This window comes from Cervus elaphus, chromosome 4 (genome assembly GCF_910594005.1).
Source record: "Cervus elaphus chromosome 4, mCerEla1.1, whole genome shotgun sequence".
In the NCBI taxonomy this organism is placed as follows: Eukaryota; Metazoa; Chordata; class Mammalia; order Artiodactyla; family Cervidae; genus Cervus; species Cervus elaphus.
The window spans coordinates 32,986,317-34,125,000 of NC_057818.1; the positions used below are offsets into that span (position 1 = coordinate 32,986,317).

Here is a 1,138,684-nt window from a genome sequence, read left to right on the forward strand (position 1 = left end):
GTTAGGTAATGGACATAGGGAGGCCTATTGATTGAAGGTTGAAGAGTATTTGGTTATGTATTTTTCTTAGAGTTTGGACAGATAACTGATACCTAAAGAAATCCAGATATATGCACTGTATTCATGGGTTGTAGTCTCATTGGTACTAATCAGATTGGAAGCAGGGCATTATATTTAAAGTCATTATAATTACCTGATTTATGAAATAAACCTAGATTGATGAAACTATGCCTGTTAAAGATAATGTTCATGGAATAAATTGAGCTAAAAATGGATGGCACTCCACAAGTTATCATCTTTGAAAGCAAGTAAAAACAGAATAGTATGCAAAACTATCATGAGATGGTTTGGCTGTTGGATTTTTCCCGAAACACTCACATTCTGATTTCCAGATTTCTCACATGTCAAATGGCACTAATACAAATATATGCACTGTGTATATGGATATACAAGCACAAGCACACACACAGTCTGTCTTTGGAAAATACTAAATCTGTTATAGTGTAATTAGATACTAAGTTGAAAGTTGTGTCTATTTGTATTCTTAAAACGGTAATACTTGAGCAGACTATCAGATTAAGACTCCCCACCTTCTGTTTTTCAAGATGACAAAAAGCATATACATAAGATACAAAGTTCTTAAAATTTGTATACAAAAATAATAAAGGAAAAAATAAAATGAAACTCACTGCTATTGGTATTATCATAAAATCTGTTTAGTTCAACACAGTATAGAGTAGTATGTCCATTTACAGATGACCTGAGTGCTGGTACAAAAGTTTACTGCCCTTGAGTCTCATATCTGCCTATACTCTGCTTATAGCATTACTGATTCTTGGTTTAACACAGACACACACACACACTCACACTCTCTCTTAATTCAGTTATCATAGAGAATCATAGATTTGTACTTTTAAGGCAACAGTTGATATTTATAAATAAATCAATGAGCTTATTCACTGGGATTTCAAATGTAAATGAAACTTCGAATACTTCTAGAAGTAACTCCCGTGTTTCCAAGGATCATGGTTCTGATGCAGTAGTGTCATTATCATGTTTTCATTTTATTTCTCTCTGTATTATACAGTTCCCTATATAAATTATTTTATAGTTTCAGTAATTAAGATTCTTCAGTATTCTTATTTTCTACTTTTCTATATCTGTCTCTTAAAGTAGTAGAAAATTAACCCTTTAGAAAAAGGGAGGTGGGAGGTGAGCACTCATTGAGAACCTATGCTATGCCAGACATGAAACAAGACGTGACAGTGAGGCTTTCACTTCATCTTCACAACCATCCTATGAGATGGGTATAATTTTCCTCACTTGATGAGTGAGTAAGCTGAGGCCCAGAGAGCACTATGTAGTGGCTGAACGGAGCTTTGAATATGAGTTTTAGTGGCTATAAACCCGTGTTTCCACACTTGTTCTACTGAATGTCAGTGATCATAATTCACTTTCTATTTATCTTGTCAGTCATACAAAATGTCTAGCTCAGTTTTTTCAGATAGAGCCTCAATAAATGGCAGTTAATGGTGACAAAACAGGACTGGATCAATGAAATCACCATTAAAGTCTGCTTTAGTTTTATTGGTTAAGTTAATGAGAAACCACAGTGGGGGGAAAAAAAATCAATGTATCGGTTCTTCTCTGAATGAGAAACTCATGTGAGAACTTGACAGTTATACAAAGGAGGTTTTTTGTTTTTTTTTAAACTGGTTTGAGGTAGTAGTGTCCTCCCTGTTGGATCTTCTCTTTTATTTCTTGCATTAAAACACTGCACTATCCCAATATCATCATCAATATAAGTTGATGCTGATTTTTTCTTCATTGTTAGGATTACTAGGTTGCCAGATATGCCTTCTGGTCCAGAGAATCCAGTGAACCTAAGTAACCATGGAGTGCTCTTGAAAATCATCTGCCATATGTTAATGGTCCACATGTTCCTGTCACTGGAAAATTTACTTTTCTGTTATAGTGCCTGAGTTAGTGTTTGTTGTTAAAATAATCAACCCATTGGACGTCCCTGCTTGTGATTTATTTTTAAAGATAAGACATTATTTTAGAAAGCACCACAAATGCCACCCAAGCTGATACTTTAATGACACTCACACACACACACACACACACACACACACACACACACACACACACACACAGACATAATGCAGGTTTCTTTATTGACACCACTTGAAACATCCTATGTTAACCATGTTAAAAAACTTTTAAGCAGTAAATTTTTTCAGCCTCATTAAAATTGCAATATGAATGCTTGGGAAATGTATCTTTGCACATAGAATTTTCTTCTATTCCTGGAATAAGCCTCAATTCTCACAAAGTCAGTATAATTATACAGAAGACATATATGAATGTATACAACTATGATTATCCACAAACTTTGAAGATTTCTAAACAACACATGCACAGATCTTTTTTTTTTTTTTTTTTCATGCACAGATCTTTATGTCGCCACACAGAGGGGAGAATTATCTCCTACAATGAAATGGAAAAATGGGGACAAGTTAATCATCCAAAGGAACAAAGAGTAATGCAACAGCTCCGTTGCCCTTGAAGGGCACATTCTCTGAAAAATTCAGTACTGACTAAATCTAACTGGGCCCACTGTGTCAGTTAAGCACTGTGAGCCTCCCCATGACCCCAGCATTTAAGCCCTGAAGTTACCTTAATATCTTGTCTCTTTTTGCAGTTTGTAGTAGTCTTGAGGTTTTATTTTACAGAAGAAAATATACTGTAGTGGCAAGAAGCTCTGCTGAGCTAAGATTCTGTTGTCAGACCAAACTTCCTCAAGCTACTTGCCAATAATTTAAAATGCTAATTTTTAGCAGTGTCTCCTCAGCAGTAATAATAATAGTAATAATTGGCCAAAATATTTCCCTTACCAAATAATTATAGGTGAAATTCCAAACTCAAGTTACCCCGGGATCTTAGGTTTCATTTTGTCTTATGGTAGAGGTGAATGATGATATTTACCTCACAATTACTGAGAAATTAAATAAGAACATCTATGTTAAGCTTTCAGTATAGAACCTGGTGCTGGGTAAGTTCTCTTTAGTGATACGTTATACCAATGGTAAAAGTTGTAAAGAGTACTGGTAGTAATATTAATATTAATTGTGCATAATCTTGTTCTTTCCATTTGTGAATAACCCAGGTTCTAATGGTAGTTTCCAACAGAAGGAAAAAATTGGATATAGATAGTCCTGGGGCCCTTTATAAACCAGCACAGTGTTTCACTACAAGTGAGTATTGGATCCAAAAGGTTTTGTGTTTGAGAGAAGGCCTAAGTGCCTACATCTTATTCAATACTAACATAATAGACACTTTTCCTAGATTGGATCCACATTTACTGTAATAATCTATAGATAGTTTTCTATGATTCTCAATTGACATTTTGAAAATGTTCCCAGAAACCAGTTTGAATTGTTCTTTTCAGAAACCAAGTGGATGGCACAGTCTTATTTCTTCAAATCAGTCTATGTAAGAATGAGGCTAAAAGAGGAAAGGAGATACTTATTGAGTGTAAAAAAAAGAGAGAGACTGAGGTTAAAGCTTTAGAGGACACTGATCAACATGTTAGATGGTACCCATAGTAGGGCAACTGGGAAGGAAAGGATTAAAGCACTCCTACCCACTGGCAGAATAGTTGAAGACCTGTGGAGGGTTAATTCAATGATGAAAAGCCAGGCTGGAAAAAAATAGCTGGCTATAACTATATGCAAATTCAGTAAAGTCAGTTATAGTTGATATAAGTCTGAGAGTCAGATTGTGGAGCAATAGAAATCCATTGGTCCTAATACAAGGAAGAATGCTTTAACAGACTTATCCAAAGCTTTAACATGTTGCCTTAGAAGGCAGAAAGCTTCCATCAACACTTACTACAATGAATTTAAATATTCATTGTTAATGGATAATCTAGAGAAAAACTTACATGTGACAGAGAAAAGGGACAAGTAACTTTCAATCCAGAATGACCTTCAATGCAGGCCTGATGGGTTTGGATCTTATGAGTACTGGTCAACTTGGCCTGGCAACCATATAAATCCTTGTGTTATAATTTTCCAGTGAGATCAACTGGATCTGTGTTTTCAAGTGCCAGTTTAAAATTTTAGACTCATAGACTTTTGAAGCTGGAAGTAACCTTAGAATTGGCCTAGGCTAGATTCCACAGACAGGAAGTTGAAAAGCATCCTGAGACTATGTCCTGGCTCTGCAGAGAATGTCTGTTCCTGCCAGAGAGAGTGTCTCCTCCATCAATAATGTCTGCTAGAGACTGAGGGTGAGATGAGCAGGATGAGTGAAATGTTTGTGTGTCTGTAGTGTCCTTGCTCAATCTGTGCTGCTTCCTCACTTCATAACTGAGGCTCAGAAAATACCAGAGTGTCCCTTAATGACAACAGCTAGATCTTGGATGAGGACATAAGATTTTACAAGAGATGTATGATGAATAAATTGACCCAGTGCAACATTTCTGCCTACCTCTGGTTAGTTCTTTCTTCAGTTTGTATACCCGATAAAAACAGAACTTGCTGCTCTTCCATTGACAGGTCATGTCCTACACTTTGTGGTCCCATGGACTTCAGCACACCATCTTCCCTATCCCTCACCATCTCCCAGAGTTTGCCCAAGTTCATGTCCATTGAATCGGTGATACCATCCAACCATCTCATCCTCTGTCTCCCTCTTCTCCTTCTGCTGTCAATCTTTCCTAGCATCGGGGTCTTTCCCAGTGAGTTGACTGTTCGCATCAGGTAGCCAAAGTATTGGAGCTTCAGCTTCAGCATCAGTCCTTCCAAAGAGTATTAAGCTTTGATTTAAGATTGACTGGTTTGATCTCCTTGCTTTCCAAGGGATTCTCAAGAGTCTTCTCAAGCACCGCAGTTCCAAAGCATCAATTCTTCAGTGCTCTGCCTTCTTTATTGTCCAGAACTTGATACAAGAACACTATTATATGTTTGGATGATACTGTATCAATATCACTTGCCTGGCACTGTTCTAATTATTTTCCCTTATTTAACTCATTTGATCTTCATGTCAACATCATGAGGTACATTTTATTTTAATGACTCCTATTTCACAGATAAGGAAACCAGAACCAGCCAGGTTAAATATCTTGCTTAAAGCTCCATGATAAGCAGTGGAGCTCAGATTTGAACCTAGGAAGGCTAGGCAGCCCAGACCCAGAGTCTAGTCTCATGACTACTCTGTTGCTTTGCCTTTATGGGAAGTTTGTTTAGTTCACAAATGATTCTCTCCCCAGCCCCAATGGTATTACCTTTACTTTCTCTCTAATGGTTGGGTGGGGTGAGCAGAAGAAAAGCTGCCACTTCTTGAGCATTTGCTTACCCATGTAAGGCCCTGCAGAGCCTTCTTTATCCTACATGGAGACAAGCTGTCTGTCGGACTGCACCCAGAATGATTATGTAGAACAGAATCTTCTAACGAGCTGTGATATTAATATATATGAAACATAAGCAGGGAATAAACTTTGGTTATTTTGAGTAAAAAATACCTTCAGGATATACTTGGATATATTATAGAAATTCTTCTAAAAAAAAAAAAAAGAAATTCTTCTGGATGGTCCAGTGTTGTGTACCACCCTTACAACACATTAACTATCAGAAAAAAATTCTACAATCCACTTCAAAGAGGTTGTTGATCATTGTCAAAATAGTTTTAAAGGATAAAAAGATACCCAATTCCCAGCTTCTTCAAGCCAGATAAAGACTATTTTCATGAAGTGGTGGTGGTGGTTTATTCTCTAAGTCATGTCAAACTCTTGCAACCCCATGGACAGTAGCACACCAGACTCCTCTGTCCATGAGTTTTCCCTAGGCAAGAATGTGGTGTGGGTAGCCATTTCCTTCTTCAGGGAATCTTCCCAACCCAGGGATCCAACCCAGGTCTCCTGCATTGCAAGCAGATTCTTTACCAACTGGGCCACCAGGGAAGCCCACTTTCTTGAGTGAATGAGACAAATGAAGACAAAAACCAATCCCCAAATTCTTTCAGACTCAATGAAAAAAGGCATTGGAAGAATAGTGAGTACCCTTTCCTTGCAGCATCCACTGATTTCAAGAAGAAGAAGTCTCCTTTTTGACCTAATATGCTAGAAAACTTTCTTTAGTTCTTAAAAGACATTAGCAAAATAAGCAGTTTGCAATAAAAAAAATTCTATATAAAATATGCATGCCTTAACCACAGCATTCCTCCAAATTGTGCACAACATGCTAATTACAAAGAAACCCAGGTTTTGTTAAGTATAGGCTCTTAATGAAAGAAACATAGTCATGTGACTAACTGCAAATATTGAGGAAAAAGAAAAAGGTTGAAATAGAATGAGCTAGAAGAGAATGAAAGAAATCCATGTGGATTAATATTTGTGGCCCTGTACCAGAAAACTAGAATAGTGCTCACAACCCAGCATTTCCCCCTGGTTTGAGAACAGTGTATGCATGCTCTCAGGAGGACATGTAATCCCCCCAACTTTACCACCTCAGTGGGCAAGTCTAACGAAGGCAAGTCTGGAATAAAGGAACCTTTCCCATTCAGAGATCTATGGTGTCAAAGGTAGGAGAAGCTAAAGACACTGTCTTATAACAAAACTTATGAAGGCTTTTTAAAAACTATGTCCTGATAAACAAACAAAAATAAACAACAACCAAAAAACCATGTCCTAAGAGGAGTGCCTTAAAGGATCTGGGAAACATAGTAGCAACAGAAATACCGTCAGGTGGAAGGGAGATGAGACAATGTATATAGGGGATAAATGAAGTAGAACAGTACATCAAGATGGGTTTACCAACAATGATCATATGGCCATATGGGTTTAAACATATAACCAGAAATAATCCTCTCTTTATGTCCCATGGTTGCAAATATTTTAGAATAATCTCCTTAACAAGAAATTAATAACCACTACATTTGAAATTAAAAGACACTTGCTCCTTGGAAGAAAAGCTATGATGAACCTATACAGCATATTAAAAAGCAGAGATGTTACTTTGCTAACAAAGGTCCATCTGGTCAAAGCTATGGTTTTTCCAGTAATCATGCATGGATGTGAGAGTTGGACTATAAATAAAGCTGAGCACCAAAGAATTGATGCTTTTGAATTGTGGTGTTGGAGAAGACTCTTGAGAGTCCCTTGCAATGCAAGGAGATCCAACCAGTCCATCCTAAAGCAAATCAGTCCTCAATATTCATTGGAAAGACTGATACTGAAGCTGAAACTCCAGTACTTTGGTCACCTGATTCAAAGAACCAACTCGTTGGAAAAGACCCTGATTCTGTTAAAGGTTGAAGGCATGAGGAGAAGAGGACAACAGAGGATGAGATGGTTGAATGGCATCACCAATGTAATGGACATGAGTTTGAGTTGTCTCCAGGAGTTGGTGATGGTCAGGGAAGCCTGGTGGGCAGCAATCAATGGGGTCACAAAAAGTCAGACATGACTGAGTGACTGAACTGAATTAACAAACTCTGATCTTCTCTCTCCACTTTTTCTTACCTCATCTAATTTCATTTCTTTAGAATAATTCATGTTTAATTATTTGATAGTTTTATTTCTTCCTCACTAGAAACTAAGATTAGGGAGAGCTGAAACCTGTTCTAATCTATTTTATTAAGTATACATTCCCAGAACAGAGAATAATGCCTAGCATGTAGTTGGTTTGGGATGAAATTTTTAATGGATGAATGTTCCTCACAAAAATGGTCTCTGATGGGCATTTTATTAGGTATAGGAAGAGCAGGATTATGAGGCCCGAGCTTAGTAGCTTTGAAAGAACTGAAATCAATGAGTAGAATAGTATCTCCTGAACAAGGCAGGACACAAAAATAAAGGACAAAAATGGTATGGACCTAACATAAGCAAAAGATATTAAGAAGAGGTGGCAAGAATACACAGAAGAACTGTACAAAAAACATCTTCACGATCCAGATAATCACGATGGTGTGATCACTCACCTAGAGCCAGATATCCTGTAATGTAAAGTCAAGTAGGCCTTAGGAAGCATCACTATGAACAAAGCTAGTGGAGGTGATGGAATTCCAGTTGAGCTATTTCAAATCCTGGAAGATGATACTGTGAAAGTGCTGCACTCAATATGCCAGCAAAGTTTAAAAAAAAGAAAAAACTCAGCAGTGATCACAGAATTGGAAAAGGTCAGTTTTCATTCCAATCCCTAAGAAAGGCAATGGCAAAGAATGCTCAAACTACCACACAATTGCACTTATCTCACACGCTAGTAAAGTAATGCTCAAAATTCTCCAACTCAGGCTTCAGCAATATGCGAACCGTGAATTTTCAGATGTTCAAGCTGGTTATAGCAGAGGTAGAGGAACCAGAGATCAAATTGCCAACATCTTCTGGATCATTGAAAAAGGAAGAGAGTTCCAGAAAAACATCTATTTATGCTTTATCGACTATGCCAAAGCCTTTGACTGTGTGGATCACAATAGACAGTGGAAAACTCTTCAAGAGAACACTTGACCTGTCTCTTGAGATACCTGTATACAGGTAAGGAAGCAACAGTTAGAACTGGACATGTAACAACAGAATGGTTCCAAATAGGCAACGGAGTACGTCAAGGCTGTATATTGTCACCCTGATTGTTTAACTTACATGCAGAGTACATCATGAGAAACTCCGACTGGAAGAAACACAAGCTGGAATCTAGATTGCTGGGAGAAATATCAATAACCTCAGATATGCAGATGACACCACCTTTATGGCCGAAAGTGAAGAAGAACTAAAGAGCCCCTTGATGAAAGTGAAAGAGGAAAGTGAAAAAGTTGGCTTAAAACTCAACATTCAGAAAACTAAGATCATGGAATCTGGTCCCATCACATCATGGCAAATAGATGGGGAAGCAGTAGAAACAGTGGCTGACTTTATTTTTTGAGGGGGGCTCCAAAATCACTGCAGATGGTGATTGCAGCTATGAAATTAAAAGATGCTTACTCCTTGGAAGGAAAGTTACGACCAACCTAGACAGCATATTAAAAGGCAGAGACATTACTTTGTCAACAAAGGCCCATCTAGTCAAGGCTATGGTTTTTCCAGTAGTCATGTATGAATATGAGAGTTGGACTATAAAGAAAGCTGAGCACCGAAGAATTGATGCTTTTGGACTGTGGTGCTGGAGAAGACTCTTGAGAGTCCCTTGGACTGCAAGGAGATTCAGCCAGTCCATCTTAAAGGAGATCAGTCCTGGGTGTTCATTGGAAGGACTGATGTTGAAGCTGAAACGCCAATACTTTGGCGAAGAGCTGACTGATTGGAAAAGACCCTGATTATGGGAAAGATTGAGGGCAAGAGGAGAACAACAGAGGATGAGATGGTTGGATGGCATCATTGACTCAATGGACATGAGTTTGGGTAAGCTCCGGGAGTTGGTGAGGGACAGGGAGGCCTGGTGCGCTGCTATTCATGGGGTCGCAGAGAGTTGGACACAACTGGGTGACTGAACTGACTGACTGACTGAACAAGGCAGAATCCCAGGTACCAGTCATGGGGAAGAAGATACAGGTGGGACTCAGGCTCATTTGCTGCTTCACCCTCTTCTTCCAATCAGGTACTCATTTAACATTTTTTGAGCAGCTCTTACACACTACATATTAGACACTTTTTCAAAGATAAACAATGTCTGATCACTACTCATGGAATTTGTGTTGTAGAAAGAAAGGCAAGTGAATGACAGATAACTGGAGCACAGAGGGAGATTTTGGAGGATGCTGGTTAAGGGCAGATACTGGGGTGCACCCTCTTGGGTTGGAAGGAGCCTGTTTTTTCTCCTAATGCAGAAAGTCTCTCAGCACTTAAGTTTTGATTGTCACACCTATAAGTAAAATGAACAATTCTTTGCCATATCCATGGGATTCTCCAAGCAAGAATACTGGAATGGGTTGCCATTTCCTTCTCCAGGGTAACTTCCCGACCCAGGAATTGAACCCAGGTCTCCCGCACTGCAGTCAGATGCTTTACCAACTGAGCTATGCACGAAGCCCCTGTAGCAACCTAGGCCCAGTGAAATTCAGTAACTTGTCTAACACATAGCTGATTTTTGAAACATTTTAATAAAGTAGACAATCTATTCATTGTCCTTTTGTCAATGACCTAAGATGAGATAAACTGCACCCAGGTCTCATTATTAGGAAAGTTGTTCCTTTGACAAATTCAGAATCCAATCAGTTTCCTTGAGCACAACTCAATCATCATAACCTCTGTCATCAAAACCCTGAACTTAAATGTTGCTTTCAATAGTTCTGGATATGGGAAGCCTTCTGATGTTTATTCTTTTGTTTGCTGTAGCCTGTGTCTCTGATTCCTCCCCCAAGGCATAGGTAAGAACTCCTCCTAGTTAACCTCTTGGTTCACTGTGTCATGACTGGAAGACCGTCTTCACAAGGTTGAATTGATTACTGATAGTTCCTTAGAAGGAGGGGAAAAAAATCTCTACACTGCTCAGCCAGTTTTTTTTTCCCCTAAATTTCATCCTAACCTGGATTTTCAGAGACATTTTTGAGAAATGAGAATACATAGCAGGAATAAGATATCTTACTTTTATCATGTGCTGTGATGTCTAGAAATGTTTGATACAAAGGCAATTTAAATGGTAATAAATAGTATGTATGCATGTGTGTATATATATATACAGTGGTATTTATATTATATATATAATTTAAGTGTCTTAAATTATATTTATATGATGATAAAATATATGTATAATATTATCATATACCTTTTACATTTATCATTATTTGTGTGTGTGTGTATATATATATAATTCAGTTGTTTTATTCACTGGCTAATATTATTTTATTTGTTTATGCATTCACTCATTCATAAATAGTAAGGGTATTGGTAAAATTAATAGTAACAGCTGGTAAAGGATAAACCCAGACCCTTGCCCTTATATGGGTTACTTAAAGACCTTATTATGCATCAGTCTTCTCCCAAAGAGCTTATGTTGAAGAAATATCTGGCTTGGTTTTGTTCAAGTGTGAGTTTCTGAAGATGAAATTCATCTCCATGCATTGTTTTGAAGAGTTTAAGGGAAAGGGCTTCCAAAGTTTTCTTGAAACACCTGTGGCTGTTTAAATAATTTAGGAGATTATCAACAAAGGAACCACAAAACACTCATAATATGGACTACAACATAGGACAAGGTTCCTCTCATTGAACTTCATTTTAAGTTATTGGGAAAGAGGGAAAGACCTCTGTGTAGTTATTTACTTCATAACCATAAGCATCCCAACCCCTATGAAGTGTATGCTGGTTGATTTTTCAGCATTTTGAATAATAAGCTTCAGTTCAGTTCAGTTCAGTTCAGTCGTGTCCAACTCTTTGAGACCCCATGAATCGCAGCACGCCAGGCCTCCCTGTCCATCACCAACTCCCGGAGTTTACCCAAATTCAGGCCCATCGAGTCGGTGATGCCATCCAGCCATCTCATCCTCTGTCGTCCCCTTCTCCTGCCCCCAATCCCTCCCAGCATCAGGGTCTTTTCCAATGTGTCAACTCTTCGCATGAGGTGGCCAAAGTATTGGAGTTTCAGCTTCAGCATCAGTCCTTCCAATGAACACCCAGGACTGATCTCCTTTAGGATGGATTGGTTGGATTTCCTTGCACTCCAAGGGACTCTCAAGAGTCTTCTCCAACACCACAGTTCAAATCATCAATTCTTTGGCCCTCAGCTTTCTATCACAGTCCAACTGTCACATCCATACATGACCACTGGAAAAACCATACCCTTGACGAGACGGACCTTTATTGGCAAAGTAATGTCTATGCTTTTTAGTATGCTATCTAGGTTGGTCATAACTTTCCTTCCAAGGAGTAAGTGTGTTTTAATTTCATGGCTGCCGTCACCATCCACAGTGATTTTGGAGCCCAAAAAAATAAAGTCTGACACTGTTTCTATTGTCTCCCCATCTATTTCCCATGAGGTGATGGGACCAGATGCCATGATCTTAGTTTTCTGAATGTACCTATACATTATTCTATGTTGTTCACTTATGAGAATATATCTCTGAAACCTGGAAGTGGGGATTGCTGGAGTCTTTTAATCGAGCACTTTGGAGATGTTTTGGAAAATCTAAATGGTCACTTCCATAACCAATTTAGCAGTATAATGTCATCAGTTTAGTCAATTAAATGCTGCTGTGTGTATGTGGGTTGAACCGTTAAATTATGTCTCCATAAAGCTGAATTTATTGCAGTGACATAATGTGATGAAGCCAGAGATAAGGTTCTTACTCTACCATTTGCTAGGCATATCGCCATGGAATCTCTGAGTCTCACTTTTTATATAAGTAATAATATATATTGTATATATTGTAAGTTATTGTATATATTGTATATAATTGTATACAATTATATTGTATACAATTGTATATATTGTATATAATGTAAGTTAAAATATATAAAAAGAGATGTACTGTAAAAATAATAATTGCCTCTCACAAGTACCATGTTATCAGATTTAGCCAAAAACAAAAACAAACAAAAAAGATCATAGCTAAATTTGAATTTCACATAAATATTTGAAACAGTTTTAGTGTGTGTCTCATGTTATATTTGGGATATATTTTACTTACACTTTAGAAATATAGCCTTTATCTGACATTCCAATGTAACTGTGTCCTGTATTTTAACTGGTAACTCTAATCATGAGAATAATTTGAAAGAACCTTTGAAGTTACTCATGTCAGTTTTCTTTCATTCCCCCTGGGTGTTGATAATATTTGCTAAAGAGTGTCATGTTTATGGGGACAGTCTCTGTAGGGAAACGTTCTGGGTTCATGCCTTCTTTACTCTCTCTTTTCAGCCAAGTGAATTTAGACATTTTATTGTGCTTAGTTGCTTCAGTTGTATGTGACTGTTTTGTGACCCCATGGACTGTGTAGCCTGCCAGGCTCCTCTGTCCATGGGATTTTCCAGGCAAGAATACTGGAGTAGGTTGCCGTGTCCTCCTCCAGATCTTCCTGAGCCAAGTATCAAAACCACGTCTCTTATATGTCCTGAACTGAGTTATTTACTACTAGCGCCATCTGAGATGCCCTTAGACAATTGATTCAAACTCTGTTTCGTTTTTAAGTGGGACTAATAGTAGTACTGACTTCATATCATTGTTATATAAATTAAATTAAATATACACTCAATGCTTAGAATCTTATTTTTTACATCAACTATTATTAGTATATCTAATATACTCTCCAAAGTTTGGAACAGAGTATTCACATAGTAAATATGTTGAATAGAGACAAAAAGAGAGAGATAGGGACAGAGGAAGAGAGGGAGACAGGGATAGAAGAAAACAACAGAAAGGAAAAGAGAGACAAGATTCACCTAGAGCTAAATAAAAGTGCTAAAGCAAAACAGATACAAGCAGGTTAGTTTGGTTCTGAAAATGATTTGTGCATTTTTTTGTTTTGCTTTTCAAAGGAAACTAGCATCAAAGTTGATTTTAAAAAAAAGAAAGAAAGAAAAAGCTTCCAGGATCTCACTAAATAAATACATTTGGAAAAGAATCCATCTCTCAGCTTATGTGAAAATAATGAAAAGATGTACAGTGATGACACATTTCAGGAATAAATTTGAAGGGAATTGTTTCATACAGTTTCACAAAGGGACCTTAGAGAAGGAGAGCCTATTCAGTAATTAAATCACTTGTCACCCTCACACATTGGCAGATCTACGAAGATGTCACCTCAGGGAATTTGATGACTGCTCTCCCCTGGGAGCGCTTCGCTTTGGGAAATCTGAAACTTTATTTAAAGAGGTCATTTGCTACATAGATTCAAGGAGCTATTACACAGAGAGAGATTTTCTTGTTGTTATAAGACATGTGGCATATCTTTCATTTATTCTCATAATCAAGCCAAGTTGGATTTGTTTGGTGGATGTAGGTATATTTTAAATGTTTCAGAATAAGGATTTCAGATATTTTTTTTTAATGTAAAGGAGGGAATGCAGTCCATGGGGTCACAAAGAGTCGGACATGACTCAGTGACTAAATTGACTGTCTGACTGTGGAAACTAGTGCTATATTTATGTTCTCTGAATTCAGCCATCAGCTCTGCATATTATTCACATTGTTCTGAGGACAGGAAGAGGGACTTCCCTGGTCAGTTTAGTGTACCTCTTTGAGAAGTGCTGCATGATCTCTTGCTGGAGTGTGTGAGACTGGTGATCAGAGTATCAGATTTACCTGTGCAGTAAAAACTCAACATGAGGCTGGGACATTGATGTGAATAACAAGAAGATAAGAAGGATTGGTGAACCAGAAAACGGAAGAAAGGGACAGTAGCCAGAGCTGATGACTGGGAGATGGTCAGCTTTTCCTTTGCTGAGAATGAGAATGTGGTAGGGAAACATCTTCATCTGGGTCATCACAGGCAACCAAGATGAACCTGAGCAGGCAGCCTAGCTAGGTGTGTTGTCAGAGAGACATATTTTGTTGACATTTCTCTTTTTTATTTTTTCATTAATTTTACTGAAAAGGAAAATACTGGATAAGAGAGATACTACAGGAAGATCAGAATATAAGGCCTTAGAATCCCACAGACCCCAGATGCATGCATACTCTCAAATTTAGCACTTTGGAAACTGTACTCAGCCCCTCTCTACAGTCATTTCTTCTTTTGTTGAAGGAAAAAAAAAAAAAAAAGATGACTCTTACCTTTAAAGGTTACTGTGACAGTAAAAACACTTTCTAAGTGCTTACCACAGAGTCTGGCACAAAATAAACCTTTAAATTATGTTAGTTGCTCTCACTACCACCACCATTTAAATTTCTGCCATGTTGTATAGCATGCCTCTCTCCTGTTCCCATATAAGTAGAAGTATTAGTCACTCAGTCGTGTCTGACTCTTTGCAACCCTATGGACTCTAACACGTCAAGCAAGCTCCCTGTCCATGGGATTCTCCGGGTAAGAATACTGGAATGGGTTGCATTCTGTTCTCCAAGGGATCTTACCAACCCAGGGATTGAACTTGGGTCTCCTGCACTGCAGGCATAGTCTTTACCATCTGACCTATACAGGTGATGTTATATACAGAAATAAATAGACAAACATACAAAACAGATAAATAGACAAAAATAAACAGACAGAAGCTACATAATTAAGAAGTTGTGACTTATGTGAAACATTGCAAAATGCTTACTAAAACAATGAAATGCAGATTATGAGATTTTCATTAGTAGTATAGATTTAAATTTGAAATGGTAATATATATATGGAAAGCCAAATAAATGTTTACAGGGACCAGTTAGAGGAATATGTGAGGAAAATAAACAAAAACTCAACTTTGGTAACTAGAGAATTGTTTACATAGGAATATTTAACCTGCCATCATCAGAAGGCCTTGTTTCTTTCCATTTCTCTAAATGAATATTTTGGGATATATACACTTGAGCTCACCCATTCAAATGGTACAACTCATTTAGATTAAAGAACCCTGGATCCACAGAGCAGTGCAAAGGATGTGAGTGTGAGAAGATAAAAAAATTGAGAGAGAACCTTGCTGTCTAGCTGTAACTAGTCAGCTTTATGATAATACGAGTTGCTAAATCCAGGGCCATCATTACCTGCATTTCTAGTACACCTCTGGGCACATCCATGCCCCTCATGTGACTTCTCAGTCACTCTTCTATCAAATCGTGAGCCATGTTGCTTTGTTGCATACTGGTTACATGTGGATTTCTCCCTTGTACCTTTAGCTCCTAAAACACTAAATGAATAAAAGAAGTTTATTTACAATACTTCATAAACCCTGGAAAAACATGCATGAATTGAAGATAATCTCTCACCACCATTATGAACTGCTTTGACTGGAGAAGCAACAAAATCATAAAATCTTAATGAATATTTCTTAGACAAAGGAATAGTGATAGGTTCCTTTAAATATGTCAGAAGATGCTATCATTGTAGGTCTCCATCTTTTGACCAAGAAGCTAAATAAGAATGACATAATCTGAAAAAGATTTCTGCCAGTGGAGGGAAGGGGGATACACACACACACACACACACACACACACACATATATATACACACACACACACACACATATATAAAACACAAAGTTTCTTTGAATTAGTTATTATTTGTTGTTGTTCAGTCGCTAAATCATGCCCGACTCTTTGTGACCCCATGGACTGGAGTACACCAGGCTTCCTTGTCTTTCACTGTCTCCCAGAGTTTGCTCAAATTCATGTCTATTGAGTAGATGATGCTATCTAACCATCTCATCCTTTGCCTCCCTCTTCTACTTTTGCCTTCAATCTTTCCCAGCATCAGAGTCTTTACCAATGAGTTAGCTCTTCACATCAGGTGGCCAAAGCATCGAAGCTTCAACTTCAGCATCAGTCCTTCCAGTGAACATTCAGGGTTGATTTCCTTTAGGATTGACTCATTTAATCTCCTTTCAGTCCAGGGGAATCTCAAGAGTCTTCTCCAGCGCCACAATTCAAAAGCATCAATTCTGTGGTGCTCAGCCTTCTTTACAGTCCAACTGTCATATCCATGCATAACTACAGGAGAAACCATAGCTTTGACTATATGGACCCTTGTCAGCAAAGTGATGTCTCTGGTTTTTCATGTGCTGCCTAGGTTTGTCATAGCTTTCATTCCAAGGAGCAAGTATCTTTTAATTTCATGGCTGCAATCACCATCCACATCAGTTTTGGAACCCAAGAAACTAAAATGTGTCACTCACTCTTTATACTTTTTCTGTTTTCCGTGAAGTGATGGGACTGGATGCCATGATCTTAGTTTTTTGAATGTTGAGTTTTAAGCCAGTTTTTCCACTCTCCTCTGTCACCCTCATCAAGAGGCTCTTTAGTTTCTCTTCACTTTCTGCCATTAGAGTGGTATCATCTGTATATCTGAGGTTATTGATATTTCCCCCAGCAATCTTGATTCCAGCTTGTGATTCATCCAGCCCAGCATTTCTCATAATGTACTCTACATATTTGTTATTATGTTGATGCAAAAGTAATTGTAGTTTTGGACTGTGAATTTTAAATCATTATAACTAGGCTCAAACACATCTTTATTCATCAAAATAGGAACCATTAATATCAACACATTTTGATAGTAACAGATAATAAGTTTCCTTATTCCTGTAACAAAAAAGCTATGCTTTAGGATTCACTGAACTCCTGGAAAGCATTTTCTGCCCCTTGAAGGTTGTGGAAGCATTTTCCCTGCAAAAAGTCATCTAGAAGCTTGAAGAAGTAGTATTTGTTTAGTGAGTGGTCAAGAGAACCTGGCAGATGAGGCAAAACTTTGTAGCACAGTTTGTTCAACTTCTGAAGCATTGGTTGTGTGACCGACATGCAGTTAGACATTTCCCTGGAGAAGAACTGGACCCTTTCTGTTGACCAATGCTGGCTGCAGGCATTGCAGTTTTTGGTGCATCTCATCAATTTGCTGAGCATACTTCTCAGATGTAATGGTTCTGCTGAGATGCAGAAAGGTATAGTGGATCAGACATGCAACAGACCACCAAACTGACCATGACCTGTTTTGGTGCAAACCTGGCTTTGGGAAGTGCTTTGGAATCTCTTGGTCCAAACACTGAGAAGGTTGTCACCAGTTGTCATATAAAACCCACTTTTCACCGCATGTCACCATCCAATCAAGAAATGGTTCATTGTCATTGTGTAGAATAAAGGAAGATGATATTTCAAAATAATGTTTGTTTTTTATCAGTTTACGAGGCATCCCTTATCAAGCTTTTTCACTTTTCCAATTTGCTTCAAATGTCTAACCACGGTCTACGTTGAGTTCTTCAGCAACTTCTCATGTAGTTCTAAGAGGATCAGCTTCAGTGATCCTCTCAGTTGATCACTGTCAACTTCTGATGGCCGGCCACTGTACTCCTTATCTTCAAGGCTCTTGTCTCCTTTGCAAAACTTCTTGAACCGCCACAGCAGTGTGCATTGTTTAGCAGTTTCTGGACCAAAGGTGTTCTTGATTTGTGAGTTCTTTCTAGTGCTTTACAACCAATTTTGACCTTGAATAAGAAAATCACAAGCTGAAATCAAGATTTCCCAGAGGAATATAAATAACCTCAGATATGCAGATGATACCACCCTTATGGCAGAAAGTGAAGAGGAACTAAAAAGCCTCTTGATGAAAGTGAAAGAGGAGAGTGGAAAAAGTTGGCTTAAAGCTCAACATTCAGAAAACTAAGATCATGGCATCTGGTCCCATCACTTCATGGCAAATAGATGGGGAAACAGTGTCTGACTTTATTTTTGGGGGCTCCAAAATCACTGCAGATGGTGATTTCAGCCATGAAATTAAAAGACGCTTACTCCTTGGAAGGAAAGTTATGACCAACCTAGATAGCATATTAAAAAGCAGAGACATTACTTTGCAAACAAAGGTCCATCTAGTCAAGGCTATGGTTTTTCCAGTGGTCAGGTATGGATGTGAGAGTTGGACTGTGAAGAAAGCTGAGTGCCAAAGAGTTGATGCTTTTGAACTGTGATGTTGGGGAAGACTCTTGAGAGTCCCTTGAACTGCAAGGAGATCCAACCAATCCATCCTAAAGGAGATCAGTCCTGGGTGTTCATTGGAAGGACTGATGCTGAAGCTGAAACTCCAATACTTTGGCCACCTCATGCGAAAAGTTGACTCATTGGAAAAGACCCTGATGCTCTAAGAATTGGGGGCAGGAGGAGAAGGGGATGACAGAGGACGAGATGGCTGGATGGCATCACCGACTCGATGGGCTTGAATTTGGGTAAACTCCGGGAGTTGGTGATGGATAGGGAGGCCTGGCATGCTGTGATTCGTAGGGTCACAGAGAGTTGGACATGATTGAGTGACTGAACTTAACTGAACTGAATTGAAGAAAATCACGTGAATTTGCTTTTTGTCTAACATAATTTCCCTAGTCTAAAATAAATATTAGCTAAACAGCAAATAATGTCATTAGCAAAAAAACAGAAAGCAAGAAATGTGCATTAAAATGATGTGTAACATGACCACAATTACTAAGAATGTATTCCAATGTCAAATTGCAAATTTCAACAATGTAAAAACCACAGTTATGTTTTCACCAACATAAAAAAAGTAAACAGGTGACAATATACAGCCTCAACACACTCCTTTCCCAATTTTGAACCCAGTCCATTGTTTCATGTCCGGTTCTAGCTGTTGCTTCTTGATTTGCATACAGGATTCTCGGGACTCAGGCAAGGTGGTCTGGTATTCCTGTCTCTAAGAATTTTTCATAGTTTGTTGTGATCCACAAAGTCAAAGACTTTAACATAGTCAATAGAGCAGAAGTAGATATTTTCCTGGAATCCTCTTGCTTTTTCTGATCCAACAGATGTTGGCAATTTGATCTCTAGTTCTGCCTTTTCTAAATCCAAGTTGTACATCTGGAAATTCTTGGTTCATGCACTGTTGAAGCTTAGCTTGAAAGATTTTGAGCATAATCTTGCTAAAGCATGTGAAATGAGTGAAATCGTGTGGTAGTTTGAACATTCTTTGCATTTCCCTTCTTTGGGATTGGAATGAAAACTGACTTCCAGTCCTGTGGCCACTGTTGAGTTTTCCAAATTTGCTGACATATTGAGTCCAGCCCTTTAACAGCATCATCCTTAAGGATTTGAAATAGCTCAGATGGAATTTCATCATCTCCACTAGCTTTGTTTGTAGTATTGCTTCCTAAGGCCCACTTGATTTCACACTCCGGAATGTCTGACTCTAGGTGAATGAGCACATCATTGTAGTTACCCAGGTAATTGAGAGTTTTTTTGTGTGTACAGTTCTATGTATTCTTGCCACCTCTTCTTAATCTCTTCTGCTTCTGTTAGGTCCTTACCATTTTAGAATTTTAGCTGTATGTAACATAGTATCCAATTTGTCAAAATCCTTTCACATAATGTTGAGTCAGTTAGTGCTTAGGACTGATGTTGAGTACAAATTATATACATTTGAGTGTTTTGATTTTCCTAAAATTATAAACTGAAAACGTGTAATAGATTTTCATCCTAGATTTGTATAGATTATTAATTGATGATTGAATTTAAAAATGTAAGTTTGCTTAGCAAACCTGTGTACAACTTTTATAATACTTTTTATAATAAAGGCACAGGAGGGATCTTCATTTCTATTAGCTTATTCAGAATGAAAAATAATAACTACATTCTAACATATTCTTTAGGCAATGGAAACAATAAATTTACTTTGCTCTTCTTTCTGTCAAGGACAAAATTTGCAAAGGCAGTACCTTTATATTAGGGAGCTGATGATATTTATAACTACAGATTGCCTTCATTATAATTTTATTCTCAATTATTCTATATTAGATTATGTTTAAAAATTTAAGCTAAAGTTTCATTTTTTTTGGAAACAGGAGATGAAGCATATCAATAATGGAAAATATGATACTTTGAGATATTCTATTCAGAATGAACTATGTGTTTTCCCTATCATAAATATAAGCAATACACATTTAGTAATATGCATTTAGTATGAAAATATTAATAGCAATTTTCTTAAATTATAGTGTGTTTTAGCTGTTTTTCTTTTCTTTTCTTTTTTTTTTACTTTCTAATTTCCTGATATAAAAACTGGGAATAGGTGATCTCAAGTTTTTATCATTAAAAAAAATATTCAAAAATCCATTTGGAAATATACTTAAGTTCTCAAATTGATTTTATTCTTTTTTTCTGTAAATTAATTTATTTGTTTTAATTGGAGGCTAATTACTTTACAATATAGTAGTGTTTTTGCCATACATTGACATAAATCAGCCATGGGTGTACATGTGTCCCCCATCCTGAACCCCCCTTCCCACCTCCCTCCCCATCTCATCCCTCAGGATCATCCCAATGCACCAACCCTGAGTGGCCTGTCTCATGCATTGAACCTGGACTGGTGATCTATTTCACATATGGTAATATACATGTTTCAGTGTTATCTCTCAAATCATCCCACCCTCACCTTCTTCCACAGAGTCCAAAAGTCTGATCTTTACATCTGTGTCTCTTTTGCTGTCTTGCATATAGGGTCATCGTTACCATCTTTCTAAATTCCATATATATGTGTTAATATACTGATTTGCTGTTTTTCTTTCTGACTTACTTCACTCTGTATAATAGGCTCCAGTTTCATCCACCTCATTAGAACTGAAATGCATTCTTTTTAATAGATGAGTAATATTCCGTTTTGTATATGTAACACAGCTTTCTTATCCATTCATCTGCCAATGGACATCTAGGTTGCTTTCATGTCTTAGCTATTGTAAACAGTGCTGTGGTGAACATTGGGGTACATGTGTCTCTTTCAATTCTGGTTTCCTCAGTGTGTGTGCCCAGCAGTGGGATTGCTGAGGCATATGACAGTTCTATTTCCAGTTTTTTCAGGAATCTCCACACCGTTCTCCATAGTGGCTGTACTAGTTTGCATTCCCACCAACAGTGTAAGAGGGTTCCCTTTTCTCCAAACCTTCTCTAGCATTATTGTTTGTAGACTTTTTGACATCAGCCATTCTGACTGGCGTGAGATGGTACCTCATTGTGGTTTTGATTTGCATTTCTCTGATAATGAGTGATGTTGAGCATCTTTTCATGTGTTTGCTAGCCATCTGTATGTCTTCCTTGGAGAAATGTCTGTTTAGTTCTTTGGCCCATTTTTTGATTGGGCCATTTATTTTTCTGGAATTGAGCCACAGGAGTTGCTTGTATATTTTGAGATTAATTCTTTGTTAGTTGCTTCATTTGCTATTATTTTCTTCCATTCTGAAGGCTGTCTTTTCACTTTGCTTATAGTTTCCTTCATTGTACAAAAGCTTTTCAGTTAAATTAGGTCCCATTTGTTTATTTTTGCTTTTATTTCCTTTACTCTGGGAGGTGGGTCATAGAGGATCCTGCTGTGATTTATGTCAGAGAGTGTTTTGCCTATGTTTTCCTCTAGGAGTTTTATAGTTTCTGAGCTTACATTTAGATCTTTAATCCATTTTGAGTTAATTTTTGTGTACAGTGTTAGAAAGTGTTCTAGTTTCATTCTTTTACAAGTTTTTGACCAGTTTTCTCAGCACCACTTGTTAAAGAGATTGTCTTTTTTCCATTGTATATTCTTGCCTCCTTTGTCAAAAATAAGGTGTCCTTAGGTGTGTGAATTTATCTCTGGGCTTTCTATTTTGTTTCATTGATCTATATTTCTATCTCTGCCAGTACCATACTGTCTTGATGACTGTAGGTTTGATGTATAGTCTGAAGTCAGGCAGGTTGATTCCAGAAGTTCCATTCTTCTTTCTTCTTTCTTTGTTCTTCTTTCAAAGATTGCTTTGACTATTTGAGGCTTTTTGTACTTCCATACAAATTGTGAAATTGTTTGTTCTAGTTCTGTGAAAAATACCATTGGTAGCTTGATAGGGATTGCATTGAATCTATAGATTGCTTTGGATAGTATACTCATTTTACTGTATTGATTCTTCTGATCCATGAACATGGTATATTTCTCCATCTATTTGTGTCATCGTTTATTTCTTTCATCAGTGTTTTATAGTTTTCTATATTATAGGTGTTTTGTTTCTCTAGGTAGATTTTTTCCTAAGTATTTTATTCTTTTCGTTGCAATGGTGAATGGAATTGTTTCCTTAATTTCTCTTTCTGTTTTCTCATTATTAGTGTATAGGAATGCAAGGGATTTCTGTGTATTAATTTTATATCCTGCAACTTTACTGTATTCATTGATTAGCTCTAGTAATTTGGTGTCTTTAGGTTTTTCTATGTAGAAGATCATGTCATCTGCAAACAGTGAGAGTTTTACTACTTCTTTTCCAATCTGGATTCCTTTTATTCCTTTTCCTTCTCTGATTGCTGTGGCTAAAACTTCAAAAACCATGTTGAATAGTAGTGGTGAGAGTTGGCATCCTTGTCTTGTTCCTGACTTTAGGGGAAATGCTTTCAAATTTTCACCATTGAGGATTATGTTTGTTGTGGGTTTATCATAATTGGCTTTTATTATGTTGAGGTATGTTCCTTCTATGCCTGCTTTCTAGAGTGTTTTTATCATAAATGGACTTTGAATTTTGTCAAAGGGTTTCTCTGCACCTATTGAGATAAGCAAATGATTTTTATCTTTCAATTTGTTAATGTGGTGTATCACATAGATTGATTTGTGAATATTGTGAAGAATCCTTGCATCCCTGGGATAAAGCCCACTTGGTCATGATGTGTGATCTTTTTAATATGTTGTTGGATTCTGTTCGCTAGAATTTTGTTGAGGATTTTTGCATCTATGTTCATCAGTGGTATTGGCCTGTAGTTCTCTTTCTTTCTTTCTTTCTGTTTTTTTTTTTTGTGTGTGTGTGTGGCATCTTTGTCTGGTTTTGGTATTAGGGTGATGGTGGCCTCATAGAATGAGTTTGGCAGTTTAACTTCCTCTGCAATTTTCTGGAAGAGTTTGAGTACGATAGGTGTTAGCTCTTCTCTGAATTTTTGGTAGAATTCACCGATGAAGCCATCTGGTCCTGGGCTTTTGTTTGTTGGAAGATTTTTTTTATTACAGTTTTGATTTCTGTGCTTGTGATGGGTCTGTTAAGATTTTTCTATTTCTTTCTAGTTCAGTTTTGGAAGGTTATACTTTTCTAAGAATTCGTCCACTTCTTGCAAGTTTTCCATTTTATTGGCATATAGTTGCTGATCGTAGTCTCTTATGATCTTTTTTTTTTTTTTAATTTTTTTATTAGTTGGAGGCTAATTACTTCACAACATTTCAGTGGGTTTTGTCATACATTGATATGAATCAGCCATAGATTTACACTTATTCCCCATCCCGATCCCCCCTCCCACCTCCCTCTTCACCCGACTCCTCTGGGTCTTCCCAGTGCACCAGGCCCAAGCACTTGTCTCATGCATCCCACCTGGGCTGGTGATCTGTTTCACCATAGATAGTATACATGCTGTTCTTTTGAAACATCCCACCCTCACATTCTCCCACAGAGTTCAAAAGTCTGTTCTGTATTTCTGTGTCTCTTTTTCTGTTTTGCATATAGGGTTATCATTACCATCTTTCTAAATTCCATATATATGTGTTAGTATGCTGTAATGTTCTTTATCTTTCTGGCTTACTTCACTCTGTATAATGGGCTCCAGTTTCATCCATCTCATTAGGACTGATTCAAATGAATTCTTTTTGACAGCTGAGTAATATTCCATGGTGTATATGTACCACAGCTTCCTTATCCATTCATCTGCTGATGGGCATCTAGGTTGCTTCCATGTCCTGGCTATTATAAACAGTGCTGCAATGAACATTGGGGTGCACGTGTCTCTTTCAGATCTGGTTTCCTCAGTGTGTATGCCCAAAAGTGGGATTGCTGGGTCATATGGCAGTTCTATTTCCAGTTTTTTAAGGAATCTCCACACTGTTTTCCATAGTGGCTGTACTAGTTTGCATTCCCACCAACAGTGTAAGAGGGTTCCCTTTTCTCCACACCCTCTCCAGCATTTATTGCTTGTAGTCTTTTGGATAGCAGCCATCCTGACTGGCGTGTAATGGTACCTCATTGTGGTTTTGATTTGCATTTCTCTAATAATGAGTGATGTTGAGCACCTTTTCATGTGTTTGTTAGCCATCTGTATGTCTTCTTTGGAGAAATGTCTGTTTAGTTCTTTGGCCCATTTTTTGATTGGGTCATTTATTTTTCTGGAATTGAGCTTCAGGAGTTGCTTGTATATTTTTGAGAGAATCCAGATAGGAAAAGAAGAAGTGAAACTCTCACTGTTTGCAGATGACATGATCCTCTACATAGAAAACCCTAAAGACTCTACCAGAAAATTACTAGACCTAATCAATGAATATAGTAAAGTTGCAGGATATAAAATTAACACACAGAAATCCCTTGCATTCCTATATACTAACAATGAAAAAACAGAAAGAGAAATTAAGGAAACAATACCATTCACCATTGCAACAAAAAGAATAAAATACTTAGGAGTATATCTACCTAAAGAAACAAAAGACCTATACATAGAAAACTATAAAACACTGATGAAAGAAATCAAAGAGGACACAAACAGATGGAGAAACATACCGTGTTCATGGATTGGAAGAATCAATATTGTCAAAATGGCTATTCTACCCAAAGCAATCTATAGATTCAATGCAATCCCTATCAAGCTACCAACGGTATTTTTCACAGAACTAGACCAAAGAATTTCACAATTTGTATGGAAATACAAAAAACCTCGAATAGCCAAAGTAATCTTGAGAAAGAAGAATGGAACTGGAGGAATCAACCTGCCTGACTTCAGACTCTACTACAAAGCCACAGTCATCAAGACAGTATGGTACTGGCACAAAGACAGAAATATAGATCAATGGAACAGAATAGAAAGCCCAGAGATAAATCCACGAACCTATGGACACCTTATCTTTGACAAAGGAGGCAAGGATATACAATGGAAAAAAGACAACCTCTTTAACAAGTGGTGCTGGGAAAACTGGTCAACCACTTGTAAAAGAATGAAACTAGAACACTTTCTAACACCATACACAAAAATAAACTCAAAATGGATTAAAGATCTAAATGTAAGACCAGAAACTATAAAACTCCTAGAGGAGAACATAGGCAAAACACTCTCTGACATAAATCACAGCAAGATCCTCTATGACCCACCTCCCAGAATATTGGAAATAAAAGCAAAACTAAACAAATGGGATCTAATGAAACTTAAAAGCTTTTGCACTACAAAGGAAACTATAAGTAAGGTGAAAAGACAGCCCTCAGATTGGGAGAAAATAATAGCAAATGAAGAAACAGACAAAGGATTAATCTTATGATCTTTTGTATTTATGTATTGTCTGTTGTGATTTCTCCACTTTCATTTCTAATTTTGTTGATTTCATTCGTCTCCTTTTTTTTTTCTTGATGAGTCTGGCTAATGGTTTGTCTGTTTTATTCATCTTCTCAAAGAACCAGCTTTTAGTTTTGTTGATTTTTGCTATAGCCTCCTTTGTTCTGTTTTCATTTATTTCTGCCCTAATTTTTATGATTTCTTTCCTCCCACTAATCCTGGGGTTCTTCATTTCTTCTTTTTCTAGTTGCTTTAAGTGTAAACTTATATATTTATTTGATTTTTCTCTTGTTTCTTGAGGTAAGCTTGTATCACTATGAACCTTCCCCTTAGCACTGCTTTTACTGAATCCCATAGGTTTGGGGTTGTCATTTTTCATTTTCATTCATTTCTGTGCATATTTTTATTTCTTTTTTGATTTCTTCTGTGATTTGTTGGTTATTCAGAAACGTGTTGTTTAGCCTCCATATGTTTGTATTTTTAATAGTTTTTTTTTTTTCCTGTAGTTGACATCTAATGTTACTGTACTGTGATCAGAAAAGATGTTTGAAATGATTTCAACTTTTTCAGATTTATCAAGGCTGGACTTATGGCCCAGGATGTGATCTATCCTGGAGAGTGTTCTGTGTGCAATTGAGAAAAAGTTGATATTAAATGTTTTGAGTTGAAATGTTCTATAGATATCAATTAAGTCTAACTGGTCTATTGTATCATTTAAAGTTTGTGTTTCCTTGTTAATTTTCTGCTTAGTTGATCTATCCATAGGTGTGAGTGGGGTATTAAAGTCTCCCACTATTATTGTGTTACTGTTAATTTCCCCTTTCATACTTGTTAGCATTTCCTTACATATTGTGGTGTTCCTATGTTGAATGCATATATATTTATAATTGTTATAGCTTCTTCTTGGAGTGATCCTTCGATCATTATGTAGTGTTCTTCTTTGTCTCTTTTCATGGCCTTTATTTCAACATTTATTTTATATTATATTAATATTGCTACTCCTGCTTTCTTTTTGGTCTCCATTTGCATGAAATATATTTTTCCAGCCCTTCACTTCCAGTTGTATGTGTCCCTTATTTTGAGGTGGGTCTCATATAGACAGCATATATAGGGGTCTTGTTTTTCTATCCATTCAGCCAGTCTTTGTCTTTTGGTTGGGTCACTCAACCCATTTACATTTAAGGTAATTATTGATAAGTATGATCCCGTTGTCATTTACTTTATTGTTTTGGGTTCAAGTTTATATAACTTTTCTGTATCTCATGTCTAGAGATGATCCTTTAGCATTTGTTGAAGAGCTGTTTTGGTGCTGCTGAATTCTCTCAGCTTTTGTGCATCCATAAAGCTTTTGTTTTTTGTTTTCGTTTATATGTATATATATTTTTTAATATAAATTTATTTATTTTAATCAGAGGCTAATTACTTTACAATATTGTAGTGGTTTTGCCATACATTGACATGGATCTGCCACTGGTGTACATGTGTTCCCCATCCTGAAGTCCTCTCCCACCTCCCTCCCCATCCCATCCCTCTGGGTCATCCCAGTGCACCAACTCTGAGCACCTTGTCTCATACATCGAACCTGGACTGGCGATCTGTTTCACATGATAATATACATGTTTCAATGCCATTTCTCCTTCATATTTGAATAAGATCCTTGCTGAGTATAGTAATCTGGGTTATAGGTTTTTCTTTTTCACCACTTTAGGTATGTCCTGCCATTCCCTTCTGGCCTGAAGAGTTTCTATTGAAAGATCAGCTGTTATCGTTATGGGAATCCCCTTGGGTATTATTTGTTGCTTTTCCCTTGCTGCTTTTAATATTTGTTTTTTGTGTTTGATCTTCATTAATTTGATTAATATGTGTCTTGGGGTGTTTCGCCTTGGGTTTATCCTATTTGGGACTCTCTGGGTTTCTTGGGCTTGGGTGGCTATTTCCTTCCCCATTTTAGGGAAGTTTTCAGCTATTATCTCCTCAAGTATTTTCTCATGGCTTTTCTTTTTGTCTTCTTCTGGGACTCCTATGATTTGTATGTTGGGGTGTTTAACATTGTCCCAGAGGTCTCTGAGGTTGTCCTCATTTCCTTTAATTCTTTTTTTCTTTTTTTCCTCTCTGCTTCATTTATTTCCACCATTCTATCTTCCACCTCACTTAGCCTATCTTCTGCCTCAGTTATTCTACTGTTGGCTTCCTCCAGAGTGCTTTTGATCTCAGTTATTGCATTATTCATTATTGATTTCTCTTTTTTTTAATTTCTTCTAGGTCCTTGTTAAACATTTTTTTGCATCTTCTTAATCCTTATCTCTAGTCTATTTATCTGTAACTCCATTTTATTTTCAAGATTTTGGATCATCTCAGTTCAGTTCAGTTCAGTCTATACTATCATTATTCTGAATTCTTTTTCAGGTAGACTCCCTATCGCCTCCTCTTTTGTTTGGTTTGGTGGGCATTTATCATGTCCATTTACCTGCTTACTATTTCTCTGCCTTTTCATTTTGTTTAGGTTGCTGTGTTTGGGGTGGTCTTTCTGTATGCTAGAAGTTTGTGGTTCCTTTTTATTGTGGAGGTTACTCGCTGTGGGTAGGGTTGGACTAGTGGCTTGTCAAAGTCTCCTGGTTAGGGAAGCTTGCGTACATGTTCTGGTGGGTGGAGCTGGATCTCTTCTCTCTGGAGTGCAATGAAGTGTCCAGTTGTGAGATTTGAGGTGTCTATGGGTTTGATGTGACTTTGGGCAACCTGTATTTTAATGCTCAGGACTATGTTCCCACATTGCTGGAGAATTAGCATGGTATGTCTTGCTCTGGAAATTGTTGGCTCTTGGGTGGAGCTTGGTTTTAGTGTAGGAATGGAGGCTTTTGGATGAGCTTCTGTTGATTAATGTTCCCTGGAGTTGGGGGTTTTCTGGTGTTCTCAAGTTTTTGATTTAAGCCTCCTGCCTCTGACTTTCAGTCTTATTCTTACAACGGCCTCAACCTTCTCCATCCATACAGCACAGGTGATAAAACATCTCAGTTAGTGGTGAAAAGATTCTCCACAGTGAGGGACACTTAGAGAAGTTCACAGAGTTACATAGAGAAGAGAAGAGGGAGGAGGGAGATAGAGGTGACCAGGAGGAGAAGAGGGGGAGTCAAAAGGGGAGAGACCAGTCAAGCCAGTAATCAGTTCCCTAAGTGTTCTCCACAGCCCAGACCACCTAGGGAGATTCACAGAGTTAGGGAGAAAAGAGAAGCGGGAGGGAGGAGATAGAGGTGACCTGGGGGAGAAAAGGGAGAGTCAAAAGGGGGAAAGAGCAATCAAGCCAGTAATCACACCCCTAAGCAAAAATGGGTATTGAAGATTAGATTCCTAAAGGTGTAAAATTGATAACAAATAACAAAAAGCAAAGATTAAAAATCTAGAGTAGAGGTTAGATTCTGAAAAATACAATATTAGAAATACAAAAGAAAATCAATCATAAAAATTATAAAAAGTGTATATATGAAATTTGCTTTAAAAATGGGGTCTTTTTTTGCAAGGTAATAGTAGGTTATAAAAATGAAAATTAAAGGAGTAATGAAGAACTTAAAAATAAAAAAAATTTAATTTAAAATAATAGTAAAAATACATCTAGGAATTTCTCTGGAGTTTTTGAGGGCAGTGTGGGGTCAGTTCAGTTTCAGATAGTTCCTTGTTGCAGCTTATACTTTTTCTCGAGGTCTATAGGCCCCTTCCAGTGCTTAGTCAATGCTAACTTCAGGGTTTTAATCTGTTGCACCTGTCACTTCTTTGTTTATTTTGACTTTTCTGTTTGCAAGTCTCTTCAATGTCTAATTTCCGTCCTGACACAAGAGGGTGAAGGTGGTCACTTATTTAGGCTCACTTGTTCAGTTGTGCTGCGGGGAGGGAGGAACCCTGCAGACAAACATCACTGGTGTGTGTGGGGAGTGCTCACAGTGTCTGGGCCACACTGGGTTTGCCCCCGCTCACGGCGTGTGGGCTTTCCTGGTCTACGCCACTCAGGCTCCAGGTTGCTCTGCAGGTGACCTGTCCAGAGCGGGCCCTGGGCCGCGTGCCCTTCCCAGGTCCCAGCCGCTCTGCAGGTTCTCGGGTCCTCCACAGGGCGCAGACTCGGCTGGGCATGTTTTGTGCCTGTCCCAGGTCGGAGCAGCTCAGGCTACCAGGGGCTTGCCGAGTGCACTGTACCAGGTGGGCCGTGTGTCTTATCACCTCCCTGGTCCAGGCCGCTCGCTTTCCCTGGATGCACCGCAACAGCGCCGTCTCAGGTGTGCTGTGTGTCTCCTCTGGGGAGCTGATCTCTGGCTGCAACCCTCCTGGCAGATGTCAACCCTCCAGGATCCCAGGAAGACTTGGTTAGCAACTTGGAGCCTGCTCACAGTTTGATGGAGGATGTGCCTCGCCTTCTGGCTCTGGCTGTCGCCTACCTGCCTCTCTGCCTCTGGCGGGGGGATGGGCAGGTCCGCAGTCCGTTAGCTCTCCTTTGGTTTTCGCGCAATCCATTCTGTGAACAGGTCAGGCTGCGCCTTAGCTTAGAGCTTTTTGTGAGAAAGTTATCTCTCTCTCTCTCTTTTTTTTTTTCCTCTCTCTCTGTCTATCCCACAGTTTGGGTTGCTGTCTCATGTTAGCTCCATCAGATTGTCCTCAGGGCATTCAGGCCTCGTCCTTACCCTAAGAATGCAACCCGTGCCTCCCTGTTCAGCTCTTGCTTGCTGGTGGCTCACGTGAGTGTCTGGGCTACTTCTCCACTGGGAGTTGCGGTTAAGCACGTATTCTGTGTTTTGTTTTGTTTTGTTTTGTTTTGTTTTTATTCCTCCTGGTTATGTTGCCCTCTGAGATTCCACAACTCCCCACAGACCCACCAATGAGAGGGTTTCCTGGTGTTTGGAAACTTCTTCTCCTTCACAACTCCCTCCCTGGGATGGGTCTCATCCCTAACTCTTATGTCTCTCTTTTTGTCTTTTATATTTTGTCCTACCTCCTTTCCAAGAGAATGGGCTGCCTTTCTGGGTGCCTGGTGTCCTCTGCCAGCATTCAGAAGTTGTTTTGTGGAAGTTGCTCAGCATTCAAATGATATTTTGATGCATATGTGGGGGAGAAAGTAGTCTCCCTGTCCTATTCCTCTGCCATCTTAGGACTGCCCCCTGATTTTATTCTTATATTCATTTAGATATTTATAATTTTGTCTTCCTTATAATATATTAATCACTCAAAATCTTATTGGAACTTATTAACTCTCTAAGAAATTAGTTTCTATCAATTTACCTTATTATTAAAAGTTTTCTAATTTTTTAAAGATAAATTTATTTATTTGGCTGCACTGTGTTTTATTTAGGTCTTCCCTGGTGGCTCAGACAATAAAGAATCTGCCTGCATTGCGAGAGACTTGGATTCAATTCCTGGGTTGGGAGGCTTCCCTGGAGAAAGGACTTGAAATGCACTCCAGTATTCTTGCCTGGAAAATCCCATGGACAGAGGAGCCTGGCAGGTTACAGTCCATGGAGTCACAAATAGCCAGACTCATTTGCAGCACTTGGGATCTTTAGTTGTGTCATGCATACTGTTAGTTGTAGCATATGGGATCTAGTCCCTGAACAGGGATCCAACCCATGTTCCCTGAATTGGGGGTTTGGAGTCTTAGCAACTGGACCACCAGGGAAGTACCCCCAAGTTGCTAATTTTAAAATCTGCTTGTGTCCTCTTATTAAGTACATTTGTTGTTGTTGTTCAGTTGCTCAGGTATGTCCGACTCTGCATTCCCATGGAGAACAGCACACCAGGCTTCCCTGTTCTTCACCATCTATCAGAGCTTGCTCAAACTCATCCATTGAGTCAGTGATGCCAGAGTCATCTTGTCCTCCATTGTTCCCTTCTCCTCCTGCCTTCTATCTTTCCCAGCATCAGGGTCTTTTCTAATGGGTAGGATCTTGCCATCAGGTGGCCAATGTATTAGAGCTTCAGCATCAGTTGTTCCAATGAATATTCAGGGTTTGTTTGCTTTAGGATTGATTGGTTTAATCTCCTCGTAGTCCAAGGGGCTCTCAAGAGTCTTCTCCAATACCACACTTTGAAAGCATCAGTTCTTTGGCACTCGGCCTTATTTATGGTCCAACTCTCACAACCATACGTGACTACTGGGGAAAACATAGCTTTGACTAGACAGACCTTTGTTAGCAAAGTAATGTCTCTGCTTTTAAATATGGTGTCTAGGTTTGTCATAGCTTTTCCTCCAAGGAGCAAGTGTCTTTTGATTTCATGGCCACAGTCACCATCTGTAGTGATTTTGGAGCCCAAGAAAATAAAGTCTGTCACTGTTTTCATTGTTTCCCCATCTATTTGCCATGAAGTGATGGGACTGTGTACTATAATCTTTGTTTTTTGAATGTTGAGTTTTAAACCAGCTTTTTCACTCTTCTCCTTCACCTTCATCAAGAGGTTCTTTACTTCCTCTTCACTTTCTGCCTCAAGGGTGGTGTCATCTGCATATCTGAGGTTACTGATATTTCTCTCGGCAATTTTGATTCCAGCTTGTGCTTCATCCAACCTGGCATTTTGCATGATGTACTCTCCAAATAAATTAAATAAGCAGGGTGACAATACACAGCCTTGATGTATTCCTTTCCCAATTTGGAACCAGTCCATTATTTCACATCTGGTTCTCACTGTTGCTCTTTGACTTGCATACAGATTTCTCAGGAAGCAGGTAAGTTGATCTGGTATTCCCATCTCTTTAAGAACTTTCCACAGTTTGTTGTGATCCACACAGTCAAAGGCTTTAGCATAGAAAATGAAGCAGATGTTTTTCTGGACTTCTCTTGCTTCTTCTATGATCCAAAGGATGTTGGCAATTTAAGTTTTGGTTCCTCTGCCTTTTCTAAATCCAACTGGACCATCTGGAAGTTCTCAGTTCATGTATTGTTGAAGCATCGCTTGGAGAATTTTGAGCATTACTTTGCTATCATGTGAAATGAAAGCAATTTTGCGGTAATTTGAACATTCTTTGGCACTGCCCTTCTTTGGGATTGGAATGAAAACCGACCGTTTCCAGTCCTGTGGCCACTGTTGAGTTTTCCAACTTTTCTGGCGTGTTGAATACAGCACTTTAACAGCATCATTGTTTAGGATTTAAAGTAGCTCACCTGGAATTCCATCACTTACACTAGCATTATTCGTAGTAATGCTTCCTAAGACCCACTTGACTGTGCACTCTAAGATGTCTGGCACTAGGTAAGTGATCATACCATCATAGTTATCTGGGTCATTAAGATCTTTCTGTATAGTTCTTCTGTGTATTCTTGACACCTCTTCTTAATATCTTCTACCTCTCAGTTCCATACCATTTCTGTCCATTATTGTGCCCATCTTTGCTCAAAATGTTTCCTTGAAATCTCTAATTTTCTTGAAGAGATCTCCAGTCTTTCCCATTCTATTGTTTCCCTCTGTTTCTTTGCATTGTTCTGTTAGGAAGCCTTTCTTATCTCTCCTTGCTATTCCTTGGAACTCTGCATTTAGATGGATGTGTCTTTCTTTTTCTCCTTTGCCTTTCACCTCTCTTCTTTTCTCAGCTGTTTGTAATGCCTCCTCAGATAGCCATTTTGTCTTTTTGCATTTCTTTTCTGGGAGATGGTTCTAATCACTACCTGCTGTATGATGTTACCAACCTCTGTCCATAGTTCTTCAGGCACTCTGTCTATCAGATCTAATCCCTTGAATCTATTTGTCACTTCCAGTGTATAATTGTAAGGGATTTGATTTATGTCATACTTGAATGGCCTAGTGGTTTTTCTTACTTTTTTAAATTTAAGTCTGAATTTTGCAATAAGGAGTTCATAATATGAGCCACGGTCAACTCCCAGTCTTGTCTTTGCTGACTGTATAGAGCTTCTCCATCTTCAGCTGAAAAGAATATAATCAGTCTGATTTTGGTGTTGATTATCTAGTGATGACCATGTGTAGTCATCTCTTGTGTTGTTGGAAGAGAGTGTTTGCTATGACAAGTGTGTTCTCTTGGCAAAACTCTATGAGATATTTCCCTGCTTCATTTTGTACTCCAAGGCCAGACTTGCCTATTTCTATAGGTATCTCTTGACTTCTTACTTTTGCATTCCAGTCCCCTTATGATGAAAAGGACATCTTTATTTTTGGTGTTAGTTCTAGAAGGTACTAGTTAAGTGCATAATGTTTTATAAATGTTGTAGTGTCATTGGGTTTCCATACAAAATAATGTTCTTTGTTTAACCACTTATCCTTTGACAATTAAAAAAATAATTTTGCAGGTGTTCTTCTCTTATTAAAATTGCCTAAATTTTTTGTTGTTTAACTTTATAGTGGACTGTACATTTTACTTGTATCTCTTACAAGCAACTTTGAGTTAAATAAATTTACCAAATCTTAAAAGTCTTGCAATGTAGGAGATTTTAAGTAGTTAATCTTTATTTTAAAAGATATCATAATTGATATACCACTAAAATTTTATTTTTCATTGTTTTATGTTATTTTTTATAATTCTATTTGTTTATTTATTTATTTTTGCCCATGCTGGGTATTTGTTGCTTGCAGCCTTTCTCTAATGCGACAAGCAGGGGCTACTCTTCCACTGCGAGTCTTGGGCTTCTCGTTGCGGTGGCTTCTCTTGTTGCAGAGCACAGGCTCTAGGCTCATCGTCTTCAGTAGCTGCAGCATGTGCAGCATGTTCAGTAGTTTTGGTTCCTTGGCTTGGAGCAGAGGCTCAGTAGTTGTGGTGTAAGGGATTAAATGCTTTGGGGCATGTGGGATCTTCCCAGATCAGAGCTCATATCATCACCTCCTGCACTGGCAGGTGGGTACTTTACCACTGAGCCACCAGGGAAGCCTCTACATTATGTTTTGACTATCTTACTTTTTTCTCATTAATTTTGAATGTTCTGTTACGTGTTCTCTTTGGTTGCCATTTTCCTCTTTATAACTTTGAAGATAGTTTACAAATTTTTATTTTATTATCAATGGTAATTATCTTTATATTTTTGTAAAATAATAGTCACAATTAATTCATTTACTTTTCAAAACCCATTTTATCATATATTTGTCTTTTTTCTATGCAAATTGAGTAACTTGATTAGATAAAGGGACAGTACACCTTAGTCTTAACCAAGCAGATTTTTGCCTGTGGTATGGCTCAATACATTCAAAAGTTTGAAATCTTATAAGATTTGTAAAAATTTAAATTATAAATCAATACATTCAAATATTTTCAAAATCTTTAGGTATTTGCAAATACACATTTCTAAATGACTCATTAAACAGGAAAGTGCAATGAAAATTTAAAATATCATGGACTATTACATAAATACAAAAAATAAGTGTACTGGAATCTGTGAGTTATACCTACTTAGAGGTAAAATTACCAGTAGGTAGAGGAAAAATTACAGCATTAAACAGTATTAGAAAAGAAGAAGTGTTTTAAAACACTGACTCATCTTTTCACCTAAAGAAGCCAAAATAAAATAAAATGCAAGAAGTAATAAAAAGCCAAAACCAATAAAATAGAAGGCACAACTAATAATGAAAATTAAGAATGTCAAAGGCTAGATATTTGAAAATATCAATCAAAGTAAACACCATGTAGCAGAAAAAGAAAGAGAATGAGAGCAAATTACCCAAATAAGGAATACAAGTGAAGATATTAATACTGATTCAATAAACATGAAATGATAATGAAGAAATACTATGAACCACCTTATGCTAACAAATTCTACAAGGTAGATAGAGGAAGAAACTTCATAAAACAAGTTACCAAAACTAATTGCAGGAAGAACAGAGGATAAGAATGTCATAAATGTATTAAATAAATCAAAGTTCTGTGAAAAAAATCACCCACAAAGAAGCCTGCATGATTATTAACATGATCAAACGAAGGAGGAAGTACGAATTTTACTCAAACTTTTCCAGAAAGTAGAGGAGGAATTGACATTGCCCAACTCATTTTGTGAGATCAGCATACCCTTACACAGAAAATCTGACAGTGACAAATCAAAAAAAGAAAATTACAGAGTATTATCTCTTAAGAGTCTAGACACAAAAATCCTGTACAAAACATCAGCAACTCAAATATATGTAATTTGGTTCAACATCTAAAAATCAGTCTATAATCCAGCCTCAGAATAAAAGAGGAATATATGGTCATCTTAATAGAAATAAGAAAAAAAAAGTCTCAATAATATTTTATAAAATTCAGTGTATATACATTCTCAAAATAATCAGCAAATTAGAAATAAAAAGAAATTTGCTGAATCTGAAAAAGGTTCATTAAAAATGAATCTACACCTAATGCCATCATTAATGACAAAAAATTTCATTTACCCCTATGACAAGGTAAAGATAGCCTGTCTTACCACTTCTACTCACTACTTCTCTGGAAGCAGGAACTGTACAATAAGGCAGCCATCAACATCATCAACAACATCATCACCATCATCATTTAAGAAAGCAAAGATTATTATCATTGTTACTAGTAAAGTTTTAATGATTGGAAAGAGAGAAGTAAAACTCCCTCTTTACATTTTATATGACACACACTGTCCACATGGAAAACTCTAAGAAATTTATTGTAAAATCCTGGAAGGGTTTATCTTTAGATGCATTTGACAGGATGTAAAGTTGATATAGAAAAATAAAGTTTATATTTATACACTAGCAGTGAGCAATGAGAAAATAAAATTTTAAAAACACCACTCAAAATCATCAGAACATGAAATAAAGATACATTTAACAAAATATGTACAAGACTAGTACAATGAAAAACTATAAACACTACTTAAAGAAATAAAGTATAAGTAAATGTAAAGTTATGCCATGTTCATGGTAAAGGACTTAATATAAAGATGTAAATCTGCTCTGCATTGATCTATAGAGTCAACTCAATCTCAGCTGACATCACAGAGGATTTTTTTTGTAGCAATTGACAAGTCAATTAAAATTCATATGGAAATACATTATAAAGTAGGCTTCCCTGATCACTCAGTGGTAAAGAATCTGCCTGCTATGTAGGAGATGCAGGGGATGCAGGTTCAATCCCTGGGTCGGGAAGATCCCCTGGAGGAGGAAATGGCTACCCACACCAGTGTTCTTTCCTGGAGAATCCCATGGGCAGAGGAACTTGGCAGGCAATAATCCATAGGGTCACAAAGAACTGGACATAACTGGAGTGAGTTAACATGCATGCACATAATACAAAGTACTTCAAATAGTCAAAATAACTTTGAAACAAAGACACAAAGACTGACACTATCTGTCTTGAAGACTTATTCTAAAGCTTTAATGGTCAACATAGACTGATATTGATAAATAGCAGAGGAAACGAGCCTGGTGTGTGGCAGTCCATGGGGTCGCAAAGAGTAGGACCTGACTTAGTGAATGAACAGCAACAAAATGCATTGTCAGTGATTTTCAATTAGTAGCCAAAATAATTCAGTGGGAAATACTATTATTTTCAACAAATCATGATGGAAAAACTGAATATCCATATATTAAAAAATATTTTTTAACCCACCAACTCACATCATCCATAAACATTAACTCACAGAAAGAAAACTTAGAACTAAAACAACAAAATCTCTAGAGGAAAACAGGAGAAAAAAATTTTCCAATTCTTGATTAGACAAGGATATCTAATATGAAAAAAAAAAAAGATGAAACATAGAAAAATGTTTAAGTTCAGCTTGATCAAAAGTAAAAAGCTTGCACTTAAAGAGAAAAATCTCCTGTCCTTTGTCTCAGGAGAGATTCAGGAATAATCATTTTCTATGTGGAGGCCAAACTGTGAGTTTGTTCTTTGTTGTCTAGCCATGTTGTCTCCTCATATATTAATAGATGTTCCCAGATGCTGCTAACACAGGGTGGTGTTGACTTTCTCCTTTCAAACCCATTTAACAAGAGACTGTGTTGCCTCACCTTAGCCTAAAGCCTCAGCCCTACTCTCCAAAAACTACCTTTTAAAATAAACTATCTAGAGATTAAAAACTAAGGACTCAATGACAATTTCTTAACACATTTACCTGAGAAAGGACTTAAACTCAAAATGTAGAAAAAAAATCATGTAACTCAATAATAGAAAAAAAAGCATTCTAAAAATGAGCAAAAGTCTAAGACACTTCACTTAAGAAATACACAAGTGGCAAATAATAAGCATTGAAAGATGCTTAATAGCATTAGTCATTCAAGAAATGCAAAATTAAAATCACAACACACAATTTCACACCTACTAAAATGGCCAAAATGAAAGGAGCACTAAATACCAAAATTCTAGACAATAGTATGTTACAACTGGAACCTCGTATACTGTGGCGAGAGTATAAAATGGTATAACCAATTTTGAAAACATTTTTGGTAGGTTCCTATAAAGAAATATACATTTAGCATTTTCTCTTCAAGGTATTTACCCAAGAGAAATGAAAGCATATGTTAATAATAAGGAACAAGCTACTCATTGGGTTAGTCTCACAAATACTATGCTGAACAAAAGAGATTACACACAAAAGAATCCATAGTGTATGGTTCCATTTATATGAGATTTCAGAATAGGCAAAATTAATGTTGAACAAAGTCCGATTAGTAGTTTCCTGGGTTGAAGGGTGGGAGTGAGAAGGAATAAGTGCATTTTCTAGAGTGATAGAACTGTTCATTATCTTGATTGAAGTGGTGATTACTTTAGCATAAACATTTGTCAAAAGCCACCAACCTGTATAATTCATGTGTGTTAATTGTATTTGTATATAATACCTCGATAGAACACACACAGATACACAAACAGAGAGAGAGAGAGAGAGAGTATAGGCTAAAATTTGGCATGGGGAAATTTTCCCTAGGATCATCGAATAGTTAAGATCAATTCAACACCCCCACCTTTTGTGTAATCCTAACTGATCTCCATCTTGTCCGTATTAACCTATGTTCCTTGAAAGGTGATGTTTAACAAAGACAAGCAGAGTAAGTAAAAAGTATTTTAAAAATATCTACTAAAGATTCCAAGCATTTAAAAAATAACATTATTTTTTCATTCTTACTCCTGTAGCTTAAACAGAAAATTCAGAAATTATCTCAGCCACTGAGTTTTCATGACAATGAACATTTACTTTAATGAGTTAATGAAGTGGTTATGCTTTTGTTTGTTTATTTTTAATTTGCTTTATTTTCTAATTTTACTTGTTGAAATGGGGAGGGCCCTGTCTAGAGAGTGGCATTTGTCCAAGGACAGGGAATAAGGGTCTCTGGTGGAGTTAGTTTCCTGTATGAAGACAGCAGGTTGGTTTGTAGCCTCTGAGGAAATTCTGTCTTCTACAGAATACTGTAATATCTCTATCTCCTGCCTGAAATGGAAAATTCTACCTTCCTATATATTTTCTGAACAGAAAGAGGTACGAGAAAGCCAGAATTTCTATCAAGCTTCTTTGTGTTGTACTTTTAGTGAAATACGTGCAGAGGGGCTCTTGCTTCCAAGAAGCAAGGGGCTATTATCAACCTTTTCTTCTCAGTAAACAGTCATTTTCTTGGGATTATTTTGTCTAACTTGATAGCAAATAATAGGTTCTAATTATTAAAAGAACAGTATGCAGTTTTTAGACAGCAAAGACCTGTTATCTATATGGATCATAGTGTCTGCTTTTAAGTCAGGAGTGGACATTGGAAACAGTCTCATTCTTTCTTCTGTTAAGGATACTGGATTTGTTAGGTTTGGGCAGCAATACATTTATGGATCAAATGTTGTATTTTTCATTCTACTGTGCCACATATAGTTTTAATTGTATAGTAACATAACCTTCTATGAATTACCTCTGTGATAAACCTCTGTAACACATCTACTAATAGCACTAACATATATTTGACATTTATTGTATATTCACCATGGTCTAAGTACTGTGAATCCAAATTAAATTGATCCTCTATAAAATCACAGGGATGATTTTCTCTTTCCTCCCTCTCCCTCATTTTGGGAAAGTTTTACGTAAGAAAAATTAGCCTTAGCTCTAACTTGCTTATTGAGATACACTTTGTACTGTATAAGACTTTAGAGGAGCTCTGAAAAAAAAAAAAAAAAAGACTTTAGAGGAGCTCTGAAAATTTGGAGAAGTTACTTACATTCTGAGTATCCGTGTTTATATTTTTAAAGTTTATATATTACATATTAAATATGTATGTATATCCTGTTGTTTAGTCACCAAGTCATGTCTGACTCTTTTGTGTCCCTATGGACTGCAGTCCCCCAGGCTTCTCTGCCCATGGAATTTCCCAGGCAAGTATACTGCAGTATACCTTTTCCAGGGCTTATTCCTGACCCAGGGATCAAACCTGAGTCTCCTGCATTACAAGCTGTCTCCTGCATTATAGGTAGATTCTTTATCACTAAACCTCTAGGGAAGACCATTGTATACCCTACCGCATTGTAAAGAATATTTTAGATAAAGTCTGGCATTTAGTACAGTCCTTAGCAATATAGGTACAACCTTAAAGATGATATCGTCTATTACTCCATTATTAACAGTTAATATTTTTATTTGGTTCATATTCATCTCTGTGACATAAAACTAAGGGGATAACTCCTTAAACTCAGAAATGTTATTAAGATAACTATTTTACTCCCAGTTTCCTATAGAAACACACTTTATTCAAATAAATTCTCCCTATTTTTGAATTAATTTATTTTTTATTGAAGGATAATTGCTTTATAGAATTTTGCTGTTTTCTGTCAAACCTCAACATGAACTTCTCCCTGTTCTTATATCTTGGAAAATGAAGAACTTGATGGCCAACGCTCATTTTATTCTCCAAACAGGGACAGACCTCATGTGTAGCTTACTGTTGGATGAAACTGAACTGTTCACATGACTATTTACCAACTAACACTTCCCCCATATTTGAACTCCTAGATGACTGACCGTCTTTTGGTCTCCCTGGGATGGATGGAACAACCCCAATAGCGTAAAGCATTGAGATATATATGTGTGTGTGTGTGTGTGTGTGTGTGTGTGTGTGTGTGTGTGTGTGTGTGTGTGTGTGTGTGTGTGTGAAGGAGAATTTTTAAGTAAAGTGAGAATAGAATATACAATAGGATCTCTCATTCCTCCATGGTAACTGGAGTGTTCCTCTAATTTTCTTCCCACAAGACTACCTTGGATCCTAGGTGTAATTGACATCAATATAATCATTATAACAGAGAAAACCAGAATTCCAGTTTAACCAAATCCATGTTATTGAGATGCAACTTGTGATACTTTTATTATAATAATTCCAAATAAAAAATCAAGATGATTAAAACAGGTTCTGGTGTCTTTTACTAGAGCACATGTCAATCTGGAGAACATTCCAATGTGTTTTCTATTAAATTATAAGCATGTTTAAATGATGAAAGCATAAGCACTATATATTTCTTGTGTGTAGTTTTCTTCACTTATTTTAACTGTTGTGAAACCCTACACTTTTTTTCCGTTCATCTTTTCCCCCCTGTAATTAATTTCTTCTATATAGTTGTTGATAATATTATTTAGCTTATTTCAAGTATTCATTCATTTATAATTTGACTTTCCCTTGACTGAGTTGGGATATCCTAAGACCTCAATAGAGTATATAGAATATGCTAAGTGTCTCAAAACAGAGATTGAAATTGCTGTGTCTTCTTCAGATGTTCCAAGTGATGGGACCAATTGCCATTGTCTGGCACCATTGTTTCAGATCTATATTAATGTGATTTAAGTGAACTAAGAGCTTTTTTTTTTTTTTTTTAATTTTAAGTGTCCAGACCTTGTCTACTCCAGAACCAGGTAGGAAAAAACAAGATAATAATAAAATGTTTCCTAGATAAGCAGATCTCAAAATCTGTATATTAATTGCTGGATTTATCTGTGCTTTCCTGTTGACCAAACTTCTTAGAAAATCAAAGGTATGTAATATTGTAGGATAGAAAAATAGTGTGAATATCTGAGGAGAGATAAATTTTAAAAATTATTTCTTATATCAGTATTTCCTAAGAAAAAGATTTTTGGAATGGAAGTTTAGACTTGTGTATAACACGGCAAATCAAAGGGTAAAATGTTGCCAGTGGACCAAATGCATGTTTTGCTCTCAAAAAGTATTGCTAGAATTATAGCAGCTTCTAATTACCTGATAATTTCTAAACACCATTCTAAGCACTTTTTCTACATTCTCCCTGTACTTGTATGCAGTCTACATTATATGCATGTTGTATGTGCATGTTGCATATAGATAAATATTAATACAAGTAAATAGATATAAATATATGTATTTCCTCAATATATTTCTCAACATTATCCGGTTACTCCCAATCAGAGAAAGGATCTGAACTCAAAACCAAATCTATGTGTTCCAAGGACCTGTCACCTACAGGTACTTGATTTCTTACCTCTAACAGGGACATCTGGGCTCTACCCTTTGAGCCAGAAGATACTTCATATTTAGTTCAGTTTCCAAGTGTAAGTGTGGGATCTTCATTTGACCAATCCATTAGATTTTCACAGATCCCTTTTTATACCATAGTTGTCCATGGTGTGCAAGATCTGCAGATGGAGGCCGAGTGGAGACTTGTAACCCAAGCTTGGTGTAGAAAGTGTGGTGAATCTATTTACAAGAAGATTAAAGAATTCTAATAATCTTTGGTTCTTCTTGAGTCATCCAACAGTGCTCCTCAAAGATGGCCTCCAAGGGTCCACACACCACCAGCATGTCCAGCCCTCTTCTGACCCGCTCTTGGTCCACTTGGGGTCATTAGTATTCCACCACATATTATAATGTTGCCGTACATGCCTCCAGCCCTGGTCACTTTAAAAATAAAATTAAAACAATGGATTTAGTTTTGGGGCATGTTAGATAACTAAGGTGTTTCTGTTAGCAAGAAGCTCTTCATGTTTTCATTAATTTGAGTGAATTTTAGTGGAAGATCCAAAAAAGAAAAACATGTATCCTAAAGTTCCTATATAGCTTTTAGGTACCTGAGGAGATAGTCCTGATCAGTCAAAATTGGTAAAGTGTGGTTCCAACTTATTAGGTTCCAAATATAGAAATGAAAAACAATTCTGTGACAAGTTACTCTTGTTATCTCTAGGTGAGTTACTCATATAATCTCCATCTATTCATGTAGATGTATCTTATATTCAATGCAGTGGGTACTTTAGGTGCACTTGATCTGCATGTCCATCATCTTAGGAGGAAGGAGCAAGCAAGCATGCAAAAGATAAAGAAAGAAAGAAAAGTAACAAAATGTTCTTTCATTGCCCCCCAAATCAGGAAGCAGTTTTTGTGGTTCCATCCATCTCTATATTTCTTACCCATGAGAAAATTCACATATTCAGACAGAATAATTGAGGTAAGTGTAATCAACAACTATTGAAGGAGGTGCCTGAAAGTGCAGAAAATTGGAGATGGTGAAGCACCCTGGGACAAGAAGTATTCAGGCAATTTTAACACTTTCAGCTTACACACAGAACCATATTTTCAAAAAAACTCATACCCATCAGAGATCATTTCTAGATGATTCCATGGCTACAGGTAAACATAAACTGACCATTTGGACAAACTGGAAAAAAGATCTGGAAGGTCAGGGACTCCTTCTCAGATCTTTCCTACCTCTGTCAGAAGATTTCAACTTTGAAAAGTCTCTCACATTTTGCGCCATCTTCTCTGATTCATAGGTCATAATCCTTGTTGCTCTGTCGCTCCGTTGTGTCCCACTCTTTGTGACCCCATGGACTGCAGCACACCAGGCTTCCATGTCCTTTACCATCTACTGGAGTTTGGTCAAACTCATGTCCACTGAGTCGGTAATGCCATCCAACCATCTCATCCTCATTCTCCTCTTACCTTCAATCTTTCCCACTATCAGGGTCTTTTCTGCTAAGTCGGTTCTTCACATCAGGTGGCCAAAGTGTCGGAGCTTCAGCTTCATCATCAGTCCTTCCAGTGAATATTCAGGATTGATTTCCTTTAGGATTCACTGGCTTGATCTCCTTGCAGTCCAAGGGACTTTAAGAGTCTTCTCCAACACCACAGTTCAAAAGCATAAATTCTTCTGCTCTCAGTCTTCTTTATGATCCAACTCTCACATCTATATGTGACTACTGGAAAAATCATAGCTGTGACTAGACAGACCTTTGTTGTACTCTTCACAAATTAGTTCCTATACACTTCTTGTAATTTTGTCTCAAGGATAGCCTCATATGAATAGCAATAAAATAATAACTGCAGTGCCATTTATTAATTTTGAATTATGTGTCAAGCACTGTGCTAAATGCTACAAAAATATTATCACCCGTTACTTTAAAAAAAATGTGAAGTAGGTAGTGTTGCACATATTTTATATGTAGACTCATTTCACTTTATTGTGCTTCACTGTGTTGTGCTTTGCAGATATGGCACTTTTTATTTAAATTGAAGGTTTGTGGCAGCTTTGTGTTGTCAGATGATGGTTAGTATTTTGTTTTTCAGCAATAATGTATTTTTAAATTTTTTAAAAATTAATTTATGTATTTCTTTTTGACTATGCTGGGTCTTCTTTGCTGTAGAGAGGCTTTCTCTAGTTGCAGAGACCAGGGGCTACTCTCTAGTTGCAGTGCTTGGGCTCCTTATTGCAATGGCCTATCTCATTGTGGAGCATAGGCTCTAGAGCTCGGTTTAGTAGTTGTGCTACATGGATTTTGTTGCCCTGCAGCATGTGAAATCTTCCTGGACCAGGGATCAAAATGGTGTCCTTTGTATTGGCAGACAGATTCTCAATCACTGAACCACCGTGGAAGTCTAACAATGTTTTGTTTTGTTTTAAATTAAGGAATGTACATTGTTTTTTAGACATAATGCTATCACACACTTAATAGATAATGGTATAGGGTAAACATAACTTTTTTCTGCACTGGGAAACCAAAAAAAATCTATGTAGCTTGCTTTATTGCCATATCCAACTTATTATAATAATCTGGAACCAAACCCAACAGTATCGCCCAGGTACGTATAAATGAGGAAGGTAAGGCATATGTCAAAAAGCCAACAAGTTATGAACCTAGTCCTTGTATTTTGATCATTATGACACTGAAACCCATGTTCTTCATCCCTATGATATTTTAAATCCTACTCTTTCCATTCAATCCTATAGTTCTGTCTTCAGAATCCTTGCTTCTGAGCCAGTCCCTTCATTAGGGTATTTCATATATCCGATAAAGGAGATATGTTGCTCATGCAATCATGTTCTCATGACTTATGTTCTTCAGTGTTCTACAATCTCTCTCTCTTTCCTATAGAATATTCTACATTCTTATGGTGTGTGTGTGCTAAATCGATTCAACTATGGTCTGATTTTTTGCAATCCCGTGGACTGCAGCCTGTCAGGCTCCTCTGTCCATGGAACTTTCCAGGCAAGAATCCTGGAGCAAGAATACCATGCCCTTCTCCAGGGGATCTCCCTGACCCAGGGATCGAACCCGCATTCCCTTATGTCTCTGCATTGTCAGGCAGGTTCTTTACCACTAGTGTCACCTGGGAAGCCCATTCTTAGGGTACTTCCTTTTTTAAAAGCAGTAGTTTCTACATTTAAACACTTTCTATTCTATCCACCCTGACACTGATTCAGCAAAATTTATACATTATTTGTCTGTTAATATTCAATAAAGGTGTATATGTATTTGTGCATATGTCACTTCCCCCACTGGGATAAAAAGTTGCTACTTACTGACTCACTGTATCTTCTTAGTTTCCAGCTTTGGAGTCAAAGATAGACTTAGCTTTCCAACTTTACCTTCCATGTTGCCTAGCAGGGTGTCTTGCTTTTGGTCTTAGTGAACGTTTGTTAATTTCTGAACTATTATCAAAATACTTCATCTTGGAAGCTATCCTATGGTTTCCAATGAATTTCAGACTCAGAGTCAATCCTGCTAAATAGGTTCTTACATTACAACTCCCCTCCCCTTCACTTAGATTTGTGTAGCAAAGCTTGGATTAGACTTCAGTTTTTTGGCGTATAGCTTGATGTTCAGATGAGAAAATAAAATGTCCTTTTAGCTCCTTCACATTCTCTCAAGGTCTCCTGTAGTAGTTAATGTATTTCTTTCAGTTGAAAATATAAACACAAAAATAAATGACCTTATTAACTTGTAATTGTCATCTCCTGGGGTTGCTTTCAGTGCCTAATAGGGAATTTTTTTTCCTCTAAGAGAGATCTAAATTGGTCCTATTCCCCAAAATTAACCACAAGCTCTAGTAAATATCTCTGCCAATGATTAATACAAGAGGTTGTTGCTAACTGTAAGGTGAGCGGCACATTCATAAGCAAGTATCCCATCTGCCTTACCTGCAGTGGCTTCCTCTTTGGGAGAATTTTTCAAATTAAGCCTTTAAAGGAAAATAAGATCACTAAAGATAGGTAAACACCAAAAAAAAAAAAAAACACTGAAAAAAATTACAAGGGAAAATTGTATTCCGTTTGGTATAAAATATTTTTGAAGTGGGTACATTTTATTTATTCCTCTAATCTTCTTCTCTATTCTGTCTGGCAGGCATAAATTCAAAGGTGTCCTTGTCTCTTACCATTTTGAATGTATCCAGTTATGTGTACATTGGACATTCACTGAATGTGACGTTTACCCGATTTCCATATAATGTATATAAATAAATTTAAGTCAAATTTAATAGTTCTTTCAGAGTGCCAAGTTATGTGTTGATATGTAAGACAAGGTGACATGTAAAATACTTTGTCAACACAATTATATGTGAGTTTAGAGGAAACACTGCTTGTTTTGTGGAATGAATAGTGATTTTTATTTTTTAGCTCAAGAAGACTTAGGTTTAAATCTAGCCTGTGTAATTGATTAGCCGATACTTTGGACAATATAATTTCTTTTCTTTGCCTCAGTTTCCTGAACTATACAATGGGAGTCAGCATTTGATATAATGAATTATTCTGTAGACTAAATAAGATGGCATTTTTGGAGAACCTAACAGAACCCTTAGCCTGTAATAGAGGAGCAATAAGTGTTAGCTGAGATTCCTTTATTTCACTTGACATCCTCAGAAGACTTCCTGTAAGGGAGATGAACATTTGGATTGGATTTTGAAGCATGAATAGGATATCAAAGTATAGCCAATGGTGTTGGCAACATTTGCAAATCATGTATGTTTAATGTTAAGATTTTTCATTACCACTCTTGTTTATTAAACATGATATGTTGCTATATAGAAAATCAGATAAAAATACAGGTGCACAAGAATACTGTATTATAATACTTTAAAGTTTGACTTTTCCTTTTATCTCTTTCTCTCTCCCTCTCTCTCTCTCTCTCCCCCTCTCTTTTCTCCCACTCTCTCTTTCTCTAACTGAAAATAAAGGAAGGAAATAAGAGAGACATATCTGCGACCCCATAGACTATATACATACAGTCCATGGAATTCTCCAGGCCAGAATGCTGGAGTAGGTAACCTTTCCCTTCTCCAGGGCATCTTCCCAACCCAGGGACTGAACCCAGGTCTCCTGCATTGCAGGCAGATTCTTTACCAACTGAACTATCAAGGAAGCACCGTCTGATCAGAGTTGTTTGTAAACCTTTGTATACATACTAGGAGGTGAGTTATCACTCTCATTATCTTGATGAGAAAGTGTTTGTGAGAGCTCAATAACCATTTATATCACTTTATTAAAGACATAATTTTCCTCTCTGTTCTTATGCCTATGACACAGTAACTAGCTTGGTACCTAATCTCTTAACCATCACTCTACAAAGGTTTTCTGACTGGGTGAATTTGATATTGGTTTAAATCTAGGATTTAATTCTTAAAACTTGGATTTAATTCTTCTCTTTAAGTTCATTAAGCACAAGCCAGTTATATTATTTTCATGAACACTCTGAATGCTGTTAATATTTTATATTCATGATAAATAGGGTGTTTGTATTCAGCCAGTGTTTGGTCTAACTTGTTATCTCTTCAAATGAGGCTTGTATAGTCAAAGTCCCTTCTGAACTGAGTAGCATTGATTTATTTTTTCCTCTTAAAAAGGCAACAACAAATGTGTAAACTCTCCTTCATGGTGAAATGTTTATATGCAAGAGATACTGCCTGTGTCTGTTTCTAAACACATATTACCCACCCCATTAGATGTATATTTAAATATTTTACAGTTTCTATTTTTCTACTAATTGACCTTCTGACTAAAGTAATTTGCGATCAGTAAAATAGTCATCAAAATTAACATGCCAATTTAATATGCTGAAAGAATCTAATCAAAACAGCTATTTTCAGTGGAAAGCTATCAAATTCATTTTAGTCAGCTAGCAAAATGCTGGTGCTAAAATTTGACAAAGATGGGTGCTGTAGTGTTGTGTGTTTAGTCACACAGTCATGTCTGACTCTACAAATCTTTCGACTACAGCCCTCCGAGCTCCCCTGTCTATGAGATTTTTCAGGCAAGGCTACTGGAGTGGGTTGCCATTTCCTACTCCAGGGGATCTTCCCAACCCAAGGATCAAACCTATGTCTCCTGTGTCTTCCACATTGAAGGCAGATTCTTTACCTTTCTGAGCCTTCAGGGAAGCCCACAAAGGTAGGAAACACATACAAAGAAACTGTAGTATAATCCATTCATGAAAAATATATATCATTATAAAAAATACTTGAAAAAATGTTTCATTTGTAGATATGGTTATATATACATAATAATTTACCCTCATCAAGTGGAATTTGCCCCCCCCACTTCCAGAAATACTTTATTTCTAAATATGTTCCTAAATATCCATCTAGTTATAAATGTAATAAGGAAAAAAGTTCCATGGACATCTCAGTTGAAGAATGTATTTCTCATATAGGTTCCCTTATTTAAGTGAAAGGATAAATGTCTTAACACCTAATTAATAGTGAAGTAATAGTGACATTCAGACCAAGAAGAATAAAGAAAATTATTTTGTGTCAATATTATCTTAAAACTCTTTTAGAAATTCTGAATAATCTAGTATGAAAAGAAATAAGTTAAACCAAAGAGTGATTTTAAAAGACAAAAAGACATAGTGTAAGAATTGGTGAAAATTTATATATATATATATAATACTTTGACCACCTGATGCAACGAACTAGCTCATTGGAAAAGATTGAAGGCAGGAAGAGAAGGGGATGACAAGAAGGGGATGACAGAGGATGAGATGGTTGGATGGCATCACCACCTCAATGGACATGAATTTAAGCAAGCTCTGGGAGTTGGTGAGGGATAGGGAAATATGGTGTGCTGTGGTCCATAGGGTCACAAAGAGTTGGACACTACTGAGTGACTGAACTGAACTGATATTATATATATATATATATTCCTACATTTAATATTGGTATTCTCATCACCACAAGAGAGAGTGAGGGCAACATGAGGCCAGTTCACCATGTACTAGAATCTGAGGGAGTCAGTTGTTCACATTAGTCTCGGTTCCAGATGCCAAGTCAATGGAAAAAGAGACACAAATTTCAGACACATAACAACATATAACTACTGTTTACACCTAAGACATGGAAGTTTCTCCTTGAATGAAACTTCCCTTGCCAACCACAGCCAAAGAACCAGGACAGGTCCTGGCTTCCATCGTCAGCTACACTCACAATTCTCACAGACTGGCGACTTGAAAGAGGAGAGAACTCATCTTTGACCACTTGGCAGGCAGGTCCTAAGAGCCAAAAGACCAAAACCACTCATAAGTTTTACCGCATATTTTTTTCATCATCAATAGAAAGGAGAGTGAAAGGTTAGGGAGAGCTGGGCATCCTTGGATGTGATAGTCATCCTAGTCCAGGCATAAGACATGTAGTGAGGACACAATAGTAGATACATCAGACCCAGTAGAGATGAAACAAAGAACTCAGGTGATGACCAGAAGAAAGTCTCTAAACATATGGCCCCCAGTGGGGGCCCCCCCAAACATCTCTGTTTTTCAATCTATCTCAGTCAACACCATGGTCATTATGGAAAAGGAATAAGTTATTTTTTACTGTGCCCTACTTTAACTTACCGTTCCCTGCTTAAATTTATAACAAAAAAACTGTGAGCATAATAAAATCGTAACATGACCCAGGTCAATAATGTAAAGTATCTGATTATTTTTTCATCTGTAAATTGAGAACAAAATACTGGTATCTTTCTCATATCACTGTTTTATACACTAAATGAGAGGATGCATGTGGAGCTCTAAACATAATGCCTGACACAGAGTATGTAATAAACTTATTATATTTTGATAAACTGTGCCTTTCAAAAACTGAAAAGCTGTGAGAAGAAAGAACACCATAACATCATTAGAATTCTTATATAAAATGTATGCTGAAACCAAAAATTGTCTCAATGGAATTTCAAGGCAATTTCAGATTGAAGTATTCTGAAAAATATGTTTCATGGTACCATGACAATGCTTCAATGATATACTTAGCAGTTAGAGACACCATTATATTCCAGAATGATTCTATGTCTCCCCAAAATGGATAACATTGCCATTTCATGGGAGAACCACATCCCTCGCTTATTCTGATAAAAAGAATGAAATAAAGAGGGAAGGAAAGAAGGAAGAAAGGAGAGACAGGAGGGAGGGAGGAAAAGAGGGAGTCTGCAGGTGAGAGGGAGAGAGTCATAATCAATTTGAAAATTCATTTGGTATTGCTTTTAGAGCTTTAATAATGAAGGCAATTTGACTCAGTATTTCTCAGCTAAGAATTTATCCAAAAGAAATGCAAGAAGTTCTCTTCCCTAAAAGGATATTTATTATAGTTACTATATTAACTAAGATCATGGCATCTGGCCCCATCACTTCATGGCAAATAGGTGGGAAAACAGTGGAAACAGTGGCTGACTTTATTTTTTGGGCTCCAAAATCACTGCAGATGGTGACTGCAGCCATGAAATTAAAAGATGCTTACTCCTTGGAAGGAAAGTTATGGCCAACCTAGACAGCATATTAAAAAGCAGAGCCATTACTTTACCAACAAAGGTCCATCTAGTCAAGGCTATGGTTTTGCCAGTAGTCATGTAAGGATGTGAGAGTTGGACTATAAAGAAAGCTGAGCGCCGAAGAATTGATGCTTTTGAACTGTGGTATTGGAGAAGACTCTTGAGAGTCCCTTGGACTGCAAGGAGATGCAACTAGTCCATCCTAAAGGAGATCAGTCCTGAGTGTTCATTGGAAGGACTGATGTTGAAGCCAAAACTCCAATACTTCGGCCACCTGATGCAAAGAGCTGACTCATTTGAAAAGACCCTGATGCTAGGAAAGATTGAGGGCAGGAGGAGAAGGGGACGACAGAGGATGAGATGGTTGGATGGCATCATCAACTCGATGGACATGAGTTTGGGTAAACTCTGGGAGTTGGTGATGGACAGGGAGGCCTGTCATGCTGTGATCCATGGGGTCGCAAAGAGTCAGACACGACTGAGCAACTTAACTGAAGTGAACTGATATTAACATCAGAAATCACTTGAAATACCCTATATAAATGATTTATGGTTAACCTAGTCTAAATAATGTTGTGATTTCATCACCCATCATATCTATTGAGTGTTGAAATTCAGTGTGCCAAATAGCAACCATACGTATGTGAAGTTTATACATAACAGCGATTGGAAAGGAATCCCCAAAATAGCACCAGAGGTTTTCAAGGATTTGTAAAATTGTTAGTAATTAGTTTCACCTTTTCCTTTCTATAGATCTCAAATTTCAAGCAAGAACTGTATTCATTTTTTAAATAGAAACACAAACAGAAACCAAACTCTCTCTGTTTTCAGTTTAGTAATGATAAACTGTAGAATCATAAAATAGCTTATCATATAGACAAAACGAAGCAAAATCCATGGTGAAATTTCCATTTTTTATTCTATGAATCTCATCTCATATTTAAGAACATTTCTGACAGCTTCAATGAAGATGTTAAAAAAGAAAAGATATAAATAGGAAAAAATAACAGAGAACTTTTCTCTATTCTGCAAAGTGTATCTTCAGAAAAACTGTCAGAGAATTTTAGTTTGGCTCTGATTAATCTTCATTTTCACCTCCAGGTAAATAACTACATATAACAAATAAATATTGCTGTCAATCATTTCATGGGATAAAAAAATAAGATCTCACTGAGCATATGCTTAACTACCCAATTATTCATCTAAAAGATATAACAACATTTATAAGAAGTTGTTTATCTAATTAACTGTCATCGCAGCCCATATATTTAGACAAAACCAGTGCTCGACAGTTATATCTTTTGCTTGAATCATATGCCTACAACATTCTAGGGATTTTCCTATATTAATGTGTTTCCATGTTCCTTTCACACCAAGAATCCTTACTTATCTGAATATATCTTTCAGGGATGATACACAAATATTTGTAGAGAACTTGTTTGCTGGTCCTGGAATTTGATAGTCTCTGCAGGAGCTAAATTCCATTACACATATTTGCTGCCAGATTTTAGCAACATAATTCTGTGCTTAATTGTTTGTTTTTAATTAAGTTTACAAATCCTGGATAATATGAATGCGAAAGAGGGAGGTAATCCTTAATGGACATGTCTTTTCTTTGTATAGGTTACACTGAAGATATCAAACTTGGCTTCATAGCTCAGACGGTAAAGAATCTGCCTATTATGCAGGAGATCTGGGTTCAGTTCCCGAGTCAGGAAGATCCCCTGGAGAAGGGAATAGCAGCCCACTCCAGTGTTCTTGCCTGGAGAATCCCATGGACAGAGGAGCCTGGCAGAGTACAGTCCATGGGGTCACAAAGAGCTGGATGTGACTGAGTAACACTTTCCACTTTCCTTTTTATTGCTTTCTAAGGTCTTATGTTGCCTTGTTCTTTACAGGGCTGAACTCACTTTTCTTCTGACACTATTTAGAGAAGTCTGAACAGCTAGATTAGTGTCCCATGCCTGTGGGAAATTATACTTATTTTTGTACAACTGTGGATTTCATAACATGAAAAGAGTCTGATTTGGAAAGTGCCTCATAGAAATCTAATCAGAGATTGTCAAGGAACTCTCACAGATGAACAGTATTAAGATGTTAATATGAGTTCACACCCAAAATGTAGCTGAAAACTTCACTGTGGTAAGTCACTTGGGGAAAAAACAAACAAACAAACAAAAAACTTTATTTAAGCACTTGTTACAAATAGGAAAGACTCATGCTACCATCTCTTTTTATGAATAAAGACATTTTTCACAATATTTTCAAGCAACAGTAAGAAAAGGCCTTGTCATCATGTGCCTCTCCTTTCAAAGAGCATAAGGGATGCAACTGTTACCAGAGTCTTCCTACTTTCATGTGCGCATCATCTGCAGAGACTTTCTTTTCCAATGTCTCTAGGATCTAGGAGGGCACAGTATCTCCAGGTCACAAAAGGTTCCAGAACTACAGATTACTGTTGTTCAGCCCAGTGGGCCTGAAGTCAGAAAATCTGGTTTCAGTCCTTCTTCCTAAGTTACTATGTTCTTACTTTTGTCAACAAGCTGCTTAAGTCTTCTCAGGTCGCACTAGTGGTAAGGAACCCACCAGCTAATGCAGGAGACATAAGATACATGGATTCAATCCCTGGGTCAGGAAGATCCCTCGGAGGAGGGCATGGGAACCCACTCTAGTATTCTCGCCTAGAGAATCCTATGGATTCAGAGGAGCCTGGTGGGCTACAGTCCATAGGGTCTCAAAGAGTTGGACACAGCTGAAGCAACTTAGCCTGCATGCACGTGCATACAACAAGCTACTGACTCTTCTGAGCCTCAATTTCATCATCTGTAAAATGGGAATAACATCTCTAAGCACTCAGGATGGTTGTGGATGTACAATGAAATCAGAGCTTAAATCCAGTTTTTGCAGTGGGATCTACTAAATTATTTTCAGGTGATCTGATTGGGTTTGCTATCAGTTTATTTGCTCCCTGATACACTTTAGTTACAGGGAATTAGAACAGCTTAAAAACAATGAAGAGCTTCTCAAATGCCCATTAAACAGGAATGGCTTGGTTTAGATATCTATGTTTAATAGGGCAAAATTCAGTGTTTGCAAAACAGAGTGAAAATTCTTTGCTACACTGCCTTTCCTTTTCAATCCCATGGCCAAACCATCATCACTGGCTTATGAACCGTAATTAGTGTTGGTGGAGAGCAGAGTGGTTCCATACCGCCATTGATTAGAATGAGATTCAATTATCAGATGAAGGTTTATTAAAGTGTATGTTTCTAGCTAGCTGGCTTCTTACCATCCAGCAATTTCCCCTCGGGGAGAAACACTACCCCTAGGCAGCACGAAAGACCATCTTCACTTCTTATGTACATTGGGACTGAGCACAATTTCTATCTGGCATGGGAAAAGTCCAGAAGGATAATACTAAAAGGAAATGAGTTTTCAGGTGGAAGAATGAAATTTCAGGATGACAGGGGTACAATTTCTTGCCCTGAATGAAGGAAAAAGCACCAATTCTTTCCGAGTTTCAGGTGACCCCTACCTCTGATGGAGGATAGGAAAGTAATCACCCTCCTCTGCCATGGAATGGACCCTTCATTTTGAAACCAGGCTGGTGTGCTGATTAGTTCTGCTAAATAACTCTGAAGAGACCCATTTGTTTAGCACTATGTGTAATTTTAAAGGAAAGGATGTGTCGGCAGCAGGGAAGGGAGTCAAATGAGGTCACTGGTGAAATAGCGGGAGAAATTTGCTGGTGCCTCTGCCTTGTTTTTTCCTATTCCATCTTCACTGACCTTTGCACTAGAAAACTGATGCCCCAACTAAATGGAACCTTCATTTTCTCATTTCCTGAATGACCAGGCCAGCTCCCCAGTGCCTTCAGAAATGGATCTTCATTTCTCTATTGGTGGGGACACCACATTTAACCCTTAATGTTAAGACAGTTTTCACCTACAGAGCTTCCATCAGTGTAAGCTGGTTTTATCATAGAAGCCTTGGGTATTCAACAGTCTCATCTCTGATATACTTTTTGTTTGTGTGGACAGTGAAATAACTGCTGCCCTTGCAGAAATAGGGGGATATAGGCAGATTTTTTTAAAAAAATTCTAAGTGTGACAATCCAAAAAAGTGATTGAGCACTGATTTTTTATCTATAGGTGACCTCAAACCTAAATTAGTTTATGTCCTGAAAAGGTACTGGATATTTCAGACAATGTCAGTTGAATCTCATTTCACTTAAAAAGCAGCAATTTGTTAAATGTTGGATTCTTAACTTTAATACTAACATTTTTGTGTGAAGAAATAATGTCCTATAAGAAGCTGCAAATAATGAACTTTATCACTTCCTTCTCTGCAATTCCAGAATATTAAAACATACCCCATCATGATCATAAGCACAATCTCTGTATTTTAGAAGTCTCTTGATTAAAGCTTTCTTCCCTTCAATTTAGTGAGAATTTGTGGCTAAAGATCTTGCCTATTCATATCAGTTTCCACAGGATTTCCAACAGAAGTTTGGTATATGGCAAGCACTTCAAAAATTTGAATCAAGTAGGTGCATACTAAATAAATAGTGTATGAGTTTTCAAGATATGAGCATATGAATTAAACAGGAAACTAAAGTTGCCAATCACGTATTTTTCATCAGTTTGGTCATTCACCCGTGTCTGATTTTTTTGTGACTGCGTGGACTATAGCATGCCAGGCTTCCCTGACCATCACCAAATCACAGAGCTTGCTCAAACTCATGTCCATTGAGTTGGTGATGCCATCCAACAACCTCATCCTCTGTCATTCCCTTCTCTTTCTGCCTTCAATCTTTCCCAGCATCAGGGTCTTTTCCAATGAGCCAGTTCTTCACATCACGTGGCTAAAATATTGGAGTTTCAGCTTCAGCATCAGTCCTTCGAATGAATATTCAGGATTGTTTTCCTTTCGGATTGACTGGTTTGATCTTGTTGCAGTCCAAGGGATTCACAAGAGTCTTCTTCAACACCACAGTTCAAAAGCATCAATTCTTCGGTGCTCAACTTTCTTTATGGTCCGACTCTCACGTCCATACATGATTACTGAAAAAAACCATAGCTTTGACTAGACAAATATTTGTTGGTATAGTAATATCTCTGCTTTTTAATATGCTGTCTAGATTGGCCATAGCTTTTCTTCCAAGGAGCAAGCATCTTTTAATTTCATGGCTGCAGTTAACATCTGCAGTGATTTTGGAGCCCACTGTTTCCTTTGGTTCTCCATCTATTTGCCATGAAGTGATGGGCCCGGATGCCATGATCTTCATTTTCTGAACGTTGAGTTTCAGCCATCTTTTTCACTCTCCTCTTTCCCTTTCATCAAGAGGCTCTTTAGTTCCTCTTCACTTTCTACCATAAGGGTGGTATCATCTGCATATCTGAGGTTATTGATATTTCTCCTGCCAATCTTGATTCCAGGTTGTGCTTCATCCAGACTGGGATTTCACATAATGTATTGTGCATAAAGTTAAATAAGCAGGGTGACAGTATACAGCCTTGACTTACTCCTTTCTCAATTTGGAACCAGTCTGTTGTCCCATGTCTGGTTCTAACTGTTGCTTGTTGACCTGCATATGGATTTCTCAGAAGGCAGGTAAGATGGTCTGATATTCCCATCTCTCGAAGAATTTTTCAGAGTTTGTTGTGATCTACACAGTCAAAGGCTTTGGAGTAATCAATAAAACAGAACTAGATGTTTTTCTGGACTTACTTTGTTTTTTCTGTGATCCAACAGATGTTGGCAATTTGATCTCTGGTTCCTCTGCCTTTTCTAAACCCAGCTTGAACATCTGGAAGTTCATGGTTCACAGACTGTTGAAGCTTGACTTGGAGAATTTTGACCATTATTTTGCTAGTGTGTGAGATGAGTGCAATCGTGTGATAGTTTGAACATTCTTTGGCATTGCCTTTCTTTGGGATTGGAAAGAAAACTGACCTTTTCCAGCCCTATGGCCACTGCCACTGGAGAAGGGAATGGCAAACCACTTCATTATTCTTGCCTTGAGAACCCCATGAACAGTATGCAAAGGCAAAGATATAACACTGAAAGATGAACTCCCCAGGTCTGTAGGTGCCCAATACACTACTGGAGAAGAGTGGAGAAATAATTCCAGAAAGAATGAAGAGATGGAGCCAAAGTGAAAACAACACCCAGTTGTGGATGTGACTGGTGATAGAAGTAAAGTCTGATGCTGTAAAGAACAATATTGCATAGGAACCTGGAATGTTAGGTCCATGAATCAAGGTAAATTAGAAGTGGTTAAACAGGAGATGGCAAGACTGAACATCAACATTTTAGGAATCAGTGAACTAAAATGGACAGGAATGGGCAAATTTAATTCAGATGACCATTCTATCTACTACTGTGGGCAAGAATCTCTTAGAAGAAATGGTGCAGCCCTCATAGTCAACAAAAGAGTCTGAAATGCAGTACTTAGGTGCAGTCTCAAAAGTAACAGAATGATCTCTGTTTGTTTCCAAAGGAAACCATTCAATATCACAGTAATCCAATTCCATGCCCCAACCAATAATGCTGAAGAAGCTGAAGTTGAGCAGTTCTATGAAGACCTACAAGACCTTCTAGAACTAACACCCAAAAAATGTCCTTTTCATCATAGGGGAGTGGAATGCAAAAGTATGAAGTCGAGAGATACCTGGAATAACAGGTAAAGTTGGCCTTGGAATACAAAATGAAGCAGGGCAAAGGCTAACAGTTTTGCCAAGAGAGCACACTGGTCATAGCAAACACCCTCTCCCAACAACACAAGAGAAGACTCTACACATGGACATCACGAGATGGTCAATACTGAAATCAGATTGATTATATTCTTTGCAGCCAAAGATGGAGAATCTCTATACAGTCAGCAAAAACAAGACCGAAAGCTGACTGTGACTCAGATCATGAACTCTTCATTTTTTGTAAATAACAGCTTTATACTTTTTTCATACAAAATCCTTATCTTGTTATTCACTGCCTATTATTTATTGCTTCTGGTTATCAGTTTATGGGGCACTTTGGTGTGGAGGTTTTATAGGTCTCACTGACCCCAGCATTTCTGAGCCACTTTAAAGAGCTGAAGAAGTTGGATGCATGAGACAAGTGCTCAGGCCTGGTGCACTGGGAAGACTCAGAGGGATCGGGTAAAGAGGGAGGTGGGAGGCGGGGGATCGGGATGGGGAATACATGTAAATCCATGGCTGATTCATGTCAATGTATGACAAAAACCACTACAATATTGTAAAGTAATTAGCCTCCAACTAATAAAAATAAATGGGAAAAAAAGTAAGGGAGGTCTTTCTTTGTTATTTTATTTTTCTCACAGAATATTAATAACAAGAAGCATATACAGGAATTCACAGTTTCCTAATTTATTTGTTTGCTTCTTTGTGGCATCTGGTCTGTTTCAAGACCAGGCCTTGTGACTTTCAAAAATAAATTGTCAAATGTTTCAGCATGGAAATACCCCCAAGATGAGGACTGCCTCTGTGAATTCTGTGTGTAGTCTGTATGGAGTCCACTTTTTCTATTTGGAAGGCAAAAAACAGAATCATAACAAAAGAGTTTGTTGTATAAAATATCATTGGCATGAGTCAAAACCAGCATCTGTGACCTAGCAAGATTGTCATAATCTTTTGGGGCCCCTTTTCTTCCTCTATATATTGGAGATAATACCTTCTTCAGGAAGATTACGTGAAAAGTCAGTGTTACAATGTCAAGGAATTCATTCATGCCTTTATTTAACAATCTGGCATGTAGAATGCTTTCACTTGTGTGTGTGTGTGTGTGTGTGTGTGTGTGTGTGTATGTGAGAGAGAGAGAGAGAGCAAAAACAAAGCCTGTTTCTGTGTTGCTTATGCTCTAGTATTTTCTATAAAAAAAAATAATAATTCAAATACTGCATAGTTATAACCTAATACATTTTCTGCAGAAAAAAATTGGATTCTATGAGGATATTGACTATTCCTATAAAACAGTGGCCAAGAACTGTGGACCTTCTTTGCCTTAACTCAAGATGAGATATAAACAATGAAGAGAAACTTTTCACATGAAGGAGGAGTGAGAAAAATATTTCAAGCCCAGAGACCAGCAGGGCCTCAAGCCCCAGAGTGCAGCATGTGGGGAAATGTAGGAAAAGAATGAACAATAAACCAGGAAGGTTCCGAAGGAGGGGTGGGCTAGTGAGAGGTAAAATTGAAAAGGTAAGCAGAAGCCAGTCTTTTAAACCCTGTAGACCACGCTAAAGTTTTAGACTTTCTATCAAGACCTGTCACAAAAGCTAACTCCCTTTCAAATATACTGGTACTATGTTTGCTAGTTTTAAATAGAAACAGAAGTGTGTTTCTTGAATCATGACTAATGTGATTGCTTAGCCAAGCCAGATGACCTACAGCCCAGGCTTTCCATTCTGAAGCCCCTTGGTCTCTTGCCTACTGCTGGTGCAGCCACCCAAGTTGGCATGTTCTAGTTCTTTTCGAATCCTGGGATGGAGATGTCTACCACCCTCTTCCAGGTATCCTTGTGCCATATTGGAATGTGCTGAACACAAGAGGACTATCCTGTCCTATAGATTTTCTGAGCTCAAAGCTGGTTTCTTGCTGTTTAATTCCTTCTCCATATTCCTCCATCTTGGGTAGAGATGTCCCCTGGGTCACAAGCAGGACACATGGAAGGGATGAAAGAATAAAGTGGGATTAAAGGAGGTAAATTTTTTTTTTTCCAAAGTAGGACATCAGAATAAGTATTCTTCCAATTCTGCCACATCTAAAGGATTCTATCATAATTTATATATATACATATATATATTTTTTTAAATGCTCTCCTTTCCATCCCCACTGTATTACCTTAGATCAGACTTTCATTCTTTTCACATTTACTTCTATGATAGAACATTCACCCCTGTGTTAATCAGGCCAACTCATATACCTTATGTTTTCAGACCAACCTTCCTTCAGTAGGAAACTGAAACTGGTCCCTCCTCTGTCTAACATCTGTCAATAGTTCCCTTATAATATGTATGGCATTTAGTATATGATCTTATGCTGGCACATCTACACAATGAGATGCTCAGATGTAGTGTGAACATTCTGTAGTGTGAACAAGCCACATATTCCCAGTACATTGGACCTTTTCTCTTTCTTTGTGCCAGACACGAATGGGTTTTGGTATGGTGGTGGAGAATTGATGCTCCAGCTCGTGGGATTAGCTGAATAAGTCATATTTCATCTTAATGAGGGTGACTGATAGCAGAACTGTACAAGGAATTATGATAACCACTTTACGTGCCATACTTTATTCATCTCTCATGACCAAGCTTTGAACATGGTGTCATCATCTTTATTTTATACATACAGAAAATCAGGAGTATTTCAGGGTACTATTTAAATTTCCCAGTGAGTAAGTGGCACAGTTTGAAGTGAGACACAGACAGACAATTACCAGAGTACACGTTTTCAACCACTGTTAGATACTTCCACTTCCTAATTGTTTCTTCTTTTCTTATAGACAAATGTTAATGAGCTAAAATCGAACTAGGATTTTAAGCTGTATAATTATTTCCGTTTGTCCAAATTCACAGAGACAATTCCCAGGTGTTTTTTTTTTTTTTTTTTCCATAAGTGCAAGATTATTTGGCTTGAATTCAGATAACTATCACTAGATCCTTTACAACTTTGTGTTATGCTGAAAATCCACTTAAGAATCCTACAATAACATAATCTAAAATTTATCCATGACCTAGCCAAGGATCAGTTTCTCAAAGCCTGTTGATTGCTTTACATCATTCTGAAAGAATCTGGAGCTAATGTTCCTGCCCTATCCTTCCCCTTATCCCCCTCAGAACAATTTCACTAGCCTTTGGGATTTTGCTAAAAGCCCAGCACTCTTGTCTTCAAGGAGCTTTATCATATGGTCTTAGTAACAAGAACCCAATGAAAATGCACACATTACACAGCCTTGGTTCCTCCACCAGTGATTGGAAATAGATCGGAAGAGCTAAGGCACTAACTCAACCAGCCATTCCATCATCAGCTTGTCTCAGGGTAGTAATAAACTTCTTGGTCTGCTAAATTTATGGAGTAGAAGTGTGAGCACAGCCTCCCCGCGGTACCCATGGCTTTGATCAGGTCAATAACAGTGGTCTGGAGGTCTGCATGCTGACCATTATAAGCACCAATGTGAACTCTCACCAGTGTGCTGTAATTAGCAATTGCTTCCACATTAGTTCCTTGGGTGCAAAGATAAATCCGACTGCCTAATGTAAAGATTTTACATGAGATTGCATGAGAGACTTTCCTGTGTGGGAGAGTAGGATTAAGGGTTTAACTCCTAAATACTCTCCACATGTATATACTCCACTAGTTTAACCAGAAACTCAGAGCATGAAAGAACTAGTGTATTATAGCCATGAGTCTCCTTCTCATCTGACTGAAGGTATGACCTCTACCTTTGCAAAAGCAATAATACCTTATGCTGCAGTGGGGGGAAAAAATATTACTATATATGATTTATGCGTTTAATAAGCTTAGATGTCCTAGTTGTAGTCTGTGTTTAGAGTGGATATAATTGATTTTGTAGCAAATTTGAAAGGCAAGTTGTATTGGTCCTTGAAGGACCATGCTTGCTCTGCCATTGGCAGGCGCCATTTGATCCACCTTTACCACTGCTGCTCTCTTCATGACATAGTTAACTTATTTATTTATTTGGCTGTACCATGTCTTAGTTGTGGCACACAGGATCTTCAATCTTCATCATGACATGCAGGATATTTTAGCTGTAGCATGCAAGCTCTTAGTCGCAGCATGTGGATCCCTGAGCAGGGATCGAACACTGCATTAGGAGCACACAGTCTTAGCTGCTGGACCATCGGGATGAAATATGGATACAGTTAATTCTTACTCTTTCTTCAGATGGCTGTTCAGAATCACTTCCTCAGGGAAGCTTTCTCAGACCTTGCTGACTAAATGTCCATCTCCTATTTTCACCCCATATGAGTGCTTACTTCGGTGTAATAAATATATTTGGTGACTCTTGGACCCATGCCCGTGTCTCTCTCTTAGTTGGCATCTCCATGAGGGTCAGAACCCTGTGGTTTGGCTTATGATTATACCCTCAGTACTGAGTAGTCTTCAGCTCACAGTATAAAAGAAAGAGCTATTCTAGCCAAGAATGTAATGTAATGATAAAAAATATTTTAAAAATTAAGAAGGATATATAATATCTTTAAAAGAAACCTGGAGAAAATTATTCATCTTAAATTCTAATAGCATTCACTTATGTGTTCGTTTTTTTCAATCTTCCCAGGTTTTGCCTAAAGTTTATCTTAGGAAATAAATAAAACCTTATTTCCTAAGGTTTATTTCCCAGGTTTTTCCTAATACCTGGATCTACAATGGTAAATAATTAGTAAATATAATATTTTTTTAAAAAATCTACTTTTTCATTTTCTCTTTGACCAAAATAATACTATATACTTATTCAATAAAAATAGAATGGTATAAATCTTTGCCCTCTACTTATATATCAGTGCTTGGTGGCAACCTCTATGTTTGTTCCCTCTGAGAGTACAGGAAATTAATGCTTGGAAAAGAATGTTTTACAATTGCTCAAAACTTCAGAAGCAGTTTCCTCTGGAAGAAACTTCTTGCTTTGTAATTGATGATCAGGATATATGACACCTATATTTATTTTTACAAAAGCATTTTTTAAAAAGTCCACCTTTTTTGTAGACTGAGAATGATATGTTTTAAATCACTTTCTTTTTTTTTTAACTGTTAAGTAAAAATTTCCTCTTTCATGGGATCAAATCTTCTGGAAATCTCTGCCAGACAGTGGTTGATAATAGAAGGAAAATAAGCATGTGTTGGTGAAAAATGAGGTATTTAGGTATTCAATGTATATATGTTTTTCTTGTATGTGATGTGTCATAGAGGACTGTCTGGAGTAACAGTTGGGTGTCAGAGGAAAAACTTGAATTTTTCTCAGTGGTGTGTTGAGTAAAGACCAAACATAATAAAGTACATCTGGCTTGGTTTCCAGAGAGATCTAAAAAAATTATTTTTTCTACAAACTAGACCCAGTTTGTATTGAACTTGTCTCTATAAGCAAGTTAAGATCGACCATAGGTAGTTTTTACTCACATGATTTTTATTGGCCACTTGCTTGTTTTTTTTTTTTTTTTGGCCACTTGCTTGTTGAGGGGAAATAGAGAAACAGGAGAGTGCAACTCTAATAAGAGTTCATTGAGTTTGCCATACTTTTAAACAAGAGCAAGATCCATGTTTGGCAGTGTAATAAGGTGATCCTATATTCCAGTCTAGAACGTTCACTCATGAACAAAAATAGTTCTACGTAAGATCCTAAATATGAAACAGTTACATGCAGTTCACCCGTAAACCACATCTGCTTAGAAGTTTAGTAAGACATGTAAATAGCATTCATTTCACATTTGTTCAACAGGTGGAACTTTCATGCCAAAGCTTGAATGTCCTAGATCAGAGGATCTCAAAGTGTGGCCCCAGAACCAGCAACATTAGCATTACACGAGAAATTGTTAGAAATGCAAATTCCAAACCCCATCCCAAACTTACTGAATCGAAACTCTAGGGACAAAGTCCAAAGATCTGTGTCTTAACTGTCCCTCCTAACAAGTATTTCTAACTACCTTCTAAAGAGTGCTAGAGTTTGAAAATGGGTACTGCCCTGGATTCAGGTAAACCAAGTTCAGTCCTGACTCAGAGCGTCACTTTAATTCTCTGCTTCCCCACTTTTTCATTTCTAAATCAGGATGTATTAAGCCACCTCTAGGGCTCCCCTGGTGGCTCAGTGGCAAAGAATCTGCCTGCGATGTGGGAGATTCAAGAGACGCAGGTTTGATCCCTGGGTTGGGAATATCCCCTGGAGAAAGGAATGGCCATCCACTCCAGTAATCTTGCCTGGAGAATTCCATGAACAGAGTAGCCTGGCAGATTTATTACTGTTGTATATAACAGAAAAGTCTTAGGGTTGCATATAACAGAAAAGTCGTTAAGTCGTGACTGACTCTTTGTGACCCCATGGACTGTATATTCCATGGAATTTTCCAAGTCAGAATACTGGAGTGGGTAGCCTTTCCCTTGTCCAGGGGATCTTCCCAACTCAGGATTAAACCAAGATCTCCTGCATTACAGGCAGATTTTTTTACTGTCTGAGCCACCAGGGAAGCCCAAGAATACTGGAAAGGGTAGCTTATCCTTTTTCCAACACATCTTCCTGACCCAGGAATAGGACTGGGCTCTCCTGCATTGCTGGCAGGTTCTTTACAGACTGAGCTACGAAATCCTAAAAGATGATGCTGTTAAAGTGTTGCACTCAATATGCCAGCAAATTTGGAAAACTCAGCAGTGGCCACAGGACTGGAAAAGGTCAGTTTTCATTCCAATCCCAAAAAAGGCAATGCAAAAGAATCTTCAAACTATCACACAATTGCTCTCATCTCACACACTTTGCAAAGTAATGCTCAAAATTCTCCAAGCCAGGCTTCAACAGGATATGAACCGAGAACTTCCAGAGGTTCAAACTGGATTTAGAAACAGTAGAGGAACCAGAGATCAAATTGCCAACATCCTTTGGATTGTCGAAAAGGCAAGAGAGTTTGAGAAAAACATCTACTTCTGCTTTATTGACTATGCCAAAGACTTTGACTGTGTGGATCACAGTAGACTGTGGAGAATCATGAAAAAGATGGGAATACCAGACCACCTGACTTGCCTCTTGAGAAATCTGTTTGCCGGTCATGAAACAACAGTTAGAACTGGACATGGAAAAACAGACTGGTTCCAAATAGGAAAAGGAGTACATCAAGGCTGTATATTGTCACTGTACTTATTTAACTTGTCTGCAGAGTACATCATGAGAAACACTGGTGTGGATGACGCACAAGCTGGAATCAAGATTGCTGGGAGAAATATCAATAACCTCAGATATGCAGATGACACCACCCTTATGGCAGAAAGTGAAGAAGAACTAAAGAGCCTCTTGATGAAAGTGAAAGAGGAGAGTGAAAAAGTTGGCTTAAAACTCAACATTCAGAAAACTAAGATCATGGCATCTGGTCCCATCACTTAATGGCAAATAGATGGGAAAACAGTGGGAACAGTGGCTGACTTTATTTTTTAGGCTCCAAAATCACTGCAGATGGTGATTGCAGCCATGAAATTAAAAGACACTTACTCCTTGGAAGGAAAGTTATGACTAACCTAGATAGCATGTTAAAAAGCAGAGCCATTACTTTGCCAACAAAGGTCCATCTGGTCAAGGCTATGGTTTTTCCAGTAGTCACATAAGGATATGAGAGTCAGACTATAAAGAAAGCTGAGTGTCAAAGAATTGATGCTTTTGAACTGTGGTGTTGGAGAAGACTCTTGAGAGTCCCTTGGACTGCAAGGAGATCCAACCAGTCCATCATAGAAAAGATCAGTCCTGAGTGTTCATTGAGAGGGCTGATGTTGAAGCTGAAACTCCAATACTTTGGCCACCTGATGTGAAGAGCTGACTCATTTGAAAAGACCCTGATGGTGGGAAAGATTGAGGGCAGGAGGAGAAGGGGACGACAGAGGATAAGATGGTTGGATGGCACCACCGACTCAATGGACATGAGTTTGGGTAAACTCTGGGTGTTGGTGATTGACAGGGAAGCCTGGCGTGCTGTGGTCCATGTGGTCGCAAAGAGTCAGACACAACTGAGCAGCTGAACTGAATTGAACTGAATGAATTTAAAAGATGATTAAGCAACAATTTAGAAATGTCACCTCTGTCTGCTATTTTTAGTTTTTGAAACATTTATTCTACTATACTTTATAAATCCAGATGTTCTTGAAGAGACAGAATGGATCTAACCCTTACTAAGTGAGAGGATTGTGGAGGACGCATCCTAAGTTGGCTGTCAATGCTCCTTGTATCTGGATATTATGTCTCTGTGTGGTTATGTCCTGTCTTTGAGTATGGGTGAGAATTCTGACTTGCTTCTAACCAATAGAATATGGCTCTGTCAATGTCATATCACTTCTATGAATATATTACATAAGATATACCTTTATCTTTCTCTCAGACTCTCCCTGTATACACTTTCCTTTTAAGGCTTTTGATGGAACAAGCTGCCAGTACTGTCAACTTCCCTATACTGAAAAGAACTGAGAGTGGCTTTCAGCTGACAGCCAAAAAGGAAATGGGTACCTCAGTCCATCAGCCCACAGGGGACTGAATCTTGACAACAATCATTGGGAAGCAGATTCTTCCTCAGCTGAACTTTCAAATGAGACCTTAAGCCCCACTGCCACCTTGATTGGAGTTTGGTGAGACATCCTGGAGCAGAAGATCCAGGTAAGCCACAGCCAGGTTCCTTATCTGCCGAAGCAGTGATGGAATATATGCACATTATTTATCTTAAACCTCTATTGCTGTGTAGCAGTCCATAAGGCAAAGACTCAATGGTATCCACTGTAGACTATTAAGTCCCTATGTTGTATGCTCATGTTTGCTAGGTCACTTCAGTCATGTCTGACTCTGTGCAGCCCTATGGACTGCAGACTGCCAGACTTCTCTATTCATGGGATTCTCCAGGCAAGAGTACTGGAGTAGGTTGCCATGCCCTCCTCCAGGGGATCTTCCCATCCCAAGGACTGAATCCATGTTTCTTAAGTCTAACCTTTATTGACGGGCTGATTTCTACCACCTAGGGCCATGTGGGAAGCCTAAGTCCCTATGCCATGTGCTCCTTTCTCAAAGTGCTTAAAATCAAAATAAATTTAGATTAAAAGTTAAATAACATTCTGTAACACTAAATTAAGACAGTGATTTCTAGATATGACAGAGAAACTTAGAGAAGAATAAAAGGCTGCTGAAAGGGTAACCACAAAGCCAAGCAGGTAGCCTCTCAACAGAATTTAATGACCCTTCTCCTGGAATGCAATTTTTCACCTGTCCTCCAAAGTCTGGGCTAGGTGTCCTCTCCTCTGGAAGGCTGTTCCAGGGAACTCCATTCAAAAGCAACATGCTCCTGTGCTCGCATATAACCTGACTCCACTTCTTTGTCTGGTTGTATTCTCATCTCCCTCATTCATCCACTGGACACTGAGTAGTTCGTCTTTGCTTCCTTTCTCAAGGTGCTCTTTCAGCTCTCCTCTTGCCCCTCTCCACCTTCATACTTCACATGCGATTCCATATATAATATATTCCTGATTTGTGATTCCCATATGCAAACTAATTTAAGGAAAAATCATAAATGTATTGGCTCTTTCAATGAAGTGGTCCAATATATGGTGCTGGTGTCAGCAACAGCTAGTTTCAGACAAATTATGATGTGAGGCCTCATTGTGCTTTTGTCTGCCTCCTCTTTCTCCCATTTGTTCTCCTCCCCTTTTATCAACTTGTTTTCTCCTCCTTGCTCTGACTCTCTCTCACTCTTTACCCCTACCCAGTTTCACCTTTGCTTCTTCTGTCTTCATCCTCAAGAAAAGTTTTCCCATGCAGCTCAATGATGTTTCCACTAACTTTGTGCTTCCTGCATCCTTCCAGCCAAGTTTCTCTTCCTAGCATTCTAGACCATCCTATAAGGGATTCACTCCATCCCTGGTTATACTGTTGGACTACCCCACAGTGAATCATTTTGGCCAGTCTTGGTAAAGCCTCTTCATTTGTCAGTTTCAGTCACATGACTGATGAGCTCACCAGACAACAGAAAGGAATTTTCAAAATGGAAAAATTTCAGGACAGACCAAAAAGTAACAGATGACCACTAAGAACCACTATTTACTGACTCATAAGCAAAAACCCAACCAGTTCCCGGCTCACCCTTACTCCCCTTGATATCCCCTGTGTACTTATGTCCCTACATCTCTGGCTTTCAGCGTTTGTGAAATAAACCAACTCATGAGTTGTCTAGAACCTCTTTCCATGGTACACTTACCTGTTCCCCCAACTCTTTCAAAAATACTTTTCCAATTATCTTAACTTTATGTTAAAAGATCAGTTCCTCGAGCTGGACCCTAAAGATTCCATCTGATTTTCTCCAGCAGCTGCTGCATACTCTTCCCATGCTAGTTTACTGTACAGAATTACTTGTGATTTCCCAAAAGCCACTCCATGGTCATGTCTCTACACATGCTGCCTTCTCCTTCCTGACTGCTGTTTCTTGTCAGTCCTTCAAAGGCCAGCCTAGTAAACCATCCTGACACACTCTGTTCTAAATTTTGAGACACTCTTTGGTGCTTCCATGTGACCTGATTTCTCGCTTCAAACTGGTTGTGTTTCTGTCTCCTTCACAAAAATAACAAGCTTCAAGAGAACAGGCATTGTCTCTTTTTTTCTCCTCAGGCTTTAAAAGGATCAGAGTTCATTATACATAGTAGGCATGCAAATGTTAGGTTAATGAATACATAGTCACATTTAATCTGCCCCATGACCCTGTGTGATTGATGTTCTTCTCCGGTGGTGCTAGTGGTAAAGAACCCACCTACCAGTGCAAGAGATGTAAAAGATGTGGATTCGATCCCTGGGTTGGGAAGATCCCCTGGAGGAGGACATGGGAAACTACTCCAGTATTCTTACCTGGAGAATCCCATGGATAGAGGAGTCTGGCAGGCTGGCTACAGTCAGTAGGGTCACAAAGATTTGGACACGAATGAAGCGACTGACCATGTACACATGCATTCACTACAGAAAATACAAAATTATATAAAATATAAGGTAAAATGAGCTTATACTCATACTGTGCAGATATAAGCACTGTTGACATTTTGGTGCATTTCTTTCTAACCATTCTGTTTGCATAAAATAAAAAAAGATTGCAGTTATATACTATTCATTTCCTGGGATGGTTTTCCATCACTCTCTGTTATGCAGTGCAGGGTCCAATCTCAATCTTTTGTTTCCATCCTTTTGAAAATGCTTATCCTCCTTTATAAGGCACTCACTCTTTCTCCTGCAGCACATTCTTCTGGACTCTCTCAGCCAATAACTCAGTTTTTCTTCCTTTGTGACCCTTTCTGTGAGACCCTCAGATTCAGTTATCTATTACTTCTCTGTGCTGATCGACTACCTGGGACATGTTATCTCTTGTAAGATTTAGACCTTTTATTTTAATTATGTGCTCACTGGATGTTTTGCCCATTTGACACAGCACCCTACTTTTGCCTCTTGTCCTCCTCTGTTCCTTCTGCTCCTTTCTTGCCCCTTCCCACCCTCACTCTTCATTTGTAATCTGGCATATACCATACACTCAGCATGTGATTACAAATGAATGAGCCATGCCATGAGCTTTCAGTCCTGTATCTGATCCTGACGAACAAGGAGAGGCATATGTAAGTTATGTCAGTTGCCCAAGGACACACTGATGTGCTGCTTTCATTTTCTTGAAGGTGAAAAAAAATCAATAGTCTGCAGTGTCTTTCAAACAAATTAAACACACATGAACCAGTTTTACATCTCGAGTGGATATTTGCAATATTGATGTTTCAAAATTAAATTGAGCATTACCCCATCACCAGAATGTCTTAATACCAGTGAGTTAATGCTTCCATCAGCCATGAGCTGTAGCTAAACTTCCCTGAAAACTGGCTTCATTTCAGTGGCAGCTCTTCCAACCACCAACTCATCTGGTAACAATGTAGAGGCCATGCAGAGTGGTTTGCATCACTGGCCAGGTGTGCTAGTTTTGTTAAGACTGACAAAAGGACCAAGGAGAAGAGAGTCCTTGTAGGATAGAAGTTTTGTTTGCATTGCTCCTCTCTCCCTCCTCCTCCTCCTCCTGACTTCTCATTGCTGAACTGTGATTGTACCATCTTCTTCTTGAGAAAGTCAGTCAGGAAAATAAAAGCACCCACTTTTGTGGATAAAAAGCTTGCTCTCCCAAAGTCATTCCAGCAGTGCACAATGGAGCTTGCTGTAAACACAAGAGCAACATCATCTGTCAGCAAAGAACATCGTCCAGATGCTACTGTCTGTGCTTTTGGGTTGTTTTCTTGTTGGTTTATTTGGGGGAAAAAAAAGACACTGCAATAAAGAAAAACAAATGTACATGGGTTTTGCTCATCCAGTAATAACTAATAAATAATTGTAAGTGAATTTCCCTGAAAGCAACTGGAGAGAGATTTTACAGTTGTGTGAGAAGAGAGAAGGCACACACTGACAGAACTCATTTTTAGAATCTGAGCGTTCAATGCTGCATTTCCTATTCTGACAGGGTATCATTTTAACCCATGAGCAGAAAATAAACTCCTTGGGATGATTTGATTTGTCAATCCAGGTCATCTGTTAACTCTGTCAATGATGTTTATTGAGTGTCTACTGTATACACAGATGGGAAGTCCAGGAGCATTCCATCAGGATGGTCACTTAGTACTACTGTATATGTTCCCAAATATGGGTTCAGGAGAGTTTTCTCAGATTGTTCTTCAACACAAGGACCCAGATAGAACCAGCAACATCCCCCTCACACCTCTTACATGCAACATAAAATAAACTGAGTGACCAAAAGGGTAATTCAAAGAATCTGCCTGCGGTGTGGGAGGCCTGGGTTTGATCCCTGAGTAGGGAAGATGCCCTGGGGAAGGGAATGGCAGCCCTTGCCTGGAGAATCCGCATGGACAGAGAGCCTGGCAGGCTACCGTCCATGGGGTCACAAAGAGTGACACAACTGAGCAACTGAGCACAATACAACATAATATGCCATGCTCAGTTTCTGTAACTAGCACCTAGGCGTGAGGAATGACTCTACCAATGTTTTTCAGATTTTGGATTGCCGAGTCCATACGCCATATTTCTGAATCTAATACTTACCCAATGATGCAGATGTAGCAGGTCCAGGACCACATCTTGAGTCACACAGTTCTATGTCATCTCCCACAAAATGTTTTCTACAGCCTGTGAAGAGTCACAGGAAGTGTCACCTTGCTCATACACTTAACTTCCTGTCATTTCTTTTTTCTTCACTAATCAAAACATTGTGCAGCACAATAAATATTAAGTATAATATCTTCCTAGTTAGCTCACCCATTCCTAGACATAATTTCTCAGGACCCAGTAAAATCATATGGTTTAATTATAGTTAGCAAGGCAGACTGAGTGTCACTGCATTCATTTGCTCACATGACCACTTGTTTAATCAACATATATTCTTGTACTTGTCATAGTCAAATCCTGTGCTAGGAACTGGGGATACAAAGATGAGAAAGGCATAAACAGTTTTGTTAGGGGGTCAAAATCTAGAGGGGGAAATCAAGCAAATATAAAGCTGTCAGCTACAGTGGATCAATGATGGCAGCAAGCACAAAGGAGGAGCTCTACTTCCAACCAGACTGGAGAGAGGGTCAGGAGATGTTTCAGAGTAAGTGATGTCTGTGCTGCCTTGGAGAGGATGAAAGCCTGTGAATTTAATGGGCGCAGTGCTTAGTTCCCAGAATGATGGTAATGCTAGAGATGAAAGAGCGTATTTTTTTAACAATGACCCTGCTGTGATAAAAATGAATAGGATAGGAGTACTTGCCTTATGGATCAGCCTTCTGAGTTCAAATGTTATCTTGGTCACTTGATACCTGTGTGACACTGGTAAATTACTCAATTTCCTTGAGTCCCATTTTTTTCATTTGTAATATGTAAATAATAATAATAGTTGGATTGTGTTGAGGATCAAATTCAAGATAATGTGTTTAAAATCCCTAGTACACTGACTAACCTATATGTAGACAGCATAGACAGTACGTTTTATTTCTTTCCACACCATGTGCCATGTGGGATCCTAGTTCCCTGACCAGGGGTCGAACCCACACTTCCTGCATTTTAAGCCCAGAGTCTTAACCAGTGGACTGCCAGGGAGGTCAGACAGTACTCTTTAAATAAGAATGGAAATGGTAATGAATATCTAATGAACTCAGCACAGCAAGTTACGACCCTACACTTATGGGAAGAATTTGAAAGGTAAGATATGATAACCAGGAATAGAAAATGAATTTTCACAGCAGCCTTGCTCATCACACTCCTAGAATATCTATACATTTCTTTTGTAAACTAAATTCTGTGTGTGTGTGTGTTTTAGTTGCTCAGTCATGTCCAACTCTTTGTGACACCATGAATCTTAGCCTATCAGGCTCCCTGTCCATGAAATTCTCCAGGGAAGAATTCTGGAGTCGGTGGCCATTTCCTTCTGTGTGCTGTGCTTAGTCACTCACTCATGTCCAACTCTTTGTGACCCCATGGACTGTAGCCCGCCAGGCTCCCCTGTCCTCGGGGATTCTCCAGACAGGAATACTGGAGTGGGTTGCAATGCCGTCATCAAGGGGATCTTCCCAACCCAGAGGTTGAACCCAGATCGCCCACATTGCAGATGGAATCTTTACTGTCTGAGCCACAAGGGAAGTCCAGTTTCCTTCTTTACAGCCCTCTAAATATTTGTTAAAATTTTGGTCTGAAAAGAGAACACAGGAAAATTTTATCCAGCCCTTTCAGTGTCAGTAGAAGTAACCCAAGGCTCAGGAAATTTAGGTGGATTGGTCAGCCATTTATAATAGGACATAGGCTTCTTGAAGACCTGAGTCACGTTTGCTTACACTGTAATCCTAGCTCTTAACATGAGCCTCAGACACGAAAATTGGCACAGCACTTATTCATGAGCACTGAGTGAATGAAAAATTCAAGGCTTTGTTTCATTTTTTGTTTTTTAAATTCTTATGGCTCATATTTTCAAAAAATCAATCCATCTTAACCATGTATCTGAGACAAAGATAAAACATGATATGTAAAGAGAGATCACACGTATTAAAATGTTTTTTCCTTATGCACACTTTTAATTCTTTAATGTAGTTGCAAAGATTCCTGCATAAGAAGGCTTCTATCTACAATTTTATTTAAATTGCTGGACCACAGTTAAACCTCATCGAAGTGAGTTATTCCTAATGTTTTCTGCATATTTTTCCTCTAAAATCCATATGAAATAGTTTGCAGAATCTTTCTTTATTGATTGAATAAACATGGTTGACTCTGCTCTTTTCAATTGCCCTTATCTTACCATTCCTGATATAGAACCCAGGGCTTCATAAGTTATTGGCTTTAGAACTGGGCTCACCATTGAAAGGAAATGCATGCCTATCCTGATCAAAATATATCCAGAGCCTCAAGCTCTCTCCTGTGTTCTTTTTCTATTCTTTGCTTCCCTCATATTTTCAGACTTGATGACCCTTTCATATGATTTTGTCAATAAAAAATAGTTTATAACCTGAGCACTTCCAATTTACCTTGATTCATGGTAATTTAATTTACCATGAAATTTACCATTTAATTTACCATGAAATTAAAAGACGCTTGCTCCTTGGAAGAAAAGCTATGGAAGAAAAGCTTAGGAGAAAGGCTACGACCAACCTACACAGCATATTAAAAAGCATAGACATTACTTTGCCAACAAAGGTCCATCTAGTCAAAGCTATGGTTTTTCTAGTAGTCATGTATGGATATGAAAGTTGGACCATAAAGACAGCTGAGCACTGAAGAATTGATGCTTTTGAACTGTGGTGCTGGAGAAGACTTTTGAGAGTCCCTTGGACTGCAAGGAGATCCAACCAGTCAATCATAAAGGAAATTTGTCCTGAGTATTCATTGGGAGGACTGATACTGAATCTGAAACTCCAATACTTTGGCCACCTGATGTGAAGAACTGACTCATTTGAAAAGACCCTGATGCTGGGCAAGATTGAAGGCAGGAGGAGAAGGGGATGACAGAGGATGAGATGGTTGGATGGCCTCACCAACTCTGACAGGAGTTTGAACATCACTGGGAGTTGTTGATGGATATGGAAACCACTGTGCTATAGTCCATGAGGTGGCAAAGAGTTGGACACCTGGACTGAACTATAACCTGGCATGACCCTAAATTAAACAATAATGGTCTCTCATTTTAAGGTAAATTGGCGAATTTGTCTAAATATTTTTTTTCAACCGTAAGTTGGTACCATTGATGTAAGATGTTCCTCTGATAGTAGAAAACTTATTTTGCTTTACAATGAATGTTATAAGGTTTTTGATTCTACAGGGCCCTTTGTTGTATGTGATAATTTTTGTAAGACTTTGGTCTGTTTGTAATTCAGTTAATAAGAAAAGTAAAAGATCTGGATAAGCACTTACCAGGGTTTCAAATGATTTTCCCCGTGTACAGCCTCCCAGTTGGTGTGCTCTTGAGTGAGACATGTAATCATTTTCAGCTCCACCATTAACTGAAGCCAGTTTTGATTCAGTGATAAAGAAGCACTCCCCAATATTTCACCTGATGAAAATGGAATCTTCAGCTCCTGATTGCCCAGAATCGAGATTCTGGAGTTCTGGAGTTTTATGAAAATCTTTCATGTGTTTTGGCATTTATCATTATGTTTTTTTTTTTTTTTTTTAGTTGGAGGCTAATTACTTCACAATGCAGTGGGTTTTGTCATACATTGACATGAATCAGCCATGGAGTTACATGTATTCCCCATCCTGATCCCCCCTCCCACCTTCCTCTCCACCCGATTCCTCTGGGTCTTCCCAGTGCACCAGGCCCGAGCACTTGTCTCATGCATCCCAATGTTTTATGAGGTGAAATTTTTATTAGTAGGTAGATAGAGCAAAAGGATGAAATAGGTCAAAAAAAGCAAAGCTCTGTGAGTGACAGTAAATGGATTTTAAATTAGAATTTGATAATTTCATTAATTTTGTAAATGGGAAAGTAAGTGTGATGTCTTAATACATTCAGTCAAAATTATCTAATGCTACCCCTTGCTGCTGCAGTTAGTGATGGAGTCTCCCTTTTGTGGGTAAGCATAACAGCCATTAATGTTAATGAGAGTAATGTTTTTATTTTAATGTGGGGATTTGTTGGAGTGAGCATGCCAAAAACTTGCAGTGGCCTGAACTAAATGATAGAAGCATCGTCTTCCAGGTCAATAATGCACTCATCAGGAGGTCTCTGTGTACAAAGTTGCTATAAGCAGTGATTACCAAGGAGTTATTAAGTCAATAAGTAAATCCCTACTTTACAAATGAGTGACACTGACACTAAGCAAGAGGTCAACTCTCAGAGTCTCCAATATTTCAAAGCCTGTCCTTATTCCCATAAGGACAGACAGACCTGATTCTGTACAGCAATCGAATTCAAGAATTATTTCATAATGAGTAACACAGCGTAAAAATATCCCTTCCCCTAATGGGAAGATAGCATACTATTTGGTCTGTCATTTTGGGCTTCTCCTCACACCATGGTGTCCAGTACACTCTCCAGCAACTTTGACTCCAAACATCTAAGGTGGGGCCAGGAACAAGCATTTTAACACATACTTCAGTGGGATTGAATGCAAGTTTCTATGCTATGAGTGATACTTCCAGTTGTGCCGGAATTATCCTTAGAATGCAAACATGATAGGCAACTCTCCTGCCACCCTACCCACCCCCAACTCTTCACCACACTCACAATCTTTCAGGATAAAAATTGACAAAAAAGTCCTAATCTTAGAGATTACAAGTTGGGCAGATCAAGATATGGTTAATTTGTTCTGCACATTAATTTTTTTCTAGTATATTGCCAACATTTTAAAATTAGAGGTATCACAGAAGGCAACAGATTAAAGGCTGTTCTTCAAATAGTATTCCAACATGACTTGTCCAGGTTAAGGACATTTCTCTTCAAGTGGAACCCACTCTGTCTATTCATTTTTCCAAATCATTCTGCTCAATGATACCAATCTGTCTTGCTAGCTATGATGTGATAGGACACCTAAGATACTTGAAATTTTGGGATTCCTCCATAAAATAACTTCCCCCTCCTCCCATAAAACACCTCCTTAAATGCTGACACAGAAATTTGGCCTCTAGCCAAAATAATTTTTTGTTGTTGTTGCCTCAACATGTTTTGTTGTTCAAGTTTTAACTCTATGCCTTTCACCAGGTTTTGCATTGAACACTCAACCTCTATAATCCTATCCAGGGTAAACATACTTTTCCCTAAAACTCAAATCAGAAATGATGCAATTTAGAGTAGTGTATTGTTCTTCATTAACTTGCTATTACCATTGTTCACTACTTTTGAAGTCCATTCCTTAAGTTCATTTACTTACATGAAAGTGCTAAACTTTGAATTTTGCAGAACTAGGATCTAATTTAATTGCCTGTGTATTCCTCATACCTAACCTCAAGCCAGGGACATGGGAGTTACATATATATGTTGAAGACAGATGGATGAATGTCAGCAATATAAACATACTTGTTGGTAGCAGTAGCTTCTATGAGCTATCTTTTTATTATTATCATTTAATATGGTCTTTCGGCTTCCCTGGTGACTTGGATGGTAAAGAATCTGCCTGCAATGTGGGAGACCTGGGTTCAATCCCTGGGTTGGGAAGATCCCCTGGAGGGGGGCATGGCAATCCACTCCAGTATTCTCTCCTGGAGAATCCCCATGGACAGAGAAGCCTGGGGGGCTACAGTCTTGCAAAGAGTTGAACATGACTGAGCAACTAAACACAGCATAGCACAATATGGTCTTGAAGAGTTATAGAAAGAAATTTTAGTCAGTGATGAGAAAAATTAAGGTAAGAAGGTAACTTTGTCTAGTATGCTAGTTATTCACATCATCTAGACATTCATGCAAACAAATCTGAAACCAGATATATGAAGAAACTGCAACCTATTTATATTATCCACCATGTGAGACAAAGAATAGAGATGCAGAATCTATGAGAATGAACAGAAATTAGGTTCTCAATAAATATTTGTTGAATGATTGAATGAGTGGATACATAAATGAATGAATTTGAAGATGATTGTGATTCTAGACTTAAAGGGACTTACATGCTTAGTGGGGGCTCAGTGTTGAATAACCTGCCTGTCTATGTAGGAGATGTAAGTTCTATCCCTGGGTCAGGAAGATTCCCTGGAGAAGGAAATGACAACCTACTTCAGTATTCTTGCCTGGAAAATCCCACAGACAGAGAAGCCTGGTATTCTACAATCCATGGGATCACAAGAGTCAGACATGACTTAGTGATTAAACAACAACAACAATAACATACTTAATGAAGACATGATTAGGGCCACCATGGCCAACTGTGCCAGCTATCAATAAGTGTCCTCCTTTGGTTCCAATAAATCATATAACACAACCTCTTCAGACAGATAAATTATAAACTTGCTTCTTGTTGAACTAATTAGATCCAGCCCCCTGCCAAGCAGCATTGACTAGTTACTAGGGCTGCCTTCAGGTATCTACTCATATTAGAATCTCATACAGGGCACGGCCTCTATAGCTGTATATAGTAGCCCTGTGCATTCATAAAAACAACTGACACTAATATTCTGTGATGAGCACAGGTACTTGAGTGTGTCTCAGAAGGCAAGGAGAGTTTAGAAGAGGAGGCTCTCTATGGAGGCCAAGTTGTCAGTGAAGCTGCAGAGGTAGAGCTGAGGTTTGGGATTGGGAGGATTGGGAGAGACCAGGCAGTCTCAGGACACTGGGCAGGGCATTCCATACCCAGAATCTCAGCAGGTACTCACACACACAGGGCTGTTTAGAGGGCTCTTGCTGAATGAGTGTATGAGGATGCACAAGTCCAGTGAATTATAAATGCATGTTATAGGAGATAAAAGGAAGCACACAACCAACAATCAGGTAAAATAAAACAACAATAGTAATATATTATTAACTGCTAATGAGCAATTATAGATGCCAGGAAATATTCTAATCGCTTTATATGCATCATGTAAATCATTCCTTTCAGCAACCCTATGAAAGGTAGGATGATAACTCCCTATAATCTAGTACTTTCTATGCATCATAAATGTTGGAAGACTGTGAGTTAAGTTCTATTGTTTCCTTTATTTCACAAAGGAACAAATAGAGCATTTTGATTTATCCCCACTTCCAATTTGAGGCTCAAAGTGATAATGTTAGTGATTTGACCAAGTTTATACAACTAATGGGGCTTCCTCAGTGGCTCAGATGTAAAGAATCTGCTTGCAAGGCAGGAGATATAAGAGACACAGGTTTGATCCCTGAGTGGGAAGATTCCCTGAAGGAGGAAGTGGCAACCACTCCAGTATTATTGCCTGGAAAACCCCATGATCAGAGGAGCCTCGTGGGCTACAATCCATGGAATCGCAGAGAGTCGAACATGACTGAGAGTCTGAGCACTCACTGACTCACCCTCTCGCTCATACAGCTATTAAGTGGTAGAAATAGATAGTTAATAACTAGATCTCTGCCACTAGCAAATAAGACTAGCCCTTGTATTCAGAAGATAAATCACTGAGACACCTACAGTTTGACTTCATTAAACGAAGAACTTCCCCTGTCTAGTCTCCTGTAGCCAAGGTAAAGAACTCTCTGGTGCAAAACACCATTGCTGGGGAATAGGGTCTGCTGAGGAACACAAGCACCATCATCAGAGTTAGTGAGGCAGATATTTCATACAGACTTGCAGTGGGTGCATAGTAAAGACAATAAATCTGCTCTTCTTATTGTTTTGTTCTTGTTAAGTTCCATGGATAATTCTGAGAACCAGCTGTATTTGAAACCGTAATTTTATAATATTGTAATGCAGCCCTACTAAAACACCCTCAATTTGTATTTAAATGACTAAGTCAAATAAATATACTTCAAGTTGAAGAAATAGCTCTTGTTCACCAGAAGGCTCATAAGTTTGGGGAAATAAAAACATGTATCCAGGAGAAGTAATAAATAAAAGTGCAGTAGCTTGTATTTAGGACACTAATATCCAGATATAAAGTGGAGTTTAAAGGAAACTAGAACATCAGTTGATTGATAGAGATATCAGAGGTCTTCTACAAGTTCTAGCAGAAGTTATATTTCTTTGAGTATTTTCAGAGAATAAAAAAATGAATAATAATATATTTGGATCTTTACAACAACCCTTCAAGATGCAAAAAGAAGGCATTGTTATTTCCATCTTGTGTATGCGCTCTCAATTTATATGACAGTCCCTAAGACTAGCAAAAGTAAGGGTGGCTCTCAGCATGTCAGATGTCAAATCTCTGCAATCTCTCCTCCTTCATGGTTACTCCTCTACAGAAGAAGAAAGAGGAGGAGGATAAAAAGACTCCCTTAAAATTTTTTCTCTATTTGGAGCAAAGCTACAATTGCAGAAGAAACATTAACGAGTGTGTCAAACTTCAAAAGATAAGCAAACTTTAGCACAGCTGAAAGCATGAGTGAATGCTATACAATGAGATGTCCTGAATACCTTAGCCAAACTACTGGATTTCAGGTCACTGAACTGATAAGCTTATTTTGAACTTAGTGAAATCATTAGAATACTTATTCACTCAATGAAAACATAGTAAGACAAGACTTGGTTCCAACTACAATACAAGATAGGGCTTCCCAGGTGACACTAGTGGTAGAGAGTCTGCCAGCCAATGCAGGAGACACAAGAGATGGCAGTTTGATCCATGGGTCAGGAAGATCCCCTGGAGAAGTAAATGGCAATCCACTCCAGTATTCTTGCAATGCCATGGATAGAGGAGACTGATTGGCTATAGACCACAGGGGTCACAAAGAGTCAGATATGACTGAGAACACACACAATACCAGATATTAAAGATAATGGTCTATAATTCTAGATTTTGAAAAGAAAAGAGGTAATTGAAGACACCACACGCATATTATTAAGTGGGCTTTCACAACCCAGTGAGAAAAGAATCCTAACAGAGAGATATGTGGGCCAAGGCTCACTTCATAAAATAGAAGAAGGCAGATCCTGAGCTGAATTTCAAACATGAGATCAGTTCAAGTCAACTCAAAAGGAGGGAAAGCTCACCTTTGTAGACAGAGAAGGAGATACAAGGAAGAGAGAGAAGGTGTATTTGAGGAACCAGAAGAGGTGTAATCGATTGTTGCCTTCTTAAAGATTCAGAAATTTACATACACTCTCATATTCATTTCATGAGTATGTGATATCTACCACACACTTGCAGTGGGCACACTAGTGCACAGGTTTCAGAGAAGCACAGGACAAGTTTCAAACATACCAGAAACAGCACCTGTGATGAATGAGTGGCTGAGCCCTGTTTCCACACAGCATCTGACAAAGGGATTGCAATGCAGGACCTAAACTCAATGCAGCTCTTGGGGTGGATACCACTTGCCTTAATAGCACCTTTTCACCTCTCAGCAGCTAGAGGGGTAATGACCTATCACAAGAAGGGATACCTGGAGATCCTTGGGAAATGTTCGCTCCTTAAAGAAGCCGAGTCAGGAAGTTTGCAGCAAAACGAGAAACCCATTGCATGGAAGGGGCTTCATGGACTCTGATTTTCACTCTTAACATGCGCCTTGTCCTGATGCAGTATTGGAATGTGTTCCTAGGAAGAAGAGTCCTTCTACTGCATTGTCACTGCAGTGTTGCTAGGCAGGATAGTCACTGAGGAAAGTCCTAGCAGAGGGTGCAGAATCTGTATGGGTAGGGAAAACAAAGACATATGCTTTTATTCATTCTAGCATTTCCAGAAACATATGGGAGAATTCCCACGTCTTGAGTTCTGGCTTTAAGTGCTAAAGGGACCAGAGAGTTTCATTCAAGAGCTCTGTACACATCTAATGAAAGTGAAGGAGGAGAGTGAAAAAGTTGGCTTAAAGCTCACCATTCAGAAAACTAAGATCATGGCATCTGGTCCCATCACTTCAGAGCAAATAGATGGGGAAACACTGGGAACAGTGGCTGACTTTGTTTTTTTGGGCTCCAAAATCACTGCAGATGGTGATTGCAGCCATGAAATTAAAAGACGCTTACTCCTTGGAAGGAAAGTTATGACCAACCTAGACAGCATATTAAAAAGTAGAGACATTACTTTGTCAACAAAGGTCCGTCTAGTCAAGGCTATGGCTTTTCCAGTAGTCATGTATGGATATGAGAGTTGGACTATAAAGAAAGCTGAGCACCAAAGAATTGATGCATTTGAACTGTGGTGTTGGAGAAGACTCTTGAGAGTCCCTTGGACTGCAAGGAGATCCAACCAGTACATCCTAAAGGAGATCAGTCCTGGGTGTTTATTGGAAGGATGGATTCTGAAACTGAAACTCCAATACTTTGGCTACCTGATGTGAAGAGCTGACTGATTTGAAAAGACCCTGATGCTGGGAAATATTGAGGGAAAGAGGAGAAGGGGACGACAGAGGATGAGATGGTTGGATGACATCACCGATTCAATGGACATGAGTTTGGGTAGACTCTGGAAGTTGGTGATGGGAGGCCTGGTGTGCTGTGGTTCATGGGGTCGCAGAGTCGGACACGACTGAGCGATTGAACCAAACTGAATGACCTGAGCATTGGTTTGATGCATAGTGAGGGAGGCTATATGATGTCACACACAAAAAAATGTGTACTTGGGATACAGGTGGACAGGTTCCAGCTCAGTCTTTTGGGGTGCCCCTTACTGTGCCTTAGTTTCCCTTTTTATAAAATGTGAATAATTATACCTCTCACATACTGCTGATATGAGGATGTAATGATAGATCCTGATGAAATACTTAGTATAGTGCATGGCATGTATAAAGTGCCTCTTGGATGTTAAAATCTCCTACTACTATTCCATTTTCTCCTTCTCTTCCTACTTTTCCTTCTCTTTTTCTTTCACTCCACCTCTATATATAAAACTCATTGGAAATAGTACATCAATAAAACCACTATTATGGAGATAGAGAAGGATATAATGGACATGGAATTTAGTGAGGTCCCACGTAGCAGGAGCCCAGAAAGTGGGGGAAGGGAGAGAGGGAGAGAAGAATGAAGAAATGAGTGGAGAGGAGAACTGAGGAGAGGGAGAGAGGAATGGAGAGGAGAGAAAAGTGGAAAGATTGATCCAATTCTTACTTTCTATAATTATTCCCTATAGCAAAAATTATTTTTTTCTTCCTTCTCCAAATATTGAGACATTTTCACGATCAAAACTGTAATAAAGTCCTAATTTGCAATGATGAATTTGTTACAGTTTGCCCTTGTGGACTAATTGAGAAGACAGCTAAGAAAATAAGACTGTTCAGTACTTAGGGAGGAATGCATGTGTTAGAATGCAACATGTGATGAGAACACATAAAGAAGGAACATGAGCAATTCCTGGGCCACCAGAGAAGGAAGTAGCAGCTTAGGCAGCATCAGGTGTGTTATTTGCTCAGTCATGTCCAACTCTTTGCAACCCCATGGACTGTAACCCAGCAGGCTCCTCTGTCCATGGGATTCTCCAGGCAAGAATCCTGGAGTGGATTGCCATTTCCTTCTCCAAGGCAACATCAGAGAACTGGTGTATTTTGGCCAAATAAATGGTCAGGTGTCAGGGACTGGATTGGATTTTGGGTGATTGGCTATGTGAAGTTGGACAGACAAGAGGACATGAATTGCTCTCATAGGATGGAAGAAGTTTTGTATAACAAAACAGTGGAGTAGAACACAAAGAGTTGTGAATGATAGGAGAGCCAAACTATGAGCTTTTCAGGAAGGCTTAATAAGACAGTTTAAGAAGCTTGGGATTTGCACTGACTTGGAAGTGCAAGTGTAGATTTGGAAGATTTTAATCAGAGAAATAACACAGTCAGATTGCTTCTCAGATGACATAGATCACTGGTGCACTGTGAAGAAGGGAGAACTACACAGGACATGTTTTGGAAATTTTTCAGATAAAAGTTTTTGGTGGTCCATACTTGGGAGGTAATAAGACTGTTCATAGATCATTTCATAGACTAATCAGTACATGGAGAGGAATACATGTGTTAGAATGTAACATCTGTGATGAGAACAAGTTAGAAAGAAGGAAGAATGGCAGATAAATAAAGTGCATGTGCATGTTTCCAAGACAAATTTAGAGAGAAAAGAATCAAGGTATCAACTTTTACTGGGGAGCATTGAATAAGAACAGTTGTTAAAATTAGAGTATTAAGAGAGTGAATCAAGTTTCAATAGATGTGCTCTAATGATGGAAAAGATCTTTATAAAATAATAATTGTCCCAGGAATATCTTAGAGTATAATGAATAGAAGTTTGGAAACTCAGACACAGAGCTTAGGATCCTTCCCCTTTCTCATTCCCTATTCTGTGTTTTATCCAAAAAGCTAGAATGTTCAAATTTGTATTTGTTTTAACCTAATTGATGGTGATCTCAGTGTTTCTAATAGTCTTTGAAAATGTCTAGAAAATTCTCCAAATTAGGGCTTTAGATAATCCATCTTGCACAGTCTTTAATTTAATTCAATGGAGCTCTGAATGAATACCAATTCCCAAAATAATTTGCAATGCTAGGAGCTATGACCTTACTTCAAAACCACAAATATAGTTTTCTTTCTTATTTATTTGCAAACACTATAAAAAATTCTCTGAAAAGTGGAATTTTTGGTACTCAAAAATGCTTTGTTCAGGTCTTTTACAACATTTATTTAAGTGTGGCTGGATAATACTTCTTTTTATTTCAGGCCCAAATAACTGATCTTGCACTCTCCATGGCCCATAAAACTTCTGAACACAGAATAAAGGAAACAGTCATTCATCAAGCTACCTAAGGAAAAGGGAAGAGGTTGCCAAATTATTTCTCCAGTCTACATTAACGCTGACTGTCCAAATCATGAACTTTTAACTATGTTTCTATTCTTGCATTCAGAGGTCATTTTTATATAACAACTTCTAACAATTTGAAAAATAAATCTTAACCATGGCCTTTGTGGAAGATAGAGGCAAGAAAAATTAAAGTAAATATCACCTGCTAAAATAAGTACATGTTTTTATCTGATAACAGATGTGTTCTCTGTTTCTCTGAATAAGGTCCCTGAATCCTATCGTAGATTTTCTCAAAATATATTCAACAAAGAACTCCTTGTGGCCCTACTATGTGTAACACAGCAGAGGAATTCAAGGTTAATAATTGGATCTAAGTTCTTTTAGTTTTTTTAATTAATGCTAAGGGTAATGTGATGATTTGCTGTAACAGTGCTTTTTGAAATTTAATAATTAAAATACTATATGTGAAGGAGAGATATGGATAAAAAATTTGGTTTGTGAAAATGTCCACCAAAAGACTTGTCACCTAATATTAATATTATAATATTAATATTAGCAATGAGGATTATTATAGCAGCTTGTGTCAGGAACTTAGTTGTGATGATTTATTTAATATATCAACTTGACTGGGCTCCTAGATGCCCAGATATTTGGTCAAACACTATTCTGAGTGTATTGATGAGGGTGCTTTTGTATGAGATTAACATTTAAATCAATAGACTGAGTAAAGTGTATTTCCCTCCTTAATATGGGCAAGCCTAACCCAATCAGCTGAAGACCAGAATATAATAAAAAACCTGAATAAGAAGGAACTCCTGCCTGACTTCATTTGAGCTGGAATAGTGTTTTGTTTTGTTTTTTGCTATTTTTTGGACATGCATTTTATTTAATAACCAGAATTTGATTAGGCCTTTTCCATGTTACAAGCATGTTTCTGGCATGAAAACAGAGCGAGTGGTGTGCAAGTAACTTTAAAAACAAGTTCCCCATGGAAAAAAAAATTATTTATAGTTTTGCTGAGTCTTATATAAATATTTCTAACATCATGATTTTAAACTACTGGTATAGTGTCAACTGGTTCATAAAATTCCTGAAAGTTTACTAATCCACTATGATATACTTGAACAAGCCAGGTCTAGCACACCATTGACCCAAGTGTGAACAAAGCAGACAAGAGCCTTTCCCTTTTGAATGAACATTCTAAGAAAGAGATAAATAAAACAAGCCCACATCTAAATTAAACACACAAGAAAATATGAGGTAGTGATCATTTCTATGAAGGCGATTGGGATGGAAAGAACAAAATGGTGAAAGTAAGAAGAAACTCTCAGAAGTGAAGACATAAATAGCTAATCTGGAAGAAGAGAAAAGCTCTTGTTCTGAAAATAGCATATTTTATTGTATTTCCAGAAAGGAGCACAGCCACATTAGAAGTCCTAGTGTACACCAAAAAGAGGAAACCTGCTGGGTAGTCCCCTTCTTGCTCTGTAGTTACTTATGTATATGTGTTTCTTCACTGCTTCATAATGCATCTTTAGTTCCTTAAAAGCATGACTCAACTGTGATTCAAGTGAGTTTACTTCTTTTGTCTGGCAGAACACTTCAATACTTTCTGGATAAGGAAATGTAGAATTCCAAGATTTAGTATGCATATCATCTGCATCTTAGATCATTTTTGGTGGTACCTAAACAAGAATTTGTTTAAAGTAAATCACTGTTTAAAATATAGTAATTTTTTTCTTTTGATTTTCCCTCAGTTATCCAAGGAAAAAGTATGTTGGAAACAACTCTTCAACCACTTCAGTATTTACTCATTATACATTATAAAAAGACTAAAATTTTCATTCAGTTCCCTAAGCAGATTGATCACCTTAACAAAAATGTTTTGCTTTTGTTGAATTAATGGTTCTATCATTACACTTCTGGTGTAAAGCAAGTTTTACCTTGTATTCTACTTTCAGTGTTGATTTAATTTAGTTTGATTTTAAATAAATCTAAGTATAATTATGTAATGGTATAAAGAAAAAATAAGTAAAAATAGTACAAGTAGATGTAGAAAAATCATGAAGTTAATACATGAATGTTTGAGGTTTAGCAAACTGTCTGAATGACTAGATCATTCTTTCATATTACCCTATGGGGGCAAAGTGTATGATCTTAAAATGTCCCTGAAATTCATTTCTGAAAATACCCATGCATTGACTAGCAAATTCAAGATCTTTAATTTACATGAGGTGCTTTCCAAGTGACTCGGTGGTAAAGAATCTGCCTGCCAAGCAGGAGACGTGGGTTTGATCCCTGGGTCAGGAAGGTCCCCTAAGAAGAAAATGACAAACCACTCTAATATTCTTGCCTGATAAAATCCCATGGACTGAGGAGCCTGGCAGCCTACAATCCACTGGGTTGCAAAAGAGTGTAACACGACTGAGTGACTGAGTAAGAACATGAGAAGTTTACATGAGATAATATAAGCTAAATGATTGAAGCAATCTGACCAAGTGTCTAAGTTAGCTTGGGCTGCTGCAACAAATTACAGTTAAGACTGGGTGTCTTAACAAGCACACATTTCTTTCTCACATTTCTGGAGTCTGGAAGATCCAAGATCAAGACACTAGCGGATTAACTGTTCGGTGAGGACAGTCTTCCTGGTTTACAAAAGGCAATCTTCTTGTATCCCAGCATGGTAGGCAGTAGAAGGTGACACCAAGTTCTCCTGCTTCTTCTTACAAAAGCACTAATCCCATTCTTGAGCACTCCACCCTCATGACCTAATGATCTCCCCATCTCCTATTACCATCATACCTCAACATATGGGTTTTGAGGGGACATACACTTTCAGCTCATAAGTGCCATAATTCGACATAGAAAGTCCTATTTTGATCTGATGCTCATCCTACCTAAGACATTAAGTTTCCTTTCCAAAAACACTTTCACTTTTCCCTTTATGTCTCTGTTTCAAAGTCAGACTGTTGTATCCATAGGCACACTAAATTATCTGAATCAGCAGATCAGCTTTTGAATTGAACTGGAGTAACTCAGTTTGGTGGAATGCCCATAGATTTTTGTTTGTTTTTTCTACCTTTGAGAGGAAATTAACCATGGCTGAGAATTAATTTCCTACCAGCATTCACCCTGGAATTTGTTATCTAGAGCCGCCCATGTGTAAGAATCAGCCCAGTGGTAAATCAGCACAGTGATCCCTTGTATCCACAAGGTATTGGTTCTAGGACACCCGTCAGATACCAAAATCCACTCTGTGGATGCTCAAGCCCATTATATAGAATGGCAAATACTGTAGCATAGTATAGTAGAGTATAGTATACACATCCTCTTGTATACTTCAAATAATCTCTAGACTACTTATAATTCCTATTACAACTTAAATACTGTATAAATAGTTGTAAATATGATGTAGATACTAAGTAAATTGTCTGATTGCAGCAAATACAAGTTTTGCTTTTTCGAGCTTTCTGGAAACTTTTTTTCTGAATATTTTGTATCCATGATTGATTGAATCCATGGATGTGGAACCCACAGACAACCAACTGTACATGCTTTCTGAAGCCGCTCTTCTCATGGGTCAAACTGGATTATACATTTTAAACTACTCTGCATCTTCTTTGATCATGTTTTCAGTCTTGTAGATCTCACTCCATTCTTGAACTTCATCTGTTCTTGCAGATGACAGCTTAACACTCCAGGTAGCACACAGGCCCCTCAAAGTGAAGTGCTTACTCTTTGTAACCTGTATTTTACACAGCGCCATCTCATTGACATTCTCCAAATGCAGTGAAATCACTCATGTGATTTGGTGAAAGAAACTTAAGTTTGTTGATAAGTTTTTTATTTCCCCTTTATAGTAAACTAAGTGGACAAAATATCAGGTTCAAGCTCTAATTCCAGTCCTCCCAGTCCCCCAAATTTGAGATCCTGCTTATTTTCTTTCCTATTTTTGTGCTTCTATCCTTTCTCATCTGCACTAGGTAAATACTTGCCGTAAGTAATATACTGAAGATTTGGAGCAGTACAAATTAGATGTAATATATAAATATAAATTAAAGCTGAAAGTACAGTTGACCCTTGAACAATGTGGGGTTAGGAGCACCACTGGTCCCAGCAGTCAAAAATCTGAGTAAGACTTTATAGTCAGCCCGTGTATCCACAGTTTTATAGTTGCATGTTCAACTAACCTTGGATTGTGTAGTACTGCAGTTTGTATTTATTTTTTTAAAAATCCATGTATAAATGGACCGGTACAGTTCAAACCCATGTTGTTCAAATGTCGGCTATATTATGATCTTCAGTTAAATATTACTATGAGAAACCAAGGTTTCAACCAGAAGTAGATGTGGTAAAATGATTCTGTAATCAGACTGCACTCTCTTCTAACCCCTTAGCACTGTATAGAGTTAGTAGCAGCAGCAGTAGTAAAATTAGTATTAGTACCACAGAGCTAGTGACCACAGCACCTAATATTTATTGTTTGTCATGACCACTATTATAATGTTACTACATAATAATACTGATTCTACCAGTTACTATCAGTCAGCTTGCACAATTCATATAATCTCTCAAAGTTTTAGCCCTTCATCTATAAAACACAGATGATAATAGTACCCCCTGCATGCAGCTGACTTGATTTAATTAGTTAATACACCTAAGACTATTCTGACACATAAGAGGTATGCAGTAAATGTCAATTAATAGCTAATTAAGAGACTGAAACAGCATCTCTGTTAATAAATTTGTCTACAGTCTGTTTTCATCACAATGACTTTTTTGATGCATATATTATATGTTGTTAAATGAATTTGTTAAAAATCAGAGTGACTAACTGGAGGAACCGGGATTCAAACCCATATCTGTCTGAACACAGAGCCTGAGGGTTAAGCTCTTGAACTCTTCTAGTTGCATAGGTCATGAGTTATTCTCCTTAGCTCTAAGTCCACAAGACATAAAAAGTTAAGGAAAGCAAGAGAGATGGAGTCCCACTGACCTCTGTATGTCATCATGAGTCATTTGGGAACACCTAACTTGGAAGCAGTGGGTCACTAAAAATGAAAAAACAAGCAAACATTTTTATGTTGAGTATCTTGTAACCAAATATTTCTAAATCTGACCTATTGTTAATTTAAAGATCTGCTTGGTGAAAGGAGCTCTGAAAAGAGTCACATCATTTAGAGTAAGCATCATGCCAGAAGGCATATTTCTGCATGAATTCCCTCAATGGCTGGCGTCTGTAGCCCTCACCCTGCATTTCATGTTCTAACAGAACGAGAGCTTATTTAATAGTTACAGTGTGCTTTCTCCCATGGATGGCAAAAAAAATAAAAAACAAAACATGATTTCAATTGTTGGCTTCGTAAGCTATAATCATGTAATTGGAAACAGCTGTGCACACAAGAAATATAATTCAAAGCAGTTTATCAATGTATGACAAAAAAAAATAAATTAAAAAAAAATACATCTTCATTGACAAATTCCACTCATAATACTGATATTATTGTGTGATTCTATAACGAAAAAGGGAATTTCTAAGCCCTGGCCTTTTCCAAATTGTGTGTTCAACTTTTACTTTCTTAAAGAAACATGAAAAAGCTATTTTGAAAATGGCTTTATCAGGTCTCTCAACTCTCTTCCTGACTTCTTGCTGCAACCCCCTTCTCTTTTCAGAGATGCAGGGCAATAAAATCGAACTTCAGAGATTGGTTTCATTGTGTAGTGAATGCTGTTGTAAGCACCATGTCTCCCTCTCAAGTCTGAGGCATTCATTCTCCCAGCTGCTTTGTTGGTGCTTCCCCTGAAAACTGCTTTCTGAGAGCTGCCTGTCAATAGGATTTTGTATCCAATGGCTGGCTAGTGGGAGGAAGGTGTAAAGATCCTTCCTGCTTGCCTCAAGATGGGCCAACTCTGAAAGACTATACCAGCTATGGTTATGGTTGAGACCTTCGTTGCAACTGTCTCACAGCCCAGTTACTCCCTTTTCTCAATCCCATGCTCTTCACTCCTCCATAGATGTATATTCAAAGAATATTCCCTAATAAACTTCCTGCTGGAAAACTTCATCTCAGCATTTGTTTCTTGGAGAATTCAACTTCAGATAGATTTTGGACTTATTCTTAATGTATTATCTCCCTTGCTGTAAACTTTTGATACACTTCCATTTCTTTAAATCCACAGTGCTGGCTAATATTCATACAGTGTTTGTTTCTTTGCTTTACTTTAAGATATGTCTTTGACTCTCCTGAACTCTTGTTGACTCAAAATAGTAACTGCTATTGTTTGGGGTGGCTCCATTCTATTAGTCTGTGTCAAACCTGGACAAACTTTTGCTTTAATGAAGCAACTTCTATCTACATTTCTAAACACACACATATACACACACACTGTCTTATGGAGCAGGGATTCAAACATGATTCATTAAAAAATAAACCTTATTGCCTGAAACTTTGAACATAATTAATTTTAGAAGATAAAGTTTTAGTTATTAGAAAATAAACCAAAGACAAAACCTTTATTAAGCACTTACTATATTTGAGGTTTCGTTCATAGTAACTTCCTCACATGTATTTACTCTTCATCCTTACCCAAAGAAGTAAGTACTATTACTTTCTCCACATTATACATAAATCATGTCTAGAAAGATGTACTTAACTGTTGTAGTTTGCCAGAAGAAAAAGACTCTTCAGGATATTTTAGTTTTTTTTTTTTTTTTTTTAATAGGGATACCTTAGACATGGTAGCAACAGGTTTCTTTAGTGAGACATTTGTTTCAAAATTCTGTTAAACTAGTTTAAATTCTATAGAGAAACCTAATTAGCATATACTCTCAAAAAGTTCACAATATTGAAAACATATGCTTCTGAATGAACATTTGTCAAGTAAGCCTTTATGTTTTTGATCTTTAACAATGCAAATATTTTTAATGAGTGACAGTATATCTGCATCATAAATTTTGTCATTAGCTAATACTACAGTTCACATTTAATTATAATTTCCAATCAACTATCTGAAGGTAGAATGTTTATTGGAACAATTGAGATATTACTATCCTGAAACCTGTGGCAACTCCAGCTGTCAATTATAATAGTCTCACATAAAGGAAACTTTACTTTACTTTTAAAAAACTGATGTGAAATTTATATATGTATATAAAAATACATAATAAATGAAACCATTTATATTAATCTTTATGTCCCTATCCCTTTAGAGTGCTATGAACAGGCTGGCTTTATATTGGTTTCATAAGAATATTGAGAACACTTAACAAAAATCTGTCAGTGTTTAAGGGTCAAGGGAAAAGAGGCATCACGCTGTGTGCAAGTCAAAATTCCTCATGTCAATATTTTAATCATGATAGATTTTCAGTTCAAGATATATTTATACTGATAGCACTTTATTTAATAGTGCCTTGAGTGTTTCTGATCTGGATGTGATTGACATCTCATATAGTTACCTCCACAAGAGTGGCAGAAAGTCACATCTCAAGTCCCTTCTGATAAGGGTAAAATTTGCTAATATCATTGCATTTTGTTTTGAGTCACTACTTTAAAGATGTTTACAATCCATAATTTGATGCTTTGATGGTGCATAGCCAAAGGCAATCATACACTGTGGATTTTTGCTGCAGGTCTAATTTCAAATATTTTCCCTTTGTTCTCATATTAGTGAGACTACATGTTTCAGTTTTTGATTGAATAAACTCTAGCAATTATGCACAGTTCATACCTTCATACCTAAAGTAGAATTAAAAATGATGTTGAGAAAAAGGAAAGGCCTCTATTACAGATAAAAATGGAGAAATTACCTAGGAATAGTCTATAGGTATGTTCATGCTGCAACCTATCTGAAGCAAATTATGGTCATGGACTTATGCATGAAATGATACTGAAACTCACTCTTGGTAGAGTTGGGGAAATAATTTACAAGACTAAAGGCACATTCCATAATTACAAAGATTTGTACATGAAACAGTATGTGGCAAAGCCTGATTTGCACAGACTAATGTGTGTATTCTTTACCTAAATGCACTAAGAAGGTAAGAAGGAGCTGTAAGATGAAGTTGCTCAACTACAGACATGCATAAGGGAATTAAAAAGAATGTTGGAAACAAGTGATAATTCTAATTGGAAAAGTTATGAGGTTATACTATTATGCATAGTGTCTGAAACAAGTGTATGTCCACAATTTGAGATAAACATGGATGAAGTTATCATTTATCTCTGGATATCATTTGTATTTCTGTAATATGCTTTAGCTTTTAGAGCATAAAACTTAATGGATGAGACTAGATAGGTCAAAGTTAGATGCTTGAACCACCATCCACATTTTTTCCCTATCCTACATACTGGGATGTACAACTCAACCCATAGCATCTACATACTGTGGGATGCTATGGGTTGAATTATGAAAGTGAAAGAGAAAGTCACTCAGTCATGTCTGACTCTTTGAGACTCCATGGACTATACAGTCCATGGAATTCTCTAGGCCAGAATACTGGAGTGGGTAGCCTTTCCCTTCTCCAGGGGATCTTCACAACCCAGGTCTCCCACATTGCAGGTGGATTCTTTGCCAACTGAGCCACCAGGGAAGCCCAAAAATGCTGGAGTGGGTAGCCTATCCCTTCTCCAGCGGATCTTCCTGACCCAGAAATTGAAATGGGGTCTCCTGCATTGCAGGTGGATTCTTTACCAACTGAGCTATCAGGAAGGGTTGAATTATGCTCCCTGCAAATTCACATGTTAAAGCCCTAGGTCCCAGTACCTCACAACGTGACCTTTTGGGGGAGATAGGCTCCTTACAGAGATAATAAAGTTTAAATGAGGTTATTAGGATGCCTGGATCCTGTATGACTAGTGTCCTTGTAAAAATGAGAAACTGGGACTCAAAGTTACATATATAGAAAGAATATCATGTGAATATAAAGTGTGCCATATATATACAAGCCAACCAGAGGGCCCTGGAACAAAGATGTCCCTTAAAGTCCTTCAAAGAAACCAATCCTGCCAACACCTTAATTTCAGACTTCTAGCCTCAAGAACTCTGAGATAATCAATTTCAGTTGTTTAAACCACCCCATTTATGGTACTTTGTTACAGCAGCCCTAGCTAACTAATCCAGATTTTGGTACAGGAGGTAGAGTGCTGCTGTGAGAAATAATTGATAGAGGCTGGAACTTTTTTGAGATGCTTGATGGAAAAAGCCTGGACTGAGTTGAAGAGACTGTGGTAGAACAATGGACATTAAAGTAATTCTGGCCAAAGAACTAAACAGACATTTCTCCAAAGAAGACATACAGATGGCTAACAAACACATGAAAAGATGCTCAACATCACTCATTATCAGAGAAATGCAAATCAAAACCACAATGAGGTACCATTACATGCCAGTCAGGATGGCTGCTATCCAAAAGTCTACAAGCAATAGATGCCGGAGAGGGTGTGGAGAAAAGGGAACCCTCTTACACTGTTGGTGGGAATGCAAACTAGTACAGCCACTATGGAGAACAGTGTGGAGATTTCTTAAAAAACTGGAAATAGAACTGCCATATGACCCAGCAATCCCACTTCTGGGCATACACACTGAGGAAACCAGATCTGAAAGAGACACGTGCACCCCAATGTTCATCGCAGCACTGTTTATAATAGCCAGGACATGGAAGCAACCTAGATGCCCATCAGCAGATGAATGGATAAGGAAGCTGTGGTCCATATACACCATGGAATATTACTCAGCCATTAAAAAGAATTCATTTGAATCAGTCCTAATGAGATGGATGAAACTGGAGCCCATTATACAAAGTGAAGTAAGCCAGAAAGATAAAGAACATTACAGCATACTAACACATATATATGGAATTTAGAAAGATGGTAACATAACCCTATATGCAAAACGGAAAAAGAGACACAGAAATACAGAACAGACTTTTGAACTCTGTGGGAGAAGGTGAGGGTGGGATGTTTCAAAAGAACAGCATGTATACTATCTATGGTGAAACAGACCACCAGCCCAGGTGGGATGCATGAGACAAGTGCTTGGGCCTGGTGCACTGGGAAGACCCAGAGGAATCTGGTGGAGAGGGAGGTGGGAAGGGGGATTGGGATGGGGAATACGTGTAAATCTATGGCTGATTCATATCAAAGTATGACAAAACCCACTGAAATGTTGTGAAGTGATTGGCCTCCAACTAATAAAAAAAATAAAAAAATAAATAAAAAGAAAAGAAAAATAAAGTAATTCTGGAGAGAGCTCAGAAAGAGGATAGAATGACCAGAATATTGTTAGAAATATAAACATTAATGTGCTTCTGGAAAAATCTCATGAGCAAATGAGGAATATTTTGCTGAAAACTGGAGGAAAGGCCATCCTTGTTTTAAGTGGTAGATAATTTGGCTGAATTGCAATACAGTGTTCTGTTGCAGGTAGAATGTGTAAGCAATAATCTTGGATATTTATCTAAGGATATTGGTAAGCAAAGTGCTAAAAATGTGGCCTGCTTTGTCTTTGCTGTGTATAGGAAAATATGGGAGAAGAGATTAATTTAAGAGGGAATTGGTAAGCAAAAGGGAACTAGAACTTGAAGGTTTGGAAAATTGTCAGCCTATGCAGAGAGTGCGGCAACAGGGACGAATGTTTGGCTGATCAAGAATATGCTCAAGAGAAGGCAAGTGACTCATGAGTCCAAGCAACCACCTCCGCAGAAGCCAGGAATAAAGATAAGATTATCAAGGAATGCTTGTGGAAAGAAAGGAAGGAAAGAAAATGAAGTCGCTCAGTCGTGTCCGACTCTTTGCGACACCATGGACTCTAGCCCACCAGGCTCCTCCATCCATGGAGTTTTCTAGACAAGAGTACTGTAGTGGGTTGCCATTACCTTTTCCGGGGGATCTTCCTGACCCAGGGATCGAACCTGGGTTTTCTTTCAAGAAAAGGGACTAATAACTTGAAAGCAGTTCAGAGGCCAACGAGGCTGCCAGTGGTGTCATGAACCCAAAAGGCAGTGGCCAAGAGAGTAGGGCTGCCATCCTGGTGGGCCCAGAGGACAGAGCATAGAGTCAAAGAGGATTAGCCTTAAGCCTTAAAATCTACTGGAATCTTCTCTGCTAAGGTCTTAGACTTACTTGGAACCCATGACCGCTTTCTTCCTTTCAATCTCTCCCTTTTGGAATGGGGATGTTTGACGCATTTTTCCAACCATTATATTTTTGAAGCAGATAACTTGTTGTCTAGTTTCACAGGTTTACAGAAGAAGAGGTATTTTGACCCAGAGTGAATTATACCCAGAATCACCAATACTTGATTTAAATGATATTCAGATGAGATTTTGGACAGAGTTGATGCTAATGAACTAAGATAGGTGGGCAGAAAGGGGGATGTGGGGACTGGGTAAATGTCTTTTGCATGTAAGAAGGACATGGATTTTGGATGTCCAGAGGGAAGAGTGTTATGGGTTAAATTGTGTCCTCACATTAAAATGTATATGATGAAGTTTTAGCCTTTTGTAGCTCAGAGTATAACTTATGTAAAGACAGAGTCTTTACAGAGGTAATCAAACTAACACAAAGTCATTGGGGTGGACTTTAATTCAACATGACTGGTGTCCTTATAAAAAGGGTAGTTTTGGACACTGAGACACACATACAGGGAGAAAAACATGTGGACATAAAGATAGTCATCTGCAAACAAATGAGAGAGATCTGAAACAGATCCTTCTCTCAGATCTCTGAAGAAACCAACCTTGCTAACAGCTTGATTTCAGACTTCTAGCCTACAGAACTGTAAAAAATAAATTTCTGTATTATATTTATCCTTGTTTAAGCCACTCAGTCTGTAGTACTTTGTTATGGTAGTACTAGCAAACTGATACATGAAGGGTTAATTCATATGCACATATTATTATGTTCTTATTATATTCACTCTTGTGTTTATACATGTATTTATGCTCTATACATTTCAAAAGCAATTGAAATTTAGAAACATATCTAGAAACTTAATTATATCATGGCTAAGTATATAATGTTATCAGTTTTACATATTCTTGAGGGTATTTTATATATCAGATATTATTCTAGCTGCTGGACATACAAAGTAGACTGGTCCAACAAAGCCTCTATCAGTTCAGTTCAGTTCAGTCACTCAGTTGTGTCTGACTCTTTGCCACCCCGTGGACTGCAGCATGCCAGGCCTCCCTGTCCATCACCAACTCCCAGAGCTTGTTCAAACTCATGTCCATTGAGTTGGTGATGCCATCCAACCATCTTATCCTCTCTCATCACCTTCTCCTCCTGCCTTCAATCTTTCCCAGCATCAGAGTCATTTCCAATGAGTCGTTTCTTCCCATTGGGTCACCAAAGTATTGAAGTTTCAGCTTCAGCATCAGTCCTTCCAATGAATATTCACAACTGACTTCCTTTAGGATTCACTGGTTTGATCTCCTTGCAGTCCAAGGGACTCTCAAAAGTCTTCTCCAACACCACAGTTCCAAAGCATCAATTCTTTGGTGCTCTGGTTTCTTTATAGTCCAACTCTCACATTTATACATGACTACTGGAAAAACCATCCAACTTCGACTAGGTGGACCTTTGTTGGCAAAGTAATATCTCTGCTTTTAAATATGCTAAGTTGGTCATGGCTTTTCTTCCAAGGAGCAAGCATCTTTTAATTTCATGGCTGTGGTAATTTTGGAGCTCAAAAAAATAGTTGTCACTGTTTCCATTGTTTTCCCATCTATTTGCCATGAAGTGATGGGACCAGATGCCATGATCTTAGTTTTTTGAATGTTGAGATTTAAGCCAACATTTTCACTCCCCTCTTTCAATTTCATCAAGAGGCTCTTCAGTTCTTCTTCACTTTCTGCCATAAGGGTAGTGTCATCTGCATATCTGAGGTTATTGATATTTCTCTTGCCAATCTTGATTCCATCTTGTGCTTCATCCAGCCTGGCATTTCACATGCTGTATTCTGCATTTAAGTTAAATAAGCAGGGTGACAATATACAACCTTGACATACACTTTTCCCAATTTGGAGCCAGTCTGCTGTTCCGTGTCCAGTTCTAACTCTTGCTTCTTGACCTGCATACAGGTTTCTCAGGACGCAGGTAAGGTGGTCAGGTATTCCCATCTCTTGAAGAATTTTCCACAGTTTGTTGTAATCCACACAGTCAAAGGCTTTGGCGTAGTCAATAAAGCAGAAGTATATGTTTTTCTGGAACTCTCTGCTTTTTCTATGATCCAAAGAATGTTGGCAATTTGATCTCTGATTCCTCTGCCTTTCCTAAAACCAGCTTGAACAACTGTAAGTTCTCAGTTCACATACTGTTGAAGCCTCACTTGGAAAATTTTGAGCATTACTTTGCTAGCGTTGAAGACGAGTGCAATTGCACAGTAGTTTGAACATTCTTTGGCATTGCCTTTCTTTGATATTCGAATGAGAACTGATGTTTTCCAGTCCTATAGCCATTGTTGAGTTTTCCAAATTTGCTGGCATATTATGTGCAGCACTTTCACAGCATCATCTTTTAGGATTTGAAATAGCTCAACTGGAATTCCATCACCTCCACTAGCTTTGTTCATAGTGATGCTTCCTAAGGCCTACTTGACTTCACATTTCAGGAATTCTGGCTCTAGGTGAGTAATCACACCATTGTGGTTATCTGGGTCATAAAGATCTTTTTTGTTTAGTTCTGTGTATTTTTTTTTCCATTTATTTTTATTAGTTGGAGGCTAATTACTTTACCATATTGTAGGGGTTTTGGCCATACATTGACATGAATCAGCCATGAATTTACATGTGTTCCCCATCCTGAACCCCCCTCCCACCTCCCTCCCCATCCCATCCCTCTGGGTCTTCCCAGTGCACCAGCCCCGAGCACTTGTCTCATGCATCCAACCTGGACTGGTGATCTGTTTCACACCTGATAATATACATGTTTCGGTGCTATTCTCTCAGATCATCTCACCTTCACCTTCTCCCATAGAGTCCAAAAGTCTGTTCTATACATCTGTGTCTCTTTTTCTATCTTGCATATAGGGTTATCGTTACCATCTTTCTAAATTCCATATATATACGTCAGTATACTGTATTGCTGTTGATCTTTCTGGCTTACTTCACTCTTTATAATGGGCTCCAGTTTCATCCATCTCATTAGAACTGATCCAAAAGTCTACAAGCAATAAATGCTGGAGAGGGTGCAGAGAAAAGGGAACACTCTTACACTGTTGGTGGGAATGCAAACTAGCACAGCCACTATGGAGAACAATGTGGAGATTCCTTAAAAAACTGGAAATAGTTCTGTGTATTTTTGCCTCCCCTTCTCAATATAAAAATCCTCTATATGCTAAAACCTCTATATGCTAAAGTAAAGGAAGATCGTGATTAATACAGAATTTTGATCATCTCAGTTCAATAAATGATATCAAGAATACACACACACACATACATACATATATATATATATATATATATATATATATATAAATTTTTTGAAAACTGGATGAGGTGCCTCATCTTCACAAATGGTAGTTGCAAAAGGTCTGTCTGAGAGTTTTACATTTCATTGGAGGCATGAGGAGTCGGACATGACTGAGAGACTTCACTTTCACTTCTCACTTTCATGCAGTGGAGAGGAAAATGGCAATCCACGCCAGTGTTCTTGCCTGGAGAATCCCAGGGACGGGGGAGCCTGGTGGGCTGCCGTCTATGGGGTTTCACAGAGTCGGACACGACTGAAGCGACTTAGCAGCAGCAGCAGCAGCAGCAGCAGCAGGAGGCATGAGGGTAATCTGAAAGGAAATGTTCCCATCAAGATAGACAGGGCAAAGGCCCTGAATAGGGACCATCTTGGCGTGTTTATGAGAAACAGGAATGTCCAGTTTGGCGGAAATATGGTGAACGAGAGGAAAATCTGAGAGAAATAAGATTAGAGAAGTAGACAAAGTATCATTAAAAGTCTTGTGAACCATGCCATGATAACACATGTGCCCTAATAAACAACCTCCTAATCAGTAATTGACTTAATCCAAAATGAATATGTCTCCCTCTTGTTCCAAAATGCAATGTGAGTTGAGTACCTCTTGTAGGCATCTCTTTTAGTCAGTGCCTCAGTGGCCTGTGCTCACCTCTAGGTTCTCCTCGGAGTCCTTATTTGGATCTCCCCTTCCAGATATCCAGTGAGATCAGTGTGAAAATGTGGTTGACCCTGCAAGATGAGTTAGAAGTCTGGCCTGAAAACTAGTTATTGGAATTCAGTTATATGGCACCAATCCAATAAAAAGAAAGTGTGGAAAAGATAATCTTCATTTGTATTCTGAAAAAGAATAATTGGATTTTCCAAGATGCGAAATTCCTGCTGACTCCCTCCATCCAAATTGATCCTGAAAGCAGAGATCAGCAAAGCGTGCTCTACAAGCCAAACTCAACTTAGAGCCCATTGTTGTTCACCCGTGAGCCAGAATGTGGGGTTTTTGTTTGTTTGTTTTGTTTTGTTTTTAATCAGGTGGCACTAGTGGTAAAGAACCCTCTTGCCTATGAAGGAGACATAAAACATGCAGGTTCGATCCCTGAGTCAGGAAGATCCCTTGGAGGAGGGCATGTCAACCAAACCCAGTATTCTTGCCTAGAGAATCCCATGGACAGAGGAGCCTGGAAGGCTACAGTCCATAGGTTCTCAAAGAGTCAGACAAACCTGAAGCTACTTAGCACATAGCACATCAAGTGTTTTTACAACAAACAACAAATACAGCCGAAGAAAATAAAGAGAGAGAGAGACAAAGAAGAGGAGGAGAAGGAGTATATTTGGCCCACAAATCCTAAAACATTTATTATCTGGTCCTTTACAGAAAAATATTGCAGATCCATGCTCTAGAGGAAGGATAAAGTGGAATTTCATAGAAAGAGTGGTATGAAATCCCCAGGGTGACCAGAGGACTGTTTGAGCTGGTATGTGTGATGTGTTTGTGAATCATAGGCCTTTGGTCTAGAGTAAAAATTACATTCTTATTTCTCCATAATCATTAACATGAGACTACATGCATCTACCTTATACTAACTGTATTAATACCAAATAAACTTTCATACAAATACATGATGTGTAAGTTATAACAATCTGAGCATCATAATCAATAAGCTTAATTTTATGGACATATGTAATCTTCCAAATTTCTCAAGTTCCCTCAAAACATTAACAACAACAACAACAAAAATTCCCAATTATCTATTTCTATATATTAAGTAATTCCAATCAATGTTAAGACAACACTTGTTTTATCATTATCTTGCATGGTTCTGGAGGTTGGCTGGGTTCAACTAGGTAGCTTTAACTCAACTTACCTCAAATTGTGGCCATCCAGATGGTAACTGGGGCCAGGCACATAGAAAGACTTACTTACCTTTTTGGCACTTGAGCTAGAAAGCCTAAAGAGCTGAAAACTGGAGCAACAGAGGGTCTTAAGGCATCTCTGTCTCTATGTAATATCACCAAGTTTTGTTTGCAGCACAGAGCCTCAGAGCAGCTGAATTCTTTGCTTGATAGTTTAAGTCTAAAAGTTTGTGTCCAAAGACACAAAGGCAGACAAAAGCTGTGTTGACTTTTACGTACTAAACTTGGGAGTTTCACAGCATGTATTGCCCATATGTAAGCATGGTTTAAATTTACCACAATATTCTAGGCTATAAAGGTCAATAAATTTCAGTTAACGAGTATGTACAAACTGATTTCTGAACATCAATGATAATTTATTGTTAGAAGAAAACATACATTAATACACTGTGTTAACAAATTTAAAGAATGACTATAGTTTCTTCTTGAATTATACAAACCAAGAAGTATGTGATAAAATTCACTTCATTTCTGGTGAAAAAGAAAAATCCCCAGAAAAGTAAGATAGAACTTTCTGAATATGATGAGGATGATGTAAACCCAAAAAGGAAAAAATAGAAATCTAGAGTTAAGTATAATCCTAAACAGGAAAAGATTAGGAGTATTGCATCTAAAATTATAAATGAGACAAGGGTGCCCAAGATGACTTTTGAATTCAGTATTTTATCAGCATTTAAATTAATGAGAAACAATTTAGATGCATGAGATTGGAAAGGACATAAAACTATCATTAGAAAATATGATTGTTTGCATAGAAATTCTAAAGAATATTCAGAGAAAATTATAAAAAGTAATAGGAAATTTGGATAAGGTGGCTTGACATAATATTAATATAACAAAAGTGGTTGAATTTCTATCAAGGAGCAAAAATAACCACAAATGCAATTATAAGCAGCATATATCGGAAAATATCAAGTGCTTAAGAACAAGTGTAACAGAAATTGTGAGACATCTGCAGGCAAAACTATAAAACTTTAGTAGGAGATGTTTCAAAAGACCTATACCAATATACAAATAAAATAATATTAAGTATATAGACATGAAGATGATATCATAAAGATGTCTTTAACAGAATTAACCCACAAATTCAATAGAATTCAAGCCAAAATATTGATGCAGTTTTATGATACAACTTGATAAGATGATTCCAAAATGCATATGGATAAGTTACAATAATAGCAGAATTCTTCAAAGAGGGCATGAGTAGGACTGGTAAGCATCTAGTGTAATTTGCTGTACCTTGGTAAGAGTTTGGATTATTTTGTAATTATTTCACAATGAGAAGACATTGGTAGATTTTAAGGAGCCATCTAATCATTCTGGCTATTTTGTGGAGGAGGCAACAACAGAGACCAATGAAGTAACTGAAGTTCCTAGCTATAGATGATGGTGAATTACAGAGGCAGTGATGAGAACTGACAGATCTGACATGTGATTTGCAAGTAGGTCATCAGGATTCACTGACATACTGTATATGAGATATGAGGGAAATAGAAGAAACAAGAATAAATTGTCAGTTTTGGTCCTGAGAAATTGGGTGAGTAATGATACCATCTTTTGAAATAGAGAAGGCTTGGAGTGGTGTTGAATTTGGGAAAGACGAATAGTTCTGTTTTGGCCACATTGAGATTCCTAGCAGAGAAGACAGTAGGCAGTTTGATATATGAGTCTGGAACACAGGGGACAAGTAGAGCATAAAGATTTAAATCTGAGAGTGTACAGAAAATAGATGATATTTAAAGAAATAGAACTAGATGAAAGATCCCAGAAGAAGTAGAGAGAAGAGTAAGGCTGTAGTCAGAGCCTTGAGGAGACCCCATAACTTAAAAGTCTGAGTCATCATCAGCCTTTTCCAGGAAGAACTGGACTATTCATTTTTTTATTTGTTTATCATCCAGGTAGTAGGAGTTTTCAATGATATTAATCAAAATCTAGGACACATCTGGGCCCTGTGTATAAACTGGCCATTTCAGTACTGTATTGGTAGGAATGAGGTCCTGGCCCCTTTCTTGCACTGCCCGCCATCCCATAAAGCATGTGTTCCTGGCAGAGTTTGTCTCCACAGAAACTGAGAGAGGGGAAAAGATGTAAATAACCTGATTATTAAAAATCTAATGCTTTATGGCATAACAGCCAACATTGTCTAATTCCCAATAGTTCGGTATGAGAAGAATTTTACTGTTAGGAAAGTCCCATCTATGAATCTTAGATAGGAATATGATTATTCTTTCAGTTGCTTCAAAAGATTCTCTTAAAAATTGAGTCTTCATTCAACTTAACTTTCTCCTTTAGAGAATTATGATCAGAAAAGCCCAGATCCATTCTCAATTTAATTTACAATTTTGTTACACTTAACATAGTTTTAAATGGGATGATTTGTGCTCTCAATTAGCTGTATAAAGATATTCTCCCATCACCAAAATGATTCTTAGAATATTTTATTTTAGTTTAATATACTTTTTAATAGGATCCAAATCACACAATGTTAAATGTGTAAACTTTGTAAGAAATGAATGAACATCATTAAAATAGAATATATATATATACTTATATATTTATGCATATATATGTATACACATACTTTAATTGCATTATCTAATTTCTTTTAGACATATTTTGGGAGAGAATTGTGCTCAAATTTTTCTGTGACCTCTGATTTTTCTCTCACTTTCTATGTGCCAGGCATCCTCGTAGAAAATAGGATCTGGCCAAAATTATCTTAAGACTATAGCACAGCTACTTTTTTAGCTTTTATACAAGTGTTCTTTAAATTACTCAGCAATCTTGATGCAGATTTTTATCTGTTTTTGTCATCTTTTGTTCAGTTGTTTATATAAATATCAGCAGTTCTGTGCCCTAGGACTAGTCTATTTTTCAGTGTCAAGTTTCTATGTAGATTCGGAAATGACAGTATACTTGTTCAGTTCTGCCTTTGTTATACAGGAGGGCTTCAGAATGGTGGGAAGAGATCCTCCCCTCAGCACACGCGTGCACACACACACACACACACACACACACTATAAAAATGGATTGTTATGGGATTTCTTCATAAATAATTCAAAACATCAGGGAAGTGTGGGAGTTCCTAGAGTAAAAGCAAATCCAGCTTACCTCATATTGGTTTTTCATTTTCTCAACAAGAGACCCTAGATAGAATGTCTTTTATAACTGATGTTTAATTTCTTACTGTATGGGAGTTCTTTTTCACTCAGAGCTTTGTGCAGGGAGTGTGTAATTTCCTCAATTCTGTCTTCTCACAACAAAAATTTGAAGCAATGGACCAGCATTACCTCGGGTGGACCAGTATTACAGCTCTTGGATGGACCAGTGTCACTACTCCGTGTTACAGCTCAGTTTTATTTAAAAAATAAAGGAAAATACATCCTCCAGGAGTGAGGGCATGCCAACCAGAAAGACGTGAAGAAAAGAGAGAGAGGGGGAGAGAGAGAGAGAGACCTGGTCCTTTGGCTCCTCTTTTATATGTTTTTCCTTCTCCCCCTGGGCCTGCCCTATGTAAACTGGGGTAGCCAGGAGTGCTGTTTGTTTTACCTGAGGTCCTCACTCTGGTCCTGGGACTTTCCTTTGTTCTATTTTTGAAGGCTTTTCCCTTCCTTGTCTTTTAGCCACCGCCATTCTGGACTCCTTTTTACTATTCTAACTACCTAACACCTTTATCATCACCCAGGAAGCAATTATACAAGAATCTGTTCCTATTGTAGAATATGTTTAGAATTTCTCTTAGTTATCAAACCACATTCAGCATTAGTTAAAGTATATCTTATGGGAGGAAGAATAAGCCAGATGTAAATCTAGTTTCAAATATATAGTGATCCAGAAAGCCCATTTTCTAGAAGTGTATATTTAACACTTACTTAGTGCTCAAATGGTATAATCTTGTAGTTCAGGGACTTGGGTTCAATACTTTGGGTAAATGAATGCCACGGAGGATAAATAGTCTAAGAAGGGGTACATACAATTGATATGAAGTGAGACTTGAGACAGTTTCCTAATAATTAAAATTAATGCTGGAAATTACTGTTAGATTCTATAATAATCTGCTACTAGTATTAAATATAGTTATTCCTATCATCTGCAACCTCAAACCTCCAGTTTTGGTAAAGCAGCTGAATCTTGAGGCTTGTTCTTCATGATATGTGCTCTCTACTTAGAGAAAAATACAGTAAAAAGTTTCATCATTGTGTTTGTAGCATTAAGTGAGTGCTATCCTAGGTTTCATGTTTACTGTCAACAGGAAAATGGCTAAATACTGTGAAGTTCCTCAGTCGTGTCCGACGTTTTGTGACCACATGGATCATAGCCTACAAGGCTCCTCCACCAATGGGATTTTCCAGGCAAGAATACTGGAGTGGGTTGCATTTCCTTCTCCAGGAGATCTTCCCAATCCAGGGATTGAACCCAGGTCTCCCACATTGTAAGCAGACGCTTTACCGTCTGAGCCACCAGGGAAGCCACAATGGCTAAATAAATGATTGATTTTAATACAAATATAAATGAGTTTACAAACACATCTAATCAGCATAGTTAATTAGACCAAAGATTTTTCTACCATTTATCACAGTCACGACTCCAAAAAATGAAGTAGTTTAACTGATGAGTGTAACTTGTTTTTTTCTTTTAAAAATAAACTTATGAAGACTTTACAAAATATGAAGTGAAAAGAGAAAATAATTTTATTAGGGTTGGGAAGTGTTCAGGAATTCCATGATATTCTGAAGAGAGCCACTGGTGTCTGAGTAGTACTTCTATGATAAAATTTGAAAGTGGGAAAACAAGATGGTGGAGGAGTAGGTGGACGTGGAGGACATCTCTGTCCACCGATATATCAGGAATACACCTTCAGACACAGAAGTGAATGCAGAACACCAGCTGAGAGCAAACAGGAGTACCTGACCAGTGAAAAAGAATATTTAGAACCACACAAAACTCGGTAGGATGAAGGAACTAGGGGGAAAAACAGGAGTGTTAGGAGGACTGGACCTGCCCTCAGTGGGGAGGGGAACTGAAGCAGGGGTCCGATCCCCACAGCGGGTCAATTGTCTGAGTCAGAGGAGAAACATTTAAGACTAACAGTGAAACAGCTGATCTGTGGCAGCCTAAATGGAATGAGAATCAGACAGTACTTGCCACAGCCATACATACCCCAGGCAGGAACGCTGGTCTTCTGGAAGGGACAGTGGCTGGGAGCTGGAGTTAAGGGATTGTGGAGCAATCCCAGGGCGAGGGCGGCTGTTGACTGCAGAGGGATGGATTGAGGGAATGTGTGGGAGGAGATAGTGATGGGAAATGCCAGTGGAGGCAAGCCATGGAAGCAAAGTGATACTGCTGAGTCATGTATGGCGGGTGGAGCCATCACCATAGCCTCTCTCTCCCCACACACCAGCACCTATAGCTGAACAACATTGAGGCAGCCCATCAAACGTCTGACGCACTGAACTACAGAGTAGGACCCCACCCAGAGTGCTCCTTCCAGTGACTGATGTGCTGACCTACAGAGTAGGACACCTCCCAGGGTGCCCCTTTAAGTGCCTGATGCACCAATCTACAGAGTAGGACCCCAGTTGGGGCGGCTGTGTGTGTGTGTGGTTGGGGGTGTGGGGTGGGAGGTGGCGTCTGTGTGCCTGACATGCCGAACAACAGAGAAGGACCCCAGGCAAGGGAGCCTTCTAAGTGCCTGAACAGGCGGAGCTATGGAGAAAGACTGGCCAGAGAGGCCTTCTGATTGCCAGCTACAAGAGGCTCAAAAAAAGCCTCTGATAGGGCCATAACTCTTGCGGCAGAGGCAGTTCGTGTCCCTGCACACTTGTGCCGCCAAGGTCCCTGGAAACCAAGCAGCTGCACCACTTTCACACTCAGCTCTCACTGGGGCAGAGCTGCCACAGGCAAGAAAAAAAAAAAATCTTGCACGCAGTTTATTCGCAGTCATGTCCGACTCTTGGTGACCCTGTAGACTGTGGCCTGCCAGGCTTCTCTGTCAGAGAGGGGGTTCCCCAGGCAAAATTACTGAAGCATATTGGACAAGACTGGTTGCCATACCCTTCTAGAGCACTGTATTTCCTACTTCCCTACCCACAAACCCTCCTGAACACTTGGTGCTGCTCTAACCTCTGTGACCCAGCAGCTGCACCACCTCCACACCTAGCTCTCACAGGGGCAAACCCAAGCCCTCCAGGGCAGCCTCAGGAGGTAAACCCCAGTGGACGGCCCACATGCAGAGGTGGAAATAAAATCACAGTTGAAACCCAGGGGCAGTGTGGCTAAGGAAGAAGATCCAAAACCTTCCCAGCAGCTGTACAAGCTGCAGATTAAATCCACGTGATCAACTAAGCAGATTCTGTGTCTATGGAATACATAAAAGGCCATTGAGAGCCCTCACAAAAGAAAACGCACCAGCTCTGATAGCTGTGGACATTGGAGGCAAGAACACACAGAAGTAGGACCAGATTAGAATCTGAGCAGCCCCCACAGCAGGTCCAGAGATCAGCACAGTGTTAGAGGACATACTAGGGAGGTGAGGTGGACTGTGATTCCCAGCATGGGAAAGGACTCTGAGAGCAGATACTCAAGAAAAGCATTTATTGTTCTTATTTTTTGACTTGTTCTGTAGATTCTTTTGGATTTTTTCTTTTCTTTTTTGGTTCCCCCCGCCCTCATTGTAGTTGTCAATTTTATTGGCACTAAGATACCAAATTAAGCTTTTGAGCCTTTTTTTTCTTTTTTTCCTCAGTCACATTTTTTTTATTGTTGTCATAAACTTCTGCCTCTACATTGGATTTTGCAGATCTGTGGAGTTTTCCTCTTTTTTTTTTTTTTTTTGTTTCTTTTTTTTTAATTTTAATAATTTAATTTTTAAACCTATTACTATTTTTTGGCATTTATTCCTTTGCTTTTCCTACTGTTCTTTTCCTCTTGCAGTTAATCTTTAACATATATAAATCTTTATCTACCTCTATTTAACTTTACATATCTATTCTTTCTTTCTTTTTTTCCTCTCCTTTCCTCTTAACATATTTGTTAAATTTATTTTCATTGCTTTATTCCCCAATTGGCACCTTGCTTTAGTTTTGTTTTCCAGTTTGTGATTTAATTAGTTTTGTTCTGGTTTATATTATTTTTTGTTTCCTTTGTTCAACAGCTCAATCTATTGTACTTTATTTTTGTTGAACTGTTTTGATTTTGCTTATGGGTGTATATGTATATGTGTATATTAAATCATACTTTCTATTGTTGTTATAAACTTCTGCCTCTATTATGGGCTTTTGTAGTTCTGTGGAGTTTTACATTTTTCCCTCTTTTTTCTTTCTTTTTCCGTTTTTTTCTCTTTTCTCTTTTTTTTTTACTTTTAATTTTTAATTTTTTAAAACCTATTATATTTTTTCTAAATGTATTCCTTTGTTTGCCTTTCCTAGTGTTCTTTTCCCCTTGCAGTTAATCTTTAATGTATATAAATCTTCTTCATCTAACTCTATTTAACTTTGCATATCTATTCTTTCTTTCATGCCTTTCTTCTCAACATATTTGTTAGTTTTGTTTTCATAGCTTTATTTCCCATTTGGCACCTTGCTTTAGTTTTGTTTTCCAGTTTTTGCTTAAGTTATTTTTGTTCTTAACTGGTAAATATACGTTTTTATTTCCTTTGTAAGCCATATCAATCTACTACACTTTATTTTTGTTGGACTATTTTCACTCTGCTCATGGATATATATGTATATGTGTATATTCCATTATTTTAATTATTATTTGCCTGATTCGGTAACTGCCATTTACTGGGGTTCATCTTTGCTTTCTCCTCTCTGAATATTTGTTTTAATCTCACAGAATGCTTTAACAAACCATTTGTGGAATCTTCATTCCTGACCAGAGATCAAGCCCTGAGCCTTTGGAGTGGGAGCACTGACTCCAAGACCCTAGACTACTAGAGAACTAACCCTCAGTTCAGTTCAGTTCAATTCAGTCGCTCAGTCGTGTTCGACTCTTTGTGACCCCAGGAATTGCAGCACGCCAGGCCTCCCTGTCCATTACCAACTCCCGGAGTTTACTCAAAATCATGTCCAATGAGTCGGTGATGCCACCCAGCCATCTCATTCTCTGTTGTCCCCTTCTCCTCCTGCCCCCAACCCCTCCCAGCATCAAGGTCTTTTCCAGTGAGTCAACTCATCGCATGAGGTGGCCAAAGTATTAGAGTTTCACCTTCAGCATCCATCCTTCCAATGAACACCCAGGACTGATACTCCTTTAGGATGGACTGGTTGGATCTCCTTGCAGTCCAAAGGACTCTCAAGAGTCTTCTCCAACACCACAGTTCAAAAGCATCAATTCTTCTGTGCTCAGCTATCTTTACAGTCCAACTCTCACATCCATACATGACTACTGGAAAAGCCATAGCCTTGACTAGATGGACCTTTGTTGGCAAAGTAATGTCTCTGCTTTTGAATATGCTATCTAGGTTGGTCATAACTTTCCTTCCAAGGAGTAAGCATCTTTTAATTTCATGGCTGCAATCACCATCTGCAGTGATTTTGGAGCCCCCAAAAATAAAGTCAGACACTGTTTCCATTGTTGCTCCATCTATTTGCCATGAAGTGATGGGACCGGATGCCATGATCTTAGTTTTCTGAATGTTGAGCTTTAAGCCAACTTTTTCACACTCCTCTTTCACTTTCATCAAGAGGCTTTTTAGTTCCTCTGCACTTTCTGCCATAAGGGTCGTGTCATCTGCATATCTGAGGTTATTGATATTTCTCCCAGCAATCTTGATTCCAGCTTGTGCTTCCTCCAGCCCAGCATTTCTCATGATGTACTCTGCATATAAGTTAATTAAACAGGGTGACAATATACAGCCTTGCCGTACTCCTTTTCCTATTTGGAACCAGTCTGTTGTTCCATGTCCAGTTCTAACTGTTGCTTCCTGACCTGCATACACATTTCTCAAGAGGCAGGTCAGGTGGTCTGGTATTCCTCTCTTTCAGAATTTTCCACAGTTTATTGTGATCCACACAGTCAACAGCTTTAGCATAGTCATAAAGCAGAAATAGATGTTTTTCTGGAACTCTCTTGCTTTTTTGATGATCCAGCAGATGTTGGCAATTTGATCTCTGGTTCCTCTGCCTTTTCTAAAACCAGCTTGAACATCTGGAAGTTGATGGTTCACGTATTGTTGAAGCCTGTCTTGGAGAATTTTGAGCATTACTTTACTAGCGTGTTTTTACTGGCTAGTGCAATTACTAGCATTGAAATTGAAGCTGTGTTCAAAAACTCCCAAAAAACAAAAGCCCAGGACCAGATGGCTTCACAAGAGAATTCTATCAAACAATTAGGAAAGAGATAATGCCTATCCTTCTAAAACTCTTTCAGAACATTGCAGAAGAAGGAACACTTCCAAACTCATTCATTGAGGCCACTATCACCCTGATATGAAAACCAGACAAAGACAACACAGAAATACAAAACTGCAGGCCAATATCACTGACAAACATAGATGCAAAAATCCTCAAGAAAATTATAGCAAATGGAATTCAGAAGATATCAAAAAGCTCATACGCCATGATCAAGTTGCATTTATTCCAGAGATGCAAGGATTCTTCAATATAAGGAAATCAATTGATGTAATACAAAATATTAACAAATTGAAAGATAAAAACTATATGATCATCTCAATAGATGCAGAAAAAGTCTTTGACAAAATTCAGCACCCATTTATGTTAAAATTCTTCAAAAAATGGGCATAGAAGGAACCTACCTCAACATTGTAAAGGCCATATATGATAAGCCTACAGCAAACATTATTCTCCGTGGTGAAAAACTGAAAGCATTCCCCCTAAGATCAAGAACAAGACAAGGGTGTCCACTTTCACTACTATTATTCAACGTAGTTCTGGAAGTCCTAGCTACAGCAATCAGAGAAGAAAGAGAAATAAAAAGAATCCAGATCAGAAAAGAGGATGTAAAGCTCTCACTGTTTGCAGATGACATGATACTGTATATCAAAAACCCTGAAGATAGTATCAGAAAATTACTAAAGCTAATCAGTGACTTTAGCAAAGTTGCAGGATACAAAATCAATACACAGAAATCACTTGCATTTCTATATATTAACAATGAAAAATCAGAACGAGCAATTAAGGGATCAATCCTATTCACCATTGCAACAAAAAGAATTAAATATCTAGGAATTAACTTACCTATGGAGACAAAAGAACTGTACACTGAAAATTATAAGATACTAATGAAAGAAATCAAAGATGACATAAATTTATGGAGAGATAGTCCATGATCCTGGGTAGGAAGAATCAATATAGTGAAAATGACTATACTACCAAATGCAATCTACAGTTTTAATGTGCTCCCTACCAAATTACCAGTGCCATTTTTCACAGAACTAAAACAAAAAATTTTACAATGCATATGGAAACACAAAAGACCCCGAGTAGCCAAAGCAGTCTTGAGAAAGAAGAATGGAGCTGGAGGAATCAAGCTTCCTGACTTTAGGTTATAATACAAAGCTACAGTCAAGACAGTATGGTACTGGCACAAAAACAAATATAGACCAATGGAACAAGATAGAAAGCCCAGAAATCAACCCATGCACCTATGGGTACCTTCTTTTTGACAAAGGGGGCAAGAATATACAATGGGGCAAAGACAGCCTCTTCAATAAATGGTGCTGGGAAAACCGGACAGCTACATGTAAAATAATGAAATTTGAACACTTCCTAATACCATACACAAAGATAAACTCAAAATGGCAGAACAGAGGCAGAACACTAGATTACATAAATCCAAGCAAGATCCTCTATGACCCACCTCCTAGAGTAACAGAAATAAAAATAAAAGTAAACGAATAGGACTTAATTAAACTTAAAAGCTTTTGTACAGCAAAGGAAACTATAAGCAAAGTGAAAAGACAACCCTCAGAATGGGAGAATGTAACAGCAAATGAACAAATGACAAAGGACAAAGGATTAATTTCCAAAATATACAAGCAGCTCATACAACTCAATACCAGAAAAACAAACAACCCAATCAAAAAGTGAAAAAGGCCTAAACAGACATTTCTCCAAGGAAGATATACAGATGGCTAATAAACACATGAAAAGTTGCTCAACATTGCTCATTATTAGAGAAATGCAGATCAAAACTACAATGAGATATCACCTCACACTGGTCAGAATGGCTTTCATCAAAAAGTCTACAAACAATAAATACTGGAGAGGGTGTGGATAAAAGGGAACACTCTTACACTGTTGGTAGGAATGTAGACTGGTACAGCCACTTTGGAAGATGGTATGATGCTGCTGCTGCTAAGTTGCTTCAGTTATGTCCGACTCTGTGTGACCCCATAGATGGCAGCCCACCAGGCTCCCCCGTCCCTGGGATTCTCCAGGCAAGAGCACTGAAGTGGGTTGCCATTTCCTTCTCCAACACAGGAAAGTAAAAAATGAAAGTGAAGTCATTCAGTCGTGTCTGACTCTTAGCGACCCCATGGATTGCAGCCCACCAGGCTCCTCTGTCCATGGGATTTTCCAGGCAAGAGTACTGGAGTGGGTTGCCATTGCCTTCTCCAGGAAGATGGTATGGAGATTCCTTAATAAAACTAGGAATAAAACCACCATATGACCCAACAATCCCACTGCTAGGCATATACCCTGAGGAAAATAAAATTGAAGGGGACACATGTATCCCATTGTTCATTTCATCACAATTTACAATACCTAGAACATGGAAGCAACCTAGATGTCCATCAAAAGATGAATGGATAAAGAAGTTGTGGTGCATCTACACAATGGAATATCACTCAGTCATTAAAATGAACACATTTGAGTCAGTTCTAATGAGGTGGATCAACCTAGAACCTACTACACAGAGTGAAGTGAGTCAGAAAGAGAAAGATAAATACCATATTCTAGCGCATATATATGGAATCTAGAAAAAATGGTACTGAAGAATTTATTTACAGGACAGCAATGGAGAAACAGACATAGAGAATAGATTTATGGACATGGGGAGAGGGGAGGAGAGGGTGAGATGTATGGAAAGAGTAACAAGGAACCTTACGCTACCATATGTAAAATAGATATCCAATGGGACTTTGCTGTTTGGCTCAGGAAACTGAAACAGGGGATCTGTGTTATCATGGAGAAGTGGGATGGGGAATAAGACAGGAGAGAGGTTCAAAAGGAAGGGGGATATATGTATACCTATGGCTAATTCATTTTGAGTTTTGACAGGAAACAGCAAAATTCTGTAAAGCAATTATCCTTCAATAAAAAATTAAATAAACTAAAAAAAAAAAAAAAAGCTTGAAAATGTTCTAAAATTATTGTTTTCCTCATCATTGGGTGGGAAATATTGAAGTCTTTCATGATATATCCTAAGGAGTGAGATTAGTGTGAATAGAACTAGTTTTTGTGTTTTTACTGATTTTTTAAATAAAACTCCAATGTTTTTTTCTTAAAGTATATTTAGTATGAGGTTATTCAATAGAAAAAGAAAAAAAAAAAGCAGCAGAAATAAAAGTAGTAGAATTGAATCCCCCGGGGAAGTCTCTGTATATAAATTAGTGCATTGTCCTGAAGTTTTTATTCACCTCTCTGTTCTCTCTTTTTGTCACTGTGTCTGTGTGACACTCTCCTGTATTCCTCTCTGATGTGTATATGTCTGTCTCTGCATATGTCTTATCTACAGCAATGCTTCTCTCTCTCATTCCTGCTCTCACTCTTCTGTTTTAAAATGTGTATATTTGTGTATATGTGCAGTATTTAAATACAGTTATATCATCTATATTTTAGAAACTTTCAATTTAACAGTATTTCATGGACATATTTAAAATAACATTTATAAATTAAAATTGAATGCATGTAAGCTACAAAAGCTATAATTAACCGCAATACTTAATGCACATAATGAAAGTTGTAGAGAATATATGGGCACCTGCATGTCACAGAACTTTATCAAATGTAAATCTTTTCCATAGGTATGTTTTGATATGGTAAGTAATCCTCTAAAAGTGTAACTGATAGTTTTAATTATTTCAACCTGATATGCAGCATTGCATCTCATTGTAGTTTTAGTAAGCATTTCCATGATCATTAGGAGAAGTGAGCATCTTTTAACATATGCTATTTTTCATTTTCCAACTTCCACAGATCATCTGTTTATATGGTAGAAGTTAAATAATTTCCAGCCGCAAATAAATTAAGTACATTCTTAATCAAATATAATTTAGGATCTTAGGCCAAAGACTTCAAAAGCTTTCGGAGGAGAAGTGTTGTGCTGCTGACACAACTGCTTGAGAATATCAAATAGAGGACTAGCATTTAACAATGTGTTATAAAGTTGAGAAAGAAGACTGAAAAACATTTGCTAGTTAAAGAGACAGCCACTGAAAAGAATATAGTCATTAGGCAGGCTGTGTTAGACTGTCTTTACACACATTCTGAATCTTATTAAACATTGCCTTGGCTGCTGATTTCCTCTTTTTCTCTTTCTCTCTCTTTTTTTTTTTTTTTTGGTGACAAATTTTGTTGTGACCTACTGACTTCCAAAAATAAAACAAACAAAACAAAAAAAGACAGTAGTTCATTGTTCATTTTTATTTGCCTCTTCTGTAAAATCCAATTAAAAAATTGTTCTTGACTTAATAAATAAATTTCCAGAGTTTTACCACATACATATATATTTCCTCAATATATGAGGAAGTTTGCTAATATGATTGATGCTGAATTTTATATAAATTTATCAAATGTCTTTTTTAAAATCTGTTGAAATAATCTATTGTATCTACAAAATTTGCTCTTTTTTTTTCTTCTGGTTTTAGTTAATGTGATGCAGTACATCAGAATTTTTAGGTGTTTAGCCAGTCTTCCTGAGATAAACTTTACATATGCATAACTCAATATATAGTTTATCTTGATAAATTTTACCAGCTTTTTTATTATTTAAAACATACTAATATGTCAATTTGTATTTTTACCTAGTTTTAATAACACATATCTAATACTGACATAAAAGTAACTGTCTTATTTTATTTACTTATTTTTGTTTTGTTTTTGAAATATTTTATATGACATAGGGATTACCTATTCATTCCTTGAGTGTTTTGTAGCAATTTCCTATATGTTGTTTGGGCTGTGTGTGTGTGTGTGTGTGTGTGTGTGTGTGTAAAACCACACGGGAATATATTTTCAAAAATTTGTATGTTCTACTCCTTCAGAGTCAATTTTGGTTATGTTAACAGTAGAAATACACAACCTAAAAGTTGAGAATTAGGTTTTATTCATCATACATGCTAATCATATAGGCCTAGGAGACAGCCTCTAAGATAGCTCTGAGGCATTGCTTCAAAGAGGTTAAGGGAGGAGCCAGGATATATAGGAGTTATTGCTAAAACAAAACAGTTAGTTGAACATCAAAAGATTTCTGCTATTAAAAAAATAAACATCTTAAGTTAATGAATTTAGCTCTTTTCTATGTATGGGAAAATGCAAGAGTCTGGAATTATGAAACCATTCTGTTAGGGGAAGCACACTTATTGAAACAGCCCACCATGGCCAGGCACCATGGTAACCATTTGCATGAGTTGTTTTACGACAGGAGGTCCTGGTAAGGAACACGGAAGTAATAAGCCTCCACCAGGAGGTTCAGGAAAGGTCAAAAGGAGACACCACATGTCCGATCACCTCCCAGAATCCTCTCTGGCATCCATCTTGGCTGAACAAGGCCTGCACCACCAGGAAGGACTCTGAGTCAGAATGATTGGCTAAAGACAACCCAGAAACTAATCTCATCACTATAAAACCCGAAACTGCAAGCCATGTGACAGAGCTCTTCTCCTGGGTTCCCTCACCCTCCTGCTCTCCACCCGGGTGCCCTTTCCCAATAAAATCTCTTACTTTGTCAGCACATGTGTCTCCTTGGACAATTCATTTCTAAGTGTTAGACAAAAGCCCAGTTTCGGGCCCTGGAAGGGGTCCTCTTTCCTGCAACAATTCCTTTGATATGCACCTTAACTATCTAGTGCCAGCATTCTGTTACTTTTCATCCTGAATCCACTTAGAATGCACAGTTGAGAGTGGCTGCATTGTCTGATGGCATATTGGCCACAACATCCTTTGTAGAAGGATATGGCAGGTAACATTTTTCATCCACTATTATATATACGTGTGTGTATGTGTGTGTGTGTGTATTTACATATATATATTCCTTTTAATAGTCATTTCATCTAAATTTTCAAATTAATGCCTCACAATGTTTTCATGAAGTTATTTTAAATTTATAACATTTCTATTACACATGTGTCATCTATCCATCTATATTTCTAAATATTTGTAACTATTTTGTTTCTCATTTATTTGTACATTTTCTTCCTTTTTCATTTTGTTCAGTCTTGCTAAAGATTTATATTTTGTCTGGTTGTTCAATGAACTAACTTTGTATCATTGATCTTCTATTGTTTCTGTGTATATTGTTCATTAAACATTGTCATAAACTATTATTTTATTTCTTAAACTTTCTTCAGTTATACCATTGATCTTGAGTAATTTGTTGAGTTGAACACATTTATTTTCAGTCATTTTCATTTTGATAACTGAATGTAGAACTATTTATATAGTTGTATTTACACATTTTGATATGTGATATTAGCTTGTTTCCCTTTTAATACTACATGATTTTAATTGTGCTTATTAGGAGACATAAATAACTCTCCTATTGTTACTTTCTAATAAATTTGCATTGTGGTCAGAGAAATTGATCATTTTATCAGACGGTATCTTTTACAAAATGAATTTAGTTAATTTTCATTTAGTGTCTCACAGAACATTTTGGACTTCATTTTTTTAATCTTATTTTTATTTTGCTTTCCTTCTAAAATGTAATTTGGCCTTCTGGTAGGTCAATAAACTATGCAAAATAATAGTTCTCTTTGTTGTTTTAATTTCCATTCTACTCATTCTCCCCTTTTTAATCCCCTTCCTCTGATTTTGTTTCCTTATCAGAAATTCCTTAATTTCATCTTTACTGTTCTAGTATCTTTATATTTTAAATTAACTTAACCTTTGTATCTGCCATTGTATCACTATGTTTACATACACACTAAATTATATACACCTTCTCTCTACTCAGAATGTAATTTTAATTTAATCATGCATATTTTTCTTCATTTCTGAAAAGAAGTCAGCTCTTGAAATATCTCATCTTTTAATTTCCTCTATTCTGTTCTAGAACAGTGGAATTATTTAGGAAACTCTGTCTCTTTTCTATGTGTCCTTAAATTCCATCTTGTCTAGCAGACTATTTCTACTTTCTTTTCAGAAATTCTGTCCTCATCTATGTGCAGTGTTGGTATTGTTTTTGCCTTTTATTTCAGTTGCTCCCTCTGGCATTCATAGGCTTTTATTTGGGTTTCCATATCCTCCTGTTATTCTTTTGCAATTTCCAGTTCTACTTTTTGTCAGTGTAACCTTTTCCTTCATTTCTCTGAAGACCTTGAAATTCACTGATTTTTAATTTTATATTGTTCTATGTTGTTGAAAGCAATTGAAATTACTTTCAGTTTTTTGAGGGATTTTATTTTTCTGCTAACTTAATTTTTTAAGATTCTTTACATTGTATGCTGGGTCTCTTCAGTTGTGTCTTTGCAACCCTATGGACTATAGCCCACCAGGTTCCTCTGTCCATGTGATTCTCTGGGCAAGAATACTGGAGTGGGTTGCCATGCCCTCCTCCAGGGAATCTTTTTGACCCTGAGATCCAACCTGAGTCTCTTTATAGCTACTGTATTGGCAGGTGGAGTCTTTACCACTAGCATCACCTAGGAAGCCCATTTCTTTACATTAATATGCTTTCATTCGAGGTGGGAAGGATTATCTTTACTGAGAATCAACTTTTTTCTCTCTCTCTCACTCCTCATTGTCTCCTAGGGGTTTGTCCTTACCTCCCTGCCTTGCTTCCCTAGTCTTTTAAGGCAGCCCTCAGTTCAGTTCAGTTCAGTCGCTCAGTCATGTCCGACTCTTCGCTACCCCATGAATTGCAGCACGCCAGCCCTCCCTATCCATCACCAACTCCCGGAGTTTACCCAAACTCATGTCTATCGAGTCGGTGATGCCATCCAGCCATCTCATCCTCTGTTGTCCCCTTCTCCTCCTGCCCCCAATCCCTCCCAGCATCAGGGTCTTTTCCAATGTGTCAACTTTTTGCATGAAGTAGCCAAAGTACTGGAGTTTCAGCTTCAGCATCAATCCTTCCAATGAACACCCAGGACTGATCTTAAAAAAATATATTTTATAATTATAGTTGATTGAAAATGTGTTATTTTCAGGTGTACACAGAGTGATTCAGTTTGTACATATTTTAGATGATAGTCACAATGGGATGTGATAGCCTGTGACTCTGCAAATTATGTTTTCACTAAATTCCACTTATACATCCTCCATTCTCTAGTTCTTTTCTACATAACATAAACTAAAGCTGCAGCAGATTTTAAACATCAGCATCTGTTCATCATCAGAGATGTGCCATTTTGTCCTCTGGTCTCAAACCATAAATCTGCCTTCACTCCAGCCCCATGTGGGTCTCCTTGCTTGACAGGAGGCAACAGTCTCTACCATGAACACGTCTGAAACAGAAACCCCCTAGAACAACTTCAGCAAAGCTTGCTTACCCCCTTGTCTTTCTATTCTAGTCTTCTGTTCTTTGGTGCCTCAGTGTCTTTTCATACTTCTCCCATATACTTTACATATAATCACTGTGATGTTTTTAGTACAGGATAGAGTGTGAGAAGTACAAAATTTGAATTTATGATCTTTTCCTGACTAAATGTATCAATGATCTTTGAACACACTAGCCATATCATTAATTCTATTTTTTTTTCTGAAAAGTTTATCTCATTGTTGTTTTGTTTTATTTAAATATTTGAAGGAATGCTTTCTACATTACAAACAGTAAAACTATGTCATAAGTGTTTTATTTTTCTGTATTTCATTTTATGTAAAGACATATGGCTTAGGTTTTTTCAGTGATTTCATTGTCAGATTTAACAGTTCAGACCTTTATGGTTTCTTGGTTTCATGATATGAATAGAAAAACTATTAGCAGCAGAAGAAAAAAGTCATCTGAAACTTTTCCCAATTTGTTTTTTTGTTTAAATAGCTGATGTCTCTGAGATTTATTTTGATGAATGGAATGACATAAGGCTCTAACTCTCCCCACAAAAACTCATAGGTATATCAACATTATTTATGAATAATCCATATTTTACCTCTCTTATTTAGAGTGCCATTTTCTCACATACTGAGATCACAAATATACTAGCTGGATTTCAGGCTTCATTATTTTCTATTGATCTGTTTGTGTCATTGCCATGCATTTTAATTGATACATTTAAATATTTAGATGATCTGGCACCCTCTTCTTATTCTCTTCATCCCTTTTATTTCTGACTAGTTCTAAGGCTTTTTCTTTTAGATTAAATCCTTAGATCTAGATTCATGTTTTTAATATTTTCCCTCCAAACATTTTTTTAGGAAATTTATGGAAATATCATTTCATTTATATGTCAATGTGTGAATTTAAGATGAGTTGTCTTTAAAAGATTATGCATAAAATTGTCGTTAATGTCTCTCATTCCATAAAGATCCCAGGAAATTCTGGATAAGTTAGAAATTAATTAGTGATCTTTACCATTTTCTTTCTTAGTTTATATTTTTTAGCCAGTTATTTGTGTATAAGGAAACCATTGAATTTTTCACTCATTTTTTTAGTCAATAACATCACTTCATTCTATTATTTAGACTTTATTTTTTAAATATTTAATTATTTTATAATTAAATATAAATTTCTGAATGATTATAAGTGTGCCTGCTGTTTTCCAAAACATATCCCTCTTTTTCATTCTCTTTGCTAATTTTTGTCTTGTACTTTCAAAATAGTACTAAATTATGATGATTATTATGAACAATCATATCTTTATATAAATATGACTGTAAAAGAGATGTTTCAATATTTCACAGTTAAGCATGAGGCAGACTGCTGACATTTGAAATGTATTACATGCTTTCTTATGCCTATTGAGATGGCTATATTGTGAATTATACTAATATCACATCATTCTTAGTTTTTAATTGAACTTCAATTGGTTGCTGTGCATTACTTTATTAGGATATTACTAATTCAATATGCTAGCAGGTTACTTTTTGCTTGGTATTCATGAATGAGATCAGCCTGTGGTTTTCTACTTTTGTGTTATTTTTCTCAGGGGTTGTTGTTTCAGAGAATATGCCTTTAAAATGTTTCTGTTGCTTTATTTAGGCATTTCTTTATTTTTGAGAATGGCTTTATTTAGAATGCAAAGATATGCAACTGAGACCTACTGATTTGATTTTATAGTGTTTCGTGCAATAATCCCCATTAAATGTAGAATATGAGGAAAGAAGAATTTGCTGAACACCCAAAGTTTTATTCAATTATTCATTCAACAAATGAAGCATTTTTCATATCTCAGGCACTGTTTTAGGATCTGGGAATAAAATAAAGTGGTCTTTTAGGATACCAACATTCCTACTTTCATGAAATCAGGGACAAAAGTAGTAAACAGGTAGACTAATATCACCAGGATGAAGTGACTGTTTTTATGCATTTAGAGTCATTAAGATAGGAAATTCACCATATAAAATGAGTAAAGGACTAGAGGACACATTCATGGAGAGGCCCTCAGACTTGATATTTAAGTCAATGTACACAAGACACAAAGTTAAATTACTGAGATGGTATTTTTACTAATATAAAAAGGACAAAGAGGACACTTAAAATTATCTCTGTACAGTTTTCTGGCATATTCAATAAAATTTAAGTTCCTTTGGTGATAAATATAGGAAAAAAGGAGAGTGGGAAGGAACCTATTTTCACATATGAGACACAAAGAAATGAATGTTTCTGATATTTATGCCAGACCTGTACAATCCAAAGAGCAGAATCCCTCAGAGTGATCCCCTTGGTGAAGTTTACACATACTTCAAGAATGCATCTATGACTCAATATATTTAGAGACTTTTCTCTGAATATTACTCCCACAGATAGCTTATGAGACACAAGAAATTCTGTCTCACTTCATATTCATGCTGGGTTTGGAGTACACATTACCTGGACAGGAAACCCAATTCACCAAACTTGGCTCCAAATGACACAACTTTAGAGGTTTGCAAAAGTCAGGGGTGTTGTGTCTGAGCAGTAGTAGTTGACATAATTGTTCAGGCACCACTGTGTAAAACAGCATACTATTTACAAATATATGGGGTTCCAACACAGCAGGAACCCAAAGAATGACTCACATAAGCTTCTGGGAATGTGCCAGTGAAGTTCCTTCTCAAAAAAAAATATAATAATAATAATAATAAACAATGATTCTACATTTTAGGTTCTTAACAAGAAGAGTTTATATTTTCTTATTCATGTTTTAACAGTTAGTGCCTGAAAGATACCAAGAGTATCATTTGCTTCTCAGTTAATGTGTGTTCGATGAATGAAATGTTTTTAATTCAGTGTTTAACAGCAACCAAAAATTTGTTGAGAAGAAGCTTTTGCACCCTTAAGAGAGAACTATGTTTGGTTTACTACACAGTTACCTAATGAATAAATATTTATTCAAATTACAAATAAAGTGAGATAGAACTACACATAGGAAGTTGTGGTTGTTAACTATCTGTAGATTGTAGCTAGAATAATGGTGATGCATTCATTTGCTAGCAGGCGCATTGAAAGTGAGTCAACCAATATTTAAAGAACAATTGTCAGACTGTGTTCTAGGATTTCCGGATACAGCAATGAATAGAAAGGAGTCCTTGCCCTCAAGTAGCTTCCTTGTATTGTGGTGGTGGTATATTTTCTCTCCTGTTTGTTCTCTACCACTGCTTATTTTCCCTCTCCTCACCATCTCATTCTGTTTCTCTGCCTGATATTACTACTTCTCCTTTCAAAAATATATGGGAGACTTCCAGGGATCTGACTTGAAGCAAACTAAATATATAAACAGTTGCAGTGATCTCATATTCTTTGCCAGCTACTACCTAACAGAAGCAGAAGATATTAAGAAGAGGTGGCAAGAATACAGAGAAGAACTGTACAAAAAAGATCTTCACAACCCAGGTAATCACAATGGTGTGATCACTCACCTAGAGCCAGACAGCCTGGAATGTGAAGTCAAGTGGGCCTTAGAAAGCATCACTGCAAACAAAGCTAGTGGAGGTGATGGAATTCCAGCTGAGCTATTTCAAATCCTAAAAGATGATGCTGTGAAAGCGAGGCACTCATATGAAGGCAAATTTAGAAAACTCAGCAGCAGCCACAGGACTGGAAAAGGTCAGTTTTCATTCCAATCCCGAAGAAAGGCAATGCCAAAGAATGCTCAAACTCCTGCACAATTGCACTCATCTCACACGCTAGTAAAGTAATGCTTAAAATTCTCCAAGCGAGGCTTCAGCAATATGTGAACTGTGGACTTCCAGATGTTCAAGCTGGTTTTAGAAAAGGCAGAGGAACCAGAGATCAAATTGCCAACATCTGCTGGATCATTGAAAAAGCAAGAAAGTTCCAGAAAAACATCTATTTCTGCTTTATTGACTGTGCCAAAGCCTTTGACTGTGTGGATCACAATAAACTGTGGAAAATTCTGAAAGAGATGGGAATAACAAGCCACCTCACCTGCCTCTTGAGAAACCTATATGCAGGTCAGGAAGCAACAGTTAGAACTACACATGGAACAACAGACTGGTTCCAAATAGGAAAAGGAGTATGTCAAGGCTGTATATTGTCACCCTGCTTATTTAACTTATATGCAGAGTACATCATGAGAAATGCTGGGCTGGAGGAAGCACAAGCTGGAATCAAGATTTCCAGGAGAAATATCAATAACCTCAGATATGCAGATGACACGACTTTTATGGCAGAAAGTGAAGAGGAACTAAAGAGCCTCTTGATGAAAGTGAAAGAGGAGAGTGAAAAAGATGGCTTAAAGCTCAACATTCAGAAAACTAAGATCATGGCATCTGGTCCTGTCACTTCATTGCAAATAGATGGGGAAACAGTGGCTGACTTTATTTTTCTGGGCTCCAAAATCACTGCAGAGGGTGATTGCAGCCATGAAATTAAAAGACGCTTACTCCTTGGAAGGAGAGTTATGACCAACCTAGACAGCATATTAAAAAGCAGAGACATTACTTTTTCACAAAGGTCCATCTAGTCAAGGCTATGGTTTTTCCAGTGGTCATGTATAGATGTGAGAGTTGGACTATAAAGAAAGCTGAACGCTGAAGAATTGATGCTTTTGAACTGTGGTGTTGGAGAAGACTCTTGAGAGTCTCTTGGACTGCAAGGAGATCCAACCAGTCCATCCTAAAGGAGATCAGTCCTGGGTGTTCACTGGAAGGACTGATGTTGAAGCTGAAACGCCAATACTTTGGCCACCTGATGCGAAGAGCTGACTCATTTGAAAAGACCTTAATGCTGGGAAAGATTGAGGTCAGGAGGAGAAGGGGATGGCAGAGGATGAGATGGTTGGATGACATCACCGATTCAATGGACATGAGTTTGCGTGGACTCCGGGAGTTGGTGATGGACAGGGAGACCTGGTGTGCTGCAGTTCATGGGGTTGCAAAGAGTCAGACACGACTGAACGACTGAACTGAACTGAACTGACTCAAAATTCAGTCTTTAGCATGAGAAACATTTTCAACCAAATGACATTTATAATGGTTTTCCTATTGCTCCAACCACTGTTGTTCGTCTGTGCTACTGCACATTCTGCAGGCACAGGAACTGCTATTAAATAGACAATGTATGCAAATCCCCAGACTGAAATGAACGTTGCATATGCCATCTGTCAAAAAGTTCTGATAGGAGAGATTCTGATGACCTACCTTCTTGAATAGGGTGTGAGGGCAAAGGGACAATAGAGCTGAGATATTCTGAGAAAGGCTGTGGGGAAGCCATGACTTTATTACTCCATGACTTTCTGTCATATGGGTTTCCTAAGACCTGCTCTCATATTGCTATTCAGTTATAGGAATTACCATCAAGAGGTACCCTCTTGTGACAGCTGGTTCACTGTGATACGTCTAATTTCTTCTTGTCTACTACACATGTGTTTCAGAAATACTAAATCCTCAATCTGATAATAAATTTTGTGGGTAAAGAGAATTTTAGTAGAATAGTTCACCTGTCCTAAAACTAGTACTATTCTTACTTAACAAATACTTGAGTACCTACCATACACTAAGCATTGTGTTAATAGTTGAAATATCTTTATGGAACTTTTTATCAATAATTTATTTTTATGGATTATTGATGGGAACAACACAAATTTCTTTGTATACTTTGTGTACCTCTTAGACAAAGGATATCTACTTTACCACACTTATTCACATATTGTACTCTTCAACACTCCATTTTTAATTGTTGTGAACTTGGAATGTTTTAAAATTTATTTGCACATTTCTACTAGGCATTTGCATATGAAGGCAATCACTTTCAAATTATCACTCACCGTTATAGAAAACTACAATTCAAAAAGTATCCACACAGAGAGTATTTGGAAAGTACATCTGTTTTCAGTCTCTTCCAACTGTGTTTGACATTGCAAGTTGGCTTCCTTAGATATATGTGTTAAAGGTAATTTGATATAGTGAACAGAACATTGGGCTGAGAGAAAGGTGTGTGATAATTTGATTTTCAGCCATCTAGGACTCTTCCATTAGTTTGCAGACATCCATAGGGAAGAGAAACTTCCTTATTAAAAGATATATATCCTCAGAATATGTATGGTGCTCATAAACATTTGTTGAACTAAATTATATTGAAGAAGAATGCTATAAATTTCACTGGGCACATCTCACTCACTGCTATAAAATCAGAAAGCTGTCCTCAATGACCAGAGACACATTTATTCCATTGCTTTCCTGTCCAAATGCACTACTAGTCTTTTAAACACAGACCTAAAGTTAAAGTGATTCTGAACATAATTATAAATGGTCATTCATTTGCTTCCTAAGCTAATGCATAACATGTAATTATGTGTAGGAGATTTAATAACACAATTGCATCCTATTCATCTTGAGTTTTCAGTATTTAATTTGTTCCCATTTTATTTGAGTTGCCTTGCCTATGCTCTTTCACCAGTGTTTTGGAGACATCATGAAAGCTAAAACAACAGAAACTTAATCTGAGGGGTTTAGAAGTAAAATTAGAATGAAATCCAATGCAGATGTAAGTCATTTCAGGCTTGGAGAACACAGACTTTGTTTTGTTGATTTTTTATCCCTTTGATACCCTTATAACCCTTTGGTGATATTATACAAGTTCTTTATAGTAAGTCATACTCAGGGAAAAGTCATCTATTTATGCAAATAATCTTTTCAAGACAAATTGATTTCCTCCCATTTTCTGACACGCTCACAAAGGTGGCCTGATATCGGAAGCCAGCCATTAAATTTCTTGGGCTCAGATCCAAATTACAATTTGAAAAAAATATGAAGCAATATAACTAAAGTTTTTTTTCATAGTAACAGAAGACATTTTAAAAAAATTTTTAAAAAGGAAAATCTCAAACTCAACATATTAACAAACTCTTAACTATTCAGGTTGAATTCAACTTCAGGTTAATTGCACTTTTGAATGCATGTCTGATTATGAGGGATGCAAATTAGACTTTCGTATTGTTCTGACTTTTGTACCTGGGGAGTATTCTGTTTGGATGAAAGAATCTTCAGTTTGATTTTAACTTTTTAGAACTGTTCTGAAGCACCAAAATTGCTATATTTGTGTGTACACTGCTTAATATGCAGGCAGGAAACAGCAGGAAATGATTGCTTAATACTCTGTCTTTAAATTACAGTCTTTATAAAGCTGCTTCATTGAACTGGTATATTTTTTCATCATTTTATTAGACAAATTGGCTTACATTGAAAATGCATGGTATATTAAGTGCACAGAGCTAAAATACTCAACTAGAGTTTGTACAATGATTATGAATATCACAGTATCTAATTTAAACTGCTGCCATTATAAGTAAATCATTGAAATACCCAAACAACTCTTGTTTATTATTCAAATTGTTATTATTTTTCTGTGCACTTCCCACATTATTTATTCATTTAATAACCAGACCTTCTAAGCCTATGCATATTTTTATGAACAATCATAAAATGTTGCTTTTGTGATACACAGAGCCAAAAATGTATTTCAAGGTTACTGCCTCTCAACAGCTAGTAGATCTTAATTACTAGTTGTGTGAAACAATGTCTTCTATAGGCTAGTTTCTACCCCCCCCAAAATTACCCTATATGTATTCAGTGATTCAGTCTTCTAACCAAATATTCTTATAGAAAGATGTAAAATAGTTTTTATGAGTGTTACAGAGGCAGAAACTGATCAATCCTTGCAGAAGTTCTCTGTGATGAATAAAGCTTCTGTGTAGGGAGAGTGAGCTACAGTAATTTGTGTTTATTACACAAAAGTTATTCCATGGATTATATATTCGGTTTTACTTATCAAATGTGAATTAATTATCTACTAATAGCCAAGCACTCTTGTGATCACATATATAATCTCATTCAAGTCTCAAAAGTACTCGGTGAGAAAGATATCCTTATTTCCAACTAGGACCACATGGTTTATGATTAAAAGGAGCATCTGCTTTGAGGTCATATACACATAATTTTAGCCTAGTTTTATCACTTATTTTCCATATAACTTTGGAGGTTGTAGCCAACCTCCACTGACTTGCAGATTCTTATTTGTAAAATGATGAGAATGTTACTGGTCAGGGTGTTGGAAGGATAATTCTAAATAAAATGGTCAAGGAAATGTAGAGCATTTGGGAGTATTTGTCACATTTAGGGGGAGCTTCACAGGTGGCACTAGTGGTAAAGAGCCTGACTGCCAGTGCAGGAGACATAAGAGGCGTGGGTTCAATCCCTGGGTTGGGAAGATCCCCTGAAGGAGGTCATGGCAACCCACTCCAGTCTTCTTGCCCAGAGAATCCCAAGGACAGAGGAGCCTGGCAGGCTACAGTCCATAGGGTCACAAAGAGTTGGACACGACATGTGATTTAGGATGCACAGATAGTTTATGCAAGACTTTATCCAGAAATACCAGTTTCTTCTCCTGCTTCTCCCTTCCCAGGCCAGGGATTCTAAATTAGATGGTGACTTGTCCCAAACCATACAACTCATGAGTGATAAACTTGAAACTACAACTTTCTTATCCCAAGCTCAGTGCTCTGTTCAATGAAATCAAGTGCTTGCATAAATTAAGATTATGTGATCTTTTATTTCAACATTTTAAATTTAAATACCCTGTATCCATTTATCCTTTAATGAAATGGCAATGCCAATGAATTGATAACTTTCAGTAGAAATGCACTTCTTAGAAAATAAAGGCAATTTCTATCTACCCACCTATCTCTCTATTCTATCGGTAGGAAACAGTGTTGGAATAAAATAATCCCACTCATTGATAGTACATGTTTTGCATTGTTGATACAGTAATGTCTTCAAATTTATGAGATTCTTATTACCATAGAGTTTGAAAGTTATGACCAACCTAGACAGCATGTTAAAAAGCAGAGCCATTACTTTCTCAACAAAGGTCCTTCTAGTCAAGACTAAGGTTTTCCCAGTGGTCATGTATGGATGTGAGAGTTGGACTATAAAGAAAGCTGAGCGCTGAAGAATTGATGCTTTTGAACTGTGGTGTTGGAGAAGACTCTTGAGAGTCCCTTGGCCTGCCAAGAGATCCAACCAGTCCATCCTAAAGGAGATCAGTCCTGGGTGTTCATTGGAAGGGCTGATGTTGAAGCTGAAACTCCAATACTTTGGCCACCTGATGCGAAGAGCTGACTCATTTGAAAAGACCTTAATGCTGGGAAAGATTGAGGGCAGGAGGAGAAGGGGACAACAGAGGATAAGATGGTTGCATGGCATCACCGACTCAATGGACATGGGTTTGGGTGGACTCCAGGAATTGGTGATGGACAGGGAGGCCTGGCGTGCTGCAGTTCATGGGGTCACAGAGAGCCGGACACGACTGAGCGACTGAACTGAACTGAACTGAACTTACACTCTCATTGGGGTGTTAGTGTTTAATCAAATAACAACACGGACACAAATGATAATCCAAAGTTGCACAGGGTAAATTTCACAAGTAGAAATATTTCACAAGTGATGAATACATTAGTGTATATATATACACATATAAATATACACACAAAGGACTGATCTGAACTGGGAATCAGGAAAGACGTTTCTTCTTCTGGAAGGAAATTTTAAAGTGGCTTTGAAAGATAAGTAAGAATTACATATATTAGAAAAGAAACTAATAAAAACAGAACTGAATTAAGGCTGGCATGGTTGGAGTTGAAAGAGCAAGAATAGATAGATGTGTGATGAAGACAGGGCAAGAGGGATGAGCAGGATCAGAACTCATGGAACCTTGTGAAGCCTGACAAGAGTTCAGTATTTATCCTAAAATGATTTAATAAGCAGAAGAGAATGAGTTTAAACCAAGGTGGTGACTTAACTAGATGTTTAAATTTTGTTTTCTTTCTTTATTTCTCTCTTTTTCATATTCTGGCTATTCTGTAGAGAAGAGTTCAGGACATGGATATAAGAAAGCCAGTTTGGAGCTTGGTGAAGTAGGTGAGACACTAAAAGTCGGCAGCTGATATAGATGATGAAAGTTTTTGCTTATGGAAAGGAGTGAACAGATCTGAGAGCTTTCTAAGATGTTCTAAGGAAAATCAGAGCAGTAATGTATTTTGGTTACCTTCTTTATCTAATTAACTTTCAATTATATCTCCTGTTGGAAATCACAGTAAATTGCTCACTTGACTTTTGTACCTTAATAAATTCAGTCTTAGGATGACTGAAGTGTTTACCATGGTTATGTATATTAGCAAAAATGTGCAGAAGACTTAAATATGAAAAAATGCAGGTGTATGCACATAATTATATAGCATGGGGACACTGAAATATTTTTCAAAATGATATAATGACGTGGAAAATGTGCAGGTTATATTCTTAAGTGCATAAACAATTTGTGGAGAAAAAAACAGTTTAAATACAATCTCTCTCCCATTTTCTAGCTCTCCTCCCAACACACACACCCATATGCTTAGGAAAAAAGAAACCCAGAAGTGTATACCAATATCGTGTTGGTAGATTACTGGGGAGTGGTGGGATATAGATTCTGGCATTGCAATTTTCTCCTTATTTTTCACGTTAGACATTGAATATATACTACCTTTCAAAAGTAAGTAAATGATGTAATGAGTTATTTTTTAATTGTTTAGAAGACTGTTCAGCTAAGACAAGAATAAAGAACACTTGTATTCTTACTACAAATGCCACTTTGGCCCTACAGATATCTTTAAATAATACAGGCTAATAGCCTATCCCTCTTTAGACACCTAAGAGTTGATTACATTATTTTTCCTAAGCTTCAAATATTTGATGATGAAACTCAATTGATTATTGAAGGGTGCTCATGAACAGAAACAGTTTTCACAGAGCCCAAAAAGTAAATCAGAAATGAAAAATGAACATCAAAGTTTTTCTTGCTCAGTTAATTATTGATACACCACCAGGTACCTGCAACTTATTTGGAAAACATTTTAGAACATTAAGTGTAACTGAATGTGAATATACAGTCGTTTCCTATATACTTAGATATGTAATTATTTGACCATTTTCAGGCAGCATTAGCTTATGCTTTGGATCACCTACATTTTTACAGTTGAAAATACAAGTCTATCAATGCCTAAAGTCAAGCCATTCATCTTCATTATTGTCAGCATTGTTCCATTATTTTGATGCATGAAGGTGCCATGCCCCTGGCTAGTGTGAGAAACCTCCATGCATGAATATCAGATCCCAGAGCTTCAATTCTCATTGCATAATAGCATTCTTACCCTTGAACCAATTTAATATCCATTTTACCAGGCTGAAAAGGAAAGTATGAGAAGCCATATTTTCCTGTTATTTCAAATAACCCTAAATATATGAGCTCTAAGTAAATAAACAATAATTTTTATGCATGTACTATACAACTTTTTATACTTTTCAAAGTATTTCTCCACTCACTAATTAAACCAAATTTTAAAAGCATATGTGCTGTAGAAATCACCATGTTTAATGCTGGGGATGCAATGAGGAATCATGCTTTGAAAAACCTTTAGGAATTAATGTCCATGAGAGAGAGAGAAAAAAATCATTATCTACTCTGATTTTACAGATGAAAAAATTAGAGATCCAGAGGACTTTCCTGACCAGCCCAAAGACACACATAAAAATAAGTTATCCTTCATGTTCTATGTCCCCTCTTCCATCTCACGTCTTAACCACATATTGACTTAATGTGTTATCATCCATTAGCACTGTATAACCTTGCTCATCAGAGGACAGTAAAAACTCGAACTGGGACATTAAAATTCAGGAGGAAAGAAGTACCATTCTGTTATAAAACTCCTGCTAATTTACCTGATGGCCACATGAAAACAATGTCTGTTTTTTTTAGGACAGTGAAGAAGAATAATAATGGTGATAAGGTAAAATGCAAAGATTTCAAAGTATAAATTCAGTGGATGATGTAATTGCAGTGCCTCAAAGAGTTTAGGATATGTGATATTGTGGGACATTAACAGAATCTCAAGGTAAAAAGGTGAAAGCCACTGTGTTATTGAATTTATTACATGGCTTCAGAGAAATTGATTCTTATTTCTGTGTCCACTCAGTCCATTATAGATAGCATAATTATTACCACTACTCCCCCATGTCTAACACAGCTCTGACTTGTGGCAGGGATGTATAAGTGTCTGATGAATTCAAGAAAGAGGAAGAACAAGTGAGGGAGAAAATGGATGAGGGGAAGCAAAAATTTTGATTCAAATAATGTTTTGTCAGCTTGGGAAATAAATGAAGACTAGGAAGTCCTCAAATAACCTTCAGTCCATTTTCTTGGTGATCTGAGTGCACTCCTTCAGCATCTCACATTTATCATGTTGTCTGTCCCAGCTGCTGGAAACAGAAGGGGGCACTTGTGCTCCCCCAAAGAAAGGAGCACAACTACAAGAACACTGCAGTCTGGGAGATCTGGCACTAACATTAAATAGTGATGCGTGTGCGCTAAGTCGCTTCAGTTGTGTCCGACTCTCTGTGACCCTGTGGACTGTAGCCCGCCGGGCTCCCCTGTACACAGAATTCTCCAGGCAAGAATATTGGAGTGAGTTGCCATGCCCTCTTCCAGGGGATCTTCAGGATCCAGGGATTAAACCCCTGTCTCTTATGTCTCCTGCATTGGCAGGCAGTTTCTTTACCACTATCACCACCTGGTAAACCCTTAAATAGTGGTTAAGAGTGGGTAATCCACTTCTGAGGGTTGGTAATGGGAACGTGAAAGGATAAGGAAAAAGAAACGAGATTGTTTTATTGATTTTGAAAATCTACCATTGAACTGAAAATATATCTCAAACAGAAAAAAGAAATCCATATATAGGATTCGTACTAGAGACGTTAAAGAATCTTCTTTTGGAAAACAACCAGTTCAGAATTGGGCCCAGCCCAGCTCTTGGTGCTGTGGAAATTTGTGATTCAGCTATTTTTTTCTTGAGAGTCCTAGATTTCCCCATTTACCATTCATTCATTGTGCTTGTATATAAAAGCACACACTCTGTGAAGATTACTAAATCAGTTATTTGTTTTAACACCTCTATCTATTTCTCTCTCTCATAAATTATTGAAATAATCCATGTAAAATGTTAGATCAGGGCTTGTCAACAGGAAGTTCTTGATACTTTTAGTAGTTCATTCAACATATATTCAATAAATTAATATTACATTGTTTGAGGACATTGAAAATAAAAATGTAATTACAACATGTTCTCTGGCATTGAGGAAGACACTCTGGCTATATTTGAATTTCAAAGATCTTTCCATATACAAATTTTTGTGGTTCTAATAATTTTAAGAGAATGAGAAATGTTAAGGATATCTTTTAGAACTTGGCATGGATTTGTTTCCAGGTAGGAAAATAGGTATCAAATCAATTTGACAATATGATTAATCACTGAAAACTGATATTTGACTGATGAAAGTCGCTAATTACATTGCAGAATAAAATAAGAAACCTCAAGTTACTTCAAAAGTAACTTACTATTTACAATTTGCCACTAATATCCCACCATGGGCCCAAGTCCAACACTTCTCTCCTAGATGTCTTATCATGTGTCCTACTGAGCTTAGCACTCTTTCTTGAATATTCCATATCCACTATTTATTTAAAAATATATTTATTCTTCTTTCCCATTTAGAAAAAAAATGTAAATAACCAGTAATAAACCAAAATATTTCCAATCCTAGGATACTATCTCATATTTCCCCAAAAAAGTGACACAGTCTGATCTCCCACAATAATGTCTACCCATTACATTTCAAATGTGTATTTATACATCCTATTCATCCTTTAAGCTAGTGAAATTTTTAATGGTAATAATGATTCTTACAAACTTCCATGATATACTACTTAAAACATGCTGAATGCAATTCTAAATTTTCTCTCTTTCTTTCTCCTGTATAGATGCACACAAACACATACATATGCATGTACATACACATCATCCACCCACATGTATATGGAATATGTAATATATGTGTACATATATATTTTACAAATAATTATATAGTCACACACACACATATAGCTAATTAGGCACAGTCATGAATAGTCATACAATATAGATAATCATATATATGGATAACCGTACCGGCTACTGCTAAGTCACTTCAGTCGTGTCCAACTCTGTGCGACCCCATAGATGGCAGCTCACCAGGCTCCCCGGTCCCTGGGATTCTCCAGGCAAGAACACTGGAGTGGGTTGCCATTTCCTTCTCCATAACCATACCTAGACATATACAAATATAGATATATAATTAAATAGAGTGTCAGTTAAATAATATAAGTAAAACCACATCTATTTTATAATGAAAAACTAAGGCTAAATTATTTAAAATATTTAAATGAGGAACTAAACACTAAATTATTTAATAGAGATAGTAATTAATTTCTTCTTAGTCACAATTGTAGAGCAAATGGCCAAGCCAGGTGATACATTCAGGCTTCTGCCTCTTATAGTGTTCATTGTTGTTTCATCAGCGTCTACCACTGTCTGACCTAGACTAAAATAATCAATACCTGCATGCTGAATGAATATTATTATGTGCATTTTTATATTCCATAGGTTCAATTTCATGTGACGGGATTGTAATAAAATGGTTTGCTTGTGAATTGCTTTAGTATAGATTTTCACTGAAAATAATTTAGAGGTAACTTATATTTAATTGGTTTCAGTGCTGTTTCCAGATTAAGTCAAGGCATTTATGCTCCAGTAGTCTCCTATACACACTAATATTTCAGTATTGAAGTACTTTTTTCATGCTCTGTTTCAATAACTTATTTCCACCATTTATTCCTGAGCATATAGTAAACTTCCTCAAAAATGTGCCTTTTGTGAATCCAAGGACTCCTTCGATTTCTATGTCAGAAATCTCACCATATCCCTCACCCCCCAACCCTTCCATATCTTGTTACTCATCTCTAATTAAGTGGATGACAATCCTGTAAGCAAACTGGGTGGAGTGACCCAACTTTCTCTCAGGTCGTACTAGGTCTCTGGTAAAATTTTTGTAAACACAAAATATAGTCCATTTTCTGAGTATCTAGTCATGCTTAAATACAGCTTTTTGTTCTCTTACCTTCGTGTGATCCATTGATTGTGTACCAAGGATAGTGTGATTCCATCTGGAATATTTTTCTTGTTCAGACTGTGCTCAAAAAACTATGACTCCCAGAGTGCAGTCACCATTCTCAGTGAATTCATGTCTCAGACACATCCTACCTTCCGCTTCACATTTCAGAAATCAACAGGGACGTGTGTGAAAAATGAGGTGCTTGTCTTGGAGAGCAAACCCTGTGCATTGGGCAATGGTTTCCTTTCTCAAATTAGAAATTTTTAAGTTTCTTTTTTTTTTTTTATTTTTTCAGTGGGTTTTGTCATACATTGACATGAATCAGCAATAGATTTACACGTATTCCCCATCCCGATCCCCCCTCCCACCTCCCTCTCCACCCGATTCCTCTGGGTCTTCCCAGTGCAGCAGGCCCGAGCACTTGTCTCATGCATCCCACCTGGGCTGGGATCTGTTTCACCATAGATAATATACATGCTGTTCTTTCGAAACATCCCACCCTCACCTTCTCCCACAGAGTTCAAAAGTCTGTTCTGTACTTCTGTGTCTCTTTTTCTGTTTTGCATATAGGTTTTAAGTACACAGTGGAGTACATACAAATCTTTAACCATTTTGCTTCTTGAGTCCATTATGATCTCTCAAGGCCCTATTTAGTTATTGGTTGATTAGAAAATTGTTCTAGGGATTGGTAATCTAAACTTCTGGTATGGGTTCATGCACATTTGTTCATGTGTATCACACGGATATTTCAGCAGAAGGTGAGCAGACATCACTCAGGCATCATTATTTTTTATTTGTTTCAATCTGGATGATCTAGACTTTTCTTCTTCACCATTCTTTCTTTATGATGTTGTATAATAGTTTCATGAAATTATCTTCTTGCATCCTACCAAAAGTGAAGAACATATTCCTCAAACATTATTTGGTACCCAGTATATCAGTTGTAAAGTTATACTTGTCTTCAGAGTGTCAATTTCCTTTTCTCTTATTTTCATTCAGATTTTATTTGTTAGGTTTCATCCTTTGATTTACTCCTGTTGAATGAAAAGAGATACACCTAGATGAATACTTTTTATCAATAGACATAGGATGCAGATTCCTGATTTTGCTTGCTCTTGGGAACTGGGGAGAAAACTTCAGCCCCACACTCTGGCTGATACACTGAACTTGTAATGTCTACTTCACATCATAGTTTATTTGTAAGTACTGCATAATCCTTAGGCATTAAGTAACTGCTAATCTCATCAAAGTCCTTTTATTTTTTCCTAATGTTGGGTTGAGTATTAAAGGATCTGACAAAATGTAGAGAGAGGAACTTTACTGTTCATAATTTTATTTTTGTTTAATCTATATTGTCTTTACAATATATAGAAAACCATCTCACATTTAGGTGTAGGCTGCTGTCGGCTGTTTATATAATATTTTGTTCTAAAGCTTATTGGCTTTTTTCCCCAGAATTTTCTCAAGTATTTTTTGAGAAGGTTGAAGAGGTCTTTTCAGAATCTTCTACAAGATTCAACTTTACATTGGTGGTCTCCAGAAATAGTTTTAAGTTCATAAACTATCCTATTGCCTAATACGGGGGAAATGTAAATTTCCTAATGTCTCTTTTGAACTATCTGATATTTTGATAATGTAGTTCATGAGAATATTTGGTCTCTCAGTCACTCTCATTATCTTTGTTTTAACCAGCATTTCATGCTATCTAATCATCTCACCCAGAAATTAAGAGCTAACTGATGACAGAAGAGAAATTGAGAAGTTATTGAATTGTGTTGGTTTGACTAACAAGGCTTATATATAACTGCCAATATATCTCATTCAAATGCGTTAGCTGGCTGATTTCGGAAATCAGTAAAGTAATTTTATTAAATCAGGTCTTTAAAGTTAGGCATAAAATGTGCTTCTGCAAGTTATAAAAACTTACAAATTGTGTTAATACTTGGCATTATTTTAAACAAAAATGTTTTAAAGATTACCAAACTTTTGTAATTTAGAAAGTAACTAATGGATTCAGGTTTGCAATTCCAAGAGCCAAGACATGAGGAAATGTGTCTGGAGTACAAACAAACCAAAAACCAACAGACAGGCATACAACCATGACCTCGTTCAAGCATAAACTGTTAAATATCTCTATCTTCCAAATTACTTAAAAATACTCCCTCTGTTAATATGTGGAAGGATATGAAAGATCTTTATTCATTCATGTAGTTGGAAAATAATAAATCCCAGAAAAAATAAAAACTATATACTTATACAGGACTGCTGAAGTGTGATAGAGAGAGAGAGGAAAAAAAAAAAAAAAACAACTTTGAAGGGATAAATTCTAGAGAGACTAAACCCATCAGAGGTAAGAAGAGAGCTATGCCACTTTCCATACCTGAGAATGAGCTCCTAGTCTAGGTGAGGCAGAAGAAATGCCTGCCATAGACAGAAAGACTTTGCAAGGACAAAAGTAATCAGATGAGAGTTGTCAGGTACTGTGGGTTAGTAGGATAACTTGGTATTTGGGTATTCCAAACATAAATACAAAATATCTGACCTTCTGATTCTAGTAAGATAGAAGAATGCATCTTTTTCTCTATTTCTTCCACTGAATGTAAACAAAGACTTCTGCATTATATGCAAAACAAGTATTAAAAGATTCTGTAATGTGGAAAGGATACAAATAGGCAAGGGAGTTTAAGTCTTAAGGGATGATATGGTGGCGGGTTTTATTTTTGCCTCATAATCCCTGGCATGAGGCTGAAGATCTGAGTATCCTGGAAATGACAGTGCACACCCCTGACCTCACCCCATTCCCCTGAAAATAAAAAGAAAGAAAAAAGATCCAATAAAAACTCATTCCTTCTAGCCAATGAACCAGGAAAGGGACAAACTAGCAGCAGAGAAAAGTTAACTGGTTTACTACTGCAATCTAACATCACACACAGACACACAAACAAACACCGCTGTGGGTCCACCTCCACCCTCCCCCAACAAAGTGGAAAGCCTAGACTTCCACTGTTGCTAAACTGAAAGACAAGACGTTACCCCAGCTCTTCTGCTGGTAGTGACAGGGAAGGCTGAGAACATTGCCTGCATTTCCATCTCTGCTAGCAATAATGATACACCTCTATAGGGTCATTGGAGAGCATGTGGGGGCCTAGACTTCCACAGTAATAGTAATGAGGAGCCCCTGTCTCCCAGCTGGGGTGGTATCAGAGGAGGTCTAGTGGAGAGTCAGGGCATTCCTCACTGTCCAGTGGTAATGAGGCCATGTCTCTCCTCTGCTCTAGATCATCTGAGTACAAAGAGGACATTACTAAAATATACATGGTGACATATTTGTAACCCTGTAATTTCATATGTTTCCATTAACACTACCTTTATCATATATAAATTTTATTTAGTATTTATTTCTGTATTATTTCATTATAGTTCATCATGCTAAAGAAACATGATGTATTTATCCATTTGCCCACTGTTGAAAGCTAGTTTATATAAACGTTTTAAGCTTCACTTTTAAAAATAATCTTTCAGTGAACATATCTGTGTCTAAGTATCTATAAGTGGGTGTGTGTGTGTGTGTGTGTGTGTGTGTGTGTAGTAGGAATTGAAACCAGATTACCTGGTTCTAAGATTGGAAATGATGAACCAAAAAAAAAAAAAAGCAATACAGTTCCCCTTGACATGATCGTGAATGGTAGGTAAATCCTGACTGGAACACGATGAAATGATTTCCCTAATTTTAATTACAGGATTTTATTCAGAGGGTTCTACTTAAGACACTTTAGCTTTCAATCAGTCATTACAGACTAGAAAATCTTCATTTGCATGAAATATTAGTTTCCAGCAAATCTTCCAATTTTTTGTTGTTGTTGTTAAACTCCAGCCTTTCTCAGATAGACATTTCACAACCCCCCCCCTTTTTTAAGGAGGCTTATATATTGGCTCACATGCATAGAAATATGTTCAGAATATCAAGGAGACCTCAACTACAATATTTTTGCAAGTCCTTGGACAAAAAGAGAATCAAATTCCCAAGTCTAAGATACAAGTAATACCAGTTATTCCAACCATATCTGTCACTTTATTTCTCAAAATTCTGAGGGAAATATTATATTATTTAGAGTACAACTATTTATCCAAGTTTACTATGGTTCTCTAAATATATGTATAGCCACCCAAACTGACAATCTTTAATTACTTGACATTAAAAAATAAGTATTCAGATGTTCTATATTCCTAAGATTTTCATTGAAAATGTGTAAGCGTAAGGACTGACTTTACCTGAGAACATTTAATATAAAGTAGAAAAAAAAAAGAGTTCCCTATGATCCCTTTGAAATTATTTAAAAGTAAAAACACTGAAAGGTTTAAAATAGATATGCACACACAATTTACAAGCATGCATTTTGGGGAACGTGAAAGCTAGATTGAAATTATGGAAATGAAAGAACAAAATACCAGTTTCCAGGGGATATGAAGCAAGACAAATTGCAAAGGAAAATATGAATAACCAAGTCAGGCAGAAACTAAGGGAAAGGCAAGAGCTACGAGTTAATAATTACTTTGGGTACAATATCCCAAGATGATTATTTCATTTCTGCACAAGGTCAGAGTAGCATATAATGGGCCCCGTTTGTATTTGACCATCCACAAAATTAAGTAACAAGTTTCATAACAACATTTTCAAGTGCTTTGGAATTTCAAGGGTTTAAATTATTTATTTTTGTACTTCTTTATTGCTACATATACTACTTTGGTGCACAAAAGCCATCATGAATTAAATTCTCATTAAAACTCATCATCAATGCAAATTCTAAATAATTGTCAGAGAGGGAAAGTTATGTAATAATTTGGAAAGAAAGGGAAAATATTTATAACAGATATTTAGATTGAGGATAGATGTTTCATTTGAATACAGACTAAGGCTTTGACCTTTTTTATAAAAAGCAATATAGGAAATATAATCAAAATAAATGCTATGAAAATATTAGTAATCATAATCTGCTTTTAAGAACTTGAAAACCTAGAGAAATGTGAATAATAGTGAGATGTAAAACATTGATACTCTAATTAAATTATGCATGCATGCAAATTGACTATACAATGGGAGGTTTATTGTTGAAACTTGCTTTTGGATTTCCAGTTGGGGTTAGATGTTAAAATCTGCAGATATAGTACTGAAAAGATGAGGTAGCAAGCAGAATTTCTTAAGAAGATTTTCAAAGAATAAAAAAAAAAAAAATGGAAGGACATCATTGAGATGAAGACAGTGGTTTTGCTTTGTTGTGTTGTATTTATCTGAAAAGCAAATAACATTGTTGAAAAATGCTTTAGCAGGGAAGATATTCACACAGTTACTTTTGGAAATACTAGGTCAGAAAATTTCATGCCTGTGGATATATTAAACCTCCCTGGCCTATATATTATAATGCTCAAACACTTTCCGTTTTCTTACTGGCATGTTTGAGGACCTTAAATAAGAAGGAAAGATTAGTAGGTGAGATACACTGAGGATAGTTTTTTGTTTTTGTTTTTTAATGAAGTTAGAGAAAAATTTGCAATTTCATTGTCAATAACCTCATAAGTCTTCACAGATCATTAGTTATTCTAGGATGTGAGTTGTTAAGACAGTGGAAAGGTCTGAACTTAGAGTTATTAAGGTGGAAAGGTATGACCCACAGAAACACTGACAGTCTATAAAACAGATTTGGCCCCTAACATCCGGGATAAGCATAGTCTCTAAATTGGTATGCGGGAAGAACATGGTGAGCATGAACAGTAAAGCCATAGAAATAGAGAGGCATAAAATTAACATCTAGAGAAAAAAATGAGAAAAAAACTGAATGTCCAGGTCTGGCCATACAGGAGTAACTTGAATTGGACTAACCCTACTCTTGGAATTAACTACACATGCTGGATACAGTTCAATTTTAAAACAAACCTTCTTGACATGTTAGAGAACAACCACTGCAAGTAGGATTTGTGGGGCTGAAATCTTGGAGTAAAAACAATACTAGAACATAAGATCCACATTTACCCCATCTTTTCCCTGAGGTTTTTTGCCAGTTTGCCACAAGGTAAAATGGAACCCAAGGAGAAAGCTCAGTCTTGCTGACTGAACCAACAGTAGGGTCCTGAATTGGCAGATGAACAAGGGTTAAAATAACAAAATCCTTGACAGGAGAGAAATAGAAAGAGGTGACCTCAAAATTATATGTATAATATTTTCCCAAGGAACTGCCCAGTTGCAGAGGTGCTCAAGGGCTTCGTTCCTGGTTCAGATGGTAAAGAATCTGCCTGCAATGCAGGAGATCTGGGTTTGATCACTGAGTTAGGAAGATCCCTGGAAAAGGGAATGGCAACCCACTCCAGTATTCTTGCCTGGAGAAACCCATGGAGAGAGGAGCCTGGTGAGCTATAGTACATGGGGTTGCAAACAGTCAGATATGACTGAGCGACAGACAAACAAACAAACAAACAAAAAAGAGGTGCTCAATTGGGCTTCCCTCATAACTCAGGTGTTAAAGAATCTGCCTGCAATGCAGGAGACCCTAGTTTGGTTACTGGGTCTGGAAGATCCGCTGGAGAAGGGATAGGCTACCTACTCCAGTATTCCTGGGCTTCCCTTGTGGCTCAGCTGGTAAAGAATCTGCCTGCAATGTGGGAGAGCTGGGTTCAATCCCTGGGTTGAGAATATCTTTTGGAGAAGATAGAGGCTACCCACTCCAGTATTCTGGCCTAGAAAATTCCACGGACTGTATTGTTCATGGGGTCACAAAGAGTCAGAAACGACTGAGCGACTTTCACTTTTACTTTTAAATGCAAGGAAAGGAAAATAAATAAATAAATAAAACAACATGTGGGAGCTTGAGGAGCTGGGCAGAGATTTCATCAGTCATGTTGCTGAGAAGATGAAGGCTGGGCATTCAAGCCTTCAAATGTGATACAACCAACCTGAGGAGTAAGAAGAAAATTGAAATAGACCAGCCTGAGTGGAGCTGGAACCCACCCATGGCAGCATTGAAATATACCACCATTACTCTATCCACTGGCCAGAAAGGAAATGTAGTGTTCTTTGGAGTAGATAAAAACCTATGCTGTTCATTATTTTATGTATATATATTATATATATATATATAATTTATTATATATAATATATATTTATATGTATGTATACATAAATATATACATATATATATATTCTACTCTTTGGTGTAGATAAAAACTATACAGTTCATTATTTTATATATACATAAAAATTTTTACATATATATATAATGTTCAAAGGGTAATTTGGTTTGCTATGTTGAAAAAAAAGGCAGAGGTAGGGTGGGACAAGAGTGAGCAGAGAGTACTGTGTGGTGGCAACTATAGAATTCATGCATCTAAACGACATGCTTGGTACCATAATGGTGATAGTGAGGTCAAGGGAAATTGTTTCTGAAGCCAGAGCCAAAAAAGACTTCCTGCTGGGTTGTCTGTGGGATATAAGAGAAAAAAGGGCGTCAAGAAGGAATCCAGTTCTTTTGGCATTAGCAGCTGAAAGGCACTGCCTACAACCAAGTTAAGAACCACTGCAGGTAAAGCAAGTTAGATGAGAAAAATCAGAAGTTGTCTTTTGGGCATGTTATAATAAAAAATATTAAATGAAACGATGGTAAACTCAACCCATTTATCATTTATTTAAATGGATACCATTTAAAGGAAATGGATGGTAAACTCAACCATTTATCATTTATTTCAACATAAAAAGATGGAATGCATTGATTGCTCTCATTTTGCCTTCCCTAGCCATTCCCCCGAGCTATGTGAGAAATGAATTTAATAGAATCAGTGATATTTACTGCTTTTTGAGCATAAATCTTCACTTGTTCAATTTCAAGTGAGTAGTGTGGTCCCTTACAATTACTTTTTTCCTCCAACCTGTTCAAATATTTGGCAGGAAAATGGCCTTATCAGGTCATCATAGAACCTTCGCTACTGCTGAGCTAATAATGCATTTTTGGAAAACTCCATTTAAACGTTGCAGATGAAAATCTATGCTACTCTCGATGTCACTTCCAAACACACTGGAAGATGAGCCACAGGGGAAGCCCATATGTTAGAAAGGCACGCTTCATTTAGCTATTGCAACATGATGGCTGAAGGGTGCTATAGATGGAGTTGCTCAGAAAAGATTACATCTCTTGGCTTCTGGCAAAGAGAAAAAAAAGCATAAAAACGGCTGTTCTAAGGGTGAAGAGCTTTATTGAAATTCAACAGAAACCCTACAGAAACTGTGAGCTCCTGACTCGTTATCAGGTACCTGCATTTGGCCATCCTGACACTCTGTAATTGAAATTCATTGCTCGACCTTTAGTCTATAAAAACGGTATGCTGTCATTAGCACTGACTGCTTGCTATATTCTCCTGTCACTCCTTAGGCCAGCTTAAACCATCTCAGATGAAATAGCCTATTTCATGTCAGACCTTAGAGTTTGCCACTATTAAAGTGGAAAGCTAAAGCAATGTTTAGCAAAGTGGTAAAGACTAATGCAGTAGGACTGCTAGAGAAGTAGGAGTCTGTCATTTTTTTCTTAAATTCCCTTAAAAATTAATGCTCTCATATGGTACCATCTCTATTACACTGCTCCTGTCAGAATGAAAATTATTACTTTTTTAATTGCATCTTAATTTAACCTGCTAATGCCACACTGTCTACCTTACACTTTAAGAAGTATTTGAATGTTAGTTCAGCAATGAGACAAGTTAATGTAAGAATTACAAGGTAATATTTCACACTCATGATGTGAAGAATTGAGGCAATTATGTGGATAATTCAGCCAAAAAAAAAAAGTGCCAGGCTGGTATACTTTTTCTTTTTTATTTATTTTTTTTTAATACTTAGGTATAAGAGGAAATCTTGGGTTTGGGAGACTCTTTGTGTTTATTCTGGTAATGACTGTATGTATCACTTGGTGTCAAGGTTCTAGTCAGATACTCAGAAAGAAGTTTGTTGTCCCCAGTAATTGTGTTATAAAGGGAATCACCTCATTAATTAAAGAAATAGGGGGAAATCACAATATCCTCTTTGACCCACCTTCTAGAGTAATGGGAATGAAAACAAAAATAAACAAATGGGACTAATTAAACTTAAAAGTTTTTGCACAGCATTGTGTGTGTTAGTTGCTCAGTCATGTTCAGCTCTTTGCGACCCCATGGTCTGTATTGCAGACAGATTCTTTACCATCTGAGTCACCAGAGAAACCAAGGGAAACATTAAACAAGATTGAAAGACAATCCTCAGAATGGGAAAAATATTTGCGAATGAAACAACTGACAGAAGATTAATCTCCAAAATATATAAGCAGCTCATGCAACTCAATATCAGAAAAACAAACAGTCCAATCAAAAAATGAGCAGAAGACCTAAATAGACATTTCCCCAAAGAAGACACAAATGGCCAAGAAACACATGAAAAGATGCTAAATATCACTAATTATTAGAGGAATGCAAATCAAAATTACAATGAGGCATCACCTCACAGCTGTCAGAGTGACCATCATCAGAAATTCTATAAAAAATAAATGTTGGAGAGGGTATGGAGAAAAGGGAACCCTCTTGCACCGTTTATGGGGATTAAATTGATACAACCACTAGAACAGTATGGAGATTCTTTTTTTAAAAACTAGGAATAAAACTACCACATGGCCCAGAAATCCCACTACTGGGTACATACCCTGCTGCTAAGTCACGTCAGTCATGTCCGACTCTGTGAGACCCCATACACGGCAGCCCACCAGGCTCCTGTCCCTGGGATTCTCCAGGCAAGAATACTGGAGTGGGTTGCCATTTGAGAAAACCATAAATGAAAAAGACACATGTATCCTCAATGTTCATAGCAGCACTATTTACAATAGCTAGGACATGGAAACAACCTAGATTTCCATCAACAGGTGAGTGGATAAAGAAGAAATAGTACACATATACAATGGTGTATCACTCAGCCATAGAAAAGAATGAATTTGTCAGTTCTAGTGGAATGGATGAACCTAGATCCTGTTATAGAATGAAGTACGTCAGAAAGAGAAACACAAATATCATATATTTACACGTATATGGAATCTAGATGAACCTATTTGCAGGGAAGGAACAGAGACATAGATATAGAGAACGGACTTGTGGACACAGTGGGGAAAGGAGAGAGTGGGAGGAATGGAGAAAGTAGAATGGACATATATACACTGCGTGTGTGCATTGTAAGTCCCTTCAGTCATGTCCGACTCTGTGCGACCCTATAGACTGTAGTCTGCCAGGCTTCTCTATCCATGGGATTCTCCAGTCAAGAATACTGGAGTGGGTTGCCATGCCCTCCTCCAGGGTATCTTCCCAACCCAGGGATCAAACCTTAGTGTCTTATGTCTTTGCGTTGGAAGGCAGGTTCTTTACTACTAGCGCCACCTGGGGATCCCCATATATACACTATCATGTGTAAAATAGATAGCTGGTAAGAAGTTGCTATATAACACAGGGAGCCCAGCCTGGGGCTCATGTAATAGCCACCTCAACCTTTGTGAAGCTAGTGTTAGAATTTCCAGTGGAAATGAAGTCTTGAAACATGCCCAGTCTCATCCAACTAGCAATTAATGGAGCTAGGATGGAAACCTAGATCTGTCCAACTCAGAGATTATGTTGTCCAGTTTCTCACACTGTCTAGGGAGGGGGTGCTCCCCTCATATAACTGACTTCCTTTTGTGGACTTTTTTAAAACCAAAATGCTACTTCGATCCCCAATTTCATGTGTCAAGGTACAAACAGTTTGTCATTCTCGCCGTCACACTTTTATCTCCTGTCGGTGCTGTTACAGAGTCATAGCATGAGTATGGTTCTCCACTCCCTAAGCAACTTGTGGGTTTCATACTCCTGTGAAACAACTTGTCACATCTTCAGTTTTCTCATGTTTCAATTCAAAAGCAATCCAAGTTCTACTTTATTTAGTTTTTCTCCTCATTGAAAATATCCGTATCATCAAAGATTTAATATCCAAACTCCAGTCATTACACTGTCCCTCTGTTTGGGCATAAAACATCTCTCAACAGAATCAATTACTCTTCTTCAGAACTTCCATGACAAATTTCCTTTTGAATTTCATGTCAGAGGGGTAATATAACTGATGCTGGAGTCACTATGCCTTTGGTATTATAATTGAAGACTTTCTACCTTTTTTCTTCCCATTGTATTCTAATATCAAAAGAATAAGCAAGAATAGTAAAATGGAAAAGCCTACTAAGCCAAGAAAAGTGATGAGTTTGATATCTGACCTTCTCTCCACCTCAACCCTCCCATGACCTTTCACTGTTCAATTTTAGATGAATTACTCAGTCCATCTGAATCGCAGATTCTTCTGCCATGGAGATGATAATGTATGTTCTGCCTGCCTCATGCGATAGATTTTTTTAAAAAATCACTAAAACTATTGTGAACTATATTTTTGAGCTAAAATTTCATATAAATCAATTACTAAAATCAATTATCTGCTTTGTTGTTGTTATTGTTGTTTAATTGCTCAGTCTTATCTGACTCTTTGTGACCCCATGGACTGCAGCATGCCAGGCTTCCCTGTCCTTCACTATCTCCCAGAGTTTGCTCAGACTCATGTCCCTTGAGTTGGTGATGCCATCCAACCATCTCATCCTCTGTTGCACTCTTCTCCTCCTGACCTCAATCTTTATCAGCACCAGGGTCTTTTCCAATGAGTCAACTCTTCACATCAGGTGACCAGAGTATTGGAGCTTCAGCTTCATCATCAGTCCTTCCAGTGAATACTCAGAGTTGATTTCCTTTAGGATTGACTGGTTTGATCTCTTTGCTGTCCAAAAGACTCTCAAGAGTCTTCTTCAGCACCACAGTTCAAAATCATCAATTCTTTGGCTTTATAATTTTTTTAAATTCTCTGCTTTATAAATGATTAAATTTTATATGAAAGCATGTGTTTACTTTTCACTATAATAGCTAATTTCTTTAAGCAACCTATTTTCTGATCGTCAGAATTCTTTAAACTGAAATCCACTTGGACCAACATTCTAAACTAATTTTTAAGTGACAAACACATTAGTGGGACATTTATATTTATTCTCCTAAATAGAAACTGGGACTTCCAAACCCTTCTTGAGATTATAAAAAAATTTTCCTGGGGATACTTTGCAACCTTGCTAGCTCCTTCTAACTTAGAATAGAGCTACATGGGATAATACACAAACAGGAAAACATATGATCTTAAAAAAATAACACATTATTCACGAGTTTTACATGCATACATTTATGTGTTCATGCATGTATGAAACCTTTTTAAATGTAAGAACTAAAATTTGCTTTGATTGTCTTTCATTTTTACTATTTTCTGAGCCGTTGGTGATTTCAAAGGGGTGATGCTTTCCTAGATCTTTTTAATCTTCTAGGAGTGGGATTCTGATGTTGGCAATGTATTCAATCCTTGCCATCATAAACATCAGACTCTGCAATTTTCTGTAGCTTTTATCTTTATCCAATTTTTCAAGAAGATGCCAGTTGCATAAGCAGTATCTACAGCCATGCCTCAGCAAATTCTCCCTCAATTTTACATCCTGGAGTACTTTCCATGTGTCTTACTTATGGTCAATTTTGCAAGAACCATAATGTTAAATTTAGTCCAGAAAAAATGTTCATCCCTTCTTCCCCTTGCATGTCTGTGCTTGCAGAAAATTTGTAGCAGTGATATATTGCCCATATGTTGGAGTTTCTTCTGGCAGGAAACACAAAGCTTCATTGAGCTCCCTCCCTAAGAGAAAATAGTATCATCCTTTCCTGAGACAACTGGATGCACCCCACTTATAATCCTTCTTCACGTATATTAGAAACAGCAAGCTTAACCAAGAAAAATATTGTCAGTAAATATTAGATCTCTTTATTTTGGGTTGAGACTAATAATCCTAGACCCTTGCAGGGTCTCGTGAATTTTACCACATATAATGCATCATAGAGATGTCTACAAAATAGGGACTAAAGAACTGTGAGTGCTGTATCAACTTCCATCAGTCCCTAAACTACTGATTCTCTCCTATGATAGGCAAAAATATTTTATTGAACCTACTCTTTGAATCAGCAGCTGAATCCAATCTTAAGTCATGTTCCATCATAGTCTTAATATCCCAGCATCACCTTTCATTGTTATTCTGTTTCTGTCCTTCCCTGGTATATTGGCTGTTTCTTATCCTTACCTCTAGTATGATAACCTTCTGACTGTATTGATTCTCTTTTTTACTGTTTAGTTATTGAGAAAGCTTTCCTAAAACTCTGTTTGTGTGAGTGTGCATGCCTATGTGTATATGTGTGTGTGTCCCTGGAGTGGCAAATAGGTGAATTATAAAAATATATATAAAATTTCTTTCCAGAGATCTTTTTTGCTTTACAGCAAAACTTTTTTGATAACCCTATCTCCGTGGAACAGCCTTGATTGAAGATATGGACTTCTACAAGAAGGGTTATTTGCACTATCACATTATACAGAAAGAGAAAACTTTTTTCCCAACTCTTAGGGAGGAAAAGATAGAGTGGTTTGATGACATCTAGTTAGAGTGTCAGAGAAGGCAATGGCACCCCACTCCAGTACTCTTGCCTGGAAAATCCCATGGATGGAGGAGCCTGGTAGGCTGCAGTCCGTGGGGTAGCTAAGAGTTGGACACGACTGAGCGACTTCACTTTCATTTTTCACTTTCATGCATTGGAGAAGGAAATGGCAACCCACTCCAGTGTTCTTGCCTGGAGAATCCCAGGAATGGGGGAGCCTGGTGGGCTGCCATCTATGGGGTTGCACAGAGTCAGACACGACTGAAGTGACTTAGCAGTAGCAGCAGTTAGAGTGTTGTTTAATGATCTTTCCCGTTCAGCTATGAACTATTCATAAACACAATTTTTATATATCAGTAAATGTTCCATGGGAGGCAAGAGTATGCTGATAAGGTATTATTTGATCAATTCCTATTATCTGAATAATCCTACTTTGGTTTGAAAACATGATGGGCTATACTGACCAGTATATAGTTGCCCAATAAAACTCAGAACACCTAGTCAACTTTGAATTTCAGGTGACAAAAGTTAATATTTTCAGTATAAGTATTACTATCCATACTTACATGGGATATACCAAAATGTCACTTGTTGTTTATCTAAAATTCAAACTTAACAAGGGATTTTACATTTTTACTTGCTAAATCTGGCAACTCCTAATTCCTTCACTTGTTCTAATGTTTCCATCTCCAGAATACAAACTGGGGGAACTTAGGCAATCAAAACAATATAAAAAACAATTCCAAACTCCTATTATTTTGTATCTAAATAATTCAAAATGGCCTCTTTTCTGAATATGTATGTATGTGTGTGTAACAGTGTCAGTAGGTCATTATATGCAGAGAAGGCAATGGCACCCCACTCCAGTACTCTTGCCTGGAAAATCCCATGGACGGAGGAGCCTGGTAGGCTGCGGTCCATGGGGTTGTTAAGAGTCGGACACGACTGAGTGACTTCACTTTCATGCACTGGAGAAGGAAATGGCAACCCACTCCAGTGTTCTTGCCTGGAGAATCCCAGGGATGGGGAAGCCTGGTGGGCTGCTGTCTATGGGGTCGCACGGGGTCGCACAGGGTCGGACACGACTGAAGTGACTTAGTAGTAGCAGATCATTATATGTGTTTTTTTTTTTTTTCAGGGAGGTGTTGGGGGAGGTTATTAGTAACAAGCAAGCCAAAAAGGAATTTCTTGTGAGAATAATGAGAAATGTAACATAAAGAAGATAAAGCTACTTACAAAGTCAAAAGTATGGCTATAAAAGCAATCTTTAGTAAGAAAAATTACTAGTACAGCACTAAGAAACTCAAAGTTCCATAAACTTCTTTAGCTGCTATGCTCTAACTGTTTTCAAACTCTTGTGAGTATTTTCTATTTCCAAGATCCTTGAGAGTACATAATTGGCCCACTTGGGGTTGTATATCTGTCCTTGCGGACTGTGAAGCAAATCTGTCTGACAGAAGAAAAAGTCAGGGAAGTATGATGAGCAAATAAGTACATGAAAAGATGCTCAACATCACTCATTATCAGAGAAATGCAAATCAAAACCACAATGAGGTACCATTACATGCCAGTCAGGATTGCTGCTATCCAAAAGTCTACAAGCAATAAATGCCGGAGAGGGTGTAGAGAAAAGGGAACCCTCTTACACTGTTGGTGGGAATGCAAACTAGTACAGCCACTATGGAGAACAGTGTGGAGATTCCTTAATAAACTCAAAATAGAACTGCCATATGACCCAGCAATCCCACTCCTGGGCATACACACTGAGGAAACCAGATCTGAAAGAGACACGTGCACCCCAATGTTCATTGCAGCACTGTTTATAATAGCCAGGACATGGAAGCAACCTAGATGCCCATCAGCAGATGAATGGATAAGGAAGCTGTGGTACATATACACCATGGAATATTACTCAGCCGTTAAAAAGAATTCATTTGAATCAGTTCTAATGAGATGGATGAAACTGGAGCCCATTATACATAGTGAAGTAAGCCAGAAAGATAAAGACCAATATGGTATACTAACGCATATATATGGAATTTAGAAAGATGGTAACGATAACCCTACATGTAAAACAGAAAAAGAGACACAGATGTACCGAACAGACTTTTGGACTCTATGGGAGAAGGCGAGGGTGGGATGTTTAGAGAGAACAGCATTGAAACATGTATATTATCAAGTGTGAAACAGATCACCAGCCCAGGTTGGATGCATGAGACAAGTGCTCAGGCCTGGTGCACTGGGAAGACCCAGAGGGATGGGGTGGAGAGGGAGGTGGGAGGGGGGATCGGGATGGGGAATACATGTAAATCCATGGCTGATTCATGTCAATGTATGGCAAAAACCATTACAATATTGTAAAGTAATTAGCCTCCAACTAATAAAAATAAATGGAAAAAAAATAAAAACTGAAAAAAAAAAAAACTGAACAAATATTCCAGAAATATGCCTGTTATAGATTTTGATCATTAAGTAAATCTTCTTTAAGAAGACTCTCATATACTCAAATGCCAATAGGAGCAAGGTTGGGAATACAAATGAATGACTCACTGAGAGAGCGACATGCTAGGTACTGACTGGGCTTCTAGTGCGCTAGAAAATGCTGTTTCCACCGAATCCTTGCTATTTTATTTCAACCAGTTATCACCTTAAGTAGAGATTAATAAACACTTTCAATAAAGAGCCAGATAGTAAATATTACAGTCTTTGTGGGCCATGTGGTATCTACTACAACTGCTGAACTCTACTATTATACCATAAAAGTAGCCATGTGTTAGTCACTCAGTCATATCTGACTCTTTGTGAACCTGTGTAGTGACTGTAGCTTGCCATGGAATTCTCCAGGCAAGAATACTGGAGTGGGTAAGTCATTCCCTTCTCCAGGGGTCTTCCCAAACCAATTCTCCTGCCTTGCTGGTGGAGTCTTAACATCTGAATCATCAGAGAAGCCCAGAGAATCCCAAAAGTAGCCACAGATAATACATAAGTGAATGTTTGTGGCTATGTTCCAATAAAACTTTATTGACAGAACATGATGGTGGATCTTATCTGGCCTATGGGATGTTCTTTACTGAACCTTGTCTTACATAAATTTGGGTTCAATTTGCATGATATTTCAAGAAAAACTTGTGCACCAGATCTGGACTCATCCTAGAACAGATATGTATACACTTCTGAAACATAAATAATTGTTTTCAAGTCCAGAGAAAGTAGAATGGAATATCAGTCTATGCAAAGGAACAAGGTTATGAAATATTAGGATATATGAAAAAGTTACAAGTATTTTGATCTTGTAGAATAGAAATTTTGTGGGGTAAATTTAAGAAAGTCAGATGGGATTTGATGCAACCAATGATGACACCTTTTTTTCCCTGCCTGAATTAGACAACAACTAAGATATTACATAACATTTAGTCAGGCAACAACAACAACATCAACTAAGATGGGCAAAAAAATACATTTAGATAGATCCCTACATCTTAGTTTATGTCCAATAAATGCTGGATTGGAAGACCTCAGCTATAAATTCAACACTGGGCATTTTAATATTTCTTGCAATTTTATCACCACCCACACACCCCAACCCACACCACATATGCATACAAACACATTAATCCAGACATATGCAGTGTTTGGAATATATAGGAAAAAGCCCAGGATCTCTGTCTCCCACTTGTCATGAAGAGAAGAACATAGCTATAAACTAAATTCTCTCCCATGCTGATTTGTGAGTGATTATCTCCACCCACCAGAGAAAGATAAACCAGTGAATGCACCTACCAACAGGGCAATCCTTTGTCTCCTTAGGGAAGAATAACAGAGTAAAAGGATAGGAATGTTTAGGGAAAAATCTTTCTTTTGCATTGCAGGAGAGAAAATAAGCATTGCTGACCTCCCAACAGTGTATAGATTCTACATATAAAATCCCTCAAGTGTATTGAAGAATTTAATTCTTGCTTATATTCAACATATAAATAACCCTAAGTTTAAGATCAGTTATGTTAAAATAGTTTAAATTGTTAGCTCTTCATAGCAAAGATCTTATGACTTTCTTTTACATCTAGTAATGCAATCTATGTTATTAAGTATATGCCCAAGCTGTGTGATAATTGAAAATCCCATGCACAAATTCCACCCCATCTGAAACCATTTAAAAGCAAGCAAAATTATCAAAAAAGATCTAAGAGTTACTATTCTCTTAGACATCTATTTAAAATCCCCCAAGGAAAATTTTAATTCAATGTTTCACATTAAAAACTAGCCTTGAATTGTGCATTTACCTCTGAGCCACTGCAAATAAATTTAAAAAGTGTGTCATACATCTTAGTCATATAGTCTCCATTACTAAATGCACCCAATACCTCAGCCTTGTCACTTGTCCCCAGCTTTCCAGAAGCATTTGTTACATCTACTTCCACCAGTCTGTGCTTGAAATTCTGGAAACTGAAGTTAAGTATGCATTAGAAATTATTTTTTTTTACTAGGTTAAAATATCCTTCTGACCTTTAACAATTTCTGGTTACTTCAAACTGCTAAGCTTTCCAAATCCATACCTTCATGTTACCCAAAACAAAAATAAGTCAGAAAATCTAATGGCTCTCCCTTGCAAAAATGCAACAGAGAAATCGTGTCTCTGGCATTTGCAATAGGCAACAAAGATGTTATTATAAAGTGGTATTCTGTTGTACAGGAAGTGTGAGAATAAGTATAATAGTGGTTTTATATTTACTTATTATTTATTCATTTTATCAAACAATTTTTAGCACTTAAAAAGTATTTTTAAAATATACATGCTAACACAAGCAAAAGTGTATTTATTGACTTATGAAAAGAGTCCGAAATTCAGTACTTTGGTGCAGTCTCAAAAATGACAGAATGAACTCTGCTTGTTTCCAAGGCAAAACATTCAATATCACAATAATCCAAGTCTATACCCCAATCACTAGTGCCTAAGAAACTGAGTTGAATGGTTCTATGAGGACCTATAAGACCTTCTAGAACTAACACCCAAAAAAGATGTTCTTTACATTATAGGGGACTGAAATGCAAAAGTAGGAACTCAAGAGATACCTGGAGTAACAGGCAACTTTGGCCTTGGAGTATAAAATGAAGCAGGGCAAAGACTGACAGAGTTATGCCAAGAGAACACACTGGTCACAGCAAACACCCACTTCTGACCACACAGGAGATGACTACACATGGACATCACCAGATGGTAAACACCGAAATCAGATTGATTATATTCTTTGCAGCTAAAGATGGAGCAGCTCTATACAGTCAGCAAAAACAAGACCGGGAGCTGACTGTGGCTCAGATCATGAACTCCTTATTGCCAAATTCAGACCTAAATAGAATAAAGTAGGGAAAACCACTAGGCCATTCAGGTATGACCTAAGTCAAATCTGTTATACAGTGAAGTGACAAATAGATTCAAGGGATTAGATCTGATAGATTGCCTAAAGAACTATGGACAGAGGTTGGTAACATTGTATAGGAGGCAGGGATCAAGACCATCCCCAAGAAGAAGAAATGCAAAGGGGCAAAATAGTTGTCTGAGAAGGCCTTGCAAATAGCTGAGAAAAGAAGTGAAAGGCAAAGGAGAAAAGGAAAGATATATCCATCTGAATGCAGAGTTCCAAAGAATACCAAGGAGACATAAGGAAGACTTCCTACGTGATCAATACAAAGAAATAGAGGAAAACAATAAAATGGGAAAGATTAGAAATCTCTTTAGTATAATGGGAAAGACTAGAAATCTCTTCAAGAAAATTAGAGATGCCAAGGGCAAGTTTCATATAAAGATGGTCACAATAAAGGACAGAAATCGTATGGTCCTAACAGAAGCAGAAGATATTAAGAAGAGGTGGCAAGAATACACAGACAAACTATACAAAAATAGATCTTAATGACCCAGATAACCATGATGGTGTGATCACTCACCTAGAGCCAGACATCCTTGAGTACGAAGTCAAGTGGGCTTTAGGAAGCATCACTATGAACAAAGCTAGTGGAGGTGATGGAATTCCAGTTGAGCTATTTCAAATCCTAAAAGATGATGCTGTTAAAGTGCTGCACTCAATATACCAACAAATTTGAAAAACTCAGTAGTGGCCACAGGACTGGAAAAGAAGAGTTTTCATTACAATCCCAAAGAAAGGCAATGCCAAAGAATGTTCAAACAACCACACAATTGAACTCATCTCACATGCTAGCAAAGTAATGCTCAAAACTCTCCAAGTGAGGCTTCAGTAGTATGTGAACTGAGAAATTCCAGATGTTCAAGCTGGATTTAGAAAGGCAGAGGAACCAGAGATCAAATTGCCAACATCCGTTGGATCATCAGAAAAGCAAGAGAGTTCTAGAAAAATATCTACTTCTGCTTCACTAACTATGCTTAAGCCTTTGACTGTGTTGATCACAATAGACTGTAGAAAATTCTTAAAGAGAGGAATACCAGACCACCTTACCTGCCTCCTGAGAAATCTGTATGAAGGTGAAGAAGCCATAGTTAAAACTGGGCACAGAACAACAGACTGGTTCCAAATTGGGAAAGGAGTACATCAAGACAGTATCTTTTCACCTTGCTGATCTACCTTATATGCAGAGTACATTTTTCAAATGGCAGACTGGATGAAGCACAAGCTAGAATCAAGATTTCAGGGAAAAATATCAATAACCTCAGATATGCTGATGACACCATCCTTATGGCAGAAAGAGAAGAGGAACTAAAGAATCACTTGATGAAAGTGAAAGAGGAGAGTGAAAAAGCTGGCTTAAAACTCAACATTAAAATAACTAAGATCATGGCATCCAGTTCCATCACTTCAGGGCAAATAGATGGGGAAACAATGGAAATAGTAACAGACTTTATTTTCTTGGGCTCCAAAATCACTGCAGATGGTGACTGCAGCCATGAAATTAAAAGACACTGGCTCCTTGGAAGAAAAGTTATGACCAACCTAGACAGCATATTAAAAAGCAGAGACATTACTTTGCCAACAAAGGTCCATCTAGTCAATGTTATGCTTTTTCCAATAGTTATGTATGGTTGTGAGAGTCAGACCATAAAGAAAGTTGAGCACCAAAGAATTGATGCTTTTGAACTGTGGTGTTGGAGAAGACTCTAGAAAGTCCCTTGGACTGCAAGGAGATCCAACCAGTCTATCGCAAAGGAAATCAGTCCTGAATGTTCATTGGAAGAACTGATGCTGAAGCTGAAGTTCCAATATTTTGGCCACCTGTTGCAAAGAACTGACTCATTTGAAAAGACCCTGCTGCTGGGAATGATTGAAGGCAGGAGGAGAAGAGGATAACACAGGATGAGATGCTTGGACGGCATCACCAACTTGATGGGCATGAGTTTGAGCAAGCTCCGGGTGTTGGTGATGGACAGGGAAGCCTGGCATACTGCAGTCCACGGGGTCTCAAAGAGTTGGATACTACTGAGCCACTGAACTGAACTTATATATTATAATATACAGTATAACACAGAATCCAAAATGCAATCAGATAAATGATAAGATTAAATAGTCTTTAAAATATTATTTAATTATACTATAAAAATTTCAATCTTAATAAAATATTAATATAATATGATACATATGTCTATATAGGTAGCTATATAATACCATTTTCATAGTAACATTTTTGGTGAGAATATATGTGTTTGTGTATGTTTAATTAATTTTAATATATATTTTATTATCAAGCACAATCAATCAATAGTTTACTTAAAACAATGAGTTTGGAAATACTTATTAAAATAAAATTATATTTCCTAGGTTCATTCCTTTTCTCCTATCCTTTTTTTTTTTTTTGTAATGTATACATATTTGAAATTTTAGCACGTAACACATACTATTTACAAGAACAAGATCTGGTAACTGTGAGAGCACTTTTAACCATTTGGTTTTAATTCCCTTTCCCAAGCCAAAGGCACTAGTTTTTGTTCTTACTGTTGAAAATACCACCTTTATTTGAAGAAACCCTGAAATCCTCCAGGAGGCCCCCGGGATGCCCTGTCATAGCTTCCACAACTCCTTAACATTTTATTGGGCTATAACACCCATACCCCAGGGAAAGGGGAGATGGATCATGTAATCTGTAAGAGGGGGAGTAGCAGAGTATTTGAGGAAAACTGTAAAAATGGAAAAGGAGATCTGGGACAAATTCCAGTGCAAGGAGAAAAGATTATCTGTGATTGGGAAAGCAGTCTGTAGATGCTTGAGCTTCATGAGTGGGGCTTTTCACTGGGCTCTAAATATACAGGATCAGTTTAGAACAATCATGGAGACTTGAGATTCTCAAGCATAAGAACATTTCCTCTTGGGGCTTTCAGGTATTTGGTGTCCTGCATGCTGAAATGAAGCAGGTCCCCAAGTTGTACCCCCACCCAAAAGTGGATTCCTGCAGCCAGAAAGAGTTAAGTCATAATTCACCGGGACATCTTCAGTATCCACAGGCTTGCTGAATTGTCCCCCCTCTCTGCTCTCAAGGAATCCACTACCTCTGCCATCATTGCTTTACATTGCAATTAGGTATTATTTTCCAGATAAATGAAGACATTTTTGAAAGCTAAATCTCTGAGTACCTGTCACGAACTATCAATACAATCCCTTAAGCAAGAAGAAATTTTGAAAATATTTGTAAAATAGATGAGTAAATATATTTTCATTGATAGCATGTATTTTGAGCAGTTGACTATAAAATATTCTTCTTAGAGACGGTCAACTTTGAGAGCCTTTGATTGGTTATAACTCTATTATTCACAAGTGATCAAAACCAAAAACAGCTCATGCAGCCCCACTGGCTCACAGAAGCCCAGCTCAAGAGGTAACTAGGACATCACTTTTGTAATATCATTAAATCCAGTTTCTATCTCCCATTTATGATTTTCAAGTTGGCTCCATTCTACTTTCATTGGGGAAAAGTGGCCAGAGAATTTTCAGTTTTACATTCTGAAAACTGGAAATCCAGAGAAAGACTTTTTTCTGGGAGTGCCAGTAAACCTGATTTGATGATTTTATGTCATGGGTTCACCCTGAACCAATCACTGTGTGGGGGGTGGGGGGTGGGGGCGGGGAGCGAGGGCTATAGTTACACCAATAGGAGAATGAATGCTGATGAGGGAAGCAGGATAATATCCCCATAGGCATAGAAAAAAATAACACCATTTCCAAACAGCACATACCATCAAAGCCCTCAAGTTTCTTTGTAATTTTCAAAATTCTTTCAACTTTCTGCAGTTGTGGGTGGTTTTCACTAATGATATTTTACTGCCAAATTTGCCATATGTTGATCTCTCTAACAACCACTTTTAAGGAAAGGAGAGCTAAGGGGGCAGCAGAAGCCATTTAAGCCCACTTACATTGAAACTGGATTCTTTACTGCCATGCAGCTGACACCGACATATGTTGTAAAATTCCTTTCTGAAATGAATGAATTGTTTTGACAAGTCTTAAATTTAGAGTAGCTTTTACAACTTCAATGGATATTATTCCCAGAATCCATTATTACGTGCACCTATCTTTATCTCTCTAGACAAAAATAAAGATAAAAAATACAAAATCTCACTTTGTGTCTGACTGTCTCTATCTCAGACTTTATATACTTACATTTTGACACCTTTTTATTAACCCCAATAAGAAAATATGTTCCAAGATTTAATAATTCTTCAATATAATCAATTTTAACATAGATATTATAACCCCTTACTCCTATTAAATACTTTCATTTTATTTCTCCCTTTTCAGTTACACACAATCCATGCAGTGGCTTCTCAAAGTATTGAAAATAGCTCTACTATTTGCTTTCAGCTCACAAGATTTTAATCTTTTTTTATTGACTTTTACATCTTCATGTATTCACTGTGTTCATCTATAAGTTCTTATATCTGCTATACTTGCAAATGACTCTTATAATCATGATAGGAAAATCATTTTATCTGGTTTCAGATAGACTTGGGTTTTACTTCCCTCTCAGTGATACACTGAACCTTCTCTGAACCCTCCATTCCAAAACATAAGATGAGAATAATGATATACATTGAAACAGAAAAGGATTGGTTTTGCTGCAGTAACAAACAATTCCAAAATTTTCAATGGCTTAGCATAATAAATGTTAATCACTTGTTACTATTACGTATCCATAATAGTTTGATTGAAAATCTCTTCCAAGTTATCTTCATTCAGTCAGGCTGGTGGAATAGCCTTGATCTAGGTTTATTAGAGGGGAACAGAACGAGACATATAATATGCATTCTCTTGAAGCTTCAACCCATAAATGGCAGGTGGGTTCTGTTTCCTTGGTCAAAGCAAAGTATAGAACTAAATTTAACATTAAGAGGAAAGTGTCCCAGGTGTACTTCATGTGTATTTATATATATATATATATATATATATATATATATATATATATAACTAAGAGGACTGCCAAATGGTGGACACTCAGAGTTATGAAACTTTAGAACATTTTTCTGAGGACCAATTTCCTTTTCTTTGAAATTAGATTAATAATTCTTAGCTTGCTAGTATCTGAAGCCACTTTTGTACGTTATGCTCCCAAAATAAATATCAATTTTTCTTCCTGCCTGTCTTCATATTCACAATTATCTACTGGAGGAATTTCTACAGTGGTTTTCTAACTGGGCACCCATGTCTGCTCTTGACAACTCTCTTTCACCTATCCTTCATACAGTGGTCAGAGAAGTGGTCAGAAGAACCATTTCAAGAGTGTGAACCCAATGGCATCATTTACTGACTTACACGCCATTAATGTCTTTTTATTGCTTTGAGAATAAAGTTTAAAATCATTAATTTGGGTTAAATGGCTATGAAAGCCTGGCGCCTACCTTTCCCACCAACATCTCTTGTAGTTACCTGACTCCCACATTATATGCCACCTGTGCTGGTCTTCCTTTTGTTTCTCAAAGTGGATGAAATTATTTATACATCTGGAGCATTAATGTTCCATTCTTTCTGCCTGGAGGAGATAGTTTTAATCATACTCTGCATCTGAATTACTTCTTACCATCCTTCAAGTTTCAGCTGAATGGGGGTGAATGTACAGAGACCTTCCTTAGTCTTACGTTGCACCCTTAACTTTCCTTCTGTAGTTCTCATGCAACCATGATGACATTTATTTATGTAGTCTTACATGTTTGCTCCCTGCCATTGCCCTTGCTTCTGTCTTTATGGACACATTTAACTGGTACATTTTGAATCCCCCAGTCACTAACAGAACCCTCCAGCATTTATTGTGTTCAGTAATATTTTTTTTGTCTAAATGAATAAATAAGTGAATAAAAATTAAAGAGCAAATGTAATAGCATATTTGTAAGGATTTTTAATGTAAAAGAAAATGTGGAAATATGAGAGAACTATAAATATGTGAGAAATAATTATACAATAAAACAGGTTGTGTTCCACATAAGACGTTTTTATTTTTTTGTATAAGACTTTTTTAACTCATTTTTTCTTCTAAAAGTTCTTGTATCTTTTTAAAGATGGGGAAAATAACTAGAGAGCACAGTTTCCAATGCTTTTCATGAATTAAGATATCAAAATCTTTTTTGTAGAAGAAGAAATAGAAACCTTATTTTCATGCCAGTGTCCTAAATGTAAGAAAGGGATCATGGAATTATATTTCTCTTCTCCTAAACAACAGATAAATAGTCGACTTCTTAAAATTGTTTACTGAGTATCTGCTGTGTCCTAGGTAATAAATGAGGGTCTTCCACAAGATAGCGAGCAGCATATGGCGAAGAGCAGATGTGACAGGGAGGGCTATGCAGGATGTGGTCCCAGGAGTTTCCCTGTAGCAGGAGGATAGAATACAAGGCTCTCTAACAGCAGGTCTGTGAACCACAAGCCTCTTAAGAACATGAAGGAGAATAAAGGGGGGCGGACGTGTTTCAGAGCTTTGTGAACTGTTACCCTGTGTGATTAAAAATTGGCCTAAATGGGCCATCTAATTGTGCTTTGCACAGAGAGTCATCAATACAAGGCCAAAATGCTCACCCTGGATCTAGTAGGGCATTGACTCATTCATTATTTCTGATTGTGACTGACATCCTGGTGAGCTGGCAACTAGTCTATGTGCATTCATGCTTTCACTCATTCAACAACTTATTTGTTGAGCATCAATCGGATTCCTCATTTTGCCATAGACTGTAGAGATAACCCATGAATGAAAATGTGTTGATTTCTTCCCTTGTGCAATTTGTAGTGGAGAATGCAAGTGGACATAAGGGGAGGAGACTTTCAAGAAGGACATTCCATTGACTGGGACCTTGGAGGGAAATAGAGGACTCCGGAAGACAAAATTCTCTTGGCTGCTTCCTGACAGTCTTCCAGTGTTTGCATGGAACTCAGAGGACACTTTGTACTCCAGAAAATGGAGGACCTAGTGTGCTGCCTAAGAATTCTGCAGCTTTATGAGTTAGCTCCTTAGAGAGGCAGTGTTCTCTTAGAAAAAGAGAGCAGCAGAAATGTCAAGGATGAGTCTGATTCTTTTGGTAGGCAGCCGAGGTCATCTAGAAAGGGGGAAGAAAATGCCTGTGCTCTGAAGAGAATTTGTGGCACTCTGGATATTTCCCAGAATGCCAGGGGAGGTCTCTGAGAGGTAGGACAAACTACTGAAGTGGGAATGATTCAGAAGTTTTACATTGTATATATTGACATTGCTAGAAATTTGAAGAGACAATGAGAGAGAAAAAGGATGCTCACTTATAATCCCTAGATCTTTCATGTTTGCATTTATACCTATTTCCTCTAATGTTTTTCAACATAAAGACATGGTTAACACCATGATAATTTTGCTTTCTGTCTTTTGGGTTTATCGTTATAAAAAAAGGAATCATTCATGGTTCTCCTGATTTCAATGAATAGCTATATTATCTTATCTTTTGAAGACAAATAGTAATTTATTTAAGGAGTCTTCTTCTCTGAGGCATTTTAGACATTTCTATTTTTCATTATTATAATTAGTCATGCAAAGTAAATATTTAATGTGCATATTGTAGTTTGCAATTATTTTTAGTATCCTTTACCAGAACTTACTTCATTAGGTCAAGATATTTTTGATTTTGTAAGTCAAACTGCTTGCCAATAAAGTAGGTTATTTTTAATACAGCATCTTCACTAGTTAGAGGTTAACTATTTAAAGTTTGACAATTGAATAGATGTTAAATGGAATCTGATTATCACTAAAACTTTTATTATATGGATTAGCTAGTGGTTTATGAAATATAATTCATCATCTTCTTAAAATTTTGGAATCTGATGTATGTACCTCAGAGAAATCCTAATTTCTCTTACTTTTCCTAAAATTGATCTGATCTGAAAAAAAAGTAACTTTTTTTTTCCCCACATTGTAGACTGTCTAGCATTTCAACTCTCATTATTTTATCTCTGAGTCTATTTCAATTGTCATAATTTTATCTCAGAGATCAACCCCCTCCCACTCCCAAATAAATGAGAAGATATCCAGTGAGGATAAATTACTGGTATACTTATCTCTGAATTGTTTTTCTCACTTCTTGATTTGGCACATTCATTTACATTTGCACAGCAAACAGTCATGGCAGAAAAGACCCAACTGAGAAGTAAAATAAGCTGTTTCTGTTGTAGGTTTTCCTATATTGCCGTGTCATGTTTGGTAACATCTTTGAATATACCTGGATCTCCGTTCACTGAAGAAATTAGATGGTAGGTCTATGTTGTTTTAATGTGTATTTTTTTTTTCTGCTTTGAAAATCTACACTTGCTGATTGTTTTGATTCTGATACTTTTTTTTCCTGTTTAATACCTTTGAAATGATAGTTTGCTTTCCACAGATGTCAAAAGCTAATGCTTTTGGCTTTTGGGGAGTTAGTATTGACAGCACAGAAACAAGCTTAATGTTGTATGTGAATATTGCATTATGTAATCATCAACATGACAGAGGTGAAATGAGGCATTTGTGCAGTGGTGCTCCATGGGGATGGATTTTAATTGGAACTTAATTTTTAAATTGTCACTTAAAATGTATTTTATCAGATTATGTCATGATGCAAGATTGAAGTGACAATCATTGTGGGAATATAGATCATTTCTCGTCACATGTTAGGCATGTGATGGGAGAAAATAGAAATTGTCAAAACCCTCAGAATAGGTCATAGACTTTAAAGCTAAAAGAAGTTGGCTTGAGAAACCTTTGTACCATCAAGATCTAACAGTCATGCTGCTTTAAAAGCATCCAGCTGATCTTAGAGAAAAATTCTTTAATTTTAAATGGTATATAATTCAACCAAAGATGAGGATAAAATCACAGATTTAGTCACAAGTGAGAAACAGACAAAAACCCTGGATTCTTCCATATTTCTTAAAATAACACTATCAGTGTAAGAGGTTTTGAAGATATGGGAAACAAAAAAGGAATTTTCATAAAAACTGTATCAACATACACATTAGGCTATAATATAGCCAAAGGTAGAAGAGAAAAAAGTTGCAAATAAATGACTGAACTTAAGGAGTTTTAAATATGATACTTAAAAGTCATGGGCAGTTTATGAATTCATTCATTTGTGGTCAGAAACAATAATGAAAGTTTGTGATCAAAACAGTCTTCTTTCTGTTTGTTTGCTGGTCTTCAGAAAACTCTTACTTAAAAGAAATCCATGATTCTGTCTCCTCAGGAATTATAACCACATATAAAACCTTCAAACTGAAATCCTTTTAACTTTTCAAGAATCTGACCTTATTTTTTATTATTGTTAAACATAACACACTTCTTTAGTATTTAAATTATTGCATACCATTTCCTGTAAAAAGAATATTCATATATTCCCTGAACATATTAAGAGACTAGGAAATTTGGAATTAATCAGGAAACACAAACCATTCATAATTTAATCTGGAAGTGATGATCAATAAAGCCAGGAGAATAGGCAATACAGTGAAAGTTTGAAAGTAAAGATGAGTCACTCCCAAGTGAACATGTCTTTAAAATACCAATGGTAAATGGATTTAATAAAAGAGTATCACTGAACTGTTTAATGACTTGGAAAGAGAAATCGGGAAATAGTTGCTAAATCTGATAGTCATTATGCTTTCTATCGCACCTCATTTTTCTCTGAAACCAAAAATGTTAAAATGAATCTAAAAGCATCATTCAATTGTTATTATAACAATTTTCTCAGATTCTCTGATCTTTTGACACTAAGCCCAGTGCTCTCACCATGGCTGCCTCAGAACTTTCTCAATCTTCTGCCTACAATAGCTTACAAATCTCTTCTCCACTAATTTCTGGGTAATAAGCTCACTGCTCTCTTCATTTGGCGCTTAGTGTGGGAACCCCTCTCCAAGTTTCTCTGAGGAGATTCTCTGTGCTATGGTAATTAGAGGAGTAAGCCTGCTAAATATATTTTTGGCAGCAAAGAACCCTGCCAGATAAATAAAGCAGCCCAGGTGTAACAGAAAAAAGGGAAGTAGATACTATAAGAAGCACTGCTGGCTTTGTCGCCCCAGTAGGATTTCAAATCTGTTCCAAACATTTTCCCATACCCGGACAGTGATATTCACAGTGCTTTGGAAAATTTAATTGAAACAAACCCATTAAATTGAGAATGGTTCAGAAGAGCCACAAAAAGTAGTAAATTTAGATTGGAGGAGTGAAAGCATGCCGATGCAACTCAATTACTTGAAAAGTATGTTAAAGACTAATTTAATTTTACATTTCCCCACAAGTATGGCTGTTAAGAAATTTGCATTAAGTGTAACTACCCGAAAATGCTAACATTGGGATTAATATTCAAGATGTAAAATCACAAATTAATGCAAAAAAGCCATGAAAAAGTTAAGATTAGATCGAATATCTTATTGAATATGAAAATGCTTTTAAATGTGTCCAAAGAGAAGCACCACATCTGTTCATCCTGTCCTGACCTCCTAGAATCAGGATTTGGTTTTCCTTGTCTTTATAACACTCTGGAGTGGGCATCTATGCTACTCTGGGCCCAGAACCCTTCATTTCCTAGGAGCAGCCGCTTTCCCTACCATCCTGGTCCAAGTAGCCCTAACCCCTGGCTCGAAGGTCAGTAAATAACCCAATGTGATACCTCCCTGGGTATTTGAAATGGATCCAAATGCCATCTCAGTCTGCAACACTACTTTGAATTGGGGAGTTGTAACCTTGGGAACTCTGGTTGCCATGTCCTAACAGGTAAATTGAGTAAGGGGGAAATGAAAAGTTAACTTATAAATAGATGAGTGGAAAGTCACACAGAGGGTGTATGTTTAAAATAGTAAAATCGTGAGGAGAAGGAACCTGACAGTATTTATGTCCGAGGATCCCGGTTTTCCTGAAATTGAACTGTGAGCTCATTATTAGGTTCTCTGAGACACTCAAGTACCTTTATGAAAAACATTTACATTATGTATTTTATAAATATTCTGTTTGTTTTTTTTTTTAAACTTGAATCTGCCATGGTGGTGAGCAACTCCAAAGCACTGAAATATATAGTTTACTCTCTTTCTCATTGCAGTTTAACTATGTCATCTAACCAAACACTTTAAGGTGTCAGGTTGAGTTTCTCTTACCTGAACCCTGGTTCAGATAATTAGTATATACTGACAGAAAGTAATACTCATTTAGTATTTGAAAAAGATTGAATGGATAAACAAAACAAGTCAAGTATTAACATGCTGAAATATATATTCTAGGTTTTAGAAGACATAGTGAGTGCAATTTTAAGAAATAGGAACAGATACATGTATGTGTATGGCTGAATCCCTTCATTGCTCCCCTGAAACTGTTACAAGATTGTTAATTGGCTATACCCCAATACAAAATAAAAAGTTAAAAAAAAAAAGAAATTGAAACAGTAAAAAGAGTATTTCAGGTAAAGGAAGCCCCATCAATCAAGATAAAGAAGAAAGGCTGTTCTGGAAATAGGCAGTTTAAGTGAAGGATAAGATTAAAATGAAAATGTGATAGGATACAAGAATAGATATCTTTGGGGTCTATGTTTATGAGGAAAGGGAAAACAAGTATGGCTTAGGAGTTTGGGAGTGATGGAATCAAAGCTGTATCTTAGGATTATTTTGGAATATATATCCAACAAGATAATATGAACAGAGAGTAAAAGTGCCCAAATACTTAAGATCCTCTTTCAGTAGTTCAGGGCTTCCCTGAGAATTCAGTTGGTAAAGAATCTGCCTGCAATGTGGGAGATCCGGGTTTGAGACCTGGGTTGGGAAGATCCCCTGGGAAAGGGAAAGGCTATACCCACTCCAATATTCTGGCCTGGAGAATTCCATGGATGGTATAGTCCGTGGGGTTGCAAAGAGTCGGACATGACTGAGCTCCTTTTTTTTTTTTTTTTCTTTTTTTTTTTTTTTTGTACTTTATTTTTTTTTTTTATTTATTTATTTTTTTTTTAATTTTTTTATTAGTTGGAGGCTAATTACTTCACAACATTTCAGTGGGTTTTGTCATACATTGATATGAATCAGCCATAGATTTACACTTATTCCCCATCCCGATCCCCCCTCCCACCTCCCTCTCCACCCGATTCCTCTGGGTCTTCCCAGTGCACCAGGCCGGAGCACTTGTCTCATGCATCCCACCTGGGCTGGTGATCTGTTTCACCATAGATACTATACATGCTGTTCTTTTGAAACATCCCACCCTCACCTTCTCCCACAGAGTTCAAAAGTCTGTTCTGTATTTCTGTGTCTCTTTTTCTGTTTTGCATATAGGGTTATCGTTACCATCTTTCTAAATTCCATATATATGTGTTAGTATGCTGTAATGTTCTTTATCTTTCTGGCTTACTTCACTCTGTATAAGGGGCTCCAGTTTCATCCATCTCATTAGAACTGGTTCAAATGAATTCTTTTTAACGGCTGAGTAAAATTCCATGGTATATATGTACCACAGCTTCCTTATCCATTCATCTGCTGATGGGCATCTAGGTTGCTTCCATGTCCTGGCTATTATAAACAGTGCTGCGATGAACATTGGGGTGCATGTGTCTCTTTCAGATCTGGTTTCCTCAGTGTGTATGCCCAGAAGTGGTATTGCTGGGTCATATGGCAGTTCTATTTCCAGTTTTTTAAGGAATCTCCACACTGTTTTCCATAGTGGCTGTACTAGTTTGCATTCCCACCAACAGTGTAAGAGGGTTCCCTTTTCTCCACAGCCTCTCCAGCATTTATTGCTTGTAGACTTTTGGATAGCAGCCATCCTGACTGGTGTGTAATGGTACCTCATTGTGGTTTTGATTTGCATTTCTCTAATAATGAGTGATGTTGAGCACCTTTTCATGTGTTTGTTAGCCATCTGTATGTCTTCTTTGGAGAAATGTCTGTTTAGTTCTTTGGCCCACTTTTTGATTGGGTCATTTATTTTTCTGGAATTGAGCTGCAGGAGTTGCTTGTATATTTTTGAGATTAATCCTTTGTCTGTTTCTTCATTTGCTATTATTTTCTCCCAATCTGACGGCTGTCTTTTCACCTTACTTATAGTTTCTTTTGTAGTGCAAATGGACACCTTATCTTTAACAAAGGAGGCAAGGATATACAATGGAAAAAAGACAACCTTTTTAACAAGTGGTGCTGGGAAAACTGGTCAACCACTTGCAAAAGAATGAAACTAGAACACTTTCTAACACCATACACAAAAATAAACTCAAAATGGATTAAAGATCTAAATGTAAGACCAGAAACTATAAAACTCCTAGAGGAGAACATAGGCAAAACACTCTCCGACATAAATCACAGCAAGATCCTCTATGACCCACCTCCCAGAATATTGGAAATAAAAGCAAAACTAAACAAATGGGATCTAATGAAACTTAAAAGCTTTTGCACTACAAAAGACTGAGCTCCTTTTGCTTCACTTCACTTCACTTCAATAGTTCGATTATAACCAGCTCAGATGCTGAGCTGACAATGAGAAGTTAGATAAATGAACAACTTTGGAAGAAGTAATCAGAGACCTTTGGTGACTGAGATGGGGAGAAATGGAGAGTGTAGATTTGTAGAGAATTTCAAGGTCTTATGAACAAGTTATCAGCCTATAGAGAAAAATCTCAAAAGTCAAAGCAAATGCCATTGTTGAAGAAATGCTTGTAATTTGTAAGATCCATTTTAGACATGTTGAGTTTCAGATGTCAGACCAACGGTGACTGATAGGTAGCAGGAACCCATAAATGATGTTTGATAAGAAACTGTTGAAACATATAGTGATAACTAAAATTCTAATATTCACTAAATTAGAGAGCCACTAATCATTCCATTCTTTTCCAAGACAATATAAATCTTGTACTTTTCTACAGGATATACAGAAATTTAGAATTATATATGTATACAGGTTTCATTTACATTTATTTTTCCTGAAATATGATGTGTCAAATCCAAAATTTCCCTCACTGTAACAATGTCATTCATTTCTGAAATGAATAAGGGCCCTAATTCCTATTCTGTTGGAGGTACACGTGTGCCTCTGGAAGGAGTTATTTCTATTAGGGCTCTCTACAAACATTTGAATGAACAAAAGACCAGAACTATAGAAGACGAGAGGCAGGTACCATATCATGTAACTCAAAGTCTAACATACAGTTGACATTTAGGAAACGCTTACTGTTAAATTTATTCTTCCACCAAACTCAGTCTTAAGCTCATCTAGTGCCAGAACAAGATGAGTAAGTGTGCTGACAGATTAATAATCTCACAGCTGGGTTAGAAAACACATAAACACATATAGATACTTATTTTCTATGTATAGAATTTCACCTCTCTCATAACTCAGGGTGCTTACTCGGTCATGTCCCACTCTTTGCAGCCCCATAGACTATAGCCTGCTGGGCGCCCCTGTGGATGGGATCTCCTAGGCAAGATTACTGGAGTCAGTTGCCATTTCCTCCACCAGGGGATCTTCCTGACTCAGGGATCTAACTCTGTCTCCTGCATCTCCTACATTGCCAGGCAGATTCCTTAGCACTGAGCCACCTAGAAAGTCCCAAATTCGGCTACGCTCTTAGTATGCTTGTAATTCATTCACCTTCTTCTTCAACCACCTCTCCCCAGATGTCCTTTGCTCAAGAATACTAAGGAGAAATACATCATACAAAATAGGATTACAAAAAAAAAGAAGAAGAAGATGAAGGAGTTCATATTCCACAATATCTAGCGTTTCACTAAGAAAGAAAGAAAGAAAACACTTTTAGCCTCATCTGTCTTCTCTGTATGTCCCTGCTTACAAGCCACTATGTCCATCCCCCACATAAATTGTCTTCCAGAACTTAGCTTTCATTGCTCCTGGTCCCTCACTGGGAAATTCCCCACCTACTTCCATCCTCACATGCAAAAGGACTTAACTCTGTCCCCATTTCTTTTGCCAAGCTTCCCCGCCTCCACCCACAATTTTAAAAGTCTTCAAGTATGACATAAACCGTTACCCAGAAGACAATAATTTTGAGAACTGAAAGCAAAGACTCTTTAGCTTCCAAGATGTATATTTCTTAAAAGAGAATGGGTATTAAAAATGACATACTTTTCTTTTTCTTCACTAATCTTAAAAATATTTTAGAGGTCTTATTTTATGCACTGAAAGAGATAGAGTCAATTTATTTTTCATCAGTTATATTGGAGTTGTATAGAAACCTGAATCAATTGACACTACATTTCAGATGTATTCCAGCAGTGTTTTATTTCTCCTACTAGTCTATATCCCTCAATCACACTCCAGGTTCAGTTAATAGGCAGTACTGAATTACAGAATGTGTGACTGAGAAAACTGTGGTGTCAAATGAAGCAAATGTTGTTCCAATCCCTGAGTTTTTAATAGCATGTGTTTATTTTAATGTACTTGTCTTCTCAACAAAGACCAAACCAACAGCTTTATAAAACAGAATAAAATTTATCAAATAGGTAGAGATATACTTCTACCAAATGAGAACTCTCTCACCAAATTAGGAAAAGTACTTATTACAAGGTATCAAAGTACAATCTACTTTTAAAAATTGTGTCACAGAAAAGTAATAGATGGATTCTTAGAGAACATGGACATCTAGCAATTGCCATCCTCCTTTTTCTCTTCCCTTCTTTCTTCTTTCTTTCACGTAAAGGTATTTGCAGAAAATACAAAAAAAAAAAAAAGCAAAGATGTGCTTCCATATACTAATTAGGTTGAAGAGGAGGATGTGAGAATATTATAGTGAGAATATCTGAGTTTTCAGATTTAAAACTATAACTTTGGCTATATAATCATCCTAAGTACTTTTATCTGCAAATGTTGGGGGAAGCATGATTCCTTTTTTATGTGGCATTTTATTCATTCTTTCCTTCAACTCTCATAGATTAAGGATATACTATATGCCAAGTATTGAAGACTAAGCTATTTTACAGTGTAGTAAAATAATTTAGAAAAAAACATAAATAATGAGACAGCCTAACGAGCACTGTAATGAGGAAGTTCCAGAGTAGGCAGCAGGTTCACCCCTAAAGTGTGTGGGGCCTGAAACAAGAGTACACTTTTTGTTTAAATATTTAAGATATAAATTGAAATATTTGAATATTTAATATATCTGGTTAGCAATCATGTGATAAAATATTGAAACTTGACAAATATGCAATCATAACAAAAATAGAATAAATACCTGCTGACTCATTTTTTGCTCTCTCAATCTTCTAATCACTTGGGAAATTCACAGGACAAAATTCTACTTTTCCTTTTCTTCCTGTGGAGGGGTAAAGAAGGCTCATTTAACCCTGTCCAAAGTTACCTAATAATCATGTAACAATGCCATCTCCACTATTCTTGCTGGGTTTCTTCTCCTTGACCCAGTCTAAGCCAGGACATATCTGACCATAAGGGGCTTACTCCGGCATGCCTTTTAGGAACCTGATGAATAAAAGCCAGATTCAGATTTTAAATTCTCATTAGTGGCACAGGAGAGCAGATCCTTGGCTCACCCCCTTCACTTTCCATCTATAGCCCCACCCCACTTCTCTGCTAATCTCCTTCACATCTATATACAACCAAGACCATAGTCAGTAGTGCTAGTCATAACCCCCTACTCATTCTCCAAGAATTTCGCTTCAGAAGACAGACATGAGAAAGAGGCAGCACAGGTCCTAGAACGACACTTGGGCCCATCTGGGCCTGGGATACGGGAGTCCTGGGAGAGTGATCTGGAAGGTGAAGTGTGTGGGCTCCAGCTGGAAGTGCCCTCGGAACCTTCAGACTCTTGCTCTTACATGGAGAAGCACTGATGTAATGAGATTCTCTGATGCCAGAGCCCTGTGCAGTATCTAAGATTGTGCAGTCAAATATAAGCGCCACCAGCAACATGTGGCTATTTAAATTTAAATTGATTAAAACTAAATCAAATTAAAAATTCAGATCTTCAGAAGCACTAGCTGTATTTGAAGTGCTCAATAGCTACAAACGACCAATGGCTACCATACTGCAGAAAGTTCTATTGAACAGTACTAAAATGGGCAAATCTCTAGCAATTTGATTGGACAGAGATGCGACTGAAACATTTTCTCTCAAATACATTAGAATCTAATATCCACAGACTATCAGTATAGAACAAGTTCTTACACCAAAAGAGTATTGAGAAAAAAAAAGAAAAAAGTGTAGCAAAAGCATGTTAGGAAAAAGGAGGAATTTTACAGAATATCAAGATGTTGGATCTTGGCAGATCTTTTACAGAAAAAAATTAGATTATCTCCTATTATTCTCTGGAATGATCATTTAGCAAATGGACACGAAACAGCCAATGAAACAGATGAGCTTAAATAATTCACAAGTAAGGTATCAGGTGGTTAGAATCATGTTGGCTCCTCAGAGCTAATATCAATTAGAAATTTGGTAATGTGACAGAAGGAAAGATCAACGCAGTCTGGCAACAAACCTAGCTAAGTGGGGTAGAGCCCAGGGGCAGGGGTTAGGAGGGGGGTCAGGGATCCATTCAGAGTTAGAAGGAACCTTACACTTCTGGAAATACAGATGTGAAAAATACTGAATTTATTTATGCCAGTACCACTGAAATCTAGCTGCATTTAAGTGCAGTGTCATCGTATATGAGAATACTCAGATGTTGCCCTTTAAGGGAGAAATTACAGAGGGTATGGCTGATGCAAGGAATAACAATGGAGCCAGAGAGCCTTTGCTGTACACTCTAAAATATAACTCTCCTCCTTGAAATTGTCAGACACTTTCCTTTGTGTAGAGTGAATATTAAAGCTCAAATAGCTAAGATTGAGAGTATAGGCCTGTCTTAGGAGACTTTCTACATTCTGAGTCTCTCTGTAGACATAGCTGGATTAACTCTCCTCCAGTGACCCTGGACCTCTTTCAGGACCACAGAGTGTGATGCTCTTTTGATGTCTGTGATAGTTAATTTTATGTATTCACTTGGGTAGAGTACAGCACCAAGCTGTTTTGTCTAATACTAGTCTAGATGTTGCAGTGAAATTATTTTTTAGATGCCTTAATATTTACAATCAGCTGATCTTATTTATTAAAAGAGAAGTGGGCAGCAGAAGATGAGATGGTTGGATAGCATCACCGACTCAATGGACAAGAGTTTGAGCAAACTCCGGAAGATAGTAAAGGACAGGGAATCCTGGTGTGTTGCAGCCCATGGGGTCACAAAGAGTCGCACACAATGTGGTGACTGAACAACAACAATGCATATTACCCTCCCTAATGTAGGTTTTCCAATCAGTTGAAAGCCATGAACACAGAAAATACTATGAGATGGGAAAATACTGATGTGACAGGTAGAGATTCTTATGATTATGATGTCCTAATGCCTGTGCCCTTGATATGTACATTCTCTGTTCTAAGCACTTACATAGCTCTTAGGTAACAGAAGCAGGTTCTAAACAGTTTTGAGGGCTCTGGTGCTTTTGCTAATTATGACCTTCAATATTGCCTCTGATTCCCTGAAATAAACAGATTCTCAAAGAAAGCCTGATCCCCACATTCTCAAGTTGTCTCGTAGCACCTGAATGCTGACTTCATGTGTTAACTAAAGGTTTAAACTGCTAGTAACTTTTATTTTCCAATCAAACGTCCCCCAGTAAAGCTTTTCCTTAATTCCATATACATTATCATACTCATTATCACCTGTTATGGTCATGAACATATGAGCTTACCTAAACAAATTAAAGCCCTCAGATTATAAACTGTTCTTAGGTAAATTGAAGGGGAAAATGTCTGTTTAACATGAAAGCTTTACCAATGTAAAATGAACTGAAAGTGGATGTTATTTAGGATGAAATTATGTAGAATGACCCTGAAAGATATTTAGAGTAATCAAGAACATGCCATCTGTACCCACAAATTCATAATAGCTGTAAGTTTACCTTTCCATATAGTAAAATGTATTTTAAATTTATAATATACTTCTATGGTGCATACAGTTCTAAGATCTGTGGCCACCAAGTAATCCAAAATGGGTATAATCAAAAGGTCAATACTTAACTGACCTCAAGAGAGTAAAGTTTCATTATAGTATGAAAGTAATGAAAATAATCACAAAATGAATAAGTATAAACAATAAAATATAAAAAACTACGAAGCACTGACTTGTAGTAATAATAGCAACTAGGACAACAGATTAAAACCTTCAATATATAAATAATTGCTTCCATCAGTGGGATAAAATGTTAATACCTTCATAAGTATGTGGGCATGTGAGATGTTGAAAATAAATATGCAGTGAAGTATAAAAGATGAAAATGCATGTCATTAAAAAAGCAAAATCATATTAGTAGTCAAATAAATTAAATTAAAAGCAATAGATACCATATTTACTTATCAAATTAGATAAGAAAAAGAATATTTGAGTTCTCAAGCTCATGTGACTGCAATGAGATGGATAAGTCATACATTGCTGACAGCACAAATTAGAAGGTTTTAATGAATATTAATAAAACAATATGAATCGGAATCCTTAAAAATCATCACACTCTTTGACTTAAAGTTCTACTTTAAATTTGTTCTAGGGAGGATATTAGCAGTGCTGAATAAATATACATGAATGTCCATTATAATTTTTTTGTATTAGCAAGAAACTAGAACCCAGATAAAAATCCAATATTTACAAAAGTAAGTATTTATAACATGGCCCTCTTTAATGGTCTATTCTTGATTATCTAAGCTTGACCTGAAGTAGGATTGGGGAAAGGAACAGTGAAAACAGGTGCCCACCTATTTAGGGGGAACTTTCCACAAGATATTAATTTGTTATTTGCAAAATAAGTCTCCAAATCTGATGTAGCAAACATACCTAAAGCAGTAGCACCACTTCAGAGGAAGTTTTTTTCAAAGGGATCAAAGTATGAGGTTCTAGTTAAAGTGAGATTTTTATCAAGTAGATTGGTCTTATACAAGTCATGTGTTGAAAAGTGACACAGCTCAAAGTATTATTGCTTGAAAAGCAAACCAAGCAACTAAAATAAGGGCTTCTCAGGTGGTGCCAGTGGTAAAGAACTTGCCAGCCAGTACAAGAGACATTAGAGTTCAATCCTTGGCTCAGAAAGATCTCCTGGAGGAGGGCATGGCAACCCACTCCAGCACTCCAGAATCCCGTGGACAGAGGAGTCTGGCGAGCTACAGTTCATGGGGTCACAAAGAGTCAGACGTGGCTTATGTGACTTAGCACAGCTAAAAGAGAGAGTGTCAGAGAGAACAGAGTATGTGGAGTGTGTGTGGGTGGGGGTGGGGGGATGTGAGGAAACGCGAACACCGGAAGTTAAATTATATCATAAATGCATTATTATTTTCGCATGTGTTACCTATCTGATGAAAAATGCTCAGTTGTGAGAGTTACCTGTACTGGGAGTGGAGTTGATTGAATGGGATAAAAGAGGACTGCTTCCATTTCTCCCTTTCCTGAGTCTAGAGAGAAGATGCTCTTTTAGCTTGAACCATGGGCATGGGAGAGGAATGATTTCCAATACACTGGTCCTTAAAATTTTGCAAGAAAACTCTGCAAGTAGTCTGCAAGTAAATATAATGCAATTAATAAAGAATGTTTATTAATAATATGCAATGAAATGGGAAAGTCTCAATAGTGTCCTTTTTTAAATTCTTAATGTCGATTATTTATAGAAATGTTATGCCTACATTCATGGTCCTTCTCCAGTTTTTGTTTTGTTTCGTTTTTGTTTTTTCTCATTTTAAAGTTCATGAAACTGATTCCTATCTTTAGCAATATTCCTTATTTTTTCTTTTAAAATTGTATTTGTATTCTTCTTTTATATTTACTACACCCTATTTTCCTATTTGAAATGTAGTATGTGTGCATGCTCAGTCATGTTGTGCATGCTCAGTCATGTCCACATCTTTGAGAACCCATGGACTATAGCCAATAAGACTCCTTTGTCCATGAGATTTTCCAGGCAAGAATACTGGAGTGGGTTGCCATTCCCTTCTCCAGGGGATCTTCCCTACCCAGGGACTGAACCTAAGTCTTCTGTGTCTCCTGCATTGGCAGGCAGATACTTTACCACTGAGCAAGCTGGGAAATTTAGTCTAGTGTTATGTAATTACTAACAATGAATTCAATGCTTATCATTAATTTTTAGTTTTATTTTCTTTCCTGGTTCACATATAAGGTTATATATTAGCCTCTAAATACCACAGTAGCTGTACTATACAACTTTAATATGTAGTATTTTATTGTGATTCAAAAAAAGTCTTAATCTGCACTTCTATATTTTTTTGTATTTCTCAAAATACACTTCTTAAAAGAAATTTTCATATTAAATTTTAATTCACTGCTCACTAAGATGACTTCTGCATCTTAGTATGCAGTCCATTTAAAATTTTTGTACATAAAGAAAATAAATATATTTATATTTTATTTGTTTCAGCATTCTATTATATTGAGATTCTTTTTTGTCATTTCAGTGCATGACTATTTAATAATGAATTTGTCTGCAGTGAAATTGATATGTCAATTTATCTTTGTAATTCTGGAATTTTCTTCTTTATTTTGATCCAATGATATAAGAACATATAAGTTGACTATGTGATATTTTTTGCAAATTATCCCCTTTATGACAAATTGCATCTTTATTGCTGTCAATACTCTATAAATAGCAAATACTATAATTAAAATAGCTATCAATATTTGGTATTTGCTTCACTAAGTTTTCTTTTGATAAATCACTGATTTATTTGAACTTAATTCTGCCATTCTCTTGTCTTTTCTATTAAAACCTTTATTTTACTATTTTGTTCTTTTTACTGCAATTCTTTAGATTATTTCAATGATCTTTAATTCTCATCAGTTCATTTATTGCTTTTTCATGTATTTATAGATATTCTTGATATCAACCTGTATGCTTGACATAAAGCATGTAATTAGTCAATAACTCAACTCTCCTTTCAAAAACTCAAGATCCTTTAAACATTTTAACCCGTAATATTTCCTTATGATTTCTAATTAATTGTTGCAATATTTTAGTTACTTCTTGTTTGAAAAGAATAAGAAATAACAATATATTAACTATAATTAAGAACTATAGTAATAATAACTGAATATTATTATTTTTATTACTATAATTACCATTTTGTCTTTCAGTTTGTTCTATTAATATTCTTCCATGAAAAAAATTGCATGGTGGTATAAGTTCTAAATAACAGTTACAGTTAAATTTGGGTTTTAATTTTTATGCACACTCATATCTATGCTTGTGTGTAGATTAATTGTTAGTCTTAACTTTTTTATTACTGTTCTCTTAATGAACATTATATTCCACATGGAAGTTAATTTGGAGAACTCTAATTTATATGATGGACCTCCATTTACATGACCTTGGTTATATTCATTTGTTTAGAAAGTGAGTTCATAGGTTTAGAACAGCTTTTTTGTCTCTTTCAGTGTAAATGGTTTTCTAGAATTTTGGTACTTTATATGCCTGAGTGTAAATTATGTTCAAAATTAAATGAGAATAGTATAGTTATTTTACAGGTTCAGAAATAGAACTTGAGTTTTAATTCAGTTCTACTTTCTGTGCAGAGCTCTCTCTGGGAAACTTGTAGAGCTTTCTCTGGGAAGTACTTCTTTGAGTGCTTTTCCCCTCTTATTCACAAAAGGCATTAATGGACTTAAATATTATACATCCATTACTTTTAGATTTATGCATTATTAAATTTACTTTATATTTATGGGGCTGATTTCACATAGAAAGTTCAATAAAAGACATTTTCATTGTTTGCGTTTCTTTCTTGGCCAGTGTCATGATATTTCATAGCTATCATTGAGAATATTTACAGTATAGAAGACAGATCTGTTGTTGAAAGAAAGAAAAAACAATTGACGCACTGTGTCAAATGTGCCGGATACAACCCTTATGCTTGCATTCATGTTGGTTGTGTATGCTGGCTCTCTTTCAAGGAATATTGTTTCTTCTTTGGGTCTGTAATTAGGGACTCTAAGCTTCCTTAAAGATAGTGTGGTATTTTCTGTAGAAGCCACTGGTGCCCTGTGTTAGAGATGAGTCTCCTAAGAATACAAGTCACATTTGTGTTTGGTTAGCTCTGGCACTATTCCGTTCATAAATATGCTCTCAAGGAGTGTTAATACCTCATGAGTTTGGAAAACTTAGGCCTCACACCAGTATATGGTGCAAACTTAGGACTTTCAAATACTCATGGGGAAATTTTTTTCTAACATTTATTGTCAAAGAGATGTGGGCAGAAACAGTTTTCTTATCACTTATCTGGACCAATGGGTGGCATTTTATAGTCCTCTGTTCACAGAGGCTGCACCTTTCACAAGGGTCTTCTGTAGGGGTCTTCCCTCCATGGTTCTAACTCCTGAGTGCCCAAATATATTCTGTCCCTGCAGAAAATGCTGAATTTCCAGACTCTAGTTTCCATGGCTTTAATCTGGACCTTTCTTCTCTCTCAACCTCATTGTTCCCTTCTCTACCTGTCTGCTTGTAGATTTATCACACTAGTTGGCGTTGATCTAGTTTTGCTGTGTTTGGAATAAGCAAGTTCACATCACATCCTCCTATTATAATATGATGTGGTACTCCCAGAAGAAAATTTGTACAATAAAACATTTTCAGGGGTTAAGAAAAGCAATTTACAAAATGATATATACAGCCTATGTGTGTGTTTGTGGTGGGGGGCGGGGTGTCTGTGTGTGTCTTTTGGCAAGGCAGGAGCAGATATAAACACAGTCATACAAAAATTCCTGGGAGATATAATTATGTGGCATGCATCCTTCTACTCCCTATAATATCTATGATACATATGTTGCTTTTATGAGGAGAAAAAATAAACATGGAAGATACAGGAATGTATTTTTTGCTATTTCAAGTTAAAATTACAACCGTGCTCTTAAAAGAAGAAATTTAATTTGTTCAGGTTTTTCTTATTGGTACAGATTAGAAAGCAGAGGATTATGGTGTGAGAACTGAGAAAACATTAAATTCTATAACTTGGTGGGAGTACTATAATTTTAAAAATTAGATGTGGGAAAGGTAAAACCACTCTACTTCTGTCTGTTGTGTAGGAAGCAGTTAAAATCCAGGTGAGAGGGATGATGGAACAGGTCAGAAGGCCCCAGCACATTCTGAGGTGTTCCATGTGGATGGAGTTTGAGTATGGCTAGAGCTGTGTCTACTGAGGAAATGATTTCTTTATTTGGTTGAATTCATTGAATCCCCATTCTGTGTCAAGCAACCTTCTAAGTATTATGGGTTTAGGTGTGAAAAACAAATAAGCAGGCAAAGGAAGCCCTGAGTAATGGAATTTATCTTCCACTGGGATTAGGGGAATGTCCATGGAAGCAAGTGGGGAGGGGGCTCCACATATAGGATGATGGGATCCTGGGATACTGCAAAGCAAGAGGTAGATGATGCTCTAGGACATGTACCTTTCCGGTGAAGCTGGCCCCACATTTGGCTCTGGAATGCAGAAGGGTCTAGCTCCTCATAAATACTAGGAATATTGAATAAAACTAAAGTGTAAAAGGCTCTGGTGCAGCAATAATTTACCTTTGTCTGATTCCTTATGACCCATCACAGATAGAATTGTCAGAAGCTGAATGATGGCACTAGGCCCTCTGCTGACCAGGGGAAGACACACCTAGCTCTGCTGTGTGGGCTTCTGCTGCATGTGGCAAAATAAACTGAAATTTAGCCCAATATTAAAGTCAATATTGCCAACAAAGTTTTCTATAGTTAAGGCTATGGTTTTATCCATTAGTCATGTATGGATGTGAGAGTTGGACCACAAAGAAGACTGAGCACCAAAAAACTGATGCTTTGAAACTGTGGTTCTAGAGAAGACTCTTGAGAGTCCCTTGGTCTGCAAGGAGAACAAGCCAGTCAATCCTAAAGGAAATCACCCCTGAATGTTCATTGGAAGGACTGATGCTGAAGCTGCAGCTCCAATACCTTGGCCACCTGATGCAAAGAGCCAACTCATTGGAAAGGACCCTGATGCTAGGAAAGATTGAAGGCAGGAGGTGAAGCGACAACAAAGGGTGAACTGGTTGGATGGCATCACTGACTCAATGGACATGACTTTGAACAAGCTTCTGGAGATGGTGAAGGACAGGGAAGCCTGGTGTGCTGCAGTCCACTGGATCACAAAGAGTCATTCACAACTGAGCAACAAAAGTGAATATGTGAATATGTGAACATTACAAGAAAACATTAAACAGGTACTACACTGCTGGGTGCAGAAACTAACCCATATCATCACAAAATGCCACATATATTAGAACATCCATTTTTATCTAGACAGGAAGCTTTGTTATATGTAGTATTTTTTCTTTACTCACCCATGCAGTGAAAAATTGCATCCATAATGAAGATTTAAATGCTTAGTAGATTCTTATGAATCTGCAAAGAAAGTTTAAATAATGCTTCATTTTTAAAATTTGCAAAAGGGTATAATAATGTTCCCTTCATAGAAACATGATAAGGATTGGAATGAGAAAATGTAGGTTTAGTAATATTATAATAATTTTCAATATTCCTAAGGATATTATAATTTGTTAAAAAATATGTATGTCATTAAAATACAACTAGTATGTTAACTCTTCACTATATCACAATATACTATATATAATTTGTCAAAATGACTTTCACAAGGAAATATCCAGAAGACTTAAACTCAATTTGCATCATACCACAAATGTGTCTCTTGTGTACTTAGATTACAAATCATTTGTGGCACATCCTTGCATTCAAAACCAAGGCAAAGAATACAAATCTACCTTCTTCAGCCCATTACTTCAATGATTTGTAATGTGATGTAGTGATTTTTGTTATCAGACCCAACCAGATTCTAGTAAGACATATTATTCACATTCCAGCCAGATTTTCAACTTTTCAATAAATACAAAAATTTATATGGTCTATTTCAACATTCTAAATGGATTAAAAAATCATTCCTATAAATAGTGTTACTGAAGTATATTTGAAAGTCCCTTTTATCAATAATGTAGTCTAACTTACCATGAATTAAAGCTAGGCTCCTTTAATAAAAATGCAAGTACCATGGACAATTACTCTAGCAATGATCCCAGCAAGAAAGATATTTAATTATGTTAACAGAGTATGTTCATTTTCCCTTGTTCCTCTTTTTTATAATGGCATCACCATTTTGTTCATGAAAGTCATTCGTTTCCTCTCACTCTGCCTTGGAAATCATTACTAACTCCTATAGATCAGCTTGGTGGGATCCACTCAACTATTCTTATGCTCTGATTTCTCTTTCATAGCCTAGTGAACTGACCTTTATTGAATCTTAATTTTAGCTAAAACTTTTAATACTTTCCATGTCTCAAAAAAAAAAAGAAAAAAGAATTCAATAAGTGAGCAAGTCAGAGCAGCAGTTTTTATTGCAGTTTTCTACTTTTCAAAGCAACCAAAGAAAATAAACCGCCATCTGGGAGCTATATGATGCTCATTCTGAGTCTGTATATTCTAACTTGAAAATGTCAATCCCTTTGTCCACTCAGTGTCTTCTGTCAGGGTGCTGAGTGATCAGCATGTGTCAGTGAGGAAGTGTGATGCTAAATAGTGCGGCACTTTTTTCTTTCTTTTATCAAGATATTATCCTATATATACAAAGCCATGTGCTCATTTATTTACTTACATGTTGTAATCATGGTTGTTTTCAAACATCATATAAATGTGTGAAAGCCAGAGGTTCCATCCATGGTGAACACACCACTTTCTTTTTTTTTTTTCCTGGGTTTCTACCCCACCATAGCTCCAGAAGGAATAAAAATTTCCAGGGTAAGTAATACAGCAGAGGAGTTTCTGGGGCACATTTGCATTCTTACCCTCAATTTAGTTTTACTTAAATACCAAACCATTCTTATATAAATGAAATCTGCCAGCAAGTGAATGAGGCAGGTGCAAGAGAGAACACTCACACCTCCTCCCAAGCACATGCGCAGACTAGATGGGTCTCAAGACAGAGAGTCCTGAAAGGCTTGGTTGAACATTTCATTTATAGTGAGGTTTAAATTCCTACTGTGGGCCTGCAAACCAAGAAAACAGATAGCTGATATGTAATAAAGCTAAGCTTACCTCTAAGAAAACTATTTCTTGGTCTGATATTTGACCTGCTGACACTGACAAAGTCCAGGAGGAGAAACGATTATGGGTGCATCTTCTTTTTTTGTTGTTGTTCAGTTGCTCAGTCACGTCCAATTCTTTAGGACGCCGTGGACTGCAGACAGGACACCACGCTTCCCTGGCCTTCACCATCTTCTGACCACAATGCCGAATACTAACCACTGTATGACCACAGTGAGCTATGGGGACCTCTCTTCTTTCTAACCAAAGCATTAGTGTTTAAATCCTCAGGAAGAAATGACTGTTTGGCGGGTTTTTTGTTTGTTTGTTTTTTGTTTTGTTTTGTTTTTTCAGTATTTCCACACGCTTGTTTTGTCACAGGGATTATTTTGACAAAAATAATGTACCATGATCAAATCTTGAAGAAATGTTCTTTAACATAACTTTTTTCTTGGAGATTAACTGCATGAATTATCACATTAAATATTGAAAGAAGCCCAGTGTCACACCTATCTCCTTAACTGTGTTTAAGAGGCATTTCCTAAACTTCATTATCCATTGAATACTATTTTCCAGGAAAGTCTACTAACATTCTATGAAATGTATTCTAGTGTTTGTGTTTCAATAACAAAATTAAGGAGATGGTCTAGTGGCATGTAAGGAAGCACCCAGCTCTAAATTTCAGGACCTCCACTCTCTGCGAAGTTATATTCGTCTACCCCTTTCCACTGCTAACTAGTTTCAGTATTTATCATTCCAAGGCAGAAACTCTTCTACTTAAGACCCCTAATCCCTTCTGCTTTAATGCATAGCCATTCCTCTTTTTTAGTTCCTTCTTACCTCCTTTCCTAGCCACTCCTGAGGCAGGACCCTCACCAGAAATAACCCTTCACTTAGTTAGAAAATCACTTATGTCGCCTGTCAGAGTTCTCTAAGAATTAGTTCTTTGATTGCCCCATCTTGGTATCCTAATTTCTTATTATAAATACAGAGCCTATGGATTTGAATATAGTAATTAAAAGGACTGACAGTTGAAATAATAAGGTTATGATTAAACAAGTCAAGAAAATGGTCTGAGTCCTAAATAATCTTCCCAAATCATAATTGTTTCAGACTATACATTTTTATTCATTTTTATTTTTCCCTCAACCTCTGACCCCACCCACATGGTGGTCCCGCTTTACTGAATTTCCATTCATGCCTCCCAGCATTACAAGTCACTAAGAAAAAATTCATCCCTCAGCAACACCGTTGTTCATAAAGCTCAGGTTGTAGCCCATAAAGAGGGCAGTGTGAAGTGGATTCTGAAATACAGTAAGGAAACTTGGACCTATGCTGCTGCTCACGAAATAGTCCCAAGGTTTCTAAGCTTCTTGAAGTTCAGTAGTTGAGTATGACTAATTCTGGCCCTTCCTTGTGATTGAAACTGATGCGGGCCATTTGGGAGCCAGGACAGCAACACACTATACACAAATTTCCCATATCTCACCTGCAATGGGGGACTGACTTTTAGGTAGCAGGAAAAAGTAGTTTCCAGTGACCATTTCTTTTTTTTTTTTTTTTTAATTTTTTTATTAGTTGGAGGCTAATTACTTCACAACATTTCAGTGGGTTTTGTCATACATTGATATGAATCAGCCATAGTCCAGTGACCATTTCTAAGTAAGTGCACCATCAGCTGTTCTCAACAGACCCACTGTAGATCCATAAAGCTCTATGTTAAGGAATTCTCAAGATCGTAATGAAGATTCCTCACCTTGAGGGCCCCTCCTGGCCACTAAAGTCAGCACTTCACTACCTAGATTGGCTCCAATGAGGGAAGCAACACCCTATGTCTCTTAAAGAATTTAGTCATAGCAAGTCTTATTTCAGGCATTTTTTCCCCATGCAACAGAAGATACAAGTAAGTAGAAACAGAATCTTAAAATACATGTTCTGATTTCTCAATAGGAAAAGTTTGTTCAAGTAACTGCTAATTCCCTTATGATTTGCCTTACTATAGACTTCTTCTACTATATTTTCCCCCCAAAAGATAGAAAAGGCCAGAAATACATGTTTTTATCTATGTTTTAGTTGATAATTATATAAAAATAAATTATTATAGTATCCCCACTTCCACTATTAAATATTTTAAGTAAATTTGTTCTATATAGAAACTATAAAAATTTAAAAATAATACAGAACGTATTATCTAAAGGCTTTCCATGCCACTACCATGACTCAGCTCTTAAGGGGAAAAAAATACCTTGCCCCCTATTTTGACAAGAGCAAGTAGAGTGTAGATGAACACAAGGAGGGGAGGGGAAAGACATAAATAACAATCTTTCAAACTTCTATTCACGAATATTGTTTTTTGTCATCGCAATTGCACAATGAAATATGAAAGTTCAATTTCCTCTTCATTTCCTTTTAATAAAACTTCTGTTCATTTCATTTCTGAGAGAAGATTGAATCTAAATTACTTTGACTTCTCTTGGCCTAACTTTGGCAAATGCTACCAGACATGAAAACGGAGGCCTTTTTGAGCACCACCCATAGAAATAAAGAGGCACAGCCTCCATCTCTGTGTAGCACTCTGGATCTTCCTCTCCTGCATTAGCAGTGAGTGCCAAATGCACATTATGTTGAAATCCTCGCTCCGTCTCTTAACCAGGCCATTTCCAGAAAGAGAAAATCTATAGAGGGAACCCTCTTGGGTTTTTCGCATCCATCCCACAGCAAACTTATTTCCTAATGGTAGGAGAAAATAGGGTCCTTTTTGGTGAGGTAGCATTTGAATTCCTATGTAATATCAAAAATGCTTTTCACAAATATTCATGTTATAGGTTGAGTTTTGTCCCACAAAATTCATATGTTGAAATCCCTACCCTAGTACCTCAGAACAGGACTTTATTTAGAAATAGCATTGTTGCAAATATAATTAGTTAAGGTGATTTCATACAGGGGTAGGATGAGCCCCTAGTCCAATATGATTTGGTGTCCTTTATAAAAGCAGAAATTTGAAGACAGCAACATATACACTAGGAAAGTATTATGTGAAAATTGGATTTATGCTATCGTAAGTTAAGGAACTACCAGACACTAGGGAATAATCTTTGAACACATCCTTCCTTGTATGCACAGAGGGAACAAGGTTCCACCAACGCCTTGATGTCAGATCTCTAGTCTCTAGAACAGTGAGACAAAAAAGGTGTCTTTTGTCTAAATCACTCAGTTTGTGGCACTTAGTTACAACAGTTCTAGCAATCTAAGACAACTCAGAATACCACAAGCACCTCATCAACTTCCCATGGTCCCTTATTGCCTAAGAAAAACAAGCAACCAAAAAACAAGTTCTTTGGCATGAAAAAACTCTTGTTACCTAACATTTATGTACTTTTTCAGCCTAACTCTTCTTCCACATGGTTTGACCTTTAAAATAGCAACCCTATTCTCCTAAAAGTGTCTCCTTCTTCTACCTTAAGGCTTTGAATATGGAATTACCACTAAAATGGTGGATAATATATGATCTAAGTTTCATAATATTTTACTATGTTCCAAGAATGGTGTATAAAAGGGGTGAACTAATGATATGCTATGTTCTCATAATTAATTAAGGACAATAATAAAAACATGAAGATATATTCAGTAAAAAATATTATAGTGAATGGTCTAGAAGTCTCAATAAGATCAAAGAACTTTTGGATGCAGGGTAATAGAATAGGGAGATAGAAAGATGATTAGAGGAGAGTGCTGTACTTCAAATCAAGATTTTCAAATGATGCAGTTATTAGTGATGTCTCAGATACGACCATTAGAATGTGTTACTGAGGTGGGGAATAGAAGGCTAATATATGAATGAGTTCAGGGACTAATGAGATCAGGGTGTTGAATATATAGTTTATTTGGATGTTGAATTTTCTAAGAATAATATGTAACAATGGTGAATAGTATATTATAATTTATGGCTAAAATCTTTAATCAATGAGAAGTGACCAGAAATCTAATGAAGAGGCAGTGAGTAGAATGATCTGATCTTATGTGTTTCAAAGGAACTCAGTTTATAGGATAGGAAGGAAAGCAAATGATCTAGATTAGCAAAAAAAAAAAAAAAATGCATGGAGTCCCATAAAGGCCACATGGGGATCATGGGGTGGAAGAAAAATGCAATAGGTTCAGACTCTCCAAATATCACATATTAGTAGAAACAGAATGAGATTACAAAACCAACATTGACAGATGAGATTTACAACAAAGTTCAGTTCAGTTCAGTCACTCAGTCATCTCCAACTCTTTGTGACCCCATGAACTGCAACACATTAGGCCTCCCTGTCCACCAACTCCCGGAGTCTACCCAAACTCATGTCCATTGAGTCAGTGATGCCATCCAACCATCTCATCCTCTGTTGTCCTCTTCTCCTCCTGCCCTCAATCTTTCCCAGCATCAGGGTCTTTTCAAATGAGTCAGCTTTTTGCATCAGGTGGCCAAAGTAAACTCCAAAACTCTAATACTTTACAACAAAAGTAGGTGACAAAGTATGACCCAAACACTACAATTCAGGAGTGAGGAAGACCACTAACAGCATGCCATTTGGTTGGGGAGGAGGAAAGGGGAACCCAGAGGCAACAATGACCAAAAATAGCCAATAAATGTTCACTGGAGAACAGCACATGAAAATGGGAGGCACTTTGATTTTTCTAATAGTAGGAGATTCACTTAGGAAAGTTTAAAGGGGCCACAGGGGTGAGAGAAATCTATCCACTCTGAGCTTCCAAACCTGACCTTCTAGACTCCTTGCTTAGAACCATACATTCATTTTTTTTGAAATTCAATCTGCTCTATTCTATCCACACTGCAACCTCTCATACATTGTCAGCTCTTTGACCTTGCAAAAGACCACTCCAAACCTTGGAACTCAATCTTCTTGTTCTATGTTTTTGTTTTGTTTTGAAGTCCCTTCCAAGATCTATTTTAACTTCAACATTTTCTGTGAGAAGATTGATTTGGAAGAGAAAGTTTGGGACACTGGGGAATGGAATTTAAGCAATGCCTCCACGTTTAATTACATTTCACTAACTAAAAGGAAAGCAGACCAAAGCCTATGAACACTAAGGAAAGAACAAATTGCTATCAAGGGTGCATATCAGATGGGAATCAATTCAGAGCTTACTGCTGGTGTCAACATTATCAATAAGATTTATCCTTAGGGACAGGAGGAAAGCTGATCCACAGTAAGAATAACCAGGGTGAAAATAGCCCCAAAATGTCATGCATTCTGATTTCTAGAAAAGCTTTTAGCAAATAAGATCTTCCCATGGATGGCAGGGATCTTTTAAAGCCAAGCTTAATGGCTGTCCTTGTAGTTATAAACATACATATGTCTGTCTATCTATCTATTTAACTATCTATTAGCTGCCCAGTATGGTGGGAAGGGCACAGACTATGATATAATACAGACTGGGATTTAGAAACTGATTCTAACGCTTCCTGGCTCTGAGCAAGTTATTATCACAAGTCACAATTTCCTTATAATAGCACCAATAACACATATGGATTGCCATGAAAATAAAATTAGAGAATACAGATAGAATGCTTTCCCATGTTTCAGCAATTCATAAATACTAGTATTAGATAAGCTGTTGTAGTATGTGTATTTGTTACAATGACAGTGTTTTACAAATCATATTTTATCCTCATGTTCTGACTTGCATGAGAGTCTTCATAGAGAAGATGGGATAAAAGAAAAATTAAGATAAAAAAATATTTCAGGAAACTCAAGAGGGAGGCCCTGTAGCTTCAGTCCTTGACCCACCATCAGTGGTTTCAAGACTTGGTGCCTGCCTCAGACATTTGCTGTAATTAGTACTGAAAGTATCCCTGCGGGCTTGAAAGGAGGCTTCTTCCCCTGAATCCACATTTCCTGTGTGGCTGGCTTCCACGAGTTTAGGCTGCTGGCCAAAGGAGGCAGATCTGTAGGGGCACTGGCTTTTCTCAGGACGAAGTGAACAGATGAAAAGAAGAGAGGAAGGGAGTGTCAAAGGATTTCCTAATGAGGTCTCTGCTTGTTCTGAGCCCTCTGGGCTGAGGAATTAGTGTGCAGATCATTTGCTAATGAGCATGACCACAGCCATAGAAGAACCTTTAAGTGTCCTAAGAATGTGTCGATATTCTGCTGACTGCCTTCCTAAACTGGATGTGCTGAGAAACAAGATGATCCATTTCAAAATGCAAGCCCAGAGAAAAGCAGTGGTAATAAGCACAAATTCTAGTAGACATGTATTATTAATAAACACTGTGGGATTACACCCTTCCTATATGCCAGTGGGCTTTAGGGAGATAGCTCTTACTCAAAATCCGTGATGGGCAGCAATCCAACTCAAGTCTAATTGCCTCTTTCTTTGCCCAACCCCCAGCAGTCTAAAACTGGAGAGGAGCTTTTTCCTCAATTCCTGGGAGCTCAGTGAACACTTTCTGGTGCTGAGGACTCATATCGCTCCTTTCATCCATCTTCCTCTCATTTGTTTTTCATGTCTTCCTTCTTTGGAATTGCACATAACCCTGGTGGCTCAGAAGATAAAGAATCCACTTGCAATGTAGGAGACCCAAGTTTAATCCCTGGGTTATGAAGATCCCCTGGAGAAGGGAATGGCAATCCTCTCCAATATTCTTGCCTGGAAAATTCCAGACAGAGGAGCCTGGAGGGCTACAGTCCATAGAGTCACAGAGTTGGACATGACTGAACGACTAACACACATAGGCAATAAACACATAGTGTAGGTATGACATTCTTACTTTTAGAAAGCATATGACTAGGAGCAGTAAAAACTACTGAGTATATCTTTAAAAGCTTGTGTTAGTATTGACTAATTTCTTACTATAGTTAGATATCTCGGCATCTTATTTCTAATTACTTTTTTATTAAACACATGCACACCCACTCTCACACTTTGACATTTTCTGCTCAACCTCTTTGAGAAAATGGAAGGCATTTTTCATGGTTCCCCAAGTGCTTACAAGTTTATCAGCAGACCATGCACATTCAATCATGCTCCCCTAATGGACTGCTGCTGTCAATTTAGTTCTCATAAAAACACGAGTGAGACAACATAGAGAGTGGTGCTTCCTGAGTCCAGGTCTGTGATATCCCAGGGTGTCTCCAATTATTTCCAGGAGGGGGTGGAGGGTGTCATGAAATTCTCTGACAAGACTAATTTTAATCCACTTCAATTTGCAAAATTGCAGGCCATGCTGCACTTTGATTAAGAAGGACATTTCAGAAAATCAAGTGAGTCACAGTGGGGTATTGCAAATAGGAAAACAAACAAACAAAAATCTTCCATATAGCAATTCATAACAAATTGTATTTTTTCTTCTTTTGTCCATATAGCTAGTGGCAACTCCTATTGTGATCCCAATATTTGGATAGATGCTAAGGTTCTAAGGAGAAGAAAATAGGGAGTCTAATATGTATTGAGAATTTACAACGTGCAGATCATTGTAGAAGAAGTTTTTGCATATTACATTTCATATCATGCCTACAACATCCTTTGGAGGTAGAACCAATAACAACTATTTTATAAGGAAACTGAAGGCTTAGAGACACTGAATAATTAGCTCAAGGTCCAAAACTGATAAAGCACGGAACTGCAAGCTGAATTCTAAGTACAAAGCTCACATTCTTCTTATTAATATATTTTCATAATTAGGGCTTGAGAGTACACAAAGAGGGTAGGTCTGGCTGAAAAACAACCTGAGAACTCAAGGATAATTAATTATATGTAGATGATATAGGAGTGCCAAGTTTTATGGTAAAGAAAATTAGGTGAGACATCAGTGTAGGCTAGGGAAAGTAAAGTGTTTTATGAATCATCATAATTAAGACCCTAAAGAATGAGTGAAATTGAAAGCTACTGAGAAGAACAGAAATAGGGATTTTAAGTAAAGGAAAAAGTAGTAGAGTTTAGCTGGATGCAAGAAGGATCACCACGGTCACAAGAAGACATGATGGCCCAAAGTGGACAATTTGGGTAGAGCAGTAGTGGGAAAACCATTTGCTTAAGTAGTGTATGGCCAGATTCTATAAGAAGTGTTCCACTCTGGGAGACAGTTGTTCCTCGCCTTATCTAGTTTTTTGTTTTTTGTTTTTTTTTTAAAGAATATACTATCCTACTCTGGGTTAAGCACAGGAGGAGGCCAGGCAAGAGCTCTGCAGTAGTTGAAAGTTAATTCTCTAGGGACTAGTTCTAGCACCAACACATACTAACAAGTTACTGAGCCCCACTTAATCCAGAATGTCCTCGAAACTTGAAAAGAAACCATAACAATACCTGTATGATTGTTAAAATTGACAGATCTCCAGATATTTGACTTCAACTATTTGACAACTCCACTTCAGATGTCTAATTAAACAATTCAAATCTTTTATGTCTGAACAGAGCTCTTGATTTTACCAGTTCACAAAACAATGTGAGACATAAAATAAAACTTGATTTGTCATTGTTGTTATATGCTTTGCACTGCTATCTTGGCCATGTATCTTTGATTTCTTCTTCCAATCTTGACTACTATTACTTAGACCAATCAGTTCTCCAAACCATAGCCAAAGTGCTCTTTTAAAAAAGCTTTGTTAACCATCTAAGTCTTCAGTGTTTTTCCATCAGTCTTAGAATGGAATCTAAATCTTGTTTTCTTGGCCTCAAGACCTTAAATGGTTTTCTCTCAATCTTCAATGCCATTTCTTCAAAATAATTTGTCAGCCAACTTCTTTTTTCTCTCCAAGTTTCAGCCATGGTGGCCTTCTTTCTGATTCTCAGCCTTGCCAAAATCATTCCTGTCATTTCATAGTCTCTGTACCAGTTGTTCTCCCTACCTAAAATGTTCATCTATATGTTTGCTACAGTTTTTGCCTAGAATGTTCTTCTCACTGATCTTTGCATGTTTGTAACTCTCTTACCATCCAAGTATTAACTCAAGCATCACTTCTTCAGAAAAAGCCTTACTAGCACTCATTCTACAGGTAATGCCCAGTTGTAGCCTATCAAATCATCACCTTCTACGTACCGCAGGTTACTTACCATTAAGATTTTTCTTAGATATTTCTCAGATCATTTTTTATGTTTCTTTTCTCTCTGACCCTGCTAGCAAGAAGCTGCAAGAGAGCCCAGAGACTTTCTCTCCTTGTTCACTGTTTTACACCTGCACATGGCAGTGTATTTGGCACTTAGAATGGCTACATAGATATTTGCTGTATTAAAAAAGTGGTCAACCAATGTTTGGCAGGGTGTGATGTGAAGAAAGTCATTTTTGTGCGAAAGTGGAAATGATATGCAGGCTTATTTGGTAAGGAATGACTTGAATTTGAGTGGCTATACCAGGAAGAGGGAATGAGGGAATCAGTACAGCTTGGACAATAGAAATGAAACATAAAGAGAGAAACTAAACAGGAATATCATAGAGAAATTTGAAAACATTTGATGACTGGATGCTATGAAAGGTTTAAAGTATATAAAGCTTTCTGCTTCCTAACCTAAAAGATCATGTAAATATGGAAACTGTGAGGTGAGGAGAGTCCTTTGACAGGATTATGAAAAGTGTTGCTCTTAGAAAGGATGTGGTACATTCAAAGAAAGATATCCAGTAGGCATTTTATTGACCTAACATGTTAGCGAGACTATGAAACTTCAGATACTGATTTTGGAAAATGAGGTAGATAGAACTATCATTGATAAATATTCACTGCCTTTTCATAATTCTGTGTATGGAATGGACTTTTCTGCCCCTTAATTTTGAACCTACTCATGTGACTTTTAAAGACAATATTACGTAGTAGACAAGGGGTTTTAGAATGTGCTTGAAGGGTAGGACTTTGCCTCCTTTTTCTGCTGTGAGAATCTTAATAGCTGCTGTTATGAAGGAGGATGACAGATGCATGAGAAAAAATTGGATTCAGTCTGTATCCTGAAGCCAAGCCCAGATAAGTGTAGCCTAGGCCAACTGAACTCCAGCCAGTGTGAAGTCCTGAGAACAAAAATGAGTAATAATTATTATTTTAAGAAACTGAGTTTTGCAGTGGTTTGTGACAATTTCTGACTGATAAAGAATTTTCATTAAAGTCAAGGAGTTGAAACTATTTAAAAAACTGAACTTGCTGAATGAATGAATATAGAAAATTGTGAGTAGATAAGTAATAACTTGTTATCCAATGTAACTCTTTCTCTCTCTAATAACATTATTCCACTTCATATACTGATTTGCATATTAATTCATTCAGATATTAGGAAATACATATTGAGTAATATGGTCATTTATATGCCAGAATTATAGCAGAAAACAAGACAAAATGTATATTACAACTTTAATATCCAAAGTTTCTAAGGAACTTCTATGAAAATTATTCCAAAATGTATAACTATCTCCTCAGACTGCCTTCCATACTCCAAATATATATTTCAAGATGTCAGCATGACCTCTTGAATGTCCCCAAGGTACCTTAAACTCAGCATATCCAAATACTAGTTTATTAACTTTCTCACCTTTCAACCAACAATCTTCTCCTCTTCATGTCTTTCCCATCTGTAAATCTGTCATCAGTATATTCAAGCCAGGAAATCTGGTATACTTTCTTCCTTCTTCTCCCCTTACATTCCCAATCGATGTTCTCCCACCATCACATCTTTCTCCTAACTGCCTTGCCTGGAAACATTTTCTACTCTATCACACATTGTCACTACTCTGAGGAAAGTCTTTTATTCCATTACAGTTGTCTTTCTTTTGTTGAGAAATAATTAATAGGAAAAAACATGTAAGGAGCTTATACAGTTTCCACTACAAACATATCATTAGTTTGGCTAAAAATGTCACATTCATTTGCTGAAGGCCAGCAGAAATGTCATCTCTATGTTGAGAATGAATCTAGCAAGACATTTGAGACGGTGAGTACCTGGGCCTAAGGAAGAGCTTCCCTGGTAGCTCAGTAGGTAAAGAATCCACCTGCAATGCAGGAAACCCCAGTTTGATTTCTGGGTTGAGAAGACCCCCTGGAGAAGAGATAGGCTACCCACTCTAGTATTCTTGCCTGGAGAACCCCTTGGACAGAGGAGCCTGGAGGGCTGCAGCCCATGGTGTCGCCAAGAGTCAAACAAGATTGAGTACTAAGCGCAACACAGCGCAGGCCTACAGAAAAGTAGAAATGCTTCTCCCAGTAGTTTATCCTGTGAGCCAGAAAAAGAGGATGGGACGGAGAGGCAGAGAGGCAACAAAATACTTGCAGACTTTAATTTCTCATTTCAAACTTTAATGAATAACTCAGAATTTAAAACATTAAATTTATTTGTTCTTAATTCCAACCAAATATTTTAAAAAGAGTCACCTGACAAACTCATTTATTTGAAAAGGGAAACACCAGGCCTTCAGAACCTCAATTTCTCTTCTTAAAATAAATGAGTTTTGGCTTTGTTTGTGCTTCATCTTGGCTGGAAATTTACATTACCCAATCAGGAGTTAACAAGCCCCGCAGGGGAATCAAGTGCCGCATTAAAAATTCCACAGGAAATCCACCAATAAATCAGGGCAGGCGAGGTTGTATATATGGAGATTTCTAGCCTTTCTCGAGTCTATTAAAAACCTTTAAATCCTGTTTTAGACAAAACATAAAGGAGAGTTGGGAGTTCCAGCATTCCTGAGAGGCCCTTCAATTTCTACATACTAATATTTAATCACTGAAAATGTCTATATATCCAAAATTAAGTCATTTAGTCTTGGTATATATAACACATTAATTTTACATAAACTCTTATTCTGACATGAGTGGTTTACATAAGAGGGAAATAAAATCCTCTGGAGCTGAGTACAGAACATTCCTCCTTACTCATCCTTAACCAAAAGAGACTTGTGATGATGGTTTAAAATGGCATTTGGAAAGAAACTCTTGATGGCATCTTTCCCATCTCTCTGCCAACATACCTACAAAGAAACCAACAGAGGTGAGAAATCACATCTCTGAAAACTGGGCATGGCTGTCAATTTTACTGCCTTAATTTGAGAGAAATTTCTGTTCTTGAGGTGAATTCATCTCAACTCTGAAGGCAAGAAAAACCGTGGAAAACCATGAGGGCTAGAGTATGCTTGTTTTGCCAGAAAGTAAGTAAGACAACCCCTATTTACTCCTCCTACTCTTTGGTCCTCATTTTGCAAGTTCATATACTGTAATGTATTGATATTGGACCAGTTGTAACCCACCTCAACCCCACCACTGAATGCCAGTTGATCATCATCTGATTCTGGGTGTATGATTTCCCAAATGCTGCTACTTTTAATCTCCTTCCCCAACAGAAATTTTCGTTTTTAACATCCTAATGTGAAACTCCAAGAAGACAAGTGGGCAGGAAGTAAAAATGGCAGTCAATTGCAGTCCTGGAGATAGAAACAAGTCTTAATAAGTGATAGCTGTGTCAGGGTCTTGGTGAAAAGAGCTCTTACTGCAGGTTATCCAGCTGCATTTTCCATGCCCACCCACCAGTCAGAACTTTGGAGAACCAGGCACTGGGGATCGGAAACAATCACCTCTGTACAGCAAAGTTGAATACTGGGCAACAGGCAGAGTTTCATGGACTTGGAAAGAGAGGCTGACCAACACCAAAGTGAACAGTGAGGTCAAAGTAAATACACATGCTGTTTATTGTTAAGGATCAAAAACAAAAGCAAAAGGAACAAACATAAAATGTTCTGGGGCATCTTCGCAGATATGCAAGAATGAAGAAAACAGAACAGTATCCTGAAAAGCCAATGTGAGGATGAACAGGGCTTCCCTTTATAAAATAACTTTATTGGAGCAAATAGAATATATCATGATTTGCAATAGATATAGCAAATATCATGTGTACATTTATAGTGAGAAGAGCAATGGGTAGTGATAGACAGCCTCACTCAGATGATTTTAAAATATGATAATTCTTAAGCCGTTGACCATTTTTGCAAATGACTTAGAGCATATTAAGGCATCCTATGTTTTTTCACAAGGAATAGAAAATGAGACTATCTTAATTCTACTTAGTAAGGAAAGGTATTTGCACTGAGACTTAGAAGATCAGGCTTCCCCAGTGGCTCAGATGGTAAAGAATCTGCCTGTAATGCAGGAGACTTGGGTTCGAACCCTGGGTTGGGAAAATCTCCTGGAGAAGGAAATGACAGTCCACTTCAGTATCCTGTTTATTGTCTATGGGAGAATCCCCATAGACAGAGGAGCCTGGTGGGCTACTGTCCACGGGTTCGCAAAGAGTCAGACAAAACTGAGCGACTTTCACTTCACTTAGAAGGTCAGAACAAATGTGACCTCACTTCCTTTCCTAAAATTCTGAAGTTACTGCACAATTGTGTGATTCCCAGTCTTCTACTTTCTTTCCATTAACAATGGTACTTTAATTTTCGTCTTCAAAGTTGTCAAATTGGAAATTAAACCACATAGATTTGACTTGGCTTTACATAAGTAAATCCCTCGTTTTGGGCTGAGGGATTAACTTCTCTCAGTCTCCATATCCACCATCACTTTTAAAAGAAAGTTATGAGAATTAATTTGTAGTTTTAAACTGTAAACTATGGAATTGAGGGGCTTCTAGAGCTGGATTTGAGAGACAGATAATTGGGCAAGTCTCCAATCTCCATTCATGCTTGAAGTATGGCAGTTTGATATTTATCTGTTTTACGTTGTTGGTCTTCTGCATGAGAATGAGTCTTGAACTAGTCTGAGTTCTCTAGAGAAAGAGAAACAAGAGGAGATATACATGAAGAGATTTATTATGAGAAATCAAATCACATAATTATGGAGGCCTATAAGTCCCACAATCTGCTGTTTACAAACTGGAGACTCAGGAAAGCCAGTGTTGTGATTCAGTCCAGCTCTGAAGGCCTGAACCAGGAGCACCATGGGAAGGAAGGATGGATGTCCCAACTCAAGCAATTCAGCAGGAAAAAAATAAACACTTGGTTCCTCCAACTTTTTTTTTTCTTTCCATTCAGTCCCTCAAGAGATTAGATGATGCCACCCACATTCGGATAGTTATTAAATCCATAATTTCAAATTCTAATCTCATTCAGAACAAAATGACCACACCATTAACTATTTTCAATATTAAAATATATCACTTCTAAGTCAACTCTTAGAGTTTGATTCCTTTCAGTATATTCTCCATATTTACAATAAAAGATGGGCATAGTTTTTTTCTTACATACTTAGCCTACAGTTTCAAAGATGCAGTCCAGATCAAATTCCTAATAATAGTGCCTTGATGATGATAATTTAATTCTTGATCATTTTTCCTAATTTCAGAATTTCAAGTGTACTAAATGAGTGAGCTGAAAATGAAGGATACTGATTACACTTTTTCTGTATTCATTTGTTTCGCATGCTAGTTATGCAGGAAGTGTTCCTTGCCTTAGACTTGACAGAATAAAATGTGGGAAATCCACTTCAAGTCCTCTGACTTACAAAAATATTTTAATAAGACGATTAATGGGAAAAATCAACTGTTGAACAATTTTCTCTTTTAGTGTTTTATTCAAACCAATGGAATTCAAGGACTTTAGGCTTTTCTATTCTTATCATAAATTTTACTTTAATGTCTGGATATAGCTGATTAGGAAATGTAGAGTGCAGTTCAAAAGAAATACAGCAGCAGCGAGGGTCTATCAAAAGATCTCCTTGAGATGTATTACCTAAAGCTCTATCTAGACCACTCATAAATTTCTGGAGGGAAATTGATTTTGTTTTCTCTTCCCTGCAGCAGTAAATAACTTTATAGCTTGGAAACAATTCCCATACAAACTCTTCAGTATATGTTTGAAAGGAATATATTTTGCCTCTCACTGAGATATGATATCATTCACACAATTGTAATACTATATCTTCAATTAAAATAAAAGCCCCTCTAAACCGTTTGGAATGGCAAATACATTATAATGGAACGTTATATTGAGAGGCACAATATAACTAAAATAGAAAGCAAATAAGAGAATAGACAATACCATGTGATCAAATTGCATCCACTCATCCATCCGATATTTATTATTATCACATCTAACCTGTGTCCAGCCTTGTGCTGACTGATGAAAGCACAAAGATTAATTCTACGTGATTCCTCAAGAAAATGATGAGATTGTGAGTGGTGAGAAATATCAACATCCACCCACAAAATAACATATGATACATAAGTGATGCATAGAAATATACATATGTTGAAGTATGATGACTAGGGAAGTCTGAGCTGGCAAGCAGACTGCATAAATTTCCTAAAACAAGAAGCAAAACAGTATAGAATACAAGAAATTTAAGAATATAAGGAAGTAAGCTTTGACTTAAGACAGATCCACATTATAAAATCCCATTTTGGTCACTTGTCAGTTGTGTGACATTGGCAGATTCTTAACATTTCACAATATTAGACATGATGTGTACAATGTTAAAATGGAGAAAAATTTCCACTCAAAAATTTTGTGAGGATAAATAGATACAGGAATAATTGTGAATATTGTCAGGATATAGGGAATGTATGAGAGACATTATTTATTCTTCCTTTATCTTCTTAATACATTTACCAGTTGAAGAGGAAGCATGAATGAGTGTAAATGCATCAACATGTGAATTAAAGGAGGTAACAGGATCAAGGATCACTAGGATGTTCCCTGTACTAATGAAAATGCTTTCTAGGTGCCAATAGCCAACTTGGGCAGTAGGATACAGATCAGAAAAGGAATCTAGGGCTGAATTTATGGGACCTTGTGTGCTATGTTGAGCTTGTATATTAAGTTCATTAATTACTTTAAATATAGTAATAAGATGGCATATATATCATGACAAAGATTCAACATTACTTCTATGTACCAAAGATTTTCTAATATCAGCAATAAAATAAATATTCTTTGTATCAGAATATATATCAAATTACTTTCAACTAAGTTAAATTAAATTAAATTATTGGGCTTTCTTGATTAAATTATTAAATGGAAAATTCAAGATATTTTAAATGTAAGAAGAAAATATAGCTAATTATCTAGTAATTGTGGAGAGGTAGGTAGGATCTTTTACCTACTAAGCAATAAGAAAACAGAAGAAAGAATTGAGAAATTTGACTCCAGAAAATTGAAAAGTTTTCAAATATTAAAAAAATAAAAATTAACTCAAAGACAAACTGAGTTGAAAAATTATAGATCCTGTATTAATACATCACTAAGGAACTGTTTTCTTAACCTTTCTAGATTGTGCATGTCCTTAGCCAGCATTGGGTCCATCTTCAAATTTGCTTTCAATGTAAAAAGGAAGATTACTAATGTCTTTCCTATTAACTCAAAGTTATGAGGAGCCATTGGAGAAAATGCTAGTTTTTTAGACTGAATGTTGGCAATCTTTCCATGAAAAAAGCACAAAATAAATAAGCAATGAATGTTACATATTTATCAGAATATATTGCTACAATTTCAGAACTAGTTAAAAGCAAATTTTCTATTTACTTTTTTCTTGATTAATTTTGAAGTGTATCAATAATGCTTCAGAGAAGGCAATGGCACCCCACTCCAGTGCTCTTGCCTGGAAAATCCCATGGACAGAGGAGCCTGGTGAGCTGCAGTCCATGGGGTCCCTAAGAGTTGGACACGACTGAGCGACTTCACTTTCACTTTTCACTTTCATGCATTGGAGAAGGAAATGGCAACCCACTCCAGTATTCTTGCCTGGAGAATCCCAGGAACAGGGGAGCCTGGTGGGCTGCTGTCTGTGGGGTCGCACAGAGTCGGACACGACTGAAGCGACTTAGCAGCAGCAGCAGCAACAGCAATAATGCTTATCCTAAGTTTTTTAACAATATATTGGAATTAATGATCTAGTATCAACTACCATTTCTTGAACAACAACTTTGTATGTAAAACCATGCAATTTTTGATTTATGTTTGCTGTTTAAATCTTACAGAAGTCTACCACACAAGTGTTTTTATTGGAATGAAAATAAAGAAACTGAAGGTTAGAGAAATGCCGTTCAATGAATTGCCCTAAATAATGAGCTAAGAGGAATTAGTTTCTGGGGTCTTATCCAAATTCTACATTCTAACATGCATTAATGTCCCACATGATTGCTTTAGGGAGATTTAATTTATGAGTAAGATTATGATACAATAAAGGAGATTGGATAAAGTCAAAGAACACTCTTTTCAAGAGAGCTGTGTCTCTCGGGTGGAGAGGGAGGTGGGAGGGGGGATCGGGATTGGGAATACATGTAAATCCATGGCTGATTCATATCAATGTATGACAAAACCCACTGGAAAAAATAAATTAAAAAAAAAAAAAAAAGAAATATTAAAAAAAAAAAAAAAAAGAGAGCTGTGACCCTGAATGAGCTGACTCATTATTAGGCAGTGCCTTCCTCTTTACCTTTTGTCTCCGAACAGGTAACTCCATCTCTATAGGAATCTGTATCTCACCTATATGATTAACCAGAGTAGTGATACCAGGGGTTGAGAGTCTCAATCTTTGTTGTAAATGAGGATAATCTGGAGCTTTACCAAAGTGTGTGCTTTGCGAAGTTGCTCCAGCGTGTCTGACTCTTTGCAACACTGTGGACTGTAGCCCGCCAGGCTCCTCTGTCCGTGGGATTCTCCAGGCAAGAATACTGGTGTGGGTTGCCATGCCCTCCTCCAGGGGATCTTCCCGACCCAGAGATGGAACCTATGTCTTCTGAGGCTTCGGCATTGTAGGCTGTTTCTTTACCACTGAGCCACTCAGGAAGCCCCATTACAAAAGTACTGGGTGCCTATCTCAGAGATTCAGGCCTAAACATGTGGATGAGGCTTCAACATTGGCATTTTCTTTTTTAAGCTCTGTAGGTGATTAATGTGCAAAGCTGAGAACCACTACTCTAGATCCTTGGCTACTTCAACAGCAGTATTTGCAGTTTGTGAGCTGTTTTCTGTGTTTAAAAAAAAAAAAAAAGTCTTCCTGCCAATTAGACTCCGAAGTTTAAATACAAATAAAAAGTTTCTGTTTTTAAATTTTATTTGCTTGAAATGTTATGAAGTCATCGTGGTTAGCTCATGCTATAAGGCACTCTGAAAGATATGTCTGTGATTAATAAACCTAAGAAAACAAATGAGCTATGAAGAAACACAGCTTGTTTGGTAAGCAAACTCAGACCATGGGGTTGATAGAAAAATAATTAAAGCAATAATTTGATAATGAAAAACTTGGAAATCACTTCACATGAAGTTATAATTTACATATCAATTATTAGATCAAAGCAGGCCAGGGATTTTTATTTATTGATTTATTTTTTGGTTACAAAATTTGCAGAAACTATTATACAAAAATAAAACACATTCATGAAGATATCCTGCTAATTTATAACTGTAGAGTTGATAAACTGAAGGACTCTGAGAATATTTGGAGCAGAGTTCCCAATTCCTTTCTTTTTCTCCTTCTTTTTTTTCTGTTTTCAATTCCTCTCTGCATTCCCCTGGATATCGGTCGATATTATTTTTTTAAATTATGCCTTGAAATAAATCTAAAGATTCTGAGCTAAAGAAAGACAAATGTTTCTTGGCTCTAGGACATGTCAGAGAGTTTAAGATGTTAATGTTAATATTAAAATCTCTAAGAAAAATACAATTTTCCCCAATATATTACACCATGGGTTTTCGTTTTTTTCTACTACATCATAGGACAAACTGTAGATCCCCAATTCTGTTGAACAACAGCAACATCAACAAATCCCACAAAATATACCAAATGCCTACTATATGCCAAGGCTGGATTTGAAATATCTCATGACCTAAATCCAGCTTTAATGAAATTTTAACTTATATATTTCACATCAGAATGGACTATTAAAAGAGCAGGCGGTGGGGGGAGTGGTAGAGTTGACAGGGTTCATTATAGCAGATGATACTAACACTATTTAGCCTCTAGAAACAGCTTAATTACAGTACATTCAGGCCCTCAGTCTTAAGGGGTAGAATAGGATGAGTATATCCTTGAAGATTTAACAGAGGTGTGATAAAGGCAAAGGGATGGAGAGAGGAAGAAAGAAGGAAAGGGCAGGAGGGAGAGAGAGAAAATGGCAGAGAGAGAGAGAGGGGGGAGAAGATAGAGAGGAGGGAGAGAGGAAGACATAAGGAAGCATGAAAAAGAAAGGGAGAAGAGAGAAATAAAAAAAAAAACAAACAAAAAAAAGGCAAATGTCCAAGTTCCTGATGGAAATGCAGAAGGCAAAAGCATGATGGGTACAACTGCATGCATGCCAGTCATTCACAGATCTTAGAAGTTTTCTTTCCACCATTTTTAAAACATGCCCTGAGACCATCGTCTCTCAGGTGACTATTATCCCCTCTTCCTCTTCCTGCTCTTGTGAGAAGCAGTGGCAGGAATGAATGTAAAGAGAACAGCTAAATTCAAAACTAAGATATAAAAGAGAGGGCTGACAGGAGATCTTATGACCCTCCTCCAAATCCACATAGTAAAATCATGTGATAGTGCTGCCACCAGAGATACCGAAGTTGGAATCCGCCTTAATGATTATTCGTAAAAATTAAACTAACTAGTATGTGCATACATATCTCTAGTGGACCAAGTTTAGCCTGTATCATTCCTTGATCATTACTTGGTAAGCAAACTTAGATTATAGGATTCACAGAAAAGTAATAAAAACAGTACTCTCATAGTGAAAAAACTTGGAAACCACCTCCCACAACTTCATAATTCATGTCCCAGTTGAACGTATGCACAGAATCCTTTCTATGTGAAAGGAACACTTTTCTTTCCATTCTATAGATCATATGAAATCACTTGCTCAGCATACTCAACAGGGCTGGAAATGACAGAAAGGTGTTCTGACTCCAAATCCGGGGCATTTTCCTCCATGTCCTAGTATGCTTGGTGGGCTTTCCCCTCCCTTTCTTCACATTTCTGCAGTCTCAGAGGGTATGATGTATTAATACGTACCATTTATCTGGAGCTTCCCAAGTGGTTCTAGTGGTAAAGAAACCACCTGCTAGTGCAGAAGACATAAAAGATGTGGCTTCAATCCCTGGGTTAGGAAGGTCCCCTGGAGGAGGGCATGGCAACCCACTCTAGTACTCTTGCCTAGAGAATCTCATGGACAGAGAATCTTGGTCAGCTACAGTCCATAGGGTTGCAAAGAGTCGGACATGACTGAGGCAACTTAATACACACACACACACACACACATATTTATCTGGCCCTCTAATGCTTTGCCTCAGCATTTCCCAAAATGTATTCCATAAAGCATTTCTTCTTTAAAGTGTTCCATGAAAAAAGAGATCTGTAATCAAATCCATACAGGAGTGCTTCACAATGCATTTAGTATTTTGAAAACAGCAATGCATATTATTACATTAAAAGCTGTGGGAAATCCTGCAAGTCTAAGAAGTAAAGAAAGTTGCTTGAGTAAGTTTCAACTTCTGTGACCGCAGGAAGCTTTTTGTACTTATATCCCCATAGCCGTTCTTCAAACTGCATACAACCAAGTTTCTATTTTGGTATTCTATGGATTCCTCTAATCATCTTTCACCTACCTTCTGAATAAGACATAGGCTTTGGAAATACAGTCGTATATGACTACAGTTTGGAGTTTGTCAAATACTTCCATTAATCAGGGTGTGGTAACTCATGTCTAAAGAAGACTGCACATAGTACAGAAGGCTGTGGGTGCTTACAGCTCCTCCCATCGGGTGATGAGGTCTGTTTACCCTGGCTTTATGTAGCTTATAAACTATGGCAGAAATAGTATTGTTTTTGATCTGAGACCAGACCTTATGGGGTCTCAGTGTCTGACTCTCTGCAACTCCATGGGCTGTAGCCCACCAGACCCCTCTGTCCATGGAATTCTCCAGGCAAGAACACTGGAGTGGGTAGCCATTCCCTTCTCGAAGGTGTCTTCCCAACCCAGGGATTGAACCTGGATCTTCCACATTACAGGCAGATTCTTTAGCATCTGAGCCACCAGAGAAGCCCTTTAGGAGGTCTGGACAGTGTTAATTTTTGCTTTCTCATAAAACAGCTTGGATCTAGGCTATTGAATGAGGAATCAAAAGGAAAGCAAAGTCCTCCACCGATAGTCAGAACAAGGACCCAGTCCAGAATGCTCCAGCCCTACAAGCTCCCTGCTGAATGAACCATATGAGTCACCTGAGCCAACCTCACATGGAGAACCACCCAGCCAAATGGCAGCATCATAAAAAATAATGAATAGTTGTTTTTAAGTCACTACATTTTGGGATTGTTCATTATGTAGCAGTAGGTAAACAAACCACACAGTGTCTCACAAACAGCGAAGAATCCAGGGCAGGCCATGCATTTGTAACTTTCTACAGCTTTTCAACTTAGATTGCACAGAGACACTGGAAAACTAGATGGACTTAGGGTTAAAAATTGCACAATCATGAGAGGAGATTCTTCTCTCTTCTAAGCTCACACACAACATTTGGTGTATGCCTACTTTTCTGCCATGGTTACACAACCTTTGGTCTTAACCATACTTCTGCTAAATGCACAGTCTCCAGAATAGATGGCTCCAGCTTCTGTAGGCCTTGTTCTTATTCCATTGTCCACTTGTCTCTTCCCAACCAATCCCCATCCCTCTTATTATACATTCCTCTTACTTTCCAGTGAGCTATTAGGTGCTAAATAACCCAAAGTGAGAACTATTCAGCCTATTGCAGACTTAGACATATAGAAAGCAATATATGTCATTATTACTCTTGATTTTGCTGTCTGAATCGCCCTACTAATGTAGGCACAATAGACATGCAGTCTGACAGTGGTTTAAAAAAAGTTTTAATAGCTGTCTTAGATGAGGGATGCCCAAATTGTGAATGTACAAAAATAGTCTCCAGAAAAATCTATTTATGAACTTAAAAAAAAAATCAAAAACAGCCTCTTCACTTTATTCCTAGGCCCCACAAGAATGGGCACACAACCAGCATTTGGAAAAAGTCTCATTGCTTTGTAGTAGACTTGTACCTGTCTTCCCAGCCTAACCCAGCTGACAAAATCAACAAATTTTCAGTGTGAGCTAGAGGTTTCTGGCCTCTTTACCTTCTCCTCTTTTCCCCCTTAATATATATCCAGAGTGTTGTAAGATAAATTTTGTTGGGATATGGAGTTATAGACAATAAGAGCTGGAAGGAACCGTAAAGCTACCTATGTCACCACAAAACTGTGGCAGAAATGACATATCGTGAACCCCGCTCCACTCTGGAAAATGTTAAATCAAATGTAAAATCAACTAAACCTGAGTCTCCCGGTCCCCACTCTCCTTCCCTAACCAGGTCCCAGATGCCTATGTAAATAATCCCAATTAGAAATGCATTCATCACATAAAAACTCACCAAATGAATGCCTGCAGGAAATAACACTCCAATAAATCTTGCAAAATGTCTGCTATTCACCATCTTCGAAGTTATGAGCATATGGAAATGAACATAATGTTTGCAATTAAAAGACTTACTTGACTTCAGGTACAGTAAAAACATGCCTGAACCTTTAAAACGTATTCCAAGACTATGAATAAGGTTCTATAAAAGTTGGAATATGCTTTATGATATAGAGATTTATCATTTACTTCTCCAAAACTCTTTTCTTTCAGTGACTTGCTTCCTCCTTCAATATGCTTTGTATGCATACATTACAGAGATGATATCTCAAATTTTTCCATGTATCTCAAAAAGAACTAGGTAATAATATTTTGTTGATGATCATGAAAATGACTTTGCAATAGCTATTATGAACTGTTAAACCTGGAATATTAATGCCTCCCACTCATGATTATTTTAATGAGGTAATCCATAAATTCTCCATCAAGCAGTAATTCCCTTTGTAGTACTTATTTATAAGGGTATGTTTCTACAAAATATTTTTGGGAATTAAATCATTTTCTTCTCCATTGCCTCCAAATAGAGATTTCTCTCTTTTAAAGAAAGTCAGCAAGACAAAGTCAGAAAATTTAACCTCTCAAGGTCTCTATTCATGCACTTGAGTTTATTCTGGGGGGGTGGGGGAATAAGCAAACCTTTTCTTTAAGGACCAGATAATAAATGGTTTAGATTGTCTGGGCCATTCAGTCACTACCGTGAGTTTGTGCTAAGTCACCTGAGTTGTGTCCGACTCTTTGAGACCCTATGGACTGTAGCCTGTCAGCCTCCTCTGTCCATGGGTTTCTCCAGGCAAGAATAGTGGAGTGAGTTGCCATGCCCTCCTCTAGGGGATCTTCCTGACCCGGGGATTGAACCCCTGTTTCTTACCTCTCCTGCATTAGCAAGCTGGTTCTTTACCACTAGCGCCACCTAGGAAGCCCACAGTTTCTATTACAGCCATTTAATTCTGCTTTGCAGAGGTAAAACGGGCATAGAAAATCTGTAACTAAATGGATGAGGTGACTCCCAGTAAAAATGGCAGCACATTGAACTTGGCCCAGGGCCATAAGTTCACTGACTTCCTTTTTTAAGATCCCCTGGAGGAGGGCACAGCAACCCACTCCAGTATTATTGCCTGGAGAATCCCATGGACAGAGGAGCCTGGCGGGCTGTAGTCCATAGGGTCGCGCAGAGTGGGACACAACTGAAGCGACTTAGCACGCGCACACACAGACACCTTTCCAAGACCTCTTTGGGCCCTCCATTGACCCACTATGTCCTATAAAGCAAATTTTGTAATTTGAGGATGAATCTGATCTTTACAAAGTAACTTTAATTTAGTAAATTAAATACATATTCAAATTTTTGGAATTACTAAAAAGTAAAAAGCTTCTACTTTTATGAGATGCTTCTTCAAATACTTCAATCCTATTCATATGTTCTCTTATTCTTTTCCTTCTCTGGGCACTAATTCCTGAATTTTTCCATAAATAGTATATTTTTAGGCCCTATCCTCTTTCTGCCAGTTCCCTCTGAACACAGTTCTTTGGCCAAAGTTCATTTAGTATCCAGAATGAAAACCAATATTCCAAGTATGGTATGGCCACTGTCACAAAGTAGAAACATCATCTCCCTACTTCAGACACTATTTTTCTCTTAGCCTCATTCACAAATCCATTGTCTAACCTATCAGGAGCTGGCCATTCATTGGGCTTTTAAGGAATTATTAAAAATGAGATATTTAGCAGGTGAGAAGAGAAATGCCATGTGAATAGCACATTAGAAAGATATGTGATTTTTGCAGTGTAAGCTTGAGAAAGAGGATTAAATTAAACCCTAATAGAATTAGGGAAAGGGAGCATCTCCTATAGTCTCCTGGAAGAGGGAGCTGAGACTCAGAGGACCTGATACGCTCTTGTCTGAACACTAGCTTGATGTTTTCATGGGCAAACTAAGGCCATATCTTGTCCATTAGGGTTATAGGCTTTATGTTGCCCATGAGATGGATGGAGACATAGCTTGGGTACCAATAAGATTTCTCCTCTAGCTTGGTTGACTGAAAGGAATATTCTTCTGTCTTTAAGGCTAATATAGGACTATGAAGTTGGAGTTAACAAATCCTTGGAATCTTTTTTCCCCCTGCAATTACATTATTTCCCACCCTGACTTAATGTTCTCCAACTCCTGCTCTCTCTGAGAGCTTCACTCTCATGTAGGTGCCCTACCTGGGGCTGCTGCCTGGCTTCCTTGGCACCAGGCAAGTGGAATAGAAACATGATGACCTGTCCCACAGGAGTCCTGAGAATGAGGGGGCAGTGTCAACTGAGGTTCTGGCACAGCAAGGAGATGAGGGCAATGAACAGAGCAGAGGCTAAATGTAGAGTCTCCCACTTCCTTCAAATAAACTCTGCAAGGTCAGAGGCTATGTGAAAGCATTGCATGATGTAACCTGATAGTGGTCTTTCTCTTTCTGGCATCTTCTGTTTAGACAACTGTGTTGGTTTAGTACACATCAGTGGTACTTAACTTCACTGTAGCCTTCCCCAGATCCCTGCCTTTTGTTTTCAAGACCTGTCCTCATGTATCTTATTAAAAAGCATATGAGAGGTTAGCTATTAAAATTTTAGATATATCATGAGCAAGCAATGAAAGACATCATTATATTTCATTTTTAGTTTCAAAACAATCCTAAGAGTACATGAAATAGTGTCAAATTTACTACTTCTTGTTTATTCTTTATTCATTATTATTATTGCTTTGTCAATCACTCTTCTGGTAGAACTTGTGTCTATGACGTTGGAAAAAATGAGGAGCCTTGCTGAAATAGACACATACATGTCAATATTCACATTTAAGTGGTTCCAGGTCTTTGCTTGAATGTGTAAAGTGATGATGATGCTACCTGGCGCCCAGGTCTACAGCACCATATTTGCATGTTGTTTGAAAAGATGATATTTGAGCACATCAGACAATCTCAAACTTCAATATCATTCCCTTCATTTACAACAACTGGCTCTTCCTTTATTCTTTTTTTTTTGCAAAATATTTTTGAGCTCCCACTACATGCCAGGCACTGTTCCAGGTGTTAAAATTTGAGACACAGTGGTGTAAAACTTACACTTCCATCATATCAATATTGGGAAGGAGTCCAGCACTTATTTTTTTCCCACACTGTTACCTCCAGAGTAAAAATTTTCATGGAAAGGAGACTTCAAATGTGGCAAATGCATAGTCATTCACACATGAGGGACATTCCTTCTTTTTCCGTAACAGCTCTTTATTTAAAAAGACATGGTAGTGAAGTAATTATGAACCACATAGTGTTTCCTAATAAAAGGAAATGTAACTTCACTCTAATGTAGCTTCCTAATAAAAGGATATAACTTCACTCTAGCCATTATTGTGCTTATCCTGGTTTGACTAATGCGTATTTAGTATAGCTAAGTATTTGAATGTATCTGCTACATGCAATTATTTCTAAGTCAACTGAACTATTGTTTCAGTTCTAAAGAGACATTTTTATTTTGTACATTTGAAAAAAATACAAGTAATTATCTAGGTACCAAAAAAGTCACCACACTTCTTCACAGAAAAGAAAGGCAGTGCTCTCTATCAATTTATTAACAAAAGAAAATAGAATCAATGATAATTGAGAACACATCCTCCCTTGAAGTTGACTATGTTTGCTGCAGTAAGCAAAGCATTCTTTGATTATGATGAATGGGTTTTGCAGCCTTTTCATGATTGTGCAACATACAATCTGTAATGAAGCTGTGAGGTATGCTTTTCTTAGGGAACTGTTCTGGAATTTACCCAAGTTTAGCAGGGGCGTCATTGGTGTAGATCAATCCACATGTGGCTGTGTACTTTTATGCTTCTCACAGAAGTCTTTGATAAGCTTGAACACATCATTGTCTTTTCTTTGTAAATGCAGTGGTTCATAACACAAGTGTGTTTGTCTGTGATCAGTTTCTCTTTTATGGATTCCACAGACACGGATGGCTGAAGACAGTTACATCTGCCATTCACTCCCTGAGTTGAATGCCCACCTTCAAGGGACAAATCTTAGCATTTCTAAAACCTGTTACAAGAGATGTTGGCTCCCTTTATTAATTCTAAAACATTTCACTTGACAATGGAACAAAGTGAAGGATTTTTTGTTTGTTATTGATGTATAGTTACAATACTATTTTTGCCATTTACTAGTTTAATTTTTCAACTATAATAAATTCATATATATGATGAAAAAATCTATGAAAAAGAAACTTCAAATGTGGCAATTTTTACATACAGAAAACTTGGTACTAATGTAGATTATTATATTTTCATGAAAGTAACCTGACTCAAACCAAAAGTTTTTTTTTTAAAAATGGCATTATCAGCTCATATAATTAAGTGATCCAAATATAAGTATAATTTCAGACCTTGCTGGATCCAGGGGGTCACTCAGTGTGTTTTGAATAAGGTTTTTCTTCTTTATTGCGCACTTTCTTTTTGCTTCTCTGTTATTTTCTTCATAAGAAAGATTATCTTTATTCCTTGTCTACCTCTCTGTACCCCATCAGCTGAAGACTGATCTTTAAGTTAAATAGGAAAATCTTTTCTTCTCTTAAAATTTAAAAAAGAAAAAGAAGAAGAAGTTGTCAGGCATTTGTTGGTTCTGATTGGTTTAGTCCTGGCCATCTCACTATCCCTAAATCAAGCTTTGAAGTTGAGAGAAGTGAGACTCTGGTTGGCCAACCTGGTTATATACTCAACTCCTGGCACTAAAAAAGGAGTCAGCTTCACTGTACCCAGAAAGACTAAAGATGATGTCTTCAGAACCTGAGAGATCTTAATAAAAGAAGGAGGGCTGAGTGCAGAGCAGCTAGAAAATATCAATATTCCAGGTAATATTAAACATATGCTTCCCTCTAAGGACATACCTACTGCTCAAGACCCAAGTGTCCTGCTGCCATCACGTAGATGTCACTGTGTCAATGTCATAGCCAGATTTACTCCCACATCCCATTTCAGTTCAGGCAGCATCTATACTTTGAGATTGACATTTAAAAATAATGTGTTGCATAGTATCCATCGCAGTCATGGAGTTCTCTCCATTTTATGTCATCTAAGTATATCCACTATAAGCAAACATAGCCTTCACACTTGTATTTCTTCAACATGACATGGACAAGAACCCACAGATAGTAGCAGAAATGGCATGGGGTTTTGTTGTAGGAGTATCCTCTTTCCAGCACATACAGTCTAACTGAATTCAGAGAAAGAATTTGCATTGGCAAGTCATCACATCAGTGCTCATCAAAAAATCACAGAAAATGTGGAAGATAAGATGTGACTCTGTAATTTAACTCAAGCAACTTCCTTGTACTTAGCTCATTACAGACCCCTCACTAGAGTCATCAAGGTACTAGAAATGCCAGCACAAATTTGTCTTGGTATATTGCTTCCTCATCTTAATTTATGTCTTTAATGATGTGACTTTTAAACAAACCATATGTGTCTCCCATTTCCAGAAAAAAGCAGCTTCCACTCTTGCTCCATAGGGTGATATGCAAATATATCCGTACCTCTTGGTTGTGTGAACAAAACGCGATGGACTGGGAAGTTAGGTATACAGCAGTCTCCATCAGAAATAGCCAACACCTACCATTTCACTGTAGCAATGTAATCAGAAAAACCAAAATGCCACTTTCTACTTCTCATGTCTTTCATCCTGCTCTCCCCCATTTCATCTCTATCCAAATCAGTTATTCCTTACTTCCCTGCACATCATTTTCTTCTGGATACTCGCAAGTCCAAGACATGCATCCCACTTTAATCTTTCATGGAATCAAAGAGTCTTTACATTGAATGGGACCTTTCAGTTCACCTGGCTTTGTACTTAAATTACCACACTAACATCCCCAACAAATAATTCATCTTTAAGTCTCTGCTTTGTAGAAGGAGAGGTATTTGGAGTGGTTCAAATCATGGGTGCTGGGGCTGAGACCTAGGGCTCTAATCCTAGCTTTCTACCAGGTGTCAGTAACCTTGGAAATTACTTCCACCTCTAATTTTATCATATGGAAATACTGATGGAAATAATTTTACCTACTCCTTGGGGTTCCAGTAGGAAATTTATGAGGTAATGCCTATATAATGAGTTTAACACAAGGTCAAGTATAAGCTCAATAAGTGATAATATCTGCAATAAATGATAATATCTACATACCAATATCTATCTATATGTCTATATTGATAACTCTATATTCGACATAGTTCAATTTCAATACATAATTAACAATGCTCAAAATAGAAAATGTGGATAATATGGAATTATCCATATTATCTTTAATATGGAATTAAAGAACAGAAAAAAATAATGTTGTGCAGAATTTATCTGATGAGAGCCAATGGTTGTTCAATTTGTTAATTTTCTCTCTAAGTTTTCTTTCTCTAAATATTTTTCTCTTACATAGTTGATATCATATTATGGATATACTTTGGAACATATTTTTAATAGTGTAATATAAGTCATTCTACATGTTATTAAAATTGCTACACAAACATCATTTTTAATGGTTAATTAACTTTTCATCATGCAGAGTTTTCCTAATTTACTTAACCATGCCCCTGTTTTTGAATACCAAGGACAAATATTTTTAAGCTGTATTTGCATAAAAACATGAGAATTATACATTATACATTTTGACAGAGAGTTTGTTGGAAAGGAAATAGGGCAATATATGTCCAACATGACCAGAAGAAAAAGGATGTGGGAAAAGATGCCAAAAATAGTTTTTCTTCTAATTCTTTATTATTCTGACACTAATATTAATATTGGGGCTTCCCAGGAAGTGCGGTGTTAAAGAATCCACCTGCCAATGCAGGAGACACAGGGTCAGTCCCTGGGTGGAGAAGATCCCCTGGAGAAGGAAATGGCAACCCATTTCAATATTTTTTCCTGGAGAATTCCATGGACAGAGGAGCCTGGTGGGCTATAGTCCATGGAGTTACAAAGAATCAGACATGACTGAGCCACTAACAATATTAATACTATTTCCAATAATAACACTTACTGATTGTCCACTATGTACCAGAAATGCTGCATTATTTAATTCAGTCATCTCTAAAGACTCATGAGGTAGCTGGTAATAGCTGGTTTTATACAGAGGAAATGAAACATAAGAGATGTAAGCATCTTTCAAAAATCAAGTCAGTAGTGGTCGAGTCAGGATTTTTATCTAAATCTGACTGCCTATGATGTCCCTGTTCTTTCACAAGGCCAGGTGGCCATCCCAATCTTGATCTACCTGATATCCTCACCTTGGTGTCAAATAGGATCCCTCAACAGCTATAGAAAAGCTAAGATTCTTTGTTAGATTCCAAGAGAACACAATGCAGACTTTATAAGAAAAAGGAAATTTTTTCTCAAGAAGGAAATGTTACTCTAAAAATTGAACACAAAGTAAGCCTAGATATTAATGCAGTTGATTCCTTAACAGCCTAATTTTGATGTCATGTGTTCAATCCAATTATGGCAATTCTAATCCCCTTTGCCAGCTATTAATTTAGGAATAGGCAGGGAAAGTTTTGACAGGAAGGAGTAGAGGGAAACGTAGAATTTATGGAAATGTTTCTTCAGGCTGAAGAAAGAGAACCTATAAGTAATGATCCTTCTTCTTGCCCTTAATTGTTTTGTCTGGATATGACACCTGGAACTGTAGCAGTCTCCTTGTTGGTAGACTGAGGATGAAGTACTGTGAAGGATATTAATGTGGAGACATGACACAGACTTAAGTCATCAATGATCTGCCATATTTACCTTTTCCTGGACTCCCCATTATGGAAGATAATGAGTGTCCTCATTATTTAATTCTGTTTTAGGTCAAGCCATCTGCATTCTATCTGACTTCAAGACGTCTATAGGACCTAAGATCCTCAACTCAAATTAAGTGCATAATGTTTTTGACCACATCTATCATATAAAAAAAACTCATAACTCACCTCTGATAGTTTTAAGGCAATATTATTCCATTTAAATAATAGGAAATCAGAAACAAAAGATTAAGTAACTTGACAAGGAGTAGTTTAAATAAGTGTCAATATCACAATTTGAACAAAGATACAATAGCACCAGGACCCATAGTCTTCATGATATATAATGACTCATTTTTGGATACTTCTTTACAGAAGGCTCAACACTTCCTTGGGTTTTATTCCACTTGATCTTTGTTGCAGTCTGCCCACCTGAAAAAAATATTTTTATGTGTTCAGTTCAGTTCAGTTCAGTTGCTCAGTCATGTCTATCTCTTTGTGACCCCATGAGCTGCAGCACACCAGGCCTGCCTGTCCATCACCAACTCCTGGAGTCCACCCAAATCCATGTCCATTGTGTTGGTGATGCCATCAAACCATCTCATCCTCTGTCATCCCCTTCTCCTGCCCTCAATCTTTCCCAGCATCAGGGTCTTTTCAAATGAGTCAGCTCTTCACATGAGGTGGCCAAAGTATTGGAACTTCAGCTTCAGCATCAGTCCTTCCAATGAACACCCAGGACTGATCTCCTTTAGGATGGACTGATTGGATCTCCTCACAGCCCAAGGGACTCTCAAGAGTCTTCTCCAACACCACAGTTCAAAAGCACAACTTCTTTGGCACTCAGCTTTCTTTATAATCCAACTCTCACATCCATACATGACCACTGGAAAAGCCATAGCCTTGCCTAGACGGACCTTTGTTGGCAAAGTAATGTCTCTGCTTTTTAAAATGCTGTCTAGGTTGGTCATAACTTTCCTTTCAAGGAGTAAGCATCTTTTAATTTCATTACTGCAATCACTATCTGCAGTGATTTTGGAGCCCAGAAAAATAAAGTCAGCCACTGTTTCCACTGTTTCCCCATCTGTTTGCCATGAAGTGATGGGACTGGATGCCATGATCTTAGTTTTCTGAATGTTGAGCTTTAAGCCAACTTTTTCACTCTCTTCTTTCACTTTCATCAAGAGGCTCTTTAGTTCTTCTTCACTTTCTGCCATAAGGGTGGTGTCATCTGCATATCTGAGGTTGTTGATATTTCTCCCGGAAATCTTGATTCCAGCTTGTGCTTCCTCCAGCTTAGCGTTTCTCATGATGTACTCTGTATATAAGTTAAATAAGCAGGGTGACAATATACAGACTTGACATACTCCTTTTCCTATTTGGAACCAGTTTGTTGTTCCATGTCCAGTTCTAACTGTTGTTTCCTGACCTGCATACAGGTTTCTCAAGAGGCAGGTCAGGTGGTCTGGTATTCCCATCTCTTTCAGAATTTTCCACAGTTTATTGTGATCCACACAGTCAAAGGCTTCGGCATAGTCAATAAAGCAGGAATAGATGTTTTTCTGAAACTCTTGTTTTTTCAATGTGTTCACTTCTTGAGTATATTTTTGTCCATGAGGGTGCAAGCTCTTTTCAGGATCATGCATTAAGGTAAGAGACGCAGGCAAGATTCACCCTTGAGGATGAAAGAGATCTGCTATATAGCAAAATGATTTTGTTCACAATGCAGTCTTCTTACTTCAGTCTCCCTCATGTAAACTTAGGGCATGTGACTAGTTCTGAGCAATAGGCTGTGAGCAGCATTGGCAAGAGCTATCCTTAGCCCAAGGTAGATAAGAAAGGGTGTGAGTCTTTTACTCTTCCGTATCTCTTTCCCTCATTTGTATGGCTGGAAGTGAAGAACATCAAGCTTTTGTGGTCACTAGATGGTAGCAGCCAAGATCCAGCCTGGCTCCCATAGTTGACATGGATGAGAGTTAAACAAACCTCAAATCCCCATAGGATGTAACATGAGCATGAAATTACATCTAATGGATTAAAGCCACTGAAATTTTGGAAGTGTGCATTACTGCAGCATGCACATCTTATTCTATTTCAGCGCTATAAAGTTGTCAACAGCTACTTGGCTTACCCAGTACCTAAGAAGAGGTTTGGTTTAGCTTCTAAGTGCCTAGTAGACCATTTCTGCATATAACACCTTTCTAGGTTTTCAGCCTCCGTTTTACAGTCTTCAGATGCAAAACACTGGTGCTTTATGAAGCTCCTTCTTTCCTTTGTTTTGCATGGGTGAATAGTTGCTTTATTTATTATATAGCTGGTGGTTGTTATGGAGAATTTTTCTTTACTATGCTTCAGATTTATAGAGCTGGGCTGCCCTTTTATTAGGCAATATATTCAGTTTGGCATTCTTAGGTGCCTAGAGAATTTGGCATAGATATACTTTTGTCATAAAAAATCCTCATAATGATTATTATTAGCATACCCTGTTGTTTATCAAGCCTCAGAGCTTGATAAAAAAGAAAATCACTTGGAGTTTTGAGAAGCTAAGTCTTTTGGTCTTTGAGTAGGGCGAAAAATGGCATAAATATTTCTGGGTCTCGGTGGCCAATAAACACACAAGCTACTAACATTACAAACAGGGCATTGTTGCCGGCATCCCTGAAACTAAGGCTTTCCCACTCTACAGTGGATTTAACACACCTGAAGTTCCCCCATTGTACCTCCAGGGCACAGTTACAATTTATCTTAATTTTGAAACCATCAAATCCCTACCAAGTGTTCCTGGAAAGAGAAAGGCTCAGTTTCTCACCCCTAACATTGGTAAGCCTGAAGAAACATTGACAATACCTAATTGACACTGCTCGAACGACAGGCAAGAAAAAGAGAGGCAGAGAAATGGGAAGCGGTTTTGAAAGGAACAAAGCTGTTCGGGTCCAGCCAAAGAATGTTTATTGTACATCTTTCTTCCAGACAGTAGCTTATGGAATGCCTGGGCCACATCATGTGTCCTCCAATGTGAATTCTGTTGCCAGTCACTCTGCTCTACATCTAGGATTTAACAAAACTTAACTATAGACAGTTAGGATGGCTGTTATCTCAAGGCATTAACTACTACTATTGTGTGTTGAACACCTACTAAGTGCCAGAAACTAAGCTACAATCCTTTAATTCTCACAATAATCCCATGAGATAGGAATCATCATCTTAAGGATGTTCAGAAAAGTTGAGGGACTAGTAAGTGACGAGTTATCTCCTTCCTATCAATTGTTCCTATGCAACAGTGTCTTAGGAACAAAGGAAAGAATCCTTATCTCCATTTTACACAAAGATAGATGTGACAAAGAAATGCTGAGCAAATTATTTAAAATATTGCCTTAAGTCAGCGATGGAGCTGGAACTAATTATAATCAAAGTCCCAAGAATCAGAGATTGTTCTTCTCCTACCTAAACCTTAGTTTCTATATTGAAGTTAATGTCAGATGAAGTTAAGAATGGAATGAATATAGACTGAAAAACATTTTTTTTTTCTTTTCAAACCTTTGTTTTCCATAGACAGTGAAGTGTCTACATAGCATGTACATTTCACGCCTTAAAATGTATCTGAGAGTATAGTTTCATTTTTTGGAAGGGAAGAGGTAATTCGGCAGATGACAGCACTCAGCTGATGCTGTGTTGTCGTCATGGAAAGAAGACTATAGTCCAAGAGCCAGGCAAGATCCAGACCCAAGGTCAGATTAAGGAAGATGCTCTGCATCCTCATGCCTCAAGATAAACCTCATGAGCATCTACGAGCATCTCCAGTTCACCCAAAAACACTCCACCTGAAATTTTATTTCAGAGCTTCATTACTTCAGGAATGAGGATGGCTGCCAAAGTCATGGAATTTAGATAATCAAGGGTCTTGGAGCCTGCAACCTCATTTTTAAGATGAGAAAGCTGTGGTCCAGAGAGAGGTTGTGGCTTGTCAAAGGTCGTGCAGCTAGATTTGTCACAAAATCTAAACCAGAAGGAAGGTTATTATGAATCTCACATCATAGTCAGTCAAATATCTGGAAACCTGGATATATAATCTGTAGACAAAATTATAATGACCTGGAAGCAAAGAAAGCTGAGAAACAGAAAAAAGTGTCTGTGATGGTAACAATAAGCCAAAGGCAGAGAAGAGAGAGAAAACTGGGATAAGAAATTGCTCTATGTACAGTTAGTTAGCATTTATCATTCCTTCCTCCATGTAAAAGCATAACCCTGGAAGGAATAATAGTGAGGGGGGGGGATAATTACTTTGACCCTGTCTTAAAGGGACTCATATTCTATTATGGGAGAGTAGACCTGAGTCACAGAGATTGGAAGAGAGATATTTTGAAAGAGCAGTGCAGATAAATTGGTACTTAGAGTCAGAAAAGGAACAGATTTCAGAGGTGATCAATCATCTTCAACCTACTTAACTTGAAGGAAATTTGCTCATAATTCGGAGGATATCACATTGTTAGAGCTCATATAATGCCTCCAGCTTAGGAATCCTTATGAAAAAGTACAGAGTGGCTAGTTAAAATAAAAAAGAAATAAAAGGGTTATGTCTTTTCTCCTCCACCTCCCTCCAGGCGCATTATCTACTCAGGCTGTCCTGGCATGTTCTCTTTCCTTTTAAGCCTATCTTATGTATTGTTGTTGTTGTGTAGTCATTAAATTGTGTCTGACTCTTTACAACCACATAGACTGTAGTCCACCAGGCTCCTCTGTCCTTGGAATTTTACAGACAAGAATACTGGAGACTGTTGCCGTTTACTTCTCCAGGGGACCTTCCCAACGCAGGGATCGGACCTATATCTCCTGCATTGGCAGGTGGATTCTTTACTTCTGAGCCACCAGGGAAGCCCATACCTTATGTGTTAATCCTGACTTAACTTCTCATTTACTGATGTTTTCTGTCTACTGACCACTGAGGATGCCACTTGATACACATTCCATCAACTAGCAACCTACATGATAGAAACATCATGTAATTAACTTTGTTTTTAGATGGGAAATACAGAGCAAAGACATTAAGATGCTTTGTCAAAAAAGACATATAGCTAGAAAGTACTGGACCTGGATTCTAATTCTGAAACCAAAGCTCTAACTATAATGGAAAAATAAACTGAACTATAATAAAATTTAAAATGTATATTCAGAAAAGATATTGTTAAATCTATGTATCAATATATCCAAATATATATATATATATATATAATAAACATCTATCTATCATCTCTATATCTGTATACCTAAATGAGATAGAGAGAGAAAAAAATTTTGTGTCTTAGACTATATTTTTTCCTCCCCATAGTGGATACTTGTGATATAAGTACACTATTCTCACTAAGTTCTGCCATATTAGGCAAGTCAATTTTCCTTCCTTGGGCTTCAGGAAAGCAAAAGCTGATTAAACTGAAGAGGCATGTAATGAATGAAATGAAATATGCAGATGTCAGCTTCAGAACTTTCTGGTTGCAAATTCCAGGTTCAATATATCACTAGCTTGTAGACTAGCTATAGCATCTCTCTGTAACTTAGTTTTATCATCTGTAAATACTCACCTGGTTATGCAAACATTAACGGAGATCATGCATTTTAAATGCTCAATACAGTGCCTAGCACCACACAGTCAAAATAGACAATTGTGCAGTTTTTTATGTTTGGCAAAAGTGAAAATTTCCAGTTGTAGAGAGTAGGAATATTCTTAGCGTCTACTTGGCTGTGAATTTAAGAAAGAAGAAACCATGTAAGGGTTTCATAGAAGTAAAAGCCCTGGCCACTACTGGTTAGAGAAGGAATCAGGGAGTTTAAAATGTTTCAGGAGTAATGTCCAGTTGCATATATGCTGGGTATGCAAATAAACACACATAGGAGAATGAGAAAAAGAAGTGTAAAAAGCAACTGGCTTAAATATATTGCCTTTGATTCTAACTCACTCAGAAACCTGATACTAACTCCTACTTTGCTGAAAGTGTCTCCCTTTCAATATTGCTTCTTCACAGAAGCTTTCCAGAACTCCCTAAAGAGAGTGAAGACCTCACATATATTGTGGGTACAGTCCCAGACCACTTCAATTAAAGCAAATATCAAAATAAAGTGAGTTATAAGAATTTGTTTTTGTTTCTCATTGAATATAAAAGTTATTTTTACAATCTACTGTAAATATAGTGTATATTGTAAGTATGTGATAGCCTTATATCTAAAAAAAATCAGTATACATATCTTATTTTTAAAATACTTCATTGCTAAAAAATATACTAACTGTCGTCTTGAACTTTTGCTGGTGGAGGTTTGGAATATAAGGAAGAATTACCAAAATGTGATGCAGAGACACAAAATCTGCAAATGCTGTTGGAAAAAAATGGTTCTGGTAGACTTGCGTGATATGGAGTTGCCACAAACTTTCAATTTGTTAAAAAAAAAAAATGCAGTTTCTGAGAAGTACAATAAAGCGAGGCATGCCTGCAGTCCTTTTTTTATATGGATTTCTAAAACCCAGTACTTCTTCGTATCACTGGTTTTCTAAGACTCCACATGCTTCTTTCTCAGATCATCTGCTGTCTTGATTATCATGTATGTGATCGTTTCTAAGGGCCTCATTTCTTCCTGTCTCCAACACTAAAAGGTAAATCCTATGGAAGCAGGAATATGTCACTCTTGTTTCCCACCAGCTCTCACTTTGCCTGTGACAGAACATGGCACAAGTAACAGACAAAATAATAGGAGAATAAACATGAATGCATGGGCAGTTGAAGTGAAAGAGAGGAGAGGGAGTAGAAATGTGGGAGAAAGAAGTGATGCTTGGATTTGAGTCACATCTTCTATAAGCAAGCTCAGAGTTTTTCCCTTTATTGCATCAGATTCCACCCTCCCCTCCTTTTTCCTTCCAAAATGTTTACTTCCTTCAAAATAAAATTTTTAAATATCATTCAGATCATTATGTGGTTGGATGCTGGACTTGCTTTTCAGAAGGTCAAGGGGAAGGTATTCTTATCTATGGAATTGACACCTTCACCGACACTATTAAGCTCAAACAGTGGACAAAAACACCTTGGGCACTGTGATCACCAGCTCACTATTTTTGTTGTTCTTCCCTCGCTAAGTTGTGTCCAACTCTTTGCAACCCCATGGACTGCAGCACGTCAGGCTTCCCTGTCTTTCACTATCTCCCAGAGTTTGCTTAAACTTGTCCATTGAGTCAGTGATGCCATCCAGCCATCTCATCCTCTGTCACCCCCTTCTCCTGCCCTCAATATTTCCCAGCATCAGGGTCTTTTCCAATGAGTCGGCTCTTCACATGAGGTGGCCAAAGTATTGGAGCTTCAGCTTCAGCATCAGTCCTGCCAATGAATATTCATAGGTGATTTCCTTTAGGATTGACTGGTTTGATCTCCTTGCTGTCCAAGGGACTCTGAACAGTCTTCTCTAGTACCACAGTTTGAAAGCATCAATTCTTCAGTGCTCAGACTCCTTTATGGTCCAACTCTCACATCTGCATATAACTAACTACTTTTAGCAGAGCCCAAATAAGGCACAGCTGGGGAATGATGGTGATTAGTTTGCCAACAGCTGGGCGCTGATGCAGTTACCACATCTACAACACTGCATCATGAGTGGGTACAGGTGCCTTTAACCAACAGGACGCTTTGCCTCTAAATCTGCTTCAGTCATGAGTCATCTTGACCCTCCCCTAGGCTCAGGTGCCAATCTTCTAATTTTTGGTTTCTGGACCAAGCGCATCTTTACAGGCTATTGAAAATAAAACTGCCTTCAGCAATGATTTTTCTCAAGGAACATCCTTTTACACCCAGCATTTTCTCTGGATCTTGCTATTGACATGGACTAGTCTCCAAGCAGTCCATCCTAAAGGAAATCACTCCTGAATATTCATTGGGAGGACTGATGTTGAACCTGAAACTCCAGTACTTTGGCCACCGGATGCGAAGAACTGACTCATTGGAAAAGACCCTGATGCTGGGAAAGATTGAAGGTGGGAGGAGAAGGGGGCGACAGAGGATGAGATGGTTGGATGGCATCACAGACTCAATGGACATGATTTTGAGTAAACTCCGGGAGTTGGTGATGGACAGGGAGGCCTGGCATGCTGCAGTCCATGGAGTGGCAAAGAGGCAGACATGACTGAGCAACTGAACTGAACTGAGTCTGGATGGTAGACAGTGTTCTGGTTCAGCCATGACCCTTGTTATCAGGGGCCCAGCTTCTTCTGCATAATTATATTATTACCTGGGACATACTTAGTAGGAAACACAGACAAAACCATCCTCCTTCCTCCCTACTATTTAATAAATGATTGAACTAAGGCCCATAGAGAGGAGATGATTTGACTAAGGTGTCACATTATGATACATTGTGACACAGTTAGATCTAGATCCAAGTATCCCTGACTTGAGTGCTAAGTACCACTGTGGGAAGAAAACCAATTTTTTTTTTCTTTTTCCCTTCCATCCTTCCTTTCATTCTCTCTCTCTCTGTTTCTTCCTTTCTCTCTCTCCCTCTCTTGCTTTTTTTTTTTTTTTTTTCCCAATGCATTGTAGGTACTGGGTCAAACCTAGGAATCCAGGCTATTTCTATGGACAGATATTCAGGCCCTTATTATGCATTCCAACTGTGACTTCCACTTCTCTCTTCTATTAAGTCAACAAGAAAAGTGAGAGGGTGCTCCTCCCCTCTTCCCATTTTTACTATCAGATTTAATGTCAGAGTCAGCAAAATACCCACCTCACCCCTACCCCTACCTCACAAACATGTATGTCTTGATTTAGACTAAGACTTGATATCTACTGAATAGCCACTAAATACATCCATACACAGGATGGAGCCTGTTTAAACCTTATTACAGCTCATTTTAATGTAAATTTAGTGACCACTAAGGGCTGCCCCAAAGGCCATGACTCTGCTCCCCTAGTGCAACTACCCTCCCCAAACATCTTGGAAAAATAAACAGAAAGAAACATGATCCACATTTTTTCATGTCTGCTAACTTTGCAACATGTGGTAACCAAGTAGGTTACTGTGATAGAAAATGGTTGTAATTAAGCCCTTTTCTTGCCATGCCGTGTAGGAGCTGAGTCTGCTGGGAGTGATAAGAAAGTTCTGTTCTACTGAATGTTTTGACGTTGTCTTTTGAAATTTATAGCTATAGAGTATAAAACCTTTTTTATTTGGGTTGTGGGAGACTGAAAACCGTATAAACAATTATATGTGAATTGGAAATACAATATTAAATGTTGAACAAAGGGTATATTTTCTCCTAATTCCAGTAAGGCTGTATTTTTCTAATGGACTCGCATGATTTAAACATATTTAAATTGGAAAAAAAAAAAAAACCCTTCAATCTTCCAGTCAGTTATAAAACCCTGGTGTACAGAGAAACTTTACAACAGCATGGGAGTTTATAATCCTCCAGCAGGAGGATTAGAAATTTGCAATGGGAGAAGTCCCTAATCTTGCATTTACATAACTGCACATTTCTTAGATTTAAATTGTACAAATCAAAAAAATGAAGATCATTTTGTTCTTTTCTAAAGGGTACTCATAGATAAATGATGACTAGTTAGAGCCTATTGAACATTTGAAACATTTGTAGGATGTAATTTATTCATACCAAAGACATCAGAAAAGTAACTCTAGTATTAAATTACAGCATGAAGAAATTAAAAGGCAAAAGTGAGCAGTCGGGTTTAAACGGATGCTCTGAGGTTTGTAGAAAATGTCAAAAGAGTTCAAATGTTCATAATGTGAAAGTAAATATTTGGGCATACTGTAGAAAGGCCTTGTCCTAATGTAAGGCAATACAGTTCTTCATGAAATATAAAGAGGAGACTGTTTAGTCTAGCTTATTTAATTTGCATATGTTTTATTAATAATTATACCAAAAAGGTATGTTCTTGCTCCCCCTCTTCCTTATTCAGCTCTGTCTAGTTTTCCCATAAAGTTTAAACCAATTGTAATTTTCCTTTTCTTACTGACTTTTTGTCATTTATCAGAAAATGTGCTGGATCAATAAAACATATATCTATGAAGACTTGAAGTTAGGAGACTAATAATGGGACTTGGTCCATAGGATGTAGCAGTAGCTAAAGTCACCTGGCCATTATGCCTCCCTAACGTGTGAGGGGAGATACAGACACAAAGAAGTCAAGGCAGGCAAAATACTGCATTACACATGGCTGGCTTCGACCTTAATCTTGGTAAACTGAGCCAAATTATATGCAGAATACATTTGATATGGTGTGATATTTTAAATGATAATTTTCTTTAGTAAATCTAAAATAACAATATTAAGCTGCAATAAGAACCAAAAAATATAAACAAAATAAAACAAAAACATAGAGCCAAAGAACAGAATAAAACTAAATTGTTTATTCTGAAGGGAATAACGAATATGCCTATAATTCTATCCACGTATTTACCTAATTCCACATTTCTGCCTGAAAAATGTCCAGGCATCTCAACAGCAGGTTCAATGTACTTCTTCCTTTAAACTGATGTAGAATAAAGATAAGCAGGATATACTTAGGGCTTCGAGGGCAATGTTTTCTTAAACAGAACACCAAAAATTCTAACCATATAGGCCAATAATGAAAGAAAACATCTTTATTCACCTAGATAAGTAGGCGGGCCTGGTGGGAGACTAGCATATGTAGTAAAACATTAATATTTGAGGAATCTGTGTAACATGTAACCATTAAGACTTCTTCTTGAGTAGGTTTCTGCATATATCTAATCTAACAAATGACTCTTACTTACAATATATAAAGAATGCATACAAATCAATAAGAAAAAAATATTTTTTAAAATGTCAAAACATATGAATAGGTACTCAAATTCACTAGTAATCAGAGAAGCAGAGTTAAAGCAACAATGTAGTGATGAGCCTGTTTGCAGGGCAGGAATAGAGATGCAGACAGAGATGAAACTTGTGGACACAGCAGGTAGAGGAGAGGGTAGGACGAATTGAGAGAGTAGTATTGACATATATTGGGCTTCCCTCGTAGCTCAGTCAGTAAAAAAGTCTGCCTGCAATGCCAGAGACCCAGGTTCAATTCCTGGGCTGGGAAGATCCCCTGGGAAAGGAAATGGCAACCCACTCCATTATTGTCGCCTGGAGAATCCCATGGACAGAGGAGCATGGCAGGCTACAGTCCATGGGGTCGCAAGAGTCAGACACGACCGAGCGACTGAACTACCACTACCCCTACTATTGACATATCTACGTTACCGTGTGTAAAACAGACAGCTAGTGGGAAATCGCTGTGTAACACAGGAGCTCAGCCCAATGCTCCGTGATGGCCTAGAGGGGCAGGATGGGGGTGGATGGGGAGGGAGGCTGAAGAGGGAAGGGATATGTGTATACTTATGACTGATGCACATCATTGTACAGCAGAAATCAACACAACGTTGTAAAGCAATTATCCTTGAATTAAAAATAAATTGAAAAAAAAAAAAACAAAACTACAACCAGAAAGGAAAAAGCAATGTAGTAACACAACTTTCCCAAAATTATGGGAAATAAAAGGAAGGAGAGATAGGGAGAGAGCTGAAGACAGAGAGAAAAAGAAGGAAGAAAAGGAGGAAAGAGGAAGAAAAATGAATAGATAATACCAAGTATTGACAAGGATCTGGAATAACTAGATTAATGCGTACAAACTGTTAGCTGAACTTCTCATACCTTATTACCCTGTAATTCTACTATAAACAGTCTGACCTTTAAGGGTCAGATGTGTAATACTTAAGTATTACAAGAATATCCACACATTTGCCAAAATACAAGTACAAAATATATATTTTCAAAAATGTTCACAACAACACTACTTTTGATAGCAAAAGCTGAAAATAATCTAAATGACCATCTTCAATACAGTACATAAATAAATTATGCTGTATCTACATACTGGATTACAATATAACTTCAGCTGTGCAACACAAGATGAATGACTATTACAAAGATTTAGCAAATTTTTTTCAAACACTGAAGAGTAGATTCATTATGGTGCCATTTATATAAAGTTCAAACATAAGCAGAACTAATGAATGATATTTGAAGTCCCAATAGGGGTTAATATTGATCTTGGACTGGAAGGATACTGATTGAAAGAGGGTTTTTTTTTTTTTAAGGCATTTGAGAAGAGATAATGCTGATAATTCTATTTCTTGGTCTTTATAATGACCTGGTTGTGCTTATTTTATAAAAATTCACTAACCTTTGTGTTTAGTGCAATTATCTGCATATATATTTATGTTTCATTGAAATAAACCTCAAAAATAGATCATTACAGATGCCCTTTTCTCCCAGAGAATATTTCTCGAGTTTAGTTGTTAGATGGATAATTTTACAAAAGGAAAAATATTTCTATCCAGAATAGAGATCCAAGGAGTCATTTTGTCCAGAAACCCAGTATGAATAATACTTAATTCAGGAATATAATATTCCAAGTGTATTAAACCCATTTTTCAGGGAATACCCTGGTGGTCCAGTGGTTTGGACTCAGCGCTTTAACTACCATGGGCCTAGATTCAATCCCAGTGAGTAACCAAGATCCCGGAAGCCATACAGTATAGCCAAAAAACAAACAAAAAGAACACTTGTTTTCAATTACTGTAACCACAGCAAATAAGAAATTTTGTCATCCTAAACTGTATTGTTTAGATTACTAATTTGTTTTCTTAAATCGTGTGAGCCTTTTCGTCCCCAGTTTGAGAAGTACTAAGTGTGGCCGTCAGGACAGACTAGGGTCTCTCCTAGTTTTCCTATGGAAACACCAAAAAAAAGTCTCATGATGTGAAAATAGTAAGTTTTATTTCTCATTCAGAACTCCTGCTCATTATGGATCACCTGACTCTGCTCTGTATCCTATTCGAGGACCTGGGTCACGGGAGAAGCCACCAGTGCCGCTCATCACTTTGGCAAAAGGAGAGTGTGTGAGAAGTCACAGCGTTTTTTAATGTTTTTCCTGAAAAAGTGATACCCATCAGTTACTCATGTTTCACTCCCCAAAACCAATCAGCTGGCCATACCTATCACCAGCAAGGGAGGGACCTACAATCCTACCCTTTGCCTGGAAGAAAACTGCACTTGTTGGAGGAACTGCACTATTTCTTTAGTTCTCACATCCGTAAGCTTAATCTGAGGCCTTTAACAGTAATGTGATCAAATGACTCCAGGAACGCCTCCTAGACACACGTGGTGACTTACTACGTGCAATGACTTATTACTACGGTCCCAGTGCTTGCAGAGTACCTGACTTATGGCCTTTGCTCCCTGAATACGTGTTGAATGAATGAAGACAGCTGAGGGTATAATCAATTCTGTGCAAAGGTTATAAGTACCAGAAAAAGATACCAAAAAAGAGGTAATCTTTGAAAAAAGCATTCTTCAGAAAGGGGAAAAAAGGGGAGGGTGGGGAGAGAGAGCACAGCAGAAAGGAAAGTCAAAAACAAGGAATTAGAAAAGTACCTGAAGGGCAAATTCAAATGTTTATGACAACCAAGTGTATAGTGCAAATCAGCACAGAGACCTAGAAATAAGAGGAGTAGGGTAAACAAGAAAACCCTTCCTCATCCACACAGTTCAGCCGTTACTTAGTTCTAGCTAACTAATGCTAAGCAGAAATATGAACTCACTGTTTCCAGACCTTCCCATTTTTAAAGAATGTTTCCAAAGTTTTAGATTTTTAGTAAAATATCCCAATTTTCAAACAAAATAGGTAAAACAAAGCATTTCTATTCCTTATATTTAGACTACGGACTCTTGATGTGTAACTATCTCACTCTTGTTACAAACGAAATTTAGGGAATACTGATTGTGGAAAAGACTGATTACACTGAAGCTGAAGGTTGAAATCTGGTTGTGGAGGACTTCTTATGAAAAGCATTAACTACTTTCCTCTGCAGTTTACAGAGAGGTTAATAAAAGATTTGTGTGGCTTGAAAACTTACATTAAAAAAATCATTTTAGTCATTCCAGAATTTACCCTGGTTTCAAAAGTTTCAAAGCAGTCACTGTTTCTTCTCTACTGGACAGAGAAGAAAATTGTTTTCTCAGTATTGCTGATTTTGTGGGATAACATTATAGTTCAAGAGTAATGACAGTAAAAACTGCACAATTGTTCTTGGTGGTAGTTGCTCTTCTTAAACTATTCAAAACTATTTGCCTTTAATCATGATCTAACATTTATTTAGCAAATATAGAGCAAAAAGTTTCAGCCTAAGTTAAGCAGATACACTAAGGTCAAAATGTTCCAGTAACCTAAACATTTCAGAACCAATACCCCATCCTCCCCCAAAAAGAATGACTCTCATTAAGTATTTAATTTAATTATTTTTGAGTGCTTGGGGCTAATAGTGCCTGAGCACGTAGTTCTCCTTAATTTCATTAGCAGGCATTTATGAGTCCCTGCTGTGGGTGGATATGAAAGAAATATAAACTTTAGGGTATTTTTCTTTCTTATTAAGATAAAAAGCAAAACAATTCATTGTAATTTTCAGGGTCAAAATAGAGCAGTCTTTCGTGACTGCTTCTGGGGAGCACTCATCACCTTCCGCATTCCACAGAAGAAGGCATTAGTCCAACTTTCTAGAACTAAAATTCTTTCAGGGGACATATTTTAATTTGAACACACAATCAAACATTTCTGGGATATTAACTCTACATTCTAATGAGAGCTCAAAGTAACCACTTGAGCCTTAATTTAGAATTCATTTCTGTTTTGTCCATATTTTCCATCATTTCCACTAAGAGTGGAAGGTGTTGAAAATGCCAGAATGAAGCCAGCAAGGAGAGAAACCTCATTTTCTGTGCAGGACTCATATAGTCTGAACAGAATAGTGCATTCCTGTCCAAATGCACACAACTAGAGTTTCATTTGATTGGAAAAGCACATCCTGACTATGAATGGTCTGACCCTAATGTCTCCTTCTCAACTCTGAAAACTGTCAACAGCCTGCAATGCACTTAGCCAGGCAAAGGCAGATCCTATTTCCAGCATGAAATCTGTGGAAATTACACCTTGAGTTTATACAAAAAAGCCTTACTCTGAGAAACAAGGAGGGAGGAGGGATACTAATCATGAATAACATGATGGTACCCTGAAGTGATAAGCATTTACTAAATTCAACAGTCTACTCACATCCAGATGTTCCACACACATGCTAAGCGTAGTTTAATGAGCATGGATAGATGTGCCCCACAGATTAGAACATGAGACAGAGTAAACCACGGAAGGGCAGCATTTTCCTTAGAAAATCCTGCCTATCCTTTCCTTGCAGAGAGTAGAGAAATCAGAAGAATGCTCCTGGTAAATGCCTCATTGTGTTCCCAGTTCATCTGGACTCAGGTCGGACCGAACAGGATGGAAACACAGCTTTGTCATGTATTAGTAAAAGCAACACTGTGTGAATCACTTACCTGTACCTTAATTTCTCCATAAGTAAAAAGGGATTATGATAGTACCTGCTCTGCGTGATACTGTCCATTAAGTGCATCGCACAACACTTGATACAAAGCAAGAACTCAGTAACTACTGTCATTATCATTGCTTTAATAGTTGGTGCCGGTATCATTAGTATTATTTTTTTCTATTTCCAGAATATTGTCAGTTCACCGTAACTGAGAATTGAATTAAACTTGAGTATTTCCTTAAATATTTATACTTTCCTCCTTTTTGTTTAAGAAATATAAGCTTGCTTATTCCAACTTTCTGATATTTACACAACTAAAGGAGGCCATTCCAGGTCCTTCTGGTTTCTATAAGTTTTAGGACATTGTTTCCATAAGGTACACACACACACTCGCTCTCTCGCTCTCGCGCTCTCTCTCTCTCTCTCTCACACACACACACACACACACACACACACACACACACACACACAGAGCTGTATACCCATGGCTCTTTTGTTCCTGGTCACTCATGCATTAATTCCACAAAAGTGTATTTGCATACAATAGCTCTGTTCTGTGTTTCAAGATTGCCTTAACTGCAATCTGTGGCATCTATAAGGATTAAAAATTTGTCTATATCTTTGATGGTTGTGTGTGAGGGTCAAGGGATTATAAGGGGACATGATTTTTATAGAATTGTTTATTTTTCAGCTGCGAAACTGCTGCAGAGCAAAATTAAGTGAGTGGTGTAAAGGCTTCTGAAAGTTTGCCTTCAGGGCAGAACCTTAGGCTTCCAGCAGGAGCAGTCTGCAAAGAGCCACCTTCCCCCAACATCACTCCCTCTAATCATGCCAAAACACAGGCTGCCAGTTCACTACTCTTGCTTTGTGCCAGTGGCGTGGTTCAGGTTTAGCCAGGCATCACTGTGTAGCTTGCTGACAGGCACGAGCCTCTCCTCAGACTTCACTCTTACCACACTGACTGGCATCTGGTCTCACTTCTGAGATTCTGACTGACAACCCATTCCTGAGTTTAGCTTCAAATGTTTCTCTAAACAGCAAGAAAAGCTCACCCCAGCCCCACTTATCTTCACGGGCTGTTTTTTCCTCAAACAAGTAATTCCAAATCAGGGACCACTTTGCAGTCATGGGCCTTCACATCTGTGTGTCTGAATATCCTCCACTGGACAGATAGAAACTCTGATTCCTCCTTCTTCTTTGCTCCTCCTTCCCTCTGCAAACTACCCTAGAACAATTTGAATCTCTAATCAAAGGAATTTTATTATTCCATACTTACTAGCCTGCTGGATGCACTAGCGTCCTTTGGAGCTTATGCCCAGAAGGCTCTTATCTGAATTTAGTTAGTGTCTCAATAATTAATTGATCAAATGTCTCCAATTGTTGTTTTCAATAAGCCACTTTTCTTCAGGGGTGATGCATTTTTTTTAATGTGAGGTGATTATTTAACAACTGTTGTTCAAACCATTTACAAAGAAACATTTCCAGTTTTCTTTACTAAACCATGACTCTCCAGTATGATCTCCTCCCATCAACTCTCTGAACCTTAAAGTTTACTACTCACCCCCCGAAACACACACACTCAACAAGCAGAAAGAGCAGTACAAAAATATGTGGCATACGGGCAAACAGACATGGGTTCAAATTCCAGTTCAACTCCTTGTATGTAATAGAAACTGAGACAAGTCTCGTAGCTTCTGAGAATCTCACAACACTCATCTACAAATTCAGGAGAGTGCCAATATTGCAGTTTCACTAAATATTAAATTATACACACACACACACGCACATATGTATATATGTTATTAGATTATAGTATCAGGGCTTCCCAGATGGCACTAGAGGTAAAGAACTTGCCTGCCAGTGAAGGAGACATAGGGGATGTGGGTTCAATCCCTGTGTTGGGAAGATCCCCTGGAGGAAGGCATGGCAACCCACTCCAGTATTCTTGCCTGGAGAATCCCATGGGCAGAGGAACCTGGTGGGGCTACTGTCCATAGGGTCACAACGAGTCAGACATGACTGAGGTGGCTTAGCACAGCACGGCATGGCAGATTATGCTATGTATATGTGGAATCTGATCCCCAATAAATACCTGATGAAAAGAAAAGCTACTTTCATTTTTCTTCACTGCAGAAAATGAAAAGGTGAAATTTCCTTGGACTAGAAGAAATGTGACATTAGGTTTAAGACAGCTCCTCCAGCTGAAACTAAAAAAAAAAAAAAATTACAAAATAAGTATTAATAGATAATGGTAGACATGTAATAGATAAAATTAATGTTTAAAACCTTTGAGACTATATGTACAAGCTAAACCCATAAAATACCCACCAACTCCAACAAGATTGCCTCGGTCTACCATCTGGGATCTTTTGTGCTGACAAAATTGACTTAAATTCCACATTCTGCCCAGAGCCTGTGCATCCAAATCAGAAAGGAATTTGTCCTAGAAGGTTTTCTCCCTCTTCTCCTTTCCTTCTATTTATATAGAGTCTGCAGCACTTGAAAGTATAGCCCCTGAAGATTTTGGTAGGATCCTGTTTGTCGCTGTAATGTTGCTGCCAATCTCCTGCCCCTGGCCAGCTCTGTGGGGGTATCCCATCCAGGCTCCCACTTAGTTTTACCTCCAGCCCCACCAAGGCACTAATGTACTCTATCACTCACCCTTAGCCAGGGGACTAAAAATAGCCTCTGGCTTCAATTGCCTGTTTGAAAAGGGAAAGCAAAAATTGAGAGAGAACAGAAATGATGACAGCTCTCCATTCCACCCTGCTGTACTGAAGACCTTCTCCAAGGGAAATACAGTCCTTTCAATTAGCTCACCGGATTACATCACCTAGGCTCCGCTGAGAGTTTGCACATGCTCGCGGGTAGCCTGGCTTCTGCCAAGCTTCTACTCTCTCTTGTTTGATGTCCTTCTATGCCCCAGAATCTTTTCCTGTCAGATGTGAGAGTCTAATTCACTGTCTTTCAGGGAAGTGGCGAGAGGCTTTCTGACAAGAGCTTATTAGAAGGAGCTCTGGTGAGACCACTCAGTTCAGAGAAACACAGTGACTGACGGGTTGTGTTCTGATTTAGATAATTTCTACACATGTTCTGGGACATCTGTATACTTCAGATTGTGTAACATTCATGGGGACTATCATGTAAAGATCTCCGTGTATGTTGACATTCAAGGACCTAAGTTACTGTGCCCAAATCTACATTGTAACTTTTCACCCCACCCCTACTTCCAGCACCCAGTTCCTTGTACAATTCCATGTTCTGGTTGTACCAAATTCGCTTGCCTACCTCCGCCTAAGTGTGTTTTTAACAATTCTTGAAGTGCCTAGATGTCTTTCCTGTCTTCATTTTTCCATTTGTATAAGACATGAAATCACTCTAAAATATCATCTACTTCAAAAGTTTTCCACTGAATTTTGTACCCTATACAACACTAAAGTTAAAAACACAGACTCAAAGCCCTGAATCTGTTCATTTCTTATAACACAACACCCCATAACATATATTAATAATGTGATGATGATGATAAAAAATGGTGATATTGATGATAATGATATTTCAGGTGCATATTTTGTTTCAGTATTAAAAGGTGAAATTCTTAGAGAATGAACTGAGTGTAACTTAATGTTAATGCCTCTTCAGCATGCTGAATGACACATAATGAGTGCTCAACAATTTTAGTTGAATTGGATTTAGTAATGCATACAGAAAACTCAAACAAAGCAATCTATGTTCTTGATTTGGTGTTTTAAACTTCTGAGTTGTTTTCATTGAAGTGACTTTTTTTTAGACCTTTTCTCCATCTTACAAAAATAGATTATATCTTTGGAAAGTACCAGGGTAAGGGTAATTGCAGGCTGGAAAATGCAAAAGATATAGGCCTTACATTTTGAACAATTTCTTTACATCAATTTTCTTGTAGTATTTTATGGCCAGGATTTCTTATCTAAGCCAGAGCTAAGAGCATATTACACTGAGATTATTCATATGTATTTTGAATTCCATTTGGCATTCAGAATTCTGATTATTTCTATTCTGTCTGGCACACTATTTCTTTCTTTTAAAAAAGTAAAATAAATGTACCTAGATGCACTCTTATAAGAAAAAAAAGATAGTGGGTGTTTAATGATAGTAATTGTGGCCATTAAGATAACCATTGTGCTATGTCATTTGGAACTTCCTTGAATTTTGATCCCTAGAAGATTAAAGTACAAGGGAGCAAGTAATGTGGGTTATTATTCCGTTTCCGGTCTTGGGTGGGATAAATAAGTCAGTTATGATGTCACAGGAGTAAAAAAGGAAGAATGTCTTTGGAATCAGTCATGATATGATACTTAAGTTATATATGGTAGGAGAGATATGCATATGTAAGCCCGCAAAACAAAGCAGCAATTTGTTTTGTTGGTTTTTTTTGTAATCTATAGAATTTTACTAAATGTACAATACTAAGAAATGTTTTCTGGGGTCTTAGTTCTGATAAATTTTAAAGTGACTGTGTCAAAGTATAGGCATTTAGGGACTTCCCTGGTGGTCCAGTAGTTAAGACTCTTAGCTCCCAAAGCAGGGGCACAGTTTGATTCTTGGTTAGGGAGATAATAGACCACATGCTATGCAGTGCGCCCCCCCCCCAAAAAAAAAGAGGCATTTTTGTATTATTGGAAGAGACATTTCAGACATTTAGGTGGAGGAGGTCGTGACAGTCTGCTTGTTTTGAAGCCTTTGTAAAGAAATTGTTACCCTCACCCTTATCTCTCTTCCTCCAGTGTACTCCTAAGGGCACCCACTACTGCTGGGGACCAAATGGATAAGAACCCATGGATCAGGTGCCATGTTTTGTCATTGCAGAGGAGATAAACTAATACCTAAACAGCTCAACCAGCCCATATGTGGCACACTCAGTCTGGCTTTTTGAACCAAAATTGTGATACAGTCATAACAACAAAATACTAAATAATATTTGATCTAATCTACTATTTAGTAAGGTGACCTGAGATCCATCATGATGCTTCCTGGGTTTCTCAGCCATTTGTAGCTCTGTCTAAAAGATTTAGACAAATTATTCTCAACCAAGATTGATTTCCCCATCAAGTGACTTTTTGTCAATGCTTGGGAACATTTTTGTCACATCTTGGGGGATGCAATTAGCATCTAGTGTGTAATGCCAGGAATGCTGGTTAACATCTTACAATGCATAGGACAGTCCTTTACAACAAAGAATTATTTGATTCAAAATGTCAACAGTGCCCAGGTGGAGAAATCTGATCTAGAGCCCTTGTACTCAAATTCTAGTCCGTGGACCAGTATCAGTGTCATACTGCAGTGTCAGCATCATACTGCCTACTTCTGTATAGTATGTCACCTTACCCCAAAGACTGAATCAAAAACGCTATATGGACAAGACTCCAAAGGATTCACATGCTCATAGTTTAAAAGGCATTGGGCTAGAGTGTAGTTCTTCACACTTAAGGGTCAGAGTCAACAGGGAAGCTCTTAAAAACAAACAAAAAAAATTACCCACACTTGGCCACACCCTTGGAAATCATGATTCACTGGTCTCAGGTGGTGCTCCTAGCAGCAATAATTCTTAGAAGCATCTCAGATAACTTTAATGTGCCACCAGGGTTGAGATTCCCTGATCTGGCACAGCTCAGAGTGGGGAGAATGTGCTTAGAATGTACATACATTTTGGAATGCTTGGGACAATCCAATCTGTGTCATTTGTCCTAAAATATTAAATATTCCTTTTCACTCTCAGATATGTCCCGAACTTGGAGTAAACAACAATATTTTTATTGTTGTTTATAACAACAACAATATATATTGTTTAAGACAAATAAAAAAGTACTAATAATGAAGGATCAATCCAACAAGATAAACTGGATCTTATTAAAATCAAGAACTGGGACTTCCCTGGTGATCCAGTAGTAAGAATCCACCTGCCAATGCAGAGGACATGGGTTTCATCCCTGGTCCGGAAAGATCCCACATACTGCGGGGCTACTAAGCCTGTGCCCTGAGCCCGCGTGCCCTGGATCCCATGCGCCACAACAAGAAAAGCTGCTGAAATGAGAAGCCTGCTCACCACAACTAGAGAAACCTGTATTCCACAGCCAGAGAAAACCCATGCACTGCAGTGAAGACCCAGCACAGCCAAAAACAATAAGTACTTTTAAAAAATCAAGAACTTTGATTTATCAAAAGATACCATGAGTTTGAGCAAGCTCTGGGAGATGCTGAAGGGCAGGGAAGCCTGGCATCTGCAGCCATGGGGTCTCAAAGAGTCAGACACAACTGAGCGACTGAACAACAAACCATCAAGATTGTGAAAAGACCATTTACAGAGTGGGAAAAAGATATTGTCAATGTATATATCAACAAATAATTTGTGTATACTGAATATATAAAGAACTCCAAACAAATCAATAGAAAAAAAGATAAGACAATCCACTGCGGCAAAAGACATGAATGGGTGCTTCATAAAGGAAGCTGTGAAAATGGATAATTGACATACAAAGACATGCTCAACTTCATCCACCTTCATGGAAATGCAAATTTAGACCACAATAAGCTGTCAATAGAAATATGTTACAATGGCTAAAATGATAAAGACTGACGATTTCAACTATTATTAGGATGTGAAGCAAGAAGAACCTTTAGCCTTGCTAATGGAGAAATAAGTTGATTTAAAAAAAAAAAACACTTTAAAAAGTGTTTTGCCAGTTATCCACCAAAAGTTCAGCATCTGCTTATGTATACCCATGATGAATACTCCTACTCCTGGATATATACACAAAAGAAATAGATCCATATGCTCACCAAAATATATGTATTAAATCTCTCATAGTAACACTATTAGTAATAGTCCAAGATTGGACACTACCCAAATGCCCAGCAGTGGAATGAATACATAAGTGGTAATATATTCACAACAATGAAATATAAAGAGAAAGCATGGATGGTGTTCAGCTAAATACAATTATATGGGTGACTCTCTCAAACCTAATACTGAATTAAAGCAACCAGACAAGAGCACATACTCTATGAGTTCATTTATAAAAACAAGCACAACTAATCCATCCACCTAGAAATCCAAGCAGCAATTTCCCTCGAAGGACACAGAGCCTGATGGGGGATGGGGGGTGGGGAGTGAGGGAGATTCTGGTTTATTGTAATGTTTTCCTTTTGCCTTTGGGTTGTTGGTGTTATGAATATACACTTTTTGTGACATTCATTGATTGGTATACTTTGTGCATTCTTGAATGTATATACAACACTTTGAATTGTTTTTTAAAGTGCCCTCTATTGGTTGATAATGTTCACAGCCACCTTAGCCTGATGGAATGGCCTCAGGTCAGCAGAGTTGGGCCTCAACAGCAGTCGTCCAAAGTTTACCATGGTGGAAGCACTCCTTCTATTCGCTTTCGTAGATGAAATGAGAAGCCTGCTCACCACACCTAGAGAAAGCCTGTATTCCACAGCCAGAGAAAACCCATGGGCTGAAATGAGGACCCGGCACAGCCAAAAACAATAAATACTTTTAAAAAATCAAGAACGTCGATTTATCAAAAGTTACCATGAGTTTGAGCAAGTTCTAGGAGGTGGTGAAGGGCAGGGAAGCCTGGCATGCTGCAGTCCATGGGGCATTTCATAAGAGAACTGAGGTGATCTCATGCTGATCCTCTTTAGAATAGTCATTTTCCACTCAAGCTGCACTTGAGCATCATCTGCTGAGCTTCTGTAACTCCTGGCAATCTGTCCAATAACTTTTTTAGCTCCCCAGCTAATGCCAATGTGCCCAGGGCTGGGAACCACTCTCTTAGACCCAGCTCTCTGCTGCCCTCCATCTGGCTGCTTCGGGACATCTTTTCTGATGGTGCTGATCGGGATTAGTTGCAGGCCCTCAGTGAGACATTCATTCAATCTTTCACTGTTTCAGTAAGCCCTATTTACTAGGTCCTGCGTCACATGCTATGTGTTAGGCCAGGGTCATAAAAATAGTTTGTAAGCCTGGGAGCAGAAACCAAATCTTTTTAGTTCCATGTTGCAATCTCAGTGTCCAGAACTGGTATACACATGGAGCCTCAAAAGAACTTTGGAGAACTTTTAGGGAAATAAGGGTAGAAAAAGTATTTTACATAGAAAAAAAAAAAAGCAACATTATGAAGGCCAGGAGCCATTTCTTGTCATAGAGTGAATTGACCATTTTCTAATCTCAGGGCATCCAGAGCCTCAACAATTCTAAAAATGGAAACTATAACTCTAATAATAATGACAATATCTGTCCTAAATAAGTAGATTTTCCCTTTATTTCTGTCTCTCTGTCTCTCGTCATTTTATCCTCAGTGCTCAGCACAGTGCCTGACATCCTAGAATTGGTAAGTAAATATTTGTTGAATAAATTAATAGCTGAACAAATGAAATAAAATATTAACTAGGAAAGGAAAGGTGAATTAACATTTACTGAACACCGAACACACTCTGGCACATGCCAGACACCTCATGCTCTTGATGCCCTTTAAGAGTCACGGCACATTGTAAACAGGAGGCGTGATTATCCTCTCTCAAAGCTTAAATAGCATATGAAACCCAGAGAGTATAAAGAATGCCCCAGGATCACAGGGCTGGTTGGCAGCGCCCAGATCCAAACTCTGATCTGTTGCAGTTTGGCTCCCCTGCTCTGGGCCTCGCACTCCACAGAACAGCAGGACAGCAGTGAGGCTGGGACCAGATCCACCCAGGCCCATATGACCCCTACTGTCCTCTGAGGCCGCGTCCCTTACCACATGTATCCACCACCACCAAGCCTGTGCTCCACTCATCACTCGTATTTATCATTCAACATCAAATTGTCTTATTAACAACATGCTGATTAAGATATGAGAGAGATGCCACTATGGAATCAGAGGTGTTTCCAAGGAAACTCAGTGGCAACCCCCTCTTCCCAATCCTGCAGTTTTATTTGAGTCTTCTGAGGAGGGAAAGTAAAAGTACAGAATTTTGAGAATAGACAGTTTTTGTTGAAATATAACCTCCAAAGTTGCAGGGAGAAAAGTGAGTAGAAAACCCTTTGATGTTAGCTGGATCTCCCCCCCTTATTTTTTCTCCCCTTTTTTCTCCTTCCCTTCTTCCTTCACACTGTCCAGGCTCTCCTGTCTCTCAGAGGTGTTTCCCCTCTGACCATAAATCCAGAGCATAGCATTGAAACCACAGCCCTCCAGGGTCACTTCCATCTTGCCTAAAAAGTAAGGGCCTCCAAAGTCTTTATGGAAATGTTCGACTTCTGACTCATTACAGATCTAAATAGTCTTTACTTAGAACTGCAGGTTCATCAAAGAACTGTATGGATCCCTTTATACTATGTTTTCTCCTTTTCTTAACTTTGGTATTAGTCTAGGTTCTCCAAAAGAACAAAACCAGTAAGACAGATAATATATATTTCTGTGCAATCAGTATCTGTGTGATCAGTATCTCAGTCTGTCTGACTCTTTGTAACCCCAAAAACTGTAGCCTTCCAGGCTCCTCTGTCCTTAGGATTTCCCAGGCAAGAATACTGGAGTGGGTTGCCATTTTCTTCTCCAGGGAATCTTCCTGACCCAGGGATAAAACCTGTGTCTTCTGCTTTGCAGGGGGATTCTTTACCACTGTGCCACCTAGGAAGCTCAAAATATATCTATACATACATATAAAAAACAGGATATACTATTCTGTATTTCTGTATTTACCTATATGCATCTCTATCTATCTATCTAGAGAGCAAGAGAAGGATATTTACTAGAAAGAATTGGCTCATGTGATAAAGGAGGCTGAGAAGTTCTACAGTGTGTAGTCAGCAAGCCAGAGACCCAGGAGAGCCAATGGTATAGTTCCAGTCCAAACCTGAGTTTGAAAAGAGAGAGCCACCCCAGCTTGAAGACTATCACACAAAGAAAAAGAAGTCTTGCTTCCTCAGCCTTTCATTCTAGTCAGGATTTCAAGGGATTGGATGAAGTCCATCCATATTGTGGAAGGTAATCTGCTTTATTCAGGCTACTGATTCAGATGTTATATCTCATCCATAAACACTCTCAAAGACACATCTAGAAATAACATTTAACCAAATATCTGGACACCCCGTGGTCCAATCAAGTTGACACATAAAGTTAAAGGTCCCAACTTCTATTTTAGCAATTTAATCGTTGTTCCCTTCAGTAATCTTATTGCCTGCCTTCTGAGGTGTGTTCAATGGGCTCCCATCCATTTTTCCATGATTACCTCTTCTAATCTCAGAGTCCAGAGTCTTCACAGCCCCTCCAATTCTAGACTGTCACTGAGACAGACCTGTAGGCCACTTTCATCGTCTTTCACTGTGACTCATTGCAGACTCCGAACTAGGGAGAGTCCTCCTCCCTTGGTGTCTGTTGAAACAGTAATTTCCAGAGTTTGTTTAGAACATGCTAGTTTCCGTGGCTAGTTGCTGGAACATGATAGGTAAATAGTTGCTGAAGAGATGGATAAATGTGAGTTAATCTGCAAAACAGTGCCATATGCAAACTGTTGAGAAGCTCTAAGTATCATATCCTTCTCCTGGATGTTTATGGTTTAATTTTTGTTTTTATAATGCATATGACAGGATAAGGGCTCTAAAAGGCATTTATTCATTCCCTCAGGGAGTATCTATTGAGTGCCAACCAAGTATAAGGCACTTGCTCTAAGCTCAGGAAAGGTAGTTATATAGGAAATAGTTCCTGCTCTCAGGAAGATTGTATTTTGACTGGAGGGAAACAGATGGTAAATAAATAAGCACTATAAAGACAAATAAAATGGGCAAAGAGCTAAATCATTGGGGATTTAGCCATAAAGGGCTGTAAGAGAAACAACTCTGAAATACTATTTGAACAAATCCCTAAATGAAGAGAGGGAGCAGTGTCCAGGCATATTACAAAGGAGCCACACAGCAACCCTGCATCAGGAGTATGGCTCATAGGTTTAAGAAGGAGCAAAAGCTGTGTGCCTAGAGCTGGGAGGGAAGGGAGGTAGGAGGGAAGGCCGGTAGCAAGGGACCAGGTTGTCTCCTGTTTTAGAGGCAGCTTAAAGATTGTAGGAACTTATGATATGACTCTGGAAGTGGTGGTTGGAGGGATCTGAGAAGACGAGTGAAGTAACCTGGCTGGCATTTCAGAGGGATCACTGGATGCGGCTTACACATTGCAGGGAGGCAGAAACTGAGTTCAGAATTTGCCATATTCATCCAGATGTGACCCAGCTGGACTTTGGGCTGAATGTGCATTAGTGGAGGTGGGGAGAAGTATGTAGATTCTAAAAGTACTTCAGTCTACAGTGAGGGATTTGATTAATTCCATACAATCAAGGATCTCTCAAATTTACTTGGCCATTGGCCTTTTCCCCAATTGACTCTCTCTTCAATTATTTTTAGAGTAAACAGTTCGAGTATAAATTACAGTTAGTGTATTAGCCTCTGATTAGTGAATGTTATATAGTTTATCTTCATGTCTAGTACATTTCTACTTCAGATTATTCTTTTGTGTTTCCTGTGGGCATGCAAATACCCCTCGGAGTGGTAACATAAATCTACCACTAATAGATTTAAGTGGATTCATTTTTCCTTTTCCTTATGTGAAAATCTGTGAATATGGTTCCCCCTAGTATGGACTAGAGGTTTCCTTTCTAGTGGCTACGTTGTTATGTCTGTCCAGCCTAAGGGTCTCGCTGTGTTCCACCTTGGGATTCCTGTTCATCCTTCATAGTCTCTACCTCTGTGAAGCCCTTCCTGAACATACATGAAGATGCAGGTGTTCCCCGATGGGTAATTTCAGAGTGTCCTGAGTCCACGTCCATTTTAGCATTACTTCCCAACTTGAGTATGCTCTGAATATGGGGACTAACCTCCCCACTGCACTATGGGGTTTTGAGCTAAGGATTGTGTGTAGCCCTCCCTGTATCTGCAGACCCTCCCACCATGCATGGCACAAAGCAGTTAGAAACAAATGCCCGGTGAGTGACTGAAAAGGATTTACTCTTTATTTGTTTAAGAAATAAGAATATACTGGCTTAAGAAATATTTATTTAGGGCTTTCTAGACTCAAGGGGAACAGGGTGCTTCCCTGGTGGCTCAGTGGTAAAGAACCTACTTGCTAATGCAGGAGATGTGGGTTAGATCCCTGGGTTGGGAAGATCCCCTGAAGAAGGGCATGGCAACCCACTCCAGTGTTCTTGCCTGGGGAGTTCCATGGATAGAGGGGCCTGGTGGGCTGCAGTCCATGGGGTCACAAAAGAGTCAGACTCGACTGAGTGACTGAGCTTGAGCATGAGACTCAAGGGATTTGATACTGCATGCCCGCAAACATATACATTCACTCTTCTATATTTGTATACACACATACTTGTGTACACATACATATATATTCTCCTATGGAAAGAAATGATCAAGTCAATAGAGTTTTTCAAAGCATGCCGCATACTATAAACATTACAAGGTGTTGATTGAGCAGAAAAAGCCTTTAGGCAATGGTAATTTGTTCAATGGAAATTCTCCCAAAAGTAAGCAGAAGGAAAGTCTAGAAGGCAGGGAGTTCTTGTTTTCAGAAAATAATTAATTCAGAATGATTGGGAGAGCTACAGGGAGGATGGTAATAAATGAAAGCAAACGGGTAGATTAGAATTTGGACTGTATACCATGGACACAATTTGAGGGCAGATTGATGTGGCTTGAGAAAAAAAAAAGTTAATTTGTGAAATGGTTGAATTCCATTTATTTGGGCATTCTCCCCAGTTTTTCCTACAGTTGCTATTGAAGTCAACATTTTCTTCAACCAGTATGTAGAGAAGTATCAGAAGATAAATATATCGAACAGAAGGTGCAGGGCATTTATCAGAGAACGTAGAAACCTGTGATTAGGGAACATGAGATCTGTCTCATAAAGATAATACAAACAAAGGGACTGATGAATTGGTGTGCTGAGGTTGTTCAGTGGTAGATGGGATTGGACTGAATTAATGTTGGGAAATGTTATTTATGTTCCCAGATTTCCCTCAGTTGCTTTACCTGAAGTTCTTGTGTTATTGTGAGGGAAAAAAATGAATGCTGGATACAAGTGGCAAAAAGGGCAGCTGCAATTTGTATGAGGATAAATCAAAATTATCTTTATCATAATTATCATCAGTATTTTTTTGCTCAGCCAATTAAACATATTTCACACTTTTTTTCTCTTTAGACCCAAAATTCAATACAATAGCAGTGAGCCTGTGCATTTAGGGAATATATTAAATATAATAAAAATGATTTATATTCAAGTTAATATCTAATAGCAGTAGCTAAACTTCTTCTGTCTCTAGGAAATGCCTTTTGTGAATGATATTTTCAAGTTATATTTCTCTCTTTTTTAAGCAGTCCTATAAAAAAGGCCTGCTTCATATGGCTCATAATTTTTGAGGACAGACTATGTTCTATTGTTAATGAATACTTGAAATATACATTAAATAATTAAACATCAGAAAAAAAGTTCATCTCCGTATGAGCTAATATGTTTTCTCTTTCGATAGGCTATGCATTAATCAAAGCACTGACTGCTCTTTTGGCCTTGATATCTAGGAAGCCCAGAACTAGATTTACTGCTAAAGTCACAATATTAATTTTTTAAGGATATTTTTCTTTCCATTTCAATGCTATTTTTCTTTATGCCTGCTATTTTATCATATGCCATTTCAAATCAGCCTTGGAAATGGATGGAATATAAATGAATATATTAGCAAGCACCAGCATAAATAAATGGGAGACAAGAGACAGTAATATGGAAATGTAAGAACTGAAAGGGTAATTCTTCCTGTGTAAATTACAATCAGCAAATATAACCAGTTCTCCAGAAGTAATCCATTGTTCTGAAACAATGATTTGAAAATAGAAACAAAGATATTTGACAATTATGAAGAAGTGAGGGAAATGGGGAATGCATTGATGACGTGAAGAAACACTAGAAATTATTAAGATGCCATAATTTATTAATATCACTAGCTACATACAGAAAAGTTGGTAATGTCACATTTCGACCAAGTAGGGAAACAGACACTGCTCTGCATGGTTAGATGAAATGAAACTGGTGCAACCATTCTGCAAGGCAATTTGGAAATATCTGTCAGCATTTCAAAAACATGTATTTTTTGATCCAGTCACTTTTAGAAATATATATTCACTACATTCCCTTATTCAAGTGTACAAAGGTATATGTAAAAGAATGTTTATTGAAGTTTTTGTTGCAATAGTAAAGTTCTAGGAAATCTCTTTTAAAGTATTTATAAACAGTGAACCAAATAAATGATGGCAATATATATGTAATGGAATTGTACTTAGCCAGTAAAAAGAATGAATCAAATCTTTGTGTATAAATATGAGACATTAAAGTATGTAATTTAATTTTTTTTAGAATACATGTTTCCTTTTAATATGTTTACTTATAATAAGCCATTGTAATAAACCAGATGGTGGTAGATAGACAGTAGGCTTATATATGCAAGCTACTGTTAATAGCGGTGTTTCTGGATGCTGGAACTGTGTAAGGCATCAATATAGTATATTATTTAATTGTTTTTCATTCCAAAGTATTTGTGTTTTTCCAAGAATATCCATAATATTTATAGTAATGATAATAAGACAAGTTTTAGAAAAGAACTTATACAAAGCAAATGTACTCTAGAACACCAAAGGAACCATATCAATCACTTCTTCAACAAAGTCCAGGGTAGTGAGGATTAACTCATGATGAGAGTCACCAAAATATAGATTTATATATGCTAATAATTTTGTTTCAAGATACAGGATAAAGTATTTTTTTTAGAAAAACTCTTTCTTGAAAGACTGACCATATTTTCTGTTCTTCAGAGTGAATGCACCCTTATCAATGAAAACAGATGCTTGCACTGGTGCTAAAACATGCCTGAGACTAAACATTCTGTGAAAATGAAAGCACACAACATGAAGCTGGGACAAATCTCACTGTCTCCCCTGTTAAACCTCTTTCTCTTTCTTTAGTATTCTCATCCCTTCTCTGTATCTCCCTCCCATCTCTTCCTCCTCCTTTGCTCCATGCCCCCCAACCCTGTGCCCAATTTATATTTCAAAACTCTGGCAGTTTTACAACTCCTTGGGCCTTGAAATATTTAACACCCTCTGTTTTATAGATGAGAAAAATAAGATCTATAGAAAAAGAAAACATCTCAACCACTACAAACAAGTAATTGATAGATTATAGTCGTCTACCAAGTGCCTACTGACCACTTATATATGTATTAATACAGGAATATGTGCATTTGTATATATATATATATATGCAGGTATGTGTACATTATATATATATATGTATGTATGATGTATGCATGTATGTGTGTGTATATATATATTTTTTTCACTGATTGAAACATGGCATTTTGCCAAAGTCTGGGAATTAGGAGATGGGGCGTTACCATCCCCATTCTTTTCTCAATCTCAGTAAAGTTGAAGGGTTAGAATTCTCATAAAGCAGTTAGTCAAAGGAAGATGCCTGCATCAAATTAACCAGCATTTTTCCACAGGCCAGGGCTTTGAAAACAGAGAAACATGACATCCAAATTCAATTCCTTCACTGATTTATGCTTAGAAACTCATTTTTCCCAGTACTAAAATGAGGATAGTAACATCCAACATGGAGAAAATAACATTCATCGGGAGAAATAACTCCAGAAAGAAGGAAGAGATATAGCCAAAGCAACAGCAAAACCCAGTTGTGGGTGTGACTGGTGATAAAAGTAAAGTTCAATGCTGTAAAGAACAGTATTGCATGGGAGCCTGGAATGTTAGGTCCATGAATCAAGGCAAATTGGAAGTGGTCAAACAGGAAATAGCAAGAGTGAACATCAACATTTTAGGAATTGGTGAACTAAAATGGACTGGAATGTGTAAATTTAACTCAGATGACCATTATATCTGTTATAGCCATGCTTTCCGGAAAACAGACTCACTCAGAAGGACAATGCAGATAGTGGAGTGCAGTTTATTACGCTGGCGGGCCCAAGGCAGAGTCTCCTCTTAGCCAAGGACCCCATCCAGCATTTGTGAAAATCTTTTATACCCCATGTGTACGTGTCTAAACCCACCACCTGCACCATGTGTACGTGTCTAAACCCACCACCTACCCCATGTGTACGTGTCTTAAACAGTCAATAGTCAATAAGCCCGCAGTTATATTCCAACCAGTTAATAATCGATAAGCCTGTGATTACATCTTGACAGATACGAAAAAAGTTTATGACCTGTCCGGAGACAGGTGTGATTACGGTATGCTTCCTCTTAGGCAATGAGTAGCCTGGATGTGATCTTCAGGATTCCTCTGTCTGGAGGGGGTCTTATCCTTCCATTGTCGTCCTCACAGGCACTAAGCAGAGAGTTCAGAGTCCACTGGAGAGGCAGTCGAGCACAGCCAGCACGGACAGGCCTGAGATGGAGTTCAGGCCCTATGAATTCCTTCTTCATATCTACTATTGTAGGCAAGAATCCCTTAGAAGAAATGGAGTAGCCATCATAACCAATAAAACAGCCCAAAATTCAGTACTTGGATGCAATCTCAAAACGACAGAATGATCTCTGTTTCCAAGACAAACCGTTCAGTGTCACAGTAATCCAAGTCTATGCCCTGACCAGTAATGCTGAAGAAGCTGAAGTTGAAGAGTTCTATGAAGACCTACAAGACCTTCTAGAACTAACTCCCAAAAAAGATGTCTTTTACATTATAGGGGACTGGAATGCAAAAGTAGGAAGTCAAGAGATACCTGGAGTAACAGAAAAATTTGGCCTTGGAATACAGAATTAAGCAGGGCAAAGGCTAATAGAGTTTTGCCAAGAGAATGCACTGGTCATGGCAAACACCCTCTTCCAACCACACAAGAGACAACTCTACACATGGACATCACCAGATGGTCAACACCGAAATCAGATTGATTATATTCTTTGGAGCCAAAGATGGAGAAGCTCTATAAAGTCAGCAAAAACAAGACCGGGAGCTGACTGTGGCTCAGATCATTAATTCCTTATTGCCAAATTCAGACTTAAACTGAAAAAACTAGGGGAAACCACTAGACCATTCAGATATGACCTAAATCAAATCCCTTACAATTATACAGTGGAAGTGACAAATAGATTCAAGGGATTAGATCTGATAGACAGAGTGCCTGAAACACTATGGACAGAGGTTCGTGACACTGTACAGGAGACAGGGAGCAAGACCATCCCCAAGAAAAAGGAATGCAAAATGACAAAATGGTTGTCTTAGGAGGCCTTATAAATAGCTGTGAAAAGAAGAGAAGGGAAAGGGAAAGGAGAAAAGGAAAGATATACCCAGCTGAATGCAGAGTTCCAAAGAATAGCAAGGAGACATAAGACAGCCTTCCTAAGTATCAATGCAAAGAAATAGATGAAAACAGTAGAATGGGAAAGACTAGAGATCTCTTCAAGAAAATTAGAGATACAAAAGGAAAATTTCATGCAAAAATTGGCACAATAAAGGACAGAAATGGTATGGACCTAACAGAAGCAGAAGATACTAAGAAGAGGTGGCAAGAATACACAGAAGAACTATAAAAAAAGATCTTCATGACCTAGATAACCACAATGTTGTGATCACTCACCTAGAGCCAGACATCCTGGAATGCAAAGTCAAGTGGGCCTTAGGAAGCATCACTACAAACAAAGCTAGTGGAGGTGATGGAATCCCAGTTGAGCTATTTCAAAACCTAAAAGATGATGCTGTGAAAGTGCTGCACTCAATTATGCCAGCAAATTTGGAAAATTCAGCAATGACCACAGAACTGCAAAAGCTCAGTTTTCATTCCAATCCCAAAGAAAGGCAATGCCAAAGAATTCTCAAACTACTGCACAAGTGCACTCATCTCACATGCTAGCAAAGTAATGCTCAAAATTCTCCAAGGCAGGCTTCAAGTGTACATATACCATGAACTTCCAGATGTTCAAGCTGGATTTAGAAAAGGCAGAGGAACCAGAGATCAAATTGCCAACATCCGTTGGATCAACAAAAAAGGAAGAGAGTTCCAGAAAAAATCTACTTCTGCTTTATTGACTATGCCAAAGCCTTTGATTGTGTGGATCACAACAAACTGTGGGAAATTCTTCAAGAGATGGGAATAACAGACCACCTGACCTGCCTCCTATGAAATCTGTATGCAGGTCAGAAACAACAGTTAGAACTGGACATAGAACAACAAACTGGTTTCTAATTAGGAAAGGAGTACCTCAAGGCTGTATATTGTCACCCTGCTTATTTAACTTATATGCAGAGTACATCATGAGAAATGCCAGACTGGACGAAGCACAGGCTGGAATCAAGATTTCCGGGAGAAATATCAATAACCTCAGATATGCAGATGACACCACCCTTATGGCAGAAAGCTAAGAAGAACTAAAGAGTCTCTTGATGAAAGTAAAAGAGGAGAGTGAAAAAGTTGGCTTAAAATTCAACATTCAGAAAACTAAGATCATGGCATCTGGTCCCATCACTTCATGGCAAATAGATGGAGAAACAATGGAGACAGCAAAAGACTTTATTTTTGGGAGCTCCAAAATCACTGCAGATGGTGACTTGCTCCTTGGAAGAAAAGTTATGACCAACCTAGACAGCATATTAAAAAGCAGAGAAATTACTTTGCCAACAAAGATCCATCTAGTCAAAGCTATGGTCTTTCCAGTGGTCATGTATGGATGTGAGAGTTAGACTATAAAAAAGCTGAGCACCAAAGAATTGATGCTTTTGACTGTGGTGTTCGAGAAGACTCCTGAGAGTCCCTTGGACTGCAAGGGGATCCAACTTTCCATCCTAAAGGAAATCAGTCCTGAATATCATTGGAAGGACTGATGTTGAAGCTCAAGCTCCAATACTTGGGCCACCTAATGGGAAGAACTGACTCATTGGAAAAGACCCTGATGCTGGGAAAGATTGAAGGTGGGAGGGGAAGGGGACATCAGAGGATGAGATGGTTGGATAGCATCCCTGACTTAGTGGACATGAGTTTGAGTAAACTCTGGGAGTTGGTGATGGATAGGGAGGCCTGGCATGCTGCAGTCCATGGGGTTGCAAAGAGTCAGACATGACTGAGCGACTGAACTGAACTGAATTGATCATCCAACATGTGGGGTTATTGAGTTGATTAACAAAAGAGACTATATATTAAAGGCCAGTTTACGCACTTATCCTGAAATTCTTAACCTAGAAAACGAAAACTCCCTGGGAAGGGTTTTCGCGGGATCCTTAGATAAACTTAAGGCATGCATAGCCCTTTGATAATCTGTATTTTTCTACACATAAGCATTCTTTCCTACAGGGAAAAAAAAAATCCCTCACTCTTATTCTCAACGTTGTGTTCCTGATTATTTTAAGAAAACTGATATAAATTGAAGCTGTAACTGCTGGTGTTAATAATAATTATTATAACCCAAAAAACATTACTAATATTTTACTACAAATAAACAGTATTATTATGATTATTAAAACTCAATTCCTTGCATATGAGCTAATACTGGTGGGTGAATAGAATTTAAAGCATTGGGAGCTTTGCTTTTACCAGGTAGAATGTTCTGATTTCTTCTTATTACATGAGCCCTTGAGGTCTTATTTCACTCTGATCCACAAAGAGGAACTCATTTCCCCCAGAAAGGCAGGCTAATGAGGTCTGCTTAATTTATAGCTGAGTCCATTTATGCAGTCTCTTCTGTTAACGGGGATGCCTGCTTAATTCAATAGAATCCTCACATGGTACACACAGAAGACACCAGGACCCCGTCCACTCCACATCCATTTATTACTGTGATGCCTCTGATGTGCACAAACACACCATGTTTTACAAACTTCTTAGAGATTTGATTAAGTCACATTGTGCATTCTGTTGTAACAAGAAGGGTGATTTAAAATCATTAGGCCTAAAATTTAGGCCTCGGTGTGCTTTGAAGTCAAGAGGAACAATTTGTCAGCTGGTTGATCTTTTGCTTCTAAAGCTAGTTAACTGATCAATCTAATGTCAAAGGAGCAGAGACAAATGGGAGACATTTTACTATGTGGAAAACTGTACATGAAGATAAACCCAGCAATCTGCTTCATTTCATCTGCAGTTATCTTTGCAGTAATTGCTTTGGAACACTCAAGGTGCTCTTTGCATAAAGGATGTGTTGGAAGCTTTAAGTTCTTTAAATTCTTGCAACAAATCTTGCTTTGCTCCATTTTGGGGCAGGGAAGGCCACAATCCCTCACTTTAAATGCATACTTGGCAATCAACGAAAGTTAGGATTTTTGACTAGTTGTTTACTCTGTAATTAGTTCACACATTTCTGAAATTTCCTGACATGTTTGCAAAGTAAATCTATTCCTTGGAGGATTTATTTGATTTTTGCTATGATCATAATGATGAAAATGGATCTAGAGTAAAAACTTCCCCATGAATAGATTTAGTTACACCAGCTGTTCTAGTAACCTACTGCTGCACAAAAATCTACCCCCAAACTCATCGGCTTAAAACAACAGTCATGTGATTATACTTCATAACTTCGTGGATTAGGAATTGAAACTGGGTAGGAAGAGCCAAGGTCACTTCTTGGCATTCAGTTAGCAGATGAACCTTAGGGTCTAATACACCTCCACTCGAGGGCCCAGTATCCTGGGTGAGGAGTAGAAGGGGTTGGGACAGAAAGCTGTTCCCTGCTGGGACTATCTCCTACATGTAGGAGAGCACCTATATGTGGTCTCTCCAGCAGGCAGTATTATGCAGCCAAACTTATCTGACTTCTCAGGGCTCTTAGTGGGAAGCAGAAAGATGCCCACATCCATCTTTAATCTACCACACCAGCACATATTGATTCTTTACAAGCTTTATTAACAAATCATTTTACTGCCATCACCTCAAGCTTCTATGATATGTGCTAGAAGTTTCAGCAAGATGGGTGGTGGGGAAAGGGGAATGGTGATTGATTAGGTAGCTATTATTCCTAGAGCCCATAGTGGCAAGTTAACTCTTAGCAATAATGCTGCTTTCGGAAAATCAATAAGTAAATTTCTTGCCTAAAAAAGAGATTAGAAACTTTTATAGGGGAAATTTATTGTAGTTCTCCGCGTTTTGACATACCCTCCTCTATATTCATATTGAAAGATTGCTGTGGAAAGTATCTTTTTCCCCCCATGATTCTGTGAACAGAAAATTGCTTTGGTTATTTTTACTGATTTGGAAGACAATCTTTTTTTTTTCAAAGTGTTAGTTTCATTTTTTTTTTAATTTATTTCTTTTTCTTACATATTGTAGTATAGTTGATTTACAATGTGTTTGATTCAGGTATAAAGCAAAGTGACTCAGTTATACATATATATGCATCCATTCTTTTTCAGATTATTTTCCCATATAGGTTATTACAGAATATTGAGTGGAATTCCCTGTGCTTTACAGTAGGTCCTTGCCGATTATCTACTTTATATGTAGTAGCGTGTATATGTTAATCTCAAACTCCTAATTTATCCCTTCCCTCACCTTTCCCCTTGGTAACCATAAATTTGCTTTTCAAGTCTGTGAGTTTGTCTCTATTTCGCAAGTAATTCCATTTGTATTCTTATTTTTTTTTTCACAATTCTATATTTATGTGAGATCATTTGATACTTTTCTTCCTCTTGTCTCACGTTGATTTAAGATTTCAGCATTTGTTGTCCTCCATCCTTGGAGACTGAGATATATTTTACAGAGCACTGAGCATAGAACTGTTCATGGGCTTCTCATGTTTGTCAGTACTCTGGACAAAGAACTTCAATGGGCACAATAAAAGACGGAAATGGTAGGGACCTAACAGAAGCAGAAGATATTAAGAAGAGGTGGCAAGAATACACAGAAGAACTATACAAAAAAGATCTTCATGACCCAGATAACCACAATGTTGTGATCACTCACCTATAGCCAGACATCCTGGAATGCGAAGTCAAGTGGGCCTTAGGAAGCATCACTACAAACAAAGCTAGTGGAGGTGGTGGAATTCCAGTTGAGCTATTTCAAACCCTAAAAGATGATGCTGTGAAAGTGCTGCACTCAATTATGCCAGCAAATTTGCAAAACTCAAAGCAATGGCCACAGGACAGGAGGAGGTCAGTTTTCATTCCAATCCCAAAGAAAGGCAATACCAAAGAATGTTCAAACTACTACACAATTGCACTCATCTCACACATTAGCAAAGTAATGCTCAAAATTCTCCAGCCTAGGCTTAAGCAGTACGTGAACCATGAACTTACAATGTTCTAGCTGGATTTAGAAAAGTCAGAGGAACCAGAGATCAAATTGCCAACATCCATCAGATCATCGAAAAAGCAAGAGAGTCCCAGAAAAAAACATGTACTTTATTGACTATGACAAAGCCTTTGACTGTATGGATCACAACAAACTGTGGAAAATTCTTCAAGAGATGGGAATAACAGACCATCTGACCTGACTCCTAAGAAATCTGTATGCAGGTCAAAAACAACAGTTAGAACTGGACATGGAACAACAAACTGGTACCAAATCAGGAAAGGAGTACATCAAGGCTGTATATTGTCACCCTGCTTATTTAACTTATATGCAGAGTACATCATGAGAAATGCCAGACTGGATGAAGCACAGGCTGGAATCAAGATTGCCAGGAGAAATATCAATAACCTCAGATATGCAGATGACACCACCCTTAAGGCAGAAGGCAAAGAAGAATTAAAGAGCCTCTTGATGAAAGTGAAAGAGGAGAGTGAAAAAGTTGGCTTAAAATTCAGTGTTCAGAAAACTAAGATCATGGCATCTGGTCCCATCACTTCATGGCAAATAGATGGGGAAACAATGGACACAGTGAAATACTTTATTTTGGGGGACTCCAAAATCACTGCAGATGGTGACTGCAGCCATGAAATTAAAAGACACTTGTTCCTTGGAAGAAAAATAATGACCAACCTAGTGATTTGGTGGTTTACACACTAAGTTGTGTCCGACTCTTGAGACCCCATGGACTGTTACCCACCAGGATTCTCTGTCCATGGGATTTCCCAGGCAAGAATACTGGAGTACATTGCCATTTCCTTCTCCAAGGGATGTTCCTCACCCAGGAATCCTGTATTACAGACTGATTCCTTACCAACTGAACTAGGAGGGAAACCGGACCAACTTAGACAGCGTACTAAAAAGCAAAGATATTCCTTTGCCAACAAAGATCTGTCTAGTCAAAGCTATGGTTTTTTCCAGTGGTCATGTACGGATATGAGAGATGGAGAATAAAGAAATCTTAATGCCAAAGAATTGATGCTTTTGAACTGTGGTGTTGGAGAAGACTCTTGAGAGTCCCTTGGACAGCAAGGAGATCCAACTAGTCAATCCTAAGAGAAATCAGTCCTGAATATTCATTGGAAGGACTGATGTTGAAGCTGAAAAATCCAATACTTTGGCCACCTGATGCAAATAAGTGACTCATTGTAAAAGACCCTGATGCTGGTGAAGATTGAAGGCAGGAGGAAAAGGGGACGACAGAGGGTGAGATGGTTGGATGTCATCACCAACCCAATGGACATGAGTTTGAGCAAGCTCCAGGAGTTGGTGATGGACGGGGAAGCCTGACATGCTGCAGTCCATTGGTTCTCAAAGAGTCAGACACGACTGAGTGACTGAACTGAACCCAGGTCTCCCACATTGCAGGTGGATTCTCTACCAGCTGAGCCACAAGGGAAGCCCAGACACACAACAGGCACTCCATAAATAAACTCTTAATCATCAACACTTTAGTATGCATCTGTTAGACATGCTAAGCAAATGAAAAAAGCAAATGAGAACAAAGAAATGAAACACCATCTTGAGAATCTTGTTTTAGTTTATTGATGAATATACAACATAGAGTATACATATGTATGTATTGCAAAGCAAAGAAAATTAATTTAGTTTTGTTTTTAGAGGAATTTGACTCTTTTAATTTGTAATTCCATTTTCCCAGTTGGCTAGCAAGACACCTTTGGACAGTTCTTACACTTTCTATTTTCTTGTCTCTGAAGCGAGAGTAAAAACTGGTAGAACTGTAGTCTTAAATGATAGGAATGCGAAGCTTTGATTCTCAACCAAAGTTTCATGGGCTTAAAAATCAGCTAAAATCTGATACAAAAGCAGTGTGGTCCAAAGGAAGAGGGTCTGTGATTTTTGCATTTCTAACAAGCTCCCAAGTGAGGCAAATGCCACAGACCCACAGACCATGGTTTGAATAACACAGCAGCAGTGCATCTATTAATAAATATGAGTACGCACTCTGAAATGTTGGTTTCTGGTCTCCACTTTCTTTGTCTCCCTTCAGAAATTTCTACGAGATAGGAATGGATTTTTGTATTTGTCCTGCATCTCCAATTTGATGAGTTCTCAGTTGAGTTCCTTATTTAAAATATTATGGCTCCTGCACTTTGTTTAACTCTGCTTGACATTCAGTGATTTGTGACTTTCTCTTTCCTGAGTGTGTTTTTAAGAGGATGACCTTGGGATTGAAGACTCTCACTGTCTAGACACAGGGACACAGTAGAAGAACTGTGAATGGCTATTTTATACTGTTTTTCTTTCCTTCTTTCTCTTTTTTCTTTTTTTCTTTTCTGTGTTGTCTTCATATGCTAATAGAGTCAATATCCTTGTTTGCCATTTTAATGTTTCTTAGGAAGATCTAGCTCAGAATTTCCTATGGTTTTTATGCTCATTAGTCTTCTACATGAATCAGAAATTTCCTGCTATAACATCGTGAGGTTTCTCAGTAGACCCTCTTGGCTCTTGGTTGAGTCTTTTGAACGATTTTATTACAACAAAGTTGACTTGAAGCCAGAAGAGGCAGAACTCCAGTGTGGGGCTTTCTTTCCAGTTTTATGGGTTTTTTCTCAGAAGCCTAATGCCAGTTTAATGAAGTTTTATAGCTATTAATACTCCACCACTCTTGCTGCAGTAAGAAATATGTAACTAAACAATAACTTGAAATAGGTAAATCCATGATTAAGTTACACTAAAAAATAATGTCTGTGGGTCATAGTTCATAATTTCCAAATACACATCCTTTGGAATGATTGGTAACTGCAGCCTTGTAACTCTTTCAAGGAGAAAAGCTATGAGTTTAAATCACTACATTAAGCTGACAGTGAGACTCATATTTTCTGAGCTAAAGATATATTTTTATGGCCACACAGTGGACTCTGTTTATCACTCATCATAAACCATAGGAAACCATTTTTGTTTTAAATTAGGTGCTCAGGCTTTTGTCCTGTAATCTGTTTCTTTATTTCCCCTTTCCACTTTTGTTGGTCCATTTTCAACAGCTCCCAATTGTCTTCCATTTCCCGAAAATGGCTCATATTTTAAACCTAAGCTTCTTTAAAGGTATTTCACCCTAGTTGAGGTCACCTTAATTTACACCTTAAATTATGATTCCAAAGCCAATTTTAATGCTGCTGATATTGAGTAATCCTGCTAAAGAGTCCAATTTTAAAATAAGTAACAGTCTTATCCTAAAATGCCAGACATAAGAAACCCATGAATTTTGCATATCTCTTTAGTACTTTTACTTGTTGAATTAAATTTCTTCTCTTCTTTTGAGCCACTTACCCAATTAGGCTTCATTTTACTGCCTACTCTGGTTCTAGAGGATGTCCCTTCTTAAAGACAGTAAGTAAGTGGCTTTTTCCCAGACTAGCCAACAGCTTCAAATTGTTTGAAAGTTAAATGACCGTGGAATCTGGGGCTTAATGTTTTAAAGCCATCTTGATTATACATATTAAAATAGAAGATCTTGTCAAAATAAATTTCTTCCTTCCTTTCTCTCTCTTTCTCTCCCACCCACTTCTTCCCATCAATTGATCTTCCTGCTCCCCAATGTACATATTTTTGTTGCCTGATTTTATACAATCAGATCAGGGATACACACTGGGGAGTGAGTGGCCACAGCCCCATAGACAGAATGTGAGAGGGAAAATGATGGTCACAGAAGTCTCCCTGATGAAAAATACTGTACCTTTAATTCATATTCAATTATTAGAAAGTACTTTTCATTCTATAAGTGGCAAAAAAAAGACCTACTAAGCATTGGGTGTTGTATCATACTTAAAATATTTTTTTATTCCTTGTAATTTACTGGGCAATTAAAAGAAAGCAGCTCTGGTTCAGTCCTTTTGTATAAATAATTAAGGAAAGTTGTCCTATCCTCAAGTATCACACAAACTAAAAATATGCCTATTTTTCTTCTGAGTGCCCTTGAAAGGTGGGTTTCATTCTTACTTCCTTCGTTTTCCCACTCAGCTCTGTCCACCTTTCCATTGCTATTGTCTGTCTGTAGGCATATCTTATCTTTCTAGACCTGAACAGATGAATATCAAAGCTACTACAAGCTACACGTTACAGTGGGGCATTAGAGCTACAACTAGCACAGGTTGAGATGTGGATACTGGATTTCAAAGACTTAATACAAAACATAGGATGTAGAATGCATTAATGACACATTAATTACATGTTGAAATGATACTATTCTGGATATATTGGGTTAACTATGAAATATTAGAATTCACATCTCTTTCTTTTTACCCTCCTAGAAATTTTTAAAAATTACATATGTTGGGACTTCCCTGGTGGTCCAGTGGTCAAGACTCTGTGCTTCCAATGCAGGGGGTACAGTTTCAATCCCTGTTCAGAGAAAGTAAGATCCCACATGTTATGTGACAAGGGCAAAAAAAAGAAAAATCATGTAAGTGCTTCTAAAGTAGGAATTGGGTCTTTTCCTTTATCAAATAACAGTGAGTAGATCAGAAGGCACTTAGGGTTATTAAATGACTCACTGGTTATATTGATTAATTTATATTTATTCCAATGTATACTTCACTCCTAAATATAGTTGTATTCTTCATTATATGCATGTGTGAAAATCATTTTCTATATCTTAACTCGGAATTTCCCAATTTCTGCTTTCTGACATTCCTGAATGGGTTGAAGTTAGGCCAAAAGATTGATTCTGTTAGCCCTAGGGGCTATCGTAAGGTACATGGGGCTATCTGGGCCCTCAACTCTATTGCTTTCCATTGCAAGCAACCTCATCACTTTAATCCAGAATATTGTACAAATATGATTATATTCTGTGTTTATCATAGTAAAAAATGACTGGGAAATACAGTCTGTATTTTATATGATGGAATTGAACTTCTTTATATTTAGAAGAAAGAACTCAACAGTTAATTTAATCATGAACTCTACTATAATCTTTGTTTGCTTGTTTGTTGCTTTTGTCTTTCTTTCTTAAAATTATTAGAACTTGTGGATATCAGTGTGAGGAATAATCTCACTTTAGGATGTTATAGATTGAGGAGTATTTCAGGTTGATATAACGTTTCCTTTCAAATCTCTCTGAATGTGGTAGGTATAAAATAGCATCATTCCTCTGGAGTATATTATCTTTCTGGTTTTATTAAGCCCAACCTAGGCAACATAGGTCCAATTTATTGGATACTTTGAGGCAGTGCAATGTTAGAAATTTGGTCATAATCCTTATGCCAACCAGAAGCAGGGACTATGTTTAGACTTACTTTGTAGTAAAGGAAATCAATTCACACAGCTATTCTGTTACATTTTTGTACATTGAATCTGATCCTGTATGTGTCCAATGCCTTTACTATATATCATAATTGTGTTTCTTAGGGGAAAACAAGCAAGCTATAAGAATATCAATTGCTGTTATAATTTATTGAGACACAAATTTGAGTATGTCTTCCCTGTAGTTTCTCTTCCCTTTTAATTTTCTTGTCTTGGAGATTTTGTAAGACAGGAAATAATTGCTTGAATCCAAAGTTTATTTGAACATGAGTTTGAGCAAGCTCTGGGAGTTGGTGATGGACAGGAAAGCCTGGTGTGCTGCAGTTCATGGGGTGACAGAAAATTGGACACGACTGTGTGACTGAACTGAACTGAAAGTTTAGTCCTAAATACTGAAAAGCAAATGCTATGTGTCTTATTTTCTCGGGCTCCAAAATTACTGCAGATGATGACTGCAGCCATGAAATTAAAAGATGCTTGCTCCTTGAAAGAAAAGTTATAACAAACCTAGACAGCATATTAAAATGCAGAGACATTACTTTGCCGACAAAGGTCTGTCTAGTCAAAGCTATAGTTTTTCCAGTAGTCATGTATGGATGTGAGAGTTGGACTATAAAGAAAGTTGAGTGCAGAAGAATTGATGCTTTTGAACTGTGGTGTTCGAGAAGACTCTTGAGAGTCCCTTGGACTGCAAGGAGATCAAACCAGTTCATCCTAAAGGAAATCAGTCCTAAATACTCATTGGAATGACTGATGCTGAAGTTGAATGCTTCAACTTTCCAATGCTTTGGCCACCTGATACGAATAACTGACTCATTAGAAAAGAACCTGATGCTGGGAAAGATTGAAGGCAGGAGGAGAAGGTGACGATAGAGAATAAGATGGTTAGATGGCATCACCGACTCAATGGGCATTAGTCTGAGCAAAGAGCACTTAGTCAATGAGGGCTTAGTCTGAGCACTAAGAGTTAGTGATGGACAGAGAAGGCTGATGTGCTGCAGGCCATGGGGTTGCAAAGAGTCAGACATGACTGAGCGACTGAACTAAACTGAATGTTTAATCCTAAATACTGAAAAATAAATACTATGTGTTTTACATGGAAAGCAGAGAAAAAAGAGAGCAGAGATTACCAAAATCTGAAGGACATACAACTGGTCCCCAACAGACAGATCCCAGACTTTCATGGGAGGCTCTTGCCTTACAGTCAATGAGGAGGCAGCAGAATTCTGGACCTGAAAGAAAGCACACTGTTCTTTCAGACAGGGGAAAGAGCATGAGCTGGATACCATGCCCCATGGGGTGTCACCAGTGCTGGGTGTGATTTATAACAGGAAACATATATTTGGTCTTTTTTCCTTTTTCTGGCATAGAGTCCCCAGAACCATTGGAAATTCCTAAGTGATGAGAGCAACAAAGGTGTCTTTTGTTATATTAGAGAGGTGGCTTTTGGACCCCACTTAAGAATGGGGACTGGTTGCCAGGAGAATCAACCAAGTGACTAGAAATTGGAACTTTCAATCCCACTCCCCTGACCTCTGGGGAAGGGAGAGAAAAGTTGAATCACTCCCTAATGACTGATGATTTAATCATTCTGCAGTGTAATGAAGCCTCCATAAAACCGAAAAGGATTAAGTTCAGAGAGTTTCCAGGTTGATGAACTCTTGGATGGTGGCATACTTGGAGGAGCATGAAGGCTCCTGCCCCATGCCTTGCTCTGTCCATCTCTTCCATCTGGCTGTTCCTGAGTTATATCCTTTTATAATAAATCAATCATCTAGTAAGTAAAATGTTTCTTTGAGTTCCATGAGCCATTTCAGCCATCAATTCCAGTAAGGGGGTCATTAGAACTTCTAATCTATAGCCGGTCCATCAGACGAACAGATAACAATCTAGACTTGGGATTGGTATCTCAAGTGGGCTTTGAAGGATGGTCTTATGTGACTGAAGTCTTAACCTGTGAGATCTGGTGCTGTGTCCAAGTAGATAGTGTCAGAATTGTGTTGAATTGTAAGACACCCAGTTGATGTTGGAGAATTGCTTGTTTGTGGGGGAAAATCCTCACAAACTGGAATTATGGCAGGTCAGCGGTAGGATTTAGAATTGAGACAGCACTAGCAAAAATACCTCCTTTAACCCAGAAAAGTCTTTGTGCATCCCTGTCTCCTTTTTCACTAACTTCAGACCCATCGAGGACCAGTCAGATGGAATGCAATAGGGGTCACAGTGGAGGCCTGATGATACAAGTGACTGCTCTTCCACCCAGCAGTTTCCACAGCTTGGTTAACTGTCCCCACCATAGACAAACTAGCAGTACTCTGTAAGATGCTTGCTCTCTCCCTGAAAGAAAAGAATTTCTTCTTTGGAAGCAAAGGTATAAAGGGAGGATGGGCTTTTCTATTCTCAGGAAATGCAGTCCTTTTCAAGTCAGCTACATCTCTCTTTATGCCCTCTGGTCTACCTCCAGTGCTTAGCACTGTTTATCACCCTTAATCAACATGAGTGACAGAAACCCTGATGTCAGACCAGGGCTGGTACTGCTGGTGGGGATGACCTCTTTTGAAATGTCAGGCCTGAATAAGCTATATTTCCATTTCTTTGGGCTCTAGTTTTTCAAAGATTGTCATCTTCCACATAGAGGGGATGAAAACAAAATTTATTTTAGTATCCATCCAAAGTTACATCTTAGGATAGCACTGCAGACCCTCCCTGTGCCTCCTCCAAGCTGAGGACTGCTGAGTCAGGTCAGGAGTCACCAGACACGGCAACTGCCGTAAGAATCACACACTTTCAGTTCTGGCAATACTAAATTCATTAAAAAACAAGGACACAAGATATGATTTAATTAGCTCAAAGATGCCACCTTTACTATGCTGTAACATAAACTACAGGGAGGACTCTAGGTCAGTAGGACTGGGCTGGACCCCTGTTCTGTTACTTTGGTCACTTCTACCTTAGGGAAGCCCCCTAATGTCTCTGAGGATAGTTCATGGTAGACATAGAAGAGAAAACAATATTTTGTTTCAGTGAAAATTGAGTGATATGATAAAAAGACAGATGTCAGCCCCAGTACAACTATAGGGGTTCAGAACAAGCCTCCCTAAAATGTACCAATTTTGCATGAGAATTATTTTGATCTAAAAGCAATTGAAACTCTATGTTTTCAAGAGAAACTTCCACCCTCCCCTTAACTTTCTAGAAAAATTTAATTTTTTTTTCCCCCCAGAAGAGAATTACTACTAGAGATAAATTTCATCTAAGTGGTCTCATCTATATGGCAGGGAAAACATCTCATTTCCAAACATCTGGCCTTCTTCTTTTTGTCCTGGGAATGACCCATCTGTTCCTTGGCAGCCCCGTGTCCCACTCCTTACCTCAGGACGGCACACAGACCTCATTTTGCCTTTCTCTGACCCTCTCATGTATGTGAGAGCCCCAGGTGTATGAAATTAAATTTGATTTTTTTCTCCTGTTAACTCATTGCACATCAATTTGTCTTATTTTTGCTGAAGTATGGTTGATTTACTCACATCCGTTTAATTCTTAGACTAGCCAGAACCACCTTGAAGATAAGAGGAAAGTTTTCCTCCTCCCCAACACAATATTTCACATGTATTAAGTACTTTAGAAACCTTAACTTTGTCCCATTTATTTATTTTCCCCTAGCCTTAATTAAGACCCTCTGACCAGAATAAAGAAAAATTATCCTGGGAAAAAAACTAGTCCCCTTCAGCATGTTCGGGCCAAAGTGTGATTAGGTAATGTGCCCTGGCTGGCTCCTCTGATTTAACACTTAGCCTCTCAACGTGCAGTGCGTGGTCCAGCAGCATCAGAGCTTCTTAGAAATACAGACTCGCACACACACAAAAAAAAGAAATACAGACTCGCAGGCCTCACTCTAGGTTCTCCAGAATGAGCATTTAAGTGAGATCCCCATGTGATTCCTATACATATTAATGTTTAAGAAGTGCTGCTTATGGAAACAGCACTAACTTAGGAGTTAGGAGATGGGCCTTTCAGTTCATTTTTCTTACAAATAAATAAGTACTCGATTCTGTGCTTTTGTTTCCTCTCCTTCAAAGGGAACGTCTTTTTGTCTGCCATTGCTGGAAAGGTCAGTTGTGATGTGGAAGAACAGAAGCAAACCCAGCCTTAGATGTGTGTTAGAAATAATGTGTGTATTTTTGGATGTAAATGCATTTAGATGAAACTGCAAAAATGAAGCCAAACTCACACACACACACATGCACACACACACAAACACACTTACTTGTCAGCAGCTGTGTCACCCAAGTGAGATGAGAAAGCAGTAAACCTCACTCCCTCGGACACTTCCTATAACATTCATCACTTTGCAGATGGATTTCTCCTATTTTCCTGCCCAAGAGAAACGTATTTGCAGCTCTGTGAAGCTGCCCTTTATCTAGTCTTGCAAGGGCAGGGACGCAGGAGAGAGGACGTCAAGTTTAGCTGCTGCACATGACAGTGGGTTGAATCTGTAATCAAGTCATGTAATTGGGACCTGTTTGCAAACAGCACTGCTGCTCGGGGACGGGTGTTATTGTAGAGGACACTTTTGAAAATGGGTCCCCAGAGGACAGGCTTTTATCATCTTAGGATCTGAGATGCTATTTTACTTCTCATCTTTCCTTATTCAAATTGCATTTGCTCTTTATTCTTTCAGGGGTTTACATTATATATTTCCCTCTGTGGTCAAAATAGCTGCACTCCTCCCTATTTAAAGATGTTTCATCATTAAAAATTATATTAAACAGTCAACCATCCTCAGGGAAGACTTAATTTCCACTTTCTGCTGCAGTCAGCATGGTTGAGGTTCAATCTTTCCATAAACTTGGAATCTATTTAAAGCTATTTCCATAAACCTGGAGCCATTTGATACCTTTTCATACTCTTGCTAACCAACTAACTACCTATTTTTAAGAGCCAATAAAATTGACCTGATTTTGACTACAAGAGAGAAACACATATTAAAATCTGCAGAACTGAGAAAGTATAGAAACTGAGTTTATTGGGTGAAAGCAATAAAATTGCAAATGCAAATATTTAGGAGTGTTCAACTCGGGGGATGGGTGAGTGTAGATCCTCTCACTAAAGCCATCTTCACAATTGCTTTCAAATCAAACTATCTTGTGACCTGCATCGGCATTTTTTGAGAAGGAAACCTTTATCATTAATGTTATTTTGTTGTTTATTAAACTAATGTACTCAATAAACTAAGAAAACACCTGAAATCTATGAAAAAGGAAAAAAAAATCCCTCTTTAATTAGAAGCAAGATTCGTGCCTCTGACTCATTTCTTTTAGATAGCTAAAAGATATCTCAGCAATATCTCCCTCCTTGGATTACCTGAGGGACTCAGACCATCTCAGTGGGTGGCCTGACTTATTTCTACCCTCAGGAAGGAAGAGTCCTGGTGTTTCTTCTCTCTGTTGACTCTAGTGCTGAGGTTGGTCCTCATTAAAGAATGGTACAGGGCATGTGACAAAGAGGATTCTGTGACAGAGAGAAATGAGGATGGACTTTAGACGAGGTGGTTGGTGAAATTTATCTTACATGTAGTAAATGTTAATTGAGACCTGAAAGATAATGTAGCTCCCCAAATGCAGACTCTTCACCACCATGCCAGGAACATGCCTCTTCAACACTTGCATGCTTCAGCTAAGCAAAGGCAGACCTGCACATGCCCCCATCTCTCCTCGAGAAGTACACACAGATAGCAGTAGCTCAGAAGCAGGTCCTCCCCTGCAGGAGGCTGGATCCCAACACTGACTGCCAGGGACCTTTAAAACATTGACAGCTGTTTCCACTTCCTAGTCAATTGTATAACAAAACCTAGGGTTGGGGAGGGACTGGGCATCAGCATTTTTCAAAGCTCTTCAGATTAAACTCTTCTAATATGAAAGAACTGTTGAAAAACACTTCTGCAATGGTTCACCAGTCAGCAGACCTGAGATAGTAAACAAAGCAATGAGTAGAGAGTTATGCAAGCCATGACAATAAAAGATGTTTTCTCCTTGGAAGAAAAGCTATGGCAAACCTAGTCAGTGTATTAAAAAGCAGAGACATCACTTTGCCAACAAAAGTCCATATAGTCAAAGCTATGGTTTTTCCTGTAGCCATATATGGAGTTGAGAGCTGGACCATAAAGGAGGCTGAGCACCAAAGAATTGATGCTTTTGAACTGTGGTGTTGCAGAAGACTCTTGAGAGTCCCTTGGACTGCAAGGAGATCAAACTAGTCAACCCTAAAGGAAATGAACCCTGAATATTCATTGGAAGAACTGATGCTGAAGCTGAAGCTCCAATATTTTGGCCACCTGATGCGAAGGGCTGACTCATTGGAAAAGACCATGATGCTGGGAAAGATTGAGGGCAGGAGGAGGAGGGGACGACAGAGGATGAGATGGTTGAATGGCATCATGGACTCAATGGATATGAGTTTGAGCAAACTCCAGGAGACAGTGATGGACAGGGAATCCTGTTGTGCTACAGTCCATGGGGTTGCAGAGTCAGACACAATTTAGCGACTGAGTAGCAGAAACAAAAGCAGAGAATTCTGTGTGGATTAATAGATATGTTGATGGAAAAAACATATTTTTTTTTCCTGTGAGAAAAAAAAAACAATTTTTTAGTTCAACTTTCTGTATTTTATATAAGATGAAAATAAGGACATGGTAGAATAAATGAACTTGGCCAAGCTCTTCCAAAATTAAGATTATTTATATTACTTTATTTGTACTCTTTTCCCTTAAGAATCATCATCATCATCATCTGAAGACACAGCTCTCATAGGCATTTCCACTTCAAATAGTCAGGAAACAGATCTAAGACAGCTGTTTGTGTTTTGGTGAAATTCAAATTGGTGGGTTCCCCATCTCACGAGGGTTATGCCCACAAATGGTTCTATTATACAAATAACATTAAGACAACACTAAAATAAATAGGAGAAAAAAGTCCTTAATATTACCCACCTAATTCCCCCACTTTGGCATTTGAATATTCTATCCTTCCATATTTCATTTGAGTCTTTCATTTATAGCTGTGTATACTTTGCATAGTTGAATTCATGATGTGGATATAATTTTGATTTTACACCCAAAATGTGTTATATCTTAAGCCTTACCATATAATTTGTCAGGGCATCCCTAAGAAACTAATATACCTGTTAAAGTGTGTGCACTTTTTCTTTTTCAGCAAACAACCATTGGCATGCTTAAAATAAAACAGAGCATAGTCATATTGTAAAGATAACTCTGGGTGGAAAGCCAATGTGGAATTGGAAAATTGAGTGTTCTGAGGGCAGAGAGATTTAATTCACTCATTCATTTAAGCATTCATTCATTCATCCAGTCTCCACATAGTTATCACATACTGATGAACTATGTGCATGGCTCTGTGTATGGTTCTAAGGACAGAGCGTGAAATAGACTCTGCACTCGTAAAACGGGATTTAGTGAAGAGACTGACAAGAACAGAGAGCAAATGAATAATCACTCACTGTGTGCACTGCAAAGAAGAAGAGGATGGTGAAGAAAGGAAGTGGGGTAGGAGTGGGAAGTAGATGGTTTGATGTAGATGTGATGTTAGAGTCCCAGCTAAAAGGGAGGACAGGCACGCAAAATCTCAAGGACAAGGAGAAGGCATCCTGGGCAAGAAAAGAGAGAACAGCATCCAGGGTAGAGGGAACAGCAATGTTCAAAGGAGATCTTGCAGCTGGAAAGGAAATAGAAAGAGAACAGAGTAGCCAGGCAATGTGAGGGAAGAAGAGCAGCAGGAAATGAGGTTGAAGACCAGAGAGAACCAGATTATACTGCAGCTTGTGGGTCACAGTTAAGAGTGTGAAATTGATTCTAGATACAAGAAGAAGCCAGTGAAGCCCTTTATGCAGAAGATTAACAGTAAAGTTTGTGTTTTATAATGATCCTCCTGCCTGCAGGGTGCAGAATAAGAGAGAGTCAAAATGCGGTGGTCAGGGAGGATGCCTCCATAGTCTTCCAAACAAGAGATGATGCGGCTTAAAACTAAGACAGTGAAAGGAGAAAGGGAGAAAATTGTTCAGGTCCAAGATAAATTTTAGAAACAGAATTAACAGTGCCTTAAAAATGTGAGCCATAGGTCAGATGAAAGAGGGTAATTGTTAATGGGTCTTGTCAAGTGGCTTTTCAATTACACTGAAACCATCACATTTTAGTATAGATATTTCACAATAAGGTTGCCCTGTTTTCTATTAATATATACAGATTATGCATTTAAAGGTTTTATTATACATTTCTATGATGATTTGAACAGAATGCATCTGTTAAACCTAAATGTATTTCCTCTCACATGAATTGTACCTTTTCTTTCTATTTCTGTTGGGGATGTGGTAATTTTCATCATCAAATTGTGTGAGCTACTTCTTCATCAGATAGAAAGGTTATATTATGTCAGTTATATTTGGTGTCAGTGTTTTTTCTTGCTTTGAATTTTTTAAAAACAAAAGGGTCTATCATACAATTTCCAATACAAGAATATTTGATTATACAATATTGAATTTATCTCTTCCTTTCTTATTTTCTGTATTGATTTAAAACTTAGGATGTTGTTATGCATCATAAGATCTGACTAGTTCTATTTTATTTGATTACATTTATGTGAGTGTGTGTGTATGTATGCATATATTTACAAATCCATTGTTTGAGTTTTGGTATATGCTGTACAATGGGGTATAGACTAATTTTTATTTTTAAATAGCTAACCAGTTTTCCCTGCATCATTTGTTAAATGATTATTCTCTACCCTATAACTATGGAGTTTCATATATGTTATCAGACATTTTCCTTGGACTTCTGTTACTTTGATCTAGATTTTGTGTTTGTTTAAAGGAAAAGCATATCCATACTTTTTATTTCTATCAGCAATAAAAACATTCTGCTGGAGAATTTTTTTTATCAAAATAATACCTGACAGAAATATTTGCTGATTCTTCCAGGGCAATAGGACTCTAGCAATTTTCATTATTTAGTTAAATGTGTACGTATTTTATGGAGGAAGGCATGGCAACCCATTCCGGTATTCTTGCCTGGAAAACCCCATGGACAGAGGAGCCTAGCGGGCTACAGTCCATGAGGTCACAAAGAGTCGGACACTACTGAACTGACTTAGCACAGCACAGCACATAGTATTTGACAATTATACATATGCATCTATTTCACATGTTTTATATTAAAGATTCCAGATTTAAAACTCTGTGGGGACACACCTGGCTTTCTCTCATTGAATCTTCAGCACTCAACACATAATATGACATCCATTAAGGGCTCAAAAATATCTTATGAATGAATAAATCAATACATTTCAGTCAACTACATCTATATATCTAAAATAACCTGGAAAAGCAATATTGTTCCATTTTCTCATGCAGAAACTAAAGTGTTTATCTTTTTGTTTTTATTAATTTTGTTTATCTTTTAATTTTTAATTAGAGGATAATTGCTTTACAGTATTGGGTTGGTTTCTGCCATACATCACTGTGTGCGTTTCTCTTATGCAAGGCTCCTTTTATCTGTTTTATTCCAAACAGATCACAAACGTTTTGTGTTATTAATACATTTGCTGTAAAAGTATTTTGTTTTAGCATTGAAAATGAGATTTAACTTTTTTGTTTTTATCATCTAACAGATTACTGCTCTTTACAGAAAGACAATTGATTTTATTTATATTGCAGTCAACCAATATAATAAGCATTTACTGATTTGAGTGACATTTTACTGAAACCTAAGATAGCTTTTATTGTAAAATACACCACTGATTTAATAACAACTTAAAATATAACCACATTAAATAGACACATGATAGTAAGACTAATTTCAATTGAAGATTTTTTTTAAGTGAGATCTAATATTAATGTCATTCAGTAGGTTCTATTTAATTATTTGGACTGTGCACAATTAATCTGTAAGACATGACATCTGTAATGCATGACATTTTCCTTCTTTGTACTATATTTGTGCATCCATCGTATTTTATGAAACTGACCAAAATTTCAAAGTGTGTTAATATATTATTTCCCTTATTAGGAATACCAAAAAAAGCTATTTTTTTTTTACTTATCAAATATTCACTGTGTCCCCACCATGGAGCACATGCTGATAGGCACTGAAGACAACACAGGATCGAGGGACATATCAAGCCCCAAAACAGAGAGCAGAGCTGTCCATGGTGTTACTTCTGGGTGAATTTAATGGGGGCAATCCCAGGGCCTAACTCCACTAAGGTTGAGAAGAGGTTTTGGACCCTAGCTGCACATGTGAATCACCTGGGATCCTCTCTCAGAGATGCTAGTTTATTTGTTCTTAGAGGGGACCATACACAGCTATGTTCCTGAGCTCTCCAAGTGCTCAGGAATCAGGTCAGAGTTGAGTTCCATACTGTGGGTGAATATGCTATGTTGGTGGAGATGTGTACAGAATACCTGCACCCCAGGAATTCTCAGCAACTTTTGTGGGCTAGAATATATTTTAAAAGCCCAAGGGGAGATACAGAATTACTAGACCATATCTGCTTGTATCTTTTCATAGCCTCACAGTTGCAATTTAATATTAATTTATTGCAATTTAATATTTTTTGTGTGTGAGAATGGTAGACCAGTTTTGTCTTCCCAAGAAGATTCTAAGCACCATGCAAGAGGGGATCCTGTCTGATTTTATTCCCCATCGCACCCCAATAGCTATGATTTCCCAAACAGAATGGATCATGGCTTTAAAAAAAAAAACTCACATGATTTTTATTCCAAAACTTACATGTTTGGAAAATGCTGCTCTAAAGGGAACTGTTTCTAGGGTTGCCACTCTTTCTATTTCCCAAGGTCCTTTCATTTGATGGGAATGTGCAGATCCTCAAGGTGCAAATAAACAGAAAGAAGAGAAACCACGCTGATGTTAGAAATTGAGATTTCTCGAGGAGGTGATAATTGCAGAACAGGCAGGAGACAATTTCCAGTTCGTAAAATAATTGACTACTTCTTTACTTCATGAACAGTGAGAATGCATTTATGACACACCAGTCACTATGCTTGGTGCATGCATACCTACTTAGTCACACGGTCATGTCCGATACTGTATGACCCCATGGGCTGTAGCCCACCAGGCTCCTCCGTCTATGCAATTTTCCAGGCCAGAACAGTGAAGCAGATTGCATTCCCTACTCTGGTGCTAGGTATCAAATACAAATAAACATTTATTAAAGGCTTGCCACACGTAAGAAACTGTGCTAGGTTCTAGAAAAGCAGTGGTAAGTAAGAAAGGCATGAATTGGTCCTAACCTTATGGAGTTTGTACACCTTCAGGGAGTTCACCTTCTTATGAAAAAGGTACAGTTCAGCATTTGACATCATTAACCATCCCCCAACCCCCTCAATCTCTTCTCCTATCTTTCTCTCTTCTTTTAAATCTCTGCCCACTTGTTTGTACTTTTCCAAGCAAGGTACTACTGCCTTAAGATGGTGTCCCCCAGAGCTCTATTTTCTTTTTCTTTTTTTCGCTTTCTCTCCTTATTCTTTCCTTAATTTTATATCATTAGGTAATTGCATTCTTTCTTCTGACTTAGCACATATATGCTAATGACACTGAAATCCTTTTATTATATGTTTAATGAATCTTTATAGTTCATAAACTCATTTATTGAGTCATCCAATTGCTTACCAGTTGTCCTGACTCATAGAAGATTCTAAATGCTTTGTAAGAAATTAGTTTACTAAATGCTCATTTGCTGAAATGCGCTTTATGTCAAAACTATGCTCTAGATAGATGAAGGATGAATCTTTGCCCCAAAGAGTTCACATTCCGATGAGGGATGAGAGGGTTCAACACAGAATGGAATAGCTAATTCAGTTTTAAAGCATGGATCATATAGTGAAATTGAGATGAGACTAAGATGCAGTATTGAGAATAGATTATAAAAGCATTGGAAACTCATCCAGTTCAACATTATCTACACCCTAGAAAAAGCTGATGAAATAACTTCTTTCCCTACAGTAATCCAGTTTCATTTGGCTAATTGCTTCTGGAGCTGGATGGGGAGAATAAAGTACCTGTAATACCCAGACCCTCACTTTCCCTGCCCTCGGGTCCCACCAGGTAGAACCTTTTCTAGAGTCAGAGAGAAGGAGGGGGCTGTCTGCCTATAAATGATGAAGCCAGAGACAGGGCCAGCAGACAACTTTAATATCCAAAGCCTGTTTCCTCCTGACAAATCTTGATGGCCTCTCCTTGCTTCATGATAAATATATGCTCTTGTTCATTAATATCACTTGCAATGGTAACAAATAGTAAGTGAATCTTGTCCATAGACAGTACACAAATTCCCAAGCATGCAGTCCTCATTAACTTGTTGATGCACAACATGGACATTTCCCTCAAGACTGCACACATTGCTGCCCAATTACCTCCAAAACCGCTCCTTAAACACCCTCTTCACATGGAGCAAGCCAGACCAAGAATGGCTTCCCTTCTGTTATAGTTTCCATCACAGACACCTGGTGTTTTTTATCATTAGCATAATAGAGGAGGGTGGCTGTTGCCTAGGAAACCAGGATGGGTGCAGCTCTGCTTGGTTTTTGCTGGAACCCAATGCCACATGAATAGTCTCCAACTATGTTTTTATCTCAGCCCTTGCTTGTGATGGCAAGAATGCAAATACTAGTAAGTTCTCTCTCCTTTTTTCTTCTTCTCCTCTCTTCCTCCTCTTCCTTGTGCTTCCTCCTCTTCTTTCCCCTCAAAATTCTTCTTATTATTTTATTTTTACTTTCAAAATTCTCTTTGAACTCTAATATTAATAGCTTGATTCTTTTGTATCTAACCAATATTGATTCCTTTGCCTCCTTCAACACGATAAATTGCATTTGTAGGCCAACCCAATTTGGATTACCCACCCAGTAGTTTCAATAATGTTACTTCAATCAATTCTTATTTTTATTTTAATGGCTTTAGCCTTGTTCTGAACAATACTTTTTTAAATAAAATTGCAGTTTCTATGCTGATTTACATTGTTTGAATATACATCAAATGATTAAAAAGTAAAAGAAACTTGTTCTTTGGGAAGAAAGCTATGACACATCTGGACAGCATATTAAAAAGCAGAGACACCACTTTGCTGACAAAGGTCCATATAGTCAAAGCTATGGTTTTTCCAGTAATCATGTACAGATGTGAGAGTTTGTTCATAAATAAAGCTGAGCACCAAAGAACTGATGCTTTAGAATTGTGTTGCTTGAGAAGACTCTTGAGAGTTCTTGGACTGCAAGGAGATCAAACCAGTCAATCATAAAGGAAATCAACCCTGAATATTCATTGGAAGGACTGATGCTGAAGCTCAAGCTCCAATACTTTGGCCATGTGATGCAAAAAGCCAATTCATGGGAAAAAATCCTGATACCGGGAAAGATTGAAGGCAAAAGGAAAAAGGGACGGCAAAGGACGAGATGGTTAGATAGCATCACTGACTCAGTGGACATGAATTTGAGCAAACTCCAGGAGACAGTGAAGGACAGGGATGCCTGGTGTGCTATAGTCCATGGGGTCACAAAGAGTCAGACACAACCTAGCTACTGAAAACCAACAACAAATAAAGATACTAAAGGTAAAACCTGATAGTCTGATTCATTCCTAAACTCATCTTGTAAAAATGCCTCTTTTCATGCTGTCTCTTCTTTCACACACTGATGAAGTTGGGAAAATGGCATTTATTTATTTAGGGAACAGAAATTTTAGATCTTGTGCAATTCATCCCAGTCACACTGAACCGCCTATGGGTCTCTAACCCATAATACTGTTCCATTGTATAAAGTTCTTATTTATTTTGTTCCTTCTTCCTATTATATTGGTGTCTCACACTTAATAGCAGAAAACCCATCCAGAAGTGTCTAGTTTGACTTAGGGACCCACTCTGTGTTCTCAGAACACTTTGATTCCTTTACCTCCTTCAACACGGTAAATTACATTTATAGGCCAACACAATTTGGATTACCCACCAATAGTTTCAATAATTTTAGTTCAGTCAATTCTTATTTTTACTTTAATGGCTTTGTAGTCAGTAATTACATAATTACAATAATTACTGTATATAATTACAGCAATTATATAATTACATTCTTATATATGTAAATATAAGTTTGTATGAGTCAGTCAAAGAGTGCCCTAGGAGTCCAAAGTCTCCCTAAATTCTCCCTGTGCCCCCACGGCCTATTGTAACATCTGGCACAGAGAAGCCACCCAACAAAGGCAAACTGAATTCAGTTGCATTTTCTTCCTTATCCTTACAGTGTTTTCCTCATATAAACTGCAGGCACCTCCCTTAACAATCCCTAGACTATTTCCAAGTACAACCATCACATTCCAAGTAACATAAATTTTACTGTCTTGCCTTACTGTTTTCTTGAGTCTTTGACACTGAACTATTTAGACTCAGACACTTGGAGGATGAATGTATTGAGGAAAGAGATAAAAACACAAAGTAATCTTTATTTGATTGTTGTTTTCTGAACACATGGCAAGTTGGGAAGATTCACATTTAGTATACTAAGAAATATTTTCTCCTCATTGAGGACTTAAGTTTTGTGATAATCACTGCATGTTAGTACTTTCAAGAAGAAGAAACCCATCTCCATTTCCTCATAAATTTGCTGACAGTGAAAGCAAGTGAGAGGCCATGAGGACCAGGGTGACACAGCTATAGGACCCCACAGAGGATCCTCTGTTATGATTTCCTAGCATCAGCTGTTTAGACTCAGTGGAGGTCTACACTGGCTCTGATCTTTTTAATCATGTGCCCAAGGTCAAGTCTAAACATACTTCTTCCTCCTCTTGCTTGCAACAACATCTACACAACATAGTTTCTCAAGCAATGCCTTTGCCTTCCGCCAAAGGCCTTGGACATGCTGCCATTTCTTAGATGCACACTCGCAATGCAGACACTAGTGCCCCCTGCTCACTTTCCTCATTGGGCCCAAACTCTTTGCTCAACCCAAGAGAAGGAGTCAGACTATGTGATTCTGTGCAGGGACCGCAGAGTGAAACAACCTGAATTCCAACCCAAGCTGGGTCACTTTTAGCTGTTGTCTAACTTCTCTGTTCCTCAGTTTCCATATATGTCAGAGAGACTGATAATGCCTAACTCAGAATACTTACTTGAAAATGAAACTATGGTGATGCTCAGTTACTTTTTTATCTTCTTACATATTGGTTCCAAAACCAATATAGGAAAAAAAACAAAAACAGAAAACAACATTTATTTTGTCAGCTACTTTCAGATTTATTGAAGCCTCATTATACTGCAGTGAAGTAAGTTTATTATTCTCAATTCTACTGATAAAGAAAATGAGGCTCAGAGAAGTCAATAATTTTGCCAAAGTCCACATGGTTAGTAAAAGTCACAAGTCATGTTTAAAACCCAGGCATCTCTGAATCCAAAGCATAGTTTTACCTATGCATGTCTCTGCATATGGTTCAGAAACTGTCTATCTGTCTGTTTCTGTAGCAAACCCTTAGTGTGTGAAGGTCAGGGACCCTCAAATCACTCTCATCTGCTGGGCCTCCCCCACTGCTTGATACAGGAGGACAGCCCTAAATATTCATCATAAGTCAGCCGACAAGCTCCTCTCCTTCTCTCCTCTCCTCACAAAGCACTGAGGCACTTTCTGTTTTCGGGAGCACTTTCTCAGACTCTTTCCTGGGACTTCAGTTGCAGGAATGTTGTTTTCCAGTGAGAAACAGGGAAACAAATGGGACAAAAATTAAACTAGAATTAAATGCGCCAACCTTTGCTGTAGCTTCTCTGCCACCCACCTTCCTCCAAAGGGAAGAGCAGAGGTGCCCACTGCACCCTGCTTTAGAACTCTGCCTTTGCCCGTCACAGCCTGTGTGAATGGAAACCAGAGTTTCCTCACCGGTAAAATGGGCCATTGATCCCTATTCCAGATTTGTTATGAGCATAAGAGAGATTCCAGCCTGCAGCTGGCACTCCATGAATATCTATCCCCTCAGTGATGCCTTCTCTAGCACTCTGATCCCAGTCCACAAAGAGGTTCGAGTTGGGCCAGTCGTCAACTAAATCTCCAAGATTGGACTCATGTCCTCTATGTAACAGCCCCTGGGACCTGCTCTACATTTCCTCAAGGTGAAGTTCTCTATTACATGCCTTCCACAATGCTAAATCCCCTTTTACACCATCTTTTGGTAGGGTCCAGTGATCATGATTTTAAAAGACAGACATGGGGCTATACAACACAACACTATCTCTTTTTTTTAAGTGTCTTGTTAATAAGATTGAAAAAATATTTACACACCATTCACTTGGCCCTCCACTAACACTCTTCAGGTTCATAAACTCTTGATGCTCAAGATGATCAGAGTAGTTGGGGTAATTATCTCCACTTTATAAATGAGAGAAGTGAGATCTCGAGATTCAGAGAAGTTCAGATCTACATGTTAACAGGACACCTGTTTACTGAAGACCTCCCACACAGCCAGGAGTCACGTGACATAAAGGCAGTTCAAAGACGGTTTGGGAATAAAGCATATAGCCTGAGTTCACATCCTAGTCACGTGACCCTGAGCGACAGGTGCCTCTCTGTTTTCTCATCTCTAAAAAGGAGGTACTGGTTTTATGAGCTGTGAAAGCATGAGATGCAGAATGAAAGACATTTAGCAAATTCTGCCACATAATAAGTGCTCAGAATGTGTTTGTTATTATTAATAAATGATAAGAAATAGCCCTGCAATGGAAGGATAGGAAACAATTAAACCAATGGTTGATGTCAGTTTCACAGTGCAGGAATTAACCAGGGTCAGTCCAAGCACAAAGAAAAGGGTAATTAGCTGCCCCAGGAAGGGAAAGCTCCAGGTCAAGGTGACTCTTCAGATAGCCAGCATACAGATTAGCTGGGCTGCTGGATCACCCAGTGATCAGGGATACAAGTGACCTTCAAGAGAGGTGTAACTTCCAACACAGCTCAGTCAATGCCCCCTAATCACTCTCTGTGGAATCAAAGGAGTATACGGTCTGTGTCCAAAGTTGTCTCCAACAAAGATATAAAAATCTATCAAATAAATCTGCAGTGTTTTCATAAAAGTTGAGAAAACCACTTCCTAAAGAAAAAAATTAAGAAGTATGTGAAAGTTAGTCCACCTTACATAGTCACAGGGAGCTGTTTCCTGCTCACAGTTCAAGGAATGCCTAACCTTTCTGCGGAGCTCACCCAATGTTATATAAACAGAGGGAAGACAAGTTTAATCATCAGAAATATCAACTCAGAACTCTGAATTCATCGTTCAGTTGTGTTTCCTCCAAAATAATGTTCTTTGGGGAGTATTTGGAAGAATCATTTCTCCTGAGAAAATATCACTGACTGACATTTCAAAATAATACAATTTCCAGTTATGAACCATCCTTTGCATTCCTCTGTCTTAACGAGAGAGAGAGACAGAGGCAGTAGCGAAGGGAGTGATAAGTCATCCTCAGTTGCAAAAAAAATAAAGAGAGAGAGAGACAAGAAAAGTTTACTCTTGTAAAATAAAATAAGCCTACTAGACTACCATTGATAAGAAATAGCAAATGTGGAAATTTAACAACATATCAGCGCTATGCTGAATGCTTTATGTGTTTTGTTTTTTCCTTTAAATCCTTACACCAGGTGAGATAGGTATAATTTTTCCTATTTTTCATATATGAAAACTAGGGCTCATGTGTGGAAAGTAACTTGCCCAAGGTCACATGGAGACTAAGAGGCAAAACTAGAATACAAATTCAATCCCCTCGATTCTGCAAGTCACATTTTAAATCATTATCATATTTCCAACTGACTGAGATTCACCTGAAATATGTCAGGCTTCAGGGCTGATAAGAACCTACTTGGAAATCCCAGTGTGGAAAGTGTGAAGATCCACAGGCTCCTCCTGTGATGTAAACCTTGCTTCTATTTAGTGTTTGCTGGAGTTTCAGGTGCTCGTGTGTCTTCCTCACACATAATGGAAATGAGGGGAAAGGTGGAGGTACCTTTTGTAGATTCTTTTTTCTTCTGTCACTGTTGGATAGATGATTGTCAGTGTCCTGGCAGGCAAAGCACCATTCTCTTATTGTCAGAATGTCTTAAGTGTGATTAAATTGTCTTGATGGTCAGGTTATCTTCAGACAGGTAACGGGGCATGGACATCACTGGAGTGAGCTGCCAATTGGAGGACTTGACAAAGAAATATAATAAATAAAAGGGATGGTAATACATCCCAGGCCAATTGGAGGAACAATGCAATCATGTTCTCAAAGACCGTGGTGCCTGGCATATGGTAGGAGTTTTGTAAATATTCTCTCCTTCTTAACTGTTAAAGCAGGATAGTCATTATTATAGACATTAGTGAAGAATAGAAATTAAATAGGCTGTGCTACTGAACACTATATTTAATTTAAAAAAAAATAGCTCTCGTTAGGAAATGAGTGGAAAGTGTTTCTGCATTTGCAGTAGAGCAGAAAACAAGGCAATTATGGATATTAAGAATTGACTGTAATCACCAGTCAGAGATGAAGAATTACAACTCCAGCTTCTAAACGAAGAGTGAGGGAAAAGCCAGGATTAGAGTGCAAACATTTGAAGAGACGAAAGAAAGAATATGTAAACCGTTCTGTGTTTACTTCAATAGGATAATTGAACATGGAAAAGAAGAAAGAGTAGCTACATAAACTTTCCTGAAACAGACTGTGGAAAAGTTAATGGATAATTTCAGGGAATATTTTATCGTCAACACTGCTGCCCTCAGTGTCAACATCTGTATAAGCCATCTTATCTATCTGTTTTATCTTATCTATCTATCTTATCTATCTGTTTTCCCCAAATATGTAAAACTACTCAAATAACAGTTAACTAGACACTGCTAACATACTACCTTATTTAATGATAAAATGGGTCATCAAGGACCCATTTAAGGTAAGTACTATCCACATGCCCTAGATAAATGAGATGAGTGTTAGAAATGAATGCTCATCTTCAAATACTTGCAATTTAAATATGTGAGGTATGGAGATTACTTGATCTTATATTGAGAAGCTAATTCGAGTTGAGTATTTTGTATGCATTATCTCATGTGATCCTTGAAGCAACCTATGACTTTACTATCATCACATTTATTTTGCACATTAGGATATTGAATTTTACAGAGTTTGAGAAACTTGCCACAGATCACTCTTATAAATAGCAGAGGAATTGAGTCCCAGTTTGTCTGATTCTGCCAAGGCACTACACCTTGGGAAATCAGGCAAATACCCTATAATCATGTAAAGATAAGCTTAGTTTAAGACTGTCAGTCTCAGGGGAAAATCAATGATTAAAATCATGCCTAATGGCCCAGTCCTTTTCTTTCAACAGAGCCTGTTCATTCATTTATGGTCATTAGTCATACATAATCATGGTCAACCTGCCAGGTAAACAGCTAATTATTTTGGTTGTGTTATAAGCAAATAAACGTGCCTGTCTGCAAAATGACAAATGGGACCTGATAAACAGAGAAACAATTGTTCCAAGGTTGCAAACTCCCAGGAGTCTAATGAACAATGGCTTACTGAATGAGCAATTGCAAAGCAGAGAGATTACATTAGTGTGATTTCTTTAGAAGCAGAGAACAATCCATTGGCTTCAGTGCTTTTGCAATAAAGAACTTTGGTAGGTATGCGTTGGGCAGCCAAGACAGCAAGCACACTGGGACGGTTCATGCCTTCAGGACAACATCCAAGACACTCCAGCACTCTTTGGGCACAGCCCTCCTTCACGGACCACCTCCAGGATTGCCTGAATCCCAGAACTTCCACGAAATTACTGGCCCAGCCAATGGTAACACCACCTGTGCCAAGTCTAAGACTTTCTTATGGAAACACATAAAGCACACTTGTACTTTGTGAATGACTGGGACACCCAGGCCATGTATGACCATGTTAATACATGGAGGAGGCAGGAGGCAGTGTACCTAATGGTCAAAAAAGATGAATTTGGACTCCATCACAGCTGGATTTGAATCTAGACTCTTCTATTTACTAACTGTTCTTTTGGACAAGAGACTTAACTCTTGCAGCTAAGGCATTTCATCTATAAAATGTGGGCAATAATTCCTTACTTTACAATAATTCCTTACTTTACAATAATTCCTTACCTCAGCGTCCTTACAAGTATGAACTAAAAAATAATGAAAAAATAGCAAGCTGGAACACTGAGCCAATGACCACCTATGAGTGTGTGTGGGTCTGACTCTAACATTCAGAAAAGACAATCAAGATAGGTCGTTTTTAGCAGAATCTCCTAGCAAGAGGTGCTCCAGTCAGGACCATGTTTTTGGACTTTGTAATTTCCCAGAAATTTTTAAAAAATGAGGAACTGGGGAAGAAGGATCAACCGAAGAGCAGAGTAAATATAGTTAAACAGCTTTGAACAGATTCAGCTTATGCTCTTGTAAGTAGCTTATTCACTCCAGTTTTAGGAAAATGGGAAGTAATAAGATTAAGGATCCAAAGCTCAAATGAAAACATAATGTCAAAACTAGTCCAAGTAGGATTTGGGTTCAGGAAAGAGATTGAAATACTCCATAAAATTAAAGGAAAATGAATAGGCTTACGCTAAGCCCGATGCACACACTCTCTATAATTTGTAAATTCCTAATGGAACACTAAATGGAAAATAATAAATTGAGAGGGTTTATTAAGGACGCCTAGCGCTTAGCAGAAACCATGAGCCATGTGCTTTCAGGACATGTACACTAAAGAGTCATATCCAGCATTTGTCATTAGGAAGTTAACAAGGAGTGGAGAAGTAGCCTGCAAATATTTTGACCACCATGCACTCATTAGGACAAAAAACCCCTAACTCTACTTGCCCTAACTCACTCCTATTTGAATGATCTTGGTTGAAACAAACAGTTGAAGAAAAATACCCCTACATTTGCTTATAATTTCTATCATAATATGTATAGACTTGTGTATATTAAGATTTTAAACTATAAGACAAAGTGATTCAAATTTATAAAAATAACCAGTTAGCTTTATCAATCATGTGACAACTTATTTAAATAGTAAAAATTCAGATGTAGTTCATTAGCAATTAAAAATCACTGCACAAGAATATTTGGGGTAATTATATGTATCTGTTTTAAAAATGGGTATAGATAATAACATAGTGAGACTGCAGTACTTACAAATTGTTAAGTCCAGTTAAAAAAAGCAAAAAAAAAAAAAGCATACTGATTCAAAATAAAACTAACATTAAATCAGTGATAAAACTTTTGTGATCGAGTTGTGAAAATCTCAAAATTTATTTCTAAGTGAGCACATTCTTTGAACTTGCAAAGAACTGTACAAAAGTCAAAACTTCACTGAATTACTGAATAGCCCTCAGGAAATTTTAACTTCTTTGAGGCATTCCTACCTTTATCAACTATTAATAATACACTGAGGGGTTTCCTAGTGAGTAGCATCCAATTGTGTATTTAAAATTAAAAAATAAATTAAAGATCAGCATTTAGCATAGTAGGTGAATGCACTCATTGATTTAATGTTATAATAATAAAAAAATAAACAACTTCTTGTTTAGCACTATGTGCCAGGGGGCGTTCTAACTGCTTTTATTACCTATCACTTAATCCTTCAAATTTCTCAACAGTATCAGTGAAGCAGATACTAATATCAGCTTATTTAAAGATAAGGAAATTATGATATTACATGGCAAAACCTGATTTGAAAAATTCCTGTCTTCAAATCCTGTCTCTTCCACCTATTTTCTGCCCTTCACCAGTCAAACAATTTCTCTGGTCTCCATTTCCACCTCTGTGAAGGGTCTATGTTTTAAACAAATATTACATGTACCGTGGTTTATTTAGAGACAAATACATAGCGGATAATGAGTAAATGTTGATCTGAATCTGAAATTGAATTTGGTAAGAAAGAAAAGGAGATATTCAGATCCTTTAGTCTGTGGCTATTATATCTAAACCTATATACAGTTTTCTCATGTGTATTCCTTGAGACATTTTATATTATGCCTCGCAATATCTTTATTTTACTAGCAAGCACTTAATATATACATATAGATACATATCTTCTAAAGTATATACACTTTAAATGTAGGGGAAGTATTTTCTTTTTTCTTTTTGGGTACATAAAGAAACTGGATAAAATTCTGTATTGATTCACTTAAAGAGGAAAGTATCGAAAGAATTGCATATTTAATTTTACATTCACCATGGGATATCGAAGGGAGATATTTATAGATGTCTGCATGTGATTTAAATAGCATTGTCACTCTGAAATGTGGATACTATTCATGATATTGCCTTAAAAGGAAGGGACAATATAAAAACCATCTAAGACAGGTTTGCCACAAGAGAGGACATCAAGCAGGGATACTGGTGAAGTCAACATAAGTCTAACATCACATTCTCACTCCAAAGTTGGCAAAACCCCACTTCAGCAGTGCACTCAAATATAATCAGAATCGGAGACTGTTTCTCATTAGTTAAATTCCAATGACACTGACAGATATAAATATTTCACTGTATTAACTAAGTCAGTTGGTCAGTTCGGTCGCTCAGTCGTGTCCAACTCTTTGCAACCCCATGAAACACGGCACGCCAGGCCTGCCCATCCATCACCAACTCCCAGAGTCCACCCAAACCCATGTCCATTGTGTCGGTGATGCCATCCAACCATCTCATCCTCTGTTCTCCCCTTCTCCTCTTGCTTTCAATCTTTCCTAGCATCAGGGTCTTTTCCAATGAGTCAGTTCTTCATATCAGGTGGCCAAAGTATTGGAGTCTCAGCTTCAACATCAGTCATTGCAATGAATATTCAGGACTTATCTCCTTTAGGATGGACTGGTTTGATCTCCTTGCAGTCCAAGGGACTCTCAAGAGCCTTCTCCGACACCACAGTTCAAAAGCATCAATTCTTTGGGGCTCAACTTTCTTTATAGTCCAACTCTCACATCCATACATGACCATTGGAAAAACCATAGCCTTGACTAGATAGACCTTTGTTGACAAAGTAATGTCTCTGCTTTTTAATATGCTGTCTGGGTTGGTCATAACTTTCCTTCCAAGGAGTAAGCGTCTTTTAATTTCATGGCTGCAATCATCATCTGCAGTGATTTTGGAGCCCAGTAAAATAGCCAGCCACTGTTCCCACTGTTTCCCCATCTATTTGCCATGAAGTGATGGGACCAGATGCCATAATCTTAGTTTTCTGAATGTTGAGCTTTAAGCCAACTTTTTCACTCTCCTCTTTCACTTTCATCAAGAGGCTTTTTAGTTCTTCTTCACTTTCTGCCATAAAGGTAGTGCCATCTGCATATCTGAAGTTATTGATATTTCTCCCAGCAATCTTGATTCCAGCTTGTGCTTCCTCCAGCCCAGCGTTTCTCATGATGTACTCTGCATATAAGTTAAATAAGCAGGGTGACAATATATAGCCTTGATGTACTCCATTTCTTACTTGGAAGCAGTCTGTTGTTCCATGTCCAGTTCTAGCTGTTGCTTCCTGACCTGCATACAGGTTTCTCAAGAGGCAGGTCAGGTGGTCTGGTATGCCCATCTCTTTCAGAATTTGCCACAGTTTATTGTGATCCACACAGTCAAAGGCTTTGGCGTAGTCAATAAAGCAGAAGTAGATGTTTTTCTGGAACTCTTTTGCTTTTTTGATGATCCAGTGGATGTTGGCAATTTGATCTCCGGTTCCTCTGCCTTTTCTGAAACCAGCTTGAACATCTGGAAGTTCACAGTTCATGTATTGCTGAAGCCTGGCTTGGAGAATTTTAAGCATCACTTTACTAGCGTGTGAGGTGAGTGTAATTGTGTGGTAGTTTGAGCATTCTTTGGCATTGTGTTTCTTTTGGATTGGAATGAAAACTGACCTTTTCCAGTCCTGTGGCTATTGCTGAGTTTTCCAAATTTTCTGGCATATTGAGGGCAGCACTTTCACAGCATCATCTTTCAGGATTTGAAATAGCTCAACTGGGATTCCATCACCTCCACTAGCTTCATTCGTAGTGATGCTTCCTAAGGCCCACTTGACTTCACATTCCAGGATATAATAAAGTGAAAATTATAACAGCCAATGAGTCTTAAATGCAAACATATTGGGTCAGTAAATTCTCCGATCATGGCAACTCTTCCAAATAATAATAGGTGTATTAATTAATACAGACATTCATTCATTGAATACATTGAGCTATGCACGTGGAATACAATTTTAGCAAAAACAGATATCATTCTTGGGTCTTATCTTTCTGAGTAGTAGACATAAACGTACCTAAAAAACTGCACAAATAATTGTAAAATTGCATCTGGGCAGATGGACAAGAAGTAGTACATGACATAATGCTGTGTGAGCCACACACTTAAATTCAAGCAGTGTGTGGGCAGTTAGTTGACTTTTCTTCAACTGTGAAAGGCTGGTGAACTCATGCTTGCATTTTCATAGAGATGAAAAATACTCTAGACAGGCCTCCTCTGACCTGGACCAGGAATGACACTCCCAGTTCTGCAGATACTAAGTTCATATTTCTCTGTTTCCTGCACTGACCAGCCCTCTTCTCTTGTCACTCCCCTAATTGAGATGTGAATAAAATCAATTAGGCTGGAGTTGAGAGTTGCTCTCTTGACATTCCTGCCACATCAGTGTGTCTTTTTAAGGCACTTTCTACAGATAACTGAGTTCATCAATCAGGTAGTGGTTTTACTAGTGTTGGAGAAGTCATGCTCTTCTGGCTAAGTTTCAACACCTGTGTACATCTATTTATGATGTTGAATATGACCTCAGGATGGAGAACCTTGACTGATGGCCTGCTGCTGCTGCTGCTGCTGCTGCTGCTGCTGCTAAGTCACTTCAGTCATGTCTGACTCTGTGTGACCCCATAGACGGCAGTCCACCAGGCTCCCCCGTCCCTGGGATTCTCCAGGCAAGAACACTGGAGTGGGTTGCCGTTTCCTTCTCCAATGTGTGAAAGTGACAAGTGAAAGTGAAGTCACTCAGTCATGTCGGAGAAGGCAATGGCACTCCACTCCAGTACTCTTGCCTGCAAAATCTCATGGATGGAGGAGCCTGGTAGGCTGCCGTCCATGGGGTCGCTAAGAGTCGGATGGCCCTCTAGCTTCATCTAATTGTGCTGGAAGCGGGCTGGTCACAAAAGTTTTCCTGGGATTATTTCATAGAAACCTAGACGCAGATATTAACAGGCTGACCCCAATAAATGTTTGCTGGTAGAGAGCATCATACCTGAACAGTCAAGGGCAGAAGGAAAATAGCACATGAGAGGGTCCTCTGGGAAGAGGCAGGTAGTCAAAATTCAATAGTATCTCAGAAGTTAGCACCTGACTTCTTGTCTCCTTTTCTAAACTTTTTCCACTATGGTCTGCTCTGAAAAGTAGGTGAAGTAGACACAAGTATGACCAGGGTTGATGTCCATGGATTTGTTTTCCTGCCATTTGAAATGTTTATATAAAAGCTAACCATGGCTTTGAAGGTGTGATGCAGTGGCTGCATGACTCCTTACCTAGACCACACTCCTGTAGCCTTCACTATAAGCCAACTGGCACACTTCTATTACTTCCATTGTTTTAAAACCATTTCAGGCCTCAAAACTAAAGAGCCTAAGCAGTTACAGGCTTTAGGGAAATCAGTTCATAATTTGGAGTCTGGTTGACCATGTGGCATATAGATGAGAGTAAAAAAAAAAAAAAAAAAAAGAGTCATGTCTTCTTTTTTAAAGATCTAGATACTTGAAAACAACCCTTGCTGAAATTCATCATGGAACCAGCCATGCCATTCTAATTAAGTTTTCAATGTCTGTTGTTAAAAGGGATAGTTCTTACTGTGTGGAATAAATTATACCCAGCAATTCCAACCAATAATAGTCTGCAAAAATAACTCCTTAATTGATTGTTGAAAGTAATGATAACATGACTTAAAACATAACATTGGCACCAGGAAATTTAATGCAGAAGACCAAGTTGAGGATTGAACTGTCAATAAAGCAGTCCATTGAATTTTTCTAAGCTAATTTAAATGAAAACACTTAAGATTAAAAGTGATAACAGTGCCAGTGAGATAGGAATTTCTGCAAAATTAGATTACAGTCTTCTTGTGGCCATAAAAACCATGTTATCCTTGACATTACTAAATAAATCGCTGCAAGAGAATTATCTTCACAAATTCAACTGTACTTCTTGTTTGATCCTGCTCTTTAAGAAAGAAAAGAGGTGGTTTTTTGTATGTTTGTTTTTTACATATTTCTTGTCTGAGGAGGGATGGATGCCTCACAACAATCTTTGTGATAAAGAAGTCATACCATCTGCCTGTAGTATCACCAAAGATATCACTTAATTTAAAAGGAAAAAAAAAGTTTGCAAAGTATTGAATTATGAGATGCAGCAACTTTTACAACTTGTCAATTAGCTACTTGTTAACCTGCAGTCACAACTTGTTCAAACATAAGTTTATTTTTGTGTTTGTGCAACACAGTTAACAATTTCCTGATACTTATCTTCATTTTTCAGCAATTTCAGGCATCTTTGAGGAATAGTTTTCATTTAGGATACTATTTCTCCTTTCAGTAAGAGTTTATTTTATTGAGAACTGGTGTTCTTAGTCTTCTTCTTCAGTAAAACAGCGAAAAAAAAAAAAAAAAAACCAGTAGAAAGCTCTTGCATTGATATAAAAAGAAAATCAAATCGCACAAAGCAAATTTAGGGCCATGATATCCTGAACATTGTCTGCCCTGTAGCAAGTGTACATAATAAGAACACAGATTTAGAGTTTAGAGGGACCCAGGGTTGATCCAGCTACATTACATAGCAATTATATGAGCTAGGGAAAACTGTATAACCTCTCTGCCCTGAGTTCCTTATTGATAAAAATGATATAATAATTTTTATGGGGCTGGTATGAGAATTAAATTAAGCACAAACTACGATGCTTGACCTATAGAAAGCACTTGACATATTGAGTTATTATTACTACTATTATCATTAACATCTTCATCAGTATTATATATACATTCACATTATATCTATGGAAATAATAATTATTAAAATATGCTGTCTTGTTTACAGTCTCAACTCTGTTTCCTCTGTCTGAAAGACCTTCAGATTTTAATGGTGGCCTGACAAATATTCATCACCTTTGAGTGATCAAAGTATTTAAGTATTAATTTTAAATACTTAAGTTGTGCATAAGTGGAAATCAACAAATAATCTTCACTTATCCTGGCAGCAGACTGATTGATGCCATTGACTTTCTACTCAGGGCTAGCCATCTTATAAGAACTTCTATATTGGGCTTTCACTTTTTATGGTAACCATTGGCAATACAATGAAGACACAATTTTCTGTGAAGGGTGTATTATGGAGTAAACTGTGTCTTTACCAAATTCATAGATTGAAACCCTAACACCTAAGGTGGTTGTATTTAGACAGAGGATCTTCAAGGACTCAATTAAGATTAAATGAAGTCACAAGGATGGGACCTAATCCAACAGAAACAGTGGCCTTATAAGAAAAGATGTGCACTCATAGATAAAAGCCTGTGCGAAGCCACGGCAAGAAGGTAGTGCTCAGAAAGCCAAGGAGGCAGGCCTTCAGAGAACTGAAATCTACCCACACCTTGATTAGTAGCCACCCAGTCTGTGAAATTCAGTTATGACAGTCCAGATGACTAACACAGATTTTAAAGGTTGTGTCTAGATTCATTTTTGTGCCTGTGTTTCCAGTACCATTTGCTGAAAAGACCATTTTCTTCGTTGTATTGCCTTTGATTCTTTGCAGAGATCAGTTGATCATGCCTATGCTCCCTGTTTACATCCTCTCTATTCTGAGCCATTGATCTATATGTGTGTTTCTTTTCCAATACCACATTGTCTTGATTACTGTAACTTTACAATAAGTCCTAAAGTCAAGTCGTCTCGGTCCTCCTTCAATATTGTCTTGTTTATCCTTTTCCCTCCCATATAAAAGGGCTTTTACTTCTTCCTGCACACTTTAGAATCAATTCATCAATGTCTACAAAAGACCTTGCTAGGACTTTGGTTGAAACTGCCTTGACTCTTGATTAATTTGACAAGAATTGACATCTTGACAATATTGAGTCTTCTTTATGATTATGGAATATCTCATTTATTTAGTTCTCCTTTGATTTCTTTCATCAAAGTTTTATAGTTTTCCTCACATGAAGATTGAGCATATTTTGTTAAATTTGTTCAGAAGCATTTCACTTTTGAGGGATGCTAATCTAAAAAGTGTTGTGTTTTTATTTCACTTGTTCTTGTTGGAATATAGAAAACCAATTGACTTTTGTACACTAACCTTGTATTCTACTACTACCTTACTGTTCCTGCTTGTTAGTTATAGGCTTTCTTTTTTGTGTGTGTGGGGGGGTTATTTGTTTGTTTTTGATTCTTTTAGATGTTCCACATAGACAATTATGGCTTTTGCAAAGAAAAGATAGTTTTCTTTTTTTCAATCTGTATACATTTTGTTTCTTTTTCTTGTACTAGTTAGTCCTAGTCAGAGGTACCCTTGCCTTATTCCTGACCTTGGCAAGAAAACATCTAGTTTCTCAACACGTTTTAATTTTTTTTTTAAGATTTTACATATGAAAATCACACTCAGCCATAGAAAATATTTCAAACTGAGTTCATTGCTTGTGTTTCCAGGGCCTATTTTCAGTCATAGATTACATTTTCCTACCTGTCCTACACTTAGAAAAAAATAAAAAAAACCAACACCTATGTCTTGATAGTATCTATTTGATCATTGTATTTATATTTTATTTAAACTTTCTGCTTTGTCCTATTCATTCTTCAACAAGGAGGATAAAACACACAGTCTAACAATACCCACCCTACTTAATTCTTCTTTTCTTCAAATGGAAAGCAACACTACATTAAATTATAAACTTAAAAATAAAAGTCTAATTTAATGTGTCCTTTTTGTAGACAGATGGATGATTTGGTTGAAAATTAGCAAAACTGTTTTAGTTCTGTGCCTTGGGAGAAGAATACTCTGAGACTAGGGAACAACAAACAGGAGGGAGCAGGACAAAAAAATTATTTTTGTTTAAACTCCAAAGGAACAAAAATAACTTACAAATCATAAATCATTGTTGAGTTCCACATATTAGGTTCAGCATTTAATCTCAGTTTGTTGTATACAGGTCACAATTTGGAAACTGCACTTTGCATCACTAATAGCCATAAAGGGACTGATCATGTGTTCTATCTGTGGTAACTAAAAGATTGTGATAAATATTGCAAGACATTTTACTTTTTTTAAAGTGCAATTAATGATATTCCTATATAGCAACTTGGTTACAATACTGAAAGTCACCCAAAAAATTTTACACTAATACAACTCAGGTAAAGATGCAAAATTAGAAATATAGGAATGTCTTTCATAACTCTAATTTGGTTGATTATATGAATAGAGAACGTGTGCAGAAGCTGCTGCAAAATGTGAATATAGTCTCCAATTTTTATTTTAGAAAACAATATCCTCTAAGAAAATTAGTATATTTTATTTTTAATCCTATTTTTCAAGTATTATTTTATACCATCTTCATCTTTAAAAAATGTTATCTATTTCTAATTTGTGTATGTGTCAGGAAAAATACAAGAAAGTAGGCCTAAAATGATTAAAATATTAAAGATATCATTTGTTTGAATGTTTCCTTGTGTTCATTAGACTTTACTAGATAGTGTAACTTTGAGCACTGCCAACATTAGATAGCTTGGAATTCCAAATCTGACCTGTAAAATCACTCCAGTGTGTGACTGGGTTTACTATGTAATTTTTCTTTTCAAATATGCTGCTATTGTAGTCTTCCACCTAATCCATAAGAATACTGTTATTAACTTGCTTTTAAGTTTCTCAATAAAGCAACATTTAGGATGTGTATAAAAACACTGCGTTTTTATTAAACAGCCACACAGAAATGAAAGGTTATTATAATAGTCACATCAACAGTATAGTTCTGTGGTCTTTCCAATTAGCACTGGCTTGCCAGCCTCCTTAGGTACCGTCACCATGTCCAGGTGTGCTAATTAATAGATTTTTCTCTTTTTTTTTTTTTTTACAATTAACCAGTATCATAAAGCTGTTTTAAGAACATGTCCTAGATTTTTCAAGGTAAATATTACCTCTTTTCTCTCTCTTCTCTCCTCTTCCCTTTTTCTTCATTCTATCTCTATCTCTCTTTACCCTTAATCCCCTGTTTTCTAAGGATAAGCTATGTTTGGAGAGATAGACATGATAGACACATGGATAGATAGATAATCAGATGAAACCATAAAAAGATATGAACCAGGGCAATGTTAACGGCAGCACAGAAAGAAAACAGATTTGAAAACATTTATATTTTAAATTCATAGAATTGGATGATTGATTGTTATAGAGGTGAGCAAATATGAGAAAGAAATTTGTAGTATAGAAGAATTATCAAGTTCAATATAAATATGGGTTATTATAGCTGATTTTTATTTAAGGCTTAACATGTGCCATATACTTGTTAAATTATTTTTTCATATGCTGGCTGTTCCATTTAATTCTCAAAACTTTATAGAAACACAGAGACTAAGATCCAGGAACATTAAGAAATTTGCCAAGTCATGTCTATAATTTGTGCTGAGTGGGGATTTATGGCCACATTCTCGTGCCAGGGACCACTCTGTTAATGAACGTCACCTTTCCTTGCTGGTTTTGAGATGCTTATGCTTCCCAGGTGGTGCTAGTGGTAAAGAACCAACCTGCCTGTGCAGGCGAGGTAAGATACGCACGTCTGATCCCTGGTCAGGAAGATTCCCTGGAGGAGGATATGGCAACCCACTCCAGTCTTCTTGGCTGGAGAAACCCACGGACAGAGGAGCCTGGTGGGCTACAGTCCACAGGGTCACAAAGAAGCACAACTGAAGTGACTTAGCAGGCATGCACACATGCATGCCCATCTAGGTGATGCCCAGCAATATGATGGATATGAGAAAGCAGGAGGGGTGAGTTTTGGCATTCAGTAGACTTCCCCAGGGAACAAGAACAGGTTTAAAGCGGTGGTCCACAAATAAAATGCCAGGAAATATCAACATTTACAGGAAGGACTGAGGAAAGAGAATACAGTAATGAGACAGAGAGTTAGATTCACAGAAGGTGAAGAGGAGTCAGAAGATGCAGAGAAACCAGTGGCAAGGGTGGTAGATAGTCTTAAGAAACAGAAAATGACCAGCATCAATATGTTCATTAGTATACAGCATACAGCAGAGAAGTCAATTATGAGGAGAAAAGCATCATATCCAATGAGACAGACTATTAGATCTCTTCAAATCTTCTCCAAGAGCAGTTCTAGTAGAGAACTGGAGAAAGATGAGGTTGCAGTGGGTGAGGAATAGGTTGACAGGGAAGAAATGTGGGGTTTCAGTGGGCTAAAATGATAAGACTGCCCAGCAGATGCTTTCACATGTAGCATTGTCACCAAAAGCATTATTATGTTTATATGTATTCCTTTATGTTGTGAAGCCTATGCCTAGGGTAGCGTACAGAAATTTCACACAGAGATGCAGATAGAAATAACCTGAAATGTGACCTCTAACTTTTCATCAGTGGGGGCAGATTTTAATGGAACGGTATTTTGAAGATTTTTTAAGTAAGCCACAGAAAATGCAAAAGAGATATTTAAGTTCACCAAAAAAGGTTAATTTGGTAAAGCAAAAATGCCATAATCTTTTAAAATCAGTACTTTTTTCTAAAACTGAAAACTTCACACGTTTTACATTTCATTTGCTAACTTTCACAGCAGGCTCCCAAAACCCAACTTCCTACTGAAGTGTGTTTCCAAGCAATTTAATTTGGAAACCGAGAGCTGCTTTGACCTTTTCATGGGTTTTAACTCTGTGTCCTAAAAGACTTCAGAGACAACACTCGACAGGTGACCAAACAGTCCAGAATAATAGGATCCCTATTTTTAGATAGCATTTTTATAACTTAAAAAAAAAAAAAAGATTATCCAATTTTTCTTTTTAAAGGCCTTCTGTAGAAGCAGTTTTTACATCTGAGTTTGTATGACATTTACCACTTTGTGTGTTCCATTAAGTATCATTACAAGGCCTTTTACATCTAGCAATATATGGCTCTAACACAGAAAACTCCAGTTGTTTCTGGGCACAAAACTATAGAAAGATAGCACTTTACGATCTTCTCTGCTGCAAGGAAACTTAGCCCTTCTCAGAGGTTTGCTGAGACTTCCTCAGAATGAAGCAAGTTCTATCAGAGAGGAAAAAATTTGGACTGGGAAAACCATTCACTCCCTTCATTCATTTTATTTTTTCAAGTTCCCTGCAACTTATTATTTTTTTAAGAAAAAAAGCATTATTTTATAAGTGGCTAAAAATGTAGATCTGGATCACTAGCTTCATTTTACCATTGAAAGAAAGTGAAAAATCAAACTGTTAGTTGCTCATTCGTGTCCGACCCTGCAACCTCATGGACTATAGCTTGCCATGCTCCTCTCTCCAAAATCCACCAGGCAAGAATGCTGGAGTGGGTGCCCATTCCCTTTTCCAGGGGACCTTCAAGACCCAGGGATTGAAACCAGGTGCCCCTCATTGCAGGCAGATTCTTTACAGGGAACTGAGGCCTAAAGATTCAAGAGGACACATGTAAATCCATGGCTGACTCATGTCAATGTATGGCAAAAACCACTACAATATTGTAAAGTAATTAGCTTCCAACTAATAAAAATAAATAAAAAAAAAGAAGAAGAAGATATAAGGACTCATTGGAAGGATACTAGACTAACCCAGATAATGCAAAGAAAGTATAAGAGCCCAAAACTCAGGTTGGAAGAAACCAGTATAGCTATAGAACGGTAGCTGTCAGGATTTCTCTCCAGAACAGGGCCTTAAGGAGACTCCGCTACCAAGCGGGAGCCGAGATGGTCAGCACCCACAAGGGAACATCTGATTGGCTGAACTAGACTGGCAGGTGACTCTGCCTCTGGATCTAAAGACTGAAATTAGCAGAGGCATGGCCTCTGACCAAATTCTTACAAGTCTCACACTCAACTTTGGCTCACGCATGGCATAGTGTCCACATTGCCTGGTCTTCTGTTTACATTCTTTTTGCTGACATTAGCATCACTTGGGGAAATTTCTTTTAAATAACACCAGCACTTAGGCTGTATCACTCAGACGTGATTTACTTACTCTGAGCTGGGCTGGGACCTGTTCATTTGTTTGAGACGCTGGTGCCTCCAGTGGAAGTTAAGGGAGAAGAAAAGGATTAATGATCCCCAATAACTGAAAGAGGGCAACATCGCTTGACTGATAAGGAGCTCAGAGACCATCCAGCCCCTTTATTTCTGTACTTGTGCTTGTTGGATTAACCAAAGGAATCTGTTCGAAACTCCAGATTATAGAGCCCCATTCTAAACCCATTGAATGAGTGAATAAGAAGGGATTCCTCACAACCTGTATTTTATTTTTTAAACTCTCTTCAGGTGTTTCTCATCTAGTGCATGGACCTGCATGTGCACTGGACCTGCAATTTTGAGCACCAGCTCATTGACTGTGCTCGTTCTAGCCCAGTGGGTCTTAAACTTAATGTATCAGCATCACCTGGAGGGCTTGTTAAACTCAGCTTGCTGGGCCCCACCCTTGTTGTTCAGTGGCTAAATCCGGTCTGACTCTTTGTGACCTCATGGGCTGCAGCACACCAGGCCTCCCTATCTTTCACCAACTCCCAGAGTCTGCTCAAACTCATGACCATTGAGTCAGTGATGCCATCCAACCATCTCACCTTCTGATGGAAAGGGACTTGAAGGAAACCTACAAAGGCCCCAAGTCCTGTCTTGGTCATGCCTCATTTAGCTTTCCCCTTTTTTGAACTCTGTACAGTTTTCCTGGACAAGTTCTATGAACCAGACACAAATTGAGCAAGCCATTGCCTTCCTGTACTCCAGGCCTGGTCATCTCCCCAGAGCAATCATCTTAATACTAAGGTCCCAAGCAACAAGTCATAGAATTTTCCTCCCAGTTTAAAACCAGATATATTTTCTATGGCAAATAACCAAGCACTTTTGGCAAAAAGAGCCATTTACGTAAAAGTGAAGCTAGTAGGGTGACTTTTTTCTTCCCTTCTATTTTAGAGCATATATTTACATTTGGGGAAAAAATAGCAGGTAAAACCCTTCCTGAAATTTAATGCATGGTTTAATACCTTCATTTGTCAAAATGTCAGCCGCCAAACACAGCACAGGCAAACACTGTTTCTAGGGAGTTGGGGAGCTTGCCAACTTGGAAGATAATGTCTCTAAAGGCAGTTCGAAGTATCCAAGAGTGAACAAAGTTTCCCTTTTCTGTAAATTGATGACTATTAAGGCAAAGGTATAGGAAAAACACATGATGGGCCTGCATTGGTCTTGTAATTGTGACTTTGATATTGCAAAAATGGACTGTGGTTTTCCCATTTTTTGGATGATACTTTTAATGATCTTTTTTTCCCAGGGGCATTGAATTTAAGTGGTCATACATGAAAGTTAATCCTGATATTGCAATAAAGCTGTCAACTTTCACCCTCACAACATGAAGTAGAAAAAACTCATGAAGTAGAAGAGATCGTTGTCTTTTCTTTTGAATGAACAGAAAACTTTGACTTATCCAGCCAGCATCACAAAACTGAGAATCTAAGAACCAAAACACAGGTTTCAGATTCTAAGCCGTAAAGTCTTTTCTCCACCTGCCCCTTCATCTTTTAAGTCATCAGTAGCTTGTCTTTGCCCATTTGTTCTGTATAACAAAATCCCACCAACTGGGTGGCTTATAAACAATAGAAATGTACACCTCTAGTTATGGAGGCTGGAAGTCTGAGGTCAGGAAGCCACCTGGACTGGTGAGCATCCTCCTCTGAGTGGCAAACTTCTCATCATATCTTCACATAGTGGAACGGTGAAGAGAGTTCTCTGGGGGTCTCTTTTATAAGAGCATTAATCTCATTCATGAGGTCTCTGTCCTCAAGACCTAAATACATCCTAAATGTCACACCTCCTAACACCATCACCTTGGGCATTAGAATTTCAACATACTGATTTTGGTGGTGGTGTTCAGTTGCTAAGTCATGTCCAACTCTTCGTGACCTCGTGGACTGCAGCACATCAGGCTTTTCTGTCATCCAATATCTCCCAGAGTTTGCTCAAGTTCACATCCACTAAGTCGGTGATGCTATCTAACCATCTCACTCTCTGTCACCCCTTTTTCCTCTTGTCCTTAATCTTTGCCAGCATCAGGGTCTTCACCAATGAGTCAGCTCTTCACATCAAGTGGCCCAAGTATTGGAGCTTCAGCATCAGTCCTTCCAATGAATATTCAGGGTTTAATATGATTTCAGGGTGACACAAACATTTAGACCATAGCATAGCCCATGTGGGGAAAGTTCAACTTTGGAATCAGAGAGATGAGATTAAAACAGGACTCTTCCATCAGTAGGACCTTGAGTTCTTTATCTCTCTGAGCCTCAGTTTCCTCACGTTCAAATTTGGATAAAGATGCAGACATCACAAGATACTTTTGGAGACATAATAAGATATCTGACATTTTACCACCCCTGTCCCTCATTCCTGTATACACACAGACACCCACACCCACACCTACACCCACCCTCCCCCGTGCACTCTCTTTTTATCACGTAAGAAACAGAAAATACCCGTGAGAGAGCAGGGATTTTGCTTTGGTTCCTGTTGAATCTGCCATGTCTAGAAATGACCTCTTCAACAATGGAATAAATGTATCAGTAAAAGTTACCAAATACCTGAAAACTGCTATGTGTCATTTCCTTCCTCTTCTATATTTTTATCATCTGCGTGCTTAATTGTAGAAGTTTCGCAGACCTCATTTTACAGTCTACTTTGTCTGACAAACACAAAGTTCTCTAGCAACCTCAGCAGAAATCAAACTCATGGGATGACTGCACATCCATGGGGGACAGCTGGTATCCGAGGCAGTTCGTAAATAATAAATTTAGCATTTGAAAATCACACATAGGTCTTCTGATTTTATTAACCTAGACAACTTATAATAATTATGATAAACACACATTGTCATTAAATATAGCAGCCATTTGATAAGATTAAGCATAATGCAATACATCTTCCTTTCCATCCGATTCAGTATAATAAATTACCCCTAGGCTTCTAAATGAAGCATTTTATAATTGAGAAAAACAGATCGATTTTTAGGGGTCCTTATTTATATGCAAAACAGACTTTTTGAGAATGGTAAACTTGATTAAAATCTCTCTAAGTGCAAATCACAAATAACTTCTTCTCACAAGCCATAACCATCCTATTAATGTATAATTTATTGCATACAAGGATAGTAAAATTCAAATGTGCTTAGGATCCAGATGGAAGAAAGAGTTAAATAGAGAAAACAATAAACCATATAAAATGGGAAGAAAATGGAATTGAAATTTGACAAATACTGCACAAGATAGTATCCCAGCTGGTACAGATGCTATCGGAAAACAGTGAGTGGGCTAGAATATCATAGTGAAATCAATCTCAGAAGAATTTTAAAAGAGGTAGATTCTCATGGAAGTTGTAGATTTAGAGAGGAGAAAAGTACCAGTTCAGAAAAAGCACGAACAATGTATTATATGTAGAAAACAATTTTGCAAATATGGCCTCTTAGAGTCTGTTTGCACTCCTCAAAATCATAGGTCCCTTTTGGCCCCCACCCAAAAACTAAGAGATGATGCCCTGGGTGAGTGAACTTCTTCCCAACTACATGTCATCTCAAAAAAAAAAAAAAAAGAAAGAAACATGTGCCTTTTAACCAAAAGGACACATGAGTTAATCTTGTAAGATTAACCTATGTATCATTCAAAGCCAAGGCCTAATTTATATCAATCATGGCTCCTCTGAAAATACCCACATTAGGTCGATTTCACATGGCTCTCCTGGGTCCCACCATAGAAGTGACTCCAGCAGAGCTGTTCTGTTGGAAAGAAGACTTAAGGATTCAAAATCCTTGATTCATAGCCTCCAACCAGGCTCTTCATGAGGGTACATGTTATAAACACATAAAATTAGCAATATTCCCTATTCTGAAATAGACAACCATGACTAATAATGGTACCTATTACTGAGACAGAGAACATGATAGTCTTCTCTAGTAAAGGTAAGCATTGGATAAAGGTCTCCAGACTATCCAATGATTGCAGGACGTTGTTCACATAGTGGGATGGCTTTGAATGTTGGTTTGCCTACAGCTAGGCCTGAAACTCTCATACTGTCCCCAGTGTAATAATTACTGATTCACTCAAAATTACTTATTTGTCAACAAAGGTGTGATGTCTGGTGCTTTGTGCTAAAGTATTTTTTACGTTATTTTAAGAACTTTTAAATTATGAAATATTTCAACTATATACAAACAACGTGGTGTTGTTGTATAAAGCCACAGTTTATACAAACATATTTCATTTAAAATATATTTATAGGACATGAACAATGGTGGGACTTTGGCCGACAGATGCGGTGATGCACAAGATAGACACAGCCCCACCCTTCAGACTTAAAGAAGACAGGCAATCGATTCTTATAAATGACATGATCGCCAAGGTCTAGGGTGATGGGACCATATGGCAGAGTGCAGGAAAGCTTCCTGGAGGGTGAAAAGTATCTTTTTTCTAAACTCAGAGTAATAAGTCACCCTTAAGTTGCAGAATGAGGCATTTATAAGGAGCAAAACAGATCAATTTAGAGTCTATATGCATAAGGAAAGCAGGGTTTTTGCAGCTGGTAACATTGATTTGGAGCTTTAAAGAGTGCTCCAGGAGGGGGGAATGAGATGTGTAACTCATTCACTGAGAGGTATGTCACTGTTGCTCTCACAACTCAGGTGATGGAGGAAGTACTCAATGTTCAGTCTGGATGAGGAGCCCCTACACAGAGAGGGTGCAATACAGGTACAGCTGTTATCAGCCTAAAGGTTGTTGGTTCTTTGCAAATATATCTTAAATACGTTCCATCTACTGGCCAACCCAGAACATGATATTAATGATAATATGTATCAGTTTACATTTAAATGTTGTCCCAGAGCACTCATTTTTCTCATTACGCTGGTTTGGTAGGTAGACTCAGTGCTTTGATTGAAAGTAACAGAGAAAAGAGATGCTGATATTACCTCAAAGTAGTTTCAGGTTTGAGCAGTTTTCTGCAAAGGACAGGTTGTGATGGTGTCAACAGGCAAATGTAGGAGGCAGAGAGAGAGTGGACCTGAAATCAGGAAGCTAGGGTTGGTAGGTAGACTCAGTACTTTGATTGAAAGTAACAGAGAAAAGAGATGCTGATATTACCTCAAAGTAGTTTCAGGTTTGAGCAGTTTTCTGCAAAGGACAGGTTGTGATGGTGTCAACAGGCAAATGTAGGAGGCAGAGAGAGAGTGGACCTGAAATCAGGAAGCTAGGGTTCAAATTCTTCTTGGCCATATATTCTATGTGATCTCACACAGTTACCATTTTGGAAGCTCCGTTTCCTCATATGTAAGATGGACACAGAAATACATTGCTTGCCACAAAATTTACAGGACACCAAACAAGACAAGACCTGTAAAATGTCCATGCTCTAATAGTAGTACAAAAGTCTGAGATCATTGGGTACAGAGTCAGAGTTCCTTGGGAGCAGAATTTTCCAAGCTAATTAACTGTCCTGTAAATTCACACTGTGGGCAACTCCCAGTTGAAGCCATTGTGCAAAATTCCTAACTAGTATGCCTCAACGTTGTCAAGATCACCAAAAACAAAGAAAGTCTGACAAACAGTCATACTCAAGAGGAGTCTAAGGAAACATGATAACTGAAGGTTATGTGGTATCCTGGACAGGAGATGAAAACTAAGGAAATCTAAGCACAGACATTAGTTAATAATAACATATCAATGTTGGTTAGTTTGTTTTAGCATATGTACAATGTAAGATATTAATAAAAAGGGATACTGATTGTGGAGTATATGGGAACTATACTTCACAGTTTTTCTGTAAATATAAAACTATTCTAAAATAAAGAGCTCACTGAAAAATTTTAAAATAGGAAATTATAAAAATTTAAAATTGTAAAAATTTCCAAGATAGCACTATGGAAAACTCCCGTAAATTGATTTACCCAACAAAATAGTGTTGGCCAGAGACTTGCCTGGTGGTTAGTCACTAAGACTCTGAGTTCCCAATGCAGGGGGCCTGGATTCTATCCCTGGTCAGAGAACTAGGTCCCACATGCTGCAATTGAAAGAGTTCACTCGCCACAACTAAAGACCCTGTGTGCCACAACTGAAAAAGTTCCTGCAAAAAAAAAAAAAAAAATGATCCCACACAATGCAACAAAGATCTCATGTGCAACTAAGACCCAACATAGCCACATAAATAATACATTAAATAAATAATTAAATAAAACAAACAAAAGCCAGCATTGGCCAAACATGCTACTCTAGGAACAGGTGATAGGATGATGAACAAAATGAAGTCTTAACCCTCCCTCAAACAGTTTGTGCAACAATGGGGGAAGGAAAACAAATGAAATACAGATGTATTTAAAATTACATCATGTGGTGCTAAGTGCTATGAATGAAAGAAACACAGCTTAAGAATGATGGGGAGAGAGACTGGCAAGGTGGTCAGGAGAGGCCTTTTGGAGGAAGGACTGTTGAGCAGACAAGAATAAATGGGTGGAGAGGGACAAGTCGCTATGCAAAAACCTGTGATGAGCACATGCTATGTATAAATAATAGTAAGAGCTCTGAAACCAGAGCAAACTAGGGGAGATCTAGGAGCCCTAAGGAACCCACTGTCATTGGATAAAAGAGAGAGAGGACCAGAGCATGAGCAGATGAAATCAGTAAGGTGGTCAGCCAGGCACCATATTGTAAAGAGCCTTATAATCCAAAGTTTTTATGGGTTTTATGCTGGATTTTATCCTAACTATGCTGGGAAGTCTTTGGAGGGTTTTGTGTAGAAGAGAGAAATAAAGACATTTCCATTTCTCTGTATTTTACTACGAAAAGTGTCAATCATGCCAAAACATTGAAAACATTTCACAGTGAATACACATGTAACCATCACTTAGACTCCATAATCATTTTGCTATAATTGTTTTAGCAATATCTATCTATCATTCCATCAACCTATCTTATTTTTTTATGTACTTCAAATTAAATTTTAGACCTCAATACAATTCCTCCCAAATACTTTAGCATAATATTAACTAAAGTTCAATATTTGTTTATAGTTCTTTATACTTGGGATAAAATTTTTATATATTGAAATACACAAATATTAAGTGTATCCATTCCATGATCTCTGACAAATGTATGCACTCATGTAATCAAACCCATTTTAAGATATAGAGAGAATATAGGATGAACCCCAGAAAGTTCTATGCTCCTTCCCAGACCATCCTCATTCCTACTTTTCCCTCAGCTTTATTTACATGTAATTGACAAATAAAACTGTAAGATATATAAAATATGCAACATAATTTGATATACATATACATCATAAAAATGTCTTGCTTTTGACCCAACTTGTTTGATCCTAAAGCAAAGTGCCCAATAATTATAGATTGAGTGAAGTAAGAGCTAAATAAAATGATTGAGGAACTAATGCATCCTTCTCTGAAGATGGGACTTTTAGGGGTGGGGAGTGTACCTAGCCCTCCACCTTTAGGTAGAAATTCCCCAATCAGAAAACCCTTGAGGTAGCACCTATACATCCTGCACCGTATTCTTTTTTCTTTTTCTTCTTAAACCTTTATCCAACACTTTTGTTCATTGACCTGAAACACACAAGCTAACTTCAAGACAGCGTTTTTTTTGAGGAATCTTGTTCATTTCTGTCCCAGACACCAATTAGATTAGAATTATTTGTCACAGCACTTATCAGGTTCTTACTACACATTGAGACCTTAAGCTTGGTGTCAAAAACAGAAGGAAATCATACATGATTACTCCTAGATAAAGTCATATAGACAGAGGCATAAAAAGAATAGTGAAAAGGACCTGTGTGGAAATAGAAACATAAGACTCTAAACCAGACTGGGTGAGAGAATGGAGACAATCATATAAGATTTTCATAAATTTAACTTGGTGACCATCACAAATTGTATTAACACTGGTTTTAAAAAATAGTGTTATCATGTAGGAGTTTGACAAGCAAGCATGCCAGTCCCTTCTGTTACAAGTGTCATGAGAACTTAATTGGAATTATCCTTTCTGCATCTATTATGCCTAAGAGAAAGATCACATGCAAAGTTCAAGCTCAAGTAGATCTTCCTTTGTTTTTCAGGTTGTAAAAGAGTTTTATCTTTTTAAAAACACTCTTTAATTTTGTAAACAAAAAACCACATGTATGTTTACCACTATCAACTTCAATATGCATATATACATTTTTATCATGCATATGAGCTTATATTCTATATAAGCTTTATATACCTTGAAATCTTTTTTTTGAATGTAATTAATATCACCTACAATTTTCCAAGCCAGTTAATATATGTCTACACCATCAATTTAATTAATTACACAATAATTCATGTCATGAATATAATCTGAATTATACAATCAATCCCCTATCAGTGGATATTTAGGTTATTTCTAGTTTTTCACTTTTATGACATGAATGACCTAATTTTGCCTGGAAATGAGGCTTAGCCAGATATTGTATACATTGCCCTGTATTACTTTCAGAATGCCATTTAAACAGTTTTCTCCTGTTCCCCTCTAATGGGAGGTAATAAATGGCACTATTTAATGAAAAGAAAGGGTTTCTAAAAGCTCAGGTGTTGCCTAGCAGCTGATGCTTGCAGGATCATAGCTCACCCTAATGCAGGGCTCATTAATCAAGGCATAGGATTCAACCTAAGGAGAAGTTGGGGGCAAAGAGGAGGGAAGACACCTGGCTTTGTCTACAGGTAACCAGTTATTGTTAGCTCTATGACCTTGAGTAAGTTATTTAGCCTTTTTGAAGCTTTATTTCCACACCTTCCCAAAGGAAATATTAATAATGTATTCTCATGGAATACATTGAGGGCCGAAGGAGAAGAGGGCATCAGAGGATGAGATGGCTGGATGGCATCACTGATGCAATGAACATGAACTTGGGCAAACTCCAAGAGATGGTGAGGGACAGGGAGGCCTGGCGTGCTGCAGTCCAGGGGGCTGCAAAGAGTCGGACATGACTGGGTGACTGAACAATAATATTTCTCATGAAATTGTTGAGAAAATAATGAAATAAGGACTGGGGGTAAGATTAAATGAATTTTCCAATGTTTCTTTATTGATGACTCTGTCCCACATATCCTGATATTTCTGAGGATATCTAATGCATCCAAGTAAAACTTTGACAAACATTAAATTGTTTAATAAACAAAAATTCCTTAAACTGTATGGCATAATTCTAATGTTTATAGGTTTCATATAGGTATTAAGATTTTTCGAGGGAACTTCAGCCCACGAAGGCTGTTATACACAAACAGGAAGCTTTTCTGAACCTCATTCTTCTCCCAATATAGGTATGCAATGTTATTGTTCTTCAGTTGCCAAGTCCTATCCAACTGTTTGCGACCCCATGAACTGTAGCACACCAGGTTCCCCTGTCCTTCATTATCACACAGAATTTGCTCATATTTATGTCCATTGAGTAGGCGATGCTCTCTTCTGCCACCCTCTTCTTCTTCTACCTTCAGTTTTAGTCAGCTTTAGGGTCTTATCCAATGAATCAAATCTTCACAGCAGGTGGCCAAAGCATTGGAGCTTCAGCTTCAGCATCAGTCCTTCCAATGAATGTTCAGGGTTGATTTCCTTTAGGATGGACTGGTTTGATCTTGATACTATCCAAGGGACTCTCAAAAGTCGTATCCAACACCACAATTCAAAGGCATCAATTCTTTGGCACTCAGCCTTCTTTAGGGACCAGCTCTCACATTTAAACATGACTACAGGAAAAATCATAGCTAAAGGTCTGTATAGTCAAAGCTCTGCTTTTTAATATACTATCTAGGTTTGTCACAGCTTTCCTTCCAAGGTGCAAGCATCATTTAATTTCATGGCTGCATTCACCATCCACAGTGATTTTGGAGCCCAAGAAAACAAAATGTCACTTCTTTCACTGTTTCCCCTTTCTATTTGCCATGAAGTGATGGAATCTGATGCCATGATCTTAGTTTTTGGAATATTGAGTTTTAAGCCAGCTTTTTCGCTTTTCTCTTTTACCTTCATTAAAGAGGGCTTTTAATTCCTCTTGGTTTTCTACCATTGGAGTTGTATCATCTGCATACCTGAGATTGCTGATATTTCTCCCAACAATCTTGATTCCAGCCTGTGATTCATCCAGTGTGGCATTTTGCATGATGTACTTTGCATGTAAGTTAAATAAACAGGGTGATGATATACAGCCTTGCCTTACTCCTTTCTCAATTTTGAACCAGTCTGTTTTTCCATGTCTGGTTCTCACTGTTGCTTCTCGGCCCACATACAGATTTCTCAGGAGACAGGTATCCAATAAGTTAGGTTTAAATCTAAGTCTTGAAGGGAGGGCCAGACTTTGACAAACACAGAAGAGACCATTTGAGCCAGGGAAGTCTCAGTAAAATGCCATGCTGTGGTGTACCTGAAACAGAGAACTTACATGTCATCCTTTCCTTCTCCCTCTTGGCATTTGTTATCATGGTGATAAAGCCACTTATGCTTAGTCAGTTATCAGACTGGATCTTCCAAAGTATCAAGGTTAAGAGATAGAAACAGCCTCTTCTGTTCACCTCCTTAAACTTAGCACCTTGCTAAGAAGAATAATGGTCAAATGACCGTGTTTGGTGAAGCCTTCTATAACCTGGAATAGTGGACATGTTCTGGTTACTGATTTACTCCAGTATTCTTAGAGCTAACCTCACATATTGGCAAAATAGTGCTTTAAAGTTTGCATAAATATTTCATACATTATCTCATTTAATCCTCATATTGTGTAATGTGTGTGTTATTGGATTCATTTTACACATTACAGTGTAAAGTCCAGAATACATACAGCAGCTGGATCTGGTCTCTGGATTGTAGCCTAGCACCTTGTTCATGCCATGTACATGGGGGAGTATGATGTAATGACCCTGCAGGGGAGGAAAAATCATTTTCTCAATTCCCTTCTAGGTTCTTGGCTGAGACTCCTCTGCAATAAAAAGATTAAAAGGAGAAAAAAGCAATTTTAATTACATACATATGTACTTATGGGAGCCTCACAAATATATGAGCGTCAGAAGGCAGCCATATGATTGAGGTTTATTTACATCTCAAGCTTAGAAAAAAGGATAAAGATCTTGGGCTTCAAAGAGGCAACTCTGGGTGACACTTGTAAACAAAGATTTCCCTACTTGAAGATAAGTCTCCCAGGTTAAAAAGTGATCTCTGCAAATAGCTCTCTTCCTGGCACAGGTCCTGTTTCTAACATTAACTTTCCTTATGAAAGGATAACTTCCATTCGGTTTTTCAGAGTTTTCCTGTGTCTGCAGTTTCTCAAAATAACCCTTATACAGAAGAGGGCCATCCTGAGGTGGCATATTCTACCCCTCAATCCTCTGGAGTCTAGATGAACAGATAGTCAGCAGGGAGCCATGCTGAGCCAAGCTCTGCCCTCGGCACTGGGAAAGAAGTAGCAGACCAGGTCTAGTTTTTAAGTTTCACTGAGGATATGTTCCTCATCCCTGCTTCCCTAAATGAGAGACAGTCTTGTATAGATCACATTCTTAGGACTGTCCTTCCTTTCCTTTTGGTGGACACCTAACAGAGAGCACGGGCCAGAGGCACATGGCATGTCCTGAAGATAAACATACACATGTGTAAACACATGTGCATGCACACACATGTGCCAGGACAATCAACTTCTGCCTTAGAAATTCCAGCGTAAGAAATGTAGGAATCATGTAGTGTTTACAAAGAGCTGACCCTGAAAGGCCAAGGTCTGGACCATTGAGGCCAGAGGGTAAACAGCAGCTGTGTTGTGTGGGGAGAGAAGCTTGGGAGCAAGGATGCCATTGGGAGGAGAAGGGATTCAGCTGAAGAAGAGTCCAACGGGAAGGTCTCCACATTTCAGCTCCCAAGGTCCCAAGAATAGTTTTCACTCCAGAATTAATTGTGCTCAAGTGGAGTCCCTATACTTTCCAGGACCTGATTTTTCAGCTCTTAAACATTTTCCTTGACACGTACTGAATTTAACTGCTTTACCTATTACAAGAAATAATTTGACAGAACTTCAGTGTCTTACAAGCAAAATAACCTGCTAAATCATCTATCTGTGTGCTGCCTGCAGCATCATTTGTAACATTGTTTGGAAACAACTTGAATGGCCATCATTAGTGAGCTGGATATATAAATTCTGGTATTTACTTTCTTTTAAATATAATAAAGCAGGAAATGAAATTGTGGTACATTCTATGTAGTGTCACCCTAGCTTCTTTTACTCCTGTAGTGTCTGGTATGTCACAGGAATTATGTGTGTATTAATGCATAATATATAGATATTTACTTTTGTATATATTTGTATATAAATACATACAATTTAATATATATTATCTTCCATAAGAACACAAATATTATAATACATATCACAGAGTACTGTCAAATAAAACAAAAGCAAAAATTTTAGTTCACACATAAAACTTTACATATATAAATATATATGTAGCATATAAATAGATTAGAAGGACACATAAGATTGAAAACTTCTTGGGACAGGGTTAGAATCATTAAAAAAGAAAAAAAATAGAAGGGAATGACCTGTACATGTATTTCTTTTTTAGTTTCTTTTTGTAACTAAAACTAATTTTTTAAATATATTGAAAGAAAATCAAGTAAGTAAACCACAAATTTCACGGTTGTTTCGCTGTATTTCATTTTTCCTCCTCCCATCCACACTACTCTATATGTAATAAATGAGGCCATTTTGTTGTGAGTTCTCACTGTTCTGAAATAAGGGTATAAAAAGGGAATATTAAGTTACTCTAAGGTCTGCATCTGCCAGGATTATTTTTTTCAAGTTCAACAATATGGACATGGATAAAAATAAAACATAAAGCTTGAGCATTTGCATTTTCCATTAAATAATACCAATTACAGGACACTTCTCAAGCCATTAAACATAATGACCCAAAAGGAGCTTATTTCTTTTTTTAAATATTAAAGTACTTTTAAAATACAGTCTTTTAATGACTATCTTAAAAAATAATGGAAGTGTTAAATCTATTTTATTGTATACTGTGTATCTTTGTTTTGAGAGTGTGTATACCAGAGTCCTCATATAGATGAAAATATGAACATGTTTTAGCTAGCAAAGGAGAAATCCTCTGGGTCCAGAATGTGCCAATTTAACAAGATGTTAAATTTAACAATTTAAATACGTTTATTCTTGTATATATGCACATGGACATCAGGCTTTAAAAAACTTATCCTATATACATGGGAGAGGAATTTAGAGATTCAAGTAGTTGTGTGAAGAGGCTGCTTTGTTTATTTTTTCCATAGGGTTTGTGATGCATTTATTAAAATAATCACTATATATCCGTATGCACAACCAATGAAATTCAAACTTGAGCTTCCTATGACTTAGCAAGATGGTTGATGGTCTTCAGGAGAAAAGATGTGAAATCTAGAGGTCAGGGCTTGGGAAACAGACCCACTCCTCCCCCAGAATGGAAGCTGGATAGAGTCACTGAGACTTTCAATGTCCAGCTTCCAATATGGGAAAGTGAAGGAAACATAAGACAGATGCACAACTTGGAAGAGCTCATCATGAGAATATTACAGACATCCGGACCACTCTCAAAGTCAACTGGGAAAAATTAGAGTTCACATTGAGGTGTCCAAGAACAGGTATCCAGACTAAGGCCAGGGAGCTGGCAGGAAATAAGTGAAGAGTCTAAGTTCTAGCAAAACAGAAGCAGAAGGCAGGACTTATCAGTGGAACAGGAAGAATTCAGTTAGTGATCCAAGAGCAGTCTTGTCTGGGTCAATGTAGTAGAAAGTAGGAGCCAGCATCTTACGGAGCCACAACAGTCATCTAAGCTCACCATTATCTAGTCTATCTCAGGACCATTAGGGGAAAAAACAAACAAACAAACAAACAAAAAATGCTGATACACACACTGATGGGATAGACTTGGCCCATGTACCTCCTGCCCTAATCAGTAATATTTTGATAACTGGCTTGAGACAGAGCTTTTGGGTTGCTTACAGATCCCAAAGTGGGAACTCAGTGGAAAAACTATCTACCAGTTTTGCAGATGCATCTAATATTTCCTGTATAGGTGTAATATCTGCTATTGCCTTAGTACATTTTTATATTCACTGAGAAGGCCCCTAGCCTAGTTGGTAATAAAAATAAAACTCAGTCTATCAATGCATCATCATAGTGATTTTTACTTCTCTCCCACTTCAGAGACTCCCCCAATTTGTAAGATCATAATCACCATTTTTCAGAAACTCTAAGGCACTAGCTGGCATAATCTTCTACTATTAAAAAAATGAGCAACTAAATTACAGAGCAGTTGAGTAACATGATCTGGGTTCCATAACCAGTGATGCTAAACCCAGAACTTAAATGCCGACCTCAGATCCCAAGGTGAACTTCCTTCCACTCCACACTATCACCTTTCTGTAGAATTTCTTCTGTTTACCACCTCCCTCATTCAGTCTAATTGTGTTTACACAATGTTGATAGACTCAACTCACTGTTGACACCTAATTATTTTTCTAAGGGAGAAAAATGATCACCCAAAATAGAGTCCACTTACCGAAGCCTCATCAAAGTGATCTCCATCTATTGTGATATTTACAAAAGCTGCCACAGTATATAAGGTCACTGAAAAATCCACCTGAATTCCTTTTGTGAAGATAGGCATGCCCCCAGACAAAGGGCCCAGCACTTGTATCTTGATTTTAAAAGGCACTTAGCAGCAAGCCTCTTGTTGACCTACATGTTTTCATAATTACAGGCTTGTCTACATTTGAGAGCATTCTTTTGAGTCCCCTCTCTCTATGTACTGAATACTTGTTTGTTTTGCAGCTTCCTGGATATAGCTAATGAACCTGCTTGGGGAACCAGGTGAAATATATTTTTGGAACAGGATCACCCTACCCTTTGCAGGTCATGAATTCCTTTATTATTTGTCATGGCAGGTGTCGCTACCCCAAAAGTTATTATCTGTTCAATCTCAGTTCTAACCTGCAAGCAGATCTGTCTGAGGAGCCCATTTATTACTGATGTAACAGCACCAGGGAAGATGAGTTTGCTTGTTTAAGGAGATGAGCGACACTGGCAACGCAATCAATTTTCACATACAGAAATCCCATACATGGAATTTTTTGTAGTTATTAAAAAATCATGCATAGCAATGTTTCTATCCTTCATACTGTATTTGCTGGGATTGCACATCCATCATGGTTTGTTCCTCTCTAAATGGGCTTGTCTGTCAGAAATTCATAGCCTTGAGGGGTTTTGCCAAGCACTAAGCTGTGAGAACAGAAAGATCATGATGCCAACTGTGCTTGACTCTATGTTTTACCATCAGTGGCCCATATGATGCCCTCTGCATGTAACTTTGCCTTCTCTCGTTATCAGCTTTGTGTCATCAGTCAATTCACTCACAAATTTAATTTCGTTAGGCATACTCCCAGGGTCTCCAAACTGAGAGAGTATGGGGTACAGGACAACATTGTGGAATATAGATCACTGTGATGTTGGCAAAAAGTTACACACACTCACACAGAGGCATACGTACACAAACATGATTATGCACACAATTCATTGGGTAAGAGAGATCTAGATTCTGACCCTGCTTCCTGCTCACTTGCTGAAAGGACTTGGGTGGATCACTTCCCTTCCTTGAATCTGTTTTTCATTTAATCTGTAAAAGGGAATAATAAAACTCGCCTAAAAGCAATATTTTAATAAATAAGATAGCACATATAAATCATTAATACAAGTTCTGGCACATAGTAGTTCCTATTAGTTATTATTAATTAATACTAAACAAGTAATATTAACTCATAAACTAATATTAATTACTTGATGTTATATTATTTTTAATTACAACAGTGTTGATGATAAATACTTGAGATGGACTTCCTTTGAAAACAGGTTATCTAATGCTGGACGTGAGAAAGGCGTAGACACACAGGCAGTTAATCAGAAAACCAGTCAGTAATAGAGAAAATCTCAATGCAAGGGAAAGAAAACGTACTCTGCTGGTGACATCTGGCAAAGTAGATCAAAGGAGGTAACATGAGAAAATGTAAATTGAGGCAGACTTTGAAGGAGTGTTCAGGGCAAGTGAGAGAAACTGAATTCCAACTATGCTAAGCCAGAAAGGGAATATATTGGTTAACAGAATTGGAAGTCTATGGTCTATCTTTAGGCACATTGGGATCCAGTGGGTCAAATAATGGTTCAGAAACCAGCCATAGTACTTAATTTTGCTCAATGAGTGAATGCATAAGTGGATAGTCAGCTGAAAGAACATACATATTTATTCCACATTTATAAATAATGAAACTGACTTGGAGATGTTTAGTGACTTGCTTGAGTTTAGGCAGCTAAGACTTTAGAGAATTTGTTTTTCATCTCTATCAGCCCTGGCTCAAAGTTGAGTTTTCTTGCCAGTCCCCACCCCGCCTCCCATTTTCCCCCATCCTTCAAACTCTCGCTTTTTCCCAAGTTTATCACAGAAACCTGAACCCTTGGGACTCTTTGGTAAAATTTCATTTACAACTATTTCTATTGTTCCCCAGCCTCTTACTTAAGGCTTTGAACTAAATTACATTTATATCCCAGTAACTCACAGGTTTCCAGACACGTTAGAATCAGAAGGGATATGTAAGCCATCCAGTCTAAAGGACATCCCACAGTCAACGGTGTTTAAGTGAGTGTTTATGTCAGAGAATGAAGGACTGGAAGCCAAGTCCTCTCTTCTGCTTCCCAGTAACTGAGTTACAGCTCTGACTCTTCTAGTGATTTCTCCAAACGTGACTCTAACAAATGCTCCACAGGCCCTCCCTTGAATAGAGTTGCAGGAGTTCAGAGAAATAATGAAGGCGCAGCAAGCCTCTCACTCTTGTGGAGACTGGAACACAGTGTCCCCCCATCCCCCCACCCCGGGTAAAGGGCAGCTGCCACCCACTAGGATCCAACATATGGAACACCCACATTTAAAATAACAAGATTGGAGATTGCTGTGCTGCTTTTACTGCCCCCGCCCCAGCCACCTCTTCACATCCCCAAATCCCTTTATCATTTAATAAAGACAGCCACCTGTTTGGCTTCATGAAGTAAGCCAGCTGGACTCGAGGGGAACAGAGGAAACTGCTGTGTGTGGTCTTCCCTACTCTGCTTTCAGATTGTGCTGAAAACAGAAGTCACTTGCTGCTTCTCCCTCTCCATCCTCAACACTCAGTTTTAAGGAGATTTTCACAGTTCTGCCGCTGGGCAGGAACATCACGATTCCCCACCTCCAGATTCCAGTGGAGTTTAGGGCAACCTCATGCTCTGTTAGCAGCAAGGTTTAACCAGGCATTGTATGCCCGTCCCCTCTCATCAATCTCCCCTCCACTGCCCCCACCAGCTACTTATTAAGTACTCAGACTCCAGAACCCCTGACAAGCCTACTGAAATACAATCTTGGAGCATCCTAAAATATTTTTGAACTCCCAGCGGAATACACAATCTGAAGTGTGAGAACCTCAACCAGTCATTCCCCTGCAGTTTCACTTCAGAGGAGTCTTCCCACATAGAAAGCAGAACAGGTAGGAAGAAAGGAAGGCAGAGTGAAAATCGAGCTGTGTCCAGGGGATAGAGGATATGGAAAGCTGCTTCCACCGACTCAAGTTACAAGTCTGGCGCTGTAAGAGAACTAAAAGTCCGTGTGGTACTATCTTGTTCTTTAGGGTGAGAGACTCTCCAGGGATTTAGGGCCGAAGCTCTACTTAGATGGAATGGGCATTTACCTGAAATGCAGTTTGCACCACCTATTGATTTATGATAATGCTTTTTAATCTGTAGATCAAAATCTATTAATGGGCATGAAACCAGCTTAGTAGATCATGGCCATGCTAATAAAAAAAAAATATGAGAAGGTATCTTTCATTGTAAGAATAAGGATTGTCTTCTGAAACTTCTGTTTCAGGTGTAAGTGTGAGTGGGTGTGTCTTGGGTTGAGATGACCAATGTAATTTTTACCATGGGCTGTGTTCCAAAAAATGTTTGAGAGTCATTGAGCTAGGAAAGTTAGAGTGTCAGTCAATTTGATAAATGTTTACATATAATAATTATTAGGCTTATTATACATATGGGAATACTATGGCTGAAATACAGTAGTATAGGCAAGATTCAAAAGTTTTTGAATCATGGAGCCCAACTGACTTAACACAGAGAACCAGGGAGAAAAACGATATCTCATTGTCATAGGTCCACATAAGTCCTCATCAACCATCTCCCTATGCCATTTAAGTAACCTGACCCTCTAACCTTGTGTTCCTCTCCCAGTATTCTAACTATATTATCAATAAGTAGTTCTACACTGTAAAATATCTTCATATCAATTGCTGAGCAGCGGTGTGTGTTTAAGGCTTTTTGACAAGAACTCATGAGGAGTTGATAGAGTCTTATTTGTTTAGCTTTTACTGAAGGTCAGACGAAGATTCACTGCCTCACTGGAGAACTGGAATTAATATTCAGACCTTCTCTCCAATATCAAAGGAGCCTTGTTAAGGGCTCTTCCACAGGCCATCAATGATGGCTTTGTTTACTGCCTGAAGAATCTCTTCAAGAAATTAACTGATACCTACTCAATACATGACTCATTGGTGGCAAGTGACAGAAAACTAGTCTCAAACTGGTTTAATCAGAGAGAGGAACTCAATGTTTTCAAGTAAATTAAGCATAAGAGGGAGGGCTGGCTAGGTTCAAGCTTGGATCTAACTGGGCACAAATCATAGAAGCAGGATAGGATGTCTCTCCCTAAGGTGTTTCAGCTCTGGTTCTCTGTTGTTGAATCCACTCAAGAAGATGATCTTCCCTAATAGTTACAAGAGAATTACCATCACATCCCCTGGCAAGGCATGAGCATACTTGATTCCCTCTGAGAATCACGGGCATTAGCTAAGTGACTGCTCATTCCTGAACCAATTACATAATCACTGTAGCTATGCAACATGGCATGCAGATTGAGGGAACTCCACATAAAGGCACTGGAGTGAACTGAGGGTGAATTCCCACTTTCAACTCAAAGGAATAAAGTGAAGTAGTTGCAAGGCTAAATGGATCCTAAGTATCAAGATTCAGACCTTGTGCTAGGCAGTCTGCAATAGGACCCCTTTCTCTTAAAGAGCTTACAGTCATGGATTCAGTCATTCAGAGGCTATTAGTGTGTGTGTGTGTGTGTGTGTGTGTGCGCGCGCACATGCATGTTTTACGTGTAGATTCAGGTGCTGAGCACTGTGATAGATCTATGGAGAAATGGTGAGAGTTCTTCAGAAGGGAACTTGTGGTCCAATAAGCAAGAAAAAACATGTATGTCATTAATAACTTTAACGCTATAAAATTAGAAACTACCATTCATTCTTCTATGTGGGGAAAGTGTAGAAGGCAGAATATACAAAGTTCAAGCCAAGCCATTAGCCCAGGTAGGATTTAGATGTCTTAGGAAGACTTATCTACATCAATTGAACAAGTCTGGTGAGCGAAGTGGGTAACAGGAGGCTGTAACATTTGTAACATGTAGGTGAGGAAGGAGGAAGCCTGGGTAAGGGAGGGGTCAGAGTAAAGAATACCAGGTCTTTGTGTTTAGGTTTTGGAATCATTGTGAGATAAATTAAGCTTTACAAGAAGGGATACACCAGCTCTGTGTTACAGAAGTCACGCTGACATAGTGATAACGAGGGTCTTGAGAATACTGACGGTAGATGGGTATTATTAATCCATACTAGAGATTATTTGCGTGTGAATTTAAAACCCATGACAGACATTAAAAAGGGAAATAGTTACAAATGTGGCATAAGAGGAAGATGTGCTAAGGACCTTGCAATTTCTTAGACCTTCTGTGATTCTAAAAACCTGTCTAACGGGTCCGAGTGATATCCTCTCAAGAGGATGGCATTTGGGAATAAACATTTCTGGGCTTATAACCAGTTATCCCCATTTGCTTGAGATGGATTTCCAGTCATGGGGGAAGGTAGGAGGAACTTCCAGGCACCTTGGAAGGGCTGTTACAAATGCACGTCACCACTTTGTTAGTTTAATATTATTTAATTCTTTGAGCCATACCAAAATGAGGCATTGACAATATCTTCATTTTGTAATATATAAGGAGCCCAGTGAGAAGATGAGAAAATGAGAAGAGACTTATTCAAAATCTTTGCACCTAGCAGGTGGCAAAACTAAAGTTCAAGCCCTTGTGGGTCTGAGTGAAAATCTGAATTCTTTCTGTCACTATCTGTGTTTGGAGTACTGACTTCTTAAATTTTATAGTGAAATATTTTACAAATGACTATAAATTATTGCTTAAAAATTAACATATGACATCAATGTTATAGTCAGTGAATTACATATTCTACATATCTCTTTGACTATTCACTGTTTTTTTTTTTAACATAACATAAGCATTAGCAATATAACTTGATTACCTTGGTAAATGTATTATTGGAATAGCAAGTCTTTCAGTAGATGCCAATTAACATCTTTGTTACACAGATGTTCCAGGATTGAAGAATAAATATACTGATTAATACCTCCCTCAAATCCTGGGATAGAGATGAAAGTATTATATTATCCACTTGCTGGCCAGCACAATGAATTAGATTAAAGAATGAATGAGAAGCCGTCCCTCCAGGCTTAACGAAATATGGGGTTAGCAGAGGAAGCTGGTTAGAGTTGAGCCTCCTCATAGAGACATCTGTTACCAAACAATGTTTTTGTTTTGTTTTATCTTCTTCCTATTATTATTATTATGATTAACCTCAATGGTGACCCAATATTCTTGTTGCTGCCTTTGGGTTCTAAAGATGTAAAATGACCAACATAAAATAGATGTGATCCCAATGGCTAAAACTATGAGAAGAGAGAGAAGCAGTTTGAGCCATCTGGGGACAAGGATATGAAAAGGTTGCAGTCTCTTAGTGCCATAGGGGAGCAAGATGAGAACACCTATAACTCGGGGGACACTGGCAGCGCACGACACAACCACACACTCTTCTGTGAGATAGGAGTTGAGAGGCTTTCTGCTGGCTTATAAATGGCTGAAGATTTTCTCTGCCAAAAGAGGTCACAGCCACATCTGTCCTCTATTAGGACTTGAAAGACATTTGTGGGTGTTGGTGTTAAAAATGCACTCATTTATCTTGCTAAAATATGTTGAATAAATGCAACTTTAAGCATCTTCTATATATTTCACCCCAAATCCTTTCTTATTTAAAGGGTTAATATTCTCTCATATTTGGTAAAATCAAATGAACAATCTTTTTTGATGGTCTGTAAGGCCCTGATTCGGAGAAGGCAATGGCATCCCACTCCAGTACTCTTGCCTGGAAAATCCCATGGACAGAGGAGCCTGGTAGGCTGCAGTCCATGGAGTCGCTAAGAGTCGGATACGACTGAGCAACTTCACTTTCACTTTTCACTTTCATGCGTTGGAGAAGGAAATGGCAACCCACTCCAGTGTTCTTGCCTAGAAAATCGCAGGGACAGAGGAACCTAGTGGGCTACAGTCCAAAGGTTCGCAAAGAGTCAGACACAACTGAGCACGAGGCCCTGAGTAGTCAGATTTCAACCCACTTTTTCTACAAATGTTGCCCCACTTTTGTGCTCACTTACTCCCCTGAGCAATACTGACCTCCTTTCACTTTCTTCCACTGCTGGGCCTTTGAACAGGCTGTTCCCTATGTCTGAATGTTCCTTTCCCCCATCGTTTGCCTGGCTTTCTCCTCATCCACCCACTGACTCAAAGACATCTTCCTTATCCATCTTCTCTAGATCCCCACCTTTCTCCCAGCCACCATGCCACTGATGATCATTTTCTGTCACACAAGACTGTGCATCTCCTGTGTATAATTGTCACTGGGCATGCTTAATACTCTGCTTTCTTTTTAAACTAGCTAAAATTAATTGAATGATTATGTATCAGCTAATTTCTATATATTTACAGTTATCAAACACTTTGATCTTTATTACACCAACATGAAGCAGGTAGAATAATTAATCGCTCTGTCTTAGGTCAAGAAACGGAGATTTACTGAACTTAGTTTGCTTACCAATATTTTAAAACCAGGTAGAGGGCCAGGATTTAAACTATGGAAGTCTTGATCCAGAGTCCATGCTCTTAATTGCAATTCTTATGACTCCCAACCCTCACATATCATTTATCACTCATAATTAAAAATAAAAATTTCAGGGATTACTGTACCTGCGTGTATTACATAATTGTATCCTTATTTATTTATTTATTTAATGGCCATGCTGCACGGAATGCAGGATCGTAGTTCCCAGACTAGGGATCAAACCCTCAACCCCTGCGGTGGAAGTGCAGAGGCTTAACCACTGGATGACCAGGGAAGTCCCTCATTGTAACCTTATTTAAAACAAATAAAATAATTCACAATATTGGCTAAAATATCCATAGCTAGCTAACTATAGATAGATACGCATACACATAACTGTGTTGTTGTTCCATTGCTCAGTCGTGTCCAACTCTTTGTGATCCCATGGACTGCACCACACCAGGCTTCCCTGTCCTTCACCATCTCCTGGATCTTGCTCAAACTCATGTCCATTGAGTCAGGGATGACATCCAACCATCCCATCCTCTGCTGTCCCCTTCTCCTCCTGCCTTCAATCTTTCCCAGCATTAGGGTCTTTTTTAATAAGTTGGCTCTTCGCATCAGGTGGCCAAAGTATTGGAACTTCAGTTTCAGCATTAGTCTTCCCAATGAATATTCAGGGTTAATTTCCTTTAGGATTGACTGGTGTGATCACCTTGCTTCCCAAGGGACTCTCAAGAGTCTTGTCCAACATCACAGTTCAAAAGCATAAATTCTTTGATGCTCAACTGTCTTTCTGGTCCAACTCTCACATCCATACACAGCTACTGGAAAAACCATAGCTTTGACTAGACAGACCTTTGTCAGCAAAGTAATATTTCTGCTTTTCAATATGCTGTCTATGTTTGTCATGGCTTTTCTTCCAAGGAGCAAGTGTCTTTTAATTTCATAGCTGCAATCAACATCTGCAGTGATTTTGGAGCCCAAGAAAATGAAGCCTATCACTGTTTCTGTTGTTTCCCCATCTATTTGCCATGAAGTGATGAGACCAGATGCAATATCTTTTGTTTTGTGAATGTTGAGTTTTAAGCCAACTTTTTCACTCTCCTCATGCACCTTCATCAAGAAGCCCTTTAGATACTCTTCACTTTCTGCCATAAGGGTGGTGTCATCTGCATATCTGAAGTTATTGTTATTTCTCCCAGCAATCTTGGTTCCAGCTTGTGCTTCATCCAGCCCAGCATTTCTCATGATATATTCTACATATAAATTAAATAAACAGGGTGACAATATACAGCCTTGATGTACTTTTTTCCCGGTTTTGATCTAATCCATTTTTCCATGTCTGGTTCTAACTGTTACTTCTTGACCTGCATACAGGTTTTTCAGGAGGCAAGTCAGGTGGTCTGGTATTCCCATCTCTTTAAAAATTTTCCACAGTTTGCTGTGATCCACACGGTCAAAGGCCTTAGTGTAGTCAATGAAGCAGAAGTAGATGCTTTTCTGGAATTCTCTTGCTTTTTCTATGATCCAACAAATGTTGGCAACTTGATGTCTGGTTCTTCTGCCTTTTATAAATCCAGCTTGAACATCTGGAAGTTCTCGGTTCATGTACTGTTGAAGCCTAGCTTGGAGAATTTTGAGTGTTACTTTGCTAGCATGTGAAATGAATGTAATAGTGTGGAAGTCTGAACTTTCTTTGGCATTGACCTTCTTTGGGACTGGTATGAAAACTGACATAGCCCAGTCCTTTAGCCACTGCTGAGTTTTCCAAATTTGCTGGCATATTGAGTGCAACACTTTCACAATATTAACTTTTAGTGTTTGAAATAGTTCAACTGGAATTCCATCACCTCCACTAGCTTTGTCCATGGTAACACTTCCTAAGGCCCACTTGACCTCCCACTCTAAGATGTCTGGCTCTAGGTGAGTGATCATACCATCGTGGATGTCTAGGTCTTGAAGATCTTTTTTGTATAGTTCTGTGTATTCTTGCTACCTGTTAGTATCTTCTGCTTCTGTTAAGTACATACCATTTCTGTCCTTTATTGTGCCCATCTTTGCATGAAATGTTCCCTTGGTATCTCTAATTTTCTTGAAGAGATCTCTAGTCTTTCCCATTCTACTGTTTTTCTCTGCATTGTTCATTTAGGAAGGTTTTCTTTTTTTTCCCAATTATTTTTATTAATTGGAGGCTAATTGCTTTACAATATTGTAGTGTTTTTTCTTATCTCTCCTTGCTATTCTTTGGAACTCTGCATTCAGATGGATATATCTTTCCTTTCCTTTTCTCTTTTGTTTTTTGCTTCTCTTCTTTTCTCAGCTGTTTATAAGGCCTCCTCAGATAACCATTTTGCCTTTTTGCATTTCTTTTTCTTGGGGATGGTTTTGATCACCGAACTTCTGTCCATAGTTGTTCAGTCACTCTGTCTATCAGATCTAATCCCTTGAATCTATTTGTCACTTCCACTGTATAATCATAACCGATTTGATTTAGGTCATACCTGGATGGTCTAGTGATTTTCCCTACTTTCTTCAATTTAAGTCTGAATTTTGCAATAAGGAGTTCAAGATCTGAGCCACAGTCAGCTCCCAGTCTTGTTATTGCTGACTTTATAGATCTTCTCCATTTTCAGTTGCAAATAATATAATCAATTTGATTTCGGTATTGACCATCTGGTGATGTCCATGTGTAGAGTCTTCTCTTGTGTTGTTGGAAGAGGGTGTTTGCTATGACCAGTGTGTTCTCTTGGCAAAGCTCTGTTAGCCTTTGCCCTGCTTCATTTTGTACTCCAAGGCCAAAGTTGCCTGTTACTCCAGATATCTTTTGACTTCCTACTTTTGCATTCCAGTCCCCTTTGATGAAAAGAACATATTTTTTGGTGTTAGTTCTAAAAGGTCTTGTAGGTCTTCATAGAACCATTCACCGTCACCTTCTTCAGTTTTAGTGGTTGGGGCATAGACTTGGATTACTGTGATAGTGGATGGTTTGCATTGGAAATGAACAGAGATCATTCTGTTGTTTTTGAGATTGCACCCAAGTACTGCATTTCTGACTCTTTGGTTGACTATATTTATATAAGACATACCTATATATCAGGCACAGTGCTCTTCACATTAATATTCATAATCTAGAACTCAAAGTTAGACTGAAAAAAAGAAAAAGAACAGAATTCGCTAAGGAGCTAAAACAACTGTAAACCCATAAGTGAATGTTCCACTGTACTACTTATTAATGAAATGAGAAACCAGTTCCTACCTCTCTAATTAGCAAGGATTAAAAGCAAATAATACCCATGCTGGCAGGAGTACAGGAAAAAGACTTAGTCATGTGTTAGTGGTGGGAGAGAAAGAAGTTTACAGCTTCCAGGCAATACAGATTTGGAAATATGTATCAAAGATTTGCAAATTTGCCTTGCATTTGAACCAAAAAATCCAGTATTAGCAAATTGAAAAGTGAAAGTGAAAATCACTCAGTCTTGTCTGACTCTTTGCGACCCCATGTCCATGGAATTCTCCTGGCCAGAATACTGGTGTGGATAGACTTTCCCTTCTCCAGGGGATCTTCCCAACCCAGGGATCCAGCCCAGGTCTCCCGCATTGCTGGTAGATTCTTCACCAGGTAAGCTACAAGGGAAGCCCAAATTAACTTAAAAAAAAAAAAGAAAGAAAGAAGAGTACAGAATCAGACCTTGAGATTTAGGCTAATAAATTTTTACTAGAGTTGCATGTGTGTATAAGCAAAAATAAAATGATGATAATGTAAATATCCAGTTATGTCAGTTAATCAACAAACATTTACTGTATACCTACTGTGTAGAAGAGATTGGGTGACATGCTGGGGATATGATGGTGAATGAGTAGATGGGAGCATGGTCCTTAACTTCTGAGAAGGCAGTGCCTTGCGGGACTGATTAAAGACGCACTGTTCAAGTTTGCACTGGGGAATGTTAATCAACTATGTTAATAACATTGTCATGAGGGCATCTGAAAGCAAGATTTTGGAGAATATTTATATAATAATGATTAAAGACCTATGAAAAAGAATGGTGGCATAGTTAGGGAGCAAATGAGTCTGATTTTGTGTAAAGTGGATAATGTACTGTATATCAATATATAAAAAAATGTATATAGGAAAAATAATGTAGATTAAAAAAAAATCACCAGAATTTTACTGGTATCTATTGCTAGGAAGTGGAATTAAGAAATTTTTCTTTATTTTCCTCAAAATTTTCCATACAAATATTTTATCGAGGGAAACACTAATATTAATACCAAAATTCCAGGGTAAAAAGATGGAAACAATTTTGTAATTATATGGTGATAGATGTTAACTAGACTTATTTCTTCCCCTGCTCATTGGCTGGCAACTCACCTCTCCCTGAATGTCACAAAAAGCATTACCTCTTGCTAAAATCACACCAGAGCCCCACTTCCCAGACACAATGAAGTCACCTCCTTTGTCTGCTCCCCAGCTTCATAGCATTTACAGTGTCATGCCTCAATTTGAGGCAGTTTATTCTACTGTGAGCTCCTGAAGAGCATGAAAGCACTGAGCTCATCCTTAACACTCAGAGTTTATAGAATTAGTTAATTATTGGCTAGCTGGTTAATTAGTAATCAGAGACATAAAAGACTCAAAACAAGAAGGCTGGCAATTAATACAGAATAGCACATCATTAAAAGGAAGGCAGCATTGCAGGATGGAAAAATGTTTGGTCTCTTATATCAGTCACACCTGGGTCACAAGCCTGTCCTTACCTCTTTATCTGTTGCAACCTTAGTTGTGTATACCCTTGGACTCTTAATATCCTCCTAGGCAGATTAAATATGGAAGGATGGTGAAACTATTATAAGATAGTAGGAATAAAAGTATTTGTCACATAGTAGAAGTTTAGGATAAACTAGTAGATTGCTACTCTCAAGTTTATAGTCTATACAGGATATGGTTTATAGTCTTTTTTTCCCCACTGTCTCTGTCTTTGGTTTTTAACTTCTAACTTGATTCATTGACACTCTAATTGATTTTTTTCAAGTCTGTCTCTGAAAGTCAGTGTTCTAAACTGACTTTCAAATTGCAAAAAAAGCAAACTTGATTTCAGAGGAAGTGTGTGTGTGTGTGTGTGTGTGTGTGTGTGTGAGAGAGAGAGAGAGAGAGAGAGAAAGAGAGGGATTTCATTTGCTTATACCACAAGCTTTATTGTAAAAAAAAAATTTGGCTGAAACCAGGCTCCTTTGTTTATACAATAAAGCAAAGGGAGAAGGAAGAATATAGAGAATTTACTTTTAATTACAAAACAGTTTTACAGACACTCTATTAAGCAGTTTACATACAGTCTTTTAATTCTGACAGTAATGTCATAGGGAACACATTGTGCTTCCTTGCTTTTTGCGTAAGAGAAAATCCCGAAAGCTTAGAGAGGTTCAGAGGCATGTCCACGGTTCTGAATTTGTCCATATTAAAAACTGAATTCAAATTCAAGTCTGAGTCAAAAATCAATGTTGAGAGAGGTGAAATGAGCTGCGACGTACGTGTCCTAACTTTCAGGCATTTGTTGTTCCTGGGCCTATTTAAATACCTTTGCAGCAGGGAAAAAAAAAAAGAGTAGCCTGTGACCCCATTCTCCACCCATCTGCTTACAATCCTGTTTGGAGACTTCGCTTCCATCTGTAACCCATTGTGAAGGTATGTCATTAATGAGACCCTGAGAACAAACAGAAATGGTGCTTCTTCTCATGGCTCTGCTACAAACTGCCTAATTGGGATTTATAAGTGGCTGTGATAAAATCTCTGCATGGCAAAATCCTGATATTCCTCTTGAACTCTTAAATAATGGCCAACCAAAGCCTTAAGGACTGAAGTAATAGAGGGCTGAAGATAGAGATCAAATACACCTCCACATTGCAGGTGTGTGTGTGTGTGTGAGAGAGAGAGAGAGAGAGAGCTTAAGCATGTTTATGTGTGTGTTGGGAGAAAGAGAGGCAGACGGTTTACACAAATTAGGCTAATATGAAATTCTACAGCTTCAAATAATGTCTGATTTTTATTAATTCAGTCCCGAGGTGGATTAAGTTCAAGTAACCCTCCTAGTATCATTGAAGAGTCTTTCACAGTGTGCAGAATTTGGTAGTTTGTGTCTCTAGATGCCATCCTCATTCTAGTTGTTGAATCCATTGTATCGCTTTCAGATGCCAGCAAAAATGGCACAGTGCCAGTTGAAAGCCATCACTCTCTCTTCTTGGGTAGGAATGTTGGAAAACAATGGTGATAACTATAATTATGCCGGCTGCAACCCACCATCTTTGACTAGTAGCACATAGGTATGAAAAAGACTTGTATTAATTAGATCTAATATCATCCAACCATCCAATGAATTAGGTAGAATGACTTCGTTTTGTAGCAAAGAGAAGAAATGCTCAGAAAATTGAAGTAACTCATTCTGGGTTGAAGTTTGAAGCCACAGCAGAGCCAAGATGCAACATGACACAATTGATTTCTGTAACAAGTCTTTCACTGTTACTTAAAGTTTTTACCCACATAACTTTATTAAGATTTTTAACAGTTAGATAAGTAGACTGAAACAGTATGTGAGCTAAGTCACTTCAGTCATATCTGACTCTGTGTGACCCTATGGACTGTTGCCTATGGGGTTCCTCTGTCCATGGGATTCTCCATGCAAGAATATGAGAGTGGATTACCATTTCCTACTCCAGGGTATCTTCCCTGCCCAGGGACCAAATCCACATCTTTTGCCTCTTCGTGACAGGCGGGTTCTTTACCACTAGCACCACCTGGGAAGCCCCAGATTGAAACAGCATGAACTATTAAATGGAGAGGCTAAATGACCACAAAGAAAAGAGAAAGCCTGTGTTGTTGTTGTTCAGTCGCTAAGTTGTGTCCTACTCTTTGTGACTCGGACTGTAGCCCTCCTAGCTTCCCCGTCCTTCACTGTTTCCCAGAGTTTGCTCAAACTCGTATCAACTGAGTTGATGATGCCATACAACAATCTCATCCTCTGTCACCCCCTTCTCTTCCTGCCCTCAATCTTTCCCAGCATCAGGGTCTTTTCCAGTGAGTCAGCTCTTCTCATCTGCTGGCCAAAGAATAGGAGTTTCAGCATCAGTCCTTCCAGTGAATATTCAGGACTGATTTCCTTTAGTATTGACTGGGTTGATCTCTTTGCTGTCCAAGGGACTCTCAAGAGTCTTCTCTAGCAGCAAAGTTCAAAACCATCAATTCTTTGGACCTCAGCCTTCTTTATGGTCCACCTCTCACATCTGTACCTGACTACTGGAAAAACCATAGCTTTGACTAAAGCATATGAGTACGGCTTAGATTGCCAACGAGAATTTAAGTGATGGTGTGGATGATGATGGAAGTGATGATTGAAGGCAAGAATGCCCATGACCTAAGTAGAAAGGCCTGTGTTGATAGAGCTTGTAATTATTATTGCCATCTCTCTCCCCAAACCACCCAATTTGGTCCATGAATGTCACAGTAATCTACCGAGTCACTCAAACCAAAACTACAAAAGCCATCCTTAATTCCTCTTTTCCTTTCCAGCCCACATCTAAGCCATCACCACCCACCACTAACACCCTGATAATAAACAATCATTCCTGACCTCCAAGACAACACCGTTTCCTTATCAGTCTCCTCATCTCCATGCCTGCCTTCTTGCCTCACTTTGCCCTCATTGGGATTCTACGGTAAGATTCCTAACAGCTAAAATCAGACAAATTTATTTTCCTTTTAAAAAATCCTGCAATATAGTTGATGGTATGATATAATTTTTGTTCCTTTTAGGTTTAATGATGACATTAACAGTATGCCTAAAATAAGTTGTTGTTTTGTTGTTTTTTTTAAATAATATTTAAAATAGGACAATTTAGAGATGACATTTTCTTACACCTGGGATTTGCTTTAGAGTCATCTGGGGAGTGAAGACAGTGGCTGGGGATATTCATAGACAAGATTGGCCTTGAAAAGCTGGGTGATTAATTACATTAACACAGGGTAACTTTTAATAACTTAACTTAGAAACTGTCCACACAAAAAAATGTTAAAAAAAAAACCTGCTGATGGATTGTCTTTGAAACCAGAATTAAATAAAAATATCCCCCCATAGCCTACAATGTCATGTGTGATCTGACCGTGACCTGCTTCTCATGCCTCATTATGCTCCTTTCTCCTTATTGTTCACTCTGCTCCAGATCCACTGACCTTTCTGGCCTTTGAAAATGCCAAGCCCTCCTTGTCTCAAAGGGCTTTGAACTTGCTCATCCTTCTGCTTAAGATTTTTTTCTCTCTTAACCTTGAGGTGGCTACTCCCTTTCAACATTATGTCTCGACTCAATGCAGCCTCCAAAGAATGTCTTTTCTGATCCCTCCAGAAAAGTTACACACTATACCCCTTGCCTTGCCACTGTATTATCTTGTTTTCTTCTATAGCATTTAAAACTACCTCAGAGTGGTTTTTCTTTTACACATTATTTTTTTTTTTTTTTGGTCTATCACATTATCTTTTAACTCCCTTCAAGACAGGTAGAGTTTTGTCCACTCAAATTGTTCAATATTACAAAACTTCCTAGTGCATAGAAGTTGTTCAGAACATACTGGTTGAATATTTACATATTGGTTACAGTATTGCTCAAACTTAATACTCCTTGGTGATTTTATTAATTGTTGTCACAATAAGTGGGCAGCACTACTGGCATTTAGGACCCAAGGAATCACAGATGCTAAAAAGTCTTGCGGTGCATCCTGTCCAATGAGAAGTTTTCCGCCCCAAATTCCAATAATGCTGTCACTATAAAAGCCTCGAGTGCAGAAAGGCCATCAGGGATGGTGGTGTTGGGGGAAGTTTGACAGTGCAGAGAGGAGTATGACATGAATGGCTAGAGGAAAAACAGGACTAGACTAGGACAGGCCTAGTAATTTAAATAATTTAATTTTTAAAGAAGTTGCATTAGCCTTCTATTGGCTACCTAACCAATTACTCCAAACTTAGCTACTTGGAACTATCCAAGTTTATCATCCCCCACAGTTCTCTAGGCCAGAAGTCCACATGGACTTGGCTGGGTCCTCCGCTTAGGGATTTGCAAGGCCAGAACAAGGTGCCATCTGGCAGGGTCTTCACCCGGAGGCTCTGGAGAGTGATCTGTCTCCAAGTTCCTTCAGGTTGTTGGCTGGATCCAATTCTTGGTTGTAGAACCAAGACCCCTGCTTCCTTGGTGCTGCCAGCTGTGGGCCTGTCTTTGCTCCTTAGCGATGCCCACTTGTTTTCTCCTTCCTCCCAAGTGACCACCTCCAGAGGGTCGAGTCCCTCTCAGGCTTTGAATCACTCTGGTTCCTCCTTCTGGCACAACCCTCTACCTCCACCTGGAAAAATTTCTCTGTTTTTAAAGACTTATGTAATTACATTGGAGCCACCTGGATAATCCAAATTACCTCACTTTTAAAAACCTGTAATCTCAATTCTATCAGCAAAGTTCCTTTTGCTATTGAAAATAGTATACTCATAGGTTCCAGGAATTAGGTCATGGACACCTTTGGTAAGGCATTCTGCCTACAACAGGAGGTATTGAACATTTCTAAAGAGGCAAATTAAATTACTCAAACCTGTTTAAATAAGCATTCCTTTCTCATGGCTATCTTTTAGCAACAGGCTTCCTTCTGCTCCAGGAACTATGGCAGAGATGCCTGCAGGGACTCTGCTGGGAAAGCCATTATAAGCCAGCAGCCACATGTCAAACCAAGTGGTGCTCCGGCCCCAGCTCCAAACAGATAGAGCAGAGAGGAAGGGAGGGTGCCTGCTTCCACAAATGGTGGGGCTCAGCTGTGTCTCCATTTCTGGGAGAATTTATGAGTGGAGCACATGCCAGGGAGCATGGAGAGCTTCTCTCCCAGAAGCAGATGCCGCTGATCCCCACACAGAAGCCACCTCACTTTCCAGCACTCCCAGACACTGCCTGCCAGATGGCCACAGCTGAATCCACAGCTGAATAGATATTTACTGTTGGCACCAAATACACCTCTGTGGGACTGGTTAAGGACCCGAGGTGGTATGGCAGGGCACCAAATACACACAAACAGTAGAAATGCTTAGGATGTGCCAGGTACTATGCTAAGCACTTTGCAGGTGTTAACCTACACACAACATTCTCAGGTCGACGGTGTGATGTTTATACCCCTGTATACAAGGAGAGACCAAGGCTGGGAGAGGTTGGGTAGCTTGCAAAGGTAATAGAATATATAACCAGAACAGACAGAATTTAAATGGAGGTGAATATTATGTGATCACAGTCTCCAGAGTCTGTGATCTATGGCACTGCACTAGCTGTATCTGATATTCAGAGCCCTTTAGCCCTCTGCCCCAGATTCCAGTGCATCCAACTTCACTTTGCTGCAGCTCAGATAGCCCAAATCCTAGCAGCTGCCCTCTGATGAACCAACTTTATTTATAGGTCAGTGGCCCAGAATATTTTCCTCCTGTGGAATAGTGTGTAAAGCTTGAGGAGAGGAAAATTGACGCTAACACCATAAAGCACAATTGTCATCGTAAAAAGCTTAGAGAACTGAAGCCAAGCATAGAAACGACACCAGAAGAGGGATGCAAAATGTAAGAAAGTGTTGTGTGACTCAAGAGTCACCTTTGGAACACCAAGTACCCAGTGTAGAGTTACACATGAAGGGCAGATGTCATCATCCTGAGCATGTACTGAGTGGAATAGAACAGGAACTAAATTATACCCATTGCACAGATGATCTTATTTAATTCTTACACCATCATTACAGAAAATTTATTACCCCTTCTTTATAGATGGAAAACTGAGTTTGAATGATGTCAAGCAACTGTTTCAGGTATCATGACTGATAAAGGCAGTTCTGAGGTTTGAACCCATGCAGTCTGACCTGAAAAATAATTTAAGTTTCATGTTTTTTGTTCCAAAATGTCACAAGACATTTTTAAAGTTAGTTCTTTGGGTATTGGGTTGACTCACTCTGTTTGGCACCACACTGCAACCGGTATGAACCAGGTGAGCATAAGCTTCATGGAAAGATGCCCACAGATTAAGAGATGTTCTACTTTCTACCTATCCCCCAGACATAGGATGCTTTTCATAAATGATTACAGAGTCAATTAACTGAATCAAGCTCTAAGAGTAAAAGCATGGGAGAGATCATCTATTGTCGGATTGGTGAGTTGTGGTAAGCATGCAAAATGCAATCTGAAGGGAAAGATGAGGTTATGTCTTGAATTTAAGCTCTTAATCAGGTCCAACGCACTATTTGGTGTCACCATGCGGGCACGAAATGTGACTTGGGTCACTTTTTCCACAGGGCCATCAGGTGTGCACTGCTGATGCCAGTGTGGTACCAACTCTGGACTCTCTGGCCATCATCTCTCAGGTTGGCTCAGGGCATGTTCAGGTAGTTAAAAGGAAGAGAAACCTAGTGACTACTATAAAGCGCAGGTTACAGAGATACATCTGACCAGGCTGCATAACAATTAACTGCCAACTGAATGGGAATTTTTAAGAAACCCGCTATTTGTATAAATGGCCAAAGACAATGAGCATTCTTCTTATATGGATATATTGGGCACTAAACTTCTACCAACTTCTACAACTACCACTGGCAAATTAAGCACACATGTATAAGGTTTTTTATATGAAAAATTAAGGTAATTTACTATCTTCATAGAGTTGTGATAGTTAAAATACACTTAGAAACACGTCTGACAAGGAGGAAGTAGAATGTATATGATGTAAATGAGTTAAAAAAAATCACAAGTATCTACAAATGAACATGATAAAGATGCATTAAAAGTTTATTTTTTTCTCTTTTTTTCTTTTCAAATTATCAAGTGTTCCAGCTGGGGCTTCCCTGGTAGCCCTGTTGGTAAAGAATCTGCCTGCAGTGCAGAAAACCTGATGCAGTTCCTGGATCGGGAAGATCCACTGGAGATGAGATAGGCTACCCACTCCAGTATTGCTGGGCTTCCCCTGTGGCTCAGTTGGTAAAGAATCCTCCTGCAATGTGAGAGACCTGGGTTCGATCCCTGGGTTGGAAAGATCCCTTGGAGAAGGGAAAGGTTACCCACTCCAGTATTCTTGCCTGGAGAATTCCATGGACTATATATACTCCATGGAGTCGCAAAGAGTCGGGCCCATGACGGAGCGACTTTCACTTTCACTTTCACTAGCTGTCTTTCACCAGTTGCTATAGCCACTTATTGAAACTTAGGGGCATAAAACTCATAGATAAAATATTTCACAGATTAGGATGTGTCGCAGCTGGATGTTTCTGCTAAACAATATCCAGAAACTCAAAGTCTAGGGCTGGAATCCTCTAAAGCCTTCCTCACTTACATATCTAGCTGATCTGTCTACATCATATATGATATCTATTGATATATCACATATGATACCTAGGACTATGTCACATTACCAACTGTGGACTGGGAGTTTAAATGAAACCATCAAAACAATCAGCCAGAACATCTACACAACTCTTCCTGTAGCCTGTGCTCCCTCACAGCATGGTGGTTGGATTCCATGGACAAGCATCCTGAGAGGAAGACAGGTTAAAGCTGTACTCTGTTCAGGGAATGATGAGAGCAGTCCGTTCCCACTCAGATTCAAGAAAAAAGTGTATAATTCACAAAAAGTACACTTATCAGCTTGCTAATTGTAACATAGAAAGGGTACTATAATCAAATAATTTAAACAGGGTAGGACATGATATTTGTTGTAAGATTTTTCAGAGCCTTTAATATTTTCCTCAAATCCTGTTTTGATGATGGACTTTGTTTTGCAAGATCACCTTAGAGGGCTAGAGGTCCCTAGACTATACTTTGAGGAACACTGAGATGGGTCCATCATTCTTAATTTGTGTTTCTAAAGTATACAGTGTAATAGAGACAAGTAGTCTTTCCCCGAAAAGACTGAGAGGAAAAACAAAGGTTAGTTTACACAATGTTACATGTCAGTCTCCTTATTTATTTCTCCCCATTTTGGCATCTATTGCATCACCCTTTTCTAAGATATATTTTGAGATTGCATCTTCCCAATCTTCCTTTTCAATAGTAACAATTTACCATTTATTAAGCTCCTATCATGGGTTAGCCCCATGTCAAATACTTTGCATAATGGCTTCATTTAATTCTCTAAATGACCCTAAAATATCAGACCTATACCCATTTTCCGATGAAACTGAGGCTCAAAATTTTAACAAATTCATCCAAGGTCATAGATAAGTAGCAGAGGCAGGTTTTAAAATCAGGTCTAAAGAAGTCTAGTGAACTATGCCAATACACAGCAGTCTGGCATTTTTACTTCATAGCCACTTCTGTAAAAATAATGGATGAGCCTTCACATCCACAGATTACTCATTAGTAAATTAGTGAGTGTTTAATCCATGTCCCAGCTCATCCTGCACACAAGTTCCCGACCCATTTTCAACTTTCTCATGGTGGACCTTAAAACTGGATGATGATGAAATTGATGACGTTTGTGCTGCTATTGCTGATGATGATAATGATGATGGCTTATTCATTATTTTATTGTTATTTACTTATTAGTATCACTTTATCATTGGCTATAGAACCTGACTTTTGACATTTTTTTTTCTAGCTTCAATTAGTGTTTTCTTTCTCATCTGAAATTTTAGGGTTTTAGATACATACAAATCTGACTTTTTTAAATTATTTTTTTATTGAAGGATAATTGCTTTACAGAATTTTGCTGTTTTCTGTCAAACCTCAACATGAATCAGCCATAGATATACATATATCCCCTCCCTTTTGAACCTCCCTCCCCATCCCACTCCTCTAGATTGATACAGAGCCCCTGTTTGAGTTTCCTGAGCCATGCAGCAAATTCCCGTTGGCTATCTATTTTACATGTGGTAATGTAAGTTTCCATGTTACTCTTTCCATACGTCTCACCCTCTCCTCCCCTCTCCCCATGTCTATAAGTCTATTCTCTATGTCTGTTTCTCCATTGCTGCCCTGTAAGTAAATTCTTCAGTACCATTTTTCTAGATTCTGTATATATGTGTTAGAATACGATATTAATCTCTCTCTTTCTGGCTTACTTCACTCTGTATAATAGGTTCTAGGTTCACCCACCTCATTAGAACTGACTCAAAGGCGTCAATCCTGACTTTTGATTCCAACCCCACAGCCATGTGACTTGGATTAGTCACCTTTCTGAGACTGATGTCCCTTATATGTAATTCAAGTAGAATAATATCAAAGGATTTTCAGAATAATATCTAAAGAGTTTCCAAGGACTGAGATAATGTATTTTAATCACCTAACACAGTATCTGGCACATATTTTCAAACTTAACCTAAGATTCCCAAATTTAGATTCTACCATAATTGCTTTTGGCACCCATATTTGTTTGGCAATAATGTTAATCAGTTCAGTTCAGTCGTATCCGACTCTTTGCGACCCCATGGACTGCAAGACACCAGGCCTCCCTGACCATCACCAGCTCCCGGAGTTTACTTAAACTCATGTCCATTGAGTCGGTGATGTCATCTAACCATCTCATCCTCTGTTGTCCCCTTCGCCTCCTGCCTTCAATCTTTCCCAGCATCAGGGTCTTTTCCAATGAGTCAGTTCTTCACATCAGGTGGCCAAAGTATTGGAGTTTCAGCTTCAGCATCAATCCTTCCAATGAATGTTCAGGACTGATTTCTTTTAGGATGGACTTCTTGGATCTCCTTGCAGTACAAGGGACTCTCAAGAGTCTTCTCCAAGATCACAGTTCAAAAGCATCAATTCTTCGGTGCTCAGCTTTCTTTATAGTCCAATAATGTTAATGACCTTACCAAAACACTATGCTCTTTTGACTGGGAGATACCTACCAGTTTGTGATATTTCATTACTTTAAAAAGTTCCATAGTTGGGCAAACCAGTCTCAACTTTTTATTCTAAGTTATGATACAAAATGCCTTAAATTACACCAGTGTTATGCACATTGCCTCTTTGTAGTCTCAAAGACTATAATCACAAATATATGCATATGAATACATATGCAAACATACAGACAAATATGTATACATTGTATACACACACATCAGCAGTGTGAGGGACACTTTTGATATATGCAGTTGTTTATATTTTGAATATATTATCAAAGCACTAAAATAATTTCTGAAGTTCTGAAACAGTGGTGCTGCTGGCAACTGAATCCACACCTTATCTACTACTTCTGTCCCAGGCTATAAAAAAACAGTGCTATTCATGGATAATTTCTTGCACTCTTTCCCGCTGCTAACAAAATGTGTACTTTCTTTAATCTATAAAACACACTGTCTAGCATTGCTCACTTCAGTTGGCCAAGGGTTCCATATGATCAAAGTCACAGCCTGTGGGTAGACAGCTCCCATCTCTTTGAAAAAAGTTTCAATGGTCTGTAATTCACAAGCTTCCATCTACTGAGGCTTCAGTGCATTTAATTTCACTAGAGTATGATATGGGCAGCAAATAGAGTATATGACCAAATATAAGTCGATCTTCTGTTTTCCCACTGTAAAAATCCAGAAAAACATCAAGGTAAGTTATTGAATTATTAATTAGGTTAAGATCCCTTTATCATTCAAATGAAACCTCAAACTTTCCTCTTCCTTCTTCAAAATCACTGTCTTTGTGTCATTTTAATACAGATTTTTAGAGCACATAATTTTCATTTCCATCAATGTCTAAATGTCAGAGATTTTGAGCTCTTAGAGGATGATGTCACTTGCTCCCAGTAACCACTCCCATAATATGCCCTTTGGTTGCTTGTGTTTTTCCAATCTTCCTATTAGCATGAATTTCTAGACTTCTGTAATGTAACTACTTACCCTATTTCTTTTTAAAAGTCTTTTTTAAGAGGCTTGTTTACAATAGCATCTAAGCTTGTAATTGTGAGGAAAGAGCTCCAGGAATAATTGCAAAATTTAGTTAAATTCCCTTGCCTTTTTTGCTAATTTTTAACTGATTCTGCCACTGACCTCTTTAAGCAAGCCAAACTAGTATTGATTGAGGCCCTTTCCAGCTAATGTGCCGTACTTTATTCAAGCTACAGTAATTGAGAAAGTGCTCTATAGTGTGATATGTTTTATTAGGACTCAAATATGAATCTTCTTGTAAGGTGAGGGTGATGTTTCTTGAGGGGAAAGAAAACGTTGCTTCATATGTAAATACTTTTTTTCATTGCATAAATGTCACTATACCCCCTCTGCATTTGAAGAAAAAGAAGAAAAAAAAATAACGTTTCATGGCATTCTTTTGCTTTGAGTCTGGCCTCTATCTTTCTCAATGCTGTCCTATAGACAACTCATTTTGTAAGCTACTCTAAGACTGACTCTACTGTGTATATTCTTCTGTTTAGCATTTATTCCATGTAAGCATTGGGATAAATTTTTTTCCTTTATTTTTCAAATATCACTAGATAGGTGCTCCCAGCAAACTGTGAAGCAGGTATTTCTGTTCTGTCTGTTTTGAAGAAAAGAAAAACCTAGGCTTAGAGAAATTAAGTAACTTGCCAAATATCACACCTAATCAGTGGCAGAGTTGTGTCTCAACTTCATGTGTGTGTGCTAAATTGCTTTGGTCATGTCCAATTCTTTGCAGCCCTTTGGACTGTAGCCTCCCAGGTTCTTCTGTCCATCGGATTTTCCAGGCAAGAATACTGGAGTGGGTTGCCACACCCTCCCCCAGGGGATCTTCCTGACCCAAGGATCAAGCCAGCATCTCTTACATCTCCTGCATTAGCAGGTGGGTTCTTTACCGCTAGTGCCTACTGGGAAGCCCCAAATTTCATGTGTGCCTGATTCCAAGTGTGTGTGTTTATATTGAATATTGTATACATAAGCAGTCCTATCACATGTCTACAAAAGAAGTAGTTTTAGGCATCTCTAGGAAACAGAAAGGTTGTTTTATAGTTAGTAAATGTATAATTCACTGGCCCCTAGTTTCTATATTTCAAAAATCAAAGGATGACCCTGCAATTTCATTCCAAGCTATTTAAATAAGAGAAATACAAACATATGTTCACACAAAAAAGTGTATAAATGCTCATTACAGCTTTCTTCATAATGGCCTCAAACTGGAAACCACCATATATCTGCAAATATCCACTGATGGGTGAATTATTTTGCAAATTGTGTAACAATTTAATGGAATACTAAGAAATATAAAGGAGAAAACTACTGATACATGTGACAGTATAAATGAATCTGAGAAGCATGTTGAACAAAAGAAGCAAAGGGCAAGAATATACAATGAATGATTGATTTCTTTTATATGCAGTTCAAGCATAGGGTAAACTCACCTATACAAACAAAAATCAGATCAGTCATTACCTTGGCTAGAGTTTGGCATTGATTGCAAAGAGGCCCTAAAGTAACCTTTCAGGATGATAGGAATATTCTGTACTTTGATTGTGGTTGTATACTTGTCAAAAATCTCTGTAATGTGCATTTAAATGAGAATCTTTTATTTTATGCAAAATATAAAATATATCTCAAAGTTGATTAAAAATTAAAGAAGGGGATTTATGATTAAAGCTAGAAATATTTGGGCATTAAAAATAAAAACTGGCTAATTTGAAGACAAAAGTATTGAGAATTGGAAGTCAATTAGCAAAGGCAATAATGAAAAAATGAGAGACCTTGAAAATAGATGATTCAAGGAAAGAAGTGGACAGCCTTCAAATATTAGTCACAAGGTTATATGTAAGAGGGAAGAGGTTTGAACAAGCATTAAACATGGCGGGAGATGGAGATTTTGGTTCAACATAAGGAAACCAGTGTAACAATTATATTTGCCCAATGCAATAGGCTGTCCTATGCAGTGGTAAATTCCCACAGAAGTGCTCAGTAGAATTTGGGTAAACAACTATAGACAATTTGAAAGGACAAATTAGAAAACATAGAAATAAATGGAAAACCCAATTTCTTTCCAGCTGTCTGTAAATTCCAGTTCAATTTAAAAAGCACATGTAAGCACACCTAATTGAACGGCAGCTGTCCATGTGCCAACATTTGGAATAGTTCATTAAATTAAAATGCACAGAAAATTGTCCTTAATTCTAAAAAAGCATTTGGGCCTCCTTATGAATGAAATATGTTTATCCCTTTACCTCCCCTTCAATGAAATGTTTCAATTCATCACATTTCATGAAGTTACTATTACAGGTTGAGAAATTAGTTCTAAGGCATAGGGAATATATATATATATATAATCACACACAAGCGTATCAATACTAATTTAATTGTTGGGGAAAGGACCACATATATTACAACCACAGCAAGTATGTAACCAGAGAATCAGTTCAGTTCAGTTCAGTCACTCAGTTGTGTCCGACTCTTTGCGACCCCATGGACTGCAAAACACCAGGCCTCCCTGACCATCACCAGCTCTCGGAGTTTACTCAAACTTATGTCCATTGAGTCAGTGATGTCATCCAATCATCTCATCCTCTGTTGTCCCCTTCTCCTCCCACCTTCAATCTTTCCCAGCATCAGGGTCTTTTCCAATGAGTCAGTTCTTCACATCAGGTGGCCAAAGTATTGGAGTTTCAGCTTCAGCATCAGTCCTCCCAATGAATATTCAGGACTGATTTCCTTTAGGATGGACTTCTTGGATCTCCCTGCTGTCCAAGGGACCCTCAAGAGTCTTCTCCAACACCACAGTTCAAAAGCATCAATTCTTGGGTGCTCAGCTTTCTTTATAGTCCGTCTCTCACATCCATACATGACTACTGGAAAAACCCTCTAGCTTTGACTAGACAGAACTTTGTTGGCAAAGTAATGTCTCTGCTTTTTAATATGCTGTCTAAGCTGGCCATAATTTTTCTTCCAAGGAGCAAGCATCTTTTAATTTCATGGCTGTAGTCACCATCTGCAGTGATTTTGGAGCCCAAAAAAATAGTCTGTCACTGTTTCCCCATCTATTTGCCATGAAATAATGGGGCCAGATGCCATGATCTTAGTTTCTGAATGTTGAGTTTTAAGCCAACTGTTTCACTCTCCTCTTTCACTTTCATCAAGAGACTCTTTAGTTCTTCTTCGCTTTCTGCCATAAGGGTGGTGCCATCCACATATCTGAGGTTATTGATATTTCTCCCGAACCAAAGATTATCATGTACAAACTGCTCTGGTGAATGAAAGGCCTGCAAGAACCTAGCTTGCAAGTTTCTACCCATTGGCTATCTCCACCGAGATATAAGAGGTGGATGTAACCAAAATCAACATGGTATAACCCAACTGAATAGCTGCTTCAAACAGCTTTCACTTCTCGGAAATCTCTAAGAACAGCACTAATCTCTATGGTCTAACATAGCCCCTCCTTGCCAAAAAAAATACTTTGATTTGATTTGATATTCTGGTTGGATCAGGGGCCTTTTCAGAGTCTTTTAGTTGAACTTCTCCACTATAATAGCTCTTATCTCACAGGCTGAGGCCCTAATGTGTGGGTTGTGGAAACTTGCAAGAATCTCAATCTTTTATCCAGTAGAGGACTAGGGAAAATGACCACAAGGTGGGTCCAAAATCAATGGACCCACCACCTACCATAAATCATATTTTGGACAAGACTCCATTTATTATTTGATCCCCAAATGACCTCACTTTTAAAAAGAGAAGCTTTGATGGTTCTTTGCTCAAAAGTTTCCTTGGCAAGTTTCTAGACCTAGAACCCATTGACTGAAGAAATGACTAGGTCTCCAGAAAGAAGTACCCTGTAACAAGATGACAAGTATATACTGTAATAATGTCCCTCCAAGAAACCAGTGCATTGTTAACTCAAATTCCTCATCCCAGGGAAATTAGTTCATTCTTTTCTCATCCTGAGTGCCGTTCTTGAATGAATCAAATTGAGAAAAACTTGAAAGACTCCAGAAAAAGGAGAACCAAAGAAAAATTTTGAAAAAAAAAAAAAAAAAAGACAAAGTAAAAATGCCTTTGATTTCAGCATAATATATTTTAATCAATTTTTACCCCAAATTGCAAGTGACTGTAGATGACTGGGAAAAGGGGACTGCACACGCAGTGCAAGGACAGATGAACAAAGACTCTAAATTGATATTGATACTCATAGATTTAAAGAATTCCACACCCCACTCCTTCCATCCACTGCATGGAAAGAGACTCCTGATTCATCCCCAGTCTCCAGAACCTCCTTCTGTACTGCTGCTTCTAAAATACAAGGCAAACAAAAATGTTTTCTCCCTCATTAATGTTCAATTCTCAAACCACAGTACTGAAATTACTGATATCTGACTTTTCATTCTAAAAGGCAAGTTTCTTATCCCAGGAAAATCCACTCATTCTTCCCTCATCCTGAAGACCCTTCTTGAATGAATCAAATTGTGAAAAACTTGAAAGTCTTCCAGAGAAATGAGAACTGAAAAAGGATGTTGAAACAAAAGACAAAGTAAAAATGTCTTTGATTCCAAAATACTATGTTGTAACTAATTTTACCCAAAGTAGCAATATAATACATAGGTTATAATATATATATATATATATATATATATATATATATATAGTATATGTATATAAAAAGCAATTTAACAAATGAGGAAACAGTTTCATGGAGAAATTAAGTGACTTATCCATAGTCTTATAATGAGAGTAGCATTATTTCTGGAGAAGTCACTTAATTTCTCCATGAAACTGTTTCCTCATCTGTTAAATTGTTTTTTTAAAAGTTAGATAGACTCAATTACATGAAAGTTCCTTCCTTTCTCCAAACCCACAACTCTGTTTCTATAAGATTTTAAAGAACTTCCTTCTGAAATGTTTGAAAATTTGTGAAGTCTCCAAATCAGTGTGATATTAATGAGTTTTCTTACACATGGTTATACTTTATCCCCTTGTAGCTATATAATGCAGTGAATTTTGTATTACTTTTGAATTTCTTCACATTTGAAACAACCTGTATGTGAAATCTTGGCTTTTTCAAGATATCGTGCCATTAGGATTCAAAGCAAAGTAATTTTCCTGCCAAGATTTCTCCCTTTGTTATCTCATCTTTTCATCAGAGGCTCCATTCAGTCTGTTACAGAAATAGGGCAGTGCTTAGGGTTGCCCCCTTGCATGGAGTATGAAATCACTGGCCATCTTTTCCAATGTATTTGTACACAAAGACTTGGTATAAAGGTTAAGAATCCATATTGATATTATCACTTGGGTAATCAAAGAAGTAATTACAAAATGCTCTTGGAAGACAGGCAGCATGATTCAGCCTTGGAAAAGCAATTTATTTGCCTTTTTATTTAAAAAAAAAAAAAAACACACATTTGGCATGGGTCCATGATTAATTTAACATTTACTCAACATAGCAATGAAGGAGGACCTCTTTATTATACACAAATTATTACAATCGAGTTGAGAAATGATTGCATATTTAAACATGTGATTATATCATAGTTCATATGCTGAATATATGAATTACTAATTAAGAGAATTATAATGCTTAGGGCTTACCAAATACACTCCAGTAATATCTTTTTGTTTCAGATCCTTTGGCTGACTTGCTTTCCATAAATCCACAAAATCACTGGGCTGGAAAGAAGCACACAAGAAATTTTTGAAGTGTGCTCTATGGAACCCTAGGGTTCTCTAAGACTGACCCACAGGAGACACAAGAAGGAAAAATAAGGCCAAGTAAGTGAAGTATCAAGGTCTTTGACCTGCTTCAACTTGAGCAGGTCCTTTTTATAGAGTTTGAAAGCTATTTCTGCTATGAAAGGAGTTCTATTTTTTTTAATTTAGCTTTCTAAATATAAATTCTTGTATCACATTCCCTCCACATGGTTATCTCATCTCTGCATGAATCATTCAGGTGATAAGACTCCCTCTACTTTTGAGGCTATCAGCTCTATTTTCAGACGGATCTCAGGAGGTCCTTTCTCATTTGAACAATGATATGTATCCCTACAGTGTACAATCTATACTTGAGTGAGTTGTTTGGAGACTTCCCATTGTGTGGAACAGGTTGTGTTCTCTAAGGAGGTGGCTCAGAGGTAGAGATTAGTACACAGGGTGTTTACTAGGGAATTTCCTTGGAATCAACACTTGTGGAAGAATAATAGAGAATAGGGACGAGGGAGGAATTCAGGTGAGATGCAGGTACAAAGCTCACCTTACAAAGAGCTCTGGAGCTAAGGTGAACAGCCTCCTTGATTAAGAAAACTCAGAATTCAATTTTACACATTCTACCCCAACTCTTGCTATTATTCCATCCTTGAAGGCTTTTTAGGGAATAGTCTTTTGTGTGTGTTACTAGGTTCAGCTCATGTAAAGCTGTGCTATGGTGCAGCTTAATCCTAGCTACAGGTCTAGGGTCAAGGAGAGGAGTGAAGAAACACCCTGGGGACTGTTGTCATCTCTTGGAAGTGAGGTCTCTGAATCACTTTCAAGGAAGGAGAACGTGCTGCTTTTTAAATAGGGAGGGATATGTCACTTCTGCAGGCTCAGGTGGTTCAGGGAAATGCAAGAAATCAAGAATTTCTTCAACCTAGATGTCCCTGTCTGATTTTTTTTTTTCCAACGAGGGTTCTGACCTTCGCATAATAGATTTGCCTTGTATTTTTTAAAAGAATTTATTTTTAGAGCAGCTTTAATTTCACAGCAAAATTAGTAAGAGGAAGGTACAGAGATTGTCCCTATTCCCCTTACCCCAACACACTCATATTTCTTCACCATCAACATTCCCACCAGAGGATGCATTTGTTACAACCAATGAACCCGTATTAACACATTATTACCCTAAGTCCATAGCTTACATTAGAGTTCACTCATGACATTGTACACTCTGGGTTTTTGACAAGTGTACAATGATATGTATTCATCACAATAACATGTATCCATCATTGTAGTATTGTACAGAATAAATTCACTGTCTTAAAGGTCCTCTGTGCTCTGCCTATTTATCTCTCCTGATCCCTGGACTCTGGCAAACACTGATCTTTTTACTGTCTCCATTGTTTTGCAGCAACCAATAAATGAGTTCCTGTTTTTCCACATCCCTATCAGCATTTAATATTCACAGTGCTTTATGCTACAAGCCATTCTAATAGATGTGTAATAGTGTCTCTTTGTTTTAATTTTCTATTTCTTAGTATGTATGATATGGATCATTTTTTCATATCCTTATTTGACCTCTGTATATCTTCTTTGGTGAGATATCTGTTAAGATCTTTAGTCCATTTTTTAATCAGGTTGTTTGTTTTCTTATTGTTGAGTTTCAAGAATTTTCTTGGTGTATTTTGGACAACCAATCCTTTTATCACATGTCTCTTTGGCAAAATATTTTTTTCAATCTGTTTCTTAGCTTCTCATTCTCTTGACATTGTCTTTTGCAGGACAGAAAATTTCAATTTTAATGAAGTCTAGCTTATCAACTATTTCATTCAAGGTTGGGGTGTTTAGTGTTGTATCAAAAAAAAAAAAAGATTATCATCATACCCAAGGTCATCTAGGTTTTCTCTTCTAGGAGTTTTACCATTTTGTACTTTATATTTAGGTCTGTGGTTCATTTTTAGTCAAGTTTTATGAAGGGTGTGAGGTTTTTTTTGTTTGTTTGTTTGCTTTTGCATGTAGATGTCCAGTTGTTCCAGCACTGTTGAAAGACTATCTTTACTCCATTTAACTGATTTAAGTAAACCTGTTGAATAAATCCTTACCCCCTTCTATGTTGCTTAGCTCTGCTGTTTTACTACAGAGGATGAAGACATTTTCATATGCTGCCAAGGATACCCTCTGGCTTTCAAACAGACTTTCAACTACCTATTAATCACTCTCAGCCTCTGCTATACTTGTTTAGAAAGAGAAAGAAAACTACCATCTTCTGTTGTTCTTGTAGATATTATATCCCCCGTTTTACTCAAAGGGCCAACACACTGCAAGAGCTAATGCATTCTTTACTACCAGCATACAATCCCAATCCACCATGAGCAGAAGTTTAACAACTGGTGCATCACTTTGTACCAGGGCTTCTCTCTGTTCTGCTTACTACTGTGAAGCACTCATTGCCTGACAGGCAGCTAGGGATCTAGGTCCAACATGCCACCTTATCAACTGCTATGTCACACCACCGCTGGCACCAATTTTTCAGGTTTGTTTCTCCAGGACGCCAGATTTTGTTCAGGATTCCTCTTGGCATTAACAGCTGTGAAAGGGAAAGGAAGGAAACAAGACTGGGCAGAGAGGGAAGTCAAGCTGAAATGTCACCTTAATGACAACCCTGCCCAATCTTATTAGATTTTTAGTTAAAATGGCCCATCAGAAATAGACTAGTGTTTATACGCTCACCTGAGGGAGGCTTTGGATGTGAGCCACTTCAGGACAATGGGCAGAGGAACTCCTAGTAGACATTATGTTGATGGCTTTTTCTCATTTAGTCCTCACATTAAAAGTTTTCATTTCTCTATTAATTTATTCAAAAACTTTAAATTTGTGAACCCATTTTATTTAGAAAATAAATGCATTTCAGAGAGAAAAACAACCCATTTCAGCTTATAGTTTCTGAAAGGAGTTGACAATTCAGCTGAGTCTTGAAGGACAAGCTGTGACACAACAACACTACCATTTCTGCACAAATATTGAACATATACTTCAAGCTTCACACATTGAAATTGAATCACTTCTGCTTCCTCATCCCAGTGATGATGACTCTGCCTACCAATTGCTCAAGCTAAAATCTCTGGAATGTCCCTTGACTACCATTATTCTTACCTGCCCCACATCCAGCCCTTCATGAAATCACGTTGGCTCTACCTTCTACATACAGAAGGAATACAGCCACCTCTCACCATATCCAGTGCCATCACCATGGATAAGGCACCGACATCTCTCACCTGAATTGATACAAGTCTTCCTGATTCTATTACTACAAGTTTCCCTGATTGTCTTTAATCTATTCCCAATACATCAATTAGAGTGATGACTTTATTGTCAAAATTCTGCACTGGTTTCTTATTTCACTTAGAGCAAAATTTAAAACCCTCTCCATGGACTAGAAGGCCGAAATGATCTGTGTGCTTCTTTCTATGTGACCTCACTGTATAATACTCTTGTGCTTGTTCACTGTACTTCCAGCACACCTGTTAGTATATCACATATATGGATTGGCAATGAGAAATGAAACCAGTTCTGGATGGATCAGAGCAGAAAAGGCTTTTCATGATAGAACAAAATGACTGGACATTTTTCTTTTTGAAAGTAGAAGATATTGAAGTATTTCAAACAAGAAAGTAAAATAATTAGAAGCTTGTTTTGAAAGATAATTTGATAGCTCATATCAAAGTTGGACTGAGGGAATGAAACACAGAAGACAAGAAAGATAGAGCTGTTGCAATAACACAGGTAAAAGAAGATAAAAGTCAGAAAAACAGTACCAGCAGCAGAAACAGGAGGAGACAATCAGAGCTTCAGGGATATTTAGAGTGATATGATAGATGGCCCTTGAAGTAACTGAATAATTTGTACAAAAGATGAGTAAGAGGGATTTCCAGGATCCTGGATAGCACAACTGGGAGGATAAGGGCACCATTCATTAGGATAAGCAATAAAGGAAAAGAAACAAATCAGAAAACAAGATACTTTCTGTTAGGGATGTGGTGAGTCGAATGTACCAGCTTTTCCTGCAAATGAGATATTTTGGAAAGAAGTTAATCAGATAGTTGAAGTTAAAGAACTGAAATTCAGGAGATAGATCAAACCTGGGCACATAGATATTGGGAGTCAGCTTAGAATGGTAATTGAAATAAAAAAAGAGAGGCTTTGTTAAGTCAATGGTCAAGTAGAAGTAGCAGGTCACTCACTCAAAATTGACAAGAAGTTGTTGAAGTTTGGAGTGCAATTGAATTACCTTTTTAAAAAAATAATTTCTTTCTTTTAATTGGAGGATAATTTCTTCACAATATTGTGGTGGTTTTTTCCATACATCAACATGAATCACCCATGGGTGCACATGTGCCCCCCCCCCATCCTCAACACCCCCACCACCTCCCTCCCCACCCCATCCCTCTGGGTTGTCCCAGAGCACCAACTTTGAGTTCCCTGCTTCAAACATCAAACTTGCACTGGTCATCTCTTTTACATATGATAATATACATTTTTCAAGGCTATTCTCTCAAATCATCACACCCTTGCCTTCTCCCATATATTGCAAAAGTCTATTCTTTACATCTGTGTCTCTTTTGCTGCCTTGCATATAGGATCACAGTTGCCATCATTCTGAATTCCATATATATGCATTAATATACTATATTGGTGTTTATCTTTCTGACTTACTTCACTCTGTATAATAAAGTTCAAATTTCATCCACCTCATTAGAACTGACTCAAATGTGTTCTTTTTTATAGCTGAGTAATATTCCATTGCCTTCTCCCACATAGTGCAAAAGTTTGTTCTGTACATCTGTGTCTCTTTTTCTGTTTTGCATATAGGGTTATCGACCATCTTTCTAAATTCCATATATATGCGTTAGTATACTGTATTGGTCTTTATCTTTCTGGCTTACTTCACTCTGTATAAGGGGCTCCAGTTTCACCCATCTCATTAGAACTGATTCAAATGAATTCTTTTTAATAACTGAGTAATATTCCATAGTGTATATGTACCACAGCTTCCTTATCCATTCATCTGCTGATGGGCATCTAGGTTGCTTCCATGTCCTGGCTATTATAAACAGTGCTGTGATGAACATTGGGGTGTACGCGCCTCTTTTAGATCTGGTTTCCTCAGTGTGTATGCCCAGGAGTGGGATTGCTGGGTCATATGGCAGTTCTATTTCCAGTTTTTTAAGGAATCTCCACACAGTTCTCCATAGTGGCTGTACTAGTTTGCATTCCCACCAACAGTGTAAGAGGGTTCCCTTTTCTCCACACCCTCTCCAGCATTTATTGCTTGTAGACGTTTGGATAGCAGCCATCCTGACTGGCGTGTAATGGTACCTCATTGAGGTTTTTATTTGCATTTCTCTGATAATGAGTGATGTTGAGCATCTTTTCATGTGTTTATTAGCCATCTGTATGTCTTTTTTGGAGAAATGTCTGTTTAGCTCTTTGGCCCACTTTTTGATTGGGCTGTTCATTTTTCTGGTATTGAGCTGCATGAGATGCTTGTATATTTTGGAGATTAATTCTTTGTCAATTGTTTGGTTTTTTCCCATTCTGAAGGCTGCCTTTTTACCTTGCTTATAGTTTCCTTCATTGTGCAAAAGCTTTTAAGTTTAATTAGGTCCCATTTCTTTATCTTTGTTTTTATTTCCATTACTCTGGGAGGTAGGTCATAGAGAATCTGTCTGTGATTTATGTCAGAGAATACTCTGGCTATGTTTTCCTATAAGAGTTGTATAGTTTCTGGTCTTATATTTAGGTCTTTAATCCATTTGGGGTTTATTTTTGTGTATGGTGTTAGAAAGTGTTCTAGTTTCATTATTTTACATGTGATTGATCAATATTCCCAGCACCACTTGTTAAAGAGATTGTCTCTCTCCATTGTTTAGTTTTGCCTCTTTTGTCAAAGATAAGGTATCCATAGGTGTGTACATTTATCTCTGGGCTTTGTATTTTGTTCCTTTGATCTATATTTCTGTCTTTGTGCCAGTACCATACTGTCTTGATGACTGTAGCTTTGTAGTATAGTCTGAAGTCAGGCAAGTTGATTCCTCCAGTTCCATTCTTCTTTCTCCAGATTGCTTTGGCTATTCGAGGATTTTTTGTGTTTCCACACAAATTATGAAATTATATGTTCTAGGTCTGTGAAAAATGCCATTGGTAGCTTGATAGGGATTGTGCTGAATCTATAAATTGCTTTGTGTAGCATACTCATTTTCACTATATTGATTCTTACAATCCACGAACATGCTACATTTCTCCATCTATTTGTGTCATCTTTGATTTCTTTCATCAGTGTTTTATAGTTTCCCATATACAGCTCTTTTGTTTCTTCAGGTAAATTTATTCCTAAGTATACTTTTATTTTCATTGCAATGGTGAATGGGACTGTTTCCTTAATTTCTTTTTATGTTTTTTTTTTAATTGTTAGTGTATAGGAATGGAAGGGATTTCTGTGTGTTAATTTTATATCCTGCAACGTTGCTATATTCATTGATTAGCTCTAGTAATTTTCTGGTGGCACTTTAGGGTTTTCTATGTAAAGAATCATGTCATCTGCAAATAGTGAGAGTTTTACTTCTTCTTTTCCAATCTGGATTCCTTTTATTTCTTTTTCTTTTCTGATTGCTGTGGCTAGGACTTCCAAAACTATGAATAGTAGTGATGAGAGTGGGCACCCTTGTCTTGTCCCTGATGCTAGAGAAAATGCTTTCAATTTTTTGCCACTGAGGATAATATTTGCTGTGGGTTTGTCATATATGGCTTTTATTATATTGAGGTATGTTCCTTCTATGTCTGCTTTCTGGAGACTTTTTATCATAAATGGGTGTTGAATTTTGTCAAAGGCTTTCTCTGCATCTATTGAGATAATCATATGGTTTTATATTTCATTTTGTTAATGTGGTGTATCACACTGATTGATTTGCAAATACTGAAGAATCTTTGCATCCCTGGGATAAAGCCTACTTGGTCATGATGTATGATCATTTTAATATGTTGTTGGATTCTGTTTGCTAGAATTTTGTTGAGGATTTTTTAATCTATGTTCATCAGTGATATTGGCCTGTAGTTTCTTTTTGTGGCATCTTTGTCTGGTTTTGGTATTATGGTGATGATGGCCTCATAGAATGAGTTTGGGAATCTACCTTCCTCTGCAATTTTCTGGAAGAGTTTGAGTAGGATAGGTGTTGCTGCTGCTGCTACTAAGTCGCTTCAGTTGTGTCTGACTCTGTGCGACCCCATAGATGGCTGCCCACTAGGCTCCCCCGTCCCTGGGATTCTCCAGGCAAGAACACTGGAGTGGGTTGCCATTTCCTTCTCCAATGCATGAAAGTGAAAAGTGAAAGTGAAGTTGCTCAGTTGTGTCCAACTCTTATTGACCCCATGGACTGCAGCCTCCCAGGCTCCTCCGTCCATGAGATTTTCCAGGCAAGAGTACTGGAGTGGGTTGCCATTGCCTTCTCCAGGATAGGTGTTAGCTCCTCTCTAAATTTTTGGAAGAATACACTTGTGAAGCCATCTGATCCCAGGCTTTTGTTTGTTGGAAGATATTTTATTAGTTTTGATTTCCATGCATGTGATGGGTCTGTTAAGATTTTCTATTTCTTCCTGGTTCAGCTTTGGAAGGTTACACTTTTCTAAGAATTTGTCCATTTCTTCCAAGTTGTCCATTTTCTTGTCATATAATTGCTCATAGTAGTCTCTTTTGATCTTTTTTATTTCTGTGTTGTCTGTTGTGATTTCTTCATTTTCATTTCTAATTTTATTGATTTGATTCTTTTCCCTTTTTTCTTGATGAGTCTGACTTATCTTTTGACTTCTCCAGGTTATTACCAGTAGACAAAGATGGAAGGAGCCATATGGGGAATCAATAGATAAATATTATTTATATCCCAATAATTCTTAAAACATACTAGTCTGAGGAAAAGTTGGGTTTTCTTAAAACCCTACCAGTGAATGTATCCTTCAATCTATATTGTCTATGCTACCATGCTGATGAGCTGCTAGGTGTATGTGGTCAGTGGATAATACTGGTGGAAGATTAAGGGAGGGAGAAGAAAGAAGCAGAATTTTCCTCTGCCTTCTCTATGGTTGTGGGCACTTTAAGACAATAGCTGAGTATCCTCAATGGTCTAGCTTCTGAGTACCCCTTTCTCTATGGAATGAAACAAACCTGTCTTAGATTCTAGCTCCCACCAGATAGGAAAACTCTGGGGTTTGCTAACACTTTTCAGCTCTTTTATCACTTGTGTCACCACCAAGTCTGTGTATATTAAGCTGTATTAAACTCTGAATTATCCAGTCTCTTTTCTTAACTTGATGTGATACTGATTCATATGTTTGAAAAACATATCTGGAAACTAAAGACAAAAAGTGTAAAGGCTCCTAACTAATCCTCTTTCTCAGACAGTAACCCTCAAATAACAAAATGGGGGTGGGGGGCATTTTGACTATTTTTAACAGCCCTAACCTGTCATGTGTATCACTTGAATAGTGAGAAACTGGGAGAAGGGGGTGGAGAGAACAGGTCTATTTCCCACCTGAAGACTAGGGGCTTAAGTTGAGTCAATCACATCTGTGGGCAGAGAAAGAAAGCCACTAATTTCTTTTATAGGCTGAGAAATTACCCTCTAGTAAACAAAATCTAGGGTCTCAGCCATCTAACCAATCAAATAATACAACATCAAAGTGAGTGGATTAGTCCTGCATGTCTTCCTTTTGAAGGACTGAATCACAGGGAAAGAGGAGCACTCATATGCTCACTCTCACCACACCATCTTCAAAGGAATGGAGGCTCTAGTGCTTTCCTTCTACTGAGGGCTATGGTCTGGAAAATTAATTCCTCCCTGCAAATAACTAGGGATCCAGGAAAACTGGTGTGATTGAGTCCAAAGAAAAACTGAGCTTCAATAAGAGGGAAAGATCAATAAGATTAAATGTTCCAGAAACCTCAAATTAAGCTAGCAATTGAAAATTAGTTATCAGATTCACCAACCAGGAGAGCTTTGATGAGTTTTAATGAGCAGTTTCAGCGTTATCATGGAGGCATTAACCAGACTCCAGTGGCTTGGGAACTGAATAGTAAAGAAGCAATGCCAATGAGACTGGACAGTTCTTTTAAGAAATTTAGCAGGAAAGGGTTTACAAGGGTGAAAAAGGAATGGAAAGATGAATAAGCAAGACTTAAAAAGTAAAAATATTTGTATGTGTTTACATGTTGATAAGAAAGAGACCACAAAGAGAAAAATATTGAAAATAGAGGAAAAAGAGAATGCATTAATGAAGCAGGATCACTCAAGGGTCAAGAGAAAATAGGATGGAAAATATAGTGGACAGATGAATCATGGAAGAAACTTCTTTCTTGTCTTGAAACAATAAAGTGAGAAGTAGGGATAAATATAGATGCACATCAATTTGTTGAATTCCTTTAAACATCTTAATAATTTTCCTTTTAAAATTAAGTTACATTTATTATTGCTAGTCAAAGATCTTGATTAGAATACAAAATCAAAATAAAAACAAAAACATTAATGTTTTCTCACTGATTTGATATGATTACAGCCAAAGGACAAATATTCCCAACGTCCTCTGGTAGATGAAGCCATTTCCCCTTACTGTTTCCCTGACTTTACCCATCTTTATCATCTCTGCCAATGAGGGTAGTGCTGAACCAGTGTAGAACAAAGAAATTGTTTCAATGGCACATATATTAAACCAGCAGTTTCCATATGCACTATCATGGAATTACATGGAAAAACTACTTCATGAGATAAACAATATTAAATATTTTACTGCAAAATACATTACATGTCTTGCTGTTGATTGCCTCAGGTGCAGTGTTCTCCACCACTAGCACTGCACTGCAGAAGATTCTTTTTAGTGGCAAACACAAAGGGCAGGAATCATGTCTCTGTAGGGAAGTCATACAAACTGTGCCACTTCTACCTTCCAGGGTCTTTCTATGTGAAAACAATCCAGTGATGTCAGCAACCCCAACTTTATTTCACTGGGTCCTAAACTCATTTCTAGGGATGCTGTAAAAATGCTCATATGTAATGAATTTGGCCCTGTCTTGTCAACCACCAGATAGGAAGTGATGACCTGAGCATAAAGGTTCTACACCCATTGTCAGAATCCCTCCTCTTCCTTACTGTCTTCTTACAGGATCTCTATTAAGCTATTTATTAAATGGAAAACATCTCAAGAAGGATGGCAATCTTGGAAATAGCAAACCCTGCAGCTGGCATCATGACAATGTATTTTCATGCTTTCTTCCATCGAAAATTTTAGTGATGATACCATCATAACTAGCTTGATCTGCTAGTTGGCATCATGGCTTTAAAATATCAACATTGAAAGACTCCTTTTGTAACTTTTCTTAAAATATGGTCCATGGACTACTTGAGTTAAAGTAACTAAGGTAGTTTATTTTAACATAAACCCTTCTCTGGTCCCAAGAGTAATGTTCTCTGGAGATAGAGCCCTGAAATCTGTTGTTTTAATAAACTTCCCAGGATTATTGTTTAATATTATTTATTAGGCTTTAGTAATTCTTTAATCAGTTAACTTTTTTAGGTTTTAGTAAACTAATTAATACTGTCTCAGAAATCCTCAACTCTGATATCCTCACTTTGCTGTCAAATTTTATTAAGAAATAACATACACAGAAAAGAACACAAAGTAATCGGGTGGAGAGGGAGGTGGGAGGGGGGATCGGGATTGGGAATACATGTAAATCCATGGCTGATTCATATCAATGTATGACAAAACCCACTGGAAAAAAAAAAAAAAACTGAATGCATCTGTATAGCCAGTATTTATGTCAGAAAACAGTAATAAATCAGAAATCCGGAAGGCCCCATGTACCCCGTTCTAGCCACTCTGCCCCTGGAAGACAACCACTCTCCTGACTGTTCACATTGTCAGTTTGCTATACCTATTTTTGAACTTGATTTAAATGAAATCAAATAATGTATATTTGGGGAGTACTGGCTTCTCTCACTCAACATTATTTAGTGAGATTCATTCGCACTATCGTATTTCATTGTACTTGTTGCTGATCTCTGCTATACAGTATTCTATTGCATGAACGTGCAATTTAACTATCCTTGCTATTGTACATAAACATTTGTGTTGGTTTGAGCTGTTCCAAAGACTGCTGCTATGAACATTTTTGTACATATCTTTTACCAACATATGTAGTATTTCTGTATGTCTAAGGATTTGTAGTTGTGCACTCACTAAGTCATGTCAGACTCTTTGTGACCCCATGGACTGCAGCATTCCAGGCTTCCCTGCCCTTCACTATCTCCCAGTATATGCTCAAATTCCTGTCCATTGAGTAGGTGATGCTATCTAACCATCTCATCCTCTTCCAGCCCCTTCTCCCTTTGCCTCAATCTTTCCCAGCATCAGGGTCTTCTTTTCCAATGAGTCAGCTCTTTGCATCACATGGCCAACATATTGCAGCTTCAGCTTCATCATAGTCCTTCCAGTGAGCATTCAGGGTTGCTTTCCTTCAGGATTGATTCCTTTGATCTCCTTGAAGTGCAAGGGACTCTCAAGAGTCTTCTCCAACACCACATTTCAAAAACCTTCTTTATGGTCCAACTCTCACATCTGTACATGACTACTGGAAAAACCATAGCTTTGACTATAAGGAACTTTTTCAGCACTGTGATATCTCTGCTTTTTAATATGCTGTCTAGATTTGTCATAGCTTTCCTTCCAATGAACAAGCATCTTTTAATCTCATGGCTGCAGTCACTGTCCACAGTGATTTTGGAACCCAAGAAGATACAATTTGTCAGTGCTTCCACTTTTCCCCCTTCTGCTTGCCATGAAGTGATGGGACCAGATGCCATGATCTGAGCTTTTTGAATGTTGAGTTTCAAGCCAGCTTTTCCACTCTTCACTTTCACCTTCAAGAGGCTCTTTAGTTCCTCTTCACTTTCTGCCATTAGAGTGGTATCATCTGCATATCTGGGGTTGTTGATATTTCTTACTGCAGTCTTGATTCTAGCATGGGATTCATCCAACCTATCATTTCACATGATGTACTCTGCATAGAAGTTAAATAAGCAGGATGAGAATATACAGCCTCATCATATCCCTTTCCCAATTTCGAACCAGTCTATTGTTCCATGTCTGGTTCTAACTGTTGCTTCTTGACCTGCATACAGGTTTCTCAGGAGATAGGTAAGGTGGTCTGGTATTCCCATCTCTTTAAGAATTTTCCACAGATTGTTGTGATCCACACAGTCAAAGGCTTTGGCGTAGTCAGTGATGCAGAAATAGATGTTTTTTCTGGAATTCCTTTGCTTTTTCTATGATCTAACACATGTTGACAATTTGGTCTCTGGTTCCTCTGCCTTTTCTAAACCCAGCTTGTACATCTGGAAGTTCTTGGTTCACTCACTGCTGAAGTCTCGCTTGAAGGATTTTGAGCATAACCTAACTAGCATGTGAAATGAGCACAATTGTATGGTAATTCTTTGGCTTCACCCTTCTTTGGGATTGGAATGAAAATGGACCTTTTTCAGTCCTGCAGCCACTGCTGAGTTTTCCAAATTTGCTAACATATTGAGTGCAGCACTTTAGCATCATCGTCTTTTGCTTATACCTCGGGATAAAATGCTAATTGCTAAATTGTAAGGCTTTTTTTTTCCAGCTTTAGAGTTATTTTGTTGTGTTGTGTGTGTGTATCTGTATTTCTTTCAAAGTGATTGTACCAAGTTTAGCACCAACCAGCAGGATACAAGTTTCCAGTTCTACATCCTTCAGCCCCTCACTTAGTGTCATGTGTCTTTTTCATTTTACTCACTGTGGCTGAGTTTACCAATATTACTTTGTGCTTTTAATTGGATTTCCCTAATGATAGTTAAGCACTGTTTCCTATCTTTATTGATTATTTCAATATCCACTTTTATGAAGTGCTTATTCAAGCCTTTCACCCATTTTTAAAAACTGAATTGCCATCTGCCTTTTTTGCTTATTGTAGCATTGCTTTCTACATTCTGAATTCAAGTCCATTGTTGGATATATGTATTGTTAATATAGTCTCCAATCATGTGGATTGTTTCTTAACTCTCTAAAGGGTTATTTTTGAACAAAAATTCCTAATTTCAACATGGATTAATTTATTACATATCATTTTCTATGTCTTTTCTAAGAATTGTTTGCCTTCCTCAAATTGATGATTATCTCCTCCATTTTTCCCCCAAAGTTTTATTATTTGTTTAATATTTACATTGCAATGGAATAACTGGCCAGAATTGATTTTTTCTTTGGTATGGTATGCAGTAGGTATCTCCTCTTTTATATATATAGATAGATATAGATATAGATAGATAGATACAGATATATAAAATGAAGAAAAGCTAAGATGTCCCCAAGATTGTCCATGTAGTACAAAAGCAGCCAGATACCGTGTTACAGCCCACCTTGCCACCCGTTTCCTTTTATTCATATGATTATAGTTCTTAGTACCGATTCTCCAGGCAAAATAGCCTCATCAACTTATAGCTTTATTTAAGTTCTTATTTCCTGACCACCCTTCTGATCTCAACCACCTCCAATTCCCCTACTCCTTAACCTTCTTATCACATTCATGGCAAAACAGAGATAGCAAAAGAAGCTAAGTCCTCTAACCCCTGGGCCATCTCTGTGATACATGGAGTACCATTTCTCCAACAGGACTATAAATCATGATCCCTGGATACCCCGGTTCCATGCTAGTCTTTGTCAGTATTTAATTACCTAGACAAAACAAGAATTTCAACATCTTTAAAATGAAGAGGTAAGAATAAGATCCCCTGGAGAAGGGGATGGCTATCCACTCCAGTATTCTTGTCTGGAGAATTCCATGGACTGAGGAGCCTGGTGGGTGATGAGCTACAATCCATGGGGTTGCAAAGAGTCAGACACAATTGAGCGACTAACCCACCCCCCCACCCTGCAACACACACACAGTGAAGGAGTAGGCTGAGGTTGACTCCAAATTTCCTTTCATTTCTATAAAGGAAAAAAAATTATGATCCCATTAGTTTATTTTCAAAATAGCCAGTCTCTCTATAATTATGTCATTGTATGACACATTTTCTCCTTAATCATTCACTGAAAAATAAGAATGCCTGGATATTATTAAAACTTAAGGACATTCTGTGAAAGCAACTAAAAGTATTTAAATTCTTGCAATCCATAGAAAGCATCTTATCTCCTTACTGCAGTTTGCCAAAAGATTTCCATTTTAAAACACAACTTCAGTCTGACACCTTCATTAAACGCGCAGATGTGTTGTTTGATGTGTTTTTCCCTTCTAAAAAATCCCGGTTTCCAACCAGGCAGGAAAGACAGATTGAGAATGAGACCAAAGAATGAGTTTTATTAATGATTGCTGGCTGTTTTTGTATACATATCTCAGTTCACATCCTGAGAAATTCTTTTTCACTCAAGCCATTTCTATTACAGTTCTGCGTTGTGTTACCACCTCATTATCTGTCTGAGAGACTGATTAAAAGTGAGGTTTAAAATGCTGAGCATTTGAACAGCAAAGAGCAAGAATTTTTTTTTCTAGCAGGAGATTCCTGGGAGGTCCCTGGCCACTTTCTTTTTATCGCTGACAAGTTGGTTTTGATATTTGAAAATGTAGAGATCAATACTGACTTAGCCATCAAAATGACTTGATAGAAGAAACTCTCTAATACTGTGCCAGGAAAAATACCTCATATCTTTGATACTCATGTTATAAACTTTACAACAATTTCTGAGTGCCCCCCCCATGGGGGGATCCCCTGGAATGACTTCAAAAGATCTAAGGAAAGCATTTTTACCCAGTTCTAGACCAGACCCACTCATAACCCTCAGACCCAAGTCTCGACTTCATTGAATGTGGTATTAGGGATCTGTGAGATACTTTCTTTATTTTAAAAGACTGAAAAAGAATGGTACTTATGGGCAATTGGGCTGTTCAATGCAATTAAAATTGTACATCCCTTTACTATTGGAAAAATTTTTAACAAATTATTTTAGTTACTCTGGTTCTCTCACCCTGATCAGAAGCTGTGATTGGAAGATAAGTACTAGAAATAAGAAAATAAAGAATGAATTAAATTAAATAACCCTGAGCAAATAAGGTTAGTTTAAAAATGAGTCCCCAGTGTTCTGTTCTAATGGTGGGAGTGATTACATGTGTCTGTGCATTTGTCAAAGCACATTGAGCTATATGTCCAAGAGTCCATTTTATAGTACATAAAAGTACATATATATATATATATACACACCTTTTAAATTTATTGATTTTTAATTGGAGGACAATTGCTTTACAATATTGTGATGGTTTCTTCCATATATCAACATGAATCAGCCACAGGTATATGTATGTCCCCTCCCTCTTGAACGTCCCTCCCACCTCGCACCCCATCCCACCCCTCTAGATTGTCACAGAGCACCAGATTTGAGCTCTTTGAGTCATATAGCAAATTTCCACTGGCTGTCTAATTTAACATATGGTAATGTTTCTGTTTTAATACTACTCTCTCAATTTGTTCCCCAGTTCCCTCCCCTCATGTCCACAAGTCTGTCCTCTATGTCTATGTCTCTGTCTCTGTTGCCACCCTGCAGATAAGTTCATCAATACCATCTTTCTAGATTCCATATAGATGTGTTAATATACAATGTTTGTCTTTCTCTTTCTGACTTACTTCAGTCTGTATAATAGGCTCTAGGTTAATCCACCCCATTAGAACTGAGTCAGATGCATTCCTTTTTATGGCTGAGTAATAATTCCCTTGTGTATACATAGCAAAACTTCTGTATTCATTCATCTGTCAATGAACATCTAGGTTGGTTCCATGTCCTATCTATTGTAAATAGTGCTGCAATGAACACTGGGGTACATGTGTCTTTTTCAATTTTGGTTTCCTCAGAGTATATGCCCAGTAGTGAGATTGTTGGATCATTGTTTTATTCCTAGTTTTTTAAAGAATCTCTGTACTGTTTCCCCATAATGGCTGTATCAGTTTACATTCCCACCAACAGTGAAAGAGGGCTCCCTTTTCTCCATACCCTCTCCAGCATTTATTGTTTGTAGATTTTTTGATGATGGCCATTCTGACCCATGTAAGGTGCTACCTGATTGTAGTTTTGATTTGCCTTTCTCTAACAAAGAGTGATGTTGAGCATCTTTTCATATGTTTGTTAGCCATTTGTGTGTCTTTTTTTGGAGAAATGCCGCTGTTTAGGCATCTCTTCTGCCCACTTTTTGATTGTGTTGTTTATTTTTCTGGTATTGAGTGCAGTGAGCTGCTTGTATATTTTGGAGATTAATCCTTTGTTAGGTGTTTTATTTGCTATTATTTTCTCCCATTCTGTGGGTTGTCATAAAATTACAAACTTACATTTAAATGAGTCCTTTCAAAACAAAGCAGGGATAATGAATCTTTCTCCTAGATGGAAGACGGAATGCTTCTAAGGTGACATGGTGGGGAGAGAGAAAGTCTTGACTGGAGCTAATGTAGCTGAGGATCTTGACGGAAAGAGATACACAAATGTGTTAAGGTCACCCCACCAGGGGGATACACTGACCATCTAAGTCCATGGGGAAGCCAAGGGAGACAGATAAGAAGCTAGGAACCGGAGATGGAAACCTGAAGTGTCACAGCTGGTCCTTCAAGGAAAGGAGGTAGGGTAGAGATGGTCCAGAACATCATGGACACTGAGAACAAACATAGTCAAGTAGAGGCAGGAGATCTCAGATATATAACCTAGAACTCAGACCATAATGGGAAGCCAGGGCAGGTTTTACTGTATTCTATTTTTTTAAAATAATTTATGCAAGTCAAGGAGTTTTAGTCCCCTGGCTCTGCACTAATAGCAATTTGAACCATCTCCTTTTCTCTGGACTTCAATTTTCTCATTGCCAAAATGGGAAGACTGAGATGGGTCATCCTCCTGGTCCTTTCTAGTTGAGAATGTCATGTGAACGAAAAATTTAAGTCAGAGTCTCTCTTCTATAAGCTTTCTCTTAATGTACATGACACAAATGTTGTTAATACAGGTGTAAAAGTCTCCTTTGTGATAGACGTAATACCTCCCATGTGGTTTTGACATTTCAGCCCCTTAATTTCTATCTCTGGAGCAAGTGGAGGGTATAGAAAACTAAGTAAGTTTAACATAAATTATCTATGATTAGTTCTCAGGTTTTCACCCATGCCATTTTACTTGGTTAACCTTGGAAGTGGTGGATAAGAAATATAGACTAAGATGGGCTTTAGATATGTTGGACCAAGCTGATTATATGTTTATTAGAATTAGGCAGAGCTTTCTCATTGGTTAGTGGATGTATGCTACAGGTATCAGTGTCCCTCCAGTATCCTCTTGAAGTTGTGGGATGCTGAAAGAGCTTTTGATGACTCTGGCTGCACATGTGAACCGTTCATCCTGGCCTGGCCAATCGTAGTGCTCCATTCCTTCTTTCCTGATGCAAAGAGATTGGTCCAGGGATAGACATTGCCATAACAAGGATAATCCATATAATTGTCTTCAATAAGATCCAATATAGAAAACTGAGAGAAGAAGAGGGAAAGGCAAGGAAGGAAATGAGGGGAGAGGAGAAGCAAAAAAATAGAAAAAAGAAGAAGGGGAGAGAGAAAGAGAGGAAAAGAGAAGACAAGAGCTCTCTTCCTGATATGAAAAGCTTAAAGAATATTGAATGTAAGGAGACACCAGGTCCATTTTTCTGCCCATACAGACTGAATAAAGCTAATAAGAACAAACTAAAGACAGAGAGGAATAAAGAGAGGGAGAAGAGAAAGAAATCAGAAAATTATTATCACACTGAATTTTTAATTACATTACCTACTATACCTTTTTTTTGGTCTGTTAGTTTCTAGATTTTCTGTCACTTGTGGTAGTCCTACCAATGCAGTGGATGGCGCTTGATGCCCTGGGTGCATCGTTACCCAAATCTTTCTTGTTTCTGAGATTTCTACATAGACGAGGTACCTGATTTCCTTCCAGGAGTCTACAATCAGAACACTCACCAGCTTCTGTTTCCAGTGAAGTGGTAGAAAGATGATCATTCTACCCACTGGGATGATGTGAGAAGAAATTTTAGCACATACATGTTGAACAAATGAGAGAAGAAAGTTACCATGTATGATGTGAATCACTTGGATCATGAGAAATTCAGAACAGAATATTCAGGCAAAACAGTGTCATAAAGTCATAGCCTGACACACACACAGAAAATAAGCTAACCTATTAGTTACTACACATTCAAAAGGGACTTTGTAGGGAGATTATATGGAGATTGTAGGAATAACTTTATTTTTAAATTTTTTTTTGATAGTATAATCCCTCTTTCACATATGATAAACTGGAGATTTAGGAAATGTAATAACTTGCCTCACTGGTAAGTGGCCACATTCATAATTTTATGAGACTTATCTCAATTTTAGCCAGTATATTCTTTACTATATCATTGCAGTGTAGAGGAAGATAGTCGCCAGTCAGAAAAATGTATTCCCTGTCTCATGAGGTAGATAGAACCACTCTGGGGCATATCGCTCCTAAATAACTCATACTGTTTCCCTCAAGTTGTATCCCCTTGTATATCCATGCCTAAAATGGGCAGACTTTTTTTTTTCTTCCTGGCTGAGCCATGTGGCTTGCAGGATCTTAGTTCCCTGACCAGGGATGGAACCAGGGCCCTCATCAGTGAGAGCCTAAAGTCCTAATCACCTGACCACCAGGGAATTCCCAAGCAAACATTAAGAAAGTGACTCTGGCATGTTCAATGGGGATTGAAGATACACAAAAGGAAGAGGAACATACAGACTGGCCCTCCCCTGAGGAATGTACATTCTACTAGGGAAGACAATGGTGAACACACACTTACAGTATGACTTGATTGTGCAAGGCCAGAAGCACAGTCAGGTGCTAGGGAGCACAGGGCACGTGACTCATGCTTCCTGGGGGTTTGAGGAAAGACTTCACAAAGGAAACTCTACTTGAGATGGACCTTGAAGGCACATGCAGAAAAGGGGAACCGTTATGGACCTACAGTGTTAAAGAAGTGTCTTATTTGCTTAACCTCTCTGTGATAGGCAACTATTTTTTCTTTGTCCAATATACCATATTTCTCTCTCTCATTCCTATATTAATAAAAATGAAGGGAATAGCAATCCACTCCAGTATTCTTGCCTGGAGAATTCCACGGACAGAGAAGTCTGGTGGGCTACAGTCCATGGGGTCACAAAGAGTCGGACACGACTGAGCAACTAACACACACACACAGACACACACACACACAGACACACCTCTTTAGAAAACTACGCTTCTTTTATCAGTCCAGAGGTTTTATTTGTCTCTGATCTCTGCTTAGTAAATCAGAGTTAAGACAGTGATTCATTTAGAGATTGAGGCATGACCTACATTTAACCAAATAAGAATCACACTAGTAAGTTTTGCATTCATTATTTGTTAGAATATAAAGATTTCCTCAGAGCAGCTTATTATTTGGAAGGATATAAGGGGCCAAAGCTTGTGTGTATGTGTGGAGGACTTGCCTAAGAATGAAGTCAGCTAGAGAAAGACTAAGGGAAGTGTTTTGATTACTTTTTTAAGTACCCATAACTATCTATAATACCTTTATACACCATAGGTAAATTAACCAAAAAATTCAAATGATAAATATTTCACACTAATACAGTGAATGCTACTTAAGTAATATTTGCATTTTATCTGGGACCTTCAGAGTCACCTTCTTATGCCTATTAATAGTGGGAGGTTTCTATACATAGCACATGTTCAAAAAGTATTTGTAAGTCAACTATACATCAGTAAAATTTTTTAAAAAAGCATTTGCTAGTCACATCATCAGCCATCAGCTATGGGCCTGCTGATATGAAATATTGGTGTTGGCCTGGGGATTTGGTAAATCACAGAGAGCCCTTCAAGAATAGAGATAGGCACAAAGCAATGAAAGAAGGAGACCAAAGAGGATGAGATGGTTGGATGGCATCACTAACTCAATGGACATGAGTTTGAGCAAACTCTGGGAGATGGTGAAGGACAGGGAAGTCCGGTGTGCTGCAGTCCATGGGGTCAAGAAGAGTCAGACACAACTGAGCAACTGAACAACAATAGTCAATGCAATGTCACATGATAAGATAATATGAAGTTTAGTCATAGTTGTTTTTTATTTTAATGCAAAAAAAAAAGGAGAAATAATCTTTCTGTGGGAGGAGAAAGCAAGCTTCCTGGAGGAGACAAGAGAAATATCCCATGTTTCTGACAACGGAAAATGAAGCAAGACTTCACAAGACAGGAAAATGGGATTAGAGGTTTCCAGAAACAGAATCAGTGTGTTCTCTAGGCAAAGCGTAACTAATAATGTGTTCAAGGAAGAGCAGATTTTTCTGTAGTAGAAAAGCAAAGCGTGGACGGTGAGATTGGTCTGAAATGCATCTGAAAAGCATACTGAGATTCAATGATAAATGTGTTTATGCTGCACCAATCAATTTCACCCTGTGAAAAATAGGAAGCCCAAAAAAAGAAAAGTATTTTTTTAAAAGAACCAAATTGCTCAGATTTAAATTTTGAAAGATGCATCTGTTTGTAAGAGGGGAGATTTGATATTGCATGAGGCAGAAATAGAATAGAAACAGGGATGTAAAAACAAGTGTTACTATAATAGACCAAGAGAGAGATGGTAGGGCAGACTAAAGGCAGTTGGAATTGGAATGAGAAGAAGGGTACAAGAAGGAAAAAACCAGTAAGAAAGGATGACACAATACTCGATGAATAACTTGGGAGAGGTAATTTTACCTTTTTAACTTTTATTGCAAATGCAGATCAGCGTGCCAGGCAGTAGAGGGGCTCTAGGTGAACTTGACCCAAATACCTGCACGTAGCAAATACTTCAGTGGCAGGCATTTTACCTACATTTGGGGGATCCTACATGCATCTTAAGCAGAAGTCTTTCCTTCAGGCATTGACCAGCGAGCTGGAGTTCTTTCACTGAAATAACATACCCAGACCCCATCTAGCAGCCAGGCTCCACTGGGGCTTTCAAATGCAATTAACATCATCCTCAGTCAATGTACACCTATTACGTGCAAAGTACTGTATCAGAGCAGCCTCCTCAGCATTAGGGAGTTCTCACAACCATCCTATGAAATGAGTCGTATCATAATCTCCATTTTCCAAATGAGAGAAATAAGGCTTAGAGTAAGTTCACATTCTGTTTTTTTTGTTTGTTTGTTTGTTTTGTTTTCTTCTTCTATTTAAATCATCTTGCACATATACATTAGACTCCTTTTTAAAAATATCCTTCATATGTTTTCACACCTTTATATAATATTTGTAACAGGATTACTAGGCTTGTACTAAATCGGTGTATCATCATTTACCTTGGAGGTATTTAAGTCACTCCTGTTTGTTTTTTTCCTGGTGTTGTAGATAATGCTGAGATAAACATTCTTATTTAATGCAAAAGAACGGATCTCTGGTTATCCTCTGCAATGAATTCTTAGAAATAGATTTACTAACATGAACATGTCTTAGTCATAGTATCTTTCTCCAAATTTTGAAAAGGATTTCTAAAAACAGCATTGCAGTTAAGTGATATTGTAGATTATCAGAGTTTTAAAACAAGGTTTGGAGAAAGAGCTGTTTGTTTAATAAAAAAAGATTTGGTAATGCAGTCAATTATATTTCTTACAAATTCAATTGGCCGTTTCCGCCCCATCATCAGTGACTGACTTTATTTTCTTGGGCTCTAAAATCACTGCAGATGGTGACTGCAGCCATGAAATTAAAAGACACTTGCTCCTTGAAAGAAAAGCTATGACCAACCTAGACAGCATATTAAAAAGCAGAGACATTACTTTGCAGACAAAGGTCCATCTAAACAAAGCTATGGTTTTGCCAGTAATCATGTATGGATATGAGAGTTGGACCATAAAGAAGGCTGAGCACAGAAAAAGTGATGCTTTTGAACTGTGGTGTTGGAGAAGACTCTTGAGAGTCCCTTGGACTGCAAGGAGATCGAACCAGTCCATCCTAAAGGAAATCAATCATGAACATTCATTGGAAGGACTAATGTTAATGCTGAAGCTCCAATACTTGGACCACCTGATGCGAAGAGCCGACTCATCAGAAAAGACCCTGATGCTGGGAAAGATTGAAGGCAGGAAGAGAAGGGGACAACAGAGGATGAGATGGTTGGATGGCATCACTGACTCAATGGACATGAGTCTGAGCAAGCTCTGGGAGACAGTGAAGGACAGGGAAGCCTGGCATGTTGCAGTCCAATGGGACGCAAAGAGTCGGACATGACTGAGTGACTGAACAACAAAGCCCATCGCCACCTTATCATAATGCTGTCTTAAAGTGAATCCTATTCGAGAAACAGAACAATCCAACATCATAAATCATTCATTACTGATTTATCACTTACTCTCTTTTTCTTATGCTATGAATTTTTATTATTTCAATATATTTTATTTGTTGACAATACATGTTTTAACTGTGAATGATAGTTTTGTAAATCATTTTTAGCAAGAAAATCACATAACAATAGAAAGTCTCAAGATGTTCTCTCCATAGCATGAGCTACTTTCAAAATTGTTATTTCTATTTCTTCATGAATAGATTATGTACTTAGTATGAGGTTAGATTTAAGGGATGATGATTTGTCTTTAAAATTACTTTCTTAAAAAGTTGAACTCACAGAAACAAAGAGTGATTGCCAGGGGGAAGGGGTGGGAGATAGAAAGAGGAATCGGTGAACAAGTACAAATTTTCAGTTATAAGAATAAGATCTGAGTCTGATGTGTAGCATGGTGACTATAATTTATAACACTATATTGTATAATTGAAATTTGCTAAGAGGATAGAGCTTAAACATTCTCACACACACAATAAATATGTAAGATGATGGATATGTTAAATTGATGGGGGAATTCCTTCACAATGTGTAAGTATATCAAATCATCATGTTGGGCACCTTAAGTAGCTTATAATTTTATTTGTCAATTATAGCTTTATGAAACTGAAAAAATAAAAGTAAATATAAAATATTTTGTCAAATATGTTGTTGGATATATAGTAAATATCTTCAATAGATCTTAACATTTCCAGGATTTAAAATTCCCTTTATGACTATTTATCATCAGTTAACCTTGAATTATTTTAATAAGGTTTATATTTGGAATGATTAGAATTTACAGAAAAATTTGCAGAGATAGTAAAGACTGTTCATGTTATATCCTTCATCCAGTTTCTCTTAATTTTAATTGTGTATACAACTATTTATGAAAACCAAGAAATTAACATTGATACAATACTATTAATCAAACCGTAGACTTTGAGTTTCACCAGTTTTACCATTGGTCTTTTTCTGTTTCAGAATCCAATTACTACAGAAGCTAAATACTATATTGCATTTAGGCTACCTTTTGGCTTATCTAATTCATTAATCTGACTAGATTGTTTTTACGTTAATTTGAAATGTGGCTGGTGAAATCTCACCCTCCAGAGTAGCAGTCTCTTCTCTTGTCTACTTCTCTGCTTGCCTTATTAGTATTCTCTTCAATCAATATTCTCTTTTCGGGAATTTTAAAAGTCCACTTCTTTTAAATGGGTTAATTTAGTCAAACCCAGAGTAAGTAATCCATAAACCTACAGGACTTCAAAACATAACCACAGTAGAATAATTGCCAATCTTGTTAAGTTACGGCATTCTCAATTTTTCACAGAGTACATTGGACATTGTTTATGACTTGGTATCCTCTGAAAGATGGAGAAATTAACAGCACCAGGTTCGATCAACGTGTAAGTATCAGGAAATTTTTTTTCTCTGTTTTGAATAAACAGATATGAATTCTATTTAAATACAAGCATACCTTGGAGATATTTCAGGTTCAGTTGCAGACCCACACGATAAAGCAAGTATCACAGTAAAAGAAGTCATACAAACGTTGTTGGTTTCCCAGTGCTTATAAAAGTTATGTTTACGCTATACTGTTCATGTTTACATTATATTGTAGTGTAAGTGTGTAATAGCATTTTGTCTAAACTAATTATCATCTGAGCCTTCATCATGTTGTAGTTAGAACAGCAAAGATCAGTGATCACCAATCACTGTCACAAATATAATAATAGTGAAAAAGTCTGAAATATTGTGAGACTTGACAGAGTATTACACAGAGACACAAAGTGAGCAAATGCTATTGGGAAAATGGTGCTGATAGACTTACTCAATGCAAGGTTGTCACAGACCTTCAATTTGTAAAAAGTTCAGTATCTGCAAAGCACAGTAAAGTGAAGCACAATAAAGCAAAGTATGCCTGCATATGAATGTTGAAATAGAGTCCCATGTTTTCTTCCCATATTAGCATAGATTTGCTTGACCTATGAGATGAATTCTGACCCCATAGGAGGCTTCCCGGCTTCCATAGCCTTTAAGGATGCTGGAAGAAATTAACTGTGCCACTGAGGCTGGTGTTGCCCCCACCCATAGCCTTGCTTTCTAATCCTCACAGCTCAGGAATGCATCCTTATTAAACCAGGCTCAGAAGCTCAATGTATCTGCTTTGAGTCACTGAAAATATTCCTGGAATATGACATCTGCAGTGTTAGGGAGAGCACAACTTTGTTGTGTGGCATTTAAACTTTCAGCAGGATCACAGAATGTCTGTTATTTCAAGTTGGACTTGATTATTTTTTTTTTAACCGCCAGACTTTCAGACCATACAATACCAGCTTTCTTCAAATGTAACTCTTAAGTTCCTTTTATGGTAAAGTTTAATACGGTGAACATATGGAAGGTCTGAACGTCTGCCAAATGTTTTAAAAGACAAGGTTATAAATACCCCGGCAGCGAGCTTTGTTCCTTAATGTATGGCTCTGTTACTCAGAGTCAACATGGAAGATAAATCAGAACATAGAGCTGGCTTGGGCATTAACTTGATATTTCTGGCAAGTATTCATAGTATCTCATTCGAGAGAGAGAGACAGAGAGTAGTGGTTGTTCTGAGGTAACGTTAACAGAATGCCAAAAAAAAAAAAATTATAAAAAGCAAAGAGTGGAATTACAGCTTAACTAAAACATCTAAAATGTGAATACACAGTCCAATTTTCTCACCGGAAAACTGAAACATGAAGAGTCATCATGAAGCCCACGGGACTGGATATTACACTATTTTCCAGGTTCTTCTAGGTTTGGAATAGATACCTCTTAATTTCCTGGGTAATGGATCCCCCATCCCACCTCAAGCTCAGCTCTTCACTAATCCCCAGGGCTCTATTCTCAAGTGTCCCTCTGCCCAAATTTGAGCTCATCCCCACCTGACTCAGCTCAGGACCCACCACGATCATTTCTCTGATTCTGCTCTTTCCCTAGAAACGGGAATTTGCTGACCTGCCTTAGCTCTCCCCAGTGTCTGACATGGCTGGTCCCATTTGTGGCTGGGCTACCAGGCAAGAGGGCCCTTACCAACACAGGATGCACTATGTCAAGCCTGGGCCAAACACATCTTTGAGACGAAGCCTCTCGGGTGAATAAACCTCAGTATGGCATAAGGAAGGCTCTTTGCATGAACTTTTCAGGTCACTAGGATAATGTTGAATGATTCATGTCCTTCTCATGTAAGTGCACTTAAGTATCCTGAATGGCTAAATGTAGCTTCCAATGAGTCCAAAAACGGCCAAGACTGAGAGCATTTATGTGGCAGAATGTGATTAAGGGCAGAAAGCTAAAGAAGGTATCAAGAGAACTTCACTATTTTTTCCACTTCCTGGTTGAGAATCATTTGTTTTTTTTTAACATACCATCTAAGCCTGAATTTCCACATTTCTAAAATGGGAATCATAACAAACCTGGACTTACTTAGAACATTAATATGAGTCTCACATGACATAGAGCCTGAAAAAGCTCAGAAGTGCCTAAAAAGTGCTCTTGCTCTTTGTATTTATGAGCTGAAGCTTTCTTGTGTAACAAAGAACCTTCAGCTCACAGTGGATTACAAACACAGTTTCATCTCTCACACATGATACATGTTGTCTGTAGGTTTCTTGCCACTCTGCTCCAAGTGTCTGCTACACTCCAGGATCTAGGGTATCCCTGCACCCAGAACTGATTTCTGGTAGTTGAGGGAAAAAAAAAATAATAGAACCCTAGGGTGGTTCTTAAACCTTTGGCTCCAACGTGACATGTATCAAAGCTGATCATATTTCATTAGCTAAAGCAAGTCATACTAATAGACCTAACCCCAATTGGGTAGAAAAATCTCATAGGAAAACAAAAAAATCTGCCCAAACTCTCTCTTTTCTGCCTTACTTGTAGCCCTTGACCAGCTATTATGAAGTAGCCTAGAAAGAAGGGACTCATCTGAAATTGAATAGGGACAGAATAGAGGTTAGGTTTTAAGGAGACAGTTCGAGAGAGGAAAAAGACAATAAGGAATGAAAAGAGAGTAAAAAAAGAGAGAATAAAACATCACACACAACACTCCTGTCCCAGAATTTGTGAAGGAGATGTTGTAATTCATAGCACAAGGCTAGAGGTGCACTTTTAGTGAAAACCAGGGTTCACACACCTGGTCTGTCAATGACTGTGACAACTTACATTAAACTCTGGGTCTCACTGAACTCTGGTTGTGTGGGTGCATGCTAAATCACTTCAGTTGTGTCCAACTCTTTACAACACTATGGACAATAGCCCGCTAGGCTCCTCTTTCCATGGGTATTCTCCAGGCAAGAATACTGGAGTGGGTCCATGCCCTCCTCCAGGGGATATTCCAGACCCAGAGAGTGAACCCACATCTCTTATATCTCCTGCATTAGGCATACTGGTTCTTTATCACTGGTGCCCCTGGGAAGCCCTGCACCTTGGTTACTCGGCTGTAAAATGAGAAGCAGGTAGCCAAGTGCATCTCATAAGTTTCAATGAGATAAGTAGATAAGGAAGTATAGATCATAGACCTATCAGGCAGAAATAAATGTTAAAGCAACATTCGGGGTGGGGGGGTGAGCTTATTTGGTTTTGCTTATTCTAACAACAATCATGATAGAAAGACCCAGTAACTATCATTCTCTCCTCCCACCCACCCAGCCCTCAGCCAACAAGTCATCCATACACATATCCAACCTATATCTCCCTACACGAATAATTTAAAAAATTGAGACCTCCATAAAGATGACAAAAGTGTTTGCTGAAAATAGCTGGCAGGTACCATAGTCCTGTTCATAATTACGTAGATCTACTTGTGACCATATTCAGTATACGCACATTTCTTTCTGCAGAGCAGATGAGGGGAGGGAAACTCAGAAAACTGGCTGCACAAAGCTCAGGGATATTTGGTTGTAAGCAATGGAAACAGAAGCTAAGCTTAAACAAGAAAGCTTAACGCTTTCTTAAGTTTGAACCTTCCTTCCATAATCGGAAAGGTTGTAGGTATATATGAATTGAGTCACAGGAGATGAAAAGACGCTGTCACACTTTTCACAGTATTTTCCCCTCCCTCCTGTTCTTTCTCTCCCCACTCCTTCTTCAGCCTCCCTCCCCTCCCAGTTCCCTTCCTCCATTACTTTTCTCTGTATCTACATTTCTATTTATCTGTCAGTCTGAGTCTCTACTGTTTCAGGTATGATTTCTTCCTGGAGCTGGGAAAGTGGTTCTAGTTAGCAAGGAACCCATATCCTTAAGTTTATCATGCAGAAGGAAAAGTAGGTCTTTTACTCTCATTGCTGCTAAGTCACTTCAGTCGTGTCCGACTCTGGGCGACCCCATCCCTGGGATTCTCTAGGCAAGAACACTGGAGTGGGTTGCCATTTCCTTCTCCAATGCATAAAAGTGAAAAGTGAAAGTGAAATCGCTCAGTCATGTCCGACTCTTCGCGACCCCATGGACTGCAGCCTACCAGTCTCCTCCATCCATGGGATTTTCCAGGCAAGAGCACTGGAGTGGGGTGCCATTGCCTTCTCTGTTTACCCTCATAGAGGGTCCTAATTTCATGGAAGAATCTGCTTGAGTCCAATGTTCACCCTTCTATCCAACTCTGTGGACAGGCAAATGATGTAAGACAATATGCTTGCAGGAAGGAGCATGCAAGATTATCCCCCAAGAAACATACAGGGTGGTCTGGCCCAGCTCTCACTGGGACAGGACAGGCACAGCAACAGAACCCCTGAGAGCACCTACTGTATGCCGCGGTCATTGCTACTGTGCTCCCTGTGACCAGCGAGAAAGTCTACACCTGGCAGTCTTTAATGACTTCAGAGCAGCAACTGTCTACCTTGCCTACACTAATCAATTAGTACGAGCTTCCCACCCCAAATCCCCAGGCTTTGAGGAACCCCAGATTACAGTCTATCCCCACAAAGTTAGGAGGAGCCCGCGATATACTTTGTACTGCTATTTAATGATCCCTACAGAGCATTACTCCTGAAGACTAATAAAAAATATCACTTTTTTTTTTTCACTTCTCTTCTGCAATTCACTGGAATTACAGAAACAACTATTACAATTTTCTATCTACATGAAAAAATTAAATGCAAAATGAGTTAGGTTAGAGTGCAAGTGTTATGGTGAGAAAGTTATTTTTAAAATGCATCAGTGGCTCCCACACAGTGGGACCTTAATAAATGTTTAATAATGGCTATATTAGTTTACTTCCTATAATTGTTTCTGCCATTAAAATGCACTTCTACCTTCTAGAGGAAAATGACAAGTGAGAAGGGTTAAGGTTTGGAAACAATATGCCATTAAGATGACATAAAGAGCATTTTTTTCCTAGCCAGAACCAATAGCTCAGGGGTTTGTACTTTTTACTTTCTTATTTAATCACACATAGATTGTGTATGTAGAGACTGCAGAATTCATCTAGTGGCACCCAGCACTATTTTATTCCTCTATCTCCTAAATGTTGTGATTTTGGAATAATCTGTGAGCAAACCAGCTCACCAAGCATTTTCAGAATGCCCCCAGCAAACAAAAAAAGGTATCAAGTGATGTGAGCAATGCAGAGATGAAAGTGCTGAGAGTTTCTGAGAGATGGGGAGGAAAGATTTTCATTGAATATAAATATGTTCTAAAATTGTCTGATATGATTATTGTGTGTGTGCTGGTTTTATAAAGCCTGACATTCATACAACAGAACAGAACTCATGTTTTTTGAGGCACACTAGCAAGCATCCATTCAAATTAATTAATGTTCCATTCTAAACTTAATCACTTGGTAAGAACAGCAAATTCTTACACAGTGTATTAGATAATCCATTAAATTCCTCATTCCAAAATATCTAATGTGTCATTGTTTTGTACTAACCTGCAGAGACAAGTAGTCAGCTAGCTTGTTCCTATCTTTCTTTTGTTCCTATTTTTTTTTTTTAATAGCAACATAACTGGCATTTTGAAAAACAACAAGTGCTAGGAATTATAAATAACCAAAGAAATAAGAAAAACTGGGGAGATATTTCACATCTTATCCAGTGTTATTTACTACCACCCATCCTTTTAGTTGTTTTTTCCACTAAACATGGATGTGTGATGTACCCTTCTGTTTCATTTTATATTATTGCAATCCCTAGAGTAACACATTCCCCTCTTTACTGGCAATTAAACTTTCTGAGCTACTATTCACAAGATATGAAATCAGACTTGATCTTCCAATGGGGAAGATCCTTTGTTTGAAATGTTTGATGTGTTTAAAGAACCATAAATAGTTATTTGGGCTTCCCTGGTGGCTCAGTGGTAAAGAATATGCCTGTCAGTGCAGGAGACACAGGTTCAATGTCTCAATTGGGAAGATTCCTTGGAGAAGGAAATGACAACCCACTCCAGTATTCTTGCCTGGAGAATCCCATGGACAGAAGGCTATAGTCCATAGGGTCTCAAAAGAGTCGGATGTGACCTGGTGACTAAACAACAAATGGTTCTTTATATCTGGTTACATAGATACATCCTATTGGAAAACCCAAATGAACTTTTTAACCATCCAATATACGTAGGTATCGAAGGCAAGAATGGTGGACAGCAGCTGGTGTCAGGGGTTTTCCACATCATTTCATAATGTTAGCTGTCAGTAAACAATAGAGGATTCTAAACATTGATGTAATCCAATACGTTTCTTAGAAATGTCACTCTGGTGATTAGCCAATGGACAAGATGGATTAGACAAGATCACTTCAAAGGTAGAAAGAATGAATATAGGAGGATCAATAGGGAGAAATTTTGGTAAAGCCCAAACCGGCCAGCAGTGGAGCAGACAGGGGGTTTGAAATCCATCAAGGAGCAAACACTATTGGACTTATGGGACAATGGAGCCTGGGGCTGGGGGTTCAGGTATGCTAAAGAAACAACTGGGAAGATAGATAGGACCAGGAATTACTTGTTTTCTCATCTCTCATCAGAAATTCTTAAAGGTGGTATGATCCCTGAGAAAATATATTCATGTGGAAGTTAAGAGAAGCCCACCGAAACCACACTGTTCATGGGAAACCAGGCCACCCAAATACTTATTAATGGCAGAAGATGGGACCTGGTTATAAGCTTTAAAAAAAAAGAAGAAGAAGGAAGATTCTGCCTTATTGTTCAAGAAATGTTTGATTATTGGCCCAAATAGAACTATCACTTTAGATTGAAGGGTGTGGAAGTTACCTATATATTTCACTTACAGTCAAAAAGGCAGAACTTAATTTTGAGCAATAGTTATGAGGCTTATAGCCAAAACTTTATGTGATATAACTGTTACAGTACATTACATGGGTTTACATGTTTAATTCTTGTAACAATTATTTGAGACAGGTACTATTATTAGCTTTACTATGGGGTTGTAAAGAGTTGGACATGACTGAGTGACTTTCACATTCACCTTAGGGATAAAACCAATGAATTTCACATAAAAGATCTTACATCAAAAAAAAAATGGTTGTGAAGGAATAATTTATCATTGTAAACTCAGACTTTAGGTATGACTAAACTTGAGTGTACTAACCTTACAGATGTGAGGTCAGAGGGAAAACAAAGTGACAAAAGGTGTATGTTAATTTTATTTCTACTTCAAACTTCTAGTTTGAAAATAGTGATCCAAGAATTTGGCACCTTGGATTTTTGACATAAGAAATTAAGAAATTATTGCAAAATACTCTTTAAGATAATTTTAATTTTTATTTTATCATTTTTCTTTCAAATAGTAAATTCTTTATGGAATAGTTTCTTGTTATCAATATTTATAATAATTGATCAATGATTCTTCATAAACATCATATAGAGAAGTTGGGAGGACCAAATGCTCCATTTAATTGAACAAATTTTCATGAAGTTCTTTGAATAAGTTCTCATGAAGTTCTTACATATCTAGATTTTGTATCTATAATATATGTGATCATTGAAAGTTAACAGTTTACAAAACCATACTAAAGAGCATAGCAAAGTCAAAAGACAAAAGGGTGAAGATTCTATATTTTTAAAATTTATTTTTAATTGGAGGTTGATTGCTTTACAATATTGTGTTGGCTTCTGCCATACAACAGAGTGAACCAGCCATAAATATACATATGCCTTCTCCCCCTGGAACCTCCAGCCCACCCTCCGCCCCATCCCACTCCACTGGGTTGTCACAGAGCACCTTGTTGAGCTCCCTGTGTTATAGCGCAATTTCCCATTGCTCAGTTGCCAAGTTGTGTCCCACTCTTTGAGACCCTATGGACTGTAGCCCGCCAGGCTCCTCTGTCCATGGGATTTTCCAGGAAAGAATACTGGAGTGAGTTGCCATTTCTATCTCCAGAACTTCCCATTAGCTATCTATTTTACATATGATAATGTATATGTTTCAATGCTACTCTCTCACCTAATCCCACCCTTTCCTTCCCCACTGTGTCCAAAGTCAGTTTTCTATATCTGTGTCTCTGTTCCAGACCTGCAAATAGGTACCATTTTTATAGATTCTATAAATATGTGTTAATATATGTTTTTCTCTTTCTGACTTATTTGTGTAACAGGTTCTAGGTTCATCCACCTCACTATAATTGACTCAAATGCATTCCTTTTTATGACTGAGTATGAAACTGCATTTGCTAACACAGGCTAGCCATTTGTGAAACTGCCCATGTCTATGTTCATTTCACACTGCCCTCATTTTATCTAGCACTCTGTTTCTCTGAACCAAAATTTAGCCTCAGGATCCTTCTCAATATAGGACTTTAGTAGCCATTACTAACAAAGCAGAGTTTTGCCACATGAGATAAAACTTTGTTGAAAATGAAACAAACATGCTTTCATACAGGTGTCTCACTTAGGTAAATCTGAAACTGTTTCTGCAAACTTTTAAGGAGAAGAGCTGCCGACCCCCCCCCCCCCACCCCGTGTCCTGAAGAAGTGCTGGAGAAATTGAGTCTTTTCTTCAACCTTCTTTCCAGATGTAACTCTCTTAACAGCCTTTCTCCTGACTCTGTTAAAGACATGAGAAAACTCTCTGCTGAGAAAATTTCCTTCATAGACTGAAGATCTATTTGTAGGCTGGGAGAATTAATAATAATGTTACCTAGGCAGTAGGTGTTAGATTAAAAAAGGAAGCCAGCGTTCACTTGTGTTAATGGGGCAACAGAAAGACTTTGGGACCCCCCAACCTGAGCACATCCTGGCTGCTGCTTCTCACACAGGCCCCATGACGCATTAGAAAGTCAGGAAAAGAAGCATCACACCTTTATTTGTCTCTGGACTCAGAAAAGGTGGTGTGGGGTCTGAAAAGTGCCTAGAAATTAAAGCCAGGTAAATAGGATTCATAAATTAGTTACAGTAGTTGTTACTACCTCTTGGGGATTATGTAGGTAATACCAGCAAACAAATTAAATGGCTGATGTTCTAAGATGGAAATCAAACATACCTCTCTGAAGGGATCATGGTGTCCGAAGCTCCCTGAACACCGAGACTTTGCGGTAATGGTTGATGTGCTTAGTCGCTTCAGTCATGTCGGACACTTTGCAACCGCATGGACCGCAGCCCGCCAGTCTCCTCTGTTCCTGGGATTCTCCAGGCAAGAATACTGGAGTGGGTTGCCATGCCTTCCTCCAGGGAATCTTCCCAACTCAGGGATGGAACCCGAGTCTCTGGCGAGTTTCCTGCATTGCAGGCAAACTCTTTACCTCTGAGTCACTGGGGAAGCCCCCAGTAATGAATGATACGAATAACGTATGGAGTCAGAACAAGTCCATCCAGAAGGTGGCAGGAAGTGGTCTGCCATGGACATCTAGTAAAGGAGAGTCACAGAAACACATGCTGGCAACGTGTAAAGGTGTCTGTGTAAAGACGTCTAGGAGGTGAGTCTTAATGAGGTGAGGAGGAGTCGTCTTAATCAGAGATAGCTTTTTTTGAAATGGGGAGGGGGTAGAACAGTAATTCTACGATTCAGTGACCTTCTTCAGATACATTCAGATAACATCTTTCAAGGAAATGACAATGTCCCTAAATCCCTAAATTCTTTTTTTCCCCCTAAGTCCAACCTGTATATTTCAAAGCAGCTACTTTGAAACTAAAATATCTAATTATGAATAAAAGTCTACAGCTCACCTCTTGAAGAACTGCCCTGATGGGGTTGTTCTAACAGCAAGAACAAATTCTTTTCATCAATACTTTTGTCTAAAAGCCAACATTTTATGCTGAGGAGGGCAGGAGCAGTTTGAATCCCAGGAGAAACTTTTTTGACTTTAATTTTTAATTAAATCGTTTCTTGCCTGCAATAAAATAGTTTAGGGAAAGGTCATCCACAAAAAAAGAAAAAAAAAAATCATGATTTTAAATGGAGCTGAGAGAATGAGAATAGGAAATGTTTAAAATCTTCTCTAATTTCCCACAATACTTTTAGAGAGTGATTCAATGTTTAATTAAATGCAATCAGCATTTATTAAATGCCTATGTGTCGCAAATTCTGAGCTGGGGGTTTAATTTGCTACCATCTCAAAATACCCATGAGGTCTGATCCTAGCTTTATGTTGATTTTTTTTCAAGTGAGGAAACTAAATGTGTGGATGGCATGAAGTAATGTGCCGCTGGTTGTAGATCTGAAAATGGGACCATCTAAGACTAAAACCTCAGGTTTAGGAATTCAATACCAACTTTCTCAGCCATAATCTTTCTCAGAGAAGGAAAACACAAAAGAAACTTGAAAAAACACAACACAAACAGTAATATGTGCAGCCAGAATCTGATAGAAATTCAAATTTTCTGAACACTTTCCTATGAAATATAACAATCAATCCTGCCACTTTTCTTAAATTGGAAACTGCAATCCACTGGGTTAACAATATTCTTCTTTTACTGATACTTGATACATCTTTTTCTCAGTAAATGTATTGTGTTTGAGCAAATATGCATATGTGGGTATATAACGTTTGCTTCTAAAACAAGAGGGCTTCTGTATTATTCTTCTCAGACACCCATTCAAATTAGCCATAGGGGAAAAATTATAAAGTGATGAAATCATGCATTCATGCATATATTCTTTTATTGTCAACAGTACTGTGATCAGTTAACAAGGTAACACTGGTAAAAAAAAAATCTTTACTTTGATTTTAAGTAGAATTACATCTCACTATTCTTCAGAAATGCAGAGAAACTTCACATTACTATGGATGCCATTTTTAGATTTTTAAGTACATAGCAGCCAATCATCCATTCCCCCCACCCACTCTGGGGGAGAACTTTGTTGCACGCTAGAAACTTATAAATGAAATTCCGAAGAAATTAAAATACTTATGGAACATAGGGAAAAGGACTACATAATTATGCATTGTAGTGGTTTGGAACACTCAGTAACCTGATAAACACTTATATTAATAAGATCATCATTGTCTCTACTCCAACAGGGTGCTCTGTGTGAATTGCTCTTATAAGCCAATCAAAATCACACTTATCCTTAGGAAATAAAAAATAGTAGCAGTGCCTAAGATGCCTATAGTGCATTCATATTTTTAAAAGTGCACTGTGTCATTAGTCCTCACAAAAGCCCCAGGAACAGCGATAATTTTTCCTCTTCAGAGAAGAAGACAGAGAACCAGAGACTTATGCCAACCGCTTAATTTGACTAATATAGTCAGTGGAAGGAGAAGGCAATGGCACGCCACTCCAGTACTCTTGCCTGGAAAATCCCATGGACAGAGGCGCCTGGTAGGCTGCAGTCCATGGGGTCGCTAAGAGTCAGACACGACTGAGCGACTTCACTTTCACTTTTCACTTTCATGCACTGGAGAAGGAAATGGCAACCACTCCAGTGTTCTTGACTGGAGAATCCCAGGGACGGGGGAGCCTGGTGGGCTGCCATCTATGGGGTCACACAGAGTCGGATACGACTGAAGCGACTTAGCAGCAGCAGCAGCGGTTAGTGGAAGAGCTTTGACTTACAATACATTCATCTTCTGAGGCTGGAGTCACAACTTCCTACCACAACTGCCCACAAAGAGCTCCAACAGTTTGATCACTTGACCCACTACCGGGCCATAGTGCTGTAGACGTCTTACTCATTTACTGACCAGACATGGGAGTGCCTGCGCTGTGCCCAGGACACTGGGGATGCTGTACGGGGCAAGCGCTGTCACAGTCTAAGGGCCAGGTAAACATTAAACAAGGCAAAGCCCGATTATAGAAAGACGGTCAGGTGAGCAAACCAGACAACGTATTTATAGTGTGTACGGATCAGCATGTTCTGGGCCAAAGAGACAGAAGGAGCAAGGCTCTGCGATATGATTCCTATGAGCTGAGGATGGAGGAGTAGTGTCAGACTATAATAGGTCCGTTAGGCCATCAGGATTTACTATATCTCTGAAAGTCAGTATGAGGTGACTAAAGGGTCATAACACTGTGGGCAGAGAAAGGGTGATGTGATTACATGGTAGACTGACAATCTTAAGAAGAGTTTACCGAGTTGGGATCTCTGAAGGCAGCAGATGATATCTCCACCTATTCTCGGCTAAAATAAGCAATACCAGATCAAATAATCAAACCTTTTATTTTTTCTTTTTAAAAAAAGTCTCATGGTGCAAAAAGGCTGGGGTAAGGCCACAATATTTATTACCAGACCACAAATATTTGGGATATAAAAAAAAAAAATTGTGTGTAATTTCAGGAGTGGAAATAATCTGAGAAAAGCCTAAGTCGTAGCCCTTCCCCTTACTGACAAGGAAGCCAAGGGTCAGGAAATGAGTTATCAGAATTCACAGAGCGAGTGAGAGTTAGGAGGGGAGTTTTCTTGGCTGCCTTAGCATTTTCTATTTCTAGGGAGATGTGAGCAAATTTCCAGGGGATTAATCTCCCCTCTTCATTCTGTTTGCAACCAAGATGCTACAGTACCTTTAGATAACAAAGAGTAACAGCTCTCAGTTGACTGGCAAATATCCATTTCAGAAGCAGTGGGGATATTAAATGCAGGAGGCACGTACACATTTATGTATTTTCCATATCAGAAAATGACCTTGTTAACTGTCATCTTCCCATTGAGCCATCTCCCTCAGCACAACATATATTAAATTTATGAATACAAGGTATAAATATAGTCACTAGCCATTCGTTCAGCCAGCATGTATTAATCACTCGTGTGCATAGCACCATAATTCAATTAAATTCAATTCACATTTATAAGTATTTGGAAGGCAGCAAGAGGAAAGAATACCAAATACAATTTTGAATCACGCTTTCAGTACTTCCTGAGGGAAATGTTAGGTGAAACATATAATAACCTCTGCAAGTCTCAGTTTCCTCATCAGGAAAAGGAGGATAATAAATAATGACCTCATTGTGGATAGGAGCAAGTATATAAAGTCATTCTGCACCTAGTCCTTGCACATAAGTGTTTAATATATGTTTTCTAAATGTACAAATGACTTAAAAACACTTTGGGCTTTTTCACTTTTCTGTTGGTGATTCTCTGTTTCTGCACAGATATTTTGGTATTTCTCTACTAGGAGACCGCTTAAAACCGAAATGGTCCATTTGTTGTGTTCAGCAAAAATGAACCCATTACTGTAAAATTGCCTCAAGGATTATGAAGTGGCATCAGAAAGTTGGGTTCCATTTTGCCAGGAGTTGGAGCACTGTCCCAAGCAGAGAGGAAACACCACTCCTTTCTCAGGCACTGAGAGATTCTTCTAGACTCATTATATTTCCACCGTAAAATGAAATTGACTAGCAGCCATTTTAGAATTCCTTCCTGCCTCATTGTGGTTTGGCCCGTGCATGAACTGCTAACTGGCTTCCCAGAGTCCTGGACTATTTCTGTGAACTGAGAACTCAGCTCAGCTGGGGACGCAGCAATGTCTGATTGCATTAGTCTTGAGTGCCAAGGAGAGGATGGCAAAATCCATGAACTGCTGGGAGAACCATTTGTGTACTATATTTCTTTGACCATGTGGCTGTTTTCCCCATGTGTCAATTTCTGGTTAGAGTTTAGGATGTGCTTGACAGTGCTCACCTTCAAAATGAAGGAGATGGCTCATATTTGAAAACTGTCCTTACCGTTTGATCTAACAGACAATCTCTTTATGTATTTAAACGTGGAGAATTCTACTGCTTCATGATACACATACACAGACACACACACACACAAATATAAGTACACTATGTACTTACACTGTACTTATAAAAATATGCAGCTGGATATAGTTAAAAAGACATGGGGTTCAGAATCAGTTGAATTTGGAATTGATCCTAAACTCAATCTCTTGCCAACTCCATGACTTTGAGCAAGTTATTTTGCCTCTCAGAGCAGGGCCAGGAGGAAGGTGGTATCAGAGAGACACCTAGGGTGTACAATTTAAGAAGTCACACATATCCCTGATAGTATTTTGTACCCCAGGAGTCTTGTTTGCCTCACCATCATGCTGGCACTATCTTGGAGCTTCAGAATCTTATGAATCAAGACGTGTAAAGCACTTACTGTGTTACTTACCACAGACAGCTAGTAAATGGTGCCCTTTAACCAGAAACATTCACGTATATGGGAGTGAGTATGCCTGCTGCCATCAAAACCACACCCAGCTGTAGTGCCTGGCTCCCTTCCCTGCTAGGGCAGAGTAGGTCCTATGACCACCAAGGGGTCCATCAGAAAGCAACTACTGATAACTTGGCAGGAATTTTGAGATACAGATTAAATAGCAACATGTGAGATTTCTGGGGCAGTCCTGGTAACCCAGTCCAGCCACACTCCTCATGGAGCCATCAAACTAAAGCAAAGGAATACCAAAATAAGCTTTCCTGATCATTTGAGTTAATTTTAAGGAACAAGTAAAATACAAAACCAAACCAATATTCCACAATGGAGTCACTATTCATTTCTGGGGTAGTTTTTTTCCTCTATTATGCATACTTGCACATAATTTGGCTTGCATTCCATTTAAAGATTTTTTTGTTGTTGTTTCTTACTAAAGATTTCATCAAGACTATTACTCCATGTCATTAAATGTTTTTACATTGCAATTGCTAATGGCTAAAATGAAGGCCATTTCATAGATGTACCATGACTACTGGATTTTATAGGTCTTGAATTTAGGTCTGAAACACATAATATTTTGATGACTATCTTGTCCTCATTTATCAGACTACATGTTTGTTTATGTATTAATATTTGTCAGTGGAATTATGCATCAAATGTCATGAACATGTTTAAGGCTTCTGATGCAGATTGCCGGATGTCTTTCTAGGAAAGTTGTACCAATTTACATTACCCACAGCTGATGCTATAATGTGTCAGAAGAGGACATTTGCACTGTTCCATGGTTGGCAGTTGAGGGAATAGACTGAGTGTTAAACTATTTAGCCAGGGACAAACCTTCTCCTACTTGTGATGACTCCTCCACTCAGCCACCAGCCTGTTTCCTTAGCCACTCTACTTGTGTCCCATCTCCACAGCTATAATGCCCCCTTGGTTCCAACAGAAAATCAAGCATCCATCATAGCTTTGCTACCTCATTCTTCTACAAAAGCAAACTACGGTATAAAAGAGTGAGTAGGCTGTGCTGGACACAAAGCAGGAGGCACTGCAGAAAACTGACCTTATGTGAGAAAGTACAGTTGGATAAAAGACAAGAAGTTCCCAGGAATTAGTTAAATATGTGAAAAAACATTCTGCATCTCAAAGAGTGATGGGAAAAGTGTCTGAAAAGGTTTATCTGAGTCATTTATTTAAATTACTATTTATTCAGCATAATGTATTTTATTTTTTAAATTCTTATTGAAGTCTTGTGACACGGGCTATTATTATTCTCATATTAGGTGAGAAAATAAGTTCAATGAAGTTCAGAGGAGTTCCATTCCCCCACCCCACCCCCCACGCCCAGAAAAATCAACTAGTTAACCACTAAGCCTGGATTCAAACCAGCCTGACATCCATGGTCATCTTCTTTGTCTCAAAATGTACTTTGGCACCAGGCAAACTAATTTGGATAGTTGGACTTCGTAAGTAAATATTTTTATTCCTTCTGATCTCGACATTGTTTTGAAGTGGTTTAGCTTGTCCAACTGTCTCTCTCTGAAAATAATGACTGGCGGTAACTCTGTTTCTGCTCTTCTAAGGCATTTTTCCAAGAACGTTACTTCTAAGAAGTCGTTTAAACCTCAAACATCCCCTCAAGGTAGTTAGCATCATTCTTCTCATCTTACACTGAGGAGGAGGAGGCTCACAAAGGTTGAGAAATTGGCTTGTGGCTGTGCAGTGATTGAATGGGATAATTGAGCTTCTCTCCAGATCTTCATGATTATGTTCTGCTTCAGAGGTATTCCTGGCAACACCTTACATCCCACTGTTGACCCAGAGGTGGAATCTGCAAGAACCCCCTGGAATGAATTGAAAGCATAAAAGCAATGGGTAAAACCCCATAGGCAAGTGGTTTTAGACGTGGGACTTATCAGAGATTATCAAATAAGTATAAAAATTCAGCTGCCTCTCTATCACTTGCACCTAAAATGTATTCAAAATGACCAACCTTGGCGGTGCCTTACCATCTTTCCTATGCTGGGTTTCACGAGTCTGACCTTCAGACACATAATGCTGCCTGCATATCCATGCCCTACGCCTGGCCCCTATTAGAGTGAGCACATGCTCAACATTAATTGCCTGAATAACTCCAACCGCAGAATGGCAGATGAATTTAAGCAGCCAAGCATCCAACAAAGAAATTTCCATTAATATTCACAGAACTTAGAGTGCAGTAGAGCAAAGATTCAAATTGATGCTGGTTTTTAATCTGGTGATGAATACATTCCTATACTTCTTAGCAGGGGGAGGTTGGCAGTGTGCAGATGGGGACAGTTTCTTCCTGCAACCAAAATACAGTGATTCCCTATGCTCTAGTGTGGACACAGCCAAGTTCCATCTGCAATATGACCTTCAGATTCAGATGAGAAGATTTTAACTCCTTTAAAGACCTGGGTAGTTCCACATGCCACTGCAACATTTGAGTGGAGAGTAAAACATATGGTGCTTCTTCCAGATATTTTTTCCTTGTTGAGCATATAGATGTTTCTGTATCTTCAAGTATCTGGCACCAAATAGCAGAAGAAAAATTCAGGTGATAGATTACATTTTTCCTTTTACATCCACACATTTTTGTGGGGCATGTGAAATGGTGTGCTGCAGGGATCTATTTCTGGTTTGAATGAATAAACTAACCCACAAGTGTTTTGCTATTTTCTCCAGCCCAAACAGAAAATAGCCACACACCACACAATCACAGGGCTTGATATTATATCTCACCCTGCCATGAAAAAGCTAGGCATATTATTTAGCAGAAAGAATAGAGGCTATTTGTAGGGTGGGGGAAGGGGAGGGACAGTGTTATTTCTTCATAACATGTAGAAGAACTTTGAAAATATTTGAGAAAAGGAATAGAGAATTTGGAAAGAACAAGGCTGAGGAATCACATGAATCTTCCATTTACCAACTGTGTGATGTTGAGATAATTGCAAAACCAATCTGATCTGTGACTTGAATTTTAGGGAGAGCAAAATTCTGTCAGTTGCTATAAGAACTTAGGAGATGGCTTACATTGAGTCCTAAGTGGCTTATATTGACCCCTTATTTTGTAACACTCTTCTAAGCTCTTTATATAAACTAAGTCACTTTAGATACAAAATAACCCAATGAGATAGGAACTATCATTTTACAGATGAGGAAACTGAGCCTCAGAGAGATTGAGAGTTGGTTTATATAAATGACAGAGATGGGGTGTGATAAAAGGCAACTTGACCTTGAAATCAACATTCTTAAATATTTTACAACATTGCTTCCGATATGTCAGAAGTGATTTATAAATGTCTGCCATCTCAGGATTATCTGTTGCAAAGTTGACCAAGTTCTCTGAACAAACTCTTCACAGACAGAATACTCACAGGTGTAATCCCTAAGAGTGGCCCCAGGGTTTCAAACTTGAGTTCCAAACTTTTCATATATATTTCATGTACCTTATGATTCACCTGTACATGAGGGAAAACACAGCACAGAGTAAAAAACACGGGCATTGGAGTCAAGTTGTTTTGAGGTCTAAAGCCCATTTTGTTCGCTAGTAACTGAGTAGTAGTCCATGCACAGGCTTACTTTGTTTATCTGCTTGTTATGTGGACTAATCAGTACTGTAAAAATAATACCATTAAAGTTCAACAGATATTACTGATTGTGACGATGGAGTCACAGCAGCAGTACAGAATAGTAGAAATAATTATAGTTGCAATGGTAATCATAGTAGTAGAAAAATAGGTATATAAGGTTGCAAGGGCCACAATAACAGTGTATCCAGTACTATAGACTGAGTGACTTTAACAACAGAAATTAATTTTCATCCATTTTCTCTGGATACTGTAGGTGTCTGAGATCAAGGTGTTGTCAGGGTTGATTTCTTCTGAGACCTCTCTCCTTACCTTGTAAGGGTTTCTTCTCCCTGCATCTTCTGTGTGTATCTGTGTCCCAAGCTCCTCTTCTTATAAGAACACCAGGCATATAGGACTAGGACCTACCCATATGACCTCAGTTTATCTTAATTACCTGTTTAATTACCCTTTATCCAAATACAATCACATTCCGAGATACTAGAGGTTAGGCCTGTGATATAGAAATTCTGGGAGGCACAATTCAGCCCATAATTTCAGGTCTTACACAAACCAGTTTCCTGTTAGTCAAGAATCCTTCAGAATGCTTAACATCATGTAATTCAGGACACTCAACCTCAGAAGTAATGATTTAAGCAATGGTTCAAATAAGACATTGGACAGGTGGCACTCCACCAAGGAAGCACCAGAGCATGTGTGTTTTAATGATGACGGGGATCGGGGGATACTGGTATTTGAATGGGGGGGTGTGAGAGAAACAGTCTTGTACAATGAAAAATTATCATGTATTCTGTATGACTTTTGAAAGCCCCCAGGTAAATTAGGTATATTAAAACCTCTTTATAATCATATGTACCTAGATTCTAGTCCATTCTTATATAAACAGAGTTTATCTCATTGCTTTAAAATGCACTGAATTTTTCAGAAATACAACTTCCGTGTAAATTGGGAAGGTAAATTTTTAAGATCTTACCAAGTCAATTATATATCCATTAAAATAAAAATATTACAATGAGTTATTTACCTTTTGGCAAGTCATTAGTTTTAGAAATACCGCTTACTGATGTCTATACTGCCAATGTGACATATCTGCTTCAGTCTGCATTTTTGGCTATTCCATTCATGGTGATTTTATGTATGGATATAGGTGTCTTACTACTTCATTATCTTCTATAATGTCATGTCACACATTATAACTTAACTTATGGGAAAAAGTTATTAATATTATCACAGTAATACTTAGAGGGAATAGCTATTACTTTATTATAATCTATCTATCATCCTTAATTTCTCTTCTGTATCATGATTAGGGCATTGTACCAATTTATAGAATTTATATAGATAATTTATATTATTTATGAATTGCATTTCAGGATGACAAAAGGAGTGTTATAAAACATGTGTTATAAAAAGAGGCATTGGATCAATAGGATTTAAAATAACTACACTCATCCGTGCACCCAGGATTAGAAAGTCTACAGTGGCTAATGGGTTGAATATTGGACCCTGGAATTGAATCCAAACTATCAAAGCCAGAGGGGGAAACTGAGTCTGAGAGAGACCAAGTGACTTGCCAAAGTCACAGAGCAAGAATTAGAATGTCTGTATTGTAGAAATGTTGATGGTATTAGATCTCTGACTCTGAACAAGGTTTTCCACACTAACTTTCCTGGTAACCCATGAGCATGCATAAAGGGCCTTTGGATTTGAGAAGGAAAGCTGAGTTTAACATCCAAAGTTTGAGCACCCTAATATGTCACTTTTGTTGGTGGTTTTGTTTGTTCATGGCCCTAAATTAATTTCTCAAGTTTACTCACTCAGCTTGGAACTCTATGAAGAAAGAAGATAAAGCACAGTAATTAGCTTGTTGCCCTGCAATTATTGAAAACCTATGATGGCAGTCCCCATAGGAATCTCCCTTTGTGTTACACTCTTGGAAGAAAATGTTACTTTATACATAGCTTAGTTTTGCTTATTTTATGGTGAACCACATGATTCTGCCAACAAACTATAAGCTAGAACAGACAGAAGCACCCTTCTTTTAGCTTCAGATCTAAAAGCTGCATCTCTTGTCTTCACTATAATCATCCTGTCTCAGAGAAATATCCCAGTAAATTTGAGCCATTGATTGACAAACCAAATTCTGTCAAAATCTGCAGTGATCCTCCTCCACATAGATGATAAAATTCAGATTCTCTGGAATGGCATTTGAGCCAGTCCTTATGATTTCCCCATTGATTCAGCCTCATCTCCCATCCTGTCTCCTATAATCCAGGTCCAATCCAGCCACACATAGAGTAGGAGATTCATTATCCATCATGGCCTCCCATATAGACTGTTTCCAATGCTGGGTTTCCTAGTCTACACAATATTAAATTTATCCTCAATATCAAAGACCCAGATCACATGAGAAGCATTTCTGTTCATCATCTTTCTTCCCTTTCCCCTCATGTCTTCCCACCCTACCACATGTCACTTCAGAACATCATCAATGATGAACCAATGTCTGTGGATCCCACCCAATCAAATTGTGAGTTTTTCAAAGGAAAATATTTTTCATATTTATCTTGTAGCCCCAGAAATGAGGACAGTGTTTGAGACATTGCAGTTTGGTCCTATTCAGTGAATAGAATAACTGATGAGTATCCAGTGCAGAACGTTTGGCCTCCTTGTATTATAGAATCATGAGAGAGAAGTGATACTCAAGAACTGGAAGCAGTTAATCAGAATTACTGGTAAAAACTTGTAAAAAGTGGTTATTTCCTTAAAAGATATAGGCTGGTAAGTCAGCCTCGGTTGGGGTAACTATTTTTGAATCTGGGGCAGAAGCATTCAGTAGAGACTTCTGGTGAGGCTATAGGATGCTAGAGGGCCCTCCCTCTTCCTGCTGGAGCCACCAAGGCAGCTAGACACTCTAAGGGGAGAAGAACCCTCTCATGAACAGCTGGCAAGAGGAGATACTGGTGCAAACTTTCTAGGGAGGAACGTGTACATCTCTGTGTAGAAATTTTTATTAATAAAGATATGAGCATATTCCTTCTAGAATTACTGACATGAGACACCAGTGAATAAATTAAATGTTTAAAAGTAGGGGCTAATTCTAGTAAAACCATGTGATGTCTACATGATGAAATATTGTGAATCATCAAACACTTATTCCAAATAAGAATACCAACCACACAGCTAGACAATTTTAAACATTAGCTGTTTTCATTCCCATTATCAAGATATTTAAGATATATGGTCGTTATCACCCCCAGTTTACAAAGAACCTAGAGTAAAAACAAACAAAACACATGTTGTCTTGCTTAACATTACATGATTACGTAAAGCTGTGATTCAAACCAGATGGGCTGAATGAAAAATATCTGTATTTTTCCCACTTTACTGAATTTCTTGTAATACTTTCAGTGACATAGAAAAATGTTCAGGCTACAGTGTTACATGACAAAGATGATTATAGATACATGCACTGATTTAAGACCATGAAGGAAAAAAACAGAAAAAAAAAAAAAACCGAGAGAGAGGGAAAGAGAAGGAAATGATAAAGTTGTGTCTTGGCTATACACAACTTTTCTTTTCCTTTTCTTTTTCCTGTTCTTCCTATTCTGTAATGAGCAGGCATCACTTACATAATGCAAATATGAAAATAATATAGGACAAGGAAATATTCCAGCATTATTGTAGATATCAATTAAGATGGCATTCAAAAAAAAAAAAAAAAGATGGCATTCACTTGTCATTTTCAGGCAGATCCTAGTGTACCTACTGAGCAAAACTAGGCAAGAAAGAGGCGTTATCCTGGTCCCATCGGGTCCTGCTGCATTTATAGCAGCATCACAGAGCAGCATGGGTGGGAGAGCTGGGGTGGTCAAGGTGACAAATGATCCAATCTGGCTGAAGGTAGTAGCAACCAAGAAGAGCCATTAGACATGGTGATTAGAGGGATACTGGCAGCACGCGCCGTGGTCGGTGGGGTGTCAGGTCCAGAGCCAGACCACAGGGTGTGAAACGAGGAAAATGTCAGCAGGCGTATGCCACTTTCAATCAATGGGAGAGTAATAGCATGTCAATTGAAGTGTGCCCAAGTTTATGTGAAGGTTGCCCATTGTGATTCAACAGTCATTTTAAATTTCTCAACCGCAAATATTCATACACATTTGACAGGAGGTAGAAATTGTTGGTTTTTTCCTAAAGAAAGGTCTAAGACTGAGCCATTTTGGATTGCCACCTTAATACTCTGCTAATTTCTGGAATAGAGTGTTTTCAGTGGCCTCATCTTGAAAATGGGGTTGTCAGTGCAAGAGGAGTCTCGGTGTGGATTAACTACTAATTTGAATTCTTGTGAACTAAACATTTTTGCTCTATGTGGCTTTCTAAGAAAAGAATACTAAATAAGAAGCAACTGCCATTAGCTCAGCCTGCCCTGGGAGAATCTAATGAAGAAAAGGAACATGGGGAGAAAATAGCACTTTTTAGATACAACCCGGATACCTCATTTTCACCAGCTTCCCCGTCCTAACTTGTCTAAGCAGGATCCCTTTTTCTCCTTAGCCCGGCAAGGTTTGCCAATCTGCCATCCTTTCTTTAAGTGGCCGCCTACAATTTAACATATTTATTGGCATCCTCAAGTGAGCCTTCAACAGAACTGAGCCATTTAAGGGTTTGCCCTCATCTTATTATAAATTAGGTTTGAATATCTCTCAGTATGCACAACATTCCTCAGCTACCCAAGTTAGAACTCCTTATTAGACTAGGAAGAATTTGCGTTTTAATTAGTTTTACCTCTGGTGTACAAAGTCCACTGAGATTACTACACTTAGTAAAATTTAATTAACTTGACAAAAGATCCTAATTGTTTTCGTGCCACTGGTCCTTTGCAGGGCTAAAATTAATGCCCTCCAAATTAAGCGGCCACCACAAAGCTTCATTCTGACTGCCCTATATTGAAAAAAAATTCAAATTATAATTCACGGGAAGTTTTTGTTTGTCAGACACCAGGATTTGGGTGCAGAGGCAGAGATTTACAGCCCTCCTAGGAAGAGCTATCTAGGGGCAGGGATGGGAAGAGGGCAGCAGGAATGAGCACCCCCACACACACATGCACACACAAACACACAAACACACACACACACACACACACACTCTCTCTCTCTCTCTCTCAACTTCATTCTTGTAGAAAGCTTTGTGGAAATGAGATGAGGAACATATTGATTTGTTCAACTCCTCAAAGACTGAAGCAGATATAATATATCATGTGAATTAATAATGAAGGCTTATAAGTAAAAAGTGCTTTATTCATTCATTCATTTAGGCCTTTAATGTGCATTTCCCAAGTGCCTTTGGGGTCAGGTACTCACAATGGAATATCTGACTGTAAGAACCTGGACCTTTGCAGTGTCATTCTCAATGTGTAGCTTTCCTTTCTGTCTGCTCACTCCAGCTAATATCCTATAACCTTCAAGACCAGCAACATTTTTTGCTTACTCCTTTGTGTTCCTAAAGTGTTCTGTCTTCGTGTCCTCATAATGCTAACTGCATTGGAATGATGTGTCCTGACATTGTGTGCTCCTGCTGTTGGCTTTTGTTTGTTTGTGGCAAGGGAGGTTTTAACCTGGTCAATCTTGGACTTGGTACAAGAAAATCTTTGTATTTCGGTCTTCTCTTCAGAAGTGGTAACAGTCTCTTGCTGGTGGAAGCTCTGAAGGACTGAATGAGAGCTTAATATAAAAAGAACAAGATTTGGCATAGAGTTGATGTTCAGTAGTTTATTTTGAGTGTCACACCTAAGAACCAAGTCAGTTCCCTCAACTCTGATCCTACTTGGCCTAATTTCCCTGTATCCTTCCTTCGGACCCCCATATAATTTTTTTTTTTTAATTTTTTTATTAGTTGGAGGCTAATAACTTCACAACATTTCATGACAATGGGTTTTGTCATACATTGATATGAATCAGCCATAGATTTACACTTATTCCCCATCCCGATCCCCCCTCCCACCTCCCTCTCCACCCGATTCCTCTGGGTCTTCCCAGTGTACCAGGCCCGAGCACTTGTCTCATGCATCCCACCTGGGCTGGTGATCTGTTTCACCATAGATAGTATACATGCTGTTCTTTTGAAACATCCCACCCTCACCTTCTCCCACAGAGTTCAAAAGTCTGTTCTGTATTTCTGTGTCTCTTTTTCTGTTTTGCATATAGGGTTATCGTTACCATCTTTCTAAATTCCATATATATGTGTTAGTATGCTGTAATGTTCTTTATCTTTCTGGCTTACTTCACTCTGTATAAGGGGCTCCAGTTTCATCCATCTCATTAGGACTGGTTCAAATGAATTCTTTTTGACGGCTGAGTAATATTCCATGGTGTATATGTACCACAGCTTCCTTATCCATTCATCTGCTGATGGGCATCTAGGTTGCTTCCATGTCCTGGCCATTATAAACAGTGCTGCGATGAACATTGGGGTGCACGTGTCTCTTTCAGATCTGGTTTCCTCAGTGTGTATGCCCAGAAGTGGGATTGCTGGGTCATATGGCAGGTCTATTTCCAGTTTTTTGAGGAATCTCCACACTGTTTTCCATAGTGGCTGTACTAGTTTGCATTCCCACCAACAGTGTAAGAGGGTTCCCTTTTCTCCACACCCTCTCCAGCATTTATTGCTTGTAGACTTTTGGATAGCAGCCATCCTGACTGGTGTGTAATGGTACCTCATTGTGGTTTTGATTTGCATTTCTCTAATAATGAGTGATGTTGAGCATCTTTTCATGTGTTTGTTAGCCATCTGTATGTCTTCTTTGGAGAAATGTCTGTTAAGTTCTCTGGCCCATTTTTTGATTGGGTCATTTATTTTTCTGGAATTGAGCTGCAGGAGTTGCTTGTATATTTTTGAGATTAATCCTTTGTCTGTTTCTTCATTTGCTATTATTTTCTCCCAATCTGACGGCTGTCTTTTCACCTTACTTATAGTTTCCTTTGTAGTGCAAAAGCTTTTAAGTTTCATTAGATCCCATTTGTTTAGTTTTGCTTTTATTTCCAATATTCTGGGAGGTGGGTCATAGAGGATCTTGCTGTGATTTATGTCAGAGAGTGTTTTGCCTATGTTCTCCTCTAGGAGTTTTATAGTTTCTGGTCTGACATTTAGATCTTTAATCCATTTTGAGTTTATTTTTGTGTATGGTGTTAGAAAGTGTTCTAGTTTCATTCTTTTACAAGTGGTTGACCAGTTTTCCCAGCACCACTTGTTAAAGAGGTTGTCTTTTTTCCGTTGTATATCCTTGCCTCCTTTGTCAAAGATAAGGTGTCCATAGGTTCGTGGATTTATCTCTGGGCTTTCTATTCTGTTCCATTGGTCTATATTTCTGTCTTTGTGCCAGTACCACACTGTCTTGATGACTGTGGCTTTGTAGTAGAGTCTGAAGTCAGGCAGGTTGATTCCTCCAGTTCCATTCTTCTTTCTCAAGATTACTTTGGCTATTCGAGGTTTTTTGTATTTCCATACAAATTGTGAAATTCTTTGGTCTAGTTCTGTGAAAAATACCGTTGGTAGCTTGATAGGGATTGCATTGAATCTATAGATTGCTTTGGGTAGAATAGCCATTTTGACAATATTGATTCTTCCAATCCATGAACACGGTATGTTTCTCCATCTGTTTGTGTCCTCTTTGATTTCTTTCATCAGTGTTTTATAGTTTTCTATGTATAGGTCTTTTGTTTCTTTAGGTAGATATACTCCTAAGTATTTTATTCTTTTTGTTGCAATGGTGAATGGTATTGTTTCCTTAATTTCTCTTTCTGTTTTTTCATTGTTAGTATATAGGAATGCAAGGGATTTCTGTGTGTTAATTTTATATCCTGCAACTTTACTATATTCATTGATTAGTTCTAGTAATTTTCTGGTAGAGTCTTTAGGGTTTTCTATGTAGAGGATCATGTCATCTGCAAACAGTGAGAGTTTCACTTCTTCTTTTCCTATCTGGATTCCTTTTACTTCTTTTTCTGCTCTGATTGCTGTGGCCAAAACTTCCAACACTATGTTGAACAGTAGTGGTGAGAGTGGGCACCCTTGTCTTGTTCCTGATTTCAGGGGAAATGCTTTCAATTTTTCACCATTGAGGGTGATGCTTGCTGTGGGTTTGTCATATATAGCTTTTATTATGTTGAGGTATGTTCCTTCTATTCCTGCTTTTTGGAGAGTTTTAATCATAAATGAGTGTTGAATTTTGTCAAAGGCTTTCTCTGCATCTATTGAGATAATCATATGGTTTTTATCTTTCAATTTGTTAATGTGGTGTATTACATTGATTGATTTGCGGATATTGAAGAATCCTTGCATTCCTGGGATAAAGCCCACTTGGTCGTGGTGTATGATTTTTTTAATATGTTGTTGGATTCTGTTTGCTAGAATTTTGTTAAGGATTTTTGCATCTATGTTCATCAGTGATATTGGCCTGTAGTTTTCTTTTTTGTGGCATCTTTGTCAGGTTTTGGAATTAGGGTGATGGTGGCCTCATAGAATGAGTTTGGAAGTTTACCTTCTTCTGCAATTTTCTGGAAGAGTTTGAGTAAGATAGGTGTTAGCTCTTCTCTAAATTTTTGGTAGAATTCAGCTGTGAAGCCATCTGGTCCTGGGCTTTTGTTTGCTGGAAGATTTTTGATTACAGTTTCGATTTCCTTGCCTGTGATGGGTCTGTTAAGATCTTCTATTTCTTCCTGGTTCAGTTTTGGAAAGTTATACTTTTCTAAGAATTTGTCCATTTCATCCAAGTTGTCCATTTTATTGGCATAGAGCTGCTGGTAGTAGTCTCTGATGATCCTTTGTATTTCAGTGTTGTCTGTTGTGATCTCTCCATTTTCATTTCTGATTTTGTTAATTTGGTTCTTCTCTCTTTGTTTCTTAATGAGTCTTGCTAATGGTTTGTCAATTTTGTTTATTTTTTCAAAAAACCAGCTTTTAGCTTTGTTGATTTTTGCTATGGTCTCTTTAGTTTCTATTGCATTTATTTCTGCCTTAATTTTTAAGATTTCTTTCCTTCTGCTAACCCTGGGGTTCTTCATTTCTTCCTTCTCTAATTGCTTTAGGTGTAGAGTTAGGTTATTTATTTGGCTTTTTTCTTGTTTCTTGATGTAAGCCTGTAATGCTATGAACCTTCCCCTTAGCACTGCTTTTACAGTGTCAGACCCCCATATAATTTGAGAATGCTCAGGCCTTAGAATTAAGCTCATCTCACGGTATATTTTGACCTGAGAATATTGTCATCATCATTATTATAATTTATCTAATGAACACAAGACTGTGCCTGTTTCAAAAGCTGTATCCATTAAGTGTGGCTAAAATTTTAAAAAGAGTTAATATTGAGTATAAGCTGCAGCATTTCAAGAGGCCCTAGTTTCACTTTGTTGCAGAATCAGGCCACTCTGCCACATGCTGGAATATGGTGGCTATGCCCGGAGCTGTACTTTCTTTGCTCCATTCTAACTTGCTGCCCTTACCAAATTAGCAAGGACTCTGAAAAAGGTTTTTTACTTCTTTCCTCCATTTCTGAAAAGGCATACTCCTCATCTTGTATTTAGTATCATCCTCCTCCCACTCCATCCTCCCACTCCAAAACATCCTTTTTGCAGCACATCTTTCTTCTGCTGATGCTGCCAATCACAAGTGTCATTAATGGTAAAGAATCTGTTTGCCATTGCCAGAGACATAAGAAACTCATGTTTGATCCCTGGGTCGGGAAAGCTATGGCAACTGACTCCAGTATTCTTTCCGGGAGAATCCCATGGACAGAGGAACCTGGCAGGCTACAGTCCATAGGATCACAAAGAGTCGGACACGACTAAAGCGACTTAGCCTGCAGGTATGCCAATCATAGCACTCCATCCTTCTGTGTGTACACATGTTAGCTGGGTCTGGACACTCAGGTGCCCCAGCCCAATGGCCACAATGACTGCATAGTGATGAGTCTGTCACCAGTCAGGACTGTGTATAGATAAGTTAAGCTCTCCATCTCCTTCAGGCTCAGAAGACTAAGCTAGTGGAAACCTGGAGTTGCCTATGCCTGGGACTCTCTTGTCCAGCTACACAGAGGATGTCTGACTAGGGAAGGAAAGACAAAGGGCCATCTACTGAGAAAATTAAAGCTAAAACATGTAGAAAGAGAGACCAAGAAGGAGAAGAGAACTGGGGGAAAGAGAGGAAGATGACAATAGTCCTGGAGTCACTGGAGACAGTTGGCTCTGAACCTCAGACTTCCTCATTATGTAAGAAAGTAAATCTTCCCTGCCCCTCCCCTCCCCCTCCTCTTTCCAACCCCCACCCCACCCCTTGCCCCAGGTTAGATTGAGTTAAATTTCTTTTACTTACTACTGAAAGACTGTTTTTTTTAAATATTTATTCACTTATTTGACTGTGCCAGGTCTCATTTGCGACATTCAGGGTCTTCGATCTTTAGTTGCAACATGAGAACGCATAGTTGCAGCGTGTGGGATCTAGTTCCCTGACCAGGGATAGAACCCAGGCATTGGGAGCACAAAGTCTTAGCCACTGGACCCTCAAGGAAGCCCCCCACTGAAAGGCTTTTCCTCCATTCCTTTACCTTCAACCTCTTTATCACACCTTCCTTCAAATTTTTTTCTTCAATGAGGACAGGAACAGCTCCAAAGATGGAGCTGCCACCAGTGCACGCATTTATGGGAACGCAGGTCAAACACGGAGTGCCCGTGAGGGTGCCAGCCTTCACCCTGCCTCCAGGCTGTGTACATCTTGGGCACACCAGATGGCGTGTTGTTTCAGGGACTTGCTCTGTGCTCGCTGATGAGTTCTGATGGGGTCAGCCTTAGAGAATCTCAGCCTCTTTCAGCACCAAGGCCTTTACAAATTTGAAGGACAGCCAGAAATAAATGAAGACTCTTCCAAATCGCTGCACTGCAAACCACAGATCAGACTTATGGCTCAGAAAGGGGCTTTTTTCCTGCTGAAGCAGATATACCTTCTTGGCAGTTTCCCCCCTACAAGATACAGTTCAACTTTGCACCACATTTTGAATGAAGTGAAGTTATCTTTGTTATTCAATACCATATATTTCTAAGGTCAACCATTAGCACAATATTTCTGAACTTTGACAAGCCCACATTTTAGCACAGGGGAGAAATGTGTATGTGATTGATATCCACAGCCATATCCATAATCATATCTATACCTTTACTCATTATCCATAGCCATTGCCATTATCTGTGTCTCTCCTTCTTGTTCTAAATTTCCCAGGGACCAGAGCGATAACATTTATATTGTAAAGAAAATCGTCCCTAACCTTGTTTAGTCTATCCACAGCTACTCTCACTCAACAAATCATTAATGAGCACCTACTATGTGCTGCTGAAAGGTGTCAGGAAACAAAGATAAGGGAGACAAGTCCCTGTTCTGAGTTTATACTGAACCCAGTCTGCCCTCTATGTCAAATGTCACATTTTGCACTTACTGTCTTTCTTCTTTCTTCAGTACCCACTGCTTCCTGATGTGTTTATCCACATTCCTCCCAAAGTTTACAATCTATGAAGTCATCTCTGATCTAGCCAATGTGGACATGGTTTCTTTTCTAGATTTTCAAAGTTTATTAGGTGTCTCTCCCTTTGGAAATATAATACATTTGGTCATTTAGTAGTTGTGTATGTGCATGTCATCTCTGCAAATCAATGATTCTATTATAGAAATGTAGACATATATGTATACATATGTGTGTATACGCACATAATACACATGTGTGTGTATGCGTGTGTACATATCCTAGGTAGCTCCAACTATACTTACTGTGCTTAGTACCAAGTCTGACACATCGAAGGTGATTAAAGTAATAAAAATGTTCAGTGACAATACAAATGACTGACTCAAATTCCCCATTGAGTGTAGAATCTGTCCCACTAAGAAATGCTCTAAGAGACTCTTTAGTGCCTCTCTGAGATTGTTGCATTCCCCAACAAGAATGCTGAGGTGTGTTTGCACTGGACAGAATGAATTGCTTCCCTCTGACTCAAGCATCTGTTTGAGGGATAAAATTACAAGTTCCTGTAATGACCACCGAAAAGGATTATATTGATCTCTGAAATTGGCAGGCACATGTTCTACAGATGGAATATTCATTTAAGAAAATTATAAGGATCAATAGCGTAAAGGTTATCAAGAGAGATGACAGATTGTAATTTCAATATATGGCCTGCCACAAGCTAATGAAAAAGGAAAGGCCCCATTTGTCACATCTGGGTGATAAGTCTCCCATGTGGCTCTTTATTAAACTTAAACTCACACAAGCTGTCGGTGGCTGTGGCCTGGGCATCCTAATCTGAGAAATGGGGTAAGGTTTACTCTATTTAACAAAAATACTATCCCAAGGAAAAGAAGTGAAGGTAGAATTTGTTAGAGGCATGAAGCACATGCCAAACTTGGCAAAACTCACTTTCACAAGTGCTATCAAGTCTCATACTCACAAAAGCCTCATGGAGCAAACAATGTCATTCCAGCTTTTCAGATGGAAAAAACAAAGTCCTCAAGGGTGGCAGGACTTAGCACAGTCTATGGATGCAAGAGGAAACTGGGGTCAGAACCAGCATCTAACTGATTCTGGGGTCCAGAACCTTAGCACTAAGCCTTATAGAGCAAAGACTCCTCAGGAGAGCAGTTGTCACATGGACTGCATTCCAGAAAGATCATCTCAATCCCCAGCTGGATCCACCAAATCCTTCTGGCTGACATTTGTTCTCCCAGCCCCAGTCCCTCCTCTATGAAGTGGGAATAAGATGTGTGAGAAAGGTATTTAAGTACTGGAGGATTCTTGAAGCTTCTGCATGTCACACTTTGAAATGTCAGAGCATTTTATTTGTGTATTCAGATAAAATATTTTTACTGTAAAGATGAAGGTAATGCCACATTTTGGAGAGAAGGCTTTTAATTTTTTTTTTATTTTGTTATTCATCTATCTAATTCACTTATGATCCAATCCATTAACATTAACACCAGCCCTGGGAATATAACCCTTCCTCCATCTCATGGAGATAGCAGAATTCATTTGGGATTCTTGGTTTCCCCAAAAGTCCATGCTTAGGGTCCTTTTCTACTCACTGTGAAATATACATGCAAATCTCAGATCTAATCCCTCCAAAGTTTAGAACAAGAAAGGGAGATGGTATGAATATAGATGTAGTATAGATACTAATGTTAATCACACACACACACATTTCTCCCCCTGTGCTAAAACGTGTGCTTGCCAAAGTTCCTAAGGGCACAGAATAACATGCCTCCTGAATCCGAACCCCTAAGACTTAGGCAATAGAAACCAGTCTCCCTCCCTGAGGGTGTGTTGATGGCCCTAACGCATGGTCTGGAGCTGCAGAACATTAAAAAGATGGCAGATAAGAGACGAGATACTGGGAGATGCTTTGGAGGAGGGCGAGGAGACAGGAGTCACACACTCAGGACTCACTCTGTGACAGGCCCGGTGCCAAGTATGCTGCACACAGCCCTTGGTTGACATGTCCCGACATCACGAGGCAAGGCTGTGACTTTTGCAGATGAGGCCACTGACGCACAGAGAGAGTAAGATTCTCTTCAAGTGCACGACTGGGAGGACAGGGGCCCAAGTGGGCTGACATCACTGCTGTGCCTCTGTGGCTGCAGAGTTCTTGGAGACGGGCTGCCCTTGCCCTCCAGGGATTCGTTCCAGCAGACTGCACGGCTTTTTAATCTCTTCACAATTTAGGAAGTGACCAGAGAAAATAACTAGCCATGGTAGATGAGAGGTGGGCATAGGGCCACTGGGTGTGCATTCCTGGACAGAGAACCTGGGAGGAGGAGGGGCAGTGAGAGGCTCTGGCAGCCTGGCCACAGCCTAGGAGGGGAAATGGGCTCTGCACCAGGCCTTGTACTGCAACTCCCGCCTCCTGGGGCCAAGGCCACAGACCTTGCCCCAGGAGCACGGCAGTGCGGAAAAAAGGCCTTCTCCTCCTCTGAGCTCCTCTGTTATTTCTGGATCCTCCACCACTTTTGATCTCTCTGGCCACACTGGGAAGTCCTGCTCCAGTAACAACCTGTGGAAGTTATTGCTCATCTTCCCTTCCATTCTTTGCCCTCTGTGTTAGCCCTCTTGCATTTTTAAGGTACTAAAATATTGTTTGTCACAGCATTTTCTTTAAATAATAAATTTATGGCAGCAAAATTGGAACAGCCTTCGAAGCACATTCTTTGAGATGAAGCTTGACGTGATGTATTACCACATTTAAAGCTGGAATTTCGCACACAAATGACTCATTGGGACCTGAAATGATTAGATACATATGGAAAAAAACAGCAGTAATGGGAAAGGCAGGCCCCTCTCTGACCTTTGCTTCCCACAGTCAATACTAATCTTGTTTCTTTTTAATGACACCCACAGCTCTTACCTAATGAAAAATTTCCCACTATGAGCTTCTGTCAGAACAATGCACCAGAATGATGCACGTGTCCACATCTGGGCACAGACAGGAGTATTAGGGCTTCCCTGATGGCTCAGCAGGTGAAGAATCCACCTGCCAATGCAGGAGACACAGGAGATGTGCATTCGATCTTTGGATCAGGAAAATCTCCTATAGAAGAAAATGGCAACCCACTCCTGTATTCCCACCTGAAAAAACTCATGGGCTGAGGAGTTGGGTGGGCTACAGTCTGTAGGGTCTCAAAGAGTGGGACCCAACTGAGCAACCAGACACATAGCACAGAAATAAGGATGAGCCTTCATAGTAGCACATGCTTCTTTTCCAAAAGCTGCTGGTAGCTATTCCCAATTTTTGCTTATCTCAAGGGCAGTTAAAAATTACAGCAAGTTGGCATAAAGAATATGATTCTTTGGCCCTGATTTAATAATACAGGGGCAACTTGAGAGGCATAGTTCTAAATTACCCTTTTAATTTATTTTGATACATTAATCAGCCATGGAAGGAAGTGAACGTAATTACCACACTTTTGGGGAGACCATACACTGTTTGCCAATTGACACTTCAAAATAAAGGTGGCCCTCTTGAGCAAAATGTGGTTCCTTAATTTTGTGCTACTGCATTTTAAGTCACCTTTGAGATTTTGTAATAGCCTATAATTGATTGTTTTAGTGAATTGCATTTTAATTGAAAAGTATAATGTCTAAAAGCTATTTTAATTAGCAGTTATAACTGCATTTAGCTGCTGCAGACCCAAAGAAAAGAAATAAAGAAATGAATAAATAAGTACATAAATGATTTGCTAACTCTGTCTCATGGCAGTGTTCTATTTCAGAACATAGAGCTGTGAACTGGAGCTCCAGGGGTAGTTACAGAAAGACTAAAATCAGCACCTCTTATATGGCTTAACTTCAGTCTAGGAAAAAGTGTCTGATTTTTCACCCTAGCCATCAAACCCCATTGAATTTTCTTCAGTCACTTACCCAACTGCTGTTTGAAAAGCCTTCTGGACAAAAGCTTCTGGACAAAGCTTCTGGACAAAGCTAATTTCAGATTTAGAATCATGGATTCTTTACATAGAATTAAAGGAGTATGCTTCACAAGGAATTTTTTTCCTATATCATTTGAGGGTGGGGTGGGATGAAGACCTATAAAACTAATGCTTTAAATCTACTTTCTAAAAATCTGATTTCCTTCAATATTGCAATATTGAACAGGTCAGAAGTCACTCAACTCTACATTAAAATCTCTGCAATTACTATATGTAAATTGTGCCTCAATTTAAAATACTCAAATATTAGGAATATGTAAACCTAATTTACCTAGATTTATGGCCTGCTTGGCTAGTTTAATGTGGCATTCAGTTCGAGTGAGGAAACAAAGCTAAAGGTTTTGTGCCAATTCATGTTTACAAAGATGATTCTCATATAGCACCTTCTATATCCAAAGCATGCGTTTTTAAATGAACCAAACAAAAATGTCTCCAATTTTTGGGAAAAAAAGTTGGGAAAATTTGCAAAACCAAGTGACATGAAATTGTACAACTTTAAGCCTCAGGGGGGAAAAACAGAAAGAAAAAAGAGAGAGGGGTGGGAGTATAAACTGAATGTGTTTATAATATATTTAATCAGCCAATTACACTGTTAGCCCACAATAGCAAATTTCTCTCCAAGTACTGCTTAGCTGTTTCTCCATTCGTGGCATTAATTTTCTTCCAATTTGCTACTGTTTCATAAAGTTTTGTCAATCATAGGCATTTTTTTAGAAGATTGAAATGGCAAGTTAATGGTTTACTCTAAAAGAGACAAACACCGGGGAAAAAAACAGCTGCAGTATTTAAACATCGATAGAGAACAGCGAAGTAATGAAGGAGCAAGCTCACAATTAAAGGGAAGGAAGTGCTCTCTCAGAATGAAATCCTGAAGTGGGGAGTTCTCTAATTTGTAAATCTATTGAGGATTGTTTAAACATGTTCCCTTTGATCAGTGAAAATCCTGGTAGCCATTTGCATTCCCTATGAATGTCCCCAAACTGGTATCTGCAAGCTTAGCAGAGTTGAACACAAATGAAATCAAGGCAAACCCAAAACTCTCATGTGTGCATCGTTTCTGCAAAACTTTGAACTTGAGCAAAAATGGTGTGGATCTTAAAAACAGTGAATTGAAAAAAATCAAAGAATGTTACAAGTGTCTTAGAGGGAAAAGAAAAAAAAATATATATATATATGCATATATGTCTTAGAAGAATTCAAGTCCAGAATTCCCACATTGTCTTTTCTTTCCTTTCTTTCTTTGAAACCTGTAGAAGGATGGAGTGGGATATGAAAGCAGAACACCAGTCTGCTTTAGTCTCTGCATTAGGAAGCTGGGCATATCCTAAATAGATCTGGGGAGAAGGGTGTGTCTGCCACAGAGAGTTTGCCACAAAAGGCTTTCCTTGCACTTAACTCTTTATGTTTATTCTGTTTGCTTAAATTTGCCAAATCTGTTACTGACATCATCAGATAGAAACACTCTTCTGGTATGTGCTGCATATTTTTGTTTTAAGTGATTGCTCTTGGCTTAACCCACACAACATTTTCAAACCTTTCTCATACTTCCCCTCTTTTGGTGGGGTGTGTGTGTTCTTTAATTTGCTCTCTTCTGCTATGGTCTCTTGCTGCACTTCCAGTCTATAAATTCCACTGGGTTCCACTGTCATGAGCTGCCTTGGGTAAAAAACCTCGACCTTCTTTTGCTCCTGAAACCCAATGACTGGGGACATCCAGGGACCCCCTTATCACAAGTAGGAAGCAAAGGGAGAATGTGGTACCATTTGCCCCCAGAAACCTGGGACCTTCAGCTCTGTTCTCTGCTCATAGCAAGAGCAAATCTTACTCTCTGTGATGAGGGGTAGATGGGAAATCAGGACTATGGGTAATTTCTGTTTATTTGTTTTAAGAAGAAATTTTAAAAGTAAAGGATTATCAGATGAGCAAAATTTTCCATCAAAACTACAGATGAGTGAACGAAAAACTCTTACCTGTTGTTTCACAGCTGGGAAAACTGAGGAGAGATGCTCTAAATGACTAGGCTTCGACTACACTGTACATTATATACACACTCATCTATTATTAACGGACAGACAAAACCTTTTCCTTTTGAAGAAATACTATGCCAGTCCCTCTGCTAAGTGCCAGGATAGAGTGGTGGCCATGGCCCTCCAAGAGTTTACAGGTTAGTAGAGGAAGCACTCAGAAACTCACATAACAGGGGATTTGGTTTTGTTTTGGCCAGTGTGAGGAAAGCAGTTAATTGTGATGTTCAAATTTAAATAGTTAAATTATTTTTCTGATTGTGGAAAAATGCGTGCTCATTCATAAACGTGGCATCACACCATGTGTGCTGCTCCCTAAGCTGCTTGTAACACTGAGCAACTGAAAATGTTTTCTAACATCAAGATAGGCTTCCTCTATTTTTTGACGGGCTGCTCGGTAGTTCATTGCACAAGTGAACCATTTCCCCTAGTTTTCAATTCCTTCTCCCTAAATCATAATACTCCTGTTTGCATCAGACTGTAAATATGGTTCTTTGTGATTTTCCTGTGTGTTTTGGAAGCACATTAGACAAAATGTTAGAGAACATTTTATAAGCAATGAACACAAAGCAAACTGTTATTTTTCTGTTTCTTTACTATTTCAAGAATAGACTAGTATTTTGCTTCACAGAAACGGTTATCAAATCCTGGTTCTACCAACCAAATGGGGATTTTTGTCTTGTTTTATTTTTCTCTCTCTCCAATATATGCTGCTCGCTTTTGAAATCAGTATACTTACATCTCGGGGTTCTCCCAAGGACTAGGGGTATCAGTTCAGGCTAAGTGCCTGGGATGTGAAACTCCTAATACATGTTATTGCTATCACTGCACCACTCTGGGCTCTTGTCACCTCTATACAATTTACTCCCACCTGGGCTCTCTTTATCTAATCAGTCGCTCCACACTGCAGAAAGGCTTGAAATGCTCATAAGTGCCTGTGTGTATGAATTCAACTAGTCTTCCAACAGCCCATAGGAGGATACTATACCACAGAGGCAGAGAAGTTAAGTAAATTGTCTAAGATCATTCTGTCTATAGGTAGTTCTCTATGGTGGTATACAAATTTGGAGAAGGGAAAAGTTAAAGTCGACACTAAAGAGATAGGCAGAAGCCATAAGACAATAAGCCATTTTGTGCATTTCAATATAGAACATGAGTTCAAAGACCTCAGCTCCACTACAACTGCACATAATAGGATCCAAGTATAATAAATCATCACTGGGGGGCCAGCATGTTAAGCCTGAGGCTCACGGTCATGTCACCAAGGTTTGAACTGGCCTGACAACAGTGATCGTGTCACTTACTACTTGTTAAGCATGTAATATACAAGTCACTGTCAGAACTGGAGAAGGAGTCAAGATCAAACACCAGGACTGCAGCGCTCACCACCTTTCTGAATTATCCCTATGTGAATATGACCACATTTATGATTCTAAAACAGAAATGTTTAGTATGGTCTCATTGATTAGACATTCCAAGAAGAGAAGAAAACAACCTCCTAGTCATTCCTGTTATCCACATTTTAGTTCATAGACATTTCCCAAAAAAAAAAAAGGGACAAAAATTATCTCCCAAAAGTATCCTTTGTCACAGAATTCTTTTAAGGACGACAGATGCTGATAGAATGCAGTCATATGTATCTGAGTAGCTTAATATGGAGTAAAGGGAAGACTATATATTATGACAGACAGCAGCATGTGGAGGAAAATTCCATTGCCACGTGATAACTTCTGCTTAGATAATACATTAAAACCCTACAAGAAGTCTCTAAGGAGTGTGGTCTGATGGGCTGGGGTAGAGGAAAGCCCAGCATAAATAGCCCTTTATGTATGAGATCATACACCAAAGAGTTGCTTTCACTAAGATTGAAGTGGCTAACCAGAACCCACCTGACAGCAGGATGGAGTAGACCCTCCATAATGCATGCGTGTGAGAAGGGCTGATATCTCAAGGGGACCCCCATAATAAAGATGCTGATGTCGTTTCCGAGAAGGGTGATGCTACCTTATCCTGGAGGACGCCTGAGTTACAGAAATTCAGTGTTCCCACTTTACCCACACTCATTACCATCAAGAAATGCCCCCGTGTTTGATTGTGTTGAAAACTACTGGTTAGAGCTGGAATCAAATTTTATAAATTATTCTGATTTCTTACATGATGCATACAAGTTGGCAGAAAAGCATTCCATTAAGTCTGAAATCACTTACTTAAAAAAAGATTCTAAAACAAATCAAAAGGATAATTTTACTCTGGTGTGGAATGGAGTACCATGTAATTCTACACTCAGTTGTGTCCAACTCTTTGTGACCCCATGGACTACAGCATGCCAGGCTTCTCTGTCCACCATCTCCTGGAGCTTGCTCAAACTCATGTCCATTGAGTCGGTGATGCCATCCAACCATCTCATCCTCTCTCGTTCCCTTCTCCTCCTGCCCTCAATCTTTCCCAGCATTGCAGTCTTTTCTAATGAGTCAGCTCTTCACATCAGGTGGCCAAAGTATTGGAACTTCAGCTTCATTGTCAGTCCTTCCAATGAATATTCAGGATTGGTTTCCTTTAGGATGGACTGGTTGGATCTCCTTGCAGTCCAAGGGACTCTCAAGAGTTTGCTTCAACACCACAGTTCAAAAGCATCAATTCTTCAGCACTCAGCTTTCTTTATGATCCAAGTCTCACATCCATACATGACTACTGGTAAAACCATAGCTTTGACTAGACAGACCTTTGTTGGCAAAGTAATGTCTCTTCTTTTTAATAAGCTGTCTAGGTTGGTCATAACTTTTCTTCCAAGGAGCAAGTGTCTTCTAATTTCATGGCTGCATTCACCATCTATGGTGATTTTGGAGCCCAAAATCTGTCATTGTTTCCACTGTTTCCCCATCTATTTGCCATGAAATGATGGTACCAGACGCCATGATCTTAGTTTTCTGAATTTAGAGTCTCAAACCAACATTTTTACTCTCCTCTTTCACTTTCATCAAGAGGCTCTTTAGTTTCTTGTTGCTTTCTGCCATAAGGGTGGTGTCATCTGAATATCTGAGGTTACTAATATTTCTCCTGGCAACCTTGATTCCAGGTTGTGCTTCCTCCAGTCCAGCATTTGTCATGATGTACTCTGCACATAAGTTAAATAAGCAGGGTGACAATATACAGCCTTGGCATACTCCTTTCCTGATTTGGAACCAGTCTGTTGTTCCATGTTCAGTTCTAACTGTTGCTTCTTGATCTGCATACAGATTTCTCAGGAGTCAGGTCAGGTGGTCTGGCGTTCCCATCTCTAGAAGAATTCTTCACAGTCTGCTGTGATCCACACAGTCAAAGGCTTTGGCATAGTCAATAAAGCAGAAGTAGATGGTTTTCTGGAACTCTCTTGCTTGTTTGATGATCCAGTGGATGTTGGCAATTTGATCTCTGCTTCCTCTGCCTTTTCTAAATCCAGCTTGAACATCTGCAAGTTCATAGTTCATGAAAAGGAAAGACTCATGCGGTTGACAGTTATAATGCAGTGTGATTAGTTATATGATGTTTTTGTTTGTCCACACAATATGATAAGAATGATACAGTTTATCTTAAAGTGCAAAGGATAAAAGGAGATAAGATCACTCACAGGCCATGGAGCTCCTGAGACTTTGGCTAGATGGACCAACTCCTGAAGGTCAAGATAAGGATATGCAAAGGAAGTGTTTATAGCACAGATATATCACAAAACAGCTAGCAATTTTGAGAATATTCTCTGCTCTAAAATATGTTGCTTCCTGAAAACAGAAAAAAACCTCACAAAAATACCATTTACCTCTCAAGTTGTTGTAAAAATACAAGGAACAAGTACAAGACCCAAGCAGTGTGCGTACTGTATAGTGTGTGACCACTATCACTTTTTCCACTGCTTGCCCAGAACCCCTCGAACCACTAGGCCATCTCTGACCATGCTGACACTAACCCTATAAATGTGGATCTTTATTCAGAGAGAGCTGAGCTCTTCAGTATCTTTCAACTCCTCTGACATTCTAAATATGTAAAAGCAAAATTCTATCAACAAGAATCCATTTTAACCTTGCAGTTTAGACCTAATTATGTCACCATGTCAACTTACCATGTCCACCACTAAGAATTACTGAGCTTCAAAAACTGGCTTTCCTAAATATGTGACTCCTTTCTACCTCTCTCTTTATGTCAGTTTCATAAGTTCAGTTTCTATGAAATAACACACCTCTCTACCCAACTCATAAAACCAGCAGACACTTCAGTTGAAAAAAAAAAAAAACTATCATTTGTGGCTTCTTGTGATAGTTACTATCTTAATAATTAATAGCAAATCAATACTTAAAGTCTGTTAATAAGTTTTAATTCTGGTTTGACCTAAGCTTTGAATCTGAATTAATGAACACTCATTAATAAAATGCAGTTAATATTAGTAATACCTATTGCTTCCAGCAGGTCAGTACTGATAGATGCCAACAGATCCTACAGTAATTTAACTAGATCCTTGAGACAGGCTCTATTGGCATTTATCTAACAGACTTCAAAGCCTGTATTCAAGCACTGTGTGGCCCTTAATCCCAAACGCTCCCCCAAGAACTTGCATGTTCTCTGTTTGTCTCCTCCCCATAGCATCCTGGACCTGTGTGAGATACTCATGACAACTGCTCTTGTATCACTTACTCAGGAGGATGATACAGTTTACCAAAGAGAGAAAGAGAGACAGACTGACAGAAACAGTGAGAAAAAGAAGTGGAGGGTAGGGGCACCCACAGATCTGAAGGTGTCCTCACTCTTTACTAGTATGCTGAGAATGCTGGCATTTCACTAGCAAAATTCCTCTCACAGTTAAGAACTCACTGATCATAAAAAGGAGGCAACTTACCTTTCTACTTAGAATAATACAGACACTGAAGTCTGCAGGAAACTTTTCTAAACCACTTGAAAAACATGAAGAATTAGGTATCTGACGCCATAGACCTACTTTTGGACTCCCTCTGAGAAATGGAAGAAAAAACAGTGTTCCACTCTATAGAAAAATCATATTCCCTAATGGTGCCCTTGGTCAAGCTTGTATGAAGATAACTACCATCATTGTAACAGATTTGAGACTAAAATATAGAATATTGATTCTAAAATATCATGGGGAGAAAGCTGGGAAATGGCAAAAGGAGAAGAAACCCCCAGCATCTTAGATTTTGAAGGGCCCTTGAAAATCACACAGCTCCCCACCATAACCTTGAATCCTCCATTGCTTTGAAGGCAATTATCCAACACTTTCTTAAAACCTCCAGATACAGGAAATTCCACTACCTTCCAAGATAGTGCATGTGGTTTGTTTCTAACATTGCTAGAAGTTATTGACCCTATTTAGATGAATTTTGCCTCTCCAGTTCCAACCACACCCAGAATGAGTGCTGTCCCTCTCGATCATGACACACATTAAATAAGACAAGAGGGCATCACCCTCCCTCCCCTAACCCCTTAAGTATTCTCTGAAGTGAAAAGGCTGGGTCTCAACTATTTCTGGGAGAAGAGATTCACTGCAGATTTTTTTTTTTTTTTTACTTTTACAAACATCATTTTGCATTTATTTATTTATTTATTTTTTTAGGTTTTCTTTTTTTTTTTTCTTTTTTTTTTTTATTGTTATTATTTTTTTTTTTTCCAGTGGGTTTTGTCATACATTGATATGAATCAGCCATGGATTTACATGTATTCCAGATTTAAGGTGGGAGAAGCTGTCAGGAAACAAACTGAAAAGGGTAGTACTTTATCACATCTTGAATGAAGAGAAATACATCCCAGGTCTTTTGTGGTTTTTTGGATGCAAAAGCAGCTCTAGTTCCTAATATGATTTGTCAACCCAGGACTGATACTACATCAGGGTGATTTTCCTTACCGGCATGTATTAATGAGAGGAAACAGGCATTATTCATAGGGATCACTATGCTTATATGGAATACTGTTCCTCCAACAAGCCCATGCATTTAAACTCTTTTCTTCCTGTGCCTGCCTTTCTTGTCTTCCACACATAAATGTTTAATTCTCCTTCTTGCCATCAATCAGCTCACTGCTTTGGGAAGGGTCTGTGGATAAAAGCCACTGGGTGAGGTCTGCCTGGACCTCCCAATGCATTCAAGGCACCGAGAGCTTCTAAAGAGCTGGTGTCAAGATGGGACCCTTGATGAATGATTCCCTGGGACATTCTGACACCCCTGCAGGGATGGGGGAGATAAGAGCCCAGACAAGATTGCCAGAAAGCCCTGCTTCAGAGGAGTGAGGTCAAGGTCAAAGTCCACCGTCAAGTCCACCACAAATCCAAGGCCAAAGTTTCCTCTGGAGCAGCAGTGTTTGCCTGCAAGGCCAGGAAGAGAGCAAAAGATCACATTATGGTACTCAGAGGCAAGCGGGAGATAAGACAGATGGAGTTAAAGGGGAGAGCAGAGACAAGAGGAAAACTCCACAAATAAGTGAGGCAGAAGGCACCTGGGGATTTGCACTGGAATGTGTGATTCCATCTATCAGAGGAAGGACTGCTTTGTGTCACCAGCCTTTGGGTCTGTTCACTCGGGGGGAGGGGAGGTCATCTGCTCAAGGCAGGAACATCTCAAAGTATAGGACCTTTTTTTAAATTGCAGCTCTAAATTTTTAAGAGCTGAGAACAATATTCTCCCTGGCATGTGTCCTTAACCAAGGAAGGTGGCTCTGGTCTCTCACTTTAAGAGAACATCTCAGGCCAGGAACAGTTGCTATCACAGACAAACTCATATGATCCACTCCCAGAAGAGGAGGAACAAAAATTTTGTCTCCTTGAGTTTATCCCCTGAATATTTAACCTCTGCTTCCCGCACCCCATCCCACTCCTTCTCCCCATGTTGCTTGAACCTAGGGCTTTGTCCCTCTCAGCTTGGATTATCACAGGAGGCCTCTGGTTGGCTCCATGGCATGTGTCCTAGTATCCTCAAGTTAGTCTCTAATATCAGTGATCCACAGCAATTAGAACAGTGTGTGTGTGGTGGGAAGTGGGGTGTTTGGGGAGAAGGAGAGAAAGGTTATCATCTAGTGAGTACTCTTTAGGAGTGAACCTGTTTAAAAATATGTATGAGTGTGTATTGTTGTTGTTCAGTTGCTCAGTTGTGCCTGGCTCTTTGTGACCCCGTGGACTGCAGCACACCAGGCCTCCTTGTCCTTCACCAACTCCCAGAGCTTGCTCGAACTCATGCCCATTGAGTCCGTGATGCCATCCAACCGTCTCATCTTCTGATGTCACCTTCTCCTCCTGCCTTCAGTCTTTCCCAGCATCAGGGTCTTTTCCAATGAGTCAGTTCTTCACATCAGGTGGCCAAAGTATTGGAGCTTCAGCTTCAGCATCAGTCCTTCCAATGAATATTCAGGATCGATTTCCTTTAGAATTGACTAGTTTGATCTCCTTGCAGTCCAAGGGACCCTCAAGAGTCTTCTCCAGAACCACAGTTCAAAAGCATCTATTCTTGGGTGCTCAGTTTTCTTTATGGTCCAACTCTTACATCCATACATGACTACCAGAAAAACCATAGATCTGACTATATGGACTTTTAGCATTACAGTAATGTCTCTTTCTAAAGATGCTGTCTAGGTCTGTTATAGCTTTTCTTCCAAGGAGTGTCTTTTAATTTCATGCCTGCAATCACCATCTGCAGTGACTTTGGAGCCCAAAAACATAAATTCTGTCACTTTTTCCATTGTTTTCCCATCTATTTGCCATGAAGTGATGGGACTGGATGCCATGATCTTAGTTTTTTGCATGTTGAGTTTTAAGCCAGCTTTTTTACTCTCCTCTTTCACTTTCATCAAGAGGCTCTTTAGTTCTTCTTCACTTTCTGCCATAAGGGTGGTGTCATCTACTTATCTGAGGTTTCTGATATTGCTTCTAGCAATCTTGATTCTAGCTTGTGCTTCATCCAGCCCAGCATTTCTCATGATATACTCTGCATATAAGTTAAATAAGCAGGGTGACAATATACAGCCTTGAAGTACTCCTTTCCCTGTTTTAAACCAATCCATTGTTCTATATCTGGTTCTAACTGTTGCTTCTTGACCTGCATACAGGTTTCACAGGAGGTAGGTAAGGTGGTCTGGTATTCCCATGTCTTTAAGAATTTTCATGCATATGAACACATAGCTGAGTATAAATATGTATTTATTTATTTCCTTATTTATTGATATAAATAAATATGTGTTGATATAGACATATACCAAGGAGATCCAACCTGTCCATCCTAAAGAAATCAGTCCTAAATATTCATTGGAAGGGCTGATGCTGAAGCTGAAACTCCAATACTTTGGCCATATGTTGCAAAGAACTGACTCATTGGAAAAGACCCTGAAGCTGCAAAGATTGAAGGTGGGAGGAGAAGGGGATGAGAGAGGATGAGATGGTTGGAAGGCATCACTGACTCAATGGGCATGAGTTTGAGTAAACTTTGGGAGATAATGATGAACAGGGAGGCCTGGTGTCCTGCAGCCCATGGGGTCGCAAAGAGTTCAACATGACTGAGTGACTGAACTGAACTGAACTGAACTGATAGACATATAGAGAATAGTATCTATCTGGCTGCCTAACTGTCACTTGAATACACCCTGTGACTATGGCATAGACCCTTTATACTGTAATTCTTAGACATCTAATGGAAAAATATGTCCCGATTATAGGATTTCTCAAAAGTCCCTCCTGGCTATAAATTTCTCTGGCATTTGTCTGTTTGAAATTACGTTACTTGTCAGAGGGAAAAAATGTTGACCCTGAACTTTATTGTCCGAGGACTATAACTTGAAGCCATGTCTGTCTAGTCATTCATTCATCATTCAGTAATTATTGAGGTACAGACTAGGCACTGTATGATAATCTGGAGTTAAAATGATCAGAAGAATTTAGTGTCTGCCCAAAAGGCTCAGACACTTCCCTGGACTTCCCTGGTGGCTCAGTCGGTAAAGCGTCTGTCTACAATGTGGGAGACCCGCGCTCAATCCCTGGGTCAGGAAGATCCCCTGGGGAAGGAAACGGCAACCCACTCCAGTACTCTTGCCTGGAAAATCCCATGGACAGAGGAGTCTGGTAGGCTGCAGTCCATGGGGTCGCTATGAGTTGGACACGACTGAGCAACTTCACTTTCAAGTGGCTCAAAGTTTATAGGAAGAGATAGGCAAATAGAAGGACAGATTTCAGCACACTGATAATTTCGGTAGCAGAGGGGTGCTCAGAATATTTTTTATCCACCTCCTCAAACAGACAATATCTTCTTGTATATGCCAAATAAGATATGGAAATCATAGACTGATATTAGGATGTGGTTTTGCTCAAACAAAAAAAAGGGGGGCTTACAAAATTATAGCAACAGATAGTTTAAACCAAACAACTAAACATGTCTTGACCTTGCTTTTGAATAATTTTTTTTTTTTTTTGCCAAGTAGCCACTGTCTCAGCTGAGCCTCCCTCAGTGCTAGACAGTCCTGTGAAGGTAGCAAAGTCAGCTGCATTTTGAGTGTTTTGAGCTCCCTGATCAAAGACCAAGAGACAGTAAGAAGACACAAGGGGTAATGTAAAAGCTTAAGGGAACAAGTGTATAATGTTTTACTGTCCCATGGAGCCCCACTGCATGGGAAGGTAGTGAGGGAACCTCTGATACATCCTAGGGGAGAAGCAGCACAGACCACAGCCATGTCATCCTGAGATCCTCCTGCTTCTGGCTGAAGAAGAACCACTGGCTGCCACCTCCATGGGGTGAAAGCATGGAAGGCGAGGCAGGTGCTATTGCTCACATGAGAGGAAGACACCAATGAATCCCTCATGGAACTCTTAATCTGCTTGGACTGGAAAGAGAAGATGGTCAAAAGCCAAATGAAATCAGAATCATGATAAGAAGAAATAGCTGAAACTGAAGGTTTAGTTTCATCATCTGTAAATGGTGACAATAATACACACCTCTTGCCAACCAGGGGCAAAGGTGAAATGATGACATTTATAAAGCCCAGTATCCCCTACTTCCTGCAAAGAATTAAGTCTGATAACTGGTAGCCCAACATTCTCTCTGTGAGCATGCCCTTAGCCTGTCTGTCTTGAATGATCTTGATGACATTCCCCCGCATTCATCTTCGGCGAGTCCTGGAGGCCCATACTCCTTCCTTCTGACGCACGTTGTCTGACTGAAGCAGAAGATACCCCAGTTCTTTCCATCCCAGCCTCTCCTCCCCTAGATGTGGAAACCAGCCAAAAAACGGAGGAGCCCTGATCCCTGGGGAGTTCTGAGCAAAGATGAGCCAATACCCAGTCAGTTATCAGGCAGGAAGCACAGCAGACAAGCTTTCTTTTCCCAGGAGACCAAGGCTCACCAGCAAAAGGGATTCCAAGCAGGAAATGCAAAGCCTCGAATCAGACACTTGGCTGCCTCAGGCATCCTCACTGCCTTGCAGTGTACTTGGACACCTGTCACTCCTACCAAAAGTACAACTGAGAGCCTTCTGCTGTTGTTGTTATGAATAGAGAGTCTGAAGAGTCTGGGGGCAGTACAGCAATGGAAACGAGAAATTAAGACTCTGAAAAGCAACAGGGTATGGTTGGGAGAAGCACAGATACTCTGAACATGAAAGGAAAAAGCACATTGGACAATAAGCCTATAAATTAGTCTTAAGTTCAGTGTAATCAAGTGCATGAAAATTTAAAAGACATAATTTGACTATTAGTTTGACAAATTGAATGAATGAATGAATGAATAGGGACATAATACCCAGTACTGGAAAGTGTTTTGGAAACTAGAACCCTAATGCATTGTAGAGGACCAAAACCAGCACCACCTTACTTATTAATGACAGGCTTGACAAAATTTTAAACATGCTCTGTGCCCATTGGGCTTCCCAAGTGGCTCAGTGGGTAAAGAATCCATCTGCAATGCAGGAGACATAGTCAGATGTGGGTTTGATCCCTGGGTCAGGAAGATCCCCTGGAGGAGGGCATGGCAACCCACTCCAGTATTCTTGCCTGGAGAATACCATGAACAGAGGAGCTTGGTGGGCTACAATCCATAGGATCACAAAAAAGTTGGACACAACTGAAGCTATCAAGCACTCATGTGTGCATGTGCCCATCAACCCTAGAAATTTATACTAAATGAATCATTGGATAAATATACTGAAGAAGAAATAATTATGTTTCTTCTTTACTCACATTCTACTTCCAGAATATTTCTGACACTGCTGGTCACCAAATACATAGTGGTGGATAGGGTAATTCCATACCAGATAATTCTCAGACATCAGCAGGGACCTTACAATTTTATTCAAATCGGATACTATCTACCTGGAGATAGCCCCAGAACCCACAGATCAAGGACTCGGTCCCACAAGATTGCCCCCACTTCCAGTCACTAGCCTAGGTTGTCAGCTATGCTTCTGACCAGCTGGCTATTATTCAGAGTTCCCCACAACCCCTTTTTTATTTTGATAATTTGCTAGTGTAACACATGGCAGTCAGTAAAACAGTTTATTTACTAAATTGTGGGTTATTATAAAAGGATACAACTCAAGAACAACCAGAGGAAGAAGTGCCTGGGCAAAGTATGTAGGAAGGGACAGAGAGCGCCCCTGCCCCCTGGGTACGTCAGATTCAAGCATCTTCACGTGTTCGTCAGCTTTCACGCTCTCTGAACTTATAGCTGAGGGACTTATCTGAAGCTTTTATTGTGTACGTATAATGTGAGTACCATTGGCTATTGGTGATTGACTGAATCAGTCTCCAGCCTCTTTCCCCTCTCAGAAGGTCTGGACTGGACTAAAACTTCCAACCCTTTAATCACCTGGTTCCTTTGGCAACAAGCCCCCATCCTGTAGTTATCTAGGGGTGTTCCAAAAATCACCTCATTGACATAAATTCAGGTGTCATTGAAAGGGGATTGTTGTGAATAACAGAAAACACCTATTCCACCTTTCTAGATCTGAAGTTATTTCAGGAACCCACGAATAAAACCAAATCATAGAACAAAAGATACCCTTTCACTCTAATCACTTATTTACCTACTAACTAAATGACAGAGATTATTCTAAGGAATTTACATGCTTCATCTCATTTGAGCCTCACAACTTCTCCAAGGGCAGATATGATTAAATATTATTATTATAATTCATATAGAACTGTATACAAGTCAGGCAACTTCATTATCTTTTCTCACACAATTAATTTTTTTAATTAAAAAATTTAGAGAGCAAACAATTAGAAACATTTTAAATGATATCCTGTGATTTTTTTTATTAATATAGGAAAAACCAAAAATACAGAATTTGATAGAAAAACATACCATTAAAATTTTATACATAGTATAATCTTAACTGTGAAAAGTTCATGCAAACTCATGCATAAGGAGACTGGTGAAAAGAATGCAGCAAAAAATTTGTAGTTGTTTCTTTGAGCTATGAATTAAGATGATACTGAGTTTTATGTTCTTCCTTTAAAACTTCAACATGAACCTGAACTAATTTTATAATAAGAACATTTTATAACCATAGGTCATATGTTCAGATAAAATACTAATTTTAAAAGAGTATAAACATAAGTATTTAAATAAATACATTAAATATGTAAGTAAATACACTAGTACACATTTTCTTTTACTCAGTTTTACTGAGGCCTGAGATAGTCTGGTCTTATTTCTATTCCTATTTAGGATAGAAAATGAAAAAGAAAACGAAAGAAGTACAAAACAATGTATTCCTGGAGTGCTATAAGAGAACTGATGTTAAAATGCCTTCTTGACATCGAATCTTAATCTTGTGTCCACGTTATAATCACTTGGTGAACTTTAAAGGTTACAGAAGCCTGATCTTCAACACCAAGTAATTCTGATTTAATTGGTGGGGTATGGGACCCAGGAATCTGTGTTTTTTGTTTTCTTTTAAACCTTCCTAATTGCTACTGGAGCTTCTCTGGTAGCTCAGATAGTAAAGAATCTATCTTCAAGCAGTAGACCTGGTTCGATTCCTCGGCTAGGAAGATCCCCAGGAGAAGGGATAGGCTACCCACTCCAGTATTCTTGGGCTTCCCTAGTGTCTCAGACAGTAAAGAATCCTCCCGCAATGTGGCAGACCTGGGTTCAGTCCCTGGGTTGGAAAGATCCCTTGGAGGGACTGATTTATAGCCTTGGCTGAAAATCATTAGGTTGCATCCTTTAAATTCCAAAGGCTGTTTCCAAAGCCTGTGGCAAGCATTTCAGTGTAGGTGTTGGAAATATTGCCCCAGCCTCCCTCCATACACATACACTCAATGGCTTGACCTAAGCCTATTTCTGAACTGGACACTATTGCAAATTTTCTTCTATCTTCTCCTCCATTTTCCTTTTCAAGTTTCAGACAATGCTCCAAATGGTATCTTAAGATTTTAGATTTTTTTTAATCCTTTACAACGTACTCTTTTTTTAATTTAGATATAATTGACACAGTGTCTAACTTGAAGTTGTGCGATGTTTAGGTTGGATACATTCATGTATTGTAATATGATTAGCACAGTAGCCTTCAGTTCAGTTTAGTTGCTCAGTCGTGTCTGGCTCTTTGTGACCCCATGGACTGCAGCACACCAGGCTTGCCTGTCCATCACCAACTACCAGAGCTTATTCAAACTCATGTTCATCAAGTCGGGGATGCCATCCAGCCATCTCATTCTTTGTCGTCCCCTTCTCCTCCCACCTTCAATCTTTCCCAGCATCAGGGTCTTTTCCAATGAGTCAGTTCTTCACATCAGGTGGCCAAAGTATTGGAGTTTCAGCTTTGCATCAATCCTTCCAATGAATATTCAGGACTGAATTTTGTTAGGATTGACTGGTTGGATCTCCTTGCAATCCAGAGGACTCTTAAGAGTCTTCTCCAACACCAAAGCTCAAAAGCATCAATTCTTTGGCACTCAGTTTTCTTTATAGTACAACTCTCACATGCATCACATGCATGACTACTGGAAAAACCATAGCCTTGACTAGAATGGCCTTTGTTGGCAAAGTAATGTCTCTGCTTTTTAATACACTGTCTAGGTTGGTTATAACTTTTCTTCCAAGGAGTAAGTGTCTTTTAATTTCATGGCTGCAGTCACCATCTGCAGTGATTTTGAAGCCCAAGAAAATAAAGTCTCTCACTATTTTCATTGTTTCCCCATCTATTTGTCATGAAGTGATGGAACTGGATACCATGATCTTAGTTTTCTGAATGTTGAGTTTTAAGTCAACTATTTCACTCTCCTCTTTCATTTTCATCAAGAGGCACTTTAGTTCTTCTTCACTTTCTGCCATAAGGGTGGTGTCATCTGAATATCTGCAGCTATTGATATTTCTCCCAGCAATCTTGATTCCAGCTTGTACTCATCCAGCCTGGCAATTCCAAGGCAAGCCATTCAATATCACAGTAATCCAAGTCAGCAATGCTGAAGGAACTGAAGTTGAACAGTTCTATGAAGACCTACAAGAACTTCTAGAACTAACAACAAAAAAAGATGTCCTTTTCAGTATGGGGACTGGAATGCAAAAGAAGGAAGTCAAGAGATAATTGGAATAACAGGCAGATTTGGCCTTGGAGTACAAAATGAAGCAGGTCAAAGGCTAACAGTTTTGCCAAGAGAACTCAGTGGTCATAGCAAACACCCTCTTCCAACAACACAAGTGAATTCTCTACACATGGATATCACCAGATGGTCAATACTGAAATAGATTGATTATATTCTTTGCAGCCAAAGATAGAGAAGCTCTATATAGTCATCAAAAACAAGACCGGGAGCTGACTGTGGCTCAGATCATGAATTCCTTAATGACAAATTCAGACTTAAATCGAAGAAAGTAGGGAAAACCAGTAGATCATTCAGGTATGACCTAAATCAAATCCCTTATGATTATACAGTGGAAATGAGAAATAGACTCAAGGGATTAGATCTGATAGAGTGCCTGAAAAACTATGGACTGAAGTTCGTGACATTGTTCAAGAAGCAGTGTGAAGACTATCCCAAGAAAAATAAATGCAAAAAGGCAGAATGGTTGTCTGAGGAAGCCTTACAAATAGCTGAGAAAAGAAGAGGAGCTAAAGGCAAAGAAGAAGAGGAAAGATATAATCATTTGAATGCAGAGTTTCAAAGAATAGTAAGGAGAGATAAGAAAGCCTTCCTCAGTGATCCATGCAAAGAAATAGAGAAAAACAGTAGAATGGGAGAGACTAGAGATCTCTTCAAGAAAATTAGAGATACCAAGGGAACATTTTATGCAACAATGGGCTAAATAAAGGACAGAAACACTGTGGATCTAACAGAAGCAGAAGATATTAAGAGGTGGCAAGAATAAACAGAACTATACAAAAAAAGATCTTCATGACCCAGATAACCACAATTGTGTCATCACTCATCTATAGCCAGACATCCTGGAATGTGAAGTCAAGTGGGCCTTAGGAAGCATCACTATGAACAAAGTTAGTGAAGGTGATGGAGTTTTAGGAATCAAATCCTAAAAGTCGATGCTGTGAAAGTGCTGCACTCAATATGCCAGCGAGTTTGGAAAACTCAGCAGTGGCCACGGGACTGGAAAGGGTCAATTTTCATTCCAGTCCCAATGAAAGTCAATGCCAAAGAATGTTCGAACTACCACACAATTGCACTCATCTCACACGTTAGTAAAGTAATACTCAAAATTCTCTGAACCAGGCTTCAACAGTACATGAACCATGAACTTCTAGATGTTCAAGCTGGATTTAGAAAAAGCAGAGGAACCAGAGTTCAAATTTCCAACATCTGCTGGATCATCAAAAAAGCAACAGACTTCCAGAAAAACGTCTACTTCTGCTTTCTTGACTATGCCAAAGCCTTTGACTGTGTGGATCACAACAAACTGTGGAAAATTCTGAAGGAGATGGGAGTACCAGACCACCTGACTTCCCTCCTGAGAAATTTGTATGCTGATCAAGAAGCAACAATTAGAACTGGACATGGAAAAACAGACTGGTTCCAAATCAGGAAAGGAGTACCTCAAGGCTATATATTGTCACCATAGCCTTAGCTACTAGCTAACACCTCCATCATGTCACATGATTATCACTGCATTTTGTGGTGAGAACATTTAAGATCTAGTCTCTTAGCAACTTTGAAGTATATAAGACAGTACTGTTGACCATAATCACATCACAATGCTCTGCTTTAGATCTGTAGAACTTATTCATCTTCTGATTATATCTGTATACCCTTTGGTCAACATTTCCCCAGGCTTCCCACCCCGCAGCCCCTGGAAACTGCCTTTCTCTGTTTCTGCAAGTTTAGCTTCTTCAGATTCTGCTTATGTAGCATCTGATTGATTTATCTCACTTAGTATAATGTCCTCAGCATCTACCCATGTTGACATAAGTAGCAAGATTTCCATCTTTCTCATGGTTGAATAATATCCCATTCACATCTTCTTTGCTCTTTGATCCATTTAGGTAGTTTCTATATCCTGACTATTGTGAATAATTCTATAATCAAGATGGGGTGAAAATGTCTTTTTGATACTAGTTTCATTACCTTTGAGATTACTGGATTACATGGTAATTCTACTTTTACTTTTTTGGGAAACCCCCATGCTATATTTCATGGTGTCTGAATTTCATAGTGCCTACATATCTCAGTTAGTAAAGAATCCACCTGCAATGTGGGAGACTTGGATCTGATCCCTGGGTTGGGAAGATTTCCTGCAGAAGGGAAAGGTTACCCACTCCAGTATTCTGGCCTGGAGAATCCCACGAACTATACAGTCCATGGGATCTCAAAGCGTAGGACACGACTGAGAGACTTTAACTTTCACATTCCCACCAACAGGGCACAAGGATTTGTTTTTCTTCAAATCCTTGGCAACACTACTTATTAGTTCATGTCTTCTTGATAACATCCATTCTGACAGGTGTGAGGTTATAGTCATTGGGGTTTTGACGTGCGTTTTTTTTATCATTAACGATGTTGAGCATCATTTCATGTTCCGGTTGGCCGTTTATATGTCTCCTTTAGAAAAACATCCCTTCAGTTTCTGTGCTCATTTTTTAAGCAGATTGTCTTTCAATATGGAATTGTATGAGTTCTTTATATATTTTGGATATTAACCATTTATCAAGCACATTGTTTGCCATTGAATAACTTCCCTAATCCCCTGAAGGAGGAAATGGCAACCCACCCCAGTATTCTTGCCTGGAAAATCCCATGAACAGAAGAGCCTGGTGGGCTATAGTCCATGGGGTCACACAGAGTTGGACATGCCTGAGCGACCGAGCACATGCAACTTACCTCATATTAATTCTTCGGTTAGCTCTTTTAACAAGCTTGAATATTTTCATGACTCTGGATGTTTTGTATATTAAAGTCCAAAAAGGTTTCTATCAATTTCCATGCCCTCCCATAGCATGAGTTTGCTAGTTCATCACAAGTAAATGCCAAATTAACCTGTTTTTCAGTTTTTTATTTTATAGCAAATGAAAACATTCATCTGTGTCCTCATTTTTGACCATAGATTGTTCTTCCCTACTTGAGAATTTTTCTGTACCAATGTCTATTATGATCTGGGATTGATTTTATTATCAATATGTGTACATTCTATAGGTGTGGGGATTGATTTTATTATCAATATGTGTACATTCTATAGGTGTTTCAGATATCATCAACTTTACTGATGATTTAAAGCCTTTTTTTTTTCTGAATCTGACTTAATGTTTTTGTTCCTTTTATTTTACAGTAGAGAACATTTTAATTTTATGAGAGATAGAACTGTGGATTTTTCCTTTAAGATTATATCACTTCAAAATGTATACATATTTTCTCATAAAGTGTCAATTTTATTTTCATTTTTTGTGCTCAGATTATCTGTAAGTCCTTTATCCATTAAGAATTTATATTAGTATATAGATGTAAAGGATTTGTTGAAATTTTTATCCCCTCAAAAATTAACTAATTTTACAAATATCATTTATAACATGGCCCCTGCTCTCTAATTATATAATGCCATGTTGCAGTCATATGGGTACCTACACATACAGGTTTTCCCTTCTGTCTCATCAATTCATTTGTCTGATTTTATACAAGCACCATGCTGTATTATGTTTTTGCTGCTGTATAATATAGTTTTATACCTAAAAGATCTAGTATTTGCCATTTCATTACGCCATTATTTGACATGTATATGCCCCAATATACTTTATAATAATTTTATTTTGCTGCTGGCATTTCCTTTTCATGTTTTATTTAGGATTAAATTAAATACATGCATTAACTTATAAACTAAAGACATGTTAAGCAAATGGCTTTTTTGAACAGACAGTGAAATTTTCTAATACTCACAGCCACCATCGGAAATCAAAGAAAAAGATGATTACTTTTTGTCTGCGTGCGTGCATGCAAAGTCACTTCAGTCACGTCCAACTCTTTGCAACGCTATGGACTGTAGCTGGCCAGGCACTTGGTGACTCTGCTGAGGACTTCATTTTGATACTGCTCCCTTGGAACTGAGTTTCTTACCTCCCAGAGGTCTGAGTGCTATGGAGAAAAATCACAAGATTTTCATTTCTACTTTCTGACAGAGACACTAAACAAACAGGGCAGTAACAAACCTATGAATGGCACTGGATTTAGATTTTGCCGGCAAACAAAGCATGCAGGGCCATGCTGAGCTTGGATGCGTAATCTTGCCTCATAAAAGAAAAGGCTCGAGGCAATTACACAGGGCAGTCACGCTAGGGTGCCAGCCTTTTTCCTTGCTCAATTCAAATATTACTGCTTTTAAATGTCAGCGTATCGCCATTGTAAGCATGTGTACTTATTAAAACTTCTTCCCGAGCCATTTCAGGTGGACACCTTGGAACATGATATGTGTTTAAAATGTTAATCACAACTCCAGGAACAGTGAAGCTTGGATTGGAGCTGAATTGTCTGGGAGATAATGAAATTTAATTAAGGTCCCGCCATAGGCATGCTGCAGCGTTAGGCTTGTTCAGTTCTCATGACGGTGGGATGTTTTTAAATTCCCATTCTACAGATGATGAAATTAAGTTTCAGACATTAGAAATTGAAGTGAGCCTCAAAGGACACCCAAGGCACTGCCCCAGCCATTCCTTGCTCATGGGCATTGTCAATATCTCACCAACATTGCAGAGAAGCCTTGTTAAATACACATTGTCTATACACCTCTGAGGATATTAGCTCATGCCTCTTCCTCCAAAGCGAGCTCAGTCCATTCTGGTCTGACTGTTTAAAAACAAACAAACAGAACAACACTCTTGATACCAGACCGCAACTTGTTTCCTGACCCTTTCTGACCTGAGACTTTATTTGTGTCTACTATAGTCAAGGAAGAAAATTATTCTCTCTATTCACATGTGACTCAGAGGTATCTCGGGGGCCAAGTCATTCCCACAGAGTGACAAACTCAGCGCTTGTGAGACGGAGAAACTGGCGCCTGTTCTGATGTCTGTTAGGAACTCACAGTGCCCTGTCTCCTTTTCGAAAGACCACCTCCTTCATCCTAGGGATATCAAGGACACCTGGTTCCCCTCCAGATGTCAAGACTCATCAAAAACCCCTGGACCTCACCTTGAGCCCAGGGAAGAAAAAAAAAAAAATGTGTCCTCAACTTCCATTTCTGAGATCTCTGTGTTCTAAGAACAGGTAACCTTTCCTCTTCCTAGAAAGTGGAGGGAAACCAGAATTTTACACTATTGTTCTTTTCTCCTTTGGAACCTCTCAGATGATAGCTTTTCAGTATCTTGTTTGATTCACCCTGGAGTCCTTCAGAGAATGTGTGGGTGACTTGTCCCTTGCCCGGTCTTCCTGAAATCTCATTTCTCTCTGCTCTGCTTCAGAGAGGAGATGGAGACCAGGCCATTTCAGGTTATGCCCTCTAATGAAGACCTGGAGTAATAGCATCAGGGTAGGGGATTTGATGTCAGGAATGATCAACGTCCAATCAGTATGAAATTATTTTCTGACTCCAGCTGACCACGCACTTTTCTTTGCCGCTGCAACTTCATTAAATGGAGGAGTGAATTTCCAACAAGAAAAGGTCAACATTTCCATTTGGGCATTCAAACATCTCCAAGATGGGTTTGAGGCTTTAGTGTTCTATTGATTCAGCCATCCCCATGCTGAGCACAGAACTTTGCCTAGAATAGATGGGCTGTGTCAATCAAGGCTTACCAGTGGGGCTATTTATTTTCCCTTTGATTCACAGGGCTATCAAATATTGAAGTTGAAGGGGGCTGAGGTAATTCTGCTTTGGTATAAATGTGCAAATGGGGCTTTACTTTCACAACTGTTACGTTACTGAAACTAAAATTCATGAAGAACACTATGAAATGGCAAGACTTTCTCCTGCAAGCATTTGATCTATGTTTAGAAAATATCCACTGAACATAAAAAACTCCAAAGCAGGGATCTCCAGAGGAGACAACTAAATCTGTCTAAAAGAAGCTATCATAATTAGATGACATAGAAGTATAAAGCACTTTTGATCAGGGAAGAGGCAGTCGATAATTTGGAATATAACAGAGACTGGTGGCAATTGTACATACAGAGATGAAGGGTACTCTCCTGCTGGAAGAAATAGTAGTAGCTTACCTAAATGATATTAATACTCATAGCAACTTCTTTAATTTTATACTCTTTTTATGTACTTCTATGGTGTTTAGTTGCATCCTGTAATGCTTTTATTTTAAAAAGCTATTTTTATATTACACTTGCAAGCTTCCTCTCTCAATATTGTAAGCTATATGATAGATGTTGCTTATCAATTATTTTTGTGAACCCTGTATTTGGGAGCTTTTTTTCAGGTTTTCTCCTTCTAACCTCCGTAAGATGAAATTTGCACTCTTGAGTGGGTTCATCCCCACTCCCCTGCCTCCAACCCCCAACTCCCCCCCACACACACTTAAAAGATTCAGGTTTTCTGGAACCTTGGAAATTCTTTGTTTTCCAAGTTTGCTTCTGTCTTTCCATTCCCAATTAACTGGCTTTAATTTCAAGCATATTCAATTAGCAGTGAATATATCAAATCAACACTAAAGAAAATGATTCAATCACTGATGATCATACCCCTCTACCCAAAAGCTACTTATAAACCTTCAGAAAAAATGCCTGCCCCTTACTTCTTTAAGTGTGCCCACATCTCCAGCATCTTTACATCTCTAGCACTTGGCTGATTGATTTCATAGATTCTATATTTTACTCTTTTTTTTTGTAAAGAGAAGGATCAATTTCTCCGTCTTTATTATCTTCTCTTTTGAACTTTTCTTTAGAGATGTTCAAATTCTGACTTTCCTGAACCAGAATTTAATGCTTATGTTTAATATAAAATATATATGCCATCTCTTTAAAAAAAGTATGAATAACCGTTGACTCTAGAGGGTAATTAGATATTACTAAGTCTACATATGTGAAAGTTCTGTAGCAGGAGAAAAGCCCGCACAGGGTAAGTCATATTACCCCTGTGGTGTTGCCATGTGACATGAGTCACAAGGGCCACAGCTCCTTCTACCCTTTGTGTTTGGAAACTGGCTGTGCAGAATGCAATCATGAGCTCATCTTGACTGATCCCCAAGGAGATGCTTCAGGTGTGCCTAGGAGCAGGTCCTCTGGCCTGCTCTGCACCTCCTCATCCAGCTGCCTTAACTCACTCTCTAGCAGTGGCCCTGAAGTCCCCATTTGTCTAGGAAATGCTGTGCAACGATGGTGACTGCGCATGCCTCCACTCTGTGTTCCTCTACCTCCATGTCCTCTGGTCCTAGAAGAAACCCCTTCCCTGAGACTTACCTAAGGCTGCAGAGACATGGCCAGCAAGGCGCGTGAAGGTTTTGCTGAAGATCTGCTTACAGCAGAGAGAAGGACAGACTATCCTGCTCCTCCTTGGAACACAGACCACACTGAATGCCTCTACAGAAATCAGACTTTCTCATCCTGGTTCTTTTCCTAGTCAAGATGTCTTCTTCCAAGGGTGATTGATTGCTAGAGTCCCCATTCCCTTTAAGAAACACTCTTCCAACCCCATATCCCTAGCATTTGTCATAGGAGACTCCCTTGAGACCCCATCACAGTACACAGACACTTATTTCTGAGGATATGAGTTACTCAATCTCTCACATCCCCGTGTGTGAAATGACCTCAGTGTATGCCAGTTCTCTTTAGTCTCTCCTTCCTAAAGGCTTTAGAAAATCTTGATGCCAATAGTTTTCTCATCATGACCAAAGAAAGCACAGTCCTTGTACAATAGACCAGTTCACTCAATTCATCCTGTCTCTCCACAGTAATCTGAAGCTCATCTTTCTTCTTGATTCCATTCTTTTCATATCATCATGGACTTTGGAGATAGAGATTAAATTCAGCAAATATTGTGTGAGTACCTGTGTTGAACCTGAGCTTGAGTGAGCACTGTGGTTAGGATTAATTTAAGAAGAGAGGTCAGAGGAAAGGTTCTGAATATTTGCGAGGAGAAGAGTAGCCTGTTTTGACTGGAGTATGTGGGGGGATGTTGTGGAGGTAGTATCATAAGAGTTGGTTCTAGAATAAAGGTAATTATCCAAGAACAAGCACCCACTTATTATTCAGGTAGATGCCAGGAATATTCTCTATTTGTATATCATTGATATGGTGATATTTCCTTTCACTTGACACTACAAGTCTGATATCCAGCAGCTCATTCCATCAATTCTTACCTAGAGACACTGGCATGCTTTCTCTGTGTCTTAATATTTATCTTTCTAAGAACTCCCATACACTGCATGGAAATGTAAATTGATGCGGAAGTCTCGCAAAGCAATTTGGCATTAATGGATCAAGAGTCTTAAAAATGTTCACAGAGGGTTATTATGAGCCAGCAATTCCACTTCCAGAAACCCATCCAAATGAAATAACCTAAGACATAGGGGAAAATAAACATGTCTAAATATATTTGCAGAAATATATTTATCACACCATAGTTTCCCATCCTGTTGATATAATAAAAACCTTAAATAGATAATAAAAGAAATTATTAAATGATAACCCATCTATATGATGGACTGTTATGCAGCCATTAAAATAGTGCTAATGAAAAATTGGTAACATAAAAAATACATGTGATATACTTTAGGAGAAAGATGTAAGGTGCAGTAATGTGCATGGAATTTGATCATGATCATGTAAAACTTGCATCTGAAACAGGCTAGCAGCAAATAAGAGTGGGGGAAAGGAAAAGCACTAAAATGTTCACAGCTGGATTCTGTATGGATTGTTCTCAACTTTTCTTTCTACCTTACTGAATATTCTCAGTACTCTTTTTTTTTCCATTTATTTTTATTAGTTGGAGGCTAATTACTTTACAATATTGTAGTGGGTTTTGTCATACATTGATATGAATCAGCCATAGATTTACACGTATTCCCCATCCCGATCCCCCCTCCCACCTCCCTCTCCACCCGATTCCTCTGGGTCTTCCCAGTGCACCAGGCCCGAGCACTTGTCTCATGCATCCAGCCTGGGCTGGAGATCTGTTTCACCCTAGATAATATAAATGTTTCGATGCTGTTCTCTCGAAACATCCCACCCTCGCCTTCTCCCACAGAGTCCAAAATTCTGTTCTGTACATCTGTGTCTCTTTTTCTGTTTTGCATATAGGGTTATCGTTACCATCTTTCTAAATTCCATATATATGCATTAGTATACTGTATTGGTCTTTATCTTTCTGCCTTACTTCACTCTGTATAATGAATGGACAGGCATCTTTTTTTTTAAAATGTATGTCTGCAGTCAATTTTTAAAAGGCACCTCTTCATCAAAAAGTTTCTCTTGTTCTTGCCAGGCTATGTTTTGTACATAGGCACACAGCCCAGATGTCTCCACTTGCCTCCCTTCATTATCAGGCTTGAGTGCTCATAAATTTCACATTTGAGGCTTCTCAGCCCACACACGCAACATCAGTCACTGGGGCCAACCCGCTCCCTCCCTGGTAGGGATCATTTCCACCCAGCCCACCCACAGAGCCCAGAGAGTCTGGCTACTTTAATATACAATAAACATACATATTTCTGTAGCTTGTCTGATGTCCCTGACCCCTACATTGTAATAAAGAGAAAATTCCAACTTGTTTGATACAAACTTTGGTCTTGATTAAGCTCTTAGTCCTATCTGTCTCTCTACATTGTCATGAGTTTGGCATCCCACAAATGTCAATATCAGCTCTTTTGGGAAGGTCTCTGCACTCGACACTACAAGCCTTCAGTTATCTTAGCAAAGGTGCGTAGGTGTTTTTTCCCATAAACACCTGAAATTCATATTTAGCAAAGCCAGTGCATTCCTCCCACATCTGATGGACTCTTTCTCATGTTTTGTAATGACATGTTCATTGTCCCATGTCTTCCGCTGCCCATAGCTCTCATCTACCCCTGATCATCCAGCCTGAGATTTACTGCAAGTAAGGAAGTGAGACTGCTTAATAGCCTCCTCCACAGTTTGGTCTGCTGCTAAAACATACGTTATCTGATGCTGGTCACTTTCTTGTCTCTTTCTCTCTACCTTTCTTTTTCTTCCTTCCTTCCAGAAGAACTACAGCATAGGCAGTTTTGCTGTGTGCAATTAATCAATAATCAATGCACTGAGGGCCTGCCATGTGAAAAGTATAGTGCTGTCTCTATGGGAAAGTCAGAGAAAGAAAAATGGGTATCCGTACCTTCAGAGACTGAGCTGTCTAGTGAGGGAGAAAAGATAGGTTTGGTTAGCATGTAAACCTAAGGCATAACAGGTAAGTGATACAGAAGGAAGGAAAGAAAGAAGGAAGGAAACTAATGTTTATTAAGGCCCTTTCATATGCTAAGCCAGTAAAAATCCACTACAGAGAAATAAAGCCAAAAATTTGAAAGAACTCCATAAATATTCACAACTGTATTTATCTTCATAGAAAGAGCAGAAAGATAAACGCACACTCAGCGTGTGGGGGGAGGGATGAATTTGTAGCAGAGTTTCAAAAATCCAAGCTTAAGAGGTAGAAGTTTGAATAGATAAAATTAAAGTGATAAAATAAGCAAATAGAGATGGCATGTGGACAAAACATTCACTCATTCCCTCATTTGGTATATTACACACTTGTTATGGGGGAAAAATAATTCTAGGACTTCTAAAATGGTAGAGTAAGGAGGCTGGTGGATAGTTTCCCCAGCAAAAGAATAATTTAACTTGTGGAAATTATAAAAAATAGATTGCTTAAGGTATCTGGAAATGGTCCCAAGGACATATTCAAATGAAGATATATGTATTTAAGAAAATTTACTAAGTTTCAGTATCAAAAACAAGAGTCCATAGCATCTGAGCTAGGACCTGCTCCCTTCCCTCCTAGCCCCATGTCACAAAAACTCTACCCTGGGCACTCTACTCTGGAGTCAAGAAGAGAGAGTTTCCTTCCGTAGCTCATGATGTGGGGCTACTGGTCTACCCAGGATGGGCAGGCTACCTGTGGTTTTTATCCCACACCCCTATGTCACAGGGGCTCTATTCTCTATTTCAATTATCCCTCATTTCTCAGGGGAAAGAATACTTTTAGCCCCAGCCCTCCATCAATTCCTTCCCATCACCTCTGCCCTAGCTCATTCATAGAGAGGAGCGTCTATACTGAAGAGGCAACTGAGAAGACTATGAACTTCTGCTTCCCCATAGTGCCCAATGATGAAGAATTGATATCACTCATGGAAGAGTGGGTTCCATCCCCAGTTCCATCCACATTTCCCCTGTGACCTGAAGAAAAACAGGTCACAGGACAAAGGCTCTACACTCTGCTTCCTTACCTATGAGTGCTGTGGTCTGAATGTGTTTCTCCCAAACTCACAGTTATAGTCCTGAACCTCAAAGATGATGATTTTACTGGGTGGGGCCTTTGGGAGGTACTTAAGTCACAAGGGTATAAAAGAGGCTCTAGAGAGACACCTTCCACCATATGAGAACACTATGAACCAGGAAGATAGTCTTTACCCAACCATGCTGGCACCCAGATCTTAGACTTTCAGCCTCCAGAACTGTAAGAAGTAAATGTTGTTGTTGATAAGACATCCAGTTGGTTTCATTATAGCTGCCCAAAAAGACTAAGACAATAGATGTTGTGGAGAACAAACGAGATCTTGGTGGAGAGTAGCTCTATTGTAGAAACAAAACGGCAGAATCTGTAGAAGTTTAATAGAGAGAACCAAGGAAACAGGAAAGAACATAAGCAAAACATTATTTGATATAATTCATAGCAACGGTTTCTTCAGTCAGCTTCCCAAAGCAAAAGAAAAGCAAAAAATAAACAAATAAACTTACAAGCTTTTGCACAGCAGAGGAAACCATAAATGAAACAAAAAGACAACCTACAGAATGAAATAAAATATTTGTGAATGATATGACCTAAAAGGGATTAATTTCCAAAATATGCAAACAGCTCAAAAAGCTCAATTAAAAAAAAAACAAAAAACAAAACTCAAGAACCCAATCAAAAAAGATGGGCAGAAGATCTAAATAGACATTTCTCCAAAGAAGACATACATATGATCAACAGGCACATGGAAAGATGCTCAACAATCCTGATTATTGGAGAAATGCAGATCAAAATTGTAATGAGGTATCACTTCACACCAGGCAGAAGGTCATCATTAAAAGCTCTACTAATAATAAATACTGGAGAGGATGTGGAGAAAAGGGAACCCTCCTACACTGTAAGATGGGAATGTAAATTGGTGCAGCCCCTATGGAAAACAGTATGGAAGTTACTTAAAAAACTAAAAATGGAGTCACCACATGATCCAGAAATCCCACTCCTGGGCATATATCCAGAGAAAACCATAATTTGAAAAGATACATGCACCCCAATGTTCATAGCAACAGTGTTTACAATCCAAGATGTGGAAGCCACCTAAGACATCATCTGTTTAGCTAGAATACTCACTTGAATAATTTGTTTCATCACACAACTTTCTGAGTTCAGCTGGATCCTCTCCCCTGGAATTATTCAGTGTTGTTAAGGCTCTAAAAGTTCTGCTCTGGTCACAAAGCAAATTCCCCAACCCTACCAGAAAAAAAATGTATTTTCTTAAATTTAAGTGAAGTAGCAACTAAGGTGTGAGAGCACAGGCACTGGTTGGAAACCCCTCCTTTCTGCCCACATCAGGAACAAACAAGACTATTTGGGGCAAGTCTGCTAGCCTGGAGTGGAACTGCACAAACAGATGATGGAAATACACTTACACAGCTGTATGAATAGACACAGGTGGCTTCCTGTACCCTCACAAATGCCAGATGGGCCTAGGAGTGACTAATAGGGATATACAAGGGAAATATCCCTTCTCATCCTCGAACTGAAGAAGATCTCTCTAACCACCAGAGGTTTGGCACCAACACCTCCAGCCATCCAATTCTCCTCTTTGAGCATTTGAGTGAATTCCTCTCCAAGAAGTGTTGGCCTATCTGTTGCTTAGACTACTAAGCAGATGGAGTGTAGTTTATAGTTCAATCAGGAATCCAAATTAAAGTCGTTGGCTTGTTCTTAATGGGATTAATGGGAGTTGATGAATTCATCCTGGCAGCTTGAGAAGCTGCCTGGTTTTGGCATTAAGCCCACCCTGTGTTAAGTACACATAGGTATGCCAAGTGGCAAGATCCCCACCTTCTGGGATTTCGGATCTGGACCAAAAAGCCTGCTGGCAGGATGGCACAGGAGGAAGATGCTTTTGTTTATTAAAGCCCCCAAATTTTGTATCCTAATACAATTATTTTTTCATTTATTTTATTTCGGTGTAAGTTATATGCAGTAAAATTCATACTTTAAAGAGCAGAGTTCTGCTAGTCTTGACAAATATAGACAGTCTCATAACTACCACCATAATTAAGATATAGAAGAAAATCCCTCCATTTTTCTTTACAGTTGACTTCTCCTCCACCCCCAGCTCTTGGCAAACACTGGTCTACATACTGTTCCTACAGTTTTGTCTTCAGAAAAAGGTCTCAGAAATGGGAGCATGTAATATGTAACCTTTGAAGCTGGCTTCTTTCACTGAACATAAATGCTTTTGAAATCCACCCGTGTCGTTAACCCTATCAACAGTTCATTCTTTTTATTTGATGTACCACGGTTTATCCATTCCCAGTCATTTTTATTTCACATGGTTAAATACTGAAGAGTAGGAGTGCCTCACTTTATGAAAAACTGCTGAAAGGTTTTCTAAATTGGTTGTAATATATTGCACACACCAGCAAGGTGTGAGAATTCCAGTTGGTCCATGTTCTCACCAACACTTGGTATTGTTGCTGTTCTCGTTGGTTTTATGTTAACCAGTTCTGAGAGGTGTCTACTGGTAGTTTTCCTTGTGGCTTCAATTTGTATTTCTTCAGTGACTAATATATTAAGCACCTTTTCATGTGTTTATTTTCCATCCACACATTTCCCTTAGTTTAAAAGAAAAGCTAGATTTTCTTAAAATGGGGCTTATATCAAAATATTTATTGTAACATTCAGAATTATAGGTGTCTGGGTCTATAATACCCACACCCAACCCTAATATTCCTGGGATTTGGTAAGAGTATTTAGAAATGAAAAAAAAAAATGAAGGACCTTTAGATTTTAGTCTAAATCCCTGAAAATCAATATATAAGCAATAACCCTAACCTGTAATTCTATAGTATCCCTGTAAATACCACCAGTAATGGAAAGCTTATTTTCCAAAGACATACATTCCATAGTCCTTCTTTACACTGAGAATAAAGTTTCTATTATTACTACTCCCACCCTGTATCCCACCTGGAGGAAGCCTAGCCCCATCCCATAGGATAATCCCTGGGATTATTGTCAGCCCTAAACATCCAGACAGGTCTGTTTTGTAGACTAACAGGACTGTACCTTCGACCTTCATCCTTGTGAAATGGTTTTAAGATCCTTTATCACTTAGATATCAATTTGTTAGTGTTTTATGGCAACTGGGATTTTCATATCTAGAAAAAATTCTGTAGTTGTGATGCGACCAGGGCAGGCAGACATCTATCATCCCCCCCTTTATTCTGTTGAACAAATAAAGGACTGCACTTGGAATATAAAATGATTATTAAGGGAAGTTTTTTTTTTTTAGCTCTGCTGGTTCTTCATTGTGGCCCACAGGCTCTTTGTTACTGTGTGTGGGCTTTCTCCAGTTGCAGTGAGTGGGAGCTACTCTCTAGTTGTGGTGTGTGGGGTACTCTTGGTAGTATGGTCTCTTGTTGCAGAGCATGAGCTCTAGAGTGCACGTTGAATACTTGTGGTACACGAGCTTAGTTGTCCCGTGGCACGTGGGATCCTAGTTCCCAGACTGGGGATTGAACTGGTGTCCCCTGCATTGGCAGGCCAATTCTTATCCACTGCATAACCAGGGAGGTCCCAAGAGAAGAGAGTTAATGCAACACTGAGTGGGTTGGCTAGGATAATACCTGTAGTAACTCTAGTCACACCTCTTGTCTGCTCAGCACACCTATTTTCCTCCTTCCTCTTGCATCACTTTTCTCCAAGAAATCTATTTCATATGGTACAATGGAGGCTGCCTTTCTTCCCCATTCCCACTCTTGTTTAATATATCATAACATTTACTGTGTCACCATGTTACCTAGACATTTTAATCACTTTTGATAGCTGTATATTAATCCATTGAGGGACTGTGTCATAATTCCTTAGCTCATATCACATGCTAGACATTTAATTTGCCTCTGATACCACTGATGACTCTTGTGAATACAAACATGCAGGCATTTTTTCTGTATTTGGGTGACATCCCTGGGTAGATTCTCAGAGGTAGAATGATTGCTCCTATGACATTTTGGGTTAGGGTCAGTGCAGTCACTCCATTGTATCTGACTCTTTATAGTTCCATGGACTGCAGCACACCAGGCTTCCCTGTCTATCACCAACTCCCAGAACTTGCACAAGCTCAAGGCCATTGAGTTGGTGATGCCATCCAACCATCTCATCCTCTGATGTCACCTTCTCCTCCTGCCTTCAATCTTTCCCACCATCAGAGTCTTTTCCAATGGATCAGTTATTCACATCAGGTGGCCAAATTATCAGAGCTTCAACTTCAGCATCAGTCCTTCCAATGAATATTCAGGACTAATTTCCTTTAGGATTGACTAGTTTGATCTCCTTGCAGTCCAAGGGACTCTCAAGAGTCTTCTCCAACTCCATAGTTCAAAAGCATCAATTCTTGGCACTGAGCTTTCTTTAAGGTCCAGCTCTCAAATCCATACATGACTACTGGAAAAACCATAGCTTTGACTATATGGACCTTTGTCAGTAAAGTAATGTCTCTGCTTTTTAATATGCTGTCTAGGTTTGTCATAGCTTTTCTTCCAAGGAGCAAGTGTCTTCTAATTTCATGGCTGCAGTCACTATCTGCAGTGATTTGGGTACCCAAGAAAATAAAATCTGTTACTGTTTCCACTGTTTCCCCATCTATTTGCCATGAAGTGATGGGGCCGGATGCCATGATCTTTGTTTTCTGAATGCTGAGTTTTAAGCTGGCTTTTTCACTCTCCTCTTTCACTTATATCAAGAGGCTCTGTAGTTCCTCTTTGCTTTCTGCCATAAGGGTGGTGCCATCTCCTTCTCTGAGGCTATTGATATTTCTCCCACCAATCTTGATTCCAGCTTGTGATTCATCCATCCTGGCATTTTGCATGATGTACTCTGCATATAAGTTAAATGAGCAAGGTGATAGTATACAGACTTGACATACTCCTTTCCTAATATGGGTTAAGGTACAGACTGCCAAATTGATTTTCCAAAGTAGTATACCGATTTACACTTCTGTCATCGAAACACCAGTGTGTTTGTTTCTATGAATTCTTGCCAGGATAAGCACTATAATTTTAGTTGTTTTTATTTGTTTTTATGTTGGTTTCATTGAAATACAGTGGTTTAAATACTACTTTAGTTAAGTATGTTTGTTTGATTACTTGTTGATGATGTTATATACATGATTTTTTTGGTTTATTGCTAGTAGGTGCAGTTACTCTTTCGTGGTTTGCTCATAATCTGTACTCACTTATCTATTAGCACTTTACTGATTATTTGAGTCATCTGTATGTTAAAGATGGGATCCCTTTACCTGCTGTATTTCATGGAAATATTTTCCCTTCTCTCCCTTTGCCTTTCTAGCTCAGTTATCTTTGCTCTAGCTATTCCCACTGCTTGAAATACTCTTACACCACATGTCTGTGTGATTAGCTATGCCTCCCCTTCACGGCTGTACTCAAATAACAGCTTCTCACTGAGAACTTCTCTGGTCAGGCCATTTAAAATATGAATAACTTCTCTTCCACTTGACAATTCTTTTCCACTTTCACTGGCTTATTTTTTTTCCTCCTTACCACTTTTTACTATACAGCTATATATAATTTTAATTGTAGCTATATATAGATATAGATAGAGTATTATGTGTTACTGATTTGTCATGCTTACTGTCTGCCCTCTCCCATTGCCAAAATGAAACAGTAGTATCCGTTCAGTTCAGTTTAGTCACTCAGTCATGTCCAACTGTTTGTGACCCCATAAATCACAGCACCCCAGGCCTCCCTGTCCATCACCAACTCCCAGAGTTTACCCAAACTCGTGTCCGTCGAGACGGTGATGCCATCCAGCCATCTCATCCTCTGTCGTCCCCTTCTCCTCCTGCCCCCAATCCCTCCCAGAATCAGGGTCTTTTCCAATGAGTCAGCTCTTCACATCAGGTGGCCAAAGTATTGGAGTTTCAGCTTCAGCATCAGTCCTTCCAATGAACACCCAGGACTGATCTCCTTTAGGGTGGACTGGTTGGATCTTCTTGCAGTCCAAGGGACTCTCAAGAGTCTTCTCCAAAACCATAGTTCAAAAGCATCAATTCTTCGGCACTTTGCATTCTTCACCATCCAACTGTCACATCCATACATGACTACTGGAAAAACCATAGCCTTGACCAGACGGACCTTTGTTGGCAAAGTAATGTCTCTGCTTTTTAATATGCTATCTAGGTTGGTCATAACTTCCCTTCCAAGGAGTAAGCATCTTTTAATTTCATGGCTGCAATCACAATCTGCAATGATTTTGGAGCCCAAAAAAATAAAATCTGACACTGTTTCCACTGTTTCCCCATCTATTTGCCATGAAGTGATGGGACCAGATGCCATGATCTTAGTTTTCTGAATGTTGAGCTTTAAGCCATCTTTTTCACTCTACTCTTTCACTTTCATCAAGATGCTCTTTAGTTCCTCTTCACTTTCTGCCATAAAAGTCGTGTCATCTGCATATCTGAGGTTATTGATATTTCTCCTGGAAATCTTGATTCCAGCTTGTGCTTCTTCCAGCCCAGTGTTTCTCATGATGTACTCTGCATAGAAGTTAAATAAGCAGGGTGACAATATACATCCTTGATGTACTCCTTTTCCTATTTGGAACCAGTCTGTTGTTCCAAGTCCAGTACTAACTGTTGCTTCCTGACCTGCATACAGATTTCTCAAGAGGCAGGTCAGGTGGTCTGGTACTCCCATCTCTTTCAGAATTTGCCACAGTTTATTGTGATCCACACAGTCAAAGGCTTTGGCATAGTCAATAAAGCAGAAATAGATGTTTTCTGGAACTCCTTTGGTTTTTTGATTATCCAGCAGATGTTGGCAGTTTGATCTCTGGTTCCTCTGCCTTTTCTGAAACCAGCTTGAACATCTGGAAGTTCTTGGTTCACGTATTGCTGAAGCCTGGCTTGGAGAATTTTGAGCATTACTTTACTAGCGTGTGAGATGAGTGCAAATGTGTGGTAGTTTGAGCATTCTTTGGCATTGCCTTTCTTTGGGACTGGAATGAAAATGACCTTTTCCAGTCCTGTGGCCACTACTGAGTTTTCCAAATTTTCTGGCATATTGAGTGCAACACTTTCACAGCATCATCTTTCAGGATTTGAAATAACTCAACTGGAATTCCATCACCTCCACTAGCTTTGTTCGTAGTGATGCTTTCTAAGGCCCACTTGACTTCACATTCCAGGATGTCTGGCTCTAGGTGAGTGATCGCACCATCATGATTATCTGGGTCATGAAGATCTTTTTTGTACAGTTCTTCTATGTATTCTTGCCACCTCTTCTTAATATCTTCTGCTTCTATTAGGTCCATACCATTTCTGTCCTTCATCGAGCCCATCTTTGCATAAAATGTTCCCTTGGTATCTCTAATTTTTAATCAAACCTGATTCTCCTTATATTCTCCATCCCACTCTATTAAAAAGAAAAAAAAAAAAGCTGCCAAAATGTTTTGTGCCAAGAATACTGGAGTGAGTAGCCTATCCCTTCTCCAGAGGATCTTCCCAACCCAGGAATTGAACTGAGGTCTCCTGCATTTGAGGAAGATTCTTTACCAGCTGAGCTACCAGGGAAGCCCATGAAAGAGAAAAAAAAAAAAAAATTGCCAGATTGTTTTGTACCTCTAGCCTCAAGGATATTTGCCCTGGAGAAAGCAGACATAGCCTGAAGTCAAATAGCTTTTCAAACTGTTTTATGAAAGATTAAACCCAATGAGGAAATAATAACAGTGAGAGGAGAGACATTTAAGTTTTCACCTCTGGTCTCAAGTAAGACAAAAAGGTGTGATGCTCATCTGATGGGACTGACCCTCAAGACCCACAGGTATCTGCTGAGCACTGCACTGATGTGGAGATTACAGACTATACCTCCGTTTTTCAGAAGGTTTCCAAATTCGAGTGCAACCCCAAACAGAAAGTTGAGGGGCAATAAAGGCTGGGGTGGAATTCATCCAGTTTGGCAGATTGGACATGCCCCCATAGATTAAATAGACTTAAAAAAATGGACAGTGGTATTCTTTGCAGTACCAAGGTTGCAGTCTGAGATCAAAAAACCTATACAGTTTCCCAGTCAGAGTTGGTTGCAGCTCAACCCACTTTGAGCCACAGGCTTCAAAGCAAAGCAATAGAACGTATGTACTCCAGGTAGGATGTTTTGCCCACTGACCCCTGACCTGAGAGGGACTTTTTCAAACAACTGTGGCAGGCTTGTGGGGACCTGAAGGAAACATATTAACAGGATACAGAGTAAGACAGGAATTTGATGATGATTTTCAAGAAATTGGGTTTGAGGCTTCCTTTGGGCAGGATTGCTGTCATACCCTCGTAAGTGGTAATGGCAAGAGGACTCTCAGATCTATTGCTGCTTGTTTTTCCAGTCTCTGTTTACTTAATATGAAATGACTCACCTCAGATAGTTTTGTCATTTTCGGTCACATCCTACAGGCTCCATTCCAGACCTGCTGAGTCAGTTTCCAACAGGATCCCAAGTTACTTCACATGCACATTCAATTCATAGATGCGCAGGCCTAGATGGTGCCTGGTGAAGGCTCCTCTCTGTGCATCATTAGAGTTCAGGGGTGAAGAATTCCCCCTGAGGCACTGGCCTTGGGTGGAGAATGTAAGAGAGCTCTGAAAATTCAGTTCTCAAGATAAACACAATTCAAGGCAAACTTTTTTTTTTTTTTTAGTCAAAATTCATCCAAAAAATACAAGATGAAGAAAATATCAACTTTCTAAATAAAGGCAGAATTGGTATTACTAATTTTTCTTTTTCTTTCTGGCTCCAATATTGCTAGATAAGGCACTGCTTAAAAAAATACGGATGTGTAAACACCATCCTATTCTGAAACAATTGGTTTGGTATGAGGGCAAGATATTAGTAGAGGAGGGAGAAATTTTCCTCTACCCTTCCAGATTCTTCTGTCTGGTCTAAGACTCAAATTGATGTAAGACATATTAACAGGAGAAAATCAAACAAATGTTAATAACACGTATATGTGGAAAAGACCCAGGGAAATGGAGAAATGTGTCAAAATGGCGGAAACCCTCATCCTTAAATACTATCTTTAGCTAAAAACAAAAGAGGATATTGGGGTCCTTCAAAGGGGAAGAATGCAGTTCACCTGGAGATGAAATAGCAAATGTTTGGTAAAAGAAAGGTTTGCTGGGCTCTGTGGAGGCAGTGGGACACAGAGAAAAATTTTAACAAGCAGACTCTGCCCAGGTCCCTCCTGTCTACACACCTTGTTCATAGTATAGTTATCTATCTATCTTCCTTCGTAAAACTTTCCTTTAGATGGTCAGGGAGAAGGCCAAAGTTTCTTCCTGAGTGTATGAGGCCTTAAAAATAATCAGTATAAATTGATTCTTATGCCAGAGTGACACATTTTGAGATGGCAGGTTTTGCCCCCCAACATTATCAAGAATAGCAACAAGCAACAACAGTAAAGCCAGATGAACATTTTCTTTATTTTTTATTAGGGAAAATATAAAACAAAAGTAGAAAGAAGAGTATAGTGAGCCCACATGTACCTATCAGATAACTTCAGCAACTTCCCACACATGAGCTATCTTATTTCATCCACATACCTTACCGTTTCCCACCACATCCCAGCCCCAGTTCGTATGTGGGAAATTTTAGACATCATAATATATGTATGTATATATATATAGCAAAAAGAAAAAAACTTCAAAAATTGAATCACACTAGCAATAACATAATGAATAATATAATGTCAAATTATTATCAAATATTAAATGATATCAAATAGCCAGTGTCCAACTGACTTTGTGTGTGTATGTGTGTGTGTGTGTTTATTGAGCATTTTGTTTGCTTAAATAAAGATCCAATTAAGATTGAATAAGGATCCAACATGTTTTATTTGGTTGCTTTATAGCCCACATCTTATTTAATTTCTAAGTTCCTCCTCCATCATTTTTTGTTACAATTTAATAGCTGGAGAAATTCAGCCATTTGTCCTAACAATTTTCCTATCAAGTTATGTACCTGTGTCAATACTTCATTACCATCTGAACATCACCAGTAGAACTTGCTCCACATGAAGGCAGGCACTTGGTCTATTTTGCTGTTGTTGTTTTCCCTGGGCAGTGATGAGTGTCCAGCTTATAGTAAGGTGTTTAATAAATATCTGCTAATTTAAGAGCATATAAGAGAGGACCCATCCACACAATATAATATTATTTAAGAAATTTAATATAATTTAAGCAAGTGTTAAAAAGACCTTTTGATGTTGGATACAGCCCATAGGTTAAGTGAAACATCAAACTGTACAATCAATATAAACCCAATATTCCTCTTTTTTTTCCTTCAGTATTTCTATATCTTGAGAAAGAGGGTTGTTACTTTTAAAAAATCACTTTTAAAATTTAAGCCTGCAAAGAGGGAAGAAGAAGATATATAAGAGTATTTCTTCAACATTAATGAGATTGAGTCTCAAGTTTCTTTCTTTTTCTTTTCTTCCTATAGTAGATGAATCACCTTTCCATAGTTGTGGGAGAAGCCTCTATGGGTCACTGAAAACCTGCTACACTGTCAACATACTGTGGGATAAAATCATTGGCAGGATGACCATATTAACTATTATCCATAAAAGGCCATTTAAAAAATCTGCTCTAGAACCACAGACAAAAACTGAGACTGTCTCAGGGAGAACTAACATGCCCATGAGAAGTACCCTGCCCCTACTTGTTTCTGATAAACAAACAGGAGGTATGGCTATGGGATATTTGGATCTTCTGGACTTCAGTTATCTTGCTGGCAAGTTAAAAAAAAAGTCCACATAGTGAGTGGTATCTAGAATATTTCATTCCATTTGGAGTTTTATCCGTAATGCTGAACAATTGAAATGGAAAATTTCTGAATTCTATATGGGTCTAATTTCTAGAACAAAGCAGGCTGCCCATAAATTGGCCATTTGATTTTTGAGGGTGGGAATTATGTGCATTTTGCATACATTACAGGTAAGAGCAGGTGTTTAACATTTAGCAGAATAACTAGCAACTACCTTTGTTCCTTCTCTGCCACCCCACCTGGGTTTAATAACGCATCATAGTTTAAGCGAAAAATGTATCCCATTAACTAGAAACTCACTTCATGGCAAATCTCTTCACATCCTTGTGGGTAATTAGGATGGAATATTGAAGCTTTCTTTCACTGAAACATTGGGTACCTAAGAAAATGTGGTCAGAAGACTGTGCACTCACAGAGGGCTGTAGTCACCTCCTGTAGAGTCTGTTCTTTACCACTGGGGATGCCTAGTTTTTGGTGCTTTTTCTAGATGATGGAAAAGCTAGAGGGAAAACTTCTCATAAGGAGTTAACAATTGCTGATCAATCACTGCTCTGAGTATCTGAAATGCCTGTATTGAAGGAGTGAATGCAGGTACACTGTATCTTCTCTGATCCTCATTTTGTTGACAGCATCATTGCTAGTAATAATTGGAACTGAAAGAAATAGTTGAATGAAGTCTCACTGGATTAAAACTGTATGTTAAAAACCTAGGGTTGATAATGCTTATTGTTATTGATTAGTTCAACAATTACTTATTGAGCTTTTTATATGTCAGACACTGCTCTAGATTCTGTGCATATAGAGATGAACATCACAAAACTACAGTTTTCATGGAATTTTCATCACAGTAGGGCAGGGGACACAAACAATAAACAGTACATAGGTATCCTTTATAATGTCAGTTAGTGCTAATTGCAGTGAAACAAAACAAAAAAAAAAAAATGAGATAACAGGCTTGGAAAGGAATGCAGAGAGAAGGAATATTTTATATAAGGTGGTCAATGTAGGCCTTTCTGAGGTGACATTTGAGTAGATCAATTGTGGATATAAGGAGAAATCAGTGTATCTGGGCAGGAAAAAAACACCTGGCAGGAAAAAACGGACTCAATTGTTGGTAAATCTGAAGTTCAGTTTTCCTAGAACTGAAAGAAAGGTCATGAACAGAAGATTTGTGTTCTCTTTCCAGATTCCTCTTCTTGATCCTCTGATTTTTTTTTTTTTTTTTTTTTTTTTGCCTGCCTGGGTCTACATCGCAGCATGTGGGCTTTCTCTTGTAGTGGCACAGGGACTCTAGAGTGCATAGGCTCAGTAGTGCATAGGCTCAGAGTGCATGGGCTTAGCTGCCCCACGGCATGTGAGATTTTAGTTCCCTTACCAGGGATCAAACCCACTTCCCTGCATTGGAAGGTGAAACCACTGAACCGCCAGTCCTCTGACACTTGAATCAAGATAGCTTATGTTCTGGGACCTCAGTTCTGCTGCTGCTGCTGCTAAGTCACTTCAGTCATGTCCAACTCTGTGCAACCCCATAGACGGCAGCCCACCAGGCTCCTCCGTTTATGGGGTTTTCCAGGCAAGAGTACTGGGGTGGGGTGCCACTGCCTTCTCCATGAGCCACCAGGGAAGCCCAAGAATACTGGAGTGTGTTGCCATCACCTTCTCCGAGGGCCTCAGTTCTTTCATCCATAAATAGCCAGTGCTGCCCAGACTCTCAGGAGACCACTGAAACATCCCTTCTTTCCCCACCCTCTGCCCAGTCAACATATTGAGTAATTTTTCGGTGCTCAGCTTTCTTCACCGTCCAACTCTCACATCCATACATGACCACTGGAGAAACCATAGCCTTGACCAGACGGACCTTTGTTGGCAAAGTAATGTCTCTGCTTTTGAATATGCTATCTAGGCTGGTCATAACTTTCCTCCCAAAGAGTAAGTGTCTTTTAATTTCATGGCTGCAGTCACCATCTGCAGTGATTTTGGAGCCCCCCCAAAAAATAAAGTCTGACACTGTTTCCACTGTCTCCCCATCTATTTCCCATGAGGTGATGGGACCAGATGCCATGATCTTAGTTTTCTGAATGTTGAGCTTTAAGCCAACCTTTTTCACTCTCCTCTTTCACTTTCATCCAGAGACTCTTTAGTCCCTCTTCATTTTCTGCCATAAGGGTTGTGTCATCTGCATATCTGAGGTTATCGATATTTCTCCCAGCAATCTTGATTCCAGCTTGTGATTCTTTCAGCCCAGCGTTTCTCATGATGTACTCTGCAGATAAGTTAAATAAGCAGGATGACAATATACAGCCTTGATGTACTCCTTTTCCTATTTGGAACCAGTCTGTTGTTCCATGACCAGTTCTAATTGTTGCTTCCTGACCTGCATACACGTTTCTCAAGAGGCAGGTCAGGTGGTCTAGTATTCCCATCTCTTTCAGAATTTGCCACAGTTTATTGTGATCCACACAGTTGAAGGTTTTGGCGTAGTCAATAAAGCAGAAATAGATGTTTTTCTGGAACTCTCTTGCTTTTTTGATGATCCAGCAGATATTGGCAATTTGATCTCTGGTTCCTCTGCCTTTTCTAAAACCAGCTTGAACATCTGGAAGTTCTTGGTTCACATATTGCTGAAGCCTGGCTTGGAGAATTTTGAGCATTACTATACTAGCCTGTGAAATGAGTGCAATTGTGCAGTAGTTTGAGCATTCTTTGGGATTGCCTTTCTTAGGGATTGGAATGAAAACTGACTTAGGTGTGTTCAAAAAGTCACCTAATTAACACTACAAAAGACACTTCTCTCTCTCTACTCTAAGGAGGTTCTAATGGTTTTAGGCATTCTTGGTGACTCAGAGATAAAAGAATTCACCTGCAATGCGGGAGACACCAGTTTTATCCCTGGATGGGGAAGATGTCCTGGAAAAAGCAATGGCAACCCACTCCAGTATTCTTGCCTGGGCAATCCCATGGACAGAGGTGCCTGGTGGGCTACAGTCCGTGGGGTCGAAAAAGAGTCAGACACGCCTGAGCAGTTAACACTACATTAATAGAAAGGGGGAAGTGGATTCCAATTAGAGGGAGAATTGTGTGTATTTTATCAGTTTACTATTTTAAAAGAAGATGCTATTCTCTCTTTAGTATTTCTAATAATGTGTAAATAAACTGTTTCTTCCAACCACCAGAGAAATGTAGAAATACACATTCAAACTTGGAAAACAATGGACAAGGATGGACTATTCCTCATAGCCTCCAGGTGAAAATGAGTCCAGCTGACACTCTGCATTAGTGGGTCCTGCATCCGCAGATTCAACCACACAGATGGGATTTTTTTTTTTAATTCCAGAAAGCTCTAAAATGCAAAATTTAATTTGCTGCAGGTCAGCAACTATTCACATAGCATTTACATTGTATTTACAACTATTTACATAACATTGACATTGAATAAGGTATTATAAATGATACAGAGATGATGTAAAGTAGACAGGAGGATGTGCTTGGGTTATAAGCAAATAGTCTGCCATTTTATATAAAGGACTTGAGTATCTGCAGCAAAATTGAGAGGAAAGTCTGGGAAAACCCGTGGGACCACAGTCCTTACACAGCAAAATGCAGTATCCATTTCTTAGAGGCAGTTTAAAGCCTACCCTAAGGCTACCGGATCAAAGTCTTCAAAAGAGAAACCAAATCTCTCTTGACTTCACTTTGGATCAGAGGTTACCTCTTGCAGATGCTAGAAAGATCAATTTATGGTAGAAAACAGCCCAAATAACAGCAGAAACAACAATAAAATCTCATTTGTGCAGCAAGTCATACATTTAGTTATTTTCCTATTCTAGGTCAATCATTCCTAGAATTCTTGGAGGAATGCCAGACAGAGACTACATATCCCCACTGTATTAAAAAAAAATGAGACCCACAGATGTTAAGCAGAGTTCCAGGGCTAGGAGTCACATAGATTATCAGATGACACTTCAGTGATCTGCTCAGTGCATCCGGGCCCAATTTGATCTGACTGTGTGCTGGGTAAATATCCAGTCATGTCAAATCTAAATCCAAAGCATTATTAATGGTACTATCAAAATGTGGAGGCAGAGCGTGAGGCAAGGTACCCAGAGGAATCCTCACATACACATTTCCAGTAGTTTAAAACGCTATAATACCTAGATCATAAAATGAAGAACTTATTTTCCTTTGCGCATTCATCCTTATATTCCTGCCCCAAACATTTACTCAGCACCTATTCTGGGCTAGGGATTCAAAGAGAGAGAGAGAGAGAGGAAAAAAAAAAAGGTGGGTTCCCCACTGATCTAGTTTGCTTGGTCACCATCATCAAACTAACCACCTCTTTACTAATTTATCAGAGAAAGCATTTTGAAAATTACATTTCCAAACATTATTATTTCATTCACATCTCAGTTAGTGTTTGGAGGAAAAAAAAGAAGAAAATTACCATAGCATGAAATAATTTCCAATTTCCTGAGTGCTAAATGAAGTAAAAATTGTGGTTAAATTAAACTCATCAGGATTGCTATTTTTAAAAAAAGTATTCTAATAAAATTATATGTCTTCAAATCTAAATATTTTCAGAGTTATGTCTTTTAAAAAGGATTCCAATTGTTTGAACAAATGAGCAAAGATATATCAAATATGAAATTCACTGTATTAAAAATGTCAAAGTTTGCGCAGTTCTTGACAACCTCATCCAAATTTCATGTATCACTTGATACATTGTTTCTACCCAATTAAACACAATTCATAATCATGTAAATTTATTTATTGTCTTCTAATGAGACATTTAAAACCTATTTTACCTGGTGCTTTGCCAATATGCTATACACTGTAGTCAAACAGGTGAATTCATCGATCAAGTAATCAGCCTTATTATATATATATGTAAATATATAACATATACATGGACTGTATATATTATAATTAGCCTGGCCTGCTGCAGTCCATGGGGTCACAAAGAGTCAGACATGACTAAGCAACTGAACAACAACAACAACTATATATATATATATATATATATATATATATATTTGGTGGTAGTAAACCCTGCCTATCCTAAGCTGTGGTATGCCAAGCTATGTTCTACTGTTGGCTCAGGCTAGAATGATGAGAGAGTACATTGATTTTGAAGAGGAAAAGGGAGGTATAAAGAAAGGAAATTCTTCCCTTACATTGTTCAGCAACCTGGAACTGGGAAAAGGATAGTTACCCTAATAATATAACTGCTACCTTATTTTAAGCATTTGCCCTGTCCTAGAATCTGAGTGGCTCTAGAAACATGAGCTCATTTATTTGTTACCACCACAGGCCATATTATTTGCATTGCATATTTGTAGAAAGCGGTATTCAGAGAGGTCAGTGTACCTGGCCAAAGTCACAAAGCTAGTAAGTGTTGGAGCCAGGCTTTACACACAGTGGTGCAATGAATGCCCACCCAACAAGGGTGGGTAGTATACAACTTTTACTCTTGAGCTGAAGATTTGAGGTTTGTGAGGTTCGAGCCTTAGACTTGTGTTGTCTCTGTGAGCCTGTGAGACATGACCATGTGCCGGCCATCAGCTGATTCAAGTGGCAAATAACTGTAAAATCACATGTAAAAAATGTATCATGACATCTGGAATAAAGAATGCCCTGTGATCCTAAAAATGATCAGCCGAGTTAGTCTGCAAGATGAAAATTCAATTCTTCCTCTCAGTCTCCTGGGGCCTGACAAAGGCTCTAGACATTGACCTTTTCCCGCCAGCACAGTTTTATTGCAACAAAGAAGATGAAATATCAAACTTCTCTGTGAAACATATTACAAACAGCTATGACATGCCTTATCAGTTTCTTTTATATTTGATTATCAACAGCCATCTTGTAAAAAGACTTCAAACCCCAGCAGAAAGAATTCACAATCCTGTCTCATGAATCACTTTGGACTTGGAAGGCAGGCTAGGCGTACGGGGCTCTGTGGTGAATGGCAGCTCAAAGGACTGTCCATCCCAAGTTCTTACTGCCAAGCCTGAGCTAAGTCACCGATGATGAGGAATAGCTATCATGGTTAGCTCTTTAAAGGGTAAGCCCTTGACACAAGGTGGGAGAAACAGGATCTATTCCTATCCAGCTTTGACAATCATTTCCTGTGTATGTGTTGAAGAGATGCTTAGCCTCTCTTGTCTAGTAAGGTGAGGATCATAGCATATCCTTTGTCTTCTCATAGGAATCAGTGTAGTGTATCTAGTACACATTCTCCCACACAGTACAGGCTCAAAAAAAAAAAAGCCTCATTAATTGAAGAAAAAAATAATGCATTAATTAATATCCCCTTCTTATTTTTCAAAGCATTTGACATACATGAATAAGGTTTATGCCTACTAATTATCCTTATTAATAAAACTAAAGCCAGCATTACTCTTCAACACCAGAGGGACTTACATTACCATCAAAACACTCCTTTAGAGTTGGGAGAGAGCAGTGAAACCCAATTAGACATACAGTCACTCCTGAGACTTCACCCCCTGATAAGGCTTACTCCACATGCCCAGCCCTACTTCTCTAGTGAGCTAAATGGCAAATCCATATTTCTCATTACCTAGTTCCACTTAGCTGCCACAGAAGCACCTGTGATTTACAAGTCCAACCCAAACTTAATTCAACTTCTTTGCCCCCACACCACTTCTCCTTTTAGATTCACAGTCTCAGATACCAAGGTCACAATCTACTCAATTTCTCAAGTAAAGAAAGCTTAGTATCACACAGGCATTCTCTATTCAGTCATCAAATCCCAATCAGTCTGCCTTATTGGGTACCATCATCCATTCAAGTATTGATTGCTGTGTTTCAGGCACAATGAAAAAGATTGGGCATACAATAGGAAGACAAAACCTCTACCCCCTTGAGGCTTACATTCTGGTGGGGCATTCAGACTCACAGACAAAAGAAAAGCCAATAAGCAAAATAAGTTTACAGAGTTGTAATCGATACCAAGGAGACCAACAGAGGATGAACCTCTATAGATGGAAAGGGGGGCACATTTTGTCTGTATGAGGAACTAATAGGTGGCCAGGGTGCTTGGATCACAGTGCACTGACAGGAGGATGAAGGAAGGTGAAGTTGGTGAGATTTGCAAGGCATTAGTCATATAAAGCAATATTTAAGACTTTGGAAAGCCAGTGAAGAGGTTTAAGGTATGAAGTCAGGTGGTCTGAGTTGGGTGTTTGTATCCCTTTGGCTTCTTTGAGGAGAAGCTGGGAGCAGGAGGTCAATTTAGGAGGCTATTTCCATCTTCCAGATCAGAGATGATGATGGGCTAGGCCAAGCTGACAGCAGTGCAGAAGCAGCAAAGCCTTGCCTCCTTTCCATCACCAATTTACTGAATTACTTTAGAATACTTATGTCACATTTTGACATTCATAAAAAGCCTCCTGACATGCCTCTAGCTTTATATGATCCTAATGTGTCCACACTGCCTGCCAGATAGATTTCAGTACTCTTCTCAGAGATCCCAACTCACCCCTTGCTGTCCTCCAGAGGCTCTCAAAGAGATGAAGGACGTTGCATAATCACCCAGGAGCAATTTCAAATACTGTTGACCAGGTCCCATCTGATTCACAAAGCTATTCTCTCTGGGCAACCTGAGTGTATAATTTTTAATAAGGTCTCCAAGAAATGTAGATCATCTGCTCTCTTACTTTCCCCATCATGCCAGGAACATTGGCTTATAAAATGCAACTTAGCAAACACAAGATCTATCCAGAAAGGTCCTCCATTCACAGTTAGCATCTCATTGTCTTCTGTTACGCCTTTGATTTATTTCCTTCCCTCAACCCTTAAGGATAGGAAATAGCCAGATGCATTGTCTGGAGAGGTAGGTGGGTACAGAGGTACATAGGTGATTAACGGGATAAGTATTTTGGAACAAGTTTGGAAAGACTAGAAGATATCAAGGAAGCTTCTTCATTCTGTATCTGAGAAACTACTACAGGGTTTACAAAATACGTTTTGATGAGTGAATGAATGATGGATGGAGCAATATCTACTACTGAAGGACAAGAAGAATAAAGCCGTGCCCTTTCTTGAGCTGAATCCATGTCATAATGCAGTGATTACTTTATATTGAAATAAGGAAGGACCACTTAAACTAAAGCTTGCTTTTAAGGGAATATGTTCCAAATGAAAAAGGACTCCACTAGTCAGGAAAGACACTTTATTTGAGAGCTTCTAAAAGGGTTCTACAAACAATAGAGGCTTAAAGTAAAAAAGAAGATAAAAAGGAAAAAAATGAAAAACAAGTATTTTAACTATTGAAAAAGTAAACAGCCTTTAAAAAAAAATTTAAACACAAAAATGTTAAAATGTAGTTGTCAAATCTAATCCAAATACATTCCTAGAAAAAAGGATCATCCACGGTGACGGGGTTACTTACAGCTGTATACTTGTTTAAGTGCTATTCATTTTCCTTTTGAATTATTTCTTCACTTCAAATTCAATTGGAGATCTGTGCAAACCTAGCAAAATATTCTTTGGATTACAAAAACTATATAAAAAAATGAACAAAACTTGTCATTATGGAAGTATTGAAAGTGTGCAATCCTTCACTGAAATGAAAGATTCCAATGTGACATCGTCCACAGAATTTATTCCATTGAAGTGTTCAGACAATTTGATTCAAATGCAAAGGAATGTGGAAGTGAGCACTTCATCAAAACATTTCTCTTTGTATGATTTTGACTGAGTCATAAAAATAGTCTGTAGCAGGATATCAAGAAATTGCTTGAAACAAACTCCCACAATAAAGTTTAAAAAAAGAGAAGATAATCTAAAAATTATCTGCAATCCAAGAGAAAGCATGTGCCCTGTGTCTAGGGGAAAGAGAAAAAGCACTTACAGCACAGAATGACCTGTGTGTTCTTTCCCCAAGTATTGCTATGTTTTGACCTTTGGCCCTACAGAGCAGGTGAATCATCCCCCACAGAAGTCCCAACCGCTAGGCAGCAGGATGGGACTGCAGGAGACTTCAGGCATACTCACAAATGGCATTGACCTCAGAATCCCACCACGGTCCCTGCCCTCATTCTGAGCTTATGGCTCAAAGCATATTTTAAAACAAAGGTTCAGAAATGAATTGCTCTTTCTTTGATCAAACTTTGAAATGCCACATTGTTTTAAAAGGAGTTACAATTATAAAAAGAAAAAGAAGCAGTTTCAACTGTCAGAGTCATTATGATAGCCTGGCAAGATCAAAGTAAGGAAAACTAGAATAACATTGGAGGTCTGATCTTATAACTACATGTTGCAAATGTATATTTTTCACTCTTCACCCCCACCAACCCCCAAATGCTCGGTATGGGGCAATAACATCCACATCTTGAACTTTAGAGTTCTAATAGATTCATTCCCACATGGATTCATTTCTCATAACCATCAAATTACTGATATACAAGATAAGTGCATATTATATAACAAGTATTGCAAAATCATAGACTGACCTAGATCTTTAGCATCCTTCTTTGATAGAAGATGTGTGTGAAGAAAAGCTAAGAAGCTAACACCAAGAATGTACAAAAAAGCTTTACACAATGTTACAGAATCTTGTCTGAAGAAAAAAAAAAAAAAACATTTGTAAAACATATCCAATTTTAAATAAACAATAAAATCAGCAGACTATAACATATCATAAATAGGGTTATGAAAAGATAACAAATATCTTAAATTAGAATTATAAATGGGTAATTAGAAATACTTAATTGTTTTCAATGTTAAGAATCAAACCCAGAATTAAAAAAGAATCTTTTTTATTTCAAAGGTTGCTTCTTATATTGAAGCTCATATTAAAGCAACAGTACAATGTTCATAAAATATAAGTGTGATGCCGTAACATTTCTTACATGTCAGAATACTGATATTCGTATGTATACTAAAATAAGAACTTTAAAATTGTACAAATAGATACATTAAAAATGACATAGAAATAGGGCGCCTCTCACTGAAACAAGACAGTTATATCTGGCACATATTAGTTTAAGATGAAAGTAGAAGCAAAAAGATTTACAAGAATCAGCAGTAACAAGATTGATGCTCAAGAGACATAATTGTACATTGTATTGTACATACATTGTATGGGTTTAAGCTGGCTGAATATTATATATTTCAAGTTTAAAAATGCACTACATATAGAGTGTCCATAGTTTAAGGCGAAATTACAGCTCAGAACTGTTGTCCTTTCTAATTTTGTGGAAGCATCTTTGACAAATTAAAACAAAAAGAAGAAAAAAAAAAGAGTTCAATGTTCATGACACATAAACAATTTCCCTTCATTGTGAGTTCACCGTTAAGACTTCCCCTTCTCTTAAATATTTTGTATGCCAAGTGGTTTTTCTCTAGCCAAGTTGATAAACAACTTCAATATTTGCCTTTTTGTGAGAAAAGGTACTTCACAGTATTTACCACTTTGATGTCCTTGCAGTTTTATTAAATGTATCCTCTCTGTAAAACTTTGCTTGTTTTAAATGAGCCTTTCCTTGATTTAAAAAAATACCTGTTTACATATCTTCTAGATTCCTCAGAACGCCAGACACAGTTCTTAAGGCCAAATTTGTATCGTTATTGTTAAGAGTCGTCATCAAAAGTGTCTTTGGAACCGTACAAGTCCGCTAGTTTCTTAAACCGAGGGCCCCAGTTCTGTAGGTAGTCATAGTCCAAGTCTGAATCTGTGGTAGCCGACTCTAAGGAGCTCAGGGACCCAGCCACGGAGCCCCTGCCTTCATAACCATAGATTTGGATGGAGTCATAAGGAGGGGCAGTTGGGTCATTATCCGCCTCCTGTATTCTCGTGTTGATGAAGTCATCCACATCCACACTGTTGGGTGCTGGCCGGAGCCCAGGTCTAGGCATGTACTGATACTCAGGTTTGATGTCTTTGCGAGGGATAAATCCATTGATACCATCGGGGTTCTGGAGGGTGGCGATATCAAAGGCTTCTGTGTCTTCTTCCCCACCGCCCTCGTCATCATAGGTGATGATGTTCTCACGGACATCTTCCTCCTCAAAGACGATGAGTGGTTCTTTCTTTTGCCTTCTCAGGGTCACGAACAACACTACAATGACTACAGGGAAAGACAAAGAAAGGAAGCAAGGGTTAAGTCCAGTCTTCTGGGGTTCTTTTCCCAGGGGAACTCTGCTTACCTTAAAGCATGGAGTACACATGCTTCAGAACAGGGACCAGTCTATGAAATGAGTGCCTTACCTGGAATCCTCAAAGATGCGCAAAAGCTGCCCTCCACCTGTCTCTTCCTCTGCAAAAATGCTGCCAGGAAAATATTATTATCCAAACAAACTGGCAAGTTGGAACTATTGTGAGCTTTTTGCAAATCAATCTGATACTATTTGGAAGTCATCTTCCAAAGAATTAGGAAGATTCTAAATATCTCTGTCCGTCTGCAGCCTCTTAAATGTGGGTTATGCCTGTCTCTTTTTGCAAAGGAAAGCAGCTGCCTCTCCAAAGTTTACAAATGAAGACACGAGAGACTTGAGGTCCTGTCTAAAAGAGGTTGCAAGAGCTCTGAGGTGAGGCCAGCACGGAACCCACTACACCTTTATAAGAAACTGGATCATAAGCATAGCTAGACTCTCTTCAGACCACCATATAGAAGAGAGATAGCTTATAAAGACCCCCAACAGACAAATGAAAAATCTCTATTTGTTTGAACAGAAAACTGTGTCAGCTGAAACTCCAGATGAAACCACTGTTATTGTCTCTTCTCTGAGAGAGGGGATTCCACTGAACTCAGGCCATCTAGGATAAGTGAGCAGAGTTGCTTACAAGGAAAGCTCAGCCACTGCTTCATTCCTCTGACAATCCCCCCACTTCCCCATAAGAGGCTTCTACAGTCTTTCGTTGGAACACTGGGCTTCTCTGGTGGCTCAGTGGTACCGAATCCACCTGCCAGTACAGGAGACATGGGTCGGGAAGATCCCTTGGAAAAAGAAATGGCAACCCACTCCAGTATTCTTGCCTGGAAAACCCCATAGACAGAGGAGACGGGCATGGGGTCACGTGGTGTCCATGGGGTCATAAAAGAGTCAGACACCACTTGGTAACCAAACAACAGCAACCACATGCTCAGCAAGACTGCAGAAAATGTTTGTGACTGAATTTGGCAAGTGACCTTAGAGCCCCTCTGGATCCACCACCACTGTGAGATGCAGGACGAGGGTGTGCACCTGCCTAGACTCTGAATGGCTTCCAGTGCTCACTAGGCAGTGTTTTCCCCCTGTGCCTAGCTCCTAACAACACCTTCACCAGGACCACTCCTTTTCACTTTCTTTGCTTGGATGACTCTTTATCTTTCATCACAAAAATCCTTCCTGATATCCCATTCTGATACCAGACAGGACTACTGGTATCCGTTCTCTGCATCCACCTGGCCATCACCATGACACCTGTTACACTGTTCACACATCTGCCTCCCCCACTCGATTATGAACTTCTCAGAACATTTCTGTTTTCTGCCCCCTCTGCTTGGACTATCCATCCATCCCAGCCCCTTTTCCTCAGATGGAACACTCAGCATCTGATAGGTGTGTTACATCCTCCAGAAAGATGTCTCTGACCTTCCCACTCAATGTCAGGCACTTTCACCTCTTGGGCCCCCACTGCCTGTTATGTTCATATCCCCATCATAGTGCTCACCATGTGCCTCTGTATTTATCTGCTCATGCCTATTTTCCTCAATAGATGATGAACTTTTTGATCACTGAGATCTTGTATAATTCTTCTCTTTATCTCCCTGGGCTGAACACAGGGCCTGGTATCCTGAAAATACTCATTAACTATTTGTTGAATTCAACTCGTTGGCTCTTCCCTATGCACTGAGGATCCATGAATTCATTCAGTAGACAACTAACCATCATGGAACAAGTATAAATTGATGTCTGACATATTTAGGTTTGAATTCTGACTTTTTCATCATGCATGATTTCTGAGACTTTGGGACTACTGATGCAAGCTTCCTGAGGCTTTCCTGCTATTACAGAGTAAAATATAGACAGGATCATGTGCAGAAGAAGGGCACCAAACTCAGCCGGCAAGTGCAGGAAAAGCTTCTCCCAGGTCCCTCCGAGCTGAGGCATATACCCAGATATAACATATGACAATTGGGCTGGGAAACCAAGATCCAGCTTCAGCCAGGCCAATCTTCATCCAGTTCCTTGAGTCCTCCATAGACCGTCTTTGACATCACAATTACTCTTTCTACCTCTAACTCTTCTCATTCTTCTTGTAAGGCAAATGGTTGTTCATATACTAGGTCTCTGCCTAAATTCCTCTCCTGCAAAATATTCCGATGGTCTACTCGGTTCCCTGTTGATGCCCCCAGATGTATTCTGCTAGCAGTCCAGTGATGCCAGCATTTTGCTCATCACGAAGTTCCCCCAACTCTGCTCTAACGCTTGTTAAGTCACTTGCTCCCCACGCCCCATACCCTGAAATACATGAGCAGGCAGACACTTCTTTTTTGTCCCAACTTGCAACCACAGTATATAGCACATGTAACTTGAGAAATATACGTGTGTCAAGGATGGGCATCTGGTTGAAAGGCCCTTCCCACGGGTGGCCCGGAAGATCCCTTACCCAGGAGAATGACGATGCAGGCGAGGATGGCGATCAGCGCCCCGGTGCTCAGGCCGGCGTTCAGGATGTAGGCTTCCGCGTTGCAGGACAGCAGCGCCCCGTTCACGTCACACCCACAGACCTTGATGGTGAGGGTGTTGGTGCTGCTCATGGGAGGGATCCCACCGTCACTGATCACGATGGGCAGGAGGTACAAATCCTGCTTCTGCCGACTGAACCCTCCGCGCCGGGCATACACGCCCGCGGTATTATCTGTGGGAAGAGGGGAGAGAAGGCGCACTTGGAGAGCAAGGCCAGGGCGTCACAGCCTTCAGTCTGCTCCGCTCAGCTTGGCTGATCTGAGCGTGCTCTTCTCACCACCAAGGCTAACAACCAGAATCGCCCCACTCGTTCTCTAATCTAGACATCTATGGAAGCCGCTGCCATTTGGCACGACAAAGATCCCTGTTTTGTCCCATCTGGAAACAAAATTCAGAAATTGGCTCTTTTTTATTTTGTCAATATGAATGCTTTCAGTGGTTGGGTAAGGACACCATTTTGTGTTTGAGTGTTTGTCCTTTTCCTCAAATAGAAGGACTTACGGGCTTCAACCACACTCTCTGTTAGTGAGGGATACAATTAAATAAGATAGGCGAGTGTGCACTTTCCCAACTTCATGACAAGCCTTTGGCCAGTTTTTGTTAGTTTTTTTGAGAGATTTCTAATCCACTCTCAAATCTTGCCCAAACTACGAACCCACTCATAAGTCCTAAAGGGAGATGTTGTCTTTAAAGTGAAACTATTTTATAAACCTAGCAGCAGGTTTACAGTTTCTCTGAAATTCAAGCATCATCAGCCACCCAGTTGAAAATCTCATTCCTGCTTAAAACAATGATGGTTTCTCTGTTGCCCACACAACACAGCCCGCGTCTACACAGTGGATCATCAGATAGTTCCCTGATCTAGACTTTACCTTGCCTTCCAGGCTCACGCCTGCTGTTTCCCACACACCCAGTTCAGCCTGCTGTGCAGAACTTAGGGCTGTTACTCAGCACACCATATTCTTTGTACGCCTTGACTTTGACCCTTTGCTTTAAAATGCCCTCCCTCCCACCCAAAGTTCCTTTAATCATGACCAGTGAGTTTCTCAAGCCTCAAAACTGAATCCAAAGTCACCTTCAGGAAGCCCTTTCTAGACTCTTCCCTGCATCTCCATTGGGACCCAGCACACTGTACATTCCTATACAAATCAGTCTCCCACTCTTCTGTCATTATTTGTTGGCATAAAATACTTGGTTCTCTCCTAGACTGTGGAATTCTGGAAAACAGGGGCTTTTATCTGCTTCATCTCAGTCCCTCCAGTGCTGGACACACAGCAGACATTCAATAAATATTTGTTGAACAAATGTTGTAACCATGCTCTGGGAAAGGTTTCACTCAAGTTCCAGATGTTGGTTTTCATGTATTTCTCAATCTTTTGTAACCTATTCCGAAATGCTTCCTCATCATGTTTTCTGCATATCTCTACCCGCCAAAAAGATTTTTTTCCTAGACCATATGCTCTGCCTTGGAAAACATTGCTATTATAAAACAGTGGAAGTTTTGAATATGCTCCATCAAATTACACAGACGCAGACACACACACACACACATATACACACACACTCAATATGGCATGCCTCATTTTGTGAGTTAGAAATCAGTAATTTATAACAAGGTTAGACCAAGATGACGGCCCATTGCTTTGAATGAATTGATAATACCATGAATTAGCTCTTGTGGTAGGAAAAATTATCCTAGAATCTAAAAGCTGAATTCATATTTTTAAGTTAAAGAAAATGTAACATATTCTGTGTGAGATTAAAAAAAAAAATCTATACCAGGTTCAGTCTCATTTAGGACTGAATAGATATTCTGAGTATTGCAGAAGCTAAAGTGTGGGTGCTGGCTGGTTTTTGGCAAGACTTATTAATGACATATCTTCTGCCCTCTGCTGCCAATCTCTCAATCAAAACACGGCAGAACCATCAGCCTTCATCTCTATATTTTCTGAAGTTTGTATGATTAGCATATGTTGCTCTTATCACTGGAGAAAAATTATATGTACTATGAAAAATCATGAATTTTTTTTAAAGGTGGTCAAATAGAATGTAAACTTAACATTCCATTTGCTGAGTGTCCTTTCCTATTGTAGGCTATACCATTGTTCTATGCTTAACAAATACCAAAAAATTGACATATCTACATAAATTACTTCAAATGTTATTTTTTCCTTCTCATAATTTTATTTGAATTGAAGGCTTTCACAAATTAAATGTTAAAATATTTATTGTATTTTAATGATCTGAAATGTCAAAATGCCATACCATCATGAATAAAAATAAATATGAAAAAATTTATGAAGAAAATAAATTAATTAAATTGCTTGGTCAAATATACCTCTCTGATATGAATGACATCCCCAAGAGATGTCACCTATTGAGTCCCACCCTGTTACCCATGATGCAGTTTGGTGGGAACATGACCTGAGTGTTTGTATTTTTTTTAAACCTGTGGCGGCCGTGGCTTAAAAATATACTCTTGAGTGTGCAATCCATGCAAAACTGTACCTCCAGATGCCAGCAGGCTGGCTTATACATGAAGGTAATTGAAAACCAAACACTAGTGGAAAACATGTATCTGAACAGGACACCAGCCTGTGAATTCAAGATGCTTCATATTCTGAACAGCTGAGTCCCCTCAGTCACACTGAAACTAGGAAATGAAAGCTCATCAAAGTGCCCAGCTGACTGAACCGTTTATTGTCTCTGCGTGATTCATCAGTAGAATCTCGAGAACTTTTAAAAAATGTTTCACATATGGATTTTAAGATTAGTTTGAGAGGTGGAAAATAAACGGTCTGAAGGTCTGTTCCTGGGCATATTCCAAACACATGCTTTAGAATGAGTCATTTGTCCTGCCAGAGCCTTACTTGTTCATTTCTAAAATGAGGACACAAGTTGATACCAAGCATGCCTCATGGGGTTGCGATTAGGACCAAATAATAAAAACCTTTGGTTGTCCTCTGGGTTGTGCTTCCAGGGAGCTCAGGAATCCTTCTAACTGGAAAACTTAGCACCAGAATCCAGGTCCTCCAGAACTGGTGAACTGGTGAGGGGTAGGTATAGTTAGACGAGAAGCATGTCTAACCAGACTAGCTTGGCACTTAGGTGGTTACTGTTGCTTGAATGCATATAATATCCCCCCTTTAGATCTAGACCTCAGCACCAATGGAAGGATGAGTTTTTCTGCAGGGAGGGCCATATCAGAGGAGACAGCACCGTGTCCTGTGATGGTCTTTCTTGTTGTCCACTCTGGTCACTGATCCTTTACTAACAAAAAGGACCATTATAAGCAGGGACTCCATGGAAAACAACTCTAGAAAAATAAATGGAAAATGAAACAAACTGACAACAATAATAAAACCTCTGTAGGAAATCATTTTTGTATCCTAGGTTTGGCTACAAATTCTCTCATTATTTTAATTAGCCAGCTACTCCATATCCACCTTTGAGAGGGTCCCCTCAATTTGGACATACACATTTCTGAGAGGTATGGGTGATGCAAGAAAAAAAATAAGAGCTTTTGTAGGACATATTTTCAGGGAAGTGTCAAATTGATTCCATGGTTAATAAGATGAGGAAGAAAATGACAACTTTTCTATCAATTTTTAAGTTTTCATCAAGAGATTTCTCAAATCCTTCTCCTTTATTGTTTTTGTTGTTGTTCAGTCACTAAGTTGTGTCCAACTCTTTGCCACCCCATGAACTGCAGGCTCCTCCATCCTGCTCTGTCTCCTGGAGTTTGTTCATATTCATGTCCATTGAGTCAGTGATGCTGTCTAAACATCCCCCCGTCTGCCACCCTCTTCTTTTGCCTTCAGTCTTTTCTAATGAGTCAGCTCTTCACATCAGGTGGCCAAAGTATTCTTTATAAAGCTTCCAAGGAGCAAATCTCAGTGTTTGGGGTCAAACAGATCTGGGTTTGAATCATGACTCTTCTACATATTAATTGCCTGACATTTAGACATATTAGGTAAATGTCTTGAGTTGCTATATTCTCATCCAGGAAATTAATAGTTTTTAGGGTTAAATTTGATTCCATTCATAAAGGCACTTTGCACAGTGCCAGGCTGTTGCAGATGACCAGTAAATATCAATTATTTTCTGGAAGCTCTCCTCTTTGTGCAGTAGACTAATGAGGAAGAGAAACATTGGCAAAGAGAGGAAAGTGAATTCTTAGAAATGTCATTGCAGCCTTAAATGCAATTGCCTACAGGGAAGGGTGCATCCTTCAGAGGTAGGAAGATAGTTCATGCTCTTCAGTTCTGGGTAAGGTATTTCCCATGGTAAGAAAATGTTTTTCAATCACCTTGGTCTTTCATCCTGACACCTTATATTCTTCTCCCTATCCACAAACATGGATGCCTTTCCTTTTTCCCCCCCACTTAGGTAAAAACTTGCAAACGAGGTCATTAATTACTAGTATATGTCTTGTACAAACTGTAGTATTTCTATTAATGGTAAATAAATTCAGGTTTCAAATTTTTATGTCTACAACCTAGACTCCTAACTGGATGCTATTTTTATCTGCATACTTTGTCATTACATTAACAAAATGTAAAAATTCTTCATAATGATGGTCTCCATGGTACCAGTTTGGAGATGCAAATGTAAGGGCCATGATGATGATATCACCCAAGGGAGGGATATATACAAAGGATATTAAAATGGAAAATTATGATAGGGAAGCAGCCTTTTATACATCAACTCTATTGGGTGCCAATCTTGTATTAGCCAAAAGAAAAACAACCAGGGCAAAGTGGGCAATATGTGGGCAAACTCAGTTGTGTCTGACTCTGCGACCCCATCAACTACAGCCTTTCAGACTCCTCTGTCCATGGGATTTTCCAGGCAAGAATACTGAGTGGGTTGCCATTTCCTTCTCCAGGGGATCTTCCCGACCCAGGGATCAAACCTGGGTCTCCCACACTGCAGGCAGACTCTTTACCATCTGAGCCACCAGGGAAGCCATATATGGGTATAGCAATCTGAAAAGAGGAATCACTGCAGCAAAGGATTAGTACTTTCTGCTCTCATCATGATGTCAGCAGAGAGGCTTGGCTTAAAGTGAGAGAATAGTGCCCTAAAAAGCATCTTAAGACACTCTTCCTTACCACTTCTTTCCCTCTGTCCCTCTCTGCTCCAAAGCTAAAGATTCCCCTACTGATCAACTTGATCAGAGATATTAATACTTTAGCCTGTGAAGACAGACACTGTCTGCATCCTACTGGAGCCCATCTCTTGAGACTGTAAAAGATCTAGGCCAAGCCTTGCTCTTATTTAATTCACTTCTGACCTAAATCTACCTAATTTATCCTTTCTCCTCAAACCTTAGCAACAAACTAAATCCATCCACCCCATTAAAAGCTTCCACACACTTGAAGACAGTGATGCAGTCCCTAGCAGAATAAACATTATGTGATTATGTTCCTCTGGGTTTTCTCTACTTTCCTTAGATATGTGGCAATAGCTCTATCAGAATAATGAAAATATATATATATATATATATATATAAAGTGCATCCCAAAAGTATTAGTGAAGTTTCAAACTTTGAAAATTTCAGAAACACACATGCTACAGAATTATTGTACAAAAGACATCATTGAAAAGTCTAGTTATTTAGATTTTTTGGTACTCATTTACATTTGTGATTTTTGAAAAAATAATTTTAATTTTTGATGGCACTATTTGTGACACCTTGAATCTGAGGGAGGGACTGAAATAACAGAAATTTCAAATAATGCTTTTGAAGTTTGTAGCATTAACTTTCTGAGATGACTAAAGCTTAAAGGTAAACTTGATATCTGCATCTTTTATTGTCTTTCTAAACACTGTACGAGCCACCTATCTACCTGCAGTCATTGCTCATATTGACTATTTCACAGTCTATGGCAACTGTTTGAATGTGTGTCTTCTCCAATGGACAGTAACATCCCTGAAGGCAAGAACCTTGCTTACTCATCTTTGGTCAGCAGTGTTTTGTGAGCTAGAAAAGTAAACAGTTGAAGGAGATTTCTTTCATTACATTCAGCATCCATCTGGCTTTTCCACACAGTCAGATTTTACTGACTTAATAGCTTGCCATCAATTTCCAGACTGCCTATCTTCTCCCACTTTGTACTTTTGAACCCCACTTGATCATCACTGCCTCTATTGATATTATAGATTTTGTTCCTGGAAAATATCATCTCTATCTTATTATTTTTTCTTATTATTTTGGGTGAGTCAGATTTAATTAAGTAACATTTGTTGAGCTGCTAATATGTGCAAACCTTATTCTTTGTTACTTCCACCTACTTAACCCCAAAGAATTTTTAAACTATGTGCAGAAAGTATAATTACCTTTATTTTATATGAAAAGAAATTCAGAAACAAAGAAGGAAGCAACTGATCACAGTAACAAAACTGGGATTCAAACTCCTCTAGGTTTCATTGTATTTTTACCAGTGCACAGCAGACCCTAGAATTCTGATATTATTGCATGCCACATTTGTTCCTTTTTTTTTTAATACCAGATTTCTCCAATATGGTTAGTTAATTATATGGACCCCCATCACAGCCTATAACTAAATCCTTACAGACTCAAGTCCCAGATGAAAGAACTGCTCTTAGAACGCTAAGAATTTTATGTCAGAGAGACCTACAAAGGATTTAGGGCACTTATTCAACACTTCTCTTCCCATAGCATTTCCAGAAACACACACACCTTCAAAAACAAACCAGTATGCAAGACGTAAAAAGAAATCTATTATTTTCTTAATATTTTGGAATGATGGAAATGCTACAGTGAGGTAAATTCTGAGACTAGCCTTAAAATATTAATGCAGAAAATTGTTTGATCCAAGACTCAGAGGGCTATCATGTCTCCCCTGTAAATGAAGGCCTGCATCCTACAGAGGAAGGGGGATTATGATCTTTTAATTATATCTCTGATACTGAGATTCAAAATTCAAAACACAACAAATAACACGGGAACAATTGCCCATGTGCATGTGTATATGCACATAGAATTGATGCTTTTGAACTGTGGTGTTGGAGAAGACTTTTGAGAGTCCCTTGGACAGCAAGGAGATCAAACCAGTCAATCCTAAAGGAAATCAGTCCTGAATATTCATTGGAAGGACTGATGCTGAAGCTCCAAATTTTTGGTCACCTGATGCAAAGAGCTGATTCATTTGAGAAGACCCTGATGCTGGGAAAGATTAAAGACAGGAGGAGAAGGGGATGACAGAGGATGAGATGGTTGGATGGCATCACTGACTCGATGGACACGAGTTTGAGCAAGGAGTTGGTGATGGACAGGGAAGCTTGGCATGCTGCAGTCCATGGGGTCACAAAGAGTTGGATACGACTGAACTGAACTGGACTGAACTGATGTGTATACGAGGCATCTAAGTGTGCACTCTTTGTTGGTATCAACAGACTTTTCAGGTTGTAGTTTATCACATTCCTTAGAGTCAACCCTCCTTCCACTTTCGTTAGAGGATAATTTTCTCTTGGTGATAGAGAGGGAGAAAGGAATGTATTTCCTGGTTTTAGAAAAGGAAAACTACCAGGGAATTCAGTGGGAGATAAACATATAGGGTCTTTTAGTGAGTTGAGAAATCCCAACAGTTAAATCAGTGACCAGAGCGAACCTTGAAAGAATAATCTGTCTAATTCACCAAAAAGACCTATTCCTCCTTCTGTTAGGTTGAGGAGGAGGTGGGTTTCCAGATAAATTGTGTTCTGCGTTGGAAAAACTGCAGCAGTGAATCTCAGGCAGAAAAGGAACATAATTATTTATACAGTGAAAATGGCAGGGCATTAAAAGCCATCTGCCATTTTGATCTGCCAACAGAGAATCTTCCATATTGAAGCAATTAAGGGGGGAAAAGTCCCACAGAAATCTGTTTGATTATCTTTAAATTATAAAAATGAAAAGCTGGAAGCATATTTGGATGCTTTTTGGTGCTGCTCGTCAGAAAAAGAATTGTCATTAGTTTAGACCAAAAAAAAAAGAAGAAGAAGAAGAAGAAAGAAAGAAAGATGTTTGCCAATTGGTCTAATCAGGATGAATCTGTCTTGGCTATCTTTCCTTACCCAGCCAAACCTGCTTTCCATACAAACTTTTTTTGTTCTACTTTTAAAAAATATTTTTAATTAATTTATTTTTTATTGAAGGATAATTGCTTTACAGAATTTTGCTGTTTTTTGTCAAACCTCAACATGAATCACCCATAGGTATACACATATCCCCTCCATTTTGAAGCTCCCTCCCTCCTCCCACCCCATCCCACCCCTCTAGGTTGATACAGAGCTCCTGTTTGAGTTTCCTGAGCCATGCAGCAAATTCCCCTTGGCTATCTATTTTACATATGGTAATGTAACTTTCCATGTTACTCTTTCCATACGTCTCATCCTCTCCTCCCTTCTTCCCATGTCCGTAAGTCTGTTCTCTATGTCTGTTTCTCCACTGTTGCCCTGTAAGTAAATTCTTCAGTACCATTTTTCTAGATTCCATATATATGTGTTAGAATATGGTATTTATCTTTCTCTTTCTGGCTCACTTCACTCTGTATAATAGGTTCTAGGTTCATCCACCTCATTGGAACTGACTCAAATGCATTCCTTTTTATGGCTGAGTAATATTCCATTGTGCATATATACCACAAATTCTTTATCCATTCATCTGTCGATGGACATCTAGGTTGCTTCCATGTTCTAACTATTGTAAATAGTGCTGCAGTGAACAATGGGATACATGTGTCTCTTTCAATTTTGGTTTCCTCAGGGTATATGCCTAGGAGTGAGATTGCTGGGTCATATGATGGTTTTATTCTTAGTTGTTCTATTTTTTTTTTAATTTGATTTAATTTGACTTTTTTTTAGCAGTTCAAACTTAACTCTGAATATATCATGCATCAGAACTCATTTGATCTGCAACATGACGCATATTAGATAATATACTTACAAATTTAATACATTTGAAAGTCATCTCTTCCTGCATCCAGACCTTAGATGTCCAATATAACTTTGTGCAATAATATATGATGAAAGGATAAATGGATGGAAGGAGTGGGTGATCTGGTACTGACTCCTTCAGAAGATTCCAACATAGAAAGAAGGGTTGTCTTTTTAGCCTGAAGCTTATCTCATAACATAATCATCTTTCCACAATAATAACTAAGCCCCCAAATGACTGAAGCACATTACATGTCTTTCTATCTACTTTTTCCATTTTAATCCATGCATTTGGTCAACCCACTTTTTTTAAATTTTGGGATTCCAGAGCTCACATTCTAGTGGGAGACAGACAGAGAAATGTATGCTTGGAACGCAGAGTGATTAAAAAACACCAGAGGTTAGTGCAGTGTTCCTGGAGCACAGAAGAGGTAGCATCCAGGGATGGGCTGGGATGCCCAGCAAAGCTTCACCTAAGAGACTTCATTTACAATGCCACTTGAAAGAGGAGGTATAATAGTCAGGGATGGGGGTACATTTTCCACAGAACAAATGCCAAAAAGATAAAGACCAACACAGTATACTAACGCATATATATGGAATTTAAAAAGATGGTAACAATAACCCTATATGCAAAACAGAAAAGGAGACACAGATGTACAGAACAGACTTTTAGACTCTGTGGGAGAAGGTGAGGGTGGGATGTTCTGAGAGAACAGCATTGAAACAAGTATACTATCAAGGGTGAAACAGATCACCAGCCCAGGTTGGATGCATGAGACAAGTGCTCAGGGCTGGTGCACTGGGAAGACCCAGAGGGATGGGATGGAGAGGGAGGCAGGAGGGGGGATCGGGATGGGGAACACATGTAAATCCATGGCTGATTCATGTCAATGTATGGCAAAAACCACTACAATATTGTAAAGTAATTAGCCTCCAACTAATAAAAATAAATGGGAAAAAAAAACATGGGCATGTGAGAACACAGCATATTTGGGAAAATAAAGATGGTTTGAAGCTTTTGGAGCACGGTTTATGGTAACAAGAGAAAGGAGATGATAGACGCAAAGTTTATGGGAAGGAGGTCATATCATTTCTTGCTCACTAGGCTATAAAGTTTCAGTTAAAGCCATAGGAAATGGAGAGTCATAGGAGAATTCTAAAAAGAAAGACATTATCAGTGGGGGCAAGTTAAGTTAAGTGGGGGCAAGACTAGGGTCAGACAGCCTGTTTGGAGGCCACCATGATAATTACAGCTCCTCTGCAGGTAGGTCAGGAACAGTCACTATCGAAATCACCTGTGCTTTCACAAAAGAGCTAATTTTGCTGCATGTGCTTTTAGGAATTTCCTGATACATGGGACTATGTCTCACTCACTGCTACAGCCAACATTTAATCTTTAACCCTTGCTCTTTGCATTTCATCATTATTTGGAATAGAGGTTTGGAAATTAGAAATGTGAAGTTCAAAATCAGGATATTTCAATTTAAAGTATCAATTAGGTCAGTGGTCAAAATCATACTGTCTTATTATTAGTATCCAAAAATTGTGCTAAAAACTGAACATCTGTTTTTTAAAATAAAATTAAAATGGAGAGTAAACTTCCTAAAATACACACACACAACACAAATCTTAATTTTAATATAACAATCAATATTATGCTTAACAATAAAACTCTAGAAATAATATCCCCATTAAATTAGTAAGTAAAGCCATTATTATTGCTATTGTTTAGCACATAAAGCACAAATCTATGCAGTTTGTCAAAAAAACCCCAATTTTTTTTAAAAAAGATGAAGCAAATTGTCATTATTTAATTTTTATGTAGTTGTCTCCCTAGAAAACCTAGGAAAATAGCTGAGAAGTTATATTAATAACTTCTCAGTGTCCAATAATAAATGAACTAAGTAAAATAGCTATAGTTTATACTAAAAATTGTCACTTAGAAAATAATACATAATTTAAAAAATCTATCCTAGGACAGCTAGGACCAAAATATAAAGTAGCTATTCATTATCTTAATAAGAAATATGAAGAACAAAAATGAAGAAAACTATAAAATATCCCTGATGGTAATTAAAAAGAGAACAGATTCAATGGGAACTCAGATCATGCTTCTGGATAGGAAGAATATTTTAAAATTGTTAGTTTTTAAATTAATCTGTAAATTTAAGGCAACCGAATAAAATTCATGAAGATACTTATCAAGTACCTAAAAAAATTCTAAATTATATCTGGAGGAACAAAGAAACCAAAATCTAAGAAAGAGTAATAAAAGGAAAACAATGTGGACAAAATACTTGTCAGATTTTAACATAATATGTGTTAAATCACTCATGAAAAATATGATGCTCTTATGAGAGTAAATAGAATAGGAAATGTTGATAGTCCATAAAATCTAGGAGTATGTAATGCAGGTGAAAATAAGGATGGTGTTATAAAGAAACTAGAAATGACTTTCTTAAATGATAATTTAAAAATGGCCAACAAAGGGAGCTTGTGTATTTATCTCATATGGATAAAAGGTTGGAATGGGAAATGTGATATATAAGAAAGCAGATAAGCTAAGTGAATATTGATGTCAATTTTTCATGAGGAAAATCTTGCTAAGAATAATATTACACAAAAAATGAAAGGTCATGTACACACTGCTATATTTAAAATGGATAGCCAACAAAAACCTATTGTGTAGCACATGGAACTCTGCTCAATGTTATGTGCCAGCCTGGATGGAAGCGGGGTTTGGGGGAGAATGGATGCATGTATATGTATGGCTGAATCTTCATCGTTCACCTGTAGCTGTCACAACATTGTCAATTGGCTATACCCCAATACAAAATGTTTTTGGTCTTAAAGAAAAAATTAAAATGAAAAAAAAATTCTTTACTTTAAAACACAGCATAAACAGGACTGAAAGGACATTGAAACAGTGGGGAAATTATGCAGTAGGTATGATAAGACATGCTATCAAGGATAGCTCAAAATTCTTTATGCAGAGCTTCAGCAGTACGTGAACCAAGAACTTCCAGATGTACAAGCTGGGTTTAGAAAAGGCAAAGGAACCAGACACCAAATTGCCAATATTCCCTGAATCATAGAGAAAGCAAGGGAATTCCAGAAAAACATCTACTTCTGTTTCATTGACTATGTGAAAGTCTTTGACTGTGTGGATCACAACAAACTGTGGAAAATTATTAAAGAGATGGGAATATCAGACCACCTTGCTTGCCTCCTCTGAAACCTGTATGCAGGTCAAGAAGCAACGGTTAGAACTGGACATGGAACAACAGATTGGTTCAAAACTGGGAGAGGAGTGAGATAAGGCTGTATATTGTCACGCTGCTCACTTAATTTATATGAAGAGTACCTCATGTGAAATGCCAGGCTGGGTCAAGCACAAGCTGGAGTTAAGATTGCTGGGAGAAATATCAACAACCTCAGATGATACCACTCTAATGTCAGAAAGTGAAGAGGAACTAAAGACCCTCTTGATGAGGGTGAAAGAGGACAGTGAAAAAGCTGGCACAGCATCTGATCCCAACACTTCATGGCAAACAGAAGTGGAAAAAGTGGAAACAGTGACAGATTTTCTTTTCTTGGGCTCCAAAATCACTGTGGAGGATAACTGCAGTCATGAAATTAAAAGACACTTGCTCCTTGGAAGGAAAGCTATGACAAATGACAAACTTAGAGAGCATATTATAAAGCAAAGACATCACTTTGACAGAGGGTGAGATGGTTGGATGACATCTCAATGGACATGAGTCTGAGCTAACTCCAGGAGATGGTGAAGGACAGGGAGGCCTGGTATGCTGCAGTCCATGGGGTCACAAAGAGTCGGACAGGACTGAGTGACTGAACAACAAAAGTGTGTGAAAAGAATGTGCTTAAGCAACAATAGTCAACTGATACCATATACCCTTATAATGAAGTCAGGAGGTTATTTTGGAAAAAAATGTTGACATAAGTATAATGATGCTAAAAAATGCACATCATGTATTATTATGTAGGGAAAAAAGAGAACATTATTTTATGGTTGCCTTTTTTTAAAGATCAAAATATATGCCAAGAAAACAGCTAGAAGGCTATAAAAATTAGCAGTGATTATTTTTAGATTGTATATTACCAAGTTATTTTATTATTTCTAAGTTTATTTCTGCTTATTTGTATTTTCTAATTTTCCTACAAGGAATATGTATTAATTATGCAGTAGAATAAAATTATAAAATTTGTCCTTCACAAATATATTTTACTATAATTTCCATGGCTGATTAAAATTACAGTTTGTCCTTTTCTCTTCATACTTTCCTGGAATCCTAGATTGAGGAATTGAATTTTAGATCTTTTTCTCTTCTAAATACTATTGTTATTTGATTATGGGGTTAACAAAGAGTTTTTAAGTAATAATTCCAAAATCAGAAATTAGAAAAGACACAAGCTCTATATTCATAATATACAGTATTCCTACACCTGACAGAACCCAGGAAACACACAAGCGTTCTAGGTCAATTTATTTATTGGCAGGGTGACCTTAGGTAAGTCTCTGAATCTTCTGACTTTTCATATTCCTTCCTCATCTAGGAAATGGGGACAAAAATATCCAAAATGCCTACTTTCTGGGGCTGCTTAGGAATTAAGTGCAACAAGGGCGATTAGAAAGCTTTAAAACCAATGCAGAGCTACATATACGAGAGGTGCGATTCTCAGTATTTTTTTTTCTTTGTGCTTTTCTTATTCATTACATGTTCCTCATGATTTTAAAAGATGCCATAAGTCTAGTATTTTCAAACTAAATGCATCTCAAAGCCTGGGTGGATCGGCTCTTCATCTCCCCAAACGGCACCACTCTTGATATTAATAGCCAAAGATGAACTCAGATGTCGAAGAGTTACCAGTGTTCTACTTCCCAGCTGCCTGCTGAGTTGTCTTTGAAGCTCCCGTGCTGTAGAATGGAGTAAGATAAAATATGAAATAAAAGGTTTGTGTATATTAAGATGGCTTCCCCTCTTATATTTTTAAAGAGGCCGAGTGCTTCCACAGAGTTTAGGCAAACACAATCCTGATTATTTACATGGCATAATGGAAGTAAACACTCAAGGAGAGAGAAAGCTGATGCTTTTACTCAGCATGCTATAAACCATTATCTCATGTTTTCTATGGAAAACAGTCTCAGCCGGGAAATTTGGTAACTCAGTAGGCTATTAATAGGATGTGGAATGTGATTACTCTTTTTGGATTACTTCAATATGTAATTACTTTTAGGAGCTGGTAGAAAGAAACTCTATTAAATGATAATTATAGGACTGTATTTGCTTTAAGGTTTTGTAATAGCTCTAAACATGGGAGTTTTCATTAACTGTTTGCCATAGTTAATAAAGGCATTTTTCTTAAAAAGTAACAATTCCGTGCAAAAGTGGTGGCTCCACATAGAATTAGTTTCTTATAGGAAAGGGCAGGGGAAACTGATCATGCAGTAGGTTGGCTTCTCCATGGTAATATAATCTCCTTGAAAATATAGGTGGCATCCCCAAAGTATTGTGACAAAGTGAACTATTTATAACTCCCGAGAGAACAATAGGTCTTAGTATAATGCTTTCAGAGGGTTAACAGCAACTAAATATTAAAGAACACATAAAATGAAGACAAGGCAGGTGATGGCGGTGAAGTTGGCACAATAAGAAAAGCCTAGAAACACCAGCTGTTTCAGGAGGTGTCCAGTGATAAATAGGGATGTTGCCAGGAATACATCCAGGAGTGAGACCTCAGAGGTAAACTGGGAATTATATGAATACAGAGATATGAGGATCATAATGAAATGCTCAAATCAGCCCAAGAAGTAATAATGAAGTATGTTAGACCATATCCCTTCAAATCCAAGCAGCATGGGAAACACTTCTCTCCTTTAATAATTCACCCGGGAGGGCACAGTGGTTCAGGCTGTCACCTCTAGCCTTCTGAAAGTCCAGGTTTGAAATCTAGGCCTCGCTCTCACGTGGCTGACTTACCTAATGGCCTGTCCCTCATTTTCCTCATCTTCAAAATGGGAATGATAATAATTCTTACTGTTGAGAAAATTTAATAGAGTACAGGAAGGATCTTGGCATGGTATTTAGAACATAGTTTGTTGTGGTGGTTGTTTAGTCACTAAGTCATGTTCGATTCGTCACGACCCCATGGACTGTAGCCCACCAGGCCCCTTTGTCCATGGGATTTCCCAGGCAAGAATACTAGAGTGGGTTGCCCATCTCCCCATTCAGAGGATCTTCTCAACCCAGGGAACAAGCCTATATTTCCTGCATTACAGACAGATTCTTTACCACTGAGTCACTGGGGAAGCCTCTAGAATATACTAACTGGTATTTATAATATTGATAACACTGATAATGGTGATGGGGAAAGTAATAGTAATTAGTTTAATTTAAGAAGCTATAAGCCTGATCTCAGTCACCAAGAAATCAATATATAACCTCCCACATAGCTAGCATGTATCTAATGAAAACATGTGAAGAAGGACCAGCTTTTTTTCTTATATTGAATCATGGCATTTGTCTTCCTGTTTTTACAGACTTGCATTGTCACAGGCTTATAGGAGCAGGTGCAGACCAAAATAGTCTGGCCAGGAGTCAAGAAACTTATTTTTTGATCTTGGCTCTGCTGCCAGCTTTGTCTAGGGACTGAACTGTTTGGGCCTACACAACAACAACGAAAAACAACTACTGCAAATAATTTGCAAGTCTAGAATCTCCTTGACTAATGAAATAAGAAGTAGAAATCCCATCAAATTTTGCCATGTTGACAGCAGAGAGACTAATGCCCTTCAGGCAATAATTCTATAACCACCTTTAGGTATCAAGCTCTGTACCCAACCACACTACAATAAAACTGTGCTGGAAAGGGAGAGACAGCTGAAAGATTACATTGCCTTGCAAAGCTGAACTAATCTCTTTTAATGCTTTTCTTGATATCAATATTCATAAAGCCATACTATCCCCTAAAGGTTTATCAACCTCTTAAAAAAAATAAATGAAGTTGTTTGCATGTTGACCCTGTAAGCATCCCTACTTGGTTTCCCCAGCACTTCATGAATATCAAAGCCAACAACAACAACAACAAAACCAGTGAAATAAAAATAGACTCACTTATTCCTATGCACCAAATGAGCCCACGTCTCAAAATAAAGGTGGCATTATTATTTCTTGTTTGTTCTTCAACAGAAAGGCATTATTAAGATTAGGGGGGAAATATTTGTGCTCTGCAATACAAAAGCCATTTGTTTTCCATTTCTACTTCTCTGAATGCACAGGAACCTTGGTACGAACCTCTGTTGTCTCTGACTGTGAAATTTGGATTGTGAATGATTTCAGGGGGTAGACTGAAGATAAATCTTGGTCCATTGGCTGTGTCATCCTTGTCATCTGCACTAATTGTAACAATTGGCTGAAAGAGAAAGGTGGCCCATAAATAAATCATGCTAACATTGACACATCATTTATTCAAAAATTCCTGGCTGGCTAAGAAGCCTGATTTTAATTAGAGAACTTAGCTCCTGAACTAAACCAGGGCTCTGAAGCCTTCTTGGGCAGTTGGGAAGTTTCTCCAAGGGATGCTCTCAAAAGCAAACTCTAGTTCTAACTGATTGCTCCTAGCCAGAGCAGGGCAGCATTACCTGGTTGGAATGTGGCTTGGTCTGGTCACTCTCACAGATGAAGCCTTCATAAGGGGCAGCAAACTTGGGAGCATTGTCATTAACATCAAGGACCCTAATGGCCACAGGGACTTTGGCTTCCTGATGCCGGTTGTCTGAAAGGAGAGAATTCAGATGGTAAACGTGTACAAGGGAAGGATCTATGTTGGTCCAAGTTTCCTCCTGGGAAAGAGTGAGCTCCAGCTTCACTCAGGCCCTGCAGGCAAATGCACTGTTAGCACAAAAGTCACCTAAAACCCGAAGCATGCCAAGTCCAGTGTGAGGGTGATGTCCTAGAATAAAGGCCAACATTAGACTGGTAAGAAATAAACCACTTTTCCCTTTCTGCTGAGGTTTAATCCCAAACGCTTATAGTGTAGTGTGGCTCCCGAGACTGTAGTCTACAACAGCAGTTCTCAAAGGAGGGTTCCCAGGACAGCATCAAACAATTTGGGAATTTGTTAGAAATGAAAATTCTCAAACCCAACCCAAGACCTGAGTTAGAGGCTCTGAGGGTGTGGTCCAGAAATCTTTGTTACAACAAGCCCGTCGTGATAATCCACTGCATGATCAAGTTTGAGAATCTCTGGTCCTTGACTCTTTGCAACCCCATGAACTGTAGCTGCCAGGCTCCTTGTTCATGGAATTCTCAGGAAAGAATACTGGAGTGGGTTGCCATTCCCTTTTCCAGGGAATCTTCCCGACCCAGGGACCAAAACTGGGTCTCCTGCACGGAAGACAGATTCTTTACAATCTGAGCCACCAGGGAAGCCCCTTATAGGTAAACAAAAACCCATAAATAAATCTTGGCTCTAAGGATTCTGCTGCTCTGGGTTTAAACAAAACTGAGGATAAAGTGGGGAATCTTTCAGTGGTGGTGAAGTGTTTCAAGCTGCAACAGGCTATCAGCTCATGTGCCAAGCCTGTATCCAGTTCTGCCAAAGAAAATGAAACAACTCCATTTGCTTATATGTCTTTCTAGATAGATGACCAAAAATAAATTTTAAAGATTGAAAAATATGTTTAAGACTAAAAAAAAAAAATTGTTCTATCTCAGCTATCTGTTATTTTCCAGAATATAGACAGTCTGAAGGAATAATATTTGGCAAAGTAGAATCAAAACCCTTAGGATAATACTTACGGATTTCTGCTGCAAAAACTGATATGTTGAGCCAGGCAGTTTCTTCTCTATCCAAAGGTTTTGTAGTTTTAATAAAACCATCCTCTGGATTAATAGTGAAAAACCTGTCCAGGTCAGTGTGACGATCGATTGAATACCTAAGCAGAATGCAAATGAAGCAATTAGACTGAGACATTCCAAGCAGCTTAATATTGGAATATTTTCTCCATGCTATATTTAAAGCAACTTTTTCAATGACTTGCTTGAGCTAGATTTTCTTTTTAATCAAATTTACTTTTCAAACTCCGTACATGAATCTTTTATAGAAATCATTTTGCCACATTGGAATTCTTTATTCAGGACAATGAATGAAAGAGCTGTTTAGCATATTTGATTGAGAAACAGAATAACATGCTGCATATTTGATTGAGAAATGGAATAACAGGCTGCATATTTCTTCATATTTACTACAATCATCCACCATCTGAATATTTATGAACTTGCATTTGGGAAGTGGGTTTACCTTGCTCCCAAACTACTCAGATAGTCACAAGTGTATGGAACTTTTGCCAGATTTTTGCATATGAAATATTAAATACTCTTAAGTTTACCTAAAGTTATCATCAAAGATCATCCACAGTCCAGAAAAAAATCAGTTTTCTTCATACTTAAAGGAAAATGATAACTACAGTTTGAGTAAATTTATTCAATGTATTTGGTTTTAGCGGTTCTGAATTCCGTTGTGAAATATGTAAAGCAGCCTTGGCCATTCATTTGTAGAGCATTCTCCCCACACTTTAATGACCCCCTGCTAAGCCTAACACCATAGTTGGAAGGTTTTAGCTACTCCTGTCCACTAGAAAATTTGCTTTTTTCTAAAAAAAGACTGAGTAATTTCTAGAATATTACAGGGCAAGGTGAGGAAGAATATGGGTCAAGAGGAATGGTCTTCACTGAGGTGTAGTAAGGTCAAATAACTTGCCCAGGATAATGTACTAGAGACATGGCTCTAATAAGTGTTGACAGTTGTCCATTGGTTTCCATGAGGGACTGGATCCAGGATCCCTGAGGATACTAAAACCCATGGATGCTCAAGTCTCTTATATAAAATGGTGTAATATTTGCATATAACCTACACATATCCTCCTGTACACTTTCAATTATCTCTAGATTATTAAAATACTTAATGTAATGTAAATGTTATGTAAATAGTTGCTGGTGTTCCACATTCAAGTTATGCTTTTTGGAACTTTCTGGACTTTTTTCCCCCAAAATATTTTGGACCTGCAGTTGGTTGACTCCATCAATATGGAACCCATCAATGCAGAATCCATGGCTAGAGATGGCAAGCTGTACATATGTCTAAAGGCATTCACTGAGAGCCATACAACCAAAGAATATTAGAGATAGCAAAGACCCTGGGTGTCACAGAGTTTAACCTCTTTAATTTACAAATGATGGGGTTTGCAAATGATCTGTCTCCTGGTTTCTGGGGAGCCAGTATTAGAACCCGGATCTTCCAGTTAGAGATGATGTTCTTTCCAACAAAGAGGAAATAAGTATGGTACACCACTTCATAAAGTATAAAACATGAGCTCATCCATGACACCATTGACTTCACAGCTCCCTATGGGAATGGAATGATGAGTCCCCTTCCCCAGTGATAAAACGGAAGATAAACTATCACACACCTCATAAATGTCAGTAGAGGCTCAGTGATTGAGCTGACTGAACCCTAAGCAGAGCTCTAGGTGAAAAAAAGAGAAAAAAATAATAGAATATATTTTCCCTGACACCAGGGAGTTTACTATCTACTTGACATGATAAGACAGGCTCATGAGAAGAAAGATAATTAACAAAAGTGTTATTCCATACAGTTGAGCATGTGGATTTTGGTTTTATAAAGTCCTAGGTACAAGTTCATGTCCCACTGTATATATATCAAGTAATACTGGAGAAGCCACTTTAGTTCTTTAAATCTCAGCTTACTTATCACTTAAACTAGATATTAATAGTACCCAACTTTAAGGTCTTCAATGAGAATGACATGAAATAATAGATGTTGAAGATGTATAACCTAGTGCCTCACATGTAGTAAACAGAACAACAAATATAGCTGCTATGATTTTTGCTGTTGTCACTGCTATCACACACTGGATAGATCATGGAAGTCCTCAAATGTCAGTCTACAGAGTATGATTTTCATCCTATAGCCAGTGAAAACATCATGAAGGGCTTTCGATCAGAGGAAAAACAGACTGAATCAGACCATCAGGATGATGAATACGATAGGGTGGGCAAGATAGTCTGAGCTAGTGAGAGTGGGGGAAGGAGCAGAGGAAACTTAAGGAGTTGGTGTAGTTTTTAAGGAATATGAGGTGATAAGAGAGTTAGGTGTAGGAGTGACAGAGGGAATGAAAGACCATGTGATAAAGACAGAACCAGTAGGATTCAGTTGATATTTGGAGGTCTGTGGGAAGCTGGGAGAGTCCTAGAGAATTTTTAGCATGGGTGTCAGAGAGGGAGGCATTGGGAAATACAAAAACAAAGTCAACTTAGCAGGAAGGAGAGACTGAAATTCTACTAGGGCTATGCTGCCATGCCAGGAGAGAAAAGATTCAAGTCTATCATAGGTTTCACAAAGTCAGGAGTAGAGCTCATCATCTTCTTCTTCTTCTTTTTAAAGTATGTCACAAGAAGTATAGGCTCAAATATATCTTTCTAATGAATGAGCGAGGAAAGGAAAAAGGAAGTGGGTAAAAATGCACAGCAGATAGCAGAAAAAGTACAGAATTAGAGTCAGGGAGAAAGATCAGTCTAGAGGCAGAAAATCTGGAGCATTAACTCAATTTAAACAGCAGAATGGAGTGAAACTGTAAATAAGTGGACACAGGGAGAAAGAAAATCTGAGGCCAAAGGTTGAGTCTCAGGGAGTCCCCAGTGCCTGGGCTGGGATGGAAAACTAGCAAAGACACCATGTATGTCTGAGGCATGAAGAGGTTACTGGCAATGAAGCTAAGAGGAAAGAATATTTCAGGAAGGCAATGGTGAAGAAAGGGTCTCTAATGCTACAGAGTCTGAGAAGAAAGATTTGCAAAAACTTCCAAACAGCTAAGAGTTTGGGTGACACTATAAGGCCCTACCTGTATGTCCAAGGATACAAATTCCCTTAAAGGTGAAGATAAGCACTCAGGAAAGTAGGTAGTCTGGCTAGAAAGCTTACCGAATAAAAAACTTTAAATGTTTTTCTATGAATTGTTTGGTAGTTCTAAGAACTAGGACCTGAGTGGGTGAGGGAAGTTGGTTCAAGGGCAGTAATGAGCATCTTTGGATAATTATAGACATGAAAAATGCCTTCACACACAAAATTGCTTCCATTGAAAATATGACCCAAATAACCAATCACAGATGTGGATCCCTGGAAATAATGAGGTGCCAAGGAAATGAGCGGTTGTTCCATGTGTTTTTACGTCACCACTTTTAAAACGCTGCTAATGTACCTCAATATTCTAGGGCAAAGCTAATTCATTTAAAATTAACACCATGAAAATTTTTGAGTAGTTTAAAGGTGCTATCAAGCTCCTCAGTCGTAATGTATCTTCTTGCATACAGTGCACAGTACTCAAACTTTCCTGGGAAATCTTTCCATTAGTGCCTGCTCAGCCAGAGTAAACCACCCAAGGCAGATCCGGATTAAAATCCAGTCTCCAGTACTGACTGGTCATCTAACTTTGAGTAATTCACGCCAGCACTTTGAGCTCCAGTATTTCCATTTAACGGATCCTAAAGTGATCACTGTCTCAAGGTTGTCTGAGGATTAACTTATATAATTTAGTGCAGGGTTATCTGGAGCCAAGAAGATTGTCTTCCTTTCTCCCCAGAGGAGCAATGTTCAAAGACTTAAAGGCAACTGAACAACATTTACATTTGGGACTTCCTTCTGCCCCATCAGCAATGTTTTTGGTATAAATAGAAAAACTCCACTATCCATGATATTTTTTTTTTCATATTCAGATATACTTTTCTTCCCAGCTTTATTGAGGTATGATTAATAATAAAAAAAAATCATCTGTATTTAATGTCTAACAACATGATGTTTCAAAATAAGTATACCTTGTGTAATGATTACCATGGTCAAACTAATTAACATATTCATTGCCTCCTCTCATAGTTACCATTCGTGTGTGTGTCTGTGTGTGTGTTTGTGTGTGGGGGTGGGGGCAAGAACACTTAAGATCTACTCTCTTTGTAAATGTCAAGTCCACAATACATTATTATTAACTAGAGTTACCATGCTGGTCAATATCCCCCCCATTTCCCCTACTCTCTAGATCCTGGCAACCACTGTTCTACTCTCTGTTTCTATCAGTTAGACTTTTTTAGATTCCACATAGGAGTAACATGCTCTATATGTCTTTCTGAGTCCAGCTTATTTCATTTAGCAGTTGTTGCTGTTTAGTTGATAAATTGTGTTCAACTCTTTGCTACCCCATGGACTGAAGCAGGCCAGGATTCCCTGTCCTTCACTAACTCCTGGAGTTTGCTCACACTCATGTCCATTGAGTTAGTGATGCTATCTAACCATCTCATCCTCTGCCGCCTCCTCCTTTTGCCTTCAGTCTTTCCCAGAATCAGGGTCTTTTCCAATGAGTCATTTATTCACATCAGGTGGCCAAAGTATTGGAGCTTCAGCTTCAGCATCAGTCCTTCCAATGAATATTCAGGGTTGATTTCCTTTAGGATTGACTGGTTTAATCTTGCTGTCCAAGGGATTCTCAAGACTTCTCTGGCACCACAATTAGAAAGCATCAATTCTTCAGTGTTCAGCCTTCTTTACGGTCCTGCTCTCACATCCATACATGACTACTGGAAAAATCACAGCTTTGACTATATAGACCTTTATCACTTAGCATAGTATTCATCATTTAGCATTGTATCCTCCAAATACACATATGTTATCACCATTGGCAGAATTTTCTTTCTTCAGGCTAAATAATATTCTATTATATAGATATATCATGATTTCTTTGTCCATTCGTCTGTCAATGGAAATTTAGACTACTTCCATAGCTTGTCTATCGTGAATAACACTGCAGTGAACATGGGAGTTCAGATACCTGTTCAAGATACAGCTGTTATGGAAAGCAGTACAGAGGTTTCTCAAAATGCAGATGGTGGCTTGTTCTGCGGGCTGTAACTTATCAACCCGTGACCTAGACAGACATATCCCTGGCCCTCTTTTAGTATGCCAACGGCAACACGGTGTAAGCTGTCACTGTGATGCAGCATGGTAACAGCTGTGAGGTAGAAGCTGCATCCAGTCTATCTCAGGGTCCCTGGGAGAACTCCGAGAGGACATGGCACCTAAGTGCAGGTGGGAAAATGAGTACCATGTTGCAAGCTGGAAAGGACAAGGGAGAGAGCTCCCACCAGAAGGAAGAATATACAAAGGCCAGGAACTAGAAAAGGACAGGAAATGGCCTAGTCTAGCTGCAACTGAGAGTCTGGTGAGAAGGGAGAGGAAGAAAGCAGAGAGACCAGCAGTGACTGAGGGGTGGGGGTGGGGAGGGGCCTGAAGAAAAACTTAAGCCGAGTGAGAGACTTGAGAATATTTTGGACTATGAGACAATGAGAAACAATTTGATCGTTGACTTTTTTGTTGTTGTTGTTTAACTGAAGCATGATGTGATGTCTGGATCAGTCTTGCTACAGGATGATGGAAAGGTAGGTGGTAGTCTGGGGGTAGGAAGACCATGAGGAGGCAGAGGAAGGAATCTAAGCAAGAACAGAATTCGGGGAGTGGCCATGGACAGATAAACACCTGCTAGAATCCAGGGCAGGTTTCAGACAACTTCCCATTCCTGCCCTATATAGACATGCCTTGACTGTTTGACTCAAGGTTCCTTCTGGTCAGCTTCTTTCTCATCACCGTCTCATCTTCATCATCAACCTCACTGGTTATTAGCTCAGGTTGGGGAGACAGGGGAGGCAGGGTTCTGTTTTCTAGTTTTCTTTTCTAAGTCACAAAAATTTATTCATGATAAGAAAAGCACTCTAAATTTGAGGGTCACTTTATTTTCTCTTCGAAGTGTTCAGCAGTTAGATAGACAGGGCTTGCTTTCTGAGCCCCCTGATCACTCTCTGGGTTCTTTGGTTAAGTCACTTTGTCCTGCAGAACCCCATTTTTGCCTCAGCTTAAGGGATAATAATTCCTATAAAATAATATTGAGAGGATAAATTAGTTGATGTATCTGATTCCCCTTAGTGAAATAACTGGAGCATAGAAAGGTATCCAATAAATTAGAATTACAGTTATTATTTCACAACCATTATTTATACTTCACCACAGTTCTCTGAGACAGATGGGTGAAGATAAGGGTTATATCACCTAGTATAACCAGGAAATCTGCTCCAGAAATTATGGAGCTTGAATGAGTCTATCCAAATAACTGGAGTAGAATATTTATGTCTCCTAAGTCTTCATCTTGTTTACACTGAATGATATCTTGGACCCTTCTTGAAACTGAAGGATGTGGCTCCTGTAGGGCTTTCCTAAAACCTTTTACCTCTAGAATTCCCCATCTAGACTTTAAAAATAAGTTTCTCTGTACCTTATCGGGCTGTTGGCAGCATCAGGGTCTTTGGCATGCACTCTCCCCACCACAGTGCCAGGGGCTGCATTTTCTTGGACTTCGTGGATGTAACTTGGGGCCAAGAACATAGGGGGCTCGTCAGCATCTTCGACTGCAATCTTGACTGTCACGGTGTCCTTGAAAGGCCCGTTGCTGATGAACTTCGGGTCAATGTGCACATTGGCTGCCTCTACCTTCAAGTTGTATGCTCTTTTGGTTTCAAAATCTACAGGCTGGCAAAAAAGAAGAGAAGATTGACAACCAATTCCTTGAAAGAATAATGGAAAAGAAAGACCTGATTGTTTTTATAGGGCAGTGTGAATAGTTGTTCAAAGAGAGAAAATCAGTGTCTATTCAATATCCAATTACCTGAGCCATTTGGTCAGAAAATCAGACAAATCAATTGTTAAAACTTGGAATGTGTTTAATGGGTAATTCAAGGAGCATGGCAGACTCAGAAGGACCCCATCATCTAAAATGAACCACATTCTCTGAACACACTAAGGCTTCCCGTCAGTCACTAAAATCACTTAAGGAAAGGAATTAAAACATTACAAAAATAAATGTTGTAGCCCATTCTGAAAAGTACTAAGAATCTTGGTAATAAAAATACTCAATGAATTTTAGTCAGAGAAAAAAGTGATGTCTTGTTAGATGACTCTCCCCTCTACCCATACACACTCTGGCTTAATCATATTAACAGTCTCATTTTTAAACTTTCTGACCACAGAGCATTTCTCAAAGTCAAGAAATCTTACCAGCAGTGGTCCATAATCTGACTTAACGTGATTTATGGGTAATTTGAGTGGGTGGGTTTTTTTGAATGACATTATCCTAATTATTGATACTATTATCCCTTTTCCAATTCTTCCATTCCCAAACACATCAAGGACATCTCAGTACTAATTCTTACCTGTTATGCTTCCTAATCTCCCTTTTGAAAGACTATGATAGAACTCACCAGCTAGAATGGAATGACATTACTTTGTTTGGACTGAATTCATTTTTAGGTTACTTCCTATTTATGGCAAGTGATATAGAACAGTGTGAGTACTTCCCAGTTAAAAGAATGTATATTTGTACAAAATTCAATTGAAAGAAAAACAATTATAAATAATATAGATTTTACACAGATGTGAAAAAAATGAAGTAACATTTGAATGGCTGTCATTATTAAGAAACTGATGGTAAGCACTCCCACATTCTGAAGGAGGGGCGGTTCTGTGAATCAGTCAGCAACGGGTGAAAAGTAAAATCACAGAGGAGAAACAAGCCTTCCTGCCCGGAAACAGAACTTTCTAATTAGCACTCTGGATGATTCTGAACTCCCAAATGTTTGCAAAGAGTTGGGTCTTTTAAGGCTAGCATCTGCCTGCCATGTTGCTGTCATCTGCCTGGTATTATTTTGAATGGGCATATAATCATAGGGCTTAGTCCTAACCTAATTCTACAGAATTCTAACTGAGGATGGTTCCAGTTTCAGGAAGGTTAAAAGCATTCAACACCCTTGACACTTTTTTCCCCAGATTCAGAGAACACTCCCTTTTCTTGAAGCAAAATCTGTCCCCAGCTGTTCCATGTTCCCCAGCAGTCTCTTTGTCCTTCACTGTGTTACTGAACAGCAGAAAGGAATGGTATTTATAGGCTGAAGGTGTGAGACTGCTGCAATTCCTCAAAAATCTCTGTGATTATCAGACAAAATGAAAAACATGAATACAATAGTTCTGAGACCAGGCAAGAAGAAATTTTCTTCTCCCAGATAATCTGTTGATTTACCTGGTAACAGAATGTTTTGAACTTGACTTAGGTACATGCCTAAGGACCCAGAGCACTGTTTCCACTGGAAAGCCTTGTTAATGTTAAGGTTGGTATAGTATAGTTTGACTGGTACTTGCTGAATCTAGAGCAAAGCTCCCCAGGTCTTTGCAAATGCTTGTCTGGAACACCCTCTCTAGTTTGGTGAGACTTTACTGTCTTCTGGTGGTCATCCCAGGCTTATTAAATCCTCTCCGTCTCCCAGACAGAGATTAGTCTGGCCCCTTAATTGCACATCTGCAGTCCCTTGTCCCCCACCCCTCCTGAGTGAGGAGCATCCCAAAGAACTCTACAGAGTTGTGCTGATCTTTGCTGCCCTCTGCCTCCCCAGCACCCAGGAATGACTATACCAAATGATAGCATGCACCAATCACTGTGATCGAAAGGAAAGCAGAGTTGATGGACGGACAACATTTAAGCATCTGCCTCTAATTTATTCCCTGCCTCCTTCCAAAAGAGATTTAAGGTAGTTTCCCTATCCATGTTATGAGTAGTTGAAATAAAGCTATATAGCTACATACTACATAAACCATAAAAATCTCAATGTTCCCGAGTTTACTAATCCCACCTCTAAAAATCCAATTCAACAGGATTAATTCAACAGAAAACCAAAACAAACAGTATTCAAAAATGCATGATGATGCTGTTTAGACATCACTGAGGGGTTATATCTAATCCTGGGAAACATACACACAAAACACCAAACCCAACTGTGAGATTTTATTAAGGAAATAATGGTCCATCAATAGGATGGGATGTTATGTAGTCATTAAAAATGATTATGTATATTATATAACAGCATGTAAAACGTTTATGATGTGCTATTAAGTTAACACATCTGATCACTCTATGACTGCAACTGTGTTAAATGTTACACGTCCACATCTATATATATGTGGACAGAGAACATAAAGAAATAATCAGGTATGCATGCATGCGTGCTAAGTCACTTCAGTTGTGTCTGACTCTGTGACCCCATAGACTGTAGCCTACCAGGCTCCTCTGTCCAGGGGATTCTCCAGGCAAGAATACTGGAGTGGGTTTCCATTCCTCCTCCAGGGGATCTTCCCAACCCAGGATCGAACTCACGTGTCCTGCAGTCCTGCATTGTACGCAGTCTGTTTCTTTTTAACCACTGAGCCACTGGGGAAGCCATAATCAGGCATAAAAGTGGCTTTATTAAAATTGTTTTTAAAAATACTTAAAATGCCTTCTAATGCTGCTCTGTCACTGCTTTACAAGGAGTTTATTTGTTTGAAAGTGAATACCTCAGAGACCATGAAGAGATCTCTCAATAATAACTGGGAATCCCACTCAGTCAAAGCTGTTGCAGCATCGGATTTTCCTAAGTCCACCAAGCCACCTACAGGTCTCATTTTTACTTTGCACTGGTTCTTCTTCAGGTAGTCACACAGAGATCATCTCAATATCCCAAAGGCAGCTCCTCTCTCTCTCTCACGCGCTTATAAGCCTGACACTCACTGTGTCTGACACAGGGTATTCAAGAAATATTTATTACTTTCTAAGCTATTCAGTACAAGAAAGTGAAAGTGTTAGTCACTCAGTCATATCCAGCTCTTTGCGACCCCGTAGGCTGGAGCCCTTCAGGATTCTTTTCTGTCCATGAAATTCTCCAGGCAAGAATATTGGAGTGGGTAGCCTTTCCCTTCTCTAGTGGACCTTCCCAACATAGCCACTGAACCTGGGTCTCCTGCATTGCAGGCAGATTCTTTACCATCTAAACCACCAGGGAAGCCCATTCAATACATGAATAACTCCTAAGTAACTCTTTTTTTTTTTTTTTGGTAACGTCTTTTTTTTTTCCATTTATTTTTATTAGTTGGAGGCTAATTACTTTACAATATTGTAGTGGTTTTTGTCATACATTGACATGAATCAGCCATGGATTTACATGTATTCCCCATCCTGATCCCCCCTTCCGCCTCCCTCTCCATCCCATCTCTCTGGGTCTTCCCAGTGCACCAGGCCCGAGCACTTGTCTCATGCATCCAACCTGGGCTGGTGATCTGTTTAACCCTAGATAATATACATGTTTTGATGTTAACTCTTGAATTCTTTACATTTATCTCTTCTGCTTTCTTCCAGTCTTTGTAATTTCTCTCTTGAATTCCAGCAAGAATTTTTCAACTGGTCCGACTGTATCCATCTCAAAATCCTCAAGACTGAACTCACTCAAGTTTCTTAAATGTGTCCTGTTTTCATCAAGACCAGCCCTTCATGCACTTGTTTTCTCTGACCCTCCTCTCCTTATCCGTTTGATAAATTCCTACTCACCTATGAAGACTTAGCTCTAGAACTGCTCCCTGTAAGCGGTCATCCATGACCCATATTCATAGAGACTATCATGCACTATCACAGTTGCTTCTCAACCAGGAAGTGATTTTGCTGTACCTCACCCCAGGGAGTATTGGGCTTTGTCTGGAGCTCTATTTTATCATCACAGCTGGTGGGGATGGGTGTGCGCTTTCTGACATCAAGTAAGGGGAGACCAGGAATGTTGCTGAACACGATACAATGCACAGAACTGCCCCCTACAACAGAGAAGTCTTTGTCCTGAAATGTTAACAATCTCAAGGGTCAGAAACAACCCCTCTATTTTAACTGTCTTTTTTGCTTAACTGTCCTGTTAAATTCTGATCTCCCTGTGACCAGAACTCTGTTTCTTCCATTTTAGATGTCCAGCCTCTCACAAAGGGCCTGCCTGACAAATAATAAAAACTCAATCACACTTGGTAGAAAAATAAGTTGAATGAATTAAGAAACAAGTGGAAAAAAAAAAACTATATTAGAGAATATTTTTAAAAGGCACAAATAGTTTCATGGGTCTCTCTATATCTTTTTATATTATTAAATAATATATAATGCTTCCTATAAGGATCCATCATTTTACTGTATTAAATTCACCTCTCAATATTTTTTTTTTCCTCCTGGACAGTTAGAACTTCATGCTATAAGTTTAAGCAAATGTTCTTTTGCAAATGAAAGAATATCCTACTCTGTTTTCAACCTAAACATCAGTGCTTTATGGAAGATTATTCTCTTGCCTGAAATAAACACATTGAATTGGGGGGAAATGTGCAAATTAATCATATGCAGAGAGCTCATTTGCGATGTGTTAGTCCCATGGGGTGATTTAAATGTTTCAGATTTTAGAGACACGGTGTGTGTTTATACCCTGAATACACTGAAAACAGGTGACAACCTTAGCATAACCAACTACCCAATTACTTGAACAGCCAAGGATGCGGGCAGGAATCATTGATGTCACTGCTCGTATGTCAGTGTCAGACAGAAGGGATAGTCATATTAATTAACAAAGCAAGTTGACAGCTCTATGCTACAGGCCAATTCACACAGCTACTTTCCCAGAGGAGAAGCCAGAGGGAGTGATTATCCCAGCCCCTTGTGGCTGGTGATTAGGCCTTGGTGACTATACCATTCATCATCACTAATGTTGATTTTTCCATATATCCAAAGTTTACCACAATTTCCATACTCTTTTATGACAGTCACTCCTACTTTCTTTTTCTTTGGGTCCCCTCATACTTCTCCCAAACCCAACAACATTGCTTTCATATGTTGTGAAAACTGGGCTTCTGGGAACACATCTCTCCCTGCTCCCTTTACTAAAAGATTCCTCCCAGGAGTCTCCCTCCATCCCACCCTTGCCTCCTCTCCAGCAGCTGAACTCTTTATTGATTCTTGAAATTAATTTTTTCATCGGTGTTCCAGTCCAATCTTTCCCATCATACCAAGGAGCTTAATATTCAGGCTACAAAACCAAGTTGAAAATGAATGTTTGATTAAAACCAAGGTAATTCCATCATCCAATTCAGATTTGATACTCCATATACTTTAATGATGTAGAGGTATTGATTTCTCAAGTGGTACATTGGGGGGGGTAATCATTTTATTAGAATATCCACTGAAAGCCAATCAAATCTGGCTCTCTTTTATAAAACCTTTTTGGTCCAGCTATTTCCAAAATGCCTTAAGTGGGAAGATGTTCCAGAATACACTAATTTTGAATTTCATGTCTTTAAATTGCTAGCTGTGATTACAACAGGATTAAATTATTTAACCTGTCTGAGCCCCAGCCTCCTCCTAACTAAACTAAGGTATCATTGCCCACTGGGATACTACCATCTACTTTATATGATTTTCATCATATAAAACAAACAAAGGTTACTATGAGTCACAGTATTTAGAATTGAGTAAATGTTAGATTAAAAAAAACAAATCAAGAATAAATAATAAGCTCATCTTTGTAGTGAATTAATCCCAGGAACACATTTTTAGCAACAGTTTAGCTGACTATGAGGGAAGATCCATTATTTTTGTTTCTCAGGCTCAGTTCTGAGAGAAAATTGAGCAGAGGATTTGGTTCACATTTCATAGAAGGCCCAACAATGTAACAGACCTTGGATGTTTGAGATGGGAAAAGTTCTGGAGAACCTATATTAATAGACTCAGCTTGGCAGATCCAACAAGGAAACGCCATGCATGCTGAGGGCTGCTTCTCCAAAATATAGGTTTATCTAAACATCTTTCTTTCCTTCAGGAAACTGTGCCAAGTCATACAAGAACTAATCAGTAATCTCAGGGCAAGTATTATCACCCCCTCTCTTTCTTCCAGTTTTATTGATACATAGTTGACATATAGCACTGTATGAGCTTAAGATATACAGTATAAAATCTGACTTTCACACATCATGAAATCATTACCACAGTAAGATTAGCGAACATTCATCATCTCATATAGATACAGAAGAAAAAGCAAAAATTTCTTTTTGATGAAAACTCTTAAGGATTTACTCACTGAACAACTTTCGTATATAACATACAGCAGTATAAATTATATCCCTAATACTTATTCATCTTATATATAGGAGTTTTTCCCTTTTGACTGTGTTCATCCAACTTCACCTTTCCCCATCCTCCACCTCTGATAACCACACATCTGATCTCTTTGTCCATGAGTCTGTTTTTTGGTTTGTTTTTGAAGAATAATTGACTTACAGTACCATGCTAGTTCTTGGTGCACAACATAGTAATTTGATATTTCTATACATTTCGAAATGGTAAATTGATTTTCATCTGTGACAATAGCAAGATATTACATTATTGTTGACTATAGTCCCTAAGTTGTATAAAAACTAACTATAAATCTCAGGTAGGCATCATCAGTGCCTTCTGCCAGCTCCCTCTGGAATATAGTTCTGTTATCTCCCAAAAACTCAAAGCTCAACTGCAAAGTCTGAGGTCCAGCCCTCAGTTGTCCATATTCTCAGTTTTTAGCCTTCAACTCTTTGTTTCCTGCAGTCTTGTCCTGGCAAAGCAGGCCACACTGCTGCCACATCTGATTCCTCACCCTAACTCACCTTTTTCAGTTTCACCACGCCCTCCTGTGTTTCATAGTCCGTTGTGATTTCAAACAATTCCATCCCATCTCCATCAACAATATTGTACGTGACTAAGCCATTTTCTCCAATGTCTGGATCTTTAGCCTTCACTCTTCCCACTTCCTCTCCTGGGACAGCTGCTTCTGACACAGACATCTGGTATACGCCTAGAAGAAGAAGATATCTATTTTTATTTTCCCTTTTATTTGGCAGCTGTAAGACTTTAGATTTCATTGAATCCCAATAAATTTCTCAAAGGGTTTGACATTGAGCTTCCTATTGATTGAAAACATGAAAAGAAGTGAATGGATGCGAGGAAGATCCCACACAGCTTGCTTGTCAAAGAAATGTTTTCTGTAAAGAATGATGAAATAACATCAGGGTCCAGGGTGGTAGGGTGGGGGTACCTGCCACATGTGAGAAAGGAAAACAATGCCCAGTTACATTTCCCATCAGGAACTGATGGAGGGCCATGTATATCTTCACACATTCAAAAAAAAAATCAAAACCTCTTTTCACATCTTTGGAATGGCCCAGAGATAATTCTAAGGCTCACATATGGCACTCGCAGGTGCCCAGAAAGAGAATGTCTTCTCTGTTTAAAAGCCTTCTGTAGCTCCATATTTATTTTAAAGTCAAATGCAAATTTTGTCCTTCAAGGTCATGACCCTTCCAGCTCTATATTTGACTCTCTTCTTATTTTACCTCCTTCACCATTTGATGAATGGATATCTTATATGGAAGGTTTCTCACAGTGTGACATTTCCACATAGATTTTTTAAATACATATTGGGAACCTACGATATGCTGAGCACTGTCCTAGCCTTTGGAAACTCAGTAGTAAATTAAAGAGTCAGGATTCTCCCCTCATTCTACAGAGAAAAAATAATCAGATGTATACATACTCTGATATCACTGCTAAGAAGGAGAAAAATACAGTAAGGGACAAAGGATAATGAAACAGTATAAGTGTGACTGTGTGTAAGTGTATGATGTGTGTGAGTGTGTTCGTGTGAGTGTATGTGAATATCTCCTGAAAGGACTGGGCCAGATAAATCATGTGAATATCTGGGGATAAAAGTACAAACAAAGCAAACAGCAAACTGCAAAAACCCTAAAGTGAAAACAGTGAATATATACAGAACAGTAAGACCACAGGTGTGACTGCAGCCTTCTGGTAGGAAATAAGTGTAAACAGGCTGGGGCCTAACTGCACAAAGGGCATTGCAGGAGATGGAAAGGATGTCAGATTTTCTTTAAAAATGTGTAGGAAGTCACTGAAAGGTTTAATTAAAGAAATAAGATGAGATCATCTTAATTGTATCATCAGAATTAAAAAAATATTCTCTGTGAAACACTGTGGAGAAGCAAGGGTCAGAAAACCTGGCCTCTATCACTGCCAAACCTAGTGGTTTGGGACAAGCTACTTAAGCAATTTAAGCTTTAGTTTCTCCTTATGTGGATTTTATCAATTTTAATACTCTGTGTACATTTATCTATATTGTTTGGCTGTGACTGCTTTCAGCTCAGACCCATATTCAACTTAAACACACCGTGTCCTTCATGATAAAGGACAAGTCGGAGAAGGGAGTCTCTGTATATAATTACCAATTTACATGAAGGTTTAGCAAAACTTGCTCTCAGGTAATTTTCTCTAAATCTCATTCAAGTCCACAGCTATAAAACTGGTTATCTTCACAGCAGTGATGTAACTTCACTCTATGCTTGCAGGTGAGCAAGGACATTAATCACCACCTGCTAATAGCCCTGCATGGTCCTTTCCATCCAGCATACCAGGCGGTTTTAGAGTGTGGATAACGGAGCATGCAGTTTCTTAGAGTGCTCTATGAGGCTTAAGCTTATTGGGGATACTGAACCTTGTGCTTGACCAAGCAAAGTAACCTTCATCTCTCTGGGGACTTTATGAGAACTGGCTGTCACCCTGTAATCCTCTACCTTAATGTCTCCCTTCCAGAGACTGTTGTCTTTGAATTCCTTTGAGTGACTGTGGTGCCTATCTGGGGCCATACTTGGTGGCCTTCCCTATTTTCTCACTTGTAAAAAGTGCCATTTCTCTGGCAATAAACTCATAGGCTCTACCAGCTAATCTAATAAAGCAGCTTTCATGGTGAACTCCCCATGATCTATCAGCACCAGCATCATTATGATTATATTGTACCTCTGTCTGTACCTACACTGTATACATAACCAGATTTGTGTTCAAAATCTAGCTTTGCTGTAATCTTTTAGGCAACTTACAGCACCTTCCATGGAACCCGGTTTTATCTGTGAAAGAGAGGCTCTCATAGAGATTTGCAATAGTAGTAACTGTTCATTGAAGGGGTTATAGTTGTTGTAATTATGATTATTAATAATGACCTTTCAAATATTTTTTTCTTTTATTTCCTGCTGCAATCCTATTAATTTTGCAGGACCATAATCACCTAGATAATAATAATGGCTAACCTTTGTTGACAGCCTATGCCAGATATCATTGTAAGATTCTACAGTAGCTCATTTAGTTCTAACAATATCCTACTAATTAAAATTTTTTTAAAAAAATATTTATCTGTCTATTTCCCTGTGTTGGGTCTTAGCTGTGGCATGCAGGATCTCGGCACATGGACTCTCTAGCTGTGGTTCGGGCTCAGTAGTTGCAGCACGTGGGCCCAGTTCCCCCAGAGCATGTAGGATCCTAGTGCCCCGACTAGGGATTGAACCTATGTCTCCTGCATTGCAAGATGAATTCTTAATCACTGGACCACCAGGGGAGTCCCAACATCCTATTAACTGAGTCCTATTAATGGAAGATTGTATTTTGCAAAAGTAGTCCAAACAGTATCTCCCAGCCCACATGCTTCTCTTTCAGAGACTTTAACAGTCCTTCCCTTGAAAGGTGGGGTCTATAAGAACTCCACTTAAATTTTGGGCAGTCTTATGACTACAGTGGAAATGATGCTATGTGATTTCTGAAGCTTGGTTACAACAGGCTATACAGTTTCTAGTTGGTGTTCTTGGGGCTCTCCTCACTTTCAGAACCCATCCAAGCCACTCCTTGTAGAGGCTGACATGGACGGGAAGCAACAGCTGACATTAACTTGCCAGCCACGTGACTGAACCAGCTTGGAAGTGGATCTTCCAGCCTCAGTCAAACTCTGCCAATGGATGCTGTGAAACAGAAAAAAGCTGCCTCTTTCAGGTTTTGCCCAAATTTCAGAGTCATGACAAAAATAAACAATTATTATTGCTTTAAAGCACAAGATTTGAAGTAGTTTGCTAGGTAGCAATAGATAACTGATCCAGCCACTATTACATATTCAGGTTAGAAATGAGAACACTGAAACAGAAAGGTTAATTAATTACTACATCGCATCATGAGTGCCTAGCAAAATGGATTTTTCTCTTCCCAGGGTTGTGAAATATTCTATGTCTCCACTTTCTCCCACTACCTCTCCTCCACTTAAGATTTCTGTTGTCATTACTGTTGTCTTGTGTGTGTGTGTGTGTGTGTGTGTGTGTGTTTCAAGAGTGTTATAAAGAGCCTCCATTACTCTAGATTCCTTCTGGAAAGTTGAGTATAGCAGGGATGGGTCATAGAAGAGAGTTGGCTGTGGCACCATTGGAAAGTGAAAACCAAGCCCACCGACTTACTCTGCGGAAACTTTGGTGGGTTGTCGTTGACATCGGTCAGTGTGATCGTCACTTTGGTTGTCCCTGAGAGTCCACCCATGTGTCCACCCATGTCCTTGGCCTGGATCACCACATGGTACTCCTCCTTGGCTTCCCTATCCATGTTGGGAAGGGCCGTTCTGATGATACCTGGACAGGTGAGCAGGGAACACCACAGATATTCATTAATTACATTGTAACAAAAAAGATCTAGGCACGGGGAAGCAAAGATGAATAAAACAGCACCTGTCTGCACAGAAGAGTCACTCCAACATATTTATCATCAAAAGTAGCCATACTTGGAGCATCATATAGACATATTTTCCAGTAAATTACCATCGTTATTAATGTAGCATTAAAATTTTACATTTTATATGTTGTACTATAAATACAAGTAATAATCTCATCTGTCTCAGGTGTAACACTTAATTAAAGATGCTAAAGATTGATACATTTGAGGACCAACTACATGAGCATCCATAACATAAACCCATGCTTTTGGACTGTCAGCAGAATCCTCTGACTATCAATGCCTGCATCCAATTCTTAGAAACATTACTCTGGTCTGTTTTAAGTTAAAAGTAGATGGCAATATATTAAAATGTTAATATTAGCTTTTTAAGTGTATAACAAATCGGTTAGAAATATACACAAAGATTATGTCAACTCTAGTTGTTTACTATCACCTATCACTGACAAGGATACATTAATAATTGAATTCTACATGATCTCTGGATATTAATGCATTACTGGTGTGGAAACCATGTTCACTTAAAATCTTTTGGGAATGCATGCAAGCTTTTTTCTGTCTGTAGATGTAGCAACATTTACACTAGAAATCTAAGAGAGTGCCATGGAAGCTTTAAGTCCTTATCCTTTTCTGACCCTGATGTTTGTACGTTTCTCAGCAACATTCTTCAACTTGCTGAGCCTCGTTTTTCTTGTCTGTTAAATAATTTGGTAGGTTCAAATTGCTGCTTCCTAACAAGAGTCTCTGAGATAACGAATATTCCAACTAGAGTCCCTCCAGCAATTTTAGTATCTCAAAAACTTAGATGCAATTCCACATTTATCCTTGGCAAAATTAATTGGTAAATGCCTTTGATGAAATCATAGCAAGTAGCCCCTTAAATTGTGATCCAAAGAATAGTGTCTGCAAATAAATGATCACTTAGGTAAGTGGAAATTATATTCAGTAAGTGGGCAAAATATCTGATTGGCAGGCTATGCAATATAATATTATACACACACACATATACATGTATTTGATAAATTTCAACTGTATTAATATAAGTGGATTTTTTTGTAAATATCTTGCAAACATATGGGGGTATATTGTGGAAAAAAGAAGGGAATTTGAGATATAATACTGTGGACTGACAGTTTCACAGGATTTTAGTGTTTATTCTAATAAAAGGATCCTAGAATCAAATTTGGGACACATGGAGTGAAACATCTTGGTGTGGGTTTTGACTGGTATATCTGTTCACTCTTTCGGTTTGCTATTTGTTTTCTGTAAGGATTTGCAGAACCTCCTTTTTGGATGTTAATGCCTGTTGGGAACCTAGAAGCTCAGCGGAGGAGGTGGGGATGTGCCATCCCCCAGATATACCTAAGCCTCATCAGCTTCCACCCCCACAACCCCCAACCTTGCACAGCGGTCTTCAAGCTTTGAGAGCTGCCAGTCTTTACCAGTCCACGAGTCCTATGGTCTCTTAATTTGGATCCACAGTTGAATTTTATGATAAAACATATTTGAAGATAAGAACTGATATCATGAGGAAAGTTGTAGTCTAGGATTATATTTATTGCTGTGACATGGTGCAGTACAAAGGAAAGCAGTCACAAGTATAATCCGTTGGGTGCTAACTACAGGCCAGGCAATGTGCAGTATTGTGACATGGTGCAATACGAATAAAAGCAGTCATAAGTATAGTTCATAGTTCATTGAATGCTAACTATAGGCCAAGTTCATTGAATGCTAACTACAGACACTGCACAATAGTCTTGTTAGGTGGCCCATTTTGTATTTTAGAAAACTGAGACTCAAAAAGGTTTCAGCCAGCAGACCTGGACTCCTTATTCACAATGTGTCACAAATCACAACGCCATTCCACGGTACCTGTCTGTGCTTCTACTGAAAAGTAGGGTTGTCCTTCCAGGATGCTGTACACTAACTTGGCACTGTTTCCATAGGTGGGGTCATCTGCGTCTGAAGCTGTCACCTGGATCACTGATGTTCCTTAAAAGTGAAACATTCATTAGAGACAGTCCCTCCACTTTTCAAATTATATTATACTTTGCAAATTTTGTCTTAAGATTAAAAACTAACAAGAGCCCCCAAATTATTCAATATGCTTTGATTTTCCAGACTGAGATGCAAAAATAATTTCCCTTCCTCCTCCCACCCTTTTTAATCCCCATAGCTTAAAAATGAACTTTCTATATTCATAATGCATCCTGCTATGCTTAGTAGTTAAAATAATAATGTGAACATTATTGCAAAAACATTCTAAGACCCATATAACTGGAATGTTCAGTATATCAAATAATTAAATAAAAATCTTCCCAAAGAGTATAATAAAGGATAATTAATGATGAATTGCTTTTCATGAAAGGACAGAGTGCGGTCTTCCATCTGTAGCAGAGCAATAAATACATCATTTTATTGTTGCTTTGTATGTAATAAAATGGCTGCTAATACTACATTTTAATTAATTTATGGCCGTAAATATTGTACAGAATGTTGTTCCCTACTGGCATGAAAATTGCATCTTCCCACCTCCAGTGGGTCTGGTCGTCACACAACAGAAATCACCAGTAGACATCTGGTGAGATCTAAGGCCAGCAGTTGCGAGCCACAGTGGAAGGAAACCAGGGAATTGAAAGAAGAGGGGATTCTGGTTTTTGTAGGAAAAACCTTTGTTCCTTGATGGTTCCCAATGGGGCAGGGGAGATGGTCGAGGGAGAGAGCTGGTAATTACAGAATTCCTCTGTGCCAAGCACTGTTTGGGGCAAGTTCCAAGTATCCTGCCCCTCTGCTAGGTACTTTTCACATTAATTGTGCCTATGAGTTACTGAGCATGACAGGCAGGAAGTTCTGCATTCTGTTTTGCAAAGTGGCTCACTGTCAAGAGTCAGGATTCTAACCTCTACCCAGCAAACAACCAAGCCAAGGTTCTTTCCGTGACAGTTTCAACAGAGGAGCCAGGTTCTACATGAGACGCAAGGCAGCCCATTTATACAGCCTCTGTCAGCCCTCTGATCTACAAATTTGCTGGTGATTTTCACACAGCGTAAGAACAAATTTGACTCTTTTTTTTAAAAAAATTCTGTAATTCCTTTTTTCGTACAAACAACATTTGGGGGAGGATTCTTCCCACAAAACTAGGCACTATTCTAAATCATGAAGATCTGTAATGGCATTAATAAGCTCTATTTTCTCTTTTCATGGTAGAGCTTAGGAAAGTATTTTTTATGCTTAATTTTCTTTAAGAAATCCACTAAGTTCTTTATAACTCTTTGTATTTCACATCTATGTTTATTTAACCCTCATCAGAGTTTACGTTATCCTCATGGTATAGATGACAAAATGAAAACTGAGAAAGATGTAAGATGCTTTCTGGGTTGACCTGGCAGCCATGATTCCAATACAGCACTGTCTGGCAGCAGACAACTCTCATAGGCCACGATGCAAAATCTGATATTAATCCTTAAGCACCAAGCTGCCCCAAGACATGGGGTCAATGAAAATTCCCCTGGAGCATCGTTTTTGATGACTGGCCTTTTTCCCCTGGCTCAGCTGCTGACACTGTTGTCCTCTATTTAATGATTTCTTTGATGTCTGCTGTTTCTCATTAAAAGTCCCCAGGTGACTACTGAGAAACTGAAGAATTGGGCAAGGCAAAGAGAAGGCAGAATAGGCCCAGCTGGGTTTTTATAAAGTATGAGAAGGGTTTCACGTTAGTTGGAGGAGAAGAAGAGGGCTATTTTATTTATTTATTTTTTTCCCACCACAAGCTCTATATGCAAAGTGGAAGGAGTAGAGTTTTTTAAATCTTTATTTGGCTGCCCCTGGTCTTAGGTACTTCATCCAGGATCTATCGTTGCACTGTGCAGAGTCTCTGGTTGTGGCTCATAGGTTTAGTTGCTCCAAGGCATGTGGGATATGAGTTCCCTGACCAGGGATTGACCCCCACATCGCCTGCATTGAAAGGCAGATTCTTAACCACTGGACCACCAGGGAAGTCCCAAGGAGTAGCGTTTTAGAGTCACTTCTGTATCTAACTTTCTTGGGCAAATTGATTCTCAGTCTCTGTGCATGGTTTTCTCATCTGTAAAATGGGCAGTTCGGCCCTGATGATCCTTAAGCTCATTAGAACTTTAAATCTCTGATTTCATAACCATACTTACTCCTTGATCAGAACAGCCCTGGTCACTGTCTGAAAAGCAAACCCTTCTTAATATGAGGCATGCTTCTCAAAAGCAAGCACAACTACCTGCATTCTATAACGTCAAACAAGAAGTATTGCCAGGAGAATTGTCCACTAACAATGTTAGGTGTCTGTATGCATGATGAAAAACATAGCTGCTTCTGAATTATTCTAACAGATGGTGACATAGTGTCATGGTGAGGTGTATATCCTGGTTCCACTTAATAGCTCAGATGACCTTGAATAAATTATAATTAACTTGTTTCTACCTTTGGTTTCCCATTTGCAAAATATGTCAAATAGGACCTACCTCATTGCAAAAATGAGTCACTGCAAAGATTAAATGCAACAGGGCATGTAAATCATTAATGAGCACTGTGCCTACATGCTACAAACTCTGCTGCTATTACTTATTGAACACCAACATGCACTAGTGACCAGATATATATTATTTATAATCCTACATGACTAGAAACTTTTAGTCCCATTTTACAGAGGAGAAACTCAGGCTAAGAGAACAGATGGAACTGATTCCAAGTCACAAGGTTAACAAGCACCAGGGCCAGAATGGCCTGGGTTCGATTACATTTTTCCTATTCTTCTATGCCTCCTCGTATTTTGTAAGGTTACAGTTTAAAACCTCAGGGCAATTTAAAATATTTGAAACTTCAACTATATACATGAAAATTTTTTGTTTGTTATTTTGCCATAGAAGCTACAGCATAAATCCTACATCTCGGCTTGGGAGAATGGGCACCAGCCCACCCACCTGCAGAGACACCACGCCTGCAGGTGGAGTAGGTCCGTCCTCCCCCTCCCTTACGTACCCACGTTGGACCTCTCGGGCACGTTGGCGTGATAGGTCTCATGTAAGAACTCAGGAGGGTTGTCATTAATGTCCTGGACCTTGACAATGAATTCCGACGGTGGCTCCAGGGGCCGGTTGGTGTCCCTGTCCACCGCCTGAGCCATCAGCGTGTACTGGGCTCTCTCCTCTCGGTCCAATGTCTTGGTGGCGTGAATGTTCCCTGATTTGTCATCAATCACAAAAATGGTTCCGGCTCCTTCACCTGAGAGAATGTATTTAATGTTCCCATCACCAGAGTCAATATCGGAATGAAGCTAGGAAAAGAGAAATGGAGACTTGTAATTCCATGGCAGATGCTCTGGGGAGGTAGAGACACACTCACATGCTGTTTGCTACAATACACTGTTTACATGCAGACATACACACACTGAGAGGGAGACACTCTCACCCCATTTACAAATGAAGAAATGTAATCTTAGAGAAGATAATTGTCTTGGCTAAGGGTACATAGCTGGGGAGCAGTGAAGCCAGAGTCCAAACATATTACATATGCACACATATTACATATTACATGTGCACACAGATGAAACACATATAATACACATTAGTAGAGCCATCTTGAAAGAAATATATGCATATTATAGAAAGTAAAAGACACACATTTGAGCAAGAAGTAAATCTTCTAAGTTCTGATTGCCATATCTTCATTTTCCCTGTGCAAAGACAGCTCTTGTTACCAGTGTCTTGTGAGTCCTCTAAGACATATTCTATGCATATGCCAGACTATCTATACAAATACATGTGCTCTGGTTTATTTTTACACAATAAAGTGCACAGCGCACACACCACTCCTCAACTCCGTTTTCCTACCACAGTAAATTCAGACGACCCTTCCAAACCGGTACATATATATTGATCTCATCCACTGTATAGAGGTTATTATTTCAGTCTTCTTCCAAAGGACACTAAGGTTCCAAAGGACACCAGGCTTTTGTTATCACAAACAATTCACTGATCAGGATTTCTGGATGACCTGCTGAGTGGCACAGCAAGTATGAGGCTCTGGGGATGGACCCTGCCTGGAGGACCCCCCCCCTGCCCCCGCTTCTCCTCATAAGCATGGAGTGCGTGGAGAGGGTGGATGGGCATGCAGCTTCTTAGACTAAAGAAAGACCATCTCCTTGAGATTTTCCCCTCCTTTGACAAAGCCAGGCGAAATGATGGAACTCGCCTAAATCCACACTTGGCAGGGCCAGGAAGTCATCCAGGTCACCTGACTACCCACTTGTGCCGTCTGCCTTCCTCTTTGTAACATGGAGCTCCCCTAAAGACCACATCCAATTTTCCCATGGCAATAAAGTCGTTATTGTACTTTGTTGTCCAACCTAAATTTCTGCCGCTATCATCTTAATCTGAGTTCCTTTGCCCTCATTTTACCCTTTATGGGAAAAGGTAAGCATTACTTTCACTGTTCTCAGGGGCTTCAAGAATAGGCAGGTGGATAAAAAGCCCTTGGTTCTACCTACTACCTAAGAAAACCTAGTGTAAACTAAACAGCTTTATTCTCAGGGAAGTAATAATGATAATAATACGTATTACTTAAAATTATTATCTTAATGTTTATTATAGTGCCATTTTAATATTATTATTAATGTGATTTTAATTATTATTATTATTATCATGAAACCAAGACCTAGAAAGCTTGCCCAGAATCACAAAGCACGATAGAATACATTGCTTTTTAAAATTTTTTGTATTGTTTCAATTTTCCCCAAAATATCTAATGGGTTTGCATTGCCTCAGTGAAACACCAATTATTTCAGCTCAGAGGGATACCTGTAGGTACAAATTACATTTTGATTTTAGTCTATAGTGCTTCTTAGGGGGGAAAAAAGCATACTTCCCTTCAGAACTTGTTATTCATAACAAGCTATGTGTTGTCATGAAATTATGGCTACACATTTCTTATGAATAACACAGTTTGTAATATACAAAGCTATCTGAATATATGGAAGCTCCAAAGGATGACTCAAATTGCCCCAGTCTTCATACACGTTTCCACAGTGGGGGCAGACATTCCTCTGGCTGTCCTTCTAACCCCCAATAATTGTTTATATTTGTTTGTTTTCTCTGCCTCAGACTTGTCAAAAGTCAGGGGCTCAGCCATGACTGTGGAATGTGGAACAAGGAAGTCAATGCAACACTTCCTTTAATGGGAGTCTAGACAAGGAATGTTTCTAGGAACCTTTATATATTACATGCGAATTTGGCAAGACTTGGGAATTAAATTTCATGATCAACCAAGTAACTGAAAAAATTTAAATATAGTGCTCATAATTTTTTATCTTGCTTTCAGAGTTCAAAGATGGATATAAATTCCCTTCTTCCCCCTCTCCAACAACAATGAACCACACAACTAACAATGACATTTATTAGCTCCGACACAAAAAGCAGTTTGGAAATCCATTCAATCCTATCAAGGGATCAATTGCTGAGGCAGACACGGCCAATTCCTAACTCCCAAGACTGAGGCTATCCCCTAGGTAGAGCACAGCATGATGCAGACTCTGCTCCCTGCAGATCTAAAAGTCCACGGCTTGCCAAATTCCACATTTTCAGAACACCCTAAATCACTCAATCTCGAACAACACCAAATCAAGGTTTTTAGGGAACAAGTCGTCTCGTCTAATCCTCCTATTCATGGAGAACTAGAGATCAGCATTATCTCAAAAGGAAGTTCCATAGGATCTAACCACTTTCTTTTTCTTTCTCTCCCCATCCAATCTGACATCTGGCTCATTCTCACATGCCCAGATTTTTCCCTCCTCTTGTGTCTGCTGCTGCGTTTTAGTAGACACAACAGCTGCTAGCTCCACAGAGATGCCTTTTAGGACCTGTGTCTTTTGCCCTCCCCACCCTAACACACCCTGCTCCCCATGGAGAAAGTCCCTGTGGCACAAGTTCTATTTTCTCAGAACAATTCACACACACTCTCCACGTTGTTCAAGCCACACAGCTCCTGCCGTGGCTCAAGTCTCTTCTTCCTCTCTGTGCACAAAGCCTGTCTCGTTGATGGAAGGAATTCTATGTGCCAATTATTTCCCTGTGCTCCATTTCTCAAGGATACTTCTACTTTGGGTGTGATCTTTCCATTTTGGGTATATATGATGAAACTGCTCTGGTACTTCTCTTCAGAAAGACCCTTTTCCAACCCTGAACAATATTATCAGGACACTAATATGAACCTCCTCCAAAGATGTCAATTTCATAAATATGGAATGGTAGTCTCATGTTAAGCAGCAACTAAGATAACTTCGTTGGAATCTAAGAGGCTCAGAAACGAGAACCCCACAGATCTGCTCTTGTCCCTCTCCTGCTTCAGTAGATAACTCCTGCTGATCTTTCAGGTCACAAGTTATTACCATCGTCTCCATGAAGCTTCCCTTCATGCCTCCTAAATTCTGCCGCGTAAATTCATCATCACTTCTAGTGAATTTCTTTATTATCCTATTCCTTATTTTAGTTTTTTTTTTTAATTGCTTAGGTAAGTGTCTCTTTTTCCACTAGTCCCTGAACTCTTTGAGGCTGGGGACTATTCTACTGCAGTTTACCATTTGCCTCCCTCTGGACCGTCACATAGCAAGCTTTCTGCTCTTATGTGTATGAACATCTATCTCCTTGCCATTAATGTCACTTGCATCTGAAAGATGGCTGTATGTTTTACCACAAGTGATAGCTGGCAGTCAGTTTTTAAAACATATTTTGTTTGTTTTTATTTTGGGGTTTGAAATTTGGCTGCATGGCTTGCAGGATCTCAGGTGGGGATTGAACTAAATCCCCCATCAGGGGCTCCTCAGTGAAGGTGCCAAATCCTGACCACTAGATCACCAGGGAACATGCCCTCAAACATATTTTGGACTCTTTCTACTCTTGCACTTTTGGAGGGGGTACTCAGAGAATGCAGGATTTCTCAGTAGTACTAGGACTCTCAAGTCTTCTGAAATGGGTTTTGCCATCCTTGAGCCAAACTGGATAGAATCCCACCCATTCCCATGATGCATCCATTCATCTTATCAAATATGCACAGAGGTGTCCCCAAAACTGGGCTTTGGTGTCAGAACCTGGGGATACAAAACTGAAACTGTTTCTCATGAAAGTAGCTCAGGGTCCAGTGAAGGAGACAGAGGGATACACAGACATGTGTACTACAGGAAAAAAGCTATGATGAAAATAGTACAGAGCATTATAAGAACACAAAGGAAGGCATCCTAGCTGGGGTTTGGACGTGGTGGGGGAAATGCCCCCAATTGGAGAATGGTTAAATACATAATCATCATTTCTATTCAAAAGACTACTAGGTAGCCATTAAAAACAGAGTTTTTAGAGTATAATGTCAAGTGCAAACAGAAGTGTTCTTAACATGGATGTCTAGGAATTAGAAAAAATAAAATAAATAAAGCTGGAAGGATGAATGAATAGGATTTGGCAGGTTATAGTGATGATCAGACCATTGCTACCTTCCCTCCTAGATTTTTGTTTTGCCAGGACCCCAGTCCAGGGAGGGTGGGGAGTGAGAAGTGAGCATGCAGTTAGAGCAGCCTTACCCTGCCCACGAGCACGGGGTCGGGCCCCGTGTACTCCTCAATCACGAAGAACTGGTTCCAGACCCAACCCCTCTTGGAGCGCTGCAACACCTGGCCCTCCTTGCCCTTCTCGTGGTGCCCGTGGAACGAGGGTCGCAGGTGGCTCCTCCGGTCCGTGGCGAAGGCCTGGCTGTGGCACAGCATGCCCAGGCACACCAGGGCGGCTTGTAAACAGTAGTTCTCCTTCATTTTTGGTTACGTGGTAGGCACAGGAGAATGTGGCTGTCACCCCGTCCGCCGACCGTGCGGCTGCCTGGCGGATGGCGGCCTCCCCAGACGCGTCACGCAGACCTCGCTCCGGCTGGAAGGTCTCTCCCCGCCGAGCACATCACGTCAGGGCTGCCCACGTCCCCGGTCGGCCTCTGCAGGGAGCAGGAAAGGGCAGATTAGTCACAGGTTCCATCCCCACTTCCATTCTATTCTGTAAACACTGACCCACGCTGGACCCCTGAGGGCTTTGCTCCGGTACTGAGGAGGCAGATGCCAGTGAGAAATAGTCTCCATGATCCGGCCAGTTCGTCTCCCCGGATAAGATAAACATACGGGAAGAAACCCCTCAAAGTCTGTATGAGGATAAAACGTGTGCGCTGTGGAGTCCAGCTGCCCAAGTCTGAGAATCAGTTTTACCATTTGCTTAGCTCTGAGTTTAGGGTAAGCCAACATGGAGCTCAGCGTGCTCATTCCGGGGAATCCTACTCAGCGGATGGTACAGATCTGAGTCATAGCCCTAAGTCTCTTAGCCAAGACCTGGTATGTGGTCAGCACTTCACATTTATCTGTTATTACTAGATTAATGATCATGGGACTTCCCCTGGTGGCTCAGACGGTAAAGCGTCTGCCTACGATGTGGGAGGCCTGGGTTCAAACCCTGGGTCAGGAAGATCTCCTGGAGAAGGAAATGGCAACCCACTCCAGTATTCTTGCCTGGAAAATCCCATGGACAGAGGAGCCTGGTGGGCTCCAGTCCATGGGATCGCAAAGAGTCTCAGACACGACTGAGCAACTTCACTTTCTTTTGTTATATTAATGATCATAATCATTCTTGGCTATGTTTTTGTAGTAGGGAAACCTAGGGTGCTATGGGCATTCCGTGGAGGAATACATAGCTGAGGGGGATTGAGGATGAAGAGGCAGAGAGTGGGGACTGTTAAGGAAGACGTCCAGAAGGGTGGGATGGCAGGGCTCGACTGTCAGATGAGTTACTGTGATAAGAGTGGTATGGATGGGATGTCCAGGTAGAAGGAACACCATGCCCCAAAGCCCAGAGCTGTTCGCAAGCACAGTACTTCCCAAGACTGTTCAGCTTACTGGATGGCATTATGGAAAGAGGAAGCCAGCAATAACTCTTAAGATATGTGAGGTCAGGGCAGACCCTGAGATGGTCAGTGATGGCCACTAAAACATTTGTCATTGAAATAATGGGTCAAATTTGCATTGTTGGGTCAATATAGTGTCAATTCAATAAACACGATTTGCTTTTGTCCGGTCAAATGTCCAGCCAAGCAGATGAAAATCCTACCTTAACCTGACAGTCTTTCTAAGCATACTCTATAGGCTCCCTTCAACAAGGAAAAATAAAGTAAAACAGCATTCCCCACCAACTGGTCCAAAGGTCATGTTCCTGGCACTCAGCCATGACTCCGCTACTCATCAACAGTAAGGATGAGCCACTAACACATTTCCAAGCCTCTGTGGTTTCTCCCCTACAGTCACTCTAGTCTTCTCTCCAGCACGCTGGTTCTTCTCTCTGATCTTTAACTCCTGCCTCAGGTTTCTCGGCTTCTTTATGGGAATGTCTTTCTGGTGCCGGAAACTTATTCTTCCCCAAGGAACTTCCAGTGCTCATTCTCCTGTCTTAGGATCCCACACCTTCTTCTGAACAATCACCATCTCCTCTTGGAACACCTCTCTGACACAAGTTGGAGCCCGAGTTCCCAGAACCAGATGGTCCTCACCACCACCCTTACTTGTAGCATTAGGAGCTCTCAGAAAGTTGCTGGGCAGGGAGGCTGAAACTACATTTCAACACCTGTGGGTCTAAATGAAATTGGTGAGCTGCTGCTGCTTTTTTTTTTTTTTAATTGAGAGGTATAGTTGATTTACAATTGTGTCAGTTTCAGGTGCATACCAAAGCAATTCAGTTATATGTACCTGTGTGTGTATACATATTAAATGTTCTTTTTCATATTATTTTCCCTCATAAGCTATTAAAAAACACTGAATATAGTCCCCTGTGCTATACAGTAGGCCCTTGTTAGTTATCTGTTTTACATATAGTAGTGTGCATATGTTAATCCCAAACTCCTGATTTATCTCCCTCACTCCATTCCTTTTTAAGGGAACTCCATTTCCCCTAAAAGGGGAAGAAACAATAAATTTGTTTTCTGTGTCTGTGGTTGTATTTCTGTTTGGTAAATAAGTTCATTTGTATCATTTACTTTAGATTCCACATATAAGCAGTATCATGATATTTGTCTTTCTCTGGTTTATTTCACTTGGTATGATAATCTCTAGGCCCAACCATGTTGCGGCAGAGGGTTTTATTTTATTCTTTTTAATGGCCAAGTAGTATTCCATTTATATGCCACGTCTTCTTTATTTCTCTGTCTCTGGACGTTTATTTAGGTTGCTTCCATGTCTTGGGTATTGTAAATAGTGCTACAATGAACATTAGGGTTCAGGTATCTTTTCGATGGTAGTTTTCTCCAGATACATGCCCAGGAATAGGATTGCAGGTAGTCTTATTTTTTGTTTTTTAAGGAACTTCCATACTGTTCATAGCAGCTGTACCAGTGAAATTGGTAAGATTCTTGAACATTGTACAAATAAAAACTATCACCTAATTCTTTGCTATCTGATTTGGACAAAGTGGTTGGATGGGGAGAGAGGTGAACAGAAAGGAGATAGTATGCATCTTGGCAGAAAGGAATATGTCTAGATTTGGAGGTTGGGTTGACCTGAACTGAAATATCATTGTATATTTCAATCTGGGTGGCCTTGGGCACCACCTCAGAGGCTCCAAGGTCTAATCTGAACAACGGGGATAAAAAGAACTGGTGTACACATGCGGGGCTAAAGATAGCACTCACTCAGCAGAAGGAAGTGCTCTGATCTGCAGGTGGAGATGCCCTGAAGACAGGGGTGAAGTGCTTTCTCTAAGAGAGGAATTGAGGAATAAGAGTTACATGGAGATACCAGAGCCATCTGTCCTTAGAAGTCTCAGAAATAAGGGAACTGGTGGAATTCTACTTTGCTGGTGAACAACCCCTTTTCTTCTGAGGCTCTTTGATTTCACCAACCCAAGCCGTTCTGAGGCTTTGTAATATGGCAAAATGGTATTTGGGGAGGTCACACATGTACAGTCACTCCAAGTATCCATCACTGCCCTCAATACTATTTTGTGATGTATTATGTAAGTCCCTTTTCAAGGAATAAGGACTTCAGTATTTGTTGTAGACAGACTCCAGGATATGTTAAAGGCTGTGTAGAAAAGAGAGAAAGATTCAGGAGGCAGTGTGGTCACTTAACGTCTTCACCCGAGACTTGGGCATATCAATACTACATCAAATGCTGCTTCTTGTAAGGCAAACCGACTGCATGGAAGGGACCAGGAGGAGTTAAATCCTACAGTGAGGTAATGCAAAGTCATAGGAAGATGCCTGCATTTAAGTTAGAAAGCCAAAGTTACGATTAAGAATCCGCCACTGAGCTTGTGGTGGGGCATGCCTCAGCTCCGAGAGTGGTAGCTGCGCCTCATTCCCTGTAAAGAGAAGCCAATGGGTGACGTTTTCTGCAGGTGGTTTCCAGGTTCACATTCTCGTTTGGATGAAAGATTTTGGAGGTATTTCTGATTCATAACACCGTCTCCTTACTAGACGGGTTGCTTCTTAATGGTTGGGATGATATCTTACTCCCAACTGGGTGTAAGATATCACAACTGGGTGGCCAGTGCCTGAGCAGGACACCAGTAAAAGCTAAATATATGACTTGAACCCCATACTGCAAGTGCAAACTTGATAATGCCTCCATAGAATCTCGAGAGGAAGAAATAGAAAAGTAAAAGCATATGGTGCAACAAGATCTCTGCCCATTTCACACCACACCAAGTATTAAGTGTTCATTCACACAGTGATAAATTATTATTGCATATACTGTGAAGAGTATTTAAAAGAAAGGGTTTAATTAAAGTTGATATTTCTGCACCTCTTTCTTCTGGCTGCCATTTTGCTGTAAAGTGCAATTATTTCTGACACTAAATGTGTTGAAACTAGATGACAACTTTTTTTTTCTTTATAAAAAATTTCTAGATTGATACTAACGAATTTAAGTTTCCACGTGACCAATAAACAATAAATTTTGCCCTTTGTTAAAAAGGTGATACATTTCACCCTTTGTTAAAAAGGTGAAATTATCTATTTTCTTCTGTTGGAAAGAATAACAAAATCAACTTGCTTTTAAAAGTAGTTCCTTGAAACCATTATTTTTAAGTGCTTATATGACTGTGTGTATTATATAAACTTATTTTAATGATAAATCTCAGGTATGTTAAGATGAATTTTTAAGACATTGTTTTTTAATTCAATTTTGGAATGAAAATATACTGAGCAAAATCTCTTTCTAGCCATTGCTCTAAAATCTTTATAAATAGTAACTCATCTATTAATTTCTATAACAAACTTATGAATGGGAACTGTGAATATTCTTATTTTAAAGGATGGAAACTAAGATCTGGATAGATTAAGCAATTTATGCAAAGTTATGCTTCTCATAAATCACAGCACTGAGTCTGAGCCCATGACAGTTGGCTCTGGAGTCTGTCTTTAACCAGTGAGCAACACCAGCTGTCACTACTTGTTGGCTTCTGAGGTTCATAAAGGAATGGTATGGACACTGATAGAAATAGTAACGTAGATGCAGTGAACCAATAGGAGAACTAGGCTTATGCTCATAATATGATTATGATGAAAATGGTAATAACAGTTAACATTTGCCCAGTCTTATTGTTTGCCTGGGCTTCCCTGGTGGCACAGATGGTAAAGAATCTGCCTGCAAGGCAGGTGACCTGGATTCGATCCCTGGGTTGGGAAGATCCCCTGGAGAAGGGAATGGCAACCCACTCCAGTATTCCTGCCTGGAGAATCCCATGGACAGAGGAGCTTGGAGGGCTACAGTCCATGGGGTCACAAAGAGTTGGCCATGACTGAGTGACTAACACTTTCACCTCTTTCATTGTTTGGCTATCATTCTTCCAAGTGCTTTCAATGAGTTGAGTCATAAATTTTCATAATAACTCTACACTGCAGTATTATTGTAATCCCCATTTTACAGGTAGGTAGTCTGAGGCATACCAACGTGAAGTAAGTTGCTCATAGTTACCGAGACAGCAAGTGGAGGAGCTGAGATATGAATACTGGATAGTTAGTGCCAAGACCTGCATTGTTATCCCCCACAATGCACGTGATATTGCCTCTCTTAAGAGAAGACAGGAGGCCACATATGGATACATATTATAAAGACAACAGTCTCATGATGAAAATAATTTAAGTTTTGGTGGTAGGGGGTAATATGGTAACTAAAATGTTAAAACCAAACCAGAAAGAGGAAGATAAAACATTTTATAGCAGTGATCAAAGTGAAGATGAATAGGAGGTAATTATATCTGTCATCTGATTCTGTGTAGCAGTATATACCAATATAACCAGGTTATATAAACAGTTGGTCAGTTGACAGTTATAACCAGTTAACCAGTATACAGGTTATAACAAGTCCTTGAATAGTATAACCAGATCCTTGGACAGCACCAGTACCCAAAAGTAAATCTTTGACTTCTTAAACACAGTTTCAGAATTTTCCAATGTATAGGTTAAAAAGATCTGTTCAGAAAGATTATTATTAACATTATTTAGAAATGCTTCTAAAATCTGGAGATCTGGTTGATATATGCAGTGGTACAGAGTTTGCAGGATTCATGCATGAAAACAGGAGACTGCCCTCCTAAGAAGACCTTGACATTGGCAACAACTAGGGAAATATATCAATGTTCTAATTGGTTTTAATAAAGACCCACCCCCCCACTCCGCCCCAAGGCAGTTCTTTAATAGTCCTTCCATTAAAGCACTTTCTAGAAGTATGCCAGAAATGTCTAAGCATTGAGGTTCTACTAAAACATATAGGAGGACTTTATGATGGAAGCATACTGCTTGGAAGGAAAAATAAATGTTGTTGAAAGTCACGGAAGTAATAACACGACAGGAAAATGGATTTGCAAAACCACCAGCTCTAAGTGGAAGGCTCGCCCCTCTATCTTGAGAGCAGATAGCCCGTCACGAGCTACCGCGCCTTGAGCATAAGACTCTCTTGCTGTGCTCGCTTTTGTCTCCGTAAAAGAAAATGACATAGACGGGTGTTTAAGTATATTTGGACTCCTGCTGGAAATTGTTATCGGGTAGAGAAAGAAAGACGAAAGCGCTTAGCACAAAGCAAGCGGCTTTGGTTTTTTAGCGTTCTCCTCCCCCACAGAGCTGGAAGGATCAGACAGGCTGACCTGTTCTTTTCATTTCCAGGGAGTTAATTTACAGTTAAAGGCAGGTTATCACTACATTAAGAATATTACTGAGCCCACTAGAGCTCAAAACCTTATTCTGCAAGTGCTCTGTCCTCCTGTCAGGAGCTCAGAGGCTCTGGTCCCCACTGCAACAAACACAGCTTTGTAACCAATCGGATTCCATTATGCAAATTAATTCAAGCATATTTTATCCCCAGTTCAGATCTCATCAGTCAGCACTGAGCTGGTCTCTAGTTTCAAATCAAATCACAGGAATTATGCCTTGTCTGTGGAAATCACAGAGAATGGGGACAGGAAGTAGTACAGGAACTATTGAATCACATTTCTTCCCCCATTTCTACACTTGGAGCAAAGCATAAGCTTGTAGTAGTAATCACTTCTGCTCAGGTGCAAAATACACAGCAGAGATGCAAAACAGGCATTGTGTATGTTACTCTACTCTCCAACACCAAATTCAAATGTTAAAGTAGGAAGCAAACGGGGCCCCTTATCAATGACCATGAAGGTCTATAAGGGCAAGTGGAATGTTTAAAACTGCTCCAATGTAAATGTGATTCTTTGCTTCTAAAGATAGAGAACCACGGGAGTGTCAGCTTTGAAAGTGAAAAGATCACTCCCTGCCTGGTGTTGGGAAGGCCTGGGTCCAAATCGCTCATCACTTGTGGACAATATAAAATTAGATAATGAGAGCTAGAATTATCCTTGATGAGGTACTGGATTTGTCTGTACTGCTGGGCAGTATACTCAGGGCTTGGTATACAGCATTTAATTGTATTTCCACTACAACTATGTGTAAATATCACCCATGATATTATCTAAAAGGAAACCAAGGCTCTGGGCAATTAAGCAAATTACTCAAGGGTACACCCTGAAACACTGGCAAGGCTGCACTTCAAATTCAAATTTATATGACTGCAAAACCCATGGTTTGGTTTTACCTGGCTCCCAAACACTAAGATCTTCAACACGTGGAGGGGCAGGATCCATCTCCAAGGATGGTCTAAACTCCATATAGTATTTGACATTGAAAAGAATTTTTGTTAGAGGTGAATTTCATTTATTTTAAGCATGTATAATCAGCTTTTATATTCTTAGGCCACAGAGTATCACAGAAATCCAGCTTAAGTCCCCAGACCTCAAACACACAGAATCACTCGCTGATTATTTATTTATCTTTTCAAGTAATTAAATCATCTCCAAATGATAGGATGACAAAACGCAATGTGTGCTGTGAAGAACTTATTATTTTTGCTCTACTCAATCCTTAAGATAGTCTTTTTCTCACTGTAATATTTTTAAATGTTAATCATTAAGATGAATGAAATACATCAACCCATACAGGAAATAACATTGTCACCAGTGTCATCTTGGGCTATGAATAAACACCCCATATGAATGTGTGGAAAGAGAGAGATCTTATTTTCCATTTTTCTTTTGCATGAGTGAAAGTAACCAGAGGGAAGATCGGGGCAAAAATGGTAATGATAAACAGATGCTCAACATAATGTAATGTCATTGGTGGTATCAAAGGCCTATGTGTAAATCCCTCTTTGTCTCAGAGCTCTGAAAACCTATAAAGTTTTCTTTATTTGCTGGTTCCTTCATTCAGCAGTAACTTTTCTCAGCATCACACCTGAGTTGGTCTCTGGAGAAACATAGCTGCAATGCGTCTCTGATCTGTAGACTCAAATGATGGTGAGACAGTTGTCTGAGCAGATAGATGATGGTATGACATGATACATGCAGACAGGACTGGGTACCAGAACACAGAGGCATCAGTGGCCACATCTCTGCAGATGAATCTGTAACATATCCCTCCTGCCTTTTGGAACTTGCCTACTCCAGCTTCTTCCAAGTGTTAATAAATATGTATATTAACAATCTCCCACATCTGGAACTTCCCCTCTCACCCTGAGCCACAGCTGATTGAACCACACGTAGTCCAGTGACACAACCAGACCATAAACCAACCACAGATTGTTTCAACCTGTTGACCAGGTTACCTGGTCAAAATGATAATCTGGGTGAGTTAGACTCACTGGGATACTTGAATGAAAGGAAACAGAACCATCTGCCAGTTAGTAAGGGAGCTGAAATCCCATGGACAGAGGAGCCTGGCGGGCTACAGTCCATGGGGTCGCAAAGAGTCAGACACGACCTAGTGTCTAAACAACGAAGGGAGCTGAAACAGAAAGGTCATGAGGCATATAAGGGATAGAATAGCAACAAAGTGACATCTGATGGCCAATGTTTTGGTAAAATCAAGGTATGAACAAGGTATGAGAAACCAAACAGAAACAAGCATGGCCTCTGTCCTTCAGCCATGTAAATGGCAGAATGCATGGACCTTCCTGGTCTCTGGTCAGGAGATTGATGGAGCCCGAGCTGTCAGAGGTATGCAGGATAAACCAGCCTGAGAAATGGCATTTCTGACAAAATGGTTGAGAGCATGGTCTCAGGAGTCTGATGGGGTTAGAGGACTACAGCTCAAGAGTTTCTGCTCACTAGGTGTGTGACTCAGCCTCTGTGAGTCTCCACGCTGCCTTACTGAAAATGGGAAAAACACGAGGCTAGTTCTTAACGGGGGAGATCTAAAATGAAATGAGATGGTTCACAGAGAGAGTTCCTTGTAGTGCTTGACACTGGCTGGCACACAGAAAGCAATAAAGAGGATAAGTTAGGATTTTTGTCCCTTGAACGAGAATACATAAATATGTACTGTAAGCCCCGGATGCGTGAATGTGACACGTAATATACATACAGCATGCCATAAGGTGCAAGCCTTACAAAGGGCTCCAGGAGGCTGTCCATAAAAGGATGTAAACACGGTGATACTTATAACAGGATTGCTGAGGACACTGATGCTACTATATGAGTCCAGGGAGACTCCTGGAGTCATTGCAATAGTCCAGGTGAGAGGAAATATGGTTCTGAACTAGAAAATAAGGCTCACATGGAGGCAAAACGGACTTTCTAGAAACCATGCAGGCGTGAAGGGCTCTGGGACCTGGACAGGTTGAGGATTAAGGATGAGATTTTAGTCTGAGCAGAGAGAGAAACAGCAGTGCTGTTTCTGGCCTCAACAAAAGAGACTGGTTTGGGGATAAAGAGCATGAGTTTGGTTTTAAACATATTAAGCTTGTAAAGCCAGTGGATTGATGCTCAAGTGGCGAGCTCAGTCTAAGTTGAGTTTCCAAGTTCTTCTAAAAGTAGTTACTGTCAATGTCAGCATTTCTGTTTCAAGTTTGGACACCTTGTTGCCTTAATCAATCCTAGAATCTCAGAACTGGGGAAAACCCTAGGTAGACTTTCCACTATTAGTCCTTATTCCACAGACAAATGGGAAAACTGAGATACAGAAATGAGAAGTAACTTGCAAAATAGGAGCCAACATGAACAAAACCTAAAAGCCCTCACTGTACAGAGGGAAAATACAGGGGGAGGAACAAGTATGAACAGTGAAAGGAAATTTTTATAGCATCTACCGTGCCCTTTCCTCACAAAACCCGGCTTAAAAGCAGCCCTCCTTTTCAAAAGATTTCTATGGAAACAGCCAGTCCAGGTTCCATAAGGGAACAGACAGTCAGAAATGAGGACCTGGGAGCTCTTTAAAGATGATCAGTGGAGAACTGGAAGAGGAAAAACAATCTACATATTCTCACTAGACTGTGACATCCTGCAGAGAACCACTGTCCACAAAGTCTGTTTCTTAAAGCACAAACAATAAGAGGAGGAATTATCCCAAGGTGGCCTTAATAACTGACAAGGGCCTGATGTGGTTTTTCTGAAATAATTACTAAGGCGAGGAGAGAGAGTGCCTCCAATCAGCACCTCCAAGAGCCTTTATAATTCTGAGAAGGCCAGCCTGTGACCCCAATCCACTTCGGTCTGTGTGCATCCGTCCAGCTTAATCAGCCACCAAACCAGAGTGAGGAAAGCACAGACTCAAGCTGCTTCCAATTATCAGAGGCATGATTTTTTTTTTTTTTTTAATCCCAGTGTGGGTGGGCTGTTCTGGAGGTCTCTTTCCAATAGACCTCCTCAAACTATGCTATCATACTAAGAGTAGACTAAACTCTGCATGTTTTTAAATGGATTTTTTTTTAATATCTTTACACACCTCATAGAGAATCCCCCTCCTTGTTCTCAGAAAACAGACACCAACAATAGCCTCATAATGATCCCATTGTGGTTTCAACTAATCCAATCTCTGAAGCCCACTTCTTTCTTTTCAAGTGCATTAATGTCATTTATCAAAAGGAAGGGGATTTTTTTGAAAAAAAGTTAAGCATGAAAGAAAAGTAATGGGATACAGCAAACTAGTCAAGTGCCTTGTACAGATGTGCGTGGAGCATTTTCTGAAGCATATACCCAACACTCAGACAGGCAGGACTTTCAAAGGCAACGTTAAGTGTCTTTTGTGGGTCTCAGATAATGTGGTTCACTTAATTAGATTTTCTATAATCCCAGGTTAATCCTATTGTGAATTACAGACGTGAGTTCACTTGCCTGGCAGAAACATCTACTGCTACAAATGCATTTCTGGAAAAAATATATACCTTACTTACAAGTCATTACCAGAGTCATTTTTGCAGAGACCTACTTCATTTTCTCCCTCCACCAGGTAGAAGAAACCCTTTCCCATTCCTTTGGATCACAATGTCCTTTAAAGCAATTTAATTATTTATTCCTTTTTCCTTAGGATTAAGTTCCCTAAGAGTTGGGAACACAGCAGTTAACTTCTCATTGAATACCTTGCCCCTGACTACAGTAATGTATATGCTGACATGAGGGCCTAGGAGTCCTTCTGTCCCTCATGGAACTTAAAATTTAGACTAGTGTCTCTAGATCTTGACTGTATATTAGAATTAACCAAGAATGGGGAAAAAGTGAAAGTGAAAGTCACTCAGTCGTGTCCGACTCTTTGTGACCCCATGGACTGTAGTCCATGGAATCCTCCAGGCCAGAATACTGGAGTGGGTAGCCTTTCCCTTCTCCAGGGGATCTTCCCAACCCAGGGATTGAACCCAGGTCTCCTGAATTGCAGGTGGATTTGTTACCATCTGAGCCACCAGGAAAGCTTGGGACTGGGGAGGGGGGTGTCTTAAAAATCCCATTGCCAAGGCCTTACTCTAAACCAATTAAAAACAAAGAAACTGGCAATCAATATTTTTTGAAGTTCCCTGGGTGGTTCCAGGTGTACATTCAAGATAAGAACCACTGATCAAGAGTTACACTATCCAATATAGTAGCAACCTAGACACATATAGCTTTTTCAATTTAAATTCATGTAAATTAAGTGAAGGGCTTCCCCAGGGGCTCAACAGTAAAGAATCTGCCTGCAATGCAGGACTCCTAGGAGACACAGGCTCCATCCCTGGGTCAGGAAGATCCCCTGGAGGAGGGCATGCAACCCACTCCAGTATTCTCACCTGGAGAATCTCTTGGACAGAGGAATCTGGTGGGCTATAGTCCATGGGGTCACAAAGCCAGACACGACTGAAGCGTCTTAGCACACAAATTATATAAACATTAAAATTTACTTCCTCCATGCCCTAGTCCCATTTCAAGTGTTCAATGGTGATTTCAGTCATCAAAAAAAAAAAAAAGTTCTGTTATTCATCAGTGTTGGTCTTGGGCACTAAAACATCCTCATCTGAAGCAGAAATGTCTGTTCCCTGAATGAAGGTGGACAAAGAACACTGCATTTAAAGACCTGCCATGAAGTTACTGCCTAATTCCTATCATCTAGACATCAGTTTTCCTCTCTGTGAAACAAAGGGCTGGGTAAGGTGGTGAATCTCTACGTGACATTAGCAGAATGCCTGAAAAAAAATCAAGGAACAGGGCTACCCCGGGTGGGGCCACTGAACCAACTGGCCCCTTGTGCGTGTACACGCTTTACCCTTGACAGACTCCTCGACCGCATGGACCATAGGCACCGGACTCCTCTGTCCATGGGACTGCCCAGGCAAGAACACTGGAATGGGCTGCCATTCCCTCCTCCAGGGGATCTTCCCGACCCTGGGATCAAACCTGTGACTCCTGAGACTCCGGCATTGCAGGTAGATTTTATACTGCGGAGCCACCTGAGCTGGCCCCATGCTCCACAGGAAACAGAACATCCAGCTAAACTGGCCAGAATGTTTCCTTGAAAAGCAGCTCAGCTGCATTACAAAAAAAAAAAAAGGAAAAAAAGAGAAACCACTTCTGAGATCTTGATACTTCACAGAACTTGCTGTCTCAGTCCAGGGATGGTTAGTAAATTCCTGCTTCAGCACCCATAATCTCCTGTTTCAGGAAGGAGGTCCGGGCTCAGGAAACTGTGGGACCACTGACAGCCGACAGCTCCCTTCACCTCTCTGAATCTGTTTTCTCTTATGAAAAGGAGGGCGAATGATGCATGACCTCCGTGGCCCCCAAGTTAAGCTGGGGGTCGAATAAGATAATGGTTTGGGAAGCTCTTTGTAAAAGCCTAATGTGGGCTACACAGGTGAAGACAAGCCTGATGAAATGCTGACAGTAGTGGCAATTTATTTGAGTAATTTTTTAAAGTTTTGGCTTTTAACCTTTAGGGGTGTGGATTGTAGATGAATGTAAATGACCTGTTTTTGTTACCACCAGTAGGGTTTGACTTCACTCCTTTTCTCTGACAGGGATACAGAATCTCTCAGATGCTGCAATGGACATGGGCATCCTTTCTGTTTGCCCCCTGGCCCAATGGGACTGTGTAGTGGTGACTTGTGAGAACACTGCTCTCCTTGTCGAGGGGATGGTGTGTGTGTTGGGGAAAGTGGGATGGCTGATTCCAACAAGTCAAGTTGTGACAGTGCATTAGGCCCCCCGACTCAATAGGGATACAGACCAGAAGTCCCTCTGCAGAATGTAAGGGTCTTTCAGTTATCCTTGATATGGGATGAGTATGGAGTGATCATGGGGAATGTGGACAAAGATGCCCAATGCTCATCGCAGGAGCAGGCTGGCTCTCTTGACTGGATGAGTTCTGAGAGGCCACCTTAGAGATCCCTTATTCACCATTTAGCCTCTGTTTGAAACAGCCCCATCCCTGGGGAAGAGGCGTATGGCATCACTGTTACTAAGTCATCATCTACAAACTAGCTGCTATGTTTCTGAGAGCCTACTATGGGGTAGGTGCTTTGCTAGGTGCTATACGTAGATTCTTTACAGCCTCTCCTTCCCCAGCACCTTTGAGAGTTTTGCATTACTGCTTCCTTTGCCTAGATATGGAAGCAAGGGCTAGGGACACTTCGTTTTCAGAGCATTCTGAAACCTGAAGTGGAATTTGAAGCTGTATATGGCCCATTTGGAAGCTCTTATCTTTCAGCCTTTGATGATGAACTTCTCTATAATTCTCCCCTGAAAGTCTTAATTTTTCCTTCCAGGGATGTTTAGAGTTCAGTGAGATCTCATTCCACATGGCAACCATTTGATAAATATTTGTAGGATTTCCACAGTAGTTAAATGCTACAAACTTAGGTGAAACATATTTGCTCTCAAGTAACTCAGGTTACTATCTTTTCAGAGTGTGCATTCCCTCTAAGAGTCTTGCAAATAATTCTCCGCTTTGAACAGTACCAGTCTGTTAACATTTCCTCAGAGCAGCTGCCCCAGCCCTTCCCTAGATGTTCTCCAGCCTGCCCCGCTCTTCCGAACAGTCCTCGAAGGAATGAATCGTGACTTCCAAACTCCCCTCTCTCACACACACACATTTTCCACTTTAGAGCAAAATTTTGCTTTACACCCTTCACTGCCTCAGCCTCAAAGAAGGTGCTAATGAGTAATAAGATGCAAGCGGCACAGGGAACTGTAGGAGGACAGCCAGACAATAAATACCTTCCAACAAAAGGAACCAGCCCAACAACGTGAGACAACTCCGAGAGATCTCACGTGCTAACGTCGTTGAAAAGATGAGGTATGTCGCTCTTGGAAGGAGGGATTATGCTTTGATGGAGGCAAGTCCCACACATCAATGGTTCACCCAAGGACATTCAAAGTGAGACCCAGAAGTATGCTTTCCTCTCAGACAGGAAGACCACCACAGTATCCACACTGCAAAGGACATTCAATCCTGTTTTTAACAGCAAATGGAAAGGGGGGAGGGGGTGGCAATAACTTAAAAAAAAATAAAATAAAATTACATAAACAAATAAAAGTGTAAAAACTTTAATCAGGGTATAGGGCACCATGGTGATATTTTCCCAGACATGCATGACAGCTCCCCAGGGGAAACATGTGCAGCAGGGGATGGGCACTGCCCTTGCTCTCGAGAATCTTACTTCCTTTAAGCAAGTACCTCTTTCCAAAAAGATGTTATTGGAAGGGCAAACTTGCAATCCATGATAACGTAGAAAGGGCGCTTCAGCGTCACCCAGCAAGGAGAAGCGCCTTTGGACCAGAGCTGCCCCAATCTCACAAGGGGTAGATGAAGACAGAACAACAAAGTAGTTATTGCATAAGTCATGAACTTTACCATCAAGGACTTAGTTAGCCTTCCCAGAAAGACATCCATAACAGAGATGCCCACTCTTGCCTCTCAAGGATGGCTGCCCACGGGGTCATAGAAACATGGCTTCATCTCCTCATTCAGTGTGCTCCTATGAATGTGAATCCAACCATGACACCGGGTATCCCAGACTGGGGCCCTCTGCATCCCCAGTGTCTAAGTCCCCATCCTCCATCTCTTCTATGCATAGATATTTTAAGACCTAAATTCCAGCAACCTAATAAAGCTCACCCAGAACTTACAGGGTGTGTGTGGGGGGGTGGAGAAGGTGGGGAATGGAGATTCGGAATTTGAAAGCTAGCTGATTTGACAAATAGACTTATTCAGAAAATACCAACAACGCAGATCAAGTCAGCTCATTAAAATGAACAGTAGAGACAAAACATTCAGAGAGGTCAAAATACATCCAGGATGGCACAGACACTTCACCAAGAAAGGAGATAGGACCTAGATCTGGAAACAAATGGGTAGAATTTTGAAAGGCAAAAATGGAAGGATGGTAATGTAGCCTATTTTTTATCCCTCCTCCAAAGACATGCTCTCCACATCAGGAGTTGATGGAAAACCTACTACCTAGTCCTCACCATGACTGCTGCTCTGCTGATATGCCCAGCTGGACTGCCTAGAGCTTTGAGGTTCCACCTAGGCGATGCTAGGTTTTTCTCTCTGGGGTCTGCCCCCTACCTCTGGCATTTTAGTTCTTGGCATCTCCCTTATATTTGTGCCGAGGAGACAATAAATGATGCTGCCTCCTGCCTGCATCTGCTGTGTATCTCTGCCAGTGACTATGCTTCTTTCCCAGATATATACCCTTTAGACCAACCCATGGCAAGGACTCTGGGATCCTGGGGTCTTATTACTTTCTATTGCATTAGAGTTGTTCTGGCTAATGGCTCCCACCAAACACACACACACACACACACACACACACACACACAAACACACACACACACACACACACACACACACATGCCTGTGTCTCACTTTCCCACCCTTCCCCACCCTGCTGCTGAGATGACCCAACAGGCCCTGTGACAGTTTTTGCGCCTTGCTGCTGTTTCACTCTGCAGGGAGTGAACTGAACCTTTAGCTGCTACAAAATTTAAATCTTTGTCTTCTGTCAGTATTTCACCAGCTTGCACATCCGCTTCAACAGATGGTCAATCTTCAGTGCTTGGGTAATATCTTCCTACTGAAGAGGAAAAGTTTAAGTGTTACATAGGATACATCCTGGCAACTATGTTTCCACAGACAGAGGGAATCTGCTTTTCAGATTGTATCCAGATTGAAAAGTGACTCTTACCATAAAGTGAGCAGAAGAGTATAGGTTTCTTGAGGGTGAGGAGGGGATAGAGGTTTCACTATGAGAAAAACCCAGAGTGAAATATCAGTGATATCTAAACCAAAAGCCAGAAAAGAAAACTTTCCGGGGTCATAAGAAAAAGCAGGCAGACATTTTGTTGAACATACTTAAAAGAATCCGTCTCATTCAAATTGTTATCAGTCACAGACTTGGCCTGAGTTTGCACTTTGAGCAGATACATTTTTCCCCCTGCAAAGAGTAAGGAAGACCTTAATACAAAGATGTGATTTTTTTCCCCAGTGAAGCCATCTTGGAACAAGAAAGCATGACAAAGAGGAGAAAATCAGATTACAGCAGAAGAGTGACAGTTATTTCACTTACGACTGGCTAAAGAATTTTAAATCAGTTCCTTAATAAGCATGGAGAATTGGAGTTTAGTTTGGAGACAACGAGGCATCATGTATACTGGATAAATGGATGGCTTCAGAGGAAATTGTTTGCCAATATGCTATTGTATGACTCTGGTTATCCTCAGTATAGTTACTTTCTCAACATCTTGCATAACAGAAAACAGCATTTTTTTAAAAAGAGAGAACCTAGCCTCAATGGGCACACACCTGTTATGTGCAGTCAGGCTTGTGTGCTGAAATGATAAAACTATGTTGCAATTACCCTGGAGGAAACTGTTGTAATGTTGCTCACTTCTACTGAGTTGGATTGTGTTGAAACAACTCTTTGCTAAAATGGGGCAAATTTCTAGAAATAATCATCACAAACTTGCAAAAAGCAATGTGTGTCAGAGTAGAAAAATTTCCAGTTCCAATCATATGATTTAGGAATGAATACTGGTTTAGGACTCAGAAAACCTGCATGTTTCCAACTTGGTCATGCTGATGTGAGGCCTATCAAATCATAATGGGCAGGTGATTAAATTTAATGAAAAGTAGAGGAGCTCGGGGCTTCCCAGGTGGTGCTACTGGTAAAACAAACAAACAAACAAACAAACAAAAACCCACTTGCCAATGCAGGAGATATAAGGGATTCAGGTTGGATCCTTGGGTCAGAAAGTTCCCCTGGAGGAGGACATGGCAACCCACTCTAGTATTCTTGCCTGGAGAATCCCATGGACAGAAGAACCTGGTGGGCTACCATCCATGGGTGGCAAAGAGTCAGACACAACTGAAGCAGCTTAACACACACACACACATAAACACAGAGAAGCTAGACTTAGCAAATGAAAATATAGGACATCCAAATAAATTTGAGTTTCAAAGAAACACCAATTATTTTTAGTGTAAGTATGTCTTATACAATGTTGGGGGATATAGTTATACTAAAACATATCTTTGTTGTTTATCTGAAATTCAAGTTTAACTGGAAGTCCAGTATTTTGTCTGACAAAGCCGAAACATTTGTATAAATAAAAAGCCAGACTAGGTAAGCCAATCTTCAAGTTTCAAATTATTTTTATCTTAAATCCCAAAATCATATTATTTTCATATACCTTTCCTGTGAACTCAGAATGCTCCTGCCCACAGAAGCAACATCACTGGGCAGAAGAGATTGCATTTGGGGAAATGTTGACAGTTTGGGAACTTTTAACAACAGCGTAACTGAGGTCAGAAAAATCCAAAGCAGGAATTTAGATTTCCCCAGGGAAGGTAGAATAGGCCGTCAGATATTGACAGGTGACCTACAATGTAGAAAGCCTAAGGATGAAAGGCTTATCTATAGCACTAATTGATTGAGGAATTAGGAATAATGTTCTCTTTCATCCTCTGACTTGACACTGGCTCTGAGGAAACAGCCAATACCTAGGTCTGAGAGTCAGGATCATTTATAGTAGGAACATGTACCATGCCAGGTTAGCAGGCAACTTCCAAGGTCATTTTCAGAAGGCTGCATGCACGGATCTCTATTCTTTCACACACACACACACACACACACACACACACACACACACTCTAATAAAAATGAATTAGCCAACAATGCCTTCAGCATGAACTGGGAACCCACTGTTAAGTCAAGCAGAGGGAATAACAAGAGGACGTTGTCATGGTCCTCAAGTCACCGAGTGTCTCATGGTGCTGGAGGCAGACTGGGAAGCAGCCTAGAAAATGGGGAAATGAGATGTGGAAGGTGCTCTGCTGGGGAAATGAGAGAGCGGAGAGAGTTCATAGGAGACTCACATAAATGAGGGCATGAGGATGAGGCTGGGTGGGGAACACTTACTTGATAAAGCAGAATTAAGTCTTGAACTGTATGAATGAATCAGATGTTCAGGGTTGGACCAGCAGGAGTAAACATCTATGGCATAAAATTAGATGCTGTGTTTGGGTAACAGTAGGAACAGTGAAAGCACAGGGTCTGCTCAAGAGGAGGAAGTGGGTGAGGCAGGAGAGGTGGGCACAAGGCAGGCCACAAGCAAAAATAATCAATCATTACTATAATACCCATAGCATTTACCCTTTGGCCAGTGCAAGTGAAGGAAATGCTTGGCTTCATACCTATACTGCAGCAGTGCAAAGAGGGAAAATCGGCAGCGAGTCAGTTGACTATGCAAAAATAGCCAAATGTCCACCACTGTGGTTCTTCTCTGTCAACATAAATGGGTGTCTGCTTCAATTATTCATTTTCCATCTGGATGCATTAAGACCTGAGAACTCGGTAGCAGCAGAGTGCCTAACACTCAGATTTAAGGTGGGTGTGTTATAGCCATGGGGAGAAAAGAAAACCAAAACAGCAACCAGCTCTGCTCCACCCTTCAAGGATTGGTGGGTGGGGAAAGGGAAGAAGAACAAAGGAAAAGGCGAATAATATTGTATCCCTTGCCTACGAGGATATTAGACTTCGAGCTAGAAGCATGAATGATGCTTGAATTCCTTACAGTCTTCTGATGTAGGGATAACTATTCCTACTTGACAGATGAAACGAAGAATCACAGAACTTCAGTTTCCCAAGTTCTGTCGCCAGATAAAACAGCATAACCTCCATTTCACCCCAACTACAAGAAATAAGCTCAAATACATGTGTCGAGCATTCTACCAATCCCCAACAAAATCAGCCAAAGAAAAGTGGCTCATGATATAACAGAGGTGGTGCCTGTGCAAAGAAGGAGATTCATTTCATTCTGATTTTCCCTGATCTGCACTGTATGTACCAAATAGAGCCCTCTTTGCAAAATTAAGGGCCTTAGTTATCTTTCCATTCAGTCAGAGTGGCATTATACTTGCACACAGACATTCCTAGCTAAGAGGAGGAATATCAAGTTTTTACAAAATCATTCATCAAGAGGTGAGACCTAACCCTGATTAGCGTTTCAATAAGAAACCTAAGACTAAATAGAGACTAAGCAGACGATCACAACGGCAATTAGGCATCTTCTAGACAGCCAAGCTTTTCCTCAGACCAAACGACTTGGAGCAAATGAGAATTTTTTTTTTCCTATCTCTCTCTCTTTTTTTCTTCCCCCTCCTGTGAAATGAACTCCTTAAATAACTGATGAGGTGACAGCAAATTCGTTAAAGAAAACGTTTGCCCATTAAGTGAGGCTTAATTAAACAGAGCACAGGCTAATCGTTCTTCCATCTAATAAGTGGTACACTATGGTTAAAATCATCCTATTTGCAGCGCTTGGTCTGGGAGGCCTGTGATGACACCCCACCAGTAAACTAGGGGAAAAACACACACAGAGACTTTTAAGAAATCACATGCCATGCTGCAAAGCAATGGATGAACTAGAGATGTGCATGTGCAAATGAAGTTAATCAAATATTAATATTTTTCTCTGGTTATTCTCTCTCTAGATTTACTCAGAATAATGAAGCTTATCCCCAGGGCAAGGGGGCTGCAGTGAGGGAGGTATCTTGTTGTTGTTGTTTAGTCAGTAAGTCATGTCCAACTCTTTTCGACCCCATGGACTGCAGCCCACCAGGTTCGTTTGTCCATGGGATTTCCCAGGCAAGGGTACTAGAGTGGGTTGGCATTTCTTTTTCCAGGGGATCTTCCCGACCCAGTGATGGAACCTGCATTTCCTGTGTTGCAGGCAGATTCTTTACCACTAACACTCACTTATCCGCTAAGATGAGCCATTTGGAATTACTGATAAAAGGGCTTAGCTGTAGGACTGTTGTCTAGGACTGAAATTCTCTAAGAGTGCATCATCAATGCTCCATGACAATGGGGGTCATATGTGTTTTATTCATCATCCTATCTCCAGTGGGTAGCTTGATATTGGGCACATGGGAAGCAGTCAATGAAAACTTGTTGACTGAGTTTGTGAGGAAAAGACTTAGAGTGGACACATTTGTGTCTTAAGTGGTAATCCTAGAAATAAGCTTGCAGGTGTTATATCCCGAACTGTGTTTCGCTAACAAAGGCTTGACTCCTGACTCCCAGGACCTGTGAAGGGAAGGTAATCTTATTTGCAAACAGGGTCTTTGCAGATGATCAAGTTAAGATGATGATGAAGTCATCAGGATAGTCTCTCATAAGGACCATCTTCCTTATTAGAAGAGGACATTCGGACTCTGGGAAACACCATCAATAAGCCAAAAACTGCCCACCAGTAGCTAGGAGAAAGGTGAGCACAGAGTCTCCCTGCCAGGCCTCAAGAAGAAGCTCACTCTGCCAGCACGTTGATTTTGGACTTTGGGGCTCCCAAACTGTGAGGCAATAAAATTTCTGTTGTTTAAGCCACCCAGCTTGTGCTGCAAGCCGCTAAGCTACCAGAGAAGTCATGAGGGAGTGTCTAAGTCCTCCAGATTACCGCACCAGGTAATGTCCAGAGCTTTATGATCATTATCTTATTTACTCCTCACAGCCACTCAAGAGGTAAGAATACTATCCATATTTTACAAATGAGGGAAGTGAGGTTCAGGAGTCCCTTGGAGATTCTGGGCAAAGTCACAGCAGCGGCTGGTGTTCAAACCTGGTGGAATCACAGAACTGCCCAGCTAACCATTGTGCTCCACCGCCTGCTGGCATCTGAAGTGTCACCCCCTGCTAGGACGTGGCTGGCACTGAGCAGTTCCTGACAGTTCAGCGGTACTGAAGACTGCAGTGTCAAATCCATCTGCCCATAGTTTATAGCCACATACTTAAAGAGGCATAAATGCTTTCTGAATAGCAGTGGTTCTCCTCCTTAATTTTCTGCATTGTTTATGAGATGCCTGGAGTAGAGCAATCACAATAATAATTCATACTTTAGAGCACTTTGTAACTTACAAAGGGCTTTCGCACACATTAGCTCGTGTTACACATCATCCAACAAAAGTAAGGGTTATTATTATCCTCGTTTTATTGATGGAGAGTGAAAGGATAAGTCAGACTCTTTAATGTGCAGAGATACCAGTGAAGGTGAAGGCTGCTATCTGTGAGTAGGGCTTAGGCTGAAAATCCTGCTTGAAGAAACGAAAGAATTTCCCTGAGGGTGAACAGAGTTTCCAAAATCAGCTCCCATTTGGCCTTCTTCTCACCCAGGACAGAGCTGATTAACAGCAGCCGGTGATGAGAGGGCTCACAATCCCAGGGTGCTTACTCCATGCTGAATATCGAGCCCAGCACTCTGCGTGCATGCTTTATTCTGATAATCTGCACATAACCCTGTGGGTTTATACTACCGTTCTTTCTCCCCATTTTATAGGGCTTCCCTGGTGGCTCAGATGGTAAAGAATCCACCTGCAATGCAGTAGACCCGGGTTTGATCCCTGGGTTGGGAATACCCCTTGGAGAAGGGAATGGCTACCCATCCCAGTATTCTTGCCTGGAGTATTCCATGGACAGAGGAACCTGGATAAGACCCTTAGAGTCCTTGGACTCCCAGAAGATCAAATCAGTCAATCCTAAAGGAAATCAACTCTGAATATTCATTGGAAAGATTGATGCTGAAGCTGAAGCTCCAATACTTTGCCTACCTGATGTGAAGAGCCAACTCATTGGAAAAGACTCTGATGCTGGGAAAGATTGAGGACAGGAGGAGAAGGGGGCGGCAGAGGATGAGATTGTTGGATGGCATCACCAACTCAACAGACATGAGTTTGAACAAACTTTGAGAGATAGTGAAGGGCAGGGAAGCCTGGCATGCTGCAGTCCATGGGGTCACACAGAGTCAGACACAAGTTAGTGAAACAACTCCATTTTATCGGTGAAAACATGGAAAGTCTGAGAGGTAAAATGACTCACTGAAGGTCACATAACTAATACCACCCTGACCATCTGATCTTAGAGGCCCTGCTTTTAACAATTCAACTTTAAGGATTGCTCAATTAGTATAGCCTTTCTTATAGAGAGAAAAAATAAAAAAAAAACACAAGATTTGTTGTTGTTTTTTTCCCCACCCCCAGAGCCTTCTGACTTTCACTGCACTTTGCACCAGGTCAGATTCAAGGCTAGATCTGTTTGATTCAAGTGTTGGCTTCATTCTGCTCGGGACTCTTAGAGGCACTGGATCTGATACTGCACCCACTTGAAAGGTGTCTGCTGTGTTCCTCCTCTGTACGGACTGTGATTTTCAATTAAAGAGTTTAATTCTGTGTAAACATCGGAATGAAAGCGAAAGTCACTCAGTCGTGTCCAACTCTGTGTGACCCCATGGACTATACAGTCCATGGCATTTTCCAGGCCAGAATACTGGAGTGGGTCTCCAGGGGATCTTCCCAACCCAGGGATCAAACCCAGGTCATCCACATTGCCGGTGGATTCTTTACCAGCTGAGACACAAGGGAAGCCCAAGAATACTGGAGTGGGTAATCTTTTCTTTCTCCAGGGGCTCTTCCTGACCCAGGAATCAAACTGGGGTATCCTGCATTGCTGGCAGATTCTTTACCAATTGTGCCATCAGGGAAGCCCAAACACCTGAATGCATGCATATCCAAATGTCCTTATGGAGATGGTTTCTGAGTCACAGAAGACACGCAGACCCACCTCATCAAAGTCACAAGTCACAGCTCACCACAACCCCCATTAAGTGGCAGGACCTCCTCACTGCCTGCACCCCTCTTATCTCTGGATGACTCTGACAAACTTCCAGTATTCTCCCAAGACAACTCCCAATGTGTGTGGAGAAGTGAGCTCCGAAGGCTACACAGGTCACTCGGATGTGGAGTCTCAACTTGTTTGCAAACTCCCATCACTCAACTTCGCCTAAAATAACTCAGAAAAAAGGGGATCTGAGGTAGGAAGGCAGAAGGCTGAAAAGGAGACAGCAGGGCAGATGGAGATGTTTTTCTCAAGGAGTGTGGGTAAAAGGAAATGATGAAGTGAAATATACCACGGCCTTGGCTTTCTGACCACTCGGGAGGGAGAGTGGAGACCAGCGGGGGTGACCGGGTCACCTCATAGAGTGCAATGTGCATCCGGGAAGTGGACCACCCGGGCTGAGGCAGGCTCCCTGCTGCAGCGGAGAAGCCCCGCTTTTGGAATTTGAAGTATTAATTCAGTTTCCTTCTTCTCGAGTCACTTGCCAGCTGTGAGGCCTCAGGCATATTAGTCACCCTTTCTCAGGCTGTTTTCTCATTTGAAAAATGAAGATAAAATGCTCCCCCTACCCAGGACCAAGGGATGGGAATTCAGTGATACAAAGAGAGCACGCTTACGTGTCTGACACCTAGTAGGCATCTTCGTCTTTCTGCTTTTTTCCTCCTCAACACTGTATCCATGACTGATGTATCTTCTAAATAGAAGAATTTACCACCACCACCCCCACCTTAAGAGTGGAAGCCTGAGCTCAGATCCTCACTTGTCTGGGATCCACTCATTACAGAAAGCGCCCAGTGCCAGCCTCCTGTCTACCCCATCACGTGGCCCAACCTGAGCCAGAAGCACCCACAGTTAGAAACCCTCCTGAAGGTTCATGAAAGGCAGGAGAAGATGAGAGCTGTTTTTATTGCTGTTGTTTTGCAATGCACCATTTTCCCTGAAAAGCCAGCAAACATCCTTTAACATCAACCTGCTCTTTTGGGGGTTCACGTGTGACCATTTCTTAGAGTCTATAGACTTTCAGCAGAAGAACCACTGAACCCCAGAGCTCCTGAGCCAAGCCCCTCCTCCTAACCTCAGTTTGCAGATAAGAAAGAGGACACTTAGAAGAGGTGAGACTTGGCCAGGCTAACACTGTTGGAGGGAGCATTGTTCAGATGGAACTGTCTCTGTAGACTGGCTTCCTTCCAGGGCTGAGAGGAGTGGAAGCCTCCAGTCACTGCCAAACAAGGCCACTGTCCCTGCCAGCAGGCAGAGCAGGGCAGTTACAACTGTGGCAGTCCCTGGCTGTCTCTGGGAGGTATGCAAGCAAATGTCATTATCAGTGATTTTGAGCAGGAGAAGACTCATTTAGTGAGTTATCACTATGAGCTGGGAATGGTGCTCAGTGTTTTACACGCATTATCTCATTCAATCCTTGCAGTAGCCTTCTGAGTGCAAACAATGCTCTGGTTTCACAAAAATGTCCACGTGCTAATTCTCAGAACCTATGAATGCATTGAGTTGTATAGAAAAGAGGACTCTGCAGGAGTGGTTAAAGTAAAGGTCTTGAGATGTGCATAGCATCCTGGATTATTCATGTGGACTCGATGTAATCAAAAGAGTCTTTTTAAAAGAGAGGCAGGAAGGACAGAGCGAGAATGGGTTGGAGGAGCAGAGGACGAGATGATGAACTCTGAAGACATAAGAAGAGGCCATGAGCCGAGGCATGCAAGAGGCCTCCCCAAATCTGATAAGGACAAGAAACGAGATTCTCCCCTCAGATCTCCAGAAGGAACACAGTCCTATCAATAATTCAATTCTAGCCTGCGGACCCATGCTGGGCTGCTGGTCTCCAAAACTGGAAGATAATAAAGTTGGGTTGTTTTAAGCCACTAGGTTTGTGGCAGTTTGTTACAGCAGCAACAGGAATCTATACACCCTTTTAACAGATGAGAAAGTGGATGCTTTGTAGGGTTAAAATTCTTGGCAGAAGTCACAGTAGTCAGTTCACAAGGGAGCTGAGATGATGCATGGGTGGGGGGAAGGGGGAGGCCATCACTCCTGCTCCTCTTACTGAGCTGCATCATGCTGGGGAAGGAGGAGGAATGTACAGTCTCACAATTTAATCATGCAAGTCCTTCTTCACCCTGGAAGACAGTCTGTTTCCATTAAAAACAGAAACAAAGAATCATGACCACAGGAGAGAGTCACTGTTCTGTTCAAAGTCACAGTTAGAGGAATACCCGAAATTCCAACCCAGGTCACTTCAGTGAAACCACCCCCATCCCCACCCCCCTCCCGCCCCTGACCCATGCACTGCTATCCTGTATTTTCTGGGACACTTTAATTGGCACTACCCTTCTGTAAAGAGGAGCACCCCATCCATGGGAACTAATATTGCCACCTTCACATGCTAACACTCAGGCCAGTTTGCGAGTGCGCCAGCCCTCCAGGGTAAGCCTGCGTGCACGTGTTATACAAACCTGGCTATGATCTGGATTCCATCAACTACTGCAGATTTCTGTCTACATGGACCCGAATCTGGAAATACCTGGATATTTGGAACTGTACAGACTCAGACACTACCATCACCTCCACCCTGAGTCCTGTTGAAGAAGCCCTCTTCATGTGACAGGCTTTAGAGGTAATACCTCCATCCACTGTCACAAAATCCCTACAGAGTAGATGCTGATCATCGGGCGATTACAATAATCACCCCACTGTTGACTACATTTGAGGCGCCCAGAGCAGTCACTTTCCAGCATGAAACAAGATTAGAACCTGGGCTTTCCCAGCCCTGAGTCAGGATACCAGTCCAGACCCTTCGATGAGGGGGCAAAGGCGAATCCTCTGAAACAGACAGGGGTATATTTCAGGAAGTATTAATCTTTTTTATTTTAAAAAAAAAAATTCTTTTAACTCCTTTAAAAGCTAAGAAAACTGTAATGAAATTGGGAAAGAGGATTCTGCTGCTTGACAAAGACACCCGTTTCCTAAAGCTCAGCTCCTTTTCACTCTGCAAAGATCTTATTTTATTAACGCATCCTGAACGCAGCCGAACAGTGGGGACTGCCGGGATGTGGGCTCTGGCGGGAGATCGCAAACAGAGCTTTTGTTTTGATCTCACTGCTTAGGTTAATGCGTCGTGATTCCCCCACCGGCTGTTTCCCAGGATGCTGTTTATCCCAGTGTCTGCTGGGGGAGAAAATGTCCCCGGGAAAGTAAATGCAGTGCAGCAGTATTTACAAATCCCGAGTCAGGTTTCCATCCTGTCCAACAGGATGAGAATTCGAGCCATTATTTACACTAGTAAGCTGAGAATGACATCAAAAGCTCTCTTATGAACTGCGGGGGAGATAATGATGTAAGTGACTTTAATCTAGACATGTGCTTTACAATACAAATGTGTATCCGCTCTTTCCACAAGACAGCACTGACTTCTATGTTACACTCACAGGACACCCAATTCCAGGCCTTGTTTCTAAATATCCGTGGATTCCCACATCTCTGTGGTTTCACTTAGAAATTCTGCTTGCACTGGAGAAACGGGCTGCATATACAGGTCCAGGGAGAGACAGAGCCCTAAGTGGAGGTGGAAGCACCCTGAATGCCTAGAGAACAGAATCCAGTGTTCTTTATGCAGACTGGAATGCAGACGTGATCTCCTTTTCCTTAGACACAGCCCACCTCCACAGATGCAGGCACACCGTTCCAATCACTCTCAGAGGGATGCAGTAAGAACAGATGAGAGACAAGAGAGGTGAGGGAGCTCTGCAGAGGGAAGTCACTGTTACTGTTGTCATTTGTATTATTGTTACATTCCAGGAGCTCTTTTTTTCTGGGCACCAGCAGTGTGGTGGGGGAAGCATCTAAACACTGGAGCCAAGAAGGGCTAGAAGTGAAGTCGTGGCCTGACTATTCACTGCAGCTTCATGGGCAAGGGACAAACTGATCTGACTCTTCATTTGCTCATCTGAAAAATGGGTATGTGCTGCCTTCCTATCCATGGTAGTCTGTCTCATCCCTTCTTTCTTTTGGAACTATGCCCAACTCTCTCTGAATGTATACAAGACTTACTGAAATTTAACACTTAAAAAATAATAGATTTCCCAAGATATAATTCACATAAAGTCTACCCTTTTAAAGAATACATAGTTCAGTGTTTTTAGTAAATCTTCCAAGTTGTACATCAATCCACACATATCTATTTCTAGAACATTTCATCAATTCCCCAAAACAAAATTATAGCCACTAGCAGCTATTATATTTAGAATAAAGTTTCCTATTTAACATCCTGTTCTTCCTCAAGGTGTAAAAAAATCTTCACCAAAGTCCACAATGAATTACTACTCCTCAACTTACAGTCAGCACCAAAGCATTAGGCATTTGATGTACACCCCTCTGGCGCTTGCAGGTTGACAGCTGAAATCTGCCCAGCCTACCCAAATTGATGGTATGTTCTTGGAGTGCAAAGGCCGTGTTGCCGGCATTCTCTTTCCCCCAGCACCTCAGCTCATGTATGAACACACACGTAGGTGCTCGGTAAATGCCTGGCTCCCGGCCGACTGACCAATCACTGCTTCTTCGGAAGACCAGCATGTTTGTCATCTGTCTGCTTCTCTGAATGCCAATGCCTCCACAAGCTGTCATGTTCCATGATTATTCTCCCCGAAGCATGTGCTGTTAATTTTTCATCTTAATGAACTGTCCAGTCGAGTTTAGCAATGGGAATAGTGATAGAAGCACAATAAAAATGGCTTATGTCTTTGCTATTGTCAGAAACCTTCTCTCCACAACACCGGCACATAATTGAAATAAAAATATCTCAACAGCTACAAACATCATTTGTCAAGAATAAAGTGGGGTTTAAGTGCTATTTCAAAAATTCATACTACGGGCTTCATAAACACGGATTATTGGAACGTTCCTCCAATTGATATCCGCTCAAGCATTTAAGTGCATGGCTATTATTCTATGTTTGCTTGAGTGAAACCACTTTGGGTACCAAGCTACATGTCAGCCCCAATTTTCCAGAGTATTACAGATGCACATTCTTTCCTGGCGGGAGAAGGGTCAGGCAAGCCAGCGCAGGCCCGAAAGGCCTGTGTTAATGCACAGATGCACATGCGGGAAAGCCATTATGCAGCTGTTGGCATCCTCAGAGCCGAGTGCTCTGGGAACCAGCGTCACTCAAATCCGAATGATGGCCCAGGCGGAGCCCAGAGCGGGAGAGAGAGGATATGAGGAATAGAGGAGAGAGGCTTGAAGATTCTGAACAAGCCAGCGATATGGAGAGGCCCACACTCCAGCCCTCGGCCCCACACGATTTTCTAAGGCTGGCAACCAACCATCATATTCCTGCCGACCCATAAGAGAAACGTTCAAGAATTAGGTATTGGCTGAAGTCATTCCATCAGGAACTATATACTGAGCTACAATTAGCCTGGACCACACTGCTCTTGATGTTGAGCATATAGGGGTGGGCAAGGCAGACCATATCTCTGAACCTCAGGGGGCTTAGACTCTCATGGGGGAAACAGACAATAAACAAATAAACCATGAAGGGAAATAGACATGATATTCACACATTATGATGACTCCTGTGAGGGATAAGACAGCAGGATGAAATAATGAATAACAAAGCAGTGGGTGTGGCTTTACAGGTGGTGATGTCAGGAAAGGCCCTAAATAATGAAGAATCAGGCATGTGAAGGGACTGAGACTAAGGGAAGAGAAAGGGCCAAGCCCCCAAGGCTCCTCCATTAGACAGAGTGCCCGGAGTCCACAATATTTCTAGGGGCTCACAGGAATGTTTCAGTTTCTTTTCAAGTCGGAAGAAAATTTGATCTTTGAGGGTAAAGATTATATGCATCTTCATGCTGAAGCAGTCATAAATACAGTATTTAAGTTTCTTTTTTTTCTATATATATATATATAAAAAAAAAAGAGCTCATAAAGGCAAAGATGCCCCAGGCCCATGAAGACCCCTAAGGAACCAAGGACTCCGGTCCAGAGCCCTACCTGGAAGATAGGGGCCTTCTCAACCTCTTCAGACAAATGGAGCCTGAGAAGGAGAACCAGCCCAAGAGCATGGAGTGTTAAGCATCACGGTATGCGGGACTCCCAGTAACACAGTATGGATGGAGAGTTAACTGGGAGGGGGGAATGAGGCTTCAGGAGATGGGAGGGGGTGGGGGCTGGAGCAAGTCAGTCTTAGGAGCCAGGCAGAGGACCCTGTGATTTATCCTGCTAAGGGTCACAAACTTCTGAAGCTTGGGGCTTTTCACTGAAAGGAACTCAATACAATTTAGACTGAAGCTCGGCAGAAAAGGACTGGGGGCGAGATCAGGGAGCCGGGTGTGCTCCCGTGAACCCAGTCACAGGTACCCTGGCCCTTCTTGTGTGAGCACAGGCTGCTCCCTGCCCCTGTGGGGTCCAGCACAAGCCCTGGACAGGAGTGCAGCCATGCAAGCATCCAAGGCCTTTTCTTTGCCCAAAGCATGACGTAAATGGTTGAGGGGCAATGAATAACAATTCTCCTGAATCCATTTCTCAAGTGGAAATTCTGAAGAGAGATTGGGAGTGTTGAGAGGTCCAAAACAGCATCTGGTATGGACAGAAATGTGATCCTTAAGGAAACTTGCTAGACATTCCTTTAGAGAGGTTCCTTCTCACGAGTCCTTGCAAGTGTGTGGCCAAACTTTTAAACATCCGTTTTCTTTCAACACAAATGGTTGTTATGGCAACCTAACATCATTTCCAACGGTGCTTAGAGTCTAAAATTCAGAGCCTCCTGAGAAGATGAGCTCACTGGCCCCTCCACGGTTTTTCTGAAGCTCCCACATGGAGGTGTCTGCCAGGTGTCCGGTTGCAGCCTTCTAGATCCTCAGCAGACACAATTAGTTGGTGGCAGATTTTGTCCTGTTACCCTTCCTTCTCTGCTCTCTCAAACTGCCTTGAGCTCTGAGTCCCCCACAGGGCACAGGGTAATTTGGGTTAGTAGCCTCCAGAGGAAACGACGAGTCTCTGGCTTAGAAAGCCCGTGGAGCTGGGAGGGCTGTCGGGCAGTGTCCTGATTTTTGTCCTGAAACATTCTGGGAGCAGCTGAACCTTCCTAATGGACTCAACTGAAGGAAACAGGTAGACTTAGAAGGTGGTCAGGGGAGCCCCATCACTGGCACATGATTCCATGAGAACAGGAAGTGCTGTGAGTCACAGATGCATATATGGATTTAGCACAGGGCTTCCCAGATGGCTCAGTGGTAAAGAATCCACCTGCCAATGCAGGAGATGCAGGTTCAATCCCTGGGTCAGGAAGATCTCCTGGAGGAGGAAATGGCTACCCACTGCAGTATTCTTGCCTGGAAAATCCCATGGACAGAGGAGCCTGGTGGACTATAGTCCATGGGGTCACAAAAGAGTCGGACATGGCTGAGCGACTGAGCAAGAACAAACAGCCAGTAAATGTGCCTCATGTATGAATGAATCAGTTACCGAATGGCCAGGAAGTCATTCCCTGGAGGGTTCACCCCACCCCCTCAGGTTCACCTGTTTTCTTCAGGCCAGATTCATCTATCACCCCATAGACACTGAGCACCCAGCCTGCACAGAGCATGCCTAGGTCTTGGCACAAAGCATGAAAGAATGTCACAGTGTCTTTCAAGAATTATTTGATGAGTGAATGAATGAATACCTGAAAACAATCCCCCTGGGCTCAGAGCACTTGACTGCAAAACCATATATCACTCTGTCTTCTTGGATTGCTTACCGTCTGTCACAGTATTCAAAGTCCCTCTCACATGGAGTACAAACTGTCTCTTGCCATGTGATGCACAGAGGAAATGCGCAGAGAAACCTGGGCAGCTCAAGCGCTTTGATCTTTGAAAGGAGGGAATCCTACACCAGCCTTTCAGATGCCGTGTTGACTCCAACAAGCAAAAAAGAAAAGTCTCACTATCTAAATGACTGGTTGTCGGAAATGAAGTGATTAGATTTCAACGGGACTGTCTGCTCCCCCCACCCTGGACCCCTGGGTCCAGAAGGCAAGTGCGTAAAGAGTGTGATCACCTGGCCGAGACTCCAGTGCTTGATGAGATGGGAACGGATCCCTTCCCAAAGATGAGCATCAGATGGGCAGTCTATGGCCAAAAGAAGGGCCCTTCCTGCTGTCTCCATCCTGAGGGTGCATTTGCTGTTTCTGGAATCTCAAGGAAAATGACACAGACAGGAACATGTTCTTGGTTTCAAGTACATCTTGGTCATCTTACTAAATAAGGGCTGGGGGGAGAATGGAAGCTCACCTAGGTGTCTGGGTAACTGATGTCCAAGCTGTATCTCGGTCAGGCATTAAACGCATACAGTTGTTGCATGGAACGTGAGTAATGTGATTTTTTTAAAAATCAATGACTCTAGATGAAAGGTTTATAGGAATTAATTATACTATCAATATTTTCGCAGCTTTTCTGTAGGTTTGAAATGTTTTAAAACTTAAAGAAAGTTTAAAATCAGAGAACAAGCAGCAAAAACAAGGAGGAATATTTAAAGTCCTCTTTTTTTTAAATTAAAATATAAAGTGCAGAACAGTGTATATACTAGTGTTTACAGCTGGGTGCTGCCAGTGTATACAAGTGAGCAGGAAACAAGTACATGGGTGTGTGTGGTTTTAGCTTCATGACTACTTGGAAACTCTCTGAATGGCCACATAGAAAACTGAAACTAGTAGTCGCCTCCACAAAAGGAGGAAGGGACTAGAAGATAGGATTGAAGGATACTTAATTTTCTGTAGACCTTGTAACTGTCTTGTCTATTATATATATATATATATATATATATATATATATATATTTGTATATATGTTATCTTTGAGTGTGTGTGTATATATATATACATATATATATAGGCATGTATATATACACACAATTGGGCTTCCCTGATGGCTCGGTTGGTAAAGAATCCACCTGCAATGCAGGAGACCGCTGGGTTTGATTCCTGGGTCGGGACATCTGCTGGAGAAGGGATAGGCTACCCACTCCAGTATTTTGGCCTGGAGAATTCCATGGACTGTATAGCTCATGGGGTTGCAAAGAATTGGACATGACTGAGCGACTTCCACTTTCACTATATATACAAATAAACCACCTAGTCATGAAAATTTTGGCTCAAGAACTTCTGCACTGCTCTTTGTTTAAAAAATCCTTCGTGATTGTCTCCTGGTAAATTCTGACTTATGCTTCATATCTCAACCCACAAGTCACCTCTTCCCTGAAGCCATTCCTGATTTCCTCTATCAGAGTCAGTCCCTCTGTGCTCCTACGAACCCATGGAGCTACCTCCAAAAAACTCTACACCATGGCTATCGTCTGCTGGCCTGGCTCCATCAGAAGGAGGGGTGCTCTTTAAAGACATGATTTTGAGACAACTGTTGCGTAGATACACATGCATCGGGTTCATTGGTTGTAGCTGCACCTAGTCCACAGCCTAAAATGGGAATGCTTTCCAAGAGATGATTTATGAATGAACACATTCAGGATTCTTTTTTCCTCTCCCCACGGGTTATCTCTCACTCAGCACACTGCTGCATTAGCCGCAAGCACTTGGCCCACATGGAGATTTAGGACACGACCACCAAAAGAACTGTAATATAACCCCACCCTTCAACTTGGTTAAGATGGGAAAGCACGATACCAGAGAATCAGAAGAGACACGCTGGGGGCACTATGGTACTGCACTGGGGCGTGGAGGCCCCGACTCTACACAGAGTTCACTGTATGGCCCTCGACAAGTTCAATAACCTCTCTGAACCTCAGCATCCTCATCATAAATGAAGCAGGACGACGGCACATACCAAAGCATTGGTGATGTCACACAAGACAATGAAGGTAAATCAGGTAGCCCAGTGTCTGCACACGGGCATCTCATTAAATCAGCTCTCACTTTTCTGATCAGGAGGGTCTCTGCATTGTGTTCACCAGTCCTCAAATAAAGCAAGATCAGAGAACCACAACTTTCATTGAAGTTTGTCCTTTCAGTACTGATTCTGGCAAATGTAGGACATTTCCACTGCCTGGCACATGGGAGCTTCCTAACTCTTTGTTGATCACGTTAGTGACAGTCACGCGGTACACGATGAAGATCTGCAAAGGAGTCAGCAAGTGAACTGACTGTCTGTTTATGATTCTCATGGCACCAGCTACAGACAGAAACTTGGCCTCTTTCTCCACAGTGGCCTACATCCCAAAATAGGAAATGCCTTCACAGACAGACCCAGCAGGCAGAGGGGGTTAGGAGGCAGGCTGCCAACATTTCAAACTGTCAGGGACAGTGCAGAGCCTGGGGGATGTTCCAGCACAGGTGAGTTGCCTGCCCCCCACCCCACCCCTGCAAGCAGCTTTTTAGGATTGATTTTTATGCAAATGAAATGTAATCAGTGACCTGTGAGGAACAGCCCCTGCTGAGTAATCAGTCAGGAGGGTCTCAATGTGTGTACACTTTTCCTGAGTCTAAGAGCAAATATTTTTCACTTTAAGACATTCGATCTGTGCCCCACTGCCCTACTAAAAGCTCAGTGAGGTAGCACGGCCGGGAAGCTCTGTCCTGTAGCTTCTTAGGTCACCCCTCCCCTGCTCTGGGAAGATGCCTAAGTCAGTCAGAGGTACCAAGAACAGAAGTTCAAGTGGATTTCCCTAGAAGTCAGCTGGAGAGCTGATCCTGTAAGTTCAAACCACTTCATCACCATTTGTAAAACGTGTTTCTCTCTCTCTACACAACCCCCATATCCCTCTTTTCCCTTCCTATTAGGATTCTGGGTACTTTATATAGAGCTCCTTGACTGTAAGCTCCTTGAAGAAAGTGAAAGCTACTTTATCCCTGCTTGCATCCCAGCAGATCATAGGCACCTGTTTAAGAAATGCTGGCATCATGAACGGATTGAGGATCAAGAATCTGAGTCTTGAGCCAAAGTTGTATGTTAGTTTCATTTTGTTCTTCCAAAACCTTGTACTATGATCATGAATAAATCCTTTCCTCTCTCTAGGCAAAAAAAAAAAAAAAAAAAAAAATCCTCTGTCTAAAACAAGAAGATTATTCTGAAAGATCAAAGGACTATTAAGGACTGCTCCATCTGTACCATGCTGTGTTTTTTTAAGGGTGCTGCAAACATCAGAATAGTTTACCTTCCTCTCCTTGGAATAAAAGTGATACAGAACTCTTTGAAACAGGCTGTTGTTAATTTCAAAGTGGAAGAAAAAAAAAACCTAAACAATTTCCTAGAAGAGAAATTAAATTGAAGTACTTTCTATTTAACTTCTGACTCTGTTTCACTGATACCTCATTCTAGTTGTATTATCGAGAAAAATAGGAAATGTCAGCTGCATGGCCTATTGAAAAATTCGAAGGACCGCTGAAATGAAGAGACCTATTTGGCTTGACAGAAATGAGATGATCGTCATTCACAGGCATTTCCACAGGAGGGATGCGTTTCCTCTGCTGAGCCAGGCTTCAGAGCAAAATATGCTAATGTGAGAGGAGCCAGCCACATAATTTCCAAATCATATTGGTATATTTGCAGGGAAGTATGGCCCTGCTTCCACTAAGAGTGTTTTCATTCAGTGGTTTGTTCCCATGACAAATGTCGACCAGAACATGAGAGAAGAAGATGGGGGAGGGCTCCCCAAATTGAAATTTTGTCCCCAAACAAACCCACATTAAAACATGAGTGAAAAACATCTGGAAAATCACCAAAGATATACATGTCCCAGTTACAGGGGCTGACCATTTAACTAAAAATAGCTTGTGTAGGCTGCAGAAAAAGTCTTCAGCCTGCCATAGAGGACATGTCTTTTGTCCGTAATGGACCAGATTCACTCAGGGAGAAAACAAAAGAGAGGAGTGCTCAAAGATACAAGCTTTGGCTAAAGTCAAACTTCCAAAGATAAAAGTATGGCAATATGGCCATAGGCAAGTTACTTATCTTTTCTAAAACTCAGTTTTCTCATTTATAAAATGTTAGATATTAATAGTGCCTATCACAGTAGGTTTTTGCAAAGATTAAGGGAAGTGATACCTTTCAAGACCATATGTTCCTGACATAGCATAAACACTCAATACCTGTTAGCTGCCAGTGTTGTGACTTTTCTCTCTGTGGTATTATCAGGTCCCCTTTCTTATCTTAAAGTCTCTATTCATATGTTTAGTGAATATTTATTGAGAATCTACTTGGGGCCAGAATAGTGCTTACAACCAGGAACCCGGTGGTCCCAAAATAAAGCCAATCCTCAAGAACCTCCAGGTCTAGTTAGGAAGACAGACACCTAAACAGACAATTACAACCCATGTGGGAATCACAGTAAATGGTATAATCTTGATGACTAAAGCCAAGGGGACACCCATAGCTCAGTCTTCACCAATCAGAAAGAAATCCTTAGAGGTAGTGAGGTCCAAGCACAGGTGTAAAATGAGTAAAAGGTAGCTTGTGAGGAAAGAGAGATCACTGGGCTCTGTGAAATAAAGGTTGTGCCTTATAGTAGATCTAGAGTGGATGAGTACAGTGAAGGCTGTGTGTGCAGAGACAACAGCTGAGTGGGGGTCTAAACAGCAGAAGAGTGGGCCCATTACTAGAGGGTCCTGAAAGCTTGAGAAGAAATTCAGATGCCTCAGAGTGAAAGGATTAGTAGCAAAGTAACATAATATCTGGATTTAGGGACACTGTTCAGGATATGTATGAAAGATGGATCATGCTGGAGTTAACAGAGGGAAAAGTAACCCTGGAGGCATAAAGATCTGTTAGGTGGCAACTGCAGCAAAATCTTGGAGAAAGGGATTCTGGCTTGCATATGATGGTGGCAGTGTGGGTAGAGAGAATAAAGTGTTTCAGAGATAATCAGAGAGTAACCCAACGGGAATCAATTACTCTTGGAGATAAGAGGCTACGAGGTATACAGGATGCCCTCATACTTCATATTCAGTGAATTTTGATGCTGACACTGAGATGTGGCACGCAGGACAAGGTAAAGGTTTGGGGGAAAGATCATGACTTGCATTTGGCCTCTGAATCTAAGTCACTTGGTGGACACTCACGGCGAGATGAGCCACTGACACACGCAAGAGTGAGTCTAAGACGGTACCGTGTGGGAAGTCATGCTGCTAGGATTGATTCTTAATGTTTTATCTGAATATTTCAACATCCTATAAAAATAGCTTCAGTTACTAGTGAGCTGATACAGGAGGTAAATGCATCCATAGAATCCTAAAACTTATGGACCATTAGTTACTCGACCCAACCACCTTTGTGGCCCAGAGAAGAGTTTGTTAACCTAGGGGCACACAGACAGTGAACGACAGAGCCAGGTTTGGAGCTGATGTCAGTCTCCCAGCTTAGGATCCAGAGCTCTGTCTTTTGAGATCTAAAAGATTCAGCCTCCTAGCAACCTCTTTACCTTGTGGGATGTAAGCCACCTTGCACACATTTAAAGAATTCTTTTCAAAAGAAGAAAAGGGGATAAAGAACAACATGGGAGTCATGTTAGTCTCTCCAGCCAAGTTTCTGCCATGGAATTATATAACCCTTTTAGTTCCTTCTATCTCCTATGAACCTTCTATGGTCCAAAAAGGGGGAAAAAAAAGACCCAAAACAAAATCTATCATCTTTGTACAGGCACATAATAGGTGCTCCATAAAAGTAACCCAATAATAACAGGAATAATCACATTCCTCAAAGTCCAGGATTACTGGCCTGTCAAATTCTACTTGGGATCTGTGAGTGTAGGCACATTTGTGGGATGGGCCTGGAAACCATCATTTCCATCCCCACAAATATAGGAACATTTGATACACTCAGTAATGCTGGTCCATCTTACCTTCTTCACCCATTGGATACTTGCTGCCAGTTTCTGTAACACAAAACTCCACCCATCTGATTGGTCATTCAACAAATGGCAACGAGAAGGATCCTCAGGAGACCTCTGAGCCGAATATACAGCAATTTCTGCAAAAAGTGAAAGGATCATTAGTAACCTGGAGGTGACATAAATCAATAGAATGATACACTCCTAGACACTGGGGGTACACAGTTGCATAGGACACACTTTTCTCTTTGACAATAAGGGCCCATGTATAACGTGAGAGATGTAAATAAATGATCACAATGGTGTGCAAAGCAGGAAAAACTTGTCATGAATTTAGAGGTACCACAGGATGGTTCCTGTGAACATTATGCATTCAGTTCTTTGATAACAAAGATAAAAGCAGTCATATATCCAACGTCTCGTACCATGCTACATACTTTACACGTATTTGCTCTAGCACTAACAACAAACCTGTGGGGGAGATAGGAAATCGTAGAGTCAGTTGCTGAGAGAATCCACATTTTACTGGCTTCCAAAGCCAGTTTCCTCCCTTCTAAAGAGAGAAGCACCATCCTGGTGCTGTCAAATCCTGGTGGAGTGACAGACTCAAGGGCAAAGAGTGAGAGCGGTGGCGGTCGTGATAGGAGATGTCATCCCCACGCGGGCAGAGCAGGGCACTGGGCTGACAGAGCTGCAATTCTTTCTCAGGACTACATTCCTCTGCGTTCCCCCTCCTGCTCCACATCACATTCTGGAGCTTCTGTGTGTGGGGGCTGTGTTCTGCCTGGATGCTGGGCTGATTCATCTTCATATCTCCCGAAGTGTCTACCACTTTTCCTAGCCCAGAGCAGCTGTTCAATGTATATTTGCTGAATGAATGAAGAGAGGAATATGGAGTGTCTGAACAGCTGCCGTCTTCAAAAAACCAAGGCACTGAACCAAGGAAGGTGCCGCTGGCATAACTTCCCGAACACGACAGCAGAAAGGAGTTCTTGAATGTCCTTCCTCTCTAGAACATCTACTTTCGAGGATCAACTTGGGCTGCACTAAGGGCTTAAACAGCTTCTTACTTTGACTTTAGGTTCATCCCACAGTTGTGTCTGACTTTTTTGCAACCCCATAAAATGCAGACCGCCAGGCTCCTCTTTCCATGGGGATTCTCCAGGCAAGAATACTGGAGTGGGTTTCCATGCCCTCCTCCAGGGGATCTTCCCAACCCAGGGATCGAATCTGGGGTCTCCTGCATTGCAGATGGTTTCTTTACCATCTGAGCCATCAGGGACACCCACTTTGACTTTACTATCCTTCATTTTCCCAGACCCAATTTTCCTTGTTTCATCTTGGCTCCACCTATCAACTCTTCACATACAATGCATTCTCCAAAACAACAGGGACAACAGCAACATGGGAAAACCCATCTGCACAGGGCTGAGGATGGGCTGTACATCTACTGAAATCTGTTCACGGCACCTTAATTTGGTGACTGTAACAAGAACAGTAAAACTGTCCTGTGCATGCGTGCTCAGTCCATCAGACTCTGCAACCCCATGGACTGTAGCCCGCCAGGTTCTTCTGTTCATGGGCTTATCCAGGCAAGAATACTAGAGTGGGTTGCCGTGCCCTCCTCCAGGGGATGTTTGTAACCCAGGGATAGAACCAGCATCTCCTTTGGCTCCTGCCATGTGTGCTATCTCCAGGATGTCAAGGATGGAGCAGGGCTGGGGTTATTCCCAGATGTATATGGAGTCATGGAGAAAAAGCCACAGGGGAAGGACCTGTTCATAACCCCAGAGGAAGGACCCAACTCGCAACCATGTCATAGCCACTCTCCAACAGCCCTCCCTAGATCAATCACACGCCCAGAGAACCATACCCTTCTGTGGTCCCCTTCCATGTGACTCTGAATTGCCCTGGGGTAACCAATGAAATATCAATAACCTCAGATATGCAGATGACACCACACTTATGGCAGAAAGCGAAGAAGAACTAAAGAGTCTCTTAATGAAAGTGAAAGAGGAGAGTGAAAAAGTTGGCTTAAAACTCAACATTCAGAAAACTAAGATCATGGCATCTGGTCCCATCACTTCATGGCAAATGGATGGGGAAACAGTGACAGACTTTTTTTTTTTTTTTTGGTCTCCAAAATCACTGCAGATGGTGACTGCAGCCATGAAATTAAGACACTTGCTCCTTGGAAGAAAAGTTATGACCAACCTAGATAGCATATTAAAAAGCAGAGATATTACTTTGCCAACAAAGGTCCATCTAGCCAAAGCTATGGTTTTTCCAGTAGTCATGAATGGATGTGAGAGTTGGACTATAAAGAAAGCTGAGTACCATAGAATTGATGCTTTTGAACTGTGGTGTTGGAGAAGATTCTTGAGAGTCCCTTGGACTGCAAGGAGATCCAACTAGTCCATCCTAAAGGAAATTAGTCCTGAATATTCACTGGAGGGATGATGCTGAAGCTGATGGGAAGAACTGACTCAAGATGTACAGAACAGACTTTTGGACTCTGTGGGAGAAGGCGAGGGTGGGATGTTTCGAGAGGACATCATCGAAACATGTATATTATCTAGGGTGAAACAGATCACCAGCCCAGGCTGGATGCATGAGACAAGTGCCCGGGCCTGGTGCACTGGGAAGACCCAGAGGAATCGGGTGGAGAGGGAGGTGGGAGGGGGGATCGGGATGGGGAATACGTGTAAATCCATGGCTGATTCATGTCAATGTATGACAAAACCCACTACAATATTGTAAAGTAATTAGCCTCCAACTAATAAAAATAAATGAAAAAAAAAAATCCAGCTGTAAAAAAAAAAAAAGAAAGAAAGAAAAGACCTTGATGCTGGGAAAGATTGAAGGCAGGAGAAGGGGTTGGACAGAGGATGAGATGGTCAGATGGCATCACTGACTCAATGGACATGAGTTTGAGTAAACTCCGGGAGTTGGTGATGGCCGAGAGGCCTGGTGTGCTGCAGTCCATGAGGTTACAAAGAGTCGGACATGACTAAACTGAACTGAGCCAATGAAACACAGCAAAAGAGATACTATTAATATATGATTTCAGAAGCTGAGTCCTAAAAACCTGGTAACCGGTCTTGTGTTCTTAGAAAGGTTGCTCTGGGAGGAGTCAGCTGCCATGTCTGGAGTCTGAATGCTCTAGATCCCCATGCTGAGAGGAAGCTCCAACTAGTCATGTGGAGAAGCTGCATGGATAGCGAGAGAGATGGCCAGCCATCCCCAGCTGCTGTGGGCATCCAAGCTGAAGAGTCAGGTGGTGAGTGAAGATGCCATCTTAGACATCCAACCCACTTGGACCTTCACGTGACTCCAGCCATCTGACTTTATACCATGAGACCCCAAGCAACAATTGCCCAGAAGAGTTCACTCAGTTGCAAGAGGTAAGGATAGACAGTTGTTATAAGACACTGAATTTGGGGATGGTATGTTACCCAGAAATGGCTAAATAGAACACCATGAACAGGGATGGAACAGGCCTTTGTTGTGGTCCTTACCAATGTAGTCTCTTTAAATGTGTATATCCACTCTGGGTAGCATGAACCCATCGGGGTATCTCCCCCCAGCCCCTAAAACGATCAAACTTTTGCCCAGGGCATTTAGCCCATAACACCCACAATGGGATCAAAATCCAGCAGCACTGACTTCAGAGCCTGTGTTTCCTCTGTTTTTCTTCTGCTGTCTCCAATCAGTTCATGACACGTCTATGTCTGTAGCCAGTGCATTTTTAAAACTCTAGTTGTCAAATCTATAAAAACGGATTGAACTCCCACTTTGTCTTGCATTCTTTAGTTAGTGTTAGTTACTCAGTTGTGTCTGACTCTATGACCCCATGGACTGTAGCCCACCAGGCTCCTCTGTCCATGAGATTTTGCAGGCAAGAATACTGGAGTGGGTTGCCATTTTCTTCTCCAGGGGCTCTTCCCTGTAAAATATCTCTTATAAAACCCCTCTTACCAAAAGCCTGCACTGATTATTAAGAGCTTTGGAAGGAAAGTAAAAATAAATGTGTAAATTTTGTATGAATTCTGATTACTGCAAACTTTTGAGAAAGAGGGGCTTTAGGTTCTATGGAGAACGTTGGTATATAATTACACCATGTTTCTTAGAAAAAAAAATGAACAGAAAAAGATCTAAGTTGTTTTTGTCCTTTTTCACAGAGTTGATGGGGGGAAAAAAAGAGTTCAGTGGGTCTGAGAGAGCTGGGCAGTGTACCACAGATGCTCTCTTTCTGCAGTATTGGTGTTCCGGGTTGGAATGTTCATCTCCCTGCCTGCCCCCCACAGCTAATGACTGCCCAAGACCTGGGATCATGTGTTCCCTCTTGTGACAGGGACATACAACCCAGCGCTGCAGCACCCACTCCTACCTACTCTCAGGGCACCGTCCTTTAGTGTCCCCAAGCCCTGCGTGCCATCACGGGCCCTCTTCACCTACTGCCCTGCCGTCTACCAGCCCCTCCCCATTGCTGTGCTTGGCCACCCACACTACTGAGCCTCTTAGAATCAGACTCTCCACGCCGTGCACTAGTTCAGAGAGATGGAGAAACAGGAAAAAGAAATCCACAAGCCAAGGGTGTAAAGTGGGATGGAGAACATACTTGGCAAGGGTAGCAAAATCGAGGAGGAAACTCAGTGACGGTGGCAGATTTCTTTCGCTGCACTCTGACCAAATGGAAGTCTTGGTACACACAGGGCCACATCCTCCCCTCTGACCCCCGAGTCAAACCGCCATCCCTCTCTTAGGGTTTCTGCTCCAGATCAAATGCCCCGGCTCCTAGCTCTCCACGTGTGGGTCTTCTTCTAGAATGTGGGCTCAGCCAGGCCAGGTGTGTGCCTGGATCATTGTCAACAGCACATCGCCAACACCAGCAACAACATATAGTGCTGGAGGGGGGACGGTAAGGGCTGAAAGTCTATGTGAGTTAGATGAAAACAGTCTCCACCCCACGCACTCCATCAGCGCCTGCTTCAGGATCCTCAAGTCACTCACTGTGTGTGTAGGTATGCCACAGCAGGGATGGGTAGAAAAGGAAGAACTGCCACTGAGTGGGGGGGTTGCCCAAGGAGAGAGTGACAGCTCCATTTTACAGGTGAAAAAACTGAGGCTGAGTGGTAAACACCCAAACATATAGGGCAATGAAGCAGCAGATCAAATCGCTAAAAAAAAAAAAAAAAAATCCACTCCTTTCCCGCCAACTTTAAGAGTCCATGACAAGACCTACTTGCCAGGGTAAATCATGCCTGTTCCTCTGAAAGGTGGTCGCTCATTTTTACTTTTTGGTATAACAACAGAGCAGGGAATCTGAGATATTTTGGTATGGAACTGAGTAATATGAACTATGATTAAATATATTATCATTGAACAAATAAAATATCAGCTTTTTGAAACTTTTATAGGGCAAAGAATTCAAGCAAAGACCATATCCTTTCCTGCTGGTCTAGGAATACCAAAAGCTGTGCTGCTGATGCTGCTGTGTGTTCTTGCTCTTCAGGCAGGAGAAGGGGCAGAGGAAGCTGAGGCTGGGTGTCTGCACATGGGGGCTACTTCCTTGTACGGGGGTCACATGTTCCTGACATTGTGGAAGGGATAAATAAACCAAAACAATACTCAGCATTGGGTGTTTTTCTTTCCTGTTATCACCCAAGTTCCAAAGCCACATGATGAAGCATATTTTCTAAGATAGACAGGTTTGCAGATGATGATTAAAAAAAAAAAAATAAGGGAAGAAGCAAGTTATTAAATGTGAGGGGACAGGACTTAAAATCCAGGCTTTGCCTCTTCCAAGCTAATTTGACTTTGGCAAGAACTCTTTGAGCCTCAGTTTCTTCATTATAAAATGGGGATATCAATAACTTTTGTGGGATTATTGATTATTGTAAAGAATAGTGAGAATAAATACCTCACTTAGAATAGACATTCAATAATTAGTAGCTGCAATTACAAAAACATTTTCAATTGTGTATGATTAAATCGCTTTACCTTTCATTGTATATTTGCTATTTCCAGAGCTCTATGGTAGGTGGAAGTTTCCATATATTTGTTGTTGTTGTTGTTCAGTTGCTAAATCATGTCTGGTTCTTTGCAGCCCCATGGACTGGAGCACACCAGGCTTCCCTGTCCTTCACTATCTCCAGGAGTATGCCCAAACTTATGGTCATTGAGTCGGTGATGCCACTCAACCGTCTCATGCTCTGTTGCCCCCTTCTCCTCCTGCCCTCAAACTTTGCCAGCATCAGGGTTTTCCCCCACTGTGTCTGTTCTTCGAATCAGGTGGCCAATGTCTTGGAGCTTTGGCTTAAGCATCAGTCCTTCCAGTGAATATTCAGGGTTGATTTCCTTTAGGATTGACTGGTTAGATCTCCTTGCTGTCCAAGGAGTCTTCTAAAGAGTCTTCTCCAGCACCATAATTCAAACACATCAATTCTTCGGCACTCAGCCTTCTTTATGTTCCAACTCTCACATTTGTATGGGACTATATTTGCATATATTAATACATACTCATGGAATACATAATTAATATTCATCCATAAGCATTTTCCACCCCATTCCTTTTCAGATGAGGAAACTGAGTTCTCAGAGAAGTTCAGGGACCCCTCAGAGTTCAAAGGCTCAGCTTAGACCTCTGCTCCCATACGATGTTGAGGGCTGCCAGCTGCCCACAGCTCAGGGCTCCCTGCAAACTCTCCATGGCCAGCTACTTGCTGCTTGAGCAGGATGATGCCCACCGTCTGGCTGTAATTACAAGGAAACATCCATAAAGAGTTCCTGGGCTCCAAATGGATTTGACACAGTGGCCCTTTAAATCAAACTCTTAACACGATTATCTTGATTTCTCTTTGGTAGTTTTTCTAAGTAAGCCATGCCTTTAGAGGCACCTAATACAAAGTGACAACCTTCACCGTTTTCCGAAGCATCGATGGACTGGCGTAGAGAGGGCCCATTGTCAACATGGTAATTACCGCACAATACCTGACGGCCAATGGAAAGTCAGGAGGCGCAGGCAGCGGCTGAATCCGGCATTGTCCGGGCCCGATAAAAAGATTAGAAGTCCTGAAAAGCCAGGGAGCGGGATCTCACAGCTCTTTCGCTGGGCCCTGAAAGGCCCATTGTGCTGTCACCATAAATTCTGGGTTCCCCGGGCACTTGACAACTGAAGCCAGGGACAATAGAATTCTTGTGTCCAACAAAACACTCCTTGTCCAGTGTCAGTCTTATCAGCCGCATTTACAAATGTCTTTCGTTGTACCCAAATAATTCCCTATTAGAAGGGCTATTGGGAGCAGAACTAAATAAATATTCACAGCCTTTGTAATATCTTTGGGAAATGAATAAACAAACAGTCTCCTAGCATATGAGCAAACCTCCTGCTACTCTACATTTTATCCCTATTTCTTGCCCAAATGATGGAGTTTCTCTTTCTACCCTTTCCCATATTAACAACTGCAATACAGGATGCTCCAGTTTTACGTGTACCCACTACATAGCCCCAATATATATATATATACCCACTACATGCCTCTACATGCATTTTTATTTTAATTAATCTTCCCAACAGCACTGGGCAGGGTTTGTTTTATTCTGCTCCTACCTCCTAAAAGAGAAAGGAATCAAACCTCAGAGAAGTTAAATAACTTGCCCAAGATAACAAAGCTAGTGAGCAGTAGAATAAGAATTCAAATCTAGGTTTCCCGTGCTCACAAGGATCTGCCTTCCCATTTTGCCATGATGATTTCTCTAATGAATAAAAAAGGAGTGCAATGTCAGAAAAAGAGGAAAAACTAAACACATCCACTATAAAACTCATATACACACATGAGTCTATTGTTATAGAACCTGGGAATACTTAGGAAGAAAATGAAAAGCTTTTCTCCAAGAGAGTATATATGTATTTTTTGCCCTAAAATAGCAGCAATTTTACTTTTTAAGTTTTGAGGGGCCATGGTAAAGAGGAGATGGAAAGCAAATAAAAATAAATATAATCCAGCTTCAGGAGAATTTTGGGGATGTCCATCAGATCAACTGGAAAAGTTGTAGAAAGAATTGCTGGGGTAAACAAAACAAGCAGGGCACACGTGATCACATCTGTTCCAGACCAGTATTCACTCCTTCTTCTGAAGTTTATTTAGCTTGTCTACGTGTCGTGAATGAACAAATATCTCAACATTTGACAGTAATTCACATGACAAAATAGAAACCTCCTTGGACAGCAATCTTAATATTTTATTTTTGGTTGCACTGGGTCTTCCTGGCGGCTTGAAGGGCTTTCTCTAGTTGTGGCAAGTGGGGGCTGCTCTCTAGCTGTGGTTCACAGGCTTCTCGTGGTAGCTTTTCTTGCTGGGCAGCGCAGGCTCTAGGATGGGTGGGCTTCAGTCACTGTGGTTCCCAGGCTCTAAGCGTGGCCTCAGTAGTTGTGGTGCACAAGTTTACTTGCCTTAAAGCATGGGGATCTTCCAGGACTGGGGATCGAACCCGTGGCCCCAGCATTGGCAGGTGGATTCTTAATCACTGAACCACTAGGGAAGCCTGAACAGCGGTCTTTACATAATGATTTTGAGAATATTTAAACTGTTAATGGTTCCCTACCAGGTGAAGACACATCCACACTGCTCAACACAGCTGAACGCGATTCCGCCTGGCCTGTCCCAGCTTCACCTCCTGCCCAGGTAAGGCCTGCTGTTCCTGGCAGGCTATGCACCTCCATTCCTCCGGGCACATACTGTTCCTCAGCTGAATTCCCCTCCCATTCATTGCTGGTATAACTGTGGTGGAACTTTCCCTGCTCCCTGTTGTGGACTTGGGCATCCAGATTCCCTCAGTATACCCTATTACGTTTTGATTTCTCCCACGGGTAGAGTTCTTTGTTACTATGACTGTCTGCCCCTTCCAACATTGCATCCCAGAAAGCTTTGAGATCCTAGAAGACAGAAATCAAGTCTTACACTCATTTTCTGTCTGGCCTGGGTCAGCCTGCTAACCCTCTAAAGGGCTTGGCCTACGGGAGAAATGCAGAAATGGCAGAGGTGAAATAGAGACCCACCATAAAAATGTATTTTTTAAATTTTAGACCACTGAAAACCTGTTGCTTTTTTATCTACTTGATGTCAAATGACAGGTAAAATTCATAATTTTTTAAGGACTATAATAATATACTCCCTTGGCCCAAATTACTCAGGCTTGATAAAAGCTATGTGGAGCTGTTCACTTTGGTTTCTAAAATAGTTAAGATTAGTAAAATGGACTATCATTTTGTGAGCAATTGGCTATTAACAAGACTGGTTAGCCAATAGGTATTTCCGTAGTGAGTGACAGTAAATCCATGTGTTTGTACAAGTACTGAGTTTGAAAAAGTGTGATCAATACTTCCCAAATACTTCCGATGCCAAGTGAAGCATTTAATCATCTCCGAGGACTCGAGGGTCTGGTTACAGTCACGTACATATGATGCTAACTCTTTCAGCTCTCCTGCACCCCCTGGAGCTGGGTGGCACACAGACACACCTTCATCCAAACAGCTAAGATGATTTCTAACATTTACTGAGAGTTCACAATGTGCCAGGTCCTAGGCTAAGTACATTCCTATCATGTAGAATTTAATCCCATAACCATCCTACACATCAGGTGCTATTTAATTTCATAACCAGGAATCGAGGCACAGAAAGGCTGAATAAAGTTGCACCTCATTCAAGAAGTGGCTAAACAACAAAGCCACAATTCGGACACAAGCAGTTTGAACCTATGGCAATTCATCCAACCACGACATTCAACTATTTTCTTCAGACATAAATTAGGGCACTAATTTAGGGAAATAATGTGGTGATTGAAAAAAAAAGATCAAGGACTACTACATCACCTTACTAGGCTACTGACGTATCCAGTGAGAGAGAGAGAGGGAACATACATTGATGAAGCACCATCCCCAAAATGAAACGATGAACAGCAAAGATCTCTGACCATGACCCAAGGCCTGAAACAGTAGTTTCATCACGTTTCATCAAATCTGAGCAGCCTCCATACAGCCAAGAAAGCCACTTATTTGCAAATGTCTATATTTACAAAGATAGTCTTTACACACACACGCACACACACACACTCTCTGAGAGTTTTTGCTAGGTGCTAGAAGCCATGAAATTAAAAGATGCTTACTCCTTGGAAGGAAAGTTATAACCAACCTAGATAGCATATTAAAAAGCAGAGACATTACTTTGCCAACAAAGGTCCGTCTAGTCAAGGCTATGGTTTTTCCAGTAGTCATGTATGGATGTGAGAGTTGGACGGTGAAGAAAGCTGAGCGCCAAAGAATTGATGCTTTTGAACTGTGGTGTTGGAGAAGACTCTTGGGAGTCCCTTGGACTGCAAGGAGATCCAACCAGTCCATCCTCAAGGAAATGAGTCCTGGGTGTTCATTGGAAGGACTGATGTTGAAGCTGAAACTCCGATACTTTGGCCACCTGATGCGAAGAGTTGACTCACTGGAAAACACTCTAATGCTGGGAGGGATTGGGGGCAGGAAGAGAAGAGGACGACAGAGGATGAGATGGTTGGATGGCATCACAGACTCTATGGACATGGGACGGACATAGACTCCGGGAGTTGGTGACAGGACAGGGAGGCCTGGCGTGCTGTGATTCATGGGGTCGCAAAGAGTCGGACATGACTGAGTGAACTGAACTGAACTGAACTGAGAAACAGTCACAGTCTCAGACTTCCCATAGGAAGAAGAGCAAACTGCACTGGCCATAGCAATATGACTGCTATACGATGTAGTAGGAGAGGGTTCTCTCTTGAGGTCATTTGATTCTTTCTTTAGAAAGAAACAAAACAAGGCTTCTCAAAAGTAAATAGGACTGTCCTTCTGCAGTATAAAATTAACTTAAGAAAAAGAAAATGCCATTTTGTTATTTATCTCTTCTTAAGACACTTACTCTGAAGATATAAGCTGTACAAATTCAAAGTGTCTACAAGCTCCACAAGGGCAGGAAGCACGAATGCTTTCTTTACTGTAAATCAGGTGGACAGAGGCACAAAATAACACTCCCAAATAACTTCTGAACAAATGATCAAAAGTAAATAAAGAAGTGAGTCCCTAACACCAAAGTCCCACCTGTGCCCAGGTGCAATGAAGGCCCACTGTGGGTAGTGACTTGTAGTTTTTCTTCAGGAATAAATATGAATTTGGCCACAAATTCACAGAGAGGTTATACGAGCCAGCAAACTAGTCTAGTGGGCACTCTGCATGCTTATCACACCTCACTAAGTATGCTGGATTCATTCAGGGTCAGCAGGGGAAGTGGGCCATTAAAAGGTTTCAGCTATACTTTGCTGCACTTTATTGGTAGAATAATATTCTCCACTGTGTGCGCCAATTTTGAGATTCTTAAAGAATGGCATGCCAATATCAAGAATCTAATATCCTCATAAGAAGCATTTTCTAGGCTGATCCCCCTGGACTCCCCTCCCAGGCAGAAGTACATACACACACACACACACACACACACACACACCATCATACATTTCTTTCTTTTCATCTTTTAAAAAAAATTCTTCAAATGACAAGTGAAGTCCACTTTTACCAATTTCAATGATAAAAACTGAAACTGAAGATAAAATGGCATTGACCACAGTTGCGGAGAGTTGGGTCATCTTATCAGGCTGAGCTTAGATCATTAATGTGGAAGTGACAGGCAAATGGCCTTTCTGTACTCAGATCAGAGGCTCTGTGAGGTCTCCCACTGTGCTGGGTGCATGCTAAGTCACTTCTGTTGTGTCTGAGTCTCTGTGATCCCATGGAACGTAATCTGTCAGGCTCCTCTGTCCACAGGATTCTGCAAGCAAGAATACTGGAGTAGATGGCCATGCCCTCCTCCAGGGGATCTTCCCAACCCAGGGATCAACCCTATATCTCTTGTGTCTCGAGCATTGGCAGGCTAGTTTTTTATCACTATCGCCACCTGGGAAGCCCCTTCCACTATAATGTTCAATTGTTAAATCACTATCTTAAGGCTTCAGCCGAGAAAATCAGGCTGAATTTTGAAACAGGGTTTCTTTATGCCTTCTGGGCTTTGATATCTTCAGTTATCTGATACTGTAAGTGTGTAAGTTACACACACACACACACACACACACACATACTATGAACATGCTAATTTCTTAAAATATTTAAACCGCATTCCATATCCAGCAACTTACACAATAAATTTTGACCTGGGCTGGACTTGATGGTCAACAAGGTTCTTTCTTATGCTGAGTCTACAAAATTCTGTAATTGAAGCAATCAGTTCCCCAGCTAAAAGCAGCCCAGCTCCTTCCCGCAGTTCTGACCATAGTTGGGAAAATACTGAGCTAGAAGATCTCTAGGCTCTTCCCCTCCCCGACAGTCACTGTGAGTCTGTGATTTCAAGGGGCAAACCTGATACCAGGATGAAGCCGTCTTTAAGAGGGCACTGCATATGCAGGAGACCATGAGGGCAAACAAAGTCTTCCTTTAGCTCTCGGGGAGACATGTAAACACAGCCAGATTTCACAGCCCCTGGCAAGATGGTCTGGTCACCTCAGGGAGAGCCAGGAAGAAACCAGACCAAGTGGGTGTGTCACCCAGCAAGCAGCAAGAGAGCAGGGGGGCCATGCTGTGGATTAGGGGGACCCTGGCAGGAAGCGCAGCCCCTGCTGGGGTAGGAACTCACCGTCCTGCCCGTTCCCATTTGGGACTTAACTCCTCAACAGCTCCATGACTCAGGACTGTTTCCTTATCTGTAAAATGGGCATCACAACATCCTTCAGAGCCTCTGGTGGTGAGGACAAATGAGTTGATACATTCAAAGTACACTATTATTTTCTGGCACAAATTAATTGTTCACTAAGTGTTAGTCCACATCATCATGATCAAAAATCTATCACATTTCTGTTACACTGACTCTATGTAAAGATGAACAATGAGTGCAATGCCTGACACAATAGGGGCCCAACAAATTACTGTTATTATTATTGCCATTAAATGACAATGAATCAGGAAGTGGAGAAGTACCTTTTCAATTATCTTTCAGTCCTGATCTCAGCAAAAGCAATGTCTCCATTTGCCGTGATCCCTGAAAAATCTCTCTTTTAACTGAGAAGGTAGTCTCAGGTTCAGAGTAGACTTGACTATATTGTTTCCTTTTTATTTTATCTATTTGGGGGCTACCTTCTATTTAGGAGGGCTTCCCAGGTGGTACTCACGGTAAGGAACCTGCCTGCCAATGCAGAAGACATAAGAGACACAGGTTCGATCCCTGGGTTGGGAAGATCCCCTGGAGCATGGCAACCCACTCCAGTATTCTTGCCTGGAGAATCCCGTGGACAGAGGAGCCTGGCGGGCTACAGTCCATGGGGTCGCAAAGAAATGGACATGAATGAAGCAACCGAGCTCTCTGCAGCATTCAGCACTTCTATTTAGAAAGGAGGCTTCCCTGGTGGCTCGGATAGTAAAGAATCTGCAGTTCAGGGGATCCAGGTTCAATCACTGGGTTGGAAAGATCCCCTGGAGAAGGGCATAGCAATCCACTGCAGTACTCTTGTCTGGAGAATCCTATGGACAGAGGAGCCTGGTGGGCTATAGTCCACGGGATCCTGAAGAGTGGGGCAGGACTGAGCAACTAACACTTTCTATTCATGATGAGGTACTAGTTTGCCACTGATGATACATGATATAATTTTCTTTAAAAATATTGAAGAAAAGCAGAATGAGCCAAAAGAAAATATGAAGTAAATAACAATGAGGGTGGTACTCAGATATTGTGAAGACCAGCATGAATGACTGACTGAAAGTGGTGGTGGGGGGCCCTAGAAGGAGAGACCAAGGCCCCGAGTGGGAGGTGGTAAGACGCAGGGCCCACAGAGACCCTGCCCCCGGCAGCCCACGGTTTCTCTGCAGGAGCCTCAGGGTGACCAGGTGTCAGATCCTGTGCGTGAGGGGACTGCAAGGAATGACTATGGCTGGCTTTCAACGGTGGAGACAGAATGACAAGGAAGAGACAAACCTCGCCCCCTACCTGGTGGTGGAGGCGAGAGCCAGAGTCCAGAAATCTCCAGGAATCTAGGTCTTCCTGGAGAAGAAACTAGGTTGTAAACTCATTGGACACAGAATCTACCCTGCCTCTCTCTAGAATTCATGTCACACATCTTATGCACACCTTATTTTATCCCAGAGGGGATCTAAGGCTGCCTGCAAGGAAGCCTACAGCATGGAAAACATATAGTATTGCTTTACATGGTAAAAGCAAGAAGAGGAGAAATGGCGTCATAGAATAATTTGAACGAAGGTTCACAGGCAGAGCTCTGGCTAAGAAGTCAGACGGTCGCCCAGGCTGCACCACATCTGGGGACGGAAAACACACTCAGGTGCAGGGCCACGTGCCCACGAAAGGAAAGCCGGTCCTCAGATCACCGTCATTCCAGATACTGAGGCCAGACAGTTATTTATCCCATTGGTCCTCACAGGGATGACCCTGCCTCAGGCAACGAGCAATATCCTGCAAATAAACATAATGGAACTGGAATTATTTGGCAGCTTAGAGCATCGCGGGTGTGTGGAGGACAAGCGGAGTCTCTAGCAGGTGAGGGAAGGAAGGGGTTGTGGGAGGATGCCGGCAGCATCTCTCTCCCTGGAGGACGTGAGGGCTGGTCCATCCTCCACAGACTGGTACATGCCCACTCTGCACTGTGCGTCAGCTTGTGCCGCTCCGGGTTTCAAAGAATGGAAGTCCTCCTTGGGTTGGCCTCTTCAGGTTTTAGTAGGCAAAATGGCTTTGTTCTAGGGCCTGTGCTTACGTGGATCACCACATGAATTAGCAAATGGAGAAATGTACAACAGAGAGGCTGAGTTAATGCACCCCAGCCCCCTAACTTATAGGGTTTCAAACCCTGGCAATCTGACTTTCATTCTCACGCCACCCTGACCCCCCATGGAATGCCCTTCATGAGCGAGCTCAGCCAACTTTCAGCCTCACCAGGGGCAGCTCCTTCCAGGAACTGATCGTTTTTGGCTCCACCTACCATATGATCTCACTCTTCTCTACCTTCGATCCCACTTTTGTCGTGCACAGAATGCATTAAACTCTTTTCATCTTTTTAAACTTCCCCTTGTCCTCCAAGCCCCTAACAAAATGATGACCTCATGATAATTCACCTTCCTTTCCCAACTTTACACATACACATACACACCAGTTCCTTAGGGCATCATCACTACCAACCATTCAACCCGACCCCCAATGCTTCTTGAGCATCTACTATGTGTCAGATCCTGCTCAGGACAATTGAGTCCAAACATCAGGGCTGCTATCTCTGCAGAGCTTCCATCCAGTGGCAGAGTTAGGAAGTGATCAGAAAAAATAAACAGCAAACAATTAGTGATGAGTAACACAGAAAATTTTAAATGGTTAATGAAACAGAATTGGTCACACCTTTTTATTGGGACCCCTTTAAGTCAACTGTGATGCTCAACCAGTGTTTGATGGAATGAAGAGCTTCTCAGGTAGCACTAGTGATAAAGGACCTGCCTGCCAGCGCAGGAGACATAAGAGATGCGGGTTCGATCCCTGGGTTGGGAAGATCCCCTGCAGGAGGGCATGGCAACCCACTCCAGTATTCTTGCCTGGAGAATCCCATGGACAGAAAATCCTGGTGGGCTATAGTCCATTAGGTCGCAAAGAGTCGGACACAACTGAAATGACTTAGCACGCACACACAAGGCAATATCTACTACTCACAATCTTTATCAGCCATTCTGACCTTATGTCCTAGGGTACCTCATTGTTTTAGGGAACCATTACATTTACCTGCCACCCCCCATCCCTGTGAACTTACAGAGAGCAGAAGCTCTGCATCACTTATATCTCCTGTAGCACCCACTATATCTGCATGTGTTACAAACTTTAAGCACAGAGATGCAGACTTGAAGGTTGAAGGTCATCACAAATCTCAGGATGTAAGAGCCAACTGGAAACTCAGTGGTGATTTAATCCAGTGATTCTACTAACTGTGTTCAGCAGAGACTAGGAAATTCCCAGATTCCCCAGAGACTACTGCAGGGGCTGTGGTGGATGAGGGCAGTGTGGGTGGGTGGGGTTCTGGGATCCTCCCATCTTCTTCTTCTCTGTTTAATCCACAAGAGCTCTGTTTTGTCCATGTTATACATAGCAGGGGTGAGAGTAAGGTTTCTTTTTAATTAACTTATTTATTTTAATTGGAGGCTAATTACTTTACAATATTGTGGTGGTTTTTGCCATACCTTGACATGAATTAGCTATGGGTGTACAAGAGAGTAAGGTTTTATTCACAAAAATCTGCATGAAATTCACAGAATCACAAAGGGAAAAACAGAAAATTATTTTTATTTGTATGCTCATTGGAGTATACAACAGACAGATGACTAGGCAGCCAGAGAGAACATATATGTGAACAGGTTAAATATTACATCGGGCGCAGGGGGTGTATGCAGGAAGCGGAAAGAGGAGGGTATCACAACAGTAATGGGTATGCATTCAAGGGAGGCAGACGTCTTCCTAGCCCCATGGTTCCCTCACTACAAGGCTTTCTTCTCTACAGCTGTCACCATTCATTCTTTCTTTCACTTACTCAATAATAACGTGTTGAGTAGTTCTATGTGCCAGTCTTTGCAGAGATAAACACATAGAATTGAGGACCAAGATAAGGTGGGACAGAAAGGAACGGGGAGGGAGGGAGGGTGGAAGGAAGGAAGGGAGAAAGGAAAGGTGGATGGATATGATAACTGCAAGGTGAGTGGGGGTCCTGACATTCCCTGCCCTCCCTCTCATCCCCAGCACACAGACACCCATGGCTTATCCAAAGCAAACGCCAAGTGACAGAGGAGGCGGGCGGGCGAGAAGAAGGAAGAGAGCTCCCAAAATAAGAAAGGATGAACAGAAAGGCGAAATGGCAGCTAACTTGGATCTACTAGACTGTCTATTTTCAGGGGCCTAAAGAGGATCCCCTCCATGACCCCACTGGATTACAGTGCAAAGAGAATTAGCCAAAGCTCTTCCGACCTTCTCTTCCAGACCAGCTCATCACCAGGTCACTTCTGCAGCCACATCCCCTCAAACCCCTTAACCTCCTACAAGGACGAATTCTAACACATTTGACCTGAACATGAGTAGATGGATTTATTTCAGCCATTTTCTGCCTTTCTAACTGTTTCTCCTGAAGAAGTTTGAAGACCAGGTTGGCTTTCCTAAGTACTCAGCTTTCATTGTTTATTGCTTTGGTTGTTTTGCCTGCCAGTTAAATGCTACCCATTTTCAGAAATGAGGAAAATGCTTCTGGCAATTAGGAAGGATGCTTGCTTCTAATGGCATCTTAACATTCTAAATTATTAAAAATAGAGAAAAGGACCACAAAATTCTGATATTGGCCAGTTCTCGGCTTCTCTGTGCATGTTTCAAGTGTTCCTTTTTCCATTAAGGAAACAGAGCACTTGAGCTTTAACAAGCTGACTGATATGGAATAACTGACTTGAAGTACAGGACCTTCTAGGTATGGCAAATCTTTTCTAATCCTATTCTATTTCACCCAGATTCTCAATAATAACTATATCTTTCTGTTCACCTAAAGCCAAAATTGCCTTGTTGTAATAGGACGATTTAACGTGAGACACAGTACACACCCTGCATGAAATTGCAATCCTTCCCCAAACTGAAATTATGTGAATTGTAAAGCAATGTGGAAGAACATGTTGGAATATTTCAGCATGGTTCATTATGAAACAAAATCTTCACTCCAATTACGATGATGTAAAAATATTCTTAAGTTGAGTACTGGAAAGGAGGAGAAAAATAAGGACAATTTATGAGTCAGAGTGGAGGAACTGTGGGTGGTTTTTCCCCTCTCTTATTCCTCATTTCTTATATAATGTAAAAAAAGATATTATCTATCTTAGACATAAATTTGTAATTGTATAAAGTCTCATTAGGCAACTGGCAGCATCTCTCTTGCATGGAAGATACATGAGGTGGCCACACCCAAAGGGAACCAGGAGTCTGATACTGAGATCCAATCCCTCCATCAATTTCCCGTAGAGCCAAAAAAAAAAAAAAAAAGTCTGCCGAGAGATACCAAAAGAACCAGCCACTTTATTCCAAAATAGAAACAGGAAAATAGTTTATGATGCTAAATGACTGAATCATCAGAATGTCCAATTAAATATTGATACCATCAATTTGATTCTAAAGTACCCCTTGGTGTGGGAGGATCCAAGAAGGGAGTTCTGCAAGTACCAAAAAGGTAGCATGATTGGATTAGAGGATTATCCCTGGAGGCCCCCCTTCATTTCATCCAGTTCCTTCATCCAACACACACCTACTGACCACCTAGTGGACGTGGGCCTGTGTTGGAGCTGGGGACAGAGGGGTGGACAAACTTGGACCCCACCCTTAATGAGCAATGTCCTCCTCTAATGCTGGCTGCTCTTACCTCCAGCCTGGAGAGAATTACCCAGAAGACCTCTTGAGAGAACAGATGAGCCAGTAACAAGGAAATATGCTGTGATCAACACATCAGGGGTGCTGAGTACATGTCCAAACTCTGAGGCTGTGTGACCATGGGCAAACCCCTTTGCTACTGTTTCCTCATCTAAACAGGAGGTGAGTAAGCTGAATGTCTTAGGAAGCCTGAAGCTCCATTTATTCTATGAGGCAACAGACTCATCTGTACTTAGGGTTTTCAGAGACCTCAAACTTAACTACAGAGACTTCAAACAATCATGTATTATATATTTGAAAGTTGCCAAGAGAGTAGATCTTAAAAGTTCTCATCACAAGAACAAAATATGTAACTATGTGAAGTGATGCATATTAACTAAGTGTGGTGATCATTTTGTGCTGTATCCATATACCAAATCATTATATGGTGCACCTTGGGCTAGGACAGCGTTATATTTCAATTATATCTCAGAAAAAGGGGGAGGGAGAACCCTAAACCAGAAACACTAGAACACGGAGAAAACATAGGGCACTCTTGTGCCCATGAAAGCAAACACCTACCCAGTAGGGAAGAGAAGGAAGAAATTCAGGGAGTTAGTGATTGTAACATCCATGGAAAGTTTTAGAGTATTGCAATCCTGAGTTCAAATCCTCTGCTTTGTAATTAAATGTGACTTGGAGTGAATGACTCAACTTTGTAACTCTGTCAGTTCCCTGATGTGAAAAGTGGTGTGTCTAATGCCTACCTCACCGGACTGCTCTGAGCAGAAAACGGGGTGAGATACTCGAGGAACCTGGTACCACTCTGGACACAGAGAGGGCAGTCAATCAGCTCTACCCCAAATTAAAATGATGAGTTAACAAGAAGAGAATAAACTGGAAACTCCCACTAAGACTGATTCTTGTTCCCTTTTCTATCCCCAGCACCTGGCATAGGTCAGCCACAGAGAAGGTGCTGGGTGAATAAATAAATGTTAAGGCTGATTAACTCATACTGATTGGAAACGCTGATTGGCAATTATGTATATATGATTAATTAAAAATGAGAACACAGATCTGTTATTACTTTATAACTGCAGTTTGTTGTGGGGGGAGTATCTTTCAAAATGTGAGATAAAACGGTACTGAAAAGGTCACAGACCCCAGGATGCATCAACAAAACCAACCTCCCACATGGCTTCTGAGATCAGCAGAGGCGGATGCCAAAGGCATGAGTCACGGCCCAGCGATGAGGCGACTGGGACCCGCTGGAAGTGTGTGCTGTCCCAGTAACCGTCCCGAATGAGCTCTTCATTCATTGCACACACAGTTCAAAAGGTCCTTTGAGTAGTGCCATGGTGCCCTTTGGCAGAAGAGAGGCAAACAGAGCCAACACCAAGAGCAGAAAATGTGAGCACCCTTGCTCACGAGAAAGTGCTCCAAGTAGGAAATGAAAGGAGATGGATGCAGGGAAAACAGCAAGCCTGTTAACAACCCCCTGATAAAAGCATAGGATAGATGTCCATTAGCAAAGTACCAGCATAGCAACGAGGAACATGCCAGCCTCCAATCAGGCAGCTACAATACACATACGCACACACACAGACGTCCATGAATCCACACGCATGCATCATACATGCATCCACATGCACAAACACACACCCCAGGAAGTAGAGAGGATTCTAAAATGAGTCCACTTTGAATCACAGTGAGCCAGCCCTTATGATCCATTTATTATGATGAGCGGGGGTGAATGTAGTGGCTCCCTGAAAGTAGGTCAGACACCAATTGGTAGTCAACTCCACAGACCCAGGAAGATTTAATGAGCAGGAGTCCAGACAAAGACAAAGATGGAAAGAGTGCCCCAAGTGCGTGTCCCCAGGCACCACAATCTGGCAGCCGGGCCCAGCTCACGCCAGTTCTCTCACCGATGGGCCAGAACAAACTTTAGTAAGCTCCTAAAATAGGATCAGCAGTTCAGGCTGAGCCTCTGGCCCTGGCTCTGGCAGTAGCAGCGCCCAAGCCGGAATGAAAAACCAACCTCAAATCAGCTGGAGGTCGGGACTCGTGTAGCAGATAACAGAAAACAGAGCACATCGTACAGAGCGGTCCGGAGGGGACAGCTGCGAGAGCCCGGGCGGGGCGTCAATAAAACCGGCGCCAAGCCTGTGTCCGCCAGAGCCTGTTCCCTTTGCCGGGATCCCTGGGCCACCATTCCCATCCCTCGTCCGGGCCGGCCAGTGCGGCCGGCACCTGCACGTGGGCTGGCTGATGGAGAGGCCAGGCGCGTTCAATTCAGTGCCTACTCACTGCACCATCACAGAGGTCACCGCGCGGGCGCTGGCCGCCTAGAGTCTTCCTGGAGAGGCAGGAGCCGGCCGCGACAGTGCCATCTCCAAGGTGCCGTCCCTCCTCGATCCCAGGGCACCTCCCACGGGGACTCCAGAGGCTGCAGGGCCGTGAGAGGGCGCGGCCCAGCTCTGTACTGGACAGTGGAGAGCGGAGGCCGGCCGGGGCAGCCAGAGAGGCGGCCACGATCCCTGGCACCGCCGGCAGCCTTGTGAATGAACCACTGTAGTGAAACACACACCCACTGCTAATGAGTCCCACACAGACGCCAGCCAGGGAGGCAGGAGAAGGCAAAGACCGGGGCGGGGCAGGGCCACCGCGGGCCCACCTGGGCTCACAGGTGCTGCCAGCAGGGCAGGGGAGACTGAACCACCCCGCGTCCTCCCCTCCAAGGAAAAGCATCTTCGCTCCCCCCACTCCTGGCCTAATTAAAAAGAAAATGGCAGCCAAAATTTTAGGGACATTTTTGAAAAGGCAACTACTATCGTCTATTGCTCTCGTTTCATTGTTTTAAAGAGCGTTTTAACATAAAAAATGTAAAAAGGGACAGATTTTTTTCAGGATAAAAAGACACTTGGCAATCTAATACTTGAACACTGAAGGAAAAGAAGCCTGCATAAATTTGCTTTAGAACTTTGAATACCATGTAAATTCATTTCCCCCTCCCTCCCCCACTATTTTCTTTGTAGATTTGTTAAGTAGTAAGGAGAGCAAGCTCTGGAGCAAGCTGTCTGGATCTGAATTCAACCCCTGCTAGTTACTACTAACTGGACAACCTCAGACAAGCTGCCTTAACCTTTATACTCCTCCATCTCTTTAGCTCTAAAGTGGAAATAAAAATGGAACTTCTCTCATAGGGTTCCTGTATAGATGAAATAAGTTCATTCATGAATGCTTTTAGCATACTGCAAGCCCTAGATGAACGTTACCTACTTACTTTGATCGTTATCAGCATCATTAGTATGATCTATGTTCAGGAGTCAAACTGAACTTGGAGTTTAAATGTTTCGGTTATAATAGTCCATTCTTTGTGTGTAATCACAGCTATGGAAAATCCAATAATATAGAGGTACACAGACCAAAATAGAAACAACTCAATGCAATTTCACAAGAAATCAAAACTCCCAGGCCTTCTCTAGCCTTTTCTCTCACCCTCTCTCCCAAGGATCCAGAAAGGAGAAAACTGAGGATGTCCAGGTACCTTTAATTTAAATATATATATATACTTAAAATATTGTATTAAATATTGCTTACATTGATCACTGCATTTGGAGCAAACTTTAGACCCTGCTCAGTGACTCACTCACTTTATTCTGGCCCTGGTCTTGACTGGGAGGTACTGGGCAAGTCACATTAATTATGGGAACAAGGGACATCATCAAACTGCAGATTTTGCTCCAGCAGGTGTGGGGAGAAAGCTGAGGCCTCCTGAGGCTGCTGAGGCTTGGGACATGGGGAAGATGAAGTAAACACCCGAGCTTCATTTTGGTGTGTCTCTTTGATGTCATGGTTGTTTTCAGACAACTTGGAAATTCTTTCATTATTCATAGGAATCACTGTTGTAAAATCTGAAGCTAAGTCCTCGGACCCAGAGGCAGGGAACACTCGTTGTTTTGTTCTAAATCAAACACAGAATAAAACAAATACGCACTGACTCCCCGTGACTGCCCTTTGGGGCGTTCATTTAACTTTCTCTTCCCCTCGTTCCTCTGCCTGGATGTGGAAGCAGGGACAGGAATGTCACAGAGGACAGGACAGGGCTGTGCATCAGTTAGACCTGCAAAAACACCAAGGCTCCAAACGGATTAAGTTGTGATGAGCGTAATAAAACAGCGCTTGTTCAACGTACCCACATTAACTGTCTTTCAATGCCCTTCAGTAAAACTCCAGGGAGGGACAAGAATACAGCTGCTTTGGACTTAGTTAACCTGGGGTTCAGGGAAGCCTGGCATGCTGCAGTCCATGGGGTCGCAAAGAGTCGGACACGACTGAGCTACTGAACGAACAACCTGGGGTTCAGATGACGGTCGGGTTAGCTGTGTGACCTCAGGCATGTGACTTAACCTCTCTGAACCTTCTTTTTTATTTGGAATGTGATCCTAACGGTGTCTACCTTAGAGGATTGTTGCAGTGAGATAATTCATATAGATTTATGCATGATACATGAAAAATAACATTACCTTTCCTGAAGTCCAAAAAAAGCACCCAAGCACTTGAACATTAGTAAGACGCTCCCGTGGACGTACCCTTGTCATTTTCACCTCTGTTTCCAAGTCCAAGCCTTCCTCAGAGTGTGTGTGTTCCAAATAATATTCTTCCTAACTGTTATACAAAATAATGCAGAACTTAGTGTGGTGATATTAAAGTGTCTTCCATCCTGGGGTGGAAGAAATGGCTAATATTCTTTATTAAAATGCTTGTGCCTGGGACTATCCTTTCAGAAGGAAGAAAGCACCCCTAAACACACACACACACGTTTACCATTCTCCTCCCTCACATCCCACCCCCTCTAGCACAGAGCACTGTGTCCTACACATGGTGGATCCTGGCAACATGAGCAGACTGATTCCACAGAAGGATAAGCTTGCCTGCCTGGTGATCTGCTCCTCTCTCCACCATTTGGGGGTGTGTACTGCCAGCCTGGTCTGCCAGCCTGACTTGACTAAAGGGATGGAGGAGAGAAGACTGGAAGAAATGGCTGTCAGCCATGCCTTCAGTTTTCACCGAGGTCTGGAACAGAATATCAGACGAGCTTGCTTGTCTGAATGAGACGTAGCGACTCGGGCCGGGGATTGTACGAATCCACATGTGACAGTGGCCACTCAGACAACACTGCCCAAAAGCCCTCACCCCCTCTCCGTGTGGGGGGGGGACTCTTCATCACATCCTACTCATGGGACCATCTGTGCCCCTGCCCATGTAAACAAGCCCCTCAGCTCTCATTCAAGCGTGGTGGCAAATTTCCCTCTTCTGGACACTATTGCTCCAGGCTGTGGGCCACTGCAAAGAACCTTTCTTCCTTCAGGGATTTCTGTGTCTAAACAGGATTTATGATGATCCTTTGGCGAGGATCTTTGAATCACTGGCTTACACAGTATAGCCAAAAGGGTATTTTAGGAGAATCTACCTCTAACAAGAAATATAGCCCTACAGATTTATCTCTTTTGATGGAACGGGCACAGCCCTATCCTTCCATGATACTGTCCCTGGACAAGGTGCTACTGAAAAGCCAGTGAAACCACATGGCATCGAATGGAACAGCTCTGTCCCAAACAACTGTGTGACCCTGAGGCAGCCATTGAGCCTCTCTGAACAAGCAGTCTTGTCTAGAAAATGGAAATGATTGGGTCTTCTTCACAGAGCTGTCACCAAGGTTAAACTGTGGCAGTGAGATAATTCATAAACACATACTTTAATATGACACATGAACAATAACATTATCTTTCCCAAAGTCCAGAAAGAAGTACCCAAGTAGTTGAACATGAATAAGAAACTCCCTGGATATACACCCATTTGTCATTTTCTCCTGGTGTAATTGAGCACTTGGTTTACCCCACACCTGGTTCCTGGTGGGGGGCGGGGAGGGAGCTGTGTATGTGTATGTGTGTGTGTGCTCAGTTCTGACTTGTTGAGACCCTATGGACTATAGCCCGCAAGGCGCCTCTGTCCACAGGATTTTCAGGCAAGAATATTGGAGCGGGTTGCCATTTCCTCCTCCCTAGGATCTTTCCGACCCAGGGATTGAACCCTGCATCTTCTGCATTGGCAGGTGGATTCTTTACCACTGAGTCACCAGGGGAGCCTGGTGGGGCTCAGTACTCAGTACCTAATATTTTCGGCAAAGGAGGTGTGCCAAGAAAGAAGGGGCATTGACTGACTGCCTAGAGCTCTGCCTTTGAGAAACGCTGTGAGTCTCAGGTCCCCAGCAGGATGAGATTAGTGCTCCTGTGCCTCCAAGCATTTGCCAACAAGATGCCTTCCCCTGGAGCTGTGGTAAATTGTCTTTCAGAGAGAGGAGCACAAATCCTGCCTCACCACCCCAGCACTTATTAAGCTCAAATTTCATTTGTACCAATTGTAGACAATTTTCTTTGATTTATCTCCTACAAACCCCTCTTCCAACTCCTGCATCCCAGCTTGAAAGGCATGGCTGTCTTCACTTGTTCTTTTCTCTTTTTACAGGGTGATGCAAACAGACCGAAAAAGAAAACTGTCCTTCTCTGGGGCTCACTGAGCTGTTTTCCCACCTGCAGAAGCCATCAATAACCTCCATCAGTGGCTCACAGCCTGGAAAAATGAAGGACGGATGGAGAAATAAAAAAGAAGATAAGACTAGCCCCCTGTGATCCAGCCCATCCTGGGGCAGCGTGGTATTTCTAATCCTGCAGACACCTGGGAAGAGAAGTCTGGTCAACCCTATTTCTTAAGGGGCAACTAAGCCTCAAGAGAGTCTAATCAATCTCCAACAGGCATCTAAGGGGTATCAGGAGCATAAATGTGACGCAGACCTGCCTGACTGCACATTCCATACACTTTCCATAATCCCACGTTATTTCTAAGTGAAAAAAATATCCCCAAAGTTCTTACTCTTCAGTAAACACCCTATGCAAAGGTCATGATGAAGCCAAGACACCGGTAGGTGTAACTTCTGACTCTACATATGAAAACCTGAAAATCGCTTAATCTCTTTAAATGTCAGTTTAAGAAAAAATGGGTATAAGTATCTTTATTGATGGTTACACAGGGGTAAAATGAGGTGATGAGGCAAAGAGCCTGGCACAATATAGAAGCTCATTACATGTGTGTACTTTCTTCCTTGGCTCCAGAAGAAAATATTTGTTACCATAAGGTGCCTGTGGCAGAAATGTGAAAATTTAATGTAAAAAGGATAATTAATAACAATGAAACTGAAGCTATTGCATAGGCTAATTATATACGTGGTACTCGAATGCAGAAACACAATGCCAACAGAGAAAAGAAAGGAAAAATAAAATTAGCAGATGCTCCATATCACACCCAACGTATCCTTACAAGTTTCTCACAGTCAAGACAATGAAAAAGTGAATTATGAGGTACCATAAAAGGAACTGTACAGGTTTTTGCAATCAACACAATATGCTTAAAGGGGGAAATCCTTTTAAATTAAATATTAAGTCATTGCACAGCTATAAAACTGAGCAATATCAAGTTTCCCAAGTATTTGATGGGATTGATTGATAAAACAGCTCTAACGTTATATTGTTCACTATTCTGTTCATCTTCAAGACTTTGCAGCATCTTACCTCTTCATATCAAGGATAAAGCTGACTCTTTTAAAATATTTTTGCTTCAATTCATGTTAGTCAGAAATGTACGTTCTCTGTGTGCTTAACACCCACATTCGCACCATTTACAGACATGGAAACACAGAGACATTTAGTTCAAGTGCTTCTGAAGCAGAAGGTGGCAACTATGTTGATCCTCTGACTCTCGGACTATGATCACTGGCTTGAGAAAACCCCACCCCTCCCTCAGGAGATACATCATCACCGAAGGCAAAATTATGGCATCGTCTGTTCATTCTTCTGGAAATCTCATCCATATCTATATCTAGATATAAATACAGATATATATTCTGACAATATATAAAAGTCAAAGAAATGTCCCCAACACTGAGAGTGAGATCAAGAGAGCTAAATTGTGTGATGGTGTTTGTCTACAAGACTTTACAGTTTCTTGCCCTCACTCTGCTGTTGCCATGTGTAGAAAAACAATTCACAGATCCCTACTAGGGTGTAAATATGCATGTATTTATTAAGCTCAAAACCTCTGCCTTCTGCTTGAGACATGTGATACATCAGCATTCCTGATGGGAGCAGGAGCATTTACTATAGCAGTGGGACAGAATGTGAAAGAAAGTGAAAGTGAAGTCGCTCAGTTGTGTCTGATTCTTTGTGACCCCATGGACTGTAGCCTACCAGGCTCCTCCATCCATGGAATTTTCCAGGTAAGAGTACTGGAGTGTTGCCATTTCCTTCTCCAGGGGATCTTCCTAACCCAGGGATCAAACCCGGGTCTCCTGCATTGCAGGCAGATGCTTTACCATATGAGGCACCAGGGACAGAATATCTTTAGTATTAGCATCAGTGACAACACTGTCCCTTAGTCTCCAAGGGGGATTGGTTCCCCCGGCCTATAGATACCAAAATCCATGGATACTCCAGTTCCTTACGTAACATGGTGCAATCTTGACATATAATCTACATACATCCTTCTATATACTTCAAATCATCTCTAGATTACTTATAATACATAATATAATGTAAGTGCTGTGTAAATAGTGGCTGGCATGCAGCAAATTCAAGTTTTGCTTTTTGGAAGTTTCTGGAATTTTTCTCCAAGTATTTCTGATCTGCAGTTGTTTGAATCCATGGATGAAGAACCTGTGGATACAGAAGGCTAACTGTATTTCATATTACACTATGACTGTAGTAAAGGCATTGAGAGTCCCCAAAGGGAACCATGGACTCTCCAATTAAAATACAGTTGTAAAAAATCCCCTGTCACACTGGAAGAAATGGATATTTTCTTCCAGAACTCCCCAGAAACTTTATAGGATGGTGTTATCAATCTGAAAATGTACAGAATTCTAGTCTAATAGTCATTTTGATGAACAACCCATCAGGCATTTATCAGGTGCTGCCTCCTCCAGGACTTTGCACTGGCGATCATGAGGCAGGTAACAGTGGATGCTTCTGTGATGGGATCCAGAAATCAGTCACTCAGAAGGAGTTCAGAGCCTCTTAGCACAGGGTAGAAAACTGAAGGAATAAAGCCAAACTAACATTTGGGAAATCTGTGGCAGCAGACTGCCTGACCTCAAACAATGTGTTATTTAGCCATTTTTTGTCTCCAAGCTGAACAGTTTCAAAACGAACACTCACATGTGTGTTGAGAGTGACATTACTCCAGCCCAATATGCCCAGATTATTCCTAAACTAGGAGTAGGCTGAGTCATGTGAAGTTACGAAAGTAGGCCACTGCATGAATTCTGACAGAGCCTTTCACTTGCAGAGGGATGGTGACTTCATTCAGGTAGACACTACGGCTGAGCATGATTTACTTACTAGGTGCTGGGGGTACCGAGGCATATACAATAGGTCTCTTCACTGTCTGCACAAAGTCTACAATCTATTAATAATTAGTGATCATTAATAGATAACCAGGAGGAAGGAACTGCTACTATAGGAACAGTTGGTCAGGAATAGCCTCCCTAACACATTTATTAAAGACGAGGAAACCTTGAAGGATGGGAAGAGTTAACCGTGGTGGTGGTGGGGGAAATAGTATTTTTAAGTATGGTAATTTTTTGAACTACCATTGTTTTTTTGAATTTTATCATAGAGAAAACACTGAATTTTTTTTTTTTAGTCCTCCCCAAGATGTTTTCTGAAAAGTATTTGTCCATGCTTTTACTTTGTGCTATGAAACTTATCTTACTCTCTGTGCGCATGCCTGTCTTCCCCGATCAGCATTCACCTCCAAGTCTCCCAGACTCGGTGACGATGTTCCGATGCTTAAACTCCTTCGCACGGTCTGAAAGCAGACAGCCTTTCACAGCCTGGCATCTCTCACCTTTCTTGATTCAGCTGAGTCCTGTGCCCCGCAGGGAGTGTGGTCCAGTCACACCAGATCAACTCCATCCCTTCAACCTGCCAGGTGTGTTTACGCTTCTGTCATTTGCACAACACGCACTCCTGAAGGTCCTGAAACGACCTTTCCCTTTTCCGCAGGGCAAATTATGTCTCAGTCTTTAAAATCTACCTCTTTTCTCCAGCTTTCTCTGCCCGACTCATCAAGTGGAATTAATTTATTAGTCTCCTGTAAACCTTTCTTTCCTTTGTATGATTCTCGACTCACATTGCATTATGTATGATTATCAATTCATTTCTTAGGTTTTCTGTATTGATATTTTTGTAATTATCAAATAATGCGTGCCTGTAAAGTCACTTCAGTCATGTCCAACTCTTGGTGACGATCTGGACTATAGCCCACCAGGCTCCTCTGTCCATGGGATTCTCCAGGCAAGAATACTGGAGTGAGTTGCCATGCCCTCTTCCAGGGGATCTTCCCAACCTAGGGATCGAACCCGTGTCTCTTATGTCTCCTACGTTGGCAAGGTTCATTACCACTAGAACCACCTGGGAAACCCACCAGATAATGCATATTTAGTGTCAAAATTTTGAGAAATAAAATGTATAAATGAGAAAATAAACATTTCCTTAAAAAAAAAAAAAATTTCCTTCCACTATTCCCCCCTTATTAAACACAAGTGAGAGCTTTCTTCTACTGCACCTGACCTCAGCACTTCTAAAGATTCTTCAGGAACTCTGCTATTAAAGGTAGTATCATTGCCAGTTAGGATGTACAACAAACTATATAACCATTCAATATCCTACTCATGGACTGTTCAGTAGTTTTAATTTTTTCTTATTATAAATAACAATGCAGCAAACAATTGTGCATTAATCTCTGTCTATATACCTGTGTATTCTATTAGAAGAAATGCTTACAAGTAAAATTGCTGGTACAACAGAGGTGATATTTTAAAGCTCTATGTACATACTGTGGATTATTCTCCAGAAAAGATGTTTCAATTAACACACCACAAGTAGGGTGGAAATGCCCATTACACTCCCCTGTCCCTTCATGGTAGCAACTGCTCCACCCATATATTTTTTTAAAAGGTGCAAATGCATTGTTGCTTGAGTTTCTCTTTCTTTAAATAGCAAACACAGTTGAATTTTTCATGAGTGTTTGTGTGTATGTGCATGTGTTCCATCACACGTACAATTCTGGGAGTTGTATGATTAGGGGTGATGGTATTTTTTTCTCATCCCTTTGCAAGAGTTCTTCATTCAAATATTAAAATACTTCTTTAGATCATATCAATTTTGACTATTACCCAGATTTGCTCTTGGATTATAATTTTGCTTGCGATATCTTTGATGTACAAAAGTTGGCAGTTTAATCTGTCCATTCTCTACCCTGTGATTTTTTCCTTTATGATTATTTCTTCACATGCCTTGCCCCCTGATGTACCATGACCTCCATTAGGACAGGTGTCCTACTTTATTCATCTTTTTGTCTCCAGCATTTTATGGAATGGCAGAGCCCAGGACATAATCAACCCATAAATCATTGCCAGATAGAATTGTATTTTCTTACTAAAACGCATCCCTCAAATGATTAGCTATTATATATGAAAGTGCACACATTTACAATTTATATATACTGAATATATTTCATATTGGATATACATTTATAATTTATATATACTAAATATATATCACATTGGATAATACTGCATATATATGTGCCTCTCTATATTCGCTATTCTATTATTTCTCTTAAATACTTAAATTGATCCTAAAACTGGTATGAAAATGTAACGGGCATTGCAAGGATGAGCACTCAGTGTAACGGTAGTGCCAGGATGCCTCGCACAAGATAGGGAGGGTGACTGCAATATCACAGAGGCGATCTCAATCGTGGATGACTTTGTCTATCTGAGTAGACTGGGGTTTGCCAGATAAAACCCCAGAACGTCCCCAAAGGGAGCCTGGGCATGTATTTCGGATTCTCCAAATCATACAATCTTATCACTAAAAAATCTTCACCCTGAATATATTCGTAAATAAAACCTAAAATCAATTCATTTTGAAAACGTAAATGTGACTTGTAGCGTGAACACAGAATGAGTTCAGAGAAATGCCGCACCAAGCCCACGGAGCATCCCCGAGAGCAAGGACAGCAAAGGCAAGCGCGGTGCCGGCGACCCGCCCTGGTCCACGCGCCACACCCGCTTCCTCCGCGCGGCTGCTGCTCCCGTCAGCCCCAGTTCAGCTCCCAGACGCTCCCCTTCCCACCGGGGTGGCATTCCACTCAGAGGCTGTGGACGGGAGGTCCCTGCCCCCAGCAGGAAACCACAGGGCTGCTTGTCCACCCACATCCTTTTCAAGAAGGTTCAGCTTCCTGGGCTGTGCCAGCTTCCATTCCTCCCAGCGGCATCCCCACATCTGGCCAGGGTCCCAGCCCCACGGAGCCCCGGGTGACAGCTGGGAAACTCAGCCTTTAACAGGTGATAGCTGTGCAGACAGGAAGAGGCAGGGACACAGGCCTCTCCCAGGGTGCTCTGCTGCCGGTAGGACGGTGCAGACCCGTGAGCCCCTCGTCAGAAAAGGGGGAGCAGCTAGACACAAGTGCCAGGCAGGGTCTGAGCAGAGGTGGGGCGCATGCAGACTGCAGCGCTGGACAGTCACAGAGGCATACTGGCTTCCCTCTCCCCAACATCCACATCCAAACCCCGCTGTTTTTCCCTGTGTGGGTGCATGCCAGTTCTCAGTCATGTCCGGCTCTTTCAGACCCCATGGACTGCAACCTGCTAGGCTCCTCTGTCCATGGAATTCTCCAGGCAAGAATACTGGAGTGGATAGCCACCGTCTTTTCCAGGGGATCTTCCAGACCCAGGGATCGAACCTAGATCTTCTGTGTTGCAGCCACCAGAGAAGCCCCCTGCTTTTTCTTGCCTCAATGCAAATGTGAAATAAAAAGTCCAGATTCAACTAAATTCCAGGAAAAATACAGGCCTTCTGGGAGGAAAGAACCATTGGATAATAAACTGCTAGCATCATCTTCTTATAACCATTCATTTAGTCAATCATTTGTCCATCCATTCATTCAAAACTTAAGCACCCAATTAAAAGCAGGCTGTACAGGGAATATTAGAATGGATGTTCGCATCAGGAAGGTCTGAGTTTAGTCGAGAGTCAACCCAGGTCGGCTTGAAGGTTCGGACAGGCCACTTAACTGCTGTAAACCTCATTTTCTTCCCTGCCACACAGAAGCACTGCAGGGGAGTCAAATGAGAGGGCACACAAGGGCACGTGTAGCAAGCATGGCCCAGAACGACTGCTCCCTAAACAGAAGATACTTAAAAAAAAATTTTTTTTTTACATTTTTTTGGCCACACCATGAGGCATGTGGGATCTTAGTTCCCCGACCAGGGATCACATCTATGCCCCCTGCCTTGGAAGTCTTAACCACTGGAGTGCTAGAGAAGTCCCTAGAAGATCCTCTTTTAACAGAAAAGAACACCATATGTGTGTATTGAACATGTCTCTCATGAGCATTGTTCCAAATGACTTGATCCTTAAAAACAGGTCCCTGAGAGCTTACTGTTTCTATTTTGACAAGTAAGACACCAAAGCCTCTGAACTTTGAGGATCTCACTTGAATCACCCAGCAGCAACTTTTCGTAATCAGAGTTTGGGTCCAGGTTTTTCTCACTGCCAAGCCTTTCCAAGGTACCAGACTTCGTGGTTCAAATCTCGGCAGTGAGATACAGAAAGAGTGAAAGACAGTCTTTCCTCACTTCCTACTGAGAGAGGACATAGGGACCAATCGTGACCAATGATCATGCCCAACATGGTATGTTTGACATTGATCCCGAGCATCACAGTGGCATCAGCTGATCGTACAGGTGAGGCCAGGGGTCACTCTAGGTCCTAACTCATTTGATAAATTGGGCCTTAAAAGCTGAGTTGGTGACATCACCAACTTGGTGAACATGAGTTTGAGCAAGCTCCGGGAGTTAGAGATGGACAGGGAAGCCTGGCGTACTGCAGTCCATGGGGTCACAAAGAGTCGGACACAACTGAGCGACTGAACTGAATGGAACTGAAAAGCTGAGAAGAGTATGTCTAAATGGTAAGAATGGTAAAGGCTGGCTAATGGTGAAAAGACATTTCAGGACAATGGAAAAACCGTATCACACCTTTCCCACGCAAGCCATAATGGCAACTGAATTGATGGCTGAGGCAGGCTTCTCTTCATACAAAGATTCCCATAAATCAATGGCAAGGTGATGACAGAACTGGAATATCAACACCCTCAGTCCCTTATAAAGGATCTAGGCACTGGGTGCTAGAGGTCACTAGCACCATGAAAAGAAATTACAGACCCTGTCTGCCTCCGGGGGGAAGTTACACACCTAGAGAGTAGTCTTAGCAATGAATAAAATAAACACAAAACTTGAATCTGGGTCCAATTAAGACTCTCATCCAAGATCCAGTTTTCAGAAGATTAAGAGGACAGAGCCAAACTCCAGAGCAACGGTGCTCAGTTGGTGTCAGTTTTAGCCCCAAAGGACACTGAGCAGGTTCTAGAGACAGTGTTGGTTGTCACAGCTGGCCAGGGGGCTGCTGTGGGCATCAGTGAGCAGAGGGAAGCTGCTAAACATCCTGGAACGCATAGGACAGCACCCCCAAGAAAAAAATTATCCTTCTCAACAAATCAGTAATGCTGAGGCTGAGAAACCCTGTATTATAGGATAAATGATTCCATTTCTTCAGCGACAGGGAATGATGGAAGCACTTACAGGCTGAAATAAATGGAGAAGGACTATCTAAAGATAAAACAAGAAAAACAGGCAAAACTAAACTGCAGTGTCTGGGGATGAGACAGCGATCACCATACAAGTCAGAAAAGTGGTTACACTTCTGCAGAGGGATTGCCAGGTAAGTTTCTCCCTCCCACCGGGAGTGGTGGTTTAGAGGTCCTCTCCTTGGAACAGTACACTCTGCTGCACAACTGTCTTTGTGTTTTCTCTATTATAGCTGACAGGAACAGAGTTTAAAATTATATTAACAACAAAATTAAAAAGCTTTTCTTTTCTCACTTTGGTTAGGAGTTAATTGGCTTATAGCTACAGAATTTTTTTTTAAAAGCATCACGTATTCATCCAAGTGCATAATTTCTTTCTCCATGTTTCCCACAGGTACTGAAAACATTATTTCTAACCTTGCCCACCCCTGTTGCTTATTTCTAGAGAACACCAAAGCTGCAGAGTGCTGAAGCAGCAAGGAGAATAATTAAGCATCAGTGCCCTGAGGTCAGATAACCCAAACTACCACTCCGTTCCACCACAGTTTACCCAAGCTCTCTGACTTGGGGTCCTTCTCTGTAAAACGAGGTAAATAACTCCACCTTCCTCATGGGGTTGTTGGGAGCATCAGAGGAAGGATTTTGTTCATGAGACTAAGTATAATTACCATAAACAATATTATCATAAACATTATTATTATAGACAAAAGAAGATGTTTAGATTATCTTAAGAATATAGTATATAACTAGATTCTGAAAATATTTAGCTCCTCTTTAAAAACTGACCCCTTGATTAATCACACACATGTCTATTCAGTGAGTGCTGAACATGTGCTGAAACCCTCTGAGGCTGGGGACACAGACAGGTCCAGTCCCTACCCTTCATCTTTCTTAGGAAGACCTGAGATTCCATTGCTGCAAAGATTCACTCAGTTATATTTTATTACTGAAACTTACCACTTTTAGGCCCTCCAATTACTTCCAATTTAAAATGAGGGAAGAAAAGATCAGAAAACTGCAATGCATATCCAGGGTTACAGGTCTTCTAACATTCTTTGGGCACTTGCTGATTACCGGGCTCTCAGCAAAGCCCTTTTCACTCGCTGCCTGAGTTAATGCTCAGAATTGCCATGTGAAAGAAAGGAACTCTCATTATATCTTTTTTCAGATATGAAAAAGTAAGGTTGCCAGATAATCTTGAGTGTTCCCAAAAGCTGCACAGCTGGTACATGTCAATACCAAGATTCAGCTGAACCAGCTTCAACTTAGGAGCCCATCTTTTAATTTCAAACCCAGTGGGTCTTGTTAGACTAGCTAGAGGCTACTTTTAAAAGACCAACCTATTCCCTTCTTGGTAGGACCGTTCTCTGTTTTAAAGGCATCATTTGCCTAGGACAATAATTCTAAAATCTCTTCTGGATCTTTAAGTCTGTGAGCTTCTCTAAAAGGAATTGTGTTCTGAAGGAAAGCCCTGTCTTATGCTTTGCAAAAATCACAAAGGTGAACACTTTTCATAAATGAAAGCATGCAGCTAGTGCAAGGAGGCTGGGAATCCATACTCTAGACCAGTGGTTCTCAAACTTCATGAATCTTCAGAATCAACCCCCATCCCACATGTGTTCCTGATTCAGAAAGTCGCCGGGTGGACCATCCTAAATGTATCTCTAATACAACCCCAGGTGGTATGGATGCTGCACATTTTCTTTAATTTTTTTTTAAAATTTTTGAGCTGCACTGTGCAGTATATGGGATCTTAGTTCCCCAAGCAGGGATCGAGCCCATGTCTCCTATGGTGGAGGAGTAGTCTTAACCGCAGGATGACCAAGGAAGCCCCCAGGGAGCACATTTTGAAAGTCAAGTCTTAGACTCATTCCTGCTGGTTTGGGAATATTAGAATGCGCTTTCTCCCTTTCTGTGTATCCATGTGCCTCTGTCAAGATAGCCTTTAGAAGTAAAGAATGAGATAGTGGGGGTGGGTGCTTTCTGAAAATGGACAAGCACTAATGCAGGTCTTCTCAAGCTTTCTAGAGCTTCACCATCATCTGGAGACTTATTAAAAATAGAGCTTCTCAGAGCCTACACCCCAGCCAGCCACACAAGGCCTGGCTTAGGGCCGTAGAAGCTTCTTTTGAAACAAGGTCCCCAGGAACGTAGAAGGAAAGGGTGTGCAAACCCTTGTAAAACAGACAAGTCCCAGGGGTTTTAAGGAAATAGGTCCTAAGACCCTTCACTATGAAGGCCAGGGTTTGGCCTCGATATTGGGCATCCCACAGAACTATATGCTCTTAGATAGTCCACGACATAAAGAAAGAGAAAGTCCATTTAGTGTGTGTGTGTGTGTGTGTGTGTGTGTGTGTGTGAAAACTTCTAAGTCAAATATTTGACTTTAGGACCTTCAGAGTGAATTTTGAATGAGAAAAAAATGGTATCATTTGAGATGAAAGGAAGCTCTAGACCAGCACACTCTGGAATCTTTTGATTGAGAGCAGGCTTCAGAGTTAGGTGTGAATTGAAAATGTCCCAGAAGATAGGTATGGGGTAATCAGAGCTATTACATTCTGCTCCTGACACCGGACGCTTCCTCCAACAATGACAGCAACGCAACCCAAGCAATTTCAACATCTAATCACTTTCCCTTTCTCTCAGAATCCAGGGAATTTAGTGTAATTCTTCATGCCTTCCCTTAGGAATTATGAAGTGTCAGCTACCATAGAGACTCTGCAAGTGGCTTTGTATAAGAAATGTTTGCAGCAATTCAGAGGACTGTGTAATTGAGTTAACAAGTTGCAAGAAACATGTTTACATCCTGAACTGGAACCGATGGCCTGACCAGGAGAAGATATCAAGCAGCAAGGGCTGGCTTATTAATGCCAATCATCCCCCACACGCTGTTGTAGTGAGCAAATTCTGAATTCCAGGGTCTTAACACTTTTGATTACAATTGATACAAAGGATGGAAATTAAAAACCCCACTGCTGGCTAAAGGTAAAAGTGAGGATTTATGTAAATTGATTGCATTCAGTGAATTGACTGTGATATAACATGTCCCAAGTGATATCTCAGGGATGATACGCTATTACAATGACTGAGAAAGTGAAATGATAATAGATTTTGCCAATCCTGGTTAATTGGATCCTCCTCACAGGTAAGGACTATCTTTGGACCACAGCTGAATCTACTCTAGAGTATGCCACACATGTATCCTTTGATAGCACCAAGATGCCTCTGTGTGAGGCCAACTCACTTTGATCTTTTCAAATCATTCTTTTCCTAATTTTTAACAGTAATGCATTTTCATGGAAGGACATTTTTAAAATGCAGAGGTTTAAAACAAATTCAAGTTGACTGAATAAACAAACAAATGACTGAAAAATGAACTACTGATAATTTTATCACCCAATGATAATCATTATTACTTTCATCCAGTTTATTATTGATAACTCTTAATTATTTTAGCCATGCTTTTTAAAATTTAGTTTTCAAAGTAGAGATTGCAGTTTGCATGCAATTTTTATTACTCATCTTCTGATAAAACTATATCACATTTCTATAGTATTTTTCCATATTATTAAAAATATCTTCATATATGTAACAAATGACTTCTCAAATCTAAATTGTATGAACTGTTACTATTTCAAGATTTCCTCCTAGGGCTAGTCATTTAGCATGTTTTCACTTTTGACTCCAATAAAAAAAAATGTAGTGAGCAATTTTTAACAGCTTTATTGAGGTATGATTTACAGACCTTAAGAAATTATCTGGAAGAACCTTTCTGTGTGACTCAATCTTTGTGTTTCAGAGTGTTCCATAAGGCTAGATATCCAGAAGTAAAACAATTGGGACAAAGGGTCAGTATATGTTTAAGCTCAAGAAACACTGTGCCAAATGCCCTCCAGTATTGATTGATACTCCCATCAGCAAATTATTAGAGAGCTCATCTTATTCTACCCTGGTCAGCATGAGCAGCAGTAGTATTATTTAAGGTCCTGTCACTTTTAATGAAAAAGTCCAGATGTCATCACATAGTTCAAAAATGGAAACTGCACTTAGGAATTTTCATTTTCACTTTCGATATACTTTGCTTTTATCCTAGTCTGTTTGGTTGCTTTTTAAATTAATTTTCTTGGGAAGAATAGTTGCTTTACAATGTCGTGTTGGTTTCTGCTGCAGTGAAGTGAATCAGTTATACGCATACGTGTGTGTGAGCTCAGTCACTTCAGCTGAGTCCAACTCTTTGCGACCCGATGGACTGTAGCCCATCTGTCCATGGGATCGTCCAGGCAAGAACACTGGAGTGGCTTGCCATGCCCTCCTCCAGGGGATCTTTCCGACCTAGGATTAAAGCCGCATCTCCTGTATTTCCTGCATTGTAGGCAGATTCTTTACCCACTGAGCCATCTGGGAAGTATATATCCCCCCTTTTATAGATTTTCTCCCCATTTAGTTCCCCACGGAACACTAAGTAGTTCCCCGTCCTATACAGTAGGTTCTCTTTAGCTGTCCTGTAGTTAGTTTTATGTGACATGGTATTCACATGGGCTTCCCTTATTGAACTTCTTGGTAATAATTAAGGCTCAGTGACAATAAGAGTAAGTTGCATGCAACCCAGGTAACAACCTTACCTAAGCAAAGAGACATCAACTCCATCTCTGGATTCCCAATCATGAGCTGTATCACCCTCACTAAGGATTTAACCTCTAAGCATCATTTTCCTTACCACTAGAAAAAGAGTTTAAACAGAAGATGATCAAATGAAGCTTGCAGACACTTAACCAGACAACTAAAACATCTCCAGGTCATTGCCTGAGACAAGAAGCCTCATTTTTAAGAAGGTACATTACATTTATTTAATATATACCTAGAATCAGATTCTTTATAAAAGTCATAGTTTGCTTTCAAAAAGTGTCCGCCTGGGCACGCCAAACAATTTAATAATACTCTGTATTTTCTGAAGAATACAAAATGATTTCTAAATGTTCTTCTAGCCCTGCTAAAATTTTGTTCTTAAAACTATCAAAGAATAGCAAAATAACTAATTATTCCTGAATTACTCTCATGACTTATTCCATTCTCTTGAGGCATGCTGTGATTAAAAAAAATGAAGAATTTGTAACTGTTAGTTATCAGCACTTCATGTAACTTTTGATTCAAGTAACAAATAGCATTTCAGCTCTATGTATTCATTACGCCACTAAATTGCAAAGGAAAGAAGCCAATTCTAATGAATTGTAACCATAGTTTCCTTTGCGTATTACATATTAGAAGTGGGTAGCACTTTAAATTATGGTACACAAAACAGCATATAATTAATTCTGAATAAAAGATAATGTATTCTTGCTAAATACAAGTTATTTTAAAATCTCTTAATGAAGAACTAAGCATATGCTGTGCTGCACTGTGAAAATGTTTAGCATATGTCGTTAGAGCCAACATTTTGCATTTATTATTATATTTATTTTCAATAATAATATATTATTTTAAGTGAACACACACACAAAAAACGTAATCACCAACATTCCAAATGTGGTAAATATATGCAAATTACAGGAAACTTCTTGGCTCCCCAGAAGTTGTCACTAAATAACTTTTTGATGGCATGGTGCGATTGCAATTTGCAATAGAATAAGAAAAATGGAAGAGACTGTTACTTTTAAATCACAGAACATATGCACAATGAATTTTAAAATTCAGATATGGAGATAAACATTTCTATTCTGAAAATTGACATGTTCTGAGTTTTCATGGAACAGCAATGCTTAAATCTAGATCTTAAGTTCCATCTGATTTAGCATTGAGTTTATAAATCCCTTTGTGACATTGTGCTTCTGGTTTTAAAAGGAAATATCCTGAAGTTACTCTCTTATGTACACTGAGCTTCTAATTGAGCATCATTATCACCACAAACACCACCACCATCACAAAACAACACTGAATCCTGGGCCAGGTCCTTTCTGCCTTACTCTCCCCACATGTACCATGATGATGTCTAATGACCCTATAAACTAGCCACATGACCACAGACAAACCACCCCTCCTAACTAAGCCTTAGCGCTCTCAGCTCTAAAATGGCTATGCTGAGGTCCTTTTTATTTCCAATAGATCTGCCCTTTTCCTCAGCTCTTCCTGAGTGCCAACAGAAACACATAATAAAACCAGATTTTCTAAACTCATATGCTTTCTTACTCTCGCTTCATTTAAATTTGGAGGAGGGGGGGAATGTGGACAGTAGAAATGAACTGTGATATGGCAAAAGCTTAGAATTTTTAAAAAAAAGTGTAAAGTTTATTTTTAAATTCAAGGTTCAGCTTCTGTTCCAGAGGAATAATGACTAATTCATCAGAAACAGACTGAACTTGAAGGAACCACTCTTCCAACCTTCTCCAAACACCCCGGGTTTGGAGTGACTTTCAATGTGTTTCTTTCTCAGGTACTAATGTACAGTAATGAAAAATTGAAAAATGGTAAAACTTTAAAAGAAGATAAAATAATTCATCATACACTCCCTATATAATTGCCACTGGTATTTCAGGATGATACCTTTCCATCCTTCAGTGTGTGCATGTAGAAAGTTGAAATCACACTGAGCCGATAATTCAATGGCATACTTTGCTCCTCTTAACATTTGATTCGAGCATATGTCCATGTAGTTACATCTTCTTTGTGAACACTTCCAGTGACAATTACAGCCCACCATAAAAATACACCATAATTTTACAGATTGCCTCTTCCATAGATATTTAAGCATTGTTTTCCTTTTTTTTCTGTTGTTGCTATGATGAATATTTTGTGCATCTAACTGTTAGCACTTAAAGCTACTTTAGTATTAATTCCCCAAAATGTGAAATGAATATTGCAAAAATCTCAGCAGAAATAATATCATTACTCCAAAATAACTTTAGCAGCTTTTTTTTTTCACTTAAACACTCCTCCTTAGCATTTTCTGTGATCTGTTTTGATCCTATCTCAGCTAACCAGCACTGTTACCAATGTCCTGAGTGTCCTATATCCCTTCCCTCTACCAATGTTATAGTGGAAGAGAGATCTTTATTTCTGTATACCTCCTCCCCTAGGCTAAGCCCTTCTGCAGGAAGATTCTAGTTGATTAGGCACCCTAGCCCCAGTCCCTTGCTTAAAGTCAGGTGCATAATAGTTGCCCAATAAACATTCACCTTGAAAATTACTTATGGAGTCCCATCCTTGTCCCACAGCTATAAAAGCATCTCTTGCCCAAGACGTAAAGATCTTTTTCTACTTATTTTTTCCTTTATTTATATCCTGGCACATTCCACAGAGAATTTAGGGCAGGAGACCTCTCTCTAAATCAGTTCTATCATCTTATGCTACTGCTGAGATGAATTTGCAAAGGACAATGCTATTCTTTCAAATGTCACTTTAACGGTTCAGTTTGCAAGGAGGAAGAGGAACATCAGAACATGTCACTTCCTCAGAGATGTCTTCCTCACTGTATATGTGTGAGTGTGTGTGTGTGTGTGTGTGTACAGCTACACATCTATATGTAAATACATATGTGCCCTACATGCAGTTTTCTGTTTGTGCTTGGGCTTACTGTTGGACTGTTAAAGGCACTGGTCTCTTCATAGGGCTCTTTGAAAGCAATTCCACTGGCATCAGTGCCAAGGAAAATTTTGTCTCACCTGGAAACAAATGCATTTTTCCTTTGTGGTGGTTGTCTAACTCTTGGTGTTCCTCCAGCTGCTTTAGTTACTAGGAAACAATGCCATACATCATAAATTACAGTGTGTTTCTCAGTGACGTTCCTTGCTCCACCTTATAACCTTACTTTTGCTTTCCCCTCATCCTAATTTCTTTTAAACTTTTTTTTTTTGTAATTTTATTGCAGAGTTGGTATTTATGAAGGCCATTTCAACTTGTCTTAAGAACAGGAACAGCCATAAATAAATGGAAAAAGTAAATAAACCATACTATCTGAGCTCTTCACCTGACCAACCTCCGGGAATCCGATCACCTTTCTCCTGGCTGCCTGCCCAGAGCTTTAAACCCTAACACACAGTAATTTCTTATGAAAGCAGAGTTGGTCCTCACAGTCATCCAAGGAGCATATACTCAAAGAACAGACTGCTAGCTAATTAATATCGCTTTCAGTTACTCAACATTTAGGAGACCTTCTTATGGTTCTAAAGGTGTTGCATTACAGCATGTATAGAACACACTGAAATTACCAATTTTATGACAGCTTCCTCCTCCAGACTGCCAGCACTTTGATAGGAGACTATGATAGCTTTACCTCGGTGTGCCTCGTACTGAGCACTGTGGCTATTAACCTTTTTGTGTATGCATGGATGCGTGTTAAAATAGCTAATGTGTGCACGTGTGTGTTTGTACACACACGCACCTGTCTCTGCATGTATGCATCTGCATTGCCTCCCACTGCACAAGCCTCCCTCAAGCTCACCCCCCAGAACCTACGAGGCTCTGTGTTATCGCCTCTCGGGCAGTTAAGCCACAGAGGCACTCACATGGCTCTTGGCACACTCAGGCTTTGAGTCCAGGCTGGCCTCACTCCTCGCTCTGACAGTCTGCTGCATTGCTTCTCTGTGTGACATCATAGTGAGCTTCAAGACGGAATCACAACAAGTGTGTTGTATACAAAGATATCTCCAAACATGGAAGACTGATGAGTTCTAGAGAGCTGAGCATGGCCAAGCATACGCTCATGCTGTTAGGAAAAATACTGTATTTTACATTCCTTCACACTCATTATGCATTTTTATAACTAGGTTGCACCAGCTAAAATATAGGTTTTAGAAAAAAAATATGTAGTTAACTACATGTGATGGTCAGTTTATGTGTCAACTTGGCTAGGTTATAGTCTCCAGCTACGGGTCAAACAATAATGGAGGTATTGCTGTAAAGGTATTTTGTTTTTATTTTTTTCCCCCAAACTTTAAGCTTTTTATTTTGTATTGGGGTATAGCCAGTTGATAATCTGGTGATTTCAGGGAAGAGCAAAGGGACTCACCATACATATAAGACGGATCCATTCTCCCTCGAACACCCCTCCCATCCAGGCTGGCACATAACATTGAGTAGGGTCCCATGCACTATACAGGAGGTCCCTGCTGGTTATCTATTTTGAACATAGCAGTGTGGACATGGCCTTCCCAGACTCCCTGACTATCCCTTCCCTCTGGGAACCATAAGCTCATTTTCTGAGTCTGTGAGTCTCTATTTTGTAAGTAAGTTTATTTGCATCATTTATTTTCAGATTTCACACATAACGGATGTTATACAATATTTTTCCTTCTCAGTCTGACTTACTCAGTATGACATTCTCTACGTCCATCTATGCTGCTACAAATGGCATTATTTCATTCTTTTTAACGGCTGAGCAATATTCCATTGTATATATATGTACCATATCTTCTTTATCCATTCCTCTGTCCATGGACATTTAAGTTGCTTCTATATCTTGGCTATTGTAAACAGCTGTAGTGAACATTGGGGTGCATGCATACTTTTGGGTCATGTTTTTCTCCAGATAGAAGCCCAGGAGTGGGATTGCAGGGTCATATGGTAGCTCTATTTTTAGTTTTTTAAGGAACCTCCATACTCTTCTCCATAGTGGCTATAAGGCATTTTGTTGATGTAATTAAAGTCTATAATTAATTTTCTATAAGTAAGGAAGATTATCCTAGATAATCTGGATGGGCTTGATTCAACCAGTGGAAAGGCCTTAAGAGGAGAATGGAAGCTTCCTAATGAAGAGAAATGCAGTGTCTGCTCACACCCTACAGCATCTGTCTGCCCTTCCTGCCCACCTGCCCTGTGGGTTTCAGACACACTTCGCCAACCCTCACAATAGCTTAAGTCAATTTCTCTCAATAAATCTCTTAATATATGTATATCCTATTGATTCTGTTCCCCCCATAGAATCCTGGCTGAGGCTTTATGTGTACATCAATATTTACAGATGGGAAACTACAGAAGATTTCAGATTCGAAGAAATGGAGAGGGTTATGCAATCTCCCAACAACAGCCAAGGACACATTTTAACTCCCCCGAAAGACAGCTGTTGCCTTACCTGTATCCAAAGGCCAAATTTCAGATTCCTTAAGAAAACCTAAGAGACAGTGAATTTAAGGAAGCTGGATTAAAGGAGCAACCAGGGTGTCTCCACCAGAATGGCATTTATTGGTGATAGCCAAGATGGGCAGACAAGTGCTGTGTTTAATGCCCTTTGAGTGAACAATCCCCTGTACTTCCACTAAGAGTTAACCCCTCTTATGAAGGCAGAGTTCAAATTTAATGTAAATGCATTTTGGTGACATGGATATTTAGTTGCTTTTTTTGTATTGTCAGCAGTGAAAATCTAATAACTTTCTCGCTCAAAGCAATCCTGCAAATGTGCGTGGGCTATATTCTTCCAGGCATCATCTCAAAGCTTATTTCCATTACTCAGAGGAACTATATTCTAATAAATGTATCCATTTCAACCATTTAGTTGAGCAAACTTGTTGTACCCATTCATCCACCTCTCAGAACCCCAATGAGAGGTGTACCACCCTCCCAACACATCACTGCTAAGACAGACCATCCCAGGCATGAAAGCCCGGGAGAAGATGCAGAGATGAGGAGAGGCAGGCATGAATTCATGTGCTGTGACAAAGAGGCCCAGAGTCCACTCCTGGCCAAGCCCTGACCTCACCTGTGTTGCTGATCAAGTTCCTTTCCCTCTCTGGGGCTGTCCTTCAACATGAAGGGGACCCAACTCTCAGGACAAATGTTGGGATTCCGGTAATTTTTCATGAAAAATTTCAGCCATGACACTGATGTCTTGTCCTCCTCTTCTCCCTCCCCTCCTTTTCACTTTTATTCTTCTTTTATCTGTTTTCTTTCTTCCCTTCTGCTCATTGCTTTGCAGGCCTCCAATAATGGTAACTAACCTCGCAATCATCTTCCTCATTTGCATCAGCTGCAGTCCTCAGCCAGGATGGGCAGAGAGAGTGGCTGTCATTCTCAAACGTCAGTCACTTCTTAACCCATCCCACAGACCTGAATACTGATGGCACTCATCACTACTGAAAATACTTTGTTTACTTGTTTATATGTTATCGTCTTTTCCCTCAAACTAAAATATAAGGTCCATTAGAGTAGAAACTATGGTTTGTCCATGCTTTCTTTTATCTCCAGCCTGACTGATTATCAGTCAGTATCATGAATACTTGCTAAATGTATGGAGCTGATGGGTGACACATCTTTAATCTAATGTATTTTGCTCTTAGACACAGGTAGCCCACAATGCAAGGTCTGAAGCGTGCATCAACGTTAGCTCGCTTGTACTTCGGGAAGCCATGATTACCTCTGGCTGGAGGTAAGAATGGCTCTGCCTTGGCCAGTCTCTTTCTATGGATACCTCTGTTAGGCCCAGCTCTGGGATGGAGACTTGGGAGAGCTACAGTGGAGGCAGGAATTGTTAAAGAAGGGGTCTCAGGAAGCTGTGGTTCAAAAGGTGCCAAGACAGACACGTGGCCATGAGCCCATCTCCTGGGCCTCTCTTGTCTCCCTCTGCCTGGGTCTTGCACAAGCATGTTCACATATGTGTGTACCCACATGGCTCAAGCACCACACTGCATCTCCCTTGAGTTCATACTTTATATGAAACCCTGTCTAACCCTCACATGAATGTGATTTCCTGGATAAACTTGGCATTGGAAGCAACTGGGTTCATTGAGTTATCACATCTTCTGGGTTAGCTTTGGACCTTTCTATCTGCAACCTGCTCAGAGCTTATTTAGGATGTAAATACTTATTTTAAAGGACTGTATATCAAAGTGAATTAAACACAACCTTAAGTGAAAGTTATACATTCACCAGTACCAGGGGTTAACAGGATCATTATGCTGATATTATTAACGTTTCACCATTGTACCATCACCATCACCATCACGAGGTTACAGGATTATAGGAAGAGCCCTGGAGAAGGAGACAAAATCCGCGAAGTCTAAATCCTAGTTCTACATCTTCCAGCTGTGCAGTGATAAGCATGTTATGTAATCTCAGCCTTTAGTTTCTTTGTCTGAAAATAAGGGTGAAAGCACAAGGTTGTTTTCAGAATAAAATTAGATAACATAATAACATATCTTACAGAGTGCCTCCCTCACCCACAGTTGTTTAAAATTTTTTGTTGTATACATTATCCTTTGAGAAATTAGGACCTGTTCTATCTACACAGTCTCCACTAGCTACAAGTGGCTACTGAGCTCTTAAAATGTGTCTAGTTCCAACTGAGATGTGTAATATATATATAATACTCAGGAGGTTTCAAAGATTCAGTATGAAAAAAAGAATGAGAAATGTCACATCAGTCATTTTGTATTAATTACACATCATAATATTTTGGCTACATTGGCTTAAATAAAATGCATTATTAAAATTGCTGCATATTTCCTTTTTACTGTTTTAATTGGACTTCTAGAAATTTTTTAATTTCATCTCTGGCTTACATTGGTGGCCTGTGTTACTCGTCTATTGAACAGCATGGGCATGGATAGAGCTATCATTCCTGAAATTTCAATGATAAACATACAAAAGCTCAAAAACAAAGGATTTCCAGGAGAAAATTGAGTTCTTAACATCCTCAGAGCTATGCAAATATGATTCATACTGAGAAAGAGAGCACTATGTCAATTTGTTTTAAGAAAGTACAGCATGAAACCTTCATAGACAATGGAAAACTAGTTCCCATCAAATTCAGATTAGAGTTTGATGTGGAAGAGAGAAACAATAACAGCTTAGCGAACTTTAGTAGAGGGAATGGAAAGGAACAAATGGATTTTAAGTACTTGAACTTGGATACAAATTCCACATTGTCACTCACTTGCCATATAACCCAAGGCAAGAGTGTATAAACTCACAGTGCCTACGCTGCCTCTCCGCAGAACGGAAATAATAATACACTTCTCATTCACAGGCTTATTGGCTACCATGGACTAAGTACTCATTTGGATCTTTGCAAATACTCTGGTCAATGCAATGGTGCAGATGAGGAAATTGACAAACACACAAATTCCTAAGTTATATACTCAGACAGCTAAAAAAAAATACAGTAGCAGCGAAATCTCAACCTTCTTAGTCTGAACCCCCTTCACAAGTGAGCTTTTAATCACTCCTCTAAACCCAGATCAGACTTTCACTGTTGTCATGAGAACTGATGCAGACAGTGGATTTTCACTATCAAGACCATCAAGGAAGGGTGCATATTTTGATTGCTGCGAAGGCAGGACAGAGCACTGAGAGGATATCGAATGTAAATCACTCTGTGCCCATTAGCTCAAAGATACATACTGGTGTGGGCTGCCATTTCATTCTCCAGGGGCTCTTCCTGACCCAGGGATCAAACCCAAAAGAGAGACCCCCAAAAGAGGAGGAACCTACATTGACTGTAGAAACTCAGAAGTATTAGCAGTGTCCTGGATGCTGCAAAAATTATTGAGTGCTTCAGAGAAACAACATTCAAAAGTTAACCTATGAAATATGAAGCCAGAAGATTTGTGGCCCCACAGATAAAAGATTTAAAACCTGTCTCTACATGTGCAATGCAATGAGTGACAGGAGTCTTTCCAGTTCTTTCCCGAACTGCACGGCACCCCCAGGCTCACCTTTGTCAGCACAGCATCCCATCAGAGTGTCTTTATTCAAGGTGAAGCATCAGGGATTCAAGAGTTGAACATGACTTAGCAACTAAACCAACACCATGAACGTCACAGAGATTGAACTATTTACATCAAGGGTTGCTTTGTCTTGTCTTTTGTAAGAGACGCACCAGGGCACTGGGAATAAGGCTGAGGGGGAGCCAAGTATCGTGGGAGATGAGGGAATACTCCTAGCTGGAGTAGCCACTGCCAGGAATGGTCCCGAGGAGGTCCCCCGAGAGTGTAGCTGGGTCCAGCATGCTGGATGACCTCCATCTACACGCCCGCCTGACACACACGTCAGAGGAATGATCACACCTCAGTAACTAGCCAACCTGGCACCGCTGCAAGAGTCATGATTATTTCCGACAAACTCATTTCTTGTTCAATTTGATATGAAAATTAAAGTCGTATTAGCACCATTTCTCGCATTCGAGAGCATGCGAACAGCATTCTCAACGCTCCCCGGTAGCAAGCCCACCAGAGCCCTGAAAGGAGGCGCAACAAAGCAGGTAAAGTTACTGTTTCCAAAACAGCTCTCTTTTCCATCCAAATAGGCCCCTCCCAGGGAGGCGTGATCAGTGGACCAAGCCAATATGATCAATGTAACTTCCTCAGAGAAGGGAAACCATCTTCAGAAGAAATATTCATCGAATCATTTCCCGTGCAAATGTAAAAACAGGGGAAACAATACCAGAGGTAGTATCAACATTCTCAACATTAAGCAAAGACAGGCAATCTTTGAAAAGGGATGCTATTTCCATGAAATTAATTCATATTCTTGCCCGTAAAGTTTTTCTTACTCCTTCTTTTTTTTTTTAGAAGCATTGCTTTAAATGAGTCAGCAGACAGGTTTTGGAGGCTCTTTGCCAAAGCTGAGAACTATGTTCTGAGTCCCCAAGAGCCCACCACCCATTTGACATTAATTGTCCCAATGAAAATCTGAAGTCCAGGAGCTGGGTTCAGAGAAAAATACAAGTATTCTCTGGGTCGAGTAGAGTGACTGACTTTTTTTTTTTTTTTTTACTTTTTAAACAGATCTAAGCTGGTCTCCCAGATCCCTCCTGTGTGGGAGGCAATTTTCCACCGGAACCTTCTTACTCTACATAAGAGGAAACAAATCCAGACAAAGGAAGCGCGTTCCCTCTTGTCCAAAGGTGAGGTGATGAACAAATTAGGGATGAGAAAAAAAGATGGGTCAAGGGGAATACAGATGAGAATGCTCCAAGGATATGAGAGCAGATAAAGAAATACAAAACACAGAGACCCTGTGGACTTCATCTCTTCAAACAAGATTTTGCCAGGTTGGTGTTTGTGATTGCATTTGTTTTCCCGTCCTAGTTTGGAGTGTCAAATCTGATGCCTCTTCGAGTCCTCTTCAAATCCTGTGTAGATGCTTCTTTCATCTCTCAGAAACCTGGGTCCTTAATATGCATGATGGCAGCTGCAATTTGACTTCGCTATCTTCTCCCACCTTTGCTATCAGAAAGTGGAGCAGGCCCATTGATGGGCTTACATGTCTTCTCTCAACACCTCCTAGAAACACATTGTGAACCCTGAGTATCAAATAAATGTTCTGATGTGACACTCTCAGTGGCATCTTCCCTTCAGCTATGCCAGGGCTGGACGGGAACCAAAATGTCAAGAGAGAACATGGATCAAGGAATCACAGCTTCCTTCCTGCCTAACACATCTTTTAAAATATTTAAGTCATGAGCACATGACAGAAAACATATTTGGTGTCATCTTTAAATCAGCCTGGGTGGAGAGAAAGCCAAGAACCCAGCAATTTGGGATACAGTAGAAAAGTCTCAGGAAAAGCCTTCTGGTTCCTTCATGTCCTGAGTTCAAATGCTTTGCAACTGCCTATCAGTGTGAGGTTGGGGCTTCTATTCATGGAGTTATTGGGAAGATGAAATGAGATAATCTCTAGAAGGCTCAGTCCCAGGCACTCAGTAAGCACTTCACAGAGCATCCACCCCCATTCCTCACTGACAGCCAGGAGCAAGTTTCATGACCCTATCCTGGAAGCCTCTTACGTCTGTCCTGTGATGACAGAGCAGTGAAGAATGCAAAATCTTCCTGTTCGAATCCCCAGTTGTCCCCTTACCAGCTGTATAACGCTGGGGTAAGTTGTTCAACTACCCTGAGTCTTGGTGTCCATGTTTTATAAATGGGGATAATTATAGCTTCCAACTCATTAAGGTTGTAGGAAGGATGGATTGAGATAATTTATAGGACAGACTGAGCACTGTGTGTGCACACAGTAAAGGCTCAGTACATATCCGCAATTATATTAATAAAAATGCTGCCCCCTAGTCCTGGCTTCCTGCCAATTTCCCTGTTTAGAGCCTCTGCCCCTTGCTACTATCAGTTCTTCTCAATGCTGGTCCAGAAATCATTTAATAAAGTGTCGAACACAGCCTCCCCACCACCGCCACTCTAAACTGGCAAAGGCTCCTTAGGACCTGGGGAATGAAGTCCAAAGTCCTAAATTTGACATGCAACATACTTCACAGAGTCCCTAACTCACCACCCTGCGTGTGCACTCTGCTCACACAAATCATCCTGTGCGTGTCCATCCTGGCATTTTTGTCCACAGGGAGGGCACCTTCTCCAGAATGCTGAGATGCAGTGGTCAGAAGGCACCAAGCCAGGTGATTTGTGGAAGAAGATTTGAGAGCCAGACCATTTTAGAGCTGGAAAGGACCCAACAGGCCACTTTACAGATGAGGAAACTGAGGTTAAGTGGCTGCCCAAGGCCACACAGCTATTTATCAGAACGCCAGGGTTTCGCTAGGCTGGTCTGCCTGGAAGGAGGGAAACACAGGGCAGTCTATTAGGGAAAAATCTGTCAGCAGTCGGCCGCAGGCCTGCTGACAGGTGATCTTTCTCCATTCCTGAGAAATGAGACAGAAGTTAAGTGCCCAATAAGAAGAGTACACAAGGCATGCCTCTCTCTAAGGGGAAACCAGGTCCCTCCCTGGCCTGTGATGTGGGCACGGCAGGAGGCGGTTGATGGGATGAGGGCAGCTGAAATGATTCGGCAGGCTCCATCCCTCACTTCAAAGACATGTTCTCTCAGGCTGTATTAGTCTCCTGACTAATGCTCCCAAATGCACCGTGGAGATTTGCTGAAGCTGAAGATTCTCTGAGGTTTGCAAGGAGGAACAGTGATGAATAAAACACAAGAATCGCCAATGCGTTACTTCGAAGGCGAGTGTGCCCAGGTCTAACTGGTAAATTGCCAATTTTCACTCTACGATAATACTACTAATAGTGACACTTCATTTATATGGTGCTTCTTAAGTTCTTGAGAATAATAATGAAAATGAAAACTACATCTTATACTACAGCTGTGTCTACATATGAAGCACATACTGGAGTGAGACAGTTCAAGAGCCAACTCCCTTCCCTATTGGGATTTTTTAGGACAAAGTGTTGTGGACTGGAATTGTTTGCATAAGGTACTCCTAATTTTCAATTTGGATTTGGAATGTGAACACAGTTTTGCTGCTATTGTCAAAGAAACATTGTTTTAAAAACCTTTAAATACATTGTTAAATACTTAAAACCTTTAAACACTCATGCTTCCATAAGTTACACTGGAAAGATGCTAACTATTGATATAGCTGCCCAACCAGCCTCTACCTGGGTTTGGTTAGTCCTTCTTGGTTTGCAGTCTGGATTTATGTCCATGCTGATCAGTTGGGGCATACCACATAGAAGTTGAAAGGCATGGCTCCAAGAGTTCTGTGTGGCACAGTGATGCCTGGGTCAGGTCTGGGCAAGGGGCACCATCAACACAAAATCAAGCCATTCAGTGGTTTAACTGCCTGGCCCAGCAGACAGGCCAGCAAGTCTCAGATGCTTAGAAACCCTGACCTTGCCCTGAAGCCTCCACTCCCTAGAAGTGTGATTCGGATTCCTTTCAACAGGGGCTGGACTGTCCTGGGATGACAAGGGACCAACAGCAGAGGAAGCTTTTCTCTTTCTTTGCTCCCCAACTCTCCCTGCGTTAAGCACTGCCAACTTCCACCTGATCATCCAACCCTGGGGCCAACACAGGGGCCAGGGAGCTGGGAGGGTGTGGGAGCCGCCCCCCACCCCCAGAAACTGGGATGTGATGAGGTCATTTGTGGTGAGGAGGGGCATCCTTTGTGCTCCCATCAATGCCTGGAGAGCTCGCATGTATTCGATCCTGGCTTCTCCAAGATGTTTGGCTCGGAATTCAGACTAGTCTTTTCTATCTGGCTGCCCTTGGATGAGGAATACAATTTGGACTCTTGTCCCTGAATCTGGCCTTAGTTTCCTCTGCATAATACTTTTTGGGGGAATTTTGCATTGGCTCCAGAGCCAGCATCCATGGGCCACTTTCCCACACAACCTGCCCTGTTCTCTCCAAGAGACCGTTTTCCATCCACATGTCTAACAGTTATGTCATTTGCTATAGCTGCCTGTGTAAATTCCACTTCATCTACTGAGCCGTGTCACTTAGCTTTCGCCCAGGTTCTGATGTCCTGCCCAATTCTTGCTCAACCCCAATCAGACCATCCAATGTTTCATAAAGGCTTCCTCTGCTCTCTCCTCACACCTGAACATCCAACCATCTACCTACATTCGATTCAGCATTTGAGAGGAACTCAAAAGCCAGATCTCCCCTCACCATTGCAGTGGATAAGTTTTCTTGCAGCAGTCTTGCAAGGATATCCAAGGCTTGTTGGGTTTATTAGTTCAAAGCAACTCTGAGTAGCACACAGCTTGCAGGAAGACTAGAGAAGCGGTCAGGAACGTCAGGAGCCTCGGCAGTCAGAACTGCGGACCAGATCCTGCCACAAATCTGGAGGAGGGCATGGCAACCCATTCCAGTATTCTTGCCTGGAGAATTCCATGGACAGAGGAGCCTGGCAGGTCCATGGTGGGTCCAGGGGGTTGCAAAGAGTCAGACACAGCTGAGCGGCTAAGCACAGCACACAGCACAGAGGCCGCCACCACGCTCCCCACTGGGCACGGGTAGTGGCAGCTCGCTCTTCCCCTCCGGTTACTCCTGGCCGCCGATGATGCAGCAGCCACTCCTCAATGACCACAGTGGGTTCTTCACGGTCAGCATCCAGGGGCTCCTTCATGGCCAGGGCTTGTGTGTGTGCACACGCACACAGGCACCTAAGAGTAAGATACTGATTCCAAGTGTAAAACACTGAGCCATCACTCTGCCTTCCAGGAGAGAGAGGACAGAGACGCTGGCCCTTGAAGCCTGTGGAGTAGAAAGAGGGCAGTCTTTCTACAGAGAGTCTTATTGTGGGTTCTCTCCAAACATAGGAAGGCGATTTGGGCGCTATGAAGCCACACAAAAAAGCAAACAAAATGGCAACTATGCATTACAAGGAATGAGTAACATGAAGAATATTGTATTCCAGGGCATGCGTGCATGCTAAGTCACTTCAGCTGTGTCTGACTCTTCACGATCCTATGGACTATAGACTGCCAGGCTCTTCTGTCCTTGGGATTCCTCAGACAAGACTACGGAGTGGGTTGTCATGCCCTCCTCCCAGGGATTTCCCAACCCAAGGATCGAACCCACATCTCGTATGTCTCCTGCATTGGCGGGCGGGTTCTTTACCCACTAGCACCACCTGGGTAGAATCACTCAAAAGGAGTGTCCTCTGTGGTTAACAAGGTGCTGTCCCTGCTTCTATAGGTTTTGCTGTTCTTGCTGTTTTTCATAAGAAAGGTAGGTATCTAAGTGAGCCAAACTATTGCATGGTTAGAGGGATGACAGATATTCTGCACAAGAGACTAAAGGTTTAAATTTAAAAACATTTTGGGAGTCTGGATCAATGGGTCCAGAATATTGATATGTAATGTAACAGAGAATAAAAACAGCAACCTCATGCCATGCACTCTTTAAACACTTTTACACATTAATATCATTTAATATCAGAACCGCACCTGCAAGGCTGGTATTATTAACCCAGTGTTACAGATGAGGACATTGAGGGACAGATACGTGGCTTGCGCAGCTGGGAAGCAGCAGGGCCAAGCTCTGAAGCTAGGCAGCCTGACTCCCTCACCCTGCTGAAGGCGCCGTATTCTGTGTTCTGTGTGCAGAGACAGGTGGGAAAATGGGGCTCAACAGCAGCACACCAGGAAAAACAAATAAACAAACTGCGGAGCATAAGTCCTCTGGGTGATGTGGCTGGCAATAAAAGCTAATGTAATGTAGCCTCGGGCTGCAATAAAAGACGTGTAGAGGGAGTTGATAGTCTAAGCTGCCTCTAGATTTCTGCGCTCAGTCCCACTGTCCGAGGAGGGCAAAAAGGAGACAGGTGTCCATTCTGGAGACGGGAGACAGAGGCGGTATCCTGGAAGACCACTCAGATACTGAACAGCTGCAATGGGGAGGGAGAATTCTATCTAGCCCTCATTGACATCAAAGGCTCATACCCAAGAGTACAACCTCTGGGGACACGGAGTTTGGATCAACCCAAAGGGAGTGTTTCTAAGTGTGGAAGTCCCTAAAGCCTTGGTGGTTTGTGCCCAGGGGTAAGGAGCTCCCTGTGGCTAGTGGCGCTCTGGCTATCACTGGCACGAGGAGCCAGGACTGGAGGACCTGGTGGCACAGTGTGTTAGTCTAGTCGGTCTCTTGGGTCCCTTCCCCCCATGCAGGAATGCAATGATTTTTTCCCTTCCCCAAACCATCCCTGATCACTGAACTGCACGTGGCTTGTCTTTACCTTGGTCCTCCTTGCTTATACTTCCTTTGAGCACCGACTGTATGCAGCCTTGAGATTTTAGTATGTTCTTCACCAGTGATATTGTCAGCTCTCTGGGGAAAGGCCCTGTGATTTGACCATTTCAGTGTTCCCAGCCCAGGCCTTTCATTAAGAGTAGGGGACAGTGAAATGAGTTTCAGATGGAGTGCAAACCAAACCCTGCCAGAGGGCCCTGTGAAAGCTTAGGGGTGGCAAAGTGGGGACACCACTCTTACTGCTACTTATGGAAACTCGGAATAGAGATATTAGCGGTAGATATCTATAAAGTAGGACAGAGCTGAAGGGTGAAATAAAATGGTATATACTGCAAAATATTATCAAATGACACTGGGTTGGCTAACCATGACTTCAAAATATTAAAGATTCATACAAAGTTCCGTATTTAGATGTTGTAACTTAACTGCCAAGTAATATTATAGGGTGAATCTTTTTTATATACATACTTGAACTAGTGATATGTTTAAATCATAATCAGTCCACAGGTATATCAACTCAAAAAATAAATAAAAAGGCTTTTGCTTTTAGATAGTGGTAAGAGATAGGATTAAGAGCCAAGACCACCCACTTATTATTTCACCTGTTCACAGATTACCATGTGATATTAGGCGAGTCGTGGTTCTTCTATGGGCCCCTGGATCCTCATCTCTGAAAGATGGTTGGTGAGGATAGCCAACAGCTTAGTTAAGTGACTTCAGACACCTGACTCCTGAGAATTCTGCCTGGTAAAGTGAGATGTCCAATTTTCATTACAAGAAATAGGAGGTCCAATCACTCTACAGTATAGGCCACGATAGAGACTCTGATTTAAGCTGCCACATGTTTAGGGGGGACAATGACAAAACGGAATGGAAGCAGATGTGAGAGATGAGGATGGTGAGAGGTAATCTCACCAGGCTAGCTGTAATCTCACCAGGCTAGCTGAACCACCGAATGGCAGAGCACCCTGACGCAGGTTAAGTTGGCTGTTGGATGCCTGGCTTTTAATCTCAGCTTTGCCAATTAACAGTGATGCAACCCTGGAAATTTCCGGGTTTTTTTCCTCTGTAAGATGCTAGCAATTATCTTAACCAGCTCATAGGTTGCTGCAGATAAGTCTCACATTATAGAATGGCCTTAGCATAGAGCCTGAATCTAGCTTAGTACTCAATACATGATGGATTTTAACTGTTATCAGATGCCATTTTCCAGTATTTGTAGGGCTTTCAGGAGAAGGAAAAAGTGCCAGGGAGCAGGGCAAAGAGACTACTGGGAGAAAGTTACAGCAGAGGATATCTTAGCTCCTTACATGACGGGATATTTTAATGAACAGAGTTAATGAATTGCCTCTGGTGTCAGGGGTTTCCTGAGACGTCGTTAGCGGGCTGTCATCAGGACATTTAGGAAGCTGCAGGATCAATGACAAGCAGAAACCCTGCAGAGAGGAGAGTTCAACCATAAGATCTCAGAGGCTCCTTTAATGGACAACATCTGGGAGCTTGTAGGGGCACAGGGTCGAGCCGTCAGCTCAGCTCTCTGTCCCGCTGCTCTTCTCCAGGAAGCCAAGGAGGACCGGGATTGCAACACCCACCACACACGACAGGAAACTGCTGGCCTGTGGGGTCAGAACGGGCTTGGACACCTGGCTTTCCTTCCTCTGGCCTGCTGAGCTAGGACGAGTGTCTTGAATCCTCCTGGGGCTCGTTTTCCCGACTTGTAAAGTGGAGACGCCAGTACCCTCCTCACAGGGTGACCGCACAGAACACAGGAGGGACCTGACGCACGGTCCCAGCTCATCAAGGCGGCCCTCTCCCCGGGCCTTTTCCAGGCAAACACAGGCAGTGCCTCGCTCTCGCGGTGCCGCATACTCAGGAGGGAACGCGGGAGGGCCTGGGGTAGGGACAGATGACACAGGAAAGCTGCAGATGGAACGCAGCACGCCAACCTGGAAGGGCTAGGAGCTTTGGAAGTTGCAGCCTGATGGTGACACGGGCTGTGAGAACACTCGGAATGCCATGGAGGGCTGCATGGGGGCGGGGATCCCTGTTATTTTTAATCCAATGCCAAATTATTGTGCTTCTGCCTGGGCCCAAGGAAGACCACAGACAGGGCAAGCGCTTCTTCAAGCCACAGTCTTTCCAGGAGTCAGACTGTCACAGCTCATCCTCCTGACAAACCCCAAACTACATTTACCTGAAAAACAAACAGGAATATTCTGGAAAAAGGTGACAATTTATCAAGAGACTAATTATCATTTCAGCTAGTCTGGAATAGTAATGAGTCCCTTTTAAAGAGAGGCAGACCTTGTGATGAATATCTCAACATCACAGGCTTAGCCAACCTTCCCAGTAAGATATAACTTAAGGGTAACTTTCCACAGCAGCCCATATGTAAAAATGAGCAGGGGAAAATGCAAAGGTATCCAGGAGGCAGGCACTTTTCAAAAGCCATAATTATCTCTAAAATCTTGACTGCCTCTTGAATATTTTACATGGAAGAGGGATGGATCACTTAAACTTCTGAAATATATTTTTTTTTAAAAAGGCAGATTCTAATAAACAATTCATCACTAATTGGGAGGGCCCTCAAGCCAAAGGGAAAGTTTAGTGCAGGATTTTGGCCAAATAGTCACGGGGAAGAACTTCTACCTGCGATGGTTAGTCTATAAAAGTGAAGCCCGGGTCTCTTTCTGAGAGGACAAAAAGTCCCAAGTAGTTACTGAGCACTCATCAACCAGACGTTGTACCCAATTCTTCTGTTATCTTACAGAAATCCCAGGACATGGATATTATGACTAGGTCCATTTTTACAGATGAGGTAGCTGAATCTGAAAGAAGTTACTTAGCTCAGTCTTGGGTTCCTACTTTGCAAGTGGTGGAGCTGGAACTGAGAAGAATCAGACTGCTGGGCAGGGCTGGAACCAGGGTGAGTCAGGTGGGGCTCCATCCGTGGGCACAAAATATAAGGGGATGCCAGTAAACTCAGTTGCAGTTACTGCTAAGTCACTTCATTGTGTTTGACTCTTTTGGACCCCATGGACTATAGCCCACCAGGCTCCTCTGTCCATGGGATTCTCCAGGCAAGAATACCGGAGTGGGTTACCATGCCCTCCTCCAGGGGATCTTCCAGACTCAGGGATCAAACCTGTTTCTCTGATGTCTCCTGCTTTGTCAGGCAGGTTATTTACCACTAGTGCCACCTGGGAAACCCCCCAAACTCAGCAAATTAAGATAAATAATATTTTAAGGAAATATTTCAAAAATCAAGATCACTAGGGGAAAAAAAAAAACTCCATGATGAGCAAAACATCAACATTTTAAATACAGTCAGGATCGAAGTCTGCCCTGGCCTGTCCTCACCTCACTCTCCTCACCCTGATCTTGGCCTGATGGCTCGGCAGTACCAACTCCGAGTCTGAATAGGTGGTCCAGGCCTCGGGAATGATGGAAATAGGGCTGACTGTTCGGTATGTGACCATCGGTAGCACATACCCAGAGATCACAGTGGGGGTGAATGCACTGTAATTTGATACGCTCTGTCTGTCCTGGCCTTCATCCGTGCTTGTTCTTCCTGAGAATGAAACAGCATCCATGGCCAGGATGTTGCCCTTAATTCCCACTCCTCTCACCGGTGGAGCCTAATGACGGCTGAGAAGAGATCTCTGTGTGTCTTAAACTAAACCCAGGGCGGGGCTTCCACTGCTCCAGTTGCCATGGCAGGTGGTCATCATGGTGGGGAAGATGCTGCATCTGAAGACATTTTCTTCAGGGAAAAGTGAACATGGAGAAGTAATCTCAATTTGTGAAATCATGCCAGCACAGAGGACCGTGTCAGGAGGATTTCTGGCAAGTAAAGAAGTTCATGGAGGAAGTGAAGGTTTTTCTTCAACTGGAACAACCAGGGGAAAGGCAGAAAAAGGCAGTGCTTATTCACAGTATCCTTTGACAAGTATTCAGTGCCAGAAGGCGAGAGAATAAGGCTCCGGCCACTGTTTACCGTGGCCTGTGGAGCTGTTTATGCCAGCTTTCTGGATTCAGCACCTCGCATGGTCTAAATGAGTAGAAAAAGAGAGGAAAGGAGAGAGAGACACCAGTGCCTGACCTGCCATGAGAAAGGGCATCCGTAGTCTCTCCCACACTCTTTTCTCCCCCCTCCTCTTTCTTCCTTTCTTCTCTCTTAAACTCCCATCTCATTTAACATCCTGTGTACTAGGTTCTCTGCCTGAGCAAAAACCTTGACCACAGAAACTCTGAGAACAATGCTTTATCTCAATAAGCATCTCAGAACTCTGCAACTGTCAGACGACTAATTAAACCAAATAACAGTGAAATTTTGCCTCCAGTTCTAACAAACGTGCATTATTCACAAGCACTTAGAAATTAAAAGTGCCTTCGTTTTTAAAGTTAAATAAACTGTCCAGGCGGTAAGTGAGCTTTGGTTTACAAAACACTTTGTCTTACTTTCAACTGAGTTACTTAATACTCCCTCTCATAATCCATTTGCATTGATTCCTCCTTCATCAACTGCCCATGCATTCCAACATACTCAGAGCTGCAAAGAACTCCACTGCTGATTCACCAGGGAGGCAACTATATTCAGTTAAAAAAAAAAAAAGATACAAATAAGAATCCACTTAAGCCAGTAATTTTTTTAAAATAGAGCTTTCCTCTTAATTATAATATAGCATTAGATTTTTTTTTTGTTTCATTCTTCTTCTAAATTCATAATGATACTATCAAACAGTAACAAATATAAATTTGTGCAGCCTGGAATATGCAATTTAATCATAAGCAGTAATTTCCATATCACGGAGCAGGGGAAAAAAAAAGTCAGATGATTAAACTCCAGTGCATGAGGACCAATCCTGAATTAAATTTTACTCTGCTAAAGTTAGCTTTTGTACAGCAATATCAAGAATGGTTTAAAGGTAATAGCAAAACATTTACTGTTATATTAAAACTCCATGCCCCAAAGTGTTTACCAAAGATCAAACTGCTGTTCTTTTTTGCAAATTAAAAATGCCTTGCAGACATCTTCAAAACCTCTTGAAAGAATAGGCAATGTTATCACAGCAATCTCACTAATATTTCCCTTCTTTACTCCTTGCCTTCCCCCTCGGAGTCTGAAATGATGCTTTTTTTTGCAGGGGAAAAAAAAGAACTAGAAAACCCTCCAGATCACTGCCTCAGTGAGAACTGACCTTGTTTATTATACAGTCCAGCCCCCCTCATCTCCTGCTCAGAGGATTTCAAGATTCAGATTTTGCAACTTTCTAGTAAACTCCAAGGTGGGAAGAAGAGACTGAAGGTAACAGGACCCACGGACTAGAAAGATGTTAATCCTGACAAACTGCTGAAGCAGTAGCCTGAACCACAGCTAGATTGAATTCGGTCTCTCCTGAGAGGTCCAGACAAGGCCGGTGGTAACAAAACTGCTTTTCATGGTGCCCTCAAAAGCAGATGGGCCCCAGGCACAAAGTTGGAGCAGGGTGCCATTGCCCTCTAGCGGCCAGAAGTGCAATCTTCCGCGAAGGAGCCCATTTCCAGAGCTGCACAAGGCTCTCAATGTCAGGGTAAAATTATAGCAGAAGATGTCTAATTATCCTCCTCGAGTGTTTTCTTTAGTTCTTCTTTGCCCATAGAGGAGGCTGTGGATGGCTATCATAGTAACACTGATGGAAACCTCACTCTTACTCATACTGGTACAACAGAATTTGTCCAACTTTCTCCAGCTTTAAAAAAAATTTTTTTTTTACCAGACCTGTTGATGTTTCTCCCCAGTCCCTTAAATAACACACACACACACACACAGAGAGAGAGAGAGAGAGCGAGCGAGAGAGAGAGAGAGAGAGAGAGAGAGAGAGGGAGCGAGCGCGGACCAAAGACATTTACATATTTCAGGGGCAATAACTTTGAACCAAAAAGACTGACAACTACAGTGGCTGGTAAATCTAGGACAGGGATTCTTGACAAATCAGGTAACTTTTTATGAAACAATGACCAATTGCATAAGGGGGGGAAATATCCCAAGCACATTTCAATCCCTTAAATCACTGGCTTGTGAATTTACACAATAGTGAGATTTTCTAGTAAGGAAAAAAAAAATGTACAAATTGATAGTAGTTATTCTGCAAATTTGACAGTTTAAAAAAAAAGGTTGGCTACTGACTTTCAAACTCTTTAGACTACTGTCTTATCATTATTATTTAATGATAAGGTATTCCTATGATCAAAGTGAAAGAAATCAATATTGAAAATAAACAAAATGATCATGTTTCTGGAACATCTGCCTACATAAATGTGTAGAAAATGAAGGCAGACTAAAATCAGATTTGCAGATCTCCTTTAGATGGTTCTGAAAATAGCTTTGAATATCACAGATCAAAGTTTACGTTAACTGTCAACTTCATAAGTCACAGACATTCACAGGCAAGATTCTGAGACACACTATGCTCAAGGGAGTGTAGCTCTGGCATTGTAAATCAAGCTTTGAGGTCAAAGTCATGGCATTTCCCATATGAAGATCCCCAAACCAGAATCTTTACAAAGCAGCCATGTAATTCTATTCAAACTGGAAGAAAAACCATGAATTATGAAGACAAGTGCATTAAAGGAGCATGAAATCGATCTGTATTCCCCCAAATCATGGCATGGCTCTCCAACCCTGCCCCCACCCCTTTTCAGGAACAAACAAACATACACACACATCCACAGCCACCACTGCAAAGAGGAGCTGTGAGTTCTGGGTCCAAAAAAAACACAACTGTAACTTTTTAAAAAATTCTCAAATTAACAAAAGATTGCATCTTAATTGAAAACAGAATTTGCGTTTCTAGTAATTTTACTGTCTAGCGTTCAGATAAGAATGCAGAACATAATGAAAGTTCTGAAGTGCTATCAAGATGGTCCACTGCTTCAATTAGAGCTACTTCCAAAGCCTATTTTTCTAGTAAGCAGTAAGCTCAGTTTGAATAAATCGACATGCCTGGGCCTCAACAGATTATCCTATCTCAATCCTTCCAATGCAGCTCCCTTCCCCAACGGTGGGGAGGGGTTTTTTGTTTGTTTGTTTTTTCCCCTAACAATATAATAAAATGACCAACTCCAAAACAACATGGAAAAAAAGGATCATAATAATATATGAATAATAAAATGTGACTGCAAGACATTTTAATTGTATTAATTTGCATTGTTTCAAAAACAGCATGTAGAGCTAATTCTCACTCAAGGAAAGTTTCCTGTCCTCTCAGATGCTTTTCCTTGGTCTGTAGTTGAAAACTACTCACATTCCATTGTACTAGGCAGGATTTCAGTCTTGCAGAGAGGTTTGAATTCTAGGGCCCTCTGGCCAACTCTAAAACTTTGAGTCAGAGCTCATGACTAAGGAACTTCAGTGAGCAGGAGCTTCAGGGTCCCACTGGCCTTGGCCCCAACCCTCAGTCTCTTTGTTTTGCAACTTTTATTCCTTTGTTCTACTGGACTAGGACCAGGCTCTCCTGCAGCTGGGGTTTGGGCAGTGATTACTTCTGGATTCTGCTGTCTGCATCTCTGTATTTGTAGGAAAAATAATTCCAGGATTAATGAAATGAAGGTCAACCTCGTCTCTTCCCTTTCACCGTATTAGGCTCCAGCTCTCGGAGCCCCGCGTGGCAAACGTGCTGATGCGATGCTGGCGATCCTCGCTCCTGAGAACACTTCTGCGTCCCCTTCCCTGGGAAACCCAGACACTCCGCAAAACCAGCAAGCCCAAGCGATAAAGACATCGACCCATGTCGTCTCACCAGATGAATCATTGTGGCTTCCTTGTGATTAAACCGAAAACTTACACTGCCTCATATAAAACCGATAGGAATGATCGGAAGAGGAAAACAGGCACGATTTCAGAGCCACCCGACAAAGATTTGTTTAGGGAGGGAAGACTTTACAGGCATGCCTATGCCTTCTTGCAGTAGGGTTTTAGAAGCAACCTTCCACCCCACCCCTTAGGAACGACCCGTCGTCATGCAGAGGTGGCGTTATTAAATGATGAGAAGATGCAATTTCTTAATAGCAGTGCGATGGCCCGTGAAATCCCTGCTGCATTATCAGCAAAGCAACAGGGCTTTCTTTTTCAAGCATTTAGAAAACCTTTAACGCGGGAGAAGAAGGCGTGTGGACACTACCGCTCCCTACCCCACCCCGTCCCCACTTCCACCCTCACCCCCAGAAAACGAGGAACAAGGCCTTGGCAAGAAATGGATGAAGAAGCGCGACCAGGGGGAGTGGGGAGGTGACGCTCGCTGACCCCACTTTCTCTGGGGACTCTTCTTCATAGCACCAGCCGAGCCTCCTATAGCTACACCCGGGTGCAGGGAGAAAAGGGTGCTCTCCTCGCCGTCCCCACATTCTGCGGGTTTCTGCAGGCTCCTCACTCGCCGCTCCGGTTCGGGGCAAAGATGTGGGAGGGAGGTCGTGCGCGCGGAGCTGGAAAGGCTCGGCGCACTCCGAGAGGAGGCGCAGGCTGCGGGGAAGGCTCGCTTCGCAAAGTTAACGTTGACCCGGGCAGGCTGCGCCAAGCCTCAGCCCAAGCGAGCCCGAGTCTGGGCCGCTCACATATCGCCCCTAGAGCTGGCGGGAGCTGACACACTTCCCCCGGAGCCCTCTGAAGACACTCCGGCTCGAAGGCTGGAGCGCTCGCCGCAGTCAGCAGCCCCCCATTTCGAGCCGCAGTCAGCGGACCCAAACCCACGCTCTAAAAGTGCGGGGAAATCGCCGACCCGAGCTGGGTTTCTGCCGTTTTCCGGGGCTTCCCCGGCTATCTCGATGGAGGAACTGAGTCCCCGGGAGCGCTCGGTCGGGATAGGGGAGGAAGGGGTAGGGACCCTGCAGAGCGCGGTCGTGTCGTCGCTTTCGGAAAGAGGCGCAGCGCGGGCGGGAGGGCGGGCGAGCACCGCGCTGGGGGCGACTTTTCCCGGGAGACCTGACCGGGGGCGGTCGGCGCGTCCGGGGCGCAGCCTCTGCAGCCTCCAGCTCCAGCCGGGTGCAAAGCCCCTCTCTCGAGGCCTCGGCGCAGACCCGCTAAGACACCGGAGCTGCAGGGAGAGACTGGAGCGCACATCTGGCGCCTCTGTCCCCTGAGCTGCCCGCGCCCACAACTGGCTCCCTTCTTCCTTTTCGATTTTTAAACAAATCTTCTCTTACCTCCGCCCTCCCCAGTCCGCTTAGCATTTGTGAAACCTTGTCGAGTCAGTCCTTCTCCCCCCCATCCCGCTCGCCAGACATTCTCATCCAAAGACCAGCCCCCCCGCACCCACCCCCAAAGAAGCCCCATCCAGGCGAGAGGAGGGCACTGGCGGCGCGCCTCACCTGGGGCCCCGGAGGGTGGGCGCGGGATGCGGGCCGTCGGTCCCTGGCGCAGGGCGAGCGCAGCGGTGTCAGCCCCGGCCCCTGTCCGGGTCCCATTCACAAGTCGGCGGCGGCTGCGAGCGGCCCCCGCGGCATCCGTTCGCGACGCTCCCCTCGGCTGGCGGCGGCCGCGCAATGAGCCGCCGAGCGCGCTAGTGGCAGGAATGAGAAACCGGGGGGAGGTGGCGGGCGGGGTGGGGGGGCGGAGAAGGAGGGAGGCCGCCGCTGGGAGGGAAGGAAAGGGCGGGGGGGCGGAGAGGAGCCGAGGCCGCAAGACGCGGCTAGCCGGGCCTCGCGGAGGCTGCGGGGGCCGGCCCGTCCGCGTCCCTCCCCCCAGGGAGCCCCGGGATGTCAGCCCCGGGATTTGTGGCCACCCCGCTACCCCTCTCTGGGTCGCCGCACTCCGGATCCCTTGAGTCTCAGATGGAGTCTGGAGCGACTGAAGTTGGGCTCCAGGGACGCACAGCCAATCAGGGAGGGCGGCAGAGGAAAGCTGGGGAGGGCTCCAGGGCCCCTCTTTCCTCCTTCGCCCAAATCCGCTCCAGCTGGTCAGGCTGGGCCGTGGCCCAGGAGGCTTGAGAGGTGGGTAGGGGGGAAAGCATCGCCCAAGTGGGGGAGGCAATCGGGAACTGTTCCCCCTCACTCCACCACCCCACGTTCCAAAGATCCCTCCACGTCGGCGGCTTCTGCCCTGCCCCCTCTCTCCATCCCTAGCAAACTCTGCTAAGGGTGCGGATGGTGAAACCTGGAGGAGGGAGACTCTGGACTTGGGAAGAGCCACGTCTCCTTCTCTCCCAGGTCTCCCTCTCGCCACCCATCTCTAAAGCCTAGTGTGCGTTAGGGGAACGGGGCCGGGGAGGGGGGCCAGGATCGCTTAGCCAGGGTCGGCCCGGCCCCCGCCCCAGGCAGGTACAGTGGCCCCCGCCAGCACGAAGGGTCACTTGTTGCCTCAGGCCCCTTCGCTGCGCCCCCCGACCCCAGGCTCCGTGGAGAGTGCGGTTCTGCTGACGACCCGGCCTAAGGACTCAGGGCCGGCATCCTTCCTGAGTCCCGCACTGTGTCCCTCTAAGAAGACTCCTCGGAAGAAGGGGCCCCGGGCCTGCTTCCTGCCCTTGCGGAGTCGCCAGGAGAAAACGCTGGCCGGGCCCGGGCTTCGGAATCACGCCAGGGACTGGGCGGGGCGCTCTTGCTTCGGGGAACAATGCTGGGGCCCGCACACTCTGCCGTCCCTAGGGAGAAAGGGGGGACAACTGTGCCCGGAGGGGGACCCCTGGCCGGAACAAGTTTTTCGGGTGGGAGGTGGCGGAAAAAGCAGAGGCGGAGGGAAGATGAAGCAGCAAAAGGATAACTGGAATCCCAGGAGGGACCGCGAAGAGGGCCGAAAAGGAGGGACGGGCTCGCCAGGAAGGGGGAGGAGGCGAGAGGGATGCAGTCGGGCCGAGGAATTAACATTAAAAGAGGTAGAAAAAGGAAGAGAGCGCCTCGGACTGCGCGCGAACGGGGAACTGAATTGGAGAGGTGGCGGGACCGAGGGGGGCGACCAAAGCCCGCCCCGCGCCCCTCGCCCCGGGCTCCCGAGTCCACGAAGCACACGGAGCCCCGGCGTTCGCACGCGGCGCCCGGGACGCGCGCGGGGGCGGGCGGCGGGGCGGGGCCATCCGGGTACCACGCCCCCGCCCCCCGGGCGCCCGCGGGCTTCTCGGCGATTCTGGGTTCCCGGAGGCGCGGCAAGCCGCCGCTGCCCGCGTCCAGGGCAGAGACGCCGAGTCCTTCGCCCTCCGTGTCCCGGTGGCCTTTAAACTGCTGGTTCCTGGGCTGGGGGTGAGGCCGCTGAGTTTGCCGTTTCTCATTTCTCTTGCTCTTAAGTGCACCCCCCCACACCCTTTACTTCCCGAAGGTCGCGAGGAGACAGGGCTCTGGGCGCCGGGCACCCACTCTCGCCGCACACGTGCCCGCGCGAGGCCCGCTCGAGGCCGAGGAGGCGGAACGCTTTCCCGGGAGCGCGGTGAGCGGGCCGCGGTGCCCCACGGAGCCCCTTCCACACCCTGCCTGCGTCCTCTCTCAGCGTCTCTGGTCCTGTCCACCTTCCACTTCTGTGTTCTAAGCCCTAAAACCTGGAGTGTCGCCTCGGCCTCGGCCAAGGTCCCCGCCCTCTAACGGGGCAGAGCGCGGTGATGGGGGCTCTGAGTGCCACGGGAGGAGGGAAGGGGGCCCCTCTCTCCCTCAGAGATACTCGCGTTTGGCTCTTTGTCTCCAGACGGTGGTCTGAATTTTCTCATGCTTTCCACGTAAGTCTAAGTGGGAACAGGAAGGGAACGTAAAGGACTCTTCGGTCTAATTGCAGGTATACAAAAATGTCGAGGATCATTCATGATGGTTAGGACATGACTTGATCCGTGAGAAAAGTCATTATTTCCATTTTGGAGGCACAGCCAAGGATGGGCCTCGTCGCATGTGACCTGACGTTATCCGGAGTATATCCTTTGCCTTTGTTTCAGAATTCGTCATGTGACAGCAGTTTAGTGGTGGTAGTGAGGTTTTTTTTTTTAGACCAGGGGTCCCAGACCCCCTGACCCGTAATGGTCCATGGCCTGTTAGGAACCAGGCAGCAGAGCAGGAGGTGAGCAGCGGAGTGGGACTGGCGAGAGAACCAAGCTTCATCTGCGGCTTCACGGTCTCTCCAACCAGTCCCTGCTCTCGCTGACCACTCCCCACCCGCCCCCCGCCGTGGAAATATGTTCCACAAAACCGTCTCTGATGCCACAGAGGTTTCGGACTCTTCTGTGAATGATAACATCATTAGATTTTAAAAAGTATGTTTAAGTATGTTAATCTATCGTTTGGTAGATTTCTACTCACATTGCACACCCGAATCAGATGGAACTCCGTGTATAAGGGCTGTCAGTATTCCTTTGCACAAACCAGCAGTTTTACGCCTGGGTGTCTACTTAAGACAACTAGAAACTATTGTTAGCCCACACACATGTACCTGAAAAGCAGAATTAGCCATTATAGCCAAAAGTTGGAAACTGTCCAAGCGTCCATCTACTAGTGAGTGAATAAATAAAATGTGGTATATCCATATAATGGAATAGTATTTGGCATTAAAAAGAAAATAAATACAGGTGTATGTTACAACATGAATGAACCTAAAAAACATGTTAAGAGCCAGAGGCAGAAGCCATATATTTTCTGATTCCATTTATATGAAATGTTCCAAAAAGGAAAATTTATAATAGAGACAGAAAGCAGATCAGTTGTTGTCCCAAGGGTGTGAATAAAAATTGATGAAAATGGGCTTGAGGGAACTGTGTTGGATGATGAAAATGTTCTAAAACTGGATGATGATGATGGTTGCACAAATCTATACATTTACTAAAATTCATTGAGTCACAATCAAAAAGAAAGACAAAAATTTTATTTTACACCTTTATTCCCAGAGTATCTATGACCTGCAGCTGAGCCCCAGGGGGAAACTTTTTGCAAGGCAGTTTTATAGAAAAAAAAAAAAGCTAGTTCTTGTGGAAAGATAACCATGCTTCTATTCAGCAAGTTCTATTTTGGCAAATGCTTTGGAGAATCTTATAAGTGTTAAAGCAAGTTAATTCCCCCCTTTCACTCTTAAGTGATTAATTCCTGAGAACCAGAGTTAGGCATTCCAGTTCGTGACATTTTAAACACACCTACACATAGGCACAGTACAAAGTGCACATTTCCGAGGGGATTTTTTTTATGACTATGTTAGGTTCTCCTTAGAAATCCATATCGAGCTCTTGGGTGGAGTACTGTGTGATTACAGTTTAGATTAAAAAAGGAAAAGAGAAAAAAAAAAAAAAACCTCTTTTTTGACAGTTTAAATTAAAAGGTTCGGTTCATCCAGGCAGCCGAAAGTTTGGGTGTTTATCTTAACTTGCCTCACCTTTTCTTCACCTTGTTCTTCACGGGAGGAAGCCAGGGTTCATAGTTGCTCTGGAGGCAGGATTAAACAGTCCCCTCTGCTTCCTGACTCTTCCCATCCAGACAGAGATGAGGCTCAAATGGGCCTTTTCTTGTCTTTGTCCTTGTCAGCAAGAAGCTGATAATTTCCTGTTGGTTCCTTCATCAAAGGTACCAGGCTGCCGTCCCTTTGATGTGTCGGTCCTCAGACTCTGAAGATAGCCAGACCCTGCTGAGTCAGTTCCTTGTTTTCACTTAGAAGCCCTAGGCTACCCCAGGCCTTCTCAAAGCTTCCAGCTCTAGAGACAGCCTTTGGTAAATGGTATAAAAAGAGAGGCAAGATCCAAGTAGGGAGATGGCATTATCACATGGTGGTAGGCTCCCATTATGCCTTCCCCAGGCAGAGAAGAGCATGCTGAGGAAGATTGAGCAGGTGTGCCTTTTCTGAACCAGACGTTTCAGATGGAGATTCTCACAGCTGAGGCCACAGAGATAGGTGGGGAGACTGCAGGCCTTGGATCTGAGTCTGATTCTTGGTTCTGTTGCTTACTAGTGAGTTTCTGTGAGATTCCGTTTACAGTTCCATAAAATAGGGTTTGGTATCTGTGCCTGGATTGTTGCAGGGATTAAACGTGCCCATATACCTACGGCAGTGAGCACTGTGCTTCAAGCAGAGGCTCAATAGATGAAAATTAGTAATTATTGTTATTAATTATGAGGTCTGATTATTATCATACCTTAAATCACCTGGGCAAGAAAGAAGTCATGTTATAGTTATGAATTATAACAATGTGGAGTTTCATCTTATCATAAATGGTAATAGTAATAAAACTTTTGGTCAAGAATATTTATCAGTTCAGAATTTACTGACACTGTGAGGCCTGTCATGGGTCATATAGAATTAGATGTGCCAACCTTGGGGGCAGAGGCCCTGGATTCATGTCCTAGATCTGCAAATTCACTGAATCACCTTGGGTAAATCATTCTCTTTCTCTGAGCCTTAGGTTCCATAGATGTGAATGAGAACTTATCCAATGTAAGTTCTGAGGAGGATCCTTCCAAAGCTGAAAGTCAGACTGCTGAGAATCCCCATGGACAGAGGAGCCTAGCAGGCTTCAGCTCATGGGGTCGCAAAGACTTAGACAAGATTAAGCGGCTTAGCACAGCACAGCACATGAAAATTAAAAGGGGCTTCCCTGGTGCCACGGCCAGGGAAGCCGCAGATGGTAGAGAACCTGCCTACAATACAGGACATCTCTTAGATGCAATTCCTCTTTCCGCCACTAGGAGCAGTCAGACAGTCATCTTGGGCTAAGCCCTGACTCCAGGCATTCCCTGTCTCTCAAACAAACCCTCTTTAACTCTGCCAGTAGTGCTTCCTTTTCTTTCCCTCTCACCTAGACTGTAAGTTCCCTCAGGGCAGGTATGATACTTTTCGGTTTTGTTTATATCCCCAGCATCTAATGCATTAAAAATCCAATCAATTATTTGATTAATTGATAATGTTAAGCAGTATTTTTTACTAAGGCCGGTCTATCAGTCAAATATTAGGATATGAATGACCCCAGCATTCAGTGGCTTAAAATAACAATTACATATTTTCATACATCTGTGGGTTGGCTGGGGTTGCCTGGTCTAGATTGGGCTGAGCTGTGGCAACTCTGCTCAGCTTCCTGTATTTCTCATCCTCCTCCTTGGGGCTATCTTGGGCGTACTCTCCTGGTGATGGCAACTGCACAAGACATCAAGCAGAATTATGCATAATGTCTTGAGGTAGGCTTAAAACTGGAAACTATCTTTCCTATCTCATTTTATTGGCCAAAGCACACCATTTGGCTCGACTGAAAGCTAAGGGGTGGAGAAATATAATCTGATTTTTTAAAGGAAGAAACTTGAGAAGTTGCATAACAAAGAGTCTCAATTCAGAGAAAGGTAAAGAGTTGGGGCATTAATGCCTTCTCCTGTAAGTAAACCCAGATTTCCATCATGCCACCATCCTGGGTCATCTTGGGTTGTCAGGGCCCATGGGTTATAGCGTTTAATCATGAATACAGTAGTCTAGAGGAGACAGAATATCTCCTCTACAGAATACAACATTAAAGGAGACAAAATCCGAAGTAGATTGCAGTATCCTACCAAACTGTTGTAACTATGTTCCCTTTATTCCGAGGTTCAAGTTGGAAAGGAAGAAAGCAAGCAGAAAGAATAATAATAATATTAATCACCCACTTATGTATAAAACTAGAAATTCGCAAAGTTCAGTTCAGTTCTGTTGCTCAGTCGTGTCCGACTCTTTGTGACCCCATGAATCGTAGCACGCCAGGCCTCCCTGTCCATCACCAACTCCCGGAGTTTACTCAAACTCACGTCCATCTAGTCGGTGATGCCATCCAGCCATCTCATCCTCTGTCGTCCCCTTCTCCTGCCCCCAATCCCTCCCAGCATCAGGGTCTTTTCCAATGAGTCAACTCTTCACATGAGGTGGCCAAAGTATTGGAGTTTCAGCTTCAGCATCAGTCCTTCCAATGAACACCCAGGACTGATCTCCTTTAGGATGGACTGGTTGGATCTCCTTGCAGTCCAAGGGACTCTCAAGAGTCTTCTCCAGCACCACAGTTCATATTCTCAAAACGTTCCTTCAAATTATGTATTATTATTCTTATTTTACAGATGAGAGAATTGAGGCAAGAAAATTACATACATTGCTCAATATAAATGCAACTGGTAAATAATGGGGCTGGAATTCCAACCTATGTATGTTTGACTTGCAAGCTTGCCCTTTCAGTGGAGGAGCTCAGGCAGCAGATTCTAATCTTGATATCTTTGCAGGGTTGGGGGGAAGAGAGAGAAGTTCTTGCCTCTACACCCAAGACAGAGGACATCAATTGGATCCCTAGGCACAGTGCCTGGAACACAATAGGTGCACGAAGTATTTTTATGAAAGGGTAAACGAAGAAAAGAGTGACAGGAAGTAAGAGAAAGAGGAAGGGAAGATCAATAAAAGTGGAGAAAAGACAAGAGGAAGAAAGAGGATATAAGAGATGATGTAAGTATGTTGATCCAGTTGGGAAAACCACAGTTTTCCATCATGGGCAGAAATCTGGATTCTGAGGGCCTTTTGTCCCCTGCCCCTACTCATGCTGAGAACAATGGCCCCGTCCCTGCCTCTATGCCGCAGCCTAGAGGCTGCAGCCTGAGCCAGCCCTCAAGTATTTTGCTGATCTACCAGTCTGCCTTGACCAATCAAGACACACTCATTTTCTTGTTCATAGGCAGTTGTACTTCAGATTCAAGACACTTATATTTCCTCTGCCTGAAGCACCCTTGCCCCTTTTCATGGTTTGCGCCCTCATTTTGCTTGTTTACTCAGGATTTACCTGGCTGTCTTATCAGCAGAAGCACCCATTCTATCATCTAACCTATTGCAGGCTACCCACTTTTTATCCCTTTAGACTGCTTTATTCCTGTTACAACATTTATTTACTTGACATCATATTACATATTTTAATTTACCTGTTTTTATTGGCTATCTTGCTCCAGGAGACAAACTTCAGGAGGGCAAAGTACTTGTTCACTCCTCTCTCGTTCTGTCTTGTTCAGTCCTGTGTCTGGAGCATCTAATACTGTGCCAGACATATGGTAAGCACTCAGTAAATATTTGCAGAATGAATACATGAATAATGTATGGATGAAAAATGCTAACGGAATGGATGAATCCCCAAACCAAGAGCAAATGAATCATCTGCTTGAATTTAAACGTGGTGCAAGTGTCCCTTGTTTACAAAACGAATTTAATGATGCCAATTATTCACACTACAAAATGATTCTTCAGTTTACCAAAGGTTTCATTTGAAAGCTAGTTAAAATAGCTTACTCATTTAGTGATTTTAAAAATATAATCCAATGTACAAAATAGTGGTGTACAGACACCTTTTCTAGAACATATACATTTCTTAAAATGAATTGCAGGTATGCATAATGACGGTTCTGATTCTGATTTCTAATTCTGGTTTGTTTGTTGTGTGGACAAAGATTGGTTTATTAAAACTCCTCACAGAGGGCTATTTCAATGTTCATATGTGCATACATTTACATTACTTTTTAAGCTTGTGAATAGGTGCATTTAAATACGTTTGTGCTCCTGAAGAACCATTGGAAGTGTTCTCAAGATTGGTACTTTGCAAATCAGCTGGCTTTGCAAACACTCTAAGGTTGGTTTAGGCTACAGGATTTGAGAGTTCTGGGGTCCAATTTGCATGAACGTTGAAAAGTTGGCTATCAGGGCTGGAAAGGGGAAGGCAGAAATGATCCTTAAATGGAGAAGGCTTAAAAAAACTTTCTCGAGTGTCCTCGGCTTAAGATAGATGAACGTACGCAGCACACTGTGAGTATTTCAGTGCTTTAGCTCCTTGTTGTGTGTGTTTCCCCTTCCCTATTCAATTGCCCCTCTGGTGCCTAAGAGATAATAGTGATGTTTCTGTCGAGCACAGGTGGGTCACAGTAGAATGCAGTATTTTACACAGGTGGCTCCAGAGCCGCCTTCTTGGAAACACTATTTCAGAGAAGTCTCTCTGTTCTGATTGCAGTCACTTTACTCCTGGGTCTTAAGCCATGATGGAGGCCCCATTGCAAAGAGTATTGTTCTGGGCAGGGGTAGAATTGAAGAATAAACTTTTAATAGCTATTCATTCAATGCCTATTAAGTACTTTAATTTCAGTCTTTACAACTGTTCTTCAGAGTAAGTATTCTTATGCCCATTTTATAGGTAAGAACAGGGAAGCTAGGAAAATTGAACTACTTACTCAAAGTCAAATAGTTTGCTAATAAATGAATAATTAAATGTGATTTAATTGCTCAGAGTCTACAAGAGAATATAACTGGGAACTAATTTATATGGGAGAGGTGGGAAAGAGAGGTGAGTGGAGGCCTCCTTAATGGTATTCTTTTCAAGCTGAGAATTAAAATATGCAGATGAGCTAGTTAGGATTAGTGTAGGGAGAGACTGTTCCTGGAAGGCAAAGACTACAGAAGGCATTGAGGGAGGATGGAATTTGGAGGTTTTGAGGACCTAAAAAATATCTCTAAAACTAATGTTTAATGAGCTTTGAGGAAATATATAGATTACCCAGGGTGTCGCAGGACAGGGAGAGAATCCTGAATTGTGTCTCAAATGCACTGGGCAGTTGTTGATTTGTTTTTACTTAAGTAGATGTGATCTGATTGTATTAGTTAATGAAGAGCATTTTGGCTGCTAGTGGATGAGACAGAGGGGATGCATGGGTCTTTTCAAATTAATGTTTTCATTTGCTTTGGATATATACCCAGGAGTGGAATTGCTGGATCCTGTGGTCATATCATAGTTCCATCGTTAACATTTTGAGCAACCGCCATACTGTTTTCCGTAGTGGCCGCTCCAGTTCACATTCCCACCAACAGTGCACAAGGGGTCCCTTTTCTCCACATGTTTTTTTTTTTTACCACTTTTCATGTCTTGTCTTTTTGTTGAAAGTCATTCTGACAGATATGAGGTGATATTTCATTTGCATTTCCCTGATGATTAGTAATGTTGAGGTTCTTTTCATGTGAACCCCAATGTTCATACCATTATATACAATAACCAGGGTATGGAAGCAACTTGTGTCCATTGATAGGTTAATGAATAAAGAAGATGTGAGATGTACACACACATACACACACACATGAAATATTACTCAGCCATAAAAAATAATGAAATTTTGCCACTTGCAAATGGATGGGCCAGAGATTATTATGCTTAGTGAAATAAGTTAGAGAAAGGCAAGTACTGTATGTTTGCACTTATATGTGGAATCTAAACAAAAGAAAACAAATGAACATAACAAAACAGAAACAGACTTGCAGATGCAGGGAGCAAACTAGTGGTTATCAGTGGAGAAAGGAGTAGGGGAAGGGGCAAGATAGAGGAAGGAGATTTAGAAGTACAAACTACTAGGTTTAAATTAAGTAAGATACCGGAATATACTGTGCCACACAGCAAATATAGCCAATGTTTTATAATAACTTTATATGAAATATAATCCATAAAAATGTTGAATTGTTATATTGTTACATCTGAAGCTGGTATAATATTGTAAGTCAACTATGTTTCAGTAAAGAAAAGTAAAGAATGGATGCATTCAGATTGTTGCAGTTTACCTGTAGACGGGGGTTGCTGGCTTGAACGAAGGCCATGGTGCAAGTTCTAGGTGTGTTTTGAATTGGAAGCAGGACTTTGTGTTCAATTGGCTGTGGCAGGTGAGAGAACGCCCATGAATCATTCTCATGAGACTAACTCAAGCAGTTGGATAAAGGTGCTAATTATTGACCAGGAAGAATCTGGAGAATGACCAGGTGTATGAGTTTGGGAACAGGTGTAGGAGGTAAGGTGCCCCAAGCTGCAGTTTTATGAGACCATTTTGGGCCCTAGGCTGCTCACTTCCCAGTACCCACAAATACCCTCCTGGGTCAGGAAGACAATGTCACCTGATGGTTAATGAGTTAAAAAGAAAAACCCCTTAGCTCTGAGCACACTCTGACTTTGGACAAATGCTTGCCCTGCTCTGAGCTACTTCTTGTCTTGGAGGAGTTTGGTCAAAAGACCTCTACATTTCCGTTTCCCTGTAAAAGCCCATGATTTCTGAATATGTTCACTCCAGGCACGGTTTTTCAAAAGTATGTCCAAAGAATATTTGTATAGTGATTCTGTGTCAGTCAAGAGTCCTGTCCTGAGACCCAGGTGAAATAGGACATAGCAGTGGTAATGGCCAGAGGACACTCAGGGGCATTCAGTCCACTCCAGAGCTCAGGGCAAAGGTTGGCCGGCTCCCCTGATGTTGCCACTCAGGGCCATTTGTCAACAATCCCTTGCTGTTCATGGCCTCCAAAGATTTTTACCTGTTCACTTTCTCACCTGAAGTGTCCATGCCATTACTCATCTCCTTCTCTGTTACTGGCAGGGGGGGAGCAGAATTCCATGACACAGACAATGTACTTAGACATGGAGCTGCCTTAGTCTGAATCCTAGTTGTAACCCTTACTCGCTGTTGGCAGATATTTTCCTGCATGACCCTCATTTTCCACATCTGTAAAATGGTAACATCCGTACCTCCTGCAGAGAATTGTTGAGTTAGAAAGATGATAAATCAGAGCGCCTGGAATACAGTCAATACACAGTGAATGTTTCTTTCTTCCCCTCTCTTCCCCCCCTCATCTCACTACTACTTCTCATTATCTTTTGTTTCTCAGAATTGAACTAAGACATCAAACATTTCAGGAAGATATTTCCTGACCTTTCCTTTCCCACAGAGTCTTGTCTCTAATTTGATCTCGCCACAGCATATCATATCCCCTACGCTTGTCTGTCCCACTGACATCCCTTTGTAGGAGACGTCTAGAGACCAACTATCACTGACACTTCATCACTGTCTCTCAAGCACACAGGCATACAGTAGGTGTTCAATAATTGTTTGCTAACATTTAGTGCCAAAGAGGCTGTTTAAGGAAAGCATCCTCAAAGAGAGATGATGACCAAAGAGGAGGGAGAAAAAAATCACCTACGCCCGCTCCTTTAAAGAGATTTTGGCATAGAATATGAAGGGAAAATAGCGTAAAAGTGGAATCCATTAACTGGCCCCAATTGCATTAGTAGTTCTCTGCTATGTGGCGTACAATCATCATTTAGTCTTCAGTACAAGCAGTTCTTGATTGACTAAGAAATGTTTATCAGAAGAAGCAAAATTTATGGTGTGTATTTGCAGTCTGATTTGCTCTCCTTCTATAGCTTTGCTTATATCTATGGAAAAATAGCAAAATGCACCCAGACAGTCTTAATTTCTTTAAGTCAGTTGAGTCACAGCAGCAGACGTTGGAAGATGTGCTGTAAAATACTCAGTCATCAGATAAAACAGTTTGGGATGTGGCAGATGTATAAAATGAAGTAGGATTATTTTTTTCTAGCTAAAAGTTTGCATATTTACAAAAAATTCTGGTGGAACAAATAGAGATTTAGCCAGACCAGCACTTTTAAGTAGGTGTGATTTCAAAGCAGAAAGGCAACTGAAAATAGCAGCCGTCCTTTCCAGCCCCTTCCTAATAACCCTGTTTCTCACCCGCATGCCCAGCACCTAATAATTGCTTTTCCGCAATAAACGTCTTTTCCTTTCCTTTTGTTAACAGCGTGGCTTCTGGAATACTTATGCATTTCATTTGGCCCGTGTCTGTCTTAAATATCAAGTCATAAGTAAGCAGGGGTAGCAGCAGCATCCTAAGTGGTTCCTAGAAGGGAGGTGCCTTCCCTATATTATTGCTGAGCATAATCACACTCATTTTACACATGAGGAAGGTGCATGCCAGGAGGTAAGCTGTATGTCCAAGTTGGTACAGCTTAGACATTGTGGAGCTTGGGTATCTCCCTAGAGCTTTCTCGTTCCAGTACACCCTGGTATTTCTCAGATGTAAGCTGACAAGCTTTCTGTCTGCTGAGGTGATAACTTCCTGTAACTGGACATTGAACATCTTCTAATGTATCTGTATCCTGAAGCCAAATGCACGGAAACCCGTTCAACTCTGCCCATGTCCGCATGCGCATAGCATCGTCTGCTTTGCATATATTCCTCCTGCCGCTTAGAACATGTGCGCCCTTTCATACTCTTAATTCCAGTTTATTCTTTGAAAATTTCATGCTCAAATGTCCTACCCCCCAGAAATATTTTCCTGAAACCCCTTGCCCCTCTTTCTCCCCTGCTGCTGGTATAAACTCAGCATTCTTCCTCTGTGTCCTGTGCACCCCCCATGTGCCTAATTCCCAAGATCTTCCTCCACATACGATGAGGTTATGTCCCCTACAACTTCAAAGTAGTGTTAAGTCAAAAATGCTTGTAATAAATAACCTTCCCCGGTGGCTCAGATGGTAAAGAATCTGCCTGCGATGCAGGGGATCTGGGTTCAATCTCTGGGTTGGGAAGATCCCCTCGAAAAGGGAATGGGCAACCCACTCCAGTATCCTTGCTTGGGAAATCCCATGGACAGAGGAGCTTGGTGGGCTACAGTCCATGGGGGTCACAAAAGTCAGATACAACTGAGCGACTAACACTTTCACTTCAACCTAACCTACAGAACATCGTAACTGAGCCTAGCCTACCTTACACATTTAGCCTGCGGCTGGGTAAAATCATTTAATGCAAAGCTTATTTTATAATAAAATGTTGACTCTCTCTAATTTATTGAGTGCTGTGCTGAAAGTGAAGCACAGAATGGTTCGGTGCAGAATGATGGTGGTGTGTTGGTCATTGAGGCTGCTTTCCGGTGGCTGACTGCGAGCTGAGACTCGCTGCCCTGCCCACTGTCACAGGGGACCGTCAGACCATATATCAGTAACCCTAGAAAATGTCAAAAGTTAAGAATTCCAGGTACAGTTTCTACTGAATGTGTATTATTTTTGCACCATTGTAAAGTCAAAAAACTGTAAGTTGGGGACAGTATTCAGTAGTTGACCCATCATTAAAAATAATTTCTCCCAAGCTCTTATTTCTTTAAGGGCAGAGGCCGTATTGTATATGTAGTTTAAGGATACATATTCCCAGGTACATGCATATCTATGGAACTTGTCACAGACTTTGACAAATAGTCTGTATCTATACATGTAAAGATATAATAAGGATAGGTGTCATTCACCTATATTCACCTGACCCATGTAAGCAGTTTACGTGGAAACTCATTTAAATATCATAATATGCATGTGAGATTAAAACTGTTTAACAAGGATTATTCTTAGCAGGAGAGGGAAAGAGAGCAAGAAATATGTACACAAATTTATATGTAAATTATATATGTATATGTAAATACACATACACATATAAACTTATCAGTACAAACACACACATATCACAGGTCTGGATGTTTTACTTAATCACACACTCAGTAAGATTCAACATACAGAGACTGTCAGTTTATTTAGCCATATTGATACACACACAGTGCAGATCACAGGTGGTTCTCTGCTCTCTATGTTCTGCTGTAGACTGTGTCAGATTGGGCATCACACTGCCAGTCAGGACACTGAAGGGCCTGGGATGCAAACTGCATGGAGAGATGATCTGAGCATGGATTGTTTGGAGAAGAGAATGCTCTGGGGGAACACAATCACTTTGTTCAGATATCTAAAGCGCTGTCAGGAACAAGAGTGATTGGATTCATCTTGGTTGGCCCCGGGGGGTACAAAACTGGAACTAATGGACAGAAACCTCAGGGAGGGGGAGAGAGTGCAGCTCCGTCTAAGGAAAGATGTGTGGCCCAAAGAGTCTGTCGTGGCTCTCATGCTCAGAACAGAGAGCTTCAGCCACATCAGATGCAGGAGCTCAGGCTGTATGTCTCTCTGACAGGAGCTGTCATTATTGTGCGGGGGGCTTCTGCTGTGGGTAGGAGAGGATGTTACAGGAACCCCATGATCTCATCTAAGTACCAGTTATTAGAAATTGAACAGAGTCTCCATATGGAGTCCCTTATGCCTCAGACAGAGTTTTATTTTCTACTACTACTGCTCCCGCCACCATTATGATTAGTGTTAATTGTCATAGGATAGGTGCTGTTTGCAGGGCAGCTACTGTGTAAAAGGCACGTATTCCTTCGCTGGATACTTCCAACGTCGCATGCACCGTGTCGTTTTATCTGCGCAGCAGTCCTGAATGGTCAGCACTCTCAACTCAGTTTTGCAGTCGTGAGGAACTGAAGCCCTGGGAGGGTGGAAGAGTCTGCTGCTGCTTAGCTAGATACTAATTCTCCAGCCCATGTATGTCTCACCACGAAATTAGTTACCTTTCTTCTTTACAGAGAGGGCGGGGAGAAGGAAAGAGAGGAAAGAAGAGGTGAGAAGAGGAAATCAATGGAGAGGAATAACATGATCATCGTGTACTTCACTCAGATGTGTTTTGGGAAAAGGTGATACTCTGTTCCGAAAATGTTCTAATTTCTTGAGTGTCTGAGTGCATATTGCTGGTTGTGTACATCGCCATGATCAAAGACAGGTTTGTTTGATTCCTGCTGTGATGAATCTACTTAGTTCTGTGGCCACTGCCTCCTTCATAGGAAGCACTGGCTCCCAGTTGTATGAGAAAGGTCAGTTTACGTGTGTGACACGTCCACACCTTCTCCTAAGGAGGCATCGGAAGGACCTAAGTAGGGCAGGTAGAAGAACTTGAATAGGAATTGGAAAGTCTAAGATGGTGCGAAGATTTGGGAATAGTATCAGTGCCTTAAGAATAGGAAAATTAAACAGATATCTGAAAACATAATTCTAAGCAATTTTAATAGTCTCTTATCCCAAGGACCTTAGAAGCTCAAGTTGGTTGAACCAGCCTTAGTGGAATAATATATGGAAACGTATCACTGACTCAATGGACATGAGTTTGAGCAAGCTCCAGGAGTTGGTGATGGACAGGGAAGCCTGGCGTTGCTGCAGTCCATGGGGTCGCAAAGAGTCGGACACAACTGGGCGACTGAACTGAAGAAGTTCTCATGCCTTTTTTTCTTGTATGATGTTCTCTTTACATGTCGTATACTCTACAGACATCTTTCAAAACCTGCCACCCCTACCAAGTCATGTTTGATAATGATTTTATGACACTGAGTTGTTTTGGAAAGTGGGATATTGAAAAGGGTTGAGGATCTGAGTTGATGTTGGTAGAGAAGCCTGATAAGTTCCCATTACAGAGAAAGATGACTTTCCGTGTGGCTTATGAGCTAAAGGTGGAGGAAACATTTGAATTACAGATAACAGTGGAATACTGACATCATACTGTTAGGGTTGTTTAGAGGATTAAACAAAAAGCAAATGTGAACTGTATGGAAATAGTAAATACTCAAAGTGTGTTTATTATCTTCTTACAGTGAAAGTGAAAGTCGCTTAGTCGTGTCTGACCCTTTGTGACCTGTTTAGTCCATGGAATCCTCCCGGCCAGAATACTGGAGTGGATAGCCTTTCTCTTCTCCAGGGGATCCTCCCAACCCAGGGGTCGAACTGGGGTCCCCTGCATTGCAGGAGGATTCTTTACCAACTGAGCTATCAGGGAAACCCACTGTCTTCTTATGGGAAAGCCATATAGCCACTCTTCATAAGAAACTAAACATGTTATTGAAGTTGATAACAATGAGAAGTCTAAGAAGTTGTGTGTGTGTGTGTGTGTGTTTATGTGTGTTCAGGGAGGGTGGAATTGCGCGAAAAGATCTGTTACAATTGTCACTTCATAGCTGACTCAATGGTAAAAAATCCACCTACTAGTACAGGAAATGGGGGTTCGATCCCTGGGTAGGAAAGATCCCCTGGAGGAGGGAATGGCAACCCACGCCAGTATACTTGCCTGGAAAATTTCAAGGAGCCTGATGGGTTACCATCCATGGGGTCGCAAAGAGTTTGACCCAGCTGAGCATGCGCGCACACACACACACACACACACACACACACACACACACACACACACACACACACACACACACACACACACACACACACACACACACACGCACGCACGCACGCACACACGGAGAAGGAGAGCACAGGAAGATCAAGGCTGTCAGTGCTTCAGACTCAAAGCCTCTGCACCTTCCCTGCAATACAGTCAGTCCTGTCCAAGGGAAGGGAGGTTCATGGGGGCAGGTCTGGCCTCTGTTTCACCTTCCAGGCCTTGCTGAGACACATGGTAAATCTGTCTGTCATTTCCTGCCCCTCTCTCTTTTGATAGCCACACTTGTCTTCAAATACATTAGTATAAGCAGTTCTGCTACAGCCAGACCTTTCTGTTGCCCAAGAATCGTTTATCCCTTTGTGATGACCGTCTATCATTTATTTTAAGGTTTTTAATCTTGTTGCTTCTGCTTTGAGTTCTGAGGATAGTGGGAACTTATCAAAATCCCAACGATGGGTGAATTTCCCAATGTGAAGTTCAAGTTCTTAGGCAAGGAAGCTTGCCTCCCTCATTGTCTTTATCCCTGGAGTTTCTGGTGCAGAACAAGGCACAGAAGAGAAGCTCAGTAAACACTCCAATATCTCCTGGGGTCTGCTTGAAGGAAGAGTCTATTCCATTTCACGCATTTCTTATTACAAAAACGTTTGTCTTATTCTTAAAGTCTGTTATTGTTAGGTGCATTTTCATATGTTCCAGTAAATTAAAATTGGTAGCAACTTAATCTTTCTCTCTCCAAACACATTTGCAATGCTTGGTGTTTTTTATCCTGTTGTTCTCCGGGTGTCATATATCATTATACTATGTAGCATTTCTTAAAGAAAAAGCCTACAGAAAGTGTATTTTTTCATTTTAAAATCCTTTATTAGTGTGGCCTATAGCAATTAAAGCTTGAAATTAGAATTACGGATTGTGCATTTTGATGCAAGCGACCATATAGATGTATTAACATTGTGGCAAGGTTTTGCTTTGCGGACACAAAGTTGTCATTAGGAAATATAATACTCATTTTTTGCCTGATTAATTATAGCAAAGGCATAACAAAATATATATTGTGTGTTGGAACATTGTACCATTTGCAGAATTAGAAGTCATGGTTAAGCTGAGGTATGAATCCAAAACATTCTGTGAGAAACTCACAGAACAAGTATGAAATTTGCTTTTGAAATATTTTTGGTAAAGAGAATTCATGCACTTAAAATGTGAAGAAATACATGTAAGAACACAGTTCACAATCTAAAATATTCTTTGAGTTCTCCTCTCAGCTGCTCAGATCTACCGTGGTTTTTGATATGTGTAACTTCAGAGGATATTCTGATAATGGTTCATAATAAATAATATGTAACACATAATATAAACATAACAGTAGCTACTCTTTTCCTTTTTTAAATTTTTAAAAACTTATTTATTTATTTGGCTGCATCGGGGATGGAGACATAGGTTTTGGGAGGAGAGTGGATGTCTTTGCCAGTGGTCAGATTCTGAGACTCATTTGCCTCTAAGTGTCTTCCTCTGGAAGTGTGTGGCTGTTGTACTCACGGAAAATGCGAAGCTCTTGTATTAGTGCTGCCAGCCCTGCTGCCAGCTCCCTTTGTTGCTCTTTAATTCCTTCAAGATAGCATTATTTATGTTGTTCCTAGCCAGAGCGGTTTGTATTCCCAGCTAGGGGCCAACTTAATGCCTGCTGATACTTAGAAGACAAAGGTTTTAAGGTTCTAGCCTCTAGAGGTTGTGAGGTGAGTTGAGTCAGACTGCCTCGCTTCTGCTCCGAGTTTCATCCTGTACTATGTCAGTTAGGTAAGTGACTTAACCTCTTTGAACCTAATTTCCATCTTGAGCAAAATGAGGGTAAGTGTAGTATCTACCTCTTGGGACCATCATATGTATTAAAAATGTAATCCACATTCAGTACTTAGCACAGGAGCTGGCATATGGAGAACAACCAATAAGCTTTGTCTACTGTTTGTAATGGGGTGTCTTTAAGACCGCTGATCTGCCAGTATCTAATAAAGAGAACTCTTCTGCATTGCCTCACCCAGCGAAATGGATTTTACCATTATTATGCTGAGAGAGAAGCCTTTTTTCATACCTTCAGATTAATCAATTTCAGTTCATTTCCCCACCTTCTTGTAAAGCCAGCTTTGACCCTGCCTTTCAACTCAAAATGATGATTTTATGAAAGTTAATATGAAATTAGCAAGATGGTGCTTTTCAGTCAATGAGAAGTCTGTCTGCTGAAAAAGTATGAACAATAGTTCACATTTCTTCTACTGCATCCTACATGAAGTTGTGTGTTATCTAACAACAGGAGGATGTTAAACCATACAACATAAACTTCCTTCCCCCAGAGTAGCAAGTGAGCTGTTTTCATCTTTCTGTTGTGATACCATTTTTTAGACTGTGTCAGCATGCTTATTATCAATTTATCTTTTCACAGTCTGTGTGCATTTTCTTCCAGTTTATTGAGATCTCTTCCCCAAGATTTTCTAGGCATTTCTCTGGATGTCCAGGTTGGATTTCTGCTTGAAAATGTGCTTTCTTGCTCAAATACTTGCTCAAATGCAAGCTCCACCTACCCAAAAGGCTCATAATATATATTGGCAAAGAAGTATATAGTGTTACATTCAGCATGTATTCCTAGACATTCTCAAGTAATATCTGTTTAGCTGTGTTTAACTGATCACTTACAAAACAAATTTGGCCACGAAAAATTTATTTTCACAAGAAGGGGTGTTTCAAAGAATGATATATTTGTCAGGATTATGGGTAAGATTGATAACTTAAGCTATGGTAGTTGGCCTATTTCTCAGGTTTAGAAAGATAATAATAAAGAAGCTATTGCTTGGTCTGATCTGATTTTCCAAAGCCAGTGGGGACCATAAACACATAACTCTAATCTGGTTGACGGGGCTGGGACTAGGGTGAGGAAACGGAAGCCCTTATCGTAGGTAGATATCCCACCATTTAAGGAGGTACCACAAAACTCAGTAATCCAGGTAATATTTCAATGTAATGTGTTTTTAAAAAATGCAAAAATTCTGTGAGGGACTGAGTGGCAAATTTCAAATAAAGGCAGGATCAATATTATTATTATTTTTTTCTTTTGCTTTTGGCGTTAGTATGGCTCTGTATGCACCATTACTGTTATTTTTGGCGTTTTGTCTATCATGGTTTTTTGCACTGAAGTACTGTAGGCCTCGGTTGCTGAGCTCTGGGAGCCCTTTGACTTAATGCCAATGGTAAGTGCCTTGTCACCGTGCTCCACTACCAGCTCCACGATTTGATCCCTGCCCAGTGTACCTGCGGATGGAAGAGCAAAAGCATTTTATCTCGTGCCGAGGTTCTTAAGGTCAGCATTAAGAAGGGGTGGCACGTACATGTACACAGCAGCACTAATTACAATAGGCAGAAGGTGCAAGCAACCCACGAGTCCATTAACTGATGAGTGGATAAGTGAAATGTCATATATGCACACAAAGGAACATTGCGTGCATGCATGCTAAGTTGCTTCCGTCGTGTCTGACTCTTTGCAACTCCGTTTACTGTAGCCCACATTACTCAGGTTTAAAAAGGAAGGGAATTCTGTCACATGCTATACCATTGAGGACAGTTGAGCTAAGTAAAATAATTATACTAAGTAAAATGATCAGTCCCAGAGAAGACAAATACTATGTGATTTCTTTTCCATGTGGTGTCAAGAGCAGTCAAACTCATGGAAACAGAAGCTAAGCATGGTCATGGCCTGGACTGGGGAAAGACAAATTGGGAGTTGTTATCTAATGGCTATAGAATTTCAGTTTTTCACAATGAAAAAGTTCTGGAGATGGACTGGATAGCAATCTTAATAACTTAACATTACTGATCTTACACCTAAAAATGGTGAAGATGGTAAATTTCATATTATGTGTATTTTCTCACAGTTGAACACTTAAACAAAAGAAGAAGAAATGGCAGAGGTCAAGGGCGAAGAAGCACATCATCAAAAACTGAACTTGAGAGTGGGGACAAGGAACCATAATGCCAGGAAAGGGAAGAAAGAAAACAGAGGTTGGGCGAGTGGCCTGAATAAATACCAGACAAGGGCTTCTGTCTGTCACTGGAAACAAGTGCATCAAACAGATGCATAAAAAAATGGGACCAAGGCACATTCATTCAACTTCAGGTGTTTTTTCTGGCTTTTCTTCTTTGGCGACTTTCTTGGGGCAAGAAGACTTTAAATATAAGATCTAAATAGAGGTCCTCTGTTAATGTACACCTTCACAGTGCTGATGGACTGGCCAGGATGTGCAGCACATTTTGGATGCTTTTATAGAAAAGCTAAGACTTATTTTTCTAATAACTCTTTCATCTGCAGCATCTAGTTGTTCCATTAGGAAAACTAAAATAGCTCGTGGAATTGCTTTTTGTCCTTCTGCAATAACAGACACTGCAGTGAGCTCGTCGCTTTGGGATATATGTAGAATATGACGTGGATACAATGAGAAAAGAAAAATGTCTCTTCACTCCACACCCTTTTGGCAGAAGGACATTTTTTGACGTCTCCTTCATGTTTCCAGGTCAGAGAACATCTTCCCTTGTGTGAACAGAAGAGAGATAATTTATAACAACATATGCTGAAATAATGTACTGTGATCTCTTTTGAGGGCAAGTATCATCTATAAATAATTTTAACAGCTCACAGAGTCTTGGCCATACTTAGCATGGCATTTTTTGGTTGTTCTTTTGTTTTTTTTTTTGATTGCTTTACTTTTTCTTCACTTGGATTCACTAGATGCTGCTGCTTTTGTTGTTGAGGTGGAGAGACACTCTAGATGTTTCTTTTATTGTTGAGATGTGTTGTCAGAGTAGGCTACGTTAAACTGTGATAATAAATGTTCCCAGTGCTAGTGACTCAGAAAACGGAGGTCTGCTTTCTCATCTGCTGCATGTGCACTGAGGGTCAGCGATGGCTCTGCTGTCTGTCATCTTTTCTCTGGGACCCAGGCTCATAGAGCAGTCTCCCTTTGGTTGTCATGACTTTTAGGACAACATGGTGTGACTGACCAAGCTTTCGCTCAGACGTGACACGTTGCTTTTTCCACAGTTCATTGGCAGAAACAATCCACATAGCCCTTAGAGTTTGACAGAGTAGGCCTGTGTAATCTACCTTTAGGGAGAGTCCCTGCAGCAGCAACACCATACTGGCATAAATGGCAGAAGAGAGTAATAGACAGGTGATTGAACAAAGGAAAAGAGAGCTAATAGCTCTATAGCTTCCCAGGAACTCTATCTGCTGTTCTCATTCAGGCTTGACCACAATCATAGGAGTTCCTTCTGTTGTTCCTATAGGTGAAGAAGCTGAGTTCAGGTTAACTCGGCAACCTGCTTCAGGTCACATTAGAGCTAGAATGAGTTAGAGCTGGTGTTTGAATCCAAGGCCAACCAACTCAAAGGTCACGCTCTTCCCAAAGACAACATAGTGAAGCCCACACTTGTGTGTGGACAAAGTGAGGTCTGAAACTCTACTGTGAAAACCACTTTTTAATAAAGCAATCCAATATGAATACTCAAATTGATAGGCAGATGGAAAGCATATCCTGTAAAAACTGGTGGAAAAGATTAAATTCTGGAAGCAGAGTGGTATTAAAAATAGCAGTTACTCTGTGTCATGCATTTTCCATATGAAAAAACATCTGGGCCTCACTGACCATCAAATCAAGGGTGATCCAACTCTTTTAAGGGAAGTAATTTTTTTTTAAATCACTGTATTTCTAGAGTATTTCACATAGAATTAAAACATGTATTTCTAGAAATGACTGGTAACAGAATTAATAAGAATAAATTTATTAATAGTGCAAGAAAAGAGTTTACAAAGACAATACATTCACGCAAATATTAAAGTCAAGGCTGGCTAAGGCGATGTAGTATTGGAGTACACCTAGGTTTAACCCCTCTGTAAGACGGTATAAACAGTCTTTAAAATCTTACCACCCTCCCACCTATTCTGTTTTCAGTCAGCCCTCTTCTCTCCTCACATTTCCCACTCACAAGCAAACACTGTCAGATTCATCTCTGAAATACTGTAAATCCAAACATGCTCCATGCTCCCACAGCTATCTTTGAGTCCAGGCTACTGATTTCTTACCTGACTCTGTTCTGCCTGCCTGCTCCCAGCTCTTCCCCCATCACAGCAGCCAGAGTGACCCTTTAAAGATCTGTCATGCCACACCTAAGCTCAGAATCCTCCAAACATCCATTAGCTCTTGCAGTAAAAAAGCCAGAGTCCTGAAAATTGTCTTCCAGGTTCCCAAGACCCCCCTGCCACTAACCACCACACCTCTGACCTCCTCTCCTGCCTTTTCCTCCTCCCTCACTTATTTCAAGTCTCATGTGTTTCCTTTTCTCCTTAAAGACTCCAGGTACGCCGAAGGCCTTTGCATCTAGGGTTCTTTGCCTGAATGCTTGTCTCCAGTCATCTACCTGGAGCCCCACTTCCTACATCCCTCTACTCAAACATTATCTTTTCTAACAGGCCTTTCATGACCAACACATATAAAATAACTCCATTCAGCAGCACTCTACTCCCTTACCTATTTCTGGTATCCCAGAAGCCAAGTTATGTATTTATTAAAAAAAATACTCTAAAAAAATTGAAGAATAATTGAAATATTGAACTAATTTTAGATGTTATGTATATATATGTATGGAATCTGAAAAAGCATACTTACATATGTATTCTTTTTCAGATTCTTTGTAGGTTATTACAAAATAATGAGTATGGTTTCCTGTGCTATACAGTAGGTCTTGTTGGTTATCTATTTTATATAGAGTAGTGTATATATGTTCATTCCAAATGCCTAATTTATCCCTCCCCTCCTGGAAAGTTAACCTTGGTAACCCAAAGTTTGTTTTCAGTGTGTATGTCTATTTCTATTGTATATATAATTCATTTGTATTATTTTTTTAGATTCCACATACAAGCAATATCATAGGATATTTGTCTTTGTCTGACTTACTTCACTTGGTATGATGATTTGTAGGTCTATCCATGTTGCTGTAAATGGCATTGTTTTGTTCTTTTTTATGGCAGAGTAATATTCCATAGTATATATGTACCATATTTTCTTTATCCATTCTTCTGTTGATGACACTTAGGTTGCTTCCACGTCTTGGATTAAATAGTGCTGCAGTGAACACTGGGATGCATGTATCTTTTCAAATTAGGGTTTTCTCCAAAACTAAGTTATATATTTAAAGATGAAGGGAGTTTGTGTCAATTGCCACTGATGTGATTAAGTGCAGTGAGGACTAATAAATGACCATTGTATTTGGTGACAGAAGTAATTGACAGGAGTTGTTCCAGGAGAGTAGTCACATTAAAAAAACTGGAATGGGTGCAAAGAAGAGGGCCAGGAAGGAGAGAAATCAAGACAGTGAATGTACATCTAGTTCTAGTTCTCCTGCAACGGGGAACAGAGGTATTGGGCAATAGTTTAAGGAGGTTTTGGGATAAAAGAAGTGCTTTTGGTGAAGTGGGAAATGTTACAGTGATCTAGTCTGACAATGATGCAATAAATAGGGGAAAGTTGATAATACAAAAAAAGGGAGAAGATAACAGCAAAAGAGAGACCCTTAGTTAGGTGAGAGAGGGCCCAGATCATATTGGAAAAACTGGTCTGCAAAGCTTGTAATTTCACTTGCCATAGCAGAAGCAAAGACACACCTTTGCTGATAATGATAGAGACTTTGGAATATTTGGTGATGGGCGCAGGTGGAACTTCTTTTCTGAATATAGCTTCTATTTTTTTTTCAGTGAATCAAGAGAAATCATGTTTTTTCCCCAAGTCAGATAGCAATAAATCATAGAGCTTTCTGGATGCCAGGTTCTAAACTGTGTTCTTTCCATGACACCACAATGGTATTACCTAGCCTTTTTCAGGGTAAGGAACAAAAACTTCCCTGTGTTTTAGACCTCCTCATTTAGTGTTAATATTCTGAAGAAAGGTCATCATCAATTACCAAAGCTCATATTGGAACCATTTTTATGGGCTAGAGGCATGCATTGAACTTTTCTAATTATGCAACAGTTATCTCTTAACTGATTTCCTACAGTTTCCAAAGCTTAATAATAATAATAACCTATTTTTCATAGCAAGATTATGGAGCTCAGTATTAAGGTCAGCATTAGTAGCACCACTCAGCCAGATTAAGAAATTTCATCATCATTTTACCTTTTGCTCCTAGCATGGTTCACAGGGCTCACTAAATATTTGGTAGATGAAAGGAGATCACTTGTCTTATGAATTTCATTACTTCGCTGATTTTCGGTTGAGTTGCAGCAAACAGAAAACCCGTCCGAAAGTGGCCTAAATGATACTGTTGTTTCAAGTCCAAGACAGTTTAATTTATTGACTCAGCATCATCCCAGTGGGTCAGATTTCCAGCAGCTCCCCCATGTTGCCACCCTTAATTTCGCTTGTCCCAATAAGGCACATTGGCTCATGCAGCTGGCATGCTAGAGCCTCAACTAAGGGAACGTTTCTGTCTAGTGTCTCTTTAAGATCAAACAGAGCTTTTCCAGAAGTTCTCCCAGGGACTGACTGTAGTTTGACCTAGCGTTTGTACCCATATACACCAGATCTTTCAGTTAGCAAGATAAATAAGGCTACCATAATATGACCTTAGACCAAGAAAGATTCAGATCACGAGGTTGAGGTAGGCTGTCACTCTGGTGGCATGGCCGTGTGGGGGATGCTGAAGACAAGATCAAGGTGATCAAGGAAGAAAGGAAATGGGAATGTCTGCAGGTGGGCAGTCAGTCATCTCTCATGCCCAAGTGGAAGAGCTGGGATTTGAACCTAGATTTGACTGATTTAAGAGTCCACAGTTTTCTGTCCTTGAGAAAATTACTTATAATTTTCCTTTTTTTTTCCCTTGTCCTTCTTTTCCTCTTTCACCACCTCTTTTTGTCTTCTCCTCCTCCTCTGTCTCCTCCTCCTTTTTCTCTCACTCCCGTCCTTCTCCCCCCACCCCATCCACTTTTGCTCTGAGTGTTCCAGGAGCCAATGCCAACTAGGTAGCAATTCCTCACATAGTACCTTAAATTATCCCGTAGATGGCCAGATTTTTGAAAAAAACATAGTCCTGAGCACAGTGTAGTTCATCTAGAATTAGTCTAGGATCATCTCTAGGTTTTTTGATCTTGGACTTTATTGATCTTGGTTGCAAATTAATTATTTTATCAAGTCATTAAATAGACCTTATACTTAGGGGAATTTACATGTGAAACTTAAAATCATATTTGCAGAGGTCAAGGATTCAATTTTTAGCCCTGTTATTTGTCTGATGATGATTCTGTATCAGTGATACCCTGACTGACCTGAGCAAGGTCAAGGTCAGGCCAAATCAAGTTTATTTTTTAATTGAAATTGATTGAATGGGAATCCTTCTATATATGCAGAGAATTTAAATGGTCTCAGGTTCTATCTGATGGGTCCCTCCCTCATCTTACGAATTCTCTGACCTCACCTCCTACCACCTGTTCTGGTTGGTATTTCTATTACACAGTTCATGTAGTCATGCTCTGTGGCATTTGTAGTAACCAACCTTTTGCCTGGAATCAATACCACCTTAGTTTGAAGCCTTCCTTGACTTCCATTTACAAATTTGCTCTCCTGCCTCTTAAACACTTACACAACCTTTTCCACTTTCTGGATTAGCACCCCACAGCCCCTCTCCCCCCTACCCCACTCTAAGGACTTTACAGCACCGGGCACAGTATTTATAAAGTTATATTCTTCTTTCTTCCCCCTCCAGAAACTAAGCTCCAATAGGCTGCTTTTATTTTTTTCTTCTAATTTAGTCCTTGTTATATCCCAGTTACCCGGAACAGTATCTAGTCTGTGGTAGAAAATCAGTGCTTCAGGAATAAATAAGTAAATTGTAATCCTTATTTTCAAGAAGCTTCCTGTTTATTGGAAAAGGCATGCAAACCAGCAAAACAGATGGCTAATTGAGTAACTGATGAACACAGCCGCCATCCAGCCATCCACCAAGTGGGTCCCACCGCTGGAGACTTAAGAACATCCTGCAAAGCTTGGCTCCCTGAGACCCCTTCCAGCTCACCAGTTCAGCCTGATGTTTTGGTATGGATTATTAAACTCTTTCATCCTCAGTTTTCCTATATGTGAATGGATTTTTTTTTGAGAAATTAGATAATCTCTGTAAAATCCTTAACACGGTGCTTGACATAGAATAAGTGCTCAACACATGTGCAGTTTTATAAACAGAAAAAAAGAGCTAGATTCTGTGGGGGCACAGATGAGCTCTGTGTGGACAGTTCAGGAAAACAGGAGGATATGAACCTAAACCTCAGGAGCTTTGTAGTCATGTATACCTCATTTTAAAAAGTGTGAGTATGTTTAGTTTTTAGTCCCTTAAAACATTTTAGTATAGGGAGACACACCATTATTCCTCTTTATCTCTGATCATCAATCCATGTTAAACTTAAGTGACTGGTATAGGAACAAAATCACTTCTCAGGTGCTAAAGAACTAGCACGTGGGATACACTTAAAGAAGCACATTTAGATTTACTTTCTACTATAATTTCTTCAGGGGCTTCCCTGGTATCTCAAACAGTAAAGAATCTGTCTGCAATGCAGGAGACCCAGGTTTAATCTCTGGGTCAGGAAGATCCCCTGGAGAAGGAAATGGCTATCCATTCCAATATTCTTGCCTGGAGAATTCCATGGACAGAAGAGCCTGGTGGGCTACAGTCCATGGGGTCGCAAAGAGTTGGACATGACTGAGCAACTAACACTTCACTGTAATTTTCCTCTTGTTTCACATGCATAGAAGGCAAAAACAGGGAAGTTCAGAATTGTAATTCAACATAATATTAGGTAATCAAATGTAACAAAGTTACCTTTATCATCACGTGGTGTATAGGTGATTTCTGTAATACCAAAATTTCTACATCATTTTAATGTTTTTTGTTTTTTTTTTTTTGCTTTCAAAGTAGAGGATATGATACTTTCTTCTGCTTAGTTGTACATGCATACTATCAAGACTGAGTCCCTGATTTGCACAGAGTGGGTACACAAAGAGCATCAGAGTTCAAAACTACACCCACGGTGATTTGTTTTTGCCAATAATACACAACTTGTGTCAAGGGAAGGAAAAAACGCACACATTATTTCACTTAATAACAATTATCTGGGAAATGTTGAGTTGTTATTATTCTGTATTAGTTCTACTTGCCTTCATGTTAAATGGATGAAAGCAGAATTAAAAGGTGACATTTGGGCCATTTCCTAAAAAAATGTGATTTCTCCGTCTTTAAATACATTTCCTGAGCTTGTGTTTTCATCTAGGCAACTTTGCTACTTTAATGTTATTTAAAATTAAATTTGTTCTTTGGTTCGTTACAATGCTTAGCAGCTTAATAAGTTTATAAATCATAATTAACTACTACTCTCTGTTGTAGTACCCTTTTGAATTGCCTTCTTTTTTACTTTTTTTTCCTTTTCCCATGTAATTTGCCACATGTGTACTTTATTTCAGAGATGAGTAGGCCTCACTTTCAAGGGGTGGTGGGTTGGCTTCACAGGAAATGTGTGACTGTATCATGGGTGATACACATGTGAGGGTGTGAATCCACATGCATGTGTGTGTGAACCCAGATGTGTACATTAATACTTAATTGACTTTCAGGGAGTACTTTTTTTTTTTTTTTTTTTAAGATTTCCCTCTACTTTGCTGGGTGCAGTATCTGAAACGTTGATTCCAGAACTCCATCAGGGGCTTTTTATTTCTGTATGATAAAAGGAAGTCAAATAAAGTATAATGAGTTTTCAAACACTTCAGCAAAGCTTTAAAATGTTCAAAGAAAGAGTCAAAAGGCCTGAGTCATTAGGAGTCTACTTAGGGGATGTGGGTGAGCGTCATTACAAGGCACACCACAGGGGGCAGAAAGGATCCCTGCCAGTGCCTCCTCATTGTATCACCACACGCAGGTCTTCCCTACAGGCTTATCTGTTAATAGAAAGAGTCCGACTTTGGCAAGACAGGTGCAGGGGCAAGTGGTTATAATGAAAGGTCATAGGCTTAAGTGCACTAACACATTTGCAGGGCCTTCCTCATCCCCTGGCAAACCCCACCCTCACAAGCATTCTTGCTCGTCTGTTGCCGACTTAGTCACACGCTTGTCCACATTGTTCTTTTTAAAATAATTTTAAGGTATTTATTGTTTGTTTATGTTGGGCTAAACTGGGTCTTCATTGCTGCCTGCGGGCTTTCTCTCGTCGCAGAGAGCAGGGCTGAGTCTAGCTGTGGTGCTCAGGCTTCTCACCGTGGTGGTTTCTCCTGTTCCTGAGCACAGGCTCTAGGGGCACCGGCTTCAGTAGTTGTGGCGCGTGAACAGTTTAGTCGCTCTGCTGCATGTGGAATCTTCCCAGACCAGGGATTGAACCAGTGTCCTCTGCACTGACAGGTGAATTCTTAACCACTGGACTACCAGAGAAGTCCTTCCATGTTGTTCCTAAGCCTAAGACATTGATATTTTTCCCCCTAAACCTCTACTCTTCTGTCTCCTGGCCATTACAGATTTTTTTTTTTCCTTTTTCATTCTTTTTAAGATCATTTAAGTCTTATACTGATGCCAAAACAATTTGACAGTGATTTATGTTGACAATATATATAGTTGATCTCAATAACTTTTTACAGTTATCTCCTGTTTTCCACAAGTATTGTTTTTACCTCTGTAAGACATGAGGACATATACCACTTATTTCTTCTGGCCTCTTCTCCACTCTCAAATGTATGGTGGTAAATGTTGATACATATTACATTCATGTCTTGGTTTATTTTGCAACCTTCTATGAGGCATGTCCATTACATAAGATCATCTTCTATAGTGACTTTTTAATTGATGCCTCTAAGAATCCACAGGATCTAGCACTTTCCTCGCCACTGAATTGCTGACAGGCCCATCCTCCACCTCTGGATGGTCAGGCCAAGTCAACCCCTAGGAATAGCTCCATCCATGGTCACATTCAAAGATTAAGACTTTTCAAAACAGTATACTATGATGACCCTCTTGACCCTTAGGGAACTCCACCAGATTTTACCTTCTACCCTTGTTCTCTGGTCTAGTATATTTGGTTTCTATCATGATAGTCAGTCCCACATGTAGATAATGATCTCCATAGATACGCTTACAGCTAAGAATTTACTTGAATGCCTGTAGGCCCTTTTTGTCTATATATTATATGGTAGGTCTATGAATTTCAGTTCAGTTCAGTCGCTCAGTCCTGTCTGACTCTTTGTGACCCCATGAACTGTAGCACACCAGGCCTCCTTGTCTATCACCAACTCCTGGAGTCCACCCAAACCCATGTCCATTTAGTTGGTGATGCCATCCAACCATCTCATCCTCTGTTGTCCCCTTCTCCTCCTGCCCTCAATCTTTCCCAGCATCAGGGTCTTTTCAAATGAGTCAGCTCTCTGCATCAGGTGGCCAAAGTATTGGAGTTTCAGCTTCAACATCAGTCCTTACAATGAACACCCAAAACTGATCTCCTTTAGGATGGACTGGTTGGATCTCCTTGCAGTCCAAGGGACTCTCAAGAGTCTTCTCCAACACCACAGTTCAAAAGCATCAATTCTTTGGTGCTCAGCTTTCTTCACAGTCCAACTCTCACATCCATACATGACTACTAGAAAAACCATAGCCTTGACTAGATGGACCTTTGTTGGCAAAGTAATGTCTCTGCTTTTTAATATGCTATCTAGATTGGTCATAACTTTCCTTCCAAGGAGTAAGCATCTTTCAATTTCATGGCTGCAGTCACCATCTGCAGTGATTTTGGAGCCCAGAAAAATAAAGTCTGACACTGTTTCCCCATCTATTTCCCATGAAGTGATGAGACCGGATGCCATGATCTTAGTTTTCTGAATGTTGAGCTTGAAGCCAACTTTTTCACTCTCCTCTTTCACTTTCATTAAGAGGTTTTTTAGTTCCTCTTCACTTTCTGCCATAAGGATGGTGTCATCTGCATATACGAGGTTACTGATACTTCTCCCGGCAGGCTTGATTCCAGCTTGTGCTTCCTCCAGCCCAGTGTTTCTCATGATGTACTCTGCATGTAAGTTAAATAATCAGGGTGACAATATACAGCCTTGACATATTCCGTTTCCTATTTGGAACCAGTCTGTTGTTCCATGTCCAGTTCTAACTGTTGCTTTCTGACCTGCATACAGGTTTCTCAAGAGGTGGGTCAGGTGGTCTGGTATTCCCATCTCTTGAAGAATTTTCCACAGTATTGTGATCCACACAGTCAAAGGCTTTGGCATAGTCAATAAAGCAGAAATAGATGCTTTTCTTGAACTCTCTTGCTTTTTTGATGATCCAACAGATGTTGGCAATTTGATCTCTGGTTCTTCTGCCTTTTCTAAAACCAGCTTGGACATCTGGAAGTTCACGGTTCATGTATTGCTGAAGCCTGGCTTGGAGAATTTTGAACATTACTTTACTAGTGTGTGAGATGAGTGCAATTGTGCGGTAGTTTGAACATTCTTTGGCATTGCCTTTCTTTGGGATTGGAATGAAAACTAACCTTTTCCAGTCCTGTGGCCACTGGTGAGTTTTCCAAATTTGCTGGCATATTGAGTGCAGCACTTTCACAGCATCATCTTTCAGGATGTGAAATAGCTCAATAGCTGGAATTCCATCACCTCCACTAGCTTTGTTCGTAGTGACGCTTTTTAAGGCCCACTTGACTTCACATTCCAGGATGTCTGACTCTAGGTGAGTGATCACACCATCGTGATTATCTGGGTCATGAAGATCTTTTATGTACAGCTCTTCTGTGTATTCTTGCCACCTCTTCTTAATATCTTCTGCTTCTGTTAGGTCCATACCATTTCTGTCCTTTATCGAACCCATCTTTGCATGGAATGTTCCCTTGGTATCTCTAATTTTCTTGAAGAGATGTCTAGTCTTTCCCATTCTGTTGTTTTCCTTTATTTCTTTGCATTGATCGCTGAGGAAGGCTTTCTTATCTCTCCTTGCTGTTCTTTGGAACTCTGCATTCAAATGGGTATATCTTTCCTTTTCTCCTTTGCTTTTCATTTCCCTTCTTTTCACAGCTCTTTGTAAGGCCTCCTCAGACAGCCATTTTGCTTTTTTCATTTCTTTTTCTTGGGGATGGTCTTGATTCCTGTCTCCTGTACAATGTCAGGAACCTCCGAACCTCTGTCCATAGTTCATCAGGCACTCTATCAGATCTAGTCCCTTAAATCTATTTCTCACTTCCACTGTATAGTCATAAGGGATTTGATTTAGGTCATACCTGAATGGTCTAGTGGTTTTCCCCACTTTCTTCAATTTCAGTCTGAATTTGGAAATAAGGAGTTCATGATCTGAGCCACAGTCAGCTCCCGGTCTTGTTTTTGCTGACTGTATAGAGCTTCTCCATCTTCGGCTGCAAAGAATATAATCAATCTGATTTCCGTGTCAACCATCTGGTGATGTCCATGTGTAGAGTCTTCTCTTGTGTTGCTGGAAGTTGGTGTTTGCTATGACCAGTGCATTCTCTTGGCAGAACTGTTAGCCTTTGCCCTGCTTCATTCTGTACTCCAAAGCCAAATTTGCCCGTTAAGTCCAGGTGTTTCTTGACTTTCTACTTTTGCATTCTAGTTCCCTATAATGAAAAGGACATCTTTTTTGGGTGTTAGTTCTAGAAAGTTCTATGAATTTAAGCCCTGCTGATACCAGTCATGAAAATGATTCCAAATTGAAAGTTTATGCCAAGCAGGAGCAATTCAACCTTCTAGACTGGGAGGAGCTCTAGATAAATATTGTTATATATTAAAGGGAAATAACAGAAACCCAACACTTCTCTAGAAAATCCTTTCTTTTGTGGTAGTCAGTTATGCTAACAAGGGTTTAGAGAGTAGTAGCTCATAGCACTGCCTCTCTCACAAACTTTGAGAAGTATTAAATATGTCTCTCCCTTTCTCTGAGATTTAATTTGCATGTTCTTTAAAAAAAATTTAAAACAAGGAAATGTGGTGTGGCTATTATTGTTTTATTATTTCCTAGATCTCATATTACATTCCAGACCTGCTATGTTACATTACTAAGTTGTGGTACAGGAAGGAATTTTGTCAAAATTTCTATAATCTACCACATTGCAACTCAGGTTTGATGTGAGAGAGTTAGAGATAGTAAGGTATAGAAGCCTTAAAAACATAGTAGATAGTAAGCTTTAGGTCTTATTATACACAAATATCTAATTTATCTGTATTAATGTATCAAATTAAAATATGAATAATACATTTACTATCTATCTTTACTGTATTGGTCTTTGAAAAACAGTAAAACCTTTCTTCCCTCCAGAGGCAGGATAGAGAAGATAACTTCTATGAAGTCTGTATTGGTCAGGTAGCTTACATGATGTGACGCTGAGGAAGTGCTCTCAAACCTCGGTAGTCTACAACCAAGGATTGTCGTCATTCATTTTACATGGCTGTCATGTGTTCAGTGTGGCCTGCACTGTGCTACTTTTATGCCAGAACTCAAGCTGAAAGAAGTTTCTGTTGGGAATATTGGTAGTCTTATGCCAGAGGGACTGTGCATCTTGGGACCACAATGAAGTATAGATTTCTCCTTAATTTTAAACATGTCATTTCCACTCACATTGCTTTCACTGTGCAAGTCACATGGCTAACCAAAAGGCAGTGAAGCTAGAGTATTTAATGCTTGCCAAGATAGACGTAGTAGATACTTGATAGCCCCAAATCAAAGGACGTAAAACACAGGCAGGCATCCAATAGATGAAAAGCATTTTGTGCAAAATACCAATGCACTGGTCCCTACCCTATCATTAATTTACTCTGTGGTCCTAAACAGTCCACATACTCTTTCTAAAAATGGGGACATTTTAGAGTTTAAAGTAGAATATTAGGGGTTTTTTTTTTTTGCTTACTTTCTGAAATTGATAGTAGGAAGAGATAGGGTAATAAAAGTGTGAAAGTGTTGTGCAAATCAGGTGAAACCTAAATAAAATTTCAGTGGGATCTGGGTATCAGATGCCACTGTGTTTATTCACCGCCACAGATCAGGAATTATCTTAGACAGGGAGACCCACTGTGCTATACCCTGGCAATATCTGTAGCACGGAGTGAGAAAATAAGTGAAGATTTGCCTCATCTGGGAAGAATTCTGATTTACAGAATTGATTTCAAAGAGATGTCCAACACCACTTTAAATGTAGAGGAATTCTGCCCTTCTTTGATCAGTCTTCAGACACAGGTACAAACTGGGCCTATTGTTGAAGAGAAATCTCACCTCTAGGTGAAATCAAAGTGTCCCCAGAGCCATGTCGTGCACCTTCAGAGGTGCAGAGGTTCAGAGAAAGATCTGCTGCAGGTCTTTCTCCTAGATTCAGGTAGCTCCCTGACTTGTGGCAGCATAAGTCCAGTCTTTACGTGGTGTTTTCCCTGTGTGCATTTCTATCTACGCTCAAAATTTCTCCTTTTTTTTATAAGGACACCAGTCATTCTGTAGGGCCTTCCCAAGTGTCTCAGTGGTAAAGAATCTGTCTGCCAGTGCAGGAGCCTCAGGAGACACTGCTTCAATCCTTAGGTCGGGAAGATCCCCTGGAGGAGGAAATGGCAACCCCCTCCAGTATTCTTGCTGGTGTAATCCCACGGACAGAGGAGCTGGTGGGCTACAGGGTATGGGGTCACAAAGAGTCAGACAAAACTGAGCGACTGAGCACAAATGCAGTCACATTGTGTTAGCGCCCACCTTAATGAGCTCATCATAACTAATTATATCTACAGTGACCTTGTTTCCAAATAAGGTGACATCCTGAGGTACTGACGCTTAGGACATCAATATATGAATTTCTGGGGACACAATTCAAGCTATAACAAGACCTAACTTAATTTGCTGTATGATTTTAATTGAAGCGTTTTTCTCTTCTGTCCGTCAACACTGGTTTCTTTAACTTGACATCTCTTTGCAGGAAAATGTCAAGAAGCAGCCTCCATTTCAACTCTCTATGATTGTGAGGTACCAGACTCTGAATTAATCTCGTGGAGGAGAAAACCAAGTGATGTGGCCTGAAAGTGTTTGCCCTGCTGAGGTAAGAATCCACAGAGCTGCTGTTTTCTCTCACAAGACTTTGACCTAGAGAGAGAATCATAAAATAACCCAGTCGAAAGACACTTTCACAGTCATCTAGAGGAAGCCACCTTCCTTGCCAAGTGGTTTTCTGGTGTGCACACTTTCAGTAGCCAGAAATGCAGGCTTTGCAGGTGGTGCTAGTGGTAAAGAATCTGCCTCCCAGTGCAGGAGACCTAAGAGACATGGGTTCGATCCCTGGGTTGGGAAGGCTCCCTGGAGGAGGAAATGGTAACCTGCTCCAGTATTCTTCCTAGGAGAATCCCATGGACAGAGGAGCCTGGTGGGCTGCAGTCCATGGGGTCACAGAGAGTCGGACACGACTGAGTGTCTGAGTGCAGCACAGCCAGAGACGCACTAGCACTAAGGCGGTCTTCTTTATGGTGTGATACTTTGGGGTGATCAGACCTTCTTTCTAAAGTTGGACCAACTATGCTCAGGCATAGTTTCCAATTTAATTCTTGGTGATGAGAGTGAGGTAATAATGTCATCCCCTTAAAGCCAATGTCAGCCCCCTTTCCTGTCGACGATCCTTATTTTTGACAGCATCAGGAGAAATATTTGAAGCGATAGTTGCCAGGGAGAGGAGACAGTTTGGATGTTCCTGGCTCTTTTTCCTTCAGTCTACATTCCAAGTTCCTCAGCTCTCAGTCTAAACCACACAAAAGTCAAAAGAGTGACCCAGCCTAATCAGTATCTGAATTCATTGAACTAAGAGGAAAGCCACAGTTAAGGTATTCTATGTGGTAAATGTAAGCCATGGCATTTTTACTGTTTCAGTTAAAGTGATTTAAAGAAAAAAATTACCTTTATACTACATTTAGGAGGACAAATTAGTTATAACATGCTTAGAAACCATTAATATGTGTGGATTTCTATCAAGTAATTATTCAAACCCACACATTCACAAAAAAAGAGAAAGAAATAGATTCTTGCTAGAAATTTACATATACAAATTTGAAAAGTTCATTTCTAAACTGCTATGATTTATTACACCCACATCTTGATCATTTGAATTATGTATTAAACACATACTTTAAAAATACTTGTCATTATAATATGCTTTACACAACAATGTGTTATATTTCTTGCTGGGAATTCATTATTAATATATATTTATAGGACACATTCAAATGTATCAAGAAATGTAGATGCATTTATTGGTAACAAGTGAAATTAATGAAGCATCTGTGAATGAGATTTTAATTTACTGTTACCTGAAACTTAATAAAACTTTAAAGCCTGATATTTAAATTCATTAAGCTGCCAAAAAATGAGTTTTTTTTTTCCTAAGGATAGAAGAGAAGGAAAATTAGCATGTTTCTACTTTCCTCCTAGCACAGAGCGCAGTTTACTAAAGACTTCAATAAGAATATGACATTGTAGTGACCTGCAAAATAAAAGCAATCAGAATCTAGCCTAGGCAACCTACCAGCAAAATTATATATATATATATATATATATATATATACACACACACACACACACACACACACACACGAAATTATATATATATATACACACATACACATGAAATTATATATATATATATATATATATATATATATATATAGCTACACACACGCATATGAAATTGAGTATAATAGCTTTAAGTCAGCACACAGAGGTGAGACAAAAGAGAGATTACCAGAGAATAAAAACACAGAGCACAAAGAATGTTAATTACAGTATTATTTAAAATAGCATATTATAAAATCTCAATGAATCCTAATGAATCAGAGGATTTATTTGAGCCTAACAATGGCTAAATACTTCTTAAAATGAAATCAAGAGAGATTAGAAAAAGAAAAAAAAAAAAGGACTTAAAGGGTCCACCTTGAGCTTAAAATAGGAACAAAGAAACATTGCACATAAGGTCAGTGGAGAACTTGAAAATTCATTCTGATTTCACCAACATATTTAACTCACTGATTCTTCTTTGCTTCATAGTCAAGTATTTAGACTCCACCCTTGGCAATATTTTCTCAGCCACTAGCTCTGCCTTCTGTTATTTATTTCCTTTTCCACCATGTAGAAATGGAGACTTAATAAAAGCATATTTTATTTCTTATCTGCTATTTTGTGGGTCTTGCCCTGATAATCATTACCTGTCTTTTTTACAGAAAAAAATTCTTTTTTAAAAGGCATGCATGGTGAATGACCATATTTATGTGCTGGCTGTTCCATAAATGATAACAAACTTCCCTTTAGCTACTCCAGCTCTTCTCAGTGGGCTGGGGACAAGGATGGATTGAATGATTGATAGCCTCTATTGGTAAGTGAGGCTCCTGGTTTGAGTCCTTAGGCCAGAGTTAAACAGCCTAAGCAAATCACGGGATTGATAAATTATTTAAATATTTTTGCCCAAATTACCCTGGAAGCCCCACAACCCTAAATAGATATGAGAAGAGAGGAAAAATACTGATATGATTCTGAGGAACTCAACGCAAGTTCATAGTCTTGCTACCCTCTCTAACAGAATAGCGTTCTCCTTTACTATCTCCTATAGAAAATATTCATGATAGTGATCAGGAGACAGGATGAAGCCTGAGCTCCATTATGAGCCTCCTCTAATCTTAGTTTCCTCACCTGTAAAATGTGAATTATTCTTATAATTCTTATGTATTCTTATAATCACTGCCAAATACATGATTCGGCAGTTTTCCCCCAGGTCATATACAGAGCGACTGAGTCAGAGTTCCAACCCTTTTTTTTTTTTTGGAGGTTCTTATACATAGGACAGAGCTTCCTTGGGGGCTCAGATGGTAAAGAATCTGCCTGCAGAGCAGGAGACTGGGCTCAGTTCCTGGGCCGGGAAGAAGATCCCTCTGGAGAAGGGAATGGCTACCCACTCTAGGATTCTTGCCTGGAGAATTCCATGGACAGAGGAGCCTGGCGGGTTACCATCCATGGGGTCGCAAAGAGTCAGACACAACTGAGTGACTAACACTGTTACATAAGACTGCTTGCTTCTGTGGGGATTTGGTCTAAGGGATGTTGCATCAAAAGTTTGGATGTGAAAAGAAAGAAACATCTCTGCCTGTTCAGGACTTTATATTCCCTTCTCTGAATGTTTGCTTTTTCATAATTGGTGAAACAATCCCTATTTCACACGGTCTATACACATAGAACGTGTTTGCAGTGTGTGTGTCCTGGGCTCCCCCTTAGCTGGCCATGCAGTGATATCTTCGCTCTGTCATCACTGCTGTTTCCTTGAACTCTCCTGCCAAGGAATTTGATTCAGATGGAACAAAAAGGGACAAATTAGGAGCAGAACCTCATCTCATGGATTACGCACAGGAAAGAGATGGAAGTCACTTCAGGTTGCCCTGAAGTTAGATTTTATTCTCCTATATTTTTTATTCTTATGTAACTAAACATACAGATATAGGCTTGAGAGAAGCTATGGATTTCTATATTTTTCGTCACCTCTAGCCACACCTTCGCCTAATATCCTAACCTTGTGAATCAAGTAGGAGGCTCTCTCCTGTTTTTACAAGCAGGCGATGAATCTCAAACCAAGAACCGCCAACACAAAAATGACCATGCATGGTGTTTCCACTTAGACTTCATTGGCAAGGCTAAAGCTTAAAGCATTCCACATTGCTCAGCATTATGATAGCTAGAGGGTTGCAAGAACTTGGATCCTTACTTGTAAAACCAAGACTTAACTATGTCAAATACTTTATCATATCTAGTTAAGAATATGTCTCTAATGAATGAAAAACATCTCTAGTTCAGATCTCTGTGAACGTTTCTTTTTTTAAATCTATCCAGTCCATCAAACTTTATTTCTCTGAGTTGCCTACCTCCCTGAGTGACCTCACTCTTTACCTTGCATCCTAGTACCCCAAGTTAGAAACCTGAGGGTCACCTTAACCTTTACTGCATCCCATAGCCATTTTGGATTCCAGCATTGCCCTCCCCCTCTTTATCCACATTGTTTCTCAGAGGGCCTCGAGGCCAGTTTTAGCCATCTTCAGGCCTCCATGTTGACACCAGAATAATCTCCTTAAAGTGGGACTGTCATCATTTTCCTTACTTGTTTGTGAACCTCCAGTGAACAGGTCACCTTCCTGACCTCATCCTTGCCGTTCATCCAGTAGTACCTTCCACTCCACAGTCAAGCTCCTGGAAGGGGCCTTGAAGCACCGCGCTGCCTTTGCTGGGGCTAGTTCAGCTATTGGGCACTTCTTCCTTACCTTGTCCACCCATGAAGCCCTTCCTCATCTCTGCAACTTTAGCTCATGTCCTATTGTGTATGAGGTGGTGTGTGTTTGTTTATCTAGCACATCAGATAAAACTGCACATTTGAGAGTCCTCTCTGAACTCTATCATGACACTTCTATTATTGAATTTATTTGTGTAAGATTTGGTTTCTTCCATTATATCGTTATCTTCTTGGGGCAGAAATCATGTCTCGTCCTACTTTGGACCTCCTGGGGCCAACACAGGATTTGGTATTTAGAAAGAACCAAATAAATATTTTTTTGCATAAACAAGCACAATTCATTTTCCCAATTTCCTGTCATCTACCTCAGAACAATCCTTTCAGATACCTTAGAAAATTTTCATTGTCTCAGATTTTGCAGTAACTCAGACATCCTGTCCATAACAGTTATTAATCATAATAACTTTGAAATAATTCCTCTGTGCAAATATTCAGGGTCTCATCCATAACTAAGTGAAATATAGTCTAAAATAATCAATCATTATTTTCTAAACCAAAGACCCTGTAATTAAGGAGTCTATCAATGTGCCAACAACTTGTGGGTCTGAAAATTAATTTTTGTTTGTTAAAGGACCTTAAAGATAATGTAATAGGAGCCTATGGTGAAATGGATTAATAAATTGCTTGTCTCGTTTCACTTGTTCTTTTCTATTTAAATTCCATTTTATGGAATGGTGCAGTTATTTTTTTTTTTTAATTTGACATAATGTATACTTTCCTTCAAATCCAGAGGAATCATTACTCCTGCCAGCTTCCTGTTTACTTGCATTTGACTGTAAAGTGTGTGGAAGGAGTAAATGAACGCCTGAATGCTTATGTCAGGTGATACAGATAGGTTATTTCATTTAGTTTCCTGTTGAGTTCATTCATTCAACGAATTTGTATTAAGTGCCTTCTGTATGTCACACACATTGCCATTTCTCTTTTGAGGATGGTAAAAGCCAAGACCCACAGAAGGGGTTTGAATCGACCCTGGGATTCACAATTAATGACTGGCAGCACCAGGATCTGAATGCAGGTGTGTCTCTTTCCAGGGTCTAAGTCCATTATGTCATACCTTTGGTCCCTAAGCATTTGATTCCAAGCCTCTTGGTTTACCGTTTGATATCTTTTTCTTTAGGCAGTTGAAAGAAAGCCCAGAGAAGCCACATTCTTATGAAAAGATCCATTGGACATATTAACTAAAGCATTTCCGAGCTGAAACAGGACTTGGTGAACATCTCATCCAGTCTTTTAATTTGAAAGATAAATGGACATTGACTATCCCCTACAGTCCATTCACTTATTTATTTACTCATGAAACACCTGCTATGTGAGAAACAGTGCTAAACACTTTTGTTAAAACATGAGCAGGACAGATTTGCTCCTAAGCTTTATGGAACTCAGAATTTTGCTTAAGAGTGGTAGGATGAGAAAAAGTTGAGCAGGCGTTCTCTGACACTCTCTGTCACTGATGTGTCATTTTTCAGACTAACTGGAGATCCATTTGTAGTATTAGGAAACTATACCTGTCCCAGAAATAACTGAAGAATGTAATGGAGCACCAGTTGGGAAGAATGAAAAACTTTCCGTAGAGAAGTGGAACAGAGGTAATGAACAGTTTCCCTGCTCCAAGAAATCCAGCCTGACTCACCTTCTCTGAATCAGGTACTTCCTTACACATGCCTTTTAGCACCCTGTGTTTACTTCTACTGAGGTATGCATGCCCTCCCTTGTGGATATAAAGTGAAATGTTTGTTGCCTCCACTAGACTTCCAATTTTCAAGCTCTGGAATTATATCTTGCTCATCACACATCAGGAACATAGTACCATCTCAATACTCATTTGTTGACGGAACAAATGAGTGAGTGAGCAAATGAATGAATGAAAGCATGTGGCATAAATTTTGGAGGGAAGCAAGTTTGCTTTGCCATGTTAAGTTACATAAAGTGAACATCAATGAGAATATCAACAAAAGCTGGGGATTTTATGCAAGAACTTTGATAAAAAGTGGAAGGCGGTAAATGTTAAAAGGGACAGAGAGGACTAAGTAAAAGCAAATCAACAGAATGTGGGCAGCACTGGAAAAAAAGTACAGAGGAAACTTCACCGATATGCTGGCCTCCATGGCAGTGATTGTTAACAGGGTTGAATAGTTTCCTGATGGACAGGGAATTAAAAGTTTTTATCAGGAATACAGTCAGCAACCCTTGTAGGTTGTTTTACAATATTACAGTTGAGGTAATGACACAGTAAGCTGTATATAGTTCTTATCCCAATAGATTTTATCTGTTCAATCAATAAATATTTTAAATTGTTTACTGTCAGTTAAAACACTGATGTATAGCAGTTCTTAACTCTAATAGTTTATTATTTTTGATTAAACATTTATCACTGTTGCACATGCATGTGTTTAAAAGAACTTCTGCAGATACTGGTGGAGATGGGTATGTGTGTTGCCAGGACCCCAGGTCACAACTGGAGCCCAGATGGGACAAAACTAGTGAAATCACCTCCTTTTGGAATATTACCTTTGAACAAAGCTAATACCTTGCCTGACTGCGCCAGATGTTACCATTTCTCATTTAATCTTCACATCATTTCTCCCTGAGACAGCCAGATTTATCTTCCAAAGCTCATTTGCATTTTAAAATCAAGTTTTTCTTTCTGATTATAAAAGTGAGACATGTTTACTGTAGAAAAATTTGAAAATGCAGAAAAGTTCATGACTAAGAGGAAATCACTCTTCATATGTTGCTTATAATTCTAGGATTTTCCTATGTTTAAAAAATATACCAAACCTCTCAATGTAGATCTTACTATCTTTTTATTATTTCCTATATATTTTACATATATATATATATAGTATATGAACATCATTCTTCAATCACTTTGTATAATGATGATAATCAGCTGTGTATAACAATGACAATATACGTTTTTAGCATTTCCTACTTAGCTGAAAACTAACTAACCAAAACTTACTATTTCTCTAACCCCCACAGCAAGCTGTGAAATAGGTCCTTCATGTTTATTATGAAATTGTCTTCAATTTACAGATAGAAGAATTGAGGCAATGAGAGCATAAATAAGTTTCCCAAGGCCACACAGCATGTAAGGCCATGGAGCCAGAGGAAAACTAGACCACTTAGCTCAGAGCTTACATCTCAACCTCTGGGACCCACTGCCTACCACATGCAGCAGCCTGCGTTACCCCAGGGCTAAGTTAGCTAGCTTTTGTCAAGATAAATTAGTTTTTTGTAGAGGTGAAATATGAGCATAGTTTTGGTTTTTGTTTTTTTTTTTTTGTAATAACATTCTTCTGTTACATAGGTAAAAAAATAAGCTGTTTCCTCCCTTCCCCCAAACTTTCTCAGCCTTATATCTTCTACCCCAAAACAACTGCTCTCAAATCCTTTGGTCATAATCATCAAGTATTTACATTCATATTTCTCAGTAATATGCCCAAAGTCATATTTTTTTTTCATTTTTAGATACCATCTATTACTTCCTAGCATGAAGATGGATTCAGTTCTTTTATATCCACTTCCTCTTGTTAAACATTTCATCTTCTTTTCCCTCTCTCTTTTTATTTCAAAAAAACTTTATATAATATCTCTCTCTATCCATCCATCCCTTAGTCTAATTTTTTTTTTCAATTTTTGTTGAGTTGGTCAGTTTTCCCAGTAATGAATCCTCACATTTCCTAGAATTCCTAAGTCTGCTCACCAGAATTCCAGGAGCCAAAAAAAGGACAGGAGACTTCAGGTGGAGTCAGTCTGTAGACATCTTTCAGTCTGCATTTTAGTTCAGCCGCTCAGTCGTGTCTGACCCTTTACGACCCCATGAATTGCAGCATGCCAGGCCTCCCTGTTCATCACCAACTCCCAGAGTCCACCCAAACCCATGTCTTATCAAGTCAGTGATGCCATCCAGCCATCTCATCCTCTGTCGTCCCCTTCTCCTCCCGCCCCCAGTCCCTCCCAGCATCAGGGTCTTTTCCAATGAGTCAACTCTTCGCATGAGGTGGCCAAAATATTGGAGTTTCACCTTCAATATCAGTCCTTCCAATGAACACCCAGGACTGATCTCCTTTAGGACGGACTAGTTGGATCTCCTTGCAGTCCAAGGGACTCTCAAGAGTCTTCTCCAACACCACAGTTCAAAAGCATCAATTCTTCAGCACTTAGCTTTCTTCACCGTCCAACTCTCATATCCATACATGATCACTGGAAAAACCATAGCCTTGACTAGATAGACCTTAGTTGACAAAGTAATGTCTCTGCTTTTAAATATGCTGTCCAGGTTGGTCATAACTTTCCTTCCAAGGAGTAAGTGTCTTTCAATTTCATGGCTGCAATCACCATCTGCAGTGATTTTGGAGCCCAGAAAAATAAAGTCTGCCACTGTTTCCACTGTCTTCCCGTCTATTTGCCATGAAGTGATGGGACCAGATGCCATGATCTTGGTTTTATGAATGTTGAGCTTTAAGCCAACTTTTTCACTCTCCTCCTTCACTTTCATGAAGAGGTTTTTTAGTTCCTCTTCACTCTCTGCCATAAGGGTGGTGTCATCTGCATATCTGGGGTTATTGATATTTCTCCTGGCAATCTTGATTCCAGCTTGTGCTTCTTCCAGCCCAGCGTTTCTCATGATGTACTCTGCATATAAGTTAAATAAGCAGGGTGACAATATACAGCCTTGGCGTACTCCTTTTCCTATTTGGAACCAGTCTGTTGTTCCATGTCCAGTTCTAACTGTTGCTTCCTGACCTGCATACAGGTTTCTCAAGAGACAGGTTAGGTGGTCTGGTATTCCCAACTCTTTATTTGATTTGTTGTCTTGTTTAAATCTTCATCCATACCTCATGACCTGGGGCTAGAGTTTCTGGTTCTCTTTCTCTAAGTATTACATTCACAATCTTCTACTGAAGTTGGGGAATGGTGGTGACCTTGATCCCATAGCATGGAGGAGCTGACCTCAGCATCTGAGCAATCTTATATAGTCATTTAAGAAGCCCTCTTTGAGTTCAGTCTTCTGGCTCATTCTTCCTTCAGAGATAGCTGGAGTGTCTGATTTCAGATCCTTTCTCAAAACAGAGAGTGGCCTGCCTTGGTTAGTGGCCTCAGCTGTGTCCCTTCAACAAAGTCAGTTTTGACTTACTCATCTGCTTTCTGTGTTTCATTCATTTTCTTCCTGTATTTCCTCCTTTGTTCTCCTTGTGCTTTGACTTTTGCTCTCATTTTAGTGAACTCTTTAGGGATCAGAGACAAACCAGTGTGTTCAGTCTGCCATGTAGAGTAGGATGTCCAGATAGAGACTCTTGCTGTGTTTCACCGTTGAGGCAATTAAGACATGGAGAGGTTGTAGAATGTTGACATCATAAAGTAGGCGAACTCACTTGTGAATTAGGTGCTCGTCCCAAGGAACCAGCTAACCTGGGTCCCCATTACTGCAATGTTTTCTCCAACTTCCTTAGATCTAATCAGCCAACCCCAGCCTTTATTTATTAGTCTACTCTAAACTCTAAAGTCTAAAGAAAGATATATGTGGTTCCCAAAGCGTCATTCTCACCCCTCAAATGTGTCCTTAATTTATTTCCTTGAAATCCAAGTAAATAAAATATTGTATGTGAATGATGTAATAGCTTCAGGCCAGAGCTCCTGTGATCCTGCTACAAATCTTGTGTTGGCTGTTTCCATAAAATGTCCCTGCCCATACCTCAAAAACACACATATACCATCATTAATCTTGAAACCTATGAGTTGTATTTTCATCTCAGACTGATGGATAAATTTGGGGGTAAGTATACATAAAAGGAGGGACCCCCTGGGTGACCTTTAGCAGTTTCTTCCTCCCATGGAAATATTTTGCAAAGGTTCCTTCCTGCCTATTTTAAAGCATTGTTCTTTGAACCATAGTGGGTGCTTAAAAAATAAGTTGATGAAAAAAAAATTAAGATAATGCTGATTATCAGAGTCAAGAGGGATCATGCTGATTACTTTAGTTGCATTTATATACTCCTTGGTTAGTCTTTTCTTTCATCTTTTATCCTCAGACTTTTATTATAAAATTTTTCAAATATAGAGCAAAGTCGAAAGAATTTTACAGTCAGCATCCACATGTGTGAAAGCCGCTCAGTCGTGTCCAACTCTTTGCAACCCCATGGACTATACTATCCATGGAATTCTCCAGGCAAGAATACTGGAGTGGGTAGCTTTTCCTTTCTCCAAGGGATCTTCCCAACCCAAGGATTGGACCCAGGTCTCACACATTGCAGGTGGATTCTTTAACAGCTGAGCCACCAGGGAAGCCCCAACACATACCTACCACCTAAATTCTGCCATGTAGATTTTACTTGCTCTGTGAATCACACGTCTATCCATCTGTCTGCCCCTCTATTCATCACTGATCCATCTATTTTTTACACATTTCCAAGTAGATGGTAGACACCTGTACACTCCTCCTGATTGTTTCAGTATGCACATTACTAACTAGAGTTAATATTTATTTACCATTTTTTTCTTTAAAGGTAATAGTTTATATGCAATGAAATGCAAAAATCTGGAGTATGTATTCACTGAGATTTTGCAAATGTGTTTCCTTTTTGGTCTTTTATTTTCTCTTGTGGTCCTTGCCTTTGTCTAATTCAATAGATGTTTATCAAACATGTCTTTTTTGTGCCAAACATCGACAATGACACATATTAATATGATGTATGCAAGACAGAGAAGACAGTGGCTAATTCTAACAGTGGGAATCTGGGAGAGAAGAGTTTCAGACAACATTTATCAGTGAAGAAACCCATAACAAAAACACAAGAAATTAAAAAAAAATATATTTGGAGGGCATGTGGAAATTAGTTGCATCTTAGAGCTTGAGCCTAGTCAGTATATGCATATGTGGTAGGCAGGTGGATAAGAGGCCTAATTTTTTTGAGTCAAAAATTCAAAAATACATGTATGAAACAAATCAGAAAAAAATAGGGTGCTTTGTACTGGGCACTGAGCTCAGGAGAAAGCCTGCACTTCCTCACTTGGTCACTCCCGAAGCCAAGACGACAACTTGACAACTCAGATTTTAGTCTGTTTTATTTCATTGGTAAGCTGCTAAAATTCAGCTTTAATATATGTTTGATGGCTGGCAGACTACAAATTTGCTTCCAAAATGCCTTAATATAAATATGTTTGGGGAAAACAACTGAGTGATTATTCTAAATGTGAAAAGATCACTATGTAAAATGCTTCATTACTTAAATTGAACTATAAATGAATTTGCTGCAAGCTGGTGAAAAAGGAGAAATGTGACTTTTCAAGAAAAAACTTAAAATAGTAAGAAAAAGAAAATAAGCTCTCTTTAGTGAATTTATGACTTTGGATGTGACAGGGTACCAGCCTCATTATCACTTATTCATTGACCCAACATGCTTTGTTGACAGATCCCTAAGAGAGGCTGTGTGTATGTCCCTAAGCAAGGCAACATTTTCTCGACTATCCAGTTAATTTTCTGACCTCTCTGCCACTGTCCTCATTCAGCATCTCATTTCAGGCAGCACCCTATACCTTGCCTTCCTGCATCATAACTATCGATCCAATCTGAATGATTTGCCAAAATGCAAACCTATTCATTCATTCATTCCTTTAAAAAAAAAATCAGGGAGCATTTACCATACATCTTCTGTTCTTAAGACGTCTTACGTCTTCTGTGGTAATGACTACTATTGTGCTGCTACAAAATGTGTATAAAAGGAAAACAAACTTTTTGAAAGAAGAACTGAGTTTTTCCCGTTTTGCTCTAATCTTGAAGTCATAAGAACGTCGCCACACAGAATAGGTGATCAATGAATGTTTCTTACCTTGAGTTCTGTTATTCAATCTAATTTGATTCATAGAACGAGGTAGCTTGTTGAAGAAAGAGTTGTTTGGAGGAATGCTTTTGGATCATGAAGGGTGGATGAAACCAGAGTTGAGTCCAGGAAGTCACAGATGGAGAGAATTGAGCATAGGCAAAGAAACAGAGACAGACATGAGCCTGGTGCCTCTGAGATCTGTAAGACGGATGTCCTTTGGGCACTGCTGCAATTTATTCTACATTCTTCCTTTCTTTCCAACTGAAGTTCCAGGTTTGGGTTGTTTGTTTTTAGTTTTTATTTACTTCTGGTTGTTCTGGGTCTCCCTTGCTGCACGCAAGCTTTCTCTCGTTTCGGTGTGTGGGCTTCTCATCATGATGGCTCCTCTTGTTGCAGAGCATGGACTTAGGGTGAAAGCTTCAGCAGTTGCAGCTCATGGGCTCTAGAGCAGAGGCTCAGCAGCTGTGGCACACAGGCTAGTTGCCTTGCAGCATGTTGGGGGGATCTTCACAGACCAGGGATCAAACTCGTGTCCCCTGCATTGACAGGTGGATTCTTAACTACTGGATCACCAGGGAAGTCCCCAGAGTTCCAGGTTTAACTTCATTCTTTTCTCTTCTGATACTGCAACAAGGAAAAGAGGAAGGAATTTAAGATAAACTGGCCGGTGGGAACATATACCCATCCACTCATCAATTAATCCGTACATTTTCCTCAAACTTCCATCAGATTACTTACCCATCTAGTCAGCCTTTTGTGAAGCAACCTATTCCAAGCAACCCATCCAAAAGAACAATGGAGACCTATCAGAAAGGACTGAAAATGACATCTGGCAAGAAGGTGAATTGAGAAAGGGAGAGTGAAATTAATCAGACAATAAATGTTTGGGAGAAAGAGATCAGGCCAGGCAGTAAATTAATCTACCTAATCAATATCAGTGGAAGTGTGCCTGTTGAGGAATCTGTAGGTAGCTATAACACATTCCAGATTGTCCTCCATACAGTGAGAAAGACACAAGAATTCCAGCTCTGTAAGACACCTCTGCCAACACACGGTCTTCCTACTTCTTGTCCAGGTAATACTGATTTCCAGAGACCATACTTACCTAGGAACAGAACACATCATTAAAATGGACCACCCAGACCCATCATAGGAATAATGAATCTGTTGTTCAGCTGGAAGATAGCGCTCAGGCAGTCAATCCCCTTCTAGACATTCCTTGCCTAAAGAGAACTACTTTGCTCAACTGAGGCATCCTGTTTCCAAAGTCCAGTTGACACAGAGATGTAAAGGCCCATCTCTCCATCACACCTGGGGACAACCCTGAAAGGCATCCAGGTTTTTCAGAGTTCCTTATGAAGCCGACTGAATCCTTTTTGAGACCACATAGCACCTGACTTCTCTGTCTAGCCAATTCTACTCCCTTCTCTATCCTTCCACAGTTGTTAATCCCAAGAATATTCCATAATAAATTCTTGCAACGTTAATCTTCATCTCAGGCAACTAAGCCTAGAGTGAAAATGAAGTCAGACAGGCGAGTTATCCAGGGGAAGCTGAGACAGAGGCGGGTGATCTACTGAGACCCCATAGTCCCATCCTGCCCATGCAGGAAGTGATTCTTGGTTCTCTGAGGCCCCCATAGTGGAAGCCATACTAGGAAAGAGCTTCACTTATGGCTGATTTGCAAGGAATGACCAAGGCTAGGCTGATCCTCCCACACTACTTTACCTAGTGTCTTCAGTTTACTGATGAGGAAACTCAAGACCATAGGAAATCCACTCATCATGCAGGACAATGTATCCTGCCTTTGGTTTTATGGTCTGTCAGTGCATCTTTTCATTTCTTGTGGAGTAAGTAGGTAGGAGTGACTACCGGGATTGCAGGAATATGGGGGAGTCTGAGAACTGAGTGGCACTGAGGTCTCCCTGCTTTTATCAACAGGGGATTAGCAAAGCCAGTTCTCCCTGATGTTATCTTAAGCTGAGTGATGTAGGAAGTTAGCTGTTTTTTCCACATATTTGTCATACTCTAACACACTGTGATCTGCTACCTGTTCATCCAAGTAGCCTTGCATCTGTGTATCCATCCTTCCGCTTATCGTTTTGCAAGTCATCAAGATACGAAGGTGGCCAGTGGCTTGAATTACCATCTATTTTTTTTATCACATTTCCCATATGCTTTTCTCCTCACGTGTTATTAAATGTTCGTTAGGTTATTTTATATAAGTTACTGACAGATACTAACAATATAGAGACTGGACCCAGGGCTTCCAATCCAGAGGTTCTGATACCAGTAAATAAATGTATTAAACCAAAGACAGAAATAGAAATAAGTAGTTTAAAAGAGGAGGGTTTGATTTTTTAAAAGTAGTGCAATTTTTTATATACAGATGGAGGTAGAAGGTGGGACATATTGTAAGTCATTATTACTTTTGGGATTAAAAATTGTAAACTTCATTCAGCATCCAGTGTAAGCCAACAATTATTACTGAAGATTCTGAAAATGTAATGGTGCTGTGAAATATTAAATAGAGAAAGGGAAGATTGGGGGTGAAAAGTCAGCTAAGGAGACTGTCAGAATGTTTAGAACAGAAGCCATGGCAAACTGCAGAGAAAATGGAAAGGGGAGAATGAATATTAAAGGCTGTTGAAATACTGAATTTAAAGGAGGTGGAGTGGTTAAGTGAGAAGACTCTGGATTTTGATGTCTGGCAGGTAGGGGGTTTATGACATAGGTCTATTACTTTTGTTTTGGTATAAATTTAACATCTAAATCACATTTTCCTTAAGGGAATGGGCACATATGACCTAATTCATATGTGGGTTCTGGTACTCTGCAAGTTCTAATTCTGAAACTATGGTTTGGAAGGGGAAGTGGTGGAACCACTTCCAGCTTGCTGCCTTAGTTGATTGGGTTTGTGAAGGTGGCTTTTCCTGAAATGAGGGGACTAAGAAGACCAGTGTGTTAGCTCAGGCTGCCCTAATAAAATACCAACACAGTCTTCAACAGCAGATTTTGATTTCTCATGATTCTGGAGGCAAGGCAGTTCTAGATCGAGGTGCTTACAAGATGCAGTTCTTGGTGAGTTCCCTCTTCCTGGTTTGAAGGTGCTGCTTCCTTAATGTGTCCTTCCTCCCATGGCAGAGAGAGTGAAAGCTCGGGTCTGTCTTCCTCTTTGTAAATGACACTCATCAATCACATCATGGGGACCCCGCCACCCTCATGACCTCATCTAAACCTGATCACTTCCCGGAGGCCCCACCCCTAAATACCACCACATCGAGGGTTAGCGCTTCAACTGATGAATTACAGGGGGCACAGACATTCAGTTCATAACAGTCAGGACTGAGAAATTGCAATTCAGCTTCAGATAGATTGGTTTAGAGTTGCTCTCACACTACCCGGATGGAGATTGCGTACGGGTGTGTGGATTAGAGAGGCAACATCTGACTAATGAGACAGATTTAGAAGATGCTCCAAAGAGATAAATGGAACCATGAGAATTGACACCAAGTGTAGAGAGGCAGAATAAAAAGATATGTGTCCCAAATACTGAATGTTGTGAGACAATAAATATAGTTTGGGAAGCTGGATGGGAAGGTGCAAGAAAGGAATATAATGCGTCTTCAGGGATACATTAATAGAACTGACAACATGAATCATGAAGAAACGCACAGGTCAGAGAAAGGATGTATAAAAAGAATGATGTGTAAATGTGTGTGGGAGTATAGAGGTGTGGGGCTACATACTGCATTTCCAAGAACGATCTCACATGGAACACCAGTCCCATGAATTCACTCCCTGAAAGTAAGGTTATATGGAAAGATACTTAGGAGATTGTTTCAAGCTCTGACAGATTCTTAGAGGTTCATAAAGTAAATCACTTCATTAAAGACTCTCAGAAATTGAGCAGTAAAGCAAGTCGTTTTGCTCAGCATTTCAGAAATGTTTTTAAATAATAGTCTCAGTTGACATTTTCCTACTCAAATATCTTTAATCAAATTAGTGTTCTTCAGGACAGAGTTTGGTGAATATTCACCACATGATCAAACCTCTCTAAGAGACTGAGAAGAGACCAAAGCATTGGCAGAGACATCAAGGAAAACAATTAGAATGAATTGGTAGGAAGTTCAAGGAGATCGTGAGTGATAGAATTAATGAAAGAGAAGCATGAGAGGCAAATATAGGCTTTTTTTATTAGAGGAAAAAAAGGGGGATCATTTGTAGACATACTGTGCTAAAGTGAACTTTTTTGTTTTTACTTTTTACTTTGAAGTAATCATTGACTAACAGGAAGATTGTTTGGGAAGTTCCCATGTTTTCCCCAGTGATGACATCTGTAACTATATAAAATAGTGATATTAGGAAATTGTCATTGGTACAAGCCACAGGGCTTATTCAGGTTGTGCTAATTATATGCACTCATTTGTATTAATATCTGTTGTTGTTATTTAGTCTTTAAGTTGTGTCCAACTCTTTGGGACCCCATAGACTATAGAGCAGCAGGCTGCTCTGTCCAAGGGATTCTCCAGGCAAGAATACTGGAGTAGGTTGCCATTTCCTTCTCTAGGGGGTTCCCGAGATCAAACCCCTGTCTGCTGCATGGCAGGTGGTTGCTTTACCACTGAGCCACCGGGGAATCTGCCATGTGTTTATAGTTCTATACAGTTTTGTCACATGTTAATTTTATTACCACCACCACAATTAAATCAAGATGCAGAATTGTCCCATCATCACAAGGCTTCTTTTCATTATTCCATTGTGACCACACCCACCAATTCTCCACCACAGTAAGGTCTGGCAACTACTGTCTGCTCTCTCTCTCTCCAATTTGATTATTTCAAGAACAATATATAAATGGAATTGTACAGTATTTGATGTTTTGAGATTGTCTTATTTTCATTCAGCATAATTACCTTGAGATCCATTCAGTTGGGTGTGTATCAATAGTTCATGTCTTTTTCATTGCTGCATAGTATGTAATGGTATAGATGTACCACAGGTAGCTTACCAGTTCACCTGTTGAAGAATATTTGAGTTGTTTAGAAGTTTTGCCTATAGTGAATAAAGCTTCTGTGAACACTTACGTATAGGTTTATGTGTGAACATCAGTTTTCTTTTCCTTAAGATAAATACCAGAGTGCAATTGCTGGGTTACATGATAGTTGCATATTCAGTTTTATAGGAAACTGCCAAGCTCTTGTCCAGAGTGGTGATACTATTTTGCATTCCCATCAGAAATGTATGAGTGGTTCAGTTGCTCTTCATTGTTGCCAGTATTTGGTGTCGTCTCTACTTTTTATTTGTTTTTTTGATAGACATGTAATGATATTGTGGTTTTAATTTGCATTTCCATAATAGCTAATGATGTTGAGCATCTTTTTATGTATGTATTTGCCATGAATATATCCTCTTTGGTGAAATATCTTTCCATGTCTTTTGTACATTTTCTAACTGAATACTTTGTTGTTGTTGTTTTCTCATGAGTATCACGCCTTCTTTTTATATTCTACTAATAGAAATTAATCCTTTGCCAGATATGTGGTTTGCAAATATTTTCTCCCGGTCTGTAGCTCCTCTTTTCTTCCTTCTATCAGGGTTTTCATTGGGCAAATTTAGAAAATCTTGATGAAGTCCAATTTATTTTATTTTCCTTTTGTGGTTCATGCTTTTAATGTCAAGTCTAAAGTTGTTTTGCCTAGCCCTTGATCCTGATGATTTTATCCTGTCTTTATTTTTTTCTACAAATTTTATAGTTTTAAATATTTAAGTTTGCAAGTTATTTTGAGTTAATTTTTGTGTAAGTTTTGAGTTCAGTTTTAGGTCAAGTTTCCTTTTATTTTGCCTATGGATGTCCAGTTGCTCCAGAACCATTTTTTTGAAAAGGCTCTCCTTTTGTGTCTTTGTCAAAAATCAGTTGGGTGTATTTACATGGGTCTATATCTAGGTTCTCTATTCTGTCCATTGCTCTGTGTCTTTCCCTCTGCCAATACCACACTGTCTCAGTTACTGAATCTGTATAGTAACCCTTAACATCAGATAGAGTGACTCCTTTGTTCTTCTTTTTCAAAACATTTTACTTGTTCTCATCCTTTGCTTTTTTCATATAAACATTAGAATAAGAGTGTCTCTGTCTACAAAGAAATCGTGCTGGGATTTTGATAGGAATTTCGTAAGCAGGACTTAGGGATAAATTTGGAGAGCATTGACCTCGTTGCTGTGTTGACTCTTCAAGGGAATACTTTTCAATATTGTGTTTTGAATAGGGAATTTTCAGCAGTTTCAGGGTAAGGAATTAAGGGGTAATGCATCATGTTGAAGTGAAGTCATTGAGGAAAAAGAGAGTTGAGGATCAGGGCTCAGATAATAGGGCTTGACTACAAACCACAGATCTCCAAACCAACATAAACTGGAGGAAAGAGAACCCCAGAGAGTTCTTCAGTGATGAGCAGTGAGAAAGAGGAAGCCACACCCCTAACCTTAAATCTAGTTCTCTAGATCAAAGGGTGATATAAATCCATCTGGAAGACTGCATTCAGTTTTCACCTCCAGCCCAGCAAGAAGAGGAGATGAGGATTACTCTGGGGACCCAGGTGAGCCAGGCTCTGCAATACAGAAGCAGCATCTCTGAGAGAGAGAATGTTGCAGAGGAAGAGAGGAAGCCACAGGGAGGCCTCCTAATGGAGGAGTGAAAGCTTTGGGTATAGCCTCAGGACCTGCTCTGTACGCCTTCTCTTCTGGGATTCTGTCTGAAGCCCTTCCTCTCTTTTGCAGGTTAGCACCATCTGTCCAGCTGGGTCTGGATCGCTCCAGCCGTCTGTCTTTCCTCCCCAAGTTGATCTACACCCAGTGCTGAGTGATCAAGTGTCTAGCATGACCTCTCCTCAGTCTTGTACACGTTTTTCCTATGTAACAGTTTCCATCTATACTAACCCAGTCCTGCCCTACACAAGCTGCTTGGCTTGTTGTCTAAATTACTGATAGCTGGATAAGAATACATTCGTTCATTAGAGTAATGTGCTGAAGAGTTGTGCCCATCGTGGCTGAAATAGGGAGATACTGACGCAACATACAACGGGCCCTCTGTAGCCACAGGTTCTGCATTAGCAGATTCAACCAACTGAAGATCAAAACTTCCAGAAATCTCCAAAGAGTAGAACTTGAATTTTCCATACACAGGCAACTATTATCATAGCATTTACATTGTATTTATGGCTATTTACATGGTACTTTCATTGTATTAGGTATTATGAGTAACCTAGAGATGATTTAAAGGATACATGACTGTGTGTCTAGGTTATTTGATATTTTATATAAGGGATTTAAGCATCTGCAGATTCATGGTGCAGGGGGGTGGGGGGCGGTCCTGGAAACAATCCCCTGCAGATACCCAGGGACAAACTTTTTGGTGAAAATACATACTTTTATTGTTTTGTTGTTTGTTTTTTCATTTATACCCTCTGCTCTATTTATATGTGAGTCAAAACCCTCATGAATTTAAAAGATGCTTGCTCTTTGGGAGGAAAGCTGTGACAAACCTAGACAGTGTATTAAAAAGCAGCGATACCACTTTGCCAACAAAGGTTCATCTAGTCAAAGCTATGGTTTTTCCAGTAGTCATGTATGGATGTGAGAGGTGAACCATAAAAAAGACTGAGCGCCAAAGAATTGATGCTTTCAAACTGGTGTTAGAGAAGACTCTTGAGAGTCCCTTGGACAGCAAGGAGATCAAACCAGTCAATCCTAAAGGAAATCAGTCCTGAATATTCATTGGAAGGGCTGATGCTGAAGCTAAAGCTCTATTACTTTGGCCAACTGATGCAAAGCGCTGACTCATTGGAAAAGACCCTGATGCTGGGAAAGATTGAGCAAGAGGGAAAGGGGGAGACAGGGGATGAGATGGTTGGGTAGCATCACCAACTCAATGGACATGAATTTGAGCAATCTCCAGGAGATAGTGAAAAACAAGGAAGTCTGGCAGTCCATGGGGTCCATGGGGTTGCAAAAAGTCGGTCCCAACTATGTGACTGCACAAGAAAAAAATGCAACATCACATAGTTGGAATGTATCCAGTAGATCACCTTTTGATTTGGTGAAAAGTTGCAGCTCCTGACAGTAAGCTTGGGGCCTTTTGCTTTACACCAAATAAAAATTACTTAGAAGCAAGTCCTGAAATCCTCAAAAAGGACCAGTGGGGAAAGAAATAGGAGCAGCGCTGGAAGGATTTTCCACTTCTGCCAGTCATCCCAAAAGCCCACCCCCCTCAGCCACTGAGGGACCATAGGCATCCTTGACTTGGGTCTCCCCTGTCCTCTGCTCCCTCCCAGCCTTACCCCTGTCCCCGTGTTCTTCCCTCAGAGCACCTCTCACAGGGCAGGGTCACAGACTGTGGCTTTCAGACCTTAGTCTCCAAAGAGCTTCCAAAGCAGCTGGAAGATCTCATGTGGATGGTGAATGTTCACACTGAAACCCACGAGGGAAAAAAAAATAAATAAAATAAAAACATGGAAGAAAAAGGGTCAGTAAAAATAAACATCTTGCCTGGAGGACATCCCACAGCTGTGTGCTCATGCAGCACAGTGCCAAGAGTTGGGAGCTTCCAAAATGTGTAGTTCTGGGTAGGAAGGAGAAAAGTCAACCTCTACCCATGTGTCCCCACCCCTGCACAGTGGCCACAACCCAGAAGTCAGAGAGGACTTCCCTTAGCATTGAGATTTGTCGAAGGAACTCCTTACAAAGATGGGACGTCACTAAAGCAAGTCTGTGGTTTGGCCATGGGAAGCCGGAATTGGACAACGTGATGGGCTTTTAGGTCAGGAAGGTGTGTATCCGAATTATGGTTCTACTACAACTTACTGATGACTGTCATCAAATCACATGACCTCTTAAATTCTCAATATCCTAGTCTCTGAAATGGGGTGTCATAAAGCTTACCGTGATGTTATCTTGACAAGATGAGAGATTCTGAATGTGAAGAACATGGTCGAATCTGTCCCATACCAGACCCAGATGATGATCTTGTCATAGTTCAGTCCCCAAGGTTCAGTCATCTCTTGCCACTTTATATCACGTAAATGTTCACAGAAGAGGAGGCTTATTTCCAATGGATGTTTATAGGCATTATTAACCAAGACAGAGGGAGGGACACCTGGTATCTGGCAGGAAACCAGATAAAAATACTTGCCATTTAAAGTTTGCAAATAAATCTCTGTAGGATAATAACAATGATAATAATAATTATGTTGTTGTCAGTAGCAAGGTGCTACACTTCACAATACTTGTCATACTGCCCAGAGCTTTCATTTTCAAAGAGAGATTATCAGAATAGATTTGCCAATAGTGATTATAATGTACTTAGAAACAAGCCAGCTTCTGCCTCAGTGATTCCATCGATGGCTCCCTAGAATGTATCTTTGTACTTCCCCTTGAAAAGATGGATGGCATCCAAGGATGACAAACACAGCCAGGGCACACCTTCAGCCCTACCCATCCTAATGTGGGGACAATTTGCAGTCTTGGCATTACTCTGGAAATAAAGATTCCCCCACCATAAAAGGGGGAATAAGTTGAGCTCTGACATTCAGGAATCGTTAAGAAGAATCTTAAATCTTAGAAGAGGTGAAATTTAAGAGAACTAGGAAAGCTAGGTACAAGAACTGCCAGACTAAGGGTTTCCCACATGGCGCTAGTGGTAAACCCGTTTGCCAATGCAGGAGACATGAGAGACTCAGGTTGGACCCCAGGGAAGATCCCTGGAGGAGGGCATGGCAACCCACTTCAGTATTCTTGCCTGGAAAATCCCATGGACAGAGGAGCTTCGCAGTCTACAGTCCTCGGGGTCGCAAAGAACTGGACATGACGGAGCGACTGAGTACTGCCAGACTGAACGGCCTCAGAGGTGGGAAGCAGTGGGGAATTATGACTGGCAGCTAGGGACCCCAAGTGAGATTCATAGGGATGTGGTTCTAATAAACCAGTCCTCTAGGGGTGAGTCATTTTGGAAGGTCTTTACCCCAGACGTTGAGGCTCAGAGAGTAACACTGGGAGCCTGCTATTGGACCCAGAGCATAAATTGAAATGTCTCCTCTCACGTCTCTATTTTCTAACTAGGGTTTAAAGGTGTCAGCCTTTTAGGCAATGAGAACAAACACGATGAGCTCAGGTAGGGATGCAGAGACATCCCTTGTGGATCTGCTACTTCCTTCAAAGGTTAAACGAAATTGACAATTTAACACACATTCTTCAAGACCTACAATACAGTCTAAAACTTAAGAACTATCTAAGGCATTGAAATTCCTGGGGTTATCTTGATTCTACACTCCCTGGGTGATGTTGGGCAAATAACCTCGTCTTCCTATATCAAATTCCTCAGCAGTAATATGGGCTAATACTGCAACCCCTAAATGATTTTGTGAAGATTCAATGAATGAAGTAATCCAGACAAGGAACAAGGAGGCATTCAATAAATTACATAGACAAAAGGGCTCTCTTCCCATGTAAGTATGTAGATGACTCCATTTTTAAAACCACTTCAGGGACTTCCCTTGTTGTCCAGTGTCTAAGACTTTGTGCTCCAAGTCAGGGGAGCTCCAGATCCCTGTGCTCCAGATCTGTGCTCCAGATCCCTGGTCTGGGAACTAGATCCCACATGCCACAACTAAAGATTCCTTATGTCACAGTGAAGATTGAAGATCCCATGTGCTGCAACTAAGACCCAGTGCAGCCAACTAAATAAATATTAAGAAAATAAATTCTCAGGCCTCAAAATGAAAAAAAATAAAATCACCTCATAATATTATATTTTATGGAGGGAGCATGGTTATTGATTCAGTCTTATACTAATGGATATTACTATAGCTTCCGTTTTTGTCTTTCCAAACAGTGCTAAAATAAATCACTCATGTACTCATATCCTTATACCTTTAAGAAAATAATTCTGATTAATTCCTCAAAGTGTAGCACACTTATTATTTATTATCCATTTGTCCTCCAATGGCTTTTGAGTCTTAGTAGTTGAGTGAAAGTTGTCTAAGTGAGGAAAGATGTGTTTGTGAGAGGAAGGACTGCCTTGAAGAAAATTTTCTAGATCCTAGAAGCAGTGCATGTAAAATTTACATGAAGAACTGCATGAGTTAAGGAAGGCTTCAGTCTCTGTCTGAACCCTAGAATGGGGAATATGAGGCAGGCAGGGTTGATGACCAGGAAGTAGACGAAGAGCGAATCTACACTTCATTCACTCTCAGGCGCTAATGACTCGTAAGCTCTTAAAGAGTCATGTACTACCAAGTGACAGAGCTTCTAAATAGAGCAGCAGCTGTCCACTAGAGAAGGGTTTCCCGAGGCGTGAAATGCAAACCACAGGTGACTGTCCATGGTAGTATGAACACACAACGATAAATATTGTTCTTGTTCAGTCATTAAGTTACATCTGATTCTTTTGCAACTCCATGGTCTTTAGCCTTCCAGGCTCCTCTGTCCATGGGATTTTCTAGGCAAAAGTACTGGAGTGGGTTGCCATTTCCTTCTCCAGGGGATCTTCCCCACCCAGGGATAGAACCTGGGTCTCCTGAGTCTCCTGCATTGGCAGACATATTCTTCACCTCTGAGCCATCAGGGAAGCCCAGTAGTAAATACTACAAAGTGTAAATGTATCTTTTTCAGTAGTCAGTCAGTCCACGCAGTGACTTTATTGGTAATTTATCTTTGCGTATGTGCTCAGTCGCTTCAGCTGTATCAGACTCTTTGCAACCCTAAAGGGCCTGTAGCCCACCAGGCTCCTCTGTCCATGGGATTCTCCAGGCAAGAATACTGGAGTGGGTTGCTGCGCCTTCCTCCAGGGGACCTTCCCAATCCAGGGATCGAACCCGTGTCTCTTATGTCTCCTACATTGGCAGGCAGGTTCTTTACCACTAATGCCACTTGGGAAGCCCAATTTATCTTTAACATCTATTAAAACTTGCTAATCTCCTGTTTCACAACTGTCACCACCAAAGAGTAGGCATTGGGCTGAGAGTCTACAGGGAGAACTGTTTCCAGCACTATTTTATTTTCATTGTATTTATTTGTACATAACCTCTACTTATGACAGTTGATATTGTTTTTCCATATATGAGAAAGGCATACATGTTCTTTTCAAGTAGATTAAATATGTAAGTTCATTCAAAACATGGAATTTGGAGAAACATCCAGCTAGACCGAGAGGAATGTGGGAAATAGGTTTTGCTTAATTTCTCCTGCATCAGCCAACCCTGATGATTGCTGTTATAGTAGCCAACTCTTTGCCTTGGTCGTCTTCAAATGATTTCAAAAATTAAATCAACTTAAAGCACGTATGATTCTTGAGTTGGGGCGTGGAGTTCATCACATGAAAGTGGTTTTCCTCTAACCATCTCTCACCAACATTCTCACGACAGTGACCACAGTCTCCAAAGAATTTAGCCCGAGTTCTGGCCATTTATTTTAAAAGTCATTGCTGGACTAGGGAGAAAAAAAAACAAACTAGAAATGTTTTAATCATTAGTATCTTATAAATCCAATTTGGGGATTAGTTTACCATATTCAGAGTGTTTCACTCAGCCTCAATAAAAAGGTTTAAAAATTCAAGTTTGTACCTGCCCTTTGAAGCATAAACCCAAGAATAGTTTTATAGCAACTACAGCACACTCCCAGAACAAACATGTGGCAGATGCTTGGAATTTGGAGATCAAATCCAAAATTTCAGAAGCACATCTTTTTCTGTATTTCAGGAAGAAGGGAGTAATCCCAGAATTGGCCTGATTTGACTGGTTAGTTTTTTTTTTTTTTTCCCTGAATCCCATAAATGTAACTGCATATTTGGGAATTTTATGCCCCACATAATATTTATAGGTTATCTATGATTCCTTGAGATTTTGGATAGTTATAGCTCTACACTAGGCTTTCCAAGATTTTTTTTTTTCTTTTAAGTGCCAAAGAGGCTGACATCTATCCTGGGAAACTGGTGGGGACTGGATATTTTTCAGGTCACAAGTTAAAAGATTCCTAATACTCACAGACATTCTATGTCTAGGAATGTTTGTTAATTTGAGCCCCTTTCTCTCTCCATGTTTATCTTTAATCTCCCAACCAGCTGTCTCCCATAAAAAGATATTTCTGTTTTTAGTTACAAATCTGTTTAGAGATAAAACTCACTCATAAATACACAACCACATGCAAAGATTTTTTTTTTTTTCTGCTGACAGTACAGGACTAACTCCAGATGAAAAATATTAAGTTTGTTTAGAAATAGAAAATACATTCTCCTTCCCTTGATGGGGGCCCATGTTTTATGGATGTTCAAAATCTCTTCATGTCTCTGTGTGAATCTCTCTTATAGGCTGGGCTTCTCTAGTGGTTCCAAAACCAATGCAGGAGAGGCAGGTTCAATCCCTGGGTCAGGAAAGATTCTCTGGAGAAGGAAATGGCAACCAACTCCAGTATTCTTGCCTGGGAAATCCCATGGACAGAGGAACCTGGCGGACTACTGTCCATAGGGCCATAACAGAGTCAGGATGTGATTTTTGTGACTAAAAAACAACAAAGGTCTCTTAGTGTCTGTGTGCGAGCCTCTCTTGGAGAGTACAATCTTCTGTTACCTTAGTGATGAGGACTTTCAAATAGTCAGAATCGTTGGGTGCCTTCCTAATCGAAGAATTAACTCCTTGCAAAGGAAAATTTTGGTTGCCTACGGAAAAGAAAACAAACTAAGTCTGTGAATTGCTGCAAATATGATCACTATTACCTGAAAGACTGACTCCATGCCCTATTGTTATTTGCTTGTGGCTCACTCTCTCTGGGAAACTGATGAGATCTTGTATTTTCTTTCTTCTTTTGCCGTTACTTTCGAAACCAAGTACTGTGTCTGCCACATAGTATTTGATCAGTGCTCAAGTGTATTGTTTGCTGCTAATTGAATTGTTATCTTGTTATATAATAAATTGTGCAAAAAGAACAACATTTAGACATGGCTTCTTTCTCAGTGACTTACTTAGCGCTTAGGATTCCATCTTTCCCACATGTGTGTGTGTTAGTCACTCAGTTGTGTCCAACTGTTTGTGACCCCATGGACTGTAGCCCGCCAGGCTCCTTTGTCCGTGGGATTCTCCAGGCAAGAATACTGGAGTGAGTTGCTATTTCCTACTCCAGCGGATCTTCCCAACCCAGGGATTGAAACCAACATCTCCTGTGTCTCCTGCACTGGCAGACGGATTCTTTACCTCTGAGCCACCTACGAAGCCCATCTGTCCCACCTGCTCACCACCCTTAAACATAGTTTAAAAGGGAGCACATTCCAATTCTGTTTCCGGATTGGTTGTCATTGTCTGAGCAGACCTGTCATAACCACACCCTGCTTCCTGTTGAGGCTCATTCAGTAACAGCTGATACAGTTTATTACTACCACACACTGAACAGTGTTAGATGAAACACATCATTGGCTATATTTCATCAACCATGTAAAGTAGCCGCTCCCACCTCCGTTTTACAGACAAGAGAGTTGAGATTCAGGGAACTCAGATTACTCATGTTCGTAAGACAGACTCTTAAGTTTATTTGCTTACAGATCATCAGATACTCCATCGCATGAGGCTGCATCCTCTAAACAGAAGCATGGAATGAACAGCTTCAGGTGAGCCCTTCTGAATATCAAATGGTGTGGTTGTCATTCTGCCCACTTTCTCTCATTCTGGCTCTGATGAGGTCAGTACTAATTATCCTGGTTAGAGTTAAGGTAATGATGGCTGAGCCCGGAGGAGGGCATGGCAACCCACTCCAGTATTCTTGCCTGGAGCATCCCCATGGACAGAGGAGCCTGGCGGGCTATAGTCCATGGGGTCACAAAGAGTCAGACATGACTGAGAGACTAGGCAAAGCACAGCACAGTGAATGCTGAAACGACTTACATAAATTATCTAAAAATAGAGAGCCTACCATGGATGCCTGTTGCAGAGAACTCAGCATTTTGAGAAATGTTGTCTTGGGTTGAATTTTCAATGAACTATCCCAGGCCCACTTTCATCTGCCTCCTGTTTACGGAATTATTTCATCAAGTACAAGTTCTCATCCTAGAATTCAAAGGTGCAGTATGTCTTGAACCATTAACCCTGTTAAGTATTTGCATGTGGATCTTCATGCTGCAGATTCAGATCACCAGCTTCCTTCCAAAAATAGAGCCGCTGCTTGCTGACCATAAGGCCACCTTGGACAGGATTGTGGTTCCAACAGAGATCGCTCATTTCCCCTGTGTTTCAATAAGGTTCTGTCTTCCAGTCTGCTAATCTTACAAATGGCAAAACCAGAACCTGCAGGGGAAGGCATTTGTTTAGAGCTTCCCCCATGATAACCTCTTTATCCACTCAGACAGGTTAATTAAGGCAGCAAACTGAAAACTTGCTCTTTTTCCCATTTCTTCCTACATCCAGTTGATTTTTCCTTAGAATCACCTCCTCAGTTTAATGATTATTATCTGTCTTCACTGTACTTTCTCTTTGTGAATGTGTGTGTGTTCATGCATGGTTAGGAGGTGGTTAAGCTATTCATATAGGGTTTGTGTGTGTGTGAAAATTAGAAGTATGGATCATTTCAACAACTCCATAGCTGGTGTTTTGTTTTCTTATATATACATTATCTTCTTTCCGTCCTTCACAAAGCCAGCCAGAATGAGAGTGACATTTCATAATCTGATTGCACCCACAGCTCCGTGTCTAACCTCCGTGTGTTGATTTTTTTGTGGCTTATGAAAGTAAGAAGAACTCTGGAACAAGAGGGACCTTTTAATGACTCTTCCAAACATCCCTGTCTGCCGTTACTCTCCATCACCAGCCCATGAACCTGAATGGTCCAGCTACACTGGGTTTCCAAAGGCTCTCTACCAACTCCAGGTCATTTGGTTGTCTCTGCAATTTTGCTATTCCCTCTCCTTGGATACCCTTTTATGGGCAGAGTCAGGTCCAAACTATGTCTCCTGATGCCAAGTGAGTGCTGCTTGACTATGGTGTTCCAGGCAGTATTAAAAATGAAAGATTCTGTTAAGAAATGTTCTGTGTGCTAATCAGAGTTTGGGGGCAGCCCAAGCCCATTTGCCATTTCCAGAGTTAGATGCTGCAAGTGAAAAATGAGCTGACAAACTTAAAACTCTTTGCAGAAACCTCCGGGGAGAGGATCTGGCAGCTGAGCATGCCAGGTTAATACCTGAGTTACAAAGTGCTCAGGAGCACCCTTGGCTGCAGGACTCAGATGTGAACAAAGGCCTCTGAGGGTAGTTCTGGGGCCCCTTGTCCTGCCGCCACCTGGTTGAGAGCAGCCTGATTCTTCCAGGCTTCGTCATCCACTGGGCCCTGGGGAGTCACTTTTTTCTATTTTAGTGTTTTAAAAAAAGCATCCACTCGGTCTTTCTCAAGGCCTTAGAGGGAACGAGAATAAAGGCTGATGGCCCAGCTTAGCCTGACCTCAAATCTGCTTTGCTTTACAAATGAAAATTCCTGTGACATCACTTTGTGGTGATGGGTTTCTTAAAATAATAGCTGATTAAAATCATGAGTCATAGAAGACCAGAAAAGAAAAAGCCCTAGCATTTATTTATACTTCATTAGAAGACAAAAAAAAAAGAAAAGTAGCATTTATTATACCTTGTAAGCTGGGTACTTTACATACGTTATCTTATTTATCCCTAATCTTTTAAAAATACATTTAACATTTTCAGTGGAGGAAGCCGGTGGTTAGAGAAGGTTTACATAATTGACTCTGGGATATATAGCTGGCCATCGTCACAGGCAGAGTTTGAACCAGGGTTGCTCCAAGTTCAGCTCGCATGGTTCCCACTGCACAGATCTTTGTGCCTCCACTGAAGTTTCCTGTAGCAAACTTGGAGCCTGAAAGCTTTAGGCTTGCAGATCAGAGGCCAGAATATGAGTATTTAAATAACCATAGATGTGACCCTGGCTATCCCAGGAAGCCCGGCAGCTTGTCCAGGGCTAGGTGCCTCATCTGGGTAGGCTTGTAAGGCATCAGGTTTCACTGTTTAATGAAACCCACCCAAACTATCCTTGCCAGGGATTGAAACCTTAAGCACACTGGTGATATCCAAGTTTTCAAAGGTTTTGCCGAGAGAAACAATATTCTTCTTGGGCTTTAGCCTGGAGTATGCCGAGTCCATCTATGACTCTGTGGACTCTGGATTAAACCAGAGCTTCAGGCACCAGTAGTGTACCTGCAGAATTCCTGCCCACCCACCAGCACCATGGCATGTTCCGGAAGTCATCCCCAGACCCACGCTGGGCACTCAGTGAGAGGGAGGAGCCAAGACCCTGGTTAGCAGTTTGCAGTTGGGATGACATCAATGCATGTTTTACTTTGGACTGACCAGCAGGCTTGGATTACATGCAACCCCCACACCAGTGTAAGAATCAGAGATGATATTTATAATAATTCTGAACAGTTAATTTCCTTACAGCTTATGGGTAATATGGAATATGAAGTACGTAATTAATTTTTTTAAAAATATCGTGGCTAGAAAGAGCTAAATATGAGATCAATTTTAGTGAGTGTATGCAGTCTTATTCCACTGAAAATAAATGGCTTTCCTCTGTCCCAAAGAGTGTGCTGATGAAATGGTGGGCTGTCATTAATTAAATCCATTTTGATTTTAACCTGCTTTTACTAATCAAGGTCATTTTAAAACGTTGCTGTAAAAAATTTGCATGTCCTCCAAGCAGTAGGTAGCCTAAATGATAAGATGATTGTCCGAGTTTTCCAGAAACTTGGGAGTCGGCTGTGTTTAGTTAAAGCTGAGTTGGTAAAGATCGGTTAAGACCACCAAGCTCCTTCTGAGCTTGCCAGGGTCTACTGTATGACCTTATGATGTCAGAGGCTGAAAACACCACCCTCAGATCGTGCTAAGCACCTCGGGTTTTGAATGTGCAGGGGCCCATAGCTTAGTGATACCAGTGCAGAATGAGACTTACCACACCTTTTTCCAGCCATCTTTCCCCAGACTCCTCATACCCCAAGCCGCCCCCCTTCTTTATTCTTTATCCCAGAAATATCCTGAGCCCCTTGCCTTCCGGGAGGCAGAGCTGAGACTTGTTCCCCATCTCCTCTTTTGGTGGCCTTGTGAATTGGCCCTCTCTTTGCCGCAGACTTTGGCATCTCAGTGTTTTTTGTTGCACTTGGTGCTTGCTCCTTGGAAGGAAAGCTATGACAGACTAAGACAGCATATTAGAAAGTAGAGGCAATACTTTGCCGACAAAGGTCTGTCTAGTCAAAGCTATGGTTTTTCCATTAGTCGTGTGTGGGTGTGACAGCTGTACCACAAAGAAGACTGGACACAGAAGAACTGATGCTTTTGAACTGTGGTGTTGGAGAGACGCTTGAGTCCCTTGGACAGCGAGAAGATCAAACTAATCAATCCTAAAGGAAATCAACCTGAATATTCATTACAAGGACAGATGCTGAAGCTCCAATACTTTGGCCACCTGATGCAAAGAACCAACTCATTAGAAAAGACCCTGATGCTGAGAAAGATTAAAGGCAGGAGGAGAAGGGGACAAGAGAGGATGAGACGGTTGGATGGCATCACCAACCCAATGGACATGAATTTGAGCAGGCTCCGGGAGATGGTGAAGGACAGGATGGATGAAAGACTCATGCTGCAGTCTATGGGTTGTAAAGAGGCAGACATGACTGAGTGACCAAACAACAACAAAAACATGGGGCTAAATGAACCTAGTTCAGTAGCACTAGGAGCTCAGGATAAATTCATGTAGGAAACTAAGCATGAAACCAAACAGGGCTCCCAATCTCAGGGGGCTTTGAGTCTAGAGGATGAGAAAGACATTAATCCACTTATCACACTCATGAGTGAATAGTTACCAATTGAGATAAATATTGTAGAGGGAAGGAATAGGCTTGTGTGTGAGTAGAGAACAATAAAAGCTGATTTAAATGACAGGATTTCCTGTGGAAATGACATGTGAATTAACTAGACAAAGAGGACTTTGGAGATGGAGGTGGGAAATGAAGGTGAGAAGGTACTGCATGTATGGGTGTCTGTGGCAGCAGGAAGAATGGGTCCCTTAAAGAAACTGGGTGAAGGGCTTCGTAGTAGGAGCTTAGAGGCTCACGAGAGAGCATTATTAAACAGACCTAGAAAAGAAGGGTGAGGCCGGAACTGCTTGGCCTTGTAAGTCAGGGGTAATACTTTGTCTTTATCCAAAGAGTGTGTGTTAGTTGGACACCATAAGAGCAGTGGATCTTAAAAGGGTGGTCCCAGACCTGCAGCTTCCACATTACCTGGAAACTCATGGGAAAGGCGACTTCTCAGGCTCCACTCCAGACCTGCTGAATGAAAAACTAGGGAAGAAGCACCCAGCAATCTTGAACAAGCTCTCCAGGAGATTTCTGTGCATGCCAAAGCTGGAGAAAGACTGCCAGGGCAGAAATGCTAGGCAGGAAAGTGCATTCGGAGAGTCAGCGGGGAGGGGTGGTGTCGGCATGATGAAGTCAGCATCAGGAGAAGAGAACAAGGCTGGTAGTGCCGGGGAGGCTGAGGAGGCCCTGGAGCATGAGGCAGGTCTAGGGACAGAAGATCATGACCTGGACTCATACTTGGCTTCATTGTATGGGTGCACCCGTGCGTCTCTTTGTTTCATTGTCTTCACCTACTTCCAGTGTAAGTTCCTCTCATAGGTAGAATTGCATCTAAGAACTTTTCTTCGTCTGTTGTGAAGCATAGGCAATATATAAAGCACACAGTTTTTTGGGTTTTGTTTTTTAATTCACAAAGGGAATATATATTTGGGGATGAGCCTCTTTCACCTGAGGATATGAGTTCAGCCAACAGGGTCATCTCAAGGGCAAGCTACTAAGACAGTGGTCACTTACTGGATTTGCAAAACCTTTTCCCCCTTCCAAGTTCAAGATACACAATGATGAAACATACCATGGCTTTCCCAAACTAAATTATTAAATAAAAGTAAGTGACATGAAACTACAGTTTCAAAAGCAGATTCTTTCCCGGTTTAATTCTATTCTGGTTCATTTTACTGCAGTGGACTTTTCCCTTGATTTTAACCAGAATTCAGGGCATAAAATGTTTTGAGTCCAGCATATTTCAGAAAATAAAGCAGGCAGTGGTGAGGAGGGAGGTGAGAGGGGTTCTGTGAAGTTTTATTGAAAGTGGTGCAGGTGCAGATGAGGCCAAGCCTTCAAGCTGGTTATATTGAGGACACCTGTCCCACCTACTGATTCCTGAGCCTTGTCTTCAGATCTGTGAATTTGCTGGCTTACGATATGCCTCAGGCATCCGTCTTCTTTAGAATCTCTCCATTCGGTGCTCCTGATGTTCATCAGCCAGTATCTTGGAAAAAAAGATGTTTGCGAAATTATATGTTCAGCCAGTGGCCTGACAAATTTAGCATTACAGACGCCAAGTCTTGAACTGGAAATCAAAGCTCTGGTTTCACTGCTGTGCCCTTAAACTGTTCACACGGGATGTCATACGGCGTGTCTAGTGCCTCTTTAGACACCTGGAAATAACTTTTTAAAGAATTGGTTGGGGTTTCTCAGTGAGGTTCACCTGTGTCTGAGTCATCTAGGGATGGTTATTGAAGAAGCAAATATCCTGGACTCACCTCATACATATAGAATCAGAATCTTTAGAAATGGAGGCGTCGTGTGTACCCCACAAGTGATTCTCACCCACTTTAAAAGTCTTAGCACAATTGCCTCAATCACCTGCTCATCCCCTCATTTAACAATATTTACGCAGCGCCCATCGTGTGTCAGGAATTGGACTTGGTGCTGGATGTATAGACATAAATAAGATAGGCTTGGTTCCTGCTCTCACAGATTTTGTTCATCTAGTCTTTTGCTGTTTTTCTCTTTCCTTTCCCATTTTCACATTCCACATGGAAGTACATTTGATTTGCCTACTTTTTGTTCGCTTTAGAGTTCTTCACATACTTTTTAGAAGCCTGATGTTTAATGGGACCTGCTGGCATGTTAAAAATGTAATTACATTATTCACCAAATTCAGAGTGATTGGGTCTGTCAAACCCTTATTCACTCACTTTTTCACTTATAGTTCACTTATTTTTTCACTTATTTATTAATCATCCATCTATCCACCCATCCACCCATTCATCCATCCACCCATCCATCCATCAGTGCAGACAAAGCCTTCATAATAAGATAATGAGATAGAGTCTTATTAATTTATTTGATTAATTTCCAGTCAATTAAATATATGAAATCAAGTAAGTTTCCTCATTGTGATATTATTACCCTGGATCTGTCTGTCTTGAATTTCTGTCCCTTGGATCTCATGTTACTTGACAACTCAATGATCACATCCCAGGGACCAGAATGCAACCCCCCACATGCCTGTTTATTTTGGTGAGAGTGTCGCCGTGGGCCCCCGATGGGAACATGCTGCTGAGAGCATCCGTTTCTGGGAAAACATGAGGTTCGCCTGCCGTCTGCAAGTGTGATTGACTTGCTCTTGCTTAATAATGATTCCACCATTCCTAACGACCCATACCCTGCCCAGCTCTGCTAAGAATGTCAATTTCCTTGAAAACAAGGCTCAGGTTTTATTGCCACTTACGTGTCCTAACTCCTTCCGTTAATGATATCGGTCCTAATGAGGATTAAACGGTCTGACTCCTGGCAACGAGGACTGTAGGAACCTTAATGGTGCCGCAGTCATTTCATGCATGTCTTAGTCGCTAATGTTGCCATTTTTGTGATTGAGACACTTTGACAAAAGTACAGAGTGGGGGCTTTGTACAGTGAGCTTCCCATTGAGAGAGAGAGAGAGAGAGAGCTCTTCCTTACCCTAGGTGTCTCATAGTTCATGGGGAGCTGTTACATCCATGATCTGATTCATAGCAGCAAATGGAGAAAAGCAGAATTAGGCTGGGGGGTGGGGTGTGTGTTTTTCGGATAGTAGGTGATTCTTGAAGATCACAGGAGAGAGAGAAATGCTGAAGCAGAAAATGCAGGTGACCTGGATCCAGGCATAGTGCTCTTCACAGCCTGGCCATTCCGAGTGTGTAGTCCATGGCTCAGAAGCACTACCATCACCTGGAAGCTTGTTGGAGATGGAGAATCTCAAGCCACACTCCAGATCCACTGAATCAAAATCTGTGGTTTTACTAACAGCATCTGCAGGCCAGTCTTAAATATGTGAGAATGTGAGGAGTATCGTGTTTAGCATTTAGCTCTGTTTCCTACTCTGTGCCCGTGGAATGATCACAACACTGATACTCATCTTTGAAAACCAGGGGGAAAAAGCCCGTCTATATCTGTGTGTGTGTGTTACTCAGTTGTGTCCACCTCTTTGTGACCCCATGGACTGTAGCCCGCCAGGCTCCTCTCTCCATGGGATTTTCCAGGCAGGAATACTGGAATGGGCTGCCATTCCTATATCTAGTCCTTCAAAATACTCTACTATGTGGGACATATATTTTTAAACAGAGACTTTCAACACAAAATGTTCAGTAATAGAGTTGGAGTAAATTATCGTACGTCCATACATAATTTTTGCTGCAATTGAAATGTTTTAAATAAAAGTTTTTTTAATAATAAGAGTAAGTGCATATGTTTAAAATAATTGAAAAAAATCCAGATTATATAAGTGTATATAAAATAAATTTAAACGTATATAAAATAAATAGGAAAACACTCTTGAGGAAAATATAAAATGATTTTAACCATTGCTCTTTTTATAAATGAAGTTTTCACTTTAGAACAGTTTCAGATTGACCCAAATTTTGTTCTGATGGTATTGAGTTCTACTACCCTATTGAGTATATTGAGTTCTATACCCCCTACCCAGTTTTCCTAAATGTGAAAATTTTGCATTGCTGTGGTACATGTGTGAGAATTAATGAAGCAATATTGACATGTTATTATTAACTGATGTCCATGTTTTTTTCAGATTTCCTTAATTTTTTTAACATAATATCTTTCATGTGTCCCAGGGTCACTTAGGATACCACATTATATTTAGTTATTGTTTCTCCTTGGCTCCTCCTGGCAGTGACAGTTTTTCAGAATTTTCTTGTTTTTGATGATCCTTGTATCTTTGAGAAGTCCCATTTAGATGCTTTCAAAAATGTTCCTCAGTTGAGAATTATCTGATATTTTTTCTCATGATTACATTGGCATTATGTGTTTGGGGAAGGAAGACTTCAGAGGCAAGTTACCATTTTTCTCACATCATATCGAGACCACATGTTCTCAAGATGACTTAATCTTATCACTGTTGATATTACCTCTGGTCACCTGGCTGAGATAGTGCTCGTTAGGTTTCTCTACTATGAAGTCATTCTTTGTGCCCTTCTTTCCAAATTGCAGCCTTCTGATGGCAGTCACTGTGGACAGACCACACTTAGGGAGTCAGGAGTGCTTTGTAAAAAGTCTGGAATTCTTATACACGGAGAGATGTGTCTGTTTTCTCACCCTGATGTATATATCCATTGACTTATTGGTGTCAGTATGGACTCATCAATGCTTACTTCATACTCAGAATTTTAATCCAAGATTGTTTTGTTGCTCAGACTATTTCAGCTTTGGTTACTGGGAGCTCTTTCAGTTGGTCCCCGTGTCCCTTTGACCTACCCCCATTATAGATATTTATTTTTAGCACTCTTACTTTCTGAAGCTCCCAGTGCATCCTGAATATTTTCTTTCGCTGCCCTAGAATCATTCGTTTTGCCAAGAAGCCCTGTTTCTTCTCACTGGAAAATGGTGTCAGAAACCAGGATCTAGGGGTTTGGTGTGTGCTCACTGTCACCGGGGTGTCATTGCTTCCAGGCTCTCAGCCAGCAGAGCAGGGGAAATATGCGTGTATCCTAAAACTGTGTGTACGCGTGCATCCATACATATTTCTCTGTATAACTACCTGTATGTAAAGCTGAGCGTGAACGCTCGCTGACATCTCTGGCTGTAATCCATCGCCCCATAGATCCTTCTGGCCTCTTCCCTTTGCTTCCGTGTAACCCCCCACTCAACACTGAGAAGCCTATCTGCGGTTTGCCGTCTTAACTGTTGGCGTCGTCTGACAACTTAACTGTTCAGTTCACATGTGTCGGGCTACGCGATCAGTCAGCCTCTCCCCCGTGAAAAATGGCTTTACTGATGAGAGAGCACAGCGCTCCGTACAGCTCTTTTTGTCTCTCCCTTACAGACTCCACTCCTTTTCCGTTACTTCCGTCACCCACTTTTCCTCTACCCCTGTCAAATGAGGTTAGTTCGTATATTTACAAAGTGATTAGATTCTTTTTATCACATTGTGTATTTCATTCTAGGATCCCCTGAACTCCTAAGTGGTATTTTAAAAATTTACATATGCTAAAGTTCATTTCTGTGCTGTAAAGTTCTCTCGGTTTTGACAAATGCATCATATCTTGTATCTACCATTACAGGATCACACAGAAGAATTTTACCACTTTAGGAAGTCTTGCTCTTCACCTACCCAACAGTATCCCTTCCACCCACACTTCTGGCAGCCGCAGATGATGTCCTTTTTCAATGGTGTTGCCTTTTACAGAATATTGTATACTTGGGCTCATATAGCATGTAGCCCTTTTAGACCAGCTTCTTTTACCAAGCAATATGTATTTAGATTCACTTCTATTTTTGTAACTTTTTAATTCATTTCCTTTTAATGCAGAATAATATTACATTGTATGGATTTACCACAATTAATGTTTTTGTCCATTTATCTACTAAGGGGCATACTGGTTTTGGGGAAATGGCACACACTCTAGTCCCTACTAATTTCTTTTTTTTTTATATACCACATTACCTGTGTCCTGAGAAGGCTGTATGCAGGTGAGTAACAGAACCAGACATGAAACAATGGACTGGTTCCAAATAGGGAAAGGGGTATGACAAGACTGTATGTTGTCACCTTGCTTATTCATTTTCTATGAAGAGTACATCATGCAAAATGCTGGACTGGATGAATCACAAGCTAGAATCAAGATAGCTGGGAGAAATATTAATAACCTCAGATATGCAAATAATACCACTCTAATGGCAGGAAGCAAAGAGGAACTAAAGAGCCTCTCGATGAAGGTAAAAGAAGAGAGTGAAAAAGCTGGCTTAAAATTCAGCAATAAAATAACAAAGATCATGGTATCCAGTTCCATTACTTTATGGCAAATAGAAGGGGGAAAGGGGGAAACAGTGATAGATTTTCTTTCCTAGGGCTCCAAAATCACTGAGGAAGGTGAATGCAGCCAGGAAATTAAAAGATGCTTGCTATTCAGAAGAAGAACTATGACAAACCTAGACAGCAAGTTAAAAAGAAGAGACATCACTTTGCCAACAAAGGTCCATATAGCCAAGCTATGGTTTTTCCAGTAGTCATGTGTGAGTATGAGAATTGGACCATAAAGAACGCTGAGTGCCAAAGAATTGATGCTTTCCAACTGTGTTGCTGGAGAAGACTCCTGAGAGCTCCTTGGACTGCAAGATCAAACCAGTCCATCCTAAAGGAAATCAGTCCTGAATATTCACTAGAAGGACTGATGCTGAACTGAAACTCCAACACTTTAGCTACCTGATGCGAAGAACTGACTCATTTGAAAAGACCCTGATGCTGGGAAAGTCTGAGGGCAGGAGGAGAAGGAGTTGGCAGGGGATGAGATGGTTAGATAGCATCACCGACTCAATGGACATGAATTTGAGCAAACTCTGGGAGATAGTGAGAGACAGGGAAGCCTGGCGTGCTGCAGTCCATGGAGTTGTGAGGAATCAGACGTGACTTTATGGCTGAGCAACAACAGGGTACAGTGGGGTACAAGAGTACAATAGTCTCTTGTACCTTTACATTCCTCATATATATATATATATATATATATATATATATATATTTTGTTGTTGTTGTTGTTAAAACTGGCTGGACGTTTTGAATAATATAATATGGGAGTTCTAGAATTCAGACACTCCCCCCTCCAATGGTGGTTTGTTATAGGTACCTTGTTGTGGATGGTGGTTGTTTTGTGATTTTCTAGACTATTTTTGTAAATCCTATATTGTTTCTCACATGTGCACAGTGAAGTCTGGGTTCCATTTGCTTACTGGTCATCTAGTGTTTTGACAGAGTTTCTTTAAACACCTGGCACTACAGAAAAGGGAAAAAAAGAAAAGGCCGTATTTGCAGTCCTCTCCAACAGACTCCGTGCTGGAGCTCCCCTTCAGGGCTCAGACAGTCTATCACAGCCCTACCTCAGTCCTCACTGCCCACGGTGCAGAGTCTGGAGGTCGGCTAGAGGAGAAAGTTTAGGTCTTCTTGGGCTTTCCCTGAGCATGTTTTCAGCCCTGGACATGAACTTGATCTTCTCTATTACCTCACATATAAAAGCAAAAGTGTTAGTTGCTCAGTCGTGTCTGACTCTGTGACACCAGGCTCCTGTGTCCGTGGGATTCTCCGGAGAATACTGGAGTGGTTTGCCATGCCCTCCTCCAGGGGATCTTCCTGACCCAGGGATTGAGCCTTGGTCTCCTGCATTGCAAGAGGATTCTTTACCGTCTGAGCTACTAGGCAAGCCCCTGACACATGAAGAAGTTTCTCCAAGCCCTTCCTCTCCCATGCATCTCTTTCCCCAGCCTTTGGTTTCTGCTGTCCTCCAGCAGCAGACCTCACATTCTCACTTGCTTTTCAGTCAGAACAAGCCCAGTTCATCCTTTGTATCCCTGTGTCCCATTTGAGGCCATGATTCCTCCTGTGGTCAGAGCTATTCACAGTGCCTTAGTGTACCCTTTCCTGTTTTCTAGAAGTTCTAGAAGTTGACAGTTGCCACATTTATTACTGTGCAGACCTTACTATGCATCTGTTTTAGTGCACCATAAATTGTAATGGAAAAATAAACCCTGGGGAGATCGTGGAGCAAGTGTCTTTTTTGTTGGTTTAACACTTAGGTAAGCCGTAAACCCATTTAGGGGCTTCCCAGGCAGTGCTAGTGGTAAAGAATCCTTATGCCAGTGCAGGAGACATGAGACTCAGGTTCGATCCCTGGATCAGGAAGATCCCTTGGAGGAAGGCATGGCAACCCACTCCAGTATTCTTGCCTGGAAAATCCCATGACAGAAAATCCCATGACATGTCATGGAAAATTCCATGACAGAGGAGCCTGACAGGTCGTAGCCCATAGAGTTTCAAAGAGTTGGACACAACTGAATAGTCTTGCATGCATGCAAACCCATTTAGATGTCTCCCACTTGAAGCCAGAAGGAAGCAACACATGCAGATGTGTGATATGGTCACTGAGAGGGGCTGGAGTCAGCTGCCATCAGAGTTTCCTGCTATGTTCTAAATTCCACTGCCATTACCTCCCGTCCGTATCTGGTCAGCTTGTCTCCCTTCCTGCTGCCTGTGTATCGGTCCGTCTCGTCACCCACGATGGTTTCTGCCTTCTACACTGCCTGGCAGTGATACCTGAAGGGAGTGGCCTCAGGGCCCCCACTCAGGGTCTTGCTGACTTGTCTCTTTCTTGACTGTACTTGTGTTCCCTTGAGTCACTGTTTTGGTACTGAGGTGCTTTTACCGTGTGTCCACTGTATCACAGTTCTCCTAGCCTGTGCCCAAGGCCACTGCGTTCAGAAACGTTGGCATCTGGACTGGCCCAGTCACCTCTGCCAGTGTCACCATCAATGCCTGTCTCTCCCAAAGGTGGTAGTGATGCTTCCATTTCAATCTTTGGAGAAAGATAAAAGTGAAGCGGCAAGTGGGACGCTCCAGAAACTCTTGTCATTCCTTTCCTATTGCTCCTTCTTAGTGTCTTGCCTACTAAAGGCATCTTGGGAATCTCCATCTTTTTTATTTCTACTTGAGGGCATTCATAGGGTTCTCTAACTAGAGTAGGATCAGGAATCGGGTAAGAAACAAGTCGCTTGAGTTTCCTTGTGTGTATTAGACAGAATCTTTACTCTTTTATTTCTGCCTTGCTTATGAGTGGGAATTTATTCAGCCTCAAGTCAATTCCAAGCAAACACTCTATGGTGCTCTTTCCATAGATCATGTTCTAATATTTTTTTTCAGCCTCTTAAAGTCCAGTCCCTCACAGAAAGGATGTATTCCCTGGCCCATGGGTGTGGCCTCTGAAGACAGGTATAGATTTCTGTATGTGGACTAATTATCCCTGAATTGCTGAGTCAGTGCTTATAAAATTGGCTGCAGTTTTCCTATGATATCTTTATGTTCACCCTTGCTTTCCAACAACATGTTTTTTGCACAGCAACTAGAGTAATCTTTGCAAAATGTCAGATTGCATCACTCCTCTCCTTAAACCCCTCCGCCAGCTTCTCCTTTCACTTCAAGGAAAAGCTAAAGTCTCCCTCACCACCTGCAAAGTCCTACATAATGTTGTTCCCATTAACTCTTTGAAATTACCTCCTGCTGTTGTTCCTTTTTTCTTTGAGGATGGTAGAGGGCTTTACTGTTTTTTTTCTTTTTAAATGAATTTTTACTGGAGTGTAGCTGATTTACAGAGTTTCTGCCAAACAGCAAAGTGAGTCAATTGTACGTATACATGTATCTACTCTTTTGAATTCTCCTCTCATGTAGGCCATTGCAGAGTATTGCGTTCCCCGTGCTATACAGTAGGTTATCAGTTATCCATTTTATATATAGTCGTGTGCGTATGTTAGTCCCAGTGTCTCAGCCCATCCCTCCCTTCCGTCTTGGTAACCATACCTGCTGTCATTTCCTATGTCTTCACTCCATGTTGCTCCTTGACCATGCTGAGTGTGCCCTTACATTCAGGTTTTCTTTCATCCAGGAATGCCTTTCCCCATTTACATACCTACCTCATTCCTTCACTTCCTTTAGGTCTTTTCTCAAACGCTTCCTAAATATAGAAGCCTTCCATTACCACTCATATAAAATAGTGACCACTTCTCTCCCTGCCCCCAGCCTAGCACTCTCTTTCCAAGTTATCCTGATGTAACATTTTCCACAGCAGTGATCATCTTCTGAAATGCTACAGATTTCTTTCTTTATTGAATGATGAGGTCAAGGAGTTTGTTTTAATCACTGCTGCTTCCTTAGAGCCTGGCATATACTAGGCACTCAGTGTTTATGAATGAATGAATGACTGCAAGTATAAGTGAATTCATGTATGAATGCGTGAATGGTTTCCTTAACCTGACTTAGTGTTGGATAGGCAGTGCCTCAGTCTCACTCATATTTGTACCTGCTAACATAGTGAAGTCAGTAATGAGTAAATGGGTGTTTGCTGATGTCACATGGTCACCCAAACACTGTTGGAAAAAAAAAAGAAGCTACAACTATTGTCTTCCAGCTTGAGACCTAGTTGAACAACTTTCTACCTTAAAAAAATAATAATAATTTTGAATTATTCAGTACTCATGATGTGCTGAAATGAGAGTGAAGGTGTTGAAGGTGAATGAAGGTGATGATCAGATGTCCACACAGGGTGTCTCTGGGCTGTAAGCCTGGGTTTGACCATCCAGAGTCAGCGTGTTGCCTCAGCATCACAGGCTCAAAAATGATGTCAGGGCATTCAAAGGTAAGTGGCTACTTGGGACTGAGTCACATGGGCCAACATCACAAGAGACCAAAGAAGAAATTCACAGGCCAACGTATTAATTCACAACTATGTATTTGTGGTTTACACCTTGCAAATAATCAAAATATATACATCTGTGATTCCAAGTAATTCATGTCACATTTTTCAGTTGTTCCAATTTGAACAGCAATTAAACAAAAAGCAATGAATAATAGTGACAAATGCATTCTCAATTTATATTATTATTTTCAATATATTAGGTATGGAGATAGCTCTTGTACTGTCCCTTAGTGTCCAGAATATGGGTCTGTGCTCTGTTTGGTATCTCTTTCCCTGGACAGTTAGTTCTGAGTCAACTCTGATTAAGTATTATTCTACCATTTTTCTTCTTGGATACAGAAATACCCTACTCCTTTTTTTTTTTTTTAAATATACTCTCCCACCAGATTTAATACTACCAAATGACTAGACTACAGAATTCTTTTACATCCTTCCAAACCTTGACTGAATTTCTAAGCACATCTGTTCTTGCTTTCAAATTGGGATAAATCTGGTCTGTAAAGAAAATTCCTTCGGTGACTAATCTTGTGAATTTTGTAAGTTGACCTCTCATAGGACAGCTAAAGCTCCACTTTTGGGGACTCTGATCCTTGATCATACATTGCTTAGTTACCTTGAATCGCTCTCCAAATCCACATTTCCTTATAATGTCTACCAACTGACCCAATTACATTATAGTTCATGGATAGTTCTAGATGATATAAGCATTTTAACATGCTCATTAACCACCATAATGATTTCAAGATCATGTCTTGGCTTCCTACTCAAAGTCAAGGTGTGTACTCATGCCCTTAGAAGTCCACTGCCTGTGATCACAGTAGATTATGTCCTATCCAGAGATCAGGCCAAAATCAACAGATAAAGATAACTTAAATGCTAGACCTGAACAGACCTCACTCTCTTTGGGAAATTACTCTGCCTGGGTAAATCCAGTTTCTTTTGGGCCTTTGGCAATAATTATGCTTGGATGACACTGAATCAATCTATTGAATTGTTTCCACCTTCCTGATCTTACTTTTATTCACCCCAAGGAAAACTGTGATCTATAAATGAGTACTGAGAAGCATCATAGTATGGTAGGAAAGAGAAGACTTGAATCAATAGAACCCAGGGATGCACATATTGCATTGTCTCATATGGATTGTACGATCTTGCTCGAGTGAATTAAAACCTCTGAAATTTAGTTTCCTCACCTTTAGAAGGAGTGCAAACACCTATCTTTCACAGAATGGTTGGGAAGATCCAGAGACTTGATGTCTGATGTACCTGGTCCCCTGCCTGGGCCCCAGTGGGTTCCCTGCAGATGCTATTCTGCTTGCCCTCCCCTCCCACCGCCTGTTTACTGTGGCACTCAGAGGCAGCTGTGCCTGTCGCCCCCACGTAGGCATCCGTGGTTGCAGAATGACAAAAACCTTGTGTTCCCAACGCAGCCAGTGCTCTAGAGGTCTGGTTGCCCGTGTGGCAGACATTCTTCCCAGGTCTCATACCTGACTGCATCCCCACAGGGCCCCTCACAGCCCTTCACTTGTGTCTGTCCCGTAGCACTTACTGAATTCTCCCAGACTCACATGCCTGGTGAAACTGATGAAACTGCCTCTTCCCTACCCCCTAGATAGGGAAGCTTTTCACTTCTCCACAGCCTGCAGTGTGATACCTGGAATATAGCAGATGTTAAGAAAGGGTAATGAAGCGGGACTCAGGCCAGAATTGACCAGCTGTTTAATTTGGCTTTCAGATCTGGTTAGTTTTTCGGTTCTGTCTTGCCATTGTCAACTTGTCAATATCTCAGTCTGAGGGGTTCTTGAGTCACAAGACCTCTCCTGAATGCCAAGACTGTGAGTTATCTCATGTCATCTTTACTCCAACCCTTGGAAGTAGGTGTTACTGCTTTCAGTTTCCAAACTCCAAGAGGTAACTTACCTTACCCCCAGCCAGGTCATTCTTTTGTGGTCAGCCTGACACCGCCCCCCCCAACCCCCCATAGAGGAAGAACAGTAATTGGCATCCTAGCACCTAAATATTGTCAGACACAGTGTAGCTGCCAATAAATACATGTAGAATGAAAGAAACATTATGCAGCAACTGAAACAGATGCTTTTTATTATCTGTTTTGCATCTATTCAATGAAAAACTGGAAATCGAGGGAGGTTAGTAACTTATAGTTAGTAAGTAGCAGGCCTCTTGTTTTAAATGAATTCCACTTGACCAAGTACTTAACCTTTGTTATTCTGCCTAAAGAAGGACAGGTAAATATTTATGAGCAAAGGAAAAAAAAAAAAAAGCCCTTAGCATTATCATTCTCCATCAGCTCTAAGTATGGTTACAAATTCTTTAGCTGGCAAAAGAAATAATGGGCCATAAAACACTTATCCACCCTGGACCCTCACCTTTCATTGTTTGTATATTGCTACTTTCAAAATCATTAAGCCTGTGACTGTTCATAGGGTAATTCTGAGCATATTACAATTGCCTCTGAGTCAGAAGACTTATATCCCAACAGCTTAAATATAACAATGGTAGGTTCTTTTCAAAGGGTGCATTTTCCCTCACAGCTGCCAGCTCTGCTTTCTATACAAACCTAAAAATAATGATCTTTCCATTATGGGAGCACTAGTATTGTTGCTCTCCCTCTTAGCTTGTATTAGTGCTTAAATTATACACCCCTAATCTCCAGGGGTTTAAACTTGGATGGGAAACTTTTCCTGAGGCCAAAAACGTGGAGTTCGCTCTGAGCAAGAGGCTTCTACTGGAGCCTCCTGCAGAGCCTGGGGCAGAACTACAGTCCCTAAATTGTCTCTGATATCGTTGTTTGTCATCTGCAAATGGTGACTGATAAAGCCTTTGTGGTCAACCCTTGGTGATGGCAAACCCTCTCCTCCCTCTGGATGTCCTACTCATTAAAACAAGGCAAAAAGTGACCTCTCCTCAATTTGGCGAGGCTGCAGTGGCAATCTTTATTTAAATGCTTAATGTTGGATTTACCTTTCAAGGTGATCGTTTCTCTGGTGCTTCTTTTTGCAAAAGCTTGGGAGCAACCTTGCTCTAGTGCATTTTCATTCTTGGTGGAGGCATGGACCATGGTGAGCAAACCAAGCTATAAGACAGTGGGTTACAGAATGGGTGGAAAGTGAAGATTGGAAAGAGAAGAAGTGGAAAGGAGTGTGGGATAGTGGAGCAGTGGAGAGGAGAGGGAGGAAGCTATCACCTGAAGGGTTGGAGAAAGCTGTCTCCAAATGATCAGATCATGTAATGCGCAGGTCTTGGCATCTGAGAGCTAATATAGAGTAAAAGTGTGTTGTTGTTTTTTTTTTCCCCTGCAAACTTATCAGGAAAAATAATTGATTTATTTTCCTTGTCCTACTTCCTTTTTTTCCTCTTGAATGTTTGAACCTGCCATTGCTTATCTATTGACAGTAGTGTATTATTGTACTATTACACATTTAGAAAGGAGATGCCAAACATTCTGTCAGTGTGGGCTCACCAGTCTGCACACAGTAATCTTAACTTTGATGGTCAGTGAAGGTTCCCCACTCCTAACTCCCTGTCTGTGATCATCTCTGGAGGAATTCTTTAATTCAGGACTTATAAAGATGGCACTATTAGCTGAGAGAAGATTGAAACACACTGGAATGAGAACCAAACATTATATAGTGCACTGTTAACTGAAGCGCAATTACATATCACACGCTGTAGACCGCATTCTGGATTTTAAAAATACTGAATTCAAATCCCTCTGGAATTGCTTAAAACAGAAGTCTGGAGATTGTTGCCCATCTTCGGAGAATTCCTCCCTGTGTATTCTAGCCAGTCCTCCCAGTTTGTTGGAGTTGCAGTGGTTGACTTCTTCAATATATATATATGTTTTAAAGCCCCGTTTAAGGACTCATTTTAAAAACACCTCTTTTGTCGGTTACACTGCTGAGGTGTCTTTGTCTCACATGCTCTGCAGAGGAGACTGCCGCCTTCCAGTCTTCTTAGAAAAAGCCTGTTCTCTTCTTTCAGTATTGAGGGTTCCTTCTCGCATCAGAGAACTCTGAATTCTCTGGCCTCTGGGTTCTTCTTCCGGCGGCAGCTTCAAAACTTTGACACAAAGAGTAATTTTAAGATTGGATTTAAGCTGAAAATATATCTTCCAGTGGACACATGACTTTTGACTCAAATAATCCTTCCAACTGCAGCCTCTCAAGATAGTCTTAGATTGTCCCATGAGCTCTTTAAAAAATATCCAAATAAAGGCACATTAATGAAACAAATATTAAGTTCCCCTGGAGGAGGGCATGGCAACCTGCTCTAATATTCTTGCCTGGAGAATCCCATGGACAGAGGAGCTCAGTGGGCTACAGTCCGTAGGGTCCGAAGTGACTTAGCACAGCACAGAAACTTAACTAGGCTTACTTTAGCAGCTTTTTCTTTCCTTTCATGAATGCATTGTAGGCTAAGAGCACAGTTGTGGTTTATTTGGTTTTCTTTTGCTTCCCTCGTGACTCAGTGGTAAAGAATCTACCTGCCAGTGCCGGAGCCACACGAGTCACAGGTTCGGTCCCTGGGTTGGGAAGATGCCCTAGAATAGGAAATGGCAGCCCACTCCAGTATTCTTGCCTGGAAAAGCCCACGGACAGAGAAGCCTGGAGGGTTACAGTCCATGGGGTCGCGAAGAGTCAGATGTGACTGAGCAAGTAGACAGCAGCAACATCCCTAGTTTATGGGTGGGCATAACTATGATAGTGCATCTCCAGGCTCTACCAAGACTACCGGGAGTCCTGGATCTCTGCCTCTTGAACAGCTTCAAAAATCATAGATTTATATATTTATGTTCTATTGTGTAAGACTGAGAATTTCAAAATTTGAGTTCTGTTCCTGGGTGTCCTGTTTACTTATTATAAGACCTCATATAAATCGTTTGTTCTCTCCTAATGCTTTAGTTTCTTAATCTATGCAATGGGAGGGCGAAACTGGAAGGTCCCTCCCAATCTTCCCAGCCGTGGTTCTACATCTACTGTTACCATCTACTGCTCCATCTAGCCACATCTAGGTGCTCCATCTGCTGCTACCATCTCTCCTGTTGTTACTGTTACTAATATGACCGCCACTACTGCCCTCAGCACTGTTACTTCTGCTGCTCTTTCTACCATTATAAACACCACTTCATATTTGCATACAGGTTTCACTTACAAAGAGTGTTTCTATATATTCTCTGGTTTAAAACTGCAGATCAGAGGCAGCCTGTGCCCTGGGGAAGGAGGTGAGCTATTTCCTAAATACAAGAAAAACCCTACATCTTCTTATCAGTCATGTTTTTATTCCATAATCAGTTATCACTTCCCAAAACTCTCCTTTGCATCAACCCTACAGCTTGATTTACCTTGATTAAAAATAAAGCTAATTTGATTCTCTTGGATCTCTGTGTCCAACAGTGATAGGACTGGCTCAGAATTCTTGGCCGCTGGCGCTCTGGCAAAGTATCGTGTTAAAATGCCATTGTTTTACCAAGCCCAAATATTTCTACCTGGAAATTGTTATATTTAAATATTTCCTCTGAGGGACAGATATGATTGATGTTATTTGCCCTCCTGAGTATTAATGGAAATTTTCCCATGAGCTCTCGATTCGTCAGAGACAGATGACAGGCTTTGTAATAAGCAAGTTATGATGTTGCTCTCCTTCCCCAAAGTAGCCTGTGCCTCAGTGTCTTTAAGACAAAAATGACTCTCATTTCTGTTGAGATTCAGATTTATTGTGAGCTAAAGTCTGTTGTGTATTAGGTGTGTTATTTAAGATCACATAATCATTTATCGTAGGAGGGCATGGCAACCCACTCCAGTATTCTTGCCTGGAGAATCCCTATGGTGGGCTACAGTCCACGGGGTCCCAAAGAGTTGGACACAACTGAGCGACTAAGCCCAGCCCAGATTTATCACTAACAGACTAATTTCCTTTATTTCAACCATAGTATTGAACACTTCTGGATATCATTAAAAAACATCAATAGCAGTGATTAAACACATTTTTGGTTTTGAAACAGAGATGTATTTGAATCATAGAATCTCAGACACATTTGCCTCATGGGTGTCACTGATGGTATGGAAGCAGACCATGCAGTGCCCTAACATGGACTCAGAGGAGTACACTTTTCAATATCCTTTGTCCCAAAGCAAGATTTGCAGAAGATTTCTCTGATTCTGGTTCTTGTCCAATACATAATAATCTCAATTTTCTGCCAAGGAATCAGACAACCCCTGAGACAAGTAGGAGAGGTACCCAGTGCAGCCTTCATCCACAGTTTGGAGGTCTCAGTCTTCAGTGATTTAATCTTCTTGCTGTGGCATGATTAATTCGTGAATCCCGTGATTGGTACAGCATTGACCCAGTTGAGTTCAGTCTCTCAATCGTGTCTGACTCTCTGCAACCCCATGGACTGCAGCACGCCAGGCTTCTTTGTCCATCACCAACTCCCGGAGTTTTTTTCAAACTCACAAGCATCAAGTTGGTGATGCCATCCAACCATCTCATCCTCTGTCACCCCCTTCTCCTCCTGCCTTCAATCTTTCCCAACATCAGGGTCTTGTCAAATGAGTCAGTAATTCGTATCAGGTGGCCAAAGTATTGGAGCTTCAGCTGTAGCATCAGTTCTTCCAGTGAATATTCAGGACTGATTTCCTTTAGGATGGACTGGCTTGATCTCCTTGCTGTCCAAGGGATTCTCAAGAGTCTTCTCCAACACCACAGTTCAAAAGCATCAATTCTTTGGCGCTCAGCTTTCTTTATGGTCCAACTCTCACATCCATACATGACTACTGGAAAAACCATAGATTTGACTAGATGGACCTTTGTCAGCAAAGTAATGTCTCTGCTTTTTAACATGCTGTCTAGGTTTGTCATAGCTTTTCTTCCAAGGAGCAAGTGTCGTTTAATTTCATGGCTGCAGTCACTGACCCAGAAGCACTGGAATCCTTTCAGGTGAATGCAGGCTATCTTGAAACCTTGACTCCAAGGAAGATGTGCTTGAATCCCTGTTGTATGGACTTCCCACTGGCCAGCATCAGTTGAACAAAATATCTATTCTGGTTATATAATTTCTACATATAATGGAGGAAGGGGAAAGGCAAACTATTGTAAGACAAAGGAGAATGGCATTTATCATGAGTGGTCTTTTCACCAATCAGGAAATGGAAGGAGTGCAAGTTGTACAAGATCCTCTCTTGAAGGTCAATAGGACAAAGAAATACTTGCCTGGATATGCTAGCTATGACCTTGCTTCAGAAAAGTAAGAACACAATGTAGTTCTTACCATTTTCACTAAATGTCTCCTTTGTAAGCCTCCATGAAAATCCACTGTATCAGAATTCTTGCGAGAGAAGAGAATTGCCAACCACAGTAGATGTCACACAGAAAATGCTGGAAAAGGGACTGCTCCCTTGCACCATTACCATCTTTGGGTCTGGCTGAACACTGTTAGCACTGCAGATGGAAGCATCACTCCTTTCCCTTTTTTTGAGAAAGGGTAACACAGTCCCCCAAGTGTCATTTGGCCTGTGGAGTTTTTAAATCTGTGCATGAGGGAAGTTATGGCGCAGAATGGGCTGGGGAAGGGGAGCAGAGAGTGAGAGACAGTGAAATGAAACCATCTCACAGCTGTGAGCACGCTCTGACTCTGGCAGGCTGTGGAGAGTTTGACAGAGCTTTTCAGAAATGAAACATTTGAACTTTATGTGAACACCTGGAGTTGTCTTTGTTCAATGTGTCCCAGGGAGAAATCACATACACACCGTGTCTTCACATGTTAGCTGAACACTGTAATCACGTAGGTTGACACGGCTCTGCAGTCTACGCTGGGACTCCACCTGTGAAAATGGGGAGGATAAGGACTGTGATAGGATTATAGGTAGATGTCCCCAGACCATGCAGAATGCTGACAGCAGGTTTCATTTTGGATGGGGAAATGGTGACTCCTCATTCGGTACTCCTGGTCCAGAACCCTTCTGCTTCTTCCCTATGAAAGAGTTGTGTTCTTCCTGAATATGCCCTTCCTCTTTCCCTGCCTGCTGAGCGCTGTGTTCCTGGTCCCCTGTGGCACTTACTTACTGGTCACAGGCATCGTTCTCTCTGACATACTTCTCTCTCTTAAAAAAAGGCAGAGAAGGGGGGGAAGGGATAGTTAGGGAGTTTGCAGTACTCTACTTAACGTGGATAACCAACAAGGACCTACTGTATAGCATAGGGAACACTGATCAACCTTACCTGGCAGCCTGGATGGGAGGGGAGTTTGAGGGAGAATGGGTACATGTGTATGTGTGGCTTAGTCCTTTTGCTGCTCGCCTGAAACTGTCACACATTGTTAATCACCTATACTCCAATATAAAATAAAAAGTTAAGAAAATGAAAGATAAGAATATTGAGGTTCTGGAGTCCCTAATATCTTTAGAGTTAGATTTGGAGTGAAAAGCATACAATAGTACAAAAGTGAACATGCAGATAATGATAAGGGAATAAAAAGCTGCGAAAGAATTTTGCAGGTGGGAACTCTCTGTGTGGAGGGGTGTGTGTGTGTAAAACTCACCTGATTGGTGTCAAGTCAAGGTGTGAACAGCAAAGTGATTACATCTAAAACATGATTCTTGGGCCTCCCTTCCCAACTTCCTCAGCTCAATGAATGACCCTGCAGTCCACCACCTTGGTCTGTGCAGATATCTGTGAGTTTTCCTCACCCTTGCATTCCATTTATCAACAAGCCCCTGTGAGCTGCCTCCCAAAATGATCCCATTCTTGGCCACCTCTCATCACCTCCCTTCTACCACTTTGTTTCAACCCACCAGTGTCTCTTATGGATTGCTGCAAAAAACAAACAGACTAACTAGACTCCCATGGAGTCTTCCCTCCCTGCAGTTGACTCTGTATTGAGCAACTAGCTTCCTCCCAGAGGCCTTCCTTAACTCCCGTTTATAAAATACCACTTCAGGTTCAGTAGTTAAAACTTCTCCTTCCAGAGCAGGGGGTGCAGGTTTCGATCCCTCATCAGTGAGGTAAGAATTTCACATGGCTAGAATGATCTCTGTTCGTTTCCAAGGCAAACCATTCAATAGCACAGTAATCCAAGCCTATGCCCCAACCAGTAATGCTGAAGAAGCCGAAGTTGAATGGTTCTATGAAGACCTACCTGACCTTTTAGAACTAACACCCAAAAAAGATGTTATTTTCATTGTAGGGGACTGGAATGCAAAAGTAGGAAGTCAAGAAACACCTGGAGTAACAGGCAAATTTGGCCTTGGAGTACAGAATGAAGCAGGGCAAAGGCTAATAGAGTTCTGCCAAGAGAACGCACTAGTCATAGCAAACACCCTCCTCCAACAGCACAAGAGAAGACTCTACACATGGGCATCACCAGATGGTCAACACTGAAATCAGATTGATTATATTCTTTGGAGCCAAAGATGGAGACACTCTATAAAGTCAGCAAAAACAAGACCGGGAGCTGACTATGGCTCAGACCGTGAACTCCTTATTGACAAATTCAAACTTAAATTGAAGAAAGTAGGGAAAACCAATAGACCATTCAGGTATGACCTAAATCAAATCCCTTATGACTATACAGTGGAAGTGAGAAATAGATTTAAGGGACTAGATCTGACAGACAGAGTGCCTGATGAACTATGGACGGAGGTTCGTGACATTGTACAGGAGACAGGGATTAAGACCATCCCCATGGAAAAGAAATGCAAAAGGACAAAATGGTTGTCTGAGGAAGCCTTACGAATAGCTGTGAAAAGAAGAGAAGCGAAAAGCAAAGGAGAAAAGGAAAGATATTCCCATTTGAATGCAGAGTTCTAAAGAATAGCAAGGAGAGATAAGAAAGCTTTCCTCGTGATCAATGCGAGGAAATAGAGGAAAACAACAGAATGGGAAAGACTAGACATCTCTTCAAGAATATTAGAGATACCAAGGGAACATTCCATGCAAAGATAGGTTCAATAAAGGACAGAAATGGTATGGACCTAACAGAAGCAGAAGATATTAAGAAGAGGTGAAAAGAACACACAGAAGAACCGTAAAGAAAAGATCTTCATGACCCAGATAATCACGATGGTGTGATCACTCACCTAGAGCCAGACATCCTGGAAAGTGAAGTCAAGTGGGCCTTAGGAAGCATCACTATGAACAAAGCTAGTGGAGGTGATGGAATTCCAGTGGAGCTATTTCAAATCCTGAAAGATGATGCTGTGAAAGTGCTGCACTCAATATGCCAGCAAATTTGGAAAACTCACCAGTGGCCACAGGACTGGAAAAGGTTAGTTTTCATTCCAATCCCAAAGAAAGGCAATGCCAAAGAATGCTCAGACGACTGCACAATTGCACTCATCTCATACGCTAGTAAAGTAATGCTTAAAATTCTCCAAGCCAGGCTTCAACAATACATGAACTGTGAACTTCCAGATGTTCAAGCTGGTTTTAGAAAAGGCAGAGGAACCAGAGATCAAATTGCCAACATCTGCTGGATCATCGAAAAAGCAAGAGAGTTCCAGAAAAACATCTATTTCTGCTTTATTGACTACGCCAAAACCTTCGACTATGTGGATCACAATAAACTGTGGAAAATTCTGAAAGAGATGGGAATACCAGACCACCTGACCTGCCTCTTGAGAAATCGGTATGCAGGTCAGGAAGCAACAGTTAGAACTGGACATGGAACAACAGACTGGTTCCAAATAGGAAAAAGAGTACGTAAAGACTGTATACTGTCACCTTGCTTATTTAACTTATATGCAGAGTACATCATGAGAAACGCTGGGCTGGAAGAATCACAAGCTGGAATCAAGATTGCCAGGAGAAATATCAGTAACCTCAGATATGCAGATGACACCACCCTTATGGCAGAAAGTGAGCAGGAACTAAAGAGCCTCTTTATGAAAGTGAAAGAGGAGAGTGAAAAAGTTGGCTTAAAGATCAACATTCAGAAAACTAAGATCATGGTATCCAGTCCCATCACTTCCTGGCAAATAGATGGGGAAACAGTGGAAACAGTCAGACTTTATTTTTCTGGGCTCCAAAATCACTGCAGATGGTGATTGCAGCCATGAAATTGAAAGACACTTACTCCTTGGAAGGAAAGTTATGACCAACCTCAATAACATATTAAAAAGCAGAGACATTACTTTGCCAACAAAGGTCTGTCTAGTCAAGGCTATGGTTTTTCCAGTGGTCATGTATGGATGTGAGAGTTGGACTGTGAAGAAAGCTGAGGACCGAAAAATAGATGCTTTTGAACTGTGGCATTGGAGAAGACTCTTGAGAGTCCCTTGGACTGCAAGGAGATCCAACCAGTCCGTCCTAAAGGAGATCAGTTTTGGGTGTTCATTGTAAGGACTGATGCTGAAGCTGAAACTCCAATACTTTGGCCACCTCATGCGAAGAGTTGACTCATTGGAAAAGACCCTGATGCTGGGAGGGATTGGGGGCAGGAGGAGAAGGGGATGACAGAGGATGAGATGGCTGAATGCCATCACCGACTCGATGGACATGAGTTTGAGTAAACTCCGGGAGTTGGTGATGGATAGGGAGGCCTGGCGTGCTGCGATTCATGGGGTCCCAAAGAGTCAGACATGACTGAGCGACTGAACTGAACTGAACTGAACTGAGAGGCAAAAAAAACAAAAAACAAAATAGAAAGCAGAAACAGTATTGTAACAAATTCAATAAGGACTTTAAAAAAGTAGCATTTCATCACTTTTTAGTGCCTTCACTTGTTTTATGTGTTTTCTTAGTACTTACCATCATCTGGCATTATTTTTCTACTTGAAAAATAGAAAAAATTTTCTACTTGAAAAATAGAATAAAAAAAATTCTACTTGAAAAATATTTTTCTACTTGAAAAATCCCTATCCTCCACTAGAATGAAGGTCCTTTGAAGCCAGACTTGATTTTTCTTGTTCAAGATTATATCCCAGGAGTTTATAATAATTCTGGCACTCAGTACTCTTTATTATGTATTCCATAAGCATTTAACAAATAAATAAATAGGTTGATTTGAATATTTTGTGTAGTGTGTTCACAGAGAATTTTAAAATTACTGTGCCCTGGTCCAGGACTGCTGGTCCAGAACCCTTCTGCTTGGTTCTCTAGGAAAGAGTCATGTTCTTCCTTAATACGCCCTTACCTGGAGAGCGCTGTGTTCCTGCTCCCAAGAACAGTGAGAGGACTAAATTATCAAGCGTATTTTGGGGCTTCCCCGGTGGCTCAGCGATAAAGAATCTGCCTGCAATGCAGGTGATGCAGGAGGCACTATCCCTGGGTCAGGAAGATCCTCTGGAGGAGGAAATGGCAGCTTACTCCAGTATTCCTGCCTGGAGAATCCCATGGACAGAGGGGCCTGGTGGGCTACAGTCCATAGGGTTGGACACACCCTGAGCACAGCACAGGAAGCATATTTTATGATATATTTGACATTTTAATCTGTGCATTTTAGAAATGATACTATTAATTATGATAATTGAAAATAAATCTAGCAGTAGTACCCGTTTTCTGGTTGGAATGAGAAGTTTGCTCTTTAATTGTTGGTCAAATAGAGTCCAGCAGGTAGAGTTTTTGAGGCTGCTTGAGTGTCTCTGAGTTGTTTTTTTTTTCCTTCCCCTGAAAATTGCAGGTCTGTGTTGAAACCTGAATCTTTTTACATTTGAAAGGATCAAAACATTGATAACTTACAAGCTTACAATTAATATTTCCACATTTTAAATATGCTCTTTTAATATCTTTTTCTTTGTGACTGGCTGAGGAAGAAAAAATCTAGGGTCCTTATTAGAAGACAAAGCTCTGAGACCATTTGCTAGAAATAGGGACTGTTTCTCTCTCTCTTTTTTTTAAAATTTTATTATTTTTTTGATTGAAGTATAGTTGATTAATAGTGTTGTGCCAATCTCTGCTCTGTAGCAAAGTGACTCGTTATACACATATAGATGTTCTAGTTATAAATATTCTTTTCCGTTATGGTTTATCACAAGACATTGAATACAGTCCCCTGTGCTACACAGTAGGACCTTGCTATTTATCCATTCTATATATTATAGTTTGCATCTGCTCATCCCACACTCTCAGTCCTTCCCTCCCTTACCTCCAGGACTGTGTCTCCGTCTCCCTGGATGTAGCTTCTTTCTCATTTGTAAATGGGGGCCTTTTATGTCTGGGTCGTTCAGGAAATATCAGTCTATACTATTTTCATATGAGGTCTTTTGGGAGGAAAGTCTGCCTAATTCTTATCCGTGTCTATCTCTGAGAGGCCCATTTCTGCCTGTAGCTTCTCAAACAGGTAGATGAAAATCAGTCAATCATCAATCGAACAAACAAAGCCATTTCACCTACGTTTGGAATCTAGGATTTCCCCAGTCCATGTCTCTGCTTCTCAGGAAGCGCTGAGTGAGGGCACGGGGCTGCAATCCGTGACAATCTCTGCAGCAAGCCCGGTTTTCCAGAGCTGGTATTCAGAGCAAGCTTGTTGACCTAAGAGGATTGCCCCACGTCCTGAGATTCTCATTCTCCTCTGCCAGCTGGATGGGTATGCACGGCAGCAAACATGAGGAGAGCAGAGAAACCCAGGAGGAATTTTTACAGTGGAGTTGAAACAGCATGGAAGTGAAGAGGCAAAGGACAGAACTGTAGATTATCCTATATTTAATAAGGATGGTAGAAGAGTGAAAAAGAGGACCCTGACATGGGTTGGAAATAGCATTGGAGGTGGAAGAAAAAGACCTTCTCTTCTGGACTGCAGACCACTATTGCATCTGCTTGGCTTCCTCTGCCTGTGCTGAGTCTTGCCCTCCGGGCTGTCCCCTGGCTTTTTTCAGTTAGTTCTTAGCCATGGTACCCACCAACCCAGTGACTCATGTTTTAGCCTTGCTGTCCCTTGGCAAGCACTACTCATGATCCCAGCACCATACACAAAATCCCAAAGCATCATATGGTCTTATAATTGCGTCTCATACAAAATCCACTCTCTAAATCAATGTTTCTCCACATGTAACCTGTAATCCACTTGGGACAAAATCCCCAGAGATGCTTTTTAAAATGCAGGGACTTCCCTGGTGGTCCAGTGGTTAAGAATCTGCTTTGCAGTGCAAGAACTGTGGGTTTGATCCCTGTTTGGGGAACTAAAATCCTACATGCCATGGGGCAGCTGAGCCCGCATATCATAGTCAGAGCATCCCTGCACCACCACAAAATATCCCACATGATGGATGAAGTGATGATCTTGCATGCTGCATCTAAAACCTGGTGCATCCAAATAAGTAAATATTCAAAAAATAAAATGCAAAATTTAGGGCCTTACTTCAGACCTACTGAGCCAGAATTTCTTAGGCCAGGTCCCTTCCTAGTTAAGAAGTTCCCCGGGGGATTGTTTTTTTTTTTTTTTTTTGCATTTCTTTATCAACTTATGCCATTTATTTACTTATTCATTCAAGAAGTATTTATTGAGATAAATATGTCCCAGTCCCTACACCAGGGATATATGTCCCAGTCACTAGCCCAGTCCCAGGGGATTTTTATGGCTCTTGTTTATTCCTGCTCCCCAAGCCACAGCCGTTGTCTTTGGTTTCCTTGAAGTTCCCAGGTTGAGAGTTGGAAAAGCAAAGGAGGAAAAGACCTTTTATCTGTGTGTGTGAGGATCATGGGCTTCGTTGATGGCTCAGTGGTAAAAATCCCACCTGGAAGGCAGGAATATGGGGATCAGTCCTTACGTCTGGAAGATCTCTTGGAGGAGGCCACAGCAACCCACTCCAGTATTCTTGTCTGGAGAATTCCATGGACAGAGGAGCCTGGCAGGCTACAGTCCATGGGGTCACAAAGAAGCAGACACAACTGAAGCGACCTAGCACGCGTGCACACAAGCCCATGAGGATCACAGGGTTTATAATTAGATAAGGAATACATTCATTAGAGCCCTCTGAATTAGTTCATTAATTGCCAGATTATAATCAGTAGAGCAGTATGGTGTTTGTGAACTTCTAAGGCTGGGAGTTAGGTTTCCTTCTCTTTGTTTCCCTAGGTTGTGGCAGAGCTCCCGGCACAGCAGGTTGTCAACCAGGCTTTGTCCACTGGAAACTAAACCGAATATGACTTCATCATCTCTGACAAGTGTAACCTAGATGCTGTCAATGGTGAAGAAATATCAAATCAAAGTCAATAAGGCAGTTCTTGATAACTTTAAAAAAAAATCACACCAAATTAGGTGGAATTTGATGATGACGGTGGTGATTTCAATGATAGTAGTTTCATCTAACATTCGTTGAATGCAAATAGCCAATTTAAAATTTAGTCTTAATATAGTTAATCAGTAACTGTTTATTGAGTGTCTACACGTCACAGAACATTTCTGACCATTTGAGATAAGCGTCAGTCAGTGCAAAGAGTCCTGCCCTCATCGATGTCATATTCTTTGCGGTGGTAGAGAAATGATGTTATTGTTCAGTCGCTAAGTTGTGTCTGTGTTTAGTCGCTAAGTCGTGTCTGACTCTTTGTGACCTCATGGACTGCAGCACGCCAGGTTTCCCTGTTCTTCACTATATCCCAGAGTTTGCTCAAACTCATGTCCATTGAGTCAGTGATGCCATCCACCCGTCTCATCTTCTTCTCCTCCTGCCCTCAGTCTTTCCCAGTGTCAGGGTCTTTTCCAGTGAGGTGGCTGTTCCTTCACATCAGGTGGCCAAAGTATTCGAGCTTCAGCATCAGTACTTCTAATGAATATTTGGGGTTGAATTCCTTCAGGATTGACTGATTTGATCGCCTTCCTGTCCAGGAGACTCCCAACGGTCATCTCCAACAGCACAATTCGAAAGCATCAATTCTTCGGCGCTTAGCTTTCTTTATGGTCCACCTCTCACATCCATACCTGACTATGGGAAAAACCATAGCTTTGACTAGAAGGACCTTTGTTGGCCAAGTGATGTCTCTGCTTTTTAATATGACTTCTATGTCTAAAAATAATAAATAAGTGCATTATAGAGTATGTTAGAAGGTGATCAGTGTCATAGTAAAAAGAAAATACCTTGAGCTAGCTGAAATGATCAAATGGATGGGTGACATTATAATATTAAATAGGAAAATAAATGCCTTATTCTCTAGTCATCAAGTCATATAGGCTTTATTGTTATTATTCCTGTTTATCAGAGTAGTAGACTAAGTTTTATACAAGTCTGTGAGTTTTACCAGGGTCACACTCATAGTAAGTGTTGGAGCTGGATTCAAATCCGAGTAGTCTGTGGCAGACTACTGAAAGTTCTAAATTTCATGGACTTCTGAAAGTTCTAATTTGTGTGCCCCATTGCCAAATTATATATATATATATATATATACACTGTCTGCATTTAGAATCAGCTGTAGTGGTCTTCCAGGTTCTCCAGGGCAGGAGTAAGCAATTCCAGCTTTCATAATCCCAGGCTTTAATTGCCCAGTGGACACCAGATGCCCTCAGTCACCCGCAGAGTCTTCTATTCAAATAAGACACATGATTCTAATAAAGAATCAATAACACAAAGGCCATTGCATATTTTCTCATATGCTGAAATGGGGAGGGGCTCACTGGGGTTATCACACCAGGGTGCAAGAGAACGAGAACGTGAAGAGGGTTGCATGTTTATTTTTAGTTTCAATTAATAATTTTTGCTGAGCCATCAAGTTTGGGGAGACTTTTTAAAAACGTGCAGTACAATTACTTTCTAATTGCTGGAGATGAGTAGCCATCTGAGTGCAATATTCCAGTATTTTTTTTTTTAATTGTGAAATTATTGGGCATTGTTTTACACACTCTGACATTTTTGTTATTACCTGAGAGAGAGAAAATGGTCTTAAGACCATGGATTGTGAAAGGAGACCTCAGAGATGGCCTTGGCCAAATTCCTCGTTTTAGAGATGGTGAAATTTAGAAGCCCTGAGAAGCAAAGTACCATACCTGTAATCCCTCAGACAGTGCCAAAGAGGAACTGCCACATTTAGAAAAGCATGCATTACTAGCATTGGGAATCATCTTTTCCTTTCTTCTCATTCTCTAGATAAGGAAATGAATCTCAGTGTAAACTGACTACCTTTCTCATTGGAATCCAACCCAACCCATTCTCCCTACAACCCACTGATTTTAATACAGATACAAACATGTCATTCACTTAAAACACTTCAGTGATTTTCCGCCTTCAGAATAAAGATGATTTTGTTGTCACGCACAAAAGGCTTTCTGTTATTTGTCTTGTACTTACTTTTGCAGGGACATCTCTTGAGGTTTTCCTGACACACTTGTCCTGCTGCTGTACACTCTGCTCTCCTCCGCACTTTCCTCGGCCTTGGCCTTTGTCTTCTCTTTCTGCAGGTTTCATTTCAGGTGCCACGCCTTTTCTGCCTCTCACTTTTTTCTGGGCAGATGCCCTTTTGCTGTGCATGTCTCTATCTTTCAGTTATTAAGAGTTGCTGATGTTCTGTTTGTGTCAGTCTTTCCATTACTGGAAGCCCATTTAGATCAGAGATGGTGGTTTTATCAACCTGTGTATATTCATCCTTGCACATGGATATAGCCTGCAGTCAACTTATTTAAAGAATAAATGAGTAAATAAATAACTAAATGATTTTTGGATTGATACAGGTTATGTATCTCTAATATCATTTCTGTAAATGTTTTTCAAGAAGAAAACAAAGCAAAAAGTAAAAATAGAGTTTTGCCCTCTTACTGAGAAGTCTCAAGTGAAATATATCCTTGTCAACTTTCATAATTTAGATATGGAATTATAGATTATTGATAATTTTTTTTTTTTTGCAAAGACACTTTGTTGCTGTTGCCTAAGTCTCAGTTTTCCCCTACATGAATCATAGTTCACTGGATCCCTGCTCTGCCATTCCATAGAATTGTGACAGTCTTTATCAAAATTTTCCATATAATACTGTGAATTCTTCATTCATTTCTTTAAGACAGTAATTGAACGTATGCTATATCTATCATTATGCTCCAGCGAAGGATGAACAGATGAGTAAAATTAGAAGTTCATAGACTAGTAAGAGAAATAAACACACAGAATTAGTCCATATCCAAAAATACTAGACCTAACTATACCTAATGTCCAAATGGGTATGCAAAGGGCCAGGGGAATTCAGAAGAGGGAAAAACTTATTCCCATTTGGGGAAATGGGGAAAACTTTGTGAAAAGGAATCATTTGGTTGGAACCCTACAGACTATTGACAGGAAAGGAGTTCATGTATCATGTTAATGGTAGGAATTCTCGAAGATACTCTGGATTTTTCTTCATTCAAGATAACATCATTGATTGTGCTTGGAGTTTGTCTTTTAATTTTACTATAGAACTGTTTGGACTTAATGACCTCAGGAGTAATGAGGATAAATATTGTTTAATCTAAGTTGTTAGTCTTTCAACAAATTAGACCTAAGAAGGTTGCTGTGTGTTAGCAAGGTAAATCTACTCTGGATCAAATGGCCCAGAGAGTGATGAGAATTAAGAAAAGCATTGAATATAGACACTTCATTCATTCAGTAAATATTTACTGAAGATGTGCTATATAGCAGTGATATACTATTTGCTGAAAGCTTCAAGTCCAGTGAGGAGTCAGCCATGGTAGCAGACGATAATAAGATCATAATTATTTTTCTAAAAGTATGCATGACTATGAGTGTCGTAGGAAGCTCCCCAGAGTAGGTGTTAGTTGAACTGATCCCTGAGAGATGAGGTGTCTGCCAGTTATTTTGGAGCAGAAATAAACAGGGACACCACATATTAATAGGCACAGAAACGGAGAACACAGTGTGTTGTTGAATTATTTTTAAAGTTTCAAGTGATCCCCTTTATTTCCTTATGGGCAATAACACTTTTCTTTTTTTTTTGTGGTTGCTTCAGAGTTTACATTGGTTGTCTTTACCTTACAAAAGTATTTTACCATTTTCCCTTCCCTGGATTTTGTGTTATGTTGCCATATATTTTGCTTCTGTTTATTTATAAACCACAGAAGTTTTTTTTTTTAATTCTGCTTTAAAAATAAAAAAAAACTTCAAAGAGAATTTTTAAATAAGAAAAAAATTATATATATATATATATATATATGCATATATGTGTGCACACATGCTAAATCGCTTCAGCCATGTCCAACTCTTTGCGACCCCATGGACTGTATCCCTCTAGGCTTCTCTGTCCATAAGAATTTCCAGGCAAGAATACTGGAGTGGGTTGCCATGCCCTTCTCCAGGGGATCTTGCCAACCCAGGAATCAAACCCCAGTCTCCTGCATTGGCAAGCAGGTTGTTTACCACTAGCATCACCTGGAAAGCCTACATATATATACATGCATATAGACCATATATATATAAGTAATCCACTCATATATACATATACACACACATACCATTCATTTCAGAGGTTCTTTAATTCTCTTTATAGATTTCACTTTCCCTCTGATATCGCATTCTTTCTGCTTGAAGGAATTCCTTTAACATTTCTTCTAATGCAGATCCACTATTGATGGATTATTTCAGATTTTTGTCTCTCTGAAAAAGACTTCATTCTCTCTTTATTTTCGAAAGATATTTTCACCAAGTATAGCATTCTTGGTTGACATGGCCCTCCCCCCACCCCAAGTAATTCAGCAGTGTTGCACCAGTATCTTCCAGCTTGCATTGTTCCAATGTCATTCTTACTTTGAATTCTATGTACATGCTCTTTTCTCCTTCTGTGGATGCTTTCAGATTTTCTGTACATCTTTAAGCAATCTGATTGTGATGGCCTTAGTGTAATATTCTTTATGATTCTTGTACTTGTGGTTTGTTGAGCTTCCTAAATGTGTAGTTTTAAAATAGTCATCAAATTTGGAAATTTTTTAGCAATTATTTCTGCAGATATGACCCTCTGTCCCCTCTTTATAAAGACTTCAATTACATGTATATTATGCCACTTAAAATAGTTTCACAGTTCTGTTATTTTTGCTCTGTTGTTTCAGTAATTTTTCTCTTTATTTCATTTTGGATGTATCTATTGGCTACATATTTAAGTTCACTAATCTTTTCTTCTTAAATGTCTAGTTGATGTTCATCCCTAACCCTTAATTTCAAATTCTGTTTTGTTGTTTTACCCCAGTTAAAGTTCAATTTGGGTCTCTTTTTTATATCTTCCACATTTTTCTTTAACATGTGCATACTCTCCTCTAGCTTCTTCACATGCAAAATATATTTTTCATTATCTGTTTTCATGACCTTATCTACTAATTATGACATCTAGGTCTATTTCTGTTCATTGATTTTGCTTCTCATTGCAGATGGTACTTTCCTGCCTCTTTTAATGTCTAGTAATATTTATTGGAAGGATGGCACCATGAATTTTAACTTGTTGAGCGCTGGCTATTTTTGTATTCCTTTAAATATTATTTAGGGGCTTCCCTGGTGGCTTAGACAGGAAAGAATCTGCCTGCAGTGCAGGAGACCTGGGTTCAGTCCCCCAGGTTCATGCCCCCCTGCCATACATACCCAGGAGGGCATGGCAACCCACTCCAGTATTCTTGCCTGGAGAATCCCATGGACAGAGGAGCCTGGCGGGCTACAGTCCTTGGAGTGGCAAAAGAATCGGACACGACTGAGTGACTAACACTTTCTCTTTCAAATACATTTAACCTTTGTTCTGGGATACAGATAATTTACCTGAAAACAATTTCATACTTTCAAGGCTTGCTTTTTTAGCTTTGTAAAAAATAAAAAATACTTTGTATTTTATTCTGGCTTGTGGGAGCAGAGACTATTTCTGGCCCTGTGTGGACTCCAGGGATTGTTCTAAATGTTCCTTTCAGAGGGTCCTTTCCCTGGTCTCCTGCAGGTTCCTCACATTCATGCATTGATCAGTACTGAGGTGGAGGCTCTGGGAGAAATCTCAGCACATCTCCAGACCTCTCTTTGTGCAACTTTCTCCTCTCCATACGTTCATTCCCCTGTTCCGTATTCTTTGGTAAAGCCCTGTGAATTCTGGCTGTCTTGGCCTCCCCACATTCCTCCACCCAGGGAGGTCAGGAATCCATTTGATCTCCCTCCCTTCACTGTGGCCTGGAAGCCCTTCAGATAGTAAACTCCACACGGTTGCAGGGCTTATTTCTTTGTTGTTGTTGTCTTCTCAGCCATCACTTGCCTGAACTTCTGTCTAATGTCTGTGAAGCATTTTTTAATATATTGTGTCTGGGTACTTCCCTGGTGTCCAGTGATTAAGACTCTTTGCTCCCAATGCAGGGACTCCATTCCTGGTCAGGGAACTAGATCCCATTTCCACAACTAAGAGCATGCATACAGCAACGAAGATCCTGTGTGCCAATACTAAGACTGGGGGCAGCCAAATTTAAAAAAAAATGTATGTGTGTGTGTGTGTATACATATATATATATATATATATATGTATATATATATATATATACTGCTTAGTCACTTCAGTTGTGTTCAACTCTGTGCAATGCTATAGACTGTAGCCCACCAAGGCTCTTCTGTCCATGGAATTCTCCAGGCAAGAATACTGGAGGGAGTAGCCATGCTCTCCTCCAGGGGATCTTCCAAACCCAGAGATCAAACCCAGGCCTCCTGCATTGCAGGCAGATTCTTTAACAATGAGCAACCAGGGAAGCCATATATTTATATTTGGTCTGGTTAATTGCTAAAAAATAAGCTGGAAGCACAAGTTGTCCTTGGGGTGTTATTGGAATTCATGTAGTTCAGGATTTCTCACTGGTAAAATGAAAAAGGTGGAGGAACAAGAGGTAAGTCTGGATAGCTGAAGAGAAATTGTACAACAAAGGTCCTTTCTATCATGATGATACCAAATACTTTGATGAGTTGTGAGCAGATTGATAATTAAGAAATATGGTATCGTGATAAAGTCAAGCCTGTACTGTCTTTGGGGGAACCAGATATTGGAAATCTAGAATAGAGGTTCTGGAAATAGCCAAGATGAGGCTCTGTGAGGATATAATCGTAGACAATGATGGTGACTACAGCTGAGTGGCCTAATCTCATTTGGATCTCAGCAGTGGCAGAACTCAATGGCACAATCCATGTGTTTGAGTAAGGGGTGGCAGTAGGAGTGGAGAAAGATGTTAAGAAGCCGCTTAGGTTTAAGCCTTGGATTAGCTGATAGGTGTGGCAGCGGAGGGCCAAGAGAAGTGAAGAGGGACCACAGGATAGGGAATACACGTTGTGGAGAAGATGATCAATTCAATCTGAGACTTGTTGAGTTGAAGAACCCTGTGGAATACCTGTAAGTGTGTAGTATCTGTTGGTTACTTATGATGGAGAACTGAAGAGAGAGGCATTAATTAGAAATAAAGTCTCAGGATTGTTAGCATGAACATGTCAGGTGAGGTTATACACTGAATAACACCCCTCACCCTGTAGCTCCCGTGAATTATTTTACTATTTCTTTTTGGTAGCAGGAACTATTGGCTGTCCACCCACAGCTGTTTCTCTACTTCCATTCTTCCTCATTGGCAGAATCTCAGTTTTGTTTGTATCATCTGAGTCATGTGCTCAGAGAGGGCAGAAAACAATTGCAGACCAGGGTGTGGATCTTGTTTGCTACAATCTGGTCATTGATGGGTTTAGACAGGGGAGGGGAGGAGTCAGACAAAGCCAGATTCAAGTCCCAGCTCTCCCAGACAAGCTCTGTGACTTTGGTCAAGTTACATAAACTCATTAAGTGTTAGGGACTTGATTCCTATGATGGGTTAATAATGGTATTATAATTCACCAATTGACTCAAAATATTGAGCAGGTTACTCAGTTTCATATACACTGCTAGATGCTAAAGAGGGAGTGGAGATGAAGAGAGATCCAGTTCTTGCTTTCACTGAATTGCTCACTTCTCGATGAATATGATAAAAGATGTAATGACAATAGAGTGAGATAAATAAATAGATAAGTTGAGCACAGTTGTCTATTATAATTTATGTTTATTCCCAAGATTTAAGGATCAAACCAATAATGTGTGAACATCACTAAATGAACTGCCTGGTACACTAATGTTCAGTAAATGACCAGCACATCGAATTGAGAGGTAATAAATGGTTGAAAGCATCACTGTTGAAGGAAAGGGCATTAGTAAAGGTCTGTATCTTTGCAGGATATGTGAGAGTGTTGGTCATCAAGATATTTGATTGAAGCATTGACTATACGTTAACAAACAATTTGGCTGACTTGGCTGTAGAAATTGGCATTGGATCATGGAGATCTTCCAATAAGTAAGAAGTATTTTGGCATAAAGAAGTTTTGGGCACCACACACACAGCCCTATAATGTACATATGAAACTTTCCACTTTCCCCTTATCCTGATCACTTTTTACAAAGTAGTTTTGATCCATCTCTAACCAGAAGTGTCATCGGTGAGTAATGCCGTGAGAGTCGTAGGACACATATCCTGCACAAGTATATCCGGAGCAAAGATAAAGTGTCGACAGGATGATGGAGTTCAGCTTGCAAAATTGATTATTTTACTTCTCCACTGTCTCGCCTTTAATTGAAATGGATAGGTTTGACGGAGCACCCTTGGCCTTGGCCACGGTGTCTGGCACAGCCTGAAAACTAACACCCCAACTTCTGAGGGCACCAAGCCAAAGGTTTCCAGAGGTCAGTTCTGCCTCCCCACTCCATCCTGCTGACAAAGGTGGGATCCATGGGAAGCCAGCCAGGTCGCCACTCTGACGCCTTCCATCCTCTGTGCAGAGAAAATGAGCTTACTTATCCCAACAGTAGGGACTAAAATTAGATTGCAGTGCGCACATAAATGTTCAGCCACCCATCAAAATCACCTCCACCAGGGGAGTAAAATATCTTTCCTGAAAAAAGAAAAATCTGGTATTTGTTTCTCCACGATAATTAACTGGTTCCACTCTGGCTAAATTGGAAATAGTGGGCAAAAAGTCCTGAGCCCAAAGTCTGGTGCCATATTCTCCATAGAAAACACCAGGTGGATGATGCAGAATGAAAGGAGCTGTGCATAATTTATTGAAGATGCAGAGGTTAAAAAAGCCATTGCTTCCTTGCTAAGATATGGGACATCCCAGAGAACCAGTTAACTGGACAGGTTTCATCTGCTTGCAGAGCCCACTCACTGACCTACTGTGCAGAGTCCCCGCTCCCTCCCTCCAGTGTTCCTTTCCTGTGAGGTTCCTTGCTTAACTTCCTTAGGATTGTCCGCTGAGCTTGGCCTGGTCTTGGAAATAAGCATATGTTACTGGTGTGTGCATGTGGACTGTCACTCAGTTACATGTCCGACTCTGTGACCCCATGGATGATAGCCCACCAGCCTCCTCTGTCCATTGAATTCTCCAGGCAAGAATCCTGGAGTGCGTTGCCATTTCCTTCTCCAAAGGATCTTCCCAACCCAGTGATGGAACCTGCATCTCTTGCGCCCCCTGCACTGGCAGGCGGATTCTTTACCGCTGCACCACCATGTTGCTGGCAGTATTAGCCAAGTTGCTACACTTGTGAGTAGACAAAGGGACTGCACTCTCCTGTTTTTACTAAAGTCCCATTAGAAGTTTACTGAGGAAAAAATATGACTTAAAAGAGAAGATGTGCTGGTGTATGGCACACATATGAATGATTATATTCCGATGTTATAAGCATCACAGAATCTCCATTATCATTGTGTATACACTATATTTTTAGCATCATTGAAAAAAAAAGACAAATCAAAGATATGAAGGAGCCTGTTGTTTTGGGACTGGTTATTCCTACCATTTCTTTACTCTGTTTTCTCTTGTTAGAGGACCTTCGAAACTATCAGTAGTTGAATGCTACTGTTGCCTTCATCAGCCCTCTAAATGCTTTTTTTTTTTTCTTATGATGCCTCTGGTCTGATCCCTCCTAATGATTTTGTTTGACTGTTGGTTTTTTCCTTTGTGTTGTGGCAGGAAAACAATAATTTTTAGTTTGAATCCTCTTGAAATCTTCTCCCTCCAACAATTTAAAGAAGACTGTCTTCTCCAGCATGAAAGTAAATTTGTGTTGCATCAATAATAGACATAGCTTTTGGGAACACTGTCCTTTTGCTCTTTTAATCCTCTTATAAAAATCACCAATTAACTCATTTTCTTCTAAAATTTCCACATTCCTGAGGGGACTGAGTATTATATTTACTGAAGTCTTACATGCCAATTTTATATCAATTTTACTTATAGTGCCAAAAACATGGAGATGTGTGTGCAGCATAACTCCAAATTTAGAGCAGGGAATAAATTACAGTGCATGTAATAGATGGAATATTATGTAGACATTAAAATGATATATATGAAGACTTTCTGATGTGGGGAAATGTTTCTAATTCTAAAGCTAAGATAAATCAATACACAGAACTACATATTACCAATACACAAAATACATGTACACTTATTTGCATATTTGTATAAATGGAGTCATGATAGAGTAACATAAAACTTAACACTTCATCAAAAGCTTAATAGTTATTATTTCTAAGCTGAAAAATTATGGGTACTTTTTAATTCATATGTTTTAATATTTTTAAGATGGCTATGTACAGAATTTTAAAATGAAAGAAAATCAAAGCCATTTAAAAACAAAACAAAAAAAAGCTTGTCTGAAGGAAAAGAATGCGAGGTGGTCCCTTAGTCATCAAATACGCTGCCCTTTTTTCCTAAACTTCCAGGGTTTATTATTGTTATCCCAGCATGTACTAAAAATGAATCCAGGTTCCCTAGATGCTGAAATGACTTGCTAGAATGAAACAGTGACTTAGTGATGAGATCGGTCCTGGATCTGTCCACAGATACTGACATCTGCTGTGAATAGTTTGAGGTCTTCTGCTTCTGTCATTCAACCAACTGTATTATGTTTTGTGACCTGTGGCTCAACAGCTATTGTAAATATCTGCCTCCCTCTCCATGAGAGACTTTTATGGGAAGCATTGAGATAAGAACCCTACTGATACAGCTTACCTCATGACATTTCACAAAGTCACAAGGAATATGACATGACATTTTACGGGGTTGTGATTTTGCAAACATTTCTATAAAAACATCATGAAAGTTTCTCATTAAACTAGACCAAACTGACCAGGACAATTGGTGGTTTGGAAGATTTCTTCTTGCATCAAAACTAGGTGCTCCAGCTTTGGGTTTGTTCATTTATTGTTTGCAGATCCTTTGTTAAACCGTGGAGGCATCTCTGCCTCTGAAGCTTATTCCTTCAAATTTTTCATTATATTTGATGAAAGATACTCAGCCAAGATGGATTTTCATTAAAGTAAAAAACACAAAGAAATATGGAATTCTTCAACCTAGAAAATCCTTTAAAAATTTAAGAATCTGTTCAAAATCTACATTTACTAATTTTTAGTGAGATTATATGAAATCAGAAGTTTACAACTAGGCATTTGTCAACGTTTAGTAGGTATTCACAAACAAAGGTATGTGGTTAACAACATTGGGGAACTGCTGGGTTAAGTGAAGATTTACATGTTTACCAAGGCAGGCTTTCTCACAATTCTTTTATTCTTTAATTTTTTAAAAGATTGTTTTATTGGATTATAATTGATATACAATGTTGTGTTAATTTCAGATATACAGCAAAGAATCTTTTTCAGGTTCTTTTCTCATATAGGTTATCACAGAATATTGAGTAGAATTCCCTATGCTATATATTAGGCTCTTGTAAGTTCCCTATATAGTATGTTCATCCCAAGCTCCTGATTTATCCTTCCCTCTCCATGTCTCCCCTTTGGCAATAAGTTTGTTTTTGATATCTGTAAGTCTGTTCTGCTTTGTAAATAAGGTCATTTGTACCATTAAAAAAAAATCAGATTCCACATATGATTGTCATCATATGACATTTGTCTTTCTCTATTTGACTTAACTTAGTATGATGATTTCTAGGTCCATTTATATCACTGCAAATGACATTATTTCATTCTTTTTTTCTGGTGGAGTAATATTTAATTGTGTATATGTGTGTATGTACACATCTTCTTTATCCATTCCTCTGTCCATGGACGTTTAGGTTCTTTCTATGTCTTGGCTATTGCAAATAATGCTACAATGACATTAATTTATTAAAGAAGAAATTTGGTCTTCCAGGTCTTCTGTGTCCTGTGATAACAGTTGATGTTGTCTTCTTGTCTTCCTGGGGATTCCCTGGTAGCTCAACTGGTAAAGAACGTGCTTTCAATGCAGGAGACCCTGGTTCAATTCCTGGGTCAGGAAGATCCTCTGGAGAAGGGATAGGCTACCCAATCCAGTATTCTTGGGCTTCCTTGGTGGCTCAGCTGGTAAAGAATCTGCCTGCAATGCAGGAGACCTGGGTTCAATCCCTGGGTTGGGAAGATCCCCAAGGGAATGGCTACCCACTCCAGTATTCTGGCCTGGAGAATTCCATGGACTGTATAGTCCATGGGGTTGCAAAGAGTCAGACATGACTGAGCAACTTTCATTTTCACTTTCTTGTCTTTCTCCTTCTTGGGAAGCCACTTCTGACTCCTGTTCCATAGGAATGAACACATGACCTTGCATGGCCAATGACAGATTTGAAACAATTTCTTCAACAGCAGTTAGTCCAAGGGGTGGACTTATGAATCATGTCAGCCAATCAGAACCTTCCCTGGGATTTTGTAGTAATAATGAGAGAAAGAAATATCCCCTTCCTCTCCTTTACATCCTCTTTCCTTTCTGTATTTTTCTCCATAACATTTACCAACATCTAACCTTAGGATGCTTTTTTCTTGTTTATTTTGTTTATTGTCTGCCTCCCCTCAGTAACATATAGACTCTATGAGGGCAGGAATTTATGTCTTTTCTATTCACCGGTGCATCCAGTGTATGACATATAGTATATGCTCAGTAAATACTTGTTGAATCTTAACTATATCAGGAAGCATAGAGTGTGGTGTTCTTCAAGCTGCTTTTGAAATAGAATCCTTTATCTATAAGGCATTGGAAGGATTAGTTCTCTGTGGAGCATATTTTGTGAAAGAAACACTGTGTTTCTAATGATCTTGACCTGAAAGCAAAAGTGTTAGTCGCTCAGTCGCATCCAGATGTGTGACCACCATGGACTATGGCTGGCCAGGCTCCTCTGTCCATGGGATTCTCCAGGCAAGAATACTGGAGTGAATTGCCGTTCCAGGGCATCTTCCCAAAGCAAGGATCAAACCCAGATGTCCTGCATTGCAGGCAGATTCTCTATCATCTGAGCCACGTAAATATTAATATAGACACAGATTTTTTAAAATGAGGAAACTAAGATTCAGGGAGGTTAAGTAATTGATCCAAAGGTCCACAGTGCACTTGAAGTTTTAGGAATTTGCACCCTTTGCTCTCCCACATCAGTCTGTGCCACCACGCAGAGAAGGCCTACTGCCAGATGCCAAGCTCACTGATGAGCCTGCCTCCCTTGGCACGTTGTCTTCCTGAAACGGCAGTGTGATCAGAGAGCTTGGAGTGAAATCTCTTTTTTTCCTGACAAAGCTGAGGATGTGACTTCTCCAGGACTGCACAACCACATGCCCAAATGGGAGCTGGGCTGTTCCACAGTTTGCATTCCCAATGAAGAGGGAAGATGGCCTCTCACTCCATGCTACCTCTTCACTGTTTGATAGGCCTCAGTTTCCCCAAAAGGTATAAAGAGCATTTGCCTCATAAAGCAGAGTATGCCCTGAATCGCTCTGCAAAGCAGGTGTTTCATGTTGCACCTTTAGCATTCATTCAGCCAACGATGTTTGAGTTCAGACTTTTTGTCAGCTTGTGCGTTAGGCAGGAGAGATACAAAACAGAAATGGCGTCACTTGTGTGGAGTTTGAACTTCAGTGACAAAGAACAAGTACACATGCAAGCTGCGATGGCTGCGATGTGTTTTGTAAAGAAGAAAACACAATAGGAGACTCAATTTTAGATGGACCTCTCTGAGAAGCCTTGGGGCTCTGCCCCTCAACAATAGGTAAATGCTGGATGTTATGCTCTGAAAGAGAAAGAAACTTCATTCATTCTAACCTAGCCCTTTGGCCTTTTAGAAACTGACATCGTGATTGATTCTAGGGTTGAATTATTTCCTTTTTCCATTGAATAACTTGGCAGCATCAAAGAGCCCTCTGAAAGGACCTGGCCTTACCACCAAACAGATCTTATGCTGAACTGGACCTCCGATTAGATGGAAAGTGCTGTCTTGGAGGCAGATGCCAAGTGCTTTAATGCATGTAATATCACTGTTCTTCATTATCTATTATTTATCAGCCTGGGGAGATTGGAGGAGAGAGCAAGACCCCTTAGCCTAACGTGAGGTCTTTATCTTTCAGCTTTTTGAGCTCAAATATGCCAAGAAAAGCTGTTGAATTGTTGTCAGTGAGCACACATACCATTGGCCAGCCAGCTCTCAACTTGACATGCCCAGGACCTCAGACATGAAGCCACGTGAAAAGGTTCTTAGGAAGTTGGTGTTGGCAGAGAATTGTAGAGCCACGGGGAATGGGAAAATAGTGGGGTTTAGAACAGACATTCTCTTGAATTGTTCTAGTCCTTTTCCCATAAAAACAGCAGTTCTCAACCTTGGCAACATGTCGGTATCATTTGAGGAGTTAAATGAAAATGCTGATGCCAGAGTCCCACCCCTGAGGGTGTGATTTATGGGATGTGCTGAGAACCCTGAGCATGAGGATTTATCAGAGCTTCCCAGGTGGTCCTAATGTCCTGTCAGTATTGAGAACTGCCTCTCTGGAGGGAGGCATGATAGTGATGAACAACTTGGGTGTGGGGCAGAGGTCAAATGTTTTAGAACTGTGTGTCAGTCATGCCTTCTCAGCCTTCGCAAAGATTAATTCAGTCAACAGGCAGATCTTATATAATCTGTCCTCATGAAGCCATTTTGACCATTTGACTATTCTTATATCTTAAACATTTTTTAAAGATTTTTTTTTTGATGTGGACTATTTTTAAAGTCTTAACTGATTTTTTTTTTTTTAACAATACTGCTTCTTATATTTTGGTTTTTTTGGCTGAGAGGCATTTAGGATCTTAGCTCCTCGACCAGGAATCGAACCCACAGCCCCGGCATTGGAAGGCAAAATCTTAACCACTGGAGCATTAGGGAAGTCCCCATTTTGACCATTTTTCAGACCACCTGTTCAATGTATTGACATTTAAATTGCGGAGATGGTAAGGTTTCCCAGGTTACTTACTTCACAGGTGACTTTGTCCGGGGAAGAATGTAGGGAGGCAGGATGGCTACCCTCAGGAGGAGTGGATAGAGCTGTGTCATGTCTATGACCTGTGTCCAGCTCTGCAGAAGGGAGGCATGGCCAGAGGAGATGGAGCAGGGAACATGAGAAGAGCAGAAGGACGCTGATCTATGATGTCCGTGAAGAGGGGGAGAACTCTCCAGTCTAAAAGAAGTTCACTTTTCACCAGGAATCTTTTTTTTTTCCTTCCCTACTATGTGCCCCATACATTTGATGTTGGGAAGTTTTTCTTTCCAAATGAATGCATTTTCATGCCAAAATATTTCACTGGCAGCCTTCCTATCTGCTAAGCATGGAGTGTCTCTTTAGCAGGATGGAATCACCAACATAATTCCAACCTGAAGCAAAGAACCTCACCTTTGAGTTTGGCCTTCCTCAGGTGCTCACACGAGTGTGTGCCTTCAGCCAAGTCTGTCAGCAAAGTGGAAAGTGGAGGATGGACTTGTGGGTGTCTTCAGAGACCCCAGGGGATTAGGCCCCCCAGAAGGAGAGAAGGGAGCCAAGAGATAGCAATCACCAGTAATGGGCCAGGCACTTTGCTGAAAGATAGCTATCAACATCCTCATTTCATGTGTCAGGAAAGCCGGGCTGGGAGAGGTCAAGTTATTGACTCACAGTCCCAAGGCAGTGAATGGAGCCAGGGTTCAAATTGAGTCCTCCATCTCTCTAACCCATTTCTCCTACATTGCGCCAACCCCTGCGGGACCCTCTGAATTTAGACTTTCATCAGCAAGAGAGAATGCTTCTTGGCCCCAAAGGAAGCCACTTTTATTGAGTGTTGGAAACTTCCTCCATCTGTCTCCCCAAGGATAGGCTGAGCTAATAGGTCCAATTAGGAAGCTCCTCTGGCTCCATCCCTGGACGCATTAGAGTATGTTGATCAAGAGAGAAGCTCTGACCTGAGCTAGTCCAGAATTTAATACAGCTCCCTCACTCACCAGGGGCTTCCCAGGTGGTGCTAGTGGTAAAGAACCCACCTGCTTGTGCAGGAGACATAAGAGATGTCAAACCCCAGGTTGGGAAGATCCCCTGGAGGAGGGCATGGCAACCCACTCCAGTATTCCTGCCTAAAAATTCCCATGGACAGAGGAGCCTGGCAGGCTACAGTCCATAGGGTTGCAAAGAGTCAGACAGGACTGAAGCGCCTTAGCGTGGCACAGATCACTCACCAGTTGTGCACCATAGGCAACTCACTGGCCCCTCAGAGCCTCGGTTTCCACCACCTGTCGAGTGGGGGCCATGAGAGGACCTGTCACATAAGGATGTTGTGAGGACTGAATGAAATGATCACGCCAGAGACTTGGCAGAGCAGATGTAAGTGCCCAGTAGATGTTAACAATTGCTGCTTACACTCCCCATCCAGCAGGGCCCGGGTCACCACTTTGCCTTCTGCCCGCAGCGAAACAGATCACTCATTGCCCCTCTCATCTTCCCTCCATGCCGGGGCTCAGCGGCTCAGCCTAGGCAGTGCCCCGCATCCACTGCTATTTCAGCATCTGCCTTCCTCTCACTGTGTATTGATCCCATCTCCTTGCCTCCCCAGCCTCCATTCATAGGGAAGTTATGCAGTTGCTTATTTCAGAATGAGAGAGAAGAAAACTGACTCCTTCTCTTTGAAGAATAGCTGAAAACCCCTCAATTTTATACTGTGTTAATCAGGCCTGAAAGAAGTGACAGAAAGCCAATAGCCAGGCTTGGAAATCTGCAAGAAAAACACCCCAGGAAGGCTCATTGGTTTCTCGTGCATTAAGTGAAAGGCAAGTGGGTTCCAGAGAGCTTCAGGAGCTGCCACTTTGATCCCTGCCCAAACTAGAGTGAGGCAGATGGAGACGGGGGTTCCAGCTCAAACCCCAGGGTCTCCAACCTCATTGTTGGAGGGCAGGCGGCTCATAGCCTCAGGTGACTGGAGCCTGTGCCCTGGAATGGCTTCCCTGGAACCATGCCTACACACGTTCATACTCCTGACTCATACTCTGGCATCCGAATACATCTCAGAAAGCCACAGTGGTTAAATTCTAATTAAGATACTGGGAGACCAAGGTCACAAACATCCACTCTTCTAATTACAGGTTCTGTATGATAGTAACATCTGCACTGCCCATTCTGTGTATGAAATGCATCCCTATTCAATATCTCATTGGTAGAAACAGCAATGCTGAGAGAGAGGTGTCTTTCCTCACATGCCTGTCACCCAGTTATTTTTATTTGATTTTATTTATAAAAGAGGAATAATAATCCCTATTTCACAGGACCATTGAAAGGATTGAATGGGGATATTTATAATATATATGAGCTGTTCAGTTATATGTCTGTGGGATCTGAACCCTGGAAAGCCAACCTGAACTGAAATCTCACATTGCAAATAGTGGCAGAATCCAGACTTGAATTCAGGTCTTCAGAGTTCTACTTTTCTAATCAGAGTTTGAAACACTGTTTGGGATTTCTCAGGGCCAACTTGAGTGTTTCTACAAGGCAGCAGGGACAGGAGAAAAAGAGATGTCTTACAGAAAGTCACAGGGAGTTGACAGTCTCAGGAGTCAACATGTCCTGATTCAACTCAGGTTTCATTTGGCACTAGCCATGTGACCTTGGACAACTTGAGTTTTGTCTTAGCCTGTGTTTCCATATGCATAAAGTGTCACTGTAATATTTGCCTTTCAGGAATTTCACAGGTTTTCAGTGTGACAATATGTGTGAAGATACATTGAGCGTTTGGCAAATGTAGAATGAGTCCAACTCAACAGTCAGGAGAAATAATGGGAAATGTTAAGTTGGGGGTGGGAGTGGAAAGGTTCAGGTGTGACCTACCCTCAGACAGAGAGAAGAAAGCAATAACCCAGAGTCATGTTGCTCAGTACAACCAAGTCCAGGTCTTCTTGAGCCCCATTCTCAGTTAGAGTTGACGGTGAATGTCAAAAAAGAGGCACGTTGCTTCCTTACTGACCTACAAGACAAGTCCTGTGGTGATCTGACTCCTGGAGGCAAGTGCAGTCTTACTGCCATAGGAAGAATGCTGAGCCACAGTTTCATCATCTGTAAGCTAAGGGCAGTCTCCATACCTCTTGCAAGGGTTGAAGAAGATAATCCACATGGACTAGATCGAGCTGACCTCAGTGCTAGTGTAGCATGTATCAGTGAGCATATATATATATTTATATATTACTGCTCTGGGAATGCCTCTGCTTACTGGGGACAGGTCTGATCAGACTCTGCTCGGGGAATGCTTGTTCTAAAGAGAAGTCAGACCTGACCCTGTGACTAATGAGGAGGTCAGTCAAAGGGGCTGTGGAAGCACAAAGAGGGAGAGCCCTTCCTGAGAGCCACTTGCAGTGTGAGGTCAGTGTTTATTTGCATAGTCTTTAAGAACAAAGGGCCTGTGCTGGACTCAGGTTTGATTTCAAGGACTGCCATTTAATAACCCTGGGGCCTTGGCCAACTTATTTTGTCTGGATGTCAATTTCCTTATCTGTAAAATGGACTTCCCTGATAACTCAGGTGGTAAATATCTGCCCGCAATGCAGGAGACCTGGATTTGATCCCTGGGTTGGGAAGATCCCCTGGAGAAAGGAATGGCAACCCACTCCATATTCTTGTCTGGAGAATTCTGTGGACAGAGGAGCCTGGTGGACTACAGTCCATGGGGTCACAAAGAGTTAGGACACGACTGAGTGACTAGCACATACTTTACCTGTAAAATGGATTTTTTACAGTAACTTGCAGGACTTGGGGGAGGACAAAAGGAGATACAGTATTCAGAGAGTGGCTAGCACACTGAGAACATTAAAGATTTGCTAGCTAAGTGTTTATGTTAATATACATTGGAGTCTCCAGATAATTGTACAACTCAGGAAGCTATCCATGCAGCTATTTAAGCAGAGACTAGAGTTAAGTCATAGAGAAGATCCTTAATGGTATTTCCCAACCCATGTTAAACCTCATACAGTCTGAGAGTCATTGATTTTACGTGGGAAGGGGAGATGCTGCTCTTAGCCTCCTGGCAGGGGTGATCTCTTGTTGGTGAGTGAGACTTGGTGAGATCAGCAGAGGATAGAGAGGGCGGATCTGCTGGGGCATGGCTGAAGACCAGGAGTCTGGTGAGCGGCTGTAGTCCCATAAAGGAAAACCACACATGCATTAAAGAGAACATCCCTTAATGTTCACAGATACAGTTGTGAAACGTCATTTAGAATCAGCAGTTTGAAGCTGGAACAAACCTTTGAGGAAACACAAGAGACTGGAGGAGGAAAGTGGGGACCACTTAGGAGTATGACAGGAGTACAGTTGGGATGTCACTGTGGCGTAGAATGCCAATGGAAAAAATAAGAACAGTGGGAATGGATTGTTGTTGAGATAAATAATAATGAATTCGACGCACTGCTATATTTAGAATGAATAACCAACCAGGACCTACTGTATAGCACATGGAACTCTGCTCAGTGTTTTGTGCCAGCCTGGATGGGAGGGGAGTTTGGGGGAGAATGGATACACGTGTATGTATGACTGAGTCCCTTCGCTGTTTGCCTGAAACTGTCTCAACATTATTAGTCAGCTATAAGCCAGTAAGTAAAAGTTAAAAAAAGTAATTGGAAATCAACCAGGGCTTGGGGTCCCTCTCTGCTTTCCATTAGGTGTGTTACTTTAGGTGGGTCACTGTATCTCCTTAAGCCTCAGATTCCGCATTTCAAAAATGGGATTAACAATGATACATGTGTCATGGGGCTGCTGGGAGCCTTAAGAAACACCCTAAGCAAACTATTCAACAATCAGTAAAGTCAACATTTACAATTCTAATTATACTCAGTAGACCTAATATAGTATATATACATGTCTCTTTATATAGCCTTATGCTTTATTACGTATATTTAGTTGTTGTGTTGTTTAATCACTAAGTCATGGCCAACTGTTTTTTGACTTCATGGACTGCAGCCCGCCAGGTTCCTCTGTCCATATGATTGCCCAGGCAAGAATACTGGAGTAGGTTGCCATTCCATTCTCCAGGGGATCTTCCCAATCCAGGGATCTAATCTGTGTTTCCTCCATTGGCAGGCAGATTCTTTACTGCTGAATTAGTATGCATTATATATAGTGTATATATATATATATATATTATATAGTAGTATACTATATTATCGGAGAAGGCAATGGCACCCCACTCCAGTACTCTTGCCTGGAAAACCCCATGGACAGAGGAGCCTGGTAGGCTACAGTCCATGGGGTCATGAAGAGTCTGACACAACTGAGCGACTTCACTTTCATTTTTCACTTTTCATGCATTGGAGAAGGAAATGGCAACCCACTCCAGTATTCTTGCCTGGAGAATCCCAGGGATGGGGGAGCCTGGTGGGCTGCTGTCTATGGGGTCACACAGAGTCGGACACAGCTGAAGTGACTTAGCAGCATAGTATCATTAGATACATTGCATGGGAATATAATGGTAGTGTTGCTTCTAACAAAGTTTGAACTAAGAGAGATTTGAGTTATTCCTTATTAGCCAGACAGTACAACTAATTGGGCTTCCTGGGTAGCTTAGCTGGTAAAGAATCTGCCTGCACTGCAGGAAACCCCGGTTCGATTCCTGGGTTGGGAACATCCTCTGGAGAAAGAATAGGCTACCCACTCCAGTGTTGGGCTTCCCTTGTGGCTCAGCTGGTAAAGAATCCACCTGCAATGTGGGAGACCTGGGTTTGATGCCTAGGTTGGGAAGATCCCGTGGAGAAGGGAGAGGCTACCCACTCCAGTATTTTGGCTTGGAGAATTCCATGGACTCTACAGTCCATGGAGTCGCAAAGAGTCAGACATGACTGAGCGACTTTCAGGTGCCTTTCATGTACACCTAATTGGAAACTCTCTGTCATAAGCAAAACATAGGGGCAGAAGGAACCTCCTGAGGCCTCAAGAAAAGGAGATAAAGATATGGGCCCTTCATGACTCATTAGATGTCAGAGAGAACTGGGTTAAGGTCTGGAGGAAAGACAGAGGGCAATTGGTGTGGGGTTTAGATTCCCGAAACCAAACAATAATTTCAACCCTTTTGACAGCAGAGACCAAAGGAGTTGTCCCTGATAGTCTCCAGTGCCCTGAAATGGCAGTGGGGGTGCAGAGGACCTTGCTCTCTGGCTGCAGGGTCTTGTATGAAGCAAGCTCATTGGCTACAGGAAATCCTTCAGCAGTTTCAGAGAATTCAGGGCTGCAGACCCAGGGGAGCGGGTTCTCTGAGCATATGCAGAGCCCCTTCGGGGTTTGACCACTCATCAGTTTTTAGGATGAAACATATTTAATTTGCTTTTGTTAACTTCTCCATTCACTTTCCCTTAAGAGTCAAAGAAACTCCTGCATATTTCAGAGGATCATAGATGTTGAAAGATAAAGTCTGGCTTACCCTTCTTGCTTGACAGAGAATAACATTTTCCAAAGCTTCACAGTTTGCAAAGCCCTTGACATATGTAACATCTCAATTTTTCCTTATATGGATTCCGAGTGGCAAATACTATCAGGCAAGAAGGAGAGGCGGGACCTTGAATGCTTCTGATGTGTGTCCCTGCTGCCGTGCCACCACTCTCAAGGTGTGACCTCAGGTGAATTAATTCACCCCCACCCCCTCGGCTTCCATACCTAGGTGGTGGGCATATGATGGAAAATGTAAACAGGTGTTATTTCTCCCCACATGAAGCTAATAGTCTCAGGAGGGCAAATGAGTCCTAAATAAGTAAAGAGATGCATACATGTGTACCTATAAGTTGTCAGAGTACTTAAAAAGGCATTAAACAGATTGCTCTGGTGGCGTGTAAGGGAGAAAGGATCTGTTCTGTTAAGGTGTTCCAGCATAGAAAAAAGTGAAAGTTTTAGTCACTCAGTCCTGTGTGCTTAGTTGCTCAGTGGTGTCCAACTCTTTGAGACCCCATGGAGACTGTAGCCCATTAGGCTCTTCTGTCCATGGGATTTCCCAGGCAAGAATAACTGGAATGGGTCTCCATTCCCTTCTCCAGGGGATCTTCCCAACCCAGAGATCGAACCAGGGTCTCCTGCATTGCAGGCAGATTCTTTACTGTCTGAGCCACCAGGAAACCCCCCTCCCCCCAACATAGAGGGCAGTATTAAACCTGAGACGTGAGGGAGGAAGCAGAGACTGCCAGGGAGGGTCGGATGGTCCTGGCTGGCTGGCAGGCCCACAGCAGGCGGCACTCTGTGCAGTAACACAGTCTCTAGCACCCTTCCTGACTCGTGGAGCCTTCTGGATAAATGGGGATTTGAATCTGGAATTTATTTTACAGCTGATCCTGCTGAGACCCTGAATTTACAGAGAATTTTCCAGGCTTCGTTGCTCACAGAGGGGTTGGATAAAGGGTTCCAGGCCAGTTCTTTTAAAGCCAAATCCTACCTTCTTGCCACGAGAGCCATAGAGCCACTTGTGTGGGACTGTGTCACACAGGTTGACAGAAGCAGAGTTGAAAAGCAAAGGGGCAGGAAGGACTGGGATACCACCCCAATTTCATATTTCCAAGTGCCATCTCTCAAGAATTGCCATTCCCCAAGGCAGCTTTCCTTCTTGGAGCAGATACAACGGCTCCCCCCTTTACAATAAAGCCTTTTTTATGTCTGCTCTTTGCTTCTTACAACCTAAATTGAATCTGACTTGAGTAAGTCCAGGCAGCTCTGAAGGCCTCTGAGCTGGGTTAGGTTGGGGCTTGTGCAGGAACGTGGGAGAAGAAAGCCCTCCAGAGCTGACTGAGGAGGTCTGGGCCTGGGGGTCGTGGGAACATGCGGGGTAGAGGGGAGCAGCCCCTGAGCAGACATCCGGGTGCTGAGCACGATGCTGACTCAAGCAGAAAGAAGTTGATGCTAGGATGAAATATGGGTCTGTGATTTCGTGGAGGCACCATAAACCAAACAACTCCCAGTGGTGTTATGGAGTCCCTTTAAATTTACAGCCTGCTCTCTGTAGAGGGGGCTGGGCTGCCAGGTCAGGATGCCGGAAGGGAAAGCATGGGGTGTGTGTGTGTGTGTGTGTGTGTGTGTGTTTTCTAAGAGGGGAGAGTCAGTGAGGCAGGGTAAAACTGTGAGAAGCACAAGGAATCAGAGAGGGAAACATGAGGAATCCGAGAGAGAGTCAGGGGAAGAGAGAAAAAGAGCGCTATACAGTGAGCATGGGATGAAGAGAAGAGAGGGAAAAGGGAACTGGAAAAAGAAGAGGAGTCTGAAACAAAGACAGAAATAGAGACACAGAAAGAGAAGCGTGGAGAGAGTGAGCCAGGCATCGGGGAGATGCAGGCGGAGAGACAGAGATGGAGAGAGAAAGAACACAGGCAGATGGGGTTGGGGATCCCCAAAAAGTGAATTTAAAGAGAAAAAAAAGAGGGGATGTTAGGGCGATCTGGTTGCGACATCTGTCACCCCATTGATCGCCAGGGTTGATTCGGCTGATCTGGCTGGCTAGGCGGGTGTCCCCTTCCTCCCTCACCGCTCCATGTGCGTCCCTCCTGAAGCTGCGCGCTCGGTCGAAGAGGACGACCATCCCCGATAGAGGAGGACCGGTCTTCAGTCAAGGGTATACGAGTAGCTGCGCTCCGCTGCTAGAACCTCCAAACAAGCTCTCAAAGAGAAAAAAAAAAAGGCAGAAAAAGAATGAAGGAAATAAAGCAGGAGGGAGAAAAAAAAAGAAGGACAGACAACACTTCCGGGAGGGAGAGAGAGAGAAACAGAGAAAATTACAGTCAGAGATACGGAACCCAAGGCAGAGACAGAGAGACTGGGATGGAAAGGAAGAAGCGGAGGCAGAGGAGAGAGGGGGGGAGACGTGGATAGCAAGGGAGAGAGATACAAAGAGAAAAGAGGCAAAGAGAAGTAGGCAGATGCAGGGAGAAAGAGACGCACACTCAGAGAGACCCCAGGTCACCCCTGTAGTGACTGGGGACCAGAGATGGCATGAGGTGCTCTGGGTGGGCAGCTGCTGAGACGCTGAGTTCTCAGTACTAGAGATGGGCCAATGTGGGTTTGAAGTAACAGGATTCATTTAATAAAAAGCCTCCAACTCTTAAATGGTCTCTCCTAAAAGGGCCTCTTTTGCTTTCTTGGAAATGAAATTGGGAGTTACTTAATATTGCTTTTCTGAGAAACAGGTGCATATGTCACAGAGTGGCCCTTTGTATTCTCGAAAAGAAAACCCCAAACGCTTCCAGCCTAAGATGGTGTTTTTTATTACAACTTGCTATTCTCTGAGTGGACGTGTTCTGAATGTCAGCAGTAATCCTTTTCCCATTAGATTTTTGGATAACCCTTACCTCCAGGGAAATACAATTTCTTGGTCTATGAATTGTTTATGTCCTCATCAAAATATATCTCTAATGACACCCTGGGAGATGATTTTCAAAAGAACTTTGCCAGTTTGCAGAGTTTCAAAAATCTCCTTCTACACTTTCCACAGTCAGTAAAGGGACAAAATAACTCTGAATCCGTAGTATTTAGCTCACAGCATTTATGCTTTAATACTTGCAATGATATTGACCATTTATTTACTCTGATGCTGGCGAGGTGCTTTACAGAAAATATCTGATTTAATTCTTCTCACAACCCTGCAGAGGGCATTATTCCCACTTGACAGATTAGAAGACTGAGGTTCAGAAAGGTTAAATAACTTCCTTGAGGCTATGTCATTAATAATAATGACATCTCTAATTTATGCAATGCCTTATATGTGATGTATATTATGCATGAACTTGTTGCCTAGATCCTCTCATGTGCATTTCTAATAGCCCTTTGTGAGAGCTCTGAGACTCAGAGAATTAAGGGAAATTTCTCCAAGACCAGTTAGCAAATCATTGACAGATCAGGAATACAAGCCGTGTCTACCTCCAAAGCCTGGCCCTCAGTCAGGGTGCTGGCCTCTCTCTGCTCTCGTCTGACATCTCCACATCTCTGGTATTTGAGCCACTTGTATGTTTCCCCACTGTGTAGGTTTCATGAGAGTAGGGACCTGTGTTTCCAGCTCAGGTATGGATGCCTGGCGTGCAGTAGCGGATTGATAATCAGGGGCTGAGTCCATGAGTCTCCGCGACCCCAGCACTGCTTGGCCTGGCGCACACTCAGTGCTTCTTGCCTGTCAGCCCACCGTCCTTCGCTAGAATCCCTGTGGTCCTCAGTGTGCTGACATCTGCAGTATTTTTTACTGCTCAAGAAAAATGAAGAATTTCAGAGGCCAGCATGTTTGCCTGAAAGATTCAAATCAAGTGTGTTTCTGGAACAGTGGTTGAGACAGGGGCTCCTCAGAAAACCCTCTCTTGAGATACACTCCATCTGAAAAAATGGCCCTGTGTGTCCTCATGCATTCCTTCTGCCTGCTCAGACTTCAGCATCGTTTTTAAGCTTCAGATTGAAAGAAAAGACTTTGATTCATGTTCCCCACCACACAAAGGAGTCAGGGACACAACTGTTGCTTTCGTTAGAAAGCAGCTCTCATCAAGCCCCAATTTACACCTCGACCTCATTCTGACTTGAATTTGCAGGGCAAAAGCAAATCTAATTTAATTACACAGAGGCTTTTGCAAACTGGTGTCTAAGAACTTTGTGGTGAATTGTGGTTCGTGTTAAATAAGAGCACTGAGTCTGAAGGCTCCAGGAACAAGGAGAAGAGTGGTAGAGTAAACTCCTTCAGCCATGGCTGCTTTCTCCTGAGTCTCTAGTTCTATTTCTGCCCTAGCTGGATGCCAGATGCAAATGGTTCTCTATTTATAATAAAGCATCGGTTCAGCAAGGGATGGAGTTATTGATGAGTACTTCCGTACAACTGTGGTTCCTGGATAGATGCCTTCTAGATACGAGGTAGCTACTGCTCTCCCCTCCAGCTGTTTTAGCCCCATCATTTATAACAAACGATCATTTATAACAAACGAGCCAAGGGCCTGGCTTGACCCAGCCAGGAGCTGTCCTTGGTTCTTCTCTCTTCCAGACATTGTCCCATTTGGAAGGTCATAATTCTTTCCCACGTTTCACCTAAGTTTCCTTGGACACCATCCCCTTCTCTCATTTCTCAACAACCGAGGACCTACCACATCTCTTGGAAAATTGACCTGTGTCTCCTAACGGATCACTGGTACTTAGAGTCTCCATTGCCAGATCCATGGAGAAGTGGATTCTTCTAATAATGAGCTCCAAACATCCCATGGTGTGATGAACTGAGCATAGCTCCCAGTCATTAGGGTTTACTACGTGCCAGGCCTTTTACTTAGTATGCTGCAAATATCCTGTCTCTCTCTCTAGTCTCTCAATTGTGTCTGACCCCATGGGGCTGACTGGGCCCCTCTGTCCATGGGATTCTCCAGGCAAGACTACCAGAGTGGATTGCCATTCCCTTCTCCAGGGGATCTTACTGACCCAGAGATCAAACCAAGGTCTCCTGTATTGCAGGTAGATTCTTTACAGTCCAAGTCTCCAGGGGAGCCTGGTTTCATATGTAACCCATTTAATAATTACAGAACTCTGTGGGGGGGGGGCTCTTTCATATCCTGATTTTACAGATATGGGAGTTAAGCCTTGGAGAGGTTGAGTAAATTGCCTAACATCAATGAGTTAATACTGAGTGGCAGTAAGAGTCAACCTGGTCAGGTGTCCAATGCTCTTGATCCTTCTCCCATTCTGCCTCGCCGAACCATTGAGTAAATCAGCACAGTGTGGAAGCCCAGCTCTAAAGGATATGGATTTTATGACCAGTGCAAACAGTATCAGTTTCTGAGCCTCGGTTTCCTCATTTATAAAATGAACATTATTGTATTTATTTTGAGCTATTGCTTGCTAGAATCAGAGGAACTAATGGCTATGAAATCCATAGCTCTGGGTCATGCACATAGCATGACTAAAAAAAGAAAAAAGAAAAGGAAAATCATTGGAAATGCTTTCTCTCTCCCATTATAGGAAGGTTTGTCTTCAACTTATCAGGGAGAGAAAAGGTCATTTCTTAAATATCTATATGTATTACACATTATCATATACATGCAGAAAGGTGCTGTTTGGGGGGGGGGAAGTAAATGCTGTATTCATCAAAGGAAATTGGGATTTAAAGCCACATCTCTTGACTCTTTGCTCTTCTCCCCACAAAATATGACCTTTCTACATTAAAAAGAAAAATCACCAACAGAAGCAGGCTATGAAAAATATCTCCTTCTCTCATCTCTCCAATCATCCATTTATCCTAATGCCTTAGCTCAAATTTTCCTGCCCACTGCCTACAATGCAAAGTGACCAGCCCTCTTTGTTCTAACACTGCATCTAGATGTTGGGGTTTCTTATGGGCAATTTGAAGATGGCAAATGATGATGGAATGTTCAGTCACACACAGAACTGCCCTCCTGGAGTGGAATACACCACACCGTGCTTAACTGTGTCCCTGCTGGTGTTTACGGAGGAAGCATTAGTATCAGCACCTCAGGTATAAAACAGGCAACAGAAGGCAGGCTGCAGGGACTAGGTTTCAGGGAGCAATGCGATCAGTTTACCTTTTGATGGGTTGTTTTGTGTGTCAGTTAACAGGGTCCCCGTAAAGCCCTTCAACCCAGAGCAATCAGCCAGCTGCTGCAGTGGAAAGAAATGCGAGTACAATATGGGCTCCCGGCTCACCTGGACTAGGTCCATCTGTCCCTTCAGAGAACTGGAAATCAGTGAGAGGGAAAAGGGAAGGGGGACTCAGATACATGCCCTGTGGCCTCGCAGAATTTCTGGCCAGGTAGGATGATGGCCACCGTCCTGAATGCCACCAGCAGCCAAGAGGCCTTGAGCCTCTTAATTCTGACCTTCCTAACCTTGCATCTGTTCCTCCAAATCTCCCATCTGTTCACTTGTGAGACCCTCAATCTGTTATGTCTCCCCAAAGGATGACACTCAGTGGTCCCCCTGAACTGAGCAGACCATTCTAGCAGAGACTTTGTATGCAGGCATTTACTTGTGGTTTATTCATTTGTTCATTCATTTATCTACAGTGAGCATGTTGTTCTTGTATGGAAAGGGACATCACTAGGGATGAAGTCCTCATCAGAGGTCTTAATGTTGGAGGCTACCTGTGAGCAGTCAGACAGCGACCATGGCCAGGAATTTTCATTCATCTCAGGCCCTTAGGAACAGATTATCAGCGTATGGCAGCAGCCCCTTCCCAAAGAGATTGGTGAACCCAAGGAAAAATGAAGAACCAGGACCCCAGTGAGTTACAGGCACTGTCCTTGGTGCTGGGGATGCAGTGAGAAGTCCATCAGTGATCTTGTCCTTAACTAGTTCACTGTCCAACACATACTGCTCTGTGAACAGTGGTACCTACATGGAGGAGGAAGACGCTCTTCATCCATCGATGCATTCTGCCATCCCGTATCAAATCAACTTTTGAACATGGAAGAGGAGCAAATGAGAGCCCAGAATTTGAGGAGGGAAGTGGTGGGAACCAGCAAAGACACAGCATGGAGGGACTGACCCGAGGCCAAGTACAAATGCATCTCCTTCGAGCAGTAGGTTATTTCTACCAGCATAAAAATGACCAAGTAAGGGCGGGACCACCTTGGGGGATTAAATCTTAGAAAATCAGATAGGTGAAGAGGACATGGACATGCAACACAGGGACATATCTTTGATTAATTTTTTGTTTTATTTTTGGCTGTTCTGGGTCTTTGTTGCTACACATGGGATTTTTCTGCACATGCAGTGAGTGAGGGCTATTACCTAGTTACGTTGCTTGGGCTTCTCATTGCAGTGGCTTCTCTTGTTGTATAGCATGGGCTCTAGGCACACAGACTTCAGTAGTTGCGGCTCCTGGTCTCTAGAACACAGGTTCAGTAGCTGTGGTGCACCGGCTTAGTTGCTCCATGGCATGTGGGATTTTCCTGGACGAGGGATCGAACCCATATCCCTTGCATTGGCAGGCAGATTCTTAACCACTAGACCACCAGGGAAGCCCAGGGACACATCTTGAATTGGAGTAAAGGAAGTCAGATGAGAATTAGAGGAAAGTTAGGTCTCAGACATCATTTGATAAGGCCGGCCTGTCATTTAATAAGCATTAGCTCTTCCTTACCTAAGTCTGAATGAGGTAGAGAGGAAGTAAGTGTTTTGTTGGGAGCTGGATTTGCTTGGAAGTCTGAAACCATGAATGAAGGGCAACAATAGGCCCCACTCTTGGTGGTCCATGATGGATGGTGACCTCAGGCTCTACCAGTCCATTCCATTATCCAGGGGCTCCAGGTCAGGGTCTCGGGCATGCACCTAAGGGCAGATCGCAAGATAGATGGCAGTGCCATCAGCGCAGACAGTTGGGAATAGGATCCTAGGCCGAACTTTGGCTCTCGTATATAAGGTCAAGATACATATGGTCTTAGCTGAGAGGATAAGATTTGGCCAGGTCTAAATAGGAACAGACTGCTAAGAGGAAAAACAGAAGCTGAAGACTGAAGATGATGCTAGCGCTAAGGAAAAAGGGTAAAGACAAGGATTTGATGCCCTGAGTTTTTCCAGGGCCTTGGAGAGCCGGGGCCCATGGCAGTAGACATGTGCTGGTGGGGCTGAGACAGTACGGACAATGAGTCTGGTCAGGATGATCTCCATAGAAGAGGAGAATTGAGGCTTCAGGTCAGTTTTATCAGTGGTGGAAGTTGAGGAAGGCCAGCAGGGGTGTGGTGGGGAGAACGCCAGCCTAAGAGACAGAAGGCTCAGTGTTGGAGTGAGAGGAGGTCTTGAAGTGGGCAGCAAAGATGACTGTGGGAGAAAGGCCAGGCGCAGGCTTTGATGTTGGTCGGAGGTGGATTTTCCCACCTCTCATGAAGACGGAGATGGTGGTGATGGTGGCACTAGTGAGGTCTTTATCATTGGTGACTGTGAGGGTTAAGTGAGGTAATGCATAATGGATCCATTGAGCCTGGTAAGCAGTCAATAATGTCAGCTGTTACTACTAAGAAGACCTGGAATCTTCTCTAGATCAACTGCATTCCTGCCTCTTCATATGGCAGCTGTTGTCCAGCACGTGTAGGTTCTAAGCCCCAGGTTCCTCTAAAATCACCACCACCACCATGACAGCAGTGAGGTGGTCAGGAGCTGACATTTATAGAGTGCTTATTGTATGTCCGTCACTCTAGAGGCTCTTAAAAAGTATCACCTCATGAAATTCTCAGAAATTGTCCTGTGAGGCAGGTATTACCTCTCTTTTATGATTTGGAAATTCATGAAACAGAGAGGCTCACTGACTTATCCCAGGTCACACATCTAGCTCCTCACCGTTTCTGCGGCTTCCTCTGAGGAAGTTTTGTTCTCCTGGCTGTCACTGTCTGAGGCCCCAGGCAGCCCCTCTATGGGGTCCCAGCTGGCTGCAGGATCTCGTGTGATGGCTCCGCTTTCACATGCGGCGGAGGGCACCATTTGGGAACGCTGCATAAATCTCACCCTTATAACCCGCTGGAGCCTCCGTTCTAAGCCATAACTCCACATCCATCAGGCTGAGGCCTGTGAGTGTTATTAGAGAAAGCACCAGGGATAATTCCTTCCAGGAAAGGGCTCTTTGCTCTGTGATTCATTAAGACTCCCCTCTCAGAGCTGCCTCTTGCTGAGGTGCCAGCGGCTCATTTTCACAGCCAGTGGGAGAACATTTCTTTGTCCTTCAACCATAGGGGTTCCCACGAAGACTTTTGATTTCCATTTCCCCCACTAAGAGGAAGGCTTGGAAGCAAAAATTCTCATTAAATATTTATTGCCTTCTCCCCCCCACTTTTCTCAGTATGTTAGACCCCAACAGACCTCCTTAATCACAGGGCAATCAAACCCCGAAGGGCTGCAAGTGCTGAGGGAGAGGCAGGGGTGCCAGAAACACAGAGCATCAGGGTTGGAAGAACACGAGGCTTCCTCTGGAGTGGGAGGGAGTCTCACACTGGCCTGGTGACCACAAATGGGACTTGGTATTGAGTTGATGGCAAATTTGGGGGGATGGAACAGACTTGTCCTTCAGTGGCTGGAGCTCACCAAAACCAGGTTAACATGCTCATCTCTCTTCATCTCTCAGATTGTTCCCCCCAAGTGAGTTGCAAAATTTATTCTCTGATTCTGCTTGATGACATCTCTCATGGAGTTTTCCAGGTTTCGGTTATCAAGTGTCCCAGACAGTCTGACCAATGACTCTCGCATATGAGGTGTTGGGAACTCAATGACCTGTACACATCTGCTACCTGGTGACTAGGGCAGAAACAGTATCACCAGTTTATAGGAATGATGGCTGCCCGCTGCCCCCCCCCCCCCACCGCCGTAAGGAATAGATATGCCCACTCTCTCTACCTTGGACCTTTGTTGTTGTTCAGTGGCTAAATCATGTCTGACTCTTTGTGATCCCTTGAGCTGCAGCACACCAGGCTTCCCTGTCCTTCACCATCTCCCAGAGTTTGCTCAAATTCATGTCCATTGAGTCAGTGATGCCCTCCAACCACTCATTCCTTGTCACCCCCTTCTCCTCCTGTCCTCAATCTTTCCCAGCAACAGGGTCTTTTCCAGTGAGTCGACTCTTCTCATCAGGTGGTCAAAGTATTGGAGCTTCAGCATCAATCCTTCGAGTGAATATTCAGAGTCAGGAATATCCCCTGGGGAAGAGAATGGCTCCAATATTTTTGCCTGGACAATTCCATGAACAGAGGAACCTGATGAGTGCTGTAGTCCCCAGGGGGTCACAGAGAGTGAGACCCCACTGAGTGACTAACACTTTGGCCCTTTGAGATCTACACTTTATCTTACCTGTTTTGATTGGAGTGGTCTGTGTCAAAACTGGGTCTGAATTACTTGATTTCACTTTTCCAACCAAACTTAAGACCTGGATCCTCTCAACCTCCCACAAAGTCAGAGGACAAGTGTCTGCCAGTAAACCATATTGAATTTCTCCAACATGGCTGTATCTAAAGAGAAATGAGATGTGAGCCCGACCAGGTCTGGGGAGAGACTGAGTTTTGCTGAGGGGGCTAGAAGCCTGGAGCCATATCCCCAAAGTTGAGTGGGCAGTGACTAGACCAGAAAGCCCACCTCCCTTGATTGAGATCTTCCATCTTCACCATCCTTACTCTTCTTCAGCTGAGATTGGATCCTGGTCCCCAGTGACTCATCCCTGCTTTCAACCCCTGAAGCTTGAGCCAGTCTTCCCCTGTTGCTGACAACTCCAGCCCCCCAGCTTCTGGGGATACATATTGCCCCAAAACTCTGGCATTACATTGAAGATACTGATACTTTAAGGGTTATGTTTTAGTGAGGTAGTAGTTTAATGTTCTTTCTAGCTTTAAAAATCAGTTATCCACAGAAAATGTAAACTGCTTGCCTTATCTGCCACCCCCCAGTTATTGTTCATGTGGCAGGGAGCAGTAGACAGTTATGGATTAGATTTTTAAAACTGGCCTTGAAGCTAATGGTAGAATAGTGGTCAACAGAACTAAGAAGTAACGCTAACCATTCAAAAGAACACGGAGTGCAAGTGAGTTAGCTTTGCTCTTTAGATGCAAATGACTGAGGCTAGTAGGTGCCTAGTAAATGTTAACTGTTCCTGGAAGAAATTAAATAACAACAACAAAAAATCAATTATCGTAACCTTAGCAAAAGCCTGTCAGTAATCTTTGTGGTAGATAAAGGAATGGAAAACTCAGAGAGGCTAATGTTTTTACCCAATGAAATCTCCAGTCACTATAAACCTGGAAATGAATTCAAACCTTCTGCAGTCCAGCAAGGGCTTTTAAAAATTATTCTATTTTGTGTTTCTCTTCCACTTCCTGTTGTTTGATCTTCTACCAGCGCTTTCAGAAAGGGTGTCTAGGTGAAGCTGTTTAAAGTTGTGAGACCCATCATCATTGCAGCTGCCTTGATCAGAAGGGCATGGAGGAGGCTCAGAGGAATGAAGAGGTGTAGACACCGATCTATCAGTTGTCTTGACCTCAGGGATCCTGGAGCCCCAGTGATTTAGGAATCACTGAAAAAGCATCACTAGGCAAAGCTATTTTAATGTTAAATAAATAAAATTTGCAGGTCAAATTCTCACCTGTGACTTCTCTCATTCTGGGTATGTGTTTTTAAACCAGCCTCAACTGTATCTAGGCAAATGAAGGATGCATAGCTATACCAATTGGGGTGTAGCGCTGATATTTTCAGTCTTGGCGTTTGAAGCAGAAGCAACAGGCACAGCAGCAGAGAGTATCCCCAAAGGGCCTCTTTAGTGTGAGTAGCACTTGCCAAAAGGCCCTACTATGTTCCAGTCTGATACATCTCAACAGACTAGAAGTGTAGGCTGGTAGAAGTCTGCCCCTAAAGCCTTGGCTAGTGAGGACTGTGGTAGGCTGATCTGTAGGATTGTGGCAGAATGGTGCTCACACGGGCTTGGGAATAAAGGATGGAACAGTGGTTATAATCTTCAATGGCTAACTTGTGTTTCAAAGAGTTGTAATAAGAGGTGATGATGCTCTTCATAGGAGAAAGTGACAGTGAACACTGTAACTACGTCGTCTTAGGAAGCCAATGGAGATTCTCTCTTTTACCAAGATTGTCAGACAAAAGGCATCACCCTAGCTCTATCCCAGACTCATTAGGTGCTCAGTTGCTTATTTTGGAACCCTTCCTACCACTGGCTTATACTAATACTGTTTTCTTAGCCCTCCCAGCTCTAAAATTCTATCAGTTTGTGAACGTGTAGGCAAACCTGTGTGGACAAGTATGGTCAAGTTTTCTGCCCTTGGGATATGTTCTAAAAAGTCATTCTGAGTTACGCAGCTACTGAGATTTTCCAGGTTATACTGAGAATTAAAGTTCCCACAGTCAGTAAGCTCTAAGTCGTGGCACCAGATACTGGAGAGCTCCTAAAACTTCAATCATGTGCTAGAAGCTGTTTCACATGAGCCCCATTTCATGGTATCTCTGAGGCAGACCTCGGGTTCCCCAGGGACTGTCTCCATTCTTAACCAAGCTAGCTGCCTGAAAATGCCTGGTTCTTGCTAAAAACATAAGGAAAATACTGGGCTTCCCTTTAAAAATCTTTCTTCAGGTCAAGATGAGTCTATAAGGGTAGATATCCTAAATTAGGTTCCTGGAACAGATGAAATAATTTCTTTTTTTTTTTAAAGAAAACTTTATGATTATAAAAAGGACACACAAATTCAAAATACTGCATTTCTAATAACTGTAGTACATATAGTATGTTTTCTGGGTTACCAGAGTCTTTAGTTGGTGACCATGCTACAATGTAGATGACAGAAATAAGTTCCTGTATAACTATTGATCTTTTCTTAAAATGCATTGGGAATCAGGTATTTGATAAGAGCATTATCCTGGAAAGGAGGAGACTGTGCATCCTGAGTCTGTCTTTGGGCTGACTTTAGCTAAAGTCAGTGACACTATTTACATATCCCTAGATGTAAAATGAAGAAGTTGATGTTCAGTGTGTCTTAACTTTATTTCTTTCATATATCTTAGATTAGTTAGGGCTGTTTCAGTGGTGAGTGACACAACCTAACCTACTAAGTGAAACAAAATAGTTGACTCAGTAATCATTGGCCCATGGGTAGATTCCCCTTCAGGCATGGGTGGTCTAGAGGTCAAAGATGATGTCATCAGAGCCTAGTGTCTCCCACTCATCTGTAAGCCCTTCTGTAAGTTATTAATATATAGGTTTCTGCTGCCTGATAGCTCGGTTGGTAAAGAATCTGCCTGCAATGCAGGAGACCCTAGTTCAATTCCTGGGTCAGGAAGATCTGCTGGAGAAGGGATAGGCTACCCATTCCAGTATTCTTGGGCTTCCCTCATGGCTCAGCTGGTAAAGGATCTGCCTGCAATGCGGGAGACCTGGGTTCAATCCCTGGGTTGGGAAGATCCCCTGGAGAAGGGAAAGGCTACCCACTCCAGTATTCTGGCCTGGAGAATTCCATGGAGTGTATAGTCAATGGGGTCACAAAAGTAGGACACAACTGAGTGACTTTCACTTCTGCTGTAAGTGCCGTAGGAGGGCCAGTTAAGTCTATGAGGTTCAGAGCTGCCGTCTGTGAAAAAGGGCTTCTGTCTGTCCGTAGTTGAACAAGCACCCTGTGAATGAATCTCATTGACTTGAATTGGGTAACATGGCTAGCCTGATTCAATCACTGGGTCTAGGAAAACTGAAAACTGGAAAATAACCTTTGCCAATCATGGTCCTCCCAGGAGAAAATGTCAACTCCAATCAAACCAAGGGGTTGAGTGTGGGGAATGGTTATTTCCCAGAGAAAATTCTGGGTGCTGTTTTAGTAGAAGAATGTTGAGTTAAAGGCAGCAAAAATCAAGCAATGCTTTAACCACAAATATTTCCAAGAATTTAGCATTTCCTTAGAAAATAAGCAGATATACAAACATAAAACCAAACACCAAAGATTCAAAGACTCCATGAAACTTGTTTGTACATCTCAGGTACTGTTATAAAATACCATTTTAGGAATTGTCCTAAAGGGATGCCTCTAATGGTGAGAACTCACCTCACTGGAAAATGCAAATCCTAGAACTCTGTTTTAGCCAAGGCATGTGAGGAGGTCCTCATGCAATTCCCTGTAACAACAGTGCTGTCCAGTCTAGGTCTTACCTGTTCCACAAGCATTTCCTTACCCTCTGGCAGTGGAGAAATAGCAACAGCCCTTTTGGAAGGCAGTTTTGCAGTGCGTATCTGGGGTGTTAAACTGCTGATACTCTTGGACCCAGAAATTCCACTTTCAGGAATCTAGTGTAAGGGAATCAGCAGAAATACAAAACAGCTTTATGCACAAATATTTAAATTTTCTCATTTGTATACAAAAAAAAGAAAAAATTGGAAGTATGAATGTTCATTGGTGGCCAGTGGTTATGTAAACTGTGGAATGCCTATTTGCTAAGCTGTCATGCAGTTATCAAGTTTTAGAGTTTGAAGTACACAGGAAATATTAGTGTTCCAATTTTGAAAGACAAAATTAAGATATGAAGTTAAACAATATATGCAGTATTGTACATGTGTAGCATTGTTTTATATTGATGTTGTAGTGATGTATTATGATACTTAAAAAATGAATGGAATTGAGCTGTTCCTGAGCTCAGGTGGTGAGTTCATGCTTCTTTTCCATCTCTCTTTTCTCTATTCTCTTATGAGCATAATTTACTTTATAATGAAAAACTACTTCAGAGGAGAAATTGACAAAGAATTAATGACTATATAAATTAATTTATAAATTAAGTTTTATGGATCCAGGAAGTGGCAGGCATGATGGGAGGTGACACATACTTGAGATTATTGGGACCCCTGAGGGAATTTGAATGTGGACTAATAGATTAGACAGTAGTATCGTGACAGTGTTGAATGTCATTTGCCCTTAGGAAATATGTCAAAGATTTAGGGGTAAGGAAGCAAGTTGTCTCCAACTGACAGAGTACAAGTGGGATCATGTAAGGTAAAGCAAATCCTTCCTTGAGTGAAGACAAAGATATATTGGTACTTCCCCAGCACTAATTATGTATAAAATAAACTAATTAAACACACATTTCTGATACTAGCTAAGGACGGGGTTGAGGCAGCCATTGAGTTTAATGAAATCAGGGGGCATTTGTAATTTGTGTCTCAGATGGAGGAGCTTTGTTGAGTGAAGGTCCAGGTGTAATAATGGTATTTTTGGAGATGCTGCCTTTGCAGGCATTCCTCTAGATTTGGAGCAGTCCATAATATGAGACCTAAATGCGGACTTGGAGGACATTTTGCCCAACATGTTGCCTCCACATGCTGTGGGTTCATCGTACATGCTTTTCTTTATAAAACACTTACCTTAGCAAATTAGAGAGTATTTGGGATAATTCTTATGTATCCAGAAACCTGAATCTCATCATCAACATTTTTTCTCAGTTGACCTAGCAAACAAGTTCCCTAGGACGGAGGAGTTTCCTGGGAGTCAGGACACTCAGTGCTAAAGCTGGGACTGTTGGTTGGTCATCCTGCCTGTCGAATCTGTCATCCAGTGCAGAAACTTTATGTTGCATTTTCCATCTGTCCTGCCACCATCTTAGTCCCTCACTTTGCTGCTCTACTTAACAGACTAGCCTCTATAACCCTATAATCTATGCTTGTGACTTCACAGCACTGCTGGTTTGGGAGAACACATCTGATCATGTCAGACCTCTGCTTCAAACACCTGTGAGACTTCGCACTACTTGTGGGAAGAAGACACACATCCAGTATATGGTCCATGAAGCCCAGCATGCCTGTGCCCTGCCTGCCCTTGGTCTTCTCTCCCACCAGCCTCTCCCCAGGCACTCCCTGTCATCACTCTGGCCTATTTTTGTCCTTCATATGTGCCCTGTGATGGTTAATTTTATATGTCAACTTGGGTTGACACAGTACTCAGGTATTTGGTCAATATCAGTCTCAATGTCTCTGTAAAGGTATTATTTTTCTAGATTAACACTTAAATCAGTAGACTTTTGAGTGCAGCAGATTGCTCTCCATAATGTGGGTGGGCCTCATCTGATCAGTTGAAGGCTTTAAGAGAAAAGACTGAGGTCCCCTGAGGAAGAGGTATTCTCCCTCCAGACTGCTTTTGAACTCAAGGTGAAATATCAACCATTTTCAGGTCTCCAGCCTATCAGCCTGCCCTACAGATTTCAGAATTGTCAGCTCTTACAATCTTGCAAGTCAATTCCTTTAAATATATCTCTTTTTCTGATATGTCCTATTCATTGTTTCTCTGAAAATCCCTAACATGTACCCATACTCCAGGAGGAGCTTTTTCCATTTTCTTATTTATTCCTGACCTCTATGACTGTCTCAAACTTCCACACTGCACTCTGTTAAAATACTTTTACCCCTCAGACATGGCAGTAATGCAGACATTTATATGATTATTGACAAATGCATATCTCCTTTACTCAACATGATTTCAGTTTACCATAGCATATGCTCACTAAATATTTACCTTGTGAATGAGTGATTATGTTGTATGTCTTGAGGAAACAAACACTGAGAAACATTGATCGATTCCATGCCTTTTATTTTATGGTTGGGGAAACTGAGGTCTGTAAATTCAGGAGTTTGCTGAAACTGTCCATTGGTTTTGCAATTATATCCAATTATTACTCTTGTTTTGTGAATTATTTTGAAAAATACATGGTGCCTTAGATAATCAGTAGTTGTCAATCTTAACTGCTAAGCAGTGTGAAAAATATAATTATCCAAACTCAACCAGAATCACTGTCTTATCTTCATTCTCTCTTGCAGTTTGAAAAAAAAAAAATTAGAGTATGGTCTACAAAGGAAAAGAGAAAAGAAGCCTGATTAGTAATTTTTTCTAAACTCAATCCTTGGAATACATATGAGCTTAAAAATCTGTGTGATTGTCCCTTTGCTTATGTTTGAAAAATGAATGCAGAAGTCTGTTTCCCACTTACCCATGATATATACTCATTCATTCAGACAGGCATTGAAACCAATAATTACAGGATACCTACTATGTGGAAGGTGTGTTAGCCAGCACCGAGGGGGAAAGGGCAGAAATGAATTAAGCAATTATCACCTCCAAGTTGCTTATAATCTCTTGAAAGTGGTGATACGTGTGTGTTCAGGATGACATGGAGTAGCACATTCCAATTAGGATTCCGAGTTGGGTAGAGAAGAGGAAATTCACTTCCTGCCAGTGATTTGGAAATGCATAGTGCAGGAGAAGGGTGTGGAATGAGGCTCTGAAAGATGAGTGGGGTTTGAAATGCAGATATGGGAGAGGCTATTTAATGTTGAAATGCTGAGAAAAACAGCAGCAGTAACAAGGACAACCAAAAACACTAGATTTGATCAGGTTTTATGGCCTGGAATATAGGGGACTTCTTTCCTTTCCTTATTCATTCATCTGTTCATTCATACAACATGTGTCTATGGAGCGCTCCCTCTGTGCTAGTCACTGAGTTAAGTCCTGATCACAGGCAGAGGAAATCACAATTTTTAGAGTCCCTGCTTCTAGTCTGGTGGACAAGATGAATCTCCCTCGGTATTTTACCCTCCTGCCTGTACAATTATAAGCTGAGGTCAGGGCTGTGGAGTAAGGAAACATGCTCTTTGAGGACAGCTGACAAAGAAACTTGATGTGGTGGCCTCCATAGGAGAAGAGACCCTGAAATGAGAGCCAGCTAGCTAAATGAATAGGTGGAAATGGGGAATGATAATAGAGCCAGGAGGAAAGTGTTTGCAAAGGCCCTGTGGGGACAGAGGTGGTCAAACAATGGCCATTAGCTACCTCATTTATCTCAGGAGTTTTTGAAAGGTCAATGTGTCGCTTAGTGCTACCAAAAGTTTTTTCTCCCCCCAAATAGCAGTGGGTTCCCCAACTGGCTGCAGATTAGAATCGCAGTAAGGGCTATGTGTGGGCTTCCAGATGGCCCTAGTGGTAAAGGACCCGCCTGTCAGCGCAGGAGACATAAGAGACTTGGGTTTGATCACTGGGTCTGGAAAATTCCCTGGAGGAGGAAATGACAACCCACTCCAGTATTCTTGCCTGGGGAATCTTATGGACAGAGGAGCCTGGTGGGCTACAGTCCATAGAGTTTCAAAGGGTCAGACACAACTGAAGCACCTTAGCATGCACGCATTCAAGGGCTGTGTGTGTCCTTTGTAAAGCTACCAATTTGTAACTCCTCTCCCAGTGATTCTGGTTTGATTGGTCAAGTGTGTGACCTGGGTATTGGTGATATTTTTAAAAGCCCCCGTGAGGTGCTTCCAGTGAGCAGCCTGAGAACCACCAGCCAGTAGGTGGTCATATCACCCAGTTCTCGAGTAGTTTCGCTGCTCAGGATCTTGAAAATGTAGACGCTGCCAGGATTCAGTCTTGTTAAAACTCACCAGTTGGATCCTGTTGTGTATAATACTTTCTAAATCATCACTCACCAGGAGGACTTGGTTATTTCCCTGAAGTTAAGCCTCTAGAAGTTGGCTATCTACGAATAAGCAATCATAATTCACCTCTCTGACCTCCTTAGGAAGAGTGAGTCACTTCCTTTTCTGTTTCCCACAGTGCTTGGGATATCACTCTTGGCATTTCTGCCTTTTAATTACTGCTCCCCTTTTTCCCTCCTTCCTCTCCTCTCTCCCTTACCCTTATACGCAGGACTGGCAGCCTTTAGCAGTTAAGAGTCCTTCTTGATCCTTCTCAGCCTCCCTCAGATCTCTTCCTAGAGTCCAGAACCAATTTCAGGACTTAGTTGATATTCAGTAACTATTGGTAAGACAGAGATTTTGCTGAAATGTGGGAATTGTAGCTTTTCAACACCTAGCTTGCATAGTCAAAGCGAGCCGTCGCTAGACGGGGAGGTGAAGAATTAGTCAAAGGTTGGTCCAAGTCCACAGTCTGACTCTGCCCCTTACTAGCTGGGGAAGGGGGACTTTATCACTACTTATCTGCTTGGAGTCTCAGTCTCCTCATCTGTTAAATGGAAAGAGTAAACTTAACTTTAGGAGAAGCTGGAGGATTTAAAAAGACTAAGTTTGTAAAACACTCTGTACAGACCTGGCAGTTAGTAGGTCCCAACAAATGGGTTAGGAAGAACTGATAATAAAAAGAGCCATTACTAAATCCGGGAGGAGCCACACTGATTCAGTTGTGAATGCCCCGAATTCCAGCCTGGATCTTCCTGCGGGAGATGTACGCTCTCCAGCTCCGGGCTCGGTGTCCCGCCTTCATGCACTCTGTACTTTTGTTTGTTCATCTGTCTGCCCTCCTGCCCAGACTGTAAACATGTAGCAGAGGCACCCTGTTTGTCTCATTTCCCACTGGAGCCCCAGCTCTGACACAGAGCCTGGCCCATCCTAAGTATTCAGTCCTAAACTGGCGTCATCACTACCTCTCTGATGGGTGGGAAAGGGCCTGCTGCCCGTGTGAAAGTCTTCACCCCTGAGATGATGGCTGTTGGTGAGTCACCTGAATCTCAGTTCCTATGTGGACCATGTGGAGTTGAGTTGGACCATCTCTGTGGATCCTCTGTCTCATCTCTGAATCAAGATGATTCAAGAACTATTCTTGGTGTAAAAGATAAACTATTTCTGCCTCCATCTACTAGACCGGGGTTTGTTTTTATGAAATTAACTTGAGCTCATCAGTTTATTCATTTATACATTCACACATTCATTCATGCAGTATTTATTGAGGATCTGCAGTGTCATGTTTATTTTACTACATCTTGTAAATACAAAGAGGAATATGGCTCAATCTCTGCTCTGCAAAAGGCAGCAGTCTGTGGAGGAAGACAAAAACATGAACCTGCAACTTGAGTGTAGTATGTTGTTGTTGCAAAGTTGCTCAGTCATGTCCGACTCTTTGTGACCCCATAGATTGCAGCACCCCAGGCTTCCCTGTCCTTCACCATCTCCCAGAGCTTGCTCAAACTCATGTGCATTGAGCCAGTGATGCCATCCACCCATCTCATCCTCTGTTGTTCCCTTCTCCTCCTGTATTCAATCTTTCCCAGCATCAAGGTCTTTTCCAATGAGCCTGCTCTTTGCATCAGATGGCCGAAGTATTGGAGCTTCATCTCTAGCATCAGTCCTGAATGTTCAGGGTTGATTTCCTTTAGGATTGACTGGTTTCATCTCCTTGCTGTCCGGGTATATTCTTAAATAGATATTCCTGAGGGAGAATGATTGCCTTCAAGAGAGGAACTAAATTATTCTCATTTGAATGAGAGGGGTGTTATAGATCACAGAATATAGAGGACTTCCCAGATAAGGTGCCATACTGAATCTATCTTGGAGAATGAATAGATATTCTCAAATTAAACAAAGTAAGGAGGAAGGAAGTTGCAAAAGGAAGCACACCAATAGCCCAGAGTTTGGAAATAGTATGGAGTGTCCTGGCAGCTGCAGACACAGTTCTTTGTGGCTGACAAGTAGGATGCAGGGGTTGGAGGAACAGTAGCTATAGTGAGAGAGTGAGCTGGGGGCCAAATCCAAAAGGAAGACTGGCCCTTGCCAACACGAGTGATTGGCTTTACAAAGACCAAGCCTCAGCCAGCACTCATGAGCCTTTTGGAAAGGGAACCGCTGTGTGCACCCTGGGGTCCATGCCTGTTCTTCATGCTGCCAGAGTCTCAGGGATGATTCTGGTTTGTGTCTACTGCCTGATTTGGGTGTAGCCTTCTTTGTCGCAGATTTTCCCAGCTCCTTATCACGGCTCCTGCTCTTGTTATGGCGACGCCGGAACGGCTCAGTGGGGTGGGACATGCCCCCAGATTAGTTATCTCTGCTCCGTTTCTCAGTGTTGTTTCAGTTGGCTGACGGACGCTCTCATCACGGGGAGAAGAGGATGGGAATGCCACTGAATGTCAGTGAACCTTCTTTCCCACTCACTGAGCTGTCGTGAGCAAACATTAGCCTGCTGTAAGCTGAGGTCTAAGGCTTGTGTTTGACTCCTCGTGATCCTGGATGCCCAGGAAAAATCAACTGGCCGTCCATCAGAGCAGATGACAAGGTCATGCGCTGTGATGCCTGGTAATGGGCTTTGAGAGTCAGGCAGACCTGGGGCTCCTATCCTGCCTCTGCCACTGCCTAGCTCAGTGTTTTCACAAAGTAGCTTATTTGGTCTTTAAGCTTCCTCATTTGTAAAATGAGGACCATTATACCTACCTTCTAGGCTTAGTTAGTTAGTTAAGTCACTTAGTCGTCTCCGACTCTTTGCAACCCCATGGACTGTAGCCCACCAGGCTCCTCTGTCCTTGGGATTCTCCAGGCAAGAATACCAGAGTGGGTTGCCATTTCTTTCTAGGCTTACTTTGTAGATTTAACAGTGCAGACCCTTAAAGCACCTTGACAGTAGTTTTGTGTAAAAATATAATAGCAATCAACATTACTAAATACCTGGAGAGTTTCAGATTAGATAACAGCTGCTTTTTCTCACCTAAATTTCTCTAAAACTCTCCCTCTAGCCCTTTTCTCTTGGTCTGGCAGAGTCTGTGTATGTGGGTTTTCAGCCCTCAGAGCCCTTATGGCACCATGGACCCCCATGGCCTCTTCAATGGAGGGAGCGCTTCCTTTTCTTTGTGTTCTCAGCCCCAGTCACACGGCAGGGCCTACCATGAGTTATGTGCACGGATTTATGAGTAGAATAAATAAAAGAATGAGTGAAGGAGTCAATGAATGAATGAGCACACACCTCTGATTGCTCCTCATGTTTACATGCACCCAAAGGATATGCAGGTAAATTTTTTTCTGGGCACTGTAGGACCCTAGAGACCAAAGAGAGTTACAGTCTATTGCTCTTGTGATGCTGAGACTCTCTCCAGTATTCCAGCAATGCTTGTCCATGTCAAGGGATGGAGGACTCAGTGCAACAAGGTAATGCTTGTCACTTTGGGGAAACTATGACTGTAACAGAGTCCTTTCTTCTGTTACTACGCCTGCATCTGTCTGCTGCAATTTGAGGTGACAAGTATATAGACTTAGCACCTGTAGACTACAAATGGCCAGACAAACAAAGCCACTGTGTGTATGTGTGTGTGTGTGTGTGTGTGTGTGTGGTGTGTTTAGGGGGAGGTGTCATGTGAGGGGGCCAGCAAGGTCCAAAGAACTGTGTTTGACCTTGCGATAGCATTCAGAGCTGAGCAGACCTAGAAAAGTAATTCATGCTAACCAAGTTTACAGGATATCAGTATGTAAGCCTGGTCATAATTTGTTCATTTAACTCTAGAACCTTCTTTTTACACTGCCAGAATACATCTATATGCTGTTCCAGGCATGTGAGAAGTTCACTTACTGTGGTGACCGAGACCATGAGAGGTGGATGAGATGACATCCACCACATCAGAGGAGGGGATAAGGAGCATCCTCCAGGCCAAATTCTCTTTCATGAAAGAGATTCACTATATAAATGGCCCTTAGCTTCCCTTTCCTACTCTGGTATAGACCATGTTACCTCTGTTGCAGGACATGGCAGTTTTTTATATTCAGTGCGTGCTCAGTTGCTAAGTCATGTCTGACTCTTTCGTGATTCCAGGGGCTGTAGCCCACCAGGCTCCTATATACATGGGACTCCCCAGACAAGAATATAGGAGTGGGTTGCTATTTCCTCCTCCAGGAGATCTTCCTGACTCAGAGATCAAACCTGCACCTCCTGCATTGGCAGGTGGATTCTTTACCACTGAGCCCCCTGGGAAGCCCTTCAGTGCAACATAGAATAAACCAGGTCAATGTTTTCTGCCCCCTTTCATTGTCAGTGATTGAGTTAGGCAGCTGTTTCCAGTGATCAGCTCACCCTGTAGCTGGTATTAAGGTTTGGGGTACGCCAACACAGTTGCGTCATTCTCAGATACACCCTGGTCATCGTGATAAACTCATCCCTTCCCACATTCCCTTAGCCCTCCCATTTCCTGACTTTTGTGGGTTGAGCATGTTTACACATACATGATATCATTCATTATTTGAGGATCTTATCAGGATAACTGTCAGAGAGAGAGGCAGAATGATAGGTTGGTTTCCTCAACCTTCCTTCTGGCCCCCTTCTCCACTTTGACTTCATCTGGTGTAGAGAGATTTTCCAGTCTCTGCCCAATGAAACACTGTCCTGCCCAATGAAATCCTTCACACATCCTCCTTCCTCTCCCCTGAACAAGATAGATTGGTGTGGCCCTGTACCCATTAGTGAATCAAATCTATGGAACTGGAATCCATGTTGTGACCTGGAGTGTTCCAGGCTCATTCCTCTGCCTTTGGGAACTTCTTGGCCTCTCAGTTATAATTCAGTCTCTTGAAGGTCTGAGATCCTGTCTTACCAGCTGCTGGAGTTGTCATCCTGTGTGACCTGACCCCAAACACTGAGAGAGTAACATGGCAAGTATTTCTCTTGCATGGTTACTAGTGAAAGAGCTAGATCAGGAAATGCAATGGCTTACCAACTTGTCAAAGCAAATGGAAAGACTCAATAGATAATTTTATTCCAACAAACCTGGGCATACCAAAGAGGAAAGTTGTCTTTTCATCCTAAAGTCCTGCAACTTTTAAGGTAGTTTAAATGGCAGAGTGGTTTAGACAATAGTCTCTGAAGTCAGGTCAATTCAAGTTGAATATTGGCTCCATCACCTTCTAGTTGTGTTACTGTAGCAATTACTTAACCTCTCTCAGCCTTAGTTACCTCATATGTTAAATGGGAGTCATGCTGCTGCTGCTGCGGCTAAGTCGCTTCAGTCGTGTCTGACTGTGTGACCCCTTAGACGGCAGCCCACCAGGCTCTGCTGTCCCTGGGATTCTCCAGGCAAGAATACTGGAGTGGGCTGCCATTTCCTTCTCCAAAATGGGAATCATAGAAGAATCTAATTCATAAGGTTGAAACAGACTCAATGAAACATACATGCAAAGCACCTAACAAAGTATTTTGTGTCTAGTAAAGTGCTTAACAAATAATAACTATTGTTATGATGGGCTTCCCTGGTGGTTCAAATGGTAAAGAATCTGCCTGATTCTTTACCAGTGCAAGAGACCTGGGTTTGATCCCTGGGTTGGGAAGATCCCCTGGAGAAGGGAATGGCTGCCCACTCCAGTATTCTTGCCTGGAGAACCCCATGGACAGAGGAGCCTGCCAGACTACAATAACTGAGCTATTAATGATTGTCAAGCTGTGCTGATTATTAATGTATTCATGTTTATAAAGCTTTAATTTTTTATTTAGCAGAGAAAGGTGAAACTTTATACCTAATAACTGTTAAAGAATTGTGTCAGTGCCCAGTAAGGGTAGATTGGGAAGGTTGATTTATTCACTGGTGGATCATTACAAAGTCACAATGGGTAACTTCATTGTTCTCCTAAGCTTGTTGGGCAAGAATGTCAAGGATTGATTTCTTCTCCATCTCAGGTCCAGATTTTTGGCTGTGTCCTTTAGGCTAGAGAGACAGCACATGGCTTAGGTAAATGAGGAGAGAGAAATGTTCTAGAAATGCAGTGGTCAGGCTCTTCATCCTCACAGCTGCCCAGGGTCCATGGCCATCTAGGTTCCTGGCTGCCCCACGAAGCTGCCATGGGACTCTTCCTTTCCTGTTCTCAGTCAAAGATAGGATTGAAAATGGTTGGAGCCAGAAGGGTCCTTAAGGATAATCCAATCACACTTGACCTTGTTCCAAATGGGTGAACTGACACCCAGAGAGGAGACATGCTAAATAGAGTTCATACATCCAAGTGCTAAATTACTATTTTTTACTTTTTATTTCCTGGTTATTTTTTTTTTTTTCTGCTGCACACTAAATGCCTACCTACTGATGTGACTAGTATCTGCTATTGAATGAGAAAATGGCTCTTCCCAACTAGGAGGTGGTTAATCTTGAGCCCCAACATCCTGATGAAAGAACCGAAGCAGTATAGGGAATTAGATGTGGACAACAAAAATAGCTCACACATATGCTAGAACAAGAGATCCTGGAATTCTCCATATGGCATCTCAATACCAGAGAGGTCAAGAGTTGCCTTTGCCTGAAGAGGAAATCTATGGCAACAATAAACACGATCTGTCTCCACTCTAAGCAATCCAGAGATGTCAGTCAGACATTCTCATAGCATTCATCATTAGGAAGAAGATGTATCACAGTAAGAACACAGATTTTAGAGTCAAAATGACAAGGGTTTGAATATCTTCTCCTGATTGTGTGAACTGGTTATGTTCTCTGAACTTCTTTCCCCTTAATTTTCTCATTTGAGAAGTGTGTAGTTGCAGCCGCTTTCCAAGATAATTTGTTGCTCATAATATGATTCCAGTTTTTCCTTTTTTTGTTTTTACTTTAGTTACTGATTTTTTTTTTCTTACAAGTCATGCCTAGTGTGATTTCAGAGGGCAGCTATGTTCATAAAAAGGGAGAGAATCTGGCCCCAGCTTCCTACCCTCATGGTTACAACCTCCTGAGGCTCAATCTGGGTGGGGAGAGGTATGTCTGAGGGCTGGTTTCTATCCCTTTTGTTTCTGGAGAAAATCCAGCTCTTATTTTTTGCTTCCCTTGGGCAAGCATAGAGAAAACTCAGAGGGCATGAGAAAACCCAAGATTTTTTCATCACTGGTTTCTGAGACAGTGCACCCACGTGTTCCTTTATCAGTACCAGTGTTTCAAATTGAGTGCACGTTGTTTTCTTCTGTCTCTAGTTCATCTTGAGATCTTTTTGTTTCTTCTCAACAACATGGCCTGTGATTTTATAATTATTTGTAAAACGTGAGAGGGTCACAGAGTTCAGTACCCAAAGCCTAACGTTTCACAGATGAAGCTGCCAAGTTAGGGAGGCCTGGCTTATCTGCAAAGTGACCCTTTAGTTCACAGCAGAGGCAGGACTTGATCTCTGGAAGGCTGTTTTCTGCATGCCCAGATGAAGAGATGTCTGTTCTGTAGATCACTGATAGAGTAAACCAGGCTTCCTGAGAAGTGACTTAGTGTGACTGAAAAAGAAGAGCCTATGGATTTGTGACTGGGCCATAATTTGGGTTGCAGCTTTGGCCAGACCATGTTAGCTCTTTGGTTATTTTCCCCATCGGGACACTGTTTAGGGTCATAGTGAGAGTCAGTAAAGTTTCGTGGGTCATGAGCCTAACATTTATCCAGTGGGGGAGCCCATGAAGGGTTTGAAAGGAAACGTGTCTGTTATATTGGCTGGGATGGAAAATACACTAGGGTAGACGATGAGAAAAGGTGCACAGAGAGATGCTGAGCTAATCCGCGTGAGAGAGAACGGTCTGGACCGTGGCAGGCACGCTGGGCGTGGAGAACGGAAGAGAGGCCTGGGTGGGAGCAGAGGGAGAAAGAGTGGAGGGACGGGTGACTTCCTACAGGGCTGACCTAACTGAACAAGACTCTCTTTTGTGCCTTCAATTCAAATCTTAGCATAATCTTGATCTTTCTTTTGATGCACACTGATGCTTATCTATTCCATTACTAAGCATATCAGTTCTCCCCCATGATGTTAATAATTTCTTATTGGGTGTTTTCTGTACCAGAGTGTAGGAAGATGAAGTCAAATAAACAAGGTTCCATAATGAATTAGAAGGATGAGGCAGGGTTTGGTTAAAAATGATTCTTCAGACCCTGGGCTTATAAATCAAGATGTTTGATGGAAAAAATGCCAGATGGGAAAACTGGGTCTGGGGAATGGACCTTGAGTTTAGTTGTAGTCGTGTTCAAATGATCAAGGGCAGGTTTCAGGTGGGCACTGATTAGAGCCAGTGTGACCTCGAGTAGGTTCTGTAATATTCCTGAAACTCAATTTCTCCATCTATAAAATATATAAACTAATCACATTTCTGGAGACTACTTCTGGACTTGAATACTCTTGCTATAAAAATGTGCATATAGTGTCTAGAATCCTGTAAATCCTCAATAATATTCATAATACAAGTAGCTATTGTATTAGTTCTCTAGAACTGCCATAACATAAACTGGGTTTAAACAACATAAGTTTATTTTCTCCTGGCTGTAGGGGCTAAAAATCTGGGATCAATGTGTTGGCAAGTTTAGTTTCTTCTGAGGCCTCTCTCCTTGGGCTTGCAGATGACTGCCTTATCTCTGTATCTTCATATAGTTCTTTCTCTGTGCATACCTTCATATAGTTCTTTCTCTTTTTCACTTCCAAATTTCCAGTTTTTATAAGAGCATTGGTCAGATTGGATTAAGGCCTCATTTTAACTTAACTGTCTGTCTAAAGGCCTTCTCTCCAAACATAGTCACATTCTGAGATCCTGGGCTTAGGTCTTCAACGTATTAATTTTTTGTGGGGGTGGGGCACAATTCAGCCCATAACAGCTACTGTTTCATTATTTTATATTTTGTTAAGTCACAGGAATATGAATTTGTGCTCATTTTAGTTTGTCTCCTAAACCTTTAATTGCATCACAATTATTTGTGCTTCTCTAACCAGAGAAGTTTGTGAAACACAATACTGTGTGGTCACGGTAATGTGGCATTGAAATCAGATTTGAAAGGTAGCCCCAGTGAGAAGTCAGCCCCATGCCCCATGTCACTTCTTCATGTTTCTCCATGTCTCTCTGCTTTGCATTAAGCAATAAGGCTAAATAATGTTGTCATCAGTAGAACTCGCGGTGACCACCGCCTGTTTTCTTCTGGTTACAGAGATCCTTCTTACCATTTGGAACACCCTCTCCCTCATTCTTAGTCTGTCTTATTTCCGTGGGTCTGACATCACAGAATACACCAGAAATAGAGGCACGATCCAGTCATGGCCTAAAATACGGAATATCGCCCTGGATTTGATATTTCACTCAGGGTTTCTCCCTATAAGTCAAAACATTGCTAAAACAGAGAAGAGACACTCTACCCTCTACAAAGTCTGGTCACGTAAATAATCACTAAACCACATGCCATCTTGGCTACTTTATAGAGTCCAGGTGGAAATGCGGCCACCAAAGAGGATGCCAGAACCAAGAGATGAGTAAGAAACAGCATCCTTTGAAGCCCTGTCTGAAGCCATATGAAACTCCATGACATCTTGAGTATGGGAGTAAATGAATCTCTGCTTTTGGTTGAAATTGCATTGAGCTGTATGGCAGTCACTTGCAGTAGAAAGTCACCTGTCTCTAGAGTCTGGACCATAATCTCAATGCATTTGACACAGAGACTCAAATTTTCTCAGGTGAACTACAGGTGAAAAACAAGTGCCTCCATCTCTAGAAGCGGATTCTCTTAGGTGAGTTATTTCTGAAACAAACCCTGATGTAAAGATCTGAGCACATTCCGTCCATGGTGGACAACACTTCTGACACAGACGCACAGGCGTTCGGCTCTGTGTCCACCTCCTGCTGGATCAGCACTGTCCTGGGCACCTGGGTCACTAGCACAGCGCACAGGCGCATCACAGACACTGCCGCCCTCTGGTCCTCAGAGAGTCTGGCAGCTCTTTGGCTCCCAGGCCTTGGCTTCAAGAGATGGTACTACTGAGAATCTCTGCTGCAAGTGCCTTGCTTTGGGGTGAGACTGGAAAGGCACAGGCTTGGCTTTCCCATTTTGGTGTTGTCAGCCTCTGGTCACCCTCTTAACTTCCCCAGTAGTTAAGTCCAGACTTATGTTGTCTCCCCCAGAGGATCAATTTGGGATGATTCAGGAAGCCCTGTTGGAGAGGGAAATAAGTCAGGGGTGGGGAAGAATACAATAGTGTTATTCCCCAAATTGCTGCTGAGAGAAATCAGGATTCATTCTACCTGGAGAAATTTCAGATACCATGTAAGATAGCCTTCTATGTTATGTTCCTAAGGAGCAAGACAGTGGGGATACTTCCCACCATCTCCTGTCCGTTGATGGTTTAGGGTTTCTCCCTCAGGTGGTTAATTCCCCAGCACTTCTTGCTTGCTAAGCATGCTCTGCTGACTGGAGAAAATCTTTGGGCAAAGATTTGGAGCTGCTTGTAGTTGGTTCCATTCACATGGAGATGGGGAGTGTTGAGAGGATACAGGCAGGGTATAGAAAGTATTAGAGTCAGGTAGTGGCAATGGCCTTAGGCCTTGGTAGGTTTGTGGGATTGTGATGGGCACAGATGTGGAAATCTAAGATATAAGTAAAGAACAGAATGAGGAATAAAAGAATAAGAACAAAGATATAGACATAAGAACACAAAAGTACCTAATGGGGCTACTTATGAAGTTGACCAGTCAGAGTAGCTGGGAATCATCCTATAAGAGTGGCCCAATCCAAATTGTAAAGGGCACAGCTGAGAAAAAAAAAAAAGCTTATAACATAGTTTGATTCATACCCAGACATTAAAACCTTAAAAGAGGTATCATTCCCAATACTGATTTGGTGAAGGTTTTCCTTTGGAAATAGTCAAAGTAGAATCTCCCCCAAATTTATCATTAGTTTGGTGTAAAATATGTTTCAATGTCACCTTATGGTGGCTCTTGTAGACTTTCTGAAGACAGTGATTTTGACCAAATTCCCTTTTGTGTGTATAGCATCTATCTCAATATCTGGTACACAGACGGTGCTTAAAGAATGTGAGATAAAATAAAGGAAATTTGCATAGGTGATTCATAAGACCCATAACTGTACCAAAGCTGTCTTTCATGCTGAGAAATTGTATCAGTATTGTTTCTTGGTCCTCTCATCTGTGGAGGGCTCAGGGCAATTCCTATGTAGGGTTCATTCTCAGCTATTAATACAAATCTCTAGCACCATGAACGATCAGATTCAGAGTGGCTTAGAGTAGATGCAGATTTTACATAGACATGTGATATCCTAAATATGTTAAGGATATTAACATAAAATGTGTTAAGGCCTAATCCCACAAACCTACCAAGGCCATGTTAAGGTTGTGATACTGAGCAAAACAACAGCAACTAAGACTTGGAAACAGGTTTTCAAACATCTTATCTCTAGTAATACTCCTTGTCTTGAAGTTTACTTCGGGATTAACACAGCCGATCCAGCTTTGTTTTTATGACTAGCATTTTTTTTCACACATCTTCTTTGCATCTTTTTATTTTCAGTCTATCTGGGTCTACCAGGCCACACAATTCATAGTTGGTGGGGCTTATATTTGAACCCAGGTGTGCTGGGCTCCCAAAACACAGGCCCTTCCTTTATTTCCACACCCTTTGTCCTCCGTTAAGTATCACATGGTCTTGTAGGGACCACATCAGGTCATATAGACGAACATACCCTTCCAGGTGTGAACTTATCCACTTCCTATGCTGTTAATTCCTTTCTTCCCAGATCTGCAGAGTTTGGTACAAGATGAGGGCCAAACACTTAAGTTGTGTACGTCACTCTTGCTAATGAATCAGACCTCCAATTGATGGCTTTTGGTCCATTATTACTTTCTCTAATAATGTCTAATTTATACATTTCTCACAGGTCTTGTAGGTTAATTTACCAGGGGGGGAAAAGTGAGTAAAAACCTATTAGTCTTTTCTTTTTTTTCTGCCTCAGAAATTATAGACTTGGATGTTTCTATGAGGCGACATTAATAATGCATTTATCATTTCAAGCCCTTAACCTCTTAAGTTCTTCAAACAGAATTAAAAGAATCCTGAACTACTAAATAATTGCATTATGCGGCTGAATGGAGAGAGCGAACACCTCTAAGATGACACTAATCGGTCTGTTCTCCTCCTCACAGCCTCACCACTCAGAGTGGGCTGGATGCTGTCACTCCACTTTGTTTCTGCCTCACAGCTTCTTTGGAACATCTCACCAGTTAGGTGCCAAGGCTTCTTCCCTTGTCATTTCTAGACCACCAGCCAATTTTTCCCCCTATAAGCAAAAGGTCATGCAAATGAAGTGCAGGCATAGTTAATCACACAACTTCCCTTTGTAAACACATCACTCTGGTTTTTTATTCTCTTTTCTGCCTCTTCTTTGGTAGTAGTTTGGAGGCTTGAGGACATTCTCACAGGGCTTATGCTTCAGGGTGTATCATTTTGTCATCGACGTCATGGCCCAGCCAAAGATCATCTAGGTTCAAGGGCTGAAGACCATCACCTTCAGTCTGCCCTGAAGTCCTGTCCCACCCACTTTTTATACCAGTGATGATCAAGGCTGAGACTGTCCTATGAAACTGATTGCCACCGTCAAAGGGAAACTGGAATTAGCCTTGCTGCCCTGGAGTGCATATCTCCACTTCAGGAGAGGAGCACATTTCAGCACTCAGCTGCGTCTACTTTTTCACAGTCCTGGTTTTCTCCCTCCCTGAATACAGGTCTGCTGGGTTGGTGCTCAAACTCCTCAGCAGTTACCAAACCTTGACATCCCTTCCATCCATCCCATATCCTGGCTAACTGTAGGTACTCCACTTCATTTAGTAGAAAATTGAGTAAGTGATTAATAGATGAATGCACGAATGGATGCCACCATTCCCAGATTGCCTACCCAACGATGGCTGTTATGCTACTGTAACGTATGAATACAAATCCAGCTTTGCTTGGAATACCCCACTCAGAGAACAGGGACCTTCCCGACCACCAATATTTCATTTGCTTCTGCTGGTCACCTTTTAAGGAGTCTGCCTTACCATTGGCTTAGTTCTGCCCACCTGACCTCTCCCCTCTCCCAGTTGCCTACCTGTTTGGTGTCTGAACCAGCAGCTATCATGACAAATTCAGATGAATCCTTTCATGGTGCCAAACATTGCTGTTATGTTTGATTAGCAAAGTAAAAATCTTAGTAACAGCTAAAATATATTTTTCATCCACAAAGGATCTAAAGAATGTTGATAAAATATGCCCTTTTATAATATGAATGTGAACATGTTAGTAGCTCAGTTGTGTCAGACTCTGCGACCCCGTGGACTGTAGCCCACCAGGCTCTTCTGTCCATGGGATTCTCCAGGCAAGAATACTGGAGTGGGTTGCCATTCCCTTCTCCAGGGGATCTTCCCAACCCAGGGACTGAACCCAAGTCTGTTATGTCTCCTGCATTGCAGGCAGATACTTTACCACTGAGCCACCAGGGAAGCCCCTTTTTATAATATGTTTCCCATAAATTAAATTAGTCCCTATAGGTGCACCTAGGCGTCTATTCCAGATGCCTTTTAACCCTCAGATTTCTCTCCCTCTTCTGTTCTGCCATTGTCACTCTGGGTCTTATTTTATGTCTGTATCCCAGGGCCCTGACTCACACTTGAAGGGTTAAATCTTTTTGAAAACTGTAGACTGGAGTACCTGTGAAACACACCCATCTTTTCCTTTTTAATGGGGATGGGCTCTTTGTTTTCATCAAAAGTCTCTGTCACTTGACTTTTTTCCTCCCCAAAGACTATCTCCAGGCAAAGCTTGGGGAAGACAGGATAAAGACATGGGAGAAGGGTCTAGATCATCCTAATTTGCCTCCTTGAATTCTTCACCAGGGACTTGAAGGAATTTGCTTTGAAAAGTATTCAAGATGCATAATGCTTGCTGTACATTTTTCTCACATTTTCTAGGATAGCTAGAGTGAGTATTTGGACAGTTGGGAAGGACACAGGGAGATTCTTAAGATTTTATGAAATGGATACAAAAGGCCAACTAAAGTTAGACAGTTCATCTCTGGTCCCACAAGAATTGGGTAATTTAAGAACACGAGGACTTCTCCCTTTTTTGGATTTCTTTCTTTCTTTCTCTCTCTCTCTCTTTTTTCCCTCTGTCCTGTGGCAACAGTGGAGTCCAGTATTATTTATTCAAATACTTCCTCTGTGGTAGAGTCAAATGCGTGTGTGTGTGCACGCGCGCACACACACACACACACACACACACACACACACACACACACACACACACACACGGAACTCTCCTCTATTTCAGTCTCTGGAAGAGTGTTTTATGACCACAGAGTTGAGGTTTGTCCCACCCTTGCTAATCCTGATTCTTAAATAATGGGATGAGAAATTCAAAAATACATGTTGTTCAGTCCCCAAGATCTTACAGTCTGAAAACAAACTTTTAGTTAAGTTTCACCTTGTTCCCGGTTGCCACATCATTCTGTTTAACTGCAGGATAGTGAAGGCAGTATATTCCCTTAGGGATTCGATAGCAATTCCTATCATGCTTGTGATGCTATTCACTCATCATTCCAGTTGTCCCTTGCAAAAACTCTCAGACGTATCTTCATTTGACACATAAGGACACCAAGCCTTAGGTACATTTACTGACATGGCTAATAAATAACAAATTTAAAATCCAGGATGACAATATGACCCCAAAGCTAGCATACTTCACTGAGCTTCCTTAGAAAATAGTGTTTTCATTTTCACATTTTGCTATTTTCACAGTCTACTTTAATTCGGTGTCTTCCTTATGGCACTTGAAATATAGAAAAAATTGAGGGGAGAAGAAAGAGAGAAAGTGTGTGTGCTTCCCGTAGTCTCAACTTCCAAATCAAACCACATTATTATTTTTAGGATAAATTAGAGCTGCATGATCAGTGCTAAGTGAGACCACTTCCATTAGAAACCCAATAGCAGTGATTACAGGTGATTGGGGAGCATTTTCATTGGCCGCTGTGTTTGGATTGCTCTTCTGTCTTAATCGTAAAAGATCTGACCATTGAGTGGTGAAATTCTACTCCTAATACGAACCGAGTACCTCTCATATTGGCATATCTTGTGAAGCAAATTAGCCATCTAATAGCTCACACGATGACATGTAGAGAAGTCAAATGTAGCATTGATTTCCCAGGAGGCTTCCAAGTAGATCAAGTAACACTAAAATAAAATTGTCAAACTGGAAAATGGTTCTCATCAGAATATTTTTTCTCCCCTATAAATAAATGGCTTAGACCAGTTCAAGAAGAAGACACAAGTCCAGTGGTTTCACAAAGTGCTTGTTACCATTTTTTTTTTCTAAACTTGTCTGTAATATGAGATTAGTCATTTGATGGCTGGAAATCGGTTTAAGCTTGAGAATTCTCCCCAGTCCCTGGCTTTTGCCCTTTCTTTTTGAGAAAGACAAAATAACAGTGATGAAACTGGCTCCCAGCTTTCCTGAAATTTTGCTGCCTGGAGAATGTTTAAGGAGCTTGTCTCAGAACTTGGAAGGTTCTTCATGCTCTGCTACTTACAATCTGGTACAGGGAATTTCCAGTCATAAAGATTTGGAAGAAGAATAGTGGTAATAATTATTAAGGATATGTGCTCACAATTTCCTGTGAGAAGTGTTGCAAAGTTCTACCCTTGAAGTAAGAGAGACCAGCTTGAATCCTAGCTGCGTGTCTTTGGGCAAGCCCCTTCTCCTTGTTAAGCATCAGTGTTCGCGTCCATATAGTGAAATCACACGTTCTTAGTTTTATTATTAAATATATTGATAAGATTTAAAAGCCAACATTTATTAAGCGTTCACTTTGTGCTGGGCATGATGTTCAGTATTTTATGGCTATTATGTAACTTACCACAAACCCTCTTTTATAGTATCTTTACCCTTCCTTTGTTTTTGTTGTTGTTTTGTTTTGTTTGCAGATGACAAACGGGCTTAGAGATATTAAGTCCACTATCTAAAGCAGAGCCAGGATTCAAATTGTCATATTCTTACCTCGAGATTCTTACTTTAAATAATTTTCTGATGAGTTTATTATCATTATTTTACAAATGAGTGGGAGAAAATTTAGATAACTTAGGAGAGGTGTAAAATAAACTGCTTGTAAGTGACAGAGTCATGAATTCTGTGAAAGCTGAGGCCAACTAGGGGATCTGACCCTTGGGGATCCCTAAAACTAAGTGTTTTCTTTCAGTCTCAGAATGATTGCACGCTATCATGACAGACAGGAGTCTGGTGTCATTAACTGGAATGCTGAGCTTTTCAATTTGGGAAAGAGGGATCTGCAGCCCTGAATTTTCTAAGACGGTTAGAACATCTGGTCTAAATGCATGTTGACATCACAAGGAATAAAACCTGAAACACAACAGAAATTATTCCCTTTGCAAAACACATGCTAGAGGGAAAAATCACAGAGTCATTCCGCCAGATTTTCTTAGCAATTCTCACAAGATTGTGCATGTTAATTGCTCGTAGCTGTAGGTTAGTACTGCGAGTTCCTGTGTGGCGGCGAAACACCGAATGGCAGGCCCTTCAATCACAGAATTACAGACATCAGGGGCTGGAGGTACCCGCCAGGTCGTTCTGCCCATTCTCCACCCACATGGGCTCTTCTTGAGGGCCAGTCTTTGTGTCTTTTTCCCTAGTTGAATTTGAAGTGACAGAGTGATTGGGTTTCCCCAGGGAGGTCATTATAACATTATAGATTTAACTGTGGGCCAGTGTTTTATTTGGTTCAAACTATCATGTTATTTGCCCAGTTACAGATGTCAATTCTAGTTCCCCTCTGGAATGTTTGGTCTCTAATCACAAATGGTAAGCTCCTGGCCTGGTGTCCCAAGTTCACCATTGATTTTAGGGGTGACCCTGGAACTTTATTTCTCCTCTCTGGCCCTCAGTCTCCCTTTCTGTAAAGTGGAAGAATTGGAAGGGATGATATCTGAGATCTGTGTTTCTCCCTTTTCTTTTCCTTTCTGTTTTTCCCTTCCCTCTTTTATGTTTTGCTTATTTGTTCGTTCGTTCATTCAAGGGTGCCTTGTCTCACCCTTTCCTTCTTTCTGCCTTCCCTTGTAACTGTCTTCAAACGATCACATCCTCATCCTGGCATATGGAAGCTAGCCCTTACCAGCTGTGTTGTTCTGTTCAGTCATGTCTGACTCTCTGTGACCGCATGGACTACAGCACACCCGGGTTCCCTCTCCTTCACCGTCTCCCAGAGCTTGCTCAAACTCTTGTCCATTGAGTCGGTGATACCATCCAACCACCTCATCCTCTGTCAGCAGCTTGGAAAAGCCAAATTTGCTCACCTCTTCTCAACTCTGAGGTCAGTGATGTCTCCTTGGCAGCTTGAAATTGGCCACAGTGGGAATATTTACACTATGGAATTCAGCAAAGGTGACAAATCACCCCCTCTGCAAGGAGTCAGTTGTTGAATAATTCCAGCACACCATTGCTGTGGCCACTTTCTGAACAGAGCCTTGGAATAAATAACCTTCTCTTAGTTAAAAAATAACCATGAAGAAAAAAGTCTGATCATTCAGCTTTGAAAGAGCTCAGCAAAACTCCATATTTGAACAACACTCATATTCAAGCAAGATGTATATGTGGTGGAGTGGGATTAACGGGTAGGTTTTCAGCATTTTCTATGTACCAGGAATATTTTTCCTTAAGCAACCCTTGCTGCAGCCTTAAAGGAACATGTTATTCCCATTTTACATATGAGGAAATAGAGGCTCAACAAGATGAAACCACTTGCCCAAACTCCTAGCAATGTCAGTGGTAGAACCTCACTGCTCAAAAATGATCTGAAAGGTCGGCACTGTTTTTGCCCCATTCAGCAAATGCTGCAGGTGTAGAATGCAGTGAAAGGTTCTTGATTTCATGCAAAGTCCACTCAGAACCTTCCCATGGATACTGCAGACAGATTGGAGAAGAGTTCAGGTGAGCCACCTTGGGATTTTGGAGGCACTCACTTTACAGATGAGTGTAAAGATGGAAAAAAAAAGAAGAAATTAACTTGTGTGCTTCCTCTTGGAAGTGCTTGAGCCCATATGTCTAGAATGCTCAGTTGGTTTTAATATCCTACAGTATACTGGATTAGTTAAGTTTCCTAATTATTTGTACTTTTAAAAATAATGGGGCAATTTAGGACCGAGATCCTACTCGAATGCCTCTGTAGACCTTTCTGCAACTTCTCCACCTGGCCTCAGGCTGAGTCACCATGACTTAACAGAGCTTGAATTCAAGCTCTGTGTTTAGTTGTAAACCACTTGGTATTCATCCACCACGCCGGCCTGCTCTGCACTGATTGGAGAGAAACGAGGGCCATTCTGGATCCAACCTCAGCTAATACCTGTGTCCGAGACGCTCTCGTCTGTGGCTGCCTCCTCCATCCTGGCATCAGCACATCTTAGGACGGGATATTCATTTGCTTCCTCCTTTTAAAGTATCAATGCTGTCCCCACTGCTAATAGAGACCAGAGGTGCTGGCCACAATAGGGGACCTCCAGACAGAACATGGACAGAATCTTCAAAGGCCTGGAGGAGGAGGGCCTCTGGAACCCAGCTGCCTCACAGATGGGGCTGGTTATCCACACCACTCTCCTGCAGTGGAGGGACGCCAGCAGAGAGCCGCAGAAAATTAGAGGCTTGTGCTGGAGAGCCAGATGTGGGGACAACAGGGACATCCTGTCTCCACTGGCCAGGCTGGCGGCTTTGCGTGCTCTTTGCTGTGGTGAACAATGTGTGCTTCCTTCATAGGGTGAAAATCACATTAAGAAGTTCTGTTGAGTCAGAAGTCAGGGGAGGTGTTGTGAACTTCACAATAGCATCGTTTCCTTGAGTCCCACCTGTGCAAGTGTGAAGGGATACAGAGAAACTAGAGGGACCTAACAAGGCTTGAAACTCTACCGTGTCCACCACTGTGCTTTGACACCTGTTATCTTACTGATTCCTGGGGATAATATGGACTTCCCAGGTGACGCTCGTGGTAAAGAACCCGCCTGGGCATGGCAACCCACTCCAGTATTCTTGCTTAGGAAATCCCATGGACAGAGAAGCCTGGCAGGCTACAGTCCACGGAGTCCCCAAGAGTCAGACGCGACTGAGCATGCACGCATGCAGGGACAACATACTGATCTCGGGACTGTTGAACATTTTGCTAACAGTAGCTGCAGCAGCTGCTGCAATAGCGACAATAATTCCTGGCAACTCATAGAGGTGAAGTGAGTTGGCCAAGGCCATGTGATAGGTCTTGCGCTTATGCAGTCTTCACTTTGAACCATTTCTCCCCTTTACATGACTGCTTGCTACTCAGTCGGGTCCCAGGACCAGCTGTATCAGCAGCACCTGAGAATCTGTTACACTTGCAGATCCCCAGGCCTCACTCCAGACATACTAAATACCCCAAGATCCGAGCTTCGTGAGCTATGTAGGTGATTTGGACTCACACTCAAGTTTAGAATCATGACCCCCAACACCACCATGCTACTTTTTTGAAGAAGCCCCTGATACTGGTCTCTAGAGATTTTGTAGTCTCTTCTGTTCCCTTTCAAACAGAGAAACAACCTTGCAGGAATCTTCTGGGCCAGGCATTGTGAGATTGGGCTGTCTTCAGTGAAAGTTAAATTTTAGTGAAATAATGTTTCGCATGGCTCAGCCTGACTTGTTTGGTTCAGTGGCTGCAGGTGGTGAGATGCAAATAGGCAAGGGAGCGGAAACTGACAATGCTCTCAGGTGACTGAAACCTTGTCTCGGGTTCCTGAGTTCCTTACGCACTGAGTTGGACTCACATGCTGGCCTCTTGGCAAGCACCAAGGATGACTCTAGGGCTTGAATTTCAAGGAAACCAAACCACCAATAATCTTTTGCCATCCAAAGGCAAGCTCTCCCTTATGGACCATAATCTGTGAACAAGCATTCATTGACCAGTGATATGGGTCATTCTTAGCATGGTGATGGACCCAGATAAAGTTAGGAAGTACCATTCTGATTAGTAACTTACTTTCTTATACCTATTTTAGGCCTTCATTAAAATCCCAACTCCAGGGAATTCCCTTGTGGTCCAGTGGTTAGGACTTGGTGCTTGGGGTCCAGGTTCAATCTCTGGTTGGGGAACTAAGATCTCACAAGTCACACAGCACAGCCAAAAAATAAACTAATTTTTAAAAACCTAACTCTGAGATATGGAAGCTGGCAATTTTCATAACCAGACATAGCATATTTGTTGCTTAAAAGTTTAAAATCTCTTCCTGAGTGTTACAAAAAGAAAAAGCATCAAATTAAGAAACCAGAAATTTGAGTTAGAAACAGCTCAGGCAGTCCCAGGATACTAGCTTGTATCTAAGCACTGGTGGGGACCAAATCCTTACAGAGAAAATGTAAGTTATGGAATCACTGTACAGTCTGAGATATAAGGAGATACTATAGGATGATATTCCATGAAGACAGGGAGGCCTTGTGGAGATAGTCACAAGAGATGAAGTTATAGTTGTGCCCCAGGCCAGGTTCCTGGGTGCTTGGTAAAATAAAGACTGTGTACTCTTTTCACAAGTTGTTATTTATCTACCAGTGCAACCCACTGGAATCACAGGGTGAGGGTGTTGCATTGGCTTAATGACTCTTTCCCATGTCCTCTGGACTTAGTGCAAGGTAGATAGAAAAATAAAGTGGTAACCCTGGCCAGCTCACTGTTGTGTTCATTCTGAATTCCATGTTTTAAAAAGATGCTGATAAACTGAATGTAATCCAGAGACGGAAACTCTATCTCGTGAGAAACAATGGCAGGACTTGGAGATGTTTTGACTGAGAAATAAATAGATTAAGAAAGATGGGGTGCAAACTCTCCTATCTTCCAGTGCTTCAGTCTTAAAATATATCTGTCATTGCAAAGCATGAGAGACTCCTTGACCAAACTTAAAAGCATTTGAGAAGCGAGATGGTGAGTGTTTATGGCTTCAGCATCCCATCCCTGTTTGTGTCTTTTGCATATCCCCTTTGTACTCCAGCACATGTGGTTTGTTTCGTTGTAACCACATGTACTTCCTTCTTTGTAGCTCCAACTCTCACTCTGAGGAGCCATGGGGAGAACTGCCGGGAGGCCGTGTGTAGCACATTACTAATAAGAGGGTCCACATGTGCTGCACGTTGCAATTAACAGGGTCCTCACAATCAAAGCCATCTGACAATGCAGCCAGCCACCATGCTGGGGAAAAGCTCTTCTCCCCTGGGGTTATTCCAGCATCAACTGGAAGAGAGTCTTAATAAGGCTGCCGGGAATTTCCTAGATCAAGTCCACAGGTGATCAGGAGAGCTTTCATGCTCCCTTCCTGCTCTTAAATGTGCATGGGTCTGTGCTTCCAATATAGCCGTTGTATTTCCTTTCTTGGAGACTGGCTTTGAATCATCATTTCAGAATGTGACTGGCAAGAGTGAACTGACGTTTTTTTCCCCATGCCTACCGTGTGTCAGATCTATGCTCTCAGCCCCTTTGCATCAGCTCTCATCAGGACTCACTTCGTTAAGTATGTATCAGTTGCCTTTGTACTACACATGGAAGTCTTAGGACACATTTACTCCTAAAAAAGTAATAATAGAACCAAATTGGTCCAAAATACAAAAGTTTAAAAAACTGAACTACAAGCATCCTTAGCACAAGTTGGGGCTGGTGTGCCTCCTGGAACCTCAGGAGCAGGAACTACTAGGTCCTTACACTCCTGTCTCCCGTTAAGAGGATTCAGCTACCAACTCTCAAGATACCCACTTAATGCAAGTTTTTATGAGAGAGAAACTGATCAGTTTAGTTGATTCAGTGAAATGATTTACCTTGGGCCAAGCCCATTGAGCTATGATGAGGGCTGTACAAAAGGATTCCTGTGATGCATCTTGTTCTACAGTGTGTGACAAGTTGTGGGTGGCTGGTGGGGTATGCTGGCATTCTCTTAGAAAGGCATGAGTAGGAGGCAATGGCCAGCATCACTGGGAGAATGTGGCAGTTGCTTAAGATCTCACAACTTCAGATCTCAGAGCCGATAGTCAGAACAAGGTCTGTCTGGATAGAGTTACTGATCTTCCCAGCACATCTGGTAGTAAAGAATAATGTTGGCCCTCCAAGAAAATTGTCTCTTGTCCATGGTCATAAGGTTAGTGGGAAGAAGACAGTGGTATTGTTCGCCATAGATAATTCTGCCCAACTTTGGAGCATGCTGGGAAATGGTCCATCTGGGCATTCATTTCACTTGGTATTAACAGAGTCAGTAGAATCCAACAGGCAGTGATGACTTTCATAGTTAGACTGATGTAGGTTCAAGCCCAGAAACTGCCTCTTGCCAGCTGTGAGATCTTGGGCAAGTTTATCAGTAAATGAACAAAATACTGGTTCTGAGATCTCAGTCCCTGGAGTCTAGGAACCTCAATGTATGAATCTGTAAATGAGGGTATTGATGTATATTCTCTTTCAAAGCCCCTCATGTCTCAGTTTCTGATGATAGCCTAGAGTTGAGATTGGCAGACTACATCCTGGGGTTGTGCGTGCCATCTATTTCTGCAGGTAGAGATTTAGTGGGGCTTCCCAGATGGCGCTAGTGGTAAAGGATCTGGCTGCCGGTGCAGTGACACAGGAGACATAGTTGGTCCCTGGGTGGGAAAGATCCCCTGGAGGAGGAAATGGGAGATTTAGTGGCACACAGCGTCACTCATTCCTTACACATCATCCTTGGCTGCTTTTGCACAACAGCTGTGGAGCTGGATAGTTCCAGCAGAGACTGGATAACCAGCAAAACTTAAAATATTTACTCTCCGACCCTTTACAAGTTTGCCTACACCTGGCCCAGTGGAAAGTAATTCTTTATACCTCCAGCACCCTTGGTCTTTTGCCCAGTTCTCACCTCCCTGTGACTGTCCTTCTTCAGTTCCTTTTATGAGAACTTGGCGACCACTCTTTGAATATATTCTGCCCGGGATCAGATCCTGGCCCTGGCGCTCACTCATGGTGTGAGCTTGGGCACGTTCCGTAAATTATCCAAACTTCAGTTTTCTTCTCTGGGAAAGGAGGTTGGATAGAACTACCCCATGGTATTCTCCTGGGACTTTAATGGGATGCTCCATGGAAACTGTTTAGAAAGTGCCCAGTGGATGTTCTTTAGCTACTGTTACAATGGCTGTTATTTTCTTTCTTCATCCCTCTGGGCAAATGTCCATCTCCATGTTTCTTTATTTAGGAGTTTGGCTCTTTAATAGCTGGTAGCTCATGGTGCAATAATTGATCTGGTTGACAGCAAATAAATTACAGGATGGGAAGTTGTCTGGGAAATGAGAGGGTTGGTAGAAGTTTACTTGTAGTCCCCCTCTTCCCCCACTTTCCATGGTGAAAACCAGCCATGTATCCCACCCTGCTTGGGACAGGAGCCTGGTGGTGAGAAATGCCGACCAAGGAAGACTGGTGCGATGCCTCCACCTGTTGTTTGCTCATGACAGTGAGCCCCAGACAGCGCACAGAGGTCCAGATTCCTGATACAGACAGCCCAGGCAGGGAGTCAGGTCTCCGGGCTCTCCTCCTTATGTTAATCAGAAGCGGGCATGCTCGACTGGGCCAAACAGACTGCTCAGGAGAGAACACAAATGCCGGAGCCTCCCTCCCCCCATTCACAGGATGCTTCAGGCCAAAGACTATGGAGCCCTTGATGCTTCCAAATCCAGCGCCTCCATCCACTTCCCCAGCCATGGGGTCTAAGTTTCATTACGTATCTCAGGAGGGGTCTTCGTTCTTTCTCAGTGAACATCTGGCCTCAGAGACCTCCTAATTAAAACCAGAAACTAATTATTGTCACCTCCTCTTTCCACTTATTGTTTATGATCTCCATGTAACCCTCCACCCTGTCCCCGACAGACGTAGATCCTTCAGGAATGGCTAGTCTCTCTTATTTTTCTTTTTTCCTTTAATGAATCTTATGTCCCAGCTATGTTTCTCAGTGGAGTTGGAGGTCTGGAACCCTGATTACTACCAGCATTTCCAATTGCCTATTCTCCCCCTGGCCTTTCTGAAAGGATCCATTGAGAAAGAGGTCATGATTAAAGCCCTAGGAACAGGCAAAGTGTAATTGAAGTAGTGCCTGGCGCCTCTTGGCCTAGCCTCCCTCCCCATAAACCACAGCCAGGCCCAGCAGGCTGCACACCCTTTCCTGTGTCTGGAGGGAAATGTGAAGTGGGGGCTGGGGACAGCCAAAGTTCAGAAAAGTCAGAAAAGGTAGGGTGCTAAGGGGAAGCATCCCTGACACGCGATGGAGATATTCAACAAAAGTCACGCAGAAAGAATTGTGTAAGACATGAAACAAAAGGAGTGAAAAATGTGTTTTTATTGCATACAGTACAGGTTCACGTGTGCAACTCAGACACGAAAGGTTGGTTACAAGTGGGAGAAGAAAAGGGGGCTTCGGCGATCAGATCTGTATTTAAAGGCAGCTCAACACTTCCTGACTATATAATCTTGGAGCAGTCCCTTCCCGCTGAGCTCCAGTTTCTTCTAAAGATCTTACTTGCAAGGTCACGGTAAGAAGTCGTAAAGTTGATGTGTACAGTGTCTAGGGCAGAGGCTGTGCATAAAGGGTACTGAATCACCGCAAATGTCTGTCTTTTCTGCTAAGTAGGAGAACAATGGAGCGCTGGAAGCTTTGTTGTGTAACTTCTTCACCATGATCAACACTGTCACTCCGGCAGCTAACACTGTTCAGTTTTACAATGTGTCAGATACACACACACGCACATGCACAAGCACATTCGTGCCCCAACAATTATACAAAACATATAAGCTAGGTCTGTTATTTTCCTTGCTTGAGGAAACAATTGCTAAGGTGTGGTTTTTATTAAGAAGGGAATTGGATCCTGCTTGAAGCCTCTCTAAGAAATTTAATTTGTTACTTTTGAACTCTGATAAGTGAACTATGTTGCACATAGAAAGATGCCCATTGCCTGCATTATTCATAATCCTGATGCTATAAATACAATGAGAGAAAATAATCCAAATATATATCCACGGCTTTATTGGTGTGAATAAATTAGGATGCAAACATCTATACTATTTCTCAGTGCTGTGCAGACTGTGACATCATTTATGGTTATGGTTACCAAGAGTTTCTGACAGAAATATATTCAGAATATCACAGCAAGATGCAAAAGTATATCCTTATACAAACAGACATCGAGTATGTGAAAAAAAAAAAAAACTAGGCAAAAAGAAAAAGACTGGAAAGAAATACATCATTTTGTTAAGAGTTAATCCCCTGGGTTATTTCTTAATGTCTCTCTTTGTAAACTTTGGCATTTCAATGTAGTGCAGTGCATTGCTTTAAGACTGGGGGTTGAATTCAGGTTCTGATATTCCCAAGACTCAGGGCCTTGGGTAAGGTATTCACTTCTCTAGCTCTGATTTTTCTCTTGTGTAAAATAAGTAGAGTGGTAATGTCTCCCAACACAGGAAGGCTGTGAAGGTTGAAACAGAAAATGCTTGTAGCTTGCTCAATACAGTGGATAATATTATAGTTTATTGTGTCTTGCTATTAAAATAGAAGGTAATGTAAGGGGAGAAAAAGGGCAGAAGCCACAGAGGGAGCTGGGCTTTACTGACAGAGGGTGGGGTTGGGTCCAGACCTGCCTGGTGCTGAGTGGGGGTCTGGCAGTCCTGGCCTGGCCCTATCTCTTTTTACAAACAAACAGCGCTCCTGGAGCCAGTCTCCACACTGACCATCTGTGTTCATTCAACACTCACCTTCGCCCTTTTGCCCCACCAGGTTTCATTTTCAGCTTTTCCTCTTTGATGTTGATAACAATCTGGCTAGAGCAACCAAATGTTTTTAAGTGTGAGATTTAGACCGGGGATCCCCAACCTCTGGGATCCAATGCCTGATGGTCTGAGGGCAGCTGATGTAATAGTAGTAGACATAAAGTGCACAATAAATGCAATGCTCTTGAATCATCCCCAAACCACCTCCCGCCAATCCATGGAAAAATTGTCTTCCGCGGAACAGGTCCCTGGTGCCAGGAAGACTGGGGACCCTGATGGACAGCAGGCTCCCCATCGTTATTAGCAAAAACTCTGAGCCAGGTTGAGGAGGAGATCAGAATGAAGCCAGGATGCCTGGATCAAGGACCCTGGCTTCTGCCCTTTGCTAAGCAAACAGCTAAGCAGGGTCCCGGCTGGGAAATTTGCATTGGCAATAGGGACTGTGTTCTGGCTTCACTGAAGTTCACCCTCTCTCTCTCTTTTTCTGAGCCTTTCTTGGGCCCCAGCTAATCCCAAGAGCTCTCACTACCATTCCCACAGCCCCAGGTAATTTTCTCCTGTGAAATGGATCTTATTTCAAAATATCTGGATTAATACTGGCTTCTTCAACCTGATGAAAATGTCACCCAGACAGGGGTTTTATCTGACTCATTTGACATTGTGTCCCCAGCACTAGGTCTGGCATGGTAGTTTAATGTTCAGATGCATAACATGAATAGATTTACCAGTCTTGAAGCCCTCAGGGAATGTGGGAGTCCCTGCCAGGCACAGTTTGGAGTTGCAGGTGCTAGAGCGGCAGTGAGAGCAATGCCAATGGAAGGGACCAGACTGGCTGAGGATTCAACAGTCCACAGGCCACATATCCCTTCCAGCTTGATAAGAGGTGTGTAGCTCAGGGCCCTGACTCTTCATCATCTTTGCACGTGTGTCCGTGTGCGCTAAGAGAGACTTTGGGCTGCAATAATGAGGATGACGGTAGCTGTAACGATGTCCTCACTGATGCTGTTCCCTCCACCCCCACCCTAGCAAGTACTGTGCATTTCTGCAGTGTTCTGTTCAGTGTCTGGCATGCGGTAAGTGCTTAGCTAATGCTTGTCACTTCTTAAAAGTATCTGAGCACAGAAAGAAGACTTGGAAACTCAAAGCTGGAAGCTTCAAGACCCACTTAATTTACTTTCTGGTTTGTGCTTGTACTATGCTTAGTTGCTCAGTCATGTCTGACTCTTTGTGACCCCATGGACTGTAGCCCCCCAGGCTCCTTTGTCCGTGGGGAAACTCCAGGCAAGAATCTGGAGTGGGCTGCCATGCCCTTCTCCAAGCAGTCTTCCCAACCCAGAGATCAAACCCAGGTCTCCCGCATTGCAGGCGGATTCTTTTCCATCTGAGCCACCAGGGAAGCCCTGGTTTGATGATTGACAATGTTTGAAGCCTCATATAAATGGAATCGTGGCAGGAGCTGGGGGAAGAGGGAAATGAGGAGTGGTTGTTCAGTGGTATAAAGTCGCCGTTGTGCAAGACGAGAATGTCCCCAAGATCTGCCCTACAGCACTGTGCTAATAGTTACCACACTGTACTGTCCATGAGGAGATCGGTTAAGCTGCTAAGCTGGTAGATCTCATGTTACATGTTTTTAATTAAAAGAAAATCTCTTTTGTTTTGTGTGGGTCAGATTTGGAGAGGTTTAGTGAAGGCCCTGCCCCCGCACCAGGTCTTCCCAGTGAGGACCACACGGCCACCTGCTGTTTTTCAAGAATGCCAGACAACCTCTCAGGACACCTCCTGGGGGTGACCATCATCTTTGATCGTGGAGACGGGCCTCGCTGCCCTCCACGCCTGGGCTGTCATTAAGGAACCATTCAGCATCTGCAGATGTGATCCCGCAGCCTCCAGACCCAGCTCTGGGCTCGGTCACAGCTGTGTGACGCGAATGCACATGCATTTCCCGGGCTCCTTTGGCTTTCATTCTCCCGTTTGAAGCCAGGGATTGAGAATTTTGTGGAGCTGACCCGTTGGTTTTTCAGCGACTCCATAGCTTGGTGGTAATACCCTGGGATTCTCCTGGCTGTGTTTGTCATCACAGTTGCACCATCAAGGAAAAGGCAAGCAGAGGGGCTGTCGTTTCATATGAAAGAGCAAGAAAGTTATTTGCTTGTGTCCTAGAAGTGACACTGAACCCTCTGAAAGGTTCAATGCTCAGCTCTCACCTTCTCTTCCTCTGCCAAGTTCCCTTTGGGTTTCCTGTAGGAGCAGCTGCTGTCTTCACCAGAATTTCTGTCCCCATCATCATACATCCAGCTCGCCTGTACTCAACCCCCTGTGGGGATGCACTCGGCTCCCCTCAAGGTGACCTTGAAGGCAGTGCTAATGATGGACTTGCACAATTTCACTCCTGACTTCCGAATACATTTTGGCTGCAGGACACCATGGGAGGGGTGAGGGGCGGCAGTGGTCTGCAGCCACCGACCGAGCTCTAACCCTGTCTTCATTTAAAGAGCCCTTAGCCTGACTGCACTGGAGATTCTTAGTGCCTGGCGATTTTGCACCTGCTAGAGGAGCAGGCCAGAGCACACACTAAGCAGCTATGCCTGCATTCACCACCCTGAAGCTCTCACTTTCTAACGCTCTGTCCTCCTTTATTTACCTTCCTATCTCTCATTTGCTTAACACAGTCCACATCTTTCCTGGTTGCCTGTCTCTTGTCCACTCTGAGATTTAAGGCAGTGTGCTTTCTCTCTCGCCTCCTGCTGTATTCCCAATGCTGGGAACCTTGCCCGGTATATAGCAGGCCCTCAGTAAATATTTATGGAATAGATGGACGGACTTGATGACACTGTGGGCTTGAGATTAAGCAGATCACAGGGACAATTCTGGGGCTAATAATGGAGGGCAGTCTGTTCCAGCTCCAACTCCTCCCTTCTAAGAGCCTCAATTTATGCATCTATGCAAGGAGGGTCGTAAATACCCAGACCTCCCAGAAATCTTGTCAAGACTGCAGGGAGGCTGCAGGTGAAAGTGTTACTAAACTGCAATATACCTGCAATATGTGTGGGGCATGATTTCTTTGGCCCGGTTTTAATGTTTTGGTGGCATCTTTGTTTTTGCTGTAAGTTACTGTCCTTTTGAAAGCATGTAGGATATAAATGACATAGGTAGAAAAAGAAATTAGATAAGGATAGTTCACAAATGAGCATGTAGTATTAGCAGAAAATTCACAAAAGAAAAAATGTACAAGTGGTAAAATTATATAAGAAGAAAGAATTAGCTCACTGATAAGAGATGCTACTTTAAGAATCAAACTGGTGATAATTACACTCACACACACACACACACACACACACACACACACACACACACACACACACACATAAACCCAGGGCAGGTAAAGGCCCCATGAGATGATACTCATATGTTCCTGGTGGAACTATAAATTTTTGCTAAAAAAATATCATCAAGTACAGAGCCTTAAAATGTTCATATTTTTTGATTGACAAATGTTTGGAATTTATCTAGTAAATAAATTGCAGGCAGTTACATGTACAGGACTATTAAACATTGTGTTGCTTATATTAGACAACTGTTGGTAATATCTGAAAACCCTGACAATTGGGGAAAATTCAGTAAACGTTTCAATAAATAATGAGTCTAGATTCATCCATGAAAGATATTGTACTCTAAGAATATTTAATGTCAGGAGAAAATGCTCTCCATGTAATGTCAAGTTGAAAAAAAGAAATAAACTGTATATACATATATGCAATTTCCCAAGTTTTCAAATAAAGCATATCTATATACAATAATTACATCAAAAGCATACAAACATAGAAGTAAAATTGTCAGAACCTGTAATTATGATAAAAATATTGAATATTTGCAAATCTTATATGTGTGTATATAAGTATATATATGTAATTCATTTTCTATTAATGTTTTTTCGACTTCTTCATGTTCTTCCTAATAATGATGTATTACTTTTGAAATGAGAAACCACTGTTTTCAAAGGCAAAATTTAATTTAAATTCTAATTTCCAATTTTCATATTATACACTAGTAAACAAATATATCGATCATATTATTAAACCAAGATACATAAATATGAGATTCGTTTTCAATGACTAAAGCATTTCTCAGCTGGAGAAAGACCTGAAATAACCTGCTGAAACCCCCGGTATCCCTGCAGATGCTCTCATCACGCCCTGCCCCACCCCTCCCCAAAGCTGGTCTTCTTTCCCATACCATGACAGTTGGACTGTCCATCTTCTCTCCTTTTCTATCTTCCCGTCTCTACCTCTTTTGCTTTCTCTCCCCTCTCTCTTTCTTACAAAAGTCCCCCTGTTGAGGGAGCAGGGACATCAGGGAAGAATCCCAGATCAATTTTGAGCTGAAGTAACTGACCTGACTGTGCCCTGTCCTTCTTGTGGAACTGAAAGGCCCCCAGAACCGCCTCCACTGAGTCCCCCTCACACCCCTCAGTGATACAGGCAGAACTCAGATCACCATCATGGCATTCCAGGGACTCACGCTGAGATTCCGGAATTGTTTCTCTTCCACCCAAGTGTAAACATTAGAAAGATTCAAAAGTCACATGGACTGAGGTCCATAATTGGACAGATTAGACAAGAATGCTGGATATAGAATTCAAACTTCCAGGTGCACTCGGATTATACTCCAGCTCTCTATGCAGATGTATTCCACATCTACAGAAGAGAGGTAAGAATACAGACAGAGGCTTTAGAGAGATGAGATCGTGCATTCCCTTTCTGTTTTTCATGATTTTATTAGAAGCCCCTCTAATGTGGCTTATATGATATAATCATGTCATAAAAGACTGATTCTTGGGACTTTCCTGGTGGCCCAGTGGCTAAGACTCCGTGTTCCCTATGCAAGGCGCCTGGGTTTGATCCCTGGTCAGGGAACTAGATTCCACATGCCTCAACTAAGAGTTCACATGCTGCAGCTAAGACCCAGCACAGGCAAATACTTAAAAATACATACTTTAAAAGGTGATTTTAAGTGTGGAAATGGATTCAGGGAGTTTTAGCAATTGCCCCCCGCCCCGCCCCTCCCAAATACACAGAAGGTAAGACACAGAGCTAGGATTCAAGTTAAGGCTCCTCTGACTCCACCCTCTTTCTAATCCATGTGTGTGTGTGTGTGCACGCGCGCACACGCATGCATGGGCGCACACCCTCAGTCATGTCTGACTCTTTGTGCCCCCATGGACTGTAGCCCGCCAGGCTCCTCTGTCCATGGGATTTCCCAGGCAAGAATACTGGAGTGGGTTGCCGCTTCCTCCTCCAGTGGATCTTTCCAACCCAGGGATTGAACTTAAATCTCCTGCATTGGCAGGCATACTCTTTACCACTGAACCATCTGGTAAGCCATTCTAATCTCTACTTTATAGCATTCCTATGAAATGAGGTTAACCATTACAACATTTGGCACAAATTATTTTAAAAAATTTTTTACTTAGAACCAGAAGATAGTATATGAATGGGAGAATAGGAGGGTATAAAAGAAGAAAATCAAGGAAAAAAATGAACACTGTGCTATATATAGACTGTATCAATTTTGCTAAATCATACCTTAGAAATAGTTCAGACTTGAGGGGGTCAGAAAACTTACTGCCTTCTACTTCCTATATTTTCTGTACTCTAATTCAAAGCCACCCAATTAGTCATCCTCTTAGGACTCCAAAAAATGACTTTATGGCATTTATCTCAGTTGCAATTGTACTTACTTAGTGTATGTCTTATTTAGTGGCTTCCCTTTTGGCTCAGCAGTAAAGAATCCACTGGTAATGCAGGAGATGTGGATTCAGTCCCTGGGTGGGGAAGATCCCCTGGAGAGGGAAATGGCAACCCACTTCAGTATTCTTGCCTTGGAAATCCCCTGGACAGAGGAGCCTGGTGGGCTACAGTCCATGCAGTCACTAGAGTCAGATACAACTAAGCGGCTAAACCACCACAGTGCCTGTCTCCCCAACTAGACCAAAGACTCTGTAAGTGCAAAAATTATGTCTGCTTTTGTTTACTTCGTGTTCCTCAGGTTTAGAACTGAGTTTGGCATATAGGTGATGCTCAATTAATGCTTGTTGGGCAAATGGGTGGGTGATGACTTTCTGTCCATCCTGATGTTTGAGGTGCTGGCTCCAGTGTCTGTATTCCTCCTCCTTGGGTGTGCTGAGGGCTGGAGAGCAGCTGTCATCCATGCTCCACCCCCTTTACATCCTCATGCTAAGCCCTATAGGAAGCTATCCTTCAGTTCCTTGGCAGAAAAGTACAGGAAGCCTCTCCAGTGCTCCTTCTGCAGCCCCAGACCTGAGCCCCAGGAAACAACCCCAGGAGAAATGAGATTTTACCCACCTGCAGGCTTCTTGCCTGGAGCCCTCACCTTTGTCTACTTTAGCTGTGCATCATTTGAAAATGTTTACTTCTCTTTTCCTTTAGACTTAAGCTTCTTGACTTCATGGTCTTAGTGTGCACATCACTTTGTGCCAGCATAAAGATCCACTCTCCCATCCGTCCCTTATTTGTCACTTCTTCAGCAAGCTTCTATCAGGCATTTTTTCCCCAGGCACTGGGCAGCAGGGGGCGGAGTGGGGGAGGGGGTTGCAGTACAGAGACAACAGTGCCTAGTTTAGTCCAAAAAGCAGAGAAATTCTATTCCAAAGTCCCCAAGAATGAATGTCGAGTCCCTGAAACCTCCCCCCATGATTTATGCTCGAGGAATATGCTAATAGATTAATTAGTACTGTTTAATGTGCAGAAGCTCCTATGCAAGATTTAAAAACTAAATAGAAGTGGTATCAGTGATATTTTTCCCATTTCAGGTACTTAACTGACATTTATTTTCCATTTACAGTCCCTTCCATAGAGTGTGACTGAGATGCTTTTGAATTTATGTTGCTTTGTTGCTGTTGGCATGCTTATTAAGAGGATTAAAGAGTGCGTCTAGTCCATCAGCCAAATATCTATTTCACTTTGATTGTAGGGAACATGGTTGACTACCACAGCCTTGGCCAATTATGGAATAATTAGAATGCTTTGTAATGTATATTTAACATTTTCAGAAGTATTTCTCAAACCCCTTGTACAGTTTTATTCATTTTGAGTCCTACTTTCCTGATTTTCCATATCTTTCAATATGATTATCATCCAAAGGAATTAAATCTTGCATTCTCCAGTTTGAGAAATAAGGAAGCAGTTTATAGAGTGCAACTTTATATACTGTGATTCCTTATAAGAGGAATAGTGTCATAGTGTAACTGCTTATAAGAAGAATCCCAAACCCAGTGTGGAGTCATTCCTACTAATCAATGATCTAGGTAAAAAGGGAATGCCAAAATGGAAACTGGCTGAGATCTTTAGATAAGAGATACACTAGACTTGAAGAACTGGGGTGAGAGTTATTAAATGGTTTCATTACACTGAAAGTTAATCAATAACCTCAGATATGCAGATCACACCACCCCAATGGCAGAAAGGAAGAGGAACTAAAGAGCCTCTTGATGAATGTGAAAGAGGAAAGTGAAAAACTGGCTTAAATTAACTCAACATTCAAAAAACTAAGATCATGGCATCTGGTCCCATCATTTCACGTCTAATAGATGGGGAAAAAGTGGAAATAATGACAGACTTTATTTTCTTGGGCTCCAGAATCACCACAGATGGTGACTGCAGCCATGAAATTAAAAGACGCTTGCTCATTGGAAGAAAAACTATGACAAACCTACACAGTGTATTAAAAAGCAGAGACATTACTTTGCTGACAAAGGTCCATATAGTCAAAGCTATGGTTTTTCCGGTAGTCATGTACAGATATGAGAATTGGTCCATAAAGAAGGCTGAGCACCAAAGAACTGGTGCTCTCAAATTGTATTGCTATAGAAGACTCTTGAAAGTCTCTTGGAATACAAGGAGATCAAACCAGTCAATCCTAAAGGAAATCAACCCTGAATATTCATTGGAAGGACTGATGCTGAAGCTGAGGCTCTAGTACTTTGGCCACCTGATGCAAAGAGCCGACTCATTGGAAAAGACCCGGATGCTGGGAAAGATTAAAGGCAGGAGGAGAAGGGAGCAACAGGAGATGAGATGGTTGGATGGCATCATCGACTTAATGGACATGAGTTTGAGCAAACTCTGGGAAATAGTGAAGGACAGGGAAGCCTGGCGTGCTGCAGCCCATGGGAGTACAAAGAGTTGGGCACAACTGAGGGACTGAACAATAACAACAATACTGAACGTGGTGGGGAGGAGGCATCTTTGCAGAGAGCTGTTGGTGTACCGTAAGTCTCTATAGCTTCCATGAATGGAAAGGGGAGAGGAGTATTTCCTTCCTTCAAGTCTCCACAGCAGAAGGTCTTGGCAGGACTACTCTGAAAATATAAATGCCCTCTCTTGAAAGTTTGATGGCATAACAGCTTGGTGTGTGATATCTGCCTTGAACACAACAACAGAAGCAATAAATGTTTATTAGAAGCTTCAACAGTGGAACAAAGGTGAGAACTGTGTGTTGAATGGCCTGTGCCCCTAGTGTTGACCCTGCAGCTGCAGTGTGAGTATTTACCAGGATCTGGAAAAACCATCCTGCTTTCCCACCTCCACCCCCATCACACACACGAGAGAGAGAAGGATCTGGCATGGGATCTTCTTATGTTGCTTCCAAATAGAGTTGAACAGCTCTCAGCACATAATCTAGATATCTTAGGACTGACCACAGCAGGTAAGCATTGTGTCTGGCCCGGGAAACTGGCTGAGAGAGCCCTACCAAAGGGTGCTGGGTGTCTTTGGAGAATCTGCAAAGTTCTTATGGAGAAATTCAGCTTCGAATAGGACAGCACACACTGTACCACTCTTCAAGATCGGAAGTCAGACAGCATCTGGGCCATGCCCCTTTCCGTCATCCCCTCTAGGTGAGGCTCAGAATCCTCAGCAGGCAAGTTAAGGGAGAAGGAGTCCGGACGTGGGAGGAGGAGAGGAGAGAGACTGGCCACCCGCTGTCCGGAAACTCTAGTCTTCATGTCTGCACGGGAGCAGCTGGGGAAGGAGAGAGATCCCAACCTTAAAACGCCATCGAGGTTTGAATATTCCATGGGACTGGATATTACACTTGCTAACATGAAATTGTGTGTGTGTGTGTGTGTGTGTGTGTGTGAGTTGGATTGACCTGGTAACTGTTTGCATGGGCGAACCACCAAGAGAGACAGGTGTTTGTCATATTTATCCAGTGTCAGAGAAAGTGGCTGTGCAAAGGGTGACAGATTTGGAGGGACCAAGAGAGACAAAGATGAAGGTCCCCTCTGAGTCCTCCTCATTCTGTGTAATGGCTGCATGTGACACAGAGTCACTCGAGGACTTACGGAGGGTGGGAACAGGGTCTAATCTGACCTGAGGGGTCAGAGAAAGTGTCTCAGATGGAGAAATGCCTGAGATGAGTGTTGACGGATAAGTGAAGGTTGATAGACTGTTGAGGTCTGATTGGTCTTAATACAGAAGCATCTAGAGCCCAAATGCGCGCCTCCTGAGATGACTCAGAAATCTGAGGCCAGGAATTTACAAATTTACTTGCACCCTTTATATCCATCTTGCCAGGTGGCACTAGTGGTAAAGAATCAGCCCGCCAATGCAGAAGACACAAAGAGATGTGTGTTTGATCCCCGGGTTGGGAAGATCCCCTGGAGGAGGGCATGGCAACCCACTGCAATATTCTTGCCTGAAGAGTCCCCATGGACAGAGGAGCCTGGCGGGCTACAGTCCATCGGGCCACAAAGAGTTGGATGCTGCTGAGCATAAAATACTTTATATCTGCACTAGTCATCTCTGCTTGATTCTCTCCTCCCCTTCTGCCTGAAAGCATTTCATATTCTCCATGACATTCAGCCCTCCCCTGTTTTCCCCAAAGGGTTGAGGCGGTTCATTCAAGCCATTGAAGATAATAAAGGAGGCCTGCCACATTGCTTTCCTTAGGTCCTGGCATGAGACCCAGCAGGACTCTGCTTGCATCTAATCTTTCCCAAGTTCGCCATTGCTGTCAGAGGCTGCTTTCCCCTGCAAAACCCTCTTGGCATTCTGTAATTTCCTGGTATTGCAAGGAGACTGATATTGAGGGAGCCTGTGAGGATTGCCTTGGGAAAAACACATCAAAAGACAACACTCAGCTGTCTTTACCTTGCCCCTCAGCTTAGTTATGCAAACCTCACCTGGCAGAAACATGAGGAATCCATTCAGAGCCCTGGCCTGCCAGTCACTGGGGAGAATGCTGCATCCAGCTACAATTCACTGAGCACCTCCTGTGAATTGGATCTTTTGATTAAAAGTACTCTGTGTACAGTATCTCTAAATTTCACCCCAAAATGGCAAGGGAGAGGTTATTGCTTGCATTCTGTGAGTGAGGAAAAATGAGAGAGACAGAAGGGTTAAGTGGAAACCCTGCCCTCCTTCAGCAAAACCTGGAGTAGGATTTCCACTAAGTACTCTTTGGCTCCTGGGCTGGTGCCCATTACTGTTGTTTTATGCGGTAGGTAAGTCCATCTTTTAACTTCACTCTCAGAGCAGTCTTTCCAGTAGAGCTTTTTGCCCTGCAGTTGTTTCCTTCCCCCTGCTCCCAAAACCCTTTGTCCGAATCTTGAAAATGGCGCTTACCTTGATGCTGTAAGGATTCATTTATGTGCCTGTATTCCCATCAAACAGGAAGCTTCCCAAGTGCAGAGATGGAGCTCTTGCCTTCTGTTTTCACTAAATATGTAGGCCTGTTCTGCACACAGTGGGGCTTCTTCTTTTTAAACAACAATTACTTGTTTATTTTCGGCTGTGCTGGGTTTTCCTTGCTGCCTGGGCTTTTCTCTAGTTGCGAAGAGCAGGGGCTGCTCTCTAGTTGCGGTGCACACGGGCTTCTCATCGAGGTGGCTTCTTCTGTTGCAGAGCGCGGCCTCTAGAGTGCTCCGGCTTCAGTAGCCGCAGAACGCAGGCTCAGCAGTTGTGGCTGGAGGGCTCCCGAGCACAGGCTCAGAGGTCGTGGCACACGGCCTTAGTTGCTCCATGGCGTGTAGAGTCTTCCTGGGCCAGGGATCGAATGTGTGCCCCCTGCACTGGCAGGCAGACTCTTATCCACTGTGCCGCCAGGGAAGTCCCCCCAGTAGAAACTTCTTAAAGTCACTGAGTGATCAGTGCATCATCATTTATACATAAGAAATAGTGGGGAACTCAGAGACATGTACAATAAGCGGAGGTCACATAGCTGTCACTTTGAAATCAGAATCTGAAATCCCTCTCTCCTGACTTCAAATATATAGCTATTTTTCAGTATATGGAAATGGAATTAATAACATTTTTATGATGCCTCTGAAGATATTACACTGAACTACCAAGGCAGACTCAGAAAGTTGTGTCTGTGTGTATGTGTGTGTGTGTGTGCACACATGCACATATGTAGAGAAATGCAGATTAATTTACTGTTAACATGGTATTTCTCTAACTAGCCTGCCTGATGATCCCGGTTCTCATTTCTTTTCTAAGATAACATTCCACCATTGCACAACTTTCATTCAACGAAGATTTATGGAGTGCTTATTACCATGTTGCAGGCAATGTCACAGATGTAGGGGATTCACAAACATATAAATTTACTAATCTGAATTTCAGTGGTTTGAAGAGAACAGTATGCTCTGAGAATGGGTGATAGAAAGCCTTGACCTGGGCTGGTCCTTCAGAGTGAGCGTCCCTGGAGGAGTGAAGGCAGATCTGAGAGCTAAAGGACAGACAAGATTTATGTCTGAAGTAGATAGATGAGGGGCTAGGCGCCCGTGGAATTTGTGCGGAACTGAAAGGGGGCTGACAATGCTGGAACCCAGGGATCAGGAAAAAGAGCTATGTGACTCCCTGCAGATGTAAACAGTGGCCAGGTCACGCAGGACCCTGGGAAGATTATTGATATTCTGTCGCTTACTCTAAAAGCACTGTAACGGCACTGACAAGCTTCAGCTGGAGACTCATAGACAGTCTTGAGTTTCTGTCCCTGTTGTGAGAGTGAGTTGGAAGGAAATAAGGATGGATGTTGGGAGGCCAGTTATGAACTCCTGATGTGGTCAGGAGAGAGATAACAGCATGTCTGAATATTCTGTAAATCACCAGAGTCATCTATTTTTGTCTCTCTCTCTAGAAAGGAGAAAGTTCAGTCAGTCTTCTGGTTTTGACCATAAATCATTAAAAATTTCTCTCCAAAGAATGTTGTTCTAATTGTCCTACAGCATCCTCCCAAGTGTCCTCTAAAGGTACACAGTGTAGGAAAACTGGATGCTGGGCTTCTTAGGGTCTGTGTGTGTTGAAGAAAGTCTAGATGCTACAACACTTTTTGTCTCCACCTCACATTTCCCTGTCTGTGCCCAAGCCTGTCCTCCGCAGAGCTGCTGATGACCTGAGTTTGAGAGGCCCACATTTGGGAATCTCCTGAATGGCCAGTTGACTTAGCTACTGTCTGGAGCCCAGTGGAAACGTGATTCTCCACCTGGCTGGTGTCTCAGATAGAGGGCCAGGCTGCCTTCAAAAGAAGTGTCTCTGTGGTTTGTCTTGCCTGCTCAACATGCAGAGCTGATGTGCAGGGAGGCCCATGTCCTCCTCTTCATCCTCCATCTCCTCTACCACCACCAGCACCACTCCTGCTAGCATGCAATAGAGGTAGAGACTGGAGTGGTGATTAGAGCAGTTAACCTTCATCTGTTAACACCGAATTGAAGAAAGGGGAAAAAAATTAGAGAGCAGAGCATCCTCTGATTTCTTTGCTAACCAGGGGTTGTGTATCACACCAGCAGAGATAATGCCCAATTGATGGCTCTGCCAGCCTCATTAAGCCTTTTTTATCTTCTCTAAAACTGCAGAGGAGCAAAGGCCACCTCAGCCATCACTGCTCTGAACCAGAATCTAGCAGTAGAGTCCCATTCCCTTTTATCCTTCGAGCACTAGAGTCATTCCCTGAGGTTCACCTAGCATATCTCCTTGCATTTTACAGTTGGGAAAGTTGATAAACAAAGAACACATTCATTCATTCATCCAAAAATCTGTACACAGCACCCTTTCTTTGTATGGTAGGCTTTGTGCTAAGTTAGGGAATCAGAGAAACATGAGCCAAGTCTTTGCTGCTGAGGAAGCTCTCTGTCTGGTAAACAAGGGAATTAACCAGAGCCCAGGGAGAGCTCTAACCTTGCAAGGTACTGCTAGCTCATAGGGAGAGAGTCCAGAGCAGCCTGGCTCTGGGCCCAAGGCTCAGAGAGAGGCTGAATCAAAAGTTCTCTCTCTCCTAGAAAGTATTTTTTCCAAAAACATCTAACTTGGTCAGCCTCGGAGTTGAACACAATGTTTTCTCCCTATCTTGTGTTTTTCAAGGTGGGAGTATTTCGACTACTACCATATTAGGCATATAAATATATATTTTAGTGCCTTAATTTGGATCCAGGGAAAGATACTGCAACTAGTTACCATACTAAGTGCTGACTATGTGCTGGGAAAGATCGGACTCTACCCTCTTAGTTCTCAGTTACATATGATGTCTGATGAGTTATGTACCAGCAGGCATAGTACAACTTAGAACGCGCTGTCACTAGAGATGCAGCAGTAGTGAGGGATGGCTTGGTGAGAGACAGAACCTTTGCCTTAGTCCTAGAAGAAGGGGCGCAGTGTTGACAGAGGGCTGTGTGCTGCAGAATGGCCTGCCGCGTATGATCCTGGATAAGCGATTCACCCTGTGGGCACTGAGTTTCCTCAACTATAAAGAAAGAGAGGTTAATTAACAAGACCTACCCACCTCATGCTGTGCCCAATAAAGATTTAACGAAAACCCAGTCCCTGTCGCATAGCAGTAATGATGATGATGATGGTGGTGGTGTCAATCACGATATCGATGATGTAGAAAAGGATGTTGGTGGTAGTGGTGGTGATGATGACGATGACTATGGTGATGATGGTGTTGAGACAGTGATGATGAGGGTAGTGTTGGTGTTGGTGATGAGGAGTATACAGATAATGATTTTGTGGTGATGGTGATGGCAACGCCGAACTACACCATTTTCATAAATGTCGCGATAACCTTCAGACATGCTTCAGAGTTCTACAGTTACTCCACTGTTCTCTCCAGCCACTGAGGTACACTGGTTAGAGTGGCAATTTGCCCAAGGAATTGTCCAGTTATCCATGCGGTCCCAAATGATGGAGTGACATTTCCCAGTTGGCTGAGCCACCCCAGCCCACGGGTGTTTCTGTCCAGCCACCCACAGGCAGAAGACAGACAGCTAACAGAGGGATTTGACATCCAACACAAGAATCCTCTCTTGTCTTTCAGTAGAAAGCTTATTTTCTATGTGGAGAGTTTGATGGATATTTCTTATTTGTCTGTTTTCTGTACCAGGCAGTAAACAACACATTCCATTTCATTCTTTACAGTGTTTTTATCAATAACAAGATTGCCTCTCTCTGCCTTTCTTGTAAGTACCTGGGTTAGGGTCCTGTTTATGGCTTCTCTAATCGGAAGACTCCTTTTAGTCTGAGGAAGAATAGCAGAGGGCCTGAGAGGAAGGGCTCTCTAGAGTTTGAATGTTGTCTTCCTCATATATTTGCCCTGTGGCCTTTGGCAAGCTTCTCAAAACTCTGAGTTCCTTGATACCAATGTCATGCTTTTTGTCTCCTCTCCTCCATCCTCACCTCTTAAATCTCTCTAGTCCAGTATTTCTCGTGTCGATGACAGTGATTTTAAGTCACCTGAGATGTTTGCAGCGAGCTCCGTTGGGATGCCTATTGCCCTCCTTGGCTGGCTGAGAACAGCTCTGGGTTGAAGGGTGAGTTCTGATCGCACATGCTGGTACAGTCTAGCTGTAGAGATGCGGCTCTGTTGTAGACAGGACAGGACTTTCAAGGGGCTCTGGATATGTCGGCAAGACACAGAACAAGCCATGTTGAACAGTTTGTGGAGGTGTTCTTAGAAGTTGTTGTTTAGTCGCTAAGCTGTGTCCCACTCTTTGTGACCCCAGAGCATATATTAAAAATAGCCCACAGCTCCCTCCTGCAGCCTGGCCCTCTCCCCTGCATTCTGATTCTGTTGCACTCTGTAATCAACAAGTGAAAGCAGGTCCACCTAACCTTGACATAAAAGCTTTCTTAAAAAAGAAAAGATAGTATTAAAAACCGAGTGCTCTCCAGAAAACAGAAATAGAAGGCAAAGTAACGAGAAGAGCAGTGAAAATAAAAATAACAACTAAGGGGTTGCACCTTGGCTCGGCACCTGTGTTTCACTAAACTCTTAGGTGCGTTATCTCATTTAGTCCTTAGACGGACCTCGTGGGGTTTGTGCTGTATTTCCCTAAATTTGCGGGTGAGAAAACTGACTTGTCAAGGGGATAAGGCTCTTCCACAAGATGCACAGGTTGTCGGGAGCAGAGTCAGGATTTGCATTCAGCTCCTCTGCCTTATGCTTCTTTCCCAAGCACATGCTGATGTCACAATATTTACTTCTCAGATCCCAGTTAGAATGCTGATGATGTAAAAGTGTCAGGGATGAGAAAACGCAGACAAGTTGGACTTTCCTGGTGGTCCAGTGGTCAAGAATTTGCCTGCCAGTGCAAGGGACACAAGTCCCATCCCTGGTCCAGAAAGATTCCGCGTGCCACCAGGCAACTGAGCCCATGTGTCACCACTGCTGAGCCCATGTGCTGCAGCCACTGAAACCCACAAGAAGTGAAGACGCAGCAGCAAGAGGCCTGTGCACCACGACTAGAGAGCAGAACCCACTCATCGCAACTAGAGAGAGCCCACATGCAGCGATGAAGACCCAGTGTGGCCAACAATAAATACATACACAAATAAATTTAAAAAAAAATGCAGACAAGCACCAGGGGTTCTAACTGGCAGCTGGAAGATGTCTTCGCCTATGCTCTCTTGCAGTTTGGGCTGGATACTTCTCTCTTTCAGAGGGCTTTCATACCCATTGTAAGACGTTTGTAGCATCCCTGGCCTCCACTCCCCCACCTACAGCGTGACAACCAAAAATGTCTCCAGACATGTCCCTTGGATGCAGATTTGTCCCAGCTGAGAACCTAATATATTCTGTCCCTCCAGGCTTTGGTATCCATCACAGGACCGATCTCAACGTTCTTTAGCTACTGGGCCTTCCTTCACGGTTTGTTTTCTTGTCAGTCTGACCTTTCCCCATTGCCAGCCATCACTCTTTGTCCCTGCTTGATCAACAATAAAATGAAGAGAACACTTAGAGAAGTAATGTGAGTTTTATAGCATGACCTTCCTTATAGATGGTAATGTCAAATAGCACTTATTAAAGGACCTAGAACATGATGATACTTAACAAATGCTAGTTAACTTCCCTTTGCCCATCTCACCCACTGTACTAAAGAAACCAAAATTGAACTCTGTCTCCCTGCTTCCCATGAAAGAATCTAATAACCCACACCACCCTCGCGAGTCCATGGAATCTTTTAAAAAAGTCAGTTCCCAAATTTGACTGTTTTGTGTGCATATATTAAGTAGTCATTTGGGAACATCTGGATAAAGAATGACTTTGCTTATTTTTTATCCATATGGCTGTGCCTCTCAGATACAACCTAACTGATTTTAGTTGATTATGAAAGCTAAATGGGCCCTGTATGGACTCAAGTCTTTTGTCTAAAAAGTTCAGTTCAGTCTTAGTCCATCAAGTGTTTTATCTAAAATAAGACCATGGTGTCATAGATTTACATAACAATGCTTTAGATTTTGATGGGGAGTAGAATTCATTTCACATCCCTGACACAGACTTTCCATTTTGACTGAAAGAAAGCAAGTTTTTTTTCTGTGTGTATATGTGTGAATATGTTTATGTATATATGTATTTGTGTGTGAGCATATATTTATGTACGTGAATGTATATGTGTGTCTACATATCATGCACACGTGTGTGTATATAGATAATTTCATATATCAGTGAGAAAAAATATGTGGCTGACATAAAGCCATCTATATGCTGTGAAAGTGAAAAAGAAAATTTAACATATTGGCCAATCTGCATAGAACACACATACACAAATGCAGCCCATCTTGGAAGGCAAGAAAAAAGGTACTTTCCTGCCTCTAATGGCTTGATAATAGCCATTATCGGCAACAATGCAAATGAAAAGAAAATAAAAAGAGGCATTTTTATGCACTGCCCATTAAGAGCAGCATACACATAAACTCATGAACTTGGAAAATAAATAAGCAGACTGGTTGCTAAACAAAAGCTTGGTTTCATTTCCAGTGCTATCGATGGATAGTTTGTCATTAAAAAGATAGAGCTGTTTAAGCTGTCCCAAGGGAAAGACTTAAAGTGGGATAAAAAAGAATCCAGTGGAGTATGCAGACCTGGGCCAATTTTAAATAATTGCCATTCCACCATGAGTCCAAAGAGATTGTTTTGAGACACAGCCCATCAACCACAGCAAGCAGGGCTTTCCTTTGGGACAGGATCCAGGCCCAGGTTGCCCATGGAGCCCCGTGGGGACAACCCTTAGACAACAATGGAGGCGTCTCTGCCTCCACTCTGTGATAGCATGGTTCTTAAAGACCCGCCTGTCTGTTTTCCTTGCTAGTTTGTCATGTGTCCTCATATATCTTTAGAATATTGTCTGTTAATTCTGGAATGGAACTCAAGAGGTCATTAGGTCCGGCTGCCTGCCTTAACCTCTCTAATCAATTTACCTCCATAAGTTACTTCAATATCAATCCATAAAAGGGTACTACTTTTATTTCTCGGTGCATTAACTCATTAAATGAGGTATGCACATGGAGTGTATAATAGTGGCTGGCACATAATACATGCTCAGTATATGATCAGTTCATTGTTTCTGTATTTACTATTTTTTGAAAGGCAGTTGATATAAAAAGAAACTTTATCGAGTTCAGAATTAGACAGAATTATGTTCAAATCATTGCATGGTCTTGGTTAAGGATTTAGCATCCATGGGCCTTAGTACCCTCATTTATAAAACATGGATGATGATTCTTGTTATGTTTCTTGACTCTTATGAGAAGTAAGTGAGGAAATACTTGCAGAAAGAGAGGGACATAGTAAATTCTCAATAAGAATCAGGTACTGTTATCAACACTTCTAGTGATACCATTTACATCTCAATGGAGGACAGTCACTTCTATTACTGAAACTGCAGACATCAATAGGATGGAAGATGAATGGTATTCTTCCTTATTACTTTCACCTTGTAGTGATGTCATGTATTGAGTAATTTTCCTCTTGACAGTAGAGTTTTAAGGAGAATTTGAGGGTCCCTTGGACTGCATGGAGATCATACCAGTCAATCCTAAAGGAAATCAACTCTGAGTGCTCACTGGAAAGACTGATGCTAGAGCTAAAGCTCCAGTACTTTGGCCACTTGATGCAAAGAGCCAACTCATTGGAAAAGACCCTGAAGCTGGGAAAGACTGAAGGCAAAAGGAGAAAGGGGTGGAGTGGGTGAGATGGTTAGATAGCATCACTCAATTCAATGGACATGAATTTGAGCAAACTCCGGGAGATAGTGAAGGTCAGGGGAGCCTGGCATGCTGCAATCCATGGGGTCTAGGGGAGTCGGACACAGCTTGGTAACTGAACAGCAACAACATCAAAAAAGAGGAAAGAAAATAAAGAGTATGAGGTTGGTGATAAAAACCCTATGTGTGGACCTCGGGTGAGAAGGGGAATCTGAGTATCTCTCATGGTTCCATGGAGGGGTAAGAATGGAGGTCTGGGAGGATACATTCGAAGTCTCACTTCCGTACTGAACATGAACTGTGCTGGGGGCTGGGGGTGAAACAGCAAACAAGGCTGACATGGTGCCTGGTTAGGGAACATAAGGTCTAGTAGGGGAGAAAGTGACCCCTTAGAATACAAGTGGTGGGTAGTAGGGTGAAGTAGAGATTCAGAGTTGATGGCCCTTAACCCAGACCTGAAGCAACAAGGAGGACTTCCTGGAGGGAAGTACATCTTGGAAACTTCTAAAGGATTTATAGGACTCAGGAAAAGGTGGCAATTCCTCTGCCACTTAGGAGCTACCTTGCTTAAACTTTTTGAACTTTGGTCTCTTTTTCTATAAAATATGGATAAGATAATATGGACTGTGATCATATACACATATTATAATATATATTATACATGGAATTCTCCAGGCAAGAATACTGGAGTAGGTAGCCATTCCCTTCTTCAGGTGTTCTTCCCAACCCAGGAATTGAACCTGGGTCTCCTGCTTTGATTCCCTGGTGGCTTGGATGTTAAAGAATCTGCCTGCAACACAGGAGAACTGGGTTTGATCCCTGTGTTGGGAAGATCCCCTGGAGAATGGAACAGCTACCCACTCCAGTCTTCTGGCCTGGAGAATTCCAAGGACAGATGGTTGTGGCAGGCTACAGTCCATGGGGTCACAAAGAGTCGGACATGACTGAGCAACTTTCACTTTTGCATTGCAGGCAGATTCTTTACCATCTGAGCCACCAGGGAAGTCCTATATTATATCATATGTATATTTGGTGGCTCAGATGGCAAAGAATCTGCCTGCAATGCAGGAGACCCAGGTTCTATCCCTGGATCAGGAAGATCCCCTGGAGAAGGAAATGGCAACCCACTCCAGTATTCTTGCCTGGAGAATCCCATGGACAGATGAGGCTGGGGGGCTACAGTCCATGGGGTCACAAAGAGTCAGACATGACTGAGCAACTAACACAGACAGATATTTTAATAGGTGATTCATCAATATTTCTTATTTTTTTTTTTCAGCCAACTCCAGCTTTTATTGCCAAGCTGAGGAGTTTGAGCCAGTTACTCACCCACTCTGGTCTTTGCTTTACAAACAGCAGTTCCTAAAATCCCATTCTTGCGATTTACAGTCTGATGAACAGAGCAAGGCTTCTCTCTGACATGCCTGCCTCTCTCCCTCCCTCCCTCCCTCGCTCCCTCCCTCTCTCTTTAGCTCCCTCTTGCTCTTTCCCACCACTCCCTCTCCTGCTGTCCAGCCCCTCCTAAAAAGGCCTCAAGTCCTGCTGAGAACAAGAGGGCATATTTTATGCTGGGCACACACCCATTGGGGACCACTTCCCAGACCTCAGCTTCTCCCTTCGTAATTGAAGTGGAGGCTTTGAAATGTTCAGTGCAGCTTTCTCTGAAGTTGAAGCTGACCAGTTTCTCCTGCTGCCTCCCAAGCCTTTAATTTGTCAGTAAAATTGTTCGGTTTTCTTATGACCACTCGGGGTGTTTCATCCTCCTGTGGTTGCGCAAATGGAGCCTGATGAGCGATGCTTGTTTTTACAAGAACTCCTTTGCACAGCACTGTCTCTGGGAGTGGCTCACAGGGAAATAGATGAGCATCTCCTTCAAGGGCACCTGGGTACCCGAGGAATTTGAGTTTCACCTTTTCTTTCCTTGAGGACTAGGGATGGATGCTGCTTTCTCCCAAACAGGCATAGAGGAAGCATGATTCTAAGAAAGTGCATTTTTCTCTAAGCCCACATCACGTCCCGTCTTTGCCCATGATGAGCTGTGTAACTTGGGTATCGTCTCTGAATTCCAAGCCTGTTTCTTTACCTATATAATGGGGATTAAAATGTGAGTAACAGGGCTGATTTGAGAGTGACAATTACTGGCATACTACATTTGCATCACTAACCTAGCTCTAGTACAGATGTCCACACTCTCTTGCCTTCAAGGGGACTGAAATGTCATGAGAGTAGCTCAGGACCTCAACAGAGGGCAGTCAAAGGGATGGGAGAACAATGGAAACAGTGATGGACTTTATTTTCTTGGGCTTCCAGATCACTGCAGATGGTGACTGCGGCCATGAAATTAAAAGATTCTTGCTCATTGGAAGAAAAGTATGACAAACCTAGACAGCGTATTAAAAAGCAGAGACACTGCTTTGTCATAAAGGTTCCTCTAGTCAAAGCTATGGTTTTTTCAGTAGTCATGTACAAATGTGAGAATTGGTCCATAAAGAAGGCTGAGCACCACAGAATTGATGCTCTCAAATTGTATTGCTCTAGAAGACTTTTAAGAGCCTCTTGGACTGCAAGGCGATCAAACCAGTCAATCCTAAAGGAAATCAACCCTGAATATTTACTGGAAGGACTGATCCTGATGCTGAAGCTCCAGTATTTTGGCTACCTGATTCGAAGACCCTACTCATTTGAAAAAACCCTGATGCTAGGAAGGTTTGAAAGCAGGAGGAGAAGGGGACAACAGAGGATGAAATGGTTGGGTGATGTCACTGACTCAAAGAACATGAGTTAGTCAAGGTCTGGAAGATGGTGAAGGAGAGGGAAGCCTGGCATGCTACAGTCCATGGGGTCGCAAAGAGTTGGACACAACTGAGCGAGTGAACAACCACAGCACTCACAGACATTATAAGGTGGTGAAGAATGAGGTAAAGAAATACTGAGGCAGCCTTAGGATCAACCCCCTCTTAGGGAGAGGGCTCTTTGCCTTACAGTGCCCATGGGACAAACTCGGATACCGGACACCATCCTTAGAGAAATGGGGAGCAGAAAAAGTGAGGATTATAAATTCCAGCATCTGCCTGCTGGACTTTTTCTCTGTACTTGGGGACAGGCTGTTTATTGAGACAAAATAGCTTTGCAGTGATACATTAATATTAGTTTATGATATGTTCTGGGTGATGGCAACTTTCCCCCTAGACATTCAGTGACAGAAACATTCTCTCTTGGGGAAAACAACAGCATCAAACCAGAGCAGAGTTCCCCAGGAAAAAAAACAAAAAAAGAACAAAAACTCCAGACCCAGATTATAGTCCATGTTGTTTTACTTTGAATTCCTAGAGAGTTTCTCCCACCTCACTGACTTTATGAATCTTTTGCCTTGAATTCAGACATTTTTGTTTGAAAGCTCTTGCCGGCATAGATACTACACTGACAACATTTGCAAAGTATCTCCTCCTTTTGCTTTGTGGCAAGTTTAGAGACTCACCTTATATCACTATCTACTGCCTTCCCCATGTAAGCTGGTGAGATATTTGTCTTGGGTAAAGATTGGATATCTCTGAAGCAGTTCGGGTCATAGTGATCCCAGGAGATAAAAATACTGTTATGCTGTCGAATCAAAACCTTTTAAAGTGAACTGAGATACTGAAGAGATCATCAATTCCCAATGCCCCTCTTTTACAGACGGGAAAAAGACGGAGTGTCATGGTAAAGGTCACCCAAGAAATTAGAGTTCGGAGAAGGGATAAGAGCATCGGCGTCTGAAACGATGCTCTCATATGCATTAGGGGATTACCATGATTCTGATTGTATGAATATGCAAATTATGTATGATCTTGAGGGCGTCATAAGTAAGAACATATCACTCATCCACTCAACAGTAACTCTTTTCCACTAGCTATCTGATTCTTGGAACATCTGTTGCAGGCATGACGCCTTTCGTTCATTCACGTTGGGAAAGCAAAATGTAGTTGAAATAACAGTGCACTTAGAGCCCTACTGGCTATACATTCTTGCTGTCATCTGGGGGAATATATTAATACTTAGCCTCCTCAAGCTTTGGTTTCTTCACAGGTAAAACATTTAATGACAGTAGTTTTCGCCAATCTAAGAGTTATTAGATTGATTCAAAAGTAATTGTGGTTTTGGACTGTGAATTTTAAATCATTATAACTAGGCTCAAACACATCTTCATTAATCAAAATAGGAGCCATTACAATCAACACATTTTTGCCAATTAGAAATAAGTTTGCTTGTTCCTGTAACATAAAAATCCATGCTTTGGGATTCACTGAACTCTTGGAAAGCATTTTCTGCCTCCTGCTGGTTGTGGAAGCGTGTTTCCTGCAAAAAGTTGTTGAGATGCTTGAAGAAGTGGTAGTCAGTTGGCGACAGGTCAGGTGAATATGGTGGATAAGGTAAAACTTCGTAACTCAATTCATTCAACTTTTGAAGTGCTGGTTGTGTGACATGTAGACGGGCACTGTCATGGAGAAAGAATTGGGCCACTTATTTTGACCAGTGCTGGTTGCAGGCGTTGGCAGTTTTTGGTGCATCTCATTGATTTGCTGAGCATACTTCTCAAATGTAATGGCTTCACCAGGTTATAGAAAGCTGTAATGGATCAGACGGGCAGCAGACCACCAAACAGTGACCATGGCCCTTTTTTGGTGCAAGTTTGGCCTTGGGAAGCCCTTTGGAACTGCTTCTCGGTCTAACCACTGAACTGATTGTCACTGGTTGTGGTATAAAACCCACTTCTTACCTCACATCACAATCTGATAAAAAAAAAGATGGTTCATTGTTGTTGAGTAGCATAAGAAAAGACAATACTTCAAAACAAGGATTTTTTTTTTTCAGTCAGCTCATGAGGCACACACTTATCAAGCTTTCTCAGCTTCACAGTTTGCTTCAAATGTTGAACAGCCACAGAATGGTCAGTGTTGCGTGCTTCAGGAACTTATCATTTAGTTGTAAGAGGATCAGCTTTGATGAGCCTCTCAGTTGGTCATTGTCAACTTCCAATGGCCGGCCACTGTACTTATCTTCAACGGTCTTTTTTTCCTCGGCAAAACTTCTTGAACTTCCCCTGCACTGTACTTTCATTAGCAGTTCATGGGCCAAATGCATTGTTGATGTTGCGAGTTGTCTCTTCTGCTTTAGGACCCATTTTGAAGTTGAATAAGAAAATCGCTCGAATTTATTTTTTGTCTTACATCATTTTTATAGTCTAAAATAAATATAAAGTAAACAGCAAGTAATAAGTCATTAGCAAAACGCATGAAGTGAGAAATATGCATTAAAATGATGTATAACATAATCACATTTATTGAGAAAGTATTCCAATATCAAACTGTAGATTTCAACAATGCAAAAATTACAGTTACATTTGCACTGGCTTAATAATTTCACTTCTGTGATTCATTCAACCAATATGTGTAGGATACCCACTATATGCCTGGCAATACCTATGTGCTGTGACATACATAAAACAGGATAAAACATCATTCCTCCAGCTCAGGACTTTGGGTCTTAGTGCTGGATCTGCTTTGATCAGGTTCTGGGTCCCTAATATTGTGTTTCCAATGAGCTGAGAGTCTATGAACATGATGAAGAAGAGCTTTTCATCCTTGGGACAACGCTACTAAAGGCGCTGTGCCAAGTGCATCCTGAGAAGTCAGATATCACCAGCCAGTCTTAGCTTTGCTTTGTAGCAGGTATTAACAGAAATGAGCTGCTTGGGGAGGGCTACCTGGTCACATTTTTGCAACTATTAAAATTGCAGCATTCAGGCTACTACCTCCACTAACTTCTCTTCTTCCCACCTTCAAACATTTACTCTACAGTAGCCTTGACAAACCTAGATGCATATTAAAATGCAGAGACATTACTTTGCCAATAAAGGTCTGTATAGTCAAAGCTATAGTTTTTCCAGTAGTCATGTATGGATGTGAGAGCTGGACCATGAAGAAGGCTGAGCACTGAAGAATTGATGCTTTTGAACTGTGGTGTTGATGAAAACTCTTGAGAGTTAATTGGACTGCAAAGAGGTCAAAGCAGTCATTCCTAAAGGAAATCAGTCCTGAATACTCATTGGAAGGACTTATGCTGAAGCTGAGGCTCTAGTAGTTTGGCCACGTGATGCAAAGACCCTCCTCATTTGAAAAGACCCTGATGCTGGGGAAGGATTGAGGGCAGGAGGAGAAGGGGACAACAGAGGATGAGATGGTTGGACGGCATCACCAACTCAATGGACATGAGTTTGAGCAAGCTCCGGGAGATGGTAAAGGACGGGGAAGCCTGGCATACTGCAGTCCCTGTGGTCTCAAAGAGTTGGACACGACTGAGCGACTGAACAACAAGCCTTGATCCAGGCATTTTAAGAGCTGCTGAGATGAACTGGCCTTTGTAGTCATGAAGTTCATGATCCTAGGGAACACTGGGGAGGGAGGGACTTAGAGAGCATTGATGTTACCTAAATGTTGAGATCTTTAACAAACTGATAGAAGGGCTATCACTCTTTTTAAAGACAACAATCTAAGATAGTAGTTTATAATGGACCTGACTGTAGTTAGGTTGTGATGGTTGAGGATATTTCTTATCTATGGAGATTTGTTCCTTGGTGAGTGATAAAACTTACTTGCCTAGAAGCCCATGTCTTAAAATAAGCTCTCTTCTAAAAGGTCCAGTCTTAGATAAGAAACACTTCCTGCTTGTGTATGTGTATGTAGATGTGTGGGTATGTGCTGTGGAGGTGTAGATTCATGGAGCATTGCCCCTTTTTCTGGAGCATGTTCCTAAAACGTCCCCCTTCCGCTCACACACATCTTTATCTGTCAGTCTGCACATGGTGCTCTCGTGTGAGAGAATGCATCAAATGTCTACCTGGGACAGGGTGAATGTTCTCGGGGAAGGATATATGTTAAAGAGAGAAGACAGTGCATTTATAAGGAGTTTGAGCAAAACATCCTTTGGTGGTTTTGATGACAGTCATTCTGAAGAGAAAATGGTCCAACATCTCCTTTGGGGGGTCCTTGCATCACTGAGGGGGCTATTTATAGGCTTGGGTCATCCTGCTTGAAGGCCAGCCTTGCGAGTCTCTTCTTTGTCTCAAAGAGGTTTTCTTATCTCCCTGCTTGTTTCTTAAAGATCCAGGGAGCCAGTCCTCCCCCAATCTCCGCTTTGAAACTGCCACATCCCCATTGTCCCAGTTTCTCATGGCCAAGTTCATCACTACCTCTTTATTTCCCTTGTTCTCTTAGTTAAATTCATGGGCTCATTTTTTGTTTCTTTGTTTTTAAAGTTAAAATGGGCTTCCCTACTGGTTAAAAATTCAGAGGAAGAGGAAACTTAACTATGATTAATTGATCTCAATTTTTTCAGATGACTAAAACATTCATTGCTAAATCTTTGTATGAGTTATTTTACTTATATTCCTAATAACTCTGTAAGTAAACATTAATTTATCCCTGACCTATAAAGTGAGGTACCAAAAGGGTAAATGACTTGCCTAGTGTTACATAGCTATCAAGAAGTCAAGTCTTATACACTTGATTGCTAACATGCATGAGGAAATAGGGATGAATTAGCAAAATAGCAAAGTTACAGAATTCTTAAAGGATCCTTATTAAACATCTTTGAAATTGGCCCCTTTGTTTTAAAGCTTTTCCATCTTTCTCTTTTTTATTATCTTTATGTCCCCATCCTTTACTCAAAGAAGGTCAAATTATGTCATTCTTTGGCAAAAGCTGTGCTGCTATAATTGTTTAAAAATGCATGATATAGTTAACTTCTCAAAATAGTTCACAAAGTTTTGAAAATGAATCATGTTTCAAACAGTCGTCAGCAGCAGGCCAATTTGCCTGGCATTAAGTGGTTTCCTAGATGCAGAATTTACCAAATGATTTCACTTTGTTCCATCATTTATTCCTGACAGCATCTAAGAATCACAAAGGAACTAAGCATTTCTTGAGGAACACATAACACTAGTAAGCATGGTTGTTATTTGTCAAAACCCCTTTATGTGCCAGGCACTCTGTTCAGGCTATATACACACTACCACACTTGACTATCATGGCAACACTATGAAGTAGGGGTTACTAGCACAAGTTTTGTTTTTTGGGTTTTTTTTTTTTTTTTAGTATCTATTTTTTTTTTTTTAGCTATGTTGGGTTTTAGTTGTGGCATGCGGGATCTTTCTTTGCAGGGCGCTGGCTTCTTTCTAGTTGTAGCACACAGGCTTGTTTGCTGTGGGACATGTGGGATCTTAGTTCCCTGACCAGGGATCAAACATGTGTCTCCTGCATTGGAAGGCAGATTTTTAACCACTGGACCACCAGGGAAGTCCCTATCTCAAGCTTTCTTAATGAGGGTAATAAGGCTCAGGAAGGTTAGGTAATGTTCCTAAGGCTTCCCTGGCGGTCGGGTCATAAAGAATCTACATGCCGATACAGGACATGTGGGTTCAGTCCCTGGGTCGGGAAGATCCCCTGAAGAAGGCATGACTACCCACTTCAGTATTTTTGCCTGGAGAATCCCATGGAAAGAGGAGCCTGGCGGGCTACAGTCCATGGGGTCACAGAGTGTTGGACATGACTGAGTGACTGAACAACACCAGCATTTTCAGGCTCCGGGCAGCTAGCCTCTGGGTCAGCCCTAGCAGATAGCCTTCCATCCCGGGAGGGCCACCACTAAGGAGATGCTCCCACAGTCTAGACCAGAGGAGGGGGGCGTGATGGCACCTGCTGGCTCTTCATCCATGTGAAGCACATCTCAGAACAGCTTAATATGGCCACTTTACAGAGGAGCAAAGTGAGGGTTAGACGGGGCAATGCATTTGCCATGGTTTCGGGCTGAGCCTGAGATTCTGAACCTGCCTGCCTGTCTCCAAACCTGTCTTCTCTTCCCAGCGCTCTTCTTGCCTCTCTGTTCCCATTGAGCGCTCAGGGGCCTTTTGGTGTCCCAAGCCAGTGCAGAGTGGCTTTCCTCGGGCAAGCTGGGCATAAATGCTGCAGGGCTTGTGTTTTCACTCTCTGGGAGGAGTCCTCTCTTGGATCTCAGATGCACGGTTCCGCCGCAAAGCTGGATCCATGTACGAGGGAGGCTTCCGGGGTGGGGGGGAGGGAGTTCATTGGTTAGATGCCAGCTGGCTCAGAGGATCGTCTCTCTTCCCTTTTCTGGAGTAAGTGATGTTGCGTCTGGCCATGCTTGCCTGCTCTGGTGCCCAATTCCATAGCCATTTCAAGTCTTTCCTCTCTCCAAAATGAGCATTTACTCTCCCATGGATCACTCCTGTGATATTTCTAACCATGTAGCTCCAGCTTAAAAAACAAGTCAGGAGTGGCATTCTGTTACTGTATTTTCAGCTATAGCTCATAATTTGGTATAAAGCCTGTCATTGTCTAAGAAACATATCCCTGTGCAGGGAACCCATTGGACACCAGAATGAAATTGACTAAATAAAAGCAGTTTCATGGAACAATTTGCAAATATCACTGCTTCTTGCCAAGCCTTTTTGGCAAAACCGTCTTCAATGACTCGAGAGCTTTTCCAGCCAGAAAGAGATTTGGGTTACCTTATGCTTCCCTCTCTCATTTCTCTGATATAAATGCTTTCATTAAAGCCACATAAGTCGCAGACAATAGAAATGTCATTCAGGAAAACATTTGCATTTATTTTTCAGGAAACATTATTTAGTTTTTCCTTTTTGAAGGGAGGGGAGGGAACTTATATCAGAGTCCAAAGTAGTATTTGCAGGAGACAGGTCTGCAGTGTGTATTGAAGGGGGGTGTGTGTGAGAGAGAGAGAGAGAGAATGGGGAAGAAGGCATTACTGAAGCCACATTTCTCTGTCTCTTGAAGAGATTAAGATTATGGAAAGGATCTCTTTGAGATGGGAAAGAAATATGGCCCAAGAGACAATTGTGAAGACCTTGGCAGAAGCAGAAGATATTAAGAAGAGGTGGCAAGAATACACAGAAGAACTGTACAAAAAAGATCTTCACGATCCAGATAACCACGATGGTGTGATCACTCACCTAGAGCCAGACATTCTGGAATATGAAGTCAAGTGGGCCTTAGGAAGCATCACTAGGAACAAAGCTAGTGGAGGTGATGGAATTCCAGTTGAGCTACTTCAAATCCTGAAAGATGATGCTGTGAAAGTGCTGCACTCAATATGCCAGCAAATTTGGAAAATTCAACAGTGGCCACAGGACTGGAAAAGGTCAGTTTTCATTCCAATCCCAAAGAAAGGCAATGCCAAAGAATGCTCAAATTACTGCACAATTGCACTCATCTCACACACTAGCAAAGTAATGCTCAAAATTCTCCAAGCCAGGCTTCAGCAATACGTGAATCGTGAACTTCTAGATGTCCAAGCTGGTTTTAGAAAAGGCAGAGGAACCAGAAATCAAATTGCCAACATCTGCTGGATCATCAAAAAAGCAAGAGAGTTCCAGAAAAACATCTCTTTCTGCTTTATTGACTATCCCAAAGCCTTTGACTGTGTGGATTCACAGTAAACTGTGGAAAATTCTGAAAGAGATGGGCATACCAGACCACCTGACCTGCCTCTTGAGAAACCTGTATGCAGGTCAGGAAGCAACAGTTAGAACTGGACATGGAACAACAGACTGGTTCCAAATTGGGAAGGGAGTACATCAAGGCGGTATATTGTCATCCTGCTTATTTAACTTATATGCAGAGTACATCATGAGAAACGCTGGGCTGGAAGAAGCACAAGCTGGAATCAAGATTGCCAGGAGAAAGATCAATAACCTCGGATATACAGATGACACCACCCTTATGGCAGAAAGTGAAGATGAACTAAAGATGCAAGTGAAAGAGGAGAGTGAAAAAGTTGGCTTAAAGATCAACGTTCAGAAAACTAAGATCATGGCATCCAATCCCATCACTTCATGGCAAATAGACGGGGAAACAGTGGAAACAGTGGCTGACTTTATTTTTCTGGGCTCCAAAATCACTGCAGATGGTGATTGCAGCCATGAAATTAAAAGATGCTTACTCCTTGGAAGGAAAGTTATGACCAACATAGACAGCATATTAAAAAACAGAGACATTACTTTGTCAACAAAGGTCTGTCTAGTCAAGGCTATGGTTTTTCCAGTGGTCATGTATGGATGTGAGAGTTGGGCTGTGAAGAAAACTGAGCGCCAAAGAATTGATGCTTTTGAACTGTGGTATTGGAGAAGACTCTTGAGAGTCCCTGGGGCTGCAAGGAGATCCAACTGGTTCATCCTAAAGGAGATCAGTCCTGGGTGTTCACTGGAAGTACTGATGTTGAAGCTGAAACTCCAGTATTTTGGCCACCTGATACAAAGAGCTGACTCATTTGAAAAGACCCTGATGCTGGGAAAGATTGAGGGCAGGAGGAGAAGGTAACGACAGAGGATGAGATGGTTGGATGGCATCACTGACTCGATAGACATGGGTTTGGGTGGACTCCGGGAGTTGGTGATGGACAGGGAGGCCTGGTGTGCTGTGATTCATGGGGTCGCAGAGTCAGACACAACTGAGCGACTGAACTGAACTGAACTGGCATGCACATCAGTGGCCATGGATTCTAGTCCAAATGTAACCAACAACCGGTAGCATGATTTTATAAATTCAATATATATGTGTGTGTAAAGCAGTATGAAGTTAAAAGTTGAGTGGAAATTTTTTTAAAAAGGAAAAGGCAAAATGAGAAAAATAATATATCTCGTGCACAGCTTAGGCATATCACCTAGTTTCTCTAAACCTTGGAGTTTTCAATCTACAGAACTGGATGAAAAAGAAACAACCACCCACATTGATACTTAGGTAGTCATGTGACAGACTGCAAATGAAACTTAAGACAATATGTCATTAGCCCAGTTTTCTGACAAAATCAAAGCTTCTCCAGTTGAGACATATTAGTGACACTTACTAAGAGAAGATGCCATTACGAATGTAGCAGTCCCATCCCCTTTCTTCATGGACCTTATAGGCTAGTGACTAAGTGTGCGTGCATGCGTGCCAAGTCGCCTCGGTTGTGTCCGACTCTTTGTGTCCCTATGGACTGTAGCCCACCAATTTCCTCTCTCTGTGGGATTCTCTAGGCAAGAATACTGGAGTGGGTTGCCATGCCCTTCTCCAAGGGATCTTCCCAACCCAGGGATTGAACCTGAGTCTCCTGCAACTCCTATGTTGCAAGCTGAGGCACTGGGGAAGCCCTGATGACTAAGATCACACAGCTAAAATGTGTGCATCTGGACTTGGTAGCCAGGACCCCTGGGATGTGGTTTAGGCTCTTCCTGGTGTCCTCCTGTGGCCAGGACAGTCCCAGTTGACAGCTGATCTTCACACATAATTGTTCATAGGCCATGTGCTAGTTTGAATGATAAATTATAGGTTTATACTACCAATGATGCCCAGGGTTCCATCTGAGACTTATGGCTGGATAATATTTTTAGGACACCCAGATGAAACCAGGTCAGGACATCTGCCAAAACATTTTAGTCCAGCAGAGGCTTGAAATTTTTTTCTGCAATAAACTATTTGCTGACCCAAAGAGTTGGAATAGGAGGCGGAAGTCATTACTCAGAAACATGGAAGATTACGGCTTCTAAAGGGCCCTTAGGAGATGATCTGGGCCAGCCCTGTTTACAGATGAGAAGTGAGGCCCAGGGAGAGGAGCTGACTCAAAGAAGGTTCAACTCAGCATGAATAAAACAACAGATATGGGACAATAACTAAGTTTTCTGGACTCCAGTCCAGTCTTCTCTTTATGTTCCTGCTATCTCTATGTAAGTGTGGTCCTCAAAGGGATGTGATCCATCATAAAGGAAGAAGAGAGTAACCAGAGTAATAAAGGGCCTGGATCTTGCAAGGTGGAGCTGTTGAGAGTTCAGAGGTGTTTGCAAGGAGACAAAGAAGCAAGTTTCCCGCTTTTAAGTTACTTTTCAATTCTTATTCTTTTTCATATGCACAGTAAGATTTTTTTGATAGTACAGTGTAGACACATGTGTAACTATATAAATATATAGTATATATCATATATCAAAACCCTAATCCCACCACTAACAGATAAGGACTAGTCTGATCAAACTCCCAGGGATAGAGCCTTCCAGATACTATCTATGCATACCTGTATTTTCTATGTTACTATAATAAGATCAGACTTTTCATATTATTAGGTAGTCTGCTTTGTTTGTTTTATTTGTTTTAACCCACTTAACCATATGTCTAACCTTGCTGGTAAAAGTCTCTGGGTTTCGCAGAGGTGACTGGAGGAGAACAAAAGCGACTTTGTTCTCCTTGCAGCCCCAGAATATCCCTTCCCCATCTCCTGCCGATGCCAGGGGCTCCATTAGGCAGCCGTGTGGATTAGCATGTAGATGGCCAGAAAGAGACATGACATGAGCCCTTTATCAGTAATTGAGACCGTAGCCCCAGCCAGCTGACTGGATCCTACTCTGCAGCAGACAGAGAGGAGGCTTCTGGCAGGAGGGAGGAAGGACTGGGGAAAGGGCTGCAGTGTGTGTGTCAGGGAGGAAGGCGGGAAAGCAGAGAGCTCTAGATACTGCTCCTCCCAGGGCAGGGGGGCACGCAGGGAGAGGTGAGTGAGCTACGGGGAAGACTAGGCTCAGACCCTGGGGGAGGTGCAGCCCGAGAGAATGGCGACGAGGGCAAACAGAAGCCACAGGACAGCTCGCCCCAAACGCTACCTTCTCGGCAGACCATTTGTTAGTGTTAAAAATGGGGTGATGATACTGCTGTTTGTATTTCCTTTCCTCCCATCCTTCCACCCCTCCCCGTCACTCTCTCCTTCCTCCCTCCCTCCCTCCCTCCCTCCCTTCTTTCTCTCTCTTCTTTCCTTTTCTCCCTCCTTCCCTTCTTCCTCTCTTTCTCTCTCTCCCCCTCCTTCCTCCCTTCCTTCTTTCCTGTCTTTCTGAAGATCTTTCTTTTGCCAGTGTTTGTTGCAGGCCTGCCATGTGCCGGGAGCTTCCCTGGTGCTGGCTTGTGATGATGACTCGGGCTTGTCCCCATGAAGTTGACAGCCTAGTGGCAGAGTCAGACTTTTAACACAGAGATAATTACACAATTAAATCGTGTGTAAGTGCTAAGTGTAAAGGAGGAAAAGAACAGCGTTCCATAAGAGAGAATAACAGAGCAGGGGTGGCCCACTGACACTGTGATATTTAAGGGGAATCTGAAGAGTGAGTAGGAACCAGGCTGTCAGGGAGACAAGGAAGGGATATTCCAGTGGGCAGAGAATGTCATGAACAAAGACTGGAGGCTGGAGGGAACAGAGTACTTTGGAAGATCAGAAAGTCTGGTCCCTGTGGTTGGAATTTCTCCCACAGTTAGAGGGGTAGCCAGAGATGAAAGCAGTGTAGGATCTATTAGGGACTTTACATATTTATAGAGTTATATGCATAAAAGTGTTATTTTCCTATTTATTTATTTTTTAAATCATTCCGGCTACTCTGTGGACAATTCGATATTTTAAATACTATTTTTTTTTTCTTTTTCTCTCTCTCTTTAAGCCCTCTATAACCAAGATAAGAAAATAAACACCCATTAATTTTTTTAGAAAAACCAGAATGCAGTGGTTATCTCTCTGAGGTTAGAGTGGTCTGTATCCCATGGAAATTTTCTGAAGTTCAGAAAGGGTAGATCAGTTCTTAACCAAGCCAGAGTTGTGCTTCTGACTAATAATGTCTCATTTTCTTTAAGTACTTATTATCTGCCAGGCATTTCATCAAGAAATGTATATAGGTATCACCTTTTTTCTACTTAAAAAAGAAGCACCTAAATATTTATAGCACCTTTATTCAGAAAATGCTGTGGCATTCCCTGGGGTCTCAGATAGTAAAGAATCTGCCTGCAGTGCAGGAGACCAAGGTTCAGTGCCTGGATTGGGAAGATCCCCTGGAGAAGGAAATGGCAACCCGCTCCAGTATTCTTGCCTGGGAAATCCCATGGACAGAGGAGCCTGAAGGGCTACAATGCACGGGATCAGAAGAGTAGACACAACCAAGTAACTAATACTTTACATTTGATGAACTAGGGTCATAACCGACCCACTCAACCCTCCCAATAAATCGGAATTGGTTCCCTTTGCCTGAAATCAGGGCTGGTGCTGAAAAACTGCCCAAGGGGTCTGCTGGCCCCCAAGGTCTCTCTCACCATCTACAATGGCTTAAATCTGGACCCAAATAGTTTGGGCTATGGGTCAAATTGTGACCCTTGAAAGACAGCTTTTCTCTTGTAGTTTGGAAAAAGTACTTCAGCATGGAAGGAGAAATTTCTGGGTGTCTAAAAAATCTTATCAGGATGAGGAAGAAAAAACCTCTTATCAACCGCTTGTCTGCTGCCTCTTGGGCTCTGGTGACAACCAGTGTCTTAAAAGGGAATGCTGTCTGCTGGTGATTCTCGCTGACAGCGTCAAGATTGGCGGAGCTGGGCTCTCAGACCTTGAGCTGCAGGGGCCTCCAAGGAGCAGCTGGTCCCGCCCTTTGCCTTCAGGCGGGGGCAGACCTCATCCATCAACCTGTCCGTCAACATACAGGTACCTGTTAAGGGGTTCAGGGTCTAGTCGTGAGGTAATATTTAGGTTTAAGACACAAATGGAGAATGCTGTAGCTTTTGTTACATTGCAAAGCAAACATTCTTTGCAAGCCAAGAAAACAAATGAAAAACTCCAACAATTTATGATTTCTTTAATAATTAGAGAAACTATGAACTGACAATAGTGAATTGAAAAGCAACATACGAAATTTCAAAAGGACAAATTTTTTTTTAAAGATTGCACAATGAAGTTTTTTAAAAAAATATCTTATGTATTTGGCTATGCCGGGTCTTCATTGCAGCATGTGGGATCTAATTTCCTGACCAGGCTTGGAACCCAAGCCTCCTGCATTTGGAGAGTGAAGTCTTAGCCACTGGACCACCAGGGAAGTCCCCAAAAGGACAATTTTTAAGAAAGAATTTTTTTTATGGTTTCCGCAAGGTTGCTCTGTATTCCTCTACTTGTGCTCATGCTAATTTGCACATTAGCTCACTGGATCTCAAGTTGACAGATGGTCTTTTTTTTCCACTTCTATAAACTTATCCCCTTTTGTACACATTGGGTTTTGTAGACACATTAAACATATCAGTTCTTTGGGTGTTTACTTTTACAGATAACATTTATATGTATTCAGTTCAATTAAAGACAATAGGGAAACTACAGATAAGTAGAAACAAACATCTCAAAACCCCAGATGCCAAATACAACAGACTTTGCTGTTATGAGAAATTGCAATTTCTTCTTCTTCATCTCCTTTTTAATCCTTTTTTTTTTCCTTGGCTCAAATAAAATATTTATCTGTAAGTTGAAATAAGAGTTCAAGAAATAGTTTAAACTAATTAGTAAGTTGTTTAAAAATGCAAATAAGTAAAGCTGTTGAAAGTGTTGATATATTTGTTTCTAGCTCTAGGCATTGTTTAATGTGAACATTAAAATACTAGTGACTTTTAAAATATAGCCACTTCTCTTAATATTTTTTGATGTAGTCACTGTTCCATGTTATTACATTATCTTTTAATATCATTTTCATTACCTCATATTGTTTCTTCAAGTAGATGACTCAGGGCTCTTTAACCACTCCCCTATTGCAGAGAATATAAGTAGCTCCTAAGTTTCCGTGTTTACAAATAATTCTATGATGGTTATATTTTTATGGAAAATATTTTACACATGTATTGCTTTCCAAGAGAAATGTACCAGGAATGGAATTATTGTGAAGAGATGAATGAACATATTTAAATTATAGAAAGATTTTCAAATTAATCTGCAAGTGGATTTTACTGATTTATGACCAACAACTGTTGAAAGAGTGACTTTTGTAAGACTTCCTAATAAGCACAGGATACTTCTTATTTTAAAAAGGTCAAAATGATTCACATTTCATTGACTGTTCTGTTGAACTTTGCTTTCCATGTGCCTGTGTCCTGTTATTATTTTGGCAGTGCTGAACAGTTTATGAGATCTTAGTTCTCTGACCAGGATTGAACCTGCGCCCCCTATGGTATAAGCAGAGTCCTAACCACTGAACCTCCTTTGTCCTCTTATTTGTAGCTACATATTTTCTGTCCCTTTCCCTTGCTCATTTGTGTACCAGAGTCCTATCCTTTTCATTAGCTTACTTAAGGCCTTCATGTGCTAAAAATATCCACTCTTTGACTACTGTATATATTAAAAAGGTTTTTCTAACCTGAGTCTTGCTTTTATTTTTAATAAACTTTATTTTTATAGAAGTTTTAGATTACAGAAAAATTGCAAAGATTGTAGGGTTCCCATATATTCTTAAATAGGCTCAGAACCCAATTCCAGTTTGTGGGGATATAGGTAGAGTTTCTAAGCAATTATCTGGTACCAGCTGGGCATCCTACAGTTCAACTCAGTGGTCTATCACAATTTCTCAGACTTTCCTTGATTCTGATGATTTTGAAAGTATTGAGAAGTATTTTCAGGTATTTTCTAAAGTGATGCTCAATTGGAATTTGCCTAGTTTTTTCTCATGACCCAACTGGAGTTTTGGCCTTGAGGTGGAAGAACACAGAGATAAAGTGGCATTTTCATCACATCATATCAAGGATACATACTGTTAATGTGACTCAACTTATTGCTGTTGATATTGCTCTTGATCTGCCTGGTTGATGTAGTGTTTGTCAGGCTTCTCCCCCTGTTGGTTTATTGTCCTCCAAACCCTTGTCCATACCATATTCTTTGGAAGAATCACTACTCAACCCACAGTTAAGGGCTGGAGAGTTATGCTTTATCCACCTCCCTGAGGTTGAAATATTTATGAAAATTATTTGGGATTTGTATGTATGAGAGACTTCTGTCTTGCTTCCCATCTATTTACTTATTCAGACATTTATATCTGCTTGAACTAATGGATATTTGTTTTATACTTTAGGTTATAATCTAATACTACTTTATGTCGTTGCTGAGTTTGTTCCAGCTTTGGCTATTGGAGGCTGTTTCAGTTGGCTTGTGTATATTTTTAATATATTTCCATCATTGTCAGTTTTCTTACTTTTTAACTTTGGCTATCTGTGTACATGTCAGTGAATACAGATATTGTAATGTGTGTGTTTTAAGTTGTTATCTTATTAATGTTGATAATAGTTTAGACAGAAAAAGTATATGATAGTCTAAAACAATATGACATCAACTTTATTTGATGGGGAAAAAACCCTTTCCTTGAAATCAGACAGACCAGGGTTTCAAAATCACTATGAGAGATTATCATCTTAATGACCTCAATAAATCAGGTTTCCTAAACTCCATGCCTTATGAAGATTACGCCCTTCACAGATAGAACCTAGGCTTGACAATGAACTTCTTTGGCTAATGGGGTGTAAGCTAACTTGATATAAGAAAGACTTGATAAGAGCTTGCACACAGGCTTGCACTCTTGGAATTCTGTTTCCACTATGTAAGAATCCAGGGCTTTCCTGCTAAGAAGGACCTATGGAAGAAACCAGCCCCTCGCTGACAGCTGCAGCCCACTGGGCATGTAAGTGCAGCCACATTGAAAGAGCCAGCCTCCCCTGGGCCGCCTGACGACTGTGCACACATGCGTGTACAGTCATGCACCCTTCTAGACCTGGGAAGAGTCTCAAAGAGGAACTACCCAGCTCAGCTCAGGCCAAAATGCAAAACTATGAGGGGAGCAAAAAGTGCATTTATAATCTGATATATTTGGGATAGTTTGTTACGTTGAAAACAATGACTCTTTATCACATCTATACCAGAAGTTGGCTTCAAACCCATATGGATAATGTATATTAGTTTTTCAGCTTATTGTTTTAACTCCCTAAACTTCCATTAGCCATCTACTGGGTGGAAAAAATTGTGCCTCTTTCTGCTCATCAAATTGATCATGACACCAAATGAGATTGTGCTGATTGAGAATCCCACTCAGAACTGGCTTTCACCAAAGCTCCCTCTGCCTCACCCATTTTACTAAAGGAAAGTTACAGAATATTTGTCCCTTTCTTCAACATGATGTTAGCTAAACAGAGTCCCTTTGCAATAAATAACATGGCTAATTAGGCTCATTTGATCCAGTAGAAAGGGGATCATGAACCAGTGCTTCATCCTGAAGACCTCAGTCATGAGGTATACTGCTTAAGTGCTTGTTGGGACATTCTGATATGGCCTTCCAATGCCATTTAGATTTGGACTTATAAAAGCATAGGACTCTAGACATCAATTCGAAGCCAAATCTAGCTTTCCCCCTGGTTTCTCAGCACCTTGAAAGAATCCTGAATGTCAAATTGTGTTTTGTAGACAATGCTGGAATGTAACCATGTGCCTTGGAAACAGCGATGTGTGCACATGAAGTACAGAGAGCAGACATTGCAGAAGAGTGCATATGGCTGGGAAACAGGAACAGAGACCCAGAACTCTGTTCCTTCTGTTGGAAGACAAGTTATCTAGAAATTTTCTGCGTTTAGCCTTGGTTGAATAAGAGCATTTAAGACAGGTTGGGTCGGTACACTGTCATTGTTGACTAACCCTTAAATCTTTTCTCTCTCACACATGCTATTTAGATGTCACAGTTTCCAAACTGACTAAGTGAATGCAGCTCACTATGTATCATGACATATTGGGAAAATGGTATGGTTTTCAAATTCCGAGCCTATAGCAAAGTAATTATTTAGATTATCTGAGTTTCAGTGTTTCTTCATCTGCCAGTTGGGGTTAGGCAACCGCATTTTTTAAATTCCATTCAGTGTTTTAACACTTACATGTGACACACACATAAAGAAGCAGGAATACACCTGTATAAATAACCACACACAAATATATACCCAAGTACGCATGTAAACACACATACACATGCACCTTTATACATCCAAAACGTGTTCTCCACCATCACTGTCACCACCACTATTGACTGAATAAATGAGTTTTTACACAGCCTCGTAACATCATTTTTAGCAGGACTCATCCCAGGGCTAAGACACGCTGATGGGGCATTGCCGGAACACCCCAGTGGGTACACAGATATAGGAGTGAGGGTGGTGAGCATCAGAACCATGGGGGGAGAGTGTCAGCATGCATTGGGACCCACATACCCTTTTTTTCCTCCCTCAGTAAAAATGGCCACATTTACTCTCAAAAGAGGGCAGTCAGAAAGACCTGGAAGTCCTGTGTCCTGGCTCCACCTCTTCCGTTGCCTTACTCTGTGACCTTGTGCAAATCACTTCTCTTCCTGGAGAGTTAAGCTTCTGATCCTTCAAACAGAGAATGGGGGCTTCTAGTTTGAGCCAAGATGCAGTAAACTCATTATGTCTCTATCTTTTCTACTGATTATAACTAAAATCTATAAATTGAATGCAAAAAGCAATACCTGAAATCTCCAAAAAGTAAAACCTTGCCGGTTGATGGGGGAGGGAAGTGAGAATTTGAGGAATACCAATATGACAGTGAAACTTTTTCCCGCCTTCATCTCTCAGCATTGACCTAAGGACAGAGCAGCATGTCAGGTGTTGACAGCAGAATTCTGAGATAAATTCTCTCTAGTTAGAAGAGGGTTCATACAGTGAACAAGAAAGTATGGGATCACTGTGAGCAAGAGAGTCACTTTTTAGTCATCTTTCCCCCCTAATTTTATTGAGATATTATTGACATATGATAATTTGATACATATAATGCAAAATGATAATCACAATGTTAGCATCTCTATCCCCTCACATAATTCTCATTTTTGTTGCAATGATACCATTTAAAATTTCCTCTCCTAGCAACTTTCATTTTCCTTTTCTCTCTCCTGACTGTGTCCAGAGGTCAGCTTGTCTTCTGCGTGACGGTGGCAGCAGGGCAGAGGTGTGGGCAGTTAAAGCCCCACGAGAAAATCCCATCTGTATGGTCACAGAACCTATATGTGAAGGCAGTGTACTGGGGCAGCCACACTGTTTTATTATTTTCTCTCTATTTTCTCTCACTGAGGTCAGCCCCAGGTGTATTGGAGTGGCCAATAGTAGATAAACTGAGAAAAATGCTTTTTCTTTCTGATCAGATGGAGAGGAACAGGGAAAGGGACTCTTCCGAGCTGAGAGTTAAAAGGGAAGCCCAAGAAAAAGACAGCTGGAGAAGGACATTTCCTTGTTCTGTGTGTGGCAGAAATGCCGAGCTCACTCCCGAGCAGAACAGACCCAGAGAAGCAGAGCAAAGGTTTAAAGAACTAAACTAGAATGAGAACCATGACTCATGTTCACACTAACTTCTGAGTGGGGCATGAGTGAAAATAAGGAGCATAGCAAGGACTTTGGAAACTGAACTGATCTTGACACCTCTGCTCAAAGAAGACAAGCCAAAACTTGTGATCCGTATCTAACCGAACCTGTTAAATGAAATAGCATCCATATTCTCCAGAGGATTGTAAGAGCTATCAGAGGCTCCCAGCATATTTCACCAGTCCAGGATACGATCCAAAGTGAATGCCATAAAAGGAACCAGAAAACAGTGACTGATTCTCCAGGTCGGCATTGGCACTCTGTGGTCCAGAGGCTAAATCTGCCCCACCACTGGTATCAGGATCACTCAAAAACTTGGAAGAGATTTTGCATTTATAAACAGTTGGAATAAAACAGATGAATATTTGTAAAATGTGAAGTTTTATGTAATTCATAGTTGGCTCTCCATACCTAAAGTTTTATTAGAATATAGCCACACCCGTTCATTTCTCTGTTGTCTCTAGCAATTTTCATGCTGAGATGTCAGATGAGTCATTGCAACACAGAGCATAGAGGTAAGCCACAAAACCTGAAACGATTATTGGCTGATCCTTACAGGAAAAAAAAAAAAAATGTTCTGACTTCTGCTGAGGGAAAAGGCAATCCAAAGAAATACCAATTATTGAGATGATCTAGATGTTGGAATTATAAAACAAAGTGTTTTAAGGCAGATATTGTAACCACTGTCAATAAGCTAAAGATTAGTACTCTTGAAATGAATGGAAAGATGTAAGTTCTCCAAAGAGAAACTGCAACTATAAAAATAAAACCAAATGGAAATTTTAGAACTGAAAAATACATCTGAAATTAAAAGTTCCCTAGATGGACTTCATAGCAGAATGGACATGACAGAGGAAATGTCACTGAACTTAAATGTAAACCAATAAAATTATCCAAACTGAAGAACAGAGGAAAAGATTGGAAAGGGGGGAAATAGAGCCACAGAAATCTATGAAATAAGCAAAAAGGTATAATACGTATGTCATTGGTATCCCAGAGGACAAGAGAAAGAGATTGGGTGCAAAATTAGTTTTGAAGAAATAATGGCTGGAAATATCCCAAATGTGGTGAAAGACGTAAATTTATAGGTTTAAGAAACTCTGGAAACATCTAACAGGATAAACTCAAATGAAATTGTGACCAAATGCATTATAATAAAATTCATGAAAACCAAAAATAAAAAGAATGAATTGTTGGTACAAACTAGTTACTAAAACCTCAATAAAGACTATAGTAAAATGATAAAGAAGTCAATCACAGAGAGAGAAGTTTGAAACAAGCATGGGTTGTAAGAAACTGTAAATGCCTTGGCACAGTGAATATTGCCTCAAACACAATGTTTTTATCTCAGAAAAAAATGAAGCCCCAGAAGACTGATTTTTGCCAAAGTAACTCTGAGGCAAATACTCAGGGGAAAAAAAAAATGAGTCTGAAGTGAAAAGGAAGGATGGAAGGAAGGAGTGAGTGAGAGAAGGAAGGACGGGAGAGAGAATATAAATAAAGAAAAGAAAGGAGAAAAAATAGCAATCTGTGTTGATCACAGATCTTAACACTGACTTTTATTATTAATACCATGTTTTTCCTTAGGCGTCTTCCCTGGTGACTCAGAGGGGTAAAGCATCTGCCTGCAGTGCAGGAGACCCGGGTCCGATCCCTGGGTTGGGAAGATCCCCTGGAGAAGGAAATGGCAACCCACTCCAGTACTCTTGCCTGGAAAATTCCATGGACTAAGGAGCCCTGTAGGCTACAGTCTATGGGGTCACAGAGTCAGACACGACTAAGTGACTTGACTTTACTAAGAAAAAAATGGTGATTTTTTTTTTTTAATGAAATAAACTTTTTTTTTTTTTTTGGAGAAAGGAGCGCTCATTCAAACAGTCAGAGTTTGGGGACATCTAGGTTTCCATCTGGCAGTGGTAGAGATCACAGAGATTTAGCAAATGCTTAAAAGTGAATGTGGAAAGTAGCCAATGAGATATTTTTCTTGGAGATTTTTACTGCAGTCATGTTTAAAAGGGCAGGGGACAAGGGGCAGTATCTTTTCTACACAAGGACAAAAACTATTGGAAAATCCAATCACAAAAGATAACTTTTCTGTGCCAAGAAAATCAGATGAATTGTTTGTTGATATTATGTATCCAGAGGAAAAAAAGTGAGACAATAGATTCTTGGCTAAACTTATAGATGCTTTGGCAGAGCATGGACACCGTTTGTCCTTGTCTTCCTCCCCCTCTCCTCTCCCTCCTTCTCTTTCTCCATGTGTTCCTTCTCCTCCTGTTTTTTCTCCCCTTCTTCCCTCTCCTTCCCCTCCTCCTTGTCCTTTTTCCCTATGTTTCTTTAAAACGTAAGCAAACACATGCCTTAGTAAAGATTCAGGGGGTGGGCTTTTCACCTTTTTCCTACCACTTTGAGAACTCTGACATGCAGAGATATCCAGAAAGGAATCCAGATATCATGAATATCTACCATGTCTACTTGAAGACATGTTAAAAAAAGCTCTTAAGACCACTATTCAGTCTTCTCCTGTAGTTTCTTGATGGAGAAGACAAGGTGATTTCATAATCTCTGGAGTCCAAGCACCCAGCATTAGAGTAAGTACTCAATGCACATTTGATTGTGTTTTGTAATTTGTAATTTGAAGTTTGGAAAATAAAGTCTCTGAGTATATGTGAAAACAGCAACAACAAAGCCACTATTCGGGACTTAAAAGTTTGGGGCATTAGATAATGAAACAGAGAGCAGAAATTTTCTTTGGAAGAAGAACCCTGAGATCCAGAGATTCACTCTAAGACAAAGAATTGAAAACTTTTCAATTCCTGTATGTCAGAATATAGAGATAGTATGTGTGTATGTATTATGTCCTGCATGTCAGTTTACACGCAGTTAACTTCCAGTTCAGACCTGGAGTAATTTTTCTAAATTTCTTACAAAAGTTGAGCCAAAAAGCTGCAAAGTCACTGACACTTGTTGCTGGGACTAACGCCTGGTGGTGGTGAGGAAAGGGACTCAGCAGACTCAGTCAGGTCCACGTGAAAAGCCACGGGTGCCCCAAGGCCGGCATCAGCAGCCGTCACAGTGACAACTTATCCCGAGTTGTCAGGTGGCCAGCACCGCCTTGTGCAGGGAGAACAAGAATACAATGATGAGTAGGTAGAGGATATGTCTAATAACATCAGCCCAATAGAATGCTCCAGGATTCTCAGATACTTCTAGGACAAAGACGGGACTTGGGATCCTTGAGATCCCTGAGATCTGTCTCTGAACCAAGGTGGTACATGTAAGGTATAGTTTGGGCCAAGGCAGAAAAGGAGAGACAACCTCAACGGAGGTGGGTTACCTTTATTCAGGCAAGGAGGGGGCGACAGTCACCCTAAGGACCAGGCTGAACTCAAGAGGGATCAGGGAGGCTTCATATTTAAAGGGAGGTTTGTGGAAGCGATAAGGGAAACTGTTAGTCAGGCGGGATGTTTTGGGTATTCTTTAGTTGAGATGGCATTTGTAGTTGAACAGGGGGTGGGAGGTTTTGGGCAGGGGGTGATAAGTCCTTGGCAGATGTAGGGGTGGAAAATTTCTGGACAGGGGGTGATAAGTCCCAGGTAGATGCAACTGGCCTGGAGCATCAGGGTGGAACCTAAAGTTGGGTTTTGTTTTCCCTGAAGTTAGATGATTAAGCAAGGGCCTTTGAGACCATTGTTTTCTTTTCTAGGCCCAAAGACTCCTTCTGAACAAATGACCTTCGGTAGCCCTGTAAACCATAGGCACATCTTGGATGCTGCTGCAGTCTAGGAGAGTCAGGGCCCTCACTATGTCATTGTTCCTTGCAAAGCAAAACTAAAACAGCATACCACATGGGATGCAAAGATGTTTTGAACAAAACCAGCACTTCAGAAAAGTCCCTGCAACTTCTGCTGTTTTCCAAGCCTAGGTGGGTCTGGTCTAATCTTTCTGCATCAGACATATTCCTCTGTTCTGTCTTTTGTGTCTTCAGACTTAATATATTAAAAATATTGTTTAAAAAGAAAAAATGGAATGCATGGCTGACACAGAAAGGAAAGACCCCAGGGGATTTCTTGCAAAGGACAACAGTGGCCTAAGGATTGTTTTGAAAACTGTGCTCTTCTGGCCCTTCAGGGCATAGACTGGGAGAGAGAGATTGAGATTTGGCAGGAAGAAAAAAAAATGCTAGCAGATAGTCAGACACACTTGGCTAAAAAGATTTGTTTTCCCAATTTTATTTGGATCTCTAATGTCATTTTACCTTATTTACCATTATTATTATTGCCACAGAGAGCTGAACTGCAAAGACTTGCCTTGAGTAATAGTTACAGACACAAAACAAGAGACCCCTCTAGGCGCCTTCCAGTAAGAAGATAATCCTAGGTAATTGTTCTATTGACAGTGTTTTAAGAGAGGTGACTGAAGAATCAGCATATCTACAAATTATTAGGCATGATTGCTTGCTGATTCGATGTTAATTCACTCTCAATAGGGGGATGAGCTGCAGAGGAAGTTTGTAGATACTCAATGCCGTTTCCTCAGTATTGTGCTCGGTATTGATTAAGGAGGATCTGACCCAGTGTCCTGGGAGGAAAGCCCCTTTCTGCACCACCACAGTGGCCATTGGGAACGGGGTGGCCCCAGCTGATAGCTTAAGGGCACAGGGTGATTCTAGGGACCCAACTGGTGAATAAGTAACATTTCCACAGGTTGCAAGACTGGTGATGGGTGGAAGGGGAACAAGAATCCTGTTTTAAGTCCTAGCTCATAAAAATATGAACATTAGCAGTCCTTTTTATAAAATAAATGAGGTGTCAGGGCTCACGTCTTGATAAATAATGAAGTGCCCCTCGCTCTTCCTCTCTTCATACATCCTCTCCTTTATCCCCATTAACTTGTGAACTTTTTTCTGCCAAAGAAATCAGTAGAGATAGTAATGTTCATTTATTTAAGGCCATTTCACTGAATATTGTGTGTATGGTCATGGAGTGTTGGTGAGCTGAACAGGTGCGCGTAGCTCAAATAACTTTCGAGAGCCAGGTAAGCATTACCAGTTGGAATTTTTCAGAGGCTTATCTTCATTCACATCAGCAGAAAATTTCTGTTTTCTTCATTAATAAGTGGAGTCACAAACTCTTATCTTCTTTCCTTTCAATTTAAACCAAATACTGAATATTAATTAACTGCTGCTCTATGCCAAGTAACTGTGGCTGCTAAAAGAGAAACAAAGTAGGTTATGCTCTAAAGAAATATGGTCTGGAGTAGAAGATGGACATGCGAAGGCATCGTCATGTACAGTGAGAAGCATAGCCCTAGATCAATGTATTATGTATAGAAAAGAGAAAAATTAGCTACATATAGTCACGGCATCACACAGGGAAGGCTATTTTAAATGCTTAAGATTTTAGCTCATTTTTGAAGAAGGGAAGAAAATTTGTTTGCAGTTTGAACAAAGAGGAAGCAGCAGCCACATTTGCAAGGCATGAAAGTGGGAAATGTCTGGCGTGTTATAAAAAAAAAATAATTTGGTATTGGTAGAGCATAAATTTGTGTGTAAGCAAGCGATGAAGTCAGCTCTGCAGAAAGCCAGCAACAGGATCTTCTCCTCAAAGACAAGAAAACATAGCGTTTGGTGCACTCCATCCTCGGCTGGTAGGAAGGACAGGAGCTCATGAAATTATCAAAAGGTAAGGACCAAGGTGGGGAAGGACGTCAGATTCCAGAATTATTATTACTTTCCCATGCACAGTCATTACCCTGTTTGTTTCCTCAAAACAACAATCAGTGAGACCTTTACAGGAATGTGTAACTTTGAGCTTTTTGGGGTTTTTGGTTTTTTTTTTTTTTTTTTCCTGAGAGAAGTAAAAAACAAAGAAACTGTGGGGAGATCGTGCACAGGCTGAGATATAGACTTCCCTAGGGGAGGATGGGTCCAGGCACACCAAAATAAAGATAAGCAGCCAAGCTATACAGTGAAACTCATCAGAAGGCAAGAACAGGTGTGGTGTGTGAAATACCCTTTGGGGTCTGAGAAAGGGCTCAGGGATGTGGACTGAAGGGTTACTAGGAAAAGGTATTTTTCTCTCACATATAAATCAAGCCAAGGCATGCCTCCCTCAGTTTGAAGATGAAGTCTCCTGCCCCCAGGAGAGGACATGAGGCTAGATTGAACACTCTGTCCCAAGGTCTGGAAGCATTAATGGACTTGTGATTCTCTCTTCTTATTGATAAACCATCCTGACTCAGGAATCTTGTCTAAGAATGATGTGAGTTTATCTGTCTTGATGGTCAGGAGAATCAGCCATTTGAGGAGCAAAGTAAAAATATACAAGTTATTTTTTGAGAACAAGGGGGAAAAAATTGAAACACAACCCAAAAGCATACACCCAGAATCTTCGAATCTTGGGGATGAAACAGAATTCAGAGATTAGAGGCTAAATGCCACTCAAGAAATCGAATCCTCTCCAGTATCTCCCCCACAAGCAGAAACATTAGTGTATGGTAGGTCCATATATGAGATGAAGAGTTGGGATGCTTACTTGCAAAACAGGGTAACAGTGTTATATATCACACAGGGATCTATTTACTGAAAACGTTTTCCTTCCCAAATATCTGACATCCAGTAACTTCTCCATATGTATGTTCTCTGAGTAACAGCTAAAGAATGTACAATGGCTAATGGGTTCCCTGTGGGGGTCTGGAGAATATCAAATCCATGTACTTAGTCTCTGTTTCTTTAAGCTCACAATGTTGGAATGAATCAGTTTATTTCAGCAAGATGTACTGGATAGAGGTGTGGGATGTTGCGTATCTGTTGAATAATGATTGTGTGATGGGGATGGTAGAAGGAAGTCAAATGGAGACTATTATCTCTTCTCAACATCAGCCTTGAGATGTAGGTGTATTACTAGCCTCACAGATGAGTAAACTGAGTTTGATTAATTTTCCTAAGCTCCCGCTGCTGCTGCTGCTGCTAAGTCGCTTCAGTCGTGTCCGACTCTGTGCGACCCCATAGACAATAGCCCACCAGGCTCCTCTGTCCCTGGGATTCTCCAGGCAAGAACACTGGAGTGGGTTGCCATTTCCTTCTCCTTGCTACTGACAGCCAAAAGAAAAATCAACAGCCAGTGCTGTTGTTTGTAAAAATATCATGCTCTTTTCAACAAATGGTACAGGGACAACTGGATAGTTACAGGCTAAAGAATCAAGTTGGACCCCCTACTTCACACCACACACAACAGTCAACTCAGAACAGATCATGCTTAAATGTAAGAGCTAAAACTATAAAGATCTTAGAAAAAGTAAGAATCATTCTTCATAACTAAGGAAGGCAAAAGGGTGATTCTAGGGAACCCACAGGTTAGGCAGTTGGTGATTCAGTTGGTAAAGAGTCTGCCTGCAATGCAGGAAACCCAGGTTTGATCCCTAAGTTGGGATGATTCCCTGAAGAAAGAAAGGGCAACACACTCCAGTATTCTTGCCTAGAGAATGCCATGGACAGAGGAGCCTGGTGGGCTACAGTCCATGGGGTCGCAAGAGTAGGGCACAACTAAGCAAGTAAACCTACCTACCTGCATAGTTGATTTACAATGTTGTGTTGGTTTCAGGTGTACAATAAAGTGATTCAATTATACATATATCTATATTCATTCTTTCTCATGAAGGTTATCACAGAACATTGAGTAGATTTCCGTGTGCTATATAGTAGGTCTCTTTTGGTTTGTCTGTATCTTCTAACTAGTAGTGTGTGTGTGTTCATCCCAGCTCCTGATTTATCCCTCCTCCTACCATTTCTCCTTTGGTAGTCATAAGTTTGTCTTTGATATCTGTAAGTCCTTTTCTGTTTTGTAAATAAGTTCATTTGTATCATTTTCATTTTTTAAAAATAGGATTCAGCATATAAGTGATATCATGTGATACTTGTCTTTCTATGTCTGGCTCACTGCACTTAGTATGGTAATCTCTGGGTCTATCCATATTGCTGCAGATGACATTATTTCATTCCTCTTTATGACTGAGTAATATCCCATTATATATATTACATATATATATATATATAATATTCATATTTTAGTTTAGTTTAAGGCAATAGTTTATTATGACAGTAAAAGCACATGTAAAAAAAATAGATAAATTGGATGACATCAAACTTAAAAATTTTTGTGCTACCATTAAGTATGAGAAGACAGCTATGACTCAATAATAAAAAGACAGCCCACTGAAAAGCAGGGAAAGGATTTGAATAGATATCTTTCCCAAAAGGTATATAAATGACTAATAAGCACATGAAAAGGTATTCAATATTCTTAGTCATTAGGGCAATGCAAATCAAAATTACAATAGTCCCCACTTATCCATGGTTTTACTTTCTATGCTTTCAATTACTCGTGGTCAACCTTGGTCCTGAAATATCAAAAGGAAAATTCTATAAATAAACTAATTCATAAATTTTAAATTGCATGCTTTTCCAATTAGTATGATGAAATCTCTCACTGTCCCACTCCTTTCCCTCCAGGAAGTGAATCATCCCTTTGTCTAGCATGTCTGTTAGTCGCTTAGTAGCCTTCTTGGTTATTAAATCAACTGTCAAGTTATCTCAGCACTTGTGTTCAAGTAACCCTTATTTTACTTAATGATGGCCCCAAAGTGCAAGAGCAGTGATGCTGACAATTCAGATATGCCAAAGAGAAGCTGTAAAGTGCTTCCTTTCAGTGACAAGGTAAAGGTTCTCAACTTAATAAGGAAAGAAAAAAAAATGATACGTTGAATTTGCTAAGATCTATGGTAAGAAGGAATCTTCTATTTGTGAAATTGTGAAGAAAGTAAAAGAAATCAATGCTAGTTTTGCTGCAGCACCTCAAGCTGTGAAAGTTATGGCCATAGTGCATGATAAATGCTTAGTGAAGATGGAAAAGGCATTAAACTTATACAGTAAGGTATTTTGAGAGACAAGGCAAGAGAGAGAGACCATATCCACAAAACTTTTATTATAATATAGTTAAAATTGTTCTATTTTATTACTAGTTATTATTGTTAATCTCTAACAGTGCCTAATTTGTAAATCAACATTTATAATAAATATGTATCAGTCAGTTCAGTTCAGTCGCTCAGTCTTGTCTGACTCTTTGAGACCCCGTGGACTGCAGTATGCCAGGCTGCCCCGTCCACCACCATCACCTGGAGCTTGCTCAAACTCATGTGTGTAGACTTGGTGATGCCATCCAGCCATCTCACTCTCTGTCATCCCCTTCTCCTCCTGCCTTCTTTCCCTGCACTAAGGGTCTTTACTAATGTGTCAGTTCTATACATCAGGTGGCCAAAGTACTGGAGCTTCAGCATTAGTCCTTCCAATGAATATTCAGGACTGATTTCCTTTAGGATGGACTGGTTTGATCTCCCTGCAGTCCAAGGGACTCTCAAGAGTCTTCTCCAAACCACAGTTCAAAAGCATCAATTTTTTGGCACTAAGCTTTCTTTATGGTCCAATTCTCACATCCGTTCACGACAACTGGAAAAACCATAGCTTTGACTATGTGGACCTTTGTCAGCAAAATAATGCCTCTGCTTTTTAATATGCTGTCTAGGTTTGTCATAACTTTTTTTCCAAGCAGCGAGCCTCTTTTAATTTCATGGCTGCAGTGACCATCTTCAGTGATTTTTTAGCCCAGGAAAATAAAGTCCATCACTGTCTCCACTATTTCCCCATCTACTTGCCACGAAGTGATGGGACCCAGATGCCATGATCTTCGCTTTTTGAATGTTGAGTTTTAAGCCAACTTTTTCACCTTCCTCTTTCACTTTTGTCAAGAGGCTCTTTAGTTACTCTTCACTTTCTGCTATAAGGGTGGCGTCGTCTGCATATCTGAGGTTATGGATATTTCTCCTGGCAATCATGATTCCAGTTTGTGCTTCATCCAGCCCAGCATTTCACATGACGTACTCTGCATAGAAGTTAAATAAGCAGGGTGACAATATACAGCCTTGACGTACTCCTTTCCCAATTTGGAACCAGTCTGTTGTTTCTTGTCCAGTTCTAACTGTTGATTCTTGAGCTGCTTACAGATTTCTCGGGAGGCAGGTCAGGTGGTCTGGTATTCCCACATCTTTAATAATTTTCCACAGTTTGCTGTGATCCATACAGTCAAAGGCTTTGGCGTAGTCAATAAAGCAGAAGTAGATGTTTTTTTGGAACTCTCTTGTTTTTTCAATGATCCAACAGACATTGGCAACTTGATCTCTGGTTCCTCTGTCTTTTCTAAATCCAGCTTGAACATCTAGAGGTTCTTAGTTCATGTACTGTTGAAGCCTGGCTTGGAGAATTTTGAGTATCACTTTGCTAGCATGTGAGATGAGTGCAATTGTGCAGTAGTTTGAGCATTCTTTGGCATTGCCTTTCTTTGGGATTGGAATGAAAACGGACCTTTTCCAGTTCTGTGGCCACTGCTGAGTTTTCCAAATTTGCTGACATATTGAGTGCAGCACTTTCACAGCATTATCTTTTAGGATTTGAAATAGCTCAGCTGGAATTCCATCATGTCCACTAGCTTTGTTCATAGTAATGCTTCCTAAGGCTGACTTGACTTTGTACTCCAGGCTGTCTGGCTCTTGGTGAGTGACCACACCATCGAGGTTATCTGGGTCATTAAGATCTTTTTTGTAAGGTTCTTCTGTGTATTCTTGCCACCTTTTCTTAATATCTTCTGCTTCTATGTATGTGTAGGAGAAAACATAGTATATATTTAGTATATATTTGATTCAGTACTAGTCTCCAGTTTTAGGCATCCACTGAGGATCTTGGAAATTATCCTCTGAGAATAAGGAGTGTTACTGTACAATGAAATGCCATTGCACACCCACTAGGATAGTTCAAACTAAAAGGACAGAGAATAGTAAGTGTCAGAAAGAATGTAAAGAATTTGGAACCCTGATAACAATCCCAGGGCTTCCCGGGTGGTGCTAGTGGTAAAGAACCCATCTGCCAATGCAGGAGATATAAGAAACTTTGGTTCGATCCCTGGGTTGGAAATATCCCCTGGAAGAGGACATGGCAACCCACTCCAGTATTCTTGCCTGTGAGAATCCCATGGACAGAGGAGCCTGGTGGGCTTCAGTCCATAGGTTTGCAAAGAGTCGGACATGACTGAAGCAACTTAGTAGGTGTGTAAAATGGCAGGGTCCCTTTGGGAAACAGTTTGAAAGTTCTTCAAAATGTTAAGCATAGAGTTTTCATATTACCCAACAATTCCACTCTCATGGATATCCTTAAGGAACAGAGAACATATATATACACAAGACCACTTGGACATAAATGTATGTAGTAGCATTATTTGTAATAGCCAAAATGTGGAAAAAAACCCAAATACTTATCAGTTATAAATTGTATATATAAAATGTGGTATATCCATACAAAGGACTGTTACTTAGCAGTAAAAGTAATGAAGTACTGATGCACATTATAACATAGACGAATCTTGAAAGTGTTACCATCAGTAAAGGTACCAGTCAGGAAAGACCATCTGTGGTATGATCCTGTTTATCTGAAATGTCCAGAATAGGCTAATCAGTAGAGATAGAAGGTAAATAGTGGTTACCTATAATAGGTGGTTGAGGGGTGACTGGGATGTTGACTAACAGGTATAGGATTTCTTTTCAGAGGATATACATGCTTTAAAATTCGATTGTGGTTTTTCGTGGATTGGGTTTCCGTGTGAATTTACTAAAAACTTTAAATTTTATACTTTAAATGGTTTGGGTATAGCAAGTGAATTATATCTCAATAAAACCATTCAGGGTCTTCCCTGGTGATTACCTCTATGACTTTTTGGGAGCTTCTTTCTCTGTAAGCCTCAAGGTTTCTCATCTGTGAAGTAGAACAAACAGTTTTCATCTCATGGGATTGTCACGAGGATTAAATGAGATAATGTATGTAAAATGCTTAGAGAGTGCCTGCTATACCTAAGTGCTTTGTCAGATGTTGCTTTTCCCATCTCCCCCCAGTTCTTCCGTGTTACCAAAAAGTCTCCAGGTTTAGTCACTGCAGCCATTTCCTAATACCCACCAACAAGGCTCCCACCCAAACAGCAGTCTCTGTGCTTTATGACTGTGTTTATTGTCCATGTTTATTGTCCGTCCTCAGAGGGAAGAGCATGGACTTGTTCAAGATGTTAGGTTCAAAGCCTGATTCTACCGTAATAGCTTATTAGCCCTTTCAGCGTTTAGTTTTATTAATTGATCAATGGTTAGTATTTTTGCCTGGAAATACTGGTATGAGAATTAAATGTTGTGAGTCATGATAATATGGAGAACGCCAAGCACAGAACTGGGCTCTGTGAAGAGACACTCATCCCATATAAGCTGTCTTCTCTTCCCCACCCTTTCTGGCTTTCAGCCTCAGTGAAATAAAATGATCTGATAAGAACAAAAATGCACTTGACATGAAGGAGGGGAAAAAAAAAAAAAAAAAACACCTTGGCTGATGGTTTTCTCTGCCAAAAAGATCTTACCCAGAGCTTCCTAAATGACTCCAATTAAGAGGCATTTTTTGAAGGCATACACATGTACCTGTTTTTATTCCCTCTTTCTCCAGTGATCAGGTTAGATGGAAAGAAATAGACTACTTCAATTTCACACAGAGTTTTATGAAAAATTTAAACTCTAACCATTCCTGCTCTCCAAATTGGCATTTATTAAAGTTATGAGGAGAGTTTGCAAGCAGGAACTACATCAAAAATATGCACAGGGCTCTTGGAGAGTTACTTTCTGCAAGTGATGATGTCTTACTGTCAGTCTTTGAAAGAAATATCAAAAAGGTAATGTGAGCTGAAGCTTAAGATTTCTCAATATGTCCATTTGAGTTACAAAGGATTTTTATGCTCCATTTCAGACATTATTTAAACATTGTTATTCCTGCAAACATGCCACCCAGAGATAAGGTTTTGCTCTGAACCACATCGAAATGCAGATTGGTTTAGAAAGTCAGTTTCAAAGTGCCTTCTTGGAGGTAACTGTTTATTAAGCCTTGGAGGAATTTCAGTTGCAAACCCTCAGTGGGAAGCAAGGAGAGCAGTAAGATTTGTAATATTCTCCTTAATCATGTGATTTGCCAACACTGGTACAGTTATAATCTAAATAAAGTTCTGGAGCCATCAGGGCATTATACTGTAGCTGCTTCATTTAATCTAATGGCCCACATTTAGGTAATTTTCATGCATTTTAATCTATTTAATGATCACCTTTCTCAGGTGATTTACAGCAACTGGATGTCTGGAGCTCAGGTACCTAGGAGCCATGCACTGTACAATAAACCTGGAGAAAATACTCCTGGAAAATGTATGTTTTGTTTAGATCTGCCCTCATTAAGCACCAGGATAATATTTGCTGAGGATATCCTTCTGCCTCATAAGATTTATTACTGCACATTATATAGGCACCCAAAGAACAGAATTAGTCTAAATAATGTAGAATATATTGAAATACTGAACCCTTTAGTGGACCAGTAGACACTTACATTTCCTAAGAGCAGGCAGGATACCCCAGAATTTTCTATGAAAGATGATCAAATGTAGTAGCTCCTTCACACTATAAGAGATTTAGGGTTTACTTCATTCATTCAAGGTTCTGAAAAGTCCTGCAAAATGAAGATATATTTTGTTTGCTGTAATCTATGCTGCTTAAACTTCAATCATAGAACCCATCCTACCTTGTAACCCTTTTTAACATCCTTCAGAATATATCTCATGAAAGAGAACTCTATTAGCCTATATCCAATATCAGTTTTTCTTTGAAAAAATACAATATAAATTTGCAGACAGACACAGCTAGGCTTCCATCTGGCACTTGCAAACATTGAGCTCTCACAGCATAAGCCATTTCAGCTCTATGAGCCTTGCTTTTACCTTTTGAAAAGATATCTTTTAGAATACTGAGGGGTTTAAGTGAGAAAATAAATGCGAAATTACCAGAGAGGTGTCTGGCACATAGTAGGTTTAAATCCATATTAGTGTCTTTCTTCTATCTAATGCAGTCTCTACAAGGCTGGAAATGCAGCCATAAATAAGATGGTTCCTACTTAGCAGAATTGTAGATCTTTCTCAGTGAAAGACTGATCTCTGTTTCATGTGGCCTTCTGAACAGACGTTTTGGGAAGCCTCTCATGGATATCTCACCTTAAATGAGCACTTACTATATGTCAGATGATGTACTGTTCTATGTCCTGTTTCATCATCATAGCAATCTCATGAAGTGAGCATTTCAAATGGGAGAACTAGGTCTGCTAGAGATAACTATCTAAAATCACACAGCCAGGGGTTGAAGAAGTGGGCAATAAACTTAGTATTATCTCATTTTAAAAATCTGTCATTAATAATGACTAGGTTATTACTTATTGCTAAGAATATGTTCTTTTAAAAAAAACCTTTATTTATTTGGCTGCCTCGAGTCTTCTGTGGCACACAGAATCTTTGTTGTACCATGCGAGATCTTTCCTTGTGGGGCTCCTACCCTCTAGCTGTGGCTCATGGGCTCAAAGCACATGTGTTTCAGTAGTTGCAGTGCACGGGCTTAGTTGCCCCTCGGCATTTGGGATATTAGTTTCCCAACCAGGAATTGAAACCAAGTCCCCTCCGTTGCAAGGTGGATCCCCACCCACTGGACCACCAGGGAACTTGTTCTTGTCCCCGAGAACTTGTTCTTAAACTTCCGAGTATGGGATCAACAACCAGTCATGAAAAGAGAGCTTGAAAGGAAGAGAATGAGGAAAAAAGGAAAATAAGTAGAAAGATAAATAAAAAAGCAAAAAAGGAGCCAGAATGTGAATGAGACTTGGGCCAACTGGGCCATGTCTGACAGCCAAGGAGGTTCTCAGGTGACTCTGTGGCCTCATTATTTGGCAGAATTCTGCAAAATATTGTGAATTTGTCAGAGCCTGGCAAATGTCATGCCTCATTAGGCAATGTAAATTTCACAGTGTTTAATATAGATTAAAATACTATTCTGTTTGCCAAGATTTTGTCTATCATGCATATACAAGAAATGGTAGAAATTCCCCTAGACTTTTATCCAGTAACATCAAAAGGGCCTCTCATTTCTCCATTGTGGGTTATAATTTAGACCTCTATGAAAATCTCAGTAAAAGTGAGAGGTTTACAAGAGCTAATTAACTTTTAACTCATTATTGACTGGAGGATTTTTACAGAAATTAAGGCCTGTGATCGGTGATCTTTATTTTGGCTGGCCAAAAATTAATTCTGTTATTTCACTATCACTTTGCAGGTTATCAAATTCAACAGTTACACCTGACACACCTGTAATGTCTTCTGATTTTTGTGAAATGCTGTCTTCAGTCCTCTTCTCTGTGGAGACAAAGGAGCATTCTCCAGCACCGTGAGTTTCATTTTCACTTTCTGTATCAGAATCAGTCACTAAGGATTTTTTGTCTTTTTGTTGGTCTAATGTTCACATCATCTGAATCAGAACTACATTCTGAAGAACTATTCATCTTCTGAGACCCTAATACATATGCCGCTCGGACAGTCAAAGAAGGTATCTGCATAAAGTTCATCAAAGAATTAAAAAAAAAAATCTTATTCACTAAAAATTTCATGATGTGTCATTTTTAAAAATTATATGCTTATTATACACACAAGGTTGGAACAGAAACCTGATGGAGCAATATGTGAATGATAATGACAGTCATAGGTTGTATAATGAACCCTTGACCAATTTTAAGCTCTAACAACTTTGCATGGTGATGTTTATTGTATCACTCTCTAAAAGCATATTAATATGTTTCTGGTCAGTAATATGTTAGGATATTCAAGTTGATGATGAAGAAATCATGTTTTGACCTAAGTTTGAAGTTGGAAATGATTTTAAATAAGAGCTTTTGCGGACCTTGAGTTTAAATAATTTTGGAAAGTGACAAAATAGTTATCTTTGAATATTTAGAGTGGTGTCATGTTAAACAGGCAAGAAATCTGTACTTTGGGACATCTTTATCCATAACTATAATAGGAAACAATCTGGAAAGTTGGTTTACATAAATATACTACAGCTATATTCATCTTATTTAATCAATTAACATATATTTATTCAGCTTATGTCTACCATGTACATACTGATGCCTGGAATTGGGACATATAAAGAAGATATAAACACAACAGATCTAGGGAATTCCCTGGTGGTCCAGTGGTTAGGATGCCACCCTTTCACTGCTGAGGGCCCAGGTCCGATCCCTGGTCGGGGAACTAAGATCCTACAAGCCACATGTTTTGGCCAAAAATAAAAAGAAAAGAAAACAACAGACTTAGATGTCTGCATGAAGCTCACCAAGAAAAAGAAATGCAAAAGTCAAACGAACTCAGTGAAATGAGCTCCAAGAGAAGATCATTTGCATCGGGAGCCTAGGGAGAGAAAGGGCTAATTTTTATAGAGGAAGATAATTTAAAAATTTCCAAAAGGATATGATGTTCCAGTTAAATGTTGAGGGATGGTAGGATTTTGACTGGGAGGTTGTAGGCAAAGAAAACCCAAAGCAGGGGGAACTTACAGGGCAAAGCCAAGAAGGTGTGAGGTGGTTGATGTGCTCCGTGAGGCACAGCCAGCTTGGAATGCTCAAAGCTACCTGTGTCCCTGGTGAGGGCACCATGTGAGTTGAACCTGTTGGGTGCAGAGGAACCTGGTCCGCATGGGCTTTGGATGTTATCCCATGGGGAACAGAAATCCACAGAAGGAGTTCAGCAAGACAAGAATGAATGCCCGTCACATAGAAGACCACTTCAGCATCGCTGTGACTGGGTAAACCATTTCATGAGATAAAGAGACATCACAGAGGAGTCAGAAAGGGTTCCTCAGGCATTCACTTGCACATGCAGCCATCCTCACTGAAAACCCACTCTCTGGGAAGAATGATGTGCTGTCCATTCAGTGAGAGAAAATCCACCACATAAAAACTTTGCATAACATCTCAGATCCTTTAGTAGAGATTTGAATCACACAAAATAGCATAGCTTGGGCAAACTTTAAGTTCTATGTATTTATAGGGCTATTTTGTATTGTCAGAAGTCTAAGATTAAAGAGGCATCAAAGGTAATTTAATTTGATCTTTCACATGATGCTTGAATCACTTCTATAAAACTCCTGTCAAAGGTTGCTCAGTCTCTGATTATTTAGAGTGATAGGAAACTCACCTTCTGCCCAAATGATAGTGCTAATCAAACCAGTGGGGACACATGAGAGATTGGAACACAATGATGGGCAAGTGTGTCCAGGCGGTTAAGTGACTACTGCACTTGGAGCTGGGGGGACTTGTGAAGATCTCCGTTCTTGGAGGGGTTTTGAGTCTTCACAGTGGGAGTCACATTCTGAGCAGAATCTACACTGGGATTCAGATGCAAAAGCCAGGAAGTGAAGAAGTCAAGTGGTAGGACTCATGGGCTGGTTGAATCAGCATTATCTGAAGCACAGGGTAGGAATGGGGGCTGGTCACTACAGATGGATCACAAGGGGAGATGGCCGGTACAGGACTGGTTCAGGGGAAAAGCTCAGGAAAAAGACCGTGAAGCCGTGAGGTTCATCAGAACACGGTCTTATGAATGAGGTCTACAGAGTGAAGGCCTAGGGTTTTAAAGAAACAAGTGAGCCTGCAGAAAGCCTGGAGGAATCAGAGCCAGGAAGGGTCATTTGGGTTCAGAGGTCAACGTTTGCTGAGTGGCGTCCTATGCAATGCGGTGAGCTCTGTGTTGGCCTTTCCCTACAGGGAGCTGACCGTTCCTTGTACCTTGGCTGATATTTGACTACACACTGGCCTTAGTTTGACTTTAAACCCCAAGGCAAATTCTTTCAGTGTGGAGGCCCCTCTTATTTTCCTGCTACTGTTTTCATTTTGAAAATATTGAATACGTTAGACAAAAATCAGCTGATTATATGAAGGAAGTGCCTGTTAGCAGTGTGTGTGTGATGGGGGAAGGGTAGTCTTTCATGTACTGCAAGGAACATAGAGGGCAAAGAACATCCCTGAGCTGATCTTTTTAGGAAATTGCAGAGTGAAAAACAAAGGACAGATTTTCAAACTAGATTTCCTCTCTGAAAGAACATCCTGAGACATCGCTATTAGTCATAGATACATAATTTAAGGGTTCAAAAGAAGTGTCAGAAAACAATTTTCATGCCAATTTTTCAAACTCAAAATGGAGGGATGAAAAATATAGGAGGCGCTGAGGTCATGAACATGCATATCTTTCAGGTTTAATGTCCCGATGTAGCAATTAGAAAAATCAGGTAATTGGACAGTTACTTTGTCAAGATAACTGACTGGTTAAATCAGCTCAGCAGGTGAAAATCTGGAAGCTTGGTTTTGAGCATAGACTCACTAAATAAGATTTTAAATGCATATTTAGGACAAGAAAATCAGATTCTTGTGTTGTGATTATAAAGCACAAGTTCATGAAAGAAAACTGGGATTGAAGCAAATCAACGTATATTGTCTCTCATTCTTCTTTCTCTGTCTCTACATATAAACACACACAGATATACAACACACAGACACATACACACACACACGCACTCCACACATGAACACATACTGTCAGGAGAACATTTCAGCTTTGCTACATTAACTAGTCACCAAACGCCCAGGCCCATAGAAGGAAGCTAAAGGGTATTGTCCTACCTGGATCAACTAGTGAGCACTTCAAACTCATCACTTCTAGGACTTAACTCATATGTTCTCCCCTTGGAACTCTTTTCACTTCCTGTTTCCCCAGATTTGGTAAATAGCACTAAATCCACCCTTATGTGCAGATTAGAGCCCTGGGTATCATTCTTTATAACTATTTCCCTTCTCCCCTCTTTTAAAAGCAGTGTCTATGTTCTGTGTAGTCCTGAATGATTTCCCAAATCTAACCACCACCCCCTCCCCCTGCCACTACCCATGTCCAAGGTACCATTGTCACTAAACTGGACTGGCTGCAACCATCCGTTACCACACATTCTTCTTGTTCCCAGTCAAACCCATATCCTCACAGGACAGCTGCCCAATGAGCCTTTTAAAATGTAAACTTAATCATGTACCCTATCCTGCCCCATTGCTTAAAAACTGTTAGCTTCTCAGTGGGGCTTGCCTGGTGGTTCAGTGGTAAAGAATCTGCCTGCCAATGCAGGAGACACGAGTTTGATCCTTGGGTCAGGAAGATACCCTGGAGAAGAAAATGGCAACTCCCTCCAGTGTTCTTGCCTGGGAAATCCCATTGTCAGAGGAGCCTGGCAGGCTACAGTCCATGGGGGTCACTAAAGGGTCAGACACGATTTTGTGACTAACCAACAACCACTTCTCATTGCTCTTGAAAAAAACCAAAATCCTGAATGGACCTGCATATTCCTTCATTAGACCCTGACTTATCCCTGGATTAATCTGTGTCTTTATTCCTATCTGCATTAGTATCTGTTCTATACAGAGATCCTTCAGTTTGCCTCAAGCTTGCCTTCAAGACTTTCCCATATGTCTTTCCCATTACGTGGAACTCTATTCATTTCTTAAAATTCAAAGTGATTTCTGTATCACTTAGAACTTAAAGGTACTTTCACAGCAAGTTTTTCCAGACCCCCTGGACTGAATCAGTCCCCTGCTTTAAGCCTGTTTGGTGTCACTTTTATTGTTGTTGTTGAAATTAGTTGTTTAATAACTACTGACCCTGCTGGAACTGTAAGTTCCATTAATGCAAGAAAAGATGTGTGCTGTTAACCAGCATATCCCCAGAGCCTGAAACAACATCTCAAACTGAAAAAAAAGTCCTAAAAAAAGCATTTGTAAAATGACCCAATGAATTCCTTGAGTAATCTTTGGTTTATTGGCATCACAATGAGTGGTACTGATAAACCGCATAGATCCAAAGTTAATATGAAGTTCTGAGCCCACATCCTCAAAATCAACTTCCCTTGAGTGTATGGAGGAAAGGGTACTGAAGATTCTGGTTAACTAGACATGTAATTAAAATAAAATACTCTTGGATGCAGTTGTTAAAGAAGTGATTTTGTAAAGAGAAGTAGATTATGTGGGACAAGAAATGTGGTACTTCTGTCCCACTCTGCACTGTGTAGGATATTCCTGAAATATTCTGGTCAGACCTGGGACTTTACACATTTGAACAGTCCGGAGGCGAGAGAAGAGGATGCTGTGGAAGACGGGGAACCATGGCAACCAGGAGGTATTGTCAAAGTTCTTGGGGAAGTACTTGGGAACTCTGTTCAGAAATCTGAAGAACTCTCATGTTTGTGATGAAAATGTCCTACATGACCTAAAAGAGAAAGAGCGGCAGGAGTTCTTGGGCGAATTTCGGATGGAGCCAGATGATGGCTGTCTGTATGGAGAACAGTTTTGATTAAACATTCTGGACTGTGATATAGGTCCTGCCCTAGATTCAAAGAGTGTGCAAGGTGTCAGCATTCTCAGGAGGTGGAATGGGCAAACCCAGAAAGTTGTGAGATGTCTGCCTCTTGATTTGGTCCAATGTAGACTGGCTGGTCTGGAGAAGGCAATGGCACCCCACTCCAGTACTCTTGCCTGGAAAATCCCATGGACGAAGGAGCCTGGTAGGCTGCAGTCCATGGGTTCGCAAAGAGTCAGACACGACTGAGCAACTTCACTTTCACTTTTCACCTTTATGCTTTGGAGAAGGAAATGACAACCCACTCCAGTGTTCTTGCCTGGAGAATCCCAGGAATGGGGTCGCAGAGAGTCGGACACGACTGAAGTGACTTAGCAGTAGCAGCAGCAGACTGGCTGGTCACATGGTGCTGACAGTCAAAGCTTGTTGGGAGTTGGCGTGTGGCCACACCAGTTTCCTATTTAACTGGCATTTATTTGAGGGGTTTTCCTGGTGGCTCAGATGGTAAAGAATCTGCCTGCAATTGGGGAGACCTGAGTTCAGTCCCTGGGTTGGGAAGATCTCTTGGAGAAGGGAATGGCAACCCACTCCATTATTCTTGCCAGGAGAATCCCACAGGCTGCAGTCCATGGGGTCACAATGAGTTGGACACAACTGAGTGATTAACACTTTCACTTTCTTATTTGAGAAGACACTGTGTGCCTGAAATTGTGCCGGGCTTGTTCACAAATGCTGACTTACTAGTGCCACACCACAGCTCCATAAGATAGATAATACACTTTTGCAACCCTGTTTTGCAGGTAATGAAAGTGAGACTTAGCAAAGTAAAGAGACCTCTTCAAAATATGCTAATGATCCTTTTTCTAAAAGGTTTTTTTTTTTTTTAACATTTATTTGTTGACTGTTTATTTGGCTGCATCAGGCCTTGGTTGTGGCGTGTGGGGTCGTTCCCAGTGGCACACGCAGGCTCGTTGTTGCTGTGCCCTGGTTCCTTTCGTTGTGGAGCACGGGCTTTGGATCGCATGGGTTTAGTTGCCCCACAGCACGTGGGATCTTAGTTCCCCGACCAGGTATCGAACCTTCATCCTCTGCATTGGAAGTCAGATTCTCAACCACTGGACCACCAGGGACATCCTGGGAAATGATACTTTGCCAGTGGTTCTTCTTTTTCAGAATCCCACAGTCCCGTTTTGCTTTTTCAATGTAACACTTAGAGGCTGTTCCAGGGCTCACGAGCTCTAATTCTACCTTACTGAGCTTGATGCCAAAATGGCCAGCGCACTTAGAAACCTGGCCACAGTGACGACCCCTGGCCACAACTGAACAAAAAGACAGAAGTCTTCAAACTGGGTCATTTCTAATAACCAGATGTAGCTGAGATTGCAGAGAATGAAGCAGGGTAGTAATGTGTGTATGTGCTCAGTGGTTGCAGTCGTTTTCAACTTGCAGCCCCATGGACTATAGCCTGCCGGTCTCCTCTGTCCATGGGATTTTCCAGGCAAGAATATTGGAGTGGGTTGCCATGCCCTCCTTCAGGGAATCTTCCAGACCTGTGGATCGAACCTGCATCTCCCATGTCTCCTATAGGTGAATTCTTTACCACTGAGCCACCAGGGAAACCCACCGTAGTAATAGTGGCAGAATATTTGTGATATAGGGCAGGTTGGCTCTCTTAAGTATTTTATTCATGTTTCTTAGGGATAGAAGTACCAGATTTAGCAACCAGGGGCTTATGACTCAAGCCAATGAAGGCAAAACCTGCAAAATCACAATAAAAACTTCATGATGCTCATAATTAGGCTAAAAATAAGAGCATATGGCAGCTGAGGGAAAACATGAGCTGCATATATTGGATTTCCAGTAGACGGAGTTGAAGAGGAATGGATATGTGAAGGCATATTATTGTAGGTGACGACAGGAAAGAAATGGATGGAATTAATAACAACTCATCTGGAAAAGTAAGGGAGCTCTGCAGTGATAAATAGAAGTAGAAGAAAAGAAACAAATAAATAAAGCAAAGAATAAATAGCCAATAATGCGAGATACTAAAAGTCTAAGCTGCCATCAAAGGCAATAAAAAATATGGGGATGGATATATGAAAGATAAAAAAAGACAAGAACAGAATGCATAAGGCAAAAGTGGGGATAAGAAATGTCTTTTTCAAACAATATAAGAAATCTCTTAATTAATGGGTGAGAGGCATGTAGCTCAAAAACTGTTATCAAAGTAGAGTGGAAATAAGGAAGCTCCAAAAGCACTGGTTAGACATCCTGAGAAGACCGGGGTGGTGCCGTAAAGTAGAAGAGAAAGAGGGAGGTGTTACAATGTAGGAATTTGTTTTTATTCCTGCTGGGTGAGGGCCAAGTGGTGTGGGAAGAATGGGGAGGAATATCTGAAAGAGCATAGATGAATTTGGGGATCATACCATTGAGGTTAGTCTTGGCATTATACTGTGGAGACGATATGCCCTTTGTCACTTTTCCTAACCTCTGTAACCTTATGTTTTCTCTGTTGAGCGGAAATTATTAGTCCTTACAACTGGGGTACTGTTGTGAGCATCTGATATGAAGAATGCGTGTCAGTGGCCTACAAGAGAGCCCCCCGCATGACAGCTATTCTGATTGCAAAGTCAGATGGTAGAGTGAAAAGAGCTATCCCAAAAATGAACAGGAGAGAAGGCAGGACATTCACCTTGACTGAACCCTTGTAGTATTCTGGGCACATACACACATTAATACTCTGATTCCTCACACTAACCTTATGACAGTGACATTAATTTCCCCAAACTTCAGAAGCACAGATGGAGGTGCAGAAAGCTTAAATGAAATGTCTTAGGTTTCTCTGCTAATGATTGATCAATCTGGAAACCAAGCCCAAATTTCTGAACACGGAATTCTTATTCTTTGCATCACATCAGCCAATACCAGTTAAATTAGATGAACCATTCAGATCCGTCTGGCTCAGACGCCTAAAAGCTGTGACTTTTGGACCTTTTACTGTTTAGAGTCCTGTTTTCTCTCTTTAACTTCAAAGAGATTTGTTTTCACCTCCAATCCCTTGAGTGGGCAAAGGACCTTCAGTATACGAGGTGTCTTAGGAGTCCGTGAGTTTGAAAAATTACACCAGCTCCACTTTCTCCATCCCCTTAAACATGCCAACAGGAGAAGGCACAAGGAAGACTTACGAAGACCCCCAAGAGCCGATGGCAGCAAAGCGGGAAAGGAAAGGACCGGAGACAGCCCTGAGGGCACTCCTGTGTTCCATCTTTCAATCAGTTCAGCCAGCAGACCTTTAATTTAGTCAGAAACTTCAGCCCCCGTGGATGCAGGCAGTGCTGAGAAATGTGTTCTCAGCAAGGGAGGTGTCAGGACGGATTCATGAGAGGTGTTTCATGCCTCACAAATCATCCTGAATATTTCATATACATTAAAAAATTAGTGGACAAAACCGGGGCCGTGGCGTATAATTTACTTAGACTTGCGAGATGTTTTTGATATGGAGCAGGGCAAAAGATTTATCTGTGGGCACATTAAGCCATGCTTAGAACAGAGTGCATTGGCTTTGCGTTTGCACCCATCAGAGGGGATAGCAGAGAAAGCTGTGTAATGGTGAGGCAGTAAATATGGGCGTAGCACAGAGAAATATTAGCTTCATTTTTCTTTCCCTTATGCAGAACGCTCTCCGAAGGACGGTATTGCCCCTGTATGAATGAGTTTAAAAGGCATAAACAAGGGAGTCTGATGGCCTCATTCGGAGGGTCCAGCGGGGATCCACCTCCTTGCAGATGATGAGATTGTATTCGGAGTAGGCATGCCACCGTGTGAGAAAATGAATTTAATAGAAGTATCACTGCTATTTACAACCAAAGGAACACAGGTGAAATATGCTGAAAAGAGAATGAATTCATGGCCTGCAATGTCTTTTTTTTTTTTAACGTTTGGAAAAGCACTTAGTATGTGACCCTCATCCTGTAGATAAATGTACTCGGAGTTTATAGTAATTCAAACCTCTGAGTTATGTTTAGCTAAGGTTGAAAGAGTTTGAAAATTCAGCCTTGAGCTACATTTGCTGGCAGAAGATCAGCGTCTTGTATTCACTCTCTGCCTCATTTCTAGATTCTAAAACTCTCAGAACTTAACTCCAGTCCCTTTTTCTCAACCAAGTATGTGCCCCAAAGCTGGGGCTACAAGGACACAGATTTGCCCTTGACTCTGTAAACGGTAACTGTGTGATGAAATCAGTGATGAAAAGACACACCATCTCTTCTGTTAACAGAAAGTCACGTGACTCTGAAAAAGTTTAATTTTTTTTCTTCCTTTTGGCCCATTGGCTCTCGTGAACACGGGTGAGTGTTTCCTCAGAGATGTCATGTTGGGAATGAGTTTAGAGGTCTTGACTTGCAGAACACAGAGATGCGTCTCTACGAATGAACCCAAGTTGTAGGAGGTGGTGTTTATGGACTAGCTTGGTGAAGCTAGTCTTCCTGGAATATAGTGACTTTGCAAACTGTAGGAACTGGGATAGAGAAACCACTTCTTTCTTAAGATCGCTAGAGAGTAGAGGAATGAGAATTGGTGGACCGGAAAGGAGAGGGGATAGGCGATGCTGATGATGGTCTTGCTGCTATATAATCATTTCTCAGTACCTGAAGACGGTCTGTGTTTTTGAGTTACTCATCTTCCTGTGTCTCTTTTTTAACTGAATTTCAGCATTTTCATGATTTCTGAGAGTCATATCATCTTGACTAGCAGAATTAGAGTATACATGTATGGTTGACAAGCCTTTAGCCCAGGATTCTGGGGCTCGGGACCCTCTAAGAAGTGGATCTCTAGGTAGAGCCATGATCCATCAGAGTGGCTTCAAAATCAGCCCCTCCCTTCTGGCTACCTGATTTCCTCTCTCTTGCCTGATAAGAACCCCAGATTCCTTTTATGGATGTGGGAAATAAAATGAGATGAATGAGTTGGAGACTTAAATTGTTATAAAACTATTAAAGAGAAATCTGTCTTAAGTTATCACCTGAGGGGCTGGTAAAAATCGGTCGTCATAGAGGTGGATTTTTAAATAAAGGTTGAACAAAATTATACTCAGATCCCTAAGGATGCTTCTAAATGATCTTTTAAAACAGGGGGTTATGCAGGGAGGTGACCTTCTTGCCTCACTGCCTGCAGGTGTTATACCAAGATACCCTGTGTTGAGCAAGGCTTAAAAGATCTGCACATCCTCAAAGAGTCCCTGTGTGCCCTTGGGTCTTCTATTATCTTGCCCAGAGTGATGCACTACTCTTGGAAACAGAGCAGTCAGGTCCTTCAAAAGTGGGTACTCACCTGAAATTTCAACCCTTGAAAATTCAGGATCCTTTGGAGAGTCTTTGACTTCTGCAAATATCTGCATACATAATGATCTAGAGCCCCATCTCCACTATGTCGCTCCCTTGCTTAGAAAGCTGCCACGCTTGCCCTGGCTTTCATGGTGCCTTGCCCCATCATCAACCCCACTTCCTGACTCTGCATCTTGTTCTACTAGACTCCGCCATACACAGGTGAGTAGAAACTTCCTCAACCATCACCTCCTGTGTTAAGAGTTTCTAAACCCAGTGTAACAGAGATAGGTTTTTGTTTCTTCGTGTCCTGTACCCACCCTGCCATCTACTCAGCACACAGGTTTGTAATTGCCGCGACTGAGTCTGTAAGTCTGCAATTATCCCAAAAGACAGAGACAGTGGCTAAAGCAGCTCTTCCCTCCATGTTTCGAGGAGGGTTTAATCCACTTTAGGGAGGGAGTCAATGTTTAGTGAATGAAAAAAAAAAAATGAATGGGTGAGTGGAGGGCTTATTCTGGAAAGGCCAGTGGAAGTGTTTCCCCTCTCTGAGGCACATCTGATCATTCCCACCCTGCTGGCTGTTCCTCACACACTTCTCACAGTTCAGATCCTCCCAGTCCATCAAGAGCCCATCCAATAGTGTGCTTTCTCCATGAACACATCTCCTCCAGTAATGTCACCTGACAACTGCATAGTCAGGGAGCCAATTTGTGTGCATGGTTTGGTGAGTGGTGGGAAAGAGAATAAGCTTCAGGGAAGTTTTGCTTTAGGGTGCAGTGGTTTAAGGGGGAGGGAAAAACCTTTCCTTATTGACCTGATTTGCAGTCTTCCCGAGCAAGGTAAAAGATGGAGCAGAGTGGGAGTGCATGGTGTCAGAAAGGAGACACAGGTTGGTGAGCTTCATCTCCCAGATGTGGGAATAGGGCTGTGGGTTCAAGCTAACTCTGTGCCAGATGTGTTTACCGGTTGAGGGGTAGGGGGAGACAGTCCCATCCACCCATTTCAGAGGGGCACCTATTCTCAAGGATGCTTTTTCTCAAAGTGAGATGTTTAAGATCTACCTGAAATTGACACCTTTGGTGGCAGCAAGAGGCAGCCACAGAGAAGAGCCCCTCGTTGGCCACCATCCTCCTGGAGGTAGATATTTTACCTCCCAGAGAGTTTACACCAGATGAAAACCACTTTCCAAAGCAGTTCGTCCAGGTATGCAGAGATAAATAAGGCCCACTGCATTGTGTCTGCACCTGCCTAAGAAGAACATTGTTTCTGGGCTTCAGACAGGATAATTGTTGTTAGTCGTGATACCACATTCTGTTTGGAGGGGGCTTTTGTTGATAGTTCTTTATGACCATGACTCCATTAAGCTTCCTTACACTCTCTAGTAGAGGAAACATCCTGCGTCCTTTACAGATGGGTGAAATGAGGCTTGGAGAAGTATGACAGTTCTATGGAGGAAGCAGGTGTGGGACTTGGGAATGATTCCCTGCATCCTGATTCCTAGCTTACCTGGCAGCCTGAGCTCAGCTTTTCTCTCTGCATCATCTAAATATCTCCTCCATCAGTCAAAAGATTTATATTTTCCTATTGCCTTTGCAGCTTCTTCCAAATAATTTTCCCCCCTCAGCACAAGGAATGAATTTAAAGGAATATATTAAATTAAAAAATGGACTTGCAAAGCAAGATTCTACTTTGACCCTAATATCTCCCTCAGATTCCTTCCTGCACACGTACACCCTTATCAAACACAATTCACCTTCTGTGGAAACAGGATGAGATTGAAGTCATGGCCAAAGGCAGGAATGGAAGTGTGGGCATTACTGGCACAAATAACAAGCATGTGGATGATGGCTGTGAAGAATTTCAGGTGCTAGACCACTAATTGCTGATGTTTTCCAAGAGTAGAGGAATTAGAGCAGATTATAGTTTTAGTACAATTATTTTGAAAAATGAATTTTAAAGATTGAGGTTACTGATTTTTTTTGTATTCTTTCCCATTAGAGGGAATAAAACAATCTTGTTAATATAGCATTATGCCAGACCATTCCCTTAGTGCCTTGAGATTTCACACACAAGCTCACTGGACATCTGAAAAGCAGCTGCATGAGCAACTTCAGAAATAAATACCTAGGAGCTCCCCTGGTGGTCCAGTGGTTAAAACTCTGCTCTCCCAAGGCAGGGGATCCGGGTTCTATCCCTGGTCAGGAAACTAGATCCTGCATGCCCCGCCACTAAAATTCTGAGTGCCGCAACGAAGACCCAGCACAGTCAGATAGATAGATGATAGATACTTAAATGTCCACATCTGATGGGCACATGCTGCTTTTCTTAAAACATGGAATTTGTTTCTTACATGAGTTTGATCTCAAAGGAATGATATAGAGAAGATGATATAGTAGACTTTTTATGATACTCCAATTTGATTCAAAATCACACCCAATTCAAAATTTAAAAGTAACTTCTTTGAAAAAATTGCCTTTTTCCTCCCCCCTGATGAGAATACACAGTCACTTTGAGGAATTTGGGGAACTAATGCAAAAAGCAAAGAAAACAAAAAACACACAGAATCTCACTTCTCAGAAGTAGTTGTTAATAATTTGGTAAGTTCTCACTTTATGTGTTAACTTCATTTGTCATTTTTCCCACTTGTCAGGTATCATAGTGCCTGTGGAACTTTATGTATATTCTCATATTCCTTTTAAGACTCCCTGATACTTGCTTCCCCATGTTGATACAAATCTTCATAAACATTTTAATAGCAATTCAGTGTTTTATGACATAGCTACCTTTATTCCCTTATGTTGTGAATTTGGGTTCTTTGACTGCATTTCTTAATGAAAGCAGGATATAAGCAAAGTGAATTTGAATTTATTAACAATTTGCAAGAAGAATGTACGAAATCATAGAATTTTTTTAAAAGATGTGTTTTATTTTTGCTTTTGGCTGTGGTGGGCTTCATCGCTGCACATGGGCTCTCTAGTTGCGGTGAGTGGGGGCTACTCTTCGTTGCGGTGTGCGGGCTTCTCCTGGTGGTGGAACGCATTGCCGCGCACAGGCGTAGGCACACAGGCTCAGTAGCTGCAGCTTGTGGGCTCTAGAGCACAGGCTCTGTAGTTGTGATGCATGGGCTTAGTTGCTCCGAGGCATGTGGTTCTTCCCAGAGCAGGGATCAAACCCGTGTCATCCTCTGCATTGGCAGATGGATTTCTAACCATGGACCACCAGAGAAGACTCTGAAATCATAGAATTTTTAAAGCTAAAAGACATTTGGAAGCTCAAGTGCCCAACCACCTTGTCTGTTTCAGAGATCTGAGAATCCCAATCCAGAGAGAGGAGACTTTTCTAGAGTGACACTGTGAATGAGCAGTGGAGGGAAGATTGGAACTTAAATCCCAGAGATCATCCTCCCATCCCATCTCACCCTTCCTTGTGGAAGGCATTTTCCTTCCAGAAAGGCGATGCCCTGGTCTACTCTTTGAGAAGGATTACTTAGGGCACCAGCACCCAGGGCCCCACAGGAACTAAAGATGGGCCTAAATGGTGAGCCAGCACAGGATACCTGTTGTTATTTCAGGCTTAAACAAGATCTTCTGCCAAACCAAATCAGAATGATGCTCTGAGAACACCTGGGAAAATGGGCTTCAAAAAGTTGCAGGTGCCAACATCAGAGAGAGTACCAGTGACCCCATATTCTGAAACACCCTAGACCTCTCATGCATCGTACCTAAGAGTCCTCACTGTGGTGTTCAAGCAAAAAAAAAATAATCTTCCCAATCTTAAAACCTTTGTCAAGTGTGTAAGGGGTAAGGAAAAGAGTTACTTGCAGAAGATCATTGAGGTGGGGATGTGGCCAGGCTTTGGGGGATGCCACAAAACAATCACTTTCTTCATCTGTGAAATAGGGATAATAGTGTACATTTTTCTTAAGTTTATTTTAATGCTAAAGTGAATGAAATAAAATATTTAGTATGATATTTAGCATTATGCAGGCTTCCCTTGTGGCTCAGCTGGTAAAGAATCCACCTGCAATGCGGGAGACCTGTGTTCAATCCTTGGGTTGGAAAGATCCCCTGGAGAAGGCAAAGGCTACCCAGGCCAGTATTCTGGCCTAGAGAATCCCATGGACTGTATAGTCCATGGGGTTGCAAAGAGTCAGATACGACTGAGTGACTTTCACTTTCACTTAGCATTATGCATAAGATGTGCATGAGTCAGTGTTCTAGAAGGATATATTTTAAATAACTGTCTCACACAGTTATGGAAAAGAGTGAGTCCTAAGACCAACAGGATGCATCAGCAAGCTTGAGACCGAGGATTTCTGATTGTTTGGTTTCAGTCTCAGTCTGAGACCCAGGAGACCCAATGACATAGTTAGCATCCAAAGATAGCAACCTTGAAGTGAAGGAAAAGCTGATGTTTCAGTTGAGGTCCCATGTCAGGAAAAAAAGCCAATGTCTCAGTCCAAAGGGAGCTGGACAGAAGAGTTCTCTGTTACTCAGGGGATGGTCAGCCTTTGGTTCTACCTAGAGCTTCAGCTGATTGAACCACCCACCCATATTAGGGAGAGCAATCTACTTTACTCAGTGTACTGATTTAAATGCTTATTTCATTGACTTCACTTTCACTTTTCACTTTCATGCATTGGAGAAGGAAATGGCAACCCACTCCAATGTTCTTGCCTGGAGAATCCCAGGGATGGGGGAGCCTGGTGGGCTGCCGTCTATGGGGTCATGCAGAGCCAGACATGACTAAAGCAACTTAGCAGCAGTAGCAGCATTGAAAAACATTCTTACAAATACATAAAGGTTATTGTTGGATGAAATATCTGGGCACCTTGTGGCCAGTCAAGTTACCACATAATATTAACACTCAGACACATTCTAAGAATTCTAAAATGGTGAATATTGAGTGTTCTTGTGATTTTTAGTAGTTTAGATGATTTTATCTTGCTTCGTACTTCCTTTAAGGAAAATACAAACAATTAAACAAATTATGGATGATGATGGAGAGGCATGGTTTTAATAATACCTTAATTGCAACCTGAAGTCTGGCCAGATTGAGTCTTACAGGTTGCAACCATGAAAACTTAAACATTTTGTTGACTAAAATATCTGATATGAAAAGTTTTGGAGAACTTTTATCATAAGACTCATCTAGAAGTGACCTGTAAAATACACTTCTAAAGGTGTTGGTAAAAGCCTCTATGCATCTCTATCTATAGACACATGACTCTACATCTCAGTTCAGTGCAGTTGCTCAGTCGTGTCTGACTCTTTGCAACCCCATGAACCACAGCACGCCAGGCCTCCCTGTCCATCACCAACTCCTGGAGTCCACCCAAATCCGTGTCCATTCAGTTGATAATGCCATCCAACCATCTCATCCTCTGTCGTCCCCTTCTTCTCCTGCCCTCAATCTTTCCCAGCATCAGGGTCTTTTCAAATGAGTCAGCTCTTCGCATCAGGTGGCCAAAATATTGGAGTTTCAGCTTCAACATCAGTCCTTCCAATGAACACCCAAAACTGATCTCCTTTAGAATGGACTGGTTGGATCTCCTTGCAGTCCAAGGGACTCTCAAGAGTCTTCTCCAACACCACAGTTCAAAAGCATCCATTTTTCGGCGCTCAGCTTTCTTCGCAGCCCAACTCTCACATCCATACATGACCACTGGAAAAACCATAGCCTTGACTAGATGGACCTTTTTTGACAAAGTAATGTCTCTGCTTTTTAATATGCTATCTAGGTTGGTCATAACTTTCCTTCCAAGGAGTAAGCGTCTTTTAATTTCATGGCTGCAGTCACCATCTGCAGTTATTTTGGAGCCCAGAAAAATAAAGTCAGCCACTGTTTCCACTGTTTCCCCATCTATTTGCCAGGAAGTGATGGGACTGGATACCATGATCTTAGTTTTCTGAATGTTGATCTTTAAGCCAACTTTTTCACTCTCCTCTTTCACTTTCATAAAGAGGCTCTTTAGTTCCTGCTCACTTTCTGCCATAAGGGTGGTGTCATCTGCATATCTGGGGTTATTGATATTTCTCCTGGCAATCTTGATTCCAGCTTGTGCTTCTTCCAGCCCAGCGTTTCTCATGATGTACTCTGCATATAAGTTAAATAAGCAGGGTGACAATATATAGCCTTGATGTACTCCTTTTCCTATTTGGAACCAGTCTGTTGTTCCATGTCCAGTTCTAACTGTTGCTTCCTGACCTGCATACAGGTTTCTCAAGAGGCAGGTCAGGTGGTCTGGTATTCCCACATCTTTAAGAATTTCCCACAGTTTATTGTGATCCACACAGTCAAAGGCTTTGGCATAGTCAATAAAGCAGAAATAGATGTTTTTCTGGAACTCTCTAGCTTTTTCTATGATCCAGCAATGTTGGCAATTTGATCTCTGGTTCCTCTGCCTTTTCTAAAACCAGCTTGAACATCTAGAAGTTCACAGTTCACGTATTGCTGATGCTTGGCTTGGAGAATTTTAAGCATCACTTTACTAGCGTGTGAGATGAGTGCAATCGTGCGGTAGTTTGAGCATTCTTTGGTATTGCTTTTCTTTGGGATTGGAATGAAAACTGACCTTTTCCAGTCCTGTGGCCACTGGTGAGTTTTCCAAATTTGCTGGCATATTGAGTGCAGCACTTTCACAGCATCATCTTTCAGGATTTGAAATAGCTCAACTGGAATTTCATCACCTCCACTAGCTTTGTTTGCAGTGATGCTTCCTAAGGCCCACTTGACTTCACTTTCCAGGATGTCTGGCTCTAGGTGAGTGATCACACCATCGTGGTTTTCTGGATCGTGAAGATTTTTTTTTGTACAGTTCTTCTGTGTATTTTTGCCACCTCTTCTTAATATCTTCTGCTTCTGTTAGGTCCCTACCATTTCTGTCCTTTATTGAGCCCATTTTGCATGAAATGTTCCCTTGGTATCTCTAATTTTCTTGAAGAGATCTCTAGTCTTTCCCATTCTATTGTTTTCCTCTATTTCTTTGCGTTGACCACTGAGGAAGGCTTTCTTATTTCTCCTTGCTATTCTTTGGAACTCTGCATTCAAATGGGTATATCTTCCCTTTTCTCCTTTGCTTTTCACTTCTCTTCTACTCGAAGCTATTTGTAAGGCCTCCTCAGAGAGCCATTTTGCTGTTTTGCATTTCTTTTTCTTGGGGATGGTCTTGATTCCTGTCTCCTGTACAATGTCATGAACCTCCGTCCATAGTTCATCAGGTACTCTTTCTGTCAGATCTAATCCCTTAAATCTATTTCTCACTTCCAGTGTATAGTCATAAGAGATTTGATTTAGGTCATACCTGAATGGTCTAGTGGTTTTCTCCACTTTCTTCAATTTCAGTCTGAATTTGGCAATAAGGAGTTCATGATCTGAGCCACAGTCAGCTCCTGGTCTTGTTTTTGCTGACTGTATAGAGCTTCTCCATCTTTGGCTGCAAAGAATGTAATCAGTCTGATTTTGGTGTTGGCCATCTGGTGATGTCCATGTGTACATCTGGGCCTGTACAAATACTCGTACACATGTACTCCAAAAAGCTTTTGATAAGTTTGTAATAATTTAGTCAACTTTATGAATTTAATTAAGCTTTCTCCACCTGGCATGTTGGAAAAGACAGTAGTTTACACAAAGACCATAATCTAGAAAAAATTTATTTATTTTTTAGAATAGAAACCAGGTCGACAGGGCAACTGGGACATTTTGCTTGTCAGCAAAATAATTTTATTCTGAATTTATGAATTGATAATAAGCCACCTTCTCATAATGATTAATGGTAATTAACCTTTTAAAGCTCCATCGCTTCCCTGGCCATCTCTGGCTGACAGCCCTTGGAGACAGGACAGAATGCTGATGGTGAGCAGAACTTTGTTTGGACTCCCGAGGTCCTGTAAGGTAGAGAACACCATTTTTGTGTGCAGGTGTCACAGATACGTTGCAGTCTCAGAGACTCACAAATAAAGAAAAAGATGCATGCATGGGCCATTCTGATGAGATGTTTTCACCCTACTAGGGATCACTGCAGACCAGAGTCAGCCAGCTCTACTGCTTAAACCTGTGTGACTTTGGTCAAGTCTTTTTACCCATGTGAACCCAACCAACTTCCTTCATCTTTAAAATAGATCTTTAAAATAACTAATCAGCAATTAGTATGTTGAATGAAGAGCCCTGTGGGCTAGCACAGGAAAAGGTGAGCCCTCTTGCCATGCAGTCAGCATCACATAAAACTGTCTTCCAGACAAGCACTTCTTACACATCCTGACCCTAACCTAGATCCATGGTGTTCCTCGCACTTTGCCTGTTCTAGTCCCATTGCGGTTGATGTTGACAGTATGAATCTCAGAGATAGCTGGGGCGTGGTTTCTGGGTTGGGATTTAGCATACAAGAACTTTATCGAGGGGTGCCCTTAGAACCAACTCGTGTGGCAGAGAGGAGAAAGAAGCAGGAATCTGCAGGGAGAAAAGAAATGTAAGGCACGGTGACAGACGTGGCTGACCTGAAGTTGAGACTGGAGCTGAAATGACCCCAGCAGGATAGTTCTGATTCAGGACCAGTGGCCAGTGTCCTTATGCCCCCGCAGTGACCAGTCACAGGATGTGAGCTGCCCAAGGCAGTGTCATGACCTTGACCTGAGAGAATCCTTGAAGGGGCTGAGAGCTGACGGTCATTGGCAGACAGCATTCCTAGATGCGGTGGTCACCAGTCCTTCACTGAAGGGGGCACTGGGTGGCCTGTCATATTTGTTGAACCTTTACTCCATCCCAGACAAAGTGTGCCGGGGCTGGTGTCTGCTTTATCACATTTGATCTTACTGCAACCCCGTCAGATAGACGTTAGGATGTCTGTCTGTCACACCATGAAAAGGAGTCTCAAAGTCTAAGAACCAGTAAGTTGTGCAACTGGCAATTCTAACATTAATTTGCATGAATCCGAGGGTTTGCAGTGAGCTGAGAGTCAGCTGAAACAAACCATCCACTCTTTCTAGCTCTTCTCTGATTTTTACTTGGGGATTGGTTTAACTTTCCTCCTTTGCAGATTCCATTTCTTGGTAGAATTCATTTTAGCCCATGACTAAATAATGGAATTATTTGGGAAATAATCTTGACCTTATCTTTGTTCTCTGAGTATCTGGCTAGCTCTATGATCTAGAAGAAGTTATTTATCTTCACTCAGCCTCTATTTTTCTCATCTGTAATATGGGGATGATAGTAACATGTAAAACATCAAATTTCTAAGATTAAAAAAAAAATGCATAGGTATCACACTTACCTGCATGCCTGGTATATGATAAGGACTGAGTGCCAGCATATTATTGGCATGTTCCTCTAATAAAATGCATGTTAGCAATATCATTGTTTTTGTCCATGTTCATTGATTCTCTTGTTTGTAAACATCTGGTTTATAAGGATAAAGTAGTGTGATATTCACCTTAATATACTTAGGTCTTAGCATAATGCCTCATAGCAGCAGGTTTCCAATAAAAGGCTGGTAAATTGAATTATATTTCAACAAAGATAACACATTTTATCAGTTGTAAGCTATTAATACCTTTCATATTTGTTTGTTCCTCTCCATGTATCACCCTAGTTCAAGTTATCATTTCTTCCTTCTGATTTGAAATCAGATCTGGGATCAAAGTCTGGCTGGCATTTGTTACTTAACTAATTTAAACCCTTATTTCCACATTGGTAAAATGGAAAGAGATAGAGTGCCTACTTCATGGGGTTGTAAAGAGAATTAAATAGGATAGGAAAATGGAGTAATTTATCCAGGACATGACACATAGCAAACCAACAGATGCTGGTTTCAATAATAGCAACAACAAGTACAGCCAGTTTCACCATAGCCATTCTTCTTGTTGAATTTAGTCTTGCTTCTTAGTCTTCTGTGGAGAGAAAAGCAGAAGTAGAATGACACAGTAGAAAGAGCAGACACTTTGGAGCCTGATTACGTCAAAAACTGTCTCTTAACTTTTGAACAAGGTAACTGGTCTGCATTAGTCTTGCTTTTTTCATTTTGCAAATGGAAACAATAATAATGCATTTGTCTTAGAGTTTTTAAGGGTTAAATGGAGAAATGCATCTGCAGCATTTCATAGAGCCGCTAAGGCCTCGTATGCTCACATGAAATGTTAGCTCTGTGGTTCATACCACTAGCACACACGTGAAACAACACATGTGGGCCTCGCAGAGTTACTGAGAGTGCTCGGGAACGCCAGCACTGGCACAGAGTGGACCCTCCACACCCCTCAGAGTCTTTCCATTGTGGATTCTGTTCCACCCTGGGTGAGACGAGAGACTCCTTGGCCCCACATCCCATACAAATGTTCCAGAGAACGTTAAATGGCAGGGAAAAAACTCTGACAAAATCTGTTTTAATGAGACATCCCGTTAGCACTGACTGCTCCCAGGTCAAGCTGCTTGTGTTGGAGCAAGAACGCTAATGGACTAGGTGGCCGTGTCTCTCCGTCAGTCTGGGCTCTGGATTTTTAATGAAGCAAGCAGGCCACACACCCAGATGGTTTTGGGGTGAGTGTATGTGTGTGCACACACCTGTGTCTCCAGTGACAAACGGTTTTCATCCTAAAAAGAGTGGAAAAGAAACGAGAGAATGTGAAGGCTTACACGTTCCCTGATTTGCATCAGTCAGAGAAAAACTGACCAAGACCTTCCTACACATGCAGATGACCCTCACATGGGGCAGAGGATTAAAAACCACACTGATTTTCCAGGGGGGCTAGCACACGCTCGAGAGCTCTAACAAAGGCTGGTGTCAGCTGCTTGACTTCTTAATGATGAATAATTCATATACATCAAAGCAGCCCTCAGAAATTATTTTTTCCTGCAGCCTCAAAGACAATGAAACAACAGCAAAAAGGCCAGAAGGGGAAAGCTTTTTCAAATCATATCATCTCTACTATTTTTCCTCTCTACTCTAATATCCATATTCTGACCTTAATTGAAATTAACTGCAATGTTTTTTTATAAAAATAGTTTAAAATCCTTTGATTTGCTTCTTCTCCCAGATAATGGCCAACTCCTATTCAGCCTTCAAAGCCCAGCTCAAAAGTCATCACATTTTGAAGTCAATTCTGCCAGCCACCTTCCCAACAGAGTCAATTGAAACTTACCCCTTATGTAAACACCCTTCCTTTATTGCCATCATTCCTGAGATCTTACTCCTTTAAATCTCAGGCTTAGACTTGACTCCTTAAAGTTAAGCACTCTGTCTCATGTTTCAGAACCACCAACCCCTAACATGGAGCCTGAAATACAGTAGACATTCTATAAATGCTCATGGAATTGAAATGACTTGAATTCTTTAAATAAATAAAGCACATACTGAAAGTAAAGAATTGGATAACATCACCATCACAATTGACATCAATCTGAGCAAGCTCCAGGAGATAGTGAAGGGCAGGGAAGCCTGGTGTGCTGCCGTCCATGGGGTCCCAAAGAGTTGGACTTGACTCAGTGACTGAACAACAATAGCAGTATGTATGAAATCTATGAAAACCAAAAGTAGATGAAAAGAGTATCCCCAAAACCTCAAAAACATCTTTCACTGTTTGTTTTGCCATTGGTATTTATTAGGAACCCAAATCAAAGGATTAGAAATGCAGGAAATTGGGGGAATCTGTTTTGGGGGGTAGTTATCAGTACTCTTCAGGAAGGCAAGCATTTTAAAGAGAAGCATTCATCAGAACTGAGATAAAATTAAAAATGGCAGAATCACAATCTAGGTTATTTTTATAGTCTCTCTTAAAACATAAACTCCTTAAACTCCCTTTCTTTTTGATCATCATAAATGAAAATTTACTACAGGCATACACACATCAAAATGCAGATGTTACCCACTTTTTATATTTCTCAACTGGCTGCTGCTTCAACAAAATACCACTTCAATGTCAGAGGAGAACACATTTCTTTTGTGGAGTAAATGCTTGTTATCAAAGGAAAAAGATATATATTTTAAGCTAAAGTCTTTATTCACTGAATGTATTATAATGGTATTATGTTCCTGATAGCAGGCCAGTAATAAAGGGAAAGTTTGGATTGTAAGATAGATCTCATACTCACGGACCTTATAGTCCAGCAAAGGTGAAAGATGTAATGAGATAATTGTTTTAAAATACATATTTTTTTTATCCTTAATGTATGAATATAGTTATGGTTTTGCAGAAGGTATGGTGACTGATTCTTTCTGGAAAGTTAGAATCTGCTTTAGGGAGGAGATGATTCTTAATCTGATTTTTAAGGGATACATGAAGAGATATTTTTCCAGTGGCAGAAAGGCAGCTGGAGCTGATCAGAAGAAGCTAGCAGTCATTTCAAGGATCTGGCCTTGTGGATGGCATTTATGGAAAATTCCATTCTGCTAGGGTATCTAATTCACGGTGAGGGATAAAGTAGGTAAGACTGGAGAAACTGGAAGTACCTACTGCTAAGAACCTTACATTACAGGTTAAGTGTTTGTGTTGGAAGATGATCCTATCAGCCTCTTGGGGAGTAGAATGGGGAGAAGGATCACCGGGAGCTCTTAGTCATTTCTTTGCAGTGAATGAAATGATGCGAGTTTCAACCCACGGCTATGGAATGGGATGTAGAAAGGTCAGGTTGTTGAAGGTGATCGGCATCCTTCTGAGGTTGTTAAAGGCATGAAAAGGTGGACAGGAGATTGAGGGTGAGGAGTAGAGGATGATTGAATAAGGTTAACACAGTTTTTCATGAAATTAGTTATGTAATTTCCTGAAAGCTGGGAACATAGCCCAGTTCATTTCAAATGGATATATTGAAACCAAAGATAATAGGATAATTACAAATGGACAGATAATAAATTTGGGGTGAGGGGGGTGGGTAGGGAAGATAGCCTGGGCCACAGGGACTGGAAACAAGATTGGTCTGCCTTTAACCATTGTTACATCTATATGTTGTCCAGTGTTTGCAGGAAAGTTATAATACAGCATCTTAAATAAACCTTGAATAATGAGGCAGGGGAAACTGCCTCTTAGTTGTTGTTGTTTAGTCACTAAGTCAAATCTGACTCTCTTTGCAACCCCATAGACTATTGTCCACCAGGATCTTTTGTCCATGGGATTTCCTAGGCAAGAATACTGGAGTGGGTTGCCATCCCCTTCTCCAAGGGATCTTCTCAACCCAGGGTTCAAACCCAGGTCTCCTGAATTGGCAGGTGGGTTCTTTGCCACTGAGCCACCAAGGAAACCCCTGCCTCTTGTTAAACACGTGTAAATACCTGCCATTGGTGGAACATGATGAATAAAGATTTCCAATTCTCACCAGAAAACTAAAAGTGTTTTAGCTGCCCCTTCTGAAATACAGCTGCTTGCTTTACATTCATTAATATGTTAACAGTTATTTATTGAGTACCTACTGGGTGTCAGATACTGACCATGACACTGAGGATAGAAGAGAGCGAGCAAAAACAGACTTGACCCCTGTTCCCATGGAATTTATAGTCTACTGAGGAATGATAGACATTAATTGAATAATCACAAACTAAATAATGAATTAAAATTGAAATTAGATCTCAAAGGGGACAGAACAGATTTCTGCAAGTGCATGTAACTAGCATATGTGACACAGACTGAGGGGTAGGTAAGGCTCCCCAAAGAGAGTGAGACTTGAGCTGTGATCTAAAGTATATGAGAATATGTTACAGTCCCAGACAGAAGGAACCTTTGCCTGTGCACATGTCCTATGGCCCGAAGTGCTGAAAATTTTCTCTTTTGGCTGAGAGTACAGAGAATGGGTAAAAGGGGAAAGGGTCGTTACTTTGACAAGAGGCTAAAATGCAAGAAAGGGGCTGTATAGCGTTCTTGCTAAGATTTTAGGCTTTTTCTTTCATTATCATTCTAAGAGCAGTGAGTTTCTATTTACCAGTAAGCTCCATGATTTTGTGTGGGCATTTTTGTTTTCTTTTTTTATTTTTAATATTTATTTATTTGGCTACGCCACGTCTTAGTTGCAGCACGTGGTATCTTTAGTTGCAGCATGCAAACTATTGGTTGCAGCATGTGGGATCTAGTTCCTGACAGGGGATCGAAACTGGGCCCCCTGTGTTGGGAGCATGGAGTCATATAGCCCCTAAACAGCCAGGGAAGTCCCTGTAATTTGTTGCTTCAGTGTGCATATTGCTTTCATTTTCTAACACTTCACAACAGTATTTTTTTTTTTTATCAGAGCTACATATCTGAGTCTGAGGAGAAAGCCAGAGAAAGAGAAATAAATTAGAGAGATTTGCAGCTCTCCAGAAACCTATAGTTTACAAGAAAGGCAAGTAACCAGATAATTATGAAACAGTATTGACATTGGTAGGGGAAAAAAGCTGGAAGGGGCTAATAGCGATAGGCTCCCCACCAAACCTCAGAGGCGAGGACAGATTTCCAGGTGTATAACACCTGAGCCCAAAGGACAAGTGGAAGTTTCCTAAAATACATAGAATAACAGCTAATATATATTTAGTGCTTACTCTGTGCCAGGCACTCAGATTAAGTGCTTTTCAAATATATTTAAGAAAACAAAACCCATACAAGGTATGTTCTATTATTCTCCCCCTTTGAATATTCATTGGAAGGACTGCTGCTGAAGCTGGAGTTTCAATACTTTGGCCACCTGATGTGAAGAACTGACTCATTGGAAAAGACTGATGCTGGGAAAGATTGAAGGCAGGAGAAGGGGATGACAGAGGACAGGTGGTTGAAGGCATCACTGACTCAATGGATATGAGTTTGAGCAAACTCTGGGAGATGGTGAAGGACAGGGAAGCCTGGTGCTGAAGTCCATGGCGTCGCAAAGAGTCACACACAACTAAGTGACCAACCAGTGAACAACAACAGAAGATGCGGAAACTGAGGGTCAGGAAGTTTAAGCGATTCTTTTTTTTTTTTTTTTTTTTAAGATTATACACCTGGGACATGGGAGAATCATGATTCGGACGAAAATGCCCTGTGCTTTAAAGTTAAGGGCAGGAGGCAGGGAGCTTAAATTGTAAATTTCATATTAAAACATTAAAACATGAGCTGTGTTGATTTAGAATGATGGCAACCTCTTTGAGACATTTCTGAGGGCCCGTAAGTGCAGCATCTTTGCCCAAATCTGTGGATAAGAACATCAGCCAAAATAGCACTCACCTCCGCTCTTAAAGCAGTGGAGCCTTTTGTGTGATGGCAACATCAGAGAGTAATGCATGTGCGTCAGAGAACACATCAGTACTTGGACGATCAGAAAGGACCTGTTTGTGTATCATACGACTTTCCTTCTCTCCCCCTGTAATTACTTCATTTCAGCAAAATCACACTGTATTATGATTTAACAACTGGAACAGTCACTTAAGCATGGATATTTTGGAAGCACCTCCCAAGCTTCTGATCTGGACTCGTAAGGGAGAACAATGGTGGATCACGTAGGGGTCCAGATAAACCAGGTGGAATGTGCCCAGTGGTCAGTGTTGAGACTTTAGTCCTGCCCTGGTTAACAGCCACCAGGCCCTTGTTAGCAAATTCTGAGGCAGAACAATCGCTGAGTGAAGCAAGGAAGAGATTGTAGCTTTTGAAGCAAAGAGAGGTTGGCCGTGAGTGGGGAGAGAGGGCAGGAATATTCTGACTTCAGGCTGCAACTATACCTCTTCTTTTGAAATTCAGCCCTCCCCTCTTAGGCCCTTCTTGAACAATGTAAACCTGTCTCTACCTAGTTACTTCCAAATGTAGAGACAAACGCATCCTGAGACTTCATGACAAAATGCAGAACTCGAATCGTTCCCATGCTTCCTGCAGATCTGAAATTCCAGCCTGTGGTTCATTCCCATGTGTTTCTTGTTCACGCCACACATGTGTAATCAATCAGAGGTATATGGCGGTCCATGAGCGTGCTTTCTGCAAAACGCATCCCTACAAGGAGGTGGCAGAGCCCTGAGTACAGTGACTTGTGAGGCAAAACTTCAGATGTTTAGCCCTGGAAGCGATCTTGAAGGCCATCCTCCAGGCCCTGTTGTTTTGATTCATAAGAGGTCTTGGGTCCAGATGGAGGGGGGAGGCATGTGAGATGTCCACGTTTGCAGGATGAAAACACTGACTTCCAGACCTCAAGCCACTGTTGTTCCAGCTATATAGCACTGACTTAAAATAGATTTGCATTTCATGCTTAGGCTGTAGGTCCCCTTCCTTCCTCATCAAAGGCATAATCCATCATCATTTGCAAGGCACTCACTTTAAGAAGTAGGAAATGAAATTCCCCAATGTCGTTACAATTTTAATTTGCCAGGAACCACAGATTTGGGAAGCAGAACCTCTAAAGAAGAAGGTCACCAGAATGCATGCTGGCGTCAACCCTGCTTCTCAAACTCACAGTGAGCCTAGAGTGTCTGCAACCTTTTCTCTGTACAAGTCCAGAAAGTAAATATCTTAGGCTTTGTGAACTGTATTACAGCAATAACACAACTGCTGTTATAGCAAGAAAGCTGCCACAGACAATACATAAAGGAATGGGCGTGGCTGTGTTCCAGTAGTGGTCTAGTCGCTAACTCGTGCCTGACTCTTGCAACCCCATGGACTGTAGCTCACCAGGCTCTTCTGTCCATTGGATTTTCCAGGCAAGAATACTGGAGTGGGTTGCCATTTCCTTCTCCAGGGGATCTTCCCAACCCAGGGATTAAACCTGGTTCTCTGAACTATAGGCAGATCCTTTACTGACTGAGTTACCAGGGAAGCCCATGTTCCAATAGAACTATTCATATCATAGACACTATGATTTGAATTTCATATACTTTTCACATGACAACAAAATCTTGTTCTTATTTTATTTAAATTTTTTAAAGCAATTAAAGATGTAAAAAATTTTCTTAGCTCACAGTTATCCAAAAACAGATGGTGGACTGGGTTTGTCCTTTGTACCATAGCTGGCTGGTCCATGGTGCAGAGTAAGATAGCTGTAAGTCTTCCTCAATATGGTTTGTACTATTAGGAAATCTATATTTGGCTACTGAAGAATTCTTTTAAGCACAAGTCCTGTTTTTCATTGCATTCCATGAAAAAAAAATCTAGATGTTCCCTTTTAGAGAAATCTCCAAAATATTTAAAGGTACAGAGTAAATGTATTCTCTCCCTCCTAGATTATTTGCTTTTAGTTTCCAGTGACCTTGCATGTGTGCAAAGTCACTTCAGTCATGTTCGACTCTTTGTGACCCTATGGACAGTAGCCCACCAGGCCCCTCTATCCATAGGATTTCCTAGGTATGAATACTGCAGTGGGTTGCCGTGCACTTCTCCAGGTGATCTTCCCAACCCAGGATCAAACCTGCCTCTCTTGCATCTCCTGAATTGGCAGACAGGTTTTTTACCACTAGCGCCATCGGGGTCCTCTTCAAGAGAGTACTGTGTTTGATTTGTCTTTAAATCACTGATACGTGGCAAACTACCAAGCCCATATAATCAGCACCTCATAAAGGATTCTTTGGGTAGATTCTTTATTCTTTGGGTAGAATAAATTCTTTGCCAATAAATACCCTCTTTAGGATACTTAAGTTTTTCCCTCTCACTGTAGACTTTATGATTCCAAGCTTGGTTTCAGTGCTCTGTAAATTTTCTTTCTTCATTCATTTAATAAATATCTTGTGAGCACCTCCAAGGTGGTATTCAAGGCTCTCTGTGGTCTGACATGATCGAGATAAGATCCTGGTCTCATCTCATGATGTGCGTCCATACACATTCATTCATTTGTGCAATGAATATTCCATGAATAGTGACAATCCAGAGTGTGCCAGTGGCCGTCCCAGCTTCTGAGAATAAGTCAGTTAGAATTCCTATCTTTGTAGAGCTTTCAGCCTGGCAAGGATACTATTAAAAACACTCACAAACAACAAATGACTTACATGTTTGAAAAAAGCTAGGAAGGTGTAGGGAAGAGCACTGTGGGTTAGCATTTGCTTTCTACTTCAGTCACACCAGACATTATACAGGACCCAACACAACCTTAGTTTCCCATGCTGAGCCCTCTGCCTGCTCCTCACATTCTGGTTGATTCCAACTTGCCACACTTAATGGTCCCATGGATGAGCCCTTTCCCTTAAAATTTGCCTCCAACTCCAGCTTCCCAAGCTGCGTAGTTGTACTCACTGCCATGCTCCCCTGGTACACTGCTCTTCTCTGATCGCTGTATTTACATCTATATATTGTGTTAGAATTGGAGCCCTTTGGGTATGGCATGCCTTCTTCAGCATTCTCTGCCACCATTCCAGTTGCCCAGCACAGCGTCAGGCTCAGCAAATAAGCAATACTGAAAACACATATGAATAAATGAATAAGAACATGCACAGCTCATGGCGGTGGGCCAGGTTTACCATGCCTGGAAAGTTGCTCACAGGAAAGTTTATATTATGCGTTAAAAGCAGGTCAGCCCTTTTCAGATATTTTCTACTCCTCCTCCCCAACCCCCACCCGCAACGCACTCACATCTGTTTCAAAGCAACGTCATTTTCAATTTCTCCTTTATTTGAGAAACCTCACTATTATGGAGGCAGATCAAGTTGTTTTGCTCTCATTATTTTAGTTAAGGACTCTGACATCCTTTCTTTTTTCTTCAGTCTGACTCTGCTTAGCAGTTCCAGAAGGTAAGTCTGCTCTTATCTGAAAGGGGACTATGAAGACAGCAACTTGCTGCAACTCAGCCAATCTGCAGAGTCCAGCAGAATCCCCTTAAAACATCACTCTCCATCAAGGGATGACACTGTTTAACCCCAAATAACTCATGTCTTAAGGTCAAGCCTTCTCGTTTACTAACACGAATCGATACTTTATCAATTATGTAAATGCAAACCAATGACATCCCTTGGCAATTTTTGGAATTAGTATTAAATTCCTGCCAAGTGAGACGTCATCCGGACCCATATTATCCTCCTGGCAGGAGATGTTGCCGAGTGATCATATTTTGTTTTCTGTTCTGTTTTGTAAGATTGAATAAAAATCCTTCCATGGTTCACTGAAAGTGGGAAGAAGACAAAATATATGTCTGGATTCTTCAAGTTGCCCCTTAGGGCTGTTTTTTTATGAAAAAATAGTGAAAAATATTTAAGAAAGGATATATGAGCCACAAACCCTATTTCTCAGTGGGAGATTCCAGCCTGGAGAGAGCAGGCAACATACCCAGGGTTCCATGGAAAATGGGAGGGAGGGCAGCAGTCTGAGGGGCACAGCTTTGAACTTGGATCTAAATGCAGGTCTATTTCTGTATAATTGCAAGGAATTTTGTTGTTGCTACATTGCTAAGTCATGCCTGACTCTCTGCAACCCCATGCTGGCAACTACAGCATGCCAGGCTTCCCTGTCCTTCACTGTCTCCCAGAGTTTTCTCAAACTCTTATCCATTGAGTTGCTAATGCCATCCAACCATCTCATCCTCTGTCACTCCTTCTCCTCCCACCCTCAATCTTTCCCAGCATCAGGGTCTTTTCAAATGAGTTGACTCTTCCTATCAGGTGGCCAAAGTATTGGAGTTTCAGCTTCAGCATCAGTCCTTCCAGTGAATATTCAGGGTTGATTTCCTTTAGAATTGACTGGTTTGATCTCCTTGCAGTCTAAGGGACTCTCAAGAGTCTTCTATAGCACCACAATTCAAAAGCATAAATTCTTCAGCATTCAGCCTTCTTTATGGTCCAACCCTCACATTTATACATAGCTACTGGAAAAAACATAGCTTTGACTATACGGGCCTTTGTAGGCACAGTGATGTCTCTGCTTTTTAATACACTGTCTAGTTTGTCATGGGCTTCCCAGGTGGCTCAGATGGTAAAGAATTTGCTTGTAATGCAGGAGACCCAGGTTCGATCCCTGGATGGGGAAGATCCCCTGGAGAAGGGAATGGGCAACCCACTCCAGTATTCTTGCCTGGAGAATTCCAGGAGGTTTGTCATAGCTTTTCTTCCAAGGAATTTACCTGGTCTCTAAAAGAATTGTGTTCTCCATGCATAAAGTGGACACATGCCTCACTGCAGCAGAAACAATGGTGAATGTTACACAAAATGGTTCATAGTTTGATTTGGAGTGCTTGGTACCAGAAGTAAAGGAAGTGCTCAGTAAATATTAGCTCACATCGTTTTCATTTCCACGACCAGATGTTTCAGCATTTCATGGTTTCCAGGCCAATTTCAGTATTTCATGATTTCTACTCCAATTTCAGTGTTCTTTTGAATTTTATTTTTTTCATTCATTCATGTGTTCAGCACATATTTGTTAAGCATCTACAAGCTGCATGGAGCTCTGCTACGTCACAGAGGAGGGAGTGATGCATGGACAAAGCACAGCCCCTTTTCTCATGAAGCCTGCCTTAACCCACCACAGACAAATGCATCATTTTTCAATCTAGGCATTCAAATAGTCTCAAGCTTTCTCTGATGTGAGTAGTTAGGCTGCCAAGAGTTCTCCTTCTGTGCTTGGCACATAATAGTTGCTCAGTAAATGCCAATTGAATGAGTAAATGTCAGCTGAATGCAGAGATGGTTGATGGCAACGCATGTCTCATATTCTCAAACACTGGGCGATGAGTCAGAGGCTGTAGGCCCTTTTTTAATGGTTTTTGAGAGATCGTGTTGTGTATGCATGCATGTGCTTTGCTTAATTTACTCTCAGTCAAAGGAAATATCCTGTGGAGATTTTAGCATGTTAGATTCAAATTCTGAAACTAAACTTTATACCCAGTTGTCATGGCAACTGTGTTATTGAGATAATTAGATACTAACCTGAGTGTTAGCAAGGACCAGTCATTTCTAGAGAGGACTTCAATTGGAAAAAGAGATCGCTGTTGAACTTCAGATCCTGTCCCTCCCGGTCACCCCTTTCAGAAGGAGAGCCAGAACCCATCAGCCCTTCTGTATTAGTTTGTTAGCACTATCATAACAAAAGACCACAGGCTCCGTGGCCTAAAAACAATAGAAATGTATTGTCTTTCTCTTCTGGAAGCTTGATGTCCAAACTCAAGGTGTTAGCGAGCCTGGTTCTCTCTGATGTCTGTGAGGAAAGGTGCCGCTGCAGGCCTCCTCAGGTTTATCACTGGTCATCCTTGTGTCCTCATCACCTTCTCCCCACTGCCCATCGTCTTCAGTCTGTGTGCAGCATGCTCAGGTGTGTCTGACTCTCTGCAACCCCATATGGACTGTAGCCCGCCAGGCTCCTCTGTCTGTGGGATTCTCCAGGCAAGAATTCTGCAGTGGGTAGCCATTTCCTCCTCCAGAGGATCTTCCTGACCCAGGGATGGAACCTGCTTCTTCTGCCTCTCCTGCGTTGGCAGGCAGATTGTTTACTACTGAGTCACCTGGAAGCCCTCCCTCTATAGTATCTCTGTCCAAATTCCAAGGATTTGGAATACAAGGATACCAGTCAGATTGGATTAGGGTCCACCCTCATGACTTCATTTTAACTTGATGACCTCTGTGAAGACCTTATCTCCAAATCAGGTCACATTCAGAGGTGATGGGGTAGGACTTCAATGTGTGAATTTTAGGGGAACACAGTTCAGTCTATAACCCCTTTTCACCACAGGGGAAACTGGATCTTTCTTAGCCCTGCTGTATATGACTCCTGAGGCATTAGAAGATGTGGTCAGCAGTCCCATTGTGTATAGAAAAAAGAAGTGAGGCCCACAGAGGCGAAGCTACTTGCATCATGTCAGCTAACAGAGGGATTTGGGACATCTTCATTGCATAGGGTACCCCAAAATCCTAATGCCCGTTTTTATCCCATCATGTCCAGATGTTTCATGTTTCTTTCATGAGATGGGCAGAATCTCAAGCAGAAGAAGAGCTTTGGTGATTTTAGTGCTCAGTCCATTAGGCGTTGTGCAAAGTCTTCCAGACTCCCCCAATATTAACTTAAAATCAGTTTTGCGGAGCCCTGGCAGACCCGGCAATAAAAGAGATCCAAGGCCCACTTACCTTCCAGGCAGTGAACCTATATGACTGCCAAAGCTGTCGTTTTCTTGCCTTCTGAAAATGAAATGTTAATTTCCCCACTAAGACCTTCCACAGGCTTAGTTTGTGAGGCTAATAACAGTTCACATAAGAACAAGGGGAATGTCATCTTGCTTTGATGTGTGATCACAAAAAAGGGCTATCTTTAAAATTCCCTTCAAAGGGGGTGATGTTTATGAGTCCACTTTCAGTGAGGGATATAAAGGGATTTGTCAAACCCTGATGCGACTTCAGTGATGCAGAAAAACCACAGCCCAGTTCACTGAGCCAGTGTTAAAGCACGCTCACGCAACGCACCATGCTGCTATCTGCCCATAGCAGCAGCCCTGGGGCTCAGAGCTGCCCCGGCCTCCTGGGTCTCTTAGGATGTCCAGGCCATCATTTCCTTCTCTTCTTGCTTATTAATTAATTGATTTGTTTGGCTCTTGTGGTCTTGATTTGAAAAGTGAAGAATACAATGGGAGACTTCTCACCAACATTATCAATCACAGCCCTGGCTGGCCCTTGACACCAGAAATACCGAAGATATTGAGTAGCCTGGGATATCATTGGTGCTTTCCTATCCAAATCAATGGAAAATAGGCAATTGGACTTGACTTCCTAATAAAGGCTGCCTTCAGAGCAGCTGGGTTTTGTCTGCAGAAAAAGTTGTCAGCAATAGAGTTTGTAACCACATCATTCAAAGATAGGAGAATAATAAAATGTCTTTGTTTTTCTGTGTCAGTTACTGGTGGCCTAGGCATCCCTGGTAGCTCAATCCTCCTGCAGGGCATGAGACCTGGATTCAATCCCTGGGTCTGGAAGATTCCCTGGAAAAAGGAATGGCAGCCCACTCCAGTATTCTTGCCCTGGGAAATCCTATGGACAGAGGAGCCTGATGGTCTAGAGTCCATGGGATCACAAGAGTCAAACATGGCTTAGCAACTGAGCATTCACACTGGTGGCCTGATATATAGTTTGGGCTGTTTCATATTATATTAGATTTTATATTAGGTTTTGTATACCCATTTCACTGATGAGAAAATAGAGGCTCCGGGGAATTAAATAATTTTGTCTAATTTGTGCAACTCATTTAGGCTCCAAAGCATATATTCAAACCCAGACAGACTGATTTCTTCTACTCCACTGTGATCCCACTCATTAAAGGATGTTCATATTAACTTACACATACGCTTATTCATAGGTCTGGTGACTAGTTACTGCCTTTGTGCTTCTAAAATAATTTACTTTAACCATGATGAAATGGATCAGTTCTACTGAGAAACCTAGAAGAGATAAGAGTCCCAGAAGTTTGATGACTGTTAGATTTTCCCTCATTCAGGATGAGGTTTACTGTTACTCACTTTAGACTCTTCAAGGAGAAGTTCTGTGAATGTAATCTTCTCCATGAAGAAAACTTGACGATCCGACAACTAGAGTCTTATGGCCTTGGCTGGCATTTAGCTTCTGCCGGAGAGTGGTGGGCTGGAAGAAGCACAGCCTGTGGATAGTGAAAGCTGGGCTCTGTGTCCTCCTCCAGTCTCTGCTTGTTTGTATGACCTTTAGTAACTCACTCAAGTCACAAGATGCTGTTTGTAAAATGAGTTTAAAAAAAAAATGGGTATGCTATTTAAGAGCACATGAGTGAATGCATGTGTAGAACCAACGTTAATTGCTCAGTTGTATCTGACTCTTTGAGACCCCGTGGACTGTAGCTCACCATGCTCCTCTGTCCATGGGATTCTCCAGACAAGGATACTGGAGTGGGTTGCCTTTTCCTCCTCCAGGGCATCTTTCTGACCCAGGGATCAAACCTGGGTCTCCTGCATTGCAGGCAGATTCTTTACAGTCTGAGCTACCAGGGAAACCTGAGTGCACGTGTGCTTCCCCCTATATGTTGTGTAAGTATTAATAGGTTTAACTATTATGGTCAATAATTATTGGAACCCTGTTAAAAATCAGCTTATGTCTTACAGCTCTTATGGGGTACTAAAAGTACTAAAAGTATTCTTATTTAACAATTAAGATAATTGTATGTCACAGAGATGAAAAGAATTTCCATAGTCCCACAGTGGGGAAGTTACAAATTAAGCTCATGAGTGTCTGACTTTAAATCCATATTCCTTCTACGATATACATCCCTCCGTCTAGGGTCATTTGAAAGATTGTACCATGATTCATATAGATGCAACATAAAACTTGAAGTTGAATCTAAAGGAAGCTCAGTAGATGATCCAGCCTTCTAATGGGACCTCTGTAAAGAACAATTAAATTTCAGAGGTGCTTGTCTGTCCTTGGTGTACACAGCCAGGCAAATGGATAGAGGCCTTGGGCTTCCAGGGATTCCCTGAACTTGAAGGTGCCCAAGAAGAGTGGGACAAGCAATCACCGGTTTCAGATACAGCATTTGTTTCCTTCTCGTAGGTAGAATGAGATAGTCCATCACCAACCATCCCACCTGCCTTGAAAATGTGGCTTGTTAGCCAGACACCTGCTACACAAATTTTCCAGCTCCCATTTGACTACAGCTCCACTTTTCTGGCTGTGATTTCCTGCCGGGGAAGCCTGATGACTTGACCTAAGCAAACAACTGTGACCACTGTCTACCTTTGCTACACTGGGTTGAGTCCTCCTTCAAAAGGCAGACTGTTTTTGGCATCCTCTTTTAGTTACTGTGTTCTATTTCTTTTCCTTTTTAGGCATATCACTTGTTGTAAAAGAAAATCAAACTGAAACATCTCATACCCTTTTCTGGAAAGAGGAGGGCTCAAGTAGTTTGTGAATAAATAAAGGTGGGTTAAAGGTGGAGGATAGTTCCCATCACCAGATCAGAACCACTCACAGGAGTCTCTTCAAATGTATTTCCATAATTCTAAAATTATCTATCCCTATTTTCATGTGTCCTAGTCCTTGCCAGTTGCATATACTCTTCTCATTTCATACTGAAAGTGGACTGTTTCTTGCATAATCAAAAACTAAGCACCTGCTAAGGGCCAGATAGAGTGAGAAGTGAGAGAGGCTCTGCCAGCTGCAAGTCTGTGGTGTGAAGGACAGATGTGAAAAATAGACTAATACAGTGTATTGTAAAGATTTACCACCACCTCTTCTGGTGGGAGGGACATGTGCATTGCGTCTTCATTTCATGTCATTTAACATTTTATCTTTCCGTCACATTTCACATTTTAGTTCATTCTACAACTGGCTTATCTCCCTTAAATTAAATACTGTACCAAATATATATAATATATTTTTTTGCCAACCTCTCCCAACCTACTAATTCAGAAATTGTCAAGGGTTCTCTATTACCTGTAGAATCAAGAATAGATCTAAGGGTGTCCTGGATGCTCGAGGCCCATGCTCTGTACCAAGTCTTATCTTCCACCATCCCCTCCAACTCTGCCTTCCACACAAGCTTGGTTGCATCACTGTCCTCATGCTCACTGGAAAACTCATTCTCACTCATAACCTTTGCTTTTGCTGCTTCTTTCACCTTGCATGTCCTCCAGCTGTCAATCCTTAAACTTCACTGAAGCCCTAGCTCTGGACTCAACTCTCTCTAGATCTTCCCCCTACTGAACTCATGAAATATTAGAGTTTTCTGAATCACTTGTGGTCACGTGCACCCGAGTTTGGTAGTTTTCATTGCTCATCACTGAGATGGTGAGTAATACCATCCCCACTCAATATATTCAGTAAACAATGACCCCAGTATTTTCAGGAAGGTGCACTCATTGTTGAATTAGTCTCATCTCTAGAAATTTCTTTTTGGGCATCCCAGTTAATTCTATGGAACAACCGTCCCACTGGTTCTGCTCTGCCTTGTGGAAGAGAAGAACAACCCTATCACGTTTTCATCTTTTCATCTCCTACCCTTCACATGACTGAAGGCAGCCGTTCTTCTACCCTCATCATGCTGCGCAGATCTCTCCTCCACCCTGAATTTCTCAGTGCCGTCACTCCTCCTGGGGAAATGCTGGGCTCTCTTTGTGCTGCCTTCACACACAGTATCCCCAGCGCAGCATAGAAACCTCAGCGCAGTCCTTTTCATAGCAGGTGGCTCATCTGTCTCTCCTCTTCTTCTTTGACTTTACTAAGTTCATAATTGTGTTTTTAACAGCTATTTCCTTTTAGCACGTCTGAGACCAAGATCACTGGAAGAGCCCACTCTTTCTGCAGAGACTGCCTCTTAGAGAAACCCTCTCTAGCCAGTGCTTGGAGAGTAGAATTTAAACATGATCTACATAAGCCCATGCGGTTTCCACCCTGCCACGCTCTGCCTCCCCAGAATAGTTTGCCTGCTCCACTAGGGTTCTAAATGTTGAAATTTTCAAAAGCATGAGCAAAAATCACAGGTACTGAGTACTGGTCTGAAATATATAAACATCATCTGATTCCACTCGACCAAACTGTCAGAAGTGCATTATGTTTTACATGTCAGCATAATAATAGTTAATAATGATGCTTTGTATTTATCCACTGCCTTTGCTTCACAGACGTTGGCAGAGGTAAAGTAAATCTAACATCGATATTAAAAAATAAACTCCTGAATTAACACCAGCATGACACCACCACCCCAAACCAGAAAGCATAATACAAGGCTCTCTGACAGCCTGGAAATGAATGGTTTTGCAAAGCATGAAAATTTGGCCTGTAGAATGACAAGAAAGTAATATGTCACTGGCGACTAGCTCTGCCTCCTACCCTCAGGGTGGGTGTTGGTTTAATTTTGACTTTGGAGAAAAGTGGAGAAGTGAAAGGCATAAAAAACAGTGAAGTTTGGGCAAGCTTGCCATCTGGGAGAAAAGAAGCTGAGAGTAGCAGGTTGGCTGCCTGAACAGAGGAGAAGGGACACATTGAAAGTGAATTTTGAGACTCAGCCTGCCTTCCTATGAGGGAGCAAAGCCATGGTGCATCTCTCCTTTCTAAAGGTGCAGGTAAAATAGACATCAGTCTCCAGGGCTTTGGACATAAAGTAATGATTTTGGGGGAATGTAAACAGTTACCATGCCCCACAGATATCAGTGGAATCAAGTTAAGACTGAGGAAAACAGCAGGATTAAGGGAAGAGCTGACATCTGCAGAAGAGAGTTATTAGGCATAAATTAGTATATGTAAACACCTCGTCTGAAACACTGCATCAATTACCATAAAAGTAATTTATAGATGAGCCATTTTAAGGAGTAATCATGCCTTAAGCACAAGGAACAAAGTTCTAATGGTAACGTTTTAAACATAAACAGCAGACCAAACTGAGAGAAAATGAAGTATAGAACTTAATTATGTCTTTCTATGTATGCAAGTAAACCATGGAGTTATTGGTGCAAAAATAATATAGTATATTAAAAAAATTAGCCAACATTCCTAAAGTCAGAAAATAAAATATGATTTTATTTTCTCCCTCACTCACTCTCAACCGCCCCAACTCCCAAATTTGTCTAGCACTTAAGTGAAGGGGGCAGCAGAGGATGAGGTGGTTAGGAAGCATCACCAACACAATGAACATGAATTTGGGCAAACTCTGGGAGATGGTGAAGGACAGGAAAGCCTAGCGTGCTGCAGGCCTTGGGGTCACAGTCAGACACGAGTTAGCAACCGAACAACAACAACAACAAGTGTAGAAAGAAATAAACATACGATTCCTAAACAGTCTGCTCTCAAGGAACCAGTAGAATCATCAGGGAGATAATGCATCAACATCAGTAACCAAAGTCTAAGGAGAAAGGGGCCTGATGACACAATGTGAACATACAGGGCTCTCTAGGGTCATTGGAAGGACAATCTCATTGAGGGTGGGATCAATCAGGAACGAGATCTTGAAGATACAGAAAGAGCATCCTCAGCTATATAAACATCCACAGCAAAGATATCTGAAAAGAACAGAAGACAGAGTATTGCTGGTCTCGAATACAGGGCAGTGTGACTACCACTGTTTAATGGCACAGTCCATGGTAAATGATGTCAGTGTACTCGTAGCTGTCTCTTTGAGTTTTAATCCTCACAATGATACTATCTGGCAATATTCAATCTGTCATTATAGCTAACTTTTATTAAGCAGTTGCTATATGGTCATGCTCGTGCTAAGTACTTTACACTTTGTACTGGGTTGATCACAAATGTCGGCCCCAGTTATTGGCCTCCCCTTAGCCAGGTCCCTTTCTGTAAGTCTCAGACCCCTTTCTCCCTGACTTTGGGCTTGCTCTGTGGCAGAAGTGATGTTATACTCAGTCATAGCCTAAGGACTCAGTAGGTTTTGAGTCACTCTCTCTCTGCCCTCACCACTTTCCTTCTCGGGGCTCCCCCCTCACTCTCTTTCTTGGTCCATCTACTATGAGAACCAGTCCGGGAGAGCCTGCTGGGAAATGAGACACCATGAAGAAGAGAACCCAGTTGTTCCAGCCAACACCACCCTAGACCAACCTTGAGCAATCTCTCACATAGCACAGGGGAGAGCAACTTGCTGGCCCCAGTTCCTGTAAATACTTTTCTTTTGTGCTGGATTAAGATTATTTTCATGGCCGGGGTCCTTGTGGAAGCAAAGGACATGAGAGGGTATGAAAGGACACAGCCAAGACCAGCAAAGCTTCCTACCCATCTTGTAGCATGATAATCAAGCATACACGAGCCCAGCTAAGACAGAACTGCCCAGCTCACCTCGTGGACTCAGGAGCAATAACAAAGGGTTTCTGTTTGAATTCATTGACTTTGTTATCTTGTTCTACAGCAGTAGTTATCTGATATGCTCATACTCTTCACAACAGACTGAAATCTGATACTTGTCTTCATCCCCATTTTACAGGTTACTGAAACTTGGAAAAATCACATTGCTTGTGCTAAGTCCCATAGAACAAGAAAACATAAGAGCAAGGATTTAAATTCAGACAGCCTTTTTCTAGAGCCAGAGCCCTTAACCACTTTGCTAGACTAGGCAGAGTCAGGCAGAGACTCAAGAGCAGAAAGCAAGCTGCAAAGCCAGACCCACCTGATTACAACCCTTTCACTCTTTCTGCCACACAGGCCCCTCCCACACAGGAGGAAAGCGCGGAGACACACGTCTTACGGTGCAGGGAGGTTGAGGTCAGAACGTGCAGGCTTGTGGACATCAAGCCAAAAGAGCTTTACCTATGTTCTGAGATGTTAAGCGGTTCCTACGATTATTTGAGCAGGGGGCAGAGTGAGAGCAGGCGTCTCTGTCAGGAAGTTTAAGAAACAGCAGGGGTACTTTCAAATAAGCCATAACCCAAGAATGAATTTGGTATTTTGTGTTTTCTGCCAAGAAAAATATCTCTCTGCAGAAAATGGACCTCTCTTTAGCTTAAAAATAAATGCAGGGTGAACAAACCTCAAAAACTTCAGGGGCTAGGTCAGAAAGGTCTCTCCCATGCAGAACATAAACGCCAACTCTGTGGAAACTTGAAGTGTCCGTAGTTTTTAAAATCATAAAATATGCTGGCAAATTTCACTTCCACAAGAACCCCTACCATGAGAATAATCTTAATCCAGCACAAAAGAAAAATATTTACAGGAACTGAGGCCGGCAAGTTGCTCTCCCCTGTGCTATGTGATATACTGACTACCCTGATTATGTGACAGTTTGATGGGCATGGTAGGAAAAAAAAAAAAAAAAACTGCTTCAGAGTATAAATATTAATGCTTAGGCAGTGATTTGTGTAAACTGCACAGCAAAAACAAAAGTAGAGATATAAGTTTTTCACATATTTTGCCTTGTCCACAGGGTATATTATTTACCCCACATGTTTTCCATTTTTACAGCTCATCTGTGTGACTCGGAACCATATTTATCAAGTCCTGAATTCTCATAGAAGTTTTTCTTTTTTGACTCAGAATAGAATTGAAGCTGGTCTGCACACCGGCATCTCAGGCATTAAAATTGAGCTTTAAAGGGTTCTTTTGTGAGTATTATGTGGTATCAAAAGGAATTCAGCATGGCAATATCAAATAACATCAGTGCATATCTAAAACTATTTTTAAAGACTGTTCCAAATGATGCAGTGTCCATGGAAGAAACAATGTGTTCAAATCCCCTTCTGGACATCATCTGTAAGTTGGTAGGTCGTGGCCTTGTTCCACTCTTTGAATTTGACAGCCTGGCCCTCAGTGGTGACATGGGAAACGAAGTTCCTCTGTTCTTTGCGTGAGTTAGGAAAGAAGCTGAGTTCTTGCTTCTATACCCTGCATGCCATGCCCTTCCCTCATGCTTCTCATACCTTTGTCCTTGAGCAGCACTTATGTAATCTTTTGCTTCTTTTCCCCCAGGCATATATGTTCTTAGGGCTTTCCTAGTGGCTCAGATGGTAAAGAATCTGCCTGCAATGCGGGAGACCCATGTTTGATCCCTGGGTGGAGAAGATCCCCTGGAGAAGAGAATGGCTATCCACTGCAGTATTCTTGTCTGGAGAATTCCATGGACAGGAGAGCCTGGTGAGCTGTAGTCCATGGGGTCACAAGATGTCAGACACGACTGAGTGACTAACGCTTTCACTTCTTTTCCATATGTTCTAAGTCCCATCATGTAGCCATACTGAGAATGGACTTATTATGAGTTGATAGCTTGCTTGCCTGGCTGGTTGTGTTTAGCCCCAGCCAGACTGAACTCCTGGCCAGGCTATAGTATTGACCATGGATGGTTAATGACAGGAGAGGTCTGGGCTGTCATGTTCCTCCCTAAGATTCTTCATGCACCTGAACAACAGATACTTCTGGTGCACCCATCTGCTGCCAGACCTCACCCTTGGTGCTGGGGATGCAGCGTTAAGGAATGCAGCAAGACAGACATGGCCCGTGGAGACCATGGGAGAGAGACAGATGATAAACCTGAACCAGGAATACCTGAACAAGGTGATATTTGATGGTGATGCGTGCTCTCAAGGGAATAAATATGGTGATCTGGTAGAGGGTTACTGGTGATATAATTAAGGGTTAGCGGTGGGGATCTATGAGGAGACGAGACTGGAGTTGAATCCTCTTTGATGAAGCAAAGCCAGTCATACAGGGGTGAGCGGAATACCTTCCATTGAGAAGGAAAAGGAAATGCAGGGGCTGTAGGATGAGGGGGAAGTTGGCGTGGCTGAGAAACTGGAGCAGGTGGGAGATGCGCCTGGGCGAGTAGACAGGATCCAGTTTACTTAGGCACCTGGCTGCTAAAATGAGGAGTGGGGAGTTTGTGGAAGGCTGCAAGCAGAGGTGAAATGTGCTCTAATTCACACTGAATCTCAAATCCATATCTGGATTAGGTCTTCCCTCCAACCTCTACTTTGTAGGAGTTCCCCAGCGAGGGATTCTCTACTTCCTTTCTGGGGCTGGAGCCTCGTCCTCACCCTGGGGATTCTGCTTCCTGTCTGGGTCCTTACTTGGTCACCCCTGCTTCCCCTGGACCTTGGTGATTGTCACTATCTAGATGCCTCTTCTCAGTTACCCTCCCATCAGTTCAAACAAGCTCAGACAATCACGCTGGCTGAGCCTGAATTTAGTGCACTGTCTCTTTGCATGCTGGTGTTTGAACCACTGTGACTCAGCCGAGAATCCAGATGGGCCTCCATGCTCTTCCCATCTTGACCTGGGCCACCGTGTCCTAGAGGTGCCTTCAGAGAGCTCAACTCATGAGAGAGTTTCTAATGCTTAACATCTCCAAGTAGAAGCAATGCACAGTAGAAGAGAGAAATAGTGTTTGCTTTGTCTTGTTCTGGTCATCTGAATTGTTATAAATAGACAGGCTTTCCCAATCCCAATTAGAACATTACTTCTTCCCTACCTTCCGCCCTCCCTTCCTTCATTCCTTGCATCCTTCCTTCCATACTTTTTTCTGTCCTTTCTGCCTTCTCTCTCATCTTTACTCATTCCATCCTTCCTACCTCAATATCTGTAAGAAAAGTAGAATCCTTCAAGGGATTTATGAACATGATAATCCTAGTAATTATACTAATAATCATTATGATGATAATAAAATAATCATAGCTAGCATTTATTGAACATTTAAATGTGCCAGGCATTGAACCAAGCCCCTTTCATACATCTAATCTCATAAATCCTCACAACTCTAATGGGTAGTGTTAATATCTCTATTTTAAATGTGAAGAACTCGAAACCTTTTAAAGGTTAAGGCACTTGTCAAGGTTGCACAGGAAGGCAAAGAACAGAACTGGCTGATCCAGATGCCGAAGCCGTGTTCTTCCCCTCACTTGTTGTGATGGTTTGTATTATTAAGCGTGACTGAACCTGTATTCCATACTGAGAACTTTGTAAAATCCGCACAAGTAGAGACAAAGCATCTTTAACTCTTATTTGGAATGAGAATGGGTATAATTAAATAAAGGGCTCCTGGATCTAGACAGACAGGGAGTTCTAATCTTGACTCTCTTTCCTCCTCCCAGAGATGCTCATAGAAACCTTCAACCACTGTGGTGGGAAAGGTCTGGCTCACTTGGAAAAAGCCATTGTGCATGTGATGTGTGTGTGCACATTTATGTGTATCACTCCATGCCATGAGCGTTGAGTCACCCCAGTCAGGTTGCATTAGTATGGAGGTATCCCCATCAATTTCTGTTTGCCCCAAGATGCTGTACCTACTACTGGCTGTGCTTCTTGGTGTGTTCAGAGGGACATCACTCTCCCTCCTGTGGTCCTGGTGGTGTTGGTGGTGGTGAATGTGTTGGGAGAGGATGGGGTCCATTTATTCTGACCACTGTGGCTTAAGGAGGGGCATTTTAGATCTTCTTCTGAGGGAACAGTTAATCCATTTGGAGGATTATGCCAAAACTAGATTATCCACTGGACAAATACAGCCACCATAACCCTTCTTTCCTCTTCAGCCTCATTAAATACCTCCTGTCACCAGGCTCAGCGGTACCCGGCGGGTGGGACAATCTCATCACTGCATGCCCATTAGCGGGTTGGCTCAGTTGCAGCATTCCCTTTCAGGATAAATACACCTCCGAGATGACTTCTTTATAAAATAATGCAATTTAAACTAAAACCCAGAAGGTTTTGTAGTTTAAGCCATTGCTCACCAAAGAAATGGGTCCTGTTATCATTTACTTTCCTCTATCAAGGAGGACATCATTGCATAGAGGGGTGTATTTGACTAGGCAAAGTACATAGAGGCATACACGCAAAATCATCACACACAATAGTCTCGAGGAAATTAGAGTCTGGGATGAAAGATGGTTATGCTTTAGGAAGTCTCTGTAGCCTAGAGAATCGTTTCTCAAAAAGATACCAACTGCAAATACTAAAATAACAGCTACCAAGACACTTTGGGTTGTCCTAGGAGTTGTCACTTTTTAATACATTTTTAATATGGTGATATTGCATGTGTTTGGTCAAATTAGGGTGCGTGCTTTTCCTTGTAGGTGAATTCTCCAGATAACTGAGACTGTTTCCCCCATTGGGTACCTGTTTGTTTAAAGGGAAACCATTATTTAATGTATCACAGTCCTCTTTGCTTTTTGAAGCAGAAAATACAGAAACCAGGTTAACCTTTCCTTAATGTCACAGACAAGCATTATCAACAGTTGTGACAGAGAGAGAAAGTACTGTATTTGAAATTATCTGATACGACATACATGTTTATACTTGGCTGCTCTTCACAAAGAATTGGAGGCAGTTTAGAAAATTATATGTAATACAAAAGGGAAAGAGCAAATAATTGAAGGAATCAAGCTGAAGGGAAAATAGGAAAGCCAGGGAAAAGATCTGTGCAAGAGATCCTGTCTTCAGGTTCTAGTTGCAAGTGCTGGAAGTCTAGCGTGGAGTCACTTGAGGACCACATGGAAGTCACTGCTGAATTGCAAAATACTGCAGGAGTGAGGAATGGTGGAAGTGGCCTTGAGGTTGACCAGAACTAGCTCCCGAGTGCTGTCAGAGTCCCCTCTGTAGGTTTCTGATCTTTGTTTCTCTGTGTACCATATAAAGGGGGTGTGGCGGTATGATTTACAGGAAAGCACTTATTTCTCTACCTGTTCTGATAGAAAAATCTGGGAAAAGGACTCTGATTGGCCCAGCTTGGGTCACAGGAACATACTTGGACAAATCTCTCTTGCTAGGGTTTTTTTTTTTATGTTCAAACCAGTCTCACTCTAGTGCCTATATGCTTGGGAAAATGAGTCTGTTATCATGTATGGAAAAAAGGTGCTACTCACACAAAAGCAACAGTCACTACATAAACATTTCACACGAAATGTCATCCAGATTTTCACATAAGCTTCCCAGTGGCCAAAACAAAGCCGGAAACATGGCTGCTTTTGTGATTCTCAAGTTCTATAATACAACAAGGAGACAGGAAGACAGTAGAAAAGAAGAACCAGTTTTCTGGAAACTCAGGTTTCCCTTAAATTGATGCCAGAATTTTGTCTCACTTAGTGGTGTCTGAATTAGAGAACCACAGAATACCTGAATTGGAAATGTAGAATTTTAAGGAGCTCTAGTCCCAACCTTCTGAAGTTAGAATCACATTCCCCAGACTGAGCACTCACACACAGTTGTTTTGTTTCTCTTCATCTCACAATCATCGACTTGATTCCGTTGGGGTCTGAGCAGCCTGCCTTTGCCAGGATTCAGAACTAACAAGCAGCAACGAAAATAAACAAATGAAATGTCCCGGATCTCATACCCATAGCAGGGAATGGAGGTTCACACCCTCTCAAAGGAATACCTCGACAAGACAAAAGGGACTCTAGGAATCCAGAGATCTGAGCAATGCCAAGAAAGCCATGTTCTCCAACTTGGGCTGCTGTTTCTAGGCGTATTTAAAACAGCTCCTATCCATCTAAGTGCAAAGATATTCTTCCGGGTTCATGATCACAAAGCCTCGGATTGACTTGCATTCTTCTGCCAGGGAAGACATTAAGTGGCCTTATGGGAGGCTCAGATTTGTAGTACATGGAGGGCATGGCCCTCTGTTCCTTGGTGTCTCATCTCTTCTCCTGATAATTCTGTTCCAAACCACAACCTCGCAGGAAGTAGATCTTACTTTCTGAGTTGGAGATGCTGTTCCAAGGCCTGTGTTTAGTGGCTCTGCCAGGCTTGCATCCACCTCACCCTGCTGCCTGCCAGCTCTCTCTCTCTTGGGCCGATATTAACACCAATTGCAAAATTTCCTTGCCCGAGACTGTCACATGTGTATTTCTTTACCGCCGGTAGCCTGTGTGATTGCTTTGGAGGACAGGGTTCCTGGTTCTTTGTATTTGGATCTTTCATTAAACTAGCAAGTGATCTGCTTTATCACCTTCCCTGGGCCAACCAATAAATGGCACCTTTCTAATTGTCTCCTATAGGTTGGAAACCACATAAGTAGACTTATTAGAAACATGTACAAAGTTAGAGCCCACTGAGTTCTAAAATGAGTGTGTGAGAGAAAGTGTGTATGTGTGTTTAAGGGGCTTTTTGAAAGCCATTCCTCGCTATCTAAGGCCATCTCATTTATCTAATTTCAGGACTAAATTTTGGTTAAGTTACTAGAAGTCTGGCATCTGAGTAAATGGAACATAACCGTTCTTAAAGAGACATCAAGTATCCTTGAACCCCCTCACTCTGCATCTCTTCAGTGACTAGCGGATGTGTCTGGGGAACAGATTGGGGGCCCAAATGAGTTGCTCCTGCATCCACGGAGAAGCACATCTCCACTTCTCTCCCACACTGAATTATTTGCCAAAGAGAGATACAGCTGGCTCTTGTCTTTCAGAGGCACGAGGGTGTTCTGGGTGGATCTGGGGAGAAGAGCAGCCTGCCCTCAGCTCATCATTGCTTAGATGAGCCGCCAGAGAGCCGGTGTGTTCTGAGGAGGGCGGCGGAGAGGCACGGGTGGGAGTCATCAAAGGAGGCAGCTGTCCCAGGGGCTCCAGACAGCATCTCATCAAGACGCCCTGGAACTCACCCAGTTTGCTTCAGATGTTCCAGGCTCATTTTGGTACGTGCATTTACATCTTCTCTGCCTTCCTCGGGGGACGTGCTTTAAAGCCAGGGGATTGTGAATTTGAAGTTTCAGAGCTAGGCTGGCTAACACTGCACTAGAGGAAATCGTGCAGCAGAGTGACAGGATCACTCCCTGGGGTTTAAGGACAAGAAGACAAGCCTTCCTGCGCACCCCACTCTCAGCCCCAACACACAGCGCCACACACACACACACACACACACACACACACACAGAGCACCACACACACAAATACACACACACACACAGAGCACCACACACACACACAGATACACACACACACACACACACACACACACACACACACACACACACACACACACACACACACACACACACACACACACTGTGAGACTTAAGGCAAATTGCTTAAGCATCTCAGATCTGTTTGCCTGCCCATCCAAAGAAGACGCATGGTGCTCAGCCTCCAGCTAGCTGGGGGTTACCACCATTAAGGGCAAACTACCAAATGTGGTGCCTGATCCAGAGTCGGCACTCAGTCTTTCTCTCTTAAAAAAATAAATAAGAACAATAGCCGCATGCCTGGATACTGTAAGAGCCCGTGGTGATGGTCCTGTCTTCGTGAATGTCCTTCTGGAAGTTGGTGCTCGTCCTCCAGGGCTGTCTTTAGCGCTCTGCAGATCCCTGGGTGGACACAGCATTGGTTGACTTTGCATTTGTACTGTTTGTATGTGTGTGTGTATGTATGCATACATGAGTGTGTATGTGTGTCCTGGTGACTGTGTGTACATTTGTACAGGCATCTGTGCTTCTTCTTGGACATTTTTCAGTCCTTAAATTGACTTGTCCCAGACAGGAAATGTGGCATAATCTCTCTCTGTCTCCCCACGCTGTGTGCACAGGAAGGCTTAATAATTTTGTGACAAGTTTATTTATTTACCACCATGTGAGAGCTATTATTCTGTTCCAGGCTACTTACTAGGTGCTTTATACTTGGTATTTTATTTAATCTCCATCACAGCACTAGGAGATGGGTTTTATTAACTGCATCCTTTTAATGACTATTTATATAGTCAATAAGATTATAATGACTTAGACCCCTACTGAGCAAGATAAGGATACTGAAGCTAGGAGGAATTGAGTGACTTGCTTGATGTCACAGAGCTACCATGTGGTAGATCTGGGACCCAAACCACTTTTCTGTGATTCTGACTCAAACTCTGAAATTTGATTAACCAATGGCTCTTAAAGTGTGACCCCAAACCAGTAGTATCAGCATGATACAGGAGGTTGTTAGAAATGCAGGTTCTTGGGCCTCACCCCAGACCTGGAGTCAGAACTCCGGGGGTGGTCTCTGACAGTCCTTGTCTAACGAGCTGGTCCAGGCGGCCTGGGTGCTGGCTCAGCTTGAGGACTCCTGGCCTGGACGCCACAGTGTCGTTCGTGGAACACGGACCAGGAGGGAGCCATGTGGGCTGCAGGAGCTCTGGCTCCCGACTGCCTGGGTCCAAAGCTGATCGTCTCCACTTTCTAACCATGTGCCTCTGGGTACCATATTAATTGTTTCTGTACCCCTTTTCCCTTATGGATAAAGCAGGGATAATGACAGGACAAACTTCCGGTCACTGTGGGGATAGAAAATGATACAAGCCATGATATCAATACATGGTACAAGACACTTAACTAATGCCTGGCACTTAGTAGGGACTTGGTGAGTATTATTTGTCGGAGCGCATGCTCGGTCACTTTAGTTATGTCCTACTCTTTATGATCCCATAGACCTTAGCTCGCCAGACTCTTCTGTCCGTGGGATTCTCCAGACAAGAATACTGGAGTGGGTTGCCATGCTCTCCTCCAGGGGATCTTCCCAACTCAGGGATCAAACCCGAATCTCCTGTGTCTCCTACATTGCAGGTGGATTCTTTATTACCAGCCACCAGGGAAGCCTTATTTGTCATTATTATTATTATTATTTAAAGATTTAAGATTGTTTTTTCACAATATTTCTTCACCATCCTGCCCAAATTCTGAATCAGTCTGTTTGATTTACTTTTTTAATTGAAGCATAGTTTATTTACAATGTTGTATTAATTTCTGCAGTACAGCAAAGTGGTTCAGCTATACATATATATACATGTTTATATTATTTTCCATTGTGGTTTATCACAGGATATTGAATATAGTTTGATGTGCTATACAGTAGGACATGATTGTTTATCCATGCTATGTATAACAGTTTGCATCTGCTAACCCCAAACTCCCAATCCACACCTCTCCCCCCACCCCCTCCCTCTTGGCAACCACAAATCTGTTCTCTATGTCTGTGTATCTGTTTTAGATAAGTTTGTTTGTGTCACACATTTTAGATTCCACATGTAAGTGATATTATATGGTATTTGTCTTTCTCTTTCTGACTTTTTACTTAATATGATTATCTATGGTTGCATCCATGTTGCTGCAAATAGTATTATTTCATCCTATTTATGGCTCAGTAATATTCCATTGTATATAAGTGCCACATCTTCTTTATTCATTCATCTTTCAGTGGACATTTAGATTGTTTCCATGTCTTGGCGATTGCAAATGGTGTACTTCACTGAACAGTGGAGTGCCTGCATCTGTTCAAATTATAGTTTTCTCTGGATGCATGTCCAGGAGTGGGATTGTTGGATCATATGGAAACTCTATTTTTTAGTTTTTTTAATAACCTCCATACAGTTTCCCATAGTTGCTGCACCAAGATTTTTCTCTAATAGAAGGGAAAAATGACTCAGGCCCGGCCTTGGTTAGGTTTCCGAATTTCCCTTCTTGTGCTACATCACTCTTCTGAGGATTGACAGTTGTCTTCTCCCAAACTGCCTATCCTTTCCTGAAAGCTGTGTTCTTCCCCTGAAGAAGGATCTGCTGCCTGGTGTGGGGTAGTAGATCTCAGGAGTAAGACTGGAATCTGTCTGCAAACATGAGTCATGTGATTTGGGGTATGCTCCTTAATATCTGGAATCTTACATTTCCTTATATGAAAAGGTTGAACATCATCTTGGGAGGGGACAATAATATTTATTGGGTACTTGCTGTGTCCTAGGCATTATTCTAAGTGCTTCATATGCATTATCTCATATGAGCTTGAGTTACCTGCACAGTAGGTGGTAACATCATCTTCATGACGAGCTGTCACAGAGTACTCACTTCTTGGAAGTCACACAAATAGGTTTGGGATCCATAAAGTCTGACCCCTCAAGCCAGCATTCTTTTTCCTCTTTTTTATCGGAATATAGTTGATTTACAATGTTATGTTAGTTTTTGGTATTCAGCAAAGTGATTCAGTTATATGTGTGTATTCTTTTCTAGATCCTTTTAATTACATTTTATTATAAGATACTGAATACATCAATAGTCTCCTGTGCTATGTGGTAAGACCTTGTTTTTTATTTTATATGTAGTAGTTTTATATGTAGTAGTAGTTTATTTTATATGGATGTAGTCTGCTGATCCCAAACTCCTAAATTATCCCCCCAACTTTCCTCTTTGGTAGTGGTAAGTTTGTTTTCTATGTCTGTGAGTCTGCTTATGTTTTATAAATAAGTTCATTTATATCTTTTTTTTTTTTTTAGATTCTCCATTTAAGTGATATCATATGATACTTGTCGTTCTCTGTCAGACTTACTTCATAATCTCTGGGTCCATCTATGTTCCTGAAAATGGCATTGTTTCATTCTGTTTTATGTCCAAGTAATATTTCATAGTGTGTGTGTACATATATGCTGCATATTCTTTATACATTCCTCTGTTGATGAAGAGTTAGATTACTTCCACATCTTGCCTGTTGTAAATAGTGCTGCTGTGAACATTGAGATGCATATATCTTTTTGAATTAGAGATTTCTCCATATTTGTACCCAGGAGAGGGATTGCTGGATCATATGATAACTCTTTTTAGTTTTTTTTTTTTAAGAAAACTCCTTATTGTTTTTCATAGTGACTATACCAAATTACATTTCCACAAACAGTGTAGGATTCCCTTTCCTCCATACCCTCTCCAGCATTTATTTGTAGACTTTTTGATGATGCCAAGCCCACATTCTTAACCACAACTACCTCAATGAGTTGTTAAGAGAAATAAGTGAAATGATGAACATTAAACACAAAATGGTGCCTGACAGTTGGAATGTGGTAAACCAACTATAGTTTAATAAATTAATTTAAAAATAAAATTACAAATCAAGAAATAGCTGAAACTAATAATAATAAGTGAAAAAGAAGAAAGAGGAGGAGAAGAGGAGGGAGAGGAAGAAGACATAATGCTAATAATATGGATGGAGGTTTTTCCATTTGGTGCAGGTGGAATTTAATCTCCTGAGAACCAGGTAGAGAGGCCTCTGTCTTGCCCGTGAGTTCAGTCAGCCCTTAGAGAAGATGCCTTCTCTCTCTTCCCCCTCGTGAGCCCCTGGTGTCATTAGGAAACAGTTAGCACACATCATCTTTCTTCGCTATTTTTGCAGCCCGCCATCTGGAGTGCCTCAGCTCCCTGGGATGTGTTCACACTAAATCAGCAGAAGAAAGCATTAACTAATTTCTCCATTTCAGATCTGCTCATCTGGGTAACAGTGACCTTTAAGACTAGTCTCATCCACCTCATAGCCATGTGCCATATGTTGGATGTCAGTTAATAAAGCATATTTAAACTTAGCAGGCTCTGTAACACCTTATGGCTGGCGGGCGATTAATTAGTAACTTCCTTACCAGCATCTTCTGGGCTGAGGCTGACAAGGCGTTTTGTTTGCCACTTAGTGTCCGTTTGCCTTGGCACCTTTTCAAGCATCCTCCAGGGAGACTTCATTGCAGACTGAGCTTCCCATTCACTCCTGGCATCTGGGGCCAGCACATTTCCTCCCAAAGATACTTATCCCCACACAGAGGAGCATGCTAGGCATGACTCCTTGTGCCCCATGTTCTCCTTTACTGCTCACAGTAACCTCACAGGACAGGGGTTTTGGCTCCCATTTTAGCAGAACAGGGGGGTGAAAGTTGAAGAAACCAAGCAGTTTGTCCTGTTTATGGAAGAGTTTAGTTTGAACCTTGGTGGCTCAAAATGCCGTGACTTCATTTCCATGTATGTTTGTTTTCACTGATACGCAAGGTATTATGTTGGCTGCTTGGTTTTCGTCATGCTCAGGGAGGCAGACTCTGCTCTCATTCATGTTGGATCAGAATGGGAGGCTTTAAGTTAATCCCAATATCTCATCCAGTCTCTTCCCAGTTGTACCCCTCCTGCTGTCACCCTGCTGGTCCACACTGGGAGAAGTAAGCAGAGATTCTGACAGTCATCTTGCCCAGGACCCATGTCTCCTCCTCTGTCTATTCATGACCTCAACCCATAAGCTGTGAGTGGACTCCTGTGGGCCCCATGTGATTTACCAGAAATCCTTAATAACTCTGTTTTATTGACTATATATGAGAAACAAAAATTAACCAAGTTACTCTTTCTGAGTCTTCTGTTTCTAAGGGGCCATATTTGATCCCAAGGAAAGTAATTTCCATTCTTTGGAAGAGGAATCTCTTTAGAAATAAAGAGATTACCTGGGAATGAAGGGGGCCAAGGGAACCCTCACTCACTCCCAGCTGTGCATGGAGCCTGACACTCTACGACTCAGACAAAGCCAGTAGAATCAAAAAGCAGCAGCAAACTCTCCTCCAAGCCCATGTCTTTAAACATTTAGTCAACCAGGGTTAGAAAGTAACTCTCAGGATCATAACTTGTTTGAGTTCAGTTGTAACACTGTGGACCTCAGTGTATTTACTACACAGGTCAAGTTAGAGAACCATGGAGGAGCTGGAGATGGTCAGACTAGCCAGGCAATAAAGTGAGATGGTTCCAACAATCCAAGTCCATGTGACGTTAGTGGTAAAGAACCCACCTCCAATGCAGGAAGCATAAGATATGCAGGTTTGATCCCTGGGTCGGGAAGATCCCCTGGAGAAGGGTATGGCAGCCCACTCCAGTTTCTTGCCTGGAGAATCCCATGGACAGAGGAGCGTGGCGGGCTACAGTCCACAGAGTGGCAAAGAGTCAGACACAACCAAAGCAACTTAGCACGCACACACGCAGAGTGAGATGGGTCCAACAAACCCAGGTCATAGTATCCACAGGGGTGGGGCAGCCTGGGATTCGATTCCATTATTGTTAATGCTCAAAAGATTTCTTCATTGTGGGGAGGCGTACAGTAGGATTCCCAGATTTCTTCTCAGGTTAGAAAACATGATATGTGAAAACCCAAAATAGGAGAGAAAATATGGCACGTACTTCTCCATTCTGAACTTTTCTTGACCAGTTGTAAAATAAATTCCGTGTTGAAATGAATATGAGTATATAAAGAAGCAGTAACAAAAATTGCATAAATCATTAGGAAAAAAAAAGAGGCTTCAGAATACTTGGTCATTTCAGTGACTGCTTCAGGATGCGATGTTGCCCACCTGCCCCTGCAAACCCAGACGCAATTCTGTCAAAGGGCCCTATAGATTTTTTGGTTGTAGCATTTGTCACAGTCTGCCTCCATATAGTGTACTTGTCTATTTACTTCATGATTTGATTCTTTCAACTAAAGTGCAAGCCCCCAGGAAAGCAGAGACCTTGCCCATCTTGTTCATGGAAACATGGATACCGTTTTACCCACAGTGCCAGCCCATCTACTCATGCTGGAGTCCAGGCAAAGAGTCTCTGCTGTTGTCAGTCTTCTCAGCTCTGAAAATGACATGGTCAAGTCCACTGTAAGCAGCAGAGATGCTGGTGAGGGAGCATCAGACAGTGTGATAATGATTTTTTAAAAAGGTTAGCAGACATGGCGGGTGCGAGACTCCCATGCTGGGGTGTACTGGCCTCACCTGCATGCAGGTCTCAGTGGGTTTCTCTGAGGATGGGCTTAGAGACCAGGTGGGACAAGGCTTGCTTTAGGGAAGCTCCCTAATAATCTGTAGAGGGTATCCGGGGGATAAAAACAGTGACTAAGTATTAGGCTGAGACCTGTTTGGAATTTGATAGGGTCAAGGGCATCTTGACAGTCAACAGGCACACCCATTCCACATTAAAACAGTTCATAAAAAGGAGGGCCCACCTCACTTCTGGTGTGAGACCCTTCCTCTCCCTAGGTTCATATGAACTAGTTAATTAAATCCCATCACGTTGAAATGCTGTGTTTGAGAGTCCACTTTTCACTTACTTTCTGGTATATAAAGACACCCTGGGTTTTATTTAGTCAGATGTCTAACTAGAAATTGCACTTTTCAGAAAAGATAAAAAATAATGATCATCTAATTCCCCATTTTCCACAGAGCCACTTAACTTTCAAGTGCTCAGTACTAATCAATAAAAGTCTTTCATCACACAACCCAATAAGCAAGATCAAATTCAAGGGAAATGCTCAAAAGAGAGCAGTGGTTGGCACCCAAACCATTTTGTGAGGTCAGAATCACTTTTCCACATGAAGCTAATTCCTTCTTGTGGCCCAGAGCCATTCTATCTCCTGCTCTCTGATCTCTTGCTTTTAAAATCTGAGTCCATTGGGTGTCCTGCTGAGAATCAAAAGGGTCTACTATGATCAGCATCCTGTAAAAACCTAAGACCAGAATTGATACCAGATATGTTGTGTTACCAGCTCAAAGCCCAGTTCGAGGGCTGCTTTGCATCCAGGAGACCTTACAGGCATTGGTTTAGGGAAGTTAGCAGATACGAGGAACATGTGAAGAGTCAGTCTTACTAATGATATTCAGATGGTATTTGGACCCAAATTTCTGGGCTCATTCCCCAGACACCTTCCTTTCCCCTCACCCTGTCCAGGGACAGTGAGCACATGGAAGACAGGAACAAAGGAAAGGGGAAGAGCCTTAATTGTCACGCGGGCTTGAGCCCCAAATCTCAGTACAAAAAATGCGAGTGAGCAGGGTTGAGGTTCGGGGTTGATACTTAGCACTACAGAGCTGACTTTCCTACCAAGTCCAAACCTAGCTTTTGATTTTTACCATCTTCCATTTGGCCGCGTGGGAAGGAAAGACAGAAGCCTGAGAGAGAAACCATGGCCTGGCTTCCTACCCTCCTCTCATGCGTCTAAGAGGACAGAGACAGACAGACGGACCTAATGTAAGCGCCCCGTAAAACTGACAAATGTAGAATGACCAGTTAATTGAAACTTGCTAATGAAAATTCGCTAATTCAAAAATTTTCATCATTTGAAATAATGAAATATTATTCAATATTTCATTGAATAATATTGAAGCATTGTATTATTTCAATATTTCAATGAAATATGAGGTTTTAGGACTCAACTCTTACCTCTATGAAAGTAACTTTTCTGGAATAGAGGTGGAACTCCAGTGCTGGTTAATGTGCGTGTGGTGGGGGTGGGGTGGGGGGTGGGGAGGTGCAGCTCCAGAAAGAGAAAGGCAGAGAGACAGAGCCTGTTCATAATGGATACTGCTATATTCTTCTCATACATTATTATTTTCATAAATTTATTGATTTATTTTCCTTTGGCTGGGCTGGGTCTTTGTTGCTGCAGAGGCTTTTCTCTAGTCGTGGCGAACGGAGGCTACTCTCTTCTCGAGGTGCGCAGGCTTCTCACTGCAGTGGTCTTTCCTGTTCCGAAACACAGGCTCAATAGTTGTGGCTCAGGGGCTTAGTTGCTCCGCAGGGTGCAAGATCTTCCCAGACCAGGGATCAAGCCCGTGTTTTCTGCATTGGCAGGTGGATTCTTTACCACTGAGCCGCCAGGGAAACCCTCATACGTTATTCTTAACCAAACTGGAAACACATCATCACAATCTATTAATAATTCCTTGAAACATATGTATCCAAAAACACAGTTCATTATTAAATAGATTTTTCTTTATTTTCTGTACTATATTTAAAAGATACTATTGAAGGTTGCAGAACTCTTCTCTAAGAGACCTTATTATCCATGCGTATCCTCAAAAATAGAGGTAGAAAAATTGTTACAGTATAATAGTATCAACAAATGAAACAGTCCATGGTTGAAAGTTAGATGCCAATATAGTATTAAGAGCAATATAGATAGCTACTTAGAAGAAAAAAATTTAAATATTTATTCCCATAGAACTCAAAAATAGGTTATCGTGAATTGCAATACAAAATACTTAAAAATTAGAGTAGTCCTTAGGCTGCTTGAAACACTTTTCTTCTTCAAATAAGGTCTAGAAATCAAAGTAAAAGACAGTCACTCATGTCCAAAGACCTCACTCTCAAAGACTCTGTGCGTTCAGGAGATTGGGAGAGGCCGCTGACTTCAGGTTGGACTTACCTGTGTCAGTCCAGTCCGTCTTGAGCAGCTCTGTCCCTACTTAGGAGGCTGTGGGCTGTTTTTCAGTGCACCTCTAAGATGATCCAAACATCCCTGGTTCAAGTCACAAGCAGCAAAACCAGTCTGGAATCACTTCTCTGCTTTCTCTCTGGAAGTTTTGCCTTGTTGCTGTTGTTCAGTTGCTAAGTTGTGTCCAACGCTTTGTGACCCCATGGGCTGCAGCACACCAGGCTCCTCTATCCTCCACTTCCAGAATATGCTCAAATTCATGTCCAAGGAGTCAGTGATGCCATCCAACCATCTCATCCTCTGCTGCCCTATTCCCCTCCTGCCCTCAATCTTTCCTAGCATCAGGGTCTTTACCAATGAGTCAGCTCTTCACATCAGATGGCCAAAGTATTGGAGCTTCAGCTTCAGCATCAGCCCTTCCAATGAGGATTCAGAGTTGATTTCTTTTAGGATTGACTGGTTGGATCTCCCTGTAGCCCAAGGGACTCTCAAGAGTCTTCTCCAATACCACAGCTTGAAAGGATCAATTCTTCGGCACTCAGCTTTCTTTATAGTCCAGCTCTCACATCCGTACATAACTACTGGAAAAACCATAGCTTTGACTGTACAAACCTTTGTTGGCAAAATGATGTCTCTGTTTTGTAATATGCTATGTATATGAACCAAGTAACTAACTTTTTTTTTTTTTGACAAAATTGGTATTTCATAAGGGAGAGCTCAGGGAATTCCCCCTGCAAGAAGTCAAAATATTGGGGCCTATCTTATTAGCATATTTACAATAGCAAGGTTGTAAGTTGTTTACCAGTTGCAGACCTTCACCAGCCATCCCACTTCCAGACTGGATGTTGTCAGTCAGGGTTGCTCTCCTGACAAATGGTTGTGAAACTGGATCCTCCTGTTTGTAAAGAATGCCTCCATTCTCTGGGAATGGGGACTTTGTCCCGTTGTTTGCCACATCCTCAGCTCCTTCCATGTGTTAAAAGTTTGTAAAGCAAAAAATAAATGAATGAATGAGTGAATTCCCTTAAATTCAGTTGGAACGGTGGAAATTACAGAAACAGAAAATAAAGCATCTCTTTCTCTGAAAGATTTAGGCATTTTTCTTTTGAAGGAGTTGGGACTGGATGACTTGGTTTTGTAACACAGTTTCCATCATCCACTATAAAGGACTCCAGTTTCACCAGATCTTATTTTGACTGGAAATGTTTCATGACAGGTTTATGGCATTAATTTCCTCCCCTTGGGTGCATGGTCTTTATATGTGTTTTCTTCAGAGGATAAATCAACTTGCTAGGACAAGACAGACAGAGTATCCGATAGTCTTTGGCAAACAAACTCTGAGGGGATTGTAGCCCACTGTGGCGTTTCCACTCCTCAAGGTTTTAATGCTAAAAGCTACCAGAACACAAGTAGTCAGCTCTCAAAAGTAAAAGAGTTTTATTAAATGATTTCTCCAAGTCGTATTGCTGACACTGTCACTTCTATTTCTAATGGATTTTTAGACTTGTTTTTCAGAAGTTAATCCTGTTAATAAGATTCGATTTTCTTTTTGTCTTAAACAGTGCACTTTGAAATACTTATGATGAGGCCTGGGCATATTTGGTGTGTAGGATTGCTGTGGGTCTCTATGTAAAGTTGGCAAATGAGACTAAGAGAATGACTGGAGAGAGAAGGGAGGTAAAAAAGTGGAAAGACCGATGACTCCTCTGAAATTTAGAAAAGAAAATAGGTCGGCGTTTCGTTCTGTGAATCTAGTTCAATCTTGTGCATTACGATCAAGGGTCTTTAACCTGAAGGAGGTCAGCCAACTCCCTTTTAAACAGTCTTACTGCTTAATAACTACATAAATGGCTATACACTTGATTAAAAAGAAAAACAATTTCCTGGCATAAAGCAGAGCTGCCTGTTCTCCAGATTTCCTTTTGGCAAAATTTCCCTAATGAGCTTTAATATTCTTTTATTTCTGAAACTTTTTTTTTCTTTGCCTACCTTAGAGCTATGAAATTTACAGTTCTTATATAGGCAGCAGAAACAAATTTATTTTATGCAATCTTTCATCATAGATAAAGTAGTAAGAACCTACACTGTGCAAGACAAGGAGGAAAGAGGGACTTCCTTGATGGTCCAGTGGTTGAGACTCGCCTTCCAGTGCAGGGGGTTGGGGAGCCTCAAGGCCAAAAAACTGAAACGCAGAGCAAAAGCAATATTGTAACAGATTCAATAAAGACTTTAAAAATAGTCCATATCAAAAAAAATCTTAAAAAAAAAAGATAGAGGGGAAAGATCTTGAAGTCCAACCAAAATTTAATTTGGGTGTTAGAGAAAAATAATTGAAAGGAAAGGCATATCAGTTGAGGGCTGCCTTAAATAAAGACTTGGACTTCCCTTGTGGCTCAGACAGTAAAGAATCTGCCTGCGATGCCAGAGACCTGGTTTCCATCCCTGGGTCAGGAAGATCCCCTGAGAAGGAAATGGCTACCTACTCCAGTATTCTTGCCTGGAGAATCCCAAGGACAGAGGAGCCTGGTGGGCCGCAGTCCGTGGGGTCACAAAGAGTTGGACAGACTGAGTGAGTAACACTTTCACTTTTCTCACTTTCATTTTGAATAAAGACAGTGTGATGTCAAAGAGAAGGCAGGATCTGAGGATGCGCGTTTCCTGAAGGATGCACTGTTCACCAAGGGGAGTACTGGGAAAGCAGTTTAAAGTTCATTGAGAGCAGGAGGGGAAGGCTCTTGAATGCCAGGCAAGAAAGCATGGGCTTTATTCAGTAGACAGTGAGAAATGATGGCTACTGGGTAGGGAGGGGAGTAGGAGAAACATACTGTCCAGGCTAATGCTTGAACATGCAGGCAAACATTTTGAACTAGGGAATATTTTCTTATACCTTAAAAACCCTGTTTCCCAACTTTCCCTGCATTATAAAATCTGATTATTGTTGATGCTCTATTGAACTGAAAACTTTTATTAATATTTGTGGCTTCATTTTATAAAATTATCATAACTGATGGATTTACGGTTCTGAAACAGTAACCAAATCGTAATAATGAAGCCATTAATACATGCACCTAGGCTTGAGGGTACGGTATTTGTGACAATGGAATATTTGCTCTGAAAGCAGCAATCCCCAAACTAATATATTTATATCTCCATGTAAGTTGCACAAATGTCTCCCCAGCCGGCAACACATTGTGTCGCCTTGACAATCAGAGTTCTTCCATCGATGTTGGTGCTTTCTTCCGCTTCGCAGGGGGAAAAAAAAAAAAAAAGATGTTTGAAATATAAAAGAAATTAATTATCAAGATGATCTTGAGAGACTTAAAAAATAATTTAAGAAGGAATTTCAATTTGAAGAGCTCACTGTTCCTGGGGTTTCTCCGCAAAGGCTGTGGGGTGTGTGTGTGGATTTGTTAAGACTCACAGCTGCATTTACATTTAAATGAAAATACAGACATACAGGTTTGACAAAGACCATCTACTTATGCCCCTGAAAACCATTTTTTTTTCCATAAAAGGGGAAAAAAAAACCTATCTTGTTAACACCAATCCACGGAGATACCAATTTATTCTTTGTGAAAAATAGTACATTGTAAAAAAAAAAAATAATAATAATACATTGTGCAACAGTCTGTGTTATTTATTTATTTCATTAATTTTATTTATTTGTTACTTTCCTGGATCGATGTGTATGTTGAGAATCAGCCTCCTAAAGCAGTTAACGACCTCGGATTGTGTTCTATTCATTTACTGAAAGTGGAACCTGAGAGAACTTTATGGTCTCTCTCTCGGCTCCATTCTGCCCCCACCCCACTGTTGCCATTTCTCTTCTCATGAAATTGAGACCCAGATGGTTCAGGTGACTTAGCCTAAGTCGTGTACCCGATGATAGCCCTGGGGGAGCTTGGACGTCCTTGGCTCCCCACCAAGTGCTCACCGTTGACTTGTTCTGGCATAGTCATCTTAGGTTCTTATTGGGAGAATGTCAGTAGCATCTGGAAAGGATCTTCTTCAGCAAAAGGTCTTACCTGTCCACTGTATTCCTTTCTGCTCTCAGTCAACCACTGTCCTAGCCTGGGGGCTGAGAGCAAATAGTACTGATATCAGAACTAATTCTGAAAAAAGGTTGGGTGTGTCATAACTTTCCTAACATGCACTCCTTTGTTCTAGTTATTCAACACAAGTGATGTCATAGTATCTGTATTATCATCTGCATTTTATGTCAGGTGAGACTTGGAGATGTCACATTGCTTGTGTAATATCACACAAGTAGTGAGGTTTAGGCAGAGATTTGAACCCAAGTCATTCTGAAGTCAACGTCCATCACAGTCTTTATGATACTTCAGATATCTCTTCTGGCCCAAAGACCTATAGCCAGAATCTGTCTTAACAGTTCTTCTGACTCCCTCCCTCTGCACAGTATCCCTTCTGTTCTGAAGCTCATATTGATCAAATGCAATAACCAATCAGAATTTAAGGACCACATATGAAAGGAGAAACACTTATCTCTGCTTGGAGCCTCTCGGTCTTCAATTTCAAATATCAAAGCAAGATTTCTAGGCATTACACAAAGATCTCACTGAAATGACCAATGTTGTGATGTTGATATAAAGCACTTTGGGACACTTCCAAAGCTAAATTACTCTCCAGAGTCAAAAGCCAAACTTCTCTTCCAGGGCTGCTTAATTGTAATGGAGCAACTACTGAGTTCCAGCGCTTGGGGCCAAGTTCACCCAAACCATTTATTTTCCTAAGATGCAAAAAAAAAAAAAAAAAAAAAATTGCATCCTAAAATGCAAATTGTGTTCCATGAACACAATTTGTTGCAGCTTTTGCTTATTCATGCATTTATTTATCTGCTTATTAGAACAAGTACAGCTGTGTACGAAACTGGAGAGGTGCATACTTGGATGAGAGAAAGCTGCCTTTCTTAAAGTACTGGAACTGAGATAGATGGGAGATGTAAATGCGCTCCTGCTCCCTGTCCTAGGGGAGGCACAGGACAGACCAGATTCTAAAGAAAAGAATTTGAATTCTAGTTCAGCTGCTCACTAGCTGAGATGCCAAGTGTCCTCAAAGTGAAACCAGAAACTTGGCATAAGTTAGTTTCAAAGGAGAAAGATCAAACATTGTAGCCATTATGCATTTAGAAGAGATGCTTAATGGGTACTCGTGGGTAAATTTTCTTATGAGAGGGGGAACGATCATGACTTACGGATGAGTCCATGAGTGGTCGAGGCAAAAACAGGGCAGAAGGGGATTGCCCCTGGTGGCACTCACCAAGTTTTTGCAAGCAGGCTTGTTGCCACTGGCTCCTGTCTCCTTTGGGGCTATCTTCAAGGTACCATTCAGAGTTTAAAATTGACTGACAGCCATTTTTTTTTTTTTTTAAAGCACTGTTTCCCTTCAAGGCTGTGAACTCCACAAGGGCAGAGAGTAAATTTGTTTTGCTCCTTGTCACGCCCCAAACACAGTTCATTGCTTGACACCTGGCAGGGATGTCCTGAGGTAATGGTTATGGTTATTACTGAAGTTATGAGTTTTCCATATTCAGATTTCTGTAATAATTTCAGGGATCCCCCCCCATTTTATTCCACTCTACTGTCTTGGCTCCTAAGCTTGCATTTGTTTGGATCTTGTAGCTCCTTTTCAGTTTTCACTCATTTTTGTCTCACCATTCTTAACTTCTCTGGTGCCTAATTCTCCTTTCCTGTTCTGCACTCAAGTGTCTCAGCCTCATTTTCTTCCATTTAAGATAGAAATAATCCAAAAGGGCTGGTTGATTATAGAAGAAAATGCATGTAAAGAATCCAGCCCAGTTTGCAAGAGATATTTATTTACCATTCTACCGCAAATCTTGTGACTAGTCTTGGGCTCAGTAAACCATACTGATGGGGCAAGAGCTATAGTTATCCTAACCTCAGCCTGGAGAAACGTGGTCTTGAAAAATAAACAGTGAAGTCAGGCTGAGTTGTGTAATTTTCCCCCATTGTTTATGAAGGTGATTTCCAGAAATAGAGAGCTCTTTTGAAAACAGAGCAAAAATCTGTACATGCTGAAGTCCACATTCTGTACTCAGTTTACAACTGAACAAAATTTCATTTGCATTTAAGAACAGAAAAATGTAACAGAAAGCTGAAATTTATTTCACTTAGGATTAAAAGAAAAAAAGAAGGTATTCGGACAGAGGTAGGCATAAGCAAGAGCGTGTGTTCCCAGTGGCCATGATGCTGTGTGATTCATGAGGTCAAATTTTACAATTACAGATTTTGCATAGATCACCCCTTTAGCTCGGGAGATAATTCTTTCCAAGATGTGCTTTCTCTTCTCCCTAGCTCTGTGTGGCCTGTCACACTCTTGAGGTGCAACATTACAATTCAGCAGTGTAAGAGATTCTAAATTTGCCCTCAGCTTTGGCAAAATTAAATGTGCCCTAGCCAACTCCAAATCAAAGTCAGTTTTCCACCACCCCTTTCAGATATTTGCCATTTTCAAGTGAAATGAATGTATGAATGACTAAACTCATATATATACCACGAAATGGGCTAACCTCACCTACCTAAAGATCTGAACATAATTACAAATAGCCTTAAAAGTACATTACAAAAAAGTAAGCCCTATGAAGAGAAATGTACAAAATGAAATTATATGCAGTATGCATACATTAGTTCAATCCTTTAGTAAAATGGCTGAATATTCTTTCTGTGAAGTAGGATTTAGTCAAGCAATACAAACTTTGGCTCTGCAAAGATTAGACTAACCATATCGTTGAATAAAGGGCTGGCCCAAAAGCTGAAAACGAAAGAGAGAGATTAAGAAAAGCAGAAAGAGAGTCTACTGGAAAGAAAAGGGGAGTGTGAGTGTTCATGGGCAGTGGTTCATCAGTTCATTCTTGGCGCTGAGGTCAGATGACTTCACTGGTGTGTGGAGTCATCTTGAAAGACAGTGGTCCCCAACATTTTTGGCACCAGGGATTGGTTTCATGGAGGGCAGTTTTTCCACAGACCGAGGAGGAATGGTTCTGGGATGATTTAAGTGCATCACATTTATTGTGCACTTTATTTCTATAATTGTTATGTCAGGTTCACCTCAGATCATCAGGTATTAAATCCTGGAAAGCCTGGATCAGTAAGTTTCATTATTTCCTTATAGCCTCAAAGGAAAGGCCAGCGTGGGAACTGGACATTCGAGACCCCCTCCACTCTGCCCCAGCCTCCTGATCCATGTTTGTTATTCAGTCTTTCCCTTGAAAGTCCAGGACTCAATCATTCTTTTAAAAAATGTATTTATTTATCTATTTATTTGGCTGCATAGGGTCTTAGTTGCAGCACGAGGGATCTTCATTGCGTCTTATGGGTCTTTTGATGTGGGGTACAGACTCTCTGGTTGTGGCATATGGGCTTATTTGCTCCGAGGCATGTGGGGTCTTAGTTCCCCAAACAGGGATCCAAGTCACGTTCCCTGCATAGCAAGGTGGATACTTTACCACTGGGCCACCAGGGAAGTCCCCATCCAATCATTCTTGAAACTTGCCTCCTATAAAACTGATCAAGGGGCTTCCCTCATAGTTCAGTCAGTAAAGAATCTTCCTGCAATGCAGGAGACCCAGGTTCAATCCCTGGGTCAGGAAGATCCCCTGGAGAAGGAAATTGCAGCCCACTCCAATATTCTTGCCTGGAGAATCCTATCGACAGAGGAGCCTGGCAGGCTACAGTACATGGGGTCTCAAGAGTCTGATACAACTTAGCGGCAAAACCACCATCACAGAACTGATCAAGTCTAATCCACTTCCTCTTCTCATCTTCTTGTCTATCTTAGCTCCTTATTAACTGTCCTCTAAGGCTCAGAACCAGTCCTCTGTAGTCTGAGACCTGTCCTGCCCTGGACCCTCCCAGCTGAAGGACTGCTACTCTATGATTGTCACATATCTATGGAAGTTCACTCCACGGAAGTAGTGGCTGAATGTCTGAGCTGAGGAGCCATCCGCACCTGGGTGACTCCTCCCTTTCTGCTATAGTGACTGGGAGGGCGCTGACTATCCAGTATAGCTTCAGTTCACACCTCTTGAATATGAGATGATGTTAATCTAAGTCTCACATCATAGTTGTGAAAATTAAGAGATATAAAAACTCATGGCAGGTGCTTAGTAGAAGGACTCATCACTCTTTGTCCTGAGTTTACATACCGATTCTAAAGGGAAGCTCCTCAGAATCCACTGATTCTTGTGACGAGCCCATCTGTGCTAACAAGAAATGCAGAGTGATTGGTTCACGGATCACTCCTCCAAGATACATTTTGTCAGGGTTCCTTCTTAGGAGATGTGAGGATTGTATGGGAAGCTTACTGAAAAGGCAGCTTTCTCAACCCTCCATTTCCACTGATGGTGTGTGTGTAAGTTGGACTAGCATAAGTCCAGGGATCTGTATTTTTAACAAAATTCTAGCTGATTCTGTTGCAGAAATCTAGGGACCACTCTTTGACAGACATGACCTAGTAGAGACAATCTTACATTCTAAGATTGGAAATTCAAGTCACTATATTCAGGATTGTGTGACATATATACTATTATCATTGTACTGAATCTTTATATTTGTGTGTGATTGTATTGATGTGTAGCTCATATGAAGCAAAATGCACAAGCCTAAAATTTATATATATGTATATAAAATTTTGTGTGTGTGCATGTCTAGCTACCACCCAGATCAAGACATAGAACATTTCCATCAATCCAGAAAGTTTCCGTATGACTAGGAGATGTAATATGCATCTCATAGGTAACCACTAATTTCACATTTATTATCAGAGTCTAGTTTTTAACTGTTATTGGACTTCACATAAATGGAATGAAATGATACATATTCTCAACATTACATTTATGAGATTCATCCGTGATGCTGTGACATGATGTATTTCAGATCTCTCAAACATCCTTTCTCCCTTTTTCCCATGAAAGCTACCTTCCTAGGCAATATCTGGAATCTCCTAGAGGGACCAGACTTCTGATTCTTAACCACCACGGCACACATTCCATGTTTTCCAAGCTAACTTACTGAACAAGTTTCAAATGTGACCTTTTTGAAACAACGCTGCTTCTGACACAAGCACAGGTTTTCCTATCTAGGCCAGTATTTTACATTCAATACCAGGAGCTGGCGTGGAGAGGGCAGGGATACATGTCCTGGGCAACATCTATACTTAAAAATGACCTTTTTCTGAAGTTGGAAAATAAACAGCAACCTGCAGAGTGAATCAGGGCGGAAAGCACCATTGATGACATTGGCATAAAGGAGCAACCCATTTTCAAATCATATACCCCTTGAATTACATTAGTAATTTAGTATGTCATCTGTTATTCAGCCAATTTTATAGAAATTATAGAGAGATTCATTCCTAATTAAGAATAGTCTGATGGTTGGGCTTGACCCAGTTAAATTCTTATCTTTATGACATCAATCTTTTATAATGCTTCCAGAAGCCTTGGCAAAGGCTCCAATTTTATAAGTAAAAATTAATTAATTGGGACATTAAATGTGAAAGATGCTTTTATCTTTTCCCTGGTTCATGCCTTCACAACAGAATGCAATAATTAACAGTTTTATTCAAATATATAAAATAATTCCTTGAAGATTTCTAACCACTTTAAGTTCTCCAAGAATCAAATGATGTGATGTCAAGATATCAGCAGACAAAGGAAAGTGGATTTTTCGCAAATATTTTATCAAAAGAGGGTTCTCCATGGTAATCACTTTCACTGGGGTAAGACGAGGTGTCCTAATATAAAAATGACTTGGGACCAAATTGTGCTGCCGTCCCCCCCAAATCCCAATATAATTTTTTGTTTAAAAAATTCCCTTTGTTCGGGATTTTTAAATCCTTTTTTTCCCTCAGGATTGCTTTTTCTCTAAAAATGTCTTCCTAGCTAAACTCATCTAATGTGACTATTCAGAAAATGAATTCTTAACCTGCGTCTTGAATTTATGATTTGAATACATCAGCATGAAAGTAGTGTTGAATGTGCTTGTCCATGTCAGCTCCGTCGTTCCGTTGCCTGTCCCTGCACTCATCACTACTTCCTGGACTGTGGCACATCTGGAAGACTTCACAAACTCCCAGGACTGAGTAACTGCCTCAGAAGAGCATGGGTTGGCCAGTTTAAAGAGAGGCCTCCAGTGGTGTGCCCCAGCCCTCTAACCTATCTGAAAGTTTTATTAAAAATTTGGGAGATGATGGAGAGGATGAACTGATCATTTCAAAGGAGCTGATTCATTCAGATAATATGAACTGAATAATAGCATGAAACTGATTGGAGAGGAAGAAGCCAACTCGCACGTCCAAGAGGTGCCTTTTCAGAGCTTCTACTCTTTCCCATCATAGAAAAGAGAAAGGAGGCATTTCACTGGTAGTCCAGTGGTTGAGAGTCTTCCTTCCAGTGCAGGGGACATGGATGGGCTCAATCCCTGGTCAGGGAGCTAGTACCCCACATGCCGTGGGTCAAGGAAGCCTGTGTGCCACAACCGGAGAGAAGCCCGTGCACTGCAGGAAAAGATGCCGCATGCCTCAGTGGAGATTCCCCATGCCACAACTAAGACCCTGTGTAGCCAAAGATAAATAAAATGCTGTCTTTAAAAACAACAACAACAACAAAGGGTCAAGGGAGGGTTTAGGGTAGTAAAGTAACTTGCTCCAGATTATACAAAAGTACATCTTAGAGATGAACACCTTCCATGCTGGGTCTGTAGACCACAGAGTCTTTGACATACTTTGTATTGATAGGCAGGTCTATCTCCCACTCCCCACCTTGACTCTAGGCCAAACGGAGTGACCTGTCAGTTCATGCAGTGTAATGGAAGTGATACTACGCAGCTCTCCAGGCTGTTAGGAAAGGCCCTGCAGCCTCCTCGCTCTTGGAACCCAGTTACCCTGCTGTGCTGAAACCAGAGAAGCTCATGGAGAAATATAGGTTGAGAGGATCCAGAGCCCCTGGCTCTGATCTACGGCTCCAGCAGGGCTCTCAGCTGACAGCACCAATGTGCCAGCCATGTGAGCAAGCCACCCTGAAAATGGATTCTCCAATACCTTGTTGAATGTGCCCACCGGAGCCACATGAAACAGATGAACTATTCCTCCTGCGCCCTGTCCACATGGCAGATTCAGGAGCAAAATAAGTGATTGCTGTTGTTGTAAGCTGCTAAGTGTGGATGGGGTTTGTCATGCAGCATAGATAACTGGACATCAGCGCTGGTGCCCTTTCTGTATGTCCTATTGATTCCCAGAGAGACGGTGTCTTAAAGACAGGGTGGCGACAGTTTTGAAGGATGGTTTGCAGTGATGGGAGTGCATGTAAAGGCCTGAGTGTCCAGCATCAATTCCCTGAGACTGAGCTCTAGGCAAACAGGGTTTGGGCCTTTTACTTGGATTTCTCAGTTGAGTCCACAGTTGTGATAGGTTAACTGGAATAATCCAGTGACTCCAGAGCATTTATGATTGAAATCAACTGAAGAACAGGCTCAGCTGAACAGGCACAAGGGTCTTCAAAGGAAAAAAGTGGAAACCCCATCCCATTCTGACCACAGCCAGCGGATTTTGCTCAGTTTGGGGAGCCACGGTCAGGAAAACCATTGAAAAAGTTGACAGGTATCCTGCAAAGGTCAAATAAATGATGAATAGTCTGCAAGTCAGGTCCCATATGGAGGAGACTATGGTACTGTTAACACCCAGCCAGCCAGAATCACTGAAGAAGGGACCAGAGGTTAAGGACAAGGACCAAGAACAAAGATGCAGTGACTACACAGGAAAAACATCCACTTTATTTTATTTTATTTTTTTTCTGCTTAAACGTTTATTTAAAATTTAAGGTATCTATTTTTTTTTTATTTTTATTTTTTCAGTGGGTTTTGTCATACATTGACATGAATCAGCCATAGATCTACACGTATTCCCCATCCTGATCGCCCTCCCACCTCCCTCCCCACCCAACCCCTCTGGGTCTTCCCAGTGCACCAGGCCCGAGCACTTGTCTCATGCATCCCCCCTGGGCTGGTGATCTGTTTCACCATAGATAATATACATGCTGTTCTTTCGAAACATCCCACCCTCACCTTCTCCCACAGAGTTCAAAATTCTGTTCTGTACTTCTGTGTCTCTTTTTCTGTTTTGCATATAGGGTTGTCATTAAAGCCAGCAGGCCTGGCTGATCCGCTTAGCTGTGAGATCTCTGGAGAATCTTGCACTTCCAGAGCCTTCGCTCAGTTACAAAAGGTGAAGGGTAACCTCTAGCTCCCTCATAGGCTTCTAGGCATGGTGTTAGGACTATTGAAGGTAATTTATATAAAAGCATGGTATATGTGAGACCCTCAGTACTTCTTTGCTGTTAAACTCAGGAGTGTGGTACTGGGCTTTATTTTAAAAGGGGTTGTTGGACTTCCCTGGTGGTCCAGTGGTTAGGAATCCACCTGCCAATCCAGGGGACATGGTTTCAGTGCCTGGTCTGGGAAGGTCCCTGATGCCTCAGAGAAACTAAGCCGATGCACCACAACTACTGAAGCCCGTCTGGAGCCTGTGCTCTGCAACAGGAGAAGCCGCCACGGGGAGAAGCCTGCTCACTGCCACGAAGAGCAGCCCCCACTCATCACAGCTAGAGAAAGCCCACACAGCAATGAAGACTGCAGAGCCAGAAGCTGACTGAATAAAGAAATCTTAAAAGGGGTTTCCATCAATAAAATGCTTGACTTTGGAAAACAGATCATCTTAAAGACTTCTTCCTTAGGCTGGATGATTACTTAAGAATGATGTTGGGGAGCATTCTACCATGTGTGGGAGGCTGGCCACAGTGACCTCTAACCCCTTTGATCCTTAAGGGATTGCACTTAGAACCCTGAGGGATCCTTCTGCAGCACCAGTCCTATCTCTCTTTAATTCCCTGTGTATCCTAGAAGCCCAATAAGGCCCAGTTCTCAAACCTGTAAGCATAAGCATTGCTTCAGCAGAGGACAGAACCTCATGAGTTAAGTGGCCCGCGGACCGTTCACATCAGACTCTGAAGTTTTATGTTCAGCTCTCCAACATCATAGAGAATCTTGGTTGACATTTAAAATATTTTCAGAATTCATATATGCAGAAAATGTTGTCTATCAGACAAATGCTTGTACATGAAAGGGACAGTGAACATTTAATATTCTACACCAATGTGAAGCCAAAATTCAAGGGCATTTTGTTCTTTGAATCAGAGATGTTGTCATGGCTCTTCCTTCTTTTGCTTTTGTGTCGAGAGTTTCTGTTAAACAAGAAACAGGAGCTAACTGTAAAGGGGTGTTAGTTTGAATTTCAGCTTCATCCCTTATGAACTCTGCAACCTTGAGCAAGTCACTTAACCTCTCTGAACTTGAGTCTTGGTATGCAAAATAGAAATAATAATAATAATTCCCTTCTCAGGCTGTTGTGAGAATTAAATAAGATAAACTGTGTGCCGGTGCCTGGAGCAAGTAGGAAATTAATACATACTTGTTTCTTTCCTGCTGGTTGATTTCTCTGGGCTGTTCCCATGAAACTGAGGAGGAGGCATCATTTTTCTCTGTCTTTTTCTCTCTCCCTGAGATAGATGTCTGAATTGTGCCTATCAGGAGAAATGGCATTTAGGGGCGTAAGTGTTTACAGAAGGGGGAAACACAACTCCCTTCACTCGCATTGTTTTTCCACTCATGTTTATCCTGGAACTGCTTGATACGGAAACCCTGATTTTTTGAGGCAGGGGAATAATTTCCCTCTTGGATAAAAAGGTGGCTATAGTCAAGCACTGTCATGTGCTTACGTTCTGGCCAAGGAGGTGTGTGTGGAAGTGATGTAGAATGGTCTGCACTTAAAAGAGTCAACTCAGCCAGGTGATTCCTCCAATTTGCCATCCTGCCTTTCTTCCTTCCTCCAGCCTGAAACTTGTCCTTGCATTTGTGGCATCAGTACCAATGTGGATCCTAAGGTGACCCTGACGATGAGATAGACCCTTGGTCTCTATGGACCCAAAGGAAGGAGGCACCATGATATTTTGGACTCTCCAGTCTCCATACATCTTTCACCTGGGAGAGAAATAAGGCTCTTTCTTGGATTAAGCCACTATTGTTTTTCCCTCTTTGTTGGTGTTCAGTCACTCAGTTGTGTCCGACTCTTTGCGATCCCATGGACTACAGTACACCAGGCCTCCTTGTCCTTCACTGTCTCCCAGAGTTTGCTCAAACTCATCTCCATTGAGTCAGTGATGCCATCCAACCATCTCATCCTCTGTCTCCCCTTTCTCCTCCTAACTTCAATAAGAAATGTAGAAAGGAACCCCGGGAGAAGGCTTTTGAAAAGGAAGGTTCATGATAATCTCCCTCTGTAGGAGTTGGGCAGCTTTCCTCTAGGAGGTTATTGAGAGGGGAGTGTGGGACACAGACAGGTGGGGGTGAGCTGGTGGTTTAGTTCTGTGTCACAGAAAAGAACAAAAATTCCTGCTCTTAGGAGTGAAACTATGGGGCTTATTCAGAAGTCTCTTCCTTCCGGTCTCCTTCTCTCCTTCCCAACCCTCATTGAATACCTGCCATGTGACAGCTACTAGGATAGGCACCAAGGATTGTGATGCTCCATCTCAAGTTAACCCCGGCTGAGGGAAGCAGACAGCTCACATATTCATCAGAAATTGTCACAGGGTGTGGAGAGCCCGGTGGATGCCATCAGTGTGCAGATCTGGAGCAGTTAGTCTAGCTTGAGTTTGAGAAAGGGAGTCAGGTCCACTTTGTGAGGAAAATGTCTTTGCTGGGTGTGGGAGGGTGGCAGGCTTCAGGCATAGGAAGAAAGGATCTTCATTCCAAGGTCTGTGGCCCTGCCTGACATTTCCCACATCCCATGGCTGAGGACCATGTCATCACTGATAGCTTCTCTCTGGTCCTGGTGTTTATCCACATCTACCACAATCTAAATCTGACTCTAAGGCCACTCACAATCCCAGTCCCTCAGTCCGTGTTGGGTACAAACACAGGAATACTTTGGAAATCTGCATGTGGTCATTACCCATTTAGTCTCAACAGCTTTGCTATCTGGGAAGCATTCTTCCATGTAGCTGGCAAATTAGCTGGAGAATTGCTCCCATTCATCTCGTTGTGGGTGGGGGCAAATGCTTAGGACATAGTAACCAGGAGAGTCTCCAAGTGCCCCACTCCCCAAGATGGCAACCCCACTGTCAACAGACAGAGAGAGAGGTTTTTTTTTGTTTGTTTTTTGTTTTTATTTTGGCTACATCAGGTCTTAGTTGTGGCACTCTGGTTCTTTTGATTTGGCGTGTGGACTCTCTGGTTTCGGCCTCATGATATGTGGGGTCTGTGTTCCCCAACCAAAGATTGAACTGGTGTCCTCTGCATTGAAAGACAGATTTTTAACCACTGTACCAGCAGGGAAGTCCCAGGTAGAGAGAGTCTGAACTTCATAGCCAACAGGGCCGGAGCCGTGAGAGGTGCAAAAACGGGTGAGGTAGGTAATCAGTTGAGATTGCATTGGTTCTTGATAGATTCTGTTTGACTGCTTGTCTGTAGGGAATGAACAGAAACATCAAGGGAGGAAAGAGTTGAAGTTGATATTTATCGAGCACCTACTATATGCCAAACTATTATTTTAGGCTTTTAACATATGTTCTTCACATTTACACTTTAGTATAGTTATATAATATGTATTGGAATCCACATTATATGAAGGAGAATGCAGAGGAGCTTCAGGGAATAAGCAGGTTTGTCCAGGGTCTCACTAGCAGTCAAGGAGTCAGGATCCCACTCCAGTTCACACCTCACACTGCCTGCTCACACCAGAGCACATTCATACCAGACTCCAACCGGAACCAACCCTGCGAGGCATAGAGCACCCTTTTATGAGTGAAGACAGGACTGGCTGGGAGGCTAATAATGATGCTGGATCGGCTATGTCTCTTGGTGTTTCTGTACCAGGAGCTGTGGACACTTTTACCTAGTAGAGAACAGCTACCTGACCAGATATGTTTACTGGAGATGTTTTATATTCCCTTCCCGAAGGGACGAACATGACTTCTGGTCTCTAACTAGGAGAAATAATTATGTGTATTCCCTCTTTGTCCTCTGCCCAATAACATTTGCCAAGCTGTTTGCTAATTACCCCAGAAACAATTGGTTCTCAACAGAAATAAAAAAGCAATCTATTTTCTCGGTACCTTTTCACTCTAACACTTCAGGTTAGAGCAGAAAAGAGAAACACACCATATATCCTCCCTTAATGGGCAACCAAACAGTCGACTTGGCAGAGAACAGGAGAAGGGACAAAAAAATATCCTTTCGATGCCACAGGAAACACATAAACCAAAACAAAACTCAATATCATGTCAGATGCTCTGGGGTGCTCCCTCGAAGGAATGAACTCACACTCCAGCTTTGACTGTGTGATAAACTTGAAAGCTTTCCTTCCTTCGCCCCTAAATTATCCAGAGCTGTTTCATCTCTCTTCCGCAGAAGAATCTTGACAGCCCCTTTGGCAGCTAGGAGACGGCTGGATACAGCAGGAGGAACATGGAATTTGAAATCATTAGATGCAAGATTAGATCTGGCCCTGCCACTTACTACTTCTTTAACCTCAGGCCAGGCATTCTTAGGAGTCTTACAAGACTGTTGAGAAGAACAAACAGGAAATATGTATGTGTAAGCATTTTGCAAACTCTCAGGCATTTCTCCATAGTTTAAAAGAAAACAGTAAAAATGTTGGGTCAGTCATTAGGGTGTAGAATGCGAAAGACACATTAGAATGTTAGTGTTCGGTAGAATCGCACTCCACCTTCATTGAGCGCCTACTGACTCCTCGGTGAGGCCCAGAGTCTTGCCTCCTTCCAGGGCGGTGCTGCTTATTCTGTTTGTTCATTTATTTTTGGCTGCACTGTTTCCGTTGTGGCACACGGGCTTTGCTCTAGCTGCAACAAGCAAGGGCTACTCTTTAGTTTGCAGTGCAGGGGCTTCTTACTGCAGGGGCTTCTTCTGTCTCAGAGCATGCAGGCTCAGTCGCTGTGGTACACAGGCATGCAGGGTCTTCTGGGACCAGGGATCGAACCCGTGTCCCCCGTGTTGGCAGGCAGATTCTTAACCACTGCACCACCAGGGAAGTCCAGGGAGGTGCTGTTTTGTATGCCCATTTCACAGATGAAGAGGCTGCTGCTCAGATAAGGTGGTTTCCTCATGGTTGCAGAGCTGGTAAATATCAATTAGGATTCACATCTTAGATGGTCTGACCCTGAGGAGACCCAAGCACCTTTCCAATATACCACATTAGCATTTTCCTGCAAATTAAAATAGAAAGCAATGCCACCTGACACTAGGGACGTATTGTGAAACGAACGATGCTGGGTGCTACGGGCAGTGCTCGACAGTTGGCTCACTGCCTGCCTGTGGCGTTCCACCCAGACAGGGATCGGGATTGATTGCTCTTGAGTTGTCTGTCTCCTGTCTCATCGCCACCCTTTGCAGTGAGGTCACATCTGCTCACTCGACACTAACAAGGACGTTGGACAGGGAAGGAAAATTTCTGCTTGAGTTCTCAACTTTCTTCCTACATACCCTGCAAAGAGCTACATTAAAACACTCAGGTTAAAAATGCGTTCATTATATATAAAGGCAAAATGAGTCCATGTAAAAGTTGGTGAATGTTGAGTCAGGTCTATAGACTGGTTATTGTGTTGTGACAATGTCAGCTTCGTGGTTTTGATAACAAACAGTGGTTACAGAAGATGCCACCATATAGGGAACAGGTTGAAACAACGCATGAAATCTCTCTGTTCTGTTTTTGAACCTAGTAAGTACACTTCTGTTTCATGTTACACTTTCCCTCTTAAGACTGATCCCCTTCCCCCTCTTACTGTTATCTGAGTGTCCCAGTCCACCTCACCACTCTCATAGTACCCAATAGTTACTTTGGCATTAGTACTTAAAGCACTTCTTTGATTATCTGTATGTCCTATTGCTAGATTCTGAACTCATGGAAGGCATGGGTATTTCTTTATGTCAGTATATCCAAGGTAGTGTACAAAGTCTAGCTGATAAATGTTTGCTTCATATATAGAAGAAAGGGCTTCCCAGGTGGTGCTAGTGGTAAAGAACCTGCCTGCCAGTACAGGAGATATAAGAGATGTGGGTTCGATCCCTGAGTCGGGAAGATTCCCTAGAGGAGGGCATGGCAACCCATTCCAATATTCTTGGCTGGAGAATCCCATGGACAGAGGAGCCTGGCCAGCTGCAGTCCATAGGGTTGAAAAGAGCTGGACTCGACTGAAGTGACTCAGATGTACGTGCATGTAGAAGAATAGAAGAGCAAGCTCTAATGAATATAGTTATCTTGCTAGTTAGAAGTGGCTAATTCATCGCGGAAACACAAGGAAATGTTGCTCTGGTTTGCCATGTGATGCCTGGGGCTGTTCCCAGAGGTCCCTTTCTGCAGGTCATTCCAGTTACCTGGCATGTCAGGTGCATAATGGGAAGTACAGATGGTAGGAGCAGAAAGTAAGTAAAAAGCCTTTCTAGCACACATAGTTCCACCAGAGATTTGTGCAGCAATTTTCAAAGTGAAATAGAAGGGGAAAATTGATGAGATAAAATATAAAATTGGAGGGAAAAAAGTTTCCCTTTGTATCGTGTGCACTGTGGCAGTTACTGTTATTGCCAAATGAATGTTCCCATTTTCTTGGAAGAGTCATGTGGCAGTGAGCATGTCACCAAGGTACAATTTGAACAGAATGAAGTGATGCTATAGACTTTGGGGTCCAGAATGGAATTTTTTAGCAGGAACAGTAAAACAGTCATGATGGACCTTTTCTAACTTCTTGAAGTGAAATATTGATCGTGAAGTTGAAAATGTGGCTCCTGGCTCATCATTGAACAATCATCTAGGTCCAGAGTGATTAAAATAAGCCCAACCAGTTGATGAATCCCAAGTACATTCTACCTTATAGTTGTACTGTTTTTTAGCAATTCTCAGACACATTTGACTGACTTGTTTTTTTCTTTCACATGTTAACTTCTCTGAAATCAGAATGCTGTCAGTCTGGTAGGCAGAAATCTTGATATTAGCTGTCATTGCCTGTGCATATGTATTAAAAGTCGCAGGATAAGTATCTTTAGTTTAGGGGGGAATCCCCATTGCAATGATGGTACCCTCTTTCAAGAAATGCTATATCACCAATGGTCTTGATATGGGAAAGACCAGCTGTCAATAGCTGTGAATTCACAAGTGACCCTGAAGATTTTCTGTGTGAATATGAAGCAATTTTATTAATACCTTGACCCTGGTGGGTCAGATAGTAAGGAATCTGCCTGCAATGCGGGACACCTGGGTTTGATCCCTGGGTTGGGAAGATCCCCTGGAGGGAGGACATAGCAACCCACTCCAGTATTCTTGCCTGGAGAAATCCCATGGACAAAGGAGCCTAGTGGGCTACAGTCCATGGGGTCACAAAGGGTCACAACTGAGCGACTAAGTCCACGTGACCGATTTATTTCTCTTTATAAAAAAGTTTATTTTTAAAAGAGAAATTTTAACAAGAGTTCCATGTGATAAAATCTATGTCTAAATACATCTTGAAGAGCTCTTTCAATGAGTTTTTAAAAACTCAGTCATAAGGAATCACTGTGTCATAGTTTAATTGGCAGCAATATTTCTTCTTTAGTATTACATGTAATAATGATATCCTTTAAAATGGATAGTTCCTGGATACAATGAAATAAATTGCATTCTAGATACAACTGTCAGAATTCAAGTTTATAAAACATTCCCAAATCAATTATGCAAAACTAATTAGGGAATGACCTAAAACCCCTTTCTGCAAACAATTACTGTCAATATCCAATATTTAGAGAGAAACTTTTAAAGCTTCATTGCTATAGAAAATAGAAATTCAAATGACACATGACAAAAATGGAAATTACCTGTGTTACCTTGAAGATCCCGATAAAAAGCTAATAGCTACCTGGTAAATGCATCCGCCTTGTTCCCTGACCATGTGGATTTACCCCTCTGCAGGGAGAAATAGCAGGTGGCTCCATTAGCTAGAATTAGCTTTGAATCTTGGTGTTCAGGTTTCAAAGCTGGAAGGGCACCTAAACAGAGCTCTCCATTTACAGATGAAGCAACTGCCTCAAGGCTGGTTATCATGCTTAAATCACTTACATGGTTGTTTTCAGTCTAAGACTGTGCTTACACAACCAGACACATGAAAGAAAAAGATCTGAACATAAATATCAGCTGGATCATAGATCATCAAATGACCTCAATCCATTTCAGCATCCACTGAGTGTCCTCTTGCCATGAGAACCTCACGTAAGTGAACAGTCATAGGCCCTACTGCCCGACTTCACAGATGAGGAAACTGAAGCTGAAAGTTTAAGGTAATCTGTCTGAGGTCACATAGCTAGTGGGGCAGTTGGGAGCCAAATTAAGTTCTGGGAGACCCACAGATTGCTCTCTCTCTGTCATAAGACATTACTTTGGGTACAACCATGAAGGAAATGGCATTGTGCTCTTCCAAAACTGGCACTCTTAGGGAAAAGAACAAAATAAAGACACATGGTCAAATGTAGTTGATCGAGTGCTTCAGTGCAGATATGGGCACTGGGGCTCTCTTGCCTCCATATGTCTGCCTGTGACTGGATGGTCCTCTCCATAACCTCCTATCACTTTATCCATGGTTGACTCCCACTCCTGAAGTAAGCTTCAGCACAGACTTTGGTACTTCAGAAACATTCTAAGGCTGAATTCCTGGCTTCCTTTTCTTGGCTCCCCAAGACCCTGTGCTTCTCTTTATCATTGTATTTATATCATTGCATCTTGGATTATCAAATGGGCCATCAGACAGAGAGCTCCCCAAGGCAGGGAACAGCTTTTTCATCATTAGATCCTCAAATCTAGCACTGATGCAGGTCTATTGACTGAATACATGGGTCGTGTGGACTGCTAAGAATTATTTGTCCCCTCTGTAAGCAGAGATTCTTTACTTTTCTACATGAATAGCCACCATTGAAATATTTTAAGTGGAGGAGCATATGAGGAAGAAATAGTGCAAGGTCCCTTTACTAAAACTTGCACAACTAGTGCTCCAAACACATAACAGAAACAAGTTCAGAGACAGTCTGTGGAAGACACTGCAAACCTACATCAGCGTGCCATGCAGTGTAAGGAAAAAAGAAACCAGGATTTCATAAATGAGTTTAGAAGTTCTTTTCTAAAATTGTGTACCCATCTATTGTTTGGTCAGTGCTGACACTTCTGTGCATCACTCTCTTATAGAATGTATCAGGATGGCAGACTGGGCACAGGCTCTAGAGACATTAAGGAATGTCTAGGGATTTGTGAATGAATGGATGAGAGTTCAAGGACCCAGGGTCTTCTCATGTTCTTCTGTTTCTTTCCAGTTTTCCCCAGCAGCCTAAGATATACTTTTAAAAACAAAACCCTCAACACATCACCTGTAGCTATTTGAACTTAGGATAAATTCCCCATAAGAAAGTACTTACCTGGCCTTACAGGATTGCCCCCCTGCCTGTTGCTCTGACTTCTTCCCACCACTTATCCCCCAAGTGGCAACTCCCCAGGACAGTTGTCTTTTTCACTCTTCTCTTTTCAGCACATGATGTGGTGCCATGAATGCTCAAAAATACTTGTTGGACAAAAGAAAAGGGATAAGTGAATGAATAAATAAATAATGATTCCTTGGTTTCTGCTTTGGAGATTAAACACATCCCGTAGAATACAAGATAACTAAACGTTCATCATTCTACCCTGCCCATCCTGCTAACTGTTTCCCCACCCTGCAGCTGCTTCCTCAAAGGATCTCCGACTTTCTCTTTAAATCGCGCATGCCTGCTGTTGGGAACACCCACAGATGCACTCTGTACACACACACACACAGCTCACTCTGAGTAATCATATTGATTCGGAATTAACGGCCATTCAGATACCTCATTGAAGATGCCATCTGGGATGTTATTGCACTTCAGAGGTAGATCATAGTCTGTGAAAATCTGTCAAAATATAGAAATAACTCATCAAAATGGCCATGTTAGAACTTCGCTGCTCTTCATTGGGAAGCAGAGTCTGGTGATGCAGACTGGGGTGGAAGAAAATGAAGTAAGAGAAAGAAGGAGGAAGAGCTATTTCTTTCCTCTGTTTTCAAGAGTCGAGAGACATGGAAAGTTTAGGCATGTGCAGAGGTCAGTAATGGACTCCTTTGCTTAAAGCCATCTCACTGACAACAAATACTTCTCAAGACCATCTCTGGTCCAGAGGGTATGTGCTGAGGCAGTCCTAGGTTTCAAGCCTTTCCTACTTACTGGAGAGTTTGCCGATTTCCCTGGTGTAAATACCCCCACATGTTCTGTTTCTGGCTACCAACAATTCAATGACTAGCTCCTAAAATGTTTCAGTATGTGACGGTTGAATCCTACAAGACAATACAAGGTAGTTAAAACAAACTGCAAGAAGGAGGCATTCTTATCCTAAATCTGCCCTCCTTCTGGGTTCATGCCAGGCCTTAATTGTGCCTGAAGAAGCATGAAACACAAACCTCAGTAGATGCCTGCCTCCTCCTCATTCATGTGGAACACCTGGTGGTACTGCAGGTGCTCCCTGCTTCCACAGCATCCCTTCATCTCCACAGCAGACATGCCCTCCGTGGGCAGCATACCATTGTCCTGCCAGTGAAATCCAGTATTATTCAGCAGGCACTTTGGAATTGAAAATAACATTTGAAAAGGATTATCCCAGGCAAAGTCATCAACTGCTGTGTACTCATTGAACTTAAAACAATGCAAGATTGATTACTTTTGTAGTCTATGCAAATTACAAATGGCATTGATATTAATCCTCAGTATTTGACTTCACCTCCCAGTGCTTCAGAATTACTGTTCTTAATTCAAGAATCTGGACTTTTCTTTTGTAAAATCAAGTTATGTGTGTGTGTAGGAAAAATAGTCACATCTGAAGTATACTAAAAATCCTAAAAGCTTATTAAAAAAAAAAAAAAGACAAAGCACTTTATGAAAGGACCTCAGTTCTCTGAGATTTCTGACCTCCCATGTCGGACTTATAATAAAATGCCATGCCCTTGGCGAGGTTCTCTTATCTCTAACTGAGGGTTTTACCTCTTTCTAGTACTGAGCTAAATGTAACCCTCATTCTTAGTCTGGTGTAGTGAACTGATCACCTTTGGACCCACTTGAGAGAATATCATGGATGGTGTCACTAATATACCTAGTAGTCTTGCATATACACAAACAGTCCCTAACTATGTTAAGATGTATGACCTTGTGGTATGAGAGGGAAGGAACCATTTCTAAAATGGTTGAGTGGGGGATGGCAGTGTGAATATTTTCATGGAACTTGTTGAATACCTAAACAGTCTTCTGAGTATTCCATAAATTATCATGGTGCATTATCACAACATATTAGGACTGATTTCTGTCACTTAGGAAATGCAAAAACAAATGCAAAACAGTTAAGAAACCTTTCCAGAGTGGCACATCTGAAAATGGACAAGGCAAGACTGGAAACTGAATCCTTCTTGTTGCAAAAACCATTGCTTTCTCTGATCCGTCACTCTGCCTTATGAGCCCATGCCCCAAGAGCTGCCTGGAAGCTTGTCTCATTTCCTCCATCTATTTTGAGTCCAAAGCAAAGGCACCTTCTGTCTCCACCTTGTCTAAAACTCGAACTTGAGATGATGTCATGGGATAGTCAAATTAAATCAGTACAGATTTATCAAGGTCTTACTTCATTGGAAATGCCACGCTGGGTGTAGAATAACTGCAGCGTCCTTCCCGGTGGGAAAGCTGACTCCTCTGCACAGAGAGAAGATTGAAAGCCTGATGAAACAGAACCTGATTACACCTAGACCTGAGCTCCTCCCTGCATCCCTTGCACCCTCCTTGCTCTGCTCACATCAGAACCATCCTGTCTTCTTCTCTCCTCTTCTTCACTCCCCACTCAGTTCTCAAGTCGTCTGGAGCTCACCTATGCCCTTCTTCTAGATCCGTCCATAATCACTGTCGTTGCCCCAGCACTGGGTTCTAGTATCTCTCTCTCTCTTTGAAAATATTTACCTATTTGTTTGATTATTTCAGGTTTTTGTTGTGGCACATGGGATCTTCACTGTGGTATGCAAGAGAACTCTTAGTTGAGGCATATGGGATCTACTTCCCTGAGCAGGAATGGAACCCGGGCCCCCCGCATTGGGAGCATGGAGTCTTAGCCACTAGACCACCAGGGAAGCCCCAGGTTCCAGCGTCTCTTGCCTGGAGTACTTAGACAACTTTTAAGCTGGCTTTCCTCTTTATATCATCCCCTACTTACTTCCAGATTCACCTTGTGTTTATATGTTCAACTTTTATCATGATGTTCCACTACTCCAAATAATTTACAGATGAAAAATTATTAAAGTAACATTTTCTCCAAGTAAAACCTTACTTAGAAGCCTAGAAAATCAAATAGCTGAAAGCAGGCCATCTTTCACTTAGACTTTAGAAGTTTGGGAGGCGGGTACTTTGCCCCTTGGATTCCTCATGTCATGCCCTAGAGCACCCCCAAAGCTTCTCCATGGAACATGAGGGCAGCACAGAGCAATTTGAGATTGCCAGCCTGAAGAATAAACCCCAGCTTATTAGCCCAGTGTTCAAGGCCCTTCACCCCTTCTGTCTGGCAGGCCTAAGAGTCATCCCAGAAGACTTGGAGTCAATACACTCAAGGCACTTAGAGTTCTCCCAGCACGTGGTGAGTGCTCAGTAAATGTAGTTTGTTTTACTTGTTATTTCCAATCCTTCACCCATTTATGAACCCTAAACTTCAGTTTATGTGCGTGTCTATACCCTATGTCTTTAATCCCCATCTGCCTCTCCGTAGCCATGTTCTCAAACTATTGCCTCAGCCTAAAAACCTCTTCCCTGTCAGTCTCTGCCTGATTGTACAAGGCCCACTGCCTCTCAGCTTGTCATCTCAGCCAGGAGCCATCTCTCTCTCTTCCACCTCTGCACCCTTGTAGACTTGTACCCGGGCCTCACTTAGAACCCAGTGGCATCATTAATTGTGTGACTCTCTTCCATCATGGCCACCCCAAGCAGCATGCTGAACCCAAGCCATTCTTGCCCGTGTCACTATTTCTTTTTCTTATTTTCCAATAATTTTATTTATTTATTCATGCTGTATTGGATCTTTGTTGCTGTGTGGACTTGTTCTCTAGTTGTGGCGAGTGGGGGCCACTCTCTAGCTGCAGTGTGCAGGCTTCTCATAGTGGCAGCTTCTCCTGTTGCGGTGCATGGGCCCTAGGATGCGCGATCTTCAATAACTGCAGCATGCGGGCTCAGCAGTTTTGGCTCCCAGGCTCTAGAACCCAGGCTCAGTAGTTGTGCACAGGCTTAGTTGTTCCACAGCATGTGGGATCTTCTTGGACCAGAGACGGAACGCCTGTTTCCTGCATTGGCAGATAGATTCTTTACCACTAAGCCACCAGGGAAGTCTGCCCCGTCTCTGTTTCTAACCACCATAGTATGTCCTCTGTAGATGTTGAGTGATAGATACAACTCACTTCATCCTTTGAGATGATGATGTGGTGCTAGCTCTTTGGCATTACCTACTGCTGAGTTATTTAAGGGTGTCTGTGAAATATCTCAGAATGTTACCTGGATGCTGAAATGTCATGAAAGTTGAAAAACCCTACTTCTCAAAATATTTCTGGGATTACTCTGCATGTATGTCAGCCTCCTTTAATTCCAGAGCATGTTTCATTTCTGCTGTTGACATGGAGTTTTCCTTTAGCAGAAGCTGACCTTCCCACTATCCTTGCCCCAGACAGTGGGTCATGACTCAACCGAAGGAAGATGCTCAGATAAGGGAAGCCACCTGTAGCTCTGAGCCTGCTTGTGGGAGAACCCCTACCCCCTCAGCCATGCCTGGGCCCAGGCCCTTGCCTCTCTCAACTGGACTGTTGGGTCAGCCTTCTAAGAGCCCTCTATGACTCAGCTCTTCTCTTCCAGGCCCTCCTTCCTGCCCCATAAGAGAGATTTTATAAAAGAGGGATCTGATCACATTCTTCATGTATCCTTTCTTAAAAGCTATAAATAGCCACATTTCCTGAAATGCAATCCACAGGGTATCATCAGAAGCACTTGGAATTCTTGCTAAAGTGGAATTCCTGAGCTCTGTCCTTGGACGTGAGGAGTCCCAGGAACCTGCACTTTCCAATAGCTTCAAGGGTGATTTCTATGCATACAAACGTCTAGACCTCAGTAAAGGCCAGTTGTCTATTTCAGCACCCCTTGGCGGCCGCAGCTTCTTTCTGTCTGTCTTTGCACATGCCACTGCCTGTGGAGCCTCTTCTCTTCCCCGTCCGCATGCTCGTGGCCTACAAAATACCTTTGCTTTGCTCCTCCTGTCTCTTGGAAATGTTACCACTTCTAGAAAACCTCTTAGGTTTCTTAGGCATGTTCAGTCCCCCCTCACTCAGGGCCTCTTACCCCACATCCTGAAGTCCGGTTCTGTGAATGGTGATTTCCATGCCTTTTCCTCATCATCACCCACCTTCAAAAGCTGGACCCACGCCCAGATCTAAGGTCAGTGTAGTGCTGTGTTAACGAGCCTCAGATACACATGATCTGCTTCCGCTTCCTGGGGCTCCCTCACTGAGCAACAGTGGGCACCCGACTGCACCCCCTGGGCCTCAGTTTCCTCATCTACAATGCTCATGGGACCACCTAACTCCGATTTGTCGGGATTGAATGTGATAACGCATGTGAACTGCTTAGAAGAGTATGGTATCAGCTACACCTTTGTTGTTATTAATATTATCCTGTTATCTTGTTATCTCAAAGGTGAGACAGAACGTCTGCTAACAGAGATGAGAAGTCATGTAGAACTTCTCTCCTTGTAACTATTGAGATAAGCTCAACACGCCTGGTAAGGGAAAAAAAAAAAAAAGGAGCATTAGCTTTCTTTTTTTCCCTCTTACCTTGTATCAGATAAGTGTCCAGACTTTGCTGCCTTATAAACCAGAGAAAATTCCCTTCTGGGGCTCCTGTGACTTGTGATGGTTCTCCTGCAACACAGGCAACCTCCATGGTTGGTAGCTTGCCTACCAACCATGGAGGTGGTAGGGCTGTCATGTCTCAGCCCCGAAACAGGTTGCTCTGTGTTGTTCCCCACACACTGGAGACCAGGCTTACATGTGAAGACTTTCCTGGACACTGTGAGTAATAGAAGGGAAGAAAGAGAAATGTTAACGACTACTGATATTTATTGAGCATCCTTCTAAGTGCTTTATTCAGTCAGGAAACTTTTATTAAGCACCTACTGTGGGCCGGGTACTGTGCTATGAGTAATACAAAATAATTTATACTCGCGATTAATCAAAAATCCTTGCATTGTGTTTACACTCCTGAGGGGAGAAAGAGATGAAACAACGGCATAAAAAACTTTATATTGTAAGGCAATATGTTCTGTAGTGAGAAGAACTAGAGCATAGTAAAGGAGACTTGAGGGTATTACCTAATACATTAAAAAAAACAACGCACACACGGCATGGAGAGGAAAAGTGCCCAACTTGATGCAGTGGGAAAGGATCAGGTCAGAGTGGGAATTCAGGCCGCGTGCTGTCAGAGTCCACGCTCCTGACCGCAGTGCTTGGACAGCCAATGGCACCAGCTGGCCGCCATGCCTTCCCTGAGTGCTAGAACAAGGCAGCCCACCTCCTCCCATAGACAGTGTCCTGAGCATGCTTGCTCTTCAGGGACCCAGGCCCCAAGTGCAGTGAGGACCAGAGAGCTGAAACTGTCATGGTTGTCTAGTTTCATGGAGCTTAGAGTCACCTGCAGAATTGGAAACACATTAGAAAAGAACTGCACAACCTCCATACTTTGTTTGGTGTTAAATAATGTCACATTATGCGTCTCAAAAAATTAAATCTGTGTTGAGTCACATCAGCCCAGTACATCTGAATATCGGTGACTTTGTTTCAATGGAAAGAGGTTAATAAGCATGTGCCTACCTGTTCCTTAAAAAAAATTTTTTTTATTTTGTATTGAGGTATAACTAATTAACAAACAATGCTGTGATAGTTTCAGGTGAATAGGGAAGGGACTTAGCCGTACATATACATGTACCTATTCTTTCCAAAACTCCCCTCACATCCATGTGCCTACCTATTTTTGCTACAGTATTCTATCTCTAGCAAGACCACCCATAACTCTAAAGTAAATTCATTTACATCTATATATATAAAATGAAACGTAATTTCTGCCCCCAGAGCTACAGAATGGTCATCTGCACAGCCCTGTAGAACTTACTCTCTGTCTAAATCACCTGCATTCAAGTAGGTCAGGGTTTCCATGTTCTCCAGGGGCTTTGGGTGGAACTTTGTTCAATGTTTTAGTATCTAGGAAACCCTTGAAGTGATTTCCATGGAGAACGAGATACTCTTCTACAATGATAAATGCAAATTTAAGTCTGAGAGACAGAAAACAGTTTAAGGATTTCAAATGGCAATTTTCATGTTTCAAAAATCTTAAGAGACACTGTCAGATCCAGGGTCCTCTGCGATAAGTGCTGCAACTAGGATGTCACAGGACTGCCAGAGATGGAGAGAATGTAAATGGCTGGTCCCATCCATCAATCCAGGACAGAAGAGAGTGAGATCTCCATCAGTGACAAAGGCCCCTTTGGGAAATGCTGTGGAGTGACCCTGTTCCTACACATCTATCTACGCCCACAGCCGTCTTGCATCCAACTTCTCTGTGTTTGCACCTGCTGTTTCCCTCAGAGATGGTCATCCTGCTGCTTTTCCACTTCCTCACAGCCTATTCATGCATCACAGTAATGGGTTCCCACCTCCTCAAAGAAGCCCCCCTTCTCCCCTTGAGAGACCTGCCCACCTCTGCATCTCCAGCGCCCACAGATTGGGACTGAGTGGTTCTCAAAATTCTACTGTATACATGCTTTCTCCCCAAAACTCCATGTACACTTGACAGAGGGACTCACTCACTTCACCCATACTTACTGAGCATCTGTAATAGTACCAGAAACAGTTTGAAACATGATAGATCTATAGAGAAAGAGCTGAGCCAGTTAGGTGGGGTCACTGTTGTCATAGAGCTTGTGATAGAACAGCCATGTATTTCCCATCTGCTTCACACACATGTGCATTGAAAGCAGTCAAGAAATACCTGATGATTGATTAATGTCTCTTCTTGCTCAAAAATAATGACTTTGCGATCCTGTGCTGTGCCTGACAAGGTGCTAAACCCTTAGATTTCTGGGATGAACAAAAAATAAACAGTGCCCATGCTCTTAGAGTTAAGTCACTCATTTAGTTTATGGGCTTCCCAGGGGGCACTAGTGGTAAAGAACCCACTTGCCAATGCAGGTAAACATAAAAGACACAGGTTTGATCCCTGGGGAGGGAAGACCTCCTGGAAGAGGGCATGGCAACCCATTCCAGTATTCTTGCCTGGAGAATCCATGAACAGAGGAGCCTGGCAGGCTGCAGTCCATAGGGTCACACAGAATTGGACATGATGAAAGTGACTTAACACACATGCACGCACATATATAGTTTATAGAAAGATTTCTATAGAATGAAAGCAACTTCTCACCTACAGTTCCTTAGCTTCCACACAAACAGAACTGCTTCTACTTTAAAAATCGTAATTAATCCACACAAATGTGTGTGGTGGGCATGACCCCGCAGGTGAAGACACTGACATTCGGAGAGATTAAGTGACTTCAGCCAGTAAGTGAGTCAGAATTCCATTGACTATGGTTGTACCATTAGCTGCCTTGCAGGGAGACTGACAATGCAATGTCCACATCTTCCAGGGAAGTGTGATCTCTCACTGAAGCTAAAACACTCTAGAAAAGAATTGTGCAACCTCAGTAGACCTGGGAGATCTGGGAGTCCCAGATGGGTCTGCTGAAGTCTGCTGAGTCCAAACCCCCAAAGATCATCCCCAAACATCTGGGAGTGATGCTCTTATTTTTGAGGATCTGAACGTGTGCTTTCACCAAGTCAAATAATGTGAAGGTGGAGCTGACATCCTCATGCAGATTGGCAAATGTTACAGAAAAGTAAAGGAGTCAGAATGTTGGTCATTTCAGGAAGCAGGGTTTTCTGTATAAAAGAAAGAACATGAAGACTCCAGGCCGAAGAGGTCAAGTTAAAATCTTGTGGTACAGAATTAGACTTATGACATATACAATAGACTTAATTTATCAGTTCTATTTTTTGAAAGGACCTAGAAGCATTTGGGAAGTGCTAAATTTTTCTGTGCAAAATGTCTTTATCAGTTTATGTCCAAAGATTTTTAAGTATATATATTGGCTATGGTTATTTGTTAGAGGATAGATGGAGACAGGATTTCTGTCAATTATTAAATAACTTACTTACTGTTCACAAAATACTCTAAGTAATGTAGAGGAAACTCTACAACATAATGGCCTATCCTCAAATTACATCTTCATTTCACAATTACAATACGATTATACTTCTTAAAGCCTGATAGAGTCATGATAAGGTAACCCAAGTAGTTTGTGTTACAAACAAAGGAGATCTTTCTGTCTCTGCTATGGGATAATTACTGTTCCGATAAAAGATCCAAGAGTTCTCCAGGCTCTGCCTCAACTCAGTGAATAGAACATCAATAGTAAGTAATCCTTGTATCATTGCCGGAAAAATACCTAGTTATTAGCTGTGGCTTGATTTGGTTTTCTCTTGGATTTCTGACTCATTCCTGAGCAGAAGGGTGCATTGCATTTTATGTTAGCAATATGTCCTGTTTATTCTCATAATTCCATTTAATGAAAAACAAAACTTGGCCCAGGCTCTCAGAGTCCTGTGACTCTTTGTTGAGAACAAATGGATTTGAGACACAAATCTATGGTGGTAATGGGGGAAACCATCAATGTATTTTAAAGTCAGCAGGCACAGTGGGGGGAAAAGTAATGAAGAGCTACAGATTCAGCCTTGGGTTCTAGCCTCCTTAACTTCTTGTGAGTAAACTTTGGAAAATTATGTAACTGCACGGGGCCTTTGTCTCCTCGGCTGTAATCCTCACAGGGTTTCTTGAAAAGATTGAAGTTCAAGTATGTAAAATATTCTGCATATGATAGTACCCAGTAAACAGTCTTTCTTTCTCTAGCTTTTCTGAGTGGTAATATTACAACTTTCTAGTAGATTTTTGAAGAGGAATTTGTCACACTTATCTATGTATTTGTCTACATACAATATATACATCAATACATATATTACAGGTAATGTGTTTGTAGAGTTCTACTTCACACAAAATGTGCAAGTTTGTTGCTTTCAAATTTAATGTTTTTTACAATCTTTCTCTTTCACCCTATTTATAACAGTTCAACCTGAATAATATCCTTCCATAACTCACATGAGCAAAGCTTGGATGAATCATTGGTTGTTCTCTTTTTCACCTTCCCAGGCCCAGCAAAGTCCTTCCCATAATTAATCCACTGCTAGAGTCCTTGACAAAGAGAGACAAACTTTCTCAAGCAGAAATGGTGTATCCAACCTCACATTCATATTGACTCCATTTAAAAAAGCTATGATTCCTCTGGAATCATACTTTTGGACACTTACTTCTGGACACTCCTGGCATAAAATAAATATTATTAATAACTTTTATATAAACTAAGATCATGGCATCCAGTACCATCACTTCATGGCAAATAGATGGGGAAACAGTGGGAACAGTGGCTGACTTTATTTTTTTGGGCTCCAAAATCACTGCAGATGGTGACTGCAGCCATGAAATTAAAGGACGCTTGCTCCTTGGAAGGGAAGTTATGACCAACCTGGACAGCATATTAAAAAGCAGAGACGTTACTTTGTCAACAAAGGCCTGTCTAGTCAAGGCTATGGTTTTTCCAGTGGTCATGTATGGATGTGAGAGTTGGACTGTGAAGAAAGCTGAGCACTGAAGAATTGATGCTTTTGAACTGTGGTGTTAGAGAAGACTCTTGAGAGTCTCTTGGACTGCAAGGAGATTCAACCAGTCCATCCTAAAGATCAATCCTAGGTGTTCACTGGAAGGACTGATATTGAAGCTGAAACTCCAATATTTTGGCCACCTGATGCGAAGAGCTGACTCATTTGAAAAGACCCTGATGTTGGGAAAGATTGAGGGCAGGAGGAGAAGGGGACGACAGAGGATGAGATGGTTGGATAGCATCACCGACTCGATGGACATAGGTTTGGGTAGACTCTGGGAGTTGGTGATAGACAGGGAGGCCTGTTATGCTATGGTTCATGGGGTTCCAAAGAGTTGGACACGACTGAGTGACTGAACTGGACTGGATATAGAGATGCCTTAAATATGGACTTCTTTTGATGCAGTTTTCTTAGGGAGAGAATTCAGAGATTTGAAAGATAAAGTTCATCTTTACTATAGATATCTTGGTGGAAGATATGTTATGTGAGAGAATTTGGCTGAGTCTCTAGTTTCTGTCCACTTTCCATTCATTTATTCTTTTGTCCTTTCATTTTTATTTTTCCTCTTATGGTATATCTTTAAACACTTTTGGAGCTATTGTCATGTGCCAAGACCTTTGAAACACATGGATAAATAGACTTCTCATTTTTAAAAGGTTAATCACCAAAAATCAGTTTCCAGGTGTTTACATGTTAATGATTTGAAAGACATGCAAATATAGATGGGTAAATCACTATATTTCCAATGGTAGCCATGCAAAATTATCATGGAGGGGTTGGTTAAACTCTGCCTTTTTTATGCTCTTTTAGAAATACATTACAACTGGTAGAAAACTCAAATGATGTTTTAAATAACTTACCTGGTCTAAGTGATGCAATAGTCTCTAAAGGACACTTGTTTTTCAAGGATTTAAGACGATGACCTTGTACATTTCAACTCTACATCAATATGAAATCCATAGTCTCAATGTGGCTTGCAAATTGCAAACCATGGATGGATTTCTGTTTTAAAAGGTAGTCATAGATCAGATTCCAAATTGGAAAAAATATTTGTAACTTAAATCAGGCAGGAATAGTATCCCTCATATGAAAACAATCTTCTAAAAATAGAAAATAAAAATAAGAATTCTATAGAAATATGTCAAGGAAAGATAATGAGACAGTTCGAAAAAGAAATGCAAAATCCTGTAAGTATACAAAAAGGTGCTTAACCTTGATCATAACAGAAATGCAGATTAAAGCTACAGTGAGATGCTAGTTTTCACCTTTCAAGTTGGCAAAAATCGAAATAATGACATTCTCTATTGGCAGCTCTCTGGAGACGTAGGTATCCCATGCATTGTTGGGGGAAATGCAAAAATATAATGAATATGGAAGAAAAATTGACAATATCTAGCAAATTACTTAGGTATTTAACATTGACACAGCAAGCCCACTCTAAGTATCTTACCTCAAAGATACACAAACAGAAACATAAAAAGAAACATGTAGAAAAATATTTTTGTAACACTATTTGTAATAGCAAAGGCTGGGAGAAATGGCCATTAAGATTGGATTTTAAATACTAACATGTCACATGCAGGTGTAATGCAAGGATGAGAAATATGTGATACATAAAATGTACTCTAAGGTGATAAAAATCAAGGTCTATAGTATGTAAGGAAAGGAATAGATACAAATACACAGATACACACATAATTTGACATATTTTTAAAAGCTACAAAAGGGGAGAAACATGAGAGAAGAAACATAAAATCTCACTCAGTTCTCTGGATTGGATATGCCTTGTGTTATAGGCTTGACTCTCTAAACATCACAATCTTAATACTTTTAAAACGAAATTAACTTTTTAGAAGGACTTCCTAAAATCAGCATGAAGACTAAAACAAATTAACTGCGTATTAAATTGTTGACATTAGTACATGCATGCGTGCTCAGTTGTGTTTGACTCTGCAGCCCCATGGACTGTAGCCCACCAGGCTCCTCTGTCCATAGAATTCTCCAGGCAAGAATACTGGGAGTAGGTTGTCATTTCCTCCTCCAGGGGATCTTCCCAACCCAGGAATTGAACCCACATCTTCTGTGTCTCCTGCATTGGCAGGTAGATTCTTTACCACTGAGCCACCTGGAAAGCCTGACATAAGCACAGATGGGGATTATTTCAAATAACTTTAAAACACATGGTTTTACTGTACATCTCTGATAAGATATACAAAGTTAACTCCAAAAAAATCCTTAACTTTTTTTTTGGTAATTGTTTTTTGTGGTAGTGTTGGTGCTGTTATTTATTATGAGACTGTTGTATTTGAGGATGGGCATCAAATATACAGTGATGTTAGCAACAACATTGACAACCAGGATTTTTGACATAAGAGTAAGGAAACAAAGACACACTATTGAAGAAATCAAATTTTAAAATAATTAAAATAATAGTCCTAAATTAAAATTCATAGTGTATTTCACCTATGAAACAGTGTATATCTTAGTTCTATTGCTTGCATTTATCTTAGTTCTGTTATTTGCAAACAACTAGAAGTAATGGTCAACTCAATAGCAATGAGAACTTGTGGTGTAAGAAATGTGGTTTTTAGGTACTGTCTCCCATTAAATAAGAAAAATTTTAAAAAAGCTTTTGGTACAAGATAAGCTCTTAATCATCACATTGTGCCAGAAAACAAGGAGACTGTCCAACGTTAGTAGGATCAGAAGAACTCAGGAGCCAAATTGAGCCCAAAGGCAATGAGATAATAAGGATCATATCTGCAATTGAATGCAACTCATCACATGCACTTGAACCCATCCATGAGGTTAGAATTCGATTTGAGAACAACAGCACATTGGTTACTTTTGGATAATTTTAGGGAACTGATTTCTTCATTTTGAATACTGGTTAATATAGGAAAGGAATGAAGCCTTTCCTGTATAAACTGTACCTCATAGTAACAGAGTAGTTGATAAGGGACAGTTTCTTTTTATAGAATATCCCAGTTAGTCACCCAATTAGTCGCTGAAGATGGAATGATGCAATAGTAGCAATTTGTACACTGTGTGAAATAATACATCCAGGAAATGATCAATATTCATTAATGTCACAGATAGACAAGCAGACATTAAGTACCTTCCAATGGATGTACAAGATACCTATGAAATTGTGTTGCCAAAAAGCCAAAATCAAACCTGAGCCTGGTCAAGCCTCTGAATCTAATTTACAGCTTAGAGAAAATAGAAGAGGGAGAGAAGCATGTTCAGTGACACCACATCAACATAATCTAAAACCTGAGAAATTCTTCCGGACAAAGGATCTGGTTTTTTTCAACAAATAGATTAGAGAATCTGAGGAAGACAAAGAGGGGAGGGTGAAGAAGGAGGATACAGAATGGGTGGGAGGGGAAGAGAGAGAAAGAGGGAAGTTTGATTGTAGGATTATGGTTGTGTTGGCATCATAGTCTTTTGCTTTTAGAGATAGAAAAGGAGATATTTACAGATGAAATACTTTGTTGTCTGGAACCTGCTTCAAAATTACCCAAGATAAGGAAAGTGGATAGGGTTATAGACGAGGCAGAGATTGCTATGAACTAATATATTCTGAAATTGAGTGATAGAATCATGGGGGTTCATTATACTATTCCTTATACTTTTATGTGTGCTTGCTCTTTTCCATATTTAAATCACAGTTTTAAAAAGTATTCAGAGATTTCATGGCAACATTTATGAATTTAAGAATGACAGTTCTACTTTTAAACGTCTCAGTGGGACCCTCTGTGCTTTTCAGGTTGAATTCCACACCATTTAACATGGCTTTTCACAGTCAGACCTTAGTATGTACTCACCGTTGTCTGGAACATCCTTCGTATTTATTTCTGCCTGGAGAAACTCTGTTCCTCTTTCAAGAGGCAACACAAATGTAGCCCACTTTCTTGACTGTATTTCTGCCCCTGATTTAGGCAGAAGTCATTCAGCTCCCTCTCTTTTCATCACACCTTGTACATTCAACGGGCTTCCCAGGTGGTGCTAGTGGTAAAGAACCTGCCTGCCAGTGCAGGAGACAAGAGACACGGGTTCAATCCTTGGGTCATGAACATTCCCTGGAGGAGGGCATAGCAACCCACTCCAGTATTCTTGCCTAGAGAGTCCCATGGACAGAAGAGCCTGGTGGGCTACAGTCCACAGGGTCACAAAGAGTCAGACATGACTGAGGCGACTTAGCACATACATTCAACAGTTATTTCTTCACTTAATTATTTTAAAAATTCTTTTTCCAGTGCCTAATGTAAGCCAGACACCATGCAGGTACTAGGGGTATTGAAGTAACCTAAATCCATGCCCTCTTAACCTATAGTCTGGTGGAAGATCTCTTGAACTGTGATGAATGCAATGATGAGAGAGGTAAGGGAGCTAGAAAACATCTACTGGGAAAAGCCAGTCTAATCTGGAGCAAAGTAATACTCATGGAACCCCTCACCCAACACTGAATTTATGTTTGTATGTTTCTGTACCCCCACTCCACCTTGTAAACTCCTTGGGGTTATCCTAAAATTTCTTACTGATTATGTATACTTTCTTTTCAAATCCTCAGTGCAGTTCTTCAAAATAGTTACTAGTATTTCCCTTTAGAGATGATAAAAATCAAGGTTCAGAGAGATAAGATCGGTCCTACCTAGTAAATAAGAAGACTTGGTCTGTCTGCTTGATGCCAAATTCTAAGCACTCTGCAGTGCCCCATGTTGTCTCTGGAGTATGGACTTAAAAATCAAGGAATTCCCAAGAGGCTGACTGATCCATATAAATGTCAAGTAGTCAGCTTTCACTAGAAAGCTGAAATAGAAGCATCCTGGTCCCAAGGGTTATTCTTGTGTCGGTTGATTGGATTCTTCTCAGTAGGAAAAGCACTCTAGGACAGTCATATTAATATTAAATTAATACCAAAGGGTATAGGAAGACCCCTGTGGCTCAGATAGTAAAGAATCTGCCTGCAATATGGGAGACCTGGGTTTGATCCCTGGGCCTAGAAGATCCCCTGGAGGAGGGCATAGCAACCCACTCCAGTTTTCTTGCCTGGAGACTCCCATAGACAGAGGAGTCTGGCGGGCTACAGTCCATTGGATTGCACAGAGTTGGACACAATTGAGCGACTAACATTTTCACATTTTCACAGGAAGACCATGGAGCCTAAATGAAAGGAAATGAATACCTAAGGCACTGGTTCTCAACCAAGGACAATTTTTGCCCCACAGGGGACACTTGGCAATGTCTGGAGACATTTTCAGTCCTCACAACTTGGAGGAAGTGTGCTGGTGATGTTTGATGGATAGAGGCTGAGAATGCCGCTAGATATCCTGTAATCCACAGGACAGCCCCCACAACAAAGAAATAGCCAACTCAGAATGTCACAGTGCTGACCCCAAGATCCCTGCAGTGGGGTAATAAGCTGACCCACCTGTCTTCACTACAACATATGGTGGAGGCGGATGGCTAGAGCCTCTTTTTCCCCATAAAGACTGAAGGAGGAAGATTGAGTGAGAGACCACGTTGCCGTTTCCCTTCATGACATCCATTTAGTGCAGTCATTTGTATCTGTCTCCTTTCCATCAGAAATAGAGGTTTTAGAGGATAGTTTATATCATTGAAACAAAACTCTAATATCCAAAAAATGTGGGTGGTAATCCCACTCGTTGAATGTACTTATATTGATTTTTTCATGTTCTCATCCATTTCTTTTCTTTTGTTCCTTCAGAAAGGGTGATACGGAGTATCGGTTAAGAGCTCCAGAGCAGAGGTCAGGATTTCTAAGTCCGCTTACCAGCTCTGTCACTTTAGACAAGTAACTTTATATCTCCAAATCAAAGTTTGCACATCTGTGAATGGTATGCTAACCTCGTGGGGCTGTTATGAAGATTCAATAGGATAATCAATGCAAAGTGCTTAACAAAGTGGCTGGCAATGAAGAATGCTATTTAAATGTTAGCTATTATTTTTCATGTTTATAATCACAGTATATTTCCCATTAAATATTCCTCTTATTTACTTTCCATTTAATTGAATATATAATTGCTTACTATATATTCTACATTGCTACGAAGTTGTCATAATTAGAATGTTTAGTAAGTCATCTACGCAATGGATATGTCACTATTTATTTAACTTGCCCTGCATTGGACGTTAAGACTGCCTCCATCTTTAAAGGGGCTTCACTGGTGGCCCAGACAGCAAGGAATCTGCCTGCAACGCAAGAGACCCAGACTTGATCACTGAGTCAGGAAGATCCCCTGAAGAAGCGAATAGCTACCCACTCCAGTATTCTTGCCTGGAGAATTCCAACTTGAAACACACACACAAATTAACATCTTCATATATGCACCTTATCCTGCGTTTCAGATTGTTAAACCCAGAAAAGCCCGTTCAAGAATGTTGTTTACCAGATAGGAATGCATTTATACCTGTTGACAGATTGCTTCCAAAAAGAGACTTCTAAAAATTTATTGCCATCAGCAGTATAAAAGTATGGCCATGTCAATGCATCTTTTGTGTTATCTTTTCCTATGAAAATAAAAGATGCAAAATAATATGCCATGGCTGTTCTTAGCAATCTTATTATTCAGGATAAACCTTCTAAATGTTTGTTCACTGGGTGGATTTCTTCTTGCGAAATGCTCAGTGTTTGTGTCATTTCTTTATGTGTAACTGGGATGTTCTTTCTTAATGATTTATTGAGGACCCTTTGTATATAAATTACATTAATACTTTTTTTCATTAATTTCTCTGGTGTACTGTCTCCTGTTGAAAATCATGGAACAAGAGTTATTTCTCCTCTTGCATGCTAAGGGCAGGTGCATTTTGTTGCATCCATGCCTGGGTCCATGTGGAAAGTATTCTAGGCAACTCTTGTTTCTCATTTCTAAGGAGTCTGTCACATCATTTCTGATCTTTCAGAGTCAGAGCCTTTTCATCTGAGTCCATTCTCCTACACACTTCATCCCCCTGAAATTGCACCAGAACCCATGATCAGATTGCACCACCACCGATAAACCCTCTGCTGAGCGTTATCTTCCCTCCAGGCATCTGAAATGGTGCTCATGTTCAAGTTCCGAATGTCAACGGACTGTGTACCCTCCACTCTCAGTAGATGCTGAGTTTTATGCTCACCCATTACTCTCTGTTCACTGGCACCGATTCATACAGTGCATCAATTTTCTTTCATTTTTGTTTCTCAACTCCTACGGCAAAGTTTAACACCATAAAATATGTGACATGACTTGATGATGAAGCAGCAGTTTCCTGCTGAAACTTCAGAGCAAGAGGCACTTTTTTTTTTTTTAAAAAAAAGAAAGAAGGCCATTGAGCTACCAGCTGTTCTCCTAAAAAAGATGTGGCAGTATTATCCACGCAGATACTCTGCAGTTGTTCCCTGGTCATAATGAAAAGGATTTTATGGGATTTTTTTAGGCTCAACTGCATGTGGCTTCCAGGAACTTGCCAGGATAATGAGACATGTAACTTTGTAATGGCTAAACTGAGTCTGGGTGCCATACTTGTCCATTGTCAAGGTCAACGTCTTTATTTATTGATTCCTTCTACAATTACAGTAAGACAGGAAAAAGAAGAAAATGGTGTTTTTTAAAAGGTTGCATGACATTAAAATGTGCTTCATTCTACTGCCAGATACCAGTAGATATCACTTAAGAGAAGCATTGCCCAGATAAAGAAAAGCAAGAATTCATTTGATCTCACCCTCTTCCTATGCACAACTTTTCCACAATATTATCCGAGAAGAATTATCAGCAGCTTAGATGGAGACGTGTACTGGGACAGATTTGATGCTAGTGTTAGTCTCTCAGTTGTGTCCGATTCTTTGCAACCCCATGGACTGTAGCCTGCCAGACTCCTCTGTCTATGGAATTCTTCAGGCAAGAATACTGGAGTGGGTAGCCACTCCCTTCTCCAGGAGCATCTTTGCTACCCAGGGACTGAACCTGGGTCCCTTGCATTGCAGGCAGATTCTTTACTTTCTGAGCCACCGGGGAATCCCAGTGATGCTAGGGTGAGTTGTTATTCCCCAAATGAGTTGAATAGCAAAGATAAACAGAATCATCGCTCCAGATGGCACATAGTAGGAGTGGCTAGTTTGCACAGAAAAGGACATCATTCTGCATTTACACATCTACTGTGTGAACACCTAATTACTACTGCCTGGTTTGTAAGCACCTCACACAAATGGCAGCCTGCTTTTTATCCCCAGTTTCCTTAAAGCTCGCTTCTGCTCTGGAGCACGGAGTAGAGGAAGGATGGAGACATGATTGCTGAGGAAGGTTTTCTCCACTTCCTTCCCCAAAGATTTGAGTTCCCAGTGTGTTTGGGGCTCAGTCATATCCGACTCTTTGCAACCCCATAGGCTATAGCCCACCAAGATGTCTGTCCATGGGATTCTCCAGGCAAGCATACTAGAGTGGATTGCCATTTCCTTCTCCAGGGGATCTTCCTGACCAGGGATCGAACCCAGGTCTCCCACCTTGCAGGCAGATTCTTTACTGTCTGAGCCACAGGGAAGCCCCCGTGAGCTACCAGGGTTTATGACAAAAATCCTGAGACAAATAAAACAATAAAAAAAAATAAAATAAAAAAATAAAACAATGAGTGGGGAGGCGACAGAGCCATATAGAAATCATGTAGAAGTCATCCAGTAGGAAGAACTGGGAATCGCCCTTGACTTACTCTCCTCTGCCTCTCCTCTACATCAAATCACTTAACTAAGCCTCGTGGTTTCTGCTTCCCTATAACCTCTCTCTCCAGTGCTTCTGCGCCAGCCATCTCCTACCCAGTGTCCACAAGCCGGCTCACTGGTTTCCCTGCCTTCTGGCTCCGTCTCACCCTTCAAACCCTTCACTCCAGGCACCAGCGTGATGGTTCTAAAAGACAGAGAGACACGTTTATTTGATAAAGTTCCTTACATGACAAAGCAGAAGCTTTGCCTTATCTTCCGTAGAGAAAAAAACCTCCAGTTACATGTTGGCATTGGAGAAGGTTGTCCAGCTGAGTGGGGGCAGCAGTTCTGGAAATCAAAATGTTCCTCAGGTATGCATTCTGCAGGGGTCCTGCTCCTTAAAAGCACCATCTTTGGGAATACCATGGTTTTCCAGTGGTTAGAACTCTATGCCTTCACTGCCGAGGACCTGGGTTCAGTCTGCCGTCAGGGGACTAAGATCCCACAAGCGATATGGTACAGCCGAAGGAAAAAACAGAAAGCGCCATCTTTATCTTCACCTTCACTTTCAGAGGTGATGTCTAATCCCAATCCAGTCAGGGGTCCTATGGTCTCAGTTGGGTTGCTTCTTCTTTGATTTAAAAAGAATTTTTTTTTAATTGGAGGATATTTGCTTCACAATATTTTGTTGGTTTCTGCCACAGAGTTGCTTCTCAACTTTCCCTACTACCAGCTTGTTTCATTTTTCTCAGTACTAGTCAGGTAATTTATCCATCTGCTTTCAAACTTCCCAAATTTTGTAGATGTTCCCCCCTCTTTCATTCTCCATTCTTGTTGTTTAGGCTTTTTAAAGAAACCCTGAGTAGGGGAGGGAAGGATTGGGAGATTGAGACTAGCAGATAAAAAACTGCTATATATCAAATAGATAAATAATAAGATCTTACCATATAGCATGGGGAACTGCATTCAATATCCTGTAATAAACCATAATGGAAAAGAGAAAAACAAACAAACAGAAACAAACTCTATATTGTTTAAAGGAGATTTTGAGAGGGAGAAAAAATATGTGTATGTCTTCAATCTATCACCTTTACCTAGACTCCTCCTGTAGCTTTTCTTTTACATAAATGCAATAATGTTGTAACAGTCACCCAGATGCCCAAACACATCAATACAGTATTTGTGTGAGGAGGTGAAAGGGAGATTTTCAAAATGTAATAAAAAATGTGTTGAGTTACAGTGTTATACAAAAATGAAATTGCTAGAGATCATATTGCATTTTAACACCAAACTTTAGAACATGGCCCTAAAAAAGATGATCAATTTTTATGCTGCTGAAGCAGTAGAGCACACTAATAAAAATAAAAATAAAACATACTAAAGATTCACCCTCACTGTGACATCCAAAGTCAAACTGTTTCTGTTTTCTTTGCAGCTTTTGTTTATTATGAAACATACAATTTCATAACAGTTTCATGTCTGAATGGTCTTCGTAACTATCACTTTTAATTGCTGTGGAATTTCCTATTGAATTGATACACCATAACTTACTAATTCATTCCCAGTTGCTTCCCTGGCATAAATAAAACTCTGTGCATATCATTGAGCTACTGCTGTGGGTGGTCTATTCCTGTTTTACTATAAGTTTTTACTTCATTTGGCATTATCATTTTTAAAAACATGTTTATTTAGTAGTGGTGAGTTTGTTTTAGTTATCATTTTTTATTGATGACTTTAAGTATTTTATTGACGATGTTTGCTATGAAATGACATCATCCATTGTAGGATGTATTTAGATTTTCTCTTCTTTAATCACTTAGTAATTAGTTTTCTAACCAACTGGAATAAACTCTCCCTTCACTGGACAGACACCCAAAACATATTTGCAAGGACACAGAGAATGGAACCCAACCTTTGCCTTCTTTGGGGTCACAAGCTAGTGGGGGTATAGGGTGTAATGAGCTCAGCATGTGATGTGTCAGGAGGAGTGCATGGCTGAGGGAGCCATATGCCTGCCTGGGGAACAGTGTAGAGAGAACAGTCTAGATAAAAGGAACAGGAGAATCAAAGGCACGGAGGCAAATATTTAGAATATTCAAGAAATAGAGGTATTGTCTTATCTCCCATTTTTGGTGCAAACAGCTTTTCTCATTTTTGCCCTTAAAAATACTTAATATGTTTTTAAAGACAACTCAGTGTTTTATTTTTTCTTGTATTTATTTATTCATTTATTTATTTTTGGCTGCACTGGCTTTCTTTAGTTGCAGCGAGTAGGCGTGGTGCTTCTCTGTGATGCCTGGGCTTCTCATTGCGGTGGCTTCTCTTGTTGCAGAGCATGGGCTCTAGGGCACATGGGCTTCATTAATTTTGGCATGAAGGTTCAGTAGTTGTGACGCTCAGACTTAGTAGCTCTGAGGCGTGTGAGATCTTCCCGGACCAGGGATTGAACCCATGTCCTCTGCATTAGCAGGCTGATTCTTAGCCACTGGACCACTAGGGAAACCCAATATTTAATATTTTTGAAAGCATATATGTAATCAAATTGGTTGACCATGTTTTGGAGTTGTTACTATTTCTCTAAAAATGAATCCAGCAGGATCTGGGTCATCATGTTTGATTTGTACAAAGACATAATAAAGCTGCTGCAGTTAATACCTCTCCTTTGGGGGAGTTATGCAAACCTATTTTTTTTTAATCATAAGCAATCGATAAAGAAGTATTTGATTAAGACAACACCACATTAAGGCTGTATTCTCAAAGTGCCTCTCTGAATGGTGTTGGCTGTCATAAGTTATAATGGCAAACAGCACTGCTGCTCATTATTCTGGGTAAAGAGTGTAGTCATTTGGCTCTTAATGATAGACATGGGATGGGTCTGTAGAGACTCAATCTGGCTCCATTCCTGATGCAGAAATACTCTTAATAGGCAGGGCTTTATAGAATGCTATGGTCTTTGCTACATCTTCTTGTGTTTAGACACGGACAGTCACATTTTCTACCCCAAACCCCAGAGACCTTGATGATTGTTGGAACAACACTTTTTCATTAAAATATTTGAGAGTGAAAGGGATGTCAAACATAGGATTTTTTTTCTTCTGGAGTTTATAAATCATTTGGGCTGACCATAATAGTTTGAAGGCTACATTTAGTTACCATTCTCCTGTCTCTTGCTCATCAGAATATAAATTCCCAGAGGGCAGACATTATGTCTTATTCATCCTCATGTCCACAGTGCCTGGAATATAATAGAAGCTCAGTGAAAATGCAAGGAGATCAAGCCAGTCAATCCTAAAGGAAATAAGCCCTGAATTTTCATTGGAAGGACTGATGCTGAAGTTGAAGCTCCAGTACTTTGGCCACCTAATGCGAAGAGCCAACTCATTTGAAAAGACCCTCATGCTGGGGAAGATAGAAGGCAGGAAGAGAAGGGGATGACAGAGGACGAGATGCTTGGATGGCATCACCAACTCAATGGACATGAGTTTGAGCAAGCCCTGGGAAGTGGTGAAGGACAAGGAAGCCTGGTGTGCTGCAGTCCATGGGGTCACAAAGAGTTGGACATGACTGAGCGACTGAACAACAATGAAAATGTATTAGCTGGCTGAAAAGGCATGCGTGAGTAGGACATATGTGTGTTACAGCTCTAGTCTTGCTGTGCCGTGTGAGTGGTGGAGAGCGGCGTGAGCATTGATGAGATGGAGAGAGCATGACCAGCTGGATGGGATGAAAGAAGACTGGTATCGAAGCCAGCCAGCAGCTTGGGCTGAGGAAGCTCAAAGCAAGCAGAGCTGGAAGACCGCAATTGAGGGGGCGGCAAGACTACAAATAGAGCCTCAAATCCCAGCCACAGTGACCAGCTCAGATTGGCCATAAGTGTGAAGATGTGGAGGAGAAAGGAAGGGAGTCCAGTAGGAGATGCCTAAATTTGGAAGGAATATGAATAAAGCTAAAGAGTGTTGGAATTCTCTCAGTAGGCAATGGGCATACCAATTAAATAAATAAACTAATAAATTAATAAGTAATAGGAGCCCGACATCATCAGAGTTACACATGTGAGGGATCATACTTGTGATACTGTGGAAAGTGGAAGCGGAAGAGAAAGCTGGAGAAAGGGAAATCAGTTACCAAACTATTGAAATAATGAATATTCAGTAATACATGTGAAGCTGAAATAGGGCAACCTTAGTTGAAATTATAGATTTCATGCATTTATTAGGCAGATGATATACATCACAAACTGCAGGAAAGGCAGTGAAATCTGATGTGGCTGAGCGGGGGGAAGCTCTTTAGATAAACAGAGTTGGCAGAGGATGAGGGTAGTAGACATGTGTATCAGACAGAGGGAAGAACCCATTCAGAAGCCTTCTCTTAGTGGGAAACACAGGACATTCTGTGAACGACACACCAGGTTCTGGGTGGGTGAAAGTGTTAAGTGAAGGGATGCTTGCTGAAGATGAGTCCAGGGCCAGGGTGGACCAAGCACAGCTCCTCATGGTGAAGACGTGAGAGGATGATGCAACCGGTTGATTATTTTGAAAAGATTGTCCTGTTTGTTTGTTTTTTTCCCCCCCTGGAAAAAAAAAAAAGTGGTTTGAGAAGAGTTTCTTGCCTACAGAATTCCGTGGACAGAGGAGCCTGGCAGGCTATACAGTTGCAAAGAGTCGGACACAACTGAGTGACTGACACCTAAATTCTAAAGAGAGAGCGTAAGGCATCTGCTAGGTGACCACTAAAGATAGCAGATGGTGGTTGTGCTTAAACCAGGTATTGTTGGTGAAGGGGAGGAATTCCACTATTACTTAGTTGACCCATGGGAGTTAAAGGTGATTGCTAGTGCCATTAGCTATAATAGGAAATGCCAAAAGGAGACAAGTTCTAGGCAAGTAATGTGAGGAAGATGATGAATTTAATTTTGAACATGCAGACGTGAGGTGGATTTGATATACTGAGTAGAAGGCCAGGTAAATAAATGATATTTCAAGGTATAAATAAATTGTAATCATTGAGTTGAGGTAATCCAAGTTCCCAAGGTTGTCTCTTCTCTGGGAGATTAAGGAGGGTATAAGTATATAGGCAGTAATGTAGGAGCATCCTTTCCTATGATCCAGGGTTTCTGGAAGGGGAATGGAGTCCTATGGGATAAGTGGGGGGCTGCATCACAGTTCTGAGACTCTGGCTTCCTAGGAAGCTTGTATGAGCAGGCCGATTCCCCGACTGCAGGGAAGACCAGAAGCTGATGGACATGATGCCTCACTGCTAAGGCCACCCAGAAATAAAGTTCCAGAGTGGCTTGTGAATCATCTCTATACTTTTCTTCTATATCATATTTAACCTCTAGTACATATAATCTTAGGAGACCAGAAGTCTTGCTCAGGATGGGAAGTTAATGAGCTTACACCAAGAATTCACCCTAAGTTTAGACTGCATTTGTTTTTCTTTTTAATGACATGTTCTTCAGAAGTAGGATCTGTCCAAATATTCATATGTCAAAACTCTAGTCCCCAGTGTGATGATGTTTTTAGGAGCTGGGGCTTTGGGGAGGCAATTATAATTAAATGAAGTCATGAGGGTGGAGCTCTCATGAATGGGATTAGCGCCTTTATAAGTGTCATGAGAGTGCCTGTTGCTTCTCTCTCTGCCCTCTGCCATGTGAGGACACAAGATGAAGTCAGCAGTCTGCAATCCAGAAGAAGACCCACTCCAGAACCTGACCATAGTGGCACCCTGATGCTCTAGCCTCCAGAATTGTGAGAGAGTAATTCCCATTGTTTGTAAGCCACCCAGCCTGTGGCATTTTGTTATAGCAGCTTGAACCAACTAAGACAAATAGGAAGAATGAAACACACCTCCCCCTGAAAAGTCCACATCGTAATTCCAGGGAACTCTGAATACATTACCTTACATGGCAGAAGGGACTTGGCAAATGTGATGAAGGACTTTGAGACTGAGAGATCTTTGGGATTATCCAGGTAAGTTCAGCGTAATGACATGAGTTTTTGAAAGTGAAGAATCTTTTCTGGCTGTGGACAGACGGAGATGTGACAATGGAAGAATGGTCAGAGGGTTGCCGTGTTAACTGTTTTTGCAGACACTGAAGGGAGTTAGGAGCCAAACAATGTGAGCAGTCATAGAATCTGGAAGAGTCAAGGAAACAGATTCTCTCCTGAAGCTCCAGAAGGAACACTGCCTTGCTAACATGCTTTTAGCCCAGATAGACCTATGTTGGACTTCTAGTATATGAAACTGTAAGGTTAAAAAAATTCATGTTAAGTCACCATATTTATGATAATACATTCTGTAAGAATAATGCTACATTTGAAGTTGCATGGTGGGCTTAGTAGGAATCATTTGACACGGGGTCTAGGTGGCTGTGTTCAGTGAAATTGTAATTCCAGCCCTGCCATATGGCAGCAGCCAGTTACCCTCAGAAGAGTCAGGATTCTCTCCTTGGAGCTAATGTACAAATAACATTTGGTTTTAACCTAAATGATACCACGTCTGGAACGTAAACACTCAGAGCACATACCTTTATGAATATGACATTAATGAATAAATCATCAACAAAATAGAGTGACCTGTCAATAAGAAAGGTTGAACAGATTGTGCTGAGATCAATAAATAAATCAATATGGTTGTGGCTGAGGAGTAGTGGCATGGTTAAATACATTGATGACAGAGAGACAGAGTCACAGTTCTCTCTCTTATATGTTTATATATGAGTAAACATATATATATATATATATTTTTGCATATATATAAGTAAATATATATAAGTTTTACTGGAGAACTGTGATTCTATCTCTCTGTGTAGAAAGATATATATATGTGTGTGTGTGTATAAAGAAAATCGCAATCAACAGTAGCAGCTTTTGCTTGATTTGGACAAAGAGGAGCTACTCTGGGCAGCATGATTGGAAGGATATTCTAGATTCATCCATTCCTGGAGAAAATACTAATGGCCGGTAGCCAATCATGAAATGGTTTTGTGATTAGAAGACAGCTGCAGATAACTCTTAGCTTATGTATGCATGGGGCTTCTCTGGTGGCTCAGACTGTGAAGAATCTGCCTGCAATGCAGGAGACCCGGGTTCAATCCCCAGACTGGGAAGATCCCCCAGAGAAGGGAATGGCTACCCACTCCAGTGTTCTTGCCTGTAGAATTCCGTGGCCCGAGGATCTGGCGGGCTGCCGTCCATGGGGTCACAGAGTCAGACGTGGCTGAGGGTGCAATGCTCTCACGTTCACTATATGCGTGCATTCTGTTGGTGTCTGCTTGCATGCTTGTTGGTCTTCACTGCTTTAGGGGAGGTGTACTTTCTGAAGCCACACCCCCTCCTCCTCTTTCTACTTCTCTGGTTCCGTCTTGAGTCCTGACTCATCTCCATCAGCGTCCTCCCACGGTCAGTGCAGGAGAGACAGCTCCAGAGCAGGTCCTCCTGGACCCCACAGGGAATCAGTAATAGCATGGAGCCCACTGCTTGTGCTTCCCTATATAGTTCTCTGTGGTGTAGACTTCTGATCTTTCGGGTTTTTAAAATAGGGAAATGATTAATTGGGAGAAAAAAAAACTTTTTCTTGATTACACTGATCATTTTTATAGAACTCTATGTATGTGATGAATATTTAAAGACTTTCTTCTTGCCAGGGGGTAGGCTAGGAAAGAAAAAACCCGCAAAGGAAAAGAGAACCCAGTGGTGGTGCAGATATACAGATTTCATAGAAATAAATAAGGACAGAAAAACTTAAAGCTAAGACCCCAGTATAGGAGTAAAGGACATGAACAAAACAATTCGCAAAAAAGGAATTATAAATGACTTATAGGCCCATGTGGGGTAGTAGGTAGGTTCCAACCTCTAATAAAAATTAAAAAGGAGGCCGTTACAAAAATGAGAGGAAATTTTTCACCCATCTAATTAACACACATTAAAAATTTAATAGACAGAAGAGAAGAGAAAATGATGCTTAAAAGAGTTTGGCTTAACTTTCTTTCCTGCATTTCTCTAGGGAGCATTAATTAGCACAACCCTTTTAGAAGCATTTTAACAATATGTATCACAGGCCTTTAAAACATTCGTACCTTTTGGCCCATTAATTCTACTTCCAGGATACAGATAAAGATGAACTAATCCTGAATAGCACAAGAAGTTCATGCACACTTTATTGAAATTATGCTTAGAATAATGATACACTGAAAACAACGTATGTGTCCAGGGAATTAAAGTTGTAGCTATGAAAAACGTTTGAAAAACAGGTTTGTCTTATTGTTAAATTCAAGATAAAAATTTTTATAATCAAAGCTTCATTGAAATATGCATATAGAGAGCACCAGAATTATAAAACTGCTTTATAAAACTTGAATAGCATCATGAGTGATTATATTTCTTTTTTTCCTTTTCCTTTCCCAGATTTTATATAGGTAATCCATATTACTGTAATAATTAGGAGGAGATCTTACATAAAACAAAAAATGGAATTGATTGTGAAGTCATTATATGATAAATCATGGATGAGGTCCCAAATAAAGAAACTTCCACGTGTCTTCAGCAGGTTGGGGGTAAAGCAAAAGGCATTTCATGGTGCCTCCTGAATCACACCCATAGAGGAAACCCTACACCTAGTAATCATGTGTAATATAACAGCACCAAAGAGGTCTCTGAAATCTGTCTTGACCCAGCAGGAGACAAGCAAAGTCATTTTGGAAGAAACTGAATTTATATTGGATGAGAGCAAGTCACAGTCATCGCCAAAGCAAATTGTCTTAGAATTGTAACTGACGAATGTCCTGTCCTCCAAAAACCAGATTCTGAATGACTGGAAAGGAAAGGAATTCTCTGCAATTAGCCTGTCAGCTCTCCTCTCAAGGGACGTTAACTCCATGACAGCATGAACCTTTGCTGTCGGGTCCACCTTTGTCATATCCAGGTCTGGCGTATACTAAGTGTTTTAAGTGCTCAAGGACTACAGGCTAAATGAACTAGTAAACTCAGATGCTTGGGCCAGAAACCTAGGTGCCTTCTTGAGTTTTCTCTAGCCTCAGCTTTATAACCAACCCATCCCTCTGGTTCTATCTTAAAATGCATCTCCATCTATCACCTCTCTCCCTTCTACCTCCTATCCTTCCATCCCCCTATCTCTCTTGTCTGGAGAATTTCAGCAGCCTCCAGTTGAGCTTTCCCCGTCTCAGCCTCTTCTATGCATTCTCCACCAATCAGCAAGACTGATGACCTGAAAGCCCAAGCATATCAGCTTGTTCTCTTGCCTAATTTCTCCAGCTGCCTCATCTCCTCTCATGCTCCTTGACTGCCTGTGCTGACTGCCACCTGCTATGCCCTCCTAGTTCTCTGCCCGTGCCACCTTCCCCCTCATTCACCATGCCATGATTGCTCTTCTTCCAGCCCTCCTAAGTTTCTTCAACAACCAAACTCCTTCCCATGCAAGGTCTGTTTCAGTGCTTTCCCTTTGGACTTAATCCCACTCGGGTTTCAATTTAAATCACCAGTCTTCAAGGATACCTGTCTTGTCCACCTAATTAAAGAAGCCTCCATTATTTTTGCTCAGTCATGTCCGACTCTTTGTGATTCCAAGGACTGTAGCCTGCCAGGTTCCTCTGTCCATGGAATTCCCCAGGCAAGAATACTGGAGTAGCTTGCCATTCCTTTCTCCAGGGGCTCTTCCCAACCCAGGGGTTGAACCCAGATCGCCTGCATTGCAGGCAGATTCTTTTCTGAACCACAGGAAAGCACATTATTTTCCTTACAGCTGTCACTTTCTTGCCTTGCATAGCATTTGTGGCAATTTGCAATTATATATAGTTACACTTAGAGTCTGTTTCTCCCACTTGGATGGCACCCCTTGAGAACAGGGCCCATTGTCAGTCACTTTTACCATTGCATCCTGGTGTCTAAGTGCACAGCTCTGCAGAAAAGCAGTTCCTGACTGTTTGCTAACTGAATGAGTTCCTAAAGAAAGAGTGATTGGAAATACAGATTCCTTGACTGAGTGAGGGTTGGGATGGGCCAGCCCATGCTTAGGAAGCAGTTAAGAGAACGATGCCAATAACAAAAGCAGTCCTGAAGGGCTACGGTCCATCCTGTGCAGAGCTTCACCATTGCTTCTGGAGGAGGTGGATGGCACAGCATCACTAAGAAGACTGCAGATACTGACGGAAGCTGACACACTCCTCACTGCCTTCTTACAAGCTTTATGGAATTCATTCATGGGTAGTCTCTCTTGAAAGTAGCACTGATGCATATGCATTATCATGTGGAAAATAGATAGCTACTGGGAAGTTGCTATATAACATGGGGAGCTCAGCCTGGTGCTCTGTGACGATCTAGAGTGGGATGGGGTTGGGGAGGGAGGGGACGTAGGTATATGTACAGCCAATTTGTGTTGTTGTGTGGCAGAAACCAGCACAACATTGGAAAGCAATTACTCTCCAATTAAAAGTAAGTTTTAAGAACTATATATAAAGAGCTGTTACTTTTAAAATTTTATTTTATATTTCACCTATTTTGCTTGTTTGTTGGTGTAGTTTCCTGAGTTTTAAGAAAACTATTGGACAAACAGGAATCAGAGAGTGACGCCTGGGTACCAGAGTGAGCAGCGTAGCCAAGACACCCCCCCAGCCCTCTTTACAGATGGAAGCTGAACAGAGCCTATTTATATGGGGTGGGGGGCAGAACCATCTCTTAAGAGAGCACAGATGGCAGTGGACACACTTTGAGACTATGAACTGAACATGTTGGGAAAGCAATTATAAAGTGTTTTAAGTAGATGGCATAAATGGAGAGGTTAAGTTGCAATCCCTTCTGTGGTATATTAAACAGTGAAGTGAAAAAGCTTTGGAACAGCAAACTAAACTCATCTGGAAAATTGGTTTTGGAAGGAGATGGGCTTGAGCGTTTGGACTCCTGTCAGCTGTGTAAACACCCCGTTATCTGGCTGGTTACCTCTGTGGTTCTGTAAACCCCCACAGGCTCGCTATACCTGCCTGAAGGCACAGCACAACCTGGAAGAGCCGCCCGTGGGAGACGGACTTCTGGGTGGTCTCCGTGATTGCTGTCTCCATGCTGGCGAGCTTTGAAGCTGTTGGTTTTGGGGTCGCAGTGACCATTTTTGGTAGGAATCCTGCCCTGACAAGCATGGTTTTCCAAAAGAATGAGGGGTTGCTTGACATCCCCAACTGAAAGGCAGGATGCAAAAAAGATGGTCTGCTGGCTGAATAAGCATTTTGTTTTCTTTTCAGGTCCCCCGATTATGTTAATTTGGGAACTGTATCTATTAATTGCCCAATTAGACATCTGGTGATCACTCTCTACAGAAATATCCCCAATCATAGTGGCAAGGGCTGGGTGCACTATTTTATTGTATCACAAATAAAAATCTAATTTAGATTTAATAAAAACTAATTCCAGCTAATTTAGTACCAATTGATCATTAACGGGATGCATTTTGTGGTTTATCAAGACTATAAGAAGGGTCCATAATTGACTGGAAATGGCGTCCACAAGGTTATAATTAAATTCTTGGTAACTTTTAACTTTCAGCAAATGTTTTACCACTTAATTAACATTTCAGAAGATGATTTATAATGTGACTTATTAAACAAAAATCACATTGCATGAAGTGCTGGACCAACTAATCAGTGTAGTGATGGAGCGTCCTATTTATAAAGTGTCTCTTCTTTTGCATTATGTCAATATCTTATTGCAGTAAGATAGCCACATACCCTTTTAGTAAAAATTAATAATCAATTATGGGCTTTAGTGATTGGCTTTTTTTAAAGCACTGTGGTCATGGCACTTTATTCATAACACTTCATTTTTATTCAGTAGAAACTCAGAGAGTCAGATGGAATAGGAAAGGGTAATGACTTGCTTGATTTTTGTCTGGACTCTAAGTACCACCTCTACTGGACTCACAGGCAAGAGGGCTGGACCAAGGAGGAACATCGGCATTTGCCTCCCTAGCTCTTTTCACGTAGTCAGCAAGAGAATCATTACTTGCTACAAAGATAGAGTTGGAGCTAATGGGAGAAGCATGAGAATGAGAAGGTGACAGGGTCTATGATGTCTGTAATATCTAAGTCATCTCAGTTCCTCTTCAAAATCCCCTTGCTGCTAAAGTTGGCTGCCGTGAACTTTGTATTTTGTTGATTGACAGTCTGGATGAACGTATCAAATGGAAGTGCTGTTGCTGAGACTTAAATGAGATCTTACGTATGAAGGGCTGGTAGGAGTAAATATCCAACAGTTGTTGGCCACAGCCCTTCTCCCTTGTGGCATTTATCACAATTTTAATTTCACACTGTTTTGGGCAATCATCTGATTGCTGTCTTTCTTCCCCACCCCAGACTGCAAACCTGACAAGGGCAGGACCAGAAGCTGGTTTTGCCCACCAGTCTATCTCAGTGTTGACCTTCAGTGACCATTTGTTTAACCTGTGAACAGATGAGTGAAGTCATTGATGTTGGTTGTTCAAATTGCCCATTGTATTTGGCCCTCTGAATGTGTGTTCTAAAAACCCGAACTCAAATGATCGTCTGTTTCTCATGAAATGAACTGTTGGGGGTGGTAAGAATTGCAGCAATCTGTTCTCTGTGGCGAGACAGATCTCCACAGGACTCAAATGGCGAGTTCTGCCTTTAACCTTCCAGCAGACCTCCAGTGATGGTGGAGCTGTGATCTTCTTGCATTCCATGCCGCCTTTGTGCTCCCAGCATGGCCGTTGAAGCTCGTTGGGCTATCATCTCCCACAAATATCTTAACATGTCCTCATGCCAAGACTGCTCCTGCAGGGGTTGTCTCATTTGCATCTGAAGGTATCAAAATCTTGCTGAGCAAGTCCTCTCCATCCCAAACATCTTTTGCCATCTGAGCTCAGCACCATTTCAACATGATGTTTCTCGCTTTCCCTGAGGTCTGTGTTCCAGGAAGGTGAGCTATATTAAACTTGCCGCTCTAATGTTGGGTTTATTGATTTTTTTTTAACATCCAAAAGGCAGTTAAAAAAAAAATCAAAATGGGAAAGAAACAAGAAGAGAAAACATGCACCCAACTGTGGAATTTAGCACTGTCTGCCATGGTCAGAGTTTCCAGATACTCATGCTCCAAAATGGAGCAAAACTAGGACCCATCCCTTGATGGCTCTTATAAACAGAGGTGACAGTTTAAGGCTAGAGGCGGTACCAGAATAGGAATGTGAGTCTGTGGTTTTATATCGTCAATGCTTGGCTGACTCCTAGAAGGTAGAAAACATATTTAGGTGAGACTCTTTGCAAGTAAGGATTCTCTTCTGCCATGTGTCCTGGCAACCTCTAAAATTTGACAGCCAGATTCATTATGAGAATCTTGAGGTCTGTAGTAGTACCACAAATTCAAAGGCACTCTTCACACAGCTGCCTTTTGAGGGTTATAGGATCAAGTTTGTTCATCGATTAGATTTGGCCTTTTTGAGCAGAGTGCAGGAAGCCCTGGGACAGGATGTTTAAACCAGACTAAGGTACAAAATAGTCATCCCAAATATGCCACTAATAGCCATCACTGGAAAGGAGGCTGGGACAACAGTAACATCCATCTTGCCCTCCATCCATTTATCCATCCATCCACCCACCCAACTCTCCCTCCTTCCATCCTTCCCTCCTCACACCCTTGCAGCCATTTTTCCTTCCCTCAATCTGTTCCTGCTTCCTCCCTTCCATCCTTTCATCCATCTTTTCCACCCATCCATCCATCCAGTCAACCGTTACATATCAGACACTATGCTAAGAACCATGGATTAGCAAAATGAAAGAATTATTTCATGGTATCACTAGAGAGGTTGGTGCCAGACCCAAGTTCAGCTGCTTACCACTCAAAAAGCTAATAATCGACAGACAAGTGTTGGAGGAAAATGAAAAGTTGCATTATTCAGGAGGCCTACAGCCTGGGAAGATGGTGGATTAATGTCTTAAGACCATCTCCATGTTGGCAGTTAGAAGACAAAAGTTTTAAAGGCAGTGTGAGAGAGAGGGCCACAGGGCACATGATCAGCTCATGCACAATTCTCAGATTTATTGGCATCAAAGTGAAGTTTCAAGCATTACCGATCTTCTGGTTTTAGCCAGTCTAGGGTCTCTGCTTGTGGTCAGCAGTTTTCATCTGTTGGGGGTTTGCTTCAAGTAAAAACAGCTTACGAATATGTATCAGACCTTTTATCTGTATCTTTCAGCAAGCTGGAAGTTTGGTGACTCTTCTATGCAGCTGGCTTATAATTGTTATTGGCTTCCCTGACCAACAGCTATTATTTGTCTCTACATCTTCCCATTTCCTAAAAATGAACTCTTGAGTCATCCGTTTGAGACTCAGGGGAGGCCTGGGAGACTAAGTTCAGTTCAGTTCAGTAGCTCAGTTGTGTCTGACTCTTGGCAACCCCATGAACCACAGCACGCCAGGCCTCCCTGTCCATCACTAACTCCCAGAGTCCACCCACACCCATGTCCATTGAGTTGGTGATGCCATCCAATCATCTTATCTTCTGTCATCCACTTCTCCTCCTGCCCTCAATCTTTCCCAGCATCAGGGTCTTTTAAAATGAGTCAGCTCTTCGCATGAGGTGGCCAAAGTATTGGAGTTTCAGTTTCAACATCAATCCTTCCAATGAACACCCAGGACTGATCTCCTTTAGGATGGACTGGTTGGATCTCCTTGCAGTCCAAGGGACTCTCAAGAGTCTTCTCCAACACCACAGTTCAAAAGCATCAGTTCTTCGGCGCTCAGCCTTCTTTATAGTCCAACTCTCACATCCATACATGGCCACTGGAAAAACCATAGCCTTGACTAGACAGACCTTAGCAGAAGCCTTTTACCTTAAAGGACAGGGACACTGGGGCGTGGATCCAGGTTCAACCCCCTCCCCCTTTTCTTCAATACCCCTCAATCTTGAGGGGGAACAGGTGTTAGACAAAAAAGAAAATAACATTTTGGATAGAGAGGTTAATCATAAACTTGACAGAGGAACTCATTTTAAAAAATTTCTTTATTGGAGTATAGTTGCTTTGCAATTCTGCCTCAGTGTCTGCTCTACAGCAAAGTAAATCAGTAAATCAAATATCTCCCTCTTTTTTATATTCCTTCCCATTGAGATGACCACAGAGCCTTGAGTAGAGTTCCCTGCGCTGGGTGGCAGGTTCTCATTAGTTATCTGTTTTACACATAGTGTTGTCTATGTCAGTCCCCGTTTGTCTAGGGATATGATTCTTGCTCCAGAACTCATTTTTAAGGGTCTCGGCTTTAATAGCATCAAATGTCTCTTCATCCTCCAAATCCATCATCTAGCGTTCGTACTTTTGATCTTGCTATTACCCACCCTGGAATATCCTCTCCTATCAGGAAAATTTCTTCCTGTTATCAAAATCTTAATCCAAAAGTACCATCACCTGAAAAATGTTCTCAAATGTCTGATCCTGAATTAAGTGTTTCTGCCTATTTATTCACTTGATCCTTTGTACATATATATTCACTACCTCTTGTCACATTTTATTTTAGTCTTTAAAAATATCAATAGCAAGAATAACAATGATAATAAATGGATTTTGTTTGACAAGTACTCACTATGACTAGGCACTTTGCCAAGCATTTCACATGTATTAAACATTTGGTCCTCACAGGAATCCCAGGAAGAAGCTACTGTTATTGCCTCTATTTTAAAGGAGAAACTGAGGCACAGAGAGGTTATTTATGGGTCACTCCATTTATGCACACTCCAGTATTCTTGCCTGGAGAATCCTCATGGACAGAGGAGCCTGGCGGGCTGTAGTCCATGGGGTCACAAAGAGTCGGACATGACTGAAACAACTTAGCACATACCTTGGCAGGGGCTTCCCTGGTGGCCTCAGATAGTAAAGAATCTACCTGCAAAGCAGGAGACCCAGGTTAAATCTCTGGATTGGGAAGATCCCCTGGAGAAAGGAATGGCAACCCACTTCAGTATTCTTGCCTGAAGAATTCCACGGACAGAGGAAACTGGTGAGCTATAGTCCACACGTCTTTTTGGGCTCAAAAAGAGTAGGACATGACTGAGTGACTAAGCACACACATACCTTGGCAATGAGCTCCCTTTGGTTTGAAGGGGTACTAATACCATGAAGTTTAGTCAGTGCCTATCACAGAGGTACAAAACAGGTACTAAAAGAAGGATGAGATGAATCAATAATGCAACTCAGAAATTATAGGTTTAATCTGATCATCACAAAATAGCATAATCCTGATTTCCAGGTGGTGCAGAGGTAGAGAATCCCACTGCCAATGCAGGAGACACAAGAGATGCAGATTCGATCCCTGGGTCAGGAAGATCTCCTGGAAAAGGAAAAGGCAACCTACCCCAGTATTCTTGCCTGGAAAATCCCATGGACAGAGGAGTCTGGAAAGCTACAGTCATGGGGTTACAAAAAGTCAAACACAACTGAGTGCACATGTTCACACAAGTGGTTCCTGCTTGACCACCTACATTTGTCATTCGGATGTGGATTCACTATGTGTTTTGGTGCCATTCAAGGGACTGTCACTAGATGCTGAATATATAATAGGCACCTCAACATTCATTTTCCATAAATTGCCTCATTTAAGAACTTACAACACCCTATGAGGTAAGGACACTTGTTACTCAATTTCAAAGGTGCAGGAAAACCAAGGCTCCGAGATGTTAAGAAGCTTACCCAAGGTGACCTAGCTGGGAAGTGATGAATCTGGTGTTCAGAGCCATGCAGGCTTTCACCAGAGCTCTCAAAGTTCAACTGGCATTGTATGTCTTCTCTGCTAACAGGCAGATACAGAGAGAGAACACGATAAATGAGGAGAGAATGAGGCAGATACAGAGAAAGCAGGAAGGGACATCATTTCCTGAATAGTTTAAATACTTAGGCTGCTCTATATCCCAACTTTTCTTTAAGGCTCATTGTTTCAATAATATCTATTCAAAGTGCCTTGAGATGTTAAGTACTTAAAAAAAAAAAAACCTGAGAAAAGACTAACCCCCTGCTTAGTGACAAATTATGTGTAATTTACAATATAAAAATTTACTTTAATGTTTGTTCAAGCTTTTAGGTTCAAAACAATATTCTTAATTGCATTGCCACAGTGGCATGGCAGACCGTGATGCCTCTTTCATCTCTATAGGATGTTTTCTGTTAAGATTTATGAATAGATCTGTATATAACACTAGCCTTAGCATTCAAAGTAGCCCTGCTAATGCACTTATTTCTTGTCCTGGAATCTCCTACCAGGAGTTCAGCAAAGCTGTGAGTACAGATGGCATGCAGTCATTCTGCAATCACTTGCAATTGTTTATCTGTTCCCACCACAGATAAATTGAAATTCCTTTTTCAGAAATCACAAATGATCCTTTGCTCACCCAAAACTAATGGTCTCTTCTCAGCCATCATTTTCCTGGAAGTTGCTGAACCATTTGATATCAACCACTCATCCCTCTCTTCGTGGAGTTCCTTACTGCCTGAGCGTCTGTGTCTTGAATAATGGGTACCTTTTAATTTCACCATTTATTTACAAATTTACTATTTAGCCGGCTGAGGTCCCCAAATTCTCTAGACTTCAGGGTCAATTTTTCTGTTGATATCTCAAATAAAAATGGTTCAAACCCTCTTCCGGTGACATAAGGGGAAAACAAGTTTTGCCATTACCCTAGAGATTTTGACAATCCATTTGAGAACACCTACTGCAAGACTATCAGCTGCGGGGTCAATGTCCATAACTCCACATTGAAATAGCCCTGCAGAGGAACAGAACACAGACCAAACTTTCTAAAGTAGGCATGGGACAACTTCATCTCTAATCATCAGACTCGTGTGTCTCTGCTTTATTTGACTTCTACGTGTTGAGTATGAACAAACTACATTTCCACGTACTTTGGAGATTGGGAAATGTGACAGACAGGAAGTGAGAAATAGAAAGAAAATGCGAGTCCTCTTTAACTTATAAGAAGTCAGCATTCTTTCAGACCTTGTCTTTTGAACACTGCTTAGAGAGGGATGAGTATCTATAACCTCAGAAAACACCTAGTAATGACATGAACCGGAAGGTTTGAAACTGTTAGGCACTCAGCCGTGTCCGACTCTTTGCCACCCCGTGTACTGAAGCCTGCCAGGCTCCTCTGTCCATGAGATTCTCCAGGCAAGAATGCTGGAGTGGGCTGCCATTCCATACAATTGTACAAAATAGTAAGGAAATGAAAATCACGTTTTAGAGAGGTCCACAACAAGCTGTGGAAAATTCTCAAAGAGATGGGAATACCAGACCACCTTACCTGCCTCCTAAAAAATCCATATGGAGGTCAAGAAGCAACAGTTAGAACCAGACATGGAACAACAGACTGGTTCTAAATCAGGAAAGGAGTACGTCAAGGCTGTATATTGTCACCCTGTTTATTTAATTTATATGCAGAGTACATCATATGAAATACCAGGCTAGATGAAGCACAAGCTGGAGTAAATATTGCCAGGAGAAATATCAATAACCTCAGATATGCAGATGACACCACCCTTACGGCAGAAAACAAAGAGGAACTAAAGAGCCTCTTGGTGAAAGAGGAGAGTGAAAAAGCTGGCTTAAAACTCAACATTCAAAAACTAAGATCATGGCATCCGGACCTATCACTTCATGGCAAATAGATGGGGAAACAATGGAAACAATGACAGAATTTATTTTCTTGGACTCCAGAATCACTGCAGATGGTGACTGCAGCCATGAAATTAAAAGACACTTGCTCCTTGGAAGAAGAGCCATGACAAACCTAGACAGCATATTAAAAAGCAGAGACATTACTTTGCCAACAAAAGTCCATATAGTCAAAGCTATGGTTTTCCCAGGAGTCATGTATGTATGAGAGATTTGGACCATAAAAGAAGCTGAGCACTGAAGAATTGATGCTTTTGAACCTGGTGTTGGAGAAGACTCTTGAGAGTCCCTTGGACTGCAAGGAGATCAAACCAGTCAATCCTAAAGGAAATCAATCTTGAATATTCATTAGAAGGACCGATGCTGAAGCTTTAATACTCTGGCCACCTGATGTGAAGAGTCAACTCATTAGAAAAGACCGGATGCTGGGAAAGACTGAAGGCAGGAGGAGAAGGGAACGACAGAGGATGAGATGGTTGGATGGCATCACTGACTCAATGGACATGAGTTTGAGCAAGCTCTGGGAGATGGTGAAGGATAGGAAGCCTGGCGTGCTGCTGATAACGGGGTCACAAAGAGTCTGATACGACTGAGCGACTGAACAACAACAATTCACTCTCTGGATTTTCAAGAAATAAAAATTGTGTGAGGCAGAGTATGCAGGCACACACACACACACACACACACACACATTAATGTCCACAATGCTTCCACCATAACCAAACCACCTGCTGTGATTTAGCCTGAACTGGTATGAAAGCACTGTTGGAAATATCGGCACTTACCCGCGTGCTGTTCACAAACACTTCTCCCATTGAGACAGCTCTCAGATTCTCCCTCGGGAATGTGGAAGGGCGGGAAGAATGGTGAGTCAGTCCTGAGCTGAATGTGGGCATTTGCTGCGCAGCTACACACAGTATCACAAGGTGATGTTCAGAAATCACCAGAATCGTGTTACATTTTGTAAACTAAGACTGGCCAGAGAGGTCTAGTAACTGGCATTTCCTCTGCCGACTGCAGTACCAAGTGTCAAATCAGAGAACTCAGTGTGGGCTTTGGTTCCAAGGGCAAGTAAGTAACAGGGAAAAGAAACCAAGCAAGGACTCAGGGGTCACCAGGCTATAGAATCAACCAAGGAAAGGTAATAAATAAAATCACGTGTCCTAGATGTGCACTTGGACATGTCCTGGGGGGGCCAGAGTTCCATTGTCCTGGCTGACGAGTGAGTGGGATATGAATGGGTCGGTCTGGTTGCAAAGCACAATGTTGGCATGGAAAGGAGCCTGTAGGGAAGTACCATATGCATATTTCTCAAAAAAATATTGAATGAAAGACTGAAATGTCATTGAAAGGTTATTAGGCCCATTTCTCTGCCTGTGAGAAGGATAAATGTTACACTGATAGGCTGTGCTTTTTTTACACATTTGTAAGAGGAGACATTCTTGTCAATCTTTTATATAATAATTTGATAAACTAAAATCTACTTCTCCCACCCCTGTTTTCTTTGTGACATTTTTAATACTATTTACATTGACATGAAGCATAGTTTTCCTGTCAGTTGAGCCCGTTGGTATGGCAACGTTTAATATCTTAAAGAAATGTCTGTCAGCATCATGATGGAAAAAGTACTACTGGTACATTGTACCAGTATGAATCATCACCACCTTCAGCAACCACCATGACAAAACATTATCATAATGATAGTAATAGTAATAACAACAACAGCATCACATAGGACAACTGAAGTAGAGAAAGCAGAGACTTGGCAGTCAGCCAGCCCAAGACTCACATATCCTGATCTCTTTCTGACTCAATAACCTTGAGTAGATCATTTCTTATCTAGAATAAGAGGCTAACTGTACATAATGCGTAGGTTATGCAAGTTCATAGAGATGGAGGGGGTATGTGAATGTGTTATTTAAAAAAAAATGCCCTGCGTGTATTTTCCAGCACATGGTTGACTTCTAATACATGATAGTTCCCATATCTATTTTCATGATCCCAAAGCAAGTTGAGTAACTTTTGAAGAGTTTCAAGGAGAGGAAGACGGTACTGCAAACTGATGAGTCAGGCTTGTTCCAGTTCTTTTCTCCCACACACACCAGCATTATGCCCTAGAACCATTTGGACTCATTCTCTGTCAACAATAGGGATGCTCTTGTGAACTCCACAGAGTCCATTTGAGGATTCTGTCCTCACATAGATTCCTCTCTTAGCCATCAAGGAGTAAGATACTTCCATAAGTCAAAGCTGAGAGCAAAACACTGTGTCATCCAGAAAAATAATGATCCAAACAGCTTTAAAAATAGAGAATGGGAGGGAGCTTATACACAGTAACATATACAGATTCAGTTCTTACATGAAAGGCAGTGTGCTAAGAATTTCATATATAGAAATTTGTTTAATCTTCAGAACAAGCATTGGAGGTGGAAACCTACTGATCTCCACTTTACAGAGGAGACAGAGATCTTAGCAACCCTGAAGCTGATTGTCCAAAGTCATAACAATTAGCAAGTAGCTAGCAAAAATTTAAATCCAAAATGGACTTTTTCCTGCTCATATGCTCCATCTCAAATTTATCCTACCCAGAAGAAAGGAAAAACATACTATAAACAGAGATGGGGAAAAGTTAGGAAGAAAGAGAGAGAAAAACAAAGACTAAAGACATGGACACAAAGGGGAAGAAATTTTAATGGAAACCTATCCTTTATAAAACATACTAATTCTTTTGTGTTTCTGAAAGTATGTACATATATATGCATATATACATAAGCATATGTGCATGTACATTTTTATGGTCTTATATGCATTCTTCCAGTTTTACTGAGAAATTATTGACATACATCATTATATAAGTTTCATTATGCATTGCTGTGGTTTGATTTAAATATATTGTGAAATAATGACCACAATTGAGTTAGTTAATATCCATCTTCTCATATAGATACAATAAAAAGAAAAGAAAAAACCTCTCCTTGTAGTGAGAACTCTTAGGGTCCACTCTTTCAACAACTTTCCCGTGTATCCTATCATACAGTAGTGTTAACTATAATCTTCCCATTGTATATTGCATCTCTAGTACTTAGTTATCTCTTAAATGAAAGTTTGTACCTTCTTCCAGTCCCTCCTCTGACCTCACACCATGCCTCTGGTAATTGGAAATATGTTCTCTTTTTCTATGAGTGTGGTGTTTTTGTTTTGTTTTGTTTTTAGATTCTACATTTAAGTGAGATCATTCCGGGTTTGTCTTTGACTAATTTCACTTAGTGTAATGCCATGTTGCTGCAAATGATAGGATTTCCTCATTTTTATGGTCAAATAATATTCCACTGATATAGTCACTACAGTTTCTTTGTCCATTTATTCATTGATGAACCCTTAGGTTGTTTCCATGTCTTGGTTATTATATCATAAACATGGGAGTGCAGATTTCTTTTCGAGTTAGTATTTTCATTTCCTTTGGATATATCTCCAGTAGTGAAATTGCTGAGTTATTAGGTAGAACCTCCAAATTGTTTTCCATAGTAGCTCTACCAATTTACAATCCCACCAAAAGTGCACAGAGGTTCCCTTTTCTCAACATCCATGCCAGCATTTGTTGTCTCTTGTCTTTTCATTCATGGCCATTCTAACCGGCATAGAGTGATATGTCTTTGTGGTTTTAATTTGCACTTTCCTAAGAACTTGTAATGTCGAGCATCTTTTCATGTATCTGTTGATCATATGAATAGCTTCTTGGAAAAAAGTCTATTCAAATCCTCTTCCTATTCTTAAATTGGATTTTTTTTCCGTTGAGTTGTATGAGTTATCTACATAGTTTCAGTGTTAATTTCTTATCTGATATGTGGTTTACAAATATTAATATTTTTTCCCATTCCATAGGTTATCTTTACACTTTGTTGGTAGTTTCTTTGCTATGCAGAAGTTTTTTAGTTTGGTTTAGTTCCACTTGTTTATTTTTTTATTTTGTTGCTGTGCTTTAGGTGTGATTTCCAAAAAGCTCTAAAAAGACCCACATTAAGGAAGCTTTTTTCCCATGATTTCTTCAAGGAGTTTCATGGTCTTAGGTCTTACATGTAAACCTTTTTTGTGAGTAGTATAAGATATGAGTTAAGTTGCGTTCTTTTAGAAAGAGCACAGTTGCGAAGATCCTCTGGACGAGGGAAAGACTATGCACTCCAGTATTCTTGCCTGAAGAATCCCATGTTCAGAGGAGACTGGTGGGCTACAGTCCATAGGATCACAAAGAGTCAGACATGACTGAGTGACTAAGCACACACATGCAGAGTTTAGAACCTTATTCTCAAAAGAAGGGTCTTATTTCTATAGCCTGTCATTCATGCTGGCTTAATCCGATGTTACCTTTCTGTTCACAATCTCAGTGGTGAAATGTTTTCAGTTTGCATCTCTGCTGCCCTTGGTGGATGAAGTCCAGACCCTTAGTGGAATTATTTTCATACTGGAATTACCCCCAGGAATTCAACAGAATCTGAAATAGCAATAGTTTATTATCACTCAACAACATTTTCAATGTGATATATGCTCACTCTGTAATTTTTAAATTCTGTATCTCAAGGATCACAAGTCATTCTTTCTTTCCCAAACGTAATGTTTTCTTCTCAGACTTCAGTTACATTATGGATCTTTTTTTTTTTTTTTAAACACTTGATCCTACCCACCTCTTTGTACTTAGTCTTCTACACTTTTATAATCTTTTGACTTCATGTTTTTAGCAATAAAATTTTTTAAACATCCAAATGACACCATTCTCAGATTTTAAAAATCAGCTTTCCTTGGATACCAGTCACCTCCCCTATTGTGTCAAAAAGCCAAGGTCTACATGGTTCTGGTGAAGTTTCCTCCTTCTCATCTCCTGAGTATAAACTCAGGTCTCCGGGATCAGCTGAAGTTGAACTCCTTGGGCACAGTGATTACTTCAAAAGTGGGCAGTTCTAGAACTCTCATCAATCTTAGGAATTTTTTTTCACATTTTATGGGGTGAGGTGTCTCTTTCCTCCTGAACTGGAATCTGGAGAGATGCAAGTGCTCAGGTGCTGGCAGCCATTCTGTCACCAAGTGTTAGGTGAGAATTCATGCAGCCTACGAGAGAGGGATGAGCCGTGACAGACAGATAATATTGCCTTTGCATCTCACTACCAGGAATGGTTTCACAAGCCATGGCATCAGTGCAATCACACAGGGCCCTACAAAGTTTAATGCTTTGAAATCACTCTTCTGAATTGTTAATGACTGTATCTTCAAAGTGTGAGTGAAGTCCAGCGGGACAGTGGAGCACCAGAAGCCCAGCTCGTGAGTGGTTCTGCCTCCTGCCAGCTCCTTCCCTCCCTAGGGCAAGCTCTCACCTGCTTGATCCCTGGTTCCTATGCCTTGGGCTCCACCCCAGTTCCTGATCCCTGTACTTTTTTTTTTCTGACTGCAATGAGTCTTTGTTGCAGAGCACAGTCTCTTCATTGCTGTGTGCCAGCTTTCTCTAGTTGCGGGGGGCAGGGGCTACTCTCTAGTTGCCGTGCACGAGCTTCTCATTGCAGTGGCTTCTCTTATTGCAGAGTAGGGGCTCTCAGGTACGCAGGCTTCTAAGTTGCTGCTCACAAGCTTTAAAGCGCAGGCTCAGTAGTTGTGGCACACAGGTTTAGTTGCCCTTGCAGCATGTGGGATCTTAGTTCCCAGACCAAGGATCAAACTCGTGCCCCCTGCATTAGCAGGCAGATTCTTAACCACCTGACCACCAGGGAATTCCCCTGATCCCTGTACTCTCTGGCCCTTCTTCAACAGCTGTTGTCCTCTGCCATGTTCCGTCTTGGGGTAGCATGGAAGTGAGACAGAATGGGGGCCTCAATACACCATTACCCTTAGCCCCCAGCAGGTACCTGGATGCAATTAGGAAGAAGGTTGGGTTGTCAGGCACCCCGAAACATCCTATAGTGGGGCTAAGTGGTGAGCACTCTACCCCGGCTGGGAGCACCAAAGTGTGTTCAGCAGTCATTCAACTCAGCAGGACCTGAGTGGGATCCCAGAGTGGAAGTTGCAATACCTTGCGTGGGGGGTTGGTCAACATGTTCACCATGGATGGGGCAGTAGAAAAAGAGGTTGATTTTTGCCTCCTCCAGAGGACTCCTTACGTTTTATTTTTCACTAGATCCTGCATATTCTATACCTGGCCCTGCATTTCATCCTTGGATCTTTCAGCTAGAGTGAGAGAGTCAATTCTATTTTTTGTTTAAGATTCTTCAAGTTAGATTTTCTGTCAGAGGTCTAATGGGCATACCCATGTTTTCTTCTCAGTTCTGGGCCAGCTGACACATGTCAGTCTCTGGTCACCACTCTGGCGACAGCTGTTTTCTGTCCTCACCAACCACCTGTTGCCTCATCTCAGTGCTTCTTTGTGCTACTGAGCTACCCATTCCCCTGAGCCCAAGGAGTGGGTGTTAGGCTCTCCCTTAATCCCCTTAAAGCACAGCTGAAACCAGGCTGTTCAAAAATGAGCTTCAGGACTTTAAAAAGGTAATATAATAAAGGCATGTAAATCTAAGAGTTCAGTTGTGGACTCTGAGCTCATCAGGTCCTTCCACTCAGCCCCTGGTCTGCCACCATGTTGCAGAAGCCATATGAGACCCCTTGATGGATGAAGGTGTTGCACATGTTGCCCACACCCACAAGAATCTAACCCACATTGTCCCGAAGCCCTTAGATAGGGGGATCTCCCTGGCAGTCCTTCTCAAGAGCTGCAAAGCAAAAATGTTAATGGTGCCCCTGGCTTTTAAATTAAATCTGACCCCATTTGCAGCCATCAACATTTTAGAAATATAGTAGCAGTTCAGTCACAGGGTACCTACATATATGACACACCTCTTATTTCATATTTGTAATTTGTAAAAATTTCTGTTTCCAACAATTCAGAGGGAAATTATAGACTGGTCTTACTCAACAATATAGATGTTATTGAGTAATAGCACCCTGCCTTATGTGTTAGCAAAATGAATTCAGGATTGTTATGACTAAATAGGACTTATGGAAGAATTTGAACAATAGTCAAATATTAGAAAATCTAATGTAAAAACAATTATATAATCCTCTCAAAAATACGGGAAAATTTAGTACCAAGTTATGATTTTGAAACAGACTTTTGGGAAACTAGCCATGGAAAGGAATATCCTTACCCTAACAAAATTTACCTATAATGATGAAGATTTAGTACCTTTTCTATTAGACTCAGGATCAAGGTATGGATTCCATTATTATATCTTGTATTTAACTCTATTCTGAAGATCATAACGAGCAAGCTAAGGAAGGAGGGAGGGAAGAAAGGGGGAAAAAAGGAAGAAAAATAACTGTAAGGAAAGAATCAAAGTGAAAAAGTGAAAGTGAAAGTCGCTCAGTCATGTCCAGCTCTTTGCAACCACATGGACTATACAGTCCATGGAATTCTCCAGGCCAGAATACTGGAGTGGGTAGCCTTTCCCTTTTCCAGGGGATCTTCCCAACCCAGAGATCGAACCCAGCTCTCCCTCATTGCAGGCAGATTCTTTACCAGCTGAACCACACAGAAAGAATCAAAAGTCTTCATAAATTATAGTGTCCTTGTTGAAAATGAAAGGACATGAATATTGATGGATGATTTATTAGAAATAATGAGAATGTTTATCAGTATTGTTAGGTAACAGATCAATTTCAGAATACACAAAATATTTAAGGCAACAGTGTCCTGTAACTAGTAAAAACAAATTAGGAGATGTAATTTTTAAAGACTCATGATACCAAAAGTTAAGAAATTTCTTAAAATGTACAGGAAGATATAAAATAAGACCTACATAAAAGATGAAATAGACCATGTTGATGAATGGGAGGATTTACTATTTCAAATATACCAAATCTCCTTCAATTAATCTGATGTGAGTCTTTACTTATACTAAAATAAATCATTTACTCTATCATATATTATCAAAATCCCAAAGGATTTCTTTTGCGCACTGGACAAGTTTAACCTGAAATTATTACAGATGAGTAAAGGTGAGAGAAAAAAGGTAAAGATTACTCTAACAAGTAGCAACATTTAATTTGAACCTATAATAATTGTTTCAGAGTGGTGTTGGTGCAGAGATAGTCAAATAGGTCAGTCTTTCTATGCACCATTATTACATTGTTGTAATGAGAGTCCCAAAACCTGGTCACATATAAATGAGCACTTTCTGTGTTTCACAGTTGACTTTATAATCAGTGAGTGATGGATAGACACTTCAATAATGATACTGAGTTTGAGGAGGTAAAAATGATCATTCATTTACAAAATCAAATACATTTAGATACTCATTTTATACTGGACACAGAAAAGTAGCAATACAGTTGGATGCCACCAATCTACATGTTACAAACACAAGAAGCAATCCTAAAAGTAGTATAGGGACACATATATGAACTAAAAGTGTAAAAACATTCATGGGAAGATTTCTCATCCATTTTAGGATTGTGGAAGGGAGGAGGTCTTTAGCTGTATCTCTAATATTCTATCTCTTTGCAAAAAAAATAAGAAACATGGCCGAATACAAACAGTTTAATAATGTGGTCAATAGGTATAGTAATATCCTTTTGTAACTCTTTGCACTTTTCTCTCTATTGAAATAGCCTATAATTTAGGAGGGGAAAAAAAGCAATTACTATAATGGACAGGTCAGTTAACATGTATTTATCCACTAAATTCACCACTTAAGCAGAATAAAGGAGAAGGACAAAAACATATGAACATTTCAATAAATGCAGAAAAAACTTCTGTTAAAGTCAATAACTATTTGTGATAAGCGGGGAAAAACATTCAGTATATTAGGAATAGAAGTAAGCTCTCTAATCTGATAAAGGACATTAAACAAAGTACAACTCACATAATAACCATAATAACTTTTTACTAAATATTTAATGTTTTACCCTCTATGCACAGAAACAAGAGAAATAAATTCACTTGTACTTCATCCAGTCAACATTGCACTGGATGCTCTAGTCAGGGAAAAGAAGGCAAGAAAAAAATGAAAGACATACCATTAGAAAAGTAAACTTTATCATTGTTTTTATTCACAAATGACATGATTAGATGTATAGAAAAATCAAAGGACTCAATACATAAACTACTAGTTAGTGAAATTAATAAGGTTTCTGAATACAAGGTCAAAATGTAAAAGCAAATTGTGTTCCAGGGACAAAAATTTGGAAAATTCATCATAATTCCAAATTTTTGAGAGAAATTGAAGGGGTCATAATTAAATGGAGGATGCATGCATACCAAGTCGCTTCAGTTGTGTCCAACTCTTTGCGACCCTATGTACTGTAGCTCACCAGGCACCTCTGTCCATGGGATTCTCCAGGCAAGAATACTGGAGTTGGTTTCCATGCCCTCCTCCAGGGGATCTTCCAGACCCAGGGATCGAACCCACATCTCTTATGTCTCCTGCATTGGCAGATATGTTCTTTACCACTATCTCCACCTAGGAAACCCTAAATGGAGGATATCCACATATAAATATAAGTATTTATGTAAATATCAATATCTAATAAATATAAATATCCACATTCAAGGAGAAAACAACCTGATATTGCTTTCGTTCCTGTCCGTTTCCAGGCCATCCTCTACATTGTCCAGAATCAGGGGTCTGCAGTGGAGGTAAGCTTGGTTTGACATCCCTGGTTTAAAACTCCTGAGCAGTTGCCTTGTTATTTGAAGCAGAGGTTATACACGAGACCCCTGTAAAGGATACGGATGAGACTCCTCTCAGGTTTTTGGGTATCTGTTTGCAGTGTCTGCTTGACCCTCTCTTGGCTTCCTGCAGTTGGTGACTGGCTGTCTTCACCTACTTGCGCAGGGAGTTCAAAGTGCCTAGAGACTTCCATTGTGTAGGGTGGCCCTAAACCCATGACTGATGGACACGGGAGTATGAACGCTAAAAGCAAGCCCCCTCACTTCAGGTCGGGATAACTGAGACATCACTTCCACTCTGAAAGCCCCTGCAGGTGAGCTGGAAGCTGTTGTAATCCCTCCCTGCTTGGTTTCTGGCCGGGCCTGCCCTGCTTCCTCCATTTCCAGATTGTCTTCTGGGTGCAGCACCTTCTAAATAAACACCTTGCACATGAACCCTCATCTCAGGATTTACTTCTTGAGACCTGACCTAAGACACTCCACTTTGCCAAATTTAGATTTCAAATATTGCTTGTCATATTTAAATTTCAAATGGAGTATTTTTAAACTGCATTTACTAACCTGATTTGGTTTTTACCACTTCCTTCTGGTTTATTCTTGTCCTGTTTTGTTTACTGACCTTCTTTGCCCTGCCAGTGAAAGCATTTGAGGGTTTAACCCCTGACCTATGGGCTGTCCACCAGGGGAGGCTGATTTAGGGCCCTTGACATCTCACCTCATTATACATGTCTCGCTTCATCTCCCACCTCGGTCTCAGACACCTTCATTTCCTGCTACCACTTAATGTCATCACATCCCCCATCCCTGCAGGCACTTGCTCAGTGTTGTCCCTCTACCTGTGATTCTTGGTCTGAATGAAAGATTCTCCCCCACCTTATTTTATTTTTCATAAGCTCCTTGATTATTTTTATTTTTATGATTACTTTTTGTGTTGGAGTATAATTGCTTTACAGTGTTGTGTTCTGCCGTACAGGTGAATCGGTTATATGTTCTTGCATGTCTCCTCCTTGTTGAGGGATATATCCCCTACTCATATATGAACAGGGATAGATCCCCACTCATAGATCCCCCCCAGCCCACCCCCTAGGTCACCACAGAGCGCTGAGCTGGGCTCCCTGTGCTATACAGGTTCCCATGAGCTGTTTGTTTTACATACTGCAATGTATATATGTCAAGGCTACTGTCCCAGTTTGTCTCACCCTCCCTTTTCCCTCTGTGTCCACATGTCCATTCCCTAGGTCTGCATCTCTATTCCTGCCCTGCAAACAGGCTCATCTGTACCATCTTTCTAGAGTCTATTGTATAAAGTGAAGTAAGTCAGAAAGGAAAAAACAAATATTGTATGTTAACACATGTGTATGGAATCTAGAAAGATATTATAATTACTTTTTTATTGAGGTACAGTTAATTTACAGTGTTGTGTTAGTTTCTGCTATCCAGCCAAATGAATTAGCTACACATATACATATATCCACTGTTTTTTAAGATTCTACCGCCATACAGATCATTACAGAGTATTGATAGAGTTCCCTGTGCTGTGTTGTTGGTTCTTATTAGTTATTCTCTCCTACTTTAGATCCACCTAACAAAATCCTCTTCATCGAGGCCCTCATCAAATGCCCCATCCTCTGGAAAAGCTGTTCCTCCAGCCCTGCCTGGGCTCTCCCAGGACCCTGTCCTCATGTCTGTGACTTGAGATAACATACCAGAGTGGAATCGGAAAGACATCTGGGATTAACTTCCTAGAAGGAGAGAGAGGGTGAGGGTGTCTGGGCAGAACAACAGCATGAGAAAAGATCTGGTGGTGGGCTGGGAAGAGGTGGATCGAGTGGAGCATCATGTAAAAGACCATTGCTGGGGGAGGTTGGAAACTGGGAGGGATAGGGTGGGTAGAAGGTAAGAAGGACAGGCAACCAGGATAAACAGCAGTTTCTAGTCTGCTATTCATGGATGAACATGGGGAGATAAGGAAGTGCCTCCAAAAGGCTTTTGTGTGACTTCCTGAGGCCAGAAGAGTGTGAGCTGCAGGCAGAGGGTGGCCGGTGTGGCTTCATCATAGGCTCCTCTGCCCAGTTAGTTCATAAAACCGAGGTTCCTTAGGAACCATGGTAACAGGGGCCAGAGCTTGCCTTGACAGCTTCATTTGGGGAAAAAAAAAAAGTTTGTAATAATCGAAAGCCTGAGAACAGAAAGGTTGAAAATTAAAAAGCCCATGGCACTCTCAGGACCCTGTAGCCTCCTTGACTTACAAGTGTTCTTTCTAATTATCTACACTCTAAAGTGGTGGGTCTCAAAGTGTGGTCTCAGGGCTAGCAGCAGCATCTGAGAACTTGTTAGAAATATAGATCCTTGGGCTCTACTCCAGGCTGTGCTGTCCCGCGCTTAGTCGCTCAGTCGTGTCCGACTCTTCAAAACGCTGTGGACCGTATGCCCACCAGGCTCCTCTGTCCATGGGGATTCTTCAGGTAAGAACACTGGAGTGGGTTTCTCTCCTCAAGGGGATCTTCCCAGGGATCAAACCCAGGTCTCCCACATTGCAACCTACCTAGTCAGAAACTGGAGGTGGGGCCGAAAATATGTTTTCACCAGCCTTTCATATGATTCAAATGCATGTTTAATGCGCTGATTGGAAGCCTGCAAAGCCCTCTCAGCATCATTATCACAGTGGTTCTCCCTGGAAACCCCGGATGCATCTTTCTTGTACCCACAGTGCATTTGAGGATATTAGGGGTACCAAAGGATGCGATTTCCAGGGTGCAATTCCAGGCTGCTTGCCTCTGTGGGACAGCCCACTTTCTTTGAGTAGGGTGTGTCTCCCACCGTGTTCTCCTGTGGTCCCTGTGAGACCCCCGAACCCTCAAGAGAAAGAAAAGACATCTTTGCCCCCTCTACTCTGAGCATTCCTGTGCTCCATGACAAGCCACAGGACAAACATTCAAAGTGATGACTTGCATGACCCTAAGTGCTATGAGACAATATATTCAGACCAATTCATCTGACTTCAGTTGGAAACCAGTGAGGGTGTCCCAGTAGACTTTTGACCCATTAGGGATGCATGTTTCCCCATTTAAAAAATTGTGCAGACAGATAAAATAGGCAAGGGTTTTTTTTTTTAAACAATAAATAACTATTTAAAATGTAAGAATCACCACCGTTTTGATAAGCATCATCGAATGCACTGTCAACACTATTCTCCATATGTCATTGCATTCAATCCTCATAACAAAGGTACAGACTTGGTTTTTTCTTTCTCTTTGTTCAAAGAGGAAAGCTTAGTTTCTCATGTAATCATGGCTATGATCACTCTCTTGCTTCAAATATTTCAGTTAATGTCCATCAATCTATAACAGTGTGTCTCAGCTGTGGTTGCGCATTAGAACACCTGGGGAATTTGAAATCCTGATGCCCAGCCCTGACCCCAGACCAATTAGAATCCCTGGGGGATGGACCTCGTGTTTTTTAAAGTCTTCCAGATGGTTCCAATGCACATTCCAGTTGGAGAATCACACTTCGGTCTCCTTAGTGTTGCCTACAGATGCTTAAATGCTCTGGCTCCTACCTACCCATTGAAAACGTGTTCTATTCCTTCTTTCCAGGGCTTAGCATCCTGGTCTCTTTTTCTGTTCCTCAGCTGTGTTTCAATGGCTTCATCACTTCCAAGCCTCTGCAGTTGTTGTTCCTCCTGTCGGGATGCTTCTTTCATTTGCTTGTAAAATAGTCATTTATTTGGCTGTGTGGCACTTGGAGTCTCTGGTTGGTGTGCATGGACCCCAGAGCACATGGGCTTAGTAGTTGCCGCCCTCGGACTTAATCACCCTGAAGCACGTGGGATCTTAGTTCCCCGGCTGCGGATTGAACCTGTGTCCCCTGTGTTTCCGGGTGGGTTCTTAACTACTGGACTACCAGGGAAGTCCCCTGGATGCTTCTTTTAGCACCTCTTCATGTGGTTGACCCAGCAGCAGCCTTCAGATCTCAGCCCAAATGTTTCTTCTTCTAACAGCACACCGTTGGCCTCTTCATCTGAAGTGATAATCAGTGTCATTCTCCCTGATCGCTTTGCTTTATCTCTTTGGAAGCATGTCTTACAACCGTGATTATATATTTGCTGAAATTTGTGTTTTGTTGGTCTTAACACCACTTGAATGAAGGACCCATATGATTCTTCGCTACCATATCTTCAGTGTCTGGAAGGGTGTCTGTTTCAACAAATATTGCTGGAATAAATGAATGAAGGAGATTGAGTAAACTCAGAGGGTTTAGGTGATAAATCCTCAGCCATGTAAATGTATTAATATTGATATTAATATTTGAACTCCAATGTTTTGAATCAAGGTTCATCAGTTTTTCTAATACCTTCGAATTAACCATTTCTGCTTTCACTCTGTTCATACATGTTTAAACAAACAAGGTTAGAAAAAAACATACCGTTCCTAATAAGGAACCTGAAACTTGGTGACTAGGAGTGTACCTTCTGTGATGTGCAAGGAGTACGTGAGTAGGCACAGTACAGAACCAGCTGTGTAAATAGCATCACCTCCAGTCCAATTTAAATGAAGTCAGTAAATTATGCTTCCAGATCCTAAGCGATTTATTACACCATGCTAGAGGGGAAGGAAAAAAAAAATAAGGAATGTTCAGAAAACTAATTTCTCTGCTCAGGCCTTTCATTAAAAGCCAAATGGAAGGGGGCCCTGTAGAAGAACATGGTGCCTGGTATAATTGTGGGAGACACATTCTTTGAAAATTGGAATAATCAGATGGTGGTTCACCTTCTTTAGTCAGTTCTTGTTGTTATCAGTAATGGAGGGCCATGAGCTGGGCTGAACCCCAGCCCGCAGTGTGCCCTAGAGGAGACACAGAGGGCCAGGCTAGCCCTCTGCCGGCAGAAGCAATAACGCTAATGTTCATAACAACAAGTCACCTGTGTCAGCTCTTTGGGAAATAGCTGTTGGGTGTGGGGGAATGTTAATATTTTTCTCCTTCTCCATTGTTTTCTGACAATGGAAATGCACCTGCAAATAATATTGCATTGGCTTTAATGTGCACAAGAGAGTCAGCTTTTACTCTCTTGCTACCACAATAAAATAATCACATCCAGTATTGGTATCAGAGAAGACTAAGTCTAGGTAGCCATGGCTGAGGTTGGGTATCAGTCTTTACCCGACTAGCAGATTCTTTACCATCTGAGCTACCACGGAAGTAGATTCGTCAATTGTTGGGGGTGGGAGGATTGGTTCTAGGACCCCCACTGATACCAAAATTCACAGATGATCCCTTACATAAAATGGCATATTATTTGTGTATAACCTACGCACATCCTTCTGTGTGCCTTAAAAAAAAAATTGTTGATTGATTTGGCTGTGCCAGGTCTTAGTTGCAGCATGTGGGATCTCTAGTTGTGACATGTGAGCTCTTGGTTGTGACATGTGAACACTTAGTTGCAGCTTGTGGGATCTACTTCCCTGACCAGGGATCAAACCCATGTCCTCTGCATTGGAAGCTCAGAATCTTAGTCGCTGGACCACCAAGGAAGTCCCCTCTTGTGTGCTTTAAATCATTTGTGTGCATTTAAATCATTTAAATTATAAGTAATTATAAGATTACTTATAAAACCTGATACAATGTAAATGCTATGTATATAGTTACCAGCATGTGGCAAATTCAAGTTTTGCTTTTTGGAACATTCTGAAACTTTTTTTCCTCCAAATATTTTCGATCTGTAGTTGGTTGACTCTATGGATATGGAGGGCTGACTGTATATGCTGATGGTGTAAGGCCTCACACATGTAATTTTATTTAAATCTCATAAGAAGTCATTTAATTCTCACCATGATCTTACCATGTAGAAACTATTACTCTACTGATGCAAATACTAAGGGTCAGAAAGTTCAGTGGCTTGCCTGTAATAGTCGATAAGTGGCAGAGCTCTAGTTTGAACACTCTTCTTTCTTCCCTGAACTCCATGCAACCTAGACTAGAAATCACCAGGCTTCTCACAGCAACAGGCATAATGAACCCAGAGATATGAAACCCAGTTGGCTACCAGGTCACTGTGTGACCTTTGAATGAGCCCTGTCTCCCATCCCATGGCTTGCCAGGCTGGGCAGTTTCTTTCTTGATTCCCACTCTTGTGTGCTTGCCCACTACAGAGAAGCTACAACAAGACACACAAAGCCACCATCTTGTAGACATTTCAAATTAGATTCTTTCATATACCTAGACAGCATATTAAAAAGCAGAAACATTACTTTGCTGACAAAGGTCATCTAGTCAAAGCTATGGTTTTTCCAGTAGTCATGTATAGATGTGAGAGTTGGACCATAAAGAAAGCTGAGCACCGAAGAGCTGATGCTTTTGAACTGTGGTTTTGACGAAGACTCTTGAGAGTCCCTTGGACTGCAAGGAGATCCAACCAGTCCATCCTAAAGGAAATCAGTCCTGACTATTCATTGGAAGGACTGATGTTGAAGCTGAAATTCCATTACTTTAGCCACCTGATGCGAAGAACTGACTCACTGGAAAAGACCCTGATGCTGGGCAAGATTGAAGGTGGGAAGAGAAGGGGACAACAGAGGATGAGATGGTGGATGACATCACTGACTTGATGGACACAAGTTTGAGTAAGCCTTGGGAGTTGGTGACAGACAGGGAAGACTGGCGTGCTGCGGTTCATGGGGTCGCAAAGAGTCGTACACAACTGAGCAACTGAACTGAACCGAACTGTTGTGTGAAATCACCTAGTTTGAACATTAATGATGAAAGCAAACTCTAGATGCAAGTCTTAGGGAGATAGAAAAGAGGGGGTGCTGCGGGAAGAGGAGCAGAGGGATACCCCCTGGTCTTCTTGCTGTGGCTCCAGGGAGAGGAGCCAGCGGCTTCTTTCCTCGCCCCCTGCACTGCTCATGAGGGGCCCTGGGAAAACAACAAAACCAGCCTGGAGCTGAGAACACAATCACATGAACTTGAAAACGAGGTAAAGACCAAATTAAAGCAGGAAGCCTTAGGCGTAAATACAAATGGATGACTATCACCAAAGCTCTGCGGCAGCAAGTTGAAAAGAATGTGAGGGGGATTCTCGTGCTACTAAAGTAAAAGCTAAAAAAAAAAAAAAAAAAAAGCAGGAGGTAGCAGGGAGGCAGAGCGCAGAGGTCGAGATTCCTCACGTTGCTCCCAAAAGAGTCATCTGGTTCTGTGCGAAATGAAGTTTTAGGCTCCAAATCTGAGTTGGTAAAAAACCCAGTCCCCTCCTACCCCCATGGTGCCTCTGTAGGTGCCCATGCAAGGCCAGCATCCACTGCTGCATCCACACCTCTGATGCTTCAGAGGAATCCACAGTCCACGCTGAGTCTTAACAGTGCCACGATTAAAATAAATATTTTTTTGCTCCGTTGAACTTTCATTGCTCCTCCACCTAGATGCTAGCACTGCTTCCTCAGGTAATGAACTAGTCTCAAATCTCTTGATTTTTTTGCTCTTAGACGTCCACATATCACATGGTAGCTATTGCCTGACTGGTCACTCGTCATTCACCAAAAACTTAATTATTCATTCATGCTGAAGCTCCATACTTTCGCCACGTTATGCAAAGAGCTGACTTGCTGGAAAAACACCCTGATGTTGGGAAAGATCGAGGGCAGGAGGAAAAAGGGACAACAGAGGATGAGATGGTTGGATGGCATCAATGATTCAGTGGACATGAGTTTGAGTAAACTCTGGGAGATAGTGAAGGACAGGGAAGCCTGGTGTGCTGCAGTCCATGGGGTCGCAAAGAGACAGACAGGACTGAGCAGTTGAACAACAACAATAACATTAGGCATTAACTGAGCACCTACTAGGCACCCAGCTCTGTTCTAGGCACTTGTGCCCTGCGATGGAACATGAGCAGATGTAATCTGCTGCTGAGGCAGAGCTTGGGAAGACAACCATTAAAAATATAAGTAAGTAACACTAGGAAGTGTTTTGAAAGGAAATTAACAGGGCCTGAAATTGGGAAAATAACAGAAGTGTTAGCATACATGAATCTAAAAAAACCAGAAAACTAAGGACAAAGAATCCCCCAAAGACCCTGAGTCAAGGAAGGGCTTGGCATCTTCATGAACCCTGCAGATCAAAGTGAGAAGGTGGTGAGAAAGGAGAGGAGTAATAGGAGACCGAGTTGGAAAGGCAGGATGGGCTTCTGACCTGGTACCTTGTGGCCGTGGATGGTGCATGGAGGTGATGGGAGCCACGGAAGGGTTGAGGCCGGAGAGTGATCCCTGTTGGATCCCTGGTGTATGCCTACAGTACCACATTTTTCATCCTTTCATCAGTTGATAGATATTTGGGTTGTCTATCTCTTGTTTATTGTGAATAGTACTGTTACGAACACTCACAGACAAGTTTTTGTTTGAACACCTATTTTCAGTTCTTAGGGATATATATACCTAGGAGTGGAATTGCTGGGCTGTATATTAATTAAGTGTTAAACTTCTCAAGGGACTGCCAAATTTCCCCCCAGTAGCCGCATTGTTCTACCTTCCCACATCTATGTATGAGAATTCTAATCTCTCCACATCCTCTACATGCTATAACAAGGGTGAATATGGTGTGCTAATGAAAAACTCAGACACAAAAGTCCTTTAATCGTATGGGTAACTTTATATGAAATCTCCAGGATAGGTAAAAATCCATAGAGACAGAAGGCAGACTAGTGGTTGCCAGTGGTTGAGGAGAAGGGGAAATGGGGAAGGACAGCTTGACAGGTGCGAAGTTTCCTTTTGGTGTGATAAATTGGAGTTCTCATCCTAAACTCCGGGACTAGGTAGTGGTGATGGTTTTACAGTCATGTGAATGTATCAATACTTAATGCACCTGATGGCTAAAATGGTCAGTTTTATATTGTCTGTCTTTTATTGCAATAAAAAAGAATGCCTAACAATTGATGGAGAATTATTAATAGTTAAGAAGGAGACTGAAGAAGGAGATGACATCTTCAGTAGAATGAGACTCCGAGAGGAAGGAACCCGGGATGTCATTCAAAGAGGAATGGAATTCCATTCATTGGATGCCTTGTTGGTCCTTCACGCAACCTCTTTTGCCTTTTCCCATCAATATCCTTGTACCCACTGATTCATCTCTAGGCCTCTCCTCCTGCTGAGTCCTCTTTGGTATGAGAGGTATCCATGTCTTATTATATTTGTTAAATAAATAAAATAAATTAGTAGCATCAGGTGGCTTAAGGCTGTGTGTGTGGACCTGCTGAGCAGCTATCATTACACTGTCCTCCCCATTCTCCTACCTCAGCCAACCAAGGATCCTCAGCCACGTGGAAGGAAAAAAGCCCTGAAATCAATACAATATTTATCAGGAAGGTGCTGAAGCGTGGCCAGCCAAGAAACAATCTGCTGACTCGGAAGCATAGGGAGGGCTTCTCCAGCCAGGCTACTGCCTTCCAGAGCCTGGTGGAAGCCCCAGAAAGACAAATTGCAGTCATCAATCCCAGGGAAGTGAGACTTGAGTCTACTTCCTGTATCCGCAGGAGGGAGAAAGAGTTGCAATCCCAGAGCTCCGTTTCTGAGATGGTAATGAGGATCCTTCCACACTGGATGACAGTCAACTTGAAAGCAAGTTGGAAATCACACTGTTTCCTATTAACAGCCTGACGTTATGTGCTGCGGGGTCAACATGGGTCAGGCCTGTTGGTGTGGCTTTGCGGAGAAGGTGCTCTGATCCCATTAATATGGGCTCTGCTTCCTCTGACCCTCACATGGATAAGCACCACTGCCATCCACTTGCACAAAGATCCAGTACAAGAAGGAGGGCTCAGAACCATGATAAATAAACACAGCAGACTTAGGCAAGCATCATTCTTTGTATTCTCATCTCCAATAATACTATCCTGCAAGTCAGTTACTATGGAGCCCAGTGCTGGGCATCGTTACCTGTCGTTACTAAAAAGAAAAGCCTTTTATGTTTCTTTAAAACAAAACAAAACATTTCTTTATTTTTAATTGAAGGATAATTGCTTTACAATAGTGTGTTAATTTCTGCCATAATAAATGTGAATCAGCCATAGGTATACATGTATCCCCTCCCTCTTGAACTTCCTCCCACCTCCCACACCATCCCACACCTCTAGGTTGTCACAGAGCCCCAGTTTGAGCTCCCTGCATCATACAGCAAATTCCCCTATTTTAAATATGGTAGTGTATATGTTTATATGCTACTCCCTCCATTAGTCCCATCCTCTGCTTTGCACCTGTGTCCACAAGTCTGTTCTCTGTCTGCATCTCCACTGCTGCCCTGCAAATAGGCCATCAGTACCATCTTTCTAAATTCCATATGTATGCATTAATATATGATGTTTGTTTTTCTCTTTGTGACTTACTTCACTTTGTTTAATAGGCTCCGTGTTGTCTGACTCTTCGTGGTCTCATGGACTTTAGCCCACCAGGCTCCTCTGTCCATGGGGATTCTCCAGGCAAGAATACTGGAGAGGGTTTCTATGCCCTCCTCCAGGGAATCTGCCCAACCCAGGGATTGAACCCAGGTCTCCAGCATTGCAGGTGGATCTTTACTGTCTAAGCTACCAGGAAAGTCCAAGAATACTGTAATGGGTAACCTGTCCCTTCTCCAGGGGATCTTCCTGACCCAGTAATCAGACTGGGGTCTCCTTCATTGCAGGCAGATTCTTTATCAGCTGAGCTACCAGGGAAGCCACATAATACATTCTAGGTTCATCCATCTCAATAGAACTGACTCAAATGCATTCCTCTTTATGGCTGGGTAATATTCCGTTGTATATATGTACTGCAACTTCTTTATCCATTCATCGGTCAAGGACATTTAAGTTGCTTCCATATCCTAGCTATTGTAAATAGTGCTTCAATGAACACTGGGGTACATGTGCCTTTTTAAATTATGGTTTTCTCGGGATATACGTTCAGTAGTGGGTCATCAGTTCAGTTCAGTTCAGTCGCTCAGTCATGTCCGACTCTTTGTGGTCTCATGGACTGCAGTATGTCAGGCTTCCCTGTCCATCAGGAACTCCCAGAGCTTACTCATAAACTCATGTCCATTGAGTCAGTGATGCCATCCAAACATCTCATCCTCTGTCATTCCCTTCTCCTCCTGCCCTCAATCTTTCCCAGCATCAGGGTCTTTTCCAAGGAGTCAGTTCTTCACATCAGGTGGCCAAAGTATTGGAGTTTCAGATTCAGCGTCAGTCATTCCAATGAATAGTCAGGGCTAATTTCCTTTACGATAGTCTGGTTGGATCTCCTGGCAGTCCAAAAGACTCTTAAAAATCTTCTCCAACACCACAGTTAGGTCATATGGTAGCTTTATTCCTGTATTTTTAAGGACTCTCAATACCGTCTTCCACAGTGGCTATATCAGTTTAAATTCCCACCAACCCAGTACAAGAGAGTTCCCTAAGAAAAGCATTTTATAGACATCCCTCAGTAGGAAGCAGGGTAGCAAGGAGAAAAAGACCATGTTCTCTGAAGTCTCACAGACCCAAGTTTAGCCTTTTCCTACACGACTTCCTAATTGAGTGACCTTGGGAAAGTGACTTGGAGAGCGAGACCCTCAGCCTTCCTGCCTGGAAAGTGGACATAATGATATTTATGTCATAAAGCTACTGGGGAGTATATAGTATATGTGTGTTAAGACCTAAGGTATGGCCTGGGTGCTTGGGAAGTTCTTCTACAATAACACAGAGTCCGCAGACAGCGAATGTTCAATATTTTTCAACTTTTACTCTTATTGGAATCACTGTCTTATGCAAAAGCAGAGAATTCCATTGCTGTACTGATCTCCTCCAGGAGGAGGGGAGTTGTTGGCAAGTGCTAAAAACTGTCAACAACTAACTTACTTTTTCTTAACCTTTTTCTCACCAGGACCCACTTCCAGTACTGGTCAGGAGTCCTGGCTTGAATCGGAGCTGTATTTGCCCTAGTTCTAGGGGGGAGAGTGCTCCGGAGCTCTGTAGAAGGTAGAACACCCAAAGAGAGAGAAGTAGAGAAGTGGGTCCAGCCATGGGGGCTTGTGGGAGGAGAAAGGAAGGGGGCTTGGAGAGAATCTGGATGCCTCCAGCATGGGCCCCTTGAGTGTTTGATTCACTGTGTAGGTTTCACCCTAAAGGGGAGGGTGCCTTCCCAGGAGACGCTTTCAGAAGACATACCTAGTGAGGTGTCCTCTCTCCATTCGAGACTCCTTGCTCTAGAAAGCTCTGATTATTTCGGTGACAGTGATGACTTGCGACTTTGTTCTGGATGGTAGGGGCAGGACTGGAGGGAGGTTGGGAGCCACGTCACTAAGGCCAGGAATTTAAAGAAAGCTTTTATGGCAAGGAAAACCTAAAGGCTGAGACAAGAAATAAATATTTATACCTTTTTGATTCGCAATGGATTCAAACCGGAAATGTCTAAATGTCCATTAACAGTACAATGATGAATGTGCTACATATGATTTCACTTATATAAAGTTCAAAATTCAGCCAAACAAGTTAATGGGTATACATATAAAAATATTAGTTACCTTGTGAGGGGAGTGACTGGGACAAGGTAGGAAAAGGGTCCTGGAATGTTCTATTTCCTTTTTTTTTAGTTGAAGTATATTTGACTTACAATGTTGTTAGTTTCAGGTATATAGCAAGATGATAACTTTTTTCAGATGTTTTTCAGATTATATCCCTTATAGGTTATTGTTTATATCCCTGTGTTATGCAGCAGGTCCTTATTGGTTATCTATTTTATATGAAGTTGTATGCTGTGTTTAGTTGTTCAGTCATATCCGACTCTTTGCAACCCCATGGACTGTAACCCGCCAGGCTCCTCTGTTTGTGGGGCTTCTCCAGGCAAACATACTGGAGTGGTTTGGAAGATCTCCTCCAGGGGATCTTCCCAACCCAGGGATCGAACCTAGGTCTCCCACATTGCAGGTGGATGCTTTACCATCTGAGCCACCAGGGAAAATGATATGAAGTTGTGTGTATATTAATCCTGTGTTCCTAATTTATTCCTCTCCTTTTCCCCTTTTTAGTAGCCATAGGTTTGTTTTCTATGTCTGTGAGTCTGTTTCTGTTTTGTATATAAGTTCATTTGTATCATTTTTTTTAGATTCCACGTATAAGCAATATCACATGATATTTGTCTTTCTCTGGCTTACTTCACTTAGTTTGATAATCTCTAGGTCCTTTCATGTTGCAGCGCTGGAATGTTCTATTTCTTGATCCAAGTGGTGGATACACAGGTGTTTTCATTTTGCAAAACTCCTTTGGGCTCTAAATTTATGATCCATGCACTTTTCTGTGTATATGTTATTCATTCCCCCAAAATAGTTTACTTAAGTCTAAAGCACTGACTTCCCATGTCTCTGTGAGGCATTGAGCGGATTCAGAGTATGTGACTTCAGCAGACGTGGACCATTGTGCCCTGGTACCAGAACCCTCAGAACCAGCCACCCTGGGGGGTCTTCACTGGGCAGCAGCAGTGGGGTACAACTGCCTCCCAGTCACAGAAGCCAAGACATTGGGAGACTGTATGTGAGTCGATGAATCACTCACTGGAGCCCACGTGTGTGAGCACCTCTTATTTAAAGACTCTCAGGAAAATTTTAGGGAGGGTTTGAAATACCCCGGCCCTACTGCAAAATGGGATTAGTGCACATAGAAAATTAAACCATATTTTAAAAGTTGCCGTAATCCCGCTTTCCCCCTCAAGCTGGTGACAACAAAGAAACATATTTTGAAACGTTTTATGACGACTTTATCCCAAAACATTTGTAAGAAATTGTGGATAAGAAGTAATTAAGGAATCTTCATGCCCCTCTCCTCATGCCAGGTTGAAGCCACTGAGAAACAATAAAATGATCTCCTCAAATTTAATACAATTAAAGAATCTAAATTTCTGTTCTGTGGATATACTTCCACTTTTGCTTCCAGAAGCAAATTATTTAAATTAAAATGCCCTTCCCTGCTGAAACAATATTAATATAATATTAATGACTATTAAACTGAATGAGAAATTGCTCACTCATGACACCTCGATGCGAGTTAGTGAAACTGTTGTCTTTAAGCATCCATTAATGGACATATGTTAAATTTTGTAATCACTCCTACTCCACTGATACTGGATTTTTTCTAACTTTTAATGCTATAAATATCACTACAGTGAGATGTTTGAACACAGTCTTTTTTTTTTTTTTTCTCCTCTCTTTTTGGAATATCTCCAGTAAGTTAGTGGAATTAATTTCTATAAATATAATAACTAGGTATACAGATTTGGACATGTTTAAGGCCTGTGAAAAATGCTTCCCAAGTTCTTCCTTTTAAAAATTAGAAATTTCACTTCCAGAGATTATTTTTAGCTTGTTGTTCTTTTCTTTTCTTTTATTCATTCCTCTATGTGTGTGAGTATGTGTGTGTGTATGTGTTGCAAGGTTATTTGGGGAAAGGTCAGGAAAGCTTTGTCCCTCATGCCTAGCTCTGGCCTATGCTAGCACTTTGGATTCAGAGAGAGAGAGGCAATTCTGTGGAAGGTGAACTTTATGGTTTTGAGCTTAGCCAGGCTCTTGAAATAGGGGCAGCCATATGCAACACCCTCTCACTATTTCTAAACCAACTGAAATCAGACTTCATATTCAAATCATATCTGGCTGAATTACTTCCAATCTAAAATGGCTTTGAAATTTTTCATATTAATGGATTTGAATATAAAAAGTAATAAGAGAAATCTATAGACCTATATAATTTTAAAGTTTTATGCGTGTGAACCTGGAAATATTAAAAACGTAGCTCATGCTGATGAATAATATTCGCAATCTAAGAAGATCTATGATCTATGTGGCCTGGGTGTGGGGAAAGACTTGTCCAACAGCACAACGATTTTCTTGAAGGGCACGAGAAAGAGTTTAAGGCAGGGAAATTTTGCAACAGGCAAAGAAAGGAAGAAGAGATGTTGCCATCTCATTTTCTGTATTTGCCTCCAGTGGGGACTTCAAAAACCTGCACTTTTCTTCCCACAGGTGTCATATTGTACTCTTTAAATTCTCAATTTTAATGTTTTTTTCCTCAAAATATTTTCAAATTTTTATTAAAATGACAGTGTAGGAATTTTAAAAGGAGAATAATTGGGTAAGAAGGAAACAGATATAGCAGTATTAAGGGTTAAAGTGTTTCTGTGAGTCACTATATACTGGGGCTATGAGCTCCCTGGCATCCAAGATAAAGAAGGAAATGTGATGCTTTTTTTCTTACATGAGAAATCGTCCTGATTCTGTAACTGAGTCAAGGAGAACCTTGATTTCTGAGTGAAACTTCTTTTCTGGGCCATTTGGAAAGGGGCATGGAGTAATATGAAGGTCAACATTGTCTGCCAAAATTTTACTGCAAACGCCAAAGTTGAATTCATTCTTTGATCTTTTAGCACAACCTTCAATTAAAGTTAGAGGAGTAGGCTGCCATCCAGCTCAGCAATGGCAATTGTGTGAGGACTAGGATGATATATTTCAGGTTTGTAAGAAGAGGACCTCGAAGACCTCTCTCATGTTCAAGTTTCCAGAGAATGCCCTTTGAGCTCAGGGTTTATGTAGACAAAGGTTGGGCATGGAAAGTCAAGGTCAGCATGTCATTAAAAAAAATCAGTGTTTCACAAAACCAATTCAACATCAGAATTATATGTGTGTGTGTGTGTGTGTGTGTGTGCGTGTGCATGCATGTGTGTATGTTTTAATACCAGGGTCCCCAACACACAGGCCATGAAGCAGTCGTGGTCCGTGGCCTGTTAGGAACCAGGCCACACAGCAGGTGGTGAGCAACAGGAGAGCAAACAAAACTTCATCCATATTTAGCTCCTGTCAGATCAGACATGGTGTTAGATTCTCATAGGAGTGTGAAGCCTACTATGAACTGCATGTGCGAGGGATCTAGGTTGCACACTCCTTATGAGAATCTAATGGCTGCTGATCTGAGGTGCAGCTGAGGTGGTGAGGCTAGCGCTGTGGAGTGGCTGCAAATACAGGTTATCCTTAGCACAATGAATGTAATGTATGTGAATCATCCTGAATCCATCACCCCACCTGGGTCTGTGGAAAAATTGTCTTCTGCAAAACCAGTCCCTGGTGTCAAAAAGGTTGGGATCCACCATTTAATACACTGAAACAGAAACACTGGGAATAGTGCTCAGGAGTGTGTATGGTTTTTAAATGTCACTCTCCAAATGAATCACCAGCAGATAGTTTGGGCCAGCGTTTGGAAACAGATGGTCCAGATGGCACCTCCTGAAGCCTTCCTCTCTCTTCCGGCCTTTGGCAGGAGCCAGGGGGCAAAGGAGAAGGGACTGGGGTCCCTGAGGAACATCTGCCATGTAGATATGGAAGATGAGGGTGAAATCTTCATCTTTTTTTTTAAAGAGTTTGATTTGTTTTTATTTGGCCACGCCAGGTCTTAGCTGTGGCATGTGGTATCTTCGATCTTCACTATAGTATGGGCGAACCTTTAGTTGTGGCACGTGGGATCTAGTTCCCAGACCAGGGATCATTCCCTGGTCCCTTTCATTGGGAGCACAGAGTCTTAGCCCCATTAGATCACGAGGATAGTCCCCAAACCTTCATCTTAAGAGCTGCATGTGGGACCATTACAGTTTGGGAAGAAGGAACAAGAGCCCAGGACACAAACTCTTCCTGACTTGCCCCCCTCTTGCACTCATGGGACCCAGACACTCCCTACAGAGCACAGGGATCCATTGTAGTCATCCTTCTCATGCGACGATGCCTGTCTGCTCTGGCAAATTTTGATAAATGCAATGCCAAGTTGAGCAGTGTGCAACCGCTGCAAGCAGCATTAATCAAAGAAGGGGCTGGGAGATCTCTCAGGTCTTTTTGTAGCCAGGGAAAATAATCGCATGTCTGATTTCTTCAAAAGACCACATTCCTTGGTTCATTTTTTAAAAAACCTAACAATCAGGTTGTCTGCAGTCCAACAGTTAGGCCGGTACCACCGGCTAGTGCGTAAAAAGCTGTCCCCTGGAGCCCTATGCCTGATTTTTACTCTCTCCAGGTCCCCAAAACACTAAATAAATAAAAGTGGATGGCTTTTAATGAAAGCCTTAGCCTCCTCAGTTTAGCTTTTAATTGTGTGACAAACACACACACGCACCACATCCTGAGCTGTTTATTGGAATTACAAACCTTCAGTCTAAATGTCAGGCTGTGCCACAGAGAAACATGAGCAGCTCAGTTATTAATGGCAAGTTCGAAGGTCGGTCCCATCCATTGCCACGGAGACTCCAGCTGGCTCAAGGTCTCAGCTTCCGATACAGATCAACCCCATCCCGACATTGACTCAGAACCGATTAGAAACCCACAGCACAAGAAGAGGCAGATGACACCCCTTTGCAGGCTTCAAGTTATCCACATGCAGAAACTTGAAACAAAAGACAAGAGGTACCTTGTCTTGGATTGGCTTGGATTAAAAGGAGTTCCGAGTTGGCTTGGATTGGATCTGTTCGCCATGCATTTGGTGACAGTGTCTGAGGTTCCTTTTTCTCATCAGAACGTAGCCATGATATTATCTGCCTGTGTTGGATTGCTATGTTTTAATATCTGCTACACATGGTAGGGCTTTCCTGGTGGCTCAGATGGTAAAGAATTTGCCTGTGATGCGGGACACCCAGGTTCAATTCCTGGGTCAGGAAGATCCCCTGGAGAAGGAAATGGCAACCCACTCCAGTATTCTGGCCTGAAGAATCCCATGGACAGAGGACAGAGGAGCCTGACTGGCTACAGTCCATGGGTTCACAAAGAGACAGACACAACTGAGCAACTAACACTCACTCATACACATAGGATGTTGTCAAAACATTAAGTAGTTTAATTGATAGAAAAATGTACAGGATAGAATCTAATCTTGAGTGAGTAGTTAATTCTTTCAATTTGAAAATTCCCAAAGAAACATTTATGATAAAGACCACATACGGATGAAGGCTTACAATATATACATAAAATAATACAACTGAAAGTTCAGAAAGTTGGTCAGGACAGCTTGTAATGCTGGTTCTATACTCAAACTGGTACCATCAGATCAGAACGGATCTGGCTGCATCAGAAGCAGGAATCACTTTTCCATTTCCTGTTGTCATATTGTTAAAGGGACAGAATGCCAAAGGAATAGGAGCTGGGGAGAAAGAATAGTGCCAGGAGCCAACAATGGGCCTCCCAGCATCCTATGCTGATGTTACTGTGCTGGACATTATCAGTTTGTGATACATTTTTCATGTAAAAACAGCAAAAAAACATTGACTAAAGGAAATAACCTTAAGTCAATAAACAACTGTAACCCCATAGGCATCTCAGCGCTTATGAATCCCTTAATATCTTCATTGAAGGGTGAATGATTGATACTGGAAAAACAGGAAGCCAAGTAAAAATGGGTAGGATCATGTTTTCTCAAGAAATTTCTCAAGGAATTTCTCAAGGAGAATTCATTCCCGTTGATCTGCTATTTACAGACCCAGAGCTTTGCTTTATTCGGTTCCGGCCCACATGCCCTGTAGACGTTCTCTCCCCTTGAGTCCCAAAGGGTGGGAACATATTTACCATAAGGAAGACAAGGTTCTTGGCTGCTACTAGTAGATTAACAGCAACTACTAAAAATGACTCAGTTAAATGCTTGTCTGATAATGTTTATCAGTTTTCATATGGAAGCCGTGGAGGGTTTTCTGGGTGCTTTTGGGTCCCAAATATACCTTGGTGACCAGGAATTGAGTTTCCTCTTATGATGGCGAGTGGGGAATAGGAAGGTCTTAACTGACAGTGCCATATGCTAATGTACTATCAAAGAATGTTAAGACAATCGGCCCTGGAGCACAAGTGTCTGCTTTACTCCAGAGGCTGAGCCACCCTTGGGAGCCCAAAGACACATCTGTGAGCTTCCACGTACTGGGAGCATAGCTTCTGACAGTGCAGTGCATGCTGCATGCATGGCTCATGCATCACATCATTCCACTCCCACTTCGCAGATGAAAAAAAAAACAAAAAAAACCAAACAGATTCAGAGAGATTAAGTGATTTGCCCTAAGGCACATGGCCAGTGAGCGGCCAAACCAAGGCTTGAAACTAGCTAAACCCCAATTGCATTCTGCCTCTCTGAGCACTGATGTTGGAAAATAATCGCCAGTCAGGGAGTGAGAGTCTTTTCTGTTCACTGCTATAACCTCATCATCCAGTGTAGGTGTTGTGTTGCGCTCAGTCGCTCAGCTGTGTCCCACTCTCCGAGACCCCATGGACTATAGCCCACCAGGCTCCTCTGTCCACGGAATTCTCCAGGCAAGAACACTGGAGTGGGTTGCCATTTCCTACTCCAGGGAATCTTCCCAAGACAGGGATCAAGCCCAGGTCTCTTGCATCTCCTGTATTGGCAGGCAGATTCTTTCCCACTGTGCCACTTGGGAAGCCCCATCATCAAGTATAGGACCAGATTCAAAGCATATGGTCTGTAAATATCTGATGAAGGGCAGATGTCCAAGACAACAGATTGTATGGAGATCGTATCGTACTCTTAAACCCCTCATCTCCCCATCTGTTTTTACCTGATGCCGAGTTGGGCATTATTCATATATATATACATATACATATATATATATATATACACACACATATATACAAAAATGTATATATATACATTTTTTTTTTACCCCCTCTAGAACTTCTCTCAGCTTTATCATAAGATTTCAGCTTTGTTTGCTGTCTGCCCCTAGAGTCTCCGTTTCTCAGGGGAGCATTCCTAGTTCCCATTCCCAGCATCCCACATTTTATAACTCTGCCTCCCACTTCTTTACCATCAGCTCTGGCCGGTGGCTGGTCCTTGATCAAGAGCTCCATCTTCCAGCCCATGAGAGGAAGAAGCAAGTCATTTGGATTGAAGAAGGAGTTGATGATCCCTCGGGTGAGGGAATATAACAGGCATTTAGGAAAAGTCCCTAAATGGCAGAAATCTTATGATTTGTACATTTACACCAGGCATTAGAGTTAATAAGGTATTTTCAAAACAAAAACTACTTTCTTTTTTAATGTGTAACACTCCGAAATCAAATGGCATGGTTCACTTTCTCCTTTCTCCATCCCTTCTTCAGAGACATTAGAGAAAAGAGATAGATCAATGGTCCAAGGAACACACAGGACAATACTTGAAGAATAGAGAAATACAAATGCCTCCTTTAACACTGACTTATAACCTAGGAGTTCTTCACTTGTAATCAAATATAACAAGTATCTGGCACCATAAAATAAGTAGACTTGAATTCTAAGTAAAGATGAATAGAGTAGGTGAGTTTCTAATTATATGTAGGCTTTGTAGGTGCTGAGGGTTTCTTCTGGAATGAAAAGGTTCTTTTCAGGGTGTTTCTAGTGCCTCATCTGTGAAGAATCGTGTTCTGTGTTCTGCTGGGTTAGGGGTCTTATAATAGGCAGTGGCCCTTTTCTCTTAAATTCAGTGTGGAAAGTGCCTGAGACCAGAACAGTCAATCTCTGAGTCAGACCTAGACAGGGCTTCATATGTACTCCTAGCTCTGGACCCCTGCAGCCTTTCTCTGATACTTTGTGGCTATTGATTGCTTTTCCTGGTGACCTAATGATTACAGTAAAATGTGACTTAGGAGAGCATCCTGTTCTGTCAGCCTTGGGAATCATCCTTGACCTCAGGATGATCCAGGAAATGGCAGGTATAGAAGAGAAGGGTGTGTGTGTGTCTGTGTGTCTGTGAGTATGTCTGTGTGTTAGTGGTGGTGGTAGTAATATAAGGCAAGGCAGGAAAACAAAATGATTGGAGCCTAGTCTTGCCTGGTGTGTACTAGCCAGGAAAGATGAGGCCAGAAAAGCAAACCCAGATAATAACTTTTCTATGAAATAACCCCACGTGACACCCTCCCCTGCACCCCATCTTCAGTCTGGCCGTTCACCTGCAACCTGCCCCCCAACTTCATACTTCAGCTTCCATGTCTGTTTTTAGCCCTCTTCAGATTTGGACGGTTCTGCACCCTCCCCTTCTGGACATCTAGAATTTGGACAGACATTTCAGCTGAAAAAATCCACTTCTTCACCCAAAGACTCTAATTGATCTCTGTTTGGTTTTAATCCCACAACAGCTAAGATGGAGCCGAAGCAGGTGTGCACTCAGGACTGTCCTGGCGGCCCGAGGTGCAGGGGTGGCGGCTGTGTTCTGCCTGTGCCCTCGTGGCTCTGCGCTCTTCCACGTCTTCTGTTTCACAGCGGCTCAGTGATCAGGCTCCTCGTATTCACTCAGCTCCAGCACTATTTTTACACCTCTGCCAAAGCTCTCCCTGATCCCCTTCCTTTGAAAAGGACCCTGGTAAATCCTCTCATAATGGCAGGAATGCAAGAAACAGCAAGGGTGGGGAGGGAGGGGGCAGCGCGTGGTCCTACAGCTGTTACCATTTGCGGGTCAGAAAGCTGGGGACATGGGTTAAAAGGAGCCGCTGGACCACATTTCATAATGTGTCTACTTTAACACGGACTCTCGTGGATTGTGTTCCAGTAAATATATAAGTAATTTTAAAACTTACATCTTTTAAAGCCGTTGGAACCATTGGAACATAAGCCAGCTTGGATGCTTCAGTAATTGATTCCCTGAGTTCCTGTCCATATGTGCTCACAGACCACTTATATGTGTAGATGCTGAGGGGAAGGGGAGGTAGGCTGTTGATAAATAACCAAGCAGTGACATAAATGTGACACATAGCCTCATTAAAGAAGAACCAAGAGTTGGAGGAACCCAGAGCAGGGCCTATTTGCTGAATCAAATAATACTTTTCGGAGAAACTAGTATCCGGGTTGAAACCTGAAGCGTGTGTGAAGAGCCAGATAGCCAGGGAGGAGAGAGTATGCTACCCACACCAAAAATAGTGCAGTGAAAGAAATCTGGGAATTTTTGTACTTGGAATCCAGGGGGACAATGGTGAGGAAGGAAGCTACAGAGTCAACTAGGGCCAAATCATGACAATTATTGATATCATCCTCTAGTCACCACCGTCAGTTGAAAGCTGCAGCTGACTGAACTACTCTCTGTCTGGACAGTGGGGTGCTTGGCGGCTTATGGAACTTTTGGACTCCCCATTACCCAGACTATAAAGTACACATTCCAAAGTTTTTTGTCAAATGCCTCTAACTCACCAGTTCAGACTTATCTCACCCCATTATCATTCTCCCATACAAGGTGATACTGTCATTCTGAATTTATCCTCATTTCATAATGCTTCATACTCTTTTTCTTACATCATGCCTCTGCCAAAGGCACCTCCTCTTCCTGGAATTGCCTCCTCACCCTCACTTTCTGCTCACACATCCCTGCCCTAGCTTTCAAGACCCAACTCAATGCCATTTCCTCCAGGAAGTGCCTTTAATTCCCTCAGCACCGCTTCAGCAGCACCCTCACACCATGAACATCCTACTCTGGATCTTTGTCCATGAGATTCATCACGGGCTCTCAACTTTCTCCACATGGAGTCTTCTCACGCGTACTTAGGTAAATACCAAGTGAAATTTTAAAATCAAGAAATGACAATTAGTTTAGTAGGTATTCGATGAATTGCAAAGGACAAATCATAATTATAATCTATAATTACTTTACTCAGGGCTTCCCTGGTGGCTCAAATGGTAAAGAATCTACCTGCAATGCAGGAGACCCAGGTTTGATTCCTGGGTCAGGGAGATCCCCTGAAGCAGGGTATGGTAATCCACTCCAGTATTCTTGCCTGGGAAATCCCTTGGACAGAGGAGCCTGGCAGGCTACAGTCCATGGGGTCACAAAACAGTCGTATAGGACTTAGAGAGTAAACAACAACAATAAGCAAATTTAACTACTTATGAAGAAAGAAAATGGTTTGGGGATAAGCCAATAGGCTCCTGCTTCAGCAGCCCCTTGACATCTGGAGCTGCGAGTGTTCCCCTGTTTGCTAAACTTGGGGCGGGGGGAGGATGGTGAATTCCACAGTCTTTGCATCTGTTTTTAATCTCACTACAGGGCTAGGCAGTTCTAACCTGAAATTTGTTTGAGGGTGATTCCAGAAATCATCATTGAAGTAGACGCCTAAGGACAGAGACTGTTCTGAAGACAACACTGTAAAGAGTGGGAGACCCTGTTCTTCTGATTTACAGAGAAGACCAACAGGAGTTCACAGAAAATCTCTCCTAGTTATGGGAAGTAGAAAATGAATTCACAGATTTTATTTGGTTTAGCATCTGGTCTAGGTGCCTTTTTAAGTTACTTATAAAAAGGTATTCCCATTACACCTGCTGGAAACTTTCTTTCTCCATGACCCATTTGTAAATACAGGATGTTGAAGGTTTGTGGTAATTGTAACATTAAAAATTATCCTAGTGTTTTGTACAAGGCTTGTAGTTGTTGCGGCTTAATTCCAGTTGCATTGTGTAAATTGACCTAAGAATAAAAGCCATATGTTTTCCTTAATACAGTTGTCCTGTCTGCTGATGGCTGGCATTCTAACATTTGATAAACAGCAGGATTCTCTAAACTGCTGATTTTGCAGCTCAAAATTCTCCACTAAGAAGAAATAAAACTTGAATTTCTGAATATTGCTGGTTAAAACTCATCCTCAAAGATGTTATAAAACTGTGGGCATATTTGTTAAGATCACTGGCAAGGGCTACTTTTTAATAAACTGCCTTTTCTTATTTGTACATGTGGACGATAATACGTTTTAGAGGGTCATTCATTTATGTCTTCATTCTTTTGACAGATATTTGCTGATAGCCTATTTGGTACCTGGTTGTGTACTATGTGCTATGAGGTCGAAATGTTATGAGCTTGACATAAATATCCAATATCTGGTGCATAGTATAAATTCAATACGTGGCAGGGTCTTTCCTCCTTTCTTTAATAATGTAGGTAATTTGAATAATAATAAGACATTAACAACATCATCAGAGCTTCCCTGCTGGCTCAGACAGTAATGAATCTGCCTGCAATGCAGGAACCCCAGGTTCAATCTCTGGGTCAGGAAGATCCCCTGGAGAAGGGGATCTCCTAGCAACCCACTCCAGTATTCTTGCCTGGAGAATTCCATGGACAGAGGAGCCTGGCATCCTTCAGTCCATGGGGTATCGAAGAGTCGGACACAATTTAGCAACTGAACAATAACAGAATGGGGCTTTCCAGGTGGTTCAGCAATAAAGAATCATCTGCCAATGCAGGAGAGGTGGGTTTGATCCCTGGGTCAGGAAGATCCCCTGGCAAGATCCCCTGGGTCAGGAAGATCCCCTGAATAAAATGGCAACTCATTCTCACTCCAGTATTCTTGCCTGGGAAATCCCATGGACAGAGGAGCCTGGCAGGCTACAGTCTGGGGGATCACAAAGAGTTGGACGTGACTAAATGACTGAGCATGCACGAATGGGAAATAACATCAACAGATTCTCCTGTGGGCATCATGCTCATGAACCATTATGTAGTCAACTACTTGGCTGCATGTAGAGCTACACACAGCCCTATGAGGCTCCTGTTTTACAGCTGAGGAAACTGTGATTCAGAAAAGTAATGATTAGCCTGTGCTCACTCAGATACTAAATGGCCAAGTCAGCATTTAAACCCTGAGACTCAGTCCTCAAAAGTCATTTGATCTTTTCCCTGCTCACAAATCCCTTGTAACTGAAGTATTTATGAGTCATTCCACTCTGCATTATTTACAGAAAATGTTTCTCTTGCTAACACTGGACCTAAAGAGTGAATATACAGGAAATACTTGTTCTGAGTAGCAGTTCTGTATTACCCCCTTGAATGGAACAGTGAAGTGTAAGACAAGGAACCAGACAAAAGAGAATTATGTAGAATCAAGAGGACTTCAGATGATATATGAAGGCGTTAATAGAAAAGTGGCTATTCACAAGGTTATGATTGATTATGTATTTAAAATAAACACAGTTGCCTTTCTTTACTTTGGCTCTGAGAGGGGCTTAACTTTAGCACCATAATGGCCCACTGTTGTCCACATGGCAGGTGGCTGGTGCATAAATCCTGGCAAGGGGCGGACTGAGGGACCAATGTATGGATTCCATCTATAAACTGTGCATACCCCGCATTTTTGCAGAGAAACAAACCACAGTGTCTGTGCTCCCAGGTCTCTGCCTCCACTTCAGGGAAGAAGCCATAAGACACTACCTTTCCTTTAGCTTAAAAGAGGAGTTGACTAAGTGAAAATAAGAGTTAATTGTTGCAGTTCCTCGTGTGAAGCATCTTTCTAGAGTATAGAAGATGCATTTTTCCAAACTCTAAGTTTATAAAAGTGTCCTCCGGGGTTATCAAGCCCACCCCAATGGGGTACTTTAGACATCTTCTCAGGAACTCCAAGGCACCATAATGCCTAGTGGAGTTTGTTAGGAGACGTAAACATCATTCCCCAAAGTGGCTCACTCTTTTATATATTACTGCATATTTCTTCAATATGGCAACTCAGTAGAATATCAAATACTTTCATGATAACAGTCCCTTCTAATAATTTCTATTCACTATGTGTGTGTCCTTAGTTGTTCAGTCATGTCCTCTTCTTTGCGACTCCATGGACAGTAGCCTGCCAGGCCATGATGATTCTCCAGGCAAGAATACTGGAGAGGGTTTCCATGCCCTCCTCCAGGTGATCTGCCCAACCCAGTGATCGAACTCAGGTCTCCTGCATTGCAGGCGGATTCTTTACCATCTGAGCCAACAGAGGTATAGAAAATAGGAGGAACAACCAAAAGCAAAAAGACTCTTCATTGAAAATCCATTCATGTGCCAAAGGCAGATGTGTAGGGAATAGAAATAACTTGTAGAACTATAATTGGCTCTGCTAATCATCTGGTCTACCATCCTGATGTAGCTGTGAGAAAACCAAAGCCCAAATAGGGCCAAGACTTGGCCACCACAGAATAAACAATTTTATTAATAGAACCATCAGAAGACAGTTTATTAATAGAACCATCCCTATTCTACTAAACCAACAATCAACTGTAATTTGATGTTATAATTACCCAGCTACTCTCAACTTCAGACATGTATGTAAGTGGAGTCACACAGTGGTTAAAAATTAGTGTAAATTTCTCTCTAATTACATGCATATGCACAGACCTCTAATCAGATTACCAGACATGTGTTCAATTATTTTCAGAAACATAGACATCTTAACTATTACCATCTTTTTTTAATCCTCCTGGAAACAAAAATGACAAAAACACGTTATTCAGGGGTTAATTCTATTTTATAGGTGATAGATGTAAAGTTTTATTTTAAATTACCATCTTCTTCTACCAATAACAACTGCAGTGATAAGACAGTTAACATTTACTGATCTGTTATTATGTTCCAGGAATTATGCTTAGACTGTTTCTTATTAATATTTAAAATGTTAATAATAATGATATTTATTAAGTGCTACTATTATGACCATTTTACAGAAAAAAAGAAAACTGAAGTTTCAAGAGGTTAAATAGCTTCATTAATGTCACATATCTGGAAAGTGATAGATTTGAGATTTTAACCTAGGTAGTTGGACACGGAATACCTACATTTGTACACATTTCCCCATTAGTTAGGAAGCAAATGTGAGGAATATGTAGCAATGGGACATTTCCTGATACTGTGAAAAAGAAAATACAAGCATCTGCTTGGACCCTTTGAAGAACTAGGAGAAGGGAAAACTCAATCAATTATTTTAAAAGTGAGAAAAGCGAAATACCTGATTGTGACTTTTGACTACTTATGCAAAGCCACACATCCATATGGACAGACATTAGAAAGATAAAATCATTGGTTTCTGGTTAAGGGGAGCTTTGACTCTTAAAAACTTCTTTCACCTGATTCATATTTTTATCCATATCATTTTAAAAAGGCAAATGGTAATAAAATGGAGACTGCGTGTTGCACGATGGTCATATCCCTATGGAACTCTACAGGTTGGATGAGAAAAACAATGAAACTACCCACAAGATTCTTTTCTCCTGCACCAGCATCTCCTCCCCACAGCAGGGCACACCAGTCTGTCTCATTGGTTTCTACTTCATTCAGCAGATATTGTTGGGCACCTACTATGTGCCAGATGCCTGAGCTGAGACTTTCTCTGCTCTTAAGATACACTAGTGAGTGAAAAGACAGAAACCATAATAGCTATAGAGAAGAACCAGCAGAGAACTGCCAGAATTTGAGATGAGAAAACACTGTCAGGGGCTTCACCAAGGAGGATTAAACCAAGTGGAAACTATTAGGATAATGTAGAATGTACCAGAAGAGGAAGGCTATAGCTGAGTTTAGGGGGAACTTTGTGCAAAGGCATAGAAATGTAAAACCAGCACAGGCAGATGTGTATGCTTAGGTGTGAATTGTGGGTGAGGGTAGCTAGCAAGGAAGATAGATTCTTGGGGCCATTTCTTAGAGGGCTTTGTAAGCCACACTGAGGAGCTGCTGGCCCCTGGATACACTGTGGGTGGCTAAGTGCCAGGAGAGAGCAGAGATCTTCCCATTCACAGACCGATAAGGGTCCCCATACCTCACACGAGCACCTATGGATGCAAAGGAAAACCTGACAGATACAGAGTTGCTGTGGAAATAGGCTCACTGGCTGGAGGCTCGCCTCGAGTTTGGAGCCCCATGGGGGCACCCCCACCAGACATGCAGTGTTGCTGCAGACCCATCTGCAAACCACCTCCCTGACAGACCCACCGACACACAGCGGCCAGAACCCTTCCTCTCTTCTTGCAGATCTCAAAAGCCCCTCGGTGCACAACCTTGTATGACCTACCCTTGGGACAGATTGAAACACAAGTCCCTACTGACAGAAAGTCTTTTCTCCAGTTTAAGACTTCTGTTTTGTTTTTGAGAAGAGAAGAAGAAGCAGGGACTGTTCCCAGATAATCAATGAACTGGCGTGCTGGTGTCCCGCTCTGTTCCGCTCTCATGTGTTAATAAGCTTAACTGTGAACACAACTCAATGTTATTAAAAAAGAAACAGCGTATGGCTGTTTCTTCCCAGTCATCCTATAAATGGGCTTCCCTCGGTTATTTCAGAAGTAGTAAAAGCTAATTGTTTTATTTTTCAATTAAGGTCTGCCTGTGTGAGAGTTTGTGTCCACGTGTGTCCCCAACACTGTAGCGTCTTCTCGGTGCCCCAGCTGTCCCTTGGGCAACTGTTTTCCATTTGCTGGTGAGTGGTGGGAATTCAAGTCCACCTCTGGTGAACAGTTGGCAAAGTCTGAGCTAAAATCTCACCCAGAGATGGTACTGCCTGTTTTTGTTTTGTTTTGTTTTGTTTTGTTTTAATCAGCAAACAAGTTTGAATAATTGAAAGCAAGAGGAAGCGAAGATGCCGTTTCTGGAACCTGGTTCGACCGAAGGTTGATAAAATGGCTTTGATTTAAGGGGAGAGAAAGCGACACCATAATGAACTCCAGAATTTCACAGGCGAATTTTGCCATTTTATCAAGGGAACAGGCAAAACCGATGTAACTCAGAGTGCTGATTACCTCGCTCCCTGGATTATGCAAGGTAGTAACTTCTGGGAGCAGGGAGACAAATTGGAACAAGTTTTAGGAGAAAATGATGGGGCTGTGCTCATTCAGAACCATCTCCCTCTCCCCAATCTTACCCGGGCAAAAATGCAAATGGAAATTGCCTGGCAGTTCTTTCTAATCAATCTGCCTCTAGAGGTAGTAAATTCTCCCTGGCCTTCTCTCTGCTCAGCTCTGCTCCAGCTGGAGCATGATGGATCCTCTGCCTCATGCTGCCTCCGTTAGGGAGTCTCCTGGGAAACCGAATCTGCATGTGTGCTGCTAGGAGAGTGGGGGCCGCCTGAGTGCAGGCCCACCAATCTGAAGCTGAATTGTTTCTCAGTGAAAAAGCAGCTTATTAAAAGTCATGATGTTTCATTCCATTGCAGCTCACCAGAAATTACTCAGTGAGATATCCTCTTCACCAGTCATCTGCACAAAGTCCCTGGCATTTGAGAAAGATGTCTGAGTTTGTAATGTCTGGGCCAGCTACCTCTATGTCAACCTTACTACGGTGTGCTATGCTCAGCCTCTTCACTCGTGTCCAACTCTTTGCGACCCCATGGACTGTAGCCCTCCAGGCTCTTCTGTCCATGGGATTCTCCAGGAAAGACTATTGGAGTGGGCTACCATTCCCTTCTCCAGGAGATCTTCCCCACCCAGGGTCTGAACCCGGCTCTCCTACATTGCAGGCAGATTCTTTACTGACTGAGGCACCAGGGAAGCCCCACCCTTACTGCACTTTGTCCTATTTACCTGGTTGATGTCAGTCTTACCTGTAGGATTTTATGTCCCACACTGAGAGGGCCCAGGACTGATGTGTTCATCTCTTTCTTCTGCATGTCAGGTGAAGGACAAGTTGTCAGAACTGCTCAATCACTGTCGCATTCATTCATTCATTTGACAAGTCAGCTGAGGGTCTACTCAGAGTCAGCCACTGTGCCCCGGGACCACAGCAATAAACAAAGGAGGTGTGGCTTCTGCACTCACAGAGCTTACAGTATGTAGAGGAGGCTTGACTTCGCTGATAATTCTGGAGAGCAGGAGAAAGGAAGTGAACAGGTACCTGAGAGACTAATGAGAGGAGGGAGCTGCTTTCGATATGGGCAGGAAAGCATTTCTGAAAAGGTGTCATCTCAGGTGGTGCGCGTGGTGAGGAACCTGCCTGCCAATGCAAAAACATAACAGACACGAGTTTGATCCCTGCGTCAGAAAGATGCCCTGGAGGAAGCTATGGCAACCCACTCCAGTATCCTTGCCTGGAGAATACCCATGGACAGAGGAGCCTGGCGGGTTACAGTCCATGGGGTCACAGAACAGTTGGACACAACTTAGTGATGGAGCGCGCATGCACACAGTTGGCAGTAGGGACTGAGAAGGACTCAGGTGTGCAGAGGGTGAGCAGCGAGCTCTCTTGGAACCAAGAAGGCTCTGCTTTGTCAGAACTCTGAACATTTGGGAAGTTCTTTGCATGGTAGTTTACCAGGGCCTGCATAACAGAGAACCGCAGACTGGAGGCTTCATCAGCAGGAATGTGTTTGCTCAGGATTCTGGAGGCTGGAAGTCTGAGATGAGAGTGTCAGCTGGGTTGGTTTCTTCTCCTCGTCTCTCCTCGGCCTGCACATGGCTGTTGTCTTCCATCTGCGTCTTCATGTGGTCTTTCCTCTGTATCCATCTGTGTCCAAAGGTCCTTGTCTTATAAAGACACCAGTCATAATGGATCAGAGTCGCTCACATGACCTCATTTTCTATTCATATTTTTATTTATTATTATTATTTTTTTACCACCCCACACGACATGTGGGAATCTTAGTTCCCCAACCAGGTATTGAACCCAGGCCCTTGGCAGTGTAAGTATGGAGTCTTAACCACTAGACCACCAGGGAATTCCCTCAAATGACCTCACTGTAGTTTAACCACCTCTTTAAAGGTGGTTCTTTGAAGTCTCTTTAAAGACGCTGTTTCCAGATACAGTCACAGCCTCAGATCCTGGGGGTTAGGACGTCAGCATATGAATTGGGGGAACAGGGCATAGTTCAGCCCACAGCACTTGCTGAAGGCCAGTTGGATGGGATTTTTCAAAGTGTAGAAGGGACATTGAAGACAATAAACTAGTGAGTCACAGGGCTGCTTGGCTTTCAAAGCTATCACTTTGAGAGAAGCGTGCAGAAGAGCTCATGGGGTGGCAAAAATAAATGTGGGGAGGCCAGTTAGGAGCTATGGTGGTTGCCCAAGCAAGAGAAGACAGTGGAAGTGAGGTCTAGAGGAGAGGAGAGAGCATCAAGATGGAGCTGGGAAAGCCAGTTCTGAATGAGTAGAAGAGTGAATGAATGAATGCATGTTTATGAAATGAATGAATGAGTCAATCCATTCCCCCTAATCACTGTGAAAACCCTGGTTTTCCCTAATATCAATAGAATGACACTTATCTTTCTTGTCTGTCCCATGTAGGTGAGAGACTTCTCTAAACTGTTGGTGAGTTTGTGTAAGGGAGCCTCTTAATCTGTGTGCCAGGGGATAAACACTGTTCTCCCCGGCCTGCCACACACCAGGGAGTCCACATGCATTGTGTCAGGAAGAAGCGTTCAAGGAAAGGGCCTACCTTCACCTTGCTGAGCCCTACTAGGGACCCTGGGATTGGCGTTTCTGATTCATGTCAGCCTTTCTATTTCGTAGACCACCCCATCTTTGGGGATGCTTTTACAATGTAAATTACAAAGTAACTTTTTAAAAAGAAAGTGGTTTTACTCAATAGTGTCTGTGATATTAGCCACGCACCATTTTCCACAGTATTTATAGTAGGAGTTTTCTTCATTCACCTCACATGTGCACACACAGGATGAGGGAGCTGGTCTTTGCAAGAGAGGGCCAAATGATTGATTAATTAGTGCAATCAGGGATTCAGGGAGCCATTCAGTTGCAGCTCTGGATAGGGCCTTAGTGTCACCAGCCACCCCCTCACTCCATCCGGATTCTAAAGCATCTCCTTTAGAATAAAGCTATGGCAGGTACCCCAGCTTATTCTTGTAGCCTCCCTAGAAGAAGGAGTTCACCACTCACTAGCACTCTCCTCCATTCCACTGTTGATTCACTCACTCTGTTAGTGTCCATGTAAACAAGAAAATAAGGTTGTCCTCCCCTTAGGCACATGGCTTGCCCCCTTCTTTCCCGGGACAGCCACCTACCAATTTGAGGCTCCTTATTCAGCAGTCCCATTTCCTTTAGCAGCTGCACATGGCAGCTGATTCAGATCCTCCACCAGCCTGGTTGTATATCTTCCTGAAGTTGGGTATTGTCTCTCCTAAAATGAGATGCAGCCATCAGAGTGTTCCAGGTGTGTATTGACTGAAAGTCTCTGTCTTCGCTCCTGGAACCACCACTCACTCTGATACGGAAGACCAAAATTTGGGTACTTCCTCCCGTTGTCCTTTCCCCTCTTATTAGAGAGGAATATTTGTGTCCCCTTACATTTCCTTTTTAAAAAAATATGTATTTACTTATTTAGGCTGTGCCAGGTCTTCCATTTTCTTTGCAGTACTGGGGATGCTTAATTGCAGCACATGAACTCTTACTTGCAGTATGTAGGATCTAGTTCCCTGACCAGGGATCGAACCCAGGCCCCCTGCGTCGGAAGTGTCTTAGCCACTGGACCACCAAAGAGATCCCTGCCCCACCCCTGGCCTTAAATTTCATATACTATAATCCTAACCTCCAGTGTGATGGTATTAGAGGTGGGGCCTTTAGGACACAATTATTTGTGAGGGTAGAGCCTTCATAATGAAACTAGTGCTCTTATAAAAGAGACCTCAGAAAGCTCACCCACACTCGTGGGAGAAGAAGATGAGAAGTCTGCAGCCTGCAAGCCCAAAGCAGCCCCCCACCCCCAACCCAGGAACACAACCATGCTGGCACCCTGATCTCAGACTTCCATCTTCCAGACCTGTAAGAGATAAATATCTATTGTTCATAAGCCACCCAGTCTCTGGTACTTTTTTAAAGTAGCTCAGCTAAGACCATTCTCTTTCTCCATGCAAATTACACAGCCTCAGGATATTTATGTCTTAGTTTTTTCTTGGATTTTCCTTCCTTAATCTATTTACAATCCACTAGCTATCCACCCTCTCGCCTAAAGAGTGCAGAAATCTCCAGTGAAACTCTTAATACCTGCTGTGAGTCTTCTTCTCTTGTCCTGACATTATAACACTGCCCCAGGGGCTATAAATTGTAGAGTCTGTGCTTGCCCTTTTCTTTCTTAAAGCCTTCAGTGTGTGGGGGGGAGGGGGGAGGGGGGCAGATTTTCAATGGCTCTCCACACCTTATGCATAGAGAGAGTGGTTCAGACAGTAAAGTATCTGCCTGCGATGCAGGAAACCTGGGTTAGATCCCTGGGTTGGGAAGATCCCCTGGAGAAGGGAATGGCAACCCACTCCAGTATTCTTGCCTGGAGAATCCCATGGAGAGAGGTACAGTCCATTGGGTGGCAAAGAGTTGGACATGACCGAGTGACTTTCACTTTCATGCCACACTCCTTAAAGTTCAAGTTCAAACTGCAAATTCCTACCCCACACTTCATAATCTGCCCATCACCTGTCTTCCTGGCTAGCCCTCTGTCCCGTTCCCATCTCCATTCAGCAATTTTGAATTCCATGTTAATCCTCAACCTCATCAGATTCTCCCACCTAGTCAGGCTTACTGTGCCAGTGATGACATTCTCCACTTCTTTGCTGGGGCAGCATTTACTTGTCCATCAAGAATTAGTCTTATCCCTCATGGGGGGTCCTGGGTCAGGCTAGCACACTGTCCTTCTCTCCTGAGGCTTTTCCCTGGCCTCAAAACACAGATATACCACAGTGGAGTGTACTTGTCTGCTGACGTGTGTATCCCTCTCACTGAACCATGACCTTGATTCATCTGTACGTTGGTGTCTGGGGCCATAGCTAGCACAGAGGAGATGTTCAGTGCATGTTTGTTGAGCTAAACTTTCAGCCCCAGCGAATGGGCTTCTAAAGGTTAGGGCTGTCCTGGTGTGTTTGGGGAGACCGTAATTTGTTTCACGCATTCATTTTGCAAGTGGTACTGGGCCTTAAGAAAGATGTAGTCCCATTCTCTACAGAGTCAACTTGAAACCCAAGAGTCATCAGGGCTTGGTGAGAACCCGGCATCTAAGCAGTTATGATTTACACTGCAGTCGGAACACCAGATCAAAGACAGTCCAACAATACCTCATCTCAGGAGTCTTGAGCATTCTTCATGGACCAAACACAGCCTCAGCTATGATCGCTAGTAATCTCTTATTGCCTCAGTCCAACCCTGCACCTATATTAAATTGATTTGCTAACAGTCCCACTCAAGTACTAAGGGAGAAAAATGTACCCACATTCTAATTAGTAATTTTAAAAAAGTAATTTTATACCTACTTTTATGATCAAACAATGCAATATAAAACAAATATTTAAAACTTATCTTAAAACATAGCTACCCTGATAAGCATAATTTAGAAATCTTTAATGAATTCACCTCAATTAGCCTTTAATTAAATAGCTCATTAAAAGCTGATTTGAATACTGCTCATGGAGAAATTCTTGTTCAACTGTTGTGACAGAACAGGAAGTTAATGAAGTTAAAACCTGAGTGCAGTTTGGTGGGGAATAGCCCAAAAGTCATAAAGCTACCAGAGGAAACAGAATCTCTGAACTCTGCCTGACACCTGAGACTTTTCATCGTAACCAGAGGCTCAAGCGATAGACCTGGGCCCCAAGCAAGGATCATGTTTTTCTACCCCTTGTTCTCAGCTGGTGGCTCAGAACGTCAGAGGTGGAAGGTTAATATTTGATGAGTAAACAAACAAATAGTCAAAGCAGATCTGCACACATTCTAAATTCAAGCAAAAGATAAAGTAATACAAAATAAACATGTTTATGAAGCACCTACCATGTGTCAAATGTTTTGAATTTTTTTAAATTGAATTTCCCCTAATAGCCCTTCATACTGAGAGCTAAAATATGATTCCTTATTTTCAGGTGAAGAAACAGGAGAGCAGAGTAGACAGCTGACACAACTGGTAAATATCTGGGCTGAAATTTTAGTTCTGATGGAAGAGAAAAGTGAAAGTGTTAGTTGCTTAGTTGTGTCTGACTCTTTGCGAACTCATGGACTGTAGCCCACCAGGCTCCTCTGTCCATGGGATGTCCCAGGCAGGAATCCTGGAGTGGGTTGCCATGTCCTTTTCCAGGGGATCTTCCCAACCCAGGGATTGAACCCAGGTCTCTCTCATTGCAGGCAGATTCTTTATCATTTGAGCCACCAGGGAAGCATGATGGAAGAGAAGAGAACCCCAAATATCTAAAATTCTTCCAGGCCTCTGTATAGACTTACTTGAAATATATATATGTATGTGTATATATATATATATATGTATATATACATATATATGTATGTATATGTATATATATATATTTGGTATCAGCCCTCACCTTCTCACACCCTCCCACTGCCAACTCCTTCCAAAGAACATGTCCCCAAGGCTCTGGATTTTGTTGCCATAGCTCTGTCATTCCTGGGACGTCATCTATCATGTGATTGTCCCAGGAAATTCTGCTTGGGTACCTCCCTCTGGGAAGCTTGAGCTGGGGTTTAGCAAGGAGATTTTGAGGGGCAGAGCAGGCTTTGGAAGGAGTCTTTGGGCTCCAGGCACTGGGAGGGGATAGTGTTCCATCTTGGGAGAGAGGAACAAGAGACAAAATTACCATTTTCATCATCTCAGTCATTTGGGGATCAATCTGGAAAGCACCCAGGGAATCCATCTGACCTGAAATTCCCAGCACAAAATCAGGTGCTCCCAGACTTACAAGGCTGCCATCCAGAAAACCTCCTTCAGAGCCACAGGGCCTGGCCTCCAGGTGGGCAGCTGGACTGAGCCATCTCAGATGCTCAGAGGCATCAAAGCTTCAGGAGAAAGGCCCGAGGGAGCACAAGGAAGATGGACCTGTGTTCTCAGCACAGTGGGATGCGAGAGTCTGCCTGACTGGAGCTGGACCCCTACGCGGGGTGCAGGAGGAACCAGTGTGGGGAGCCCATGCTTAGTCCACAGCAGCTGGTGGCAACTGCCCGGAGCCACCCCTGGCCAAGTTGCGGGCTCGAGCAGACCTGGAGCATTTAAGGATCTCAGGATCCAGGGCCTGAGGCATGAGTTGTCTAGCATCTCCACAATGACTACAGTGAGAAGATGGAGAGGCTGTGGGTGTTGGTGGAATATGGGTATGATAAGTGAAAATTCAGTCCCCGCTTCTCCTGTATGGCAGTGACTACACACCATCTACAGGGTCAGGCAGGAATTGTCAAGATGCCCATTTTGTAGAAATTAGTGAGACTCAGTTAGGACAAGTAGCTCACGTTGATGGTAAGCAACAGAGATGAAGTTCAAAATACATCTCTGACTCAGTATCCCCTGCTGGCCCTTACACAGACTGCAGAGCATGAGGAGAAGGCGGGTGGTCTCTCTAATCTGCAGGGTCTCCTGAAAGCCCTGGCTGGGACATGGGAGCCTCTGTGCCCTGTGGCCTCCAGACTCTAGTGTTCATCTGGCCATCCATCCTCTTCTTACCCTGTGCCCGCCAGGACCTAGCACATGCTGAGCACTCAGGAACTATGTGCTGGGACTTCCCTGGTGGTCAGGTGGTTAAGACTCAGTGCTGCCAATGCAGGGAGCGTGGGTTCAATCCCTGGTCGGAGAACTAAGATCCCACATGCTGTGTTGCATGACCAAAAGACTTTTTTAAAGAAGTGCCTGAGGAGGCAACAGAATCTGCTCGCTCAGTTGTGTCTGACTCTTTGCAACCCCATGGACTATACAGTCTGTGGAATTCTCCAGGCCAGAATACTGGAGTGGGTCCCCTTCTCCAGCAGATCATCCCAACCTAGGAATTGAAGCAGGGTCTCCTGCGTTGCAGGTGGATTCTTTACCAGCTGAGCTACTAGATAAGCCACTAAAGAAGTGTCTGCCGCTGATATAAGGGAAATAAGGAAATTCCTTGAAGTGTCTTCTCTTTTTCTTTTTTTAATTGGAGGATAATTGCTTTACAATATTGTATTGGCCTGTGCCACAGATCAACATTGAATCAGCCACATGTATGCATATGTCCCTCCTTCGTGAACCCTCCTCCCAACTCCCGCCCCTCTAGGTCATCACAGAGCACTTGGTTGAGCTCCCCGTGTCACAAAGTTTCTCTTTCTTTTATGTGAATGTTTTCTGAACCTCAGGTGGTTAATCTGTAAAATCTGCTAATCTACTGCCCACAAACACGTTGTGAAATATGTGAAACACTGTGGGGAGGAAGCTTTGTGTATCTGTCCCCTGCCCATTTCTACAGCCTCGCCTTCTGCTGGGGTCTCGCTGTCTCTCTGTGTTCCCTCTTCCCCAGCATTTCGCCTCATCCTTGAATGGACCACAGTCTTTTGCCTGGTTCTGGTCCTGGCAGGGGCTCTTCCCCCTGGCTGGACACTGTTCTCCTCTGTCACACCTTTACCTCCGACTTCCTACTCATCCACCCTTTCTTCAAGGAGGCATCCGACGTAGATTAAGTGCCCATAGGTGTCATCACATGGGAGGCTGTGTGATTTCCTTCTTTAGCATATGATAACTCTGTATATGTACTGAACATCTTTGGGCTTCCCCTGGTGGCTCAGCATTAAGAATGTGCCTGCAGTACCGGAGATCTGAGTTTGATCTCTGGGTTGGGAAGATCCCCTAGAGAAGGAAATGCCAGCCCACCCCAATATTCTTGCCTGGAGAATCCCATGGACAGATGAGCCTGGTGGGCTACAGCCCCCAGGGTCGCAAAGAGTCAGACACGAAGCAATTTAGCATGCACGCACACACTGAACATCCTCAGCTTCCACTAGGGAAGTATCTGAGAAGGAAGGAGACATGGTGTCTCTACCCACCATGGGATCACTGGCAGCTGGTTCCTCATAGATGCTCAATAAATATGTACTAAATGAATAAGTGAGTGAATAAAAATGAATGTGTGCTTGTTAAAATATACACGTGGACAATTCCAAGAGGTAAAATAAATATTCAAGTGTTCACATCTGTGTAAATAGCTCACTCTTGTGCCCTATTCAGACTGCTCCAGGGACCTCACTGCATTCCTTTCTTCACTTGCCAGGATGCTTCTGTCTACAGGCCTGGCTGTGCCATGTCAGCATTTCTGGGATGGATCAAGGACTTCTAGGAAGGTTGAGTTAGAACCACGAGTTCTGTTTCCAGACCATAAGGAGCCTATGGGACACAGCATCATTCAGCTGAAGGTAATTGATTCTGAATACATTTGAAATTTCTTCCGAGGTCCACTGGCACGCCTGAGAAAACTCAGGTTGGGTTTCCATCTCCTTGCATGTGTAACTAGCACGTTCGTATTCTCTTGCAGCTCCCAGTGCAGAAATACAGTGTGGGTGGCAATCAGGCATTCCCTTACAGAGGCCTAATGGATATCACCATGCATCCAGCAATGATGTACTCCCCATCTGGTCCTTATTTTCTTATCCATTACCTCCTTCAATCCTCTTGTTTGATCCTAGAATACCGGACCCACCCATCCATCCATCCATCCATCTGTTTGTGTTTGATCTTTGCCTAAGACTGTGGTCCTGCCCCACAGGTGCAGTTCTCAGGCATGGTCCATACAGTCTCTCAGAGGCCTCCAGCAAGGCTGAGCGACTGACACCTACAGCGTCAGTCTGCTGTGAACTTTGACTCCCATTCCTCAATTCCTTGTCTCACTTCTCCACTCTCCCACTGCTCTCCCAGAAATCACTCCCAAATAAACAACTTGCACTCAAACTTTTGTCTAAAAGGTCTGTTTGGGTAAAGACAAAGAGAATGTCACAGAAACATGACATTCTTGTTTCTTCCAGATCACCAACACCACCTGTGACTGTGTATTTATTAGAGCCAGCCTGCGCTCACTGTCCGTCTCCCATCTTTAGACCATTACCTCCGCAAGAACAGGGGCTCTTAACAGCTGTTAGTCCCCATTGACTACCTAGCATCTGGGACACAGCCAGATGCTCAGTGAATCTTTCTGAAGTGAACTAAAGAATACACCAGGCTGTGTCCCCCAGTGCTGGAAATGAAACTGTTTTGACTCAACCCTCATATTCTGAGAAAATCAAAGTGAAATATTTATAATATACTCTCATTGAAATAAATGCCATTCAGTAGCACTGAATGTTACGAGATCATGGGAAAGGGCCCTGAAACCCAGCGAAAGAGTATCCAGTGAGAGCTTCCCAGGGAAGTGATCCCAGAGCCTTAGCATAAAGGACACAGAACCCAAGGAAAGAGTGCACATACCCCAAGAGTCTGTGCGATTATTAAGAGAGGGAGAATATAAGGTCTTCTTCTTGGACTTGATAGCTGGAAAACTTATAATGCCCTATAAGATGGAGGCTCAGAAACAGACTTATTATATTGTTGTAAATATTAATAATATTTGAATAGCAATACTGAATAGCAGGGCTTTCCAGGTGGTGATAGTGGTAAAGAACCTGCCCAATGCAAGAGATGTAAGAGACATGGGTTCAATCCCTGGGTCGGGAAGATCCCCTGGAGGAGGGCATGACAACCCACTCCAGTGTTCCTGCCTGGAGAATCCCATGGACAGAGGAGCCTGGAAGGTTACAGTCCATAGGGTTGCACAGAGTCAGACACTACTAAAGTGACTTAGCACACACTCACTAAATAGTAAAGATATCAGCAGGAGCATTGAAGTCCAGCTCCCAGGTGTGGCTGGCTCTGGAAATTAGTCTGATCTAAAAATACTCCTGTGGAGGTTCTCACTTTTTGGAGGTGGTGATTAGGGTGGCAGGGGGCAGGGAGGAGGATGGCCCAGAAAGTTTCTTGTCTGCTGAGGCTGTGTTGGTCCTCAGGGGCTGGGAGTCAGGTACAAAGTCTCCCCAGCAGAGCCTCCTGAGTTCTGAACTCAACTTCTGTCTTTCAAGATCTGTACTTGTGATTGTCAACAGATTCTGTTTTCATTTGTAAATGTCCTTACCACTGGGGTGAATTTGTGGAATTGTCTATCAGCTGTCATCATGGAGTGAGATTCAGATTTGTCTCCTGTATCATGGTGAGGCTGAGTGCTGTAACTAACAACCCCAGAACTTCAGTGGCTTAATTTACAAAAAGTGTATTCCCTGCTAAGGTTGTATGGAGTTGGACATTTGAAGGGTGGTCTTCCAATACTGTGATTCAGAGACACAGAGCTATTCAACCTAGTGGTCCTGTCATCTCCTAAGTTTCCATGGATGCTCTGCACCCTTCCTCTCGGTGCAGTGGGGACAAGCCGTGCAGGTTGCATGGGAGGTTGGCCTGGCCCCCCTGGGGAAGTCCGCTGTTTCTGCTCACATACCATCAGTCATAGCTCAGCTCCACGCTCCACCAAAATGCAAGGGAGCCTGAGAGCCGTGGTCCTGCTGTGTTCCCAGGCAGAAAAGATAACAAGATTTTGTGAAGACCTAGACTTTTCTCCCATACTTTTCAAGGCACATTTGAAAGGATCAGGGGTTGGGGATAGGGGGCATGAGAAAGTAGTCAAAGATGGCCTTCCCTATTGGTTACTGAAATGTGGTCTGCATTTACTTTTCTGGGCAAATCATCTTTTCTGCTTTTCAGTTGACAATGAAAAGCCTGTTGGACACATTGATCTGGAATTTGACTCACAGAGATGTGTTCATATTAGGAGTTACTTGAGAACGTGTATCCAAAACACCTTTCTCACTTTAGGAAATGTAAGGTCCAAAAATTACTGATGTTCAAGAAATGGACTTCCTCTTTGGCAAAAAAAAAAAAAAAAGAGAGAAAGAGAGAAACTGTGTGTCTCATATGTGTGTATTATTTGTCCACACTCTGTGTGTGCATTCCAAAGGCCGTGGAGGAGGTGATTTTGAGATATAACAAGTGTGTGTCCTCAGTATCTGTGTCTTAGAAAGGCTGTACTTTAGAGTTGTTGGAACTAACGTGATTTTCTCTTTCTTAAGGACAAAGTTGAATCTCCAAGGTCAGCAATCTTATTAGATTGTTATTCTCATCATCTTCATTTAACAGAAAGTCAACCAGACTGAGAGGTGTTAAGAATTCCCTTCCAAGGTTATGCAGCTACTAAGTGGTGGAGGTAGGATTGAAAATCCTCGCCCCCGCCCCCGCCAAATCCGATGAGAACCTATGCTCAACATAGAGTTTCCCAAACCTCTTGGAGTTATTTGCACATTTTAGCAAAAATGCATGTAAATCATTTATAACCATTCCATGTTACTGCCTGAAAATTTGGAGTGGAGTGAAATAAACAAAGGGGCTTCCCAGGTGGCACCCAGTGGTAAAGAACCCGCCTGCCAGTGAAGGAGACATAAGAGATGGGGTTCCATCGCTGGATCATGTAGATCCCCTGGAGGAAGGCATGGCAATCCACTCCAGTATTCTTGCCTGGAGAATCCCACAGACAGAAGAGCCTGGCAGGCTACAGTCCATGAGGTCACACAGAGTCGGACACAACTGAAGCGTCTTAGCACGCACACACAGAATAAACAAAATCCATAGCCCCTCTACCCAACTACAGTCATGGTTAAAATTTTAGCAAAAATTAGAAGAGACGATATTTATTAAGCACCTCACTCCTCATGTTCCACCTTCAGAAAGTGTTCTTGGGGATGACTGACTCTGTTCAGTCTTTCTTCCTTACACTTTTCTGTTGTATTTATTTATTTATGTTTGGCCGCACTGGGCCTTCGTTGCTGTGTGCAGGTTTCCCTAGCTGCAGCAAGTTGGGGCTATTCTAGTTGCGGCACGCAGGCTTCTCACTGCGGTACTTTCTCTTGTTGTGGAGAATGGGCTCAACAGTGAGTGGGCTTCAGTAGTTGTGGCTCACGGGCTTCGTTATCCCATGGCATGTAGAATCTTCCCAGAACAGGACTCAAACCCGTGTCCCCTGCATTGGCAGGCAGATTCTCAACCACCGGACAACCAGGGAAGTCCCTTCTTTGTACTTTTGAATCACCCTTAGTATCTTCTGTAACCTTGGACTTAGAGAAACCAAATAAACCTCAGGGTTAGTCCAGATTGTGTTTTTCCTGAGAAGTCTGCTTTCCAATGCAAAGTAGCAATTTTGAAAACTACAGGCTGAGGGATGACACTGCTCATAATAGATTCATTTCAGGAAGGCTGCTGTGGCCCATGACAGTCCCCAGTGGTACCGCAGTTCTCCGGGAGGGACCAAAGCCGTGGCAGCTGGGTGCTCTGAGTACACTGTCATTAATGCGTGTGCACTGAATTCAGTATTGTGACATCTCTCCCTTTTATCTTATTATGGAATAGAAGAAATCATTGAGGGAATTTTAAGTAGAGTTCAGTAGACACGCCCCTTCTTTCCTCCGGTATCAGTTGGTGCGTCCTCTGCACAGGTTGCTGTAGCAGGTATGAAGGATACCGCGCAGATAAGATTGTATCTTCCGGTGTGCTTTCTCTTTGGAGTCTGGGAAAGGCGCAGAGGGCGTGAAGCCCTTGGACACCAGTGTTGTCTGTTTCTCTTCAGTATGGGAAGTAAAAGGGACACCTCAGTGTCACCAGTTTGCTGAGAAGGACAACTTGAGACGTTAAAGCATTTTGTGACTTAATTGAGGGTGAAGCACAAGTAGAAAGTAGTCAGTCTAGAACTCAAACCTATGTTCATGATACTTCTAATGTAAACGAGGGCATTGTAAGGAGCTATACATGGTCATTTGGACACATTATCCTCAAACACTGCAAGTCCCAGTCTGCCTGGTATTGCTTTTCTGATTACTTACTTGCTTGGGAATCATCATGACAGTTAGCGGCCAGGATGTTCTTCTAGTTATAAGCCCCAAACAAACTCTTTCTTTTTTTTTTTTTTTGTCTCTGAAATTGTGCAGTAGAGTGCCTAGCACAGTGCTTAGCACTTGACAAGACCTTGACATATATCATATAATTCTGCACTTGTCACTTTTGAGATGATGATCACATAATTACCACATTATCTGCTTTTCAAATGTGCACCCCCCCAAAAAATTTTAAAATGCTTATTTTGGTCCCTGAGACATTTCCATAAATTACTGAGGAAAAAAGTACCAATTTACTGGCAAAATAAAGTTTAAATCTCGACACAAATCTGCTGTAAGTTCAACATGTTTAAAAGGGTGCCTTTGTCCATTGTCTCACTCCAAACGACTATTGCCCTGGAGTCTTAGGCTGATGTTTTTTAACAAGGAATTGATTTCAATTGGACATGGCACACAAGGTAAGCATTAAAAGGAGCTTTTCTTCTTGGCCATATTGCATGTGTATGAATTACCTTCCACAGGGAGAGTTTTATTATTAATCATTTGTGCCAATAAACGTCTCATTAAATCTAACTTACACTTATGGAGTATGCAATTGTCATTATATAAATATTATTTCATTACATAATGGATCAACTATTAAGAAATCTGTATTTAACTGATATATTCAGACTGAATTCATAAATGCCCTATCCTAGGGACTATTTGAGAATTTCATAATCTTTTGATTGAAGACTGTAGGATTTTACTGATTGTATTTGTATAAGCCATGTTGTCTTTATAGTAAGGTGTGTTGGTATTTAAAAAATGATTAAACATTTTCAAGAGAAGGGCCACTTCATATTCACCCACCTTTAATCTCTATATTATGAATTATATATTATTCTTTTACTTCTATATCCTTAATACGCTTTTCTCTCTCTTTGTAGGCAATTATACAGTGACCCATCTATATAGCTCATGAGACTTGTCCATTTTTTATGACTACCTGTAAATATGCAGGAAGTGAGTACAAAATTTATAACCAGTTGGACCATATTAATTTTTCGTGTGTAAGGGGGGTATCATCATCATACTGTACTGTTTGAATTTAAGAGAAAATTATTTTAGAATAGTATGGGGAGTGATGAATGTTTAAATTTAGAAACTCCCTTTAGCCTAGTAGGTGACCAATTTCCACAAAAGTCCAGGGTTAGGGAGAGCTGACAGCAATGCTATTTGAATTTATTTTCTGAGAGATGGCAGGAGACTCAGAGTCCAGGGCATGATGGTTGGGGGTTGGCTGCTGAGAAGAGGCAGAATGGAGATGGGATTGGACTGAGTCAAGGTTAGAGAACTAACCTGCAGAGGGTGTTGGTGTCCTAGGAGGCATGATGTACTCAAATCTGGTCTCAGCCCAGTGCTTATATCCACAGTAACCCAACATCAGAATTCTTTAGGGAGCAAGCACACTTGAGATGTGGTTCATGGACAAGACCCACACCTATATCCATAGTGTCCAGTATAGAGCCTAGCACACTAGTTTTCTAGAAATACTTGCCAAATTGTTGGTGGAGAGAGGATGCAACCAGTATCAGGGCCCAGATGGGACATCAGATTTTGTGGACTTGGGTTTAGTACATGGTTGGAAACCTGAGGCATACCTCTGAGAAAAAAAAGCCAGCTATGTGAACTAGTCCTAGAGTAAAAGCCAGCATCCTAGGACTCAAGGAGCAATGGGTGCCAATCGTAGGTGGGCTATGTGTCTATTGTTTTCATTTATTCATTCAACAAACAGTTACTGGGCGCCAGCTTTGGTCCAAACATTGTGTGGAATGTTGAGACACAGAGATACAATGCTATGAAGCCTGTCTTGGGAGAACTTCTTCCCTAATTGGGAGAAAGACACTCAGATACCATTACAAGACAGGCCAACACCAGCTCTAAGGGAGGTGTGGGCAAAGTCTCAGTATGAGACCCAGTGCCTCCAGAATGGTGGTCTGCATGTCAGGTCTTTAGAGAAAAAGTTCCAAGAGCCCAGATTCTTCTCAGTAGCAGAATGAACATTGAGTGAACATTTTAGAAACTCCAAATTACAGTTAAGTTGTTGGTTATTTCATTTCAAAAAACACTTGGATTGAGTCAGGCAAAGGGCTTTACAGATATTACCTCATTTAATCCTCCCAACAATACTGAGGGATAGGTACTAACATTTCCATTTTACTTACCCAAGATCTCACAGATATTATTTGAGGAATTCTGAATTTGAACTCAGAAAATGTCAGTCCAGAATTCATCATCTTAAACCCTACACTGTAGTGTGCACAATTGTGATTTCAGAGACCTGATCAATGAGTGTGAGGGGAAGTGGGTAGAAGCGGGTGAGTGGAGGTGTCTGGGTGTGTCTGGTGGAAAATAGGATTTGAGTTAAATCCCTATGTGGAGAAGAAAGGCCAGCCATTTCATAATGGGACTCCCGTGAAAGTGGGACTTTCCTGATAGCTCAGTTGGTAGAGAATCCACCTGAAATGCAGGAGACCCTGGTTTGATTCCTTGGTCAGGAAGATCCCCTGGAGAAGGGAAAAGCTACCCACTCCAGTATTCTGGCCTGGAGAATTCTATGGGCTGTATAGTCCATGGGGTCGCAAAGAGTCAGACACAACTGAGCCAGTTTCACTTTTACTTTTTCCAGTGAAAATGAGGAGTAGAAATCCATTTGTTTTTTCAAGAGCTAGTTTCCTATGTATATTTATTTTTGGCTACACTAGATCTTTGTCGCTATACACAAAGGGGTTCTCTAGTTGTGGTGAGTGAAAGGCTACTCTCTAGTTGCAGGGTGTGGGCTTCTCATTGCAGTGGCTTCACTTGTTGAGGAGCGTGGGCTCTAGGCGCACAGGCTTCAGTAGTTGTGGCACACAAGCTTAGTTGCCCTACAGCATGTAGAATCTTCCCGGATCAGGGCTTGAACCTGTGCCCCCTGCATTGGCAGGCAGATTCTTAACCATTGGACTGCCAGGGAAGTCCATTAAGAACTATTTATTTAACATCTCCACAGAGTGCCGGGGGCTACCCTGTGACTCAGGTAGTAAAGAATCTTCTTGCAATGCAGGAGACCCGGGTTCAGTGCAAGGAAGCTCCCCTGGAGAAGGGAATGGCAACCCACTCCAGTATTCTTGCCTGGAGAATTCCATGGACAGAGGAGCCTGGAGGGCTACACTTCATGGGGTTGCAAAGACTCAGACTCGACTGGGAGGCCAACACTTGCACTTTTCAGAATGCTGGGCCTTGTGCTGGGTGCTGGACATGCAGTGGGAAGCCAGGGAGGTGAGACCTCCTTTGCTTGGAGCTCCCAGGCTAAGGAAGGATTCAGACGAGCCAATAGGTGATTCCAGCAGTGACCAGCAGGTCGAGTACAGCGTAGTGGGGGCACAGAGGAGGGACTCCTGACCTGGTGAAGGAGTGATTTCTGCAAGAGGTAAAGCATAGAAGGAACAGCCTAGAAAGAATCTGAAATGAGGGTTGAGAAGCACACCCAGCAATTTAGCAAGGGGAATGGAGGCAGGAGTGGAGGGGTTCCAACTGAAAGACTCCTGAAAGGGGGAGCATCCAAAAGAATTTTGGGTTCCCTGCTGGTCTTCTGAACCCCATGAGTTCAGGACGGTGCCCATCAGCCCTTGCCACAGATAGAGTCTTGTGTCTCGAAGGATCATATCACTGGTCACATTTGGTTCCTCAAACCCAACCCGGCTCTCCCCTTGTAGCAGCAATTTAGTGGGTTTAACTATGGTATATGGAGTTTCTGTTCCAGTCGGCTTTGAGAAGCACTTCTGAAAAGGCCTTTATAAACTGCTACAGTAATGAATTATGAACAACAGGAAAAGGGCTGCAGTGTCCGTCCGCCCACCCCTCCCGCTCCTGAGAGGGGAAAGCTGAGCCTGATTCATATATTCTGCTTTGTCTGGCCTTGTTTTCTTTCAGAGACAAGAGAACATCATAACCTTGAGCTATCTGGTAGAAATAAAAGATTGATGTAAAATTTTACTGTGTCAAATTTGGGGCCTTTTCATCCAGAAATGAAAACAATTGAATATTACTTAAAAAAAAAAATTGAGAAGAACTTATTTTATTCATACTCTAAGAACCTTCACCCTAGGAGAAACCTCTTTATGGGAAAATAAATAAATTAATACATGCCTCATAAGAAATAGATGTTTCCAACAGTTTCCAGTCTCGAAGCACCAGAATCTGACAGCCTCATTTTAAAAGTGAAAGTGCCAATGAAAGGACCCAGGAGGTCACATAACTCACTTAACATCACCAAACATGAATGGGTGAATTCAAACCCAGAGAATCTGTCTCCAGAGCCTTCTCCACAACCACAGTATTGTGTTACATCTCACCTTCTGAGCCATGTTGAAAAGTTTGCCAGTCACCCTGAGTTGCTCTAGAGCACACAGCAGAGAGGAATTGCCAGAACCCCGACTGGCTGAACCTACCCCTGAGGGAGCTGGGAACCCCTCTGAAGGGGAGCTGTCCAGAGACTGTCTTCTGGGGGTTCATATCTCATTGTCATGGCCATTACAATTGAGCATCAGTGTGTCTGATTAAAGTGGCGTGGGCAGAGGATGAGACTGCCAACACCTGGGGGCACCATCATCACAGCATCCAGTGCAATCCAGCCCAGGCTGGACCACTGGTACCCAGTCCTGGTTCTGCTCACAAACCCAATGAGGGAGCAGAATGCAGAGGAGAGCTGGCCCAACAACAGCTCATAGGATAAAGACCTAACTTGACCTTACCCCAGAAACCTATCTATGGTATAATTCACTAGGGGAAAAAAAAAAAAATGGACATGGATATATTCTAGTGATCATTGTTAAAACTTTTAAAGGAGAAAACCACAGACAAGCAAAACCCTAACATAGTCTCAAAGTGCACTAAGAAAATCAGAATATCCAAACTAGGGATATGGTAGGTGATGATGACGGGGGCTTCCCTGATAGCTCAGTTGGTAAAGAATCTGCCTCCAATTCAGGAGACCCCGGTTCGATTCCTGGTCGGGAAGATCCGCTGGAGAAGGGAAAGGTTACGCACCCCAGTTCCCTTGGGCTTCCCTGATGGCTCAGCTGGTAAAGAATCCACCTGTAATGCGGGAGACCTGGGTTCGACCTCTGGGTTGGGAAGATCCCATGGAGAAGAGAAAAGGCTACCCACTCCAGCATTCTAGCCTGGAGAATTCCACGGATTGTATAGTCCATAGAGTCACAAAGAGTCAGACACGACTGAGTGACTTTCACTTTCAAGTGATGAGTACACTTTCCCCAGGATAAATGGCATCACCAGCAGCATTATTGTTACTATTAACTATGATATTATTACTGTAGTCATTGTTTTTTTTACTGTAAAGCCCTCTGCTAAGCATATCAGATGAATTAATTCATATTTCATCAATCTCCACTACAAGATGGGGTTTTTATCCTTACTTTACAAAAAAGAAAAAAGCAAATGAGACTTAGTTGGTATGCCCAAAGCCACAGAAATGGCAAATATGGAAGGAGGGTGTTCAGAGTTGAATAATTAGGGACTCACAACATCCTCTGTGACCTAAGCTCTTCCCAGCCTCCACTCCACCATCCCCAGGGGGTCAGTTTGTGCCCAGATGGCTGCTGCAGTCCCAGGCATCTGAAACAGGCAGAAAGGGGCTTTTGCCTCCCTCGATGGGTCTCTTATCAGAAAGCCTTTCAGTACATCTGCATCATAGCTTATTGACCAGAGCCACCTGGTCTCAGGGAAGGTCCAGTTTCTAACACAGACCACCAAGGTTCTGGACTCTCTATTTCAGCAATTCATGCCTGAGGACTGCTGGGAAGGACCAAGTCAGCCCACGTCTCTCTGAAAGGAGGCTGACCCCTTCACCAGGTCTCTGGGTAGACCATGAGTCTGAGGGAGACAGTGCTTGGGGCCAGTGCTTTCTCAAGGGAGCTGGCAAGACTCACTATCCATGAGGCTGGGGGAGTATCTAGAGCAATGGCCCCTCCTCTGCAAGTTCAAGGCTGCAAGGTGGGGGCCCAGGGAGTCTCAGCACTGGAGACACTCATTTCTAACTTTAGGACTCCCAACCTTGGGTCTCTGTTCTCACCATCACTGACAGTCTTCATCCATCAAAGCATTCCAGCAGACCTTCAACACCCCTCGCATAATCCCTGGACCTGTTCATCATACATCCCCTTGCTCTGTCCTGGGTTTTCCGTGTCTGCATTTGTGTTCTCTTTGGCCTGCTCAGAGTTCTCCAGTGTGTTTGGCAGTGGGGTATGCACTTGAAAAAAAAAAAAAATATTGGCAGGAATAATCATACCCTGCTTGATTTCTGAGCTAAAAATAGCTCCTCTGCATTGTGGAGAAACCAGAGGCCAAAAAAGTCCAGAGCAACATCAGTTCTCTCTCCAGCAGCAGAAACACCTGGAATCTCTGTTTAATTATTTCAGAAGCAATGGTGCAATTTAGAGGTTTCAGGAATAACGTCGGGGGCCTCACGTGTGGTTTTGGCAGCTGCCAATCACAACGGGATCCAGCCCAGATGCTGAGGGTGTGTCAAGTTCATCACTTACGAGCTGTGTGACCTTGGGCATGTTCTCTCTCCTCTCTGGGCCCTGGTTCCTCATCAGCTGTTGTTTAGTCACTAAATCGTGTCCTACTCTTCATGACCCCAAGAATTGTATCCTGCCAGGCTCCTCTGTCCATGGGATTTTTCTAGGTAAGAATACTGGAGTGGGTTGCTACTTCCTTCTCCAGAGGATCTTCCTGACCCAGAAATTGATCCCAAGTTCTCCTGCATTGGCAGGTGGATTCTTTACTGCTAAGCCACCAGGGAAGCCATCCCCAGGAATAGGGAAAATTGTACTTTGTTTTTAGGGCAGATGCAACAACCCACTGAAAGAGCATTTGTGAAAACAGTTCTTCCTTCGGAGAAAAGGAACCACTTGGGGCTAGAGGAGGAGAGGCAGGAGTTCGGCTGTAAAGGATGGACAAAAGACAAGGATTCAGGAAAGAGGAGTGAACGCGATTTATTGATCTCGGGAAGCAAGCGTCGGGAAAGCATGGACCACGGAGCTGCCAGAGGTTAGAGGGAGACAGGGATAAAATAAGCTTGGGACCTGATATAGATGGCTTTCTGTGGTTGATGGGACATCACTGGAAGCTTTTAAGCAAGGATGGACATCAGAGTTGTATTTTAGAAAATGTGGGGCAGAAAGGAATAGCCTGGAAGCAACAGAGGCCAGGGATTAGGCTTCGACCGAAACAAATCAGAAGCGGTACAGAGGACGTAGGGATGGAAAGTAGGGACACATTGGAATTTTTTTTGGAAGGCTGAAAAAACAGGCCTATTACTGATTAAAAATAGCTTTAAATTAACATATGCAGATGAAGGCCTTACCACCCTCCCCCCCACCATCCTTCTCCAGCCGCACTTGCCCCTGGAGAAACCAGGGCTTCAAATCAGACTCCCACTGTCCCCCTCCTGCCTGAGTGTCTTGGCCGGTTGTCTCCTTGCAGGTCTTGAGCTAAGAGGTTCACCCTGCTGACCGCAACCCAAGGAAAAGAACATCTAAATAGGAGGAAACCGCCGAGTTTTCTGTTTTCTTCTGCAGGAGAAAGCAAGGTTATTTTTGGCCCCTTTCAGTACAAATCAGATTGTTTTCTTTCTTTCTTTCTCCAAGCCCTGTGTCTGGCAAGCTTCAGGCAGGGGAGTGCACATTAGAGCTCGCATTTTGAATACCTTTGCATTTTTGCTCGGTGTCAGTTTTGTTTGTCTTCCTCTGCCTGGCTGTCTCTCTGTCTCGGGATTGTTGACTTCCCGCAGACGTTGCTCTCCAGCCAAAGAAAGTAAAACCTTCTTCAAAGATGGGGTGCTTTGGTTGGAGAGAAAGAGAAGGACAAAAGGGAAGCATCCCACAGTCGGAGTGGCTTTGGTTTTGGCGCTTTCGCACTCAGCCCCACTTTCTCGAATTAGCTCTCTGACTTGAGATGCTGAGATGCCCTGGGAGGCACAGGGCTGAAGGGAAGAGGAGAATGGAAGCCAGGCTTCCCGACCCTCCAGCCAGCAGGTTTCCAAGTTTGCCCCTGCCTTCTTTGTGGGTTATGAAGTTTGTTGGTGTCCCTTATAGCAATGGAACCAAGAATGAGGAGTCCAGGCTTGACCCCAGCTGCTGTAGGTTAGAGTCTGGCCTGGGCTAAGTTACTGAACCTTCGGTTTTCCTGATTTGTGAAATGGACATATTAACAGTGGATCGTTGAGTTGATGAGGAGTGTTAAAGAGTGTCTGCGTTGAAAATCTGGGGACTGCCTGGAGCATGCATCATGCTGGCTGAGTGTATATGTGTTTGTGTGTGTGTGTTTGTGACTGTTGTGTGCCCTTGTGAAAACCACACCTCCCACTTTTACCCAATAGTCATCGGATTTGTTAAAGTCCCTCTCGGGGTGTCTGGCAGAAGTTGTAAATTAGTTTTGATTCTTAGGAGATTCTTTTCTTGTTCTCATTCTCTTCTGCTAGAATCTTTCCCTTAAGGCAGTTGAGGTTGATGTGACCTGTAAGAGTTGTGACAGAGAGGGGAAGGATTTTCCTGTTTAATTCCACACATCATTTTGCTCATTTTGAGCCAGAGTCACTTGTGGATTTCAAACGCAGTAGTTTGTCTTTCATCATTATACCAAGATGCTTTTCCTTCAGGACAAGAGGGCTGCCTGCCTTGTTCCCGCTCATGTCCCTAGTCTCTGGCACATACTTGCAAATATTTGTTAAATGCCTGCAGAAACAGGCTCCTGCAGGTGCGTGCGCGCGCACACACACACAGACTGTTGTTGTTATTTTTTATAAGATATGCATGGCTTTGCAGCCCAGCTCCAGTGCCCATGGGGAGGAGGAGTGGCAGACCTGTGGGGTTCAGGCAGCTGGCAGTCACAATGGGACCCAACCCAGAACCGGCAGATGCTTCAACTGTGTCATTTTCAAGTGGTGTGACCTTGGCCTGTTACCTCTCCTCCCCGCTCCCTGGGTTCCCCACCAGTGAGTTGGAGGACCATCTCAGAGAGCATGGAGGCACAGCTTTCTGAGGGACCTGGCACCAGAGAGGCATTCTAGTCCTGCCTGGTTTTTCTCACATCACAGAGACGCCTGAGCATCCTGGGATGAGTCTCCAGTCAATCACCACTAATGTAAACAAATGGCTGGCACCTGGTCGCTGGCGCCGTAAATCAAATGGCCTGAATTTTCCAGGCCTACGGCTGAAGCACCAACTTTTCTCACCACCACTCACACACGCCACATTAATCCCATAAGCACTCACTGCACTGGCAGAAGAAACACATGGATCCAAATCCTGGGGCCTCCTGCCCTGACTAATAGTGGTCACGTGAAAACATTTGACACCAACCCGGGGAAACTCCTGGTGCTTTAGGTAGGAGCAGAGACTCTGCAGAGGTGGAGATCGCTGGCTTAGGAGAGGAGGTACGTGTACCTGTTGAAAGGGGAATTACTAGGGGCTCGTTACTCCATCCATCCATTAAATGAAGGACTCTTTCTTTCAGGATAGCGTTTCCTGAGGTTTTCTCTGAAGAGCATTGTTTCTGTGGTCTGCTAGTGAGTTAGACTGAAAAGAGAGTTGGAAGGAGAGGAAAAACAAAAAGCATTCCTTCGTCAAATAATTCTGGGAAATCTTGGCATAAACAATGTTAAGGATTATTTTTTCAGCTTTTTTTTTTTTTTTTAACTGCAGAATTTCTCGGCACCTTTAAGAGACTAATGTGCATTTTGACTGTGTGAAAGATAAATTTGGTATCTTGTAATTAACATGCTCTTCTGACAACAGGATGTTTTTCTCCCTCTATGAACATCCCAGGGAACAAGGTTCTGTACCACACTTTGGGGAAAAGAACTTACAAGGAGGAAGAGAAAATGGATTCTGGGCTTTTAAGCAAAGTTTTCACACAGGTTGAAGTAATTCCAGGTGGTTCAAGGCAAGTCAGGAGATCCTCAGAGGGTAGTCAGTCCGTGGGTCACCTCCTTCCTGTAAGCAGCTCAGTTTATGAACTCGCCCACACCAAGCTCAAGCCCCAGGTGCTCCATCCAGGTAGGTGTCTCTGCGCCGTTGGGTAGGCATTCTTGGCTTAGTGAAGCAGACACTTGGGTATCCAGAACAAAACAGAAAAGGGAACCATAAACCACAGAGAACGCCACTCAGCTTCCTTTCCTGGTCTTTGCTTCTTGAAAAGCAGAGAAACAGAGAGACACCAGGCAGCAAACTCTGAGAAAGCCTTAGAGAAGGGATTTTCATGTGTGAGTGAGCAGACGGTTGCCTTGAGGGCCTATGTTAAGCCCAGTTGGCTGGGTCAACCCTGAAGTGGTTGTATGCCAGTGGGCCATAGTTGGAGAAAACCTTGTGAAGACCTGGTGGACACTGGAATGGCGTGGGGCTGTTGACGGGGGGCAGCATCTACTGGGTGGACCATGGTGGCCAACTCAGGTGTGACCAAGATGGTCTTTGAGGACTTGGTGGTCTGGGTAATATCTCTAAGTGGGGTGGTTGGCCATGAGTCCTTACAACCTTGCCCATGTTTATGATTAGTCTCAGTATCTTAATGCACAGATTCCAAATTAACTTTAAGCAACCAAGGAAAGTTGACTTTCGGAGGTAAGTCCAAACAGATTCAGTGGGGCCTGGAGTCCCTTGGGTTCTGAGTCTCACGTGAGGATGGCACAAGGAGCCCTGCCCCCACACACCCCCACCCCTCACCCCACCCCACCCGGCTCTGTTAGAGGGGCTCTGATTCAGCACTCCCTCCTGAGGCACCAACAGTGGCTCAGAGCGAAGCTGATAAAGAGAAGGTGATAAGAAGGAAGGGCAGGAATTTCAGAAATGCCATTGCTTCACTTCCCAGAAGTTTTCCAAACATCACACCCTGACCTCAGACTGCCCTTGCTCTTTAAGAAAGTGGACAGCAAGTCAGGGAGCTTCACGGACACCGTGGCCCTGGCCTCGCTTTGGCTGTTTGGCTTAAAGTTCCAGAGGTTTCTAAAAAAGCGTTTGGAGATTTATGTTGTCTTTAGGTTTTAGGGAAGAGGAGGCGGCCATGAGCCTTTGCTGAGTGATGACTGTGTGTGGGGTGGGCCCTGCCAGTTGCTCTCTGGTTCTCAGAAGTGGCTACACTTGGAAGCCCTGGGTGGTTGGTTGGTTGGTTGGTTGGTTAAGCACTGGTTCCTGGGGCCCAGCCCAGGTAGCCTGACTTCATTGATCGAGAGTGTGGCCTGCGCATTAGGGTTTGCAAGCCACCACCTCCCAACCCCGGCCCGCCCCGCCCCAGGTGCACTGAATTCACAGCAGAGTGAATTGAGAAGTGCTGCACTGAAAACTTCTTGTCTCTCATTCCCAGTTGCTCACCAGCAACCCAACCATGAGGACATTAGTGGCGATTAAAACAGAGGCTCAAAGAGCTCAGGGCTTTCCCAGGAACACAAAGTCATGGGCTAGAAGGTTACAGGTTCCAAAGCCAGCATTATATCACAGTGAGTCAGTAAATGTTGCAAAATGTGACTTAATTCAACGGTGAGGCCACCACAGGCCAGCTGGGGCTTAAGCAAGTTGCATCTGCTGCAGCCATTACGCTCACCAGCACACCCTTCTCCTGGGCCCGCTTCAAAGAGCAGGGTGTGGTCACCAGGGCCCTGAGCAAAGTGTCTTGACCCCACGGCTCTCAGGCCCACCCAAGAATCAGGATGGGCTGACTCCAGGCCAAGTTTATTTTTCTTCCCTGTCGAGTGTGATCACTAGAGAAGACTGCAGGGGAAGTAATGCAGATACACATGGGCCCTGGAGGGTGGAGGGTTCACAGTCCATCGAGGAGCCAGCCAGGCTCGATACAGGGTCCTTCCCGCTGCCCCTACTCAGACACAAGCCCGTCTGCATTCCCGCTGGACTTTAGGAACTGTGAACTGACTCAGAAAGGGCAGGAAGGAAACCAAAGGGTGGGGCTTGTGCCACATGGTCAAAAGAAAGTAAAACAGTGGGGAATGTGGCCCAACATAAAGAATAAAGCATTTGGAATTTCACTCCCCTGGACTTTGCATAAAGCTCCTTACCTCCTTCAGCCTTAGTTAACCAAGCTTCATGTCAGAGATGAGAATTTCAGGCCCTGATCTCTAGAGTAAGGATAACAATCACCTATAATTGTGATAATTAGATGATATGTAATTTATGATATATATTATGTATGCATGCTAAGTCTATTCAGTTGTGTCTGAGTCTTTACGAACCTATGGACTCTAGTCCACCAGGCTCCTCTGTACATGGGATTCTCCAGGCAAGAATACTGGAATGGGTTGCCACACCCTCCTCCAGGGGATCTTCCTGTCGCAGGGATCAAACCTGCATCTCTTGCATCTCCTGCATGGGCAGAGGGAGATGCCACCTGGGAAGCCCTATGATATATGTTATATTAATATATAATCATTCAAATTATATATAAAACAATATATGCTATATTATAATATTGGGTGGGCCAAATATTTCACTTGGGTTTTTCCATAAGGTGTTATAGAAAAATCCGAACAGCTTTTTGGCCAACCCAGTATTTTGTGTATAAATATTATTTTATATATCATATTATTGATATGTGTATTTACTCTATGCACACTACAATGAGTGGGCACCAGGCTGAGTCAGAGGCTAAGCTCTTGGTAACTCGGGTCAGAAGTCACTGGAGTACTTGATGGTACCTCCATTGAATGGAGTACTTTGCAACTGTTAAAAATGAGATAAATCCACATAACCAAATAAGGAAAGCTGTCCAAATAGAACACAAGGAGGAAGAGCCACGTGCAGAGCCGTGAGAAAGGATAGCCCTTTTCCACAATGAAAAACATTTACATATAAATAAGTACATATATAAAATGTAAAAATAGAAAGACTCTCGCTGGGCATACTCAAGTGCATATCCTTGCGGGGATGTGCTTCTCTTCTGAAGAAAATGCATTTCTGGAGAAAGTTAGAAATGTGGAATTTAGCAAAAGGAAAATGGAAGATTTTTCATTTCATTTTATACTTTCTACTTATTTCATACTCAGCTAAATTTGTTTGCATGTGTGTCTGTGTGTGTGTCTGTGTTTCAGTAACAGAAACAAAAGGAGTTTGAGTTAAAATGGAAAAGAAAACAAAGGCGGAACTCGCCCTGAGACTCCAGCTCTTTCTCTGTGATCTGGGCCAGCCCAGCAGACAGGGTTGTTTTTCCAGCTGGGAATCATTTCATCCTCTCTCCCTAAATCCTGTGCAAACCCAGATCCAGGGGGAGTTGACAAAAGCCTGGTCCAAGGCAGGTCAGCCACCCCCTCCTTGTCTGTTGGTGTTTTTAAGTATGAGCATACTGGTGGGTGTGTCTGGGGAGTGGTGGGGAGGAGCTGAACAAGGCTTCAGAGGAGGAGGAGGAGAAAGTGACGTGCCTAATAAGGAAACCCACATGGTCTGGCACTAAGGTTTCAAACGCTGTAAAAGAAACCAGAAATAAATTTAATTCAAAGTAAAAGGCTGCTTTAAATCCATGCATGGAAGCAGGGATCCTCTGGGTGAATGGATACCAATTTTGAGACTGGTTCTTCCCCTCACCTGCTGTAAGGTACTAAACGATCGTCCCCAAAGATACCTAACCCTAACCCCAGAACCTATGAGTAAAAGTCACTCAGTCGTGTCCGAATCTTTGCGACCCCATGGACTTCTGGTAGCCCACCAGGCTTCTCTGTCCATGGGATTTTCCAGGCAAGAATACAGGAGTGGGTTGCCATTCCCTTCTCCAGGGGATCTTCCCAACCCAGGGGTTGAACCTGGGTCTCCTGCATTGCAGGCAGATTCTTTACCACCTGAGCCACCAGCCAGAACCTGTGAACACAGCCTTATTTGGGAATGGGTCTTCGTGAATGTCAATAAGGATTTCCAAATGAGATTATCCTGAATTATCCAGATGGGCCCTGAATCCAATGGCAAGTGTTCTTATGAGATAGTTCTGTAAGACAGGAGGGGAGGGGACACAGACACAGAGGAGGAGACCACACTGCTGCAGTCACAACCTAGGGAACACCTGGAGTCACGGGAAGCCTAGAGCAGCAAGAGAGGACACTCCCCCAGGGCCTTTGCAGGGGCCCAGCTCTGCCAGTACCTAAGCTTCAGACTGCTGACCTCTAGAACTGGGAGGCCATTGTCCGCTCCCCTTCAATCTTTTAGAAATGTCTCATAAAAACACTTGCCATTGGATTCAGGGCCCATCTGGATAATCCACCATGATCTCATTTGGAAATCCTTATTTACATTCACAAAGACCTCATCCCAAATAAGGTTGTGTTCACAGGTTCTGGGGTTAGGATATTAATGTATGTTTGGGGGTCACCATTTAGTACCTTACAGCAGGTGAAGAGAAGAGCCAGTCCCAAAGTTGGTATCCATTCACCCAGAGGATTCCTGCTTCCATGCATGGATCTATAGCAGCCTTTCACTCTGAATTAAATTTACTTCTGGTTTTCTTTTACAGCGTTTGAAACTTTAGTGCCAGACCATGTGGGTTTCCTTAACACCAGTTTATCCTCCTCCTCCTCTGAAGCCTTGTTCAGCTCCTCCCCACCACTCCCCAGATACACCCATCAGTGTGCTCACACTCTAGACAAGGAGGGGGTGGCTGTCCTGCCTCAGACCAGGCCCTTGTCACTTCCTGCTGGATCTGGGCTCGCCCAGGATTTAGGGCAAGAGCATGAAATGATTCCCAGCTGGAAAAACAAAGGCAAAGGAGAAAAGGAAAGATACAACCATTTGCAAGCAGAGTTCCAAAGACTAGCAAGGAAAGATAAAAGAAAGCTTTCCTCACTGATCAATGCAAAGAAATAGAGGAAAACAATACAATGGAAACTCTAGAGGTCACTTCAAGAAAATTAGAGATACCAAGGGAACATTTCATGCAAAGATGGGCACAATAAAGGACAGAAATGGCATGGACCTAACAGAAGCAGAAGATATTAAGCAGAGGTGGCAAGAATACACAGAAGAACTATACAAAAAAGATCTTCATGACTCAGATAACCACGATGGTGTGATCACCCACCTAGAGCCAGACATCCTGGAATGCAAAGTCAAATGGGCCTTAGGAAGCATCACTACAAACAAAGCTAGCAGAGGTGATGGAATGCCAGTTGAGCTATTTCAAACCCTAAAGGATGATGCTGTTAAAATGCTGCACTCAAAATGCCAGCAAATTTGGAAAACTCAGCAGGGGCCACAGGACTGGAAAAGGTCAGTTTTCATTCCAATTCCAAAGAAGGGCAATGCCAAAGAATGTTCAAGCTGCTACGCAATTGCACTTATCTCACATGCTAGCAAAGTAATGCTCAAAATTCTCCAAGCCAGGCTTCAATAGTATGTGAACCGTGAACTTCCAGATGTTCAAGCTGGATTTAGAAAAGGCAGAGGAACCAGAGATCAAATTGCCAACATCTGTTGGATCATAGAAAAAGCAAAAGAGTTCCAGAAAAACATCTATTTCTGCTTTATTGACTATGCCAAAGCTTTTGACTATATAGATCACCACAAATGGTGGAAAATTCTTAAAGAGATGGGAATACCAGACCACCTTACCTGCCTCTTGAGAAACCTGCATGCAGGTCAATAAGCAATAGTTAGCATGGGACATGGAACAATGGACTGGTTCCAAATTGGGAAAGGAGTATGTCAAGGCTGTATATTGTCACCCTGCTTATTTAACTTATATGCAGAGTACATCATGTGAAATGCCAGGTTGGATGAAGCACAAGCTGGAATTAAGATGCCGGGAGAATATAACAATAACCTGAAATGCAGATGACAACACCCTTATGGAAGAAAGTGAAGAGGAACTGAAGAACCACTTGATGAAAGTGAAAGGAGAGTGAAAAATTGGGCTTAAAACTCAACATTCAAAAAACTAAGATCATGGCATCCAGTCCCATCTGTTCATGGCAAATAAATGGGAAAACAATGGAAACAGTGATAGAATTTATTTTCCTGGGCTCCAAAATCACTGCAGATGGTGACTGCAGCCATGAAATTAAAAGATGCTTGCTCCTTAGAAGAAAAGCTATTACCAACCTAGACAGCATATTAAAAAGCAGAGACATTACTTTGCTGACAAAGTTTCGTCTAATCAAAGCTATGGTTTTTCCAGTAGTCGTGTATGGATGTGAGAGTTGGATCATAAAGAAAGCTGAGCGCCAAAGAATTGATGCTTTTGAACTGTGGTGTTGGAGAAGACTCTTGAGAGTCCCTTGGACTGCAAGGAGATCCAGCCAGTTCATCCTCAAGGAAATGAGTCCTGAATATTCATTGGAAGGACTGATGCTGAAATTGAAACTCCAATACTTTGGCCACCTGATGTGATGAACTGAGTTATTGGAAAAGACCCTGATGCTGGGAAAGAGTGAAGGCAGGAGGAGAAGAGGACAAAAGGATGAGATGATTGTATACCATCACTGACTCAATGGACATGAGTTTGAGCAAGCTCCAGGAGTTGGCTATGGACAGGGAAGCCTGGTGTGCTGAAGACTCAAAGAGGCATACATGACTGAGCGATTGAACTGAACTGCTGGGCTGGCCCAGGTCCCAGTGGAATAGCTCCAGGATCAGGGCATGTCAAACCTTTGTTACCTTGTCTTGTTTTGAGCCACGAAGATGGTGGTAATTATTACAGCAGGCTAGGAAATGAAGGGCTTCCCTGGGGGCTCAGCAGGTAAAGAATCTGCCTGCAATGCAGGAGACCTAGGGTTGATCCCTGGGTCAGGAAGACCCCCTGAGAAGGAAATTGCAAGCCACTCCAGTATTCCTGCCTGGAGAATTCCATGGACAGAGGAACCTGGCAGGCTACAGTCCATGTGGTTGCAAATAGTCAGACACAACTGAGCAACTAACACTCTTGTTGAAGCGGCACAGGTTTCCTTGGATTGACTTCCTGGGCCAGGGGCAGAGTCTGGGATTTGAAAAGAGATTGGATAGCCCATCCAGGACGCCCTGCCAAGTCCCCAACACACTGGATGGGCCCTGGTTTCCCTTTTCTAAAGTAGCTTCTCATACTCTCTGCCGGCTTATTCTTTTTTTTTTTTTTTTTTTAAATACTTATTTATTAGGCTGCACTGGGTCTTAGTTGCAGCATGGGAGATCTAGTTCCCTGACCAGAGGTCAAATTCGGGCCCCCTGTATTGGAAACTCAGAGCCTTATAGAAACTAGATCACCAAGGGAAGTCCCTACAGGCTTATTCTGCTTTATTTTTCAGCATGGAGCCTGTAGTGACCTGATAATATCTCATCTTTCTCTATAGTAACTTCCCACCACCACCACTCCCCACCACCCACACACAGGGGGATGTGAGCTCCGTGAGGGCAGGGCTGACACCCCAGGCTCACCTCTGAATCTATCCCCAGCACAGCTGTTGGCAGGTAAGGGTGCCGAGATGATGAGATGATCTTTGAGGAAGGGAGAGAGGAGGAAGGACCCTGAGAGGGATGTGGTGAGACCCCGCTCAGACCCAGCCCCCACCAGCTCATAGCCTAGGCAGGTGGGCAGGTAAATGGAGAAGGTGCTGGGGAGGCTGTACCACACAGATGGAAGGGTTAAGAAGGATGTGGTAAGAAGTAAGAAAGGGCAGACAGCATCCTCAGGGAGCAGAGAAATGCAGGAGCTGACCTCCACCAGCAGGGATGAGGAGAGTCTGCCCTGGGGGACAGCTGTGACTGAGTCCCCTGAATGGAGGGGAGGAGGCCCGCTCCACGGCACAGCCTTCATGAGAGGCAGCAAGGGAAGAAGGAGAGGATGGAACAGGTATGAGAGGTGTCCGCGGGGAAGGCCCATGGACCAGGCCGGGGATGCGGCTGTGTGTGCTGGGGATGAAAGAGGCTGCAGGGGCTTCAAGCCGGGAGCCTGCCCAGGTGACTGTCAGAGGCCCTCGGTGCACGTGGCCCTGGACCCCAGTTCCGCAGCCTCCAGGAGGTTAGTCTGTATTCCTTTCCATCCTTTGTGAGTGTGCTCAGTTGCTTAGTTGTGTCCACCTCCTTGCGACCCCATGGATTGCGGTCCACCAGGTTTCTCTGTCCATGGGATGCTTCAGGCAAAAGTCCTGGAGTAGGTTGCCATTTCTGCCTCCAGGGGATCTTCCCAACTCAAGGACTGAACCCGCATCTCCTGCATTGGCAGGCAGATTCTTTGCCATGGGGCCACCTGGGAAGCCCTTCTCATCCTTTACAACTTCCCAAAGCCCACAGTTACATTAGTAATTGCAGCCAGGCATTGAGTCAAGAATATGCAAGGAGGCCTCCATATTTAAATATTTATTCCTTCGGACACATTCTTATGATAGCATGATTATTCCCTTTTTATAGATGAGTTGAGTCTCAGAGCTGGTAACTGAGGAAATCAAGCTTTAACCCTGAATCTGTACGGACTCTGGGTGCCAGGTCCACACTTACACCAGGGTCTGTGGCCTCTCATATTGTGAAGCATATCATGATTTCTAGAGTAGTTCACACACGGGGCTCTCCTCTGACCTAGAGCAGAGCTTTGGTGAATCCAAGGCAGAGATTGTTCACCCCATTTTACAGAAGAGAAAGCTAAGAACCCAAGGAGTGGAGGGTCCTGCCTCATGAGCCACAGACCCAGAGGACAGGCATCAGTGTTTCATGCTAAGGGCCTCTGCCCAGGAGCCTTGTGGTCAGACTTGTGTCCATACAACAGTGCAGTGAGGGCAGTGGAGATGGGGGTGGCAGGAACGGGGGTGCACCGTGTTCCAGATCCAGTGCCTGCTGAGCAGGGCTCTTCCCCAGAGCTCAGCTCTGGGTCACCAGGCAGCACATCCATCTCCGAAGGGCCTTCCAGGGAAAATGTCTTATAGGACAATATGCTATTTTTGCCAGAGAGCTACAGGGCATAAATATAGATTTCTGAGCATTTTTTATTACCTGACTTGATGCCCCCTGCATACCTCTTCACTAAACCATAAAAAGCCAGACAGACCTTCCCAGAAACCATGCATCTACTTGTGTTCCAGATAGACGTGGGGGATTGCAGCCACATGTCAGAAAGGGCCCGACTTTGTAGGGGGGTAGGGGTGGGGAATCAACGGCCAGTTGTCTCAGAATTACCTTGGAGATGAATGATGTAGTTCCCAAGGGGCCTTTTCTGTCTGTTGCTGGGACATTTCTTTCCTTGTGCCAGGTCTGATTCTGGGATACAGACCAGATCCTGGGCCCTGCCCTCCACTTCCCTCAGCCACCATCTTCCTGCCCTTTTTCCCATGCTCCTTTCTACCCCCAGGGCCTTTGCACCACCTAGGATGCTCATCTGCCCATGCCATCTGTGCCTAGGCAACCTTTTATTTCTCAGACCTCCATCAAACACCCTGGGCTCACCATCTAAGTCAGGCTTCTTTGTCTAGAACCATGGTCACTTGATTTGGGGTATTATCCCACTTTGTAAGGGTTTGTGGATTATTTGATTAGACTCAATTCCCCACTCCACTCTAAGCTTCATGAACATAAAGACTGTTGTTTCCATTGCATTCCCAGAGCCCAAAGTGATAACCTGGTCCATACTCATTTCTATGTAAATATTATAGTTATCAAATATAAGTGAATGCATGAATGAATGAATGGACGAATAAATAAATGAGTGAGCAAGCAATCAGTGGTTCTCAACCAGGGGAGATCTGCCCTCTGGCCTCCCCCTTCCTGGGATATATTGGCAATATTATGAGACATTTTCATCCATCATATCATGGTGGTGCTAATGGCATTCCCTGGAGAGAGGCTGGGGTGCGGTCAAATAACCTGCACAGAACAGTGGTCCCCTCTTCCCAGCAGAGTGTGTGTTCCACCCAAAATGTCAAGAGTGTCGAACTTGAGAAATCCTGTAAAGTTTTTTCCTAGGGCTGCTGGACAAAGCACTACAAACTGAGTGATTTAAAACAACAGAAATGGAGTCGAGTACAGTTGAAGAAACCAGGAGTCCAGAATCAAGGTGTTGGTAGGGCTGGTCCCCTCTAGAAGGCCTAAGGAGAAGTCAGTTCCCTGCTTCTCTGGCAGCTTCTGCTGGTGACAGAGAGTCCTGAGTGTTCTTGGCTCACAGCTGCCTCTCTGCTCTCTGCCTCTCGTCTTCACACAGCCTCCTTCCCAAGGTGTCTCTCTGTTTTCTCCTCTTCCTGTAAGGGTACCAGACATTGGATTTAAGGCCTGACTTAATGACTTCATCTTAATTAGTTACTACAGCTGCAAAGGCCCTATTTCTGAATAATGTTACCTTCACAGGTACTCAGGTTCAAACTCAGTTCAGTCTAGTCACTCAGTCATGCCCGACTCTGCAACCCCATGGACTGCAGCAAGTCAGGCCTCCCTATCCATCACCAACTCCCGAGGCTTGCCCAAACTCATGTCCATCGAGTCAGTGCTGGCATCCAACCATCTCATTCTCTGTTGTCCCCTTCTCCTCCTGCCTTCACTCTTTACCAGCATCAGGGTCTTTGCTAATGAGTCAGTTCTTTGCATCATGTGGCCAAAGTATTGGAGCTTCAGCTCCAACATTCCAATGAATATTCAGGACTGATTTCCTTGAGGATTGACTGGTTGGATCTCCTTGCAAGAGTCCAAGGGACTCTCAAGAGTCTTCTCCAACACCTCAGTTCAAAAGCATCAATTCTTCAGCCCTCAGCTTTCTTTGTAGTCCAACTCTCATATCCATACATGACTATTGGAAAAACCATAGCTTTGACTAGGTGGACCTTTGTCAGTGAAGAACTGTCTCTGCTTTTTAATATTGGTCATAGCTTTTCTTCCAAGGAGCAAGTGTCTTTTAATTTCATGGCTGCAGTCACCATTTGCAGTGATTTTGGAGCCCAAGAAAAGAAAGTCTGTCACCGTTTCCATTGTTGCCCCATCTATTTGCCATGAAGTGATGGGACCAGATGCTATGATCTTAGTTTTTTGAATATTGTGTTTTAAGCCAACATTTTCACTCCCCTCTTTCACTTTCATCAAGAGGCTTTTTAGTTCCTCTTCACTTTCTGCCATAAGGGTGGTGTCATCTGCATATCTGAGGTTATTGATATTTCTCCCGGCAATCTTGATTCCAGCTTGTGCTTCATCCAGTCTGGCATTTTGCATGATGTACTCTGCATATAAGTTAAATAAGCAGGGTGACAATATACAACCTTGATGTACTCCTTTCCTAATTTGGAACCAGTCCATTGTTCCATGTCCAGTTCTAACTGTTGCTTCTTGACCTGCATATAGGTTTCTCAGGCAGGTAAGGTGGTCTGGTATTCCCATCTCTTTAAGAATTTTCCACTGTTTATTGTGTTCCACACAGTCAAAGGCTTTAGCAGAGTCAATGAGGCAGAAGTAGATGTTTTTCTGGAATTCTGTATGATCCAACAGATGTTGGCAATTTGATCTCTGGTTCTTTTGCCTTTTCTAAATCCAGCTTGAACATCTGGAAGTTCTCAGTTCATACAGTTTTGAAGTCTAGTTTGGAGAATTTTGAGCATTACTTTGCAAACGTGTGAGAAGAGTGCAACTGTGCGGTAGTTTGAGCATTCTTTGGGATTGGAATGAAAACTGACATTTTCCAGTGCTGTGGCCACTGCTGAGTTTTCCAAATTTGCTGGCATATTGAGTGTAGCAGTTTTACTGCATTATCTTTTAGGATTTGAAATAGACCAGCTAGAATTCTATCACTTCCACTAGCTTTGTTCGTAGTGATGCTTCCGAAGATCCACTTTGCACTCCTGCGACATATCTTTTTAGGAGACACTGTTCAACCTAACAATCTATATACAATGCTGGTGACCTGGGTTCAATCCCTGCGTCAGGAAGATCCCCTGGAGAAGGGCATTGCTACCCATGCTAGTATTCTTACCTGGAGAATCCCATGGACAGAGGAGCCTGGCGGGCTACAGTCCAAAGGGTTGCAAAGAGCTGAATTAATCACTATGTAACTGACAGCTTTCACTTTGCACTTTATTCAACCTACCTTACCCTTGTTTGATAGAAAGTTAATTAGATTCATATACTCTGTCAGTTCAGTCCAGTTCAGTCGCTCAGTCGTGTCCAACTCTTTGCGACCCCATGAATCGCAGCATGCCAGGCCTCCCTGTCCATCACCAACTCCCGGAGTTTACTCAAACTCACGCCCATCGAGTCGGTGATGCCATCCAGCCATCTTATCCTCTGTCGTCCCCTTCTCCTGCTCCCAATCCCTCCCAGCATCAGGGTCTTTTCCAATGAGTCAACTCTTCGCATGAGGTGGCCAAAGTATTGGAGTTTCAGCTTCAGCATCAGTCCTTCCAATGAACACCCTGTAGAAGCCCTATATTCATACACATTCCCCCTAAAGGTAGAAAGGCAGAAAAACCTGCTGCATGTCCTCTTCTCTCCCCTCCCCATTGTCCAGGCACTCATCAGACCCTCGTTAGTGGTCCCTCGCCCCCCTACACAGCCACTGTCAGCCACCTCAGTACCTGACCTGAGGAATCCACCTTTGCACTCGACACCTTCTCCTCTACCTCAGAACATCATATTGAGTGAGTGATGTGCGTTCAGTCCTTGGGCCAGACCTATAAGCTCCGTATTCTTACTGATCCATTTCCAGTGAAAGAAACCAGAGTTCAGAAGGATAAATACAGTGCCTAAAAGATAGAAGAGCCTGGTCATCTGAGGGGAAAGCCCATGCTTAGCTCCTGTGCCCTGGGGACTCCCCCACCCCTTACTGAGCTCCCAGTTCCTGCCCTTAGTTCTTTGGCAGGAGCTCTGCCCTGTGCTCTCATAGCTGGAGGCGCTTGCCTCTCCCACAGCCTTTTCTCTGGCATCCTTCCTGTTTGTTTATATCCCCTTCTCCCTTCTAGACTGTGAAGGCTTTCAGGGTAGATAGTGTTGCTTTCATCTCTGGGTTCCCAGCCCCAATACCTACCTGCAGGGCACACACAGCCTGTCAATTGTTAAATAAATGAATGCATTCATGGTTTTAACAGTCTAGTCTCCAGGCCTTACTTTTGTTTGTATTAGAATTTTCCAGGTTATACTGCAGTGAATACAATACAACTCTCTGACTCTCTTAGAAGCAACCAGAAGGTGAAATTAAAAAATTTAAAACAAGTTTCCTTAGTGAACTTAGCCTGGATGACTCTAGGCTAGATTACTACTCTAGATTAATCAACACTAAACCTATTTCCTTACTGCTGAACTTCACAGAGCCTTAAACATTCTCGTGTGCTTCAGAAATTCTAAAAAGGTAGATCATCTTCTGGATATTTCATTTTTATTTTTTACTTTTTTGAACATTCCTAAGAAATACTAGAGCTTCCATGATGGCTCAATGGTAAAGACTCCCCCTGCCAGCACAGGAGACACAGGTTCAATTCCTGGGTTGGAAAGATCCCCTGGAGAAGGAAATGGCAATCCACTCCAGTGTTCTTGCCTGGAAAATCCCATGGACAGAGGAGCCTGGCAGGCTACAGACCATGGAGTCGCAAGGAGTCAGATACGACTTAATGAGCAAACAAGAAATACTAAGCCTAGAACAGGGCTGGAATGTGCTGGGGTGCACCACACCCCCTCCTGGATGGAGACTCTCCCACAAAGCTAAGAGGAGGAGGGGCCTTCCATCCAGAGCAGTGTCATCACTGATGGGCTGGGAGGACCCCTCTCTCCTACTCTGCTCTCAACTCTGCACCCACATTCCCCTGTGACCACTTCATTCTTGTTTTTGGTAGGTTTCCCCCTACTCTTATCAAAGCCTGAGTTGCCTGAGCTGAAAATGAAAGTGGATGGCCTGAAGCTTCCTGTAGCTCATTAACCTCCACATTATCTCGGGGAAATTATGCCAATTATCACACCGGGGCTCAGGATTGAATAGCAACCATGTCTGGGCTGACGGTGATGGATGCGACCAATTTAAGGGGTGGAGGGCAGCTCCTCGGGTGGCGAAAGAATCATTTGCTTTGCCAGGAGATGCTTTCCCCGAGGCAGATGCAAGGTTCAGATCTCCGGTGGGAGAGCTCTCCTGGCATCTTCCCTGGGATGTTTCTAAGGGGGACTTTTTTTTTTTTTAAAGCATGTATGAGTTAACTTTGTTTTCTTGTTGTCTTAATATAGAGAAGTAGAGAGAAACACCAAACATCTACAAATGGCCCATAATCCTCCTACGCAGTGAGTTCAGTTGACCTTTAAAACCAATCAAAATGAAAGTAATACAGTATAGGGAGGTCTAGACAATCTGAGGAGTTCCATAAGTCACGTGAAAGTGAATATCTTCCCCACCCCCTATTCTAAGCACAATCTTGCAACAGCTAATAGAGTTTTGTGTTTCCTTTAGAAATAGTGTGCCTGGGGGAGCAAAATGGCTTAGAGCAGGGCGTCTCTGACCTGATGTCTGGAAAGCTTGTTCCATCACAGGTTGCTGGGACCCATTCTCAGAGATTCTGATTCAGCCCCTTGGGTGGGGAATTTGCATATTTAACAGTTTCTCAGATGGTGCTAAATCCCGGCTCTACCACTTTCCAGCTGTGATTTTGAACAGGATAACCTCTCTTTGCTTCATCTTCCTCTTCCATAAAATGGGGCTCGTGATAATTGTGAGAACTAAGTGAATTAAAATATTTGCAAGGTTCTGCATATTAAGAACAACGCAATAGCTACTATGATGCATGTGCGTGCTCAGTCACTTCAGTCATGTCTGACTCTGCCACACCAGGACTGTGGCCCACCAGGTTCCTCTGTCCATGGGATTTCCCAGGCAAGAATACTGGGGTGGGTTGTCATGCCCTCCTCCCAGGGGATCGTCATGATCCAGGGATCAAACCCACATCTCCTGAGTCTCCTGCTTTGCAGGCAGATTCTTTATGCACTGAGCCACCTGGGAAACCCCAATGTATCCTGTTAGTCGCTCAGTTGTGTCTGACTCTCTGCCACCCAGTAGACAATAGTCCACCAGGCTTCTCTGTCCATGGAATTTCCCAGGAAAGAGTACTGGAGTGGGTAGCTGTTCCCTTCTCCATGGGATCTTCCTGACCCAGGGATTGAGCTCAGGTCTCCTGCTTTGCAGGTGAATTCTTTCCCTCTGAGCCACTTGGGAATCCCACTGATGCATGTACCAGCTACCATCTATGAGTTTTAATATTAACAAAAGGGATATTTCTACATATTCTTCAGTATTACGCTTTCTTTACAGTAGTGATTTTTATACATTTGCCTGTAAACATATTTAGTCCTTTTGAATTATCATTTCCTTAAAATCAGAGTTTAGATGTCATTCTGGGGCATATGCTGGCCCTCTCTAAGTGACCACACTGGTTTAGTGTTAGCTAATATAACCAGTGGCAGATATTTTATATATATATATATATATATATATATGTATGTATATGTATATATGTATATAAAATATATGGCAGATATAACCAGTGGTTAGCTAATATAACCAGATTATATTCTTTGCAGCCAAAAATGGAGAAGCTCTATACAGTCAGCAAAAACAAGACTGGGAGCTGACTGTGGCTCAGATCATGAACTCCTTATTGCCAAATTCAGACTTAAACTGAAGAAAGTAGGGAAAACCCCTAGACCATGCAGGTATGACCTAAATCAAATCCCTTATGACTATACACTGGAAGTGAGAAATAGATTTAAGGGACTAGATCTGATAGACAGAGTGCCTGAAGAACTATGGACGGAGGTTCATGACATTGTACAGGAGACAGGGATCAAGACCATCCCCATGGAAAAGAAATGCAAAAAAGCAAAATGGCTGTCTGAGGAGGCCTTACAAATAGCTGTGAAAGAAAGAGAAGTGAAGAGCAAAGGAGAAAAGGAAAGATATACCCATTTGAATGCAGAGTTCCAAACAATAGCAAGGAGAAATAAGAAAGCCTTCCTCAGTGATCAATGCAAAGAAATAGAGGAAAACAACAGAATGGGAAAGACTAGAGATCTCTTCAAGAAAATTAGAGATACCAAGAGAACATTTCATGCAAAGATGAGCTCGATAAAGGACAGAAATGGTATGCACCTAACAGAAGCAGAAGATATTAAGAAGAGGTGGCAAGAATACATAGAATAACCATACAAAAAATATCTTCACGACCCAGATAATCACGATGCTGTGATCACTCACCTAGAGCCAGACATCCTGGAATGTGAAGTCAAATGGGCCTTAAAAAGCATCACTATGAACAAAGCTAGTGGAGGTGAAGGAATTCCAGTAGAGCTATTTCAAATCCTAAAATATGATGCTGTGAAAGTGCTGCACTCAATATGTCAGCAAATTTGGAAAACTCAGCAGTGGTCACAGGACTGGAAAAGGTCAGTTTTCATTCTAGTCCTAAGAAAGGCAATCCCAAAGAATGCTCAAACTACCGCACAATTGCACTCATCTCACACGCTAGTAAAGTAATGCTCAAAATTCTCCAAGCGAGGCTTCAGCAATACATGAACCGTGAACTTCCAGATGTTCAAGCTGGATTTAGAAAAGTCAGAGGAACCAGAAATCAGTTTGCCAACATCCACTGGATCATGGAAAAAGCAAGAGAGTTCCAGAGAAACATCTATTTCTGCTTTATTGACTATGCCAAAGCCTTTGACTGTGTGGATCACAATAAACTGTGGAAAATTCTGAAAGAGATGGGAAGACCAGACCAATCTGACCTGTCTCCTGAGAAACCTATATGCAGGTCAGGAAGCAACAGTTAGAACTGGACATGGAACAGCAGACTGGTTCCAAATAGGAAAAAGAGTACGTCAAGACTGTATATTGTCACCCTGCTTATTTAACTTATATGCAGAGTACATCATGAGAACACTGGGCTGGAAGAAGAACAAGCTGGAATCAAGATTGCTGGGAGAAATATCAATAACCTCAGATATGCAGATGACACCACCCTTATGGCAGAAAGTGAAGAGGAACTAAAAAGCCTCTTGAGGAAAGTGAAAGAGGAGAGTGAAAAAGTTGGCTTCAAGCTCAACATTCAGAAAACTAAGATCATGGCATCTGGTCCCATCACTTCATGGGAAATAGATGGGGAAACAGTGGAAACAGTGGCTGACTTTATTTTTTGGGCTCCAAAATCACTGTGGATGGTGATTGCAGCCATGAAATTAAAAGACACTTACTCCTTGGGAGGAAAGTTATGACCAACCTAGATAGCATATTAAAGAGCAGAGACATTACTTTGCCAACAAAGGTCCGTCTAGTCAAGGCTATGGTTTTTCCTGTGGGTCATGTATGGATGTGAAAGTTGGACTGTGAAGAAAGCTGAGGGCTGAAGAATTGATGCTTTTGAACTGTGGTGTTGGAGAAGACTCTTGAGAGTCCCTTGGATCCAACCAGTCCATCCTAAAGCAGATCAGTCCTGGGTGTTCATTGGAAGGACTGATGCTGAAGCTGAAACTCCAGTACTTTGGCCACCTCATGCGAAGAGTTGACTCATTGGAAAAGACCCTGATGCTGAGAGTTATTCGGGGCAGGAGAAGAAGGGGACACAGAGGATGAGGTGGCTGGATGGCATCACCGACTTGATGGACATGAGTTTGAGTAAACTCCGGGAGTTGGTGATGGACAGGGAGGCCTGGCGTGCTGCAATTCATGGGGTCACAACGAGTTGGACACGACTGAGTGACTGAACTGAACTGAACTGAATATAACCAGTGCAATGAGGGGCATCCTTGTACTTGTTCTGACAAACATTTTGTGACTATATTCATAGAATAAATTCTTAGAAGGGAGATGCTAGACCAAAGTGTGCACGCCTTTTATATATTGGTAGTTTGAAAATTAAAATATACACATTCATGGGAAGGGTACGTTTGTTTCTAAGCCTAGGTCTGATGTAACTTAAGGACAAAGGGGGTTTACTCTGTGGACTTTGTTGTCTTCACCTTCAAAATGAAGATGTAAAAACAAACCAACAAATCTGACATATTGAGGTCCATGATCAAATGACCATGGACTGCTTGTTGAGCACAGAGCAAGAGCCTGAAGATCCAGAACTGGCTGGAGCATGTTCTCTGTGCTCAAGGAGCCTTGGTCCAGGAGAGTGAACTCCTAGGAACACAGATGCATTTGCAGTCCCTCCAGAATGACAGGTGCATCCGTAGGGTAATGCTTACAGATCTAAGACAGTACCAAGAGTGAGTCAGGTGGGCCGAATTGATCAGGAAAAGCTTCAAAAGGACGGGGTGGAGGTGTTTGGCAAACTGAGTGAGAATGGACAGGTGGGGATGGCCCTTCAGAGAGGAAAAACAGTATTAGTTAGCCCTGACACAGCACTTGATGTAAGGTAGGTGCTCAAGAACAATCTCAGCCCTAATGGGATGTGCAACCTATAGAAAACATGAGCCTTAGGCTCTCTCTGATTCAACTGAAGACCAAGAATTCTTTCATATGGGCCTGCTACATACTGAATTGGAGCTTTCAGATTCGTGAGTGGCTAGTATACATTCCTGCCATAAGGGTGGTGTCTTCTGCCTGAGGTTACTGGTATTTCTCCCAGCAATCTTGATTCCAACTTGTGTTTCATCCATATGGCAGAAAATGAAGAACTAAAGAGTCTCCTGATTAAAGTGAAAGAGAGGAGTGAAAAGTTGGCTTCAAGCTCAACATTCAGAAAACTAAGATCATGGCATCCAGTCCCATCACTTCATGGCAAATAGATGGGGAAACAATGGAAACAGTGATAGACTTTCTTTTCTTGGGCTCTAAAATCACTGCAAATGGTGACCGCAGCCATGAAATTAAAAGACACTTGCTCCTTGGAAGAAAAGTTATGAACAACCTAGACAGCATATTAAAAAGCAGAGACATTGCTTCACTGACAAAGGTCTGTATAGTCCAAGCTATGGTTTTTCCAGTATGTATGTGAGAGTTGGATTATAAAGAAAGCTGAACACTGAAGAATTGATGCTTTTGAACTGTGGTGTTGGAGAAGACTCTTGAGACTCCCTTGAACTGCAAGGAGATCCAACCAGTCCATCCTAAAGGAAATCAGTCCTGACTATTCATTGGAAGGACTGATGTTGAAGTTGAAACTCCACTACTTTGGCCACCTGATGCAAAGAGCCAACTCACTGGAAAAGACCCTGATTCTGGGAAAGATTGAAGGTGGGAGGAGAAGGGGATGAGAGATGATGAGATGGCTGTATGGCATCACCGACTCTATGGACATGAGTTTGAGCAAGCTCTGGGAAGCCTTGTGTGCTGCAGTCCATGGGGTCGCAGAGTTGGACATGATGAACAACTGAACTGGCTATGCATTCCAAATAGAATTCATACAATGAAGACAAGATTTGCTTTCTTATGTGTATCACCAGGTTGGAATATAAATATTAAAATAACCCTCAGATGTGTCCTGACCTTGCCAGCAACACCTCTCTGCTGAGTAGAAGTCACGAGATTCTCAGAGTAGAGTGAGCATAGCCACTTCCTTCCACAGAGACTCCAATCCCCAGCGAAAGGCTAGTGGACATTCCTTTAGCTTCCACTGCCAGACTAGAAAGTCTACTATTCCAGTCAATTAGAAAGCCTAATTCAAGAAACAGTGGAGAAACCTGTGGCCTTTTGGTTTTTACCCAATTGGTAGATGAAAAGTAGGCGTGAATGAGAATGGCAGGGGACATTTGCAGTCAGTAGTTTTAAGGGACAAAGAGTGTTCTGGTGCAGGCTGCTCTTCAAATATGTCCCAGGATGAGTTAGAAAGCAAACATCAGAAAGGTGTGTTTCATGGTTGCAGTTTGCAGATGGTTTCAGACAAGGATTACTGAGGCCCCGGTCTATGAGACACCATACAGTCCACTGTCATGAGGTAGAAGGAGCATATACAGTCTTCAGGGTGACCCCCAAATATTCCAAAGTCATTATCTCATTCAAGAGAAGAAGGAGGAGATATTTGAAGTGCTCTGGTTGATCTGTTCCATTGTTAGATCCCTGATTGATGACAAAGCAAGCCGTTCATCCCTCACCTCCCTCACTTAGTCAGCTTTATTACCTGCCACACTTCCCTGCCACCCATCCCTGCTGGTCCCCAAGCATGGGTTTAAAGTCTGAAAGGCTGACGTGAATCCAAACAATGCCCCTTTCTAGATGTACGACTCGGTCAACAACTCTGAGACCCAGTTTCTGTTTTCTGTATCCTGTCAATAACGTTGAGAGGATTAAACAGTAGCCATTTTTGGAAAGGTCTAACTCAGAGCCTCAATCATATGGATTTTTTTTTTTAATGATACCCTCATTTAAAAAGAGAATTGCCATCACATATGGATATTCCTTATCCCTGTTTTGAGTTGGATGGTCTCGAAGCTCAGCCCTTAACAATGGGTTTCACTGATGTCACATGTGTGCTAAAGTGCTGATCAGAATTAATCAGGGAAATAAGATGACTAAATTAGTTAGGACTTTTTGTGCTTGCCAAGGCTAAACTCAACTTGAGCTGACTTAAGGAAAAATGCTTGTGGTAAATTATAAATAGTAATGTTTCATGAAATAATGGGATGGAAATGCAACTTAGCTTAGCTAGGGAAGGGTCTGGAAACACGGACTGGAAGCCATAAGTAAACCTAAAAATTGACTCTCTCCCCTTAACTATTCCTACTTCTCATCATGTGCTTGATTTATTGTTCTGTTTCCTTACAGCCCTTCTCTGCTCAAAGTTCCCAGGGTAGACTATGTAGCCCCAAGGATCCTGGCTTCACCTGTGAGAGGACCAGCCAGCAGCCAAGACCATCAGTCCTGCTCCTGGTCCCAGTTTCAGATTCCTAGAAGATAGAATCTGATTCCTTCAGCTTGAGTCTGCCTTCTAACTCATCAGCTCTGAGTGGTAAGTAAAGTCATAGAATGACTAATGGCTCCTAGGGGCTCCTCTGCATCTTGGATATTCTATGATAGGGAACAAATTGATAATTTTAGGAAAAATGTAAGAGGGAAGAGGTTTAGAAAGAAGTAGTAGATTAAAGGTTGCTCAGTCACTGTTCTCTATAAAGTGCTGTTGAATATCTAGATGTGTCCATTCTGCTTTAGAGAACTATCTAATATATATTTTTAAATATTTATTTTTGACTGTGCTGGGTCTTCATTGCTATGTGTGAGCTTTCTCTAGTTGCAGCGAGCCAGGTCTACCCTCTAGTTGTGGTGCCCAGGCTTCTCATTGTGATGGCTTCTGTTGTTGCAGAGCATGGGCTCTAGGTGTGTGGGTTTCTATGGTTGTGGCGTGTGGGCTCAGTAGAGAACTATCTATATTTACATGAGAAAATTGGACCAGATCAATGATTCTCAGCCTTGGCTTATCACTTGAGTGACACGGGGAACTTTTAAAAATCTTAATATCCAAGCAACATTCCCAGACCAAATAAATCAGAATCTCTATCCATGGGATCCTGATAGCTATATCACACAAATATTTTAAGTTCTTTAGATGATTCAGTTTTCAGCTAAGGTTCATAACCATTGGACAAGATCAGTGGTTCTCAAATGAATCGCCTCAATCTCATTAAAATGAAGGTTGTGATTTAATTGGTTCAAATTGGGGCAGTGGATTCTGCAGTGCTAACAAGCTCCAAGCTATTGTCAGTGCTGCTGGTCTATAGATTATACTTTGAGTAGCAAAGTACTGAATTATCCCTGTATCCAAGTCAAGTCTTGAGATATACTTAAAACAATATTCACTCTTATATTTATTTATTTTTGACTGCACTGAGTCTTCACTGGTATGGGTGGGCTTTCTCTAGTTGCAGCGAGCAGGGGCTACTCTTACTTGTGCTGCAAGGGCTTCTCATTGTGGTGGCTTCTTTAAGAAAGAGATTATTTTCTCCACAAGTATTTATTTTCTGCTCTGCACTGGACCCTATGCTAAATACTAAGGCCCAGAAATCTAGTATCTGCCCCAGAGGAATTTGCATGTAGACCACATAGCCAGAGAAAGGCAAAAGAAAATATTCTGTGTATACCACCTTTACTTAGCTGTGTTTGGAGGCCTGTTTATCAGGGATCTGTGTCTGTTTTGATCTCGTTTGTTTTTTAAGAAAATGTCCTTAGTGAAAAAAGCATCTGGCTTCCCTGACAGGAGAAAAGCTAGCTCAAGACATGGAAGGAAGGGAGGACATAAAATCTAGCAATTTAGGGTAACAAAAGCAAGACATGGAGTCTGTGATGGAAAGAACTGTTTGGCTCTGAGCAAAAAGGACAAAAATGACCTATTTAGCTGGGGAATAAGAAAATGATCAGTATGATGGTTATAGATAGATAGATACTGCATGAAAGGATCTCTTTGTTTTTCAGTGGATTCAATGATTAATGAACCAAGCCCACTCTAAGAGATCATACACATGTTTTAGGACATATCTGGAGTCCCTAATAATAACACAACCAAAGCTGTTTCAGTGCTTATACTCACAGTTCATTAAGCTACTCTATGCCAGAAAGTCAGCAATACCAGGACAAATTGATTCCTCATTTCTATGTCATAGAGCATGCATCCAAATAGCACAGGGGGCACACGGCTGTAATAAATGTCCTGGTCTTCATTCAGCAAATATTCTCTCAGTGACTAGTAGGTACTAGGCACTGAATTTGACCAAAGTCTCAACACTGCAATTTGAGGATTATTCATATGCTATTATCTTTTTAAAACAATATATTTATTTTTGGCTGTGCCGGGTCTTTGTTGCTATGCAGGCTTTTCTCTAGTTGCGGCGAGCGGGGGCTACTCTTCATTGCAATGCCTGATTTTCTCATTGTGGTGACTTCTCTTGCTGCGGAGCACAGGCTTCGGCAGTTGCAGCACGTGGGCTCAGTAGTTGGGGCATGCAGGCTCTGGCACAGGCTCTGTAATTGTGATGCACAGACTTAGTTCCTCCATGGCATGTGGCATCTTCCTGGACCAGGGATGGAACCTGTGTCTCCTGCACTGGCAGGCAGATTCTTTCCCAATGAGCCATGAGGGGAGCCCCTGCCGTTACCTTTTGATGACAAGAGCAAGCTGTTTTTCTATCCATGGTTGTGTTTAACCCTTCTGGAAACCTGAGATTAAGGAGTCAGGATTGGTGATGTCTTTATGTTGGTGATGCTGGTGGAAACTGGGACGTATTTCCCATTGAAGAAATTTTGAAAAATGGGATCCAAAATATTGAAGGGCCATATAAAGTCCCACAGCTGGTAAGTAGCCAAGCTGGAATAAGAACCGGGATGCCCAAATTCCAGATTTGGGTTCTGTCCATTTAACCATGAATGGTTAACAAGAATAATAGCTAGTTGTTAAAGTTTGGTTTGGGATTAGCCATCATAAATACTTAGGGAAAGATGAATCAAAACCACAGGACCTGTAAGATACCATGGCTTTGTGTATGAGGAGGGGGAGAGTTTCAAAATGGCAGTTCCTGGAGTTTCAAATTTCTCATTTCTAGCACGGATTTTTTTCTCTTGGCAAGGAAGGCTGGAACAAGAAGCAGTCGTGAAGGGAACGTTTTCCTCTGTCTCACAAATGTATTTCTGTGCCAAAGTCAGCTTCTACCTTTATAGCTAATGCACGTCAAAAGAGAATATTTAGACAGGCACTTCACAAAAGTGCAGTTAGTTTAGGAAGTCAGAGGGTTATAAGTGGCCCCAAGAAAATGTCGTGCTTTTCAGACAGCTTCAAGCTCCCCAGCCTTCCAACTTTCCATCTGTTTGTACTCTCACCCTGCTCTTAACAGCAGCCAGGGGTATGAGTCCATCCAAAACAGGAACGTGATTGCCTTCTCTGTAGGGTCGAAAATTCTCACCGGCTCTCTGGAAGAAAGAGGTTCTCAGGTTCCTTAGCCGAGTGCACAATGCCTTTTGTGCTGTGGCCACTGCTGATCACTCCAGCCTTCCTTTCCCTCCTTTCAGCCTTCCATAATGTTCTTCAACAAAAGCAGATCACATAAAGCTGCACCCTGACTTATAGAACACTCGCGGTAATACTTCCCTGCCTTTGACTAGGCTGGTTCCACTGCAGGAATGCTGCCTCTGCCTTCTTTTTTATAATCTTTTAATTTTTTTTTCTTATTGGAATATAGCTGCTTCACAATGTTGCTGACTTCTTCTTTTTAAAATATTTATTTAATTGGCTGTGCCAGGTCTTAGTTGAGGCAGGCAGGATCTAGTTCCCTGACCAGGGATCAAACCTAGACCTCCTGCATCGGGAGCCTGGGGTTTTCTTCACTGAACCACCAGGGAAGTCACTTTGTTGTGTTCATTTCTGCTGTGCAGCAAAGTAAATCATTGATATGTTTACATAAATCCCCTCTTTCCTGGATTTCCTTTCCTTTGGAGCAGAGTTGAGTTTCCAGTGCTATACAGTAGATTCTCATTCGTTATCTATTTTATCCATAGTATCGGTGAAAGTTGCACAGTCCTGTCTGACTCTTTGTGACCCGATGGATAGTCCATGGAATTCTCCAGGCCAGAATACTGGAGTCGGCAGCCGTTCCTTTCTCCAGGGGATCTTCCCAACCCAGGGATCGAACCCAGGTCTCCCTCACTGCAGGCAGATTTTTTACCAGCTGAGCCACCGGACAAGCCCAGTATATCTATGTCAGTTCCAATTTTCCGCCTCTGCCCTCTTCACTCAGCAAATTGTTACTCATCCTTAAGGACTCAAACCTTATCCAAAAATTTCCTTGACCAGCCCCAGACTAGAGCAGGGGAGTCACCTTATGCTATATCTATGAGTTTTCAAAAGCAAAACCCATTCATCTGTTGATGAACATTTAGATTGTTTCTGTATTTTGGCAATTGTAAATAATGTTGCTGTGAACACTGAGGTATATGTATCTTTTATAAAAATTAGCATTTTTATTTTTTTCAGATAAATACCCAGGAGGAGAATTGTTGGGTCATTTGGTAGGTCATAGGGTAGGTCATATGTTTTTAGGCTTTTAAGCAACCACCATACTGTTTTTCACAGCACCTGCACCAGTTTATATTCTCACCAGCATTGTACAAGGGTTGCCTTTTCTCCATATCCTCACCAACACTTGTTATCTGTGGCCTTTTTGATGATAGCCATTCTGAAAGATATTAGGTGATATTTCATTGTGGTTTTAATTTGCATTTCTCTGATGGTTAACAATGTTCAGCACCTTTTCATGGGCCTGGTGGCCATCTGTATGTCTTTTTTTTTTTTGGAAAAATGTCTATTCAGATCTGCCCATTTTTAAATTTTTTTGGTAGAATTTACCTTGAAGCCAGCTAGATATAGAATTTTCTTTGTGGGAAGATTTTTAAACTAGTTTTTACTGGAGTACAGCTGCTTTACAATATTGTATTAGTTTCTATTGAACAGCAAAGAGAATCAGTTGTACATATAAACATATCCTCTCTTTTTTGGATTTCCTTCCCATTTAGGTCACCACTAAGCACTGAGTAGAGTTCCTTGTGCTATACAGTAGAGTCTGACTAGTTATTTTATACACAGTAGTGTATCTACATCAGTCCCAGTCTTGCAGTTCCTTCCGCCTCCCTTCTCCCTCTGGTATCCATATATCCATTCTCTATATTTGTGTCTCTATTTCTGCTTTGCAAATAAGTTTATCTGTGTAATTTTTCTAGAGTTCACATGTGAGCAACATAATATATTTGCTTTTCTGACTTACTTCACTCCATATGGTAGTCTCTAGGTCCATCCGTAGGTCTGCAAATTATGCAATTCTGTTCCTTTTTATGGCTGAGTAATATTCCATTGTATATATGTACCATATCTTCTTTATCCATTCTTCTGTTGATGGACATTTAGGTTGTTTCTATCTCCTGGCTACTGTAAATAGTGATCAGTGAACATTAGGGTGCATGTATATTTTTGTTCTGCCCATTTTTAAATCATGGTGTTTGCTTTTTGATGTCACATTATATGAGCTGTTTATATATTTTGATTATTAATTCCCTGATCATATCATTAGAGATATTTTCTCCCACTTAGCAAGTGGTATGTCTGTATGTGTGTGTGTAATGGAATCCTGTTTAGCCATAAAAATGAAACTTTGCCATTTGCAACAATACAGATGGACTTGGAGGGTATTAGGCTAAGTGAAATAAGTCAGAATAGCAAATACTATATAATATCACTTAAATATGAAATCCCAAAATGACACAGATATAAAGAACAAACTAGTGGTTATTAGTGGGGAGAGGAAAGTGAGGAGGGGCAAGAGAGAGGTAGGGATTAAGAGATACAAACTATTGTGTATAAAAAGCTACAAGGATTATTGTACCACAGAGGGAATATAGCCAATATTTTATAATAATTATAAATAGAGTACAGCCTTTAAAGATTGTGAACCATTATGATGTATACCTATAAATTACATAATATTGTATTGTGTATCAATATATCTCAATTTTAAAAAGTAAAAAGCAAAACCTAATCATCATCATCACCCTCCAAAAAAATCATTGAGGGTCCCTTAAGTTTGAGCCACTGTTCTAATCACTTGACATATATTCTCATTTTTCAATATACACAGCATCTCTGTAGAGTTGAAATTAAATAAAGTTACAAACAAAATCTTGAACTTTCCAAATATGACAATGTCTGGGATATAGTAAACATAGCAACTGCTCAATAATTTATAAAGCTAAATTTATAACTGTTTCTCATTCATTTAAAAAATCAATTTTATTTTTAGAAGTTGTAGATTTGTCAAAAAATTGAAAATGTAGTACAGAAAGTTTCCTTGTACTCCATGCTGTTTTCCCTACTATTAACATCATGCATGAATTTTATATATTTACTGTAATTCATCAACTGATATTTATGCATTATTATTGAAGTTATAGATTATTCAGATCTTAGTTTTTATCTGTTGTCCTTTCTGCAGTGGAATCCCATCCTGGATATCACAGTACATTTTGTTGTCAGGTTTCCTTAGGTTCCTCTTGGCTGTGACCATGTGTCACTTTCCTTGTTTTTGTAGACCTTGACAGTTTTAAGGAGTCAAGTATTTTGTAGGATGTCCCTTTATTGGAATTTGATGTTTTCCCATGGCTAGTCTAGAGTTATGGGGTTTTGAGAGGAAAACTATAGTGGAAAAAGCCATTTCCATCATATCATGTCATCAACATGATTTATGAGGGTGGAGGTTGACCTTGATCACAAGACTGAGGTAGTGTTTGTCAGATTTCTTTACTGTGAAATTACTAATCCCCTCCCCCCTGATTTTCATATATTCTTGGGAACAAAGTCACAGTGTGCAGACCAAACTTAGAGAGTCTGAAACTATGCTTCCCCTCCTTAGAGAGTCTGAAACTATGCTTCCCCTCCTTAAAGACAAGAGTATCTACAAAATAGTCTGGAAATCATTTGAACAGGTTAGTTGTCCCTCCTCCCTGAGTTATTAACTTATTTAATCATTTATTTAGATATGTATAGACTCATAAATATGCATTTTCTACTTTGAGTTTTAGTCCAACACTACATACTTGTGTTGCTGTAAATTGTCTAGCTTTGGCTATTGAGAGTTCTTTCAGTTCTTTCAAGGCGCAAATTCTTTTCAAGTTCTTTCAAAGTACTCCTTTGACATCCCTATATCATTGTGAGCATTTAAAATTTTTCAGCCTTTTCTTACCTTCTCCTCCAAGCTCATTTTATATATTTCCTGCTCAGGTCCTAGAGCATTTTTCCAAGAAGCCCTGGTTTCTCTTAATGGAGAATGGTATTAGAAACCAAGATCTGGGTACTAGCTGTGCTCATTGCTACTAGGGTACTATTTTTTTTGGATGTTCTCAGCTAAGTGATCAAAAACTATGTATTACTTATGTAGGTGTATGCTGACTCATGTATATATGCATATATATATACACACACACATTTGTGTATATACACATGAAAATATTTCCATCTGTAACCATCTGCAGTTATAGTAAGCGAAATATCAGTTCATCTTGATGCTTCCAGCTTTGATCACTGATCACAAGAATTACTCTAGCTTCCTCATCTTGCTTATTTATGTTTCCACTCCAGCAGTGAGAAACCTAGTTCCCATCTTCTGCCATCCCTTTAGTTATTTGTTTAGCTCCAGAGTACCTGCACAGCAGTATCAGAATTGTTAACCTGTATCCCTGTGGAAAACAACTTTGTCAGCCTGGGGACAGTGCTTAAGTCATTCTTCTTGCCTTTAATCTTGAAGACTCAACTCATTTCCAAAATTTACTTAGGTCAGCACCTTTTATTCCCACCCTTTTCGATGAGGTTGTCTTACACATTTGTAACACAGTTAGATTTTCTTTTCACAGTCTACATTCTTTCCTGGAATTCCCAATTTCCTAAATGGTGTGTGTGTGTGTGTGTGTGTGCACGTGTGTGCACACATTAAGGTACCTTTTTTGGGCTGTACAATTTCTATTACTCATTTATTTTTCATCATCTATTTATTTCCCATTTATTCACCATTTACAGTACTCTTGTTTCACACACTCAAAAATAAGTTGAATTAACTGACATTTAGAAATTGTCTCTAAAGGTATTTAAAGTAAAACAGAAAGATCAGAATCTGCAGAGATTCTCAGAGAGGAATGGTGTAGATAAACTGATCAGAGCTTAACATGAAGCAGTTACTGCAATAGAAGCTGAAAGTTAACTCAGTCTCCTGGCCTCCAAGCAGAGCAGCATCCTAGACAGACAGATCCTTTTCCAGCTTTAAACACAGTGTCAGCTGTAAAGTTTCTATAGGAAAGTGAGTTGGACTGAAGTTGACTTTGGAGCTACTTGCAGGCTCCCAGATGTAAAGTCTTTAACCCCCAAGTCCAGAGGAGATTACATTTCAGATTCCCATGGTTGGTTCAGGAATCTTTCCCCTAGAAGTTCACACAAGCACAGTGAGATTCACAAGCCAGCACTGGAAATGAGCCTTCATCATCATGTGAAACACTTGAACACTTATGGTAACATTTGAACATATCATTTGAACACTTTTGATAACATTTGTCTTTACAAGATACTTCTGCTTGTTCTTCCTCCTATCATTTTCAGGTCCACATTGGGAAGCCTTACCAGGTGTATAGTCATTCCTGTTTTACAGATTAGCAAGCTGAGGATCAGAAAGGGCTTGGTTTCCCTTTGGCACATAGGATAGGGAGCTCCATCCCAGAACCCAGCTTTTCCTCCACTCCTCCAAAGGGACTCTGGCTGTTTCCATCACCCTTGACTACTCTGGGGACAGAACCTCAGATAAAGCTAATCTGAACCTGAGGCTGTGTGTGTAAACTTCATTTCTGATTCCTATGAGAATCCACATTAGAGGGATGGGGATTTCAATATGGACAATATGGACTTTAAATAAAATCCCTCACAGGTATGCTAGGCCCAGATGTTACTTCAAGGCATTTTAAGGTGTTCTTTGGCCTCCTTTGGCAAAGAAAGCAGATGTTTTGTCTTTCCAAGTCATTTTTAGGTACCAGTGCTTTCTCATATCTAACATCATTTTAAAAATACCCAGAAAATAAGAATTAAAGTTTCTAAACAGAGCAGGTGGTATTCATTCCATTCCCTCTTTGTTTGCACACACTTTTTCAGAGCTTTTTACTCTTACTTTACACAGAACTCAAATGCTCATAATTTCTTGGTATCCAGTCCCACAACATGTTAGAAACAGCAACTGGAAAGAGAGGAGAGTGAGTAGAAGAATTGGGCTTTAAGGATTTAAAATAGGAAGCCACCCAAGAACATTTGGTGAAGAAGCAAAGGGTCTCTGTACAACCCAGTCTCCCTTGATGGCACCGGTTCATTTAACTATGGTGGCATAATCTGTCCTCAGAAAGATGTTTCCAAATTATTTTTAAATGCAAATAGTGTTTGTATATTCTGCTTGAAATGGTGATTTTTCAAAAAGGTTTTCATTCAAAAAGATTTAAATAAAAGAGATAGTCATTCCACATTTAAAGGAGGGAAGCCTTATATCTATGGAAAGCAAGACTAGCCAGTATAACTCATTAACTCAATAATCATTTACTGTGTATAAACTGGACATCAGGAATTGGGGATAGAGAAATAAATAATATCAATCCCCATCTTCAGGAAGCTCAACATCTAATTTAACTGGGGTCTGAATGGCTGAGGTTTCTATGGTATGAAATGCTGATGGTTAAATCCTCCGTATTCTCTGAGTCTTCCAGGACTCCTAGAGGTGAGAAGCACCTCTAGGGTGTCAGGGTTTAAGAAGCAGCAAAAAGATTAATTATTATAGAAAGAGAAGGAATGGAGGCATGGAATGAGGGAAGAGGGGAGGGAAGGAGGGAAGAAGGGAACAACCCTGCCATCCTGCTAACTTTGGGCAGATGAAAAAAAAAAGTGCCTTATCCCAAAATTTCCATTCTGTATCCATGTGAACTTGGTCAAATGTTATAAATAAGAGTAATTTTACAGGTGCCATATCTTCCAAGCAAAAAATAACACAAAAAATAACATCACCTAGTGATGTAGGTGTTATTATCCCAATTTTGTATAGGAAACAGAGGCCCCAAGTATGTAACCATCCGATCCAAGCTTGGAACTTGGACACTCAGACATGGCTGGAGCTGGGTATGAATGAGTCCAGGTCTGTTCCATTTGGTGTGAGATCCCAGACACTCTTCACTATGCAACATTGTCTTCAGTTGAAGGAGGTTGGACAGATCCAAGAACCATCTGCAATAATGTTGTTGTTGCTGTTCAGTCGCTAAGTCATGGTTGACTCTGCAACCCCATGGCCTGCAGCACGCCAGGCTCCTCTGTCCTCCACCATCTCCTGGAGTTTGCTCAAATTTATGTCCATTAAGTCAGTGATGTTATCTAACCGTCTCATCCTCTGCCACCCACTTCTCCTTTTGCCCCCAGTCTTTTCCAGTAATATACAATACATATACAATAAAATGTCACCAGTAAAAGAAGGGGAGTGGGGAGGAGGGGAAGCAAAGAGAAGAGAGAAAAGAGAAAAGGCATCTTTAGGATCCCCTTTCCACAAGAGGCTGTGCTGATTCATCCATCCATGACACGTTCCCATATGACACGACCAGTCTGTCATTCAGCACTGTGTGTCAGTTGGTCACACTCCAGTTGGAGAAAGTTTAGTGACGAGAATGTTTATACAGACATAGCACCATGTGAGAAACCCTCAAGACACGTGCAGTGCACAGTAACCCGGGGCTAGTGAAGGAGGAAGGAGGGGAGGATTGGGATCTGGAGAGAGAATGCCAAGAGCAGATAGCCTCCTAACAGGAGCCGTGATCTTCCTCTGAGGGGGTGAGATCAGCCACGGTGGTCCCACGGCAAGGGAATCAGGGAACTAAAAGCCGCAACCTCCACCTCATCTCTCCCTCCTTTCAGTCTCCTGGTGGGCTCCCCATTGGCCAAACCCAGCCAGAGACTGGAGAGTAAGGGACTCCTCTGGTGTAGGGGTCAACCACAGAGCAGAATGAAAAGGGAAAAGGACATCTGGAAAGACAATCAAGACATTCCTTCCCAGCCACCCCTATGCATTCCAACATGGTACCAGCTTAATTCAATATCAGTGGATGCTTTCCCATTAAGATCATGATCTTTCTTGGCACTACCCTCCAGGGATCTAAGAGTAATTGACTGGAATTGGCCTGGAAGTAACTGACCAGAATTTGGGCTACATTTGTCACCTTTGTCTCAACCCAAGCCTGGGAACTTGTTCCTTTTCCTCCTTTGGTTGGTTTGATCATTTTGATGTTGGTAACATCTTAGAATTTTTTGAAAGGTGATCTTAACCTGTGTTTGCTAGGACATAGTATAGACAACATTTTGTGGATTTAAAATATCCAGGGAGATAGCTTCCCTGGCGGCTTAGGTGGTGAAGAATCCACCTGCAACTGTGGGAGACCTGGGTCTAATCCCTGGGTTGGATAGATCCTCTGGAGGAGGGCATGGCAACCCCTCCAGTATTCCTGCCTGGAGAATCCCCATGGACAGAGGAGTCTGGCGGGCTGCAGTCCATGGTGTCGCAAAGAGTTGGACATGACTAAGTGTCTAAGCACAGCACAGCAATGCTGTCATGAAAGAAGCATGGGACTTGATTTTAGGAATCTCCACACCTTACAAACTGAGTGACCTTGAACAAGTCAGGTGCCTTATCAGAGCCTCAGATCTCACTCATGTAAAATAGGAATAACAAAGTTATCTCTCGGGATGGTACACTTTTGACAGTTTAAGGGCACAAAGCAAAAACACAAGTATGCTTTGCATCATACATAGAGGGCAATGATTTTTCAATTTATTATTTTTCAGTAAGGCAGCTTAGTAGTCAAGACATCAAGGTGTAGGTCAGAAAATAGAGCTTTGAACCTTGGCTGTGAAACTTCTTAACTGAGTGACAAGAAGCAAATGCTGTAACCTTTCCAAATCTCACTTTCCTTATCTATAAAATGGGAATAACTAGAGTCCCATCTCTCAGGCCATCATTTACTGGTGATGAACCTCAGTAAGGATAACCATGGGTACTCATTATTCCTGCATTGTTAGACATGCAAAAGCTGCCTTCACAGCAGTGGGCAGGTCCATAAATCATTCATTAATTCAACAGTACTTACCATCGCTGTTACTTTCCAAGATATAAGATCTAGCTGGGGATCGACATCAGCAGACAACATTGCTTCTCTTGAGACCACGGCAATAAACAGAATATAACTCTGGAGTGCTGCTCCTACTACCATTCCTTTCAAGTTCTGTTTACCCAAGCTTCAGAGACTGACTTTGTTGCTGTTGTTCAGTAGTGTCTGACTCTTTGCAACCCCATGGATTGCAGCATGCCAGGCTTCCCTGTCCTTTACCATCTCCCCGGGCTTCCTCAAACTCATGTCCATTGAGTTGGTGATGCCATCCAACCATTTCATCCTCTGTTGTCCGTCCCCTTCTTCTCCTGCCTTCAATCTTTCCCAGTATCAGGGTTTTTACTAATGAGTTGGCTCTTCACATCAGGTGACCAAAGTATTGGAGCTTAAACTTCAGCATTGGTCCTTCCAGTGAATATTCAGGACTGATTTCCTTTAGGATAGACTGGTTTGATCTTGCAATCCAAGGAACTCTTAAGAGCCTTCTCCAACACCACAGTTCAAAAGCATAAATTCTTTGGCATACAGCCTTCTTTATGGACCAACTCTTACATCCATATATGACTACTGGAAAAATTATAGCTGTGACTAGATGAACCTTTGTTGACAAAGTAATGTCTCTGCTTTTTAATACGCTGTCTAGGTTTGTCATGGCTTTTCTTTCAAGGAGCAAGCATCTTTTAAAGTCATGGCTGAAGTCACCATCTGCAGTGATTTTGGAGCCCCAAAGAATAAAGTCTGTCACTGTTTCCATTGTTTCCCCATCTATTTGCCACGAAGTGATGGGACCAGATGCCATGATCTTAGTTTTTTGAATGTTGAGCTTTAAGCCAACGTTTTCACTCTCCTCTTCTACCTTCATCAAGAGGCTCTTTAGCTCCTCTTCATTTTCTGCCATAAGGGTGGTGTCATCTGTGTATATGAGGTTATTGATATTTCTCCCTGCAGTCTTGATTCCAGCTTTTGATTCATACAGCCTGGCATTTCACATTTCACTCTGCATGTAAGTTAAATAAGCAGGGTGACGATACAGCCTTGATGTACTCCTTTCCCAATTTGGAACCAGTCCATTGTTCCATGTCCCATTCTAACTGTTGCTTTTTGACCTGAATACAGGTTTCTCAGGAGGCAGGTAAGGTGGTCTTATATTCCCATCTTTTGAAAAATTTTCCAAGTCAGTCAAAGGCATTAGCATAATCAATGAAGCGCAAGTAGAGGTTTCTCTGGAATTCTCTTGCTTTTCCTATGATCCAACAGTGTTGGCAATTTGATCTATGGTTCCTCTACCTTTTCTAAATTCCAGTTTGAACATCTGGAAGTTCTTGGTTCATGTACTACTGAAGCCTAGCTTGGAGAATTTTGAGCATTACTTTGCTGGGGTGTGAGATGAGTGCAATTGTGTGGTAGTTTGAACAATCTTTGACATTGCCTGCCTTTCAGATTGGAATGAAAATTGACCTTTTCCAGTCCTGTGGCCACTGCTGAGTTTTCCAAATTTGCTGCCATATTGAGTGCATCACTTTAACAGCATCATCTTTTAGGATTTGAAATAGCCCAGCTGGAATTCCATCACCCCACTAGCTTTGTTCGTAATGATGCTTCCTAAGGCCCACTTGACTACACACTCCAGGATGTCTGGCTCTAGTTGAGTGATCACACCATTGTGGTTACCTGGGTCATTAAGATCTTTTTTATTGAGTTCTTCTGTGTATTCTTGCCACCTCTTAATATCTTCTGCTTCTGTTAGGTCCATATGGATTCTGCCCTTTATTGTGCCCATCTTTGCATGAAATATTCCCTTGGTACCTCTGATTTTCTTGAAGAGATCTCTAGTCTTTCCCATTCTATTGTTTTCCTCTATTTCTTTGCACTCGTCACTTAGGAAAGCTTTCTTATCTATTCTTGCCATTCTTTGGAACTCTGCAGTCAGATTTCTGTTACTACAGGTATCTCTTGACTTCCTACTTTTGTATTCCAGTTCAACTTCAGCAACAAAAGTTGAGGACTTTGTCAGCAAAGTAATGTCTCTGCTTTTTAATATGCTGTCTAGGTTGGTCATAGTTTTTCTTCCAAGGAGCAAGTGTCTTTTAATTTCATGGCTGCAGTCACTATCTGCAGTGATTTTGGAGCCCCCACCCCCCCACCCCCCCGCCCCAAATAAAGTCTCACCATGTTCAGTAAGTCTTTAATCCAATTTTCTGCTGATGGTTGGGGCTGTGTTCCCTCCCTGTGAGGCCAAACCATGGTAGGAGGAATGACAGTAATGGTGACCTCATACAAAGGAACTTATTCCAGCAAGCCGGGGCTCCGAAGACTGTTGTATTCAGCACTCCTGACCCTGCAGCAGGCCACTGTCAACCCACGCCTCCAACCCCCTGTCCAGGAGACTCCTGGATACTCACAGGCAAGTCTGGCTCAGTCCTTATGGGGTCACTGCTGCCTTCTCCTGGGTCCTGGTGTGCACACGGTTTTGTTTGTGCCCTCCAAGATTCATCAAATCCCACTGGCCTTCAAAGTCAAATTCTCTGGGCGTTCTCCATCCCTATGCCAGATCCCCAAGTTGGGAAATCTGTTGTGGGCCCTAGAACTTTTGCAATAGTGCTATGACTTTAGTCCCATGATTTTCCATGTCTGATTGACTCACAAGCCTGGGAATCATACGGTTTGCTACATCTCCTGTTTCTGCTTCTAACTTTCTGATTGACACTGTATAAACTACTTAGTTTTTCTGAGTCTCTCAACAAATTCAATAGATAGAGAGAGGTTATAGAAGGATAGATGATAGAAAGATGGAAGGAAGGATGGGCTAAATGAATGGATGAGTAGAATTTACACTAGATAAGCCACTCAGAGTTCCATTTCAAACACTATGGCTCCAGCAACCACTCTCTGAAAGCAAACCCATTTGCTTCTGGAGTTGTTTCATCATTCTTCACACATGGATACTGATGAGCACACTCAAGAACACACAAACATCAAGTGCCTCCTGTTTGCCTGACACCAGGTGCATGTTTAACAAATATTTTTTGAAACAAACATTGTTTTCCATAATCTATTCCCCAAGCCCATCCCATGCATCTGTGTCCAGCAGAATGGAAGCCACTCACAGGAACCTCACCTTTGTTATATTCCAAAATGGACCTAAAGGTGCCTGAATTCCATGTAGACTCACATTGCTGAGCTCTGATTCAAACACAGTTTCCTAAACTGGGAAGAGATTAGTCGAGGGAAGCGCTTTAGTATAAAGAACGATATGTATGTCTTCTTGGCTCATGTCTGCTCTTTTGCCTGTTATGAGAGTTAATGCCGGCCCAGGAAGGGAGCAGCAGGGGCCAGAGTTGTGTTTCCCACTTGGAACAAAAGGGGGAATGTACTGCAGATAAGAGACGCCCGGTGTTTGGGCTTTTGGAAATGGAAATAGAATTGCTATATATATGTCGGCCTGATCTGGGAAGGACCCTTCACCCCCATCTCTTAATTCTGATTACTGCCAGACTGAGATCTATCTATCGGTTCTGAATGCTCTTTACAAGAAAGGTTTCATTGTGAGGGAGGGGGCTGGCCTTATTTTACCAGTAGAAGGCTATTATCTTCCAACAGCTGTTTATAGTTAACTGCAGCCCATACTTAAATCCTGAGCACTGGAGCCTTATTTAGTGCCTGTGGATTTGTGGTGAAGAGTCAAGCTTAACTCTTTCTTCCCCTGTAGTGAATGACCTCAGTGGGGAACTGGGATGGAGGTGGCCTGTGAACAAAGAGGGAGGAGACAAACAGGTCTCCACCTCCCAAAGATGGTAAATATCAATGTTTTATTAATTATTTATGTTAGGGGTGCATTGAGCACTTTGTATGCAGTATCTTGGTGAATTTTGACCAGCTGTGCTCTGAAAGTGATGTGATTATGCCCGTTTCACAGGTAAGGCAAAGGAGGCTCAGGCAATGAATGCCAGGATTCAGTCGGCATGAATCGGAGTCAGAGCGGCTAACTCCTAAAGGATGTTTGTGTTACGCCTCCTGTTAGTCCAGTGCAGTAGCTGAGGATAGTTTACATGTCCCGCACTATGCAGGGCTCCATTAGGGCTAGAAAGCTTCCACCCCAGGGGGCTTTCAGGCTGGCCAGAAAGGTGAGCAAATGCAAGAGATACATTGAAAATGGAGAGGAGCAGTGAAAACTTCATAAATGGCTCACCCCATCTAGGATGGCGAGAGTAGATCGGGACTTAAGAGTTTAGGGAGGGGCAGAGTTTACCTTTAATAACAAACAAAAAACTGATATCAAGAAAGGAGCACAGCTACACAAAAATAAGAGAGTGGGTGGGGAGAGAGAGAAAGGCAAGGAGAAGGAGAGAAGACAAAGGGAAGCTGAGGGGCTGTGGTGGGTAAGATCAGAACCCCAGGGCACCTTGACTTGCCCCTAGGAGCTTAGACTTAAATCTCCAGCAAATGGGCAGCTAGGTAGTCAGATCCACATCTTAGAAAGATCCCTTAGGCTGTGGTCGGAGCATATTTTGGAGGGAGCAAAAGACAGGAGATGAGAAAAGCTTAGGACACAGGGTGAGAATCCAGAAAAAAGAAAATGGCTGGGACAATGCAGATGGGGAGCTGGGACTGCATTCTAAAGAAGTGCCGCAGGTAAGAGCAGAGACACATGGTGTTCTGCTTCCTCACCTCACTGAAGATGAGAAAGAGGTTAAATATTACAGCAAAAAGTTGGAAGGAACATTTCTCCAACCACTAACTCAACCCTAAATGACGCACATTCCTGAGGGTTGCAAATGCTGATCAGTGGCCTTGGGGGTGGCTAGTGAGACAGTGTGTACACGCATGCGTGCGCGCGCACACACACACACACACGCACACACACACACACACACATTTTCTCAGCACGTCTGGAATTCTTGTTCTCCCTTTGTTTGACTCCAACATCTTTCCTGATGACAAAGAAAACCAAAGATTTGGAAACCCATTGTTGAACACAAAGAGAGGCAGAGTCAGAGGGCTGTGGGGGAGAAGTTGGCCGACCTCGATCTTGATTCTCCGCCTTGGTACCCAACAATTCACAGTGGGAGAGAGAGTGGCTTGCCAAAGGGCTCTGTGTGACTGGGCTAAAGTAGAAGAATATGTCAAGTTCAAGATGAAAAGACAGCCCTCGCAGCTGAAAGCCGAGCTGGGAGCTAATGGAGCTGGGGAAAGGGGGCCTTTTCAAAGAAAAGTACTTATTTGCAAACTCATTTCTCCTCAGCAAATGCTCCCAGGACCTCTGGCAAAAGGAATTCCTGGACCCAGGCCTTCCCATTGAGCTGTTAGTGATCGGCAGTGGTTAATTACCTCTTGCCCAACTCCCTTCTGCAGCCAATCCGCGGGGGTGGCTGCAGAGGTCGGGGGTGGGGGTTTTGCCCTTTTAATTCTGATGTTCAACAAAGTCTTACCACTGCAGAGCTAGAGGAATTGCTCTTAAGTCCTCATTTCTGCAGTGGCAGGAGTGGTGGTTCAAAGGAGGGAGAAGGGCATGGCCACCAGGGAGACTGGGGTTCTGCAGTGGTTCATGAGCTAGGCATGCCCCTCGTGCTGTGAGGATAGTCAAGAGAGACTCTGACTGTCACCCGCCCTGGTTACTGGAGGTTGAGTATCACTGCAGTTTATAGAGATTTGCATCCACTGGCCAAACAGGCTAAGGTCACTTCCAGTACTGCCATTTGAGATTCCCGGAATCTGACATAGAAGTGAGACCCAGCAGACCTTTCCTGAGAAGGAAGTGCTCTAGTCAGTGTAGCAGGCTTCCTTTGAAGATAGTTGTGGGTTTGTTTTTGTTTAAGAAATTGGCTCCTGTGACATGGTGGCTGGCAAGTCTGAAATTCACAGGACTAGCTGGAGATTCAGATCAGAGCTGATGTTGCAGGCTGGAGTTAGAATTCCAAAGGGCAACAGGCTGACAACTCCAGCAGAGTTTCTGATTTGTGGTCTTGAGAATGTCTTCAACATTGAGAAACCTGTCTTTGTTCTCAAGGCCTTCAAATGATTGGATGGGGCCTACTCACATTACGGAGGGTAATTGGCTTTGCTTCAAAGCTACTGATTTAAATGCTCATAACATCTAAGAAAGGGTTTCCCTGGTGGCTCAGACAGTAAAGAATCTGCCTGCAATGTGGGAGACCTGGGTTCTATCCCTGGGTTGGGAAGATCCCCTGGAGAAAGGAGTGGCTACACACTCCAGTATTCTTGCCTGGAGAATCTCACTGATAGAGGAGCCTGGCGGGCTACTTTCCATGGGGTCGCAAAGAGTTGGACATGACCAAGTGACTAACACACATACATATCTAAGAAAATACCTTCACATACCTTCACTATGAACTAGTGTCTTATCCAACAATAGGACACCATAGCCTGGCCCAGCTGACACATGAGATTAGCCATCACAGAAGGTATTCCAGCAGGATCCAAAATGTGCCAACAGTCAGTGCTATGAGATGGTGGGGGTGAAGTCCCTGTCGGGGAATGTTTATCCTTCATTCCTGACTAGTGTTCAGTTCATGCCATTTTCAGTTCACTTCACATGCATTTCTACCCATCTCCTCCTCCCTAACCTTAGCATTCTAGAGGATTAAAACCTGTGCCCAATCTAGACTTCTGACCCATCCCCAAATTTAAATTCAAAGTAAATCAGGAAGTCATGAGAAGTCAAGCAGAAGCCAGGACTCTGCTTCTACATCATAGATCTAGTAACTGGCATGAACCCTTGGCTGGGGATTGTTAAGGAGTCTAGAAGCTGTTTATTTTGTTGTTGCTTTTTATGTTCTTTCTGCTTTCTTCTTCTTTTTCTTTGACCCAGAGATAATCAAAAGGGAGAGAAAGTCTAGGGAGACAGAAATACAAGTGCTCGAGCCTGGTGCACTGGGAAGACCCAGAGGAATCGGGTGGAGAGGGAGGTGGGAGGGGGGATTGGGATGGGGAATACGTGTAAATCTATTGCTGGTTCGTGTCAATGTATGACAAAACCCACTGAAAAAATAAATAAATAAATAAATTTAAAAAAAAAAAGAAATAAAAACATAAAAAAAAACCTATAATGTTACTATTCTTATTCTAAAAAAAATTATCACTGTGTCAAATTTTTCACACTGGCTTTGGTCTGGGGGTCAGCTCACTAAGGAGAGCAGCAGTTTACCTCTGGGTTGGGGATTAAGATCCATTTTGGGGTTTTCCAGACCTCTTGTGCATATATTCTAAGAGGACCCCAGTTTTTTTTCTGTTTAAGAAGTAGTCATACTGGTAAAGACAGGTGGAAGGTCATGGTATAGGCCCTTGACTTAGAAAAGGGAACCAAGGGATAACAAGGGAACATTTCACGCAAAGATGGGCACAAAAAAGGACAGAAATGGCATGGACCTAACAGAAGCAGAAGATATTAAGAAGAGGTGGCAAGAATACAAAGAAGAACTATGCAAAAAAGATCTTCATGACCCAGATAATCATGATGGTGTGATCACTCACCTAGAGCTAGACAACCTGGAATGCAAAGTCAAGTGGGCCTTAGGAAGCATCACTACGAACAAAGCTAGTGGAGGTAATGGAATTCCAGTTGAGCTATTTCAAACCCTAAAGGATGGTGTTGTTAAAATGCTGCACTCAGAATGCCAGCAAATTTGGAAAACTCAGCAGTGGCCAGAGGACTGGAAAAGGTCAGTTTTCATTCCAATCCCAAAGAATGCTCAAACTACCACACAATTGCACTCATCTCACATGCTAGTAAAGCTAAGCTCAAAGTTCTCCAAGCCAGGCTTCAACAGTACGTGAACCATGAACTTCCAGATGTCCAAGCTGGTTTTAGAAAAGGCAAAGGAACCAGAGATCAAATTGCCAACATCCGTTTGACCGTTGAAAAAGCAAGAGAGTTCCAGAAAAACATCTATTTCTGTTTTATTGACTATGTCAAAGCCTTTGATTGTGTGGACTACAACAAACTCTGAAAAATTCTTAAACAGATGGGAAGACCAGACCACCTGACCTGCCTCTTGAGAAATTTGTATGCAGCTCAGGAAGCAACAGAACTGGACGTGGAACAACAGACTGGTTCCAAATAGGAAAAGGAGTACGTCAAGGCTCTATATTGTCACCTGCTTATTTAACTTATATGCAGGGTGCATCATGAGAAATGCTGGGCAGGATGAAGCACAAGCTGGAATCAAGATTGCTGGGAGAAATATCAATAACCTCAGATACACAGATGAAACCACCCTTATGGCAGAAAGTGAAGAACTAAAGAGCCTCTTGTTGAAATTAAAGAGGACAGTGAAAAAAATTGGCTTAAAGCTCAACATACAGAAAACTAAGATCATGGCATCTGGTCCCATCACTTCATGGCAAATAGAGGGGGAAACAGTAACAGACTTTATTTTGGGGGGCTCTAAAATCACTGCAGTTGGTGACTGCAGCCATGAAATTAAAAGACACTTGTTCCTTGGAAGAAAAGTAATGACCAACATATAGAGCATATTAAAAAGCAGAGACATTACTTTGCCAGCAAAGTTCCATCTAGTCAAAGCTATATTTTTTCCAGTAGTCATGTATGGATGTGAGAGTTGGACTGTAAAGAAGGCTGAGCGCTGAAGAATTGATGCCTTTTGAACTGCAGTGTTGAAGAAGACTCTTGAGAGTCCCTTGAACTGCAAGGAGATCCAACCAGTCCATCCTAAAGGAGATCAATCCTGAATATTCACTGGAACAACTGATGCTGCAGCTGAAACTCCAATACTTTGGCCACCTGATGCGAAGAACTGACTCATTGGGAAAGACCCTGATGATGGGAAAGATGGAAGGCAGGAGGAGAAGGGGACAACAGAGGATGAGATGGTTGGATGGCATCACTGACTCAATGGACATGAGTTTGAGTAAACTCTGGGAGGTGGTGAAGGACAGGGAGGCATGACATGCTGCAGTCCATGTGGTCGCAAAGAGCTGGACATGACTGAGCGACTGAACTGAACTGATCTGATGTCACTCGTTACTTGATGAGAAATAAAAATGAACCCACTCGAGTTATGGGTGCCAGCAGGTGGACTAGGCACACTCAAAGACACTGCAAGGCCTCGTAAGTATGGTCTGAATCTAACGTCCCTCTGTTGGTGCCAGTGCACAAGCTGTCTTAGATGCCTTCTAATGGCCTTGCCCACTGGCCAAGCCTACCCTCAAATCTGTGCTTCTCCTTGGTAGTGCCCCTGGCCATTGTGGTGAATTAATTATCATTTGATGATTTATTTGATGTCTTTCTCCTATTGGATGGTGAATTCTGTAAGAAAAAGTTTCTGAGCCTGGTGTAATGATGGACATGATACTGAGTGAGCAAGTGCTCAGTGAACATTCACTGAGTGAATCAATCAATCAACCAATAGCTAAGATGCTACATTCCTCTCATAAGACTGGACAGGCCTTTTCATTTATGTGGTTGCATCTACTTCCAGTTACCATAGATATGAATGAAACCTTAGTCTTCCCCCTCATTTTCCTTTCTTCTTTTGAGGTGTATGCATGGATAAATTACTCCATACTTTGAAGAACATTTAAAGACTGCTGCATATATGAGACTATTTTTCTAGCACCATCATTTCCTGTGAGATTAAGTTCTCAGTAATCATTGTCAGTGTGATCTAGGGCAGCCTCAGCCTGCAGCAGTTTGAAGCGGGGCTTCAGCTCCCAGCCAGAGATTGAGATCGGGTCATGGCAGTGAGAGCACTAAATCCTAGCCAGTAGACCAATGGTCAGTGACAAGGCCCTGGTTCTTTGACTTTGCGGGGAAAAAAGAAAAAAATTCCCACAAAGATGGAAAGTGGTGAAGTAAGTATTTTTCTTAGGAAAAAAGAACGCAGTATGTGTGGATAGACATGTCAGTAGCATTCAGAGAGAGTCCCTGAGTCACGCCTCTGTGATAGTCTGAATCACTTTTATGGGGAATTTCTTCTGGTTGTCCTCAGCCAATTATTTTGATTCACCTCGTTCAGAGTCTGTATTTGGTATATCTCAGGATCCTCCCTTGTGTGTCCATGTGACTCTTAGCCAATAGAGTCTACCCAAGAGGCCTATAAGTAGTTTGGCATTAGTTAGCATCACACCCGTTTTGACCTCTAAGGAGCCTTTCCAAGCATGTGTAGTTGGAGAGGTCTCCAGACTTCAAGAATGAGAAATATATGGTTTCTTACCTTCAATCTGGGTGGGGTCTAGCCTCCTCTCTCAATAGTCCTGCCATTCTCATCTTGGAGTACGGGTCCACAGGGAGTCTCCAATTGCTTTACCCTAGAGGCAGGGCCCATCCACCTCCTGCCTCAAGTGTATGTATGTATAGTTGTGAATTACCCATATTTTATCTTCCTTTCCTATAAAACAGTCCTGTAAGAGTGCGAAGAAAATTATGTTTGTGTTTCTTCCATTTACTTTGCCTTTTCAAATAAAGGTGTCTGGAAGCATGTTTGCATGGAAGACATTGCTCAAACTCGCTGTAATTTCCTCTTCCTTTGTCAGTGTTTTCCTCATCTCTAGGCAGTTCCCACCATTTTCACAAAGAAACAAATTGACAAGTGGTATCTAGGGATCAAGTCTTGAGGAAGGTACTGAGGACACATGGAGAACCAAACACAGTCTAGCCTTCATGAGTTTACTCTTCTTAAAAGATAAACTGAGGCATATTAAAATTTTTGAGTTTATTTGAGCAAAAATTGATTGTCATCAGGCAATGCCAAACCAAATGTGGTTTAGGAGCTCTCTGCCAACAGGAGCCAGAAGTAAGACTTACATAGAGAAAATGTGGAAGCAAAGAAAAAAAAGTATTTGAATGGCTGTAGCTGAAAGCCTCCTTGTCTGTGATTGGCTGTCCCTAGTGTTTCAGTTTCCTAGCTTCAAGGCATTTACAGTACTAGATTTTAATGTGCTTATGTCCATGGATTAGAGACATATCAGTCTAATGACCTTGTTATTTAATTAACACCCTGGATTGAGGAAGGTAGGCATTAAGCAAGTATGTAGGATGTAAGGAAAGTTAACAAAGAGGATTTCAAAAACGCGATGAGAGCATAAAACATAGAATTGAGTCTAGTGTGTTAGAACAGGCCAGCTTGAGAACACGATATGGAAGCTGAGAATTAAAGGAATGGGAAGAAGGTAGGCAAGTGGACAGAGCTGGGCTGGGGATATGATTACAGGTTGAAGGAAGAGTAGTTAAAAAAAAACCAGCACTGAGAAAGAAGATCGTATTCATGAAAATGTAGGAAACCAGAACACTGGCAGAAGAAACAGTTCTCTCAACATAACGTACAAACTATTTTGTGCCCCTCTGTCATCTTCACTCCTGCCCTTACCTTGGTCTCAAATGGTGTCGTCCTTCTCAGTCTAGTGCATACTTTGGTTCAGTATTTATCTGTGTTCTGAAACTTTACCCAACAACTCCCCTGATGGAATTAATTCTTCCCCCCACAACATTTTTTTTTAAGATTTTTTTTTCCAAGATGGACCAGTTTAAAGTCTTTATTGACTTTGTTACAATATTGCTTCTGTCTTATGTTTTGTGTTTTTTGACCATGAGGCATGAGATCTTAGTTCCCCAACCAAGGATTGAACCTGTACCCCCAGCACTTGGAAGGTGAAGTCCTAACCACTAGACCACCAGGGAAGTCCCTCCTATGACTCTACTTATATAAATTTCTACATGGAGCTCATTATTTGCAATTCTGCTGTATCTCTTACCTCTTACTACCATATGATGATGGCTTCAGTACATCTTATTACCCAGACTTACACAGTAGCCAGTGCTGAGAGAAAGTCAATGTTTTTCCCAAAATGAACTGAATTAAATTGTTTCAGTAACCTCAGCGGGGTGAATACCCCAGAAAGCTTCCACCTCCCAGTCCCACCTAATACTAGAACACTTCCTTCAGCATTTCTGACTGATAACAAGGCTTCACAGCTAATTACTGTCCCGAAGAAAGTCCATAGAGGGCAATGAATGTAAGCTTCTGTGTTGAGAACTATCTATAAAAGAACATATTGGGAGGAAGATTTAACTTGGGTAAGAAGATTAATAGTCTGAGCTTTAAAATCATTAAGATGTGAGGGAGGAATGGGGTTTGAATAAACAAAGCCACGTCTAATGAAACATTTTTTTTTTTAATATTAAAGACATGTTCCAAGCAGTGGGACTGACATTGGATTTATAAACACCAGAGTGTCATGGATATCGGGAGCAGGAAAATGAACAAATGTCCCTGCAAGATGAGGCCACAAAAAGTAGGTCAGCACTAAAGATCTGAGAACATACTAAGTGTTGCTCTAAATGGGGCAGTAGCTGAGTTCTCTGCTTGTTCCTCAGATCCAGCCGGCAGTCCTTAGCTATGCTGGTCTCTGGGACCTTCCACTCTTTTCTCGGTAGGCAGCCAAGCCCGTCAGTCTCTGCTGCACTTGAGCTTGTCTTTGGGCTAATCATCTCTAGCATATAACAGGTGCTCAAAGGCAAGGGCCTATGTAAGATAACAGCAGCAACAATAATGATACATTATTTTATTTATTTGGCTGTGCAGGACCTTCTCTGTATCACGCAGGGTCTTTGCAGCACAGACTCCCCAGTTGTGGCCTGTGGGCTCAGTAGTTGTGATGCATGGGCTTAGTTGCCCTGTGGAATGTGGGATCTTAGTTCTCCAACCAGGGGTGCAACCCATGTCTCCAGCATTGCATGGTGGATTCTTAACCACTGACCACCAGGGAGGCCCCCATGATGCATCATTTAAAACAAATGTCTTCACCTCTGCAAACTGCCCTTTCTTCCTTTGTAAAATGCAGATCCTAATGTTCATCTTTAGATCATGGAGAATCACCAGGAAACAGGCCTGAAACTGTAGTGTGTACACATAAAGGGTCATTGGAAATAGAAGCATCTTGTGGTGGAGAAGCATCAATTTTTCCTTACGGGAAAAATTCTTAGGTTTCCTTAGAGCAAACATGAATTTATTATATAGATTCATTTATTCAATCATTTCTTCATCCCCTCATCTACAAATGTTTATTCCATGACTTAGCTTAGAAAACCCACTCACTATCATTAATAATGCACCATATTTGCTCCCTGTTACTAATCATGCCAGACATAGTTGCCATGGTGAGGAAATTTGATTGCAAGTCAAGGCATATAGTTTTTCAATTTAGAGATTGTATTTGAAATCATGGTTTATTTGCTGTTTTCATAGCACATGGTAAGGAGGGGTTTTCTCTTCTATTTGGCCGTCCTGGGGCATCAGGCATCACTGCTGTAGCTCAGTGTTCACTGCTCAGAAATGCTCGTCTAATTCTTATGGTGCCCCCTGGGCACCATAAAATTCCAGTAGGAATGTTTGCTTAGACATATGGTTTTATATTTTATCTTGTTCAGTCACTAAGTTGTGTCTGAATCAACCCCATGAACTTCCTGCACGCCAGACTTCCCTGTCCTTCACTATCTCCCAGAGTTTGCTCAGACTCATGTCCATTGAGTCGGTGATGTCATCCAACCACCTCATCCTCTGTTGCCCCGTTCTTCTGCCCTCAATTTTTCCTAGCATCAAGGTCTTTTCCAGTGAGTCAGCTCGTCACATCAGGTGACCAAAGTATTGGAGCTTCAGCATCAGTCCTTCCAGTGAATATTTATCTTAGACCTTACAAAATATACCTTCCCAGTTGCCAGTATGCTGTCAAGAGTATTTGTGAAATGTGGTAGCAATTAGAAATGTGATTTTATTCATATGGATGCTGTTCAGCAAGATGGCCCATCACCTGCCCTGCTGCAGCTTAAAGTCTACAAGAGAAGACACAATGTTATGTGAGAAGTCATAGGAACTTGTGATGGGTATTAAAAGAGAGGAAGGATAGCATGCAAACACATAGCAGAGACCTAACTCAATTTAGGGGTCAGTGACATTTATATAAATATTTATGAGTGTGTAATTTTAGCAATTCACAGGCAGATGTGGAGTTACAAAAGGAAGCAGTGAGGACTGGGAAAAGTGTACTCCAGTTATCACTACAAGCTGGCATTTACATCTGGCTCATAAGTATAGAGGTTAATACAAGAGGCTAAGATTCAAATCATATCTTTATAACTTACTGTGTGACCCTGGGCAAGTTATATAACCGTATGGTGCCTCAGTTTCCACATTTGTACATTTTCCACATTGTAAAAATACAATGCCCAATCTTGTAGCATTATTTTGATACTCTAGTAAATTCACACACAGCAGGCTCATAGAAGAGTGGAGACAGCTCATAGCGAAAGCTGTGCAAATGTTAGCAATTATGATCATGAGTATAATCATGATTATTATTGCTGTTATTATTGTTTTCTATGTAATTTCAGAAGAGGCAGATAAACACCCGAAGCCTCAGGTTCCTCATCCATAAAATGGTAATATGAATACCTTCACTGCAGGGGGATTATTCACTGAAATGATAAATGCAAAGGATGTGTATCTTCTCTGCATCCTGTAGATGTTCAATAGATACCACTTGGTATTCACAGCAATAGCCCAAACCTCATGGAACGCCTTGGCCTTGAGCTTGGCCCTGTCTGCTGCTTATAGGTGATGTTCACGTACTGACAGGTCTTCCTCCTCCAGGTTTATTTGAGGTAACAAAGCTCATGTAGAGGGCAGGTTCAGTGTACACCCACACCCAGACATAAAGATGGGCCACTTTCATAAGTTTTCCTTGCTTGGCAAGTGCCATGTTCATGACCCTGGCACTCCCCAATGACTATATACTTCCTTAATGTTTTTTAATGATGGTGCTTCTGACATCCCTGACCCTGGACAATTTTCCTTGTCTCTTGCTCCGAGTATCACATTCAGTGGGGGAAAGGATAGCCACAAAGAGGAAGTGCACACGAAAAGGAAACTCTTGTGCCAACACCTGTCAAAGGGAGAGGCAGTGACCTTTCAATGGCTCCCCTTGGGCTTTCCCAGATGCAAATCTGAGAAGCAGAAGACTGGGCTGCTCTCTGCAAAAAGAATCCATCACCCAGCCATTTTCCCAGGTCCCATTAAAATGCTGACACCATTAATCTGCACTACTTTACTTCTCATTATGCAGAAATGTGCTCTTGATCAAAAGTCCCCTTGTGTAGCAGCCTGATTCATCACCAATAGCTATGGGCCACACACCAGAAATTCATAATCAGCTGACATTATCCACCCAAATCATTCCCAGGATCTGAAAAGCTCCGAACATGTCCATCATTGGGAGGAAGCAGCCACATAGGATGCAGTATGCAAATAGGCCTGATAGTTAATACAGCAGGTTTATCAACAGGTTTAAATTAAGGAAAGAGCTTCTATCTCCTGTTTATGTACAGGTGACCCTAGAACAACATGAGTTTGAACTGCACAGGTCCACTTATGTGGGTTTTTTGCAATAAATACACATAGTATAAATGTATTTCTCTTCTTTATAATGTTTTACTATTTTTTTCATTTTTAATTAATTATTTATTTTAATTTGCAACATTGTATTGGTTTTGCCATACATTGACTTGAACCCTCCATGGGTATAGATGTGTTCCCCATTCTGAACCCCCCACCCACCTCCCTCCCCATCCCATCCTTCTGGGTCATCCCAGTGGGCCAGCCCCAAGCATCTTGTATCATGCATTGAACCTGGACTAGCGATTCGTTTCACATATGATAATTTACATGTTTCAATGCCATTCTCCCATATCATCCAACCCTCGCCCTCTCCCACAGAGTCCAAAAGACTGTTCAATACATCTGTGTCTTTTTTGCTTCTTGCATACAGAATTATCGTTACCATCTTTCTAAATTCCGTATATATGCATTAGTATACTGTATTGGTGTTTTTCTTTCTGGCTTGCTTCACTCTGTACAATAGACTCCAGTTTCATCCATCTCATTAGAACTGATTCAAATGAATTCTTTTTAATGGCTGAGTAATATTCCATTGTGTATATGTACCACAGCTTTCTTATCCATTAGTCTGCTGATGGGCATCTAGGTTGCTTCCATGTCCTGGCTATTATAAACAGTGCTGCGATGAACATTGGGGTACACATGGCTCTTTCAATTCTGGTTTCCTCGGTGTGTATGCCCAGGAATGGGATTGCTGGGTCATATGGCAGTTCTATTTACAGTTTTTTAAGGAATCTCCACACTGTTCTCCATAGTGGCCATACTAGTTTGCATTCCCACCAACAGTGTAAGAGGGTTCCCTTTTCTCCACACTTTCTCAAGCATTCATTGCTTGTAGACTTTTGGATAGCAGCCATTCTGACTGGTGTATAATGGTGCCTCATTGTGGTTTTGATTTGCATATCTCTGATAATGAGTGATGTTGAGCATCTTTTCATGTGTTTGTTAGCCATCTGTATGTCATCTTTGGAGAAATGTCTGTTTAGTTCTTTGACCCTCTTTTTGGTTGTGTCTTTTATTTTTCTGGAATTGAGCCTCTTGTATATTCTTGAGATCAGGCCCTTGTCCGTTGCTTCATTTGCTATTATTTTCTCCCATTCTGAAGGCTGTCTTTTCACCTTGCTTATAGTTTCCTTTTAATTATAATAAAATACAATTATTTTAAATTATTTTAATAGTTAAATATAATAATTACTATATTTATTATTTATTTGGCTGCACCAGGTCTTAATTGCAGCACTTGGGGTCTTTGATCTTCATGGGGGCATGCAGGATTGCAGCCTGTCAACTCTTAGTTGAAGCATGCAGGATCTAGTTCCCTGACCAGAGATCGAACCTGGACCCCCTGCATTGGAAGCCCAAAGTCTTAGCCACTGGACCACTAGCAAAGTCCCTATGATTTTAACACACCTTCTTTTCTCTAGCTTACTTTATTGTAAGAATACAGTATATAATACACATAATATATAAAATATGTGTTAATCAACTGCTTACATTATATAGGTAAGGTAAGGCTTCCTTCAACAGTAGGCTGTAAGTGGTTAAGTTTTGGGGGAGTCAGAAGTGACATGTAGATTTTCAATTATTAAGGGGTCAGCACCCCAACATTTACATTGTTCAAGGGTCAACTGAATTGGGTCGTCTGTTTTCTGAGAACTTGTCTCCACTGATCCCACATGGTATCCAAACAGCGTAGAATTTGGAGACAAGGGTGACTTCAGGCTAAGGAGACCCTGACTCGGTGGCATAGAAGTACTGGCTCAGGGACACGAAGCCACTTGTAAAAGACAGAGACCTTTTTACTACGCCAAGCTGACGGGCTTCTGGGTTCAGTGCCCTTTCTCCAGCACCTAGGTTTATGTGATCTTGGTCCAAATACTTGCACCTCATCCTTGCTTCTTTATTCTATGTCTAACCACCTCACGAAGGAGTGACTTGGGTAATAAATTCACTGTGTGTGAATGTGTTAAGACTCAGTGTCTGTTCTCTTTACAATAACCCTCTGGTTGACTACCAAGTTTGGGATAAGAAGTGGGGTCCTAATCAAGCTTGGTAGTAAAATAATAACTACATGATTCCCTGTGAGATGATCAAGTGCCAGATACTGTGGTATGTGCTTTGCAAGCATCTTAGCAGTTATTTGTACAAACTGCCATAAACTCATAAGGTTGTTATGGAGATTTAAAAAATTAATACACTTAAAATGCTTAAAGTACTCAGTAAAGTATATCCATTAGCATTGTGGAGCACTGCTACATCTTGCATTTACATGGTTGTTTTACCTCTGTTTGAACATTTGTCAAGAAAGTCACTTCCTCTCATTGTAGATACTTCTGGCCACTGGGTTGATCTGCCATAACTTGGGTTAGGATCTGAAACTTCTCAGTTCCAAACCACTGTTTCTACATTTGCCCCCTGGGTAGAACAAATCCAATTCTTCTATTAGAAATCCCTGCAATAATTTAAAGCGATTCATCCTAATCTTGTCAAGTCTATTTTCTAGGCTAAAAAAGCCATTTCTTTTAGTTTTAGGCTTTTGTGTAATTTAACTTGAACTTCACTTCCTAACTTGTTTAAAATTGAGAAATTTCCTCAGCTCTGTGCTTCACGCTGAGTAACAGTGGTGAACCAGCTGAACAACTGCTCTAATAATGCAAGAGAGAGAATAGGCAATAATAAGACACCCAGGTACTTTCCTCGGAGATTAAAGAGCTGCTATCATTTTACCATATTTGTTTCAATTTTCTTTTAAAATAGTAAATAATACAGTATGGCTTCACCTCCCTCCCTGTCCCCAGAGGGAGAACCAATATCTGGAAGTTGATATGTAACCTCTTCATGTATGTTTTTATATGGGGATACATGTGGATGCTTGCACAAATGATGTATAGTATTGGTGCAAGCATTTCAGATTTAAATAGATGCTTCCATACTGTGCATATCACTTTATGTCTTACTGTCTGCATCCCATATTATATTTGTGTTGATTCATCTGTGTTGTTATACACATTAATTTTAATTATTGTATAGAAATTCACTTTGTGACTCAACTGTACTTTATTTACTCAATCCTGTTATAAAGGCCACTTACCTATAGGCTAGGCTAATTCTAATGTTTTTAAAATTTTTATTTAAGTATAGATGATTTACAATATTTTGTTAGTTTATAGCAAAGTGATTCAGTTATACATGCATACATATATATACATATATGTACACACACGCACACATATATAATTTTCATATTGTGTAGTATTGGTGCAAGCATTTCAGATTTAAATAGATCCTTCCATACTGTGCATATTGCTTTATGTCTTACTGTCTGCATCCCATATTATATTTCTGTGTTGATTCATCTACATTGTTATATACATTAATTTTAATTGCTCTATAGCAATTCACTGTGTGACTCAACTGTACTTTATTTACTCAATCCTGTTATAAAGGCCACTTACCTGTAGGATAATTAGGGTAATTCCAGTGCTTTTAAAATTTTATCAGAGTATAGTTGATGTACAATATTGTGTTAGTTTATAGCAAAGTGATTGTTATACATATATATACATATATGTGTATACACACAGACATATATATAATTTTCATATTCTTTTCCCATTTCCTATTTAGGCTATTACAGAATATTGAGTTTCTTGTACTGTACAGTAGGTCCTTCTTAGTTATCTGTTTTATAAATAGTAATATGTATGTATTAATCCCAGTCCCTTAATTTATCCCTCTCTTCAGTGTTTCCCTTTTGATAACTGTAAGTTTGTTTTCAAAATCTGTAAGACTGTTTCTGTTTTGTATATAAGTTCATTTATATAATCTTAGACATTAGATCCCACATATGAGTGATATCATGATATTTATCTCTCTCTGACTTCACTTAGCGTGACAGTCTCTAGGCCCATCCACATTACTGCAGGGACATCACTTCGTTCTTTTTATGGCAGAGTGATATTCCATTGTACATATGTACTGCATCTTCTTTACCCATTCTTCTGTCAACGGACATGTGGGTTGTTTCCCTGTCTTGGCTGTTGTAAATAGTGCTGCAGTGAATATTGGGATGCATGTATCCCTTCAAAGTATGGTTTTTCTCTGCATTTATGCCCAGAAGTGGGGCAGCTGGATCATATGGTAGTTCTATTTTAAATTTTGTAAGGAACCTCCATACTGTTCTCCACAGTGGTTTTACCAATTTACATTTCCACCAACAATGTTAAAGGGTTCTCTTTTCTCCACTCTTTCTCATGCATTTATTGCTTGTAGACTTTTGATGATGGCCATTCTGACCAGTGTGAGGCCACTTATCTGTACGATAATTAGGGTAATTCCAATGCTTTTAAAATTTTATTAGAGTATAGTTGATTTACAATATTGTGTTAGTTTATAGCAAAGTGATTGTTATACATGCATACATGTATATATGCATATATGTGTATGCACAGACATGTATGTGTATACACACAGACGTATATATAATTTAACTCATCGAGTCTTGTTTGCCTTTCTCTGATAATTAATGATATTGATCATCTTTTCATGTGTTTTTTGACCATCTATATGTCTTCTTTGAAGAAATGGTCTATATAGATATTCTGCCAGTTTTTTGACCAAGTTGTTTTTCTGACATAGCGCTGCACAAGCTGTTTGATATTTTGAGATTAATCCCTCATTGGTCACTTCATTTACAAATATTAATCCAATTTTTTTCATTAAAATTGTATATATGTATACATATACATGCATGTATATACATATATATGCACATTATCTTCTCCATGTGTTTATGCAAACTTGTAAACACACACATATACATATACAGGAGACATTGTACATATGTATGAGTTTCATACAAATCTATTAATATAAGTGGAATGGCTGTGTCACAGAATACACATACCCAATAGCAATATTGGACATTGACAAATTGTTCTCGAAAATCACTTTGCCAATTTATTGCCACCAGCAATATATGAAATTACATACTTGATCACAAAAGAAATTAATAAAATTAAAGGGAGATTATAAAATTCACATTCCTTAATCAAAATCCAATAAAATCAGAAATCCAGACATAGTTCAATCGCTTAGTTGTGTCCAACTCTTTGCCACCCCATGAACCGCAGCACACCAGACCTCCCTGTCCATCACCAACTCCTGGAGTCTACCCAAACCCATATCCATTCAGTCAGTGATGCCATCCAACCTTCTCATCCTCTCTTGTCCCTTTCTCCTCCTGCCCTCAATCTTTCCCAGCATCAGGGTCTTTTCAAATGAGTCAGCTCTTCGCATCAGGTGGCCAAAGTGTTGGAGTTTCAGCTTCAATATCAGTCCTTCCAATGAACACCCAGGAATGATCTCCTTTAGAATGGACAGGTTGGATGTCCTTGCAGTCCAGGGGACTCTCAAGAGTCTTCTCCAACACCACAGTTCAAAAGCATCAATTCTTCGGTGCTCAGCTTTCTTTATAGTCCAACTCTTACATCCATACATGACTACTGGAAAAACCATAGCCTTGACTAGGCAGACCTTTGTTGACAAAGTAATGTCTCTGCTTTTTAATATGCTGTCTAGGTTGGTCATAACTTTTCTTCCAAGGAGTAAGTGTCTTTTAATTTCATGGCTGCAATCACCATCTGCAGTGATTTTAGAGCCCCCCAAAATAAAGTCTGACACTGTTCCCACTGTTTCCCCATCTATTTGCCATGAAGTGAAGGGACCAGATGCCATGATCTTAGTTTTCTGAATGTTGAGCTTTAAGCCAACTTTTTCACTCTCCTCTTTCACTTTCATCAAGAGCTCTTTAGTTCTTCTTCACTTTCTACCATAAGGGTGGTGTCATCTGCATATCTGAGGTTATTGATATTTCTCCTGGAAATCTTGATTCCAGCTTGTGCTTCCTCCAGCCCAGCATTTCTCATGATGTACTCTGCATATAAGTTAAATAAGCAGGTGACAATATACAGCCTTGACGTACTCTTTTTCCTATTTGGAACCAGTCTGTTGTTCCATGTCCAGTTCTAACTGTTGCTTCCTGATCTGCATACAGATTTCCCAAAAGGCAGGTCAGGTGGTCTGGTATTCCCATCTCTTTCAGAAATAGTTACCAAAAATAAGCAAAATCAAAATTACTTGAAAACTAAAAAAAATACCCCTAAATAATTGAATTATAAACCTAGAAAGCAGTGAAGACATAAATACTCACATACCAAAACCTACAGAGGTTAAAAACAAACAAAAAAATTACTATTCTCAGGGGAAAATGTACAAATTCAATTGATAAATGCATTTATTTTAGAATTTAAAAATAAGAAAAAGCTAAGAAATTTAACATTTACCTTAATCGGAAAAAAGAAACAAACAATAGGAAGGATTTAATGATGTATATAATTAATCAAGTTTTTAAAAAAGCAGTGAAACCCAAAAACTGTTTCCTTGGAAAGACCAATAAAATAAACCAATTATGGGTTTTGTTAGAGAGAAAGAGACATACTCAGAGAGGGAGAGGAAGAGAGAAAGGAGACATGACTGCAAACAGAAAGGAGATTAAAATAATTAAGGGAAAATCATACCTACAACTTTATGGAATTAATTGAAAAACTTAGAATAAATATATAATTTCCTAGAAAAATATATATTACCACAATTGATTCAAGAAGAGAAAAAATACAGTACAATATTACCCTAGATAATGCTGGAAACATAATTTAAAATTTATCACTAAAAAGGCAACAAGACAAATTCAAAGTTGACGTTCACCCATCGTTTATAATAAACAATCAAATGTTATGTAAGCTCAGATATAGAAAAAAACAGAAAACTCACCAATTTAACAGGCAGTTAGCAAAACACTGAAATCTGATGAAGATAGTATAAAAATCTGGAGTGTTCACTTATGAATATGTCAGTACAAGTACTAAATGTTAAAAAGTTAAACTTATTGTATACCAAAGACTAATGACTGTGAGAAGCAGCAAAAGTGGCAAAGGTTTATTTTAATCCACAGGAAAAGAGTGGATTATTTCGAAATGGTAATGGTACAACTCTCTATCCATCTAAAAAAAATGTCTAAGTCCATATACATGAATATTCTATATTCATTAAAGTCTTAAATGTAAAAATAAAATACTACATAAAACCCAAGAAACATGCATAGGATATATAGGGGATGGGGACATTGTTGATAAGATCTGAGAACCTAAAATTTTTAACAGAAAATATGGGCACATTAGCTCAAGTCAGAATTGAAAGGAAATTTTATAACACAATATAGTATACACAAATTTAATATGAAAATAATATTCCCTAAATGTCTTTGCATTGCATACAACATGAGTCTTATAATATTTAAAGTAACTTTACATATTGACAAAGAAAAGAAACTTCACAGGAAAAATAGACAAGATTATGAATAAACACACACAAAAGCAAATCAAAGTGGATTGCAAACATTTAAATATGTCCAAACTCAGATTTAGATTTAAATTAAGCCAACAGTCAAATAATAGTTTGCACCTGTGACTGGTAAGGGGCTTCCTAGGTGGCACTAGTGGTAAAGAACCTGCCTGCCAATGCAGGAGACGTAAGAGATGTGAGTTCAATCACTGGATAGAGAAGATCCCCTGGAGTAGGAAATGGCAACCCACTCCAGTATTCTTGCTTGGAGAATCCAATGGACAGAAGAGCCTGGTGGGCTGCAGTCCATAGGGTCGCAAAGAGTTGGACATGACTGAAGTGACTCAGCTTGGATGCACACATATAACTGGTAATGTTTTTTAAGTTGTTGAAGTATAGTTGACTTACAATGTTAATTTCTGCTGTACAGCCAAGTGATTCAGGTATGTATGTGTGTGTATGTGTGTATATATATGTGTATATACACACATTCAGGTGTATATATGTATTTATTCTTTGTATTTCTTTTCCACTATGGTTTATCACAGGATATTGACTATAGCTCCCTGTGCTATGCAGTAGGACCTTGTTGTTTATACATCCCATATATAACAGTTTGCATCTGCTAATCCCAAACTCCCAATCTATCCCCCCACCTTGACAACCACAAGTCTGTTCTCTGTGAGTCTCTTTCTGTTTCATAGATAAATTCATCTGTCATATTTTAGATTCCACACATAAGTGATATCACATGGCATTTTTCTTTTTGACTTACTCCACTTTGTATAATAATCCCTAGGTCTGTCCATGTTGCTGCAAATGATATTATTTCATTCTTTTTTTCTGGCTGAGTACTATTTTATTCTTTCTGTTTTTAGCTTTTTTAATTTATTTATTGTAATTGGAGGGTAATTACTTTACAATATTGTGGGTTTTGCCATACACTGACATGAATCAGCCACAGGTGCACATGTGTCCCCCTATCCTGAACCCCTCTTCCCTCCCCACACCATCTCTCTGGGTTCTCCCAGAGTACCAGTTTTGAATGCCCTGCTTCATGCTTCAAATTTGCACTGGTCATCTGTTTTACAAATGGCAATATACATGTTTCAATGCTATTCTCTCAAATCATCCCAACCTTGTCTTCTCCCACATAGTCCAAAAGTCTGTTCTTTATATCTATCTGTGTCTCTTTTGCTGCCTTGCATGTAGGATCATTGTTACCATCTTTCTAAATTCCATATATATATATATATGCTAATATACTATATTGGTGTTTCTCTTTCTAACTTCACTCTGTATAACAGGCTCCAGTTTCATCCACCACATTAGAACTGACTCAAATGTGTTCTCTTTTATAGCTGAGTAATATTCCATTTTGTATATGTAGCACAACTTCCTAATACATTCATCTGATGAACATCTAGGTTGCTTTCATGTCCTAGCTATTGTAAACACTGCTGCAGTGAACATTGAGGTACATGTGTCTCTTTCAATTCTGATTTCCTCACTGTGTATGCCCAGTAGTAAGATTGTTGGGACATATGGCAGTTCTATTTCCAGTGTTTTAAGGAATCTCCACACTGTTCTCCATAGTGGCTGTACCAGTTTGCATTCCCACCAACAGCGTAAGAGGGTTCCCTTTTTGCCACACTCTCTCCAGCATTTATTGTTTGTGCACATTTTGCAAAAGCAAAATGGCTGTCTGAGGAGGCCTTACAAACAGTTGTGAGTAGAAGAGAAGTGAAAAGCTAAGGAGAAAAGGGAAGATATACCCATTTGAATGCAGAGTTCCAAAGAATAGCAAGGAGAGATAAGAAAGCCTTCCTCAGTGATCAATGCAAAGAAATAGAGGAAAACAATAGAATGGGAAAGACTAGAGATCTCTTCAAGAAAATTAGAGATACCAAGGGAACATTTTATGCAAAGATGGGCTCGATAAAGGACAGATATGGACCTCACAGGAGCAGAAGATATTAAGAAAAGGTGGCAAGAATACACAGAAGAACTGTACAAAAAAGATCTTCACGACCCAGATAATCATGATGCTGTGATCACTCACCTAGAGCCAGACATCCTGGAATGTGAAGTTAAGTGGGCCTTAGAAAGCATCACTATGAACAAAGCTAGTGGAGGTGAAGAAATTCCAGTTGAGCTATTTCATATCCTAAAAGATGATGCTGTGAAAGTGCTGCACTCAGTATGCCAGCAAATTTGGAAAACTCAGCAGTGGCCACAGGACTGGAAAAGGTCAGTTTTCATTCCAATCCCAAAGAAGGGCAGTGCCAAAGAATGCTCAAACTATCACACAATTGCACTCATCTCAATATGCTAGTAAAGTAATGCTTAAAATTTTCCAAGCCAGGCTTCAACAGTACGTGAACCATGAACTTCCAGATATTCAAGGTGGTTTTAGAGAAGGCAGAGGAACCAGAGATCAAATTGCCAACATCCACTGGATCATCAAAAAAGCAAGAGAGTTCCAGAAAAACATCTGTTTCTGCTTTATTGACTATGCCAAAGCCTTTGTGTGGATCACAATAAACTGTGGAAAATTCTGAAAGAGATGGGAATACCAGACCACCTGACTTGTCTCTTGAGAAATCTGTATGAAGATCAGGAAGCAACAGTTAGAACTGGATGTGGAACCACAGACTGGTTCCCAATATGGAAAGGAGTAAGTCGAGGCTGTATATTGTCACTGTGCTTATTTAACTTCTATGCAGAGTACATCATGAGAAACGCTGGGCTGGAGGAAGCACAAACTGGAATCAAGATTGCTGGGAGAAATATCAATAACCTCAGATATTCAGATGACACTACCCTTATGGCAGAAAGTGAAGAAATAAAGAGCCTCTTGATGAAAGTGAAAGAGGAGAGTGAAAAAGTTGGCTTCAAACTCAACATTCAGAAAATTGAGATCATGGCATCTGGTCCCATCACTTCATGGCAAATAGTTGAGGAAACAGTAGAAACAGTGACAGACTTTATTCTTTGGGGATCCAAAATCACTGCAGATGGTGACTGCAGCCATGAAATTAAAAGACGCTTACTCCTTGGAAGCAAAGTTATGACCAACCTAGACAGCATATTATAAAGCAGAGACAGTACTTTGCCAGCAAAGGTCCATCTAGTCAAGACTATGGTTTCTCCAATAGTCATGTATGGATGTGAGAGTTGGACTATAAAGAAAGCTGAGCACCAAAGAACTGATGCTTTTGAACTGTGGTGTTGGAGAAGACTCTTGAGAGTCCCTTGGACTGCAAGGAGATCCAACCAGTCCATCCTAAAGGAAACCAGTCCTGAATATTCATTGGAAGGACTGATGTTGAAGCTGAGACTCCAAAACTTTGGCCACCTGATGCAAAGAACTGACTTGTTGAAAAAGACCCTGATGCTTTGAAAGATTGAAGGTGGGAGGAGAACAGGACAACAGAGGATGAGATGGTTTTATGGCATCACTGGCTCAATGGACATGAGTTTGAGTAAACTCTGGGGGTTGGTGATGGACAGGGAGGCCTGGCGTGCTGCAGTCCATGGGGTTGCAAAGAGTCGGACATGACTGAGCAACTGAACTGAACTGAACTGAGACTTTTTGATGGCAGCCATTCTGACTGGTGTGAGATGATACCTTGTTGTGGTTTAGATTTGCATTTCTCTAATAATGAGTGATGTTGAGCATCTTTTCATGTATTTATTAGCCATCTGTAAGTCTTCTTTGGAGAAATATATGTTTAGTTCTTGGCCCACTTTTTGATTGGATTGTTTGTTTGTCTGGTATTGAGTTGCATGGGCTCCTTGTATATTGTGGAGATTAATTCTTTGTCAGTTGTTTTGTTTGCTTTTATTTTCTCCCATTCTGAAGGCTGCCTTTTCACTTTCCTGATAGTTTCCTTCATTGTGCAAATCTTTTAATTTTAATTAGGTCTCATTTGTTTTTGTTTTTATTTCCATTACTCTGGGAGGTAGGTTATGGAGGATCTTGCTGTGATTTATGCAACAGAAGTGTTCTGCCTATGTTTTCATCTAAGACTTTTATAGTTTCTGGTCTTACATTTACATCTTTAATCCAGTTTGAGTTTGTTTTTGTATATAGTGTTAGAAAGTGTTCTAGTTTCATTCTTTTACACATGGTTGACCAGTTTTCCCAGCACCACTTGTTAAAGACATTGTCTTTTCTCCATTGTATAGTTTTGCCTCCTTTGTAAAAAATGAGGTGTCAACAGGTACATGGATTTATCTCTGGGCTTTCTGTTTTGTTCCATTGATCTATATTTATGTCTTTGTGCCAGTACCATACTATCTTGAGGACTGTAATTTAGTAGTATAATCTGAAGTCAGGAAAGTTGATCCCTCCAGTTCCATTCTTCTTTCTCAAGACTGCTTTGGCTATTTGAGTTTTTTTGTGTTTCCATACAAATTGTGAAATTGTTTGTGCTAGTTCTGTGAAAAATACCATTGGTAGCTTTATAGGGATTGTGTTGAATCTATAGATTGCTTTGGGTAGTAAACTCATTTTCACTATATTAATTCTTCCAATCCACGGACATGATATTTTTCCCCATTTATTTGTGTCATCTTTGATTTCTTTCTTCAGTGTTTTATAGTTTTCTATATATAGGTCTTTTGTTTCTTTAGGTAAATTTATTCCTAAATATTTTATTCTTTCCATTGCAGTGGTGAATGGTACTGTTTCCTTAATTTCTCTTTCTGCTTTTTTTTTATTGTTATGTATAGGAATGCAAGAGATTTCTATGTATCAATTTTATATTCTGAAACTTTACTATATTCATTGATTAGCTCTAGTAATTTTCTGGTGGTATCTTTGGGGTTTTCTATGTAGATGATCATGTCATCTGCAAACAGTGAGTTGTACTTCTTCTTTTCCAATCTGGATTCCTTTTATTTCTTTGTCTTCTCTGATTGCTGTGACTAGGACTTCCAAAACTATGTGAATAGTAGTGGTGAGAGTGGGCACCTTGTCTTATTCCTGATTTTAGAGGAAATGCTTTCAGTTTTTCACCATTGAGGATAATGTTTGCTGTTGGTTTGTCATACAGTAAATGGCTTTTATTATGTTGAGTTATGTTCCATACACACACACACACACACATATATATGGACCATATTTTCTTTATACATTCACCTGTAAAAGGACATCTAGGTTGTTTCCATGTCTGTGAATAATGCTGCTATGAACATAGGGGTGCATGTATTTTTTTGAATTATAGTTTTGTCTAAATATATGCTCAGGAGTGGGATTGCTTGATCATATGGAAACACTATAGTTTTTTGAGGAACCTCTGTACTGTTTTCCAGGGTGGTTGGGTCAATAGTGGATGTACCACATTCCAAACCTAGTGTAGGAGGGCTCCCTTTTCTCCACAACTTCTCCAGCATTTGTTATTTGAAAACTTTTTAATGATAGCCATTCTGACCAGTGTGACAAGGCACCTCATTGTAGGTTTGATGTGCAGTTCTCTAATAGTGATATTGAGCATCTTTTCATGTGCTTGTTGGCCAGCTGTATGTCTTCCTTGGAGAAATGTCTACTTAGATCATCTGCCCATTTTTTTATTGTGATTGTTTGTTGTTGGTGTTGTTGTATGAGCCATTTGTATATTTTGGAAATTAAGCCCTGTCAGTCGCATCATTTGCAAATATTTCCTCCCATATTGTAGGTTGTCTTTTCATTTTGTTTATGGTTTCCTTTGCTGTGTAAAAGCTTGTAAGTTTGATAAGGTTCTATTTGTTTATATTTGCTTTTATTTCTGTTGCCTTGGGAAACTGACCTAAGAAAACATTGGTTTATGTCAGAAAATGTTCTCTTCTAGGAGTTTTATCGTGACCTGTCTTGTCTTCAAGCCATTTTGAGTTTATTTTTGTATATGGTGTGAGGGTGTGTTCTAGCTTCATTCATTTGCATGTGGCTGTCCAACTTTTCCAGCACCACTTGCTAAAGAGATTGTCTTTTTCCATTGTATATCCATGCCTCCTTTGTTCAAAATTAATTGACCATAGGTGTGTGGGTTTATTTCTGGCTCTCTATTCTGTTCCATATATATCCATTTTTGTGCCAGTACCACACTGTTTTAATTATTGTAGCTTTGTAGTATGGTCTGAAGTCTGAGAGGTTATACCTCCTGTTTTGTTATTTTTCCTCAGGATTACTCTGGCAATTCTGGGTCTTTTAAAGATTTTATTGAAGTATAATTTATTTACAATGTTGTGTTAATTTCTGCTATATAGCTAAGTGATTCAGTTACATATGTATGTATGTGGGTGTTTTCATATTCTTTTTCATTATGGTTCATCCCAGGATATTGAATATAGTTCTGTGTGCTATATAGCAGGACCTTGTTTTTTAACCATCCTATATACAATGGTTTGCATCTGCTAATCTCAAATTCTCAATCCTTACCTTCCCCACCAGCTCTCCCCACTGGCAACCACAAGTCTGTTCTCTGTATCTATGAGTCTATTTCTGTTTCAAGGACATGTTCATTTGTGTCATGAATATTTTAGATTCCACATGTAAGTGATACCATATGGTTATGAGGCCCTAATAGGCTGATACCAAAATCAGACAAAATCACCATGAGAGAATTACCCACTAATACTTCTTGTGAATACAGGTGCAGAAATTCTCAACAAAATACTAACACACCAAACTTAGAAACATTATAAAAACTTACACGCTAAAGCCAAGTGGGATTTATACAAAAAAGGAAAATTTTAACATCCAAAATTTAGTTAATGCAATACATTATATTAAGAGAATAAAGGATAAAAACAATATGATCATCTCAATAGATGCAGGAAAAGGATCTGAAAAAATCAACACTCTTTCATGATTTTTTTAAAAAAGTCAATAAACTAGGAATAGAAAATAATTTCCTGAATCTGATAAAGGATATCTGTGAAAAACCCACAGCTAAAACTTAATGGAGAAAAACAGGATACTTTCTACCCTAAAATGAGAAAGAAGACAAGGATGACTGCTTTCATCATTTCTGTTCAACATCATACCAGAGATTCTAGGTGGGGCATGAGGATAAGAAAAAGAAATCAAAAGCATTCAGATTAGACAGGAAAAGTCAAAGTACATTTGAAGGTAATAGGATCTTATACATAGAAAATCTTGAGGAATTTACTTAATATTAAAACCCATTAGAAGTAGTAAATTAATTTAACAAAGTTCCAGGATACAAGAGCAATATGCTAAAAATTAATTGTATTTCTGTACACAATGAAATATCTGAAAATGAAATTAAGAACTCAATAATAAAAAATGCAATTTTTTTTTTTTTGTCATACATTGATATGAATCAGCCATAGACTTACACGTATTCCCCATCCCGATCCCCCCTCCCACCTCCCTCTCCACCCGACTCCTCTGGGTCTTCCCAGTGCACCAGGCCCAAGCACTTGTCTCATGCATCCCACCTGGGCTGGTGATCTGTTTCACCGTAGATAGTATACATGCTGTTCTTTTGAAATATCCCACCCTCACATTCTCCCACAGAGTTCAAAAGTCTGTTCTGTATTTCTGTGTCTCTTTTTCTGTTTTGCATATAGGGTTATAAAAATGCAATTTTAAAAAGTGGCCAAATTATCTGAATGTGTATTTCTCCAAAGAAGATACAGAAATGTCAATAATCACATGAAAAATGTTCATGTCATTAGTCATTAGGGAATACAAATCAAAACCACAATAAGATATCACTTCATACTCAGTTGGATGGTTATAATAGAACAGACATTAGCAAGTGTTGGCAAAGCTATAAGGAAATGGGAACTCTTATACAGTGCCAGTGGGAATGTGAAATGATGCAGTCACTTTAGAAAATAGTTGGATATTCCCTTAAACAGTTAAACATAGAGTTTTCATATGGCCCAACAATTCCACTATTAGGAAGATACATAAGTACATATATCCAGACAAAAATTTATACGTGAATGCTCATAGCAACATTATTCTCAAAGCCCAAAAGTGGAAACAGCCAAGTGTTCAATAGAAAATGAATGGATGAATAAAAGGTGATATACTCTTGTGATAAAAAGCAATGAAAAGGAATGAAGTTTTGATACATGCTATAATCTGGATAAGCCTTGAAGACATATGCTAAGTGTAAGGTCAGGAAAAAAAAAAAAAGAAAAAACATGTATTACATGATTTCATTATATGAAATGTCCAGAATAGGTGAATCCATAGAGACAGGAAATAGGTCAATGGTTATCCTAAAACTGGGAGATAACAGAGACTGCTAAAGAGGTAGGGGGTTTCCTTTTTGGGGTGATAAATGGTTTTTGTAATTCAGACTGTGGTGATGGTTACACAATTTCATACTAAAAACTCTTGAGTTGTGTACTTTAAATGGGTGAACTATATGATAAGTAAATTATATCTAAACATTTTTAATTTTTTAAGAAAAGCGACAATGAATTGAAAAATTCAAAGATGAATAAGACTGGTCCACACTTGGGCGATGGGGCTGGTATTATGAAAATGGTTCTTTACACCTGTGAGACTCCAGATTATTTTCCTGTTTCAATACTCATTTTTCAGTGAAGTAAGAACAACCCTTTTATTCTTCCATGGAAATTTGTATTACATGTAAATCGCCATTCTGCTCTAAAATATAGGAAACTATGTCATTATAAATGGTTGTCTATCCCTAAACAAATAGCTGGAAACAGATGAAAAGCATGTTTTGAAATGTTAGAAATAATTAAGATAATGGAAAGATGTATTTATAACATCAACAACCTTGATGCCAGAATGGGAAAATTATCTGTAAAGTGATTTTACAGGACTGGATCAATAAAATAGTTTTAAAACTATATATGTGTCTGTGTGTGTGTGTATGTATGTATGTGTGTGTGTGTGTGTGTGTATATATATATATATATTCACTCTACATATTCAGTATTAATTAGTTTCTTTATATAGCAAACTGCAAACTTTTATCTTAGAATGTGCTAGCTACAAAAGTGAATGTTAACTCAATGACTTCTTTCATAGAGCTTGAATGTGACATTTTTTTCATTAGGAATCATTTGGGAACAAACTGTTGACTCAAACTTACGGCATGTAGACCTTTTCTAGAACTGTTCTAGGAAGTTAACTAATAATCAAGTATGATTCATACCAGAAAATAAATTAAAAAAAAAAAACATGCATTTGTGTTGATTCACAGGTAAGATCCTTCTGGAGTGCATGATAGTCTGTGTATAGTCACCTGGAGTCTTTGCAGTTATCATAAAACTTGTGGTTACCCTCTTCTGACCTTTTTAAATGAGCCCGACAGGCCAGCTCCAGATCACACTGGGATGTCATAAAGGCCACTACAGTGTCTTGCTTTTGGAATTTCTCTGCACCATCTCCTATCAGCATGATCCTCTTCCTCAGCTTTTCTAAGCTAAATGCCTCTCTTCCAATTCCATGCCTTAGCCTCATGGCCTTACTCGATTTGAGACTTTGGACTCCTTCCATACATTTCTACCATTCTGTGATATACCTGGGAACTGTCAATGGGTGACATTTACACCCCAGAACCTCTTACCCTTCTCACAGGATAGAGGTAATGAGTTGGTATTATTAAGCACAAAATGTCAACTGAGACTGGCATAATTGCTTTATATAGATTAATTTTATTTTTATTTATCTTTTAATTTTTATATGCCAATTTATGTATTTATTTTTATTGATTTTTGGCTGTGCTGAGTCTTCATTGATGTGTGCAGATTTTTCTCTAGTTGCTCCTAGTAGGGGCTTAGCTAGTCATGGCACATGGGTTTCTCATTGTGGTGACTTCTCTTGTTGCAGAGCATGGGTTCTAGGACACATGAGCTTCAGTATTTGAGGACTGTGGGCTCAGTAGTTATGGCTCGCAGGCTTAGCTGCTCTGTGGCATGTGGGATCTTCCCAGACCAGGGGTCTAACTGGTGTCCCCTATGTTGCAAGACAGATTCTTAACCACTGGACCATCAGGGAAGCCCGGATATAGATTAACTTTCAATCTTCATGGCCATTCTCTTCCTTGGGATTTCAGCGGACATACTCTAAATGTTGTAGGGCCTTGTATACAATTACTTGACTAATAGGGCAGCATTCAAGGACTTCACTGGGACCTGTATCAGGGCTGGACAAAGAACACCTGTAAGATTACACACACAGATACTCTGGCCCTAGCCCAGACCAACCGAATGAGACCAGTGAATGAGAGGGTGATTCTCAGAATCTTGGGCTTCCCTGGCTCAGGGGTAAAGAATCCACCTGCAATGCAGGAGATGCAGGTTCCATCCCTGGATTGGGAAGAGCCCCTGAAGGATGGTGTAGCAACCCACTCCAGTATTTTTGCCTGGAGAATCATATGGACAGAGGAGTCTGGCAGTCTACAGTCCATAGAGTCGCAGAGTCAGACACAACTGAAGCCACTTAGTACACAAGCACCCAGAATCTTAATACGTCACAAGTGATTCTGATTCACATAAGTGTAAACACCACTGCATTATTCTTCCTTGAGCATTTAATACAGCATCTCAGCAATTTCCTGAAAAGATTCAAATCCCCTAATGGCCAGAATGCACATTACCAGCATCAGTTCCACTGTGAATGGGGAAAGATGTTCTTATATGTCTCTTCCCAATCCATATTTGTTATATTGTTGATGATACATTATGTTCCCAAAAAATCCAAAAAGGAAAACAAAACAAAACACAAGGTCCTCAGTGGGGACCCAGTGTGTTGGCAGCACCTCTTGACTAAGAGAATGAGCACAAAAATCTGGTCTTTACTAGTCATTATTAAAACATACATAGAGAATCCTCACTCCCCAACAACTCAAATGGCTTAGCTGCAACCTTGTTCCAGATCCGCTAAACCCTTCTGCTGATGAATTGAATTGGGTATCCAATCCTGGTCCTTCTGTTCCTATTTGAGACACAAAGATGCCTATCCATGGAGAGATGGCAATAGTCTTCCTACTCTTGAGAAAAAGGTGCCTCAAAAAGGGGAAGGGGTGGTTTTATCACTGTTGATCTGTACAGGTTCTTTTATATTTTGGATATTAACACCTTATAGGATATATGATTTTCAAGTATCTCCTCCAATTCAGTAGGTTTCCTTTTGTTGATGGTTTCCTTTGCTATGCAGAAGATTTTAGCTTGATGAAGACCTATTTGTTTATTTTTGCTTTTGTTACCCATCCCTGAGGAGACATATCCAGGAATATGTTGCTAAGACTGATGTCAAAAAAGCATACAGCCTATGTTGTCTTCTGGTTTTATGGTTTCAGTCTTAACATTCAAGGCTTTAATCCATTTTGAGATGATTTTTGTGTACGATGTGAGATAGTGGTCTAGTTTCATTCTTTTCCCTGTGGTACTGACAGCTAGAAACTAAATTTTTGGTGGTAAGCATGTTGTATATACAGAAATTAACATATATACACATATGTTAATGTACATCATAGAACTTATGTTCTAAATTAACATAAAACATAATGTTATAAATCAACATCACCTCAATTAAGCATTACTTTTTATAAAGATTTTTTTTTTGGTGTGGTCCATTTTTAGTCTTTATTGAATTTGTTACAATACTGCTTCTGTTTTACATTTTAATTTTTTTTTTTTTTGGCTGTGTGGCATGTGAGACCTCAGCTCCCAGACTAGGGGTTGAACCCACACCCCCTGCAATGGAAGCCGAAGTCTTAATCACTGGCCTGCCAGGAAGTCCCTAAACATTAACTGAAAAAATAAAGAAAATTAAAAGGAGATGTGCACACACACACACACACACACACACACACACACACACACAAGCGGGGGAAGGGGTAAAGTTTGATTGGGTGCTTGGTAAAAAGGGCTTGTTTAGGAGTCAGCTCATTAGTTGTATGTATTGTTTCCAGATTCAGTCTTCACCAATGCCCAGCACAATGCTTGCTAATGGTAAGTCAGTTGATATTTGCTGGATGGATGAGTCAAGATACTAATCAGCCTTGTGTGACTATCAGAAGTAGAAGTTTGAGAGACTTGATTCAGACCTGTCCTTCTCCTTTTACAGATGAGAAAACATCTTCATCAGTCAGAACTCAACTCCTTTTCCAAAAGGAGGAGGTCACCCCATTTCTTCCTCCACATTTCAGAACACTTGGCTGAAGGTATGTTTCCCCATCCAAGTTAAGGTCTCTATGAGTCTCTGACCTTTTATAGATTTCTCAGCTTTAATATTGTTTCCCCAGATCACTGTGGCTTCAGGCCAAGGCTATTTTTCCTCTCACTCTTTACTTGATACTAATAACTGCCATATGCCTGAGAAAGAAAAACAAGAGGCACACTTATGGACAAAAAGGAGAGTGTTCACTGAAAGACAAGTGGAGAGAAGAGAAAAGTACAGATGATAATTTTTAAGGAAAAAAAAAAAAAAAACACTGAGCTAAAAGCATGAACACCCCTTCTCAGGGTAAAGTTTCATTCTCACTGATGTGACAAACATTTTCCCAACAGAAGAAGTTTAACACATTATATAAATACCCCAATACGCATATGCAGCGGTAGTAATAATTAGTTTTCTCCCCCTTTCATCTCCGTTGTTTCTGCCCACACACATTTCCTATTTCGAGCTTTGGTGTAACAAATGCATCTTTCAAACTGGAGGCCCACGCCTTGTTTGCACAAACACAGGTCTCTTTATCGCCACGTGCAGTCCCTCCAGCTCGCGGAACTGAACAATGAGGCATTTTCCTCTCTCCCCGGCCCCAGAGCTCTGACAGAATTCATTTAATTTCCATGGAAAATGTAATCTGCAGATAATAATAGGTCATTCGCAGCAATATCACTCCACCCGCCCAGATCACCCGTTGTTGTGCTAATTGTGGGATAATGTAATAGACAGCCGAGGCCCGCGGATGGAATTAGATGGGGCATTTTGTTTTTTGTGATTCTATGAAGGAGGATATAAGAGAAAGTGTCAGCAAATGCTATAGGCATTGTTCCCCTTTTGTAAAATGACTCGAGTCTTCTTGTACATGGGGCATCTTTGATATTCTTGGTGTCACCTGCAAAATTCAAGGGTTTTGGTGTTTCACTGGGCATCTTTGGACCACTTAAATGCTCCACCTAACCAGATGAAGTGAGTTCTTGAGATACTGGGGGGAGCCAAATGATGGCTTGGGCAGGTGATATACACCTAATCTATCCTTCTTGTTGTGAAGTACTTTAAAAATATCAATCACCTCTGAAATTCCTCCTTCTGAGCTCAGAAGAGAAGCAGAGGCCCTTTCTGTGTAGAATGACTTTCCTCAGCATAGAAGCCTATACTCGCCCATGCATGCTAAGTTCTCTCTCTTTTTTTATTGAGCTACGTGTGTGTATGAAAGTCGCTCAGTCGCGTCCAACTCTTTGCAACCCCATGGACTACACAGTCCATGGAATTCTCCAGGCCAGAATACTGGAGTGAGTAGCCTTTCCCTTCTCCAGGGGATCTTCCCAACCCAGGGATCGAACCCAGGTCTCCTGCATTGCAGGTGGATTCTTTACCATCTGAGCCACCAGGGAAGCCCCTTATTGAGCTATAATCGACACATAACATTCTTTTGTTTTTGAGTTGGCAAAGTCAGGAGCTATCACGGAATCATGAAAAGTGGGTCCAAAGATGACTAAGCTTAACACACTAATTATTTATTTCATGACTTTTTTTCTCTTCTAACAAATATCATTCACAGTCATTGTAAAGCATTTGAAAAGGGTGAAGAAAGCAGAAACGAGCCCACCCTTCAGATAATTCCCTCAGGGCAGACAGTAAAGGCAGAGGAAATGATTCTCAGAACTGACAGTAGAAAAGGGCGGGAGGGTGCTTTTACAATGAGATTTGGAAGCTCATACGTGTGTGTGTCCATCCCTCTTAGCCATCTGCATCACTGATGGGCAGTGTCTGGCCCATGCCCACTGGATGATGCGGGGATGGGAGGACTCAGGCAGGACCTCCCAGCTCTTCTCCTGCCAGGAAGCAGAGGGGCCTGCTGGGTTGACTCAAAGGGCTTAAGTCCAGATTGTCAAGTTCTGATGAGGAAGACAGCTGGCCATTCCCTGCTGTCATTGTCCAGCCTGGTTGAGGTATGTGAGGAGAGAAAATATACCCAGACACTGGGGAAAGAGGGAGAGACACAGATGGAGAAGTTCAGAGATGCTGGGAGATAGGACAAGAGAGAGAGCCCCGGAGAGCAGACAGAGCTCAGAAAAAGGCAGGGTAGGAGAGAAAGAGTGGTAACAGGAAGGGGGGGCAGGGAGAGAGGAGGAAGACAGAGACAGAGTGAAGGGCACAGAGGGAAAGGCCGTGAAAATAAAAGACAGGCAAGGAGGACTGAAAGAGAGAGACCCAGAGTGAGACAGAAAGTAGAAACCAACAGGAGTGCTGGGGGCTCTGAGAAGAGACGAGTCTAAACAGACTGAGCCTGAGGCTGACAGCCGGGAGTGAGGGTAGGTGTGAAGGCGTGTGTATGAGGGTGTATGTTGGATGATGCAGGTGTGTAAGAATATGTGTGTGCACATGTGATGGATGTGTGTGTGTGTGTATGTGTGTGTGTGTGTGTGTGGAAGGAGCCTCAGACAGGCACAGGATTTGAAAGCTCTCTCTGACTTACAAGATGCCCTCTGCCTCACCCACTCCTAACTACCTCAGACACCTCTGTAAGTGTCCAAAAGACCTTTTCCTTTCATTCTTCCTCTCCTCCTTGAAAGGAACCAGCTCTTCCAGTCATTTTGTCGGCAGCTGGATGACTCTATGGTTTATTGCTTCATACCCTGGGACGTGGCAGGGGCGGGGGGTCACTCTGGAGGGGAATCCTTCAGGCCTGAAAGTGGTCAGAGGGGAGGGTGTTAGAGTCTATCACAGGGTCAGACTCAGCTTCCACAGGCAACAAGGGCTAAACTGACTTTCTGGCTCTGAGGTCTCTGACAGGAAGGGTCAGACCTGAGCTGGCAGATCGATTAGGGTTAGTTATGTCCACAGACGTATGGACTCAGTGTATGTTCCCCACCCAGGAGGGCAGCCTATGGTCCATGAGCAGAGGATAGCAGCATCAGATGGACGGACGCTGGATCCTGGGCACAAAGACGAGGAGAGAGTTCTAGAAGCCAACAAGGGGTGGGATTGTTGTTGTTTAGTAGCTGAGTCATGTCCAACTCTCTGTGACCCCATGGACTGCAGCATGTCGGGCTCCCCTGTCCTTCACCATCTCCCAGAGTTTGTGCAAACTCATGTCCATTGAAGGGTGGTGAATAGAAAGTTATGTGTATGGGCAAGGTAGCCTAGGGACACTGGACTCTGAGGGTGAAGGGGCATGGAGGAGATCCAAGATGGAGTTATGGGGCTGCCCACCAGACGGAGCTGGGCTTTTCCACTCCAGGCCACTGGGGGGGACTTCGTTCAAAGTCTCACAAGACTGAGCTGGAGTCTTCTGCCTGTGAAAGTTGTCTTGAGCCCTGGACAGTGGTGGACCCATTTGTGAGGAATGGAGAAAAGACTGTCCAACCTGGTCCCGGCCCTGTACATAGGGAACAAAGGCACACACACACACGTATACATTCACATTCACATGTATAAAGGCACGCGCGTGCACACACACACACTCTCTAAGAGTGATAAACTTTATATCCTTGCTATTCAAAGTGTGGCCCATGGCCCAGCAGCATCAGCATAACCTGGATGTGAGTTACAAATTCAGACTCTCAGACCCCATCACAGACATCATGATCATGACCCGTGCCTTAGCAAAAGCCCACATTAAAGTCTGAGAGCAGTACTTGGCCTGGCAGTGGATCGGGAAGAGCTGCTCAGAGGTGCTTAACAATTTGTTGAGTTGGACATCCCTTTCTTTGTCCTGTAAGTAAGGACAATGAAGTTTTTTAAAAGATTCTGTCTTAGTAGCCCAAGGCAGCGTAGCTATGAAATGACAGAAATCTGGTCTCAAACTCAGGCGTAATGACTCAAACTCAATCTTGGTAAGCCAAGACAATCACTTAGTTACGGCTACTATGTGCTAAGCCCAGCGCTGAGCACTTGATTATATCCATTACCTACCTGGATTCGCACAGCTACCAGATACCATTTATTTTCCCCAGTTCACAGGGAAATAAACAACAGACTCAGAGACATCGGTATTTTTTTCCCCAAAACCAACCAGCTGGTCAATGGCACAGCTGGGATTCAAGTACACAACTGTCTCACCCCTAAGCCTGGGTTTTATTTTTGATTCTGCTTTGTATTGCCCAGCGGCTGCCCACTATACCTTCCTGCTTCATTTTCTAAAGATGCAAGATCTGTGCTGGTCTCAACTGCCTTTCTGTCACCATTTCTGGTCATAGTCAGCCTCCAGGAGCCAGGCCTATACTAGCAGGGAAGACCACTGAAGTCTCATGAGGAGGGCACATAGCAGACAGATCTGGACACGTCCTAGTCAACAGCCCTGGAAGGAGGGACTCCTGATCAGCATTTGGAAGCCAGCTGTGGGGTCAGAACTAGAAATGCGTGTTCTTTATGCCCGAGTCACACAGTTTAATGCCTTCCCATGGCCTCAGTCTGGACCCCCTGGAGCCTCCAGCCTGGGAAAAGCTCAAGGAAATCAGGTTCCCAGAACATCTCCAGGCTTCCTGGTAGCAGCATGTCTGGGAAGACAGTCTGCATGACTGTTTCTTTCATTACAGCAAGATGTGTTTCAACCCCCTGCCCCTCCAGGCTCAGTATTCTCCCTGCGTGTGCAAACTCCAGGTAGCATTTCCTGTCCTTACCAGCTCTTGCCTTAGATGCAGGCAGCCAAGAATCCCTGCCCTTCTTTGCTGATCTGCAGCAAAGCTGACAGAATGAATGCAGGTGGACCTTCTAAGGACTTTTATTATCTGAGTTCCAAACTCCCTGAGCCCTGTGAGTGCGGAGGGGGCTCCCCAAAATGCAAACCACACGTGCCAAGATGGAGGAAGGCTGGATTATGCCATTGAACAAGGGCTAACGAAGCCCCCAAATCACATCCAGTCAGGTGACTCTGAAAATATCCCTGGATCCTAACACCTCCCTCAAGGACACAAGTATCTGCAAATCTCTGCATCTCGGTTTTGATGTTCTGAACTGACTGTCTTTTGTCTCTTGGGTTCAGCCAGCCCTGGGGCAGGCTGGAGGCCTGGGCTCTGCTCTGCTGAATGGAGCACATCCCTAATAAGGCAGGTGTCGGCCCGGGAGAAAATATCATTACTGATGGTTTGTGAAGGCGCAAAGGCTCACACGCAGGGTGTGCTGGGAAGGGAGATGCTGTCTGCCAAAGGGGTTGGCGATCTGATGAGATGTCCCTGTGCCCCAGAATGGCTGATGGGGACTCAGGAAGCCAGAGCCTGCCTTTCTGTCTCTGCGTGGGAGAGCAACAACTCAGGATGACAAGCGAGGTTCAGGATCACCTGTCAGGTACAGAAGTTTTAAAGGAAAGTGGGCCCCATTTGCCTGCACTTGCTATAAAAGTGCGACAGGACGAGGCAGGCTTGGTGATTGCAGGCAAGCTACTCGCGAAAGGAAAACATGGCTTTCAGCTCCACGAATGCTTTTGATATTAGAGAAGCCTCTTGGTGGCTGTGACTTTAAGTGGAGATTGTTCCCTAGAGACAAATCAACCTGAAATTTGCAAGAGCTCAGGGGCAGAAGGAGGAAAATTGTTCCAGCTGGGAGGCTTTATATCTGTGAGTCCGGGATGGAGTCAGAAGTGGAGAAAAGGGTGGGCAGGCCAGGAGCTCTGCGGGTCAAAGGGAGGGCTGAGGAGACGTTGTGCCAGGCCAGAGGTCACCCCTTCCCAAGGGGAGGGTGTCTTTGGGGTCTGTGGGCAGAGAAGAACAGGCATGATTCCAAATGGAGACTTCCAGGTTGAAGAACCCCGAACCAGGAATGTCCCAGTTTTCTCCCTTAGCCAACCTGACCCCGAGGATAAAAGTGTTTTGGTGTTTACTCATGTAACTAGTGTCCCAATTAAAAAACAGAATATTTTCCATCACCCCAGGACACTAGTTACTTGAGTGATCTGTTTGCAAAACTCAAATCAGCTGCACCCTTAAAAAAAAAAAAAAAACTTGTATGTAAATAGTTCAGTTAGAAAAAGTAAACACCAAAAACACTGCCCCTTGGAGCCAGTATTCACCCCACTTCCCTTGCAGGGGCAAACACTGATTTCTGTCATCACGAGGTGATTTAGGCTTGTTCTAGAGCTTCATTTAAATAGAATCATACAGTATGATTTTCTGTCTGACTTCTTTCTCTCAGAAGAATGTTTTTAAGTTGTCTCTGCTGTAGTGTGCAATAAAAATTGGTTCTGTTTTATTGCTGAATAGTATTTCATTATAAGAATGTATCACAGTTAATTCATTTACCTGTAGGTGGACACGGGTTGATAACAGTTTGGGCTATAACAAGTAAAGCTATGACCGGTCCTGTACAGTTGTAATGGAAATAATCATGCATTCATTTCACTTGGATAAAGAGTGAGATTTCTGAGTCACAGGGTAGCTGTATCTTTAACTATATAAGCATCTACCAAATTATTTCTCAACACAGCTGAACCATTTTGTATTCCCATCAAATTGCAAGATGTCCCCCATCCTTACCAACCCCCTGGTATTGTCAATCTTTTTAATTTCAGCTGTTCTGATGTCTGTCTACAAAGTGATATCTCCCAGTGGTTTTGATTTGTACTTCTCTAATGATTAATTATGTGATACATCTTCTCATATACTTATTGGCTATGTGTGTATTATTTTACAAATCATTTGTCCATTTTCTTAATGGGCTATTGTTTTATTAATGAAGTGCATGAATTCTTGTATATCCTAGATAAAATGCTTCCATTGCAAATGTGTTTCCCAGTCTGATGTATTTTTTTTTAACTTTTATTCAAGAGCAGATGATTTTAATTTTACTAAAGTTTATTTTTCTTTCCTTTTATGATAAGTGCTGTTTGAGTCCCAGCTAAGAAATTTTCATCTCCTTTAAGGCATGAAGATATTCTTTTACATTTCTTCTAGATGTTACCTAGTTTTAGCTGGTATGCTAGGTATACCATCCATCTCATATTAACTTTTGTGAATGGTATGAGTAAGGATTGAATTTTCCCTTTTTTTTTTTTCAACTCAAGCGTCTCTCCTAAGTTTACAGGAAAAAGTAAAATCAGGCTGCAGTTGTCTGAAGGCATCTAGTAAATAACTGATCTAACACTGTTTCTTTTGTTCGTTTTAAGAGTTGTTAGAGGGACTTCCCTGGGAGCCCACTGGTTAACACTTCACCTTCTAATGCAGGGGGTGCAGGTTTGATCCCTGGTTGGGGAGTTAAGGTTCCACATGAGTCACATCTGGAAAATCAGAACATAAACAACAGAAGCAATGTTGTAACAAATTCAGTAAAGACTTTGGAAATGGTTCACTTCAAAGGAAAAAAAAATCTTAAGAAAAGTTGTTAGAAACATCTTCCAATACTATTTCTTGAAGACCTTCCTTTCCCCAGTGAGTTGCCTTGACATCTATACATATGAATTTATTTACAGATTCTCCATTTGGTAACACTTGGTTGATTTATTTGTCCTCATCATACAATAACACACTCTTCATTACTGAATTATTTTAGGTCTTAAAAATCAGATACTGTAAATCTTCTATCTTCTTTATCCAAGATAGTTTCAGCTATTCTAGCTCCTTTGTATTTACATAAAAATTTTATAATCCACTAATCAATTAGTACAAATAGGCTTGTTGGAATTTTAATAAGAAAGATATTAATTTTATAGAACAATGAGGAGGGGAAGACATCTTAACAGTGCTGAATCTTCCAATCCATGAACATGGTGAATCTTTTACTTAGGTCTCTTTTTTTTTTTCCCAACAGTGTTTTATAGTTTTCAGCATAAAACCTGACATATATATTTTTTTAAAGTTATATCCTCAAATACTTTCTTGATGTTGTAGATGGTATTACTTTATATTTCATTTTCTAATCTCTATATTCATTATCAGTTGTTGTACAATACACCTCCCAAGAGGGCTCAAAAGATCAGTCATCATTTATTTCCCCTCATAGTTTCTGTTAGTCAGAGGTTTGGAGCTGATTATATGGGAAGTTTCAACTCAAGAGTCTCTCCTAAGTTTGCAGGAAAAAGTAAAATCAGGCTGCAGTCGTCTGAAGGCTTGACCCTAACTAGGTGAGCGCATCACACATAAGCTCCTCACTTGGCTGGTGGTTTGTTGCTGATCACTCTCCTTGTGCGAGCCTCTCTGTGGGGTTGCTTGGCCGTCTTCACATCAGGGTAGCTGGCTTCCTCCACAGAGAGTGATCCAAAAGAGCAGGGCAAAAGCCGCAATGCCTTTTGTGACCTGGCCTCAGAAACCACACGTTGTCATTTTTGCCTTATGCTGTCAGTCACTTAAGGCAGCCCTGATTCAGTGTCCGCAGAGGCTGTGTGCTGTGCTTAGTCGCTCAGTCGGGTCCAACTCTTTGCAGCCCCATGGACTGCAGCCCGCCAGGCTCCTCTGTCCGTGGGGATTCTCCAGGCAAGAGTACTGGAGTGGGTGGCCAAGTCCTCCTCCAGGGGATCTTCCCAACCCAGGGATCAAACTTGGGGCTCCTGCACTGCAGTGGATTCTTTACTGTCTGAGCCGCCTAGACAGGGAGTAAATAGCGGGAAGCAAGGAGTCACTGAAAATCATTTTAGAAACTGGATACCAATCCCATCAATAGAAATAGAACCAATTCCTCTATGTTGATTTGCATTCTATGACCTTGTTACATGGACATTAATTTTAGTAGTTTTTTTTTCCTTTTTAAGATGCCTTAGGATTTTCTTTGTAAAAAAAAAAAAATGTCATCTATGCTTGAAGATTTTTCTTTCTAATGTATGCCTATTTTTCTTTCTAATGTATGCCTATTTTTCTTTCTAATGTATGCCTATTTTTCTTGCTTTAGTGCACTGGCTAAAATATGCTGCATAATGTTGAACAGAAGCAGTATGAATAGAAACCCTGTCTTGTCTCCAGTCTCAAGTAGAACACATCCAATATTTCTCCCTAAAGTATAGTGTTGGTTATAGGTTTATCATGGATGTCTTTTATGAGCTTGAAAAAATTTCTTTCTATTCCTAGATTGCTGAGGTCTTTTTTTTAACCCCCCTTCCATGATTACTCATGAGAACTGACTTTTGTCAAATGCTTTTCCTGCATCTATTAAGGCAGTCATGTAATTTTTCTTCTTTATTTTGCTAATGGGGTAAGTTATGTTGGTTTAACATGCCTAAATCAATCAATCTTGACTATCTGGAATAAATCCCAATGATGCATTAATCCTTTTATATGTTTCTGGGTTAATCTTTTAGCATACTTTTAAGGACTTTTGCATTGATAACCATGAGGGACAGTGGACCATAATCTTATTTACTAATAATATGTTTGTCAGGTTTTGGTATCAGAGTAATGCTGATCTTATGAAAGAAGTCAGATATGCTCCCTGAACCTCTGGTTTCTGAGAGTTTGTGTGAGATTCATGCTATTTCTTCCTAAAACATTTTATAGAATTTACAAGAGTGATTGTATGGGTCTAGGGTTTTCTTGTAATCTTTCTCCCCTAATTTGATTTCTTTAAAAGCTATATCACCATTCAAAATCTTTCCTGTGTTTGCTTTGGCATGGTGTCACTGCCAAGAAACTTGACCATTTTTTTTCAGTTGACAAATAATAAAATGACACAAACTTGTTAGTTTTGTAATATTTATGGGGTCTGTTGTTACTCTCCTCTGTCATTCTGATATTAGCATAAGATGGTCAGTTCTGTCATATTTGTAGGGTATCTAATCGTACAGAAAAAGAGGTAACACAGCAGATCTGACTGCTGTCACTTGAAAGAGCTGCTTGCAAGGTTGGCCCCTGGCTGGCATCTAGAAACTTGGATTTCAGGTGGGTCCTCATTGTCCTAAACTGTATAGACATTATGGTGTGTGCTAAATATGTATTTTCCTTCTGGGATTTTTTTAAATACATATTTGGCTGCACCAGGTCTAGTTGCAGCATGTGGGATCAAGTTCCCTGACCAGAAGTTGAACCCAGGCCCCCTGCATTGGGAGCACAAAACATTAACCATTGGACGACCAGGGAAGTCCCCCTGGAATTTTGTTGTGTGCTAGACAGAGGCTGCATACGTGACCAGCCCCCCAAATCCCTGGACACTGCGTCTCTATTAAGCTTATCAGATGTATTACATATGTTGTCATAAGTCACCATGGGGAACCTAAACATATTTTTATTTTTTAATTTATTTTTAACTGGAGGATAATTGCCTTACAATGTTGTGCTGCTTTCTGCCATACAACAATGGTGAATCACCCAAAAGTATACATATATCCCCTCCGTCTTGAGCCTGCCTTCCACCTGCCACCATCCCACCCCTCTGGAGAGCACCGAGCCAAGCTCCCTGTGCTACAAGCAGCCCCCCATGAGTTATCTGATTTACCCATGGTAGTGTATATATGTTGATGCTACTCTCTGAATTCTTCCCACCCTCTCCTTCACCTGTGTCCACAGATCCATTCTCTATGTGTCTCTATCCCTGCCCTACAGACAGGTTCATCACCACCATTTTTGCTGGCACATGGTTTCCTCTGAACATCACTCCATGAAATGTTTCCCTTTGTTAATTTTGTTTTATATCCTTTTGCTGTAAAACAAACAAACAGAACACTTAGCCATGAATATGTCTATATTCTGAGTCATCCCAGTGAACCTGGGCAGTCTGGGGACCAATAATACAGTAGTTATTTCTCCTCTATCATAACAATATTAGTCATTTATATTTTCTCCTTTTGTCCTTAATTGGTCTAGGAATCCTTTTGGAGAACAAACTTTGGCCTTGTGGACTGGACAACTCAACACTGGTCACTGTGGGTTTGTTTTCTGTCATGATTTCTGACCTCATCTTCATCATTTCCTGATTTTTGTTTTCCTTTGTGATTAATTTGTACTTTTATTTGCTTCATACGGTGGAAGCTTCGATCACTGATTTTTAAGCCTATCTCCTTTTCTGATATAAGCATTTACAGTTTACACATTCACTTCTAAATTTTTTCATTAGTTCCTGCCCACGAATGTTGACAGGTTGTGCTTTCATTACCCTTTATTTCAAAATACTTTTAACCCCCCTGATTTCTACTAATTTTCAAGTATGTTAGACCTTTCTAGATATCTTCCAGAAATCTTACTGACTTCAAATGTTATTCTACTCTTGTGCAAGAATATGCTCTGTATAATTCCATCCAGTAGATGATTTTAGGGACATCTTTTAAGAGCCAGCAGGTTTCCCTTGTAGCTCAGCCGGTAAAGAATCCACCTGAAAGACAGGAGACTTGGGTTCAATCCCTGGGTTGGGAAGATCCCCTGGAGAAGGGAAAGGCTACCCACTCCAGTATTCTGGCCTGGAGAATTCCAAGAACTGTATAGTCTAAGGGGTTGCAAAGAGTCGGACACGACTGAGCGACTTTCACTTCACTTTAAGGGCCAGCATATGGTCTCTCTTTGTGAATGCGCCACATGTCCTTTCAAAGAACATGCATTTTGCAGCTGCTGGTATTTGTTCTACAAAATGTCAGAATGCTCGGGTTGGTATTAAATACTATTCTTTACCTATGGCAGTCCTCCTCATCTTGAAGTCTTGTTTGTCTGATATGCAGTATGAGCTTCTTCATACCCACACAGGGCATTAAGGTTCTGTTCACCATTTTTCTTTCTTTTTGCTTTCAACTCATCCATGTGGTTATACTTACGCTGTATCTCCTAAAAGGGCTTCTCTGGTGGCTCAGATGGTGAAAAATCTGCCTGCAATGTAGGAGACCCAGGTTGGATCTCTGGGTTGGGAAGATCCCCTGGAGAAGAGAATGGCAACCCACCCCAGTATTATGGCCTGGAGAATCCCATGGACAGAGGAGATCTCCTAAAAACATGTACTTGGTGGTTCTTTCAGTCTGGTGTGACCATCTCTTCCTTTAAATTGGAATGTGTGTAGTTTCTTTACATTTGATGTAAATATCGATATAGTCTGCATTAATTACACCAGCAGGCTGTTTATTGTTATTTGTACTCTCAGTCCTTGACTCTTTTGTTCTCCCTTTTCTGTCTGGTTTTGGTATAACCAACTTTCTGAATTTTTTTTAACTTCCCTCCTTTATTGGCATTTTCATTTTCAGTTAGTTTTTATTTTTTTAATTGTTACTTTGATAACAATATGCATCCTTAGCTTATCTAAACCTAATTTGAATTAACTTTATATCACTTCATATATAATCAAAAAGCCTAAAATAGTATGTTCCCACCCTGTCTTAGTGCTATCATCACATATTTTACCAATACTTTGTTATCAGCCTCAACTGTGTTATTATTTTTCACTCTAAACAGTTCATTACATGGTATAAAATTTGAGAAAAGAAAATACATCTTTTCATATTTACTGTTTGCAGTGCTCTTCAGATTTAATTGATCATTTGGTATTATTCACATTCAACCTGAAGAACTTCCTATAGCACTTCTTGTAGTATGAGTCTGGATATATTTTCTCAGCTTTTATTTACTGGGAAAAAAGTCTTTATTTTTTTCTGTCATTTTAAAAAGGATATTTTCGCACTTGGTGGAGCAATCTATATAATAGTCCCTCCCCACACATCACCCCATGACACTTTTAAGATGCCATTCCTTTATCTTCCAGTCTTCACACTTTTTCTGGCTTGCTTTTTAAATAATAAATCTGCTGTCATTCTTCTCTGAGTTCTCCTGCAGACATCTCCGCACCTTCCATTCCCCTAAGCTTGCACGGTTTATCTCTTACCTTGTTTGACAGCAGTTTAACTGTAATGTGCTCAGGTGTGATTTCCTTTGTATTTGTTCTGCCTGAGGTTTTCTGGGATTATTGAATTTGTGGGTTGATGATTTTGCTCAAACTTTGAAAAACTTTGGCAACATTTTTTCCAATATACACTTTTTATCCCCCTAATTCTCACTTTCCTATCCTCTTGGACACAGCTATGGGGTTTTTGTCCGTTTTTCTTTCCTCTGTTCTTAGTCTGAAATGATTACTGTTAATGTGTCTTTAAATTTATGAATTATTGTTGTTGGATCCAATCTTCTGTTAATCAGTAATTCTTTTTATTTAATTTTAGCTGATGTGCTGTCCATGTAAGATCTCTATCTGAGCCTTTTCTAAGTTTTTATATCTCCTGAAGTTATCTACTTATTATCTTTATCCCTAACATTTTATATTGGTTATTTTTTAACTAAGTGCAAAGGCATTTCCCCCTAGCTTCATGGAGATGTAACTGACAAGGTAACATGGTCCAATTTAAGGTGTACGATGTCTTCATTTCATACATTTATTAATTGTAAAATGATTACCACCATTAGCTGCCATCTATCTGTGACATAGTTACCATATCGTTTTTGTACTGAGAAAATCTAGGAGCTACTGTCTTCTAATATTCAAGTATATAATGTAGAGCATAACACCATTCTCCTACATTAGGGCCCCAAACTTGTTAATCTTATAACTGGAAGTTTGTAGCCTTTAACCAATATCTGCTCATTACACCTCACCCCCAGCTGCTGGTACCACCATTCTACTCTTGTTTCTCTGAGTTATTTTTTTCCAGCTACCATATATAAGTGATATCATTCAGTATTGTGTCTTTCTCTCTCTGACTTATCCACTTAGCATAAAGCTCTCAGTGTCATCCAAGCTGTGGGCAAAAACCAAAACTTCTTTCTTAGAGCTGAATAATATTCCTTTTTCTCTATGTTTAAATAAACACATTTTTTTTCTATCCATTCATCTGTTGATGGACACAGGTTGTTTCCATGTCTTGGCTATTGTGAGTAATGCTGCAATGAACATGGAAGTGCAGATATCTCTACAAGATCCTGATTTAATTTCTTTGGAAATATACCTAGAAGTAGGATTGCTGGATGATATGGTAGTTATGTTTCTATTTTCAGAGGAATTCCCATACTGTTTTCCACAGTAGATGTACCAATTTACATTCCTACCAACGTGTCACTAGAGTTCCCTTTTCCCCACACTCTTGCCAACACTTACCTCTTGTTTTTTTGATGACAGCCATTCTAAGTACTGTAAGGTGATCTCTCATTGTGGTTTTGATTTGCATTGCTCTGATGATTTATGATGTTGACCAGCATTCCATGTACCAGTGGCTCTATGTATGTCTTCTTTTGAAGACTGTCTACTAAGTTCCTCTGTCCATTTTTTAATTTATTAGATTTTTTAGCTATCAGATTGTATTGAGATAATTTAGATACTAAGCCCTTATCAGATGTATGATTTGCAAATATTGCCCCTCATTCCTTAGATGGCCTTTAGGTTTTGTTTATTTTTTCTTTTGCTATGTTAAACCTTTTCAGTTTGATGTTGTTCTGTCACTAAGTCATGTCCAACTCCTTGCAACCCCATGGACTGTACCCCTCCAGGCTCCTCTGTCCTCCACTGTCTCCTGAAGGTTGCTCATTTGTTTGTTGTAGTCCCACTTATTTATTTTTGCTTTTGTTGCATGTGCTTTTGCTATCATATCCAGAAAATTACTGCTGAGATTAATGTCAAGGAGATTTTTTCCTATTTTACTTATAATTATTTTATGGATTCAATTCTTAAATTTAAGCCTTTAATTCAAGCTCAATTTTGTCACTGTGAAAGATGGAGACCCAGTTTCATTATTCTGTATGTTATACACTTTTCCAATCATCATTTGTTGAAGAGATTATATTTTCCTCATTGGGTATTCTTGGTACTCTTGTCAAATATTAGTTGCCCATATATACAGGGGTTTATTTCTAGGCTCCCAGTTCTGTCCCATGTGTCCATGTGTCTATTTTTATGCCAGTGCTATACAGTTTTGAATGCTATAGTTTCATAGTTTAGTTTAAAATAAAAATATGTGATGCTTCTAGCTTTGTTCTTTCTCAAGATTGCTTTGGCTGTTTGAGGCCCTTTGTGGATACATGAGAATTTTGGCATGGACTTTTTTCTATTTCTGTGAAAAATGCCATGGGAATTTTGATAGTGATTACACTACATCTATAAATGACTTTAGGTAATATGGACATTTTAAACAGCATTCTTCCAATCCATGAACTTGGGGTATCTTTACATTTGTCTGTCTTCATCAAAGCTGTCTTGCAGCTTTTAGTGTACAGATCTTTCCTCTCCTTGGTTAAGTTGACTTCTAAAGCACCTCCACTTGTGCCCATGGTGGCAGTCCCTAATGGCCTGGTTACAGCGGCTATTCTTGCTTGGAACAAGATGCAGAATGAGCCACAGGAGCCTACACATGTCCCAGGTAAGCCCAGTTCATCCTAATGATCTTGAGGAATGCTGTCACTGGCCAGCAAACATAAGAGACACTGTTAAGTAACTACAAGAACAGATCATGCATAGACTTTCAATGAATGCCTCTGAGGGAAGCCAACATTGAATTCCATTTTAAACAGACGAAGCTGTCATATTACTGAAGTAATTCTCTGAACTTTCCTGGCCCAGAGTGCTGTGCTGACAGCCAGAGAACTTCCACAACCCACAGGAGGAAACCTTGCAGGAGACTCATAGATGTTTTACTTTCTTAATGAATCTGCATGGCTTAGAAGAAAACATGGCATTCTTGCATTTCTGCATGTCTACTAGTGTTAATTATAGATACACTTACACCAGCCTGGGTGACAGAAAATCAGTGCTGAAGCAGCTTGGAAGACTTCTTCTCCCAGACTAAGCTCAGGATGGACTGAAGACAGAGATAGGTCTAATCATGCCCCACAGGAACATTCCCTCTGGTGGATGTTTTCATTGACAAATTGCTTTTGATCAGCTGACTAGAACAGGACAATCCTGAGGTTAAAAGTCATGGGGTCAACACCACTGTGATCATATCACTGTCACCGTCACATAGGCTGTGACCTAGCCATGGCCAACTATTTTGAAAATAAAACCTATGGTCATAGATTCAGTGTGTAGAAACTTACCTCAAAAGAGGAAAAAATAAAAGCCCACCTACTTTATAGTTAATCAAAAATGCCCTGTTTATATAGGAATGTGGTACACATTATTTTTCCCAGTAGTCAAAGACAATGGTCTTATTTTCTTAGATTCCAGAGTGGCAGGGTTCGTACTAAACTTTATTCTAGTGGTAGGTTTTTTTTTTTTTTGGCTTAGCTGTGACCCAGTCCAGTATTCTTGCCTAGAGAATTTCATGGACAGAGGAGCCTGGCAGGCTACAGTTCATGGGAATTGCAGAGTTGGACACGACTGAGCAACTAACACACATACAATGCAACATGTAGGATCTTAGTTCCCCCACCAGGATTTGAACCTGTGCCCTCTGCATTGGGTGCATGGAATCTTAACTACTAGACCACCAGAGAAGTCCCTCTAGTGGTAGCTTTAACCATGATGTTGTTCCAGTGGTGGAGTCTGCTGGGAAGCAATCACAATAATCTAAGGCAGAGACAATAAAGACAGGAACTAGGCAGAGATGGCAGGATGAGGGAGAAGGGACCCTACCAGGGAGATACTTAGGACGTGAACTGCCAGTCACTGCCATCTGGTAGTTTTAGTAGCATCATATGTTGGATGGACAAGAACTTGGACTAACTGTACCACAATCATGAATGTCTGTTGCCCACTAGAACCTGGACTCGCTGATAAAAGCCCTGACTTGTAGAGCTTGCTGATTTCCCAGGTGTAACTGTTCCCAGCAGTTTCAAGCTACAAAGGGCCTAATAATCAGCTGGCAAAATTCTTGATGTTTTGAACACTGCTTGTGTAGGACAGTACGAGAGAGCTCTGGCATACCACCGACCTGAATTCAATGTCAAGCAATCCAACTTTCAATTTGCTTAAATTTTGTTCCTTTTTTCCTTCCTTCTTTGAACCTATTCATTATTTGTTCTTTGCCATTTCTTGTAAGAATGACTGTAAGAGCTATTCATAAGATTTTATGCATGTGGAAGAGACAGGTGCAGACTGTACACTGCAGTGTACACTGGACACCGGACTGTACATGGATGTACACTAGACATACACTGGTGTATACTGGGCTGTACGTTAGACTGTTACATTGGAATGTACACTGGACATACACTGACTTCACACCACACTGTGTACCCTGAGACGTGCCTCTGGATGGTACACCAGATGCGTCCAGGTGTGCACTTGACTGTATGCCAGATGTGCTCCAGATATATTCCAGCTGTGCCCCAGCTGTACACTTGAATGCACACTATACAGTGGGCTGTGCATAGATGTACACTTGTACACTAGACTGTATGCTGGGGTGTACACTATACTGGACAGTGAGTGTACACTAGACTGTACACTACACACTGGGATGTATACCATACACTGACCATACACGAGACTGTACATCCAACTGTACCCTGGGATGCACACTCTACTGGAGAGTGAATGTACACTAGACTGTACACTACACACTGGGATATATACCATATACTGACTGTACATTTGGCTGTACACTACACACTGGGATGTATACCATACACTGACTGTACACAAGACTGTACCTTCAGCTGTACACTGGGATGCACACTCTGCTGGAGGGTGAATGTACACTGGGTTGTACGCTATACACTGGGACGTATACCATACACTGACTATAGACTGTACCTTCAGCTGTACACTGGGATGCACACTCTGCTGGAGGGTGAATGTACACTGGGTTGTACACTATACACTGGGACGTATACCATACACTGACTATAGACTGTACATTCAGCTGTACACTGGGATGCACACTCTGCTGGAGGGTGAATGTACACTGGGCTGTACACTATACAGTACACTGGATGTACAGTAGGCTGTGAAGAAACAAGCGCCAGCATGATGTTTCCTCGTACATCATGGACACACATCCTTTGAACATATATATGCAAAATGCCAAGCTGTAATGATGTCAGGATTTAGTTTTTCCGATTTTTCCTTGCAATCCAGATAGAAACAGTTCATTTTCAATTTCAAGATGCCAAAAAAGTTTAAAGGTCAACTGGCACATTTTATTATAACCAAAGAGTGATTGAGTCTAAGTTATATAATGTGAAGCTCAAAAACAAAATTCCCACAACTAAACTTGGTATGTTTTTCTACCCAAAACTAATGTTTTCCAAGGAGAAAATGTGGGGATAAACATTTGAAAAGAAGTTCTCATAACAGAGTTCAGGGAACATTTCTTCTGAATCCTTTGCGTTTCTATCTTTTTGTCAATTTTCTGACAGCCCCAAGTAAAGCTACTGGGCAACAGATGGTGTCACAACTCCAAGCAACAATAGAAATACTTTCTGTTCATCTACATAACCAACCCATGATTATTCTTGTTAACAGCAATAAGAACAATCTTTAATCTCATCATGTAGGGGAACTGTTATTTAAAAGTGTTGCTTTTATCCTGGTTATGACACTGGTTAGAAATCTACAGGCTTGTCCACACAAATACAAATCTGCTTATCTTTTTAGCTGGAATCAGAGGATATGGTCCACACTTAAACTCTACTTCACAATAATAATTTTTTTTTTTACTTCACAATAATTAATGTAAAAATAAAATTGAAGGACAAATGGTCTTCTACCCACGGCCTGCAAGAGTTTCATCAATGGTTAGATGCTTAATAAGCACCCAAACAGAGCATGAGCATTTTAAGATAGTCACAACTTTTGTTGCCTGCTGAATCCATTGTAATGAGATGATTCAAACACACTGGGTCTAAGAGAACCAGCTGAGGCCTCAGGCTCTGTCCTTGGCAGGAGACCAGGCTGTGCTGAGAGTGTGCTAAATCAGGCCCATCTTTCCCAGTGAGGTTTGCATGCTGCCTTCTCAAAGTTTCGGATTCTCAAAGTCTGCCACTCAGTCCTCCATCATCATCTTGTCTCCATCTCTGGGCGCCTGCTTCCTCACCCAGCTGGAATTCTTTTCCTTGGTCAGTGGTTGTCAACATTTTCCTGTCTCTGAATAACTTGGTTAAAATGACCAGGTTAAAACATAGATTGCCAGGCTCCAACCGCCAGAGGTTCTGGCTCAGTAGGTGTGGGTGGGGCCTCAGAATGTGCCTTCCTGACAAGTTCCCAGGGGGTGCTAATGTGTCTGGTCTAGGGACCACACTTCGAGAATCACTGCTGGACCCTGGCTCTCTAATATTAATAATTCTGCCTTGAATTCCTATCATTTAACACTCTAACTTTCTCCCTCATAGAGTGGCAGATAAGATCTGCCACATCACACCCTGTGAGGAGCCATCTCTCCTCCCTGACTTCATTTTCTTTATGGGTAGAATGGGGACCACCCTTTTCTCAAGGGGTGTTAGGATGGATCACTTATGTAAGATGCATCACAGGGACCCAGCACCTGGCAATGACCAAGATGTGTGACTACCCCGCCCCTACTCTTTGCACTGTCCACCCTGTATGAACTTGAATTAAATTCGATTACTTATTTAGGTAGATTGTAATCCTCTGGAAAAGGACAGATGTACTTTATACATCTGGGTCTAGCCCCGGAGTCTACATTCAGAGCCTCAAGAACATTTATCAAGGATGCTGATTAAAAAAAGAAACAAACAGCCCTCATTACTTTCACCCTAAATGAATCTTACAATGGCACGTGATAGGAAATAAACCAGCAAAGAGAGACCCAAAGAAAAATAATAAAGAAGCAATGTACTCAGAACAGAGCGCCCCCAGCCCCAACCATGCGGGAAGGATGGTCAAAGGAAAACAGTTCATCGCCATCACAGCAGAATACAAACAAAGCTGACCAGACACCAGCTCTTTTCTCACAGCCCGTTTGCCTCTGGAACAAACAAGTTCCTTCCAGCAGCAAATCAAGAGGGTACAGCACTATTTTCTAATTCCACATGATACTGTTGGGACGGGCACAGGGAGTGGTCCAAGAAAAAAAAAAGGGGGTGGGGAGATGTGGGAAGTAACTGAAAAGGGGAGTGGGTGAAGGGTGTCCAAATATGACAGACTGGCTAGCCACACATGTGCCATCTCTGTTCCTGTTACTATGTTGTTACTAAGCTCTTGGAGGATAGATCTTGTATATGAGAACTAGAGTTCACCAAGCTTGGAGTTCCTCAACAGACTTTTCTAAGGTATGACATTAGGGAGAAAGAAAAGAAAAATTTGGAGAGTCAAGGAACATATCATGAGTTGCAAAATTCACAATCAAACATCTCTTTTTCTTTTGTAAGTTAATTTATTTTAATTGGAGGCTAATGGAGAAAAGACAATCTCTTTAACAAGTGGTGCTGAGAAAACTGGTCAACCACTTGTAAAAGGATGAAACTAGAGCACTTTCTAACACCAAACACAAAAATAAACTCAAAATGGATTAAAGATCTAAATGTAAGACCAGAAACTATAAAACTCCTAGAGGAAAACATAGGCAAAACACTCTGACATAAATCACAGCAGGATCCTCTAGGAACCACCTCCCAGAGTAATGTAAATAAAAGCAAACCATCTCTTGAAACTCTTAGCCTGAGTGTATACCAATGTTTAGATACAGATGTTAGCAGTTATTCAGCAACACGCAACATGCCCAGGAGGTCATATACTGGGTTAGTACAGACCATGCTTATATGAACCCAGACAAGGAGAATAAGCATTGTGGCCTATACCTTACAGAGTTAAGCACTTGAGGAGCAGGTACCATTAAGACCCATTTTACACAGGATGAAAATGAAGCACAAGGAATCCAGAAAATGGTTTAGGGTCATGCAGCCAAGAAGCACCAGAATTAAGTCATGGGTCTTCTGCTAATTTCTGCCCCCACCCCCAGCTCAGGGTCCTGGTAGGCAACAAAATTCCACTCCAATGATTCACTGGAGCTTGGACACCAAATGAATACTAAAACGGACATTGCACTAAAGACATGTTAAAGTGACAAAAAATAAATTTATAATATACTTTTGACTTGATGTTTGAAAATGTTACACTTCATACATTAAAAAAATCAATGGATGGGTTAAAAAAAAGGCTTCTAAGTATTTTTATTACTTTTAATGCTGTTATACACAAGATTGTTTTCTTTTTATATGTTTTATTCTTAGTGTACAGAACTGCAACTGTATTCTGTATGTTGATTTTATATCCTATCTTACTGAATTTATTGATTTAGTTCTGATTTTGGTGGAGATTATATATATACCACACTATATATATATATATATAATTTAGGACTTAATACATATATAGTCATATCATCTGCAAACAAAGATGTTTCTACTTCTTCCTTTCCTGTTCTGATGCCTTTTATTTCTTCTGCTTGCCTAATTGCTCTGGCTAAGATTTCCAGTACTATGTTGAATAGGAGTGGTGGAAGTGGGCACGTTTGTCTTGTTCCTGAATTTATAAAAAAGCTTTTAAAACTTTCACTATTGAGAATGATGCTGGCTATGGGTTTATTATATATGTCCTTTACTTTTTGAGGTGTATGCCCTCTATACCCAATCTGTTGAGCATTTTTATCATGAAAGGATATAGTACTTTATCAAATGCTTTTTCTGCATCTATCCAGGTGATCATGATTTTATCTTTCATTCTGTTAATGTGGTGTTTCACATTTACCACTTTGCATATTGAACCATCCTGGCATCCTAAATGTAGATAAATCCTATTTGATTATAGTGAATGATGCTTTTAAATGTGCTGTTGCATTCAGTTTGCTAATATTTTGTTGAGAATTTTTTGTATCAATATTCATCAGGAATACTTGTCTGTAGTTTCCTTATATCCTCTGGCTTTGGTATCAGGTTGATGACAGCCTCATAAAATGAGTTTGGGAGTGTTCTCTCTTCTTCAGTTCTTGGAAGAGTTAGTGAAAGATGGCATTAATTTTTCTGTAAATATTGTAGAATTTACCAGTGAAACAATCTGCCTGGGCTTTTCTGCGTGGGGAGGTTTTTGATTACTATCTTCTTCCTTGATATTTGTCTGTTGAGATTCCCTGTTTCTTCATGATTCACTCTTGGTAGGCTGTATATTCCTAGGAATGTATCTGTTTTTCTATGTTGTCCAGTTTATTGGTAAATAACTGTTCATAGAAGTCTCTCAAGATCTTTTATATTTCTGCAGTATCAAAGTCAGTGTCTTCTTTCTCATTTCAAATTCTGATTTTTGAGTCTTCTCTCTGTTTTCCTGAGTTAGTTAGCTAAAAGTTTTTCAGTTTTGTTGATCTCTTTCAAAAATCAGTATTCACCGAGCTCCTAAAGCCTGGCTGGCTGTGAGCATAAATCCTGGGTTCTGATGAGGAGAGGGGACCCAAGTGGCTGTTGTTTTATATTTGTACTGCCACAAAGACCTTAGATGGCTGCCAGGGTGGGTATGAGGAGTGTGAAGGGAGCAGGGAAGGATTGAATCACAACTGGTGTTAGTGAACATAAATACCTGTAAGGCAGCTGGCAAGATCTGCACAGCCAGTCCATAACTTGGTGTGTGGTGGAAGCTGCTGAATTTGTCTGAAAGAAAGATCTCTCTTGGCCAAATCATTCCCACTGTGTGTTTGCTAATAATAGCTTCCTCTTGCTTTTCCCTAATCAGCTCTCTGTGCTATGTAGGATGGAAAAACTAAGCTGGACCTTCACACAGTGCTCAGAAAGGCTGAAGAAGCCAGTCACTCACCCCTCTCTCCCTCTCCTGGTGAGAGGAGCTTTTACTAGCTGGGAAGTTCCTTCTCAGAGCTGAACAAAGACAGCCTGGACATGGGACGAGGCAGGCAAAATGAAGCTGTCTTCCTTTTCTGCCGTTCTTCTCATATATTTTGTTCAATGGTGTTGCCAAAATGTCTTTAGGTGTATTTGTGGGTAGCTCTCTAGTCACTGACCTTTGTGGGAGGACAGGGAAGCTGCAATCTTCTATACTGTCATTATTTCCCAGACTGCTTGGTTTATTTTATTTGCTTTTAATTTTTTTTTAAAAAAATGTTTTTTCTTCTGCACTGGGTCTTCATTGCTATGTGTGGTCTTTCTCTAGTTGAGGCAAGTGAGGGCTTCTCTCTAGTTGCAGTGCGCAGGCTTCTCACTGAGGTGGCTTATCTTGTTGCAGAGCACAGGCTGTAGGGATGCAGACTTCAGTAGCTGCAGCTCATGGGCTCAGTAGTTGTGATGCACAGGCTTATTGGCCCTGCAGCATACGGAATCTTCCTGGATCAGGGATCAAACCCATGTTCCCTGCTTTGGCAGGCAGATTCCTAACCACTGGACCACCAGGGAAGTCCTGCCTTGGTTAGTTTAAACTGATTACCAGCTAATTTCAGCTTCTGGACATTTCAGGTCTACTTTTATTGACTGTTTTCACCACTGTCCTGTTTTTTTCATGCATCTAATAATTTTTAAAATTGTGTGTTGGGCATCATTACTTGGTTGTACAGACTCTGAATTATGTTAGTTCCTTTGGAAAAGTGTTGCTTTTCCCTGGCAGTTGAGTAGTTATTCACAGACCATTTTGATCCTGCCTTACGTTTAGAGTTTGTCTATGTCCGTTGCTATGCTGTTGTTGCTATGTTCGTTTTGCACTTAGTCGTAAAGTCTTTTAGTTCTCAGAGTCTTTACTTCTAAGTTTTGGCCTCTCTTCAATTTCAACAAAAAACAAAAGATATTTACCAAGCTTCTCACATAGAGGAATTCTAACTCCGTACTCTTATGCCTCTTTGATAGGCAGTAGATTAAATCTCTGTTTAATTCTCTTATCCTTCAGCTGTTCATATTGCCTCTGGGCTCCCTATAGCCTCATTCCAACATTCATAGTTAAGTATTTAGGCCCAGATCAGAGAAGAATTTATATGTGGGTTTTGGGAGTTTCTTTTCAGTGGTTTTCTTCTTAGATTTTTTCTCCTCAGTGTTCCAAGATATCTGGAAGCCCCTGAACTGTCTTCTGGTTCTTAGACCCAAAGTACTGTGGCTTCAGCTCTAGCTGTCAGACCCCATGCTATTAGAGTAGCCTCAGAAGAAAAATAAATGTGGGTCTCACCAAATGTGGCTTTTTTTTTTTTAAGTATCAAATCCTTAAGTGTTTATGTCTACTTTGGGGGCACTCTTTAATTCCTGTATTTTTTTTCCTTTCCTTATGTTGTATCCTTATTTTCTGTTTCCTCTGGAATTATTAGTTCAGTACAAGCTTCACTATTACCTAAATCAGAATGTCTTGAGTAATCTTGTATCTATACATTTATTTGACAAGTGTTGCTAAACTCCTCCATGGTCCTTGTACTGGGTTAGACACAGGAGATAAAACAGTAAATAAAACCATAAAGGGAGGGGGAGGTCCCTGGTGGCCTATGCAACCCAGTTAAGGTTCTGGGCTTTCACTGCCATGCCTTGGCCAATATATACATATATATATATATATATATATATATATAGAGAGAGAGAGAGAGAGAGAGAGAGAGAGAGAAGGAATATATATATATATCTCATATATATAGAAGGAATATATATATTTATATATATAGGAAGAATATATACATTTATATATATAGAAGGAATATATATATATAGAAGGAATATATATATATATATAAGGAAGAAAGAGAAAAGGAGGGAGGGGGAGGAAGGAAGGAAAACATAAAGGGAAGGAGTGAACGAATAAAAAAGATTATAACTCTCATCTTTGTGGAACTTATTCTAACAAGAGAAAAACAAATCACGAAGTAAATGTATAATGAGAGCATGTGGTTATGACAGCCTATAACAGGGCAATTTGAACTGATCAGGGAGAATCCAGGAATATGTCCTCAGGGAAGTAATAATGGGGCTGCTGTCTAAATCTGCTGCCAGCACCTGGGAAGTCATCATGTGGTTACAGAAGCTGCATCCCTTTCACTTGCTGAGACCATGGCCACCACCTTGAAATCAGCTGAACATTAAACCATGCACTGTTATGTCAGACCAATGGAGAAGTCCAATGACATGCTGGATACTTGCTGCAAGGCTGTATCCTAGATACCAGCTGTCTGGGAAAGTATCCTCTGTGATAGAGCCCTGGACCAGGAGAGCTGTGCCTGGAGTTGGAAGGGAGAAAGGGGTGGGTACCTCCAAACACATCATTCCCATGCAGGGACACGTGTGAAAGTCAGTGACCACTTGCAGCACTTTTAAATAATTGTGAATAGATTCAAATGCTGTAGATGGGATAGAATCTGAGAACTGCTTTTTCTGCTGAATTATAAAAAGAATCAGGAAAAGAGGAAAAAATAAAATTTCCTTTATAGATTAAAAATTTTGTTGGCAGCAGAAGAACTGTGAGATATCCAGAATTTTGTTTCCTCAGTGGAGCCCTCTGAGTCCACCACCAGCAATTCTTATTGAGAACACACTCGCCAGGGAGTGGGAGGCAGGGGGCTACAGTGAGCCTTGGGGAGCAGGAAGTGAGCACTTACCCCCACAAACCTTGAAAAATAGGAGGGCACTCTTTCACTTATTCAATCTTGTCACAGCAACCACTTAATGCTCTTTTATGAAGATTTATTCTGAGCCCTGCCAGCCTTATGGTAATATTTTCTCAACTTATTTTATAATTATTTCATAATTATAAATGGGTGACACAGATACTTCGTCCTTGCTTTTCTTTCTGTGCACAGGCAGACATTCTGCTTGAAATCCCTCTTCTGGTTAGCCAACCCTAGAAATAATTTGCCTTTTACACATCTTCCTAGTCTAGTGGGAACATGAAAAATATCTTCCTTTCATTCATATCTCTTTCATTCATCCTTTTAGTATCAATTATATTATAGTTGGGCTTCCCAGGTGGCTCAGGGGTAAAGAATCTGCCTGCCAATGCAGGAGATGTGAGTTTGATCCCTGGGTTGGAAAGATCCCCTGGAGAAGGAAATGGCAACCCACTCCAGTATTCTTGCCTGAGAAATCCAATGAACAGAGGAGCCTGGCAGGCTACAGTCCATGGGGTTGCAAGAGTTGGACACGGCTTAATGAGACATGGTTTAATGACTAAACAACAACAATAAAATATTGTAGTTAACAGATGTGCTGATTCCATGAAGAATATTTAAGAAAACAGAAAAGGAGGAGAAAAAAACATAGGCACACCCTGTTACCTAAAGCTCACTGCTACTTTCATCCAAGGCTAAGTACTTAGTACCTGTTAAAAGAACCATCTGGTCAGAAATCAGGACTGACCATGGGTCCCGGGATGGCTGGGTAGATAAGGCAAGAAATGCTGAGGTGGAGAGGTTTGTTGTGCCCAGATCACAGATAGCCTTTTAAGGCACAGTAACGACTTTAGAAGACTCAAATCTTGAGAGACCTTTGGACAGCAAGGAGATCCAACCGGTCCATCCTAATGGAAATCAGTCCTGAATATTCATTGGAAGGACTGATGCTGAAGCTGAAACTCCAATACTTCACCCACCTGATGCAAAGAACTGACTCATTGGAAAAGACCCTGATCCTGGGAAAGATTGAAGGCGGGGAGGAGAAGGGGATGACAGAGAATGAGATGGTTGGATGGCATCACCAACTTGATGGATATGAGTTTGAGTAAGTTCCGGGAGTTGGTGATGGACAGGGAAGCCTGGCATGCTGCAGTCCATGGGGTCGCGAAGAGTCGGACATGACTGAACTGAACTGAACTGGCTGAATGACTTTAGAACTTATTCTTAAATGAAAAGCCATTGAAGATTTTTTTTTTTTAAGATTTTTAAACAAGGAACAGTCTGTAACCATAGTCACATCTTTAAAATTTCTCTGACTGCAGTGTAGGGAATGCATCTGAATGGGGCAAGGGTGCGTGGGAAGAGGCTGTGAGGAGCCTGTTGATGTTATCCTGATGAGAATCAGCGAATCAATATTAGTTGATGGTGGTAGTGACAAGAGGGGAGTAGTTCACAGACTTTGCCAATATTTAGGAAGAACAACTTGAATGAATGTTCATGGTGATTGACTGGACATGTAGGTAGGTTCATTTTTGCCGTATTTTACACTCCACATGTTCACTTCAGTCACTCAGTCATGTCCGACTCTTTGCGACCCCATGAATCGCAGCACACCAGGCCTCCCTGTCCATCACCAACCCCCGGAGTTTACTCAAACTCATGTCCATTGAGTCAGTGATGCCATCCAGCCATCTCATCCTCTGTCATCCCCTTCTCCTCCTGCCTCCAATCTCTCCCAGCACCAGGGTCTTTTCCAATGAGTCAACTCTTCGCATGAGGTGGCCAAAGTATTAGAGTTTCAGCTTCAGCATCAGTCTTTCCAATGAACACCCAGGACTGATCTTCTATAGGATGGACTGGTTGGATCTCCTTGCAGTCCAAGGGACTCTCAAGAGTCTTCTCCAACACCACAGTTCAAAAGCATCAATGTTTTGGCGCTCAGCTTTCTTCACAGTTCAATTCTCACATCCATACATGACCATTGGAAAAACCATAGCCTTGACCAGACGGACCTTTGTTGGCAAAGTAATGTCTCTGCTGTTTAATATGCTATCTCGGTTGGTCATAGCTTTCCTCCCAAGGAGTAAGTGTCTTTTAATTTCATGGCTGCAATCACCATCTGCAGTGTTTTGGAGCCCCCAAAAATAAAGTCTGACACTGTTTCCACTGTTTCCCCATCTATTTCCCATGAGGTGATGGGACCAGATGCCATGATCTTAGTTTTCTGAATGTTGAGCTTGAAGCCAACTTTTTCACTCTCCTCTTTCACTTTCATAAAGAGGCTCTTTAGTTCTTCTTCACTTTCTGCCATAAGGGTGGTGTCATCTGCATATCTGAGGTTATTGGTATTTCTCCTGGAAATCTTGATTCCAGCTTGTGCTTCTTCCAGCCCAGTGTTTCTCATGATGGACTCTGCATATAAGTTAAATAAGCAGGGTGACAATATACAGCCTTGACGTACTCCTTTTCCTATTTGGAACCAGTCTGTTGTTCCATGTCCAGTTCTAACTGTTGCTTCCTGACCTGCATATAGGTTTCTCAAGAGGCAGGTCAGGTGGTCTGGTATGCCCATCCCTTTCAGAATTTTCCACAGTTTATTGTGATCCACACAGTCAAAGGCTTTGGCATAGTCAATAAAGCAGAAATAGATGTTTTTTTGGAACTCTCTTGTTTTTTGATGATCCAGGGGATGTTGTCAATTTGATCTCTGGTTCCTCTGCCTTTTCTAAAACCAGCTTGAACATCTGGAAGTTCACGGTTCATGTATTGTTGAAGCCTGGCTTGGAAAATTTTGTGCATTACTTTACTAACGTGTGAGATGAGTGCAATCGTGCGATAGTTTGAGCATTCTTTGGCATTGCCTTTCTTTGGGATTGGAATGAAAACTGACCTTTTCCAGTCCTGTGACCACTGCTGAGTTTTCCAAATTTGCTGGCATATTGAGTGTAGCACTTTCACAGCGTCATCTTTCAGGATTTGAAATAGCTCAACTAGAATTCCATCACCTGCACTAGCTTTGTTCATAGTGATGCTTTCTAAGGCCCACTTGACTTCGCATTCCAGGATGTCTGTAGGTGCCCAATATGCTACTGGAGATCAGTGGAGAAATAACTCCACAAAGAATGAAGGAATGGAGCCAAAGCAAAAACAATACCCAGTTGTGGATGTGACTGGTGATAGAAGCAAGGTCCGATGCTGTAAAGAACAATATTGTATAGGAACCTGGAATGTTAGGTCCATGAATCAAGGCAAATTGGAAGTCTGATTCTTTGCAACCCCATAAATTGCAGCACACCAGGCTTCCCTGTCCATCACCAACTTCCAGAGCTTGCTCAAACTCATAGTGTTTGTATCCAACAATCTCATCGTCTGTCGTTCCCCTTCTCCTCCCACCTTCAATCTTTCCCAGCATCTGGGTCTTTTTCAAGGAGTCAGTTCTTCGAATCAGGTAGCCAAAGTATTGGAGTTTCAGCTTCAACATCAGTCCTTCCAATGAATATTCAGGACTGATTTCCTTGAGGATGGACTGGTTTAATCTTATAGTCCAAGGGACTCTTAAGAGTCTTCTTCACCACAGTTCAAAAGCATCAGTTCTTTGGCGCTCAGCTTTCTTTATACTTCAACTCTCACATCCATACACGACCACTGGAAAAACCATAGCTCTGATTAGACGGACCTTTGTTGGTAAAGTAATGTCTCTGCTTTTTAATATGCTGTCTAGGTTGGTCATAGCTTTTCTTCCAAGGAGTAAGTGCCTTAATTTCATGGCTGCAATCACCATCTGCAGTGATTTTGGAGCCCCCCAAAATAAAGTCTCTCATTGTTTCCATTGTTTCCCCATCTATTTGCCATGAAGTGATGGGACCAGATGCCATGATCTTAGTTTTCTGAATTTTAAGTTTTAATTCCACATGTAAGTGATATCATATGATATTTGTCTTTCTGATTTACTTCACTTAGTATGATAATCTCTACCTCTACCCATGTTGCTGCAAATGATCTTATTTCATTCTTTTTATGATTGAGTAGTATCCCACCGTTGGTATCCGTGTGTGTGTGTGTGTGTGTGTGTGTATAAGGACCTCCTTGTTGTCTCAGATGGTAAAGAATCTGCCTGCAATGCGGGAGACCCAGGTTTGATCTCTGGGTCAGGAAGATCCCCTGGAGAAGGGAGTGGCAAGCCACTCCAGTATTCTTGCCTGGAGAATCCCATGGACAGAGGAGCCTCGTCCATGGGGTCGCAAAGAGTCAGACACAACTGAGTGATTAACACTTTCACTTTCACGCACACACACACACATACACATACATACACCACATCTGCTTTATTAATCTGATCTGATGGTGGATATTCAGGTTGTCTCCATGTCTTGGCAACTGTGAGTAGTGCTTCAATGAACATGCTATTTACTGTACAAATAGACCTATTCAAGTCTCAACTGTTGTGACTGCTGGGGACCTTCTCCCACCCCAGAGGCTGGTAGCATGTATCTTTTCAAATTGTAGTTTTTCCTGGATATATGTCCAGGAGTGGGACTGCTGGATCATATGACAGCTCTTATTTTTAGTTTTTTGAGGAACTTCCAAATTCTTTTCCATAGTGACTGCACCAATTTACATTTCCACCAAGAATGTAGGAGGGTTCCCTTTTCTCCACACCCTCTCCAGCATTTGTTACTTACAGACTTCTTAACAATGGCCATTCTAACCAGACACATTGCTTTTTTGTTGTTTTTCATTTATCCGCCTCCTTTCTGCTTACTATTTTATATAAGACACATTAGCAGTGGTTGAGAGCGTAAGTGATATACAGTGCAGTTGTTAAATTTAAAGAAAAATGTTCTTAAGTGGTTTCACCATCCATAACAGGGGAACATGAATGAAATGGAAAATTTCAGGTAGTATGAGGACAGAAACTAAGGAGATACACTGCCTCTTTCAAGGGCCTGCATAGACAGAAGGAGATCCTTACCCTTAATGACCAGTGGATTTCAGATCAATGTAAGAAAGAAGTTTCTAATTGCACTACCCAGGAAGGAAACAGGCCCCATTACCAATGTGATAAGTCCTCTGTTACCAGAAGTCTAAATGATACTTGATGGGATTTATGCATTAAATGCAAGATTATGAAACAAATAGGGCATTATTGTTGTTTCACATTTTAGGCAACTACTTGTCAGAGAGCTGATGCACCTTGCATACCATCACACAGGTCACAGGAGGGCTGATTCCACCTAATACCAGGATGGTCTGTGTTTTGCTGGTAACCCAACAATCATGAATAAAGTCATTAGATTATTTTTTCTCCTTCTGAGAGTTTTGGCTCTTCTTGGGAGCCAAAGAGATCTTTCTGGTTATTAGGCAGCTTACGTGAGCCTTACTTTAATATATATTCAAAACGCATTACCAAGTGAATATTAAAACCAACTCTTTACCCCATTAACCTCTAAAAATTTATAGCAAAGTGGCATACCATGAACACAACCCCAAATCAGTAATTGTCAGTATATTTCTGATGCTCCCCTTCCTTTATCACCTTCACGCACACACACAGCATACAGGTATAGGGTATACTTCATACACACACTCACACACACTCACACTCCAAATATTTTTTCATAAGCATGTGTATTTGATTTTTAGAAGCATCTTATTGTGCATACTGATACATTTTTTATAATGGGAGCTGGCTCCATTGTTTAGAAACTTAGATGTTCTTGTACAAACCAGTATTTCTTTTTTCCTTTCATTTTTATTGAGATGTAGTTGACATAGAGCGTTGTATAAGTTTAAGACGAATAGCACAATGACCTGACATACATGTTGCATAATGATTAAAACAATAAATTTAGTTAATGTCTGTCATACATATAAAAAAGCAATATGGGGAATTCCCTGCAGTACAGTGGTTAGGACTCAGGGCTGTCACCACTGAGGAACCAGGTTCAAGCCCTGCTCCAGAAATTAAGACCCCACAAGGCGTACCAGCATGACCAAAGGAAAAAAGCTCTTTTTCCCTCTGATAAGAACTTTAAGGACCTACCCTGTTAGCAACCTTCAAATATACCACCAGCAGTATAAACCAAAGTCATAAAGTAGCACACCATATCCCCAGTACTTGTTATTTTTATACCTGGAAGTGTGTACCTTTTGAACAACTTCATCCAACTTCCCCACCCCTACCCCCTGTCTCTAGTAACTGTTCTGCCCTTAGTCCAAGTCCCTGGTCGGGAAAGAAGACTCCTCAAAACAATGCAACTTGCAATAGGGGAATTTATTACTGACTCGGGCCAGGGCCTCCCACCCTCACCAAGGGTGTGAGGACGAAAAGGCCCCCCGAGCCCCAGTTCTCTCCGGTATTTATTAGGTCCAAAAAAAAGCAGCAGGTAGTTGGCACAAGCGGATTGGTTACACAGTTGCAAGGCAATTTTTGTTGGCCCAACGTGGGGCTTTCAGCTTTCCCCTGATAGGTTCCCTTTTTTTCTTGCTAGGCATATGTTGATTGGCTAGCTCCAGGAGGCCTGATAATTATGTTACCCCAGGAAACCAGGCCTACTCCTAATCTAGGCTGCCTATCATGGCGTTAGCCGTGACAGCCTCACAGTAACAACTGTCCTGATCTCTTGTTTTAATGACATTGGTGTTGAGTTTTTTTGTTTTTAAATTCCACATTTAAGTAAGATCAGTATTTTTCTTTCTCTCTCTCTGACTGAATTCACTTAGTATGATGCCTTTAATGTATATCCATGTTGTTGCAAATGACAGAATTTCCTTATTTGTTATGGCCAAATAGTATTTCACTGTGTGTATATGTATATACATATATATAAACATACATATATACATATAACGTGTGTATAGTATATGGATATACACACATTTTCTACATCCATTTATCTATCAATGAACACTTAGGCTGTTTCCATGTCTCGGCTATTATAAATTATGCTACAGTGAACAAGGGGATGCAGATAACTGTTCAACATAGTGATTTTATTTCCTATGGATATATACCCAGCAGCGAAATTGCTAAATCATATGTTGGTTCATGTTTTAATTTTCAGAGAAACCTCTATATTGGTTTTCACAGTGACTGTACCAATTTACATTCCTGTCAATAGTACACAAGGGTTTTCCTCTCTTCATATCCTTGTCACCATGTTATCTCTTATTTTTTTGGATGGTAGCCATTCTAACAGGTATGAGGTGATGTCTCATTGTAGTTTTGACTTAAATTTCGCTAATAATTAAAGTTGAGTACTTTTTCAGGTAGCTGTTGGCCTTTTGAATATCTTCTTTGAAAAAACCTCTATTTAAGTTGGTTGCCCATTTTTAATCAGATTATTTAGTTTTGCTATTGAGTTGTGTGACTTAATATATTTTGGATATTAACCCCTTGTCAGATACATGATTTGCAAATATTCTTTCCCATGCTATAGGTTGTCTTTTTATTTTGTTGATCATTTATTTTGCTGAATAGAAGCCATTTAGTTTGATGTAGTCCCTCTTGTTTTTTTTATTTTGTTGCTTATGCTTTAGCTATCATATACAGTACAAAAATTTATTTCTAAAATACACCCCAACGACCTTTTATTCTATATTTCTTCTAGGAGTTTTATGGTTGCAGATCTTACATTTACATCTTTAATCTATTTCAAGTTGATTGTTATGAGTAGTGTAAGATAAGAGTCTAGTTTCATTCTTACATGTCAATATCCATTTTCCAGCACCAGTTAGTAAAGAGGCTGTCTTTTATCCATTGCTTTTTTTTGGCTCCCTGGTCAATATTAGTTGACCATACATATATGTGGAGTTTCTTTTCTGAGTTCTCAATTCTGTTCTATTGGTCTACATATCTCTTTATGCCAGTATTTTAAAATACTATTTTATGATTTTATACATAATACTGTTTGTTGTATTTTATGTCTCTTAGAATGATTTTTCTGCATCCTGTAAGTTTGTATGTATGTTTCCAGTTTCAATTGTCTCAAGATGCTTTTTTATTCCCCTTTTAATTTCTTCTTTGATCCCTTCACTGTTCAGAAGTGGTGTTTAATTTCTATATACTAATGAATTTCTAGTTTTCCTCTGGTTATTGATTTCTAGTTTTTGAGTTTCATATCATGTGGTCAGAGAATATACTTGATAGGATTTTAATATTTGAATTTGTTGAGACTTGTTTTGTTTTCTAACATATGTTCCATCATAGAAAATGTCACTTGTGCTTGAGAAGACTGTATTCCACTATTGTTGGGTAGAACAGTCTGTATATGCTTGTTAGGTCCACTTGATCAAATCTATTGTTTACTTATTGATTATCCAAACATACCTATTGTTGAGAATGGAGTTTTAAAATTTCCAATTATTGTTATTATTCTGTATATTTCACCTTTTAGTTCTGTTTTTGCTTATATATTTTGGTGCTCTGATGTCAGATGCATAGATATTTATAATTGATTTATCTTCTAGATCGATTGACCTCTTTATCATTATAAAATGATCCTTCTGTCTTTTTACCATTTTAACTTAAGTTTTAATTTGTCTTATATAATTATAGCTACCCATGCTTTTTTTGGACTTTCCAAGTGGCACAGTGATAAAGAATCTATCTACAAATACAGTAGACTCAACAGATGTGGGTTTGATCCCTGGGTTGGGAGGATCTCCTGGAGTAGGAAACAACAACCCACGGCAGTGTTCTGGCCTGGAAAATTCCTTGGAAAGAGAAGCCTGGTGGGCCAGGATCCATGCTGTCACAGAGTCAGACGTGGCTGAGCACACAGAACATGATTTTTATTGGTTACTTTTTGCTTGAAATATCTTGTTGTTGTTTTTTTTTAATCTTATCACTCTCAGTCTGTGTGTGTCTTTAAAGCTAAAGTGAGTCTCTTAACATATTGTTAAATCTGGATTTTTAAATCCATTCAGCCATTCTGTGTCTTTCAGTTGAAAAATCTAGTTCATTTATGTTTCAAGTAATTATTATCAGTAAGGACTTATGCCTTTTGTTCATTGTTTTCTGACTGTTTTCTAGACCCACTGTTTGTTTTTTCCTGATCCTTATGTCTTTTTTGGTCTAATTTAATGTCTTATGGTATGAGTATAATTTGACATCTTTATCTTGTTCTTGTGCATAGCTACTCCTGGATTTCTCTTGCTGTTGTCATGAGGCTTATATAAAATAGCTTAAAATTAGATCATTCTATTTTTAACATCTTTTTAAAAACTGATAACAACTTGATAGCATTCCTAAACATTACATTTTTACTTCTCTTCCTAACATATTAAGTTGTTGATATTACAGGTTACATATTTTTATATTATGTATCCAGTATCAAATTATTATATTAATGCTTTTTAACTTATTTTCTAACTTTTTCTCTAGAGCTGTAATTTAATTAAACAGCTGTAATTTAATTAATTTACAGAATCTAACTTTGATTATATATTTATCATCATTGAGCTTGATGTAGCCATATGTTTTTATGATGTTAATTAGCATCCTTTTTTCTTCCACTGAAAGAAACCCCTTTAGAATTTATATTAAGTGAGGTCTAGTGGTAATGAACTTCCTCAGCTTTTGTTTGTTCAGGAAAGTCATTATCCCTCCTTCTTTTCAGAAGTACAGCTTTGCTGGGTATAGAATACTTGGTTGACAGATTCCTCCCCATGCCCCCGCCCCGTCCCCCAGTTTCAGTGTTTTAAATATATCATCCCATTCTCTTTTGGCATGTGTAGTTTCTGTTGAGAATTCTGCCTGATGTCTTATCATGTTTCCTTGTATTTAACATGTCCCTTTTTGCCTGCTGCTTTCAAAAAATTATTTTTTCCTTGACTTGAAAATTTAACAATAATGTGTCTCAGTGAAGCCCTACCCTATTCAGGCTTAAACTATTTAGAATCCTTTGGGCCTCATGGATCTAGATATCCATTTCTTTCTCTGGGTTTGCAAAGTTTTATCCATTATTGCTTTACATACAGTTTCTCTCCCTTTCTATTTCTCTTCTCCTTTTGGGGTTTTTCTACTATGAATTTTTTTTTTCTTTTAATGTTATCACCTATGTCTGGTAGGCTTTCTTTACTTTTTTTAAAAATTCTTTTTGCTTTTTGTTCCTCTAACTAGATAACTTCAGGTGTCCTGTCTTCTGGTTGAATGGTTCAGTGGTCATTCTGGTTGAATGATATGGTCAAGACTGCTGTTGAAACTCTTTACTGAATCTTCAGTTCAATCACTGTATTCTTCTGTTCCAGGATTTTCATTTTTTAGGAGGGGAATAGGTTCTATTTCTTTAAACCTCTCTCTTTTTCCCATGCATTGTTTTCCTAGTTTTGTTGTGTGTGTGTTCTTGAAGTTAAGTAAATTTCTTTAAGAGGAATATTCTGAATTCTTTGTATGATCATAAGTCTTCAGTTCTTTGGGGGTCAATTCAAACATAAAAGTGTGCTAAGCTCTCTGAACATGTGGGGCTACTGTCTTGGCTCTGCAGGCACTGAGTCACTGGTCAAGCTCACAATTCAAGTGCTGCTGTAGTTTAGGCTGTAGGGTGGGTTACAAAGATCTCTACAAGCTCTGCTGAGGTTTCCTGGTTGGCAGGTTTGGAGGCTGGGTTCAGCAGTGGGTACAGACATGGATTACCTTCATTGCTGCAGGTCAGGAGCTGCAGAGCAGGCCCCAAGGTTGATAAGACTGCAGTTTGGGGAGTGAAATAGGCAGAACTGTATACCAAGCTCTCAGGTCAGATTGGGTCATTGGCTGGTTCTGCACATGGGCAGACCTGCTGGCTGAGGTCACATCTGAAGTATTGCTGGACCAAGCAGCTTCCTGGGTCTCAGGTCAGACCTCCTCGTCAGATGAGGAGCTACACTCAGCAGTGGGCAGAACTGTGAATTAACTCCCCAGTCGGGGGGGAGCAGCAGAACCTGTTCCAAGGCGACAGTGCTTTTTGTTTGGGGACTTGACTCAAGCTGTACCCCCAAGTTTCCTGACCAAAGGAGGCCACTGACTTTGTTCTGAAGATGGTTAGTGCTGCTGGCTAAGCTCTTAGTTCCAGTGTTGCTAGGATAAGTAGCTTCCTGGTTGCTTCAGCCAGGTTCCTGGTTGGGATAGCCAGGAGCCATACCCAGCAATGGGCAAGGGATGACTTAATTCCCAGGAGAGGAAGACCAAGCTCTGAGGTGGCAAGGCTCTTCTTTTGGGGTCCCAAATCAAGCAGACCTGTGCCCCACCGAATTCCCTGATCAGACTGCACCGCCATCTTGGCTCTACAGAGGAGCAAAGTCACTGGTTGAGACTTCTATCAATATTTAGGCACTGGTACTAGGAACTTGCCCAATGGAAATCCACAGAGGAATGACAATTTTTTTTTTTAATTGTAGTAAGTTTTTAAGCTTTCAAGATGATTAGTTTATTATAATAAACCTTTTTCCTTACTTGACCTGCTGTGATCTACACAAGATAATGGAAGTGCTTGCTTCTACACAAAGAAAGAAAGGGAAGATGTCCAACTTTATCTTCTTAAAATACTGTCCCATCTCTTTAAGCAAACCAACCAACTAAACCAATTATCACTTTACCTGGAATGTTCTCCAACAGATGATGAAGACATATGGTCTGTAAACACAATCACTGTCTAAAAGTGAGCTATATAAACTTGCTGTTTTATGTATTAGAAAAATAATGTTAAAGAAGGCAAAATGATGTGCCTGGTGGAACATCAAAAAGCTTGAGGTGGAACAGAGCAAGGAAGCCCTCTGCTCTCCCTTGACCTGCAGATGCTCATCCCGGTGGTTTTGTCTAATGTGCCACCATTCAGCTAAGATGCCCTCTTTTTCCCTTCCCTTACTTCCTTGATCTGCATCCTGACCATTGTCTTTGACTTCATTGCAGCAGCCCCCAAATTGGTCTTCCTGCCTCTCATCTCCCCATTGCAATTCCATCTCCAATAGATTGCTGAATGATTTCTCAAAATAACAATTGGATCACATCAGTACCCTGATTTTAAGGTCTTCCATGGTTTCCTATAACTCTTAGGAGAAACCAAAGCACCTCATGACACAGAAGGCCCTTCACAGTCAGGCATCTCTCTATCCCTGTGGTTTTATTCCCTAGAATGTGCTCATGGACACCTTCCCCTTCAGTTCTGTGGAACCACATGGAGTTTCCTTGGCCTGTATTCCCACTCATCCTTTGTTTCCTTCCAGACTCCTATTTACCTTTCAAAATCCAAACCTGGCATTTCTTTCTCCAAGAAGCCCCCCTAGACATCCCACCCCACCCCAGCCTTTCTCAGATGCATTTCATCCTCTGCTTCAGATCTCTCTCAATTTGACTTTCACCACCAATGAATTCTGAAGTCATTGAGATCAGGGAATCAGTCTCATTAATTTTTTATCATAAGACCCAATATATGCCAATCATGTAAATAATATAGGAAGGGAGGGAGGAAGAGAGAGAGGAAGGAAAGAACCAAAAAAAAAAAAAAAAAAAAGAAAGAAAAGAATGCACCAATTCCCACATTCCCTATTGCTTGGTCCAGAGTCCTTTCTCCCATTTTATGGCTCTTTCGGCAATATCTGTAAATAAAATGTGTGTGTTTGTGCCCATTTGCTCAGTCTTGTCTGACTCTTTGCGACCCCATGGACTGTAGTTTGTCAGGCTCCTCTGTCCATGGGATTCTCCAGGCAAGAACACTGGAGTGGGTAGCCATTCCCTTCTCCAGGGGATCTTCCCAACCCAGGGATAAAGCCTGGGTCTCTTCAGTCTCCTGCATTAGCAGGCAGATTCTCCAGCACTAGTGCCACTTGACCATATATATATATTCTGATAGTGAAAATTGTATTCCTATTTCACTTTCTGCTAGATCAAGAATAATAGCTAGTATAGAAGTAACAGTCTTTCTACAGTGAGGTGTTCTTACAGAGGTACTTCAAGTTCCAAACCAGATGTTTAAGGTTGAGCATTGACACAAGAGGACCATACAAAAATGACCATATAAGAGTTTGCTATAGAGTTATACAATCTTTAAATAGCATCCGTGGGTACAGTACGATCTTACTGGTACTCAGAAATACTTGGAATGCTATGCTAGGCAGATATTACTGCTTCCATCCTGCAGAAGAGGAAGTATGAGAAACAGGCAATTCTTCAAGGCCACCTGGTAAGTCACTGGCAGAGCAGGGGACTTCCTGTAGACCTCTGAACTTCACACCATTAAACTTCACTTTCCATACACCCTGCTGAGCCACTTTGCTTTAAATAAAAAGCAGGGCATTTCCTTGTCTTTACTGCTGCCCTGGGTTTGACTGCCCTTTGTTTGGGGTTTTATATTCAGCTCTCTATGCAAGTTGTTACAACTCAGCACTTACCCACTAATCTTCTCCAAGGGAGAGAATAACAACCGTTTCCTTGGGCTTATGCTTTTTTTCCTAAGATCTCAAAATTACTATTTCCCAAAGATTTTCCCTTAAGTGTAGAGTGTATAAAACAAGAGTGCATGAAAGAGAGAAAGCAAAGTCATTGGCCCTATGAAGCCAAGGACTCTCTATAACCAGAAACCAACTTCAAATGAAGATTTGACCCCTAACTTAAAAATTCATGGAGGAATTTTTGTATTTGTATGGGGGATTTCTGCTAAAATCTTTATTTCTTTAAGTGTCCCCTAAGCCTTTATTCTTTCATTTGTTCAGTCAGTTCATCTTTTAGTGAACATTAAGCTCCCCCACTAGACCAGGCATTTTTTGTACATAAAGACTTGTTTACTTGGAAGCTTAAAATCTCAGATCTGGGGAGCATCTTAAATCTAGTGGAATCTCTCTTCCCTCTTCTTTCTGAATTTCATTCTTGAATTTTCTTTATGTTTCCATGCCAAGAGACTCTTCTGCCCAGGTCTGAATTGTTCTGCTGATGAGAGCTCATTACTTCCAGAACTTCCTCAAGTTCAATAGGTTGCTACCTCCACTTGGTCAGTTTTCGAAGCAGACAATTCTCTCACCCTCAGGGAAGGACAGGAACACTGAGAGGCCAACTCATTAGGAGACTTTGTACAGCCTCCCCCGGTACTGCCGTGGACTAGCAGACTCCAGCCGGTTTCAAGACAAAAGAGACCCAACTGTAATTAAATAGTCACAGGAAATCCTTGTGGGTTTCTGCTTTTGCACATTCAGGAGGACACTAATTAGGTGGGGAGCCCTTGTATGCAAGCTCCCTGGGCACAGCGGGTGCTATTTGGAAGGCTTCCTCTCTGACCAGGAGCAGTGTTTGGACCCCTCATTGATTCTCTAAATTGTGTTTGCCCCACTAATAAAGCCCTAATGGTGGGAGCCGGCAGACCGCCTGCCCTTCTCCATCCGGGGCACTCTGCTGTCCCCCAGGGAGGTTTGCTGAGCATGAATGATCCCTTTGTCTTCATCTCAACTGTTTTGGCAGTGCTTCAGAAAATAGTGGTGAATGAAAAACCACGTGGTTCTAATTGTTTTCTCTGGGATCAGACTGGTTTCCTTAGGGCATCTCTCCATGGGGGAGCCTGGTGGGCTGATGTCTATGGGGTCGCACAGAGTCGGACACGACTGAAGTGACTTAGCTTAGCTCTCTCTCTCTCTCTCTCTTCTCTCTCTCTCTCTCTCTCTCTCTCACACACACACACACACACAGAGCTTTGGGATCAACACTGTCCTTAGACTTCCAGCTAACTACACCAACCTGTGATTTCTTTTTTTTTTTAAGAAGCACTGACATGCAACTTTTTTCCAGGGAGAACACCTTCTCAACCCAAGTTTAGTTATCAGCCAGGTGAAGAGAAAAAAGTGTGATTTCCTTTCCAATTAAAAGGCACACTGAGCCAAGACGAGCCACCTGTTTATATCAGGGAAGCTACGAAAATCTTCAGAAGAGGGCTGCAGTTTCTTGAATGAAGGAACAAATGAATAAACAGCTGAAGGTAGAAGAAAGGAAGAGGGTGAAGCAAAGTGTTTAACCCAAAGCTGTGCAGACATTACTGAATGTTTATCTGGCCCCTGGTGCTGGGTCAGGGTATCTCAACTACTGACATCTGGGGCTGGATAATCCTTTGTTCTACGGGCTGTTCTGGGCATCTCTGACTACCTATGAGATGCCAGTAGCAATGCCCCAACCCCAGTTGTGACCAACCAAAATGTCTCAGATCTTGTCAGATGTCCACAGGATAGGGGATTAAGGAGCACAGAAATCATTCCCAGTTAAAAAGTCACTGAATTAGATGAATCAAAAGGATGAGAGTTGAGAGACATCAAATGAATGGGCCCTAGAGTTGGCAGCTGGCTGAAAATCCTAGTTTTGTCTATTCCTCCCTCATAAAGTCATGAGAATTAAATGAGAAGCCACACATAAGGTGCTCAGCACAATGTCCGGTCCACAGTGAATGTGTGATAAATCTTAACTGGTGTCAATATCATCCGCATGATTATTTCTGCTATACACAGGATGACAGACCTCTTTGCCTGAGAGTAAGATGGTCTCTTTACACATCTGCTGGGCTCATTTAGTGCTGTTCATGTCAACCATCAATTGTGGAGTTTCCAGACTCCCTGTTTCAGACTTAGGAACCGCAGGGAGTGAGGACGCTGGCACCGCCCGTGACCTCTTGGCTCCCTCCTGGGGTCTGCACAGGCCAGGGGCTAAGAAAGAAAGGTGTTTCCCATGGAGGAGATGGCTGCTGACATTTTAACCAGTGCACTCAGCAGGCCTTAGGACCAGCCAGGGTCATATGTCAGATTCCTGGTTCTCACAGTTTCCTTCCTCCAAAAGGAAAAGCCCCACGGCACTAATGGGCTGCCTTCAGCCTCTGGTTACAGCCTGGGAACCATGAGGGGTTCCAGCAGCATGATTGCTGAAAGATTCCCATGTATCACACAGCTGCTCACACCAACGGTCCCACCCTCAGCATGGCCCAAACTGGGCTCCCAGACCCGCCTCCTCTCCAGCCCGCTGCTGCCCTGTCTGCTTTATGTCGGCTTCTTGCCGTGCCCACCTTGTGCTCTAGGAGTCTCTCTGCTGCTTCCAAGATCAGAGATGTGCAGCAGCCTCCTCACCATCCCCCATCTCCAGGGCATCCTCTAAACCACCAACCAGTGTGCAACTGCGAGTTGTCTTCCCAGGCTTAAAAATCTTCCGTGGCTCTCCATTTATTTTGGACTAAAGTCTTCATTTTGAAATATAAGCACTTAAATGACCTTGCCCTTGCCTACCTCCCCTCATCTTTCAAGAAGTATCCACCCTCACCAGCCCCTTTCACTGTCTGCTCCTTGGGCAAATAACTCCAAACAATTCCCTGAAAATGTCCCACTCCTTCTCAGAGCTGATTCATCCTCTCAGCCTTGTAAACAGGAGGCCCTTGACACCCAGGGATGTTAAGAGCCTGCAAAAGTGTTCAAGGTCTGGAAATATAGATGGATTGGATTATATATTTGAAAACAAATCAAAAGGAATAAACATTTAATTACATATCCGCAAACTGATACATTGTAACTAGTCAAAGATAATTCAAATTACAGAATTCTATATAAATACAAAAGATGAAATTATAGAAATAATCTTATTTTGCCAAAAGTGAAAATTGAGAGTGTAATATGAGCTGTGTGGATGTATTTATGTTTGATACGAAATGAGGCGGGGCTCCTCTCATCAGGAGAGACTTGAATGTAAAAAGGTTTTAAAATGTCTCTTTGAACCCTAGATCTGTGCATGTATTCTCTTTTTTTCCCTCAGTAGGATAGTGATATAATTGACATGCAAAGTGGTATAAGTTTAAGGTGTACAACAAAATGACTTGACGTGTACATATTGTAAAATGATTACCGGAGTGAGTTTAGTTAACATCCATCATTTTATATAGTTACAGATCTTTTTTCCTTGTGAAGAGAACTTTTAAGATTTACTCTCAGTAAGTTTCAAATATATCATACAGCCCTGTTTACTATATTTCTAATGTTGTACATTACATCACCAGCATTTATTAGTGGAAGTCTGTGTGTTTTGGATACTTTCACCCAATTCCCTCTGCCTCTGGCAACTATAAATCTGATCTCATTCTACTAATTTAATTTTCTTTTTGATTCTACACATGACTGAGATCACATAGTATTTGTCTTTGTCTGACTTATGTTACTCAGCGTAATGTCCTCGAGGTCCATCTATGTTTTCACAAGTGGCAGGATTTCCTTCCTTTTTATGGCTGAATACTATTTAGGTGTATGTCGGTATGTGCATGTGTATATATGTATACATATGCACACACACTTCATATACTTTATCTACTTATCTATGGATTGGCACTTAGGATGTTTCCAAGTCTTGGGTATTGTAAATAATGCTACAGTGAACACTAACGGGCAGATGTCTCTTTGACATAGTTATTTCATTTTCTTTGGACATATCCCAGAAGTGGGATTGCTAGGTCATTTGAAATTTCTGTTTTTGATTTTTTTTTTTAAGAACTTCCATGCAGTTTTCCATAGATTTAATGCCAATTTACATTTCTGCCAACAGTGCACAAGGGTTTCCTTTTCTCCACAACCTCACCGGCATTTGTTACATCTTGCCTTTTTGATAGTAGCCATTCTAACAAACACAGGTGATGTTTCATTGTGATTTTGATTTGCATTTCCCTAATATTAATGATGTTGCGCACTTTTTGTTTATTTGTTAGCCATTTGAATATTTTCTTTAGAAAAATATCTCCATTTTAAAATTGGATTGAGTTTTTTTACTATTGAGTTTTCTGAGTTTCTTATCTCTTTCGGACACTAACTCCATAACAGATACATTATTTGTAAATACTTCTTCCTTTTCTGTGGGTTGCCTTTTCATCTTGTTGATCATTTCTTTTGCTGTGTGGGAGCTTTTTAGTTCAATGTAACCCAACTTGTTTTTTATTTTGCTGCTTCCACTTTAGCTATCATATCCTAAGATCATTGCCAGGATTCAAGAAGCTTTTCCTTTATGCTTTCTTCTAGTATTTTATGGTTTTATGTCTTACATTTAGTTATTTAATCCACTTTGAGTTAATTTTTGTGACTGGTGGAAGATAGGGGTCTAATTTCATTCTTTTACATGTGAATGTCCAATTTTTTCCCAGCACTATTTATTGAAGAGACTGCCTTTTCTCCATGGAATATTCTTGACTCCTTTGTAAAGTAGTAATTAATTGTATATGCATGATTTATTTCTGGGTTCTTGATTCTATTCCAGTGGTCTAAGTGTCTGTTTTTTATGTCAATACCATTCTGTTTTGATTACTATTACTTTATAATTACCATGAAATCAGAAATTGTGATGCCTCTAGCATTGACTTTTAATGACTGATGTGGCTATTGGGCATCTTTTATGGATCTATATTTTTTCTACTTCTGTAAAATTGATATCAGAACACTGCTAGTAATTGCACTGAGTCAATACATGGCTTTGGATAGTATAGATATCTTAAAAATATTAATTTTTTCCTATCTGTAAACACACTATCATTTATTTGAGTTCAATTTTTTACATCAATGTCTTATAGTTTGCAGTGCAGAGATATTTCACCTCTTTAAATTTATTCCTAAGTATTTTATTGTTTTAGATGCTATTGCGAATGGGATTGTTTTCTTTATTTTTCTTTTAAGTAATTCATTGTTAATGTGTAGAAATGCTAATAAGTTTGTAAGTTGACTGTATCCTCCAACTTACCGATTTTGTTGATTAGATCTAATGGGTTTTTAGTAGTCTTTAGGATTTTCTATATATAAATATAGAATGCAAATAGAGACCATTTTACTTCTTCCTTCTCAATTCTATGCCTTCTTTCCTTTCCTCCCTTCTTTCTCTCCTTTGCCTGATGCCCTGGCTAAGACTTCCACTACTATGGTGAATAGGAGTGGTGAAAGTGAGAGCTTTTGTCTTATTTCTGATCTTAGAGAAAAATTTTCAGCCTTTCACTACTGAGTATGATGTTGCTGTGGGTTTGTCATATATAACCTTTCCTACACTTAAGTACATTCCTCCTATACCTAATTTCTTGAAAGTTTTCATAAAAGGTTGTTGTATTTTGTCAAATGTTTTTTTTTTCCTGTGTTTATTGAGGCAACCATGTGATTTTTATCTTTCATTCTATCAATGTGATGTACCACACTTATTCATTTATGTCTGTTGAACCATCCTTGTATCTTGGGTGTGAATCCTATTCAGTCATGGTATATGATCCTTTTAAACATGCTGCTGAATTTGGTTTCCATGTATTTTGTTGAATTGTTTCATCTATGTTTATCAGAAATACTTCTCTGGAGTTTTCTTGTAGTGTCCTCATGTAGCTTTAGTATCAGTGTAATTTGTTGTTATTGGTCCAACTGTGTGACCCCATGAACTATAGCCCACCAGGCTCCTCTAGCCTTGTAAACTGAGTTTGGGAGTGTTTCTTCCTCTAACTTTTTGGGAGAGCTTGAGAAGGATTGAAATTAATTCTTTAAATGCTTGGTAAAACACATCAGTGAAGCCATCTAGCCCTGGCTAGATGTTTATTTGTTGACAGTAACTTTGATTTTTTGTTTTATTACTGAGCCAAACTCCTAACTATTAACCGGTCTGTTTAGACTTGCTCCTTGTTCCTAATTCAGTCTTGGTAGGCTCTAATTTCTAGAAATTTGTCTCTTTCTTCTAGGTTTTCCAGTTTGTTTGCTTTCCTGATAGTTCAGTTGGTAAAGAATCCATACCTGCAATGCAGGAGACCCTGGTTCGACTCCTGGGTCAGACAAGTAGGTTGTCCAGTTGGTTGTCATATAGATGTTCATAGTACTCTTGATTATGATCCTTTTCTATTTCTGAAGTATCAGTTAGGTTTCTTCTTTCATTTGTAATTTTGTTAATATTGGTCCTCTCTGGTTTTTCCTCATTAAGTCTAAGTAAAGATTTGTCAATTTTGTTGATATTTTCAAGGAACCAACTCCTAGTTTTGTTAATCTTTTCTGTTGTTTTCTTGTTCTTAATTTATTTCTGTTCTAATCATTATTATTCCCTTCCTTTGGCTAACTTTGAGCTCACTTTGTTCTTCTTTTTTAGTTCATTGAGGTATAAAGTTAGGTTGTGTTTTTTTTCAGATCTTTCTATTTACTTCAAATATGCGCTTATAGCTATAAATGTCTCTTATTTATGCATCCCATGGGTTTTGATTTATCTTTATTTCTCTTAAGATATGTTTTAATTTCCTTTTTAATTTAATGTTTGATCGATAGGTTTTTCAGGAAGAGTGTTGTTTAATTTACACGTATTTGAAAAGCTTCCAATTTTCCTTCTGTTACTGACTTCAAGTTTTATATCATGTATCATTTATATAAGTCAGAGGAGACACTCCATATGACTTCTGTCTTATTCAGTTTGCTAATACTTGTCTTGTTGTCTAACATATGATCTATCCTAGAAAATGTCTTCTGTATGTTTGAAAAAAATGTATATTCTTGTTTTCAGAATGTTTTCTGTGTCTGTTAGATCTATTTTGTCTATAGTGTTGTTCAAATTCTCTGTTTTCTTATTGATTCTCTGTCTGGATGAAGAATCCATTGTTGAGAGTGGCATATTAACATCCACAACTATTATTATTGCTTGTTATTTTAGTCTTGTTAGTATAGCATGATATATTTTGATGTTCCAAAGTTCAGTCCATGAATATTTAGTTACTTTACCTTCTTGACAGCTTGACCCTTTTATCATTATACAATGACCTGTTTTGTATTTTTAACCATTAGTAGTTTAAAGTCTGAAAAAGGTATAGCTAGTCCTGCTTTTATGTTGTTGTTACCATTGCTTGACATACCTTGCTTGATTCCTTCATTCTCTGTCTAGGTATGTCTTTGAAGCTAGAGAAAGTCTCTTGTAGGCAGGATATTGTTGCATCTTATTTTTAATTCATTCAGTCATTATATGTCTTTTGACTGGAGAATTAAATTTCTTAAATTTCATAAGTAAATTCATTTATTCATTTATTAATTAAATTCATTTACTTAAAGTAATGATTGATACGTAAGGACTTAATACTGCCATTTTATTAAACATATTCTGTTTCTAGTTCCTTTGTTCCCTTTTTTCCTGCTGTTGTCTTTTCTGATATGATGATTTTTTTTGGTAGGTATGCTTTGACTTCATGATCTTTTGTGCAGCTAGTACACTTTTTAATTTGTGGTTACCACGAGGCTTACATATATCAAATTATAACACCCTATTTTAAACTGATAACAACTTAACTTCAATAGCACTTCTAAACTTTACATTTTTATTTCCTTCCTCATTTTAGTTTACTGATATTATAATTTACACACTTTATATTACATATCTAATAATAGACTATTATAGTTCTGGAAATATTTAATACTTTTTTTTTTTTCATTTTTAAAGTAGAGTTGTAAGTGAATTGCATACCACTCTTTCCATATTAGAGAATCTGATTTGACTATATATTTACCATTACCAGTGAATTTTGTACCACCTTCCTATTTTTTAATAATGTTAATAAGTGTCTTTTAACTCCAAAGAACTCCCTTTAGCATATCTTTTATGGCCAGTTTAATTGTAATGAACCCCTTCACCTTTTGTTTGTTAGAGAAAATTGTTATGTGTCTTTTATTTCTGAAGGAGAGCTTTGCTGGGTAGATGATTCTTGGTTGACAACTTTTTTCTTTCAATATTTTGATTATATCATCCCATTCTATCCTAGCCTGAAGAGTTTCTATCAAGAAATTTGCTGATAATCTTATGGGGTTTCCTTGTCTGTAACTTTCTTCACTTTACATATTTGCTGCTTTCAGAATTCTTCTTATTATTTTTTACTTTGACTTTTGACAGTTTAATGTATGGTGTTACCCTACTCATGTTTAACCTGTTTGGAGTCCTTTGGGCCTCATGAATCTGTATGACTGTTCCCCCCACAAGTTTAGGAAGTTTTCAGATCTTGCTTTAAGAGTACTTTGTCTCTTTCTCTTTGTCTTCTCACCCTGGAATTCCCATGATGTGCTTATTTTTTCTTTTAATGGTTTCTCATGTCTTTTTCTTTTATGCTTCTCTGACTGGATAATTCCAAATGCTCTGTCTTCTAGATTGCTGATTATTTCTTCTGCATGACTGAGTCTACTGTTGAAGCTCTTATGAATTCTTCTGTTCAATATTTGTGTCCTTCATCTCTAGAATTAATGTTTGGAGTGGGTTTTACTCCTTTCATTTTTTTGATGGTTTATATCTTTTTGTTGAACTTCTTGTTTTGTTCATGCATTGTTTCCCTAATTTCTTTATGCTGTCTGTTCTTATAGTCCTTAAACTTCTTTAAGAAGATTATTCTGAAAATTTTGTCTCACAGTTTAAAGTTTACAGATATCCATTTCTTGAGTCCGTTATTGGTGCTTTATTGGTTTCCTTTTGTTGTCATGTAAACCTGATTTTTCATGACTCTTGATTCTTTATATTGGTATCTGCATTTGAGTGAGTCGTCCCCTTTTCTAGACTTCACATTTTCACTTTGGCAAGACAGTTCTTATAGTCAGCTCAGCTTGGGGCTCTGGACATGTCAGCTGGTAGCATCCTTGGGCAGTGTGACTTGCTATCTGTGTCTATTTGGGGTAAGGTCACTGCCCAAGATCTAAAGTTGGATGGGGGTGCTGCTGGCTAAGAACATTTGGATAAGACTGCTTGGTTTCTTGTTTAGTGGGTCTGTAGGATGGGCTCTGCAGTGGCCTAGATTCTCTGGTCAGGCTTTCTAGATGGTCAGATTGGGTACTATACTCAGTAGTAGGTCGGGTTATGCATTAGCTTCAACAATCCTCTGTTGTCAGGTGGAGCAACAGAACAGGCACCATGATCATCACAGCTGATTGTTAAAGAACCCACATATGGCAGGACTACACACAGAATTCCCCAGGCAGAAGGTGCCACAGGCTTCGCTCTTCAGACAGGGTGAGGCACTGGCTGTGCTCTCTGTCCATGTGCTACTGTATGGAAAGCCAGAGGATGGGCTACACAGCTTTCCATGTGCTCTGGACAGGTTTCCTGGTCGAGCAGGCTGAAGGCTATTTTCAGCAGTGTCAGGGCTTTGAGTAAGTCTCCCTACTAGTGCAGGACCACCATACAGCCCCAAGACTTTAAGGTCCTTGTTTGGGACCAGATTAGACAGAACTATGCAGACATGGCATATGCACCTGGCTATGCAGATAGACAAGGCCACTAGCCAGACTCCACCCTAATCAGGGTTACAGGATATATTACAGATCTCCAGTAACTCTGGTTAAGTTTCCTGGGGGAGGTGGGTGGGAGGATATATTCAACTGTGGGTAAGGCTGTAAATTAGATTCCTTGTCCAGATGAGGCCACAGAATAGACCCCAGGACTGGCTAGGCATTTTGTTTGGGGACCAAATCAGGTATGACTATGGACCAAGCCCTCTGGCTGGAACAAGCCACTGACTTGGGTCTGCAGATAGGCAGAGTCACTGGCAACACTCTGTACTAAAGTGCTACTGGGCTAAGGTTCTTTCCATGTGCTCTGGCCAGGTTTCCAGCTCAGGCAGGAATAGGAGCTACACTCAACAGTAGGAGGGACTATGAATCAACTTCCCTGCTCAAAAGGCGTGGCTGAACTGGCTTTAGGACCAATATAGCTTATTATTTAGATTCTTGAATCAGGCAGACCAACTCCCTGATGCAATTCTCTCCTCAGACTGGGCCACCAATGGCCCTGTAGATAAGTGGTGCTTCTGCGATGTAGTCAGGCACTGTTGCCATAGGCACTTGGTTTGCCAAAATTTGAGCACTGGTGCTGTAAGCCTCATTGTCTTCCATCACTACCTGATGCCCAGTGTTCAGATTTCACAGACTGACCCACAATCCATATGAAATGAGATGCAAGTAGGCCTCCTGAGAAGCATTCTACAATGCCAGGGGAGCTGAACGTCCACCCTGGGTGCTTCCACAACTGGAGGAACCATTGGCTTGGTGCAGCGGGAGGTGGGCCCTCTTGGTGTGATGTTGCACCAGTCTGGGGGAGAGGCAGCACTCTCGGAGTGTAGGCACTCTTCTAATGTGGCCTATCTCCTTCTCTGTGGGGACAAACTTCAGCCTCACCTCCATGTTCTAGGATTTTTACACCACTGTCCTGTCCATAGAAGGGTCAGTGGTCTTCTGATAAGTTTTCTAAAGTCCAGAACAACCTGTGTCACCGTCTTGATGACATCACTATCTTGATGATGTCACTCTGTATATGTTCTTCAGAACATGCTCTCTAGTCTCTATACTTGGAACATGGCTTTCTTATTCCTCAAGGATCAACTTAGGTGGTATCCCTCTAGAAAGCTACCCTGAGGTTGCTCTCTCACAGCCAACTTTCCCTCCAGGCTCCCTGTGTTCTCACTCAGAACCTCTTATACTCTGTATGTGTCTGTCTCTCTCACTAGATTATGGTGTGGAGGGGGTTAAAGAGGAAGAGGGCAATTAATGTTCTTCCTCTTGATTAAGCAGTCCCCTCATGCTTGGAACTCACTGTACCATGACAATGATGACAGTTATCCAGGTGCACTCAACTGGTAGGTCTTTCTTCTGTTTCTGAGGCTGCATCAGGTCACCCTATGCTCTGAATATGGATCACGTCAGTACCAGTAGCCTTTAGCTGGAGAGGCAGATCATCGTCATCAGTTAGATAAGGTTTCCCTCTCCAGGCCACATGGTAATAAATGAGATAGGCCTGTCATCTCAAATTCTGTTCCTCTTGATCACTAGTACCTTCAGGGCCTGGCATTGTCCCTCTGCATGAAATAAGATCCTGAGGGGATTTCTCAGGCTTAGAACAAGGGACCAGCTATGCTGGGGTTGTGGCAGCAATGAATGGCTTTTGTGGCTGAGGAAATGTGGAAGGTGAAATTCTGAGCAATCCAAGCATTGTGGCTGCAGTCCCTAAGGATACAGTAGAAATTTCACAAGACCCTGTTTTTATTCCTTCTTCATGGGTTGGAAGGGGAGGGAAAGGAGCCAGGAGAGGCATGTTCTTAGTTCCTGAAACAGATGCTTTGTGTTTTTTTTTTATGATTGCTGAGAAAAACTGGGAAAAACAAGAAGTACCCTTGGGCAATAGAAAAAAAATGACTTTGGTGGGAATCAAGCTTGGGTTTGAATCCCTGCTCTTCCACTTGCAGCCTAAGTGATTTGGGGGAAGGTCAGATAACTCCAACAAGCCTCAATTTCATCCTTTGTAAACTGGGCATAGCATAAATCTTGAGGGTTTAGTGTGAGTTCTGGAGTTTGTGTCTTCATAGTTCATGTTCGGTGATAACAGTGTTGTAGACTGTATGTGCTGGGTGACAGTGATCCTGGTTCCACTACCACAGCCCTCATTCCTTCACTTAAAATGGGTTTCCCATCTTTGGGAACACAATCATAAGAGAAAAATACTTTCCTAAGGAATCCTGCTTTCATAGACTCTAAAGCAAGCCATGGCAATGAACCATGCTGCAAATGTTGGGATTTGATTTCATTCTGAGTCTTCCTCCAGTTGACTGAAGACAATTACTCACGTGAGAGAGGCTACCGGAGACATTAGAGAAAGCCCTGGAGTGGGAGTTTGGAGATCTCAGATTTACAACCTATCCATTAGATGGCCTTGAAGAAAAGGTAGCCTTAATTAGTCTGTACAATTTCAGAGAATAGCACTATTGACGGAAAACTTTGCAAACAACACATAAAGTTACTCTCACATGTATGGCACTTCTGTTATGCACTGGGAGGTATACCAGTTGTACTGGCCTATGCTACTTCACTTTGTCTTTTCAGTGTCTCTAAGAGGAATGACTTCATCAATAATTATCCTGGTTAATATAAGGGATTTCACTTGAGCGAGATTAAGTGAAAGGTTGTGTGTGTGCGGTCAGTTACATCTGACTCTCTTGCAACCCCATGGACTGCAGTACACCAAGTTCTTCTGTCCGTGGGATTTCCCAGGCAAAAATACTGGAGTGGGTTGCCATTTCCTATTCCAGGGGAATCTTCCCAACCCACGGATTGAACTCATGTCTCTTGCATTTCCTGCATTGGCAGGCAGATTCTTTACCACTACACCATCTGGAGAGCCCCAAGTGAAAGATTATACAACCAATAAGTGAATAAGGATCTGAACCCCCAGATCTGATTCTAAAACTGATATCCCACACCACTGGGCTCCCTGGACCTGAGGAGTAGAGTTATCAGACATAACAAATAAAAATATAGGACACCCAGTTAAATTTGCATTTCAGATAATGAACATGTTTTTTAGTATAAGCATATCCAAAACATTTTAGTATAAGTATATCCTTAGTATTACTTAAAATAGTTGTTAAATTTATGTTAAATGCAAGTTTTGCTGGGCATCTTGTATTTTATTTGGCAAATCTCCTTCAGAGGCTTATGTCACGTGAGCATGTCAGAAGTAGTGTGTCCCAGCCTTTCTCTAGGCACATAAGGCTATTCTCAGAAATGGACCCTTCAGAAATAATAAACAGTCTTCCATGATAGAAGTTGTAAGAATTTTAGAAAAATAAAGGGGAAGAAAATCTCCAGAGGTGATTTAGGTTATGTTTCCTAGACAAACTTGATGTGGGTCTAGATACTCCAAAGGTGTGCAGAGCAAGAATTCCAAATCACAACTGATATACACAGTGGATAGAACACTTGGCTGGGCCAACTCACGTTTACCCAGCAGCTCTCACTCTGAATGCTCCCAAGTCTCACCTGTAAGCTGTGGAAAGGACCTGACCTGGAAGCCAGCCACCACTGGCCCTTTATCTACAGCACCTCATGTAGAATCACAGCAGTGCTCTGAGGTATGATAATCCCATTTACCAACTGATATACTGAGATAGGGAGCTTCCCAAGTGGTTCAGTGGTAAAGAATCTGCCTGCAAATGCAGAAGATGAGGGTTTGATCCCTGGGTCAGGAAGATCCCCTGGGGAAGGAAATGGCAACCCACTCCAGTATTTTTGCCTGGAGAATCCCATGGACAGAGGAGCCTGGTGGGTTACAGTCTATGGGGTCGCAAAAGAGTCATACATGAATGAATGACTGAGCTAGAGCTGTACTGAGAGAGAGGGATCAAAGCCGCAGCTCATGAGCAGTAGAGCTGAATTTGATGTAGGTCTGTCTGAACCCTATACCAGCATCATGCTGAATAGTTCAGGAGAAGTCAGGTACTCTATAACCCAATGTTTACGATTTTATAGATTTTTGCTGAGTATTCCCACATAACAGAGTTCAAACTGTTCTTTTTGTAAATCATGCTTCCTGAATATTCTCCTCTGTGTGTTCATCTGTACCTATCTTGACTCATCCTTCAAGGCCTATCTCAAATCTTGTCTTTCATGAGGCCGTGTTGATGCTTTTAGTGGGATGTTGCCCTTCCTTTGCACCCTAACATTTTCCCTGGCTTGTTTTCCAGTGGCCTACACATTTGGCCTCTAACTGTAGGAACTGGGCACTTCCTCATCCACTGTGTACTCTATTAAGGGTCTTGCACAACTAGCAAAGACACATACCATAGTGGTTAAGAATACAGGTTATTGTGTCCCACTACGGGGTACTACTTATCGGCTGTGAGGCCTTAGACAAATTGTATAACATCTCTGTGCCTCAGTCACCTTATCTTTACAACAGAGATGAAAATAAGAATACCTCTTGTTGTCATGAAGACCAAGTGAGTAAATGTACATAAGTCACTTGCAAAAATGCCTGGCACATAGTAAATGTTCAGTTCATGTTATACTGTCTCTATTACTACTGTGATATCTATCATGATGGGAACTTTTAGTAGGTGCCAAGCCCAGAGCTGAGCAGCACACAGGAATCATGTCATTTCATCCCTGCAACCACCTTACAGGCAAGTACAACTCTCATTCATACAGTTAGGAAATCATGGAGTGAAGAGGCCAACCCTCGCTCACCATGGAGCCTATACTTTCAATCCCAACCCTTCTACTCTCATATTTTCTCTTTCTTATAGCTTTTTGGGAGTGTTTCAACATGGTAGCTGACTTCAACTACATGATTTTATCTATTAACATAACCCATAAAGAGATGTAAATATTTCCCCTCTTCATAGAATTGACTGCTACCAAATCAAAACCATCTTTGTGTATTTGTGCAAGTAGATAATGTGTATAGCAAGGGTTTCATGAGCTCATTTAAGAGCAGGTGTAAGGGTGAGCCTGATCGAGCTTTCAATCTGTGAGCTGCCTTTGATATACCATAACACTCCAGGCCTCAGATTCCTCTTTGTGTCATGATGGTAACAAAATAAATTAACTAGTTTTGGAAGCATTTTATGTATTTGAATACCTTATCTATCCTTTATTCCTTGATATAGTAATATTTAAGTTAGCATATTATTTTATGACCTCAAACTTGGGTGAAGTAGGGGGCAAAATCAGTCTTCATGGTATGGATTATGTGATATGATATCTATTAATACCCACATCTGTCAGAACACCCTGCACCAAGCAAATCACTTATCTTGAGCAAACCATTCTTCAGCTGATTGTGTAATCATCAAAGGTGTCTACCTCCATCCCTACCCTACAGAAGACCCTAGACCATCAACTTTGCCAACAGAAAGCAGTCTTTTCTAAAAGTCCCCAGCAGGATTGTCTCAGGTGAACAAATGAAACACTCCAGTCTGAGACCTATAGTGGTCGCTTCAGAAAGATACTGAACCCTCAGAGACCAGCAAAGGGAAATCAAAATCTATGAAAAACTTCATGTGGCATTAAAATATACAACATGGGAGATGGCATCCATCTGGGGATACATCCTGGGATACCATGTCTTCACTGTTTGGCCATGGGCAAGTTTCTCAAATCCTCTGAACCCCAGAGTCTACATCAATGAATTTGTGAAAATCACTCTCCTCAGAATTGAGATAGGTATGAAACAAAGGCCTGATGTGACTGATTTTCTACCAATGGTATTTTGTTAGGGAACCTGTTTTCCCAAATGTCAATCTTAGCCTTATTCATAGCACACATATTTCTCACTTGGGAACATAATGATTCTTCTATCAATCTGGTAAATTCTATGACCACTGAAATTCAAAGACTCTCATCCTTTGCTCTTTAATGGCATTGATTGGCTGGATTTTCCCTTCTCACCCACTCATAGTTTAGTTACCTGAGTGAAAAGATGAAGCTAGAGCTATAAAAATATGATTGCATTGCTGTTGCAACTTCCCAAATTCAGATGGTTATAACCTGATGCAGGGCATTCCAATTTTAACTATCTACTGCTGTTTTTATTTCATAAAGCCACTAAAAACATCCTGTACTGCTTTTATATACATCACTACTTTTATGGCTTTTGTGTCATAATAAAAGGCAGTTTGTTGGAAGCTGAAGGGTTTTTTTCCCCAGCAGAAAAATAGCCAACTTGGAATAAGAAATTTCTGTCTAGTTTCTCTGCCTTATAACTCTGTCCCATGCAGTAAGTCTGTGTTTCTCCAGGCCGCCAGATTATTGTCCCCAAAAAACTATTTATAAGGCATTACCCTGCTTAACCTTCAAAGGATCACCATTACATTGATGGGAAGGCCCAATGTCCTTAGCCCGACTTTTAAAGATATCTGGTATCTGGCCACATAACTCACCCATATAAAATAAAACACCTAGATTGCTCTTCACCTTTTTCAGTACTCATGGTTTCATACACAGTGTGACTTCTCCACCAATTCTGGGAAGTCCTTGTGCCTTTCTTCTTTCTGTTTGTCTGTAGTTTAACTGATGTATAGTCAATTTATAATGTGCTAATTTCTGCTGTGCAGCAAAGTGAATCAGTTATACACATATATAAATTCTTTTTAAAATTCTTTTCCATTATGGTTTATCCCAGGAAATTGGACATAGTTCCCTGTGTTATGCAGTATTTGTTGGTTATCCATTCTAAATGTGATAGTTTGTGTCTACCAATCCCAATCTCCCAGTCCATCCCTCTCTCTCCCTGACCCCTTGGCAACCACAAATCTGTTCTTTATGTCTCTGTGAGTCTGCTTCTGTTTCTGCTTTGCAGATAGGTTCATCTGTGCCATATTTTTAGATTCCACATATAAGTTATATCACATGGTATTTGTCTGTCTTTCTCTTTCTGACTTCATGTTATGATAATCTCTAGGCACATCCATGCTGCTACAAATGGCATTATTTTGATGTCTGAATAATATTCCATTGTATATATGTACTACATCTTCTTTATCCACTCATGTGTTGATGGATATTTACATTATTTCCATTTCTTGGCTATTGTGAATATGAACATAGGGGAGCATGTATCTTTTTGAATTATAGTTGTTTGGGTATATGCCCAGGAGTGGGGTTGCTGGATCAGATGGCAACTCCATGTTTAGCTTTTTGAGAAACTTCCATACTGTTTTCCACGGTGGCTGCACCAACTTATGTTCCCACTAACAGTGTCAGGGGGGAATCCTTTTCTCCATACACTCTTCAGCATTTATTATTTGTAGGTTTCTTCATGATGGCCAGCATGAGGTGGTACCTCATTGTTATTTCGATTTACATATCTCTAATAATTGGTGATGTTGAGCATAGTTTCATATGCCTATTGGCAATCTGTATATGTCTTCACTGGAAATTTCTATTTGGGTCTTCTGCCCATTTTTTGATTGGGTTGTGTTTTGTTATGTTTTGGTTTTTTGCTGTTGAGTTGTATGTATATTTTGGAGATTAAGCCCTTGTTTGACACATCATTTGCAAATATTTTCTCCTATTCTATAGGTTGTCTTCTTGCTTTTTTAACGGTTTCCTTTGCTGTGCAAAAGTTTTTAAGTTTGATTAGGTCCCATTTGTTTATTTTTGTTTTTATTTCTTTTGCTTGGGAGACTGATCCAAGAAAACACTGGTACGATTTATGTCAGAATATTTTGCTTATGTTCTCTTCTAGGAATTTTGTGATCTTTGAGCAATTTTGAGTTTCTTTTCGTGCATAGTGTGAAGGTGTGTTCTAAATTCATTGATTTAGATGCAGTTGTCCAACTATCCCAGCACTAGTTGCTAAAGAGATCATCTTTTTTCTCATTATATATTGTTGGATCATAAAAAAGCAAGAGAGTTCCAGAAAAACATCTACTTCTGCTTCATCGACTACACTAAAGCCTTGGTGTGGATCACAACAAACTGGAAAATTTCTTAAGCAGATGGGAATACCAGACCACTTTACCTGCCTCCTGAGAAACCTATATGCAGGTCAAGAAGAAACAGTTAGAACCAGACATGAAAAAATGGACTGGTTCCAAATTGGGAAAGGAGTACGTCAAGATTGTGTATTGTCACTATGCTTATTTAACTTATATGCAGCGTACATCATGAGAAATGCTGGGCTAGATGAAGCACAAACTGGAATCAAGATTACTGGGATAAATATCAATAATCTCAGATATGAAGATGACACCACCCTAACCACAGAAAGTGAAGAGGAACTTAAGAACCTTTTAATGAGAGTGAAAGAGGAGAGTGAAAAGGCTAGCTTGAATGTTTTGAGATTAATCCTTTTGCTACATTTGCTATTACTTTCTCCCATTCTGAAGGCTGTCTTTTCACCTTGCTTATAGTTTCCTTTGTTGTTTAACTCCTGCAGCTCAATTCCAGAAAAACAAATGACCCAATCAAAAAATGGGCCAAAGAACTAAACAGACATTTCTCCAAAGACGACATACATATGGCTAACAAACACATGAAAAGATGCTCAACATCACTCATTATCAGAGAAATGCAAATCAAAACCACAATAAGGTACCATTACACGCCAGTCAGGATGGCTGCTATCCAAAAGTCTACAAGCAATAAATGCTGGAGAGGGTGTGGAGAAAAGGGAACCCTCTTACACTGTTGGTGGGAATGCAAACTAGTACAGCCACTATGGAGAACAGTGTGGAGATTCCTTAAAAAACTGGAAATAGAACTGCCATATGACCCAGCAATCCCACTCCTGCACATACACACCGAGGAAACCAGATCTGAGAGACACGTGCACCCCAATGTTCATCGCAGCACTGTTTATAATAGCCAGGACATGGATGCAACCTAGAGGCCCATCAGCAGACGAATGGATAAGGAAGCGATGGTACATATACACAATGGAATATTACTCAGCCATTAAAAAGGATTTGTTTGAATCAGTTCTAATGAGATGGATGAAACTGGAGCCCATTATACAGAGCGAAGTAAGCCAGAAATCTAAAGACCAATACAATATACTAATGCATATATATGGAATTTAAAAAGATGGTAATGATAACCCTATATGCAAAACAGAAAAAGACACAGATGTACAGAACAGACTTTTGGACTCTGTGGGAGAAGGCGAGGGTGGGATGTTCTGAGAGAATAGCATTGAAACAAGTATGCTATCAAGGGTGAAACAGATCACCAGCCCAGGTGGGATGCATGAGACAAGTGCTCAGGGCTGGTGCACTGGGAAGACCCAGAGGAATGGGGTGGGGAGGGAGGCAGGAGGGGGGATCGGGATGGGGAACACATGTAAATCCATGGCTGAGTCATGTCAATGTATGGCAAACCACTACAATATGGTAAAGTAATTAGCCTCCAACTAATAAAAATAAATGGAAAAAAAAAGAAAAAGCTAGCTTGAAACTCAACATTCAAAAAACTAAGATCATGGCATCTGGTTCCATCACCTCATGGCAAATAGATGAGAAAACTATGGAAGCAGTGAGAATGTGAGAGTTGGACCATAAAAAAGGCTGAGCATCAAAGAATTGATGTTTTTGAACTGTGGTGTTGGAGAAGACTCTTGAGAGTCCCTTGGACTGTAAGGAGATCAAACCAGTCCTTCCTAAAGGAAACCAACTCTGACTATTCATTGGAAGGACTGATGCTGAAGCTGAAGCTCCAATACTTTAGCCACTTGATGCAAAGAGCCAACTCATTAGAAAAGACCCTGATGCTGGGAAAGATTAAAGGCAGGAAGAGAAGGGGATGACAGAGGATAAGATGGTTGGATGGCATCACCAACTCAATGGACATGAGTTTGAGCAAACTCCAGGAGATGGTGAAGAACAGGGAAGCCTGGCTTGCTGCAGTCCATGGGGTCACAGAGTGAGACACTATTGAGTGACTGAACAACAATATTCTTGCCTCCTGTGTCAAAGATTAATTGACCATAGGTGTGTGGGTTTATTTCTGGGCTCTCTGTTCAGTTCCATTGAGCTGTATGTCTGCTTTTGTACCAGTAGCACACTGTTTTGATTACTGTAGTTTTATGATATTGTCTGGAAGGGTCATGCTGCATCCTGCTTTGTTTCTCCCGCCTTGGGATTGGTTTGGCAATTCTGGGTCTTTTATGGTTCCCAGTAAATTTTAGGATTATTTGTTCAAGTTCTGTGAAAAACCTCATGGGTAATTTGATAGGGATCACATTAAATCTGTAGATGGCTTTGGGTAGTATGGCCGTTGTAACAATTTCTATCAATAAGAACCCAACGTTTCCTGGAATCCCTCCCTAGGATTTCTTCCTCTCCTAAACGTTAGTAGAACTTCCTGCCTCCTCTTGGCTTTCAACACAACGATATTCTGCCCAGTCGTGTGGCTTTGTTGTCGTCTTGAGTTATTACCTGTGTGACTCTCCACATCAGGATCCAGAGTTCCCTTAGATTAGAACATAGGTCTTATATCTTTATTCTGCACCATGCCAGTGCTGCACATTGTGTAATGACACCTTAGAAAGGGGAAAGACTCTAGGAGGAAAGTCATCAGACCCCTTCTTTTACAGAGATTGTTTATAGCACAACCAGACCTTCCAGGAATGGGGAAAAGAGGGACGGATAGATGAATGTGTACACTGTAAGTAGATATCTGTCAAACTCTTATTCAAAGGTGTCGGGAAAGCCTACTAATAGAGAAATGACAACTAATGTGTTCAGTTGGTAAGAGTAGAAGTTCCTCTCTAGTCCCACCAGACTCAGCAAATTGTACTCTACCAAGACTTTGGCAGAGCAGCCAACAGGTCCTGGGGGGAAAGACATTTGGTTTCTGGGCAACATTATAATTGGTCAGTTCTAAAGGTCCATTTTTAATCAAGGATCTCTGCTCCCCTACTATGTTCTCCTCCCCAGTCAGAGCTCTCTTTCTCACTTCAGGGTCTTTGCCATTCCAATCCCAAATCCATTTCACTAACATGATGGTCTCCAAGGACTGATATATATGATTAGTGATTTATATGATAGTGTGTCCATCATAGCAGACATCTTTCTGGCACATTATTGTGGCATCTCAGAAAATTATCTATCTAGGCATTTCTCACATGAACAGATCACCTGACAGGTGACTATCCAGACTCTGATAATAAATATATAGTGACAGAACTGATAACCAGCCCAGGAAGCCCTTATACTTCTCAGACAATTCTGACTCCTGTAAAGTCCCTTCTTGAATAATCACTGTGTTCCGTTTATCAACAAACAGTTGCTGACACAGTGTTATGCATGGAGAGTATGGCATAGACATGGCCCTCTGTCATAAACACACTTTCAGTCTGGGTAAAATCTCTTTCCACATGGTCATCGCCTCCCATTAAATCTTCTATAAAACTGAACATTTTGATTATCATTGAATAATTGGCTCTGCAGGAGTCTGAAAAATAATTCTTACTTCCTAATGAGCATCTCTCCTCCTAACTAACTATCTCAGTGTTATACAATTCTTGCTAATATGCCATTATCAGAGTTTCTTGACATTCCTGGCCACCCCATCTTTGCCTCTCATACTCTTGGGAGTATGGGAGAGTTACAAACAACAAAGCCATGTATGTGAATTCCCCTTGATAGGAACTCTCCAGACCAACAATTCCTTATTACAGCCCATAAAGTAGGTTAGATGAATTCAAACCACAGACAGACTAGTAACCCCCAGCACCAGGATATCAAAGTCATCACTAACTTGGAAACCATGAAATCCCACTTCCACAATGGATTACTTTCTGTCTCCAAGATAGCCTGTTGCTAAGAAGAATAACTTCAGGTATCCATGAAAGCTCTAAGATTCCCCAAAAACATCCTCAGCATGGGTTTCACTATGCTTTCCTGGCTTGGCCTGTTCAAAAAATTCCCACAACGCCCCAGGATATTCCTGATATAGTGGAACCTTCTGGAGGGGCTCTCGTTTTGGTCCAAATACAGGTTCTTTCCTAACCACACACCAAAAGTGAGGGTGTTCCTGTAATAGCTGACTGTAAATTTTAATGAGAAACTGTAATACTTGTTAACTTCACATTCATCTTCTTGCATTCTGCACATGTGCACATTCTGCACATAAATGGTGCTTTATGGGAGATTAAGACAAAGGCTGGTGCACAGTCTGGGTGTGCTTACCTATTAGCTATATTAGGAGTCAGAATGATTCATGTGTCCAGCAGAGTCTACTGGGTCAGGCTCTGAGCTTGGTTATGTAGTACCAAGATGAACAAGGGGCATCCTGTCAGAGATGATCTAGTGAGAGTGTGTGTGTGCACATGTGCACTCAGTTGTGTCCAGCTCATATGACCCCATGGACTGTAGTCCTCCAGACTCCTCTGTTCGTGGAATTCTCCAGGCAAAAATACAGGAGTAGATTGCCATGCCCTCCTCCAGGGGATCCTCCCCACCCAGGGATCAAACCCAAATCTCGTGTCTCCTGCACGAGCAGGCAGATTCTTCACCAACTACGTCACCTGGGAAGTACCAAGGTGAACAAGGGACATTCTGTCAGACATGAGCTAGTGAGAGTATGAAGGTAGTCTTCTGCCTCACCCCCACCTCCGTGTTGAAGAAAAGCCATGGTATTTCGATGTTAACACTAGAGAGGAAATATCTAGGAAATGCTCACCTCACCTCAGGGTTTCTCATGCCAGTGCTTTTGTCATCATCACTTTGATCCCTCAAAGTCCTATGATAGTCCCTGTGGGGACCCTGGTTTCTTTTCATGCAGTGTCAGTAAAACAGATGAGTCATTAAGGTGAAAGTTTATCAAAGGTTCGTAATTAACAAGAAAGAAATAATCACATCATGACTGAGAACTTGAGCTTGACAGTTAGGCAGATCGGAGGTGTCACTTTTTGGCAAAAGGGAACCCTCTTACACTGTTGGTGGGAATGCAAACTAGTACAGTCGCTATGGAGAACAGTGTGGAGATTTCTTAAGAAACTGGAATTAGAACTGCCATATGACCCAGCAATCCCAATTCTGGGCATACACACTGAGGAAACCAGATCTGAAAGAGACACGTGCACCCCAGTGTTCATCGCATCACTGTTTATAATAGCCAGGACTTGGTCAGCTTTTATGTCTGTGATCTCAGACACATCATTTAGCCTTTATGCATCAAACCGCCTTCATATTAAATTTACAGATCATAGTACTGACCACACTGGGCCGTTTAATGAGAATGGTAGAATATGCCAGGTGCCAAAAGAACTGGCTACAATTAAACACAGGACAACAGTAATCTGACTTATATGTAAGGTATGCTCTCCAGATTTCCCCATAACTGTTAGCCTATTTTTATCTTGTAGATAACATCCAAGCACCAAACTTTCAGGAACACACCTCAAAATCCAGATCCCCAAAAAGAATGACACTGTTGCCCTTCTCATCTCTTAAAATGCAAACTTTATTTGCTTCACATTTTCTTTCCAAAGTATTAAACATATGGTATTTCATCTGTCTCCATAAAATTTTAAAGCAGATACAGATGTTCTTCTCAACTAAGTGTTGGATTTAGAGTCAGAAGATCTGGTTGTGAATTTTGCCTCCTCCATGTATTAACATTGGGATCTGAATCAACTGGCTTCCTCACTCTGAGCTCTGGTGTCCCCATCTGCAAAGTAGTAATGACGATGCAATGATGGTAAGACAGGAATTCCTTCACAAACTTGTTAGGAGAGTTACATAAACTATTGTGTGATGCTGGCTGCATTGTTGAAATTGTAAAGTTCCCATTTGTCTTGTGACTGGGGAAACCAAAGCTCATGACATGGAGAAGAGATTCAAGGTCACCCACAGTCAGACTGTGTCCATGAATGTCAAACTGAGACAATGCCAATGTAATGACCACCTGTACAACCTCAGGAATTTGTTAACCTTTGCCCCAAATCTGGCTCAGCTTCAACATGAAGCTTCCTTATTTCCCCTGGACATGGTCTGAGATGCCAACAGTGCATTCCACACTGGCTGTGTAAGGATACAACAGTGAATAAGAAGGTGTCAGGACCCTCATGGCTTATAACTAATTACAGCCTAGTAGAACGACCTTAATGATAGTCTAGTTTTAAGGCTTCCTTAAAATTAGGAGGCTACTGAGACTTATAGTGACTACATAGCTTGTCACATCTCATCAAGGAAAAGAGGAATAGGCAAAATGTGAGCTCAACTTTTCCAGATCCCTAGGCTAAGGCTGAGTCTCATGTAACTCTGACATGAACAAGTTGCACCACTAATTCTTTCCTGCTTCAAATAGGATCACCCTGTGACTTCCTAAGATAGTTTGCTTAGGGTATTAGATGCGCAATAAAGATTTCATCTTCCTTCTTCATTCCTACTTTGGTAGAACACCCACAGGCAAGAGGACATCCAGTATCTTTGCATCTGGATGGTTTTAGTGTGATGGACAGACATCCCTCCACTAAAGAACAGTATTTAAACTTTTAGCTTAATTAACACCCTCTCTTAATTAAGGCTCTTTGGCTAGCTGAAGTAAGTTGGGGGATTTATTGCAAAGTTCCTGGGGTGTCTTACGAAAATGATGCAATGGCTGAACAGCCAAAACTTGGCAAGAGAGATAACAGAAGAGGCTCTTGGGGTTCCTTAGTAGATGTTGACAGCTATAAAACAACTCTAGAGCTGTGCCGTTCAATATAACAGACACTAGCTCTTAAATTTAAATGTAAATGTAAGCAAAATGAAAGGGTCAGTTCCTCAGTCACAGTAGCCACATTTCAGTTGCTCAGTATCCACATGTGGCTACTGGATTGAACAGTGCAAGCTATAGAATATTGTCATCACTGAGAAAGTTCCATAGCAGAGTGCTGCTCTTGATGCACACGTTCAAGCGGCTCATTCCCAAGACTCCCAGACTCACTGTTACCCTATTCTAGTTCACTAACTTTTTGGACAGAGAATTCGATTGGCCTGGTTCAGACTTGTGTGTGCATGCCAGAAAAATTGACAATGACTGGGGAGGACAGAGTCATTTCATACAGGCCTTGCCTAGCTGGTTGCCTCCACTGGGGTTGCAGCATATAAGAGATCCTTCCCAGAAAAAGCTACGGGTCATACTTTTTTCTAGACTCTTCAAACGTGGTGTCTTTTTTTGTTTTCAATGGAAGTATAGTTGATTTACAATGTTGTATTAATTACTGTTGTACATCAGAGTGATTCAGATATACATATACATTCTTTTTTCATATTCTTTTCCATTATGATTTATCATAGGATATTAAATATAGTTCTCTGCTATACAACAGAAACTTGTTGTTTATCCATTCTATATAAAACAGCTTACATATGCTATATTAATTGCACACGCCATCCTTCCCGCAATCCTTTCACCCCTGGCAACCACAACCTGTTTTCTATGTCTGAGATTCTGTTTCATAGACAGGTTCATGTCTTATTTTAGTTTCCATATATAAGTGATATAATACAGTATTCATCTTTCTCTTTCTGACTTAGCTTCACTTAGTATGATAATCTCTAGTTCCATCTCTGTTGCTGAAAATGGCATTACTTTATTCTTTTTATGGCTGAGTAATATTCCATGGTGTGTATGTGTTTGTGTATCTTTTTATCCATTCATCAGTTCATGGACATTTAGGTTGTTTCTATGTCTTGCCTATTGTGAATAGGGGTGCAAGTATTAATGTCTTTTTGAATTAGAGTTTTGTCTGGACATATGCCCAGGAGAGGGACCGCTAGATCACATGGTAATTCTGTCCTTAGTCAAATGTGATATCTTAACACGATTCTGAGTAATGCCTCCCAGAGTTTGCTATTCATCTATGGCAGCCTGGGATGATGAAATGGAGAATCAGGGAAGTAGATTCAGGGTTACAACCCACTTCCTGCATCTCATTTGTTACATTCACAATGTCTTCTTTTACATTCCTCTTTTTAAAAATCTACATTATTAGGAAAGGAGTTTATATTCTTATTCATTTTAGCATTATTGAAAACATCCTAATCAACATCAGCCCTCTTTTAAGATGTCCCATTGAGCATGTTAATAGCAACAGAAGACAAAATAAGACACCATGTTTTTCTGTCTCTTCATCTCAAGGTATAACTCAATGTATCTGAGGCTGCATATGCTACAGGGATGATTTATTTTAAATCTAGCAAACCCTCTGAATGCGTGATACATTGTTTTGGAACACAAGTTCAGAGGAGAGACAGAGAAGCCAGCGAGGTTTCATTGAGGAGCTTTTGTCCCCCCTATGAAAAGCATCTGCACTAATAACAAAGAAACTGAATGCACAAAACTAATTATTGGAGTTGTTTTTAATTAACCTGGCTAGCTGATGTAATCCCTGGGACATTTGTTCATCCACAGGAGTTTTATCTTCAGGACAAAATCATCATTGGTTTTTGTGCTCATTGGATCTGTGTGGATTGGACATCATCAAACCCTTGTATTGAGAAGATGAGTTTGCAGATCTAGGTCACTGAGGGGGCTGAGGGATTTACTTTCCCTTGCTGCTTACAGTTTCTCCTTGAGTTTGTCTCCCTGTAGACTTCCTTTTCTAGGTTTCCACAGCACCCTCAGGTCTTGTGTCTTATGGTATCTTAAACTCTAAGCATACCCTGGCTCAGAGGTGCCCTGAGCTGCAGGGCGTCACCTGTTCACACACTTAGTGGCATTCTGAGGGTGCATACACCTGAACACCTTCCAAGGCAGCAGTTCTCAATCTTGACTGTATGTTAGAATTGGCTGAGGAGCTTTTAAAAAGACCCAGTCTAGATTCATGTGTGCATGCTAAGTCACTTCAGTCATGTCTGACTCTTTGAGACCCTATGGACTGTAACCCACCAAGGTCCTCTGTCCATTGGATTCTCCAGGCAAGAATACTGGAGTGGGTTGCCATGCCCTTCTCCGGAGGATCTTCCTAACCCAAGGATCAAACCCACATCTCTTATGTCTCCTGCATTGGCAGGTGGCTTCTTTACCTCTTGAGCCACCTGGGAAGCCCCAAGTCTAGATGCACTCCAGACCACTTAAATCAGTACATCTAAGGGAGAGACCAGAATCAGTACTTTTTACAGCTCACTGACTGACTGCAAAAATTCCTTGAGTGGCAAGTGAGTGGTCAGCAGCATGAGTGCTCCCTGGAGTTTGTTAGAAATGCAGGTTCCCTGAGCTCTCCAGGACCTACTGAACAAGAATCACATTCTACTAAGTATCCCATGTCTGTTCATATGCATATTCAAGATCCATAAAAAAGCACTGCTCTACTAGTAGCTCTCAGTCTTGAGCATCTAAAGCACCTGGAGGGCCTCTTACAATGCAGAGTGCTGGGCCCCCAGTCTGATTCAAGGTCCAGGGTGAGGCTGTGCGTTTCTAACAATGATGTAATAGAGGTGATCCCAGATGAGGCCCATATGGGGCAGGAACCACATTTTCAGATATACTGACGGCATACTTTATCCCCAGTTCATTTATTCTCCTAATACTGGAGAAGAGACTGACAACCCACTCCAGTATTCTTGCCCGAAGAATTCCACAGACAGAGGAACCTGGCAGGCTATAGTCCAAGGGGTCACAAACAGTTGGATACTTTCCCAATATTTGGGGGCAGCACAATATTTTGAGGCACAGAGGATAGTGTAGTGAATAAGGAGTCAAGCTCTGACCTCATGGAGCTTAAATTCTAGAGGAAGTCCAAATAATAAATAAGCAACTAAATGACTGAAATATTGCAGACCATGTTAAGTCTCTATGAAAAAAAAAATAAGTGGCCAAGTAAAGACTCTCTGAAGGACTGCCATTTGAGCAGAGACCTGATGGATAAAGGTTTGAGATATACAATCAAGGACAGGAGAAACTGCATTCTATGCACAAGGAAAAGGAAATATAAATGCCCTGACCCAAGGTGGGCTTAGCAAACTCCAAGTAAGATGGGAAGACGTAGGGATTGAGGTTCCTTCTTTATCTCCAGAGCTGCTAACTCCTGGCTAAATGATTCAGAGAATCCTACTTTTCCTTTCCTGGTCTGTTTATTCATCAAGTGTCCTATGTATCATTCTTAGGAATATTTAAATTTTATCAAGAATTTAAATCACATTCTATTCACATGGAAGTTACACTTGCCTGCTGGCATCAGGTCTCCATGCGGGAAAGAAAAGAGAACCTTCCAACAATAGTGGGTGAGCCATCCATCTTTACTGGACCTTGTAATAGAGGCAGATGAAGGATGAAGTGATTTCACTGCCATTGGGAAACCCTGAGACACAGGAAAGAAACTGGCAGGAGGAAATAGAGAACAGTGAAGAGATAGACCAGAAAAGTCTGCCTAGTTATGAATTATGGGGTGAAGGTGATGCCATCATGATGGCAATGTAGGGAGTTGCTGGTTTCATTCCCCCTCGTAGAAGAACAACTAGTGGTGGACAAGATACCACTGAGAAAATCCTAGAACATGGGAGTGAGGCTGAAGCACCACAGAGACCGAGGCTGACTACAGGAGAAGGGTAAGAGGAGCAGCTATGCACTGACCACACTGCCCCTCCCCAGGCTGATGTGGCACCACACCAGGAGTGCTCCCCTGAGCCTACTGCTTCTCCAGTGAGAAAAGAAGATCCAGAGTGCACATCCAGCTGCCCCAGCAATGTGAGTAACTTCTTGGGAGTCCCCACTGCAGCCTTGGCTGCTGAGACTCAGACTGTGATAGAGAAGAGGGGAGAGGTTTGAACAACCAACACTTGGATCTTGGCAGAATGAGTTCCTGCCTACAGTGCTCACGTGGAAGTCTTAACCACTAGCTTCACTCAGCTGCAGACCTGAGATGGTGAGGAACTCAAGGGAGTACAGGTCTGCCTGATTTGGGGACTCAAATGAAAAATTCAAGCTGATCCTGGAGCCTAAACCCTACACAGGGGAGCAGGGGAGCTAATTCATGGCCTTGCTCAACCATCAAGCCTTGGAACCTGAAAAATGACTTGGCCTAGCAGCATCTGAGCAGGGAACCTGGTCAGTGATTCTGCCCATCTGCAGAGACAAGCCAGTAACCCCAACTGGCCAAAGAGTTTGATGGAGAGGTATGCCCGTTCTGACTACCCCTACCTTTCTGTGCAGTGAAACTAAGCTGTAGCCCTACTCATGCTGCATACAGCCTCCAGCCCTGCAAACCAAAAACCCTAACCAGCATTCCTGGGAATCCTGGTAGCATATTCTGCAGCCCTCAGTACAGTGGTACATGAACAGAGTACATGACCAGCAGCTTTGGTCTGCAGAGTCAAGATAATGGCCCACACTATCCAAAAAGCTTAGTATACAAGTATGTCTTATTTGATTTCCAAACATCTTGCTGGGTCTTAGGCCTATTCTGCAGCTTGACTGGGCAAGGAAGCTAACATATAGCCCCACCCAAAGCTGAGTACAGCCCAACCCAACAAGGAAACCTAACCTCGATAGACCCTGAGAGCAAGCCCTACCTTCCAAGGATATAACAAACTGACACATGCAGAAAACCAAGCAAGCAGTCTTGTAAAGTCTGGAAACAGATACTACTTACTCAAGTGTGTGGATACCAACAAAGGAAATAAAAGATAACACAAAAAAAAATAACTGTAAAGATGATACCACCAAAGTAAACTAATAAAGCTTTAATAACTGGCCATAAAGAAATGGACACCTATGAAATGATCAAATAATTCAGAGTAATCCTTTTTTAAATGTTTAGTGAACTATAAGCACACATGCACACACACACAGAGACAACTAAATGAAATTAGTAAAACAATTCATGAACAAAAACAAGTTCAACAAACAAATCCCAAAGAAAAAAATATATACTGGGTAAACTACAGAATTCAATAGAGGGCTTAAACAGTAGATTCATCCATGCAGAAGAAAGAATCAGTGATCCAAAAGACAGGCCATTTGAAATTATCCAGTCAGAGGAACAAGAAAATAGAATGAAAAGGGTGAAAAAAGTCTACAGGATAAATGGGACAAAATTAAAAGAATAAACATCAATGTTATGGGGATCCCAGGAGGAGAAGAAAAAAGGAAAGTACATTTAAAGCAATAATAGTTGGAAACTTCCTAAACTGGGGAGAGAAATGGACATGCAGATCCATGAGGCCTAAAGAATCTTAAATAGGTTGAATTCCAATAGGGTTACACCAAGACATGTTATAATTAATTTGTCAAAAGACAAAGAATTTTGAAAGCAGCAAGGGAAAAGAGGGGAGTTACATAAACAGGAACCTCCATAAGAGTATCTGTGCTTTTTTTAATAGAAACTTTTGGCCAAAAGAGGATGGAATCATATGTTAAAACATTGAAAGGAAAGCACTGTTAACCAAGAATTACCCAAAAATGAAAGAAAGTTAATGACTTTCCTGAACAAAAAAAAGGGGAAGGAGTTCATCACTAGACTTACCTTACAAGAAATGATTCTTCAATATTCTCAAATCAATCAATGTAATACACATTAACAAATTGAAAAATAAAAACCATATGATTATCTCAATAGATGCAGAGAAAGCCTTTGACAAAATTCAACATCCATTTATGATAAAAAAAAAAAAACCCTCCAGAAAGCAGGAATAGAAGGAACATACCTCAACATAATAAAGGCTATATATGACAAACCCACAGCAAACATTATCCTCAATGGTGAAAAACTGAAAGCATTTCCCCTGAAGTCAGGAATAAGACAAGGGTGCCCACTCTCACCACTACTATTCAACATAGTTTTGGAAGTTTTGGCAACAGCAATCAAAGCAGAAAAAGAAATAAAAGGAATCCAGATTTGAAAAGAAGAAGTAAAACTCTCACTGTTTGCAGATGACATGATCCTCTAAATAGAAAGCCCTAAAGATTCCACCAGAAAATTACTAGAGCTAATCAATGCATTCCTATATACTAACAATGAGAAAACAGAAAGAGAAATTAAGGAAACAATTCCATTCACCATTGCAACGAAAAGAATAAAATACTTAGGAATATATCTACCTAAAGAAACAAAAGACCTATATATAGAAAACTATAAAACACTGGTGAAAGAAATCAAAGAGGACACAAATAGATGAAGAAATATACCGTGTTCATGGATTGGAAGAGTAAATATAGTTAAAATGAGTATACTAACCAAAGTAATCTATAGATTCAATGCAATCCCTATCAAGCTGCTGCTGCTGCTGCCAAGTCACTTCAGTCATGTCCGACTCTGTGCGACCCCATAGACAGCAGCCCACCAGGCTCTGCCATCCCTGGGATTCTCCAGGCAAGAACACTGGAGTGGGTTGCCATTTCCTTCTCAATACATGAAAGTGAAAAGGGAAAGTGAAGTTGCTCAGTTGTGTCTGACTCCTAGCGACGCCATGGGCTGCAGCCTACCAGGCTCCTCTGTGCATGGGATTTTCCAGGCAAGAGTACTGGAGTGGGTTGCCATTGCCTTCTCCACCCTATCAAGCTACCAATGATATTTTTCACAGAACTAGAACAAATAATTTCACAATTTGTATGGAAATACAAAAAACCTCAAATAGTCAAAGCAATCTTGAGAAAGAAGACTGGAACTGGAGGAATCAACCTGTCTGACTTCAGGCTCTACTACAAAGCCACAGTCATCAAGACAGCATGGTACTGGCACAAAGACAGAAATATAGATGAACGGAACAAAATAGAAAGCCCAGAGATAAATCCATGCACCTATGGACACCTTATCTTCGACAAAGGAGGCAAGAATATACAATGGAGAGAAGACAACCTCTTTATTTATTTATTTATTTATTTATTTATTTTTTTATTAGTTGGAGGCTAATTACTTCACAACATTTCAGTGGGTTTTGTCATACATTGATATGAATCAGCCATAGATTTACACGTATTCCCCATCCCGATCCTCCCTCCCACCTCCCTCTCCACCCGATTCCTTTGGGTCTTCCCAGTGCACCAGGCCCGAGCACTTGTCTCATGCATCCCACCTGGGCTGGTGATCTGTTTCACCATAGATAGTATACATGCTGTTCTTTTGAAATATCCCACCCTCACATTCTCCCACAGAGTTCAAAAGTCTGTTCTGTATTTCTGTGTCTCTTTTTCTGTTTTGCATATAGGGTTATCGTTACCATCTTTCTAAATTCCATATATATGTGTTAGTATGCTGTAATGTTCTTTATCTTTCTGGCTTACTTCACTCTGTATAAGGGGCTCCAGTTTCATCCATCTCATTAGGACTGGTTCAAATGAATTCTTTTTAACGGCTGAGTAATATTCCATGGTGTATATGTACCACAGCTTCCTTATCCATTCATCTGCTGATGGGCATCTAGGTTGCTTCCATGTCCTGGCTATTATAAACAGTGCTGCGATGAACATTGGGGTGCACGTGTCTCTTTCAGATCTGGTTTCCTCAGTGTGTATGCCCAGAAGTGGGATTGCTGGGTCATATGGCAGTTCTATTTCCAGTTTTTTAAGGAATCTCCACACTGTTTTCCATAGCGGCTGTACTAGTTTGCATTCCCACCAACAGTGTAAGAGGGTTCCCTTTTCTCCACACCCTCTCCAGCATTTATTGCTTGTAGACTTTTGGATAGCAGCCATCCTGACTGGCGTGTAATGGTACCTCATTGTGGTTTTGATTTGCATTTCTCTAATAATGAGTGATGTTGAGCATCTTTTCATGTGTTTGTTAGCCATCTGTATGTCTTCTTTGGAGAAATGTCTGTTTAGTTCTTTGGCCCATTTTTTGATTGGGTCATTTATTTTTCTGGAATTGAGCTGCAGGAGTTGCTTGTATATTTTTGGGATTAATCCTTTGTCTGTTTCTTCATTTGCTATTATTTTCTCCCAATCTGAGGGCTGTCTTTTCACCTTACGTATAGTTTCCTTTGTAGTGCAAAAGCTTTTAAGTTTCATTAGGTCCCATTTGTTTAGTTTTGCTTTTATTTCCAATATTCTGGGAGGTGGGTCATAGAGGATCTTGCTGTGATTTATGTCGGAGAGTGTTTTGCCTATGTTCTCCTCTAGGAGTTTTATAGTTTCTGGTCTTACATTTAATCCATTTTAAGTTTATTTTTGTGTATGGTGTTAGAAAGTGTTCTGGTTTCATTCTTTTACAAGTGGTTGACCAGTTTTCCCAGCACCACTTGTTAAAGAGGTTGTCTTTTTTCCATTGTATATCCTTGCCTCCTTTGTCAAAGATAAGGTGTCCATAGGTTCGTGGATTTATCTCTGGGCTTTCTATTCTGTTCCATTGATCTATATTTCTGTCTTTGTGCCAGTACCATACTGTCTTGATGACTGTGGCTTTGTAGTAGAGTCTGAAGTCAGGCAGGTTGATTCCTCCAGTTCCATTCTTCTTTCTCAAGATTACTTTGGCTATTCGAGCTTTTTTGTATTTCCATACAAATTGTGAAATTATTTGTTCTAGTTCTGTGAAAAATACCGTTGGTAGCTTGATAGGGATTGCCTTGAATCTATAGATTGCTTTGGGTAGAATAGCCATTTTGACAATATTGATTCTTCCAATCCATGAACACAGTATGTTTCTCCATCTGTTTGTGTCCTCTTTGATTTCTTTCATCAGTGTTTTATAGTTTTCTATGTATAGGTCTTTTGTTTCTTTAGGTAGATATACTCCTAAGTATTTTATTCTTTTTGTTGCAATGGTGAATGGTATTGTTTCCTTAATTTCTCTTTCTGTTTTTTCATTGTTAGTATATAGGAATGCAAGGGATTTCTGTGTGTTAATTTTATATCCTGCAACTTTACTATATTCATTGATTAGCTCTAGTAATTTTCTGGTAGAGTCTTTAGGGTTTTCTATGTAGAGGATCATGTCATCTGCAAACAGTGAGAGTTTCACTTCTTCTTTTCCTATCTGGATTCCTTTTACTTATTTTTCTGCTCTGATTGCTGTGGCCAAAACTTCCAACACTGTGTTGAATAGTAGTGGTGAGAGTGGGCACCCTTGGAAGACAACCTCTTTAACAAGTGGTGCTGGGAAAACTGGTCAACCACTTGTAAAAGAATGAAACTAGAACACTTTATAACACCATACACAAAAATAAACTCAAAATGGATTAAAGATATAAATGTAAGACCAGAAACTATAAAACTCCTAGAGGAAAACATAGGTAAAACACTCTCTGACATAAATCACAACAGGATCCTCTATGACCCACTTCCCAGAGTTATGGAAATAAAAGCAAAAATAAACAAATGGGACCTAATTAAACTTAAACGCTTTTGCACTGGGATGACCCAGAGGGATGGGATGGGAGGTGGGAGGCGGGTTCAGGATGGGGAACACATGTACACCTGTGGCAAATTCATGTCAATGTATGGCAAAACCACTACAATATTGTAAAGTAATTAGCCTCCAATTAAAATAAATAAATTTATATTAAAAAAAGGAATGTGAAAGAGAGTTCTAGTAAAAGTAAAGGAACACTCATTAACTTCATGAAAACATAAAGTATTTCAAAAACTTACAGATAAATTTATAATCACAGATAGATTTTATAATACAGTAATGAAGAGATGTTTAATTTACAACTGTAGTTAAAAACTAAAAACAAATGTCATAAAAAATAACCATAACTATATCAATATGCTATGGATGTGAAATATTAAAAATGTATACATTTTAACATGAAAATAAGATGTTCTAATTTTAAGATACTTTGTGCAAGCCTCAAGGTAATGATAATGATAAAACTTGTAGTAGTTACCCAAAAGAACATAATCATCAGGTTAAAGAATACTTAATACCAAAAGGCTTCCACACACACACAAACACACACACAGCAGGATACACAACAAGGAACAATGGATCTACAAAACAGTTGGAAAACTATTAACAAAATGGCAATAGTAAGTCCTTCCCTATTAATAATTATTTTAAAAGTAAACAAATTCTCTAATCAAAAGATGCAACATGGCTGAAGGCATTAAAAACATTCAAGATCCAATGATATGCTTGCTGCCTACAAGACTCACTTCAGCTTTAAAGACAGAGAGTAAAGGAACCAAAAAAAAAAAAAAAAAGAAGATATTTCAAGCAAACGATAATAAAATGCAGGGAGTAGCTATACTTATAATAGATAAAATAAACCTTAAATATGTTAAAAGCAACAAAGACATTATAGAATGATAGAGGCATCAATTCTTAAAGAAGATCTAGCAATTTAAATATTTACAATTAGCCTATGTTGGAGCACCTCAGTATATAAACCAAAAGTAAAAGGAAAGATAAACAGCAGTACAATAATAGTTTGAGATCTTAATATCCTACTTTCAACAAATGGACAGATTATCCAGACAGAGAATCAATAAGGAAATGGTAGATTTGAACAACACTATAGACTAGATGGACTAAACATATACAAAACATTCTATACAACAACGGCAGGATACATATTCTTCTCAAGTGCACATGGAACATTTTCTAGGATAAATGGTAGGTTAGGTAACAAAAATCTTAGAAAAACTCTAAGAAGATAGAACTCATACTGAGTATCTCTGGCCAAAATGGCATGAACCTAAAAATCAATAACAGTAGAGAACTGGATAATTCTTGAACACTGAAATCAAACAGCTCTCTCCTGAGCTACCAATGGCTCAAAAAGAAATTAAAGGGGAAATAGAAAAGTACGTTGAGACAAATGAAACTGGAAATACAACATACCAAAACTTATGGGATACAGCAAATCCAGTTCTAAGAGGGAAGCTCATAATAATAAATACCTACATTAAGAAACAGAAGATATCAAATAAGCAAGCTAACTATGCTTCAAGGAACTGGAAAATTAAACTGAACTCAAAGTTAGCAGAAAGAAGAAAATAATAAATATTAGAGCAGAAACAGAGGACAGAAAAACAATAGAAAAGATTTTTAAAAACTAAGAGCTATTTCTTTAAAAAGATAAATAAAATTGGCAAGCCTTTAACTAGTCTAATCACAGGAAAAGGAGACACTACATCTGATACTACAGAAATATAAAGGATCAGGAGAGGTTATTATCAACAACTATATACCAACAAATGGGACATCCTAGAAGAAATGGAAAAATTCTTAGAAATATATTATCTACCAACACCAAATTGGGAAGAAATAGAATATCTGAATAGATCAATTACTAATAAGGATATTGAATCCCATGCACTTGGATGAGAAGAATTAATATTGTTAAGGTGACCATACCATGCAAAGCAATCTACAGATTTAATGGAATCCCTTTCAAATTACGCATGGTATTTTTCACAGAACAAGTAATACTAAAATATATATGGAACTTAAAAAGCCCAGAATTGCCAAAGCAGTACAAAGGAAAAGAATAAAGCAGGATGCATAACCCTCCCAGACAATACTAAAAGCTACAGTAATCAAAACAGTGTGATACTGGCACAAAAACATATATAGATCAATGGGATAAAATAGAATAGAGAGCCCAGAAATAAACCCACACACCTAAGGTCAATTAATATTCAACAAAGGAGGCAATAATACACAATGGGGAAAAGACAATCTCTTGTGCAAGTGGTGTCAATAAAGTTGGACAGCTGCATGTAAATCAGTGAAGTTAGAATACACCCTCACACCATACACAATAACGAACTCAAAATGGCCCAATAACTTAAATATAAGGCATGACACCATTAAATTCCTAGAAGAGAACATAGGCAAAACACTCTGACACAAATTGTACCAATATTTTCTTAGGCCATTTTACCAAGGAAATAGAAATAAAAGCAATAACAAAGCCCAAAATTGTTAATAAAATGTTCAAACTATTGTACAAGCATCTGGAGAGACAACACAATCACTGTCAAGATTCCAAAGGCATTTTTTACATCAGTAGAAAAAACAATCCTAAAATATATGGAAAAACCAAAGACCCCCAAATAGCCAAAGCAATTCTGAGACAGAAGAAGAAAGCAGGAGGCATCATACTTTATGATTCTAAACTGCATTGTAAACCTGTAGTCATTGAAACTGTATGGCATTGGCATTAAAACAAACACATATAACAATGGAACAGAAATGAGAGCCCAGAAATAAACCCGTGCATATATGGTCAGTTAGTTCAGCGGCTCAGTCATGAGCTACCATGACTATGTCAAAGCTAGTCTGACTATCATGTCTGACTCTTTGTAGCCCCATGGACTGCAGCACACCAGGCTTCCCTGTCCATCACCAACTCCCAAAGCTTGCTCAAACTCATGTCCATCGAGTCGGTGGTGCCATCCAACCATCTCATCCACTGTCGTCCCCTTCTCCTCCTGCCTTCAATCTTTCCCAGCATCCGGGTCTTTTCCAATGTGTCAGTTCTTCACATCAGGTGGCCAAATATTGGAGTTTCCGTTTCAGCATCAGTCCGTCCAATGAATATTCAGGACTGATTTCCTTGAGGATTGACTGGTTTGATCTCCTTGCAGTCCAAAGGACTCTCAAGAGTCTTCTCCAACACCACGGTTCAAAAGCATCAATTGTTCGGTGCTCAGCTTTCTTTATGGTCCAACTCTCACATCCATACATAACTACTGGAAAAACCATAGCTTTGACTAGACAAAGGCTTTGATGTCATCAATAAAGCAGAAGTAGATGTCTTTCTGGAACTCTTTTGCTTTTTCTATGATCCAATAGATGTTAGCAATTTGATCCCTGGTTCCTCTGCCTTTTCTAAATCCAGCTTGAACATCTGGAAGTTCACTGTTCATCTACTATTGAAGCCTCACTTGGAGAATTTTGAGTGTTACTTTCCTAGTGTGTGAGATGAGTGCAATTGTGCAGTAGTTTGAGCATTCTTTAGCATTGCCTTTCTTTGGGATTGGAATGAAAACATAGCTTTTTCCAGTTCTGTGGACACTGCTGAGTCATGGAGAAACTGAAGATAGCTTCAGTAAGTGTTGCTGGGGAAAAGCACTTATAAAAATAAAATGAAGGTATACCCCTATCGTCTACCCTTCACAAAAAGGACTGAACTTAAACACTGAAATGGAAGACCTGAAACATTAAACTCATAGAAAAAAATATAGGAAAAACACTCCTTGAGATGGGTCTTAGCAATGATATTTTTTAAAATATACTTAAAAATAAAGCAGAGGGAATTACATCAAACTACAATGCCTCCAACCACAAAAGAATCAACCACTATAGAATGGGAAGAAATATTTTCAAATCATATACCTGATGAGTTAATATCCAAAGTGTATTTTAAAACTAATACAACTCAGTAACGCCAAAAAAAAAAAAAAATTAATTAGGGCTTCTCTGGTTGCTCAGTGGTAAAGAATCCACCTGCCAATGCAGGAGACCCAGATTCGATCCCCGATCCCAGAGGATCCCAGATGCTGCAGAGCAACAAAGCCCGTGTGCGAGCCGCAACTCCTGAGCCTGTTCTCTAGAGCCTGGGCGGTGCAACGAGAGAAGCCACCACAATGAGAAGCCTGTGCACAGCAACAAGAGGAGCTCCCATGGAGAAAAGCTACTAGAGAAAAGCCTGTGAAGCAATGGAGACTCGGCACAGCCAAAAATTAATAAATTAATAATAATTCAATTAAAAAATGGGCAAAGGACATGAATATTTTTCCAAAGAAAATATTTGATTCAAATGATGAACAGATACATGAAATAATGCTTAGTCTCACTAATCACTGGGGACATGCAAATCAAAGCCACATGAGGTATCTTCTCACACCTGTTAGAATGGCTATGGTGAAAGAGACAAGAGAAGAAATGCTGGGAAGGATGTGGACAAAAGGGAATCCTAGTACACTGTTGATAGGAATGGAAGTTGGTAAAGCCACCAAGGAAAACAGTATAGAGGTTCCACTGAAATTAAAAATAAAACTACCATATGACCAACAATCTCAGTTCTTGGTATATTTCCAAAGGAAATGAAAACACATGTTGAAGAGATAGTGACACACCTATGTTTACTATAGCATTATTTATAAGAGCCAAGACAAGGAAATAACCCAAGTGTTCATTGATGGATTAATGGATGAAGACATTGTGATATAATATCTTTAGATAAGTACTATATATACATATAAAATATGGATAGATAATATATTCATGCATTTAAAAGGAAATCCTGCCATTTGCAACAACATGAATGGACCTTGAGAGCATTGTGCTAAGGAGAATTAGAGGAAGACATATACTGTATGATCTGCTTACATATGGAATCTTAAAGAAAAATTTGTAGATATCTGTAAGACAGAAATAGAGTTACAGATATAGAAAACAAATTTATGGATTCCAGGGGGTAAGGGGTTGATAAATTGGGATGGACATATACACACAACTATATAGAAAAAGGATAACTAATAAGGACCTACTCTATACCATAGGGAACTCTCCTCAATACTCTGTAATGACCTATATGGGAAAAGAATCTACAAATGAACAGGCATACATATAACTGATTCACCTGAAACTAACACTATAATAAACACTATAGTAAGTCAACTATACTCCAATAAAAATTTTTTAAAAAAGAAAACTTAATAGAAAAAGAGATCAGACTTGTGGTTATTAAAGCTGGCTGTTGTTTAGTCACTAAGTCGTGTCCGACTCTTTTGTGACCCCGTGGACTGCAGCCCACCAGGCTCTTCTGTCCACAGCATTTACCAGGCAAGCATGCTGGATTGGGTTGCCAATTCCTACTCCATGGGATCTTCCTGAACCAGGGATTGAACCGGTGGCTTCTGCATTGGCAGTTGGATTCTTTACCACTGAGTTGCCAGGGAAGCCCTACTCGAGATGGGGGAGGAAGGAGTACTAATTAGATGAAGGTGGTCAGAGGTAAAAATTTTCCGTTGTAACATAAATAAGTACTGGGGACAAAACATACCACATGTTTGCTGTAATTAACACTGTTGTGTGGTTTATTTGAAAGTTGCTAATAAAGTAAATCCTAAAATCTCATCACAAGGGAAAAAAACGTTCTTTTCTATGTATGTGTCTGTATGAAATGATGAATGTTAACTAACCTTATTGAATCACTTCACAATACACCTAAATCAAGTCCATACACTGCACACCTTAAACTAATACAGTGCTGTATGTCAATCATATCTCAATAAAATTGGAAAAAACTATAAGGTACACAACTGGGAGATACCGCTGAAATAGTACAGGTGGGATACGCATTAGAGGTGGAACTTCAATTAAGTATTATAGGGGGAGTAGGGCTGGAGTAAGAGGGCATATATATATGGATCATTTAACTTTATCTATTTTGTTGAAGAGTACATGCATAAAGTCTGAAGATGATAGTACCAAAAAACTTTAAACACCTTGTCTTCAAAGTTGACAGGCCTCATCAGTTCTGCAAAATATTTTCATTCCTATTTCCCTCCCTGACTTCCCTGCCAGGAAGCACAGAGCCAAAATTAATACTCACATAGAGAAAAAAGATATTTGCATACATTTTATATGCAGCGTATGCCTCTTTCATCCACAGCCTTAATATTATAATGATAATGTTTTTAAAATTACTCAGAGTGGGAATTTCTTGACCTTGGGCTCAAGTAGATCTAGATTTGAAAGTTCCAGCACCTTCTAGCTTTGAAGGAATAAATAAGTCTTAAGGTCTCTGAACCTTTCTTTCTTCATTTAAAGTAGAAAAATTTTAAGTTGCTGTTTACTGAGTCTGTTGCATCATTCTAGGAAAAACCGTGTACAAACAAAGGGCTGGTTCCTGATAGGTGGTGGGTGTTCCACGGGTGCTACTCCCCTTTCCTCCTGCATGATGTGAGAGGCCATCTTTCTTTTCTGCCCTGGTCTGAACAACACAGAGCCTGTCCTATGTCTGACTGGAAAATACTCCCATATGCTTAGGCCTAACTGATGTTCCCCCTCCAGCTTCCTTTCATCCCAACCTTAGTTAAATGCTGCATAAAGGGTCCCCAGGACACACACATGTCCCTCCCCTCCTAACTTCTCCCTAGGTAAATAACAGATGCCATTGTCTTCTGTTGGGCTCATTAGAGATGCTTAATAATCTGAGCCCCTGTGGTGGCATGGCCATAAAGGAGACAGCCTTACCAGGGTGTTGGGAATGGCAGAGCTCCAGCTTTGGGAGTCCTAAAACTGATGAGGGCGTTGGCAGTGCCTCTGAGCCTCACAGCATAGTGTTGGGGGAACCCCCCTTCCTGATTTGGATATTCTGTTAACTGATTATATTCGAAATGTCAAAGAATATTTCACAACCCTGCTTCTCCTTTAAACTCTCTCTGATCCCAAAAGAGACATCTCTGGGTCTACAGCTGTTCATAAGTGACAAATGAAAAAAGATGTATTTAGATTGTTCCTTTAACAGCTTGAGAGAAAAGCAAAGCAGCCTTGAAACTGTGGGATTATGTTTGGAACCCTGGCCAGTGAGCCCAGTACATAGCAATAAGGGTTATTTCAACCCAAGCTCCAGCTCCAGCTCCCAAGGTGACCTCACAGGTAGGAGACAGTGCACATTCAGGTGACTCAGTGACAAGAAGGGCATGCGCATGTGTGTTAGTCACTCACTCATATCCTACTCTTTGCAACTGTGTGGACCCACCAGGCTCCTCTGTCCATGGGATTCTCCAGGCAAGAATACTGGAGTAGGTTGCCATGCCCTCCTCCAGGGGATCTTCCTAGCCCAGGGATCGAACCGGGTCTCCCAATTTGCAGGCAGCTTCTTTACTGTCTGAGCTACCCGGGGGGCCAGACACCAAACTGACACCCAGGTGCTGCTCTGAGAACCTTCATTAAGTCTGAGGACTCTGAAGCATCTGAATCTGGCTTTCACGGTGGCTGCTTCTGAGCATCTGTCCATGGGTCTCATTTCTGGAGCTGGTCTATTTCAGGCACGTGTTTGTGGATTCCTGATGCACCCAGCAGTTAACATTCACATCTAGCTACCCTGGGTGCCAGACACAACCTCCTTCTCACACTCCGCTGTGTCCTAATGCAGCAGATGGCTTTGGTGCCGAGGATAACAGCCCTCTGACCTACACCTGATTTCAGCCACAGCTGTGGCTGACAGCTCAATTCACCCTAAGAGCTCCCCTAGCTTAGTTAATACACAGGACAGGGGTTACTGGCTGACGGGGAAGAGTAGGCCATCGCAGCCCCAGCATCTTACAGCAACTTGGTTCATTCTCTCCCTCCTGCCCCTCTTTTCCCTTCCCCCATATAGATAGAGATAAGAAGATAAATCATTGACACAGAGATCTGAAAGTGGGATTCATGGATGAGCAGCCTCATAAGCTTTACCTGAGAGACTGACAGAAATGCAGGATCTTAGATAGGTTCCATTGCAAACCTACTGGGTCCTATTCTGCATTTTAAAAAGATCTTCAGGGACTTCCCTGGTGGTCCGGTGGCTAAGACTCCATGCTCCCAATGCAGGGGGCCTGGGTTCTATCCCTGCTCGGGGAACTCGATCCCACATGCTATAACTAAAGATTCCACATGCCACAACAAAGATGAACCCACATGTGGCAACTAAGACCTGGCATAGCCAAGTAAATAAATCAACCAATTAAAACAATAAGAAGATCTTCAGATTATTCTGAGGAACACTAAAATTTGAGAATCACTAGTCTGTACTGTTTTATGCATAGGAGGAAAAAAATGTCTGACCCAAAAAATGTCTGGCCCATCAACTCTGTCTGCTTTCAGATAATGATGGTGGCTCTAATATGAAATGGAGTAGACAAGACTCTTTCTTTTTTAAATTGAAGGAGAAAACTGCCTCATGCTGTTACCATGTTATATTTCATTGTCAAACATCAAGAATCATTCAATTAATTAACTTGGAAAACAAATTTACTTTAGATTACTGAATGCAGGTTCATTCTGGTGCTTCAACACCAGCAGTGCCAGAAAGAATAATTTCCTGAAAGCTTCCTGTTGCCACACAAAGGAAGTAATTCTTGAGGGGGAAAAAAAAAATAACAGCCCTAATAGAATTGCTTTTCATTTGCAGTCATGCAGGAAGTTGCCAAATGTTTGTGCTCACCCATTCTATCAAAAAGTTGCTTTCTTGCCATAATTAAAATATATGATGGCTGCTCCACTAACCACATCATAACTCTGCCCAGGTATTGAGATTTTCTCAACTAAACCTCACTGTTATGAATAGATCTTAGGTTGTTGAAGCTGGGATAGGCTGTTTACGCATGAATGAGTACCAACTCCTTTCTTTTATAGGACACACTTATGTGCACAAGCAGGTGTGAGTTCACACATGGGGGCTTCAGGGAATTGTCCCTGCTGGAATTCTATTACAGACTCCTCAGCTCTGAACACAAGGCTCTTCTCTGGTCTTTTCAATGTGTGAGCATTTGTTTCATCAAAGGAAGGATTGGAAGTTGAGAAAAAAAAATAGTTCATTCTAGCTCTATCTATATTTACTTACCCACATTCCCTCCCTCCTTTTTCTTTCTCTCAACTACCTACATATCTACCTTATTATCAACTGTTTAAAACTAAAGAATATTAATTTGAGCAAGCTCAGAGACATCCAGCATGGGCAATATCTATTCCCATAATTTTTTCACATAAATTCTGTCAGTGGTAGCTGATGTTTCACTCTGTACATCATGACACTAAGGACTACTCATTCCTTTTGAGTATGGACTGGTTTTGCTCCTTTGGATCACCTTAACCACACCTAAAGACGGTTGGGCATAATTTAGTGGGTTTACTCTGTAAGTGGCCATTGTCTCTGAATTCTGAGTGCTTTCTGGTTCCTGCCCATATTTCCTTTGAGTTCAGCAAAGGGAGAATTTCTAGTTCAGTCTTTGGAGCCCACCTTGTCAGCTTTTAGAGTTGACTTACTCCAGCTCTTGTAAATCATCTCTTTTCTTCCCCCCAGAGACAAAAACCTACCTCTTGCTGTTCACCAAGTCACAGGAGGAAAAGGAATGCTAGGATCACACACAGGGAGACTCCACAAATGGAAGGAGTGAAGTCACATCTCTTCATACAAGTGATAGTGTCCTTATATCAGCCCAGGTGCTCATTTTTTACATCACATGCATCACCCGATTTGACCATATTCACAACCTCATAAGATGGCAGTTTCTACACCTTTAGTTACATTTTACAGAAAAACAAAAGCTTGAGGCTCAGAGAGAAAGAAGACTCGTTGCCCCTGAGGTCATTTCCTCAGTTCTTTCTATGAAGCCCGGGGCTGAACATTTCCATGGCTGGGAAAATGCCTGACCTCAAGAAGCATATCTGCTCACCCCAACTTCCAGATTATTCTAGGCCGGCTTTGCTGAATAAATAGCATGGTGTGCATTTGTAAAGGGGCCTGAAAGGCATGTGTTCCGGGAAGCGGCATTTCTTGTGACATAGCCTCCATGCACGGCACACAATTATTTATAGTGCTCAACTTTATCTTCCAGGCTGTGGGTTTCCTCTCTCACCTTTTAAACTCTCAAATATGAAGCCTACTTGACCACTAATACATTGTGATGGCTTCAAAGTAAGTCCCCACAAATGGAAGCTGCTCTTTAATTATTCAGAAATATGACAAAACCCATCATCAATCCCCAGGTCTGAGTCACAGGGGGACCCCGGCAGCAGTTCAAGCATTACTCCCAAACCACAGTTACTCAGACAAGAATAACAGCAGATGCTTGGGCCTCCCCAACAACTGACCCAGCAATAAACCCATCCTTGGGGCTCTGTCCCTTGGCTGTTGCATGCTGGGATGACAAGGGTTTTCAATTGGTGCTGTGAGGAAAGGAAACCTCCCCTCACAAGACATACACACTCACACATTCACACACTCATGCTCATAGTGTCAATCAATCTAAGAGGCAGACTAAGAATGCAAGATCCTTAAGCTACCATTCCAACCACTCCTCTGCAATCAGAAAGACAAACCTGTTTGCCTCACTGCTTTCAACCAATTACTGTAAGTCTCACAGTGATGTCTAGATACCTGTGCATCTCCTTACTATACCTTTCTTTATTCATTCCCATCGTCTGAGCACTAAGTTTCTGCTGAGCCCTTGTAGTGAGCACTGGAGCAATAAGGACGGGCACTGCCAGCCCCTTCCCTGAAAGATTACGCCACTGTCTTGTGTGAGACACGACAAAGAGAAGCTGGAGGTAGCCTGGCTTACTGTGGGCTGGCCACCATCCAATCCTGTCTACCATTCACGTGCGTCATGTAATCAAGGCCATGCCCCAATCTAGGAGAGTCACCTGGGGACACCCACCTCTTTAGGAGAGAGGATCTGCTGTCATCTCTGTTTCACAGAGGAGGAAACTGAGGCCTGGACTTCACTCAAGCATAACTAGAGGGGCTGCTGTGATCTGAAGGTTTGTCTCTGCAAAATCTGTATGTTGAAATCCTAATGCCCAATGTGATGGCATGAGAAGGTGGGGCCTTTGGGAGATGCTTAGGTCAGGAGGGTGGAGCCCATGTGAATGATATTAGTGCCCTTATAATAACAGTAGAGTCTCCAGAGAGATCCCTAGCCCTAACTACTGCGTGCACACACAGTGGGAGGCATGGGCTGTGAACCAGGAAGGGGCCTGTCACCAGAAGGCAACCATGCCAGTGCCTTGACCTTGGACTTCTCAGCCTCCAGAACTGTGAGCAAGAGATCTCTGTTGTTTATAAGCCACCCAGCCAGGGGTATTTTGTTACAGTAGTCAGGACAGACTAAGACAGTGGCCCATGCTCTGGCCATCCCCACATGCTATTTTAGAGATGCATCGATATTTGGATGGAGTATTACAGGACCCAGAAGAGGGCCCCAAAAGGAGATGGACAGAGGTGAACCAGAGCCTGGGTGGGCTCTCCCCTAAAAGCCTCCCCCTGAGGTCAGTGCTGAAAATGACCAGGAATCATTCAAGGAAAGGAAGGTGGAAACAGCATCCCAGCAGAGAGGAAGGGGCACAGCCTGGGTGCAGATGTGACACCGCAAAGCAGGGACATGTCTCCAGGATGCTCACTGTGGCTGAAGAAGGAGGCATGCAGCGGGAGGGGGAGTGGGGGAGAGAGGAAGGGCTCAACAGTCTCAGGGTGGGATGTGCTCAGCCACAGAAGGCAGTGCTGCACAGGGAGTGAGGCAGAGGCCTGCAGGACAGAATTATGGGGCCACTTCTGGGACTCTGACGGACTGTGACCCCACCTCCCTGCCACGCTCACAGCACACACGCTGAGCAGGCAGTCAGTTGTGGAGGGCTGGAGACCCAATCAGAGCCACAGGGACCCAGGCAAGACAACCAGATGGGGTGGGTGGGGTGCAGGGCATAGTTTCAAGGGGAACTAGCCAGGGTGGGAGGCTAAATTTTCTCCAAATATTAAAGGAACTGAAGGGCTCAGAGAGAACAATGGTAGAGGCATGTGGGCCAAGGTATGGAAACTTCTCAGCATCCTCAGGCTGCCCTGGGGCCTGACGGTCATGGGGGCATGGATAACCAGTAGAAGATGCTGAGCATGGGGAGACCCTGTCCCTCTGGTCATGGGAGGGGTCTGCTCCTCTTGGGGCTCAGTCCTCAGCCCACTCTCTGGATGGGGGGAGACCTGCGGCCCTCCTTTCCTGGTCAATAAATGACAGGAGTGCACTTGTCCTTCACAGCCCAGAAACTGCACATTGATGCTTCTGTAAATGGAAGCTCTTTGCACAATATGTCTGTAATGTGCTCTAAGTGAGCGTGAAAGAGTGAGCTGACAGTTTGGGGTCACAGTCGCCATCCCTGGGGGTAGATGCAGGCAGTGTGACATGGAAAGGTGGAAGATGAGGTGGGGGGATGGGGTGGGGGGTGTGTTTCATGATACCAGGATGAAGGCCAGACTGTCCCCTTGGGGATGTAGGGGAGATGGCAACAGTAGGGAGGCAGTGATGGGGGAGAAGGGAACCTACCCCCTCTCCTCCACCAGGAAGGCTCTGGGAAAGTGAGCAACGATGCAGGTGTGCAGTTGAAGGCAGACCTGCCTGGGTTCTGATGGGGATGAGAGAAAATCACAAACTGATACATGGGAAAGAGAAGAACGAGGATGGGGATCAGAGGCATAGTGGCCACTAAGTCACCACAAGTCTTTCTGATGGAAACATAGACAGTCTACAAAATGGGGATGTGGAGCTTAGAGGAGGCTACTCACCTTCCACAAGTCACATAGAGGGCCATTTCCTCAAGACCAGAGCCCACTGCTCCTGGAGTGCATGTCCTCCTACTCTTGCCCACTCCCACATTTATGCCTTCTTGGCTGAACCCTCCAGCTCCCCTGGGGAACCTGGAGCCCAGAAGGGGTCTCTGACAACAAAGAACCTTCCCAACCCTGCCTCCTCCTGGAGGGCAAGACCAGGCTCTGCACTCTGATGCCCTGGGTCCTGTGCTGCCCAGGCTCAGAGGGAGAAGGGACTGGGATGGGGCAATAATGCCAGTGTGTGCCTGAGGCCATGCTGGTGCACTCAGCCTCCTGATGCTGAGCCCACCCTGTGTGTGGATGCTGGTCTAGATGGAGCCAATCTCCCTTAAGGAGAGCAGGACTCAACACCCACCCAGGACTGAACCCTGATACCCAATCACACCACACGGTCCTGATCCCAACTCAGCCTCCCTCACCCGCCAGCCTCTGTGGAGGCTCCCACAGGCTTCCCAGTGACACACAGGTATGGGTCCTGATCTGTCCACCTCCCAGCTTTGGCTCCCAACTGTATCATAGAATGTCTTCCTCCCTTCCCGGTCATGTTGCTCATAGACCGTCTAGGTCCTCATCCTCCTCACTGTTAGAACTACTGATGTGGCAGTGCTAAGATAGGTCAGGTTCACTTTATGTGACCAGTTTTCAAGATCACCTCCACCTTGCACATTGGGAGTTCTCTCCATGGGAGGTCAGTTCATGAGATACGGGATCATGGCTATAAAAGTGCCAAGCTTGGGGAGGGGAGAAGGAGCTGAAGAGAAAGGAGGTGGAATAGGAGAGTGGTCAGGAGCTCCCTTTCAGAGTGAGATGTATTTGTTGAAATTCTGATTCTAACATGCACTGTTGTAAGACTCTGAACAGTTTTCTTAGGGGTGAGAACAACCTCATGAGAGCTACTTATACAAGTTCTTCTGAAGGTATAGGCTGACCTACGTGCTTGTAGCCTGAAGGGGCACTGCATAGACTTGACTGCCCTGTAGCCCTGTGCCATCCCTGGGAACTAGTGCTTATTCCCATTTCATAGCTGCAGGGCGTTGAGCTCAGATGGAGGAGACATGAAGGAGATCCCATGATGACTCAATACTGGAGCCCGTACTTGGACCTTGATCTGGTCATCTCCAAAGCCCACATTTCTTTCCCTACCAATGACAGAGCCCTTCCTCTTTGCCTCTCGTAACCATACTGGGAGGAAATGTCAAGTATAATTCCTGAATCTTGAGCTTGAGAAAGCTTGAGAAAGTCAGGCCAAGAAGTGCGGCAAATATAGTACACATGACATATCTGGTGGGAAGATAAAAAATGTCAAGTTTTGAAACCATGAATTATTTTCCTTCTGTTTCCTCAAATCAGCACAAGCCCATCTGCGTGCGGTTTTCCTAAGGCAGTATGCTGAGAACAAGTTTCATTGAGGTCTCCCCGGCTCCCTTAAACCTCCCATGACACTGTCTGAAGACACGCAGGAGGCACAAGGGTTAGAAAACTGGTGGCTGCCTGGTGGTAGATTTCAGGAGCCCAGGCAAGATCTTGAACCCTATTCCTAAGTACCCAGCCTGACTACAGATACCACAGCTTAAATTTCTTTTCTTAGTAATTATTACAGATAAGAAAACATGACTTCATCCCTCAATCAGAAAAATGGAGTTGGTTAAGAAATTCCCCAGGACAACATGTTCTAAATTTCTTACTAAGGTGTGCGTGACTGCTACTAGGGAGCAAAAGAGGATGCAAGTTCAGCACTTTATATACACTTTGTATCCCACTCATCTTTATAGTAACCATGCAGGGTGTGTGTTGTTATGACTGTTCCCATTTTACAGATGAGGCACATCAGCGACTATTAAAGTCCAAAGGACATTCATCTGGGCAAACACAGACAGACTTGTGGTAGAGCTAGAGTTTGAACTAAGGTAGTTGTGAATACTAGAGCAGTAATAGACTCCTGAGAGAAAATGTGATCCAATGTTCCCATTTCATAGACATAGAAAGTGAATCCCAGATAAAAAGATGTGCCTTGCAAGTGTTCACATAATATGTTACAGCCTTTGTTCTTATCTCCTTAGGCTCTTATTTCCTCATACTTCCGATGACACATCTTTTCTTAGGTGTTCTGAGGACTGACTACCATCAGCAGTCACCTTTAGTTACTCTGCCTAGATCCTCTCTCCACAATGTTCCCATTTCATAGACATAGAAAGTGAATCCCAGATAAAAAGATGTGCCTTGCAAGTGTTCACATAATATGTTACAGCCTTTGTTCTTATCTCCTTAGGCTCTTATTTCCTCATACTTCCGATGACACATCTTTTCTTAGGTGTTCTGAGGACTGACTACCATCAGCAGTCACCTTTAGTTACTCTGCCTAGATCCTCTCTCCAGGTGGGGGCACCCATTTCCCAGCCCCCATGAATGCTGGTTGCTCATGGCTGCAATCTCTCAGAAGAACTGACCTTGACTAACAGGAGCCACAAGACCAGAGTGGACTGACAGGTGATTCCCAGGCTGTGCCCCCTACAGTGGCTTCATGTAGCCAGCAAATGACTGATGTGAGTCACTTACGTGACTTTCTTTACGATGGGAGCATACCTCTTCAGAACTCCTCATGAGATCAGTCCAAAAACAAGTCTCCAGCTAAGAAAACATCCTTTCTTAGCTTATTTTCTTTTGCCCTATTTTTACTCCTCTCAGTTTCCTTTTTCTTAAAATATACTCCTTCAAGAAGTCACTTGCATAAGAATCATCCGTGTCTTAGACTCCATTGCTAGGGAACCCATCCTAAGATACTGTCTAAGGAAAGAGGCAGTCGCACATTGCAAGGCATTGAGACTGGACACTGAAGTCTTTGCCATTAAATTGTTTTCCCGGATACCATACTAGAATGTATTATAGGGTCTCAAAATAAGAACTCAATGTTGTTTAAACTCAGAGGGGCTTTAAAGGCATCTGCTCAATCCTTTCATTTTAGAGATGGGATAGCCAACACCCAATGAGAGGAAGCAACTTACCCAGCTCACACAGAATTGGAACTCAAATCAACTCCCACAAACAATAGTACATACAGACCAAAGACAACCCATATTCCCATTCCTACATGGAATGTATTATCCCCAGTTCCAAGAGAACTGGGAGAACTTCTCTGTGGTGGAAGAAGGTGGGGTTGGTGTTCACAGGTTTGATGAGATCCTGTCTGGCTACTCTCTTGTCTATAATCCATTGCTCACAGAATGAAAGCCATGCTCCTTGGCCCAACATTTAGGTATTTTCACAAGGCAATGCCCTTGAGCCTTTGTGCCTGACATCCCCTGCTCCCCAAGACACCTTGAGATCATCTGCCCTTCATCTTTCTCTTATCCAAATCTATTGTACTATTGCTGGTCCTTACTAGAATATATGTAGAATTATAAGATAAAATGCAAATGCCCAGTAAAATATGGATTTCAGCTAAACCAGATATATGTTCTGCTACAAATATGTCCCAAATATTGCCTGGGATATACTTATACTAAAAAAAGTATTTGTTGTGTACCTAATCTAGCATATTTGTTACTCCTTCTGCCTGAAATCCTCTGCCCCACAACGTATGGGCACTGTGGGGGAAGGAGAGGAGGGATTAATTGAGAGAGTACTATGATTTATATATACACCAGCACGTGTGAAACAGCTAGTGGGAAGCTGCTGCTGTATAGCACAGGGAAATATATTCAATATCCTGTGATAAACCATAAGAAAAAGGATATATATATATATATATATATATATATATATATGTATATATATGTATATGTATAACTGAGTCACTTTGCTGTGGAGCAGAAATTAACACAACATTGTAAATCAACTATGCATCAATGAAATTTAAGAAAAAAAATAAGGACATGGATAGTAGCTAGACTGATCATGGGAAGTCTTTTGAGGACGAAACACTTTTAATGTGAATCTGAGAGATAAATAGTCTGTTGTATGAAAAGCAGAGGAAAGGGGGTTTCAATAAGAAAGAACTGCCTGTGAGGAGGACCTGAGGCCAGCAAAAGCTTGTCACATGTGAACCTGTTAGAGGAATTGAATAGACAAGAAGGACAAGAAGCGTGAGATAAGTACAGAGCTGTAAGTAGGGGCCAGATCACATGTGACCTTATCAGTTGTGTCAAGGAGGTTATTTGAAGGAAAGTAGGAGGCTCTTGTCTGAGGAGGCCTTACAAATAGCTATGAAAAGAAGAGAAGTGAAAAGCAAAGGAGAAAAGGAAAGATATTCCCATTTGAATGCAGAGTTCCAAAGAATAGCCAGGAGAGATAAGAAAGCCTTCCTCAGTGATCAATGCAAAGAAATAGAGGAAAACAACAGAATGGGAAAGACTAGAGATCTCTTCAAGAAAATTAGAGATATCAAGGGAACATTTCAGGCAAAGATGGGTTTGATAAAGGACAGAAATGGTATGGACCTAACAGAAGCAGAAGATATTAAGAAAAGGTGGCAAGAATACACAGAAGAACTGTACAAAAAAGATCTTCACAACCCAGATAATCACGATGGAGTGATCACTCACCTAGAGCCAGACATCCTGGAATGTGAAGTCAAGTGGGCCTTAGAAAGCATCACTATGAACAAAGCTAGTGGATGTGATGGAATTCCAGTTGAGCTATTTCAAATCCTAAAAGATGATGCTGTGAAAGTGTTGCATTCAATATGCCAGCAAATTTGGAAAACTCAGCAGTGGTCACAGGACTGGAAAAGGTCAGTTTTCATTCTAGTCCTAAGAAAGGCAATCCCAAAGAATGCTCAAACTACTGCACAATTGCACTCATCTCACACGCTAGTAAAGTAATGCTCAAAATTCTCCAAGCCAGGCTTCAGCAATACGTGAACCGAGAACTTCCAGATGTTCAAGCTGGTTTTAGAAAAGGCAGAGGAACCAGAGATCAAATTGCCAATATCCACGGGATCATCGAAAAAGCAAGAGAGTTCCAGAAAAACATCTATTTCTGTTTTATTGACTATGCCAAAGCCTTTGACTGTGTGGATCACAATAAACTGTGGAAAATTCTGAAAGAGATGGGAATACTAGACCACCTGACCTGCCTCTTGAGAAACCTGTATGCAGGTCAGGAAGCAACAGTTAGAACTGGACATGGAACAACAGACTGGTTCCAAATAGGAAAAGGAGTACGTCAAGGCTGTATATTGTCACCCTGCTTACTTAACTTATATGCAGAGTACATCATGAGACACGCTGGGCTGGAAGAAGCACAAGCTGGAATCAAGATTGCCGGGAGAAATATCAATAACCTCAGATATGCAGATGACACCACCCTTATGGCAGAGAGTGAAGAGGAACTAAAAAGCCTCTTGAGGAAAGTGAAAGAGGAGAGTGAAAAAGTTGGCTTCAAGCTCGACATTCAGAAAACTAAGATCATGGCATCTGGTCCCATCACTTCATGGCAAATAGATGGGGAAACAGTGGAAACAGGGTCAGACTTTATTTTTGGGGGCTCCAAAATCACTGCGGCCATGAAATTAAAAGACGCTTACTCCTTGGAAGGAAAGTTATGACCAACCTAGATAGCATATTAAACAGCAGAGACATTACTTTGCCAACAAAGGTCCGTCTGGTCAAGGTTGTGGTTTTTCCAGTGGTCATGTATGGATGTGAGAGTTGGACTGTGAAGAAAGCTGAGTGCCGAAAAATTGATGCTTTTGAACTGTGGTGTTGGAGAAGACTCTTGAGAGTCCCTTGGACTGCAAGGAGATCCAACCAGTCCATCCTAAAGGAGATCAGTCCTGGGTGTTCATTGGATGGATTGATGCTGAAGCTGAAACTCCAGTACTTTGGCCACCTCATGTGAAGAGTTGATTCACTGGAAAAGACCCTAATGCTGGGAGGGATTGGGGGCAGGAGGAGAAGGGGACGACAGAGGATGAGATGGCTGGATGGCATCACCGACTCAATGGGCATGAGTTTGAGTAAACTCTGGGAGTTTGTGATGGACAGGGAGACCTGGAGTGCTGTGATTCATGGGGTCGCAAAGAGTTAGACACGACTGAGCAACTGAACTGAACTGAGGAAGCTGTTAATGGACCTTCAGCAGAGCAGTGACACAAACTGATTTAGGCAAAGATCACACTTACTGCTATGAGCCTCATTCATCTCTGAACCCCCAAAGTTCGTATTGAATACACTTCATAAACATTTGATAAATAAACAAGTCTATTACCTTAGCTGACCATCGCTCGCCTCATCTGTAACAGGACCTTTGGAACTTCCATGCTGACACTTTCTCATCCAGGAAGAACAGTGGCCCACTATTCACATGCCCCCACTTGTTAAGAAAGTTGTCAAGAGGTACTTAAGACTCTCAGAACACCTGTCCTCAGATGTAACTGAGCTTTGGTCTAAAGAAGAGCTTTACCCTCTGAGCCATCCGGGAAGCCCAAAAAGTGAGTGTTAGTTAGTCAGTCATGTCTTAACTCTTTGGGACCCCATGGACTGTAGCTTGCCAGGCTCCTCTGTTCATGGGATTTTCCAAGCAAGAATACTGGAGTGGGTTGCCATTTCCTCCTCCAGGGGATCCTCCTGACTTAGGGATCAGCCCCACATCTCCTTCACTGACAGGTGAGTTATTTACAACTTAGTCACCTAGGAAGCCCTCTTGGGACTTTCGGGTCTCCAATATTGCCCCGAATGTCTCTCAAGGTTTATAGCCTGTTGCTCCCCTTCTTTTTCCCAACTCACGTCATACCCAACATAACTTACACTGCTTAAACATCTTTTGTTCAAAGAGCTCTCTCCCCATCTTTTATTTTCAGCTCCCAAATGTCAATATTCTTAGCACCTATCCTAGATGCTAAGGTCTTCCATATCACCCTGTTCTTCCTGTGCACCAGTGGGAAGGTCCATACCCTGCCCTGAGCACCGCAGCCCTGCATGGAGACCTTTCTCCCATCCTGGCTGTTGTCCATCACTCGCTAAGGTCAGTTACATCCCACCGTAGCCATCAGTTCCTTTAATGAGCCAGGGATACCAGTTCTCCCTTTCTGAATGCCCCACAGGGTCAAGTCTTATTATTGGAAGAAGGAGAGAAAGGAGGCAGAGAGCACAATCTACTAACTAGCATCTCATCTCACTTTTACAGCCATCCTGTATGATAATTCTACTAGCCACACTTTTCAGATAAGAAAACTGAGGTTCACAGAGGTTAAGCAAAAACCTTGACCCCTAGGTCTTAAGGGACCAAGTCTGATTTAACTCTGAGCCCATCTAATTCTAAGACTGATGTCTCCCCAGCCTCCACTCAGGGCCACCCCAACAAAGCTACTTTGCTTTTTAAGACTATCTGCCTTCCTCTCCCATCTGCAACACACTCTTCTCCTGCACTTATTGCAAAGATCATGTGTACCGCACCTCACACCTCTCCCCCGGCCCTTCCCTGAAATCTGGCGTTTAAATGGGACTGAGCCGCTGAGCCTCCTACAAACACCACAGGACTGGAGGGACTGTGTGCATTCCAAGGGACCAGATTGGACCAGAGGCACCAGTGTGTACTACATCTGCCACAAGAGCAATGAGACATTTTAGTCTCATTTAGTCTCACTTGTTTGCAGAGCTCATCTGGAACTTTTCTCTGGGAAATCAAACATTATAGTCACAGCAAAAAAAGAAAAAAGTCATTTTACCCTATTCTGCAGGTCATAAGTGGTTGCCTAGAACAAGAAGTCTCCTTCTAGTTGACCACTGTCAAAAAATAAAGTCTCCTTTGCAAAGACTGAGAGGCGTTGCATGATCAGGCCCCTGGTCTCTTCCCCCTGCTGTTCCAGTCCACCCACAGGGCTGAGAATGCCCCCGTTCCAAGGCCTTGGCATGGAAATAAGTCCATACTCCTGGTGGTGCTCTTTGCTCTACCTAGACTCTATAATCATCTATGTTTCTGGTGAGCTGCTTGCCAACCTCTAAAATGTATCTCACCAACAACCCTCTCTTGAGCTTTCTCAGGATCCCTGTGACTTTGTTAACAGAATGAATCACTTTCAAAAGTGATGAGAAGCCAGCACCCTGTACAAACCTCTAACCATCACTCATTGAACAAGGGTAAAGGCATCACCTGCTAGGTGACATGTGCTGTGTCAGGCTCTAGAGAAACACTAAAGGACCAAAGAAACTAAACCCCTTGCTTCATGAGACTTATGCTCTTGTGCGTGGGCTGCCCCATTGTCTGAGGCACCTGCAGTGTACTGTCTGTGTCTCCAGGAAAGAACAATTAATTCCCAAGTTTGTTTCTCCAGGACAAAGCATGGCACTCAGTACTTGGTAGACATTCAATCATTGTCTTTACATTCGACTGCGGAAGATACATGTCATGATTGTGTAACACTCACCAGGAAGTCAGGATGCCTGGCTCTGCCCCAAACAACCTGCATGATCCCAGAACATAACCAGCTCCTGGTCAAAGAAAGAATTCCCTTGCTGAAATTCACAGTTGGAGAGGAGATGCTCTTCGGGGTTACTTCGGGCAATTTGCTTCAAATGAACTACATAATCTACAGTGTATTTTTCATAGGAGAGAAAAATAAAATACAAATCTCTGGGTAGATCCTAACTGGACATGGAGTGAGAATTACCAGGAAGTCCCAAAGTTTCAGCCACTGCCTTCTGATCCTAAGCCCAGGGCCCACTGACAACCTAAGAGCCCATCTTCGGATCAATCTCATTGATATTGCTCTGTAACAAAGCTACTTCCCAACAGATGACAGCTCAGAGGTGTGGGTTGGGGTGTCTTGCATCCTGTGTGACTATGTCTGTATCTCATACAGGGATGAGAAATGTCCTGAACGTCTGACCCTCTGTGACAGCTACCTTTCTTCTTAACACAAAATAGCTCTAAACGTGGTATGAAGGAGAACTTGAAACCTCACCAATCCATCCTCAAGATGCATACAGTTTCTCATTATTAGGGAAGACAGGTATTTTGGTGGATCTGTGAAAAGAATAAAAAAGCCTGAGTGCCAAAGAATTGATGCTTTTGAGCTGTGGTATTGGAGAAGACTCTTGAGAGTCCCTTGGACAGCAAGGAGATCAAACCAGTCAATCCTAAAGGATATCAACCCTGAATATTCATTGGAAGGACAGATGCTGAAGCTGAAGCTCCAAAATTTTGGCCACCTGATGCGAAGAGCCAACTCACTGTTAAAAGACCCTGATGCTGGGAAAGATTGAGGGCAGAAGGAGAAGGGGGTGGCAGAGGATGAGATGGTTAGATGGCATCACTGACTCAATGGACATGAACAAACTTTGGAAGATAGTGAAAGAAAGGGAAGCCTGGCATGCTACCATCCATGGGGTCACAACAAATGGGACACAAATTAGCAACTGGACAAAGAACAGAATGGAAAAACCCCTTAGGTTCTTTTTCCTTCACCTAGACATGACAGCCATTATGAACCAAAGATGGTTAACGACCAGAGGAAGAGAACCATGCAGTCACTGTGCCTTAGGTCCAGTTTGGAAAACCTCCTTTAAAGGCTGAAAAGAGGAAGAATGCCTGAGTGGGGAGTAGCGACTGGACCTCTCAACCTAAAACCCTGCCCTTGATAATCACCCCCCCCTCCAGCGACTTCTCACCAACTTCTGCTATCAAGTCTACATTGGCCTCAGGGAGCGCTGTTTGTCATGTAAATGTCATCCCAATTATGGATACAGAAAGTGAAAGAAAGTGAAGTCGCTCAGTCCGACTCGACCCCTTGGACTGTAGCCCTTCAGGCTCCTCCGTCCATGGGATTTTCCAGGCAAGATCCTTCTCCAAACCCTCCCCTTAATTCTCTGTGCCACAACTGAAACAGAGTTGGAACCTCCAACTCAGACTGATCAATGTCCTAGGGAAAACAAGAGGGAAGCAAATTCAGAGGATCTTGTAAAAGTTGAAAATCAGATCACTTGACCTAGCAGATCTGACTTGATCTCTGAACTCTGTGGCATATTCATTCTAGCAGGGGGGTTGGCCTCGATGAACTTATACCACCCTGGAGTCCACAGCGTGAGGTCTACCCTCTAGGAATTCCAGGCACAAGAGAATGAGTCTCAGAAAAAAACGGCAAGAAAGTTCCCCTGTGCTGTCAAAGGCTCGCTTAGCAAGACCCAATCTTCTAAGGGACAGAGCTCCTGCTGGGGGCCCATCTCCTCCTGGAGGGACCTCGGTTCTGACTTTATGGCTGCAGGGTTATCAGGTGAAAATTTAGTCCAGTAAGGCCAACATCCTCTTTCCTGACAGGTGATAGATTCGTGTGGTTTCACAAGAGCTGGGGTTTACTGTTTGTACATCCACCTGTTCACTGGACATTTCCTAACTCCTCTCCTGATCTCCATCCTCCTGGGTCGCAGACTGCTCCTCTCCTGGCATTCCCCATTTCAGAGCAGCACCAGACACCCCACAGCCAGACACAGAAACTCTCGGACTCATTTCCCTTGACCTTCCCACGCCTCCTCTCACCACGCCCTGGTGACTTTATGCAGACAAGTCCCAGCTCTCCTTACTCTCAACTTCCACACTTCTGTCCTCCTTCATGCCACTGTCTCCTCCTCCCCAGCTGTCCTTACCCTGGATCCCTCCTGTACCAAGCACATGGCTCTCATGACGTTGTTCCCTGAAAATCTGTCCAAGTCTTATTACTCCTCTACTGCAAAACCTTCAGAAGCTTCTCATTACCATAAAATCAAGGATTTTTTTTCCCAAGCATTTTACTGAGTGTTTCCCAGCTAAATGTAATGCAAAAGAGAGGTTTTTTGAAAATACATCTGGGAAACTAGAGTAGTACTTTCGAAAAATGTACTTAAATGCATGATTTCACCATGGCTTTGACAAGATATTGATAAGTAGGTTGATAAGTGTATTGGTGACCCATAGATATAATAAAATATATGGGGTAACTTTCCACGAATTATTTTATCAAAAAACGGGTGTTTTAGTGGTATTTTATGGTACTCATGTCACTTGGAAACTGTATTTAAAAATTCTGGTGTATAATATGAATCACAGAGTTTATATTCTGGCATTTAATGTACTGTGTGATTTAGCTCTACTTTCTCTTTCCTCAATTTCATCCATGAACAATGCTTAGCTTGTTGGACTTTTAATTATAAAATAAATGCATGACTTTTTTTGAAGTTAAATAAGAAACTTTATAAAGAATTTAGAATTTATTTTTCTTCAAATTCATGCCTTGCCTTAAGATAACAAAATGATACCATTTTTTAAAATGTTCTGTTTCTTGTTTTAGCTATGCTTATAGCCACACAGACAAAGATATACAGGTTTACTTATTCTTTTTCTTCCTCCTTTTTTTTTTCACTAAAAAATCATATAAAGTTTTATACATTATTCTGCAGCTTCTTTTTGTGTCATTGACAGTGTATTCCTGGACATCTTTCCAGGTTAATGGACATTGATCTTTATCATTCACTGAAGTAGCTTTGTGATCCACTACAGTGCAAATGCACCAAAATACCACAGTTTATTCAATCACTCCCCTGTTGATGGATTGCTAGCATTCTAGTCATTTGCAGAGTTTTCATTTTTTGTTTAATGCAAGCAGTGCTACGATAAACATTCATAATGAAATCCTTTCAATTTATTTCTGAAAGATTAATGTCCCCAGAGTTGACGAAACTCATTTTTTCATGAAAAGCTCCTATTATTCACTTTTAGTAGCTCTTGGGTGAGATGAAGACCTACCCAAGTGGTCAAGGGTAGATTCTGAACCCCTGGCTGGAGCCCATCATCCTAAAGGTGAGACTGTCTGCTTTCTGAAGTCAGCTCTCAGGATGTCCTTCTGGACACAGTGGACAGATGACCGGCCTCCTAGTTCATCACAGGACACTGGTCCCCAACCATCTCCCTCCTGCCTTTACTCATGTTCCTCGATGATCCTCCTTGAGCTGCGTCTCGTGACACCTTCATTTAGAGAAAGCCAAGGCCATCAGCCATGTGACACCAGCAGGGGACGATGCCCAGAAAGGGCACCTGACTCGGAGCCTGACGTTCCCACAGAGTCCAGAAGCCAGGAATCAGAAGGGAGCAGAGCTGACATGGGGATGGGCTGCCCCATCCTCTGCAGGGGTTCCCAACCTCTGGGGTCTAAGGCCCGGTGATCTGAGGTGGAGCTGACGTCATAATAATAGAAATAAATTGCACAATAAATGCAATGTGCTTGAATCATCCTCAAACCAACCCTCCCACTCCAGTCAGTGGAAAAAGTTATCTTCCGTGAAACTGGTCCCTGGTGCCGAAAAGGCTGAGGACAGCTGCTCTAGA

The 1,138,684-nt window shown here is 40.6% G+C and overlaps 3 protein-coding genes across 5 annotated transcripts; 1 reads left to right on the forward strand and 2 right to left on the reverse strand.

The window, feature by feature from the left end:
- Positions 1–434,397: 434,397 nt before the first annotated feature.
- CDH11 (cadherin 11) lies at positions 434,398–483,689 on the reverse strand. 3 transcript variants are annotated; one of them, XM_043898639.1, is made up of 11 exons: positions 483,462–483,689; positions 478,877–479,171; positions 475,739–475,858; positions 473,599–473,766; positions 469,927–470,114; positions 462,689–462,942; positions 456,099–456,235; positions 454,940–455,073; positions 454,593–454,710; positions 438,251–438,502; positions 434,398–435,725 (listed from the first exon to the last, which is right to left on the reverse strand). In XM_043898639.1, exons 1-11 carry the CDS (start codon positions 483,687–483,689, stop codon positions 435,229–435,231), a joined length of 2,391 nt encoding a protein of 796 aa, XP_043754574.1. In that variant the 3' UTR covers positions 434,398–435,228. The 3 variants fall into 3 exon arrangements, with proteins under 3 accessions (XP_043754574.1, XP_043754575.1, XP_043754576.1); XM_043898640.1 differs by lacking the exon at positions 438,251–438,502; XM_043898641.1 differs by lacking the exons at positions 434,398–435,725; positions 438,251–438,502 and adding an exon at positions 451,531–452,215.
- A 42-nt stretch (positions 483,690–483,731) lies between these two features.
- LOC122692733 (collagen alpha-1(I) chain-like) lies at positions 483,732–586,404 on the reverse strand. The gene is made up of 6 exons (XM_043900571.1): positions 586,318–586,404; positions 585,625–585,896; positions 584,854–585,553; positions 583,705–584,563; positions 520,706–520,833; positions 483,732–483,862 (listed from the first exon to the last, which is right to left on the reverse strand). Exons 1-6 carry the CDS (start codon positions 586,402–586,404, stop codon positions 483,782–483,784), a joined length of 2,127 nt encoding a protein of 708 aa, XP_043756506.1. The 3' UTR covers positions 483,732–483,781.
- On the forward strand, positions 584,198–958,975 carry LOC122691792. The gene is made up of 9 exons (XM_043898642.1): positions 584,198–584,325; positions 590,509–590,725; positions 610,096–610,277; positions 618,167–618,286; positions 784,431–784,649; positions 795,992–796,102; positions 948,751–948,849; positions 958,360–958,501; positions 958,621–958,975. The coding sequence occupies exons 5-9, from the start codon at positions 784,573–784,575 to the stop codon at positions 958,828–958,830; spliced, it is 639 nt and encodes a 212-aa protein (XP_043754577.1). The 5' UTR covers positions 584,198–584,325; positions 590,509–590,725; positions 610,096–610,277; positions 618,167–618,286; positions 784,431–784,572; the 3' UTR covers positions 958,831–958,975.
- Positions 958,976–1,138,684: the final 179,709 nt, after the last annotated feature.

Coding starts and splice junctions, on each gene's coding strand:
- CDH11 (XM_043898639.1), bottom strand. CDS start 483,689: ATGAAGGAGAACTACTGTTTACAAGCCGCCCTGGTGTGCCTGGGCATG. Junction 462,943..469,926: donor GCGTGGTGAAACTGAAAAAG/GTGAGTTAGGGT, acceptor CTTTTTTGCCAG/CCTGTAGATTTTGAAACCAA. Junction 455,074..456,098: donor AGTTTTTGCAGCAGAAATCC/GTAAGTATTATC, acceptor CTCTCCTTTCAG/ACAACCGGCATCAGGAAGCC.
- LOC122692733 (XM_043900571.1), bottom strand. CDS start 586,404: ATGAAGCTTGGTTCTCTCGCCAGTCCCACTCCGCTGCTCACCTCCTGC. Junction 585,554..585,624: donor CGACCTTCGGGAAGTAAAGG/GTGTGGGGGGGT, acceptor CCCCCAGCCCAG/GAACCAGCAGTTTAAAGGCC. Junction 483,863..520,705: donor GTATCCAATGGGTGAAGAAG/GTAAGATGGACC, acceptor TGCTCCCTGCAG/AGGCCGACCGGGGACGTGGG.
- LOC122691792 (XM_043898642.1), top strand. CDS start 784,573: ATGGGATGCAAAGATGTTTTGAACAAAACCAGCACTTCAGAAAAGTCC. Junction 784,650..795,991: donor CTGCTGTTTTCCAAGCCTAG/GTGGGTCTGGTC, acceptor ATCACTTTGCAG/GTTATCAAATTCAACAGTTA. Junction 948,850..958,359: donor CAACTGTTTTCCATTTGCTG/GTGAGTGGTGGG, acceptor TTCACTTGCCAG/GATGCTTCTGTCTACAGGCC.